The sequence below is a fragment of the Lissotriton helveticus genome, chromosome 9 (assembly GCF_964261635.1).
Source record: "Lissotriton helveticus chromosome 9, aLisHel1.1, whole genome shotgun sequence".
NCBI classification, from domain to species: domain Eukaryota; kingdom Metazoa; phylum Chordata; class Amphibia; order Caudata; family Salamandridae; genus Lissotriton; species Lissotriton helveticus.
The window spans coordinates 473288092-474441524 of NC_136070.1; the positions used below are offsets into that span (position 1 = coordinate 473288092).

At 44.1% G+C, this 1153433-nt stretch overlaps 1 pseudogene; it reads left to right on the plus strand.

Moving 5' to 3' along the window:
* Window positions 1-1034595: 1034595 nt before the first annotated feature.
* On the plus strand, window positions 1034596-1035849 carry LOC144782554 (coatomer subunit zeta-1 pseudogene; annotated as a pseudogene).
* Window positions 1035850-1153433: the final 117584 nt, after the last annotated feature.

A 1153433-nucleotide genomic window follows, 5' to 3' on the forward strand; every position in this document is an offset into this window, starting at 1 on the left:
TTGTTGATTTTACTTTTAAGGGGCTTTATCTTGGTGTTTTGATTTGATTCCTTGTCGCAGTTGCCAGTTGAATCTGTTCTCCTTCCTTGATTTTTGCCGCTTTGACGATGGATCTTAGGTTTCCTTGTATGAGCCTGTCCCAGGCTCCTCGTGAATTGTTCCCAGGAGTTTAGGTACTCAGACTTGTTTGTGATGCACTTTTCCCGCCGGCTTTTTGCATCAGTTGTGAAGCCTTCCAGATTTGACGTGATGCATTTAATTCTTTTCTGTGCCACCAGCAGTGAACATCCCAAATTTGTCGCCGGCCTAGATTGCACAACTCCCTGGAAATTGAGGCCGAATTCTTGGGGCTGGTGGTCGCTGACTGACATTGTGCCTATTCGGAAGTCTGTGACTTTCGCTTAAAGTTGCAGGGATACAAATGTAAAGTCTAAGGTGAAGCTGACTGTTAGATTGTGAAAATTAGCAGACGGGTGGCTGTCGTTTGTGAAGTGGCCGTTTAATGCTGCCAGATTAAGGTGTTCTAGATCCTTAGTGCTTGCCATTGCCAACCGGTTTTGATTGCCGCATTTGCTTATTGCTTGTTGTGGAATGTCCCATGCGAGGAACAGTTCTTCTAGCGGTGTGTCCCTTGTTTGAGGCCCTCCCAGGAACATGTTGAAGTCCCCTGTTACTATGAGGCTGTGACTTTCTGTCTCTATCAATGTTTTTGAGATCTCTTCCACCAGGAGCTTCATTCCTGTTGTTTCTCCCGGGGATGTAGATATACATTCATCAGCCTTAGTTTTTGTTTTGGGTTTTTTCCCCTCACTTCTAATTCTATTGTGAGGGTGCAGTTATTGCCTGTCTGTTTCGCATGTATGTACTTCGATTCGTTGAAGCTCTTTATAGCAGTGTATATTGTTAGACCACCCTTTGGATGGCCGTATTTAGCATTTCTTATCGCTGGGAGATGGTATGTGTTGTAGCCTTGAATGTGATGTTCTTGTTCTAGCCAGGTCTCCTGTAGGGCTATTATGTCAAATGTTTGGAGGTAGGAAAGTAGCTGAACGTCGTCTCTTTTGTTTCCTAAGCCGTTTATGTTCCAAGAACATGCTCTTAGGTGTTGCTGTGTTGCTGTATTTTGTTGAGAATTTTGTCAGGGATTTGGGGCTCTTGTGTTAATTGTCCGTGCTATCCAATTCCAGTCGGTATGTTCCATTAGGCCTTGCTCTTGCCTGTCGGACTGTGGGGTCATCCTGGACACTGAGAGGCTTCTGGCCCCTTTAAGACACTTTCAGTTTTTGCCAGAGGAAGCTTACTTGTTGGATCTTGGGCTTGTCTCTCTTTTTGTGCCTGACGTAGTGGTTCCGGGTACCCGTTTTTTTCCATTCTTTTTAAGCGTAACCCCCAGGATAGAAAATGTGACTCAGATTCCATAATTCTCTCACTGTTTCATTCCTTGCCCATGTTGTTTTTGTGACCTCAAGATTTGACAGGTGGTTACTGTGGATAAATTCCACTGCCACTAGGTCTTTGGTGCTGATATCAGTCAGACTACTGATAGTTGATAGTAGGAGTAAGATATTACCTCTATTGATGATATCTCCTCTCCCTCTTGAGTTATAATCTGGAATAAACAGTATTATGCTGCTGTCAGCTTCCGCCTGACCGGTCTCCCATATTTAATCGTCTTTTGTGCCCATTTCCCTTTGTGGGATTTCGTATCTTTTGATAGGTTTTGGGTCCTCCTCCTGCCCTACCCAGTTTGTCATGTTGGCTGTAGCTCTAGAATCTTGTTTCGAGGGTGGGCCCTTGCTTCTGTCTGCCGAAGGTCCTCCCCTTGAAGTTGAATGGGTGGGCATTTCACTTTGTGTTGGCTTTTTCATCTTCCTGGCTGGTGACGTTTTTATGGTCGAGGGCAGACTTTCTGTTTCTTCTGCTGCTGCTTCTTCTGGTGCTTCTGCTGCTACTGCTAATGGGGACATGATTGCCTTGTGGAAGAATGTTTTTATGTTGGCCGTCTTTTTTCTTCCTTTCCTTTTTTGTTTTCGTAGTCTTTTGTTTACTGCCTTGAATTCTTCAGTTAAGGCAATTATCAGTAAAAACACTTTTTTAAAGGGCAACACATGCAAACAAGGTCCGGTCCGGTAAATTATTCTATGGCTTTAGAAGTTTTTGACGAAGTTCTGTCATCTTTTATAACTTACTAATTGTAGAGTCTTTCTAATTCTTATGTTTCTTTTGCTTTTTTTAATGCATTTATAAACCTTATTTATAAGTGTTAATTTCCTTTCTTGTCCATTTTGTAGGTACAATATTATCACTTAAAGTAACTGTCTTTTCACCATTAGCAATGTCGGCCTACATATTAGTAATTACTTTATTTTCAGTCTCTAAAATACAAACAGAGACAAAGAAAAAGAAAACATGGACAACTTTGTAAGGGTAAGGATAAGAGCAATGTGCCTAATAGTTCATTTCGAACTTACTATAAAGAAAACCATGTACCCAGACTTATTCACTGTATGCTCTACAATATATTTAACATAGAAATGCATAGCCTTTCACTGTACATATGAAGCACCAGTGCAAAGTGCCTACCATCAACTCACAGTCTTACCTGTGGCTAGACCTTAAGCCCAGTGTACTCTGTACGCAGTACAGAATAAAGCATACGACTTAAACTACTGCCAGGCCTTGCACCGCAACCATATCTAACCCACCTACAATATTAATCTAATCTATCATACCTAAGCCAACCATATGTAAGCCACCACTAGAGTGCATACCTTGCATATAAAAAGAGTTATGTAGCAATGGGGCAACCCAATAGCCACTGGGCCTGGGTGAATAGTGGTGAACAACGACAACATTTCCCAGTGGAGAACAATTAAAACAGATAAATCATGACAAGAATAAATCAGTTTTATCTAAACAAAGTTAAGCACCACCATACAGTCTTTCCAAAAATGGATGTGATGTTATTTCATCACAATATTGAAGTTAATCAATTTATAAAGAACACAACAAATCCTAAATTAATATTTTTAGAAAAACAGGTGCACAGAGGGGTATCTGGTTTAATTGTTCTCCACTGGGACATATACCTTGCAAAGGGCCTACAATGGCAGTTTTAGGTAAAAGGGGCAGGTTATGCCTTTGGGGCCTCTAGTAACAGCTTAAAGTACAGCAGCCTGCTACCGACAGTGCTTGTGTCTAACCCATGGGGGTCTCTGTAGTAGCTTAGGCCGCTACTACAAAGACCCCATGAGTAAGACACAAGCACTGTCTGTAGCAGTCTGCCTCACGAAACTGCAGCTTTTGAAGGGCATGAACATCTGCATGCTATTGTTTTTTTCTTAAAAAATAGTGTGATCTAGTTTATTTGCCAATGCTTGTTTTATTCCGTTCCGTGTGAAACGTCAGTATTCGTAAAAGAGCAATGCTAAATAGATGTTTTTTTTTCTCCTGAGGCATGTTTTACCTTCCTTTCTTGTTTTGTCTACAGTTAATGGGTGAACATTTTTGCAATTTCGCTTCTGGCAGAACCAGAATCTCATGAAAGCAAAGATAGCAAAGACAGAGACAGTGAACAATTACATTTTGATGCCTTATGTCAATCAAAAGATTATTCAGCAAGCACCAACTATGAAAACAAAGTTCTTGCATCTATAGACATTATAACTTTCTAGGAATTTGTCTTTTTTAAATACAGGAAATAATTGTATTTAATGGTGCACGTCCGATACATTAAAGCATCCCTCCCTTAGATTAGAGGGATAAAATGACTCACTTTTAGGTGCTTTACAGGAGGAAAACAAAGGCTCACTGTTTAGCTCAATACAGTAAACGTATTTACCCAGTAACAAGCTTGTAAGTGCTATCAGCTAAGCACGGACTTATTGCAACTTTCAACCTCTCCTAGCAATGAGTGCAACACAGGATGATTCCTAAGTAACACCGTGGAAAAAATGAGGCTCTTTTTCTTCATAAAAACAAATAAAAACATCTTTGTAAACGAAGATTTTTTTTAAATACTGTGCTTTTCCCCCACATATTTATTTTTATCTAAGATTATTGTTGGCAAAAGGGTAAAAAGTTGGCCAACTGAAACAACATGTCTTATATTAAGGATCGAACTATAAGGCAATCTGGCAGGGGCAGAAGGGCTAGTCTGATAGGAAAGGGTGTGACCGGTCTTTGGCTGTTTGTGGGCCTCTTTTATGGTCGTGTGGGCTGGTTTTAAGTGTTGACTTGCCAGATAATATCACTAGTATTGCCTGTAGCAAATGCATGCAGTCTCTCATGCCTTGCTAAACATGTAAATGGCATGTCTTTACAAGTTTAAGACTGCACAAATTTGCAAATGTGGACCACTGCTTTTAGCTTTTTGATTTGCTAATGTGGGTCATTTTTTGATTTTTCTTGCCTATTTTCCCAGCCCAGTCCGACCCAAAAGAATGCATGCACTGTAGGAAAATTCATTAAGAGTAGCCTGGCTGGGGATGCAATAATAATCAAACCTTTTAAATTCAATACCATGGGGATTGGGATTTAAGAGGTGAGATAGCTATTGCCTTTTACAAGTTGTGACCTTTCAAATAGGACAATAGATACGGATTTTGGTGCTTTGCATGACAAAATCTGCAAATACCGGCATTCACCAGGAATCCCACCCTCCTACCGGTAATATGTTGGTGGGTATGCAATACTTATGTAAAACGTGATTCTGATCCATGCGCAAACGTGTTTGAGGGATTAGAAAAAAAGCCCATGTGTACTGAGGACCTATTATATAAGGATACAAAAATGTAAATGAAGGGGAGGCTCCAAGTTTCGGAGTGCCCCAGTTATTGTTCCTGTGCCTCACACATGACGCTTGGTGTGGCTAGCTGTGTGCTTGTGAGGGTATCTACAGGTGCCTTCTGCTACGATGGCCATTGTAGCTCTACCCATCTCATCTCAGGGAAGAGTTGGGGGTACTTCTATTGTGTCGCCTCCCATTTGCCCATTCATCTCAGTCCTAGATGGTGCAATTAATGACTCATATGAGATTGTCTTTCTGGGCATTTCATTAATTATGCTTTCTCACACCCTACTTTCCCATCAGGTAAATTGATGTAGGCATGAACAGCACAGCGTCACATTCATGAAAGACCTGCTAATGACATTAACAGGTCTGGCAAATTGTTGGGAGGGAAAAGTCCTCCGCATTGTAATGGACGTGAAACTCTGTCTTAAGTGCCCAACTGCACTGATGTTTGGATCCCTAAAGCAATTTTTTTTTTGTAATAGGCAAACACGGATCATGGCTGTCACAGACTGAACTGGTAATGGAGGGTCATAAAAGGGGACAGGGCTTGGAGAGGGGGTGGGGGGGCACTCGTACCAAGGTTAAAAAAGAAATGTTTATTGAAGCTGTCTACCCTGTTTAACTTGGACAATTTGCAAAACCCATAATGGATTTCAAAAGAACCTTCACATTTCATCTGGATATCCCTGTGAGTAGGGGTTTCCATCTCATATGGAGTTCACCATGTGATATTGGCTCTTCACTTTGTGACCGTGTGAAGAGAGTTGTGTCACACGGTGGTAGCCACCGTGTGAGTTGGCAAGTCTTTACTTTGTACCCTTATACTCCTCCCTGCAAAGCCCCTAGCTAGCTTAAACAGGGCATGGTGTACTTTACTAGGGGCGGGTGAGCTAACAGATTTACAGGGAGAGGCAAACCAGAGCAGAACCAAAAGTCTGGCTCAGATCTTAGAGCCCAAAAAAACGACCCGAGCCCCGAAAATGTTTGCTATGTAAATCATAAAACAAAAATCACATAAAATATAAAGTCACTTCAAAATTCAAGAAAGTGTATTTCCATTAACATGTGTAGCTTTGACATTAATAAATCAGATTACAGCCGTGCACCGAAAAATACTTAATGAAAATTATATTTTTTAAACATGAACCTTTAGTGCTCCAAGAAGCAAGACAATTGTCATGTAAACACTGTATGTGACCCAACTCATTGTACAGCAAATTTATAGACTATTAAATCATGCACATTAGGTTTTTGTACAACTGGTGTATGGCTGATAGGGCTTTCATACTTGATAATAAAGAAAAAAAAACGCTTTGGTAAAATAAAATACATGCCTGAGATAACACAATTTAAACAGAGATGTCGAGATTTATCCAGTTTTTTTTTCTGGTTTCACTTTGTACAAATCAACCAGTAAATGGGTGTCTATTTGTCTTTCCTTATGTTAAGGCTATATTTTTACCTTGTGCATTTTTCTGCAGTTTTTACATATCGGGAACTTGACCCTAAGATACTTGAGTGCTTGTTACATTATACGAGGTCACATTCATTGTTTTTAGTGTGGGGGGGGGAGGGGGGTGGGGGTGACGGGTTTCAGTGATTTGCTTAGAAACACAGGAGGTTGAGCCGACTCCGAGACTCAAACTTGTCAGGCAGCTCTAGCCCTAACGCCACATCCTAGATGGAGAGAGGCAGGAAGGCCGAAGCCACAAGGAAGCTCGGCTCCTTATGCGCTCAAGATTCCAAAAGGACCTCGAGCTGTGCTAGTGCCAGGCTTCAGTCTCGAGCCTTACTCGAGCTTTCAGTGGCTAGGCCACCTCTATTCTTTACAAATAGCTAATAAAATGGTGAAAAAAATATTATCCATACAAATCAGAAAAACATGTAGAGAGGGTTAACTGAATCGGCCGACTTATAAATACTTATAACATTATGTAATTAGGTTCACATGGCAGAAACATTATCTCCCTTATGTTCAAATAAATATGGAAAATGTCCTAGACCCGGACAAACAATGGCACATTTCGAAAGATCACTCATAATTGATTGTATATGACTATTATATTCCTGGTGCCACGAGAGTGCATATTCACAATGCAAAGGAAATGATTTTTTTCTGGTGACATTAACAATCAGATTGGGTAAAAGGTCAATTACCTCAATGGGAATATATTTACAAGGAGTAACATTTTCCTGCCATTGACTTTTTTAAAATCAACCTTTTGATTTATTTATTGTGCTTGGTTTTCACATGCCTCTCGATGTTTCCTGGAAAACTGATATTTGCTTATCAAGTCTTTGCCCATACATCTTATTAACTCAGACAGAGTTAAGTTGACACAAGCACTGTTTACATGTGGGTGGATATTACTGAATTTCTCACGAATTGTTTTGGAATCTTGGACGTGGCTCGGAAAGTCTTTTTTACAGATGCGCATGTCGTGATCTGCTTTTGAATTTTTAAAATATAATCGCCTCCTTGAGCAGAGGCAGGTAGTCAGGGGTGTAGCTTGGTCGGTAAAATTTGGGGGGCTTCAGATTTTCCTACAATCACGCTGTCATATGATGTTAAAATACATTATATGACAAGCAGGGTGCATGAGAGGGGCTCAAGAGCCAGTGGAAAGGGAGAGGACTGGGGATTGGTAGGGGTACTAAGTGAGAGAAACACAATATTCTGTAAAGTAATCAACATTTTTAGAGATTTCAAAACAGAGGTTAGAGAGAAAGAGTGTGTGTTTTTGTTAGTGTATGCATGGAAATATCCCAAGTATAATCCAACCATCACCTTTATTAGGGGAGGTGTAACACCCTAAAACCTGCCCTGAAGATATGCTCCTGCAGGTAGTAATGCCTGAGGAAATCCGATGAACCATCGAACTTGAGTACTTTTAAACACATTTTATTGCTTAAGGTTTACACAGTAGCAGTAGTTGGCTCTTTTATTCCTTCGGAAGATGTGAAATATGCAGAAAAATGAAGACTCACGGAAAAGTGCACACATACGGGACGTTGAAGGAATGATTTATTTTTAAACAACATTCAGATTGTAGAGATTCCAATAATGTCCTTTTACTTACAGGTAATCTTCATTACTCCTGGTCCCGTTGGCCTGGTCCCATCTCTAACAAAGTGGAGATGACCATCTCCACAACAGAAAAAACAGAACAGGAGAATGCTGGGACACTTAAACCCACCCCCTCCCCCTGGGAGTACATAAGCTGTACCAACCCAGGGGACCTATTCATAGGACACCCCCGCGCCGCACGGCCACCAGCTGTAGCGTGTGCCCTCCGCCTGCCTGCCGCTGCTCTGAGCCGTTCTGAGCCTTCCCGCCTTCGGGCCACGCCCCCCCCACCGCCGCTCATAGTTTCCCGCATCCCTGCCATTCTGCTGCTTCGTTCTGATATTGTACTGTATTTTTGTTTAAATACTTTGTTTCCTGTGCTAGTATTGTTGTCCCCCCGTGCTGTTGTCCCCTGCGCCCACCCGCCCCGCTCCCCGCTTCCCGCTTCCCGCCGCCGGGAGTGGGGACACGCCCCCTACCTCCCCGCTCCCGCCTCCCAGCTGCTCCTCCCTCCCTGCACTTGGCCATAAATGGCGACCGTGCGACGCAGGTGAGTGTGACCTATTCATAGGACACCCCCGCGCTGCACGGCCACCAGCTGTCGCGTGTGCCCTCCGCCTGCCTGCCGCGGCTCAGCCGTTCTGAGCCTTCCCGCCTTCGGGCCATGCCCCCCCGCCGCCGCTCGTAGTTTCCCGCATCCCTGCCATTCTGCTGCTTCGTTCTGATATTGTACTGTATTTTTGTTTAAATACTTTGTTTCCTGTGCTAGTATTGCTGTCCCCCCCTGTGCTGTTGTCCCCTGCGCCCACCCGCCCCGCTCCCCGCTTCCCGCTTCCCGCCGCCGGGAGTGTGGACACGCCCCCTTCCTCCCCGCTCCCGCCTCCCAGCTGCTCCTCCCTCCCTGCACTTCGCCATAAATGGCGGCCGTGCGCACGCGCAGCGTTGACGCGCAGCGTTGACGCGCAGCGGGCGCGTCGAATGTGCACCGAAGGCGCGCCAAAGGTAAGCCCGTCTGCGCCCGTCCGCGCCTGGCCCGCGCCCAGTGCCCGGACCCCTGTCTCCCGCAGTCACCAGCCCTCCCGCCGGACCTACGCCGCCACCGAACTCAACGCCGGCCGACTCCCGGGTTGCTACCGAGCCACCCTGAGACGCACCCGCGGACCCTTCTGCTGTAACTCCTGCAAGTTCACCTGCATCCGGACCTGCACCACTCCAGCAGTGCCCAAGAGCTCGACGAGCAACAGCAGCAGCCACCTGAAGTGCATCCTGCTCAACACCCGCTCCGTCCACAGACACGCCGTCGAGCTCTGGAACCTCCTCGACACCACAGCCCCAGACGTCGCCTTCCTCACGGAAACCTGGATGAACGCCTCCTCAGCGCCCGACATCGCCATCGCCATCCCGGACGGCTTCAAGATCATCCGGAGGGACCGCGTCAACCAGACAGGAGGAGGCATCGCCATCATCCACAGGAACTCCATCCGCATCACGACCAACACCGACGACACCCTCGCACCCGCCGAGCACCTGCACTTCCAGTTCCACATCAACCCCAAGACCACCCTCAGAGGCACCCTTGTCTACAGACCCCCGGGACCACGCACACAATTCAGCGAGGACATCGCCGACTTCGTCAGCCCGCATGCCCTCCTCTCCGCTGACTACATCCTCCTCGGGGACCTCAACTTCCACCTGGAGAACAACAACGACCGCAACACCACCACCCTGCTGGACAACCTCGCTAACCTCGGACTCAAGCAACTGGTGACCACCCCCACCCACTATGCCGGACACACACTCGACCCCGTCTTCTCATCCAGCAAGGACATCGCCTTCAGCCACACCACCGGACTCCACTGGACGGACCACAGCTGCGTCCACTTCAGCTTCAAAAGGACCACGATCCACCACCAACAGCAACAGGTTGCACGCAGAAGCTGGAACAAGATCACAGCCGACCAGCTCGCGACTTCCCTGAGCAAGAACCCACCCACCAGCTCAACGAACCCCAGCCAAGCGGCCACCAACCTCACGAAGTGGATCAGCGACTGCGCAGACGACCTCGCCCCTCTGAGGACCCCGTCTAGCAGACCCGGCAGCAAGAAAGCCCCATGGTTCACCGACGAACTCAAGAGCTCCAAGAAGGACTGCAGAGCCCTTGAGAAAGCCTGGCGCAGAGACCCAACACCAAACAACATGACTGCCCTCAAGCTCGCCACCCGAAAATACCACCAACTGATCCACACCACCAAGAAAACTGCATTCAAGGAACGACTGGACAACAACGCACACAACAGCAAGGAACTCTTCAACATCGTCAAGGAGCTCTCCAACCCCAACGCCGGAAACAACGCAAGACCTCTGCAACTCCCTCGCCTCCTACTTCCACAACAAGATTGCGGACATACACAACAGCTTCAGCACTCAACCGACGCACGCCACGACCGAACCACCGCCCCCCACCACCACCCTCCGCGCCTGGACCCCGATCAGCACCGAAGACACCATCCGCACGATGAACTCCATCCACTCCGGATCTCCGACCGACCCTTGCCCTCACCACGTCTTCAACAAGGCCGACGCTGTCATCGCACCCCACCTGCGGGACATCATCAACACCTCCTTCAACACCGCTACCTTCCCGGAGAGCTGGAAGCACGCCGAACTCAGCGCCCTACTAAAGAAGCCATCAGCCGACCCCACCGACCTCAAGAACTACCGACCCATCTCACTGCTCCCGTCATCGAGAAGACCGTCAACAAGCAGCTGGCCGCCTTCCTCGAGACAAACGGATCCCTCGACCTCTCGCAGTCCGGCTTCCGGGCCAACCACAGCACCGAGACCGCCCTGATCGCAGCAACCGATGACATCTGAGCCCTGCTCGACAACGGAGAAACAGCGGCCCTCATCCTCCTAGACCTCTCCGCGGCCTTCGACACTGTCTGCCACCGCACCCTAGTACAGCGCCTCAGCAACGTCGGAATCCAGGAGAAGGCACTGGAGATGATGACCTCCTTCCTCGCTGGAAGGACACAGAGAGTCCGCCTCCCCCCGTTCAGATCAGAAGCCACCGAAGTCATCTGCGGCGTCCCTCAAGGCTCCTCGCTCAGCCCAACCCTCTTCAACGTCTACATGAGTCCCCTCGCAGCCATCGCACGCCAGCACAACCTCAACATCATCTCCTACGCCGACGACACCCAGCTGATCCTCTCCCTCACCAACGACCCCGTCACCGCCAGAGCCAACCTACACGAAGGGATGAAAGAGGTAGCCAAATGGATGAAGAACAGCCGCCTGAAACTGAACTCGGACAAGACGGAAGTCCTCATCCTGGGATCCTCACCCTCCGCCTGGGACGACTCCTGGTGGCCCCCCGCCCTAGGCAGCGCACCCAAACCAACAGACCAGGCACGCAACCTGGGCTTCATCCTGGACTCCTCCCTCTCCATGACCAGACAAGTCAACGCCGTCTCCTCGTCGTGCTTCAACATCCTACGCATGCTACGCAAGATCTTCCGGTGGATCCCCACCGAGACCAGGAAGACGGTCACCCAGGCCCTCGTCACCAGCCGACTGGACTACGGCAACCCCTCTACGCCGGAACCACCGCCAAACTCCAGAGGAGACTCCAGCGGATCCAGAACGCCTCAGCACGACTCATCCTGAACATCCCCCGTCGCAACCACATCTCCGGACACCTGAGAGACCTGCACTGGCTCCCGGTCAACAAGAGAATCACCTTCCGTCTCCTCACCCACGCACACAAAGCCCTGCACAACCAAGGCCCAGGATACCTCAACAGCCGCCTCAACTTCTACGCTCCCAAACGCCAGCTTCGATCGACCGGCCACGCCCTCGCCGCCGTCCCCCGCATCCGAAGAGCCACCACAGGGGGAAGGTCCTTCTCCTACCTCGCCGCCAAGACTTGGAACTCCCTCCTGACCCACCTCCGCCTGACCCAGGACCACCTCGCCTTCAGGAAGCAGCTCAAGACCTGGCTGTTCGAGCAGTAGCGGACCCCCCCTCCCCTAGCGCCTTGAGACCCTCCGGGTGAGTAGTGCGCTATACAAATGCTTTGATTGATTGATTGATTGAGCATTCCGCCTGAACTATCAAGCCACCAACTGGAAGGCCAGCGATCCAGGAGGGAAGGAGGGGTGTAAGAAATGGGACGAGGACAATGGGACCAGGGGTAATGAAGATTACCGGTAAGTAATAGGGCATTACCTACCGGTCCCTCCAGTCCTCCTCCCATTCCTAACAAAGTAGAGAATACCAAAGCAAACAACTCAGCCTTTCGAACAGCCACCAACAGAAGGGTCACCACACCGAAAGCAGCACTCCAAAGAAGCAAATGGGAGCACCACAAGAAGAAACATAGGCAGGAGCACACAACCCGAAAGCCCCCAACCAAACAAACAAGGCCAAAACTCCAAAGCAAGCAGGGAATGACCAGGAAAATCCCAAAACAAGGACCCATACCAAGGAGCTGCCATCCAAAGGGCAGACAACTGAGACCAATAACCTCCGAACCAACCACCGAGGAGGAGAAGCCAACAAGAAAGGACCAGAGACTGACCTCACCAGAAGGACAGCGACTAGGCCACCACAAAAGAAAACCCAGAGCAACCTGACACATTAAGGAGCCAGAGCCACACTGAGAGGGACACAAGACCCCCAGGCAAGGCCAGAAAGGAGGCCAAGCATCAGAGCCAAGCCCCAATGAAACCCCAAGGGGGACAAAACAACTGCCACAGAACAACCCACAAAACGGTGCTCATAGGAAGCGGAAGTGCCCACAGGGCACAAAAAACCAGGACGAGCACCCGGCCAGCTAGAAGACTGTCAAGGACTGGAAACACACCTGGCGTCCGGAACTCAGCAACAGAAACGACAGAGAGCAACCCCCTGCAGACAAGGGAAGAATGCCACACACCGCTGAAAGAACCCACAACGACCTCGCCAAAAAGCAGAGGGGAAGGGAGGAGAGACCGAACAGGCCCCACCCAAAGCAGGAGACAAAGGAATGACATGACTAACCACAGGACCAACCCCAACATACCAGGGGAAGCCCCGCAGAGCAGCACAGACAGAAGAGGACAGTACCCGACGAAAGAACCAAGGCACCAACCTGGAAAACCAACCAAGGGCAGGCCCAAACCATGTAAACCAGGAAGGGAGGGAGCAGCAACCACGAGCAAGCCCCTACAACCTGACAACACTGGCAACAGAGAGCCCAGAGGAACCAGCCACAGAAACACCCAGAGACAGCCCAGGCCACGAGGTAGGAATGTCCAGCAGCCAACACTAGCACAGATTGAGGACAGCAGCAGAAAAGTCCCCAAACTCGGAGAAGAATCTGGGGCACAAGGACAGGCCAACAGGCCAGAACTTAGGCAACCACCCTGAAAGCAGGGGACACCGGGATTCAAACCCAGCACCCGGCCCAACGAAGGCAAGGGGGAGGCCAGTAACGCAAACCCCTCCTAACAAAACAAGGTCAATAACAGGACCCCGCCCAAGGAAAGCAAGGGACAAACCCCAGCAGACCCAAAACCAGATCAGGTCACAACACCAAGTCCGGGGTGAGGCAAAAACCCCAAAGGCCACCAAGACCAGGGAAACCCAAGGAACAAACAGCGACAACCAGGAAGAAGACACCACAAAAAAAACCCCATCAAAGACGAGAGCCCCAAACAAAAATCCGGGGGCCAAACACAGGGGAGAAACAAGGGACTTGGGAAAATGAAGCCACCAGGCCCCAAACAAGAACCCGGAAGGTAAATCTACACATCAAAGTTTACTCCTACACTTTATCAATTTAACAACTTGAGGCTATTCATCATTCATGAAGTGTAAAGTTATGCAAGATATTTGTTGCATGATTTCAAAACAATAATTGATTATTTCATTGAAAGTGTTAGCGCTAGATAGAAATCATGTGCATATGCAAGAAGCTTATGTAAGTGATTATTACAGGAAAGAACTTGTATAAGAATATTCTCTAATATTCCTATGTCTTGGCTTTCTCATTCTTAAACGTGTGGGTACCTTATCACATAGTGACAGTAACAGAAACAATTCTACAACTTAAAAAACAGAGCATTGCACAATGCACCATAGTAAGGTGCTGGAATGCTTGGGGCTGCCTCACTCCATGTGCCCTTACCATTTTCATTTTTATTTGCTAAATGTTGTGGATCAGAAGTTTAATGTCTCATGTGCAGGACATTCCCTGCCCCAATGCTCAAGGGTTCTTTTTTCTGTCCAATTTGATGTTTTATCCTTCCATACTAGTTGTCCTTCAGCTCTTGTATCTTATGGGAGAATGCCCTGAACCTAAACATGTATGTTATTCTATCCCCTTTATGCTGAAACTTACACTTTATGTATCTCTTATTTGGAAGCAGTCATCAGGCGCATGCCTGCACTGTGTGTGCTGCCTCTTGTTTGAGATCCTTCCACAAACAACAGACTTGAATGTACAGAAAAGTGCACCGATCCTCAAAGACTCATTTGATTTCAGCATCAAGGAAATAAGGCCAATAGTTTAGCATGGTGTGTTAGGGATGAAGTGAATTATTAAAATATTCCTTTTGTCAGTGAGATAGAAAGGAATCCATTCAGAAACCATTCTCCAAACGCGTTAAGGTCACCTCACAGTCCCAGAAGCAGGCAAATATGGCTAGTAGAAGGCGCTATTCCTGGCATGATTTTGACAGGAACACCTTAGTGGTCCAGGGCCATGCTCAGAAAAATCATCAGTTCATAGTGAGGCTGGGCAAAGAAGCTGAAAAGAAGTTGTTATTATTCAAGGACCTCATGAACACTGCTGCCTAGCCAATATACTTGGTTTGACTACATTTCAGCAGCTGTGGTTCAAGTTCTTGTAGCTGAAACAAGAGACAGAAGAACATGTCATCAATCTCCCTTTGGAAGCAAAGAACGTGGAACAAATTTAAATTGATATAAATGTCCTCTTACTAATGGAGAAGGCAGTGTGGGGGATGCTAGAGAGCCCGACAGGAAGATGACCGCTGCTTAGCAAGGATCTGCTGGTCGATGTCATAATCAGGCACTTATCTGTAGTCACTGTGCTTGATTCTGGCCTTTCCTGCCCTGTGTACCTGTTTGATGCAGAGGAGAAGCTGAGTGTGCCGCCTTTTATGCTCCTTGATGCCCGAGAATGACAGAAACCTGGAGCTGACATCATGGCCTACGCTACAGCCTAGGAAGTGGGCCACCACGTGAATATTCTGCAGGGGCCCTCCATTTGACGATGAGAGGCAGGTGGCACCATGGTACACTTCACGGCACACATACTCCCTGTGGCCCATGACCTGTTACTTATGCGGCACTGGGACATCCTTGGGAGGGGGCGCGCGGCAAAGTGACTGGCCTAGAGAAGGTGAGCCAGGCTCCGGGGGATGGAAGATAGTGCTGCGACCAGGCTACTGAGAGGAGCGGAGGCCCAGATTACACATTTAGGTGATGCGTGCCTGGCCCTCAAAGTGGGAGAAAGGGCTGTGGGCAGGCGACTGGTGCTGCTGGAGGCACATCTGGCACTTTTCTGCTATGGGAGAGTGGGGTCCAGAAGCCCATACCTCTGTTGAGGACCTAGACCCCAGGTTATATCTATGGTCTGCAGCTACGGTGAATGAAAGGCAGTGCGCTTGCGAAACGGCCTCCGGTTGCCTGCGCACACACTGCTTAGGACGTAGGCTGCACCAAATGGGAGAGACAGAATAAGGCCATGATGCTGAGCTTCAAAAACAATGTAAATTTGCCCTGTGACCGCCTTTGTGAGCTGCATCATAGTAATGCAATGGGACCCACATAACCTATTAAATTATTGCTTTCCAGGAGGCCATCATTCATCACTTGAAGCCAAGGAGGCAGGGCCGGACTGGGAACTGAAAGCAGCCCTGGCAAATTTTCCCAAAGCAGCCCCCATTCAGCGCGTATCGAGTGAGGCAGTGAGCGAGCCGGACCACTACTAGGGGGTTTTGGGCGAGGGGGGGGTTTCTCCCTCCTAGAAATTTTGGAAAAAGACAGACCAAAATGGTGCATTTTACAGCACATTTTTCATTACAAATTTAATTGTATTAACTTTTAAAGCACAGTAAATAGTAGATGATGACCTTAAAGAGCACCAGGTTTTCCAGTCATTATGCCTACAATTAAGGCAGGGCAGGTGCCTCAGTGCCTGCCTGGTCACGAGGGGTGGTAGTGATAGACAGTGGGTGTGGTACTGAAAGGAAGTGCACGCGGGCGTCGGCCTGCGCTCACCTGCCACATGGCACCCTGTCCCTGCGCAATCACAGTGCAGTAGGTGGGTGGACTGGCATGGTAACTTGGGTTGAATTTCTTAGTGTGTGTGCGAGGCACACACATTTCTAAATTCGGATCACTGACATAATATAGAATGACAAAATATAGACTTACCAAAATATAGTCACCAAAATATAGAATGCCAAAATATCGAATTCCTATCTACAAACAGGTAAGTACAAAAATATCGAATCCAAAATATAGTCTGTAAAAAATACAGTCAGTAAAAATATCGAATTTTTTTAAATGTCTTAAAAGTAATTTAAAATTAATGAAATAATTAATATAATTAACTAAAACATACTTAAAAATACTCAAATAACCTTAAAATTAAGATATAATTAATTTAAGTTATTAATAAAAAATGTACAATATTTTACCGTAGGATAGCAGGAGGGTAACATTTAATATTACCACTCCAGTGAGTGCAACAGTAGGGAAAGCGTAGGGGTAAAAAATACTATTCCCACTCCAGTGAGTGCAACAGTAAGGAAAGCGTTGGATAGCGTAGGGGAAAAAATTACTATTCCCACTCCAGAGAGTGCAACAGTAGGGAAAGCGTTGGATAGCGGGAGGGTATAAAATATTATTCCCACTCCAGTGAGTGCAACAGTAGGGAAAGCGTTGGATAGCATAAGGGTGAAAATTACTATTCCCACTCCAGAGAGTGCAACAGTAGGGAAAGCGTTGGATAGCGGGAGGGTAAAAATTAATATTCCAACTCCAGAGCGTGCAACAGTAGGGAAAGCGTTGGATAGCGTAGGGGTAAAAATTACTATTCCCACTCCAGAGAGTGCAACAGTAGGGAAAGCGTTGGATGTTGGAAGGGTGAAAATTACTATTTCCACTCCTGAGAGTACAACAGTAGGGAAAGCATTGGATAGCGTAGGGGTAACAATTACTATTCCCACTCCAGAGAGTGCAACAGTAGGGAAAGCGTTGGATAGCGTAGGGGTAAAAAATACTATTCCCACTCCAGAGAGTGCAACAGTAGGTAAAGCGTTGGATAGCGGGAGTGTGAAAATTACTATTCCCACTCCAGATAGTGCAACAGTAGGGAAAGCTTTGGATAGCGTAGGGGTAAAAATTACTATTCCCACTCCAGCGAGTGCAACAGTAGGGAAAGCGTTGGATAGCGTAGGGGTAAAATATACTATTCCCACTCCAGAGAGTGCAACAGTAGGGAAAGCGTTGGATAGCGGGAGGGTGCAAATTACTATTTCCACTCCAGTGAGTTTAACAGTAGGGAAAGTAATGATTTAATATATTCTTAAAAATAAATTAAATATCAATACCAATAAAACATTAATTGAAATTAATAACCAATTTAATATTATGTAATACTTAATTAGAAATACAACTACATATTAGTTATTAAAAATTAATAACCTATTCATAATTATTTAACAACTAATTAATTTTCAATAAAAACGAATTAATAATAAAAATGAATACCAATTAAAAATGAACTGTAAATTAATTATCAATACACAAAAAGTATTTTTAATATGTAATTAATTACAATTACATTACTTCCCACCCTATTCCCCTATAAACCCACATCCCACTAAAGAAAATACATTAATACAATTATCATAATTATCAAATATTTAATTAATACAAAATAATTACCAATTAATAAAAACATTAATTGCCAATTAATAGAAATTAATTACCAATTAAAAATTAATTAACAATAAATTTAAAATCAATACCAATAAATGAAAAAAACTATTTACTCAATTACAATTAAATTACTTCCCACCCTATTCCCCTATAAACCCACAACCCGCTACAGAAAACCTTTCGCAAGTATGTTGCTGTCGCCTTGAGAGTTCTCTTCAAACTGAGCGCCACTGCGATGTGTACGGGCCCCACTTAAAGGAAAGTGCAAAGCACAAGTGACTAAAGGCGACTAGGGCGTGGTGAAGATATTTTTCATATGAAGAGTGCTACAGTGATTTAATTATAGTTCTCAGTAAGCAAGCCCTGTCGAAGAAGCTTGCCGCTAGTACCGCAGGGGCAGCAGAACACGTTGCAGAGATTCGAAGAAATACTTTCAGCAGATGTTGCGGAAACATTTATTTTCCAGTCATGCATGCGACTTCATCATTTTAAGTATGAAGTTGGATTTAAAAGTACAATTCTTCCATGCAGCTGGGCACATCCCAGTCTGTTAAAGGTAAAAGTCGTTGCTAATAAGGTTGATTTCTGAAAACATGCCCTATACCTTTAAAATTAACCGCAGGAGTAGGAGCCGCTAAGGTCCCTTCCGTTTCTGGTGATTTGCAGCAGTTGTAAGATCTTCTTAGAGTGTCTCCTTGGTCTAATGGTTGTTATTTCTGATATATGTTTCCCTCCTCTTCATTGCTTCATTTCGCTTGCAAGAAACTGTAGCTCATAGTTGCCGAAATGTGGTTGGCCAATGACACTGAGACGTTGCGACCTGACGTCAGCTATTGGCGCCATTGTATATTGTGAAAGATTGTAGCACAGCACTGCCAGCTGCGAACTGAGCCCAAGCCTGATGCAATCTGTCAGCTAAGAGATTGGCAGTCAAAAGAGGTGCTAACTTGGAGTGCTCCATGATGCTCACAGACGTCGGACACAGGCCTGGAAGCAGGAAGGCCTTCAGATTTTTTAGCTGGGGGTCGATTTAAAAAAAAAATCGGCAGACCCAGTAACAACACCCCCTGTAAAGAAACCGGCCCGACCCCTTCCGGCTTCTTCATGGGTTTGCCCGGTGCCTGGTATTACCAGTCCGGCAGGTGCCCCGCAGCATTCCAGCCCTGCTGCATCCCAGCCACTCAGCCCTGTACCGTTGTGAAGGGAGATAGCTCTTGTGGCTGGGCATGCATCTACACTTTCTAAACTGAGGGCGGAGTAACCTCCAAATGGGCCCTGCTTTTCGAGGGGCCCGTTCATCTTTGAGTTCCTCATACCTGGAGAGGGACATCCCTGACTGTGTCTCCCTTCTCCTATGCCATTGGCCTGCTTGCGTCCCCCATTGGCACTCCTCTGTTGCTCGGTTGTGGGGGGCCTGGGAGGTATGCTTGAGCTTTTAAGCCCCGCAATTCACTGCTGTTTGCCTTGATGCTGGGCTGAGTGCAAGGAGTGCGAGGTCACCGGATGCCTTCACTCATGACCTGGACTGATCATTGGTGTAGGCCTTGACACACAGCTATATTTGTGCCCCTTGCTCCCCCTTGGTGATGAGTCCACCATAGAGTTGAGGTCGGGCATCTGTCTGCCCTACTGACCCTATCTGCCAGAGACCCCCTCCTGTAGGCCTGTTTGTTCCCCCAACTGGAACTAAGCTGTAGATGGAGTGGGGCGGGCCTGAGAGGGCTGCTGGTCATCTGTGGTCACTGCACATCATCGATGATTGCCCTGCTGATGGTCTGTGTGTGGAGATACCCAATGCAAAACCTCTTGGCCTTGTGAGATTACTGGCGGAGTCTCAGGCAACATAGGTACTCCCTCTCCAGTCAGCACCTTTGGGCAGTGTGACCCCGTAGGAGGACCGTTTTCTAGATGCTGCCTGCCCTGTTAATCAGCAAGTCATGGGTAAACAGGAAGGGCACCAGTACAAGCTGGTTTTTGAAGGAACGCAGCAGACGCATCACAATGAGGTGAACAGAGCCATGGGGCCTCCCCGGAGTGGCCCCAGGGCAACTCTTTGCAAGACCCACACCTCAAAGAGATACTCCTTGATGCCAAGAATAGCGTGCGCAGCATAGACAATCAGATTATTCTCCTTACTAGCGTCCTGACCAGATGAAAGAAAGACTATGTGAGAAGTTGGCCTGGTATATGCTGTCCACTAATCAAGTGGGCACCTTGCACCAGTCCTAACAACCCTTATGGTGATTTTAGAGGTCAAAGATAATCTTAGAAAGCTATCCAAGTGGTAGCTGTGGAAAGCAGCCTGCAGGCTTAGTCTTGAAGGAATGTTAAGTAGCTTGTTTTACCAGAATGCAACCTTATAGTATTGGTTAAATGAAAGGAGAACCACTCAATAGTAATAAAAATATGTATTAATTAATATAACACTCTCTAGTACGATACAGTATCTGCTACATGCAGATAACCGCAAAGCACACTATACTGTTGCACAGAAACAATTGCAAATAGCACTAATACACAGTGGGCTCCAGGGGGAGACTAGACCATATACTAAAATAGTGGTATAATAACCGTGACTTGAGTCAAGACAGGGTCTAGAGGATGTAGAATTACTGGGACTTGAAGGAACCACCCAAGGTGAGTATGTAGTGACGGCACGGAGAACGGATAAAGTGTAGGAACACGACCGCGTGCTCCGTACAATTCTATGGGGAAGTTGCGGTTAAAGTTTTAAAGTTTAAGGACCCTTCCCAGTGGACTGCGAAAAAAACCAGTGGAAGTTAGGTGGTTGGTGAGCCACCCCACCCATGGATACCGTAGTACCAGAGTTACCAATCCCAGGGAAGTCGGGTGCATAGGTCTGAAGTGGCGTCGGAAACCGCAGTCAATCTCTATGGAGACTTCAAAAAAGAGCCACTGCTGGGAAGGAGAAAAGTGTCCAATGGAATCCAAATGTGTATTCTTGTTGAAGTGTATCTGAAAGCAGAGGGGACAGAGTCTGCGTCACTCAGGAGTGACCAGGGGCTCGGTAGACGAATGCCCACTGATGTTGGGTGCTTCAGTTGCGATGAGGTTGTTCTTGACTTTGCAGCCACAGGGACATGGAGACTCATGGAATACCAGGAGCTGGGTACAAGCTGTCCCACAAAGGATAATGAGTGCTGAAGGGTCAGAGAACCAACAAGCCTTTGCAACAGCAACCCACGCTGAAGGTCAAGAAAGGCTACTGTTAAGACCAGCAAGGTCCAGGGGACTCACCAAAGCAAGGGAAGTCAGGACAAGCCTAGAGCAACCAGGGTAGCCCAAGAAAAGCAAAGTTGACACTCAAGAGGACTCACAGGCCGAGGCACAGAAGTTGTGAGAGGACCTCAAGCACTTACACAAATCAGCAGCCCACAGAGCACTTGGTGTGATGAGTCCAGAGTTCTTTGTAGGAAATGGTGCCAGAGGTTGGGGCTACATGGAGCCCAATGCACTTGCTCAGAAAATGCCAACAAGCATATGCAACTGCAAATGAACGCGATGCACAGGGGTACGGGTATTGCAGCCCCCACACGGGATTCTGGCCTCAAACTCAATGAGAGGGCAGCTTGGACTGCTCAGAATGCAAAAACCTACCTCCCGTGTTGCTGAAACCTTTGAAGTCCATAGGAGCTCAGGAGCCGCAGACCAGTCAATCAAGATGTGGTGCCTGAGGTTGCAGGGGAGTGACTCTTTTACTCCAAGGGAGATATCTTCAGTTGCCCTTGATGTTCCACAGGTCCTGCACGGAGCCTGTATGGTGCTCCGGCACAGATGATGCTTCAGACTGAGTGGGAGACAAAGTCGGGCCAAAACGAAGTCCAGAGTGTCCAGACAGTCGCAGTTCAGTGGTTTCTGGTTTAGAATCTTGTCCATGTCGATTCTAGGGTCCTACAGCCAGGTAAGCTCTTTTGTACCCAAGGGGAGAGGGTTGAACAGTTTCAGAGGACTCTCCCAAGGGAGGGTCTGGACAGTGGGGAGGTTACTCCCATGTCCTTTGTCCAGTTTCACGCCAGAGCAGGAGCCAAGGGCTCCCAGGACTGGTTTGAACTGGACTATGCACAGGGACACCAAATGTTCCCCTCATGCAGACTTTCGGTCGCTGGCAAGCGCATCCACCCAGCAGTAAAACACTAAATCCTGTCTGGGAGGTGGTCACATATCCCTGTGATAGGATGCCAATTGTTCCACCTTCCTCTGCTCGACCTTGGCTCAGCAACAGTAGGGCAGAAATGTGTCTCTGGTTGGCAGCAATCATTTTGTACTGCATGAGACTAGAAGGCAGGTACTAGGAACACCAAGGACCCAACAAAGCTCACTTCTGAGGGCTGGAATCACACCTCTCACACCGGTTACCGGTGTGGGGGTATGATTCCACAATGTATGACACCAAACACAATAGGGTTACTTTCAGCCATTTTAGAGTTTGTCACCCGGTCTCATATTGCCACTCTGTATGTCGTAAATGGCTGATACACTGACAAACCGGGAGAAAGGACTCCTTAGGCTGCAGGGGTGTCCTGCTCATGCAGTGACACCCTCTCACTTAGAACCAAGCACCCTCTCTTCAGGATTGGTAAGGCCTGCTTTAGGGGTGACTTATAGGTTTTAAGTGTAGTTACCATTAGATATAGTAAACCTATATCCAAAGTAAGTGGTGCATGCACCAATGTACACAGGCTGCAATGGCAGGCCTGTAGTTCTATTTTGCATGGCCTCTCATGGGTGCCATAATACATGCTTCAGCCCATGGGAGGCCTCTGAGGTACCTATGCCCTGGGTAAATGGGTACCATATACTAAGGACTGACAAGGGTACCCTAGTATCCAGTCTGGAGTGGACCTAAGTATATAACATAACAGTTTAGGGAAAAAGCAGATAGACTGGGGTCCTGATTAGCAGGATCCCAGTCAGACTGGTTAAGACCAGTACTGACACTCAGACAGTGGGAGGTGAACAACTGCTTCGCATGGCTAAAGTCCTAGAGGCCATCAAACTAAGAAGTGAAGATTTAGAAATGCACTTTTGATGCAAGTCTCCACATCATCGGAATCCCGCAATCCACAGCTATTGACAAAATGGAAGCCTTTGTGGAAACAATATTAAGATCACATTTTGAGGATGCTCTGCTGGCGGTCTTCATAGTAGAAATGGTGCATAGATCACTAAGCCTGCGACTCCCCCACCTGGCACTCTGGTCTGACCCATAGTCACTAGTCTCCTTAACTATAGAGATCATGATCTGATCTTCAAGTAGGCCCACGAGTGTTGCTCAATCCAATACAAGGAGAACAATGTCTCTTTATATCTTGAATTCATGATGGTGGAGCAGGCGCACCACAAATTCTTCCCAGCCAAACGACTGCTCCAGAAGGCAGACATTACTTACTCCTTGATCTATCCTGCAAATCTTTGCAACCACCACAAGAGAAATGGCATCATTTTACAGATACCAAGGCTGCACAAACATTTTCCTGACATATCTCAACTCACAACGCAGCCTAGATGATGGGCTCCTAAGTGACAACAAATAAAGCTGCTGGGTATGCTGACTATGCTCCGCCCCTGATGCAGCGTATCAACTTTGCCATTATGTCTTGGTTGCTGCTGTACTACTGCCTGATTTCTCGCAAGAGTGCTGAACAGACTCCTCCAATCTGGTTCCATCATCTCATTACACTGACACTATGCTTTAGATTCCCATACCAACTTTCCTCTGAGTGCACCCGCCCCACATCGGCCACCCAGTTTGTTCTTAACTGGGGTGTTCGCCTGGCTCTCTGATGCTTCAGGAATTATTCCCAATGTGCTGGATTGTTTTTGGGTTGTGCATTTAATTGATGGGAGAAATAGGTGATTTCAACCAAGTTTTCGGGTTGAAAATTGTGGGGGTTGGCTGTGTTCTTATTGTTTCTGTTTCCTGATTCTTTCCCTGCATGCTTTTCCATGGCACAGGACAACATTGCACTACCACCCAGCGCAGGTGATGAGTTGCGCTTGGCCAGCCCCTATCCAGCAAAGTTGTCCCCTCTGACAATGCGATGACCTCTACTAGATGCTGTACATGGAATGCCCGTGGGTTAAACAGCCAGCGGAGGGTCAGGCTAGTACACACCTTTATCAACAGGCATTGTATAGACGTCTGCTTCCTTCAGGAACTTCATCTAACTCCTGCAACCTCCTCCCACCTGCGTGCGGGCTGATGTGCTGAGACCCATGTATCTCTATTCCAACCAACCTAGGGGGAAAGCCATCATTTTGCTTAAAGGGCTGCCCTGGAATCTGCAACAGGCCATATGTGAGGTTAATGGGCAATATGTTATACTTGCTGACATTTTTCATAGGCATCTTGTCATCCTAGCTTCGACTTATGGCCCCATTACTGGCAGCCCGGAGTCCTTCACTGAAGTATGGTGAATGATCGCTGGTCTGTGTTTGGGAGCTGTCATCAGGTTCTGGATCACGCAGCTTATCACTCTGGCTCCCCTAAACACCCATGTCCTAATGTTGCAGCGCAACTCCGCACCCAAATGACTGATATTTTGCGACTCACCCATGTGCAAAGCATACAAGGCGCAGTGCGTGTTTGCTCATTGAATATTTGTTGCTCTCCTGGGATGCCCTCACTTGGGCTGCCCCGCAAAAACACCTGCTCCCTTCCCTCTCCGATCATATTCCTGTCCTTCTGGGGCTCACACCTCCCTGGGCTGTACGATGGGATTTCACCTGGCGCTTAGGCCCCGGGGCCTCACTTGACGTGGTTTTACAAGACAAGGTCCGCACTGCGATCATTGACTATTCTGCTTATAACGAAGTGTCAGTAACTTCCCCATTGACGCTGTGGAAATCTTTTAAAGTTGTCATCCGCTGTATCTTCATCGCAAAACAGTCGGGTATGCTTAAGATGATCCGAGCGAAACTAGGTATGCTGTAACGGAACCTAAGGTCCCTCGAACTAGAACTCTATGCTGCAAACAGCACATCCACTTTGGCAGTCATTCACACAAAGCTCTCATAGTATGAGGAGGAGGCTTCACGGGAGAACCACTATCTGCATCGGGACTCAGCAACTGTGCGCCACAATGGAGAGGTCAATCACGTTGGGCAGACACTTGCTAATATGCTATGCAAACCTTGGGCCTCAGCCTATGTGGTGGAGCTCACTGATAAACATCACAAGAGGCAGACCAGCCCTGTCGGATAGCTTCACACCATGTCCTCCTTCTACTCCCGGCTCTCCAGTGCCTCAGTGGTGCTGGGTGAGGAGGCTCTCTCAGCCTATCTGGACACAATCCAACTGCTTTGGCTCAACCAGGCCCATCACCTCAACCTCATTGCTCCCTTTACAGTGGAGGTTGTGACCCAGGTCATACAGGGTCTCCCCAGCAATAAGGCGCCTAGCCTGGATGTACTTACCACCTTTTTTTATAAGGAACATCAGGTGTGTTTGGCACTGCATCTCTTGGCAGTGTATGAGAAGTCGCTGGCAGCTGGTGTGCTGCTCCTAACCTTATACAATGCAGTTGAGGTTAAAAAATTCAAGCCGGACAAGCTGGTCAATTGCACCGGCCATTGCAATAATTTATGTTGAGAAGAAAATCTTCACAAAGCTCCTCGCTAACTGTATCCTTCCTCTTCTGCCTGATGTCGTTGACCCAACCAGTCAGAATTTTTGCCAAGCCATTCCACTGCACACATTCTTCTCACCTTGTTCGCCTTCATGCACATCATTGACCCTCAACTCCCTGCTGTTGCTGCCCTACTTGACACCACAAAGGCGTTTGACTCTTTGGAGCAGCCGTTTTTGTTCCACTTACTCTTGGGCCTGGGACACAGTTCACGCTTTGTATGCCTGATCTGGCTCTTGTATGCCTACCTGATGCCCCCCTGCACCTCAATGTGTTGCTGTCAGACCCATTCCCTGTCATGCATGGAACCCATCAAGGATGCTCTCTGTGCCTAGTTGTATTTGCCATGGCAATGGAACCACTAGCCACCAAACTACAAAGCATCATGCCCACAGAGGCCTCAATTTCATGGGCTTGGGGCTGCTTGTGTCAATGTATGCTGATGATATCAAGCCGTATGTCTGAGAAACTCAAACAAACCTGGCCCCGTCATTCGCAAAGTCATCTAAGTTTGTTGTTTGCGGGCATCCATATCAACTGGCCCAATCTATATTATTCCAGCTCACCTATGGGCACGCAGGCATTTGAATCGGTATACCTACTTCTGTGAGCCTCTGAACTGGTGCAATATCTGGGCATAAGGCTTATTTGGGACCTGCATGAGCTTTGGCAACTCAACTACGTCTGGGCCATTCCCTGGCTGGTGGAGCGAATTCTGTCCCGGACTCGGTTGCCACTGTCTGTCATTGGGCGGATCGTTATAGTGAAAATGATTGTGTTACCCAAATTCTTAAGCCTCTTTTTAAACCTTCTGATCCCGCTCACTACGCACTTTCTTCGACAATTCGGATTCAACCTTGTTGCTCTGGTTTGGGTTGGCAAGCAGCTGCAGATAACATGAGAGACACTCACCTTGCTGTTTCAGCAGGGGGCCTGAGTCCCCCCGATATGACCCTATAAGTGCTAAGCGCAGGCGCAATTTATACATTTTAGGCTTTCCCCCATGCACTTCCAACCTAACACGGTGGTCAAGGTGACCTGGCATTTCCTTTCCATGGCACTCTATCAGTCCTACAAGTGGACACGCACAGAAATCAACATGGTGAAGTGTGTGGAATCAACATGGGATGGCATGAGGCACCCTGCCCAGCTCCCTTGCATCTACGCTCCTTCCATCCCCCTCGCGTGCAATCCCATTCTGCTGCGGATGCACCTTGATGGTGCTGTGGTGAGAGCACACAGGCATGGTCTTGCTACCTCTGCGGATGTCTACCCCGCTGGCCACGTCCTACCCCATTTGCAGCAGCTGGCCCTCCCCAGCCAACAGCACTTGACGTCTTTCTCTATCATCAGCTCTGCGCTACCTGCCATGTGGTACATGTAACTTTCCCCACACTCTTCAGCACATGTTGACAACTCCTTCTCCTTGCAGACTAGTCACTAGATTGTATGCTGTGATGTAGGTTAAGGTGCCGATGTGCGCTCCAGCAGCCTGCGAGGCGGGGGAGCCTGACACAGAACCCTCCCGTCACTGAAACGCAATGGAGATGCTGTTGGAGACAAACTGCAGCCCTCTCTTCCAACTATAGACTTTGACTTGTTCATTTCAAATTCCACCATATGCTGTACTGTACTGCAGTACAATTGCTCTGTATGGGGTTAGTTGAAGATGTGCGCTACTGGTGATGTGTGGCCCTGCAAGCCTCAATACTACATCTGACTGGGACTGCCTGGTCTGAGGTCTTAATGGTCCTATTTAGACTACTGATCACTGACTCCCACAAACCCGCTGATTGGTCTCCTGTGATATGTTAAGGACATCCCTCCAGAGGTCCAGCACCTCACGGCCATGCTCCTGCTCTTGGCTAAATGTCGAGTCGCTGTGCACTGGCAAAGGTGGCCGGCGCCTAAGGTAGAGATTTGGCTGTGCAATGTGGTCCATTGCCAAGAACAACTCTCGGTCTACTGGGAACTCATGCATCCACGACCTCAGCCTAAAGATATTTGGGAACCACAGCAGACATATCTGTGGCAGAGGTATACACCCCCACCATCCGCGTCAGCAGGGAACGTGTTGGGTGTAGGCCAGCAGCTTCCACTGAGGGTGCTGCCAGCCATATCGGTCACCCAGTTCCAGACTCCCCACACACCTGCCACCATGTCCTGTGGAGTAATTGGTGGTACAAAAGGGGGTGGTGATGGACGGAGCATCTGAACCAATCAAACACTCACACCCAGTCAACAGATCTGGGTTTAATCCATCACCGTTCTTTAGCCCACTCTGCCACCATGTTCCCATGAGGCACAGGGTCAGACTGATTAGCATATGGCCATGTCTGAACTGGGGTGGCAGAGTGGGCTAAAGAACGCTGATGGATTAAACAGATCAAATCGTACCGTGTAGCTGGAGGATACGTTGGCCAGGATTTATCGCGAAATGAACTAAGAAATCCATATACCTTGGAAGGCATAGCCTCACGACTGATTGGAAAGAGACAGCAGCTCTTGGATGGAAGAAGACGATGCTTCTGAAATATAAAATAAAAAGCTGAGGGATATATCACGGCAAGATCAGGCGAGAATATTCAACACGATCCCCAGGCAAAACCTACACCAACGTGAATAAAATCTCTCTCTGCTAAGGGTCCCCTGGTCACAAAGGGTTTTGTTATCTGGAAGAGGTCCTGAGGAAGGTGGCCTTGCGCCACCGAAATGCGCGTTGACAAGTGCGGGGTCTCATACTGTGATCTGAGACCTGGAGATTGGCAGGGGGTCTCTGCCAATTTGGATTCAGTTTCCCCCCCTTTTTTTCAGATGTTGTGGTTATGTATGTAGTGAGGGTATGAGTGAGTGCGAATGTTGTGATGACTTGTTAGTAACCAGGGGCATAACTATTTGGGTGAATTGTATTTTTTGTACATTGTTATGTATTATGCTTACTTTACCGTGTGGTCTTTTTTCTTTTGTATAAATCATGAAATTGTTTAGAAATTTAATTCTGATCAAAGATTTTTTTGAAAAAAAAGGAATTTCTCCACCTCTGAATAACTAAGAAAAAAATATTACAATAAAAAAGAAATGATAAATTGGAAATAAAATTTTACACCTTTTGAAGAAAATGAACAATATGTTTGTGTGTTTGTCACCTACATTGTATTAAAAGTCGTATACATACTCATTTTGAAATATTGTGGCCATTGAGGGAAATTTGTTCTCTGTGCTGTGTCTTTTCATTCCCCTCCTTTCCCTGGCCTAATTTAATTTTGAGGGGGTCCCATTTAACTTGCTATGTGCGTCACATGTGCACACATGCACATTTGAGGGGTGCAACAGGGTGTCCTTTGGACACCCTGGCACCCTTGAAATACCTCCCGCTATTAACGATTCGGTAATACCAAATCGCTAATAGTGAATCTCTACCCATTCATTCCTATGGGCCTCCTAGCCCATAGGAATGAATGGCTAGGTATTCCTTAATAACGAATCGGAATTACTGATTCGGTATTAAGGAATGTTAAGGAACCGCTAATATTTTAGCGATTCCTACCTACATTCTATTTAGCGAGTCCTTAACAGCGATTCTGTAATAATCGCTATTAAGGAATCGCTAAATGGAATTTGCCTACAGCTGGCCCTAAGTTCTTACTCCATTCTATACAGTCATCAAAAATTGGTTCCATTTGTATTTCTGATCATGCACCTGTTCCATCTTCCTTTGATTTATCTCTCAATAACTCCAAAACTGATCGTTGTCAATTTAATAATTCCCTGTTGTCGGATCACACTTTTATAGCAGAGGCCACAACTTTTATTACTTTCAAATTAACCAACCTATTCACACTTCCATTCTTAACAATTGAGAAGCTTTTAAAGCATCTTTTCGGGCTTTCACTATCACTTATTCTGTTAAAAGGATAAAGAGGTGACCTCAGTTCCCTTCATCAAATGAAAACGTGTGTGCATATTTACTTAACCTCAACATCTTCTTCTGTTTTACAAGAATTAATTACAGCCAAATCTAATATCAACACATTTTCTATTACTGATGCATGTACCATCTTAAAGTTAAATCTAAATTCCACAAAGTTCAAAGTAAAGCTGGTAAAATGTTGGCTATATACTTAAAAATTAAATCAGAACATACAAATATCGGACCCATTCACAATGAATGGATGATAAATGAATGATGACATTTATAAAGCGCTGGCTTTCACTCCAATGGAGCATCTTGGCGCTAGGAACGGGTAGACTGGGTGTCAGGGAGTGTGTTCTCTAAAGTCGCCGTGGTCAGATCAAGGATAGAGCCAAACATTCTGGACCTGTGAAGATCCAGGTTTTCAGTTTTTTCTTAAACAGGGACTCCATCTGTATACATCTCAGTTGAGTGGGTAAATGGTTCAAGGCTTTTGTTCCCAGTACCGCAATAGATTTTCCTCTTCTGGACTTCAAATGGAAATGGGGGGGGGGGGTTACTAATAGATTTTCCTTGGAAGATCTCGAATTGTGTGTAGGTACATAAACTTTCAATCTAGTCCTGAGGTATTTGGGGCCACTGTGTTTTACAGCTCTGAAGGTTATCACAATGATTTTGAAGACAATTCTCTTGTTTATTGGTAGCCAGTGAAGGATTTGGAGGGCAACAGAGGCAGATGACCTCTTTGGTAAATTAAGTACCATTCGGGGTGCTGCATTTTGTACAGTCTGTTACTTTTTCAGAGTACTTTTCTTCACTCCTGTATAGAGACTGTTACAATAATCTAGTCATGATAAGATCAAGGCCACCGCCACAGATTTGCAAGCTGTGGCTGGAAGGAGGTTAAAGAACTTCTTCAGAGCTTTTATCCAATGAAAACAAGTTCCTGCTACCGACAGAGCCTGCCGATGAAAGGAGAGGGAGGTGTCAAATCAGACTCCTAGATTTTTGGCAGTGTCCACTGTGTTTGGAGGTAGGGCTGCGTCTGTAGGCCACCACATTTTGGGTGAGAAGGTATTACTTTTTCCTAGCAACAGAATCTCAGTCTTTTGGCTGTTACACTTAAGATGATTGGACTTCATCCATTCGAAGACAGCTGAGAGACATTGTTGGAAATTTTCTTCTGCTGCTGTGGAACCTTTATCCAGGGTAAGAATGAGCTGTGTATCATCAGCGTAGGACACAGTCTCAATGTCAAAAGATGATGTAAGGTCTAACAGGGACACCATATATATGTTGAAAAGTGTAGGGCTCAAAATTGAGCCCCGGGGCACACCTGAAAGCAGCTGCTTCTCTGTTGAAGTATAATTACCGAGTGTTACTCATTGTCTTCTGTTTCACAGGAATGATATTGACCAAGCCAATGCTTTCGTGTAGATCCCTGCTCTTTTTAGCTGTTTACCCAGAACCGCATGGGAAACAGTATCAAATGCTGCTGAGAGATCCAACAGAATCGGCACCGCCATCTTTCCTTGATCTAGTGCGATTTTTAGCATTTCCGCAGTATGTAGCAGTGCTGACTCTGTTGAATATCCGGCCCTGAAATCTGATTGGGGTGTAACACATTGTTAAAAAGTAGAAAAGCATTCAATGGCTTATTTACAAGTTTCTCCGTTACCTTGCTTAAGCAGGGCAGTAGGGAGATGGGTCTAAGATAGGTCAGGGTAGTTGGATCAGGGAGATGTTTCTTTAGAAGTGGTTTAACCAAAGCAATTTTCCAACTGTCTGATACTACTGCCTGTCTAAGTGAGGAGTCGATGATCTGATTAATAATAGGATTAATAGTGTCAATCAGTGCATGTAGAATTTTTGGGGGACAAGGATAACCTGGAGAACCTGATTTAATGTCAGGATAGCCTGTCTGGACTGTTCGAGGGTAATTTCATTAAAATGATTTAACATTGGTCTATAATCTAAATTCTGATTTAAATCTTCTGTAGATAGTGTATCTGTTAACTTAAAATCCTTTCTATGGTCACTGACTTTTTCCTCAAAGTAGTCTGCTATCAGGTCACATAGTGGTTGTGACGGGGGAATTCCCTGATTTAACATCTTAGGGTGGGTAAAAGCTTCTCCAATTTTGAATTTTTTTTGGGGGGGTCAGGCGTTGCATGCTGAATGAGATTAGTGTGGTGAATTTACTAATATCACTGCAACTTCTGACTCTGATATCTCCACTGTTTTCCAATCTTACTACAAATCATTTTATACAGAAGATACAATCCCATCAGAACCTGATATACAAACATTATTCAATGTTCTTCCCAAACCTCCTTCCCTCTCTAACATGTTCAAAGAGTTAGAAACTGACAGCTCTTTTCTGGAACCCTTCAATATTATTATACCAAAGCCAGATAAATACCTCACCCTGTGGAAAAACTATATACCTATCTAATTGATTAATTATGATTGCAGAATATTTGCCAACATTCTAGCATCTTGCCAAGAAACTGTTGTGCCTCTACTTGTCAAACTGGATCAATCTGGTTTCATTAAGGGCAGACTTGCTGAGGCTAATGCTAGAATGTGGTCTAACATTCTGAAATTGACAAGGAAATACAATAATCCTGTTCAGCTCTCTCCATTGGTTTGGCCCCAAATTATTTCATTCATAAAATATTATACTCTGACCCATGCGCCAGTGTTGTTAATGGATATTTCTCCCCTTATTGCCCCCTGTCACCTTTGTTTTTAGATCTTTGTCTAGAACCCTTCCTTGAACGTCAACATTGATATACACTTATCTCCAGGTTTAAATCCAACTCCCTGGAGAATAAACTATTGGCTTATGCTGATGATGTTATTATTTATATGTCCAATCCCCTGCCCTCTTTGGTCCCTTTTTTATGAGAATGTAGTACTTTATTCGATAAAAACATTTATCATAAAAGTAAAAACCAATTTCGAGTACAACAACCCTTAAAAGTTCATACGCAACAATATACAAATCTTAAAAGCAATAAAAAACATATATACAGTAAAAATAGAACGAACCAGGAGGGCCATTAAAAAAAAACAGAATAGCAGCAGAGTCAGACACAGTTAGCCCAAGTTATCTTTTAGTACCCTCATTTGAAATCATCTTTATCTGGTTTGATCGTATCTGCCAGGCTCTTCCCAAATATTTCGCAACCCCACACACCAAAGCCAAAGATGTTACATCTGTTGTAAGAATGCGTAGGGCATTAAGATGCCATCTGAAGCCCAACTCCCTACAGATCGGCCTAAGCCATCATCTTCTTGCCCCCCTATAGGCTCTACAAGCGAACTTGAAATGGGCTAAAGACTCTTTGAGGCATGGGCAACATGGGCATGACGTATGGTCGGGCAGGGAAGATCTCCACTTCTCAGTAAATGAGTTTAGTGGTAAGCTTCCATACCTGAGTTTTAGGAAGAGAGTTCTGTCGCTGGGTGTTTGGATAAAATCCAGAAATGGTTCGAGCTTTCTGGCAGACTTATTGTTCAGAAATTGGTCGGTCAGAGGTCCTCACCTTTGCCCCTCTAGTTCCTCCTTCTGGACCCAATCCCAATACATTTTCTTAACAACATTTTTTGGTGGGGGGGATTGAGTCCACCAGAGCTCACCCAATCCTAACCGCATGACCAACTCTTTCAGCTTGCTCAGCCATCGGATCTTAACACAAGCTGATGAGTTTGTCAAATGCTGCGGCGTAGTTTGCTAGATCTGTTGATCTTCGCAGGCGCACCCAGAACAATAATGGGAGCAGGCAGACTATATCCTTGATTGAGCGTCTGCCCAAATCAAGAAAACGTGGCTTTAAAGGGGTTGAGACAGGGAGCGAGACTAGATCTCGCAAAAACGTATTCTCTGCCCTAACCAGTTCCGGGATGTTCTCAAACCCCCAGAGTTCGGAGCCATACAACGCTGAAGCCAATGCCTTCCCTTCAAACACTGCCAGGGCTGGGGCTATGGGTCTGCTGTTTGTGCCTCGCTGGTCTCTTGCGATGGCTCCTGACACTCTTTTCAGGTTTAGCAGCATTTTCGAGATGTGGGAATTCCAGGTCATTTTGTTGTTAATTCTTATTCCCAAGTAATCAAATGCCTCGACTACCTCCGGGGGTGCCCCATTGAGTGAGAGGTTTAGCCTTTTTGCTTTTTTAGATGAGGACAATACCATCAGCTTTGTTTTGGAGGTGTTCATGGTCAAGCCACGCTCATCACAAAACAAGCTGAATTTGTTCAGAAGTTTCTGAAGGCCCATTGGGGTCTTAGAGAGCAAGAGGGTATCATCTGCGAAAAGGAGGGTTGGTTTTTTTTCCCCCGCCAGGGCTGGGGCGTCGGCCGAGTCCTCCCTCAGATGGTCCCTTTTTTTTTTTTTTTACAAGAGATCAGTTTATATTCTAACATTTCTGGATATAAAATCAACATTTCCAAAACTGAAATGTTACCATTAAATTCATTTTGTTTTAAGTATATGTTTTCAAACACTAACCTTTCATGCTACCCGTCCAAAATTAAATACCTTGGTGTTTGATTTTCTCTTTTAATTCCAACACAAACAGCCGTAGCTTTAATATATGAAAACTCAAACTACAAACGTTAGTCTCATCTTAGTCTCCTCCTCATTTTCATGGTGGGGAAGATTGAATACATCAAAATGATGATTGTGCCACATGTCCTGCATACAGTTTCTATGTTACTCTTCAAAATCCCAAATTATTACTTTTAACAAATGAATTCTACTCGTACAAAATTTCTGTAGAATAACAAGTTAAATGCCCCAAGATTTAAAGTGGTATCCGATTCCCTGATTTAAACTTTTTCATTCTGCTTTTTGATTCAACAATTTTATGCCTTAATAAATGATTTTCAAGACTCTTCCATACCGCAATGGATTGCATTTAAATGATCCTTATTGGAGGACTTTTCATTCAATAGAGAGGTGTGTCACAGTGGCCAGGGCTACTGACGTTGGAATCTGGGGATCATGGTTTGATCCCAGGCGGCAGGTTAGCCCACCACCATGTGACTCTGAGCAATGGCTTGCTGAATCTTCCCGACGGCCCCCAGTGCCTAGAGACCCTTTCGGGTGATTGTTCGCGCTTTACAAATGTGGATTATTATTATTACATATCAAATAGTACCTTTAAGTCCAAAAATCAAATTTTAAAATACTCCCAACATTTGTTACGTACATATTTTAAGCTGCACTTGATTTTCAACAATGCTTTTTATCCTCCTCAATTTGGTATAATACATTTCACAAATTTCGCAAAAAATCATTTTATTTTAAACACTGGAAAGAGAAGGGTATTATGTTTGTCTACCAATTGGTAAGGGAAAACTCTGTTATACCTTTTTCCCAGCAACTAACACTATACAACTTACAAAGATCTTTTTCCAGGGAATATACATTATTATCCTCTGCTATCCATTCCTTTTTAGTTACTCTAAATGTCCCTCCTCCTACAGTTCCGCTCCTACTGTTGACATTATTGGATACTATTGATCATAATTCTATTTCTAAAGATGCTTGTATATACAAAACTTTATTATCACCAACTTCTTTGCGACACAAAAAATCATTTGAAATATTATAGGAAATTGACCTTACCAAATCGTCCTGTGTTCATTTCGGGAGTAAAGAGTGGCTTAAAATATTCAACGCCTCCAAAGCGTATTACACAATCTTTATTTTTTTTTACAATAGAGCAATTATTACCCCAGAATGTATTTCTAAATTTGACCCATCTGCTTCTCCACTATGTTGGTCATGTTTCATCTCCAATGGTACTTTAACTTATTTGCTAAATTATTGCTCTCATTTTGTCATGTATCTAATTTTTGGAAAGCTATATGGTCTAAATGTTTAGAGATGGTTCACTGTAACATACAATTACCAATCCAAAATGTATTCCTAGGATCTATGTCTCTTGACCACTGTTCCCCCAAAACATTGCTGTTTGATCTTTTTATTTAAGGTTATACTCTCCTGTTGAAAATATATTTCGAAACTATCCGTGTTAACATGGTGGAATTGTATTTGTGATGAACACAGAATATATACTGTCTCCTCTATATTTGTCAGGGGACACGGCAGCTGAGAATTGGGAAAGACTACATTTCCCAGCAGCCTCAGCACGACGCCTGACGTCAGACGCCACGTCAGTCACCGCGTCACACGTGATGCAGATGCAATGAAATAGCGAGGCAGTGGGGAGAGACGCTGCCGATTATTCCACTGATTCCTGGATCTTTGCTGGCCGTTACCTTGTTGCTCTGGGTCGGGTAAGGATGCCGTTGGCATCGCTTGTTCCATTTCTTCCTTGCTGAAGTCTTGGTATATCCTTGAAGCCTTTCTCTTCCGATTTGGATCTCTGAGATTGGAGTGTACTGTAGTTTCCTTTTCCCTACGTTGGAAGAGCTCTTTCCATACCCTGCCAGAGCTCTTGTGGAGGAATAGGACTTTGCTCACTGTAGTAACTTGACGCTACACAGACCGGTAAGTTCAAATCTTCTTCATTATTAAGTCATGAACTGGCACATCCCCAGCTGCAGGCACTGGGTGAGACTCACTCTCTGACTGTCAACGTTCTATAACCACCTTCGGTAACGTTCCAAGGTGATACCAACAAGGGAAGGGAAGGTAGGGGGGAAAAGGGAAAGGGGAAACAAGTGGCAGGTTACAACACCTCTTCCTCCCTCCAGGAAAACAACATCATGTATTACAACAAAGACAAAATGGCTGTGCAATAACTTGCATGAATATAGGCACTATATTTTTTTTAAATCCTTATGCCACCCCGGTGTTTTGCAAGACCTGGTACCTCTTCTCAAACTGTGCTGATCTCTCTCTTCTTCTCTCACCTCAGCACTGTTGCAAACACCAGGTTCTGCACTAGTTGGCCCCGGGGCTACTCTGTCCATACTCCATTTTTTCCCGTTCTCCAAGGTTACCATGTTTTTGTGTACCTCTCTTATCCTTTCAGGTGTCAAGTACTTGTCCCCTTCTCTACTCAAACCTTCCGGCTTCCTAATGTGCACCAATTGCCCTTCTCTAAGCACCTTTTCCCTAGTACCCCACTTACGGTCGTACCATTTTTTTTACCTGTCCTGGCGTGACTCAACATCTCTTCTGAACTCCTCTTTGTTCACTCAGACTGGGTCTTTTGGAAATAACCAGTTGGGTGACAACTTGGAACCCGCTTTTCTTCCTCTCAATAATTCAAAGGGGGAGTAACCTGTGCTGAGACTAGGTGTCGTGTGATATGACCAAAGCATGTCTTTTATGGCCTGCTCTACTGTTAGGTCCGACCTCCTAGCTAGTTGTATGCACTCCTTTAACATCCTATTGGCTCTTTCAACCTTCCCATTGGCTTTCGGGCAGTAGAGGGGTGTACGAACATGGTTAACTGACAGATCTGCTAGAAAGACCTTCATTTCCTCTGACACCAGTTGCACACCATTGTCGGTGATTAACGTGGAGGGGATCCCTTCTTTAGAGAAAGTGTCTCCCAAAAATCCAATTATCGCCTTGGTGTCTATGGTGTGAACCAGTTTATGTGTTATCCAATTTGAAAAATAGTCAATAAGTACAAGAAGGTACCCATCCTGAGAACCCTTCATTTGAAGAGGCCCTGTGATGTCCAACCCCAATTTGTCCCAGGGTGCTACAGGTACCTGTACTGGAGTGAGGGGTGCTCGCCTGATTGTCCTTGTCTTATCACTGAGCCCACACGCATAGCATTCCTTTACTCTTTCTTCCATTAACTGGTCCATCTTGGGAAACCAATACTCAGCTCTCAATTTAGCCTTACATAAACTTCTGCCCAAATGACCTTCATGAGAAAGATCCAAGATTTGATTAAGCAAACTTGCTGGGGGAACAATCTTTCCAGACTTGTACAAGTTATTACCTACAATCGACAGGTCGTCTTTTACATTCCAATATGGTTGTAACTCACATGTCAAGTCTTTACATTTACTTGGCCAACCCTCAACTACCATTTTCTTTACCTCATGTATTACAACATCTTTACCCATTTCAGAGTTCCACTGCTCCCTCTCGATGGCTGGCTGTCCTATTTCCATTACTAAGTCCTTTTCCTGTGCCATATTTTGTGGACCTGGGACATGTACCATTTTGAAGTTGTATCCTTTTAAGCCTACACACTATTTGGCAATCCTAGGTGTCATACTCTCAATCTCTTTTTTGCTGTACAATGACAATAAGGGTTTGTGGTCAGTGTGTATTTCAAATGGAATTCCCCACACATAGAAATTGAAGTGTTTAACTGCCCAATACACGGCAAGGGCCTCTTTTTCCACTGTCGAGTAATTCTGTTCTGACTCTGTAAGTGCTCTAGAAGCAAAGGCTACCACATTAATCTTTGAACCAAGTCTTTGAGCTAATGTGGCCCCCACTCCTTTGGCACTAGCATCAGTGAAAATTATCGTGTCTTTATCCACTTGAAATTTTCCAATGTGTGGTGCATTTATGATCGCCTTCTTAATTTCTTCTAAGGCCCTGCTCTGTTCCACACCCCACTCAAACACTGCATCCTTCTTTACCAGGTCCCTGATAGGTTGAGACACCATCGCAAAGTTCTTTATGTACTTTGACATGTACTCTGCCAACCCTAGGAATGCCATAATCTCCTCTTTATTAGACGGAACCGGAGCACTTCTTACTGCATCCACAAGATTAATTTTAGGCTTTATGCCATCTTCTGATAAAGTATGTCCCAGATAGTCCAGAGATGACACCCCTATTTTACATTTGCTTCTCTTCGTTGTGAAAACCACTTTCCTTAGTTCCTCTAACACAGTACGTGCATTGCTGTTGTGTTCAATCTCTGTGGAACCATAGATCAATACATCGTCCTGAAAACATAGTGTATTTGGACATATCCTTCAACACATGCTGCATTGCTCGCTGAAATGCTGAGCTGCAGATGCCAACCCAAATGGCATTCTCAAAAATTTGTAGTTGCCAAATGGGGTAGTAAAGGCAGTCAGGAGTTGAGAATCAGGATGTAGCCTGATCTGATAATACGCAGAGGATAAGTCCAGGACAGTGAAGAACTTTGCCCCATGTATAGTACTTAGCATTTCATTTATTCTCGGTAATGGGTGTCTGTCAACTAGAATATTTGCATTTAAAGACCTGAGGTCCACACACAGCCGCAGACTCCTCCCCCATCCTTGGTTGTGATAACTATGGGCGCCAACCAGGATGAGCTCTCAACCTCTTGTATGACCCCTTGACTTATCAATCTCTCAATTTCCACTTTTAGTGGCTCCCTCATCATCAAATGGACAGAGCGTGTTTTATGCACTACCGGGACAGCGCCTTCCTTCAAAACAATTCTGTGCATGTAGTTTTTCAATATACCCAAATTATCATTGAAGACGTCATAGAATTCTTCCACAAGAGATATTCCAATAGTAGGTGGCTCTATCAACATAACTTGTTCATGGTTGTTTGGATCCAACTTGATCCCTAATTCCTTCTGATGCCTCCACCCTAACAAACACGACCCCTGTCTGGCCACATACACTTTCCCTACAGTTTGCCTGTCTTTGAAAGTTATTCTCATTCTAACCATGCCTTCCAGCTGTATTTAACCTTTATTGTATAATTTGGGACAAATGTCAGCCTTCTCCAACTCTAATCTTCCTTCACCAAATTTCTCTTCTAGGTGTAAGGAGAACAGGAATCAGCATACACTTTGAATTTCTGGCCATCCAAACCAATTTCACAACTGGGATATTGAATCTCTGACTCTGTCTCAGAATCTTTTATTTGGAAGATAAAAGTTTTCACTTCCTCCCTTTCTTCATCGGCATTCTCAATCATATGCACCTTGGGACTAAAAACATTACAAAACTTAGCAAAGTGCCCTTTTCTGTTACATTTTCTGCAAGTCATATTTTTAGCTGGACACTTCCAAATATTTGCCAGATGGTTGGCACTACCACACCTAAAGCACTGCAATCCCTCCACCTTCTTCTTAAATTCCTCTCTGCCCCTGTTTCCAATTTTAAATACAGCTTCATCTCCCCCATTAACCTTGGACTCATTATTCTCCCTGGCAGTCTCTGACCCTCTCATCTCTCTCATGCAATGAGCCGTCTGTTCAAGCCCTTTCGTTATGCTGATAGCTTCCTCAAGATCAGGATTGCGTGTGAGTAGCTCCTCTTGTACTTTTTGATCGTTGGTGCATCTAACCAACTGGTCCCTGATAAGGGAATCCGTTAACGTACCAAATTGGCAAGTGGCTGACACACCCCTTAGAGCTGCTATATATGAAGATACTTTTTCCTCTTTTTTCTGCACTCTTTTAAAGAATTTATGTCTTTCAAAGACAACATTAACTTTCACCTTGAAGTGTTCCCCAAGTTTCTTTAAAGTGTATTCATATACATCTCCAACATGTTCTTCCTCTAAAGGCTCATCATCTACTGATCTACCAGTGATGTCTTCAAAAACCTTTCTTCCTTGAATCCCCAAGTTGTGTAGTAAGATGTGTTGTTTCCTAATACTTGAATAGTTTCTACCACCAATGGCAATCAAATACGATTTAAAAATACCCTCCCACCTTTTCCAGGGAATGTCTGGTTCCCCTAGTTCATTCAGGAAAGGGGGTGGTGGAGCCATACCTGAAAATGCCATGTTTAATTAGAGGAATAAACAGTATGTCTATTCAAACATACAAATTATTCAAATTATTTGTGCTTGTACCACCATATCTTTCAAGAACCTTAAGTTGAAGTATTGCATAAAATAGTTCCTCAACCGACCATGAAGTCCTCCTTTATATCTTGTGAGGTAAATTAAAAATATAGTCTTTCCTTTGTTCTGGTGACACACTACTCAGCCCGCCTCTCAGAGAAAACAAGGAGGCGGGAACCTCTGAGATACTCTCCACAGACGAACTTTCCCTTCACGTCTGGAAGCCTTTCCTGATGGTGCTTTATACGCGCTAGATGTACTTTGTTTAATTGGATTTATTTGGTTGTTTTCCTCAAAGTCTCCTCGGAAGACTTAATAACTTGACAGCCTTTCTTCGCCGCTGCGCCTCTCCTCGTTTGCACGTCTCTTCCTTCACACTCCAGCCGATCACCAGGCGACAGTTGGCCTCTGTTGACGCACTGCTCTGAGGCGTACAATCCTCACGTCAGGTTGAAAACGCACGCGGTGAAAATAGGGGAAGCACCTTGCAAAACGCCAACTAGGAACTGGTTACTTCACCAAGAACTCTCCCCACTAAGGCTAAGCAAAGCATTCCTTCAACCAGAAAGTTCCTTCAGGCACCGCTAGTACACTAGTAGAGATTCACTGTCTGGCGGTAACATTCAGTCCCGCTCCTCACAGCATATTCTTCATTTTTTCACGTGAACAAAGAATTAAGTCACAAGCTGCAAAAATATTGGATGGCTTCCCGGTCCTCTATACACACGTAAATATTTTACCAGTGTGTCAATTACTTGTATGCGCTCTCCCAGTCAGCGCTTCCTCAGCCACACATTACAAGGGTTAATGTGCCCCTTCCGGTCTCTATCCCAGAAAAAACAACAGAAGTTGTGAATACTGCTTCACTAAGAATAAACCCAGGATGAGACTTATCGCCAGCTGCTCACCCGACAGGACGCTTCACGCTGCGATGATCAGCTGAAAACACCTGGTACTTCAGATCGCTTCTGATCGAAGGCACTGGGCTGCCCTTAATTAACTTCGATAGCCTGCAGACAAAGCTTCCCAGGGAAGGATGTGCCACTGTCCCTGTCGCAGTATCCCGTCCTCGTCGCCACCAATATTGTGCAGTAACTTGACGCTACACAGACCAGTAAGTTCAAATCTTCTTTATTATTAAGTCATGAACTGGCACATCCCCAGCTGCAGGCACTGGGTGAGACTCACTCTCTGACTGTCAACGTTCTATAACCACCTTCGGTAACGTTCCAAGGTGATACCAACAAGGGAAGGGAAGGTAGGGGGGAAAAGGGAAAGGGGAAACAAGTGGCAGGTTACAACACTCACCTTTTGTTTCCTAAATTACTTTGATAAGCATTACAGTACTTTGCTCACCTGGTTTCCTAATATTTTGAGGAGGATCACTTGGGGCCATTGTTGTATATTTCCATGCGTTGGCAAACTCTTCCCTGAATCTTTCATACAGAGTTCACGCGAGGGAAATACTTGCAAATACATTACGAATTAGGGGTTGTCCTACCACCAGCTATCTAGTGAGGTACTTCCTCTCGTAAGAGTGACGTAACTCTTCATGTTCTGAGTTTGTACCTGTTTCTACTGGATATCCTTGGTGCACTTGTATTGTTTGAGACTCAGTGTTCATCGCTGTACTATTGCCCTCTCCTAGTGACGATTACAGCTACTCACACGTTTTGCTTTCGCTATTTTCTTTTGTCCTCCACAGGGGTGTCATTGACAAAGAGTCATATTGAGCTGCTGTGTTTACCTCGCAATCTCAGGTATAAACCTTGGGCATGAGATATGTATATATATATCATATGGAAGAGTAGGTTTTGCCAGGGCCGGACTGGGAACCGAAATCGGCCCTGGCAAAGTGCTCAGCCGGCCCCCCCTCTCCCCTGGGGGTGCGACCGCACTCTTTGCCAGGGCCGGTTTTCGGCCGATTTTGTTACAGGGCCGTTTTTGCAGCTATGCTGCAAAAAACGGCCCTGTAACAAAAACGGCCCCCTGGGGCCCAAAACCAGCCCCCACCCATGCGGCCGACCGGAGGATTGCCCGGTGCCCACAACGGCCAGTCCGGGCCTGGGTTTTGCTCAAATGAACCTTTGTGTTTTCCAGCATACTGAATGATTAGAGGTTACAAGCTCAGCACCCCTGTTAGCCGGCCATCATTATTTTTCTTTACAGGTTAGTGGAAGTATGGGTACCAAGGGACAATATGAGAGAGAGAGAAAAGGTAAAAGGTTCCCATAGTAATTATTTCTCTTCTTTATGTCTTACTACAGGTCTCCCTCCCTGCTGTCCCCATCCTTCCCTTCCCCCGCTTAACCACCCTTTAGTGTGTGTATTATTATTATCCAGACTTGGGGCTGTTGAGAGGTGGACCACTAAGAGCATCGGTTCGATCCTGAGGAAACGTTCAGGTCTGGGACAATATTGTTACACCAGAATATCAAATTGGATTTTTATTAGTTACCCTGTTCTACCTAGCTACCTTCTCAATCATCATTATCTTGATCATATATCTTCCTCTTTCTATCTATACTTCTTCCTATTTCTTCTCTCCCTCTTATTTCTACTTTACCCCTTATTCCTTTCCTCTTATTCTGTCTTTTTCATTCTGTTTTAAATAAAATAATAGATATTTTCCATAATACATATGTTTTCTTTACCTGAAAAATTGCAACAATTGTGATTCATAATTGTTAGACTGCAAATACTACTTCCTCTGTTGTTGCTCTATGAATCACCAATAAAAAATATCAAGCAAATAAAAAGGAAGCTTGTGTTCCCTCATATGGGCATCTTTCACTAGATATTGTCCTTTTTGTCCTTATTGAACCTGCAGTTCAAGGACCATTTTCAAAATGAATGCTCCAAGCATACAGAACAGTAACCCTTCAAAGCCCTCCTCACACGTTTTGTGATGAAGATTTTCCTAAAGTAATAAATGGACATAACTCAAACAACAAAAAAGTCATATTATGAGTAAAGGTCTAGCTAAATGCCAAGTATGGTGCAATTCCATTCAGCAGTTTTAGCCATACCAGAAAGCATAAATACACATAGGGTTCAAAACTTGACATGAGTATCTTTAATCACAATAGGCCCAATTTCTGGTTTAGTGCAAATCTGCTCAGTAAGGTTTAACATTTCTAAGTTATAAAAAGAGGAATGGTAGTGTATGAAAGATTACTCTCCTGCATATAACTTAAAGACGGTTCATTTTAATGTGGAAAAGAAATCCGATTGGACAAGGCAGCTGTTCTTCTAGTTGTGAATGTGTTTCTCAAACTGTTGTAGATTTCTTTTTTAGAGAGAACTGCTGCAGACACTCTATTGAGAATGTAGCCCCCACCACCATTATGCAATGTGAGCATCTCAATAATATTTACTAAACCCATGTTGTAGAAAACAAATCTTGGGCAGCCATTTGGATGTGAAAGAAACCCACGCAACTCCAGTAGGGAAAAGGGAACATCTCGATATGGTGGAAAATGGCCTTTGTATCCAAGTAAAAAACTTTAAAATTGGCACACAAGGCTAAAGAAACTGAAAGCAGTTCTTAAACACTAAAAAAGATAACTACCCAAACGTTCTTTACATTCAAGGATCCTGGGTCTACTGTTGATACCCAGAATCAGCCGGGAGTCCACTGTCTACTGCAGGGCATAAGGCATGGGGACTGGTTGCAGATTTTGGACATTCTTGCTTTTATCAGGGGTAATTGTGCATCACTGAGACATCAAAAATAAATCACTTAAAAAACAATGTTATAAGGAAGTAATGATTCTTTTCTCAGAAGTGAAAATAATGGAATAAAAAATTATGTTTCTCTAAAGCAAAGTGAAGAGACTGAGGGGCATATTTATCATTGTGTTTGTTGCCTTGCATTGCGCCACTGAAGGGGGCGTAAGGGCGACACAATAATAAAGTCAGATTTATCGTCTTGGGTGGCCCTGCATGACTTAATAAACCTGGAGAAACACAAGACAGAACAAATTGCTGCTTTGTGTTACTCTGTCCCAGGGAGATATAGATGTTCCATGGGTGGTGGGTGACTGTTCCCACGCATCTCCCCATGGATTGAGGCGCATTCTCAGATTTACTATTAGTGGTAGACCTAGGAATGCGTCAAAGTGCTACGCCTCCCCAGATAAGCTGTATCAAGGATAAAAATCTTTATATCTCCTCTTTTTTCCTCTTTCTATGTGTGCCACATTCTGCAGCACATATAGAGAGGGGAAAATGCCTCTCAGGATTTTTTTGTGCACAAATGTGTTCCTTCTTGCACAAAATCAATCCTGCTTACAACGCAGTACCCCTTGGACCATGGTGCAAGAGCATTTGTGATGGCTCTAGGCAGCCAAAAGTGTGCCAGCACACAGAAAGGACAGGAATTCTCTGTATGTAAAATACGGCGCGTTTCTGTCCCATCCCTTTCACGCAGCTCAGCATGATGATTTACTGTGTTACATTGAAAGAAAGTTTGATAAATATGCCCCTTTATACTTAAAATGCAACACAAAACACCACTGAAGTTCTCTACTTTAGTGTACAGAACAAGTATAACCTTCCCCCAGATCTCTGCTCGTGATCTCATATCTTACTTAGCGGATGACCTAATTCATGACACATATTTATTTTTTATTTATGTAATATTTTGTAAGATGCTTATGTGACAGGAAGATGGTTCAGACCACCACATGCATTAAGGAATCAAGTAAAGAGGGGAAACAAGAAGGATGGGTTTCCTAGAGTCATCCCAGAGTCAACTCTTGGAGGAAGAAGTGTGTCTTTAGATTCTTTCAAAGGATCTTAAGTTAAGTTTGTTGTGGAGATGCAATTGAAAAGAATTTCTGAGGGATGAGTCTTGACGGTGAAGCATTTTCTACCAAACCGTTTCAGCTTAGGTGAGAAGAGTGCAAGACCCAGCCACGGTCCGTGCAGGTAACATCGGTGGGGCCAAGTGGGGGTGGATTTTGAAAGACCATGCAGAGGGAAAATTAAATAAATAATTCATTTCCCCTCTGCATCGTCCCTCGAAATCCCCCCCCCACCCCACCGTGGTTACCTGCACAGAATGCGACTGGCAAGACCATTGAGGAAGAATATTATCGGGTGATTAGCTTGTAGAAGTTACCTGGGAGTTACCGTGCAATAATTTGTGTTCAAGGCTCAGAGTTTTGAATACAATCATTTGAAGAAAAGCCAATTCCTAAAGCAGAAGTGATGTGCTCTGAGGGCCGTAATTATGAAGCCCTGCGTCATATTTATGCCACATTTGCGTAACTTTTTGTGACGCTGCAACGGCGTATATATTACGCACCATGTTGCACCATATTTACGTAGTGATGCATCTAAGCAGATGCGTCACTTCGTAAAACCCTGCACTACATTATACCTGCACCAGGTATAATGTTTGTAGGGTGGGCATTCCCTCGCGTCAAAGCCTAGTAGAAGTGGCACATTGAAATCTATAAGATTTCAGTGCCCCACTTCTAGGACGCCATTGAGTCAAAACCTCATGCCTGCCTCATGGTAGGCATAAGGGTGATGCAGGCCCTTTCACATCGGGCTTGCCCCATGTGAAAGGACACATTGCTGGAGTTGCATCTATTTTCAGACACACCCCAGCAATGCATTACTTTTGCGCCTGCAGATACATCAGTAATACTGACGTATCTGTAACTCCTTGCGACATGATGCTCCGTACTGTAAATACGGCGCATCCATGGTGTCGCAAGGAGAGCACACTTAAAAGTGCTGCATCGCTGCTTTGTCGCAGCGATGCAACACTTCTCATAATTCAGGGCCTGAGTCTTGTAAAGTAAGGATGAGATGAGTGCAAAAGTTGTTTCCTCTTTGTAGTTTGCCTAGTAAAATGGCTGGGAGACCCTTGTAAATACCTTTGCAGTAGTTGATACGTCATGAGTTCATTGTCATTTAATGAGAGATATGATTTTGAAGAAGTGGGAGAAGCCCTCAGGGTAAACAAATGTGTAAAAACACTATTAGTTTCCAAATTGACCAGGATGGTAAATGATAAATCACTATCGAAGATGTCAGAATATGGAAAAACTTAATAGGAGTGGGAGGAGCGCCCACAGGGAGAAGCTCACTTCATGCAGGAGTGCAATTTTTTAAGGACAGATGAGTTCAATTTTGAATGCTATGCCATTCAAGCTGAGCCAATTGTCTGTCAGCCATTCTTGAACATGCTAAAAACAATTTGCACATTTTTACAGTGCTTGTAGTTTCACAAAATCTCCAGTCATGGGGGCCACAAAACAATCTATCTAATTAATATCATTTATGCATGCATCTTTTTATAATGACCTTTGACCCACTCAGGGATGGGGCCTTTCAAGAATCACTAGACCTTTAACTCGACATTATTATTCCAGAGCATGTTTTTATTTTTAGCGGAGCACATGTTCCTTAAAGCAACCAGTGCTGCTGTTCACAAAAACATAAATCCAATGTAGAAAGAGAGTGGGTGGGAACAGACGATGATTTCCTGGACCATGGCCGACTGTCCAAGAGGCCATGTGACAAATTCCCCTGCAAACGGGTTATCATCTCCTTTGTAGTGCTGGTAACTTTTCAGTGTTTTGCAGATGCAATTGTGGTCACAAACCATTGACACATATAATTGCAAGTTGGATTAAGGAAGGGATACTACTTTCAGGCCCATCCTATTTATAATTGTGTCGATAAGCCGATTTTGTGATTCAGAAAAACTATACATATTCCTAAAGTGGCTTAAGTAAATGGCAAAATACATGAATTGTAGTCTTAGCAATGGCAAACAGTTTTACACATCTGGCCCTGATTTCCCTGTGGTTTGCATTAACCTTAAGAAGGGTTTCTAGACGTGTTCTATGAACAGGTGCCTCCTAGTAAGCACTAGCACTGTTGTGATAAAATATATGAAATTGTTTGTGTTTTAATTTAAAATGTTCATCTCAAGCATACAACCGACATTTAGCCAGAAGTATGTTTCCTTTTTCTTTTTGTGGCATATGCATGAAATAAAAAAATAAAAAATGTAACCATTGCACCAGCTTGCCTAAGCAGGTCCTTCTGTTTTTTGTAATGCTTCTTATACTTCAAATGTATTTTTTTGGGGCTTGGGCTATAATAGGTGTGTGGTATTTCTATGTTCTAATACGCATGCAAGCATTGTCAGCGTGTTCCAACGTTGCTGCTGCTTTCTCATGTTATGTTATGTCAACTAAATTTATAATAGCGCTAAGAGGGTGTCTTGGCGCTAACAGCAAGAGTAGAACAGGAGCATTCCGTGGGAAAAATGTGCAGGTTAAAAAGTCAGGTTTTAAGAGCTTTCTTAAAAAAAGCATGATCCAGCAATGATCTATGTCGCCATAATGACCATAAAAAATGTGTTTTCAGATCTATTGCAGGCTGTACTGCTTCACTAAGGAATGCATGCCGATGTACAAATGAACAATTCCTAAATGGTTTGGAACACTGGTGCCAACAAAGAGCAATAAACGAAACCTCACAGGAAGGTGGGAACAAAGAGGCAGTGTTTGCAGGGACGCCGGCATTGAATCGACAAGCTGTGAATACCATAAGAGAAGGGAAGTCAAGGGAAGTGCAAATCCACCAAACAAAGATGTTAGAAACCGAGGCCGGGAGAGACACGCCGTTCTAGATTGTAACAGATTGCGTGGGAAGACGTGCCTTCACGAGCCGCCAAGGCTCCATTCTGGTACGGCAGGTAGCAGAAGTGCTGCCTGGCAGAAACATTGGTGGCTGTTGTTTCCATCAACACCAGTATTGACCTATGACATTTTGTGTACCTTGGCGAAAAACATTTCAATCGACAAAGTGATTTGTTTTTCGAATATTCCACACAAACGCTCGAAACTCTATTAAAACACCCCCTTAAAATACAGAAACTGATTTAATCCTAATCTAAAAAGAATGCTACATTAAATTTAAAGTGGTATTTTGACAGCCTTGTGTAGTCTGCTGCTTTCAAGAATGAGAACTCCATCAGAAATCGATCAGTGCTGTTTCTGCCCTTATAACATAGTGACGGTATGCATGACACACGAAAACGTTCTTCAATTCTACTATGCTGCTATCCCTATACTTTTTAACATCAAATCATGCAACTTTGAGTGTGTAGCTGTTCCTGAGGAGAAACACATCTAGGGAAGACGAAAATAACTTGCCACAAAGTGGGCACAGCCACCCTCAATATGTCCCAACGAAAAATCTTCCTCGACTGGGGTATTGATATACGGTAGGAGGCGGAGCATAAATATTCATTGCCACTGAGACAGCCCAGAGCTAGAGGGAATATCTTCTACCCAAAGGGCTAAACATGAGATGGCAAGGACAATAGATCTTTCTGGCAAATCCTGGAATGGTAGCAGTGATAGCTCTAGAACTTATCAACATTAGGTTCAATCTGAGAGTGGGTTGCTCATTTCTCTAAGTTGTATGCTGCGGAGGAATTTGATCCCAGTGGTGATACTTTTCCAAGCCCTGCGACGATAAAACCTAGAAGAGATGGGATAGCAGCAGAGGCGGTGGAAAGGAATTCAGTGTATTTCACTCTATCAATCAATCAATCATGACATTTGTAAAGCGCATTACACACCCGTGAGGGTCTCAAGGCGCTGGGTGTAGGGAGATGCCGCTACTGCTCGAAGAGCCAGGTCCTGAGGAGTCTTCGGAAGGTTAGCAGGTCTTGGGTCTGCCGTAGGTGGGTGGGGAGGGAATTCCAGGTCTTGCCAGTGAGGTGGGAGAACGATCTGCCGCTGGAGGTTGGTCTTCTGATGCGGGGACTGTGGCGAGGTCGGCGGAGCGGAGCTGGTGGCTGGGGGTTTTGTGGAGTGCTTTGTGTGCATGGGTGAGGAGCTTGAAGGTTATACTTTTGTTGACAGGGAGCCAGTGCAGGTCTCTCAGGTGGGGTGTGATGTGGCTGCGGCGAGGGATGACGAGGATCAGGCGTGCAGAGGTGTTCTGGATGCGTTGCAGCCGTCTCAGGAGTTTACCCGAGGCTCCTGCATAGAGGGCGTTTCCGTAGTCCAGTCTGCTGCTGATGCGGGCCTGGGTGACCGTTCTTCTCGTTTCGGTGGGGATCCACTTGTAGATCATGCAAAGCATGCGGAGGGTGTTGAAGCATGAGGAAGAGACAGCGTTGACCTGTTTAGTCATGGAGAGGGTGGAGTCGAGGATGACCCCTAGATTGTGTGCTCGGTCGGTGGGTGTTGGGGCTGTTCCCAGTGCAGTTGGCCACCAGGAGTCGTCGCAGGCTGAGGGGGTGGATCCGAGGATGTGGACGTCTGTCTTGTCCGAGTTCATCATCAGTCGGCTGTTTCTCATCCATTCGGCTACGACCTTCATTCCTTTGTGGAGGTTGATTTTGGTGGTGTGGGGGTCTTTGGTGAGGGAGAGGATCAGCAGGGTGTCGTCTGCATAGGAGATGATGTTGAGGTTGTGTAGTCGGGCGGCGTGGATGAGTGGTGCCATGTAGATGTTGAACAGCGTCTGGCTGAGGGATGAGCCCTGGGTTAGCCGCAGGTGATCTCGGTGGCTTCGGAGTGGAATGGGGAAGGCGGACGCTCTGTGTTCTGCTTGAGAGGAAGGAGGTGGTCCAGTCCAGGGCCTTCTCTTGGATCCTGGCATCATGGAGGCGTGTTTGTAATGTGTGGTGGCAGACCGTGTCGAAGGCGGCTGACAGGTCTAGAAGGATGAGGGTCGCTGTTTCTCCGTTGTCTAGCAGGGTCCTGATGTCATCTGTGGCAGCGATGAGGGCAGTTTCGGTGCTGTGGTTGCTGCGGATCCCGGACTGGGAAGGGTCCAGGCTGCAGTTCTCGAGGTAGTGGGTCAGTTGTTTGTTGACGACCTTCTCGATGACCTTCGCTGGAATGGGAGCAGGGAGATGGGCCGTAAGTTCTTGAAGTCCTTGGGGTCCACCTGGGTTTCTTGAGTAAAGCGTTGATCTTGGCGTGCTTCCAGCTCTCCGGGAAGGTTGATGTCTCAAAGGAGATGTCAATAACTTTCCAGAGATGGGGTGCAATGGCTGTGCAGGCTTTGTTGAAGATGTGGTGTGGGCATGGGTCTGACGGAGATCCAGAGTGGATGGTGTTCATGATCTTGATGGTGTTGTCGTCAGTGATGTTGGTCCAGGTGAGCAGGCGGCTGGTGCGCATGATGGTCATTGGGGCGGGGGTCTCGGTGGTTGTCGGGCGGTCGTGGTGTTGAAGCTGTTGTGAATGTCTAGAAGGCACTGTTAATGCCATATATCTTCGTACGCCAGCAAAAGCACCTGGCCCTAATAAAATCCCAGGTGATCTGGTTAAATCAGAACCCCAAATCTGGATGTTACGTTAAACTAGTATTGAATGCCATATTGGCCAGGGAGGGAAATTCCTGATACCTGGGGGTGAGCTGAGATAATCTCTATTGACAATCTGCACAAACTTTTGCTAGGCAAACCCCTGAAGAACTATTATAATGGGTTGAAGAAAATCATGTTCTGTCCCGCTTCAAGACGGTTTCCGTCCAAAGACAAGCACTTCGGACCAGGTATTCAGACTGCCTGTTCTTTACTGGAAATACCCATTGCTACTGAAGCAAAAACTGTATGTGGCCTTTGTGGACATTAGGTCTGCGTTTGACCTTGTTCCAAGAGAAAATCTGTGGAGAGTTTTGCTAAAGAAGGATGCTCCTGAGAACTTGGTAAAACTCATAGCTAAATTGCACGTGGAGAACTATGCCCAAGTCCATTGGGGCAGCAAGGGGGTATTGACAGACCGTATCCAAATCTAGTGAGGCGCACGCCAGGGGTGCGTCCTCTCTCCTACCCTATTCAGCTTGTATACATATGATGTGTTGCAGACAGTTTTACACTTCTAGAACGATTCGCCTGTCTTAAATAACAAGAAGATACCAATCTTACTCTTTGTTGACGATTTCCTCCTCATTTCTAAAACACCCATGGGACTCCAGGCTCTGATTAAAAACTTTTTGTGATTTTGTAAATCTAGAGGTTTGGAATTGAATGCAACTAAAACTAAATACATGATGTTCAGACCTTGGATTGTTAAAAACTGTGCAGTGAGAGTTGGAAATGACTTCTTAGAAGAGTTAACAGTATAGGCTACCTAGGAATCAGTCTGTCAGATAAACTCATGTGGGAACCTCAACACAGTAAACGTTTTCTCCTTATTCAGCACAGATCAAAGGCTATCCTGTGGTGGCACAATAAAATGTGTTCTTGGTCGATGTGTCCTGCATTGGCAGTTTAGTGCGCGAAAGCTCAGAGTGCCGAAGTTTTTGATGTGGAGGTTTGGGGATGTGCTAACACTCAGCGACTGCAGAAAATACCTTCACGAGATCGCTGTTTGCACTCCCTATCATTATCCATTTAATCATGCTCTATGGGAATAAATCGAATTTCAAGTCTGATAACTCTGAAGCCTTTGGTGTATTGGTTCTGCGTTTGGGCATGCTGGAACTAAAGGAATACAAGGATTCCTTCAGGGTAATAGTGGCCTCGAACAATGCCATGCAGGACCCCTGGTTCAAATTTGTATTTAATTGGTTTCAGAAGTTTGGTCTTCAAAGATTCTGGGATGATCCTAGCAATATTCTTAAATCAGACGCCAATGGTTTCAAATCTTATCACTGGGCCTATGTCCATGAACAATATGTTACGAGTAGGACCAATGGGTGCCTAACAAATCAGTTTTTTTTTAACTTAAGGTTACCCCATCCTTTAAGCCACTCCTGGACATCATCACACCACCATTTGCTAAAAGAATATATGTGCGCTTCAGCCTCGGATGCTTGCCACTGAAATCTTTCATTAGCCGGTGGAAAAGGACACTGTAGCCTGTGGCCAGCCTGTGGGTTGGCTGCAGAGTCTGAGAAACACATTCTGTTCTTTTGCCTAGAATACCTTTGCCCGCGATGCAAATGGATATGCCCAGTATTTTGGGGTATACCACTATTTACCTGCCTATAGGATTATAAAAACAGACACTTCCATTACAACAGTGTTTGATGTTAGTCGAAATTTGACAACTGTATGACGTAAATATGAATTGACTTTCTCTTCTATAGCCAGTTGTATGCTGGGACTGTATATTTTGATAATAGTGTTTTGCTTAGGAAGACAGCTGGAACCCTATTGATCATCTGTGTCCTCTGATACTGTTATGTCCAATGGACCTTTATAATTATTGAATTCTAGGGAACTACGGAATTTCTAATGTTTTTTGAGAATATTTATTATGCTTATAATGTTTTAATTCTCTCTTCCTAAAAATACCTTTTAATCTTGGGAATGTTTTTTAAGCTAGCAATTTGGCATGTTGTCGTTTCTTGCACATTGAATCATTGCAGAGCAGAAATTCAATAATTTGATCTATTTCGATAAATTGATACGTGAGTAACCTTTTCAGTGAATTGATGCATTTGTAATATTTTTTAAGTTTTTCACTCAACCTCCGCTGCGATGTTTTAATTATGAATGCTTAAATCTGTACACTTCGATTAACCAAATAAAGCATTTCTTGACTTGAGATGTTGAGTATCCTGTGAACTGCCCGCAGTCCCTAGTGAACCTCCTGGAAACGGTAGAAAATATAATTGTTGTAGCCAGTGAGGGCAAAGGTCCAGTCAAACGGAATATCATCAATCACACAACAGACCATAGAGAACCATAAAAGGAGTGGGGCTGGCTGCCTGTAATACTATAAGCCACCAGCAGTAGTTAGATACCCAAGGTTTTGGGGGGGGCTTAGCTATTAGATAATCAATTATTCCTCGGTTCTTGGAATCTGGCAGGGGTCTACACACTTTTTACAAATCTTGCTAGATGGAGCAATGGATCTTCAATAATTTGCCTGCAGGAAAGGCAGGCAAAGGAGGAGATAGCACTAATTTGTTACATCTCAATGGAAAAGTCTGCTGTGAGAATTTCAGAACACATTTAACTATCAGGTGGTCTGGCTAATTGTATTTCATCCAAAGTGAATTTTCACTTGCTACTCAGTCACAATTCATTCAAATTATATCTTGGTGTCTGAAATAATTTCCATTATAATGTAGGAGTTCTTCTATACAATGTTTACATTTCGCCTGATCCGATAAGAAAGTGACTCACTCAGGACACATTATTACAACATCTAAAAAGCCAACAATCAATATTTTCGGATTATGAAAATAATTGTACCCAGGGACTTCAGTGAGGTACTGTCTTTTGAATTCCTACAATATCCGGCCCTCCATGAACTAAATAATTTATATTACATCCAGAAAAAGGTATCTAATTCCATAAAGCAAAGCAGTAGCAGTAACTGGTTCTGATCATCTTTATTCGACCAGGCTCTCATAAATACAAATGTTCGATTTCAACTAGATATACCAGTAATGCAGCATAAAAGCTGATCATGCTTTGCACAACACATAAACGAATCTTGAAAATGAAAAAAGAAATGTGCACTTTGCACACATCTAGAAAACCTACATTAAACTGAGAAAAGTTGATGTACCAGCACTGTAAAAGTGTGCTTGACTAGGTAGAAACAATAGGATTAATCAAATAGTGAATTTAAGATGTTTAGTATCTGATTACCGTATATTCTTAACAAAGATGCAATGAAAACTAATGAAGGAACTTAGCATTTATGTTGACTTCTTTGAACAGTGTCATAACAAACTCAACATTGGTGCAATTTGTGCACACAATATGCTAGATGTCTAAAACGCTCAGAACAATTGCTTAACATTATAAAGTTCATTTCTTCATAGAAACAATTTTATTTTAATGATTTTTGCAAATAGTTTACATGTTGCTACTTTTTTAAATTGTGGTAGTAGACCACAATTAGAGATGAACATTTTTGTGTAACAATTACTCACAATATTTTAAAATGCTTATATAGGATATGTTTTATTTGTTTCGTTATGCTTGAACTTAATTAGGAGTTTATTTTATTAAATAAGAAATGCCAACTTTAAAATACATTTGAGGTGTCTTTTATCCTTAGGCTCCTTTATTTCATAGACTTGTGACATGGACTTTGATACTTTTTTTCGAATGTTACTTTAATTTGTTATTGTTTATGTTACATTCTTTAAGCAACAGGAGAATTTTGTACAGCCCCTCTTTGTTTATGAATGGTGGGAACGTGACTTTTAAACCATATCCATGGAGAGCAACAAAGCAAAAAAGCTTTGTCAACTAACCTGTGAGGATGGAATGGACAGTCAATTTCATTACAAGACCGGAGGCTACCATTATGCATATTATCTTTCGTTGCCACTCCTGAGCAGCTCCTTTAAAGAACTTTCCTTACAAAAACAATCCAGAACTGGAACAACATTCACACTAATAAATTCTCCTGCATGGAATCGTCATCCTCTTTTAAATGCTGCTCCTGAACAGATAAGTTGAATCTTAATTCATTTAATGATATGTTGATTTATGGTATGAGTGTTTAGAAGTATTTTAGTTATGATGTAGGTTTTAGAGTTAAGATTCTAATGTATAGAAGCAGTATGTTTGATTTGTTTGTATGAAGATTATACATTAAAATAGCTGTTTAGATATCATGTATTACAGTTGATGGAATGTGATATGAAAAATGAGAAGACTTATGTAATGAGTTTGGTTATTTATTGGAGTGTACACAGTTCATATTTCCGTGATTAATGTGCAGGATTACAGCGGTTTTGTTTTTAACTTGTGCGCGATATTTTACATTGAGGGGGGCGAGTGGAGAAGCTGTTTACCTTTGGGACGACTTGTGCGCTTCCTTTCGTATTGCCGGTTGATATTTTCATAGCTGGGCATACAGAGTATATGTGCATGAGCGTGAGGTCACAGGAATTATTTATTTGTGATTGGCCGCCAAAATCTCGCGTGAGTTCGGAAGCCATCTTGAATTGGGAGAAAATACATGAAAATAATCGGTTTTATGTTGGTGTTTTTGCTTGTTCGCGCTAGTTGAATACAAAAAAAATTATTGTCATCGTGAGTCGGAGGAGTGTTGGAAATCAGCTGTTTCTTGTGAGAGCTCGATATTGTTATCTGATATTTAGGGAATTTTATTGTATAAGGAGTTGAAATGGGTTCAGAAGAAACTAGTGTAACTCAACAAGTGGTTGAGGTAAGAATTAGTAAGGAAATTAATCCAATCTGAGGTAAAGAGTTCTATGAGAGAAGTAATAGAGATTGTTATGGACAAAAAGAGGAAAGATAGTAGGTCTGATGAGGAAGAAGATATCAGAGAGAAAAGAGGTTCTAAAAGAGCAAGGAAAATAAAGCACATGAATAAGAAGGGCAAAGATGGATTTAACTCCATGAAAAAGAGTGGTACCCATTGCGGTGCACAAAAGAAAGGTGTCCTTAGCGGCACAAAGGATGACTCCGAAGAGGAGTATGATATGGATGTGGATGAGAGGAATGAGGAAGGGAGAGATACATTAATTGACAAATTTCTTTTTTGACGTAGATCACAATGATGATCTTAATGATGATCTAAAGAATGATCAACCTTCTTCCTCAAAAATTATTTTGAAAGATCCTCTTGGAGGGGAAATGTTTAGTCCTTATGAATTAAGGCATATAAGAAGTGCTGATTGGTGGCCGCAAGATCATGTTGCAAAATGTAGTAAACATTGGCTGAGGAAGCCTCTAGAAAAGGAGGTGAGGAGTGTTTTAAGAGCTGAATGCTCAAGGCCACCAATAGATGACAAAATCTGCCAAACTCAATTGAGACCCAGATCTAATTTCATATCTTTTTAAATTAGGGAAAGATCCTAGGAAAGGATTGGAATGATCATTGAAAATTTGTCATGATCATTTATTGGACGTTTTAGGTCCTGTGGGAAAGATTTTAGATATGTCAGGAGAGGCAAATATTAATGGTGATCAAGTGGATGTGCAACATTTGCGTGGTTGGAGTCAGAGAACTATGGTTCTCTTACGAAAATACAAATTCTGGGTTACTAGCTGAGAGACGAAAGACTGTTCTGATGAAGATCAGCCCGAAATTAGGTGATCTGGCAGTTAAGGAGCCAAGTGAGGATGCAAAAGGTTTATTGTTTGGGGAAGGTTTTATAAAGACTATAGGCAAACATGTCTCTACTTTCACTGCGCTAGACAAAGCGCAAAACAACATGAGAAAAGATTTTGGTGCGAATTGTGCTGGATGGCTGGTCCAGTCACCCAGATAATTCTAGATCCTGGGGGTACATCTCCACAGTAGAAGGTAGAGGTCCCCAGAGGGGATGACGAGGTATGGGAGAGCCCACCCCTGTCTCCTGGGAAGCTTCAGAGTACAGACCCTGAGCGGAGTAACCAGTTGCAAGATAGCACCCCTGAACTGGTGGGGTAACTGTGCAGGACACTTGCCACAGGTGCCCTGACACCTGTTATAAAGCTATAAGTATTAAAAAGTCTGGAAGTACCTCTCCACAGTGGAGGGTACAGGACTCCAGCAGGAGGACAGGGTGTGGGAGAGCCCACCCTGTCTCCTGCCCAGCCACAGGGTACAGACCCAGGGCTGGTGGGACAGTATCAGGATGCCATAATTAAACTGGTAGGAGCGAGAGTGGACAATGGGTGCCAAGCACCTGGGGCTATAGTCCCCCACTTCCAGATGCCACAGAGGTTAGAGAGCCCTGGCTGGGGCCTAGCTCTCCTCATTGACAGCTGTCAGTGGCCACTGTGGCTTAATGTCCTGGTGGACAGATGTGTCACTGGGGGGACAGGAGTCTCCTCCCGGGGTGGATTGTGCCACACCACTGTATTGACCGTGATGGTACTGTCCGCCTGCTGGAACACACCTGTGAGTAAATTAAGGTTAGGTGCTGCAGAGATGGGATCCGCAGGCGAGGAGAAAGGTTCCCCAAGGGTAAGCTTAGTGGGCCCTGAGAGTACGGACAGAGGGATCCAACTGGGTTCAGCAAGGGGTAGAACCAGAACGTGTCCTAGCTGTTGTGGGCCAGGTCTATGTTCTATTGCCCCAAGCAGGGAAGTCCATCAAGGGATTGATTAGTCTACCCAGGATGTAGGCTTGGAGGGTGTTGTGTTAAAATTGGCTTTTTCGGAGGGTTTACCCCCAGATTTTGGGTTTTTTGGCCTCCTGTTTATGATGACCTAGTTTTCGTTGCTTCTAAGACTCTGGGCACTTTATCACTGCTATTCGGTGCTAAAGTGCAAATGCTCTCCATGTAAATGGATTGGTGTTTCCATGTTTGGCTTATCTGATTTACTACTAAGTCCCTAGTATGGTGCACTGAGGGGCATATGTTCAAGGAAGTGGCGGAGTGAGGCGTTAGCCGTCATGGCTTAGCAACTCACTCCGCCACTTCTGAAACGCAAGGCTGTACCATATGCTCACAACGATTTGGTGCAGCCTTGCATTTCCCCCTTTGCTGGCGCTACACTTAGCAGTGTAGCGCCAACACAGGCACCCTTGCACCATAGTGCAAGGGTGTCTGCATGCAGGGGAAAGATTGTTTATATACAGGAAGGTCTTCCTTCCTGCACTTAATCTTTAAATGCCATTTTGTCTCTTCTATGTGTGCAGATGAAGGCAGCCCAAATGGAAGTCAGATTTTTTTTTTTCAAGATTGTTTATGTACAGGAAGGGGGACCTTCCTGTACATAAACAAGCCAAGACATTTAGTTTTTTCCATGTGTGCCGAACAAGGCAGCACAAATGGTAAAAGAAAAAACGAGGAGAAATAATGCATTTCTCCTCTTTTCCCCAACTTAAGACCAGGTTTTCTCTGGTCTTAATTTTGGTGCTGCCCCCTATTTACGCTGCCCTTGTAAATAGGGAGCAGCATCAAAATCAATGGGTGTGCTGTTAAACACCCACCGCAACACCCACTGCCCACCCCTTTCACCAACGCCTGAAATGGCAGAAACCGGTCCCCGGAAGCTTGTTTCCTTCCCAGTGTAAGAATTGGCTTGGTAGTTTGGTTTGCCCTGTTCCCATCATGCACTGGGACAGGAACAGACTAATTTGCATATAGCCAGGTTCTGAACTGGGATGGTGCAGTGAGCTAAAAAACGGTGTTGGATCTAGCCCTGATCTCTTGACTGGGTGAGAGTATTCTGCTTAATTCAGAAACTCTGTCCATCACCACCCCTTGTTGTTAAATATTTTGTCCACCCTAAGCGTGGAAGGGTATACTCAGATGTGAGTCCCTTGCTCATTGCACCATCAGGATTCAAGCAAGCTGGGCCGACGATGCCTGAAATGGCAGAAACCGGTCCCCGGAAGCTTGTTTCCTTCCCAGTGTAAGAATTGGCTTGGTAGTTTGGTTTGCCCTGTTCCCATCATGCACTGGGACAGGAACAGACTAATTTGCATATAACCAGGTTCTGAACTGGGATGGTGCAGTGAGCTAAAAAACGGTGTTGGATCTAGCCCTGATCTCTTGACTGGGTGAGAGTATTCTGCTTAATTCAGAAACTCTGTCCATCACCACCCCTTGTTGTTAAATATTTTGTCCACCCTAAGCGTGGAAGGGTATACTCAGATGTGAGTCCCTTGCTCATTGCACCATCAGGATTCAAGCAAGCCGGGCCGACGACGCCTGAAATGGCAGAAACCGGTCCCCGGAAGCTTGTTTCCTTCCCAGTGTAAGAATCGGCTTGGTAGTTTGGTTTGCCCTGTTCCCATCATGCACTGGGACAGGAACAGACTAATTTGCATATAGCCAGGTTCTGAACTGGGATGGTGCAGTGAGCTAAAAAACGGTGTTGGATCTAGCCCTGATCTCTTGACTGGGTGAGAGTATTCTGCTTAATTCAGAAACTCTGTCCATCACCACCCCTTGTTGTTAAATATTTTGTCCACCCTAAGCGTGGAAGGGTATACTCAGATGTGAGTCCCTTGCTCATTGCACCATAAGGATTCAAGCACGCCGGGCCGACGACGCCTGAAATGGCAGAAACCGGTCCCCGGAAGCTTGTTTCCTTCCCAGTGTAAGAATTGGCTTGGTAGTTTGGTTTGTCCTGTTCCCATCATGCACTGGGACAGGAACAGACTAATTTGCATATAGCCAGGTTCTGAACTGGGATGGTGCAGTGAGCTAAAAAACGGTGTTGGATCTAGCCCTGATCTCTTGACTGGGTGAGAGTATTCTGCTTAATTCAGAAACTCTGTCCATCACCACCCCTTGTTGTTAAATACCCCTTTCACCAAAGCATAGCATGAAAGGGGGCCTTATTTACAAGGCAGTGTTAAGCCCCGTTAAGGACATGTAAGGCACCCGTCAGGTAGACCCAGGGTACCCCTGGGCATGGTGCAATGTATGTGAAAGGTAGGACATTAACTGGTGTGTGTGACATGCCCTGAAAGTGAAATACAGTGTATTTCGTATTTTACTATTGAAAGGGTATCTGTCCCGCTGGGGGAGTTGAGGTGGCCTGCTGGGGTCAGCAGATCATCATGTCTGGGACTGCTTTGTCAATAAAGCATTTTTTTTTAGAAATGCTAGCCGTTTTCCTTAAAGGAAAACGGGATGCATTTAAAAAAGAAAAATGAAACTTTTCAGTTTTATTTTTTAAGGGCAGGGCAGTGGTCCCTGGGACCACTGCCTGCTCTTAAAAAATATTTGTGCACCCATTCACAAAGGGTTGCAAAACATTCATACATAGGTTTTGGACTTGCTATTAGGAAGGGACTAGGATTAGGCACGCCGTTTCCTAATAGTGAGTCGCTAAGCCTATTCTGCGAGTCGCAAAATAGGATTAGTACATTGGGTTTTCATCTCTCTGTAGGTTGCCCGACTCTGCCTAGGTGAAATCTAACTCCGATGATGGTGGCGAGGGGGCGGGGACTGAGAACGATGTCTCTTGGCCGTGAAGAAGCCACTTATGATTCAACATCTACACTTCTGATTTGATGGCATCTTTGGTGACCTAAAGTCTTATTCTCCCAAATTTGGGGTCATCATGTGCCCCTGCTACAGTTCCCAGACTAGGCAGTATTGCTCGATCATAGGCCAATTGACATACAGAGTGCCCTATAGGGTCTCCCAGGTACAATCAGAAGAATTACCTAAAACTAAGGGGCATATTATCAAGGGATTTATCTCCACTTTTTTGGCTTTAAAAGCCAAGAAAGCGGAGATAAAATTATCTCCCTATCAGCAACAGGGTGCTAACACGCAAATTCGCATGTTAGCACCCTTTTTCTTTACGCTTCCCCTTGCATCTCTAATGAGATGCAAAGGGGGCGTTCCAGAGAAAAATAATAGGCGAAATGTTGTTAAGCGACATTTCTCCTATTATCAGGGATTTCGCTAACCCTGTTAGTGATAAAAAAGCAGCGCTAACCGCGGTTAGCGCATGGTATTTTTTACACCTGGTATTTTCCTGACTTAGCCATGATATCCTATGGAAGTTGGATATCATGGCTAAGTTTGTGAGCCCCTATCATCAAGCTAACGCCAAACTTCGAGAGATTATCGTTGGTTTTCCAGCGATAATCTCTCATTTGGCAGTTAGCGCAAGGATTTTTATCACTTCTGAGATAATCCTTGCTAATAGCAAGTTATCTCTGCGATATTTTCCAGCGATGGTTAGTGATAAAAATATCGTTGCTAAGCCTCATTAGCCCCTAAATCTTTCGAAAAAAACCCAAACTTTTGCTATTCTGCAATTGTAAGGCAAAATATAACCGAGGTGTCAACAACCAAACAATATTAACAACAGAGGCCTATTTATATCAAGGTGTTTCGCTTAGAAACTAAAGTTCAACCACCAGTTTAGAGCACTGTCGACCTGGTGCAGACATCTCCAGAGTCAACTGAGGAAAATCTCCCACCTGCTAAAGAGCCCAAGTGGTATCTCATGCCTTACAAATGCCTTGAGCACATATATTGAGGAGCAATCAGGCCATTATTCATTTTGGTAAAGAGCCCTCCTACAAGATAGCTAAGGCTTGAGTTCGGACTGATGAATATGACCATACTTGTCGTCTTATGTTTCCTGAAGTACTACTTGGGATGAGAAACGCACCTTGAAATTCTCTAAAATGCACAATGTACAAAAAGCTGATAGATTTTCCTAAAGTGCATCATAAGAATTGTACAATGTACCTGGATAAAATGTTAAAAGATCTACAGTTAGGGGAAATTTGGGAGAACAAAACTGATTATAATAATTTCAAAATATTGGCTATACCTGCAGCTAAAAGCTTCTTCTTTAGGTACGACTTGGAGGATCTTACAAAGCTATCAAGAGTACAAATATTATTGACATCTTTTATCTCTCGATGTCCACAGCCGTATCTATTTACCATAGTCAAACAATTGGTATGACTCAAATTTATAAGATGCACATTCCTGCTTCTACCTCTAAAGACCATCCAACCCTGTAATTATCTGGATGACTGTATCTGTTGCCAAGGCTGCAGAAGTAGTCCTGAATCGTTGTTGCACGTAACATGTCTTTGTCTTTTCTCATTGGTCCTTCGAAGGAAACTTTTCAATTCATACTTGTTTCGTCTGGAACAACCAAGTAAGCACATGGGGAATGTCTCAGTTAAACAGATGTGCAGCAAATGATAAGACTACTTACATTTTGAGATCGAACAGTCACATATTTAGAGAAAAGAATAGAAAAACTGCACGTTCCGTCATACCCAATGGCCAATTGATCTCCAGACCAAAAAGTATTGTTTAAATATACAACCAAGTCTACAAACACAAAGCACTTTATAAAGGATGCACAACAATTATTAACAGACTAACGTTCCCTGCTGACCATGACTGACCTCCAACGGACATACGTGGGGATCCTAAAACGTTCATTAATTATGTATCTACTGTGGAATGTATTATCACATTACTCCATTTAGCAGAAGACACTTTGGTCCACGTGTATGAAAAAAGCATTTAGTGGTTACCAAATATCAATTTTTACCTAGTCGTCATTTGGCAATTGTAAAATGCTATGTATATATGTATGTAATATCACCAAAGAGAGATTTGCTAAATAGGTAATCGTTATAAGGTAATACTACTCCATTTGTTCCTATGGGCCTAAAGGCTCATAGGTGCGAATGGTTTTGCATTAGCTAATTTGCGATGACCTAATTGCTAATCGCAAATTAGGTAATGCAAAGCCAATGGTGCCTGGGGGCCTAAGGCCCCCTGAAGCAACCCAAATAAAATAAATATGCACATGTAAAGCGCACACATGCCCCAGGAGCATTTTTGTGCATTTTTCAAAAATTGCACATGGTTACCATGGACTTGGCCTTGATGGTAATAGCATTTTCCTCAATGCATTTTCGATTACCTAAAACTGCGACTACAAAGCCTTTCATACAACATGAAAGGCTACTTTGCATTGGCAAAAAGCCAAATATTGTGGTTTGCACTGTTTGCGAATGCAAAATTGTTACATACATGTGGCCCTTTGAACACTGATCGATGATTTCACTCATTTTGCTCATTTTCCACTGAAGTTCCTTGCTTTTACTTAAAAGGTTGTTTTAGATGGGGGCATAACGGTATACACCCGTTACAACGCATCTTTTACTCCGCACTACCATTACAACGCGACTTTTACTCCGCATACCATTACAACGCATTGCGCTGGGGGGCGCTCTAGGATAGGGAATAAGTATAATTTACTATCCAACACCTTCCCTAGGGTCCACGGGGACTGGAGTTAGAATAGTAAATTATACTTACCACTATCCAGCGCCCCAAGGCGCTATGCGTTGTAACGGTATGCGGAGTAAAAGTCGCGTTGTAATGGTATGCGGAGTAATAGTATGCGTTATAACGTCATACATCCGGGCATAACTTATACAATCAGTTTTTATGCATCTTTTATTGTAATTGTTTTTATTAACCCATCAATAAACTTCCATTCATTGTAACCACAGTTTCTTCACTTTTCTTAGAGGTAGCTAGTTTTTCCTAATTTCTGAGGTTTAAACCTACTTCCAGATTGTGGTGGAACCAGATGTAAAAAACACTGGTGATCCCAGAAAGCTATGTATTTATGAAAAGTAGACAACATCTGAATTCAGTAAGGGGTCACTTGTGTTGCTCTTCCAAGGTTTTCCTAAAGAAACTAACAATGATAATAAAAAAAATATTGAAACAGAGTAGGAAAAAACAACCATTTGTGACACTGTTTTAATCTGTAATTTATTGTCACGATGTATGATATACGAAAGCTATAAACTGTTACGTCCGTTAGATCCTTCTGGTCATGGAGTTATATTGGGTTTGTAGGTGTTTCAAAAACAAGAGGTAACCAGAGCTAGCAACTAAGCTGCACATTAAAATGGTTTTTCATTCTGGAACGAATATATGAAACCTCTCGCAGCCATCGCACGCCAGCACAACCTCAACATCATCTCTTACGCCGACGACACCCAGCTGATCCTCTCCCTCACCAGAGACCCCGACACCGCCAGAACCTGCCTACACGAAGGGATGAAAGACGTCGCCGAGTGGATGAAGGACAGCCGCCTGAAACTGAACTCGGACAAGATGGAAGTCCACATCCTGGGATCTTCGCCCTCCGCCTGGGACGACTCCTGGTGGCCCCCAGCCCTGGGCACCGCACCCAAGCCAACCGACCACGCACGCAACCTGGGCTTCATCCTGGACCCCTCCCTCTCGATGAACAGACAAGTCAACGCCGTCTCCTCATCGTGCTTCAACACCCTGCGTATGCTTCGCAAGATCTTCCGCTGGATCCCGACCGAGACCAGGATGACTGTCACCCAGGCACTCGTCACCAGCCGACCGGACTACGGAAACGCCCTCTACGCCGGAACCACAGCCAAGCTACAGAAAAGACTCCAGCGCATCCAGAACGCCTCCACCCGACTCATCCTGGATGTCCCCCGACGCAGCCACATCTCCAGCCACCTGAGGAACCTGCACTGGCTCCCCGTCGACAAGAGGATCACGATCCGGCTCCTCACCCACGCACACAAGTCTCTCCACGACCTGGGCCCCAAGTACCTCAACGACCGCCTGCCCTTCTACACGCCCACCCGCCAGCTACGGTCCACCAGCCTCGCCCTCGCAGCCGTACCACGCATCCGAAGAGCCACTGCCGGAGGAAGATCCTTCTCTTACCTGGCTTCCAAGACTTGGAACTCCCTCCCCATCCACCTTCGGCTGACCCAGGACCATCTCGCCTTCAGGAAACAACTCAAGACCTGGCTGTTCGTGCAGTAGCATACCCCTCCCCCCAAGCGCCTTGAGACCCTCCCGGGTGAGTAGTGCGCTATACAAATGGCATGATTGATTGATTGATTGATAGAGCAATTCATATGGAAAAATATAAAGAGTTAAAAAAGAGAATGAAGGATACCTACATTTTTCTGAAATGTACACCAGGTACTGAGTTTAGGAGCTGTGGTTATTTGTACATCCCTGAATTTGTGGGTACCAATACTATCATGCGATTCAGAGGGCATTTTGCAAAATCTCTTCGGTGTTGCAGGCTGGCTTACCTTTGCAAAGTACAAATGCAGAAAAATCTAATTGGTAACAATCAATGTTTTACTATTCTGCGTTCCCACATGTGCCTGATAAAAATGGTACTGGCCCTAGTTCCTAAGAAAACACAAATCACAACCTGCAGATATCACATTTCACCCAGCAGAATAAATGTTTTTTTTAAATGTGGGTAGCTGCAAATTTTGGATCCTTGCTTAGGTGCCACCTAAGGAAGCCTGCCATAACCAGACCTTTCTGAAAAATAGACACCCACGGTGTCCAAGGTGGTGTGACTTGTGTGGTTCTAACAAGCATTTTTTTATAGTCAATTTTATTGATTTTCCAAAGAGACAATGATAAAACATAAGTATAAACAGTACAGCATGATCAGCAGCACCAAAATGTGCGACATTCGGCGAATAAAACAGTCTTGTGACAATATACATTGTTGTTCCTCCGGCTTCAGAAGGGCACATGGAATTAGACCTGGGCAGACAAGGAAGTTAATCAATCTAGCATTCCCAACCATTTACCCTAGACCTTCCGGTGTCTGGCTGGACAACCCCTGGCCTCATATAGTGGTAGCTCCTGTGCAGCGCACCGGTCCACTCCTCAGCGCCATTTAGTTATAGTGGGCGGAGTGGGATTTTTCCATGCCATCGCAATGTTGCGTTTGGCTACTACAAGGGCGGTCCCCAGAAACCTTTTACCTGTTCTTGATCCATCTAGCCCGTCAGTGACACCCAGTACTATGTTAAGGGGTTGTGTGGGACCTCTCATCCCAGCACCTCTGTGAGTTCTGCCTCCAGTGCCGCCCAATAAGAGGTTATATGTGGGTAAGACCATACCATGTGGAAGAAATCTGCGGGTTCAGCATCACATCTTGTGCATCCTGGGTGTGAAATTAGGCCTGCTCTGTGTAGGCTGGCAGGGGTAAGATAGGAGGCGTGTAGGTAGTAAAGCTGGACCAGGCGAAGAGCTGAGACAGTGATAGTCTTTGCAGCCATCAGAGCGTCCCTCCAATCTTCCACCTCCAGAGGGCCCAGCCATGTCTCCCACCTAGCTCTCAATTGGTCAAGGGAAGTAGGGCCATTATTAGTTAAGGAACAGTATATACATGAAACTCCTCCCCTCCAGAGGTTACCCATCGTGATCTGAGCTTCAAGTGGGCTGTGTTCTGGCAGTGATGTGCTGGGCTTTATATGCATGTCTAGGGCATGGTGGAGTTGTTAATATCTGTAGAACTGGGACGGATGAAGTGAGTGTCTGGTTTGCAAGTCAGCAAAGGAGCAAATATAATCACTGACCTACACGTCTCCAAGCTGTGAGATGCCAATGAGGTCCCAACTTTTAAAACCTTCTAAACCCCCCACCTCCCCCAACTATGTGCCCTGCCAAGGGGGTGTTTGCTGAGTCAGTTAATCTCCCCATTGAATGTGTCATAGGGAGGCGCTCCCGGCCAGAAGGAGTGTTCGGGTCACCGTGGGGAGGTACCCGGGAATGGGAGATCCGTACATCATAGCCTGAACTTGAGAGAGGCCTAAGTCTTTGAGTTCGATCCTGTATGCAGGTTCAGACCACCCCTGTTGAAACAATCGTGTATTACTAGGAGGCGGGTTGCAAGATAATATAAGTACAAGTTTGTTAGACCCATGCCTCCGTCAAAGGTTGGGATCTGGAAGCACAAGAGCACCATACACGGCCATAGGCCACTCCAGAGAAACCTTATAATTAGACTGTCTGTTCCCTTGAACCAGGCTCGGGGGACATGGAATGGACTATATTGGATGACATAGAGGAACCGGGGGAGGATCATCATTTTGGATAGCGCTATCCTCCCTAGCGGGTTAAGTGGTAGTGTTTGCCACTTCTGCAGGTCCAGCTTGGTTTCGGCAACCAGAGGAGTCATGTTAAGTGCCCAGCTAGGTCAGGAAGTAAGGTGACCCATGTACCTAAATATTTGAAGGATTGCCGTCTGATAGGGTTAGTGGATTGCCAATCAAAACATTCCCTTGAGAGATGCAGGGGGACCAAAGTCGACTTGGCCAAGTTCAGGTGCAGCCCAGAGACCCATTCAAAGGACTGCAATATATGCAGGCACCTAGGACCGGATCGGGCAGGGTCTGCAACAAAGAGCAGGACATCATCTGCATATAAAGCACTTTTGTCTTCATGTGATCCTACCAAGTTCCAGCCCTGAACCTGGTTTTCCGAGCGGATGAGATTGTCCAGGGGCTCCATTGCCAAAGTGAAGAGGTGGGGCTAGAGGGGGCAACCCTGTCTCGTCCATCTTCTGATTGGAAAAATGTTTGAGAGCACTCTATTGATAAGCTCCCATACAGTTGGTTTGGAGTATAGGATGTGAACCATACGGCAGAATTTAGGGCCCATGCCCATAACCTCTAAGACGTTCTCCAAATAGCCCCAGTCGACTGAGTCAATTGTTCTCTCGAAGTCGACTAGGAGGAGTGCCAAGTAGGGGGTCAGTGACTGTTGGTTGGCCAATGCCAGATGTAGATGCCTCAGGCAATGCCTGGTACTACGTGGGTCCCTTGCTCACTTTGCCACTGGATTCAAGCTAGTCTGGCTGATGAGGGCTGTTAGCCTGAAACCTGTGTCAACAAAAGGATGAACCTTATAGGGCAATGTTTAACGGGGTCCAGTGTACAAGCCCTATCAAAGACTCAAGATCAAGAGAGGTACAGAGTTCCCCAAGGAAACATAAATAATTAGAAAGGACCAAGCAAAGGGACAGGGAAGTGGGCAAAAAAAGGGGGAATGCCCCTTTCGGAACTAAAACTCTCATACACCCAGCGAGCTAGGTGTCATGCTTCATCATCTGGGTTCTGCTCCTCGTCAGAGTGGCGCTGCAATGTCTGACGGGAACCCGCGAAGGGGCTCTTTATCGGAGAGCTTTTGTTCCTGCCATTTGTTGCATGGGGGTATGAGGGTACTAATATTAGTGTAGACGTGGGGAATTGTGTGGAGGTTTAAAAAAGGTGAGGTAATCCACGGCTAAATTTTAATGGCGTGGTTGCCTACCTTGGTAAAAACAGTGAGGGAGGGATACACATGGTCTAGTGGTGTATCTACTGCCTGTGGTTGTGGTCGACATGTTTCATGCTAATCTATGCAATTCGTCAGGACCTAAATAAAGTTCTACACATAGGAAGGGGCTATACTACCCTCCTTTGGGAGCAACAGGGCAGGCCAGCCGGTCCTGCTCCGAAAGTTGAGACCTAAAAGGGGGACAACAGAGAACAAAGTATCGTAATGTCCTGTATCCACACATGTAGGAATCAAGTGCTTGGTCATTAGGACAGCACACAACAATAAGTATGGGAGCTGAAGCATACTCATCAGTTGCAGTGTATTAAAAACCACGTATGAGTGGCTGATAAAAGTGAAGAGGTTTAAGAGGACTGGTGCATGCACTCACACATATGCATAAAAAGACGAGCGAGAATGCTTACCCAGTAGGGTTAAAGAAATGCTTTTACAGTCAATCCTGTGTTGTGGCACCATAAGGGAAGGTACCTTTAGGGAAAGAACAGGAGACCGTAAGGCACAAATGCAAACAGTGTCAATGGTGAGAATCTAACTAGCTGATCACACCGTATGGGTAAAATAACACCTGGTAGAAGCACGTGTAGCCAGACTGGATCCGGAAATCAGAACACATAAGTGTAAGTATGATTACCACTAATGCCTCAAGGACATGTCTCTCGGGGAAGCACTAATGAGGGTACCCATGCATGCGGCAGAACTGATGTGCTCGGTAAAGCATAGCCACCCGCAGCATGTTCCCACGAGTGGCAAGCCGGAGGTCAGATGCGGACATCACACTACGTGTCCACGGTAGCCATGTCTGGTATGCGTACACGTAACCCGGCTGTCGTGTAACCCCGTAGGTCAGAGATGGAGTATTGGTTCGTGAGGAAGTACTGTTTGACTTCAGCTTTAATTGTTTCTTTAAATTTCAGGTCTTGGAGAAACCAGGCATTCATCCTCCACATTCGGCGGAGAGCAGTGGGTGGGTCGCCCAGGGTCAAAAGTGGGGGAGAGTCGTCTGAGATGCCTCGAGGGAGGATATGTATTTCTCTGACATCATGTAGATGTGAGAGTGGCTGTGGTGTGTCGCTGATGTATGGGTTTATTGGGTTTCCCGTGGGTTCCATGATCGCCATACGTCACAAATACCCATGGCTTCCGTCCAGGCCATTAACTGTTTGGTGTGAGAGGTGCGTGTGATAGAGGGGTCCCTGTGGTGTCAAGCCTGGGGTGCATGACAGCATTGAAGTCCCCCCAAAACCAATGTTCTGGGTCGTAGGGAGGAGAGTATTTCACCTATGCAGTCTAGGGTCTGTGTGTGGGTGGTACCAGGAATGTAGATAGAGAGGACATTGAGTGCTTCTTCGCTTAGAGTTCTGGATTGGGCTACAAAACAGCGGTTGGGATCTCTGGTAATTTGAGTAGGTACGAAAGGTAGGTTGCGCTTTAAAAGGATTGCAACCCCACGTGAGCCCAGTGTGAAGCCTGAGTGCCAAGATCTATCAAATCCATACCTCGCAAGGAAGGGACAGAGATTGGCCATGAGGTGGGTTTCTTGAAGCATGAGAATATCGGGGGCGTGTCTTTGGGCATGCCGCAGGCCGTTAAAGTTCCACGACATGATACGGAGAGAATTCCCTCTATATGTCATTGTGCCATGATCTGTGTGAGAAGCCTGCAGTACCTTGGTGGTCTCCTGTGTGATGGACGTCCTGGAGGTTGAGATGTGTTAACTTTGTGTTTCGCCTGTTGATGTGCACTTGTAAGGTTGTGGTATACTATTGTGGAGCTAAGGCACTGTGACCTTTGAGTTGCTGAGCAACCGGTAACTTGGGACAATGGCCCCAACCCTGCCCCCCACCCCCCCTATACTTCGAGAACAGAAGTGTCTGTCACCCTATAACTATTGAGATGAACTAAACTATAACGTTTAGAGTCAAAGAAGCATGGTGAACCCCTCCCGGTATAGGATCAGAGTGTACATCGGCAGAAGTATCTGACTGGACCGAAGTTTCGCCATTGTTCAATTGAGTGCATTCTAGTGTGATGGGTTCTGCTCGTAGCACCCTGTGGGAGCTTCAGCTGGGGATAGCCAAGCTACGGGAGGGATCAGAGTCAGTAGAATCTATGGCCATAATTTTGGATGAAGTGCTCTCCATAGGCGAACAATCTCAGGAACCAGAGCACTGCGGATGGTGGTGTCCCGGCGACAGGGCCCGGCGCTGGGAACCTAGGTATACAGTCACTGGTTAGCCCGATCTGGGCCTGCCTGCCTTCCGGCCCCTGGGGGACTGCGTGCATCTCCCTCGCGGAACAGGGTTGTGCGCAGCTGCAGTGTAGGCTCCTGGGGCCGAGGTCATGGATCTGAGTCGAAGGGGACGCTCTTCTGCCAGCCAGGTCCAGGCAGCTTCCGGACTATCAAAGAAATGTGTTTTGTCCTGAAAGACCACACGCAATCTTGCTGGAAAGAGTAGCCTGTACTGTAGGTTGAGGGTGCAGAGTTTTTGTTTCACGTCCGTGTAGGAGCGCCTCTGTGTTTGAACTTCTCTGGTGTAATCCGGAAATATCATGATAATGTGATTTTGGTATGCTACGGTTTTCTGGACACAGGCTTGTTGCAGGATCAGGTACCTCTCTCTAAAGTTGAGGATCCTTGCTATATTGGGTCAGTGTGGGGCACCCGGGGGAGGTTTTGGAGCCAGGGAGCGTTGCGCTCGGTCCACCGCGAACCAAGTAGAGAGCATGTCTTTGGGCATCCATGAATTAATCCAAGTTCCGATTAATGATTCCATCGGTCCGTGTTCAACGCCCTCCGGGAATCCCACCAGATGCAGATTGTTGCGTCTGGATCTATTTTTGCCATCTTCTGCCCTCCTGTGAAGTTCTTTGGCTTGAGTTTGCAGTCTGTTCCTTCAGACTTGTAACATCATCTTCAACAGAGGAGATGCGAGATTCAGTTTCGATGATCCTGACTGTTGCGGAGGTCCTGCCGGAGCAGGGCCATGTCAATTCGAACTTCTCCAATCTTATTTTCAACCGAGGCCTGTGAGGTAGAGATGACATGTAGGATCGTGTTGAGATCTCCACTCGTTGGAGTGTGCCCTTCTGCAGCCGCGGACCGGGTCCCGTTTTCATTAACAGTGCATTGGTCCATTTTAGTCTGTGTCGCAGGTGATTTTGAGCCCTGGTCTTTCAGCATAGCTGGGGGGTCCAGGAAGGGCCAGTGGAAGGCAGTAATATTGCTGGTCCTTAGACGCTTCACTGGGAGGGTATCAGCTGGTTCGCACAGGTGGCACGTGTACCTTCGTGGATCACTTGTGACCTCTCAAGGTGATGGGGTCACTGCGTGTTTCTCGAATGGGATCGCAATGGTAATCAGGTAAGTTTACTGTGAGTTGAGGAGTATTCTTTTGCTGCGTAGCTATGTTTTGGTCGGGGTGAGAGCTGGTCAATTGCAATCGATGGTCAGTTTCGCTCAAGGACTAGGCACTGCTTAGTGTTATTACATGGGAGAGTGCGCTATGCGATCAGGCATGAAGTCAGGGAAAGAAATTGTACCGTGCCCACCCTCTTAGCAGGTGTTTCTAGTGGCTGTCATTTACCTAGGTCCTGGTCCAGGTGCAACTGTGTAGTTGCCAGATGTGAGGCGAGTGTTTGCTTCCTCCTAGAGAAGTAGTTTGCACATAGAGTTGTTGGGCCCAACTGGGCATGGAGGGGGGGGGGCCCAGAGCCAGCTGCTGCGCGACTTTGCAGCCGATCCCTCCACCTGTGGGGGTCTGGGTGCCCCACCCCCATCGGGATCACAGCGGCAGCCAGGCCAATCTCACCTTAACCCGGGGGGGCTCTTCCTCTGCAGTATAGCTTTGCCTCAGCAGGGACAGTGGGGGGTCAGTTCTAGCTCTTGGGAGTTCGCTCATGGTTCAGTGCACACCTCGTTAACTGCATGCAGGGCCCCTCCAAGGGTTCAGGGCATGGGCCGGGTCAGATGAAAGGTACATATCCTTTGCGGCCCAGTGGGCGGACCAAGTATAGAATTGTAGGGTCCAATAGGGCAGGGAGGGTCCCAGAAGTCTACCACTGGGCCATCTCGCAGTCGAGCCCTCCGCCCATGGCTGTTCAGGTGTTGGCGTACCAGACTGCTCAGGGGGTCTGGTTGGCTGCTCACCCCTCAATGGAACTTGAGGCCCAAGGTCCAGGTCGCACGCTGGGCCAGTGTCTCTCTAGTAGTAGCAGGGGGAGGGTGAGGGCCTCCTGGTAAGGCTCAGACAAGCGCATGAAGGGCCAAGGCCCAGGGCTGCAATAGTGCAGGGCTAGGCAGGCCTTCAAGGTGTGCGGTGCAGTAATGGTTCAGAGTGCCCCCAGGAGTCCTGCAGTTGGAATAGAGAGGGGGAAAGGGTGTGGGAACCTCTCACAAAACCCCCGCTGCCCGATTATGGCAGCCGATCCACCCCGTCTTAGTTCTCCCCAACTATGGGCCCGTTCAGATGCAGATTCCGAGGTCGCAGCCACAGTTGCTCTAGGCCGGGAGGATTTATTCAGAGGCAGGCTTCCTCATCTTCATGTGCCACAGCCTCCCACACTAACCAGGCTGCAGGAGGTCCGGGCAGCGGGTGTTTCTCATATGCTGGCGGGCCCAACACGTCTCACGCTCACCAGGCTGAAGGGCACTTGCTGGGCTCAACACTTCATTCAGTCCCTCAGCGGTCTAGACCGGAGCCCGAGGCTGCCCTTAACCTGCAGGATTTCAGCGCCGGAAGGGGGGGAATCCAGTCGATGGGTCCTCGCTGTCTGAAACAGCAGCCGATCCCCCATCTTTTGTCCTGCCCACCGCCAGGCGCAGTAGCCGCAGGCCCAGGTTCGTGCAACAGCTCCGGAGGCCCAGTTGGGGGAGGGAGGCCTCACCTCAGGCAGCACGGCAGGATTCCCCTCTCTGGACTACTTGGCACCTGGATTGTTCCACGGCCCAGCAGATCCGCACGACAACCGTGTCCGGTGAGTCATTCGGCACTGCGGCCCATCAGCAGGACACAGTACAGGGGCCCAGTCCGCAGCAAGGATATTTCTGTGGCCAGTCCCACGGTGTCCAGGTACAGGTCACAGCCTTGATGCATAGTGAACGAGCGCCGCCATTTTTAGTTCAGTGCGGCCCGGAGACCTGGGAACATAGCCGGCCACTGGGCCCGATTTTGCAGTGTTTTTTGCCACTGGTGAGCAGCACATGATGTAGTAGAGTGCTGCTGATGAGTTAGGGAGATGGATGGTTGACTATGGAGGCGGATTCTGGAGCAGATTATGGAGGGGTCCGGCGCAATCTTAGACTGCGACTGCCTTCTTGACGCTCCGAACAACAAGCATTTATTAACCATTGCAAACCTCAAACTATGCCTAAAACACACATTGTCATCTTATTTCTGTGATGGAAAGTTCTATAATGTGTATGGAGCCACAAATTTCCGACCACTCATTATTCCCCCATCTCTCCTGATAAAATGATACATCATTTGTGTGGGTGATACTAACACCCGCAATAGGAAAGGTTCCAAAAGGCAAAATGGACAGATCACATTTTTCCACTCAAAACCAACGCTTTTTATTGCAACTTGGCTAGCTCTGGATTTTAGTCCCTAGCACAGCTGCAAAGATGTAAAGCTATCAAACCAGGACTTTTCTGAAGACTAGGGGCCTTTTTTATGAAGGCCTTGCGCTACCGGTGCGTCACTTTTTCCCATTTTAAAAGTGACGCACCGACGGCGCAAGGTCTTCATAAATAAGGCCCTAGATACTTAGGGAAGTCCATGGTGGTGTGCCTCACATAGATCCCATAGTGTTAGACCTAACAGCCTTAGGGTGGTCTTCCTCCAAACATTTTGTCTTCCTCCTCCATTTTTTCTAATCTTGTTTAGTTGGCCATGGGACTCTGCACTTTTCCACTGCTCAACAGTGCTAATGTGCTTGCACTCTCTCCTCTAAACATGGCCAAATTGGCTTACACTAAATTTGCAGATTTAATATATTTGTAAGTCCTACATGTACCCAGGACCTGTAAATGAAATGCTACTTGTGGGCCTGCAGCACTTGTGCCACCCATTAAATAGCCCTTTAAATATGTCTCAGGCCTGCCATTGCAGCCTGTGTGCGCAGTTTTAGACTTACAATTCATCCTGGCAAAATCTACCTTTTGGCAGACCAAAACCTTCCTTTTTAATACATATAAGTCACCCCCTATGGAAGGCCCTCAATAACCCATAAGGCAGAGTGCAGTGTATTTAAACGTTAGACATATACTTTTCACTTTTATATGTCCTGCTAGTGGAAAATTCTTAAATTCGTTTTTCACTACTGCAAGACCTACCTCTCCCTTTGGATAACATTGGGTTAACTTATTATATTTAATAAGTGATAAGTTTCAATTGAGTTAAGTATTACATGTATATACAGAGTGCCGAGGGCAATATTCAGTGGGTAGGAATCACAACCATAGTAAGTGACCCCCTCACTTAATGTAATAACTCCTACAATATAGAGAAAAGTTTGCAATTAGAACATAAAAAAAAATAAGAAAGGTATGATAAGGATATCTTTTGTTGATATATATTCTCTCAACAGATCTCAGTAATCAGCAGTGTACTTATTATTAACCCTGGGCGTAGTGTGCGGAGTGGGGCTCCGCGGAGCTACGCGAAGTGGGCACACAACTACGCCCACCCGCGCACTCCGCGTAGCCCCACTCCGCGCCGCCCGCCTCCCTCCCGCCCTCCCTAAATACATATATAAAAGTATAAAAAGCTTTTAAAAACACTTACCTTGTCTGCCGCGTCCCCGGGGCTCCCTCTCGCCGTCCTGCGATTCGCGCCGCCACCGATTCGGATCCTAATGCGCATGCGGGGGCGGCCGCGCATGCGCATTCCTCATGAGAAATGTGCATGCGCAGCCGCCCGCGCATGCGCATTAGGATCCGAAATGGCGGCGCGAATCGCGGGACGGCGAGAGGGAGCCCCGGGGACACGGCAGACAAGGTAAGTGTTTTTAAAAGCTTTTTATACTTTTATTTATGTATTTAGGGAGGGCGGGAGGGAGGCGGCCGGCTACGCACCGTCTGCGGAGCGCGCGTAGTGCCGCCTGGCTACGCCCGCTACGCAAAATGCGTAGGAGACGGCACTCCGTGCACTCCGTGCACGGAGCGTAGCTGGCCGCCCACCCTTACTTATTATATACAAAGTGCAAATGAAGCAGTGCTCAAGTGAATGTGACAGTACATAAAAGCGAAAGCAAGACACTGTACAATCCAGGCTCATCCGCCCAAAAAAATATATGTTAGCAATTTTGGCACGTTCATAATAATAATAGAAAAGTGAGCCAGGAATAAGATGTCAACGTTTCGACCCAAGTTGAATAGAAGGGTCTCTTCATGACTCAGCCTGGGCGGAGCTGGTGGAGCGGCACTACATGGAGGTCCATGGAGTTGGGGACCAACTCCTTGGAAACTCCGCTCCACCGCCCCCCTCCACCCCCCCTAGGAAGAATTACATTAAATATACATTAAAGGTAAAAAAATAAATACCTTGACTGCAGCGTCCCCAGGCTGCCGTCCTCTTCTTCCTCGGTTTCACAATGATCAGCGCATGCACGCGTGCCCGCGCATGTGCATTTCTCTCAAGGAATGCGCATGCGCGCGCGCATATCATCGTGAAACCAAGAAGGAGAAGGACGGCAGTCCAGGGATGCCGAAGTCAAGGTAAGTGTTTATTTTTTTCACCTTTAAAGTATATTTCATGTAATTCTTCCTGGGGGGGGCGGTGGGGGGGTGGAGGTGGGGGCTGGGCAACTCCGCCCCGCCTGTGGAGTGTGCCAAGTTGTGCCTACTCTGCGTTCTGACGCTCTGCGGTGACCGTCCTGATACCATCGGAAGCGGTCGCTCCCCACGCTCCCTGTCCTGCCTGGGTATCGTTAGCAATTACTTTCATTGCCTGCTTACAGTTCGAATTGCTACCTGCCTAGACCGCTGCCTGCTCAATCATAACAGCGTGTGCAACTTAATTTAAACAGCGCTTTACCGTTAATTTATCTCTGCTGCATTATCGTTGCCTGCTCGATTTCTCATTGTGCGCATTGGACTTTGCTAGCGCTTTCACTCCCCATTGCTCCATAGCGCTTTGTGCCCCAACCTGATTCGGTGTTGTTATTGTTGCCTTCCATTTTGTTGGTTGTTGTCCTGCCTCAGAGCCCGTCCTCTCCACCCCGCACCCGCCTCCCAGCTGCTCCTCCCACCCACGGACTTCTAAGGCTCTCCACGCCCTCCTTTGCGCTGTGACTGTCCTGATACCATCGGAAGCGGTCGCTCCCCACGCTCCCTGTCCTGCCTGGGTATCGTTAGCAATTACTTTCATTGCCTGCTTACAGTTCGAATTGCTGCCGGCCTAGAACGCTGCCTGCTCAATCATAACAGCGTGTGCAACTTAATTTAAACAGCACTTTACCGTTAATTTATCTCTGCTGCATTATCGTTGCCTGCTCGATTTCTCATTGTGCGCATTGGACTTTGCTAGCGCTTTCACTCCCCATTGCTCCATAGCGCTTTGTGCCCCAACCTGATTCGGTGTTGTTATTGTTGCCTTCCATTTTGTTGGTTGTTGTCCTGCCTCAGAGCCCGTCCTCTCCACCCCGCACCCGCCTCCCAGCTGCTCCTCCCACCCACGGACTTCTAAGGCTCTCCACGCCCTCCTTTGCACTGTGACCGTCCTGATACCATCGGAAGCGGTCGCTCCCCACGCTCCCTGTCCTGCCTGGGTATCGTTAGCAATTACTTTCATTGCCTGCTTACAGTTCGAATTGCTGCCTGCCTAGACCGCTGCCTGCTCAATCATAACAGCGTGTGCAACTTAATTTAAACAGCGCTTTACCGTTAATTTATCTCTGCTGCATTATCGTTGCCTGCTCGATTTCTCATTGTGCGCATTGGACTTTGCTAGCGCTTTCACTCCCCATTGCTCCATAGCGCTTTGGGGCCCAACCTGATTCGGTGTTGTTATTGTTGCCTTCCATTTTGTTGGTTGTTGTCCTGCCTCAGAGCCCGTCCTCTCCACCCCGCACCCGCCTCCCAGCTGCTCCTCCCACCCACGGACTTCTAAGGCTCTCCACGCCCTCCTTTGCGCTGTGACTGTCCTGATACCATCGGAAGCGGTCGCTCCCCACGCTCCCTGTCCTGCCTGGGTATCGTTAGCAATTACTTTCATTGCCTGCTTACAGTTCGAATTGCTGCCGGCCTAGACCGCTGCCTGCTCAATCATAACAGCGTGTGCAACTTAATTTAAACAGCACTTTACCGTTAATTTATCTCTGCTGCATTATCGTTGCCTGCTCGATTTCTCATTGTGCGCATTGGACTTTGCTAGCGCTTTCACTCCCCATTGCTCCATAGCGCTTTGTGCCCCAACCTGATTCGGTGTTGTTATTGTTGCCTTCCATTTTGTTGGTTGTTGTCCTGCCTCAGAGCCCGTCCTCTCCACCCCGCACCCGCCTCCCAGCTGCTCTTCCCACCCACGGACTTCTAAGGCTCTCCACGCCCTCCTTTGCACTGTGACCGTCCTGATACCATCGGAAGCGGTCGCTCCCCACGCTCCCTGTCCTGCCTGGGTATCGTTAGCAATTACTTTCATTGCCTGCTTACAGTTCGAATTGCTGCCTGCCTAGACCGCTGCCTGCTCAATCATAACAGCGTGTGCAACTTAATTTAAACAGCGCTTTACCGTTAATTTATCTCTGCTGCCTTATCGTTGCCAGCTCGATTTCTCATTGTGCGCATTGGACTTTGCTAGCGCTTTCACTCCCCATTGCTCCATAACGCTTTGTGCCCCAACCTGATTCAGTGTTGTTATTGTTGCCTTCCATTTTGTTGGTTGTTGTCCTGCCTCAGAGCCCGTCCTCTCCACCCCGCACCCGCCTCCCAGCTGCTCCTCCCACCCACGGACTTCTAAGGCTCTCCACGCCCTCCTTTGCGCTGTGACCGTCCTGATACCATCGGAAGCGGTCGCTCCCCACGCTCCCTGTCCTGCCTGGGTATCGTTAGCAATTACTTTCATTGCCTGCTTACAGTTCGAATTGCTGCCGGCCTAGACCGCTGCCTGCTCACTCATAACAGCGTGTGCAACTTAATTTAAACAGCACTTTACCGTTAATTTATCTCTGCTGCATTATCGTTGCCTGCTCGATTTCTCATTGTGCGCATTGGACTTTGCTAGCGCTTTCACTCCCCATTGCTCCATAGCGCTTTGTGCCCCAACCTGATTTGGTGTTGTTATTGTTGCCTTCCATTTTGTTGGTTGTTGTCCTGCCTCAGAGCCCGTCCTCTCCACCCCGCACCCGCCTCCCAGCTGCTCCTCCCACCCACGGACTTCTAAGGCTCTCCACGCCCTCCTTTGCACTGTGACCGTCCTGATACCATCGGAAGCGGTCGCTCCCCACGCTCCCTGTCCTGCCTGGGTATCGTTAGCAATTACTTTCATTGCCTGCTTACAGTTCGAATTGCTGCCTGCCTAGACCACTGCCTGCTCAATCATAACAGCGTGTGCAACTTAATTTAAACAGCGCTTTACCGTTAATTTATCTCTGCTGCCTTATCGTTGCCAGCTCGATTTCTCATTGTGCGCATTGGACTTTGCTAGCGCTTTCACTCCCCATTGCTCCATAGCGCTTTGTGCCCCATCCTGATTCGGTGTTGTTATTGTTGCCTTCCATTTTGTTGGTTGTTGTCCTGCCTCAGAGCCCGTCCTCTCCACCCCGCACCCGCCTCCCAGCTGCTCCTCCCACGCTCCGCCCCGTCCTCCATGCACTTATGTCAGAACAATCCACGCGCAGCGGTCACGCGCAGCGGTCGCGCCCTATGCGCGCCGAAGGTGCGCCAAAGGTAAGCCCGTCTACGCCCGTCCGCGCCTGGACCGCGCCCAGCGCCAGACCCCCTGGACCACGCAAACCCCACTCCACCCGCATCACGTATACCGCCGCCACCATTCTAGCTCTTAACCCCGGACTCACACCACAATGCTACGAGGCTGTCCCGGGACGTACCCATGGCCCCTTCGCCTGCCACTCCTGCAAATATACCAGCATCAAGACCCATACCACATCCACTAACCCCAAAAACAGCTCTGACTCTTATCACCTGAAGTGCATCCTGCTAAACACCCGCTCGATCCACAGACACGACACTGAACTCTTGGATCTACTGGACACTACATCACCGGACATCGCCTTCCTTACTGAAACATGGATGAACGCGTCATCAACACCCGACATCGCCATAGCCATCCCGGACAACTACAAAATCATCCGAAAAGACCGCACCATCCAAACAGGAGGAGGCATCGCCATCGTCCATAAGAACACCATCAAAATCACGACCAACTCCGACGATTTCCTCACAACCGCCGAACACCTCCACTTCCAGATCCACACCGACCCTAGGACCACACTTAGAGGCACCCTCATCTACAGACCTCCAGGAACCCGTAAACAATTCAGCGAAGACATCACTGACTTCATCAGTCCACATGCCCTCACATCCGAGAACTACATTCTACTAGGAGACCTCAACTTCCACCTAGAAAAGAAAAACGACAGCAACACCACCACCCTTCTTGACAACCTGGCCAATCTCGGACATACGCTCGACCCAATCTTCACCTCCAGCAAACATATCTCCTTTGATCACACCACAGCCCTCCATTGGACGGACCACAGTTGTGTTCACTTCAGCTACAAAACCATCTCGACCCACAACCCCCCACAACGTGTTCGCCGAAGAAAATGGAACAAAACCACCAGCGACCAACTCCTCACATCGCTCAACCAAAACCCACCCGCCCTCTCATCGGACCCAAACGAAGCGGCCATAAAACTCAAACAATGGATCACTCACAGCGCTGACGAATTAGCACCCTTGAAAAGCCATCACTCCAAACAAGACAGCAAAAAGGCCCCCTGGTTCAACGTTGACCTTAAGAAATCCAAGAAGCTATGCCGGACTCTCGAGAAAACATGGAGAAAAAACCCAACCACCAACAACATGTCCACCCTCAAGGCAGCCACCCGCAAGCACCACCAGCTGATTCGATCCACCAAGAAATCTGCACTCAAGAATCGACTCGACAACAACGCCCATAACAGCAAAGAACTATTCAACATCGTCAAAGAATTCACCAACCCCACCGCAGCCTCAAACGACATCACTCCCTCCCAAAACCTCTGCGACTCGTTATCCTCCTTCTTCTACAACAAAATTGCAGACATACATAAAAGTTTCGGAAACAGCTCCAACGAACAATACTCTCCACCCCCCTCAGAACGTAAACCGCCCTCTAACAACCTCAGCACCTGGAACCCAATATCCACTGAAGACACGATCCGCCTGATGAACTCCATCCATTCTGGCTCACCAACCGACCCATGCCCCCACCACATCTTCAACAAAGCTGACTCCATCATCGCACCCCATCTCCGTGATGTCATCAACTGCTCCTTCAACTCTGCTACCTTCCCAGAAAGCTGGAAACATGCCGAAGTCAGCGCCCTCCTGAAGAAACCAACTGCAGACCCCTCCGAACTTAAAAACTACCGACCCATATCCCTCCTCCCATTCCCGGCCAAAGTCATTGAGAAAGCCGTCAATAGCCAACTCGCCGCCTTCCTCGAATCCAACAACTCCCTCGATCCCTCACAGTCCGGCTTTCGAGACAAACACAGCACCGAAACAGCCCTCATCGCCGCAACAGACGACATCCGAACACTACTGGACAACGGAGAAACAGTGGCCCTCATTCTACTCGACCTCTCCGCCGCCTTCGACACGGTTTGCCACAGCACCCTCATACAACGTCTCAACAACATCGGCATACAAGGAAAAGCCTTAGACTGGATCACCTCGTTCCTTGCTGTCTTCACTATGTAACACTGTCTTAATCCCCACTTTACACAGTGGGTAACAAATTGAAACAATTTGTTCTTGGAGACCAGTGTCTGCTTTAAATCATGTATGTTATAGCAAGGACCACCCTTTTCTCCCATCTGGACAGGGGTAAGTATTATATGTATATACAGAGTGCAGAAGGTAGGAATAACAACCATAGTAAGTGACCCTCAATTAATGTAATAACTACTACAATATAGAGAACATTTCTCAATTATAACATAAAAAAGCAGAAGACAGGTCTGAAGGGTTTCTATTGCTGATATATATTCTCTCAACAGATCTCAGTAATCTTCAGTGTACTTATTATATACAAAGTGCAAACGACGCAGTGCTCAAGTAGATGTCACAGTACATAAAAGCGAACACAAGACACTGTACAATCCAGGCTCATCCGATAATTTACTACAAAAACAAATATGTTAGCAGTTATTGCATGGTCATTGTTTGGTCTCTGAATATTGCTGCTAGATAGTCAGACAGAGAAACATAGATGTTGGCAGAATGGGCCATCTCTGACTTGAGGAGGGGGAGGAGCTGTAACATACCACACTTGCACATCACAAAAGCTCTGCCTGAGTATGTTATACTCAGGAAGAGTAAGGGCTTGACACTAGTCTGTTGTGACCCCAGGAAAGCAGGGGCCAGGGCAGGGAGGCAGGAAATTCCACAAACCTCTGATCGTGGAATCCTCCAGAACCTTCTCCTATTTTAAGGATAGTACCAGGTATAAATAATGGACCCTCAGGATGGATTCTTCAATACTCCTCTGGACCCAGAAGAAATGCTGTGCTGCTCAGTCAGAAGGACGGCTACCCTTTTGTCCTGCTAGCCTGCTGCCTGCAGTCTGCTGCCATGCTGCCTGAGTGAAGGACTGTACCTACATCTTGAATCTAGGATCAACAGAGTGACTCATAGGGTCAGTTGACTTGCCTCCTTATCAGAGCCTCATGGACAGAACAGGCTCTAACAACTTTGAACCCAGCCCCTGAACTCTGCCAGTTGTGAGTTCTGTCCCCAACTGGTGCCACCCCAATCCTGAAGCCTTAGAGGTGGGTTTGCAGGTGCTCTGCCAGCTCATCAGAGTTCCCAGCATAACCAACAAAGCATGATGCATTGCCTCACAAGATTCTGCCTCAGAACCGCTGAGTGATGCATCTCCGCTGCAGGAATTCACATCACAGTCCCTCGGAACCACTGTGGCGTGAAGCTTGTCCACACAGAACATTGCATTACCACGTTTTCTCCCTTAGAACAACTGCTAAGTGATGCATCTCCATTCAAGGACCTCGCCTCGCCTCTACTGCATGATACATCCTTGACGCAAGGACTTCGCATCCCTCCGCCACCAGGATTTAAGGCACTTTTGTTTAGCTGGTCTGTCTTGAACCCTGTAGCTGCTTGTGCTTCTTCACAGTTGGCCACAGTCCAGTGTGACAAGATAACCCCAGTTGGCATTTTGTGCTTCTAGGCACTATTTTCACTTCTATCTCTAAAATTGCCTATATCCATTTCTACTGATTGGATTTTTGTCATTTTGGTGTCAAATCATTTCCTAAATTTTACTCGATTTTTGTAAATTGGTTGGGAATTTTCTTGTGTGGTCTTTTTACTTTATTACTGTTCGAAGTGCTGCATACATACTTTCATATTGCCTCTAAGTTAAGCCTGTTTGTTCCAAGCTACCATAGGGTTAAGCACAGGTTAAATTGGGGGTTGCTTGTGTTTCATCCTCACAGAGACTGAGGTTGCTGCTTGAGTAGGGTTTCCCCCTCAACTAGTAACCCAATTTCCAACAATCCCACAGTGTTTTCTTGTATAAGTAGGTACAGATTTCCGTTACCTAGCTCCACATATGTATACATCTTCAAAGTATGCAGATGTGGAGTTAGAAAAAGAAAATCTATACTTCTCTATATGTACTTACCTTTTGATATTTTGTCCCTCAATAGTCTGTCCATGATATTCTTGTAGGTCGATATTCTATGGGGTGGGGGGGGGTCAATATTCTGTAGTACAACCGATGACAGAGAATGTTGAGAAAAACTTGGTACAAAGAAGGGAAAAAAGTGGAATATTGAAAGGAAGAAATGACTCAGTAAAGTAAGGGAATGAAAGGTAAAGGAAAGAAGGTAGAGTGTGAAAAGTAGTAAGGAAGAGTGAAAAGATGGATAGAAGGTTGATGAGATGGATGGGAGAGTTAAAAGATTGATGGGGGAGTGAAAGGGTGTGTGATCAGATGGATGGGTTGGGGAAATGACGGAAAATGTATTTGTGACAGGATGGCCGATCGTTCGATGAATAGAATGATGGATGAGGGGGAGGATGGATGGAAAGGTGAAAGGGTGGATGGACTAGTGAACGGCAGACGATACATGGATGAAAAGCAATAGAGAAAGGTGAGGGGACTGTTCTAGGGATCATCCTCCTTGCATACTTCTTTTTGTTTATTGCAATTTGACTTATGGTTCACAATGGTAAGTGGGGTATATTTAATAAAATTTTCCGGCTGCTGCTTTTGTTGTTGAAGATCAAACTATGGTGTTTTCATACTTTTCCTTCTGTTTCTGCTCTGGCCAGTGCTTAATTTGTGGTGGGTGCAAGGAAGTGGTTTGACTGACTCCTTTGCGGAGACGAGGACTTCTATTTCATCATTAAATTTTGATTCAGAAAAAGACAATATTTAAGGCTGTCCCCGGTAGCAACCCTACTTTATTTCCACTCAGATGGTTTTGCACCATAAACCAGTGAGCCATTGTGGTGAATTCCCATTCCACGCAATCCTTCCTTCCTAACAAGCATGTCATTTCTGTTGATGAACATAATATTCTACTTAGTTTAGCAAACCATTTCCATCCTCTCCCCCTTCCACCAGGAGCCTCTTCATGGATAGCCTAAATAAGTTAAGTAGTTGGTAATTTTCTCTCTAGACATATGGGGCCAGATGTAGGTAGGGTTTTACCGGTCGGTAACGGCCGAATTCGGCCGTTACCGACCGGTAAATGGAATTTGAGATGTAGGGGCAGATATTTACAGAATCGGTAAATTTACCGTTCGGTAAATTTACCGATTCTGTACATTTACCGATCGGTATTTTTACCGATTCGGTAAATATGATATGTAGGTGGGACTCTTCTGAGTCCCACAAGCCCTACAAATTCGGTATTTTACCATCAAATTCAATTTGATGGTAAAATACCGAATCCGGTGTGGATGCACATGTGTGCATGCACACCTGTGCCATATGACAGGCAGACCTGCCCTTAGGGCAGGTATGCCTGCCACATGGCACCCGAACCTTTTTTGGGGGTGCTAGAGGGTGTCAAAGTGACACCCCCTGCACCCTTGTGAAAGTCGGTATTTACCGATTCGGTAAATACCGAATCGGTAATGCCCATTCATTCCTATGGGCTTCAAAGCCCATAGGAATGAATGGGCATTACCGGTCGGTATTTACCGAATCGGTAAATACCGACTTTTAAAGATTCGGTAAATCCACATCTGGATTTACCTACATCTCGGTACTTCTATTTTACCGATTCATAAATACCGAATCGGTAAAATTCGGTATTTATGAGTCGGTAAAATAGAATTACCTACATCTGGCCCATGGATTCTACTTTTACAAATGGAAATGTGCAACTAAACCCGAAGAATAGCATTTTATGTGATTCCTGAGATAATTCCTATCGTGTTAACATTTTTTAATGTTGCTATTTCTTGTATGAATCCCATTGCGATGCTTTGTCTAGTATGCACCATTCTGACAGAGGGGATTGATGTTGTAATTTCATAGTTTTAAGTGCAATATGTCTATGTCTACAAATAGTAATAAAAATAAGTTTAAAAAAAGATTTTGATTCAAACCAAAAGCGAGAAAGGGGAGAAATAAGGAGGAAAGCAAATATAGGAAAACAGTGACAAAGGAAGAAAGAAGGGGTTACAATGAAACTGCAAGTATGAGCTATTGAGTCAAGAAGTGTAGGGTTGTCATAGTGTTTTTAAAAATGTATGCAAAATGTGCAAATATTGTGAGAAAATTATTTTTTAAAGGCTTTAGTTTTAATGGATCATGTGTTGGACAACAGGCTATGCAGTACAATCAACAATTACAATTGCTATAAATTGTTGGCTTAATTGAATTGGATTGCTTTTTTCAGTGCAATGTATAGTAATAGACAAGATGTATAATCTATTAAATTGTTTTATTCAGTGCAATGTATAGTAATAAACAAGATGTATGTTCTAATAAATTGTTGATAGACAAAGCCTTTTGTAACAAACAGACACTCGCTAATTCCCTGTATGTTAATAAACTGTTTTCTGCCACTCACATTGTTTTTTGAAAACTCTGTCCTGAAGAAGGTGAAGGAGTTACATCTCACCGAAACGCTGTGTCAACTGTTTTGTAGTTTTCTTGTGATATATACCAACAATATTGTACAACGATATTGTACTCCTGGCATGAGATATTTTAAAATATTTTTAAATGTTTACATATGATTGTGTTTGTTTTAATTTTAATAAAAAAATGTATACTGATATTTGAGTTTGAACCTCTTTGTCTCTTGTATCTAATAGATACTCATTGCACTCTGAATTTATTACAATTGTAATTGTTGATTGTACTGCATAGTCTGTTGTCCAACACATGATCCAAATATTCCGTTTTTTTGGTTAGGGAATTGTTATGTTTTTTGTTGTGTTAAACCGTCCCTTTTCTGAGTATAATGGTATCTCCCTCTTTTTTCTTATCTTTAGTTTTAATGGTCCATAGAGTCATAACCAAAGAATTATTGAGATTGCTTCTGAAATTAGGTGTTTATTTAAATAGAAGAGTAAATTATAGAATAGTTAGGCCACATATTTGTTTTATACACCACTAGGGGCCTATTAGAATGGTGGGCGGACGTAGGGCTTACGTCCGCCAACCACCCTAGCGGTGCTGGGACTGGCCGCCAGTGGTGCAGCGGTCCCGCACTGGCAATTAGAATGTCACTGCCACGGTGATGGTGGCATCCCCCATTCACATCATTGTGGCGGGCGGTGCACACAGCACCATCCGCCAGAATGCTGTGGCTGCACGCTGTGCATTTGCATGTACAACGTGGCAGGCCCCGCGCGGTGCCTGTCATGGTGTACATGCAGATACAGGGGGGTACCATATGTACCCCCATATGCCCCCCTTACTCCCCCAACATCCTGGGGGCTCGCAACAGGCCCCCAACTGTGAAATCTGCATGCCTGTCCATGGCAGCAACTCCGCCACGGAAAGGCTGAATCCTGCATGCATAGTAATATGGATGGTGGTGTCTAGTAGACACCGCCACCATATTCAACTCTTTTCCACCCAGTTGACTCATCGACCAGGCTGAAAAGCGGCAGGCGGTCTTCTCGTCCGCCGCGGTACCCCCGTTATCATAATATGGCGGTGGGGAAATGGGAGGCGGGAGGGAGTTAATGTTGTAATAGACCCCTTAATGTCAAAATGCTGTCTTTTTCTGTTCTATTCACTTGCTCCTGCTTATTCCCCCTCTCAATCAGTGACTCGCTGCAAAACCATCTCTCCTTTTGTTCCGCGGAGAGTCAAGCTGATGACTTAAATATATTCGTATTGTAGAATATTATTTTAGAAAGGGTGTATTGTGAGTGAAGCTTCATGATGTATCCAAAGCAGAAGACGAGTGAGTTAAAAGAGCTATTGTTCAAAAATGTTCATTCGTGTTATACATCTCTGGAGTGCAGTTGCTGAGGAAGCAATGGAAGATTTCTCTTACCTTAAGAAATGGGTTAGTGCCTAAATAATTGCATAGCTTTAATTATGACCTTTTTGTTTCTGAGGTGTCAAATGCTACCTTAACCATGATAATGCTATGCTGAATTTGCAGAATCTATTGCTAGAATGAGTGGTTTTGCTATAAAACTTTCCGTGCTCATTTATTTGTGGGAGGTTATCATTATTTTGGCCCATGAACATTCTGGGAACTTTGGGCCAGATGTAGGTAATGAAGATTTACCGATTCTAAAATACCGAATTTTACTGATTCGGTATTTTAGAATCGGTAAAAGGGATGAAGGTTTTTATTCGGTAAGTATTACTGAATCGGTAACATTCGGTAATTCCCGAATCGGCCTCAAGGCCCATAGGAATGAATGGGAATTACCGAATCGGTAAATACCGATTCGGTAAAAGGGGGAATACATTGAAGGGTGGCAGGGTGTCACTTTGACACCCTGTTGCAACCCATAATCGTGCTTGTGTGCACATGTGGCACACATACATGCCCTGTCTGCCGCATGGCACAGTTGAAAATGCACAGATTTGCATTTTCAAAGGCATTCAGTATTTACCACCAACTTATAGTTGGTGGTAAATAACGAATCCTTAAAGCACATAAGCACTCTTAAATGTGCTTCCTACATGCCATTTACCGATTCGGTAAATATCGAATCGGTAAATAATGATTCAGTAAATACAGAATCGGTAAATACCGATTCGGTATTTACCGAATCATCACCTACATAGCAAATGGCTCAATACCGGTCGGTAAGCCTGAAATTTACTGAATTTCGGGTTTACCGACCGGTAATGAGCCACCTACATCGGGCCCTTTATTCTCTTTTTCTCATAGATGGAGATACTTTGCCATTTTCAGGAGTTCAATTGAACTGTCAGTGCTTTTCATGAGTCAGACACTTAGTGGGTCATTAGTATGGTGGGCGGATACTCCCGGGAAACAGGACCGCCCGCTGAGGGTGCGGCGGTCCTGCACTTCCAATTAGGATGCGCCCGCCCCACACTGGTGGGTGCCTGCCACATTTGTACCATTGCGATGGGCGGTGCTAAAAGCACCGCCCGCCGCAATGCCACAAAGGCAGGTTGTGCCTTTCAATGCACAACGTGACAGGCACCGCGTGGTGTGTGCCACGTTGTACATTGAAATGCAGGGTGGTACCATAGGTAGCCTCCATGTGCACCCCCCAGAGTCCCTGGGCGCCCGCAATGGGCCCCCGCAAGCAATCCTCGCATGGCTTTCCGTGGCGGCAATGCCGCCATTGAAAGGCATGTTTCTGTCCAATTCATATTATGGCTGACGGTGTCTAACAGACACCGCCACCATATTGAACCGTTTTCCGCCTGGTCTTTCCATCCGCCCCGGACGCCCCAGCCCTCGTAATATGGCGGGGGTCTTTGCTGCATGGACTACCGCCAGCCTGACAGGAGCGATCCGCCCGCCATTCTAATGGGGCCTTTACCATTTTTGTTCAGAATAATGCCTAGGTTTTATAATTTCCCTGTGACTTCTGCTCTGACCATTTAAATAGCGAAATCTGCTTGTATCTTCATTTTTGTGATAAAAATCTCTTTTGCCTATTTTTGATCAAGAACTCAGTTGCATCTAACATTTCATTCCATTTAACTCTGCGAAAATATTGTTTTCTATGATCAGCAGTGCAGTCGCTAACCGTTACATCAATCGAGGATTTTGGGAGCTCATAAGATTTGGTACAGATCTGGGTGATAGATTATTGGGGTTTAGATGATTATTGGGGTTCGGCTTCCACAAAGTGGTGCAATAAAGATAACTGAATTTAAATCAATATTAAATAGCTATGGTATTCAGCACTAATGCTTTCATCATCACTGGCAGCAGTCTCATAACTGAAACATTTATGCCCCTACACTTAATTTTTGATCAGTACATGAGAAGTCCTGTAACTGTTCCTGTGGTGGCATGTGCTCCAGGGGTTTCTGAGGATAGTCTAGTTTAAATTGTTTTGCTCGCCTGACTCATGACTGACTACTTGTTGATTGAGCTGTCTTTACGTGAGCTGGTGAGTTTAAATATACCAAACGTCCTAGTGTCTCATACAGAGTCGTAGCTCAGTTAGTGAGATTCTCAAATTTCCCAACTAAAAGAATTAGTGGGCCAAGAGTGAAGGGGTGAGATGACCAAGGTTTGGGATGGACTGTTTCCATGAGGAAGAGGGTCAGTACTGATTTGTATTAGGTGGGCCTATGTCTAGAATGGCACAGAGGCTGAGATAAGATGGGTTGGAATGCCACCCTGAGCGAATTCCACTGGTTAGACTATTCACAGCCATTCAACCCATCCCTTTTTAGGTGTCTGATTTCCAATTAAAAGCCTGGAAAACTGAGACTGGCGCAGCTTTTCAAGCATACTACTACCACTTCATGTTAATTCCAAAAAGTAGTATATTCAAACACATTCAAGGAGTACTTATATGGATACAGAATTGCGACTTTGTTGGTAAACTAGCCACAATATAAAGTTTCCAATCCCAAAAATAAACAAGCTAGGTCAAAAGCTCTTAGTGAAATGGGGGTGAGAAAAATGACACTGACATAGAAGATCCTTCTTAGTGCCCTCAGACCCAATTACCAAGCTAAGAATGCATTTAGGGGGAGTCACACCCTAAATGCCCTCGGAAGCTACGTGCATGTCAGTTCAATCTGGGCCTGATAGTTATGCCAGGAAAGGAGTAGTTTCTGTCCTGTAACTCCAGTTCTGTAGTAGGGGTATCTCTGTTATAGTCATAATCTAGTGAATAGTCCCGCCCATGTGCGTGGACCCCGGAGCAATCAAAAATAATCTCTTACAGTGTCAAAAAATGCAGAAATGCATAGACACTTAAGAGAGAATTTAAAGACAGATAATGCAGCCAAAAAAGGCTACACTGTCCAGTACTTCAACTAGAAATTCCACCACAAAATCCACAAAACAGCAAAGCCTGTACAGATTTCCCTTGCTTAACAGCAAAATCCCTCAGGAATGATAGAGAGAAGAACCTGGACAGACAAGCCCCATAGGCTGCCATTATGTGGCTTAAATAGGATACTGTGCCTTTAAGGAACCTTCCAGAACCTTCTCCCAGTATCCCAGAATGCATAGCAGGTCCAACTTAGTTTCAGTTCTTTTTGAAGGCGTAAAAAACGCCAGACCTGTAGCATTATGTACCTGAACAAATCTCCACCGGGGAGGCGGGAGGGCGCTTATGACTATAACAGAGATACCCCTACTACAGAACTGGAGTTACAGGACAGAAACTACTCCTTCTGTAGTAGGGGATCTCTGTGTATAGTCATGATCTAGTGAATAGAATGGCAAGCCCATCCCCACATCAAGCGGCGGTGGAGAGTATGAAATTACGCCACTATTGTGCGAACAAATTCCGCAGCGAAGCCTGCCCAACCTGAGCGTCTGCCCTGGCATCAGTGTCTAGGCAGTAATGCTTAGCAAAGGTATGGACCGACTTCCAAGTGGCCGCCTTGCAGATCTCTGCAAAGGGAACATTACGAAGCATAGCTGTCGTGGCAGCTTTGCCTCTGGTGGAATGAGCCTTAGGTTTACCCCCTAAGGTCTTATTAGCTTTGCAGTAACACAATTGTATGCAGGACACAATCCACCTCGAGATGGACTGTTTAGAGGTAGCAAGACCTGTCCTGACTGAGCCATAATTAATGAACAATTGGTCAGACCTACGAATATCCCTAGTCTTATCAAGATAAAACTTCAGCACCCTCCTCATATCCAGGGAATGTAAAGACCTTTCCGCTGGAGATGACGGATTCTGAAAGAACGTAGGCAAAGTGATAGTCTGATTGATATGAAAATCAGAAACAACCTTGGGAAGAAACTTAGGGTGAGTACGCATAACAACCTTAGCAGCATGAAACACAGTATAAGGTTCTTGACAACACAACGCCTGAATCTCACTCACCCTGCGGGCCGATGTAATGGCCACGAGGAACGCCGCCTTCCAGGACAGGTGCTGCAACAATGCCTTATGAATGGGTTCAAAAGGCTCCTTCATCAATCTGGACAGCACCACATTCAAGTCCCACGAAGGCGAAGGAAGCCTGACAGGAGGGAATACTTTCTTCAAGCCTTCCAAAAAATCTTTGATCACAGGGATCTGGAAGAAGGAAGTCTGTGAAGGGCCTTTCCTGTAGGCAGTCAAAGCAGCCAGATGAACCTTAATGGAATGGACATTAAGGCCCGACTGCGCCAGATGTAGTAGATATGGAAGGATGACATCTTCCTTGCATGTCGTAGGGTTAAAGTTCTTAGACTTGCACCAGATGCAAAACCTCTTCCACTTGTAAGCATAAGAAGTCCTAGTGGAAGGTCGTTTAGCCTCCTTCAGTATGTCCATACAATCCTCTGGGAGATTCAGATGGCCATATTGCACTATTTCAGGAGCCATGCCGCCAAACTCAAAGACGAGAGGTTGGGGTGCACCATCCGCCCCCCGAACTTCGTGAGAAGGTGCGGCCTGCACGGCAGCTTCATGTGAGGCAGGAGAGACCGGTGAAGCAGGTCCGTGAACCACCACTGTCTGGGCCATTCCGGGGCGATCAGAATCATTCTCGCCCTGGATTGGGACAGCTTGATGAGAACCGCCGGAATCAGGGGAATTGGTGGAAAAGCGTACAGAAAGCTGTTCGACCAGTTGATCCATAACGCGTTCCCCAGCGTCCCCGGCTGGTAGTACCAGGAGGCGAAGCCTCTGCATTTTCTGTTTTCGGCGGTGGCGAACAGATCTACGTCTGGAGTCCCCCACCTTGCGAAGACTTCTCCCAGAACTTCGTCGCTTATGACCCATTCGTGGTTTTCCTGAATGAGTCTGCTCAGTTCGTCTGCCTGAACATTCTGCACACCTGGCAGATGGGTGGCCGTTATCGACAGTCCTCGAGCCAGAAGCCAGTGCCAGATTACCTGCGCCTCCTGCGACAGAGTGCGCGATCTCGAGCCCCCCTGCTTGTTGAGGTAATACATCGTTGTCGTGTTGTCTGTCTGAACAAGCAGAGAGTTGGTCTGAAAGGACGGGTGAAAAGCCTTCAGTGCCAAGTGCACAGCCCTGAGTTCCAGGAAATTGATGTGGTACGTGGCCTCCGTCTGGGACCACGTCCCTTGAATCTGCAGGTCTCCGGAGTGCGCTCCCCAGCCCTGGAGAGAAGCATCCGTCACGATAGTCTGTGTGGGAATGTCCTTGTGGAAGGGAACCCCTCTGAGGAGATTCTCCTTCGAGCACCACCACTTCAGAGACTGAAGAGCATGTAGAGACAGTCGTATCTTGTCGTCCCAAGATCCTCTCCTCTGGTCCCATTGATCCTCCAAGCACTCCTGCAGCAGTCTCATGTGCAGCCGCGCATGTGGCGTCAGGAAGATACACGAGGCCATCGATCCCAGCAGAGAAGACACCGTCCTCACTGTCGTGGATGGAGTAGACATGAGAGTCTGAGCCTTCCGAAGGAGTGATAAACGTCGCTCCTCCGAAGGAGACACCCTTGCTGACAGCGTGTTGATGGAGGCTCCCAAGTACTGGATGCACTGGACCGGAGTCCGGACAGACTTGGACATGTTGATGTGCAACCCCAGCTTGTTCAAGAGAACGCACGTCTTCTGGAAGTGTGCTTGAGCTTCCGAGAAGGAGGAGGCCTTGATCAACCAATCGTCCAGGTACGGGTAGACAAACACCTTGTTCTTCCTCAGGTGTGCCGCTACCACTGCCATGCATTTCGAAAACGTCCTGGGTGCAGACTTCAGCCCGAAGGGAAGCACCGTGTACTGATAGTGATTGGTGCCGACTTGAAAACGCAGAAACTTCCTGTGTTTGCATGCAATTGGCACATGGAAGTATGCATCCTGTAGATCTATGGCACACATCCAATCTCCTCATTGCAGCTGAGGGTAGATCTGATGCAACGACAGCATGCGAAACTTTTCTCTGCGAATCCACTTGTTTGCCTGTCGCAAGTCCAGAATAGGCCTGAACTCGTTCTTGTCCTTCTTGCGGACAAGAAAGAACCGAGAATAAAGACCTCTTCCTCTTTGAGACGGAGGTACGTCTTCTATCGCCCTTTTCCTTAGCAGGATGTCTGCCTCTGCCTGGAGCTCGCGCAGTTGGTACTGCGAGCTGACCGGAGGGATCGATGGAGGCGGGCTGATGAACCGAAGACTGTATCCATTGCAAACAATATTCAGCACCCACTTGTCCTGAGTAATTTTTCTCCACTCTGCCAGAAAAAATTGAACGCTTCCCCCCACCGGAGCGGGTAACGGACGAGGGGGAAGTAACCGCTCAGGGTCGAGACCCGGCCGGGCCCTTGGTCGCGGCAGAGGACTGCTGAGTCCCTCTACCCCTCTGACGCTTCTGGAAGGGTCTTCTGTATTGCTGCTGTTGTTGCTGCTGCTGATGTTGCCCAGAAGACTGTCCCCTTCCACGACCCTGTGACCCGAACCGCCGTTGGAACTGGCGGTAGGGTTTCTTTTCCTTGGGCTTCTCCAAGCCCACCGCCGTCAGGGTCTCCGCCTCGGCCTTCATCCTGGCCATCTCGTCATCTGCGTGTTTTCCGAAGAGGGTGTCTCCAGAAAACGGAAGATTCGCCACACGTTGTTGCGCTTCCGGTTTAAGTGACGTCAATCTGAGACAAGCATGGCGCCTCTGATTAATCCTGTGGCAGTATCCATGCGCAGACAGCAAGGAGATATCTGCCGCGGCGCTGATGGCCTGGTTAGAGACCAGCATCCCCTCCTGGACGATCTCCATGAAGTCCTCTCTGCGGTCTCGAGGAACAAGGTCCGCAAACTGCTCCATAGAGTCCCACAGTGCGCGGTCGTATCGTCCCAACAACGCCGAGTCACTGGCGGCCTTCATCGATGAGGAGGATGTACCACACGCCTTCCGTCCAGCAGAGTCAATCCAGCGGCTCTCCTTATCCGGAGGCACAGTGGATTCAGGGGAGGTGGTATGAAGCTTCCGAGCCGCCGTCACAATCACTGAGTCCGGTACCGGGTCCTTTCTCAAGAAAGCTGGGTCCGAGTCTGGAGCTCTGTATTTCTTGAGGAGCCTGGAAGGCACGGACTTCACCACTGCCGGTGTTAGGAAGAGCTGTTCAGCCGGCTCGAGGAGTCCTGGCACCAAAGGCAGTAGGGGGCGAGACATGTGTTTCTTATGTAATGTCTCAAAGATCACAGAAGTAGAAGGTGTAGGCGCTTCAACCTTGATCCCCAACTTCGCCGCCCCACGCAGGAGGACCTCCTGGAATGTGCCAATATCGTCTATCGGAGACACTCTAGTCTCCGGCGAATCAGACAGCGTAGGCGAGTAAGAACGGGTCCCAGAGGCAGAACGTGACCTGGACCTACGCCTCCTATGGCGATGCCTGGATCTCGAGGAAGATCCGCGTCCACTCCTAGATCTGTCTCTTCTACCCGAGCGAGACCTCGATCTCTTGCGCCTGGGACGGTCCGTCGGCCTCCCCGGTTCGGAAGCCTTAGGCTTCGGAGGCTTCAACTTAGGAGTCTTCTTCGGCGGAGTCGGAAACTTGGGCATCGACACAGCTCTCGGTGGAACCGGGGGAGGGGGAGTAACTGGAACCGGGGCCTGCGGAACCGGCAGAGGAGGCAACGGAGGAGGAGGGGTCGGAGCCCTCGGAGGTGGACCTCTGGGTAAAGGAGGCAGAGGAGGAGGTGCAGAAGGCTTCTTCGGGGTATATACCTCGGAATATGCCGTTCCCGGCAAACCATCATCCCGTCCGGACTGTGGGGAGCCCCCAACAGTCCTGGGCCTGGCCTTACGCCCTCCTGACGCCGACGATCGGTGCTCAGACGACGACCGTGGGTCCTTCGACGTCGAGCGGCCTTTCGGCGTCGACCGTTCCACACTCCTCGACGTCGACCGGTGTCTACGTCTCGACGTCGACCCCGACCAGATGGACGAACCACGAAATCTCGACGACGGGTGATGGTGCCTCGACGGCGACCTCGACCTCTTTGTACGTCTCGACGTAGACCTCTTGGAACGCCTCGACGTCGATCTCTTTGAATGTCTTGACGTTGACTTCTTCGGCGCCGGAGACTTCTCCCGTCTCGATGGCGACCTTGACGACGAGGATCCCCTCGACGACGATGTCTTCGACGGCGAACAGCGGTGTCGCCTCGACGGCGAGCGCCGACGCCGGGTCCTCCGATGTCGTCCACTCGACGCCGACGACGAGGAAATCGACACCGGCTTCGACGGCGGCCTGTAAACGTCCCTCGACGTCGACGGACGACGTTTTCTCAACCCAGAGCCCTGGGGAGACCGGGAACTGGCCGTGGACCTTCCTCTCGACGTCGTGGTCATCGCAACTGACCCAGACGGAGAGCTTGGGCGTGAGCTGGACTTCCTGCCCCTGGGGAGCCCCCCAGAGGCCACAGCATGGGCGGTAGAAGCCCCTCCAGACCCACCTCGAGCCTTCAATCTTCTTTCTTCAAGTCCCTGAAGTCTGATCTTCCGCCTGTCCTTCAGGGTCCTGCCAGAGAAGCCTCTACAGATCACACAATCCTCAGGGATGTGGGAAGAGGGAAGGCAGAGAATACAGACCTCATGGGGGTCTGATTTGGCCTTCTTCCTGGAGCACTCCGGGCATTTGTCAAATAATGCTGGCATTATGGACAACAAAAGAGTGCAGAACCCAAGAAGAAAGTCACCAAAGTACTTTAAAAGTACAAAAAAATCGAATTTAGTGAAAAACACCAACAATACCCTTGAAAAGGGAGAGCTCAATGCTCCAGGGTCCTGCTTGCAGGAGCCGGAAAAAAGAACTGAAACTAAGTTGGACCTGCTATGCATTCTGGGATACTGGGAGAAGGTTCTGGAAGGTTCCTTAAAGGCACAGTATCCTATTTAAGCCACATAATGGCAGCCTATGGGGCTTGTCTGTCCAGGTTCTTCTCTCTATCATTCCTGAGGGATTTTGCTGGTTAAGCAAGGGAAATCTGTACAGGCTTTGCTGTTTTGTGGATTTTGTGGTGGAATTTCTAGTTGAAGTACTGGACAGTGTAGCCTTTTTTGGCTGCATTATCTGTCTTTAAATTCTCTCTTAAGTGTCTATGCATTTCTGCATTTTTTGACACTGTAAGAGATTATTTTTGATTGCTCCGGGGTCCATGCACATGGGCGGGACTATTCACTAGATTATGACTATACACAGAGATCCCCTACTACAGAACTCTTGAATACCGTCATGTCAACACAATGCCTGAAGTCCCTGCCCTAGGGTGACTTGTTTTTAATGTGTTTTCAATGCACACACTCTTCTATGTCTCTGCTTCGAGAACCCTTAATGGTAGAGTTATGAAATCGGTTCATTTAGGCAAGGCTCCATGTTTCCAGTCCACGCCCTTTACAAACTATTTTATCAAGTGAGTGACAGTCCCATGCAGCGAGCCTGAGTCACAAATAGAGGTGGTGTGCAGGCAAATTAATAGAGTGAGCTGAGCCAGAGCCGAGTCAAGCTTCTGACTTGGCTCTAAGAGCCCATGCAAAAGCCAAGTCATGAACACATTTGGCATATATATTGTGCAACAAACATAATGTAAAAATATGATACATTCTCTTCAGAATTCAAAAAAGTGCATTTCTTTAATATGCTGAAGCATTTCACATGAGTGTGTCAGAATCACTGTATAGACAGACATTTATTAAAAGTGATAGTTCTTAAACATAAATTAAGAAACATTAATGGCTTGGCCCCAATGGCAATGCCATTGGTGAACTAAGAGGCAGGTCAGTAGACATCTAAACCCTATATGTGGCCTAGATTCTTATTATAGATGGATCAACATTATAGTCTACTAAATCAAACATGAGCAGGGCTTGTACAGCGCACATCCTGAACTCAATTATTTAAAAGTGCTCCTATATATGATAATACAGAAAAAGGAAGGCTCTGTGAAATAGAATGTTTGCCTAGACTCTCACAATTTAGACCAGCAGGGAAGCCTGTTTTCCAGGTTATCTGAGCTTACATTTTGCAATTCAGCCACTAGATGGGTATCTCTGTCTGTTTCTCTTCTCTTGCCTCTTTTAAATCAAAGGTGAGTGTTTTGTCTTTTATTCTTGGTGCATGACGAGGAAAACAGACACAGACATAGCAGACACAACTACCAAGCTAAGAATGCATTTATTTGGTGGGTGTCCCACCCCAAACACCTCAACTGAAGCTACACCCCGTTCTCATCCTATTGTAAATATTTGACAACAACTTTATACCAATATTTAGCGAGACTGGAATTCCTTTCATGTCTAAGTTGGTAGTGTATATTTGTTCACCTGTACCTTTGTTTGCAACTTATAAATAAGAGTCTTAACTTGTGCTTGTACATATTTAGCATCACTTTTAGCCTCAGACCGACTGGTGTAATGAAACTTGAGATGGGCCCCCTGCAAGGTACGTGGAGGGGCCCCCTTCGGATTCATTAAGGAGCTCTCTGGGCAGAGTACTGTGCTGAGGGGGACCTCTGGAACTTGGGGGTCCCCGCACCACGGGGCTGCGGAGGGCTGTTTTACGCCACTGCTCAGAACCTGGTAAGAAACCCCAAAAGAACAGCAAACAACCAAGGGCCATATGTATAGATTTTAGGGATAGGGGCCTGTTTTACGCCACTGCTCAGAACCTAGTAAGAAATCCCAAAAAAACAGCAAACAACCAAGGACCATATGTACAGATTTTAGGGATAGTGAGTTCCTAATTGCGTTTCTTTTCGGGCTGCAATCAGGAAATTGCAATTCCTAATGTGCAAAAATGTACAAATGAGTAATAGTGAGTCCTAATGGGGTCGCAATCGACCCACCTCATGAATAACAATGAGGTAGGCCACAATGTGCGATGCATTAGGAATCATGGCTAGTACAGGGATAGTGGGAGTCAGCAGACCACAATGTCTGTGATTGCTTTTCATTAAAGAAACCCATTATTTTTTAAATGCAGTCTGTTTTCCTTAAAGGAAAATGTAATGCATTAAAAAGAACATATGTAACATTAAAATGTCATTTTGGTACCTTGGACTACTGCTTGCTCTTGATAAATATTTGGGTCAACATTCAAAAAGGGGAGAGGATCTCTTGGAAGCCCCTTCCTGTTTGTGAATGGTTACCACCAACCTTGAGGTGTCTGTAAAAAAACAATCTTTTGCTACTGTAAATCAGTCACAAAGCATTCATACATACCACTGCGATTCAGTATTAGGAAGGGACACCCTAAACACGCCCCTTCCAAATACCGAATCGCTAAAAACACCTTGCAATTCGGTAACATGTTACCGATATCGCAATTTGTGCGCTGTACATATGTAAAAGCATTTTTGTGGTCAGAAACAGACCTCGGCACAGATGTACGATCAATTTTAGCATGCGCAAACAGGTTAGCAACCCGTTTGCGCATGCTAAAATTGGTATGGCCATGTACAAACACAATTTTGCGAGTTGCAACTGAATTGCGACTTGCAAAAAAGTGTTTAGAGACTCGCTATTTGGAAGGGCCTTTCCCTTCCAAATAGCGACTCTCTAACCCATGTATGAAATTTTTGCGATCACAAATTACCACCCTCTTCAAGAGGGTGGTAATGCAGTCGCAATTTGGAATGGGTCCCCAGGGGACCCCTTCCACTTTGCGATTATCTCTAAAAATATTTTTTACGGGCAGGCAGTGGTTCCAGGGACGTTTCATTTTTTTTTTTACGATCTGCAGTTTTAAAAAATTGCTTTATTTCTTCATTTTCTTCATGACGGAAGTGGACCGCTTCGCTTGAGGACCGGGATCGAGTGACAGGGATTCCCCGTGAGAGGAGAAGGAAAGTGGCATAATTGTTTACGGATAAAGAAGTGACCACGTGGATACTGAAGTGGGCTGAAAAGGGCAGTGTCCTTTTAGGTAACGTGGGACCGAGTGGCTGTAGTGACCCATCCCTGTACTTTAGGGACTGGAGAGTGCTTGCCGCACTAACATTGAAGTGAAATTATACCCTTGTCCTGATGAAGCCTATAGAAATGACTGGCTGAAACGTGACAGCGACTGCGTCAACACTTTGATAAGGAGTCCCCTAAAGTGTTGAGTTGGTCCAAATTCTAATAGAAGCGCCTCCATAAATAATGAGTTAGGGTTGGCATACCTCTGGCGCTTTTAGGACTTCCTGGAAGTGTATTACTTTGACTTAAGAGTGTACACTGCGAGAATCTTTTGTGTTTCCTTAGGGTATATATGGATATATATTTTTTGCTGTATGAAAGAATTCTTTGTGTATGTATTGTATATATTGTATATGTGATGTATATATTGTATTATGTATTGTGTATAGACATAATGTAAATTAGGTTGTTTCATTGTTGTACAGTTCGGATTAAGTATATATATACATTTATGTTTTTTTGTGTGCCCTACCTCGTCACTTGACACGTACATATTTTGTCTTGATTTATGAATATATATGACAGGAAAATATTATATTGAACATCAGGGTAATTAGGTATACCTTGTATGCAAATAAATGTTGAATTAATCCCTCTGTACTACTTTTTCTTTAATCACATCGTTTGATGTCCCTTGCTCATGTATAGGAGGGTGATTTGGGCATAACCCCTGTTTTCTCCAGCTGTACATATGTAAAAGCATTTTTGTGGTCAGAAACAGACCTCGGGCCAGATGTACGATCAATTTTAGCATGCGCAAACAGGTTAGCAACCCGTTTGCGCATGCTAAAATTGGTATGGCCATGTACCAACACAATTTTGCGAGTTGCAACTGAATTGCGACTTGCAAAAAAGTGTTTAGAGACTCGCTATTTGGAAGGGCCTTTCCCTTCCAAATAGCGACTCTCTAACCCATGTATGAATGTTTTGCGGTCACAAATTACCACCCTCTTCAAGAGGGTGGTAATGCAGTTGCAATTTGGAATGGGTCCCCAGCGGACCCCTTCTACTTTGCGATTATCTCAAAAAATATTTTTTAAGGGCAGGCAGTGGTTCCAGGGACGTTTCATTTTTTTTTTTACAAGCTGCATTTTAAAAAAATTGCTTTATTTAAAAGCAGTCCCAGACATGGTGGACTTCTGAGCCCAGCAGTCCACCATACCTGGGAGTGCCTGTAATTTCCAATGGGCTCGCAAATTGCGAGAAGCTCATTAATATTAATGAGCCTCGCAATTTGCGACCTCATTGGGAATCACACACAGTGTTAAACACACTGTTGTACATGTATTGCGCCTCGCAAATTGCGACTCGCAAAATAGTCGCAATTTGCGAGGCGCAATTGTTGGTGGTACATCTGGCCCTAAGTGTGCTAATTGGTCCGTTACTGACCGCTAAAATGCTTTTGTACATATTGCCATGAATTTCGCTATTAATTCACCCATTGAGTGTTTGGGTCAAAGGAGAAGAATTTGTGATCAGACCCTAATTCATTTAAAAGTCTTTTTTATTTCATAGGTCTGCAACTGTACCACCATCACATGCTTCCTAATTTGCTTTCGGGACAATACAGTCCTTCTCAAGCTCAAAAACATAAAAATAAGTTCACATTGTACTGCACGATTACAGAGCGAAAACTGTAGAGGACCTGGCTCAGCTTGAGAATATAGTACGATCTCTGGCGCCATCTCGTGTTAACAGAAGTGTTTACAGCTTAAATGTTAGCATTTAACTACCATGCCTTGAAATATTTCAGAATTTAACGTGGGATCCATACAAAATGAGCGAACTCCTTTATAGACCTGAAGCAACATTTTTGGCTGGATGACATCAAAATGAGCATGTGTGGTGCTAACTCGTGGCATGTTCTAACCACTGTTTCAGGCCGATTGTAGTCTTATGAAGTAGTAGAGTTGTGGTATTTTTCCACCTTTGGGAGTGGTACATCATTAACGCAATCTGGAGCTCTGTCATGTGTAGCTACTTTAATGGCTACATTATAATAATTTGAAATGGGTTCTTACAAAGTGAAACATTCAAAACACATTTGTTAAGTGTCCAGGGCACTCCTTCCTCCCACTACTGCTCCAGAAACTCTTCGTTTGTGATAAGGCACAATTAGGGTGAACACATGGCATGGATTCAAATTTTGGGCAGGACTATAAAAGTTCAGGACAAAAGTTAAAGACAAAAGGTAAATTTTACAAACACATCTGAGGAGAGGCCATACCTTATTAGTACATTTATATAGTATTTAAATTTTACTATTTATTCACTGTGCTCTGTACATTCAGGTGGCGCATTAGGTCCTTGTTTAATAGTTAATAGACGCCATTGAGCACAGTGTCAAAAACATCACTCCTACCCAAACTTTCTATGAAAGAAAACAACAGCAAAACTTTGATTATGTTTCTAAACATTTTAAAACCCATGGCAAATAGTTTGGAAAACATTAAGGTACATGACTTTTTCATTTTCTACTAGTTTAGACAAGTTGAACAAAAATATCTGGGTCACCTCACCCTCCAATAGATTTCAAACCCCAAAAAATTAATGAGGCAGAGCAGATGGTGTGGGTGAAAGCTGGGATTTGGAATCCAGGTTTTCTGGTCACACATAGTGGAAATAAGCCACTGATTAGATTCATTTCTTTAACTCAACTCCTGTTAACACTAGAGGATAGTGTTTTTGTATAATACTGTCAGATGAATAGTACATTGCGCAAATTAAATAAAGATCACTGGTTAATCTGATACAATATCTGAAAAAAAAATTTACATAGTGAAGGCAATGGAAGATAGAACACCATGTGCTAATATTACTGGATTTTTCATACTTTACATAGCTATTCAACACAGTGGTTGAAGTGCATTAAAAACAAGCATTTGCAATGCAATAAGTCTCGCATTTAGGCGATTTTAAGCTATTGGCATTGTAAATGAAAAAGACTTTTATTTATGTTTAAAAAAACAAAACATAAATAAAAGGCATAGTCATTTTCAATGCCAATAGCTCAAACTCACGTACACGTGAGACCTATTGCTTTGCAAATGCTTGTTTAAACCTAACTCAGCTTTGGAGTAATTCACTTCATTTCCGGAAACGTTACATATGTAGGGGATTGCAAGTGATAGCTGGACACTGAGAACCGTGTGGACTCTGTGCATGACTGTGTGAAGGCATGCTGTTCTGTGTGGGTTCCTAAGGTCATCGTATTCCGGGCATGGCTCACGCAGGTTATTCCCATTTACAGGTTTGGAAAAGTATAATGAGGGTAAAGAAGAAGCTTGGAGTAACGGATTTTGATACCCCGGCTCCAAAGGCTATATGTTTCTCTTTAAGGGTTCACAGAACGGGCCTCAGTGGTTTCGCTCTTCAAACCTTTCCTTAGTCAGAGGAAGCCTTAAGAGGCACCCGATTGGGGCGGTACTAACGACCAAAGGAAATGGCGGCTCCTCCGTGACTCTCCTGGGATCCTGGGCATCCGGAGTTGAGAGAGTCCTCTGTTGCAGCTTTCCGACGTCTGCAGGCGAAGCTGTTCGTGAGTGAGTTGCGGCGCGGCTCCGATGAGCTCGAGTCCGCCATTTTATGGTTTCTTCTGCCACTGACGGAGTTTTCTCCAATACTTCGTTTCTAATACAGCACTCGCGTTCTGTCAGAAGACGATTTTGCTGTTAATGCAGGTACCTCCACACCAATTTGAAACATGCAAATGCTCTCAATTTTCAAGTACATTGCAGCGCAGCCTCGTTGAGCATACGCCCGTCCTTTTATGCTCCAAACTACGACACTCTTCCTCAGCTTGCTGCCTTCCCATTTAATATTGTAAGAATTAAACGCTGTACACCAGAATAATCTGGGCATTTCTCCCCACGTGTACCTTCAACTTTTGCCTCTTGCTATTGCCCTGGTAAATTTTTGAAGTCTACAGACTCAAAATTAAACATAGGAGATGTGCCTTCCCCAATATGGTGACTGAATCTTTACTTTACCATATCTCATTTCCAATGTGAGGATATTATGCTCTATACATCTCCTTCCTATGTTATTTAAATGTGTTTATTTAAGCAATGCATGTTATATTCTTTCTGTGTGTTTTTCTCAAATAATTACCTGGGTTGGTCATGACATAGTTTTGAGGGCGCTCCTTTGTGGCACAAGATTAATTTTATGAGACTCTTTTCCAGCCCTTTTTGATGTTTTCTTGACGCTTGTCTCTTCAGACCATTCCTTCTTTCTTCTTTTTCCCTGCTTAGTATTACCAGTGATGTGCTTGTAGTAACAGAGTAATTTATTTAATTGCACAAGACCTTGACCACTATTTTATATGTTCATGCTACGAATTTACTTTTTCTGGGTATTGTCAATTGATTTGTGGATCCTGCTGATACTGGCTGTTAAAGCTCATTCCTCTTATGGGAAGACTACCTAAGAATCTCCCTTTGTCTAAGCCTGCATCACATAGATTTTTGCTCCATACTAGTTCACGCTACAACTGTTAATCCATGGATGACCCAGCCAATACCTCACCTAAGGGTGCATCAACATCTCTTACTAACTTAGGCTCTAGCGTTACTAAAGCATCAACAAAGAGGTTATAGAAGGACCCTCCTTCTCCTCCTAAACAATCTACTTCTGTCACAATGGACCTGTTGCTGGAGGAAATGAGAGCTTTACGCCCATTTGTTGAGGAGACTAGCTCTAAGCTTCGGATGCTCTCTGATAAATGGTTAAATATGGATGAACGAGTTACTACATTGGAACAGTATGTTGGCTCCCTATTTTCTTCTACTTCCAGAGTGGACTCTCTATGTTTTCAGCTATCCATATTACACAAGCAAATTGAACATTTGGAAAACAGGAATAGGAGGAATAACCTTCGTATTTATGGTCTTCCTGAGGAAACAGAAAGTTCGGATCCAATCACCTTTTTCAAGTCCTTCCTTCCACGGCTTCTTAAGTCACCTGAGAGTACTGTATTAAAACATCCAAAGAGCACATCGATTAGGTCCACCATCACATCTAAAGTCTTCTTCCTTAGCAAAACAACCAAGAGGAGTGATCTTATATTTTCTTGAATACACAGATTTACTAAAAGTTTTGTCAGCCACCAGAGCAATAAATCACATAACGTGGTCAGGAAATTCCTTATTTTTCTCTCAAGACTATGCTAAGCCGACTGCTGATCGACGCAAAGAATTCCTAGCACTATGGCCGCAATTATGCTCAATAGGTGCACAATACGGTCTCTTTCATCCCTGCCTATTTAAAGTGACAATTAATAACAAAACTACCACCTATGAGGACCCAATAACGTTGAAGAGTTTCCTATATTCTTATCATGCTGACACAATGGATACTACTCCCTCATTTCATGCCAAATAGACAACTTATTGACTCTGTTATGTTCGCAATTGTTCATGATTTCTGAAACTGCATTTGACTCATTTGTCACCTATTAATCTGTCAATAAAAGTTAGCTTACATTGTTACTGTTTTTTATTATATTATTGACCTCATTTTTTCTCCAAACAGGTTGTTCCTGCATGTTATTGTCTCCCATATGTTATGACGTCTATTCGTTCTGTCCTCCTTCCCGCCTTCCCACATGGGTCTTGGACACGTCATTGTGCCAAGTGGCCTTCCATCCCTCCATTTCTCATATGTCCTGGATTACATGTAAGTCTTTCTCTTCAATTGTGCTTTATCTGTTTTGTACTACTTTTCTCTCTTTCTCTCTTTCTTTTTTTCTGAATGCTTTATCTCAATTTGTACTTCCCTCATTGCCTCTCTTTTTTCACATCCGTCTTCTACCTCTCAAAGGTTGTTTATTCTCTGTATTCTCTTTTCTTCTTCCTCTGACTTTGTTTTTATATTCCGATTATTACATTTTATGTACAGTTGGTTTGTTCTGGAACATAGATTAAATAGCTCAAGATGTTGCTTTCATTGGAATTTTTCATATATTCTACGTTCTAATCTATGCTTTTAAAAATTATTTCCGGAATGTTAGAGGTTTACATTCACCTATCAAACGACCGAGAGTTTTGACCCATTTCGCTAAATAGGGAGCATATATTGCATGTATACAAGAATCTCATTTGACAGATGAAGAATCTGCAAAACTAAAAAGAGGATGGGTGGGTGACGTTTTCTTTTCTCCGGGTGATGGCAAACGCAATGGAGTCCTTATTCTTTTTCGTGGATCCCTTTCCGTTAAGGTACTATCACATTGTACAGATCAAATAGGTAGATGGATATTGGTCAAATTTTTCGTTGATAATGTTCCAGTTTTTTTATTGAATATTTACTCACCCACAATTGGTGAACCCTCTTCTGTACCTCCATAGCTCAACACATCACGCAATATTACGATCATAACTTTATTCTTGCAGGAGACTGCAATGAAATTTTTGATCCTTTTTTAGATCAGAACTCATCATCTCCCTTTGTACCTCATAAATCTCATAAACTATTTACACGGACTATAAAGCAACACAAACTCATAGATGCTTGGAGGCTCTGCAATCCCACCTTGAGAGAATATTCCTTTTACTCACCAGTTCATCACACTCAGTCCCGACTAGATTATATCTTTGTATCCCATAACATTTCTCAATCATTAATAGCGGTGGATTTTGGTTCTATACTAATATCTGATCATGCCCCTGTTACTATTCACCTAGATATTTTGCAGAAACCCAAGTTGCTACGGAAGTGGTGTTTTAATAATGCCCTTCTTTTGGACCCGTCCTTCACATCATCCTTCACTTCTTTCTTCAACGAATATTTTACTTTTAATCAATCGGATGACATGTCTTTTCATGTGGTTTGGGATGCCTTCAAGGCATCGGCCAGAGATTTTATTATCTGTTTTGTCTCCAAGAAACGTAAGAAGGCACAACAAATTACCAATGCTCTGTTAGCTAAAATAAAACATTTGGAACACTCCTATTACTCCTCCAAATCTAAAACCTGCCTATCTGAATTCTTAAAAGTCAAATTTAAATTCAATCAAGATACTACTAACAATGCTTCAAATTATGTACTGAAATCCAGCGCGAAATTCTATGGCAGTCAGAATAAAGCCGGGAAATTATTGGCTAAATATTTAAAAGTTAAACAAAACAAACTCAATATAGACTCTATTTTTGGCACAGATAATTCACTGAAGTTTAAAGACGAAGAGATCCTGAATTAATTTCTTCACTTTTATAAATCACTATATACATCTTAGACCCTTTCTTCTGACCATTGTATCTCTCAATTTATTTCCAAAATACGTTGTTCCCCTGATACACACCCAGATTTTTCCCTTTTAGATTCTGACCTTACACGGAAAGAACTTCATGCTGCTTTAAAAATACTCAAAAAGATAAGGCTCCTTGCCAATATGGCTTCACTGTAGAATTCTTTTCAAGTCAAGTCAAGTCAAATAATGCTTTATTCGAGGTACACTCATTAAAGCAAGTACACAGTAAAAATTTGACAGTCAATTACAAACATTACAGTTAAAAAGTAAGACTTTAAATTTGAGACATGATGGTAGAATACAATTTAAATGCATTTACAATTTAAAATTTCTATACATAAAATGATTTAAGAAGTACAAGTGTAAAAGTTTATCCGAAAAAAAAGTTTTAGATAAAAGTAACAATTTAAAAATGCAGACCCACTAGTAAAAAGAAACACAATCAAGTGGCTATTAATCTTTCCCTAATAGACCATGCCCATCCAAGATACTTGGCTATAGCTATCACTAAAGGCATTAAAGTGCTTGTGCGTATGATTCGTAGGGCAACGGTACTACTGATTGTACCCAGATTTTTGCATGTTGGTGCTAACCAGATGCGTCTTGGGTCAGAGTACGCAATGCAAGAGAATAAAAAATGACCAACTGTTTCCTTAGTAGCACCACAAGCAGGACAGCTATCGTGCAATCCTCCACCCCACCTACCCGTTAATGATCTAAGTGGAAGTGCTCCTGCTCTTAGTTGGAAGAGGAGTTTCCTGTCTCCTGGCTTTGTTATGGCGTCCCAGTACGGTTCCAGGCAAGGATATAGCTTAGCTTCTAAAAATCCTCCAGCCATGGACTCTGCACTAGAGCTGCTCCAGGTCCGAACAGCAACATTCTCCAGTAAATTTCTTTTATAGTTTTTTTTGCTGGGAAGAGGGTATCTTCTGGGTTATTCCATAATGCCTGGAGACCCAATTCGCTCAAGGTTAGACAAAGATTTTTAAGCCACCCGATTTTGTGAAACTCGTCCTTTTTGATGATGTCTAGGAAGCCCTCTGCATAATGTGAAAGCTCAGGCGTAGTCCAGAGCCTTCGCCAATACAAAATCGGACGAAGTCTAACCAGGTCTCCAACCGCTTTTCTGCTTAGATCGTACCTGAGCGGCACCGGTGGGGAACTCTTGGTGACACCAGTGATGGCCCGGAAAAACTTGTTTTCCAAAGATTGGAGTGCTGCCACCTTCTCAAATCCCCACAGCTCAGCACTGTATAGTGCAGAGCAGAGTGCCTTAGCTTCGTATACCTGCAATGCTGGTTTTATTGGTCTAGTCAAAGATTTTCTGTGTTCTAGACCAAGAACGCCAGCCAATTGCCTGTGCCTAAGTGAAGCGATGTGTATATGCTGGGACCATCTAAGATTGTTAGATACACGGATTCCCAGATATGAAAAGGCTTCCACTTCTTCTAAAGGACGACCATTCATGATTAACTTGGACTTAAAACTCCGGTGCGGGTTACAGATCATGAGTTTTGTTTTGGTCACGTTGACTTCCAGGCCGTGCTCCCCACAGAATTGGTCGAAAATAGACAAAGCACGCTGTAGACCACTCGGCGTCTTAGATAAAATCAACGTGTCGTCTGCAAACATTAAAATAGGAATTTTCGTGCCAGCTAACGAGGGAGCATCCACGTTCGAAGACAACATACGAGCAACAACCCCATTAATATATAGTGTAAACAGTGTGGGCGCCATGGAGCACCCTTGTCGGACGCCGCGCTCAACTGGGAAATCTGCAGTCACCTTACCCTGACCCCCCCACTGGATCTTAGCATAATTAGCTTCGTGAAGCCTCATTATCATGGTCAACAACTCATCTGGTACACCCTGATTCTTCAGCACCAGCCACAGCTTGGACCTAGGTACTAGGTCGAAGGCAGCCCTCAAATCGACAAAAGCCGCATACAGACTGCCCTCGCCCAGTATCACAGTCCTCCACTGGAGCAAGGTGAAGCGGAACACCTGGTCAACCGTACTAGTCGACCTTCGAAATCCCGCTTGGAATTGAGACAGGGCGTTGTTCTCCTCAGCCCAGTCAAGGAGCCTGTTTACAACTAGACGACCAACAACTTTTTGAATAGTGCTGATAAGGCTTATGGGCCTGTAATTACCTGGCTGGGATCGATCGCCTTTTTTGAACACGGGTATTATTACCGCTCCCTGCCAAGATTTTGGAACAGCTGTGCCCCGAGCGATTGCGTTGGTAAGGAGATGAATATACTTACACCATCGCTCTTTGTCATTGATAAAAATATCAGCTGGAACACCGTCTAATCCTGGGGCTCTGCCACTGGACACTGTATTAAGGGCCATCATTATTTCTTTCATACTAAAGGAGTCGTCTTTATAGAAAACGGGGCTTAAATCAGCCACCACAGTGGCATGTTGGGTTTCAGCATATTGGGGCTTGAAATAATTCACCCACTCCTCTTCTGGCACATTATTATTGGGAGATTCAGGTAGTCCCTCACTTCCCCATTTTACAACATTCCAGAAATGCCTGGAATCGTTCCTGTCACTAGCTACCTTTAGTTCTAACCAATGGAGCTCATCCCATGCTTTCTTTGCCTTTATTATGCTATCCTTATAATCCTTTCTGGCGGCTCGGATGGCAATAGGTTGCCTGCCTTTTATAGCAATTCCTAGCGCTAACCGGGATTTCTTACATGGGGTATTGTACCATTTTGCCTGCTTGCGTGGTCCTACTCCCTTATATCTCACAGGTTTTACAAAATGATTCTTGATAGCACAGAAGAGAGTGTCATGAATTGCAACTACACTATTTGAGCCTGGATGGGACAGGTTAATTTGCTCTATGGCCAATATTGCTTTGTCAGCTTCGGTGTTAATACTGGCAATGGCCTGTTGGTTAGTTGCAACATGTGCCCATTTTAACCTGCGCATGTCGTTGGAGGGAACAATCAAGGCGGAAGAGCTCCCTCGGTATTTGAGATCACACTGTTAGAAGTCCACCATTTGTGATCGACACACAATGGGTTGTGGTCACTCTCAATCCATTCTACACAAAAAAGGGGTGAGGGCTTGTAAATCTACTACCCCATGCCCCCATATGAATTCAGATGTATACACAAGAGGGGTGTAGAGTACACAAAATCAAAACCACGAGACAAACACAGAAAAATCCATAAATTGGAAAAAACTGCCCTCACTCACATACCGAAGTATGTGACATGCTTCATCATCGGGTCTGCTTACAATACGCCCTGGTGTAGCCACACTCAGGGCGGAGCATAAGGGAGGGGAAAAAATAATAAATTCCACACAACGTTACAAGAAACCAACAAACACATACAACACGTAACATGTAATGTGATGAAACCAGTGCCAATCACCATGTAATTGAAATAAGTAGTGCGACAATAGTGCAGTAAATGGGAAATGTTAAAACTGATTAGGGGTGCCAATTGAAAGAATAACTTTATTAAACATTGCTTGGTACCCTTACCAGGATTAAAAAGAACAAAAAAGGATGGGAGATGTCTTGCTAGAGACTGAAAGATCCCTCAAGACTTCCCTCCAAACACTGCTGTGGTCAACATGTTTCGACCGATATAATCGTGCCAAAATTGGTCACCCCGGTCTTCGTCAGGACTGTCGCCTATTATTTCACTAGTGGCCCTACCGTAATCCGGTTTCGTGGGCCCCCCAGATATGAGCCGGTCAGTCTAGATCCATGCCCTTCTTGTTGCGTGTTAAGGCTTGTCCCAAAATACGGGAACACATTTACGAGTCCATGTAATTTATGAACTCGAACTGGTGTCCGGCGGGAGGATCCCCCGAGAACACAATCGTTCCGTAGGAGACGTCCTTCCTGTAGCCCCGCTGTCCGTAACACCGCCCGTTAACCTGCGCATGTCGTTGGAGGGAACAATCAAAGGCGGAAGAGCTCCCTCGGTATTTGAGATCACACTGTTAGAAGTCCACCATTTGTGATCGACACACAATGGGTTGTGGTCACTCTCAATCCACCATTTAACCTCCTTATCACAGACCAGGGACCATATCTTTAGACTGCATAGGACAAAATCGATTCTGCTTCTGCTCCGACCGTTGTCAAATGTACAGGACCCAACCTTATCACTCAGAGTCCTCCCATTTAGTGCTCGCAAACCCTTTTTGTAACATATGGCATTCAGACAGATGACATCCTCAGACCAACGGGAAACTGATTTTAACTCTAATTTAGGTACTCCCCATTGCCTATCCTCTTCATCTCCTAGAAAGTCATCGTCGATTGACAAGGGTTCGAAGGTTCGATTTAGGTCACCAGCAATCACAATATTATTGTCTTGAGAATGGTTGTCAAGGAGGGAACCCAAGGCCGCTAAAACCTCTGACCTCCCACCTCTGCTACCCCTGACATAAACATTGTAGATATCAAGATAACCCAAAATACCTGAGGCAACTCTGATCAGTTAATTATCTCTGGTTCTGGTATCTATAACCTTGACAGTTAGCCGAAGACACTGGCGGACCCAGATGGTTAAACCTCCCATAGGTCTCCCCTTTGCACCCATTGATGCATGCACAGAGTAATTTAGATATCCATGAGCAAAGGATGGTTCACATAGCCAAGTCTCCTGGAACATGCATATATCAAAGTTATTGACAAAGTCTACCCAGTCCTGAGAATCATGCTTGGCACGTAATCCTGCAATATTCCATGAGACCAACCTCCCCAGCCCCTCCATGCTTCCACCAGACGATTTAAATGTATTAATTACAGGGGAAAGTGGGGTGTGGCCTTGGTCGGATACACTAGGCATCTCTAGGTGTAAGCTGGTTTTTAAAACAGACCTACTCGCAGTATCAGTCGCTGGGATAAGCCTCAGGGGTGGGGCATCAGTCTGCAGTGGAAGCCCTACTGCCTCTACGGTGACTGGGACTTCTATACATACCCCTTCAGTTGGAACCACCAGATTTCCACCATTTGGCATAGACAATACTGCTGTTTGTCAATCATTATTGTCTAGCCCGGAACAATTCCTAGCATTAGATCTTCCTACACTGTTTGGAATCGGGGGCAGACTATGGGGACAAGTTTTCCTTAGTTGGATCTGGGATTTAGATGGAGCACTGGATCTAAACTCCAATGTAAAGAGGTTATCGGCAAGGAATGCAGATTTTAAGGTTAACTCTATAGAGTCACATGGGAAGATTGGGGAACTTAACAGTTTTGCCTCCACGATGTCCTCCCTAATTACGGAGCGACATCCTCTAACATGGCGTAGCCAGTGGATAGCCTTGTTAGTTAGGGAGTCTGGGTGCTCGCTGTTACCCAACTTCGAAGATTTTAATTTAGGAACATTGGTCATGTATATTGTGTTCCTTTTATAGTGGGTTTTGTTAGAGTACAAGTTCCCCCTAATCCGAGGATTGTTGTCATCAACATTTGTCGGACTCACAACCACCCCTGTTGGTTTCGCCTGTGTACAAGCTAAATCAAGCGTTTTTTCTCTTACCTCTTGTCTACCGCCCTCTCTTCCCCGAGCTTGTGTTATAAGCCCTTCATTCTTTTTCTTCAGGAGTGGCGGGCCAGTACTCAAGCCAGCGGCTTTCCCTAAGGTCTGGTCACTGCACTTGTTTGAGCTTTTAGCTAGGTGTACTTTAGTTATTTCATGGGATTTTATAGGAAAAAAAATTCGTGCAGCAGTTATGGCATTGGGTGATGTTCTAATTACCCTCTCACATTTGTCACTAACAATAGAAGTTAAACTAATGACCAAAGCCCTCAGAGACTCTATTTCATCCCGTAACAGCATGACAAGGTTAGTCAGAGCACCAACTTCCTCGGTTGGTGCCTTAGCACTACTATTGTCAATGTGTAAGGGGGGAGTGGGCTCATTGTGAATTACCGCCAGGACCGCAAACCTATTGCCCAAGAGTACTTGCGAGACAGGTGGCAGAGGCTGGTTTGTACTTTCGGGGTCAAGGTTGAGGTGGATAGATAGATCATCAGTGTTAAGAGTCTCTGTGGATGGATTTAAACAGTGCCCAGTTAAGTTTATCATACTGTCCTTAAGTTTTCTTTTGGCCTTGAACATGTCTGGGATTGTAGTTGGAAGTGCAGCGGGATCATGAACTTGTTTTATGGAGAGCCGCCCCTTAGGACTTGAGGCGGTCTCGCTATTACCTTCTTGCTCAGACACAAGAATGTCCCTGCACTCATCCACAAGAGCATCAAAACGGTCCATTACATTGTTTCCGACAGGTAAGTTTGTCTTTTTAGATGGTTTCTTCCCCTTTCGATGCTTCGGCGATTTACCAGATCCATTCCCCCCCTCCATTGTTTTACGTTTCCCCATATAGCTTGTGTATCAGCCAGTCCCCACAAAGATCCACTTACACAGTTAGTAGCGGGTGAATCCTGTGTAGATGGTTGTTAAGGATGTGGCCCTTCCCGTCCCTTGTCGTCCCCGTACGGCCACAGACGGCCCGCCCTTTGCCCGGGCTTAGCCCGGCGCGTCCCGCGCTGCGTGAGCCGGAAGTTGCCAAATAACGCCGGGGTAGAAGGGGGCGGACCTCTGCAGGTGTTACAACGCACGGACTCCTGGGCAATGGAGTCCATGCAGCGTGCTCAGTGTCCCCCACAAGGACCGGTCGGCAAGATCCTCGGTGTTCTGCCCCTCCAGGGGCGATGGCAGCTCAGGTGTCACGGCAGTCAGTGCTGGGAAGCGGGACCCGCGCAGCGGGTACCACGAGCCATTATGTGGTGCCGGTGTGGAGGGGGCGGACCTCTGCAGGTGTTACAACGCACGGACTCCTGGGCAATGGAGTCTGTGCAGCGTGCTCAGTGTCCCCCACAAGGACCGGTCGGCAAGACCCTCGGTGTTCTGCCCCTCCAGGGGCGATGGCAGCTCAGGTGTCACGGCAGTCAGTGCTGCGAGAATTATTTTCTCATTTTGCACACCCACTGATTCCCAAACTGCACACCCTTGTACATACCTTTTGCAATCTGGAAAGTCTACTGACTCTTTCTCCGATGCTCTTATTTGTCTCATACCTAAGGATGGTAAAGAACCTCGACATTGTAAAAATTATCGACCTATCTCCCTGGTCAACATAGACTATAAAATCTTTTCAAAAGCTCTAGTATTAGATTCTCAGATGCCTGATTTGCTGGGGACAGAGCAATTCGTCTTTCTTAAGGGAAGGCTCATTATAGATAGCACTCGTTTATTTTTTTATATCCTTTCCAAAGCCTCACATATTTCTCACCCCTTGGCAGCCATAGCCTTGGATACAGAAAAAGCATTCGACAGGGTCGAATGGCCCTATCTTTTTCATACACTTCAATGGTTTGGTTTTAGTCCAAAAATATTTGCTTTAATCTCTATTTTGTATTCCAATCCTAGAGCTGCTGTAACAGCGAATGGTGGTATCTCCTCCTATTTTAACCTTGGTAGGGGAGTTCGACAAGGTTGTCCACTCTCTCCATTTCTTTTTAACCTCGCTTTAGAGCCTTTTTTGTTGAGGATTCATCAAAACAGATTCACTTTTAAAGAAACTGGTATTAAAATGGCAGCTTATGCTGATGATGTGCTTTTATTTCTTTCGCAACCTCAAGTCTCTCTCCCTGCTTTTCTAGAAGAGGTAAACTCTTTTGCGTATGTATCTGGATATAAATTGAATAAAGACTAAGCCTGGGCGTAGCACTTCGCTACGCCCACGGAGTGAGCGTAGTGTTGCCTACTTCGCCATTTGCGAAGTAGGCGTAGCAGGCAACACTACGCCCACTCCGTGGGCGTAGCGAAGTTGCCCGCCACCCGCCTCCCTCCCGCCCTCCCTAAATACTGAAATAATTATTTTAAAAACAATAAACCACCACTTACCTTGTCGGCTGCGTCTCCGGGGCTCCTTCTGGTAACCGCGCCGCCATAATGGATAGTAATGCGCATGCGAGGCCGCCCGCATTTCTCTGGCCTTTTCGCCAACACAAGTTTAAATTGTGGACTTCCACATCCCAGAATACATTTGCTATTGTCTTGAAAAAAAGAAACAGGCCTGAGTTAAGTTGTTGCACGTCACACTGAACCCCTGCGCACTGTGTGTATGTGCTTGTTGGCATTTCCAGAACAAGTGCATTGGTCTCCGAGTAGCCCCAACCTCTGGCACCATTTCCTCCCAGGAACTTTGACCTCCTTGCACCGAGTGCTCCTCGGGCTGTTGTTTGGTAAAATGGCTTGAGGTCTTCTCGCGACTTATGTGACTCTGGCCTGTAGGTCCAATTAATGGTCAACTTTGCTTTTCTTGGGCTCCTCAGATTGCTCCCGGCTTGCCCTAACTCCCCTGTGTGTGGTGAGTCTCCTGGGCCTTGCTGGTTTGAATAGTACACTGCCTTGACCTTCTGCGTGGGTTGCCACAGAAAAAAGGCATTAGGACAAATGTACGGACACTCTTTGTTAACTACAGAGGGGTGGCCGCCATAGGCACAAAACAGTTTCTCCAGCAAATATCGCAAATATTGCACTATCTGGTGCCTCAAGCAAGCGACTCAGCCAAGCAAACATGTTTTGTGGTCTGCCCCGGGCTCAGATTTGTTTAAACCTGTCTTTTTTGGTGATTGCTCAGTGTGCTAAACACTCACTGCTGAAACCTGTGGACCTCATAATAAATGGTGTAAAGGAACGTGGAGAGATTTACACTTCCACTTGAAAGTACTTTTGTGCTATTTTTCAGTTCAAAACCACTTTACATTAGTAACACTGGAAAGCTGTGCCAGGCGCATATTTCAGAGTACTTCTGGGAAAGGTATGGGCCCTTTTTAAGACTTGTGTAATTGTACACACAGGGGAATATTTACAAGGGCTTATCACCACAGGAACAACACTTTTTGTGACATTCCTGTGGTGATAAACATTTCACCTTATTTACACGGTGGCATTAAGCCACTTAATGTGGCTTAACGCTGCCTTGTAAATAAGGCCCTCTTTCACGCTACACTTAGTGTGAAAGGGGCAGGCAATGGGAGTTGCGGTGGGTGTTTCACCGCAATACCCATTGATTTTGACTCTGCCCCTATTTACAAGGGTGGCATAATATGGGGCAGCTTCAAAATTACCAAACCATGTACTAAATAGGTGGTATAAGAATCATGACTCAAGTCAAGACAGTGTCGAGAGGACATAGAATTACTAGGACCCCAAGGAACCACCCAAGGTGAGTTGATAGGGAACCCACAGAGGACGGGTGCAGTGTGGGAACACGACCGCATGCTTTGTACAAGTCTATGGGGAAGTCGCGGTTGAAGTTTTAGAGATTAAGGAGCTTTCCCAATGGACTTTGAAGAAACCCCATGGAGGACATAAGGTTGGAGAGCCACCCCACCCATGAATACTGAGGTGCCCAAGTTACCTATCCCCAGGAAGCTAGGTGCATAGGTCTGAAGTAGAGTTGGAAACCGCCGTCAAACCCAATGGAGGACTTTGAAGAAGAGCAGCTGCAGGAAGGAAGAAAAGTGTCCGTTGGAATCCAAAGGTGGATTCTTGTCGAGAAGTACCTGAAAGCGGAGGGGACAGAGTCTGGGTCAGTTGGGAGTGATCAGGGGCTCGGTAGAAGAATGCCCAATGATGTTGAGTGCTTCAGGTTGGTTGATTGAGTCCTTGACTCTGCAGCTGCAGGGTCCAGGAGTAGTCGAGGACAACCAGGAGCTGGATGTGAGCTGTCACACAAAGGATGTCGAGTGCTGAGGGGTCGCTGTCTGGTGGGAGCATCACCAAGCCTTGGCAACGGCAACCCACACAGAAGGTCAAGGCAGTGTACGATTCGGACCAGCAAGGCCCAGGAGATTCACCACTCACAGGGGAGTTAGGGCAAGCCTGGAGCAACCAGGGGAGCCCAATAAAAGCAAAGTTGACCCTTAATTAGACCCACAGGCCAGAGGCACAGAAGTAGCGAGAGGATCTCAAGCAATTTCACCAAACAACAGCCCGCGGAACACTTGGTGCAAGGAGGTCAAAGTTCCTGGGAGGAAATGGTGCCAGAAGTTGGGGCTACTCGGAGACCAATGCACCTGTTTGGGAAATGCCAACAAGCACATACACTTGCACATACACACGGTGCTCAGGGGTTCGGGTATATCAGCCCCTAACGAGGGATACTTGCCTCAAACATGGTAAGAGAGCAGCTCAAGTCTCGAGGAACATAGTAACCTACATCCTGTGTTGTGGGACCCTTCGGAGTCTGCAGAAGCTTGGGATTAGCAGACCGGTCAGCAGTGTTGAGGTGCCTGCGAATGCAGGGGAGTGATTCTTTCACTCCAAGGGACAATATCTTTGGTTGTCCTTGATGCTCCACAGGTCCTACATGGATACTGTATGGTGCATGGGCACAGAGGATGCTTCAGGCTGAGAGGGAGATGAAGTCGGCCCAAACGTAGTCCTGCAAAGTCCAGAGTGTCCAGACGGTCGAAGTTTAGTGGTTTCTTGTTCAGAATCTTGTCCACGTTGAATCTAAGGTCCTACAGCCAGGTAAGCCCTCATGTACCCATGGGAGAGGGTGGGCAAGATTCAGAGGACACTCCCAGTGGAGGGTCTGGACAGTGGGGAGGTTACTCCCATGTCCTTTGTCCAGTTTTGCACCAGAGCGGGAGCCAATGGCTCCCAGGACTGGTTTGAACTGGACTATGCACAGGGATACAAAATTGGCCCCTCATGCAGACTTTCAGACACCGGCAATCGCACCCACCCAGCCCTACTACACTAAATACTGTCGGTGACAGGAAGCCTATTGTTCTGCTTTCCCCTGCTCGAGCTAGCTCAGCAGCAGGAGGCACAAATGTGTCTCTGGTCCGCAGCAACCATTTTGTGGTGTCCGGAGTTAGAAGGCTGGTACCGGGAACACTAGGGACCCCACAAAGCTCGATTTTGAGGGGTGGAATCATACCTCCCACACCGGTTACCAGTGTAGGGTTATGATTCCAACATATTTAATACCAAATACGATAGGGTTTGTTTCCCCTGTTTTAGAGTTGGTCATCATGCGGTTACGTAATGCCCCTCTATATGTTGCATATGGCTGCTTCACTGACAACCCGGGAGAATGGACTCAGTAGGCTGCAGGGATTTTCTGCTCATGCAGTGGCACCCTCTCACCTAGAACCAAGCACCCTGCCTTCAGGATTGTAAAGCAAAAGACGCACAATTGATTTGACGGAATGCAGAACAAATCAAAACATTCACCCCCAGTCAAGAGATCTGGATTAAATCCATCATTCTTTTGCTCACCATGCCACCCCAGTTTAGACCTGGCCATATGCAAATCAGTCTTGACTCATGGGAACATTCCAGCCCAAACTGCCAAGCCCGGTCCTTCCTGGACCGGAAACAAGCATCCTAGGACCGGTTTCACCCCTCTTCAGCCAGGATAGCTTGATTCTAGTGGCACAGTGAGCCCAGGACCCACGTCTGAGCATACCCGGCGCACTTGGGGAGAGAAAGCAAAAGACACACAATTGATGGCCCAAATGCAGAACAAATTAAAACATTCCCCCAGTCAAGAGATCCGGGTTAAATACATCATTGTTTTGCTCACCATGCCACCCCAGTTTAGACCTGGCCATATGCAAATCAGTCTTGACCCTGTGCCTCATGGGAACAGTCCAGCCCAAACTGCCAAGCCAGGTCCTGTACAGTGGAGTTTGAACTGTGCATTAAAATGAAATTATCAATATCGACCCTTTATATAGGACACCACCCCTAATAGTAGGAAATGGTCTGCCTCCGATGGTTTAAGATTAAAAGAAGTATGGCTTTTAAGATGGGCTTGTCTGAAGTATCCAGCACAATCAAATTCTTCCAACCTTTGAACTTGAGCATAAAAATATGTAGGCCCAGATCTCTGTACTGGGGTGAATGTATGACATTGTTCTGCATTCTGTCCATCTATGGTTGTTTTTGAATTTGTCACCCCGAGTAGTACGGGTATGCCCAGACATGGGCCCTGTGCTCTCCATGCCACTGGAGTCAAGCTATCCTGGCTGATGAGGGCCGAAAGCCCGAAACCGGTCCAAGGATGCTTCTTTCCAGTCCAGCGAGGACCTTGCCTGGCAGTTCGGGCTGGTCTGTTCCCATTAGGCGCAGGGTCAAGACTGATTTGCTTATGGCTGGATCCAAAGTGGAATGGCATGGTGAGCAAAAAAACGATGGATGCAGGCCCAGATCTCTGTACTGGAGTGAATGTATGACATTGTTCTGCATTCCATCCATCAATTGTTCTTTTTGCACACAAATATGGCCCCCAGCTCCTTTCTAATTCCATAGGTGGGTGTAGGAGACAGGGGAAGTGGATACATAAGCACACAGACTTCAGGAACAATATGATCACTCACACTGCAGCTATCTTTAACTACGTGTACTACAGTTACTATTTTTGGTTAAAAAAAACTGTGATGTTGACCTGGAAGCTATGTGACTACATATATCATCATCAACGTGACCTTGGTGGGCAGGATCAAAGCTGCAACAGATATACCCAGCATTGGTAAATGCAATTGGTTTTGCCTATGTGATTAATAATAATAATAATAATAATAATTTTTTGTTACAACTTGTAGTTTGGTGAGCAAGTTGGTTGGGTGTGTGAAGTATACATCTTTGAAAATCATTGTAAGCATCGTTGTGTGTGTGAGTGCGTGAGCGACTGTGTTTTAGGTGTCAGTGTGCGTCAGAAGAATCTGGATAGGATTTTGCATGTGGCACTGTGTGTTTAAGAGAGCAAGATTGCTGGAAGTCTGGCTTTGAAGATGTATGTTTGGAAGTGCATGCATTTGGGGCAAAGTGTGTGAGCATTTGTTCCTGAGTGTGAGTGACAGCGTTTGAGTCTTTTGGTGAGTGTCTGTGTGAGTTTAGGTGACAAGCGCAGGACTACATAGAAATGCTCCTAAAATAGTGGGCTGAATTTATCAATATAAAATAATTGTACACTTGTGTTATCATTTTGTCAGGCAGACCATTGCCATTTATGTGGCCTTCGGACAGAAGAGCTGTCTATCTTCATGACATAGTAATGAACATTTTATCTTGTTTTTTTCCTCCCTTTTTGAAAGAAATGAATCAGTGTGTGATTACAGGTATAATGCCCCACTGGTGTGACTTGTTGGCTTTGACCCCAAAAGTGTTAAGGTAAGTAGATGCACAAGTTGTGGGTGTTTACTTTTTAATGTTTACGGATGCCATAGATGTGCAAAGAGTGTTTTCTTGTGTGTAACACATGCTAGTTATAATATCATCAAACATCTGCAATAATGGTACTGAGACTCGCCACACGTACTTTCAAAGTTTTCAGACAAAATTAAAGGTAAACTGTGCTTTATTATTTCAGGCAATAGCAGTTTACAAGAGCAGTAGAGGTAAGACTTATTCTTCCCTATTTGAATGGACACGAATGCAGGACGGACTGCAGGGTCCCGTTTTTTGCCCTGATGAAGGCTTTGCACCATCCACTTTTTTATGGGGGGTACCATTATTGCGGCCAAAACATGTTGGTAACTTTTTGATGATGTTGGATGTCTGACTCACGCTAACATCCAATATTGTATTTTTTAACCCTACCCTGCGTACCCACTGAATGAAGGGAATCTCCTGGGTTTACACAGAGGTAGTTTTAGGAACAGAACTGGACCCATTGATTGACGAGATAACAAATATATTTGTTATTCCTTGTAGTGAGGTTGAGACCACAGTGTTGGCACTGTCCTAGCACGGTCGGGCAGACTGGTCGATGATAAAGCATGCCACGAAAATGTGGGTGAGGCCATTCCGTCCATGATCTCTGGATTTTGTGTTTCCACTATTGGAGTTTTCCATTTGGGAATTTTACAAAAGAATTGTGCTGCCATATACTTTGATAGTTGTATGTTATTTGTGGAGGGTATATGGCAGTTTTTTCGTGTGATACAAACTTTTTCTGTTGCCATCTGAATCTATTGCTTTATTAGCTCCCCTGCAGCACAGGAAGACCCTTCAGTGTCATCAAGCACTTAATGTATTTTTAAATAAATATATTAAAATTTCGACTTGTGCTTCCATCTTGTTTCATTAAAGCTGAAACAAAACCTCAAAATTCATTAATCTGGTTTTGTAAAGACTCACATGAAGGACCCATAATCTGGACACATTCTAAGCTAAAGGCTGTATTTGCACTTGGAAACAGAAATATTTTTGGTTAATGCACTAGTGATCTTTATTATGTGATGTCCCATGAGTAATGCCATGGAATGAATTGGTGAAGCCACAAGCTTCTGGTCAGCTCTAACTGTGCAGAGTCCAATATTATTTTCAGCACAGGCAATACTATACACAAGCATGTGTGTCAATTTAGAAATAGTTATGCGCATGAACATGTGTGGTGTCATCAGCAATGGGCTACAGAAAGCATTTAATATGGAAATCTTGTGTTCTGAACCTCAATTGGGGTTCTTTGCTGAAACAAACTGAGGGGCATATCATCGAGGATGAGCGGTAAACATCGCTAAGGGCACTTAGCATGATTCTGTTTATCGCCGTCTAACGCTGAATTACATCGCCTTGTTAGCAGCATTTTATCAAGGCTTTGCGAACTGGCGATCTAATTCTAGCGATATACTGCGAGAAACAGAAACATCGCCTCAAATCCAGCGATGATAATGGAGATGCTTGCGGATAGGGGAGTGTGGTCGTAACATGGCGATCCACCTCCCATTATCTGCATAGCTAAGTCGAAGTAAAGGCAGATGAAAAATTCATGCGATACATCGCTGGGGCCGCATTGTTAATAATGCGAAGGTCTGTCTGCCACCTAAATCATGCAGACATTGTGAGGAACAGCCTTTTTGCATGTCATTAGTGATAATAATCACTGACATGCAAAATGGAGTGATAACGGCTAGTGCATCAAGGAAACAGTGTTAGAGTGTCCTTGAAAATAGAGAGATGCTTATTTCGCCGCTTTTCAGCCGAAATCGGCCGCTAAAGCGGCAAAAATGGGCTTGTAAATGTGCCCCTGAATTCTTTTGCAGTGACAGGTTAAGGACCACCCATTGAGTAGCTTGCCAGGGCTAGCACCAATTTCCTTGGGTTTCTTGGTGGTCAATTGCTGAGCAATCAGAAGATGTGCTCTACCGAAACTTCCACTGTTGTGGAATGGGTCTCTAAACTGAACATTATGATACAACATTACATGATATTGGACTGTCACTTAGGAAAAGAGCCCAAGTTCAAAAGCATTGGAGTGTGCTTTAAGAATTAGTTGAGAAACTTGCATAAAAACACAAGCTGATGAACTATGCTTTGAAACAATAAATATCACTTTCGACCTAAAACTGAATACATAGAATCGAAAATCAGTCACTTTTGTTGCATCCTTTAGGAGGTTAAAGGTTATTGAAAACTTTACAAGTTAAGGATGTCTATCTTATTTTTGAGCTAAGGTTTGTATTGGGACGGTGATTATAATTTAGACTGAGTGTTACTTGAAGTTCAGATGCAAATATTTTCCAAATAAAAAAGTGTTTTGGTCTAGTGTCAGTTCCTACATACAGCTCTACAAAACTCGCATGCTCTGATATTTGCAGATTTATGATAGATATTTTTGATGTCTGACTAAGCGCCTTTATGAGACAAAATCTATGGCACCTGTTTCCTTTCCTTATTTCAATATTTTAAATAAATAGTGCCCTTTATGGTTGACTATAGAAAATTTAATGGGAAACTATAGCTTGCGAGGACCATTTTGAATGGCTCAAATGTTGATAATGGTTCTAGATTAATTGAATCGCTGGGCAACAAAAAACATACACTTTCTTCAGTGGAAACTCAGTAAATGTAAAAGAACATTTTGTAGATGATGCGTTTCCTTCCAGACTAGCAATGTGTAAAAACATGCAAAAATGTCTTCAAGTGTAAAAGCCCTCATGGGGTTTCAGCGCATCTTATTAGAGGTGCTCGGCTATTGAGGGCTAAATTTATGTAGACGGTTTGATAAATTCCTCAATTATCTATGTATTCATTTTTGATCGGGTTGACTGATAGCCAACCATGTGAGTAAGACTTTAGCTGGGTGGGGCGTGGTTAAGCACAAGATGGCCACCAGACACTGGAGCTCCCAAATGCAAGAAGATGACATACAAGGTATTTTCTGGACAGACCTTCTGTTGTGAGGTGAGTAGGGGTGGGCAAAGAATTCAACTCCACCGGCAGGGTTCGCAGAGTTTTGCTCATTCCGCACAGAGTTCCAGAAAACTCCACGAAGCAGAGTTTTCCTTCTTGAGCAGCTCACCAGTGTTAAGTTGGCAAGAAAAAGTGAGAAAAATCATTCACTAGACTACCTCAACGCGAGGTTGCGGGCAGTCGCAGCAGGCCACTACTACTCACGTTAAGAAACCTGCCGCTCAAGTAGAGGAAGCTGCCTCTGGAGTAGAACATCTACTCGAGCCGCTGAAAGAAGCAGCACCCTCTTGTGGTGCACGTCAAGCTAATTTTACAGCATGGGACAAACTCCTGGTTCTAAGAATTAGTGCAAGCAGCGTGACTTCCTGCACTCTGTCCCTCACAGAACTCTGTGGAGCAGGGTGGAGTTTTTTCGGCACTTCGAGGTGTTTCACACAGCAGAACTCTGCAAACTCTTCACAGGCCTAGTTTTAAGCCTCTCCTGTCTTTCCTATTGTCCACCTGCATCAGTTGAGTGCTTTTTATTGCATTCAAAGGTACTGTGTCCTTTCTTCTTAAGATGTCATGTTCCCTCAACCAGGGTTTACTGCAACAGCCATTTTAAAGCAGGTCCGCACTCTTTTCTTCTTCCTCATCATTGCTCTAAGAGACTTTATCTGTCAACATTTTGAATGCTGATCTTCATATTAAAAAGAAATATGTAGCAGCTCTCTTTGTAATTCATGGACCCTTTCTTGGTAACGCTCAAAAGCAATGTGTTGTCCCTGTATATGACCAAGGCAAATTGCAGGCTTTCTTGTATACTTTCTTGGATGTTTTAATATTACTGGACCTTCTCCTTATCTCCCTGTTGCCATTCTTTCTCTAGTAAACTTTTGCCTCAACACATTATTCTATGGGGAAAACAAGACACCTTAAGTTGCATGCTACTACTGTGCCCCCATCTGAAAACGTTGGCATCGTTTCATAAACTCATTTACCTACTACAATGTTTGACATATAAGTCTGTAAACCAGATAATACATCTTCAGTCATACCTAAGCCACGTTCTTTAGTTAAATCCTCTAATCCTATCCCTGCTACTAAACATCTGAAACACAATTCTTCTTCACCTGATAAAGCTTCTTCTATTTTTAGAGGGATTTTATTTGATGAAATTCGTGCTTTCTGCCGTCACAGGGAAGAAACTAATAAGAAGATCCAAATGTCGGATGACGAATGATTCTTTCTTGACAAAAGGATTTTGGAAGCGGAGCAACACATAAGAGATCTTCAGGAATCCATAGATAGAATTGACTCTATGCAACAAGAATTTTTTAAGTGAAAAAGGTGGCAGTGGAAGTGGGAAACAGGATTACAAGAAACAATTTAAGGATGTATTGTCTACCTATCGGAAGACTCCGACGGGACAGACTTGCTATCATTCTTTTCCTCTACAATAGGACGCTGTGCCGAGGGACGCCTGACCGCACTCAGGTACTCCACTATTGGACAGCTTGATTCTATATACTTTTATACTTATTTCCTCGTCAATTTAATTGACAAGAATTGGATAGGATGGGTCAGCAGCACTTTGTTTAAGAACACAGTGAGATACTACAGCCCTGAAGAAGTCATAGGGTGACTAAACCCGAGGACGAAACACGTGTTGGTTGGTGCGAGGATGATTTGACGAAAATTGGAAGATAACTGGAGTACTTCTTTCTTCAGACTTAAATATTGCATGTGCTCAGAGCATCAGTTCTCTTTGTGTATTCTGGGGATGAAGGGTTGACATCCCTACTCTTTGAGCACTGCTGACTGCTGTGATTCAGTATATGTTGGTTACAATGCCCCTGTGCGCCTGATTTCCCTTATTCACCCATAATTTTTGAATATCCTCTAAAACATTCAAAATTCAGAGGGCACATAGACTGGATCCTAGGAAAGGATCCCTATCTTCTAAACCAATAGGATTCATTCTTTTTTCCTTAGATATCTTGATCTCCCTAAGGTCCTTATTGCTGAGAGCTCAAAGAAACTTTTACCCTGGATGGGTCACAATATATTGCTCTGTCAAGGGAAACTGCATTCAGACGTAAGGCTTTTTTGCCTTCCGGACCCTCTCTCCATTTGATTAAGGCCTGATATGGTTTGATCCATCCATGCTTCTTTAATGTTACACAGATTAGATAATCACATATGAGGATCTGAATAAGCTAAAAAAATGTATTGAAGATCACATGGAAGAAACAATGGATACCTCCAAACCCTCTTCTTCACGATGATATTAACCTAATTTTCTTATTTGCTGTTTTGATGTAGTCACTACATGGATTTTGCGGTTAATAGTAATTTTCTGTTTCAGATGCTCTCTTCTCAATTCTTTGTTGTACTGTATAATTTTGTCTATATGTTATCACTTCTGTGGCTCTACCGATATGTCATCCTTGTTCTGTACTGCTTCCACTCACATCATGTGTTCTTCTTCAGGTACGTTTTATAGTAAAACTTTCCTTTGGTAAGCACTGTCTGTTTTATCTCTTTTATTATTTTCTTCCTTTTTTATTTTTATACATTGTTCCCTGTACCTCTCTCCTCATTCTATTTTTCTTCCATGTTTCTTCCTTTTCTCTTTGTTTATTATGTTGAAACGCTGTTTTTCAATTTATGTCTCTTCTATAAATTGACCTTTCTATTTGTATTTCCTTCATTTATACCATTCAGAGATCTCAAGGAATCCTATTAAAAGATAGGGAGTTTTGCCTCATCTGGCCAAATTGTAACCAGAACTTGCTTCCATTTATCAGACTTGGAAAGCTTGCAAAAACAGAAACAATGGGTAGGAAAAGCTCTTATTTACCCCAACAACAAAAAAGGAAAATTGATTTATTGTACTGTGCAATAAATATTTAAATGTTTCTATTATTCACAACAAACAGATACTGATGGAGGCTGCAACTGATATAATAATCAACAATATTCCTATTACTGTATTTAATGTGTATGATCCTACCCAACCTGATCACAGTTTTTGGCAGAATATAATTAAGAAATGTTTAGAATTTAGGAATAAATATTTCTTACTGGTAGGTGACTGAAATCTTATTATGGATCCCCACCCAGATACGGTTTCTAATATGCACTTTTTTCCAAATAAGGTGCACAAACAGTTTCGTTCTACCCATGAAGAAATTGCATATAAGGACTCTTGGAGACTTAGTAATCCTCTTTTGAGACAATATTCCTTTTTTTCAAGCTCATATTTCAGATTCCAGACCAGACTTTATTTTTCTCAGCCTCTCTTTACTACAATATTCAATTATCTCTGAGATTGGATCCATATTGATTTCATATCACTCTAATGTAATTACAGATATTGTCAACATAGTCACAATTTCTGGTGATTAAACAATGCTTTACTGGAACACTCCACTAAAATATCTCTTTTACTAAGTTTATGATGGAATTTTTTTATATTCATGAATCCTCCACTTCTCCTATATATGGTGGGATACACTTAAAGCATCAGCACAAGGTTTTAAAATGGATTTTGCCTTCAAACAGAAAAAGAACATTCTCTCTTATTCTTAATTACTCTTATGCAAAATAAAATCCTTAGAACATACATTTACATATCCAATTCTGAACAGGTGTTAGAGGATTTGGTTAGGGCTAAGTTAAATTTTAATAAGTCTTCTACTGATAATGCCGCTGTCTGTCTTTTCAAACCTAGCACCAGATATCATGATGGTCAAAACAAATCTGGTAAGCTTTTGGCGAATTACCTTAAGCACAAAAGAGAACAAATGAAAATGCAGTCTTGATAGATAGCTTTGACTCTCCTATTTTTAAAGATGAGAAAATTGTATGTGAATCTGCCAACTTTTACAAACATCTATGCATTCCAGAATACTCCTCTAATTCTGTAGATGCACAATAATTATTTAGCTCAGTTCGGAAGCTTTCCATTTGCCAAGTTGACTTCTCATCCTTAGAACATGATATATCAATTTCAGTATTAAAAAACAGCCTGGTCTGGATGGTTTTTCTAATGAGTCTTATTCTCATATTTCAAATATTTTGCTCCCTAAATTATAAGATTAATATCAACATCTTCTTTCTTGAGGTTCTACTAAAAGTATTATCCAAAAGTCAATTATTTGTCTTATTCACAAAGATGGTAAAGACCCTTGACTGTGCAAAAATTATAGATATATTCCACTAGTTTATATTGACTGTAAAATCTTTGCAAAAATGTTGGCACAGGGATTAGATCCACTCTTATTTAAGCTTATTGGAAAAGAATAGTCTGTTTTATTTTATTAAGGATAGGTTAAAGTCTGAAAACTCACGTCTATTCCCAAATGTTTTAACAAAAGCAAATATCTCCAACACACCCCTAGCCACCTATACTATTATTGATACTGAAGCTTTTGACAGGTTTGATTAGACTTGCACTTTTGCAACCTTTGAAGTGTATGGCTTTGGACCTGCGTTAATTTCTATGATCTCTTTGTCATTATGGTTTTCTAAGAACCCGGAGTCCTCTTTACCGCCTCTTTTGAGAGAAAGCCAACAATTTTCTCTAGTCTCTGGATAAAAAATGAATTCTGATAAAACAGGTTTTACCACTAAATACAATTTGCACCAAGGATATGTTCATTCCTCTGATTTTTATGGGCTCCCTATAAAATTAAATATTGAGGTTTATGGTTTAATAAGTCAATTAAATAAACTGTTATTATTAGTTTCAAAGATCATTACAAAAAATTAGAATCTCTAACCAAAACCTGGACCATCTTGTTTCTCTCCTGATGGGGTAGACTCAACTCAAATAAAATGATGTATTCTCCTGTACTTTGGTACATTTTATGGCATTTCCTGGAGAAATAGAGAAGGGTTGTTGGTCAATCCATTTGTTCAGCAAGCTACTACTATGCCTTTTATTGACTTTCATAAAAGAATTAAAGGCCAGAAGTAGGTGGCTAAATAACGAGCGGTAACGCAGAAATTTGCGTTACCGACCGGTATTTGGCTGAGAGCAATGTAGATGAGTTTAAACCTACTAGCAAAATAAAGAATCGCAAAATATGCGATTCCTTATTTTGCTCTTGCATTTAAGGAATCGCTAATTGCGATTCCTTAAATGCAATGTAGGTAGCACAAAAGAAAGTGCACTTTAGGCTTAAGGAATCGCTAATTACCACCAACTTGAAGTTGGTGGTAATTAGCTATTTCTTGTACAAAAGTACTTGTTTGCTTTTTTTAAAGTGCCATGTGGCACGCATTCATACCCGCAGGGCATGTATGTGCGCCACATGTGCACACATGCACATTTCAGGGATGCAACAGGGTGTCCTTTTGACACCCTGGCACCTTTAAAATAGCTCCCGCTATTTGCGATTCTTTAATAACGGATCGCAAATAGTGAATATCTTCCCATTCATTCCTATGGGCCTCCTAGCCCAGAGGAATGAATGGGTAGATATTACTTATTAATGAATCTCAATTTGCAATTCGTTATTAAGGAATTTTAAGGAATCGCTAATATTTCAGCGATTCCTACCTACATTCAATTTAGCGAGTCCTTAATCGCGATTCAGTAAAAATCGCTTTTAAGGACTCGCTAAATTGAATTTACCTACATCTGGCCCTTGATGTCCTAATAGTTCCTAATCACTCTATAATTCTGTCTTAAATGAAAGACTTTAATGTTCCCTATTGTTAGATAGCATGCACTGACATAGTCCTCAGGAGAAAAATATTTTAGCAATGTTATGATATAATCCTAAAGCCTCATTTCTGTATACATTTCTTTTGAATAAATCTTCTGTTCTACAAAAATCTGACATAGAACTAGCCTTGAAAAAAGATCTAAATATTTCTTGGCCTGTTTCCTAAGGGATACATTTGGACCCAAATTGCAAAAATCATCCAGAGCTGAAAATGCTACCCACACATTATACTTTATCTATAACCATTTCTTTATTAATCCAAGATCTATTGCAAGAGTTTATAAAACCACTGCCTCACATTGCTGTTCTTGTAACGTTAATGATTCAGATCTCATGCACATGTTATTTTCTTGCCCAAATATTTTATCATTTTGGAAACAAGTTTGGTCCCAAATTACTCACATTTTTCATGTCAATTTTCCCATTTTTTCATGTATATATATATATATATATATATATATATATATATATATATATATATTTCGCTCCATGGGGTTGTCCAAGTAGCGGGTAGCACCCGAGCCTGCGTGCGCCTTCCCCAAAGCGTTAGTTGGTATGGGCAGTTGCGTGTTTGAAATAGGCCCGACGCGTTTCAGAAATTTATTTTCCTCATCAGGGGCCAGCAGTAAAGTGCATGACGTCTACCATCTCCCTGTATGAAAACACATATTGTGCTTGTGGGAGATGTAGTCCATATATCCTGGATGGATGCACTCTCAAATTACTGCTCGTTCCAAGGCTCTACCATGAGCCCCAAACATCACTCCTGTCCTCATCCATCACGCAGCTCCACATACGAGACTCCTTGGATAGCGAGTCTCGTGGCCCCCGTTTCTTCGGGGTGGTGCAACCCAGCGGCATGACCGCCGCTAATGTATTACGCTCCATGGGGTTGTCCAAGTAGCGGGTAGCACCCGTCATGCACTTTACTGCTGGCCCCTGATGAGGAAAATAAATTTCCGAAACGCGGCGAGCTGCTTCACTAAACTTAGAAACCTTCGAAAGTTCTTGGATCTTCTGCCGGAAGATTGTCACAAATTAGTAGTCCATGCCACTGTAACATCGAGGCTGGACTACGCCAATGGACTCTATCTCGGTTTGCCTAAGTATGTGATTCAGCGACTACAGATAGTGCTGAATGCGGCGGCAAGGTTGATTAAACACATTCCTTTTAGACATCATATCTCCCCGCATCTGCGCAGTCTTCACTGGCTGCCTGTCTCATCCAGGATTGATTTTAAAGCCTTGACATTGACCTATCGGACTCTGCAGGGTAAGTGCCCAAATTATCTTAAAGCTAGATTCCTTAGCTACAGGCAGGTACGGCCTCTGCGGTCGAATGCTCTGAACTTGATCTCTGTCCCCCGTTTCGCCAAGGCTCGCCTTGGTGGAAGAGCTTTCTCGGCGCGATCTGCTAAATTATGGAACACTCTGCCGCTTTCTATTCGTAATGCTATCTCTGAGTCCGTCTTTAGGAAACAGCTAAAGACATGGCTTTTTAATCAGTAAAATTTACTTTTTATGTTGTTTTTTTACTACTCAGCTTATCGTGTTGTTTACTGAGCGCCGGGACACCTCCTTGTGAGGTAGCTGTTCGCGCTATACAAACTTCTGTATTATTATTATTATTAATAAGACTGATAACAACGTAAAGTGCAGAGAATACGAATATGATCAAAATCACGAAAAAACCCTGGGGAATTCTACAGCTGGATCCCACAGTAACAAAAATCATTGGTGATCATCTAATGTGACATATCATTGGAGACAAAATTGTCCATAGCCATTTCCAGGAATCACCAATAACAACATAGTTACTAAGGGAAGGGTTCTGGCCGTACATACATTGTAAAGTGCGTAAAAATCGCAACACACAAACGAGAAATTGACATCAAGAAGGGCACTAAATGGAAAATCAGGCAACATCTCACCTGCAAAAGTACTTATGTAATCTACATGGTGGAGTGTCCATGCAAGATGCGGTATATCGGAAGCACAATCTTTGAAGTGAAGAAGAGAATTCTCGAACATGTCCGAGCTACAATACACAAGGATCGCTCAAATGCCGTAGCAAAGCATATGGAAAGATATCATGATGACAAATGGGAATTATTGAAATACTGGGCCTTGGAACAAATCCCACAGTCAAAGAGGGGAGGTGATCGCAAAAAAATCTTGCGACAAAAAGAATCAAGACACATTGTAAAATTCAGAACCCTAGACCCCAGAGGTCTCAACCAAAATGAAGAACTTTATGTACACCTCTAAAAACCATACAAAAGAAAAAAGAAAAAGGAAATGAAAAACTAACAAAACATTCACCAGAGAGTTGGAAAACAAAGCTTGGACGGTGGAATTACAAAAAGAAAAAAGTAAAGAAACAGAAGAAGTTGTGAGCAGCGAAAACAAATCATTACTAATAATGGGTTAAAATTATCTGAAAAGAGAAGAAATGCTCACCAGAGAGCAAAAATCCAAGATATACAAATGGACATAAAGCACTGTTGGCGCAAATGGATAAAAATGAACTATTTAAAAATCACTAAGAAAAATGAGCACATTAAATTTCACTGATAAAACCTGCAATTTGCAAGTTTTTATAAACGTTTAACTACACTAACCACAATGCACTTGAAATGAAAACAGGAAGTAACTGTGTGCAATTAGAAATAAAAGACGTCTTTTTTCTATGGCGCACTATCCCGTGAACAAGCCTACTGTTAAGGCTAAACGCGTTGGGCATGGCAAACATCTAAAAATAAAACCGCCTTGACTTCTGTACACGAGTGAGTGTGTTTCTCTTATTTTTTGCCCGAGGCAAAAAAACTGTTTATATATATCTATATATATATATATATATATATATATAGATATATATATTTACTTTAAAAAACCAAAGGTTGCAGGGATTTTATAGTTAGGATCAGATTTCCCTTGTACTAAAACAGTGAACCTGAGCTAACCGTGACTTACTCCAAAATACACTCCTTATGACTTCACATATTACAACACTCATGACATCTCAAATGACATCACTGATGATAACATCAAGTGAGTGTAAGTGTTTTTAAGAGCTTATGGGTGTTAAGCATCCATACTAACTTACTACAAAAGTTAAATTAGTGTACTAGGTGCACTACTGAGTGATACTACTTCTAACACATATTATGTGAGAGGCTGTGTGACTGTCTGTATAACCTTGTGTGTGGGTGTGTGTCGGTATGTATAACCTTGTGTGTGGGTGTGTGAGGGACTGTATTGGTGAATGTGTGAGTATGTCAGTGGCTGTGCGGGCAAGCGAGTGGCAGTGTGAGTGTCTCTATGTGTGGATAAGTAGGTGTGTGGTGACTGCATGGGTGAGTGAGTGGGTGTCTAAATGACTATATGAGTGGGTGTTTGGTTAACTGAGTTGGTGTGTGGGTGGCTGTATTGGAGAGTAAATGTCTGTGTGAATGGCTATATGGTTGAGTGAGCGGATGTGTGTGTCTTTATATGGATGTGTGAATTCATATGTAAGTGGCTGTTTGGGTGAGTGAGTGCTTGTATGGGTGAGTGAGTGGCTTTGTGAGTGACTGTGCAGGTAAATAAGTGGGTGTGTGAGTAGCCCTATGGGTGATTGTGTGGCTATGTGAATGACTGTACAGGTGAGTGACTGGTTGTATGAGTGGCTGTACAAGTAAGTGAGTGGGTCTGTGAGTGGCTCTATGGAGGAGTGAGTGGGTGTATGAGCACTGGTAGGGGTATGTGAATGGGTATGCAAGTGGTTGTGTGGGAGTGGGTCTGTGAATGATTTCATTGGTGATGTTATCAGTGCTGTCCTTTGATAAGTCATCAGTAATGTTGTCAGTAATGTCACTGACCATGTCATGAGTGATGTAATATGTGAGGTAATAAATAGTGCATTGCGGGGATGTAAAAGTTATAGGTAGTTCAGGTAACTATAGCTGCTGAATTTCGCTGGTTTTGTGCAAGTGAAATCTGAGCCCTACAATAACGTGCCTGAAACCTTTGTTTTTTCAGTGACTGTCTAAGATTTTTTTGTTCTATTTCCTAACTATAACGTCCCTGTAACCTTTGTTTTTTAAGTACATTTCTAAGGTTTTTCAAATTCTATTCCTTAACTATAACATCCCTGTACCCTTTGGTGTTTTAAATACATTTCTATGTTTTTTTAACTAGCAGTCGCGTTTGCAGAGTGATGGAGAAAGGGGGTGGACATTCGATCAGCTCTCAGGAATCCTGCTGTGTCAGACATACTGGAGGTAAGAGGAGGGCTTCCTGGCCCCCAAGGACCCTCAACAGCCAAGGGGAGCTCAACCAGTAGTGCACCAGGAGGTGCATTTGCAGAGTGGTGGAGAAAGAGGGCCTTGCTTCTGAAGACCTCTCAGCAATCGTGTGTTGTGGAACTTACTGAAGGCAACAGAAGGGGTTCCTGGCCCCCAAGGACCCTAAGCAGACAATGGGACTTCATCCCCTAACCAGTAGTGCACCAGGAGGTGCTTGTGCAGAGTGTTGGAGAAAGGAGAGGACAGCCGATGACCTCTCAGCAATATCGCTGTGTGGGACTTACTGGAGGTAACAGGAGGGCTAGTTGGCCCCTAAGTACTCTCAGGAGTCATGGGGACTTCATTCCCCAGTTATTAGTGTGCCAGGAGGAGCGTATGCAGATTGTTGGTGGCAGGAGGCGGGCCTCCGGCGACTTGCTAGACCAGCCTTTTTTTTTTACATAGTAGCGGAGGGGGCCGCATGCCCCCACTTTCCTGGGCCAATTTTGGCCCCGGGCCAGGCCTTTTTGAAAAGGGGAGGGGGGACACGACTTGCTGGTCCAATTTTGGCCCAGGGACTATCTCCTGGGGCCCGGCCATTTTAAAAATCATTTCCGGGCTTATTTATGGGCCCTTGCATCACTTTTGCGCCGCCAGTACGTCACTTTTTGTGACGCACCAGCGGTGTAAATAATGCGCCATGTTGCGCCATCCCCTAGGGCCCAGCCTTTCTCAAATGGAGTAGATGTTTCTAAACATGAAAAATAAAAGTAGAATCTCCGGTGCAAAATGAAGGACATAAAAAAAAACAGTTAGATATTTGTGGCAAAAAGTTATAAGAATCAGCTCAATGAAAGAAGTTTCTTAAATTACCTAAGGAGTGCAAAAAATAAACATGTTGCCATAGACATCTCCTCTTGTCACTGTACAGCCAGAAAAACAGAGCAGAAAGTAAAGCAAACTTACATTGCCTTTCCCTTGGTTGCTGTCTCTTGTAGAAGTCATTGTGATGCCAGAAATGGACTGTAATAAGGTATTACAGTTGAGCAGGTACCTCATTTTTTATCATGTGCAACTGAGCATGTCACAATTAGATACAGGTTTTTATACATGGTTTGCAGAATCTCTTCTATCATAAATTTCTTAAACCAGTTTTAATCGCAAACGGGTGCAATGATGCATGTGGTCGTATACCTTAGAAGGTGCATTTTTTTTCTCTTGCCTTTTATTTTAACTTCCCTTTTCAAAACCTGCAATCTATATAATTGACACTAGGTGGCAGCGTTCGCTTTCTGAACTATGTCAAGCTTTAAATGCGAACTCTCGCATGACAAAATAACCAGGCTTAATACTTTTACGTTTCTTTTCAGCAAATAAATTGTGAAAGCTTATCAAGTGACACTATGCTGTATGAAGAGTTCTCATGTTTACAGCGTGATTAAAGTTCGATAATGCTGAATACCCTCTTCAGACATTTGTGACTGGCTATTGAATGTAATTATAATCTGATGCATAGTATATCTATGACAGTGAATTTTTTTATCATAGGAGTTCGCAGCACACAATAAAATTCAGATGCAATACATTTATAATTCAAATGTATGCACAACTTTAAAGCTTCCTGTGGTTTTTCCAGATGGCCTAAAAAGGAAGTTTTACATCCCATGATTTCTGGTGCAATTAAAGCTACAAGAACAAAGCAGGCTCCGGATTGAAATTGAGCACTTCACCATGTTCTCTAAGTAGCTATATTTAAACTCTTTTTACAGCATGTTCGAATTCTGTAGAAAACAACATTTTATTCCCTGGAGTACTTTCAGGTTTTATGTTTTGTTCACATTACCTGTGCATCAGAAGCGGCTCAATCAAAACTGTTTTCCCGCCTATAATGACTGCTGATGAGACTCGTTTTAACGGCTGCCATTGAGAGAGCGCAAACTGATATAAATATATGAGTACATCATACTTACCTATAGAGAGCATAATTCATGAAGAGAAATGCCATGAGTGCTAATAGTATCTGAAATTATATTCTAAATGTATAGCTAATATAGAGATTTAAGTAGAAGTGGAATTAATACAGAAATGTGTGACATTATATGATTTTATTAGACGTGATTATTTTGAATCTATGTCGTGTAGCTGTTAACATATAAAATGGTCTGTGGTAAAACGCAGAACGTGGTAGGCCTCAGGGCCAGAGCTGGAGCTAAAAGGGAAGGTGTTTCTTTTCACGACACAGATTGTTTAACGTTTTTGGTCATTGCATTAATGGGCCATGATTTAGAGTAATGTTTTCTAAATAATAGAATAAGAGTTTTAACATGCTTTATTAAATTAAATGAAGAAATTGAATGCTATAATCATAATGTGAAATATTGTAGGCCTGAAATGTTTTAGCATTGATTTACACGTACATGTCTGGGCTGAGAAATGTTGCAAGCCTTTTTAGAAGTCTATGAGAGTTGGGTTCTTGGCGGCAGATATCTGTCTGCAACAGGAAAGGGGGGATCCAATTATAAGTGAATGAATAGAGGCCTGTTCAGTAGACGGCCCAGACATGGAGGAGGGTTCTGGAATGTTTAAGGGGTATCAGCGGGCCGGAGAAGAGACTGAGAAGCAAGGTCAACTCTAACGTCTGAGGCCCAATACAAAGCATCATGGAAAAAGCCTGAAGTTGCACCACGTGAGAGGCGTTTCGCAAGGGGCGTCTCAAATGTTGTTGACTGTTTTGTATTAGGGACAGCACCCCTGGGTGGAGTTAGAGCAGAGACCTGAGGACCCTTTAGAGAGCGGATGGGTAGGCAGTGAGGGGTCATGACTGGAGAACTTTAGGTTTTCACCAAGAGACTTAGAGTGGGTGACTTCCCTTGGGGTCATTCATTGCTGACACCTTTGTTAGGTTGGGATTTGGTTAAGTAGGGATACCATCTAGAACAGGGTAGGGACGCCTAACCTGTGTTTGTTTTCCTCCAACCTAAATGAAGGAGAGATATGCGTCTATGCTGATAGCTTTGCTATTTTTAGAACTTGTGTTAGTGATTTCTGTTGCTCGTCTGAGGGCTTTTCGAGAGCACATGTATGTAATTGGACCTGTGTATCTCGTGAATCTCATTCTGAGATGCTTGTATTTGCAGCTCATTATATCTTTACAATAAACTTTTGAAACCTAGAAGTTGTCCGTGATCTTTGAGAGTAGAGTCCTTTCTTGGGTGAACTAATTTGCAGATAGGTGTACTGTTTCCTTCCAAGACAGGCAATAAAGGTTCAGTCGACCAGAACGAGGTTTGGATCAATAGAGATAAGGTATCGATCAAAATCTCGCCCTTTCAGTTGGTAGCTATAGAGGATGGTTGCCTTCTTGAGGACGGTGACCTAGGCCAGGGTAGCTTACCCCAAGGCCCCTAGAAATCGATGATCGGAAGAACAGCCCGCAGATGAAGATCCGGATGACGTGAGACAGAAAAAGCAGCAGTATCGGTCGAGAGTGAGTATAAAGGGTTATGCGTGTTAGATTGCGGTGTTTTTGTATTGTATCTATGTTGTAATGTCTGGCGGAGTTGAATGTCTGTAGAGTGACTGTGGAACAGGTTGTGAGCGCGCGCAACCGGTGGAAATCTTAAGTTCAAGGAGAGCTTAAGTGGTTCGGGGGTATCGGACACCCAGAGTAATTGTCAACTAGTGTGAAGGGGGTCATGAGGTACCATTGATCACCCGAGAGACCGAGATAGGGGGAACGTAAGAGTGAGTGCGTGAGTAACGGACGCTGGTCGGAAGTTACTGTGTGTGTAAGTAACCTATCAGAGAGACGATAGACATCTCGTCAGTTGTGTTGACAATTACAGATAGACTGTGGACGTACAGTCGAGAGAAGTGACCGCTTGGTGAAGTAGTCATTTTTCAGTGTATGAATGGGACGCATGCATAACCGGGAGACGAGTTGAGAAAGGAGGGGTGCTGCTGCGAAGCGGAGAAAAGAGACGTCAGGTGGTGTCGCGCAGTGATTGGCTGACCGGAGAAAGACCGCGCTGTGATAGGCCAGCTAGCGAACACGTCATACAGGGTCGCGACGTGATTGGCCAACAGGAGAAAGACCGCGCTGTGATAGGCCAAGCTAGCAAAGCCGCGACAGGATTGGTGGAGTGTCATCAGGAAGTAAACAGAGTAGCGAGGCTGGATTTTGTGCGCATAATTATGAAGTGTTTTAAATGGTTGAAAGCGCTGTTTAAGAAAGAGAGGCGAGGATCGTATGAAGGGGAAGAAGCCCCGCCGGAGGGTACGCCAGCTCGTTATATGGCAGTAAATGTTGGGTTGCATACGATCCTTTGGATATCAGAGTGGAGTAAGATTACTGAAGGAAATGAGGAACTGACGTTCCCGAAGTACGGGACGTTCAGATTAGAGGTGTTACATCGATTGAAATCAGTCATGACCTCAAAGAGACCCTTGCCTAGACCAACCCAGTTTGAAGCCCTTGATGCATGGCTTAGGGCAGCGCATGAAAGGAATATGAACAGACGACAAGAAAGGGTGAAACGCTCGGTAAGGGCAGTACAGGATGCCAGGTGGGATGCGGATGCTAAAAGATGGAGAGTGCATAATTTGGAAATAAATAAACTGTACCCAGTGTTAGAGGCGCCAGTAAATAAAAGCCCCCTAGAAGAAGATGATGAGAGCGAAACAGAGGACAGCCTGATAAACAGATTACTGACAGACAGGCCACCCCCGTATAATAGAGCAGGGGGAGTGGTCGAGAATACTGAAGGAGCAGAGGGGGGCAATGCAGGAGAGCATAGACCGCTTCCCAGTTCAGAGTGGGATCCTGAGCCAAAGAAAGAGTTGCTCCAGCCTAGTCAGGTGCAACAGGTAGTCGGTAGGTTTGTGGTACAAAGAGCGCCGGAAACGGAAAGCGCCACATCCTACCCATTACCAGATGCACTACAGGTACCTGTTACCATAGGTCCTATAATATCGATATATGACCAAGAGAGAGCAAAAGGGGAAGAACGGAAACGGAAAGACAGAGAAAGAGCAGAGCAGGCAAGGAGGAACGATACCACTAATTCCCCAAGTCAGATGCCGATACCCAGAGAGTGGAGCACCCCGATGCACACAGCAGGGGACCCAGGAGGAGATCCTGGGGGCCCTAGATGGCCAATGGATCTGAGGGGATCTGGACGAAGATCCTTTCAAGAGCTAAATGAGTACATGAAGCAGTGGGATGAGGCAGTGAAGGCTCAAAAGTGCATCAATGCTGCAGAAGCAGAAAGGGAAAGTCAGGACAGCAGAGCACGGACTCACTGCGGGGCTGGGGAGAGTAGCCCGGAGTGGGACTGTAGAGGGAGTAGGGGAGTCACCCATTGGGCCCGGAATGGAGGTAGAACAGACCTGGAAAACGGGGGCCCCGGGAGTGAAGGGGTGGCGTGCCCAATACTCAGTGAAGGGGAGAGGAGAGCGCAAGAGTACAGGAACAGCTTTAAGTGTCCACACTGTGTGCCTGCCACCAGAGAACAGAATGGGAGTTGTGAGAGGTCGCACCATAGTCCCTGTGATGACAGAAATGAGCGCAGCCCAGGGAATATGGGGAACCAGGAAGGATCGTATCGGATACTGAGCGATACGAGGCAAAGGGAGTGTAGCGACCAGAGGGAAAATAACAGAGAGATGTGCGGTGAGAGGAGAGAAGAAGACGAGAGTGGGCAGAGAGAGAGTAGAGATAAAAGGCCCGTGTTCCATCACCTTCCAAGATCGGATGGCCGAGCATGGGACCTGGAGAGATGGGAGCAAGGGAGGCCACCCATTAATTCTCCTGAGCCCAAACGCAGAGCTCGAAGTTGGGATGGTAGGGAGACCAGTGAGCCCCCTTCGAAAGACATATTGCGAGCTGAGATAAAAGCCAAGAGACTTGATGTCTCCAGCTTAAGGTCAGATCTGGATGACATGGTAGATGGTACCCTGCCTTTAGAAAGAATGGAAATGTATGAACAGGATGAAATACTGTATATGGCAAAGGACATCACACGAAAGGCGAGAGCAGTCCATGAGAAGTTAGTCGAACTAGCAGGCAAATATATGGTGGACTTGTCAAGAACCAAAGCATTACAGGGTAACCACAGGCTACATTACTCAGATCGAGATCTAGATGAGAGGAGAACGATTGGGCTGAAAACACACATAAGGGAACTGATTACTGGAATAAGGACATGGAGGGCACTAGATAAATGGGAAGAGAGGTGGTCCAAGAAAGGGACCGGCAGGAGAAGCATGATTGGTATAACACCAGGACAGCAGGGAATAGAAGCTTACCCTTTGCGTGAAGTTGCCAATGGGAGCTATGTACATGTCCCTTGGAGTAGGGGAGATTTAGCTGCTTTTACCACATCTTTCCCCAAGTTACGAGAGAGCCCCGTGGAGTGGTACAAGCAAGTCGAGAGGTTTGTAAAGATCTCAAAAGTCCTATGGATAGATCTGAACACGCTGTTTGACATTGTAGTACCAGGAGATCTGTGGACAGCATGCAAGGTTAGCGCTGAGTGGCCCACAACGGAGCCAGAGAGAGATGCTAGGACTAATGGGCCGTCCGAGATCGTGATGGCAAAATTCGAGAGAGTGATGACTTGGCTGAAAGAAAAAGTGCCAATGCAAGACATAGATTGGGTCAGAATAGACAGAACGAGACAGGAACCCAAAGAGACAGTCCATGAATATTACGAGAGATTGCTGAAGGCGTTTAAACAGTATAGCGGCTTGGATGTAATGGATCCAAAGGACATAGGGCAATTCGTGTCCAAGTTCGTCCTGGGACTGAGACCGGATATTAGTTTAATGATTCAGCAACACTCGATTTGTTGGCAAAGTAAACCCCTAGATGAAATACTGAGATATGCCAGGTACTGCTGTGATGAGGTAGACTCCAAGGCTAAGAAACTAAAAGAGAAGCTGATGGTGGTACAATTGCAGACAGCAGGAAAGGGGGGACCGCAACAACAGCAGCAAGGGACAGGTACAGGAGGTAAGAAGCAGTACAGTCAGAACAAGGGTAATGAGGAGAGTACTACCTTTAGACCCAGAGTAGACATAGCTACCTTGAAGAAAACGACTAGGTGTCACCAGTGCAACGAGTTGGGGCATTGGAAACGCGAGTGCCCTTACAATGTAGAGATCGGAGAGCAAGAGATAGAGGAGGAAGAGGTCCAGAGCGCACCTATGAGAGGGGCGACGCCATACCAAGGAAAGGTGCTCAAAGGGGGGGGGGCTCCTCCCCGAGCCCAGTTCCCGCAACCTCCTCGAGTAGGGAGTATGGGTAAGACCTATAGACAAATGCCCCTGTTTGTGGAAGGTGAAGAATGCTATTATGTGGACCCATTAACCGGACAGAGAGTGGAAAGAGAAGACTGCACCCTTGGGGCAGCCTTAGAGGTAGATCAGAGGGGACCCTATGTGGAAGCAGAAGTAGCAGGGTGCCCTACGACATTTCTGGTGGACACAGGAGCCACTAGATCCACGATCAGATCAGCTGCAGTTCCAGACCTGCCCATGTCTGGAGAGACCATACAGGTGGTAGGGGTCGCAAACAGGAGAATAACCAGCAAATTGACAGAACCGGTACAGGTGAAAATAGGGAAGTACAGCGATGAGCACCAATTTGTGGTTTGCGATTCAAGCCCTGTGTGTCTGCTAGGAAGAGACCTGTTGTGCAAATTGAATTGTACTATATATTGTACACCCCAGGGAGTGGAGGTATTGACTAATGATGATGATGCAGATTTCAAAGTTGCAAACTCAAGAATATGTGTGGAGCTGTACCCTACTTTGACAGTAGACGAGCTTCCCTGGGATTTGAGAGAGACAGTGGCATCAGAGGTATGGGATTTCACTGGGGAAGAGATTGGATTGGTCAAAGGGGTGGACCCAGTGAAAATTGTAGTGAAACCGCATGCTGAGTTCCCAAGAACACCCCAGTATAAATTGACTCCAGAAACGATTGCAGGCATAAAACCCGTGATCGAGTCCATGATTAAACAGGGAATACTGAAAGAAATCGTGGGTAGTCCATGTAACTCCCCGATTATGGGGCTGCAGAAACCAAATGGGAAATTCCGGATAGTGCAGGACCTTCGAAAGATTAATAACATAGTCGTTTCATGTTGTCCAGTGGTACCGAATCCATCAGTGATACTGTTTCAGATTCCATTCCAAGCTGAGTGGTTCACTGTGATAGATCTTTGTCAGGCTTTCTTTTCGATCCCTTTGGACGAAGATAGCCATTTTCTTTTCGCATTTAAGCTGGAAAATCGCGTCCTAACATGGTGTCGTATCCCTCAGGGGTATACAGAGAGTCCATCGATCTTTAACCAGCTTCTGAAGAAAAATCTTGAAAGTCTAGTGCTGCCCCAGAAGTCAGTTCTGGTCCAGTACATAGACGACCTCCTTGTGGCGTCAGACACAGAAGAAGCTTGCAGGGAAGACTCCATTGCTTTGTTAAATCACCTAGCTGCCAATGGGCACAAGGTGTCCCCGGGAAAATTGCAGTACTGCCTGACAGAAGTGCAGTACTTGGGACACAGAATTGAGAAAGGCAAACGAAAAGTGTCACCAGACAGGATAGAGGCGATCATGAAAATGAATGCGCCTCAGACACAGAGAGAGGTCAGGATGTTCCTAGGGATGGTGGGTTATTGCCGACAGTGGATCGTGAACTTTTCACTGAAAGCAAAACCTTTGCAAAAACTGACGCACAAGGAGGTGAGTGATCCGGTACCATGGGACAAAGACTGTTTGATGGCATTCTTACAGCTGAGAGAGGACCTGTGTCGTGCTCCGGCATTGGGAATGCCTGATTACAATAAACAATTCTTTCTTTACTGTTGTGAGAGAGAAGGTTGTGCGTTGTCTGTGTTGGTCCAAATCCATGGGAATGCCCGTAGACCAGTTGCTTATTTCTCAGCTACTTTAGACCCAGTAGCCGCAGCGTTGCCCGGATGTCTCAAATCCGTTGCTGCAACGGGTGTCAGCATAGAGAGATGTGAAAATATCGTCATGGGGCACCCGTTAGAGGTGTGCGTGCCACATTCTGTTGAACTGTTGATGACCAGGACCAAAACACAGCATCTGACCAATAGCAGGCTCACGCGCTATGAGCAAGTTATTCTTGCTGCAGAGAACGTGACCCTCAAGAGATGCTCTGTTTTGAACCCTGCTACCTTAATGCCACTTCCAAATGATATTGATGATGATGATGAATATACAGACCATGACTGTCTCGATGTGACTGAACTATGCACCAAACCCAGACCCGACATCGTAGATGAGCCACTGACCGACCCAGACGAAGTTTTCTTTGTCGATGGCTCATGTGTAAGAGACGAAGTTGGGCAGTTGAGAGCAGCTTATGCTGTTTGTACAATTGAAGGAGTTGTGGAAGCAGGGTGCCTGGAAGGAGTAAACTCCGCTCAGGTAGCCGAGATTATTGCCCTAACACGTGCTTGCTTGGCAGGCAATCAAATTCGAGTCACCATCTACACCGACAGCCAATACGGGTTTGGGGTGGTTCATGATTACGGGCAGTTATGGTCTCAAAGAGGGTTCATGACTTCTTCAGGCTCTCCCATTCGCAATGGAGAGTTTGTGCGCTTGTTGTTAGAAGCATTGCAATGTCCAGCAAGTATCGCAGTTGTAAAGTGCATCGCACATACCAAAAATGAGGACTTTGTTTCGAAAGGCAATAGATATGCTGATGAAGTTGCGCGGTATTGCGCAGAACAAGGTTACTCTTTCACAGAGGTGGATGTGGGTGGAATAAATGTAAGAACTGAATTAGCCATGATACTGGAAACTGTTGATACTTGGGATGAATTGTCAACCATGCAAGAAAATGCTCCTGATTCAGAAAAGGAAACATGGGTAAAGGCAGGATGTGTAATGGGTGAGACTCATTTTTGGGTCTCAGCAGACGGCAGAGCAGTGTTGCCCAATGAGATGGTGAGTCCAATGGCTAGACTCATACATGGTCCCGTACACTTAGGGAGAGATGCTATGCTGAGAGTGTTTAGACAGACTTGGTACAATCCTAAGTTTAGAATAGCAGCAGAAGCAGTGTGCCAGCGTTGTGTGACCTGCCAGCAGCTGAATGTAGGGAAAAGAACACCAGTTGCACTAAGTCACATAGGAAGGTCTGGAGGTCCATTCAACAGAATGCAGATAGATTTCATTGAAATGCCAAGATGCAACCGCCTCCGCTATGTCCTGGTGGTTGTTTGTGTGTTCTCCAGATGGGTTGAGGCATACCCTACACGTAGGTGCGACACCCTCACAGTGGCTAAGTTACTGCTTAGAGAACTTATCCCTCGGTTCGGGGTGCCGGCCTTTTTGGAATCAGATAGGGGAACACATTTTAACAGCGAGCTTGTGAAGATGATTTGTGTTGCACTGAATATAGACCAAAAGCTCCATTGCAGTTATCGACCAGAAGCCTCAGGAATTGTGGAACAAATTAATGGCACGATCAAGTCCAGAATAGCGAAAGTTTGCTCCTCAACGACCCTGAGTTGGCCTGATGCCCTGCCATTGGTACTCATGAGCCTTCGTAGTACCCCAGACAGAAGAACAGGGTTGTCACCACATGAGGTGTTAATGGGGAGAGCAATGAGACTGCCATCTATTCCAGCTACTGCACTGTTAAATATCACAGATGATATGATCCTGGACTATTGTAAGGGGCTGTCTGACGCCATGCGTTCTGTGTCCCTTCAGGTGCAGGCTGCAGAGGTTCCAGCGTGCCAGGGCCCTTGCCATGACCTGTATCCTGGGGACTGGGTCCTGGTGAAGAAACATGTGAGAAGAAGCTGCTTGGATATTCGTTGGCGTGGGCCCTACCAGGTCATCCTGATCACAAGTACAGCTGTAAAGGTGGGAGGCCTGCCCAACTGGATACACGCGTCGCATACGAAAAGGGTTCCAGCACCTCTGGAAACAGCTCCTCTCTCGGATGGACGTCCAGCTGAGGACCAAGAAGCCATAGAGGGGGCTAGCCAAGCTGTAGAGGTGCCAGTGGAAGCAGGGAACGAGTCTGACCAAGCTGAGGACGGTCAGTACAACAGCGAAACAGAAGACGCTACAGAAGGAGAAGACAGCTGGGAGTACGAGTCTGACCCTGACAGGTCTGAAAGAGAGCGAGAACAGACCAGAAGGAGAAGGAGTAGAAGGGCACGTGGAGAAGCAAATTGGCCGCAAAGAAGAAGTTCTAGCCTGAGGTCAACTCCAGAAGCAACCCTTCCTCCGATATCAGAAGACTCAGACCCAGAAGAAGGTGCTCAGGGCGCTGAGGCACCGAACCGAAGGAGGTCAAGAAGAGTGCGTGTGCCTAACAGAAGATACTCCACACCTGAGTGGACATATCTGGCGACAAATGTCTGTGAAACCGGAGACAGGGAGGATCCGAGCGGTGGTGGTGTCCAGTTCTGAGCCCATTATCACCGTGGAAATACAACTGTTGGTACCCGGTGTCGAACAAGAAGGGTCACTAACATTCGTGCTCCCCAGACCTCCCCGCCTCAGCAAGTTAAAACACATGTTTCTTACAGAATTGAAATTCCCCGACTTTGGTACCACGATAACAGCACATGAAGAGCATACTCTTCGCATGGAAATATTGAACTATGCTATTGAAGCTGCAACCACAAATCTAATAGTCGATTGTTAAAGGACTTTGTAAATAAAGCAAGCAGAAGAAAAGAAGATTACCTAGCGCCCAGGAAGCAGAGAATTTTAGGGAACCCCTTGAGTGGATGGAGAAGGGCTAGGGTTGTCTTTTTGAACTGTGAAAGGACTTTTTGCGAAAAAGGCTGTCAGCCTCCAGCTGTGTGGATTCTAAAGACAAAAAGGGATTGAAAGAGACTGTAAAGGAACGAGAGGAAAAGAACTTTTTGCAAAGAGAAAGGGAAAAGCTAGATTGTCTGACGAAATGGAGGCCGGCACCCCGAACCGCAGAGCTAAATGTATAATAGGTACACTAATAGTAGGAGTGATAATATTAATAGCTTTAGTGGTAACAATTTCTTATGTAAAGGGACATGAGGAAGAGGTAAAGGTAACTGATGCGAATTCTGTAGTAACACTTACACCCACTGTTGCAGGTGAGAAAAGGGAAAACACTCAAGAGAAAGCGTTATTGGCTGCAGAAGCCCGCAGGTTACATGTAGACGAGTCCCAAGGAGACTTTAGGTCAAATGCTTATGCTAAACTTTTGTATGAATACGTGGATGCCATGGAGGTTAAGGATTGCTACGTCTGCATGCAGTTGCCTGCGTCTGTAGATGAAGGAATTCGATATCATCACCTCCCTCTGACATATGGCATTACATGTAGCTTATTGCTTAGTATATTTTATGAGAGAGATAGTTTTGAATACTATTTCTCCAATTATGATTCTGTGTTGCCAGAAGTCCCGAATTATAAGCAGATGAATAAATGGGATTACTGGAAGAGTGAAGACAGATTGGCCAAGTTCTTCATTCCTTGGATTACCTTAGATACTTCACATGCCCGTAGAAATAATCTGACATGCAAGGTGTCAGAAGTCGAGAAAAAGTTCATAGGGCAGGTGGATGATCGTTACAGGAGACAAAAGATTTTGAAAAAATCAGGACAAGGGAAATTAGATTGGACCGAGGAAGAGAAGTCACACAAGAAAAAGGGTAGTAGTGGTCCAATAGCTTTAGATAAAGCGCAGAAAGGAAAGTTATGTCTTCACCGAGCCAAAACGTATTATGAAAATGTATACGTGGGTGAAGTTGACTGTGAACATGCTTTTAATTTAGAGTACTACACTAAGGATTTCCTGAAGGGAATGCAAGTGATTCCAAATGTGTATTTTGTATGTGGAAGAAATGCTTACGTGAGACTACCTGACAACTGGTATGGATCATGTTACTTGGCAATTGTCTTCCCCAAAATATATCATGCACAAGACTTATTGATCATTGAGGGCCAGAGATCATTGAGGGGAAGGAGAGATTTAGGCGATGCAGAAATGGTTGGAGATGTCTTTGGAGCTATGTTCCCTCTTTTGGGAATAATCCTTAATGATGTTAAAATTAGACGACTGGCAACAGTTGTCGACAGGTTGTCTGCCAGCACTGCTCAGTCCTTAATGCTGGTAGAAGGAGAGATGCAATCGATAAGGGCTATGGTTCTTCAAAATCGGCTTGCATTAGATGTCTTATTAGCAAAAGAGGGCGGAGTCTGTAAGGCTTTGAAGGTTCAGGAATGTTGCACTTACATTCCAGACCTTTCAAAACCCCTTGAGAAAGTTATTAAGAACATAACTAATATACACAAAGAGATCGAAGACTTGAGTAGAGAAAATGTCTGGGAAAAGGTGGGCCACGGAATGAGTACAGTTGGAGGGTGGTTTTCCACCTTAGGCAAAAGCTTTATTTGGTATATCCTAAAGCCTATCATCATAATATTGATCTGTGGGATAATATTGTGGGGATTGGTGAGGGTATTCAAATGGTACAGAGCAAGAAGGTCAGAAAGGGCCCAAAGAGAACAGTTGCAAAGATTGGCTGCCATACAAGATAATCAGTACAGGAGCCTGAGAGCTCTGGAAGCGCAGAGAATGCCAGCAATAACTGCAGTTTAAATGTTAGTGATGACCCCGAGAGGTCATCAAAGGGGGGAACTGAGAGAGCGCAAACTGATATAAATATATGAGTACATCATACTTACCTATAGAGAGCATAATTCATGAAGAGAAATGCCATGAGTGCTAATAGTATCTGAAATTATATTCTAAATGTATAGCTAATATAGAGATTTAAGTAGAAGTGGAATTAATACAGAAATGTGTGACATTATATGATTTTATTAGACGTGATTATTTTGAATCTATGTCGTGTAGCTGTTAACATATAAAATGGTCTGTGGTAAAACGCAGAACGTGGTAGGCCTCAGGGCCAGAGCTGGAGCTAAAAGGGAAGGTGTTTCTTTTCACGACACAGATTGTTTAACGTTTTTGGTCATTGCATTAATGGGCCATGATTTAGAGTAATGTTTTCTAAATAATAGAATAAGAGTTTTAACATGCTTTATTAAATTAAATGAAGAAATTGAATGCTATAATCATAATGTGAAATATTGTAGGCCTGAAATGTTTTAGCATTGATTTACACGTACATGTCTGGGCTGAGAAATGTTGCAAGCCTTTTTAGAAGTCTATGAGAGTTGGGTTCTTGGCGGCAGATATCTGTCTGCAACAGGAAAGGGGGGATCCAATTATAAGTGAATGAATAGAGGCCTGTTCAGTAGACGGCCCAGACATGGAGGAGGGTTCTGGAATGTTTAAGGGGTATCAGCGGGCCGGAGAAGAGACTGAGAAGCAAGGTCAACTCTAACGTCTGAGGCCCAATACAAAGCATCATGGAAAAAGCCTGAAGTTGCACCACGTGAGAGGCGTTTCGCAAGGGGCGTCTCAAATGTTGTTGACTGTTTTGTATTAGGGACAGCACCCCTGGGTGGAGTTAGAGCAGAGACCTGAGGACCCTTTAGAGAGCGGATGGGTAGGCAGTGAGGGGTCATGACTGGAGAACTTTAGGTTTTCACCAAGAGACTTAGAGTGGGTGACTTCCCTTGGGGTCATTCATTGCTGACACCTTTGTTAGGTTGGGATTTGGTTAAGTAGGGATACCATCTAGAACAGGGTAGGGACGCCTAACCTGTGTTTGTTTTCCTCCAACCTAAATGAAGGAGAGATATGCGTCTATGCTGATAGCTTTGCTATTTTTAGAACTTGTGTTAGTGATTTCTGTTGCTCGTCTGAGGGCTTTTCGAGAGCACATGTATGTAATTGGACCTGTGTATCTCGTGAATCTCATTCTGAGATGCTTGTATTTGCAGCTCATTATATCTTTACAATAAACTTTTGAAACCTAGAAGTTGTCCGTGATCTTTGAGAGTAGAGTCCTTTCTTGGGTGAACTAATTTGCAGATAGGTGTACTGTTTCCTTCCAAGACAGGCAATAAAGGTTCAGTCGACCAGAACGAGGTTTGGATCAATAGAGATAAGGTATCGATCAAAATCTCGCCCTTTCACCATCATGGCGGCCATAAACATACTGATAGTACACAGCAGAGAAATAAGAACGCGTATTATTTGGTCCTTTTGTGCCCTCCGCTTGTACATTGAGAAAACACTCCCCCAGAAAGCACACAACTGACATACACAGCTATTTTGCCCAACAAAATCATCTCACGACCATTTAACTTGAATGTTCACACGATAATATGCAAAGTAGCATCCATTTATTCTATATTTTGTATCCGCCCAGGTCTAATCACAGGGCACACAGTAAGTAGTCAAACAGAATTGTGTACAAAGCGTTTTGATCAAGCCCGATACACTTTTTACGTTTCAGTAAATTTATTAATTTTGCAAGCACGTCAACAACAACATCTACTGGTGCTTTACAAGAAAGGCTGTAACATGTCATTATTAGGCGGGACTGATGTCGCACTGGACAACTACACCGACCGCAGGAATGTCTGTTTTTGACCTCATTATCACAAGGTCAAATGTGGGCGGGTCATTTCATACCTTGATAAAAGTAAATAGCACATATCTGGGGAAAAATAAACATCTGGGGGAAGAGACCCATCGCGCACAATAATGCAAAAAGCTCACTCCTGCAAAGGTGCTCAAACAATTTCATTACAATAACTCACGATGGAGCGGGGGTCTCTGAACCTCAATCTCTTGGTGTAGTCGTGGAACACCTCACTGACCGTGATTGGTAGTTGACTTGAATCTTTTAGGAAGTGCTAGCACCCAGAAGTCAATTTAAATTCAATAAACCAATACAGTATATAATAACGCAGCGAGAATGGTATACCGCAATAAAGGTTTATTTTCAGATTGTTAGTTCATTACTTTCACCAAACTTTTCCAAGGTTAATAAAACATATATTTACAGGAAACGGTTAAGGTGTTCACACACCCTAAATCGAGATATTATTAAGTACAGATTAAACATAAACAGTATGCAAAGAATGCTAATTATCCAGATTGAATGATCAATGAATAAAATGAATTCTAGCCAAATTGTGAAATGAAAGTGAAAAGGGGATTTCTAAAGGGGAAACGAAGGTGTCAGAAAGTAGAAAGAGTGTTTAGAATAAAACCTCACACTCATAGAAAGCAGGAAAGTAGAGAGACTACTCTCTTCAAATTCAGGAATGGGTCTCTAGTTTAACTGGTATGAAACAATAATTAAAGCACAATTGAGAGTCCCAGAATGTCCACATTTCACTCCCACAATTCAAAGCCTATCCTGTGGCAGGAACCAGTAAACGTCCTAAATTCCCATCCCAGCACAATTAGGTACACATCTGATCCTACTTGAGTGTTGCATCCTCCAGGTACACAGGGTCTCCTCTAATAGCCTTTTCTTCTCCATCCTTGCTGCCAACTTCTCATCTTCATGCTTCACTATCAGTCTAGTGCAAAATAATGAGCCTTTCTCTAGCTAATGAGGTACTTGATAATGCACCTGCAAAGAAATGGACAAATAGCACTCTGACAGTCAAAATGTGCACCATTTGGCTAGGGCCTAAAGTCAAGCTAAGTTAGCTTAAGAGCCAAAATGGAAGCACATTATTCCGTCATTACCCATAGGAAAGCAAGCCATCACCATTTTAATGTGAATATTCAAAAATGTAAATGCATGTCTTATTTATTCACTCCAATACACTACATTGTGATTCCAAAATTTGCACAGCAACATTATATGATAATGCATAAATGTGAAACACACAAGTTAGTAAGTAAAACTATATGTTAAATATATTGGCTATATGCTATAATATAAGAATACAATGTATGCAGAGGGCGGAGTCTCAATTACACTCCTCTAATCCCCCCTCTGATGGCTAGGATAGCCATCACAAATATATGAATTTTTACATTCAGACCACCTAAAAAATTAGTCATCTTCATCATCTTTCGTCTAGAGTTCTCCAACTCCTTTAACTCATTATAGAGCCTACACTGACTGTTCTCTAACTCTGCCATCACTCTTTCTCTTGATTCCTCTTCCATCAATCACCGTCTTTGATCTCACGTACTTAAAATCTTTAAAGATAGCAAATAAGCAAATCAAACAAATAGCAATTATTAGGATAGGCCTGAATATAGTGCCTACAATCCCAACACCTAGGCTGCTAAACCAACTAACTACAGGAGAAAAGCATTTCCTAGGCGCTCCCAGGCACTAGCAGCTTCCAGTTCCTTCAAAACTTGCTTCAGATCACTGATGTTTCTCACAAATCCCCTTATGCCTTCGCTCTTATCACTAATGTAAGTACAACATTGCTGAACTTTCAACATATTGTAGGTTCTTCCTTGTGAGCAAAATATTGAATGCATGGTGACTCTACAGCACAATAGACCAAATATCAATAATTTCAGTATCAATAGCTAACAATGATTCAGCCATACTAGTTGTTAACTTATCCACTATAGAAGAAATCTTTCAAATCTTCAAATCACTAAAACGCCTCTAAACAGATGGAATCATGGCGCCAAAAATATATTAATGATACTCCACTACTACGCTCCGACCTAGCAGGCAAATTCACTACAAGATGTCTAACTTCTGTATGTGATACATTTTCGGGAAAACTACCGCTAAATATCAAGTTCCAGTCCTGCTTCTAGGTAAGGTAAATTATGCATTTGAACCACAAACAAAATTGACTCTGGTAATGACAGGGTCCTTTCCTCTCATAATCTGGTCAGTGTTCCGCTCCAAGTCAAATGTGTGTCCCTAAATTCATGATGTACCATATTTCGCCTCCTATGAACACACAGCTTTCCCTGATGTTGCCAATGCAAAGTCAAAGCAGGTTGAACTCCCATTATCTTGTGCAAAATTTCCTCTGATGCTCACTTATCCTTTGTATTATATCAACAAACAAGGCTTGGGTCCTATCACTACCTGGCCTGGACCATTACGATATTGTCAAACGAACGAGGTGACCAGATAGGCTGTTACAATCAAGTTAAATAGAACCTTAGACAAACAGTTCTAAAGTCTACGTGTTTTATTTCACTTCAACTTGTGACTTTTTTTCAAGAGCAAAGTTGTCCCAATCATGTCATGTCATGAGATGGGCAACACATCATTTGGATGCACATTACAATTGTGGAACATTTACACAACAAATGCAAATAAATACATAAAACAACATATTTATGAGTGTCACTGTGAGAAAAAGTGCAAACAAGAATAGACGCAAAGACATTCATAAACAGGGCAAATGATCAGTCCTTATTTACAAGATAGCACTAGGCGGACACTACCTTGTTTAACACTAAGGATTAAATCAACTGTCCTGCTTGTGACATGAGTATGAGGGTTACACAATTCCAACGGGTGTTGTCTGAGGCAGGGACAACAATTCAAACTGATTCCCTCGAGGCATGCCCTGTGTTGGTTAACCCATTCTCTGGAGCCACTTATCCTTTGCAACATTCTTTCCCATTTCCACTCTTTCCTCCATAGCCCTTCACCTATCTTGAGGAAAAATCTCTCGCAGAAGCAACCTTATGTAGAAATTTAAATCAAAATTCTAAACTCTCGTACAGCAGTACTAAGTTAAGTTGGTGAAGGGTAAACCTAATTTGTCCACTAGGCTTTGGAGATTGCAATCCTATAAGCAAAGCAGTAAGCACTATAATGTCAATAAATAACTTTCCTGCGACTTGCAACCTACATCTATTAGGGTTATCTGTACTCATGACTTCACTGCAATCAGACAGTTGAGTAGAAATATCAGCATGAAGATTCATCTTCTGCAACATTTCTACTTGAGCAAAATCAAAACTGAAACAGACAATGAAATAAAATTGTCTCAATTGTCTTCGTGAAGCATCTCTAGCCCAACTCTATCTTCTATTAGAAGGGCAATTTACTTCTGCAGTCTTGGTCCTAGGTCCTCTACTCAATTCATAAAGCAATGCTCAAAAGAAATGTCAAAGTTCAGTTCAAATTTAAAACGTTTAGCAAACGAGGTTCGTTGTTCAGATCATTTGATTAATGGAAGCCGTCCATGCAAATTGTCACTGTTCAAGTTCATGAAGGATCTGTTAACTCTGTATTGTGGTCATACCATGAGCAAGCCCCGTGGAAAAAGTCACCATCCATGTATTAAGTCCAATCAGGGGCTGAACACGTCTGACAAGGCACTCAAACCCTTTTTGATACCCTTAACGCTGGCTGTTCGCCCTCACTGCCACTCGTGTCACTGTCCTCCGCTGCTTCAATGACTGTGGTGTGCGTTCAACTGACAAACTCAGGCTCACCCTTCTTTGCCCCTTGCTCACTGCTGCTCACACAACTTGGCCTGTCTTGCTTCCTGCTGCACACACCACTCGGCCCTTCACCAGTATCAGGATCGGTCTCCACTTGTGCCAATGGCAAGGCTTCTTCATCTGCCCCAACTTAAATTTCAGCTGTGTCAGGGCTTGATTCAGTTTGATCTCATGTCCCCTCAAAACTTAGGACCATCTGTGGACCTCTGGGATGTGGCTCACTCTCTTCATTCCCCTCTGGCCCTTCGAAATTCTCAACATCTACTGGTGGCTTATCAGTTATAGGCACAGTTATCTCATCAAGAGGACATTCTCCTCTCTGGGTGTGGAAAGAATGCACCCAGTTAGGAAGGCCTCTGAATTTCATAGCTATATTCATCACCGCTCGTGTAAGACCACTGTTAAAAAAAGTGGGGGTAGATCCTAATGCCTTAAAAAATTATCGACCCATATCCCAGCTGCCCTTCCTGTCTAAAGTACTCGAACAGCATGTACTAAAATCTCTGTCAAGCTATCTGGAGTCTAACCATCTACTCCATGAGAGGCAGGCAGGCTTTCGTGCACACCACAGCACCGAGTTGGTCATGCTCTCGGTGCTGGATGAGCTCAGAAGGATGGCTGACAGTAAAAGACCGAGCGCCCTGATTTTGTTAGACCTATCGGCGGCGTTCGATACTGTCAGCCATCCCATCCTGCTGAACAGGCTGGCTGGGTTCGGGATCCAGGGTCTAGCCCTTCGGTGGCTGGAATCATTTCTATCTGGGAGAACGCAGAGAATCCAGATGGGAGATAGTGTATCAGGAGTGGGAAGCCTGACTTGTGGCGTCCCCCAGGGCTCAGCACTATCCCCACTCCTGTTTAACATATATCTACAGCCCCTGATTAACACACTAGCGGGAATGGGCTGCCGGGTATTCAATTATGCTGATGACACACAGCTGCTGCTGGGCATAGATGATACAACACATGCCCAATCGCACGCGCAAGATATACTCAGATACACGGTCCACTGGATGTCCATCAACCAGCTCAAAATCAACCCGGAAAAGACAGAGGTGCTGATAATACCATCTAAGTGCTCCTCCTGGAGCGATATGTACTGGCCCCAGGAGCTGGGCCCAACCCCACAGCCAGCAGCCACGGTCAAAAGTCTGGGTATTAAATTGGACAGCGGCCTCTCAATGACCAACCAGGTTTCCACCGTGGTTGGCACTTGTACAGGTCTTCTAAGACAGTTGCGTAAACTAGTCCCTCTTCTCTCCCAGTCGATGCTACGCACAGTGTCTCGGCCACCATAGTGTCAAGACTCGACTATGGCAATGCGCTCTACCTAGGCCTGCCAAAAATATTAACTAACAGACTTCAGGTAGTCTTAAACGACGCCGCGAGACTTATCTTCAATCTCCCGCGGAGAACGCATGCCTCTCCACTATTAAAAAGTCTACATTGGCTACCAACTGGACAGAGGTCTGTTTTCAAAGGCCTCTGCATAGCCCACAAAGCCATTTACGGGAAGGCCCCGACCTACATCAAGGAACGGATCGAGATATATAGACCGGAAAGAAATCTCAGGTCCTCTGATGCCAAACTCCTTGTATGTCCTCGTTTTAAGCTGGCCACAATGGGAGGGAGATCTTTTTCGGTTTTATTACCGAAGCTTTGGAATGCCCTGCCTGAAACACTCCGAAAGGAGGAGAATCTACTCCGCTTCAGGAAAGCCTTGAAGACCAACTTGTTCCGAACAGCACTCAGTCCAGCTTAGGCACTCCACCCTTTCTTTTTCTCGGATGTTATGTTCTGTGGTCAAAGCGCCCTGAGACCTGTAGGTGACCCGGCGCTATATAAACCCATAATAACAATAACAATAATAACAATAACAACCACTATGACTTGGAATGGGCCTTTCCAGAGTGGTTCCAGTCATGTATTTCAAACATGTTTCTTCACCTAGACCCACTCCCCTGGGCTGAGGTCATGGCACGCTTCCTGATGCAGGCAAGCAGTGGTAGCACCAACCTGGTGAGACACAGAATATACCACATCAGCCAGTCCTTTGCAATAGTCGAGAATCATATCATTTGTAATGTTCCCAACTGCATTTGATTATTTTATCAGTCAACAGTCCTCCTTTCAGGTGTACTGTGAAAACTTATCAGCAGCAAAGGTAAATCATCTGGTCATATAAAAAATGTAGACACCCACACTTTCACCAGCCTTGCCTTCAATGTCCCATTAACCTGCTTGACAATTCCAGAAGCCTCTGCTTGGTAATTGCACTGTTGTCTCTGTTCGACTTGCAGAGCTGCACATAACAGTTTTAGGCCTCTTTATTGAAATGAGTTCTAGAGACGTCTGGAACCTGTACCGGGATATTAACTCCCTTAATAACAACTTCGCCACAGTAAAACTGTCATTTCTCTCGGTAGGGTAGGCACACACAATAACCAGGACATATCTCAGCCCATTACATATAGGCATTTTGATAAAGTACATTTGCATTTTGTTGAAGGGACCGCTTGATCTGCCTCTGTGACTCTTTGTCACCTGAGTCTTCTTCCCTATGTTCATCTGTTGACACACAATACACTGATGACACAAACTCTCAGCCATAAACTTAACCAGGGATTAAATCAATTTTGTCTGAACAGTCTAACCATCACATCTCTACCTATGTGTGCGGGTCCAGGGAAAAGTCAGGCATCAGAGAATGCAAACCTTTTAGGTAGCACTGGCCTTCCATTGGTAGACATCCAAATCTTATCTTCTTTCTTGGTTGAACCAGCCCTAATCCAACCCTGTTTTTTGCCTCTGGCGCTTATTCTTGCAACCTCTGTACTTCTTCCCACATATAAGTCACTGTTAACAAAAGATTTAAGTTGGTCTCATTTTCAGATTCATTACATATTCTCCATTGAAGGTTCAAGACTCATGAGCACAATGCCTTGCAAACTCATCAGCATAACGGTTGCTGACTCTCACATAGTCATTTACTCTTCTGTTTGCCGAACACTTGACACCTGCAATCTCTTGGGGTATCTGCAAGGCTTCCAGTCAGCTCATGACATATTCCCTGTTTCTTACTGGGGATCCTGACTATGTCCTAAATCTCCTCTGTGAGCATAACTGTCTAAAGTCATGGACCACACTAAAACATACTGACTTTCTGTAAAGATAGTGACGCTCACTTGATCTGAAACACAACAGGGTCTAGTAAGAGTGACTCGTTCAGCCACTTGTGCAGAGGTTATACCTTGAAGCCAAGAGGCTTCCACTACTCCCTCCACCATACAGACTGCATAGACAGCTCTCAAGATTCCACAAACAATATATAGTTAGTCTCTACCAGGGACTCGTCTCTGATATCTGGTCTTTACTTGGTGCATTGTTTTGTGATATTTAGACGCCATGTTCAGCTTCTCCGTCGTCAAGTTCATTTTCAGGCAATGGTAACAATGTAGCTTGGTAAGAGAAAAACACCTTTTTAATGTGGTATTCTCAGCTGCCAAAATTATTTGTTCATATTTTGTAAGATAACTAACAGTTAAATGTTGGGTTCTTGTGTAAGTGAACAAAGTCTCTGAAAAAGTGGGAAGCCATCACAGTAAGAGGATGTCCCATGACCATGCTTTCACATCATTTGATGCTGACATCTACTGTCGCCAGAGTAGCAGAGAAATAAGCCACAGGTCTTAAGCATCTCTGTGCATTTGTGTAAGCACTGAGAGAACGCAGCCCACTCTCTCATTGCAGAAAAGTGTAAAGGCTTTGTTAAAATCACACATTCACAGTGCCAGGGCAAAACATAGATGTTCTCTGAGCTCTAAGAAGGTAATTAAATAATTGCTGTCCCAATGGTAGCGGATCGGGCACATCTTTGTGTGTTTGCCTCTGTAAAAGCTTTGCCACTAGGGAAAGTTGGATGTCTACTGTTGACAGTAGCCCCCCATTCCCAAAAACATCCTGACTTCCCTCTGTGCTGTTGGCGAATTCCTTTTTGAAAGGGCCGAAATTCTCTCTTGTGACAAGTTGCTCATGTCCTGTTACCACCAGATTCCACCCAACATTGCAGGAGCGAAGGTATGCCCAGTCCACTACCCCTGTCCCAGCAGCTATCACCTGTATCAACACAGTAAAATAGCCACCAGGACACAGGGAGAGGGTGGGGTAAAGAGGGAAAACAGAAGGAATCCACGCCTGGGCAGCACACTCCCTTCTAAACACTACAGGTAAGTAGAAACTCCCGTACCCTTTAGGGAAACAAACAACAGGGGTTCAGATTTATACCAATAAACATCTTTCAAGAACATGCATGATAAGGCAATGCTTGGCGCCTGAGAAGACAAACCCTTACCAGTATTAGGAGCACAAATCGCCCATTCTTCAAGGATATATTGAGTCCAAATATAGTTTTCATGAGCAGAAAAGAGATAAAGGAAATAGCCCCAATGTCCAATGCGTGTATCCTCAAGAATAAAATGCAAGGGGAAAAAGTCTCACTTAGATATAAAACCCCCCCATTCTTGAAACTCTGAAAACAACCCCACTAAGTAAGAAAAAAAATGTCCATGAACAATATCTCAACCAGTTTGGAAAAAAGAACCCAAATGTGCTAAAAGTCCAAATAACGACTGTGATGGGTTGTAGATATCCAGGAAGTAAACAGCGTAATCCAGAAAAGAGAAACAGACACGCAGCCGCGTACCTGTAAATCCAATGACACGAATAAAGGATGCCAGACAGCCCAGCGAATCAACTTCCAGTGAGGGGGGGGGAAAGAAAACAATGTCCCAGAACAAGAAGCACCTGCAAGCCTGCAAGAAGCAAGTCCGAGAGAAGAGGCGAGGCAAGACGATTCAAAAATGCAGGAAACAAAGGCGGAGTTCTTCCGGGTAAGAAGACCGGGAAACGAAACCAAGCAAAGGGGATCAGCTGATGGCCCCTTTTATACCCCTGCAAGCCCACCTATTTCACGAGCACACCAGCAGACCTGCTCATGCATGCCCATAGAAAGAGGGCAGGAGAAGGTAGGCTCCCATCTAATTCCTAACAGTATCCCCCCCAAAAGCCTTCCCACAGGACGAGGTCTAGTAGGATGACAAACATGGAACAAACGTACCAATTGGGGAGCATGAACATCACCTGCTGGTTCCCAGGTACAATCCTCAGTGGAGTATCGCTTCCAATCTACAAGATAATACAACCTCCCTCTCCTGCGTCTGGAATCCAGGATGGCGTTCACCTCAAACTCCTCTTACCCATCTACTAAAACAGGAGGGGGGTGGCAATGCCTGAGTAGACCTAGAGTATGGTTTCAATACGGACGTATGGAACACTGGATGAATACGATAATCATCTGGCAACTCCAGTTTCATGGCAACAGGCTTCACTACACTATGGATGCTGAAAGGTCCTGTTGGAAATGTCCCTTTTTGCAGGGTCATCCCCAAACTTTTTACTTCTTCCTCCTTTATTTTTCCTGACCTATGGTTGTTGGCAATAGGACTCTGGGCACTTTACCACTGCTGACCAGTGCTAAAGTGCATATGCTCTATGTATAAATTATTATTGTAATTGGTTATCCATGATTGGCATATTCGTATTACCAAGAAGTCCCTAGTAGTGTGCACTGAGTGTGCCAGGGCTGGTGATTCAAATGCTACTAGTGGGCCTGCAGCACTGATTGTGCCACCCACATGAGTAGCCCTAAAATGGTGTCTCAGGCCTGCCACCGCAGTTCCTGTGTGCAGTCTGTGGACTGCCATGTCAACCTGGCCAGTGTCCTCACTGACCAGGCCTGACCCTTCCCTTTCAGTACACATTGGACACCCCTATGGAAGGCCCAAGGTACCCCCTTGGGCAGGGTGCAGTGTATGTGAAAGGTAGAGCATGTACTAATTCAGGTGACATGGTCTGGTAGTGAATTACAGCCATTTTCGTTTTTCACTGCTGTAAGGCTATCTTGCCCATAGGCTATAATGGGGAATGCTGTGGACAGTGGGTACCTGCATATCGTCCCATAGGAGCAAGATAGGACATGAAAGTCTGGTATCCCTGAACTCAGAATTTAATAACACATCTTTTAGGAAAGGTGTTTTTTAAATCCTGTGTTTGAGAACAGCATTTTTAGAAAGTGGCTGTTCTCTTGTCTGACCTTTCTGTCCAGCAACCGGATACAGGTCCTGGACTGGTGGGTCAGTGCCAGGATGTCAGACCTGACCTGACAGGAGGGAGAGTAGACAAAGGGTGCCAAGCACCTGGGGCTACTGCCCCCTACCCTCTAATGCCACAGGGGTTTGAGAGGCCTGAGAGGGATACTGCCTGGGTCTCCTTCCTCACCACTGTCAGTGGCCACTGTGGCTTGCTGTCTGTCTGTTGGGACACACCCGTGAGCAAGTTAAGTTTAGGTGCTGCACTGGTGGTGCCCACAGGTGAGGAGAAGGGTTCCACATTGGTTGGCTGGGGGGACCCTGAGGGTATGGATGCGCTGCGCATCGCCGCCGCACCTGAGATCCTCACCGTCCCGAAGATCATCGCATCGTACCTTTGCGAGACGCTTCCTATGAAACCTGCGCACCGGAATCCATACAAGGTATTGCATCCCTCCCCATACAGACCGGAGTCACCGCAACACACCCACTGCGTCCAGCGGGGTTGTTGCATCGCCTCCCCAGGGTCTTAGGAATGACGCAACGCTTGTTTTTCAACGCTGCAACTTTCACTTGGAATTTTTGTCGCATCTAAAGGTACTTTTGGCTAAAACGTGACGCAACTGTGGATTATTTTAACGCAACCTTAAGAACTCTTTTGAAACCATATTCTTGAACTGTGTATGTTGGATTTTTGTCGTTTTGGTCTTGTTTAGTTTAGATTGAAGACGTTTATTTTTCGAAACTAGTGTGCAGTCCATTTGTGGTGTTTTCACTGTGTTACTGTGAGTGTTGTACAAATACTTTACACATTGCCTTTGATAAGCCTGTTTGCTCGTGCCAAGCTACCAAGAGGGTGAGCAGGGGTTATCTAAAGAGTGTATCCCCCTTACCATGACTAGAGGCCAGGGTCCCTATTTGTCACAAGTGCCTACCTGTGGCAACCAGAGACCCCAAAATCTAACAGGTCCCACATACCGTGGCTGTAATTTCTGGGAACCACTCAATGCAAATTTTTCATTGCCAACCACACCTGATCCCCTACTGCATAAGAAGGAGTGGGAACTCTATCCCTATCAGCTTGCTTCTTCATATTAAGCTTGGCAATCCGTAACTGTTCTTGCGCTTTCTCCCAAATGACGACCAAAGACAGACCCAAAGTATCTAATGCAGGTAAATGCCCTGGGGTTGTATTGGAATGGCTTTAGGATGGAATCCCATGGAACAAAAGAAAGGAGTCATCCCGAAGGCGGTATGCACGCTGTTATTATATGCAAATTTCGCCAAAGGGAGTGCCATAACCCAACTGCATGTTAAGGAGGTTAATAGACACCGAAGATACTGCTCCATAGTTTGATTAGTACGTTCCATCTGACCATCTGTCTGAGGATGGTAGGCGGATGACAGCCACAAATCCATTTTCAAAGAGGAGCATAGTTCGGTCCAAAGCTGGGATACAAACTGGGCCCCTCTATAGGACACAATGGCAGTGGGCAACCCATGTAGCCGCACTACATGATTCACGGAAACTATAGCCAACTCACGAGCTGTAGGTACCTTTGGTAATGGTATAAAGTGTGCCACTTTAGTAAACAAATCCACTACCACCAGAATGGCTGTATAACCTGATTTGAGAGGGAGGTCAGTAACAAAATCCATACTGATAGTATGCCACGGAGCTAGAGGGACAGGTAATGGATGGAACAACCCAGAAGGACGTTTGTGTGCAGACTTACTAATGGCACAAGCATGACAAGAATCCACAAACACCTGGACATCATGTCCCACTGTCTCCCACCAAATCCAACGTAAACTCTCTGGTCTTATTCATTCCAGGATGACCCACTAAAGATGAGGCATGGCTCCAAGTAAGAACTTGTTCCCTCAATTCAGGGGGCACAAATAGTTTTCCATCATGACCTTTTTAGACAGAGAAGAGCGGGTTTGTCAGCCATGGGGTAAGATCAATGTTCCCCATTTGTCCTTTTACTGAAGACATAACGTCCTCTGCTGAAACACAACCCAAGATTCTCTCCCCAGATATCACAGGTCTTGCTTCCAAATCCGGCGCATCACCCATCTGATCCACATGTATGAGGGACAACGCATCTGAATTCAATTGTTATGCTGCAGGCCTATATGTAATGATGAAATCATATTCATTAAAGAATAGTACCCATCGCATCTGTCTCGGGGTCAAAGCTCTGGCTGAACAAAAGAACTCTATATTCTTATGATCTGTATAAATCGTAATGGGGTGTCGATCCCCCATAGATGATATCTCCATTCTTCAAAGGACAGATTGATGGCCAACAATTCCCTCTCTGCCACTGTATAATTGGGTTCAGCTGGTAACAAGGTTTTTAGAAAAGAATGCAATAGGTGCATGAAACCTGTTTCCTCATCCCTCTGTGAGAGAACACCACCTACAGCGCACAGAGAACAGCTTCCACAAAGAAGGGCAAAGCAGGATCCGGATGAACAAGGACAGGGTCAAGGTGAATTTGTCAACCAACAACTTCAAATCAGCTTGTGCACTAGGAGACCAGACAAACGGCACCCCGTTTCTCAACAAGGCAGTCATAGGCGTTACTACATCCGAGAAATGCGAAATAAACCACCGATAAAAATTAACGAATCCAAGTAGGACCTGTACGTCCTTCACACAGATAGGGGAAGGCCAAGTGACAATAGCCTCTATCTTACGTGGATCCATCCTAATACCACCAGCTGAAACGACAAACCCCAAAAACTCCACACAAGAAGTATGGAATTTACATTTTTCCAGTTTCACCAACGAATAGAATTCTTTCAACTTCTGCAATACCTGTAATACATGCATCTCATGATCAACAATAGATTTAGAAAAAATCAAAATGTCGTCAATATACACTATCACACTCACGTCCAAATACTCCCTCAAGACCTCGTTGATAAAAAACTGAAAAGCAGCTGGGGCGTTACACAAACCAAAAGGCATAATGCAATATTCAAACAAATCAAACCTCGTCCGGAAAGCGGTCTTCCATTCGTCCCCTTCAAGGACACGAATGAGATGGTAAGCGTCCCTCAAATCCAGCTTAGTAAAAACAGTAGCAGGCTTCAGTTGGTCTAACAACACAGGGATCAACGGCGTGGATATTTATTCTTTATTGTCACTTTATTAAGTGCCCTATAGTCCACACAAGCACGGAGACTGCCCTCCTTCTTAGGTATAAAAAAGATGGCCGAGGACACGGGCGAAGAGGAAGAAAGTATGAAACCAGATGCCAGCATCGCATCCAAAACTCCCTAAAATGTTGCTCCTCAGGTTCAGACAACGCATAAATGCGACTAGAGGGCAATGTAGCACCCGGCAACAAATCTATTTGGCAGTCAAAAGATCGGTGAGGTGGAAGAATGTTGGCCCAGATTTTCTCAAACAATTCACCGAAACTTCACATATGGCGCAGGAATATCACCAACTTCTCCACAATCACCCACTGCACAGGTTAAAGGCATAACCCAATCCGTAGCGACCTGATAACAACAATGTAAACAGTGGGCAAAATCAAACGTCACTGTCAGCTTTACCCAATCAATCCTAGGGTTATGCTTCTGCTGCCAGGGTACACCGAGAACAATTCCAAATGAAGGAACATCTATGAGATCAGGACATATAGTCTCAGAATGTCCATTATCACATAACAGACACAAGGGGTCTGTTTGACGAGTTATAGAACCTGAGGACAACTCGGTCCCATCTATAGCTCTTACAGGTTCCGGTTGTTCCTTGTACACAAATGGAACATTCAATCTCTCTGAAAGTTGGATTTCCATAAACTTTCCTGTGGCCCCAGAATCAAGCAACACAGATATAGTTGATCTACTACTGTTGGACAACACCAAACAGACAGAAATAGTGAAATGTCGTGGAACCCTCTGAACCGCACCAGATATCTCATGTGATTCACTATAAGCAACATCTCCCATGAGACTTACTCCTTCTTGTCTACCCACAAATGACACAGCTTTTCTTGTGGGCAAACTAGACGGTTTCACAGGACATTCGTGAGCAAAATGTCCACCTTTCCCGCAATTCAAACATAGGTTCTGTGCTCGTCGTCTCCCCTGTTCCTCACTTGACAAGGTACCCCTGACTCCACCTATCTCCATAGGTTCAGGCCCTTGTTTCTGCTCCACAGGCCCTCTACTTTCGCTTCTCACACAACACGGGAGGCCTAAAAATGACTCCTCTCCCCACGTCTCTCAGACAAGCGGTGGTTCAATTTTACCACCAAGTCGATGAAAGCTGAACAATCATCGGGAGGATCCACCACCTTGGACACAATGTCCTTCAACTCTTCACTCACCCCCTGATAAAACGAAGGTGTTCTTTTTGCCATGGGCCAATGCGTCTCTGAAACCAGATGATTAAATGAGGAGACATAAGACAACAAATCCTGCTTACCCTGTCTCAATTTCAATAATTCGGCCTCGCTGGCTTGCATAAATGAATGCTTAGCAAATAAACAACGAATTTGCTCCTTAAAGGCCAAGTAATTGTACAACACAGGATCATCGCTATCCACCAGCGGAACAGCCCTTCATCACTGCCGTACCCGCTAAGTATGAGATAATAAAAGCCACCTTGGCAGAATCATCTGGAAACGCTATGGGATGGCACATAAAATGCAAGTGGCACTGATTCATAAACACACTGTATTTATTACAGTCACCCATAAAATGTTCCGGTACAGCCAAAGGGGCAGGAGTGGGGGTTGTGACTGTGACTGCTATAGGAGTGCTGCCACTAGCCACTTGGCCTGACGCCCTGTCTAACTGGAAAGTGGCGGATTGTACTATAGGTCCCTGACCCTTCAAGGAAGGACCCCAGGCCTGCTCCCTAATCCTGAATGTACTTAACTCCTGACGTAACCCATGATTTTCCTGTGTCCGGTCTTGTACCTCAGTCTAGAGGGACATAATAGCGACCTTTAATTCCTATATAGTAGGGACCCCATCTTCCCCCACTCCACTCCCAACCTCATCCATCTTCGCTCGGGCAGTGTATCAATTCGTGGAGTTGGTTTTCTGTCCTGTTACCACCAGATTCCACCCAACACTGAAGGACTGAAGATATGCCCAGTCCACTACCCCTGTCCCGGCAGCTACCACCCATATCAACACAGTAAAATAGCCACCAGGACACATGGAGAGGGTGGGGGTAAAGAGGGAAAACACAAGGAATCCACACCTGGGCAGCACACTCCCTTCTAAACACTACAGGTAAGTAGCAACTCCTGTACCCTGTAGGAAAACAAACAACAGGGGTTCAGATTTATACCACTAAACATCTCTCAAGAACATGCATGATCAGGCACTGCTTGGCGTATGAGAAGACACACCCTTACCAGTATTAGGAGCACAAATCGCCCATTCTTCAAGTATATATTGAGTCCAAATCTCGTTTTCATGAGCAGAAAAGAGGTAAATGAAATAGCCTCAATGTCCAGTGCACGTATCCTCAAGAATAAAATGCAAGGGGGAAAAAGTCTCACTTAGACATAAAGAAACCCTTTCTTGAAACTCGGAAAACAACCCCACTAAGTAAGAAAAAAAGCGTCCATGAACAATATCTCAACTAGGTTGGAAACAAGAACCCAAATGTGCTAAAAGTCCAAATAACGACTGAGATGGGCTGTAGATATCCAGGAAGTAAACAGCGTAATCCAGAAAAGAGAAACAGACATGCAGCCGCGTACCTGTTCAAGTTCAAGTTCAGAAATTTGTATAGCGCACTACTCACCCATAGGGTCTCAAGGCGCTTGTGGGAGGGGGTGCATTATATATCGAATAGCCATGTTTTAAGTTCCTTTCTGAAGGAAATGTGGTTCTGTGTGAGGCGGAGGTGAGAGGGGAGAGAGTTCCAGGTCTTGGCCGCCAGGTAGGAGAAGGATCTTCCTCCCATGGTGGATCTGTGGATGCGCGGAACTGCGGCAAGTGCTTGGTTGGAGGATCTTAGTTGGCAGGTTGGTGTGTAGAAGGACAGTCGTGTGTTGAGGCATTCGGGTCCTAGTTTGTAGAGGGCCTTGTGAGCGTGGGTGAGGAGACGGAATGTTATTCTCTTGTTGACGGGAAGCCAGTGGAGGTCTTTCAGGTGGCCGCTAATGTGAGCTTGGCGAGGGATGTCCAATATGAGTCTGGCCGATGCATTTTGGATGCGTTGGAGTTTTTTCTGTAATTTGGCTGTTGTTCCGGCGTAGAGGGTATTTCCATAGTCCAGTCGGCTAGTGACCAGTGCGTGGGTGACCGTCTTTCTTGTTTCGGTGGGGATCCAGCGGAAGATTTTTTTGAGCATACGGAGTACGTTGAAGCAAGAGGATGAAACTGCGTTAACTTGTCTGGTCATCGAGAGGGAGGAGTCTAGGATGAAGCCCAGGTTGCGTGCGTGGTCTGTGGGTATGGGTGCTGTGCCCAGGGCCGATGGCCACCAAGAGTCGTCCCAGGCAGAGGGTGCAGATCCTAGGATGAGAACTTCCGTTTTGTCTGAGTTCAGTTGTAGGCGGCTGTTTTTCATCCATTCGGCTACTTCTTTCATGCCTTCATGAAGATTGGTTTTGGCGGTGTTAGGGTCTTTGGTGAGGGAAAGGATCAGCTGAGTGTCGTCAGCGTAGGAGATGATGTTAAGGTTGTGTTGTCGCGCGATGGATGCGAGGGGACTCATGTAAACGTTGAAGAGGGTGGGGCTGAGTGATGATCCTTGTGGGACTCCGCAAATGACTTCAGTGGCCTCTGATTTGAATGGGGGGAGTCGGACTCTCTGGGTTCTCCCGGCAGGAACGAGATGATCCAGTCCAAGGCTTTTCCTTGTACTCCAACGTTGTTGAGGCGTTGTATGAGGGTGCTATGACAGACTGTGTCGAAGGCGGCGGAGAGGTCGAGTAGGATGAGGGCAGCTGTTTCTCCATTGTCCAGTAGCGTTCGGATGTCATCAGTCGCTGCAATGAGGGCGGTTTCGGTGCTGTGTTTGGCTCGAAAGCCGGACTGTGCGGGGTCGAGGGAGTTGTTGGATTCAAGGAAGGCGGCGAGCTGGCTATTGACGGCTTTCTCAATGACTTTGGCAGGGAAAGGGAGGAGGGAAATGGGGTGGTAGTTCTTAAGTTCAGATGGGTCAGCTGTGGGTTTCTTCAGGAGGGCAGTGAGTTCGGCGTGTTTCCAGCTTTCTGGGAAGGTAGCAGAGTTGAAGGAGCAGTTGATGACATCACGTAGATGGGGTGCGATGGTGGAGTCTGCTTTGTTGAAGATGTGGTGGGGACAGGGATCGGTTGGTGAGCCTGAATGGATGGATTTCATTAGGCGGATGGTGTCTTCAGTGGTGATTGGGTTCCAGGTGTTAAGGTTGTTAGGGAGCGGTTCAGGTTTGGAGGTGTGTGGGGTGGGCTGTTTTTTCGAAATGTTCTTAAAGCTGTTATGTATGTCAGCAATTTTGTTGTAGAAGAAAGAGGATAACGAGTCGCAGAGGTCTTGAGAGGGAGTGATGTCGTTGGTGCTGGAGGTGGGGTTGGTAAATTCTTTGACGATGTTGAATAGTTCCTTGCTGTTGTGGGCGTTGTTGTCGAGTCGATCCTTGAAAGCTGATTTCTTGGTGGATCGGATCAATTGGTGGTGTTTGCGGGTGGCTGCCTTGAGGGTGGTCAGGTTGTCAGTGGTTGGGTTTTTTCTCCATGTTTTTTCCAGAGTGCGGCATAGTTTCTTGGAATTTTTAAGGTCATCGTTGAACCAGGGGGCCTTTTTGCTACCTTGTTTGATCTGCTGGTTTTTTAGGGGTGCTAATTCGTCAGCGCTGAGAGTGATCCATTGTTTGAGTTTGGTGGCAGCTTTGTTTGGATCCGATGAGAGGGTGGGAGGGTTTTGGTTGAGCGATGTGAGGAGTTGGTCGGTGGTGATTTTGTTCCAGTTTCTTCGAGGAATAGCTTGTGGGGGGTTGTGAGTCTTGGTAGTTTTGTAGCTGAAGTGAACACAGCTGTGGTCCGTCCAATGGAGAGCTGTGGTATGATTGAAGGAGATATGTTTGCTGGAGGTGAAGATAGGGTCGAGCGTGTGTCCGGCTAAGTGGGTGGGGGTGTCAACAAGTTGTTTGAGTCAGAGATTGGCCAGGTTGTCCAGAAGGGTGGTGGTGTTGCTGTCGTTTTTCTTTTCTAGGTGGAAATTGAAGTCCCCCAGTAGAATGTAGTTTTCGGAGGGGAGGGCTTGTGGGCTGATTAAGTCAGTGATGTCTTCGCTGAATTGTTTACGGGTTCCTGGTGGTCTGTAGATGAGGGTGCCTCTAAGTGTGGTCCTGGGGTCGGTGTGGATCTGGAAGTGGAGGTGTTCGGCGGTTGCGAGGTAGTCGTCGCAGCTGGTCGTGATTCTGATGGTGTTCTTATGGACGATGGCGATGCCGCCTCCTGTTTGGTCGGTACGGTCTTTTCGGATGATCTTGTACGCGTCCAGAATGGCAATGGCGACGTCAATCTGTAAATCCAATGACACGAATAAAGGATGCCAGACAGCCCAACAAAGACACATCCAGTGAGGGGGGAAAAGAAAACAATGTCCCAGAACAAGAAGCACCTGCAAGTCTGCAAGCGTCAAGTCCGAGAGGGGAGGCGAGGCAAGACCATTAAAAAACGCAGGAAACAGGAAACAAAGGCGCAGGCCCTCCGTGTAAGAAGACCGGGAAACGAAACCAAGCAAAGAGGACCAGCTGACGGCCCGTTTTATATCCCCGCAATCGCGCCTATTTCGGGCGCGCACCAGCAGTCCTGCTCATGCATGCCCATAGAAAGAGGGCAGGAGAAGGTAGGCTCCCATCTAATTCCTAACAGCTCGATCCTTCTCTATGTGGTGTCCTTGATACAGGACTTCCTTCTGACAGCATTGTAATTTAGTCAGGGATACTTTATGTCCAATCTCAGCCAAGTTGTTTAACAAAGCAGTGGCTTCTTGTCTACAGGCATCCTGCATGTATGACATGACTAAAAGGTCATAAATATATTGAAAATTAACTGAATTACAGGACATGCATAATTCAGTATTTAGCTTCTGCATGCCTACGATGGGTGAGTTACATTAATCCATAGGGCTATGGCACCCATGGTACTGAGGCAGCACCACTCTAACTATCAGATGAAATAACATTATAAGGCGATAGATGAGAAGACAATGATACATCCAAAAAATCATTGCTAGAAGCACTATTATCACCTACATTTTCAACATCATCAGTTCTTTCTTCTCCCTTTATCTTTTTCTTTTTCAGTGGCTCTTTGTTAGTGCAGGTTATAACGTAGTTCCCTTGACTATTTCCATTTGTCACTCTGTTCTGCATCCCACTTATCATCAGTATTTTGAGGAATACAGTCAATACTACATTTTGAAAGCTATACGCACAGAACAGCATACATCTGAGCCTAAAAATAGGCATGAAATCAGTAGTTTTTCTACATGAGTTTAAGGTACGTAAAGAAAAAGGTTGTGTGGAGGGGCGCCAACAAAGTTTGTGGCGCTGGGCACCACCAACTCTGAAGCCGGCCCTGGATGCAACGCAGAAAGATGAGCAGATATGTACCTAATTGTGCTGGGATGGGAATTTATAGAGTTTATCGGCTCTGGGCAAATGACGCAATAGGATTGGTTCTGAGTTGTAGGAGTGAGATAGCGGGGTCAATAATACAACAACAAGAAAACGGGTGATTGAGGATAATTTGCGCTGGGAAGAAATAATTGTTATTTCAAAAACAGTATTTGATAAGCTCAGAAGGATCAGATTCTGGTCACCCCACCAGAGTCAAAACCCTGCGACACCGAGGAGCCACAGTTATACAGTTACAACACACACATTAGATCCTGAGCTGAAAGAGATTAAGTCAATTGAAAATATCAAGTCCCAATGTTTCAAGTACTCTTCATTTTATTCTTCATAAATATTTCGTTCTTTGGTAGAATCCAATCTTCACACGTTAAGGAAAAAAACAACCGCTGCCAACACGTGTTTCGTCTAGGTCGTCAAGACCAATAGACTTCGTCAGGGCAAATATATTTCACGAAACAATCATATAGGTGCAACTAGGCGTAATGTTCTAGTTCAAAATTTAGTTCCAAAGAGCGTCCCGCTCAAAGTATATATCCAATTAGAAAAGCGTCCAATCCTTCCAATAGTTAGTTAGCGTCCACCCGATCCATAAAATGAGTCGCTTTTAAATTTCACGATTCAATTAGTATCCTCTGAGTACAGAGTCCGGAAGGAGAAAAAGTTTCTTAGCGTTTACCGGTGTGCAGCCGGCGTGCAGCCGGTAAACGCTAAGAAACTTTTTCTCCTTCCGGACTCTGTACTCGGAGGATACTAATTGAATCGTGAAATTTAAAAGCGACTCATTTTATGGATCGTGTGGACGCTAACTAACTATTGGAAGGATTGGACGCTTTTCTAATTGGATATATACTTTGAGCGGGACGCTCTTTGGAACTAAATTTTGAACTAGAACATTACGCCTAGTTGCACCTATTTGATTGTTTCGTGAAACATATTTGCCCTGACGAAGTCTATTGGTCTTGACGACCTAGACGAAACACGTGTTGGCAGCGGTTGTTTTTTTCCTTAACGTGTGAAGATTGGATTCTACCAAAGAACGAAATATTTATGAAGAATAAAATGAAGAGTACTTGAAACATTGGGACTTGATATTTTCAATTGACTTAATCTCTTTCAGCTTAGGATCTAATGTGTGTGTTGTAGCGGGGTCAATAAGCGCACTCTGCTGCAAGGCATTGTGTGGCACACACAGTGGCAGTCGAGGCTGTGTGAAGCACAGCCACAGTGAGACGCAATGCATAAAAATGACATTTGGAGTATAGAAGACCCAAAGAGAAATGGTTAGAAGCCTAGGCCCTTATGTATCAGACATTTACAAAGAAAATGTGCATGGATACCAGAAGGACTATGGAGAGACATGAGTTCAGAAGAGAACTAGAATGAGCTGGAGACTTGAACTTGGTTTCACAGTTCCTAATTTGGCATCTCTGACCATTATGCGACATCTTCTGTACTGGCTACTAAGATTTGTCAGATGGCAAGACTGTATGCATATCCACAGCTGTGTCAAAAATGCCATAACAGACTTTACACAACAGGGCAGCAGCATAAAGCTGGTAAGGATCAGACTATACACACGAGAGCAGCCATCTAAAGAGAGACAAGTTGACTGTACACACCAGTACAGCAATGTAAAAGGGGTCAAAAAGTAGACTACATATATCAGGACAGCAGTGTAAAGACACACAAGCAGTCTGTACTCCAGGAGAGGAGCACAAAAAGAGACAAGGAAATACTGTACAGATCAGTTCTACAGTGTACATGCATGGGCAGAATGAACACAGCAGGCAGGGGCATAGCTTCCATTGGTGCAGCAGGTGCATTGGCACCAGTGTCCAGAGGCCTGAGGGACCAGTGAACACTGATTGTAACATACATGCCAACATTTCAAAACTACAAAGAGGGGATTTTTGAAAAATACATTGGGGGACTTTATTTTCTCCACTAAAGTGCATTGAAGCACAAATAATTTTAGGTGGGAGACTGCTAAAATGAAGCCATTTTTGGCTTAAAAAATCAAGGGCTAGATGTAGGTAAATCTATTTTACCGATTCATAAATACCAAATGTTACCGATTCGGTATTTATGAATCGGTAAATTAGATGTAGATAAAAAATCGGTAATTTTTACCGATTCGGTAAGATTTGGTATTTGCCGATTCGGTAAATACCGAATCGGTATTTGCCATTGATTCCTATGGGCCTTGAAGCCCATAGGAATCAATAGCAAATACCGATTCAGTAATTACCGAATCGGTAAAATTACCGAATTGACAGGGGGAACAGGGTGTCACTTTGACACCCTGTTGCACCCCTGTTTCAGGCTTGTGTGCCATGTGACACACATACATGCCCTTAGGGCATGTCTGTGTGCCACATTGCACAGGTGTACATGCACAGATGTGTATGTACACAGGGATTCGTTATTTACCATGTAATAGTATTACATGGTAAATACCGAATTCTGAAAGCCCTGTAGCACTATTAACAGTGCTACCTACATTTGAAAATACATATTCGGTAATTTTAGCGATCGGTAAATTTACCGAATCGGTAAAATTTACAGATTCGGTAAATTTACCGATTCTGTAATTTTACAGATTCGGTAAAATTACCGATTCGGTAAAATTACCGAATATGTATGTTTTCAACACCCCTACATAACAATGTCCAAATACCGGTCGGAAACGGCCGAAAATCGGTATTTTCGGCCGTTTCCGACCGGTATTTGGGCACCTACATCTGGCCCCTAGAGTCTCAGGAGAAAATTCGAGTCCACTGGCATGTATGTTATAGCTTACAGCTCAAACAGAGACCAGGAGGCCCATTTCCTTCCTTGGATTAGGGCCCATAACACACTGACTACACTACTGACAGCTTTGTAGTGTAAAGAGACACAAGCAGGCTGTGAACTTCAGGGCACCACTGTTAAGTAAGACACAATAGATCACGACAGCAGTGAAAAAGGGGGAAAGCTGTACATTGAAAAGAGAGCCATGCTGATTGTGCACATTAAACATACAGGAATGAGAAGGTTTTTCACCAGAGGGAACTATTGCAGAGTGACACGGAACACTTGCACATATGAGAGAAGGAAGCACTGTTTTCCGTCGCGGTGCTGTTCCTCCATTTTCTTTGATGGATGCTCGAGTAAAATCTGTCTCTCCTGTATTTGTAAGCTGCTCTGTCTAGGGCCGTCCAACATCTCCTGAGTCAGAGGAGCTCTTTGAGGGCTTGTCCTATTCCAGAAAGGATGTACGCACACTGAACTCGGGATCTCTTACCTTTCCATCTGCAACCACCTGAGCCACTATGTCTGTCTTTTATTTCCACGATGTCGTGGAAATGAAAATAGGCAATGGCGCATGTTTTGGTCAGAGGCAAATAGAGCCCCTGAGGCTTGGAGTCCGGTGCAGCCGCACCGACCGCATTGCCCTAAAGCCGGCCATGGCTGCATCCTCCTGGTACACCGTGTACAGTAGATTCCTCTAATCGTGTTTTCTCCGTCTTTGCTGCCAACTTCTCATCTTCATGCTTCACTATCAGTCTAGTGCGCAATAATGAGTCTTTCTCTACCTAATGAAGGACTTGATAGCGCACCTGCAAAGAAATGAACAAGTAGCATACTGACAGTCTCAAAATAAGCTGCATTTGGCCAAGGCCTAAAATGAAGCTAAGTAAGCTCAAGAGTCAAATGGAAGCGCATAACGTTATTAACTATAAGAAAGCAAGCTGTCATCATTATAATGTGAATACTGAAAAATGTGAATGCATGTGTTATTTATTCACTCCACTCCACTACATTGTGATTTCCAAATGTGTAGAGCAACGTTATAGGATACTGCATGAATGTGAAACATATGAGTCAATATGTTAAAACACACGTTCAATATATGGATGATATGCTGTAAAATATATGCAGACGGTGGACTCTAAATTATTCTACTCCACGCGCTAGCATGCCAATAGGTCTTGCCCTTGACACCCAGGATCAGACTTAAGGACTTGTCAATGCTTGTTGTTATCTTTGATGAGTGTCGCAGATGTGCACATATCCATAGCGCCTATCTTGCAATAAGCTTTCCAAGATCGGCATGTGAGTTTACATTCACATGTACAAACAGAGAGATTTTAATTATTTTAAACCATTTAAAGATTACAGTTTACCAATACTGTGGTGGGCATATTTCTGGATGTAAGATGCCGCTGGGAGGGTAAATTTATAATGAAAGTGGGTGCTGAATATGGAGAGAGGCAGGAATAAGTAGAAAGAGAAAATAGACCATCTAGCAATGTAAGAACTGATGTCAGCAGTAAAAGATACAACTCGTCCAATCAAAATGATGAGATTAAATGCACTTTTGCTGGGACAAATACAAGAACAGGGGGATACGCCACTTAATCAGGCAAAGAGAACTAAGGTAGAAAAGCCATCTAATCATGAGCAAGGGGCTTCACCCTTACTTTCAAGTGTGTCTCCAGGAAACTTTCTGCTGCCTCCTCCCTCCTCTGAGAATATGTGATGATGCCACTTGCATTGGACCCTGAGTTTGGCCTGGTGGCACAACATCACCTCGATACCAGAGGTATCAGCACTTTCTTGATGCACTCCAGTTCATCTGTCATCAATGAAGTGGAGTGGCTATAAACAGCTCGGGGCAGATTTATGAAGGCCTTGCGCCGCTGGTGCGTCACTTTTTCCCATGTTAAAAATGACACACCGGCGGCGCAAGGCCTTCATAAATCTGCCCCCTCGTTTTTGGCCTCTATTCTGCCTCTTACTGAATGTTTCTGACCTTTATTCTGCCTCTTTCTGACCTCTATTCTGCCTCTTGCTACTCGTTTCTGACCTCTATTTTGCCTATTTCTGCTCCTCAACAAACCTATTGAAATAGAAGTACTAGCAGCCAACAAATCTCTTTCAACTGGAAAAGCACTGTGACATGATAGTTTTACCACTTGTTTTTTGTAAAAGGTATATTGACATGCTGGCCCTATAATTGCTGAATACATTGGAAGAAGCCAAACGTTATGATTTACATCCAGGGCAAAAACTCAAATGGAAGGTATTTACCACTGTGTTTTCAATGAGATTGAAGGAGAAAATAATGATCATGAATGACAAATTAACAACCTTTTTGAAAAAAGGAACATGTTCAAGTTGCAAACAGAGTAGGGTCACAGCCTAAAATCTTTGCATCCATAATGAAACATGCTACTCATTCCAGTCTGGGCTACTAGCCCGCGGGTGAATATTTGATGCAAATAACACGTGGTTAGAATTTTCATATCATTCCTATTTGTTATGAAAATGTAAATTTCCACTAATCCAGTTTTCAGTACAGCACAATTTTCTTTTATTCAACCCTTGTCGAAACAGAAAAGCCCTCTCAAGGCAGTGCATCATGTTTTGAATGGAAAGGTAGAGGTTAGATTGATTTACATCCATTATGTTTGCAGAGTCATCTTAAGACTTTTTGGGGACCTTGGCAAGACATAATTTGGGTACACTTGTTTGTAATTTTGCTGCCCAATATCTGCTAACTGGAGCCTGCATGATGCCAAAAAAGCTTTCAGATTGTACGTTCACACAAAAACAATTGAAATATGTCTTTCCAAGGCTCTCAAAAACCATTAAGATACCACTGGGCAAAGCAGGAGAGACTCAGAGGTGGAGGTAGGCAGCTAGGAGAGAGGCTGAGATATGGAATCAGACTGAGATAAGATAAAGAAAATGTTTACCATTCAGGGGGTCCATTGGAAGGTGGGGACCGTGGGACACTTTGCCCATGCCTTAAAACATCTCTGTATGTTTGTAAATTGTAGAATATTGCGGGTGAGGGTACAACACTCTGCCGCAGAAAAGCATTTTTTCTTTTTCAAGTCTAGTTACAAATGTTAGGGCACTTCAGGGGAAGACAAGTGTCCACAGGGCTGTACAGTATTTCTAATGTCCAACATCCATTCATAGTATATGCCATATGGAAGTGAATATATAACTTCATGGATAGCACAAGTAGTATTTAGGTCTCCTTTCTAGATAATATTGACAATATAAAGACGATGGAAGTATTTCTGCTATAGCTGGGTATACTGTAAAGTATACAATAATCGCGGGAAGGGTTTCCTATGAAAAGTTTGTCAACTATTCGCATTAAAAAGCATTGTAAAACAATTTTCCTGTATCCACTAGTGAATTCTACCGTGAATATAAGTTAGTTCAGCTAAAGTGTATATTAATGATGGACATGAACAAAAGAAGTAAAATTGTCTTAACGCTTTGAAATGTTATCGTTTGATTTATTATTTTCCATTATAAAGGTTTAGAAAAATACTCCTGTGACAAGTATGGTGTTGAAAACTCTGAGGCTAAATGTGTAATTCTGAAAGCCGCTAAAAAGGCAAACAAAAAAGCATAAGATCTTTCCATTTGGAGGTAATTTGCTTGCACTCTGCTAACACATTAGGGATATGAAGATGTCATTAGTTGTCTGTGTAATTAGCACCATTTACAAATGTAAATAGATCTGTAATTTACACACACAAAAATTGTGTGGGCGTGTGTCTAATATATGAAAAACATGGGTACTTCACTTACATATACGTTCTTAATGGTTTTGAAAAAGTGCACGTACCGAGGGCAGAGCCAGATAAGTGACCAAGGCCATACTTTTTAAAATCTGGTTACACCTCATATGAACACTTCTTTACTCCTATATTGCTAGCTTTTTGCTTGACTACACCCTTGTTATTTGACCTTGGTTGAAGGACTGCACTCTGTTTTTATTTTCCTATGCCCTCATGTGTAGTCAGTCCATATCACCTCCATTCCATGTTACGTCCACCTGCCTAAAATGGATATGCACTCAGGCCTCTTGCAATATAGCAGGATTGATTTGGTAATGTTCAGCCCTCAACAAATCGACTCTGTATTTAAGCAGAAGTATTTACCAAGCACTATATCTGTTGATGGCAGCTCACACGCAGGGGACCCTACTGTGTCACTGCTTTAAGCCTGACACTGTGACCTCTCTATACACTTGACACTTACATCATGTCTATTACACTTCCTGTCTATTCACAGGCTACTCAAAGGCCCTCTGCTGTGATCCTTTGCCAAAGCCAAACACTGCCCTGCTGCCCTGGCTTGACATAACTATTCTGCTGCCTTGTGGCAGTCCGCTGCCCTTGTTGCCCCCACTCTCTAAACCTGACATGCCCATTCTTGCATCATCTGTATTGCTTCCTGGCACCTCCCCGGCTACATCCCAGTCCCTGCTGCCTTGAGCCTGACACAGAGAGTTCCCGACCCATGCTGGATTCTTCGCGGATCTCCCTTCCAGATGCTCACCAGCTGATGTCAGACCAGTGCAAGATATGATTGTGCTGTGGGCAACATAACAAGTTGGAAATAGAGAAATAATTAACAGTACCAAGATTGTGATGTGTCGTGACACATACAGTAGCATTGCTTCTAACATGAGTTATTGTATGTTAGATGTAGTGTAGGTACCGATTTGTGCAGTCCTTGGATATTTTACATTGAGCGAAGCAGAACCTAGACTTGCCACCTGGTTGTTCCAATTACAGTTTTTTATACACTTAGGCAGTAAAATCTGTTTTAGGACCTAGGCCCTATTACCATTGGTCTGGGTGTTTAAGCCATTAGAGTACTTCATGGCCTGGCAAAGAATAGCACCTTTGCATTTCTGGTTAAGGTTTTGATTTTGGATTCAGGGATACTTCAGTACTAACTCGACAAGTAGGTCTAAAGGACATACACCCATATCCAAGCCTCAGATGTGGCCCAATGTAGCACTTTTGGGGAGAATAAGTAAATAACGCCTAGTGGTCATAAATGGAAGTGGCGTCATAGTTTTAAGTCATGTCAGTTAATGTAAATTACATATGAGTTTTTGAAGTACTCTAGAAGAGATCCTGATAGTACTCCAGAAACATCACTGACTAAAAAAAATATGTTGCTAATAAGGGTATCTGTGGGAGGAGCTTGTACACAACTTTTTTGGAAAGAACAGATGAAAAGATGGATGTGCGCTACGCCCAAAGGGTGTGGAGAAGGCAGGGGTGGGTTATTCCATGTCCAGGCCTCTTTTTAGGGCTCGCACTTGCGTTGCAGTGCGCAGCATTGCTCGTGCAGCGAGAGCCCTTTGGTATGGGGTTCTGAAAGCTGCTCACACGCTTGCGCATTTGAGCAGGCATTCGCCGCTTGCCATAGTTTTTTTTTTTTAAAAAGGCACGCGATTGGGCAAAGGTGGGCGCATGTTTCGCCTTTGCAACGCCCATTCCCATCCGTGTCTAGCATGCGCAGCGGCTCGCGTTCGCCTCGTTGCCGCGCTCCCTCCCGCTGCTCCTCTGTGGTGTGCCCACACCACTAGGTTCCATTCCCGGCCCTGGTGCTCTGGGGTGCGCGCGCACCACTGTGGATGTAATGCGGCAGCATTCTCGACTCCCATTCCTGCGTTTATAAATTTGGAGGAAGTGCCTCATGGCACCGGGGACAGCAGCCAGGAGCGAGGCCACCCTCCAACCCCCTCTGTCCAGACTCAGATCCTCCCACCGGGAACCTGCTGCTGGAAGAGGAGCGCTTCAGGGTGGACAGGAAGATGCTCAAGACGATGCTGCAAAGTAAGTTAATGTTTGTGCTTTGCAGGGAGTTGTTGCACTGTGTATGAAGCGCCTAGACTGTCCCGGTTCAGTGCTCATCCAAAGCGCCTGCGCTGCTTCTCTGAGCATTGACTACTCTGTGTGGTCCAGAAGCACCGAGGTTACACTGCTCCCGGCCAAAATTAGTGCTTAAGCAGCAAACACCAGCTATGTCCGGCAGCCTGGCCCAGCATTTCTAAAGGAACCAAACCTCCACAGTGCCTGTAATCCAGCACTCCCCGACCTCCGGCGCTATCGCTGAACCTGTTCCTGGTTCCATCACCAGAATCAGAATCAGAAACTACTTTATTCGATTAATAAAAATCATAAAAGTATACTATACATAGTTATTTTTTCTTTTAAAATATTATCAAAATAAATAAAATTTCATTAAAAACGTTTAAAAAACTATTTCATAGTAAAAATCAGTTAGTCACTTTCATTACACTTGTAATAGCAAATCTTCCATCTCCTGTTGGGCTGCCAGTCTAATCCTCCTACTCCGAATTGATGCGACAAGAAAACTTGCAACGCCAAACATGATTACAGGGAATTCCATTACTTGTAAGTACAGTAATGCAGGTTTAGACTGTAGGAATGCCTTCCCTTTTAACAATGGAAAGATAAACCTTTTTCTAGCTTCATAATACAGAGGACAAAAAAAGATAAAATGCATGGTGTCTTGGGGGGATAAATCATTGCATTTACAAGGAGCCGCATCCTCAGGCCTACTCCAGCCCTTTGATTCACTTAGTACCAAATGGATCTGGTTGAATCGAAATTTTGTCAGTAGCCATCTATGGAAAGGGATCGTAACGGTGGAAAGGTACGATTGCATGGCTAGAGACGAAATGAGCATGTAGTGGGTCCTGACTGTGGGTTTACTTAACTCTTCTGATTCCCGCTTTAGCTCACTGAGCTTAATGAAATTAGTTTTAACCCATCCTAGGTTTCCTTTACACAGACCCTCAGGATTGGAGAAGATCTCTGGGCGCCCCAGTTTCCTAGTTGTCGTTTAAATAAAGTACAGCCACTGAATTTCCTTCATTTTGTCTAATTTCATACAATCCTTGAGAATCTTATGATTCAGTGTAAGGTTAGGATTCAACCAGATTCTAATCCATAACAGAATTGGGGCCATATTTATTATATCTGAGATATAGCCTAATCCCAATTCGAGGTGAACCGAAAAAGTCGCTGTTGATTGTGGAAGGCCTAGGAGGGCACGGAGACCTTTATTTTCCTCTCTTTGGATGGAATCAGATTTAGTGTACCCCCATATTGCAGCCCCATACCTAGCGATCGATATTGTTTTTGCTTTATATATGGCTAGGATTGCTTCACACGGCTTGCCCCCCAATCTTTTTGCAAAGCCTAATATTGCAACTGAAGAGCTTCTCACAGCATTTACCTTAGTTGAGAGTTGCGGAGCCCAGAGTCCTTTGTCATCAAAAACGACCCCAGGTAGGTAAATACTTTCACTCTTGAGATTGCTACCTTGTTGCAATAAAAAGATTTAATACTATTTTTCCTCGTGCCTAGTGACATAATATGCGATTTACCATTATTGACCAGAAGGTCCAGTGAATTCATGAAGTCCCTGAAGGAGTCTAAAAGTCTTTGTAGACCAAGGGGGGTCCGAGCCAATAAAACGGCATCGTCCGCGTATAGGAGTACAGGAATAGGCGTACCTCCCATACGCGGAATATCAAGTGTTGCCGTTAACAGGTTTTCTTCCAGGGCGTTTATGTATAAGGTAAATAACATAGGGGCCAAGATGCAGCCTTGGCGCACCCCTCTACCTGATTTCAAACTTGCAGTACATTTCCCCTCCTGCGTCATCCTTATAGATGCTTTCAGATCATTGTGTAGCTCGGCTAAAAAATACACCAAGGACCGGTCAAGGCCTAAGTCCAACAACATGGTCCACAGCCTCTGTGGAAAATTAGTACGGTTTGGTGAACATTATCTGCGCCATCTTGCCTTTTTCCCGGATGCCACACTTTTGTCGTACGCACCCGCCATTTTAGGTGCCTCGATCAGAACCACCCTCTGTACGTCACTGGCCCCCAGCATAGCCCTTCGCCCTCGCAAAGCCCGCACGCTGACAACCCCCACACTCGCATGCCTTGGGTCATAAACCCCCCTTCAACGCAGCTCTGCCTCAGAACCCCATCCTGTTCCCAGCGCGACACCTCCCTTCATTCCCTTTCATGGTCCCAGGCCCTTTGATACAAACCCCTTTTTCCTGTGTGCCCGCTTGTCTTCCTCTTTCCCAGGCCGACACCTAGCTCTGCCGATAATGTTTGTGTGGGAACGGGCTTGTAGAGGAGATTCAGAGGATGTCCTTTCATACTTCAAAGCATTACAAGACTGTGTTACCTGCAATAAAATTCATTTAACTGTGTATAAGAGGCCAGGCCTCAGAGATGCGGTTAGAGCACCTCGTGACGATACTGGCTGTCTGAACTGATGTGTTCTCCTCCGGAGAGAATAAACCTTGTTTCCTGCCTTCCAGTCCCCAGCGCCTGCCTCTTCATTGGTTAATATTTCGTGGGTTAAAGAGGCGATACCGCCGGGCAAATATTGATTGTCCATTGACCTTAGTTTTAACAATTGGCGTCCCAAACGTGGGGCCCATCAGTGACTCGTGGATCCAGTGGGAGAGGTCCTGACGACAGAGTGAACGACTGCAACGATCGGGAGAGCTCTTGCCCAATAGACCCTCGTCTGGCAGCCGATCATCCGAACTTCACTGGCTCCGAACAGACCTCTCTCGAGTGATCTACGGTCCTGACTGGGAACCATCAGGAGTGCCGCGAGGAATACGAGGAAAGGAGGACGATCGGGCGCTGGATTCGGAAGATAAGAAACTGTCCATACGGTCCGGGTAAGGTCGTGTAGACACGACGAACTGCGAAATAGTTGTTTAATTGTTCAGAAAAGCATCAAAAGTAATAAATACGGAGAAATGCCCACTTTCTAAAAGTAAAGGGAACAGATGTTGAACAGATTGCTCTTTGTTGACCTATTTGGAGATTCACTGTCTGCAAACGAAGAAACAGTAGGCTCTTTCTCTTTGCAAACAGTGAAGGATAAGTAACGCAGCCAGCGTGCCTATCTTTCTCCCCCACTGATTGATTATTTATTCACGAATTATTTTCGGGAGATTCCCTCTCCCACACTGATTAACTGTTTTTTTGACCCCGAGCTACTGTTCGCGGATTGTTTTCTGGAGATTCTCTGTCTACAAACAGGAAAGAACAGGTTCCCCTTTGCAGATAGTGAAAGGGTAGAGGACGCAGACCTTTGCGGATCTACTTATTCTTCCCACTGATCGTTTATTTATTGTTTTGATATTGGTTCATGAGGTATTCACTGCCTGCAAACAATGTAGAATAGAAATATTCTGTCTAGTCTTTGCACGCAGTGATAAGATAGGCAGTGCTGACTTTTTGTCCTCTTCGCGAGCCGTCATGTCTGTCTTCTCCCCACTGGTCGATAGTTGGTTCAGCCCGGACAGTCTATTAGAGGTGGATCATCTAGCTCCGCTGGAAGGCACCCCTAATAAAGACATGTTCATAAACTATGGATTAGTTACCATAGCCTATAGTAAACTGTGGCACAGGTATACCAAAGAAAATCAAGAGAAACAGTGGCCACTGATAGGATCCTTCGATCTTGATAAAATAGAAACGTTAGAAATAGCCCTTCGTAATAATAAGACAACGCCTATCATGCTCGACAGTCTCGGTATGTGGCGCAAAGAAGCAATGCAACGAAAGAAAAGAGACGAGGACAGAATAGGTAAAGGAATATATCGACAGGACAACCCCAGGACGCAACGACCCGAAAGTAATCCCCCGACACTGCGCACAGGGCGACCAGACTTAGGGCAAAACCAATGTGCTTTTTGTAAATATGCCGGGCACTGGAAAGCCCAATGTCCGACTCTACTGAACGAGAGTAGGAGCAGAGGGCCGACACCAATAACAGGCCGGCAGAAAGGGAAAAGGCGCGAGACAAAGATGAATCAGACCGACATGGACAGGCCAGATAGAACCACCACGTTCGATTATGCCCGATGGCACAGATTTCGCCAGGCCGATTTCAGCGACATGTTCGAGTCCTCATAGATCAAACAACGCTAAGACGGGAAACCCAGTCTAGCTCTAAATTAACCACGACAGGCCCCCTGGCAAAAAGAATAACGTACACACGTGATCAAGCATTCTTACGTTTAGCCAAGTAGGGAAAAGTTTAGGGCATTTCGAGGTAAGGGTTACACGAGTATCCTCCGCCAAGAGGACTAGGGATACTGCCAAATATTTGAAAACCTCCTACCTCCTTTCCCGCATCCTTATAGGCATATAACTAAAAGCTGCCCCATTGCTCTCAAATCGACACCAATGGTTTGTCAATCAAAGCCACCAGAAAAAGGCAGCCAACGAATAAAGAGACAAGAAACAGGTAAAAAGAACTCAGAACAATAAATATGCGCAGCATACAGAAAAAGATAATTATGGCCAATAACTGTTTTATGTTTGTCTTGGGTCTTTGTATATAATACTCGTATTGTCTCCCCGTCTGAGTTTGTGTGTACGTGATGCATGAATCTACGTCATCCCTCTGCCTGTGTTTCCGTGTTACTTAACTTCTGTTATCAGAAGCTTTAGCATGAAACAACCTGGGAAGAAAGGAATGGGAAAACGAAATCAGTAGGCCACTGATGAACATGAACTTTTATTTAACATAACGAGCAAGAAACAATAACAATACGTAATAATAACACCTATTAATGCCCTAACAACAGGAAACGTTAGAAACAGGAACGGTAAACTGTAGAAAATGAAAGTCAGCAGAACATCCCTCCCCCCACTCTGGAAACTTCCAAGGTGGGGCAGGGTTGCGGCTACGCCCAGCCGGCAGCAACTCATATAAGGCGGGTCCTGCTGCCAACAGTCGGCCAGGAAATCGTAGCATAAGGTGGAGCCGGAGAAGAGACAGGGGCCAGCGGGACCCAGCCAGGGGATCGCCTTGACCACACTGGAGAGTTGTAAGGGGGGTAATGTCTATGTCCTCGACCCTCCCCTCTCTCCCAGTCCGGCCGCGGTGGCACGTGAGAGTTGCAGATAGTCCCGCCACATGCTCCCCCGGTCCGGCCACCAATGGCCGGGGACTGGGGCCAACTGGATCCGGCTGCAGCCGATGAGCCAAGCAACCCGTTCATGGGGCCAGAGCAAGGGGCGTCCGGCCGACATCCACCGGAAGCCCGGCCCAGAGACGGACGGGACACTTCTTTCTTTTCTCCTCCGTAATGGCAGCAGCAACACGCCAGGCGCCACTTCTTTCTTGAATAATGGCTGCGACAACTCTGGGGGGGAATGTCTTGTACATACCTCCGCGAAAATTAGTCCAGGTTGGGCTGGGAGGGAGAGGCGACGCGGACGAGTCTCTCCCGCCTCCACGGGTAGGAGGCTTCCCAGCCCCCGGCCCGGCACCGAAATCCTCCAGCCGGGTGGCGCCGATACTTGCGCAGCACCGAACATGCAACGGTGCCGATACTTGCGCAGCACCGAACATGCAACGGTGCCGATACTTGCGCAGCACCGAACATACAACGGCTGCGCCAATACTCGCACAGCACCGAACATGCACCGCAGGTGGCCATACTTCCGCAGCACTGGACATGGGACTTGAGGAACACGGGATGTGGAGTGGCCATCATGCATGCCCATGAAAGAGAGCAGCGTGGGGTACACCGGGAGAGGGAGACGGCGCAAACGAGTCTCCCTCGCCCCCCCAGGTGGGGGCGCCACAGCTGCATCCTAGCCGAATGTCCTGCTCCTACGACACAGAGTTCCTTTTCTTTCACTCCAAATGGTCTCCTCCACTCTTGCAGACTCGACGAAGGGCGGCTGCTGCAGGCCTCAAAATGGCGTCTGGGCCCCCTGGAAGGCGGGTCTAGACCGCTAGAGTAACTTTGACCAGCAATATAACTCGGACGCTTGTCCACCGGGGCACGAGCCCCCCCCCCCACAGCATCCCCACAGCCTTGAAGATTCTACAAAAGTCCCAGGAGCCCTCGGCCCCTGCTGGCTCCCAGTGAGGAACGACTGCCTTGGTCGCTAACGAAAATAACCACGACATAGCCACCCCTTCTGTTAGCACGAGTGTTTGAACTGCCGAAAAGGACTCTGGTCCAACCGCCGGTTATGGGAAACATTTTGTCTCTGATGCTACTTCCGGACTAACCCGGCCCTGCCCAAAATGGCACCGGAAACAATGAGAACTTGCGAACGCCTCGTGGTGTTTTTTTTTAGCTAAAAAGACTCGATGTTCTGAAATATGTATATGATCCTTTGTACACTTGACGAAAAAGAGGGAGGGTTCACTCGACAAACATATAAAAGGGTCCCGTGAAAAGTGTTTTTTTTCAAATGTACAATTTATTATGATGTTTATTGTAGCCGATACATAACCTCGCTTACGACACACACCCACGGTATACATATAGGAAATTTGATTGCAACTAGTCCAACTGTACTGCCAACTATGAAATGAATGCCCCTTGATCCCTCAACTATCGATAGACATTTTAGTCCCCTGCAAATGAATGAATAAGCTTTTTAAATATTTTTAATATTCCCAATACTGCAAAATAACCCCCCCTACTGTACGCACTTTAGCCATTGCCGTGCCCGGCCAAATACGATTGCACTGTCATATCTACATGCTGAACGATTGTGCAAATAAAGGTTTTCCGAACTATGAAATGGGTATTGCATGCTTTTTTGAAAAATGTGGGGTCAGCGGGAGAGTTTTTTTTTTGCACCCTGCTTTGTTCTCTTTTTAAGGTTATTAGAAGATGGTTGCTCAGCTCCAGAGGGAGGATTGAATCTAAGACCCGATACTCTGCCTCCAAGTATGCGACTGGCTCTGGAACTAACGCATGGAGAAGGACCTCGACTTCTGAGGACGGGTAACGTGAAGCGGTGTAAATGATAGAACGTTATGAAGGTACAGCACTCAAAGGTACTAGGGAACAAAGTTGACCGAAGAGCTGGTATGCCTTAGACCATCACAAGCATTGAAAAAGATTTAAGGGCCCCGATAGCTAGATACATCTACCAACTAGATACCCCGCACTAAGAACCCCTGATTTTTAACGTTTCCCTACACGCGACCTATAAGGACACACTGCCCCTTTCCCCCCCCTGGCTTCAGAAACCAAGACCCCAGGGATTCTATCCCGAGGAGACAAGACGAGTATGAGGTAAGTAAAGAACTTTCGTGCCCATGCATTTGAAATGCGCGAATGTTGTCCCCCTCCCTTCCCCTCTTTTCCTCCCCCTGCAGGTTACACTGGAGATCACGACCGAGGGATGGTGAAAATCTGAAGCCCCGCCATGTCTGATACACGAAGCGGACTAACGTTGCCAGATGGCCCCTAAGCACAACCACAGACTGCTCTTGTAACGAAAGAGCTAATAAGTTGTATAATATGATAAAACACGGTCACCCCTAATCCGTGCTGTGCGAATGGACACGTGTCACGTATGTCTGAAACTATGAGAACATGTTTTTGTGCGACTGAGGCGCTGACTTGACTGATCGGCGGACCAAGAGTGCGAGAAGTGCGATACCATGGTGTCTTTCACTCAATGCATGCCCCCTCTACCCTGCCTAATGCTCGTCCGTCCCAAACTGCATGTTTTCGAAATTCTAACACGGACCCGTAATGTCTTATGTTGTGTAATGCGCTGAATAGCCTATCTTAATACAAGGCCACCCCCCATGTCACACGTGTACTATTTAGCCTATTGCTGCGCATCTCTCTCTCTCTCTCTCTCTCTCTCCCTCTCTCTCTCTCTCTCTCTCTCTCTCTCCCCTCAACACTCTCACTCTTCCGAACGACTAGCACCAAAATTGACAAACCACCACCCCTAGTACACCCCCCAATTGGCTCCAAATACCGCAAGTATTTGCACAAAATTTGTCTTAAATATAATCACCCTGATGCCGTGTCACTACCTCTCCTTTCTGCTCCAAACGGGAAAGGACAGGTAAAACGACTAAGGTTCCCTAATCTGGCCCGTAATAAGGGAACTACATGTCAGTGGCTTCCAAAGAAGAAAAAAAAATTGCCTCAGGATAATGCGACCTTCCCCATCCCAAATTGTCCCAACCCCCGAACAGTAAAAAGTGATCGAAACATCCCCGTCTTCCCAGAACGCCCCCAGTTTTGTATCAGCTGCCCCAGACGAGATTTTTTAAACTGTCCCTCACCCCCGATTGTAAGAGATGGGTCGGCTTACGACTAACGCAGGCCAGCCGTTGTTCCTAGAAATTATCTGTTGGTGAGCAAGCTACGGAGTTTAGAATTCGAGAAAGGTCACTGAACGCTTACCAACTGAACTGTGGCCTTCTGCTAAATAACGCCCTTATGACACAAAGCAAGATGATAGTCCCTAACCACAGTTTGCTATGACCCTAGTTGTTTCCATAAGACCCCGGTTTTTTTAATGAAGTAGTCAGGCCGTAAGAGCCTATGTAGGAACTAGAATGATGTTTGCCAAACTAAGATTAGACCGAAATGAAGAAATTGTTGCAATAAACCCTGTTGAGAGTAAAATGTTTAGCTGAAAGGTAGGATGCATGGATAGAATGGAAATTGTTTAGCCTATGTTCGTCCCTCAGAAAGATACCTATCAGACCATGGTGATAGCACGTTGCACTTTTTGAAAAATATAAAGTCCTGGAGAACGGTATAACTTTGTAAGGCACGTACTAGGAAGGTGGGTCTCTGTCAGAAGATCTGACGTAACTGTAATACACAAAATACGATGAATAGGCACCAGATTTCGTACCACAACAATGAATGTAACGCCAACAAGCACCAAAGAAATAGTTACGAAGGAAAGTTATAGGAAATCCAACGAGCCCATCATCAATTATTTATATGATGGTTGTGAACCCCAATGTAACGGATGTTTCTCATTTGCGTGGAGCTGGGAGAGAAATAGACTTATGTGATTACCTTCCTCTGCCAATTCTCTAAAGACTGTCTTTTCAAACTCATTTAAGGGTACCGCTGTCGGAGGAAAGAGAGACCGGATGTGGGAGCACGTGGCCTGACTACAGATCGTGGAACATCTGCGACATTGGCCAAGGCGAGACCGCGACAGAAAGGAGTTACAGGACGAGGCACTGTTTCCGAAAAAATGAGAGGAAAGGGCTGACCTGATGCCCCTGCTCAATGTTCAACGTGTGCCGAAAAGTCCCCGCTCTCTGAATTCGGTCATGAGCCCGCCTACCTGAAATTTTCCGTCCCCCTGACCTGTTTCCGATTTGGCCCCGCTCCATCCCCCCCTTTTTCCTCCGACCTACCCTATGGACTACTTACACACGCTCTTCTTCCACCTGAACTTTTTGACAATCGACTCCAAAGGACACAGGGCGAAAAGGACCTTCTTGACCAGGAAAGCGAGGAAAAGATCATGCCCTGCAACGCAGAGCTCAGAAGAGAGCTGGACTCATCGCTCCACCGTGCCAACAGAAGACGACAAAGAATGCTGAGAACTCACTAATAACGGTCCATGACAATAGGACCTCCCCTTCGAACAATGGCGCCTCTGATTATCGTTTTTTCTATGTCTCATTTCTCTCCCAGCCACCGTTGTATTGATTATGCTCCAACCAAATATGAACAGAACTTACATATGTAATAACCTATCAGTTCACTTTCCGAATAACTATAAGTATCTGCGAAATGTACTCAATGCTCTCACTACAGAATCATTTTTGTCCAATATTGCATTACTATGACTTTTCTGCAAAGGAGTTTATCAATAGACCCGCCTCCTAAGACGAAAGATTTTAAATGAAATGTTTATAGCTCCTTTCACCTGGGTTCCTACTTCTTTACTTATGACCGCCACCGTAGACATGGATAGGAAATAGGCCAGCAAGATGTCTTGGATATGTTAAAGGGAGGACTGTGGAAAATTAGTACGGTTTGGTGAACATTATCTGCGCCATCTTGCCTTTTTCCCGGATGCCACACTTTTGTCGTACGCACCCGCCATTTTAGGTGCCTCGATCAGAACCACCCTCTGTACGTCACTGGCCCCCAGCATAGCCCTTCGCCCTCGCAAAGCCCGCACGCTGACAACCCCCACACTCGCATGCCTTGGGTCATAAACCCCCCTTCCACGCAGCTCTGCCTCAGAACCCCATCCTGTTCCCAGCGCGACACCTCCCTTCATTCCCTTTCATGGTCCCAGGCCCTTTGATACAAACCCCTTTTTCCTGTGTGCCCGCTTGTCTTCCTCTTTCCCAGGCCGACACCTAGCTCTGCCGATACTGTTATTTGCCCCTCCCCGTACAGTAGAAAGCTTCCCTCATCAAAGGACCCCCGAGTTGATCAAAGCCCCCCACCCTATGAGATCCGATCAAACCCCCACATTCCGTGAATCGGCGGAATGTCCAGCTGCGCGATAATCATCACCTGTTGTGACCGGGGTGGGGACTTCAACTGTAAATGTGTGTGGGAACGGGCTTGTAGAGGAGATTCAGAGGATGTGCTTTCATACTTCAAAGCATTACAAGACTGTGTTACCTGCAATAAAATTCATTTAACTGTGTATAAGAGGCCAGGCCTCAGAGATGCGGTTAGAGCACCTCGTGACGATACTGGCTGTCTGAACTGATGTGTTCTCCTCCGGAGAGAATAAACCTTGTTTCCTGCCTTCCAGTCTCCAGCGCCTGCCCCTTCATTGGTTAATATTTCGTGGGTTAAAGAGGCGATACCGCCGGGCAAATATTGATTGTCCATTGACCTTAGTTTTAACACCTCGACCTATTAACTAGGTCGAAGGCCGTGGACAAGTCCATAAAACCCAGAAAAATTGAGCCCTTGGCGGCCTTCCTGCATTTAGTTATGATTAAATGTAAATTAATATGATAGTTATTGGTGATAATATATCACCAAACCTGTCCTGCACTGCAAATGCTAACCTCGAGGGTTTTGCCACAAATTAAACTGTACAAATAATCATCTTTTGATGCAAATAATAATAATTTGTCACACATTAAGGTGCTGCCCTTAATCTGATAGTCATTTAATCAAATAAACAAAGCAATTCTTTAGTACACAAACTGTATAAAGTCATATACATGATCATAAATCATCATTTCACATAATTTCTCTTTACATCATGAAAAAGAACAGTTGTAAATCCCAATGCATTTCGAGATCTAGTGATCTCTTCTTCAGGGGAACTGCAATTTAAAAGAGGTACAAATCAATATGACATTCAATTAGTCAAGTCAAACAAAACGTGAATTATTTACATAAGGTTAGATGGCATTCAAATGAATTAACCAGAATTACACTTTTATGCTGATGGATAGTTAACTCAGAGTCGTGGATGACTAATTAACAAACCTAATAGCAACTTACTCGATATAAAAGAAATTGCTTACCAACTACTATGTAAAGATCCTGCCTGAAAAAATCCAATAAAGTCACTCTGATCTGAATCTTGTAAGGAGCTAGAAAACCAGAAATGAAAGAGAGATAAGGACGAGTTTTGAGTCTCATTCTGATAGAGATTAAGACCTTCGTATAACGGCTGTTAATGCTGGTCCTGGCTTAAAATATTAGCCAGGTATGACATACCTTAAGTGCATCAGCAAGGAGATGCTAGCTTGTTACATTGTGAGTTGAAGCATCCTGTAAAGAACAGGTGACAATACTTAAAATCACTAATATACCACGTGGTTGATGCAGTGTGACTGCATGTTGCTCAAGGTTAGATTAAACAATAACTATGTAACAAATACCTGAATGTTTGAAACTCGATAGGCATGAATGGAGCTCACACGATTAAAGAGTATCGTTTTCTGAAGAAAAAAGATATTACATAATTTTTAGTACCGTGTAAGTGTGGCAAGAGGTACTTATTACTTACAACAGTAAACAAAAAACTGGTACCTGTAGTGTCAGCAGTCACTAGTCAAGAAACAACCTCTTGTATCCGAACAAAAAAGATCTGTGAAGATGAACCAATAATCTACGGTTATGTTTCTATCGTTTTATAAATTAATTTTCTTAGGCAGATAATACATGGTCAGGTTGTTTACCTGTACGCTTGTTTCGTGTGAAGTTCACTAGCCTAGTCCGAAACGGTGGTCAATTCATGCCCAGAAAAATTGCAAGCCGCAAGGTAGTATGGCTGCAAGTAAACAAACAACCTATCAAGGTTTGTTTAATATTGCGCGCGTGACTCGTAAACAAAAGTTATCGAGAATTAATCTCATTTACCTCGAAAAACTAGCGGAAGTCTCTGACGGGTCCTTTCACGATCCGGTGTCGTTTAGGTAGCAGAATAGCTATCGCGTTAAATGTTCGACGTTCAAGGAAGGACTAAAGACTGAAAGATGCCACGTCGGCCATCTTTGGTGTAAATAAGTTAAGACCATGGAAAAGGCGGCGGACATTTTAAACTAGTGTATCGTGAATGCGAGAGTGCATACCAATTAACATTACCGAAACCTCTCTAGAGGAGAATATAACAAAGAGAAGAAGAAGAATGTGGCAAACGTTCCATTTTCTAATAAAATACAGTGATTGAGAAAAAACTAGTAATTAAGAACAAACTATAATACGTCTCAGATGACGACTGTCTATTCAAATGTGTCCAGTGTTATTTACCCATTGTGCATTTTACAGGTATCCTGTACAATATTAATCATATTTACTGAGAAGCTAACAACTCTTTATGACCTATCACTTAACACATCAATCACTTAATGCCACAGCTTGATTCAAATGAGAAAATGTACATAGACTTAACAATAATCATTCCAATAATAGCAATGTTTTGGTCTTCTAGACTTAACAATATACTGAGCGTCTTGTTAAATGATGATATTACTGTATTTAAATCGACATTAACAAAAACGTATACATCATCAAGTTAAACACAGTTAACTCACTAATATATCACTATGGTATACTTTGTATCTCCTCTGTATCTGTCATATTGTCATAGCCTTTCGCCTAAATCATAAGAACGTGTAAAACTAAGTATTCCTATTTTTATGTATTATAATCAATGATTATAAACATTGTGCTGTAAGTGTGGTAAGCTAGGTTATTTAAGGATGTGGCCATCTGTTTATAAACTCCAAGAAAAAATTAATGTAATTCTTGAGAATTGTTCATACTATAAAAAGCAAACCATGTCAATTTTGTCGTTGAGACCTTTGGGGGTCATAGTTTCCATGTGTTTGATCCACCATATTTCTCTCTGTGATAAGAATTTCATATTATCACGATCTGGTTTTTGATCAATCACCTCCAGTACTTGGAATCTGAGTTGGGGTATGGTATGTTTCATTTCATTCCAATGTGTTGCCAAGCTTGATGTTGTAGATTGATTGCGAATTCGGCTTTTATGTTCAGATATGCGTATTTTGATTTTTCTATCAGTTTTGCCAATATATAATTTGCCACACGGGCATTTTATACTATATACTATGTGTGTAGTATTACAGTCAGCTCTCGTACAGATTTCAATCGTTTTGCCTGTCTGTGGATGTTTAGTAGTTCTGCCTACAATGACATTATTGCAGTGAACGCAGTTGGTGCATTTTTTCATTCCTTGTTGTATGACATTTGGTTGTGTAAGTAGTTTACGTGGTTTTGTTACCATTTCTTTCAAATTTCTGCTACGATTGTAAGCAAACAACGGTTTGTCTTGGAAAATTCCTTGGAAATCTTGTTCGGTCTCTAGTAATTCCCAACGTTTATTGATGATATTTTTTATTTGTGCCGATTGTGTAGAAAATTTGGTGACAAATACCATCCGTGATTGTTGAGTTTTCACTTTTGGTTGTAGTAATTGACTCCTTGGGATGTTTTTCATTCTGAGTTCTGCTTGTTCAATGATATGTGGTGGATATCCGCGTTCTTCAAATCTTTTTCTCTGAAACTGTACTTCTTTAGATAGAGCTTGTTCTGTGGAAGCAATCCGTTTGGTCCTCAGAAATTGCGAGAATGGTAGGTTTCGTAAAAAAGCTTTGGGATGGAAGCTGGTAAACAACAAGGTGTTATTGCGATCAGTTGGTTTGTGAAACACCCTTGTCTCCAATTGTAGTGTATTTTTGTGAATCATAACATCCAAAAAAGGAATCTGTACAAAATCTGTTTTCCATGTGAATTGGATACAAGTGTTTTTGGTGTTGAGATTAGTGATTTGTTGTTGAAGCTCTGTTTCTGGACCATTCCTTAACAGGAAAATGTCATCAATGTAACGTTTGTAGAATGCCAAGTGTTTAGTCCAAGATGCATCTGATAGAATAAAATTATTTTCGAATTTGGCCATGAACGTGTTGGCAAATACAGGTGCTCCTGAAAAGCCCATGCTGGTTCCACTAATTTGAAGATACCAATCTGATTTCCATGCAAAATAGGAATGTCGTAAACAAAATTGCAACAGTTCAAGAAGGAACACTTTGTTAGCCGGTAAATCTGATGTTTGCAGTAAGGCCCATTCACATGCTTCTAAACCTTCCTCAATGGGTATTGATGTATATAGAGAGGTAACGTCAATAGTACATAGAATTAGGTTTTTAGGATCTGTGGTTACCTCATGAAGCATTTGTAGAAAATGTGTAGTGTCCTTCAAGTAAGTTTTCCATTGTTGTACAAAAGGTTGCAAAAATTCATCAATATATCGCCCTAAGGGCTCAAAAATTGATCCGCATCCACTTACTATTGCCCTGAAAGGTGGGTCTTCTAGGCTCTTGTGGATCTTAGGCAACATGTAGATCCGAGGGCATCTGGGTGTGGATGTTGTTAAACATCTCTTCGTAGTATTAGTAATCCAGTCCATTTCAATGGCCTTCTGTAAAATCTGTTCCAATGTTTTAGTGATGTCGTTGAGAGGATCTTCAGTCAATTTCAGGTATGTAGACTCGTCTTGTAGATGTTCAAACACTTTAGTTTCGTACATAGAGGTGTCCATAATCACCAAGGCTCCTCCTTTGTCTGCAATTTGAATTGTTAGAGATGAGTCCTGTGATAATTTTTGTATGATTTTTTCTTCATGTTTGTTAATGTTTTTCCTTGTCTTTTTATTCCAATTGATTTTTTGTAAGTCTTGTTGTACCAGGATTTCGAAAGTATCTAGTAGTTTATGTGAGACTGGTGGCATGTATTTACTAGAGGGTTTAAATTCTTTGTATTCACTCTCGGTGATTGTTGACTCTTCCGATGATGAAGGTACCACATTAGTGAAAAAATGTCTCAAGCGCAGTGAGCGCATGAATCTGAAAAAACTGATCTCAGTATCAAAATAGTTGCTTGAAAATGTAGGTACGAAGCTGGTACCTTTCTGAAGAGTTTGTAATTGTTGTTTGCTAAGGTCTTTGCTGGAGATGTTGATCACTAGGGTTTCCCCTTGCTCCGTAGGTTTGAACTGACGGGTTCTTTTGCTACGTCTTGTTACTAGCAAAAGAACCCGTCAGTTCAAACCTACGGAGCAAGGGGAAACCGTAGTGATCAACATCTCCAGCAAGGACCTTAGCAAACAACAATTACAAACTCTTCAGAAAGGTACCAGCTTCGTACCTACATTTTCAAGCAACTATTTTGATACTGAGATCAGTTTTTTCAGATTCATGCGCTCACTGCGCTTGAGACATTTTTTCACTAATGTGGTACCTTCATCATCGGAAGAGTCAACAATCACCGAGAGTGAATACAAAGAATTTAAACCCTCTAGTACATGTATGCCACCAGTCTCACATAAACTACTAGATACTTTCGAAATCCTGGTACAACAAGACTTACAAAAAATCAATTGGAATAAAAAGACAAGGAAAAACATTAACAAACATGAAGAAAAAATCATACAAAAATTATCACAGGACTCATCTCTAACAAGTCAAATTGCAGACAAAGGAGGAGCCTTGGTGATTATGGACACCTCTATGTACGAAACTAAAGTGTTTGAACATCTACAAGAAGAGTCTACATACCTGAAATTGACTGAAAATCCTCTCAACGACATCACTAAAACATTGGAACAGATTTTACAGAAGGCCATTGAAATGGACTGGATTACTAATACTACTAAGAGATTATTAACAACATCCACACCCAGATGCCCTCGGATCTACATGTTGCCTAAGATCCACAAGAGCCTAGAAGACCCACCTTTCAGGCCAATAGTAAGGGGATGCGGATCAATTTTTGAGCCCTTAGGGCGATTTATTGATGAATTTTTGCAACCTTTTGTACAACAATGGAAAACTTACTTGAAGGACACTACACATTTTCTACAAATGCTTCATGAGGTAACCACAGATCCTAAAAACCTAATTCTATGTACTATTGACGTTACCTCTCTATATACATCAATACCCATTGAGGAAGGTTTAGAAGCATGTGAATGGGCCTTACTGCAAACATCAGATTTACCGGCTAACAAAGTGTTCCTTCTTGAACTGTTGCAATTTTGTTTACGACATTCCTATTTTGCATGGAAATCAGATTGGTATCTTCAAATTAGTGGAACCAGCATGGGCTTTTCAGGAGCACCGGTATTTGCCAACACGTTCATGGCCAAATTCGAAAATGATTTTATTCTATCAGATGCATCTTGGACTAAACACTTGGCATTCTACAAACGTTACATTGATGACATTTTCCTGTTATGGAATGGTCCAGAAACAGAGCTTCACCAACAAATCACTAATCTCAACACCAAAAACACTCGTATCCAATTCACATGGAAAACAGATTTTGTACAGATTCCTTTTTTGGATGTTATGATTCACAAAAATACACTACAATTGGAGACAAGGGTGTTTCACAAACCAACTGATCGCAACAACACCTTGTTGTTTACCAGCTTCCATCCCAAAGCTTTATTACGAAACCTACCATTCTCGCAATTTCTGAGGACCAAACGGATTGCTTCCATAGAACAAGCTCTATCTAAAGAAGTACAGTTTCAGAGAAAAAGATTTGAAGAACGCGGATATCCACCACATATCATTGAACAAGCAGAACTCAGAATGAAAAAAATCCCAAGGAGTCAATTACTACAACCAAAAGTGAAAACTCAACAATCACGGATGGTATTTGTCACCAAATTTTCTACACAATCGGCACAAATAAAAAATATCATCAATAAACGTTGGGAATTACTAGAGACCGAACAAGATTTCCAAGGAATTTTCCAAGACAAACCGTTGTTTGCTTACAATCGTAGCAGAAATTTGAAAGAAATGGTAACAAAACCACGTAAACTACTTACACAACCAAATGTCATACAACAAGGAATGAAAAAATGCACCAACTGCGTTCACTGCAATAATGTCATTGTAGGCAGAACTACTAAACATCCACAGACAGGCAAAACGATTGAAATCCGTACGAGAGCTGACTGTAATACTACACACGTAGTATATAGTATAAAATGCCCGTGTGGCAAATTATATATTGGCAAAACTGATAGAAAAATCAAAATACGCATATCTGAACATAAAAGCCGAATTCGCAATCAATCTACAACATCAAGCTTGGCAACACATTGGAATGAAATGAAACATACCATACCCCAACTCAGATTCCAAGTACTGGAGGTGATTTATCAAAAACCAGATCGTGATAATATGAAATTCTTATCACAGAGAGAAATATGGTGGATCAAACACATGGAAACTATGACCCCCAAAGGTCTCAACGACAAAATTGACATGGTTTGCTTTTTATAGTATGAACAATTCTCAAGAATTACATTAATTTTTTCTCGGAGTTTATAATCAGATGGCCACATCCTTAAATAACCTAGCTTACCACACATACAGCACAATGTTTATAATCATTGATTATAATACATAAAAATAGGAATACTTAGTTTTACACCTTCTTATGATTTAGGCGAAAGGCTATGACAATACAACAGATACAGAGGAGATACAAAGTATACCATAGTGATATATTAGTGAGTTGACTGTGTTTAACTTGATGATGTATAAGTTTTTGTTAATGTCGATTTAAATACAGTAATATCATCATTTAACAAGACGCTCAGTATATTGTTAAGTCTAGAAGACCAAAACATTGCTATTATTGGAATGATTATTGTTAAGTCTATGTACATTTTCTCATTTGAATCAAGCTATTGGCCTATAACATCTGGGGTCTCCCCTTTGGCCCTTCTTGAACACGGGGATTATGATTGCGCGGGACCATGATGTCGGGAACCCTGTAGCAGCCGATGTGTTAAAAACATTTGTCAATATTTTCGCCCAGTATTTAGGATTAGCCTTATACATATCATATGGCACACCATCAGGGCCTGGGGCCTTATGCCCTGCCGTTCCCTCTATTGCTTTCTCAACCTCCTCTGTAGTAAAACTAATTGGTATCAATGGGGGATCAAAAGTTGGTACCTCAAAGGTTTCCAGCTCAATATTGCTCCCATAGATATTTTCAAAATGACTTAACCAGTCCTCCTCTAAGATGTTGACTTCTAATACAGAGTTCTGGGTACCAGTGAACAAAGGATTATTAACGATTGCCCAAAACTTGGAACTGTCTTTCAATGTTGCTTTTTCCATTAGTGCTGCCCAGGCATCTTGTTTAATTTCTTTTTTGCGTGCCTGCACTATTAATGAGTACTCTTTCCTAATCTGTGCTACTAGACGTTTGTTCCTGGGTTTCTTGTTAAGAGCCTTTTTGAGTAAGTTGTGAGCTTTAGTGCATTTTTGATCGAACCAACCTAAGGCAGGATTTGCTTTAACTCGGGTGTTGATAGTGAGTTCTTTAGCCACTTGCAAGCAGATGGCTTCATATGAAGCAATTATATCCCCCCCATTTTTGAGAGGGTCAGCACAAGTATTTAAATCCGTGCCAACCTTTGTTATAATGGTATGAAGAAAATCTTCGGGGTGACCTTGCTCCATTTTAATCTCCTCCCTTGGTCTTTTACTTTTACATTAACTGCTACTAGAGACGTAGCTGTTTTGTTCAGGAGGGAAAGACCATTGTCCAGTTCAATCACTACCGGGTTGTGATTGCTAAAAGAAGAGGGTTCCATCACCAACTGCCAGGCTTGCTCTGCTCCTCAGCTTCTGCACTGCTTAAACACTAACACTGCACATCTCCGCGGCTTTCACATCACACAGGTTCCTATGCTGCACATCACGGGGGCTTGCACTAACATGGCTGTACTGCAACCTGGCTTCACCGCTGCCAGGAAGCTCCTGCACCTTTAAGTGTACGGAGGAGTACCCAACATGCGCCACTCCATAATCTTCTGTAGCCTCACGCTATCACGCACTCGTAAACCCACCAGTGGCGTAACCCTAAATGCGGGGACGAATAAGGGGTTGTCCATCCTCTGCTCCACTGAGGCTGAAGGGCTTGCATTACATTCCTGAAACCTAGTCACATCCCAGCATTGACTCAGCAGTACCCAACTTGTCTCTTTCCAGCAGTCACTCAGCAGCCTCTGCCAGTCTCCTTCCAGTACATTCAATAGCTCCATTCCACGCTCCTTCAAGCAACTAATTCTGCAGCTCCCCGACCCCCTCACAGACCTAATTCGAGTGCCCACTCCAGCCTCCTTCAAGTACTGACTCCGCGCCTACCCTGCAGCATCCTTCCATCTTCGACTCTGCAGCATCTTAAACCGCAACGATCTCCCAGAATTACTTGGAAAGTTACTCGACAGGCTCCTCAAGAATCACTCATTCGCTATTCTGCAGTCTCTTTCCAGCTCTGACACGGAGCAGCTACCCACAGTCCCTTCCAGTCCTCACCTACCTCCAGCCTCTCCCATAACACCAAGCAGCATCGTCTGCCACCCTCGTTCCACCCCTCACTTAGCAACTACCCCATACACAATCTGCTGTCACTCAGAATCTCTCACATGCCTCCTAGAAAAAGTCACTCAGATGCTCCCCTCCTAGATCCTTCCAGCACCCTCTCAGCTGGTCTCTCCTGCCTCCATCCAGCACTCATAGGTCTCACATTACTAAAAGTTTGAGCTACTGGCATTGCTAAATAATGCAACACTAATAGCTCAAACTTTAATAATGTGAGACCTATTGCATTGCAAATGCTTGTTTCATAAAGGAATAGTACCTCAGCTCTGGAGTAACCTTTAAGTTATTAAAGATTTTATATGTAGGACTGAAGCGGCTGGTCGGAAACTGTTCTCTCAGGCACCTCCACAAAATTTGACTTGTTTATTAAGCTGAGATTTTTAGAAGTCATTCAGTATTTGAGGGACAAGTCAATCTGTTTCCACGCCAATGATTTACCTTATACATTAAAAATGACCTACACACAAAAAAATATATAACATTGGGAGGGTATATATTTATGGAGAATAAATCTGGTACTTAGTCGGAGAGCTCTTTTCAGTGTAGTCGATGCAAATACCTCACAGATGTATAATGAACTTTTAAACATCTTTATTTCAGTCACCAGAGATTAGTGAGCGCAGCCGAGCTCAGGCGTTAAGAAGCCACTGAGCAGGGAAGATAAGAGCAGTAGACTTTTAATAATCTGTTTAGGCACTAATTTAAACACATAACATGTCAACAAAGCCATGTAATGAGTTGGAAATCCTATTTAAGCAGCAGAGAAAAACTGAGCAGTTTACAGATGATTCGAAAATAGAATATGTGTATACTCATTTGCATGTTTATGGTCAATCTTGTAATAAGGAAACTAAAGTATCATGAATACACAAAAATATGATAATCATAGGCCTGCATTAGATTCTTCTTTAAACATGCATTTCGAGCAAGATTGTTGTGCATCGAATTCTGCTCTTTATTACTGCAGCGTTGAACCGGTCATATGTTATATTACAACAGCACAGAATAAATAGGTAAGTGCTCACCGTACAGGCATACATTAAAACTAAGTGTACCAATTTTGTAGTAATGCCTTTGATTAATTGGGGGATATCTTTATAAAGCTTCATAATTTGTTAAATGTCAGGTAATATGGGTATTTTTTAAATGTTGAATGATTAAAAGCATTTGCGTGAAATTACTGTCGAGTGTTAAGGTAGTACTGCGTACCTCTAGTTAACTTACAAAAATGTCTTGGGTGTTTCTTTCCAAGGATAAATCCACAATTACTCCAAACAAACTCTAAAGAAAACATTGGGGTATATTATCAAGAACGGCGTTAAAATTATCGCCGCTTTAGCGGCAGGAAACTGCCGCTAAAGCAGTGATAACGGGCTTGATGATATGCCCTTGTGAATTCCCATAGAAGTCCATGTTCTGGTGTGAACCTTCTTGATAATATGCCCCATTGTTTTCTATTATTTCAAGACAAGTATCACGTTACCTGATGCAAGGTGCATCAAGCAAAGCTTGAACATGCAGCAACCAATGGGCCAGATTTATCATAGTATTGCTTTGCCCTTCGTGTCACACATGGCGTTGCAGAGGCAATGCAATCCTAAATTCAGATTTGCCATGCAACGCAAGGCCACCTTGCTCGGCCCTGTGTTGCTTGGTAAATCTGGAGTAACGCAAGGCAGCACAAGTCGCAGGCAGAGAGCAGGAATGCGTCATGTATTGGTAAATATGGCACATTTCTGTCTTGTTGCGCTGCATGAAAGATTGATAAATCAGTCCCTATGTTTTCTTTGCTTTCAAAATGGCCGCTGTGTTGCTTGATATGAAGTGCCTTGTGTTGTCACTTCACATCTCGTATCATGATGACCATCTAGAGCTTATAGAAAACAACGTTCTCTATATTTCAAAATGGCTACTGCGTTAGGTGATGCAACATAACAATTCAATGCACATTGCGTCATACAATGTAGGAGCTATCTGGGAAATATAGAGAGCTATTTTCTATCAGGCTTTGGGTGAGCCAATTACGTTGTTTACTCTACATTGGCAAAGTGAGACTGATTGACTTTGCTGTTGCTTGTTTTTATGTATATGAAATAGGAAAGATGCAGACTATCCACTGTGTCAACTTTTTTAGAAGTAAAAACATTTATAAAAAGCCTGCACACTTTAAGAAAACGAATTCCAGCAATGAAAGGTAACGCTCAGGGATTTAAAGAATCAAAAGTGCATTTATTTTGCCAACAACAAAAAAATTAAAGATGGGTAACAGTGAATTATAGGAATATTTTTCACAGAGGAGTTCTGAGTGACACCAAATAGACAAGGAGAGTGAAGCTTGAATTGTCTATGGTGTCACTCAGTACCTCACGGTTAAAAAAACCCTGTGATTCACTTTTAATCCATCTAAAATTATATGTTTCGTATGGTTTCCCAAATCATCTACGCCTACTTTCAACAACTATGCGGGGGCAAAGGACTAAGGAGGGAGCCATCCATAACATAGACCCTCTGCCATGTCCTAAATTAAGAAAATAAGCAATCATGGGTTCTTAAAGCGCCTACTCACCCGTGAGGGTCTCAAGGCGCTAGCATGCCTTAAAGTAAACTAGTGCCATTATTATTTATGTGATAGTTCATTTGCACAGTATTTCCCAAAATAGAGACTATAAGAAAAACAATGTTGATATTATTCCATTTATTTAAAAAGTTTTATAAATATATATATTCCACATACCTCCCAAACTTCCATAAGTAAGAGCTAGTACTCGAAAGCAGGAGGCATTTGAACCTTTTTAATTGATCTGGCCTCTCTGGACACAGCAACAATGAAAAGAGAGGCACTTTTCAGCTGTTCAGAAAGCCTTTCTCAATCTAAAAAGTGACACGTTGGTGCTCAATTTATACATTTAAAACAATAGACCTAGACAATGGACTTTACACTTCTCAACTGCAGCGATCATACAAATACAATTTGTCCAGTTCATAATGATTATCGTGCATGCAAACCATTCAACCTTTGGTGCATCAAATGAATTACTTGGAACCACTCAGTTCAAGTAACTGCACATAAAGAAACATCAAATGGATGACTTTAAAATGATGCTTGGCAAGTGCCACTGCGCACTCTTTGTATCATCAGTAAAAGTCCACATCCCAATGGCATGTTCGATGCAATGCGGAAAATACAATCGGCAATTACAGACAACTCCTCAGTCGCATTGGAAGTGTTTGTTAGTGTAAAAGTCCTTACAATCATGTGACGATAAAAAAAATAGAAACAATAGAAACAAACACATTTATAATCCAGAAACAAATAATAATTGATACCTTTTTAAAACATTCCTCTGGCACATTTCTCAAAAAATGTAGTTATGGTTTCTTCATGCCTGGAAATACAGTCACATATGCACACACAAACAAGCTCTTACTTTTGCAAAAAAGAAATAAACAAATGTGTTTTCACTGCAGTATCATTTTACACAACTATCATTTAAAAACACTCAAGGAACAATTATATTAGCACACTTTCAGATACACAAGACCATTAGACACATTTTGTTAGTGTTCTCTACACCATTATAGTGTAGTAGATGCACTATACAATAAATGAGCTGCTACCACTTAGTAATTAGCCATTAAGAATTAGTCCAGCTGGATAGAGGTATTTTACAAAACTTTTGGCTGGTCTTCAATTCATATAGAGGCAGTATTCAAGCAAATACAATACTACTTTTACAAAAATTAATTTTAACAGATTACACTCAAGAAATAACATTTATGAAATGGTTGAAATTTGCTCAAAACAAGGACAAATTAAACTGATGCTATAGTGTAGAGATAACATTTGAAAAACCTCTGAAATTCACTGAAAAAAACAAAGGTTACAGGGATGTTATAGTTAGAATAAAAAAAAAACTTAGAAATTCACTGAAAAAAACAAAACAAAGGTTACAGGGACGTTAGAGTTGGGCTGACATTTCACTCATGAAAAAAAAACACAGAAATTTAGCAGTTATAGTTACTTGAGCTAACTATAACCCACACCCCCGTAATGCACTGCTGATGACCTCACATATTACATCACTCATGACATGGTCACTGACATCACTGATGACATCACTCATGACATTTCAAATGACATTACTGATGAACTCACTCATGAAATCATCCAGTGAGTCTGAGGAGCTGATTACGATCCCGTTTGGAATGGCTCTGAATCGGGTTTGGGCTTGCCGAATCCGATTCAGTACCCTTGTTTCTGACCAAATCGTACCCAATTCTGAATGACAGATTATGATGCCTGGAAAACCACTCGGGCTGTCTGCATCAATTCCGAAAGGCATTTGTTCAGGTCGAGCCTTTCTGAGCTAATTCGTAAAACTCTATGGACAGTCGTTCTGATTTCGTTTGCCTGGAGGCCTCGAATCAGGCCTGTGGGTCAGTGGGAGTACCCAAGGGTCCCCCCTTTCCTACCATGCACAGTGTAGCAGGCACCATGGGGTGCCCGTCACAGGGCCATGGTTCGCCACCCACTTTCTTCAATGGGAGTCTGTGTTCTCGTTCGGAACACAGACTCCCATTGAAGTCAATAGGAGTCTGACCGAATCGTATCTGGAAGCATCCAATGCATCCTAATCGCTCGGTCGGCCCCCCCTCGATCCGAGTCGTCCAGAAAGCATTCTGAACCAATTCAGTTGGAATGCTTTCCGAAATGGATCGTAATCAGCCCCTAAGTGTTTTTCAAAAGTAAGTGGCTGAAGCAGTGGTTCTATGGGTGTTCTTAGTGGGTGTTGGTATGGAGGATAGAAGTGTAAGTGGGTATGCAAGAGAGTGTAAACTTGAATGTGTAAACATGAATGAATGGGTGTGTGTGAGTTTTTGTATGGGTGAGCAACTGATTCCTTAGTGGATGTATGAGTAAGTGAGTAAGTGTGTGAGTATGTGTATGGATTAGTGAATGTCTGTGTAAATGGCTGCAATGGAGAATGAGTGGGTGTATGTGTGATTGTTCCAGTGTGTCAGTGGCTGTAAATGTCAAAAGAGCAGGTGCATAACACACTGTATGGGTGAGTGAACACATATGTAAGTGTCTCTATGGGTGAATGAAATGGTATATGAGTGGCTGTATGGTAATTTGAATGGGTGTGCAAGTTGATGTATGGGTGGCTGAGTATCTGTATGAGTGGTTCTGTTGTGAGCGGATGGTTATTTAAGTGGCTGAATAGGTGAGTGAAGGTGAGAGAGATTGAATAAGATGGATACACAAAAAACAGCAAAATCGTACAATTTGAGGTAAAAATAAAAAAAGCAAGCAAGCTCCTATGTTAATTTTTAATTGTCCCTGAGTGGTCTAGATCCTGGGTGCATGCCAATTAAATTGGTTGGAGGCACGTGGGGCACACCTCCTAGGGCTTATGAAAGCCCAAGGGCCTGCCACCTCTCTTGGAGCAAATGTTTATACTAGTGTGGGGGGCCCACCAACTGTCCTGGGGTCCGCCACCTCCCCAGGGAACTTAACAATATGTATGTGGGCAGGCCCTATGGGCCCACCTGCGCCCTAGGGACTGCAACTTCCCTGGGGCAAATGATAATATTATAATGCAAGAGGGTCCGCACAGCCGCCTTGCAGCTCTGGGGACAGCCCCCTCCCTGACTAAACTTAAAATGAATGCCCCTCCTGTTACCTCCAGTAAGTCCCACAAAATGAGATTGCTGAGAGTTCGTCTGAGGGCCGCCCCCTTTCTCCACCATTCCGCAAACACGCCTTCTTGTGCACTACTTGTTGGGCGTTTAAGTCCCTTTGGATATATATGCATGTACGTGAATACCTTTAAGACCCAGTGGCTGTCGCCACTGGGTAATTATAGTCAGGACCATGTTTCCATTGGAAATAGATTTTTTGGTTTGCTACTAACTTTGCTGTCAATTAACGAATCTTGAAGATTCCGTGTAGGGTTTTGGAGTGTACAAGAAAAAGTGGCGCCTATGCTGGTAGCGGTTAGTATGGGTAAAGACAACAAAGTAAGAACGGTGCAACACGGTCAGAGGAGACCCAAAAAACATCTGTATGGGTTGGCAAGGGCTCAACAAATTAGATACAACACAAGTCCTGTGCACACGTTATAACGAGTTAATCATGCAGGTTTTCTTATGCCAAGAACATGAAGCGCAAATCATAAGTAATGAGACAAGGTAGACACATGTAGATAGTTCTTTTTAGGTGTTTTAGGCCCTCCTGTTCTGGAAGGGTGACTTCAAGACAAAAAGAACAACATAACCAGCCGACACGTGTTTCGTCAAGCGAGCCGTTCAGGGCTTTAGGCGGTGTAAGTGTAACTGGTTTGGGTTGCCGGTGATAATTCCAACCTGTCGTTAACGGGTTATATAACCATGGGTTTCTGGTGAGAGTTCACTGGAAAGTGGGAGAACCACACGGATGAGAAACACCACAATTCTATTCACGTTGGCATCTGCATTCAGACTGCCAATTGAACAACGGATGTACCCGCCCATTGTTTTACTTTCCAGTGAACTCTCACTTGTAGAAGTGTATGAAATGTGGTAAATTGTGTGGAAAGGATAAAGATGTATGACTAAAAAGATACTTGCCTTGTGACAAAGAAACTAAGGGGTAAATTTAGAGCATACTGTCATGTGAGCGGATGTTTTAGCCTTCTCACCTCTTGTGAAGGGCTGCCTACCATGGATAGATCCCCAGCTGCCTAGCGGCGATTTGCATAGCCTTCAATACTGAAGGCAGAGAAACTTGCTGATTGGGAGCCATTATTGTTTTGCCCACTCAGCAAAAACCACACTCCTGAATTAAGACCTGAGAAACAAATAAAATAAATCCCTCAAAGGTTTCTTCCAGATTGTGTTATGTTTCAGACCACCTGGCTTTTCCTGGCAGACCCGACCAGAAGAAATGAACGCCAGAATGACTGCCCACAATAGGGTAGACCTACTGACTTACGTTGATCAATGGTTATTCAGCAGAGAGGTGATAGGAGGGCCATCTGTTCGTTCTGAAGCTTTACTAGAGACACTCGCTGATTAAACTTTTTAGCACCATGAACATGTAAAGGGGAGAAGGCATTTAGTAAAATCGACTTTCGCACCAATTCCTGATAGTTAATAACCAAAGGACAATTAAGGAAGGTTAGTGAAGTTTTATTACAAGGCCAAAAATTATTGAAGATATACACATCTCAGCACCAGAGTATAGAAATACGAAGGAATTGGCATCAAGCCAAATCTACACATCAAATTCAAACTATGCAGCAAGAGTAAAACAATTCATTCGAGAAGGAGGATACAGATGATTGGGAAGCAGAAGTTAATATTTCCTTGCATCAAGCGTTGATGAATTGAAAGCATAGAATCTATCCCTACACTATCGCTAAAATAACTTCCCTACATTACCATCACAAAAGAAAAAGCTCACTCTGAGATGATCTCTCTCCAAAGACAAGAAATATGTGGGCACTTTCTCTAGTTCCAACAATCAGTTATCCACAAGTAGAATTCCCATAGTGCACCTTGCACATGACATTCACTCTGGGTACAGTTCCGAGCGTACTTTTCCCCGGTGTTCTCCATGTACAACCATTGCAACATTTTGTCCTTGGCTCCTAGGCTGTCCCTCATGTGAAACCCAATGTCTTTCCTTTATTGACCCAAGTTGCACGATTGTAACTTCTTCTCTCCTTGCCTAGCTGCTAAAACAAAGCCATTATTCTGCATAGAACGCTTCTTCACCTGCAATACAAAATGTGAAAAAGAACAGCGTCCACAACACATGTAATTTAGAACGTTAATTCTAAAGCGAGAGTTGTCAGGGCTTGCATTTCAGGGCTACGACTTTAGCTAACATAAGAATGTATAATTTAAGCATTACGGATTGACATAATCATTTATATATTTTCAACTAATACCTTTACCTACTTATGAAAATACCACCATTAATACATTTATTAAATGAGTGTGGTTAGTTTTCACAACACAAGTTCTTCATGATAATGTTTTTTGCTATTACATCCATTTTCAACATAAATTCTCCATGGCACTTGCCACATAGTTATGTCAATACATTTCACAATTCTAACAGTTCAGGTTACACAAACAGGATTATAAGTGGGTGCTCTCTATTCATTGTTACGATGCACCCCTACAAACTGAAATATGCAAATACAGTATCTTTGATCCATCAGTGGCCTTTGGACAAAGGTATCCAATAGAGGAGCAAGCAAAGTTTCCACTGCTGGAAATCTTGTTCATCACCCACTTTTAAGAGAGTTTGGCAGACGAGGCCCCAGCCAAACACTTTGATAGGAGTCACACTCACCAAACACTTTATGACCCTGCATGTCATAACAGAGTTGAACAATAAAAGCAAGTCCAAAAAATCGAGATTGTTGGCGATAAGGAAAAACGTTATGGCAAGTTGACTTAGCATGCAGCCAAGTTAAGATCAGCAACTAGTTCCTGAATCAACCACACATGCATGCACCTGCAGACGCCATTTAAAATCTACTGCAAAATAAAAGCTATTGCCGTGGCAACACACTTATATCATGGATAATGTATCACTTTCAATGATGCTACCGCTTACTCCCTGCTGCTAACAGCAAAGCACATCAATGAAACTGTCAAAATATTATCTAACTTCACTCACAGTGTTGGAGAGCCAGGTGAGCCAGTAGAGGGAAAATAAGCGACAACTGTCTAAAACAGGTACATTTTTGTTTCAAGCATGATTTTCAGTTATTGGTTTTAAAGGAAAGTGAAATCTGTTGCAACAAATAAAGGGCATGAACAAATTATTAAATGAGCATGCGATTCATAATCGGGCAGAACCATCGTTGAATATTCATAAATGAAAGTGAACATTTATAAGTGGGAAACCTGGCTTTCACACTAGTAATGCTGCAGGTGGTTTTTGTTAAGGCACACAATATCAAACGGCTATTTTTTCAAGTCTACTTCAATACTTGTTCTCAGTGAATAATTCAGTTTCTTCTGAGGTCGCTGTTTGAAGAATACTATAATGCCATAATGCTTAAACTGATATGAAAACAGAGGCACTACATAATGTGACTAAGCTGTTATGGATATAAAATCTTCACAGGTGTTCCACAAATGTGTTAATACTTTATATAAACAGTGACAAATAGAGTGCCTTTTGCATAGACCATACATGCACACACTTCGACTCCTTCCATTGAAAAAGGACTGTATCCCTTTTTTCTTCGCAACTGGGATATGTTTGTGTGTGTGCGTGTGTGGGTGGGCAGGTGTGTGTGTGTGTGTGTGTGTGTCCATCTAAGTAGATAGATAAGCTTTGTGCAATACTCAGCTCTTCATTTTAAAACAGAATCCTGATTGATTCAGAAGCCACTTGGCTTAGACTGCTTCACTGACTACTGAGAAATCTTACACCCTACGGTATGAGCACAGCACTCTGGCTAGCCATACTACAATAACATGCAGCACACAAGACTGGACATTATAAGTGCTTCTCACAGTCATTTCTGTTATTGGCTAGCCTTTGTCTCTACGCAACTAGACGATAGGTCCCATGAACACTTCAATGTATTTGGTTCTGAGGTACATCCAGTCTCCCACATCTACAAAGGGCAACTGCACAACTTTTCTTGGGTATATAGTCGCTCAGCAATAACAAGTGTAAGGGTGTGAAATGTTTGACCTCCTAGGTCCCTGTCAGTGTCACCACACATGATCTCAGAGCCCTAATAACTCTGGTTTCTGCTGTTTCCAACTGAGGTGAGGTTTGGGCAAGGTCCATCCTTAGGCTCAGCCACATTGGTTGAAGTGAGGAAACTGTTGATACTACCCATCCCGCAATGGCCGTACATGGGCCTATACTCTTGGCATAAAGCACTGGAATTTCATATTTGGATTAATGAACGAAGCCTGGTTATAAGAGGTTCATCAATGGACTAAGGAAAAGACTTTACAATACAGCCAAGCACTAAATAGGAGAAGACAGGATTATCCTACGCATTTGACACATGATCGAACCACTCATTGTTACTACGCCCTGATGAAGCCCAAAGTGTGGGCGAAATGCGTTGGCTGTGTTGAATTATATGTGTTATTTTGGAAAGAAAGTGAATAAAAAAGAATCACAAGCCAAAAAGAACAAAGACCTCTCGAATCATCTTTTTCACAATACAGAATTGTCTATGCTACTTTTTTAAATTCTTGTGAAAGTTGCCTCTCTTTGCATGCAGATATATTGAATCATTGAATGCCAATAATGGTGGCTGGCCTTTAGAGGTGGGCAATTTCCGGGGATTAGTTGTTGAAAGGAATGGTCAAGAAATAAGAAGCACACGTAGTGGCGCGCCAATCAGGGCCTCTTGCTGCCATTGCTTGTTCAGTTCTTGAGAAGCTGGACCATCTAGTTTATCTGCCTGCTAATTGCTTAAGTTAAACCAATACTGTACCAGCCCTTTCCTTCAGGAAGTCCCACCCCTTGGTGTAGTCTATAAAGTGCATCATGACTGTCAATTCCTCACTACATACTGGGTCAGAGCCAAAAAATGGTCCACGGAGACTGCCCCTGCACCCTTATTTTCCACTCATGGCTGGATTTGTTTAGAACTTTCAATCAAGAAACTTGACACCCTGCTACAAGCACACTATTAATCAGCTATGCGCAGAACATATAATTTGAGAGGTAAAGAGGTCTTCTTCTTCTTCCTCTAATACAAGTGTGGCATACCCAGAAAAACGTTCTTGAACACCAGACTCGGTGAGACACGTATACATGTAGGTGTGCTCTCCAATTACTCTCATATGTTCTCCTGTGGAGTCAGGTCCCCACATGACTTGAATATTTTCCAATATATTCATTTTTTTATTGATAATATTTTTAAATGTGTTTAAAAAAGGAAACAGTGTGTAATACAAAAAGCTCTAGTCAACTGTTGTAAAGCCTTGATAGTTAGGCAGCATAATGCGGCTTAGGTACTGTATTGCACCCAACAATTTCCCCAAACAAATATGTTAACAGCGGTAAATGAGTATAGGATTCTAGAATCAAATGGTGGGCTATGACGTGACCTTTTAGAGAATTATTCACTGTTCCCAGCTTGACTTGTACTTTTTCTTTCCTTTGGTGATGCTCTAGTGCTCACACTTAACTATACTGATTTGAAACCTAGAAAGGGACAGATGAAATTAAAATAAAATGTATAGAACGCACAACTACCCAGGGATATCTAGGCGCTAGCCCCAAAAGAGGGTGGAATACTCAGTGGAGAATGAGCAGAGGCAAAGAGTGATTTCTTCATGATTGAAAAGGCAGGTTTTTAAGGATTTTCTATACGCGAGCCGGTCAGATTTCTACTTTAGCACATGGGGCAGGGAGTTCCATAGCCTGGTGGTGAAGGTCACAAAACACAAAATGTCTGCCACCCCATTTCGATCTTTTAAATTTAGGCACCTTTAAATTTCTGCTGGAGGATCGAGGTCTGGCAGGATTATAGCCAGATAGGCAGGACCAAGATTGTGTAGAGATTTAATAGCAATACAAAGGGTGTTGAAATTAATACCCTTCCTAATGGGAAGCAAATGGATCTGGGTCAGTGCGTGTGAGGTGGACTTATGTTTGGGTATCCAGGAGCAAGCAGGCAGCTGCATTTTGAAGGATCTGTAGCTTATTCAGGTACCTTTTCAGGATGTTGGTAAACAGCGCATTGCAGTAGTCCAATTTGCAAATGATAAGAGCAGTGACTACGGTTTTCTATAATGCCTGTGGAATATAAGAAAGGACCTTACTAAGAAGTTTTAACAAAAAGATGCAAAATGATGTGATGTGATTGATATGACCTTCAAAAGACATCTTACTGTCAAATATAACCCCGGGGTTTTTCACCATAGTGATTAGGGTTGGAAGAATTCCAAATTCCTGAGGTTACCAATTCGGGGACCAGAAGGTTGAGTTTCTGCCAAACAATAAAACCTCTGTTTTGGAGGAGTTCAATTTCAAGCAGTTATCATTCATCCAGCTACCTATTGGGAGTATACAGTCATGGAACCTGCTGCGGTAGCATCCGGATTACTAGTCATGACTCCACAATCTGGGTGTCGTCGGCACAGGATACTAGCGCAAATCCATATGATTTGATCAGGCAGGCCTGTGCGGTTACATAAAAGTTGAAAGAGTGGGACTTAGAGACAAGTCTAGGGGAACACAGCATGGCAAAGATGGAGGCACAGGAAAATAGTTCCTCTGGAAGCAGTATTAGAAAGAGGTTGCCCATATTCTGAGGTATATTCTGGTACACACTGCATCAGCTGTTACTGTGAGGGAAAACTCTGCATCCTTTAGGAGCAGATGTAGGGGCATTCCTACCACAGTTATTAGTGGTAACAATTATGTTTCAGTTGTGATGTGGCCCACTAAGAAGCATACAACTTAATTTTGCCTAAAATCTACCGTATTCTCATTTTGTTTTTAATTTATAATCTCTGTGAGGGTGGTTCTATTCTTTATCAAGAAATAATGACTCTTACAGCAAACCTGATTCCTGCCTACCAATTACCATTAGCTCTTTGTGTCGATACTGAGCTTTGACTGGATTTAATTTCAGCAAACTCCTACTGTGCCACTATAGATAGAGACCACTTCTTTTTCTCATTTAACTTTGTCTCGGTCGAGTGGACATTTCAGTTGAAAGAGTTGACTTGTGCCCCTTCGGACGTAGACTCCCACCTACCACTTATCCAACTGTCCTTTTTCATGTCCAAGTTCACTGGTCCAAGGTGAGATGCATTCCCTGTTTCTGCCTTTAGAGTTTTGAAGAATGACCAATCCAGAATACTTCCATCAAAAAGCTAGTTCACAGAAGCCTACGTAGTCTGAAAGGACCCCTCCATCTTTGAAGTAGACCTGAACTGTCTTCCTAGTACACCAGAAAATTCTCATAAACCTGAGGCATTAATGTATGAGGAGAGAAGATGTCATTCCCATCGCCCACTCTTATGGTGCTTTCAGGATTACCCTGCATTATCATAGGGCAAGCCCTTTTGATTAACAGATTGCTTTCCTGCCTAGAACTCATATTTGGTTGTATGATGGTACAACGCATGCCTGTACCACGCAGTCTCTACCACGACCTCATCTTTACCACGCAATTTTGTGGTAAAGACATGATGGGTAAAAGGACATGGTTGCTAAAGATCATACCCACGCTCTGTAAACTGTCCGTTTTCCCCCGCCCAGTGCCCTAAAAATTAAACCCACACACCAAAAACGACCCCAGTCCCAGGGCCCCCACCCTGAACCCTAAAAACTGTCCACTACATCTCTAAACTACCCAGCCCCCCGGCTCTGATGTTTAAAACTGCCCACTGCCCTGTAACAGTCCCTTTTCCCCCTGCCATGAGCCCTAAATATTAACCTCACCACGCCTTCAGAAAATGACCCAACCTCAGCCCCCATCCTGAGCACTAAAAACTGTGCCCTACATCCCTGCAGTGCCCTGATGAGGCCTAAAACTGCCCCCTGCCCTGTAAATTGCCCCTTTTTCCCCACCCTTAGTCCTAAAAACTGTCCCTACCCTAATAACTACCCTGACCCCAGCCCCTGTGCCCGGAGCCCTAAAAACTGTCCCCAATGCCTGCTAACTACCCTGACCCTAGCCCCCACTGTCCTGAGCCCTAAAGCTGCTCCCTGCCCTATAAACAACCCCGACCCCCTCCTAAGTCCTAAAACACCCCCCCCTGACAAACTACCCCCTTACCACCCCAGGACCTGGCTCCAGCCCCACTTACCTCACAACATCCTATCCCGTTTGTCTTTCCTCTTCCTGTCTTCCTCTCTTGCTCATTCGCTCGGCAACCAGACCACGCATATGCCTGGTTAAGGCAAGCGTGGTACGGCTTGTGGGGAAATGGCACGCGTGGCTGAGCCCACGTTGTTCAGGCCATTTCCCCTCATATTTAGAAGGAAGTTTGAGAATCTATTGAAAGCAAACCCCCTTATTAAGGCAGAGTTAAGGTGTTTCTTTCTACATTTCCAGAGGTGCTGTGTGAGTTAGTTCAAAGCGCTATAATGTAGGCAACTATCGATTTCCATTTTAAATGTGTTTATTGCTCTTAAGTAAAACCACATACAAATATAAGAGCGAGACGAAACGCATTAGCAATGAGACACATGTAAAGTGAAGTTATGTTTGAGAAAGTAAACATAGCCTGATTTCCCTCAAATTCCCTGTGTATTGATCTGCATGAGTATTGTTCTCTGATGAGTTCAGCCCATGCGACCTCACTCCACAAACAGAGATCAGCATACAGCTAAAATGCAAGGAGATGCACATAGCCTCAAACAAATGAGAGATTCGCCAATAAATGTTGCATATACCCAAGCCTAGAACCAAAGGCATAATCAGCATAAGCAGGCTTCCTGCCTATTTCATGGAAAATATGTCACACTCTGAAATTCTTCATGGAAGAGAGTTTATATGTAGCACTGGTGATGATAAAGTTATCGTTATTTCAAGGGTTGATGTTGTAATGTTCCAACCATGAAAGGCGTGTGAGCTGATTATTTGCTCAGCTGGTCACTGAGTCAAAAGCACATTTCATCTCCAACTGAACTTGTAAAAGGGTCACCTTATTCATTCCTAATTCATCTTCAGTGGGAAATATTTTTGCTTATGCTATGATTTTTATACGAAGGGTGTCTACTATCTGCTCCAGGTACTACCACATGGCACCATGAATAAGTTATGATAAAATGTGGGGTCGTACATATTTTTATACAGATTCAAGCAGTATCCCGTACTTGGAATTGTACCATGATATTTTAATCCACTTATTTTTAGCTGCATTCTGGGGACATCAGGACAATCTAATGCTAAAGCAGTGGTCTATCCCATGTGCTGGACTGTCCCAGTGCTCCTCAAAAACCATTTATTTTATTTGTGTTGGTTAACTTTGTGTTTTTTAGCCTGCCGGATTTGAACAAGGTAGTTGAAGCAATGGTAAAGTGCATTAGGTATGTACTAATACAAACTTATGTTTGCAGCACATCTAAATCAGAGTTGTGTTTGTGGTTTACTTAGGTGCAAAATGTATTCTGAAGCAATCACTGTGAACAATTCCAAAATGAATAGATTGATTCAATTCAGGGCAAGAATATATCCCTTCTACACACTGAAAGAGCTGTTAACCAAAATAGTATATACTTTATAACTGGGCAGACAAACCACCTATAGTTCGCCTTATAAAGACACTTCAGCTGACTAAATAATAGCTGAGATAAGCCCCTGGCATACACTTTTAACACAAGGAGATTTTGTGTATCTTCTACAAGGCCACAGCAAGGCTTAGTGCAACACTGGAGTTTGCTTCCCAGTGACACATCTAGCTACATGGGTTAAGACCTGAATCCCGAATTTAGTAGAGGTACTTTCCTCTTACTGCTTTGAAAATGCGGCCTCTCCATCTTTCAAATTGCAGGGGCAATTTAAAATCACCTTTGCAAGGATTTCTCCTGGAGCACTTAGCTTTGTCAGAGGGCTTTTTTAAACTAAAATTAATATGGAGCACCTCCTTGTTGCTGTGGCAAAAGAGTACTTTGTAAAAATCGGGCACAAACAGAGTCCAGCTATGTAGTATTAGATAACAAATCTAAGGGCATATTTACAAGGGAATAGCAGAGTGTGGCATTAGGCACACAAATCTAACTATGCTTCGCCATTCTGAAAACGCAGGATGTGCCGTATTTACCAAGATGCGGCACACCCCTGCGTTTCCCCTATTGCTGGTGCTAAGTTAAGCTGCCTAGCGCCAATACAGGCACCCTTGCACCATAGGGCAAAGGTGCCTGCGTTGAGGGAATGATTGTTTATGTTCAGGAAGGTGTCTCTTCCTGCACACAAACAATCCCAAATGGCAATTTGTAACTTCTATGTGTGCTGCACTTCCTGCACCTAAACAATCATTCATGGCGTTTTGCTGTTTCTTTGTGTCCTGCACAATGCCGCACACAACAAAACAGCAAAAACAAGGAGAGAACAAGCATTTCTCCCCATTTCACCATGTTAAGACCAGGTTTTCGCTGGTCCTAATTTTGGTGTTACCTCCTATATACGCCACTCTTTTAAATAGGGGGCAGCATCAAAATCAATGGGTGTTGCGGCGGAACGCTCACTGCAACACTCACTGCCCACCCCTTTCACGGTAAGTATAGCGTGAAAGGGTGCCTTATTTACAAGGCGGCGTTAAGCCACGGTAAGTGGCTTAACCCTGCCTTGTAAATAAGACGAAGCCCCTATCACCATAGGAATGTCATTAAAAGTGACGTTCCTGTGGCGATAGGGGTTTGTAAACATGCCCATCAGAGTCAACCAGCCAGAAGAACCCAAGAGTCAATGTCAGAGGTTTCAGCTCAATCTTATTTCTTGTTAGTTGATAATTGATATGGTATGGGTCTTATTCCACATACCTGTGTCAGCCACCAAACAGATCTTTAATATTTGTGGATCAGATGTAATTTGAAATGAGATTTTTTTTAAACGTGCGCTCATTTTGAGGTAATTCCATCCACAACCAACCTCTAAAATAACCTAGAATATTTGTTTGGGATAACAATTGGGGACATTCATAAAGGTAACTTACACTTGTCAGTAAATTACATGTGTAACTTACTCTTACACCTATGAGTATCTTTACTACTTTGGCTATTCACAAAATTCAAGTGTGAAATTATTCAAGTATGAAGACTTACAAGTCTCCACCCCCTGAAAAATGTGGAGCCAAATTTACGATTGTAAGTTACTATTAACAAAAAAGAAACAGTAGTAAGTCCAGCACCGCTCATAACAAACCACTGGTACTGCATCGCCCTTCCTTAGAAAATAATTGTTATAGAAATTTATAAGCAAACTCATTAGGAAAATAATGTTCAATTACATTTCATTATTTAAAATAGTTACATTTATTAACAAAATGTCATGTTAAAAGAAATGTCTATAAAAGAAAGTGTATTAAATTATAACATATTTTAAATAAACATTTTGGAATTTATAGCACAATGTTAACTTTTATGAAGATATAATTAAATTATTTTTAATTAATTCTAATCATCACTTTTAATAATTAATAGTGGGATAATAAAACAGTGTTTTAACTGTAGGTGGAAATTTATTTATTTAAACTTTAATTTAATTCAATATATTTAAATTAAATAAATGTATTAGATTAAGTTAACATTTATATAAAAAATTAGGTTAATAGCTTTGCAGCATTTTTGTATTTTGTTCTAAATTATAAAAAAATATTTAAAATTATTTCATAATAATATTGAACATAAACATAATTTCACTTATTTATTACAAATTTGAATAAGCTTTTTAGAATTTCCCTATACTTTACCTTAGAAAGATTTCCACCCTGACTGTGGAGGGTCACCAGGACAGAATGTACAAAAAAATATATGTTTATTTACCTCGAAATAATAATAAATATGTTTTTATGATAAATATTAATGTAAACAAATGTCATACATTTATTTTGAAATGTAGAATACCAAATGGTATACAACGATTACCTTTAGTTTGAATTACAATTTTAATTATTTGAATATATTCAATTAAATAAAAATATAATTTGTGCGTTTAAATTAAAAAAATCGCATATAAAGAAAAATAAATATATTTAAATTGCTAAATTATTAAAAGTAATGTAAACTAATTAAACATACTGCTAAAGGTGGAACGGTTGAATGGATTGAACACTGGGCAAGCCAGCTATTGAGTGTCAGCGCCTTTCTTTAATAAATCTTTGGAATAATTGTGGTGTGAAACATTGGCGTATTTCGGTACCACTGCTGGGAACTGGCACTGCTGGCAAGGAAGCATTATCTATTTGGTTGTCCGTAACAACAAATTTAAAATGTCATTATACTTAGATACAAAAAATTGACATCCATTTATAAGTTAATTTATTGATTAAATGCATCAATTTATAAATTCCAAAAGGTTGTTCAAATATTTTATTTGTATACTGCTTCCACCTTTGTGTGAAAATATTTGATTTACTCCTGGCATGCTTATAATATGAGGGTAATGCACACATAGGTGAAATTTTACTTTCCCCTGGTGCAGATAAGGGTCTTCCAGAATCAGGGAATGTGGTAAATATTTATAATGTTTAGGCAATGTTAAGCCATAGGTCGCTGTTATATAAATTGTGTAGCTCACTAAAGAGCATTGAGAGCAATAAGAATGCTCATGAGCCCAACAAAGTGCCTTTCTCAGCTGCCACTCTTTAGAGTAGCACAGGCTGTACCCCTGTCCTGTTACGAAGAGTTAAATGTTCTTGGAGCCTCTAACAGAAATTCTGAAAACTTAACTATCCAACACCAACTATCACATGTATGTGGATGACACTTATCTTTATCTGAAAGTTTCCTCCCCAGAGGACATAATTTCCCTTGATTCAGCTCTACAGAAAACACAAAGTTGGCTGACCCTTAATCACCAGAAATTAAATGCTCTCAAAACAGAATTCCTCTTAATTGTCCCATCCAAACAGTATCCAGACATCGAAGAATGGATGCATCAACTAACAGCTCTCAACTGCATTCCAACCATCTTTGACTCCACAGGCTCTTTGGGAATAATGCTAGATAAGCATCTGAACATGCAGAAGCACATTAGTGCTCACACCAAAGGAGCAAACTTCCAATTGAACATCCTAAGGAAAATAAAACCGTTCCAATCCCACAACGACTTCAAGGCTGTGATGCAAGCCCTAGTGATATCTAAACTGGATTATGGAAGCACAACCCTCTGTGGCCTTTGTAGATCGAAGATGGCCCACTTAGGGCCTCTCTTAACTCCCCTGCAAGGTTCATCACAGGTTCAAAATATAACAATGTAATCACATCACCCCTGAGCTGAAGTCACTAAATTGGCGCTCTTATGAAGCAAGAATACATTTAAACATTGCATGCATGATCCACAAAGCTTTACATTTCAACATCCCAATATATCTTGCACAAAAAACATGAGCTATCTGCTGGCTCCAGTTCCTCTAGGGTCTCCAGCACCTTACTTCTTAATCCACAGAAATTCCATAAGAAGAAAACCTACAATGAAGCATTCTCTGGTGTTGCACTGAGAATGTGGAATTCTCTGTCTCCTGAAACCATTCCACGGCTTCTTTCAAAAGGGAAGTTAAAGCAATATATATATTTTTTTTAAACAATTTTATTGGCTTTTTCAGTGTAACAGTACACGTAGAATTCGTTTTCGGCCATGCAGGCATTGGGCTGTGGGATCTCCATTATACAACATTAATAGTACATTTTGTAATCCGCGAACCTGTACAATCAGCACATCAACTTTTGTGACCACAGTAGCAAGGCGATCCTTGGGTGTATAACCCTCTGGGCCAAACCCACCAGGTGTGTATGTGAAGGAACAGTATATCTTGGCATCTGCACTATATAACCATAATATTACATTTGGCAAGCCTTGAACATTTACAATCAGCACATCATCTTCATATCGGCAGCATTGAGGCGATCCTCGGGTACATTACACCCTGGGCGTAGCCCACCTGTTGTGTGTGTGGAGGACCTTCAATATCCAGCTTTCCTGTCAGAAACGAGTTATGCTAGTTTACAGTGCTTACCAGTTATTGACATCGGGAGGGTTTCTGTGTTCGCTACCCTGTGCCACCTCCATTGCCCCTTCTTATGGGCTCGCTGTCAGTTCAGACATCTCCTGTGGTGGTTCGAATATATCCCCTCGGTATGTATTCCATTTGCCCCATATCGTGGACCATTTTCTTGGGCACCCCCTGTGTGTGAATACCGCCTTTTCCGCCACCATTGCCGTGTCCATGTCATTCCCCCATTGCGATCTTGTGGGAACGGTTCCGGATCCCCATTTCCTAGCTATGATTCGCTTCGCTAATGTCATTCCCAGTGTTGCCCACGTCTGTAGCCCCCGATTGAGATCTGTGGGCGGCCATATATTTAAGAGACAGCATCGTGGGTCAAGTTGTATTTCCACCCCACTTGCAGTCAAAAGTTCCGATATTACTCCTGTCCAGTATGTTTTTATCCTGGGGCAGTCCCAAAGAGTATGGAAGTATGTTCCCGGGATGCCGCACCCCCTCATGCAGTCAGGCCCCGGGACGTGACCTAATTTATGTAGTAGGGTGCGGGAATAATAGACTCGGTGTAGAATTTTTAATTGTATGAGTTTGAGTCGGGACGGTATGGAGGCGTCTCTGGCTGAGGCAAGGGCATAAAGCCAGTCTTCATCTTCTATATCTCCTAATTCCACTTCCCACTTGCTACGGAGGAGCACTGTGGGGTCTGGAAGATTGTTTATCAGCTTGCGGTAAGTTAATGAAATTGCTTTTGTTGTTAAAGCAATATTGATGAGGATATTTCCGGCCTAGATCCCTAGCCCCCCAGGCACTCTCTATATCTGTCTATATTGCTGTTATGATTGTATTTTGACTGGTTGGTTTACTGTTACTACATAATATAACATGTCTATTTGGAAAGCACACGTTCACCCACCAGGGTCTCTTGCTGCCGAATAACAGATGTTTATTGTTAGCCAACTCAATGGTACTCATTTTATCAACCTCAAATGGATGAAAGGCTGAGTGGACCCACCGGGATTTGAACCTCTGACCATGATGTGGATGAATTAGTCCACTGAGCCATCAGACCCGGCAACTAATCCATCAGACTCGGCTACTTCGTGCTCCTTTGTGATTGCCAAACTGTAAATCACTCTGATACCACCAGGGATCATTTTGCGCTATATAAAGCTTTAAAAATAAATAAAACAAAAGGAGCTCACTAGGATCAATGCAACTATTGGTTTAACCATCCTATTTCTTGGGTACCCTAAACCCCTCAGATTTCGAGTGCTGTGTGTTCTGCCATTACAAGCCCACAACATGTTGCCCCCTGCATGCACCCCCATGCACAGAGGGGGCCCTGTTAGACCCACTTTATTGCCTTACTGCCATTCTATGCCTGGCGGTTTCACCGCCATGAAAAGGTTGTCAGTGAGGCAACTTATAATATGCTGGCAGTGCCACAGCGGCATTACCAGCATATTGCAGCCTCTGACTGCTGCACAACCGCTGCAGGATCATGGATACCCTGGTGGTTGCAGCGGTCCTGTGACTGTCCAACTGCCAAAGTCATAATATGGTGGGTGGACCACCAGTCTGGCAGTCAATGGACCACCACCATGACTAAGGTGGTCCAATGAACCGCTGTAGTCATAATCAGGCCCTTAGTGTAAATCATTTCTACAAACCTGTGCATTTTTTGTCCAATTCTAGAACTAGCTTGATTTAGGTCCTCAATATAAGGGATACTGGTAACTCCTAGGTATAGAAAGTACAGTCCTATATAAGTTGGACCATGAAGATGCACTAGGAAATGAGAAATTACCTGGGGGTTCACAAACTCCTACTCTGATTCTCCCCAGAAACTCTGTATTCTCCTCATACTTTCTTGAAGGGACCAGGGGGGGCTTCTCCACTAGGGTGGAGGAGCGTCGCCCCACTGTTTATTCGCAGGGCGAGAAGCAGAAACATAAAATGGTAATAAAGCAGAACAGAAGGGTTTGGTTACGGGCGAGCGGGTGGGCGGGGCTTCTCTGTGAGCAAGGGAGGAGTGGTGTGCCCATTCATGAGAGCGCAATGACTGTTTGGTCAGCAATGCAGCCTACATGGAGAAAATGGCGTCCCCACCAATCAAAATGCTGCTATTGCAGTGTTGTGATTGGCTTCGGGGAGGGGAAGGAGGCTGCCTGCTTCCTGTTCCTGCCGGAGGTAGGAGAGCAGGAGCAGGCGCTGAGCAGCCCCAGAAAACGCGGGACCTGGCCGGCAGACAGATACGTTTTTTCTTTATAATATTATTAACCCCTCGTCCTTCCCCTTCCCTCCGAGAACCCCCCAGCACCCTCACCCGCAATTAATGCCGGCCGCGACTGGAAGGGACATCAGTTGTTCTCAGTAATCGAATCCTCCGATTAAAGTAAAAAAGTCCTGTGGGTGTTTCTGCAGATCTCATAATTTGATTGGGGTCGGTAACTGCTGTTTCAGGTCATTTCGAAATTCAGAAGTCACTTCTAACAAGGGCACTAGGTGATGATGGTGGCAGTACAAGAAGAAGATGTAATGAACACATCAAAACATTATAAAATGTGGCACCAGTGTACAAAAGACTGGCACAAAAAATAGTTGTATATGCATATTGTTTCAAATCACATGCAAAATCTCAGCAGGAACCAGGAGCAAATGTAATTTGAACAGAGGAGTTTTCAATTCATGATTTTAAAGCTAGGCCCCTGATGAGCTTGTGGGTACCCAACTTGGAGATAAGCATTTTTGGAAGCGTCTGATTTCTAGGCAGCTCACTCTTTCATTCTTTCGGATTTAAATCAATTCATCATCCACATTTCAATGCTTGCTTCTCCAAAAAATCAGAGTGAATTTGAAGTGGGGGAGTGTTGAAGACATTTCGAAGAGCGAGGGAAATAAAGACGGGGGTTGGAACACGTGTCTACATAAGTCTAATTGGCTGCACTTTCACTGTTTTGGTGCATTGCAGGGCCGTTTCTGCCATTAGGCAAGACTAGGCAGCCCCCTAGGGCGGCAGACGGGGGAGGGCGGCAAAAAAAAACAGGCAAAAAAGCGGGCAGCAGCACCTGTAAGTGGAGTTCAATCACACCTGCTTGTACATGCTGCGCACACCCTAACTAGTGGTGTGTGGAGCAGGCCGGTGGTACACACTACCAGAGTATGTGTGGGTCTCCAGGGCCGTCAATCTTGTAGCCCGGGATAGCGCTACCAATGATGGCCCTGGGCCTCATTTCTGGCCAATCCCCGAGTGGTGCTTCAGCAGCCAGTGACGCGCACCACCCTCTCTCTCTAGGCACGCAGGGGACGGACTGAGGCCAGTCAGCACGAGTCTGCAAACAGCCCATCCATGATCCAGGGTCTGGTCCGCATCCCACATAGAGGAGCGCGTGGACTCGTGGACGTGACTTTCACCCGAGCACAGGTGAGTCACCGCAGTCGGTGACACCAATGAGCGAAGTTATGTTACGAACGGGTGTAAAATATTTCGGATCTAATGTTGCTTGTAAAAGAGGCCTGTGAGTCTCCCAGCTCGTCCTCACGACCCCAGAGACGTGCGCACTGAAGGGTAAACTTGTCTGCCCTCACTTCCCAGAGAAATCGAATCTCGGGTTTATTTGTTGCTGCAGTCCCTGTCCAAAGATGATAAGATGGCAGCCGCGGCCCCATGTCCAGGCTTCCTGCCGGTGAGGTGATGGAATCCCACTGTGCATGTGGGCGAGGCTGGAGGACACGGGAGAGGGGGTCAAGGAAGGCCACGAAGAGTGTGTGCCTTAAAGAAGAGCTGCGCGCAGTCCAGAAGTGCGTGGAACTGGGCCTGGTGTCAAGACTAGAGCGCCACAGTATTTCACCACAGCCAGCCCTCGTACCTTGGTGAAGAAGAGGCCCCCTGGGCTCTTCCCTTCCCCCAGGCAGAGAAAGTAGAAGTCTACACTGCCCCAGGCATGTTGAGAAGAGGAGATGTATAAAGGTGGGTGATTCGCAGTGGCGTTGCTAGAGGCGATGCTAGAGGGTGACCAAATGTGGCCTGTGCTGCTGCCGTATTTGTCCTGGCCACCCCTGATAATGTACCCCCGTAGCTGTTGAATGTACTGTAAAGCAACACAGAAAAAACACGCACATTTTTTGTCTATCGACCCTTCACTGCAAAGTAGTGTTTGAGGCAATGCACAAGCCTACGCATATAGCTAAAGATATATAAACATCCATACAAAGTCGGATTAAAACAGTGTAAGAAAATATACATACAAACATACAGATATATTTGCAGGCACACACCCCCATTAAAATTGCGCTTTGCAGATAGCCCTACCAGATTTATCTGTAGTCCACTCTGGGTCCCGCTCTAAGTCTAGAGACACCACCAGGGATTTGTTTCTCCTCAGCGCCATGGTTGTGCCTTTTAGCTGGGCACCTCTGGTGGCCCACAAGAGCGCATCGGCTTCGTACAGATGTTTACGAGGTCGACTAAGGACTCGGGACTCTTGGGGTGCTTGCTGTGAATAACAGCAGGCAGCCCACTGGTATACAGCCTGTGATAAGATAGAAATAGAAATGTATAGGCATCTTAACTGCTCATTTATGTTGAACCCAGAATGGTTAGGCGTGCTGCAGCACCCCTACTTCCAGCACCTATGGGCTAGCACTATTGTTAGAGTGGGCACTAATCATGGGGTCATGGGCCTATGAATGAAAGGGACGCCACAGTGAGCTGTGGTCTCAGGGTGGGTTACGTGACTGCCTTGCAGCCCCGCCACTAATTTATTTATACAAGTCACTGCATCACAAGGGACCCATCCTTTGCCCGCATGTACGCAGTTGTCTTTGCATCAGCCAGCCCACAAACTTGGTCAGGTGGTACTTTACAGGGCATACGGCAAAATAATGGGGCCCTCCAGCCGAATATGGTGGGGCCACCACTGAAACTCCCATATCCCATAAATATCTATATGGAGCCTGGCTTCACTTGAGCTGCGCACAGTTCAGCAGCGCTTCCAGACCTCTGGTGCGTAACTGCACCTTGTGTCAAGAGCGCAACAGCGACTCAGCATTTCATCACAGCCCTCGTGCCTTGGAGAAGAAGAGCCCCCTTTCCCTTCCCTTCACATGAGCTGCGTGCAGTCCAGCAGTGCTTCCAGACAGATCTCTGGTGTATGTGACTCTGCGCCTGGTGGTCCCTATATGTTATTAACCCAAATCATGGTGACTTGTAGACAAAAATTAGTAGAAGCATGTCTTTGGAAAGACCAACTCGGTGGTACTTGAATATGCTTCCACCGCTATTTAGCATATGTATAGTTGTTGTTATGTACATATATTTATATAAATATGTGTGTGTGATTCTAAATGATAATTTTTAATTTACAATATTGAAAATCATGTATTTTTCTACTTTCTGTGGTATTTTTCTACTTGTTGTGGTATTTAGCAGTGGTTGTTTTTGAATGGGTGTATGTAGCCTGGATGAGGGGGGGAATGATAGTAAAAGTGAGAGGGCGGCATTTTTCAATTCTCGCCTAGGGTGGCAAAACACCTAGAAACGGCCCTGGTGCGTTGTTCGAGCAAAAATACCGCTTTCCGACAAAACATTATGGTAAACTTTGCAGCTCCTGAGAGATTGGTAAAAAAACGAATAATTTAAAGGTTTTGTGTCTAGTAGTTAGACTTGGATAAAAGATGCACCTGGGAATAAATTCATTAGCGTACTTCATAAGTAGAGCTGTAAGCATATTGCAGGTAACAACCTGAGACCATACGGGTCCGCTGTTAAACCGGTACCATGCTTATTGGTGAAATAGGTGAGAGTAAGATGTTACATAGAAAGCTTCTAATTTACTGTGGCATTGTGTTTGTTTAAACATAGGTATTGGCAAATGACTTATTCGTTAGGTCTGTCTAGCTCCCCAATGTAAGGGTGAGTTGATGCCAAACATCAAACCTCTTGAAATAACTTCTTATAGTTGGAGATAAAGCTGACGCCATATGCAGCTTTTGCTGGTAGAGCAGGAGGACAGGAAGCGGTGGGAACATCAATGGGATCACTGCCCTTCTGCACCTAAGCGCTCATTCTGAAGTAGGGATAAGCACCAAAAAGTGGCAGACCTAACTTCTCTCCAATTTGCAACTATAAAGTGGCAGTAATCGCTTGCAGGGCCGGCTTTAGTGCTGGTGTTGCCCAGTGCGACAGTGTTTGTTGGTGCCCTCCTGTGACCACCTCCGCCACGGATTCCCTCACTACCACCCTTTAACAATGCCCCTCAAGTCTCTATAAATACTTTCTCTCAGTTGCATTTAATTCGTTTTAGAGCGCCACTCATACCAGTGCAAGGTGACAGAGCACTTTACATCACACACACATATTACACAGAGACAAGCAATCATACCTGTTTAAATATGTATAGGAAATGTTACATAAGACAGAGGACAACAAGGTGTAGGAGTCACTTGTCATCCATACTGGTACACAGGGGAAGCAACCATTACAACACAGTCATTATAACACACTACCTTTACAACGCAGCTGTTACAAAGCAACTGCCTTTATATTGCATGCCATTACAACGCATGCCATTACAATGCATGTCACTGCAATGAGTGCCAATTCAACACATACTATTACAACGCATGCCATTACAACACATTATAAGCTAGGGATTTTTTAGTTTTAGGGTCGGTATGGGTTTTTGGGTACATGGGGATAGTATTTTTACTGCTACACTATCCAACACTTACCCTACTGTTGCACTCACTGCAGTGGGAATAGTAATTTTTACCCCTACACTATCCAACACTTACCCTACTGTTGCACTCACTGGAGTGGAAATAGTCATTTTTACCCCTACACTATCCAACACTTACCCCACTGTTGCCCCAAAAGTATCACGCGTCTTAATGGTATGCGTTGTAATGGAATGTGTTGTAATGGTAGTTTCTAAAAACGCATTGTAATCGTAGTTGCGATGTAAAAATCACATTGCAAAGGCATGTGTTGTAATTTTTTACATTGTAACGTCATATATTCAGTATCTGCAATTATACTTCATTTGATTTTAAATAATAAACTCAGTATTAGACGGAGAATGTTATAGAATATACTGACAGAGATTGCACTTATATATTAAGAAATTTTAAACACATTAGTCGATTTTTTAAAAATGTATTGTTGTGGTTTTAACTAACTGAAACAATAAAAACTTTTTTCACTTTCATATATTCAGTAGACAGAATAGATTGAGTGCTTGGTCTTCAGAAGCACAAACTCAAAATTTAAAATGTAACAGCATGTTTGGGGGTTCTCTTTAATAATAAGATTTGATTTCTATCCAAATGAACACTTGTTATAACATTGCGAGATGAAGCACTGGAAAAAAAATAACGTTCTAATCTATTCCTTGCAATATGCATGCAGCTTTTGAGGACAGTTAATAGCTCGTTCTATATTAGGATTTTAACTTACTGCAAGTAATAAAACGATCTCTCTGACACAAGCAGTAACCCACTGACCTATTTACATTATATGAACTTTGTGATCTGCATGGTACACGTTCTTTGCAGGAGGCATATTAACCCTCTGTGCTATGTTAAGATGGGTCAAAACTTCCACTAGACAAATCTCCGATCTCTCTCCAGGAATAACATAAATCACCAGAGCTATCTTGACATTTTTATTGTTGCCTGAAAATTGTGGAAGGCAAGGAACACGGCAGCAGTGCTTTTAAAGCTATAACTACTTGCAAATAGGGCGCCCCCACCTGAAGTCAGCACCGGATGCGGTGGGACCGGTGTCAGCGCACTAGACCCGGAACTGATTGTTTGCATTAGCATCTTTCTTCATCATTATAGCATCTCCTCGGAGCTCATTCACAACTTCACAGTTATGCTTCAAAGAGAGAAGCATGTCCTGTTGTTAGGCTACCACACATTTTTAATCTCCTGGTAAATATTTAGATTTCCTACAACAACCAATATCTGTAGTGATAATATAATAAATAAGAATACTTTACAATGAACATGTTTTTACCACACATGTCCACTACCACGAATCCTTTACCACAATTATGCCTTTACCATGCTTTCCTTTACAATGACTTTCATTCTAAAAGCATGAATGGTAAAGGCACATACGGGGTAAACATTTTAAAGGTAAGTACAATACAATTATTGGACTTGTGAGTTCAGTCGAGGCCGACATACACAAAGTATCACCAGCTTCTGCGGTGCCGTCCATCAAGGAAAGCCACCCGGCTTTAATTATGACAGACATTGTTGTTTCCTGTGCCCCGCTCTGTCCCTTGAGCACTATGGCTTGCACAGAAGGGTGCCACCTGCTTGCAAGTGCTTAAGCCTTCTGCTGATCTTTTCTACAGACCATCTTTGGACCTCTATGAGGGTGGTAAGAGCCGGTAAAGAGTCCTGCTGTGAGTGGGTTTAAGCGTGGTTGTGTGTGTTCAGCTGTGAGTGATTGTATGTGTTTGTGTTAATGTTATAAGGTGTGTGGTGATAGAAATATTGTGATTAGCTTAATGTGTTTGCTATTAGGCAAAGGTATGTATGTTGACTTGCTGTGTATGTGATTTTGTGAGTTGGTGGGTGTTGTGTTGGTACATTGCATACATTTGCATAGATAGGTGTCTGTTGTTTGTTATTGTAAGTTAAATAAGGATGTAAGTTAGTATGTGAAGCTATTGGTTAAGTTTGTGGGTGAGTCTATCAGTGTAGACGTTAGCATATGCATTGTACTAGTATTAGAGGGTATTCATGTAGAAGATATGGGGCCAAATGTATGAGCACATTTTCCCATTGACAGAGAATGGGTGAAACCCTTTGATACATCTAGCCCATGGGGTTTATACCTACCTCTTACATTTTATCCACATATATGTCTTTACCAACCATGCCTTTACAGTCGCGACATGTGTGGTTAAGGCATATTTGTTGTAAACATTGTCTTTGTAAATGCATGCATGGTAATGATGCATGTGGTGTAACAATGTCGTTGAAAAGGCATGCTTGGTAGTTGCATGTGTTGTTCCATTATACAACCGTGAAAGGCTGGTCCAGTGAACAATTAAAGCTGCAGTTTAAAAAACGTTAATGAGAACTGGCTTTTCATTCACCTGATATGTTTTTCTAAAGTGAGCAATAAGCAGAAAGAAGATATGTATGGAAAATTATTTAGGTTTTTGCATGTTGTGGGTCTTTACAGGAAAGATAGAATTTTTCTGCATTTTGACCTACAACTTTTTATCTGTCTTAGATTAAACTGATTCTAATACGTGTTTGGATCAAATTACTAGCTGTTTTTTGGTATATTGTTGCACCATGAGCAGTCAGGATTGTCTCAGAGGCAACGTGTAAACATTTGCACAAAACACACATTTTGACACCTGTGCAACCTTGAGATTGCATGGTCAATTTGAGAGTACATATTGGTACTCACAAATTGCACATTCAAATTCCCATTTATTCCTATAGGCCTGTAGGCCCATAGCAATGAATGGTAAGCCATTTCTTAATTGCGACTCACAATTTGTGAGTCGCAAATAAGGAATCTTTAGGCATCGCTATTTTAATAGCGATTCCTACATGCATAGGCTTTTGAGAGTCCCTCATTGCGATTCCTTCATAATCGCAATTAAGGACTCGCAAAAGCATTTCTTGATGCACGTATTCCTATGTTTGCATCACTTTTATCACAAAGTACCTGGGATTGGTCAAAATCAAAAGATGAAAACAGGTGCAGGGGAGATGAGGCGCCAGAAAAGCAATTCAATGCGTCAATTCCTTACTCCCAAGGGAGGTGATTCAACAATTCTTTACTGCAGTGCAGGGGAGGTGAGGCGTTGATTCCTTACTGTCAGGGGAGGTGGCGCATCCATTAATTACTGCGAGGGTAGGCGATGCGTCGATCTCCGGAAATGCGGCCTCGGTTCCTTACTGCTGGGCTATGTCGATGAAGAAGTTGGCGCACAGTTGCTTCGTCAGAGGCAGAGTGGGTGCCTTAGACATTGGAGACATGGTGCTCAGGACTTGGGCTGCGGCGATCTTTTCAGCTGCGCAGCAGGCGATGCATCGATTCTTCGGCTGCACCGCTGAAATGTGTTGGTTTTCAAGACTCCGGAGGGAAAAATAGGTGCTGATGGTCAATGCATAGATATTCATGCTTCTTTGCAGCAGAACCACCTCCAAGGGCCCAGAACTGGAATTGGCAACACTTGAAGGTCAGAACCCCCAGCAGAGGAGTTCCGTGGTTGCAGGTGAAGTTTTTAATGGCCCTGAGACTTCTTAACAGGAGGCAAGCACACACAAGCCCTTGGATTATCTTGGCAAGCAGGACAGAAAGCAAAGTCCTGTCCTTTCACTCTCAACGACAGAAGCAGCAACCAGCAGGCCAGCCCAACAAAGTAACAAGCATAGTGACAGTTCCCCTCCTACAGTTTCTCCAGTTCTTATTCTTAGCTAAATCTCTGCTTCAGTCCAGAAGTGTTCTGAAGTTATGTTGTCACAGCTTCAGTACTTATACCAGTTTCTGCTTTTGAAGTAGGTAAACTTCAAAGGATAAAGTCTTTGTATTGCACATGACTCTGCCTTTCCCTGATGTGGCTCCACACACACAACGGGGGTGGAGACAGTTTTATTTTGAGGACAGATGCATCCCTATTCAGGTATCAATGACAGCTCTTCCCATTACTCTACCTCGGGAAGACCCATCAACCTGGAGATGGGCCATCAGGATATGCAGGGCACACCTCTGCTCCCTTTCTGTGACTGTCTAGAGTGAATGAACACACAGCCCAACTGTCACCCTCCCTCAGACATGGATCCCACAGGCAGGCAGAGGCACAGCATGGTAAAGCAAGAAAATGCCCACTTTGTGGCAAATTTTAAAACGCAATTTAAAAACCAACTTCACTAAAGATGTATTTTTAAATTGTGAGTTCAGGGACCCCAAACTCCAATTCTCTATATGTTCCCTATGGGAAGTTACACTTGTAAGAAGTTACAGGGCATCTCCAATGATTACCTATAGGAGAGATAGTCCTAGCAATAGTGAAAAAGGAAATTAGCAGTTTTCACTATAAGGACATGTAAAACACACCAGTACATGTCCTGCCTTTCAAATACACTGCAACCTGCCCATGGGGCTACCTTGGGCGAACCTTAGGGGTGACATATTAGTAAAATGGAAGGTTTGGACCTAGCAAATGGGTGCACTTGTCAGGTCGACATGGCAGTTTAAAATAAATTGCACCCACAGACACTGCAGTGGCATGTCTGATACATGGTTGCAAGGTTATTCATGTGGGTGGCACAATCAGTGCTGCAGACCCACTAGTAGCATTTGATTTACAGGCCAGGGGTACACCTGGTGCACTTTACTAGGGATTTACTAGTAAACCAAATATGCCAATCATGGATAACCAATACAGATACAAGTTACACAGGGAGCACTTTCACTTTAGCACTGATCAGCAGTGGTAAAGTGCCCAGAGTTTTATAAGTAGTATAAACAAAATGCAGCACACTGTCAAGACAGGATCTGAGAAGCAAAATATACAGCAGAAAAACACTCCAAAGATTACAGGTCTAACAATAATAACACTCACAGTTCCATTTCTAGCTCAAATAGATCAGAAGTTAATATAAAAGTGTCACAAGTGGTGTCACACACTGGCAGATCCTTTGCAAGGTGAAGTTACCATTCAGCTGTTGATTTCTGAATTCAGGTTTTACACTGATACTATTGAGGTGAAACGTTTGTCTAAACAGTGTAAATGTGTGTTTACATGTCAATGTCTCGAAATAATGCAGTCGCTGAATGTTCCACATTACTCTGAATGATTTGATTTTTCTTGGCCTATAATTTAGTCAACTCCGCTGCATAATTTGATTTTCAATTGTTGCATTTTTTTTTATTTATAAACTTTTGCATAGCATGAACATGACACCAGTGGGTTTCAGAGTGCTTTACAGAACGAGAAATAGTGTAACAATTGGACTGGTAAGTAAAAGACACATGCGCGAGCGACAAACATATAAGAAAGTAAAATAGAGTAAAAGGCTAGCGACCACATGCATCAATGAATGATTTTGCGATTCCTAAAGTGCGAAAATTAAGGAATCGCAATTTAGGAATTGCAAAATCATATGCATCAACAAATCCTAAAATTTTTAGGGATTTCTTATTTTTCGGTATTTGCGATTCCTTAATTGCGAATCGCAATTAAGGAATGGCATTACGTTGATTCCTATGAGCCTAGAGGCCCATAGGAATCAATGCCTTTTTGAATTTTTTTTTAACGAATCGCAATTTGTTGATGCATTTCAAGGGTGCTTTGGACCCCCCCTGCACCCTTGAAATGTTTTTAAGTGCAAGTTTCACACACACATGTCCAAAGGACATGTGTGTGTGTAACATGACACTTTCAAAAATGCTTATTTGAGCATTTTTGAAAGATTTCGCAAATTAACACGAGGGTCAACCTCGTGTTAATTTGCACCTCCTATTTCAGAATTCGCAATTTTGAAAACATTCATGCATTGCATTTAAGGAATCGCACAAATGCGATTCCTTAAATGCAATCGCATTTTTAGGAAATGCAAAAAATTGCGTTTTTAGAAAAAAAAATTCATGCATACCAAAAAGTGATTTTGGAATCGCAAACGGACGATTTTTCCGATTCGCACCGTTTGCGACTCCATAATCGTTTGATGCATGTGGCCGTAGGTCTCCTTTAAAGTCAGTAACATACATTCATACATAACTCTTATAGATCTGACAGTCATCTACTATGCCACTACACTAGTTGAGTTTATGTGGTGTATTTTTCACACCTCTGCTCAGCACTGTGAAACACGGATGGCCCTTGCTCTATATAAGACAAGTGAAAAGCATGTTACAAACTGCAATCTGGGCAAAGCTTTATACTGGTGGATGTGCTAAAACATATGCCTATGTTTCTCCAAGTTCCGGAGATTAAGTGACGCCTAGTGAAATTAAGTACACACAATCAAGGGTGCAGCAGGTGCAGTGCACCGGATCCCAGAGTCTTGAGATGCCCTTTGACCCCTGATAATGACTGCATTTTACTATCTCCCCAGCAGTCAAGGGGCCATTGTAAGAGCATCCACCAGGGCCCAGGGCATCCTTGCTGCGCTGCTGCACACAATCTTCACTGCTATGTATAGAAACATCATGTGCCTTCATTTAAAAAAACGCAGTAAGTGAGTTAACTTAACCGTACATGCTTTAGTATGGAAGATAATTGAAATGTCTATTATGAAAGGTCCCTCCTGGCCAAACATTGATGCATTGAATCTTAAAAGTGCCTATCTATCGCTTCACCACAACTAATTCTACAGATAGCCTGTGATGATTGATTTACCCATGTCATACAAGCAACACAGGTATGCAATTGCCTTAGAAAAGAAGACATATCTGTCCATGGAGGGTTTCTATATAACTAGAAGTTAATTGCTCGTAGATTAAAGTAGAATTGTCTAAGTGTTTCCACTTCATTACCCATAAATTGGTGCTATTAGAATTAGGCATTTTCTATAATTAACAGTGTAATGATTGTTCTGCTGATTGTAAGCTGTCCTAATAAGCGTATCTAAAAACAGGCAACCTCGAAAATACTCTGGACGTGGACTGGGTGTGGGTAGTGGCATTGCTGCACAACTTGACCTCAAAATAACAAAGTTATTTTGCTTTTCTGAAATAATCAGAGTTAGAGGGTTTCAACCAAATGTTCTATTGAATTATTCTTAAACACTTAGAATCATCTTTATTAAAACAATAATTTTGTTAATAATTTAATCAAACGTGGATCAAAGAAAAATAACACTGAGGGAGCGTCGCCCCCCCCTGCTGAGAGCCAGCTGCGACAAACTGAAAAATAAAATGATAATAAAATCAATGCATTATTTTATTTGTATTTGCCTGCTAGAGCCAGCCAAGGCGGGGCCATGATGACAGCAGGGGAGGAGTAAGGCACACTGTAAGTTTGCATGATGGTTTGACTGGTCGTCTTAGGGCACCTTGTTTTCCATCTTATGTAACTTAGGTTTCTCCAACCCAGCTGTGTTGCACAGCCGGATTAGAGAAACAGCACAGACTCCCAGGACTGTCTCAGTGGCAAACCGAGCCACTCAGACCAATCCTGGCGCTGCTGTCATGCTATTGAGAGCAGCACCAGGATTGGGTGGGGAGCCTGTGCTGGTGTCCTAGGGACTGGTGGGACACCATCAGGAGAGAAGAGGAGCACCTAGGTGGCCAGCTGCGTTGACTGCAGAACTACTATGTTTTTTTAAATTATTACTCATTTATAACTTTATTTCGGTCGACGACCATAAAAGCACAGATAAAATATGTACATACAATAAAATACATAAATAATTAAAAAACAATGGTTAAGACAGTATTAAACAATCAGTTATCAACAAAGTAGTCATCGTTAAGAATTAGTCACAATTAATCAAGGTGGACCTTCTACGCCACATACTATACAGAAAGCGGGAGACCGAAAACACAATGAGGGGGGATGTATCAAATTTTAAAATTCTAACAGCTTGAGCACAATGGTTTAGTCCCAGATTTCTACATAGTGGTACCAGCCAGGCTCTCCGAATTGCGCTATAAGTGGGGCAAAAAACCCAAAACATGGGCAATGTCTTCTTTGCTATTGTTGCAGACAGGGCAAATTCCCTCCTCTTGACCTGCCCATTTGCAGGTCAAGGCCCCAAGTGGCAGGCAACCGTGCCTTAAATGTGTATATAGTTTTCTTGCAAGGGGAGGTTCGATTTGGTCCAAAAATTCCTCCCTTCTGGGCACAAGTTTTACCTGCAAGAATTCCGAAGACAACCTGCCCATACTTGGCAGGCGATGCAGCAGACTTAGGTTATAGTGCCTCAGAGAGGCCAGCAGCTCAGTTCTCCGCACCACTGGGCAACTCTCCGCCGAGGACTCCCATATTTGGGGCATTCCGATTCGATAGGCATAAGTTTTAATGTGGAGCAGCAAGGATATTTTCTTACTCTTCAACGACCCCCAGACAGCAGCGAACTCAGCTCTGTAGTCCGCAAGCTCAGGTACTGTCCAGAGCCTTCTCCAATACAGGAGGGGTCGGGCCGCTAGTAGTTCAGAGATGGGCTCCACACCAAGATCAAATCTCAAGGGTATGAGCGGGGTGCTTTGGGGTAGACCAATCAGATTCCTCATAAAGGCCCGTTCAACCCTGAGAAGGCTTACTATGCTTGAATGTCCCCAAAGTTCTGCACCGTAGGTTACAGCAGGTCTAGCTTGAACACTGTAAATTTCAAGCGCTGGGTAGACTGGCTTAAAATGCGTTGACCGCTGGAACTTACCTATACCCCCTAATATCTGTGAGAGCTTTAGGGTAGATTTGGCTACCTGTGGGCCCCAACCAAAGTCCTCAGTCAAGGTGACCCCCAGGTATACAAAGGTTCTCACCCTTTCGAGCGGGGTGCCGTTTAGTGTAGGGCTAGGGCGGGTGCGTTTCGGGGGACCGAAGATCATAAATTTCGTTTTCTCTAGATTAATCTCGAGTCCCCGCGAAGCGCAGAATAAAACAAAACCGTCCAGAACCCGCTGGATGCCTGTTGATGTTCGCGACAACAATAGGGTGTCGTCTGCGAACATCAGAGCAGGCACCCGACCTGACACCAACCAGGGGGCATCACTATCCCTAACTCTATCTAGTTCCCCCACCAGACCATTTATGTAGAGACTAAAGAGCGTAGGAGCCAGGGCACAGCCCTGGCGGACGCCTCTAGTTACAGGGAAACGTGCAGATAATTCCCCGTTCTTCCCGCACCTCAGCCGGGCATAGTTCCCTTCATGAAACCGCTTCAGGACCTCCAATAGATAGGGAGGAAGGCCGAGGTCTTTTAGGACCCTCCATAAACTCTCCCTCGGCACAAGGTCGAAAGCGGCCCGCAGGTCGACGCAGACCAAGTAGAGGCTGCCACCCTCGATACTTACGGTCTTCCAAAAGAGGACCTGCAGCCTAAAGAGTTGGTCCATGGTCGAGATCCCAGATCTAAAACCGGCCTGCAGGGTAGACATTACTTCATACTCCACCGCCCATCCCAGTATTCTATCCAGGAGTATCCGGCCCATCAGTTTCTGGGTAGTTTCCAGGAGACTTATTGGTCTATAATTTGACGGCTCCAAAGGGGACCCCTTCTTGAAAATGGGGACAATTTCGGCCCCCGCCCAGGTGTCAGGTATCTTTGCCCCCAATAGGACTGCATTAAATAATACAGTTAGGTACGGAGCCAAGATCTTTGGCTGGGAACGGAAAAGATCATCTGGTACCCTGTCGAGGCCTGGCCCTTTGTAAGGGAGTTGTCTAATGATTGCAGTCTCCACCTCCTTAGCCGAGATACTCTCGCCACTTCTCGGGGCCATCCTCATCTTGGTGTCCCTATGGGCCACCTGGTATCCCATGCCCAAGGCCCCCCGCAGTCGACACTCGTGCGGGGGGCCTTGGGCAGGAGAGATCCAGGTGGGACCTTCTAGCTCTGGCGTCCCAGACCTATCTAGATGGTTGCTGTAGCCAGTCATAGGGCCAGTGTAGAGTGCAGAGAAATGCGCCTCCCACATTGAGGCGGGGATATTTGGTAGAGGGGTCCCCCCGCCATCATTTGCACCGGAATTTACTAATGCCCAGAATAGTTTGGCATCTTTTGTCACAAGGGCACGTCTGAGTTCTTCCCACCTGTCTTCTTCCCACTCTCTTTTACCCCTGGTCAGCTCCTTTTTGTAAGTCAGTCTAGCTACCCTAATATTCTCTCTATCTTTAGCCTTGATTGCCGCAAGGAGCTCCTTTTTCGAGTTCCTGCACGCATCGTTGAACCAGGGGTGTGTTTTTGGAACATGCTTCTTAATTCTGCTTATGGAATAAAACACATCCCCTAGTACCTCGACTAGCTGTTTATGCGTATCTAGTGCCTGCTGCCAACCAGGCGAGTCACCCATCTGCTCTAGAAAAGGGATAGCTAGTTGGTAGATTTTGGCAAGCTTCAAGGTTGAATCTACAAGGTGAGGCCACTTAACCCTCCTTCTATTGTTGGTTAGCGTGAGAGGGAGTATCATCGTGGCAGGTATGTGATCAGAGATGGTTAAACCAAATGACCCTGGTTTGAAAGTTACTACCAGGGCATTGTGGTCACTGTCCTGTCTTTGAATGACCCTAAATTCTTTCAGCTTATCCCAGTTTTTAGCATCCACCATTAGGTAATCAATGATGGTTGTTTTATTTGCCCAATTAAAAGTTGCCTTTGCTGGGCGGTCAGGGTCCAGTCTCCCATTGCACGCCCGCAGGGATGTCGCAAGGGAGAAACATTTTATTTGGAGCACAAGAGGTGTCCACGCCTTGACAGGGGCAATGTTCGGATCCGGGATATGCCATAGTGCATCTACCTCATCTTGATCACCCAGTTCTAGACTGCCCAGAGGTTCAAATTGGCAGTTAAAATCCCCTCCAAGGATTATTGAAATAGAGGGGACTAGCCCTTGGATGAAGGAGTTCAGGGCTCTAAATGTAGCCGATTCCTGACCATTCCTAGATGGCCTCGAATAGGTGTCTATTATTGCTACTTGGGGTTGGCTTGGAGGTTCTATTAAGATACACTGAATATCCGGGGAATTTGTTTGAATTTTGGTTGCTTGGATTCCCAGGTGGGTTCCTATCCAAATTGATAGCCCTCCCGATGGGCGGCCTCTGCCTGTAGATACTGCCAAAGTATCAAATGTTGCAAAGGTCGGGCTCGAGCTCTCTTCTAGTGCCCAGGTCTCTTGCATCAGGCAGATGTCGTATGCTGCCATAAAGGAAGCCCACTCAGGAGTATGCAGCTTATTTTTTAGCCCGGCTATATTCCAGGAGACTACCTTCAGGCATCCTTCCTCTGAGCTATCTGATCCTTCGACTTCCCTAGTCTCCCTATTGCTAATCCTATTCCTTACTATATTGGCAGCTTTCGGAGCTTCCTTCAGCATTTGCGACAGAATATTTTCCTCTGGTACCCCTGGGCTTATGTGTACTACCTTTGTGGCTTCTGGGGGTGACATTCCTCCTCGACTAAGTCAATCTACATCTTCCAGAACACTGAACCTGTTCCAGTGTGGCTGTATCGGGAGTAGTGAACCGTAGGAAGACATACCCTCCCTGAATTCGCCCCCATTTAAAGTTCTATGAAATATGGGAAATATGGGAAAGCCCCCCCCTATTAATGTGTGTGGATCTTGTGCAACATAGTTCCAGACTAGGAGTGGGTAGAAATACGAGAGGTGCAGGGGACATATTTGCGTGTCTGAACTGTAGTGCGGAGCATTACAAATATACCCTACAGCAGAAACATCCCTAAAGTTCAGAATTATCACATCACCGGCTACTGTCTTTGGGCTCCTCCCAATCCAGCCCACTCTTCTAGCTGACAGGATTTCCCCTGAGACATTCCCCGGGAGGGGTCTATTTACTCTAAGCCACTGAATGCACTTGTTTTTCAGCTCAGTCTCCCTTTCTCTTTTCCCCTCAGTTAACGGCGGAACTCCTACGAGTGCCACCACATAAGATTGGGCTTCGGGGGGTAGATTAATTGTTGTTGGTTGTCGGGAAAAGGTTCTGGAAGATTGGCTTTGTTTCAGTGGTGAGCTTGTGCTGTTAATCCCCTTATCGCCCTCTTTTGTCTTTGGGATATCTTTCTCTATGGCTTTTGCTATGTTTCCTGCTGCTTGAGAAATCTGTTTCTGAGCGTTGGTCCTTGGCAGGTGTTGGGATGGAATGTGCGTGGACTTCTGGGTGATTGGTGTAGCTACAGCATTGGTGGTCTGGACTGGGGTGTTTTTGCTTTTGCTTTCCACTACTCTATTTCTTGGGACACTTTGAGACGGAGTATCAATAACATAAGGTACAGAGTTTCTCACTTGTTTTGCTGGCTCAATTGGCCCTCCCCCTTTTGTATTTGTAGCAGCAATAAGTTTGTCAAGTTTTGAAACCAGGGGCTTGAGTTGGGCAACAATAGTCCGCTCCAAGGAGGCTTGTAGGTCGGCGACCATGTTTGTGACCCAGCATGGTATTCCTAACGTTGGGCCACTTGAACTGGTAGTCGGTGTCACCAAGTCATGGTTTGCCAATTTATTATTACCCAATTTATGTAGGTTATTTCCTTTCTTTTTCCTTGTAATTGGCAGCTCCTGTGCAACTATAGAGATCTCAACGGGCATCTGACTGCAGGGCAAGTCTACGTATGATGGGGCCAAAAATGAGTTAGTGTCCATAACATCAATCGTGGTAGCTGAAGTGTCTTTTCCCAGGGTTGGCATGCCTAATGTTGGGGTTATCGATAACCTCCTCTCTGTGTTCTCAATAGCATTAACCACTACACCGATGGTCTGTTGCAACATTTTATCGATAGCAGGTTGTGACTCAGTAGCCAACAGCTTGGTGTGTGATCGTGTCGCGGGGGTTATAGTTTTGGGTCCCCGTTTAGTCATTTTGGAAGTGGGATGTATCAAGATAAGTAGGTGCTGGAATGTATCTAATGCTCAGGCGCCCCACATCAAAGTAACCCGCTACACTGCTAGGGGACTATGTGAGTAGGGTGTAAATAGCTTTTAACAAGATGGAGACAGTACCTTTGTGATCTTCAATGGGAGGAGAAAGGGGGGTGGCCCGTCCCGTCCACTGCCGTCCTCTGACGGCCACAGACGGCCCGCCCTTTGCCCGGGCTTCGCCCGGCACGTCCCGCGCGCGTCCTCGCGGGACGAGGAAGTGGTTGCTACTTTATGCGCCTCCTGGCGCTGCCCGCTGACGATGGGGGAGGCGTCCTGGCCACAGGGCTGCTGGGGGCTGTAGATTCTCGAGCTCCCGACCGGCGGAGCCAAGCCCGGCCAGCCGGAAGTGCAGGGTGATGCGCTGCAGCGGCGGAGCAAAGCCCGGCCGCCCCTCAGCCACGGTGAACAAGCTGCACGCCTCAGTGGAGCCTCGGCAAGCAGGAGGTAGGCTCTACCGGCGTGTGACCCTCCCAAAGACTGCCACTCGGTCCTCGGCAGTGATTGCTACTTTATGCGCCTCCTGGCGCTGCGCGCTGATGATGGGGGAGGCGTCCTGGACACAGGGCTGCTGGGGGCTGTAGTTTCTCGAGCTCCCGACCGGCGGAGCCAAGCCCGGCCAGCCGGAAGTGCGGGGTGATGCGCTGCAGCGGCGGAGCAAAGCCCGGCCGCCCCTCAGCCACGGTGAACAAGCTGCACGCCTCAGTGGAGCCTCGGCAAGCAGGAGGTAGGCTCTACCAGCGTGTGACCCTCCCAAAGACTGCCATTCGGTCCTCGGCAGTGGTTGCTACTTTATGCACCTCCTGGCGCTGCGCGCTGACGATGGGGGAGGCGTCCTGGCCACAGGGCTGCTGGGGGCTGTAGTTTCTCGAGCTCCCGACCGGCGGAGCCAAGCCCGGCCAGCCGGAAGTGCAGGGAGATGCGCTGCAGCGGCGGAGCAAAGCCCGGCCGCCCCTCAGCCACGGTGAACAAGCTGCATGCCTCAGTGGAGCCTCGGCAAGCAGGAGGTAGGCTCTACCGGCGTGTGACCCTCCCAAAGACTGCCATTACTATTTCCCTAATCTCACATCCTCCCCACCCCAACACTTGAGTTTTTCAGTGGCCACCAGTGCTTTGAAGAGGTAATAAGAAAAATACTGCTGAGTGTCTTGATGGTAATATGCATTCCAATTGTCAAATCCACCGAGGATGATAGTGTAAGTTTGAAAAATATACAAGTCCATTTCGTAGATAGAGCATTTTTCCCTTTGCTCAGAGTTGGTGGTTCCTTTGAGGATTCAAGAATCTAGCTATCTGTTTGGCTGGCAGCAATTGAAAATGTTTGCTTTGCAATTTCTAGTACACGATGATTGGCACTAGAGCCTGATTCCTAATAAAAAGGGAAAGCGGTTGTATAAAGGACCTGGGTGAGATTTCTCTGGCCACAGAAAGGATTTTGTCCTACAGCCAAGCACTGCTTGCAACAACTAGAGGCTGTGCACAGAGAGGTTGTTCACTCACAGAAAGTTGGGTTCATGGGCTGCCCACATGCCAGGGCTCTTGACTAACCTCTGCTGTATACCCTGTTTATTGAGGGTAGATGTAGTATATCCTAAAAACAACATATGTTATAGTTTCTTCGCCCTATAACATATTAACATATATTTAAAAAAACTCTGAAATGTCCTTAAAAACACAGCTAAAGCAAACTTAGGATTAAGAAATATAACCGGAATCAAAACCCTAAAACCGACCGGTTATGGATTACTACCAAACCATATTTTGCGCCCTCTCCATTAAAATCATAATTCAAATTATTAAATAACAAGTGATCACAAATAATTGATACTGTATCCTTAGTGATGTCATCCATAATGACAATGGTTAGGTGATGTGTAATGTTACCGATGTTATTATCAATGTAATTTGAAATGTCATCTCTCTCATCATGTGTGATGTTGTGGGTAGTGCATATGTCCTCCATACCATGACACTTCGAACTGCCTGATGGAGCTCTTTTTCATCACTTTTTGTTCCGATCTGGGGTTCTGTGTTGTTGGGTTCAGTAGATTCTTCACCTTTTGGAACAAGGCTGTTTTTTGCTCTTCAGCATTCATCCTATTTCTTCACCTCATTTTTTAGTAATACATCTACCCTTCTCGAAGAATCCAGTTCTTGCGGATCAAGAATGGATCTAGTGGAGGCGTAGGGCAGACTCTGTATTCCATACTTTTTCTACGGAAACCAAAATTAGATTTCAGACTAAATCTTGATCTAGAATTCATTAAAAGGTTCTGCTGTATTGGTCCCTTCAGATGATCTTCTTTCAGATTCATCTGTGATTTTTCGTGGGTTTTTTCTGGCATTGTTATATCTAAAAGAGGAATGTTCACACATCCATAGCCATGCCATTCATCAGCAGTTCCTGCACTTTACAGTGGCCTCTTGCCACTTCATGTGTCACTTCCTTTAGGGTTAATCTCTGCTTCCAGGGAGCTTACTAAGGTTCTCACCCTTCTGGGATTACTGTTGTATGCTCAAAGGCTTTCGCTAGTTACACGACTGACGAATTACAGCATCTTAGCTAGAGTTGAACGAAATCTAAATTACACCGGCGTAATTTCATATGCTAGCGATTTTCATGTTATGGAAAATTCTCAAAATTATAATTTTGCTACAACACATAATTATGCCACAGTTTGTCGCACAATTATAGTGGAGGTGCAGGAACAGTTGCATGGCGATATGCCAGTGCCAAAAATATTGAAATCCAAAAATGTCGCCCAAAATATTGGTAAGAATATAGTCTTTCTATAACTTATATGTAAAGGACAAAATAAAACTGCAAAAATATAGAAGGCCAAAATATCACCACAAAACAGGTATGTATATAGAAATGTTAATATTATACAACATAGTAACTTAAAAAAATAAATGTACTTACAAAAATAAATGAATAAAAAACAAAATGCAAAACTATTTCTAATTTACAAAATAAAATAAAAATATGGTCTTTAAATGTAATGCAAAATAAGAATAAACAATATACAAATACTTAAATTCTTTAATAACCATTGATACTAAAATAAAAAATGTGAACAATAATTGTCTATGAATAAAACACAAAATATCAAATATTGAATATGGGAAACAGCGTTTACAAAGCTGTCAGAACAACGCAGTACCATTACAAAGCAGGCACTTGAACGAACGCGTCGTTACCACGCGTCCCATTACTACGCAAGTCATTAAAACTACTTGCTTTAAGGAACTCATTGTTGGATTTTAAATTCAAAACCTTCCCTACAGCTGCATGTGCTGGAGTTGGAATAGTAAAATATGCTATTCCAAACTCCAGCCCTTCCTAAAGCAAGTAGTTGTAACAACTTCAGTTATAATGGAATGTGTGGCAACAGCACGTATGTTGTATTGCCCGTGTTGTAAACGCATGCGTGAATACGTGGCCTATTCATTAAATATATATATATATATATGTATATATATTTGCCATCCATTTCTCCTTTCCAAAAAAAAGAGGTGCACTGACTCTGGTTGGGTTGCAATGTAAATGCTTTATTGGTGGAACAACACGAGGCAGGAGGCTTCCTATTCCCAACGTTTCTGCTTCTGAAAAGCCTTGATCACGGGAGAAGTCTCTGAATTTTTAAATGACCCACGTGATTCCTTTTTAACAGCGTGGGCGGTATTCTTTTACAGAGCGCACACAGGGAAAAGTATTCGATTTTTAAAGGTGAAAAGCGCAGTCATTTCAATATCTCTGAATAACTATTAAGCACTCAACATTTCTTGCTTTCAGTCCTTCCCTTAGCCAGGAATAAACCTTACCTGCATCTACCTTGAGGACTCGCCTGATTTCCTTTGAATACAATTATTAAAATTAAAAAAGCTATTAACCGCGGCAGCAATTAAGCTGCGGTGCGGCGGTTTAATTGAGTGGGCGGGGCCACGTCGGCCAACGGACGTGCACATCACTACGAAGGTAGTTCTTGCGACGGCCGTTGGCCGACAGGTGCAAGGTAAGGGCTAAACATAATATTACTTGCGTAATAAAATATGCATGTTAACCAGGGCCGGACTGGGAACCACAACCGGCCCTGGCAAAGTGCTCGGCTGCCCCCCCCCCCTCCCCACACGGGGGTTTGGAGGTGCCCCCAAGCTCTTTGCTGGGGCCGGTTTTTGGCCAATATTAGTACAGGGCCGATTTTGCAGCTATGCGGCAAAAACAGCCCTGTAACAAAAAACGGCCCTAGGGGCCAAAAACCGTCCCCCACCCGTGCGGCGCATTGGGGGATTGCCCGGTGCCCGCTATGGCTAGTCCGGCCCTGACGTTAACGTGTTATTAATCAAACTAGAGTACTCCTGGTACCAACTAGTAAAGTGTGATGGACTGAAGGCCTTATTTAAGCAAAGCAGGAGCCCCTACAATGTGATGGTGCTTCTGCCCTACCAAATACATTTCCCCTACTCCATTTAGAGGTGGGGGAACTACTAGTTGTGCATCGATGGAGCCTCAGCTGCCTCACTCATTTGCACAATCATTGGCTGCAGTCTGTCCACAACATGGTTTCCATCTTAAGTCCTTTATGAGGCCTGCCCTATGGCGCATCGTACTCCCTATGTAGATTTCCTCTGTCTTTATACGCCATGTGAAGCATGTCAGAGCCGAACAGGGAATATTAGCAATGGCCTTCATGCCATATCCAGAAGAAAACTCCCTGCATGTAAGGTGAATCAATGTTTTGTTCTCTCAGAAACCACCCTACCCTACTTAACCCCTTCAATGCTCATGGCGGAACGGTTCTGTCATGAGCATCGGTCGTGCTGTGCTCATGACGGAACCGTTCCGTCATGACCACACCCGCAAATGGAATGTCCAGCACCGGGGGAGAATTCGCACCGCAGGCAAGGTGTTAAGACATACTCATGGACTTTAAGCAGAATTACCTAAGAAGAGTTATTGAAGGGGAGCAGCTTCTACCCCTGACTTGCCTTTAGCACCTTCCATGCTCATGATGAGTGCAGCTCGTCATGAGCCACGGTGCTCGTGTGCTCATGACGAGCTGAGCTCGTCATGACTGTTAGAACGCTCGTACGCTGGGCAAATTCCCCTGCTGTGCGAGAGTTCTAAAGAAACAGGTGTGGTCATGACGAGCTCAGCTCGTCATGAGCACACGACCACCGTGGCTCATGACGAGCTGAGCTCGTCATGAGCACCGGGGAGCTGCGCGCGCCCCTCCTCCCCCCAGCAAAGCGGGGGAATATGCCCCGCAGGGAAGAGGTTAGCTACCTCTAACACTGCCCTTAGTATCCTCAGTCTCAGGTTCATAAAGCCAGTATCAAGCAAAGAGCAACCAGCGCTTTAGCTGCCCTCTTTACCTGTCGGTATTTTCAGCTTATTCCCCTTCCTCTATCAACTGAGAAGCAAGTAAGAGGCTGCTGAGGTCCCTAAGGTAGGACAAGAAGTCAATAATGTGATGATCCTGTGAATCAAAGCAAACAAAATATCAAACTCTCCCCCCTGACTACCTCCATGGACAGACAGATTTACAATAAGCGGGTAAACGAGGATGAACACCAGAGGGTGAAAATACCAGCGGAGAGATACGTGTTGCCTTGAAGGTGGTGAACGGAAACAACCTGCCGCTCTAAAGGTACTCATGGTGGGGATGCAATACCTCCATTTGGAGCCTCTGTTCCAAGATCCACCTAGGGATAGAAAAACGTGATCTTATCTTATAATATTTGATGTTCCTGTAGGCGAAACATATGTAGATTTCCAAATGCTGGCAGCCTTGTGCTTAATAACGCTCAGAGGAATTAGTGTATACGATTGCACTTTGTCTCACAAGATGTTTTGCAGAAGCGAGCCTCATTTATGCATTTTAACTAACTGTAAAGTCAACGAAGGGGCATCATTTGCTGCTAATTAGATACCTAGAGAATTACCCAGTTGTTCAACAAAGCCCCCTGGCCTATTTATTCAATCATTTCTAAGTTCAATACCTAAATTAAAGATATTTCTTGTCGCCTCGCTTTTCACTGCCAAGGTAATGTGAAGTAAGTAATGTGGGGAGTGTATTAATTTCACCGTTTTGCCTCTTCAGAATAGTGCGTGGCTGTGATTGTCAGAGTGAATATCATGATAGGTCTTGTGTGAATTGTGTTAAACGTCAAATTAATTTACAATGAAAGGAGGGTGGCAGGATACAAGCTACTCTAACTTCAAAAGTTTACTTCGAACGAGACGTTCACATAAGGTCTCATGGTATGTGGGTCTGGCTGTTTAACAATCCGCATGAAAGTACTAATAAAGTGAACATCAGATCTTATCTGATGTTAGAAGTAGCTGGTGAAATCTATAATATTTAGCACAGGCGAAGTGGATTGTGTGGTGAACTTTAGCAATTGTTGTAACAACGTTTTTGAAGGTTTGTCATTCTTATACAAGTTAATTTGCGGTGTGCGAAACTGCGTGATTGTGATTTTTAATTTCCACTTTTGCAACACTTTTTTTATCAGTTGCACGCACGATGTAAAATGCCTCAAGCTCCTGGTAAAACATTTTGCCGTGTCTCCATGTAGTATTTTGCATGTTTTTGTATGCAAGGTCCTCTTGGGTAAAAATGTTGTACGAAATGTTGAGACTTCCACAAATTTCAACGGAGTAATTCAAATTTCAGCCAGGCTTAGAACTAACATTGTATATCATGTTTTACATTATTTTTTTTACTGTTTTATATAGCGCGAACAAGACCCGAAGATATCAAGTATCAGAGCACTTTACACGAGCACCAGTTTCATTACACAAGGACACATTCATTTTTGTTAGGCACAGGGAGATTAAGGGCTATATGTATCATAGTTCAGTTTTGCGAATTCTACATAGCGATTTTTAAGGAATCGCTATTTAGAATTTGCAAAACGGTATGTATGTAAAAAATCGCTTCTTTTTAGCGATTCCTAATTTGCGATTAGTAAATTGCTAATCACAAATTACCCATTCATTTCTATGGGTCAGGAGGCCCATAGGAATGAAGGGGAAATTTGCGATTAGCAATTTGCTAATCGCAAATTAGGAATATTTTCAAGGGTGCAGGGGTGTCTCAAGAACACCCTGCTGCACCCCTGAAAATGACATGTGGGGGCATATGGCGCACATACATGCCCTAGGGGCATGTATGAGCGTCATATGGCAACTTTGGGTTTTTTGAAAATTGGTTTTTTAAAAGAATTCGCAACTTACCACCAACTAGAAGTTGGTGGTAATTTGCGAATCCTTATGGGCATTTTTGAAGTATTTTTTCTTTGATACATTGCATTTAAGGAATCGCAAAATTTGCGATTCCTTAAGTGCAATCGCAAAATAAGGAATAGCAAATTATGCGATTCCTTATTTTGCAGCAAAAATGTTACATACATACCATTTAGCAAATTAGCATTCGCAAAGGGCGAAATTTGCGAATGCTAATTAGCTTGATACATATGGCCCCAAGTGATTTGCCCAGAATCACAGGAGGTTGAGCATTGTAGCCGAGACTGAAACCTGGTTCGCCAGCTTCGAGGTTGACCGCTCTAGCCGTAAGGCTACATCCTCTCCCCTTGTTTAAGTGGGAACTTGCTTGTTTAAGTGTGAACCACCATTGCTGCAATGAGGCCACATGTCATGTGTAACACAATTGGCTATTTCTACCTTTGTAGCTAAAGAAATTTTGCATGCTGGAATATCTAGGTCCATACCTGTAATGGGAAATGTAGCATCCTCCCCAGCCAGAGAGCATTTAAAGGACCACGCCACCCACGGAGCTCTGGTTTGCATGTCTTTATTCAACTACATGCAACAAATAACTCAACATACTGCGTCATGAAATTTATTGACCACAACTCGACACAGACTCACCCAGATACCTCCCAATCGATTATGTAATGTTTGTAAGGAGTCCGCTGAGGGCCACCAGAGTTCTCATGCACATTAGCACACAACACAACATCAAGCCCTCATCAAGTCCCATTATGCAAGATGTTACAGTGTCAAAAGTTAGGTCCAGCAGATGATAACTATGGAACATGGTAAGGTATCTGAAGTAGGGACATTCAATTGGGTTTCTACTGCTATCTTGAAAATGCATTGCAACGCATGCATTTTAAGATGTTCCCAGTGTTTCCAGTACTAGTTGTCATTTACCACCTTATTTTATTCTGGCATCTCTAATTTTGGTTTAGTTCAATAGCTCTCATTTGCTCAGCCGACCTCAAAGCAATGATCTGTACACAGAAATTCCAGAATTGGAAATACGAGAAAGAGTCATATGATAACCCTATGATAAAGGTCACCGCAAATACGTCTTTGCAAGTGTAATAGGATGCCTGAGCTGTCTAGCGTGAACTGCTAGACCCAGGAAAATATAGCTGTAGATATCTGTCTGGTCCTCCTGACCCAGGTCTAGGAGAAAAAAAAAGTTGCAAACTAGTTCTGGTCTTAAGGAGAGAGACCCAAACAGGTTTCTTAATCATGCAAGGCAACAAGATCAATTAGTACTTTGTGTCCGGAGAAAATATGTTTTCATTGTGAAACAGTTCGCCTATAGTTACAAGCACCATAATATATTATTGTATTAATAAAATTTCCCCATTCCCTGTGAATTCCCAAGAAGTTATTGCTGTGAGAGTGTTAGGTCTACAATCCGAGGTACTAATGTTGAGTTTTGTTTTGGATTTGATACTGTGCTCTTGCAAACTTAATTACAATACTTAAACATTACGACAACCTGCTTATTGGCAGGTAATTTACTAAAAATGACCATTTCCGTACATCTTAGTGTTATTTAGTTCACAAAAGAACATTTGTGTACATACGGGGGAATAGTACTTAATTGAACAACTTTTGCCATACAGTCAAGGAGGTCCTGCATAGGTTTTGTGGGGATTGTCTGAGAATTTTACCTTGGTAGGTTTAGGAAAGGCATCAATTAATAGAGGGATTTTCCTATGGCCAATACGGCTCCCACCTTAAAGTCAGAATGCTAATTGAATATGGGATGTCAAAAAGAAGACTAATCCTATCAAAAAAGATTACTCTTGTCAGAGTGATCCTTTTTCCTGTGTAGAAATGAATTCTGCTTACTACTGACTGTCGTATTTTAAAGTCTGTCTTTAGGGATAGGGAAGCTAGCCTGTGGTTGGCCCTACAAGGAGATGGTGTGCCCAGGACGTTTCTAGACTAACCACTGGTATTGATACACTCACTTGAATCCTTTGAGAGAGAAAAGGGACGTAGGGACAAAAGTCCCTGTGCTGCCCTCGATAAAGCAAGCAGAATGAACAGCACTGGACTTTTGGATGTGGTCCTGAAGAGGGTGGCACAGAAGTCTGTCTCCCAGTGAAATTCTTGGCCTGAATAAAGTAAAGCTCCTGAAGATTTGTGACATCTTGGGGACCAGAACTGATGATATGGAACTTTACTACAAGTTTTGAAAGATTACATGTTTGGTTTTAATAGCTCTTCTCTAAATCTGGATATTTGCAGAAACAAGTAACTGCTGTTTTACAAGACATTTTTCCCAATAGTTATTCTTTCTTTACACCTAGAAGTATTGCTCCCGTTTTATTGCTAAACATGAATGAATAACAGTCTCCTAATAGCTGTTTTTGAAAAGCACAACTAGGTCAATGACGTACTGAAATTCTTAGAACAAAAGCTTTTTAAATACAAAAATCATCCAAATGTATTGGTAATGTTTCCTCAATCCTACATCATAACTGTTTATTTTTTGTGCCATGTTTATCATTGAATTGTATTCTTTTTAAATTAATTGGTTTGAGAGTTTCATCATACATATTTCCTACCTTTAATGTCGCTTCTGGAACTGCTTTTCGTACACCATAGGTATCTTGTTTGAGGGATACCTCTCCACTTGTTACAATCTATCCATTGTCAGTCTAAGAATACTCAGAGATACCTATATTTACTTTTTGGTCCTAGGATTTTTCAACTTTGTGGGACCTTAGCCACAGTTCACATGAAGAGTGAAGTTGTTTTCTACTATAGTTACCAAAACAGTTTCCTACATTTGGGAACACCCCCCAATTTCAAGGGAATGTATAGGCAGTTGTAGATTTTCAGGAGCGCATCTAATTGTACTTCTGCATCCCCCATTCATGATATCACTTTTGTGAGAATTGGACTTATTCTTGAGTGAAGAATAATCTAAGGGAGAATACTAGTTTTGTTGTAGGTATTCAGACACATTCTTGTTTACATTCATTTATATGAGGTTTGAAGGTCAGGTCTACATTGAACTCAGGTTGTAAGACTTCAGTGGTGGTGGGGCCCATATTTTCTGGCCACGTAAAAGAAGAGGTGGTGAGTGCACTAGTGCATGAGTATGAACTTGGTTCCAGGAGTTTAGGCAGCACCAACTGATCTATTGTGTGCCCTATTGTCTGCACATTACACCCTGTGACACTTCTGAGAGAATTTGAAGTTAAACTGAGAATTGAGTATGTACATGGGGAAGCGGATTTCGTAGGCTTCCAAGATGTGATATAATAGTCATCTAGATTTTGAAAAGAATTCCAAAAGTGTTAATACATGCAGAAACCCATGTTTGATAGTAGTGATCTCAGAGAGGTGGGTGCCTGTCTTGACTTGCTGGGTGTGCTTGATCAGGATGTATGTGAATCATGATAATGCAGCTCTACTGACACCAGTGAGTGATTTCACATGAATTAGCAGTACCTTAGGATTGATGGTGTCAGATACCTCTGGGAGGACCGAGAGGACCCAATTTCAAGTCAGTCCCTGGTCTAGGTAATGAACAGTTCTTCTGTGATTTCCTACATGATACCATTGTGTCAAAATCCCAACTGTATATCACTTAATCAGTTACTAATCACAAGAAGAGATGAGAGTTGCTTAGTAATCATAGTTTCGAATGCATTTTTGATGGAAGAATGGAGGGAGTTTGTCAGCATATATGGTGGTTCAGAGCTTTCAGGAGTGGTGTAACAACAGCATGCTACATCTCGTGAGCGACGTTGTGTGTGGATAGGAAGGTTGGTGATTGGTGGAACAATATTTGGTAGAAAAGATGTTAGTGAGTTTCGAATTATGGATGTTAGCCAATGGCCAAGCTTTCTGGTTATGGCTTGCAGGGTAAATATTTATTTATTTATTTATTTGACGATTTGTAGAGCGCCTGGTGACCCGAAGGCATCCCCGCGCTGTAATGGTTGTGATATCCAGAGGAGAGGGAAGGTAGGGAATAGGAGTGCTTTCAATTTTTTTCTGAAGATCAGATAACTGGGTTCCAATCTGAGGGTCCGGGGGAGGCCATTCCATCCGGTGGAAGCCTTCACGGAGAAGCGTCGGCCTCCAGTACGTGTCTTTTTGAATTTAGGGATGTTGGCCAGATGTTCATTCTCAGACCGAAGGGATCTGGGGGCTTTATAAGGAGTTATCAGGTCACTGAGGATCGAAGGGCCAGCTCCATTAATCAGTTTGTATGCAGTGCACATGGCTTTGAATTCCACCCTTTGGCGCACTGGTAGCCAGTGCAGGGCCTTGATGGCTGGTTTAGCTGACACTCTGGGGGGAAGATTCATAAGTAGTCGGGCTGCTGCATTCTGTGTTCGTTGCAGTTTAGCCATGGTGGCCTCTGGGGCTCCCAGGTAGACCATGTTACTGTAGTCCAACCGTGACAATATTAGCCCTTGGACTAGGAGTTTTCTGGATGCGGGTGGGAGTAAGGGGAGAATCCTGCGGGTGGTGCGCATGAGCCCAAACCAGGCTCCTGCTGTTTTGGCCGCTTGAGTTTTCATTGAAAGCTCGGGTTCTAGCCAGACTCCTAGGGTCTTAATTTCTTGTTTCGGGTTGGGGATTTCCCCGAACACGTCTGGCCAAACCGATGGGGGGATGGTCACCCATTGCTTTCCCATGAGCATAACTTCGGTCTTTGACCCGTTTAATTTGAGTGATGATTCACACATCCAGCTGTGGATTTCCGTGAGGCAGTTTGCCAGATTATCTGGGTGGTCGTCCAGTTGGGATAGAGAGACGACCAACTGTGTGTCATCAGCGTAACTCACTATTTTGATCCCGAAGGGTGTCACCACATCTTCAAGGGGGGCCATATAGGCGTTAAAAAGCGTAGGGCTTAGGGATGATCCCTGGGGAACCCCGCTCGTGAGGGGGAGGGTGGACGAATGGTGATTGCTGTCCCATACCTGGAACGAGCGCCCGGCAAGGAAGGACTCTATCCACCTGAGCGCCGTCCCAGTGAGCCCTGCTGCCGCCAACCGATGGAGAAGGACACGATGGTTAACTGTGTCGAAGGCTGCACTGAGATCCAGGAGGATCACTGCCACTGACCCTCCTGAATCCAAGATGCGCCTTGCCTCCTCGATGACGGCAAGAAGGGCGGTATCTGTGCCATGGCCAGGGCGAAACCCAGTTTGGGATTGCCGTAGGATGTTATTCACCTCAAGAAACTGAGACAGTTGTCCATTAACCAATTTCTCAGCTACCTTGCTAATGCCAGGGAGGAGTGAGATTGGCCGGTAATTTGCCATGTCTGCTGGGTCCAGCTGGGTTATTTTTAGGAGTGCTTTCACCACTGCGCTCTTCCAGCTGGTGGGAACAGATCCTTGGGCAAGCGAGCTGTTAATAAGCTCTGTGATCGTAGGAACGATGACGGGGGCTACGGTTTTAAGAAATCTAATGGGTGCGGGATCCAAAGGTGATCCGCTTTTCATTTTGGCCATGGTTACGTCTACCTCGATGCAGGTTACTGCCCTGAATGTTGCTAGTTGGGGGCGCATGCAGCTTCCTGTCTGGCTGAGGGGTGATTCATTGTCCATGTGGTTAGAGAAACAGGGAGGGGGAAGGGATGCTAATATACGGACAATTTTGTCATTAAAGAAGGTGGCTAGTTCGTTGCTTCGGTCTACGGGGGGGGTGTTGGAGAGGGGAGTGGTTGGTATTTTCAATAGCTCTTTTACTATTAGGAAAGATTCCCTAGCTGAGTTGGTGGATTCTTTTATCCGAGTGTCGTAATGGGAAGCTTTAGAGCGCTTAAGGGCAGATTTATAAATTCTAACTGAGTTATATGAATATATGTTTTAATATACACAGAACCAGAGGAACATATAGACTGCACGATGTCTGATCCTTCCTACATAGAAGAAGGGCCTAAATGGCACTATTTCACCAACACAGTCTTTTTTTTCATTGTTCACTTCAAAAGCACAGTTAAGGGGATGGGGAATTGTTTTACCTGTAAAATTAAATTTAAGACTGAATGTTCATTCAGATGTGAATGGCATGCACCCCATGATACGTATAATTAAGCATGATTTGAATTAAACACTTAGGGCCGGATGTATGAAGCTCAAATGGGTTCGCAAACACCGAAATTCTCAGAATTTTGGCTTTTGCGAACTAATTTGAGCAAAATGGTATGTATGTAGGAAATTACAGTGCAAAATGAGGAATCGCAAATTTGCGATTCCTTATTTTGCGATTGCATTTAAGGAATCGCAAAAATTGCGATTCCTTAAAAGCAATGTATGAAGCAAAAAAAATTTGCTAATTGTCCCTAAGGAATCGCAAATTACCACCAACTTCAAGTAGCTGGTAATTTGCGAATTTCTTGAAAAATGCCAATTTTGGCATTTTTCAAAGTGCCATGTGATGCACATACATGCCCTTAGGGCATGTATGTGCACCACATGTGCACCCATGCTTATTTCAGGGGTGCAACAGAGTGTCCTTTGGACACCCCTGCACCCTTGAAATTATTCTCAATTTGCGATTAGCAAATTGCGAATCGCAAATTGAGAATAATTTTACATTCATTCCTATGGGCCTCCTGGCCCATAGAAATGAATGGGATATTATTCCTTATTTGCGATTAGCAATTTGCTAATCGCAACTAAGGAATTTTAAGAAATCGCTAAAAATAGCTAATTTCTGCATACATACCATTTTGCAATTCTCAAATAGCGATTCCTTAAAAATCGCTATTTGAGAATCGCAAAAGTGTATCTTGATACATCTGGCCATTAGCCTCTAAATGTCCATGGCAACATCTTTTCTGAGACAGTGACAACCTCGGCCCAGTTTACCATGTTTCACAAATTAATGCACAGCTGTACTATATAGCGTGAATGATAGGAAACTGCACAGCGCCCTAAGTACAAATAGTCACCTGCATGATGATGTTAGTGGTGGTGCTTGCGCTACAAATGGCTCTTCTGAGCGACAAAAAGCCTAGTGCAAAAGCAAGTCTGAGATGTCCAGTGTAGACTTTGTCCTGGAGTTACAGCCTCCACCAAAACTTCCTACCTGTAGACAACAGTGTCGCGTCGCAGCGCTCTGGATCAGGAATGCACAAGAGACGGTAGGGTGGTCAGCGTCTGTCTTTATTAGCATACATGTATTGGCATCTGCATGGCGCGCTTCTGGGCATGACCTCTCTCCCTGAGGTCCTGCAGGCGAGTGATCCCTGACCCCCGCCCCTTGACCTGATGTGGTGTCCGGTGTCCCTGTCCCCCTGACCCTGAGCCCCAGGGTCCTAGTGTCATCATGTGGGCACGACATCTCCCCCCTTGTTGCGAAACAAAGGTTCTTGCCACTTGTCCTTGTGACTCATGCTGATTGTCGTAAAGAGAGATACAGATATAGAGACAGAGAGAGAGAGAGAGAGAGAGAGAGAGAGAGAGAGAGAGCGAGAGAGAGAGAGAGAGAGAGAGAGAGAGAGAGCGAGAGAGAGAGAGAGAGAGAGAGAGAGAGAGATAGTCCCCTCACATCTCTTCGATCAGTCTCTTCGTCTTTTTACATTCTCGCCTTGGTCGCTGTTCTCCACCAACGGGTGGTGGATCTTCCTGCCAGGTCTCTCTGGTCGGTTCCTCCTTTGGCATATCTCCTTCTTCTTCCGTTTTCACCTCCTTGAAGTGGGAGCTGTTTCTTGTGATCTGGTGTTGGCCAGCAGCAGCGGTGATCATGGGCCCCTTCACTTTCACCACTTTCAGCGGATCCTTTGCGAACGCGCTGTCTGACTTTCTCACCTGCCGCTGTTTCACGAGCACCATGTCCCCTTCCTCTAACTTGTGAGGCTTGGCATGCCTTTTTTGATCGGCATACTCTTTCATTTTTGCTTTCTGTCCCTTGTCTCTGATGGCGACGTCCTTCAGTTCCGCTTTTTCTCCTTCCTTCATCTGCGGCAGTCTCATTCTGCTCACTCGCCCTAGTACCAGTTCAGCGGTGCACTTCCCTGTGGAACTGTGTGGTGTGTTCCGATAATCCCTGAGTACCTGGCACAGGGCTTGTCCGATCGAAATTTGAGTCAGTTTTGCTCTTTGCACCGCCTTTTTAATGGTCCCCATGAACCGCTCAGCCATCCCATTTGCTTGTGGCCACAGTGGCGTTATTCGTCTGTGACGTATGCCTAGGTACGCCATGAATCTTTTGAATTCTTCTCCTGAGAAGGGTGGGCCATTGTCTGTTTTTAGCCTCTGCGGCGAGCCCCATGCTGCAAAGATGTCATTCAACACTGGTAGCGTGGCGTTCGCCGATGTTGATGACACTGGCTTCACTAGGGGAAATCTTGAGTACTCGTCTATCACAACCAGAAAATAGCTTCCTGTTTCTAGTGGCCCGTAGAAGTCTGCTGCCAGCTCGGTCCACACCGCCTGTGGCAGCGGGGACATTTGCAGGGGTTCTAGTTTTGACGGTGGTCCTGTCATTTGACATACGTGGCACTTTGTCACCATCTCTTCCACCATGTTGTCAAGTCCCGGGAACCACACTTTTTCCCGCAGCATCTTTTTAGTGGCTACTATGCCCCGGTGTGACTCGTGTGCCAAATCCACTGTTCTTCTTCTTAGCGTTTGGGGCATCACTATCCTCATGCCTCTCATTATTGTTCCATTTTCGCATTCTGACAGCTCCTCATTTATTCTTTTGAATGCCATCAGTTCTTCTTTGTCTATTCTTTTTCCTACGGCCATGTTGTTGTTTACGTGTCTCCATCGCTGCGCCCTGGTGATCCTCATCGCCTCCTGCATGGTGGCGTCCTGTTTCGTTTCTTGATGTAGTTCACTCTCTGTTATTGTCGCCGGTGTACTGAGTTTCAGTGCGAAGTTCAGGTACTCTTCTGCCATCGTGGTCACTTGTGAGTTCTGTGGCAGGGGGTGCCTTGACACATAGTCTGCTGGGTTTTGCTCTTTTCCTGGCTTGTGAATAATTTTAAAATTGTAGTCCATGAGCCTGATTCCCCACCTTTCTATTATTGGCGGTATCTTTGCATTCGGGTTGCCATAGATTGTTATCAACGCTTGATGGTCAGTCACGATCGTGAACGTTTTTCCGTATACGAACATGTGGTAATGTTCACAGGCCCACACCACTGCCAGACTCTCTTTTTCGGGTTGTGAATATCCTTTCTCAACGTCTGTCAGGCTCTTGCTCCCGTATGCAACGATGTGTCTTGGGGAGTCTCTCCCGGACTGATGTTGTGCTAAAATTGTTCCCAGCCCCACGGGGCTGGCATCCACTGTCAGCTCTGTGCATAACTTCGGGTCGAAGTAGGCCAAATGATCCACTGCTGTCACTGCCCTTCTTATCTCTTCGAACCCTTTGTCACATTCGCTGGTCCACTGAAATTTTTGGCCTTGTTTCGTCAGCTGACGGTGGCGAAATCTTTAATGTAGCGTGCACAGTAACTTGCTAGCCCCAGAAACTATCTCACTTCCGCCACGTCTGTGGGCTTCTTTGCTTTTTCCAATGTCTCTACCTTGCTGCAGTCTGGCCGCATTCCTTTTTTGGAAAATATGTGACCGAAGAACACTAGCTCGTTTCGCCCCAGTTCGCACTTTTCTTCCTTTAGCGTTAGACCTGCTTCTTCTAGATGTGAGCATACCTCCCTTAAGGCCGTGTCATGTTCTTCGTCCGACTTCCCGAACACCAGGATATCGTCACTGTAGTTCAGGCTGTTCTTGACCGGCCTGATGACTTGACGAATTGTCTCCTGAAATATTTCTGCTGCCGACGAGATCCCGAAACTCAAACGTTTGTACCTAAATAGTCCGAGGTGGGTGGAGAACGTTGTGATGTATCGCGACTGAGGGTCTAATTCAAGTTGGTGGTACCCCTTGCATAGATCCAGTTTCGAGAACCTTCTCGTGCCTGTGAGACAGCTAATCATGTCGTCTAAATGTGGGCCAGGGTGTCGCTCACGTTCAATTGCCTTGTTCGGGATCTTCATGTCCACACATATTCTTATCTTCGATTTGTCCTTCTTCGGGACGGCCACGATGGGTGACACCCATGGCGTCGGTCCATCCGCTCGTTCTATGATGTCCTGTTTTAGTAGGGCCTCCAGCTCTTCCTCGACTTGTGGCTGTAGGTGTATGGGCACCCTTCTGTGATGTTGCCCAACTGGTCTTATTGTCTCATCTATGTGCAACGTTATCTGCCGTCCTTTCAGCTTTCCTAAACCCTCTATCAATTTGGGATATTCCTTTAGAATGTTTATTTTTTTCTCTGACATCTGATATGTCATTTCCATTAGTCCCATCACTTGTGCTGTGACGTTGCTCAATAAGCATGGTGCTGGGATGTCTCCTTTGAGCACATGTATCTGCTCCGTAAGCCTTTGATCCTTATATCGTAGTTCCTCTTTGAACTTCCCTAGGTTGATCACTGGTCGCTTTGCCCCCCATGTGAATACTTTCACTCGGGATGGCTTCAGAGCCGGTTTCACTTTCATCTTCTCATATTCAGAGACGCACATGATATTGCACGTTGCGCCGCTGTCCAACACAAACGTGGTATCATGTGGTCCCACTTTGATTGTTACGGACTCCGTTTTCTTTATTTTCTTTTTGTCCACCAGGCATATTATTTCATCGCATTCTTCTTCCTCTTCTTCTGAGTCTGTGTTAACCTCTTTCATGAGGTATAGCCGCTCCGTTTTTTCTTCTTCTTCTTCTTCCCCTGATTCTGCGGACGAGCTCCTCACTCCTGTCTCAACATGCCTGATGTGTCTGCGCGTCGGCATCCTTCCTCTACTCATTCTTCCACGGTCATTTCTGAACTGTGCCCCTTGGCATACACTTGCGTAGTGGTCTCGGCCGTTGCATTTTCGGCACGTCTGGCCAAATGCTGGGCATGGGCCGCCTCGGTGTGGGAACTCTAGTCCGCATCTGTAGCACGTTCCTTCTTGTTGCTTCCTCCCTGCCTGGCCGCCCCTGTCTTGTCTCCAGTTTCCTGTTTTGTTGTTGTTGCTCGCCATCCGATTAATTTGTTCTCCGCCTCTTCCTTTGCCACGTTCCATTTCTTTTGCGTGTGCTGTTGCTCGCGCTTCTGCCCTCCCGAGGGCGAGGATATTCTCCAACGTGATCGGTTCTTTCAGTATTCTTGTTCGGAAATCTATGTCCCGACAGCCTGTGATGATCAGTAGCCTTATGGCCTGCTCGTTATCAAACTTGTCAAATGCACAGTGAGTCACTAGTTTCCTCAACTTCGTTGCAAAATTGTCTAGTGATTCCTCCGCCTGTTGGAAGGCGATCATGAAACTGTATCTCTCGAAATCGACATTTCTTTGCGGATCAAACTTGTCCGTCAGGTACTTTGTTAGCTTGTCATAGTTGTTAATGTCCGCCGCTGGCAGTGTCACCAACAGATCCTCGACCTCATCGCCCACGTAGTTTAGGCACAGCCCTCGTTTCTTGGCTGCTGTGACATCTGTTGCGTCAGCGTAGTTTTCGAAACGTCGGAGCCATTTTTCCCATCTTATCCCTGTTTTCGGTTCAGACAGGCTGAATGGCAGTGGTCTTCTGTATTGAGCACTTGGTTTCGGGTCTGCCATTTCTCCTTGTTTTCTTTGTTCTGTTGCTCTTATTTGATTTTCTGTATTTCTGTCTTTTGTGCCTTTATTCTCGTCTTCTTTTGTCTTTTTCCTTGTTCTCCCTTTTTGTCTTCTCCTTGTTTATACCCTTGATATTCTTCCGTTTGTGCCCCTTTCTTGCCTCCTTATTTTCTCTTCTCTGTTGCCTTTATTTCTTACTTTCTGTGTTATTTGCCTTTATTAATTTCTTCTTTTATCTCTTTCCTTGCTTTTGCCTGTGCTTGATGTGCACTTTAGCTTTTCTGTCTTGAAAATCAGCACTTTTTTTTGGGGCAGATCGATTTTTCCTGGCCTTAAAATGGCCGCCGAGCCAATCTCACTTCTGATTGGCTTATTTTGCCTGGTTTTAAGATGGCCACCGAGAGTCACGCGGTGTTTTGCAGCCAATGGAAATGCTGCCTGATTCTAAAATGGCCGCCAAGCCTTTGCCGCTCGCTCATTGGCCCTCCCGCCTGCCCCTAAGATGGCCGCCGAGACTCTCGCGAGAGCTCGCGGCAAATCTTCAAGCTTCGCGCTTCTATGCACAGCGCTTACCGGGGCAGGCAGTCTTTCCTCGCAGCGGCCGGGGTGGGCTCCCGCGTCGCTGCTCTCTGTCTTCCAGCCGTTTTCTCCTGACCCTGGCCACCAGCCTCCTGAAACCGATCGATCCTTTCTGACGAGGTACCCACGAATCCACGCAGGTCAATGTCGCCGCCTTCGTCGCCAGTTGTCGCGTCGCAGCGCTCTGGATCAGGAATGCACAAGAGACGGTAGGTTGGTCAGCGTCTGTCTTTATTAGCATACATGTATTGGCATCTGCATGGCGCGCTTCTGGGCATGACCTCTCTCCCTGAGGTCCTGCAGGCGAGTGATCCCTGACCCCCGCCCCTTGACCGGATGTGGTGTCCGGTGCCCCTGTCCCCCTGACCCTGAGCCCCAGGGTCCTAGTGTCATCATGTGGGCACGACAAACAGCACAAGGGTCTTTTTAGGATACCACACGTTTTGGTATAGGAGGCCACGGATCACTTGTCCAGCAGCTCCAACCTGCTTTAACTAGGCATTAGGAACTGGGGCAAAAACAACGCATAATAATTTTGTAAATCTGGCTTTACACCAAACCCTAAGGTTTTGGCTCTGGACTACTCCTACATATATTAGTAATGGAAAGATGAACAGTTTTAGTGCAGATTGAAGGTCAACTTTCTGTGTAAAATAGTTTTATTAAGTGAAAATTGATCAATCACTGCTGTATGGGCCGCATTGTGATGTGAAGTTTCATTTTACAATACCGGCATAAGCTTTCAATAAACATGGGACGCAGTGTCCAGATATGCCATGGGTACCTTCTTGTTTGAGGCAGTCAGTCTAATATTATGATGTACCTATCGATTGATCAATCGTCATAATGCCTTGGATCATTCTATGGCCAAGAAATCTGGGGCCGTAATACAGAGAGTGCCCTGGCGACGCAAAGGGTTTTTTCACCCGCTTTGCACCCCGCTGGGCACTTTGGTATTACAGAAGGGGCCTCAGACACTTGTGCGGCCCCTTCTGTAATACCGATATCTCTGGCGCACATAAATCACCAGTGCTCTCTGCAGGTGGGTTGTACACTCATCTGCATGGGGATGTGCAGCATGCAAATGAGGGAATCCCTTTCCCTCTGCGCCCGCGCCGTTTTACCGATGCAGAGGCAAAGAAGCTTTCAGGACCTAAGGTAGCGTACTGTCATTGCGCCCCCTGACAGCAGCCCTATGCAGTGGGTAAAAGGTATCCTAAGGACCTACAGACATCTCTTTGTAGGCAGGTGCAGTCACTCACTGCACCCGCCTGCAAGGGGTACTCTAATCCCCCTTCAAAGTACATGCAGGTTGCAGCCTGCACAATGAAACACTGAGCACCTGCTTCAAAGCCGCTCCATATTTCACTTCAATGCGCTGCCCCCAGGGTAGCACCAGTTTACTGCTGCCCTGGGGGCAGTGCATTCTATGTAATAGAGCACACTTTCTTTGTTTGTGCCCTGCGCGCCTGTTTTAAGGTGCGCCAGGTGCAAACAGGGAAAGTGCGCCCTAATACATAATATGGCCCCTAGACTTTTGTAGGAGAAAATTGACTTACTGGGGTTAGGCGAGGTAAGGAGAGTGCTATACTCGAATGGGCATGCTTTCTTTTTTTACTCCTCAATGCGTAAGGTACTCTCAAACAATGACCTTTTTAGTGCTCTTGAGGAGGCCATTAGAAATGATAAAATGTTCATTTGCCCTCTAAGTACAAAGTACTGATTCAGAGACTAGGGCCAGGAGGCAGAAATTGGGTCCAGATTTACGAAAATCTCCTGCAAAGCAGTTCAGCATCTATAGTTACTGCACTGAATTGTGTTAGAGGGAGCTAGAAGGACAGTATTATATCTACAGATGTTTGCCACTATCCTCCTCTGTTCCTAGTGACAATGCAGAATTATGCTGCTGAGTGCTATTCACACACCTTTGTGCCATAGTGCAAAGATGTCTGTGTGAATCTAATATAGGTTTTGTACTGGATGTGTACCCTTACAGTACAAAATACTATGCTTCGACTGACTTTACAACAGTTTCTACTTTATTCTGTGAGGTACAGTGCAGCACACATGCAACATTGGTTAAAAATGAGTAATGTCTCCTTTTAACACCTGCTTTCAAGTGGCATTAATTTTTTACACAAAACCCTGTCTACTATTGTTAGTAGATAGGGTTTGCGTCAAAAACAATGGGTGGTAGTGGGGGCACACCCTTGTACCAGTCACTTGACGGCCTCTGTATGCACAGTATGACAAAACAGCGCTTTGGGCTTGCTTGTGTTACTTTTTCTTACAAATCAATTCAAACACCAATTTGCGTTGATTTGTAAATACCCAAAAAGATTTTGCATTGGCTCTGCGTTCATAAAGTAACACAAACCTGACTTGTAAATATGTGCCTTGAACAATGGGTTGACTTCTGAGTTGTGTGGCATTAACTGACATTCGCCAGAGGTCTGTTCAGTGGCATAACAATAGCCCCTGCAACTCCCCCGCGGTGCGGGTGGGCCCCCAAGCTCAAGGGGGTCCCTCTGGCACTGTGCATGAGCACCTGGCTTTAGAGTTCCTAACTGGGTTGTGGAGCATGGCAGCCCCTTCATTTACTAGGCAGGTGGCCCACAAGTTTTGTCACGCCACTGGGTCTGTTAGCGGTGCTTCTACTTCAGGAAGCTTTTCAACAGGGATCTTGCTGTCCAGTGTGAGACAGGCAGTGATGACGATTATCTCTAATATGGAAGAGAATGGTGGCAGGGCTGTGTCTAATAGTAAACTTATGTCATTGCCTTAAATACGCTTACTGAGAAGAGGCTCAAGGGAAATACCTACTTATGTCATTGCCTTAACCCCTTCGCTGCGGCGGTAATTCCGCCGCAGCGCTAGGGGGGAGGGGGGGCCGAGCGGCGCTTGCATGCTCGTGACGGAGCCCCTCCGTCACGAGCCTCAGTTGAGCTGTGCTCATGACGGAGCGGTTCCGTCATGACCACTCCCGCTCAATGGAACGTCCAGCGCAGGCGCGGAATTCGCGCCGCGCAGGCGCGCCGAGCGGGCCATGACGGAACCGCTCCATCATGAGCACAGCTCAACCGAGGCTCATGACGGAGCGGCTCCATCATGAGCATGGAAGCAGTTAAATACGCCTACTGCGATGAGGCAGAAGGGAAATACCTATGCCTCGCTCATTGAGATCAAAGTATTCCACAATGAATGCTGCAACAAATCTGCCCCAGTTCTGGAAGCTTCAAGAAAGGTATAGGACCCAATAGCCATCGAAAATAGAGATGCCTTAAAATTGTACGATTCAACATGGGAATTATTTTTTCAGGCACATTGGCTGTTTGCAGTGGGTTAGGAGAACCAGAAACGATTATGATCCTACACTTTGGGGCAGGTTCCGATTTCGGCCGGAAGGGCTCCGAACCATGTTTGGAGCCCTTCCGACCAAATCTGTCAGTCCCGGTTGGATTCCTTCCCGACCGAGCCATTCCGATGGGCTCGGTTGGGAAGGAATCCGACTCGGATTTCCAGATTACGGACGAGCCTGTCCGCAGTCCGGAAATCCTCCAGTACTCCCCCGTTGCCTCTGTGCGACCGAGGGAGTACGATGGCAGCTTTTCACTGCCTTTTCGTGCCGGTCTGTCCGGCACGAAATGGCAGTCAGAAGCTGTCTCTGGGGGCCCCCAGAAGGGCCCCCATGGGTGTGAGGCCGCCGGATGGCGGCCTGGGGGCACCTGCGGTGCCCCTTCGTTTATCCCTGCACCCGGTGGCAGGCACCTTGGGGTGCCGGCCACAGGGTGCAGGGATGAACTGCACCCCTGCTTTCAGCAATGTAAGCAGGCTTTCCGGGTGGAAAGCATGCTTCCATTGTAAGGTATATGAATGCGACCGCACACGGTTCGGTCGCATCGTACTACCAGGGCTGTAACCGATGACAGCAGGTCGGTCGGTTACAGCTCCTGCCCGATGTCGGTCGGACTTAGGTCCGTCCGACATCGGAGTAGGCCCCTAAGAATCATACTGTGGGGATAGGACTATTTGTAGTTTATCTGAAGAATTGTTGTTGTGCATGGGGCACACAACTGCAATGCCCTTTTTCCCTTATCAAACTTCTTTTAGATTCTAGGAGCACAGAGTCCCTGTAGGCAGACAACTCAAGAGAGTATCATTATGTGGAAATGATCACTACCACATAATAAATACCCCGTGGTTGTCTGTCTCTCAATGTTGGAATAGAGGAGGGCTATGGGATTGCCTAAGGATTACGTACTAAAAAAGTCATAGATGTATTCATTGTTCCAGATGTGGAGAGCTGCATTACCAGACTTTGGCTGGTAATGGAGATGTACTTCCTTTTAGTAATTAGGACTGTAGATCTGCCAGAACTCTAACTTAATGCATTCTGTAAGTAGTGATCTTGAGTCCCATCAATTATACCGACTGGAATAAAGTTCCTAAATTAAGGCTACAATTACAGCATCCTGACATTTATATCAATAGGTTACCTTGTAAACTTAACTCTACACAGCACTGTCATGGAGCAGCAATCACCTTTCACGATATAATGCACAATGTGGCATGACCAAATTAACATCTGCTAATGTCTTAGGGCTGCATGGCAGGGTAATTTTGAATGACTCTGGGAACGATCAAAACTTGGATGAAAAAGATACAGGAGAAGAATATAGGTAGAGAAGGATACTGGCTAATTAAAAATAGCCTCTAATCTGAAGAAGGAGGGAATCAGTCAAGGGCACAAAATGCTTTTTTACAAAACATGTTTAACAGTATTAAACAGAAAATCTTAATCGCACATAGTGAAAGAAGCTCTAAAAAATATAAAATGAGTCAATTGAAAGCAAAATGATGCTCAAGAAGAAGTTGTAAAAAATATAAAAAACGTGAAATAGAAATATTCAACGTTCTGGAGTAGTTGGTGTCAGGGATGATATCGGACACCCTTTCCTTGTTGGTCCTCTATGTCTTCTAAAAACGCTGCTTGTACCTCTTCTGGGAAAGTACAGATGGCACTGATGGTCCTGGCAGCTCTGTAATAGTGGGGTAGATTGGCATGGTTTGGGTCTCACACTATTTACCTAGAGACCTGGGTAGCTGTGATCCTTCCCTGGGCCATCCTTGCCACCTAGCATAAGACCTGAATTGTGCACGGCCTCAAGCCATAAGTGGAGCCAAGCAAAGATGTTTGCCACCCTCTCAATTTTCCGACTGAGAGTGGCGACCATCAGTGACTGCTGTCCAGCAAATTTGATGCTTACACCCTAGGACACAATGAGGACTACACAGGTGGGCTGGAGAAGGCAGTTGTGGAAGGGCATAGGAGGTACTGATTTGAACCTGCAGGGGGGGAATGGGTGGGGCAATGAAAAATCGTGAGCAAATCAGGGGGAATTTGCAGAAGCAATCAGCCTAGCTGAAAGGAGATCAGTATCGGCCAAGAAAGACTCTGAATGGTGGCCTGGCAGGTAGGAGTGGTTCTTCTAGCAGACGATAATGATGGCTGATTCATGAGGGAAAACAACAATCTAAGTTTACAATCTGCTGCTGTGGTGGAAATTGGGAGAGAGGTGGAGATTTCTCCGAAATGGTGCCAAATGACATGCCGAGACTGTATGCATGAGGGCTACAGGACCAGCAGTGGATCACTTGGTTGAGCGACAAAATTAGTGAAGCCGTTAACCAAATCCTGATTAGGAGGACAGCATGGGAACACCCACTGCAACACCCATGGAACACCCCTTTCACGCAGTGCTCTGTGTGAAAGGGGCACATATATTTACAAGGCCATGAAAAGCCATGTAAAGTGGCTTTACATGGCCTTGTAAATATGCCAGGGCACATTGCACCACCAGAACGTCAAAAAAAGTGATGTTACGGCGGCGTAAAAGTGCTCATAAATGAGGCCCGACCATTCCATTTTTAGGAACCTTAAAATATTCTGTAAATCAAGCACTGGTTTCACCAGAGCAATACCACCATTTTAAAAAATGCTGACAACTAAATGTCTTGGAAAAGAGAACAATAAATGCCACACAAATGCAAAGACTAGTACCAGATGATAAAAACCTGTGGATTTTTGCATTGCATCAGCTCGAAAGTTCTTTGGCAGTTCTCTTTTTTTGACTAGTTTGTTATTGCTAGGTAGACGATTAACATCGTGATCTGACCTTTTGTGTAGTAAATATATCAAAATGCAAAACAGACAATGCCCACACATAATATGATAATGGGCCTTCAAAAGAAACACAGATGGTGACACAACGAATCCTTGCTTCCAGCACGCGCTAATTAATTGATGGCGCCCTATTTTCAGCTCTTTGCATCCGTGCCAAAGTTGTATGGCAAGTGACTGCATACATACTTCAGCCATCATTTGTTGATAATAGGGATGTGTTTCTCTACATCTGTTAAACTAATTAATTAATGAGATAAGCAGAGTATTGACTAATTTATAAAACTGGCAACGTATTTGACGGATTCAGCTGTTATAAACAATTGGAGCATTACCAAAAGTTGTAGAACTTGTCTTGCTTTATGAGGGTCTATTTCCCAAGGAAGAGGCTGAAGATGAGAAACTCGCGATTCAAAAACGTAAACATTATGAGAGAAAATGAGAAACAATCGGCTTCTGAAAAATATAAGTTAACAAGCACAAAAAAGGACACACTAAAAGCACACATATGGAACTATAGATCCCTATCACAATTTTGATATGTAAATTGGTGTGCAGAAAGAAATTTGCAAGCATACATTTACAGAATCAGAATTTGTGATAGTAAAATGTAGTTATGAACTGGAAAATATGCCATTAGGTGAGATTTTCACTGTTAGGGTTGGGAGATGAGTAGAGGCTTTTCAGGGCAGGAGTAAATAAAGACTCATAAAGTAACTAGGGCCTCATTTACAAGCCCATTGCGCCGCCGGTGCGTCACTTATCTAGATGCACCGGCGATGCAGTGTGCATGCCCATATATACAATGCCACATAAACTCACCCTGCGCGTCTTTTCATGGCCTTGTAAATATGGGCCCTTTTCATGCATTACTCGGTGGCGTAACAGAGGCCCCTGCAGTCCATGGGGAGCAGGGGCCCGAGCTACCTGGGGCCCCCTAAGCAGAGAACCTCGGCCTAAGAACTCCTGACTTACTGGAGTGGGGCCCCTCTATATACTTTGCACGGGGGCAACTTTCATTATGCCTCTGATACTTTGTGTGAAAGGGGCGTCCCATGGGCAGTAGCGGCTGCTACTGGACCCGGGTAGTGGGGCAGGGGGTGGAACAAATAAGAAGAAACAAAATCCCACTTACCTCACTACGGCCAGCCACCGCCTCTCCTCCGGCTTCTTCTTCCTGTCTCCGGTCCCAGCAACAGGAAGCAACCGGGCTCCCAGGCTCCCCTGAGCCAATCACAACACTGCAATGCAGCGCTGTGATTGGTCTAAGCACCCTGATTCGGTGCTCAGACTGGGAATGGGAGGCTTGGCATGTATCTCACAAGGCTGTGCATTACAGCCTGGGGAGGAAGATGCAAAGTGCGCAGGAATGTTTGGCTGCCGAAGAGGGACAGCCAAGCAGTCTTGCGTACTTAAGGAGTGCAAACCACTCCTCTCCCTGCTCTTACCAGCCCGTCTGTCTCAAGAGCCACTGACTACAATAGAAAAACTAAAATGATAATAACAATACTTTATGATCATTTTATTTTCCCTCGAGCAGTGGTGCAGCTCTCCTGCGCCTTAGCGGAGGAGCCCACCACTGTCCATGGGTGTTGCTGTGTGTGTTCCCACATAACAAACAAGCTATAACTCCAGATTGGAAAGGAGTAACTACTTCATTTTTATTATCTTTGGATGGTGATAATAACTCCTCTTTGGTGGTAAAGTTGGATTTGACATTACCATCTTAGAAGTGCCACTTTTAGAAAGTGAAAAATTCACAATGCGCCAGACTCTCTACTATTTTTGAGCTTCTTTTCTTTTTTGCTCATAAGCCAAACACATTTATTTATGTTTGTACCTCTATTTTATTTATACTTTTTTTTTTAAATTACTTTTTTATCAAGTTTTTTTTGGAAGTAGTGAAAAGGAAAATTAGTGCAAATTTACATATATTACAAATACATTTATATTCATTTACATTCAACCTATTATACATACTCCAACACTATACATACAGTTATATACAAGTACTATACAAAACAAATTAGTGAATTAAAGTGCAATTTGTGCAATGCATGAATCAAACAAACATAGGTTTTAAATAAACATCTATGTCACTGTAAAAGCATATACTCATTAAACATTTAGGGGTCCATTAGGATGTCGGGCGGATTGCCTCCGCCAGGCTGGCGGTGTCTATCAGACACCGCCAGCCATATTATGATGGGCATTTGGGAATGCCTTTCCATGGCGGCAATGCCGCCACGGAAAGGCATGCGGAGAAGCCCTGGGGGGGCCCATTGCGGGCCCCCAGGGACTCGGGGGATGTGGGGGGTGCACATGGGGGGTACCTATGGTACCCCCCAGCAGTTCCTTGCACAGCATGGCAGGCACCGCGCGGTGCCTGCCATGCTGTGCACGGAAGTGCACAGCATGCTTTCCTGCCATTGTGGCGGGTGGTGCTGAGTGCACCGCCCGCCACAATGGTAGGAATGCAGGATGCACCCGCCACTGTGGCGGGTGCATCCTAATGCTGGGGACGGGACCCCCACCCTTCAGGCGGGCGGTCCCTTTTAGCAGGAGGATGGCGGGCGGGCAAAGCCCGCCCGCCATCCTAATGGACCCCATAGTTCATGAAAATAGGAAAGAATCCCTTGTTCTTATATGCTCTTTTGCCGACGCGTTTCGAATCATAGATAATCGATATCTGGATTCTCATCAGGGCTCTCTGATTCTCTATACACAAAGTGTGGGAAAAAAGAATAAATAAAGTTTTTGTTTTTTTAATTTGGGGGGTGAAAAAAAATTACTTTCTCTCCACTGCTTCTACTCTCCTCAAATCACACACTTTATTATACCTTGAGGGATTATTTTCTCTCCCTCTGTTCTCTTGTTTGATGGAATTAGTCCTTTCAATTTAGAATTCTCTGTTGAAAAGACACAGAGAATCATTATGAGTGAAATATATAGACGCTTCTTTTTATACAAGTCTCATCTTATTCTTAACCATACCTGCTAGGGTCTCTCATTGGAAATATAGTCGTGTTTCTGATAGCTAGAGAGCATATCCCACTTTTTTTGTCTTTCGTTTTGTTGAACCTCACGTAATTTTCTAAAGCGGAAAACAATTTGTTTTAGACTTTGTGCTTATTTCGGGCATTCGTGCTGTGTTAGACTGTTTAAATCAAAGGCATACCTTTTGGTTTGTTCTAATTACGCAACCATGGTTGTATCCATGCCGGACGCCACCAGTCGGTAACCGTCCCTCTGAACCTGTTAGCAGAGCATACAATTAAAAAACGCACCTCTGCAACTTTGTTTCAAGCAGTTTAACTTTTTCAATCACACGCATACCTTAGTTAATGCGTGTTTGTCTCGCTACTCGCTTCTATTTTTCTCAGCAGTTATTCCGATTCCTACAACACAGATCGAGTGTTAGATCTATCTACACCACCGGATGTATGACGTTACAACGCACACTTTTACAACGCGTACATTTACAACGCATTTTTTACAACACATTCCATTACAACGCATGCCATTACAACTACATTTTAAAAACTACATTTACAACGCATTCCTTTACAACGCATTATACCTTTACAATGCATAATATTACAACGCATAACATTACATTGCATGTTTGGTAAGTATTGGATAGTGTAGGGGTAAAAATTACTATTCTAACTCCAGGGGGTGCAACAGTAGGGTAAGTGTTGGATAGTGTAGGGGTAAAAATTACTATTCTAACTCCAGGGGGTGCAACAGTAGGGTAAGTGTTGGATAGTGTAGGGGTAAAAATTACTATTCTAACTCCAGGGAATGCAACAGTAGGGTAAGTGTTGGATGGTAAAGTTATGCGTTGTAATGGTGTGCGTTGTAATGACTGAGTTGTAATGACATGCGTTGTAGTGGTGTGCGTTGTAGTGTCATGCGTTGTAATTGTTGCATTGTAATTGCATGCGTTGTAATGGATGTTGAGTTGTAAAAGTTTCGTGGTAATGGTAGTGCGTTGTAAAAGTTGCGTTATAAAGGTTGTTTCCCACACCACCCTACCCAATGTCTATTATTACAAAGTAACACTGCATTTAGTCATTGTTTTTCTAAAACCATCCATTTTTACCTCTACATTTCTAAAACGAACTCACTTTTATGTTGCCTCTGATACATCAATTTATCAGGAAGGTTTGAATTCAAGATATTTGAAACGCTATGTTTGTCGGGCAACTATTTCATTACGTGTGACCCCAGTACTTTTTAGCGGTCGTTTTGAGGATATCTTCATATTCTAGTAATCTCTGACATGCTGATTAATCCAGTCAGAGCGCTATTAAATTTCAAAATTAAATACACCTCTTTCTGCAAAAGTGTTCTTTCAACATCTAAAGGACGTTTAGCTGCATTAATACTGGTTAGAACCGTCCATTTAAAATCATTTTTGGCGTGTTCCTTCTCAATGAAATGAGATGGTCTTGCTTTAATGTCACTAGAAAGCAGGCATTAAAGGGAGAAAAATGTAACCTTTCTTTTCAGACTTTGCATGTGTGGTGCACTGTATAGCAAACTGCAAAGTGGGAAACATTTTAAAAGTTGTTTAGGTGTAGCATTTTGTACTGAAAGTCTACCCTATGCTTATGCTAGACTCAAGTAGTATGGCGCAAATGTGTGCGCGTGACTCTCGGCAGCAAGATTCTGCACCGGCGCTAGGAAGAGTGGAGGAGAGTGCCATATCGCTGTAGAAATGGCGTTCTGCTCTCTCCCTGTCACGCAACGCAACACAGCATTTTTGGCTGCTGTGCTGCGTTGGGTAAATCTGGCCCCATGGGGTGCAATTTGTTTTGCAGTTAGAAAGCATTTACACTTTCTAGGTGTCCTTCTGTGGATACCTGGCAAGCATAAATGGAACCATTTCCTGCTCTAAAGATACATTTGAGACCGTATATCACTTTATGAATTGGGTTCAATAAGGTAGAACAGGTTTATTTATCATGGCCTGCGAATTACATCCATCACTAACCGTATAGTACAACTATTACTGTATGAAAAATGAGCTATGTGTTAGCCATGTAGTGACCCTGGCATGAAAAGACCCCATTGAAAATGACAGAGATCTACTTCTCTCTCCCCTCGGTAAACTCCCAGAATCCAAGTGGGAATCAGCAGAAAGCCAAGCGGAACAATGCAGATGGCTATTGTCGTTGTTTTCTATTACGAGAGATTCTTATTTGTTGCCTGTATTTTGTAAAATATGGATTTTTCTTTATAATATATTCCTTGCCTTAAGGGGGCATCATTTGGCTAGTGAAGCATGCTGGTCTCTGCCGCTGTCCTTATGTGTACTGGATAGTTGCTTTGCCCCTAGTCTCCTGGACAAGTAGTGGTACTGAGAATATTTGAAGGCTTGTCATTTTTCCAATGAGGCAAACACAACTTTCCAGTAATTTAGACATTCTGCCTAGAGAAATCTTTTGTTGAGGGGTCAGAGCAAATCATACAGCCTCAGGATTATCAAGCATGCACTGATGTTTACTAGCTGTATAATGATAATAAAACACTATCTCTGTATAAATTACTACTGGAAAAAAATGCATGGGGATCGTTTAGCATTAGCCTGGTAGATTTACTGACTCCTTTCACAGGCGCACATTCTGTATATTTGCCCCTGCACAATATAGAGTGAATGATTATTTAGGGAACATATCGATGATTTTATGCATCTTATTCTGATTCCCCTTGAGAAACTAAAGTTAAGTAGCATCATATTTTAAATGTGTTAGGACTTTAAAAAAATCTTAAGGAAATCAATAGGTAAACATTATGGCGAGTAATAATTTCTGATTTGTTACATTTTCCCATGGTATTGGGACAGAAAAGTAAATCTTACACTTCTCTGAATAAACATCTACATTGTTGAATTTGTAATCACAAAAAATGTGTCCTTGCAGTAAATCCTACAGAGGAAAGCAGCATGTTGATGCGCTTGTGTTTCTTTAATATGTTAATGACATCTGTTTTTGTTTGGGTCGGGCTGAGCATAAAGAGGGCCACTGCTTAATCATCCATATTTGAGATTTTGTATGACTCCCTATTTGTGCATTATTTGTCTACCGATCTGGGCTTGTTCTTGAAGCTGTTTAGCCTGCAAGGCAATCCATCAGGTTGCACCTTTTGTTCATGGCTTTAGGCTCCAAAACTGTGTCAAAGTAATACACCTGCAAAGCATATCTACATAACTTGCATTACGTTCCATCTTGCGGTGTTTCAGGATTCAATTTTGTTCCTTTGGCCAGGGGCGAATACAACCGGCTCAAAGGCAAAAGGTGGTTCCCTTTTAAACGATCTAGCTGAAAAGTCAAGTACTGCAAACTCAGTGGTACTTGCCAAATATTCTTCAGCTTTGTATCTCTGGGCCAGTGCAACCAGATCTAACCAGATCTCCCATGAAGGATCCGTAATCAGACCTACTCAACCTAAAAATGTCCTATATATTTTAGCAAATTTCTTTAGTTCACTACATGTGTCCTGTGGACCCCTTCTCAGTTAAGAGTGTTGAATTGACTCTTTTATGGTCTCGAGGGTCATATCCATATGGAAATTGGGTAAATCTTGCCATGAAAGTCCCTGTTAGATACTTTAGACTGGCTACGCCTCTTCATATTAGCTCAAAAGACCTTTACTCCTTAAAACGCGTTGTTATCGTGGTGGGACTTATTTAGCACCAGACGTCTTCAGACACTCGCCACCCGTGTTTAACTGGTTGTCTAGGTCATGTTGCAAGATTTTCTGGAAATATTCTACCCCAAAACTAAAAGCCTCAATTAGACGTTTAAGACTGGCTACGCCCTTTTATCTGAGCTTACAGGACCTCTACTCCTTAAAAAGCTTTGTCATAATGCTGGGATCATGCTTGATTCCAGAAGCCTTCCATCACTCTCCTTCTCCATAGTTGTTTCGGTTCAAATCACAAGATTGATCGAAATATACCATGATGCAAGGTACACCAAAAGCACCCTGAGGCAACTACCTGGTGGTTAGCAGCACTATACAAAAACACCAAATAAAATAGCTTGTAAATGTATGCCCAACATTCAATGTTGATCCAATAGATAGGTCACACAAAGGTTAGCAGCCCATCTCCAACAGTGGAAGACTCTGGACATCAAGAAAGTGTCCCGGGTATCCATAGAGGGTGTCCCCAAAAATGGACGTGAGTGTGGGGGAAATGGAACGCATTTCGAGGGAACATATGCGCCCCTCCGCCTGAAGAATCTGAACTGGAACTGAGTGAGTAAGGAACACTGATGACGTCCCCTTTGGGAGAATTGTTATTAACTGTGAAGATGGGTACATTGGGACAGTTGGAGAAGCAAAAGTAGACATATTCTGTCCACTCTAAAGCACTACCTTGTACAAAGTATGAACCGATAAATACATGTGTTTGTAATCAGCAATGTTTTATGCAAATAACAATAAAACTTAAAAATAAAAAAAGAAAGAGTCCCAGGGAATTCCACAGTAGCTGATGGTAGGAGTAGCATGGTTAAGGAACCTTCATACAGACATCTTACCAAATTTGAACTACACCTCCATGAGTCATAAACATCACTAACGTTATGTAATTTGAAGAGCCAAACAAATGTAAATATCTAAAAATATCAAAGAGTGATGGAAATAACTGATACAATGAGGCCGCTGGCTTTTCCGACTGGGAATATTTAGGTTCCATATATGCCACTAGTAATTGTGACATGGCAAAGTAGGATACCTGTGCAAGCAGATGCTATTTATACCAATTGTGCCTTGTTAATCCCTGGAGAAGGCATTGACTTCTGATTGGTGGCTAATATGGCATATAGGTCACTAAATATACAGATATACAGATTAGGAGATTAATATCAGGTTTGAGAAGACGTCTCTTCATTTTGTATTTGTGAGTCATACCTATCTTCTTTTCTGGCTCTATTTTAGTTTTATTTAACTCCTTGTTGTTTAAATCATGTTGTTTGGCTCAGTTAGATTATTGCATTTGTTTTAGTTATGAATGAGTGGTGATATATGGCCTGATATAGAGGGCCATATTATCAAGAACAGCGAAAAAATTATCGCTGCTTTATCGGCAGGAAACTGCCGCTAAAGCGGCAATAATGGGCTTGATAATATGTCCTTGTGAATTCCCATAGCAGCCCAGGCTCTGGTGTTAACCTGGGCTGCTATGGGAATTCACAAGGGCATATTATCAAGCCCATTATCGCCGCTTTTGCGGCAGTTTCCTGCAGATAAAGCGGCGATAATTTTATCTCCTGTTCTTGATAATATGGCCCTATGTTTTTAAAAATGATCATAAGCATTTTTTTTTGTCAGAAGCTGATTACTAGTTCAGGAAGAAGTATGTGTGAATGAGCACAGTGAATGTATCACTGTTCACATTCAAGCAGGCTCCAACGTGAACCGACAATCAGCTTCTGACAAAAAAGACTTTTGATCTGATTGCACTTTATTACAAAATCATATTCACTTGCATTTTTAGAGAACCAGAGTTCTAAGGGTTCAGTGGTCTATGCGTGTATACGCTGGTAGATTGACCAAAAAGCCCTTCAAGGATGCATGTTCTCCACTCTTCTGTTTTACATGAGTGTGCATGTACAGACTTAAAGTTCTTACACTGCTTGTATTGTTACATACCTGGACGTATCAGCAGAGATGAAATATTTCCACAGTCAGAGTACCGCTTTTCAGTAGGCATCTGGAATTCTGACGTAAGAGGCAGCTGGTTTTCCATCTTTTATACAACTGCTGTCTTTTCACATTTTGACACAACGACCCTGACTGATGTCCTGCTTTGTCCATACCAAGCTTGATTGCTGCCTTGTGTCTGGCCAAAGTGAATGTCAGTCCAGTTGCTACTTCTGCCACGGTGACTTCTGCTTAGAACTCTGATTTCCCATATTTATCAATTGATTTGAAAATACGACCTAGGTCTTTTACTGGTGTATAGTCACTTTAACACTTATACAAGTAGTTTATAGGGATTTAGATGTGGACAGTTCTTATAGTATGCACTTATTTATGTATTTTTGTGTATTATTATTGAGGTTCCCGTCTTTGACTCCGTTCCCCAGCTTTCTACCCCCGTGCCTCGCGCACCATACCTCTTAACCCCGCCCCTCGCCCAACACTTCACCTCCCCGCCTCTGTACCTCCCTCACTGCGCAATCTGCAACCTGCCCCCGACACCACACTATGGCAGTCTCGCCCATAGCTCTCTGCGGATTTAACAGCCAGCTTCACCAGTGGACTGATCCAGCTTTTCACCGGAGGAGGGAGGGGTTCGCCGATACTAGTGAGTGGTGGTTCGGTAGTAACTACACCGACCCCTCGGATTCTCCACTGTGAGGGCTCTGTCTTTACCTTTACCCTAACCTTTACCAAAGTCTCTGTATCTGCACAGCGGGAAGTGCGCCTGAAAGGGTGACCAAACGATTCCCTTCATACTCACAAACGCTCTTGCCATCTTCCCCATCCACGTGCTAGTACTAGGGAGCCTTAGCGTCAGGCACCCCTGACTTACCTCTCACCATATATGCTCAACCGCATCTCTGCCCCCTTCCACAGGCATCACCACCAGACAGCGCTGGCCTCACGGGAGCAGACTGCGAGGCCCTTTTTAATCCTCCTTAGGGTAAGGAATCGCTGTTTTGTTTCCCTGTGTGTCCACTAGGCCACTGTGCTGTATGGATGGATTCGGCTTATTAACCATGTATTCTTTAACTTCTGAGGTCTCCAGCGAGAGATTAGAAATGTGCCAATACTAAACTGATTATGAATAATCTGTATGAATGTATCTCCTGCACGTTTGAACCCCCCCCCGCATCCATCAATGTGGAGAGTAATCTATTACAGAGTGACCTTACACCTTATCGAAGTATGATTATTTCCCTGAGACATGTTTTGAACTGTTTTCTGTCTTTTTGTTTGTGCATTTTTCACCCTATAGGTCGCCTAATTAGAGCAGGACCTCTGGCCCTCTACTCAACCGACCCAGTGAGGTTGTATGTGGACATTATTTTTGTTCTCCTTGTGTTTTTAGCACTTTTTTCACGTGTAGTACTGTTTTGGTCCTGACGAATCGCCGGATGGCGAGAAACATGTTGACCACACCAGGGGGTAGAGCTAGGTTCTGAAACTCACCACAGTCCCTCGCTCCCCTCTCACTCCCTTTTAATCAGGGAAGCAGCCACACCAATAAATTCTTTTGTGGACTGGTTACCCTTTTTATCACTCACTTTCTCTGCACCGACTACACTACCATCTCCCTGACTCTCACACACCGTCGGCAAGGAATAAAAGAACTCCGCCAAAAGGGTGCCTGCTGGCACCCCGTCAGACATTGCAGCGCCGGTCTGACGAGGAGCAGTGAGCCAATGATGACACTGGACACCCTACGGTCAGGGTGTGTTCCACACCTAAACGCCTTGGGTGTGTGAGGCTCTCTAATTCCGATAGAGGAACCTTCTGGTTCCTTGACGGTCCACTCTGTATTCATCTCTCCTCTGAAGATAAACCTCTTTCCCCTGGGGAACTTTGTTTCCTTTTGCGCGCTCTAGTCCTGGACACGTACACTGGACCCCCTGTAAATATTGTCCGCTCACGAGTTCCTCTTGTTGTTAAAAATTATTATTGAGGTTCACATCATAAAAATGGCCTGTGGGTTTCTGGCTCACACATATGATTCAAAGGGGTCAGCAGAAGTCTAAAGGGTGAGATTCCTTGGTTTAGATCAGCTCACGGGCACACTCGTTGGGCATCTGCAGGTAATACCATCAGCTCAAGGACGCCCTGGAGGAGGCCTTGCCTTTCATACATCAGTGTTTGTGCACCCTGAATGTGGCATCTGATGCCACGACACCTTTTTGAAATCTTCGGGCATGCTGGGCTCTGGTTTTTATGCCATGAGCTCACGGTCAAGCAGATGTGGTGGTCACATATTCACAATATCAATTAACTGGAATTGTAAGGCTGGACCTGCTGCACACACCACTATTGTATAGAGCATTCTGTAGGGAACCCAGAAAGAAGTACGATCAGAACATGAAACGCCTGGACAGCCAGGGGTTGTGGTTACAACATGTACTATCAGGGGCATTCTAACAGGGAATCTGAATTTCAAGCATTCGCAGTACAAGGTACATTGAACGAAAATCTACATTTTACTTAATCTATGATGAAGAGGGCATATGCCGTAGGTGCTGTTATAGGGACTACAGCTGGCCATACCCATAACTCGTTTAAAAGGCACTTTCAATCCTGAAATCATGGTGCCTGGTTTGCAATTTACTTTAAAGTCACCTGGAATGGGGACTGGCAAAGTATTTTCTTCGAAGCCATCTGAGTCAGCGATCATGTAGTGTCATTTCCTTTGATTGTGTCCTTGTTCTGTTGTTTAGAAATATTTAAAATCGTACTGCATCTTTGTTACTGATTATTGACAGATAGCATTTTCCCAATATTTGAGCAAGTCAAAGCCCAAGAAATAAAGTCTACAATACAGTATACATTAAAAAAGGAGCAGAGGGAAGAGCAGGACAGGCGGCAAGGGTAAAATAAATAAATAAAATGAAGGGTAAAAGTTACATCCAGATGAAGCATATTTCAGGAGTTATAATGTCAGAAGAAACTCTTGCCAGAGGCTCACTCATCGCTCTGTAGGAGCGTCATAGAGAAACTCACCACATGCACATGTGCTCTGACTTTCAGATACCCTCACCCCAGGATTCGCCGCATGCAAGGATGTACAAAACAGGGCCACTCATTGACATAAGGAGGCTTCCTCCACAAATACACACAATCTCTTGCACCTTTTGACCACAAGGCAGAAAGCCAGTCTATGGAACTGGCAACTTACTCATGAAGGGCCTTACAGAAAAAGAGACCCCAACATAAGCGGAATCTTACATCTGAGGAGATTATGCCTGCCTATGAAGGTCTGCCTCTGTACAAACACTCATACACACAAATTGATACACCAAAAACACACAGTCACAACACTTACAAGGACTTCCCTTACAAAAAGCATCACTAAGATCCTAAAGTGCGCACGCATGCACACACATGCACACACACAGTGTGAAACCAAGGCTTTTTGCAGTTTCCCCCCACTTTTTGCCCCCATTATGACCACTTGATGTCCGGATATCTGACTCTGATTGTGCCCTGGGCTCCGCTAACCAGACCCAGGGCCTGTGTTGTATGTAAAAGGTACATGGTAATTAGGCAGAATTGCAATACGTACTGACAATCTACCTGTGAGTCCCTAGTCTATGGTAGGGCATGTAGGTTTAGAGACCCAGAAAATGTATTCCACTTAAGTGTGCACTGCTGTGTAGCCTGCTGTCATTTTAAAAGTCAGTCTTGCTCTGCAAACTACTTTAAAATTAAAATTATATGCAAATTCTACTTTTGAATTAAAGGTACTTCAAAACTTTTAAACAGCTTTATATTTAGATACAAGTCACCCTGAAAGTCTACCCTAGGTGTCTTCTAACTATACGAAGGTACATTATAAAATATGTTTTATTAGCCAGCCCTGGTGAGGCAAAAACTGCCACTTTTGTGTTTTCCCATTGTAGTGCAACAGCTCCATAGGCTAACCTGGAAGGCTTCATTTAACTTTAATAAAATCAAACTATTGACAAGAGTGAGCTAAAATGATACTTCAAAGTGTCAAAATAATAACTAGAATGAATCCTACAACTTGCCAAGGCTCGCTTTATTATAACTATGACAAAAAAGAAGATATGGAACTTGCTGTTTTATTAAAATCCAGCCTTCTAGCAGCCTCACTTGACTGGCCATCCTTTGACAGGGTGAGCCAGACTGCTCTGATGAGGTGTTAAGTGCCCTGCATTGAGACAAAGGTGACATCTGGTGGGAGGAAAACTGCTGGTGCCAAGCACAGGACAGGAAGGGGGCTGGGTAAACTGGTCTTCAAAGAGGGAATGACAGTTAAGGGCAGGAACAGGCCCACCCCGCTTCCTGCACCCCCAGCCAGATGGGAGTCTGAGTAATAGAAAGAGCAGAGGGGCTGGAAGGGGAGTGTTAGGGAAAGTAAACCACAACTGTAGGTTGGGTTAGTCAGACTATAAGCTCCAGGAGAGATTTTCTCCATTTTGGAATTTGACAAACAGTGCTTTCTCGGACATGAATTTGTCACAATTTGAAGGAAGTTGTCATAGTTGAGGGTCTCACCCTGTATCTTATTGGTCAGGAGTGGGAGAGCAGCCCAGCAACTCAGATCCCTGCCTGGAAGAAGCAAGAAGAAGAAGGACTGCCCTGCTGATCTCCTGGCCTGCACCAAGAGGACTGCACTCTGAAGGACTGCTCCGGCTGCACAATTTGGTCTTCAGGAAAAGAAGGATTTTGCCTGACTCGAAACGTTTGAGGAGTGGACTTTCTGAAACTAACAGATTAAAAGAGGTCCACACGGATCATCTCTATCAAGTAGAACCCAGCCGGACAGCGTTCAGTGGACTTTTCTAGATTCGGCCAGTTGCATTGTGGGTCTTGTAGTATCAGCTTCCTAAGAAGCAACTCAGAGACTCTGAAACCTTGTATTGGTGTTGTGGAGCCTCAAAGACCCAAGAAAAATGTCTGAAGAAGAAGGACTTCCCTGTTGGACCCTTGGACTACACAAGAGAGGTCTGCACTCAAAAGGACTGCACCTGCTGCATTTGCAAGGCTTCACAACAAAAATACAATGCCTGTCTTAAAGGATAAGGAATGGAATCCCTGTTCAGCAACAGGTAGAAATGTGCTGAAAGTGCTACCTGCAACACTAACAATGAGGAAAACTCCAGCTTTCAAGCTTAACCAGGGACTGGGACTTGTTGTTGCAGTGGAGGTGATTTCATTTTATGGGCCCAATCATTCTGCCATTTGACACTCCTTGGACCAAGCTGGATATGCCGATGGGTCATGGGGCATCGAGAGAGTCCATAGGGTCTTTCTAGATCAATTCAGAGTGATACCTAATCTCTCTATATCGATGAGAAGTGGCTTTTCGGTCTGAAAATACACCCCTCCAGGCTGATGGTACCGAGAGAATCAATGGGAAGAGCCCATGTCATCCTAGCCTATTGAAAAGGGGACTGTACAGACGGTCTGCACACTATGGGTACTGGCGAATGAGGACAAAAAAAAAAAACGTAACTTGGATTTTACTTGGATTGACCAGGTGCATTGTGTGAGTTGTAGTCACAGATCCCAAGAGTTAAAGCAGAGCTTCTGAACCCTTGGTTGGTGCTGTGAGATCACTTTCCTGCCTTTCAGAATCACTTCTGGAAGTAAGTGTGAAAGTGTTACATCATGGGTGGCTTAAACTCTTGACTTTGTCCCAGTTCATCCCAACCTTTTTTAGCCCTTTGAGTGCTTTTTGTTTCTAAGCACTAGTTTTACTTTTAATCTTTAAACATCCATGTGTCTGGTGCCCTCCTTTGGATTTTTGTTGTTTCAATGTCATTTTAATCATAAACATATTTCCTAGTGTTATTAATAGGTGTTGTTTTTTTATTTTGTGTTGTGTCTTACTTATTTCATGGAATGGTGTTTTAAAATGCTTTATACACATGTTTCCTGATTTAAGCCTGTCTGCTCACAGCCAAGCTACCAAGGGTTGTGCAGGGAATAATTTATTGCGAACTTGACTGGACCTTATTTGGGGTTGTGGTGTTATTACCAGTAGAGGCTCCTCCACTCTCTGAGCAGTGCAAAAAATGAAAATGAAAGGATAATAACGTGATGCTATTATCATTTTATTTTTCACCTAGGATGCTGAACCAGGTTAGGCCTGGCAGGGCGGGGCTGGGCTGGCCAGAGCAGAGGGAGGAGTGGTTTGCACTCATAACAGTTTGGCTGGTTCTCTTGGGCCGGCCTAACCATCATGGGCACTTGGCACTTTCTCCACCGGGCTGAAATGCACAGTCTGGGTGTAGAACATACCCAGGGCCCTAGTCCCCCTCTGAGCGCCAAACTACGGCACTCAGACTAATCAAAATGCTGCTGTAAAGTAGCGTTGTAATTGGCCGGGAGAGGCTGGGTGCTTCCACTCCTGCTGCCAGTGCCAAGAGAGGAGGACAGAGGACAGGGGAGGCGGCAGCAGCATTCACAATAAGTTTATTATATTTTTCACCCCCCTACCATCCCCATTCTCAGGCAGCTGCCACTGGTTATTACTAAGTGTAGTTACCTACCTGTCTGGACTAATTAACCACCTTACAACATTTGGTCATCCGTAGTGAGGATAGTACCTGTGTTTAAAGCACACCATACAGTATTTAAGTGAAGATCTTTAAAAATCAGCTAAAGTGACCTAGATCAAAATTGATTTTTGAATTTTTGAAAATGTGATGAATTTTTATAAGTTGTTCTGGTTAAGTTTGTTGCCAAAGTTTTTGTGACCCAAAATTAGGGATACTATGGAGCTAGATCTGGCTATTCTGACTAAATTAACAACAGCTGTGCTTAGGGTACAGTGTAGGGCTAGGGGGCTCCCAGTTGCTAATAGGATTAAAAAAGCTGAGCTGGTTAAGTCCCTTAAGGCATGGGCAGTGACAGCTCCAGGGAATAAAGGGGAGGGGAAGATGGTCCGCCCAACAACCTCCAGGAGGAGAATGACAACTTGTCCACCACTTCAAAAACCAGGGCCCAGTCCCAAGATAGTAGGCAGAGAGGATCAGTGGGATCCAACCAAGAGGCAGCAGACATGGACCTCAAGGAAAGAGAATATGATGCCCAGTTAGCCTATATAGGTGTGTGGAAGTTGGCCCTGGTCACAGAGAAGTGGGCAAGGGAGAATGCAAAAAGGAATGGTGGCAGCAAAGAAGACTATGAGATGTCCCGGGTGGTAGGTTTTACCCAAGACTACCCAAGCGGAATATTCCTAGGTATCAGGAGGGGGATGACATAGACAAATGACTGCAGCATTTAAGAGGACCCTTAGAATGGGGAGGGTTAGCGCTCAATACTGGTGTTCACTCCTCTGGGAGTTGATTTCAGTAGCTGGGAGGGATCGGCTCCTGACCCTAGAAGAAGAAGCAGTAGAATCTTATTCCCTCATGAAGCAATGTCTGATCAGGAAGTTTGGTCTCACCCCAGAGCAGTACAGGCAAACGTTCAGGGACACCCAGAAGGTCAGCACCCAATGCTGGTCGACTTTGTGGACATTTCTGAAAAGTCAAAGGCACTAGAGGGCTATATTGAGAGTAACAAAGTAACCCCCAGATTCATCAAACTCAAATTCTGCGATTCCTAAATTGCGAGAAATAGCGAATCGCAATTTAGAAATCGCAGAATGGGATTCAAGAAAAATTGCGATAAAAAAAAGCGAATCGCAATCGGCCACAATCGCCGATTGCGAGTTTCCGAAAATCGCATAAAATTCGCAGAATCGGCCGATACCCTTGTTGAAATTGCGATCTCGCAATTACCGAAATCGCAAATTGCGATCTCGCTAATAGCGAGATCGCAAAAACGGGAAGTCGCATTTTGAGCACAGTGATGACATCACAACCAGGAAGTAGGCAGTTTCCACCCTCATTCTGCATTGTGAGCCTGAAGTGGAAGCAGCATTGCTCAGAGCTCCACTCCAGAGTACCTCCAGCTGAAAACCAGGAGACACCCCACTGCAGAACATGTCACAGGAAGCTGCAGGGGAAACTTCCTCAGGAAGGAAAAGGAAAATAAAATTTTCGGAACAAGAACTTGAATATCTAATAGAGGGAATGTGCAAGGACCACGACCGCCTCTTTGGGAAGGACTTCAGAAGGGTGTCTGAGGCCGACAAAAGGAGGATTTGGGTGCGCATGCGCGAGGAAGTAAATTCTGTGGGAGTGACCCAGCGCTCTGTGGATGATTTGAAAAAACGGTGGTACGACCTCAAAGGGCGGGCCAAGGAGAGGATCGCAGAGAGGCTGGGGGAGCGTGTCGCAACAGGAGGAGGAGAGCCCACTGTCCCACCCAACACCCCACTTGAGGACCGAGTATAGGACACCCTGCATCCCCAGGCATGCGTGGGGGTAACCCAGCTGGACTCCTCCCTACCCACCCAAGATTCACAAGGTAAGTGCCATGTGACTGCGACCCTGTCCCCTAACAATGGCCATGACCCCAGATCATCCCATTAGAAATCCCAGTCATGCAGCCAAAGCACACCACAAAAGCCCTATTGCATTGTGGGACATGTAGTCTGACCACAATTACCATCTAGCCCCATACATCCAGACCTGTTCAGTGAGATTCAATCCTGCAGCGAGTCAGGGAATGGTAGCCTGCATGCATGTAGCAACCTTCAATGTATAAGATACATGTTATTAATCAACGTCCACTTTACATCACAGGTGGCGCTGAAGTACCCAGTACGGATAGCGATGCCCTACAAACTGAAGACATTACTGAGGACACCGAGAGAGACGTACATCCATCCACACAACCAGGACCATCAGGGCAAGCTGCCGCACCAGCGGTAGTACCACCACCTGCCCCTGTGGACAGTGCCACCTCAGCGCCAACAGGCGTACCACAACCACAGCGTGTGACTCACACGCCAGCGGGGCTGACAACATCAGCTGCAGCGCAAAAACAAACCCGCCGCACTGCCGCTGTGAGGAGCCAGTCCAGCAGACTGGTGAGGGAGCCGCACAATACCACACCACGCGCTGGCAGGGGGGTGAATGTGCGGGCACCTGGGCTCTCTATTGAGCGCCGTATTCTCCACATCCACCAAACACAAGCCCGTCATCTTGCAGCAATACATCTACAGCTCAACAAGACCGCTAGGAATGTTGGGCAGCTGTCAGACAGGATGGAGAGGATGACCGCTGCAGTGGAGGCCAACACCCAGGCCATGTATAGCCAGCGGGACATCAACCGGTGCAGACACCGGCAGCTGCTGATCCACCTGTCTGCGTACACGCGGTCAAAATATATAATAGGGAATGCCACCTCCCAGCTCTCACAACACTCCTTGGCCATGCAAGTGCAAATGGTCCAGTGCTGCCAGGATGTCGCAAGGGCACTGGAGCAAGTGACCACTGCAGTGCAGGGTATGCAGGCAACTGGCCATGGCCAGGTGGGTGGGGGGGAAGACACTAGTGAGGCTAATTCAAGCCACAGCAGCCAATCCGTGCCACTGGTGATAGCACCCCGCCGCAGCACCAAGCCCTCTGCTGCCTCACGGACAAATCCGGAGGAAAAGCTGGAAAGAAGATTGGGAGCGTCCGCCCGGAGGTGCCATTGAACATTTGTAAAGTACCATGAAGGGCCATGCTGCTGAGACAAGCATGCCCTCCTCAAACACATGGGACATATGACTCAATATGGTTCTCATGTTACTGTTTGAGAAAATCCAACTTTATTGTGGAAAAAACAATAACAAATATTCTGTTCAAGGTAATCTGACTCATGTCATTATTTCTATTGTCATGCATGAGTGAAGTGTTGGGTGAGGGGAGTGGGTGCAATAGAAACAGTTAATGGTGATTTGGTTGCGGCGCCTGTGTCCTTCTGCAGGATTCTCCCCGCGTGCATGACACACATGTGCAGGTGGTCGGTTGTCCCCTTCCGACTCGCTGCCAGAGATCTCTACAGGTGTCCTGCGCTTGGTAGCAATGTTGTGGAGTATTGCACACACGGCCACGATGCGGCAGCAGACCTCAGGCTCGTATTTCAGGGCCCCACCAGTCTTGTGGAGTATGCGGAATTGGCTCTTCAAAAGGCCAAATGTTCTCTCAATGCAATTTCTCGTGCTTATGTGTGCAGCATTGTAACGCCGTTGCTGTGGTGTTGCAGGGTTGAGTTATGGGGTGAGGAGGTACTCACGGAGACCGTAGGCGCTGTCACCTAAATGAAAAGAGCAGAGGGTGAGTGCCTGTTCTGAGCAGCTACATGATCACAGTGTACTATTTGGGGGCATATGTACTTACCTAGTAGGTGTCCTTCGCCAAAGTCTCCCCTGGCCAGTCATGTGTGAATGCCGCTGTGCGGAATATGAAGGAGTCATGTGTGCTCCCCGGGTATTGTGCCACTATGTCCGTGATGAAAGTCTTAGCGTTGCACACCATCTGGATATTGAGGGAGTGGTAGGACTTGCAGTTGCGGTACATGTATTCCGTTTGTGCTGGTGGGCAGATGTGGATGTGGGTACAGTCAATGGATCCTATCACATGTGGGAATTGCGCAACGTTGTAGAATTGAAGCTTGGTCTCATTCAAGTCCTGTTGGCTGGTGGGGAATGAGATGTAGTGGTGTAGCCGGGTCAGCATAGCCTCCAGGAAACTCCTTAGGCAGCGGGACATGGTGCTCTGGGATATCCCCCCTGCAACAGCGACTATCCCCTGGAAACTTCAGGAGGCCAGTAGGTGCAGGCTGCACAAGACCTGGACATATGTGGGAACGGCATTGGTCCTCCTTGTTGGGTGCTGCATCAGGGGGTCTAGGTCCCGGATCAGCTTGATGATCATTGCCCCATTCAGGTGGTACTCAGAGTAAATTTGCTCCGCAGTTTGGCCCAGAAGCGTGACCCGCTCGCGGAATATTCGCTCCTGGATCCTGCGTCTGTTCCGTGCTGCAGCCTGGAGCCTTCGCCGCCTGACCACCATGTAGAGTCCTGGCATTGTGAGAGTCCTCATGCTCCTACTGTGATTCCTTAAGTGTGTTTGTTCAGGACTGCACCTGTGGCTCGTTAGTTTTTTTTTCTTTTTTCTCTTCATGGTTACCACCTGATTTTGGTTCTCCTTAAATTGCGCGTCGCAAATAGCGATTTTCAGCTTTTTCGGTAATTGCGAGTTTTCATGAATTGCTTTAGCGATTATTTAGAGAAATCGCAAAACAAATCGCAGAATCCATGGATTCTCGCTATTTCCGATTCGCTATAGGGGTTCCTTCTAGATTCTGCGATTTATTTTGCGATTTCGCTATTTTAATTTTGCGAATTCGCAATTTCTTTGTTTTTCACATCATGAATTGCTTTTCTGGTAATTGCGATCACAATTGCTAATTCGCAGCTATTGCGATCGCAATTATGCTTGATGGATCTATGTGTATGTACCTATGATGGGCTCTAAAATGTATTCATGAAGGAGAACATATTGGCTAGTTGCCTCTCAGAAAAACTGCATCAGCATTTAGTGTAATCAAAGCTTTATAGTCCCAGAGAAATGGCTCTGAAAGCTGATGAGTGTGTGCGTACAAGGATACCCAAGCAGTCCCAGGGGAAACTACAGAAAGTAGTGGAGGGTTAGGCCCACATAAGCCAAAGGAGGGAGATGGCAAGCCCACCATGAAGACTCCCTCAGTATTTCAGAACTCTAAAAAGAAAGAGAATAGATCCAATCCCAAATCTGGAAAGAAGAGGCAGGGAGACCCAGAACTCAAAAAAGTGTTGGACAACAGGGTGCCTTTTGACTCTCAGCAGTCATGTCACTTCAGAAGTGACCCAGCTTGTTGCAAAAAGAAGGTTAGCACTGGGTTGACCAGTGTTGCCTTAGGAGAAGACTCCTTAGATGAGGAGGCCCTCATAGCATTGTGCTGGGAGACAGGTCCAGATGGTAAGCTGGTGATCCCTGAGGGTGGATGAGGCAATTCCACTCCATTATGTGCTAAGGCATGTAGGCTTAGAAGCCCAGCAGATGTAATGAACTTAAGTATGCACTGCTGTGTGGCCTGCTGTCATTTACAAAGCCAGGCCTGCTTTTAAATTACAATTATATACAAATTCGACTTTGGAATTAAAGATACATTCAAAGTTTTAAACTACCTTATTTTTACATACAGGTCACCCCTAAGGTCTCCCCTAAGTGCCCCAGGGGTAGGATGCTTAGTAACATTAAGCAGAGACATTATAAAAGATGTTTTATTAGACCTGGTGAGTGAAAAACTGCTAATTTTGCGTTTCCCCAGCGTAGTGCAATAGCTCCATAGGCTAACATGGGAAGGCTTTATTAAACTGTAATAAAGTCTATGGGCCTGATTATGAGTTTGGTAGTGTGGTAGCGGGGCAGCACACCACCGCCCGCTCCCATACTGCAAACTCCACTGCCGTCCACCCGCCGGATTGCAAGTTGTAATCCAGGTGGGCGGTCCTGTGTTTGCTGGCCCATGGCCCTGCCTTTCAAAGGCTTATAAGAGAGCTGGATCTGGAATCATATGCTGTAGTCTGGAGGCCAGGATCTTTGAGTGACGCTTGGCATTCAGATTAGGTAGTGCAATAGGTCCGTAAGAACCACAGGAGCAAGGGTCTTTACCTGCTTTCATGATGACTGATACCAGAGCTTCGCTCGTGGAGGGAGTGACCGTTCCTGTCTCAGCTATGAAGTTAAAAAGGGAAGTCTAGTGTGGCACTAAATCAGAGTTGAATGTCTTGTAGAAGTGTGCTGTAAGACCATTTGGTCCTGGAGATTTATGAAGTTTCAGGTATGTAATAGCTTTTTGGACCTCTTCCTCACTGATAGGTTCACCTAGTATCTCATTTGGGCTTTTGTCACCCGTGGGAGGTGAATGCCTTGGATAGAGTCAAGTTGGGCACGAGTATCGATCTCATCAGCCATGTATAGCTTTTTTTATAAAAGTTGCCAAAGATACAGGAATTCTCTGAATCAGAGCTCGCTAGGTCTTCTGAGTCTCGCAGCATGTCTCCAATGTATTCCCTTTCGCTTTTGACCCTAAGCTGTCAGCTGCCAAATGGGAACCCACCTTGTTGCCCTGTTCGTAGGTTGTGAGTTTAAAGCCTAAAAGAGTGAGTTCTGCTCTATTAGTATAACTGGCCTTGGGTTTCTCCCATAGTGCTGGGAGCTTCCACTGTAAGGCTAATGTGGCTTTGTGGGTCTGTTCTGGTCATTGCAGTTCCTGCTCGAGTGTCAACAATCGGTTATTAGCTTTTTGCCTTTTAAGTGCGGAAATTAGGCCAATACATTTCCCACGTAAACTGCTTTGAAAGTGTCCCAGTTATTAGAGGGCGTAGTGTCACCAGCATAATGGCCTTTTGTAGATCATCCTTAAATAGATAATCTCTTGTAAGAGAGTGAGGGAAAAACAATTGGAGGTACCTCTGCAGCGGGTCACCCCAGTCCAAAGTTATTGATATAGGTGCATTATCAGATAGGGTAATAATTTGGTGGGTTGAAGCCACTGTTATATCCTGGCTAAGGGTGTGAATGATGAAGAAATACTCCAGTAGAGAATATGTACGATGCCTGTTGGAGTGTAGTAATCGGTGTTAGGGTCAAGTGACCTCCAGGCATTTATTAGTCCCAAATCTTTGATTGCCTGTTTCAGTGCTTTGGGAATGCTTCCCGTGGATGATCTGTGGGGGTGTACTATCAATACCTGAATTCCAGGTGAGATCAAAAAAATCCCATTAACAGCATCTCGCTGCTCTGTGAAGTCCCCTAGCAAGGACAATAATGCGTGAGTAAATGGGACTTGATTGGAATTAGGAGCGTAAATAGAAGCAAAGGTGCACAGTTTCCCTCAACACTTTACAAGTACAATCCTCCCCTCCTAATCAGTTTTGTAGCTCTCTGGCTGGAATTTTACTGAGGAATGGAACAGAAGTGCCACACCATTATACTCAGATGATTTATACATCAGGGAGTACAGTTTATGTCTTAATCTGTGGTATTCATCTTGTTTGAGATGGGTCTCTTGTTGGGCTACTACATCATGGTGTTGATCAAGAAGATATTCCCATAATTTGTGGCACATGTGAGAAAAGTGACAACCATGGCCTAGTTAAGTCAAGGAATATTGTCCATTTTCTTACTAAGATATCCCTCTGTGATCCTCTCCCTCCTTTTTTCCAAGTTGGTCAACCCAATCATCCCTCCCGTTTGGAGGCCCTATGCATTTAGTACCTCCCTGTCATCTCACCTGCATTATCATTAAAAAATGCCATCCATGCACACAAAAATAAAACCAAAAAATAAAAGCTCAATAACCCTAACAAATATGACAACTTGTTCCCAATTGTAAATAATATTTAGGTAAAAATACTTCATGACAGCAGGCGAATAGGTCAATAACCATTAATGCTGCTTTTAAGTAGTGGAGTTAGTTAAGACATTGCATAAACAGTTGAGAGAAATTCTGAATAGAATAGCTTGTGCATTGTACAGGTCTTAGGGCCATGTCACAGTGTTCTCAACCTATTCCCTCAAGAGAGGGTAGCCCAGGTCTCTGAAAGCCATTCCCCCATCATCAGTGTTTCTGCACAGTCTGGTAGAGGGGTATAAACTCAACATGTGAATGTCTGGGATCCACTGACACAACTACCAGAGGTCCCTGGTTCTTCCTCGGGTAGTGGAGCTTCGGAGTTGGAATGTCCAGCAGAGTCATGGCTTCAGTTAGAACTGTGACATGGGTAGGTCCAACGATATATGATGTGTTCACGCCTTAGTTTATCTGTCACTGGGCAACATTGTTGAGGTAGTGCAGCAGGGGCAATTTCTTGAAAGAGGGCGGAGGTGGACCCCTGAATTGTGACTGTGTATGCCTATCTGGCTGCATGTAAGATGGCCTCCTATATGTTGTAGGAGTGTGGTTTAGCTAGCAAATACCTGGGATGCCTCCTTTCACCAGACACTTTCTGGCCCACTCGATGTACCAGTCTATCTTGACCTGTACTGTTGTGCTTCTAAGTAGCTTTGAAATAGGCTTGTTACAAAATCTTCCAAGTCTGAGCCTTCCGCCTCCTCTTCTAGGTCTCGGATTTGTATGTTCTTGCATTGAGGTCTATTTTCAAGTTCTTCACATTTCAGAAGAGATGCCTACAGCTGTGAGCGAAGGGTTTGGGTTAGTTGTTTCACCTTGTCAGCGCATCATTCCAAGTCAAGCGTCTTAGTGACGAGTTCCACCACCCTGGTACCTATTGAGTCTATGTTTTTTTGTAGAGTATTGAGCTTAGTGTTGAAATCAGTCTTGAGAGACTCTAGGAAGGAAGCCAGATCTGCCTTGAGCTCTTCTCAGAGTTCCTTTTTATAGTCTCGCAGAGAGGTAAGCAAGTCTTCCTTAGTAAGAGACATGGTGTCACTAGTTAGTTTTGCAGGTGCAGGATTTCGTATCTCTGCAGGAGTAAAATGGCTAGAAATCCTATTGTGTTGTTGCTTCATCAAAGACCTAAAGACAGCAGATTTGGCAGCTTGTTACTGTTAGATCTGGGGAACGAGAATAGACGTGGCATTTATTGTATCTTGTAGATGGTGTGGGCCTTTAGCAGTGGCACAGATACATCACAAGGGAAGCACCAACCTATGATGCCATGACCACATGCCTTGTATGTAGCAGTCTGTCTGGGTGGAAAAAGAGCTAGTCATGTATCGGCATGTTGGGTGCTTGGCCAACTAATATCAGTCCACATTGCTTAGGGAGGGTGCAGACAACTTCTATATGCTATGAATAGTTCCTTCTACTCCAGAAGGGTTTCTTTGTGGATATAAGCGTTATAAAATCCTGTTCACATTGGCTCTCAACTCATAGCATTGAGTCCCTGGCATTGCTGAGAAGCTTCTCAGTGTCATGTGCCAGGGGGCTTGGTGAGTAAAAATATAAAGCTTCTTGTGTGTGGTTCAATAGAGCCTCATGACCTCGCACCCCATAGCCAATAATGATGTTTGCACCAGTAGAGTAATCTTCACCATGCAGAGTCTACCTCTGTCTCTCGTTGTTGGACGCCTCCTAATTGGAGTCTTTTGTGCCTGGCACTGCCTCAGCAATGGGAGCAGTCCAGTGTGTAGTGCTCATTCTGCAAGGAGAACTCCTCTAAGCATCACTTTCACATATAACAATGGTCCGCCTGTGAGTGCTGTATGCGTTGAAGTGAGTAACCTTCCTGTATGCAGATTCAGTGAATGGGGGGCTGGGGGAACTATCTAATGAGCAGTGCATGGCAGCCATTTTGGAGTCAGGCAAGCGGTGCTATTTAATACGAATTCTGCGGCAGTTTGTCCTCACAGGCCAACATTTTGGAGTCAGGCAAGGGTACCACGAGGCCTCTGGTGCCCGCTGACCCCCCAGAGTCCTTTGCTTATTGAGGGGGGTACTCACGAACATCAGCCTTATGCTCCCCCCAAGATCTGCTTATCGGCAAAACAAGACGAACGTACTCCGGTCTCCTGGATGGGAAATCGACAGCAAAAGTGATGGGGGGCCTGGGACCACGCCGCCACCCTCATCAAAGTCCCTTGGGCTTATAGGCACCTGGTTCGGCTTCAACATCAGGTCCAGTTAGGGAATTGCACAGGGTGAGCCAAGTCTTGATTTGGCCCCAAGTAAAGTCAGGGCGCAGGCTCCAAGCACTGCAGCCATGTTGCCATTTTCATAACAGAGGCCTGCTTTGCATCAGACATCATCCAGCACAATTCTGCCTCAATTGTTAACTTAGGGGTATTGTCATACCTCCCCGCTTCCATTGAATGCCTTTAAAGTTGTCAAATTTGTCTTCTGGTGAAGAATTGATGTAACCCCTTCGTATTAGGCTGCGGACCCTTCGTGGATCATTTCCACTCAGCCATTTTGGCTGGCCACGTCCCTGTATTGGTGTTTTTAAATGCTTTACTCACCTGTCCCCTAAATTATGCCTGTCAGCTCGCAGCCAAACTACCAAGGGTTGATCAAGGATTAACTTATTGAGCACTTGACTGGGCCTTATTTGTGATTTTGGTATTATTACTAAGGGCCTCATTACGATGTCGGTCAGAAAGCATTACGACCAACTCGGTCTCGGAATGGTTTCTGACCAAATTGGATTCAGGGAGTCCGACCGACTGATTATAATGTGTCTGAACACCGTTCAGTCGGACTTACATTGACTTCAATGGGAGCCTGTGTTCCGACCGACACCACAGGCTTCCATTGAAAAACAGGGAAGTTGCAGAAAACCGTGCACCGTGTGGCGGGCATCCCTTGGTGCCTGCCACACCATGCATGGTTAGAAAGAGGGGACCCATGGGTACCCCCACAGGCCCCAACCGTGGGCCTTCGAGTGAAGGGGGTCATGCTATGGGCCTCCAAAGTTAGATTCGAACAGACCGATTCGATAAGGCTGTCCGAATCCAACATCGTAATCGATCAGTCGGAAACGCGATCTGTAGAGGTACACAAGTCAGCTCTGACCAACTTGGAGTCTTTGAGTGCCACTTGGACGTGAGTCAGAACTGAGTTGGACAGTCCAAACGGTTTCCAACCATCGTAATCTGTCAGTCGGAAATGTTTACGAGTCGATCGGAGACAAGGCTTCCGACACAGATTTGGATGAACCAAATGCTGTTGAGAGCCTTTCCGACCGACATCGTAATCGGCCCCTAGGTGTAGGCACCTACCTGCACCTACTAATAAATCACCTTCCAACAGTCACACACAATGACTTTTAAGACAGATCAGAAGTATTATTTAGTTGTCCTTCCCTAAAATCAATTTAAGTCTTCTAAGGGTAAGAGCACTGAACCCCAAACACTGCTACTGCTAATGCTACTCCTACTTACTACTACTACTACTACTACTAATAATAATAATAATAATAATAATAATTATTAATATTATCATCTTGCTTGTTGCATTAATATTGATTATTATTATTATTATTATTATTTGTACACCATAAGTGGTGATGATGATGATAGTTGTTGTCATTACATATTTATAAACGCAGTTACAAAATAGTACATCTTTAGGATGTTTGAATCCACTTCCTCAGAGTTGTCTTATTTGTAATATTTTATAGTTAAAAAATAATGTCGGAGTTTGGGTAGTTAGTCAAATCTTCTGCCAAAAATGTAAAAGTGAGTAGTAGGAATAGTCAAGTAAAAAAATAATCCGGGCCCAAATTCACACTTTCACCAAACACAATAACTAACAGAAGCAAACTCAAAGCACAATTTACCCATCATGCCTGTCCAGACTCCCAATTGAGTTTTTGTGATTCTATCCTTTTCACGGAAGAAAATCCAATATTAAATATTTGTGCATTTGGTGAATTCAGACTTTAAGATAAAGGGCTTGAATCAAGGTGTGTCGAATTAGGTCAAGGCACGCAGGATGCTGGCGGACTTTACATCTGCTCCCATGCCTTTACTCTGCTCACGAAATTGAGACATGTCTGTTGGCCCTATGGACATTTCTATACATTGCAGAAACCACAAACAGATCCGTTCCTGTCAATGTTGAAAACGTTTGATGGATGGCATCATCAAAAATGACATCAGCCGTACGTAAAAAAATTCCATAGTTTTACATATTGTTATGTTATGCAGATTTACATCACACATTGCTGCCATCAAAAGTGCTTCTTAGTGCCCCTAATGCAAACAACAAGAAGAGACACACAGGTCTCAAAGATTAAAACAGCCATGTCTTAAGCTGCTTCTTGAAACTGAGGTAGCTGGTATTGTTACACAAGCTGGTTGATATTTTATTCTATAGGCTTGGAACCAGAACAAGAAAACCTACCAGATTAATTAAAAAAAAAACTCCCATAAATGATTTTTTTAAATATGTCAAACAAACGGCCCCCATACAATGGGAATTTTCTCTCAGGGTGTGGGGTAATTTTTATTTTATTTATACAAACTCTCTTTCATCACAAGGTTTAACATGGTGGTGCTAGACAGCAAAATAAGCCACCCGACCACTGACACTAAATTGGGGTATGGTTACCTCCAATGGCCTGTACTCTGTTGGGCCGGCTAAGAAGTATGTCAACATTGAAGCCGGAGCAGGTTCTGTCTTCGACATAATGTTGGTCCACCCAGCCCCAAATCGGGTGGGTGAGGTGAGAGTTTGATGGACGGGGTGCTCCAACACTTTTGCAACAGAGTCCCCTCTCCGCCAAACCACATTATGAATTATACATTGCAATAGTTAATGTGCATGGAACTGTGTTTAGAGAATATGGAGAAAATCCTTTGTTACTGCATCCATTCCATATTATAATACAGATTGAATTGATCATTGATCAGTGGGAAAATTGACTTTCTGTTTTCCTCTACCTTTTCTCGAGTGCACCACTCTGTCACCTAGCCGTTTTTTTCGTTATTTGTTTCACTAATTCTCATGTTTTCTTGCAGATTTACTATTCATGTCTTCAGCCACAGCTAAGCAGCAAGGTGACACATCGTAAGGGTTGCAGTCAATATTGCTGCGATCTTGGAAGTGTTTACAGATCCGAAGATCTTACAGAAAGAGGATTGACTATCTACACCAAAACATCTGCCTCTTTCTTGTCATGGGTGATGAATTAATAATGAGAGCTTTTGAAATCTCTAATTGGCTATTAGTCCTGAGCTACTTATAAGTAATTAGGGCAGATCATATGCTTAGTGCATTTATTGTGAAGAGAGCCAGTGCAAAAGATTTAATGAATTGGCTTAAACTTAGAGACATGCACAGCGTTCAGATACCCCACTAAACTACTATTGTGATCCTTATCTTCATAATATTTCAGTTTCTCAGCGTGTAATTGGGTCTTCACAGGATGAAGGAACGAGACATCAGTAATGATATGGCCACCGAGTAAAGGAAAGAGTTTCCCTGTTAGCATAAAACACTACATTAAATCACATTGTTTAAAACGTTAATACTTTTGCAGAAATATATATTTTTTTCTTTTGATAGGTAAAGGTTGTCCTAAAATCATAGATCTGACACGTTCCATTCATTCTAAAAATTCTAAGGCTAGGCTGTTTTGGCAACCCTCTTTTAATTAAACATACAAGATAGAGCTTTAAAACACACGTGCTCTTTGCACAGCGGCACAGCGTCATACTAATTAGTTATCTCAGTATAATGGGGACAGTCTGCTGTGATCAGTGGCTCTGTTCATTTCTTGAGCCTATTCTCTACAATCTGCTAAATAAGCTCAGAAGCATCATCCAAGAGAAAGCAGTCTTTTCTTCTTGTACTTCGCCTAGCACTGACTTTTTTATTTTCTTGTTTATAGTGTTCCATCACCCACCCTCTACATACTAATTTAGAGAGGGAAAACTTCGATTTGGTATGTAGTGGGAGTTAGCTGCCCAATACGAGCAACACGTTCTGAGAGCACACTGCACTTCCAATTTTCCCTATGCATTTTTCACTAGAATGTTCTTTTTGCATTGGTCTGCAGTGTCGGCAGCATCATCAAAATAACTTTTTTTAGGTCTGAGTTAGACCATCAAAGTGCAGAATAACATCATTACATACATCACTCAATCAATAAAAACAGAATGCTTCAGCATTTGCAAAATAAATCAATAAAAAGACCGAATAAAAAGTTTATACATCAATTAATAGCTCAGCAGTTCAATACTGAGTTATACATAATAAAAAATAAATAAATGAACATACTATGGAAATTAGTCAAAAGTACAAAACACCCAGGCAATTCGGGCTTAAACAGTAACTACTTAGGGCCTGATTGCGAGTCTGGCGGTCCTCCTGCAGCACCGCAACCGCTGCTCTGTCAGTAGGACCACCAAGCCTGTGGTGCACCTGCCCACCACATTTTGAGTTGATTCCAGGGCGGGTGAGCGGTGCTCCAGTGGTCTCACGGAGCTGGCTGTGTTAGGCTCATAGGAGAGACTTAACAATAGACCGCAACCATGACCGCGCCTGCAGCACACTCCTGCATGGTGTGGTATGCACCATGTTGTGCATGACACACCATGTAGGAACGGGTGTATAATTCCAGGGGGGCCCAACATGTGCCCCTCCCGCATGCACCCTGAGACCCACAAGTGGCTGGGGGCCCTAATTGCATCTCTGCCACTCTTTTCATGGTGGGCTCACCGCCATGAAATGGGTGGTGGAAATGCAACTTGGAATATGCTCACCAGTGCCGCATCAGCCCTGCCAGAATATTCCTGCCCCTTTCGGCTGCAACATTAACCCGGCGGAGGCAGCGGTCCTGTGGCAGTCCGGCCTCCACACCCAAAAAATGGCAGATGTACCGCAGTGGTGGCGCTGGTCGGACCGCCACCGCCAGTACAGTGGTCCTAGGATTTCCGTACACAGGATGAGACCCTTAGTAATGCCCCAAAATACTGACAAGGAAGCAACAAATCACAATAAAGTGCAATACATTCAGAGCCAACTGGCCCATTGGCATGAGGTGATCATATAAGTGTCAAGCAACAATAAAGTACATGCGGCATAACAGATCAGGCCGGCCTTAGACCCATCTCAAGTGACTTCGCAGCCTCAATGATCTAATACAATTTTTGCTTTAACATTACTTTACCCCTTGATTTTGGTTTCTATTTAGATGTGCGATTATATATCGTAGCCACCATTGTATAATTCACCAGCTGTGTAATTATCACTGATAAATTTCCCACCGCTTTTGCTAATTGACTGAAAACAGTGCAACATTGTCTGTTTCCCATGCAGTTTACATGATCTTGCGTTAAGTATGCCCACAGGGAAGAAACAAGCTTGTTTATCTTGCAAGTATTGTAAAAACAGAAAAATATTCATAAAACTATGTTGAGATTAGGTCACTATTTCCACTTCTTAATTTCAGTTTTACTACTGAATTGTGGTACAAAGTTAAAAAATGGCAGCTAATAAAAACAATTATGCAATTTAGGGATTTGTGAAATTGTATTTTTATGTTTTAATTGCCATCTGTCATCAATGCAGGCTAATATCTCAGTTCTCAGATTCAGACACATTAGAGTCGTTATGATTAATTATTATAATTAATTTAGTGCCTTCGAAGGTATGTTTGAAAGTTTATATTAAACATTACATTAAAGCCATAGGATAGTTTAACTTTGGAGTAGCTTCAAGTGACCAGCTTGATGACATAGCGCATACAACTTGAAAGATAAGTGAATAAGGACGAATGGTGTAATGCTTCCACTACCATAGTTATAGAAAGTAACCACTTGGCAGCTGGGGGGGAAGAGGCTCTTCAGAAAGGGGTTATTCGGAGGCAGGACCCTAGTGATACGGCGCTGCACCAGTTCTTTGGAGCCTGATAAACAAATGATGATGTTTAGATTAATTTAACAAGGTGGAAGAGTTTCTTAGCTATGAAGTGCAGCACACGACCTGTATTGTTTTTTAATTCCATAGTAGTATTCCCACTATAAATCAACAAATACCTGAATGTAGACATGTCAGTTGTTTTTGAGAGGCCACGCTATAGAAGTCAAGTATGGCCCACTTCCCACAATCCCTTGCTTCGACATTAAAAGGATCCCCATGAAGAGAAAACATGGCAGCACCAGCACCTAGTGCCATCTGATGCCATAGCGGTTTCAGCTGCCTCATCATTTAGAAATAGGGCAGACTTGCTTTAAAATCTATAAATATATTTTGCAGAACTATCTCGCAGCGCTGAAAAAGGAACAAGGACTTAAGAACAATACTTGTTCTGCCCCCGGCTCTGAAGGCCGTGGCTGGTCGTGCATGAAATGTAGGCATGTCAGTACTATATTAAATCAGAAGAGAAACATCTTCACATATACTGCACAATTTCACAAAAACACTTTCTCGTTTATTACATAAGAAAGAAAGGGACATAGAGGCCCACTCACCAACGCATCTCTGAGTATGCACATTAATACTCGTATGTAAAGTTTAAAAAAATGTTGATTAGTAATCCATGACCAGAGATCTCGACCTATCCCTTCCCTGTATGTCGTCGGCAGATCTCTACACCACCATCGTGGAGTGGTGTGGCTCACTGGTTAGAGGCGGCAGACCCGGAAGCAGAGAACGGCCCGGGACCAGGGTTCAATTCGGACCAGGGTCAGCGGACTCGACAATTCTTAATTCGGTGCCTACTCTAACCAGGGATCACACTCGGCAACTCTGGGCATTAAGCTTGCCTCATCTCTACAACGGCCCCCCACAGACGCCGGGGATGCCTGGTTTCACCTTGGAGATACCCAGAAGGGACCATCTCACAGGGAAAGCCAGGACGGGTTCCCAAGTGCCGGGACGCTTATGGGCAGCCGTGCGCTTTACAAGTCCAACACATTTACATTGTAGAAAACTCTGCATGTAGAGGTCTCTGATTTTGGTGTACATGTAGGAAGCGTATTTGGTGAGTATTTTATAATTCAATGTATTTCTTTTGTTAAATTATCCATCATAACGTGACCAATGGATATAAGCCTCTGTCGGTTGTGTGCAACATTTTCAAATTAACACTATTTAAATAAATATTGCATGTCTTTATTGCAAGTGATGTTGTGTATGCCATCCCTCCCCAACTCGTCACCCCTTCCGACGTCTAACCATATTGTCTCCACAGAGGTATAAAAGAGCACACACACGGTCTACAACCATTATTATACACACTATTAGTATCCTTAAGTCACGCTTCAGATGTCTTATACATACTAAGCAGGGGAGTGCTCCAGTACTTCCAGAAGTTTCCAGATTGTTGTTGTCAATCAATCCATCAATCAATTAGGAGGTTTGGAAAGCACAACTACTCACCCATAAGGGTTTCAAGAGGCTGGGTGGGGGGAGCTGCTGGTCCGTTGAAGGCGCTGTCGTTCAGTCAAAGAGCCAGGTCGTGAGGTCCTTCCTGAATTCAGGCAGTGACAGTGATTGCCTGAGGTGGAGAGGCAGGGTGTTCCAGGTCTTTGCTGTGAGGTAGGAGAAGAATCTTCAATTTGTCTGTTGTGTGTTCCACAAATCACCACGTGTGGGGCTTATATTTAGACTTTACTCTGAACAACTGCCACTCTGAGGTACCAGGATAGGATATCGAGCAGCTACTGGAGAATGCAACTGTTTGGCCAACTCTTAACCTGACCTTTCCCTGAAACTGCTAACTTGGTTGCTGCATCCTGTGGATGATGAGTGGTGGACTTTGTTACCATCCAAGACACCACAATACTAGGATCTCATATCTAACATACAAGTCTCAATGTAACATATATTGGCTAACATATTACTCACATATTTAACCATATACTAGGTTTTATAACCACATTTACTATTCACATGCACTTGCAATTGTTTTTTTTTTATAAACAAATGTATTGACATTTTAAAGCACAAATTCATAAAGGCATCACATTCTAGCAGAATATCGTACAGTACATACATGTGTAGAGCGACAAAGATCGATGAAGCAAATAACAGGGTAAATTTATACAGAGGGTTAACCCAGAAGACAAGCAGCCCGAGCACAGGTTGAACCATTTGCCCCATATCTTTTGAAAAAGTTCAGGGCAACCCGTGCTTCAAAGAGGGCTCCTCCTGAGTCCCACACCAGTCCACCCCCCGTCTCCACCTCCGCGCAGTGGGGGGCTTGGCCTGGGACCACAGCGCCACTATATCCCGCATCGCCACTGCCACCGCTGTCCCGAGGAAACGCTTGTCGGCCCAAGAGCTGTCTAGGCCATCAAACACACCTAAAATCAGGTGAAAAGGGTCATGGGGAATGGTCCACTCCAGGGTCTGTGAGAGCTCCAATTCCACACCCGCCCACAAGGGAGCATGGGCAGGGCATTGCCACACCATATGATAGAAATCCGCGGGAGCATGGTTGCAATGCCCGCAGGCCGGGGAAGGGCGAAGTTGGGCTTTATGTAGGCGCTCCGGGGTGAGATGAGCCCCGTGTAAGTAGTCAAGTTGGACTAAGCGCAGTTTCGAAGAGGTCTTCAGGGTCTTAGGGGCCATAAGGGCGTCCCTCCAATCCACCTCCTCCAAGGGGCCCAGCCATCCCCCCCAACGGGCTCGTAACGTGTCTAAGTTCGCAGGGGTATTGTTCACAAGGGAACAGTATATCCGGGAGACCCCGCTCCTGCCCAGATTCCCCATCATCACCTGGGCCTCAAGGGGACTAAACTCGGGAAGGGAGGAGGGAGAGGGTAGGTTCACCCCCAGGGCGTGCCTAAGCTGCAGGTACTTGTAGAACTGGGAGGGGTGGAGAGAAGGACCCTTTGTCCACCACATGGCCAAATAGTTCTACCAAGTACAGGACCAGAGACTCACGATAAGTTGCATAGAATTCTTGCGGATTCCCATCCAGTCCCGGCGTCTTACCGGAGTGTAGGCGAGAGATGGCATCATGGACATCGTCTGGAGTAATGGGGAGATCCATGGTCTCCGAGATCGTTTGGGGCAGACGCTGCATGTGGGTCCCTGTCTCCGCCAACAGTGCAGTCAACGAGGCCTCGAGGAGGCCGGCCGCATAGAGAGTAGCATAGTATGCTGTGAAGGCCTGGGCAAAAGCTCATGAGATGCAAAGGTGGGTACCGTTTACATCGTGGACCTCGGGAATGATGCGGGCGGCCCTGGGGTAGGAAATGAGGTTGTGGAGTAGCTTGCCATTTTTATCACCCCAGCTGCGAGCTGCCGAGCGGACTCTTCACACACAGTCGACCCCTGAGCCGACTCGAGCTGGGCAGCCTGGGTCTCCAACTCTGTAAGGTGGGCGACCTGAGCCTTGAGCTTCGCGTGGACCAAGCCCCTAGCCACCCCCTTATGGTGGCCTTACCGGCCTCCCAAAGAGTACCTGGCGATGAGACCGACTCCGTGTTGAGCACAAAGTAACTCTTCAGTTCTCAGCCAAGCGATTCACCTAAGTCCTCATCCTGCAAAACAAGGCATTCATTCTCCAAGTCGTGCGAACACGATCGGGGCATTCCCAAGCCGGAGAGAGACAGGGAAGTGATTCGAAATGCCCCTGGGCAGAATAGCGGCCCCGGACACCAACGAGGAATCAAGGGCAGGCATCAAAAGCAAGTCAATACGAGAGTGGGTGTGGAGGGCTGCAGAAGTATGGGTGTACTGCTGTCGCCGGGGATTTCACACCCTCTACACATCGCAGAGACCCAAGGCGGAGGACTAATCAGAAAGGCGCTTAGCAGAGGCAAGGCAGGGTGCAGAGGGAATACCTGTTGAGTCATGGGAGGGGTGCATAAAAGCATTAAAGTCTCCTCCGATGACCGTCAGGACCTGGGGAAGGGCAAAGAGCAGGAGCGTGAGTCCCAGGAGCATGTCGGGCATGGCAGCGGGGGGAATGTAAAGAGATACAAGACTAAGAGGGTGTCCCTCAATCTTGCCAGTCAGGGCCTCATAGCGGCCTTGCGTGTCGTTCTCAACCCGGGTCAAACTACGGGAGACCCCTACGGAGCAGTATAGCAACCCCCTGGGAATCCCGAGTAAAGCCTGAGTGCCAGACCCTACCAAACACGTATCATGCAAGGAATGCGCATCGGGTGCCTAAGAAGTGTGTTTCCTGTAAAAGGAGGGTATCGGGAGCATGGCGTTGGGTGCTGCGGAGAACTGCAGTACGCTTGATATGGTCTAGCAGACAGTTAACATTCCACGATATAATGTGGATTGGTCTGTGTAGAGTGGACATCATATGGGCGGGTATTGTGTGTGGAGCATTACTACTGCTTTGCCTGGGTCGCAGGGGAGGCCATCTCTGGCCGGGGGAATGGTATGCGAATCGCTGTGGCGTGTGGTGTACAGTGCTGGATGCCGAGTAAAACAAAAAACAGCGGCCCGTAGGTGGTCAAAAATTACAAACCAACGGAAGACAACGGTCTGCCCACCCTCCCTCTCCCCCCAACACCCTCCACCCTACACTTCGGAACATGAAGCATCTGTCGCCCTGAAAAACAACAAGAGGTCAGCAATGCAGCTGAACTGGGAAGCTAATCTAAAATGGTTAGCAAAACCTAAGCCTGGAAATGATGGATCCCTCTATGTAGACGGATGAAGAATCGTTCACAGCTAGACAAGAAAGAACAAATAACCAAGAAGACCAAGTCCTGCAATGAGGTCCGAGTGTTCAGGTATTGTAAGCGGCCGAGCTTGGTCTGATGGTGGTGGACCTTTACATGTGTGTGGGCCTAGAAAGGGGCATGCCGCTACAGGGTCTGGTAATAGAACAGCATATGATCGCCCTGTACCAGACACTCAAGGTCAGTTCCTATCATCGTCCCCAGTACCTCGTAGCACAGGGCTCTGTGACAAGTCAGAGTCAGAGATGGGCTGGCACGAGGTCCCGGGGGGGGGGGTCCGGGGCGCGGTCCAGGTCGATCCGGGAACCAGTGGAGCTTGGAGACCCAGACCTTCTGGGCGACGCATGAGGAGGAGACAGCTGAGGCACATCTTCCGGGGAGCTGGAGGCCGATCCCCGGCAAGCACCCTTCCTGCGAGATCTGTTGCGGCACCCCCGGGACATAGATATAGCCAGGTGGGGTTGCGTGGGCACCTGCCAAGCAGGGGAGGAGGCCAGGGTGGTTTGGAGAGGGCGCTCCTCCGTGAGCCAGGTCCAAGCTGCCTGGGGCCTGTCAAAGAAAATGCTTTGTCCTGAAAAATGACGCGAAGGCGGGCCGTAAAGAGGAGGCCATACCGGTGGGGCAGACTACAGAGCTTCTGCTTAACTTCGTCATAGGTAAGATGCTGGGTCTGCACCTCCCTGGTGTAGTCTGGGAAAATCATGATCTTGCTGTTCTGGAAGGTCAGAGGGTCAACCTCCGGGCCTCCCAAAGGATAGCGTCTCTGTCCTGGAAGTTGAGGATCCGCAAAATGATGGGCCGGGGGGGAGCTCCCGGTGGAGGTCGGGGAGCCAGGGAGTGGTGGGCACGCTCAATAGCAAATCATGGGGAGAGGGAGTCTTTTGGCATCCATGTGCGCACCCAAGTCTCCACAAATGTGTCTGTGTGTCCCTGCTCCACTCCTTCGGGAAAACCAATAAGGTCAGATTGTTCCTTCGCGCCCTGTTTTCGGCGTCCTCGGCCCGACGGTGAAGCTCTGAGGTCTGAGTCTGGAGACGGGCCACCTGGGTCTTGAGCTAGCCTGTATCATCCTCAATCATGGAGAGATGTGACTCCGCCTCCGAGATCAGCGCTGTGGTGTTGCGCAAGTCCTGCCAAATAAGGGCCATGCCAACCCCAATCTTGTTCTCTACCGATGTCTGGGATGCACCAATGGCTTGGAGGATTGTGGGCAGATCCCCCCCAGAGGGAGCCGGAGCGGCAGGTCCCCCTCCCCCGGCTCCTGGTTGCTCATGGTGAATTTGTCCATCGTTGTTTGGGTGTGGGAGGTCGGGGTTTTTAGGGCGCGGGTCCTGCCCACCACCGAAGGTGGCGGCCAACCGTCAGACGGGCGGGGAGGTCAGGTGAGCCCCCGGATAGGAGGGGGGTCCCCGGCACCCAGACCGTCAATACTCAGGCCCGGGTGCCTGGGTCAGCCCCCTGGGTCACCGCCCACTCCTGAGGAGAGCCCAAAGACAACTAGGATAAGCGCCCCAGGCAGGAGGAGTACCGAACAGCTGACAGCCAAATAGGCCCAGGGAGGTAAGTCTCCAAGACGTTGCACAATGGGTGAAAGGCAGTTCCAGGTAGTCGGTCAGCTCTAGACAGTGGCAACCGCAAAGAAGGTCCACTAGGGTGCAGAGGGGCCTAAGCGAGTGGCAGAGGCGATGGGCAGGGGGACTCAGCAGCGCTCCACCATCCCCCACTGGCAGGGATGAGTCCAGGGAGAAGGGAGGGTGACCCCACATGGCCGACTCCCTCCGACGGCCCCACCAGGGAGCATGCACCTCCACCACCCCCACCCACTACCCGACAATGGTAGCTGAAGTCAGGTAGGGCCCCACAAGTAAACCAAGGGGGGGCTCAACAGCGTCCACTGGAGGCAAGGGCGCATCCACCAAGCAAGGAGGAAGGGGGGTGCCCAACAACTATAGCTCCCCCTGCGCACCCCTGCGACTCCAGCCGGTCTCCCACCCCCCCACACTCACCAGAGTCTTGTTCTGAGGGACCAGGAGGTCCATCCCTTCCATGAAGCCATCGATCCGCGGGGGTGGGACCGGGTGCGGGGCCCAGGCCAGGTCCAGTCATGGGGGTGCAGGGTCAAAAGCAAACCTCCCCGGCTGGATGACGGTCATCTCAGCAGCAGAGCTCTCTAGTGCCCCAATGCAAGGGAGACCAGAGGTCCAGGGAAGGCCAAGGGCACTGGGGGTAGGGAGGTCACCACACACCTTGCTGCCGCCTGAGAAAGACAGCCAACCCCAGTCACGGTGGGCAGGCAGGGCTGACCGTCAGGCGGGCCCCCAGCAGTGCAGGAAGCTGAGGCCCTCAACAGGCCCAACCCACGGAAGCCCCGGAGAGATCAAAGGCCCAGGGGTGCAGGTAGGCCTTGGCGCGCCACACCACTGCCCGATTAGGCAGCCAATTCCATGGGAGGCAGCCCCAAGGGACTGAGCAATATGGCCAGGATGCATGAAGCCCTCCGCCACCTGCAAGACACCGCAGCCCCAATAGATCACACTGGGGCCCACAAGTGGGATGCACAGGCCAGAGCGCAGGCCTCCGCCGGCCCAGGCATATCTCCCACCTCCACCACCCCAGGCTCCAGGGCGACCAGAATCGCGGGGGCCCAGGCAGGCTCCAGCGCACCTCGGTACACACCGCCGCTGCCCGGATATAGCAGCCGAAGGACACCAGGTTTGGGCGGACTGCAGATCGGCGGACCGGCCGGCAGCGACTTCACTGCATCCGGGGCGCCCCACCCCCACAGCTCACCAGCACTCACACCCTTGAGGCAGGCAAGTCTCGCAGCTCGACTCGTGCCGTTCTCCAGAGGTCTGGGACTTGACTCGCCCTCATCAGCACCGGAGGACAGGTAGGCGAATATCCCCCGGAATGGCAGGTCGTAAGGCCTGGGTGAGGTTCACCAGGACCCAGTACAGGGAGTCAGAAATGGCCCTTCCCAAGGGGCCGTCATGTTGTATAGCGCGGCCCGGTAAGAAAGGCAGCTCAGACAGGGCGGTCAAGTATGCAGCTGTTCAGGATCAGGTTCGAAAGGCAACCCCTGGGACAGGGGAGCCCCCGCTCCCATTGCGGGGGTCGATGGCAGCTGTCAATGGGTGGATGAAAGGCGGATGACGGAGGGAGTCCCGAGCACTCTCAAAGTGCGACCGCTAACTTGGCGCCTCATGCCATGCCCCCTGCACTTGTAATAAAAAGTAACATTATAACACCCCACATGTAGTGTACAGACAAAAACATATAATGCATGTAAGATTACCGCTACACATCTTTATATGTACATGCATGTACTTTTGTGTATTAGAACATGACATTAGCATTTTACTTTATTCAGCACTTGGGAGACTTTCACCACCTCAGACATATGTCCCTTTTCATTTTCTATACCTACTCATTTAATCCGTCTATGTTGCGGATTTCTCAAACTCTTCTATGTAAGCAGAAAAACTCCATAGAAGAGGAGAGAACTTCGTAGATGGAATGAGGTTCTCTGCCTACCACGACAAACAGGATATGATACACAGGAATGGGAAACAGGCTATTTCTGTGCCTTCCGAGAACCACCACACAAGCCTCCATCTTGCTGCTACCTTTACTGTAAATAGCCCAAAAATGGCTGAGGATCAAGATAAGAGGGACAACAGTTTCTCCCAGGAGGAACTAGAAATAATCATGGAGGTTGCCCTTAGTTTACAGAGGACCTGAAATTCACCTAAGTATTTCAGTGTGGACTGAGATGTAGTAAGACATCACCAGGTACTGCATGGTTATTCCTACCCAAAGAGCCAGGAAGTGCTGCAAAAGCTGGGAGGACCTCTGGTGCTGTGTAAGAGTGAAGGCACAGAGGGGCATATTATCAAGAACAGGCGGTACAATTATCGCCGCTTTATCGGCAGGAAACTGCCACTAAAGGGGCAATAATGGGCTTGATAATATGCCATTGTGAATTCCCATAGCAGCCCAGGTTAACACCAGAACCTGAGCTGCTATGGGAATTCACAAGGACATATTATCAATCCCATTATCGCCACTTTAGCGGCAGTTTCCTGCTGATAAATCGGCGATAATTGTATCGCCTGTTCTTGATAATATGCCTCAGAGTTTGCTCAGGCTACCCTCAGAGCAATATGGGGTACCCCAGCTCTCCCTACTGCAGAAGAGAGTACTGAGACCTCCATGACTGGTCCTTCAGACTCAGTTGGAGGCTCACGAGCAGCAGCAAAGCACCAAGGGCCAGATGTAGGTCACCAAATACCGGTCGGTAACGGCCGATTTCGGCCGTTACCGACCGGTATTTGGTGATTGAGATGTAGGGGGCCTTAAATTTACCGATTCGGTATATTTACAGAATCAGTGAATTTACCGATTCTGTAAATTACCGAATCTGTAATTTTACCGAATCTCACATTTGTGATGTAGGTGGCACTAAAAACAGTGCCACCGGCCCTTAAGAATTCGTTATTTACCATGACATACTTTGTCATGGTAAATAACGAATTCCTGTGTACATGCACATCTGTGCATGTACACCTCTGCCATGTGGCACACAAGCCAGAATCAGGGGTGCAACAGGGTGTCAAAGTGACACCCTGTCCCCCTTGCAAATTCGGTAATTTTACCGAATCGGTATTTACCGATTCGGTAATTGACATTGATTCCTATGGGCCTCAAGGCCCATAGGAATCAATGTCAATTACCGAATCGGTAAATACCGAATCATTAATTACCGAATCATACCGATTCGGTAATTAATTCGGTAAAATTACCTACATCCCGATTGCCAGTTCTTAAATACCGAATCGGTATGATTCGGTATTTAAGAATCGGTAATCTGTGATTACCTACATCGGGCCCCAAGTGCTTTAATTTGAGTTTGGTGGATGGGATAGTCCATCACAAACGTGGCACATATTGCATCCACTGTGTTACAAGTGTGTTGTAATTTATGTCACATGTAATGCAGTGGATGGGATACCGCCCACATTTGTGACAGAGTATCACATCTGAGAACTCTAAATAAGTCCCAAAGTAATATAATATAAAATATGTACAAAATGTTCTGTGATTTGAAAAACGTCATAATGTCAAGTCACGTGTTTATTTGGATTGTATTTGTCCATGCTGTCAGTGTTATATGTTGTCAACACAAATCAAAGTGTTCCCTAAAGCTCTATTTTCCAAAAGCTTTCCTTAAAAGTGTTTTATCTAAAGAGTGAAACACAGGACGACAAAGAGAATCTGCCATTTTTTCAGAACATTAAAATAAGAGTGTTGCCTTCCTTAAACCATTAGCTGCTCTCGCAGTAAAGCGAGCATCAGGAAATACGAAAAGGATTTGAAGGCATGAAAGGATTACCTGTCTGGATTGCAAGAAATTAATCCTGCTACTGGTTAGTTTCTAAAATCCTACTTAAAGTCGATTAGGAGTGAAGCGTGTATACAGCTCACCTAATCCTCTATTTCACAGCAGTGCGCTTTGATATTGTGTTGTTTACGGTAGTTGACTGCAGTACTCATTTTACATTTATAAGGACATGCCTTTACACATCAACAAAGTGTAAAAATGAAAGCAATCCTGAACTGTGCCGGAATTGGCTTTGTGGTGGTTCATAACTTCATTCCATACTGTGCTGTACGGTTAAAAATAATAACACGTTTCCAATATGAAATTGAAATAATTGTTTTCGTGATGCTTAGCTGCAATAAATGGTCTGGTACATTTTGAATACCAAGCTATGCAAATTAATTTTTTCCCACAAAAGCCCTCGTTTTGTTACCTTGATGGCACATTATAAAATGGACCAAAGACACAAATGTGCCTAATTGTCCATTTATAAATAGGATCTGTCATGTTCATTTATGCCATATCTGATGTGTTACTTTACAAACAATGGAATATATTAAGCACTAAATATGGGGGGCAGACAATGTGACCCAGACAATGGAGGCTCGTTATACTTAATATAGGCTCCGTGTTTCTTCACTGTTCCTCTAATTGAACATCTTGATGAGGAGAAATTATCATACAGGAGTTCGCTAAATGCACAGATACCATGCGTCAATGTGAAATAAAATGCCCGGCAATTGTATGTTGGTTGACAGTCATTGTTCTTCTTTGTCTGAGAAGCAGACATCAGTGGATGATAAAAAGATATATTTTTGACATAGTTCCAAGGTAGTGCAAAGCAAATGCTCTCCTGTATGCATTTAAAAAGTGTGCCTTTCTTTGTCTGTAATTTAGTAGAGAATGTGATGCATAGCAGATTCTTAAGCCCTGAGCACAGGGCATGGCCTTTGCTGTCGAGTGGCAGCAGCAGGGAGCTGTGCACTAAAGTTTAAAATGCGCATGTCTTTTTGACCGGCTGCCTCGTGACAGACACCCAGACTTACACATTTTGAACTTCTCTAACCTAGCAGTCTTGGACAGCTGGGATAGAGAAAGCACAGGCCTCCAGTGCTCTTGAGAGCACTGAGTGATACCACTCCCTCCAATCCTGGCACTTCTCTCATGCTGTGACAGCAGCGACAGTATTTCCTGGGTCAGGAGCTTCGAGAAGACACCCGAGGGAGGAGGTCCGGAGCTTCAAGAAGACACCCAAGGGAGGAGGACATTGCGCTGCAAACCAGGAAGGTAAGGCTATGTTATTTATCATTTCTTTTTTTTTGTACATCGGGCTCTCCATCCTTGGTACATGCCAGCCACCACTGCCTACACAGTTACCAAATTGGCACATGTGCTGTGAATAGCTCTATTATGTTGAAAACATGTGCACATCGCCATTCTTCACTCCCATGAGCAACCGCAGCACGTCTTCAAGCAAAAGTAATGGTAAGTAATGATGAATATAATGGGTTCTTATGGTGTTCAGTCACTGCAATCTGGATTGAGATCTTGACAGGAACAATCCCCAAACGATCACTTAGAAGAAAACACTAAAATATGTGATTAGGTACCAGTAATATTTGCAGTAAATTAATATTGCACACTCAGGTTAATTCCAAGGTTTATTGATAGAGACTGATTGACTATAAGAAGCAAGCATTGTCAAAGCCCCACAAACATAATAAGCATTGGCAAAGCAAAATGTCTGGCATCAGTTGCCAATTGTATTGCTTTGCCAATGCTTATTTTGTAAGTAAATTTGGAGTATGAAAACATTTGTCACAGGAATGATCTGGTAGCAGTGTTTGGGGAGGTGTTTCTCCCTTGCCTAAGTAAAAGAAGAATTATCTGAAAGCCACAGTATATAAAATATATAGTAAGTATTATGTTATGTTATGTAATATTTTATTATAATATTTTATATTATGTATAGTTACTTTATGGAAGGAGTTATAGTTACTTAGCTACACTCTCCGGGACATTGTAAAGTATTTGGCCTCTGGTGATGGGATCCTCGTGATTGATTGCAGCTCAGAGTGGAGAGGGGAGTGGTCACATTCCTCTTATTAATAAATTAAGTACCCTGGAAGATGTGCCCCCTGGAGTCTGAAGAGGCGTAGGGATGAGGGCTGCACACCCTACACCCTTTTCTAAAACTTGACCCCAGAGGATGGGGTACCTGGAGCCTGACGAGGCTCGGGGAGGGACGACGCATGGCCCCCTCCCCTTTCTAATGAATGAGCTCTAGGGGATGTGGTTCTCTTGGCCAGAAGAGGCTCCTGAACCGAGCTGTAGGCCCAAGTACCCTTTTAAAAAAATCAGCGCACTGGGATGAGGTCCCTGGGACCTGTAGAGGCTCAGGGAGGGGGGCCACGTGTCCCCTTCCCTTTTACTAATATGGCGAGCTCCATGGGATGATGAAAACTGGCATTTTGTTGTTTTTTACTGCAATTCTGCTGGAGAACCGCAGGATTGTGGCTAAACACCCCTTTTTTCTTAACTTTTAGCCCCAGATGGCTACTGGGGAAAGGTGCCCCCTACCCTGCTCTATAATTTTTAGACTTTTTCAAGACAGGGGACTATGTTTCCGGGCCCTTTAATGGCCACCAACACATTTTTTATCATGTTGCATCCAGCAAATCAGAAAACTCGCTCCCACTGGACCCTCAACTCCACAGCAGGTGTCTGAAGGTAAAAAGCCCCCTCGACCAATCAGAGCACTCTATTTTTTGAAGTTGTGCTTGTGGGACTCGTATAAGGGTTCTGCAGACCGAACCGTCCCTATACACAAGTTTTGGGAGCCTTAATTTCTCAAAAACAAAATTACACCACATCTGGTGGAATGCTAGATCTTGGTCGAGATAGCATGCTTTCTCTGATTTGGTGTAAATCAGTTCAGTAGATTTTGAGAAATTAAGGTTTAAAATTATGTATTTACAGAGATGTGAAGGGATCCAACAGATTAAAAGATATGATTTGATTGGCTGCCATCACATCAACAAAGATGTGGTGGCAGCCATTTTAGTACTTGTGGACTCAGTCCTCTGTCCTACAAAATGATTTTTTTAAAAACATATTGGTGGCACGGTAGGTATACCCTTCGTCCCTCGGCCCAGGACCAAAACATATCTTTTTAGTGGTACAGCAGATCCGCAGAGAATCTGTGAATTCACAGTGCGATAAAAAAAAATCTATAAGGTATGCTTCCAGCCTTTTTCATTTTAAGACCCGATGAAGGGCTAGGGCCCTGGAGCTCGGCCAAATGTTTAAATGGGAGGGGGACATGCGTGGAGCCCGCCCTCCCCGAGACTACTGAAGGCCCTGGGACCACATTCCCCAAAGCGGTGTTAATTTAATTGGGGAGGGGGGCATACAGAACCCCCTCCCAGAGCCTCCTGACAGCCCCAGGAACTCAGTCTCCTGGGCCGACCTCTTTTGTTGGAGAGGGGGCATGGGGCCCACTTCCAAGAGCATATTGCTGGTCCTGGGTGCCCCATCACCTGAGAAGTTTTTTCTTTTGGGGGAGATGGCATGTGGCACCCCTCCTGAGCCCCAGTGCAGCCCCAGGAACCCCATTCACCAGAGCAGTATGTCTCCCACTTCCAGCAGGAGCAGTAATGTTCCCACCAGGAGGGAGCAAACATTTCCAAGACTTTTTCTACCACTGCAGGACCTGAGTTAAAATCTGCTCTCAAAGGGCAGGAGCATACTTTCTCCACTCGCATACATGATGGGTCCTGGTTGGGGAGGCAGCAGAAGTTTATAGTTAAGCAGTAAGGTAATGAAAAAAATGTAGAAATTCACTGAAAAAAACAAGATTAAAGTGACAATATAGTTATGTGACAACGCCAGTTGCAACATAACATTTTTTTAAAAAATGCAGAAATTCACCAATTCTTGTTAACTTAAGTAACTACAAGTATCTGAAGAAACTATAATTTATGCCCTTCTATAACTATAACACGCACCTTCACCTTAACTTGTTTTTCAGAGAATATGCACATATAACATGTAAGGAAACAGGCCATTTGTTGTGTAGTCTGCACAAGTAATAGATACACATTTGCCCTTGACTGGGAACCATACACCCCATTGCCGCACTTGACTCTCTCAGGGTAGCTGAGCAGAGCAGTCGAGGGTCTACTCAGGGAAGGTGGTGTGGGCTAGTAATCAAAATTCGCCCGTACACATTAATAACACTCAAAAAATGATTTTCCAGTTTGTGCTTTTTCTTTTGAAAATGGAAAAGTACATTTATTACACAGACACAACTCAATACCATGCAGTAATTTGCAAAGATACATAAGGCTGATGGAAATGCCTTTTGTTGATATTGGGAAATCTCCTCTGGACCTTTAAAAGGGTCATACAACCACATCAGGTAAGTATGTTCAGTTGGTCAAAGGTTCAAGATCAACAAACCATGTCAAAATATCAGCATTTCAGGAGAATATGCAATAATCAAAAATAACCATGAAAACATACATTTATTACTGATAATAAGGCTTCAATAAAGCATTTAAAAGACAGAACTTCACATGTGTATGTGTGCTTTTTAAATACTTTCAACATTTGAATCTGAAATTATAAAAACATCCCCAAGAGAGCATCACATTTTGATCACAACTATGTAACCATTAACTTCACACCTAGAGGATTGCACAACATGTATATTTCTTTAACCACCTTCAGGCCACAATAACTGCAACCATAAACTTAGGCCCTAGAGGGCACTCCATTTCCTATTCAAAGCACATGCTCCAGCCTGGGTAATGCTTGAAACTTGAAGGGAGTACAGTTGGTCCATTGTTTTTGGACCCTGAATACTTAGGGTCAGTACTGTTTTAAATCATTTGCTGCATCACTTCTGTATCTCACCTTCACTCTTTTGGCATCTTTGGTGGAGGCCGCAGTCCTAAGTGCCACATTAAGGAGTCTAGCAGTGTATTATGGTGCACTCCTCAGTAGCTAGTGAATACTTTATGAGCAGCTCTACCACTGCTTTGGGGAGAGCCGCTGCCTTGGTATCCCTTTGTTTGCTGCGCTGCCTTTTCTTTTGCTTTGGGGGGTGCCCTGTCTCACGGGGGCACCACGGCTCAGGATGAGCTCCGCCAGCTCCCTGCATACTCAGCAATCTTTTGCGCTGCTGCATGAGACAGCAGGTCTCTTCTGCCCTGGAAATGTAATTATCTTAGCACAGCAGGGTGACAAAAGGCCTGAACTCTGATCCTGAGCTCAAGCTGAGAAATATGACATTCCTGGATGACCCATAAGCTGTACAAATATCTTTTTGAAACTTGCAGAATTGATTTTCCCGCACAGTTTACGCACCGATTCGATATGTCATTGTTGTCTGTAGGCAAAAAGGAAGAGAAACTGCACTCGAAGGAAGCCCTCGGCATAGTGGTATAATTGAGAGTCACTGCAGACATTAACTTAAACCACACTGACTTTGCCTATGAGTGCGCACTAACATTATGAGGCCTACCTCAGGTCAATGCCCAATCCTACAGAGTCTCCCTTGTGCCAGGCTACCTGTTGCGCAGTTACCAAGCTGCGCACAACAGGAGTCTCCCACATGAAGCCCTTACCAGTGTGCACATGTGTGTGCACACATGTTCATGTGTAACCAACCAAGTGCCCCTCACCCTTGCTGTACCACAGCAGCTTTATCTGACGACAGACACTAGTGGTAAACACATGCAGTCCATTTACCATAAGTTTATCGGGGATTAGCTGCACTGTATATATATATATATATATATATATATATATATATATATATATATATATATATATATATATATATATATATATATATATATATATATATATAGACACATATTTTCTTACGTTTGTAAGCATTCATTACACCTGTCTCTGGTGCTGAAATGGACTGCTTATTGTGTAAATGTGCACATCATGCAAGAGCGAAATGGCACTATTCACAGTTAGGTAAGCCAGTGACTGAAGTAACATTCTCCTTGACTGACTTAACTCTCTATGAGTCAACGACACTGATCTCAAATAGATTGCCTCCTTCTTTTTAGAGTAGGTTCAAAACATCCAACTAGGTATTTTTGCCTCCCATCCTTTCTCGGTGACCTGAGGTGTCATGCAAGGTGTATTGCTCTCCCCTCTTGTGTTCCCCCTATATATGTTCCTGCTTGCAAAACTCCTCATTCACATAAAGCCCTGTGTTATCTTCACACAGATGACACCCAGCAGATCATTTACCTTCAAGATGGCCTGCATAACCATGTCAAGGGTGTCCAAGCCACTGTGAACTCCATTGTCTCCTTGATGGAGGTCAATTTTCTCAAAATCAACCCTGCTAAGTTTAAAATTCTCCCTGTCTTTCTTAGACCTAGCTTCTGGGGCAACTGGTTATGCCCACAGACCCTATGGCAATGTCCCTCTCCTGCCTTTAAAATTGGGAATCTGGATATTCTCTTAGATTACAAACTAGATCTCAAAAGTCCGAAGTCGTACCTCCGTCAAATAAGGCTTTTCAGAAGTCTGCCTTTTCTTTCCTTTGGCACAGATTCATGGCCGCCAATTCCTTCATAAATGTTAGACTTGATTTTGACAACTCTGTTTACACAGGCATTCCTAAGTCTTCTATTGCTAGACTCCACAAAAAGCAAAACATCTTGATCAGAAGCATCCTTCGTCTGAGAAAATTTTATTTGGTCTCTTGTCATCGGAAGTCTTTCCACAGGCTACCTGTGGACAAAGGGATTTTCTTCAAAGCCTCATGCATTATGCACATAATCTATGCAGGCAGGACACTCAATGTTCTGTCCCATAAATTCTACAAGTACCAGCCCTCTCCCATACTCCGTTCAGGCTCACAACTTCTCTGTGCAGTTCCTGCCTTCAAACTTGCTTACTGGGACGGCCACTATTTCTGAGTGCTTGGTGCCAAGATCTAAAACTCTATTCTTTGAGGCTATGTAAATACCCAGTAAAAAAATAAGCCGATAAATAATTGGAACTGAAAAACGACGACAAATGTGCATGGAAATGCCCAAAATGGGGTACAGCATGCTACATTTACTTGATATTTCTGGGTCCAGCATATTAATCTCGATTTTAGGGCTGGGTCAAGGCTGGAGTGGCCGTACCAAACATCCAGCGATTCCCCGGTAGGCAGGAATGGTGGGGGGGGGGTTAGGTTTGATGATGGGGGCTGTTTTGTAGCAGTGCAGCAGTTGTTAAGGCACCTGCTGCATTTCCTTGTATATCCAGTAGTTTTCAAGCAACAATAAAAGTGTCAAAATAACTCTGGTGATTAATGTATCAGCTGGTGAAAGATAGGAGTTTAGTCTTTTGGCAGTTTTGAACCATGAAAGGTAGTGCAGAGGGTTTATATGCCAGCTGCAAAGGGCTGCACCATGCAGCTCACAGAACAGTATTTTATATGCAAAGATAAGTGGGTTACTGCTTTTGTCATAGAGGCCTCTTTGTTACCGTGCAGTCCATAAGTTACAATCATATTCTAGCACAGTGAGCTGTGAAGTGTCATCAGAGCTGGATGCAAACTACAAAACTACAGGTTGTAAGGAAATTTGTGTCCAAGCCTTTCACTATCCTAATGTTGTTAAAAAGGATTTGTTTGGTTAGAAATACATTCTTATTAGTAAAGTCAACCCTAACCACTGTGTTACGTTCTGAATCCTGAGTTTGTGCTTCTCTAGGCCAATCATTCTTAAAAAATGCCTACTAGTATGGATGACAAGAACCCTACACCTAGTGGGGTTTATTTACAAGCCCCTTGCACTGCAGGCACATCACTTTTTCCCATATTAAAAGTAACGCACCTGAGGCGCAAAGGGGCTTGTAAATAAGCCCCTGAGGTCCTCTTTGTCTTAAGTAACATTTTCAATACACTGATTTACACACGTATGGTTCATTGTCTCTATATTTGTGTGTGATGTAAAAGCACTCCGACACCCAACATTTGTATGAGAGTCGCTAGAAAAAAAATTAAACCCATGTGAGAGAGGGGTTATGGAGAGATGAGAGGCACTGTTGGAGGGTGATAGTGAGGGAATCATTGAACGACTCCAACAAAGATTGTAGTATACTGGTGCACCATAAGGTCATCATTTAGTATGCTTTAAAAGCTAATATTGAATGTATAATGAAAACTATGTGGTAGAATGTGTCATTTTTGCCCAAATCCCCCAATTCTCCTTATAGTGGTAAGGCTCGCTCGCTGCACTCACTATGCACCATACGGGGGCTGGTCTGACAACATTTGCCAAGGCTACTTTGGGTTCCCAGTCCAGCCCTGGTTGGGGTAGAAATATTGTTCAGAAGCACTAGCTTAGGGATCAGTATTTCTTTCTGCAGGAACAGGACATGTCATAATCGCCAAGGCGCACACTTTCCATTGGTCATATGGAGCTGACATTTTTCTAAATGTTGGAAAATAGTCCTATTACAGCTGGCGTAAAGTTTAACTAATTGTTACGTCTCAGAAATATTGTTGTGCGTTCCTTTTGTGACCTCACTCTATAAAGAACACAAATGTAAATGTTTGATGTCAGTGTACTACCCTAGTGTTGAGTTCACATAATACAATGTCATTTTATGTTTGAATAAAGCCAGGTTTGCCCTTGGCACATGTTTACATTCGTGGAAAATTTACCAATATTAATCAGTGGCTGCTTGAGTAATCTTTCTCTAGATGCTTTATAAAGTAGTACAATGGAGATATACATCTAGTTGAGCAATCAGGCTACTTAAAACCTTCAGCAGAGCAGAAACAAAGCACTGCACAAAATGCCAATTTACCACATGCGTCGCTTGCCCAGTTGGGATATAATTATTACGCATTTAAAACCTTGTATCCACAGGCAAGGAAAGGAGAAGTAAAATCGTTGGGGATCCTTAATTACCATTTAAATATGTATAGCATTACTAAAACAACTCTAAAAACAAGCTGTGCTGACATACCAGCAGTCAAACACTGCATTGATTTGTGTTACAATAATAGCAGTTTGCCAATTTTAGTTGCTCTGATGGAATCCTAAACAATATCCGCCCATAAGCAGTGATTTCATTCCCTGCCAGTCCTAATGTCTGTTAATAGGGCGAAACGTGTGTCATGGTATTCAAAGCCTTTGCCAAAGTCGGACATTCTTTGCTAACACACCTCTGTTATTCTTTTTATCAAGTAACCCGCATAGGTCGTTTACGACTATTATTTTGTGTTTCTATTAATGTTGTAAGAATACTTCCCTTCCTCCATCATTGTCCTATCCATGGCCCCCAGTGCAAGCAAGGACGTTAATTGTAGGGGCCATATTACGCAAGCAGGAGGAGTACACAGCCTATCTGCACCATTATACTTGTAAAATAAAAACGCCTTTCGCAAACCATTGCAGAACCTTTGCAGATGTCTGCTGCTTAAATGCACGCAGATACAGAAGCAGCCCTCCGACTTCCCTCCCCAGCTCTGCCCAAAGAGATTCCCAATGGGCATTCTCTTAGTATTAAACAAGCATTTGCAATGCAATAGAACTCGCATTTGCCAGATTTTAAGCTATTGGCATTGAAAATGACAATGCCTTTTATTTATCTGTTTTGATAATTAACAGATAAGTAAAAGGCATTGTCATTTACAATGCCAATAGCTCAAACTCTTGTAATGCAAGATCTATTTCATTTTAAAGAAGCGGCCACCATTGGACTGCCTTGGAAAGTGAAAGCGCGCATGGCGGGCTGAATGTCCTGCCTACAGTAGGAGAAACTCATTAAAGAAAACAGTGCTTACGGGCTAAATAAGACATACTGTGTAACTACAAAAGTAAAAGGTCCAGGCCTCATGGGAGGTACCAAATGAAGAAAAGGTGGTACTAAGGAGGGACTAACAAGCCTATTAACAGATCAGAAGCCATCATTTATAGGGGACACTGAGACAAGCCAACGCAAAATATGGGCGGAGAGTGGGTGGATCTTCAAGTCCATACTGCATGCCTCGAAGAGCAGCGCATGCGCCGCCCAGACTTGACCTAAGAAGGAGACTCCTTTTGAGGTATAAGCACATGCGTAGAACGTTACCTGTCCTTTTAGCACAGTGCTTTTTGGGAAATGGAAGTATAGGATAGACAAAGCAGTTTGCATAAAACACCTAGGCGAATCTTTGCATGTTAATCTTCACAGGTTCAACACTGGATGAACAGCTCAGCCTTAAAACTGAACGGAGCAAAAACCGACGTCCTTCTCCTTGGCCAGAAAGGAATCACTTTTCCCCCGAACATCTGGCCAGACTGTCTGGGCCCCCTCCCGGAACCAAAACAAGAGGTAAAAAGCCTGGGCGTGTGGCTCGATACTACCCTTTCGTTTACCTCGCAAGCAAAAAAAGTAGCCGGGACATGCTTTGGACTGCTGAAATCACTGAGGAATATTCTGCCCCTCCTGCCCCACCACTCGCAAAAACTACTAATCCAAGGCCTGATAATCTCCAGGCTGGACTATAGTAATGTGATATACTTGGGCGCCCCAGAAGCAACGATGAACAAACTGCAGAGAATTCAGAACATCGCTGCCCGGATCCTCACCAAGACTCCTGCCAGATACTCGGCCAAACCAGCACTAAAACTCCTCCACTGGCTCCCCATGAGGGAGAGAGTCAAATTTAAGGCCTTGTGCCTAGCCCACAAACTGCTACAAAATCAAGGCCCTCCCATTCTCAGAAAATTTATCAAACCCTATAAATCTTGCAGATCCCTCCGCTCGGATACGGAGAATCTCATCATCGCCCCCAGATTCAGGAAGGCACGCACAGGCGGAAGGCGTTTCTCGGTTCACACCGCACGCCTTTGGAACGCACTCCCCCGCGACCTGAGAAACGAACCTCACTACCTTCGCTTCAGGAAGCGGCTGAAAACTTATCTCTTTCCCCAATGAATCCCGCCTGTCCGGATTATCGAAATCCCAGTCCTTTCCCTCACTCCCCCTCCTTTCCTAGCCCTCTGACAGGTTGGGGTAGGGTTTTTAGCGCTGGGATACCCCCGGGTGACTACGCGCTCTACAAATTTTTTTAATAATAATAATAATAATACCTGGACGGAATACCCTGCCTGGATGGTATTCACTAATTCCGGGCAGATATATCTGCCCAGCTATAGAAGTGAAATAATTTGTGGAGATATATACACCTATATTTATGACTGGAAAGTTACCACAAGTAACTTTGCAAGAGATTTATAGGCATACACCTCCAAGTGGAGTTCTCTGCAGCAGAGGTGGAGATCTCCTTATGTGCTATGTGGAACTAGGAACGGAGGAGAATAAGGAAATAGCATTCATCTGCGAGCAGCAAGCTTCCCACGTGAAGGTTTCAACTTATGCATTGATGGAATGGTATTCATCAATTTTGGGCAGAGATATCCCTCCAGTGGTAGACGTTTGTCACTCCATTTCTTTAAATAAGGGGGTGGAGACACCTCTAACCACATTCACAACAGGAAAGTTGCTACAAGTAACTTTACAACTAGAATTCTGGCCTACGTCTATAAGCAGAGTTCACCACAGCAGAGGTGGTGATCTCTTCCTCCTCTATGTGTAAATAGGAATGAAACAGGATAGGAAGACAGCATTCACCTAAGCAATCTCACACACACCTGACAATCATTAACCCTGCAGGCACATAAATACAGCCCACACTCTGAGCTCTCCCTACTCCCCCTATACGGAGTAACCTTGCGGATACCAGAGATCAGCTCCAGCCTCCAAGATGCAGCCCACCACACTCATGAGGACATAACTTGAAGGCAACTTTCTAGCAGACCCAGTTCAAGGATCTATACAGTCTCCTTCCACAGACTCTCAGTGGAGCAGAGAAGGCAGGAGCATACAGACTCTGTGAAGGCATTAGGTCTAGAGGTACAGCACCAAGAAGGAGCTAAAGCAAAAGTTGCAGGACAAGAGGGGGTGGGTGAAAGAGATGTTTTTCAGGATACAGGGGAACAGTTTCTTCCTGGTAGTGAACCCGGATCCCACCTCCGTCTCATTCACCTTGTTGAGTGCATCCTCTCGACCATACACCCTGACCGGATATTTGACCTGGCTGTCGTAGAGAATCCAAAAGTCATGCCAGGTAAGAGTAGAATAATTGTATCTTTTAACACATCATATCCCATTCCCTACTCATGTGGCAGTGTCCTCATACATCACACATCTCCCCCATACAGATAGGCAAACATCCTCAGATGTCACTCACACACAGACAACCCCTTCTTTGGAGTAAAAATTGACCATAATAAACTTTGTGCATTACAATATTCCATTTTACTTTTTCTATCCCTAGTGATTTACTTTCAATAGTTGGAGCACGATTAGTCCATCGTGTGGCAGGGCAATAGCCTGGCTCCACATCTCCTTGTATCCCTACCATCATATGCATCATAGCTATTTTTTCAAAAACAAACTCTGTATATCTTTGATTTCCAAAACTCCTATTATTGCATCGTGTCTGCATGTGCTGAGACAATGTGCTCATCATATAATTATACTGTAGATAAATCAACCTCAAGCACACTCATCCATAACATTTTATTTTTTACTCTGCAAGTCCTGGTTTGTCAGCCCCTCTCGCACCTGGCACAACTTTCTCTACTGAATGAGCAGCATCATCGGGGAGTGAAAAAGGACATTGATGCAGTAGAAGTCTGAGCTCCTGCCCGGCGATGCCCACACCCAATGGCATATTGACAATATTCTACCCACAGGGGGGGGGGCCCAAATGTAATTACTGATCCCAGAGACCCTACTATACATTGCAACATCGCTTGTGAGACCGTCACTTCTACGGAGAGGCAATTATCAGATCTATGGGAGCTGGAAGAGCAGCACTCTAAAAATGGCGGCTGGAGCTGTGGAACTCTGAGATGGGCCTGAGACAGCACAATGTTGTGTCACGGCTGTGACTTATCATGGCGACCCTTGCGAAGTGTGCCAGAGCTGGAGGCACCCCTGCCGATCTGTCGACCAGCACTTTGCAGGCACTGACGGGGGCTAAGAGACCTGATGCATGGATGGTGAGATGACAGTTTTCAGGCCTACCCTGGTGAGAGACTGCATCGTCGCTGCAATCTAGAGGTGGCTTTGGGTGTCATTACGGCAGTTGCGAGCTGCTACCCCCCCCTGTTTGTCAGCTCTTACTACTGAGGAGGAGAAATTGAAGCGGCGCCCAGCCCCTGACATGCCAGGACATGCACTTTTGGCAGGGTATGCCAAGATGTGGGTCCCTTGCTCACTTTGCACTGCATTCAAGCTAGTCTGGCTGATGACGACTGATTAGCCAGAAACCGGTCCCAGGATGCTTGTTTCCGGTCCAAGGAAGACATTGCAGTTCGGGCTGGACTGTTCCCATGAGGCACAGGGTCAGACTGATTTGCATATGGCCATGTCTGAACTGGGGCGGCGGAGTGAGCTAAAGAATGATGATGGATTAAACCCAGACCAGTTGACTGGGGGTGAGTGCTTGCAATGTTCAACACTCCGTCCATCATCCCCTTAGGTTTTGCTTTGTTCGCCCTAGGTTGGCAGGGTATGCCCAGACATGGGCCCCTTACTCAGTTTGCCACTGGATTCAAGCTAGCCTGGCTGATGACAGCTGATTAGCCAGAAACTGGTCCCAGGATGCTTGTTTCCAGTCCAGGGAAGACATGGCTTGGCAGTTCGTGCTGGACTGTTCCCATGAGGCATATGTTCAGACTGATTTGCATATGGCCATGTCTGAACTGGGGTGGTGGAGTGAGCTAAAGAAGGATGATGGATTAAACCCAGATCAGTTGACTGGGGGTGAGTGCTTGCAATGTTCAACACTCTGTCCATCATCCCGTTGGTTTTGCTTTGTCTGCCCTAAGTTGGCAGGGTATGCCCAGATGTGGGTCCCTTGCTCACTTTGCTACTGGATTCAAGCTAGCCTGGCTGATGACGGCTGATTAGCCAGAAACCGGTCCCAAGATGCTTGTTTCCGGTCCAGGGAAAACATGGCTTGGCAGTTCGGGCTGGACTGTTCCCATGAGGCACAGGGTCAGACTGATTTGCATATGGCCATGTCTGAACTGGGGAGGTGGAGTGAGCTAAAGAATGATGATGGACTAAACCCAGATCAGTTGACTGGGTGTGAGTGTTTGCAATGTTCAACACTCTGTCCATCATCCCCTTTGGTTTTGCCTTAGATGCAGCCCCCATTCTGGAGCCTTGAGTGAAGTGCGGCTTGTGGGAGCTCATCTGAGGAGGGCGCATGAGAGCAAAGAGGAGGCATATCGTGTGAGGGCTCACTCTGGTAGCCTTGCAGCACCCTGAGGTCTGTGAAGCTCCCGGACCACGTGTATAAGAGGTATGTATGTCTGAGTCGGTGGGAGTCCGGAGGACAATCTTGACACAAGTCTTGTCATTTAAGGAGGCCCTGCAGACTCGTGAACAGCGCAGGCCTGGGCACCATGATGCCCAGGCTGATCTCTTGCAGGCTAAAGAGCAAGTTCCTGAACAAGTAGAGTGACCGAGATGCCTTGATTATAAGGCTTAAAATGGTGCAGGCACATGGGGAGAGAATTCACACTGGCTCGCTGCTGGCATGGTTTGCAAACCCAGCAAAAAGGAGCTTGATTATCGTAGAATTTGACACTGACCAGGGTGATAAGTCTTACTGGCTGGAAGACATTAATCATGAATTCTATACAAATTATTCTACCCTCCATCGCAGTGCCACTGATTTTTCAGTAGAAGATATGGAGGCCTTTTTAGAACCTGTGCCCTTACCTACTACTACATCTGCAGAGACTGAGGAATTGCGGTGATATCATGATCCTGCAGGTGAAAGTAGCCATACAATCTATGGCATGGAGCAAAACGCCTGGCACAGATGGGTTAACAATTGAATTGTACTCCACTTATGTGGAAGTCCTGACACTTAAATTAGTGGACCTTTTTAAGGCAGCTAGAGATACAGAGTTGCTGAAACCCGGGAAACTAGCCTATGACAAAAAGGCCTATAGTCCATTTTTGATGTTGATCAATTATGTTGATTACAATATTTTTTATGGGATCCCATCCACTCGACATATGCCAGCTCAAATACACTGTGACTAGGCGGGATTTATCCCAGGCCACAATACAGCCCTTAACATTCGTAGATTCCTCACGCTGCTAGACGCAGATACATATGATAAAGTGAAGGCAGAGACTTTCGCAGTGGACACATTGAAGGTTTGAAATAGGCCTTCCTCTATAGGGTGTTGACACACTTTGGCTTAGGACAAGGATTTGTCACCTGGACCAGACTACTGTTCGCAGACCTTTCGGCAAGAGTTCTCCCGGGTAGGTCCCTCTTAGATGGATATGTAGTAGAGTGTGGTATTAGACAGGGCTGCCCTCTATTGCCCCTTCTTTTCGCCCTGCAATAGAGCCATTGGCCTGCCATGCCAGGGCTGGAAACGCTTACCAGGATATAACTGTTTGAACCCAGACCCACCATTTGCATTTTATGCAGATGTCCTCTTACTTTTCTTATAAGATGCTATTGGGCCCTGGCAGGTGCGCAAGATTTTAGAGAGGTTTGGCTCCTGCTCTGGACTGCTAGTTAATTCTCTGAAATCTTGCTTATTCCCTGCTCTGATCCTCGGTGTCCCTCCATGGGGGCTGCGGGAGCCTCGATGTCTACCCTACCTTGGAGTGCAGATCTATCATAAGCCAGCAAATCTGCTGTAAGGGATCATTGGAAAAGCCATTCAGGGGGTCAGGTCCAGCATGGAATTTTGGAACACACACTATCAGTCACAGGGCAAGGCGCATTACTAAAAATTATAGCTCTCCCCCACCTGTTATATTTCTTTGTGGTTTCACCAATCTGGACCCCTCTGGCATTTTTCAGGGATATAGATAAGCTTTTTACAGGCTTGCTTTGGGGGACAGGCCACAGGAGAGTGACTCTGACCACACTCCAGACGTCCGCGATGGAGGGAGGACTGGCTATTCCTGATTTTGAGACCTATTATCTGGTGGCACAACTCCAGTGGCTCACACAGTGGATAGCGGGCAGGCGTGCCCCTGATAGTGAACTGTGCCCATTTGTTCCTGACCTATCTAGGCTGGTTCGTATGCTCCTCAGATTCCACAGACCAAATGTTTGTGACACTAGGGAATTTCAGATGCTGCGCGATTGTTGGACCAGAAGCCTACAGAAGACACGGGCGAAGTTGCTGTACTCTCCAGACATTCCAAAAGTATTCCTAGCCGAGCTCCCACATGGAGGAGAATGGTGGGAGCTGATGGAGTGGGTTGCAGTGAGAGCGATTAGGTTTGTAATTTATAGTGTTGTAGCCGATTGTGGGGTATACTAGGGGGATAGGGTAGGAAGTTAATTAAGTAATAATTCATTGTTAAATAATGAATATTTTTTAACTAATTGGTTAATTGATATTAATTATGTGAAGTATGTAATACTGATTTGTATTAGTTATATTTTCTTTTTTTAAATATATTTTTATTTAAGCAACTCCAGTTATTACATAAAGAAAAATAGAAATACTTTTCAATGAATAAATATATAAATACATTCATGATTAATAGAAAAAGGCTCCAGATCTAGGACAACATTAGCAAAAATCATAGGTAGCCAAAACAAAAAGACTATTTTAGACATAGACATAAATCATTCAGGATAACTTCTTTTTTTTTGGGTTACCTGAAAATTACTAGAAGAAAGAACATAAATCATTCAGTACGAGACATCATTAACAAACATATTATTTCAAGTACGACTTTCTTACAGCATTCTTACATCCCTTGCCCAGGCCGCAATTGGTGACCAGATCTTATTACCACGCAGTCTAGAGTGTCTCTCTCTGGTGGAGTAAATGGCTTTTTCCTGGTTATATACCCCCAGAAACCTAGCTAGTCACATTTGAAAGCTTGGGGGATCTGCATCCTTCCAGGGAACTGCCAATAGTATTCTATAAACTGCTGTCCCCCAAAAAGGCATGATTCCTCCTCCGAGCTTAGCCCCAGAGTGCTATCATAACCAAGAATGAAGATGATTCAGCCACACTGTGCCCAAATACCTCCTCCCAAAATCCTGAAAGCATACTTTTAAGTGATGTTAAATTAGCACAATACGTGGCAGGTCCACATCTGGGGCAAGAATCGCCGATTCTTTTCCCCCATGCAAACAATTTAGCAGGGGTAAAATATAAATTAAAAATAGTCTTATAAAGCTGGGGTTTTAAGTTAGAGGATAGGAGTTGTCGTGATGTTAAAAATAAACTCATGTCAATGTCAATATTGGGATTAGCCAGTTTTCCAGCCCAAGACGTCTCTGTGTGTTCCAGGTCGTCTGGGAGTTTCTCAAGGAGCAGGCCATATATTGTTCCAATTCTAGTTGAATTCTTAAGTATGATGTCAAAAAAAGGAATCTTTTCAAGTGAGATCCTAGGAGTTTTTAAGCTGAGAATAGTATTGACCTGAATACATTTAAAATAATCACTATTAGGAATTTCAAAAGTCCTCTGTAGCTTAAAAAACCAAGTATTTGCTTCCCCTCCCAAAAAAATCCCATACCGTTCTTACCCCTGCGATTTCCCATTTTTAAGCCATGTCGTCATTAGCCTGTAGGGGTAACAAAGAGGAGTGCCAAAGTGGGGTATACCTGTTGAATTTCGGAATTGCCATGAATCTAGAGACCGTCCTCCAAACTTTCCAAGCACTGGTGATGACCTTGAATCTGACCTTTTTATAGTAGCTTGGGTCTAATTGTCTCAGCAAGAGCCCTTGAGCTTTCTTTCCAATAGACAATTCGTGTATGAATGGTATTTCTGTAACCTGTGTATTTTCGTTTACAGTCAGGGTATTGAAAAGAGGTACCATTTGATGAAGAAGAGCAGCCCAGGAGTATAGCATTATATTAGGAATTGCTAGGCCACCCCTATTTTGTGGTAATGATAGATATTTCAAAGACCCCTAATCTTCCCATATTGCCAGACAAAATTAGACATTTGTGACTCAAGTGTTTTGATAATGTTATTCGCTATAGTTAAAGGATAGCTCAAAACAAATATAGTACCCTTGGGAGTACATTCCTTTTTAAAAAATTAACCCTGCCAATAATTGACAGGTGCAAGCTATTAACTCTCAAAAGATCTTTCTTTATATTCTGAATTAGGGGTTCAGAGTTCAAATTGCTAATATTTTCAATCTGTGGGCTTAAACATCAGTACATAAAATAATCGTTTTATCTTATTGAGGGAGTATCCGGAATATTGACCAAATAGCTTGGTAATTATCTCTATTTCTGGAATAGCCTCAGCGGGGTCCGGTGTTAAGACTGCCACATCATCGGCGTAGGCTAGTATTTTGGTCTCATATGCACCAACAATAACTGGTTTTATTTTCTGGGTCTGTAACAATTTAATAATCAGAGGATTAATGTACAAGGCAAAGAGTATCGGGGAACATCCCTGTCTCGTTCCTCTCGATATAGTAATTGCACGAGATTCTATACCCATTATTTTGAGCCTAGCTCTTGGTTGTTGATACATGGCTCTGATCGATTTAATAAGCCCAGGCCCAAAGTTGTTTAATTCTAGCACACCCCAAAGAAACTCCCACGACACCCGATCAAAAGCTTTTTCGGCATCCAGGAGGATCATTGGCATCCGGCCCCCTGTCCCGGACACGATATCAAACAGCGAGATGACTCTATGGGAATGATCCGTTGTACCCTTACCAGGGATTAAACCATGTTGCCAGGGGGAGACCAGATGTTCAATGACCCTCCCAAGCGGATTAGCCAGGATTTGTGCGTAAAGCTTGGAGTCGAATTAATCAGGGAGATATGACGGTATGATGATGGATTCTCGACAGGTTTGCCCTTTTTAGGAAAAATAATTATATTTGTCTCTTTCCAAGACTCTGGAGGGGTGCCGCTCAGCTGTATTCCGATAAACAAATCCAATAAAAAAGGTAATATTTGTGCTTCTAGTATTTTATAGAGTTCTAGGGGGATTTTGTCAGGCCAGCAGTTTTCCTAGACGCCAGGCCAGACAGGGTTAATTGCAGCTCTGTAATATTAATCTCTTTTTCCGGGTCCTCTCTGGTTGTAGTATCTAGGACCTTACTCCACCCAGTATCTACTGTAAATTTCCCATATATATTTTCATAATTTCGTACGAATCAGCTAAAATATCACTTTGATATAGCTTTTGGTAGTATTGTTGATATATTTCGGCAATATCCCCTGGATTTGTGTATTCCTGACCATCTGTTTTAATAGAGCTTATCGTGTTTTATAAGATCTTCTGCCGAATGCGTAAAGCCAACTGCTTTCCCCCCCTCTCTCCATTTCCATAGATATTGCTTTGGTGCGACTGAAAAGTCTCTGCTGCTTTCTGGGTCAGCCAGCTGTTTAGTTCTGTTTTTAGAACCAATATGCGGTGCATAGTGTGTTTCCCATCTTCCCACCGAGCTATTGATGAAACGTGTTCTTCTTCAGCTCTGGCCAGATCTTGCATCAATAGGTGATTTTCCCTATCAAGATGTTTTTTTTGTTCTAGCCACATAGCTGATCGTTTCCCCTCTAAGGGCCGCTTTAAAACAGTCCCAGACAACCCCCCTAGATGCACTGTAGTGATTCATATCGAAATAGCTTTGAGCCCAGTCACGTATACATTTTATATAGCCTCTGTTTACCAAAAGCTTCCCTTCAAATGTCCAATTTGAACAGTGTCTGGTACAGTTGGTTACATTTATTGTCAGAATTAGGGAATTATGGTCCGAGATAATTTTAGGACATTTTATAACTTCTGCTCGATTAGCTAGATCACTTGTCACAAGTATATAGTCTATTCTGACATATTTATTATGAGGGTGTGATAAAATACGTATAGCCAGGATCAGGTTTTTACATCCCAAATATCAGCCAGTACGTAACTATCTCTGAGTTGGCTGATAGCTCTATATACCCTTGGTTTCCGGCCTCAGTATCTATCCTGAGTTTGTTTCCTAAGCGCAGACCCCAAGGAAATATTAAAATTGCCGCAGAAGACCAACGATCTTGGCCAGGAGGCGAGCTCTAATTCAAGATCCTCAAATATTTGTGGGTCATCTTGGTTCGAACCATAAACTGAGCAAATAGTTATACCCAAAGCCAATTCTATAATAACCCATCTCCCAAGGGTATCTACTGCATTACACATAGCTGGTCCTAAGGATACTTTGGCTAGGATAGCTACCCCACGAGTATTTGACGTTTGTGTTGTACAGGCAAGGATATTATAGCCTCTGACCCTTAAAAATTATTTCTTATCCCAAAGCAGATGTGTCTCTTGAAGACAGATTATATCCCAACATGATTATTTCACCTAAACTAGCCCTCCTGCTCCTATCATTTAGACCCGCCACATTCCATGAGCAAATTGTTATCTTCCCCATTACAGTGTGCTAGTTAATTTCGAGGAACCTACCAAACTTTTCTCAAAGCCCTGACAAGCTTTTAAAATATCACGTGCCTTTTGTTTATCCTTTAATGGTAATACCAATTTAATTATATTGATTAATATATCAATATCATTATTGAAGTTGATTTTTTTTGTTTTAGTCCCCTGACCCGGCCCCTCCACCATTCCCCCACCCACCCCAACCCTCCCCCCAACACCCAATGTGAGGCGTACAGACTCCAATTGAGTCTGTTAGTGATGAGCATGCAACACTTGACCAGAGCTCAATCATTACATAAATAACACAGATGCTGAGCTCTAAAATCAACCTTATTTGTGAGGCAAGATGGCGGTTGTGTAAAACCGCAGTGCACACACCGACCGAAGCTCTCTAAGAAAACGTGCCGGTCATGCTGAGCTAAGAGCCATACCGAAGGAGGACAGAAGAGATGATAACGGAAGCCTGCTTTGAAGAAGAAAAGCCCATTAGAAATCAGCTACTAACACTAGGGGGGTCATTAGGATGACGGGCAGACTTTGTCCGCCCGTCATCCTAGCGGGGTTTGGGACCACCCGCCATAAGGGCGGGGGTCCTGGGGGTGGCATTAGGATGTGCCCGCCACAGTGGCGGGCACATCCTGCATTTTTAGCATTGTGGCGGGCGGTGCTCTCTGCACCGCCTGCCACAATGCTAAAAATGCTTTTCAGCATTTGCATTAACAAAGCGGCAGGCACCGCGCGGTGCCTGACGCTTTGTTAATGCAAATGAAGGGGGTACCACAGGTACCCCCCCATGTGCAATTCTCACCACAGGGGGCCCCCAGAGTGAAGACCGATGCCGCCACGGAGAGACATTTTACACAGCCCTTCATAATATGGCTGGTGGTGTCTAATAGACACCGCCACCATATTAAACATTTTCCACCCCGGCCGCAAGGCGACCGGGGCGGAAAAGTGGCGGGCGGTGTATTTCTCCACTGCAGTCCCCCCGCCATTGTAATATGGCGGGGGGAATTCAGGGAAGGATGTCGGGCGGATTGCTCCCGCCAGGCTTGCGGTGGCTACCGCCAGCCTGGCGGGGGCAATCCGCCCGACATCCTAATGGGCCCCTAGGAACCATAATTGGGCTTGCCGTTCTGCGCTTTCTTTGGAAGGAGTATCCTAAAGTGAAAGCGGGAATCAGAGCTTACCCTGTGTTCTGTACTGGCGCCAACATTTCGATGGCACCTAAGGTTGCAGCGGCATCGGCAGCTGCCAAGGCAAAGGCAGCGAGGCTGGCGCAACGTGAAACCGCCGACCTGGGGGACAAAGCAAGCGGAGCACGGAAACGCTACTACACAGAAGGGGGTTATGGCCAGCTCTACAGTAGTTGACTTACTGCGGAAAACTCAGGTGAGATTGCTTCCGGGTCAGGAGGGGAAGAGCAAGGCTAGAATCATCGATGGAACGGAGGCTGCTGTAACTGTTTCAACTGAGGACGAACACAGGGATGCTGGCTTGGTAAGCACTGTACCTGAAGTACTGACCCTGGCAGGGGCCGGAGAAGACAATAGTCTGGTACCAACGCCTGATCGGAGTATGAGGGTCCAGCCGGAAGTTGATACTCCCGGAAATGAAGGTATGTTTTTACCGCTAACCCCCCGGTTAATAGACACCGATGCTGGTGAGATTGATGAGACAGCACGCTCTGATACTGGTACTAAATCCGGGGGGGGGGGGGGGTGCTCAGCCGCCTTAGCTAGTTAGTTCAGATAATCCAGCTCATGTACCCCAAGCACCTCAGGCATTAATGGATGATTCTAATAGGGTACTAAATACAGGCCACGCTAATGTGAATAATGAAAATAGTGCTTACCCAGAGTTGGAGAAGGATCCCAGCAATTTCTTGTCCTTCTCAGATGGAGCCGAGCGGTCCGATGATACTGCTTCCTGCACAACTGATGAGAGTGGAAGTGATGAAAAAACTGAAGATCCCGGGGTTAAACTAAAAACTGTTTTGAAAAAAAAAAAGTCACCATGGAACAAAGGACTTGGCCTGGGACTACACCCCGACTAACCAACTTACTAAGCCCTCTTGCGTGTCAAATCCTCATAAGCAATTTGATCACCCAGTATATTCAGACCCAGCTGCTCCAACCTTAGGCACTATTCTCCAGGCTATCCCGGCACATCGCGAGGGAACATGCCAGGATGGGCGCAAAGCTCAAGCGGCCTTACGTAAGGTGCAAGGAGTTGTGCGTAAATTAACCACGACCTGTAGTACTTTTGGCGATCGACTGACTGATTTAGAATCAAGGATTGTTTTCAACGAATCAGAGATCGCTGTGAACCAGGAACGGGTTGATTCTCATGAAGCGTGGCATGGCAGATGTTAGATGGAAGCTGGAGGAGTTTGAAAACCGCCAGCGTAAGAACAATCTCCGAGTTTTAGAGGTCCCCAAGGGGCTGGAGGGGGGACACGTTCGGTCCTATGTGGTGAACCTTTTTCGTGACTCTATGCCAGAACTTTCTGGATGGGATTGGGCTGCAGAAGTCCAACGTGCCCACCGCGTGCCCTTCACTCTAAAACAACCAGCGAAACACGGGGCTTACCCCAGTGCCATTCTTGTGTTTTTTGGCAATTTTTTGCACCGCCAGGCGGTCTTTGAGAAAGCTAGACCCGAGTCTAAACGAAACAGAAACGGGGTCTCTTACTTTGTGCGCCCAGATTTTTGTCACTCCACTGACGAAGGAAGACATTCCGAAACGCGTCTTAAATAAAATGCCACTACCGCTATTTAAAGCCCCATGAGTGCCGTCTTCCTTTCTACCATTGAGAGAGGATTTTGGAGCGATATATACATATATATATATGGTGGGAAGCCACAAGTCTCACTAGCTATGTGGAAGAGAAGAGAGTACCGCGGGGGCTAAGGGTGCATACCGTGCCATCGTATGAGAATCCTGACCCTCAGCTGCTTACTGACTGGGAATTACATACAGCGACGTACACGGAGGGAACTCTCAAAATACTTATCAAGTATGCGTTGAGCGACCGCGAGAAGGCGTTGGAGGAAATAAAGAATCTGGAAGATAAACTGGAGGAAGAACCCGACAAGGAGCTAGTGCTAAAACTTAAGGCTGATATGAAGATACGCCTCACGAAATACGAACAGAAAATCCGCATGAGGAAACAAGAAAAATATGAAAGAGACCAGGATGATTATCAGCAAGGGCGCATTCTCACGTATGCAAGGAAATACGATGCATCGCGTCAAGCACTGCAATCCAGGACCACCCCAACACCTGAAACAGTCACGTCTGAATCCGATGTAACGGAGAATGAATCAGGGGACGAGCAACAGACCACAATGCTGCCGCTCACGATGCGACAGAAATCACGAACAAATGAGCCAAGTGGAAGCGGGAAGACTCCTTTTCACCAAGAATACAACGTCATCAAGGGCACTTGGCTAAGAGATGGCAAGACAAAACCACCGGACATGGCGGAGAAATCACAAAAAACAACCAAAAAAAGAGGCGGACAAGGAGAGGAGGTGGCGGCAAACGGCGTGGGAAGAGGGAGGGGCGGAGCCAAGTCCAACAACTGGAGCAACCGGACACGAGGCAACAAGAAGTAAGTCAGATAGCAGAGACCACCAGTCAAAATCTAACGGTGGTTAATCTGACAGAAAAAATCTTAACTGACACTGAAACTAACTTATTGAGCCTCGGTCTTACCTTCTGCCCCAGCACACCACTCGAGTATACCCAAACGAGGATAGACCTCTTCAGATTCACACGTAAGCTGAAGCTGCACAAATATTTTAAGCTGCGGCCCCATCTGAAAGATAGAAGCGGCACAGGGACCAGAATAACAGCAACAGATGCCCTTGTGGGCAGAGAAATCGAAGTTCTGGAAACCCTAGAAAATCTACACGAAGAGGGTAACATACAGGATTCATCTGAGATCTCGAATAGAGGACAGAGAGCCCTCATATTGGGTATTGAACAAGATCGTGAAGAGAGTGGTTATAAACCGCATTCGATATTTATTCCACAGATGCCTTGGGACGCCATCGACGCCTTTTCCGAAGCCATGACACAAGACCTGATGCGGTATAGGAAAGGACATCATCCTATACAGCATAACATCACAGAACAACAAAAAATGGCCCTACAAAATCTCATGAAGGATGATAAAATCATCATCAAACCTTCAGACAAAGGGGGCAACGTTGTAATTCTCACTAAAGAGTACTATAGACTGGAAGCATTACGCCAATTATCTGATACCAAGTTCTATGTCAAGTGTACTAACGAGATATACCTGGAAAGTATCCGGAACTATGACCAACTGATAGGGAAATGGCATAATCTAAATATGCTGAGTAAAGATGAATTTCTCTACCTCCGGACATCTCAACCCCTCATACCTACCTTCTACCATCTGCCAAAACTACATAAGGACAGCTTGCATCCCCCAGGCCGTCCTATCGTATCTTCAGTTGACAGCCTCACTGAAAGTATGTCCCGATTCGTAGATACATTTCTATTTCCCTTGGTACTCACATTGCCTTCATACGTACGTGACACCAAGGATTTCCTGAACTCTATAAGGAATGTGAACTGGGACAAGGACTGCCTGCTGATCGTACTTGACATCACAAGCCTGTACACCGTCATTGACCACCGACAGGGCCTCGAAGCTGTTCAGCACTTTTTGAACTTGAGACAATTGAGGTTTACAACCCACAACGATATGATCCTCGAGTTCATCGATTTTTGTCTGAACAATAATATATTTTTATTCGAGGACCAACTGTTTAGACAGGTGTCTGGGACGGCGATGGGTACTTGCTTCGCTCCCAGCTACGCGAATCTTTTCGTGGGCTGGTGGGAGGAGCAAGTACCCAGGAGCTGCATGGTGGACGGAGTGGAGGGCAGGACAGAGGGATGGTACAGATACATTGATGATCTGTTTATTGTATGGCGGGGCTCCTTTGAAACAGCAAATGCCTTTATCAACCAACTGAATGAGAACGCCTATAACCTACACTTTTCGGGGACGGTAAGCAATTCATCAGCTGAATACCTTGACCTGAAAGTGTTTACAGCAGACCAGCAGATCCATACGGCTCTACACAGAAAGTCAACGGCAGGCAATTCTACCCTTTTTGCCAGCAGTAGCCATCCCCCCCAACTGATCAAGAGCATTCCCTACGGCGAGCTTCTCCGGCTCCGTAGGAATTGCTCAAGATTAGAGGACTTTGATAAGGCAGCACAGGATTGTGTAAAGAGATTTGAGGCTAGAGGGTATGGTAAGTCCATTCTGAGAAACACCTTAAAGAAAGTAAGGGCTATCCCTAGAGACTCCCTAATTACCCCGAAACCTGCCATCAAGGAAGGTGATGACGGAAAAGGGAAATTTAGACTCATAACTCCCTTTTCGGCTGGAGCACAAGATCTCAGGTCTATGCTGCGCAAAAATTGGCATATTCTCACTACTGACAGTACCATCAAAGATGATCTACCTATCCACCCGCTTATAACCTTCAACAAAACCAGATCTCTTAGAGATTATCTGGTGACCAGCCACCTAGAAAAACCACTCCCGAAAAGTAAAACTCTTAAATCGATGAGTGGATTTTTTCCCTGCGGAAAGTGTAAAGCTTGCGCTGGAAGCAGGAGAGTTCGTACAGTGGAGAACGTAGACACAGGCTAGAAACTGCATATAAAACAGTTTATAACCTGCAGCACTCCCCTAGCAGTGTATTGTTTGGTCTGCCCTTGTGGCCTCCGCTACATAGGGAGCACCATCAACATGCTTAAGTTGCGAATCTTGGAACACCTAAGGGCCATTGACAAGGCTGACCAGGCATGTCCGGTCGCCCGGCACTTTGCCGAGAAACACAATAGGGATCGCAGCCAGCTCCAGTATTTTGGGCTAGATACCATCAAAACTAATGCTAGAGGGGGTGACCAACTGCGACGTCTTCGCAGGCTTGAGTCACGTTACATTATAGACCTCTCCACGAAGTGGCCAAAAGGTATGAATAGCGGGGAGGAAATGGTCTTTCATCTAGGCAAACCGTAATTTCATTGCTTTCAGGCCTATATGTACTCTGTTCTTGTGGATCCGTATTGGATTACAATATTTTGAATTGTAATTAGCACTGTATACATTGTCACTTGGATATATGGGTGTGTACATATAGTGTATGTGGTCATGTAGCTAGAAGAGGAGATAACTGAGATGAATTGAGAACATGTTACTCCTGTTTGTAGACTTATGGACCTCACTTAGTCTATGGGATGGAATTAGTGTCACATACACACCCCTCCTGTCGTCACTCAGGGACGATTTACCGGATCAGGGGGCTCCTTGATCCTCAGGTGACATATTATATTAACATTAACCAGATTGTTTGTACTGGCACATCTTCACAGTGTTTCGGGCTCCTCACGCCTCTCATTAGTTGTCTTGACATGGGCACACCTTAGTAATTATAGTGTAAATATTGTGTACATAGGTTGTATATAGTATGTCACCTCCTATTAGTTTAAGAGGACCATTGCCGATCCACGGCTATATCAAACAGTGTATTTAAAATCTATTAATAACACACAACCGTTCTCCCCTTACTTGCACATTTACCTATCCATAGGTAGGAATACGTTAAGAACATGTATCAGATGTTGTTGATAATGTGTTTATAGATGTGTATATACATGTATATAATTACCATTCCAAGATGGAGTGTCCTGGGAGATTTGTAGTCCTCTGTCGATATCGACCAGGAGGTGTAACCTTTGTACCTTATGACCTATATTAAGTAAACCGGTTTTTCTATGTGTAAACACACACACTGACGAAGGCCAAGTGCTGAAACGCGTCTGTGGCGTGCTTGTGTGAATAAAACTACTGTGTGAGGAAGATACCCCCCGAGTGCTGTCATTTCCTTCCTGGGATCCTGGGATTGTGAAGAGCGCAATATATATATATATTCACTGAAAAAACCATAGGTTATAGACCATATATAGTTAGGAATTAGCATTTAAAAAACCTTATTTTACTCACACAAAACCATTGAAATTCCATATATAGTTAGTTGCACTAACTATATATCGCGCACCCGCAATCCACTGCTGATCATGTCACATATTACATCATTCATGACATGGTCAGTGACATCACTGATGACATCACTGATGACATCTCAAATGACATCACTGATGACATCACTGATGACAACATCCAGTGACTGTATGTTTCTGTAAAGTTAAAATATGTCTTACATATTGAAGAATGAGTGGATGTATAAGTGTCTGGATGAAGGATTTAGTAGGTGCGTGACTGACTGTATGAGTGAGTGATTAAATGTGTCTCACTGAATGCATGGGTTAGTGACTAAACTGTCTTAATTTGTGCATCATTATGTCTGTTGTGATGTAAACTGCTGCATGTGTTGATCATTAGCTATACGAGAGGCTATATGTGTTATTAATTGGTTGCCCAAGTATTTCTATGGGAGATTGAGTTTGTGTGGGGGTGGCTGGAAGGTGTGTGACTCTATGCATAGATGTGTGAGCAGTTTATTCACTAGGTGTATGAGTTCAAGACTGCATGTGGAAACAGCTACATGGGCAGTTGACTGTGTGCCTGAGTGTATTGATGAGTGAATGGATATCTCAATGCTACATGTCATAGTAAGTACATATGTTAAACACAGTACATGTGAGAGTTGGCATATATAAATAACTGTGCATGAGAGCCACCGAATGAGTGAGTGGTTGTATCGATCATTGTGAACTTGTATCAGGGATTGTATAAGAGAGTAAATATGTGTTAGTATATGTTTCAATAAGTAAGGTGTGTTTAACTGTATAGTTGAAGAAATGGAGGTGAGATTGTTTCTTTGCATGACTGACTGGGTGTGTGAGTAACTCCATGGATGAGTGGCAGTGTGTGAGTGTCTGTATACACTGAGTGTATCTAAGGTTATATTAGAGTCTGAAGAGGTTTATCGTATTAGCACAAGAATGATGTCAAATGAGATGTCATCAGTGATGTCATCAGTGATGTCATTTGAGATGTCATCAGTGATGTCATCAGTGATGTCACTGACCATGTCATGAATGATGTAATATGTGACATGATCAGCAGTGGATTGCGGGTGCGCGATATATAGTTAGTGCAACTAACTATATATGGAATTTCAATGGTTTTGTGTGAGTAAAATAAGTTTTTTTTAAATGCTAATTCCTAACTATATATGGTCTATAACCTATGGTTTTTTCAGTGAATTTCAATGGTTTTTTAATAGCAAATATCATAAGCTGTCGAATGTCAAGTACGTGGTAAGTAAAAACATTTTCGTGTTTATGCACACTGATCTGCTTTGAATGCTGCCCCCCACCCCTCATTTCTATTAGGAGTACTCTCTCTTTGCAGATAGTGAAGGGTAGTTAACGCAGGCCTTTGCCCCCGTTGCCCCCGTTGTAATCCGTCGTGCCTGCTTCTCTCTCCATTTGATTGATTGTTCTCTTTGGTTCATTCTCTATTTACAAACAAGCACAGAGTCGCAATACTCTGTTTAGTCTTTGCAGATAGCGAAAAATCGTGTAAAAAAACAAAAGGAATCGAGCAAAATCAGTAGGCCACTAATGGGATCTCTTTTTGACCTCCCTAAAATAGAAACATTAGGAACAACCTGTTGATAATACCAATGTGTATGTACATAAGCGGCGTTCATTTGTGTTCACAGTACCCCTTGTTGATTGTTTGAATCGAGCATTGAATTGTTCGAAGTTGATTCTCTTAAGAATCTTCTCTGCCTGCAAACGAGGAAGAATAGGAATATTCTCTCTCCCTTTGCAGATAGTGAAGGGTAGGTAACGCAAACCTTTAACACGTCGTGCCTATTTCGTTCCTCATTGATTGATTGTTTCCCCAAACATTGACTGTTTGGGAATTGGTTCTTTTTGGAGGTATTCCCTGTTTGCAAATATACGTAGGAAAATCTTTGCAAATAGTGAAAGGGTACGTAATGCGGACCTTTCTCCCCCGTTGTAATCTGTCATGCCTATCTACTCCCCACTGATTGATGCACCTGTTTCACCCGGACCATTTACTAGAGATACGTCATCTGGCCCGACCAGAGAGCACCCCTAGTGAAAAGGACATATGCAATAATAACGAAGTGATCACTGTATCCTGTTAACAGAAACTTTAGCATGAAAAAACCTGGAAAGAAAAGAATAGGAAAACGAAAATCAGTAGGCCACTGATGAACATGAACTTTTATTAAACAACGAACAAAGAAACGATAACATAACGTAATGATAAAACCTATTAATGTCCTAGAAACAAGAAAACGTTAAAATATGCCAGTGGTGAGAGACCAGAAAAACAGTAAGAGAAACCAAATCACCCCTCGCTGTCCCACCGCCTGCCACGCCAAAAAAATCGATAGACTAGGGAAAATGCAAGTCAGTAGAACATCCGCCCCCACTCTGGAAACTTCCAAGGTGGGGCAGGGTTGCGGCTACGCCCAGCCGGGAGCAGCCCATATAAGGCGGGTCCTGCTGCCACGCCTCGGCCAGGAGATCCTAACGTAGGGTGTAGCCGGAGGAGAGGCCGAGGCCAGTGGGACCCGGCCAGGGGATTGCCTTTACAACGCTGAACAGTTGCAGGGGGGTGGAATGTCTCCTCGACCCTCCCCTCTCTCTCCCAGTCCGGCCGCGGTGGCCCTTGAGAGTTGCAGGTAGTCCCGCCACATGCTCTTCCGGTCCGGCCACCAACGGTCGGGGGGCCGAGGCCGACGGGATCCGGCTGCAGCCGATAAACCAAGAAACCCGTTCATGGGGCCAGAGCCAGGGGCGTCCGGCCGACATCTACCGGAAGCCCGGCCCGAAGACGGACGGGACACTTCTTCTTTCTTGAATAATGGCTGCGACAACACTGGGGGGGATGTCTTGCACATGCCTCCGACCCCCCCCCTCGTCCTCATCGCCTGGTCCGGCCATAACAAATCTCAAGCGAGACGCCGTGGGGTGCACTGGGAGGGAGAGACGGTGCGAACAGGCCTCTCCCGCCTCCCCAGGTGGAGGCTTCCCAGCTGCACCCTCAGCGCTCCAGGCGCCCGGAAAAGGGTTCTTCCACTGTGGCCATGCTGCAACGTCTCGCCCGGCACGGTGGAGCCCGTCCGCTCATTTGACCCCGCGATCGCCAGTAGCTACCGAACTCTCAAAATGGCGGTCGACCTGGCAAGAGCGGGCCCAGCATAAAGAAATGGCCCGGTCACTGGTTGACTCCACCACCGTAGTCCTCCACGACCTTGAAGATTCTAGAGGAGCCGCGGGAGTCTCCGACCCCCGATGAGGAATGACTGCCATGATCGCCCGTGGAGTGACGAAACTGTATCCGCGGGACGTCGGCGCTCCCATGCTGGCGCCAGCCTCACTTTGAATTACTAGAATCCTGCAGACCTCAGTTCCGGTGAAAGCACAGTGTGACCCGGTAGGAAAAATTGTTGCACCCCCTCCCCTTTTTGACTGATAGTTCAAACCACCGATCCTTTCCTTTGCCTTTTTAACGGAACTTTGGACTGCCTCCCCCTCTTTTACATTTTCTAGAGAAAACAAAACATTAACCACTACATTAGCATAGCAGTTGACACCAGAACTGTTTTCAAATTGAAAACCAACAACATCTTCAACAGAATCCTTTTTGTTTCTGCTGTGACCCTGCTACAGCACAGGCATTGTCCCCAGCAGTAATTCTGCAATGCCGGTAAGAATAGCTGTGGTGCCTACTGGACTCACTCACCCCCGCGGCGCCCCACGCCGTTATTTGCTGGGCGGCAACTTGCTAGACATCACTTTCATGCCATCTAGATTTCAGCGCGTTCTGCTGCCTTGGAACTATTCGCACAACAGACTGCTACTGACGACCCACCCCCAGGCAACATCTTCTGAATTTTCATAATTTGAAAGAACTAGTAACATGTCCTCATCAGGAATTCAAAAGAAATTGCCACGGTCTCTTCGTTGTTTAAATGTTTTTACTGTTTTTGTTTTGTTGTATATATTTATATGTTATTAAAGTTTTATATTCCTACTACTTTGTTGGAGTGCTATATATTTTTAATGTGACACATAATTGTAAAAACTTTGATGTACAAAGAGTCATTCCTGGAATCTTCCTCTTCAGGCTCGGTCCCCTCCCCAATCACAATACAGGATGGTTTTCAGATAGTAGGAACACGTGTGGTGTGACGGATCTCATCGGGTGTGGGCCTTGATCTACTATAACTCCTTTGAAGAGGGGTGATTCTTTACAGCTGGGGCCATAAACTACATCTGCAGGGCTAGGTGATAGCCTGGACAATCGGACACAGAGGAAGAGGAGTGTCAGAGGGTGCGGTAGTGAATAGGGCGAAAGGGAGGTGTCGGGCGGGCACAGAGTGTGATTTTCAGGGAAGAGCAGCGCAGATGGGGGGAGGTTTATTGCCGATGCATAAGACAGAGAGCGGGGGTGACCAGTGCCTGGGGAAGATGCTTGCGAGGGTGGGGAGCCATGCTACGAATCGACAGCGTGCAGAGAGTGGGTCTGGTCAAGGCATCTAAAATGGCTGCCGTGCACGACAAAAGTGTGGCATTTCAAAAAAGGCAAGATGGCGCAGACAATGTTTTTCAACACTTCCTCATTTCCTTCGAATCGAACGTTAACAGACGTTGGTGCATATTACCAAAGTTAAGCGATATTTATCGCTAACGATGCTTACCAACGAATTTTTTACCGCTAAGCATCGTCAGAAATTATCGAAGATAAACCTTGCTATTATCAAGGTTTATCGCAAATGCCATAATAAACGGCCGCAATGCATGAATATCGCTAAAAAGTCAGCGATATTCATGCATTACCGAGCTAATGCTCTTAGCCATGTTATCCACCTCCCATTGGATAACATGGCTAAGAACTGCTCAGGGCAGGTGTTACCTTTTGGAGATATTCGCGCTTAGCGCGAATATCTCCAAAAGTTGGTAATAGGAGATAGATATTTTGCATGTTGTAATGCAAATTATTGTGGTATATGGAACTCATACCATAATCTCTCAGGAAAGCAGAAACTGATCCTTTTGGGACGGCCTAAAAAGGCCTAGGGGGTGAGGGGTACTCTACTTTGCCCCCTTTTCACGTTCCGAACTATTTTATTTTACTCTCTTCTGTAATTACACAAAATAGCAGCGATAAGATGCATCGGAGACACACAGTGAGAGAAAGGAGGCCGGAGATGAAGAAGAGATGTCAAATACACATTGGAGATAATATAGTGGCAGAAGGGAAGTAAATATGAGTAAACTTACCATGTAACATAAAAATGTTGCACTCTATACTATAAGTCTCATTTTATACTACAATCACTTCGCTACAACCTCATAAATTAAAAATAAAAATGAATAATGTCTCAAACAATTTTTGATTTCTAAATATAAATTTATTCTTCAGAATTTTCTAAATTTGAAAGAACTAGTAAAATGTCCTCATCAGCAATTTCCTCATGAAAAGTCTGCAATGATGATTCTTGTAACTCTATGGTCTCCAAACATTCGATAAATTCGCCATCAACAGATTGATCAAAAAAATCATTCAAGTCATCTCCTCCTTGTGACAATATTTCATTATTGGTGCTGTCAATTTCAATCAATGTAGTGGAATCATTCAAGTCATCTCCTCGTGACAATATTTCATTATTGGTGCTCTCAATTTCAATCAATGTAGTGGAATCATTCAAGTCATCTCCTCCTTGTGACAATATTTCATTATTGGTGCTGTCCATTTCAATCAATCTAATGGAATCATACAAGTCATCTCCTCCTTGTGACAATATTTCATTATTGGTGCTCTCAATTTCAATCAATGTAGTGGAATCATTCAAGTCATCTCCTTGTGACAATATTTCATTATTGGTGCTGTCCATTTCAATCAATCTAATGGAATCATACAAGTCATCTCCTCCTTGTGACAATATTTCATTATTGGTGCTCTCAATTTCAATCAATGTAGTGGACAATTCAAAAGAAATTGCCACGGTCTCTTCATTGTGAGCCATTTTATTTTGAAATTGCTTGCTGTAAATTGCAGAAAAAAATAATCACTTTCATTTATCGTTTTTAGTAATACATAATATAAAACTAACTTTATCAAGTATTTAGTATAACAGAAGGACTGCAAATAAATAACAGAAAACATTTTTCAAATTATCTTCAAGTGTACAACATAGTTCCCCTTACAAAGAAATTGCCACGGTCTCTTCATTGTGAGCCATTTATTTTGAAATTGCTTGCTGTAAATTGCAGAAAAAAATAATCACTTTCATTTATCGTTTTTAGTAATACATAATATAAAACTAACTTTATCAAGTATTTAGTATAACAGAAGGACTGCAAATAAATAACAGAAAACATTTTTCAAATTATCTTCAAGTGTACAACATAGTTCCCCTTACAAATTAACAACTCACCTTTTTAAAAGTAGGAGAACTGTTAGTACTGTGTAAATCAAACACCAGAAATTCACCACCAAAAATTCCTCACAAATGTACCTCAGACAGTAGTATCACAAAATGGCTGTGGTTTCCTCTCATTTGACATATATACATAACCAATTAACTTTCATCACACACAAATACAAAACCAAAGTAACATTTTAATTGGCTCTAAATTTCAACACTTTCAAATGTGTTTTCCCCATGCAATTTTCCATAGGACATTTACATACGTCTACAGCCTGAATGGCTGAACGGAATTACACCAAACTTGGCAAAATGGTACATCAAACCTAAGAGGTCAGGAAGGATCTACTATGCCCCCTTATGGTCATTTCCCCCTTCGCTTTGGCCTCCTCTTGTCTCTCAATCCTACCGAGAGACAAGATGGCGGCCGCTACGGACTGTTTGGAATGTTGACAGACGCCGGAGAACCAATCAGCTTCGCAAAGCTCCGTAACGCGAAAAGTACGCGAAGCGGAGCGCTGTTACAGATATATATCTTTTTTTGAACGTTAATTTCTCAAAATCCACTGGAGCACATATATTGAGACCTAGCAAAGGCACATCGGGCTACCAGTCCCTAATATTTTGCCAAGTTTCGTGCAAATCCATTCAGCCGTTCGATTATTATTATTATTTTTTTTTTTTGCCCCGCGGGGCCCTTTTAAAACCTCCACATCAAACCTAGGGGGTCAGCGAGGATCTACTATGCCCCCTTATGGTCATTTGCCCCTTCGCTTTGGCCTCCTCTTGTCTCTCGATCCTACCGAGAGACAAGATGGCGGCCGCTACGGACTGTTTGGAATGTTTACAGACGCCGGAGAACCAATCAGCTTCGCTTCACAAAGCTCCGTTGCGCGAAAAGTACGCGAACTGGAGCGCTGCCCGGTCCGCTGTTACAGATATATATCTTTTTTTGAACGTTAATTTCTCAAAATCCACTGAAGCACATATATTGAGACCTACAAAAGGCACATCGGGCTACCAGTCCCTACACTTTTGCCAAGTTTCGTGCAAATCCATTCAGCCCTTCGAGCTAAAAGTGAGGCCAACCGCCCTATGGAAAACTCAATGTTAAAAACACGTTTTGGGACCCCCCCCAAATTTTCAAGGGCTGCTCAGAAACAAAATGTGCCATTTTCCTGAAACTTTCAGCCAATTCCGTCCACAAACGCCAAAGTTATTAGACATAGAATTTTCAAAAATCCCATAGAGAAAAAATCCTAACTATATATACCTACTAATATATATATATATATATATATATATATATATATATATATATATATATATATATATATATATATATATATATATATATATATATATATATATATATATATATATATATATATATATATATATATATATATATATATATATATGTAGATATATATATGTATATGTATATATATATATATTCACTGAAAAAACCATAGGTTATAGACCATATATAGTTAGGAATTAGCATTTACAAAACCTTGAAAATTCACTGAAAAAACCATAGGTTATAGACCATATATAGTTAGGAATTAGCATTTAAAAAACCTTATTTTACTCACACAAAACCATTGAAATTCCATATATAGTTAGTTGCACTAACTATATATCGCGCACCCGCAATCCACTGCTGATGATGTCACATATTACATCATTCATGACATGGTCAGTGACATCACTGATGACATCACTGATGACAACATCCAGTGATTATGTGTTTCTGTAAAGTTTAAATATGTTTTACATATTGAAGAATGAGTGGATGTATAAGTGTCTGAATGAAGGTTTTAGTAGGTGCGTGATTGACTGTATGAGTGAGTGATTAAATGCGTCTTACTGAATGCACGGGTTAGTGACTAAACTGTCTAAAAGTGTGCATCAGTATGTCTGTTGTTGTGCAAGCTGCTGCATGTGTTGATCAGTAGCTATATAAGTAGCTATATGGGTTATTGATTGGTTGCACAAGTATTTGTATGGGAGACTGAGTGTGTGTATGGCTGGCTGGGAGGTGTGTGACTCTGTGCAGATCAATGTGTACTTGTATCAGTGATTCTATAAGAGAGTAACTATGTGTTAGTATATGTTTCAAAAATGTAAGGTGTTCTGTGTTTAACTGTATAGATGAGAAAATGGAAGTGTGATTGATTCTTTTCAGGACTGACTAGGTGTGTGAGTAACTCCATGGATGAGTGGCAGAGTGTGAGTGTCTGTATAGGTGTATGAGTGCATATGATAGTGTTGTAAAGATGAGTGATTGTATGTATGAATGATTGTATGAGTGAATGTGTGTGTAGACATAGGAATCAGTGAGTGCGTATGTAGTAACTAGTATTGGTGTGTCAATGGTTTCAAAAATGATACTCTCTATTTAACACTGGGTGTAACGGAGGTTATATTAGAGTGTGAGGAGATGCATTGTATTATCACATGAATGATATCATCAGTGATGTGATCATTGATGTCAAGTAAGATGTCATCAGTGATGTCATTTGAGATGTCATCAGTGATGTCATCAGTGATGTCACTGACCATGTCATGAATGATGTAATATGTGACATCATCAGCAGTGGATTGCGGGTGCGCGATATATAGTTAGTGCAACTAACTATATATGGAATTTCAATGGTTTTGTGTGAGTAAAATAAGGTTTTTTAAATGCTAATTCCTAACTATATATGGTCTATAACCTATGGTTTTTTCAGTGAATTTTCAAGGTTTTGTAAATGCTAATTCCTAACTATATATGGTCTATAACCTATGGTTTTTTCAGTGAATTTCATTGGTTTTTTAACAGCTAATATCTGTAGCTGTAAAATGTATTCTTCTTTAAATCCAAAAATATATTTTATATGTTTATTAATAACTTTTTTTTTAAATATTTTTTTTTCTTCGTTCCCGCTTCGCGAATCGGGAAGCTTCCCGTTAGCTGACCTTGATGCCGCGAAATAGACCGCGAGCCGGTAAACGTTTCTTTACCGCAACTGCCGCGTTAGAAAACAACATCGTGACGCGTCCCGTCCGCATGACGTTTCGCGTTGTCGCGTGATACGTCATATGACGTGCTACGTTAGCGAACTCGTACGCTTACCGAGTCGCAAAGCACAGGTTTCTGGAAGCAAACCGGGAGGCCCTGCAAAGCGCGTAACGTAAACACAGCAGGTCATGTGACTTGGTAATAACACTTTTCATTGGTTCATTTCACTTTCGGTTTCCTAATGATGTAAGACTAGGTCATATGATCTAAAATGAACACTTTTCATTGATTGAGAACTATTTTTTTTCCCAAATGGTGAAAATCCCTCCTTCTTTCCTCACTCTGACTTTCATCATTGTGAGAGAAAGACCCTTTGTTACCAGTGAGCAATGGCTTCTTTACTAGCTTCAGCTGGTGCTTCCCCACCACCTCCACCACATCCAAGGAAGAGTGGACCACCTGCTAAAGTTATAATTCAGCAAGAAGAGGAAGAAGAGGAACAGGACGACCTAGATAATCTCCCTATTATGGCCAGAAGATCTGTTGTACCGAAAGTAACGGGACCAGAGGGCAGGGAGATGGTGCCAAATATACAAACGAGATTTCGTGAAGTAAAACAAGTCTGCGTACATTGCAGTGGATTCATTTGCTACGGAGAAAGTAGCATCACTCTGATCAACAGAGCTATTGACAATCATGCTCATGTTTGTCCGAAACTCCCCAAACAATAAATTCATTTTTTTTGTTTTCTTGCTCCTGTTGAGCCCTTTACAATGAATCGTTTTCGTTGCCCCCTCCGAAAAAAAACAAAAAAAATATAAAACTGTTCAGAAAAATTCAAAAAAAGTAAAAAAATGTTCAGAAAAATAATAAAAAAAATATAAAACAACAAAAACAATTTAAAAAAAAGTTCTTTTCAGAACTACCTCCCCGTTATTAAAAAATTGGTACAATATTTGCAACTGTGCCAACCTCTATTTCTCTTAGTTCGCTTCCCAGTTCGCTCCCCGGTACGCGAACCGGAAGCGAACCAAAATATTTTTTTTTTTAAAAAGAACAGTAAGTATAAGGGAAGGAAACAGACAGTTATGTTAAAAGAAAGACAGCTATAGGGGAGTAAACTAGAGATACTATTACCCGTAATCCACTGCTGATGATGTCACATATTACATCATTCATGACATGCTCAGTGACATCATCAGCAGAGGATTGCGGGTAACAGTATCCCTAGTTTATTCCCTATAGCTGTGTTTCTTTTAACATAACTGTCTGTTTCCTTCCCTTATACTTACTGTTCTTTTTAAAAAAAAAAATTTAGATCAGTCAGAAACAGTGAAAGTAATGAAATATAAAAGACTACGTAGAATATGAGCACTGTATGCAACAACTTTGACACTTACAGAAGCCTCACCTTCTCCATGCCTCCTACACAGTTCTACATGTACATCATAAATGCAAACAGAACAGAATTAATTATACATGTTAAATGGTTTATTTTTGCTGTTCTCAGAATGTATCAAATTTCACTAAAACAGTGACTTGAAGGTATTCATCATATAACAGCGGGGAAAAAAAACCACAATCAAAATGATTGTGTTTAAAAAACCCATACAACATTACAAATCAGAATTCAGAACTCCTTAAAGTTAACTTACTTTCCATGACGGCCAAGGATGTCCTATGAACAGCTTACACTCTGTTGTGCTGTTATTACTTTCAACCCGCCACTTTCTGAAAGAAAACCTTCATCGTTTTCAAAAACATGTTACATACAATAAATGACTTCTTGCTCTCTACCACAAGATTCCACAAGGCCAAATCTTGTCAGAGCCATGTATAACTCTTGGAATTCTTGTTAGCCAATCCCGTCTTTTCGCATTTCCGCAACTTTCAGAATTAAAATGTTGAAGATCATTTACACAATCCTGGAGTAGTAATATCTTCCCCTTCTTGCTCAATCATGTTCTACATTTCCTATCACACTGATACTGCTTACTATGAAGCAGACTTACACTACCTTTATGACTAGTACAATTATTTAATTCTCTACATCACTTTTAATCACAAAGCAATGTAAAACAGTAGACAGCATTGCAGACTTACATTCCCTCTACTCCATGTTTTGATTCGCTGCTTCAATTAGCTTATAAAAAGAAATAGTTTTTCTGAACTCATTCAAAGTGCACGTATTTCTCAATAACGTCCAGTGTTATGGTAAAAAGTTATGTCTCTGTACTACACTTATCTTCAAGGCCAAATAGTGTAGGAGCCATGAGAACTTCTTGAAATTCCTCAGAGCACATCCCGAGATTCTTTCCCTAAAATTTTGGTTTTAAAAACACCAGGTAACAGTTTTTAAGGTCATATGGCAATTTTTTTTTGAAAATTAAAACAGAATCATTGCAGAATGACCAGCCATTTCTACACTTTAAATAAGCTGTATAATGTCCTGATGTTATTGAAGAACCATCATGATATATAATTGCTACAGTTACAAAAGTCCTTCCTGATATTGACAACTGTGAAGCCACAAAATTTTTAATTAAAGTTGTCAATTTTGTTCCATCAGGCCTACATCGTTGGAACATTAAAATGACATACTGGCCATATGTTCGTATAAATAATGTGGACATCATTTCAGATTTACATTGCCTACACTCCATATTGTGATCAGCTGCTTTTACTAGCTTATTAAAAGAGACTGATTTACTGTCTGGCAAAGTTAAATATATAAATCTTTCTGAGTCTACACTAGTACTACTTGATACCCTACAGTTCTCGCAGTCATGCTGCCATTGATAAGAAAGCCCAAACAGATGATCTACATCTACACCTTCAGCATACAATACATCAAGCATATACATTAAAAACTCCTGACAATCTTGCTGACTATTTTGAGAGAATTGTGTTTGGCCTGAACATCTGTCTAACAGATTTCGAATTTCAGACACACTTTCTATGTTTGTTCTATCAGTGCTACATTTCTCTAACACAGAATTTAACAAACTGCAAAATCTTTGATCAGAATTGACCACAATCTCTTCTTTTACATTTTGTAGAGAAAACAAAACATTAACCACTACATTAGCATAGCAGTTGACACCAGAACTGTTTTCAAATTGAAAACCAACAACATCTTCAACAGAATCCTTTTTGTTTCTGCTTATAATTTCAGGTTCATCGACTTTTCGTCTTTTTGCTACAACCTCCCCAGTATTGGTCACATTTCTTCGTTTCCGGCCTACCACACGTTTCTCAAACAAAGGATACTGAGGCAAATGTGGCGCATACTCTCTTCTCAACCTATTGTATTCCTTAACACAATCTAGATCCGCACAAATGTTTGTGACATCACACTCAATCAAGTACAATCCCGATAAAGTCCTAACTCGTGACAATGCCACATATGCCATACCCTCCTTGAACACAGAACTGCCAATATTCACCAATGCACAGTCTACACTTAAACCTTGCGATTTATGGATTGTCACCGCATATGCCAAGCAAACAGGAAACTGCTTACGACGAACATATAAGTCTTTTACAAGCAAAAATCTAGCAGAACAACGAGCAATTAGCTGTACTTCCTCAATGCCACCAAATTTAATTTTTAAAAATTCAATTCCATCTCTATTTCTGTATTTCACAAAATCAACAACATTACCCATTGATCCATTTACCAGACCTCTTTCAACATGTAAATTCCTTCTTAAAATTTTACGGCAGTTCAAGCACACATTCAGAGTCTTTTCAAAACCCGCAGTTTTAGATATACTCTTCTCTAATGAATCCAATTTTGTTTTCAGATTCTCAGACAAAATAATTGTTGATCCCATATGCTCTACTCTGTCAATAGCTTCCAATTTCACAATCTCTTGCTTTTCTAAATGCAACATTTTGTTGTTGAATTTGGCACATTCTGCAAGAGTTGGCATCAAACATATTCCAGATTTTTTCTCAGTAACTTTCTGAAAAATATTCTCAGGCACAACATCTTCGTCTGGATATAAATTTGTCAGTAATCGTGCATGTAAAGCTTCTTTCCCATGCTCGGTCACTTTTCCAATTCTAACATCTTGTAGAATAGTCTTGTAAACTTCATCCTTTGCCTGACGCATATTTTCATGCAGTTCAGCATAATTGAAGTTTAACCATATATTGACGTTGCCAATACTCCCTAAGCACTTCCTGGTATCTTCATGCGTGAGCATTTTGAACACAGGTTGCCCTTTCACTGGTGTCAGCTGCAGAAGATCTCCGAAAACAATGATGTGTTTGCCACCAAATAACACATCATACTCTGTTTTGAGAACTTCTTGCATTCTCAAATGCACAAAGGCAAGCATGACATTGGAAACCATGCTTACTTCGTCAATGATAAGAAGTTTCATTTTCCTCAAGACTCTTGAAACTTCAAAACAAGCATCTCCAGATAGCTTGTGATATTCTAATTTGTTGTCATGCTCCACTGGCAGCATCAGTAAACGATGTAAAGTAATCCCTTTAATGTTATGTGCTGCCAGTCCAGTTGGAGCGGTGACAACACAAGACAGCGATGACTCTGTCCTTTCCTGAAAAAACATGAAATTGCTTTAATAAGGAAACTTTTTCCAGTTCCCGCTTCTCCACTCACGTACAGTCGGACAGGCTTCAACGACGTACATGAGCACTCTTTCTTGTCATGACTTAATCCATGATCAATTTGCATGGTAAGTTCGTCATATATTTTCCTCTGCTCAACGTTGAGTTGTCTTTCCAACTCTTCTAAGTTAACCACATCCTCCTGAGCATGTGCCATGGCTCTTTCCACTTCATTCATAGCAGTGGCAGCTTCATTTTCGATAAGAGGTCCTCCTAGTGGATCCTGACTCAATGAAGCAGAACTCTGACTGTCCTGAGAACTGTCTCTGGCAATCTCGGCTGCAATCGTTGCTTCCTGCTCAATTTCCACATTCAACATTTCTACATATTTGGGAAAAGCAGGACAAGTGGAGAAGTGTGGCTCAGGGGTTAGAGGCAGCAGACCCGGAAGCTGAGATCAGTCCTGGACCAGGGTTCAACCCGCCTCGGCGGGTCTTGGGCTTAAAATTCCACGGACTCGATAATTCTCGCCCCGGTGCCTCCTCGACTCACGGGTTCACACTCTGCGACTCTGGGCAATAGCTTGCTTAATCTCCACAACGGCCCCTCGCGGTGGGATGCCTGACTTTCACCTTGTGGATACCCTGCTATCTCACAGGGGAATACCAGGAAGGGTTCCCTAAGCAAGCGCCGGGAAACCCACTGCGGGTAGCTGTGCGCTATATAAGCTCAACTACACACACACACACATTCTATGGTCTCCTTGGCAGCATTGAATGAGTCTTCGTAACAAAGGAAATCTCCAAGCAGTTCCTCTTCTGCACGCCAAGGCTTAAAAAGTTGCAAAAGTGCTAAATAGAAAAACTCCTTTTTTTCAGGAGATTCGCCACTCAATTTTCGATGGTTTATCAAGTGGCATTTTCTTTGCTTGACCAGACATCCCTCACTTCCTATTACAGCATACACTCCTTTCTCAGTATCTTCTTTGATGTTCCTCTTGAATATGTAATTTTGCAGAACCTCATACAGACAAACATTCTCGAGGTGACTGCTTCGATTTGGATAATATGTATCCAACATGTTGCTCTTCAAAATGTCGGTACTGTTTGGCTCCTTTTCCGCCAAATACTCAATTTCCCGCACAGGTTTCAGAACTCGATTACGCGTTGCAGCAAGACCAACACTCGCCCAAACGATACTCCTGGACTTGGCATAGAGACTTGCTGAAGACAACCGGTCAGAACATTCGTAAGCTCCGATTTCTCGATGCGACAACATCTTCAGACTGAAACTGTACAACTTCTTGCTGAGGCTCTTTTCATGGGAAATGTCCTCCCACATATCCTTCAATTCTGTCTTCTCTTTTTTGGTGATGTAAGATGTCACATACCGAGCCACAGCCATACAGTTATCAGCCACAAACTGTATATCCATGTTAGCATTCCACATGGACAAAATCACCGGGTTGTAGTCGTTGATGTACTTAGACTCTTCGTTCCTCTTCAAATTGTATGTGTTTTTAGGTGATTTCTTCATCACATTATGTCGCAGCGAAGACATCAAACTGTTCACTCTTCCTTTAGAAATCACCGATCGTGGAAAGCCGAAACGACATTTGGTGTAGAACCTGTCTTTGTTCCGGAATTTACGACGACAGTACTTTCCACATCGATGGCTTTGGAAACGTAGAACTTTTTCTCTTAGGCTTTTTTTCTCCTTTGCGTTTGGAACAGCACACGTAGAATACTGTTCTATGAAACTCATCACTGAGTCGTCTGCATCCGTTCCAAATTTAGGTGCATCCTTGATCCACAGCAACATATGTATATGAGGAGCACCTCTTGCTTGGTACTCCTTCCTCCAGAAGAAATCCAACACCTCTCCAAGAGGTGGATTCTTCTTATTCATGATGAAAGACATCATACCTTCAAATCTATGATTGAAGTACCTACATACATTGACTGGATCCAAAGAGCACAGTTCTCCGGGTGTCTTGAATTCGATGTTTTCTACGTTAGCATTTGCCTCTCGTAGAAATTCAAGTAAGTCTTCCCAGCCATACTCAGCACAGCTCAAAGTGAGGAACCATGTGGGAGTTCCTAAGTTCCTCAGCATACATTTTAAATCACCATGACGACGGTACCAGTACTCATTAGTACCACGCTGACACGCCATGAGATTAATCAGGTGAGAATCCAAAATACTGTCTTGGACATTGACTTTATCCATAAAGTCACTTGCCGAGATGTTTTGCATGTGTATACCACTTTTCAAGATGTGGTTCACTGCATATGACAGTCCAGACAGATCGCTTTCAAACAGGAGATGAAACAAATAAGGAATGCATTGTCGAAACCTAGGATCTCCTGCATACAATCGCAAAGTCCGGTATTCAGAAGCATGAATTTGATGAGGTCGCTCATCATATCTTCCTCCCTGACCTGTTGGAAAAAGCTGTGGGAAACACCGAGCTTCCAAACTTTCCTCCCAAACACTAATGGGACTCCCTTTCGCTTGTTTCATTTGAAACAACTCAATAGCATTCCCCATGACTTCCTTGGAATGCAAAGGATGAACACTATAATGTTCATATATTTCTTCACTAGTACAGGGTTCTACTTTCTCAATTTGACCGGCACACAAATCGCTATCCTCTTCCTCACTTACTTCCTCTTCTGCAACATATACATTTTTATAGTATTTATTATATTTTTTCAAATACAATGTTGCCCTTTTGACTTTCCTAACATCTACTAAATCTTGCCATATTTTCTTATTCTTTGTCGGAACCCCATTAACTAAGATAACAAGAGGTTCCTCTTCCACTTTTTCTACTCCAATTGTGTTAATGTTTTTCTTCAAATCTAGAGGCAAATAAACAACTCTTCCCTTTAATCCTCTCTGTAAATCTGATGGAGGCAATTTCCCTGTCTTTGGCTCCATTCTTACAATAGCCTGAAAGGGATGGATACTTTGAATCAAAATAGATTCATAAGTATTTAAATCCTTCAATTCAGAAGGAATCTCAACCAATTCCAGATTATTATGAACTGCTCTAGCAGGCATCTGGTTTTGATTTAATTTGTTACAACAATAAGTACACACACGTTGATCCAATCCCAAATCAAAACAATTTTCTACCATCAAGTATGTTGTAAAATCCTTCCATTCACTATTATTTTCCCTTTCACTTTTTCCATATAAATCCACTAACTTAGTCTGATTCTTATAATAAGTGCGTCGACAACACACACAAGTGAAATTTGGCCTCTCACTTGATTTCACCTCAAACGTCGCAATTTCCCTCTGGAAATTATCTGTACTGGAAACCTGTACACTATCTTCCACATTACTCTCTTCTTCTTGGTCAATTTCAACATTCTCCTCTTTACTTCCAAAGTAACAAAACTCAATTTCTTCACATATATTCTTCACATCTATTTCAGAACCATGCAAAAGAGCAGCGCATAATTGTTTAAGCATAATTGCTGGACTCTTAGCATAATACAACATTCTTACTAATTTCCTCACTTTATTATGATGCACTGCTAGCATCCTGAGATGATGAAAAACACTCTGGCATACTCTCCTGGAAAGACAAGCCAGTGAATGACCATGCAAACCTATCACTTCTCTCACTCTGCAAGGATCTAATTCTTGCAACAACTTCATTTTCTGCTTCAAACTTTTCTTACTAAATGACCGTATAAAATCACAAAGCAAATTGATGGAATCCTGTCGTACACTGCAAATACTACTACACTTCCAGGTGTACACAGGACCCTTAGGACGTCTCCCTAAAACCTCATTACCTAACACCTCTTCTATCTCTGTTCTCACAAGTTTTTCTTTTTCAACTGGACAACCATCTTTCACTTCATAAGCTCGACCACTGGTGTCAACTGCATGCACCAAATCATTATCCTGGAAATAACTCTCCTCATTAAAAAATGCCTCAGAGCTTGAACTATGCATCCATTCTCCAGAAAAAACTTCACAAAAATTACTACGATTAACTATTCTCTTCCATCTACTATTTCTTTTGAAATCATAAATTACCTTGTTTAGCTTCCTAATTCTATTGATTGTCAAAATAAATAACTTACGTTTAATTTCAAATGCCTGATCAATAACTTTCTCAACTATTTTTTTTCTCTTATAAAAAACCACTTTCTGCTGACCTTTCTTAATATTTTTTAACAAATTCCCAATTATCCTGTTGCGGAACATTCGTTTACGAATATCCCTAAACTGTTGTTTCCTTCTACTTTCATGCATAGAGTTATCTCTTACTCTAGCAGTAACATTTCTGATTGGCCTTTCCTTACCATTTGAATTCTTTCTCCTTTTCTGGACTGAAACATTTTCTGTAGTAATATTTTTTTTACTACACATATTTCTTATGACTGTTTTTCGACTCTTACCCGGTGCTTTCTTGGTGACTTGACAAATCTTTTTGTTAGAGGACTGCTGCATTATTCCATGGTCCTGCTGTCTTTGACGTTTTGCAGCCTTTCTTACTCTTTCTTTGCTAGGCGTCCTAAAATCTTGAAATAATCTGCAGTTGAATCTGTGGTAAAATATAATAAAAAATGTTATTAACCACTATTACCCAACAGTAAATTAATAACAGTCATCAAAAACTTAACACACTACTTAAGTATATAATATACTGAAGCCTATCTCCAATTTTTCACTGAACAGGACTCATCTCTTCTTAACCTTGGATAAACCTCACCTACTCTGTGTCCCCTGCACATAATTAAATGTAAAGGGGCAGATTTATATTAACTAGCACATCCCCAGGGATGCACCAGTTAACGTGCACCGCTGCTCTGCCACCCACGGTGTGCCGCATTTACAATCAGATAGGACAAAGCTCCATCAAAACCCTGCGCCTGCTTGAAGCAGGCATAGATCTTGACGCAGTTAGGCTGAAAGCTAAAGCAACAACTAAGTGTTGTGTGCAGAAGTTACAAAAAAGGAAAAATGGCGTTTAAACCAGTAATGAGACCATGCTAACGTAATACAGAGTAAAAATATCCAGGATCTACATCAGTTTGGGGTTCACGAACCTGGCAGGTACAAGGCACTGAGGCTTTCCACCGTGCATGTCTCATCCCAAAACATATGTGGTTTGTGAATGAAACAATTTCCCAGACCAAATGCTTTGGATTGGCTACTTCTAAAAAATTAAACACCCCTACTATCCCGGAGTTAGAGGAATATGATGGTTGGAGTAATTTTACTCGTTGTCTATTAAAGATTTACAGGCCCTACTCCGTAATTCTTCCTTTAACATTTCCAGTATAAATCCAAAAGGTTGACTGCTTTGGCAACGTGCCTTATCCACGGTTTAATAACGCTGCCTTTTGCTTTATATAAGTTTTCAAATTGTATGAAATATATACCAATAGGTCGTTATTAACCTTTAGGTAGTGGTTTTCTTCATGAAGTCTGGTCGCTTCCATACACATACAGATTTTCAAAGATGATCAAGAACTTTATCTGAATGGAGAGGAATGCACTGAGACGCCAGATCATTCACTAATGTGTAGGCACATACAGTTACACGGTTCATGCAACAAACACCGACCAAATATGGCTTGCGTGTTGCAAGGCACACCAGTTCCTGCTATCATCCCCACGTTCAAGTTCTTGGAAAATGGTAGTTATTTGATGCTCAATAATGAAGATTGTTCTGGGTTAATTAAAAGTATTCATTTTATCGTAACAGTAAATGAACGGGTTATTTGCTGCAGAAATGTTCTATTTCCTCCCACACATGAACATAGGGAGTTTTCAATCTGGCCACAAATACCAACCTTGGCAGCACATTTCAACGGCATGGCAAGAATAAGAGCTATTTTGTCTCAGAGAGAGGTGGCCTTGAGTTCGGCCCGTGAAACTTTCGTGCTTCACACAGCGAACACCCGTACAGAGGTGCAGACCCTTTTAAATACAGATTCGCCTTTCCATTTCAGCAAGATGGTTCGGACTATCTCTAACGCGTCCTCCACAAAGGGCCTGGCGCACTTTTTTAAAATTGTTACCAGTGGTCTCGTGACTTCATTTGAGAAAATCTTTGGAGTCATCCCTGCTTTCTTACATTCTATTTTTTCCACTCTGCTTCGTGGATTCCCATTTTTACTTGCATTACCAGCGGACGCTCTTGTGCTTTTTTACATTTTTAAATATGGATGTCCCTCCTGTGCAAGCTCCCGCCCTGCAGCTGCTGACACTGTTCCGCAATCGCATGCTAGAATATTATGGCACAATGCCGTTGGCGATATTAGGCACGGCATATGGATTATCTTTTCTATGCTGATGTGATTCCTTCAAATCTAAGACACTAAAGTATCGGCACGCCCTAAACCAACACAAAGAGACCTTCTTAGCAAATAATATATTATGTGTATTAGGGAGGGTGAGATATAAGCAGCCGCGGGCCGTGGAGGGAGTTACGGTGGGGCAGGGATGCGGGGAGGGGGAGGGGCAGGGTGGAGCCCTCTCCACCCTGCCCCTCCCCCTCCCCGCCTCCCTGCCCACCGTAACTCCCTCCACGGCCCGCGGCTGCTTATAAGTGTTGCTAACTCTTATTCATTTACAGCATGTTAACATACTGTCACCATTCGCTTTTTATGTACTATTGACTATGCTGGTAATTTTGCTACTGATAATATGTGTACTTGTATAATCTAAGATACTACGCCTGAGAAGACGGCATTAGTAAATAAACATTTCAAATACACATGTGTTCTTCTTAACTCCATGTTCTCGTTTCTAAGAAATATATAACGACCGACTGTTCATGAGTTCCACGTATCCTGAGGTACTATAAGTTCATATTCTGGATTGTCTAAACATTGAGAGTTTGTTATATCCAATGTGACACTGTACCTAGCTTGCTAAGGGGTTTTGATTACTAAGGTGAGTTTTGGGACACCCTAATTCGCCGAGGTTCCAATCCTCTGTCCACAGTTCTGTGTCAGAACAGAAACCCTGCGACAGGGGCACCCCTCAACCTTACTGGAGCTTCATCACACTTGCGATACAACTCCAGCAATGCGCCAACTTTACGGCACAAATACGTCACGCATCTGTGCTGTTTTTGCCCCATGATGCGCCGCATTGTAAATGCAGCACACCATAGGTGACGGAACAGCGGCACAGAATGACTAACACATCCCTGGTGATGCGCCAGTCATCATAAATCTATCCCTATGCTTCTTATCTTGTTAGAGATAAACCGCCATATGTATCATCAAAGTTTTTTGCATTTCCTAAATAGCGAACTTTAAGGAATAAATAGCGATTCTTTACCATTCCTAGTTTGCGATGACCTATTTGCTAATTACAAATTACCCATTCATTTCCATGCAGCAGGAGGCCCATAGGAATGAAGGTGCAATTTGCGATTAGCAATTACCTCATCGCAAATTACAAATTTTTCCGACGGTGCAGGGGTGTCTCAAGAACACCCTGCTGCACCCCTGAAAAAGAAATTTGGGGTCATATGGCGCACATAAATTTTGAAAACATTCCTTTACCTCAAAAACGATTTTCAACTCATAATTTGAAAACACTGCACATGGGGAAATGACTTAAAATGTCCTTAAGACACATAAAAGCATTTTTTGATTGCCTTTGCAGCATGTTTCAGTCACCTTTAACATGCCTATGTAACGGAAACATTCAAAATCTAAATTTGCCATGCACAGGTGGGAGCATATTTACAAGCAATTTGCTCCACAGACAAACTTCTTACATTGAAATGGGAAAAATAACATCAGAGACTCTCAATTACCTTATAAAGAAGCAGACACCATTATGTCCTTCTCATCAATATTAAAACCATTGCTTTTTCTCAAAAACGATTTACAAGTCATAATTTGAAAACACTCCACAGCTCCTATGCACATAAAAGCCCTGTCAGTACTAATACTTCACATTTTCTCCAATTACAATTTCTCAAAGAAACAAAATCTATTTGTGAAACACTTGAGACAAAGCAACATTTGAAAAACACAACTTTCTTCATAATTTTCTCCTTAAAGCACACTATTTTCTATCTAAATTAAAGAAATCTTTTCTCACCTTAGCAAATACTTTGAGTTTCAAAACAGTCTCAGAAACACACCAATTTGTCTTCAGCAGAGCAAAAGGTATGCACTCCAGAGTCGATTTTGGAAAAGGGGGGTGGTGATGGACAGAGCTTCTGAATGATGCAGAATACTCTTACCAGGTCAAGAGATCATGGTTTTAATCCATCACCGTTTTTTAGCTCACTGCACCATCCCAGCTCAGAACTTGGCTATATGCAAATTAGTCTGTTCCTGTCCCAGTGCATGATGGGAACAGGGCAAACCAAACTACCAAGCCAATTCTTATACTGGGAAGGAAACAAGCTTCCGGGGACCGGTTTCTGGCATCACAGCCTTCTTCGGCCCGGCTTGCTTGAATCCTGATGGTGCAATGAGCAAGGGACTCACGTCTGAGTATACCCTCCCACACATAGTGTGGATAAAACCGATTTTGGAAAAGGGGGGTGGTGATGGACAGAGCTTCTGAATGATGCAGAATACTCTTACCAGGTCAAGAGATCATGGTTTTAATCCATCACCGTTTTTTAGCTCACTGCACCATCCCAGCTCAGAACTTGGCTATATGCAAATTAGTCTGTTCCTGTCCCAGTGCATGATGGGAACAGGGCAAACCAAACTACCAAGCCAATTCTTATACTGGGAAGGAAACAAGCTTCCGGGGACCGGTTTCTGGCATCACAGCCTTCTTCGGCCCGGCTTGCTTGAATCCTGATGGTGCAATGAGCAAGGGACTCACGTCTGAGTATACCCTCCCACACATAGTGTGGATAAAACCGATTTTGGAAAAGGGGGGTGGTGATGGACAGAGCTTCTGAATGATGCAGAATACTCTTACCAGGTCAAGAGATCATGGTTTTAATCCATCACCGTTTTTTAGCTCACTGCACCATCCCAGCTCAGAACTTGGCTATATGCAAATTAGTCTGTTCCTGTCCCAGTGCATGATGGGAACAGGGCAAACCAAACTACCAAGCCAATTCTTATACTGGGAAGGAAACAAGCTTCCGGGGACCGGTTTCTGGCATCACAGCCTTCTTCGGCCCGGCTTGCTTGAATCCTGATGGTGCAATGAGCAAGGGACTCACGTCTGAGTATACCCTCCCACACATAGTGTGGATAAAACCGATTTTGGAAAAGGGGGGTGGTGATGGACAGAGCTTCTGAATGATGCAGAATACTCTTACCAGGTCAAGAGATCATGGTTTTAATCCATCACCGTTTTTTAGCTCACTGCACCATCCCAGCTCAGAACTTGGCTATATGCAAATTAGTCTGTTCCTGTCCCAGTGCATGATGGGAACAGGGCAAACCAAACTACCAAGCCAATTCTTATACTGGGAAGGAAACAAGCTTCCGGGGACCGGTTTCTGGCATCACAGCCTTCTTCGGCCCGGCTTGCTTGAATCCTGATGGTGCAATGAGCAAGGGACTCACGTCTGAGTATACCCTCCCACACATAGTGTGGATAAAACCGATTTTGGAAAAGGGGGGTGGTGATGGACAGAGCTTCTGAATGATGCAGAATACTCTTACCAGGTCAAGAGATCATGGTTTTAATCCATCACCGTTTTTTAGCTCACTGCACCATCCCAGCTCAGAACTTGGCTATATGCAAATTAGTCTGTTCCTGTCCCAGTGCATGATGGGAACAGGGCAAACCAAACTACCAAGCCAATTCTTATACTGGGAAGGAAACAAGCTTCCGGGGACCGGTTTCTGGCATCACAGCCTTCTTCGGCCCGGCTTGCTTGAATCCTGATGGTGCAATGAGCAAGGGACTCACGTCTGAGTATACCCTCCCACACATAGTGTGGATAAAACCGATTTTGGAAAAGGGGGGTGGTGATGGACAGAGCTTCTGAATGATGCAGAATACTCTTACCAGGTCAAGAGATCATGGTTTTAATCCATCACCGTTTTTTAGCTCACTGCACCATCCCAGCTCAGAACTTGGCTATATGCAAATTAGTCTGTTCCTGTCCCAGTGCATGATGGGAACAGGGCAAACCAAACTACCAAGCCAATTCTTATACTGGGAAGGAAACAAGCTTCCGGGGACCGGTTTCTGGCATCACAGCCTTCTTCGGCCCGGCTTGCTTGAATCCTGATGGTGCAATGAGCAAGGGACTCACGTCTGAGTATACCCTCCCACACATAGTGTGGATAAAACCGATTTTGGAAAAGGGGGGTGGTGATGGACAGAGCTTCTGAATGATGCAGAATACTCTTACCAGGTCAAGAGATCATGGTTTTAATCCATCACCGTTTTTTAGCTCACTGCACCATCCCAGCTCAGAACTTGGCTATATGCAAATTAGTCTGTTCCTGTCCCAGTGCATGATGGGAACAGGGCAAACCAAACTACCAAGCCAATTCTTATACTGGGAAGGAAACAAGCTTCCGGGGACCGGTTTCTGGCATCACAGCCTTCTTCGGCCCGGCTTGCTTGAATCCTGATGGTGCAATGAGCAAGGGACTCACGTCTGAGTATACCCTCCCACACATAGTGTGGATAAAACCGATTTTGGAAAAGGGGGGTGGTGATGGACAGAGCTTCTGAATGATGCAGAATACTCTTACCAGGTCAAGAGATCATGGTTTTAATCCATCACCGTTTTTTAGCTCACTGCACCATCCCAGCTCAGAACTTGGCTATATGCAAATTAGTCTGTTCCTGTCCCAGTGCATGATGGGAACAGGGCAAACCAAACTACCAAGCCAATTCTTATACTGGGAAGGAAACAAGCTTCCGGGGACCGGTTTCTGGCATCACAGCCTTCTTCGGCCCGGCTTGCTTGAATCCTGATGGTGCAATGAGCAAGGGACTCACGTCTGAGTATACCCTCCCACACATAGTGTGGATAAAACCGATTTTGGAAAAGGGGGGTGGTGATGGACAGAGCTTCTGAATGATGCAGAATACTCTTACCAGGTCAAGAGATCATGGTTTTAATCCATCACCGTTTTTTAGCTCACTGCACCATCCCAGCTCAGAACTTGGCTATATGCAAATTAGTCTGTTCCTGTCCCAGTGCATGATGGGAACAGGGCAAACCAAACTACCAAGCCAATTCTTATACTGGGAAGGAAACAAGCTTCCGGGGACCGGTTTCTGGCATCACAGCCTTCTTCGGCCCGGCTTGCTTGAATCCTGATGGTGCAATGAGCAAGGGACTCACGTCTGAGTATACCCTCCCACACATAGTGTGGATAAAACCGATTTTGGAAAAGGGGGGTGGTGATGGACAGAGCTTCTGAATGATGCAGAATACTCTTACCAGGTCAAGAGATCATGGTTTTAATCCATCACCGTTTTTTAGCTCACTGCACCATCCCAGCTCAGAACTTGGCTATATGCAAATTAGTCTGTTCCTGTCCCAGTGCATGATGGGAACAGGGCAAACCAAACTACCAAGCCAATTCTTATACTGGGAAGGAAACAAGCTTCCGGGGACCGGTTTCTGGCATCACAGCCTTCTTCGGCCCGGCTTGCTTGAATCCTGATGGTGCAATGAGCAAGGGACTCACGTCTGAGTATACCCTCCCACACATAGTGTGGATAAAACCGATTTTGGAAAAGGGGGGTGGTGATGGACAGAGCTTCTGAATGATGCAGAATACTCTTACCAGGTCAAGAGATCATGGTTTTAATCCATCACCGTTTTTTAGCTCACTGCACCATCCCAGCTCAGAACTTGGCTATATGCAAATTAGTCTGTTCCTGTCCCAGTGCATGATGGGAACAGGGCAAACCAAACTACCAAGCCAATTCTTATACTGGGAAGGAAACAAGCTTCCGGGGACCGGTTTCTGGCATCACAGCCTTCTTCGGCCCGGCTTGCTTGAATCCTGATGGTGCAATGAGCAAGGGACTCACGTCTGAGTATACCCTCCCACACATAGTGTGGATAAAACCGATTTTGGAAAAGGGGGGTGGTGATGGACAGAGCTTCTGAATGATGCAGAATACTCTTACCAGGTCAAGAGATCATGGTTTTAATCCATCACCGTTTTTTAGCTCACTGCACCATCCCAGCTCAGAACTTGGCTATATGCAAATTAGTCTGTTCCTGTCCCAGTGCATGATGGGAACAGGGCAAACCAAACTACCAAGCCAATTCTTATACTGGGAAGGAAACAAGCTTCCGGGGACCGGTTTCTGGCATCACAGCCTTCTTCGGCCCGGCTTGCTTGAATCCTGATGGTGCAATGAGCAAGGGACTCACGTCTGAGTATACCCTCCCACACATAGTGTGGATAAAACCGATTTTGGAAAAGGGGGGTGGTGATGGACAGAGCTTCTGAATGATGCAGAATACTCTTACCAGGTCAAGAGATCATGGTTTTAATCCATCACCGTTTTTTAGCTCACTGCACCATCCCAGCTCAGAACTTGGCTATATGCAAATTAGTCTGTTCCTGTCCCAGTGCATGATGGGAACAGGGCAAACCAAACTACCAAGCCAATTCTTATACTGGGAAGGAAACAAGCTTCCGGGGACCGGTTTCTGGCATCACAGCCTTCTTCGGCCCGGCTTGCTTGAATCCTGATGGTGCAATGAGCAAGGGACTCACGTCTGAGTATACCCTCCCACACATAGTGTGGATAAAACCGATTTTGGAAAAGGGGGGTGGTGATGGACAGAGCTTCTGAATGATGCAGAATACTCTTACCAGGTCAAGAGATCATGGTTTTAATCCATCACCGTTTTTTAGCTCACTGCACCATCCCAGCTCAGAACTTGGCTATATGCAAATTAGTCTGTTCCTGTCCCAGTGCATGATGGGAACAGGGCAAACCAAACTACCAAGCCAATTCTTATACTGGGAAGGAAACAAGCTTCCGGGGACCGGTTTCTGGCATCACAGCCTTCTTCGGCCCGGCTTGCTTGAATCCTGATGGTGCAATGAGCAAGGGACTCACGTCTGAGTATACCCTCCCACACATAGTGTGGATAAAACCGATTTTGGAAAAGGGGGGTGGTGATGGACAGAGCTTCTGAATGATGCAGAATACTCTTACCAGGTCAAGAGATCATGGTTTTAATCCATCACCGTTTTTTAGCTCACTGCACCATCCCAGCTCAGAACTTGGCTATATGCAAATTAGTCTGTTCCTGTCCCAGTGCATGATGGGAACAGGGCAAACCAAACTACCAAGCCAATTCTTATACTGGGAAGGAAACAAGCTTCCGGGGACCGGTTTCTGGCATCACAGCCTTCTTCGGCCCGGCTTGCTTGAATCCTGATGGTGCAATGAGCAAGGGACTCACGTCTGAGTATACCCTCCCACACATAGTGTGGATAAAACCGATTTTGGAAAAGGGGGGTGGTGATGGACAGAGCTTCTGAATGATGCAGAATACTCTTACCAGGTCAAGAGATCATGGTTTTAATCCATCACCGTTTTTTAGCTCACTGCACCATCCCAGCTCAGAACTTGGCTATATGCAAATTAGTCTGTTCCTGTCCCAGTGCATGATGGGAACAGGGCAAACCAAACTACCAAGCCAATTCTTATACTGGGAAGGAAACAAGCTTCCGGGGACCGGTTTCTGGCATCACAGCCTTCTTCGGCCCGGCTTGCTTGAATCCTGATGGTGCAATGAGCAAGGGACTCACGTCTGAGTATACCCTCCCACACATAGTGTGGATAAAACCGATTTTGGAAAAGGGGGGTGGTGATGGACAGAGCTTCTGAATGATGCAGAATACTCTTACCAGGTCAAGAGATCATGGTTTTAATCCATCACCGTTTTTTAGCTCACTGCACCATCCCAGCTCAGAACTTGGCTATATGCAAATTAGTCTGTTCCTGTCCCAGTGCATGATGGGAACAGGGCAAACCAAACTACCAAGCCAATTCTTATACTGGGAAGGAAACAAGCTTCCGGGGACCGGTTTCTGGCATCACAGCCTTCTTCGGCCCGGCTTGCTTGAATCCTGATGGTGCAATGAGCAAGGGACTCACGTCTGAGTATACCCTCCCACACATAGTGTGGATAAAACCGATTTTGGAAAAGGGGGGTGGTGATGGACAGAGCTTCTGAATGATGCAGAATACTCTTACCAGGTCAAGAGATCATGGTTTTAATCCATCACCGTTTTTTAGCTCACTGCACCATCCCAGCTCAGAACTTGGCTATATGCAAATTAGTCTGTTCCTGTCCCAGTGCATGATGGGAACAGGGCAAACCAAACTACCAAGCCAATTCTTATACTGGGAAGGAAACAAGCTTCCGGGGACCGGTTTCTGGCATCACAGCCTTCTTCGGCCCGGCTTGCTTGAATCCTGATGGTGCAATGAGCAAGGGACTCACGTCTGAGTATACCCTCCCACACATAGTGTGGATAAAACCGATTTTGGAAAAGGGGGGTGGTGATGGACAGAGCTTCTGAATGATGCAGAATACTCTTACCAGGTCAAGAGATCATGGTTTTAATCCATCACCGTTTTTTAGCTCACTGCACCATCCCAGCTCAGAACTTGGCTATATGCAAATTAGTCTGTTCCTGTCCCAGTGCATGATGGGAACAGGGCAAACCAAACTACCAAGCCAATTCTTATACTGGGAAGGAAACAAGCTTCCGGGGACCGGTTTCTGGCATCACAGCCTTCTTCGGCCCGGCTTGCTTGAATCCTGATGGTGCAATGAGCAAGGGACTCACGTCTGAGTATACCCTCCCACTCCAGAGTCTGCAGCTATCAAAAGCACAGAAATGCTGTAATTCCTCACACATATCTCTCATGTCACCCAATCAAAACCCTTCCCTCACTTTTTTTCAAAGCAAAACCCTTCCCCCCAATGCCCCCTCTCTGCTTTTTCTGCATAGCAACCACCTCTTGCAAGACCTCTCACACAACAATGTTGCAATTGAACTCTGAACTCTCAGTGCACCTGCATATCCAGAGCATTCTTTCATTTAATGATTTTTTCTTCGCCACTCAAAATACATCTTTCAACGAACTCATCCATGCACACTAACTTTCTGTTTTCAGCAATCAAAATCCACCAATCACTCTTACTGCTTCATTAACACAGAAACTCCTCAGTTTTTTTCATTTTACACTCTCATTTTTTCAACTGCCATTTCATTGCCACACTTCATCTGACTGCAGCAGAACCTTCTCTCACCATGTTTTCTGTCTGGATTGTTGGACATAGTTACATCTCAAAGGTACGCTGAAAACAGGAATTTACCTAACCTCAATTTACAAGATGTGGAAATTAAGTGGTTTGGCCACAGAGGATTAAAATGTCACCAATTGATACCATTGGTGAAAACCTTTATGCATTTGCCAAAACCTGACCTGTTAATTGTGCACTGTGGAGGTAATGATTTGGGCACTTTGACTGGGGTAGGTCTGGAAATGCTTTTAAAGGACACCTTTGAGCAATTGATGGCACTTTTTCCTCAGACTGCCTTGGTATATTCAAATTTATGCCAAAGACAGAAATGGAGGTGGTCGAACCAATTTTGTCCACAAATTGAGAAGTCGAGGAAGCATGTAAACAAATCTGTTTCAGCTTACATGAGAGACCATGGAATGGGCTCCCTGTACAACAATAACTTGCGTTACTACATGCAAGATATCTACAGAGGAGATGGAGTTCACTTCTCAGATGAGGGCAACAGAGTTTTCACTCTGAATTTAAGAATGTGCATTGGTACCTACTTATAAGTACCTAAATGTACCATAAACCCAAAAGCTCTTCTCAGAGCTACCCTACATCTGATCACTCACAATTATTATTTTACTCTAACTTTTTTCACTAATTTTCAAGAAAGTACGCTCCCCAGAACGCTTCCCGGTTCGCGAACCGGGCGCACTCCACGCAAAAAAACTAAAAAAACTGTATATTTTTTTTTGCCCTGCGAGACCCCTTCAAAGCCTCCACATCAAACCTAGGGGGTCAGGGACGATCTACTATGCCCCCTTATGGTCATTTGCCCCTTCGCTTTGGCCTCCTCTTGTCTCTCGATCCTACCGAGAGACAAGATGGCGGCCGCTACGGACTGTTTGGAATGTTTACAGACGCCGAAAAACCAATCAGCTTCGCAAACCTCCGTAACGCGAAAAGTACGCGAAGCGGAGCGCTGTTACAGATATATATCTTTTTTTGAACATTAATTTCTCAAAATCCACTGGAGCACATATATTGAGACCTAGCAAAGGCACATCGGGCTACCAGTCCCTACAATTTTGCCAAGTTTCGTGCAAATCCATTCAGCCGTTCGATTATTATTATTTTATTTTTTTTTGCCCCGCGGGGCCCTTTTAAAACCTCCACATCAAACCTAGGGGGTCAGCGAGGATCTACTATTCCCCCTTATGGTCATTTGCCCCTTCGCTTTCGCCTCCTCTTGTCTCTCGATCCTACCGAGAGACAAGATGGCGGCCGCTACGGACTGTTTGGAATGTTGACAGACGCCGGAGAACCAATCAGCTTCGCTTCACAAAGCTCCGTTGCGCGAAAAGTACGCGTCCTGGGACGCTGCCAGGTCCGCTGTTACAGATATATATCTTTTTTTAAACGTTAATTTCTCAAAATCCACTGGAGCACATATATTGAGACCTACAAAAGGCACATCGGGCTACCAGTCCCTACAATTTTGCCAAGTTTCGTGCAAATCCATTCAGCCGTTCGGGCTAAAAGTGAGGCCAACCGCCCTATGCAAATTAACATGGGAAAAACGCGTTTTGGGACCCCCCTTTTTTCTCGGCCCCCCCTTGACGAACCCCCCCAAAATTTTCAGGGGCTGGTCAGAAACAAAATGTGCCATTTTCCTGAAAATTTCAGCCAATTCTGTCCACAAACGCCAAAGTTATTAGACATAGAATTTTCAAAAATCCCATAGAGAAAAAATCCTAACTATATATACCTACTGGCGACCGCCAGTAGGTAATATATATATATAGATATAGATATATATAGATATATAGATATATATATGTATGTGTATATATATATATATATATATATATATATATATATATATATACATATATATATATGTTAATTTATAATTCTTATATTAAGAGGATGTAGCCTTTTGGCTAGAGCGGTTGACCTCGAAGCTGGGGAACAGGGTTCGAGTCTCGGCAATGACGCTCAACATCCTGTGATTCTGGGCAAATCACTTAATCTCCTGTGCTTAACAAAAATGATTGTGTCCTTCTGTAATGAAACTGGTGCTTTGTAAAGCGCTCTGATACCCGATGTCTCGGGTCTAGTTAGCGCTATATAAAACTCTAAAACAAATATAATAAATACATTAATTATTTAATAGGGTCATTCAAATATGTAATGTGTTTGAAGTAAAGTACTTTCCTTATTGTTCTTAGAGTGGAATGAGAATAGTACATTTAACCCCTCCGAAATCCAAAGTTTTACCTACTGTCTCACAGACTGGAATGGGACTAGCAAATCATACCCCTCCAAAGTCCAACACTTTTCCTGCTGTTGCACAGACTGGAGTGGAAATAGTAAATATAACACCTCGAAGGTCTAACACTTTCTCTACTGTTGTTTAAGCTGGAGTGGGAATAGTAAATTTAACCCCTCCGAAGTACAACAGTTTTCCTACTTTTGTACTGACTGGAGTAGGAATAGTAAATTTAACCTGTCGGAATCCCAACACTTTCTCTACTGTTAGACTGTTTGGAGTGTAAAAAGTAAATTTAACTTCTTCTAAGTCCAACACTTGTACTAACTTTGCAGGGACTGGAGTAGGAATAATAAATGTAATCCCCTCAAAAGTATAAATATTTTCCTACTGTTGCTTGGACAGCAGTGGGTTTAAGAAATGTAACCCTTCTGAAGTCCAACACATTCCCTACTGTTGCACAGATTGAAGTAGTAATAGTAAATCTTATCCTTCCAAAGTTCTACATTTTTGCTACTGGTGCATTGACTGGAGTAGGAATAGTAACTCTAGCTCCTCTGAAGTCTAACACTTTCCCTACTGTTGCATTGTATGGAGTGAGAATAGTAAACCCCTCAAAGGTCCCACTTTTTCCCTAGTGTTACATGAATTGGAGTGTGAGTAATACATCTAATGTTCCAAGACTCCAATACTTTTCCTAATATTGGTTACATATATTTTTTATTATTATTTGTTAATTGACACGGAGCCAATGAGTCATCCATACAGACACTCATACACCCACTGGTTCACCAATACACCTTGGTATATATATTTAACACTGATAAACATTTTAAAAACACTCACAGTCACTGGATGATGTCATCAGTGATGTCATTTGAGATTTCATCAGTGATGTCACTGACCATGTCATGAGGGATGTATTATGTGAGGTCATAAGCAGTGCATTGTGAGAGAGTGAGTTATAGTTAGCTCAGCTAAATGTTACTGCTGAATTTCACTGGTTTTATATGAGTGAAACCTGAGCCTAACTATAATGCCTCTGTAACCTTTGTTTTTTCTGAGAATTTCTAGGGCTTCTATTTATTAATTATACTAATATTCCATTTCCTAACTATAATGTCCCTGTAACGTTTGTTTTTCCAGTGAATTCCTAAGGTTTTTTAAATGCTAATTCCTAACTATAACGTCCTTGCAACCTTTGGTTTTTGCAGTGGATTTCTATGGTTTATTAAGTAGTAGTCAGGGGTTACAAAGTGGTGGAGAAGCAGGACTGGGCCTCCGAAAACTTCTAAGGAACCCCGCCGGTCCCTCAATAGCCAAGGGGGCTTTGTCCCCCTACAAGTAGTGTGCCAGGAGGCGCATTTGCAGAGTGGTGGAGAAAGAGGGCATGGCCTCCAAAGATCTCTTAGCAATCCCGCTATGCGTGACTTACTGGAGGAAACAGGAGGGATAGTTGTACCCAAAGGGCGTCATGAGGCTTCTGACAACCTCTTAGCAAGCCTGCTGTGTGGGACTTACTGGAGGAAACAGGAAGGCTTGTTCACCCCCAAGGACCCCATGGGGGCAATGGGACTTTATCCCCAACCAGCAGCATACCTTGAGGCGCATTTGCAGAGTGGTCGAGAAAGGGGGACAAGGCCTCTGGTGCTTTGCCGGGCTTTTTCAGCCCCAGGGACCCCATCATCTGAGCCAAGGCATTTTTAGAATGGGGAGGAGGGTCGATTTTGATCACGGGGGCCCCATCACCTGGGGCCCAGCCTGTCTTTTTTTTTTACCTTTTTTGATTTAAAGGGAAGGGGACATGCGGCCCCCCTCCTGGGCTAATTTTGGCCCAGGGACCCCATCCCCCGGGGCCTCGTCACTTCCTTTTTTGCCTTAAAAATGGGGAGGGGGCACACCGCCCACCCGCCTCCTGGGAAGATTTTAGCCTCGGTGACCCCATCCCCGGGGGTCTGCCCATTTACAGATGGGGAGGGGGGCTGCATGTCCACCCTCCGCTGGCAGAATTGGGCCATCTTGATCCCCTCCCCCAGGGCTTGCCCATTTAAAGTGGGTGCCTCCAGGGCACCCACTCACCACTGGGACCATGGCGGGAGCCTGAAGGCCCCTGTGGTCCCTGCCAGCTCCCCATCTCCTTTGGGAGCCGGCCTTGTTTTACACATAGGGAACTACTAACATGCAGCTCCCTGTGTGTAAAAGCAATTCCGCTCCGCTTCGAGTAAGCAAGAGAATGTTCTGCTCTTGCTTACTCGAAGTAGAGCTGTGTTTTCTAAGGCTTGGCAGGAGCAATGTCCCGGGTGAGCACCCTGGGACATTGCTGGAGCCGGCCGTGAAGGGTGGTGGTCCCCAGGTCTATCTATGGCCCCCCTCCAATGGAGAACACAGCCCCGGTTGTGGTGGTCCCTGGGACTGCAGGGGGCATGCAGACTCCCACTTTAAGTAGTGTATTATGCCCCATGGAGGTGGCAGTACTCGGGCTGCAGGGGAGCCCCGTGGGACCCCACACTTATTAATTTTTAGCCCCGGGGAGGACGCGGTCCCTGGTACAGCAGGGGTGTTGTTCATTAATCCGAATGCGAGGTGGCTGGTGGGGGCTACACGTACCCCCTCACATTCAATAATAATATACCCTGGGGAGGAGGCGGTCCGCAGGGCATGGGGATTGCCTAGGACAACCCCCTATAATCTTCAAAATGCCCTGGGGTGGTGGGGTTCCCTGGGGCTGCAACGCTCCAAGGTGAGGGGCCCTGTGCGTCTCCTCCTAATTATTATAGTCTTGCCCCTAGGAACTGGGACAATTACAAATAAAGCCCAAAAACCCTCCGCAAAGTCCTTGACCTACTCCCCATCAATTCCAGAAAGACATTAGTACATGCCCTAGTCACCCCCCATCTTGACTACGGCAATGTCCTGCTCTTAGGTCTAAACAAAAAATGCTTACACCAACTGCAATGCATACAAAACGCTGCCGCCCGCTTGGTACTCAACCTACCTCGCAGAGCTTCTGGGAAGAATGCTCTAACAAAACTTCACTGGCTCCCGGTCAAAGACCGCATTAAATTTAAAGCCTTGTGCTTTACGCATCACATCGCCCAGGGCAAAGGCCCAGAATATCTGAGAAAACTCCTTACAATCCATCGTCCCATCAAAAACTAGAGATCGGCAGGAGCCATGCTGTTCAAACTCCCTCGTACCCACAGAGCCAAGATGGTTGGCCGCTCTTTTAGACACCTGGCCCCTAAGCACTGGAATGAACTACCACTGGATCTTCGCATGGAACCCTCAGAAACCAGAATCCGCGCCAAACTCAAAACTTATCTCTATCCTAGCATCAACCACCCCTCCCACCTCTGACCCCCGCTCTTATTCTCCTCCACTCCTGTTTTTTGAGATGTAGTAGCATTCTAGCGCGGGGACACACTATTTTTAGTGTAACCAGGCGCTTTAAAAATGGCTTTATTATTATTATTATTATTAAGCCTGTGCTTTGTTTTTAAAACAATATTTCATAGGGAGTCGCGATCCAGCGCAACTCCCCATCCTCCAAGAGACCTAGTGGGTCAGGGTTTTTCTACCCTGCCCCCTTTTCTTTATTTTTAGTGTTTTTTCCTGATGGCTGCCAATTTTTCCTGGTTTGAAGTGTTGCCAGTCAATCAGAACTCAGCACGAGATCTCGGTGGGGGTCGGTGGGGGTCGTGGATCCTCCGCATCCCCAGTTGTATATCTGAAAAACGTTTAAATAACTCTGCAACTACTGAACGGATTTACACCAAATTACAAAAATGCATTTCCTTGAACCAACATCTACCTTTCTGCTAAATTCGGTATAATTCCGTTCAGGAGTTTAGGCTGTGGCCTTGTCTAAAGGTCCTATGGGAATTAACATATGGAAAATGCGCTTTTAAGCACCCCCTGGTACTCGGCCCCAGCTTGACGGATCACCGCGAAACTTTCGGGATAGCAGCTGAAGTGAGCATCGTATTAGTTTTGAACATTTTGTGAAGATTTGTCAAGCAGTGCCAATGTTATTGGCAAAACAAAAACTCTTCCTATGGAAACAAGGTCCTAACTATAACTACCTACTAGCGGCCGCCAGTAGGTAATACATACATATACATAAACACACATACAAATAAATAGATTGTGTGTGTATAAGTATGTATTTAGATATAGTATTGAGTGCTATATTAATGTTATATACTAAAATTTAAGATTTACTACTTTAAATGATACATATTAAAAAACAATATTTTTGCATGTTTTTGGATGATATTAGTGTTAAACAATATTTTATTTCCAATGTTTTTGTATTTACAGTTATAAGTATAGGGGCATGATATTTTGGTAAACTATTTTTAACTTCATATTTGTGTTTGTGTTTACCTCAATATGTGATCCATGATCTGGCCTACAGACATCTTCAGTCTGAGGCATTCTTTAGTTGGGAGTACTGTCCAAAAAATGTTCAATCAACAGAAAACAAGTACCTCTGAGTCTAAAAGGGAGATGGATTAGGGCCTCATCAGCTTTCATCAGGGGTTCAGGACTTCGGTTTAGTTTCAGAGAAGCCAGGCATGGAAGATATGAGCATCGGAACTTGGAAACCAGTGGCCATATTTATGACCCAGTTTGCACTGCTTTTGTACTATGCAACGTGGTGCAAGAGCAACCCAAGCGTAAATCAAATTTTGAAGCCATGTAAAGCCATTTTACATGGCTTTGAATTACTCCAAAAATATGGAGTAACGCTAAGCAGTGCAAATCGCTGCGTTGCATTGCTCTGCCCTGGGTAGGCGTTCCATGGCTGTTGGGTGGGTGCTCCCATGCAACTCCGACCCAGTGATTGTGGACGCATTCCCAGACTTACAGGACCTTGTAAACCTGGAAATGCACCAAAAAGTTAACGCCTTCCCAAGGAAGGTGTAACGAGGACAAATATGTTTACTTCTCCTCATTTGTTCCTTTTTCCATGTGTACTGTATTCTTCAGCACACATAGAAAAAGCCTCTCATGGATTGTTTTTGTGCAGGAAGGTGTCCCTTCCAGCACAAAAACTATCCTGCATGCATGGTGCAAGGGTGCCTGCATTGGGGCTAGGTTTGCAAAATTGCACCAGCACAAGGGAAAAGGACAGGAATGTGTCCTATTGGATACATACGGCACATTCTTGCCCTTGCCATGTGATGCAAGGCAGCACAGCAATGTGACTTGCTGAGCTGTCCAGCACCACTGAAGTCATAAATATGCCCCCATGTTTATACTGTTAAAGGTTACACTATCCTAAAGGACTTTTAGGGAAACATCCATTACAACGCAGTCATTACATTGCACTGCTTTTACAACACAGCTGTTACAAAGCAACTGACTTTACATCGCATGCCATTATGTCACATGCCATTACAATGCATGTTACAACAAGACATGCCATTACAACGCATACCGTTACAACGCATGCCATGACAACGCATTATAAGGTAAGTAATAGAGATTATTTTGTTTTAGGGTGGGTATGGGTTTTGGGGTAGATGGAAATAGTAATTTTTACATCTACACTATCCAACACTTACCCTACTGTTGCCCTAAAAGTATTATGCGTTATAATGGTATGCATTGTAATGCTAGTTGTAGAAAATGCGTTGTAAAATCATGCGATGTAATGGTAGTTGCGATGTAAAAACCGCGTTGTAAAAGCATGTGTTGTAATTGTTTGCATTGTAACGTCATATAGTCGGACTTTTAGGGCATGGGAGGTAGATTTAGTAAATGAACACCTCACATGAACCTAATAAGCCTGGCAATGTCCCTTGTTGTTTTGGCTTTCTGCTTTTACACCAGTACATCACCTGATCTTATTTTCCAAACACTTTACAGTTTCCTCCTCCCCAGTTCCTTGTTCCCCCCAGCCCTGCTTCCTGGACAGTACTCTTCTGCATTCTTTAGTCTTGTGTCCACGGTTCTCTAGTTTCTGCTGCTTGCCCTCTCCTGCCCCTCAGCATCCAACCTGTTCTACTCCAGTTGGATTTGAAGACAATTCTGAACTACTACAACCAACCCTCGCATTGTTCTTAACTTCCTTGTGTTCCAGTTCAGATTCCTGGGAGGAGTAGAGCTTGTTTCAAATGATTTATGTCTCAAGGAGGGTAAGCTGGAAAACACAGATTTATGTGTCTTCTGTTTTGCTCCAGTATTAGATAAGGATTATACATGTCACAATCTTGAATATGAATCACAATGGTCAACTACTTCATCTGTTTCCACATTAAATGTACTTGTTTTCCGGCATTGGTGAGCTTGTACTTGTTGTTTATAAAAGTGTTACTATTTTGTAGGAACATTTTAAAATGAACCCTTTATAGAAAGCATTTCAGTGCCTTTCAAAGGCAAATTGCATAATATCATTTTACATGTTGTTTTGGCACAGCCTTCATTGTGTAGGAAAAAACATCTATTATTTGCACCTATAATTAAAAATATTTATTTTGATTCTCGCATAACCCTTAATCCACAGGTCAGCTCATTGTTTTCATGTTGCTTTCATTCTATGATACAGTGGTTGTCTGAGCAGCTATTATCTCCCGGTTTGCCTATTTCTTATTAAATCGTGTGCCTTGTTAAGGCTACTGTTGCCAGCCATCAAACCTATGGAAGAAGGCAAGGAAGCCCCATAATCTAGTTCAAGTTCTCACTTTTACTCAGAGGGCTCGAAGATGCTTCAACAGTGTTGTGGTGGGCAACATGCACCAGGTGCACTAAGCATGCCACAGATAGGCCATATTGGCCTGTTGACAGAGTCAAGTCACATACCTGGGCAACCTATTAGAGCTCTACAACTAGGGGAAAATATTCAATAGCAAAGGTTTTTGGATGATGAAGCAGGTGGCAAGTTAGATGTCAGGTATGGGAAGTCCCTGCACCACGTCCCAGAGGCTGCCTGTGCTTCCTCATTCGTGACCTCTAATAACCTCACCACGAGAACCCCCTGATGGTACTGGACTGTTCTCCTATTGAAAATTAGTACCCTCAAATGAGTAACCTAATCGAATGAGTCTGTCTTTTGGCTCTTTTTAGGTTCCCAATCAAATCAAAACACTCAAATAATAGCATGAGAGTAATCTACTAGTGAAGGCCACATAGCAAAGTTTAAAGCCATCAAATTAGAGTTGGATGATCAACAGTCAGCTTTTTCTTTGTTGTTCGGCCTACTCCTCCTCTGGTGGCAACGTTTACAATAACTATGGTTTTCTGACCATTATTCTTTTCTTATATGGAACTGCTTTGAGACCATTCCCATCTTTAGGTCCAGATTGTTGCAGATATCTAAACGTGCCATAGCTGAGAGGGGTTGGATTTGATAATATTGTTCAGGTGGGCTTTGTTACCGTTCGATTTAATAGCGGGGGAGACAAGTAAAGTAAAGCTGGCCTTATTTAAAGTCCACATTTGTAAAGCGCAGAATCACCCGTAAGGGTCTCTAGGCGCTGGGGGCCGTCGGGAAGATTAAGCGAGCTATTGCCCAGAGTCACATGGTGCTGGGCTAACCTGCCGCCGGAGCCGGGGATCGAACCGTGGTCCCCAGATTCCAGCGTCAGTCGCCCTGGCCGCGGCGCCACACCTCTCCTATTTGCAACCAGGAGGCATATTGCAGACCGCGACAATGCTCTTTATGGATTTGGTTATGATACAGTATGTTTCAGTCTACACCTGAGCAGCCAGGCTCTAGAGGTTCATACTAAGGTAAGGAAGATGGTGAAGGAGTGTTCACAACAAAATTACGTTTTATGAATCCTGCAAAAGTGTGGGTGTAATATATGTAGTACAGTCTTGCGGATGGTGTCTCTCGCTATCTCTAAGGTTAAAATTAAACACAATGATGTGGCTAAAGGAAGAATAGATTTCCCGATTCCTGGGGGCGCGTGGCTTGCGCCCGATGAGGATGGCTGCTGCTCCGTGACTCTCCGAGGTGGACGGGAGCGAGGACGGGTCAACGCAGCATCTTTCATGCCCAAATTCCTTCTGGATTGTAGGAGAAGGAATGTGAACTTGCCGTGATTTAGAGGAGTTTGCTTTTCGGCCCTGTTCAGGTCTGCTGCTCCATCTACTCCCTGTTACGGCGCTGACGCGGCGTCATGAAGATCGCGCCCGCCATGTTGTCTCAGCTGCTGACGGGAATGCGGAACATAGAGTGACTCTTTGTCCAATGCTTCGCTGCAAACACGGCAGAAATGAGGTACGCGACCTCCTAAATCATTTTCATCTTGCCCTCTGAGCCCTTGTTCAGACCTGCAACTGTATTGTCTGTTTTCCCCCTCTTTTGAGTGGCGACGTGGGTTTATGAAGGGAGAGCCCGCCATTTCCTAACGACCGCCGAATGAGTTATCTCCAATGCGGTATTTCAGTGGTTAAACCTGATGTTTCCTCACAAAATGCTGTTCCAGGATACACCGCTTATTGGCGGGACCCCTTTTTCATGATCTTTTGCTCTGGCATGTGCAAACTTTAGATATTTTTATTTTTTATTGCTGAAATACAATCTGTTTTTGAGGCTTTTGCCATCGTAGTATTTTCTTCTGTGGCCTATAAATAAACGCTCACCATTTCTGATAAAAGTCGTGGGATTGTGGCTGGGCGCTTCTTCAGCCTCCTACCCTGTGGCGGCATCTGTACATCGTGTGAGTAGTGACGCAGCTGAGGAGACGCTGCGCCGCCATTTTTGCGGAACAGCCGACGGAGCTTGCTCCTATGCGGCTTCTTAATGGAAGTGCCTGCCGCTCTGTCACAGTTTGTTTTTAGGCGTCTTTGAGGCATATAACCTACATCTCCAGCATTATTTTAATCAGTGATGCCTCATTTCTTCTCCACGTTACATTTTGGCCCCATTTAAGCTGCTGTTCAAGTCTTCCCACAAGCACGTTGTACCGCTAAAGGAGCTCACCGCCTGCTATGTCATTTCTTCAAAATTAACCTTCATGACTGTAACATATCATCTCCTGTGACGCAGCTTTTACTATGAGATGTTGGTGTCTTCAGTGACTCTGTTTGTTTCCTGATTTACCTGCGTACTTCTACAGCTATTACAGATAATATTTGAGGTAATACAGGTGTTAAGCCCTTTTTCCTTGCTTGTAGCTGCTTCTTCTTATTATTCCTTATAGTGCCTCACGTATGGGTAAACTGACCAAGGAGGTTCCCCATACTACTACCAATGCCCGTAAATTCTTGATCCACACTAGCTCACGGTATCGGTGCTTAACTATGGAAGATTCAAATACCTCTTCACCTCAATCTTCCTCACCAAAGAAGACCTCTCCAACGGCAAATACTTCAACTACTCTTACCAGTAAAGCTTCCTCCAAGAGACTGAAGAAGGACCCACCTTCTCTTCCTGCGTCAGCCTCTTCAGTCACCATGGACTTGCTCCTTGAGGAAATTAGGGCCCTACGCCCCTTTGTTGAAGAAACTACTGCCACTCTCCAGGTAACCACTTCTACTCTTCAAGATCTCTCTAACAAATGGTTAACAGTGGAAAGTCGTGTCACAACGCTGGAACAAAATGTTGATTCCTTAAATTCCTCTGCTTCCAAGGTAGACTCCCTTTGTTCTCAAGTCTCCAGCCTACGCAAACAAGTTGAAAATTTGGAAAATAGGAATCGTCGTAACAACCTTTGCATTTACGGCTTGGTGGAAAATTCAGAAGGATCGGATCCAATCTCTTTCTTTAAGTCCTTTCTGCCCAAACTTTTGAAACTTCCAGAAAGCCCTCCACTAAACCCAGAGGAATAATTCTTTACTTCCTTGAATATACTGACCTATTAAAAGTTCTGGCGGCCGCCAGGGCTTTGAAGAAAATTACCTGGTCTGGAAATACTCTGTTTTTTGTTCAAGACAATGCAAAGTCAACTACAGACCGTCGTAAAGAGTTTTTGGCATTGAGACCTCAGTTACGTTCTATTGGTGCCAGATATGGTCTCTATCACCCATGTCTCTTCAGGGTTACTATCAACAATAAGACTACTTCATACGAAGACCCACTGAAACTTAAGAGTTTTCTTTACTCCTTCACTGCTGAATCCATGGATACTGGGTCTTCATCTACTGCTCACTAATGTATTTTGGTTTTTGTTGCATTCTTTTCCCATCTGCATACTCTTTGCCTTGTTTAGGATGTGCTTATCACTTCCTTCATGCTTCATTCTGATTTTCACAGTTTGATATTCTTGGTTATATCTTCCTCTCCTGTTTTATATTTCTGCTTTTTCTTTCTCTGAGATTTTCCTTCCCTCTCTGCAATCCAGTTATATCTTTTCCAACTACCTGTTTTCTTTTATATGATTAACATGTTTTTTCTTTTCACAGGTTGTCTACGCAATCTTCCTCCCTCTTCTAATGTGCATTAGTGACTTGTTGGTGCTGTTTCCCTCCTCGCTTCTTCTCCGTGAGTTCGGATAGCGTCATTCCCTCGTATGGCCTCCCACCCTCCCTCCCTCCATTTGATCTACGTTCTATGTAAGTTTTTTCTTTCTTCTTTATCTCTCCTCTTAATGTTCTATCATGTTCTCTTCTATGGACCTTACTCTCTTCATTTTTCTTTTCTTGTTTTTCCTACCTTTTTCTCCTTACTCTTTTCCTCTTTTTCCTCTATTTTTTCCTCTACCTCTTCGCTTTGTTGTTTCATTATCTGCTACTCTGTCTACAGTTTGGTTTTACTGATGTCATGTTGTATTGTATGCTTTATATATTATCATATTACCTTTATCTTGTTACATTCAGAGTTACTTCGTGGAATGTTAAAGGATTAAATAATCCTATTAAAAGACAGCGAGTGTTATCCCACCTGTCTAGACTAAAAACAGATATTGCTATGTTGCAAGAGACTCATCTTTCTGATGTTGAAGCTTCTAAACTAACGAGACTGTGGGTTGGTAATGTTTTCTTCTCCCCAGCTCTAGGGAAAAAGAATGGGGTGGTTATCCTAGTTAACAAAAAGTTCACAGTTTCTGTTATTCATCAAGAATCAGACTCTGATGGTCGTTGGGTGCTTATTAAATTACTAATTGTCAATATACCTTTGGTTATTTTTAATGTTTATGCCCCGGTTACAGTGGACAAAGCTTTTTGGCCCCTTATCTCTGATAAGTTAGTTTCCCTTGATGATGATTATATCATTTTTGGTGGAGATTGTAATCAAATCCATGATCCCATTCTTGATAGGAGATCCCCTGTTAAGTTTGTTCATTCTAAAATGCATACTCAATTTACTTCCGCCACCCGTCGTAAACCCTTAGTTGATATATGGAGACTTTGCCATCCCGACCTCCAAGAATTTAGCTATTTCTCCCCTCCTCACAAGACACAATCCCGCATTGATTATCTTTTTCTTAGTAAATCTTTAGCCCAATGCACTCTTGCTTCAGAAATAGGCTCTATCCTTATCTCTGACCATGCCACAGTTTTTGTTGATTTTGATCTAATCCCTTTCCCCCCCCCCCCTCTGGCAGATGGCGTTTTAATAATTCCCTCCTTGCAGACCCTAAATTCTCTGGCCAATTCAGCTCATTTGTTGATGACTTTTTTGCTGTAAACTCCACCCCAGATTCTTCTCCGACCATGATATGGGACTCTTTTAAAGCAACCGCTAGAGGTTTTATCATTAATTACGTCTCCCAGAAAAAGAAGAGATTTGAGAAACAATCTTCCCAACTTTTGGCCCAAATTAAACAGTTAGAACATGCCTATTTTCATTCCTTCTCAGACACCTCTTTAAAAGATCTCATCACTGCTAAGATCGCTTTCAACAAATTATCTACTGACGCTGCTGCTTCTTATCTTTTAAAAAGCAGTGCTCGTTATTATGGAGGCCAAAATAAAATGGGCAAACTCTTAGCTAATTATTTGAAAACACGCCAAGATAGAACTCGGATTTCCTACATAATCGATTCTTGTGGTACTTCTCATTTTAAAGATAATGACATTTTACAGGAATTTGTCACTTTCTACAAAGGCCTTTACACTCCCGAATCCTCTCCGCTTCCCTCTGCTTATCCTCCTACTTTCAATCCATTACGTCTCCTCCTTCTTCCCATGTTGATTTTGCTTCACTTGAAGCGGATATAACCCTTAAAGAAATATCTCGTGCAGTCTCAGTTTTAAGACTCGGTAAAGCCCCCGGTCCTGATGGCTTTTCTATTGAATTCTATGATCATTTTTCGAAACTTCTTCTTCCACGCATGCTCGCTTTATTTAATTCTTTCATTGCAAATGGCTCTTCTCAAGGTACTTTTTAAGATGCTATGATTTGCCTCATCCCCAAAGATAACAAAGACCCTTCCTTTTGTAAGAATTACCGTCCCATTTCCCTTGTTAACACGGATTATAAGATTTTTGCCAAATTACTTGCCCTGCGTATTGATCCCATTCTACCCGAACTTATAGGTCCGGAACAATCAGGTTTTGTGAAGGGTCGTTTGTCCTCTGACAATTCCAGAGTTTTCTTTAATGTTCTTAGTAAGGCTTCTTCCCTATCCTACCCACTTGCGGCCATCACATTAGATGCCGAAAAGGCATTTGACAGGATCAATTGGGACTTTATGTTTCGTGCCCTTTCTTGGATTGGCTTTCCCCCTAAATTAATCTCCCTCATCTCCCTTTTATATTCCGGTCCTAGAGCTTCTATCTTTGCTAATGGGAAAATTTCTGATTATTTCTCCCTTTCCAGGGGTGTCCGGCAAGGTTGTCCTTTATCCCCTCTATTGTTTATTGTAGCATTGGAACCTTTTCTCACTAAACTACGAACGGATGCCCAAATCACTGGTTTTAACCTCGGCCCTAATCAAGTTAAATTATCTGTTTATGCAGATGACATCCTTTTCTATTGCTCTAATCCTGAGACCACTCTTCCTGCCTTTTTACTCCAAGTTGACGCCTTCTCACAGGTTTCGGGATATCGTCTCAATCGTGACAAATGTGAAGTTTTACCCCTTAATGTCTTATGTCAGCGTCATTACTTTGATAATACTGGTTTCTCTTGGCAGTCGACTAAGGTAAAATATTTAGGATTGTGGTTTTCCCCTTCTATATCAGACACTTTGAAGGCTAATTTTGAATATATTACAAAGAAATTAACTGACTCTATTACAAGATGGCATCCCCTCTTTCTTTCATGGTGGGGTCGCTTGGACTCCATCAAAATGATGTTAGCTCCTGTAGTTCTATACTCATTATCCATGCTTCCTGTTCGCATACCCTGTTATTATTTTAAACGGTTAGACTCACTCTTGGTGAAATTTCTTTGGAGAAATAAGCCTCCACGGATCGCCTTGTCTTCTCTTAAAAAAGATAAACAGTCTGGTGGTCTTAAATTTCCAGACTTTAAATCATACCATTATTCTTTTATCCTCAAACAAGCTTCTCGTTGGCTTTCCACAGAAACTCCCACTTATCCTCCTGTTTGGCTGTCTCTAGAGAAATCTCTCCTTTCTCCGTTTGATTTTTTGGAGACCCTTGCCTTTTCGGCTAACGTCTCTCTCTTGAAATCTCCTGTTATTGCTCATACCCGTCACCTCTTAACCCCCCTTTTACCTTCTTCTTACCCTTCCCTTACTTCTCTGTCCCACCAACCCATTTGGCATAATAAGTTACTTCGCATTAAGAATCGTTCTTTCTATTGGAAATCTTGGAAATCCAAAGGTCTATCTTGGATCTCCCAACTCCTATTTCATAACGTTCCTCTTTCTTTTACAGATCTTCAAACTCAATTTCTTCTCCCTGCTTCCTTTAGAAAACAATACGACCTGTTACTTCCTGCTCTTCATCAATACCTTCAATCTCTTCCTTCTTCCTCTGAGATACCCTCCTCTTACTCTTTCATTAGCTCGCTTTTGGATTCCTCTCCGTCCGCTTCCCACATTTACAAATGTCTTACAACTTCATCTGATCGACTCATATCGAAGACTGAATTGGCCTGGGAACGGGATTTGTCAATATCTTGGCCTGTCTCTCTATGGGATAAGCTGTGGTTAAAAATACATAAAACGTCCAGAGCTGCTAATACTACCCAAACTCTTTACTTTTTGTATCACCGTTTACTACTAACTCCACAGAAATTGGCTACTTTTTCCCGGGACATTTCGCCTAAGTGTTGGTCCTGTCCTTGCCAATCTGCAGATTTACTTCATATGCTGTTCCACTGCCCCAACATTGCTTCCTTTTGGCAATTGGTTTGGCCCCGTTTGCATAAAATTTTTGGTTTCACACTCCCTTTCTCCCTTTCCAACGTCCTTTTGGGTTCTTTGTCTCCTGATTTACCACTTTCCCCTTCTCACTATAAGTTGCTTGACTTATTGTTGGCCATTGCCTTTCATCTGATTACCTCCAATTGGAAAGATTCCGCCAAAGTCAGTTATTCAGCTTGGTGGAATGCTATTTGTTTTCACCATAGGCTTGATACCAATTATGTTACCCCCGTTTCCTTAGCTGTTAAACGAGACCTGTTATGGATTCCTCTTACTACCTACCTCTCCAAAACCTCTCCCTTTCCTCAAAATGCTATTGTTACCCACCAAAATCCATCTGATGATGTTCATAAGCCGCCATGATTTTGCTTATTTATCTTTTTTCCTTCGATTTACAAAGTTTTACGCTTATTTATTACTCGCTGTCAATTATATACTTTTTCTATTTCAGTTTTAATATCTGCATACAATGTTATATTTTATGAATTGTCATACTTTACTTCCCTTTTTGTTTGGTTTCCTTTTCCTCCCTTGTTTTCCTATTCCATGACTTAGATATAGGTGTTTATTGATTCCGTTTTATTACGCCTTCTCAACTTTTATTTTTGTATCTCATATACCTTTCATTGATTAAGTGTATTACATTCTGTATTTTATGCTATGTTTTTGGTTTCAATAAACTTGAACTTAAAAAAAAAAAGAATAGATTTCCCAGGGCTCTTGTTTAAGGACAAACTTAAAAAGAGGTTGTTCAGCTCCCTATGTCAACTATACTAATCTCCTTCCACTCTACAACTCCTAGTCTGAAGTTATTCCTTATGCAGTAATTCATTACAAAATTAGTAAGTATACATTTCTTCTAATCATTCCTTGCTGCAAATGAGCTTGGATGTAAAGGGAACTTTGGATACTTAACCGTTCAAACTTCTGAAATCTAGAATGTTCTCCCACTTTAGATTCTAATTGCCATTTCTTTGACAAGCATCAGATGATAATTTCAGGCATTCCTTTCCTAGATAGCACTTCTGCAACTCCAATGCCAAGCCATTAAGGAGTCTTCTGTGCATTTGACATAGCAATGTATTGACTAATTCGGTCAGTGTGTGGAAATCAAAGAATGCTGTTCCTGATACCTACAGATATCTCACGTTTATTACCCAGCAGCACATACATAGATTACTGCAGTGCACTTTTCTATCGGTACATGCCATTTCCTAACCAGGAAGGCGGTAATAGGACCCAACGGACAGATAGAGCGCGCAGGTCACCCGACTATAGGTTTACCAATACTCACCTGGGCCCATAATTCAATTCTCCATATTTACTCAATCAGGTAACCTACACTCTACTACCAGTCTATTTTGTTCCACTAATTCCTATACCATTGACTTACCAATCCTTGTCACTAGTACCTATGACCACAATGGATCAGGGAGTTAGTTGTAAAGAACGCAGTCAAATATAAAATAACTTTGTACTTATGTAATAACCACAGACTCGAGAAAGGTTTAAAATCTTTATCTACTCATCATCAAAAGTCATAAGCCATAGGTTAAAAGTAATCAGACTATCAATAACCAACATCAGAAACAGTGTATAGCTATGCAAAAGAAATATTGTGCCAACCATTTAGCAAGTTTGAATTTGAAAGAGAAGGAAAACAAGGAACATGCTATTTTGAGAACAAACTTTAACCACTTTACTAAAGGAGGGTAAAGATAAGGAACATACTAGAGGATACAGTTTAAGCAATTATCAAAAGGTAGGGAAAAAAGGAACAATAATATGCAATTATGAGACTAATTTAGCATATGACTATAGGGAAGGTAAGAAAATAGAACACACTATTAAATCTAATAATCAAGCAATCATTAGTTGTTTGACATTTAGCTAAGGGGAGGGTAAGAAAATGGAACACGCTAATAGAACAGTAAAACGCGAATTTTCATTTACTAAGGGAAGGGTAAGAAAGGGAACATATATAATCAAAGTTTCCAAATTAGGGAGGGTAAAGAAAGGGACGCAAGTTATAATGACAATTACTCACACAGATTTATATTTACCTAGAATGGTGTGAAGACCAACCCTGGCCACGGGTCAGTTAAAAAGGACAGAAGAACCCAAAAGAATGCAGTTGCCAGTAGGCCAGCAGGTGCAGTATGGAAATCAGGACAGGGTAGACCAGATTTGGATCAGGACAGGACCACCAAAGACCAGCACCCGCAGTTCAGTTGCAACGCCTGCGTTTCTCCCTCTCTGCAAGGAATCAGCCAAAACCCCGACTAGGTTACAGCATATACCAGTAAAGTGCTTCGCCAGCACTTCACCTTCCCAGATCCCCGATTGGGTCAGCGAGTCTGTCTGACAGAGAGCTCCGCAACCCTCTGCTTTAAATCACCTATTGAGTGCGTTGTGTCAGTGACAGGTCAGCTATTCGGACAAGTCGGACAATTTCTCTAGCTAAACCTAGGCTAGTTATACTATTTTCCAGGTCAGTGTACCACCCCCAAATGTTGCAAGTGTAAGGATCCCCAATTTCGATTGGACAAAGGAAGAGGACAGGTCATCACACCACCTAAATTTTAGACTTTTGCCGTCTCCTTATTCAAATTTTTGTTCACGCCCATCCAATTCTGGTTCACACGACGTCTTCATTTCTCCTAACAATGGATGTTCTATTTACAAATACATTGTATTTCTCTAGAGTTCGTTGGGGCAGTTTCCCAGGAGCATCTTCTCAGTCAGTCAGCTCCTTGGCTAAAGTCCAAAGGTCACTGCTCTGAAGACCTGCGAATCTCGCGCAGTCGCAGTTTCAACCAAGATGGAGTACAGCGTTATAGGATAGGCCAATTTTCGAAGTGCAGCATGAAATGGAAAAGAAACAGTTTAAAACACAGAATAAATTAATACACTGTATACCCTGAATTTCTATACTATACCCATTACTTTATAATAAACTTTAGCATTAGGATCAGGCAGAACGAACAGCTTAGCAAAAGCAGCAGTGCAAGCCTTTCGCATGTGAGAACATAGAGCAGCCATATTAGCTCTTAGTGCGCAAAAGCAACAGATTCCCTCCAAAGCTGCGAATACGTCATGTCACGTGGGTATGACAGACGCATGCGCAATAGCGTAGCAGCAGCCATTTTATTTGCAAGCGTATTAGGATCAGAAAACACATAAGCAAGCTTCACTCGGATACCCAATAATGAAGAAAAAGGGGCAAATTAGCAAGACAAACATATGGGTTAATTCGTTAACGTTATTCGAGGTTCTTGAATACAAGCAAGTCGCTATTCGTGCAAATCCTTGCTCCATCAGGACCACTGAGCGTAATTCTAGTCTAGAGAAATGAGTGCCTGTGTTGGAAATGGGACAGTAATTGTCGTGGTCAGAGAAGGTCACATGAACATAGAAAATGTGGTGTAATGACCTGAACTGCCAACTTCAGAAAAGAGCAACCAGGTGCGAGTCTCAGCATTTGGCTGAACACCCTGTGATTCCTAGCAAATCACTTACGAACTTATTAAATGTTTGGTGGTCCTCCTGTCTACACACCATTGCCACAATGATAGGAGGACCACCAAGTGCGTTGTGCATCTGCCGTATTATGAATGTATTCCAGAATAGGCGGGTGGTGCTGTGAGGGTCTCACGGCAGTGGCTGTGTAAGGCTCATAGGAGAGTCTTAACAGCAGACTGCCACAGTGACAGCACCTGCAGTACGTTCCTGCATGGTGTGCAGGAATTGGGGTGCAATTCAATGAGGGCACAACATGTGACCCCCGCATGCACACCCAGGCCCAGAAGTGGCAGGAGGCCATGTTAGGGCCCCCTTAGTTGCCTCTCTGCCACCCTTTTCATTGTGTGCTTACCGGAATGGAATGGGCAGTAGAAAGCCTACTTGGAATATGCTTGGCGGTGCCACAGCAGCACCACCAGCATATTCCTTCCCCTCTCCGCTGCACACCCCCACAGGATCCCGGATTTCGGCAGACAAGGCGGGCCTCTGGCAGCCCAACCGCCACACTAAGAATGCTGTGGGCGGACCTGCAGTGGTGGCAGTGGGCAGACTGCAACCATGAGTACGCTGGACAGCCGTACTCTTAATAAGGCCCTTAACCTCCCTGTGCCTATAAAGAAAAAAGAAAAAATGAATGAGTTCTTGTGTAACGTAACTGTTGCTTATATATATATATATATATATATATATATATATATATATATATATATATATATATATATGTATATATATATATATATATATGTATATATTACCTACTGGCGGTCGCCAGTAGGTATATATAGTTAGGATTTTTTCTCTATGGGTTTTTTGAAAATTCTATGTCTAATAACTTTGGCGTTTGTGGACGGAATCGGCTGAAATTTTCAGGAAAATGGCACATTTTGTTTCTGAGCAGCCCTTGAAAATTTGGGGGGGGTTCGTCCAGTGGGGGCCGAGAAAAAAGGGGGGTCCCAAAACGTGTTTTTAACATTGAGTTTTCCATAGGGCGGTTGGCCTCACTTTTAGCCCGAACGGCTGAATGGATTTGCACGAAACTTGGCAAAATTGTAGGGACTGGTAGCCCGATGTGCCTTTTGTAGGTCTCAATATATGTGCTCCAGTGGATTTTGAGAAATTAACGTTTAAAAAAAGATATATATCTGTAACAGCGGACCGGTTAGCGCTCTGGTTCGCGGACTTTTCGCGCAACGGAGCTTTGTGAAGCGAAGCTGATTGGTTCTCCGGCGTCTGTCAACATTCCAAACAGTCCGTAGCGGCCGCCATCTTGTCTCTCGGTAGGATCGAGAGACAAGAGGAGGTCAAAACAAAGGGGGAAATAACTATAAGGGGGCATAGTAGATCCTCGCTGACCCCCTAGGTTTGATGTGGAGGTTTTAAAAGGGCCCCGCGGGGCAAAAAAAAAACAAAATAATAATAATCGAACGGCTGAATGGATTTGCACGAAACTTGGCAAAATATTAGGGACTGGTAGCCCGATGTGCCTTTGCTAGGTCTCAATATATGTGCTCCAGTGGATTTTGAGAAATTAACGTTGAAAAAAAGATATATATCTGTAACAGCGCTCCGCTTCGCGTACTTTTCGCGTTACGGAGCTTTGCGAAGCTGATTGGTTCTCCGGCGTCTGTCAACATTCCAAACAGTCCGTAGCGGCCGCCATCTTGTCCCTCGGTAGGATTGAGAGACAAGAGGAGGCCAAAGCGAAGGGGGAAATGACCATAAGGGGGCATAGTAGATCATTCCTGACCTCTTAGGTTTGATGTACCATTTTGCCAAGTTTGGTGTAATTCCGTTCAGCCATTCAGGCTGTAGACGTATGTAAATGTCCTATGGAAAATTGCATGGGGAAAACACATTTGAAAGTGTTGAAATTTAGAACCAATTAAAATGTTACTTTGGTTTTGTATTTGTGTGTGATGAAAGTTAATTGGTTATGTATATATGTCAAATGAGAGGAAACCACAGCCATTTTGTGATACTACTGTCTGAGGTACATTTGTGAGGAATTTTTGGTGGTGAATTTCTGGTGTTTGATTTACACAGTACTAACACTTCTGCTACTTTTAAAAAGGTGAGTTGTTAATTTGTAAGGGGAACTATGTTGTACACTTGAAGATAATTTGAAAAATGTTTTCTGTTATTTATTTGCAGTCCTTCTGTTATACTAAATACTTGATGAAGTTAGTTTTATATTATGTATTACTAAAAACGATAAATGAAAGTGATTATTTTTTTCTGCAATTTACAGCAAGCAATTTCAAAATAAAATGGCTCACAATGAAGAGACCGTGGCAATTTCTTTTGAATTGTCCACTACATTGATTGAAATTGAGAGCACCAATAATGAAATATTGTCACAAGGAGGACATGACTTGTATGATTCCATTAGATTGATTGAAATGGACAGCACCAAGAATGAAATATTGTCACAAGGAGATGACTTGAATGATTCCACTACATTGATTGAAATTGAGAGCACCAATAATGAAATATTGTCACAAGGAGGAGATGGCTTGTATGATTCCATTAGATTGATTGAAATGGACAGCACCAATAATGAAATATTGTCACAAGGAGGAGATGACTTGAATGATTCCACTACATTGATTGAAATTGAGAGCACCAATAATGAAATATTGTCACGAGGAGATGACTTGAATGATTCCACTACATTGATTGAAATGGACAGCACCAATAATGAAATATTGTCAGAAGGAGGAGATGACTTGAATGATTTTTTTGATCAATCTCTTGATGGCGAATTTATCGAGTGTTTGGAGACCATAGAGTTACAAGAATCATCATTGCAGACTTTTAATGAGGAGATTCCAGATGAGATGATTGAAGAGGAAATTACTGATGAGGACATGTTACTAGTTGTTTCAAATTTAGAAAATTCTGAAGAATAAATTTATATTTAGAAATCAAAAATTGTTTGAGACATTATTTATTTTTATTTTTAATTTATGAGGTTGTAGCGAAGTGATTGTAGTATAAAATGAGACTTATAGTATAGAGTGCAACATTTTTATGTTACATGGTAAGTTTACTCATATTTACTTCCCTTCTGCCACTATATTATCTCCAATGTGTATTTGACATGTCTTCTTCATCTCCGGCCTCCTTTCTCTCACTGTGTGTCTCCGATGCATCTTATCGCTGGTATTTTGTGTAATTACAGAAGAGAGTAAAATAAAATAGTTCGGAACGTGAAAAGGGGGCAAAGTAGAGTACTCCTCACCCCCTAGGCCTTTTTAGGCGGTCCCAAAAGGATCAGTTTCTGCTTTCCTGAGAGATTATGGTATGAGTTCCATATACCACAATAACTTGCATTACAACATGCAAGATATCTATCTCCTATTACCAACTTTTGGAGATATTCGCGCTAAGCGCGAATATCTCCAAAAAGTAACACCTGCCCTGAGCAGTTCTTAGCCATGTTATCCAATGGGAGGTGGATAACATGGCTAAGAGTATTAGCTCGGTAATGCATGAATATCGCTGACTTTTTAGCGATATTCATGCATTGCGGCCGTTTATTATCGCATTTGCGATAAACCTTGATAATAGTAAGGTTTATCTTCGATAATTTCTGACGATGCTTAGTGGTAAAAAATTGGTTGGTAAGCATCGTTAGCGATAAATATCGCTTAACTTTGGTAATATGCCCCAACGTCTGTTAACGTTCGATTCGAAGGAAATGAGGAAGTGTTGAAAAACATTGTCTGCGCCATCTTGCCTTTTTTGAAATGCCACACTTTTGTCGTGCACGGCAGCCATTTTAGATGTCTTGACCAGACCCACTCTCTGCACGCTGTCGATTCGTAGCATGGCTCCTCACCCTCGTAAGCATCTCCCCCAGGCACTGGTCACCACCGCTCTCTGTCTTATGCATGGGCAATAAACCTTCCCCCATCTGCGCTGCTCTTCCCTGAGAATCACACTCTGTGCCCGCCCGACACCTCCCTTTCGCCCTATTCACTACCGCACCCTCTGACACTCCTCTTCCTCTGTGTCCGAATGTCCAGGCCGGTCCTAGGCTATCAGCTAGCCCTGCAGATGTAGTTTATGGCCCCAGCTGTAAAGAATCACCCCTCTTCAAAGGAGTTATAGTAGATCAAGGCCCACACCCGATGTGATCCGTCACAGCACACGCGTTCCTACTATCTGAAAACCATCCTGTATTGTGATTGGGGAGGGGACCGAGCCTGAAGCGGAAGATTCCAGGAATGACTCTTTGTACATCAAAGTTTTTACAATTATGTGTCACATTAAAAATATATAGCACTCCAACAAAGTAGTAGGAATATAAAACTTTAATAACATATAAATATATACAACAAAACAAAAACAGTAAAAACATTTAAACAACGAAGAGACCGTGGCAATTTCTTTTTAATTATCCAATAGATTTATTGAAATTGACAGCACCAATAATGAAATATTCTTGTCAGTAGCGGTCTGTTGTGCGAATAGTTCCAAGGCAGCAGAACGCGCTGAAATCTAGATGGCACGAAAGTGATGTCTAGTAAGTTGCCGCCCAGCAAAAAACGGCGTGGGGCGCCGCGGGGGTGAGTGAGTCCAGTAGGCACCACAGCTATTCTTACCGGCATTGCAGAATTACTGCTGGGGACAATGCCTGTGCTGTAGCAGGGTCACAGCAGAAACAAAAAGGATTCTGTTGAAGATGTTGTTGGTTTTGAATTTGAAAACAGTTCTGGTGTCAACTGCTATGCTAATGTAGTGGTTAATGTTTTGTTTTCTCTAGAAAATGTAAAAGAGGGGGAGGCAGTCCAAAGTTCCGTTAAAAGGGCAAAGGAAAGGATCGGTGGTTTGAACTATCAGTCAAAAAGGGGAGGGGGTGCAATAATTTTTCCTACCGGGTCACACTGTGCTTTCACCGGAAGTGAGGTCTGCAGGATTGTAGTAATTCAAAGTGAGGCTGGCGCCAGCATGGGAGCGCCGACGTCCCGCGGATACAGTTTCGTCACTCCACGGGCGATCATGGCAGTCATTCCCCATCGGGGGTCGGAGACTCCCGCGGCTCCTCTAGAATCTTCAAGGTCGTGGAGGACTACGGTGGTGGAGTCAACCAGTGACCGGGCCATTTCTTTATGTTGGGCCCGCTCTTGCCAGGTCGACCGCCATTTTGAGAGTTCGGCAGCTACCGGCGATCGCGGGGTCACATGAGCGGACGGGCTCCACCCTGCCGGGCGAGACGTTGCAGCATGGCCACAGTGGAAGAACCGTTATCTAGGTCGTTCCGAAACTGTGCAGCACTGTAGTTGTTAGGATGCCACCGCCTGGAGCGCTGAGGGTGCAGCTGGGAAGCCTCCACCTGGGGAGGCGGGAGAGGCCTGTTCGCACCGTCTCTCCCTCCCAGTGCACCCCACGGCGTCTCGCTTGAGATTTGTTATGGCCGGACCAGGCGATGAGGACGAGGGGGGGGTCGGAGGCATGTGCAAGACATCCCCCTCCAGTGTTGTCGCAGCCATTATAAAAGAAAGAAGTGTCCCGTCCGTCTTCGGGCCGGGCTTCCGGTGGATGTCGGCCGGACGCCCCTGGCTCTGGCCCCATGAACGGGTTTCTTGGTTTATCGGCTGCAGCCGGATCCCGTCGGCCTCGGCCCCCCGACCGTTGGTGGTCGGACCGGAAGAGCATGTGGCGGGACTACCTGCAACTCTCAAGGGCCACCGCGGCCGGACTGGGAGAGAGAGGGGAGGGTCGAGGAGACATTCCCCCCCCCTGCAACTGTTCAGCGTTGTAAAGGCAATCCCCTGGCCGGGTCCCGCTGGTCTCGGCCTCTCCTCCGGCTACACCCTACGTTAGGATCTCCTGGCCGAGGCGTGGCAGCAGGACCTGCCTTATATGGGCTGCTCCCGGCTGGGCGTAGCCGGAACCCTGCCCCACCTTGGAAGTTTCCAGAGTGGGGGTGGATGTTCTACTGACTTGCATTTTCCCTAGTCTATCGATTTTTTTGGCGTGGCAGGCGGTGGGACAGCGAGGGGTGATTTGGTTTCTCTTACTGTTTTTCTGGTCTCTCACCACTGGCATATTTTAACGTTTTCTTGTTTCTAGGACATTAATAGGTTTTATCATTACGTTATGTTATCGTTTCTTTGTTCGTTGTTTAATAAAAGTTCATGTTCATCAGTGGCCTACTGATTTTCGTTTTCCTATTTTTTTCTTTCCAGGTTGTTTCATGGTAAAGTTTCTGTTAACAGGATACAGTGATCACTTCGTTATTATTGCATATGTCCTTTTCACTAGGGGTGCTCTCTGGTCGGGCCAGATGACGTATCTCTAGTAAATGGTCCGGGTGAAAAAGGTGCATCAATCAGTGGGGAGTAGATAGGCATGACAGATTACAACGGGGGAGAACGGTCCGCATTACGTACCCTTTCACTACTTGCAAAGATTTTCCTACGTTTATTTGCAAACAGGGAATACCTCCAAAAAGAACTAATTCCCAAACAGTCAATGTTCGGACAATCAATCAATCAATGAGGAATGAAATAGGTACGACGTGTTAAAGGCTTGCGTTACCTACCCTTCACTATCTGCAAAGGGAGATAGAATATTCCTATTCTTCCTCGTTTGCAGGTAGAGAAGATCGTTAAGAGAATTAACTTCGAACAATTCAATGCTCGATTGAAACAATCAACAAGGGGTACTGTGAACACAAATGAACGCCGCTTATATACATACGCATTGCTATTTTCAACAGGTTGTTCCTAATGTTTCTATTTTAGCGAGGTCAAAAGAGATCCCATTAGTGGCCTACTGATTTTGCTCGATTCCTTTTGTTTTTTTACACGATTTTTCGCTATCTGCAAAGACTAAACAGAGTATTGCGACTCTGTGCTTGTTTGTAAATAGAGAATGAACCAAAGAGAACAATCAATCAAATGGAGAGAGAAGCAGGCACGACGGATTACAAAGGGGGAAAGGGCTGCGTTAACTACCCTTCACTATCTGCAAAGAGAGAGTACTCCTAATAGAAATGAGGGGTGGGGGGCAGCAATCAAAGCAGATCAGTGTGCATAAACACGAAAAAAAAAATTCTTACCACGTACTTGACATTCGACAGCTTATGATATTTGCTATTAAAAAACCATTGAAATTCACTGAAAAAACCATAGGTTATAGACCATATATAGTTAGGAATTAGCATTTACAAAACCTTGAAAATTCACTGAAAAAACCATAGGTTATAGACCATATATAGTTAGGAATTAGCATTTAAAAAACCTTATTTTACTCACACAAAACCATTGAAATTCCATATATAGTTAGTTGCACTAACTATATATTGCGCACCCGCAATCCACTGCTGATGATGTCACATATTACATCATTCATGACATGGTCAGTGACATCACTGATGACATCACTGATGACATCTCAAATGACATCACTGATGACATCACTGATGACAACATCCAGTGACTATGTTTCTGTAAAGTTAAAATATGTCTTACATATTGAAGAATGAGTGGATGTATAAGTGTCTGGACGAAGGATTTAGTAGGTGCATGACTGAATGTATGAGTGAGTGATTAAATGTGTCTCACTGAGTGCATGGGTTAGTGACTAAACTGTCTTAATTTGTGCATCATTATGTCTGTTGTTCTGTAAACTGCTGCATGTGTTGATCAGTAGCTATATGAGTAACTATATGGGTTATTGATTGATTGCCCAAGTATTTGCATGGGAGACTGAGTGTGTGTGTGGCTGGATGGGAGGTGTGTGACTCTGTACAGATCAATGTGTACTTGTATCAATGATTGTATAAGAGAGTAAGTATGTGTTAGTATATGGTTGAAAACGTAAGGTGCTCTATGTTTAACTGTATAGAGTAGAAAATGGAAGTGTGATTGATTCTTTACAGGACTGACTAGGTGTGTGAGTAACTCCATGGATGAGTGGCAGAGTGTGAGTGTCTGTATAGGTGTATGAGTGCATATGATTGTGTTGTAAACATGAGTGATTGTATGTATGAATGATTGTATGGGTGAATGAGTGAATGTGTGTGTAGACGTAGGAATCAGTGAGTACGTATGTAGTAACTAGTATTGGTGTGTCAATGGTTTCAAAAATTATACTCTGTTTTTAACACTGGGTGAAACAGAGGTTATATTAAAATGTGAGGAGATGCATTGTATTGTCACATGAATGATATCATCAGTGATGTGATCATTGATGTCAAGTGAGATGTCATCAGTGATGTCATTTGAGATGTCATCAGTGATGTCATCAGTGATGTCACTGACCATGTCATGAATGATGTAATATGTGACATCATCAGCAGTGGATTGCGGGTGCGCAATATATAGTTAGTGCAACTAACTATATATGGAATTTCAATGGTTTTGTGTGAGTAAAATAAGGTTTTTTAAATGCTAATTCCTAACTATATATGGTCTATAACCTATGGTTTTTTCAGTGAATTTTCAAGGTTTTGTAAATGCTAATTCCTAACTATATATGGTCTATAACCTATGGTTTTTTCAGTGAATATATATATATATATATATATATATATATATATATATATATATATATATATATATATATATGTATATATGTATATATATATATATATATATATATATTACCTACTGGCGGTCGCCAGTAGGTATATATAGTTAGGATTTTTTCTCTATGGGATTTTTGAAAATTCTATGTCTAATAACTTTGGCGTTTGTGGACGGAATTGGCTGAAATTTTCAGGAAAATGGCAAATTTTGTTTCTGAGCAGCCCTTGAAAATTTGGGGGGGGTTCGTCAAGGGGGGGCCGAGAAAAAAGGGGGTCCCAAAACGTGTTTTTAACATTGAGTTTTCCATAGGGCGGTTGGCCTCACTTTTAGCCCGAACGGCTGAATGGATTTGCACGAAACTTGGCAAAATTGTAGGGACTGGTAGCCCGATGTGCCTTTGCTAGGTCTCAATATATGTGCTCCAGTGGATTTTGAGAAATTAACGTTCAAAAAAAGATATATATCTGTAACAGCGGACCGGGCAGCGCTCCGGTTCGCGGACTTTTCGCGGTACGGAGCTTTGTGAAGCGAAGCTGATTGGTTCTCCGGCGTCTGTGAACATTCCAAGCAGTCCGTAGCGGCCGCCATCTTGTCTTTCGGTAGGATCGAGAGACAAGAGGAGGCCAAAGCGAAGGGGCAAATGACCATAAGGGGGCATAGTAGATCCTCGCTGACCCCCTAGGTTTGATGTGGAGGTTTTAAAAGGGTCCCGCGGGGCAAAAAAAAACAATAATAATAATAATCGAACGGCTGAATGGATTTGCACAAAACTTGGTAAAATATTAGGGACTGGTAGCCCGATGTGCCTTTGCTAGGTCTCAATATATGTGCTCCAGTGGATTTTGAGAAATCAACGTTCAAAAAAAGATATATATCTGTAACAGCGCTCCGCTTCGCGTAACGGAGGTTTGCGAAGCTGATTGGTTCTCCGGCGTCTGTAAACATTGCAAACAGTCCGTAGCGGCCGCCATCTTGTCTCTCGGTAGGATCGAGAGACAAGAGGAGGCCAAAGCGAAGGGGCAAATGACCATAAGGGGGCATAGTAGATCCTCCTTGACCTCTTAGGTTTGATGTGGAGGTTTTAAAAGGGCCCCGCGGGGCAAAAAAACCCAATAATAATAATAATCGAACGGCTGAATGGATTTGCACGAAACTTGGCAAAATTGTAGGGACTGGTAGCTCGATGTGCCTTTGCTAGGTCTCAATATATGTGCTTCAGTGGATTTTGAGAAATTAACGTTCAAAAACAAGATATATATCTGTAACAGCGCTCCGCTTCGCGGAGATAAAATTATATCTGTATTACCTAGCTGTTGCTAACACCAGTTAGCGACGGCTAGTAGGAGATAGCGACCATCTTGGGCCCCACTTTGCATGTGAGTGATATTTATCACTAATGACATGCAAAGTGGGCATGCCAAGATGTTAGCGACTGGAAACAGTCGCTAACATCGCTATCTCCTATTATCAACTGTTGGAAATATTCGCGATAAGCGCGAATATCTCCAAAAGCTAGCACCTGCCCTGAGCAGTTCTTAGCCATGTTATCCAATGGGAGGTGGATAACATGGCTAAGAGCATTAGCTCGGTAATGCATGAATATCGCTGAGTTTTCAGCGATATTAATGCATTGCGGTCGTTTTTTATCGTATTTGCGATAAACCTTGATAATAGCAAGGTTTATCTGCGATAATTTCTGACGATGCTTAGGGGTAAAAAAATCGTTGCTAAGCATCGTTAGGGATAAATATCGCTTAACTTTGGTAATATGCCCCAACGTCTGTTAACGTTCGATTCAAAGGAAATCAGGAAGTGTTGAAAAACATTGTCTGCGCCATCTTGTCTTTTTTCAAATGCCACACGTTTGTCGTGCACGGCAGTCATTTTAGATGCCTTGACCAGACCCACTCTGTGCACGCTGTCGATCCTTAGCATGGCTCCCCACCCTCGCAAGCATCTCCCCCAGGCAGTGGTCACCCCCGCTCTCTGTCTTATGCATGGGTAATAAACCTCCCCCCATCTGCGCTGCTCTTCCCTGAGAATCACACCCTGTGCCCGCCCGACACCTCCCTTTCGCCCTATTCACTACCGCACCCTCTGACACTCCTTTTCCTCTGTGTCCGATTGTCCAGGCCGGTCCTAGGGTATCAGCTAGCCCTGCAGATGTAGTTTATGGCCCCAGCTGTAAAGAATCACCCCTCTTCAAAGGAGTTATAGTAGATCAAGGCCCACACTCGATGAGATCCGTCACAGCAGACGCGTTCCTATTATCTGAAAACCATCCTGTATTGTGATTGGGGAGGGGACCGAGCCTGAAGCGGAAGATTCCAGGGATGACTCTTTGTACATCAAAGTTTTTACAATTATGTGTCACATTAAAAATATATAGCACTCCGACAAAGTAGTAAGATTATAAAACTTTAATAACTTATAAATATATACAAGAAAACAAAAACAGTAATAACATATAAACATTTTTAGGGAAAAACAACGAAGTAGCGGTCGGCTGTGCGAATAGTCCCAACGCAGCACAACGTCCAGATTTCTGGCGTGGGGCGTCGCGGGGGGTGGGTCATCAGTAGCAAACTGTTGTGCGAATAGTTCCAAGGCAGCAGAACGATGGCACCAAGGTGATGTCCAGTAAGTTGCCGCACTGGTTTTGGTATCCTACAATGCTGCTCCGAATAACGGCGTGGGGCGCCCCGGGGGAGGCGGCGTGAACGGGCCTCTCCAGGTGGAGTCTCATCTGTTGTAGTGGGGCGCCCCTTTACCGTTTTGGTCCACTGTGTCAAAAGCCGCAATTCAGCTGAGTTGCGCCCACTCTTGCGGTGCAGCGATAGGCGGCTGTCACAGGACTCTCAAAATGGCGGCAGGCTGTTTCCTTTTTGGGCCTGGTCCACTGAAATGGCCCTGGGACACCTTGGAAATCGGACGCTTGTCTGCTAGGTCTTGGACCCCATTCTCGAAAGCGTCCCCTCCGCCTTGAGGATTCATCAAAAGTTTTGGGGGCCCCCGACTCCTGTAGGCTTCTGGTGGGGAGCGGCTGCCATGATTGCTCGCGGAATGACCACGACGGAGCTACGAGATGGTGGTGCTCTCATGCTGACGCCAGCTTCAGTCTGAAACATCCAGAAACAAGGTGGGGCTTTCATCGTTTGGGAAAAAAAAAAAGTTTTCATCCAATGAAAAGTGTTGTTTTTAGGTCATATGATCAAGCCTTCCATCATTAGGAAACCAAAAGTAAAATGAACCAATGAAAAGTTTTATAAACAAGTCACATGACCTGTTATGCGGCACAGGGTATAAAATGCGGAGAAAATACGTTGGCACGTGAGGCGGCGTCAGTAGCGGACCGATGTGCGAATAGGCCGAAGGCAACACAACGCGCCAAGATCCGGATGGCACCGAGGTGGTGTCCAGCAAGTTGCAGCACTGGTGTGGCCATCCTACAATGCTGAAAGTCGGCGTGGGGCGCCCCTTTGGCCTGTGAGTTTGCGTCAGTAGCGGACCGATGTGCGAATAGGCCGAAGGCAGCACAACGCGCCAAGATCCGGATGGCACCGAGGTGGTGTCTAGTAAGTTGCCGCACTGGTGTGGCCATCGTACAATGTTGAAAGTCAGCGTGGGGCGCCCCGTTGGCCTGTGAGATGGCGTCAGTAGCGGACCGATGTGCGAATGGGGCCAAAGGCAGCGCAACAATATTTTTGGAATAGAAGACACCACAAGGCGCTGAGATGCCAAGATCCGGATGGCACCGAGGTGGTGTCTAGCAAGTTGTGGCACTGGTGTGGCCATCCTACAATGGTAAAAGTCGGCGTGGGGCGCCCTGTTGGCCTGTGAGATGGTGTCAGTAGCGGACTGATGTGCGAATGGGGCCAAAGGCAGCGCAACAATATTTTCTGACTGACACCACAAGGCGCTGAGATGCCAAGATCCGGATGGCACCGAGGTGATGTCTAGGAAGTTGCTGTACTGGTGTGGCCATCCTACAATGGTAAAAGTCGGCGTGGGGCGCCCTGTTGGCCTGTGAGATGGTGTCAGTTGCGGACCGATGTGCGAATGGGGCCAAAGGCAGCGCAACAATATTTTCTGTATGGAAGATACCACTAGGCGTTGAGATGCCAAGACCCGGATGGCACCGAGGTGATGTCTAGCAAGTTGCTGTACTGGTGTGGTCATCCTACAATGCTGAAACTCGGCGTGGGGCGCCCCATTAGCCTGTGAGATGGCGTCAGTAGCGGACCGATGTGTGAATAGGCCGGAACCAGCACAAGGCGCCAAGATCCGAATGTCACCGTGGTGGTTTCATAGTTGAGAGGCACTTCATCTGCAGTGGGGCGCCGAGATCCGGATGGCACCGAGGTGATGTCTAGCAAGTTGCTGTACTGGTGTGGTCATCCTACAATGCTGAAACTCGGCGTGGGGCGCCCCATTAGTCTGTGAGATGGCGTCAGTAGCGGACCGATGTGCGAATAGGCCGAAGGCAGCACAACGCGCCAAAATCCGGATGTCACCGTGGTGGTTTCATAGTTGAGAGGCACTTCATCTGCAGTGGGGCGCCGAGATCCGGATGGCACCGAGGTGATGTCTAGCAAGTTGCTGTACTGGTGTGGTCATCCTACAATGCTGAAACTCGGCGTGGGGCGCCCCATTAGCCTGTGAGATGGCGTCAGTAGCGGACCGATGTGCGAATAGGCCGAAGGCAGCACAACGCGCCAAGATCCGGATGTCACCGTGGTGGTTTCATAGTTGAGAGGCACTTCATCTGCAGTGGGGCGCCGAGATCCGGATGGCACCGAGGTGATGTCTAGCAAGTTGCTGTACTGGTGTGGTCATCCTACAATGCTGAAACTCGGCGTGGGGCGCCCCATTAGCCTGTGAGATGGCGTCAGTAGCGGACCGATGTGCGAATGGGGCCAAAGGCAGCGCAACAATTTTTTTGGAATAGAAGAGACCACAAGGCGCTGAGATTCGGTTAGCACCGAGGTGGTGTCTAGCAAGCTATGCAGCTGAGTTGCGTGCGCACTTGCGGCGAATAGGTCGAAGGCAGCATAACAATGTTTTCTGAATAGAAGACACCACAAGGCGTTGAGATTCGGTTACCACCGAGGTGATGTCTAGCAAGTTGCCGCACTGGTGTGGCCATCCTACAATACTGCTCCGAATAACGGCGTGGGGTGCCCGAAGGGGGGGGGGGAGGCGGCGTGAACGGGCCTTCCTAGGTGGAGGCTCGTCTGCTGTAGTGGGGCGCCCCTTTACCGTTTCAGTTGCCATTCAGCTGAGTTTCGGCTGCTCTTGATGCTACAGCGACAGGCGGCTGCAACAGGACTCTCAAAATGGCGGCCTGTTCTTTGGATTTGGGCCTGGTCCACTAAAATGGCCCTGGGACACCTTAGAACTCGGACGCTCGATTTTTTTTTCCTTTCCTGTACATGCAAAAAAAGGTAAATGCCCGGTACGTTACACGCTTCATCTGCCACGATGAACTCTCCAGAGGAACCGAAAAAAAATATAGTTATGGTAACTATACCATGCATCGTCATATGGAGAGGTGGCACCAATTAATTATGGTGCTGCATAAAAGAGAGATTTGGAGGAGAACCCCTGACCTGCTAGTACATTCATCAAAGAAGTGGCACTGACAGCATCAGAGGCAAGGGAAACGGTCCCAAATATTTAGAAGAACTTTGGAAAGATTAAAATGACATGTTTAGATTGTGGCAAATTAATTTCATGTGGACAGATGAGTGTTACTCTAATAAATACAGCATATGAACATCATCATAGTCGATGGTTGGTAGAGACATTTTGACTATATCCTGGACCTGCCCGTCCTCGCCCAAAATGGCGCCGGAATAAATGGGACTCGTAACTCCTTGTTGTGTACTGGTTGCAGAACCTTGAAATCACGAGATACGTATGCAGTTTTGAAGCACATGGCGGGCGGGGACGAGAATTGATTGAATATTTCGACATCCCTATTGATATTAAGTTCTGATGTGTTATTGATTACTGTACTATTGAAAGTTCGAATTAACGTCACCCATGGTACTTGCCCGCAAATGTATATCTAGATAATTTTATTGTAACTGGCCCTGTCGTATTTTAATTATAAAATGTACGTCCACCGATTCCGTAACTGTTAGACACCTTAGTTCTTGCAACCTAATGGCCCGCCCGTTACGTTCCTCTACAGTGTAAATGTCTACTCATCATATACGATTACAGTTTGCTCCGTGGCCGGCCCACGTGGTTATAGGCTCGTATTTGTATAATGAAATTTTCACAATAAAGGTTTTTAAAAGAAAACATGGTAGTAGTATATACATTGGTAAAGTTTTTAATAATAGTCACTGTTTTAGAATCATTAAAAGGCAAGTGAAATAAAGCAGACCAATTACATGAAGGGTAAAAGGTATAATACGAAGGAACGCAGTAAAGATAAATGGTCAAGGGCTGTTGTGTTTTCTATTCCTGCAACATAAAGTGATCGATAAGAATCTCATATTCAGGCGTATCGGCGACTAAGACAGCAGGTCGACCCTCTTTTGCTCAACGGCTCCGTCATGGGACGAAGAAACGCTCTTTTTCTCGAAAAAAGAATATATTTTACTTGCAGGACAGTTGTAAATTTTCCGGGAAAGTACATTAGCCTGGAACATTATAACATATATTTAAGAAAAAATAATGTTCGGAAGTAATAAAAAGCGTAATTTTTAGGTCATATGACCAAGCCTTTCATCATTAGAATAAGAAAAGTAAAATGAACCAATGAAAAGTTTTATTAACAAGTCACATGACTTGTTATGCTTACGTTACGCGCTGCGCGCCCCGGATGACTTCCGGATGCGCTAACGCGGCGCGTCATATGACGCATTACGCGACAACGCAGGTCCAGAATATAGTCAAAATGTCTCCACCAACCAGCGGTCGGAACACAACCCCTTTCAGCAGGCTAAATAGTTCTGTTAAAAGACAACAGAAGGGACAGGCAACAAGAACCATCAGTCAAAGAGGGGAGGGCTAGTTCTTCTCTACCGGGTTACATTGGGGCGCTACCGGAACTGATCGAATTGGTAGTCTACAGTGTTTCTGGATGTTTCAGACTGAAGCTGGGGTTAGCATGAGAGCAGTACCATTTCGTAGCTCCGTCGTGGCCATTCCGCAACCAATCATGGCAGCCGCTCTTTATCGTTATTTTGGGCGGGGTGGGTGGCGGAGCCGAGCTGTTTTGCAGCTATCATTGTGTGGAGTTCAGTTCATTTCACTAGTTTTGTATTTGTCATGAGGGGTTGTTCCTAATGTTTCTATTTTAGCAAGGTCAAAAAGAGATCCCATTAGTGGCCTACTGATTTTGCTCGATTCCTTTTCTTTTTTTTTTACACGATTTTTCGTTATCTGCAAAGACTAAACAGAGTATTGCGACTCTGTGTTTGTTTGTAAATAGAGAATGAACCAAAGAGAACCAATTCTAAAACAGTAAATACTTGGATAACAATCAATCAAATGGAGAGAGAAGCAGGCACGACGTATTACAACGGGGGCAAAGGCCTGCGTTAACTACCCTTCACTATGTGCAAAGAGAGAGTACTCCTAATAGAAATGAGGGGGGGGGGCACCATTCAAAGCAGATCAGTGTGCATAAACACGAAAATGTTTTCACTTACCACGTACTTGACATTCGACAGCTTATGATATTTGCTATTAAAAAACCATTGAAATTCACTGAAAAAAACATAGGTTATAGACCATATATAGTTAGGAATTAGCATTTACAAAACCTTGAAAATTCACTGAAAAAACCATAGGTTATAGACCATATATAGTTAGGAATTAGCATTTAAAAAACCTTATTTTACTCACACAAAACCATTGAAATTCCATATATAGTTAGTTGCACTAACTATATATCGCGCACCCGCAATCCACTGCTGATGATGTCACATATTACATCATTCATGACATGGTCAGTGACATCACTGATGACATCACTGATGACATCTCAAATGACATCACTGATGACATCACTGATGACATCTCATTTGACATCAATGACCACATCACTGATGATATCATTCATGTGACAATACAATGCATCTCCTCACATTTTAATATAACCTCTGTTTCACCCAGTGTCAAATACAGAGTATAATTTTTGAAACCATTGACACACCAATACTAGTTACTACATATGTACTCACTGATTCCTACGTCTACACACACATTCACTCATTCACCCATACAATCATTCATACATACAATCACTCATCTGTACACATTGATCTGCACAGAGTCACACACCTCCCAGCCAGCCACACACACACTCAGTCTCCCATACAAATACTTGGACAATCAATCAGTAACCCATATAGTTAATCATATAGCTACTGATCAACACATGTAGCAGTTTACAGAACAACAGACATAATGATGCACTAATTAAGACACTTTAGTCACGCCACCTGCCCTGAGGAAGAGGATGACCTCGAAACGCGTCGGCGATCCAGGCGTGAACTGTGAAAGACAGTAGGCTGACACTGTCCTAATCCGTCAATAAAGATGTGCATGGCTTGAAGCACTGTGTTGCTGGTTGAGTGCTTTTCGCAAGGACCGACACAAGCCAGAGCAGGAATACAGAGGCGGCGGTCGTGCCGCCGAGAAGCACCGCCCTAAGAACTTGGGGGCTCCAGGGGTTACATCTACCAGCATCTATTGCGGGACCAGCAATAAGGAATTGTGGACATTGTCGACCTGCCGGGGCTCATTTGGGGGCTCCGTCCAGCAGGAAATTGCACGCTCATATACCGGCACTACATTATCCATAAGGCTTTGCCTGAATGCACACGTGACAGCCGATGATCAGGCGTGTCTACGTTGTGCATATATGCAGGAAGTGACCGGAATGCTATTCACGCCACCTGCTCTGAGGAAGAGGATAACCTCGAAACGCGTCGGTGATCCAGGCGTGAACTGTGAAAGACAGTAGGCTGACACTGTCCTTATCCGTCAATAAAGATGTGCGTGGCTTGAAGCACTGTGTTGCTGGTTGAGTGCTTTTCGCAAGGACCGACACAAGCCAGAGCAGGAATATATATATATATATATATATATATATATATATATATATATATATATATATATATATATATATATATATATATATATATATATATAATATAATTAAAAAAAGGCACATAAACATAGATGCATCATCGTGGGCGATAATCTCACTCTAAAATAGAATAACCAGTGCCAGTTTAGGTGATGCTGAAATAAACTGCTGTTTAGTAGACTCACGGATATCGGGTCTGTTAATTGACGGTCACGACATTGACAGTTTACATACATATTTTTCCCTAACATCTGCAGTCCCTCACAAGTGCACAACACGGCATCAAACAACTAGATTAAAAAAACTGCTTTTGGTGCAACATTTTATGAGTACTAGTGTAATATGACCAATTATTTGCACATTGAATTTGTCATTTACCTAATCCATGGACCAAGTGACAAAATATACAATTGCTTTCATTTGTTCAGATAGAAAAACTATTAGTCTGGAATATTAAGAAACTTCATCTTTTGAGATAACATGGAAATGTCAGTTTCAACATAAAAGTACCAATTACAAACAGATTGATCTTACAAGAAAAATTGATTAAATGTTTCCAAAATGAAGAAGCTTAATAAATCAGTTAAATTAATTCATGAAATTCAAGCCTTTGGCCCAGGCAGACTTTTGGCTCAGTATTAGTAACCCTCATAAAGTTCTTCTAAATTAACTCTTCTAGCTCTGCTGACATAATTTCATTATCAATTTAATACGCAAGTCATTTGTTCAATTTCCCATTTTTGGTGAGCTTAGCTCTCTTGAGAAAAATAATTTAATGCTAAAAATAGAGGTCTTGTTCCCGCTGATTTAAATTTTGCTCTGAGATGGTCATGAGAATCTTGTGAATATTTCTTTCTATCACAGACACATCCACTCATTTCTTTTTCTGTCTCCCAGTCCTCCCTTTAAACTACCTAAATTGTACTCTTTAATTATTGCTTTTTCTACCCTTAACATGTTCTAATGCTACAGCTTTCTCTGCTCACACTCTATTGATGTTTCTTTCTCTCATAGTTTACCTGTCTTTCTTATTCTCCTCAGCTGTAACTGTCTGGCCCTTTTCTGTTTCTAACATCACCTTCATCTTTCTCTCTCATTTGTATATTTTTCTCTCATGTCAAATTTTACTCTTACACTTATGGGCAAGTTTGCTACTTTTCGCTATTTACCAATTCTGAATGTGATTTACTTCTAGATGTAGACTTACATGTCTCCACACCCCCAGTTCAGCAGATGTAACTTGCATAAATGGAATTTATGAACGTAAAGGTACTACTCGCAACTTTACAACTGTATTTTACTTTCCACTTAACCGTAGCATCTTCCCAGACTGGTTACCCGCCAATAACTATGCCATACACAGACCTTAGTATAACAAGTCTTTATTCTGCAGCATGTAACTGCAAACTCAACGTTCTAAAACAAGCTCTCATGGCATTGCGCTCTGACACCTTCGTCACAGCTCTATGGAGTCTGTTAGGAGGTAAAAAGGTTCCGTCATAAAATATCGCAGGACACTAGACTAACTGGGGGAAGACCTCTGGGGGAATGGGAGAACTACACACACAAGAACCAAATCACACACCTGACAACAACGTAAGTACTGGCAATGCCATGAACTCTGCATTTTCCTCTTCATCTTTTAGATACTGCAGCTACCACATTCTTTTGCAAAAATACAGACCACAATTCTGAAAAAGAGAAACTCCACTGAGAAAGAGACCGCCATTATAGTTAAATTTGTGGTGAAATACTATAAACAACTACATTGGCTGCCTCGATTCACCCTCACTGTAACACAGAAGGCAAGCTTCTTGCAGGAGATGAGAAACTCTGTCAATGCATTGAGGGAGGAGACACAGATCATGGGGGATATTAAAAAGCACTGGCAAAAGCTCTGGAGTGGCACCTGAATCCTGTCTCCTTCTCAGTCCCCATGAGAAGGCTGTCCTCTCCATATGCGCTCCCACTGTCTATATTGGCTGAATATCAGACTAAACTATCTCTTCTACTACAGGGAGCTTTAGAGGGAAATCACCAGGCTGCCCTCCTCTCACAAGTTATCAATACAATAAAGACCTGGTAATAGGAGAGTTTCTTCAATTTCTCTCTTGAGAACTGCTTCCAATGTGGGAATCCTATTTTTCACCCACTATCTGGCACCCTGTCCAATTTCTCGCAGTCCCAGAACTCTCTGATCAATATTCATTAAAACAGCACGAACCGGTGTCAGCAAAGTCGCACCGTCATATATGTCCCACCCCACAACATGTAAGTAAAAGACTTAACAAAAAATAAGTGAAAGGATGAGAGGGCCTCCTCACGTATGCAACATCAGGGAGGCTAGAAGAGCAGAGAAAAAGAAGATCAACTGTCCCAAAACAAAAAACCCCATGATATACAAAGAACAACGTGTTCTATGCAATTAAAATCGATTTAAGACCCACTATTAAATTGCCCTCTTTATTTGAAAATGTGACCTTACTCGGTTTAAAAGCGCAGCATGTTGCTAACCTTTTCCAGGAAGGCCAACATGTTTCATTGCCAGTTACATATGTTGTGGCAAATTGCTTGAAGCTGTGATGAGACGCGGCTTGTTGTCATTGCGGGTGCGGTAGGAGCATGAAGGTGTAACGATAATCAATGGGTGTGCTTTAAATCCAAGGTGAAAAGTGAACACACCCCAGTTGGTCTGGTGTAGGCTGGTAAAGTAAAGTCCACATTTGTAAAGCGCACAATCACCCGTAAGGGTCTCTAGGCGCTGGGGCCGTCGGGAAGATTAAGCGAGTTATTGCCCAGAGTCACATGGTGCTGGGCTACCCTGCCGCCGGAGCCGGGGATCCAACCGTGGTCCCCAGATTCCAGCGTCAGTCGCCCTGGCCGCGGCGCCACACCTCTCCCCTGAAAGCCCTCTGCCGACACCTGCCAATCCGCACCATACAAGGTATTGTCCAGTGAGGCAAGTGAATGAACCCTTTGCCCTGACAAATTTGCCACAACATATGTAACTGGCAATGAAACATGTTGGCCTTCGTTGTAGAACACGTTGTTCTTTCATTATCACAGGTTTTTTTTCTTTTGGGACAGTTGATCTTCTTTTTCTCTGCTCTTCTTGTCTCTTTACTGGACACTATTTCTTTTGATTCTGTGAGTGGGCAACAGATGATGATAAACATGGGCATACTGGCGAGAATCTGTTTTGCAAAAATATTAAATACATTGATTTATTTAAAGATATGATCTCAGATCATATCTCATAAGAAATTAACGTATTTAAGTTTGGGTTGCCTGTCCCAGACTACCTGTCCCGCCTCACTCCAATGCACAGCTAAACAATAAAAAACAACTTTCTACAATGTAATGTTCAACTCAGAGCTTACTTTATGAAGCTTTTGTGCCATGGGATTCTTCTGTGAAATTCATTCCACACTGCTGGGGTCAGGATTTCAGGTGTTGCAGTCTGTATCCCTTTATGAGATCAGGCATCATTCACAGTAATAGATCCCACCCTTTCCAATTTGTCACAGAGTTGGATTGGATGTCAGAGCACTAAGTGAGATTTAGCATCTTGGGAAGTCTTTTTTTTTTTTGGATCTTTTTATTGAAATCAAATAACAGAAAACATAAAAAAGAAAACAGAAATCAAGGCAGTACATTACAAATGTGTCATTTCGGCGCTGGGGGGGTACATTTGCAAATCAGATGTCAGAAGTATGATATGGGATTAGGGAGGGGGAGGAGACCAGGAAAAAGCAAGATATCTAGATACCCGTGGAGGAAACATCAGGCTGGGAGGATGACGGGTCAGTGTCCAATTCTGAATGGGGGGAGGTACATATATCACCGCGATATGCGTTCCATTGAGTCCAAATTTTCCCCCATTTGCGGGGCGTGCCACGGGAAACATACACTCTCTTTTCGCTAAACATGCACCAGTCCATGTTTTGTTGCCACACCAGAACTGTCGGTGGCCTCTGGGCACCCCATAACTGAGCAATGTCTCTCTTGGCAATCATATTACCCAAGGTCACCCATCGAAGCTGCGCCAGGTCATAATCATTCGGCTCCCAGACATTCAACAGACACCGTCTCGCCTCAGGCATCGATTGCACACCCGTGACTTCACTCATAACTTCATGCACGCGAGTCCAATAACGCATCACAGCAGGACATTCCCAAAGGATATGGAGAAACGTGCCTACCAAACCACAGCCACGCCTGCACAGTCCATCCACAGAGAATCCCATGCGTACCAGACGGGGACCAGTCACGTACACCCTATGAAGAATTTTGAGCTGGACAAACCGGAGGCGTGCCGAGATAGCCACTTCCTTCGGGGAAGAGATTGCAGCCTGCCAATCCTCGTCATCGAGTTCCAGACCATCACTGGTCCATACCTCTCGAAGGCTACTCAGTAGGTCGGTTCTGGCATTGATCAACTTTTTGTAAATGAGCGAGATCGTGCTATCATGGACATGCCCATCTAGTATTCGATCTTCAAGCGGGGACGCCTCCGGAATATCTGAGCCCAGGGGAAAGACAGACAAAACCACATGTCGGATTTGCGAGTATCGAAAGGATTCTCTATCAGTCAATTCATACTCAACTTTCAGCTCCTCAAACGTCTTGATTCTACCCTTGATCCACACATCATTCACCCTGCTGATACCGATCACATCCCACTTATCGAAACCCTTCGACTTCCAGAGGGATCCAAGTTTTTCCGACGCATAAAGCGGGGTAGCACGAGTCGGCTTATCAGCCCAGCCCAGGGCCGCCGTTGTGCGATACCACACCTGCACCGCTGTCCCAGTGGGGCCCGTGAGAAATTTGCCGGCAGACCTCGCGTACAGAGCCCTGTTGTAGTCTCCACCGGGCAGCAGCCATCTATCCATCTCAAACGCCGGGCTCGGCAAAGGACCGTAAGTGCAATGGTTGATGGCCCCCAACTGAGAGGCCCAATAATAGCGGCGGATGTCCGGGAGCGCTATACCCCCGTCATACCACGGGAGCGTCAGCTTCGCAAGAGCAATACGAGAACGGCCCCCCCCATATCAATTGTCTCTGTAGACTTTCAATCTCACGAAAGTAGCGGGCAGGCACAAGATCAAGTGTATTTTGCAGCGCGTAAAGGAACCGGGGGAGCGACATCATCTTAAACAACGCCGCCCGTCCCAGAGGAGAGAGAGGGAGCCTACCGCACGCATTCACATCAGCACGGAGGCGCTGGAGAGGGGGCAACAAGTTGCGTTCATAACGAAGCACAGGGTCCAAGGTGATAAAAATCCCCAAGTACTTGAATCCCTCCCGCACCACCGAGATAGGACATCCATGAGGCAGGAGAGGAGCCTCGCCGTAGAGAACATAGACGCAAGACTTCGACCAGTTGACGACAAGACCGGAATTTTTACGGAAAGAAGTAAAGACGTCAAAAAGGACAATCAGCGATCTCCGAGGCTACGTAAGATACAGGAGTATATCGTCTGCGTATAAGGATACCCGATCTTCAAACCCCGGAGTCCATCTAATGCCCTTCAAGGACGGTTCCCATCTCAGCCATGCCGCCAATGGCTCCAAAGCAAGGGCAAACAAGAGAGGAGACAAAGGGCAGCCCTGGCGCGTTCCCCTACCGAGGGCAAAGGAGGCTGAGACACGACCGTTTACCACCACTTGGGCTAAGGGGTCGGTGTATAGCAGTTTCACCCAGTCAATGAAGGTAGGGCCAAAGCCGTATTTAGAGAAACCCGCCCAAAGATATGGCCACTCCAGCGTATCAAACGCCATGGTGGCGTCCAGTGACACCAAGATGGCCGGTTCACGCAGAGTTGCCGCCCGCGCAAGGACTCCATGCAGGCGCCAGAGATTCAGTGCCGTGTTGCGATGGGGTATGAATCCGGATTGGTCCGGATGTACCAGATCGCCTATGACAGTGACCAAGCGGTTGGCAAGCACTTTGGCCAGGATCTTCGGTTCAGCGTTAATCAATGATATGGGCCTAAAGGAGGCGCAGCGGTCACGTGGCTTGCCGTCCTTGTGAATCACCACTATGGAAGCCAATCTCTGATCAGGAGGGAGGGAGCCTGCCTCCAGCGATTCTAAAAACATCGACCGTAGATACGGTGCTATCACATCCGGACGGAGCTTGTAAAGCTCTATAGGGAGCCCATTAGGGCCCGAGGCCCTCCCCGAGCGAACCGAGCGGATGGCAGTCGCGACCTCATCAACTGTAGGCGGAGCCTCTAGGAGATCCCTTTCAGGGTCGGACAAACGTGGCAGCGAGATATCGCGCAGGAGCAAGTGGGAGTCCTGCTCAGGTCTATCAGATACCGGGGGGGAGTACACTTCCCGGAAATAATCAGCGAAACAGTCAATAATATCAGCAGGGTCGGTGATACTCACGTCATTCACATCCACAATCACAGGGACCACTCGACTCGCACATTCCCTCTTATCCAGCCACGCAAGCAATTTCCCCACCTTATCCCCCACATCATACAGACGTCCCTGCTGTTCTCTGCTCATCTCCTTCGCCGCATCAGTCACCATCGCCCTATACTCGAGTTGTTTTAGACCCAAAAGGTGCAGCCTCTCCGGGGTGACCTCGGACTCCAATTCCCCTTCAAGAACGGTGATGTCATTTTCAAGACGGACAACCTCCTCCTGCCAACGTCTCTTAACATTGCCAATCAAGGAGAGGGCCTGGCCCCGAATGACATTCTTGTACGCTTCCCATAACATGACAGAGGAGGACACAGAACCCACATTTTCAGCAAAGTATTGATCAATCATTTTAAGTAGATCCGCCCTAACCTTGGGATCGCGGAGATACCAGGGATTTATCGGGGCCACTCTACCCTCCGACCCCAAGTGAGCGTCCACTACCAACCAAAGTGGGGAATGGTCCAAGATGCCCCTAGCTAGATGTTTCACCTCCCTTACGGAGGAGGCCTGGGAGGAGGGCATCAGCACATAATCAAGTCTCGAAAGACTGCCGTGGGCCCCAGAGTGAAAGGTATATTGCAAGTGCCCAGGATGAAGCAGGCGCCAGCAGTCGGTGAGCCCTAGAGCCTCCAGGAAGTCCCCCAACCAGGATTGTGACTTCGCAAGTTCCCGGGGAGGGTAGCGATCACACATCCCCGACACTACAGAGTTGAAGTCCCCGCCCACTACAAGCAGACCCTCGGGGACTCCCAAGATCACTCTTCCCAGATCCGCATAAGTAGTAGTCTGGAGACCCGGCGGTACATATACGGAGAGCAGGGTAATAACCCTCCCCTCCCAGCGCCCCACAATGGCGGCGTACCGTCCCCTATCATCAAGGATGATTTCGTCAACAGCAAGAGGGAGGGAGCTCCGAACCAGAATTCCCACCCCCCTGGAGCCAGAAGTGAAACCTGAGTGCGCCAAGAGACGATAGCCACGCCTATTCATGGCATGGCACGTATTGCCAAGCAAGTGCGTCTCCTGAAGCAGAACCACATCAGGGGACAAACGTCGCAACAGTTGCAACACCACGCCCCGCTTGATCCTATCCCCCAACCCATTAACGTTCCAACACAGTAATTTAAGTCCCCTACCCCCATCCCAAAGATCAACCCCATCCCCACCCCACGCCGGATGCGACACTACACTGCAGGAGATCATCGATACTATGCCTTGAAGAAAACAATGAAACATGAATTGCAACCCCCAACCCCCCAAAAGACCCCGTACAACACCCCCCCACCCCGCACCCCTGCGTAAGACTCAAAAGCCACCCCAACTTGCAGTGTGCCTGTCGCCCTATCATACAACTATTCTACGAAAAGCACCCCTGAGGAGAAAGACTCACCCAGCCCCCCGCCCACACCCCAATAAGATAGCATGTTAGCAAGCAATAGTGGTGTAGTACCAAACCACAGCCGAAAGTCAATACGATGGACCGGGAGCCGATTCCGCCCCCTATTCCTGCTCCGCCGGGCCTCCCTCCGCTCCACCGGTGTGTCCAGAGTGTTCAGAATGATCTGGTCCCGGAGGCAGCGTGTCCAGCCAGTCATTTGCCGCCCCCGGATGATCAAAGAAAAATGTTCATTCATTGTACACCACACGTAGCCGAGCCGGGAAAAGCATAGCATATTTCATGTCTCTTTTCCTTAGTCTCTTTTTCACCCCCTGGAATCCAAGTCGCTGTTTCTGAACCTGCTGGGTGAAGTCCGGGTAGAAGCTGACTGTAGTGTTCTCATAAGCCGTTGGACCAGATAGGCGTGACGCTTGCAGGATCGCATCCCTGTCCCGAAAGCTAAAGATCCGAGCAATGATTGGTCGCGGAGTGGCCCCCTGCTTAGGCGGGCAACCCGGGATCCTGTGTGCACGTTCTACAGCAAAAAACGTGCTAAGGCCCTTGGGTGCTAGATGATTCAGGACCAGATCTTCCACCAGCAGGTCCACCGAGGAGGCTTCCGATGTTTCCGGGACACCGACCAGACGGACGTTGTTCCGTCGTGCACGGCCCTCAAAATCGTCCAGGCGTCGAGTGAGATAGTCACGGGCGGCTCGCAGGTTACCGACCTCTGCCTGTAAATCGGAGACGTCAGTAACAAGACTAGATGTCTTCAGATCGAGGGATTTGACCTTTTCATTGGTTTTCGCAAGGTCAGCCCTGATCAGGGTAACATCGATAGCAACCGTATCCAACTTGTGAGCCAGGGCATCATACTGTTGACCCAGTGTGGCCTTCATCCCGGCATTGGCGCCCATGACGTCCCTCAACGACAGATCTTCATCCATCGGAGGGTCTTCTCCAATATTGGCCGGGGATTTAGTCGACCCGCCCGGAGAGCCCTTGGTGAGGGTATATCTGTCCATGACATTTGATTGCACGGAGCCGCCTCGCATTGCCGGTCTGGTCTTGCGTTTCTCTCCCTCAGGCATGGCGGCCATCTTAGTTCGTGCGCCCCGAAGGGTAGTCTGAGACCTAGTAAAAATGGCTAAACTCGATGCGCCCGCTGCAATTTGGAAAATAAAATGGGGACCTATCACCAGGTGATGAGTAGCAGGAGGCCGAGACGCCAGTTGTTGAATCGTGGTTAGGTTGAAAGCAGCAAGCCGGGGCGATCGAGACAAAGTCAAATAGGTCTAAGCGCGAGAAACGAAACTGAAAGTAGACGACCGGGCAAGGGAGGCTCGCATGATCCGTTGTTGTTCAATTACTGTCCGGCTGGCAGAGAAACCGGGCCCGGGGCAGTACCAAGGAGCAGGCCGGAAAAGTTCAAGAGTCCATATCTTCGGCTCCCGAGGTCCGAATCGAAGTCCGAAAACGGATAAACGATCAGCTGGGCCGTGCCAATAATAACCCGTCCTCTAAGTCAGGATAGGGTACAGGATAGTCGGTGGAGGTGGCGAAGGTCCGGGAGCCCTGAGCTCACGCGACCATCTTGGGTGCGCGCTAAGTTCCTCCTGATCTTGGGAAGTCTTAATGCTAAACTTGTATTTTCTATACTGTGCTGAGATGCCTGGCCACGCTCACCTCCCCCAATGTTACATCCCAGGTCGTGGCTGCAAGTCACTGGCCCCTGTAGAAGTGGAGCTGCTTTATTTGTTACCGAGCGAAGTTGATTCAAACGTTATGCAGGGCTTTTGTTCTCTAGCAAATTTGATTCAAGTATACACAGCTTTTTAGGGAGTGAAGAGCAAAGGACACATATGTGCATATAGTGGACTGATTTGTGGAATATGAGACAAATGTAAAAACGTAAATGCTATGCATGTCTAGAATATGGCAGGCATACTTGGTGCTCATTAAGGTCCTAATTTATTTACATTGATTGGCACTATGGTTCTATATTGTTTTATTCCCTCCCTGGACATGTTTTTATTTAAAGATTGTTAGACCTGTAGCATGCTAAATGTTTGTTGTTGCGTGATACTTGGGATCTGTGTAAAAAAGCGGAAGAGGCAATACAAGGTTTAAAATAGGATTCATTTAAGTTAAATCCAAGGACCCACTGGAGCACAAACCAAAGAGTCTAGATCAGATCAGCTCCAACCGCTTCTCTGATCTAGAACTCAGGTTCACTACAACATTCCCCATTACATGCATAACATTCCACAAAACATATGACAGTTCCATTAATGACATCAGCAACATCGTTAAAAGGAAAAGAAGGATATTACCACATGTATCTTTTCACAAATAAAACAAAATAAAATAAAATTAAACAAAACAAAAGAAAACAAAACAAAACAAAACAAAGAAAGATTAATCTAGAATATAATCATCAAATCTTTTAGGCAACTTAACACATCTTTTATGAGGGACATGTGATCCAAGAACAGATGAACTAGTACCAGCATCACAATCAGAAACAGAGGGACCCAGAATAGGATCAGACTCTGAATGAAGAGTAGAACCAAGACCATCACTAGAATAAGCAAACTGCTCCTTCTGTAATGGGCCAGATAAGGAATTATCAAACCAAACATCTTCACCATCTTCCCTTTTATAAAAAAGAAATTCTTGGCCAGGTTTAAGAACAACCACAGAACTTTTGCTCCACCAACCTTTGCCCTTGAGAAAAACAGTAGATTCTGTAACTTTTTCAACTTCAAAGGGCATACTGAACTTAGACATTCTTTTCGGTGTATGAGAGGGATTAACAATCCTAACCCAATCACCAACATCCACAAATTTGCTCTTACAATGATAAAAATCATCATGATAGGACTTTCCTGATATTCGTGCAGAAGTGATATTATCTCTAGCTTTAGAGATAGAAGACTCAAAACTCTCTGTCAAATTGCTCTTGTTTTTAGGTTGAGGCAAAGATCTAGCTTGTCTGCCTCTCATTAGACAAAAAGGAGAAACTCCTGTACAAGAGTTAGGAGTCAGATGATAACTCCAAATTTTGTCTTTCAAAAAGTCAAAAACATCCAAATTACTCTCCAAAGCAGCTTGGATCCCCTCTTTAAAAAATCTGTTGGCCCTTTCGACCTGACCATTGGAACGGGGACTATAAAGAGGAGCCCTCTAAGCAGAAACTCCAAACTTTTTAAGAAACATTTCCATTTTGTTTGAAACAAACTGAACACCATTGTCAGACCTAATGGAAATGGGTGCCCCTTCACTCCTGAAAACATTGTCCTGGAAACTAATAACCACATCAGTACTAGGATGCTCCACAAAAGAATAATGTAACCACTTAGAAAAATCATCAATGAGAACAATTAAAAATCTATTTTCTCTGCCAAGACAATCATAAGGTCCTGAAAAGTCAATAGAGAACTTTTCCCACGGACCTGTAGGAGCTTCACAAATTGACAATGGTTCAGTAGAACTGGTACCAAAGAAGGGGGGAGCTGGGCTGTTCCTGGGTACAAGTGTCAGGTCTGGGGGGAGTGGAACTGTATAGGAGGTTATGTGATAACCTGCCTGTGGGTATCCATTTTGTTGGATATAATGGCCTCACACACCCTTGCAGGTGTCATGCTTCATCATCGGCAGTTGCTCCTCGTTGGGTGGGCGGTGCAATACTCAACGGGCTATACCTCAAAGAGGGGCTCTTTGGCGGAGATCTTTTATCCAACTGCCCTTTGGTGAAGTGTGGGTGAGGGGCCAAAATTGTAGTAGACAGAGTGTGAAATTAAAATAACGCCGGGGTACCGGAAGGAATTTTATTCGGGTGGTCCCAAGCGTTAGCTAAAAACAACAGTTAGTCTAGGAGGTCTGGAAAGTAATGTTTTCCGCACTCAAGACTATACTAGTGGGTGAGGATTGTGGTCGACATGTTTCTCGCTCGGGGTTAAGTTACCCGCGATTCATCAGGACCTATAAAAATTGTAAATTGTCTACAATCTTGCTGATCTGTCTAAGTATCAGTGCTTACATAAATGGTTAATTAGAGGTGTACCTGCATATACATTGTTCCATGCCTGGGTTTAGGAAACAAAAAGGAGAAGGTACGAGGTTACATCTCTCAAGCTGGTATAGTACATTATTCCACTTCTCACATGACCTGGTGCATTCAGTGGCATGCTAGTGTGGTGACTACTAGCACGTAGTGAAAGTGAAACATCTCAAATGGAGCAAAATTGTGTGCCATGCTCACATGTGAAGGCGAGGAAACGTTTCTTGTGACATTAAAAACTCGAAGAACAGCAGCTTTAAAAACAAACATAGCAACATAAGGATTTGGAAATTAAGACATAGCAAATCCGGTCTATATGGGTCCAAGCTAACCCCACTCACCTAGAGGTCAATTGTTAAATGTAACAGCAGTGTCTGGCGGGATAGACATCAGTGAGTCAAGCCTCTGTAGCTAAGGCTAGAATGAGAAAGTAATAGGGAGGGAAAGAAAGGGACAACATTCGATTTCAAACCAACCACATTAAGTATTATTTGACTTGACTAGCTGCACTAAGCCTTTGTTGTGCTAGTATCTGGGTTAGTATAGAGCTGTTGCCTCGGTTTGTGTTAGGAAGGGACAACATTCGTTTTCAAACCAACCACATTGAGTATTATTTGACTTGACTGGCTGCACTTGGCCTCTGTTGTGCTGGTATCTGTGTTAGTATGGAGCTGTTGCCTCGGTTTGCGTTAGGGTACTGCAAGTAAACTAGCCTCTGCCGGTCTGGCGGTGTATCAGGACATCGAGTACACCCATAGATCGGGTATCTGAAAGCAGGACTAACCCGTCAAACAAACATCCTCCCAGACGTATAGGGGAGCGTGCCGTCAAAGCACGTCTCTCAAAGCCCTCGTTATGTGACATCGTGATAATGTATGCTCCGGCAGACATCGTTGGTGGGGTCTCCAAAAAGTGACCTATCCTCTTACTTTTGGCTTACAGCGTGCCGCTTATGGGCTCGTGGAGTCAACCAACCATAGGGCGCTCCTCACCAAAACATTCACTATCCGAGCGTGCACTTACTTGATGCTCCCGTGTCCTTCTCGTGTATCCTACCTCTCCGCCAGGACCGGATAGAACCGGGGGTCCGGCGGTCGCTGTATTTATTATAAAAAAGGGCGGGACCGATTTGATGGATGTGCTCTGCTGGATGCGTGTCATGTGATCAGTTCGGTTGGGGGAGCGGCCATTTTGTAGTGGTGTGGCTGAGCTCCTATGTCTATAGGTTGTGCCTTTGAAATCGTGACACACTCAACCGTCTTATGTTAGGCAAGAGTAACACATGTCCATACTGCGTGGGATTTTTGTGTAGGTTAATGTCATCGTTAGTGATGGGCATGTTATATTTAGGACCGGCTGAGAGCAGGCGATGCCCAAGTAACTACGGGTCATGTGGTCTGTTACATACAATGGGGCGGCCATCTTGGAAAAGTATTGGATGACTCAATTGGGAATGGGTATTGCCTAAAAGTAAGCTGCTGGTCATGTGATCTCGTCCATTAGGAGGGACGGCCATCTAAGAATGGTGTATGTATCTCAAAGGACTATTAGTAACGCCTTACAAGGGTGACGAATCTCAAGGCCTCTCGTGTTGGGAGGTGCGGCCATCTTTGAATGGTGTATAGTATCTCAAAGGACCGTTAGTAACGCCTTACAAGGGTGACAAATCTCAAGGCCTCTCGTGTGGGGAGAAGATATATTCACGATCCATAAGTGATGGTGTAAATGTAGTTACCGGTGTGCAGCAAACCTTGTAGATAGGGACAGAGGGGGTGGCTGGCGATTACAGGGAACTCCAGGGGATATCCTCATTTAACCCTTTCCTGTCTGTGGCCAGACGATGGATCCATCTTTGCTCTCTGTAAAACAGGTTGTGTTTTGAAAGGCTCGCATTTGCTTCAATTATGAGCCATTTCATAGAGTCTGCTGTGTGATTTGTCTCCAAGTAATGCCTGCACATCTTTGTATTATTTTTCTTGCATCGGAAGTTACTCCGATGTTCTGAGATGCGTTGTTTGATTGGTCTTGTGGTCATCCCCACATATTGGAGTCCACAGGGGCATGTTAATAAGTATACACAGTTTGGTGTATTGCAATTTGTGTGCCCCCTTAATTCCCACTTGAAGGAGTCAGTGAGCTGGACGGTTTTGTGTATTGCAGTGAAAGGACAAGCGCTGCACGAGCCACAGGGGTAGTGTCCTTTTACTGGTGGAAGTTGCCACAGGGTAGTCTGGCCCGTTGTGGTCTGTTTTTTTGGTCTTGTGTTGATGAGTATGTCCTTCACATTTTTGGACCTCTTGAAGGCAAACCTCGGGGGTTCAAGGGAGAGTTTGCCTGTATTTAAGATTTTCCAGTGGCGCATGATGACCTTTCTCACTGCAGTAGATGCTGGCGTGAAGGTAGTGACGCATGTCATTGGTTCATCGATTTTGGGGATCCGGTCCCTATGTTCTAGGAGCGCTCCTCTGTGATTATTTTGGGCTCTTTTCTGCGGTTCCCACAGGAAGGCACAGGTCTTGATGTTACAATTGGCCCAGGTTCTGGGATTGATGTGGCAACCTTGAAGAAACCAAATCCTTGTCACTATTGTAATAAGATAGAGCATTGGAAGGGGGAATGTCGCCTTAATCCCAACAGAGTGATCAATAAGAACCAGGTTAAGAATTCAGGATTTATACAGTCACAGAGTAACTAACCTGCCCAGTCAAAGAATGTACTGAGACAGAGAATGCAAAATTCTAATGTGCCTCAAGCTCCAGTAATGCAAGATCCACAATCCCCGATGCCACAGCAAAATTCAAATGGTCCTTAATTTAATTCAAATCAAGTCTGAGATTTAAATCAAAATCCTTTCCAAAATCAGAATGTGTTTCAGCAATTTCTTATGTTTGAGATGCTTGAGGGCTCAATGAAGGAGGAAGATTGCGTACTTGGTGCAGTCCTGAAGATAGACCAAAGTGGTAGAAGGTAAGGTGAATGGCCATCCGGTATCGCTTTTGATTGATACTGGTGTTACCCATTCTACTGACCAATAGAAGTTCCAAACGGATGTATGACGTTGCAACGCATACATTTACAACGCCTACCTTTACATCGCAAGTTTTACAACGCATACCATTACAACGCATAGTGCTTTTGGGCGCTGGATAGTGAATAGTTTAATTTACTATTCCAACTCCATTTGAAGGAGAAACTATGGAGTCCATGTAATTTCCCCATTATGGGCTTTCAGAAGGCTAGTGGTAAGTACTGCTTAGAGCAAGACCTGAGAAGGAATAACAGCATAGTTGTTCCTTGTGTGAATCCAGCTGTGATTTTGCTTCAAATTCCATGTGTGGATGAGTAGTTAACTTTTAATGGTTTGTGTCAGAGCTTCTTTTCTGTATACTTGTGTTGGATCTGGCCCTTTTTGCAGGGTTATCTCCCACACATTTTTCCTTCTTCGTCCTATTTGTTCTGACCTATTGTGTTAGCTTTTGTTAGCTTTAGTACTCTGGGCACTTTAACACTGCGAACCAGTGCTAAAGTGCAAGTGTGCCCATTGTAAATTGCATTTATCCATGATTGGCATATTTGGTTTACTAGTAAGTTCCTAATAAAGAGCATCAATTGTGCTCAGGGCCTCTAAATCAAATGCTACTGGTGGGCCTATAGTACTGAATGTGCCACCCTGCAAACATGTCTCAGACCTGCCACTGCTGTGTCTGTGGGTACAGTTTTAAAACAGCCATTTTTATCTCGGAAGTGTACACACTTGCCAAGCCCAAACCTTCTTTTTTACGGGGAAACAGCCACTACAACGTGGCTGTTTCCACGCATAACATTAACCACACATGTATTACAACGCATGCGTGATTACCATGTATGACTTTTTTCACGCACTCCTTTACTACAAGATACGTAGTAAAGGCATGTGTGTTAAAGGCTATATGTGAAAAAGGGTGCTTGGGGGGTCTTCCCCCCAAAAAAAGTGTGTGTTAGAAAAAGGGGGTTTGGGGGGTTCCCCCACCCAATAAAAATGCTCCAGTTTCTGTTTGTGGAGGCAATCAGCGTCGTTAGAGAAAACAGAAAGATACTTCCGCTTCCTCTAAACGACGTGCAATGCACCACGTAGGAGCATGAAGAGGAGGGGACGTGAAGAGGACGTGAAGAGGTAAGGGGGGTTAAAGTGTAAAAAAAAATAAAAAAGGAATGAGGTGTTGGTGTAGCATAGGGGTCAATTTTAAGGGATCCGTGGAGGGGTATTAAATAGAAGGTTTAGGGCCAGATGTAGGTAGCCAAATACCGGTCGGTAACGGCCGAATTCGGCCGTTACCGACCGGTATTTGGCTTTTGAGATGTAGGTGGGTAGTTATTTACAGAATCGGTATATTTACCGATTCGGTAAATTTACCACTTCGGTATTTTACCGAATCGGTAAACATACCGATTCTGTAAATCCATATGTAGGTGACACACAGGGCCTTAAGAATCGGTATTTTACCACCCAATCCTATTGGGTGGTAAAATACCGAATTCAGGTGTGCATGCACATCTGTGCATGCACACCTGTGCAATGTGACACACAGACATGCCCTTAGGGCATGTATGTGTGCCACATGTCACACTAGCCTGTACTTGGGGTGCTAGAGGGTGTCAAAGTGACACCCCTTGCACCCTTGCAGGATTCGGTATTTACCGATTCTGTAAATACCGATTCTGTATTGCCCATTGATTCCTATGGGCTTCAAGGCCCATAGGAATCAATGGGAAATACAGAATCGGTATTTACAGAATCGGTAAATACCGACTCTTACAGATTCGGTAATTTTTTACCTACATCTGCCTCCTTCCAATTTACAGACTCTTAAATACCGATTCGGTATGAGTCGGTATTTAAGAGTCGGTAAATCGGAATTACCTACATCTGGCCCTTAGCGTTTTTTTTCCTTAAATTAACCTCTGATTGCAGCGACATACTGAACTCTGTAATGATAACAGATCACTTAAAATGATCAGTCCTTTTTTGGCTTGATTCACACACAGGAAAAATAGCATATGTGGTACCATGAAAATGCCATTCCATTACCATGCATGGCTTCACAATGAAAATCGTTGTAAAGGTATGTGTGGTAAAGACATTTTCCTGGTAAAGGTTATGCGTAGCAATTGCATTCGTGTTGTAACGCACGCGTGGTAAACGGAATGCGTTGCAACATCATACAACCCCTGTTCACTATATGTAGGTCACCCCTAAGATGGGCCCAGAGCAAACACATGGGCATGTTGCATTGTATGTGCAGTGAAGGATAGATCGCAACAGGTCTTCCTCAGGCCGTGCATCTCTACTGAGAAACCACTGACTTGGGGGGGGTCTCTTGGGGGGGTCTAGTGTATCTGTCCCCGCTAGCGGAGGAGGGGGAATCCTGGGGTGTCAGAGTCATCTCTTATGCTGATGATACTCAGCTTGTGTTTTCTTTTAGAGATCACTCTGATGACTACATGGCTAATTTTCGTCGCTGCCTGGTGAACATCGCTTCGTGGATGTCCACCAATAATCTCAAACTGAATACAGATAAGGCGGAAGTCTTATTCTTTAATCAAAAAACTTCTGTTGCAGCTCACTCTTGGTGGCCGGCAGAACTCAACCCCCCCCCCCCAGTGTCAGTACAAACTGCCCGTAATTTGGGCTTCCAATTTGATACGGCTTTGTCCTGCAAAACCCAAATCAACACAGTCTCGGCAGCCTGCTTCGGTAAGCTCCGTATGATCCAAAAAATTGTGCCCTTCCTCCCACTTGATGCACGTAGGACGGTGGTTCACGCCCTAATAACGTCCCATTTGGACTATGCAAACAGTCTGTATGTGGGAGCCCCGGCTTACCTCATTAAACCTCTCCCGACAGTGCAGAACGCCGCGGCTTGGCTGATTTGTAACATCCCTTATCGCCATTCCATCACACCGTATCTGGCTAAACTGCATTGGTTGCCGGTGAGCTACCGCATTCAGTTCAAGGCTCTTGTCTTTGCCTTTAGGGCTCTCAATGGGCGAGGCCCTGCATATTTGAGGCTTAGACTTTAAAGTTACTCAATCGGTACGAGACCTTAGATCAAACCATCTTCGCCTGATGCATGCCCCACGCTTCCATCTTGCACGAACTGGGGGTCGGGCCTTTGCTGTGGCCACATCCAGACTTTGGAATCGCCTTCCGATGGATCTTAGATTTATTACATCAGAGTCTCTGTTTCGGAGTAAACTCAAGACCTGGTTCTTCTCCATGATCTAGCGTTCACTGAATCCCCTTAGTATCGATCGTCTGCAGCGCCGGGACACCCCCGTTGGGGGTAGCCGCGCGCTTTATAAGCTTCAAAATAAATAAATAAATAAATAAGTAAATAAATACTGGTGTATTTTACGTGTCCTAATAGTGAAATACTGCTGATTTAATTTTTCACTATTGCAAGGACTATCTATACCATAGGATAACAATTTAAAATTGGGAGCAGATATAGAGTTGGAGTTTGGGGTCAATGAACTCACAATGTAAAAGTACATCTTTTGGTGAAGTTGGTTTTCAAATTTCGTGTTTGAAAATGCCACTTTTAGAAAGTGGGCATTTTCTTGCTTGACCATTCTGTGCCTCTGCCTGTCTGCAGAATCCATGTCTGGGTTAGGATGATGGTTGGACTCTTGCGCATTCACTGTAGACAGTCACACAAAGGGAGCTGAGGTGTGTCTTATAAAGCCAGATGGGCCATCGCCAGGCTTTTGGGCCTTCCTGAGGTAGAGTGGTGGGAGGAGCAGTCACTGACACCTGAATAGGGCTCTTCCTGTCCTCACACAAAGCTGTCTCCACCCCCCTGTAGTGTGTCTGGAGCCAGGACAGCAAAAGGCAGGGTCTTGTGCACTGCAATGACTTTCCATTGCAGTGTGCCTACTTCAAAGGCAGAAAGTTGTATAAGTACTGGAGCTCTGACATCATAACTGCAGAACACTTCTGGATTAAGGACATTCCACCAGGAAGAAGAGATGTGCTGCTGTCAGGAGGGACTACCACTTTACTGTTTGCTTTGCTATGGTGGCCTGCGTCTGCCGCTTCTGTCTTAGGCAGTGAAAGGACTGGACTTTGCTTTCTGTATCATGCCTTCCAAGGTTCTCCAAGGGCTTGATTTGAGCTGGCCTCCTGCTGCAGAAGTCTCAGGGACATCAAAGACTACCTACAAAGTTTGTGACCAGCACTTGAACTCTTCAGGCATGAGACCTGCGTCACCAAGGGGTGCCAAAACCATTCCTGGGCCCTTGGAACTGTGTGACTGTGCGGTAATCCCAAGAAAAGCATCCTTGACGCCTTTCTCAATGCCGCTGCTTGTACTGAAGTCCTGGTCACTGCTCGTGAAGAGCACGGCACATCAACCGAGATGACATCAGAACCTCCGGTTTGCCAACAGCGCCATCAACTTTGACTTTGTCAAATGACGCTGCGGTGTGCTCCGTGGCTGAGGGCACCACTCATGAAGGACACAACGCACCGCTCTATATCACATCACAGCCCTGGGTCTGTCGATGACCGTTCTCAGTGCCGATACCACACCGCTGCCCTCACTGAAGCCATGGTCACCGCTCGTGAAGAGCACAACGCATCGAACGCGATGACATTGAAGCCCTGTCCCCGACACTGGTAGTGCTCCTGACCTCAACAATGCATGGCTTGATCCCCAACACGTGTGACTCCAAGGCCTCAACGACTTCTGCCTGACTTTTATAACCGACGGCCATGACGTCAGCGCAGCCTCATCTTCGAATTTCTTTGCGAGGTCCCCAATGCCTTTTCACTTCCAAGGGTACTGTTTTGCGGGTCTGTCCGATGCCATATTACTGAACTGTTGGATTTGCGTTGTTCACTATGCCGCGTTAGCCCCGGATGGCGCTACTGACTTCAAAGTACTGCATTTTTTGGTTTATTCTTGCAAAATTGATATTTTTGCTAGTGTATGTTGGATTTCTATTGTCTTGGTATTTTTTAATCAGACAAATATTAGCTATTTTTCTAAACTGGTGTGGAGACCTTTTATAGTGTTTTCACTGTGTTACTGTGTGAGTGTATGTGTGTGTGTGCACAAATACTTTTCACATTGCCTCTGAGATAACCCTGACTGCTCATGCCAAGCTACCAAGGGGGTGAGCAGGTGTTATCTCAACTGTGTAACTCACTTACCTTGACTATAGTGAGGGTTCCTACTTGGACAGGGTGCATTCCGACTACCAACTAGAGATCCCTTTTATAGCACCTTGCATGAGGACAGCCGGTAGCTTTTTGCCTTCTGGTTCCAGGACCGTGTTTTGGTATGGTGCTGAGTCCCACAAGGTTACATATTTTTTATCAGATCCTCAATCAATCAATCCATTTGTAAAGCATGCTACTCACCTGCGAGGGTCTCAAGGTGCTAGTGAGAGGTGAATGAGGCAGCTAATGATTGAAAAGTGAGGTCTTGAGAAGTCTTCTGAAGGTCAGCAGGTCCTGGGTCTGACGCAGTTGGATGGGGAGGGTGTTCCATGTCATGAGGGTGAGGTGGGAGAATGATCTGCTGCCGGTGGTCATTTGGGGGATGCGTGGGATGGTGGCGAGGGCACGGTCAGCGGAGCGGAGCTGGCGGTCTGGGGTGTAGTGTAGTTCCTATTATCCCAATAGGCTCTGCGCATTGGAATAATACCTTCAATAGTATAGGCCTAGACCAGACGTTAACTAGGTCTTCTATTGTCGATATTAGACTTAAAGTTTTGGGTTTGCCAGCTAGCTCAGAGTTCACTAGAAACTTTCTCGAATAGGCAAGGAGGAGTTGAACCTCCCTGGATAGACAAGAAGGGATTTAGTTTCTGACAACCATAGAACATGACAACTTTGCTCTCCCCTAATCAAGAGTGTATCTCTAGAGTCGTGTGAAAACAAAAGACAACTTATTTTACTCAGTCAGTACGTGCATTCTTAGTCTCACCAGATTGTAGAGAAAAGGAAGAGACGGGCGTGTTCAATAAAAGATGTTATTTATTGATCAGTCTCTTTTCTCATACAAGAGAAATGGATCGATATTATCGCAATACTTATGGTTAAGTAAAGTGCATACAATAAAAGCAGAAGTATAAAATAATACTGTAAAAACATTTATATGGTTTCTAAGCCATAAGGTGGTTTAAAATGGATAAAATAGATACATACACATATACATTTGACTAATCGTACTCAACTGGTGTTTCTAACTACGCCTACCCCGGTGTACCTGACCTAAGCCTAATACGTGGGCGGGAATAGAAAGTAGCAGTTTAAGTTAAGTTTGTTTTGCCAAGTGAATGACTCAAGAATTCTCTGCAAGGGGTTATTCAGTTCTGTACCTGGAATCTAGGATGAATGAGGGATGGTATCTCTCGTCTCTGGTCTCGATATTCCAGGCTGCCTGCGAGGGCTACCCGGAAGCGCCGGAGCTGGATTTCTCGGCAGGAGAAAGCAGCGTCTCGTTCTCAGCGCGTCAGGAAGGCGGGGCTGCGCCAGCGGGGTCTGCTCTGCTCTGGGCTTCGGCAAGTCTGGCTGCTCCGATCTCGTCACCACCGCGTGTGTTTGCTTAAGGCAATACCGGTAATATTTATACCTGTAAGGTGCCGAGATTGACGTAAGGATGGACATAGAAACGTCAATAAGAATGTCATACGACTTGGTCGTTAGCACATTCTTTTGCTGAAGTTCTCGATGAAATCAAAACAATGGCCGCAGGGTTTTTCCCAGGTTGTCATAGGTTTGATTTGTTTTGAGAACTCCGTATGCCTTATCAGGGGCTGGAGAAATATCGCTTGTCTAATTAGATGGCAAGCGTTATGACCTAATCAGATAACACGTTCCTGTGCCGTAGTGTGGCTTAATCAGATAACGGTTTCTGCATCATGGGATGGCTGCTAGTTAACTTGTTAACCAGAACAGGGTCAGGAATAGGGGGATCGATACAGAACCTATAAGAATACATCACACCCACTCCACGCTAACTATGGCCATGTTTACGAATCTAGGCATAGTAAAAGATACTGTAGAGTATCGTGTATACCTTACCACCCCAAATACATGTAATGCATTTCGAATAATGTAATATACGGAAAAAAAATATTCACACGTACTATATGCACTCAAGCTGTAGAATAATGCTAAAGTAAAGTAAAGTAATGCTAAAGTAATCACGCATATGTATACATTATTGCTAATTGGTATATGAGAATTTACACATGAAATGGTTCTTAATACAGAAGAAAAAGGTTCGAGACCATTTCATCACAGAATCAAAATAATTATGAACATACCAGCGGGCAGCTAATGTCTATAAAGTTTCTAAAAATAGAAATTTTAGTTCTCTAAGAATAGTTCTTACTTTAAGCAGATGATTAGTGTCCCGAAAAAATCGTACAAATATTTTGGGGCTGCTGAAAAAATTGCTGTCTGTGAACTGGAGGGGAAATTGTTCATGTAATTTTATCATTAAAGTTGAAGGCCAAATTCAGGGTGTTTGGAACGCCGTGTGCTAGCTTGCTCAAAAGCCTCTATTTCTGCTCTGGTGAGAACATCATATCATTTAGACTGTCGAAAAAGCTGTCAACAGCTTCCTGGGAGAGTTCCACTAACTCGGAAAAAGGTGTAACCATGCATTCGTGCGCATGATTGTCTCCATTGACGTTTTGATTAGTATTGCTGACAGAAGGTCGTACCTGATCGATGCTGCTGTCATCTTGAACTCCACTACCCCTTAATCGTAGTGGTCAAGTTTCCACGAATGCCGTCATCAGGATTGGCAGCCGTTGAGGGCAGCACAAAGCATGAGCCTTTATTGGACTCAACAATGTTTCTGCATCCATTGGCGCATCTGATTGTAGCGTCAGACAGGTGTCCAACACGCATTCTTCTCCGCACAGCAGGCACCTTAATACAGGTAAAACACATCGATGCCACATTGGTCGAAATGAAAGAAACCAAGTCATGTTCAGGTCTCTAAGCCGGGATAGTCCCAGGAGTTTTGATATCCGGTCCCGGTATCCAATGGCTCGGATTGTTTCTTCCCTTGTCGCAGGTGTTTTGTCTGTGACACGGTTTGCCATAACGAAATATCAGGACCAAGAATAGGATTCCTGCAATTAGTCCTAAAATGAGGGGAAGTCCGCCAAAAATCGAATGGACGAAATCTGGAAAAATACCCAGTATGGCTTTGAATGGTGTTAATGCCATCGAAAATACTGTCTTAAATACTTTTGAGACTCCACTGGTATCAGAAATATTTAAGATTTCATTCAGGATTTCTGCGAAATGTATGGGGGAATTAGTTGATAACAATGAGTGAATCTCTGCAGTCGTCCTTGCGACTAGGAGATCATACGTTTCTTTTGATGACGTGAGTCTGGTCGGCGTCTGAAGAAGCACTGTTTTCATTCTGCTTAAAGTATCTATTCGAATAGAAGTAATTTTCAAGTTAGGCCATGCCCTTGCCTCCCTGTCTGGAAAGGAGCTGGGGAACAATGAGTGTCCACAGCACATGACCTTCGCAGTCGTAGTTACGAGATAAGGAGTCCCGGGCATAAGACTACAATATCTGCGATCCACAATTAGAATGTAACTCCCGTTATAGAGTCTTTTAAGGAATGGTTCTATCTCTGTTGCAGGTGCGCCTTGCTGGTGACATGAAAGGTTATTTGAGTTCCCTTCACAGGCTCCATGCAAACTAATTCCATTACACAGAAGTGTACCACTTAGTGACATCGCACAATTATTGCCACTAAGAAACACTTTCTGTCCTTTATTACTGACACATGCATGTGAATAGGGCAAGTTCCATGTTGTCTTAATGTACCCTTTTCCCAATTTTTCGTACATGCCAGCCTGTATATATTTTTGGCAGTATTGAAACCTGAAGGTTGATATTGGAATATTAATTATCCCATGTATTATCCATTCACTGACAGGTCGTTCTGACATTGTCACTGGTAATCTCTCGAGTTTCTCAATGCTCAGGATTGTATAATCAGCCCACTTCTGTGCCATACTGATTTGTTTATCAGTAAGGTTAAAGATATTGAATAGTGACGTTGTGTTGATTAAACGCTAAGGCACATAGCCTGAACGCAGATTTTGTAACGTCCAGCCAAGCTGTACAATAGAACGCAATTGAGACTGACCGTGTTGTAACAACAGTAAGTCTTGCGATATTATGTCGATTGCTGAAGACACAATGTTGTCCAAAGAAAAAATTCTGGAGGACAGAGTCATTAACCCATTGTCCACTACAGAAAGTGATTTTTCCAAATTAATACGGTCAATTTCCCGTATACTTTCTGCTGTCTCAATTTGAGTTACCTTCCAGGCCTCATTGTAAGCTGCATATATAGAGGCTGCTATGAAGCGTTTTTGACGCTGTTTGCGCGGTCCCATAATGAAATCACGCAAGTCAGCACCATCAGTAAGTAAAGTTAGGTGTTGCTTAATTTCTGTCAGTGTGGAAGTTTGTAGCCATTGAAGGCATAATTTGCCCACACTGTAGGTGGGTATTATCCCTGGGTGTTGTCTTTGGGAATATCTAGGGTCTGGCCTGGTCAATTTGAACCCCTGTTTTTTGTTCAGGAATCTGTCTTGACAGTTATTAGTATCTGTGGGCCAGATCAACCACTGTTTCCAATCAGGATGTGTTCTGTTTTGGTTTAATATATAGTTTACGTCTATCTCTTCATCTGTGGAGCTATTGCTGTCCATTGTTGGCTTTGGAATAGACGGTTTATTTAAGTCTTTGATTTTGGCTAAGCCAAGACAGGTGGTTTGTTGAACAGTGTCATTTAAAAATATAATTTGTTCTGGGATCATGCAGGCTCTAAACAATGATTCTATACCTTGTACTTGCCATTCTTTTGTACCCCAAACACTTTTAACTTCAACATTTTTGTCCCAATAATCAAAACCAAAAGTATTCATGTGTTCAAAAAATGAGTCTGAATATATCAATTTTGTGTTTGTTAGCATGGTCTTTGTCCCTGTCTTATTTGACAATTTGAAATAAAATGTTTCAGCATTACTTGTGTTGAACCCTGAAAAGTATGAATATTTGTCGTAAAAGGTTCTTGAGCTTCCTTTTGGAGGGGTTGCACAATGTTCCCATTGATTATAATTTAAAACATTTCTAGGTTGTGCAGATTTATGTAGAAAATGGTTACCATAGTGGTTGTAACAGTACATACTATCATAATTAGTCGAACCCTGCAAATAATCATGTTTGGTAAATTTAGCAGACATCACTAAGTCAGACATCATATTATTTATACTTTCAAAGTCCCAATCATCAGCAAATGAGCTTGTTTTTACAAAGTCACTCAACGAGATCTTAATTTGGTGTGGATATTTCAGGATCTCAACCGGACCATAAATTTCGTAGTCAGTATTGTCCCATGCTACCCCACCCGGTATAGGAATGGCTGTGAAGTTGACTGAAGAAAGTTCTCTTTTCTCGACGTGTGAAGATGTGTGTGGCTTGAGGATCAAGTTGATTTTCTGACTTGCTGTGTCCATTTTAGCATATTTTCCCTCAATGAAGCGTCCCAAAGTTAGTACCATGATGAGCCAAAGTATGAGGATAAATGCACCAAAGCCCACCCAAAATTCAATCCATGGAGAAATCAGATATGTTTCTTTCAGTTGTTTCAAAAGTTCTTTAGCTTTATCTTTAAAGGTTTTTGTTGATGGCTGTGTTTTTGATTCACTTGGATCTTCAGAGGAATCATCGAAGTTTATGAAGTAGCCGGATGCAGTTCTGTCAATTGTTCCAATTGCTTCAGGATTACTGTTTCTTGCATATTTGTTTGTTACTTCATTGTAGGTTGGTGTGTCTCTACTAAATGTTTTTATTTGGGTTTTCAGAGGTTTAAGTTCCAATGCATTGTTGCATAGTCCTTGTTGTTCTTTTGTAGGCGTTTCGAATGTGATTAGCCTCTTAGTTAGGACCTCTGTATTGGTAGCAAATCTTGGTGTTCTACTACTTATCGGGAGTCCACTTGGCCTACTGTTTGTTATCGGCCACATGATTGTGGTTTTACCAGGTCGATGGATACAACTCGGTTCTCCTTTTTACCAGCAAGCGGCGGTAGTACAACTGATCTTGTCCCGTTGATAGACAAGACAGGAACTGCTTTTCTGTAAGAAGGCCCAAATTCCTTCTTTACCGCGATCTTTTCTCTGACTAGATCCCCGACTTTTGGAATCCAGACAGGTCTTGCTGGGACAGGTGGTGGTTCTTCAGTGGTTGTTGGCTGCTGTTTCAACTTTATGTTGCTCAGGTCTTTTCTTGTTTTGTTTAAGTCCTGCAAAATAGCCAAACGATCTTTGATATCAAAGCTTTTTTCCTTTACCACTGAAGTCTGACTGTCAAGATCTAAGACTAACATCCTAGTTCCAAACAATAATTCGTACGGACTGAATCCCTTCAGAGAATTTCTTGGCAGGTTATTTAGACTACGTTGGACACTTATTAGATGTTTGACCCACCCAGTTCCCGAACCTAATACCTTTGCTGTTATAGATTGCTTTATGTCACGGTTTTTTCTTTCTACAATTCCGTTCCCCTCAGGGTGAAATGGACAAGAGTACCGCAATGCAATGCCCATGCTGGTCATGGCCTCCTTATAAGCTCGAGAGCTAAAAGCAGGACCCTGGTCAGAATGCAGCATGCCAATTGCGTATGTGCCGATAAAGACCCGCAAATCTTTTATAACAGTTCTGGCGTCAGCCGAGCGCTGGGGCCACATCCATATGAATCTCGTGCATGAATCCACTGCGACCAGGATATATTTATAATTACCATCCCTTTGTAAGGGACCACAGTGGTCCAGATAGACACAGGCTAATGGTTTATCTGAGATTAGAAGGGGCGTCTGCGCTGGTCGTCTCACCGTTGATACTTTCATTCTTTGACATATTTCACATTCTAACACATAGTTCCTTGTTTGTCTTCTCATTTGTGGCCACCAGTATCTCTGTTTTAACAATGATACTGTGGCTGAGACGCCGGCATGTACAGAAGCGAGCCCTTCGTGTGCCGCTATTATGAGTCCTAACCTATGTTCCATGTTTGGAATTGCCCTATCCCCCACTCCAGGGATTCGAGCAAAAGGAACATTGTTAGCATCAGTTATGTATGAGTATTTTACTGGAAAGCCTTTCGGGAGTGTTTCTATCGAATCCTTTTCTGTAGCGCTGACAGCCTGTAATATTTCGCTGTCTATTTTTGTTTTTGACCGTGTGATGGCAGCTACGGAAGCCGTTTGCACAGCTGCCTTCGCGGCCTCATCAGCCAATGAATTCCCTGCAACGTGAACGCCATCACGTTGATGACTCAGTGTATGTATCACGTGAGTCTTTGGTAGTTCTTTCTGTAAAAGAACTACTTGTTCCCAGAGCATTTTATGCTTGATTGTGCCTCCTTTTGCATCCTTAAAACCATTATGAAGCCAGATCTGTAAGTATTCATTGTAAGACTGGACGCAATAATACGAATCGCACACTATGAGTGTGGGGAATTCTCGATCGGTATTTTCAAGCGCCATCTTGAATGCTAGCAGTTCAGCTCGCTGAGCTGTACAGTCTCCCAGAGATTGTGTTTTGGTGATAGCTGGTTTAAATTTTCCTTCGTGCCAGCGACCTTTAACAATCGCGCACGCAGCACTGTAAGCTTGTTTACCCCCCACTGCGGGTTGTGCTGATCCGTCTGTATATATTATATAGCCGTAATGATCTAGAGGCAGAATTTCGGTCGGCGGAGGACATTCGAATTCGTATTGGAGAAATTCTTGTGTTTTTAAATTGGGATCAAATTCGTATACCACGTCTGTTGCAGCAAGAGAATTTTTTCCGTTGGGCTAAATTTCATTTCAGCTTTAGTGTACAAGTGTGATTTGAATGCAATTGGTACCTTTTCTCCCTCGTTAGAGGTCAGGTATGTGAATCCGCATCTTCCTGGGATGACTCGAATCACAAGATTGCGTGTGTTATCACGTGTTTCTAATTTTGTTTTTATTAACATGTCTGTTTGTAAGGATCTCAAAATTTCTGTGTGTGTTTGAGTCCAATTGGTTCTTTTAAAATCTGGTTTTATTAGATCATAAAGGGGTTTGACCCTTTCTGCGTAATTTGCAATTTATTTATTTATTTATTTTACAGATTTATAGAGCGCATGGCTGCCCATAGGCGTCCCAGCGCTGAGAGACAAACCTTGAGAAAGATGTTTTATGGGAACAGCCATGTTTTGAGAGCTTTACGGAATGTAAGAAGGTTAGATTGGGCTCTGAGGCTAAAGGGGAGCGAGTTCCAAAGTTTGCCGGCGTTGAGGGAGAACAGTCGGCCGCCTGAGCGGGCCTTTCTGATCCTGGGGATTGAGGCTAGGAAGCAGTTGGAGGAGCGAAGAGGTCTGGAGGTGATGTAAGGTGAGATGAGATTTTGGAGTATGGGAGGGGCTTTGCCGTGCATGATCTTGTGTGTCGTGCAGAGAGCTTTGAATTGAATTCTCTCTTGGATGGGAAGCCAATGGAGGGCCTTCAGTGATGGTTTGGCAGAGCAGCGACGATGGGTGCCTGTGAGCACGCGGGCTGCCGCATTCTGGGCCGTTTGGAGTTTGGCTAGAACTTTTTTGGGGGCCCCTAGGTATAGGGCATTGCCATAGTCCAAACGGGAAAGTACAAGGCCATGGATGAGGAGTTTGCGCAATTGGGTCGGAAGCAGGGGTAGTATTTTTCTTGCCGATCTTAATAGACCGTGACAGGTTCCAGCAACTTTCCGTGCTTGGGCTGAAAAATTAAGTTCTTCATCCAACCAGATGCCCAAGCTTTTTATTTCTGGTTTAGACGCAGGGGGGGGGGCCCATAGCTGACGGCCATATGGAGATAGAGCTGTATAAAGATTTATTACCTAAAAACATAATCTCCGTTTTTTCGTTATTCAGCTTGAGGTGGGAGTTACTCATCCATTTTGTAATTTCGGTCAAGCAGGAGTGAAGGTTGGGAATGGAGAGGTCTTGCTGGCTGAGAGAGACCACAAGTTGAGTGTCGTCGGCATATGTCAGGAGTTTGATGCCGTATGGGACGACGACCTTCTCGAGGGGGGACATATAAACATTAAAAAGGGTTGGGCTCAAAGACGAGCCCTGAGGAACCCCGCAGTTGATGGGTGTCGGTCTGGACATGAAGGTGCCCTCTGTCACCTGAAAAAATCGGTTTTTGAGGAAGGATTCTAACCACGCCAAGGCCATTCCTGTGACTCCAAGGTGTTTGAGTCTTTGGATGAGGATAAGGTGGTTGACGGTGTCGAAAGCGGCACTAAGGTCCAGGAGGATCACTGCCACTGATCCTCCTGAGTCTATGATTTTCCTTGTCTCCTCGACTACCGCCAATATAGCTGTCTCGGTGCTCTGGCCTGGCCTGAATCCTGTTTGGGAGGGTTCCAGTAGTTTATTGGACTCAAGGTATTGGGAGAGAATTAGGTTGACGTGTTTCTCAGCTATTTTGCTGACACCTGGAAGTAAGGAAATTGCCTGTAGTTACCAAGTTCTAGTGGGTCGAGATGGGGTTTTTTGAGCAGTGCTCTCACCATGGCTTTTTTCCAGGTGGGGGGGACAATCCCTAGGGAGAGTGAGTCGTTAATGAGTTTTGTCAGTTTTGGTAGAATAGTGGGTCCGACTAATTTCAGGATATTCAATGGGGCAGGGTCAGAGGGGCTGCCACTTTTAATAGAGCTGAGTATACGGAAAGTGATGTCGGTTGTGAGAGGAGTAAATACTGACAGCTGATAGCTGTGTGGGTTGACGTCAGAGGGGGGACTGAGGGCATTGAAGGGGGTAGAGGGGAGTAAATTGATGATATTAGTGATTTTGGAGTTAAAAAATTCTGCAAATTTGTTGCAGCGGGTGACTGAAGGTTCCACCAGAGGGGGAGGGTCTGGTGTTTTGAGCAATTTCTTCGCTATTTGGTAGGTTTCCCGGGCAGAGTTGTGGGATGCTTTAATTTTCTCCTCAAAGTAGTTGATTTGTGCAGCTTTGATTGCTTTTTTGTAATTGAGAAGAGTAGTTTTGTATTTAGTTTTAGTGGTATGGTCGAAATTTTTTCTCCAATCTCTTTCAGATCTTTTGCAGGCTTTTTTTAGCAGTCGCAATTCATCAGTGAACCAGGGAGAGGTGGGTTTATTCCGTGGATTACAAGAGATTTTACGGGGGAGAGTTTTGTCTAGGGAGTTGGCAATCCATGCTGGGAATTCTGCATCAGCGCTGATGGGGTTGTCGTTGGATGCGGGTGGGGAGCTCTCTAGATGATAAGTCCAGGTTTCTACATTCAGTTTAGACCAAGATCTTGACGGTTTGCTGGGGGGAGCGGTAGTACGGGGAACGCGGGTGATCTGCCAGAATAAAGGAACGAGGTAATGGTCAGACCACGGGACTGGGATGGGATCACGTATAGTCAGGTCGTGAATGTTGGTGAATACTGGGTCTAACAGATGTCCCAGGATGTGAGTGGGTAAATGGCCCAGTAGTTTCAATTGAAGGGTTTCAAGGTCTGTTACCAAGTCGGCGGTCTGTTTGATTTCCTTTTTATCGAAATGGATGTTTAGATCACCCAGGATCAGGCATGAAGAGTTGGTTGCGGTCAGAGTGTACGAGTGTTCCGTTAGGGATTCGCAGAACTGACCTAATGGTCCTGGGGGGCGGTAAATAAGGAAGCCTGAAATGGATTGGCAGGGGGAGACCTGGATAGTATACATGACATTTTCGCAGTCAGCAAGGGGGCTGCCTTGGATACGGCATGACAGCTGTTCTTTATGAATTATGGCAATGCCACCGCCTTTTCCTTTAGGTCGGTCTATGCGCTGAATGAGGAAGCCCTGGGGAAGGGAGTTGACAATGTCGGGATCTGAGTCCGGTCCCAGCCAAGTTTCTGTTAGGAAAAGCACTTCTAAGCTACGATTTTCCAATAGAAGGTGGATTTCTGTCGAGTGTTTAGGGAGAGATCTGCAGTTGATAAGGGCCATGCGTATCGGGATAGGGGGAGGCGATATGGGTACAGAGGGGTTACAGCTGTATGAACAGTGGGGGCATCGAGTGGGAGGGTGGTCAGCGGAAATGCCGTGTAGGCATGAGCTATGTACCTTTTTGTTAAGGCGTAGCAGGTCGTCTTTGTTGTATCTCCGAGTAAGGGTACTGGCTTTAGTAGTGTGGCTCGGCTCCGCGCTCTGCCTAACGCGGACGAGCGCAGACGAGCTTGCCTTAAGCGCGCCTTCGGCGCGCCATCGTCGCGCCCGCTGCGCTCGTCCGCTGCGCTGCCTGGCCTGACACATATTTTATAAGTGGTGTTGGGAGGGTGGGCGTGGCCAACAGGAGTGGGCGTGTCCCGTGGCTCCTTCAGGCAAGTGATGGCGTCTGGTGCTCGTTTTCTGCCCCTGAACAGCGTTTATGTCGACTGTTTGGGGAGTCCAGTAAGTGCTGGGGAGACGGATTACAAGTGGGTTTAAAAGCAATTCACAGTTTTAAAAAGCGATTTCACTAAGTGGCTCCCGGCTATTTTGCCTCAGGAGGTTCAAGTCTCAATGCCGTGCTCGTAGTCAGCGCTCGTATTTATACTTGGTGGAGGGGGGCGTGGCCAACAGGAGTGGGCGTGTCCCGTGGCTCCTCGAGGCAAGTGATGGCGTCTGGTGCTCGTTTTCTGCCCCTGAACAGCGTTTATGTCGACTGTTTGGGGAGTCCAGTAAGTGCTGGGGAGACGGATTACAAGTGGGTTTAAAAGCAATTCACAGTTTTAAAAAGCGATTTCACTAAGTGGCTCCCGGCTATTTTGCCTCAGGAGGTTCAAGTCTCAATGCCGTGCTCGTAGTCAGCGCTCGTATTTATACTTGGTGGAGGGGGGCGTGGCCAACAGGAGTGGGCGTGTCCCGTGGCTCCTCGAGGCAAGTGATGGCGTCTGGTGCTCGTTTTCTGCCCCTGAACAGCGTTTATGTCGACTGTTTGGGGAGTCCAGTAAGTGCTGGGGAGACGGATTACAAGTGGGTTTAAAAGCAATTCACAGTTTAAAAAAGCGATTTCACTAAGTGGCTCCCGGCTATTTTGCCTCAGGAGGTTCAAGTCTCAATGCCGTGCTCGTAGTCAGCGCTCGTATTTATACTTGGTGGAGGGGGGCGTGGCCAACAGGAGTGGGCGTGTCCCGTGGCTCCTCGAGGCAAGTGATGGCGTCTGGTGCTCGTTTTCTGCCCCTGACAGCGTTTATGTCGACTGTTTGGGGAGTCCAGTAAGTGCTGGGGAGACGGATTACAAGTGGGTTTAAAAGCAATTCACAGTTTTAAAAAGCGATTTCACTAAGTGGCTCCCGGCTATTTTGCCTCAGGAGGTTCAAGTCTCAATGTATGTTCTTCCGAAATTTAGGAAACCTAGAATTGACTGTAGGTTTTTTAGTGTTCTAGGTGCTTGGAGTACATTTCTCTAGGAAATTGTCAGCCAGGCTTTTGCCTTCACTTGATAATTCATATCCTAAGAACAGGACTGTTAGATGGGCAATTCTAGATTTTTTAAAGTTGAATTTGTAACCCTCTGCTGCGAACCCAAGTATTATGGTGTTCACTCTCTTCAAGTGAGTATCCAAGTCATCATCTGTTAGGTATATGTCATCAACATAAGATAATGCTTCGTCATCATATGTTTGTAGTAACTCTGTTACTCTTGCTGAGAATAATCCTGGGCTGTTCTTGAACCCTTGGGGTAACCGACAGAATTGTTTTTGAGCGCCATTTATTGTGAACGCAGACAAATATCTGCTCTCTGGTGCTATATTTTGACAAAAGAATCCATTAGAGATGTCTAATGTTGTTTTGTATTTTTTGCGCACTATGTTATTCATTAGCGCTGCACTATGCGAGTTTTGCACTGCAAAAGTTTTGCAACATGAGTTAAGGTGTCTGTAATCCAAAACTAGACGATATGAATTGTCTGGTTTGGAGACAGGAAACAAAGGGTTGTTCATTTGTGAGGTGCAAGTTTCAATCACCCCCTGGTATTCTAGTTGATCTAGGATTTCTTTTACCTGTTTTTTAGCTTCTTGCTTAACTGGGTACTGTCTTTGTGCAGTAGGTTGTGATTTTAACTGGATTTTGTGAGGAGGAGAGTCCTCATCCCATCCTACGTGATTTTTATATAAAGCAGGAGCTTGAGCTACTGCCCACTTTCTAGCAAGTGTGTATTTTTTATGAATTGGGATATGATTTGAGAAGGCAGGCATAATTATTTCTTCGCCATGAGGGCAGTCCCTGACAAACTCTGGTGGCCAGTCTTTTTCAGCTAGAAGGATGTCATTGCCCTTGGAGAGATTATCCCAAAATAGTCCCCTTATTTTTCTAGTCTTATCCCCTTCTATACGTAAAGTTATTTCATATATTTTGTGAGGTTTGCTAACTCTGGTGTCTGCAGTTTCCACTTGAAGATATTCATTCGTGTCCACTGTCTCCAGATGATTCATAAGGACTTTGCGAGCTATGCTCACTTCTGCTGCGCTGTCTAGCATTGTCTGAGCCCATTCTCCGTTTTTCAGTTGTGTCCTCAGTATTCTCGGCATTGTTAACTACTTTAATACTGGCTACCTTCTTTTTTGGAAATTGTAATTTCTTATTTGGATGAGCAGGTTCCTTGTCTTTGGACTTGACGTGCCCTTCCCGGGGTTCCGATCGTCCTCTTCTTTCCGATTTCTGCGAGGAAGTCTGAAAAGATTGAGAGGGACGTGTATCAAAATCTTGATACCTTAGAAATAGGGATAATATAAAGAAACCGGAGTTTCTTTATATTATCCCTATTTCTAAGGTTGTATTTTTTTACAGAGGGCTCACTTTGGGGAGACTTGGGTCCTTGGTCCGGAGATCTTTCTCTCCGCCGAGGAGACCTACCTCTGGACTGGAATCTCTTTTCTTTTGGATTGGATTGTTTGTTTCCATCCCAGTTCTTCTTTTGACTGTTTAGATGATTTTTAATAAATATTTTTTCAGGACTTTCAATCAGTTGGGGTTTTACTGGTATTCCACCTAAACTATCTCTACCTAGTTCCTCATAGGATTTTTCTATAATTCTGGCAATTTCAGCTGGTTGGTCTGCTATATCTGTTTCTTTTAACCTTTGGCGGATCGCCACGTTTGCTGCTTCTCCCTTTATATTGGCTAGTAATATAGCCGAGACCTGCTTGAAGTCTTTCAGTAATTTCATACCAAGAGTTAAAGCGGGTTCTGGACCGTATTCGTCTTGAATTTGTTTTAGCACATCTGGTATTACCGAAATGGATGGAACACCATGCGTTTTTGTGTAGATGGAGGCAAAGACTGTACCCCAAGTGTCACAGTCCTCTACGTGTGGTGCGATTCCCATTGGAAGACAGATAGTCAGAATCCTGTGTTTATCCACAGGGGTGGTGTCTGGAAACACCGCCTCTATTTGGGTGATTTTTTGTGCTAACCAGAATGGTATTTGTTCCCTTTTAGCTGGTACTTTACCTAGGCAGGACTGTATGTTCTGTGGTGTAATTTTATTTGTGTTCCCCTGATGAGGGGTCAGCTGTGGAATTTTAATTGCTGGTTGGATTGTTGAAGTCCGCATTACATATTGGACTAATTGTCTATGTACTTTTATTAATTGTTTTAGTTGTATTAGAAGATCTGCTGCAGACATTCTTTCGATGTCTGGATGTGGTGTGTATCCGGCTAGGACCGGTCACGTTGCTCCTGGTCTACCTAATGGACCGAGCCTGGTGATGTGATTGTTGTGTTTTAGGGCGCCATTAAACAAGAGCAGGTGCTCTTGAAATTTAAGTGGTACTTCCACCTCCTCGAAAGGAGTGTATTCCTCAGGAGGTTCCTCTGTTTTGTAATGGTGGAAGACCTTTGTTACAGCGTTTGCTGCTGGAAAGTTTATCCATGAATAGAATACCTCTGTCTGTCGATATTCGTGTGCCTCTATTACGAATATGACTGTGCCACCTCTAGGTGTCAGTCCATTTTCTATAAGTTTTAAAGTTATAGATTTTCTTATGTTGACCGGGATGAGTATTAAATCCGGGTCTGCTTCTTGCATAGTATTATCAGCTGCTACGAGTTCAGCTGCTACTCTAGCTATTTCTCTTTCTTCTTCAGTGTCTGACATTCTACTGTCAGGAACTTTTTTTTTTGTTTGTTTGCAGATCAGGTTTCTTATGGAAACAAAGATTAGATGCACAATATTTTGGAACAGTGTATCCTTCAACGTTGACTAAACCAAGAACCATACATAGGATTTTCCTCCTGCGAGGTTTGGCGGATATGACCTTTCACCCACTCCAGACGTCTTTGGAGTATTATGGGAAAAAAGGGGTCTGAGTGAAAAAGCACGACTGAGTTACTCTAATGTCTTGCGTTAGTTTTATCGCCTTTCCAAACGTTTGGGCGCCATGTAGTGTAGTTCCTATTATCCCAATAGGCTCTGCGCATTGGAATAATACCTTCAATAGTATAGGCCTAGACCAGACGTTAACTAGGTCTTCTATTGTCGATATTAGACTTAAAGTTTTGGGTTTGCCAGCTAGCTCAGAGTTCACTAGAAACTTTCTCGAATAGGCAAGGAGGAGTTGAACCTCCCTGGATAGACAAGAAGGGATTTAGTTTCTGACAACCATAGAACATGACAACTTTGCTCTCCCCTAATCAAGAGTGTATCTCTAGAGTCGTGTGAAAACAAAAGACAACTTATTTTACTCAGTCAGTACGTGCATTCTTAGTCTCACCAGATTGTAGAGAAAAGGAAGAGACGGGCGTGTTCAATAAAAGATGTTATTTATTGATCAGTCTCTTTTCTCATACAAGAGAAATGGATCGATATTATCGCAATACTTATGGTTAAGTAAAGTGCATACAATAAAAGCAGAAGTATAAAATAATACTGTAAAACATTTATATGGTTTCTAAGCCATAAGGTGGTTTAAAATGGATAAAATAGATACATACACATATACATTTGACTAATCGTACTCAACTGGTGTTTCTAACTACGCCTACCCCGGTGTACCTGACCTAAGCCTAATACGTGGGCGGGAATAGAAAGTAGCAGTTTAAGTTAAGTTTGTTTTGCCAAGTGAATGACTCGAGAATTCTCTGCAAGGGGTTATTCAGTTCTGTAACTGGAATCTAGGATGAATGAGGGATGGTATCTCTCGTCTCTGGTCTCGATATTCCAGGCTGCCTGCGAGGGCTACCCGGAAGCGCCGGAGCTGGATTTCTCGGCAGGAGAAAGCAGCGTCTCGTTCTCAGCGCGTCAGGAAGGCGGGGCTGCGCCAGCGGGGTCTGCTCTGCTCTGGGCTTCTGCAAGTCTGGCTACTCCGATCTCGTCACCACCGCGTGTGTTTGCTTAAGGCAATACCGGTAATATTTATACCTGTAAGGTGCCGAGATTGACGTAAGGATGGACATAGATACGTCAATAAGGATGTCATACGACTTGGTCGTTAGCACATTCTTTTGCTGAAGTTCTCGATGAAATCAAAACAATGGCCGCAGGGTTTTTCCCAGGTTGTCATAGGTTTGATTTGTTTTGAGAACTCCGTATGCCTTATCAGGGGCTGGAGAAATATCGCTTGTCTAATTAGATGGCAAGCGTTATGACCTAATCAGATAACACGTTCCTGTGCCGTAGTGTGGCTTAATCAGATAACGGTTTCTGCATCATGGGATGGCTGCTAGTTAACTTGTTAACCAGAACAGGGTCAGGAATAGGGGGATCGATACAGAACCTATAAGAATACATCACAGGGGTGTAGAAGGTGAGTCGATCGTTGAGGTATGCTGGTCTGGTGTTGGGAAGGGCTTTGTGAGCGTGGGTGAGGAGCTTGAAGGTGATCCTCTTGTTGACCGGGAGCCATTGCAGGTCTCTCAGGTGGGTGGTGATGTGGGTGTGGCGAGAAATTCCAAAGATGAGGCGTGCGGATGCATTTTGTATGCGTTGGAGCCGTTTCTGGAGTTTGGCCGTGGTTCCCATGTAGAGGGCGTTGCCGTAGTCCAGACTGCTGCAGACGAGGGCTTGGGTGACCGGGCTTCTGGTTTCGGTGGGGATTCATTTGTAGATCTTTCGGAGCATGCAGAGGGTGTTGAAGCAGGAGGAGGAGACAGCCTTGACTTGCTGGGTCATGGAGAGCGTTGAGTTCAGGATGAACCCCAGGTTGCGTGCGTGGTTGGTGGGTGTCGTGGGCGTTTCCAACGTGGCCGGCCACCGAGTCGTCCCATGCGGAGGGGGTGGAGCCGAGTATGAGGACTTATGTTTTGTCAGAGTTCAGTTTCAGACAGCTGGTCTTCATCCAATCTGCGACGGCCTTCATTCCCTTGTGGGGGTTGGATTTGGCAGTAGCCGGGTCTTTGGTGAGGGAGAGGATAAGCTGGGTGTCATCGGCGTACGAGATATTGTTGAGGTGGTGTGCTAGGACGATGTTAGCGAGCGGTGCCATGCAGATGTTGAAAAGGGTCGGGCTGAGGGATGATCCTTGGGGTACGCCGCAGGTGATCCTAGTGGCTTTGGATCGGAATGGGGGAGGCAGACTCAATCAATCAATCAAAATGCTTTATTCCGTATCCAGTGCACGACCATATAAGCATAGCAAGGGGAGGCGGACTCTCTGGGTTCTGCCGGTGAGGTAGGAGGTGATCCAGTTCAGGCTTTTGCCTCGGATCCCTGTTTCGTGGAGGTGTGTGCACAGAGTGTGGTGGCAGACGGTGTCGAAGGCGGCCGACGGGTCCATGAGGATGAGGGTTCGCGGTTTCGCCGTTGTCCAGCAGGGTTCTGATGTCGTCGGTGGCAGTGATGAGGGTGGTTTCAGTGCTGTGATTGCTGCAGAAGTCAGTTTGGGAGGAATCCAGGGAGTTCCTCTCCTCCAGGAATTGGGTCAGGTGTCTCAATGACTTTTGCTGGAAATGGGAGCAGGAAGATGGGTCGAAAGTTCTTAAGGTCCTATAGGTCCTCAAAAAGAAGGCTCTAGTCATGCCCTGTGACTCAGTCTTAGTTCAGTAAACAAGATATCATTGCATTATTTAACCACTTAGCTGAGAATGGACAAAAAGTGTCTCAGAGTAAGCTACAGTATTGTCAGAAATAAGTCCTCTATCTTGGACATCACATTCAGAAAGTAGCGAGAAAGGTGTCACAAGAAAGAATCTCTGTGATATTTAAAATGAATCCGCCAACCACTCAGAGAGGTCAGGACGCTTTTGGAAATAGTGGGCTACTGTCACCAGTGGATACACAGCTTTTCCTTAGTGGCAAAGTCTTTACAGAGGCTGATACACAAGGATGTGTCTGATACGATACCATAGGCAAGCGACTGCTTGATTGCCTTCCTAGAGCTGAGAGAAAGTCTCTGTCATGCACTGAGAATGCCTGATTACAAAAAAGCTTTCACTCTATTCTGCATTGAGAGGGAGGGTTGTGCTCTCTCAATGCTTACACAGATGCACAGAAATGCGAGATGACCTATGCCAAACTTTCCTGCTACTCTTGATCCTGCAGCCGCAGGGTTACATGGGTGTCTTAAAGCCGTGGCAGCAGCTGGGGTCAGCATAGAAAAGGTGTGAAAGTATTGTGATGGTACATCCCTTGACTGTTTTTGTGCCACACTCAGTTGAAATATTGTTGACACATACCCATACACAATAGTTAGCAAACAGCTGCTTGACCAGATATGAACAGATCATATTGGCGGCTAAAAATGTTACCCTCAAACTATGTGCTACTTTGAATACTTCCATCCTAATGCCTCTCCCACACAATGAAAATGATGAGAGAGAAGTTGAACATGATTGTCTCTATTTCACTGAACTATGCACCAAGCCAAGACCAGATATACAAGATGGGCAACTGGTAGAACATAATTACATATGTTTGTTTACGGGTCAAATTTAAGAGTCAATGAAGGAATTTTGTGAACCCCTTATGCAGTTTCCACAGTTTCAGGAGTAGTTGAAGCCTCTTGGCTTGGAGGGGTACTCTGCACAAGTGGCTGAACTCATAGCTTTTTCCTGAGCTAGATGTGTCTCTGAACACATGAGAGTGACTATATTAACCAATAGTCAGAATGGCTTTGGTGTCGTTCATGACTTCAGACAGTTATGGTCACAAAGAGGATTAATGACATTATCTGCATCCCGGATTCACAATGGGGATCTTGTAATGAGACTGCTTGAAACACTACAGCTACCCACAACAATCGCAGTTGTGAGTAACCCACTCATTGTAGTGTTGATTATAATGTAACAGAGGGAAACCACTACGCTGATGAGGTTGCCCGATACTGTGCACATGGGTCACGAACATTCAGTGGTGAATATGACAATGAGACTGAAGGTGAGACCAACTATAACCTTTTGTTGTCAACAACTGACACTTGGGAGGAAGTGAAGAGATTGCAGGAGAAAGTGTCAGTGTCAGTGGCAAAACAGCAGTGTTGGATCAGAGCAGGATGCGTGAATAGAGATGATTATATATATATGTTTCTGTAGAATTCAGGCGAGTGTAGGCAGACAGGATATTGTCCCCAATGGTAAGATAGTTCCTTAGACCTGCACATATTGGGAGTGATGTCATAGTACGGTTGTTTAAACAGCATTGGTTTAATAGTCGATTTAGATTGATGAGTGAAGAAATGTGCCACAGATGTGTTGTATGTCAACAAATGAATGTAAGGAAAAGAACTCCAGTGACTTTGAGTCGTATCAGTAGGGCCATTCAACAGAATGCAGATGGACTTTATTGAGATGCCTGTATGTAAAAAGCTGTGATATGTCCAGGTGAGTGTATCATCTTCTTGCATTGCGTTGAAGCCTACCCGACCAGAAGAAATGACAGTCTCACAGTAGCTAAAGTGTTGAGGGAACTCATACCTAGGTTCGGTTTCCAGACTTCCCTGGAGTCAGACCAAGGTACTCGTTTCAGTAAAGAGGTCCTGGAAATGTTGTGTACAGCACTGCAGGTGGAGCAGAGATTGCATTGCAGTAATCAGCCACAGTCTTCTGGCATTGTGGAGCGGGTCAATTGTATGTTGAAAGCCAGATTGGCCAAAGTGTGTGCATCAACTTCTCTGAAATGTCCTAATGCTTTGCCACTTGTGCTGATGAGTCTCTGCAGTGTTCCTGACAGGAAATGAAGTGCCTGCTAATGTGCTTGTGAACATTACAGACAATATAGTTCTTGACTATTGCAAGGAACTAACTAATGTGGTCCATCCTGTGTCCCACCATGTTTAAGCTGTTCTCCCTTCTTCAAATCTGGAGCTGTGCCAAGACCGTAATCCCGGCGACTAGGTCTTGGTGAACAAACACGTATGGAAGATGTGTTTGGAGCCTAGATGGAGTGGACTCTACCATGTCACTGCTGTGAAATGTGGAGGTATTCCCAAATTAATCCACGCTGCACATATCCCGAAGAGTAGTGTCCTCTCGATCAGGTGACTACCTGTCCCTCAAGTGGAACCCACAACTGAGAGACTGCAAGGAGAGGGTGCACAGAATATCAAGACTCAGCAAGAGTCTGTGACAGCACCTCTTCTGCCTAAGTTGGCGTCTCGATGAACTGACAGTTGAAGAGTCTTGTCCTGAACCACTACCTGAGCCAAACTCAAACCCTGTATCACGCTGAGTAGCACCTAAAGATCTTTGACCAAGCACACAAGAACGAGAGTTAGTAAGATTGCCTGTGGAGCGAGAACTGAGTACTGTTCTGGAGAATACTGAGGATTTTGGCTTGAGTGACAGTGAAAGTAAACAACCTATACTTAGGAAAATAAAAAGAGCTAGAGGCCTCTGTCAGAGGTACTCATCCCCTGAATGAACATACTTTGCCGCAAATGAAGGAGAGAGAGAACTTTGGGATTTGGAGAATCAAAGTGCATTTCCAGCTGAACCTCCATGAATATATAATTGTGGCTGAACTGTGTTTTGTTTTTACTTTGCCATGGAACAGATTGACACGAGTTGTTATTAGCTTGATTTCTAGATTGATCTTGAAATGCGCTTTTGAATATCGACAATTTAATAGACTTTTCAGAAAGAATTAAGAAGATTACCTATGCCCAAGGCTGCTGGAGGAGCATAAGGGTGTAATTTAAAAGAAAACGGACTTGGGTTAGGATGAATATTTGCATCACGATTTATCAACTTTGTTTGTCATCTGCATAAGTAACAGCACACTGAGAAACCTGCTTGCTTCAAACTTTTTTTTAATGGTCTAATTCTAGAGAAATCATAATAAACACAACAGGCATTTTTTCATATTAGCTGGAGTATTGATAGCTGTGACTGTAGTATTAATTCTTCTTCTTGTACGATTGTCTTCATCTACATTTTCCACAATAGCTGAGCTTAAACCTAGTGTTGCGCCTAAAGCCCTGAGCAACTACTGACTGCACGTACACTGCACAGGATTATAAAGCTTTGCATGTAGATGCATCTAGAGGAGATTATGCTTCAAATGCCTATTATTTTAAGTTGCCAAACGAATAGTTGACACTATGGATGCAAGAGACTGTTATGTCTGCATGCTGTTACCTGCAGCAGCATCAGAGGGAATTACCTATCACCATATTCCTCTTACGTATGATGTTACATGTAGCCTTCTGTTAAGTTTGCTTTATGGAAAAGGACATTTTCAATAATAATTTTTGAATTACAATTTGGTATTGTCGGACATTCCCCTGCTCAAGCATATGAGTAGACATTATCTTGCTAAGACAATGGATACAGTTAATGGTATTCTTAGACCAAATTTGACACTGGACACAGCTTATGATCATAGACACAATTTGATATGCTCTTTAACTGACGTTGAGACGAAATTTGGGGATTTGATAGAAGACAGGAATGGAGCAAAAAACTAAAGAACAAAAACAGGGTGGGATCAGAAACATAAAGGGCAGTGGGATGTGGAAGAAGCAAAACATTGAGATTTAGGAGTTATGTCTGCACTGCTTTTAGATTCGCAACACAAAGGGAAATTATGTGTGAGTAGAGAAAAGTCTACCCTTATTACTGTTTACATGGGTAGAAGTAATTGTAACCCTATTTTAGATGTATATCCGACTTTGGCTTTTGTTCTTGGTAGGGCAAGATTCTGTTACTCCTGGAGTTTATTTTCTTTATGGGGAGCATGCATATTTCAAATCGTCCAAGGAATGGTATGGGGTACATGTTATTTTGGTGTAGTTTTCCTAAAGATTTATCATGTGTAAAATTTAAATGACCCACTGGGAAACTAAAACTAAAATTACATGAGATAGTAGTAGTGCAAAAATGGCAGGAAACATTTTTGGTGCAATAATTCCATCTGTAGGTGTAATCTTAAATGAGCTCAAGATTAGAAAATTCTTCACTTAAGTAGACAAATTGTCCAAAAGTACAGCAAGTTCCTGTTTGCTGTAAATGCTGAAATGGTAGCTATGGTAGATCCATGGTTTTGTAGAATCGTCTTTCGTTAGACATCCTTCCCGCAAAGGAGGGCAGAGTCTGTCAGATGTTAAAGGTTCAGCATTACTGTACCTATATTCCAGACAAGAGTCAGGATCTATAGAAGTACATTAAGGTCATTACTGATCTGAAAGGAGAATTGAAGTAGATAGAAGCTACAGGTGCATGGGAAGCCATTAGCAATGGATTTGCTGCAGTAGGCAGGTTATTTGGAAACCTTGGAAGTGGAAGACTTGACTCCATTTTGAGACCTCTTCTGATAATTGTCCTATGTGCAATATGTTTGTGTCTAATCTTAAAGGGGTACAAGTACATGAAAGTGAAAGGGGAAGCCCATAAGGAGAGTGGAATAAAGAGAAAGAGAAAGGATGTGGAAATGGAGGAGAGTCAATGTAGATTTTATGATGAGATGAAACATCTGGAAAATACGGGTGAAAATTGTTGAAAACTTCAAGGTATTGTCTTGATCTCACCTGATATGTGTGGTATTGTAATGGCTAACAGCTCAATCATGGGGGGATTGGAGCAGTGTAATTTAGGCTCCACCCTTAAACGTCACAGAAGTGCAATTATACACATGCACTTGACATCATATTCGCTGTGTGTCTTAACAATATTAACGTGTGCAACACATTTAAATGCATTACTGAAATGCAGCACTGTAGAACGTATAGATTTACAAACGTGTGTATTCATTTTCAACATAACAAGAATCATGTATTTTCTCCTCACGTTTTAGATTTACACTTCTAATTATATTTGTTTATGTAAAAGTGTATTTCTTCGTTCACATTTTGCAGTTTATTAGAAGTTATACGTGTGCACATCTAACCATGAAAAGGAAGTGCACATTACATGCTTAAAGTTAGCCTTACTGAAGGCCATACTTTGAAATGTTTTTTGCACTGTCAGTTATTCTTTTTCTTTGCATGTGCGTTCTGAAGGCTTCATTACCTAGAGAAAAGGAGTGTTGTTGTCTGTATTCATTTCTTGATATTAAGGCCTGAGGAGAGAAATCTTGGCAAGAATGCAAAGACCTAATGAGCAGATGGAGCCTCCTATTCATCGTGAAGCAGGAGCGAAGGTATTTTCAAGGTTGCAGTAACTATTCAGGTTCTGTGGGATCGGAAAGCCTGATAATGTTGTAATTATACAACCTGAGGTTTGAGACGATTGGTTCCTGGAAGGGCGGGAAGAGATACGAAGACTGTTGCTGAAGTCTCTGTATGTTTTAATCCATGTTCCCACTGTTAGGAGTTAACTCCTTCCGTGCTCATGACGAGCTCAGCTCGTCATGAGGCACGGTGCACTTGTGCTCATGACGAGCTGAGCTTGTCATGAGCAGTGAAACGCTCGCACGCGGGGATAATAACCCTGCTGTGCTCAACATTCCACGAAAACGGGTGTGGCCTTGACAAGCTCAGCTCGTCATGAGCACACGAGCACTGTGCCTCATGACGAGCTGAGCTGAGCTCATCATGAGTACCGGGGCTCTGTGCGTGCCCCCCCTGCCCTGCAGCACAGTGGGGGAATTACCCCCGCTGCGAAGGGTCTAAGGCAGATTCCCTTAGACTTTGAGGGGTACAGACCGCTCTGCTACCTTTCTTCTTGCAAGTGTGAAGCTTTATGCTAAACACTTATTCCTATTCTGGAAGATTTCTACTGGAGTATTTACATTGCTGACACCTTCTCGTATATTTCAAAATGTCCTTAAAATCCCACTCTAGAAACCATCCTTATTCTAAATTTAGAAACTTATAGTCGTGTTTAGGAGGGGATATTTCTGTTTGTTGTTTTCTGTATTGTCGTGGCTGTGAATATTTCATGTCTTTACTTTCTGAGACTAAACCTACCACCAGATTTCAGTTCATCAACTGTAGTCCTGTATATTTAAAATATTTTTTTGATATTTGTATATTTTGGTTTGATCATTAATTTGAAATACACCATTGAATTTCAACCATGATTCCTAGTCCTTATTGTGTGGCCAAATGAGCTCCACAAAGATTGTGGGGGCATATTTACAAGCCTCTATCGCCACCACAGCGTCACTTTTAGTGATGTTGTGTTAGCGGTAGGGGCTTTGCCTTATTTGCAAGGCAGCGTTAAGCCGCTTAACGTGGCTTATCGCTGCCTTGTAAATAAGGCCCCCTTTCACGCTATACGTAGCTTGAAAAGGGAGGGCAATGGGTGTTGCTGTGGGCCTTCCACAGCAACACCTATTAATGTTGACGCTGCCACATATTAACAAGGGCAGCATTAATATGGGACAGTGCCAAAATTAAAACCAGGGAAAACCTGGTCTTGCCCTGGCGCAACAACAGAGAAATGTTTAATTTCTCCTCGTTTTTGCTGTTTTCATGTGTGCTACATTATGCAGAACGATTCAGAAAAGGGGGTGGTGTAGGACAGAGCATCTGAAATAAACAGAACACTCATACCCAGTCAAAAGATTAGGGCGTGATCCATCACCGTTTTTTAGCTCACTGCACCATCCCAGTTCAGAACCTGGCTACATGCAAATTAGTCTGTCCCTGGCCCAGTGCATCATGGGAACAGGGCAGACCAAACTACCAAGCCAATTCTTTACTGGAAAGGAAACAAGCTTCCGGGACCGGTTTCTGGCATTACAGCCGTCTTCGGCCCGGCTTGCTTGAATCCTAATGGTGCAGTGAGCAAGGGACTCACATCTGAGCATACCCTGCCACTCCTATAGTGGCCAAAACGATTCAGAAAAGGGGGTGGTGTAGGACAGAGCATCTGAATTAAACAGAACACTCATACCCAGTCAAAAGATCAGGGCTTGATCCATCACCGTTTTTTAGCTCACTGCACCATCCCAGTTCAGAACCTGGCTACATGCAAATTAGTCTGTCCCTGGCCCAGTGCATCATGGGAACAGGGCAGACCAAACTACCAAGCCAATTCTTTACTGGAAAGGAAACAAGCTTCCGGGGACCGGTTTCTGGCATTGCAGCCGTCTTCGGCCCGGCTTGCTTGAATCCTAATGGTGCAGTGAGCAAGGGACTCACATCTGAGCATACCCTGCCACTCCTCAAGCCCTGATCTTTCGACTGGGTACGAGTGTTCTGTTTAATTCAGATGCTCTGTCCATCACCACCCCCTTTTCTGAAACATTATGCAGAACACATGGAAACAGCAAAACGCCAATGATTGTTCATGTGGAAGAAGGTCTCCCTTGCTGCACATAAACAATAATTTAAAAAAATGCAGTTTCGCAACTTCTATGTGCGCTGCATTAAGCAGCATACATAAAAGTTACAAAACGGCATTTAAATATTGTTTAGGTGCAAGAAGGGGGACCTTCCGGCCCATAAACAATCTTCCCCTCAACACAGGCACCCTTGCACTATAGTACAAGGGTGCCTGCTTTGGCGCTAGGCAGCTTAATTTAGCCAAAACACACTAGCCCTAGTTATTGACTAGGGATGGGAACTAGAGGCACAGGGCCTAGGGACTATCCAGCCTCCAACACGAAATGTAGACACAAATGGATCTGTCCCTATTTGAGATTCTTACAGGATTTTTAAAGGTGCGTATCCAGTGGGGGCATCTCACAAAAAGTGAAGGACAGGCCTCACATACCCAGAGAAGCCATGTCTCTTGCCGCTTACCCTAGGTCACTATTCTACTTACTCCTTGGGAGGTCGAGGGTAGAAGAGCCTACTGTGACATTCTGGAAAGAGAGACATAGAATCGCAGCCTGGTGTTGATATATCAGTTCCATGAAAGGGAGTAAAAAGCATACACACAGATGCATATTAAAAAAGGTGTGTCCTTGTGGGAAGAGTAGAACTGCACCAAAGCGTTTGAATACGCTTTTCCATCCATCCAAAAACACACACACTCTTAATGTCATTTTAAGCGCTTCCAGCCTTGTCTGCTATGGTTGTCCGCTTCTCCTCCCTGCCGGTGAGTAATGGCAGGAAAGGAGCATTCTTTTACACTGCTGTTTGTTATCTAATTGTTCGTTAATTGAGAAACAATTGGTGGCACCTGGACAAGGTCCGTTGTCTAGCTACGAACGTGCCTGGTTTCCTGGTTGGAGGCGTTACCTCAGAAGCTGCAGCCTCCCTATTAGTTGGGCGTTGTTCCAGAGGGAGTGTCTGTGGTCCGCGGGGGGAGAGAGAGAGAGAGCGTGAGTGCATCTGCAACTCTCCTCCCCGTTTCTGTGTGGACGTGTAACAGAACTGTCGCGCATGCGTCCAGTACCTCTGCTTCAAAGGCTCATGCGTTTGGTGGCCTTGTTTTTTGCCGCACGCGCATGCATTTATGCTTGCGTTGGCTTTACCAGAAAAGTTGTGGGTACATGATAAACAATATATATAATCATGGTGATCTTTCCTATTATTTCCGCATCACAGCTTAATTTAGCGCCAGTGAAGGGAAAATGCAGGGCTGCATCTTCTGTCTTCCTATCACCTTAGCGTCTCCAAATCTTAGACCATTTTAACACTCTCTGTCCACCTTGTGGTCCATTGCATTAGCTCACCTTAGACCTCAACCGCCCTGATCTCACCACGAGGGCCTACGTCAGGAGCAGTGTCCTGGTGTAATCATAGGCCAGAGATAATCTGTTGGGAATCACCCCTCGGTACCTAACCACCTTATGAGATCCACCTAATGAAATCGGCCCACACCTCAGCTGATCTTCCAGGTTTACATTTCGCCTCCATTCGGCTTGTCCACTTAACTGCTTTAAGCCATTCCATGGCCTAGGGAGATGATGGATCAGTCCAGCGTTTACATATTTCCCGCCTAGCTTAAAGCAGAAGATAGAAAACGAGGCCCCTTTGCTTGCTGCTCAGGGTGCTATGTGTGATTTTATTGACCCCCAGGAGGACTAGGCCGGAATTCAGAGCTATAGTTGTCCCCGTAATACCCCTTATACTTGACTCAACAACATTCCAAACTTCCTTAATATCAGGGCATGAGAAAAAGACATCTTCATCGTTGGCTTTTAGGCATCTGCACCTTCTACACCAAAGGGTATGCTGTGACATAAATTTGGCGATTTTTTGGGGTGTCCAGTACAGTCAGTCTATTGATTGTAAAGAAGTGGTTTTGTTTGAGGTTTGCTGGAGTGAAAAAAAGTCTCTCCTAATGGTATGAGGTGCCATCATTTTCTTTTCTTCTGCCTCCGAAAATTGCCAATACCAAATGGCTACCTCCTTGTTTTTAGGTCTTACATACTGGAGTGAGGCCTCAAAATCCCAATCCCCCCCAATCTCCAGGGTTGATACCATAAACCAAGACGTCAACTGTGTATACTTAAACCTGGATAACCTATTGTCACTTTTTGCCCTCAAAACCTCCCAGGGGAAAAAGCCCTCCACCGTCATCAGATCCCCCAGGTAATTACTCCTACCTCCCTTAGGGGTGACTCAGTCTGTCCTTCAAGCACTCTGGAGTACCTGGGGAGTCCTAGATCGGTGGAAACTCTGAAGAGTACCCAATATTAAGCACCTTTCTCACCCAATACCAGAGGTTTAATGCTGTCTTTAATACCTTCAGACATACCTTTTTAAAGAAGTTCAGGTCCCCAAACTTGTATAAGAAGGGTACTGGTGTGAACTCCCTGTTCATCTCCTCCAAGAGTATTCCCCAGGTTGTGAAGTCTGGTTTCCACAATACCATTAGAAGATTTTTAAATTGGAATGCTATGCAGTATAAATTCAGTTCAGGGACGGCTAAACCACCCTTTTCCAACCTGAGCCTCAGCTTTTTCCATGCGAGTCTTATTCCACGGGAGGCCCAGATAAACATGGCTATTTCCCCCTGAATCTTACTGATGGCTGTCTTTGGGAACATGAGAGGAATACAGTTAAATAAATACATCAACTTGGGGAGGATTGACATCTTGAATGGTATGGTTGACTCACCCATAAATGGTCAAAGGAAAATTCTTCCATCTAGATAATAACATGTCCACCTCCTTAGCCACCCGCTTCAAATTACACAGTCGAATTTCAACTACCTGATTAACAATAACAATCCCAAGATATTTTATCTCTGCGAATGCTCCCCCTCCCCAATCATCTATGTTCCAACACATTACCTCTGTCTTGAAGTTATTGACCAAGTATCCAGACATGACCACATATTCCATTATTAGCTGCTCCGCACTAGGTATGGTTTGGGTAAGGGCAGATGTGTATATTACCAAGTCATCTGCGTATAAAGTTATCTTACTGCTAGAGGGGAGGGTATAGAGAGGGACAATCTGGTCATCTGTTCTTAAAGAGTGCGCTAGAGCCTAGAGGTTCAATATAGAGATCAAACAAGAGGGGTGACAGGGGGCACCACTGCCTAGTGCCTCTTTGAATACTGAAACTCCTCATGAGAGATCCATTTAGAAGGATTTTGGCTGAGAAGTTTTCATAGAGCTTCCGGAGTATTGGGATGAAGCCAGCGCTAAATCCCAATGAATCCAATCCGCCCACAGGAGTGCCCAACAGACCCGGTTGAATGCCTTGGTCACGCCTATTGTGACCACTGCCATGGGAATCGAGCGAGTGGTGGGAAGATCGATAGTGCCCATTAGCAGATGTGTGTAAGTTCTTGGACATGTCTCTTCGGGAAAAATCCTTTCTGATCAACATGTATCAACTGAGCAGCTAACTTTACCAGTCTCCCTGCCAAAATGCTAGTAAAGATTTTATAATCAGCATTTAGCAGGGCAATTGGGTAGTGTTAGTCTGCCTTCCTGGGATCCTTAGCGGGGTTTAAAAGCAAAACAATTGTAGCCTCATTCCTGGAACTTGGAATCCATCCTTCCCGTTATTAATTGAATTAAACAATGATTTCATTTCTGAGACTATTTCCGCCATTATTGATTTATATAGCTCAGGTATTGCATCCGAGCCCACAGCCTTCCCATTCTTCATTCGTAGGAGATGCTCTCTAATTTCTCCCTCAGTAATTCCAGCATCCAGACTATCTCTGGCCTCCATTGTGACACCCAGGAGTCCTATTCTGGTTAACCATTCCTTGAGCTTCCCCGCATCTGCCTGGACCTCACTGTATATAATTCAGAGAACAGGGAGACCAACAGTGCCTGCATTTCCTCCTCCTTGTTTGAGGTGTAACCCTGAGGGCTAATAATAAACTCTCTTATATGATTCCAAGACCTCTCGACCCTCATCTTCCAGGCTATCAATGCCTCTGCTGTTTCCCCATTTTCAAATGACTGCATACACCCTGTTAGCCAACGTTCTTGACACTTCTCCTCCAGTTTGATTTTATAGTTCAATCTAGCCTCCTCCAGCTGCTTCGATATTCTCTCTCTGTCCCAGTTGCTCCTTACCCTTTGATGCAGCTCAGACACCAGTATACCCACTCTTTCCTGCAATCATCTCAATTCCGCCTTTTCTGCCTTGTTCTTAAAATAAACCTGACTTTGCAGCACCCCTCTAATGTATGCTTTGAAGGTATCCGAAATTAATTCCATGGGGGCCGAGTGGGCATTGTCCAGGAAGAAGTCAGTGCTTTTTTTAGAAGGGTAACCACATCTAGGTCAAGGAGGATAGCCCTTTTTAATGTCCATCCTGTATCATACCGAGCCCTGAGCCCCATAAACGAGACACAAACTGTAGCATGATCTCAGATATACCCTGGGAGCAGAGTCACCTCTTTTAGTTTACCAGCTAAGGCTCTGTCCACAAACATATAACCTAACCTGGAAAAATAACCACATTTTTGCTATGGAAAGTATAGCCACGCTTTGGCCCCTTTAAATGCCTCCATGCGTCTACCAACCCAATGTCCTGAAGCATATGCTTAAGAGCCTGCCTTGTCCTCACTGGGGCTCCATTCTCACTGGTGGATCTATCCGGGTGGGATCTAGAAGGGTATTAAAGCCTCCCTATATTATTATGGGGTGGTTACCCCTAATAGGTTGCACTCCAGGTTTATTATGTACTGAGGGTCATCTAAATTTGGGCCGTAGAATCCTACACATATAAATTCCATACCCGAGCATCTAAGAGTTGCTAAGGCCCACCTACCGGAGCTATCAGTTTTTTAGGAGACTATGTGATACCCAGCTCTCTTCCTTGTCAAAATAGCGACTCTCTTGCAATATTCTACTTGATCCGAGGCTATGAAGCTTTCAACCCATTTAAATTTGGAATAAGGCGCTCTAATTTCACTGACCATTAAATGCGTCTCTTGTAATATGATTACGTGGGCTTTATTATCTTCAATGTATCTCTTCACCATTCCCTGTCGACTTGTGGATCTAAGTCCATTTACGTTCCATGTTAAAAAATATAATTCTTTACCACCCCCGCCATCATTCACAAGCTCAAGGACCTTCATGTCATGTATTGTCCTAAATTGGCCAGCTACGGTGATATTAAGGACTTATTTTATTTTTTATTTTTTCCCACTTCTCCCCACCCTGTACCCTAATCCCCCCACCCCCTCTCCAATCCACCCCCTCTCACTCCTGTGGGAACCCTTCCTTGACTATCAGGCATGATGCCTGTGGTGGCTACCCGATGAAGGAGAAGTTAATTTTCAGTATGCTTTATAGTAATTAAGCATGGGCGGATTTTGCGAATTGGCAATCCGCGAACTTGCGTATTTACGGATTCGCAATCCGCAAAATCCGCGAACTCTCGCGAATTTGCGTATTTTTTTTTTGTGTGTTCGCAATTGCGAACTTATTTGTCGGCTCGCAACGGCCGCGACTATGTTGTTTCTACGTCTGGTTCATCATCACAGGTTCACAGCACCCTCTGTTTCACCACTGCCACCCTCTGGTACACCCATGCCACCCTCTGGTACATCACTGCAACCCTCTGGTTGGTTTATCACTGTAGATTATGGGGGTGAAAAAAAGCAAGCACACCTGCCCTGCTTCAACTGACATGAATTAATTTGGGGTTGATTAATGTGTCACTGAATTTAAACTTCCAGTCTGGCTGGCACCTGCTTCCTTATCTGTAATTTGCTTTCTGTTGCAGTGTAATTTTTTTAACAGGACCTTTGTGGCCTACTTGTAGCTATTCTCTGAGCCTGCTGTGAGGGTCAGAGCAGGGTCATAGAATAGTTGCAAGTAGGCAACTGAACTCTGAAGGGGCCCCTCAGGAAGCACTACAGGGAATGGTTACTAATGATAAGATTGAACTTTTGCACCTGCTGAGTGCTTTCAGTTTTGCAAAAATCCAAATATCCAGCAGCATCCACAAAAAGTAATCCTTCCAGGTCAAGATCCAAATCAAAGTGACCAGCACATGAAGAAAGCACTGGGAGGAGCCTGCTGGACAGGAACAGGAAGTTGGAGACTGTGGGGCACTTCCTTTCCCCCCCCCCCCCAAAATGGACTTCTTGCAAAGAAAAAGTGCAGGCAAATGTCAACCTGAGGAGTTATTCTGATAAAAATCATAATTTTCAAGGTTTATGCTGCCTGCTGGTGGATTTCTTGTGCGAAATTGCAAATTTTGCAATCTTGCGAGATTGTCGCTGCCCGCCGCATCTACGTGTTCGCAATTGTTTACTCCCGCAAAATTGTATAGTATTCTAGTTGGCAAGTGCGACCAAGCAAAAAATCCGCTTCGCACGGATTTTACGAATTTTCGGCAAGTTCGCGAGAGTTTGCGGATTGCGAATTTACCGAAAATCCGCAAAATCCGCGAGCGGAATGGATTTTACGCTCATGCTTAATAGTAATGAACCCACCCGTCACTCCCCCATCCCCTACACTGAACTTGCTATTTCAATGGAGTCAGCTTTGTTGGCGGTTACGGAGCAGCTGCAGGTTTCTTTGGACGACGGCACAACCTCGGCACTGATTCTGCTTGATTTGAGTGTGGCCTTTGACAGGGTCTCCCATAAGATCCTGCTACATCGGCTGATGGAGATCGGTGTCAATGGTAAGGCCCTCTCCTGGTTCTCGTCTTTTCTAGACGATTGGACATTTTCCTCCCTTACCTACCAGCTACGCTGTGGTGTCCTCATGGGTTCAGCATTTAGCCCTACTTTATTTAATGTCTACATCCGACCGTTGACTTTGATGGCTAAAGTTTGGGACATCTCTTTGGTGTCATACACGGCTGACACTCAGCTGGGGCTTACCTTCTCTAACAACCCCAGTCAGGACTCAGTGAAATTTCAGGAAGATTTAACGGCTATCTCTGACTGGATGGCTAACAACTACCTGCAATTGAACTCCACCAAATCTGAAATCCTCTTGGTGGGCCGGGACTCCCACCTCTGGGGCAGCCAGTGGTGGCCCCTTGCACTTTGTGTACCCCCCTGCTTAAATCTGTAGTCAAGAACCTGGGAGTGGCAGGCACCTGTTTTGCATTGCTACGTGGCCTAAAGCCTATTCTAGGACTTTTTTATTCTCACACCCGGCAGTTGATTATCCAATTCACTATCTTGGCTAGATTAGACTACTGTAACCTGTTGCTATTAGGCTCCAACAAATCAGTGATCAAAAGGCTCCAACGAGCCCGGAACGCTGCAGCCCGCATTCTGTTCACACTCCATAAACATTGTCACATCTCCAACCTCCTCCGCCGGCTACACTGGCTGTCTATGGAACAGATAATTCACTTCAAAGCTCTCTGCATCACCCATAAGATCATTTCGGGCCTTTGCCCTGGGATTTTGAGCGGTAGGTGCTCTCCTTATGTACCCACCCGCGCCTTGCGCTCAGCGGATCTGCATCTGCCCGAGTGCCTCGGGTACGCAGGGCCAGAGCAGGCAGCCGCTCCTTCAAGGTATTAGCACCTGGCCTTTGGAACTCTGTACCTCCTTCTATCCATTATATTGTGAGGGAACCGGAATTCTGCTTGTACGTGGAGGGCAACACACTCTGCCCACAACTTTATTATTGGTTGTCATCTTTCTACCCTGATAGGACCCGGCTAGGAGGGATATTCCCTACATAGAGACAGCGGTGAAAACGCACAACACCGAAACATTTTGTAAATAATCTGCCATCTCTGAATCGCATTTTACAGACGTTTATTGCTGAGATATACCAAATATACAGTGCCTGATATTAATTGAGCATTCCATCCATCAATTTTTTGTTTCCTTCAGTGTGATGCTAAAAGTGAGACGAGTGTGCCCAAAAGTAGGTCCTGTACACACTGTGCCACTGGAACCAACCTATACCCGGGTGATGAGCCATAATAAGGGTTAAACCTCTCCTGGGTTGCTTATGTTCTAGTTCCGGAAACACCTGGTCTGACAATTTAGACTGGTCTGTTCCCATAGGATCATGGTCAAGACTGATTTGCATATGGCTGGATCCAAACTGAGGTGGCATGGTGCGCAAATGATACACTGGGATGTAGCCCTGAGTGATTACCAGTGGCTGAGATTAATTCAGCCTTTTCAGACATCACTTTTTTGTAAATCCTCTCTGTTTTGCAGGCATTAAAACACTGTGCATTTTACCCCCTAAACAAGAGTAAGTGCCTGTGCTCCCACTTTAAACATGTTGAAATTGAGCTAAATCTGAATGGCATAATTACCTTTCCCATACAGCCATATTTTGCGGTGGGGAACTACCTCACTGGCATGGAGAGTTAAATGCCACCTGTGGACTGCAAAAAGAACAATTGATGGACGGAATGATGAACAATATCAAACAATCACTCTGTGGACTGCAGCATCTATTGTGCTGTCCACTCCAGAAGCAGTGAGAGAATGGCTTCAGGCAAACCCTGTGTAGCCTGGTAACAGCAGCTCGAACCGTGCTGTAGAAGCCTGTCAAACATACCTGTTAGCTAGGTTGGAAAACCTGATTTTAAATATTAAATAAGCCATACCTAAATTCGGTGTGAAAGAGGTGTGAAAACTGACACCTGAAAAAGCCCAACCTTTGTCCACATAGTCAGGTGAACACCACAAGCAGTGTGAAGTAATCTAACCAGAGATCTGGTTTTGTGTGACCACAGAGGAGGGGGTTCCTCATTAGCCTGTCCATACTTCTGGGTGGGCACACAGGTTCTGCAGAAGGTGAAGATGGTCTTCGATTTTGAATTTTGATAATGAGGGGCAATGGGAAATGCTAACAAAGTGGGTAGAGTTGCCCCCGGGAATTTTCACCCCATTGGTTAAGGAGTGCCCAGTAGGCCTCCCCACCTACTACCTGGAGCCAGGCATAAATGTGGCACCACAAAGTTCCTCAGAACACTTTTTGGACCTGCAGACGTATAGAAGAGCACTGAACCTGCTGTCTGTGACTGCAGAGCAGCCTTGAAGGGCTGAACTTACTCCTCCTTGTAACCAGGACAAATATGTGGACTCCAAGGGTCAGGCTGACCTGTGTGATTAGAGGCACTACAAGCTACAGAAATGTATTTTTCCTAAAGTGCCCAGCTGACCAGTGGAAACTGGAATTGAACTGGACTTTGCACAAATTGAGCACATATCTGACTCTGACATGTTCACAGTGTGCAGTCTTCTGATATATTTGATTTGCCTATGATGCATGTCCAGTTCTGAAAGGCTCTGGCATATGCACATCATATGAACAGCTAATATTTGTCCCGTTTTGCAAGCCTTTGGCATATTCATATTATATGGACAGCTCATATAATACTAGTCTTTGAAGCTTTTGACACATGCATATTTTGTCAACAAACAATGTTTGCCCAGCAGTGTATTCTTAAGGCATGTGCACTTTATATGGCCAACTGATACTTGACCGCTAGCACAGCGCTCTGGAAGATACATATTATATGGACAAATATTTCGCCAATTCTACGTGCCTCTCACACACTTATTCTCCCACTGCTGCTAATCTAGTCATTCTCTTTCCTCACATTTTCTATTCTCTCCCACGTATACTTCTTTGCACTTAAACCCACCCACTCTGCTTCGCATCCCAACGTCCTATTGTCAGAAAACGAAAGTGTGAATAAAAGAGAGCACTTCAATACCCATTTTTTTCCTGTCTTGTGCTCTTTTTTCTTCACAGATTCCCCCAGCTCAATTTTCTTTAAATTGTCTCTTTTTCGTTTGCTCCCATTCTCTTTTGTTTATCTTTCGCGCCCCCGCTGATATGTATGCTCTAATTTCATTTTTACTTTTTTCTTTGAAATGTGCATTCTCCAGTTTTCGGTTTTGCTCTGTCTCTGTAGTAGCAAACAGATTTCCGTCTAACAGATTTCCCTGGGGTTCTAACATCCCACAGATTTAACCACTGCTGTGCCGGATTCAAACCCAATGTTGACTAAGGTCACCTATGAAATATAGAATCTGGTTGAACATCAACATAATTCCTTCGAAGATGGATCCTATATGATCAGGAATTAAAAGTTGTCATGGTGGCACAAAACTCATTGGTGGGAGTTATAGCAGCAACAAATTTCACGGAGCGGTTTAGCAAAGAGTTAGCTGATCTAAGCTGGTCTTTGGGGGAAATCATTTTTTCTTTCCTAGTTAGTACCTTAGTATATGGTTTACTATTTTTATAACTTGATGGCATGTAAGCCATGTGGTCTGGGACACACTTCTCTCCATATTATTCCATTTTCTCTCTGGCCTGCAACAGCCGTTCTTGATGCCTTTCAGATATTGGGAAAACTAGTTATAGCATTGAATTCTGGCACCTTGTGGCACACTTTAAATAAAGGGCCGAGTCTCAAAATGAAGTACAATTGGTGGCAGTCTCAAGTCTTATGAGAAATGTATCCTTATGGAACTTCCCCAGGTTTCCGGCAAACTACGCTTCGCAAGAAACACCATAACCCCCCCCCCCCCCAACTAGCCACTTATATACAAAAATATTTCCTTTAATTAACAAGACAGCCAGTAACTTTTGTGATTGAGACAGAGAGACGAAAACGAGCAAGGATAGTCTATGGGTCCTGTGGGTTCATCTGTGAGCCCTGAGAAATATTTGCTGGCTGGACACTATGGTTACACTGACCACAGGTCGTGACAGGTATTCTCGATAGTAGTGCTCCCAGAAGTGGTAACTTCAATGTACTGTTTTTGATGTCGTTTTATGTAGATGGACTGAATTCTCTATATGTCACCAAGTGGAGAAATGGGTGATCCTGGGCCTAGACAGCTTCCGGGGTGAGTTTTTCACTATACAAATACCCATAACCTAGTAATCTGCGAGTTATGCTTTGAATTGGGAAATCATTCATACTGTGACTAATCCTGTGAGTGTCCGTGGTTAGTGTTTTAGAGTTGGATGAAGGAGATGCATGAGTAGAAAATGTGTGGCTCGATGGAGCATCATGGGGTCCATACAAATTGAATGTCATACTTTAAAAAGAATCTTAAGCATCTAAGGAAGGCACTATCTTTATACTTTGTAGGAGTAGGAACAGAGTTGTGAGGGCAGCCATGTGCTGTTAAACGTTTGGGTGTCAGAGCAATGTGTGGCACTGCATGTAGCCAACATCGCGATTAAACTGCTAACAAATGAGTCTGGTTGAAAGGCGAATGTGATGATTACAGCTTTGCACACATTTGTAAGGTACTAACCAATTAACATTATCTTGAAAATGGTGCATTACCTACAGCCACAAGCAAATACATCTCTAAAGAGGCCTCGTGAGTGAACATTTGACGTGTGACTTTGCCTTCAGGACTGTGACAGCAAGAGTACAGAAAGGCAGCCTCCCGTGTATCAAGAAAGAGGTACAATGCAGTAAAGATCAATAAATGATCTTTTAACTATCAGTATTTACAAACGGGGTTTCTTTTCTTCGGTGGAGCAGCACCACTAGGTCTACAATAACATACTGTTTTGCTCTCCTCTTTTGTCTTCCATAGTTTTACTCACTGAGAATACCCATCACGTACCAAACAACACTGTCTCATGCTCACCCTCTGCTTCTCTCTTCTTAATTGTCTTACGGGCACATTTCTTCAGTGATGCAGAACCAACAGCTCTGTTCCAAATATGGAGGACGGAGGGCTCAAAGAGTGAAAAACCAAACAAATCGCAAATTAGCAGAATGGGAGAAAAACAGAGATGAAAAGAAAAAGGAAGAATAAAAGGAAGCAATAAAGGAAGAAAAGAATGGAACAGGAAGATAGGAAGAAAAGAAGACTGAAGGAAGGCAAAAAATGAGGAGGGAGGAAGGAATAAAGAAAGGAAGAAAGAAAGAAAGAGAAAGAAAGAAAGAAAGAAAGAAAGAAAGAAAGAAAGAAAGAAAGAAAGAAAGAAAGAACGAAAGAAAGAAAGAAAGAAAAAAGAAAGAAAGAAAGAAAGAAAGAAAGAAAGAAAGAAAGAAAGAAAGAAAGAAAGAAAGAAAGAAAGAAATGGAAGGCAGGAAGAGAGCAAGAAGAAACAGATTGGCATGGAAGGATGGGGGAGTCAGTGTAGAAGGTTGAGCGATAGAAGGAAGGAGGGAAAAATAAAGAATAATCTAGGAAACCATGCAAACAGCATGCTCACAATGTGTCCCTGTCTGGTACACATAGGGATCATCACCAAGATTGCATACTACGAATGAACACAAGTCATAAGTAACAAAGAAAAAAACATTGAGACCAAAAATTGTGCTGAGTGAGAAGCTGACCATAAGCATGCGAATGTTGATCTACGGAAAACTATGGAAAAAAAACATTGTGAGGTTCGGTAAGAAAAATATTCATAAATTGAAATATGATAAATCAATGTCTTTATCCTTAGAATTTGTTATTAATCTAAAGGATTTTCAGCATGGGCACTGAAAACCTAATCACATTCAAATGCAAATAAAGAAGGAGCAGAGCAAAAAAGCAGTGCCAATGATTACCAGAAAGGCAGCAAAGATTTTTGGAATGCAAACAACGTTGGCACGGAAATAGCTCACATCAGACAAAAATGAACCCAGTACAAGGGTCTTATTCGCTTCCCCGAAAGAGATCATAGTATCCAGGAATCTTGTGTGCAGATAAAATGAATTAGTAAATTTGGGAGATGCAAAAGCAAAAAAAAAGGAAACCTCTCAAGATTATGCTTTCGAAAGGAGTTACAAAGAAGAGATGTGCACATCTCTGTCTTCTGTTAAGAGTTTGGGGGCCGATTTTCTTCAGAAGGTAGAGGGGGTCCTAGCCAGGAAGGTATACTTTCAATGAACTCAGCTACAACGCCAACATGTCTCTTTCATCCTGTTTCTACCCTGTACTGGCCTGCCAGTATGCGGAGGGATGTCCAGTGCTTAAATTATTTGTTCTGATATCTGTGTCTCCGACCAGATAATTTATAAGGATTCTGTCAATTGGCGTGGTCAGGTGTCTTTACCTGCCATGCTGAATCTGTCAACATCTCTCTTTTAGCACTGGAAAAGGAAGATACTCTTTGTGATATTAGCTCTTAGACCAACGTTCCTGCTAGATGATCTTGTAACTGTTTTTAATAGTTCTCCACTGTTCTAATGGACATTTTGAGCCAACTTTTTCATAGATTCTAAGTCTAGCAATATCTGGCTTCACAGCACAGCTGTCTGCAAAACCTTTTGTTACTAATTCTGTCAAATATAGATAGAGTAGGCTTTGGCTCCTCCCAGATGAGCATCTCTCTCACCTCATGCTACTGGTTGTTCGCCTATCGTTCCACCTCATACTGAGTGCACGTACTACAATGCACTAAACACTATTTTATATCTAAAAAGTACACTGAATTCTTACACATTCATGTTTTTGTCATTGATTAATTGTATAATTTCTTGCTTTATTTTCACTAAAGCAGTCTTTTTCTAAATTTTTACTCTGAGCTCAAGATGCAATCCAGACCAGTTGGTGTTACCAATGCTTGTTTATTAGTTGTCTCAATTTGGGGAATTAGGTTATAAATTTTGTAGAGGTACCATAATATGTTAGCTATTGCCTTGCAGCCACAAGATCTTATCGCCCCCCTTGGAAGCTGCCGGAAGTAGTCCAATGCCTGCTTCTACCAGTGATATTTAGGATGTCTTAGATAAAGTTTCAATATTACTATTGCTGTATCAAAGATGCTATCCAGCATATTTCAGTCTGTTTTTATGATGATTGGAACGACTCAATAACTGTGTTAGCATCTCAGAAAAAACTAACTTTCAACCTTAGGATATATTTGTCAAAGAGTTATGTCTTCGTGATTAGTACATATTCAATTTTTTGCTACGCCAAAAGGATGAGCAAACAGGTAGCACACACAGGTGAGTTGAACAATATCAACTATATTTAAAAAGTTAAATACAAGCAGGCAAACATCCACTGACATACTTGATACACAGGAATAGATAGAGTCAATGACCGTTCAATGAACCACAATCAAGACAAATGATATAATACATCCAAAATTCAGTGTCTTCTAAAAACAAATTCCTCCTAAGTTAACCTCCAACACCTTGAAGGATGTACACTTGTAGCTATAGGAGCACTACTTTGGAATGCTGTCTCAGCAGGTTAGACTCCTAGTAGACTATCAGCTAATTTAGAAGCAAACAGACGTCAGACAGTGGAGTAGCAATGGTGACATGGCTTGAGCGCAAGCAAGAAACAAGCATTGGCATAGCCAATAGGTCTCGCCTTTGGGACCTTATACGTATTTAGCCATGCAACAGTTGATGTTGTTGCACCAAAGATATTGTGCTGCATAACTAAATACTTATAAGGCCCCAAAGGCGAGACTAATTGATTATGCCAATGCTTGTTTTAAAGAGGCGTATTCTGTGGCTTTCACCCCACTAATTTAGACATCCATTAAGTTAGGCCGATTTTATAATTGTACTATTAGGTCAGCTTTGGAAAGTGAAAGCACGCATGAATGTACCTCCGTGATGTGAAAGCCAGATAAATATAAAGCAAGCCTGGGAGTGTTGCATGCGTGGTAGCGCGTGCAATCTGCTAATTTTCAAGCACTGCGCTCATGCTTGTGGCGTGCCGCTGCTCGCTCCCGCAAGGTGGATACCGCCACAAGCACCAGTCTGTGCTTGAAAATGAGCAGAGCGACGGCTAAAGACCCACCTATGCAGCTCATACGTGCTGCGTAGGCGAGACCCAAAAATGGGTCCCCTAATTTATGTACGGGTAGTAAAATAGAGCAAGAATTAGGGTTCAGTGGGCACCTGTGGCCTCTGGGATCTGGTGCCAGTCCACATGTGGCACAGTTGATATTTTCAATTTTGTTTAGTGGGGCAAGTTAACAACCTCACAGAATCTGGTGCCATCTACTAGCCATATCAAATACCTCATTATTAATAAATAGAGCACGTTTACTTTATAATTTACAAATAATTACTGCAGCATGAGCATGGGGCCCTCAAAAAGTGAAGGGTCTGGGGAATAATGACACACAATCCCCCTCTGACAGCCCTTGAAGTAGATAAACACTCTCCTGTTCCTCAAAGTCTGAGATTCTTGTTGCTGGTGATAACGAGAAGGTCCAATGAAAAAGACATGCACTTCATTCTCTTTAGAAGCCAGTAGCAGTGTTGGGTCATGAACAAATCACCATGTGCAAATAGTATAACAAAGTATATGTGAAAAGACACATCCATGTAAAAAGTCATTACTGGCATAAAAAAGACCATACGCATTTTTTATTTCTTCAATGTTTGCACCTGTATCTAGAGCTTTTCTGAAATATAAGCATTGTCTGTATTTGTGTTTTACTCCCACCTGTCTAGAATTAACAACAAGAGAGGAAGGGCGTGAGCGAGCACTCCTGTGCCCCTGTCAATATATTGACTGAATTCGTCGCGGGCCGTTGCCACAAGAAGACGCTGTGGAGCACGTGTGGCAGCAGCTTACCAAGGACTGCACATACGTCGCCTCACGTCTAATACCTGGAACACTTATATTTAAATTTGAAAATTAACTCTTCATGCTACTGGCAGGATCCACCTGACGGCCCGTGACGTCTGTTTGCACTTTTATTCCCAATATTGGAATCTTTTGTACCAGCCTTTTTATCATCATATTGGCCAGCTCCTTTGTCAACTTTATTGCACTACAGCAAGACTAACCATCCAGTACCTTTGCCCTGACGAAGCTCCCACGGGAGCGAAACGCGTTGGCTGTCCTGTGCACTTTGAAAATACGAAAATAAAAAGAAAAATATATTTTTTGACATAATTCTGGTCCTGTGTGACTTTGTGCTTGGTGCTGCCTCCACTCTTCTCCGAACTAGTGGTGAGTGAGGGTCCTTCTTTAAAAGAGAAATATTTTTCTTTTTCTGATTCACTGATTAGATAAGGCACAAAACCACCATAATTTAACCATATAAAATCTTTTGTTTTTTATAATATTTATCTTGCTTACTCCCACCTGTACCACATAAGTCTACATTTAGAGCAAACCTGGCTACCACCTCTTTCCCTTATAAAGAAGACAGCTGCACTTAAGGCAACCCAGAGATCCTTCTCGCTGCATAGTTTGCTGTTGTTGTCCTCATCTATATGCATGATATGCAGCTTCATCAAATTTCCCACATGTCAGTTTTGAAATATTCTCATACGCAGCTGAGCAAACTGTAAGAATGGGTGGGGTTTTTGCCATAGTTAAAATTCTTAGAAGACCAACTGCTCAATGCGTGCATATGGTCTTCTTGTGAAGATTGAAAAACACGCAACTCTTTCTGTTAATTTGCTTTTTGAATTCATATTGAATACAACTCTGAAAAATGTCTTTTGTGATTATTGGACAATCTGGATATAAAACAGTGCAACAGAAAAAAAAATGCTCATGTAACCAGCTCGTGTTTTTTATTGGATGCCCCAACTTATTTGCTGTGACTACTTGCTTATTAATCAGCGGAATAAAAGAAATATATGAATACATCTCATTTTGCCTAGGAAGGGTGCCAGAGCGAGGGCAGCGCCTTTGGCGACGCTGGCAGATAATGAAGGGACCCGTGCGCCGGCCTTATTTCATCTCAATGGAAGAAACAGGAGTTGTCAATAAAACGCACAAACAGCAGCTGCTCTTTTCACAGCGGTACAATAACTGGTTCTTTAATAGGCCTCGGAAGCGGAAGAAAGGACAGACACCTGCCTTGCTGTTACCGACTTGCACGCGAGATGCATGAGTAATCTTCCGCCCTCCCTCCGCCCCCCCTCCGCCCCCTCCTCCCCCCTTTCCTCTTTCGGCGCGAGACCTGTTACTGGCGCGATCCCCGGACACTGAATATAAAATGGCTCCACTCCCGCCTAAAAGGAAGCTGTCCATGTCGCTCCATTTATCCCCAACGTCTTCAGACAGCGAGGCTGTTACTAAAACGGCCTTGAGAGAGAGAGGATGACTGAAACGTTAAGTACCGCTTTAGCCTTTTGCAGCTGAGCAATCTTAACAGTTTTCAGATCTTTTCCTGATGTGTTTTTTGATCTTTGACTGCAATGGAGAATAAAAGGAATGGCAAGTAGTCGGTTTTAACGACACTGCGAATGGATGAGATGGTTAGTCAGGGGTCAGGATGAATGAATGCCAAATAGAATAATATTGCAAGGGGCAGCATCATTCACGCTCAACGTCATTGCTGAAAGTGCAACACATTCCTTAATGGAAAAAAAATATCTAGCCAAGGTACCCAGAGCTACGAGGATAAAGATATCACTTCCAGAGAATAGAACGATTGCCACCAATTGAATATCTTCTACTTATGCAGCAACTTAGTGCTTTTTGCTGGCACATACTGCTGCAGTACATTAAGACTAGCCAGTGGGTAGTCACATGTTTGGTTAAAAAATCAAAAGATGGACTTCAGTAAGTGGTTTATTGTGTAAGTCCTGCGATGTCCTCCATCATTCTGAGGCGGGCAATATGAGTTGCAAATTTAATTTGGAGTTCTGATGACTCGGCTGGTCCAATCCAGATATTTCGGCTGTGTCTGGAAACAAAGTATAAAATCCAGTGCAGGTCCAAAAAAGCATGCCCAGTATTCCAGGCTTTCCAGGAACATCGACCATGCAGTAGGACACAGAAAGATGATGGTGTGAAAGAGCTGATTTCTTGTCTTCGTCTTTCAAAAGAGAAGGGCTCCTTTCGCCCTTGATTGGCAAGGGCTGTTCCTGTGCCCAGTAAGGGTTTAACTTCAGACTGATGGATGGTAATGAAGGAGACGGTTTGGTTCACTGTATTCCAGGAGATGCCTTATCCCTTCCTTCCCATGGTCTCGCTAGAGAAGGGGAGGTTGGAAAATGGTCTGCAGTTTTCCACAATCCTTCGTTTTTTTTTTTAGGGGTGAGGATCGTGTGTGCCAAGAGTCAGTCAGAACTCTGTAGAGGCGGTATTGATCACGCTAGTAGCATCATTTTGAAAGCACAGTGAACTGCATGTGGCTGAAATGTTTTCGACAGGTGAGTCAGACTGTTTATCTTGGTGGCCAGATTTATGAGATTAGTGGTCTTCCATAGTTTGAATGGAGGGAAGGCAGATTGTAGCAGTAGTAGGGAGATGGGTTTGAAGATAGATTGCTCAGTGTGTTAAGCACTGTATATTTTAGCAATTTTCAATTAGAATAACCAGCATGTTCTCATAGTGTAGTTGGAATATACATGGGTAGCCTTTCAGAGTCCTTGGATAAGATTGTTCTTGGTAAATATTTAAGATTTACCTCATTTGATTGAGGGCTGCATGGAAGCCTTTAGAGAAATAGGCTATTTTGTCTCTTTAAAATTGCCCTGTAGAAGAGCTCTACTAAGAATCTTACAGCTGATGTTGTCTTATTTGTTCTTTGGATGGCACAATTGCTATTTTGCATTGTAGTTAACATATTTCACTTCAGCCAGTTTTCCACACAATTCCTCATTAGTCGCTTTGATGTCTTTCTTGGGTTTTCCAGGTCTGACTGGAGCATTGATGTTTAGGGTAGATGATATCGTTATAGTAGAGGCTTTCAAATGTGGTTTACAAGTCTGTTGAGTAGAGCTGTTTTTTCTTCATGGCACTTTATGTCAACTGAAAGTTCTCCAAGGGAATATTTTCTAAAATGTGCATAAAACGATGGTGGGGGGTCAAATTATTGTTGAGGTGATCTTGTACATTAGTTGGACATGTCAATGGAGATGAAGCAATGATGTGATCATATCTGCAATTGCATCTCAACATGAGGTCCTACATCTGACTGACAATATGCATTGGGCAGCCAACGTCCCTATACATCCTAAACCCCATATTCTCAGGAAGGACTGATGCGGGTTTTGAGTCTGGCCGGTCAACCCATATGTTGAAGTCCCCTGTGATTTTGAATTTGTTTATTTTGTTTTGCAGGTAAGTGTAATTTTGAGAAGTACCTCCAGAAATTGAGTTGGGGGGCAGGGGGGTACCAAGGGGTTCCGAATACCATTGCAGTGACGATAGAGCTGTTGGGGGTGATAGAACAGTGAGCAGCTATACACTGGAGCGAGCAATAAGTTAAATTTTTCAGTGATGTGATGGTAGATCAGTTAATTAGCATTTGGTAAATCTACACCTCCCCTCTCTGCTTTTTAAGATGATTGTATGGCCCTGGGTACGACATAATTGAATAACTAGGCAACAGCAAGTCTATCAGTACTCCACCTGACTATGAGGTACTGGCAACTTCCTATAGAATGGCGTAACTTATGGAATACCAAGAAAAAAATAATAAGAACAGAATTACATTCTGACTTCTTAATTGATTATTGTAAAAATGGGATAATCCCCAAGGGACTCCAGGTCACCAATGAACCTGGGATTTTTATTGGAAACCAGAAATTTATTGAGAAATGGACACTTGTGGCCAACCGTTGCAGCCGTGACTGGGTGCTTTTAATAATAGAGACAGCGTCAGATATTCTCATTATAGAAAGACAAGAACTAAAAGATTTAGAAAAGAAACTAACTGAGAGTACGGCTTTAGATGATGCTATAAAAAAACTAGATGATATCCAAAAAGACGTTGATGGCTACGGAGACTATTTATTCAACAAGAAAAACACAACATTAAGAAAAGATGTGACTAAATACAACCCAGAACTTATTTATCCATATCTACAGAAAGATTACTATGAACGCCCAAGAGAAACATCACAATATCGTAAATCCTGGCAACAGCATCACGGTCAGAACTTGCAGAAGAAAAAGGTCAGATTTTTTGACACTTCATATACCAGTTCTGACAGCGAACCAGAAATTCAGAGTGACAATAGAAATACCGGTAAAGAGAAGGAAATTACGAAAAGCCTTAATAGAGAATCTCTGTCTTTTTTAGAGCAGCGACAGAATTTTGTCCAACAGAGAGGACGAGGCAGAGGGAGAGGAAAATATCCCCCTCAACCTCAGTATCAACAGAGACCCAATACCAGGAGTCAGAAAACCTGGGACATTTGAACAAAGCCCCGGTAATTAACCTATCTGACACAGAATTGTCTACCGTAGAAATCAAACTTCTTGAAAAGGGATTAGGATACGCTATTGTATCTCCAGTAGATAGGTTCAATTTAGAGAGGGACCTCCAAACGTTCTATAGAAAGGTCAGACTTCAGTCATTCTTTGAAGATAAAGATAGAGCTCCCTCCCTTAACAAATCTGGCCTTAAGCCCAAATCAACTTGGACTCCCCAGATTGGTCAAGTTAATAAAGAGATTGAGGCTTTTGAAACCATCGTAACTAAAAGCGTCTCAGATCTATTAGATGGAAAACACTGGATTAATTTCAATTTAAGCAAAGAGGAAAGAGAGGCACTTGGTAAATTGGAAAACTGCCATATGCTAACTATCAAACCTGCCGATAAAGGCGGGAGCATTGAAGTTATGTCAACTACACAATATAACGATAAAATGAACTTACTTCTTGAGAACAAAGAACATTATAAAAAATCTAATAAGAAAGAATGGTCTGACCTTCAAAGTAGCATTAAGAGAATGTTAGACTTCGCAAAAGGAGATGATATTATTTGCGATGAGGAATACAGATTTCTATTAAACTCTAACCCTATAGTGCCAGCACTTTATGGACTACCAAAAGTCCACAAAAACCCTATAGACCCTCCCATGAGACCGATTGTGTCCAGTATAGGTTCATTAACAGAGCCCTTGAGTCAATACGCTGACATTTTCCTGCAACCCCATGTGATTCAGCAGAAAGCGTATATTAAAGATACTCTAGCCATTATTAAAAAAGTGGAGAACTTACCTTTTAATTCAGATTTACAGTACCTCGTGACTCTCGACATCGAGGCATTATATACAAATATTCCCCAAAACAGCACGATAGACATGGTCAGAATCCTTTTATGCCAAAATGACAGTGACCCTACCCCTCATGAATCTTTCATCATTGATTGTGTTTCCACTGTTTTAAAAAATAGAATTTTTTATTCAACAAAGATTTTTTTAAACAATTCCAAGGGACCAGCATGGGAGCTACCTGTGCTCCCAGTCTGGCATGCCTCTATGTAGCCCAATTTGAGGAGACGCACATATTTAACCCCATGGCCCCTTTCTTCGAAAACATTACAGTCTGGTCCCGTTATATAGATGATGTTTTTTTTATTTGGACCGGGCAGCTAGAAATGTTAGAAGAATTCATTTGTTGGTTAAATCTGGGAGACAACAACCTCAAATTTACAGTCCACTATGACCGATTGCAATGTGAATTTTTAGATGTAATCATAAAATGTGATGAAGGCATCCTACAGGTAGAGCTATTCACAAAAAAACGGATAGAAACACGATGCTCCATTACAAGAGCCATCATCCTCCCAGCCCAAAAAATAACATTCCTTTCAGTCAATTTTTACGACTGAAACGTAACTGTTTGCAGAACTGTGATTTTTTAAAACATGCAGAGGTTTTAACCAAAATTATTTTAGATAGAGGTTATCCTAAACGTATGGTTAAACAGGCTGTTAAAAGAGCAAAGTATTTTAACCGGGAAAATCTCTTTCAAGAAAAAACAAAAGAGAGCCAAACTGATAAACGGCTAGTATTTGTAAGCAATTACAGTAGCATAAGCAACAAAGTGAAAAATATAATAAATCGCAATTGGAATTTGGTGACCAAAAAGAATAAAGAAAAGATTCCGAAACCCATATATGCTTTCAGACGGAATCGCACTATCAGACAGAGTCTAGTCCACACCTATAGGGAAGGAACAAATGGGACCCAACTGAGTATTGATAAAAATCTGCTTCCGAGAGGCACATTTCCATGCAATAACTGTACAAACTGTACGAATATCATCAAAGGTGAATCTATAGATCATAACAAAACTAAGCACAGAGTTAAATCATTCATTAACTGTAGATCTAAAAATTTAGTGTACCTAATAAAATGTCCCTGCAATTGTATATATATTGGAGAAACGTCTCGTGAAATTCGTCTTAGAATAAACAAACACAAATGTGCAATTCGCTGTAACAAAAATGGTGCTCCATTAACTGAGCATTGGAATACAGCTAAACACAGCATAGATGACCTGAGATGGTGTGGCCTAGAACTCACGACCCTCAACAGTAGAGGGGGAAATACCGACATTAAACGTAAGAAACGAGAGCAATATTTCATGTCGAGATTCAATTCAGTGAGAGAAGGGCTTAACACCAAAGAGGATTGGGAACGTATCTTATAAACTGTAACTTAAATTAAATCCTAACAGCGAATATGAGTGCCTGTATATTTCCTACAAATAAGATATAACTCAATATCCATCAATTCAGTATAATGTAGACTTGTAAAACGACACAAACTGATACATTCACGAGTTGTTGTCGATAGGGCAAACCTTCAATGGAGATGTATTGATGCGAATCACAATGAAGTTGTGTATTGGTCTACTGACAATTTACACATTGAAATTAACCACGGACTCTATGGACTACAATTGTAGTCTTTAAAAACGTGATATCCTCCGGGGACGTCATTACGTCATTACGTCCACGAGCCATCGGGAATAGCCTTCTAATCATTGCTTGTATATCTACCTAAAAGCAATGACAATACAAATAGTGCTTCCATTGACTGATGACATTTTGTAGTAACCCAAGTGGAGAATGATTGTCTTTCTATTGAACACAGGACAATAACTGATGTGATCCACAAGCCTTGTGAACTACAGTTGTAGTTCATGATCACGTGACACTCCCTGGTAGCGTCATCACGTTCACGGGTTCCCGCGAAAAGACGCTTGATCACTGCCGGGAAAATTTCATTTAAAAGCAAGGCAGCGTCCGAGCACTGTTTCTATTTATTGATGCGAATACGAGGAACCATGAGGGGAGCAGGGAGGCCGATTGTCTAATAGAAGGTAAGAACTGCCCCGAGACGTACTGGGCCTCTTCTGAACAGATCTAGTTAGATACAATGTTTTAACAGATATAGCGCAGTCCCAAATAAAACATGCAATAGTTAAATACAAGGGCGCTGTACATGATATAAGGGACACCAATGCGGTTAAATACGGAAGACAGCTAAAAAACGTAAGAGAGTTAAAATGTAAGATAGCTAACAATAGGCCTTTTTAGTATGTTTTTAGGGTGTATAAAATATGGTTGCTCATTATGTTACAATGTCAGTCAGGATGCTTCACTAGCACTGAATAACAGTGCCGCTTTATTTAAAACGCTGAGTTAAACTGGCAACAAGCAGCGACTTAAACGCTTTACAAAGGTGCTCTGTTGAAGGATAAACTTTATAGCTAACGTTAAAGCGGACAGAATAGTGTAGTCGAAAATTTGTAAATCCACCTAAATGATGCAGACTTGAGCCAGACAAAGGATCGCTATAAAGAAACTGGCTTGTGTTATCTAGTGGGTAGAAAAGAAAAAAATATTCTACTCTAACGGTAACATGCTGACATATATACAACGCGGCAACTTCATAAAACAAAACATGAAGATATGCACATTGTAATTCTTTTCAGGTCAATTGAAGAGAGACCACAGTACAGCTTTGGTAGAATTAAAAGAATTCCAGTCACGTTGTTTCCATACCCCTATTGTTAGGGAAGTACAAAGTCATTGGTGTCAAGGAATCCGTTGAGGTGTCTGTGTATCTCATATCATTTATAAAAGCAGTCGCCTAATTTAATTGTTACAGACTTCCTGCGGGCCTTTGAACTGTGAATATATCTGTACCTGACGAAGAACGAAGTAAAATATTAAGTCGGTAAGATCCTAGAACCTATGACTATACAAAAAGAAATTGATACACCTGTGAGACGCTAATATAACATATATAAACATTGTCTCATAGCTATAGGCCCAATATCAAAACGGTGGCCCCCCTCCGGTTCAAATTCTCATTACAGAGTACCTGAAAGTTAAAGGTAAAATGAAACCAGAAGGAAACATAAACAATTCTTGATGCCCGAATTAATCATAGAACGGGTAACTCTGAGAAATTTACCACCAGTAATCTAAACTAAACGGTGTGTTTATGTTTCTCTCTAGCAAGGAATCTGTGACACGAGTTTACCTACAGAAGCCTTATTCCCAGAAGGCACCTTTAAAGAAATACATCCAATCTATACAAGAAGCAGAACGAATAAATATAGGTATTTATAATGATTTATCTTTATAAAACACCACCGAGTGAGAAATACCATTCTCTTCTCCTTATAAGCCCCACAGCAGAACCCCACGGAACTCAACCATAATAAGTATTACACTAGAAAATGTGTGTAGAAAACATGATAAATTGAGTAGCAAACTTTGTGCCTGACAATAACGAGAGAAAATGCTTTTCTTGATTAAATATTTGTGTCTAATTGTGTGCTTTTTCTGAATAGAGTCTTGTCCTGATGAAGGTGAAATTATAACAAACCGAAACGCTGCGTCAACAACTTTGCTCTCTAGAGATAATTTTACTCTTTTGTAATTATTGACAACTTTGCACTTATGAGACTGAGATAATTCTGCTTTCTGCAATTTTAACATGTTCTTTATGTGTTTAGGCACATTTTTATTGTTGTAATGTATGATCTTTTATTACTGTTATCAAATATTTGAATCAATGTTTTGTAATAAACTGTGTAATTTTTTAATCAAAAACACTGTCGTTTGAATTTTGAATTGTGTTTTTATGTGTATACTCGAAATTGCATATCTTCCTATAATGTGGTTAACTGCTTGAGTAACGAGGGGTTCACTTAGGAGGCTTTTGTAATCACAAATATTGATTTCTGGGACTTTCGTTAGTTCTAACTTCCTATATGAGCCATGACCACAAACAAACAACGGGGCAGATTTACAAGACCCTTGTGCTTCCAGTACATAACTTTTTGTGACGCACTGGCAGCACATTTTTCTGCCCTTTATTTACAAGGCGATACATTAAACCCAGATCAGTTGACTGGGGGTGAGTGTTTGATTTGCTCAAACGCTCCGTCCATCATCCCCTTTTGAATCGCTTTATTTACAAGGACAGGATAAGCCACTCTGCGTGGCTTTTCCTGTCCTTGTAAATACGGCCCCTTAACACGGAGCACTTTGCATGAAAGGGGCATTCCATGGGTGTTGCTGTGGGTGTTCCCATGCAATCCCCATGGAACCAGTCACATTTCCAGAGTTACGAGGAATCATAAACCTGGAAATGTGTAAGTATGCTACACCACTCTAGGGGTGGCGTAGCGAGGCAAAACAAGGAGAAATGTTTTCATTTCCCTCATTTTTTCCTCTTTCAATGCGTGCTGCATTCTGCAGCACACATTGAAAGAGAAACATGCCTGTAGTGATGTTTTTGTGCAGGAAGGTGCCCCTTCCTGCACAAATACAATTTCCCCATGACGCAGGCCTGCACCGGAGCATGGCAGCTGTTTGTACACCTGTGCAGGGGAGAGCACAGGAATGCGACATATCATTGTAAGTTTATCACATTCCTATGCTCTGAAAGTTCTGCAGCGTGGCGCTGCCAAAGGGCTTGCAATGCGCACTGCAGCACTTTCTTGTAAATCTGCCCCAAAATTTCTACACAGTGGAGCATGTTTTTCCTCAAGGTCTTACCATATGGGTTTCCTGGAACACCTAGAGGCTTTCTGAGATTAGCAGAACAGTTGCTATAAAACATATGGGTTATACACCATTTTCAGCCTCAACTGCTACCCCCATGTACAGCATCTAATGAATGCAATACACACTCAAACAAGCAGGGCCGGTATTGATATAAAGATGGGTTTATTAGTCGTAATTGCAGTGTAGTTTCTAGGCTATAGTCTGTTAAATGCAGTTACCAAACTCCAGTTGTATACATTTGCAACAAAATGCCAAGCCTAGAAATCATGAAAGAATTCCGAGCTTTTTGGATTGTTGACTATTACCATCAATTCAAAAGTCACTTCTCCATTTAGCCAGCCCACTTATGGACCGATATAAGAAATAGAATTCTAGTTTGACCACGAGAGCACTGGATTATAGAAAGACCTTTAAAGTTCCTAAGGATATTATAACCAGTGACCCTGTCCTAAGTTCTCCAAATCTTTCTGATCCGTCCTTTTTTTCAATTAATATTTCGGGCTTGGAGTCGGGACAGATGTTTCTCAAGCATGTTCTGATGGATGATTATTATACTCAAGTTTCTGCCCCATGAGTTAAACAAATGTATCTTCCTGGGCGACCATCATGCTTTATACCCATAAGGCGCCATTGACGTCACTGTCAGCTCTTAACAAATAAAATGCCCAGATAATTTGATGGGTCTATTTCGTCCAGCCATACACCCTCACTACAGTTCTTTGGACCTGGAGTCTACAAGGCAACACCGATTCCTTTCTTCTGAATTCTCTCTTTTGCTGTGACTGGGACTCAGAGCTTTACAGACATGTCTATGAAAGGTCCATGAAAATGGGTTAGAAGTGCAAGCCAGTGATGTCATTAATACAAAGAAAAGCCAGCTAGCTTGGGAGTTGGAGAATGGTGTTGGGCAACAACAGCATGACAGAGCATAGTTGTCACTTGGTGATATCTTCGTGTTGACTATGCAGTATTCGACTCATGGGTGGGAGTGATAGTGAGAAATAAGAGAAAAGTAAGGCTCCTAAAAAGAGAAAAAGGAAAACCTGGACTGAACTCAGGGTATGCAAACAGGAATTCAAGAACATTGGCTGAACATCATTGTGCAATACTTCTGTTGCACGGATTCTGCTGGTTACGCAGAACTGGGTGTTAGGACGACAGGATGTCAGAGTGTAGGGACTTAGTCTCTCTACGGCATCAGTACCTGCCAGGCCAATCCTGGTGAGCTCACAGTGCCTCACCTGAACTCCTAGCCATTCCAGAGTAACAGATGATTTTGGCAACCTCAAACATGACTCTCTGGTCCCCAAGGGAACCATGGAAACAGATCCTCCCCTTTTGTCACTCACTTACTCACTCATGCATGCCAATAGTAAATGTAAGAAAGACACAAAGAAAGTTTACAATAAATTTATCAAAACTATCATAGTCTATCATGAAGCAAATGTGCTGCGGTCATTAGGCAAATGCGACTAAATTAGCCTTGCTAACAAATTGTATAGGACAAATATCCCAACCATGGCAACTTACTATCTGTCTAGGTCTACACAACTATATGAGCACAGAGATATATTTGTGATCTCTGGGGTTGGCCTAGGACGTCATACCTGGTGAATGTAGTAATGTGGTCCGCATCATGTGTATAAGCTTAGTTTACGCAGGGCTGCATGTTGGGCACTACTTTCATTCCAGAACAGTTGTCTCTGCTGGAATTCTCCTCTCTAGCCTCAAAAAATCCCCAAAAGAGTTTTTGAATAACACACAACATGAATAGTATATTCTCAAAATAATGTTGCAAAAACAAATATGCTATATGTGACTATGCAATGCAAGCAGAAGCAGCATCAAAATGTCTAAAATGCAAAACTTAGAGAGAACCAAAGTGGGTCCAAAAGTGAAATTACTACACTTCCTCATAAATGAAACATGTTTCAACATCCTGGAAATCTGCTGCCAAAACAGTGGGCATTTCAGCCACTCTTTGGAGACAAAAGGTGGCAAACAAGTGCTATACCTATAGATCAGCAGAGGAAGTTGTGTGTTGTTGTGATTGAAAATGTATTGCTACTAAGACCTTTGAAAACCTAAGCCCTTTAACTACGATGGCCACTTCATGCCAGCCCATTTCTAATCCTGGTCTTTTCACATGTAAAATAATGACTATTAGGTGTATTAGTTAAATTATTTCAGTGGACATTAACCAAGACTAAAATACCCAAATGCATTAGGTTGTCTTCCAAAGCTGAAACTGCAAAGTCTCTGTAATGACATGGAGTGAGAATTTGACGCTGGGTACAAACTAAGAGACAAGGTGAAAAGAAGACTGGGACCTGAACTAAGACAATTGTAGTGATCTAAGATATGAGTAGTTAATGTGATAGGTTTCCTCCCTGTGGCCTCCGGTGCTTTTGATTTTTCTGCTCACACTATTAAGCACAGATCTCAGGTTAACTCAGTTGCTAAAATAAAGAATGGAACGTTCTGCATTGCACAGGTTTTTAACTGCTTGTGATCAAATGTCACTTAGAGGGTCATACATAAGGCGAGCAAATGTCACATGTAAGTGACAAAGCTAGAAATGTCACATATATGAATGCTGGAACCTTTGCAGCTCTGCCTTAGGTATTGATGGTTTTACCTGGTCAATTACAAACCTCTGGAGCTTGTAACATCAGTAATTCTAATCCTTAAGGCCTTTTCCCAGATGCTTAGCTTTAACATGGAGAAGTGTGGCTCAATGGTTAGAGCGGCAGACCTTGATGCAGAACGCTGGCCAGGGACCAGGGTTCGATTCCCACCTCGGTGGGGTCGGGCTTAAATTCCTCTGACCGGATATTCTCGCCTCAGTGCCGAATCTAAGCATGGGCCCCACGCTGCAACTCTGGGCAATAGCTTGCTTAGTCTCCACAACGGCCCCCGATGCACAAGGGATGCCTGGTTTCACCATGGGATGCCCAGGAGTGGACACCTCACAAGGAAAAGCCAGGAGGGGTTCCCTTGTGGTAGGAGTACAAGCGCCGGGATGCCTCCGGGTTACTGTTCGCGCTATACAAATACAACACATTTACATGTATTTACAAGTAGATCTGTACTTTAAAAATCTAAAATCGAGTTTTAATGCTTTCTCTTTGGTATATTCAAGAGTATATTGATTTTCCATCTGTTGTGATACATGTTGGACAATTGTGGAGACCGAATATTCATACAAATACAATCCAGTAATTGTTTCCAATTAACAGACAACACAGATACTCCAGAGTGCTTTTGGGAAATATTGGTTGCAGTGATAAACCCAGGACAGCGCATGTGGTAAAAATCATTTTTACCGTATTGGATGATAAGACCCTATTGGGATTGGCACCGATTTTCACCTCTTTCAAATGCAGAAAATACGTTTTTGAAATTAGTACCAAATTCGTTTATAGTGCAAAATTAATTTTATGTGATGTGCCAGTTAATAGCCAGTAAAGTGGAAGCTTGTAAAAGACATAAGATTGGAGGTGCATGACTTTTGTGGAACTCAGTGTGGTGTTGGTGATTAGGCCTCCCCCTTTGCATGCTAATAACCATGTGGAGCCTTCAGTACTGTAGTGGCCAGATAACTGAAACACACCCGGAGACCCGGGCTCTTTATTACTTTCTCTTTCTGGCATAAGCCAGTCACTTTCACTCACCTCACACACATGGGGATCACCAGTTGCCTCCCCCTGTGCAATCCGAAACAATGGACTCTTCCAAAATTTGGTCCTGAACTCCCACAGCTAGTAGCTGAAGGCACATGCTCAGAGTCTTGGGAGGTACTGATAGGGGGTGTTGCAAATAGGTCCTCTGATAGGGCCTCTGGTTCAGGCACTCTGTCGCACTCATTGTCTGTACCTTGAGGGTTCGTTGCAGCAGCACCTTCTGGCAGGCCAGCCACAGAGAATCTGTTGGTGGTGTCCTCTGGGACCCATTTGAATTGGGAGACATTCTGTGTCACTCTCTCTTGGCCGTTACTTTTGTGCCTTTGATTTCAACGACTATCCACAGGTCCAATTCGAAGAGCAGTCTGAATTTCCCTCTAGGATAGCGGTATTGCACTAGCACTTGGTCACCCACTAGGACAGGACGGGTTAAGTGCGTCGTCTCCTGGAGGTGTCTTTATTGGTACGGGCCCTCTGAGTATCTGACTGGTTAGGAGGGTTGGGTGCTTCCTCTCACACAGGGTGATGCGGGATGGTATCAGTCACAGATCTGCCAAAACATAGTTTGCTCGGAGATATGCCTGTGGTGCAATGGGGTGTGAGCCAGTACTCTCTTAAGAGCGGGTATAACGCTTATTCCATGTTGCGACTCTCCACCAATGCAATCTGGATAGTTTTGTTAAGGGTTCTCATCAGGCGCTCTACCTCTCCATCGGCTTGAGGCCATCGAGGGGTTATCTGGCAGTGCTTGATGTTGTGGGACATTAGGTAGTCTCCCAGCTGGGAACGAATTTCTCCGAACAGCCCATGGGTTGGTATGAACTTGTCTAGCCTCGGGATCATCTTTAGTGCGGACTATCTCCACCTCCAGTTAGCACGAGTAGTCGTCCACCACGACTAGCATGTGTCTTCCTCTCGGGAGGCTACCAAAGTTGGTGCTCACTCTCTACCAGACTTTGTTTCGGAGACGGTTTTGGATTTGACAATTCCTTGGTGAGCTCCATGTGCTAGGAGTGCAGCCTTATGTTCTGAAGGCAACATGAGTCTTGAGCCTCTGAGGAGACTGCCGTAGTTGGTCACGGACAGTTCCTGGTGAACTTGATACAGGGCTTTCAGGTTCGAATGGGCCTTCTCCATGCAGAGAGATGTTGGGTTTTGCAGCGTTTGCTAGTCTCCAGTGGTGACAGATTTGATAGCGATCTGTAGGCAGTCATCGCACTGAGTTGCTGCTTCAACGTCTTCCAGGTATATCAGAAGGGGTCTGGATCTCTCCACGACCATTCTCATGTAATCTTCAGTGGCTTCAGGAGGCGTGGACGGCTGGGCATGCCTGGATAGGAAATAGGTGGGGTTTCCGGTACCGAGCCGGTATTCCGTAGTGAATTGGAATTCTTGCAGTTGCAGGATCCATTTTTCGATCCTTGGGGGGTTGTGATGAAAAAAAAAAAAAAAAAAAAAAAAGAACGTTGAAATAAGGGAATTACAGCCTGATTCATGTACGGGCCGTTTTGCGTGTCCCTAATAGCGATTCATAGCGACTCGCTATAGAGGAAACGCAAAACGGCATTCATGTACTTTTCGGGGAAAAAATAGCGACTCGCATGCGGGCGCTAAAGCCGTTAGCGACCAACTAAAAACGCAGAAAAATCGCTATTCCCGGCTACCTGCGATCGGGATTGCGACTCGCAATCCCGTGCGATCGGGATTGCGACTCGCAATCACGTGCGATCGGGATTGCGACTCGCAATCACGTGCGATCGGGATTGCGACTCGCATTCTCGCGCGATCGGGAAAACGGGAAGACGCATTCCGAGCACCGTGATGACATCACATCCAGGAAGCAGGCAGTTCCCACCCCCAAACACCACAGTGACGCTATCCTACGAGTGAGCACGTCGGAAAGCAGACGCCTAACCAGCGATAGCGACTCCAGAAACGCCTGAAATAGCGACCGCCATGTCTGAGGAACCTGTCCCTGGCCCCAGCAACAGCGCAGGACGAAAGCGCAAGCTCAAGTTCTCAGAGCAGGAGCTCGAGAACCTAATTAAAGGGGTGGTGGCCAACCATGACCGGCTCTTTGGTACCAACTCCAGAAAGGTCCCAGAGCAGGACAAGCGGAGGATCTGGCTGGGTATAGCCGCCAGCGTGAACTCGGTGGGTGTGGCCGATAGGTCCTTGGAGGAGCTAAAGAAGCGCTGGTACGACCTCCGAGGTCGTGCCAAGGAGAGGGTGGCGGAGCGCCTTGGTGAGGCATCGGGCACTGGAGGTGGCGGACCGACAGTCCCACCCAACACACCCCTGGAGGACCAGGTTGAGAACACCTTGGAGAGGGAGGCGTGCGTTGGCGTGACCCCTCTGGACTCCTCCCGCCCCACCCAAGACACCCAAGGTAAGTGGCATGCGACTGCGACCCTGTCCCCTATGACCGTCCCTGACCAAATAGGCTCACTCATTGGCCCTTAGTCATGCCTATGTTGTGCATCAGGAAATGCCCTGAAGCATTGTGGGAGATGTAGTATGTCCACAATGTAGTAGTACCACAATGCAGCCAGAAAGGTTCCAAAGTACGCAAATCCACAGCCATCCAGGGAATGTCACCCAGCATGCATGTAACATCTGCACGTCTGACAGTCACATGCAACTAATGAGTATCCACTTACCCTCACAGGTGGCGCAGATAGCAGCGACAGCGAGAGGCTGCAGATTGATGAGGAGGCCCAGGAGGAGGACTCACAACCCGAAACACAGGCACCAGCCCCTGCCGCTGCACCAACACCAGCAGCCAGGCCCCCCACCATACCTGCTCCTGCATCTGCCGCTGCACCAACACCAGCAGCCAGGCCCCCCACCGTAGCTGCATCTGGATCTGCCGCACCACCCGCAGCCAAGGCCAGGCCCCCACCGTAGCTGCATCTGGATCTGCCGTACCACCCGCAGCCAAGGCCAGGCCCCCCACCGTACCTGCTCCTGCATCTGCCGGCCCACCGGCAGCCAGAGCCAGGCACCCCACCAATGTGCCTCCAGTTCCTGCCGCACCAGCAACACCTGCTGCGACACCACCTACAGCTCGTGCAACGAGATCTGGGCCTGCGACAGCGGCAACACAGCGGCCGATCAGCAGGAGGGAATGATCTCCATGCTGTATGAGTGTCGAGCGGCGCATGCTCAGAATCCACCAGCGCCAGTCGCAGCAGCAAGGAGCCATCCAGCTCCAGCTGCACAAAATTGGCCGCAATGTGGCGGGAGTTGGAGACAGGATGGACCGCATGACGGCGGCCGTGTGCCGCATGACTGCAGCCATGGAGGATAACACTGCTGCGCTCATCAAGCACCGCAGTGTAGCAAGCAGGCGCCACCACCAGCTAATGAGCCGGCTGTCGTCCTATAGTAGGTCGAATTATGTGGCAGCAAATGCCACCACCCAGTTGTCGCGGCGCTCTCTCACCCAGCAGCACCAACTGGTCCAGTGCTGCGAGGACATAACACGGGTCCTGGAGCACCTAACCACCGCCGTGACGGCACTTCACACACCTGTGCTACCGGCCACTGTAGGGGGAGACGATGCCAGTGAGGGTGCCTCCAGCGTGAGCAGCCAATCTGCCACGCAGGTCCCGCCACCTAGGCGCAGCACCAGGGCAACGCCTGGTACAGCTGCCCAGGATGAGGATGAGCCTCACAGGCGCCTGGGCATTACGCGCCGGAGGCGCCTTTGACACTGTCTGAGGGACACTGCCACAGGCTGACGCTAAGCCTGCCAAGAACCTTCTTCACACTGCAGTATGCAGGAATACTGTAATTTGTAAATAGTTGAAACCATAACCTTTTTCTTGTGAATGAAACAAATACATTTATTTTGCTGCACACATTAGCCTTGTGTAATCATTACATTTTGCATGCAATTGTGATATGTGGGTTGGGGGAAGAGGGTGGGCTAGAAATTGTTCGCTGTGATGTGGTTGCGATGTCTGTGGCCTTCAGCTGGGTTCTCCCCGCGTGCATGGTGCGCATGTGCTGGTGGCCGGTCTTCCCCCTCAGATTCACTGCCTGAGATGTCAACAGGTATCCGGCGCTTGGTTGCAATGTTATGAAGCATTGCACAGACAGCCACAATGCGGCAGCACGCTGCAGGACTCTAATACATCGCCCCACCTGTCTTGTGCAGAATACGGAACCTGCTCTTGAGCAGGCCAAATGTCCTTTCTATACAGTTCCTTGTCCGGATGTGCGCAACATTGTAGCGCCGTTGCTGAGGTGTGGCAGGGTTGAGGTAAGGGGTCAGGAGGTATTCCCGTAGGGCGTAGCCACTGTCACCTGAATGAGAGGAGCAGATGTTGATTGCCTGTGCAGCGCAGTTACTTCATAGCAATGTGACATTGTCGACAAAGTGTACTTACCAAGTAGGTGTCCTTCCCCAAACTCTCCCCTGAGCAGTCGTGTGTGGAGTCCGCTGTGCCTGAAGATAAAGGAGTCATGGGTACTCCCTGGGTGCTGGGCCACAATGTCAGTGATGATGGTCTTGGCATTGCAGACCATTTGTATGTTGAGGGAGTGGTAGGACTTCCTGTTGCGGTACATATACTCCGTGGCAGCTGGTGGGCAGATGGCGACGTGGGTACAGTCTATGCAGCCGAGGACATGGGGAAAATGGGCGACATTGTAAAATTGTAGTTTTGTCAGGTCCAATTCCTGTTGGCTCGTGGGAAATGTGATGTGGCGGTGGAGCTGGCTGAGCATGGCGTCAACAAAAGTGTGGAGGCAGCGTGACATGGAGGGCTGGGATATCCCCCCAGCAGCGGCTACTATGCCCTGGAAACTGCCGGAGGCCAGGAGGTGCAGGCTGCACAATACCTGCACATGTGTGGGCACAGAATTGTTTCGCCTTGTTGGGTGCTGCATGATGGGGTCGAGTTCTTGTATCAGCCAGGTGATCATTTCCCCATTCAGCCTGTATTTAGCATAAATCTGTTCTCTGGTTTGGCCCAGCAAGGTGACCCGCTGCCGGTAAATCCTTTCCTGCCTCGTGCGTCTCCTCCGTGCTGCTCGCTGTAGCCTTCGCCGCCTCACCACCATGTACATCCCTGGCATTGTGGAACGCCTAATGCTGCTGCTGAATGTCCTTATGTGTGATTGGTCAGGCCTGGAACTGTTGGTGATTGGCCAACAGTTTTTCAAATTTTACTTAATCATGGCTTTTATGGTTACCACCTGCTTTGAGTTGTCCTTAAATTGCGCCGCGCAAACGTGCAAATTAGCGCTTTTTCGCTATTGTATTTTTTTCATGAATGCCGATTGAGACAATATTGCGTTTCGCTATTCATTTCGCAGATTCCGTGGTTGGTCGCTATTTCCGTATCGCTAATGCTCGACTACCCGGAGTCTGCGACTATTATAGCGTAATCGCTATTTAAATCGCTATTCTGTGTTTGCGAATTCGCTATTTTGTACTTGAATGCCGATTCCGTGTTTTGCACCCGCAATTGCATTTTCGCAGCCATTGCGGGCGCTATTTCGCTTCATGAATCAGGCTGTTAATGTCTTGTGGTCTGTAATAACAGCAAATGGGTTGCCATATAAGTAGATATAGAACTGTCGACATCCCCATAGGATCGCAATCGCCTCACGCTCTATTTGTGAGTATCGCTGCTCCTTTGGTGTGAGCGTGCAGCTGGCATATGCTACCGGAGCCCAATCTCCACATTCCTGTTGCTGGGCTGGGGCGGTGCCTAGGCTGGTGGGGCTGGCATCCACCACGAGTTGCGATTCTCTCCGGGGTCAAAGTACACCAGTGTGGTGAGAGAGAGTGGCCTTGGTTTGTTGGAAAGATTCTTCTTGCTCGGGCCTCCACACCCACGGGCTGATTGGCTTGGTCAGGTCCCTGAGTGGGCCGGTGAGGTCTGAAAGGTTCTTAATAAAATGTCCACAGTAGGTTACCATGCCCAGGAAGGTGCGTACTCCCGATACTTACGCTGGGGTGGGGGCTTATTGGATGTCCTTCAATTTGTAGGGGTCAGGGCCTTTGTCAGAAAAGCGATAGCCAAAGAAAATAATGTCAGTTCGTAGGAAGTCACACTTCTCACAGTGTAGTGTGAGTCTGCTCTCTTTGAGACGTGAGAAGACGGCTTGGAAGCTAGTTAGATGCTCTTCTAATGTGGGGGCATGAACCTGAAGTACTGGGTTTTCTGGACCAAGCGGTGCCAGGGGACACACCCAAAGACTTCGGATTCTCCTGTCTCAGACTACAGAAACGCAGAAACCTCTTGGTGACGTCAAAGATCAAATTTATTGGCTGCAACCAGTAACAGGTATCCTAGAAGTACAACACAGTGTATGTTCTCAGGAGACTGCTCAATCTTTACAAAACTAGTCGTCCCTTTTATACCAAATAATATGCTTCAGGCAAACATTCCTTATTTTACAGTTGACCATTCACATATTTTCACGACAAAGCAAATGCAGCATCATGATGACAAGCTAATTTTTCAGTTTGTCCAGCCCATAACCAATTATTAGTCAAACCCACCATTCTTCTTCATCAGGTAGATCGAACATACCCCTAATGAAAACGGGCACCTCCTCATCGTAAACAGGTCATAAAGAAAGAAGCAGAGACAGGTGTGAGTAAGATAAGACATAGCTGTGTGTAATAAAAAGGTTTATGGTGTCTTGTGGTTGATCAGTAATCTTGATCAGCTACTGGAAAAGGAACTGGCTTAACAAGTTTGGCTTCAGGCAAGGGGGTCGCTTGCTCAAGTCATTCAGAAGTCAGCTAAAGTGTACGTGTGCTTGGAGACTCGTCCGGCCACTGTCATCGGCCTATGTGAGGGCAACCACAAAATGGCTGCCGTATACAAAATGGAACCCGAGGGTTCAGAACGGAATCCCTGATTTCATGGCGATCTCGTCACTCGAAGATGACGAAAATACTCGTATATCTTACACTCGCCATTTTCGGTCTGCTGTTACCAAAATTGTCATGATGCGACGACTGAACTGACACAGGTGCAGAATTTCAGTACCACAGACCCTCCTTTTGCCCTTACATAGGCAATAACCTACACTCACGCTAATCTGAGTCTAGGTCTATATTCATAAAATCATTGAGATGTTGCTGTAGCATCATCCTATTACTTAGCTCGTCTCTCGATACAGGTTTCCTTACACATGATGTAGCACAGAGGCCACATATAGTAGGAGCACATTGTACGCACAGACAGAACAGGAAACGAATGGCTAAGATCATCCCAATGACCATCCGAATTTTCCATCCCCAGGCGGATAACAGTTCCCAGAACCACCCCATCAACGACCAATCTCCTTGATCCACATGTATAGATTCGGAGATTTTATGTAGTTTGGAAATGGCCTGGTACACTGTCGGAGCATTATCTTGAATGAAAACACAGCAACTTGATTGGATCACTTTACACACCCCACCTCGATCTGCAAGTATGACATCTAACGCAACTCTGTTTTGGAGAGTCATAAGACGATCCGACTGGAGCTCAGCAGTCAAGTAACTAAGGGCACCGGTAGTTTCAACTACGGTGGACTCAACCACCCTCGTTAATTGTCTTATGTTCCTGCTGCTAACCATAGGTCCCCAAAACGGCAGAGAACCCTTCAAGAAGTCTCCCAATTCTTGTCCTGCAGTGTCTTCCTTACTGAGGACACCTCTAACTACCCTTGTCTTGTGGTAATCTGCCGCAGCTGTGTAGGTGGGAGGCAACAGGAACGAAACAAAACATGTGCCCGAGAAGTCAGGGGGCAACCACGTGTATGCTCTATCATAACAGATGAAATAGGTATCCTTAGCTGCTAGGAACGATGGGGAAGTCTGGGACGCAAAAACATACGTCTCAGTGCAGATACTCTTCCCTAACTGAGCTCTTGGATTCTTGCCATTACCTTGCAGACATAGATGACCCTGATGGGGTACAATCCAAATCGGGAAGGATCTTTTTGCTCGCTGGTTCTCACTCAGACTCGCTCCATATCCGGTCAAGTTCCATCCAATATACGCTAGTGTCTCATCTTTCGGGATAGCCTCATAGGAACTAGCTCCCTTTATCATGTTGACTATTCCCTTGACTAGAGCACTATTCTTTGGATTATCCTTCGCAAAACGTAGGGGGTGGACTTCACGAGCATAGATGAACATCGTTCTGTATGCCCATACAGAACCATTGTAGCTGAATGGCAGGACCAGATAAGGGATACCTTTATCAGTAGTATGAGGCATAAGACCACACACCCAACAGTTAGTCGTGTTCACTACTAATTGGTGTTGGTGCAGAAGCTGAACGAAGGAGTTATTGATAAACTCTAATCTTCTAACGGACTCATGTTCAGGTAGAGGGTGAAAAGAATGTGAGGAAACAGTAGAAAGAGGTATGGGCTGTGTAGTGGGTGCAAACGTCACTTGAAAAGAGAATAAAACATATCCTATTAAAAACATCATTACGTTAAGCAACATGAAAATGCATAATATCAGAAAACGTTTTCTAGTCATCATTGTACACATTTTGGCTCTAAAATTCCTCTCTTTGGCAGGTCTCTCCATCTCGAAAAACTCCATCCTCTAATCTTGCTGCTCGCGGAGGTAGGGTGTTCCGTGCTAAGGAATGCGCCTGTCAGTCCAGGGAACTCCCAAGGACCAACCAGAACCGTCGACCTTGTGTCTTCGGCTTGCACTCCAAAGACTTGACGCCGCGACCCTACAGCTGAACCCGGATGGTGGTTAGAAAAACAAAAATCAAATAAGTTTCTCAGATGAGAGCGCTGCACTTTCAAAAATATCAAAAAAAGAATTTATTTATTTGTCGATAGTTCTCGGCCTCAGATTATAACGGCTTTTTCCTGGTAATGTCTCATCACGAAACAACAGGTCAGGCTCAGTAGTGTCCAATCGAACTGAAGATGGCACGGCTTCTTGCAGAAGATCGTCGCTTTCGCACTCAGAATTTGTCCCAATTAAACGTGCATCGCTAAAAGGCAGGAAACGAGGCACAGTTTCAGTTTCAGAATCAGGAATGCCCTCCTGGACCCACTGGTCGTACGGCAGAGGTAAGGGAACCCTCTTGCAGTGTACGCCGTGGATCCAGTTCTTTTTTCCTTGCACCCGCACTGCAGTTCTTGTGGACAAGAGCACCAGGTAGGGGTCGATCCAGCCTGGCTGATCGTTCTTTGTCCGCTGGAAGTTCTTAATTAGGACCCACGTGCCAGGATCGATGATGTGCCCTGGATTTTCAGAAGCCTGAGGCAAAGTATCGTGAACCTGTTGGTGTAAAACACGCAATTTAGCCGTCAGATCATATAAGTAATCAAGCAGTACAGGGTGTTCAATCTCGCTGTATTTTGTCGGTCTCGGCACTCCCCATATGTTGGCCGGGCGACCGAACACAATTTCATAAGGACTAAGTCCCACTCGTGAATGCACAGTCATTCTTGTCGATAAAAGTGCTAATGGCAAAGCATCAGGCCATTTAAGACCAGAGCTTGCTTGTATCTTGGCCAGTTTCAGTTTTAGCGTGCCATTATAGCACTCTACTAATCCAGCTGATTGGGGGTGATTTGCAGCATGGAACCTGCCGGATTCCTAGCCCTTCACATACTCTCTTCATCACTTGACCCACAAATTCATCCCATTATCACTCCAGACCATTCTCGGCAAACCAAATCTGGGGAAGAATTCTTTGACAAGGGCTTTAGCTGTGGACATGGCAGTGTTATCTTTCAGGGGATATGCTTCTACCCATCTCGAAAAGGCACAAACAACAACGAGTACGTATTTTAAGTTGTCGCACCTCTCCATGTGGATGAAATCTAGCTGCAAAACCTCAAACGGATACGTTGGAGGGGCAAAATGACCAGCTGGAGTTGGAGTTCCCCTACCAGGGTTGTATTTCAGACAAACCATGCAATTCTTGACCACATTCTCTGCACACTTAGGAATTCCAGCATTTTGCCATACTGGGGCCAACAACTTACAGATCCCTTTCACACTGATGTGAGCCATTCCATGCGCCATTGTAACCACTGCAAGCACGTATGCATCGGGTAGCAACCATCGCTGATGCTCTGACAATTCAACCCAGCAGCCATTCGAGTCTAATCTACCCGTACTCTCTCTCCACACACTCAATTCATTTTCCGTAGCCTCAGCTTGAATAGACTTCACACTCTCTATCGTATCTTCACACATTCTAGCGTCACCAATCCATCTTGCAGGGGCTGCAACATACATTCGACTCATCACATCTCTTGCCATTTCTTTCGCAACTTCATCAGCAAACGCATTACCGCGACCAACGTCGTCAGTAACCTTCTTCTGTGCATTGCATTTCACAATCGCAACTTGCAACGGTAAAGTAAGTGATTCAAGAATCTCATTCACCAGCTGACCATGCTGTATTTTAGTTCCATGAGACGTGAGGAACCCACGTTCCTTCCACAATCGTCCGAAGCTATGAGCCACACCAAACGCATACTGGCTGTCGGTATATATGGTCACTTTCATTCCTTTTGATAATACACACGCTCTCGTAAGTGCAATCAACTCTTCTGCTTGAGCTGAATTATGTGGGATGCGTGCAGCTTCAACAATCGTTTGCAAAGTCGTAACGGCATATGCTGCAGTCGTATCACCATTCGGAAGCTTGAAGCATGAACCATCCACCCATAAGGTACCATCACACTCCACAAGAGGAATGTCCTTAAGGTCTACTCTCCCTTTCGTTTCTTCATCTGTCCTAAAAAGGCAATCATGCTGTTCAGAAACATCTGTTTCTGCTACAATCGGCAACAACTTGGCTGGATTCAACGTATTGCATCTCTTTATGTGCACATGACTTGCTAAAAGTCTCAGTTCATAACCTGACAATCGGGCACTAGTTAAGTGCTGTGTCTTGGTCCTGTTTAACAACGTATCCACTGCATGTGGAACCATCACGACCAGCGTAATATTCATCACCAAACCAGCAGACTGTCGAATAGAAACAGCTGCCGCCGCCGTGGCTCTCAAGCAACTCGGCAATGCTCTAGCTACCGGATCCAAAGTCGACGAGAAATACGCACACGGACGCTGCTTGTCCCCAAAAGACTGTGTCAACACTGACAACGCACATCCTTCTTTCTCGTGGACATACAGTGTAAAGGGCTTGCTGTAGTCGGGGGTACCCAACACAGGAGCCGAACACAATGCATCACGCAATTCGGAAAAACTTTTCTGACAATTTTCAGACCACGGAAGGGGATTTGGCGTATCTTTACAGGTCAATGCCACCAAAGGTTTGGCCAGCAGGGAAAAATTCGGTATCCATTGTCTGCAATATGACGTGATACCCAAGAAAGCGCGTACTTCTCTCTGTGTAATTGGCACACTCAATTTTGCAATTGCCTGAATTCTCTCTGGGGTCAACTTTCTTCCCTCCTTCGATAAGAGATGACCTATGTAGGTCACTTCTTGTCGACAATACTGTAATTTAGAAAGAGACACTTTATGATGCAGATCAGACAAATGACGCAACAATGACAAGGTGGCTTCTTTACAAATTTCCTCAGTATCTGCAGCGACTAGTAAATCGTCGACGTACTGAATAAGAGCAGCACCATCAGGTAAAACAATCGTATCAAGCTGTGTCTTCAAAGCCTGACTATATATTGATGGGCTCTCACAATAGCCTTGAGGAGCTCTCTTAAACCGGAAGCTTCAACCTCCTAAAGAGAAGCCGAAAATATCTCTACTCTCCTCGGCAATCGGGATGCTGAAGAAAGCATTCTTCAAATCAATCACCGAAAACCAAGTGGCTGAAGCTGGAATCATGGTTAGTAAGGCAGTGATATCAGGAACAACTGGAAACTGTGGCACAACGATTTTATTCACCTCTCTAAGATCAATCACAAACCTGTAAACAGGTGGCTGAGAGGAGTCAGTACGCTTCAGAACAGGCAGAACAGGGCTATTGCAAACGTTACCTCTTGTTTCTTCAATTACATCTTTTTCAATCAAGTCATGAATGATCGCTAGCAACGCCCTTTCACCTTCACTAGAGATCTTGTATTGGGGAATGCGTGGCATTTTAACGTTCGCTTTCAACGTCACAACATATGGCGGTATTTGCAAAAGACCCACATCATTAGGACCAGTAGCCCAAATAGAATCAGGAAGAGAAAACAGTTCTGCCGGAAGTTTATCCTTCGACAAATACATTGAGGAGACCACTTTCTTACCGAGTGTAAGCTGTACTCCCGAAGGAGAACAATACAATGTCGCGTTTTCAACAGATCCAATCCCAACAAGTTCTCACCACAACCTGTTGTCAGAATAAGGGGTGCTTTGAATTCACAAGGTCCAACAGAAAGAGACATAGGACTAGAAATCGGGTTCCTAACCGGGGCGCCAGAAAAACCTACTGAAACATTCGTTTCGCCAGACAAAGGTGCGCCAGGGAGTCTAGAGTGCATAATAGAACTCTTCGTAGCACCAGTATCCAACAGAAAAGGCTCTGACACACCTGATGTAATTACTTCAACATAAGGTCCACTCTGATCTACTGGAACTGAAACAACTCCCTCTCTTTGTCTGCGGCTGTCCTAGCAATCGTCATCTTCCATATTCTCACCTTCTGCATAGTAGTCGCCAGCATAGTACTGAGTCGTCCTACCAGATGCGTTATTCTGCTGATCAAAACTATTCATTGAATTTTGAGGAGGAAAGGAACGTGCGTTCTGGGGGAACCCTCCACGTCCTCTACCTCTAGGAGTTTGTGGAACACCTCGACCTCTTGCGCTAGAAACACCATTCATACGCTGTAACAACACAGGGCGGGTACTTTTAAAATGACCCTCTTCTTTGCAATATGCACACTGATTAGGGCCTACAGGAAAACGTTGTTGAGAAGGTTCGAACCTTTGCGAGTTTCTCTGAAACTGCTGAGGTTGCTGATATTCACGCTGACCACCACGAGGCGGATATGCTTGCTGTAAAAGAACCTTCGTCTTTAACTCTTTAGTCTTTTTGTCTGCCCTATCCTTCTCGTCCTTATCTCTATTTTCATAATACTGTGCAGTAGCCAATATCTGTGCTGAAGAGGAAACTGCCCATGAACTCTCTGAATCTTTCAATTTCTTACACAACTCGGGCAACAAATTGTGCACAAACTTGTCAACGAACAACCGTTAACCACCTTCTGTACTCATGTCTTGACCACTGTGATCGATAATCTGCATGCATGCAGACAATTTATCCCAATTTACACGCATCGCAGGCATTAAAGTTTTCATGTAAGTAACGATCTTACCAGGGAGTTCGGCTACTAAAGGCTCAGGTTTAGCGCCGCCTACTTGTCTGTCATTCGCAGCACTAATATTAGCCCATGTGTCGCCTAATTCTTGCGCATGATCCATGTGACGAATCAAACCCCATAAAGGCTGTGGAACCACATTTCCAAACAACATGTCTATATCAGCTAAATTCATAACACATGAGTCTGCGGTAATTCCTTATAATTCCCTACAGGATTTTTACGGGGGTCAGGTTGAAAATGTGCTGGCACAGCTGGGGGGTTATTACCTGCACCAGCAGGTACTTCTTCCTTCCATACCGGAGGAACCTCTCTCATTGGATATTGTCGCGCTTCTCTCCTAGCAGAGGGATCAGGTTCAAACAACGACCGAGAGATAGTCTCACTCCTAAATGACAACAATGTTGCAACTGCTCTCTCAACCTCGGAACCCACAATCGTGCCTTTCGCAAACTCGAACCGTACACGACACAACTCAGGTGGATTGGGTTCCAAATCATTATCCTCCAATTCTTCACAAAGAAAAGCACACATTTTGTCAAAAACATATCTCTGCTTTGGTGCTTCCCATTGACGAAAAACATGCATAACAGACTCTAGCTCATATCTTGTGGGGACAGTAACCCATTTATGTGCCAAATAATCCAATGTTTCCCGTTCTCTAGAATCAGGCAGTTGACTACGCAACTATTTACGCGTTGAAACAGGGGTCATACTTGATGCCCCAAAGAAAGGAGATAGAAGACTAGCAACAGTATCCATCATTCTCTTGGTCGTACAGAAGGAGAAGTTGACAGAACAGGAGATAAAGCGGATTGAGAAGAAGCTAATGTAGGAGCAGAAACAGAAGAGGCAGCGAGAACAGGTAAAAAAGTCATAGGAAGTAAAGGCGGAGCAGGTAGCAAAGTCGGCAGCCCTTGAGAAGGCTGCACCAGAGGAGTAGGAGCCAGCTGAAGAGGAGCTGGTGGCTGTGCAAGAACCTGAGGCAAAACAACCGGAGGTTGCACAACTAAAGGTTGCAGAGGTGCTGTAGCACTCAGCGCCTAAGGGGGTGGCGAGCTCAACAAATGCGACATTAAAGGATCTTTCTCAAGTTCCTTTGCTGCATCCTGCTGAAGAGGCGGCAAAACTGGATAGCATTTATCAACTGCCATTTTACTTTGCCTGTGCAACTGCTCACTCGCTTGTTCTTCTTCATCATCTTTATACTGCATAGCAGCTTGCATTATCGAGATACCCTTTTCTCTTTTATTCCTTTTTGCTAATTTAATTTCTTTCTGTTTGGCTTCCTTTCGCCATAGGCGGAAAGAGTCAAACATCGCCGGCCGGGCTTTCTTCTTAAAAAGTCTAACCTCTAGATTATCTAAGATTTCCGTGTCAAAACTACCATATTGGGGCCATTTGAGGACACCGTCCTTCCTAGTGTATCGGATCCACACTTCACTATATGTGATGGGGCCCACGCCATGCTTCACATAGAGTTCATAGGTTGGAGTTCCAATCGGAGGAACCGGACACGAGTCCTCCAATTGGGAATCCCTATTTCGGCCACAACAAAACAAATTTCCAAGTCTGCTAAGACCAGGCATCTTCGCTGACTAGTCTAGCTTCAAACTTCAAAGGATTATCAAATACGATAGTCTCGTGAATACGCGAGTCCCTCGGTTTTGGTACTTGCAAGTTCCAAATCAAAGATCCCAAGGGGATACCCAAAACGAAGGACTGGGAGACGCTCCACTCATACTTAACTGAGGTATCGATGACGTCACCAGAAGACTCGTCTATCGTTTCGCTCTACAAATCATCAAAGGGTCCAAGACAGGGCGATAGTCAGGGCAGCAGTCCTTCGTAGCCGTCGGGAAGCGGGGAACCTCGCAGCAAAGACTTTCGGACCACGACGACATACAGGGGTCGATTAAGTGGTTGACATTCCTCCAGAATTTTCACACGAAGCTCCTCACGAACCTCTGGCTTGGACCGGTACCGCTGAAATCGCCCCACGTTGGGTGCCAAATGAAGTACTGGGTTTTCTGGACCCAGCGATGCCAGGGGACACACCCAAAGACTTCGGATTCTCCTGTCTCAGACTACAGAAACGCAGAAACTACTTGGTGACGTCAAAGATCAAATTTATTGGCTGCAACCAGCAACAGGTATCCTAGAAGTACAACACAGTGTATGTTCTCAGGAGACTGCTCAATCTTTACAAAACTAGTCGTCCCTTTTATACCAAATAATATGCTTCAGGCAAACATTCCTTATTTTACAGTTGACCATTCACATATTTTCACGATAAAGCAAATGCAGCATCATGATGACAAGCTCATTTTTCAGTTTGTCCAGCCCATAACCAATTATTAGTCAAACCCACCATTCTTCTTCATCAGGTAGATCGAACGGACCCCTAATAAAAACGGGCACCTCCTCATCGTAAACAGGTCATAAAGAAAGAAGCAGAGACAGGTGTGAGTAAGATAAGACATAGCTGTGTGTAATAAAAAGGTTTATGGTGTCTTGTGGTTGATCAGTAATCTTGATCAGCTACTGGGAAAGGAACTGGCTTAACAAGTTTGGCTTCAGGCAAGGGGGTCGCTTGCTCAGGTCATTCAGAAGTCAGCTAAAGTGTACGTGTGCTTGGAGACTCGTCCGGCCACTGTCATCGGCCTATGTGAGGGCAACCACAAAATGGCTGCCGTATACAAAATGGAACCCGAGGGTTCAGAACGGAATCCCTGATTTCATGGCGATCTCGTCACTCGAACATGACGAAAATACTCGTATATCTTACACTCGCCATTTTCGGTCTGCTGTTACCAAAATCGTCATGATACGACGACTGAACTGACACAGGTGCAGAATTTCAGTACCACAAACCAAGATGTCAGCGCTCACGTTAAGTACCCAGTTTAGGTCATAGAGGACGCCTTTGATGATGTTCTGGGAGACTCCGGTCGCGCTGGAGATGCCAAAGTTGAGCCTTGTGTGCCTCCAGAGCCCTGTGTGAGTCGAAAAGGTGCTAATGGGGTGGGAATCTGGGTGTAACGTATTTGATGGTAGCCAGACTGGAGATCCATTTTGGAGAACCATTTGGAGCCTGCCAGCTCACCGATGATGTCGTCTACAGTCGGTGTGAGGTGGGGTTCTCGCTTGAATTCTAAATTCGGGACTCTCATGTCAACACAGATGTGCACAGCGTCTGATTGTTTGGGCTTCTTTGCCACCGCGATGGGGGATACTCATGGTGTAGGTCCGCGTACAAGTTCAATGATGCCTGTTTCCTCTAGAAGTCTTAGCTCGGCTTCCACCTTGGGTCAGAGATGAAAAGCGATTCTTCTATGCCTGGGGACTATCTGGGAAACCGACTTGTCAATATGCAACTGCATGGCTGGACCTTTTAAGCACCCAATTCTGTTGAACAGCGGTGTAAAGTTCTGCAACAGGTGGTCAAGATCATGTGAGTGCACGTCAAATGTGAATTGTATGAGGTTGAGGTCCTGAGTCGTGCGGCAGCTGAGCAGGAACTTGGATCCTTCTTGTGATACATAAATCTTCCCTCTTTGATGTGTAGAGTCATGAGATAGGTCTGCCTGAAACACGCCACAAAGCTTCAGTGATGAGCGGTTGCCAAAAGCGTATACTTGCACGCTGGTGCTTCGAAGTACTGGCGAGTTAGGTAGGCTGAGGTAGATGTTCGTGGCCAAGAGGTTGATATTGGCTTTTGTGTCTATGAGAGCTACGATTGGGTGGTCTTGCACTCCGATCTTACACATCGTGATGGTCTGGCGGGCTGCTTTGAGAGTATCTAGTGTTCTCACTACATGGATGACGGCTTTTCATCTTTGTCAATGTCGCTGCCTGAAGTCTTGTCTGGGTGCGGATCTACTGTGGGCACCAGTTTCTGTGGGCCTCTGAACTGTCGTCCTTGCGCGGAGCAAAGGGGGTGGTGATGGACGGAGCACCTGAACCAATCAAACACTCACACCCAGTCAAAAGATCTGGGTTTAAACCATCACCGTCCTTTAGCCCACTCTGCCACCCCAGTTCAGACATGGCTATTTGCAAATCAGTCTGACCCTGTGCCTCATGGGAACAGTCCAGCCCGAACTGCCAAGCCATGCCTTCCCTGGACCGGAAACAAGCTTCCGAGGACCGGTTTCTGGCATTCCAGCCGTCTTCAGCCCGGCTTGCTTGAATCCAGTGGCAAAGTGAGCAAGGGACTCACGTCTGAGCATACCCTGCCACACTTATGGCGGCCAAAAGCGGTACAAAAGGGGGTGGTGATGGACGGAGCATCTGAACCAATCAAACACTCACACCCAGTCAAAAGATCTGGGTTTAAAGCATCACCGCTCTTTAGCCCACTCTGCCACCCCAGTTCAGACATGGCTATATGCAAATCAGTCTGACCCTGTGCCTCATGGGAACAGTCCAGCCCGAACTGCCAAGCCATGCCTTTCCTGGACCGGAAACAAGCTTCCGAGGACCGGTTTCTGGCATTCCAGCCGTCTTCAGCCCGGCTTGCTTGAATCCAGTGGCAAAGTGAGCAAGGGACTCACGTCTGAGCATACCTTGCCACACTTATGGTGGCCAAAATCGGTACAAAAGGGGGTGGTGATGGACGGAGCATCTGAACCAATCAAACACTCACACCCAGTCAAAAGATCTGGGTTTAAACCATCACCGTTCTTTAGCCCACTCTGCCACCCCAGTTCAGACATGGCTATATGCAAATCAGTCTGACTCTGTACCTCATGGGAACAGCCCAGCCCGAACTGCCAAGCCATGCCTTCCCTGGACCGGAAACAAGCTTCCGAGGACCGGTTTCTGGCATTCCAGCCGTCTTCAGCCCGGCTTGCTTGAATCCAGTGGCAAAGTGAGCAAGGGACTCACGTCTGAGCATACCCTACCACACTTATGGCGGCCAAAAGCGGTCCAAAAGGGGGTGGTGATGGAGTGATTGAGTAGTTTGAGTCTTTTGTTGTTAAAGAGGACATGATGTATTGTTCTGTATTGGCGGATGATTTATCTGAAGAGCACGTTCTGTCTGGCACATACCGGACTGGCAGTCGTGAACTCCAAAGCATTTTTGCAATTAAGTTTAAGTAGAGGTTTGTGACCAACGATCAGTCCTACTCAATAAAAAATATTAGAAGCTTTGTGAAGAAATTATCTGAGAGTCTTTTAAATGTCATGTTTGTGTCTATATTGTCGAGGGTACTGTGCAAGGTTGGGTAGATGCTGGCAATGTCACAGCTTCAGATCCAAACATTGGCGTTTCATAGATTGCTAAATGAACAAAGACTTTTACTTTTAAATGTGCTATGTGGATGGTATGTGTATTTTGGACAGTTCATCACCAATGCATTAAATCTCAACTTTTAGTAGAAAACATGAATATAAAAAGCATACTTTGTGAGTGCAGACAAACGCTGAAACTCAATACATAATCTGTGGGAAACTGTTGTGTCGTGAAAAAATGCAGAAAACGAAGTGATTCATACTAAGGTAGAATGGCAGTAGGAGCAGATGACAAACTTAACAACTTTGCAAAGTTTTAAAGAATGTGATCTTGAAAAAAAGTCACATGTTGTGAAAATTCCCACAAAATACATTGTTACTCAAAAATATTTCCCCAAAGAAATTTTGCAAAACGAATCAAGAAATTCTGCTAATAAAAGTGTTATTTGGGGTCAGTCTTCCTGCAAAACCTACTTTTGCTCAAGTGTAAAATAATTTTTCTGAAACTTCAGCATCGTCACTAAATCTCTTCTAAATATTTTTCTCAAATTTTTAATAAATATGATTACTTAATAAAAAACATTATCTGTAAGAGGAACCCAATAAAAGCTTGGTTTTAAAATTACAATTAAAGGCGTCTTAAAGACCACACTGAGAGATATTATCATATAACCCATGCTAACAGAGCATTTACTCATTAAACGTAAAGTGCATTTTGTAAAGGCATCTTAAAAACTTGCCTGGGTAAGCTCCACTAAACTATCTGATGCTTGTTCAGTTTTGATCAAAAAACATAATCACACGATTTGCAGAGGGAACACTGCACACCAATAGTAGTAAAGGACACTGCATTTAAATTCCCATGGAGCTAAACTTTATACCTGTTGTCTATTAATGCTAAATGTTTTGTGGCAGATGTTATGTCTTTGGAATATGCTCTAACGGCATACATGTAAACATACTCCATTCAGGTGGGAGACTCCTGATTTTTTAAACCAAAAATGGCTTCATTTGAGATGTTTCCCTCCTGAAATTGCTGCTTCATCAATAGAGGCCAACGACAAAAATATATTCCCTCAATTATTTTATTCATAATCTCCCAGTTTCCTGTTCTAAAGTGTTGGCCTGTATGTAATGAACTCAGCTTTCAGTTGGAGGAAGGGTTCAGTGTGAATTGATAATGGTTCAGAAATGACATTAATACCAGCTAGTACAGGATGACTGAGAGGAATGACAGAAGAATGATTGAAGAATTACATCATAGTTTGGGTGAAATCTGTATGGGGTCATGTTTTTTCAGAAATGTGTTCGTTTTTATACTAGCCTAAACTTGGTACAGTCTTTCATTAAAGAAGGACTTCATGAGGTCTGTTCAGGAAGGTCCGGGTATACTTCAAAAATTAGGTTGTTAGATTCTACTGTGTTCACTTTTGCCAATGGCAATGGTGCATGTCTTACTGTTCAAATAGTTTGGTGCTTTGTTTAGCCATTATTACCCTGCCCCGCACCCGTTTTTGAGACTCTTCAGAACCATGTCATCCTCCCAGCTTGGTCATGTGACCTTGTAAGCTTACAAAACCCCTTCTACCATGGAATCCTATCAGAATAAAGAGCAATGAGATTTAGAGTGACTTTCAGAACTCACCTCTCTGTTTTTCCCAGTTTGGATCTGTAAGGGCTTATGTCCAGATGTCCTATCTGCCCTTCCTCTCCTTACAACTAGTCTAAACCTCGCATTCACTATCTCCCTTCCTTATTTCTATTCAGTACCTTAGCCATGCGTGTCTTGGGGGCTGGTCCCCAACCGATAACAAATGCATAAGGGGCCCTCGGTGTGGACAACGATGTTGCTGTACTCACAATACCTTTAAAAAAAGGCACAATATAGGGCGATTTTCAGGACCACAATACATAACATTTGGCAATATATTTTAATATATTCTACCTTGAAAGCTATTTGTGATGAGTAGGAGGAATTGATGCACTTAATACATTATGAGAAATTAACTTTATGAGGTTTTCAGGAAATAAGTGTCAAAGTTTGTTTCAAAAGGATTTTGGAAAATAAAATTGATGAACACTGAATACAAATATTGTTAGATCTGTCAGCCGTAGGGTATTCTAATACCAAACCTTTTGCCTACTCCTTTACTTTAATGGATCTTGTTTTTATTTGCCTTAGGACTGTGTGCACTTTGCCACAGTTTACAAGTGCTAACGTGCATGTACTCACTCCCTAAAACATGGTAATATTGGCTTATAACCAATTGGCACATTTATTTTACCTGTAAGTCCCTTGTACAATTAAATACTACCAATAGGCCTGTAGCACCTATTGCGCCAGCCACCTTAGAAGCCCTTTAAACATGCCTGAGGCCTACTATTACAGCCTGTGTGTGCAGTTTAAACTACCATTTTGACCTGGCAAAATAAACTTTTTGGAGGGACTAAACATTCCTTTTTAATGCATAATGTTACCCCTAGGGTAGGCCCAAACCAGCCTACAGGGCAAGGTGCAGTGTATTTAAAATATTTGGACATGTACTTCTAAGTTTTACATGTCCGGACAGTGAAAAACTTCCCACGTTCATTTTCACTACTTCAAGGTCTACCTCTGCCATAGGATAACATTGGATTACCTTAGTGCATTTAATAAGTGTTAACTTTGAATTGGGAGAAAATTGGAATATCGAGTTTGGTGTCTATAAAATTGTAATTAAAAACCCTCTTTAAAGGTAAAGTTGGATTTTAAGTCACAGTTCTGAAAATGCCACTTTTACAAAGGTGTAATTTTCTTATCCCAACCATTTTGTTCCTGTAGCCTGTATCCTCGGTCACCTGACTAGGTGTAGCTAGCAGTTGGTCTTTGTGTATTGCTCCGAGACAGTGAGGCAGAGGTGGAACAGATGTTGGCAGGATGGGCCATCTATGACTTGATACGGTGGAGGAGCTGTCAACTACCACACTTGCACATCACAAACCCTCTGACTGAGCACGCTCACAAAGTGTTTGGCTCTAGCCTTTTGTACCCACAGACAAGCGGGGAACAGGGTAGGGAGGCAGACAATTCCAAACACCTCTGGGGGTGGAATGCTCCAGAACCTTCTCCTACTTTAAACCAGGACCCAAGTATAAATATTGACCCCTCAGACCTAACTCTTCAGTAGAACTATGGACCTGTGGAAGACTCAGAAGAACTGCTGTGCTGCTCTCCAAGAAGGATTGCTGCTCTGCTGCCCTGCCGCCCTCCTACCCTGCTGCCTGAGTGAGAAGGACCACACCTGCATCTTGAACCCAGGACCACCAGAGTGACTTCAAGGGCTAGTTGGCGGGCCCCTGATCAGAGCCTCAGGGATGGAAAAGGCTCCGACCACCGTGCACCCAGCACCTGGACTCTGCCTCCTGTAAGTCTTGCCCCCAAGTGGTGCCACCCCAGTCCTGGACACTTGGGAGTGACCCTGAAGGTGCTCTGCTAGCTCAACTATAGACTCTGGGGCAGAACTAATGCAGTGCGACACATCTCCTTGTCGCTCCACATCAGAACTACTTCTCCATGACACATCTGTGACGTAGGAACTTGCATCGCAACCCTCAGCTTCTTGGAACCACCGCTGTGTGGCACATTTTCATCACAGGACCTTATTTTTATTTTATATTTTTCTCCAATATTTCAATAGTGGAAGGCTTAGAGACACAATTGTTATGATCATATTTACACATTGTGATAGATAAAATAAAATAAGCAGACAACTATAAGCAAATAAGCAAATAGCTTGTACGTAAACTATGCAGTAACCTATATACATGTTAAGCATAATATATATATATACATATATATCGTAAAGATAATCCTCGTGCAGATAATGCACGAACAGATTAAACGGACTCAGGTATAGCTGATATTTATTAATCCAAGTGTTTATTGTAAGCTTGTGCTGCCCATGACGCATTTCGACCGTGAACTGCGGCCTTGATCACATATATATTTATATTTTAACCTTAACTAATATATTCATTTGTTAAGTAAACCTATAAGAATATCTATATTTTCTATACCATAAATAGTATATTCATTTGTACAAAGAAATGCACATATCTAAATACATACATATAATCAAATTATACATGTTTAAATACACAAGCATGTGCTGTACTTTTGGGTTTTGAGTATGGTGGTCATGTAGAAAAGTGCCAACTCTTGAGTGGTCTTCTAAAGTTAAGATAGTTATCTTATGTTTGGGGTAATGATTCCATAGTTTGGCTGCTTGTACAGAGAAATATGTACCACCCATGGTTTTATCTTGTATACTGGGGTTTTGGGTATGGGATGCCAATCTAGGGCGTATCTGGTCCTGCATCAGGCATGCACTCCATTGCAGTCATCCTTAATTTGTGACTTTGTCCCGGTTCGGTGCGACCAGATAACCACAGTTGACGCTTTTTGCTTCCAAGCACTGTTTTTACATAAATCTTTAAAATTACATATATGTGGCTCTACTGATTAGATTTTTGTCGTTTTGGTCTGAAAATATTTATTAAATTGTTCTCTATGTTTCTAAATTGGTGTGGGGTGTTTCTCATTTTGTGTTTGTACTTTATTACTGTTTGAAGTGCAGAATTAATATGTTAAACATTCCCTCTAAGTTAAGTCGGACTGCTTTTGTGTCAAACTACCGGAGGGTTAAGCACATGTTAATTTGGAGCTTGCTTGGGTTTCACCCTAACAAGAATCATGGTAGAGCTTGAGTAGCATTTCACTACCCCTCAACCAGAAATCCAGTTTCCTACAAATATGAATAGAATTATACAGAGAGTTGTGTATTCAGCATCAACGCACCTTTAGGGAAATGTGTTGCAAATGTGTTGTACAATTTAAAAACAACTAGTAATAACAATGGAGCAGGTTTTAAAAGTAGTTCTACACACTTTGGCACAATTATAAGTATATAAACATGATACATAAAAAGATATGGTCTCCCTGTCAGTCAGCACTGCGATGGATGATCCTGGCTCTTGCGAGACAGACCTCAATGGAACAGTCGGCAGGACAGAAAGAAGGCGAGTAAGGCTTAGGTTGTTTGGGGAGCATGGCCTCAGCTCAGGGAATCAGTATTACAATGTGCACACTTCCACTAGTCAGAATGAGCCAAAACTAGCTAGTCACTGGACCATCTATCTTTCTAGAGCCATGAACCTAGTGCTTCATTTGTGTGGTAATTGAAAGTGGCTGACACAAGCAATCATTTTTTGAGACACAGATTTAACTCTCATCATCAGACTTCAACTCAGCCCAAAAGAGAGGAAGGTATATCAAACATGGAAGAGAAAGGTAGGGAAACAGTAAGAATGGGGATAGCAGGGATTGAAAGGAACCTGAAAGAGTAGCAAAGAGAGACAGTAAGTGTAGGGTATTGAGGAAAGAAAGAGGAGGTGGAATGAAAACTAGAAAGCCTTGATATTCAGCAAATCTACCATTCAGTGATGCTCTGATGACCTCCCAAGAAACACCTTCAGCCCCTGTGCTATTTTGTATAAATCAAGCACTTTTGACCACTGACAATAAGAGTCAGTGTTACAGTGTGTGCACAGAACCTCACTCTGTACAGGTCTCATTCTCTTTTTTTAGATGCCTGCAGAGTGCAGGCATCTAAAAAAAATTGGCTACCTGGCCAAATTGACTGGCCTGGTAGTAGGCAATCCAATTTAAATGATGAAGGAGCTTCAAAGAACAATGGAAAGAGGAGCCCCACTTCTCATTCAAATGCGCATGCCTAGCCTGATCGAAGTCCTTATTCTTTAACCGTGACTGTAGAAAACAAGTTGCCTTCTTGCAGTCGTGGACCTTGAAAAAGTGTATTCTGTAAACATATATCAGCAGAGACGGAATTCTGATTATCTTGGGGAGGGCTAAGTAGTCATTGTGTTTGTAAGCTGCTAGTGTGCCTACATTTCTCAAGAATAAAGATTAGAAAGTATCGCCGATCACCAGTGTTCTGCAACTATTTGCCCTCTTGGTTCTAAGGGCTGTTAAAAACAATGTTTAATTGGTACCATAGTATTGTTTCATCTTATGTCTATGGCCCGAGTGTCCATGGTCTCTTGGTCTATCTTACATGCTCACATATTAATGTCCCTATGTCCTCTTGTCTCAGTAGCAGTGGCCTGGTGTAACTTCCAGTGCCCTTGTCAGTGACACTGTGTTTGTAACCACATGTCCCAATTTCAGTGCTGCAGTGTATCTTCAGTGTCAGTATCAGTCACAATGTCTAGGTATCATTGTCCAAATAACAATGTCCTTGTGACAATGCCAGTGTCTGCATGTCCATTTGCTTCTTATTCAGTTTGTGTCGCTGAGTCAGTGTCTCCGAGCCATATCCTCACCTCACAATCTGTGTCATTAACCCAGTAGCACCATTCCAGTCTCAGAGCCCCATGCAACTTTAACTGTTCCAATGTCATTGTCTCACATTTTGTGCAGCTGTGGGCCAATGGCAGCAATGGACATCTCAATGACATGCTCATATTCCAGTGCCAACACTGACATCCCTGTGTTCTTTTGTCAATATATCCACATCAGTGCTCATGTGTCAGTGCCCTATTGTCAGTATGCCTACGTCAGTATAGCTCCAATCAGTATTTATGTGCAAATGTTGGTGCCCAAATATGTGCCTCCCAGGCATTGTAGCATCCTGCACCACTGTCCCACAGCTGTTGCCATTGTGTACCTGCCTTTGCGTTAGTATTATGGACTTATCAGTGTTCATGGGTTAGTGTACCCATGTCAGTGTTAGTGCATTTGTGTACAAGTCACTCTGCTCTTTACCCTTCTCAGTGCTCAAGCACCAAGTTCGGGCATTTATATAGCGCACTACTCACCCAGAGGGTCTCAAGGCGCTAGAGGGAGGGGTTCACTGTTTGTCGAATAGCCAGGTTTTCAGTTCTTTTCTGAAGGAGATGTGGTTCTGAGTAAGGCGGAGGTGGGTGGGGAGTGAATTCCAGGTCTTGGCAGCCAGGAAGGAGAAGGATCTGCCACCCATGGTGGTTTTTCGGATGCGCGGGACTGCGGCGAGGGCTTGATTGGATGATCTTAGTTGGCGGGTGGGATTGTAGAAGGACAGTCGGGTGTTGAGGCATTCAGGTCCTAGATTATAGAGGGCCTTGTGTGCGTGGGTAAGGAGGCGGAAAGTAATTCTTTTGTTGACGGGAAGCCAGTGGAGGTTTTTTAGGTGTCCGGTGATGTGCTCTTGGCGCGGGATGTCCAATATGAGTCTCGCTGACGCGTTTTGGATGCGCTGGAGCTTTTTCTGCAATTTTGTTGTAATTCCGGCGTAAAGTGTGTTGCCATAGTCCAGTCGACTCATGACCAGTGCATGGGTGACAGTCTTTCTTGTGTCGAGGGGGATCCAGCGGAAGATCTTTTTGAGAATGCGAAGGACGTTGAAGCAGGAGGACGATACGGCGTTGACTTGTCTGGACATTGAGAGAGAGGAGTCTAGAATGAAGCCAAGGTTACGTGCATGGTCTGTGGGTGTGGGTGCTGATCCCAGAGCGGAAGGCCACCAAGAGTCGTCCCAGGCAGAGGGGGAGGATCCTAGGATGAGCACCTCCGTTTTGTCTGAGTTGAGTTTTAGGCGGCTCTGTTGCATCCATTCGGCTACCTCTTTCATACCTTCGTGAAGATTGGTTTTGGCGGTGTTGGGGTCTTTGGTGAGGGAAAGGATTAGCTGGGTGTCATCGGCGTAGGATATGATGTTGAGGTTGTGTTGACGTGCGATGGAGGCGAGAGGACTCATGTAGACGTTGAAGAGGGTGGGACTGAGTGAGGAACCTTGAGGTACGCCGCAGATGACTTCGGTGGGCTCTGAGTAGAATGGGGGGAGTCGGACTCTCTGGGTTCTCCCAGCTAGGAACGAGATGATCCAGTCCAAGGCTTTTCCTTGTATGCCGATGTGTGCGTGGGTAAGGAGGCGGAAAGTAATTCTTTTGTTGACGGGAAGCCAGTGGAGGTTTTTTAGGTGTCCGGTGATGTGCTCTTGGCGCGGGATGTCCAATATGAGTCTCGCTGACGCGTTTTGGATGCGCTGGAGCTTTTTCTGCAATTTTGTTGTAATTCCGGCGTAAAGTGTGTTGCCATAGTCCAGTCGACTCATGACCAGTGCATGGGTGACAGTCTTTCTTGTGTCGAGGGGGATCCAGCGGAAGATCTTTTTGAGAATGCGAAGGACGTTGAAGCAGGAGGACGATACGGCGTTGACTTGTCTGGACATTGAGAGAGAGGAGTCTAGAATGAAGCCAAGGTTACGTGCATGGTCTGTGGGTGTGGGTGCTGATCCCAGAGCGGAAGGCCACCAAGAGTCGTCCCAGGCAGAGGGGGAGGATCCTAGGATGAGCACCTCCGTTTTGTCTGAGTTGAGTTTTAGGCGGCTCTGTTGCATCCATTCGGCTACCTCTTTCATACCTTCGTGAAGATTGGTTTTGGCGGTGTTGGGGTCTTTGGTGAGGGAAAGGATTAGCTGGGTGTCATCGGCGTAGGATATGATGTTGAGGTTGTGTTGACGTGCGATGGAGGCGAGAGGACTCATGTAGACGTTGAAGAGGGTGGGACTGAGTGAGGAACCTTGAGGTACGCCGCAGATGACTTCGGTGGGCTCTGAGTAGAATGGGGGGAGTCGGACTCTCTGGGTTCTCCCAGCTAGGAACGAGATGATCCAGTCCAAGGCTTTTCCTTGTATGCCGATGTTGTTGAGGCGTTGTATGAGGGTGCTGTGACAGACAGTGTCGAAGGCGGCGGAGAGGTCGAGTAGAATGAGGGCCACTGTTTCTCCGTTGTCCAGGAGTGCTCGGATGTCGTCGGTCGCCGCAATGAGGGCGGTTTCGGTGCTGTGTTTGGCTCGAAAGCCGTTCTGTGAGGGATCCAGGGAGTTGTTGGATTCAAGGAAGGCTGCGAGTTGGCTGTTGACGGCTTTCTCGATGACTTTGGCCGGGAAAGGTAGGAGGGATATGGGTCGGTAGTTTTTCAGTTCTGAGGGGTCTGCTGTGGGTTTTTTCAGAAGGGCGCTGAGTTCGGCGTGTTTCCAGATTTCTGGAAAGGTGGCAGAGTTGAAAGAGCAGTTGATGACATCGCAGAGTTGGGGAGCGATGATGGAGTCAGCTTTGTTGAAGATGTAGTGGGGACAGGGGTCAGAAGGCGAGCCAGAGTGGATTGAATTCATGAGGCGAATGGTGTCTTCAGTGGTGATTGGGTTCCAGGAGCAGAGGTAGTTAGTTGGAGGGGTGGGATCTGAAGGGGGTGGGGCGGGTTGGTCACTAGGAGTATTCTTGAAGCTATTGTGGATGTCGGCAATTTTGTTGTAGAAGAAGGAGGATAGCGCATCGCAGAGGTCTTGGGAGTTAGTGATGTCGTTGGATGCTGCGGAAGGGTTGGTGAATTCTTTGACGATATTGAAGAGTTCCTTGCTGTTATGAGAATTGTTGTCGAGACGGTCCTTGAATGCTGATTTCTTGGCGGATCGAATCAGTTGGTGGTGTTTGCGGGTGGCTGTCTTGAGGGAGGCCATGTTGTCTGAGGTTTGTTCTTTTCTCCAATTCTTCTCCAGGGTGCGGCAAGTCTTCTTGGATTTTTTAAGGTCATCATTGAACCAGGGAGCCTTTTTGCTGGATGATTTCAACTGGTGTTTTTTCAGGGGTGCTAGTTCGTCCGCACTGTGGGTAATCCATTGCCTGAGGTTGGTGGCCGCTTGGTCTGGGTCCATTGCTAGGGTGGGAGGGTTTTGGTTGAGTGATGTGAGGAGTTGGTCGGTGGTGATTTTGTTCCATTTTCTCCGGGGAATGGGTTGTGGACAGTTGTGGGTCAGTGTGGTTTTGTAGCTGAAGTGAACACAGCTGTGGTCCGTCCAGTGGAGAGCTGTAGTGTGATCGAAGGAGATGTGCTTGCTGGAGGTGAAGATAGGGTCGAGCGTGTGTCCGGCTGTGTGAGTGGGGGTGTCAACAAGTTGTTTGAGTCAGAGATTGGACATGTTGTCTAGCAGGGTGGTGGAGTTGTTGTCGAGTATGTTTTCAAGGTGGTAGTTGAGGTCTCCTAGAAGAATGTAGTTCTCGGAGGCGAGGGCGTGCTGGCTGACGAAGTCTGTGATGTCGTCGCTGAATTGAGATCGGGTGCCTGGGGGCCTGTCTTGGCCAGTGCCCCTACTTGTCAATCTACCCAGTGTGAATACCTAAGTGTCAGTGTCCTGTCATCAATGTCCCCAGTGTCAGTTCTCTTGTCTCATTGTCCATGTGCCAGTAGCAGCATCCCATGTGTCAGTATCCTCTTAATCCCCTGTCTGTGTTCCTAGGCAGTGCCATTGTGGCAGTAGCCCTAAGCATTTCAGTGTCAGTATCAATACGTGTGTCCCTATGGCAGTGTCTTCATGTCATTGTCTTTGTTCCAATATCCTACTGTCAGCGACTCATTAGGGAACCACAGATCAATACCTATGTGTTGTGTGGGCCTACAGTGAGTGCTCTTGTGTTAGTGGCCCTGTGCAATTTTATTGTCCTGGCATTGTGTGCAAGTGGCAGTATTTTAGTGTGAGTGTCTTAGTGTACCTTTTACAATCTCCCATTGTCAGTGGCCCTAGCCATTGCCTCATTCTCGATGTTTGTACCCATTACCAGCATTCCTTTGTTACTGTTTTCAAATCAATATACCCATATAAGTGTTGGTGCTCCTATTTCTGTGTTCATGTGCCTGTGTTTTTTTAATAGTGTTTTCATGTGATTACTGGTTCCCCTATGTCAGTGTTTCAGTGAAAGTGTTGGTGATCCTTTGTCAGTATCCTAGTATTAAGGCGTGGCCTTCAATACTGTGGGCCTAATTTAGATTGTGGCAGTCGGATTACTCCGTCACAACGGTGACTAATATCCGGTCCACAGAAATCTACATCCCGTAGGAAATAATGGCATTTAGATTTTGGCATGCAGGATATCCTTCACCTTTGTGACGAAGTAACTTGTCCGCCGAAATCTAAACCAAGCTTTGTGCTCATGTCACTCTTCTGTAGTGGCTGGCTGATCTAGGTTACAACCTTGGCCAAAAAATCTGGAATGGATGTCTCCATTCTTTCAAACAAACGGCCAATTTCGCAATTTCCCTACTTGTCCGAAAGGTTTGAGAAATTGGTCAATGGTCAGCTGAATGCCTTCCTGGAGAACAACGGTCTATTGGATCCTTCTCAAACAGGCTTTAGATCCAAGAATAGTACAGAGTCTACTCTGTTTGCCGTGCTTGAGAACATCAGATTACTAGTGGACCAGGGCAAAGCAGCTGCACTGATACTACTAGATCTTTTGGCGGCTAGTGATACCATGTCACACAGTTTACTAATGCAAAAACTGCATGAAATTGGACTTCATTCCAAAACATTGCAATTGGGTTTTGACATATATTCTTATATGGATGGCACACAGCAGGTGATATCAATAGGAAAGGGACATGAAGATTCCAGAACCAAGCTAGTAAACTGCTTATCGGAAACTGCAATTTGGATGTCAGATCGCTGCCTCAAATTGAATGCATAAAATCAGAGATTCTTCTTTTTGGAGGGGCATACCTGACTTAGGATTCCTCATGGTGGCCAAGTTCACAGGGAGCCGCACCCGAGCCCCAGAAGGTAGTGAAAAATGTGGGAGTCCTTCTTGATAAATCATTATCTATTCAAGATCAAGTTAAGGCCACCTGTGGCAAATGTTTTGCCACTTTAAAATTACTAAGGTGACTTTTTTAAATGGCTCTCAGTCAATTGGAGGAAACAATAGTCCAGGCCTTCATAACAAGTAAACTCACAAAAAGAAGAAGCGGTGCCCAGTTCTGTGGAGACACAGCCAACTGGTGATCTCTTTTCTTTTTCTCTGCATTTTTGGGATCCCTAGTTCCAGAGAACTGTCTCCTTTTCATTTTCTTTCGCTTCTTTCTCTAAAAAATCAGCGCTTCACCCTGAGTGTTGGTCTGCACCAGGGTGTATGTAGCGGCCCAATGATGAAGCAAGCCATTATCTAGTGGGTGAGGGTAGTCTTTAACAAGTTTGTTGGTTTGCTTCCAGACTCTGATTGAGAGAGAGAGAGTTTCACTACCTCTGTGTGTCCCTTCTCTTTCTTTTTTCTCGCTCTCTCCCTTATGTGATTATTTTGCTCTCACGAAAGGGTTACTTTCAAGATTACAAGTTGGCTGTGTCTCCACAGAACTAGGCATAGCTTCTTCTTTTTGTGAGCTTAGTGGTTTGTAAGGAGAGCGAGAGGAGGTTCAATCTCCTGTCTCTTCTATTGTGTGGACTTTATAACATGTAGGCTGGATTATGGGAATGCTCTGTATGTGGGCATGGCAGACTATCTTTTTGCCTGACTTCAAGTAACGCAAAACGCAGCAGCGAAACTGACATGTAACAAAGATAGATATAGTTCAGCATATGTTTGTCTAGTGAAGCTACATTGGTTGCCCATGTGCCAAAGAGTAAATTTCAAATCATGTTGTCATGTGAACAGAGCTCTGTTTAAGATAGGCCCAGTAAACTTACAAACCAGAGTGGAATTCTACACTCCTACTCATGATCTGAGATCTCACAATCGTGCATTGGCCAAATCAATGCAGATAAAAAGATTTATTGCTGGAGGCTGCTCCTTTCCTCATCTTGCGGCTGTTCAGTGGAATAAGCTCGCTTTGGATCTGATCTAACCGAAGAACATTTCGGATGCAGGATGAAATTAAAAACTTGGCTGTTTGGAACATAGAGATGAGGTTTATGTGGCATCTAATGCCTCTACAAGTGACAGTTTGACTTATCAATTCTGTGTTATCCTCTTGAGGATAATTGATGCGCTTTACAAAAACCCTAAAATAAATAAATAGGTCTCCAGGGGTTACCCTTGCATGGATGTCATCCTTCTTAAAGGATCACTCTTTCCAGGTTACCTCCACCAGTATCTCTTCCAAACAGCATGCCCTTACATTAATCGTTCCCTAAGGCTCAGCCATAAGCCCAGCACTATTCAACATCTATGTTTTTCCACTTGCTGACTTGCTGACTTGTTGGAAAGTTGCGGCCTCACCCTCTTCTCTTATGCGGATGACACACAAATCATCTTCTCCTTGTCATCTGGTCAAGATCACAATTCTGATGCCTTGAACTCCTGTGTGGGCCAGGTCATCAAATGGATGAGTAGCAACTCGCTTAAACTTAACAGAGATATATCAGAGGTACTGGTGCTGGGAAAGTATCCAGAATTGTGGGGCCCACAGCACTGGCCATATACTCCTTCTGGAAGACAAGTTGTCCTTGAAGCCCCAGGTGGCAAAAGTGGCTGCTGCCTGCTTTGGCATATTGATGGGGATCCCACTTCCAGCTCAAAAGAAAGTTATCCAGGCACTCATAATATCGAGACTGAATTATGGCAATGTGCTTTACCTAGGGGCAGAAAATGCATTCATCAGATGGCAGCAGGTGGTTCAGAACTCGGCTACTAGAGTGTTATTCAGACTCCCTAGAGCAGCATCAGCATCACCCCTTCTCTGAGAACTTATTTGCCTCCCTGTGGAGAAGCACATTCCCTTTAAAGCCCTGTGCTATGTGCACAGAGCAAGATCAGGGGTAGGCCCATGCTGCCTTTACATGCTGGTGAAATCATATCAACCGTCCCGCCCCTGGCGCTCTTGTGAACTGTCCTTGTGCTCCGTCCGCCGAATCAAATGGGCACACATCGGAGGTGCTCCTTTGCATATCAGGACCCTAGGCTGTGGAATGCCTTCCCAGAACCTTTAAGAAGTTGTACCTCACTGTCCTCCATTCACAGACAGCGGAAGACATGGCTGTTCTGAGTTAATGGGGCCTGCATGCATCCTGCCTCCACCAAAGCACCGGGAAATCCAGTGGGAGTAGCTGCGTGCTATGTAAACTTGTAAAAAAAAACGAATAAAATGTATGTGACTCATGTCAATGGTCCATTTTCACCAGTGGCATGTCAATGCTGGTATCCCTAAGTCAGTGATTTATTTTCTGATTCCCAGTGGCAATATCACATTTTCAGTGTTTCCATGTCACTGTCTTTGTGTCAGTGCCACCCAACAGTATTCACGCGTCAGCACACACATTACTTATCCTCCAAGTGAGTGTTCCTATGTCATGGTACTGTACTTATGTTATGTTTAGTGTCCATATCCTTGTGTCTCAGTGCCCCTCTGTCAATGTCAATGTCCCAGTGAAACACTCCTATGCCAGTGCTCCAGCAATAGTGATTGTGCCTCCTGTCAGCACTCTCGTGTTACTGTTCCCATGTCAGTATTGATGCTCCTGTTTCAAGGTTTCCAGAGCCAGTGACCTGCAGTCAGTGTTATTTTAGCTGTATCATTAGCCTAGTGACAGAGCATATTTTACATGACAGTGTTGCTGCCCCCTTGTCAGAGACCCCATGCCATTGTCAGTATACCTACTACCGCTATGTCCTTTTTCTGGTGTCACTGTGATCATCACCCCATCCTGATGTCAAAGAACCATTCTAAAAGTCCAAAATTATATCAATTTTCACTTATAAACTGTGCATTCTATCCTCAGTAAACTTCTAAGCACTAAGGGGGTAGGGTGAGAATAAAGATTAATGGCAGATGCATCAAGGTATTTTGCGATTGCGAAAAATGTGATTCGCAAAAATTGTCTGTTTGCAATCGCAAAATGGTCTGTTGCAATGCATGAACGTTTTTGGGATTCACAATTTCTTGCGATTACCTAAATTGCGAATGCAAATAATTCCCTAATGCACATGCAAGAAGCCTATCCTACATGCGAACTGTGAATTTAGGAAACGCTAATTAGCATCAACTTCAAGTTGATGGCAATATGTGCACACTTTGAAAAATGCACAAAACTGTATTTTCCAAAGTGCCATGTGTCACACACATGCACCGATAAATTGATAATTAAATGGCAAAACAAATGACAGTGACAAGCAATTTACTGAAATTACTCGAACAAAATGAAAAGCTTTTGTGCAGAAGACTTCCTTTGCCCTAGTTAAATGACACATGTACTTGAAATTCGTTTTCATCGTTTTAAACACTTTTAATCTTTATATTTCAAGATTAATTTGTATAGGTATTTAGATTTTGGCTTATTAGATAATTTGCAAAATCAATCATTATTGAATTTAATGTATTCGTTACCAGACGTGTATGTTTATAGTGTCATATAAGGAGTAATCATTGCTATTACTGGTATTTTAATGACACTATGTTTATAGGTGTGTGTATTAATAACAGCAAATATAACAAATTGTTATATTGAGAGCTTTTGATTCATTTGCAGTAAAGGTTCTGAGCAAGAATGGCAGCAAAATCTACGTTCAAATGCATATTTGACAAATCCTGATCCCAAAACACTCAAGGGTTAATGTTGCAGGAAAGCTGATATTTCTATGTTTATGGATCGAGCTCGGTAGCTTCCTGCAAGTCTTCATTGACCATTACAATGTAACCTCTATGTAGTAAAATGCCACTATCTGTCGCATAGATCTCAACCTAGAAAACATATCAGTACCTATCGTCAACATGAATAAAGTAACTTTTACATTTGGATAAACACGGGCCACAGCTCGTTAGTGATGCAGGAGATGGCATGAAAGTGACAGACACACATCCATGCTATGCTTCGTTTGATCTTCATTGTCACTTCCTCTTGATAGAGAGAAAAAGTACATGAAAAAGATAGATTCGAGAGCATATCAAGTATATTTATAATGTGTTTCCTAGTAACTTTTGCTCGGTCGGCAACGTCTGGCCAAAACATGCACATTGCTCATTTATCCGAAAGGATAAAGACACATATGGGGTACAGAAATAGCAGAGTAGCTATTTCCTAAGATTTGAGTGATTCTAGCAGGAAGACATGAAATCCATTATGTAGATCCCCTTATGATCGGGCTGTATATCACATTAAAATGATTTTATTTCATTATTTCAGCTCGTCCTTATTTTGAACTTCAGACAATCTTAAACTAAGTTAGGTAAATCATCATCATCATCAAAATCGTTAATCAGTCTTGTGAACAAAAGACCATAAAAGTACATAAAAACATATTGCACATAGCTGTAAACACATGTTAAAATTTATGATGATTCAAATGTACAGAATATTTAAAATAGTAGAAAGGGACATACAGCGTACGAAACAAAACACAGTGGTGCGTCAAGCCACCAGGATGGCATAAAATTGAGACCATACAATTACATAGAAATATTGCACAAAAAATACATCAGCCATCAGAATATTAAAAGGGAACCTGAAATATAAAATTGTATTCTGAATAAAGTGCACTGTTATGGACTAAGGGGTGAGAACGCGGTTATAGCACCAAGAGCCAAGAAGGGGGACTGGAGAGAGGGCAAAGACCTCAAAAGGGTCCGCCATGTGCTCCTTCTATCCCCGTTAATAAGAAAACCCCGCACATTCACCTTGATCGGTGTACTTTACCAACCTGTCCATAAAATATTCTATTGGATTAATCCAGCATAGTTTGTCTGGTTCTGAGTGCAGCTTTCAAGAAGGCACAGACTCTGGGAAACTGAGAGATTGTACATTGTGGAGTGCAGGACTGCAGTGACGAGACCTAACCTCCTTAATAGGGGAATTAGAAAGTGTTGACGTGTAATCTGTGAAAATTGCAGAAAAACATAAAGTGCAACAAAGATTGGCCAGTATTGTTGTCACACGGGCACAGAGAGACCTTACTTCCCTCTAATTCTGAATAATGTTTACAAGATAAGGTCAATAGTTTGAGCCGGCTCTAAAGCTAAAGAGTATAGATTGCTCCCATCTGGTCAGCTCCAGGGCCAAATACAGCAGAAGCTCAATGGTATAAAAAAGACTGCAATATTGCAGCACCAGGGGTTTGGATAGCTCGGAATTCAACGTAAATTTTGCATGATGAGCCTTGAATAATAATTTCACCTCTGGCTTGGCTTTGTTAGGGATACGATTAGGTTTGGCATACCACCAGAAAGTTTCTCGTCAATAGCTCAACCCAGGTATGTTGGAAACGTTATGTAACTTCATACAGTTGGAGATGATGTCCTTACGGAGTTTAGCGGCTCGATTCAACCAGATGCTAACCCATAATAAGAGTGGCAGCATCTGGATCATATCCTCAACATAACCTTGGTTTAGCTTCAAGTGCAATGTGAGGGTCGGGTTAGATGGGGGAGCGCGTAATAACCTGCAGAAGAAGCGGTTTTCCTCAGCCTGAATAGAGCAGCATTTGCAGAAACCCCAAACTCCCGCTCCGTGTGTGGCCACGCCAATGCATTGGGAATTAAACACTTTCAAAGGAGGGATCATTGTCCCTCTAATTTGCGGTCTAATAAAGTTACTTACTGTCCCTGTGCTTTAACTTAACTTGGTTCAGAAAAGGGGGTGGTGATGAACAGAGTGTCTGAATTAAGCAGACCACTCTTACCCAGTCCAAAGATCAGGGCTTGATCCATCACCGTTATTTAGCTCACTGCCCCATCCCAGCTCAGAACCTGGCTATATGCAAATTAGTCTGTCCCTGGCCCAGTGCATCATGGGAACAGGGCAGACCAAACTACCAAGCCAATTCTTCACCAGAAAGGAGACAAGCTTCCGGGGACCGGTTTCTGCCATTCCAGGCGTCGTCGGCCCGGCTTGCTTGAATCCTGATGGAGCAGTGAGCAAGGGACTCATGTCTGAGTATACCCTTCCACGCTTATGGTGGACAAAATGATTCAGAAAAGGGGGTGGTGATGAACAGAGTGTCTGAATTAAGCAGACCACTCTTACCCAGTCCAAGCAAGCCGGGTCGACGACGGCTGAAATGCCAGAAACCGGTCCCCGGAAGCTTGTTTCCTTCCCAGTATAAGAATTGGCTAGGTAGTTTGGTTTGCCCTGTTCCAATCATGCACTGGGACAGGAACAGACTAATTTGCATGTAGCCGGGTTCTGAGCTGGGATGGTGCAGTGAGCTAAAAAACGGTGATGGATCAAGCCCTGATCTTTGGACTGGGTAAGAGTGGTCTGCTTAATTCAGACACTCTGTTCATCACCACCCCCTTTTCTTAACTTAACTTGGAACAGACCTGATTGCAGTGGGGATTCCATGACCCAGAAGAACTAAACTTTTGTCCGAGGTAACAAATGAAATTGACGGATGTCAAAACATTGCTGTTAATACTAATTTTGTTAGAACTTAGTTTGTCTCGGCCACAAGACATAATATGCGATTTGGAATAATTAGTGCTAAGGTTCAAATTGTGCATAAAAGAAACAAAACGGTCCACCGTGTGTCTCAAGCCTTTTGGGGTGAGGGCCAACAAAACGGCGGCGGCCGGATATAACAGAGTGGGGACAGGGCAGACTGCTATTCTGGGTATGTTGGTGTGGGAGGAGGCTAGGTGAGCTGTTAAACCATTAATATATAAGATAAATAATAATGGAGCCAGAATGCAACCCTGCCTTACCCCGCTCCTTAACAGGAATTTGGAAGACAGTTCCCCATGTGAAGTTAAACGAATCAGTGCGGTGAGGTCCGAGTGTAAAGAATATAAAAAAGTTGACCAGGGGGAGATCCACGCCTTGATTCAGCCACATCGACTAAAGTTTGGTTCTGTTCATTGATTCAAAGGCGGTGGATAAATCAATGAAGACCAAATAAATGGGGGATCGCTTAGCCTTAGTATATTTGGCGATAGTCAAGGCCAGATTTAAACATTGTTTGTTTGTTCCAAATTTGGGTCAAAACCCAAATTGAAAAGGGGAGAGTATGTCATTATCAGCTCCCCATACATCCAAATGGTCGTAAATAACTCTACCAATGATTTTGACCGTGCTATCAATGAGTGAGATTGGTCGATAGCACTTGGGCGACGATCGGTCTCCCTTTTTGGATATGGGATAATTGTTGCTGAGGACCACGAGGGAGGGATCGAATGTGATAGGGAAGTATTAAAGATATTAATAATAAGAGGGTCCCAGATTTCTGGCATGGCTTTCACCAGATCCATCAGGAGCCCATCTGGACCTGGGGCTTTCCCTACCTTGTTAGACTGGATGGCCAACTCAACTTCCTCCAGAGTTAACAAACACTGGGGCAAATTCTGCAACAGAGTAGAGAGAGCGCTACTCCTCGATACAATAGATAGGGGAAAAAATAGGTAACCCAATCCGCACCAGAGATGTTGTTTTAGAGCAGGGGATTAATGGGAGAATTCCTTGACTGTATTTGTTTTACTGTGTCCCAGAAGTATTTACTATCCTTTACCTGAGACGCGAGTTCCAGAAGATCCCAATCTTGGATATGAACTTCCCTTTTCCTGGTAACGAGAGTGGATTTATGTTCAGTGCATGCCAGGGAGATTTCAGACCTGTTCCTGGGGTGAGCGTTTAAGGCTCTCCTTAGCCTCCTATTTGCCTGAGAGCAGGCCCCATCAAACCATCTAGGGTTCGTATTGAGGATACGCATGGGTTTTAGCATAGAATCCCTATTTGCGAGGGTTAGCTGGATGTTAGGTAAGTCATCTCAGCAAGCCATCCCTACTTTTGCTTTTTTTACATTTTAGATTTCATGACATTTTGTACTTCAAATACAGTGTACATAAAGCAAATAACACACATTCACTAAAAACAGAAATATAAGCTATACATTTGGAAACATTCATCTTAGTTTACAACAGTAGAAAATCAACAAAGTATGGAAGAATTTTGCGACATTTATATCAATGCGGAATTATAAGAACATGTGAAAGCAATTATTATCGGTAGATCCCCATTCCTTTTTTCCTCTTTCTCTTTAATGAAGGCCCTGATTATGGAAAGTCATTTTTTCCTGATCCCTATGTTAGCAGGTTGGCATAGGGGTGAACCTGCTGAAATGTACTGAGGGAAATGCCTGGTAAATGCAGTACAGGCAGATGTTGGTGCAGAAAGTGGCTACATTTGCATGTTATTCCCCCTTTGGATAGGTATCCCTTTTAGCGGGTCTGATTAATACCTATTCCCATCAGGTCTCTTCTAATGAGGGCCATTGTTGTTTATTTTTAAAATCTATAAGTAGTCATTATGGTATTTTAATAACATCATCATTGTGTTGTCCACTGTACCTTACTTCTATCAACAAGGTTAGTACTACTGGACAATGAACCTCGTTATTATTGTAGACCATAGTCAAAGTGCACTGCTGATTTAATGTAGTCGTTAACCCTACTATGTGCCAAATATACTGAAGTATTAAAATGTTAATTCTTAGGACTTAGAAGTCTCTATAGAAAAATCCAACTTTACACAAAGTGAATGATGACAGCATCAGCGAAAACCACATTCCATCCATGTTAACTACAATACAGAAGTGGTATGAGTATCACACTCAAGTAGGAGAACAGAGAGAGCAGAAGTGTAATGGTACTATGGCTTGTCTGGCCAAAAGGTACATAGCGAATACTCCTGATCAGCCAATTAACTGTGGGCTGCTTTCAGAACTGGCTGAACTGAGAGGTGTTCTTAATTGTAGACATTGTGTTTAATCTATTCTCATGCTCACAATGCAACCTCGGTCTTTGCATAGTGATGGGTTCACAAACCCTTTTTTATGTAAATAACGGCGAACACTGAGGCACAAATTGCCCACCCCATTAATTAATGGAGCAGAGACAGACTAGAGTGCACAATAGCAAACGCTTGGATGGGAGCTCTGCCTGTTTCCTGCATACGAGAACAGGGCATCTTTCAGGCAGCTTGCATAATGCAAAATGCCTTGGTGACTGCAGACTCAATCACTTAGCATTTTTGGATTTCATTGTAATTTGCAAGATGGGAGTGGAATGCTCCCTTACAGGTTCAGAAAGTGTGGCTTGGACATGGGCATGCATTTCAGTCTGTAATTTGCATCACAAATTATAGTTCAAATTGGCCCTTGCTAAATGAATAGAAATTATCTTTATCTTTATCTTTCTAGCCATTTGCGTGGTAGATGCTTAGTTCATTGCTAGTATGAAATCAGATGGATATTCTCCTATTGGCAGGTAAGTAAAGAACTTAATTAGCAAACAATAAAATATTTACTGCCCTAATATAATCCATATAACGTTTGCATATAGCAAATGACATTTAAATAAAGCACACGATAAGAACAATATATGTCTGAATTATAATTGTATTTTTGATATCTTTTAAAAAAAATTATATTATTTTGTCGATTATTTTTTTCCTTTCTTTTCTTTAGTTATTTCATAAAAAGTTTTTTTCTCAAAATTTATAAATTTTACATAAACAATAAAGAATAAAAAAAAAACCACAACACATATATATAACGTAATTTAGGTCGATGTTTTTAAAGATGTAGGCAATATGTTGTTAGACAACGCGCGTTTCGGCCTGTAGCCTTCTTCAGGTGACCCTCCTACATATACAATACAACCATTTACAAAACAAGAAATACACAAAGATCTGTAAAAAAGCAAAAAAATATACATATAAGTTATTTGATAATCATGGTTTAAAGCAATAGTTGCTTAATCTCAATATATGCAAACCTAAATAACAAGGGTCAGTTCAGATTCATAATTATTAAACCATAACAGCTTCTAACTATTCCTTCCTGTCAATGATTACATGATGTATTGCTTTTAAATAGCAAAAACACTTTAAAAGAGAAGGGTCATTTCATTAAACCTTTGTTATATTTACTTCATATAGTAATTCAGAATTTATTTCTATCTTATTACATGATTTTTTCTGAACAATTATATATAGATGTCCATTTTTCATTTGGATCCCTTTTCTCCTCAGTTATCATCGACAATGTCATCATTTTTTGTTTTATCTCAAATGTGACATGACTAATGCATTTTAGTATTCTTATTTTTATTCCCTAAATCAATGTACCTGATACTCAAAAGACAACCAAGCTGACTATGGAAAGTTAACATTGAGTTCAATGCATAGAAGATCGATGGTTAAAGGCAAAAATGGAATAACGCTTCCCTATCAGGGTCAAGAAAGCGAAAGAAAGAGATAGTAGAGATTCAAAGAAGAAATGAAACACAAAGATATACAATTCAGTGGGTGATAATTGATAAACATCATCACTTACTTATAAAAGATCTCATGCTGCTAATTTCTCTCTAGAAGTAAATTCTATTCTAGTATCGCCATTGTCGACTATTGAAGGAACAGCTCAAGATTTATATTAATAATCTGCAGAAGGAAAAGAGCCTATCAAAAATCTTTGTTTACATCATCGACTTAATGGGGCAGAGCATAGCTGGATTATATTTATTGAACACATTCCATTCCAGATTTTTTATTGAAAGACAAGGGGAGTTGATTTTTGTGCAACATCATTGTCCTATTACAATGTATGCATATATTCTCGCTAATTTAGACTAAAGAGGAAGTTAACTACAGTTGGCTCTAGTTTTTGTACAACATCATTGTCCTATTACAATGTATGCATACATTCTCGCTAATTTAGACTAAAGAGGAGGTTAGCTACAGTTGGCTCTAGCTTTTGTACAACATCATTGTCCTATTACAGTGTATGCATCTATTCTCGCTGGTGTAGACTAAAGAGAAGGTTAACTACAATTGGCTCATCACTACTCGCAGTATAGTAGGGTTTTAAGGGGTAACAAAATAGTACCTTGTATTTATCTTGAACTTTCATTTATTGCTCTTCAGTTCGAGGAATTTGTATATAACGATGTAACTTGAGGTTGATACTAAAATACAATATATATTGCCAGTCAATATGCTTAAATGGGGCCAAGACGTAAAATACATCAATTGATACAACTTTTAAGGTTTAGTTACCTTAGTTTAACTCGATACCGCGATAGCGTGGGGTTCTATTTAAAGCCGATTTTGTTATTTGATGAAATCTTTGGGTTCAAGGAGCTAGCGGTGCCTTCTGGGTTACTTCACTCAGACGTTGTCTTAAAAGTGAGAACACAGAAGAAAGTATAATTAGCTAATTTAATAATATATAAAACATCAAAAAAACAACATTAAGATAGTTAGGCTAGAGTTATCTAATTACCTTGAATATAATTAAGCATGCTATGACATGGGGGTTCTGTTCAAGCCAATTCGAAATGATGATACGGCCATGGGTAGAGAAGGACTTTATTTTCTTAATTCATGTGTTCGATGATTGTTAGTTTCTCTATCAAAAAAGAGAGAATATGCAAACAAATGGCGAGATAAAAAAAAAAAGGGGGGGGGTTTGGTTTTAAATGTACATGGTAAAGTATTCTGCTTAAAGTGGTAACCGTCGCTATTAACATACCTGTATTATTGATTGGCTTGTAGTAGTATGGGGTTCTCTGGTAATCAGTCACGCAGATCCGGCGGTAGCAGGAACGTTAGCGTGATTGTTCCTTTTTATATTAGCACTAACCAGCTGGGAATATCCAAAATCAACTCAACTGGACAAAAGTCTCATGGCGCTTAGAGAAATACGTCATTGCGAAGAGACTTGTTGAGAAAAATGGACGATGGACTCAGTCGAACGCCAGAAGCGAAGCCACGCCATTCTGTTTCTGTTGTTCGAAACATAAACACTAAAAACGGACAAGGATATTCTCCACGATCGATTCCACCACCGATATGTTCATGGACTTGCGATATATTAATTATCCCTTATCATCATAGCGCAGCACTGGTATAATGTCTCATCCAAGTTATAATAATGGCAATAATAACAATAAATCACTTTTTTTCTTTTATTCAGTAAGATTTCCTAGTTGTCGCTTAGCATTGGACTCAAGATTATGGGACATAAAGGGAAAGAAATGTATTTATCCATAGCACGGATTTCAGTGCGTCAATGTATATTTTTATTGGAAAATTAGAACTTGCTTAAATGGTCAATATAGCAACAAGGTACAGATTAAAATGAATTTTATGCATGAATATGTCAAATATTATCCAGCCGTGATAAATTTGCCATAATCTCCAGGTACACAGCAAAGATAGAGGCTTCTGTAATTAGTGTCTTATGGCTATATAATAGCTTGTTCCCATGGGATTTCTAGATTGAGTCCCGACTTAACTGTCTCTAAGGAAAAAATCCAAAAGACTTCTCGTTTGCGCCAGATCCTATCTGAGCACAGACCAGCTTTAGGGACAATTTTTTCCAGAATAATCCACTGGATATCTTCTGGTTTAAGGTCAGCTTCTATGCAGTGCGCCACTATGGGTGCATGCATTTTTCTTGTTCTGATAGCTGATTTATGTTCAGTGAATCTAATGTACATAGATCTGGAAGATTCTCCTACGTATCCCTTTTTCCAGGGGCATAACAATAGGTAAATAATGTTTTTGGTCTTACAGTTCGTCATATAGCTGTTCTTTATTATGACGCCATTGAATTGAAATTCAGTTGTCTCAATGGATTGTGGGCAGATTTTACAGGTCCCACATTTGAAATTGCCTGTCACCGGAGCCCCGGTTATCGGATTTCTGTATAAATTCCCCTTAGCTACCGTCATACGTGATCTGACCACCAGGTCTTTGAGATTTTTATTTTTGCGATATGCAAACAAAGGCTTAGGTATCACTTCCTCTTTTATTTTGTTTACATTCAATATATGCCAATGGGCATATATAATCTGACGGACTTGAATGTTAAGTTGGGAGTGTCTGGTAACAAAAACTAGACTGGCATCTTTCTTCAGTTTGGTATTGTTAAGTAGATGTTGCCTGTCATAATACCTGGCTCTTTTACATGATTCCCTAACCAGCCTATGTGGGTAGCCTCGTTCTATAAATTTCTCCTTCATTACAGCAGCTCTCTCATCAAAGTCTGTAAAATGAGTGCACTTCCTCCTAAGTCTTAAAAATTGACTAAAGGGTATGCTGTTCTTTTGTTTCATCGGATGGAAGCTGCTGTAATGAAGGAGAGTATTGCGAGCACTAGGTTTCACAAAAAGATCCATGACAAGACGACCTTCGTCATGTTTAATGGTCAGATCAAGGAATTTTAGTTCTGTTTTACTTTTCTTTTCCGTAAACCTCAGGTTGGAATCGCAGGCATTCAACCATGACATGAATTCCTGCAACATATCTTCTTCGTCGTTCAAAATAAATACAATGTCGTCAATATATCTTGACCAGTAAAATATTGACTCGAAAAATGGAGCTACCTCATTGAATTTGTGCTTCTTTTCAAAATGAGCTACATAAATGTTAGCGATCGTTGGGGCGCAAGATGCGCCCATGCTAACTCCCTTTGTTTGTCTATACATGTTACCACGGAATTCAAAAATGTTATCAAATAAAATGATTTTTAGACACTCTAGGATGAAATTAATATTGCAATCTATGTCATATAGTTCTATAAACCATTTGGTCGCATCTATGGCACCTATACATGGGATGTTGGAATAAAGACTCTCAACGTCCAATGTCACCATCCATTGACGGTTAACATTGAACGGTGTGTCTTCAAATTCTTTGATGACATGACGGGTGTCCTGAATGTATCCTGGTATCTTATATATATGAGGACGCAATATTGCATCCAAATATTTGGAAATTGGCTCAGTAACGCTCCCAATAGTTGTTACAATGGGGCGAAAAGGAGGATCCCATTCATTTTTATGCACATTTGGGATTCCGTAAATGCTTGCTATTCTGGGATTGTCTATGTTCATATATTGATGTTCTTTTGTACAAATATCACCATTATTTAATGCTTTGGTAGTTAGTTTAGATATTTTATTTTTAATTTTAGACGTAGGATCTTTAGAGATTTTTATGTAGTAGTTGGTATCGCTCAACATATTTTCTATTGTTTCAATGTATTTATTTGTATCTAGGATGGCGATCCTGCCACCCTTGTCACAGCTCTTTATGGTTATTTTGTTTGAGTCTTTTAGTTCCATTAATGCATGGTGTTCCTCATATGTTATGTTGTAGGGGGTAGATGGTACAAATTTGATAGCATTATTAAGTTTCTCAAGAACTATTTTTTAAAAAATGCCCACCTCTGGTGCAACCTGTTCCAGGGTGGGAGTGAAAATAGATTTAGGGGCCAAACCTGATCTATTGATTTCTAAATTTTCAATATTTCTGTTAGGAAAGAAACTTCTGAGTTGGATTTTGCGAAAAAAGGTCATTATATCATTGAATAATTCAAATTTATTTAACCCCGAATGGGGGACAAAAGAAAGTCCCTTAGATAAAACTGAGTAGGTAGAGTCACTGGCTTCATGGCTACTCAAGTTGAATATAGGGATAGTTTTCATTGTCGCCAGTACCTGGCATTGCGTGTTTCCAGGTATCGATCTGGGTTCAGTTGTTGATGGTCCTGGAAATTGGGTTGATATTGTGCTTGAGGTTGGTAGGATTGTTGATATTGTCCTTGTGGTGGTTGATATTGTACTTGGGGTTGATATATTTGATCTGATTGATACTGGCCCGCTGATTGATAGGATTGATTTTGTTGGTGTTGGTATTGGGGTCGGTACCGCGGTCGATAGTTGGGTCTCCAATTTCCTCGATTGCGGTAGCGCCCTCCTAAAAAAGGCCTATAACCTTGATTAGACCTGAATTTATTGCCTCGTGGTTGGAGTGACGACAAACTGGAATTGCTACCAGAGTCTGAGGAATTGGAGAAAGTAGTATATTTTTTCGGGACCTGATTATGAAAGTCCGTTGTATTATCCTGATTGAATGTATCCGGACACCAGCAGAGTGCTTAACTGACCGCGACGCCATCGGGCGGTGCCGTGAGGGGAACGGCTTTGCAAGCGGAGAGGCAGACCAGCACACCGGACCACACTTCCCAGCAGCCTCTGGGGCAGCGCGCCCGTGACGCGCCGGGTGCGCCAGGAGGCGCTAGAAAAGGGCTGACCCCCGGGAGCCCAGGGGGGACACCAGCAGAGTGCTTAACTGACCGCGACGCCATCGGGCGGTGCCGTGAGGGGAACGGCTTTGCAAGCGGAGAGGCAGACCAGCACACCGGACCACACTTCCCAGCAGCCTCTGGGGCAGCGCGCCCATGACGCGCCGGGAGCGCCAGGAGGCGCTGGAAAAGGGCTGACACCCCTCTCGCCACGCGAGTCGCGCGCGGGAGCGACCGGGTGAAGCCCGGGACAAGGGCGGGGCCGTCTGTGACCGTCCGGGGACGATTGAGGACGGGCCGGGCCACCCCCCTTGGTTCGACCTGTGAGTACCTGTAGGTGATTATTTGCAGATGTAACTTTGTTCATTTTAATAACAATTACTTGAGACCCCTTATCAACCACAAAATGTCAGTCCAAACTACTTTACCGGATAACTGTTTGCTGAAAGTAGTTTCCAGAATCAATAGTGACAGAAGGAAATCACTGGGGAAAAGTACTGTATCAGACCTCCAACTGATTCCATCTGCGGATCTAAATAATGCAGATATTAATATTGGCAACGAGGCAGCCACAGTAGTGGAGTATGATAATATTGGTGTCAATGTTGATTTAACTACGGCTGCAGACAATTCAATTAGGGTGGAAGATGACCCATGTGAGAACTCTGAAGGTAAACCTCAGCAGTCCGTTAGGACTACTAAATTTATGCGAGCCTGTAAGAAAATGGTACCTAAGCGGGGAAATCACTCTATCAGAAAGAACAAAAAAGACGCCATACACAAGGAGAGCGCCGAGGAAATAGGGTCATTATCAAATGACAATTTTGTCTCCATTAAGCCTGATCAAATTGACCTGTTACTGAGTACTATCTATAACAAATTTAGGGGTCGATCAGGATGGCGGACGGAAGAGCCACCGCGGCCCTGGAGTAGGCGGAAAAAGCCTTTTCCGTGTCCGCCTGCCGCGGATACTCCGTCCGCCATATCAGGATAGGAAAACGTGTCAAATTTCCGTCCGCGACGGAAAAGCACGCTCCGCCGGCCAACTACACACGACCACGCGGCGGACGGAACACATCCGGACGCTCCGCCGTACGCACTGACGTCTAAGACCGTCCCCCAAATCAAGATGGCGGAAAACACACATAAAACCGCAGCGGAAAAACAACCTGTCTTAACACGGCGGAATCCCCACAGCGAACATAGGTGACACAGCCGAGATACCCACCGCAAGCTGACCACCACCATGGACCCGGCGCTACACGCTTTCCCGATGCTCTTCGCGATCCACCACGTCCTAGTCATGGCCTACTATGGACGACGACGCAGGTAAGGTACAAACCATTGGCTGTCTGGAGGGGAATACCAGCAAGGGACGTGACGTAGGGAGGGGGAGTGTCATGTTACCGAAACCACTGATGAGAAGCATATACGAATACACATTTGCAGTACGCAAGCAGGAATGGCAACGACAGACCACGAGACTTGATAGACTACCTTTATTGTCCAAAATAGGGGTCAAATCACAGTGTATGCGTGAGCATGGGCAAAGTGGGCACCAGAGCAGGTACAACATAGCAGGCAACGAGAGGGCAGCATGCAGTATCAGAGCATCAACAGGGCATTGTGCAGTACAGAGCAGGTACATCAGAGCAGGTAACGAGAGGGCAGCATGCAGTATCAGAGCATCAACAGGGCATTGTAGAGTACAGAGCAGGTACATCATAGGCAGGTAACGAGAGGGCAGTATGCAGTATCAGAGCATCAACAGGGCATTGTAGAGTACAGAGCAGGTACATCAGAGCAGGTAACGAGAGGGCAGCATGCAGTATCAGAGCATCAACAGGGCATTGTGCAGTACAGAGCAGGTACATCATAGGCAGGTAACGAGAGGGCAGTATGCAGTATCAGAGCATCAACAGGGCATTGTAGAGTACAGAGCAGGTACATCAGAGCAGGTAACGAGAGGGCAGCATGCAGTATCAGAGCATCAACAGGGCATTGTAGAGTACAGAGCAGGTACATCAGAGCAGGTAACGAGAGGGCAGCATGCAGTATCAGAGCATCAACAGGGCATTGTGCAGTACAGAGCAGGTACATCATAGGCAGGTAACGAGAGGGCAGGTTGCAGTATCAGAGCATCAACAGGGCATTGTAGAGTACAGAGCAGGTACATCATAGGCAGGTAACGAGAGGGCAGGTTGCAGTATCAGAGCATCAACAGGTCATTGTAGAGTACAGAGCAGGTACATCAGAGCAGGTAACGAGAGGGCAGTATGCAGTATCAGAGCATCAACAGGGCATTGTGCAGTACAGAGCAGGTACATCAAAGGCAGCACGTGAGAGGGCCAAAGTGCATCAACAGTCCATTGCACAGAACAGGCCCATCAGAGGCAGCACGTGAGAGGGCCAAAGTGCATCAACAGTCCATTGCACAGAACAGGCCCATCAGAGGCAGCACGTGAGAGGGCCAAAGTGCATCAACAGTCCATTGCACAGAACAGGCCCATCAGAGGCAGCACGTGAGAGGGGCAAAGTGCATCAACAGTCCATTGCACAGAACAGGCCCATCAGAGGCAGCACGTGAGAGGGGCAAAGTGCATCAACAGTCCATTGCACAGAACAGGCCCATCAGAGGCAGCACGTGAGAGGGGCAAAGTGCATCAACAGTCCATTGCACAGAACAGGCCCATCAGAGGCAGCACGTGAGAGGGGCAAAGTGCATCAACAGTCCATTGCACAGAACAGGCCCATCAGAGGCAGCACGTGAGAGGGGCAAAGTGCATCAACAGTCCATTGCACAGAACAGGCCCATCAGAGGCAGCACGTGAGAGGGGCAGTATGCAGTATCAGAGCATCAACAGGGCATTGTGCAGTACAGAGCAGGTACATCACAGCAGGTAACGAGAGGGCAGCATGCAGTATCAGAGCATCAACAGGGCATTGTAGAGTACAGAGCAGGTACATCATAGGCAGGTAACGAGAGGGCAGTATGCAGTATCAGAGCATCAACAGGGCATTGTGCAGTACAGAGCAGGTACATCACAGCAGGTAACGAGAGGTCAGCATGCAGTATCAGAGCATCAACAGGGCATTGTGCATTACAGAGCAGGTACATCAGAGGCAGCACAACTACGTGTCCCTACCAACCCGTCACAGGGACCACAAGAGTGCCACGCAGTTCTCAATGGACACACCATGTGAAGTAACATTTGAGTGAAGTGTACAGCACCTCACATCACAGATTCAGGGGGACTGCGTGAACTACCTGCCTCGGACACACTGGCAGCACCAGCAACAGGAGTGTGAGACACAGCCACAGCCCGAGTGACACACACATGGGCCACGGACCCAGACACACTGGCAGCACCAGCAACAGGAGTGTGAGACACAGCCACAGCCCGAGTGACACACACATGGGCCACGGACCCAGACACACTGGCAGCACCAGCAACAGGAGTGTGAGACACAGCCACAGCCCGAGTGACACACACATGGGCCACGGACCCAGACACACTGGCAGCACCAGCAACAGGAGTGTGAGACACAGCCACAGCCCGAGTGACACACACATGGGCCACGGACCCAGACACACTGGCAGCACCAGCAACAGGAGTGTGAGACACAGCCACAGATGTAGTCACTGACACGTGAGCCACTGACCCAGACAGACTGCCAGCACCAGAAACAGGAGTGTGCAACACAGCCACAGATCTTCTAACTGACACGTGAGCCATAGACCCAGATACACTGCCAGGACCTGCAACAGGAGAGGGCACAACTGACACTGTGCCACCATCTGATACATGAGAGTCAACTGCACCAGCGCCACTGGGACAACTGAAATGATGAGCCACAGGGCTGTATGGGCCAGGAGGCAGGGTGGGCCTGGGAGCTGGGGATAGCTCACCTAGAGCCAAATCGGGGTTGGCAGGTGTCAATGGTGTGTGTCTGCGTTTCTTAGGGAGGTGTGAGTGCACCCTGGACAGGACAGGACTGCCAAGTGGTGGGGACTCCAAAGAATCACCACCCAGCATAGGTGGAGCAACTGCTGCCGGGGATCTGGTTTCGGGGGAGGTGCTGGAGCCTGCTTGTCGTTTGCTCTGTGCCTGCCGCCTGGACTCGGAATGATGTGTAATGGGGGATGCAACAACAGGGGACACCCTCCTCTGCTTCTGACTGGCCTGGATGGGAGTGGAGGTATGGGGGGACTCCGCCGCGGAGACATCAGTTTGGCGTTTAGTAGAAAACATCAGCCTCAGTGCAGCCAGGGGTGAAGTATGCCTGTCCTTGATAGCGCCCTTGTCCATGCTAGATGCCTTGTCCGTAGGTTGTGCCTTATCCTTAGGTGGAGTGTTGTCTCTGGATGTAGCCTGTGCCCTGCTCGCCGCCCTGTTCCTGCCAGCAGACTTGTCGTCTGTGGTGCACCTGCCTCCAGCAGACACCTGCTCCCTGTGTGTGTCCCTGCCCTTGGGAGTGTTCCTATCCACTGCTGTGGGCCTGCTCTTGTGAGTCTCCCTGCTCTTAGTAGGTGCCTTAGTCTTCTCACTGTCCTTGGGAGTGTTCCTATCCACTGCTGTGGGCCTGCTCTTGGGAGTCTCCCTGCTCTTAGTAGGTGCCTTAGTCTTCTCACTGTCCTTGGGAGTGTCCCTTACCTCTGCTGTGGGCCTGCTCTTGGGAGTCTCCCTGCTCTCAGTAGGTGCCTTAGTCTTCTCACTGTCCTTGGGAGTGTCCCTTACCTCTGCTGTGGGCCTGCTCTTGGGAGTCTCCCTGCTCTTAGTAGGTGCCTTAGTCTTCTCACTGTCCTTGGGAGTGTCCCTTACCTCTGCTGTGGGCCTGCTCTTGGGAGTCTCCCTGCTCTCAGTAGGTGCCTTAGTCTTCTCACTGTCTTTGGGAGTGTCCCTTACCTCTGCTGTGGGCCTGCTCTTGGGAGTCTCCCTGCTCTTAGCAGGTGCCTTTGTCTTCTGACTGGCCTTGTCCAAGGAACAGTCCATGGACATGTGAGTATCCCTTGCCTTCAGAGTACCTTTCGTGTTGAATGCCTGTGTAGCTCCAGAAGGCATGTCCCCCAACAACACTTGTGGATCCTGTGTGTGTACTCCAGTGCATCTGACGTCGTCTACGTGAACAGATTTAGCTGATCTAGGGGATGGGGTCTGTGCCCTGCGTGCCCTGACGTGCTGTCTGACGCTGCTTCTAGTGCAATAACCTGTATTTGAGTCCTGCTCTGAATAATCACTACCCCCTGAGACATCCAGCGGTGTAGATGGGGAAACAGAAGTAGCACCCTGTTCATTCGACTGTACTATTGCAGACGACACACTGCTTGCCAATGACTGCACTGTCCTGTGTAGACCTGCAAGATCGCCATGCATCCCTTCCATGAATGCCACCACCTGCCCCAACTTCCTATCATGGTCCTGGAAAGCATTTGTCATATTGGTCTGACCCACACACAGCTGTCGCAGCAGATCAACGGCCTCAGCACACAGTGCATTTTGGCTCACCGTGGCAGGGGCAGCGGTGCCTGCACCGAACGCCACTCTGCTCCCCCTACTCCTCCGGCCACGAACAATACATGGTGCAGTTGGCGGAAGTGTGGGCCCTGTGTGCTGTCTTCCGACAGAAGGTGATGAGTGCCCACTCCCAGTCTGTGACAACAGTGCAGGCTCACCAAGAGTGTCCGACGAGGAGGACGATGGTGTCTCCACATGCGAGTCCTCAGGGACGGTCCTGTCCCCCTCTCCGGCGCTGGCCTCCTCCGTGTCAGTCTGCGTGTGTGCGAAGTCTGAGCCGGACTCATTTCCTCGGCTACTCTCCACCGTCTGTGGCTGAGTGTCCTCTGTCAAAGCTGAAATGCACAGAAAAGATGTGTGAGTCATGGGCACACTCACGTACAGAAGGAACAGGATAGCCAAATCACATAGCAGACAAAGGTTCATGAGCCCTCATCCTGCACATGGCCCACCCCTACCAGTCATCCTCACATTTTCTGCCATGGGGCCATGGACCACTAGGGGATGTGCTTTAACACTCAACTACTAAGCAAGTGGCGTGTCAACATGGCGGACCTGGATGTCAAATGAGTACCACCCAATGGGACCAAAATGCCATCACAGGCATACATACGCAACACGGAACTCAATAGTGTGTCTGTGCACCAATACATGCATAGCACTCACAAGTTTCCTACACAGACAGTATGCTCACCGCTAGTTTGCTGTTGATCGGCACTCAGACGTTCGGCCAGTTCAGGATGCGTCACTGCAATGATACGGTGCATGAGAGGGGTCATGGAGCGTCGGGCCAGACGGGGCGTCCTTGGAATCAGGCCCAGTGTTACTTCCGCTACATTCTTGCTCAGCCTGGAAATGTCGTCCCAGCGTTTGTGGCAGTGTGTATGTCGTCTGTTGCACACCCCCAATGCCCGTACTTCCCGTGCTATGGTCCTCCACAGGTCCTTGCGAAGGTGCAGCTTGACCTACCATGATGGGAGACAAAAGGGTTTAAGTCAGTGGACAGGTGGCCTGTCACACACATAGGGGCAAGACGTTACTGTCAGCAGCCATGCACAATCAGGAACATATGTCTAGCCCACACTACACAGCTAAGATATAAATAGGCCTGATCATTTGGCCCCCTCATGCACACCAACATGTCCCACACTGCACTTACCACCCGTCCCGGTGCGCCGTAGAGGCGTCCATAGTTGCGGAGTACACCGTCCACGAGGACATCAAGCTCCGCGGAGGTGAAGGGTCGAGACCGGATCTCTTTGCCACTCGACATGGCAAGATCACGGAGTATGGCACTAGAGCAGCAGTCGGTGGTCAGCTCAGCAGCAGCAGCAGCAGGTCGAGGTGATGGTCACAGGCAGCAGTCGGTGGTCAGCTCAGCAGCAGCAGCAGCAGGTCGAGGTGATGGTCACAGGCAGCAGTCGGTGGTCAGCTCAGCAGCAGCAGCAGCAGGTCGAGGTGATGGTCACAGGCAGCAGTCGGTGGTCAGCTCAGCAGCAGCAGCAGCAGGTCGAGGTGATGGTCACAGGCAGCACTGGTCCCCAGGGTAGGAAGTTTCATTTTGGCCAAGACACATATATAGGGCCCTCAGCACGTGTCAGTGGCATACGTCGCCAGCAATTGGTCAGCCCTGGAAGCGTGATCGTGAAATGGGCCAATGACTGGCCCTGTTGTTGCGGTGCACAGCTTCCGCTACTTGCGATTGGCCGTATGCGGCCAGCGTCCCTCTTCCCATTGGCTGCATGTGCAGGGACCGTCACGGGCACACATCGGCAACCGCACGTGCAAGCTTCAGGCACGGATGCTTCAGTTGCAACAATCATTGATAACAATGGGGTAGACCCAAAAGATCAATAGGACCTGGGTAACTGTATATATATATGAAAAAAGTGGTCCTAGATACACAATTTAAACGCAATTAATGATATGAATATTATTTCTTCACAGTCAAAAAAACAACAAAATCAGACTAAATCTGAACATACAAACACAAGGAGATGTATTATTGGCTTAATTCAGCTCAAAAAACAGAAGAACCCAACACAACAATGTATACGACAATTTCTACTGCAATTTATTTACAAATTCATAAAATTTCAGCAAGGAAAAAAGGAAAGGAAACAAAGTTGGTGCTCAAGTGAAGGAAAAAGAATTTCAAAGTAATTTAGTGCAACAGAGAATTTATATGTACATTGCACATGTAAAGCCTACCCATTTACAATCTATATACAATAATATACAAGGGGACAGGAAGGGGCAGGTGTAGGCTTAAGGGGGTAACTGGGGGGATCGTCGACGTTTCGACCCTGGCGCAATAAGGGAAGGTCACGACCTCTGCTGCGGGTCTTCTTCAGGACGGTAGTAGGGAAGGGGGGGACAGGGAAGCACCTGTAACGGTAAGTGTAAATATTTTAACCATTTATAATAGATATTCTAATCAGAAGGGATTAATTAAAAGAAGTGTTGGGTACATTACCAAATAAAATTAGAAGGTGTCGCAATTCCAGATCAGTTGGGCGATGCACCTATCAAAGGTAAAGACAAACCGGAAAACTGTTAGCCCATCTCCAAAGGCACAGTCCTCTCAAGTTTGTCAAGAAAGAGGTGTTCCACACTTTATGACTCACCTCAAGAAGAGAATTATCTGCTCAGGGTGAAGAATCACTCCAAGACTAGTTGGTACACGATGGGCAGTTGAGATCAATCATGCCTAGTCCCATCCACGGTGAGCATGGTACTGATGTTCAAGGGAATTAATTTAATTTCAAGCGTATCTGTATAGAAAGAATAGGGTATCAAGCCCATGTTATAATTTGCCCATTCAGTCACTAAGCAAATTGATCAGAATTACGTGTAACATGTAGATGGATCTGTGTTACACAATTCAGAGTCCACCGATATTTCTAACCAGTAACATAGGTCAAGGTCCACCATTACTGCTGGACGCCATTGCATGGTATTATATCACCCGTCTCACTCAGAATGCTAAACTACGGCATGTACTAGTCAGCCCACTGTTATGTGCAAGTTCAAACTTTTTAAAATGGTCAGCAAGAACTAGTCAGCCCACTGCTATATGCAAGTTTGAACTTTTTTAAAAAGGGAGGAGTGGTACCAGTGAAACGCTAGGCGTGCCGTTATTCCAAAACACATTGGATGAAGGCGTGTTCGCAATCCCAATATACATGCCGCTATTGTCTGTTACATTTAAGTGACAGCATTGTCCCTTAACAATACTACATGCCGCTGGGGTCAATTACCTTTAATTGTCAGCGTTGTCCCTCAACGTGCAGGATCTCAGAGCGATCAGACTGCAGTTAACCAGGTAGTACGAAAAGTATTCCGGTAGCTTCCGCGATCGGCTGGAACCACGTGGTCTATGACCACCAATGACGATTAAGTAGGCCGGTAACCACAAAGGAGGGACTCAAGTTTGATAGAAATCAAAGGAGGACTCTGTGTCGTTAATACAAGTGAGGCAATGTCGTTATTACAAAGGGGGCGGAAGCAAAATTAATGGAACCCAGGGAAACACTCTGTGCATAAATGCGAGTGAACCTATGGCATTATTACAATGGGGGCGCTGGGGCTGCCATGTTGGTCGTGGAGTTAGGCACAATTTCCAAAAGCCACAATAATTCGACATTTTTCTCAATTATCAATTAATACTTAATACAACATTGTGACAAAAATACATTTTGTAATTATCTAAAAGCAAAAAACATTACTGTACATAAAACACACAAAATACACAGTCACAAAAAACAATAAATATCAAATACATTTACATGGGAATATCGTGTTATAGCTGTTGTTAACACCATTTACCAATGAATTACATTTCCAGTTAGCAAAAAGGCAGGACGGGGACTCATAGAACAAATAGCCAGGAGTGATCAGACTGAACAAGAGTCAGGCTGTTGATAATAATGCCATTTGTCTCATTACTTCCTCCTGTTCGTTCAAACCCCTATTCACAGTATCAAAAAAATGCATCCACCTGCATTCACGGATACTGATTGATTGTGCCAGATTCCCTCCCCTTGGATTAGGATTCACCTTCTCAATTACACACCATCTAAGACTTTCGGGTGTGTGATTGAATCTGACAAAATGATCAACCAAGGGTGCCCCCTGTACTTTACACCGGATCCTGCTGCAATGCTGCAGGATGCGGGTTTTCACCTTTTGGATAGTTTGCCCTATGTACATAAACCCACAGGGGCAAAAGATGGCATATATCACCCCCATGGTGTTACAATTGGTGTGATTTTGCAGGGTGTGAGTGTAATCATTGTGTGTGCATTCTTTGACTTCCAAGGCCATGTCACAGGCTTTACAAGACCCACATTTAAAATGACCCACCACGGTAGGAAAATTCCATAATGTGGTCTGACTCTCTACATGTTTCTTTTGCAACATGGAATGCACAATAGAGTCTCTGACGCTCTTTCCTTTACGGAAGGCATGCATTGGGGGGTCTGGAAAGTTACAGACAATGCTCTCGGTGAGGGATTTATTTCTAAACAGGAACATGAATACTTGAATAATACACATCCCCGTGTACCCACGATCTACACCTTGCCCAAGGTACACAAGAGGCTCCATAATCCACCTGGGAGACCTATTGTGTCGGGGTGTGGCCATGAACAACCGCCGTGCCCGGCCATGAACAACCGCCAGTCCCGGCCATGAACAACCGCCGTGCCCGGCCATGAACACAACCGCCATGGCCGGGCACGGCGGTTGTTCATGGCCGGGACCGGCGGTTGTTCATGGCCGGGCACGGCGGTTGTTCATGGCCGGGACCGGCGGTTGTTCATGGCCGGGACCGGCGGTTGTTCATGGCCGGGACCGGCGGTTGTTCATGGCCGGGACCGGCGGTTGTTCATGGCCGGGACCGGCGGTTGTTCATGGCCGGGCACGGCGGTTGTTCATGGCCGGGACCGGCGGTTGTTCATGGCCGGGACCGGCGGTTGTTCATGGCCGGGCACGGCGGTTGTTCATGGGCCGGCCGCTCCGGCCGGTGTACGGTGGATGATGCAAGGTGACTGTAAGGGGGGTCATGAACTGGCATGTCCATTGAGTACATCTGCAGGGTGTATAGGCCTGCACCTCCCCCGCTGTGTACGTGCACCGCCATGGAGGCGCCAGTGATAGTACATTGTTGCAACTGAAGCATCCGTGCCTGAAGCTTGCACGTGCGGTTGCCGATGTGTGCCCGTGACGGTCCCTGCACATGCAGCCAATGGGAAGAGGGACGCAGGCCGCATATGGCCTTTGGGAAGTAGCGGAAGTTGAGCACCGCCATGGCGGCGCCAAATATGTGATCTTGTCAGACGCTGCACCGTGATGTGTTGTGTGCAGTTGCGTCATGAGGGATGTGAGCGTGATTGTGAAAGGTCATATGTCATACAATATAGCATGTGTGTCCATACAATGGACATCGGTCGGCACACAATGGGCAACAGATGTGCATTTGTACGTGTTGACGTCGGGTTTGACCCTACAGACGTTGTTACATCTTCACAACTACACAGTACATCACGGCTGTGTGGCCAATTAATGCATCTGTTGTCAGTTTCTTGTTGTGTCGAGGTGACTACAGTGGTGGTGGTACACATGCATTCCGTGTATGTGATTTATACGTTCTGTCACCATGCATGTCATTACCGTATGCACATCATCATTGGTGGTGGCATTTGTGCTTGATGACATGGCGTGTGTAAACTTATCGTTTGTGTGCATGCAGTTGCATGAGTGTCTGTGATGTGTCTACGATACATTAGGGTGACGACTGAAGTTTTGTCAGTAAGGTACACATGTGATGGAGTTGTACACGTATGCGTCGTTTGTAAGTTGACCTAAGTTACATCTCTCTCCCACACAGGAGGGCTCCAAATGTGCATCGCCCATACACTCTGCTGGAGGATATGGTAGACGAGGAGGTGATTCGGAAATTCAGGCTGGATCGACGTCGGTTGCTGGAGCTTGTGGCTCAATTGTCTCCTCATCTGCAGCCACGTAGAACGTATCCTGGCTCGTTTACACCCACTGCAAAGGTCATGGCGGTACTACATTTCTTCGCTACTGGCACATTTCAGTATACAGTTGGAGGTGCCGGGGGTATGTCACAGGCCATGTTCAGCACGGTTCTTCGGGATGTGTTAACAGCTATGATGCTGTACAAGGATGAGTACATACATTTCCCACGTCCGGAAGAGTTGCCAGCTGTCAAAGCTGGTTTCTATGCACTGGGCCACATACCTCACGTTGTGGGCTCAATTGATGGCACGCACATCGCGCTCATTCCACCACGGGCACGCGAACAAGTGTTCAGGAATCGAAAACACTTTCATTCGCTGAACGTGCAGGTGGTGTGCCTGGCGAGCAACATCATCTCCCATGTGTGTGCAAGATTTCCTGGATCCGCACATGACGCCCACATCATGCGAACCAGCAATGTCCCACGACTCATGGCAAATCTGCCACCCGGTCAAGCGTGGCTTGTTGGTGAGTGTGCAGTGGGGACTCTTGTGATCTCTGTGTTGCATGGGGTACCCACCATATCTTGTTCTGATGTTTGTCTCTGTCATCCCCCTACATAGGCGACTCGGCTTACCCAAACCGGCCCTGGCTCCTCAGTCCCCTACGTAATCCGAGGACGGCGGGTGAAATGCGGTACAATGAGGCACATGGAAGGACACGGAGAGTCATCGAACGTACCTTTGGACTGCTCAAGTCTAGGTTTCGGTGCCTCGATAAGACCGGAGGGGCCCTGCCTTACTCACCAGGAAAAGTATGCAAGATCGTGATTGCCTGCTGCATGCTCCACAACCTGGCAGTACGCAATAACATTGAACTGCTGTTGGACCCTGAAGACGAAGGAGTTCCTCGGCCTCCCATCCCACCCATGTCGACTGATGAGGATAGTGGTGAGGAGGAAGGTGTGGACCAGAGGCGCCAGCTCATTGATCGCTACTTCCCTTGAATGTGAGTATCTACCTCTAGTGGCGGTTGACAATGGCTCATGTATGTTTTCTGGTGTTGTGTGGATATGGGGTTAATCAGCTGGGTGTGGTTTGTGATGGTTGCACATGTGTGTCTTCATGTCTTTGGACATAGGAGTGTCCATGATGTGTGTGCTCCCATCCCATGCTTGTGTGATGGTTGTCGTTTGTGTAATGTTGCTGTGCATTGTGTTGTGATGTGTGTGAATCTCTTTAGTGACGTGTGTTTGCTGTCTCTGGTTTTCTCTAGGTCACTCCTGCAGCGCCATGATCATGTGCGACTATGATCCCTGTACCTGTTTACGTCTGATCTCGCGCAGGATGTTGGTGTTGTCCACTGAGTCCTGGTGAACACGATCAGCGTTTGCCTGGGACCGGTCGTATGAGGCCTGGCACCTGGCAAGAGCTTGTAGGGACTGTGCCACTGGCTCGGGTAGCTGTCCCTCCTCTGACCGGCGGTGTGTGGCTCGCCTGATTGGCAGTTGTCCCGTTGCCTGTGTTTGTGGCCCACTCACCCTGCTTGTGTGTGGGGCCGTTGGACCAGCGTTGCACGCTGGGTCATGCTGGGTGGCACCGGCAGGAGTCGTGGTGCTGGTGGTAGTGGTGGTACTGGTGGTACTGGTGGTACTGGTGGTACTGGTGGTGGTGGGGACTGTGCAGATCACAGAGACAGGTGCCGCGGGAGTCACACATGCGACGTTGGTCGGTCCCGGGAGTCCCTGTGAGCCAGATGGCCCTGGCTGCGTGCTTGGTCCCGCTCCATCCTCCGCCCCGGAGCTGCCTGTGTCGTCGTCAGCAGAGAGTCCTGTAGGTGTGGGAGGCGAGGCTGGCGGCCGGGTACTGCTTTCCCCAGTCAGTTGACGATCACCTGAGGGACAAGATCGAGCTGGTCAGTAATGTGGACAGTACATGGTTACATTGATTTGTAGACATTTCTGTTTCCTGTCGCACACACCTCACCCTCCACCACCACCACCACCACCACCCTCCCCGTGCACATGGGGGCCTGTTGGGAGTTGTAGTTTGGGCCTCTCACACACCCCACCCTCCACCACCACCACCACCACCACCCTCCCCGTGCACATGGGGGCCTGTTGGGAGTTGTAGTTTGGGCCTCTCACACACCCCACCCTCCACCACCACCACCACCGCCACCCTCCCCGTGCACATGGGGGCCTGTTGGGAGTTGTAGTTTGGGCCTCTCACACACCCCACCCTCCACCACCACCACCACCACCACCCTCCCCGTGCACATGGGGGCCTGTTGAGAGTTGTAGTTTGGGCCTCTCACACACCCCACCCTCCACCACCACCACCACCACCACCCTCCCCGTGCACATGGGGGCCTGTTGGGAGTTGTAGTTTGGGCCTCTCACACACCCCACCCTCCACCACCACCACCACCACCACCCTCCCCGTGCACATGGGGGCCTGTTGGGAGTTGTAGTTTGGGCCTCTCACACACCCCACCCTCCACCACCACCACCACCACCACCCTCCCCGTGCACATGGGGGCCTGTTGGGAGTTGTAGTTTGGGCCTCTCACACACCCCACCCTCCACCACCACCACCACCACCACCCTCCCCGTGCACATGGGGGCCTGTTGGGAGTTGTAGTTTGGGCCTCTCACACACCCCACCCTCCACCACCACCACCACCACCACCCTCCCCGTGCACATGGGGGCCTGTTGGGAGTTGTAGTTTGGGCCTCTCACACACCCCACCCTCCACCACCACCACCACCACCACCCTCCCCGTGAACATGGGGGCCTGTTGGGAGCCATGGACATGTTAGTGTGTTGGTGTCCGACGTGCATGGGTTGGGGCGTGGGGGATGTTTATTCTCAGTTGTGTGAGCCTGACCATGTCGTGCTGATCGTGGTGCTTGGTTTGTACTCACCAGTCTCTTCTCCTTCGTCAAGGCCGTCTAGGCTCTCTGGGTGTAGTATCACCAGCACCTTCTCCTCCCAATCGGTGTAGGGTATGGGCTCCGGGGGTGTGCCACCGCCAGTAAGATTGGCTCTGGCGTGGTTTTTCGCTCGGATGCCCTTGACCCTGGTCTTAAGGTCATGCCACCGCCTCTGAATGTCGTGCTTGGTCCTCGGCACAGTCCCCGACGCATTCACCCGAGTGACGATCCTGTCCCACATGTGGTTCTTTTGCGCCACGGTCGTCTGCTGGACTTGGGCCCCGAAGATGTTGGGCTCCACACGGATAATTTCATCTACCATTACCCGCAACTCTGTCTCCGTGAATTTGGTTTTTTTTTTGGGTGCCATAGTGTGTGGTGCTCAGTGTGTGAGTTGAGTGAGTTGGGAGGTGCAGGTGTGTGGTGTGTGATGTGTAGGATTTGTGTGGTGGGTGTTTGTGTGGTAGGGTGGTGGGTGGGTGTCTTCTATGTGATTTTATGTGAGTTAGCAGTGTCTCGAATGGCCCTCTTGCTGGCAGCAATGCTGTGGTGCAAGGGATTGTGGTTGTGTGGGGGTGTCTTTTTGTAGTCGTGTCTCAATGGTTGTTGCGAGTCAGGTGGTAGGTGGCCGTGTTGACTTGTGTGCATTATTGGATAATTGGGACGTGTCATGGTGGCTTGTGCTTGGGGGGGGGGGGCCTTGTCAATGTTCGTATGTTTGCTTAGGACTTGCGGTGCACTTTCATACATTTGTTAGGCGCTAGGGATGTTGTGCGTGTTGGCCTTCCGCCCTGATGCTGTGGTTCTCGTAGCATTGTTTCCGCCGCGGACGTGGATGGCTGTGAGTTCCGTGGTACGGGCGGATTTATCCTAATTGCGGCCACGGAGTATTCTCAGGTATGGCGGTACATGTTTTATTTTCCGCGGTCATTTCCGTCCGCGGCAGTGGTTGTTCATTGGACTCCGTCCGCCGCGGACGGACTTGGTTGTGTTCCGTCCACCGCGGACGGTGTTGGTTGTGATCCGTCCGCCGCGGTCGGAGTTTCGTGACATGAATATCCTAATCCCAACCGCGGTTTCTCCGCGGCGCAGCCGGGAGTAAAATTTCCCCCACCATGGCGGACAGTACCCATTTCCGTCCGCCATCCTAATCGGCCCCTAAATATGGTTGTAGAGCCCTTGTTAATCAAAATTGATGATCTGCAGGCAGAAGTAGTAAGACTAAGGGCCGTGGTGGACCAGCATGCCGGTAAATTGGAAAAATCTATATCAGATATCAAAATGTCAACGTGCTCAACCACTGTCTCTACAAAGGATAGGGTGCTGTCATAATTATGACCCACTAATAGTGCCCCTTCCACTAATACTAGGAAACAACTGCCTAAAGAGCTATCTGTACCAAAACATACAATGGCTCAGGAGGCAGGCCGACCTTCACAGCAACTAACGGCTGGGTCGACAAGCACAGTGTCGGGTACTTTACAGAATGATGTTAGACCTATATCAGCTCCAAATTGTGCTAAGACAGCTCCGGTACCAGCTGTCTTAGCTTTGCCTGCTGCCACAGGGGGAACAAATGGGGTACCCATGCGGATATGTAGGCGCCCAGTGGACCTTCCACCTGAATGAGTACCCTACGTTGTGGTATTAACTAATGTCCCGATCTTAACCCAGGTCCCTACTACCCAGGAGTCAGCGGAATCTTTGATGAATAAAACAATTTCCTGGTTAAACCGCCACTGTGGTTATCCAGTTGGCTACTCTGATCAAATTATCTCTATCAGAAGAGTCAATTGGATCGGTAATACCAGAAAGACATGTGGGGGTGACTGCGTGATCATTAATTTTAAACACCCGCAACATGTTGCGACTGTTCTACTTAGAGCAGCCTCACTCACGCAGTCAGAGACAGATGTAGTTGCTAGACCACTGGGCTATTTTTATAACCATCTTAGCAGGCCGCCCTCTGTTAATTGCGGGGAGGGGGTAAAGAGCAACTTTACCTATCCATCTTTTGTAAACAGACCTGTGTTGCCTAATTTCCGTCCTGGTTCTCAGGATGGTACATTTACCCCGCCGATGCATACGGTGAACTCTACGACAGGCGGGAATAAATTCGTAACATATACCCCCAACCCATTTACAACCTATGGTAGCACCCCTTTGCCTGTTAGTGGGATGGTCTATCAAGTCCCAATTCAGAATAGGTACCAGTCGTTGAGCTTTCTGGATCAAAATGATTGACATGAGATTGACCTTTCCCGGGGTGATGCAACTAGTAATAATTGTGGAAAAGTAACTATGTCCGTAAATGAATTGGACGATAAAGTGATTGTAGATTGTATGTCGGTAGGGGGAGATGCCTCAAATTCAATGTATAACATAGAGCTTTTTAACCTAGAGGATAACATGTCCATATTTAGTGATGGACCGCCTATTATCAGCCATGAGAGTGATAGGGTAACTTGTCATATCGCCAGCTGGAATATTGCAGGCCTAGTGGCCACGGAGGATATGTTAGGATGGAAAGATTTTGTGAATTTATTTGACATCATTTGCCTTCAGGAAACCTGGTGTAAAAACTTTAGGGGCATTGATGGCTTTGTATCCTATGAACTTCCTGCCTTGGCCTCTACCCATGGCAGAGCTAAAGGAGGGTTGTTGGTGTTGATTTCAGTCAAGTTGCCTATCTCGGTGAAAAACTATGTAAAAGTGGGGGCTCATTCACAAATTCTATGGCTAGCGCTAGAAGCGGGTAGAAATATACTTTTGATTAATTTCTACAATAATATATTTGATGGCACTAGACATGTTGCAATTAATGAATTAGATAGGGCATTGACTAACTGTGTTAAAAATTTTAATGGTGTTTTTGAATTTATTTTTGTGGGGGATTTTAACGTTTCAGTATGTCCATTATCATCTCAGAAGTTATGCGGTGTGTATAATCGTTTGGGGGATGCTGATGTTCATTTTCCCCATCACTCCTATGGAGAGACCCTGAATAACTTTCTGATAGACTATGATATGGAAATTATGGAAAATGTCAAAAATGATGAGGGTGAAAATATACCGACTTTTAAAGGAAGGGGCGCTAATACTATCATTGATTTTATATGCATGTCTTCAACCCTTATTCCGCTATGTTCTGTGCCCAAGGGGGTTGATGTTATGCTAAGTGATCATAACTGTTTAACTACTGAGGTAATAATATGGAACCATGTCTATATACGTGAACAAGGTAGTATTGTTAATATTGAACCCCATAGGCAGAATGGTTATAGGTTGAGGTGGAAGGGAGAAAAACATCTGAGTCCATCATCACTAGTTGTCTAAGGGAAATCACGGCAATTTTAGAACAGGATGAAACCTCGGCTGACAGTATTGACCACTTTGATAGAATTAATTCAACCATCAATAAGAAGTTTACCAAAGAGGTTGGGCACAAGAATAGATACAAAAGGGGGTGGTTTGATCATGGTTGCTCTACTGCCCGAAGGGACCTTAAAGAGGCCTTGGCAGTTAAACCAAGAGACAAGAGTCTGGTGATTCAACTTAGGCAGGATTATAATTTGATCCTTAAACGTAGAAAAGCCGAATTACAGCAGGAAGCGTGGGACAACCTCAGCCAAGCAGCAGAATTGAAGAATTGTACCTTGTTTTGGTCCACGGTGAATAGTCCATTCCTAAAAGATGAAAAGGTACCAGAACTCACATCAAATGTGAGTATGGAATCTTGGATCCAACATTTCTCCATTATTTTTGACTCGAGTAATAGACCTGTCCCCAACGGAGAAGGCTGGCCTATCGTAGCCTTAAATATCACCATAGATGAGGTTATGGTTAGCATAAGAGCCAGTAAGGGAGGGAAGGCCCAGGGACCCGATGGAGTACCCATAGACGTGTATAAGACCGCACCGGAGATTTGGGGCCCATTGTTGGCTAAAATCTTCAATGCAGCTATTTGCTGTAAAATACCGTCTACTTGGGAGGAATCAATAATCGTTCCTATTTATAAAAAAGGTGACCGGGGCAATGCCAAGAATTATCGACCAATATCCTTACTGGACTCATCTGTCAAAATTATGAGTCGGGTCCTTTTAGTAAGACTAGAGGAATGGGCAGAAACTAATGAGATTTTAACTAATTGTCAGTTTGGGTTAAGAAAAGGACGTGGCACCATTGAGCAGTGTCTGAATCTAGAGCTTTTGGTAGGGAAATATACCCAGGCCAAAAAAGGGTCGCTTTATTTATGTTTTGCTGACCTAAGTAGCGCTTTCGATATGGTAGACACGCTATACTATGGGCCAAACTGATAGAAATGGGGGCTCCTGAAGGTATAATCTATTTCCTGGCCCGCCTGTACGAAAAGCTTAGCACCAGTGTTCGATACGGACCTAATGGGGAGTGTACGACCAAGTTCAGGATCGGTAGGGGAATTAGACAGGGGTGTGTTTTAGCACCCCTGCTTTTCACCCTCTTCATAAATGAGGTGGATTCTATCCTGCAGACAGTCACGGCGGATGCCCCTAGAGTTAACAATCTTAACATACCCGTGTTACTCTATGCGGATGACTCCGTGTTACTGTCCAGGACTCCCCTGGGTCTTCAACGTTTGATGGACTGCTTTGTGCAGTTCATCAAAAACAGGAAACTGGTGATTAATAAATCTAAAACATATGTGATGGAGTGTGGGCCTGGACGAGCTAAAATGAAAAGTAAATCCCATTATTTTATTGATGGTGAACCGGTCCAAAAAGTTGAAAATTTCTGCTACTTGGGAATTACTTTTTCAAATAATGGTAGATGGGATATTGAACACAAAGCTGTTAAAACAAAGATGACTAGGAGTGCTAATGGGGTCTTTGTATTTGCCAAGAAGCTGGGGAGTAGACGCATTAAAGACATGTTAAAAATGTATCAATCTAGATGTCTCTCTGCAGCCCTTTACGGGGCAGGTGTATGGGGTGTGTCACCAGCGGGGAGCCTTCAGGTAGAGGAGAATAATTTCCTGAAAAGGCTCCTGTGTTTACCCAAATCTACCTCCAACACCTTGGTTCACAAGGAAACAGGGATTCAAACCCTAAATGATATGATCATGTTAAGACCCTTATTATTGTGGCGCTCTATTTGGCTGAGTGATGGCACCTCATTGAACAGAGCTATTATTGAGGTTTGCCTTTCTTTGGACCAGCATCTTAAGATCCCTTGGATTAAATACATTATTGAATGCTTCCTAAAGATTTTTGGGCTAAATGTGATCAATGATCCATACAGTGCCTCTGATATCTCTAAATTAAATATGAAAATAACTTTTTTGAATTATTGCAACGAAAGGCATTCCCTGGAGGATTCTAAACTATCCACATGTATACTGTACAATAGCATGAATGATTTTACTGGATTTCATCCGTACTTGATACAGGTAACCAGAGTCTCGCACCAGTTTGTACTAACCAGAATGAGGATGGGAATAGTACATTATCTTGTTGCGTGCCCTAATATTAAAATGCGCCCTAATGGACCCTGTGCATGTGATAATAAAACGGAACAGAGCACTAAGCACTTTCTCTTATCATGCAAATTGTATAGTGAATTACGGAAACTCTTTCTAAAGCCTATGTTGAAAAGATTTGGAGTGAGAACAATCACGGACTCTATGAAACTGCTTTTTAATTTGCACCATCCGGACATTTGCTTTTTTACTGCTACATTTTTGCTCAAATTAATCAGCGCCAGGAAAAGTATGTGTTTTTAAGCATTTTAAATATTTATTCCATCCCCCTCTGGATAATATATGTATTATGTGTTTTTCTTTTAATGAAATGTTTGTATCTGTTACTGTATGTGCTTTTATGGACATGTTTTTTAATGTTCCGAATAAAGCTTTATGAATCGAATTGTATCTGGTTGAGCATAAAAAATATCTGCTAAGTATGGGTATATTTTTCCTTTACTAAAAATCCGTAAATATTTTTGTAATTGGTCCGTTTTTCTTTTGAATAGATAGTCACTATACGAATTGAGATCCATTTCAATGTCATCTAGCTTCTTTTTAATGTCAAGTATTACGGTAGAGGATTTGATTTTATCCCCAAATTCAGAAATTTCCTTAAAAAGTTGTTCCAATACTTCCTTAGCAGTTTCCACGATGAGCATCATATGATCCCTCGAACATCGGTTAGAAATGAGGGACCATCTCTCCAAAAAGTGTTTGAGGTGTACAAAGAGACCAGGGATGTTTTTAACTTGAAGGCCTAGAGGGATCGTTCCAGCTTTTAGATAATCTAGTATAAATCTATCATGGAGCTCCACTCTTTTAGCCTTTTTCTTAAGGAATGACAAGTTTATTAAGTCTTCGTTCTGTTCGGTATTGGTGGTATTCCTAGAGTCAAAATCTGCTGTGGATCCTACCATGGAGGCAAAATCCTCTTCTGTGAAGCCAAAAGATTTAAGTGTGGCCATTTTTAACAGGGTATGAGGTGATACAGAAGTAAGCGGAATTAGAGAGAGTTTGTGGATTCAATTGATCAAAGATAAACAGATTAAAGCACATGAATTGTGGGCAAAAGGGAAGAAGAAAGCAAGAGGAAAATAAGAGAAAAGGAAGGATATATCACACAGGAAAGGAGTTCTTATACTAATCTGTAGCTGTAATCTATATATAATACATGACATATATGCCTAAGAACCAAGTATTCCCCTCATGGACAGGCCATGAGAATATATTATTTTGTAAACAGGGGACCCCTACAAATTGTTAAGTTTGCTAACTGTAGGGACTAATCAAACAGGTAAGTAAAGAACTTAATTAGCAAACAACAAAATATTTACTGCCCTAATATAATCCATATACCGTTTGCATATAGCAAATTACATTTAAATAAAGCACATGATAAGAACAATATATGTCTGAATTATAATTTTATTTTTGATATCTTTTTTTAAAAAATTATATTATTTTGTCCATTTATTTTTTCTTTCTTTTCTTTAGTTATTTCATAAAAAGTTTTTTTCTCAAAATTCATAAATTTTACATAAACAATAAAGAATACAAAAAAAACCACAAAACATATATATAACGTAATTTAGGTCAATGTTTTTACAGATGAAGGCAATATGTTGTTAGACAACGCGCATTTCGGCGGCCTGTAGCCTTCATCAGGTGACCCTCCTACATATACAATACAACCATTTACAAAACAAGAAATACACAAAGATCTGTAAAAAAGCAAAAAAATATACATATAAGTTATTTGATAATCATGGTTTAAAGCAATAGTTGCTTAATCTCAATATATGCAAACTTAAATAACAAGGGTCAGGTCAGATTCATAATTATTAAACTATAACAGCTTCTAACTATTCCTTCCTGTCAATGATTACATGATGTATTGCTTTTAAATAGCAAAAACACTTTAAAAGAGAAGGGTCATTTCATTAAACCTTTGTTATATTTACTTCATATAGTAATTCAGAATGTATTTCTATCTTATTACATGATTTTTTCTGAACAATTATATATAGGTGTCCATTTTTCATTTGGATCCCTTTTCTCCTCAGTTATCATTAATTGATGGAGCAGAGACAGACTAGAGTGCACAATAGCAAACGCTTGGATGGGAGCTCTGCCTGCTTCCTGCATACGAGAACAGGGCATCTTTCAGGCAGCTTGCATAATGCAAAATGCCTTGGTGACTGCAGACTCAATCACTTAGCATTTTTGGATTTCATTGTAATTTGCAAGATGGGAGTGGAATGCTCCCTTACAGGTTCAGAAAGCGTGGCTTGGATCTGGGCATGCATTTCAGTGTGTAATTTGCATCACAAATTATAGTTCAAATTGGCCCTTGCTAAATGAATAGAAATTATCTTCATCTTTATCTTTCTAGCCATTTGCGTGGTAGATGCTTAGTTCATTGCTAGTATGAAATCAGATGGATATTCTTCTATTGGCAAACTCTTAAAACCTGATTTCTGTTATTTAGTAATCACTACTTATTGTACTGGATTGGAGAATTTTCAAAGTGCTTCATACCCTTGATGAGGCTGTAAAGTGCACAAATTGTCTATGGTTCCTGGAATGTCCTTTCGGAGTAAATGTGGGTTCTACTTTGGTCTGTATGGAAATAGTTGGGTGTAGTATACGCAGAAACGTGCCTCAGGCATGGTCTGGTAAAGTTGTAGCTGAACCTAACATGATCTGTTGCATAAAGAAGTGCACATAAACGTGCATGTTCTTGCCTACCATCTTTTTAACAGTGGTTTGTATCATAAAGTTATGCCAATGGGAGTAGCAGCATGCAAGATCTTTTGATGATTATTCTAATTGATGAATTAGGGGCATATTTACCAAGACGTCATGCAGCGCAGCGCAGCGCAGCAAGTCACTTTTCTGCGCTGCGTGATAGGGAAATGATAGGATCGCGCCGTACTAAACAATATACAGTGCACTCCTGTCATTTCCCAATGCTGACACACAATGTGGTGCCTAGCTCCAAAGCTGGCACCTTTGCACCATGGTGCCAGGGTGCCTACATTGTAAGCAGGATTGTTTTTGTACAGGAATAATAATAATAATTATAATAATAATAAGCAACTTATAAAGTGCTTTGCTACTTCCAAAATAAGTGTCCCAGCACTAACCAAGGTCAAAACTACCCAGTGAATAAGGGCATGAGTAAGGAAAGAGAAAGCTACCTAAATAAACAAGTTTTCAGATTTTTGCAAAAGAAGATCTCTGTCTTGGACTGTTGCAAATCCAGAGCTTGGGGGCAAGAACTCTAAAGGAACTGCCTCCAATTCGGACCTTCCTGAAAGCAGGGACCTCTGCTAACAAGGATCCTGGGGATCTCAAGCACCTAGTTGGAAGGTAAGGTTTACTAAAGGGGTGACGATAGTTAGCTCCAACTTTGTTGAACACCCTATAAAAATAACAAAGGGCTTTGAAAGATACCCACTGCAATTTGCACAGGGCAGCCCTCGAGGCCCAACTGGGGAGTTTCAACAGCAGCCAAGCAGCAGAGTTTTGTACACGTTGGAGTCTCCTAAGCCATGTTTCAGAGACTCCTAGATATAACAAATAACAGTAGTTCAGCCGAGAAATGATGATGCATGAATAACTGTTTTCCTTGCAGCTTCAAGCAAAAACCTGATGATCTTATTATGAGATTTAAACATCCTGAAACATATGCCGCCCAGGGCCATAATCTAGCTGTTAAACGTCAGGCTTGCATCGAACAGAATATCCAAGTTCTTAACAACAGGCTTTGGCTCAGGAAGGGAGCCGAGTGATGATGACCACCAGTCAGGAGTCTAGATGAAAGTCTGACCCCCCCAGGATCAAGACTTCAGTTTTGCCAGCATCTAATTTCAGGCGATTGAGATCCATCCAGGGAGCCACCTCAGACAGACAGGTCCTCAAAGAGGCAGCCGCTGTGGCTGCATTCTGAGGCATAGTGACAATGATCTGAGTATCATCGGCGTATGATAAGATGTCAAAACCATGCCGCTCGATGATATCTGCTAGGTGGTGTATGTAAAGATTGAATAAGGTAGGGCTCAATGAAGAGCCCTGTGGGACACCTTTCTGCTCAAAAATAATCCCCTGAGTCATTTTTCTCTTTCTCTATGTGCTCTAAAATGCAGCAAACATAGAAAGAAGAAGTAAAAAGGAAAAAACTGATATTTCTCCTTGCTACATCTCACCTGGCAAGGCGTGGCATTCTGACACATTCCAAGGTCTACCTTTATTGGTAATTCTAGAAATGCTTTAGAATCCATGGGTGGATGCGTGGGCACCCACTCTCCACCCGATGAACACCTTCCTAAGCAAGAGTAACGCAACCCAGTGATTTGTGCTGCGTTGCGTCACTCTGAATTTATCAAGGCATCCAAGTTGGCCATGCATGGCTTGATAAATCCTACTTAGGTTTCGGTTGCCCTTACACCCGCTTGCATGGCGCTATGGCAATGCAAAACCTACAAAAATATGCCCCAACATTTCTAGAACTTGGACATTTAGACTTGAATAGAGATTCCATCATTGCAAGACTTGTCAAAGGAAGAAATAGTAATTGATTTGGGCGAGCCACCTTGACTGTAATATTCTTGTTGGGCAGTAGACACAGAATTCCTATTGAAGATAGGACAAATAGATCAATGCACATTGCTTGAAGTAGGGATTTGCCTAGCCACAGACAGTCCATGTAAAGACTGCAGGGCTGATGAGCTATGGTACCAGATATGTATAATAAGGAGTTTTCTGGTATGACTCCATAGCTTCGCATTTTTAACAGATTTAAAAAAGCTTATCCCAACTTTTATTTGGTCAGAAACTGTAGTAGATGCCCAGTCTCAACAATAATATTGGCAGGAGTTCAGCTATTCAATTATAAAATGTTTAATATATTTTGGTTAAAATTCAATCCTTTCTGAGAGCCTTTCTATTTTAAAAGAGAAATATAGCATCATATTGTTATTTGATATTGATCTATAAATATAATTTTTCTTTTTATTATTCAATCTAGTTAGATTGTCTATGTATACATATTTTTATAAAAACTCATTAACCCTTTATTTTCAATATCCTGAACGTCACAAAGGTTATATCACAATTCACTTTTATTGTTAGAAGTTTTTGTCTTTGATGGCAATGAAAGAAAATTCCTTGCCTTGTTATTTTCATTGTTAATCAACCACAAAAATGAAGACTAAAATGGAAGTGTATATGCCAATTTAACTAGTGGGGCTCATGTTAAAGTTTGCTGCTAATGAGGATCTGTCAATAACAAGTGTTTATCCAGTACCTTTTCTGTCACCTGGAACATGGAGATTGCCACATATTTTCTTGTCATACAATTGACGCATTGAAACATGCTTATCATGCGAAAATCATAGAAACTGTATATTTCTTTTGTACAGAGCATTCAGCATTATGCCTCAAGAAACCCTAAGAGAAGATGGGAGATTGGTCAATCATTGACGCTAAATATGTTAAAGAGAGCCTGCCACTAGACCAATTGCTATGTCCTCTGAAAGTATTAATTGGTGCCATTTTATCTACAACTACAATATAATCAACAATGCAAAATGTCACTTGGAACACCTGAGAAACTTAGATGGATTTAGACTGAGATAAAAATACATCTCGACAAACCATGACAATATCCCAAAAAATCAGAAAAGGAGCACTGGAATGTTCTAAATGTTGTTACTGTGGATCCGTGTACACAGCCTCGTTAGGGATTTAGACAGAGTAGACCTCAGTCAAAGGGGAGTAGATAATTTTTTCTCTGCTCAGCTTTGTGTCTATGTTTTGACAGTATAGAAGCATCTTACCAAAACAGAGCAGTAGGAATGAAGGGACTGAATCTAATACTTATCACAATGGAAATAAACATATTTTAATGTAGCAATAAGCAGAACTCAATAAAACACCACGCAAACTCTAAACCTCTTAAATGATTAAAACAACAGATTATGCTTCATTTGCATTTGTAAGTTTAACTTACACATGCAAACTTATATTTTTCTGATGTTTTATTCATGGATCTTTTCAAAAGATTGTTAGGTCATCCCTCACTAGCTTTGTACATTTAGAGTTAATTTACACATTACATTTTTGTTTACAATTCATAAAATCTGAGACATGAATAAGTTCAAATCACATACGTAACAGGAATGATTTAATATTGCAACTTCATATTTGCAGTCCACAAGATGTGAATTAAAGAATCATAAACCAATTTACTCACGAGTAATGGTAACCACACATAAGGAGATATTACATACGAGTAATTCTGATCTCTTGGTCCTTGAAGTGGGCATTCCAGAGTGAGGGTGCCTGGAAAGTTTGTGTGAACACCCACAGTCCTCTGAGTATGTGGTATTCACAACTTCCTTAACCTAATCCAACCTGAAAAATCGGAAAGATATACTGCTTTTAATGGGAATAGTAAATAACATTTCAGAGTGTGAATGGATAGAAAACACCCAGAATATTTTTTTATTTTTTATTATTTTTTTTATTGTCCTCATATTGCCCCCCCCAAAAAATCATAATATAATACCTCCATCTACTCCTTGCCATTTTGCCAACACTCCGGATAGGCCTCGGAGAAAGATAGGGCGTTATTTTCTTGATTACACCGAAACCTTCTCCAATCCCGTTCACTCTATCCGATTCCAGCCCTATTAGTTACTAGGGAGGTTTCGAGCAACGGGTTTTTTTTTTTTTGCTTAAAAACACCCAGAATATTGGTGGGCTGTAAGAAAAGAGATTTCAATATTCTAAAAACTAAGTTCATCATGGAGACGAGTTGAGAAAGAAAGTACACTTTTGCAAGTGAAAACCTTTTGTGCGATGTGGAACTGGGAAATTGTTTTTGACTTACAGTAAAGAGAATTATCAAAAGTATTCCAGGAGTACTCCCATAAACTGCAATGATCACATATTTCCAGGACTGCTCTTGGAATTCTTTGTGAAACCAAACAATTAAAAATTCTCAAACATGGGTCTAAACATATCAATGTAGATTTCTGCATTTATTTGACAATGGTGTCCCAAGTGTGCCACTTTCAGGTAGAAATCAAGTACCACACGTAACTGCCCAAAAGATATCTTCTGGTATTCGCTATGCAAGTCTGAACAGCTCAAAGTACTTGGTAATCAGTTTACAACAGAAGCCAGATGTACTATTGCTCAGAGGTCTGCCTTTATAGATTTGTATACAATATGCCAAGGATAAACCTCCAAGAACAACAATTTTCCAGAATCACTTATTTGTGTGGACAATTTAGGACTAAGCTGCCTTCTTGAGATAGTGTAGAGTTAGAAGGTATTCTGCTGTTCGAATACAAGAGAACCGTCATGCGGAACAAGAGACATTCCCCAAAAAAATGAATGAGTACCATATCCCTATAGATTAGTGCAAGACACAAGTTCACCTATAAGTGCAAAACCTGCAACTTCATTCTCAGAGACTTAGGCCCTGATTATAAGGATATCTTTCGTGTCATTTATACAGCCAAAAGTCACAAACGCTACATTTTTTAGCATATTCCCACTGGGTGGTTCCATTCACTCCAGCTATTTTTAGGTCGAGCCTGGGCGGCATGCTGTATTTGAGTATGGACTTGAAGTTCCGCCCACTCTCCCCCCCATATTTTTCATTGGCTTGTATCATTGTCCTTTGTAAATGCTGGCTTCTGATTCGTTAATAGGCTTGTTAGTCCCTCCTTAGTACCACCTTGTCTTCATTTTTAACCTCTCATGAAGACTGGCCCTTTTGCTTCTGTTGTTCCACAGTATGTCTTATTTAGTTTGCAAGCACTATTGTCTCTAATGAGTTTCTCCTACTGCAAGCACAACATGCTTTCCTGTAACATTCAGCGCGCCATTAGTGCTTACATTTTTCAAGCAGCCTTTGAAATGAAATAGGTCTTGCATTTACAAGTGATTGAGCTATTGGCATTGTAAATGACAATGCCTTTTATTTATGTGTTATCAAAACATATGCCAATAACTTAAACTCTTGCAGATGCGAGACTTATTGTATTGCAAATGCTTGTTTTAGATGCACCGGGGGTATTCATGCAGATAAACATTTATTGGTCTACTTCAAAAGTGGGTAGTCAAAAACACCAACATTTTCTTATGAAGGTCTTACTGTGGATAAATGGGCACGCAAACAATTTTAAGCTGCATTCCCATTGGGTAGAGATAGATCACCAATACGTTTTATTGACACATTTGAAGGGAGTCGAAGTAAAAAACCTTTATTATTTCAGTCCAAATTGTGTGGCTACAAAATATACGTACATTCAACACTTAGCAAATTTATCATCCATTTAAGCCAAATCTAGATACAATAGTTTGTAGATTAAACACGTGTACAAATGCCAATAGAAATTTAAAAAAAAAACATTTTTTTAAGCAGATCATTTCATTTTCTGGCTTGCTTAAAAATACATGAGCTGTAACCATAGTGAAAATACCACTTTGAATATAAGGAGACTATAAATACTTTAGTATTAAATCTCTTTATTGAAAAATCAGCTCGTACACAGACAGTAGAACTTCCCATGGATCGGAAGACATTCAATGCATAAGAAAATGGCATCGAAAAACAGTGACAAAAACATATGTTGAGCCCAGTTGACCTACGAGGCTCTCCCCACACCTGACAGTTCTGTATAAACGAGCCTGCATTCAAAAGAAAAAGCGAGAACAAGAACCAACCCCCCAACCCCCACCTCCGCACCGCCCCTCCCCCCCCCGCCTACCCTCCCACCACCCACGTTCCAGGTCCAGTAACCCCTTCACTGCAAACATTGTATAGTCTATCTTCCCTCTTAAGATTTTCCCATGTCCCCGTAATATTTCTTAGTGGTAACATATTTAATCTTATAAGAAGAATTAGTCGATGAACTACATGGTCTAAGTTCCATTTTAGATAATGTCTGAAAAAGTTTACCCTATACATGCAAATGCACAGTGTGCAGCCACAGCATTGTGGTGGGCGGTGCTGTGTGCATGGCCTGCTACAATGATGTGGGTGGGGATGCCACCGCCACGGTGGCGGTGGCATCCTAATTGCTGGTGTGGGACCGCTGCACCACTGGTGGCCAGTCCCACCACAGCAAGGGTGGCATGCACACATAGGTCTGCCCGCCATCCTAATAGGCCCCTAAGAGTCGGTCAAAGTGTTTAAGAAAGGTTTTAAGCTCTAATATAGAAATGGAAACAAATGCCCTAGTTTTAACTTAAATAAGTGAAAGGAAACAAAACAATTACTGTGAAAGTTACTATCTGATGCCTGTAAAGTAAAGATATCTCTCCATAGTAGTTTCCTTCAGGAGTTCTTCTCACGGTAGGCTGCCGTCTTTGAAGCTGGAAAACCAAGGTTCGAGCCCCGGGGTCTACTCCACAACCTGTGATTCTGGGCAAATAATTTAATCTCCCTGTGCCTACCAAAACAAAAACAAAAATGAATATGTCCTTGTGTAACATAACTGGTGCTCATGTAAAGCACTCCAATACATTCGGGTCGAGTTTGCACTATATAAATCTGCAAAAAACTAAAATGAAGGCTCTAGAGATGAACAAATATAAAGGGAGGAGTTGAGGCTGTCATACATTTTTAGCATCACTTTTGGAGGAAGAAGTAACTCACACCAAAAAAAGTAACTTGTCAACATTCATGGTAGTGCGGAATCAAGTATACAAATAATTTTCAATTTGATTAAGTTTATTGAGGGTTTTTATCCCCTCAGTACAGCATATAAAACAATACAATTCATTACATATTTCCGACAATAAATAAAAAACAAGAACATCATATACAAATTCATTTAAAATATGTTCCCATGAAAATCAATAATAGAAAACGGAACAATAAATACCACCACTAATGATGAGCCTAATTTCTGGACTCTCTTTATCAAGATCCATGTGGCATATAAAAGCTTTACTAAACTGGAGAAAACCACTTCGCTAGTGTCCGATCTAAAAATCCTCATTTCTATCAGGTATTGTTTTGCACCAAGTGGCCTACATACTGCAAGTTTCAATTGTTCTTGAGGGTGCTCATAGGCTTTAAAAAAAAACCAAGTGAGATACAGTTTCCTTTTCCCATTTACACGCGCGGCATAAATCTGCTACTGTACTTGAATTTCACCACATTGAGCAAGAGCTGTAAATAGGGAGAATCCCATATCAAGATTTTATGTAAAATTACTTTGCAGTAAGCATGTTGATGTAATCCATAAATGCATCAAAACGATGGTTTAAAATCTAAAAATGCTCTAGTGGGTTGTATGGCGATGTGATATAAATAATTTCAGAGGCAACCTGTCAGTACTTGTCTGTGAGGAACTTTTTTGTCATATTGTGTGTATTCCCCCGAAAATCCCATAACCCCTGAGCCCCAAATTGGTTAACTTGTAGCGAACCTATTCAAGCCAAGTGACCTTTTGGGAAATGTCCAAAACTGTGACCTCTTCTAATGCTAACTGGTAGTCTGATAGTTCTTCACTGCACCACGGTCTCCCCCAGAATACCAGTACCCGGTCAACTTTTTAGGCATTGGGTTTAGTGCCTATATCAATGTGCTGAGGTATTGATGGAATACTCTCCAGGAAGCCTGCTAATGATCTCAGAAATGTATTTTCTCCAGATGTTAAGTCAATTTTTTTTTATTTCGCTATAACTCTGTGTCATAAAGGCTCCCTCAAAATGCTTGTACATTATAGGCTTCAAAAGCCGGGGAAACAGACCTAGAGTATGTAGATTTGTAAAATCTTAGGGGCAGATCTACAAGGAAGTGCCGCAGCGTGGCAACGCAAGCCCTTTGGCTGCGCCACGCTGCAGCACTTCCGAAGCACAGGAATGCGACATATTTACAATAATTTGTTGCATTCCTGTGTTCTCCCCTGCGCTGGCGCACACTGTAGAATGCAGCGCACTTTGAAAGAGGAAAAAACGAGGAGAAAGGAATACATTTCTCCTCGTTGCACCTCGCTACGCCTCCTCTGGGGAGGCGTAGCATTGATACGCATTTCCAGATTTAAGATTGCTCGTAAATCTGGAAATGTGTTTCATTCCATGGGTGTTGCATGGGAACACCCACAGCAACACCCATGGAATGCCCCTTCCACGCAAACTGCCCCAATTTACAAACATGGGCCACTATTGAGGGCCACTTTTATTTTGGTGCACGGGCCCGTGCCTATTCTCTGTCTCAGTCCCACCATGTGGATCAGTATTTCCCATAAAGCAATACTTTTTAAAAATAGAGGACAATAAAACATGACCACGGGCTTGGCTTTATGGAGCCACAGTGGTTAACCCATTTAACAGTGGACCACTAAGTTTGACAGTGAATTGTTACCAACTGAAACTAGGTTAAAAATGAGCGTTTATGAACTTTTAGCGCATTTACTGTACAGTGGGGGTGGGAGAAATTCTTATTTCTTGAATCCGCGATAAGCGGATTCCAAACTGCAGGCAATTCCTCAGTTTCTGCACTTTTTGCATCCTCCTGGCAGATTGCAAGTGACGACCTGCAGAATCAATATTCCTCCTTCTGGGCAGTGAAGAATGCACAAACAAGGAATTTATGTGCGTCCAGCACTGTCAGGGGCTGGACAATATAATTACCTTAATGATAATTACATTAAGATAATCACACTGGCTAGCCCCTGACAGTGCTCTTCCAACAACTTTCCCAGCAGGGGAGCTTGTGTGTGGCATCTGCCTGCTATAGTGCCAGGTGCAGTACACAGACTTGTTTTCTGTTGAAGATGCTTTGTTAGTGGTCAGAGCATGCTAATAGCATTAAAGTAAATACACTGTGGGGACCCTCACATTGCTTCCAAAAGCAACTTTGGCCTTTTTGCCTCCGAGCGGTGGATCGGACCCAATTCAACTTCACGGGTTAAAAAACAATGGAAAAATTTGCCCAACCTTTCCACCAAACCCCTACTCTCATATAGTACACTGGCTTGCCCAAGCACTGCACACACACACACAATTTTCGCCGCAACGCTTACGAGACAAATGGGCTGCAGACAAAGGCCGCGCCTGGACCGACAAGGAATGGACAGTGATACTGGGTGGGGCGACTAGTATTCCCCGCAATTCGCGTTTCAAAATTATACAGTATTACATAGTGCACCGCGCGTATTTGTCCCCGGACAAAATCAATCGATACTTCGGCCTAGACTCATCAGCATGCCCCAGATGCGGACTTGTAGACGCGCACCTACTCCACATGCTCTGGCAGTGCCCTCTCCTGCACAATTACTGGACACTGATTTCGACCTCTTTGGCGGTGGCGACTGGGGGTAATTTGTCCCACACCTGGTAGGCTTGCTTGCTGGGCCTGTTCAAGAGAACGAAGCAGAACAAGGTGCAGGCTAGATTCTGGGAACTGGGGCTGATAACTGCGAAGCGCCTCATCACCAAGCGCTGGAAAAATAGTGCATCCCCGCAACCCACACATTGGCGCACCTCATTTGATAACTGGGCGAGGGCGGAAAGCGTGGCACTACACAGGGAGGAGACGGCTCGACTGCGCCAGTTCCCCATAGCGCAAGTCTGGGACAACACCCTGGCTGCTTATCACCAAGCGTGCCTGCAGAAAGGCATTATCTAACTTCGGGTACGCAGCAGTCAACTCACCCAGTCACCCCTACCTTTGCTTCCACCCCTTCCCTCCAACTTCCCCCCCTCTTCCCCTCCTCTTCAACCTTCTCCCTCACCTTTTTCCCCCCCTCCCACCCCTGGCTACACACCAGTTTCACACCCCTGCATGCTCCAGATTAGCTCCCTGATCAGCCCTCCCGCCTCCCCCCCTCCATTTCATTGTTAAGCCCACTGCGTTTCGCATCCATTGGCCCTCTCTGCGGCCGTGGTACTACTCACGCCCGTTCCTGACTGCCCTGATTGAATCACACATCCCTAGTTTACCTTTGCGTACTCTTGCAACCCCCCCCCGATCCCTGGTTGTTGTTCATGGTTTCCAGTTTAAAGCAAAAGATTTGAATACCTACGACATGTATGCCACGACTACTAATACATGATACCACAGGAATTATATAGCTGATACCCCTACCTACTCATTCCATTGGTATAGAGTTGGGAATTGTTTGGCATTTTCAGCACACTGCTGTTGTTGATTTGTGACTTACCAACTGTTCAGTGCACTATACGAGCTTATGGCCGAATCGCGATATGTACATTGCTTTACTCTTCATATACCGTTTATTTTTACCTGTAACCTACATTGTATCTATACGACTGGTAAGATGTGCACTGATGATGCTATGTCAACAATATGTACCTCTTTCATATATGTGTACAAATTGAATGTCACCTAACAAAATAACTAATAAAAGATATTCAAACAAACAGTAGGGAAAGTATTGGACTTGGGAGGGGGAAGATTTACTATTCCACCTCTAGTCTGTGCAACAGTAGGGAAAGCGTTGGACTTCGGAGTGGTAAGATTTACTATTCCCACCCCTGTCTGTGGAACAGTAAGGAAAGTGCTGGACTTCGGAGGGATTACATTTATTATTCTCACTCCAGTCTGTGCAACAGTAGGGAAAGCATTGGACTTTGGCGGGGTTACGTTTTCTATTCCCACTCCAGTCTGTGCAACAGTAGGGAAAGCATTGGACTTCGAAAGGGTAAGATTTACTATTCCCACTCCAGTCTGTGCATCAGTAGGGAAAGCGTTAGACTTCAAAGGAGTACGATTTAGTATTCCTACTACAGTATGTGCAGCAGTAGGGAAAGTATTGGACTTCGGAGAGGTAATATTTACTATTTTCTCCCCAGTCTGTGAAGCAGTAGGGAAAGTGTTGGACTTCGTTGGGGTTAAATTTACTATTCACACTCCAGACTCTGGAACAGTAGGAAAAGTTTGGACTTGGAAGGGGTAGGATTTACTATTCCCACTCCAGTCTGTGCAACAGTGGGGAATGTGTTGGACTTCGGAGGGGTTAGGTTTACTATTCTCACTCCAGTCTGTTCAACAATAGGGAAAGTGCTTCACTTCAAACACATTAAATAGATGAATAACCCAATTAATTTTGAACATTATTATTAAACCCCCCCAAATATTATTTATATACAAATTTAAAACAATTTACATGATTATTAAACAGTTTAATAATTAATAATCAATTATTTGTTTTATTTATTACTTAATTAACTCCCTACACTACCCCCACAAACCTAGCAGCAGCCCAGTATGACACAATTTACATAACTGATAATCAATTAACTAATTAATTAACAATTATTAGTGATTTGTTAATTAATGCTCACTTAATTAATGTCCCACCCTATACCCTTACAAACCTAGCAAACCGCTATTAAAAGATAATTAAATAAAGCAATATTACATAATGTACATAATTATCAATTACATAATCAATAATAAATAATTGATAATTATTACTTAACTTCCCACTCAATAGCTCTACAAACCTAACAGCCAACACCTAAAATATAACTAATATATAAAGTTATTACACAATATACATAATTATTCATCCGTGAAATAATTAATAACAAATAATTAATTGTTAACTAATTATTACTTAATTAATTTCCTATCCTGTACCCCTGTAAACCTAGCAACCTGCTACAACACTATAAATTACTAATAGCAAATACATTGAAAATTATAAACAACTTAAAAATATAAACTATATTTAAAAATATTATTAACAATTATGCAAACAAAATAACACATAACATTAATATATGAACTTAAACACATTAAGATCATTAAAAACAATATTTTTTACAAGTGTAATATTGAAAATGATATTAACAGCAACAGTATTCTGAAAAAAAGATGTTACTTACCTCAAAAATCAATATTATTGACAACAATATTTCTGCTTCACAATTATTCTGTATCACAATATTTTTTCTGATATTTCTGTATTCCGATATTTGCAACTCAATTCTCTGTCCAAATACCTCAATGTCAGGAGAACACCATTTCGATTTGTGCATTTCCCAGTCCAAATCCATATCAGCAGATTAGGTCTAGTTTGTTTAAATGAACAACATACCACAAATGCATTTTTTTCTTTAATGCGGGCTAGAATGGTACAAAACTGAGCATACACTAAGGATTATTGAATGATAGGGCAAATCTGCACATGCATAACAGAAGTGATAATGTCTCTGTGTTGCTTGCTCAACATTTTGTTTATTTCAGAGGGCTTAGAACCCGGTCATCGCTTACCATTGGTTGGATTTATGAACACTCACATTTCATTCAGTCTCTTTGGTCCTCTCTTGTTGACTTCACTACTTTTTGTTTTGTTTGTCCCTCCTCTGGAGCATTACCCAAGTACTGTTTCCTTGCTCAGTGTCCTTCCACTGCTAGCACTTTCAGAGCTACTTATTTATTTACATTTTAGTACTCCATAAGAGTACATGTGTTTGAAGGCAGTGCCCCCCCCCCTCCCGTCCTGCTCCCCGTTGTTGCTTGGCCCTTCGCACCTTATCTCATATAGTTGCTTGCCCCCTACAGGCTCTCTCCCAGTCCCACATTGTTACCTCTCCCACCCTATCCTCCCGGTCCCACATTGTTGTTTGCCCCCTCCCAACCTCCAAACTGGCGTTGTTGCTTGTACCTGTTTTTGCTTGCCCTCTCCCTCCTTACATTGTTACTTTTCCATGTTGTTGCTTACCCCTTCAAATCTCCTGCATTGTATTGCTTACCCACCCCCACCCTTCAGTCCCACTTTCGTTTCCTAGCCCCCATTGTTGCTTGCCCCTCCTGTCCCACAGTGTTGCTTGCACACTCGCCCGCTTTCAGTCCACATTGTAGCTTACCCACATTGTTGTTTTCCTTTCCCATGCTGCATTGTAGCTTCCCCCATCCCATCCTCCTATCCCATCCTCCTATCTCAGAGGAAAAAACACTGGCACCAGCAAAGTCAATAGGTTTCGCCTATGTGACTTATTGGATTGTCATAGTTTTTAGCCATTTTGCACAGCAGAGTGGCTGCTGTGTAGCATGGTTGAAAGTTTTTTCCAAAAAGTGCTATCACGCAGTAGCAACATCATAAACCTTTTTTTAATTGCTTGCTGGCCGGAGGGCGCGGTGGGTGGCATCTAAACCCTCTGTGTGCATGCCCTTCCTCCCTCCAAGATGCATTCTGCTCTGCCCATCTACCAGCGATTTTTCAAAAAGAGCTATGACGAGGCTAGCACTGGCTGCATCATAGCGCTTTTTAAAAACCTTTCAGTCATGCTGCATAGCGCTGATATTCAACATGCTTAAAATATTGACAAAGGTAAAAGCTGGCATAAGCGAGATCGACTGCCTTTGCCCTTGCTTGTTTTCACATGTTGCAGGCACTGCTGGCATGATGGTGCGCACTCTTGATGCAATGCTTGTACTAGGATGAAAGTGATACTTATTTACATGTTTTTTGAATTCTTGGCATAAGGGTGCTCAGCTCTGATATACTGCATGAGCTGGCATAATATTGGCATTTTATATAATTATCATTAGTGCTGTCAGAGTTCTCAGCCTATATGGTAGGTAAATATTTCTGTATCTACTCTTGCCCTCAACAATTAACGCAGCCTTCCATACATGCAGTCACCTATTAAACCATTGATCCATGCACACAGTCATTTTTTCACCAACCCATGTGATCATCCATTCAACCATTGACTCATTATAACAATACTTATTCACTGATTTTTACAACCATACCCATAAGTGTGCCAACTACCTGTCAAGGATGTTGTCAGTGTAGGGATTGGGATGGAAATTGCTACTGGGGAAATCAGGGGTTATTCAGAGGTCACCATAGTATCTGTGGGAGGTGTGGATATTGAAACCTTTGATGCCTTACCTCCAAGTATGGTGAAGTAAAGCAATAGCCAGAAATCAGCAGCGACAAGGCACAGGCTCTGGGGGACACATGTGCTAGTATGACCACTGCAGTGAATAAACTAGTTTCCCCAGAGCAGATCATACAAGATCCATTACACAATTATGTCAAGGCTGACAATGAGATAAAGTGTCATCGTATCGCTATGGTGAACTTCAAGTGCGGAGGGGTTACTGACTTGAAGAACACAACTATTTTCCTTGCTGTTCCAGTGAACTGTCTGCTGGGAAACGATTCATAAACCACTGTATGGTCACATCTTGAATGAAGGACCCATGCAGAAATATTAGGTCTCCCTGAGTGGGTTCCTATGGCCTCTGAGGCCCAAACAGCTCTCCAGGAGAGTGAAGGGAGCCTGGAATAATGGTCCAGGTCCCTAAGAGCAAGAGAAGTAGCAAGAGAGTTGGGAGACCAGCCACAGATGATCCCAAGGCCCAGAAGGAGTCTGGCCCTCAGGAGAAGGAGCCTGGAGGGGAGAGTGCTGCCCTGTGATTCCTTCCAGAGCTTGCAGAGCGACAAACAGCAGGAGGGCCTTCGAGGGAGGACTTTTGCCAAAGACAGGGAACATGTCCCACTCCCAGTCCTTCAGCAGCTGGCTGAAAGACAAGAAAGGGAATATGTCAGTGGTACCCAAAGGGTTTACTGGGAAGCGGGAGGGCTGTATAATGAGGCAAGAGACCTCACACCAGGGGCAGCCAGGAGATTTTTGACCCCCCCCCCACCAATAATACAGAGCATTCTTTCTTTACTTGGCACATGACATCTCTTGGTTAGACATTTGGACATCTGGGGTAGACTAAAACCTGGGACAGGTTAGTCAGCCACTTCTATAGGCCCAGTAAAGGAGTTTAGTCACTTTCGTGTCACCTTTTAAGCCAGTGGTGAGGCAAGGGGACATACAATGGCTCCCTTACTCTTACTTCCAGTGGTGTAGACTCCTTTTGAGGGGGTGGGGATAAACACTGTTAGACCCCTAGACCCTCAGGCTGCCACTAGGAATAGACTTACCTCGGTGGTAGTGTACCATGCCCACAGATATCCTGAAGACATTCCCCTTAGTACAGTCACTGCACCTGCTTTGGCTAGAGCCTTACTTGGAATTTTTATCAGGGTAGGGTACCCTAAGGAAGGCATCTCTGGTAGGGTGCCTATTTCATGTCTGCATACCTAAAAGCTATATGAGAAGAATATGACGTCACATATAAGTTCACCACTCCTATAACACCCAGACAAATGGTTTGACAAAAGGCATGATCATGGTTTTCCCTGAAAAGCTCAGGAGAAAGTGAGATGTTCTCCTACTCTGCCTACTATTTGCCTACAGGGAGATTCCATAAAAAGGAGTGGGCTTCCGCCCCTTTAGCACTTGTTTGTGTACCGTGAGAGGTCCCTTGAGCTTGGTTAGAGAAGGCTGGGAGAAACCTCTTAAGGAGCCTGAGCAAGATGTTATGGAATATGTAGTAGGCCTGCGTTCATGCATGGCAGAATATTTTCAGAAGGCAAATAAGAATCTGGAGGCTAGCTAGGAGCTACTGAAACAATGGTTTGCTCAGATGATCAGAAATCCATGCACCAAAACACACTCAATATGCAGCCCTGCGTGTCAAATACCTACTGAAATGTGCTGGGCACTGTTGTCCAAAGGTCAAAGTGAATATTTGAAGACAATTGGAGGTTTCTTAGTAATCTGCCATGGAAGTTCTGAATCTATTTGTAATAGTGAAATGACAATTAACAGGCAAAATATTCTGTGGTTCCTAATGTTAACAGTACATGCATCTCTTGTTATGGGCCTGATTTTGAGTTTGGCGGTCCATAGGACCACTGAGCTTGTGGTAGCAGCTCAACCACCACAGCACTGCTGGACTGCCCACAGTATTTCGAATGTGGCGGTTGGACCACCACAAGACTGCCGGCACCACCAGGATCAAGGATGCCGTGTAGCGGAGGCGGTGTGGGCTCAGGCAGTAATATGCAGGCAGTGCCACTGTGGCACCGCCGACCATATTACAAGTTCATGGCTGCCATCTTTACATGGTGTTTTCTTGGAGAAAACATAATTCAAAGATGGACTCCATGGGGGTGACATCACAAACTATGTTTATTTCATTCTTTACTCCTGCGAAATGAAACAACATTGGCAAAGCCAATAGTCACCACTAGATTTTTAAAAAGCAAGACTGATTGGTTTTCCTAATGCTTGTTTATAAGTTTGTGTACATGCTTGTGCCTGTTAAAATTGGTGAATATGAAGCTCTCTACCATTTTTGTTGAAATGAGAAATACATTTGGGTAACTTCTGCCCCGAGGAAGGTAGCAATGAATCATAAATGTGCCAAAAAGTTGAATATATCTTCTGGTAGCACCAACCATTTGGAACTATGTCTGGAATGTTTAGACTCTTCAGTGGGTTATAATTTGTATAACTGTCACGCTCTGATTTTTGTTACTATCTTTCCTCTGTTGCTTGCTTTTACGCTGCTGTTTGGCTGGTAAATGCGGATGCCATGATTACAGGCAGGCATGTTTGCTTCAGAATATTGTTTTTTGCATGTACATTTTAATATGAATATGTACTGGCTAATTTCCATTTCTTGATGTACTTTAATAAATTGTGCAGATTTGTAATCAGATAACTGTTGGTGGGTTTCTATTGATTTAGTCTACTGAAATGGTTTTCTTTAGTGAGGTCTCTAGCATGTTTCTCTGCGATTGAGGTTTGCATAATATCTGTTTCTTCCATTTGTTTCGATTTATTTTCATTTTGGCCACAACTACTTAAGTAGAGTGGTGCATTATCTACACATTCTGATTACGACCGTAAACTCTTTACTTTAAAAGATTATAGATACACCAAAACGCACAATTGAATTAATGTATAAGCGTAAATTTAGGATTTGTGAATAAAAACACTTGAGTCTACATTCATAAAATAAGGTGTTTGTGGACCTGATAGGTGTAGATGTAGAATCAGGCCCGAATTAAGCACACGAGTCTCAACAACCTGCTAACAATAAAATTAAAACTGGAACTATTTGTTTTTCAGGTTTTTAACTCGTCTATTTATCATATTTGGTCTCTGTTTCAATGAAGCAGTGCATTTTCTGGAACTGAGATCGAGAGAGTATCTATCAAGTGAGTCTATCAAATGTAGACACACAAAGACCTAGCCATTGCCGTAATCCATTTTCATAATCCATTCTATTGAAGCACATTTTTTAAAACAATTGGCCACTATGTTCTCAATCAAAGTCGGCATTTTATACTTCCAGGAAAATCAAAGAAACGAAATGATGACTAACAAATTCTCTATTTAGATGCACATAATAAATAACCTTAAAAGGAAAATGTGCAAAAATCCCAGGAGAATAAACGGGCTGCGCACAACTCGTATTAGGCATACTGCATGATGACCGAGGCCCCTCACTGGAATAGTAATTCAAGTGGTCAGCAAAAGGAAATTGGACAATTTAGTGAACGAGTACGTTACTCCCAAAATATATGCTACTGGGCATACATGTTGAAAATCAACAAACATCAATCAAACAACTGTACAAAAAAATGTAAAAAAGAGGCATAGGGGGTAATAGCAATGTTTGGCTCAAGGAATTTTATTTACTTAATCCAAAATGACAGGAGATACAAATTCATATTACCACCATGATACATTTTACAACACTAATACAATTGAGAGGCAGATTTACTATGTTTTGGCACAATGCAGTGCAGGAAACAAAGTTGCTGCTTTGCTTTGCGTCCAAGGGTGAGAGAAAAACAATTCCGAATCTACTAAGATATGGGTGCTGCATCTCAGCCTGCACTGTCACATTTTAGGCTTGCGTCAACTAACACTCTCTTGCACCACAGTGCAAGGGGGTGTGCATTCTGTCAATTGCAGGTTTTGTACTTGAAGGGTACTCATCCAGTAAAAAATATGTGCTTTATTACTTTTCCCACTTTGTATGTGTGCTGTATTAGAATAGCACACATAATAAGCCTGCCTCGTCGATGGAGCCATTTTTTAGGCAAATTAGTGCCAACAAATGTTAGTAGATAGGGATTTGCATTAAACCCATGGGTGTTTTAATGGCAATACCCATGTGCCTTTCATGCTGCTCCGCTTGATACAAGGTAGTGCCAAGTAGAGCATAGCCTTCCTTTGCATTACTTTAGACCACTTTACAGTTGAAAGTATATCCAACCACAACATTTTGTGCTGGGCTGTGTCACTTTTGTGAAGCAATCCCCGCACAGAGTCTTTGTAAATCTGGGACTGGCTAGTGATATCTACATTATTACTATTTACACAAAAAAATCTGAGAATCTGACTCAATTTTATAACTCAAAGCGGCAATGAGACGGCCATAACCAGTGCAGGTGAATGAAGCCAAACTGTTTCAGTGAAGTTCTTTTCCTTTCTAATATGATTTTTTACCAAGTACTTGAAAATGGTTTTGGGATTTTACACTTTTCACAATAGAATTCATATAATCAGAAACCTACCATACTTTTCACCATAGCTGCTCCCTGATATACATCGGGTCGCAAACACAATTTGATCTCTTGGAGAAATGGCATCTCATTAACTACACATAATGATGAAATATTTCAATATAACACCCCAGAGACGCAATGGAGAAAAAGAAGTAATTTGTTGAGTGCTGACTTGACTCTCTATCGTTCTTCCATGTTTTGCCGAATGGCATAGATAACACTTAGGGCCCGATTAGAATGGTGGTTGGACGAGCGTCCAACCACCATCGCCACAGGCAGGTGACCATCTGACAATGAGCTGTTGGTCCCACCTGCCCTATCATGATAGGACCGCTGTGTAGGCAGTGGGAAATTACCTCTTTCTACTATGGCTGGCGCTGCGGCCCTGGAAAAGGGCCACAGCACCAGTAGTAGTAGTAAAAGACACTTAGTGCACATCCATGCACTGTGTGCCGGTGCCTGGCACACAGTGCATAGATGTGTGGGGGGCACTATATATGCCCCCAGGCCACTCATCAGTGGCCCACAGTGGACAAGGCCCTGCTTGGTTCCCCCAAAGTCCCTTTCCGGCTGCCTTTCCATGGTGGTGTGACTGCCATGAAAAGGCAGTTGGGAAGGGACATTCTAATCCCTATGGCGATGCCTGCAAAGGCGCTACCCTCATGGTAGGGATAGGGGTCCGACCGCCACCCTGCTGGGATCCTTGATCCTGTTGGAGGCGGCGGTCTGTCCCCCAGACAGCTGAGTTCCGACCGTCTGTATCGTAATGAGGCAGTCGGACCAATGGCCTGGATGTCAGTAGGCCAGCCAACGACGGCCTGTCATGGCGGTCCCACCGACATCGCAATGCAGCACTTAGTTTTAGTCCATTGACAGATATGGTAAATTCCTCAAAGCTTGGGCACCTACCAATGTTCCCTCGGATTTTTTTCCTCTGTGTGCGGCAGTGCAAGATCTCTATGCACTGCAGCCAAGGCTGTGTGCGCTTAGTATGCGAGTGCAGCCTGTGAGTATACATATCCGTGGCAATTACCACTCAAAACTTTTGTTTGCAATGAGATAGAAAACAAGTTCATTTCACACATATAGCTTTAATTAACAGGGTCTTGTGAAAGTTTCGCACTGTGAAACAGATCATCATGACATTAATTGTTTATTCTAGTTACACCTATACCCCAGGCTTAGAAAAGGCCAAGACTCAGAAAGTGCACCATTATAAGATGTTGCTGAATATTCTTGATTGGAGCACTGATCATTTAGTGGGGGATTGCTGGAAGACTATACAAGAGAATATATATTTAGCAAGTTGACAATTACATAACACAGTTACATTTTGATTTACAACATAATGATTAATGTCTTTGCTAAGAGGAAGTGTGTGAAATGTGCCCATCTATGCCAAACACAGACTGTGGAAAAGGGTTGCTCAGACAAGTCAAGTGCCATCACTAGATGTGTGACACATTTGCTTCTTTCGTTGGTCCATGCCATTCTTCCATTGCTGATAAATTATATCAAGGTCAACTTTGCTATTTAAGAAATAGACCTTTGTCATCATCAGCATAACCAAGTGATTTTCCTCCAGTCTAGTTATTGATTTAGACTTGATCATGTTGAGCATGACTGCTTTGTTTGGCCCTGCGGCCGACCAAACAGTCAGTACCCAAACAGTGGGTAAGCCACTCCCCCCTCCCTCGATCAGGACCGCCTACCCGCCCGCCCCCAACCAGGCACAGAGGCACTTCTGCTTACTCCAGTGCGAGAAACAGAAACATAAATGGTAGATTTTACCGTTTATGTTTCTGCCTTCTCGCACTGCAAGAAAGCAGTGGGGCAACGCCCCCAAGCCCCAATGGGGAAGCTATCACTGGTGGAGGTCTACTGCAATGAATGTGGCCGAAAGGATGAGCAGCTAATGGTGACTATGTCGAGCTGCATTCCTTACTGAGATGCATGTTGATACAGTGTCATTGCATCCACTATCAGGAAGTACAGTTTGATGATTGATTGTAGTTGAACGATCACAAATGTATGCATTATCCCTGACGTGCTTGATAGACCAGCAGTAGGGCGCTAGTGTTTTTTTTCTGCTGTGCCAAGAATGTCTTTCAAAAAGAGTTTTGATCAAGGTCAGTTCAGCAATTCATCAACTAGTAGTTTTAAAGAGAGCTGTTAATGAATGATGTGAGATAGTGGTTCATGGACATGGCTATGAGGAATTTATCACCAGGATGTGATTAAAAAGTGTATTGTTTTGAATATTTAAAGTCATCATCAGCACACGAATCAACGTCCCTGTCATTTAAAAAATAATGCTGTGCCAAGACGTATTTTTAAAAACTTCACCAAAACAACATGAAACTGAAGGCAAATTTATTAGCACGACCATGACTAAAACTGATGAATTTTTCCTAATATAACTCATTTATTCAGTTAAGTCTACAAAGCTTAGGACTGGGTGGCTTGATGCTGTAGCGGAGGCTGAAAAAAGGGTCTTCCATTTAAAGTCCCTATTGATTGAAATGTTCTGTTCAAGAGACTCGGAGGCATCACGTTGCCTTATTCCTTCTGACTTCCTTCCCTGCAGCTTCTGGCGTGAATTTTGACTGTCAAATTTTCCAGAGATCCAAGTGGCACATCAAGGAATTTGACGGCTCTGCAAATCATCTTTGCACATTCATCCATAATGTAAGTAGTAGTTGTCTCCTTATTTGTCCGAACCCCAATCTCAGAAAAGAAGGCCTTAGTAGATTGAGCCTTGGGCCAGATAGATAGAGGCACACACATAGTGGCATCATTATGAGAGGTTTGTGTCACGTTTGCGCCATGCAAGTCAGATTTTTGAAGCCACGTAAAGCTACTTTGAGTTGCTGAAAAATCAGCTCAAAAAATCTGGAGTAATGCAGTGCAAATCGCTGTGTTGTGTTACTCTGCTCTAGGAAGGCACATAGTTGACATTGCTTAGGTGTTCCCACGCAATTCTTATGGTTTATGACGCATTCCTAGATTTAGAAGATCAAGTAAACCTGGAATTGCACCAAAAAGATACGCCTCCCCAGGAGAGGCATAGTGAGGACAATTATCTTTTTTTCTCCTTGATACTTCCTCTTTCTGTGAGCGCTGCTTTCTGCAGCCCACATAGAAAGAGAAAGTTGCCTCTCAGGATTAGTTTTACGCAGGATGGAGCCCCTTCCTGCACAAAGCAGTACTACATGCAACAGAGTATGTAAGGATGCCTGCGTTAGGGCTAGGCAGCCCATTGTGCACCAGCATAGGGCGAAAGTCAGGAATGATTCATGCCTTAATTACTGTGCATTCCTGACCTTTCCCAGTGATGCAGTGCTGTGCTGTGCTGCAAGGTGACGCTGCGCTGCACTGCATCACTTTGTCATAAATTTGCCCCATTGTATGTGAGATAAAGATTGCACTTGTAGCTACATTCTCTACTGTAGTGTAGTTCCTATCATCTCAATAGGCTCTGCGCATTGGAATAATACCTACAGCAGTAAAGGCCTAGACCAGACGTTAACTAGGTCTACTACTGTCGATACTAGACTTAAAGTTTTGGGTTTGCCAGCTTAGCTCAGAGTTCACTAGAAACTTTCTCGAATGTTCAAGGAGGAATTAACTTCCCTGATTAGACAAGAAGGGATTTAGTTTCTGACAACCATAGAACATGACAACTTTGCTCTCCCCTAATCAAGAGTATATCTCGAGAGTCGTGTGAACAAAAGGCAAATTATTTTACTCAGTCAGTACGTGCATTCTTAGTCTCATCAGATTGTAGAGAAAAGGAAGAGACGGGCGTGTTCAATAAAAAGGTGTTATTTATTGATCAGTCTCTTTTCTCATACAAGAAAAATGGATCGATATTATTGCAATACTTATAGCTAAGTAAAGTGCATACATTATAAGCAATAGTATAAAATAATACTGTAAAAACATTGATATGGTTTCTAAGCCATAAGATGTTTTAAAATGAATAAAATATATTACATACACATATATACATTTGACTAAACGTACTCAACTGGTGTTTCTAGATACGCCTACCCCGTGTACCTGACCTAAGTCTAATACGTGGGCGGGAATAGAAAGTTACAGTTTAAGTTAAGTTTGTTTTTGCCAAGTGAATAACTAAAGAATTCTCTGTGAGGGGTTATTCAGTTCTGTACCTGGAAGTTAGGATGAATGAGGAATGGTATCTCTCTCTCTGGTCTCGATATTCCAGGCTGCCTGCGAGGGCTACCCGGAAACGCCGGTGCTGGATTTCTCGGCAGGAGAAAGCAGCTTCTCTCAGCGCGTCAGGAAGGCGGGGCTGCTGCCAGCGGGGTCTGCTCTGCTCTTGGCTTCGGCAAGTATGGCTGCTCCGTCTCGTCACCACGCGTGTGTTTGCATAGGGCAAGATCGGTAATATTTATACCTTTAAGGTGCCGAGATTGACGTAAGGATGGACATAGATACGTCAATAAGGATGTCATACGACTTGCTCGTTAGCACATTCTTTTACTGAAGTTCTCGGTGAAATCAAAACAATGGCCGCAGGGTTTTGCCCAGGTTGTCATAGGTTTGATTTGTTATGAGAACTCCGTATGCCTTATCAGGGGCTGGAGGAATATCGCTTGTCTAATTAGATCGCAAGCGTTATGACCTAATCAGATAACACGTTCCTGTGCCGTAGTGTGACTGCGTCAGATAACGGTATCTGCATCATGGGGGTTTTCTGCCTCATGGGCTGACTGCTAGTTAACTTGTTGGTTTGTTTAACTAGAATAGGGTCAGGAATAGGGGGATCGATTCAGAACCTATAGGAATACATCACACCCACTCCACGCTAACTATGTACATATTTACTAATCTATGCATAGTATAACATAGTACAACATACTATAGAGTATAGTGTATACCTTACCACCCCAAAATACATAAATGCATTTTGAAATTTTTCAAATATACGGAAAAATTGCAGACATATGTATTGTATGCACTCAAGCTGTAGAAAAATGCCAAAGTAATCGCATTTGTATACATTATTGCTTATTTGGTATATGAGAATTACACATGAAATGGCTTCTTAATACAGAAAAAAGTTCGAGACCATTCCATCACAGAATAAAATATTTGTAAACGTATCAGCGGGCAGCTAATGTCTATAAGCTATCTAAAATTTAGAAACCTTAGTTCTCTAAGAATAGTTCTTACTTTAAGCAGAAGATAGTGTCCCGAAAAATATGCAAAAATATTTGGGGCTGCTGAAAAATTGCTGTCCGTGAACTGGAGGGAAAATCTGTTCATGTGACTTTATTTTTAAAGTTGAAGGCCGAATTCAGGGAACGCCGTGTGCGAGCTTGCTCAAAAGTCTCTATTTCTGTTCTGGAGAGAACATCATATCATTCAGGCTTTCGAAAAAACTGTCAACAGCTTCCTGGGAAAGTTCCACTAACTCGGAAATAGGTGTAATCATGCATTCTTGCGCATGATTGTCTCCATTGACATTCTGATTTGCATTACTGACAGAAGGTCGTACCTGTTCGATGCTGCTTTCATCTTGAACTTCACTACCCATCAATAGTAGTGGTGAAGCTTCCACGAATGCCGTCATCAGGATTGGTAGCCTTCGAGGGCAGCACAAAGCATGAACCTTGATCGGGCTCAACAATGTTTCTGCATCCATCGGCGCATCCGATTGTAGCGTCAGACAGGTGTCTAACACGCATTCTTCTCCGCATAGCAGACACCTCAATACAGGTAAAACACATCTTTGCCACATTGGTCGAAATGATAGAAACCAAGTCATGTTCAGGTCTCTAAGCCGGGAGAGTCCCAGGATTTTTAATATCCGGTCCCGGTATCCAATGGCTAGGATTGTTTCTTCTCTTGTCGCCAGAGTTTTGTCTGTGACATGGGTTGCCATATCGAAAAATAAGGACTAAGAATAGGATTCCTGCAATTAGTCCCAGGATCAGGGGAAGTCCGCCAAAAATCGAATGGACGAAATCTGGAAAAATACCCAGTATGGCTTTGAATGGTGTTAATGCCATTGAAAATACTGTCTTAAATACCTTTGAGACCCCATTGGTATCAGAAATATTTAAGATTTCATTCAGGATTTCCGCGAAATGTACGGGGGAATTAGTTGATAATAATGTATGTATCTCTGCAGTCGTCCTTGCGACTTGTAGATCATACGTTTCTTTTGATGACGAAAGCCTGGTAGGCGTCTGAAGAAGCACTGTTTTCATTCTGCTTAAAGTATCTATTCGAATAGAAGTAATTTTCAAATCGGGCCATGCCCTTGCCTCCCTGTCTGGGAAGGAGCTGGGGAACAATGAGCATCCACAGCACTTGACCTTCGCAGTCGTAGTTACTAGATAAGGAGTCCCGGGCATAAGACTACAACATCTGCGGTCTACAATAAGAATGTAACTCCCATTATAGAGTCTTTGAAAGAATGGTTCTATTTCTGTTGCAGGTGCGCCTTGCTGGTGACATGAAAGGTTGTATGAATTCCCTTCACAGGCTCCATGCAAACTAATTCCGTTACACAGAAGTGTGCCACTTAGTGACATCGCACAATTGTTGCCACTAAGAAACACTTTCTGTCCTTTATTACTGACACATGCATGTTAATAGGGCAGGTTCCATGTTGGTTTAAGGTATCCTTTTCCCAATTTCTCGTACATGCCAGCCTGTATATATTTTTGGCAGTATTGAAACCTGAAGGTTGAGATTGGAATATTTATTATCCCATGTATTATCCATTCACTGACAGGTCGTTCTGACATTGTCACTGGTAATCTTTCGAGTTTTTCAATGCTCAAGATTGTATAATCAGCACCCTTGCCATACTGATTTGTCTATCAGTAAGGTTAAAGATTTGGAATAGTGACGTTGTGTTGATTAAACGCCAAGGCACATAGCCTGAAAGCAGATTTTGTAACGTCCAGCCAAGCTGTACAATAGAACGCAATTGAGACTGACCGTGTTGTAATAACAGTAAGTCCTGCGATAATATGTCGATTGCTGAAGACACAATGCAGTCCAAAGAAAAAATTCTGGAGGACAGAGTCATTAACCCATTGTCCACTACAGAAAGTGATTTTTCCAAATTAATACGGTCAATTTCCCGTATTCTCTCTGCTGTTTCAATTTGAGTAACCTTCCAGGCCTCATTGTATGCTGCATATACAGAGGCTGCTATGAAACGCTTTTGACGCTGTTTGCGTGGTCCCAAAGTGAAATCACGCAAGTCAGCACCATCAGTAAGTAAAGTTAGGTGTTGCTTAATTTCTGCCAGTGTGGAAGTTTGTAGCCATTGAAGGCATAATTTGCCCACACTGTAGGTTGTTATTATCCCTGGGTGATGTCTTTGAGGATATCTAGGGTCTGGCCTGGTCATTTTGAACCCCTGTGTTTTGTTCAGGAATCTGTCTTGACAGTTATTAGTATCTGTGGGCCAGATCAACCACTGTTTCCAATCAGGATGTGTTCTGTTTTGGTTTAATATATGGTTTACGTCTATCTCTTCATCTGTAGAAGTGTTGCTAAACATTGTTGGCTTTGGAATAGACGGTTTATTTAAATCTTTGATTTTGGCTAGGCCAAGACAGGTGGTTTGTTGAACAGTGTCATTTAAAAATATCATTTGCTCTGGGATCATGCAGGCTCTAAACAAAGCTTCTATACCCTGTACTTGCCATTCTTTTGTACCCCAAACACTTTTCAATTCAACATTTTTGTCCCAATAATCAAAACCAAAAGTATTCATTTTTTCAAAGAATGAGTCTGAATATAACAATTTTGTGTTGGTTATCATGGTCTTGGTCCCTGTTTTGTTTGACAATTTAAAATAAAATGTTTCAGCATTACTTGTGTTAAAACCTGAAAAATATGAATATTTGTCGTAAACGGTTCCTGAGCTCCCTTTTGGAGGTGTTGCACAATGTTCCCATTGATTATAATTTAAAACATTTCTAGGTTGTGCAGATCTATGTAAAAAATGGTTACCATAGTGGTTATAACAGTACATACTATCATAATTTGTAGAACCCTGCAAATAATCATGTTTGGTAAATTTAGCAGACATTACTAAGTCAGACATCATATTATTAATGCTTTCGAAGTCCCAATCATCAGCAAATGAGTTTGGTTTTACAAAGTCACTCAAGGAGATCTTAATTTGGTGTGGATATTTCAGGATCTCGACCGGACCATAAATTTCATAGTCAGTGTTGTCCCAAGCTACCCCACCAGGTATCGGATTGGCTGTGAAGTTGGCTGAAGAAAGTTCTCTTTTCTCGACGTGTGAAGATGTGTGTGGTTTGAGGATCAAGTTGATTTTCTGACTTGCTGTGTCCATTTTAGCATATTTTCCCTCAATGAAGCGTCCCAATGTTAGTATCATGATGAGCCAAAGTATGAGGATAAATGCACCAAAACCCACCCAAAATTCAATCCAAGGAGAAATCAGATATGTTTCTTTCAGTTGTTTCAAAAGTCCTTAGCTTTATCTTTAAAGGTTTTTGATGATGGCTGTGTCTTTGATTCACGGAAGCCTTCAGAGGAATCATCGAAGTTTATGAAGTAGCCGGATGCAGTTCTGTCAATTGTTCCAATTGCTTCAGGATTTCTATTTCTTGCATTTTCACTTGTTACTTCATTATAGATTGGTGTGTCTCTGCTAAATGTTTTTATTTGGGTTTTCAGAGGTCTTAGTTCTATTGCATTGTTGCATAGTCCATGTTGTTCTTCTATAGGCGTTTCGAATGTGATGAGCCTCTTCGTTAGGACCTCTGTACTGGTAGCAAACCTTGGTGTTCTGCTACTTATTGGGAGTCCACTTGGCCTACTGTTTGTTATCGGCCACATGTTGTGGTTTTACCAGGTCGATGGATACAACTCGGTTCTCCTTTTTTCCAGCAAGTGGCGGTAGTACAACTGATCTTGTCCCGTTGACAGACAAGACAGGAACTGCTTTTCTGTAAGAAGGCCCAAATTCCTTCTTTACCACGATCTTTTCCCTGACTAGATCCCCGACTTTTGGAATCCAGACAGGTCTTGCTGGGACAGGTGGTGGTTCTTCAGTGGTTGTTGGTTGTTGTTTCAACTTTATGTTGCTCAGGTCTTTTCTTGTTTTGTTTAAGTCCTGCAAAATAGCCAAACGGTCTTTGATATCAAAGCTTTTTTCTTTCATCACTGAAGTCTGACTATCAATGTCAGAGATCATCATCCTAGTTCCAAATAATAATTCGTACGCACTGAATCCCTTCAGAGAATTTCTTGGCAAGTTATTGAGACTACGTTGGACACTTATTAGATGTTTGACCCACCCAGCTCCCGAACCTAATACCTTCGCCGTTATAGATTGCTTTATGTCACGGTTTTTTCTTTCAACAATTCCGTTCCCCTCAGGGTGAAATGGACAAGAGTACCGCAATGCCACGCCCATGCTGACCATGGCCTCCTTATAAGCTCTAGAGCTAAAAGCAGGACCGTGGTCCGAATGCAGCATGCCAACTGCGTATGTGCCGATAAAGACTCGCAAATCTTTTATAACAGTTCTGGCGTCAGCCGTTCGCTGGGGCCACATCCATATGAATCTCGTGCATGAATCTACTGCGACCAAGATATATTTATAGTTACTGTCCCTTTGTAAGGGACCGCAGTGATCTAGATAAACACAGGCTAATGGTTTATCCGAGATTAGAAGGGGCGTTGCGCTGGACGACTCACCGTTGATACTTTCATTTTTTGACATATTTCACATTCTAGAACATAGTTCCTTGTTTGTCTTCTCATTTGTGGCCACCAGTATCTCTGTTTTAATAATGATGCTGTGGCTGAGATGCCAGCATGGATAGAAGCAAGTCCTTCGTGTGCCGCTATTATTAGTCCTAACCTATGTTCCATGTTTGGAATTGCCCTATCCCCCACTCCAGGGATTCGAGCAAAAGGAACATTGTTTGCATCAGTTATGTATGAGTATTTTACTGGAAAGCCTTTCGGGAGTGTTTCTATCGGATCCTTTTCTGAAGCGCTGACAGCTTGTAATATTTCGCTGTCTATTTTTGTTTTTGACCGGGTGATGGCAGCTACGGAAGCCGTTTGCACAGCTGCCTTCGCGGCCTCATCAGCCAATGAATTCCCTGCAACGTGAACGCCATCACGTTGATGACTCAGCGTATGTATCACGTGAGTCTTTGGTAGTTTTTTTTGTAAAAGAACTACTTGTTCCCAGAGCATTTTATGCTTGATTGTGCCACCTTTCGCATCCTTGAAACCATTCTGAAGCCAGATCTGCAAGTATTCATTGTAAGACTGAACGCAATAATACGAATCGCACACTATGAGTGTGGGGAATTCTCGATCGGTATTTTCAAGCGCCATCTTGAACGCCAGTAGTTCAGCTCGCTGAGCTGTACAATCTCCTAAAGATTGTGTTTTAGTGATTGCTGGTTTAAATTTTCCTTCGTGCCAGCGACCTTTAACGATCGCGCACGCAGCACTGTAAGCTTGCTTACCCTCCACTGCGGGTTGTGCTGATCCGTCTGTATATATTATACAGCCGTAGTGGTCTAGAGGCAGAATTTCGGTCGGCGGAGGACATTCAAATTCATATTGGAGAAATTCTTGTGTTTTTAAGTAAGGATCAAATTCGTACGCCACGTCTGTTGCAGCAAGAGAATTAGCCCATTGTATCCATCTCGGATGGAGTGCTTTAGCATTTGGAATGCTTGCCTTTGTTACCGCCTATATTGGCTGGTATTGGTGTCACGATTATTATTCGTTTACCTTGTGCCAGGGCTCGTTCTTTTGCTATAGCTGTCTGTGTTGCGGTAAGAATTTTTTCCGTTGGGCTGAATTTCATTTCAGCCTTAGTGTACAAGTGTGATTTGAATGCAATTGGTACCTTTTCTCCCTCATTAGAGGTCAGGTATGTGAATCCGCATCTCCCTGGGATGACTCGAATCACAAGATTGCGTGTGTTATCACGTGTTTCTAATTTTGTTTTAATTAGCATGTCTGTTTGTAGGGATCTCAAAATTTCTGTGTGTATTTGAGTCCAATTGGATCTTTTAAAATCTGGTTTTATCAGATCATAAAGGGGTTTGACCCTTTCTGCGTAATTTGCAATGTATGTTCTTCCGAAATTTAGGAAGCCTAGAATCGACTGTAAGTTTTTTAGTGTTCTAGGTGCTTGGATTACGGCACATTTCTCTAGGAAATTGTCAGCCAGGCTTTTGCCTTCACTTGATAATTCATATCCTAAGAACAGGACTTTCAGATGGGCAATTCTGGATTTTTTAAAGTTGAATTTGTAACCCTCTGCTGCGAACCCAAGTATTATGGTGTTCACTCTCTTCAAGTGAGTCTCCAAGTCATCATCTGTTAAGTAAATGTCATCGACATAAGATAATGCTTCATCATCATATAGTTGTAGTAATTCTGTTACTCTCGCTGAGAATACTCCCGGGCTGTTCTTGTACCCCTGGGCTAACCGACAGAATTGTTTTTGAGTGCCATTTATTGAGAATGCAGTTAAATATCTGCTCTCTGGTGCTATGTTTTGACAAAAGAATCCATTAGAGATGTCTAATGTTGTTTTGTATTTTTTGCGCACTATGTTATTCATTAGTGCAGCACTGTGTGAGTTTTGCACTGCAAAAGTTTTGCAACATGTGTTAAGGTGTCGGTAATCCAAAACTAGACGATATGAATTGTCTGGTTTGGAGACCGGAAACAAAGGGTTGTTCATTTGTGAGGTGCAAGTTTCAATCACCCCCTGGTATTCTAGCTGATCTAGTATTTCATTTACCTGTTTTTTAGCTTCTTGCTTAATTGGGTACTGCCTTTGTGCAGTTGGTTGTGATTTTAACTGGATTTTGTGAGGAGGAGAATCCTCATCCCATCCCACGTGATTTTTATATAAAGCAGGAGCTAAAGCCACTGCCCACTTTCTAGCAAGTGTGTATTTTTTATGAATTGGAATTTGATTTGAGAAGGCAGGCATAATTACTTCTTCGCCATGAGGGCACTCCCTGACAAACTCTGGTGGCCAGTCTTTTTCAGCTAGAAGGATATCATAGCCCTTGGAGAGATTATCCCAAAATAGTCCCCTTATTTTCCTAGTCTTATCCCCCTCTATACGCAATGTTATTTTGTATATTTTGTGAGGTTTGCTAACTCTGGTGTCCGCAGTTTCCACTTGAAGATATTCATTCGTGTCCACTGTCTCCAGATGATTCATAAGGACTTTGCGAGCTATGCTCACTTCTGCTGCGCTGTCCAGCATTGTCTGAGCCCACTCTCCGTTTTTCAGTTGTGTCCTCAGTATTCTCGGCATTGTTAACTACCTTGATACTGGCTACCTTCTTTTTTGGAAATTGTAATTTCTTTTTTAGTTGAGCAGGTTCCTTGTCTTTGGACTTGGTGTGCTCTTCTCTTTGTTCTGATCGTCCTCTTCTTTCCGATTTCTGCGAGGAAGTCTGAAAAGATTGAGAGGGACGTGTATCAATGTCTTGATATCTATCAGGCTTTTTTATATTATCCCTATTTCTAAGGTTATATCTATTCCCAGAGGTGTCACTCTGGGGTGACCTGTGTCTTTGGTTCGGAGATTTTTCTCTTCGCCTAGGAGACCTTCCTCGGGACTGGAATTTCTTTTCTTTAGGATTGGATTGTTTGTTTCCATCCCAGTTCTTTTTTGGTGATGTAGATTTATTATTAAAAAATATTTTTTCTGGACTTTCAATCAGTTGCGGTTTTACTGGTATTCCACCTAAACTATCTCTACCTAGTTCCTCATAGGATTTTTCTATGATTCTGGCAATTTCCGCTGGTTGGTCTGCTATATCTGTCTCTTTTAACCTCTGGCGGATCGCCACGTTTGCTGCTTCACCTTTTATGTTGGCTAATAATATAGCCGAGACCTGCTTGAAGTCTTTCAGTAATTTCATACCAAGAGTTAAAGCGGGTTCAGGGCCATATTCATCTTGAATTTGTTTTAGCACATCTGGTATTACCGAAATGGATGGAACACCGTGCGTTTTTGTGTAGATGGAAGCAAAGACTGTACCCCAAGTGTCACAGTCCTCAATGTGTGGTGCGATTCCCATTGGAAGGCAGATAGTCAGAATCCTGTGCTTTTCTAGCGGGGTGGTGTCAGGAAACACCGCCTCTATTTGGGTGATTTTTTGCGCTAGCCAGAATGGTATTTGTTCCCGTTTAGCCGGTACTTTACCTAGGCAGGACTGGATGTTCTGTGGTGTAATTTTATTTGTGTTCCCCGGGTGAGGGGTCAGCTGTGGGAGTTTAATCGCTGGCTGAATTGTTGAAGTCCGCATCACATACTGGACTAATTGTCTATGTATTTTTATTAATTGTTTTAGCTGTGTTAACAGCTCTGCTGCTGGCATCTCATTGATGTCTGGATGTGGTGTGTATCCGGCTAGGACCGGCCACGTTGCTCCTGGTCTACCTAAAGGACCGAGCCTGGTGATGTGATTATTATGTTTTAGGGCGCCATCAAATAAGAGCAAATGCTCTTGAAATTTGAGTGGTACTTCCACCTCCTCGAAAGGAGTGTACTCATTAGGAGGTTCCTCTATTTTGTAATAGTGGAAGTACTTTGTTACAGCATTTGCTGCTGGAAAATGTATCCATGAATAGTATACCTCTGTCTGCCGATATTCGTGTGCTTCAATTACGAATATGACTATGCCACCGCTAGGTGTCAGTCCATTTTCTATAAGTTTTAGAGTTATAGATCTCCTTTTGATGACCGGGATGAGTATTATATCCTGGTCTGCTGCCTGCATGGTAGCATCAGCTGCTGCGAGTTCAGTTGCTAATCTAACTGCCTCTCTTTCATCCTCATTGTCTGACATTTTACTGACAGGATGGTTATTTCTTTTGTTTGCAGATCAGGTTTCTTATGGAAACAAAGGTTAGATGCACAATATTTTGGAACTGTTTATCCTTCAACGTTGACTATACCAAGAACCATACATAGGAGTTCCCTCCTGCGAGGTCTGGCGGATATAACCTTTCACCCACTCCAGACGTCTTTGGAGTATTATGGGAAAAGGGGTCTGAGTGAGAAAGCACGACTGAGTTACTCTAAATGTCTTACGTTAGTTTTATCGCCCTTTCCAAACGCGTTGGGCGCCATGTAGTGTAGTTCCTATCATCCCAATAGGCTCTGCGCATTGGAATAATACCTACAGCAGTAAAGGCCTAGACCAGACGTTAACTAGGTCTACTACTGTCGATACTAGACTTAAAGTTTTGGGTTTGCCAGCTTAGCTCAGAGTTCACTAGAAACTTTCTCGAATGTTCAAGGAGGAATTAACTTCCCTGATTAGACAAGAAGGGATTTAGTTTCTGACAACCATAGAACATGACAACTTTGCTCTCCCCTAATCAAGAGTATATCTCGAGAGTCGTGTGAACAAAAGGCAAATTATTTTACTCAGTCAGTACGTGCATTCTTAGTCTCATCAGATTGTAGAGAAAAGGAAGAGACGGGCGTGTTCAATAAAAAGGTGTTATTTATTGATCAGTCTCTTTTCTCATACAAGAGAAATGGATCGATATTATTGCAATACTTATAGCTAAGTAAAGTGCATACATTATAAGCAATAGTATAAAATAATACTGTAAAAACATTGATATGGTTTCTAAGCCATAAGATGTTTTAAAATGAATAAAATATATTACATACACATATATACATTTGACTAAACGTACTCAACTGGTGTTTCTAGATACGCCTACCCCGTGTACCTGACCTAAGTCTAATACGTGGGCGAGAATAGAAAGTTACAGTTTAAGTTAAGTTTGTTTTTGCCAAGTGAATAACTAAAGCATTCTCTGTGAGGGGTTATTCAGTTCTGTACCTGGAAGTTAGGATGAATGAGGAATGGTATCTCTCTCTCTGGTCTCGATATTCCAGGCTGCCTGCGAGGGCTACCCGGAAACGCCGGTGCTGGATTTCTCGGCAGGAGAAAGCAGCTTCTCTCAGCGCGTCAGGAAGGCGGGGCTGCTGCCAGCGGGGTCTGCTCTGCTCTTGGCTTCGGCAAGTATGGCTGCTCCGTCTCGTCACCACGCGTGTGTTTGCATAGGGCAAGATCGGTAATATTTATACCTTTAAGGTGCCGAGATTGACGTAAGGATGGACATAGATACGTCAATAAGGATGTCATACGACTTGCTCGTTAGCACATTCTTTTACTGAAGTTCTCGGTGAAATCAAAACAATGGCCGCAGGGTTTTGCCCAGGTTGTCATAGGTTTGATTTGTTATGAGAACTCCGTATGCCTTATCAGGGGTTGGAGGAATATCGCTTGTCTAATTAGATCGCAAGCGTTATGACCTAATCAGATAACACGTTCCTGTGCCGTAGTGTGACTGCGGCAGATAACGGTATCTGCATCATGGGGGTTTTCTGCCTCATGGGCTGACTGCTAGTTAACTTGTTGGTTTGTTTAACTAGAATAGGGTCAGGAATAGGGGGATCGATTCAGAACCTATAGGAATACATCACACTACAACATGTATAAGACTTCTCACATTGTGAACTCCAATATGCTCTTCTGTCACCCAGCGCTAGGAGTTGGAAGTTTCTTATCTCTGTTTTCACGTGTATTGTCACATAGCTCGAAGCCTTGAGTGAGATGTAGGTGGATAGAAGCACATTTTTTCAGTCTTGATAGCTCTACCTCATTCTCCATGAAGGACATCGTCTGTGTAGACTCATTAGCTGTTTTCTTAAAGTAGCTGTAGCTTGGTGTGGCGTCGCAGAACCCCGTGACGCTAAACTCATCTAATATTCGGGATGAGATTCTTATTATCATTTGTGCTATGGATTTTCCGATTACCAAAGAGTTCTTCTTCCCATAGGACATTCTTGAGCGTGTCTGCTGCAGCGTTTTTTTAGCCTAAACCAATATTTAATGAAGAGTAATTCAGCTATCCTGACTCAATTACTGAGCCCAAATGCTAGCCTTAATTGTCAGGCGGGGGGCTGTGGGGGGCACAGAGAAATCTGGTGGCAGTAGACAAAATGATCTCTAAATTTTTGTGCATTTTGTTGCCATAAGTTTATGAGCCATTTAATATTGCCAGAAAGAACTTTAACATTTTCAGTGGAGTCTCCGGATGGGCTGGCGAATGTTAGATACATTTGGCAAAATGGCTGGCTCGATTAGCCTGGCTTTGTACTGTGTTCTATGGTACTTGTTTCCGTTTTGCCCGAGCCCCAAGTATTGGTATGCATTAAATTCTTCAGTGTGGTCCCCGCCGATCAAACAATTGTGCTGCCTTTTGGGTGCTCATAGGGAGTCATTTTTAAGGGGCATATTAGCAAGAACCTTGTTAAAATTATCACAGTTTTTGCGGCAGTTTCTTGCTAATATGCCCCTTAGTTTTTCATATATGCTTAACTTTAAGTCGTTGTCGAGGATATACCTGTGGAGGCAGGCCAATATGTGCGATATACCAACGTGTGTGTAGTTCAGAAGAACTGTGCCATCTGCATATTGCAAGGCGGGAACGTGCTCGGAGTCCACTTTTGGGCAGCAGGCCCACTTTTTTCTAGTTCTGCTCTGTTGACTTTGTCAGGTGGCGCTGAAGTTGAGATAGCTTGCATAGTCTTAGTCTGTATACACAATGGGTTGCCTTTTATGGTAATACATTAATAGTGAGTATATTATCCCGGGTTTCACACCTCTTTCAAAAGTCAGTCTGAAACATCAGGGGGGACTGCATATCCAAGAATGCCAGACTACTTTACAGCGGAAAAAAGGCCGCTTAAATAGGATAGGTGCACAAATGGAATCACTGAAATTATATCGACCACAACAATATCGAGATACAATAATATCGAGGATAAAATATCGAGGGACAAAATATCGACTGGCTATCTTCAAACAGGTAAGTACTAAAATATCGACTCAAAAATATCGAGTTACAAAAATATAGACTGTCAAAATATCGTTTTTTTAAATGTCTTTAAATTAAGTAAAAACTAATATAATAATACATATATTTAATATAAACTTAGTTAAAATTAATAAATAAATGTAATATTAATAAATAATTAATGTAAATTAAAAAAACTATATAACAAAAATAATACATATATATATATATATAGAAACATATTATTAAATAAACATATATAATATTTTTACCGTCGCATAGCAAAATGGTTAAAATGTATTGTAACAACTCTAGTGAGTTCAACAGTAGCAAAAGCGTTGGATAGCGTAGGGGTAAAATTTACTATTGCCACTCCAGTGGGTGCAACAGTAGGGAAAGCGTTGGATAGCGTAGGGGTAAAAATTACTATTACAACTCCAAAGAGTGCAACAGGAGGGAAAGCGTTGGATAGCGTAGGGGTAACAATTAGTATTCCCACTCCAGTGGGAGCAACAGTAGGGAAAGCGTTGGATAGCGTAGGGGTAAAAATTACTATTCCCACTCCAGTGGGTGCAACAGTAGGGAAAGCGCTGGATAGCGTAGAGGTAAAAATTACTCTTCCCACTTCAGTGGGTGCAACAGTAGGGAAAGCGTTGGATAGCGTAGGGGTTAAAATTACTATTCCCACTCCAGTGGGTGCAACAGTAGGGAAAGCGTTGGATAGCGTAGGGGTAAAAACTACTATTCCCACTCCAAAGAGTGCAACAGTAGGGAAAGCGTTGGATAGCGTAGGGGTAAAAATTACTATTCCCACTCCAGTGGGTGAAACAGTAGGGAAAGCGCTGGATAGCGTAGGGGTTAAAATTACTATTCCCACTCCAGTGGGTGCAACAGTAGGGAAAGCGCTGGATAGCATAGGGGTAAAGATTACTATTCCCACTCCAGTGGGTGCAACAGTAGGGAAAGCGTTGGATAGCGTAGGGGTTAAAATTACTATTCCCACTCCAGTGGGTGCAACAGTAGGGAAAGCGTTGTATAGCATAGGGGTAAAAATTACTATTCCCACTCCAGTGAGTGCAACAGTAGAAAAAGTAAAAACTTAATAAATAAATATAATTAATAGAAATATTATTACCAATTATATTTAATTTCCAATACCAATTACTTTTATTTACCAATTTAATTTTATTTAATGGACAATTATTAATTAATTTAGAATTTTAATTAATTTACATAATTAATTAATTATTATTAAATTATTTCCCACCCTATCCCCCTATAAACTCACAACACACTACAGAAAATAAGTTACTAAATATTAATTATTTATTAATTAAATATATATAATTATTTACCAATTATATTTTAATTAATTACCAATTAATAATTAATTAACAATTATTATGAATTTACATAATTAATTAATTATATTTAAATTACTTCCCACCCTATTCCCCTATAAACCCACAACCCGCTACAGAAAATAATTTACTAGAATATAATGATTTATCAATTATTCAATTATAATTATTTAGCAATTAATTTTTAATTATTTACCAATTAATAATTAATTAACAAATATAATTATTTTACATAATTAATTCATTATATTTATATTACTTCCCACCCTATTCCCTATAAACCCACAACCCGCAACAGAAAATAATTTACTAAAAATTATTTATTGATCAATTAATCAATTATTATTAAATACCAATTATATTTTAATTAATTAACAATTAATATTTAATTAACAATTACAATTATATTACAGATTTAATTAAGTATAAGCTACTTCCCACCCTATTCCCCTATAAACCCACAACCCGCTACAGATTTATATTACACAATTATTACAAATTATTAAAAACTTACCTTATTTTTGATTTTTTTGTTGTCTATATTCTATCTAGTCGATATTATGTCTAGTCTATATTTTTGATTCGATATTTTGGCTATTAATATCTATATTACTCGATATTTTTGTAGTTTATATTATATCTGGTCGATATTTTGTCTAGTCTATATTTTTACCTCGATATTATGTCCAGTCGATATTTTGGAATCGATATTGTCTGTTTACCGCACAAATGATCACAAACCTTGAATTTAAAACCTTACATACTAAAACAATCGGCCCTCACTATACATTTTATAACTATCCATAAACCCTACCTCCACTCCCCTAAACAACCCTTCGCAAACCACCCCAACCAAAATCAATCACAAACTCTCATCATTCAACTCTCCACATCCCGATCCCAACCTCATACCTACCCAACTGTTTTCTTCTTGTTCCTTTTCTGCAACTCCCCCTCCTCCTCACCCACCCCCAAAATCTGAACTGGGTCTGAACCTGACCGTTTTGTTGGCACAACTTTCAAAATGTATCTAAACTCCTGCCACCAGTAAAAACACAGTTTTTCTGTACCATCAAATAGGAGTTACATTCTGGTTGGTAAGTGCAGCAGTCCTACTAACATGACCCGCACCAGCATCAGATATGATTATTCACCAAAGATAGACAGATGGACCCTATCCTCACGAAATAATGTTACTGCCTTGCACGGAATATCCGACTGTTCCTTGAAAATGAAAGTTTCCATTTTGCAAAATTTCCACAACTCTCTGTTCCTCTTCCGCCTGGCACTGTCTATCGCCCCTGATTTTATAACCCTCCACCAAGATCTCCTGGGCATGGATTAATTGAGAACCGCTGTGGTGCCCGACCAAAACGCTTTGATCGCAAGCAGATCATGTTTTAGATTTTTTTATCAAAGCCTAACCTTTCAATTGAACCAATTCATTTTCTCCCAGGAGCAGTATTAAAATGTTGGAGCAAGAAAGGCTATGTGTAAGAGGATTTAATTTTGACACAGCTCATGCCACCTTTGCCAAACCATTTCATTTGGACGATGGTGTCAGGCAGTCCCAATTACCTTCCTCCTTTCCTGTTGTCAGCATGCCTCATTTCCCTTTTTCACGAACGAATGACCACAAACGCAAACCACAATTTAACCTATGAGGAACATCATTGATAACCCAATGCAGACAGCGCTGGTAACAGTCCGATCGCCAATGACCCACCATCCAAATCACAGCCCTTGTGCAACCCCTGGATTCCGCCTCCATCACTAACCTGAACAAATGCCTCCCAACATCCTTCACCTTCTAGCCCAACACACCGAGGACCTTTTTCAGCACCCCAAAAACCTGCAACACTGAAAAACGTGTCCCATATGCTTGATGCAAAGCCTCTTCAAAACCCTCCCCTGCCGGGCCAATTGTCGCCACCATTCCCGAGGACAAACCTGGGTGTCTGGATACTCTCCCATCGTCACACATGTACTGTGACCTGACTGGTCTGTTTTAGACCTCTGAAGCCAAACCAGAACTGTCCCTGAAATTAGGCACACATACTGCTAATGAATTCCTGCCTGCAACTTGGAACCAGCCACCTTGGCCACCCGAAAAAGCCCAGAAAACAGCCAAACCATGATCACGACAAAACGTAACGCCTTGTCCCTGAACACCTGATGTAGGCTGCTGATGATCCATTTTAGAATGTCTAGCATAATTGGGCGCCTCACCGTCCCCCCCAAACCTCTCTCCCTTGCCCACTGTGCGAATACCCACTTCCCCATTTCTCCAGCCAACGGCTCGTAGCCCCACAACAATTTTCCCAAAAATGCCACCTCAACCTACTTACCTGCTACCGTATTGGCTGACAAATCCTAATCATTCAAGGACATAATTTACTGTATCACATCATCACTCCAATACTGACTGCTGCTCTCACCGACAAGCTGCACTGCTCCATATTGGACAAGCTCTTCCCATGCAAGCCTGTACACGTTTCCGGTGGATGCTGACAGTGATCCCAATACAAGCTGCATGACATGTTTCCGCAAATGGAACATAAATGTGCTGGCATCACCGTCTTCATCTCTACAGCCCATGGAGAAAACCTATGGAACCTCGCTCACTGGAAATGAGAAAGGGTATCAGCAATTTCACTGTGTACTCCCGGTTTATGCTGCGTCCTGAAAATGACATTTGCACACAAACATTCCAACCCAAACTTGAGGATCCTTTGCCGACTGCCTGTTGACCACATTCACCAATGACATATTGTCAACATTAAACAACACTATTTTGTTGACAAACTTCCGACCACACAAAGACCCTGTCATCACCAAAGAAAAAAGCTGGAGGAAGGCAATACTCCCACCCTCCCACCCCTCGTTTCCAAGGCTGTGGCTACTCCTCCACACACCAATGCCCTTGTTAGAAAAGACAGAAGCCATGTCCTCCAGCTGCATTGGAAATCAATTGGATGGACCACTCAAACTGGACCCCAATTCAGCCACAGGGATGACATTGCATTAATTCAGAAAAGTTTGCCAAAGTCTCAAATCCTCCTTCAGCCCTGCTTTGAGCCGGAACCAATGGTGTGTGTTAGAAATGGGGGTCTCTAGTTTTGCAATGGTTTGCACCTTTGTCTGGACGGGACCCTTTTTCACAGTCAGGGTAAGGGGGATACACTTCTAAAATAACCCCTGCTCACCCCCTCGTTAGCTTGGTACGAGCAGACAGGCTTATCTCAGAGGCAGTGTGTAAAGCATTTGTGCATGCATGCGTAACACAGTGAAAGCATGAGAAATGGACACTACACCAGTTTAAAACAATAAGAAAATCTTTATCTAAACCAACAAGACCAAACACAACAAAAATCCTTACTTTGCAAGATAACCTTTAAATAGCAAAAATACCTGTAAAAAACAGTTCTTCCGAGTAGGTAGCTCTGTACGAGGCTACAGTGATGCTGAAAACATCAGAGTCTAACAGTTCCAGCCGACTGCGTTGGTACGGGCCAGCTAAAGCATTGACAGACTCGCAGACAGTACCTTTCTCCTTGCGGCTGACACGTTGGTAGGGGCTTGTTGGGGCAACTGCCATGGTTGCGGTGAAGTGCAGCGGTGCAGGGTGCGGTGCTCTCACCGTGAGGTGCAGGCAGCGGCTCGGTGATGGTCATCCAATGGTATCGGTGAGGCCAAGGCTTGCAATGCAGAGTGAGGCAGTGCTCGATGCAGTGCTGGCATGTCACGCAGCAGGCGACTGAGCCGATCCGTGTTTGGGCCGGGCAGCGAAGGTGTCGGTGACGTCCAAGTGAGACCAAGGATGCTGTGCAAAGTGTGGCAGTGCCTTCACGACACAGAACTGGCGATGGACTCGGTGACAGAGTTGGCTGCTCTTTTTTTCTGCTGCGATTGAAACCAGCGGTTCCAAAGACGGCTTTCAGAAGGATTGCTGTTCCTAAGATTTCTTGAACAGGAGGCAAACTCTACTTCCAAGCCCTTGGAGATACCTTCTCATGCAGGATACACCTACAGTTTGTCTGTAGAAACAGCTACTGCAGGCCAACTTCAGACAGCACACAGCAAAGGGGCAGTACTCCTCTTCCAGTTTCTTCCAGCTCTTCTCCTTGACAGTGGTACCTCTTGAAGTCCAAAAGGGCCCCACATTTTATTGTAAAACATCCTTTGTTCCCTGGATGCAGAGAGACCATTCAGATGTGAAAGAAACCTCCTCCCCTTACTCTGAATGCAGCCCAGGTCTATTCAGCCCAGCCCTGACTCACTCTGGAAAGGCAGGACACACCTAACCCCAACAAGTGGCTGTCTGAACAGAATGCACTTCCCCAGGCCCTGTCACTCCAAAGCCAGACAGCCAATACACAAAGCTAGCAGAGGCACACTGGATGGCTAAGCAAGAGAATCTTCACTTTCTAAAAGTGGTATTTTCAAACCCAGCATATAAAAATCATCCTCGCTAAATTTTATATTCTGTGTTGAGGCATACCAAACTCAATTTTTCCTATCTTGTTCCCATAGGCTGTTATACTTATAAGATGTTATAAGTAAACTCCACATTCTATCCTAAGGGACAGATAGCCTTTCAATAGTGAAAAATGAAATTGGCAGTATTTCACTATCAGGACATGCCACATGCATCAGGGCATGTCCTACCTTTCACACACACTGCACCCTGCCCATAGGGGTACCATGTGCCTACCTTAGGGGTGTCTCACATGTAAGGAAAGGGGAAGGTTAGGGCCTGTCAAGGGGGTGCACTTGCCAGGTCGACATGGCAGTACTAGACTGCACACAGGCACTGTAATAGCAGGCCAGAGACGCTTTTGCAGGGCTGCTTGTGTGGGTGGCACAATCAGTGCTGCAAGCCCACTAGCAGCATTTGGTTTACAGGCCCTGGGCACACTCAGTGCACGGTACTGGGGACTAAACAGTAAACCAAATAAACCAATCATGGAAAAACTAATCCATCATAACAATTTACACAGAGAGCATATGCACTTTAGCATCAGGAGTGGTAAAGTACCCATAGTCATCGAACCAACAAAAACAGGGTCCAACACAGGAGGCCAAAAATCAAAAAGTCTGGGGATAAACTGCTGGAAAAAAACAGGTTTAACAGTGTGGCTGCCCCATTCCCACTAACGACCAATCCAACCTCCTACAAAACATCCTGCCCACTCGCACCACACTGCAGGCAAAATTCAAATGTCCACACAAAAACTGAATGTCCTTCACCTGTACCTTTTCTTTCTTCCATACCCTGTCCAAAAGCAGCAACAACACAACTTCTTAAACTCTGGTAACCTGATTTCCATCCACATGGAAAAAAAGTAACCGCTTGCACTGGCCCAACTGTCTTTTCTGGGGTTATGGGAATGCCCACATTCTCCATCAAGTCCTGGAACCTCGACAAACTGTTCTGACAATCCTGTGAATCTGGTGCACCAACCAAGAAAAAATTGTTTAGATAGAGTACATGACAACTTCCCACAAAAGCTTCAAACAAAGAAAAAGAAACTGAACAGCCCATTGACAATGACTTTTCAACAAAAAATTGCCTCCCAAAATGAATGCCCAACAGGTCATAGTCAGCAGGGTGAACTGGCAAGAGTCGGAAAGCTAATTTTACATCGCATTTTGCCCCCAGCGTTCACCAGTTGAGCAGCTGTGTAAACAGATGCATAATTCACCCTGCTGCACTCCTCAGGAATTATATCGTTCACCGACAAGCTCTCCGGCCAAGAGAGGTGGTGAATCAGATGGAACTTCCCAGGCTCCTTATTGGGGACCACCCCAATCGGTGATACCTTCACAATTCTTCATTGGCCAATCATCAAATGGCCCTTCCATCCTCCCTTCCCCAACTTCTTTATCAGTTTGTTCCATATCAGTGGCTCCTGGCCCCTCACTGACTTCAAATTGTTCACCCACTAGTGCACCCTGGGACCTTCTTCACACAAACTAAAACCAAACTGAAGCCCGGGTAACAACAAATCCCATTCCGTTGGTGATTCCAACAAGTCAAGCCAATGTTGCAACCTCTCCACTTTAACTGGCTTATGAGCCATTGCCCATGGGGTTCAGCCCCCTGCTGCCCCTGCCCTGCTCACTGGAACCTGACCGCTGACCGCCTCTTCGGGGACCACACTGTGTGAGCATGTGCTTACCTCTGCACTTTGAGCACTCTTGTTTTTTATTACACAACTCCCGGGAACACATACCTCTGTTGTATGAGCAGCATGCCCCTCCAGTCCCCACCTATCCTCTACTATGAGCTCCAACCCTAGCTGGGTGGAATGCTACCGAAAGGGCTCGTAGATAACCGTCCAGCAATTCGCCATACAAGTCGATGGTGCGTGCCATTCGTTGTCATGGTTTGTATGTACAACTCATAATCCAGTTAACCCATACCCTGTGTGCATACAAAACTCCTTGTTGTAACAAACCCAAGCCCACCCTCCAACAGTACACTGTGCTTTCCTTACTACATCAAGGTACAAGAACAATGCCACATGCCTCTCTGAATACTTCTCACAATAAACACTTGCCTAAATTGGAAATGCCGCTGTCCAGTTTTCAATATTATCAGGTGCCCCAAGCCTGCGGCACAGCTCATACTCCTCTTTTGCCAATATTTCCCTATGCAGGAGCTTGAAAATGTCAACACACTCCCCTTTGCATGTGCGTTCCACAGTCGCTAACATTAGATGTGCCTCTAAGGGCTTTGTAATTCCCATGTACTATAACTTATGGCACTTCACATCCTTACTCTCCTTCTTGGTCCCCTCGCCTTTGTCGTCTTTAACCTGTATTCCTGCAGCTTTGGATTTTACACTCACTCCCGCCCTCTCTTTCCCCTCCTCCCCAACAGCATCTGTACATGTACAATCAAACTACCTGACTAGACATTGCCCCCATGCCCACCAATCAATCAGGGCTGACCTTAGCCCTTGCACCCTACCACCCACCCCAAGGACTCAGGAGAAGGGAAGGGCCTTCTGCCCACCCCCCAAAACCTCCACTGGAAGCAATGCCTTATTTTCCTCCCATACCTCCAAATGGGAAAGCAGAATTATTGCAAACATTTTTGCCTCGCTGTTGAGGAGAGATAGTTCTGCAATGTTGTGGATTGTGCAGGCTTTCCTTCTTGTGCAGTGATGGAGAACTGAGCCCCTCCAGGAGTCAGGGATTGCTTGTGCTTCCAGAATTGAATTATACAGAAGACAGAGTGTACAGATCCAGGACTCCTGGCTCAGCTTGAATATGGAAATGGGAACACCGTTTAGGTCCATGGCAATATTACCCCTGCTTGTCTCCAACCCTTTGGCAGTCGTCATTGTTGTGAATGTTAGTGTTGCATCATTATCGGTACACATGTAAGTATGTCCTTAGTGCTCATCATGGTAGAGATTGGAGACCAAACTTATCCAGGTGTCTGCATCGAGGTTGTTAGCCTCGATTTTAGAATGTTCCAGTTCTTGGACCAACCCTCATGCTGTGCCACCCATTCATTGATGTTGTGCCAAATATTGAACTCAAAAATATTAATTTTGTTCCAACATTGGCACTAGTTTTCAATTGTTAGCACCTACAGCTCATGCAGGGCTGCTTTATTTTCTGTCTTGGCATGTCTTTTCCTTGGACATGTTAGTTGTTTTATCAGGGTGCCCAACTCTGCTGTGTACTAGGTGTTAGACGGGTCACTGAGGCCGCCTCGCCCACTCTGATGCTGTCCTGTGAAGTGATTCAATAAACTTAAGAGGACATTGGGTCATTCATTAACAATCCCTGAGCAATTTTTCAGGAGCACCAAGTTGTAGATTAGGCTTCTGTAAGGGTGCTTAACCAGTTTTCATAAAGCCTTGTTAAATGAAAGTTCCATTTTGTGTTTTTTCCATCTTGGAGCCTCCTCCTTCTCTGCGAATATCTAAAATGTACCATTTTATCTAACTTCCCAATTAATTTTGATAGCCTGAGGGAAAGGATCAATCTTTTTCTGTTTATGATTTCAAAACAACCAATTTATGGGAATAAGGAGAGAGTTACCAAGGTATAGTTGAGTACATTTCCTTTCTATGCCACAAGGTACAATTCTTTAGCCAGAATGTCAGGAAGAATACGGCAATTCAAATTGACTACTGGTATTATGAATAGCCTCTGCCAGAGGTTGTAATTGCCCCAGCAGTTGGATTCGAAATTAGATTCATCAGAGGTATTTCTCATAGATTTTGGGACTCTTTAATGTGATCAGGGAGAAATTGCTTGTGGTCCAAAACAGTATTCAAGTCGTCCATTAGCAGCAGCTCTACATCTGTTAAGCATGGTAGTTGTGATTCTGGGTGTTTAAATAAGTCATTTTGAACAGAACATTTGGTGATTATCAGGTGGGATGTAGATATTGTACAATATTAATGGTTTGAGGGTTGTATGTCCAGAAAATGTCAGTTTGGATATTAGTATATTAATAGACTCTATGGGTAGAATTCTGGTGTTAGTCTGCATTCAAGTGATTTAAAGTTGCCAAGCCCCTTGATGGACTGCTCATGTCTGAGAGCTTTACTGCCGAGTTAATCCAGGAAGCATATTTGCATATGGGAAACTCCTGCCTCTCCCAAGTCTCCTGTAAGCAAACAATGTTGGATTCATTTTTGAACTTCATAGCCACGCTTTCGTTTGCAGGCTCCAGCAATATTACATGACAAGAAGGATAGCATCCGAATGTGTGACCTAAGGGTACCCGAATTGCTTCTCGTGGTAGCTACCATGGGCCGGGAACTGGAGTACAGAAACCCTGAACCTGCAGTAAATCCTCATGTACTGGAATGTCCCTGGCAGGGAGAGATTTTATTACATGTTCACCTGTTTACAGATGGTACAGAGACAAATATATTGTTAGTGTTATCCCAAAGTGATGTGTTCTCAAGTGGGTTTCTGAGGATGGATTTTGGTATTTGTTTTTCCCATGCATCCAATTGATTTGTCTTTTGGTTAGACTTTGTTGCTAGAATGGATAGCATTGAGGGGTATTGAATTCTCCATTTCTGAATCGTTTGTTTGTAGCTGTAAATCAGATTTGGATTTTAGCTGAAGAAGAAGTAATTGTAGTAGATTCAGATGGCTTCTTCCATGATATCATCTGCATTGGGATGAATTCAACTGACAGAATAGCGCAGGTACCACTGAGAATAAGTGGAGTACCATGCCTCGGTTAATTAAGTCATGTGAGCCTTCACTTGCATACTGAGGGGAAAAAACAATAACCTAGTTGTTGTGTTTGCCCTGGTTTTCCCTCCTGTCCTAGAGTATTTGATAGTCCAGGTGGTCATGCCTTGGGGATAATTCTCCCTCAGCTAGTCTCCCCCAGGGCTGTGGAATCAGGACCCAACTTAGGGGAAATGGTCCTTGATTGAGAGACTGATGCTTCAACAGATGGACTCTGAAAGTGCTTATCAGATCCGTCTCTGTATGCCTGGTGTTAATGCAAGTCTTGTTTGGCATCATTGCGATAGTGCACCTGGGCTTGTCCTCCCCAGTTAGACTGCACTTTATTTTCTTGATTGCTTTGATTTTTTACACCATTTTATTAGTGATGTTTGTTCTAGTGCTTGCTTTCCATTCCGCTTCCACCCAGCATTAAAGGAGACTTTTGCTGTGGGTTGCTGGAGGCGATCAGTTTCATGGCCTGTATTTTTTCTTGCTGGCTGTTCACTCTGGGTCTCCATTATGTAAACAACCTGTCTCGACGTTTTAGTCAAAGTTAGTGCAAAAAAGTTTGAAAAGATTCCTTGCCTTGATTTCATTAACTTCTTCTTATTTTTCCTACAATTGATTGGGAATAGTTCATCCTGGCTTGGCTTCAGTGATGAGAGAAAATCCCACTGAGTCATAGCATGTCTTTGGGCTTTCCATACGGTCACACTCACTGGATTTAGTACTTTTAAATTCTCAGCTTGGACCTGGAGCCCGACCCACTTGTTGCTTAGTAATTGCTCATGAGACCCCTTGGGCTGACCAGATGACTGCCTGTAATGGGGATTCACTCATGCCTTGCTAGGGCATATAAAAGAGAATGTTCATGTCATTTAGTGATGCTGCAATATGGAGCTGTTAGATGGTAGCCTTGCCAACATGTCACATTGAATATTTTTCCAAGTGGAAATCATTGTGTGTAGTATGCTAGGTAGCATCCCAAGGTTGTGTATGATGTCTTTACAAAAACACTGCACCCCGGTGAGCTGCTCTGCTTCACAGTAATTCATAGCAGATGAGACTGAAAAGGGCACAGCTGAGCTGTTGAGTTGGTGTCCAAAGGTGGTTCAGACCTGCCGCAGCTATCTGGCCTGGTCTTCCTTGGACCCTTGTGTTATGTTTTTAGTTTATAACCAAGGAACACAGTGGCTGAATATTCCACCTCCAGAATCCGGTGTATGGATTCTGTGAAGCTAGAAGTTACTTGCTGTGGATGTGTATCTGCTATCTCCAGGGGCCGTTCCTCCTCTCCAATAAAGAAGTTACTGCTTTCACCCTCGAGTCTGGTCTTTCTAAAATTGGCCACATGGGTGGGATTCGGAGGCAGCATCGAGCCTCGAAGTTGGTGCATGCACCTGCATTATCACGCATCACTGTATCTCACGCAGCTAGGCACCTCACCTGGTTCTTCGAAAACAAAAATAATAAATAGTCCTAACAAAAGTATTTAAATACATAATGAAAACTGACATAGGTTCTAAGACACCGAATTAAAAACGAATAAACCCATGCCTATAATAAGGCCTTTAATAACATACATACTCAGCCAAACCCTGAAGTCTGGTTTTGACACGTACACTGGGTTCCCTTCTGCACAAAATTCCACTGCGGTCTTTGTCCCCTTCCCTTTTCATCCACTCCTCTTTTTCCACACCACTTCACTTAGCCACTCCCCTAGAGTTCCACCATTTGCCATCTGATAACTTGTTATTGTTTCCCAACACCTCCACCACCCCCTTTGGCGTGGAAAACTTGGAACTTCCTTTTCTCTTAATGTTATCTGCCTTCAACTTAACCTATGTGCCACTTGTGAAAACTTTGTCACACTTCTTCACCTTTTCACTGTGTCTCTCTTTATACCTTGTTTGATAACCATCAACCTTCTCACGCAACTTAGTGTAGTCCATACAACTTGGATCAGATCTGACCATCCATGCAGGAACTGCCACTGTACATGGCACTCTTCCCTTAAGAATTTAGAATGGAGTCTCCCCGTTGCAGAATGAGAAGTGACTCGATAATTCCATAACATCTCCTTCACCTGTCTTCTCCAGCACATATTACGAGCCGTGGCCAATTGAATGCTTTCATCTAAAACTAGGTTGAAACGTTCAATCAAACCATTTCCCCAGGGATGGTAAACAGAGGTCTTGCAGTACCTGATTCCTCACTTTTTGAGGAACGCACCGAATTCTTCAGAAACAAACTGTGGGCCATTATCAGTCATAACTTCCCTCGGACAACCCTCCTGGAGAAAAATGTGTTTACAAAACGCTATGATGTTGTTAGCTTTCACCTCCTTCACAAATTCCACTTCAAGCTACTTTGAAAAGTAGTCCATCATAACTATGGTATACTTCTCACTTACTCCCAACCCCTCAAACGGCCCACAAATATCCATAGCAACTCTTTCCCAAGGACATATGGGCAGAGTTACAGGACAGATTTTGGTCTTGAACCACATGTGATTTATCACTGCAAGCACATGGAATAGAATTCCGCACATGTCTCTCCAATTGTTTGTCCACCCCTGACTACCAATGGTCTACCCGGGTCCTTCTCATCATGGCAGACATACCTCTATTACCATTGTGCATCAAATTCATCACTCTTTCCCTCAGGCGCTCAGGCACAACCAAACGCTCATCTCTCCTCACAATGCCTCTTTCCATAGACAGTTCATCCCAGATATTCTTATACAAGTTCAGTATTTATAGTCTTTCCATCCTTGCACATTAGGCAATGTCTAAACAAGTCCTGCCAAAACAGTATTCTCTGACACACCCCTTATCCACTCTTCTCTGTAATGCCCCCCCACCCCAAAATCTAATATTTCCACCACCATCCATTCATCCTCCTCACTCTCATCCTCACAAGTTAATGGCAATCAGGACAAACAATCTCCATTCACGGTTTTTCTTCCAGGAACGTAGTTTATCGAGAACATGTACTCCTGTAATCGATACAACCACTTGACGATACGAGGTGTGGCCTTCTGTGGTAAACAGATCCACAAGAGGTTTATGGTCGGTGCCCAGCTCAAACTCTAACCCCCATACAAATGTTTGAAAATGCTGCACACCCCACCAACAGGCCAGAGCCTCCTTTTCCACCGTAGAGTGAGAACCCTCGCACTTTTCAAGGTACATGACTCAAAGGCCACCACTCTCTCCCTTTTGTCATGTACCTGCATCAACACAGCCCCATGTCCATAGTTGCTAGCATCCGTCAAAACAATAGTCCTATCTTCAGGATCAAATTACTTGACTGGAACCGCACCCACAATGGGCTTTTTAAGGATATCAAACGTAACCTGGCACTCCTCCGTCCACTGAAAACTAACACCCTTCTTCATGATAGCCCTCAACACGTGCACCTTGTCAGAGACATGATGCATGAACTTGGCGTAATGCTAACCCCAAGGAGGACCTCAACTGATCCTTATCCCTGGGATCAGGGGCTTTCTTAACGGCTTCAACTAATTTGATTTTAGGTTTCACTCCCTCATGTGTCAGTGTAGGCCCCAGAGATACTCCACTTCCTTGGTGCCAAACTTGCATATATCCAACCCAATGGTGATACCAGCATCCTCTAACCTGTGTAAGACTTCCTTCAATATCACATTGTGCTGTGCTTCATATTTACCCCACAACAACACATCGTCTTGAAACATCAAGACGTTCTTCAAATCCTTCAACATACCTTGCATAACCCTCTGAAACACAGCAGAGGCTAACCCAAAAGGCATGCAAACAAATCTAAAACCTCCTCAGGCATTATAAAGGCGCCAAATGCCTTGAATTCTTCTCTAACTTTACTTTGTGATACACATTGCAAAGATCTAAAGTCTTGAAATATCTTCCCCCCTTTCTCACTAGGCAGCATCTTTTTGATTTTCGGAAGAGGGTAACGATCTACCCATATGCAACTATTTAGGTCTCTCAGGTCGTTGCACATGCTAATTTTCCCATTGGGTTTCCTAGCTATTACGATTGGACTCAACCATTCTGCAGCCTCAATTGGCTCAGTTACACCCTCCTTGCATAATCTTGCCAATTCGTCCTTAAGTGGTGACCTCAATGCTAAAGGAACATTTCTCACCTTGTGCACCTTAAGTACCACTCCTTCTTTAACACAATACAATGCTCAAACTTTGTCAAGCATCTCAGGAAACATTCTAACCTAGTCAGTTCCCAAAGAAGCCTCTCTCAACAATACTTGATCCGGATGATTTGGAGCTAGCACAATTCCCAACTCACGCTGCTGCCTCCATCCCAACAATGATCGTCCTTTTTCAACTACATATACTTTCCCTTGGGATTTCCTATTCAGAAATTCCAACTCAGTTGTAAAATACCCCAACACAGGCAACTTCTCACCACCATACCCCTCAGGTTCTAAATCAGCAGAACTTAGTTCTTTCGTTGTTATGCTCTTCCATGTGTGCACATCAATCAATGTAAAAGTAGAACAAGAATTGACCCAAACCAGTACTTTTTTTCCATTCATTTTAACCACACAATTGGGAGGACGGTACGTGCACATGTTAACAGTTGAGGAGAACGACTATCTGCTACATGATTAGGGAACCTTTGCGGCCCCTGGAAAGGAACCGCATTGGGGATGAATATACCCTTTTGAACATTGAGGATCTACATATTGAGAACAGTGTTCACAGTGATTAGAACTGGCTGTAGAACATGCAGCACTATCAGTGCAAAAACACTGTGAAGGGTGTTTGTTTTAAATGTACTTAAACCGTCCATAACGCGAGGCTGCATTCAAGCGGAGCGTGGATGGAATTCGGAGGCAGCATCGAGCCTCGAAGTTGGTGCATGCATCTGCATTATCACAGTGGCACTGTATGTCACGCAGTTAAGCACCTCATCTGGTTCTTCACATGATTAGGAATGCCTTACAGCCATCAACGTGCCTGTCCGCTCAGCACGCATGCGTGCCTACGTGAATGCTAAACTTTAACTTGACAGCGTTGCTAGGCGACCTACGTGTGTTGCGAAATTGTCATCGGAGGGTGTACGGCAGCATGTAAATGTATGTAAATGTAGTTGAGCTTATATAGCGCACAGCTACCCGCAAAGCAGGTGTCCCGGCGCTTGCTTAGGGAACCCTTCCTGATATTCCCCTGTGAGATAGCAGGGTATCCACAAGGTGAAAGTCAGGCATCCCGCCACGAGGGGCCGTTGTGGAGATTAAGCAAGCTGTTGCCCAGAGTCGCAGAGTGTGAACCTGTGAGTCGAGGAGGCACCGGGGTGAGAATTATCGAGTCCGTGGAATTTTTAGCCCAAGACCCGCCGGGGCAGGGAATTGAACCCTGGTCCAGGACCAATCTCAGATTCCGGGTCTGCGCCTCTAACCCCTGAGCCACACTTCTCCACAAGTGTACAGGGCAATTTAACTTCTATGGATTCCTGATAGCAAGGTAGTTGCAGCGACACCAAAGGGGAATTTGCAGGAGCCTACCATTCCGAAATTCACGGTGATGGACACACGATTACTGGCTTTGTGGATGTCTGCCATGCAATCTGATACACAGTACATTTTGGGAGCAGCCTGTGACCATACACTTTTCGTTGACAAGCGCACCTTTATTTGACTCTGTCATTATCCATGTTCATCTATCTGGTGTACGTTTATTTAGGGTATTTACTGCATTACAACATGGAACAAAAATTTAATTTACTTATCTTTTGCGAGTCAACATGTCTTTGAAAAGTACACCACCTTCGCCAGTTTTTTTTAGACAATCTTGGTCAACCATGCATGGGGTGGTAGGATTGGAAGGACACATCTATGAAGTACCTAGATGCTTTTGGCAGGGATGTTTTTGTATAAAAAAGGAAGTTAGCCATTTTAAAGCACAACTTAGGCATCAAAGGTAGACAAGTATTAAAAACTCTGCCTGTTGAGGGTAGAAATACGGATGATGGGTCAGACACTGATGAAGATGTTTATGACATGCTTTTGAGGTAATTGGAAGAGAATTATGGGAAAAAGTGAGTGTGGTTATAGAGAGACAATAATTTTATTCTCACATCCAAGCACAAGGTGAATAGGTGGATCAATATGTAGCAGCTTTGCGTAGATTAGCTGTTTCTTGTGAATTTAGAGATCAACAGTTTTGTCCAGGGGAAGTTAAGACTGATAATGGCCCACAATTTGTGTCTGAAGAATTCAGTGGGTTCCTCAAAAAGTGGGAAATCAGGCACTGCAGGACCCTGTGTACCATCCATGGGGAAATGGTTTGATTGAACGTTTCAATCGGGTTTTAGGTGAAAGCATTCATTTGACCATGGCTAGTCATATGTGCTGGAGAAGACAGGTGAAAGAGATGTTATGGAATTATCGATTCACTCCTCATTCTGCAACAGGGGAGACTCCATTCTGTGTTCTAAGGGAAGAGTGCCATGTACAGTGGCGGTTCCTGCTTGGATGGCCAGATCTGGTCCGCGTTGTGAGGACTATGCTAAGTTGGTTGAGAAGGTAGATGATTATCAAACAAGGTATAAAGAGAGACACAACGAAAAGGTGAAGAAGTGTAGCAAAGTTTTCACAAGTTGCACATGGGTTAAGTTGAAGTCTGACAACATTAAGAGAAAAGGAAGTTCCAAGTTTTCCATGCCAAGGAGGGTGGTGGAAGTGTTGGGAAACAATTTCAAGTTATCAGATGGCAAATGGTGGTACTCTAGGAGGGTGGCTAAGTGCAGTGGTGTGGGAAAAGAGGAGTGGATGAAAAGGGAAGGGGACAAGGACCAAAGTGGAATTTTGTGCAGAAGGGAACCCAGTGTACGTGTCTAAATCAGACCTCAGGGTTTGCATGAGTATGTATATTATTGAAGGCCTTATTATAGGCATGGGTTTGTTAGTTTTTAATTCGGTGTCTTAGAACCTATGTTAGTTTTCATTATGTATTTAGGTTCTTTTGTTACGACTATTTCTTATTTTTGTTTAGGCCGATTCTATTCATTTAAATATAATGAAGGGAGATGTGTTATGTTTCTAGTGTATAACCTAGGACCACAGTGGCTGAATGTTTAACTTCGAGAATCCGGTGTGCGGATTCTTTGAAGCCAGGAGTCAGTTGCTGTGGATGTGTATCTGCTATCTCCAAGGGCTGCTCTTCCTCTCCAATAAAGAAATTACTGCTTTCACCCTCATGTCTGGTCTTTCAGATTCACTGCCTCCTGCTCCCTGCAGATGCTGTACTTGTGCACTAGCAAGCTGAATTACTGGTGTGCTCACCAGGATGTTTTTTTGTTTGTAGGTTTTGTGAGGCCTTGCATAATACATCTGTTGGGATTAAGTGTTGTAGGTGTTTTACTGTGCTTTGTGAAAATACGGCTCCTGCTGCAAGATTAGCCATGGTACTGTTCCATTGGAGAAAATCAAGAAATTCCATAGGAACTGCCAGAGACTGTGCCTGCATGTCCTTCAGCTTCTTCTGCTTTTTCTCAGAGAGAAATTGTCAATTTGCCCCAACACAGGTTCAAGGCAGTGCTTTATTTTCAGAGGGCATTTTTTAGTTCTGATATCTACTAAGGCTGTGGTGAGAAAGCACACGGGCCATTTTATAAAAGTAAGTATGAGGAAAGATACTCTTTTACATACTCTTACATGCCATTGTGAATCAAGTCTGAAATGTCCAAGTCCCCTTTAGTAGAAGTGGAAAGAGGGTACGTCCTTTCTAAATTTACTAACTGTATATTAATAGTTCATGAATATTCCCATTGTATTCCCATTTTAGATGTTTTGACACTAATTCACAAAGGCATGTAAGAGTATGTAAAATAATAGTACAAGAGTATTAGTTTATGGGGAAACATGGCGGCCGCTGGTTAGGCGGTACGCGAGTCTCTACGAACCGCTCCTAGATCTTGCCTGCATGCAGTGAAGTCTATCGTTACCGGCTGGTTCTTTTCCGCGGAGGTCCCCGGAGGTGAGGTCTTGTTGCCTCTTTTGGTTGTTTGCCCCCCTTCCTGGGGTTCCTGGCGGGCAGCGAGTTGCGGCATCCGGCGGAGGCATCCGGAGGCGGCTTGGACGTTTCCGCTCAGTCCAGTTTCAACGCGGCCGATGTGTGTCGGCCTCGTTCCGCCCCCGCCCTCTCTCCTACGCTGGTCTGAGGCCGCCGTGGAGCTCCGGCGGAGCCGCAGGACGGCGGCTCGCGGACTCCTCAGGGGGAGTTCTCAGCGTTCTCAGCGGAGTCGCAGCGCAGAGGAGAAGGCGGGGAGAGTGCTGCCGCCTGGAAGGCTGTTCCCAGCTGAGTTTGCTCCAAAATTAAATTTCGCCACAGAGTCGGAGCTGAATCTGGAACTGTACTCCGACCAAGACCTTGGCTCCGACCTCGAGTCCATTGTGATTACGGCAACCACGACTGGGGACAACAAGGCACGGGTCAACAACAAGGTACTGGACGACAGTGATAGTGAATCTGCATCAAGGGTTGTGTCACCTATTCCCGGGATGCTTTATTGCAGCTGCGGGGACCACGTTGTTCCTCTAATGCCATTTTTAACTGTCACAATGCACCTACTGTTTGCCCGACCTGTCTCCTTTCACTTGATTCCTCTGTTTCAAAGTCAGACTATCTGTCTTCTTCCTGTTGGAAAATGTCATCTTTAAACCACAATCCTTCCCTTACTGTGCCTAAATCCTGCCCCACCTGGAAGTTTATTAGTATTAACTGTCGATCTCTCGTGAAGCACAAGAGGGACATTTTTGATATACTGGAGACCGACAGTCCAGCTGCCATGTTTATCACCGAAACCTGGTTAACGGATACCTCTGGTCCGGACATCGCCATGGCTCTTCCCGCTGGTTACACCTATGTCGGGCGTAACCGTGTTCTTAAAGATGGTGGGGGAATTGCTATCATTTTCAGGAGAGAATTCTCCTGTAAATGGGATGATCTCGACCTCCCGAATTGTGAGGCGGGTTTGTTCAAGCTCTTACTCTCCCCTCAATTTACCCTAACGGGGACGCTGATCTATCGTCCACCAGGTTCCGCCAGTAATTGGGCTTCCTCTTTCCCAGAATTCATCTCCCCATTTCTGGCGCAATCAACCAACTTTATTATTATTGGCGACTTAAATATTCATTTCAATTCTGAATCGTGTGCCATCGCTGCACGCCTCTTACAGGATCTGGCAGCTTTAGACCTCCATTTGCACAATTTTGATCCCACTCACATAGCGGGCAATCTTTTAGATCCCATTATTTCTAATCTTGTTGGCATCGCCTATCAATCCTCGACACCAGTCACTTGGTCAGATCACTTCGTTGTTGATTTCTCAATTACAATTGAGATGGTAAAACCCTCGATTCATGCTCTCCCTCATAAAGCTAGTAGGAACTGGAAGCATTTAGATATTGACAATCTTAACTTCACTCTTATTAAGGATAAACCTGTGCTTTCCAGTATAGCAACAAAGGACTTACCCATTATCAGACGATGGTTGACAACAGCCTTAGACACCTGTCTTCCAGCGCAAAAAAATAAACCTCAAATTCTTCATCCGCCAGCACCTTGGTTTACGGACGCGCTTCGTCAAGAAAAATCATATTGTAAAAAACTGGAGCGCATTTGGCGTTCCAAGTACAACGCTGACCATAAAATAAAATACAAGGCAGCCCTTAAAGCCTATCATTTGTCTTGTGACGCCGCCAGAGCCAATTTTGCCAGTACTTCTATTCTAACGGCACAAAACAGACCTAAGGCGCTCTTTAAAATTGTTAAAGAGCTCTCTGGTGCATCCACGGCACCTAAAGACCCTTGTCTAGATACTGATCAATGTGAGGTTTTGGCCAATTTTTTCGTTGAAAAAATTGATAAAATCTATGCTACTTTTAATTCTAATTCTGCGGTGTCTACTCACTCCGCTCCAACTGCATGCATCCCCACCCTTGATACTAACCTTGGTTCGTCTTCTGCTTGTCCTCCTCTGCTCGTCTGGGACCCCATTTCTCCTACACTCTTAAAAAAATATCTTCAAGATATTAAATCTGGCTCCCCCCTCGATCCAATGCCCCCACAAGTCTTGAGATCCTTAGATCCAGCTTTGCTTCAAATGATTTTAAAAATTCTGAATGCGTCGTTATCTGAAGCTATTGTCCCCAATGAATGGAAGCATGCTATGGTGGTTCCACTATTAAAAAAGGCCAATGCTGATCCTAATATTCCATCGAACTTCCGCCCCATCTCTTTGCTTTCATGCTTTTCCAAAATTTTGGAGAAACACGTTAATTCATTACTTTCCTCTTATGTTGAAACTTCTAATTTTCTTCACGACTCTCAATCCGGGTTTAGGGCTGGTTTTTCAACTGAAACCACGCTCCTTGGAGTATCGGAATCCATTAGACAAAAGGTGGACAATGGGGAGTCAGTGGCACTCATATTACTTGATTTGAGTGCCGCATTTGACACCGTCTCCCACTCCATCTTGTTGTCCACCTTGAAATCTATGGGTGTCGGTGGCTCGGCCCTGGCCTGGATTGCTAATTTTCTCCTTGATCGCACTTTTCAAGTGTTTTCTCCCACTTCTGCTTCATCCATCCTTCCTTCTAAACACGGTGTTCCACAAGGGTCCATTCTCAGTCCCCTTTTTTTTAATTTATACGTGAGACCCCTGGCCTTTTTGGCAGAGCAGGCAGGTCTCACGATTTACTCCTACGCTGATGACACGCAAGTCATCTATTCACTCTCCGCCAACAAAAATTCTTCTTCCTCGTCTCTTCAAAATGGACTTCGACAAATATCTGCATGGATGCATGATCATAAATTAAAATTAAACGGGGACAAGACGGAATTGCTTCTGTTTGGTCAAGATATTTCGTTATGGGGCCCACAGCACTGGCCTCCAGAGATGGGTCCTCTTCCTACTCCAACTACGAATGCTCGTAATCTTGGAGTCCTCCTCGACAACCAATTGTCCTTTAAGCAGCATGTAGTGAAAGTATCCGCCACCTGTACCAACATCATTAGGTGGCTGAGGAAAATCAGGTGGATGCTGCCTGCTGACACCCTGAGGACGGTAGTCCAGGCGCTTGTCATCTCACGCCTGGACTACGGGAACATCTTACTCTTGGGTGCCAGTAAGGAGGTAACTAGGAAATACCAGGTGGTACAAAATATGGCGGTTCGCCTTATTTGTAACCTTCCTATTAGAACTTCGACCTCGTCTCACATGCGCAACCTGCATTGGCTGCGTATTGAGAACAGGACTAAATTTAAGGCGTTGTGTCTCATGCACAAAATCTTGACTGGAACAGCCCCCAACTATCTATCTGTTTTAGTGCAGCGTTATGTTCCATCTCGCGCACTCAGGTCCTCTACCCAAAATAAAGTGAAAGTACCGCGAATCAGGAGAGCCAAAATGGGTGGTCGGTCTTTTTCTTTGCTAGCCCCCTCTCTTTGGAACTCCTTACCTTTATTTCTTCGACCGGAAAGGTGTTTTCTGACCTTCCGTAAGGGTATCAAGACCTGGCTATTTGATATGTAAGCTTCTGCCTTTCTGTCTCCTTACCTTGTGTCTACTTTAGCGCCGGGAAACCTCCGGGTAGCTGCGCGCTTAATCAAGTGTAATTATAAATAAATATAAATAAGGGAGGCGAGCGTTCATGTGAAAGTATAGGGCACGGAAGAACCCTGGGAAAGCGGGGAGGCGGTAAGGGCAGGAAGCGGGGGAAGGGCCCCGGTCATCGCGCCTTGGCTGGCAAACACGGTGGGGATAAGAAGCCAGTGGAGCTTAGCGACCCTGTGAGAGTGTGCAAGGGAGGGGAAGGAATATTCGGGTCAAAGGTTTTTGTTGAGGGGGTGCCTCAATCAGCCACCCCAGAATCACTTCAAGGGGTCTCAGCAGGGGGGGCCTCTTTCTAAATCTAACACTAGCCTCAACAAGCAGTCGGTGGGCAAAGGTAAACTCAAGGGGCCACGAAAGACCGCAGTCCGAGTCACACCATCGTTAAGGTCTTACTTTAAAGTCCTACCCCAGGTACTTGATATCGGGCTTAGCCTAGAGGAGGAAAAAAGTACCCAGATCAACAGCATGAACGTCTCCAATCCATCTGAAGTTGCTACCGCTCAAGGGCTTAAGTCTCCTGGTCTTGTGGGCACAATTGAGCTTGACATATCTGTGCCAGTAGGAAACCCCGAGGGGCCTGAGTCGGTGTCGCTGGAGGTCGAAGGAGAATGCGGCGAGATCGGAGAGATCGGCGATCCAACTCCCAGTAGCAGTAAGGGGGTGGGCTCCCTTGAGGCAATGCTGTCGGCAATGAGGAGTGAGATTAAATGTGGCTTTACAGAGTCTAAGCAAAACCAAAATGAGATCAGGGCAGTTTGTGAGACCCTTGGCAAGAAAGTGGACGGTCTCTTTGAGAGAACTGAGACTCTGGAAGGGCCAGTGGGGGAACTTAAAGCTAAGTTGGAGCAGGCAGAGGTTAAGATCCAGTCTCACCGGAGAGAAGGGGATGCAGTGATGGACAGGGTTGAATCCCTGGAAAATTACTCCAGAAGAAACAACCTCAGACTTCTAAAGATCCCTAAAGGGAAGGAGGGTGGTGCAATTAAGGAGTATGTAGTATCCCTTCTAAAGAACGCCCTCAACTTGGATGACACTGCCGCGGAGTTGGAGAAAGACATCCAGAGGATACACCGGGACCCATTTCGCTTGAATCCAGGTAGGGTGAAGCTCAGGAAGATTCTTGTGAACTTCCTAACTTACTCCATTAAAGAAAAGATTCTGAATCTTGCCCTCAAGGCCAACTCACTGAAGGCCCCAGACTTTTCTTTTGAAGTTCGATCTGACCTTTCCAAAACCACACTAGACAGACAGTGGGAGCTCGGCCAGAAAATGGATCAGTTCAGGGCCCAGGGGCAACTGTGCAGATGAGGTTCCCTGCTTTTTTTAGGGTAATGTTTAATAATAAAATGCACAACATTCGCTCCCCACTGGACGCCGACGAGCTCCTAGCTACCATCAGTAACCACAAACAGGGTTTTTTTAGACCACCTCCGGGTTAGACCAATTTCTATTTAGCTACCCAAATATTTCTCCCGTCCATTCATTCCCAACCCAAACTGTGTATGGTATCTAGAAGTGAAGGGCACTGATGACCTTAGTATCAAGTATCAACCCATTAACCAATCAGCTGATTAATATAGTTAAACATCCATATACAAGGGAATAATTCACTTAGAAAATACAACACAGCAAATAGCAAGTCTGAGGGGAAAAAGGAAAAAAAGGAATTAAAAATAAATAAATAAATAAATAAATAAATAAATATAATAGATTAGGGAGAAGGGGAAGGGAAAAAAGGAAAAAATAGGATTAAAACACGGAAGGAAAAAAAAAAGAAAAAAAAGAAAAAGGAAAGCATGGAGAGGGGGGAGGGGAAGAAAGGTAAAAAGGGAAAGGGGAGGGGCGCGTCACGTGAGAAATATACTTTTCTTTTTTTTTCTTTTCTTCTCTTTTTTCTGAATGCTTTTCTCTTTTACACAATATGAGGGGGGCATCCGCCTCTCACTCACTCGTCCCACGGGGCGCAATGTCTATACGTAATTATGCTGGACGGAAAAAAACTCTTTACTCAAAGTAGACAGGTCTAGGTCAGGTTTACGTTAGAGACGCAATCTGGCAATCCAACTGGCCAGGTTAAGTATGGGGGGGGTTTCCAGGGTGGGGGGAGGGACGGGGGATAAAGCATCAAAAAGTCCTTATAAGCCAGTTCTCTTTTTCTTTTTCTTTTTTACCAGCATTCACCGTGCCTGCCGCAAGTGTAACACTACCCAGGTCATGAGCGGTCTTTCTTGGATCCCTATATTTTCGATGGGCAGGCGTGGGGGGAGGGGTCTGAAAAACGAATGAGGGGTTTACAGATTTTATCCTGGAATGTCAATGGCCTGCGTGTGAGGGGCAGGAGACATAAAATCTTGCAATACCTAAGAGACTCCCCCGCGCAGGTCATTGTCATCCAGGAGACACACCTACTAAAACAAGAAGTCAAGGATATGATGAAAAATTTGAAATGGGTGGATACAGTTCTCTGTACAGACCACAATGCCAACATCCGTGGGATTCTTATTGTTTTTAAGAAACAGGCCAAGGCTCATGGATTATAAGTAGGATCCCAGCGGTAGATGGAGATTAGCTAATGTTCTGTTGAATGGGAGGGCTCTTACCTTGGTAGGATATTATGGCCCTAACCATGATGACCCTTCTTATCTGAACATAATTCAGAGCCATCTGGTCACCTCTCAAGATCCTGTGATTTGGATGGGAGACTTTAATCTAGTCCTAAATCCTAAACTGGATAAATCACCTAATTCCAGAGCACTGACCCATGTTAAATCCAGGACAATCCTCACAACATGTATGGCAAATTTGGGGCTAGCGGATCTCTGGAGGGAGAGAGCGGGCACCGCGTTGGGGGTGTCTTTTCACAACCTCAGATACAAGCACAAATCCCGCATTGATTATGCTCTTTTTAGCTACATCTTAAAGGATGCCCTGAATTACCTGGTCTATCTCCCCTCACATCTGTCCGATCACTCGGCTATTCTTTTCTCACTAGTACTGGACCAGCAGACGAGTCACACCTCCTGGTCTTTTGATCAGACTCTTCTGCTTGAGGCAGAAGAGACGGACTTTCTCTTAGGAGAGTCCACCTTGTTTCTAGAACATAACCTAAACTCGGCCCCTTTGGCTATTGTGTGGGAGGCGTTTAAGGCCTATATAAGAGGTTGCATCACCAACCGAGCCTCATACAGGCGCAAGCAATACAGAGAAGGGATTTTAAGTATAGAGCGGGAGCTGTCACACCTGGACCAGAAACTAAGCTCTGGTACCATCTCCTTAGTAGACCAAGAGAGACGGAATGATTTAAAAGCAAAACTGGACAGCTTACTTCAGGAAAGGGTGGGAGGCCAGCAAGTTATCACACTTTGAATATGGTGAGACTGCAGGTAAAGCCCTAGCTTGGAAAATTAAATCAGATCAGGCTAAAAATTACATCAGGGAAGTGAGAGGAGCGGGGGAAGTCACGCCTAGGATTTCAAACACAGACATAGGAAAAGCCTTTCAGGAGTTCTTCCAGAATATCTATAAAGAAGAAACTACAGTTGATCCAACGGCCAGGGATGCGTGGCTAGAAAAGGTTAGTCTCCCTGCGCTCACCTTGGAACAGAGTGATCGCCTGGATAAAGAAATAACAGAAACAGAAGTCAGCAACGCTGTTAAACAACTGAAGCGGGGGAAGGCTGCTGGGCCAGATAGTATCCCTGGCGAGCTCTACCGTGCCTTGGGTTCAGCTATTGTCCCTGTCTTGACTGGCCTCTTCAATGACATCCTTTTGGATGGAGCCGTGCCACCCGACTCTTGGGGGGAGGCAAATATCGCCCTGATTCTAAAATCAGGTAAGGAACCGGTCGATTGTGGGTCTTATCGGCCGATTTCGCTCCTTAACAATGACTACAAGATCTTCGCCGCTATTCTGGCGGCACGGCATGGGAGTGAGATCGGCACGATTATCCACCAAGACCAAAAGGGCTTTATGCGGGGGCGCCAATTAGCAGATCTAACCCACGACCTGATAGGGGCGATCGATATTGCCTCAACCTTCGCCCTTCCCCTGGCCATCATGAACTTAGATGCTACCAAAGCATTTGACAGGGTCAACTGGCCCAATCTGGCTGCAGCAATGAAGAAGTTCCAACTTGGGGCCAAGTTTTGTCGAGCAATTAATCTTCTCTACAGAGATCCCAGAGCTAGCTTTCTGGTGAATGGTACCCGAACTGAGCCTTTTCAAATTATGAGGGGCACTAGACAGGGCTGTCCGCTCTCTCCGCTCTTATTCAACATGTATGTTGAACCCTTCGTCCAGATTTTGAGAGATGAAGGTAGCATCCCGTCTTTTACATTTTGTGGTTGGGAGAAGAAGGTCGGACTTTATGCCGACGACATCCTCATCTACACCACAGACCCTGTTCAGGCTTTCCTTATGGTTATAAGGAGGGCGGTGGAATTCGGGCGGGTCTCCGGGTATGAAATCAATGTGGGGAAAACTGAGCTTATGACCTGTAATATTGATGACTCACATCTTCCAGTGACCCCCTTAATCCGTTACCTGGGAGTTAGAATCACCCACGACATCGGAACGCTGGCCAAGACTAATTTAGATCGGGTCTTTCAGGAGTCTAAGGCACTATTGAGAGCCTGGTCCTTTCTCCCCCTGACCGTCTACGGAAAAACAAATCTTGTGAAAATGTCCCTCCTCCCCAAATTTACGTTTATTTTCAACTCCATCCCACTAGTATTCAATTCCAAACAGCTACATAAATGCCAGCAGGAAATTAACTCTTTCATTTGGAGCTTTAAATCAGTGAGGCTGGCACGGAAAAAATTAAGGAGGAGGAGGGAGAAGGGAGGGCTTGCATTGCCAGACCTAGAGTATTACGCCTGGGCATTTCAGCTGTCTCACTCTAGGATGTTGTTGAAAACCCCTGAAGACAACTCAATCGGGAAAATGTTTAAGGCCATGTTAACTGGGGCTAATCTTCCACTTGATGGTTTTTTGTTCAAGTTTGGACACCAGAGGTCTTTAAAAAAGGTGAGACTAAAGATTTTATAATCATTGATGAGAGAATGGGTTCAAATAAAAGCTAGGGTTGGGTTGGCATATTTCTCCAACTTCGCCCCAATTTGGGATTCCCCGGGGCTTCCTCCTTGTTTAAAAGACAGGCTCGCAGTTCCTCTATCAGAGGCAGGGATTCTAAGATGGGGAGAGTTGATGGCAGGAGGTTCTTTGGTAGAATGGGAGGAGCTTTCAGCGAGGGTCGGCCCATCCCTATCCAGATTTAAATATCTGCAATTGGTCAGCTGGTCCCGGGAGCAGTCAAGGAAAAAACCTCAACTTGGGGGATATAGTTATCTAGAAAAACATCTGATAGAGAGGCAAATAGGGCGTAAGGAGGTGGCCCTCTGGTATTGGTCCATCATGGAGGAGGCTGATGGTGAATTCACCCTCCCGTCGGAATTGTGGGGAAGTGAAGTAGGGGCACAGGGTGAGGACCTATGGCGTAGATCTTTTAGCCTCCTATACAAGGTCGTCAAGCCAGCATGGCTAAGACGTAACCACCTGTTTACTGTGCACCGAGCATATCTCTCCCCCCAAAGGCTTTCTAAATTCCAGCCAGGAAAGTGCTGCAACAAGTGCCTCCTCCCAGCAGCCTCCGATATCCATATGTTTTGGGACTGCCCCGGTATCACTGTGTTTTGGGAAGAAGTTAAGGCCACCCTGGAGTCAGTCCTCAAAATACAGATTTTCCTCAGTTTGACAGTAATCATATTTGGTCTGGAAAACAATGTCACAGGGATGGAAAGGACCTTTCTGGTCTACGCAATCCTCCTGGCAGGAAGGCAAATATGCAAGCATTGGGTCGACCCTAACCCACCAACCCATGCCGACTGGCAGTCTTCCCTCTACGAAACATCAAGGGTGGATACAGCTAGATCTGGCAGCTCTCGGAGCCTTGCCTTTTGGAACCTATTAGCTCAGTGGAGATGAAATGCTATTCGGGCCTCTGGGTTGTTTTTTTTCCCCCGGGTCCGATGATTATGCCCTTACACCCCATGGTCCAGAAGGGGATCTGCCAGACCACGACGAATCCAGGGCCAGCAGGCTGAATTAGGCCTTGATGGAGTAAGATCTTCCTGAAAGCACCTCCCGCCAATTTGGTACGTTTGTCCAGGTGTAGGATGGGATCGCTTTGTGGTCTCCTTCTTTAGGACAACAAGGTGGTTCGCTACTTCTTGGAACAAGGATGCGGCAAATGAGGACAAAAAAAAGAGTATTAGCTTATATTCTACACAATGCAGATGCTAACAGACTCTGTGTCTCTCTGTGTGTATGCTTCAGGTATTACATTTGACTAAAAGTCTTCTGCCCTCATTAGTACAGATCATGAGCATACACAGTACTTGGAGAGTGTAAAATGCAGTGTTTGTGTGAAATATTCCAAGTAGGACACTCAAATCCACCAATGACAATGTAGTTAGCCCACTTCGGCTTCAGTTTTATGGTATTTGCATTGCAAACGTGAAATATTCTGAAACTGAGCCTCACAATGGCTTAATATTTTCCAGGAAATGTATCAAAGTGTTGGATTTGTAAAAGGTTTCCCTGGAACAATAAAACACAACCTCTGACTTGCTTCATCCTTTTTAGCGCTCATCAGAGGAGAACAACTTACTAAGACCAGGGCTGGACTGGAAACTAAGTTCAGCCTTCCAAAAAATCTTCAACTAGCCCCATACTGTAAAAGGTCATGGCAAGAATGGGTCCATGGAAATTGTTAGGCTATGGCAACCCACACAAGTTTAAAAACAGCCTCCTAGCCTGCAACCCACCAAGAAAGGCCAGAGTTTCAGAATGGTAAGTCCAACCCTGACACAGACAAGAACAAGGCACACTGTACAGTTGGAACCAAGTTGCTCAAAGGAATGGGATGTCATGTACATTTTGCAAAATAAAAAGACACTCTTAAGTGCTCCCTGTCTAAAAGGAGAGTATGCGAGATAGAGCTCACTTGAGACATGAGTAAAGCACACAATGCTGTTGAAATGAAGCAGCCAAAATGCAAAACAGAATAAGTAGCAAGTGTGTGTGAAGCAGGTAGCCCACACTCCTTCTGGGGCCCAAACGCCTTGAGGGGGCCCTATTCAGGCTACAGTCAATAAATATCTGTGAGATATAGGGGAGAATCACCGACACAATATCAGAAAGAAATATATCGTTTCCCACTAATATCGTTAAAAAGCATACAAAAATATTGTTTCTTAATATAAATATAGTTTAAGGTAGTAAATCTTAAATATGTTAATATATACAAATAATATGATGCTAATTAAATAAATCTGACATATTTAATAGTATATAAAAATATATACATATTGAAACATGCATACATATGTGTGTGTGTATGTATATATTTATATATTCAAAGAACCTTTCAACTTCTGCATGTAGAGATACAATGGCACTCCTCTGTGAGTTTCTAAATCTTTTATTAACAAGCGTAGGACTATTGTCAAAATATGAATATATAAACATACACACACACACACACACACACGCATTTATATATATATATATATATATATATATATATATATATATAATGTAACACATTTATTAAAACTATATAATTTACATTATATTATTTTTTGTTTCATTCTTCAAATTCACTACTACTATAAGAAGAATATGTTTACATAAAACATACAAATATTTGCAATTCAATTCCAAAACACTAAATCAATTACCAAAACAATAAAATATAAAAAATACAAAAACAAAAAATACATTTACAAACAATATTATAAAGATGTAATACCAAACATAATTATAAGCAAATACTATGAAATTAAAATTATAAAGATATACTATACCCACTCCAGTTAATGCAACAGTAGCGAAAGTGTAGGATTTCGGAGGTATAAATATATTATTCCCACCCCAAACAGTGCAACAGCAGGGAAAGCATTGGACTTTGGAGGGTTTAAATTTACTACTCCCACTCCAGTGGGTGCAACAGTAGGGAATGAATTGGACTTCTGAGGGGTTACATTTACTATACCAACTGCGGTCTCTACACCAGTAGAAAAAGCGTTGAACCTCGCAGAGGGTAATTTTGCTATTCTCACTCCAGTCTGTGTAACAGTAGGGAAAGCGTTGGACTTCGAAGGGGTGAGATTTACTATTCCCACTCCAGTCTATGCAACAGTAGGAAAGCGTTGGACTTCGGTGGAGTTAAATTTACTATTCCCACTCCAGTCTAAGCAACAGTAGGTAAACTACTTCCCTTAAAACACATTACATATTTGAAATACCCTATTAATTTAGAAATAATATATATCTCTAAATATATGTGTGTGTGTGTGTATATAAATCATATATAAACATATATATATATTTTATACATATACACACTTATGTATTTATATAAACATATATATATATATATATAGGTATAAGTAATATTTATTTTTCAATTTAAAAACTAGGGTCATTTATTTATTACCTACTTAAGTTGCAAACCTATACCCCTGCAAACCTAGCAACCCACAACTTAACTATAGCTAAAATAAATAAGTTTAACACAATTTACAGAATTGATATTCAATTGCATAACCAATTAACAATTAAGCATTAATTGTCAATTATTGCTAAATTAACTTCCCCCCCGACAACCCTACAAATCCAGGAGCCCACACCTAAAATATTACTTAACTATATAACTATTACAAAATTTACAAAATTATTAATCTATTAAATATTTAATTATGCAATAGTAATAACTATGTTTTAATTATTACTTAGTTAACTTCCCACCCAATACCCTTACAAACCTAGACCCCCAGAACGAGAATACGACTAAATTAAATCAGTATTACATAATTTACATAATTAATAATTCAATATTTAAAAATATATTATTAATGCATTGTTCGTTTATTATTAGTTAATTAACTTCCAACCTTACATCTATAAAAAAACAGCAGTACGTACCAAACACATAACTAAATATACAATTATTACACAATTGACATATTTAATAATCAATTGCATAATTAACAATACATTATAAATGTATTGTTAATTCATTATTACCAAACTAACTGCCCACGCTATTCTTCTACAAATGTAGAACCCACACCTAAAATATAAGCAATATAAATCAGTTTTACATAATATACATAGCTAATATCAATCTGAGTCTTATTTAAAAATTATTAATTAATTAAAAATTAATTATTACTTAACTTCCCACCCTAGCCCCCTACACACCCACCAACCCGATATGACACTATAAATTACTATACGCAATTAAACTGAAACATCCTAAATCACTTAAACTTACAAATTATATTAAAAAAAATCCATAACAGTAACATAAAATACATAAATGAACTAAAACACACAAAAATAACTAAAAAACGATATTGTTTAAAACTATATAATTGAAAATGCTATTAAAACAACTGATAATAATATCTAATCTCCCGAGAGATAGGGATGTTGTAATACTCTTGAGGGCTACTTATAAACACGAGCTGAAGCGTAGGAAACAGGAACTAAGAGAACAAGCCTGGGAGGACCTGACCAAGGCGGCAGCACTACGGGATTGTAAGCTATTCTGGAGCACTGTCAATAGCCCTTTCCTCCAGAAGGAGGAGTTCCCAGTTTTAACCGCCCAAGTTAGCGAGGATAGCTGGGTCCAATATTTTACCGGGATTTTTGACCCAACTTGTAAGGCCCAGGATAGCTCTAGTGTTAACTTCACCATATCCAATCAATCAATGGGGATTACCCTTCAAGAAGTCGACATGGCAATTCGAAATAGTAAAGGAGGGAAAGCCCCAGGACCGGATGGGGTGCCGGTGGATCTATACAGAACAGATCTGGCCTTGTGGAGCCCCCTATTGACCCAAGTGTTTAATGCCGCAGTTAACGTTACCACCGCTCCTACCTGGAGCGAATCCATAATCCTGCCAATTTATAAGAAGGGAGATAGAGGAGAGGCTAAGAACTACCGCCCTATCTCCCTCCTGGATTCCTCGTTACAGATCATGAGTAGGGTTTTATTGCTACGCTTGGAGGAGTGGGCTGAAACCAATAATATCCTTGCAGTTTCCCAATATGGTTTTAGGAAGGGCCTCGGCACTATTGAGCAGTGTATCAACCTAGACCTTATAATAGGAAAATACACCAAAGCAAAACAGGGTTCTTTGTTCCTTTGTTTTGCGGACCTCTCTAGTGCTTTTGATCTGGTTGACCACACCTTGCTGTGGACAACCTTACTCGAAATGGGTGCTCCGGCAGCGATAATCCATTTTTTGGCAAGACTTTATAATAATCTATCAGCCCAGATTCGCTATGGTCAAGAGGGAGAGTGCACGAGGAAGATCAGGGTAAAATCCGGCATTAGACAGGGTTGTGTCCTGGCCCCGCTACTTTTTTCCTTGTTTATAAATTCGATGGCGTTTGAACTGAAAAACGTGCAAGCTGATGCCCCGCAAGTCGAGGGACAACCAATCCCGGTGCTGCTCTACACAGACGATACCGTCCTACTCTCGAGAACCCCCATAGGCCTCCAGAAACTTATGAATAGTTTTTATGATTTTATACAGGGGAAGAAATTAAAAATTAATAATTCTAAAACCTACATCATGGCATGTGGAAAAAAGGTGAATAATCTTAAATCATTTTATTTTAAGGAAAACCGTATTGAGGTTGTGAATAACTTTTGTTATTTGGGCATTACTTTTAATAATGGCGGATTCTGGGCCCCAGAACAACATAATGTTAAAGCTAGGATGGGCAAGGCTTCCCTAAGTGTATTTCGTTTTGCTGCCAAATTAGGAAGCCGCCGCATACCAGATATGTTGAATGTTTATCGACATAGGTGTGCATCTATTGCCCTTTACGGCTCAGGGGTTTGGGGACACAGGCCTCAAAGGGATTTGCAAATATTGGAAAACTTATTTCTTAAGAGACTCCTCTGCCTTCCATCTTCGGCATCCATTGAACTGACCCATAAAGAACTAGGGTTGGATTATATAACTGATTTAACCGGATTGAGGCCCTTAATGGCCTGGAGGTCTATCTGGTCAAAGGATGAAACTGGCTTCACCAGGGGAATAATTCAAGACTGTTTACGCCTGGACAATGTCCACCGGATTCCGTGGCTAAAATATGTCATTTCATCTTTTAAGGAACTTTTTGATCTGGATGTTCATGATGACCCCAGGTGTGCTACTGTTTTACCGAAGCTTGAGGTTAAAGGTGTTTTTTTGAGGCATAAAAATAACAGACGTAAAGAGCAATCTAGTGATTATTCTGCCCATGCTTTCTATTTTTCAAACAAAGAAGAAGGGACTGGGATTCCTATGTACCTAAAAGTTACCACTAGACAGCCTCACCAATATGTATTAACGAGGTTGAGATTAGGTATTGTGCATAATTTGGTGGCATTTCCAAGGATGAAAATATACTCTGCCACCCCTTGTCCATGTGACGGAATTACTAAACAAAGCACGTTGCACTTCATGTTAATATGCCCTCTGTATAAATCTTTGCGTATTTTCTACCTCAAACCATTGTTTAAGAAATATTCTGTGTCCACAACTGCTAATGCTATGAGATTTTTATTTGCACTTGCCACCCCGGATATCTGTTTTTTTATCGCAACCTTTATTCTAAAATCAGTATGGGCCAGAAAAAGCATGGTTTTTTAGTGTTGGTCCAAATCCTTGCCACTAGTCCATGTTCTTACTTATCCGAGTACTATTATATATTGTATTCCTCGTTATTGTACTAATTCATAAGTGCCTCCTTTTATTCTGTATACTTTTATGATGTTTTTTATGAACAATCGAATAAAGTTTATAACTTGAACTTGAACTGTAATATTCTTAACAATGATAATACTTACCTGAAAAAACGATATTCTTGAAAATTATATTTCTGCATCACAATATTTTTCTAGCATAATATTATTTTTATATTTTTTTCTCTCGATATTTACAGCTCAATATTTTGTCCAAATACCCTGGGAAACTCAGGGGCCCCTCCTTACATTCGGCAGTGGGCCCCAGTCTTTTTTCGGGACGCCACCTGTAACGAGCTCTGTGATTCTCTCAGATTAATTGGAATAAGTGAAGATCGCCGCAAGAGAAACACATCATTCTAATATTGGCACTGTGATTTGCTTGCTCTTGTTACAGTTCACATACTGAGGTCAGATTACATGCACTGACTGGTGTTTGCCAATATTGTGCACTGCTCAACTAGTGCAAATATTGTAATTGTAATTAATTCTGAAGTTCTTGTATTCTGGATGGCTAAACATGTTTGTTGGATCATGTGACATTGTTTGGTAGATCTGTCAGTGGCCTGCATATGTTCCATTTTCATTGCCGCTACTTTAGGTGATGTTAACCTTAATAAAGCAGTCTACCTACACAGATCCCAGTATGAGTGAGCTGGAAAAGAGTCCAGTAATTTGCACACCCCAGGTACATGGGTATTGATACATCTAGGCGGAGTTAGAATTAGCCTCTATTACAAGTTTTGGGGAATAGCATGTGGAGATTGGTGATTCTGTAGCGATACCAGTGCCGGATTAATTCCTGCCCCCCCCCCCTCCCGCAAATTGTTTCCTGATACCCAATGCACCAGATTTTTTTTAACAAGCTGCCAGTTGATGACTATTAAGAGACAAACTGTTATGTGAATCTGATGTCTCTGGTTTATGTACTTTAAGTATCATCTTGATTCCTTGTCGCGGACCTCTAAAGGGAGTGGGGCCCATAGACCGGTGCCTACATTGCATATATGGTAATCCGGAACTAAGCAATGCACACATGGTTTTAGCCAGTACTTCACTCAAGAGAGTTTAGCTGCTTTCAGTAAGAAGTCTGGTGGAAAGACATCTGGTCTGCAATATTCCCTCTGAATTTGTAATAACGCTTGGGTTATTATTTCCGGATCTTGACCACATTAAAAAGTATTGATCTATGTGAAGGAGGCAATACATCGTTTGTTTGTGGAATACAGTCTCCGCACATGAACAGGAAATGGCAGATAGGTTTATTCTGCTGAAACTAAGCTAGTGTTGACGTGTCGCCCTAGACTTGAACGCTCAGAAATATGTTACCTGACCACATTTTCTTTCCCGCTTCAGCCCTTTAATCATCCATGGATTTTGAATCTCAAGAGATTTATAGTTAGTTTATTCATTTTGTGTTATTGTTCAATCTCTCATTTTCAGTCATAATGGTATTTTCGACAGGTCAATTATTTATTTCTTGATTCATTTTTTGTTGAGTCTTAAAATGAAAAGCGTTACGTGATTTTACTCGGCTGCTTTTCTGAGCTTTAACTGAGAGAAGTATGTCAGCATCCTAGGGAGGAACACAGAGTTTTCAACTTCTGGGAAACAAATTACATCGAACACAATTGATACATAATAGCGCAAATACTTTTTTATGATTACACATATTCAGAAATTAAACCCTCTATTATTTAGGCAATACGCAATAATGGTTTGGATGAAGTTTTAATATGTATGCTTATTCATTACTCAGCCCACAAAACTGGCTATCTTCACTATACTTAAGTATCATGAAACTAAGTGCAGATGAAAATGTGGATAGCATGCTTGTTATTTCTTGCAAGATTGATAAGCCGGTCCGCAACGAAAAATGACAATGGAACATGCTAGGGATATAGGGGAACATTTATGAGACTTGACGTAATGCAGCGTTTTTGTCAGCGTTGCGTCAATAAAACATGCAGTGCATTGCTGTTACTTCTGTGCGACATGGCTGCGTCATATTTATGGTATGGCTGCCCATTCTGTAAGCACAGGAGATTCTGAAATTCTGATTCATCTGAGAGTAAAACAAAGCAAGGTGTCGTAAGGCAACTGCTACCCAAGTGATACAAAGCAAAACAGCTTTGTGTCACGTAGGAGTGCATTGCATGGCGGGAAGATTTATAAAAGCAATGCATCTGCAGGGGGGGATGGTGCATTGGAATCCACTGCACTGCTGGACCACAAACAACCATGGACGTCATTTGAGGCTAGTTCAAAACGTGTGCCTTCTGTGAGGCCAGGGGTCGGAAAGAAGTGTCAGGAATAGGAGGGAGCAAGTTAGAGGTTGCAGCTGTGACCCCTAACTAGCCTCAAATGACGTCCATGCAAACAACACTTCTAAATGGAGCTCAACATCATCAACCTCAGCCAAGATAACCAGAAAGCAGCCCGGGGAAGAGGAAGACCAATTTCAGTGAGGAGGAGAAGCAGGGATATTAATAGCGGAGGTGACAAAGAATGAGCATCTTTCTTTTTGTCACCCCCAACTTGCCATTAGGGAAGAAAGAATCCATTTGGCTGTCCATAGCGGATAAGATTAGCAGTGTAGGTCAAACAAAAATGACAGTGTTGGGTATCAAGAAGTGCTGGCATGATTAAAAGCTCAGGACCAAAGAGAAACTGCCCAAGAACCTGAGGGCAGCAATGAGGGCCAGAGAAGGACCAGATCTCCAGGAGGATTTGGACCAATTGGCGGAGCAGGTGACAACTCATCCCAACAGAGTTGGTGGCAGAAGTTGAAGGACAGGGCAGTGCTGCGGTTGAGGGCCTGTAAGAACTACAGGGTGAGTAAAAAACAAGGGACCATTTGCTTACAAATGTCAGGCAGTGCAGCAACTTACTTTGTTGTGCTGCGCTGTGTGCAATGTAAAGGACAGGAATATCCCACATTTAAGCGCATTCATCATATAAATGCAATTATTTTCAGCAGTGGCTGTTCAATCAGCCCAGTCCATTTCTGCCAAGTTTCTTAGGGGCACATGCATCAACCTATTTAGGAAGTGCAAACGGTGCGAATCGGTAAATTCGGCGGTTTGCACTTCCTAAATACGTTTTTGGGATGCATCAAACACTTTTTCAATATTCGCATTTTTTTGCATTTCTTAAAAATGCAAATGCATTGAAGGAATCGCATTTGTGCGATTCCTTAAATGCAATGCATCAATTAAAAAAACAATTCGATTTTTGAAATTGGAAGTGCAAATTAACACGAGGTTGACCCTCGTGTTAATTTGCGAAAATCTTTCAAAATGCAAAAAAATTCATTTTTTACACTGTCATGTTACAGACACACATGTCCTTAGGACATGTGTGTTTGAAACATGCACTTTCAAATACATTTCAGGGGTCCAGGGGGGGTCCTTTTGACCCCCCCCCTGCACCCTTGGAATGCATCAACAAATTGCGAATTCGTAAATGCCTTCCCATTGACTCCTATGGGCCTTTCGGCCCATAGGAATCAATGGGATTTGCGAAAAAGCAGTTAGGAATTCGGTATTTATTTGCCATTCGGTAAAAATTAAGATTTTTACCGAATCACAAATAAATACCGGAAAAAATGATGCATAGCATTTTGCAATTCTTAATTTGCGATTCGGTAATTTTCGCAAATTAAGAAATGCAAAATGTATGAATGATGCATGTGCCCCTTAGTTCCACGCATGATGTGCTTCCCCAGTCCTGGTCGTTCCTTTAATACTAGGATTTGTGGTGGAATATACAACATGATTGACCAGGACTACAAGTCCCACAATAGCAATAGTGCTGGCCTGCATCAGCACATCATGCATGGACCTTGGAAACTTCACAGAAGTGTCACTGATAATGCACCATGAAGTAAGTGTGCTTGTCTTGGGTTTAAGCAGCTAAAAAAAGGAGTGTAAAGTAATTGAAAGGAATGAGGTTGCCAGAAAATCAACTTTTCGCCAGAGAGGGGATCCAGCTGCTGAGTATGTGAAGGCTCTCCAAATAGGATCATTTGAAGATCCAGGTGTTCATTTACTAGCAGTATGCCATATTGCTTGTAGTTGTCCTGAAGTGATGTGTGAGGTTTTTGTCAGCCATGTTAGAGACCACCCTACCTTCTGTATTGTGCAAAAGAATATTGGTGGGTGGAGGTGAATGCAAGTAATGCACAGCAGATCCAGGAGTGTTTTTTCAGAAGCACAGATGGTGTGTGAGCAAGGTGGGTACCTGGTAGTGTAGTGCCTTGTAGGTGTGGCTGAGCACATTTATCTGAATGGGGAGCAATTGTATGTCGAGGAAGGGAGGTATGATGTGTGTGCTGCAAGGTAGTTTGAGTGATAAGCAGGCACTGATGTGTTTGACTGTTTCCCACGTGTGTAGCAGCTGTGCAGGGATGCCGTATAAGAGTCTATTGGTGAACTACATTTTGTATATGATGTGGGTCTGGGTGATGGTGTTGGAGTTGTCAGGAGGGAGCCATTAGAAGAAAAGTGTGACTGTGCTACATATCAGAAAAGCAGGTGGAGGTGAAACAGGGAATAGTGAAGTGACATGGTGAGGTAGGAGTGAAGTTTCCGGCCTGGAAGATACCACCTGAATCTGTCTTGTACATATGTGGGGCCAAGGTCATGGAGTACTTTTTGGGCTGCACACCGGCCCTTAACGGCTATCTGTTTCCTTACAATGAAGGGCAGGCTTTTGGGAATGGTTGGAGAGTGAGGTGTTTGGATCCAGTTGCGTGGGCAACAAGGGTAGATACATGTTGTAGAATATCCCCACTACTATCTTGTGAGGTTCAGCATGAACCATAGCTCTCACATACAGGTAGGTATGTTGGTCAATTGCGTAATCTATCAAATGTTGGTAGTGTTGTAGTCTCTCGCAAGTTACTGTATGATCTGGGTGTCATCAGTATGTGAGATGAAGCAGAGTCCCTGGGTCTGAATGCTGATTGCCAGAGGAGTCATGTAAAAGTACCATTGAATGGGGCTGAGAGAAGACATTAGTGCTACTCTGCAGTTGACCCTTTTGAGCAATGAGGAAACGGAGTGTGCATGAGCAGGTGCATATTTCCGAATGTGACTGTGCCTATCCCCATCAGAGATAGGCATCAGTGCCTACTGTTCTGGACTCTGGAGATTTCTGTGTGTGCAAGTAAACTACTGGATTCCACACAATATAAGTAAAGTATAGGAAATACATTCCCTTGCCATTCCTGCTATGTACAAGGGAGTTTGCTGCATACAGTTTTGTGAATGTGTGTCAAATATGACCCCTTGTCCACATGATTGCCCAAATCGAATGCAAGACAGCCGAGCAAGGGAGATTGGCGTGGTGTTGTGTGTGAAAGGCAGAGTGCTGGATTAAATGCCATAGATGAGAAAATCGCATTACTATGCCAGTGCTGTGGGCTAACTGATGGCTAGAGGAAAGGCTGGCACCCTGTTGGCATGGTGCAGTGTTCTCAGCAGTGGTGTGTCAATAAGTGAATGTTATATCAATGTTACCATAAAAATTCAAAAGCTCATCAATATGTTTATTGGGGCCCTTATGTGCACTCTCTCTTTCAGTCAGGGCAGCCCAGCAAGCAGCCTAGCTGTGTTGCATTGTGTGTTATCACGCAAATAAACCCCCTTTTCACACAGTGTTGTGTGAACAATGTAAAGATACTGACATGTAAAAGGCAACAACAGTGTCACATGGTAGAAACATATGTTATCCACATTTATGTGTAATATAAATTGAATAAAAAGAAAGTCTGACTGCTTAATTTGATTTATAATTTATGAAGCTCAAATTAATGCCCGGAGGCGTCTTGGCGCTGCTCAAAACAGGTAAATGATAAGTAGGGAGAAAGAGAACACTAATCGTGCATGAAAAGCCAGTTTTTTTCTTTTTTCCTCAACTTTAGTAGAGAAGGTGCAGTTTACAACACCAATTTCGGGCTGTACAACCGACAAGGCTCCTGCCTCCCCAGGTAGCGAATCTGTAGGTGGGAACTACTGAATCTCTAGTAAGGCTGGAGTGAAGTTTCCTGCCTGGAAGATACCGCCTGAATCTGTCTTGTACATATGTGGGGCCAAGGCCATGGAGTACTTTTTGGGCTGCACACAGGCCCTTAAAGGCTATCTGTTTCCTTACAGCTAGCCAATGCAGCTTAATGATGGCTTGAGAGGCCCGACTGTACCTAGGGATGTAAGTGTACAAGCTGCAGAGCTTTGTAGAACATGAGGTTTATTCATGGATTGTTTGGCAAATTTTTATATAGACCATTGCAATAATCTATTCTAGAGAGAAATAGAGCAATAATAACTGTCTTTATTCGATTCGGTCTAATCATAAAAGTTTACATACATACATTAAAAATAAAACAAAATAAATGCATGGTAACATTTTGTACAAAGGGAAAAGAAGCTCCTACCATTCTGCAACACATTTATGTAAGATGCAAAATATTAAAAAAAGCCCTAAAATCTCTAAAAACTTAAATTCATGTTAGGATTCATAGCGTTTCCTGTTTAAAAAAGCTATTCTAATGAAGTTAAGCACATCACTGCAAATAACAGCAGTACATAATGACCGCAAATAATCAAAACCCTCTTGGTAAGAGCAGGAATGGATTTCCTTTAAAATGGGCTTGATAAAACGTGCCCATGGGTCTTTATAAAGTGTGCAAAACAGCATAACAGCATAAAGTGCATTGTACTCTGATGGGCTGAATTATTACAAGGGCAGGGGGTTAGTCTCTCACACCAGTCCGCCTGTTTAGGAAAAGCCACAAGAAAATGCAATGCGCAAAGCCGGAATCTAGTCATAAGGAAACGCGAGTGAACATGCATGGTAAAAGACCAATAAAATTGCAATTGGCTTTGAGACCTACAATCTGGTGTTCCATTATCCTGATTAGACATACATAGTTCAGTCCGGAACGCTTTTTTTATGACCTGTTTCATGTTTGATTGGATACCTTGAGGGTTATCATAATAATTTCCCAAACCTATTTTATAAAAGGTATCTTTAACATAATGAAGCCAAGAGAATGACATTGCATTATCAAGATTCATACAATCTCTTAGAATACTCCTTGAGAATGATAGGTCCTCAGAAGTCCAGATTGTCCACATAAAATCTATGGAGAAATATTTATCATATCTTTCACAAAATCCATACCTACTTCAGAGTGGCAAAAGCGTGTTGGAGAACGGCGGGGAATTATCAATAATCCTGTTAAGAATTTATTGACTAAAATCTGAATCTGGTAACTTTTATGGTAACCCCATACACCTGCCCCAAAGGTGGCTACCGATTTCAATTTGTATAGGGTTAACATTTCAGCTACTGGCTTGTGTCCAAGTATACAAGCGAAGCGAAAAAGCCCCTCTATTGATCTGCTAGTTTGTTGGATCCTAGCCATAATTAGGTGTTCCAAGTTTAATTTTTTATTAAAAAACATTCCCCAAGTAGGTAAAGTTTGACACCTTTTCAATAACTTTTTCCCTTACTGCAAATGTCCTTGTTTTTGTTTGGTTGGGGCCGCATACTATGATAAATGATTTGCTAAAGTTTACCTTTAGGTCCAATGCCAACATATATTCAGTAAACGCATTCAGACATTTTTGGAGGCTATTGGCCGTTAGGGTCATCAAGACTATGTCATCTGCATAGGACAGTAATGCAACCTGTTTGCCTTCTATGCTTAGGATGTCCAATTTCTATTTTAACAAGACTGATTCATTTCATTTGTATATACTAGAAATAAAAAAGGGGCCAGGATACAACCCTGGCTTCCCCCCTCAGTAGAAACAACGGGCCTGGTCTTATCTTCCCCAGGACCAAAACGGACAGCTACAATGGTAGATGCGTGTAACCTATGCAACAGGGTAACAAGGGGTTCTTCGAAACCCATATTTTCCATCAGTATCCACAACTTCCCCCGACTCACTGTATCAAAGGCACTGGACAAGTCCATGAAGGCCAGGTGGATTGATCCCCCCCTGGCCCTCATGTACTTGCCCATAATCATGGACACGTTGAGGCATTGTTCATTGGTTCCCATCCTCTTTCTGAAGCCGTATTGAGTATTAGATATGAGTCCTGAGGCATTAGCTCGTGACTCCAAACGTGCTAGGATTACCCTCCCTATAACCTTGCAAGTGGCATCAATTAAAGAGATCGTCCAGTAACATGTGGGGTCATTCCTGTTACCTTTTTTAAAAATTGGGTCTACCACTGCATTTCTCCATGATAATGGGATACGACCCACTATTGCTGCTTTAAAAGCGTTTAACAACAAGGGACCTCAAAGTTGGGGATTGTTGTTAAATAAATCCAAGGGCACCCCATCTGGTCCTGGGGCTTTCGAGGAGATGCCCTTTGCTAGGGCATCCTGGACCTCACTTAGGGCCAGTGAAGAACTAAGTTGATGTGTTGATTGAATGTTAATGGGTATCTCATCCCTTTGTTCTGTCTTTATCACATCAAAGGGCATGAATGGAGCAATTTTCTTAAAATGAGAGCATGGCAAAAACAGGAGTTTGAAGTGACGCTATTCACTTGTGCTTTGTATGGTAATTGGTTGTCAATCAGGACACCTAGATTTTTTGCCATTTGGACTGGCACTGGAAGGTTGCCCAGTTCCTCAGGCCACCAGTCAGGGAACCGAAAAGTTGGGTTGGTGCCGAACAAAATGACTTTGATCTTCAATGAATTAAGTTTTAGGCAGTTTTGGTCCATCCAACATCCTACTGCCCTCATACAGCTACAAGAGGTCTTTCTCATATCTGGGCCATTATCAGACAAGGAAAACAATATTTGGGTGTCATCAGCATAAGAAACTATTGATAACCCAAATTATTTGATTACTGTTGCCAGGGGGATAGCATATAGATTGACCAACGTTGGGCTCAAAGAAGACCCCTGTGGGACCCCAACAGGGCAGCATAAAGAATTCTGATTAAAAAACCTTAAAGGAAACTGATTAAGTACGGTGGGTCAGGAAAGATCTCAAAAGGTTAAGGGCAGCACCCTGAATTCCCTGGTTCCGTAGCCAAGAAAGCAAAATGTGATGGTTGACCGCCTCAAAGGCCGCAAATAGATCTAGCACTCTCATCCACTATGGCCCTGATTTCTTCCGTTGCAACCATAAGTGCTGGCTTCATACTAAAACCATTTTTAAACCCATATACTGTGTCATCTACAGGGCCGGACTGGCCATAGCGGGCACCGGCCAATCCCCCGGTTCGCCGCACGGGTGGGGGCCGGTTTTGGGCCCCTGGGGGCCGTTTCCATTACAGGGTCATTTTTGCCATATAGCAGCCAAATCGGCCCTGTACCAAAATCGTCTGAAAACCGGCCCCGGCAAAGAGCTCGGCAGCACCTCCAACCCTCCTGCCCCCTGAGTGGGGAGGGGGGTACCAGCCGAGCACTTTGCCAGGGCCGGTTGTGGTTCCCAGTCTGACCTTGGTCTACTAGGAGGCCACTGGCTTCCAGAAAAGCGACGAGCTGTGAATTCATGATTTTCTCCGTTTTTTGGAGAAGCGAAGTCTTGAAAAAGGGCATTCGTTGTTGAGATCCTGCTCATCCAGATCTGGTTCCTTCAGCAGTGGAAGCACCAAGTCTACCTTCCACTGCTTTGGAGATACACCCAAACTGAACATGATGTTAAAAATCTTTGTCAGATGGTGGGCTACTACATATGGAACTAATTGGAAGACACTGGGTGGAAAGGGTTTCGATGGTGACCCAGACTTAACATTGGAGATAGCCTGTAAAACTTGATCCACCATTGATGGGACAGACTTTTAAGGGTAACCTTAACCAGAGGCCCAATATTGTTCTGGCCTGCAAAGCAATTAAACAAAATTTATTAAAGATGGCTTCCATTTTTTTCCCTAAATTAATTATGTCAACATCTAACATAGATCATTGTGACATATTTTTGTTTAATTGTAGAGGAACAATCAACACCTCCTGCACAGCAGCCTGTCCTTGATGGCCAACCTGTTGGTGATGCCATCCTGCCCCCCCATGGATGGTGGCACCTTCTAACAAATCCTGGATTCCTTTGAATCTTCTCTTCCGGTCACGGCAAGGGATGGCAGCATTGCAGGGACTCCAGAGGTACCATCACCCACAGGACATGCCCAATTTGCCAGTCCAAGGCCGGCTGAGGACTCCGAGGACCCCTAAGTGGACTTCCTACAGTGTGTGGTAGGAGTCCAGCAGGAAATGGCGGATGATGTGCGGGCGGGGCTGGAGTCCCTAGTGGGCACCCTAGAAGGAGTGCATAGGTGTCTTAGTTCCAATAAGGACTTAGGCAATTAGCAACACCTACCCTTGACTCCATTGTCTTGACTGCTGACACGGTCATACTTGATTTGACATTTTGGATTATAAATTCACATACAGCTACTGGTATGGGCCGCAAGTGTTGATCTGCATGAATGTCTCACCACATATTATAGTGAATCATATCAGACTATTCATGACACTGGTGCAGAGAGTGCTGACTAGCGGCAAAACATGCAACCTTGCAGCATGGTGCAAGCATTCATGCCTTTGAAGAAGGCTTGAATTTTCAGTTCTGAAAGGGCCAGCTTCCTGAATAAATACAATTGTGAGAGGTATTTCAATCTGTCTAAGTGTGCTGAACAATGCGACACACATTAAAAAGGTTAAAATTATAGGAGACTGCACATTACATTCCTTCATACACATCACCTTTGCAGGGTTTAAAAATGTTTTAATAATGCCCTGCACAAGCATGTATGTGACAGCAGGTAATATTTACATATACATGCCTATAAAATCAAACAAAGCACCCACAACACATTATACAGCCCCTTGCGGAAGGGAATAGCAATTGCGTAGGATTACAATGTTTTTTGTAGCCATCACATTAAATGATCTGTGTCTTATATGTTTACAACCTTTTTCAAGTGTGAAAGTAGCATAACTTCATGGAGATGGTACATACATACCTATGGGGCTGCCTATAACCAATCCCAGGTGGTGAACCAGATCGGTCTCTCGGGACACCACACCAGCCCAGTGGTATTTCATTTGGTGGATGGTGCGCTCTACCTCAAACACCTGTCAGTCAGTCAGTCATTTGTTGAGCGCAGCAAATCACATGTGAGGGTCTCGAGGTGCTGGAGCTGCTTGCTGCTATGTGGGGGTGGTTACTCATACTCAGACATGTGCCGACGCACCCTCTCCAGTGCTCCCTACGCTCCTGGGCAGGGTGGCCCTGGCTGACCCGACCCCCTGATGCCAGCATGTTAGGCAGGCAAAGGGCCAGCAGCCATAGCAGGCCCCAAACTCTCCTTCTGTGATGTACTTAGCATTACCCTTTCCCAACATGGCCAAAACAACATTACACCCACTACACCCCTAAAAAACACCTCTGAACCTAATACCTACCCCTAATATATTTAACCCCTAAATTGACAAACATCTTACAAAACAATGGCAATACAAAGACAGTTTAAAACACAAATACTCAAAATGCACACAGTTAGCATAGGACAGGTACAGACCAGACACAGAGATGATCTAATGTCACACCAATCCACCAGCCACTCTTGAAACACCTCCAACACCCAGCACAAATTAACAGACTGTAAGAGAAAGTGTAACTAACTTTCACACTTCCTAGTGTGTAGCTTGCCCCACCCATTGAGTAACTTCCTGGGTGTTTCACCACATGGGATCCTGAATGTATTATGAGGAAAATGATATTTTGCCTGACCAAATAATGTCCACTACATATACCCTATGTTACATTCATGTGCATGTCACCCATGCATATTTCTCGTAGTGGCCTGAATCACTAGGCGTCTGCAAACATGTCCTGCAAGTCAAGTCAGCAAAGTCTCCCAAACGTTAAGCTAAAATAAAGGCCCATGTATTTTGCATTCTGCATTGTGCATTTTAAATAAATATCGTACTGAGCCCTTTATTTTATTGTGGTTGAACCACTTTCTGAACTTCTGCCAAGACAGTGTTATGAATAACAGTTATCTGTTTTGCTGTACAGAGTGGCATCCTTGCCCGGTGAGGAAATGTAAACAGAACCCGTTCGCGACAGATAAGGCCTAGCTCTCTGTCTCAGCCCCCATGCAATGAACGGAGAAATATATGCTTTTTCTTTATTTCTAGCGATGAACCTTTGTTTCAGATAAAACATCCCCTGACTCCAGACATCAGTTGTACCAGACATGCTCAAGTCGCCCTGACACAAGAGATTACTCTGCTAAGCCAAAAGTCAGCTCTCCTCCCATTTACACGTCAATTGCACGCCATGCTCAAAGTTGCACAATTAGGGCAGAGTTCCAGCTGGTCATGCAAACACCTCCCCTAAGTACCCACCCATCTATGACATCTACCTATCATCTACCTATGACTCATCAAGTGTACGCCCACATGCTCTTATCTCATTTTCTGTCTTGCGCCTGCTCCTATGTACAAGGAGAAAATTGTATATATGCTGTTCATTGTTATTGAATGTTAGATTACTCTTCCTGAACCTCAGTGGTGATGGAACATATTCTCCCTTTGACTCGAGTTATTGGAATAAAGCCCATTTTAACTTGGACACCACGGATCCTGTCTCTCATTTGATGCATGATATTTGGTTAATGCCTAGAAATTCTGCCAGGGTAATATTTTATTTACCACATTAATTGGCGCCCTTGAACAGGGACATGTCCCTTTCCCCACTCGCCGGAGTTTGTAGGTCTAGTCTTTGCCCCCTTCCACAGCCGTGACGGACTTTAAAGTGTACACGCCATTGGGATTACCCGCTACTCCCTCAGGCCCAGGAGGAGGACGGACTGCGACCAGGCATCCATGTGAGGCGGTGAGGAAAGCGGATCGTCTCAACCCAGAGCCCAGCCCATGAGAGAGCAAGGTCCGAGGTCTCCAGAGGTCCACCTGTTCCAAGGCGCATGCGTAGAAGTCCGAGGCCTTCAAGTTTCAAGATTCTGCTTCCCGGTGAGTACCACTATGGGGAATGCATCAAGATTAAAGACGTGCCCATGGTAAACGTGGGTGCGGTAAAGACGTGTCTCATTTTTGAGACCGGTATGGTTGTACTGTATTTCAGTGCATAAAGTTTTTCAAGTACATGTTTAGCTCTCTGTATCAGTTTAGGTTGTAACTGTTTTAGTGTTTAATATTTGTTTGTGTGTGAATGATTGTTGATTGTTTCAGTCTATTTTTGTGAATATTGGTTTCAAACATGCCACTGTTTTCAAAGTTACGTCAGATAGGGACCAGATAAGGTATACTAGAAGAACCAGTTAACATCCCGCCTAGAGACACACCTGGTCATTATATGTATAATAAGCATGGGCTAGACGCCATTTTGTTTTTAGATTTATGGGTAGACTACACCAAGGACCTGGAGGAAAAGTATAGATGGCCAATCTCGGGTACATGGGATCCTGAATGTATTATGAGGGTGGAGGAAGCACTATGGAAAAAGAAGTCAAGACCCTCTCAGAAAGATGCCATCGAATTGTGGCGCAAAGAGTCACATAGGAGAACAGAGAAAGAATTGAATAAAGCAGATAGAACTAGACAAGCTGGGGAAAAAGCCAGAGAAAAGGAACTGCGGGAGGAGGGGGAACGTGTCAAAACAGAACAGACTGATAGGGAAAGAAACGCCGTTGTTAATGGTATTTATCCCGTTCTGTCAGAAGAACTAGCTAAAGTGACCACCTCAGAAAGATCCAGTAGGTCTCGAACGCCACCACCTGTACCATATAGAGTACATAGAATAAAGCCGACAGCATCTGAAGCATTCATTTCCTCGTATCTAGACGAGTCCCTTCCAGACTACGTTAATGCAGGTTTTCCTCCACCCCCAGCAGTAGATCAGCTCCAGCAACTTCAGCAGCAGCTAGCAAAAGATGACGTAGGTCCAGGGGCAGTGGGAGGGGTGCCTACTGTAGATGCAGCCATTCCATTTTGTGTATATGATACAGAACCAGGAAAGGGTTCAATGGTCGTGATTTCACGTAGACTAAGACAAGCTGTTGCATATCTAGAGACATTACCAGACATGAAAGATCACCTAGATAGCATGTATTGTTTTATTAGAACGGGGGAGGGACCAGATAGTATAGCACAAGCAATGGCACAGAGAAAAGTAGGGGTTAAGAACTATGTCTTACGTTTTATTATTAACTGCCTGATCAGGGAACAGGACGAAGGGGACGGAGATGTAAAAGCAGGATTGATAGAATGGAGTGATCACATAGATGCCGGTAGACATGAGAAACAGGGACAGATAGATGCCATGTACAAGAAAATACGAAAGGAAATAATAAAAAGGTACAGAAAAGAGTCTGAGGAGAATGGTGAGTTATCAACAGAAGAAGTAGATGAACCAAAAGACAAGATTAATTATGTAGGAAAAGCGCGACAGTTTGACAGACCCAAGTGCCTTGATTACCGTAAACAGGGGCCAGCTATAAAAGAAAGGTATTCCCTTGAAGCTCTATTCCAGGCTACTGAAAAAGCACTGAAACAATGGATAGGGAGTGAGAGACCTCCCACACAACACGAAATAGAGTTGGCCCGGTCAGCCACCCAGTGGGTGTCCAATGCCAATATATATAGCAGTGATATAGTGGCTCAGACTTTCTTAAGCCTTCCACCGAACGAACAGCGTTTGGCTGGTATTTACATGGTTCAACACTTGATAACGTTGTATAAAAGTCAGCATTCTGATCCTGGTCACTTGCATAAAATACTTGACGACATTTTACTAGATAGATGGACAGGTTTAGGTACTGAATTAATTAATGTAATCCTGGATCAACGACATAAGTACATAGATTCTCTGACTACATACATGCCTCCAGTCTTACACCATGACAGACATAACGTACACATAGACAGACAGAACCCCCTACGAGAGGTTCATCCCGTTAAGAATGCGGCCAATGAGTTACAACGAGTGTATGTTTACACCCCCTTAACGAAATTAGAGATTCTTGAAATGAAAAAGATGTTGCCTTGTCATGATAAAGACCCAGGGGGATTTCACCGTGAATTAAAAGACATCCTCCGCATAGGAGATTATACATACGCTGACATTCTGAAGCTATTAAAAGTACTGTTACCTGCAGGGATTTATGAAAAACTTAAGGAAAAAGACTGGGAAGTGGGTGAGAAAAAGTTAAGTTGGGATGCGTTGGAAACAGAAGAGAAGGGCAGGGCCCCAGGAGTTGGTCTTGGAGAAAGAGCTAGAGAACTACCTGAATTTCTGATACAAGTTTTGCCAAGATTATTGATTACTAAAAAGGAAGATTGGGATGCTATTTCAGCATGTAAACAAAAGCAAGACGAGGACACTAGTGATTTCTATTCTAGATTTGAGAAATGTTTTACTATTAATAGTGGCCTTAAGCCTGGTAGCGAGTCATTTCCACATCTTTTTGTGAGCAAATTAGTAGAGAATTCCTTACCCCAGATCAAGAATAGAGTACTGAAGGTTGAGAGTACTTGGCAAGCAAACAGCCCTTCACAAATGTTACAGAGGCTACAGTATCATCAGAATAGGATTAGAGAAGAGCAGGATCATGAAAAGAGACGCATGAAAGAGACAAAAATGAAGGTGCTGGTTGCCCAGACGGTACCGGCGACTTCAAACAAACATAACACGACACCTGTCAAAGGGAACTGTAATTATTGCAAACAACCAGGTCACTTTGTAAAGGACTGCACTGTTCTGAAACACAACATTGCTACAGGCAAGACAAAAGAGCGACAGTACACTCCTAGACAGAATAACACGCAACAGAACACGCAACAGACAGTAGCGAATTATCCTCCACCACCGCCTGTTAATGCCACACCACAAATGTATCAGCACACACAGTCTGACTATCCAGAATATCAACAGTTCTCATGAAACAGCCTCGAGAGGGAAGTAGGCTTGCCCCTTATTGAGGTTCCTGTAGATCAAGAGGGTCCGTATGTACATAGTCGTGTTCTAGGTCAGGATCGAAAGTTTCTGATTGACACAGGGGCGAGCAGAACTACCATCAGTCATGACGAGGTTCCAGGGGCACCTCTCTCAGGCTCACAGAATGTTTCCCTGGGATTTTCAGGAAAGCCTATTGTTAATGAAGTATCAAAACCAGTCTCCCTAGGGGTTGGTCCACTGTCACGCACCACTGACTTGCTACTTACTAAGTCATGTCCAGAAAACTTACTTGGTATGAAGACATTAAAAGATCTAGGAGCAGTTATCTGCTGTTCTCCAGAGGGAGTACGCCTGTTCTTACGTGATTTTAAGGGACATTATGTACTGACTGATTTTGACCACAGACTCAAGAACGTACCACAGATCCTGTGGGCACAAGGACCGACTGATGTAGGTTACATGGACATTACGCCTCACCATGTCACACTCAAAGCAGGAGTAGTACTTCCACGTATTAGACAATACAAGTTACCACCTGACGCCGAAACAGCATTACTGAAAATAGTTGACGAATTTATTGCACGGGGGGTAGTGGTAGAGACAGTCTCAAATGTATGTAACTCGCCTGTCATTCCTATCCTTAAAAGATCTGATCCTAGTGTATTGCCATTGTACCGATTGATTATTGACCTGCGAGAATTGAACAAATGTGTAGTACCACAATATCCAGTGGTGCCAGACATTTCTTCATTATTGACTGCTATTGATTCAGAGGCTACTTACTTTACTGTTATCGACTTGAAGAACGCTTTCTTTAGTGTTCCCATTCACCCAGACAGCCAGTACCTGTTTGGATTTTCATTAAGAGGTCGTAGCTTTGTCTTTACACGAGCTCCTCAAGGTTTTACAGAAAGCCCTAGTATTTACAGTCAGGCACTAAAAAGACAGCTAGACAGCATTCACATGCCTTCCAACACTGCGTTACTACAGTATGTGGACGATATCCTGATTACAGCACGTTCAGAAAAAGAATGTGAAAATGCATCACTGACAGTCTTACATGTTCTGGCTGACAAGGGGCACAAGGTGTCCCCTTCGAAGTTGCAATTCTGTGAAAAGCAAGTAGTGTACCTAGGACACTTGCTTTCCAAGGAGGGGAGACAGCTAACACAAGCACGTATACAGCTCATTGCTAACCTTTCACAGCCCAAGACACAAAAGGAAGTATGTGCCTTTATTGGCCTCACTTCATACTGTAGGCAATGGATTCCCCAGTATGCCTTTCTAGCCAAACCACTCATACAGTTAACTACACAGGAGGCAGGGGGGACTGTCCTCCCTTGGACACAAGAACACACCTTGGCATTTGAGGAATTAAAAAGAGCTTTATGTCAAGCGCCAGTGTTAGCGACTCCATGTTACAGCAAACCTTTCATGCTTTTTGTAACTGAAAGAGAAGGAACAGCGTTATCTGTTCTCACACAAGATCAAGCAGGAAAACACAAGCCTTGTGCTTATTTTTCTAGCACACTAGACCCAGTGGCCCAGGCTCTGCCTGCATGCCTGAAATCAGTTGCAGCAACAGCCCTAGCCATAAGACAAAGTGATTCAATAGTATTGGGTCACCCTCTGACAGTACAGGTCCCACATGCAGTGGAGGTACTCTTAAACAGAACACAAACACAACACTTGACTGTAGCAAGACTGACAGGATATGAACTGACATTATTTCAACCACACATAGAGATCAGACGTTGTAATATTCTGAATCCTGCAACACTTTTGCCCTCAAGTACAGTAAATGCACCATCACATGACTGTGTGGAACTAATGAATATAGTGACAAAGCCAAGACAAGACCTGACAGATATTGCACTTTCAGACCCAGACTTAACGCTCTATGTAGATGGATCATGCATGAGAACGAGTGCAGGAGGGTTAGTAGCGGCCTATGCTGTGACCACTGATAAAGAAGTCATAGAGACACAGAAAATAGACACATTGTCAGCACAAGCAGCAGAGCTCATCGCTCTGACACAAGCCTGCATAAGAGCTAAGCACTTGAAAGTAAACATTTATACTGATTCGCAATATGCCTTTGGCGTTGTTCATGATTTCGGGGTCCTATGGAGGGAGAGAGGTTTCCTGACCTCCCATGGGACCAAGATTCAGCATGGCCAGCTTATTCAAGCCCTGTTAGAAGCCATACATTTACCTACAGCCATTTCTATCCTGAAGTGCAAAGCTCACACCAAAGTTACAGACACCATTTCCCAGGGTAATGACCTGGCAGATCGAACAGCTAGACTTACAGCCCAGACACCAACAGACACGACAAGGACAGAGGTACCATTACTGACAACATGTATGACAGTCAGGGATCCCACTCAAGACGTGCTCGACATACAGACACATGCCACTGCAGATGAGATAAAGAAATGGACTGAACAAGGAGGGGTCCAGACTGACCAAGGTTGGATGACTAAGGGAAAAGGCACATGGTTTCTCCCAGATTCCATGGTAGAAATAATCATTAACACAGCCCATAGTCCAGCACACTTGGGAGAAAAAGCAATGTTAGACAGCTTACAGAACATCTGGTTTAACAAGCACATGCGTGCCGCAGCGAAGCAGAAAGTACGAACATGTATGATCTGTTGTCAGTTCAATCCAGGTAAAGGCATCCCGGTGGAACAAGGCGGATTCCATCCTCCTGACCACCCTTTTGAGGTTCTCCAGATGGATTATATCCAAATGGACAGATGTAGAGGTTACAAGTATGTCTTGGTGGTAGTGTGTGCACTATCTAGATGGACAGAAGCTTATCCAGTTCCAGATTATACTGCTGTAACAACAGCCAGACAGTTAGTGCGTGAGTATTTCCCCAGGTATGGATTACCTCGGGTGATCTATTCAGACAATGGCCAGCCATTCTCCTCTGAATTAATGAAACAAGTGTCCCTTCTGTTAGGTTACACATGGAAGTTCCATTGTGTCAGACACCCGGAAGCAGCAGGCCTTGTAGAGAGACATAATCAAACCCTCAAGACAAAATTAGCAAAGGTCTGTGCAGAGAAAGGCGTGGATTGGATGGTAGCCCTGCTGGTTGCCCTCTTTTACATGCGTATGGTAGCACATTCCAGAACAGGCCTATCTCCGTATGAAGTGGTTTTCGGTAGACCGCCAAATATGTGGGGTACGCCTATGCCCAGAAAGATAACTGATGTTGACAGTAACATGCTGAGAGATTACCTGGCTTCCTTGATGTCTGCACTACTCTCTTGTCGTTCACAGGTTGCTGCCGCCTTCCCTGACAACACACAGGTCAAGGAACACGCCATAGTCCCAGGGGACTTTGTGTGCATCCGGAATTTTGATCGTTCCAGCCCCCTCGAGCCGCGATGGAAGACCCCGATGTTGGTGCTTCTTACCACGAGGACCGCACTGAAAGTGGAGGGACGCAAGGGCTGGATCCATGCCCATCACGTTAAGCGCTATTTTGGACAATGTGGAACAATCGAAAAGAACATTGACTTTTATGACACAACAGACTTTGTGCCGCCTTTGCTTGAAAAGACCCCTCAGCAAGAGTATAGGTCCAAGCTTAGATCTAGTAAGTCAGACGTAGTTTAATTGTTTAAGCCCACCCGGTGGTGAATCGGTTAGACCAGTTTCTGACATGTATAAGATCACATATGAGAATAGCAAGATGAGAGATTGCAAGACACTGCAGATACTGCAAGACATTACGCAGCAGATGGATTGTTACCTTGATTATTATTTGATTCTGTGCATTGTTATAATCGGTGTTAGTTTATTGCTACATGTTTTCTTTTTCATTTCCTCACATATACATTCATCCAGTATGCATACGTGACCAGCAATGCAACTGAGTGCTTGGTATGTGGCCAACTACCCCCTTATCAGAAAACAAAGGGAGTTCTGCCGAAATAGATTCTAAAAAAAAAAAAAAAAAAAAAAGATCCTTAGGAAAACATGCCCATTGGATAACATGGCAAATCTCACCTCCGCACAAGACATGCTTTTTCCTCCACTTCCACAGCTCAGATCCTTTTCAAATTTGGCATCACAGTAGTCCAAGCGATGCCCTACATCCTCACCAAAAAGCAGCCGAATCCCTCCACTGGAACGGGTACGAATTTCCGCTCAAAAACACGCCCCCCTGAAAACGCCAAACAACGCCAAAATCCCTCAACACCTTGTTAAAGCAGCATGTTAAAACAAAACATCTTCAAAACGTTACCTCCAAGCACTTGTAAGAGATCCAGCTCTCTCCTGCCTAACGTAATGACAACATCCTCTGCACAAACCATGACCACATGGCGCTATTCACAAGCCATATTTACAAGAAACTCAGCAAGTTATAATAATGACATGCTCTTCATAAACCATATTTTCAAGGAGCTATTTACAGGGAACTTCAGTCTCAGAAGGACTTTCTTCTTTCAAAACGTCACGCCATACCTATTTCATTTGCGGTCAGACAGCTTATGTACATCTGCCCTTAGACTAGGGTGGAACTTGTTATATAGCAGACAGAAACAGCGTGGAAGCAATATACAGATTTCAACAAAGGTTTCTTTTTCTTTGTTGGCCCCGTCCAAATTGTAAACTGATACGCAAATTAACAAGAACCCTTAAAGCAGTAGTGAATGTGACTGCATCTGCCCTGGCGACTTGATCCAGGAGCAGTTTGCCATGATACTATCACTGTCTGCAGTGTGGCCTGGCGATTTGCAGCCTTTATGCCACTGCTTGCGTTCCCCATCCATATGTACAAAGGATAAAGGTGAAGAAATGATTCTGTATGATCAGCTATACGGTCTCATGAATATAGATGTATCCTGAAGGGTTATGTAGTTGACAAGGAGGGAATGAGGAAAATGATATTTTGCCTGACCAAATAATGTCCACTACATATACCCTATGTTACATTCATGTGCATGTCACCCATGCATATTTCTCGTAGTGGCCTGAATCACTAGGCGTCTGCAAACATGTCCTGCAAGTCAAGTCAGCAAAGTCTCCCAAACGTTAAGCTAAAATAAAGGCCCATGTATTTTGCATTCTGCATTGTGCATTTTAAATAAATATCGTACTGAGCCCTTTATTTTATTGTGGTTGAACCACTTTCTGAACTTCTGCCAAGACAGTGTTATGAATAACAGTTATCTGTTTTGCTGTACAGAGTGGCATCCTTGCCCGGTGAGGAAATGTAAACAGAACCCGTTCGCGACAGATAAGGCCTAGCTCTCTGTCTCAGCCCCCATGCAATGAACGGAGAAATATATGCTTTTTCTTTATTTCTAGCGATGAACCTTTGTTTCAGATAAAACATCCCCTGACTCCAGACATCAGTTGTACCAGACGTGCTCAAGTCGCCCTGACACAAGAGATTACTCTGCTAAGCCAAAAGTCAGCTCTCCTCCCATTTACACGTCAATTGCACGCCATGCTCAAAGTTGCACAATTAGGGCAGAGTTCCAGCTGGTCATGCAAACACCTCCCCTAAGTACCCACCCATCTATGACATCTACCTATCATCTACCTATGACTCATCAAGTGTACGCCCACATGCTCTTATCTCATTTTCTGTCTTGCGCCTGCTCCTATGTACAAGGAGAAAATTGTATATATGCTGTTCATTGTTATTGAATGTTAGATTACTCTTCCTGAACCTCAGTGGTGATGGAACATATTCTCCCTTTGACTCGAGTTATTGGAATAAAGCCCATTTTAATTTGGACACCACGGATCCTGTCTCTCATTTGATGCATGATATTTGGTTAATGCCTAGAAATTCTGCCAGGGTAATATTTTATTTACCACAATTTGCATAATTTTTTTATTATGCACCCCTACTCAAATGGCCAATGTGTGATACCTGCACTGCACAGAGTTAATTGTGCAGTCAGTTTCACACGGTGGCTTAAATGCACAGCTTCTGACTAGCGCAAGTGGTGCAATGCGCCACGCAACAGGGGTGATGCGTGGATTGTGACCAATGCAACTGGCCTAATGTATAGGTTCAAATGTAGAGGTCTATGTAATGCTGATTTAGACACCTTGAGCCCACTTGAAGTGGGCAGGACTGGGGTGGCACCACGTGGCAGGTTTGTGTGACAGAGAGCAGTCTTCAGGTGTTGTATCTAGGTGGTTGTAAGTCTTTCATGTGCCTGCAGCTTCATGACAGATGACCTTGCAGATTTCTCATGGAGTCAATATGGGTCCAAGGAATGCATGTGCAGTTCTATTCACCCAGCCAGGGTAACTGCAGGCAGCATGGCAGCACAGCAAGGCAGGAATAATGAGCTGTATGATCACACATTGGTTGTCACAGCCATTATCAGGATACACACCTGGATGTTCCCCACATTCATCTGTGCATATAAAGATGGGTCCAATGATGTGGGGCAGAGGTGAACCTAAGACACAGGTCCAGACCTTTTGAGTAGGTGTGTGTTCCAGTATGCTTTATTACAGTGACCCAGGGTTGAATGCCAATTTGCTAATTTGCACTACTGCTGTCCCCTACACAACATCCTGTGTAATAGCAGTAGCGCACATCTATTATGAGGGCAGGTGTGTTTGTGACCATGCTGGGCTAAGCAGACTGGAATCCTTGAAACAGGCCTAGGTAATGTACACATCCATATTCCCCTTTGGATATATGCCAGCGTTGGTGGAACACACAACTATGCAGTTCCAACCTCAGGGCAGTTAGGGGCGATGTCAACTCCCCACTTTAACAGCTGCAGCGGGGTTTGTATGCTTGATGGCCCTCTAATTTCTGGAGCTGGTCAAATACAGACTCAATACTAACATGAAAGGGTTTGTGAGTGAGTGAGTGGATATCTGTCACCATTGTGACAGAGTAACCCATCCGCCAAGATCTAAATAAGGCCCTAAATGATCAATGACATTATGGATGAATGACATAATTTTAGGAGAAAATTGTGGATATATGCAGGTGGAAAGAAGTATGAATGGATAGATGTCTGGTTGGAAGAGACAAGGAAGCTCTTCTGGGGAGTGTTGAGATGACTTGCTCTATGCTTGGTGCCATGAGAGCTTAGGATTGAAGTGGGGGGTAGTGTGGTTTTCAGCCTATTGCCTTGAGGGTAGGGGTACAGTTCTCTTAATATACAGGGTTATTTAAATGCCCTACCTCTCCATTGCACCATATTTAGTGGGTACACATATGTTTGTGCTTGACTTTGGACATGGAGGCTTCACACATTGACCATCTCTTTGTTCTTCAGGTGATGAGATATTAGGCACACATCTCTCTTGTCTTGTTTGGCTGGTTATTGCCACACATTGCGACTTCATCAGGGTATTCTGTTCTGTTAGAGGCCTTGAAGCCTGCTTGCAATGCTGTGGCAATCATAGTAAAAGTGTAATTTGTCAACCGTAGCAAGGTATAGTATTTACATCAATCAGTCTTGGAATTTTTTATGTATTTATTTATTTATTTATTTATTGAAGTTTTGTATAGTGCTAGCTGGACCCGAGGGTATCAGAGCGCTTCACAACATGTGCCACAATGTGCCACAAATGCCGTTTTAGTGCATCTTCAAACATGAGTGTATGCCTTCTTGACAACTGACATTTTAACATCAACACATGTGACTGGGCCTTTGTTTTGTCCATGACAATGCTCACTCACGGTCTGTGATAGTATCTGCAACAATATTAGCTCCAGCAAAGTGATGGAAATTTGCATGCTTGTCCAATGGTGAAACATCCCACGAGACCTTAGCCTCAAGTAGAGCAATATTTTCCTATTTGTGGTCCATCAATCAGTGAGTGTCATATGAAACACACTTTGCTGCAGCAGCACACAGCAAGACTACTAACTGTGGTGTACTGCGCTGCTTCAGTGAGTAAGGACACAAATAGGCAATTTAGATTTGGAAATGAGACAATCCTTCCCTGTCACTTTTCTGCAGTACATTGCTTGCATTGCTGCATTGGTTGATTTAATAATTAGCGACGTGACCCCATGTTGCTCAAAAGCTCAGACAACATAATTTTTTACATGTGGAGGCCTACATCTAGTTGAGAAGATGGGAGTGACAAGATTTTTACATTGACTTTGACATGAAAACAGCACAATGAATGAGTTCACATAATTTTAGGGTTTTTATTCATCAGGTGATATGGTTTACGTAAAACAATTTGCCACAATCTTATTATGTCTCTGCCGGCCAGCCAATGTGTATTGGATCACTGCTTAATTTGTATCTTCCTCCTCCATTTGCTCTATATGTTTTGGCTCGGAGCCCCACATCACATTTGCTTTAGGACAGATATTAAGCAAGATACCACAGACAAGAATGACTTTGCAGACCATGGGAGGGAGTACAACAGTTCTCTCCCTGACATGTCCAGGCATCTGAACCTGGACTTTAGAACTCCAAAAGTCCTCTCCATGAAATTCCTCATCTTGATCGGTGCCATGTTGGCTCCATCTGGGGATGGATGATTGGGGTTATGACCCATGGCTGCAAACCATGTCCTTGGTCAGCTGAAAGTGGCCAAATACACTTATTGATGATTATGCATATTGTTACTGAGACATAACTGCACATGTGTGTTATGTATACTGACAAACTCTTACACAATTGTTTGTATAGAACAATATGTGTTAGATAACGTTGACCATTGGTTTACACATGTCTCTTCCAGTTCAATGCGTCATTGCAAATGTTGACCATATCCTGATACTTTGGACACTTCTGCATGCTGACATTCATGTCCAGGCAGTATTTCAATATCAGGTATTTTGAAATGTTCCTGACCTCTCTATGTTATGCGCACTCACTATATGTGCAAAGTGACAAACTTATGATCGGATTTTCTGGCATATATTCAGCCATAGGTAAGTTGCGATAGTGGCAAAATGTGTAAGTCTAGCACATACATATGTCCTTTTGAAACCTATGATGTTGTTGCGTTTCCAACATGTTGTTGTATATGATTTTAGGACCTTAGTGTAATTTCCCCGATTCATATATAGGTATAAATCACCCTATCCTTATATAGGCATAGAAATCATAACCATATTTAGACTTAGCCTATGCAGTCCAAATACGGCAGGGCTACTTCCACTAGTTCTGAAAATTCACAACGATTTCTTGGAAAAACCCGCCTTCAGCAGTCAGGGACTTCCCCTTGCTTGAATATTGATTTAACCAAGAACTCCTGGAGTTTTCAAAGAACTGAGTCTTTGATGAAGTTATTATGTCCAACCTTACGTCAAACTCGGCACCTTCAAGGTATAAATATGCCCACACTTGCCCAGGCAAACACACAGTGGTTTGGAGCAGTTCGACTATCTACCTACATGACACAGCTCTCCGCAGCATTGCCGAAGGAAGCCGACCCTCCAGCAGATGCCCTGAGAGAGACGCTGTCTCTTCTCTTGCAGAGAAATCCAGCTCCAGTGTTTCCAAGCTACCCTTGCAGGTTGTTGGGAAATCGAGTCCTGAGAGAGAGATACCAGACCTCCTTCATTCTAAAACCAAGATACGGAGCTGATTATATAATCGTAAATCGTAAATCATACGTTCTTATATAGCACCTTTTCACCGTAAGGTCTCAAGGCGCTTGCTTTGGGAACCCGTCCTGGCCTTTCCCTGCGAGATTACCCCCACTGGGCATCCCCAAGGTGAAAACCAGGCATCCCATTGCGGTGGGGCCGTAGTGGAGATTAAGCAAGCTATGCCCAGAGTTGCCGAGTGTGAACCCACGATTCTAGTAGGCACCGAGGCGAGAATTATCGATTCTGTGGACATTTTGAGCTCAAGACCCTGCCGCGTCAGGGATTGAACCCTGTTCCCGGGTCTGACCTCTGCATCAGGGACTGCCTCCTCTAACCGATGAGCCACACTTCTCCACTTAAAGAATTCTTGGATAGGTTCTTGGCAAAAGAAAACTGAAACTAAGCTATACCTCACTTACTTCTTCCCTTGTACTAGACCTAGGTTAGGTACACCGGGGTAGGCGTATTTTAGAAGCACCAGTTGAGTACTTTTTAGTCTTTATTTATTAAATGTATGGATTCTATATGTTGTATGGCTTAGAAACCATATCATGCTTTTACAGTATTATTTTATAATACTCTTCGTACTGTACGCATTGTACTTTGCAACCAGTATTACGATTGTAGCAGTTCATTTCCTCTGCATGAGAAAGAAGACTGTTCAATAAATACCTTTTTATTGAAAACGCCCGTCTCTCTATTTCTCTGCACCTCTGGTGAAACGAAGCATGCACGATTGACTGAGTGAAATAACTATCTATTGTTTCTGCGACTCTAGAGATACATTTCTTATTCTTGGGAGACAAAGTTGTCATGTTTATGCGGTTGTCAGAAACTAATCCCTTCTTGTCCATCGAGAACGTTTCTAGTGACCTCTGAGCTAGCTGCCACTCACAATTAAGTCTAATATATGCGATAGAGAGCTAGTAGACCTCAGTCCACCGTCAAATCTATAGTACACATTATTCCAATGCGCAGAGCCTATTCTGAATATAGGAACTACACTACATGGTGCCCAACGTTTGGTAAGGCGATAATTTAACGCTAGATACTTGAGTAACTCAGTCGTGTTTTTCACACAGACCCCTTTTTTCCCGTAAAATGCTCCAATAGACGTCTATAGTGGGGAAAAGGATATATTATCCGCCATAACTGAGTTGGACGAAAATCCTATGTATTCATTTTTGGTTTGTTCAACGTAGAAGGATACAGTGTTGAAAAAATATTGTGTACCTTATCTTTGTTTCCTTGAAACTTGCTCTGCAAACTTTCAGTCAACAAAATGTCAGAGAGTGCCGAAGAAAGGGAGAGAGCTGCAGCAGCAGCTCAGGCAGTTTTAGACGACACAAGTCTCCAACAAAATGACCCGGAGGCTATACTCATCCCGGTAAATATAAAGAAAACAATCACTATAAAGCTTATAAATAATGGAGTATCATCGAGAGGTGGTAAAGTAATCTTTGTAATAGAGGCACATGAATATAGGCAGACAGAGGTATTCTATTCATGGATTCTGTTTCCTGCAGCAAATCCAGTAACACCGAGTTCCACTACTACAAAGTAGAGGAACCTCCAGCGGAATACGTTCCTTTCGAGGACGTTGAAATTTCACTAACTTACCAAGAGCATCCGCTCTGGTTTAAAGGTGCCCTACAATATCAAAATCACATTACCAGGCTCGGTCCACTAGGTAGACCAGGAGCAATATGGCCGGTATTTGCCAGCTATACACCACATCCTGCCATTGAACAAATGACAGGTCCAGAACTATTAGCTCAACTAAAACAATTAATTAAAATACATAGACAATTGGTTCAATATGTCATGCCGACTTTACCAGTCCAACCTGCTATAAGGATCCCACAGCACACCTCTCATCAGGGGAACACAAACAAAATTGCACCACAGACTATACAATCAGTCATTGGTAAATTGCCCACAAAAAGGGAACAAACTCCGTTCTGGTTAGCTAAAAAATTACTCAAATAGAGGCAGTATTTCCCGACAGTACACCTCATGAGAAACACAGGATTCTGACAATCTGTTTACCAATGTGGATTGCACCACACGTAGAGGACTGCGGCACTTGGGGTACAGTCTTTGCTTCAATCTACACAAAAACACATGGTGTTCCGTCTATGGCGGTAATACCAGACGTCCTAAGACAGATTCAAAATGAATACGGACCAGAACCTACCTTAAATCTTGGTATGAAGTTACTAAAAGATTTCAAACAGGTCTCGGCTATACTACTAGCTAACATCAAAGGTGAAGCAGCATCTGTGGCAATCCACCAAAAACTAAAAGAAACTGATATAACAGAGCAACCATATGAACTTGTAAGAATTATTGAAAAATCCTATGAAGAACTAGGAAGAGATAGTTTGGGGGGGAAACCAGTAAACCCTGAACTAACAGAAAATCCTGAAAAGGTTTTTATTAAAAATTATCTCACTACTCCTAAAAAGAAGTGGGAAAATAGCAAACAGACGCTTCCTAAAGAGAAGCGCTCCCAGTCCAGAGGTAGGTCTCCTCAAAAGGAGCCCTCTGAAAAGAGGTATACCTCAGAAATAGGGATAGTTTGAGAAAACTTGATAGATATCAAGTTTTCGATACACGTTCCTCTTGTACCTTTCAGACTTTCTCGCAGAAATACGAAAAAAGAGGTTGATCAGAACAAAAGGAAGAACGCGTGAAGTCCAAAGACGAACAGCACGTTCCGAAAAATAAGAAGACACAATTCACCAAAAAGAAGGTAGCAAGTCTAAAGATCAGACATGCCGAGGATCTTGAGGACACAACTCAAGAACGGGGAGTGGGCCCAGACAATGCTAGACAGCACAGCAGATGTCACCATAGCTCGCAAGTTCCTGAAGGATCATCTGGAGACAGTGGACTTGAATGAATGCTTTCAAGTTGAAACTGCCGACACCAGGGTTAGTGTACCCCATAAGTTATATGAAGTAACACTCCGGATGGAGGGGGACATAACTAGGAAAATAAAAGCACTCTTTTGGGAGAAGCTATCTAAGGGTTATGACATTTTTTTAGCTGAACAAGACTGGCCACCTGAATTTGTCAGGGAGTGCCCACATGGCGAAGAGATAATTATGCCAGCCTTCTCTAATCACATCCCAATTCATAAAAAATACACCTATGCCAGAAAATGGGCTGTAGCCCAGGCTCCAGCATTATATAAAAATCACGTAGGATGGGATGAGGACCCTCCTCATCATAAAATCCAGTTAAAAATCAACCTACAGCACAGAGGCAGTATCTATTTAAGCAAGAAGCTAAAAAACAGGTCAGGGAGATCTTAGATCAACTTGAATACCAAGGGGTGATTGAAACATGCACCTCATCTATGAACAATCCTTTGTTTCCTGTCTCCAAACCAGACAAATCATATTGTCTAGTTTTGGACTATAGACATTTAAACACTTGTTGCAAAACTTTTGCAGTACAAAATGCACATAGTGCTGCACTGATGAATAACATCGTACGGAAAAAATATAAAACCACATTAGATATTTCTAACGGTTTCTTCTATCAAAACATTGCACCAGAAAGTAAGTACTTGACCGCTTTCTCAATAATGTTGACACAGCGACAATTTTGCCGTCTCCCCCAGGGATTCAAGAATAGTCCAGGGTTCTTTTCAGCCAGAGTAATAGAGTTACTACAAACATACGATGATGAGGCATTATCTTATGTCGATGACATCTATCTTACAGATGATGATTTGGACGTGCACTTGAAAAGAGTGAACACCATAATACTTGGGTTCGCTTCTGAAGGGTGCAAATTCAATTTTAAGAAATCACGAATTGCCCACCTCAACGTCCTAATTTTTAGGCTACGAATTATCAAGTGAAGGCAAAAGCTTGGCAGCCAACTTTCTAGAGAAATGTGCGCTGCTCCAACCTCCAAAAACGCTGAAGAACTTACAGTTAATTCTAGGTTTCCTGAATTTTGGAAGAACTTATGTTCTAAATTACGCAGAAAGGGTTAAACCTCTCTACGAACTAATAAAACCTGATTTTAAATCAACTAATTGGACTAAAAAACACACAGAAATTTTGCGTTCAGTGCAAACAGACATGTTAGCAAAAACACAATTACAGACACGCGACAACGTACGCAACCTTTTGATTCGGATCATCCCAGGGAGATGCGGATTCACATACCTAACCTTTAATGAAGGTGAAAAAGGTACCAATAGCTTACAAATCACACTTGTACACACAGGCTGGAATGAAATTCACTTCAACAGAAAAGATTCTGACAGCAGTTCAAACTGCAGTAGCAAAAGACAGAGCTCTTGCATAGGGTAAACGCATAATGATCGTTACACCTGTACCTGCCTTAGAGTAACAAAAGCGAGCATTCCAAATGCTAAGGCTTTACATTCGAGGTGGATACAATGGGTTAATTCTCTTGCTGCAACAGACGTTGCAGACGTTTTTGACCCCTACTTAAAGACACAAGAATTTCTAAAATACTAACACAAATGTCCTCTGCCTCTAGAATATTACAGATGTATAATCTATACAGACGGATCAGCACAGCCCGCAATTGGGGGTAAACAAGCCTATAGTGCTGCATGCACGATTGTTAAAGGTCGCTGGCGCGAAGGTAAATTTAGACCAATGGTCACTAAAACTCAATCACTCGGAGACTGTACAGCTCAGCGTGCTGAACTACAGGCTTTCAAGATGGCGCTTGAAAATACTGATCGCGAATACCCCACACTCATAGTGTGCGATTCGTATTACTGCGTCCAGTCTTACAATGAATATCTGCAGAACTGGGTTCAAAACGGTTTCAAAGACGCAAAAGGTGGCACAATTAAGCATAAAATGCTTTGGGAACAAGTAGTTCTATTGCAAAAAGAACTACAAAAGACTCACGTGATCCATACACTGAGTCATCAGCGTGATGGCGTTCACGTTGCAGGGAATTCATTGGCTGATGAAGCCGCAAAGGCAGCTGTGCAAACGGCTTCCGCAGCTGCAATCACTCGTTCAAAAACAAAAATAGACAGCGACATAATGCAAGCTGTCTCTGCCTCAGTAAAAGACAGTGGTAAAACACTCCCAAATGGCTTTCCAGTAAAGTACTCATATATAACTGATACAAATAATGTTCCTTTTACTTGAATCCCTGGAATGGGGGATAGGGCAATTCCAAACATGGAACATAGGTTAGGACTAATCTTAGCAGCACATGAAGGACTCACCTCTGCACTTGCAGGAGTTTCCGCCACAGTATTATTATTAAAACAGAGATATTGGTGGCCGCGCATGAGGAAACAAACTAGAAACTATGTTCTAGAATGTGAAATCTGCAACAAAATGAAAGTTTCTGCAGTGAAACGACCGGCGCAGACGCCCCTTTTAATTTCAGATAAACCATTAGCGAGTGTTTACCTAGATCACTGTGGTCCCTTACAAAGGGATGGCAACTATAAATATGTCATGGTCGCAGTGGATTCCTGCACAAACTGTTATAAAAGATTTGCGAGTCTTTATCGGCACATAAGCAATCGGCACGCGGCATTCTGACCAGGGTCCTGCGTTTAGCTCTAGAGCTTGCAAGAAGCCCATGGCTAGTTTGGGTGTTGCATTGCGGTACTCAAGTCCATTCCATCCTGAGGGAAATGTGGTAGTGGAAAGAAAAAACTGTGACATAAAGCAACCTATAACAGCTAGGGTATTAGGTTTGTGTGACGGGTGGGTCAAACATCTAATAAGTGTCCAAAGTAGTCTTAATAATCTGCCAAGAAATTTTCTGGGTGGAATCACTCCATATGAATTACTATTTGGGACTAGAATGATCATCCAGGATCTTGATCGTCAAACTTCAGTGGTGGAACAAAAACTCTTTGATATCAAAGACCGTTTGGCTGTTTTACAGCACTTAAATGAAACAAGAAGAAGTCTGAGCAACAAAACACAAAAGCCAACGACCACTGAAGAGAAACCACATGTCACAGCAAGGCCTGTCTGGATTCCAAAGATTGGGGATCTAGTCAGAGAAAAGATCGCGGATAAGAAGGAATTTGGGCCTTCTTACAGAAAACCAGTACCTGTACTAGCAATCCACAGATCAAGAACAGTGTTACTGCCACCCCTTGCTGGAAGAAAGGAAAACAGGTCTGTATCCATCGACCTGGTAAAACCACATCATGTGGCCGATAATAAGTAGTAGGCCCAATGGACTCCCGACATGTAGCAGACGACCAAATCTTGCTACAATACAAGAGGTTCAAACTGAAAGAATAATCACCTTTGATAAACCTGCAGTAAGAAAAGAAGGACTATGCAACAAAGCAATGGAACTTGTGCCTTTTGAGACCCAAACAGTTCGTCAAGAAAATCCCGTCTACAATGATATAGCCTCTGACTATACAAATATGACAAAGGAAGAAGCAGCTCCAACGATTCCAAACAATCCTGATGCAATTCCAACAATTGACAGAACTGCCTCTGGCTATTTCATCAACTTTGATACATTTTCAGAGGATCCCAGTGAACCTGAAACTAAGCCAGCTAATAAACCTTTCAAAGAAAAAATAACAGAACTCTTATATCAACTTGAAAAAAACATACCTGGTTTCACCATGGGTTGAATTTTGGATTGTGGTAGGTGTACTTTTTCTCCTACTTTGGCTCATTCTTGTTTTAAGTTTGGGGAAGATGATAGATGGAAAATAAAGTACAATGGACACAGCAAGTAAGAACATCAACTTGCTCCTGAAACCTCACAAATCATCTCATCGTGAGCGAAGAGTCCTGTCATCAGTGAACATCACAGCCGTTCCTATACCTGGTGGTATAGCATGGGACACAACTGATTATGACATTTATGGCCCGGTCGAACTGTTGAAGATTCCACACCAGTTTAAGGTTTCTTTGAGTGACTTTGTCTCACCCAGCACGTTTTCTGATGATTGGGACTTTGAAACTGTTAATAACATGATGACAGATTTAGAAATGTCAGCTAAATTCACAAAACATGAATACTTAGAAGGTTCATCAGATTATGAACAAATGTATTGTTTTAATCATTATGGTCACCATTATTTGCACAAATCTGCAAACCCTAGAAATATTTTTACTTATAATCAATGGGAACATTGTCCAACACCGCCAAAAGGCAGTTCAAAATTGTTTTATGAAAAGTGTCCGTACTTCTCAGGTTTTAATGTCACTAATCCAGAAATGTTTAATTTAAAAAATCTGAATAAGACAGGAATGAAAAACATGCTGACCAATACTAAACACATTTATTCTGCGAACTTTTATGCTCATCTGTCTACATTAGGTTTTAACTTTTGGAAAGACAACATTGAGACAAAAACTGTCTGGGGGACAAAAGAATGGCAGGTGCAAGGTTTAGAAGCCTTTTTCAGAGACTGCATTATCCCAGAACAAATAATAAACATCTTGTTTTGGCTTAACTAAGATAAAAGAGTTAAACAAACCGTCCATACCTAAGCCCACCACTGAGAGTAATAGCACTGCAGATGAAGAGGTAGATGTAAAACAGATTTTATAACAGAACAGAACTAATCCTGATTGGAAAAAATGGTTAATCTGGCCAACAGACACGAATAACTGTCAAGATAGATTCCTGAACAAAACTCAAGGGTTCAAAGTAACTAGGCCAGTTCCAAGATATTCCCAGAGACAACATCCAGGGATAGTTACAACATACAGTGTAGGAAAACTATGCCTTGAGTGGCTACAGAAATCCACACTTCCAGAAATTAAACAACACTTAACTTTACTTAAAGAAGGCGTTGATTTATGAGACTTCCTACTTGGACCTCGTAAACCACGTCAAAAACGTTTCATATGCGCTGGTATATAGTCTGCTTACAATGAAACATAGAAAGTCACGCAAATGGAAACTGCAGAAAGAATACGAGAAATTGATCGTATTAATTTAGAGAAAGCTCTCTCTGTAGTGGACAATGGGTTAACGACTCTGTCCTCCAGAATGTATTCTTTGGACAGCATTGTATCCTCTGCCATTGACATAATAGAGCAGGACTTGCTAATGTTACAGCATGGCCAGTCTCAATTACGTTCTATAATGCTGCTAGGCTGGATGTTACAAAATCTCCGTTCAGGCTACGTGCCATGGCGTCTAATCAACACCACGTCATTGTTTACTGTCTTTAACCTTACAGATAAACAAATCTCTTTGACACAAAGGGGAGCAGACTATACGGTGCTGAGCATAGAAAAACTGGAAAGATTACCATTAACTGTTTCTGAGAAACCAGTCGTGGAATGGATAATACATGGCACCATCACAATACCAGTGACGATTTTACAGTTTCTGTATTGCTTAAAACACTAGGTATTTCCTAGTGGAAAAAATTGTAAGAACTCGCTAAGCAGTACACTTTTATGTCAAGGTATAAATTTACACGGAGCCTGCGAGGGTTCTTCAAATAACCTTTCTTGCCACCTGCACGGCTCTCCCGCAGCAGTGATAGACGCAGTTTTTAGGCAGCTATCCAATAGTAGCTACATAATGTTGAGGGATCACAGCTGTTGTGGAATGACGCTAGGTATAGCCTATCTCATTAGTGTGTCAGCCAGGGTCACTTGTTGTATGCAAGTATTGTTTCCTAAAAGCAAGACAGACGGGTCGCTGTTATGGCCTTCACTGAATATCTCTTCTATGCGAATAGATACTTTAAGCAGAATGAAAGCCATTGTTTTGCAAAAAACTGTGCCACTGACCTCGTCCAGAGAAACGTATGATCTGCAAGTCGCAAGGACTTCCGCGGAGATACATGCCCTATTATCAACGAACTGCCCAATACATTTCACAGAAATATTAGGTCGTATCTTAAACATGTCTGATACCAGTGGTATTGTACATGTATTTAAGGCAGTTAACATGTTAACTGTTAGCACCCTTTCAAGCAGTCCTAGGCATTTTTCCATATTTCGTGCACTCTGTGTTCGGCGGCCTGCCTCTTCTTTTGGGACTCGTAGCAGGAATTCTGTTCCGATATGGAAAGTCCAGTCGCCAACGATACCCAGACTACCATGGAGAATGCTCACCTAGCCATGCAGTACCGTGACAGAATTACGCAGATTCTTGGCTTGGCTTGTTTAAGAGATCTGAACACCACGTGGTTTCTCTCGTTCAGACCAATCTGGCAAGATTGCATCTTACATGCTCTACGTTGCCTGCTTTGCGGAGAAGAATGCATGTTGGACGTTTGTCTTACACTTCCATCAGCACTGCCAACGGATGTTGACGCTTTGCTAGGTCCGGTAATGGCACATGCATCGTGTTGCCCCCGACGGCTGCCAATCCTGTTGACGGCATTCGTGGAGATCTCACCAGCAACTACAGCTAATGGTGAAGTACGTGGAACAACAGGCACACAGGTACCATCTGCTGCGAACATTGCTAATGCGAATGACGCTGACGGCGATGCTTCTCATCTATGCACAATGGATCTACTTAATGAAGTAGTTCCACTTTCACCTACTGTGGTAGATGATTTCTTTGCCAGCCTAGACGATTTGATGTTTTCTCCTGACACCGAGAATAACTTTTGAAATCTGCACACAGCGTTCCATGAACTCTGAATTCGGCCTTCGTTTTTCAAAAACAAAGCTTCTGACTTTTGGAACTCTAATTTTTCTACTATTTTGATTTGACTTTTTCCAAAATTTCATTTTTTTTCTTTTTTGGCACAAAGTAATCTGCTTGAAGTAGATCTATTCTTAGAGAACAGGAAATTCTTTTCAAACACTTCCTAGAGACAATATTTTACCTTGTCCCAAAAAACAATAACAGTCAATATATTCTGCTATGGAATGGTCTCGACCTTTTTCTTCTGTAAACCTAGAGCCATTTCATAAAAATGTACCCTCATGATTCATTCAGTTAGCATTGCCAATATCATACTACATGCTTAGGATGAAAGTATTCCTTTTATATGCGTACTGTACAAATGCTCATTTTTCGTGTGCAACCTTATCAAATGCATTTTGTGTATTTTGGGTGGGATTGTAAACACATGCTTTAGATATGTTTTAGTACTTATAATTTAGTAATGTTAAACATAATAAAGTGGAGTGGGTGTTGTATATGAATTTAGGACCTTAGTGTAATTTTCCCGATTCATGCCCATATATAGGTATAAATCACCCTATCCTTATAAAGGCATAGAAATCATAACCATATTTAGACTTAGTCTATGCAGTCCAAACACGGCAGGGCTACTTCCACTAGTTCTGAAAATCCACAACGATTTCTTGGAAAAACCCGCCTTCAGCAGTCAGGGACTTCCACTTGCTTCAATATTGATTTAACCAAGAACTCATGGAGTTTTCAAAGAGTCTTTGATGACGTTATTATGTCCAACCTTACGTCAAACTCGGCACCTTCAAGGTATAAATATGCCCACATTTGCCCGGGCAAACACACGGTGGTTTGGAGCAGTTCGACTATCTACCTATACGACACAGGTCGCCGCAGCAAGTGCCAAAGGAAGCCGACCCCCAGCAGACGCACTGAGAGAGACGCTGTCTTTTCTCTTGCTGAGAAATCCAGCTCCAGTGTTTCCAAGCTACCCTTGCGGGTTGTTGGGAAATCAAGTCCTGAGAGAGAGATACCAGACCTCCTTCATTCTAAAAGCAAGGTACGGAGCTGATTAGACCCTTAGAGAATTATTGGAAAGGTCCTTGGCAAAAGAATACTGAAACTAAGCTACACCTCACTTAATTCTTCCCTTGTACTAGACCTAGGTTAGGTACACCGGGGTAGGAGTATTTTAGAAGCACCAGTTGAGTACTTTTTAGTCTTTATTTATTAAATGTATGTATTCTATATATGTTATGGCTTAGAAACCATATCATGCTTTTACAGTATTATTTCATAATACTCTTCGTACTGTACGCATTGTACTTTGCAACCAGTGTTACAATTGTAGCAGTTCATTTCCTCTGCATGAGAAAGAAGACTGTTCAATAAATACCCTTTTAAAGAAAACGCCCGTCTCTCTATTTCTCTGCACCTCTGGTGAAACGAAGCATGCACGATTGACTGCGTGAAATAACTATCTATTGTTTCCGCGACTCTAGAGATACATTTCTTATTCTTGGGAAACAAAGTTGTCATGTTTATGCAGTTGTCAGAAACGAATCCCTTCTTGTTCATTCAAGAAAGTTTCTAGTGACCTCTGAGCTAGCTGGCACTCACAATTAAGTCTAATATATTCAATAGAGACCTAGTAGACCTCAGTCCTACATCAAATCTATAGTATATATTATTCCAATGCGCAGAACCTATTGGGAATATAGGATCTACACTGCAATATGACCTGGATAATCATATATTTTGTGGTTAGGCTACAGCTAATGCTTTTTGTTGGACAAAGTGTCATGCTGAACTTAGACTGACACATAGGTATAGTAATGTGGGCCGTTGTGATGTAGGACAAACTGATGTAAATACAAGTAAAATTTTTACTACAAACCTGGACACAAGGATTTAGGTTATCACATATATGTATGTGATGGTGACCTGTAGGTTAATCTGTAGCTATTTCCCTTGATTTTGTCATCATTGATGTAGCAGGAGAATGTTCAGATTGGGATTCTGAGCACACAGTGATACCTTGACCTAGTTGCCTTTTATTGTATGTTAGTTACTGATGTATGCCATGTTTGGCTGCATATTGTGTGACTTTGTGAGTTTTACATTGCAGGAAATGTGGACAACTTGCACCACAAACAGGTGATTTAACACATTGGTTAGATTAGTCAAGCTGGCTGGATACCGATGTGTATGTTTATGCCTAGACTGTAAGTCCGCCTGAGACATATGTGGGCTTTGTAATGTTGGTATCACATTGGTACCAGAAATTTACATTTACACAGTAATTGGGCCTGCACTTACTGTGCGTGACACAAATGGTATTTACAACTGCGTCTTCCAGTGTTGCTCCAGTAATTTTGGCCAACCTCCAAGTATACAGCCATGTGTGACATGTGTACCTATGAACACTTGAGTTGTTCACACACTGTTATTTTGGAGGAACTTTAACTGATATCACAACTATGCATGTCATTGAACAAACACTCATCTCACACTTAGCTAATATGTACCCTTCTACTCATATTGACTTGGCTTGAGTACCACATGATTTTTGTACTGATTAGTTGTCCAGTGCAGATGACGTGTTGCTGTCCATTCACACAATGTGAGATGACACAATACTACACACGGTTGTTTAGTTGCTCTTAACATTCCAGGTTTAGAGAGGGAATGACACAATGGAGCATCATTGTGTTCATGTTGCAGTAAGTACTTCAGACTATTTGCACCTGACACAATATAATTATGGCTCAGGATCTAGCCTGGCAGTTCTTGCTGGACTGTTCCCATGAGGTACAGGGTTAAGACTGATTTGCATATGGCTAGGTCCAAACTGGACTGGTGAAGTGAGCTAAAGAATGATGATGAATTCAACCCAGATCTGTGACTGGGGGTGTGTGTGAAAAGTTTCAGCACTCTGTCCATCATCTCCTTTTGTGTACTTTGTTCGCCCTAAGTTGGCAGGGTATGGCCAGACGTGGGTCCTTTGCTCACTCTGTCACTAAATTCAAGTTAGCCTGGCTGATGAAGGGTGTTACCCTGAAACTGGTCCCAAGATACTTGTTTACGGTCAGGGAGAAGCTCGCTTGGCAGTTTGGGCTGTACTGTTTCCATGAGGCAGAGGATCAAGACTAATTTGCATATGACTAGGTCCAAACTGGGGTGGCAAAGTGAGTTAAAGAACGATGATGGATTCAACCTAGATCTGTGACTGGGGTGAGGGTTTGAAAAGTTTCAGTGCTCCGTCCATAATCTCCTTGTGTTTGCTTTGATCACCCTAAGTTGGCAGGGTATGCCCAGATGTGGGTCCCTTGCACACTTTGCCACTGGATTCAAGTTAGCCTGGTCGATGAGGGATGTTACCCAAAACCAGTGACAGGATGCTTGTTTCCTGCCCAGGGAGGACCTGGTCTGGCAGTTCGGGCTAATCTGTTCCCATGAGACACAGGGTCAAGACTGATTTGCATATGGCTAGGTCCAAACTGGGGTGGCTTAAGTGAGCTAAAGAATGATAATGGATTCAACCCCGATCTGTGACTGGGAGTGAGAGTCTAAAACGTTCCAGCGCTCCATGTATTATCTCCTTGTGTTTACTTTGTACTCCCTAAGTTGGCAGGGTATGCCCGGACCTGCGCCCCTGGCTCATTTTGCCACTGGATTCAAGTTAGCCTGGCTAATGAGGAGTATTACCCTGAAATCAGTTCCAGGATGCTTGTTTCCAGTTCAGGGAGGACCTGGCCTGACAGTTTGGGCTGGACTCTTCCCATGAGGCACAGGGTCAAGACTGATTTGCATATGGCTAGGTCCAAACTGGAGTGGCGGAGTGAGCTAAAGAATGATGATGGATTCTACCCAGATCTGTGACTGGGGGCGAGTGTCTGAAAAGTTTCCGCGCTCCATCTATCATCTCCATGTGTTTGCTTAGTTCGCCATAAGTTGGCAGGGTATGCCTAGACGTGGGTCCCTTGCTCACTTTGCCACTGGATTCAAGTTAGCCTGGCTGATAATGGGTGTTACCCCTAAACCGGTCCCAGTATGCTTGTTTCCAGTCCAGGGAGAACTTGGCCTGGCAGGTTGGGCTGGACTGTTCCCATTAGGCACAGGGTCATGACGGATTTGCATATGGCTTGGTCCAAACTGGGGTGGCGAAGTGAGCTAAAGAACGATGATGGACTAAACCCAGATCTTTGACTGGGGGTGAGTGTCTTAAAAGTTTCAGCGCGTCGTCCATTATCTCCTTGTGTTTGCTTTGTTTGCCCTAAGGTGGCAGGGTATGCCCAGACGCAGGTCCCTTGCTCACTTTGACACTGGATTCAAGTTAGCCTGGCTGATAAAGGGTGTTACCCCGAAACCGGTCCCAGGATGCTTGTTTCCAGTTTGGAGTTGAACTGTTCCCATGAGGCACAAGGTCAAGAGACTGATTTGCATATGGTTAGGTCCAAACCAGGGTGGCAAAGTGAGCTATAGAATGATGATGAATTCAACCCAGATCTGTGACTGGGAGTGAGTGTCTTGAAAGTTTCAGCGCTCGTCCATCATCTCCTTGTGTTTGCTTTGTTCCCCCTAATTTGGCAGGGTATGCCCAGACGTGGGTCCCTTGCTCCCATTGCCACCGGATTCAAGCTAACCCGGCTGATGAGGGCTGTTACCCCGAAACTGATCCAAGAATGCTTGTTTCCAGTACAGCAAGGACCTGGCCTGGCCTAACAGTTCAGGCTGTACTGTTCCCATGAGGGACAGGGTCATGACCGATTTGCATATGGCTAGGCCTAAAATGGGGTGGCGAAGTGAGCTAAAGAACGATGATGGATTCAACTCAGATCTGTGATTGGGGGTGAGTGTCTGAAAAGTTTCAGCGCTCCATCAATCATTTCCTTGTGTTTGCGTTGCTAAGGAAGGAGCTTCTGTTTTGCCTTCCTGAAATACTCCCTTTTAGTGGATAGTAGGTGTGAAGGGTGGGATTGCAGACTCTGTGGTGAAAGGGACCCCGTAAGGATTACTCTACACAAAGGCTCTGCCTGGAGAGCAGCCTGGAAAAGTCACTTGAAAGGAGAACCACTCCAAAACTGGTCACAAAAGTGCAGACAGTGGATACACAATGTACATCTTCTGTCTTCCCTTGCTGTATAAATGGGGGACCCTACGTTTTGTTTCAGTTCCGAGTCCTCTACAGCGAAAGAAGGAGTACTCTTCCAAGTACCTAGAAGGCTGAAGTGCAGCCAGAGCTGGTATCTGCCTCCAGAGGTGAGAGGACATTAACTGAGTCTGACACCTTGCTGGAAGATGTGCATACATGTTCTGTAGTGCCTTGAAACCATATTGCCAGCTGAGAGGAAGAGCATCTCTCAACCCTTCATACATAGTGACTCTCCAGGAAGACCAAGGTGCAGTGGGTCCCCACAGCTAATGGAACTTCCAGAAGAGGAAGACTGCAAAGTGCAATATGTGTACTCCAGTGCCAGTAGGCCTACAGTATTTCTGGAAGTCGTCCCTGGTGAGAATCATGGTGGCTTGTCCTAAGATTGTCAAATCTGCACTATAAGTACAGATCAGGTGGTAAGTGGGCATATTGTGCAGAAGAAGATTGACCTACGTGTGGCTGCATTGCCCAGAAGATGCAACGGCCTGTGCATTGCTGTATTATCTACAATAAGATTGCCCTTTGTATGACTATGTTATTCATAAGGAGATCGGCCTGTTCGCGGCTGTACCACCAGAAGGAGATTAGGTGGAACCTGGCCATGCAGGGCCTGTTTGTTCTGTGCCGAGTTAAAGCCATCCACAGGGATAGCCATCCCTGTCTGCTCAACCGCTAAAAATGACTAATCGACACATGCAGAAGCAGTACTGCAGAAGCCACCCCTGGAAAGCAGGCACACGCAGTCGATAAGGAGGCCCCAGGCAGAGCTACGAGTGAGCATACTTACTCCCAGAAGAGTGAAGGAGCAGGTGAACTGAGGCGAATCTGGACTGTTGCCCGAAAGCACTGTTCCACAAAAAATGGAAAGAACTGAGCAACTGAACTGTATAGGACCTAAAAATACTGAAATGTGAGAGAGCAAGCGCTAATACCCTAAAGTAGGTGATCTGGGGAGGGATAGCAGAGAGAGAGGTGTAGCCCATCCCAACAGTGCTCATGGTACTAAATTTTACATGCATATATGGAAAAACAGGTTTATGTGCTGGGCTGAAAAAAAAAAGCGATGGATGTAGCGCTTGAATTAATCTCAGTCACTGGCGATCTCTGGGGCCACACCGCAATTCATCATTTTTTGCCCACCATGCCATCTCAGCTTGGACCCAGCCATGTGCAAATCAGCCTTGACTCTGCTGCAATGGGAACAGTCCAGCCTGAATTGCCAAGCCTTGTCCTCCCTGAACCAAATACAAGAAAACTAGGACCAGTTTTGCCCTTATTAAGGGTTCATCAGGCAGGTATTGCTTGATTCCAGTGGGACAGTGAGCACATCCTCCGCTCAAGCACCCCCGCAATCACTCCATGACACACCTGAACTGCTCATCACTGCTACCACTGTGAGTCAAGAGATGAAGTGTTTATTTTTAGCCTTTACATGGCCCAGTTTATAGCCCATAGTAGGATAGATCCAGAAACAGACGCAAACGACCTCACTCTACATGGTTGAGGCCAATAGCTCTTGCTTGCCCTGTGAGCCCTCGAATGGGGTATGCCACTAACGTGCTTGTTTGCTCCCTTTTTAAACAATCTTTTTTTCGTAGAGCATTGCAGTTATTGATATATTATGATGAACTATGTTATTATTTCTTGTAATTTGTACTTTGGCAGGAAGACTCGATAAAAAATGCATGTTTTGAAAGTGAGAGTAAATAAAATCTTAGGAAACATAAATGCGGATGTAGCAGTGTTGGAAAGCAGTTGTCATACCTCAAACTTGGGTCCAAGCATGGGCTGCTCTTGATTTGTCTCGTGCTAGTTTGGAATCTAGAATTTAGTTGTGAAAAAGTTCAAGCATATTTTATTTGCATTTATTTCTTTTTTTCATTTCAAAAGATTTTATTGTTATAAACAAGCAAATGAAGATACAGAATACAAATAAAGTGATACATTTGAGAGCAAATAAAAAGATAATCAGAGGGTGAAACCCAAAAATGATTCATATGAAATGCACCCATAAATAATAGTATTCTGCTAGAAATAGAAACATGCATTCATGAAGGCCAAGCAGTTAGCTTATGCGTAATCTAATCACAAAAGTATCACTATCAGCTGGTAGAATCAGAGGAAGAGAGAAGAGGAAAAAGAAGAAAGAAAAAAGAGTATAAGAGGAAGCAGATGGAAAAAAGAGGATACAGAGAAGAAAGAGGGGAGATAGGAAAGAAGGATTTTCCAATGAATAAACCCGAAAAACAATGAATAAATCCGAAAAACAGGACGCCATTCAACCAGACACACGAAAGGGATATTGGTCAACCAACCCCTGTGATGACAAATCCATGTAGTTGTCTAGAGCGGTCCAAACCCCACTTGCAATCGACGGAGAGAGATGAGCATGATCGACCGAGGTATGGGCACTTCGTAAGAAGGAAACCCAAGCCCACCAAGTGTGATACGAAACAGAGGAGAAGGATTTCCAATCCATAAGAATTACTTTCACAGCAACGGTCAATAGAAGATCTAATAACTGTAACTCCAGGGGATCCAAGGGGAGAGGAGTTGGAGCAGCGAGAGGACCTAATAAAATTATTGGGAGAGAAAGTTGAAATTGAATATAAAAAATGAGCATAATATGCTTATGAATGAGGTCCCAAAAGGGTTGGAGTAGAGAGCAGTCAAAAAACATATGTGAGAAGTCCCCTGGCGATAAGCCACAACTCCAGCAAAGATTATCTTCTTTGAGATTGAGCGAATGTAAGCGAACAGGCGTCCAATGAAGAAGATTGATAGAGAAAAATTTAGATTGCATTAGCGATGGGGCGATTTTATTATGAAGAGAAAGTTTACCAATCATCTGCCAGGTATCTGAAGAAATATGCTCGATAACACCATGCTCAAAATGACGTAACCATTTTTGTTGAGCAACCGTATGAGGGGAAGGTGAAGTCGTAGATAGAAACTTGTAAATTTTTTAGGCTACATGACCAGATTTAGTCCAAATTTGAAAAAGAGTAATCGTAGAGGAATTAGGATGAAGACGTACTTTAGCAAGTGCCACTTTAATTTTGTGAAAAGTATAAAAATCTAAATTAGTTAAGGAGAATTGTTGAGCTAAAGAGGAAAAGGGTAAAGGCTCATCATTAGGACCATAAAGATGCTTAACCAACGATATCCCCTTAGCAGCCCAGTAGGAAATCAGGGATGGATCAATATTAAGTTTAATTTTAGAGTTCCGCCAAAGAGACAACCATCTAGATTTATGAAGTGGAAGCGCCACCAACTTGTCTACCTTCCGAACCGCAGTCAGAGTGTCTAGTATAATAGAGCGGGAGAATGGGATAAACAGGGTAGACGCAGTGCAAAAAGATGCAATGGAGAAGCCAATTCCTGCTCTATTAACAACCAGGAAGGAACATGACTAACGGGATAAGAAAACCAAAGAGCACCCTGGGAAGCCAAAAAGGCAGTTTGATATTTTCCCCAGTCAGGCAAATTAACCCCTCCCATCTCATAAGGCTTCCGCAAAAATGTATAAGCAATTCTCGCTCGTTTATCATTCCATAAAAATTTAGACGTCAAAACGTCAACTTCATGAAAAAAAGAATCTGAAAGTTTCACCGGAAGCATAGAGGATACAAAGTTAATATTAGGTGTGATCATCATTTTGAGAGTCTGAAGACGACCCCACCATGAAATGTGTTTCGGAGACCAAGTGTCCAAAAGGCGGCGAATTTTAAGAATAGTCTGGGCTTCATTGTAGGAAATTTTATCATATAAAGTAGAACAGAAATAAATACCCAAATATTTTAAGTGTTTAGACTGCCATTTGAAACCAGCAGAACCCATATGTGTGGAGAAACAATAGGCATTCAAGGGAAACAACTCCGTCTTATCCTTATTTAAGGTGTATCCTGAGAGCTTCAAAAAAAGGGCAATCGTATCCGAGATAGCAGGTATGGCCAAGGCGATATCATCTAAAAAAATAAGGACATCATCCGCAGTTTTAATGCGATGAGGACCAAAAGAAAAACCTTTAATGTCCGGATTTAGTTCAATCAATCTAAGGAGAGGGTCAATGGATAACAGAAATAAGAGAGGGGATAAGGGACACCCCTGTCTGGTACCCTGGCGAAGATTAAAAAAGGATGATGTAGCACCATTAACTCGTATGTTAGCTCTGGGCTGGGCGTATATGGACATGACCATGTTGATAAAGGAGTCACCAAAATTATGTGCATATAAGACAGCCCGCAGAAATGGCCAAGAAACCTTATCAAAGGCCTTTTCAGCATCAAGCGCCAAGGCCGCAGCTGGGAGATGAGAATGTTTAGCAGCTCCAAGAATGTGACAAAACGTACGAATATTGTCACGCGCAAGACGTCCTTTTACAAAACCCGTTTGAGAGGAATGTACTAGAGTAGGAATGAAGGATTCTAATCTTTTGGCTAAAATTTTAGCAAAGATCTTAGCCTCCATGTTCAAAAGGGAAATTGGGCGAAAATTCTTGGGATCTGAATGATCCTTTCCCTCTTTAGGGATCACTACAATCGTAGCATCCGCCGCAGTACCAGAAACAGATCCATTCTGAATAAAAGCATCAAAAACAGACTGAAGCTTGGGAACAAACACAGGAAGAAAGGTTTTATAAAATAGAATAGGGTAACCATCAGGCCCTGGAGCTTTCCCTGAACGAATAGCCTTAATTGCGGCGGTAATTTCATCAGTAGTAATAGGGCCACCTAAAAAAGTATTATCTTCTACAGAAACCAATTTCACTGGTACGGATTTTAAGAACTCTTGACATTGTTCAAAAGAGGCCTGATCAGAAGGTGAGTATAGGTTATTGTAAAAATCACGAAAAACTTCAAGAATTTCCCCCGTCTGAAATTTTTTAACACCAAGATGATCAGTAATAGAAGAAATTTGGGAAGACTTAAAGGAAGAATCTTGGAATTTCAACGTAGCTGCGAGAATCTTCCCAGCTCGATTTTTTAACAATAGCCTTTTGGATTTCTGAGCTTGAACCCCAATATAAGCTCTCTTGGTAACTATAGTGTTGTATTTGTATTTTAGGTGCTTAATTGATTGTAGACAAGATTTATCTTTAGAATGTCGAAAGGAAGATTCCAGATTCTTAATGTCATTAGCGAGATCCGCAAGTTCTTTTTTAATATCAGCATTCCTTTTAGACATACATTTAATAGCCTGGCCTCTGAAAGTACATTTAAACGAGTCCCAGAGGACAATCGGGGAGGAAACTGATCCTTCATTTTCCAGAAAAAAAGTGTCAATCGCACTAGAGAACTCTTCAACCTGAGCAGTGTCATATAAAAGTTCTGTGTTTAATCTCCAGGAGCTAGATTTTGCTTTGGGAGCAAAGGACAACAGAGTAAAAGTAACCGCGGCATGATCAGAAATCAGAATAGGATGAATAATCGGAGAGGAGGAAGCAGGAACAAGGGAAGAATGAACCAATAAGTAATCAATACGAGAAAAGGTAGAGTGAGGTGAAGAAAAGAAGGAAAAATCACTACCAGTAGGGTTATGAAGACGCCATATGTCTTGCAGATGAGAAAGTGAACACATATTAAGCATTTGTTTATGGGATTTTGGAGGATGAAATTGAAAAGCTGAATTCCTATCAAGGATGGGATCCATCAACAAATAAAAATCACCACCAACAACAAGATTACCAGAATGAGGCGTATCATTTAATTTTTTGGCAATTGATTTCCAAAAGGACGGGTCATCCTCATTAGGGGCGTAGATGTTCATAACATAAAGATCAGAAGAACCATCAGACAATTTAGTTAATAACCATCGACCGTCAGTATCGTGATCAGAAGAAATTATGGACAGCCCTGGATGCTTGGAAACTAAAGTAACAACCCCATTCCTTTTGCCACACGCATCAGAGCAAACAACATCTGAAACCCATTTTTTCTTCAAAAATAATGCCTCTTTGGTAGAGATTTTTGTTTCCTGGAATAGGACTAAATCTGAAGAGAGAGATTTGCAATAATCTAAGATCTTGGATCGTTTCACAGGATGATTTAAGCCCTTAACATTAAGGGACAACACATTCAAACCTGGCATATAGTACTATAGAAAACAATAACATAAGCTATAGATAATAGACAGAAAGCAACCAACATGAAGCCAAACATCCAAACATCAAAAAGGAAAATCCATTGGGGAAATCTGAGAGGAAAGAAGAGAAAAGGAAGAAGAAGAAAGAAGAAAGAGAAGAACCAGCAGAGGGGGTCTGAAAAAGACCAAATTCATACTAGGGGGAACGTGGGACGACCAGCAAGGGAGCCGTCATAAGGAGCAAATATAATAAAAATCAACAATCTACAACCCCAATATATAGCAGGACTAAGTATAATTAAATAGGGAAGAGAGACACTTGAACTATGGAATAGAATGAAGTAGATTATTATAAAAGAACTCGACATGAAAATCTATGAAAACAACCTGCGTACAACATGCGTGCATCAATGTAATGGACAGGTATAAAGACATGTTAAGAGTAAATAAAACACATCCAGAAAAAACAATAGAACTATCAGGGAAGAATAAATAGGAGGAGTTATATTATATAAGCAATATGCAAAAAGCGAGAGAGAAAAGCAAGTAATCAATTGATTGACGTAAGATATATAGAGCTGGTTGTGTTTAAGTTAGAAACACATGTAAGAGTATGCCAAATATATCTGAAAATACAGTAAAATACTAGGGAACTATATACTGCACTATTGACATAATCATTAGATCTAGTAGGGTGATACATTAAGGATAAGAAATAAGCAATCAATCAATGAACAAGCATGAAATAAATAAGTGAATTAAACAAGTAGTAAAAGCTTAACTCTGGATACATAACTGGAAATAATAGATATCAATGAAGCAATTACTATATCAATCCATAAGACAGTACCGATATGAAATAAATGATGAAAGATTTGAAATACAGACCAGCAGGATACACACAAACGTATACCAATCAAAGTCAAATCAGATGGAGTGAAGGGAAAGAAAGGTCAGATACGAAAATGAAGACAAAGACACATCATGTACACTACAGAGAAGGTATGAACCGAGGTATAAATGAAGATAGGAAAGAAAAAATAAAAGCTGAAGCAGACCAATGGGAATCAAAAAGAAATAAGAACATGTAAGCACTAACAGGACAACCATATTTAAATGCAGCTTAGAAAAACAGGCAGTACTACAAACGAATCGAAAAGGCATAAAGAAGGTATACCAAACACATTGACAGCCTACAACATAAAGGGGACAGGGGAACAGATAAGAAAAACGAAGAAAAGAAGGAGAAACACACCGCCGTAGTAAAGTTACAGCTTCGTACAGAAACTAAGTAACAAAAAATAAAGAACAATAATCGTGTACGCTAATACCACCACGCCGATGAAAGAGACAAACTTAACAGATCTTAAAAAGAGCAAACACATGACATGTATAGGAACCGTCTCAGGTACAAAAGCGCCAGGAGTAAACGAAGCCTCCAGGTGCAGATCCGTCTGCAACAAGAAAAAAGATAGGCACAGAACTAACAAACAAAATAGAAGCAATATAGAGAGACAAGCAACCCTCAAAAGAGCAAAGAGAATATTGAGAGAATATCTAAAACGTGGTGGCGAATGAAACATAAGAAAGGGAAGAGGAGCAGAGAGAATGAAGGAAGGGAACATATCGCACAATGAAATGGCAACGTCAAACAGAAAATAACAGAAAACAGAAAAACAGTAAGAACGGTGGATCATCGTGCCACCACCCAGAACTAAAAAAGATAAACTTATGAGATCTGAGAGAGAACAAACACATTACAGGCATGTAAATCCATCTCAACTTCCTGAAGCACTGGGATTACGCGACGCTTCCATTTGAAGATCCATCTGTAGCTCCATCTGATTGTCCAAAAAAGAGGCCAGGTCAGCAGGCTCATCGAAGATTCTGGAACGGCCTTTGAAGGTAATTCGAAATTTTGAAGGACCAGTGGTAAATAAAACATTACCCTGGCATAATTTCTAGGCATTAACAATTAGCATGTATCAAATGAGAGGCAGAGAGTCCGTGGTGTCCAAGTTAAAAGGGCTTTATTCCAATAACTCGAGTTAAGGGAGAATCTGTTCCATCACCTCTAAGGTTCAGGAAGGGTCTTCTAAAACATTATTTTCTGATTACATATTTATACGTGCAATTTTGTACATAGGGTGAAACGCTCCAGGCAGAGCAAGAGAAAGAGAGATAAGAGCATGTGGGCGTGAATATGGGCGTGCATTAGAGGAGGAGTCATAGGTGGGTGGATACATGGAGGGGGTTGCATGGCAGTCTGGAACTTTGCCCTACTTGTGCGTGCAACTTGATCATGACGTGCAGCTGACGTGTGACTGGGGGGAAAGCTGACATTCAGTCTAGTAGAGAGGCCTTCAGTGTCAGGGCGACCAGCACGTCTGGTACTATCTGATACTATCTGGTATCTTGAGTCGGGGATGTATTATCTGAAGCAAAGGTTGCTCATCACTAAAAGCCAGAGAGGGCATATATTTCTTCGTGCATTGCATGGGGGCCGTGGGCTTTCTACGGATGCAAGCTCTGTAATTTACTTAAACGAGAGACAGAAAGGCTAGGTCCTATCTCTGCAGACGGGTTCTGTTTACCTTCTTCACTGAGCAGGAATGTAATTCTGTACAACAAGCAGATAACTATTTTGCAAATCACTGTCTTGGCACCTCTTTCGGCTGAGCCACAAAGCGGGTTCATCGTGACTTATTTAAAAGTGCACAATGCAAATACATGGGCCTTAAATGCTAACTTAATATTTCTTACATGGGAGACTTGATGACTGGCACCTTAATGCAGGACGTGATTGCAGAGGCCTTGTGATTCAGGCCACTGAGAGAAATATGCATGGGTGACATGCACATACATGTAACATAGGGTACACGTAGGGGGCATCTTGGTCAGGCAAAATTTCATTTTCCACATTCCCTCCTTGTCCCCTACTTAACCCTTCAGGATACATCTATATTCATGAGACCGTATTGTTGATCATACAGCATCATTTGATCGTCCTTAACCCTTTATATACTTGGATGTGGAACACATGCAGTTGCACACAGGCCGCAAATGGCCGGGCCACACTGCAGACAGAGACAGCAACCAAATATCATAAGTAGGATCATTCCTAGGAAGGACAACACTTTCCATCCCCAAGCAGATATCACACCCCAGAGCCAACTGGACCAAGTCCATGTGCCTGGGTCTTGATGTATGCCATGAGCAATCTTGTGGAGCCTTGTTATCGCTGCATACACAGATGTCGAGTTATTTGGGATGAAAACGCAACAAATAGATCGGATCACGCTACAAGCTCCGCCCCTATCCGCCAGGATGACGTCAAGAACAAGGCGGTTCTGAAGAACAACAAGTCTCATGGCAGACTGCTCCTGGGTCAAATTCGCCAGAGCAGATGCAGTCACATTCACTACTGCTTCCAGAGTCCTTGTTAACCTGCGTATCAGTTTACTGTTTTGGACGGGACCTATGAAGAAAAATAATCCTTTGTTGAAATCTGTATATTGCTCCCAAGCTGTTTCAGTCTGATCGATCTCTGAGGAATCAGTCTCTCTCCTTTGTCTAACATGTTCTAGTCGTGAATCTCTATGATAATGGGATGGGGCCAAGAATACAGGTGGCAATAAGAATGCTATATAACAAGTCCCACCCCAGTCTAAGGGCAGATGTACATAGGCTGTCTGACCGCAAATGAAATAGGTATGGCGTGATGTTTTGAAAGAAGAAAGTCCTTTATCATTAAACTCTACTACAACTTTACACTCGCTGTGTCCCATATGTACTGAGCCTTTCTTATTAACACATAAATCACCTTTTGCTGGTAGAACTGAAATAAACGGTGGACCTGTATTTTGCTTGGGCTGAACGTTTAACATTATAAAATTAACGGATGCATTTCCCTGCTCGTACTCTTCATTCTCTAGATCGGTTCCCTTCCTTTGGGGAAATCCGTCTTTGTCTGGAAAACATGCTTCATTCATTACTTTATTCAGGTTTCCATATATCCAGCCACCTGGATAGGCTATGTACTTTCTATCTATTGAGGTCATTAAGGCAAACCATGCTCCACTTGAACCATTGTGTGAGAACGGTAGAGGATAGAAGGGCAGAACTCCCTTCGCCCTTTGATAAGGTGGCAGTTGGCCACATACCCAGCAATCAGTCGCATTGCTGGTCTGGTGAGAATGGTGTAACATTTGACTAAAAGTATTGTTACGCAATGCAAGTCGATATGACAATTCATGAGGTGGCAGTTCACTAAATGTATGCTCGATGGTGCTGTTACTGGAAGAGTGTATATGTGAGGAAATAGGAGGAAAGAAAACATGTAGTATTAAACTTACACATATGATAACGATACACATAAAAAACAAAATAATCAAAGAAACTATACATCTACTGCGTAATAACTTGCAGTACTTTTCTCTCATTTTGCTCTTCTTACTATTCTCGTATGTGATCTTATACATGTCAGAAATCTAGTCTAACCGATTCACCACCGAGTGGACTTAAACAATTAAACTACGTCTGACTTACTAGATCTCAACTTAGACCTATACTCCTGCTGTGGAGTCTGTTCTAGTAAAGGCGGCGCAGGCGGCGCAAGCGGCGCAAAGTCTGTATTGTCTTTAATGTTTTTAGTGTCTGTATCTTTTACTAAAGTACCAGATTGTTCAAAGTGTCTTTTACAGTGCTGAGCGTGGATCCATCCTTTGCGTCCCTCCACCTTCAGCGCGGTCCTTGTTGTAAGAAGCACTAATTTCGGGGTCTTCCAGCGAGGCTCGAGGGGGCTTGAACAATCAAAATTCCGGACACATACAAAATCGCCTGGTGATATGGCATGCTCCTTGACCTGGGTGTTTTCAGGGAAGGCGGCAGCAACCTGTGAACGACAAGAAAGTAGTGCAGACATCAAGGAAGCCAGGTAATCTGTCAGCATGTTACTGTCAACATCAGTTATTCTTTTAGGCATAGGCGTACCCCACATATTTGGCGGTCTACCGAAGACTACTTCATACAGGGATAGGCCTGTTCTGGAATGAGCTACCATACGAATGTAAAAGAGGGCAACCGGTAAGGCTACCATCCAATCCACGCCTTTTTCTGCACATATCTTAGCAAGTTTTGTTTTGATTGTCTGATTATGTCTTTCCACAAGGCCTGCTGCTTCAGGGTGTCTTACACAATGGAATTTCCAAGTATATCCTAACAGAAGAGACACTTGTTTCATTAATTCAGAGGAGAATGGCTGACCGTTATCGGAATATACGACCCGAGGCAATCCATACCTGGGGAAGTACTCGTGCACTAATTGCCTGGCTATTGTCACAGCAGTATAATCTGGAACTGGATATGCTTCTGTCCATCTAGATAGTGCACACACAACTACCAAGACATACTTGTAACCTCTACATCTGTTCATTTGGATATAATCCATCTGGAGGACCTCAAAAGGGTGGTCAGGAGGATGAAATCCGCCTTGTTCCACCGGAATGCCTTTACCTGGATTGAACTGGCAACAGATCATACATGTTCGTACTTTCTGTTTCGCTGCTGCACGCATGTGCTTGTTAAACCAGATATTCTGTAAGCTGTCTATCATTGCCTTTTCTCCCAAGTGTGCTGGACTATGTGCTGTGTTTATGATTACTTGTACCATAGAATCTGGAAGAAACCATGTACCTTTTCCCTTAGTCATCCAACCTTGTTCAGTCTGGACCCCTTCTTGTTCAGTCCATTTCTTTATCTCATCTGCAGTGGCATGTGTCTGTATGTCGAGTACATCTTGAGTGGGATCCCTGACTGTCATACATGTTATCAGTAATGGTACCTCTGTCCTTGTCGTGTCTGTTGGTGTCTGGGCTGTCTGGGCTGTAAGTTTAGCTGTTCGGTCTGCCAGGTCATTACCCTGGGAAATGGTGTCTGTAACTTTGGTGTGAGCTTTGCACTTCAGGATAGAAATGGCTGTAGGTAAATGTATTGCTTCCAACAGGGCTTGAATGAGCTGGCCGTGCTGGATCTTGGTCCCATGGGAGGTCAAGAAACCCCTCTCCCTCCATAATCATGAACAACGGCAAAAGCATATTGTGAGTCAGTATAAATGTTTACTTTCAAGTGCTTAGCTCTTATGCAGGCTTGTGTCAGAGCGATGAGCTCTGCTGCTTGTGCTGATAGTGTGTCTATTTTCTGTGTCTCTATGACTTTAGTAGCAGTGGTCACAGCATATGCTGCTACTAATTCTCCTGCACTCGTTCTCATGCATGATCCATCTACATAGAGCGTTAAGTCTGGGTCTGGAAGTGCAATATCTGTCAGGTCTTGTCTTGGTTTCGTCACTATATTCATTACTTCCACACAGTCGTGTGGCGGTGCATTTACTGTACTTGAGGGCAAAAGTGTTGCAGGATTCAGAATATTACAACACCTGATCTCTATGTGTGGTTGAAATAATGTCAGTTCATATCCTGTCAGTCTTGCTACAGTCAAATGTTGTGTCTGTGTCCTGTTTAAGAGAACCTCCACTGCATGTGGAACCTGTACTGTCAGAGGGTGACCCAACACTATCGAGTCACTTTGTCTGATGGCTAGGGCTGTTGCTGCAACTGATTTCAGGCACGCAGGCAGAGCCTGGGCCACTGGATCTAGTGTACTAGAAAAATAAGCGCAAGGCTTGTGTTTTCCTGCTTGATCTTGTGTGAGGACAGATAACGCTGTTCCATCTCGTTCAGTTACGAAAAGCATAAAAGGTTTACTGTAACTTGGAGTCGCTAAAACTGGCGCTTGACATAATGCTCTTTTTAATTCCTCAAATGCCAAGGTGTGTTCTTGTGTCCAAGGGAGGACAGTCGGAGTGGCTGCCTCCTGTGTAGTTAACTGTATGAGTGGTTTGGCTAGATAGGCATACTGGGGAATCCATTGCCTACAGTATGAAGTGAGGCCAATAAATGCACGTACTTCTTTCTGTGTCTTGGGCTGTGAAAGGTTAGCAATGATCTGTATACGTTCTTGTGTTAACTGTCTACCCTCCTTGGAAAGCAAGTGTCCAAGATACACCACTTGCTTTTCACAGAATTGCAACTTTAAAGGGGACACCTTGTGCCCCTTGTCAGCCAGAAAATGTAAAACTGTCAGTGATGCATTCTCGCATTCTGGTTCTGATCGTGCTGTAATCAGGATGTCATCTACGTACTGAAGTAGCGCAGTGTTGGCAGGCATGTGAACACTGTCTAGCTGTCTTTTCAGTGCCTGACTGTAAATACTAGGGCTTTCTGTAAAGCCTTGTGGAGCTCTTGTAAATACAAAGCTACGACCTTTTAATGAAAATCCGAACAGGTACTGACTGTCGGGATGGATGGGAACACTAAAGAAAGCGTTCTTCAAGTCTATGACAGTGAAGACTGTGGCCTCAGAATCAATAGCAGTCAATAATGAAGAAATGTCTGGCACCACTGGATATTGTGGTACTACACATTTGTTCAATTCTCGTAGGTCAATAATTAGTCAGTACACTGGCAGTACACTAGGGTCAGATCGTTTAAGGATAGGGATGACAGGCGAGTTACATACATTCGAGTCAGTCTCTACCACTACTCCTCGTGCAATAAGTTCGTCAACTAATTTCAATAAGGCTGTTTCGGCGTCAGGTGGTAACTTGTATTGTCTAATACGTGGAAGTACTACTCCTGCTTTGAGTGTGACATGGTGTGGCGTTATGTCCATGTAACCTACGTCAGTCGGTCCTTGTGCCCATAGAGTCTGTGGCACATTCTTGAGTCTGTGGTCAAAATCAGTCAGTACATAATGACCTTTAAAATCACGTAAGAACAGGCGTACTCCTTCTGGAGAGCAGCAGATAACTGCTCCTAGGTCTTTTAATGTCTTCATACCAAGTAAGTTTTCTGGACATGACTTAGTAAGTAGCAAGTCTGTGGTACGTGACAGTGGACCAACTCCTAGGGAAACTGGTTTCGATACTTCATTAACAATAGGCTTTCCTGAAAATCCCAGGGAAACATTCTGTGAGCCTGAGAGAGGTGCCCCTGGAACCTCGTCATGACTGATGGTAGTCCTGCTCGCCCCTGTGTCAATCAGAAATTTTCGGTCTTGTCCTAGTACACGACTATGTACATACGGACCCTCTTGATCTACAGGAACCTCAATAAGGGGCAAGCCTACTTCCCTCTCGAGGCTGTTTCATGAGAACTGTTGATACTCAGGATAGTCAGACTGTGTGTACTGATACATTTGTGGTGTGCCCTGTACAGGCGGTGGTGGAGGAAAATTCGCTACTGTTTGTTGTGTGTTCTGTTGTGTGCTATTCTGTCTAGGAGTGTACTGTCGTTCTTTTGTCTTGCCTGTAGCTATATTGTGTTTCAGAATAGTACAGTCCTTTACAAAGTGACCTGGTTGTTTGCAATAATTACAGTTCCCCTTGACAGGTGTCGTGCTATGTTTGTTTGAATTCGCCGGTACCGTCTGGGCAACCAGCACTTTCATTTTTGTCTCTTTCATGCGTCTCTTTTCATGGTCCTGCTCTTCTCTAATCCTGTTCTGGTGATACTGTAACATCTGTAACATTTGTGAAGGGCTGTTTGCTTGCCAAGTACTCTCAACCTTCAGTACTCTATTCTTGATCTGGGGCAAGGAATTCTCAACTAATTTGCTCACAAAAAGATGTGGAAATGACTCGCTACCTGGCTTAAGGCCACTATTAATAGTAAAGCATTTCTCAAACCTAGAATAGAAATCACTTGTGTCCTCATCTTGCTTTTGTTTACATGCTGAAATAGCATCCCAGTCTTCCTTTTTAGTAATCAATAATCTCGGCAAAACTTGTATCAGGAATTCAGGTAGTTCTCTAGCTCTTTCCCCAAGACCAACTCCAGGGAGCCTGCCTTTTTCTTCTGTTTCCAATGCATCCCAACTTAACTTTTTATCACCCACTTCCCAGTCTTTTTCCTTAAGCTTTTCATAAATCCCTGCCGGTAACAGTACTTTTAATAACTTCAGAATGTCAGCGTACGTATAATCTCCTATGCGGAGGATGTCTTTTAATTCTCGGTGAAACCCCCCTGGGTCTTTATCATGACAAGGCAACATCTTTTTCATTTCTAGGATTTCTAATTTCGTTAAGGGGGTGTAAACATACACCCGTTGTAACTCATTGGCCGCATTCCTGACGGGATGAACCTCTCGTAGGGGGTTCTGTCTGTCTATGTGTACGTTATGTCTACCGTGGTGTGAGACTGGGGGCATGCATGTAGTCAGAGAATCTATGTACTTGTGTCGTTGATCCAGAATAACATTAATTAATTCGGTACCTAAACCTGTCCATCTGTCTAGTAAAATGTCGTCTAGTAATTTATGCAAGTGACCAGGATCAGAATATTGACTCTCATACAACATTATCAAGTGTTGGACCATGTAAATACCAGCCAAACGCTCTTCGTTAGGTAGAAGGCTTAAGAAAGTCTGAGCCACTATATCACTGCTGTATATATTGGAATTGGACACCCACTGGGTGGCTGACCGGGCCAACTCTATTTCGTGTTGTGTGGGAGGTCGCTCGCTCCCTATCCATTGTTTCAGTGCTTTTTCAGTAGCCTGGAATAGAGCTTCAAGGGAATACCTTTCTTTTATAGCTGGCCCTTGTTTACGGTAATCAAGGCACTTGGGTCTGTCAAACTGTCGCGCTTTTCCTACATAATTAATCTTGCCTTTCGGATCCTGATGATCCTCTACCTCTTCCGCTGATGACTCGCCCTTCTCGTCAGACTCTTTTCTGTGTCTTTCTATTATTTCCTTTCGTATTTTCTTGTACATGGCATCTATCTGTCCCTGTTTATCATGTCTACCGGCATCTATGTGCTCGCTCCATTCTATCAAACCTTGTTTTACATCTCCGTCTCCTTTGTCTTGTTCCCTGATCAGGCAGTTAATAATAAAACGTACGATATGGTTCTTAACCCCTACCTTTCTTTGTGCCATGGCTTGTGCTATACTATCTGGTCCCTCCCCCGTTCTAATGAAACGGTACATTTTATCTAGGTGTTCTTTCATGTCTGGTAATGTCTCTAGATATGCAACGGCTTGTCTTAGCCTACGTGAAATCACGACCATTGAACCTTTTCCTGGTTCTGGATCATATACACAAAATGGAATGGCTACATCTACAGTAGGCACCCCTCCCACTGCCCCGGGACCCACGTCATCTTTTACTAGCTGCTGCTGAAGTTGCTGGAGCTGCTCTGCTGGTGGGGGTGGAGGGAAACCTGCATTAACGTAGTCCGGAAGGGAATCGTCTAGATACGAGGAAATGAACGCCTCCGATGCTGTCGGCTTTACTCTACGTTCTCTATATGGTACAGGTGGCGGCGTTCGCGACCTACTGGGTCTCTCTGAGGTGGTCACTCTAGCTAGTTCTTCAGCCAGGACGGGATAAATACCAGTAACGACGGCGTTCCTTTCTCTGTCAGTCTGTTCTGTTTTGACCCGTTCCCCCTCCTCCCGTAGTTCTTTTTCTTTGGCTTTTTCCTCTGCTTGTTTAGTTCTCTCTGCTTTATTGAATTCTTTCTCTGTTCTCCTGTGTGACTCTTTGCGCCACAATTCAATGGCATCTTTCTGAGAGGGTCTTGATTTCTTTTTCCATAGCGCTTCCTCTACTCTCATAATGCATTCTGAATCCCAAGTTCCTGAGATAGGCCATCTATACTTTTCCTCCAGGTCCTTTGTATAGTCTACCCATAAATCTAAAAACAAGATGGCGTCTAATCCATGCTTATTATACATATAATGACCAGGTGTGTCTCTAGGCGGGATGTTAACTGACTCTTCTAGTATACCTTTTCTGGTCCCTATCTGACGCAATTTTGAAAACAGTGGCATGTTGAAACCAACACAATGGAAATACAATACACAAAAATAGACTGAAACAATCAACAATCATTCACACTAAAACATCATAACATTAAAACAAACATGATCTAAACCAATACAGAGAACTAAACATGTACTTGAAAAACTATATGCACTGGAAACAGTACAACCATACCGGTCTCAAAAATGAGACACGTCTTTACCGTGTCCACGTTTACCAGGGACCCGTCTTGACCGTGCTCGTGTGAACGAACCCGTCTTTACCGTTTTCACGAATAACGTTAACCCGTCTTTACCGTGCCCACGTTTTACCGTGGACCCGTCTTGACTGTGTTCATATAAAATGAACCCGTCTTGAAACTTTATGCATTCCCCACAGTGGTACTCACCGGGAAGCAAAACTTGAAACTAGAAGGCCTCGGACTTCTACGCATCTACGTCTACGTCTACGCATGCGCCTCAGAACGGGTGGACCTCTGGAAACCTCGGACCTTGCTCTCTCACAGGTCGGGCTCTGGTTGAGACGATCCGCAATCCTCACCGCCTCGTATGGATGCCTGGTCACAGTCCGTCCTCCTCCTGGGCCTGAGGGAGTAACGGGAAATCCCGATGGTGTGTACACTTTAAAGTCCGTCACGGCTGTAGAAGAGGGCAAAGCTGGACCTACAACTCCGGCGCGTGGGGAAAGGGATATGTCCCTATTCGGGCGCCAAATTAATGTGGTAAATAAAACATTACCCTGGCATAATTTCTAGGCATTAACAATTAGCATGTATCAAATGAGAGGCAGAGAGTCCGTGGTGTCCAAGTTAAAAGGGCTTTATTCCAACAACTCGAGTTAAGGGAGAATCTGTTCCATCACCTCTAAGGTTCAGGAAGGGTCTTCTAAAACATTATTTTCTGATTACATATTTATACGTGCAATTTTGTACATAGGGTGAAACGCTCCAGGCAGAGCAAGAGAAAGAGAGATAAGAGCATGTGGGCGTGAATATGGGCGTGCATTAGAGGAGGAGTCATAGGTGGGTGGATACATGGAGGGGGTTGCATGGCAGTCTGGAACTTTGCCCTACTTGTGCATGCAACTTGATCATGACGTGCAGCTGACGTGTGACTGGGGGGAAAGCTGACATTCAGTCTAGTAGAGAGGCCTTCAGTGTCAGGGCGACCAGCACGTCTGGTACTATCTGATACTATCTGGTATCTTGAGTCGGGGATGTATTATCTGAAGCAAAGGTTGCTCATCACTAAAAGCCAGAGAGGGCATATATTTCTTCGTGCATTGCATGGGGGCCGTGGGCTTTCTACGGATGCAAGCTCTGTAATTTACTTAAACGAGAGACAGAAAGGCTAGGTCCTATCTCTGCAGACGGGTTCTGTTTACCTTCTTCACTGAGCAGGAATGTAATTCTGTACAACAAGCAGATAACTATTTTGCAAAACACTGTCTTGGCACCTCTTTCGGCTGAGCCACAAAGCGGGTTCATCGTGACTTATTTAAAAGTGCACAATGCAAATACATGGGCCTTAAATGCTAACTTAATATTTCTTACATGGGAGACTTGATGACTGGCACCTTAATGCAGGACGTGATTGCAGAGGCCTTGTGATTCAGGCCACTGAGAGAAATATGCATGGGTGACATGCACATACATGTAACATAGGGTACACGTAGGGGGCATCTTGGTCAGGCAAAATATCATTTTCCACAGAAGGAAAAGGGGATATTCATCTCAGATAAACGCTTCCGTAGGTTTAGAAAACCTTTCCTTCTTATCATTGTGTCTCTGGCAAAGTCTTGGGAAATGGAAATACGATGGCCATTCCAGGAAACATTCTTAACCTTCCTCATGTGCGCCAAAATTTGCTCCGTATGCTGATGACGCAGTGGCTTAAAAATTACAGCCCTTGGTTGTGTGGCAGATTTGGAATGGAAGGTGGGGACACGATGTGCCCATTCTATTTCAAAATCTCTTTGGAAAGAAATTTGCAACGTAGCAGGAAGCCAATTACATAAAAAATCAATCATAGAGAGAGCCTCCTTCTCAACTTCCTCAGGAAGGCCAAAAATGCGTAGATTGGATCTGCGATTGCGATCCTCTTGCTCAGTGAGGTCTCTCCGCAATGCCGCCATTGAACGTTCTAGTTGGCCCAGAGATCTAGATTGTTTCTGCATACCATCTTCTGCACCACTAATACGTGACTCTGTGGCGGTGACACGAAGGGAGAGAGCCTTAAAATCATTCCTGATGACAGACACCTCGACTTGTAGCATATCCGTGTTCGTTTTGGTAGACTGAGCAATGTCGTGAACATCATTCAAGCGCGTCAGAATAGTCTCTAGCGTGGACGCAGTGTCCTTCTGAGAAGACTCAGGCGTGGGAGATGGTTGTTTCAATCTCTTTAAAGAGGCTTTAGCATCTTTTGTATTGGAGGGCAAGCCCATATTCTCAGCCATATAGGTAATGTCCCAAGAGCGATAAAGCAACAAGCACTGCAGGTACTCAAGAGCAGCAAAAGATTAAGGAGAGTGGGAGGGAGCCCACGACAGGCGAATAAATTATCAGTCAAAAAAAAAAAAAAGCAAAGCGCCTCCACAACCAACAGGGCAGAGCAAAATATATGAAGAAACTCATGTGAGGAAAAAAAAAAGAGAAAATAGAACATAACACCTCAAAGATATGCCACTGCGTACTAAAATAAAGCGCTGTCACAATGCAGCAGCTGAAAGGTAAAAAAGCATTGAGCAGATGAGTAACATTGTAAAAACAATGAAAAGAGTCATAAATAACCAACCAGTATCTGTTCTGACGTATTTCTGGCAAGTTTGTGACAAGCGCGCTGTCAGCTGAGGAGAAATTCCGATCTCCGTCACAGGAATGCAAGATGGCGGCCGCTCGTAAGGAATACCGAGCAGTGCTAACAACCAGAAAAAACATCGCTCCAGCAGCTGTCTAAGACAGAGAAAGTCCGTAAACTGCACACGACGTGTTCATGCAGGCAGAGAAGTCTCTCTCGGAAGATGGGGCTCCTGAAGTCCGCCTCAAAAGCTCCGACGGACCTTGTTCGTCGCGGAGCTCAAGCGCAACCCGCCATGTCAACGCGGCGTGCAAGCCACGCCCCATTTGCATTTATTTCTAAAGTCATCTTCCTTAAATAGCATGGACAGTCAAGAATTCTTGAGATAAAACACATTTATTTTGAAATTTAATATACATATAGTTTTAGGAGCACATTTGCCATGAAAGAAATAATTAGTGTGACTATCATTTACTACAGAATAAGTGCTAGGAAATGCAACTGTCATTTTTTTTTACTTGGGGCCATATTTATGGCAAAGTCATGCAGTATAGCGCAGCAAGTCACCTTGCTTCACTGTATTGTGCGACATGGAAAGGACAGGAATTTGCTCTATTTAAGTCAATACTGCTCATTCCTGCCTTTTCCACAGCATGGGAACACCCACGCAACGCCCATGGAAACGCCTCGTTGGCACAAAGTAATGCAAGTGTGATTTGCACTGTGTTGCATTAGTCAAGATTTATGAAACCACTCAGGGTCAAGCAAGGTGGCTTGAATGGCTTCACAAATCTAATTTTTAATTTGTGATGCTGCTGCACCACGTTGTGTGGGTCAAGAGCGATGCAAAGGGGCTCATAAATATGCCCCTTGATCATTTAGATCTCCCTGAGGATGATCCAAAAATTCAAAATGGGGTTCTTCCTGCATTGGGACATGGCGAGGCGTGTAGTAATCAATGGTGCAGCAGGCGAAATAGCACTGAAACCCATGGGTGTGAGGGGATTACTTCACACCAAATAGTGGATGTGTTTTTTACTTCCAAACCAGGGGCTCGGAGATCAGTACACTTTCTTATATTTGGGGCCGAGGCACCTGTAGTGTCACTCCAGTGACGTCAGTTGGAGCGTACGGGTTAATACGCTGCACTCCAATGTCTGGGGTGTTGCGTTCAGTGCCCCTGTAATTTGTCCCTTATTATGTGTGGCTTAAACAATAATGGCTGCCTGGTCCGGGCATGGCCTCAGTGGAGATTAAGGGCATCATTAGGTTTGTCCGCCCGCCATCCTCACAGTAAAAGGGACCGCCAGCCATAAGGGAAGGTCCTGTGGGGGGGAATTAGGATGCGCCTGCCACAGTGGCGGGCGCATCCCGTATTTTTAACATTGCGGCGGGTGGTGCTGAAAGCACAGCCCGCTGCAATGCTAAAAATGCATGTTGTGCTTTCCAAAGCACAACGTGACAGGCACCGCGTGGTGCCTGCCATGTTGTTCTTTTAAAGGCCTATGGTACCCCCCATGCGCACCCCCTACCCCCCTGGAGTCCATGGGGGCCCGCAATGGGCCCCCAAGCAGACTCTGCATGCCTTTCCGTGGCGGCAATGGCACCACCGAAAGGCATTCACAAATGCACATACTAACATGGCTGGTGGTGTCTGAAAGATACCGCCACCATATTGACCCCTTTTCCGCCCGGTCGACATGCCGACCTGGTGGAAAAGCGGCGGACGGTCTTTCCGTCCGCCGTGGACCCCCCAGCCATTATAATATGGCAGGGTCTTTTCTACAGGGATGGTGGGCGGTTTGCCCCCGCTGGGCTGGCGGTGACTACCCCCGGCCCGGTGGGGGCAATCCGCCCGCCATCCTAATGGGGCCCTAAGTTTCCGGACCGGTAGAAAAGCCACAACACGTCTCCATGCCTGTTTATTTCTCTGTCAGCACCGCAGCACCCGAGGCCCAACAACAATCATCATTCCTCTCAGGCCCGCCCTGTCAGTGCGAGCAGGGGCCCAACACAACAGCACCCTTTCTATGCCATGGTAGGGTGACCAGAAATTTAAAGGCAAAAACTGGGACATTTCACAAAATAGAAAAAGGACTACCATTTTACTTCAACTGAGAGCACAGAATGACAGTGCTCCTCAGCAGAAAAATACAGATGATGCAGTAAGAACATAAATAAAATGCAATTTTTAAAGACAGTAGCATGCCTGTTAATTAAATTGCTTTCTTATAACAGCTGATAACTATCCCTGCTTCGGAAAACATAAAAAGGCACCTCCTACAGATTTCAGTTGACCCCCGCCTCTAAAAAACCGGGACATGAGCTACATTTTCCGAAATATACTGGGAAAGCTGGTGGAAAACCCGGACTGTCCCGTCAAAACTGGACACCTGGTCACATCATGTCATGGGCATGGCAGGGCTTACCATCCAATGGTAGCTCAGTGGTACTTACAGGTTTCATCAACTAGACCAAAATCTGGGAGGGAGTTTGTGTGACATGCCATAGATGAAACTCTCCTGATGTTTGTTTAGAAAGAGTCAAGGCATGTAAATAGCAAGAAATGTGTGGGCAGGCCTCATTCCTCACGAAGTGCAGTGCTTTATGTCTGGTGGCAAGTTAACATCCTCCAAATTTTGGGATGAAATGCAGAATACAGCCTGTAGACTCCACTTGTGAAATTTTCAGCACCAAAGAGACAGTATGTGGAGGAAATTCAGCCTGGGGATTCTACTCCGCATTTAGTATCAATCAATCAGGGAATTATAAGCACGCTACTCACCCGTGAGGGTCTCAAGGCACATGAGGAGGGGGTGTACGCCACTCCATTCAGCCAAAGAGCTAGGTCTTGGGAGTTTTCCTGAAGGTGTTCAGGGAGGAGGCGAGTCTGATGTCTGCCAGTAGCTCGTTCCAGGTCTTGTCTGCAATGTGAGAGAACGATCTTCTGCCTGCTCTGGCTCTGTGGATGCACGGGGTTTCCGCCAGTGCGAGGTAGGACGATCGCAGGTTTCTTTTGGGTACGTTGAAGTTTATTCTGTCGTTGCTGTATTTTGGGTCCGTTGTTGTGTAGGCATTTGAAGGCGGGAGTGAGGATTTTGGGGTGACTCTCTTCTCCAGGGGGAGCCAGTGGAGTCGCCGCAGGTGTTGGCTGATGTGTTTGTGACTGGGGATGCTGAGTACAAGTCTGGTCGCGGTGTTCTGTATTGTTTGGAGTTTGCGGAGTAGGGACTTGCTGATGCCGACGAAGAGTGCATTGCCATAGACCTGCTGGTGATGAGTGCATGGGTGACTGTTTTCCTCGACTCTGGGGGGATCCGTTTGAAGGTCTTGCGGAGGGTGTTGAAGCAGCTGGAGTTGGTGGTGTTGACCTGTCGGTTCATGGTGAGGGATGAGCCGAGTACGATACCTAGGTTTTTGCCGTGGTCTGTGGGGTTTGGGGGGCTTTCGAGGGCAGTTGGCTACCAGATGTTGTCCCATGCTGAAGGGGTGGTTCCAAGGACGAGTACTTCTGTCTTCTCTGCGTTGAGTTTTAGGCAGCTGTTGGCCATCCAGACTGTGACTTCTTGCATTCCTCTCTGGAAGATGATTTTCGCGGTGGTGGGGTCTTTGGTGAGGGAGAGGATGAGCTTGGTGTCGTTGGCATAGGATACGATGTTAAGGTGGTGTTGTCGGACGATGTCTCCGAGGGGGGCCATGTAGCTATTGAAGAGAGTTGGGCTCAGAGACAACCCCTGTGGGACTCTGCATGTGATTTACGTGGGGGTGGAGAGGAAAGGTGGTAGTCTGATCATCTGGCTTCTTCCGGTGAGGAACGAGCAGATCCAGTCTAGGGCAGTCCCTTGTATGCTGGCGTCGGTCTGGTGACCAGTGTGCGGTGAGAGATGGTGTCAAAGGCTGCAGACAGGTCAAAAAGGAAGAGGGCTGCGCATTGTGGCTTTGGTTCAGGAAGGTGCGGATGTCATCTGTGGTGGCAAATAGGGCGTTCTTGGTGCTGTGGTTTGTTCAGAATCCGGATTGCGAGGGGTCGAGGATGGCGTGCTCTTCGATGACTCACGTCAGTTCCCTGTTGACTGTTGCGCTGCCACCTTGGCTGTGAAGGGGAGAAGCGAGATGGGCTGGTAGTATTTGAGGTCGATGGGATCGGACGTGGGTTTCTTGAGCAGGGGCCTGACTTTGGCGTGTTTCCAGTCATCTGGGAAGGTGCCTGTTTTGAAGGTGGTGTTGATGTTGTGTTGTAGTTCGGGTGTGATGGTGTCTGTGGTAGATGTGTGGGGGCAGGGGTTGGTTGGGGCCCCTGAGTGGATGCCTTTCATGGCTGCGGCGGTGTCCTTGGTCGTGTTTGGTGTCCAGTTGGAGATGGTGGGCTTGCTGGTGTCTTGGGCAGGCGGTGGGCTGGCTGAGGCATCTTGTGGGTGGTCAATGAAGTTGTCATAGAGAGTTCTGATCTTGAGATAGGAGTAGGTTCCGAGCTTGTTGCAGAGGTCTTAGGACGGGGTGATGGCTGTGGCTTTGCTGCATGGGTTGGTGAATTCCTGAATGAAACTGAAGAATTCCTTGGAGTTGGTGGAGTTGGTGAGGATTTTGTTGCGGATGGAGTTCCATTTGGTTATTCTGATTTGGTTGTGGTAGTCCGTCATGGCATCCTTGTAGGTGGAGTAGTTATCGGTTGTCTTGGAGTTCCTCCAGTTCTTTTCCAGGTGTCTGCAGGTGCGCCTGGCTTCTTGGAGGCCGGTGGTGAACCAGGCAGATTTTCTGGGGTGTCGTTTGCTAGGGTTGCGTATCGGGGCAAGTTTGTCTGCGCAGTTGGAGATCCACGTCTAGAGTCCTCTGGCTGCAGTGTTTACGTCGGATTGTTAAACAAAGGGTTCAGGCAGATCAGGTCGATTACCCCTTTCAAGGTTTGCCCGGCGTCAGCCGCTTCTCACCCAACTCACGATTATCAAGTAAAGAGGCAGGCGCTGGAGACTGGAAGGCAGGAAACAGGAGTTTATTTCCGACGGAACAGAACACGTCAAATCAGACAACAGGGTATCTTCTCGAGGTGCTCTAACAAGTTTCTCTACGGCTCCGTCTTTTATACACACGTTTATGATGCACAAACATTCCTTATTGCAATAAAGACACTTTGAAGTACAAAAAGGGCATGTTTGGGATCCCAGCTCCAGGCCTATTCCCATACCGGTCGCTCTGATGTTGTTTTCCCCTCCCAAATGTAACATGTGATTGAAATCTGCAGCCGGACATTCCAACAGGACACGAGGGCAGGAGGGGGTGGTCTGATCTAAGATTGGGCAGGCGATAAGATCACGTTTTGCTGTGCGGGGCCGGGGGGGGGGTACATCCACGAGACCTAGTTTTATGACTTGGGACTGGGTCGAGAGGCCAGGTGTAGCCGGGGGGGTCATCAGAAGAGAGGAAGGGCGTTCCTGGGAGGAATGCAGGGGTGTCGGTCAGATCTAGGGATGTGAAGGCCTTTATTAATCACCGCTCCTCTGATGTGAGGCGAGGTCCTACTGTAGGAAGCAATAAACTGCATCTGTTGGGCTAGGTGATGGCCTGGGATCAGGCCGGGCAATCGGGCAGGGAGGAAGAGGTTACCGAAAGGGTCTGTTCTATGGGTGGGATGAAAGAGCAAGGGGGCAGGGGTTCAGCACGGAGGCAAGGTCGTGTTTAGAGGTGCGTTTATGTCCTGCGCAGGAGAGACCGGGGGCTGTCAGGGCGCGGGGGAATACTCGCAAGGCTGGTGAGTGGGGGGAGAGAGAGAGACGCAGGCTATTGGCAGTGGGCAGAGAGGTCATGACACAAAAATGGCTACTATCTATGTTCGTGATGGGGCCTAAAAGGGGACAAGATGGCGGGGCCACTGTTTCGTGACTTTCGCTTTACCTTCAACAGTGGCGAGGTTGAACACAAATGAACGCCGCTTATGTACATATACATTGTCATTTTCCACAGTCGCCGCTTTTTAACATAAGTTAGGTCATTTCCGTGTTTATCATAACTGACGGGGTGTACATATAGTCATGTGTTGTCAATGAAATAGCGTTTGTCAATACTGGTGGACTTGCATATAACCGTGTGCAGTTGATGCGACATACGAGGTGGAATACATATAAATTTACATTTGTCGTATTTAGAAAGTGACCGATGAAACATTTTACAGGCAAAAAGTGGTTGAGGGAGGAATTTAGTCCAATACAAGCAATTAGTCAAGGGGTGTAGAAAGTTCAAAAAAAAGGGGGGGTCTTCACCACAGTGTCTTTTTAGTAGCGAGCCATCACTGGTAAGCTCTGGTAGTTCGTTTTCTTCCGTTGGCGCTGTTGAGCACCGGTGGTGGAGCTATAGGTCCAGCTCGGATCCTTCTTTACACGTCGCAGGGTGCGATCTGTCTTCTGCTGTTAGACCACAGTCCTGTTTCCTAACTAATCTTTTTAAGAGCGCCTCATGCTGGGCACCCGCATTTCTTTCTCCTTCCGTGGCAAACCCTATTCTACCTAAATGTTGTTCTTTTTCTCTGAGTCAAAATCCACGTGAAAGGGAAAGAGGGGGGTTTTGTAGGATAATCGAGGGAAGAGAGGGCGGAGTGGGACCAGATCTTTGAGACAAACCAAGGGAGCAAAGGGTGATGCGCAGGCAGGTCCATCAATCGGGCTCAAAGGGGCGGGGACTTCTGGCACGCGTTGGTCAACAAGTAGAGGGCTTCAAGGCGGCCCTTCATTCCTTCATTTTCTGCGTTTGAGAGTGGTGCATCGTCCCGCGTCCCGTTGCTCTGCGGCTCCATCTTAGGTCGAGGTCACACGTGCCTCATGATCTGTGGCCAGGCTGTGCGTCACGTCCGGCCCCTCTCTTCCGGTGACTGTGTATCCTTGAATGGGTACAAAACAGGTTTTAGAGAACTGACAAGAGAAGATATTTATACATTTCAATTCCGTCCCAAATCTAAGTAGTTGGGGGTTCGTTCATCGGTCACGGTCAGAAGTTATCACTGTGGAGCATGTATACAGGCATGTCTACTGGGTATGTGCTAAGCCTATTTGGCGTTCATTCATGACGTACAGGGAGAGATCCGACTCTTATTGACTGTGTACTTCATCAAACTCGAAATCGGATCCTTCGGTAGAGACTCGTTTTTCTACCCCAAGCCCTGGCAGTCTTCTATCATCATGAGAGAGAGGTAGAGGCTAAACACTCTTTTCTCGGGGAGCAACAGTTAATCAGGGTCATCAGTTATACTTCGAGTTTACGGAGCTGGGGTCAAGCGGGAGGAACGGGGACGTTTTGGACATCCATACTTGGGTGCAGAGGGGTGGGGCAATCTGGGCATAGGAGATTGTGTTTCTAACAAGCTGAGAACAGAAGGCCACTGACGTATAATCCTCCTATAAAAAGGGCCAGATTAGGGGACATCAGTCGTCTTACCTGTCCTTTCCTTCATAGCCAATTCAAGTTCTATCATTTTTACAGAAAGGAGAGGTAGTAATATGGCAAATCACAATTGTTTTAGTTTCTGGCAATTTGTCGAACACCTTTGTGTTCGAAAAACCAATTAGGCTCGTGCCGGCGGGGGCACAACGTTACCACACAAAGGAAGAGGGAACAGGGGGACCCTCGGAGAGAGAGTCGTCCGCATTTCAAATGAACTATTCGGTACACGTACGACATGGAGAGAAAGAAAGAGAGAGAGAAACGTGTACAATAATAGGCCATTTTAGTGCGCACACAACACAAAACAGTAGGGGTCATGTTATATAGAAACACAGACTGAGGGACAACGTAAATCCATATACTACGTACACATGAATTCAGGCGGGGGGGTACATGTATTACATACAGAACTCAAGACAAAACATAGAACAGTACTTGGCCAAAGATATTTCCTCCTGCATGCTGCGCATCCTTAGTTTCCTATTTAATTCGCCAGGCTGTTTTTTGCTGTTGGTCTCTGTTGCAAATACTTACACTTTCGTCAATTGTTCGGGAACTAACCTGGTCGGGCTAGTACTTACGGTGGGATCTTTGAATCGTTTTTAGCGAATGGGTATCCAGGCTGAGGCAACGGAGGGTGTCAGTTGGGGGGAACAATGGGCAGCTTCGAGTTTCATGTCATAAGAATCTGGTCGTAGGTGCACGTCATTCTTGGTTGCATTATTCGGGGGCCGGTTGGAGTCATATTTTTGTCATACTGCAATAACCCGCCAAGTTTCTGTTTCAGGCCACCCCTCCAGTCGCTGGGTTCAGAGAGAGAGAGAGAGAGATGGTCGTTTCTAAGTAAGGGAGTGTTATATCTATGTTTGTTCGTCGTGTATAGGTACTATGTTCAGACCCCCTTTTTCCCCATTCCATCGGCCGTTCAATCATCACTCAAGTCGTACAAAAACATCTCTCTTATCAGGTCAACGCGTGCAACGTATATCCAGTCGAGTTACACACATCCGGTCATACACGCGTGCATTTATATCACCCAAATTTGCGTTGCTTAGGTCTTCTCCACACTTTAGTCGATGTTCCGATGCGACCTGCAGAAAGAAGGGGAAGAAGAAGGGGTGGGGGCAGCGTTTAAAACACATCCGCGTGCATAAACCCAAAAGGCTTTTACTTACCACGTATTCGACCTATCTCCGCGGGGTGCAGTCCCTTCCATCTCGGCGTTTTAAGCCCAGAGGGACTGGTGGTGCGGGAGGCATAATCATTGATGGACTGTATATTGCATAGATCGCCCACGTGTGGTATTGCGGATCTTGTGTGGGGGGGTCGAAACAAAAGGGCAGTCAGTGCAAAGTGGGGGTGAACTCGTGTTCTTCCTTCGAGGAGGAGGGGTGGTCTACAGTGGTACCGGGTCTGGCTTATGGGCATCTGAAACAATTTCCCTGAGATATGTGGCATATAAAGAAAAACAGAACATCGGGACCTTTGTCGGTTGCTTTATGTTGCACAAAAGTAAAATAAAATTTAAAAAAAACACAACACACGCAACGAACTTGGACCATTCATATTTGCAATATTTCTGGGTACTTTGCTTTTTAACCTTTAAGTGATCAAATTGCTTTATTTTGCCTGTATTTTACGTATATCGGAAACAATGGTCATGTATTCGAACTTACCAATCCAAGAGCTACGACTATATTTGCTTTTCACAAAACTTTTATTTAAAAAATGCTGACGTACAAATGCAGGCCTACAACCACGTGGGCCGGCCACGGAGCAGACTGGAACTGTACCTGAGGGCATATTTATTTGAGGAAAACGTAACTGAGTCGGTGGTCGTTTTATTTCATCAAGGTACGATAAGTGCAATAAAATCATATCGAAAATTCATTGTGGGCAAGTACCATAAGTGTTGAAAATTCGAACTTTCAATAATACTGTAATCAATGACGCGTCAGAACTTAATATCAAATCATTGTCCGAATGTTCAATCAATACTCATCCCCTCCCGCCATGTGCTTCAAAAAAAAAACTGCATACATATCTCATGATATCAAAATCTGAGCATACGGAACACAACAGGGAGTTGCGGGTTTCGTTTGTACCGGCGCCATTTTGGGTGGGGTCAGGTGGGTCCAAGTATAGTCAAAATGTCTCCACCAACTCGTGGTCGGACCAGAACCTCTTTCGGCAGTCCAGAAGTTTCGTTAAGGGGCAACAGAAGGGACCGGTGACATGAACCATCAATCAAAGAAAAGGGAGGGGGCAACAATCTTTCCTACCGGCTCATACTGATGTTCCACCGGAACTGATCAAATCGGTAGTCTGCAGTATTTTTGGTCATTCAAAACTGAGGCTGGCGCCAGCATAAGGGCGCCAACGTCTCGTGGCTACGTCTTGGTCGTTCTGCGGGCAATCATGGCAGTCGTTCCCCATCGGGGGCCTGGGGCCCCTGCAGTTCTCGTAGAATCTTCAAAGCTGAGGAGAACGCTTCTGGACGGGGGACTCGTTTTCTAGCTGGCCAGCGACCAGGCCATCCTTGCAGAGTCGACCGCCATTTTTAGGAGTTCTGCAGCTACCGGCAGTCACTGGGTCGAAAAAGCAGACGGATTCCAGCCTGCCGGGCGAGGCGTCGCTGCACCGCCGCAGTGGACGAGACCCTGCTGGGTGAGTGGAGCGTCGCTGCACCGCAAGAGTGGACGAACCCTTTGCCGGGTGCGTGGAGCGTTGGGGGTGCAGCTGAGGAGCCTCCACCTGGGGAGGTGGGAGAGGCTCGTCTGCGCCGCCTCTCCCTCCCAGTGCACCCCACGCCGTCTCGCTGATATTCGTTATGGCTGGACCAGGCGATGAAAGAGGGGGGGCGTCGGAGGCATATGCAAGACATCCACCCCCCCGTGGCCTGCAAGGCGCCGGGAGAAGAAGGGAATGGGAGGACAAGTACATTCCGGGCCGGGCCATTCACCCCACGACTTCTCCGGTCGATGGCAGCCAGCCGCTCTTTGCCACGGCCACAGGAGCGGGTCCCCCGGTCAGCCAACCGCGGGGCTCGTTGAGCGGAACGCTGATACATCCTGGGGGCAGGCCTCAGCGCGTGGTGTCGTCTCTGGGCTGTTCGCGCAATGGCCCTCCACCCCAGGCCGCCACCGACGCTACCTCGCCAGCTGATGGCTTTTGTAGACTTTCTAACGCCCAAAGACCTACTAAAAAGTAGCCCAAAGTAGCCCAATATTGCTACTTTTCGCAAGGAGGGACAGGAACGGCGTCAAGCAGGCGGCGAATTGCATTGTGGGTTTGATGTTGCAGCCGTTTGCCATGTAAATAGTTGTGTAATATATAGTTGTAAAATAAAACGTTTTAACATGTTCCCTTGCTGGAGTGTTGCATATTTCTAATATTTGCCTAGGGTTTGTCGTTATTTGGGCGGGGTGGGCGGTGGAGCCGAGCTGTCTTGCAGTCATAGCGTCGAGTTCGGCTCTTCTCACTAGTTTCATATTTCCTGAGGGGTTGTTCCTAATGTTTCCATTTCAGCGAGGTCGAAAAGAGATCTCATCAGTGGCCTACTGATTTTGCTCGATTCCTTTTTGCTTTTCCTAACGATTTTTATGTTCTTTAATTTGCTAGCACGATACAGCGGCTAATCCGCATTTTTCTTTATATATGTCCTTTTTATTAGGGGTGTCCTCCGGTGGAGCCAGATGGTCTACCTCTAATAAATGGTCCGGGCTGAACCAACTACTGAATAATGGGGAGAAGATAGGCATGACGGGTTACAACGGGGACAAAAGTCTGCACTACCTATCCTTCACTACTTTGCGGAGACTAGATAGAATATTTCTATTCTACAGTATTCGCAAATAGGGAATACCCAAAGAGAGATCCAATTCCAAACAATCAGTGTTCGGACAAACAATCAATCAATCAAATGAGGAAAAAAATAGGCGCGACGGGTTACAACGGGGGCAAAAGCCTGCGCTACCTACCCTTCACTATCTGCAAAGAGAGAGATCTTCCTGTTCCTCCCTGTTTGTAGGCAGAGAAGATCCTTTCAGAGAACCAATTCCGGACGATTAATGTCCGGTCAAACAATCAATCAGTGGGGGATAAAAATAGGCACGACGGATTACAACGGGGGCAAAAGCCTGCGTTACCTACCCTTCACTATCTGCAAAGACTAAACAGAGTATGGCGACTCCGTGCTTGTTTGCAAATAGAGAATGATCCAAAGAGAACCAACTCCAAAAAAATAAATGCTTGGATAACAATCAATCAAAGGGAGAGGGAAGTAGGCGCGACGGGTTACAACGGGGGCAAAAGCCTGTGCTACCCACCCTTCACTATCTGCAAAGGGAGAATACTCCTATCCTTCCCCGTTTGCAGACAGAGAATCTCTCAGAATACAACAATCAAATGCGTAATACTAGTATTTTCCAATGACAATCAAACAATCAATTCGCAATTCGTCGTGTTACACGACCTTACCCGGACCGCATGGACAGTTTCTCGTCTTCCGTTTCCAGCGCCCGATCGTCCTCTATTCTCCGTAATTGCTGTGGCACTCCTGATGGTTCCCAGTCAGGACCGTAGATCACTCGAGAGAGGTCTGCTCGGAACCAGTGAAGTTCGGATGATCGGCTGCCAGAGAAGGGTCTATCGGGCAGGAGCTCTTCCCGATCGTTGCAGTCGTTCACTCTGTCGTTGGGACCTCTCTCACTGGATCCACGTGTCGCTGATGGGCCCCACGTTGGGCGCCAATTGTTAAACAAAGGGTTCAGGCAGATCAGGTCGATTACCCCTTTCAAGGTTTGCCCGGCGTCAGCCGCTTCTCACCCAACTCACGATTATCAAGTAAAGAGGCAGGCGCTGGAGACTGGAAGGCAGGAAACAGGAGTTTATTTCCGACGGAACAGAACACGTCAAATCAGACAACAGGGTATCTTCTCGAGGTGCTCTAACAAGTTTCTCTACGGCTCCGTCTTTTATACACACGTTTATGATGCACAAACATTCCTTATTGCAATAAAGACACTTTGAAGTACAAAAAGGGCATGTTTGGGATCCCAGCTCCAGGCCTATTCCCATACCGGTCGCTCTGATGTTGTTTTCCCCTCCCAAATGTAACATGTGATTGAAATCTGCAGCCGGACATTCCAACAGGACACGAGGGCAGGAGGGGGTGGTCTGATCTAAGATTGGGCAGGCGATAAGATCACGTTTTGCTGTGCGGGGCCGGGGGGGGGTACATCCACGAGACCTAGTTTTATGACTTGGGACTGGGTCGAGAGGCCAGGTGTAGCCGGGGGGGTCATCAGAAGAGAGGAAGGGCGTTCCTGGGAGGAATGCAGGGGTGTCGGTCAGATCTAGGGGTGTGAAGGCCTTTATTAATCACCGCTCCTCTGATGTGAGGCGAGGTCCTACTGTAGGAAGCAATAAACTGCATCTGTTGGGCTAGGTGATGGCCTGGGATCAGGCCGGGCAATCGGGCAGGGAGGAAGAGGTTACCGAAAGGGTCTGTTCTATGGGTGGGATGAAAGAGCAAGGGGGCAGGGGTTCAGCACGGAGGCAAGGTCGTGTTTAGAGGTGCGTTTATGTCCTGCGCAGGAGAGACCGGGGGCTGTCAGGGCGCGGGGGAATACTCGCAAGGCTGGTGAGTGGGGGGAGAGAGAGAGACGCAGGCTATTGGCAGTGGGCAGAGAGGTCATGACACAAAAATGGCTACTATCTATGTTCGTGATGGGGCCTAAAAGGGGACAAGATGGCGGGGCCACTGTTTCGTGACTTTCGCTTTACCTTCAACAGTGGCGAGGTTGAACACAAATGAACGCCGCTTATGTACATATACATTGTCATTTTCCACAGTCGCCGCTTTTTAACATAAGTTAGGTCATTTCCGTGTTTATCATAACTGACGGGGTGTACATATAGTCATGTGTTGTCAATGAAATAGCGTTTGTCAATACTGGTGGACTTGCATATAACCGTGTGCAGTTGATGCGACATACGAGGTGGAATACATATAAATTTACATTTGTCGTATTTAGAAAGTGACCGATGAAACATTTTACAGGCAAAAAGTGGTTGAGGGAGGAATTTAGTCCAATACAGGCAATTAGTCAAGGGGTGTAGAAAGTTCAAAAAAAAGGGGGGGTCTTCACCACAGTGTCTTTTTAGTAGCGAGCCATCACTGGTAAGCTCTGGTAGTTCGTTTTCTTCCGTTGGCGCTGTTGAGCACCGGTGGTGGAGCTATAGGTCCAGCTCGGATCCTTCTTTACACGTCGCAGGGTGCGATCTGTCTTCTGCTGTTAGACCACAGTCCTGTTTCCTAACTAATCTTTTTAAGGGCGCCTCATGCTGGGCACCCGCATTTCTTTCTCCTTCCGTGGCAAACCCTATTCTACCTAAATGTTGTTCTTTTTCTCTGAGTCAAAATCCACGTGAAAGGGAAAGAGGGGGGTTTTGTAGGATAATCGAGGGAAGAGAGGGCGGAGTGGGACCAGATCTTTGAGACAAACCAAGGGAGCAAAGGGTGATGCGCAGGCAGGTCCATCAATCGGGCTCAAAGGGGCGGGGACTTCTGGCACGCGTTGGTCAACAAGTAGAGGGCTTCAAGGCGGCCCTTCATTCCTTCATTTTCTGCGTTTGAGAGTGGTGCATCGTCCCGCGTCCCGTTGCTCTGCGGCTCCATCTTAGGTCGAGGTCACACGTGCCTCATGATCTGTGGCCAGGCTGTGCGTCACGTCCGGCCCCTCTCTTCCGGTGACTGTGTATCCTTGAATGGGTACAAAACAGGTTTTAGAGAACTGACAAGAGAAGATATTTATACATTTCAATTCCGTCCCAAATCTAAGTAGTTGGGGGTTCGTTCATCGGTCACGGTCAGAAGTTATCACTGTGGAGCATGTATACAGGCATGTCTACTGGGTATGTGCTAAGCCTATTTGGCGTTCATTCATGACGTACAGGGAGAGATCCGACTCTTATTGACTGTGTACTTCATCAAACTCGAAATCGGATCCTTCGGTAGAGACTCGTTTTTCTACCCCAAGCCCTGGCAGTCTTCTATCATCATGAGAGAGAGGTAGAGGCTAAACACTCTTTTCTCGGGGAGCAACAGTTAATCAGGGTCATCAGTTATACTTCGAGTTTACGGAGCTGGGGTCAAGCGGGAGGAACGGGGACGTTTTGGACATCCATACTTGGGTGCAGAGGGGTGGGGCAATCTGGGCATAGGAGATTGTGTTTCTAACAAGCTGAGAACAGAAGGCCACTGACGTATAATCCTCCTATAAAAAGGGCCAGATTAGGGGACATCAGTCGTCTTACCTGTCCTTTCCTTCATAGCCAATTCAAGTTCTATCATTTTTACAGAAAGGAGAGGTAGTAATATGGCAAATCACAATTGTTTTAGTTTCTGGCAATTTGTCGAACACCTTTGTGTTCGAAAAACCAATTAGGCTCGTGCCGGCGGGGGCACAACGTTACCACACAAAGGAAGAGGGAACAGGGGGACCCTCGGAGAGAGAGTCGTCCGCATTTCAAATGAACTATTCGGTACACGTACGACATGGAGAGAAAGAAAGAGAGAGAGAAACGTGTACAATAATAGGCCATTTTAGTGCGCACACAACACAAAACAGTAGGGGTCATGTTATATAGAAACACAGACTGAGGGACAACGTAAATCCATATACTACGTACACATGAATTCAGGCGGGGGGGTACATGTATTACATACAGAACTCAAGACAAAACATAGAACAGTACTTGGCCAAAGATATTTCCTCCTGCATGCTGCGCATCCTTAGTTTCCTATTTAATTCGCCTGGCTGTTTTTTGCTGTTGGTCTCTGTTACAAATACTTACACTTTCGTCAATTGTTCGGGAACTAACCTGGTCGGGCTAGTACTTACGGTGGGATCTTTGAATCGTTTTTAGCGAATGGGTATCCAGGCTGAGGCAACGGAGGGTGTCAGTTGGGGGGAACAATGGGCAGCTTCGAGTTTCATGTCATAAGAATCTGGTCGTAGGTGCACGTCATTCTTGGTTGCATTATTCGGGGGCCGGTTGGAGTCATATTTTTGTCATACTGCAATAACCCGCCAAGTTTCTGTTTCAGGCCACCCCTCCAGTCGCTGGGTTCAGAGAGAGAGAGAGAGAGATGGTCGTTTCTAAGTAAGGGAGTGTTATATCTATGTTTGTTCGTCGTGTATAGGTACTATGTTCAGACCCCCTTTTTCCCCATTCCATCGGCCGTTCAATCATCACTCAAGTCGTACAAAAACATCTCTCTTATCAGGTCAACGCGTGCAACGTATATCCAGTCGAGTTACACACATCCGGTCATACACGCGTGCATTTATATCACCCAAATTTGCGTTGCTTAGGTCTTCTCCACACTTTAGTCGATGTTCCGATGCGACCTGCAGAAAGAAGGGGAAGAAGAAGGGGTGGGGGCAGCGTTTAAAACACATCCGCGTGCATAAACCCAAAAGGCTTTTACTTACCACGTATTCGACCTATCTCCGCGGGGTGCAGTCCCTTCCATCTCGGCGTTTTAAGCCCAGAGGGACTGGTGGTGCGGGAGGCATAATCATTGATGGACTGTATATTGCATAGATCGCCCACGTGTGGTATTGCGGATCTTGTGTGGGGGGGTCGAAACAAAAGGGCAGTCAGTGCAAAGTGGGGGTGAACTCGTGTTCTTCCTTCGAGGAGGAGGGGTGGTCTACAGTGGTACCGGGTCTGGCTTATGGGCATCTGAAACAATTTCCCTGAGATATGTGGCATATAAAGAAAAACAGAACATCGGGACCTTTGTCGGTTGCTTTATGTTGCACAAAAGTAAAATAAAATTTAAAAAAAACACAACACACGCAACGAACTTGGACCATTCATATTTGCAATATTTCTGGGTACTTTGCTTTTTAACCTTTAAGTGATCAAATTGCTTTATTTTGCCTGTATTTTACGTATATCGGAAACAATGGTCATGTATTCGAACTTACCAATCCAAGAGCTACGACTATATTTGCTTTTCACAAAACTTTTATTTAAAAAATGCTGACGTACAAATGCAGGCCTACAACCACGTGGGCCGGCCACGGAGCAGACTGGAACTGTACCTGAGGGCATATTTATTTGAGGAAAACGTAACTGAGTCGGTGGTCGTTTTATTTCATCAAGGTACGATAAGTGCAATAAAATCATATCGAAAATTCATTGTGGGCAAGTACCATAAGTGTTGAAAATTCGAACTTTCAATAATACTGTAATCAATGACGCGTCAGAACTTAATATCAAATCATTGTCCGAATGTTCAATCAATACTCATCCCCTCCCGCCATGTGCTTCAAAAAAAAAACTGCATACATATCTCATGATATCAAAATCTGAGCATACGGAACACAACAGGGAGTTGCGGGTTTCGTTTGTACCGGCGCCATTTTGGGTGGGGTCAGGTGGGTCCAAGTATAGTCAAAATGTCTCCACCAACTCGTGGTCGGACCAGAACCTCTTTCGGCAGTCCAGAAGTTTCGTTAAGGGGCAACAGAAGGGACCGGTGACATGAACCATCAATCAAAGAAAAGGGAGGGGGCAACAATCTTTCCTACCGGGTCATACTGATGTTCCACCGGAACTGATCAAATCGGTAGTCTGCAGTATTTTTGGTCATTCAAAACTGAGGCTGGCGCCAGCATAAGGGCGCCAACGTCTCGTGGCTACGTCTTGGTCGTTCTGCGGGCAATCATGGCAGTCGTTCCCCATCGGGGGCCTGGGGCCCCTGCAGTTCTCGTAGAATCTTCAAAGCTGAGGAGAACGCTTCTGGACGGGGGACTCGTTTTCTAGCTGGCCAGCGACCAGGCCATCCTTGCAGAGTCGACCGCCATTTTTAGGAGTTCTGCAGCTACCGGCAGTCACTGGGTCGAAAAAGCAGACGGATTCCAGCCTGCCGGGCGAGGCGTCGCTGCACCGCCGCAGTGGACGAGACCCTGCTGGGTGAGTGGAGCGTCGCTGCACCGCAAGAGTGGACGAACCCTTTGCCGGGTGCGTGGAGCGTTGGGGGTGCAGCTGAGGAGCCTCCACCTGGGGAGGTGGGAGAGGCTCGTCTGCGCCGCCTCTCCCTCCCAGTGCACCCCACGCCGTCTCGCTGATATTCGTTATGGCTGGACCAGGCGATGAAAGAGGGGGGCGTCGGAGGCATATGCAAGACATCCACCCCCCCGTGGCCTGCAAGGCGCCGGGAGAAGAAGGGAATGGGAGGACAAGTACATTCCGGGCCGGGCCATTCACCCCACGACTTCTCCGGTCGATGGCAGCCAGCCGCTCTTTGCCACGGCCACAGGAGCGGGTCCCCCGGTCAGCCAACCGCGGGGCTCGTTGAGCGGAACGCTGATACATCCTGGGGGCAGGCCTCAGCGCGTGGTGTCGTCTCTGGGCTGTTCGCGCAATGGCCCTCCACCCCAGGCCGCCACCGACGCTACCTCGCCAGCTGATGGCTTTTGTAGACTTTCTAACGCCCAAAGACCTACTAAAAAGTAGCCCAAAGTAGCCCAATATTGCTACTTTTCGCAAGGAGGGACAGGAACGGCGTCAAGCAGGCGGCGAATTGCATTGTGGGTTTGATGTTGCAGCCGTTTGCCATGTAAATAGTTGTGTAATATATAGTTGTAAAATAAAACGTTTTAACATGTTCCCTTGCTGGAGTGTTGCATATTTCTAATATTTGCCTAGGGTTTGTCGTTATTTGGGCGGGGTGGGCGGTGGAGCCGAGCTGTCTTGCAGTCATAGCGTCGAGTTCGGCTCTTCTCACTAGTTTCATATTTCCTGAGGGGTTGTTCCTAATGTTTCCATTTCAGCGAGGTCGAAAAGAGATCTCATCAGTGGCCTACTGATTTTGCTCGATTCCTTTTTGCTTTTCCTAACGATTTTTATGTTCTTTAATTTGCTAGCACGATACAGCGGCTAATCCGCATTTTTCTTTATATATGTCCTTTTTATTAGGGGTGTCCTCCGGTGGAGCCAGATGGTCTACCTCTAATAAATGGTCCGGGCTGAACCAACTACTGAATAATGGGGAGAAGATAGGCATGACGGGTTACAACGGGGACAAAAGTCTGCACTACCTATCCTTCACTACTTTGCGGAGACTAGATAGAATATTTCTATTCTACAGTATTCGCAAATAGGGAATACCCAAAGAGAGATCCAATTCCAAACAATCAGTGTTCGGACAAACAATCAATCAATCAAATGAGGAAAAAAATAGGCGCGACGGGTTACAACGGGGGCAAAAGCCTGCGCTACCTACCCTTCACTATCTGCAAAGAGAGAGATCTTCCTGTTCCTCCCTGTTTGTAGGCAGAGAAGATCCTTTCAGAGAACCAATTCCGGACGATTAATGTCCGGTCAAACAATCAATCAGTGGGGGATAAAAATAGGCACGACGGATTACAACGGGGGCAAAAGCCTGCGTTACCTACCCTTCACTATCTGCAAAGACTAAACAGAGTATGGCGACTCCGTGCTTGTTTGCAAATAGAGAATGATCCAAAGAGAACCAACTCCAAAACAATAAATGCTTGGATAACAATCAATCAAAGGGAGAGGGAAGTAGGCGCGACGGGTTACAACGGGGGCAAAAGCCTGTGCTACCCACCCTTCACTATCTGCAAAGGGAGAATACTCCTATCCTTCCCCGTTTGCAGACAGAGAATCTCTCAGAATACAACAATCAAATGCGTAATACTAGTATTTTCCAATGACAATCAAACAATCAATTCGCAATTCGTCGTGTTACACGACCTTACCCGGACCGCATGGACAGTTTCTCGTCTTCCGTTTCCAGCGCCCGATCGTCCTCTATTCTCCGTAATTGCTGTGGCACTCCTGATGGTTCCCAGTCAGGACCGTAGATCACTCGAGAGAGGTCTGCTCGGAACCAGTGAAGTTCGGATGATCGGCTGCCAGAGAAGGGTCTATCGGGCAGGAGCTCTTCCCGATCGTTGCAGTCGTTCACTCTGTCGTTGGGACCTCTCTCACTGGATCCACGTGTCGCTGATGGGCTCCACGTTGGGCGCCAATTGTTAAACAAAGGGTTCAGGCAGATCAGGTCGATTACCCCTTTCAAGGTTTGCCCGGCGTCAGCCGCTTCTCACCCAACTCACGATTATCAAGTAAAGAGGCAGGCGCTGGAGACTGGAAGGCAGGAAACAGGAGTTTATTTCCGACGGAACAGAACACGTCAAATCAGACAACAGGGTATCTTCTCGAGGTGCTCTAACAAGTTTCTCTACGGCTCCGTCTTTTATACACACGTTTATGATGCACAAACATTACTTATTGCAATAAAGACACTTTGAAGTATAAAAAGAGCATGTTTGGGATCCCAGCTCCAGGCCTATTCCCATACCGGTCGCTCTGATGTTGTTTTCCCCTCCCAAATGTAACATGTGATTGCAATCTGCAGCCGGACATTCCAACAGGACACGAGGGCAGGAGGGGGTGGTCTGATCTAAGGTTGGGCAGGCGATAAGATCACGTTTTGCTGTGCGGGGCCGGGGGGGGGGTACATCCACGAGACCTAGTTTTATGACTTGGGACTGGGTCGAGAGGCCAGGTGTAACCGGGGGGGGGTCATCAGAAGAGAGGAAGGGTGTTCCTGGGAGGAATGCAGGGGTGTCGGTCAGATCTAGGGGTGTGAAGGCCTTTATTAATCACCGCTCCTCTGATGTGAGGCGAGGTCCTACTGTAGGAAGCAATAAACTGCATCTGTTGGGCTAGGTGATGGCCTGGGATCAGGCCGGGCAATCGGGCAGGGAGGAAGAGGTTACCGAAAGGGTCTGTTCTATGGGTGGGATGAAAGAGCGAGGGGGCAGGGGTTCAGCACGGAGGCAAGGTCGTGTTTAGAGGTGCGTTTATGGCCTGCGCAGGAGAGACCGGGGGCTGTCAGGGCGCGGGGGAATACTCGCGAGGCTGGGGAGTGGGGGGAGAGAGAGAGACGCAGGCTATTGGCAGTGGGCAGAGAGGTCATGACACAAAAATGGCTACTATCTATGTTCGTGATGGGGCCTAAAAGGGGACAAGATGGCGGGGCCACTGTTTCGTGACTTTCGCTTTACCTTCAACAGTGGCGAGGGTGAACACAAATGAACGCCGCTTGTGTACATATACATTGTCATTTTCCACAGGATGCCCAGGTGTGGTTGCCTCGGGAGAGGAGGGAGTTCAGTTGCTCGTCAGTGACCTTGCTCCAGTTTCTTTGTGGGCGACGTTGGGGTGGTTTTAGTGCCTTGAGTTTGTCGACGGTGAAGTGAATGCAATGGTGGTCAGTCCAAGGTGGTTGCATTGTGTGACTGAAGTGGACGCTGTTGCCTGGAGCGGAGATGGGGTTGAGGGTGTGTCCTGCTCTGTGTTTCGGTGTGGTGACGGGTTGGTTGAGTCCGATGCTGGATAGGTTATTCCGGAGGATGGTGGACTTGGGGTCGCTGGGGTTTCCGAGGTGGAAGTTGAGGTCTCCAATAAGTATGTAGTTTATTGATGCAATGGCGTGGGCTGCGATGAAGTCGGTGATGGTGGTGGCGAAGGGTGTACGGGTCCCAGGGGTCTGTAGATGAGTGTTCCACGGAGTGTGGTCCCAGGGCTGGGCTGGATCTGGAAATTAAGGTGTTCGGCAGAGGGGAAGGTTTCACTGGAGGTGGTGAGGCGGAGGGTGCTTTTGTGGGCGATGGCGAAACCTCCTCCTGAGTGGTTGGGGCGGTCCTTCCTCTGGATCTTGTATCCATCCGGGATGGGGGTGTTGATGTCGGGGGCAGAGTTGGTCCAGGTCTCCATGAAGAAAGTGATGTTGGGCGAGAGATAGTCGAGTGGGTTCCAGATTTCCATGGTGGGTTTGCGTACAGAGCACACGCTGAGGAGGATGCTTCTCAGGGGGTCTTCGGTGCTGGCGTTGGTGGTGGTGAAGGTCCAGCGGCAGCAGTGGCAGGAGAACTAGCCGTCGGTCGTGTTCGGTGAGGCCTGTTGGCAGTCTGTAGGTCTTTCGGGGTTGAGTGCGAGGAGGGCAGCGGAGTCTTAGCAATGGAAGGTCGTAGATCCAGGGTACCTGGCACTGGTCGTGGTCGGGTCATGGACAGGCGCAGACGGGCTTGCCTTACGCGCACCTTCGGCACGACTGTGCAGCAGCCCCCATTAAGTAGAGGAGGGAGGAGAGACAAGCAGCTGGGAGGCAGGATTGGGTGTGGACAGGGGGCGGGCCGCAGGGGCAGCCGCGGCAGGAACTGGAAGCGGGGGGAATGGCGAAGAATGGGCAGTGAGGTGTAAGGAAACTAAAATGAATGGACAAGAAAATACAAGGAACTAACAAAACAATACCAGGAATTAAAACACACAGCACATGGAGGAAAAAACTGTCAGGCTGCGGTCTCGTACCCCTCCCAGGATTTGGATTGGAGGCTTCAATGGTGGTGAAATAGGCGAGGAGCTGCTTGGTAGAGAGTATGCCTTCGACCAAAGGTCAGAGGTCTTACTCACGCTCCCCCGCAGCAGCCGCCATTAAGTAAGGGAGTGGGGAGGGACAAGCAGCTGGGATGCGGGAGGTGGGATCGGGTGTGTATTACCACTTCCTTCAAAAAGTGGAGGATTTTTAATTGCTATCAAACTCTAGATCAGGTTTTATGCGTGACTTTGAGCTTTGTGGTACCTGGAAATCCTCTAAATTCGTTGCAGCAGAATCCTCAATCTCAATTCTTTTCACAGTACAGCTACATTGGCTGAAGAGGTTCACCATGAATAGACATGTAGACTTAGGTAGGTCTTTATCTAGAGCTTGCCCGATGGGATCCGCTACCACAATTGCAGCAGATATTCCATACACCATATCACACGTGGTATAGGCTTTAAGGCACTTACAATATGGTAGACAGAATATCCACTACATTAGTGACAGGAGTGTCCCATTAGGCAAAGTCAAACTCTTAGCTAGGCTCTTAGAAGTTCCTTAAGAAATTAGAGGATCTTCTATTTACAACGAAAAGTAAACCAGGCCCACATGTACGAACCGGTTTCTCTGCTTCATCAAGGTGTGTGGGATTCTATGCAAATAACTGTTGCCTAAGCTCAGTTGCGTCTGCTGCCTGGAAGCAGCACTAGAGCGGGTGGGGTGGGAAAGGGGGGTAGGTTTAAAAAAAAAAACACTTACCTCCCGGGCGGGCGGCTTGCCGACTGCCTCTCCTGTGTTCTCTTCCTGGGAGAAACAGCAAGCAGGAAGCACCAGGGCTCCCACGCTCCCAGCAGCTAATCAAAATGCTGCAATGTAGTGTTGTGATTGGTCTGAGCGCCATGACAAGGCGCTCAGCCAGGGCTGGAGGGACGGGCAAGTTCTCCATGCAGTCTCTAATGCAGCCTGCATGGAGAACATGGAAAGTGCGCATGACTATTTTGGGCAGCACAAGATGGCCGACCAAACAGTTATTACTCATTTAGGAGTGTTCACCACTCCTCCCCTGCTCTGCATCCCCGCCCCACCCCCTCACGCAGGCTGCCGCAGCAGGAGGACAAAATAAAATGATAATAACATAACATTATTATCTTTCTATTTTTTCCTTTCTTTTTCTGCTTTATGGCAGTGGGGCGACACTCCTACGCCTTAGCGGAGGAGCGGCCACTGCCTAAGCTTCATTTATTGACAAGAAACGTGCCGCAAATAGGACCTAGTGCATACTGTTTTCAAGCAATGCCACTGCAATAGCGGCTGCAGCAATATGAAGGATTCCCCCTAAACAATCTCAGCAGTGTGTTTTGTTTCCTATATGACAGGCCAGTTGATGCTTAGCCTTGTTGTCCTGCCCTGAGATGATTGCGCTCAATAAATGTCAAGGTAAAAGTGATCAAACACCTGATGTAATTAAAACCCTGGCAGACGCACAAACAAAATAATTAATGGTTGGCAGCGGAACAGCTACGTTTATTTGCACGTCTGCTCATTTAGAGTGAAGGGTACCCTTCATCACTCAAGCATAAGCAACAGACTCAAAATAAATTGCATCACGCAATTACCCACTGCTATTACCGGATTCTTACCGTACGAAGATGGATGCTTGAAGCAAAATGTACACAGCTCAAATATGATTGACGAATGGCAGTGTTTCCAGTAAAACCCATAACGTGAATGCCTGTTCCTGGCGACAAACACTTGGCTACGATTGCGCACTTCGATACAATTTTATGTTATGTTCGATAAATTAACTTTCCTGCTACCATTAAAATGACTTCCCTGCAGGTTCGATCGGTTGAGAATAAACACTAAAATAACGTCAACAAGAATACTGATTTGCTTACTGATTTCCGTTTCGATATTAATAAATAAAAGAGTATATTTAATACATTTCAACTATGAAAGTATTGGCCTATGTAGAGAGACGTCTGCATAAACAGCCAAACAGCCCAAGAGGTTTTGCAATCCATAGACTGCAGTCCAATGTAAACATCATACCAAAACAGCAATCTATACTAATATAATTAAGAGAGAGCCCAAACCTTTGAGGCGGGTAATCTCAGGAACCATAGCACCAATCACAACACCCAATACAGCGTTGGAAAGGGCAGTTGCAGCAGGAGGACATAGGCTATGCAGATGCCCATCATATACACTTAAAAGGTAAAAGAACCGTGCCAGCAAAGTAGTCCCTTGTGGGCGTGTCTGCGTTGTGCTGTGGGCGTGTGCTGGGGGCGTGACAAACGCTGGGGGCGTGTGGTACGTTCCGCCCTTCATGCCATGTCTCATATCGTGTGCTGTGGGCGTGTGCGGGGCGCGGGATTACGGAAAAAAAAAGCGAGCGCTGTGCCCAATATTTCATTGTTTTTTCTTCACAGGTTCTGTACATTCCAGCTCCGGGTGTTTACCCTGCTCCCTTTAAATACCCCTGTACCCCATAATCATAACCCACCCTTACTCCTTAAAATACCCCAACACCCTTAAACACTAACCCATCTTAACCCTATAAATATACCCTGTACCCCAAAACCCAAACCTATCCCTAAACCCTAAAAATACCCCTGTACCCCAAAACCCAAACCTTGCCCTGAACCCTATAAATACCCCTGTACCTCAATACCCAAACCTATCCCTGAACCCTAAAAATACCCCTGTGCCCCAAAACCGAAACCTAGCCCTGAACCCATAAAATACCCCTGTACCCAAAAACCCAAACCCTAAAATACCCCTGTACCCCAAAACCCAAACCTAGCCCTGAACCATAAAAATAACCCTGTACCCCAAAACCCAAACCTACCCCTGAACCCTAAAATACCCCTGTACCCCAAAACCCAAACCTAGCCCTGAACCCTAAAAATACCCATGTACCCCAAAACCCAAACCTAGCCCTGAACCCTTAAAATACCCCTGTAACCCAAAACCCAAACCTACCCCTGAACCCTAAAAATACCCCTATACCCCAAAACCCAAACCTAGCCCTGAACCCTAAAAATACCCCTGTACCCCCAAACCCAACCCTAAAACTGCCCCTGTACCCCATAACCCAAAACCATATCTGAACCCTTAAAATACCCAAACACCCCAAAACATATACCTCAGTACCCCAAAACATATACCCCTATACCCATACTTACCTTATCCAAACATTAAAAAAAAATGCTTTTACCATTCATGCATTTACAACGAATTTCGCTGTAAATGTATGCGTGGTAAAGCATATAAAATGTAATGCCATGCGTTATAATGGCATTGCGGAGTCATGGTACTTTCGTAATGAAAGTATGCGGAGTGATGGTATGCGGAAAGAAAGTTGCGGAATAATGGGTGTTTACCCTCCCCGGTAAGTACATTGGTGGCACGGCGGCCCACATCTCCAGCAACATATTCATATTTTTTCACTACCGATTTGAAAAATGCACCGGTCTCTCTCATTGATGGCCAGCACCGATATACACTTTTAGACACACCTCCCGCCACAAGTTCTAGAATTGCGAACTTTAGAGCGGGGGAGCTACGATCGAATTTCGGCATCAGCTCAACATCCTGTGATTCCAGGCAAATCACTTTGTCTCCCCGTGCCTACCACAAATTAATGTGTTCTTCTGTAATGTAAATTGTGCTCATGCCATGTTGTCGAGTTGGCGCTATATAATATTGCAAGGAAAAATAAAGTAAGGAAACTCGAGTTCACACACTACTGACCGCACACTCTTAAGTGCATCAGCAGTGCATTGTGAATCGGAGCGTTTCACAGGCCTGTCCCAGATAAGAAATGCTATCAAAACGAAATCTACAAAACAATATACTACTGGCCGGCAGCAATTCATACCCGGACAATGTCGGGACGGGCTGCTAGTGTATTAATAAAACTTGGCAAAGCCAATAGGTTCGGCTTGCAATGGTTTTATTTTTTTGTTTTCAAACATATGCACTAGGCATTCAAAATGTAAAAGTAACAAAGTGGTAAATATTCTGCAGTCTATGCGTGTGACATGCATAGGTTTGAAAAAACAGAAATAAACAACAAATGACCCATCAGAAAAAAACTGATTACCAATTAGTTTATAAAAGTTGATAAAGTAGAAATTTAAAAAAGCCTGAGGGTTCCTCACACTTAACCAAAGTGTGAGTATAGGAAGCATCTCACATTGAGAGCAGCATTAATAAAAAAGATAATCTACATTTAGCTAATATACTACTGTGAGGTAAGGAGAAAGATCTGATAAATCCACTGACATATATATATCAGTTCAACAGTGGTGGCCTTTTCAAATAAAACAATAATAAAAGAAGTCTAAGCCCGTTTTAGTATCGTTTAATTATAACCCCCCCCGGACCCGCCCCCAGGACTCTGACAAGTCTTGGGGGCGGGTCCAGGCGGATGACACGATGGTGGGCGAGTGGTGGGCACTATTACAATGCTGAGGAGAGCAGGCACATGCTCCCAGACTGCCTGGGAGTGCTAGCTGACAGCGCTCAGGCCAATCCTGATGCTGCTTTCATACAGTGTCAGGATTGGCCACAGTGCAGTCTGGGAGACTGTGACCAGAAGAAGGAGAAGGAATTGAGCAATACGGAGGGTGGCAACGGCGTTCAGGTAAGTTATTTTTTATTTTTTATTTTATTTTTTTGCCCTCGGATGAAAGTTTAAATATGAAAAACTGGTTTACAGAACTAAATATTTGCTTAGGCTATCTTGGTAGACAGTTTTCAGCCATAATCTAAAATTAGAATCTAATTACAGATGTTGGAAATGTAATTAAGTAGGAGGAAAATTGCCCCATACTAGTTGAATATAACTCATATTATGAGGTGGCATTGAGATTTCTAGTAGTCTCCGGTATAATTCTTAATGAAAGCTACTTCTCCTTTTCAGTATGACAGAGAAGAAAATGTTTCACATCCCTGTGGATAGAAAGGCACTGCTAATAAGTAATGTATTGATGTTAAAACTTTGGAAATCTCAGAGAATGGATAAAATAAAAGATTGAATTTCAGAAATCTGTAACCTAGTTGCTATCGGAAGAGTTTGGGTTTAGTTGAGAAGTTATTTATATTATATGGACTTGTTTCCCTGATTCCTAAGCTAAGTAATGATAAGCTTTGCTCTCGTTGTCTATTTGATGTCATTCGGAAGCGAGACCCTCAGTGGATAATATCCTCGTTATTCACAGTCATTCGTTTTAGGAAACGGCAATCTTTTGTGGGGTCTACTTCCAGATGTTTGACCTATCTGTTTTTGCTGGCAATAGAAATCTATGTACTTCACCCCTACTAACCAGTATCAAAGTGCCTGTGCTTCCTCCTTTTATATAGTTGAATTGGCATAACCCTAATTGGCATATTTAAACTACCTATAAATCTCCAGTATGTGGTACAAGCTGTACCCAGGCCCGGTAGGGTAAATATCACAAGTGGCTTGCAGCACCTATTGTGCAATACATTATAGTTGCAGTGCAAACATGGCTTCAGGTCTAAGATTGCAGCCTGACTGCAGCAGATGTAAAACTGCAATTCCACCTACCAAAATAAATCCTTTTGCAGGTCTAAACATTCCTTGTAAATATTAATATGTCACCCTTAAGTAGGTCTAATAGCCCATAAGGCAGGGCACATTGTATTTAAGGCATGTAGAAAGATAATATTAAACATTAAAGTCACAACATTACATTACATTACAGTGACTAGCATCTAAAAGCTATTTTCACAGTGGCAATGCTGGCTGTTCAATAGAGAGACACTGAAATGCGCTATTATGTTATGTTATGTTACTGAAATTTCTAAAACGCAAACTTTACCCAAGGGTGTCCTGGCGCTGAAACCAAATGTCCTACAGAGGCCTAAACACGGGAGTGAGTTGGAATCTAATTAGACTGGAAAAGCCTTCCGGGCCCTCCTGAAATCCAGGTGATTGGTTATACACCTAAGCTGAAGCAGCAGGTCATTCCATGCCTTCGCAGCTCCAACAACAAAACGTCTGCCCCCCCAGTTGGACTTCTTTACAAAGAGCACTGATACCTGTTTTGCTTCTGAGGAGCGCAAAGTTCCTCTAGGAACATACCACTAGAAGTTCAATTTCAGATGAAAGGGTCCGTTGCCTTAGAGAGATTTGTGGACCACACAGAGAGCTTTGAAACAGACGCGTTTTTTCACGGGCAGCCAGTGGAGCTTTTTAATCTCAGCTGAGATTGAAGCATGCTTTGGCGTGCCGGTGAGTAGTATGGCTGCTGCATTATGTAGCAGTTAAAGTCTTTTCATGAGCCTTTATTGAGCTAAAGGCTATTACAATAATCCAGTCATCACTGCCTTGGACATAACCAAGGCAGTGATGACCGTTTGTTGGCTGTCTTTAGGAAGGAATGGCATAATCTTCAATGATGCTATATTTGACTAGGAAACAGCTGGGAATAATATTCTTCAACTCTTGTTTAATATATATTAAGGGCCCACTTCACTAGTCAAGTCAGCATTTTAATAAAATAATACTAAAGAAAAGGTACTTTTAGAAAATTGCCTTTTCCTGCCTAAAGCCTCTGGAGGCAAATTTGCAATAGCCTTGAGTTGCAGCTTGAGTTGCAGCTCTCTGAATGCTAAAGTTCTACATCAGGTGTGAAAACTGCTCCCAGAGACAATACAAAGGCCTGGGTGTGGGGAAGTGCTTCTGGTTCTCCGGCAGGATGACCATTTGGTCTGTGCTCATCAACGTAATGTACTTTAAAGGGGCCACCCTTGTCACAGGCAGATGTCAGATGACACCTTGGCAGGCCCATAATTTTGTTCCCCCCGTCAGGCGGGCACCAATCCCTTTGGGGAGGGAGCTGCCAGCAAGCCTACATTAGAGTGGCCACACAGGAAGGGCTACTCATTCCCCTGGCCACACCTCTGGGGCAGGCACATAAGCCTTGCACAAGGGGAGAAGAGTTTCACCATCTTGAATTTAGGCAGAGTGTGGCACTGTTTTTTTTTTTCAAATGGGGCACACAGGAAATTCTGCAAAAGAGGATATGGTACCACCTGAGAACATCTATCTCATTGGTTAGGAAGCAACAAGGAGTCTTTGTTACCCTCAAGCGGGTGGGAGGCATTAATTTGGTATCCTCCTCAGAACACTACAGGACTTGAGGAAGATCATAGGAGTACTAAACCTGCTGTCTAAGACCTGGGAGGAGCCATGAAACACTAGACCTGCACCTACTTGTACACAGAACAGAGAAGTGGCCTCCAAGGGTCATAAGGCTGACCGCCTGGCCAAGCTACATGGACAAAACAAGATACAAGAGGCCTTCCTGAAGATTCCCAACTGACCAGCTCCAACTGGACCTACCCTGGACCCTGCTTGTGGCCTCTGCTGGAGTGAGATTGCTCCCCAAGTGCTGTTCCTGAGGTCCATTGGCATGCCTGGCTGAACTTCTCCAACCCAATATGTTCACTCTAGCAATTATGTATAATTGCTTAGACCCCAGTAGGTGGGCTACAGCCAGGTGTGATACTCACTTATATCCATATAAATGGGCTGTTCCCAGTCTTGATAGTCTGCTCGAGCTCAGTGCAAGCAATCTTCACCCTTTATTGTACATAAGGGTTTATGCTATTCACTTAGAGCCAAATAACAGTTATCCCCTATAGGGGTGAATGTCTACTTATTTAGTTGGAGGTAGAGATGCAGAGCTTCTGGCCTTAGGCACTTCCGGCCCTAAAAGGCCAAATAGGCATCACCCTTGCCCTATTGCCCCTTACCTGGACATCAGAACTGTATCTCCTAAAGAAATTGTTAAAGTAGGAAGGAAATCTCCATTTGTCAGGTGATCTGGCTCCAATGACAGTCCTAGGAGTCACACATGGGGCAGCACAAAGCTAGGCCCATTTTGAACCCAATACACATGTGTAACAACCTAGGAAACACTCCTTGACTTAATTGCTTTTTATGTCATGTGTATTTGATTGCCACATTCTATAGACAGACATGGATTGCATGCAGGAACATAATGCCTTGAAGGATGTCTTTCTCATATTTTCGAGCCAAGTCAACATTTCTGAAATAGATGTAATTAAAGGGCTAATTTTCTGTCTGTTCTATTTTTGTTTTGTGATCTTTGAGATGTACTCAAGCTTGTCAATGTTACAGTTTATGTTTTATTACTTTCTTATGAACAAGCACATTTGGAAACGTGCAAAATGTAATGGGACACTCCCTAATAGACACACATATGCCGCCTCGCATACATATTCATCGAAATCCATGCCTTCACCGAAACCTGGTGATGTCTGTTTCTGACCTCAAGTGTATTATTACAACTCTGATATCAATAGGTTGCTGCACACAGGAACTAAAAAGCGTATTCCTCGGGCAACCAAATAGAAAAAGAAGCACTTAGAATGTTAATCGTAAGAAGCATAGTTAAATCTCACTTGGCACCATTAATAGACACCTTAGTCACTGATGTAATGTCTTATCCAAAGATGCTTAAGTTCATGAATGATCGAATGAGATTTTTACAGTGCTAATCTAGCAGTCAATGTAAGTAACACAGTCTTGGACTATTAACTTTCAATTAACCGAAGCACATTCAAGTATGGATAGATAGTTCTAAAGTTGGGAAACTTGTGTATCCCACTCATAAATAGAAATATGAAGTGTGGATATCATCAGAAGACACCTTCAGAACTAGCCCATGCATTTAAACTCCACAGATCACTAGATAACTACATACTAAACAGAGCTTGGGAAGTTCTAGTTTCTTCCTTGCACTAAAGAATATTGACGGATTTTAACAAGTGTAATTTCTGAGCCATGTTTAAACCAGATCCCTCATCCCTATCAGGGCCGGACTGGGAACCACAACCGGCCCTGACAAAGTGCTCGGCTGGCCTTCCCCTCCCCATTGGGGATGGGAGGAGGGGGGTTTGAGGTGCCGCCGAGCTCTTTGCCGGGGCCGTATTTCGGCTGATTTTGTTACAGGGCCGATTTTGCAGGCCCAAAACTGGTCCCCACCCGTGCGGCGCACCGGGGGATTGCCCGGTACCCGCTATGGCCAGTACGACCCTGATCCCTATCCTTCAATTGTCGTATTATGTATAGACCAGAATCCTGACTGCGCAGATGGGCATTCCCACCTCATACTAAGATCCTTTTTAGGGGTGTTTATGAGTGCCTGCCCTCTTCCCCAGATAGGGAGATCACTAACATCAGGGGCCCGATCCAAAAAGGTAAACTTACACTTTTGTGTAAGTTTACGATTGTTTACAATTATAACTGTGGAGTCTCCACACATAAAAAGATAGGACAGTGTGGAGACTCTGCAGGCATAAAGATATTACTAGCAAAATACAGTAGTGAATAGCAAACAATCGTAAATTTACACAAATGTGTACGTTTACTATTGTGAACCAGGCACAAGGGGCCTCATTTATGAGGCCTTGCGTTAGTTTTGCGCTTCCGATGCGTCACTTTTTGTGACGCATCGGCGGCATGAAACATGCCTCCTGTTGCGCACTATTTACAAAGTGAGGCATCTAAGCAGATGCGTCGCTTTGTAAACCCCTGCGCAACATTATACCTGCGTCAGGTATAATGTATGCAGGGGGGCGTTCCCCCACAAAAGCCTTGTAGAAGTGATGCAGTGAAATCTATGAGATTTCACTGCATCACTTCTAGGACGCCGTTGTGTCAAAATCTTACGCCTGCCTCACAGCAGGCGTAAGACAGATGCAGGCCCTTTCACATGGAACTTGCCCCATGCGAAAGGACTTATTGCTGGAGTTGCGCCACTTTTGTGACACACTCCAGCAATGCGTCACTTTTGCGCCATACAGATATGACAGAAATACTGATGTATCTGTAACTCCTTGCGACATGTTGTGTCATACAGTAAATATGACGCATCAGGTATGTCGCAAGGAGTGCGCACTGAGTAGTGACGCATCGCTGCTTTCACGCAGCGATGCGTCATTTCTCATAAATGAGGCCCCAGGTGTTTAGTGTACCTTGCGTCTCTTACTATTTCTTGAAGCATGTCAAGATGATGGATAGTGAAAAAATCTGGTTTCAACAATTAGGTTTAAGAAACCTTCATTACCCAGTAGCAATCAGTGGTTGGACAAGGAATAGACAGAAACAAAGGAAACTGTAATAACAAGTTCAAAGAGCATGCAGTGTCTCTTGGACCTTAGTTAGCTCTAAGAAGAGGAAAATATAGACACCAGTTAAAGGTAAGCCTAAGTGTGACAATGAGAATTAGGGCCAATTGGGGCAAGCAATTATAAAAAAGAGGATGCCTTTTTAATGGTGTAGGGTGACTGAAAATAGGTTGCATTGCTACATAACTGCTTGCGTTTTGCATGTATGCTATTCCATGATCTATTGGGATTCTCTGATAGTGCAAGCAGTAGAAACCTCTCAAAAGCATGACAGATATAATAATATTCAGAGCATCAGCCTTCTATGGTTTACTGAGGAGTTGGTAGTGAAAACCCTTGAGTCAAAGAAAAAAGGCAAAGCCCAAACTTGAGATGTGCATTCTGTTGATGGATGCATTGTTCTTATGTTAGGGTACAACCCCCTTCTATGTATGGATAGTACCCTCCACTTGTTTATTTCATCAGGTACTGAGTAGAGATGCAATCCCTGTTTCACATCAGATGGCCTTCATTGTGCCTATTTAAAAAGGTGACAAGATATTCCCAAACATATTATAGACTTCATTTTCTTCTAGATAGGGTATGCAGTCAGCTAGGAAAAAGGGTAGGTTATTTACAGTCAACTTTTCTGGTCTCTAAGAAAGCCTTTGTTGATTGTCATGGTGAATCCCTCCTAGAAAGGCAACAACAGAACATGTTCTCAAATTAAATCTTATAATAATTCAATGTGTTGGGCTGAAGGGTGGATGGCTGCTGTGCAACTCAAGTACATGATACATCATGCTAATTGCTGTGCAGGTTCACTAAAAAGTTGAAAATAAAGCGTGGTGACAAAGATTGCACTGGCCATGCCATTGCGCTTTATTTCTGACTAATGGGGAGCAAGAAAAAGGATGAGGGAGGGGGTAAGGGACAGGTCAAGCAAAAAAGTTTTAGGAGGAGTTGGAAGAATGGGAAAAGCAAGTGGGGTTGGGAGTGTAGGGGCAAGCAAACATAGCAGGATAAGGTGGGAGGGACAAGGCAAGCAACAAGGTCTTAGGAGGTGGTGGGAGGGATGGGGGATTGTCAGTGCTTTATTTGAAAAGGATTCTGTAAAAGAAATCCCACTGTTTGAAACTCTTATTTGTGCATTTTTGCGATCATGTTGCAAAGCAATTGCTGTGGGAGTTGGTGGAACAAACGGGACAAGCAAGATGGTTGGAACGGACGGGGTAAGCAAAAGCATTGCGGTAGCGGGTGGGAGGGATGGGGCAAGCAACAAAGTCGATGGAGGAGGTGAGAGAGACGAGGGCTAGTTAATGCACTATTTTAAAAGAATGCTGAAATATTATTCACAATATTTGAAACTCTTGTTCGTGCAGTTTTGGGATCAGCTTGCAATTCCACGTAATATAATTCAAACGATTCCTTAAACGTAACAGCATGCTGAACAATGTACATGAAGTTTTGAATCCTTCGAATTTTCTGCATACTTGTTGAAGGAAGCGAATGGACGTGGCATACTAAACTATCCAGAACATCTGGATTCTCAATTTCCTTCAAGCATGAAAACACTGCGCAGGGTAAGAGGCTGGCGAGGGATTGCTTTGGGAAAGCCATCTCTAATAGTTTGAATGATTTCGCCAACATCGCATGTAATACTGGAAAGCAGGTAGGCTCCCTGGGGTATAGATTATATGCCCATCCAGAGGCAGAGTTTTCATGAAATTATTCCTATGCATTACTGATGGTGTGCATTTAGTGTCATGATGTTCTGTTTGTGAATGTAAATTCTGTTTACTTCACTGCTGTAACCACATAAGCCATATCTGTAACTTAACATTTTGATTTGGGTTCTGTGCCCTGGTGATAAGGACAGGTGCTGGGTCAAGGAAAAAGGTTGCAAAAGTGAGTGGGAGGTGTGGGGCAAGCGATGGGGAGTGGGAGGGACAGGGCAAGGAAAAAGGTTGCAGAAGGGGGTGAGATGGACGGGTGCAAGCAAAAAGATTGCAGGAGGAGGTGGGAGAAATGGATAGGGGATAGGAGGTACTCGGAGGCTTAGAGAAAGTCTGCAAGCACATGCACTCCTATGTATTGCATGGCCAAACATTTTAAAAAGTATAGGGAGAAGCGTGTGGCCAGTGGAAGTACACTGGCCCAGAGAAGAAGCTGTACTTGGGCCATGCTTCACCGCAGAGACAAACTCAGGATCTCCTAGAAAAAGCAGGAGAGGCTGACCAATACAAAGCAAGGAAACAAGAGTGATGTAGGAGACAACCAATGGAATGCTCGTTTTCACTTTTTTTTTCATTTACAAAAGATTTTGCAGACAACGCATGTGCTGCCACAGTTCATACCAAACAAAGACCCGCTATAATTGTGCTTAAGTGTCAAAATCGCCAATCACACCTCTGATTTAAGACTTATTAGTCATCTAGAATTTTAATAAGAGAGTCAAACAAAACACACATGATTATGGCTAATAAGGTCACATTTTAAGTAAAGCATTTGACAGATCATGTTTTTATTGCTCATTAATTAAAAAAAAAAATGCAATTGGAAATTGTTCACAATTAGCACATGTGGTGCACAAGATACCATTGAATTAATACAATGTACAATGTCAAAATGCATGGTTTATAGTTAAGCCCGTATATGATTTGAAGCACCAAAAAAATAACTACATTCAAAATGTTTTGAATACCAGAGTGGAAACTAATAAAAATAATCTGCTTGATTCCAGCACATAAAATTACTGGGGCCTGAAATATGAATGCACAAATAATGTTCAGTTTTAGCACTTCATCAATTTGATGAAAGATATCAGGTAAAATAAGATTAAGATTTCAGATTAGATAAGATTATTTTAAGATAATGTTCAAATATTCTCATTGTAATAAACAAAGTTCATGCAACGTTCCAATTAGAGGAAGTCATTAGCAATTTAGAAAACGTTAAATGAATTGAGTAGTAACAAATAAAGTATTACATTTCTTCCTTTAAAAAATACCTACCTTATGATACGAAATTCCAACTTTATGACTTTTGGTATTTACAAAGGGCATTTAGTACTCGTAAATGCCCTTTGTGAATACCAAAAGTTGAACTTTACGTCTTTCGGTATTCAGAAAGGGCATTTACGAGTAAGTCAAAGTCAAAGTCAAAAATTTACTTTATTCGATTAAAAAGTTTAAAACCATCAAAGCATTTCACAAACAATCATGTTGACATATTACAGCTGACACATCAAAAGAATACATTCTGAGAATGAAGAGTACTTTACATTTGGCGAACACATGAACAAGAACAAAATAAGATAAAAAGTTTGTCACCCTTTAAAAAATATAAACAGTGGCAAGATGAATTTTTTACGTGGCAATACATAAAATGTACAAAAAAAGATCATGTGGAGCACATTTTGCTCGGAGTTATTGTCACATGGGCACAGCCCCAAGGTCCCACTTTTAGCAAACCCTCTAGGGAAAGATAGCAGCCATGGTAACATATTATGCTTAAACCTTAATAAGACAAACAGATGGAATGGTTTGCTTATGTAGGTTCCCCTCTCCCTCTCCCTATGCTTAGCGTAACAAAATTTCTAACCGAGGGTTTAGCCAATTCATCTTCTTCCCTTTGTAACATCGCCCTGTTTAAAAATTGAGATTTAACCGCCCTAATAGCGGTTTTGCTTAAAGCACTAGGATTTGTAAACATATCAGGACAACCCATTGAATCCACTTGTGTTTTAATATAGCGGATCCAAGGTATCGCCAAGGCCTTATCTAGGGACAGACAATCTTGGATGATTAGTTGATTTAGATTCGGAGCTTGTTGTGCCCAAATTCTTAACCACCCTAGAATCGGAGCCACCGCAATTTGATTGGAAATGTAACCAGCCCCCAGATCTTCATGTATATTAAAAGTGGCTGCGGATTGCGGAAGCGACAAGACTTTTCTAAAAAAGACATTTTCTGCAGTTTGAATCTCACTCACTTCGGTATAGCCCCATACCTCGCTCCCATACGACACCATGGGCACACATTTGGCATTGTAGATTTTCATGAGTGCCGGAAGTGGTTTGCAACCTAGCCTTTTCGCGAAGCCCAACAGGGCCCCTGTGGCCCTCGCTAGTGTGTTTTTCTTCAGAGCTCGTTGCATCACCTATGACCTTCTGTCATCAAATACAATGCCCAGGTATGGGAAGGTGGGAACTTTGGTGAGTGCCTGCCCTTTACAGAAGAAAACTGCCTTTTTTGCCTGTCCGCTGCCTAATGACATAGCATGTGACTTTTTAAAATTGGTTTTCAAGTCCAGTGAGTCCATAAAATTAATAAAACAATCTAAAAGTAATTGTAGTCCTCTTGCTGTCCTGGCCACTAACACAGTATCATCTGCATAAAGTAGAGCGGGGATTTTTTTTGACCAACTCTCGGGATGTCCTTACATGCTGAAATTAAGGCGTCACCCAGCTTGTTAATGTAAAGTGTGAATAATAGGGGCGCCAGGATGCACCCTTGTCTTACCCCTCACTTCACTGGACAGGCATCCGTCACGCTCCCATTTTCGTTGTAGCGGACAGCTGCGCTAGTGCTCTGGTGGATGTCAACTAGGAAGGAAATCAGTACGGGATCCAGCCCTATATCAGACAGGGAAGCCCAAAGTTTTTGGCGATTTACAAGGTCGAAGGCAGTGGACAGATCCATAAAAGCTAAATGTATGTCCCCCTGCCTTGCGACCGTGTATTTCCCTATCACAAGATGTAAATTGAGGCATTGACCAACAGTGCCTCTCCCTTTTCTGAAACCGTACTGTAGATCAGAGATGACAGCATTCTCTTCCAACCAGTTTGTCATCCTCTCAAGTATGACCTTGCCCATTATTTTTACCGCCGAGTCCAAGAGGGAAACGGCCGGTAGCAGGCCGGGTCCTCTCTTGAACCCTTCTTAAATATTGGGACAATGACCGCCTTGGCCCAGGACACCGGAGGACCTACTTCAGTGGCTGCATTAAAAACAGAAGTTAAAATCTTAGACCAATAATGGGGATCTGCCCTATAAAGGTCTGCCGGAACCCCGTCCGGGCCTGGGGCTTTCCCATGGGCAGTGGACCCAATGGCTTCAAAAACTTCAGCCTCATTAAAATTAATTTTTCTGTGTTTTCAGATTTATCTTGTAACATAAATGATGGGTTAATTATATCTGCATAAAGACCACCAAAATGCTCCACCCACTTTTCTGGTGGGATAATACAGTCCTTATTTTTATTTTCTGTTTCATTGAACAACGGACTGTTGATCACTCTCCAGAATTGAGTGCTACTTTTCAGAACACTCACCTTGGAGAGTTCCTCAAAGGCCATATCTTTTAGCTCAATTTTACTACGTTTAATAGCCTTCTTATAGGCCCTTCTTGCCTCAGCAATCCTCCGGGGATCTTTACCTGGCTCTTTTAATGCCTCTAAGAGCACCCCATGGGTATCGATACAGGCTTGGTTAAACCAATTTTCCAATTTCTTAGGCCTTAATATGCTTTTCCTAGTCAAATTGATTGCTACCTGTTCTGTGATACGGTTAAAGGCACAAAGGATATCCCTTGGATCTGCACTTGCACTTAAACATAAAGTCAAGTCCTCGGTATTGCTCCTGTGCAGATTTTCCAGGAAATCGGGAGGGGTAATCATCTCCCACCTTAGTCTTCGGCCTTGGCATTTGGGGTCAATTTTTAGGTTTGAAACAGGGGCAGACACAGTCTTACTTTTAAGGGCTCTGATGTTAATGTCTAACGTGAGTGGGTTATGATCACTGTATCCTTTCTGTGTAACCGACAAAGTCCCTGTTATATTGCTCATAGGGCATGACACTAAAATATAATCAATAATAGATTTTTTGCCTTGCCCAATAAACGTTGGAACCGGGCACTGGGTTTCCCCTTGCATTGGCGCAAACAGGTGGTGTGCAGCTAAAAAACTCTCCCAAAACAACCCACTCGTAGTATGCTCGAAATGAATATTTCCGAGCGGATCATTTTCGAGATCCATATTCTCTAAACAATGCATGTGACAAACATGTATGTTAAAATCGCCAAGAACTAAAAGATAGTAAAACGTATCATACTGCTCATCATAATCATCCAAAAACCCAGATAATGCTCTTAAGTGTTCCACTTCATCACACCGGGTGAAAGAGTTATAAAACATGATCACCAAGATGGTAGGCAAATTACCACCCTCTAATCTTACAGCTAAAAAATGTTCAGAGTTTGTCGCTATTAATGTTGCTTTATACAGTTTTTTCAAACTTAGTAGCAATACAAGCCCCCCCTGGCTCTCCCCATAATAGATGGTGTTGCAAACTTGCTAAATGATTGGTACCCATCCAGGTGGTAACTTTCTCTACCTTCCCATGTTTCCTGCAGGGCTATAATATGGTGGGCTGAGAGAAAAATCTCCCAATTTCTATCCCCTCTTTTAGATCGTAGCCCGGCAATGTTCCATGATAGGATCACGATCTTGTTCTCCCTTGCAGTAGATCTTATTTCCTTACACTCCTTATTCCCAGTGTGTACTGAATGAGTTACTGGAGCATTTGTAGGGCTGCCTACTATTTTGATACTTGTGGGTGGAAATACCAAACCTAAGGGACCCCCTCAGCTACTAGTCTTGAAATAGGACTACCTCTCATATGATCTCCTTGACTAGGGAAGGGACTAATAATAGGTCGCCAGATGGTATAGTGCTAGCTACCACTAGGGGCAAGCAAGACCCTGTGTGCAAATTTCAGTGGGTGGACATACACTATTTATATCCAGTAAGCTAGATAATCCCGGTTTTGGAGTATCTCCATCCCACGGTATCTTATTACTGCTATTTGGGAGTCAATCAACTCCCTCCATCCCCATAAGTGAGGAGAAGCGGTTAGAGGTAGCGATGTTGAACATGGAATGTATATATCCGAGCAAAAATTATGTTTTCCCTTTCTCGGGGGGTTACTCACCAACACTTTTGGATAAAAGTAACTTAGGTCCTTGGCGTGTATACCTCCCTCATAATTCCCGGAAAACCAGTCACGAATGTAGTTAGTGGCCCTATGATCCCTGAAATTAATGGTGATTACGTCCCCGGGTATTTCCTTTGATCTCTTGCCGACCCAGGCCAACCTTCTGACGAATAGAATTTCGTCATCTATATTTGGCGGTAATGGCCTGTTGACTCTAAGCCAATGCATGGCTTTATTCTAAAGGGTCTGGTAGCTTTCAAAAGCTCCGCCGCCAACTCAGGCACCCCTGTTAGGACAATAACAAGAGGTTCAGCCTCGGGTGGAAGGTCTATGTGACGAGTGGGCCCTGCTGTCTGCTTATCCCTATGAATAGTCTTCTGCATGTTATCCACTATTTCATGATGTTTCATATTTACTTGTCGATTATCTGATGTTTTCGTGTGCTTAGTGAGATCGGGGCACATTTGTGTAGTGGGCTTGCACGTTGTAATGTTTTCACTGGTCTAGGGGTGCGGCTTACTATTAATCACCTTTTCCGGGGCTTTGGGCGCTGGGGGTGCTAACCTCGGCTGTAATATATTTGGGGTATGACTTGTTTTTGCCATTTCTTCCAGTAGTTTTGAGCTGGCAATCCCTATGTCTGAAATGTCTCCTAATTGCTCCATCATACATTTGACCCTCTCAATTAAGGGCAAGAGCAAAGATTTAATTAGTTGCTCGATGTTATTCATTAGCCCTTGCACAAAGCCTGTATCTAACTGGCTTTGAGTAGCTTCAGTTATATCTGGACTTTGGGATATAATTGGTGTCCCTTCTGCCCTGGACACTTTTGCTCGTCCTCCTTTATGTTTTACCCCCCCTCTTTCTTTTCATAGGATTAGGATTAGCCTGCCCTGATTCCCTCACAGGGCTTGACTTATCTGGGACTTGATTACCCGAAATTAATAGTAATGAGTCATCCAGCAAAGAAGGGGATTTCAAGCCCACAGTAGTGTCAGTGCTACAGGAGTCACTATGAGGTGGCGGGGTTACTGATAGGTCTTGTAAATGTGGGGGTATTCCTAAACTACCAGTTGGTTCAGAATGAACAGTCAAATACATTGGGGACTTTGCAGATTGGATAATTCCTAGAGAGGATCGTTTCCTCTGGCATTCTAAAGAAATGTGCCGTTGAGTTAACATAATTTCTTTTTCTAACACTGAAGTGGCCCTAGTAATAAAGGCATCCATAGTCCCTTGGACCGAACCTCCTATTAAGGATCCTCGGCCTTGTTTCAGTGTATTAGACATGATAATAACAATGCAGTTGAAATACAGGTCAATGTATGGCTGAATTACCTTACTACCAATGCATAAGACTTAGTTCATATGCCTTGGTTCCATTCAGACCCACGAGGGTTAAGGGGGTGGCCCAGCCCAGCCGCGGCCAGCCCCGGATGGCCACATACGGCCCGTCCTTTGCCCGGGCTTCGCTCGGCGTCCCGCGAGACGGGGCTGACGCAGTTCTTATGCGCCTCCTGGCGCGTTCTCCTGATACGCGTGGCGCATGGGCTACTGGGGGTTGAAGTCCCCTGGCCCGCTCTCCACTCGGCGGCCGCACTTCCCAGGTGACGAAGGTGAGTGAGGCAGCAGAAGGCAGGCGGCAGGTTCCGTCGGCTTTCTGGATTTTAAAGAACCGGGCAATTAAGTTGTGTACAGATAGCTGGCAAGGGTAAACATCACTTACAACGAAACCTTTACAACGCACTACCATTACAACGCGGTCATTACAACGCAAACTATTACAACGCATTGCGCTGGGGGGCGCTCTAGGATAGGGAATACGTTTAATTTACTATCCACCACCTTCCCTAGTGTCCACGGGGACCGGAGTTGGAATAGTAAATTAAACTATTCACTATCCAGCACCCAAAAGCGCTATGCGTTGTAATGGTATGCGATGTAAAAACCGCGTTGTAAAGGCAGGCGTTGTAATAGCCTGCGTTGTAACGTCATACATCCAGCTGGTAAGATAGCTGGCAAGCCCAACATGGGCTACAGGTTCACTCTGAGAAGGTTCCCCACTCGACAGGGGCTGACGCAGTTCTTATGCGCCTCCTGGCGCGGTCTCCTGATGCGTGAGTAGTAAATGCCCTGTGTGAATACCAAAAGTCGTAAAGTTAGACATTTGTCTCATTTCACCTGTGTTAATCGGGCCCATTGAGTTTATATATTGATTATAAAACACATGCCAATTCAATATCTGTTAATTTAATCGCCAGGGCCAGTAACTGAACATCTCTGCCCTTCATGCAATATGGTACAGCATCTTGACAAGGGGGCAACCACACCCTTTTAGTCTCAGCTTCAGCCGGCATCAGCAATCAATGTTCAGGGTCTGCCAAGAACACAAAATATGTCACAATCACCTGCTACTGTATCTCCATAGATGAATTTCTATCACACAGATAGATCAAGTACATCAAGATTTGACTAAATTATACAAGGGGAATCAAGACAAACCCTTAGCTCATGAATGTGCACTTGAAAAGAGTAAATACTCAACCATATAAATAATTTGGAGAGACACTTGTGGTTTAAAAATCAAGGATAAATGTAGTTTTCTATAACGAAAATATTTAAATTGAGCCTTGCAGGATTTATGGAGGATCTCCAGCCTCACTCCCCCCTTAAAATTCAAATATGTGGCTACCTTTTGACAGATTGAGATAATTCAGTGCATAATTCTGAGTGCATGGCAATGAAATCTCGTCATTAATTTGTGCTGCTTGAATATTCAATACGACTATCTATTTGAGTCAGGGCATGTCTTTCAAGCTGCAAAATATGTTTTAAAAAGTTGAATTTCCACCGCCAATGGCTGCTGCTGAAGGCTCAGCTTTTGTGCTGGAAGTTTGCCTAAACATAATGCAAAGCTATGCAAAGCCAGTGGTGTAGATAGCCCTTTTCCACCCACTGTGGGTGCATTGAAGAGCGGGGGTCATTCTGGCGAGAATCTGCCGTTTTGTTTGTTGCCCGCCACAGCCGATTAAAGAGCAGGGGATTTGCCGCCCTGAGACAACAGGTAAGAGTCGGTGGAGGCTGACGCCCCCAAAATTCGTCCCACCCGGGATGGACCGTCCCCCTGCCCGCCCTTGCTACACCACTATGCGTAGTGCTACTTTACATTACTCAGCATCAAGAGGGCATTACATAGGTGGTACATGGGCGTTCCCATGAATCCACCTATGCGTTTTTATGCAAAACCCTATCTACCAAACATTTGAGGCTGGATTTTGCATACAAAATGTCCTCTACTTGAAAGCAGGCATTTAAAGGAGACATTTTTTCATTTCTCCTTTCTTTTCTGACTTTGCATGTGAGCTGCACTGTGTAGCGCACATGCAAAGTAGGAACATTTTTAAAAGTAGTTCAGGCATTGAATTTTATACTGGATGGGAACCCTTCCAGTGCAAAACCTATGCTAGAATCAAGCATACACTCTTGCACTATGTTGCACAGGTGTGTGTTGCTCAGCAGCAAAATTCTGCACCAGCGCTAGGAATGGGAAGGAAAGAGCCCTATCTCTGTAGATATGGCGCTCTCCTGCTCTCTCCTTCTCACACAAGCATATTTGGCTGCTATGCTGCATGACAGGGGGCATATTTACAAGCCGCTATCATCACCAGAACATCACTTTTTTGACACTGTTGTGGTGATACAGGCTTCTCCTTATTTACAAGGCAGCGTTAAGCAACTTAATGTGGCTTAACGCTGCCTTGTAAATAAGGCACCCTTTCACGCTATTCTAAGAGCCTAATTACAATGTCGTTAGGAGTGGCTCCGATGGGATTCAGTATTACAGAATCCGATTCAGAACCATTCTTTCCGACCGAATCCTACAGATTTCCCAATGACCGATTACGATGCCCGGAAACCGTTCGAGCAGGTCTAATCGGTTCCGAAAGGCATCCAGACAGACTGAGTCTTTCAGGGACGATTCATACAGCTCTATAGACACGGTTTCCAGACGTGCGATTACAATGACACATTTGGACAGTTGTTCCGATTCGGTTTGCTCAAGAGGAAACGGCTGCTGGAATTAGTCTTTGGTGGCCCGCTGCATGCCTTCCTCCCTCATCCGGAAACATACGAATGTAGCCCGTGGGGGTACCCAAGGGACCCCTCTTCCCAACCACACGCAATGTGGCAGGTACCATGGAGTGCCCACCACAGGGTACAAGGTTTTCCTCAACCACCAATTTTTCAATGGGAGCCTGTGTTCTCGTTCAGAATAAAGGCTCACATTGAAGTCAATGAGAGGCCAACCGAACGATGTTGGGAAGCATCGTAATCAGTCATCCAGACTCGCTGGACCCAATTAGTTTAGAAACTAGTCCGGAACTGATTAGTTCAGGACAGTTTCCTAACATCATCGTGATCTCGCTCTAAGTGTGCAAAGTGGGCAATGTGTGCTGCGGTGGCCGTTCCGCCACAAACACCCATTGGCTTTGACACTGACCCATATTTACAAGAGTAGCCAAAATATGGGGCAGCGCCAAAATTAAGACCAAGTAAACCCTTGTGTTAATATGGTGCAATGAGGAGAAATTATGTATTTCTCCTCGTTTTTGCTGGTTTTATGTGTTGTGCAGCACTCATAGAAACAGCAAAACGCCATGGATGATTGTTTATGTGCAGGAACGTATTTTAAAAAGGATGAGTTGCAACGTCTGCATAAAGCGGCACACACAGAAGTTACAAATCGCCATTTAAGATTGTTTATGTGCAGGAAGGGACGCCTTTCTGCACATAAACAATCATTCCCCACAACACAGGTGCAAGGGTGCCTGTGTTAGCACTAGGCAGCTACATTTAGCGCCAGTGCAGGGTGAAATGCAGGACTGCACAGTATTGTTGCAAATACGGTGCAGCTCTTCGTTTCCGATGTGGCTCCGGTACTTCTTTGTAAATATGCTCCCAGGTGTTTTTCAAGCAGGGACTTTGGTAAAACTATTTCTCCCAGTGATCAGCATTAGATCATGCCAAACCCTGCATGCGTGCCATCTGACATCTCCAGCAAGCTACAAAGAGCAGAGAGAGGTGCCATTGAGGAGGATGGTAAATTAGGGGTACTCCTCACTGAGAGTGTTTGCTCCCTCGGATGAATGAGAGAAGAATGTAGATGCACCTTCATGTGAGGAGTGTATAGGCGATCGTGCAGAGGTGCCAATTAGTTAAGAGATTTATGGTGGAGAGTGATGCATATGAAGTACAAGCATTTGTGCCTGCTTAGCTAATGGATGGGGACCAGCAATCCTCAAAGGTGATTCAAACGGAACACTGTTGCCCGGCTGTGAAGTGGCTTTCTTGAAGATTTTCTTTTGTGGAGGCCACACCTCCTCCTCTTCTCTCAAGTTCCCAGCTCCTCCGCCAGCTCTAGCTCTTTACCTCGTAATCTAAATGAGCAGTGCTGGCTGCTGTTATTGAAGCTTAAAGGAGGATCAGAGACACTCTTTGGATTGCCTATTGTTCTACTCTTGAAGATGGTTCAGAATCATTGTCCTGCTAAAGGTCCCCAGTACCTACAAGAGAAAGATGTCATCAGATGAGGTACATCAAATTCAGTTTTGTGTCAAACTGTGAAAAGGAAATTTAGCAAACATTGTTCTGCAATTAATGAATAACATTAGTACCATATGAGCATAAAGAAACATATGAAATTAAGGGTTGATCCATGGAAGGAACTATTATACTACAACAATGTAAATTCACTAGCCCCAGCCACATATATTTGATATTGAATGGATACCATCAATCTAGAAAAGTCATCATGACCACACATGCTGACACATTAAAGATACATACAAGAAAGGAAAAAAACATCACCATTAAAAAGACTCATACTATATGATATACTTACAAAATAGAGATACATGACTTACTTAAAGGATAGATGATGAGAGGCAACATTTAAGAATATTGGCTCCCAGATATACCTGACTGGTGTAAAGGGCCTAATAACCACTGCCAGGATGTCCCCTGAAGTCAACAGAGTTGATGTACTCAGGGTGAACACCAGGCACTCTTTTATGACTGAAGCTAGAAGGAAAAAGAAACATATACATAGGGAAATAAGTCATTGTAAATCACTCAAGGTGATCCTAGTTATGTGGTTCAAATACTCTTTTAAAACCGAGAAAGACTACTCTACCACTATGTAAGACAAGGCTTAAAAGATATCTATTGATAGTGCTAATCCTACATCAACCGGCTGAATCCTGGAGAACTTCTCCTTCATCCCGCCTCCTTTCATCTTGCCCTTTCTTTTTAATATTCCTCACTGTGTGGGCCCCTTCCCCAATGCACTGATAGAGTATGTTACCTTATGCCTAGGCTGTGGGGTTTAGGTTTAAACCTATAATGACTGATAAAACCCCACTGAAAGAGAAATAGCCCTCACCAGTGTAAACATATAAACACTGAAAAAACACCTGCACAACCACAAACTAAATGCCATTCACAGAAAGGAAAAAGAGAGTGAAAGAGTCATTTCTTTCTTCCTGAAGGGGCAAATACAATGTAACTTTGTTATACAAGCTAACAGCAAGAAAGACTGGGCTAACATTATTCTGCTTGAGTTTTGATGTTTAGGGATGCCACTACAATATTGTTTCTTCTTTCTTTGGCTTTTTTCAGTTTTGTGGTCTTTGGTCTAAAGATGCAGGGTTTATAAGCGTGTTTTAGGTCTCATTTAATTATTTTATAAACTGTAGAGCATCAGGAAATATCAAAATCATATTTGATATTTTGGCTGTTTTTGATTCTTTCACTGATAGGTAAAATGGCTGGTTTCATAGGAATCTTTCCTAATATGTGTCATCATATTTACCCACAGAGAATGGGTAAAAGCCCTTAATACATCACCCCACAGTTGTTTCTAGTGGGTCAGTATTGATAGTAGGTGAATTGCCAACACCTCAAGCTTTAAACATTCAATGCAAGGTTTAGTGACAAGTATGTATTAAGAGCGCTATCACCAAGCATCTGGGCTAGTCGTGAAAACATGACACCAGACGTTTGGAAAACATGGAACGCAGTGTCACTTGGAATGCTCTGCAAAAAAGGTTCTTTCCAAGTTCAACAAAATTGGAGTGATATTGTTTGTATTTGCAGTGATTTAGCTACGTATATGAAAACGTTGTGTGATGCCCTGTCAAAATTGATACCCGAGCTGAACTGATTCCCTGTAGGAGATCCTTGCCACTTGTTAGATGGTATGCTGAAAGCATCTTTACAATCTTCTCAGTTAATGAGGGATGTTATTGACTTTTTAGTCCATTCTGGTCCTCCTTGAGAGTAGGCTGGGCGACACCTTTAGTGACTTTGGTACTGCAACATGTTCCATGTTAGATTGCTTGCCACTTGGTAAGCAAATCAATGTTGAAGAGCAATTCAGGAATGTTTATTCTACAATGTATGCGAAATGGCTTGCAATGATGCATAGAAATGTCCCTTCACCACAAATGGCATTTGAAGTCAAAGAAACCTCACTGTGGTATTATGTACAAGTTCCAGATCCCTTCAGTAAAGGGGAATTTCCTCAGTAGTTTCAAAAGTGCTGCTTCATTTTTGACCACTTCAATGAACCTGCACTGAGAATCGCAATGTTCAAGTACACCAGTATTGGCATGGAAAGCTATGTCAGTGACCAGAATTAGCAAATTGTGTACTGGCTGTTTTGGCGCTGCCTGTCTCAAGTGTCAATGTTGAGAGGGACTTTTCACAGATAAAAGTTTACATAGGAAGGAAAGAGCGAGCGTGCTTGACCAAAGATTCACTGAAGAAGTATTGTATAGTGTACTACGATAAGTTTAATTTGCAAAAATCTATTTGGACCTCATATACACTATACATACACTGTCTATATACCATGTTCTAACAGTGTAGAAAGCAAGCAATAATAAAAGCAAAACCTTCCATAAACACCGGAAAAACACTTTTTCTTTTGTTTTTAGTGGTGCGAAAATGTGTAACCACTGATAACAACTGTTTTTAAGGTATTGAAATCACAGAAAACCCCCCACCAGAATTTACCAAAAATAGAAACTGAAAACAGGAAAGCCTACTTATGCCATAAGGCTGCCGTCTGGATTCCACTGAGGGTGAATAGGGTAACTTGCATTCTTGTTTGAAGTATGTTACCAAACAATCAACTCCGCTGTGAAATGTATCTTCCTCTCCAGAAGTGTGGTCTGCATCCTTCAGTCACAATGTGATATTTGAAGGATCTGAAAGCTGAAGAGGAAAAAAGCAGAGCTTATGGTGTGTTCAATTTTTATGTTGTTGGAAGAGAATGGATGTCAGGTGTGCAGTATTGGTTCAGGAACATATCATTCTACAATTTCCTTCCATGTGGAGGTCTCCTCCTTGGTTGCAGAGGTCTATACCCTAAGTGCAGAGGGCCTGTAAAGTGTGTGAAATGTAACATATTGTTGTAAAGTTACTAGATTATCTTGGCTCCACCCCTAAACCGAAGAGGTGGAGTCATTTAAGTCTACATTTACTGGTGGTTAATGTATGTGGTGGTGAGGTGGCATGGGTTGACTGGGGTGGAAATAACAGGGAAGTAAAAAGCATGCTTTTTCGTTTTAGCTGGAGGAAACATATTATGCTTCCCCCCTGTTGAAAAAAACATGACATGAGCTTTGGCTGTTGCTATAGCCAAAGTCTTAAGTAATTTGGCTGACTGAAAAATATGCACCAGGTTCTTCTACTCTTGTTCAATCTGAGTGTGGAAAACAATGGTGTTCATTTTAGTATGCCTGACTTGGAGTCAGGCTGAGAGTTGTTTACAGGTGTGGAGCCCCTTCATGATGCCTCTTGCAATATATACCTTAAATTGTTCTCTGCGTCCAGTGTCTCTCTGCGTCAGTGGCAAAGAGGAACAAAGAGTATATCAAACAGCTCCAGCTCTGAGGAGTTTGTCCAGGTTTGGAAACCTTTTCTCTCAGAACCTGGGAAAAGAGGCGAACCGAGTGATTGAGTAAACTAAATAACTGGCTTAACAAACAGATTGTCATACAAGTACTTAATCACTAATTACCATGATCTATTCAGGAGGAGGAGCCCACTGGTCTGCTATTCACATGTTTTTGTTGTTTTTGATCAATACTATGGCCCTCATTACGATGGAAGGACTAAATTCCTCTCCCTGTACAAGCATGTGTTCGCACAGTGATCGGAATGACAAGTTCTGAGATAATTATCACACCCTTGCAGTTTTCCTTGATAAATTCTGACATATCAACGCTGCCAAAATGTATTGGGTTAAAAGGCCTGGAAACAAATGAAACATGTGGAATTCTGTGTATAAAAAAGTGATTCCACATGGCCTGCCTCAGTTCCTGTTTAAAAACTCGGAATATGAGGTGTTTACCAAATGTGGTAAATACCTCACTTAGGGCCAGATGTAGGTAGCCTAATACCGGTCGGTAATGGCCGAAAAGCGGTAATTTCGGCCGTTACCGACCGGTATTTGGACATTGAGAGGTAGGTCGTCCAAAATATACAGAATCGGTAAAAATTCCGAATCGGTAGATTACCGGCTCGGAAACATTACCGAATCGGTAAAAGTACTGAATCGGAAATTTTACCGAATCGGAAAATATACCGAGTCGGTAAATGTTCCGATTCGGTAAAATTTCCGAATCGGAAACTATACAGAGTCGGTAAATGGACCGAATCGGTAAAATTACAGAATCGGAAATTAAGAAATGGAAAAATCAACACCATTGAGATATAGGTCACCCATAAATTACCGAATTTAATGAAAAATCGGTATTTATGAATCGGTATTTAAACTGGATTGAAAGCAGGTGGTAACCAGGTGCAGCCTATAAAAAAGGGCCCCAAAATGCAACACTAGAACCAGAATGGCGACTTTCTACATCATAGCAAGACGGCTACGGCTACAGGCAGCAGGTGAGAGGGAATGGAGAAGGGAGGAGCAGGCCTACAGGCAGAGGATTACACTCTTCCAATTGACAGAGCCAGCGATACTGCAAAAATACAGACTGCACCCCCAAACCATCATGGACCTGATCAGGGACCTGCACCCACTCCTGGACCACCCAAAACCAAGGACCCACGCCATCCCACCCCATGTGCAGGTGCTCTGTAGCATACACCTGCTTGCATCTGGGAGTTACCAGAGTGTTGTTGCTGTGGTAGGTGCGGTGTCCCAGAGCTGCCTGTCACGTTTATTCAGAAAGTTCCTGGATGCCATGATGCAAAGAATGGAGCATTACATCCACTTCCCAGACACTGATGCGGACTTGCTCAGGACCAAGACTGACTTTTACCTCATGGCAAATTTCCCACACGTGATTGGCTGCATTGATGGGACCCACATCCCAATATGCCCCCCAGCTGCCACTGAGCACATATACAGGAACAGGAAGTCATCACACACAATTAATGTACAAGTAATCTGTGATGCCAAGTACATGATCACAGATATAGTGGCCAGGTACTCAGGAAGCACCCACGACTCCTACATATTCCAAAACAGTGGGATCTACACCCGCCTGACAGCGGGGTAATTCGGGGAAGGATACCTGCTAGGTAATTTACTGTGTGACACTCCCTGGAAAGATGACGCAGACGTATGTCAATGTGTGCCTGTGAGTAATGTATTATTTTCTTTCACTTCAGGGGATAGTGCATATGCACTCCGTTCCTTCATCCTGACACCCTACCTCAACCCCACAACCCCCAGCCAGAGACAATACAATGTGGCACATAAATCCACCTGGAACATCGTGGAGTGCACCTTTGGCCTCCTGAAGAGCCAGTTCCGCTGCCTCCACAAAAGTGGGGGGGCACGGCAGTACTCACCAGTAACATGCTGTAAGATCATTGCAACCTGTGCAATGTTGCACAACCTCGCAACTAAGAAGGGCACAGAGGTGGAATTGGAGGACTATGAAGACCATGACGATGATCAGGCACTACCAGCAGCCAACACAGTAGGAGTACCAACACCCACAGACGGAAGACAGAGACGGGCAGAGATCACACACAACTACTTTTGAGTAAGTATAGAGACAAAGCACGTGTTGTACTGCAATGCACATAGTTTATTTGGCACTATGTTAAATGTCTGAAGACACAATTGTAACATACTAGTGTGCCTAGCACTACTGGGTGGACGGGGGTTACCTCACCCTCACATGTCCAACTGAATTTGGCAGACTCACTGCTTGCGCCCATGAACAGCACTGCGTGATGCGTGAGGTTGGCTTAGTTCCAAGTCTGCTGTGCCAGCGCCGGTACTCTGGCGTCTGCTGCTCCTCCGTATATCAGGTATAGGGGTGCTGCTCCTGCTACTAGTGTTATCTGTGTCCCCTAAACCTTCTGCTCCTGTGGTGGCTGACTGGTTTGTCAGCAGCACTTCCATTGCTGTAGTGACTCTCCCCATCCCCCTCGTGAGATCAGTACAGCATTGCACCAGCCCCTCCTGCATCGCAACTGAACGGCGACACAGCAGTGAAGTCGTAGTTGCAAGACGGTGCATGCCCCTTGTCTGCTGTTGCATGCAATGCCTCTCCCTGCGCCTTTGTGCACGGTCCTCATGTAGTTCCTCACAGAGTGACATCACACACTGTGACATGTCTCTGACTCCATTGGCCATGTCCCTCATGCTGTCCGCCATTGATGTAATTCCCTTGTTCATGTTATCAACATTTTTGTTCATATGGTGCATTTGTCTGTGCACTGCACTAATAGCTTTTGCCTGCAGGCGCTGCACCTTGACCATTGTGGTCTCAAGGCCACGGAAGACACCCTCATCACGGCCACTCACGCTTGCCTCCCGGACCCTACGACGTCTTGTTCCTCCGGATCAACTGACAGGAGTGGATGTAAGACCTGGTGCATTTCCTGCCATTGACTCTCTTGACTCCTCACCCTCCCTTTCCTCATCGGAGGATGTTTGTAGGATCCTTTCCGGGGGAACGTCATGCCTCCTGGGCCTGCAGATGTCTGACACCTCTGTGTCTGCTGGTGTGTCAAGTTGTTGTGACTCATGTTGTGGTGAGTCAAGGAGCACAGGAGATGCTTCAAGTTGCATGGTGTCTGCCTCTGGTGTGGCAGCTGCAGGTGTGCAGGGTGCTGTAGGTGTTGCAGTGCTAGGCCCTGCATCCCTGCCTTCTTGCTCACTCCTTTCCCTTTGGGGATGTGTCTTCTCCCTCTCCTGCATTCACTTGCGTGATGTCTCTCCTGTGGACAGATATGGACAGTCTCTTAGTGGTGCTTTCACCGTGTAAATCACTATTAAATCACATTATAATATCACTATTTCCTGCCCCTCCCATGTCTCTAATTGTATTGTGTGGCATGCCTGACATTATTTCATGTTGACTGCTCTGATGGGTATTCAAATGACTACCACTCCCATAATGCATTGCAGGTGAATACTGAAGTCTGTACGGGATTTCCTCATCACACAGCCACATTGGGGGAGGGACACAGGCAAGGGGTGATGAATGATGGACATGTCCCTTACCTTTCTTTGATGCAGCTCGGGCTGAGCTGTCTGCATTACCAATCCCCAAAACGCACTCTGGCTCCAGTGTGGACTCCACAAGCTCTTCCAGATCCGTGAGAGCAGGTGCCCTGTTCTTCCCTCCACCTGTAGCATTGGCCTCTTTACTTCTTGCTGCCAATTTCTTCTTGGTTATGATCCTTAGATCATACCATCTCTTCTTGAGATCGTCCACTTCCCTGGTTGTCACTCCTATTGCGTTTACTTTGGTTTGGATCCCCAGCCAGGTGTTCCTCTTGACAGCCTCTGGTACCTGCAGAGACTGCTTTCCAAAGATTTTGGGGTAGTGCTTGACAACCTCCTCCACCAGCACCTGAAGTTCACCAGTGCTGAACTTCATCTTCCTCTTCCTCTCTGCACCTTCCCTCTGGGAGTCTTGGGGATCCATTTGTTTGTCCTGCAGAGCTCAGCTTCACAGCAGCCTGTCTCTGTGTAATTGCTCTCCTGTGTGATCAGGTACTCTGCACCTGCATGGGTGCGGCCACTTCCTGGTTGTGGGGTGGGGTGGATGCACAGGATTGCTCTGTTGGTTGGCTGAGGGGCGAGGTGGAGGCACGTGATTGGTTGATACATCAACTGCCTGATGTTTTGTATCCCCGACTCGGTATTTACCAATTCGGTATTTACCGATTCGGTAAATACCGATTCGGTAAATTCAATTCATTCCTATGGGCATCCGGGCCCATAGGATTGAATGTGAATTTCCGAATCAGTATTTGCCAATTCGGTAAATACCGATTCGGTAAATACTGGGTCGGGGTTTCCGAATTTTACCGATTCGGTATTTTTTACCGATTTTTTACCTACATCTCATTTCCCTTTTCTAAAATACCGATTCGGTAAAATTCGGTATTTTAGAATCGGTAAAAATGAGTTACCTACATCTGGCCCACATGGTATAGTATTTACCACATCTGGTAAACATTCCACCCTAGCTTGGCAATCTTGTAAGGAGGGTCTATAACTATGACGAGCAGCATGGTAAATGCAGACATCTATGGAAGGTTGTACATTCAGGCTAGATGGCCAACTGCTTGAATATGGTGACGGGATAAAAGGCTTTTTGTCATTTGACAGCTCGGCATGGATGGCACTGTGCTAATTATATGCTTAAAAGACTTTGCGGTAGGAATGGCAAAACACTTTGCTCCTTTCTATCTTGGTGTGGATGGCACTGTGCTAAACCTATGCTTAAAAACTTTGATAGAAAGCAGAAATTTGAGGTGAGCAAATTCAGAGTGTCACTGGTGTTGTATGGTGCTCTATACAGGAGCTGCTCTCCACCTAACCTTGGGAACTACCAAGATTCTCTACTTCTCGTTTGCATAATGTATGCAGCATTCTATGCCTGAAAGGGTATGTTTTGACTTATCCTGGGTGCTCACTTATGTCTGAACAAAGCTAATCCTCTCTGAAGGCTATAATGATAGTGAAACATGTGTCAGGGGTTGCTTTTATTCATTCCAAGTTAGCTTGGATGGAATGTTACCAAGGCTGAACTGGGAACCAACACTGGCCCTGGCAAACTGCTCAGGTTGCGGCCGAACTGTTTGCTAGGGCCGGTTTTGGCCGATTTTGTTACAGGGGGCCGATATTGCCAGCCCTGGTAACAAAAACGGCCCCCCAGGGGCCCAAAGCCGGCCCTGTATGTTACCAATTCAGAGCTATAATACTGTGCCTTGAGTGGGAAAAGGCTTTTGTCATTTTACAGCTCGGCGTGGATGGCACTGAACTAATACTGTGCTTAAAGACTTTGCTGTAAAATGGCAAAAGGCTTTGTCCCTTTCTATGTTGACGTGGATGGCACTGTGCAAATCCTATGCTTAAAAACTTAGATAGAAAGGCAGACATTTGCCGGCCGCTATGTGCCCTCCGGTGCAGTCCTCCCTGGTTGCCAAGAACCTCGGTGTTAGGCTTGACAACAAGCTTTCTCTGAGAGCGCATGTTCTCGGCCTGTCCGGCACCTGTTTCGGTATTCTGAAAATGCTCCGCAAGTTTCTCCCTTTACTATCTGCGGAGCACAGACGGATTACAGTGCAGGCGCTAATCGGATCTAGGCTCGATTATGCCAATGCTCTCTTTCTAGGCCTACCGGACTATCTGGTCCAGCGCATGCAGGTGGCACAGAACTCCGCAGCCCGTGCGATCTTTGGTCTGCATAGACGAACACGGGATTCTGGGCTGCTGCAGACGTTGCATTGGTTGCCGATCCGTAAACAGATTATGTTTAAAGCCCTGATGCTGGTGCACAAAGCTCTGTTTGGCTCAGGTGCGGGATATCTGCAGAAGAGATTGGTTTTTTATCGTCCTGCCCACTCTCTTCGCTCTGAATCCCTCTTTACTGTTGTGGTCCCACGGGTGAGGAAGGCTCGTACGGGGGGGCGTTCTTTTAGCCTCAAGGCCTCCCAGTTGTGGAACTCGCTCCCACTGGTACTTCGCAGCACTCCCAATTTGTTTCAATTTAGAAGGAACCTGAAAACTTGGCTTTTTAATCTTTCTGTTTAGGTAGATCTTCTTTTTCCTGCTTTTGGGATCTGTTCTTTATGTTATGTGTTACACTGTAGCTGTTGTGGAAAGCGCCGGGACACTCTTTTAGAGTAGCCGTGCGCTATATAAACGCATTTTAACATAACATAACATTTAGGAGGAGCAAATTCAGAGTGGGGCTGGTGTTGTAGGGTGCTCTATACAGGAACTGCTCTGTACCTAAACTTGGGAATTACCCAGAGTTCTCTGCTCCTTTTTGTATAATTTATGTGGCACTCAGTGCCTGAAAGAGTATTGTTTGATATATATATATTTACAGGTAGGTAGTTATAGTTAGGACCTGCTTTCCATTAAAAAGCTGTTTTTGATTTGCCAATAACTTTTTCAAAACTAATTTGACGCTCACTTCAGCTCCTGGCTTGAAGATTTAGGAGTGATCCGTCGAGGGGAATGAAAAAAACGGGGTCCCAAAATGCTTTTTCTCCATGTTAATTTCCATATGAAGCTTTATACATGACTACAGCCCGAACCGCTGAACGAAATTATACCAAATTTAGCAAAAAGTTAATTATTGGTCCAGAAAACACTCTTTTTGTTATATGGTGAAAATCCGTTCAGTAGTTCCTAGATTGTAAAGATTTCTCAGATATACAACTGTGGCCATGGAGGATTCGCGACCCCTGCTGGTCTTGTGCCTGAGATCTGATTGGCTGCTAACACTACAAACCAGGAAGTGTTGGCAGCCACCTTGTGACTGGGTTGAACCGAGTCACAAGCAAAAACATTAAAAAAACAAAAAGGGGGCAAGGTAGATGCTTCCTATACCCCTGTCCTGTTCAGGGGTCACACAGGGCCACCCAGGGCCAAATAAACCATTACAAAGAAATCTTTAGGTGGGAGTTGCGTTGGATTTGAGCATCCCGATTAAATTTGTTTTAAAAGTAGCGCGAGTTGCCAGGGACCACCACCTCCCCAGGGCCGAATGACTGAAATGTGAGGGGCCACACGCCCCCCACAGCCCCGCAGACCGCAACCTCCCCGGGGCTGATATGCTAGAGTGTAGGGGACGATGCGGCCCCCCGCAGCCCCGGGGACTGCCACCTCCCGGGGATATATTTAAATAGGATGAGTGGGGGGATTCGGACTCCAAATGCATCCCCGGAGATTGCCACATCCCTAGGGCTACAATACTTAAATGCGGGGTGGCCACGTACCCTCCCCTGCCCCAGGAACCGCCACCTCCCCGGGGCTCTGCAGAAGATGGGAGACTCTGCAGAAGATGGGAGGGGGGCCACTTGATGCCAGCTCAAGCAATGTCCCGGGGTGTCCACCCTTGAGACATTGCAGTTTGTTATGGGATGGTGGGAGCAGTGTGCTCCGCTTTAAACAAGCAAGAGCATTATGCTGTCACTTGTTCAAAGCGGAGTACACTTTGCTTTTTACGCCCCGGGAGGGCATGTCAGCAGCTCCCTGGGTGTAAAAAGAAATTCTGGCTCCCGCAGGTGCCGGGAGCCGACCAGGACCGCGGGGCCTTCAAGCTCGCCCCGCAGTCTCCAATGAGATGGCCATGACGGGGGCGTTGGGGTCCTTGGGGCGAAAAATGCCCTGGGAGGGTGACCCCACTCCCTTTTTAAAAAAAAAAAAGAAATGGGCGGGCCCCAGAGGATGGGGTCCCAGGGCCGAAATCGGCCTGTGGAAGGGGGTGCACAGCCCCTCTACCTTTATAAAGAAAAAAAGAAATGCCTGTGCCCCTGGGGATGGGGTCCCCAGGGCCAAAATCGGCCTGGGCCCCCTTCCCTTTTTGTATTAGAAATAAATGAAGGCCTAGCCCTGGGGAATGGGGTCCCTGGGGCAGAAATCAGCCTCAAAAGGGAGGGGCATGCCCGTGTTATTTTATGAAAATGTAAAAAAACTAGGTCAGGCTCCGGGGAATGGAGTTCCTGTGGCCCAAAAGGGTTAGAAGGAAAGAAAAAAAGAGGCCCCACCCCATTTCTCTACTACTCTGTAAACGTGCCTCCTGGCACGCTCTTTGGTTGGGGGATGAAGTCCCCTTCACTGCTGAGGGTCCTTAGGGGCCAACTAGCTCACCTGTTACATCCAGTTAGCCCCACCCAGCGGGACTTCTGAGGGTGGGCGCCGGTCGCCCCCCTTTCTTGACCACTGTGCAGACACGCCTCTCGGCACACTGCTGGTGGGAGGATGAGGTCCTCTTGACTCCTGAGGGCCTCAGGACTAAAGTGGACTTCATCCTCCAAGCAGCAGTGCACCAGGAGGAGCATTTGCAGAGTTGTGGAGAAAGGGGATGTGGCCTCTGACCACCTCTCAGTAATCCACCTGTGTGGGACCTACTGGAGGTAACAGGAGGGCTAGTTGACCCAAGGACCATCAAGAGCCAAAAGGACTTCATCCCCCAAACAGTAGTGCACCAGGAGGTGTGTTTGCAGAGTATAAGAGAAAGAGGGTGTGGTCACCGGACACCACTCAGCAAACCTACTGTGTGGGACTTGCTGCAGGTAGCAGACATGTAGTTGGCCCCAAGGAACCCTCAATGGCCAAGGGGACTTAATTCCCTTACTAGTAGTGCATCAGGAGGTGCTTTTGCAGAGTAGTGGTGAAAGGGGGCATGGCCTGCTATCAGATCTTAGCAATCCTGCTGTGTGGGACTTACTGGAGGTAATAGGAGGGGTAGTTGGCACCAAGGATGTCCTAGGAAGCCAACTACCCCTCTTGTTACATCCAGTAAGTCCCACACAGCAGGATTGCTGAGAAGTTGTCAGAGGCCACACCCCTTTTCTCCACCACTCTGAAAATGTGACTGGTAGTTAAAAAACCTTAGAAATTCCCACGAAAAAGGTTAGAGGTGCATTGTAGTTAGGAAATGGAAAAGAACCTTACAAATTCACTGAAAGAACCAAAGGTTACAGAGACTTTATAGTTAGGGTCAGATTTCACTCATACAAAACCAAAGAAATGCAGCCGTTACAGTTACCTGAGTTAACTATAACTCGCGGCCCTGTTATGCACTGCTAATGACTTCACATTTTACATCACTCATGACATGGTCAGATACATCACTGTTAACATCACTTATGACATCTCTAATGACATCACTGATGACATTATCCACAGAATCTCTGATGCACCGACTCACACCCCTATAGAATCTTTTATACACCCACTGCCACTTCCACACAACCATTCACAAATTAATTCACAAAGCTATACCAGTACTTACGCACTCACTCACTGATTCATAGCTCTACACACACATACATTCTCTCACTCATACTGTCACTCATACACTCACTTTTACTCACTAATAAAGCCATTGACATATCCACTCATACGCCCATACAGGCACTCACACACTAGGTGAGTTAGCTATAGAACTACTCACACACCTAGACACTCACCCATACAGTCAATCACACAGCCACTTACTCACCCAAACAGTTACACACACACCCACTTACTTACTCATACAAATAGTAACGTACTCACTCAATTCAATTTACATTTTTCAAAAGGCATCGTTTATTTAGACCATTGGTCTTCAAACAGCATAAAAACAACTTTTATAAATAGCCTAAAATCATCACAATTTCATCAATAATTCCATTAAGATAGGTAACCTATGAGTAAAGAATAAAGGACAACACAAATCCATACAATGAGTAACATAGTAACGTAATTTCTTAATGTAAACATTATCAGCACCCCCCTACTGAAAATAATTAAAAGGTTAAAAAAATGTATATTAATAAATAAGTGCAAATTGATAGACAGGACCTGCTACACTTTATGTTACTCTGTAAATTTTATGAGGTATCCCGGAGATATTTTTTATTACATCTTTTAAAGAGGCTGAATTTTAACCAGGTTCGCCCAGCACTTTTGTACCTGCAACTGTGTAAGGCAGATTGTATCTTTTTCATCGTGGGCTATTCAAAATTTACAGTGAGAAAATGGGCTTGCCTGGAAATTTAGCTACCCCACTGGTAAAAGGCTCTTTGTTTTAACATGTGGTATATATGTTTTTTTTTTTAACAGATCCATCTTTTTCTTTTTTATTGATATGAATTGTAATTTGAATGTATCATTTTTTAAAAGGGATTTGGATGCTGTGTAACTTTTATGGTTTTTTATACGCAAAACCGAAGAAAGTTGTTTTGAATTGAATTGAATTGATAGAATTCATCCTTTAAAACCCGCTATAAACCCAGTTCGATTAGCACCATATTCTCAAATTAATTTTTCCATGAAAACCTTTTACGGCCTTCAGATATCTTCTAATTGCAATTGCAATATCAAGATACTCACTCACCCATACAGTTAGTGACAGAGGCACTCACTCATCCATATAGCCGCTCTCGTATTCACTCATTCAGGCATAGTCACCCCGTCACTCACCTATACTGCCTTTCACATACCCAGTTACTCACCCATACTGACACATGCACTTAATCACCGTCAGTGTCATACAGACACTCACTCACCCATGCAGCTTCTAAGACAAGCACACACTACCCCATACAGCCACTGACTCACCTACTCACACTCACTCATCCATAAAGGCAGGCAGTCACACACCTCCTCACCCAAACACACAGACACCCAGACAACCATAGAGGTAGCCAGACAACCAATCACCTGTATATAGCCATTCATGTAACCACTAACACACTCATAGACACACTTAGACATCAACTGACAGACAGATACACTCATTTACACAACCAGTCACTCAGCTATACATTTATTGAGAGACCTAATCACTCACTTATACAGTCAGTAATGCACCCACTGAGTCATCCATACAGGCACTCATTCACCCACTGACACACAAATACACCTTAGTATTAACACTCATAAACATTTTAAAAACAGTCACTGGATGGTGTCATCACTGATATCATCAGTAATGTCATTTGATATGTCATGAGTGTTGTCATGAGTGATGTCACTGACCATGTCATGAGTGATGTAATATGGGAGGTCATAAGCATTGCATTGCGAGGGTGTGAGTCATTGTTAACTCAGGTAACTATAATGACAGAATGTTGTAAGAGTGAAATCTGACCCTAACTATAACGTCTCTGAAACCTTTGTTTTTTTCAGAGAATATATATATATATATATATATATATATATATATATATATATATATATATATATATATATATATATATATATATTCCTATAAATATACATATATATATATCATAGAATGCATATATTACTACAAACAGTATTTTTTAGTACAATTATCATTTTTCTGCAATGTACAAGAAGGAACATTGTCGATTTCAGCACCAAGTGATTTAGAGATTTAGAAGCTGAGATGCGTCTGCTTTATTTCCCTTATAATGCGAGGATCCAATTAAATGTGTCTGTGGTAAAGTCGTAGAAGAAGAGAGACACTAACAGATGCCATGGTTCCAGCCCACAGCGGGATCTGTTAGTTGGTTCCAAGTGCTCAGCTGTTTCTCCGTGCAACCATCAATTCCAACATTGGATTGATGGACACATTATTAACTGACATCACACCAGTGGATGTCAGCCAGCAGAGGTACCATTTTCCCTGTGACTGATTAGTCATGATCAATTACAGCACTGGCTCTTGTGGGTCCTGTTTGAAAGCTGTCAGGCAAGAGGCATTTAATGAAAATCATTCGGAGACATTTCATCTCAGAGCTGGACACACTAGAAATACACTTTTGATATGCTTGGCCCATAAATTAGTCTTTGGCCAGTACAGCAGAAACGATATTTATTATTCAACCACTATTTAAATTATGTTAGGAAAAAAGAGGGCAGTGAGAAGCAGAGAGAAATGGGGGATAGAGCGATAGTAGAGAAATTCAGAGAAAAATAAACACAGTTATAGAGAAGTTATGGTGGCTAATTAGTCCCCTAACTACTGAGGCTTTTTGCGCCCCAGTGCCAAGCCGTGTTTTGACTATTTTGAGTATTTCGCACTTAGGCCTTCACAACTTTTTTACACTTCAGTTATCCACACCAAAATTGAGCCCCTCTCCCCCAACATCAGGGGTGGAGTCTAAAAATACTCAGGGTTTGTGATTTGCCCTGGAGGGGACCGTGAACATGGACAAAATGTCTCTAAATGTGCTTGTTTTTTAGGAAAAAATTAGAAAAGTGCTCCACAAATGGGTGTCTGATTTTTTCTTTTAGAAATGGCACCAATGAAAGGTATTATGTGTGCTGTGCTAAAATTACCGTCTTCCCAGCTTTCAGGGACATGAGGAGCTGCAAAAAAAAACTGTTGTTTTACCACAGTTTTGGCATTATTCTAAGACGCAGTCTGGTTGTCCTACAGTTTGTGCTTCCAACCTATCGATAGTCCATGGTAGAATCAGGTGTGAAATACATGGGTGATGCTGGAAAACTATACATTCTAAATACAGCAAAGGGTAATTTGTGTAGATCCCTCAATGTGTTCCCAAAGAAACTAACTGTTGAAATAAAAAATATTGAAAGTAGGCAGGAAAAATTTGCTGTTAGTGAAAATGTTTTGATCTGTAACTTCTTGTCACAATAGCCGATTTACAAAAGCAATGGATTGATATATATGCTAGGTCTTTTTGGTCACAGGGATGTATAAGGTTTACAGGTTCTCCAAGAACCCAAGCTACCCATACCAGCATGGGATTCTGAAGGCATTTTGCAGAATGTCTTCTTTCTTGCACACTAGTGTTTGGAAAGCACAAATGCAGAAAAATTCAGGTGATAATAACAAAAGTTCTATCTCTCTATTCTCTGTTCCACACGTCTCCTGATAAAAATGGTACCCCAATTGTGTCGCTTGGCCTAAGCGCCTGCAACACAGTAAACTCCAAAACACGCCTTGAAGGCATCATATTTTATCCAGCGGAATCAAAAACTTCTTTTTACAATGTGGGTAAGTGCATATTTTGGCCCCTAGTCTAGCCACCACTCTGGAAAATCTAGCATATCCAGAGATTTCTGCAAACTAGACACACAGGAACGTCCAGCTTTGTGGGGTTCAAATTAGGTGTTTTTGCCCAGTAGCCCTTGCAATCCTCAAACTGTGCCTAAAAACACACATTTCTGAGGGAAAGTTCCAGAAACTATGGGAATCCACACATTTCTTCCCAACCGATTTCCCCCATGTCTCCCTATAAAAATCGTGCCTCACACAGCCTCAATCACAACATGGACTGATATATTTTTTCCACACAAAACTGACCCTTTTCTGCATTGTGATGGCTGCAGAATTTGGGCCCATGGGATGGGAAGAACTTCTGCAAGTAGTCTAACCACTGGCAATTACTTCAGCCGCACCCTAACCCATCATTTTTTGTCCTCATGCCACATCAAATTACATAGAGCCATATGCAAATCAGCATTGATCCTGCTACAATAGGAATAGTCCAGTCCCATCTGACAAGCCAGGTCCTCTCTAAACTGGAACACAAGCAACCCAAGACTGGCTTTAGCCAATTTCGGCCTCTTCAGTCAGGCGCAGCTTGGTTCTAATGGCAGAGTGAGCATGGGTTCCGTATCTGAGAATTTTGCAGTTGGGGTATCTCTGCCAATTGCATACCTTAGAACTTTGCCACCTTGAGTGAGCATTTTCCAGTTGGGGTATCTCTGCCAATTGCATACCTTAGAATACAGTGCATGCAGCCCGCAGCTGCAGACTGTGAGTTTCATTCAACTGTGGCTGCCTTTCCTCGTGCTTCTGGGTTCCTAGCTATTGCTCCTTGCTCCGCCAGCTCCAAAATGGCAATCACCTCACTCTGAGGATTGGCAGCTGCCCACTTCATATTTTCTGTCTATTTTCATTTCCTTTTCCATTATGGCTAATTCTTCCCTGCTTCCTTCTTTATTTTTCCTGTCATGTAATTTTCTGATGTCTTTTCAAATTACTGTTCCTTTTTTCTATAAAGGCTTCAGCCTGGTAAGAGGGTGTGTGACAACAAGTCTGTGTTCCTTCCCTTTTTTTCCCTCGTTCCCTTTGCTTGCTGATCCTGACTCATGGTTCCTGAAAGATTCCAGTACTGGATTCCAGATTTCTGGTTTTCTCCACTTTTCTGAATACTTCATCCAGCAAGGACATTTTTTGTGTCTTTGCCCATTACCTTCTGAGAATGTGGCAACTTTTTGAGGGCACTTACCTGTTAGATATTCCAGTGTGTGGTGGCATTGTTTCTTTTGGAAACAGTTGTCCGTACATTGGACAGTGGAAGACCCGGACCCAGTAAGCATCCAGACCTGAACAGGGCATACACTAGGTGACTTAGCACATATCAAACACATGAAAGGTGATGGGAGAAAGTTTTGAAAATGTTCCCACCACTGGCAATCAATTAAAACAATTTGGGATGGACTATTCCCTTGAGAAGCAGGGTAAAACGTATTAGCATAAGGTGGACCTCCATCTAGTGTAAGTAAAAAAAAGTAAGGCTGGAACGCGATTGCCAGTGGTTAGACAATTTGCAAGAAGTCCTCCAATTACTTTTTCAGTGACTCTCTATTTCGTCTGATCCATTTTTGAAGAATAAAAAGTATTGTTTCCCCCAAAACATAAAGCTTGGCCAAAAATGTAAAGTTTACTTTGCTGTAGGACTGTGCAATATAAAGGAGTCCATGGAAATGTGGCAGATACACAATAACTATTTGAATGTTGAGCAATAAATCTTCAAGAAAAAGTCAAACTTCTGCAATGTTCTACAACATTTTGCGAATCCTCTGTGAACCCACAAAAAAACAAGACAAGAGTTGGACTGACACAACCTTGTTCAGTGGTATCGGTTCCAGGAAGCACACAAACTAAAGGGCTTAAAAAGTGGGAAAATTAAAATATATCTATACCATTGTAACTTTTTTAAAGTTCTTTAATCATGCCTACTGTCAAACTAATTAAAACAATACATTATATCAACATTCTAAAAAGTTACAGGGTTCGTAAAAATAATTTTTTTCACTATGAATTTTTTTGAAAACTTGAGACTGGCAAGACATTTGCAAACCTGCAGTACAACGAACTGGAACAAGATGTCCCTCAGACATTAGATGCAACTGCTTCAGAAGTCTTTAAAACAATTACAGTACTTCCAGTGGATACTAACTAAGCGCACCTCTCCAGTCAGATCAAACTGCATGAAAATATGCAAATTTTTCACAAACCTGCAGGTTTGCAAGTTATTACTAGATGTGAGTCAGATGCAGTTTAATATCACTAAGCTCAGATGAAATTTCAGTTACCTGGTTGTCAATTTGCATAATAACTACTACACGAAATGCCTGAGATTATGCCATTATGCCACAATATGAAAATGAGATTGTGTTTGTGTAAAAGTGCTATATATGGAGCATGGGAAGAAGGCAAATGTAATGAACACGAGTGGCTGTTGTATGCATCATGCATGACTTTGCACTATTTACAAAATAGAAGCAAAGATTATTTTCGTGCTAAAAAAATCATGAAGTGGCAGGCCAACTTTTGACTTATTTCTACAAAGAAAAGTAGGCAATTTTCGCTGAGGCTTAGAAATGGCTTTCACAAAGCTAAGAGGGTGTGGCTTCATTACCAAAATAAGCATATACACATTTTCCAGGTTAATGCTTTGTTTTTGGTAGCAATTACCTATCTCAACTTTAGCTCTACAGACAATCAAGTTTAGCTTCAGTCACAAACATTTGATAACTCTGGTAATATTATGTAATATCTACGTTAATCCCAATACACAAAGAAAGACCTTACTATTCAAGAAAATAATCTATGGGATAACAGAAATAAGATTCATGAACCCCACTGGGGAAACACTGATGACAAATGATTTTAATACCAACTTAATATACACTCTGGATGAAGGTGAGCATTTAGCAGCTAAAACTGCAATCTGGGCGGTAAACCCACATGCTAGCCATCCTCGAAAACAATCTGACCCGCATTGGAAAAAAACTGGTCACTGCCCTTGAACAAATGGGTTTATGGGTAATTAATGGTAGAACTCAGGACGATAACCTCACCAGGTTTGTACATTATGGTGCGACCTTAGGATCAATACTTGATTATACAATTCTCTGCTTGTCACTATTAAAACATTTAAAGAAATAAAAAGTCAAAAGCTCTATGCAAAGTGACTATTCGTGCCAACATCTGGAGCTGAGTTTAAATCCAGCCAGACCCTGGCCTGCACCAATAGAAATTGGAACCTTAGAAACAATCAACTTGAAGCTTCTAAAATTGACACATCATTCCCTCCCTAAGCAGACTGCTAGGACGAATGCTATACAGCAGTCTAGTACAACCTTTCATGTCGCTCCATTGAACGCCTGAACGTTGTTTTCAACAAGGTTGCTAATGCATGGTTCAGTATTACAGTCCAAAACAAGGCAAACAGCCAGGCGATCAGACACCTCGATGGGAAGACTCTTGAAACCTGGGACAAGAGCTAAGACGAGCAATCAGGAAGGGCAGAAAATCCAATGCCACAATTTATACATGGGAAAAAATAAAAAAACCTGACGAGGCAATATAAATAAAAAACTCTGGGCAGAGCGGAAAACAATATCAAATGAGCTATGGGCAAAGCTCCTTTTCAACTCTAACTGATCTAACACTAGATCTTTCTGGGTAACTGGCAACGGCATTGGCAGGAAAGGAAGAGTAATAAACAGCTCAAGTGTTTCTGAAAAAGCATGAGTAGCCCATTTGATGATGAACTTGCTAAACAAAAAGGTTTCCCGGAGCAGGAGCAAAGTCATGATGCTGGAGTAGATGATGTAAAAGGGTGCACAGACAGAATATCGAGTTTTAAATATCGACATCCACAAATATTGAGTTGGAAATATCGTGATACAGAAATATCGACAGCAAGAATATCGTAGTCAAGAATATCGACTTTAAGGTAAGAAATATCGGTTTTGAAAATATCGAAGTCAGTAATATTGTTAGCAAAAATATTGTTATTGAAAATATTGATGTTTAATAGGTTGTTGATTGATAATAATTTAATAATGTAAAATTAGTTATGGAAATTGTGTAATGATTTTTAGTAGGTGTGTGTTGCAGTATTTATTGGGGTAGTGGGTGGAAAGTATTTTAGGTTTTATTAATTAATAATTAGTTGCTCATTATTATTCATTCATTCATTATTTATGGTAATGGTTTACGTTTATTTTGTGTGTGGATTTTTGTTTGATAGGGGTAACGTTTGGTGAGTATATCAATTTTTAATTGTTTTATTTTTTTAATTAATAATATTTGTTTATTTGATGATTAATTATGTTAATTATGGAGGTACCATTTTTTCTAGACTTAGATGTGTGTTGTGAATTGTGTGATGTGATAGGGTAGGAAATAAAAACATATTAACATTATTTAAAAAAAAATTGATTTTGAATTAAATATAGTTATTTGTCGGAAAAATATTTTTTACATTTTTATCAAATAATGTTTGTAGGTAATTTTTTTAGATTTTTTAACATTATAATATGTTTCTCACTTTAGTATTTTTTCATATAAGTTTTCTTTTTGGTTTTTAACATTTTTTGTCTTGTAGTTGATATTTTGGTGGTTTTTAATTTTGTTATGACTTCAGTGGGAATATTAATTTTTACCCCTCTGCTATCCAACACTTTCCCTACTGTTCCACTCACCGGAGTGGTAATAGTAATTTGTACCCCTCCACTATCCAACACTTTCCCTACTATTGCACTCATTGGAGTGGGAAGAGTAATTTTTACCTCTCCGCTATCCAACACTTTCCCTACTGTTGCACTCACTGGAGTGGGAATAGTAATTTGTACCCCTCCGCTATCCAACACTTTTTCAAATGTTGCAGTAATTGGAATGGGAATAGTAATTTGTACCCCTACTCTATCCAACACTTTCCCTACTGTTGCACTCACTGGAGTGGGAATAGTAATTTGTTACCCTCTTCTATCCCAAACTTTCCCTACTGTTGCACTCACTGGAGAGGGAATAGTAATTGATACCCCTCTGCTATAAAACACTTTTCCTACTGTTGCACTCACTGTAGTGGGAATAGTAAATGTTTCCCCTCCGCGTCCAACATTGTCTCTACTGTTGCACTCATTGGAGTGGGAATAGTAATTTATATATCTTCGCTATCCAACACTTTCCCTACTGTTCTACTCACTGGTGTGGGAATAGTAATTTGTACCGCTCCGCTATCCAACACGTTCCCTACTCTTGCTCTCATTGGAGTGGGAATAGCCATTTTTACCTCTCTGCTATCCAACAATTTCCCTTCTGTTGCGCTCACTGGAGTGGGAACAGTAATGTGTACCCCTCTGCTATCCAACACTTTCCCAAATGTTGCAGTAATTGGAATGGGAGTGGTAATTTTCACCCCTACACTATCCAACACTTTCCCTATTGTTGCACTCACTAGAGTGGGAAAAGTAATTTTTCCCCTCTGCTATCCAACACTTTCCCAACTGTTGCACTCACTGGAGTGGGAATAGTAATTTTTACCCCTCTTCTATCCAACACTTTCCCTACTGTTGTGCTCACTGGAGTGGGAACAGTACATGTATGCCCTTCGCTATCCAACACTTTCTCTACTTTTGTACTGATTGGACTGGGAATAATACATTTTACCCCGCCATTATCCAACATTTTCCCTACTGTTGCACTCACGGGAGTTGGAATCATAATTTTTACCCCTCCGCTATCCAACACTTTCCCCACTGTTGCACCCATTGGAGTGGGAATAGTAATTTTTACCCCTCTGCTATTCAAGACTTTGCCTACTGTTGCACTCACTGGAGAGGGGATAGTTATTTCAACCCCTTCGCTATCCAACACTTTCCCTACTGTTGCACTCAATGAAGTGCAAAATGTAATTACAAAAACTATTAAGTATTTTTTTTTGCTTTCATAATATCATTTTTTTAATGAGATTTTATGTTATTGGTGTATGTATATATTTATATATATATATATATATATATATATATATATATATATATATATATATATATATATATATATTCTCCAAAGAGCTATCAATGATAGCATAAGTCAGCACTCAAACAAAGGATATATTTCCCAAATTCTCCTTTTATTGTTCAAGAAGGCAGCATTCCTCGCATAGTACCAACGCGTTTCGCAACGTACTGTTGCTTGATCACGGTAAGGATACAATGTTGCAGTTCTTTCTTATATTTTACAAAAAAAACGGCCTGAGACCCATCAGTATGATCTCACTTCCTGTCCAACAACAGGAAGTAGCTTGGGAGTTGTAGTTTTTACATTAAAAAAACGAGTGTTTGTAGTTCTGACATTGGGGTCAATACAGTCTCTTATCTCTCTATGGATGTGTCAACATAATCAATCAAGTAATACATTTCTGTACATTTCATAGAAAAATTTCAGGGATGACGCTTATTGTATCATAACATTTGTCAAGACATTTTTTTCTCCATTAAGGTGGGTGTCGAGTGTTCGCCCTCTGGTGGGCACAATTATTTTACCATCTATTCTCCATTCAAAACTCTCTAGTGAGTATCTCTGTCATACTTGTACATCTATTGAGGCCCTCTAGTGGGCTGATGGTCCTCACCTTAACACCCCCTCAACTCTGCGTTTAGTTATTTAATTCCCGTTAAGGTTGTTTAAGCACCCCAACATACATCCATCTACATTCCTGTAAAGTAACCCTTCTCATATCATTATTATTCCATACGGTTCATAGGGTACTGTGTTATCCCCCAATGTTTCTCATTATTCCCACTCCTTTATATACAGTTTCTCAACATCTCTATTGCATTCTGTCTCTCCTTCCAAAGAAAGACATATATAGAACATATAAAGAAATTCAGCTGTTAGTCCACATATCTCAGAACAGTAGTAAGTCCAATTGATTATAAATGTACGTAAAGTTCCTCACTCAAATTTAAACCCCAAGGGCTCATCGTTCGGAAGTTTAGAATTTGTCTTGATTCCCTGCATTCCATATGCTGTTGCAAAACATATGGATCTGATGCACAACAGCGACTGGAAACTCCTAAAAACTTATGCACTGGAATGTGTATTGCCACACGAAAGGGGCGGAGACCAAGAAAAACAATTACGATGCAGGGAATCAAGACAAATTCTAAACTTCCGAACGATGAGCCCTTGGGGTTTAAATTTGAGTGAGGAACTTTACGTACATTTATAATCAATTGGACTTACTACTGTTCTGAGATATGTGGACTAACAGCTGAATTTCTTTATATGTTCTATATATGTCTTTCTTTGGAAGGAGAGACAGAATGCAATAGAGATGTTGAGAAACTGTATATAAAGGAGTGGGAATAATGAGAAACATTGGGGGATAACACAGTACCCTATGAACAGTATGGAATAATAATGATATGAGAAGGGTTACTTTACAGGAATGTAGATGGATGTATGTTGGGGTGCTTAAACAACCTTAGCGGGAATTAAATAACTAAACGCAGAGTTGAGGGGGTGTTAAGGTGAGGACCATCAGCCCACTAGAGGGCCTCAATAGATGTACAAGTATGACAGAGATACTCACTAGAGAGTTTTGAATGGAGAATAGATGGTAAAATAATTGTGCCCACCAGAGGGCGAACACTCGACACCCACCTTAATGGAGAAAAAATTGTCTTGACAAATGTTATGATACAATAAGCGTCATCCCTGAAATTTTTCTATGAAATGTACAGAAATGTATTACTTGATTGATTATGTTGACACATCCATAGAGAGATAAGAGACTGTATTGACCCCAATGTCAGAACTACAAACACTCGTTTTTTTAATGTAAAAACTACAACTCCCAAGCTACTTCCTGTTGTTGGACAGGAAGTGAGATCATACTGATGGGTCTCAGGCCGTTTTTTTTGTAAAATAGAAGAAAGAACTGCAACATTGTATCCTTACCGTGATCAAGCAACAGTACATTGCGAAACGCGTTGGTACTATGCGAGGAATGCTGCCTTTTTGAACAATAAAAGGAGAATTTGGGAAATATATCCTTTGTTTGAGTGCTGACTTATGCTATCATTGATAGCTCTTTGGAGAATAGACGAAAGCGGGGCTCTGCTTTGTAGTCAGCACCGGTGACAAGAGCGCCATTGGACTACGAGTTTGGAGCCTAATCTGTGGATATATATATATAAATATATATATATATTTATTTATGAATTTCTATATATTCATAACATAAAAAAATATTAGTTTAATAATTGTTTTAAAGTAAATATACATTTATATATTACTTTTTATATATGCATGTTTACATTTTTTAAATTACATGTATTTATTATATTTGTTAAGATTTACATTACATGTAAATACATTTTTTTAAGTTACTTTTATTATTGGATGTATGTAACATTATTTTTTATATATAAAAAATGATATTTTGTACATCGATATTTTTTACATTGATATAATTTTTTCTATATTTTAGTCATTTACATCATACAGATAGGATGTCGACATTTTGGCTATCGAAATGTTTGTATCGATATTTGTGTATGTAGATATTTTTGTAATCAATGTTATGTCAGTGATTCAATTTAAAAGACCAGTTCGCATTCACAACATTTAGGATTTCACATCAGTCACCCGCATAAGTTAACCAATATCGTACAACAACAATTGTGACTAAAGTGACCGTGGCAGGATGTAGTGATGGGGTGCCAGGCCCTAATGGCGTCCTGCAGGCCATTTATAAGTTAGTCCCTGATTATTGGGCCTCCCACCTAACGGCGCTATATTATGAGGTCGAGGCAACTGGTCCAATCCACAGCAGTTGGAGAGGGTCGATAATAAACCCGCTCTTAAAAGGCGAGGACCGATCTAACCCTGCAAATTACAGGCTAATTGTGCCCATTGACACAGAAGGCAGATATTACGCTTCACTAATCCTGGAAGATTTAGTTGAGCGGTCAAACTCCAACAATCTGGTTCCTTTCAACCAGAGAGGGTTTTGGAAAGGTTACAGAACTACTATCTACACTTTAGCGGTAACAACAATTGCCGGCAAATGTTAGCGCTTAAAGAAACAATTGCATTTCTACTTTATAGATTTTAAAGCCGCATTTGGTTGGGTGGACAGGGCCCTCTAGTTGGTAAAACTAAGGCGGTGGGGTCTCCAAGACAAAACTCTGCATGACTTGGCTCCAAATCAAGTTGGCGGACGGATTGAGGTTGTCCAGGAAAATACCTACAGCCATCTGCCTTAAACAAGGGTGTGTTCTCGCCCCACATCTGTTTAACTTTTTTATGGCTAACCTGTCCTCAAGGCTTAATCAGGTAAACTTACACCCACCGAGATTATGATCACCGACTTTCACTCACTTCTCATATGCTTATATCATCGTCCTATTAAGCCACACAAGGGTGGGATTACAGAGATCAATTGCAGAAATAGTGGCATTTGCCAACAAATTATAAATAATTGCAACTAAGATGAAAAGAATGTCTATTTGGAACGGACCCGGCCTCCCCCCCTCCCCCAAGACCAATTTAGGAGATGTAAGTCTAGAAGTCAGCAGTTATAAATACCTGGGTCTCTACATTGATAGGAAATTCAATTTCAAAGCGCACAAACAGTATATGGTGAAGAAAGGTAATGTGTTAACCCACTTCTTTTGTGTTCTCGCCAAGAAGCTGGACAGACCTTCTTTCAAGCCACTAGTGGCTAAGATTGCTGCAAAACTACTGCCAACGGTGCCTTATGTAAGTGCTGTCATGCATGGAAAAAATGCCTCAATTCTGGACAAACTGCAAACAAACAGATATAAGTGAGTCTTTGGGCTTCAGCTGAGTGCTTCACCCGCAGAAGTTTGATTTGAATTTGGGCTTATACAGCAAATCATTGGGAGAAGATCTCTCACCATTAAAACATGGTATAAGATATCAATAAATCAAAGCAGCACTTTGGTCATCGCCCTATGGCAGTCTTTGAAAAACGAATCCCCACTCCATCTACAGCAAATATATGAGGCCCTCGCTGCAAGATACTAACACAGCTGATCCTTGGCGCTTAAAATTACTGCATCAGGCCTTCTCCTGTGTCATCAATTAAGCTGTTAAATTGCACCCTTTCATTAATGACAATCACAAACATATCACTCGGTCACATGCCTGGATGGGAGTACAATCTTACAACATTTTAAATCCAGCAGCATACTGTTGGCCATCCATCTTGGTGTCTTTCCATCTTTGGCTGACCAACCAGCATGGAGACATAAAGGCCCAAAATCATGCAGTCCATGTGTGGCCCTGAAGGAAGATGTCATGCATCCGGTTTGCTGGGCCCACCTCTACAGAAATCACACATTTTATTGCTGAAACCCACTTTCAATGAACAGAGAGCTGAACCTGCTGGATGGCCATAACAAAAAGTCTTGATCCCTCAGACCCCCATGATTAATGGTAAGTTAATGACATTTTAGATATTACATGGAAAACTACTCAAATTAAGTTTCACCCCTCTGGGAACAGCAAAGATTGTGGATGTTCTGGAAGATTTTATTAGCAGTGCTGCACTTTTTAATGACCAAGAAATGTTATAATCAATGCACTATGGCACTTTAAATACTCCTTAGTGGCTCAAGAGATAATACTTTACTGTCCAGTCTTTCCAACATTACTAGAAGCATGGAATATGTATTTCGATTGTTCAGGTCAACCACAGTTTTTAGAAACAATTAGCAATCACCTAATATTAACATGTATTTTAGTAAGATTTTTGAAAATGGTAACTTTGTAGGAAATTCAGCAATTATGTATTATCAGCTCAGTTTTTATACATTTTATAACATTTTATGAAAAGGGTAATAGTGTGATGGTTTTTATTAACTTAAAACAATAAAATGATTAAATAACTAATCTTTGTTCTTGTTATTTAAAATAAATATGTCAATGCAGGTTTATGATGGTGAGTAAATATCGTCGTTTTCAATAAACGTCTTGAATGTTATGGAACTGTCATGACACGCTACAATGCATGTGTTCTATTAGTCACTGCATTTTTTAGAATTGTTTAAAAAATATATATTAGTATAACCTAAAAATGTTTCAATGTAGGAAAGCAAATTACATTTAAGAAAAACATAAAAAGGTTTGAGAAAAAAACCAAAGAACCAATGGGCTCACTTAAAGAAACAAAAAATGTGGAAACGTTCAGTTAAAAGACCCAAAATAACCGTTTTTGGCCACCCACAGCAGATTAAGTGCAGGGCCTTGCTTAATGCCATCCACAGTGGGGGTAGATCACTCATGGTGTGCTGAACGCTGATTTTGGGTGGTGGTCAGGCCAAGCGGCCAACCCCAACGAAACACGACATTCAGCCATGTGCAGCTGGAGTTGGCTGACTGTAGTGGAATGATCACAGGTCGCTGACTAGAGGCAAGGCACTGCAACCAAACCCAGCTGTGAGGTTTTGTGTAAATAGCAGGATAGGTGCTAAGAGCAGTAGAATCTAAAAACCAATAAATAAATGAAAACATAAAGTTAAAAATAAAGGTATTGTTACCTTTGCTTATAAAATTCTAAAGTATTTGAAAAACCTCTGAAATTCACTTTGAAAGCCACAGTAAAGGTGCAGTTACATGTTACAAGAAAAAAACCTCTGAAATTCAGCAGTAATAGTTTGGTAAACTAACCATAACTCTAGCCCCCATTATGTACTGCTTATGACCTCATTTATGACATCCTCATCTCATGAGAAATTGCAACGTTTCTATAAACACTGATGACATCTGATATGACATAACTGATTGCAAAAGTAAACACATCTATGATGATATCTTCAAAGATAGTGTCAGTAAAATTAGAACACTGGATTCAAACTAGCCTGGCTGATGAGGGGTAATACGCCGAACCGGTCCCAGGATGCTTCTTTCTGGTCCAGGGAGGGCCTGGCCTGGCAGTTTGGGCGCAACTGTTCCCATGGGGAGCAGGGTTAAGACTGATTTGCACAATAGCAGCTCTGCTAAGGAGGAGGCGCGTTGCCCTATTGCTCACTGAGCAATTCAAAACGGAAAAATAAACTCAATAACAACTCAATGCTATTATTATTTTATTTGACAGACCTGACTCAGTTGGTTGGGGGTCAGGCAGGGCTATTTAGAGCTGGGGGAGGAGTGATAGGCTCTTCCTAAGTCCTCATGGTATATTGGCCGTCCATCTCGTGCCAGCCAAACCATCATGCACACTTTGCGTGTTTTCCACCCAGGCTGCATTACAGCCTGAGTGAAGAACATGCACACCCTCCCAGCCTCTAACTGAGTGCTTAACCACGGCGCTCAGACCAATCACAATGCTGCTGTAAGACAGCGTTGTGATTGATCAGGGAAGTCTTGGAGGCTGTGTGCTTCCATCTGAACGAGAGAAGAGAAGAGGACGGAGGAGAGACGGCGGCTGGCCCGCCACATCCGGGTAAGAGTTTTTTTTTATTCCCTCGCCCTCCACTCCACCCCATCCCCCATGCCCGTTCGGAGGCAGCCGCTACTGGATTTGCATATGGCTGGGTCCAAACTGGGGTGGGGTGGTGAGCAAAGAAATGATTAATTAAACCAAGATCTGTGATTGCAGGGTTAATGTTTGCATTGTTCAGCATTCCAACCATCATCTGTTCTTTTTGCAAATTAGAACCTAAACTGTGAATACAAAATAGGAAAAAGGGCCCTATGGGCAAATGCGACAGTGGCTGACTGTCTGAGAAGGAATAGACCTATGGCCAGGCAGGGTGGCAAGCTCCTATGCACACGGCAATGTCCACAGGCAATGGGGGTTGGTTGCCCGCCAAGTATTTAGTGCAGGTATACCTCTCATTTAGGATTGAAAGTAGTGTGCAGCAGTGTTGGCTGCTCGTGACCACCTTAATGCAAGTCCTAGCTGATACCCTGCCGCTAACCCCCATTGCACACAGCCTAAGGTACTGTGAAGTGGAGATTGGCAGATCTATGGGGAGTGGGTGCATGACCTGGCCATAGGCCAGGCCCTATGCCCAACCTCTGGGGAACACAATCAAAGGGTGTGAGTAGAGGGGGCTGTTTATCTGCTAAAGATTTCGCAAATTTCCTGGCCAAATATAGGGGTTGGCTGTCCGTGGAGGTTTGGTATAAGGTCCTGATTTTATATTAGGGCCTGCAGTCAACCCAGTTTGTGCATAGCGGAAGGTGCTACGCTACACAATGGGGGTTTGCTGTCTGTGGAGGGTTGGCAAAAGGGTCCTAGCTGAAGCCAATGCCCTGTGGCCAACACCTACTGTGCACAGCCAAAGGTCTTGAGCAGTGTCGGTTGGTCAATCACAGTGAGTAGGGCACGTGGCTTGATCTTCCTGCAAACCCCTGTTCTGCATGGCCTAAGGCAGAGTATTGGTACTTCTGGATGTTCTCATCAGTGATGTCATCAATTATGTCATTTGAGATGTCATCAGTGATGTCATTAATGATATAATTTAACTTTTCATGAATAATGTCATCTATGAGGTCATAAGAAGTGCTTGATGGGAAAAGTAGCTATACTTAGTTTACCTTTGCATAACTGGTCAATTTCAGTGATTTTTAGGTTTGTTTTACTAACTACACTTGTGTTTTTGTCAGAGAGTTTTTTTAACCATAGATTAATATTTTATAGCAAGGCCAGCCATAATGTTACTTTAACCTTTTTCTGTGAATATATCAACATTTATATTTATATATTTTCAATGTGAAAATCGCAGTTTTGTGTTATGACAAAACTGCTGTTCATTATCTGCATGGTAAACAATAATGTACCAGTTTTGAGGATTTTTATGCACTTGACCATTAACCATAACTCCTTTTTAACTGCGTTTTTAATAGAATTCCTAGAAAAATGTATAATATACGATATTTGCAACCACTGTGTGCTCAGTGGGGCTTGAGATTAGAACCTCGTCTGAGTTCTCAATTTGCACCCATCACACTGTGGGTGACCAACACTTGCTGTGCACAGCCTGGCCCTGCACCCAACCCACCTTGAGTGATCATTCTCTGCAGCATACAGGCAAAGGTTGTGCACAACTGGGGTTGACTTCAGGGCCTGGCCTGTGCCTTGTCACAGGCTGCCATTATCTGATGTGATTGACCTTCGGCAGTGCGCTGAAGCGGTTGGCCACAGGATCTGGCCTTAGGCTTGGCCAAAACCCAACCTACTGTGAGCAGACAACCCCAATGTGCTCGGTGTTGTGCCATGCTCAGTGGGAGGTGGCCATAGCCACTGCCCTGCAATCTGCCCTTTCGCCCAATTCATCATCAATTCTCAAACCATACTATTCACTGTCTTGATCTGCACACAGCAGGTTTTGGCTACAGCAACTGCCCTGAAGCCTGGCCCTGTATCTGATAGTCTGCACAGCGCCCAGTTGGCTACAGCGCTTGGCTACAGTACCTGTCTTGCAGCCAGGCCCTGTAGCCAACAGACTCAACACCTGGCCTCTGCTTTTGCACTGCATAGTTATCCTCAGTCCCTGTCCTGCCTCCAGATCCATCTTGCTACATACAGTCTTATTGAATACAGCTTGTATTTATTTTTTTGCTGGTAGTTCTCAAAAGCCTGAACTTTGAGTTTTGTAGTTTGTCTTGTTTTGAGTTTGTGTTTTTGTTTTTGCTTATTTGTCAATTGTGGTTGTTTTTAAAATTATTCGTTGATAAAGATTTCGGTAGTGTTCTTCAATTTGCCCCTCCCACGACCTATTGCCATCCTCTTTTCTTTCCCACGCCATAAATGCACTTTTCTCTCCAGTTATTAAAGTACAAAAGCCTGAGGTGTGGGTTGGTCCCTTCCTGCTGCTTTTTCTGCATGTCTTCTGGCTCACCTGGCAACGTACTGCCCTCCTATGGCATGGCAAATGCAGTAAATCCATTATTATAGAGAAACACATAATTCACTAACCTGATGATTACCCATTGTGTTAACCACAATTTATTTGTAAAAGATTAACGAAATCTGCATTTTCTGATTAGAGCCAATGCCCATTTCTTGCTGCACTTTGAGGAAAACAGCTCTTATCAAGTTAACTATCCCAAAATAAGCATTTAAAAAAAAACTAATCGTAATATGTAATATGGGCCTATATTGCCACATTTCCTCTATGAATAAATCTCCACCTCCACTTCTCCTATCTTTTTTATGGGGAGATCCTCACACATAAGTGTATTACTTGGTAGCAAATGTAGGAGGTAGCTGAAAAATGGTAATACTTGTTACTAAATAGAAGGAGTTACGGGGGAGTAAGGGGGGTTTGAGGGAGGGATAAGACACACACCCACAAAATTTATTTATTTTTATTTATTATTTATTTATTTAGAAGTTTTCTATAGCGCTAACAAGACCCGAAGGTAGCAGAGCGCTTTACAGTAACAGGCGTGACAGGGTGAACAAAAATACATGTAACAGGTAGAGGCAGTCCTCGAAAGACAATATTGGGGGAGGGAAAGTTCGTAAAGTGGGACTTTTGGTATAAGGATACATAGATAACACATAGTTCAATGGGAGATCTTAGTTATCTGGGACCTAGGGAGCGGATGAGGAACAAGGATTTGAGTTGGTTCTTGAATTCCGCATAGGACGGTAGAGTTCTGATATGCGGAGGGATAGAGTTCCATATTTTAGGGGCATTTCCAGTGAAGGAGCAGTCCGCAGTTTTCTTCTTTCTGGTTTTTGGAAGGATGAGCAGCAGGGAGTTGGAGCTTCTCAGATATCTGCTTTGACCTGCTTTTTTGAGCTTGGTTGCCAGGTATTCTGGTTTACCGGTGTGGAGGGCCTTGTGGGTTAGGCAGGCCGTTCTGAAGGTGCTACGCATTTCCACCGGAAGCCATTCGAGTTCTTTAAGTGCTGGGGAGATGTGGTCGAATTTTTTGCATCCTGTGATCATTCTTGCTGCCGCATGTAGTGTTGTTTTTAGTGGCGCCAAGTGTGATTTGGGGATACCTGTAAGGATTGAATTCCCATAGTCCAGTCTAGATAGAACTAGAGATTGTGTGGCTAGTTTAAGATCCTTGTTTGGAATGAAAGGTTTGATTTTGTTCAGCAGTCTGAGGTTGAAGAAAGCACTTTTTGCCGAGTTCTTAATGTGGTTTGTCAAGGTTAGTTTGGAAAAGAGGAAGCACATGCTATTCACAAACTGGACTTCTATAGTAACTGCATCCAACAAGCATTTGCAATGCAATAGGTCTCGAATTAACGAGAGTTTCGTAAATGCGACACCCATTGCATTACACTGCTAGTTTGTATAAACGCTTGTGCGGCGCTTTAACTTAAACGCTTGCAGCGTCCCTTTCTTTAGACGAGCCGTGTCTAAAGAAAGAGACATGGCCGGCTTTAAAGTGAAAGCGGGGTGGGGCACTTTTACAAAAAAAAGCATTTGTTTGTCAAGTTGACAATCAAATGCTTTTTTTTGTATAAGTGCCCCATGCTGCGCTTTCACTATAATGGTGCCAGGTCCCTTTCCTTAGAATGCCTTGTTTCAGTAAAGGAGTGTGGCCGACATTAAAGTGTAAGTGCGGCATGGGGCATTTGGTCAATATTAAGTAACCCCACTTCAAATAGGTGTTCACATGGAAAATACGTTTCTGTCACATCACCCGAAGATTATCTTACAGCCCACGGTTAAGAGCGTGCTTGTAGAGGCTTTGGTCCATGCTGTTAGGTTCCTTTATGGTCCTCACCTGGCAGAATTGCCTTCTACCCGTGCCCCCGCAGATGGCTCTGGAAGGATTAATATCAGTGTAAAGAATAGTGGGGGCAGATATAGGAACAAGCCAATGGTTTCACTTGTGCTACATTTAGACTGCTCTCATCTGCCAGAGTCTGTTTCCACCCACCTTCACGCTGGAGGCTCTCAAAACCTGGGACCATCCCCAACTAGCACACTTTTACCGCGTTGTACAAACAGTCTACCAAGTAGCAGGTCTTCTTTCCATCAATGTCCTGGATCATAGCCAGGTTGCATTTCTTTTCTGAACAGCAGTGAGTTGTGCACTGGTCAGCAGTGTCCACTGGGAAAGTTCCCACATCGCCGACCATTAGCGGAAGACTGTTATATTCTATGCCCTGGCCAGGCTTGGACACGAGAGGAAAGGGGCAGAATGCACCTGTGGAGGCAGTGCTATTGGGAGACTGCCTCACTCTAGCAACTACAACAGCAGGATGAAGGTTAGTCGCTGTGTGGCCATCATGGATCCGAGTCCAGGCAACAGGGACACAAGCCTACCGTGATCCACTTAATTACAAGCACCTGTGAGGCAGCGTTCGCGGGTTCTAAGCGTCTCGCTGTAGGTACAGTGAATTCTTCACAAGATTAGAAACTCTGCGCTAACTTTTCTGCGTTGCGGACAGATCATCAGCTTCTCCCAAAGTAAGCAGTTGAACCTGTTCTCCAGGAGTCAGACTCGGCAACCAACCCCACCTCGTCGTAATAAAGTATCCCTGAAGTGTCTCTGTAGCGGGCGCCGCGCTCAGAAATAAAGTTAAAAAAATAAACAAACAGAGCACCGTGTCCCTGAAGCGGGTGCCGTGCTCAGTAATAAAGTTTAATAATAATATATATATATAAACAGAGTGAGGTGTCCCTGAGGCGGGCTCCACGCTCAGTATTAAAGTTTAAAAAAAAAAAAATAAACTAAAGCGGGCGCCACACTCGGCATGCAAATACAAAAAAAAGCAGCCGTCATTGTCCCCATCAGTGTTAATAAACAAAATAGTGCTCACCCACTAGATAAAGCCGACCATGTAATAAGCCAAGTAAAAGTTCCAGACGTTATGGGTGGTAACAAATTGAGACAAGGCGGTACCAAGTAGGGACTAACAAACCTATTTACCAATAAGAGGCCAGCATTCAAGCAGTAGAATGACAAAGCCAATGATAAATATGTGAGGGGAGTGGGCGGGGCTTGCAATGCATATCCTAATACAGCATGCCTCGCAGAGCGAGCAGCGATTGTGCGATGCCGCTAGGCTCGACCTAAAAAGGACCCAAGTTAGTAGTTAATGTACTTCAGCTCAGACCTGGAGGAAGAGTAATGCCACACATGGCCAACAATTGGTACTACAACTGTCTCCAAAAGAAAATAATGGAGGCAGGGATTTAAAAAATAACCCTATAGTAAATAACCTTAATAAAATATATTTACATTTAATATAATCTTAATATACAACCCCAAGCTATGAAAATCTTGCCCCACAAATGCTAACATAATGGGCAGCTAACAACAATGAGGCCTCTGGGGACATGCAAAAGACTTAGAATCAATTTGGTATATCAGATAGAGCTAAAGTGTTGCAAGAAATTGAAGACTTAAAGATCTATCTCTAAATGAAGAGCAGGAAGTAATTCAAAAGTTCTATAAAGTGATAAAAGGAAGGGTGGGTAAATATTGATATAAAAGAAAGGTATTAACATTTTAATGACACACAGTAGACTCTAGCACTCAAATAGTCTATACTTTTTTCTAAAAGGTTTAATGGTGTACATAATGATTATACTAAATATATTAACAGGAGCAGACAAGATTCTAGTGCAACTAATGATTTGGATCTGAGCTGAGATGATGACTTGGGGAGGTCCTTCTACCCAACCAGGTAGCATGTCAAGTGTTTTTTTTAGATAAAAACAAACATTCTCGCCCAAGTGGGAGACCCACAAATAAACAGGAAGGAAAAACAGGTGAAAGGGGGTGGTGTTAAAGGACAGAGAAAACACCAATCCCAAGAATTTGAGGAACAACAGGGTGCCTAATTTACAGTATTTTGCCATAGGGAAGCGCCAAAAGCCTTTGTGCTGTACTGCTGTGCGACAAAAGAAAAGGGCAGAAATGTGCCATGTCTAATAGATATGGTGCATTCCTGTCCTCTTTAACTGTGCTTGTGCTCCATTAGCTACTACGTGCCAATGCAGGCACCCTTCTACCATGGTGCAAGGGTGTCTGTAGTGCGGGAATGATGGATTTTGTGCACAAAGGGACACCTTCCTGCCCGCCGCGGCCCGTGGAGGGAGGTGGGGGGTGGTAAACATCGGAATATGGATGATTGCAGGTAAGTAAACAATTACATTTAAAAAAACGAATTTCGTTGCACGCCCCACATCCCGAAAGCGATGCAGGGCACGCTACGAAATTCGGTTTATTAATTTAATTGTTTACTTACCTGCAATCATCCATATTCCGGTGTTTACCACTCCCCACCCTGCCTCTCCCCCGTTCCGCCTGCCTGCCCCACGGAACTCCCTTCACGGGCCGCGGCTGCTTCCTGCACAAAAACAATAAATGGAGGTGATTTCCTCTTTCTATGTGTGCTAATGAATCTTATCTTAACTGGATTGATTTATCCTCTCGTTCGGAAACTTTGCAGGTACCCATATGTGTTCAATGTTTCTTAAAGCTTTTTACCATGGGTCTGAGTACTGTAAATTTCATGTCAAAATTGCTTGCATTGTAATAGATAAATTCCTCTCTTCTATGTTAGATGTTTTTAAAGAAAAGTGTGAAATAATTTTGAAGGTCCCCTATTTTGGTGGGGTTTCCTTGCAACAGAAAATATCAGAGGGTCAACACAAAATATGAACGCCTGAAGAAACCAAAGAAAGTCACAAGACCATGTCTGGTGTATGTTCTGGATAGGGTCACCCCTAAAACCAACCCTCAGTGTGGTTTAAAAAGGATGCCCATCAGTCGCCACACGGAACCGCCCTTCATCATTTGGGTTTCCTGTCAAGACCACCGTTAAGGATGCCACATGCCGTTCACAGGGAAGGTATAGATGGTAAAAGCCTTAGCCTGATCTGGCAGATCTTCCGTGGTCTTGTTTCTCAATTGAGAGGATGTTAAAGACATTTTTAAAGGGGACTGATGTTGCAGTGCAAAAAAGTGAAAGTGTAAATGAAAAAAATGTGAATATAAAATTGGATCCAAGGATTACTCTTAGGCAGTACAAAAATATTGTCATTGTCTTTAACTGCTCTTTTAATCTTGGTAGAGTGGGTAGCACCAGAATAAAGTCATTACCTGCACCTCCTCATCCAATTTTATATTCACATTTTTTTCATTTACACTTTCACTTTTTTGCACTGCAACATCAGTCCCCTTTAAAAATAAATCTTTAACATCCTCTCAATTGAGAAACAAGACCACGGAAGATCTGCCAGATCAGGCTAAGGCTTTTACCATCTATACCTTCCCTGTGAACGGCATGTGGCATCCTTAACGGTGGTCTTGACAGGAAACCCAAATGATGAATGGCGGTTCCGTGTGGCGACTGATGGGCATCCTTTTTAAACCACACTGAGGGTTGGTTTTAGGGGTGACCCTATCCAGAACATACACCAGACATGGTCTTGTGACTTTCTTTGGTTTCTTCAGGCGTTCATATTTTGTGTTGACCCTCTGATATTTTCTGTTGTTAAATATATAAGTTTGGGGCATGTCAGAGCTTGGTCATTAAACCCCCTTTTGACCCTCAAGAAATATTGTTTTATGGGGTTTCCTTGCATACATGCTCACGCCTGGATGCAATGATGACTTATGATGTTTCTTAATTATAGGTTTGTGTATAGTGATTGTCATGTTTGTGTTTGTTATTGTAGAAATGGATCATTAGTGTGTAATTTATTTGTCCTTGATTTATTGTAATGTTTGTGCATGCTTTATTGTTTGTGGAATTATTTCTTGTATATGTTTTTTGCACATAATTTACAGCCCTGACGAAGTTTAATTGTTTATTTTGATCGAAACACGTTGTCTAGATGTTTGTTTGCTATATTATATGCATTATATGAGAATCAAATAACAGAAGAATCATTTTAAACAAAATTGAAGATTTGTGGACTTTTATATTTCTAGGTGCACCATTCCATTTTGTTCTACACACACAGGGGCATATTAACAAGTAAGGGCGTTACATTATCGCCGCTTTTATCGGCAGGAAACTGCCGATAAAGCGGCGATAATGGGCTTGATAATATGCTCTATGAATTCCAATCGAAGCCCATGTTATATGTGAAGACATCTAACATGGGCTTCGATTGGAATTCATAGAGCATATTATCAAGCCCATTATCGCCGCTTTATCGGCAGTTTCCTGCCGATAAAAGCGGCGATAATGTAACGCCCGTACTTGATAATATGCCCCACAATGAGGTGACGTGTAGAAAAGTCTCACAGAGTTTGAATAGTAATTTATATATATTGCATATATTTTGTGGATTTACAGAGTTTCCTAATGACTTGAGACACTTGAGCTCACTGGTTCATGAATTACTTAGGATCCTTATGCTTAAGGGTTGCAACACTAAGAAATGCGAAAGCCCGCCATTTATCGTGAACTTTGACCTTATTAAAGATAAGGAAAATAATATATGTTCAAATATGATGTTTTGGAATTTACCATGTCTTTTCTCATTTGCCAGTTTGACATATGTGTTTTCATCACTGTTATGAAATGGCTCTCTTCTTTTTATAGATCTTGATACAGTTTAAAACTGTTTCATCTGATTGCATATTATTGTGAAATAGCAAACAAAAGGACGATTTGCCATGGTTTGGTTTGCTTTTACAGCCTGATGGCATGATGTATTAGGAACAGAACGATGTCTGTAGAACATTTTGCAGTGTTGACGTTATTGTCCTAAGATAAAGAGACAAACTTTGCGGCTACGACTAATTACTTCTCAATCTGTGTGTTGATCAAGTTTGTAAGTGTACCTGTGAGTGCAGGGGAACTGAGGGGCATATTATCAAGGGGGTTTATCTCCGCTTTTTTGGCTTTAAAAGCCAAGAAAGCAGAGATAAAATTATCTCCTTATTACCTAGCTGTCGCTAACACCAGTTAACGACAGGTAGTAGGAGATAGCAACCATCTTGGGCCCCGCTTTGCATGTCAGTGATATTTATCACTTATGACATGCAAAGTGGGCGTGCCAAGATGTTAGTGACTGGAAACAGTCGCTAACATCGCTATCTCCTATTACCAACTTTTGGAGATATTCTTAGCGTGAATATCTCCAAAAGCTAACACCTGCCCCAGAGCAGTTCTTAGCCATGTTATCCAATGGTAGGTGGATAACATGGCTAAGAGCATTAGCTCGGTAATGCATGAATATCGCTGACTTTTCAGCGATATTCATGCATTTCGGCCGATTTTTATCGCTTACGAGATAAACCTTGATAATATCAAGGCTCCTAAGCGATAAAAATCGCCGCAGCGCGGCGATAAAAATATCGCCGCTAAACCAACATAGCGATAATTATCGCTAGTTGTTGGTAATATGCCCCTGGGTTTGATAAAGGCCAGGTGCCGAACTTCATCGCTAGTTGCTTCTGTTGCCATGAAATAAAAATGTCTCAAGAATAAGAGGCAACCCAGTAACCCTGGGACCTGGGTAGGACAAACAGTAAAGATACATGTCTAGAGGGGAAGTATAGTCCTTACTTCTACAGGAATATTTACAAAAAACCTTTACTAATAAAGTTTAAGAAGTGATTAAAAAATGTATTCAGTAATTCATAAAAATAAAAAAAGTCTAGTTTTCAACAAGAACTACATTTTTGGATTTCAGAAAAAACATCTTAGGACAAGGTGCTTCTATTGGTGTGATGGCTTAGGGAAAGTGACAAAGTGAATGGATAGTGTGCAAGTTCTATTTAAGTATGTGACAGATAATGACATTCGGATGTAAAACCAACACTCACAATGGGAGTGTTGAAATTCTAAATTAAATTTAAAAAAGCCCACTGTAGTAATTGTCGACGTTTCGGGGCGCAATATACAATTATTTAGAGAAGGGGCATCATTAGGATGGGAAATATACAGAGGAGACACCAGTAGACGGTGGCATAGGATTCCACAATCAGAGATGTGTATGTCAGTCTTTTAGGGAAACTAGGACAGCTAGCAAGTCCTAGTTAGTAACCAACACTGTAACCAACACTGTCGGACATTCCGTGGGGTCAGGTTAGGTTAGGTCTCTAAAAGGTTATCTATCTATATCTATTTGCTGGCTGTGAAAATGTAATGCCTTGCCTTTCTGTAGCTACGAAGCACTTTGTAATGATGTGTTATCTCCTGTAATACTGTGAAACATGTATTCCACTTGAGTTGTATGTTAATCCTCCTGTAATAAAATATCTATTTTTTTAAAGCAGCAATCCTGCGGGAGTCCAAAAACAAGTTAAAAAATAAAAAAACACGCCCGTCCATGTGCCACTAATGAACTTTGGTGACCCCATCTTCATGCCCAAATGTTCAAAAATAGAGGAAGCGGGCGCCCGCCCTCTATTCCTGAGCATCAGTAATGCTCCCCGGGATTGTAATCCGCCTGGGCCAATTTCAAATTAAATGGGATTGGGGCTCGTGGCCCCCTTCCCCCAAGCCAGCAATAGGCTCCTGACACCCCATCCCCTGGGGCCAGCACCCTATTATGGGGGGGCATGCTCCCCACCTCCCTGAGACTTAAATGGCCCCAGGCACCCCATCCATTGCAGCCGGCTCTTACACTGTGTCCCGAGGGGTGCACCCTCTGGGCACAGTGGTTTCTTTTCCCGCAGAAACCAACTGTGCCCTCTTCTGACTCTTTTTTTGCTGCCTTTGCTGTTCTGGGCAGGTAAAGTTGGATTGCTCCCACCCAGCCAGAGCAAGCAGGAATACCTGCTCCTGCCGGGAGGGATTCTCTACGGTCTGCAAAGTAGTGTTTAGCTGATGCCCTGGTTGGGCACCGGGGCATCCACTCAGAAGCATATGAGACCCTGGGGCTACTATAGTCTTCCCTTTTATAACTGAAGAAGGCTTTAAGAGATGGGATCCCCACAGACTTTAGTGGCTTAGGAGGGTGGCTGCATGTTTTGCCACCAGAGAATGGGGTCCCTGGTGCCAATATTGGCTGGATAAGAGAGGCTGTGGCCCCTTCTTCCTTTAAAGGCCACGAGGTATGGGATTCCTCATGGAGGTGGGCTGTGCTCCTTCCTCCCTTGTACAAATATGTTTTGTCCTCCAGGATGGAGTCCACAGACCCCCTTGTGGCTAGGGGAGGAGACCTTGCAACCCCATCCCCTTTAACTTAAAAAAGGCCCTCAGAATTGAGTCCCTGTGGCCTTAGTGGCTCTGGGATGGGGCTATGTGCCCCTCCCCTTAAAATATATGTTTTGGCCGGGGGGGGGGGGGGTGTTCCCATTAAAGAACCCAGGAGATGGGGTCTCCAGGCACCCTTGTGGCTCAGGGAGGGGGGCTGTGTACACCCTCCCCTTTCCAAACTCGTTTGACCCTGGGGGGATGGGGCCTCCGGGGCACCCAGTGACTCGAGGAGGTGGATTGTGTACCCCCTCCCTTTAATTAAAAAACATAGGCCTCGAGGACTCATGGATGGGGCCGCAAGCCACTCCCCTTATAATATATGATCAGGCCCTTGGGGATGGGTACCGCAAGCACCTTTCTTCTGAGGGAGCTTGGTGGTAACTTTTCCTTTTCTTACTTTAAAGTGACAGGGTTTATGTGACATTTTTTCTGGCTACAGGCTTTTTTTTAGCACACAGCAGAATTTAAATGTCTGTAAATGAAATGTGAGGAAATTTCAGAATACATCAGACTCAGGAAAGCATGCATGCAGCAAATTTAGAAGTGTGGTAGAAACAAATATTTTAATATGATTTTAAAAAATCCCCTCCCCTCTAAAAATATAATTTGGCCCTGAGGGATAAGGGTTTCCTTGGACCCATAGTGGCTTGGGGAGGGTAGCCAAATGCCACTTCTCCTTAATTAGAAAATGAAGGCCCTGGAGTGTGGTGTCCTCAGGGTCCAAAATGGCTTGGGGAATGGGCTAATCCCCATTAATTTATTTATCAGAAAGAGTAGTTGCATTTATTTTAAAATTTAAAAAGCTATGAAAATATTTCAAAGATCAAATAATTATTATTTTTTAAGTATATATCATTTTTGTGCAAATAATGAGATGTATATATTTTAAGAAGTCTAAATACATTCATTTTATTTCAACATTATTTCTGAAGTCCCTGCATCCATTATTTTCTCTTGGAGCTTATTGCAGTTCCATTGATTGTCCAAGTGTGTTGCTGCACTCGTTCCAGCTCTGAGTGAGAGCGCTGAGCTGCTATTTTGGGTCCTTTTTAGATTGAATCCTACCAGACAGTACAGCTGTCTGGATTGCTAACAACTTCTTATGGACATTCTGAAAACTTCCCTGGGAATGGATTCCGACCATTCCTTACCATTGGCTTTATGTTTTGCAACTCACAGTGGTTTGCTTTCTATTTTCTGGTTTTATTTATTTTAGGCTATCCAGCTTGAGTTAGAATGGTCTGTTTACCATCACTCATATTCCTGCATGAGTGCTTGCTTTACACGCTTTCAAATTTTGTTCTTAACTTGTCACATTTGCTGTGCATTCAAAGACAGTAGCACTGTCTTCTGAGGAAGCTTGGCATTTACTTTTCAATCATTCAATCAATCAATCAGGATTAATATAGCGTTGCTAATCACCAAATAGGTTATCCAGGTGCCTGCAGGTCCTGGAGGCTTATTCAAACAGACACAGGTCTTGAGGGCCATTCAGGATTCTAGAATTGAGTTGATGGTCCAGAGGTGCATGGGGAAGCTGTTCCAGGCCATGGCTGTGATGTGGGAGAAGGAACGTCCTCCGATTCTGCTTTCGGTAGATTCAGTGAGTATGGGAGGTGAAGCGTAGTCTTCTCAATAGTTATTGGAAGTTCAGGTGGTGGTTAAGGTAGGCAGCTCCTTGGTTGTGTAGAGCATTGTCTGCATGGGTCAGCAGCTTGAATTGGCATGTCTTCTGTACGGGGAGCCAGTGGAGTTGCCTGAGGTAGGGTGCAATGTGGTTTCATCGGAAAAGGCCCAGGATGAGTCTGGCTGCGGTGTTTCCTTCTCTGAGTTCAAAGTGAAAGGATTTTATGACAATCTTGCTGGCTACCGGGCTTTTTCCTAGAGCACAATAACATTGAAATGGGAAGGGTGTGGCCAGGCAAGATGGCTGCCTAGACGTGTCTCCAGGAGCTCCCGCCGACCTTTGTAAAATCCTACAGAATCCTGTACTAACGGCAGAAATAAGTGTAGATTTGGTACCCAGGTCTGCTTCTCACTCAACAGCTCTGCGGGAAGATGGCTGAGGAGGCTGCAGGAGTATGCTTCTTGCCCGCTGAGTGCTGATGGCCTGGTGCGGCAGAAATTGCGGACACAGAGGACTACCCTGGTTGCTGCTGGGGGAGTGAGGTGTCCGCACTGATCGTGCTTCATAACTGCAGCTGAAGAGTGGAACGTATCGAGACACCCTGGGGTGTTGGGGTCAGAGTGGCATCTGGGGGCAGCAGGCTACAGCAACAGGGCCCGGATTTGACAGGCACTACGAGAGGCGGCCCTTGAGGCGTGAGGTGCTGCTGGGCCATGCCGTGCTAGAACAGAACATTGGCCGGTGATGATCCATTGAGGGGGGAGCTGACTGGATCGTGCAACCCCAGGGTGGCAGAGGTGCGAAGGGGCGTGCTTTCCAATGGTCAGGGCCCGCCTGAGGCCCCCTTAACCCCTACCTCCATTGGGGGTCTGAACCAGCTTAAACCACCTGTGTGGTAAACATTCTGATCTCTGGCTTCTGCCCCACTCTGATTATATCCCTCCTCACTGGAGTTCTCTGCACCCTCATCGCAGGTGTGACCCCCACACTGGAGGTAATGCTTCATGCATACGTTCCTCACTTTACTATAGCTGATGTCGCTATTTGAGCAGACGCTCGCACCATGTGTTCAACAATGTACTACACTGGGTACCGTTAGAAAGCTGCCAGATTCAGATGGCGTATTCCTCTACCCAAGGCCTTCCACATTATGTGAAAGGGGCACCGGCTCAGCTCATGGCCTCCCACGATAGTCAACGCCCCAACTGCCCACCGCACCACAGACCACCTACCCGGCCGTTGATTGGAGCCCGCTGGAATTCGCAGTGGACAGCATGGGCCGTAACACTGAGTGCCTCGCTTCTTCAGGTGGCTCTCGCGGTGCTCCGGTTAACGCCGTACTTCCGGCCGCTCAACTGTTCTTGCCGGGCATGGCCCACCAGCACCTCCCACTATAAGATCTGCCTTCTCGTGGCGCAGGCCCGGCTCACAACTAAGCAGGCCCCTTCCGAGGCAGTAGTGGAGAAATGCCTAGAGAGCTCTCTGCATATAGTGGGTGCAACGTGGAGTGCAGTGGCCTAGGCATATCTTTGTGCAGTTTGCCGAGATGGCCAAGGATAAGGGTACTAAGACAGTGTAGGAAAATAAAATTGATAATTACTCAATGCCTCTCCATGCAGGAGGTGCAGCAGGGGGCTTGGAGTCTGCAGCAGCGGAGGAGGAACAGAACCCCCTACTATGGTGGACATCTTGGCTGAGATCAGGAGGTCCAGGTAACTCACCCTAACCATGATTTACACAGTGTCACTTGAAATGGGGCTGCTCCGCACTGATGTTTGTAAGATTTCAGACAAAGTATCTGACACGGAAAAGGACGTGGCAGAAGTGGCCACCTTCCAAAAGACTGTTTTAGAGTTGGAAGCACACACGGAGCATTTGGAAGTGCGGGCCGAGGACACTGAAGGATGCTCTAGGAGGAATAATATCCACCAGGTGGGCTTCCCGGAGAAGGCCGAGGGTAAATCCATGGAATTGTTCTTGGAGACTGGTTTACAAACTCACTCCGCCCAAAAAAGGCTGTTGAACTTTTTCATGATAGAAAGGGCCCACTGAGCTCTCACTCCCTCCCCCCCTCTTGGCCGGGAGCTCCACCACATGCAATTATAGCACGCCTGTTCAATTTCACAGACGGGACATCATTCTCACACAAGCCGGGGCGAATGGCCCACCTAAATTCAACGGCCAACCTATAATGATTTTCCCGGACTATACCCGTAAGGTACAGATACTACGCAACGACTTTTGGGAAACCAAAAAATGGCTTAGGGACAAAAACATACGATATAGTCTCATGTACCCAGCTAAACTTAGAATTCAATACAATGAGAAAACACACTTCTTTACAAGAGGCAAAAGACACTTCTTTACAAGAGGCAAAAGACTGTCTGGACACTATGGGAATTCAACTATTGAGAGGCCTGAGGAACCACTCGAGGAAAAGTCCTGAGTCACAAAAGCAGAGGTCACGTGTGCATCGGCACTCTGCGGATTCGCTCCCAAACGCAAATACTAGCCGCACTGGAAGGATCCTGGTTTATCCGGATAGTACCTTGCAGACTCCAATTACATCCCAGACACGCACAAACATTTACAGCCAGGACACCACATTAAAGGCCGCAGCAGGGGCATCTTGAACTGATGGAAGGGATAGTAAGAGACAGTATGAGTTGAAACTGCATGCAATGTCTTTTCTGATGTACAGGTTTGCTGATCTTCTCTGCGCTTGTTTACATTCGCCTTTACTACTGATAATTCTACAATATGCTACAATGGTTTATGGGCCTACAGGTTGGGGGGAGGGGACCTGGGATGATGGACACACGCCCACTCAATTATTGATCTACTTGTTGGTAATTGGAGGAAAAGTTCACTTGGAGGCTCACAGTGGGTCACGGTCCTTCTGAGTGAGCTGAGTGAGCCGAGTGCTCTACGTAATAGTTTATGAGGAAACTGTGGTCTCCCTGGGGGAGGGGCAGAGGGCCCTAGAAGGAGGCCAAGTTGGAGTAGGCCTTCAGGTTTGGACCCTTTGCCCGAAGGAGGGGGGAGTTGCCCACGGAGGGGGCCAGGTTATTGTTCAAGAGGGACAGTTATTGCTCAGGTCAAGGGGTGGGGGAACACATGTAGTAGGATAAACATAAATGCTAAGGGGTGGGGGCAGGTGGGCGGACGGGCCTAACAGGGGATTGCTGCATGTAATAGTATGAAATGATGACCTCTAATTGGAAATGTGTGACCAGGAACGTTAGAGGACTGGGTCATGTTCTTAAGAGGGAAATAACAAGGTATCCCTTGTTATTTCACTGTTTATTAGTACCCTATTCCCCTGGTGTGTTAAGGGGTCTCTCTCTTTCATTTTTACACTCATGTTCTTAAGAGACAGGGGGTGCACTTCTATCTATGCCGATATGGAGTGTTGGTAGCTTTCCTGCAGGAGACTCACACCTGGGTCCTTGCCTGTCTGCTCTGAAGCACAGATGGCGGGCAGATATATGTGACTACCTATTCCAGCTATGGAAGGAGGGTGCTGATATGGGTGGCACCAGAATCCCATTTGTCGCAAAAGAGGTGAAAATTGACACTAAAGGTCGATATGTTCTAGTTATGGGCACGATAGACGCTAGGGAAATATGCTTAATGAATGTGTATGCCCCCACAGTGGACGATCCTCCCTTTTCCCAGACTGGGTTTCGCCCCCAGCATGGTACCGAAACTGCCCTCCTGGCAGTTACAGAGGCAGCCAGAGCCATAATGGACCGAGGAGGAAAAACAGCTATCATACTTCTGGACCTCAGTGCCGCGTTCGACACTGTTAACCATGCCACATTATTACATCGTTTGAAGGGCATGGGGGTGTCGGGCGCGGCCTTGATGTGGCTGACCTCTTTCTTAGAGGAACGCTTTTATCAGGTATTTGAGGGCGAGGTGGCATCATCAAAGCATCCGCTTAGCTGTGGGGTTCCTCAGGGCTCCTCCCTGAGCCCCACACTATTTAATGTTTATATGCAGCCTCTAGAGAAGATAGTCCTTCCTTTTGGTGTGCGGATTGTCACCTGCGCAGACGATACCCAACTGGTGGTCTCTTTGGACCACGAGGAGGGTTCGTCTAAAACCTTGGGCCCTTGTCTAGAGGCTGTTGCGAGGTGGATGCAATTTTCCCACCTCAAACTCAACGGGGAGAAGACCGAGATTATGTTACTAGGTAATTCTTCTCCTAACTCCCTGGCGTCTATCTGGCCTTCATGTCTCGGCGTTCCCCCCCCCTCCTAAAGACCAGATAAAGAGCCTAGGAATCTGGCTTGATAGCGCGCTGGATTTCTCAGTCCAAGCTACTAAAACTGCCTCCACATGTGTGGGGCTAATGAAAATGCTCCGTAAAGTACTCCCCTTACTTCCATTCCAGGCGAGAAGGGTCATGGTACAGGCCCTGATACTCTCTCGCCTGGATTATGGAAATGTTTTATATCTAGGAGCCCCGGCAACAGTGACTAAAAGACCCCAAGTCACTCAAAACTGTGCCGCGCGTCTATTGTTTAACATCCCCCGCTGGCAATCAGCGAGGACTGCCCTAAAAGAGCTTCATTGGCTCCCAGTGGCTGCCAGATCACAATTTAAGGCCATGTGCATTCTGCACAAATCTTTTCATCGAACTGGCCCGGCAGTGCTATACCCCCTAGTGTCACCCTATTCACCGTCTAGAACCCTTCGTTCGGCTTCATTGCATTTGGCAACTATGTCAAAAATCAAGAAAGCCCGCTGGGGTGGCCGTTCCTTCACTCACTCAGCGGTGAAGTTATGGAACTCCCTGCCTTTAACCCTTAGACAAAACAACAACCGAATGTCATTTAGGAGAGATTTAAAAACCTACCTGTTTTCAAAGGCGTACTAATTTACCCTGCAGCCTGACACAGTAATCAGTCTATAGCGCTGTGAGGCCTCCGGGTGGTTATGCGCTATATAAGTGGAATTTTTCATTTCATTTCATTTATGGCACCACCTGAGGGTTTTGGTGGAGTGTGCGCGGGTGGCTACAACAGTGGCTGGGGACCTAAACTGCATACTAGATGGGACACTGGATCATTGCCCCCCTCAAAGTTAATACAAAACCTCCAATGAGAGAGGCACTGAAGGAAATTATGAAAGATTTGGGGTTCCATGATGTGTGGGGCTACGTCACCCTCAGGAAAAGGTGTACTCCTGTCATGTGCCGGCCACTGGCACTTATAGTCGCATTGACTACTGCCTGATGTCCAAAATGGACGTGCAGTGGGTGGATAGTGCTACCTACCTGGTGCGTTATATTTCAGACCACCCCCTACTTATCACATTCAACACGCAGGTAATGCCACCCGCTGTGCCTCTGTGCAGAATGAAAGTGGAGGCATTGACAGATCAGGTATTTGCTCATGAGGTCTCCCGAACACTGGATAGGAATTTTAGAGACAACTGGGGCAGCGCTTCATTAAGGGCGGTGGAATGGGAGGCCATGAAGGTGATCCTAAGGGGCGAATGCCTAAAAATAACTTACAGAGTTAGACAGCAACTCAATAGCCAGCTCTATAGCCTGGATAAACAAATGGTCCTATTGGGGCGGTAATTAGTTGAAGAGCCCCTCGATATAAAGCCATGGAAGGAATGTAAAAAGAAGTTATTGGACACATGGGATAGGCTTGATAAAAAACATTACACCTATTGCAGGATTATGGGATCACTGGGGTAAACTGGTCTCTTCACAGTTGGACATAGTGAAGGTTTTTGCGAAACACTTACCTTGACAGACTCTGGGGAGATGAGGGCTTATATGATTGAAATGCCATGCTTGACTAGGGTAGCTAGAGAGGCTCTGCAGGCCTTGCTAATCAGTAATCCTGAAGGCAATGAAAATGATGAGAACCATGAAAGCCCTGGGCGGTGATGGCCTACCAGCCGAGTTTTACCAACTAGGCTGGGCAGTTCCTGCAATATGGTAAAGTAGCAGCAATGGCACAAGGCATTTGGCCTGGGTTCCTGGACGCCCCCCGGTCTCCCATGTACTGGAGACAGTGCTGTTTATGTTGGGAGGCCGGAAATTGATATCCCACCTCTATAGGGCCCTACGGGAGGATACCCCCATGACAGTGCTCCTGGTACAGGGTAAATGGGAGTCCCAGCTGGAGATGCCTCTAAACGCAGACACTTGGGAACTTATACACAAAGGGGTCAAGTCCACCTCCACCAAAGTTTGATTTAAACTACTCCAATACAATACATCAGGTATACCTGATGCCTAAGAGGCTTCACCTCATAAACCCTGTGAAATCATCCAGGTGCCTCAGATGCAAGGAACAGGGAGCAGATTACCTGCACATGCTCTGGAGGTGCCAATATTTAGATGGATCTGTGGTCCGTCAGCTCCACAGGATTACAGAGTGGGAGGTCCCCAGGGAGATGTCCCATTGTCTTTTGGGCCGATTCCCTTTTTGTAAGAAAAAAAAGTTGAGCAGGAAATTCCTCATCATCGGGTTAGCACAGGCTAAACGCAGAATTGTTACAGTGTGGTTGTCTCCCCAAAGCCCGACAATAGACAATTGACTGAAAGACATGGCGGAATGGATTAATGCAGAGGGGTGCCACATAAAGCTAACAAGGAGGGACGAGAGGCTAGAGGAGGACATGAGAGCATGGGCAGTGATGCTCACCGAATTTCTGACACCACCAGATGAGCTACCTCCATAGGGTGTGGGGTCATGGCTCCTGCTAAGACAGTTGTATGGTACTGGACTGGGACACATTAGTCCGGGGACTTCTGGGTGGGATGGGGGCCCTCGATGTCCTGCAACGCTTATGCTATTGTCACCAAAATACTGTGTTCAATTGTGAAACTCACTCATTAGGGGACCTGAGCATGGGGGAGGGGAGGGAGGAGGGTGGGAGTTGAATGATCAATGAAATGTACCACCTAGGTGCACTTACACCATTGGCTACAATTTTTTGTATAATGCATGATGTATTTTTCACTGAAAAGCTAATAAAAATTATATTAAAAAAAACAACAACATTAAAATGTCTGCAACTGAACTGTGCATATATTTCAGAATATATCAGAATTTTGAAAGCACAAATGAAGCACATTTTTCATAATTCAGGAGAGTGGCGGACACAAATATTTTGATTTGATTAAAATAAATACGCTTCCCTTTACAAATATCGTTTGGCCCCGGGTGATGGGGGTCTCCGGGACCCTTCGTGACTCAGTGAGGGTGGCCACATGACACCTGCCTAAAGTTAGAAAACAAAAGCTTTGGAGGATTGTGTCCCCAGGGTCCAAAATTGGTCAGGGAAGGGGGCGCTCCCTTTTACTTTATGTATTAGGAAGAGGAGTACCATTTATTTTTAAAATAAAAAAGTTCTAATTTTTTTTAAGTAGAATTATTATGTATAAGCATACATCATTTTTTCTTATATAATTAAATTGATATATTTTAAGAAGTCTAAATATGTTAATTTATCTTAACAATATTTCCTGCGTTCCTGCCTCCATTATTTTATCTGGGAGGGTGTTGCAGTACCAGTGATTGTCTATGTGTGGTGCTGCAACTTCCGCCACCTCTGAGATGGAGCTCTGAGCTCTAAGGAGCTGCTGTTATAGGGTAATTTTTAGGTTGAATCCTACCAGATAATGCAACGGTCTGGCTTGCTAAAAACTGTGTCATATTTGCTGTTAATTCAAAGACAGGTCAAATGTCAGACACTGTCTTCTGAAGGAGCTTAGCATTTACTTTTCCTTCTCTGACTTCAAAGTGAGAGGATTTATGTGAAAATCTTGCTGGCTACCAAGCTTTTCTCTAGCACACAACAAAATTTAAATGTCTGTAAATGAACAGTGCAGATATTTCAGAATATATCAGAAATAGGTAAGCACAAATGTAGCACTACACAACACTCTATGACACGGCACTCCACTCTACGAAATGCCAATCCACTCTATGACATTTTACTCCACTGTACTTTACAACATTTCAATCCACACTACGTCACTCTACTCAATGCCACTCCATTCTACGCCCCTTTGCTCTAAGACACTCTACGACATGTTAGTCTATGACACGCCGCTCTACTCAAAGACACGCTACTCCACTTTGCAACACTCCACTCTATGGACTACCTTCTATGGTACTCTACGTCATGCCACTCTTTTCTATGCCATTCCATTTCTCTCTATTCTGCCCCTCTCTATGCTGCTCTTCTCTATGCCATTCCACTCTATGCCACAACACTTCGATTCACTCTATGCCACTACACTCTATGACATGTTACTCAACTCTCTGCTACCTCACTCCTGTCTACGCCACTCAACTTGATTCCACTATATGCTACTCCACTCTACAACACTTTGATCCACTCTACGGTGCTCCACTATACTCTAATCTATGCCACACCACTCTACTCCACTATACACTCCTTCCCTCTATAACACTATACTCCACCATATGCCACTCCACCCTATAACTCTCTACTCCACACTATGCCACTCTTTGCCACTCTATGCGCCTGCCTCTACTCCACTCCATGCCAGTTTACTCCACTTTATGACACACTACTCCACTCTACCCCACTATACTCGACTATTACACTCTATGCCACTTCACCCAACGCCACTATATACTACTCAGCTCTATGCAACTCTACTCCACTCTGTGACACTCTACAACACTCTATGCCACTCCACTCTATGACACTACTCCACTCTACTCTACTGTACTACACTACACTCTATGACACTCTATTCCATGATGTTACACTCTATGCCTTTCCAGTGTCCTCTACTCTATGCCACATCACATAACAGTACTCTACTCCATCCTATGCTACTCCACTGTACCACAACCTACTCCACTCTACTCCACTCTGCGCCAGTCCATTCTACTCCACTCCTCTCTACTCCACAACACACTACTCCACTCTATCCCACTCTACTCTACCACACCCTCTGCCACTTCACTCAACACCACTATATACCACTCAGCTCTATGAAACTCTACTCCACTCTAAGACACTCTACAACACTATATGCCACTCCACTCTATGACACAACTCCAATCTATGCTGCTCCTCTCTACTCTACCCTGCTGTACTACACAACACTCTATGACACTCTATTCCATGATGCTCCACTCTGTGCCTCTCCAGTGTACTCTACTCTATGCCACTTACTTCTACGGCACTCTACTGCACCCTATAGTACTCCACTGTACCACAATCTACTCCATATATGCCACTCAACTTTACGTTACTCTATGACACTCTAGCCAACACCCTCCATGCCACTCTAAACCATTTTACCAAACTCTGCACCACTCCACTCTACTCCACTCCTCTCTGCTCTATAACACTCTACTTCGCTCTACCCCACAATACTCTCCAACACTCTATGACATTCTACTGCACTCTATGTCAGCCACTACATACCTCTACTCTTCTCCACTCTACGAAACTCTGCTCCCTCTATAACACTCCACGACACTCCTAGAAACTCTGATTCACTGCATGCCACTCTACTCCACTCCACTATATGCCACTCCACAACAATCTATTCCACTCTACACACCTTTACTCCACTCTACTGCACTCTATTCTACTTAACTCCTCTCTATTCCACTACACTTGACTCAACTCTACAGTCTTTTTATGACACAACACTCTATGACACAACACTTTTTAGCAATCTACTCCACTCTATGACACTTTAGTTTACTCCATGCTATGCCACTTCAATATACTCCACTCTTCTCTAAGACACTCTACTCCACTTCACGCCACTCCACTCTACAAAAATCTATGGCACTATAATCCACTGTGTGACACTCTACGACACTCAACTCCACTCCACTCTACCCCTCTAGTCTACACCCCTCCACTCTAATCTGCTCAACAATACTCTACTCCATGCACAACACTCCATAACACTTTACCCCACTCTATGCTTCTCCACTCTAAGATAGTCTTCTCCACTCTATGCCACACCACTCTATGACAATCTACTCCACTCTATGCCACTCAACTCTATGCCCCTCCACTCAACACCCTTCCACTCCACAACACTCTGCTACATCCACAACACTCCACTTCACTGTAATCCGCAGTAGGGTGCAAATCTACGGACAAAAACGACCAGAGATGTAAAGGCAGAGATCCCCACATGTAGATTTGTGAATAGTATTTTGCAGTGCCTGAGTTGTACTATTGTAGTAGTACTAAGTGTACTACAAATTTAAATCTGCAGATAGGCCACAGAGAGCCAGACCTAAAAGAGAGAGAGAGCAAAGAGATAGACAAGAAAGAAAGAGACTAAGAAAGAGAGGGCGAGATTACTTATTCCCACTGAACAAAAAAATGTTTAACTTTCAATTGTCAACTGAGCTCACAGGACTAAGCCTACTCTAATGACAATTGATTGAACATTAAAAATATATACACGGGGGGGGCGGGTAAATAAATAAAGTACTTACATTTCTTCTACATTATTTATTACACGATCTCGGCTCCATTAAAGTCATGCCTAATGGGGTTCTTCATACATTACTGAAGACAATTTGCTTATAATTGCCATTTGAAGAGCTTTCTGCGCCCTCAGTCTCTGCCTTGTCGGCATGCTGAATAGGAGAACAGAAGGCAAGGTTCCAGGAGAAGCTCAGCTGATATAGCCATTATTTCCTTTATTGGTAAACTCCCAGAGACACATCCTAACTCAGCCTACATCTTTCTTGGCTGCAGAAAACCAGACAAGTACAAGCGAAAAACACGGTCTCTATTACAATGCGACAAACCAAACAGAGAAATACCATTGCAGTTTCTGTTGATGCTGTATGTCATAATACCGAGTACAGAAATATCGACAGGCACCTATACAGAAGCCACAATATCGACTAACAACATATCGTCAAGGTAATCATGCATATGCAAGTAGGGATTTATCTTCTAGTGTAACTGCACATCTATTTACCTTGACGCTATATTGGTAGTCGATATTGTGATCTCAACATTAAAACGTTGATATTTTGGGACTATGCTCTGCTAAATAGAGGTCAAATGTGTGGGTTTTAGTGACCTTATCGACTGCAAATATTCACGTTAGATTTTCACAAATATAAATGACTAAACATGATATTGTTAAGTAAAACCCTCAATTTAGGAGAGTTTGAAAAAAAAAATTTCAAAAGTTTTTGGAAAATATTTCCTCGTGCCCTGTGCTTCAACACATTCAACCACTTTCACAAGAGGCAGAACAGACGCAAACAACGGCAAATAAATCTGATGTAATCATTGATTGCAGCGAAATTATTTTCGTGAGTCCTTGAAGAGTGTTTTTTGTATTAGTTGATTTTGGGTTTTCTTTCAACTTTAAGGCAAAAAACTAAAATACTAATCATTAAAAGGACATTGGCTGAAATGGGTGTTTTTCTGTGTTGACAAGGTGACAATTGCAGCTTTATTAGAGGTAGCTTACGGCAGGAGCAGGTATTGAAGCCATATTTAAGTATCTCCAGAATACTGAGTTACTCATATTGACTCAATTAAAACATTGACTACAATATATTGACTGCCACCGTATCGTCAAGGTAAGTATCTGTATAGGGAAGAGTAAATGTACTATAATTAATTACACATCTGCTTTCCTGCTAATAGTTACCTCTTAAAGGGACATAGTTCTTGAGTTAACAATAGTAAATCTATGCTTACCTATATACACTTACTTTTAGAATATAGTGGTAGTAGATATTCTGTGGTCAATAGTTTTGTAGGTGTACATTTATGAATTCTACATTCTGACAAGCTGTGGAAAAGTAAATTTTGCCATGTTGTATGTGCCTACGTGTTCCCCATATTATGCTATATGTGCATGATCGATATGCATGTATACCCCTCTGATCGATTAAAGACGCAATTACAGTTGTGTCCATCTCTAGTATGCCAGTTTTCAGTCCTCGTGAAAACAACGAATATTAGGCTTATGTAAACCTACGTTGCCACATTTTACAGTGTGCACGTTAACTCATTGAATTGTCCCCGTTTCTAGGCCTCTAAAGGGCCCGGACACCAGATTCAGCTCCTGTCTCCTGAACCCTCTCCGAGGAGCGATACAGCCCCCACCTGCATCCCTGACTCTTCGCTTACTTCATGCCTCGCAGTGCCCGGCCCGGCCTGGCTCTGCCTCCCAGTCTGCCAAGAGTATGTTATGTTTCTAGTTATCAGTCCAGCCCTCCTTCTCTGCATTCCTAAGCTACTGCATCGCATCAATAGTTTCCGTCATGGTCTAGCCTTTATGTCTCCATGTAAGAGAAATACTGTATTAATATTCATAGAATATTCCTCGTACACGCAATACATGTAGAATTATGCATGCATCAGTCCTAATGTCTAGTAGCCTTTGCCCTGATAACTTTTGGATTCTATCAATATGTACTCCAAACACCAGATACCAGATATGCCTTAGGTACATGTCGCTCTGACACTCCAGACTTTAGTCTCCTCTTCTAGCGCAGAAGTCATAGCCCCCAGTTCTCCCTGGTAACACGTCATTGCCCGCTTTTGCTCGCACCACTAGGTTAGAGGTCCCAGCTGCTCAGGTAGCCCCCTCCATGTTTCCGCCCCGTTTATGACACTTCTGTTACGTTTACATCACATGTCTATGTATACGCCCTGTACACGCCTTCTTGTTACATCATTTTGCCCTTATCTTTCGCGACTGCTACGAGTCACGCCTATTGCTACGCCTACTGTATTGAATGTAATGCAATTGTTTTGATATATATACTATGAACTGTTACAAAAAGTTACCCAGTTTCCCTTGTCCCTTCCCTGGCAGCTGCCATCCCGTACTATTGCAGGCTGTCCTGTTCCTGTCCTTTATGCCTGATTAAAGCCTGTAGACTCAAGATACCTCGAATCCTGACTCTTATTTATTGAGCTATCTGTTTCATTCACTGTATTAAAAAATAGAACCGGTAATTAATTATTTATTTACCACATAATGGCGCCCGAATAGGGACTTGCCCTTTCCCCACGCGCCGGCGAAGCCACGCAGGCCCCCTGATCCTCTGCAGCCGTGACGGAACTCTACTGCGCACCGGCAGATATTTCTGCTTCAAGTATCCCTCAGGTCCACGGAGGAGACGGAGGTTGCGGTCCAGCATCCAGACGAGGCGGTAAGGAACGCGGCGAGTCCCGACCAGAGCCCAAGCCGAGAGTCCAAGGTCCGAGGTATCCGGAGCCCCACCTGTAACTGAAGTTCGAAGTTCGTAGTCCGTCGTCGTAGCAGTCCAGTCCAGTCCGAGGCCTTCCGTTCTTGCTGCCCGGTGAGTACCGTTGCTGGGGTAGTATCTAGACAGGGTCAATTCATTTGTCTCTGGTCCGTGGGTTTGGGTACACAGATCCAACACGAAGTGTTCACCTAGGTGGACGCGGGTCCTGACGTGTCTCTTTATGGGACCGGTAAGTTTCGCGCTGTTTTAGCAGTGCATCTAGTCATTCTAGTAAGTTCTGTTCTCGAGAAATTCATGTGTTCTGTCCAAACTGTTATTCTAAATGTTATTCCATGTGTTTTCAATGTCGTGGTATGAGTGATTTGTTTTTCCAGTTATTATTGTGTTTATCGTGTATTGTATTGTGTCCAGATTCCAGCCTAGACAATGCCTCTATTCTCGAAATTACATCAGTTAAAAACCAGAAAAGGGTTATTAGAGGAAGCAGTTCCTGTCCCGCCTAGGGACAGTCCAGGTCATTTTATGTATCATAAGCATGGCTTAAGTGCCATATTATATCTAGACTTATGGGTGGATTACACCAAGGAATTAGAAGAGAAATATAGATGGCCCGTATCAGGTACGTGGGATGCCGAGTGCATCATGCGAGTAGAAGGAGCATTATGGAAAAAGAAATCCAGACAGTCCCAGAAAGATGCCATCGAGTTATGGCGCAAAGAATCTCATAAAAGAACCGAAAAAGAGATCAGAAAAACAGAATTAAGTAGGGAATCCTCAGAAAGAGCCCAAGAAAGGGAATTAATCAAAGTAGGTGAACAAGTTAAAGCAGAACAGTCAGACCGACAGAGAAATGCCATTATTAAGGGTATGTATCCTCTTCTTGCCGAGGGCTTTCCAAAAGCAACCCCGGAAGCACCATGTAATTTTCCGCCGCCATTAGTTCCGACTAAGCTACGTCACAAACCGACCGCAGCTGATATATTTCTCTCGTCCTATTTGGACGACACAGTCCCAGCCTATGCTAATCCTGTTCCGCCTGCTCCTGTAAATAATGTAATTCCTGTTCCTCCATCCACCGGGGCACCCGTTGCAGCACCTGTCACGGCACCCCCGGTCCAGCCTACAGTACATGTACCCGCCACATCAGTCACTCTGCCCGCACGTACAATGCCTGTCGACGATTCTAGTCTAGGAGCAACGGGGGGAAGTCCTCCTGGAACCCCGCCTCAACACAGACGTCTGACGCTACTTGAACTACATGAACGAGCGTTACAGCGTTCGCCCAAACTTCAGTCCGTTGCAGATATCAAGCCAGCCCTTACCGAATGCCGTTATGATCCAGTCCCAGGCGATGATGATATGGTCCTGTATTCATTGCGTGTAAGACGGGTGACCGAATATTTGGACACCCTGCCGAATATGAAAGGATATCTAGACAGAATATATCGTTTTATCCGTACCGGAGTAGATCCAGAAAGTATTGGCGACGCCATGGTTCAAAGAAAAGTCGAGACTCAGCTCATGCTTTTAAAGTTTCTAATTAATTGTTTAATAAGAGAACAAGATTATCCGGATAAAGATCCGGAAGAAATGAAAGTCCTGACCAGGTGGAGTGACCATATAGCCGAGGGAAGACACAAGACACAGAACTGTATAGAGAGTATGTACAAGAAAATCCGTAGGGAAATAATAAAGTTACACGAGAAACGAGAAGCAGCACAAGTAACCGAGAAAGAAGACGACTCTGATAAGGAAGAACTAGACGACGAGAATCCCTCCAGAATAGCGTATGTAGGTAGAACTAGACTTCCCGACCGACATTCACGCCTAGATCACAAGAAAGTTTTCCCTCCTCCAGCACCAGAACAAGGTTCTCTTGAGCAAGTATTCCAAGCTACCGATCACATTCTGAAATCACGAATCGGTTATAGTGAACTTAGTACCATGCATGAACAAGAACTAGCCCGATCAGCAATCCGGTGGACTACTGATTCTACCACTTTTCCAGACGAAATAGTGGCACAAATGTTTCTGAAACTGCCCCCAGCCGAGCAGCGACTGGTGGGTATGTATATGATCCAGCACCTCATTACACTGTATGAGGGACAGCATTCTGATCCAGGTCCGCTACATGATGTATTGAACGAGTTACTCCAGTATAGATGGAGAGGTCTAGGTACTGATTTAATTAGTATCATTCTAGAACAGCGCCACAAATATCGAACGTTTCTGAATCCACATTTTGTTCATGTCTCACCTCCAGAAAGTAAATCATTTTACATAGATAGACAGCATCCGTTACGAGAAGTACACCCAGTTAGAGGAACGGGTGGTGAACTAGAACGAGTATTTGTTTACACCCCTATCACAAAGATGGAACTCTTAGAGATGAAAAAGTTAATTCCTTGTCACGACAAAGATCCAGCAGGGTTCCATCGAGAATTAAAAGACATGCTCCGTATGGGAGAATACACGTATCCTGATATCATTAAAATGTTAAAGGTCCTGTTGCCCGTAGGGGTATATGAAAAACTCAAGGAAAAAGAATGGGAGGTGGGAGAGAAAAAGATCGATTGGACAGCTTTAGAAGCTGAAGATAATTCACGAGTACCAGGTACCGGTCTTGGGGGTAAAGTTAAAGAATTGCCCGAGTTATTGATACAGGTTTTGCCAAGATTACTAGCCACGAAAAAGGAAGATTGGGATGCAATCTCAGCTTGTAAACAGAAACAAGATGAAGACACTAGTGATTTTTATTCTAGATTTGAAAAATGTTTTATTATTAACAGTGGTCTGAAAACAAGTAGTGAATCGTACCCTCATCTTTTTGTTACCAAACTGGTCGAGAATTCAAGTCCACAAGTTAAAAATCGAGTATTGAAAGTCGAAAGTAGTTGGCAAGCTAATACTCCGTCACAGATGTTACAAATGCTCCAGTATCACCAGAACAGAATCAGGGAAGAGCAGGAACACGAAAGAAGACGTATGAAAGACACGAAGATGAAAGTATTAGTTGCACAATCTGTTCCACAAGACAGTCAGAAGAGGGGTCCGAATCAAGCCAGTCATCCTGCAGCTCCCATTAAAGGGACTTGCAATTACTGTAAACAGCCAGGTCATTTTATAAACGAGTGTGCAGTTCTGAAACACAACATAGCTACTGGTAAGACTAAAGAGAGACCACGTCCGCCTAGACAAGAACAAGTTTCACAGACTTCTCAGCCACCACAGAATGCACAACAGACAGTCACGGTACCGCAGCCTATAGCTGCAACACAACACGTTACACAGCAGATGTACCAGTACGCACAGTCAGAGTATCCAGATTATCAGCCATATTCATGAAACAGCCTAGAGAGGGAGGTAGGCTTGCCTCTCATCGAGATACCTGTAGATCAAGAGGGTCCCTATGTGCACAGTCAAGTATTAGGGAAAGACAGAAAGTTTTTGATTGATACAGGGGCAAGTAGGACTACCATCAGTCATGACGAGGTTCCAGGGGCTCCACTCTCAGGCTCAAAAAATGTTTCCCTTGGATTTTCAGGAAAGCCAATTGTTAATGAAATTTCGAAACCAGTTACTCTAGAAGTTGGTCCATTGTCCCGAACTACTGATTTGTTACTCACGAAGTCTTGTCCAGAAAATTTGTTAGGCATTAAGACATTGAAAGAATTAGGAGCAGTTATTTGCTGCTCCCCAGAAGGGGTCCGATTGTTTCTGAGAGACTTTAAAGGTCATTATGTATTACGTGATTTTGATCCGAGATTATTGAATGTACCACATCAGTTATGGGCGCAAGGTCCAACTGATGTAGGTTGTATGCATATCACACCCCATCGTGTGACTCTAAAGCAAGGTGTAGTTTTGCCACGAATCAGACAGTACAAATTGCCACCTGAGGCTGTAGCAGCCTTATCCAAAATTATTGACGAGCTTATTGCTCAAGGAGTGGTTGTAGAAACTGACTCCAACGTATGTAATTCTCCTATCATTCCAGTTCTGAAACGTACTGATCCAAATGCACCTCCAGTATATCGATTAGTGATTGATCTTCGGGAGCTTAATAAATGTATCATACCCCAGTATCCAGTAGTCCCAGATATTTCATCCCTTTTGACAGCCATTGATTCTGAAGCTACGTTCTTCACAGTTATCGATCTCAAGAATGCATTTTTCAGTGTCCCCATTCATCCAGACAGCCAGTACCTTTTCGGTTTTTGTTTAAATGGAAGGAGCTATAAATTCACGCGAGCTCCTCAAGGTTTCACAGAAAGTCCTAGTATTTACAGTCAAGCACTTAAGAGACAACTAGACAATATCCGCATGCCAACTGACACTGCCCTGCTCCAGTATGTCGATGATCTACTGATCACAGCCCGTTCTGAACGTGACTGCGAGCGTGCGTCACTTACAGTTCTGTATTTTCTGGCCGAGCAGAGGCACAAGGTGTCCCCTTCCAAATTACAATTCTGTGTCCAGCAAGTGGTATACTTGGGACACTTACTGTCCAAGTGGGGTAGGCAGTTGACACCAGACCGTATCCAGTTAATAGCGAGTCTTCCACAGCCCAAGACACAGAAGGAGGTACGAGCTTTTATCGGCCTCACTTCTTACTGCAGACAATGGATTCCTCAGTATGCATTTCTAGCCAAGCCACTGATACAGTTAACGACACAGGAGGCAGCCGTATCGACTGTCCTCCCTTGGACCCAGGAACATACACTTGTTTTTAATGAATTAAAGAAAGCCTTATGTCAAGCACCTGTTCTAGCGACACCAAACTACAGTAAGCCTTTTACACTTTTTGTTACAGAACGTGATGGTACTGCATTATCTGTTCTCACACAAGATCAAGCAGGACAATACAAGCCCTGTGCTTATTTTTCTAGCACATTAGATCCAGTAGCCCAGGCTCTGCCTGCATGCCTCAAGTCAGTTGCAGCCACAGCTCTAGCTATCAGACAAAGTGATTCCATAGTATTAGGACACTCCCTGACAGTACAAGTTCCACACTCCGTGGAAGTTCTTTTAAACCGAACACAGACTCAACACTTGACAATTGCACGTTTAACAGGTTATGAACTGACACTGTTCCAGCCACACATAGAAATCAGACGCTGCAACATTCTAAATCCTGCTACACTGTTACCGTCGGTTACTTCAAATCCTGCCACACATGACTGTGTGGAAGTTGTTAACACTATGACAAAGCCAAGACAAGACCTGACAGATATTGCATTACCTGACCCCGACCTGACACTTTATGTGGATGGTTCATGTATGAGAACGAGTACAGGAGAACTAGTAGCCGCGTATGCAGTGACTACTGACACTGAAGTTATAGAGACACATCGTATTGACACCCTGTCTGCTCAAGCAGCAGAGCTAGTAGCTCTGACCCAAGCCTGCATACGTGCTAAGAACCTGAAAGTAAACATATATACAGATTCAGGTTACGCATTCGGAGTTGTACACGACTTTGGAGTGCTCTGGCAGGAGAGAGGTTTCATGACTTCTCATGGAACCAAGATTCAGCATGGTCTCCTCATTCAAGCTCTGTTAGATGCAATACATTTACCGACAGCTATCGCTATCATGAAGTGCAAAGCACATACGAAAGTCACTGACATCATTTCCCAAGGTAACGATCTAGCAGATCGAACAGCCAAGCTTACAACTCAGACTCCAGACATTCCAGTTAACACGACACAGACACTCACTCCAGATCAGACTACTTGTATGACAGTTAAGGACCCTACACAAGATGTCATAGACATACAGTTACATGCTACTCCTGAAGAAATTAAGAAATGGTCCGAACAAGGAGGGGTCCAGACAGATCAAGGATGGTTGACGAAGGGAAAAGCCACATGGTTTCTCCCCGACTCTATGGTTCAAGTCATTATTAATACCGCACATAGTCCAGCACATCTAGGAGAAAAAGCTATGTTAGACAGTATTCAGAACCTTTGGTTCAACAAGCATTTACGAGCTGCAGCCAAGCAGAAAGTCCGTACCTGTATGATATGTTGTCAGTTCAATCCAGGTAAAAGTGTCCCGGTGGAACAAGGCGGATTCCAACCTCCTGACCACCCTTTTGAAGTCCTCCAGATGGATTATATTCAGATGGAGAGATGTCGAGGTTTCAAGTATGTCCTCGTAGTTGTATGCGCTTTGTCCAGGTGGACAGAAGCATATCCGGTTCCAGATTATACAGCCGCGACCACTGCCAGGCAGTTGGTTCGTGAGTTCTTTCCCCGCTATGGACTCCCTAGGGTCGTGTATTCAGATAACGGCCAGCCATTCTCATCTGAGCTCATGAAACATGTTTCCCTTCTGTTAGGGTACCAGTGGAAGTTCCATTGTGTGCGCCATCCTGAAGCCGCCGGTCTCGTAGAGAGACATAATCAGACTTTGAAAATCCGCATTGCAAAAGTATGTAGAGAAAAAGGTGTAGACTGGCTAGTAGCTCTGCCAGTTGCTCTGTTCTATATGAGGATGGTTGCACATTCCAGATCAGGTCTGTCCCCGTATGAGGTCGTATTCGGCCGCCCCCCAAACATGTGGGGTACACCTAGACCCCGCAGTATTACAGATGTTTCCAGTAATATGCTGACAGATTACCTAGCTTCCTTGATGTCTGCCCTACACTCTTGTCATTCACAGGTTGCCGCCGCATTTCCAGACAACACCGAGGTGAAACCGCATGAAGTCGTTCCTGGTGAACATGTTTTGGTCCGCAATTTTGATCGTTCAAGTCCGCTGGAGCCCCGTTGGAAAAAACCTCGAATGGTGTTGTTAACAACAAGGACCGCTGTCAAACTTGAAGGCAGGAAGGGGTGGGTCCACCTGAGCCATATAAAGAAGTTCCATGGATTACGAGAAAAGACTTTTGTTAAGGACTGCCTTATTCCTAAAGACTGCCTAAAAACAGACTCTGAACTCAAGCCTCCCCTGTTAGAGAAAACTCCGCAGCAGGAGTATAAAGAAAAATTAAGGTCTAGTAAAATAAGTCAGCCAGTTTAATTGTCTAAGTCCCTCTCGGGTGAAACGGTTAGACAGGTTCCTGACATGTATGAGATAGACCCACACAGTGAGAGAGTTAGTCAAAACTCTAAAAGATGTATCATCGTTCTATTCTTCTTGTTATTTTTGAGTCTTATGGTTACCTGCACAAGTTATGCTTTACATTTATGTTTTCCAATTTCACATGTACATATGTTTTCTAATGCTACAATAGAGCACACATTTAGTGATCTGCCTCCTCACGAGCTATCCTATCGTCTTGCTATGCGCAATAACACATTCATTCGAATGTTACACTATTCACACCAGACCAGCAATGCCACTAATTGGTGGGTGTGTGGTCGACTCCCCCCTTTCCAGACACCGAAGGGAGTTCTTTTTTTTTTTTTTTTCCTGCCACTCTTTCCTTATCCGTTTTCACATAATGGTTCGTGTGGAGCATGGTCCACGTTAACGTCATCCTCCAATGATATGTCCCTTCTGAATAGAACATGTTTTCCAGACAAACAGGGTCTCTCCCATAGAACAGGGTTAGATCTAGAAAATGAAGTATATGATTTAGGTAATTATTCTTCTAATTTTATGGTCCTGAATGTTCAGTCTGATACTACTCCAGATTTGCCTGCTATTTCAGTACTACCAGTCAAAGGCGAATTATGTGTCAGAAAACATGGTTCCGCACATGTAGGACATAGTGATTGTACTACTATTGTCAAGTATAGTGACAGTGGGAAATCTATTTTCAAAGCCTCACGTCATTCTTATTTTGTTTGTGGTCAGACCGCATATGTTCGTCTGCCCCTCGATTGGGATGGAACATGTTACATTGCCTTCCTACTGCCACCAGTTTTTCTAGCCCCATCCGATTATCACAGAAACACACATCTAGTACACGTCAGACCTAGAAGGGAGATCGAGTCCCCAATTGTCGATCAAACTGAAACTACTCTAGAACAGTATCAAGACTTCAACAAAGGTTTCTTTTTCTTTATAGGACCTATCCAGAATAGTAAGTTAATACGTAGGTTAACCAGAACCCTTGAAGCTGTAGTGAATGAGACTACTTCTGCTCTAGGTAACTTAACTGAAGAGCAATCTGCTATGAGATTTGTCGTGCTCCAAAATCGTCTCGTTCTTGACGTCATCCTGGCCGATAGAGGAGGAGCATGTAGAGTCATCGGATCTAGTTGCTGCATTTTCATTCCCAATAACGCGCCGTCTGTTTATTCAGCTATAACCAGACTTCATAAAATTGCCCATCAGTTACACCAGAATCCAGGCACCTGGACATGGTCCGGTTGGCTCTGGAGTATTATATCTGCCTGGGGATGGAAAGTATTGTCATTCCTAGGTATTGCAGTAATGATCATATTCAGTTGCTGCCTCTGTATACAATGTGGCCCTGCAATTTGCGGCATGTGCGCTACCTCTTGTATTCCTAGTCCTAAATCCCGTTCCAAGACAAATCGAGACGAGCAAATGATGCTATATGAAATGATAGATGGTATCATGAATATTGATGTTTCCTGATGGAAACGTAGGGCACAAGGAGGGAATGTGGAAAAGTAAATTTTGCCATGTTGTATGTGCCTACGTGTTCCCCATATTATGCTATATGTGCATGATCGATATGCATGTATACCCCTCTGATCGATTAAAGACGCAATTACAGTTGTGTCCATCTCTAGTATGCCAGTTTTCAGTCCTCGTGAAAACAACGAATATTAGGCTTATGTAAACCTACGTTGCCACATTTTACAGTGTGCACGTTAACTCATTGAATTGTCCCCCTTTCTAGGCCTCTAAAGGGCCCGGACACCAGATTCAGCTCCTGTCTCCTGAACCCTCTCCGAGGAGCGATACAGCCCCCACCTGCATCCCTGACCCTTCGCTTACTTCAAGCCTCGCAGTGCCCGGCCCGGCCTGGCTCTGCCTCCCAGTCTGCCAAGAGTATGTTATGTTTCTAGTTATCAGTCCAGCCCTCCTTCTCTGCATTCCTAAGCTACTGCATCGCATCAATAGTTTCCGTCATGGTCTAGCCTTTATGTCTCCATGTAAGAGAAATACTGTATTAATATTCATAGAATATTCCTCGTACACGCAATACATGTAGAATTATGCATGCATCAGTCCTAATGTCTAGTAGCCTTTGCCCTGATAACTTTTGGATTCTATCAATATGTACTCCAAACACCAGATACCAGATATGCCTTAGGTACATGTCGCTCTGACACTCCAGACTTTAGTCTCCTCTTCTAGCGCAGAAGTCATAGCCCCCAGTTCTCCCTGGTAACACGTCATTGCCCGTTTGCGCGCACCACTAGGTTAGAGGTCCCAGCTGCTCAGGTAGCCCCCTCCATGTTTCCGCCCCGTTTATGACACTTCTGTTACGTTTACATCACATGTCTATGTATACGCCCTGTACACGCCTTCTTGTTACATCATTTTGCCCTTATCTTTCGCGACTGCTACGAGTCACGCCTATTGCTACGCCTACTGTATTGAATGTAATGCAATTGTTTTGATATATATACTATGAACTGTTACAAAAAGTTACCCAGTTTCCCTTGTCCCTTCCCTGGCAGCTGCCATCCCGTACTATTGCAGGCTGTCCTGTTCCTGTCCTTTATGCCTGATTAAAGCCTGTAGACTCAAGATACCTTGAATCCTGACTCTTATTTATTGAGCTATCTGTTTCATTCACTGTATTAAAAAATAGAACCGGTAATTAATTATTTATTTACCACAAATTTTATACACAAAATTTATAACAAAACCTGCCTGTCCTTGTTGTGGCTGATTTGCCTTCAAAGTCGCTGACTCTATCTGAGGCTTCAGAAACAGAGTCCTGCATATTAATGTCTTTCAGCTGTTGTACTGATGGTTATCTTCTTGGTCGCCACTGCAGTACACAAGGACAAAGATGTTCTTATAGAGGAGAGAGGATGGACCCCATCTTTTGCTTTTTCTTTCCCTTGGACTTGAATTGTGCATGTCTGGTGATTAGGAGTGTCTACATTTTCAATACCTAGGTCTTAATGGCTTCCGGTTCCTCCAATTTCCATCCTTGGTGGTACCGGGTGCCAGACAATGATTTATGAAGCACAAAGGGCCAACTGCCTTCCAATACAATGGCAGATGTCCTGAGGGGGAGCAGTTGGTTCAGCAGGGGAAGTTATTATTACTTACATGTGACTGGTTCATCTGGTAACTAGTGATCTACTGAGGCCCTGACTTCTTTTGCTTGTTAAAATGAGGAGGGTGTACTGGGTATGAATATGAGCACAGAGGAGGATGAACCTCCTTTCACCATAAGTGGAGGCAGTTGGTTCTCATCCATAGTGCCCTTCATTATTGGTCGTACTCCTCCCTGCTCCTGAAGGCTTTTTTCTTGTCCTAGATTGAGCTAACTCTTCTATTGTCAGCTCTGCCAAGGTAATGATACACTGCTGTTGCCAATTCTTGCTCTGAAACAAATTGCAATACTTGCATCTTCTCTATTGTTGCTTCAAACCATGGCTTTGTGAAATCCACTGCATTGGAAGGATGTACCCCTGGAAAAATTGTGAAGGGAATTTTGATTGCACAAAATATAGCAACCAAAATATGGAGACTGGAATATCGAAAGACAAGTAGGTAGAGATTTTCAGTATCTAACTCTACATATATGTACCTTGATGATATGTGTATCTTCAAGGTGTGTAGGTGTGAAGTTAAGGGTACTAACTCTATACTTTCTCCATATGTACTTACCTTTTAGCATTTTGTTCCATGATATTCTGCCACAATATTCGGATACCATGATAGCTGTGTCCTCAATATTCCATAGACAATTATTTAAGGAGGAGTAACATCATGGTTTATGCTGTAGCACCTATGATCATGAGGACTTTTTTGCAGTCCTGCTTGTATGTGGCACCACTTGAGACATCTTTGAATTGTTGATGGTGCGTTGATCCCCCACCGACACAAGGTGAGGCCTGCCTCTCTCGCTGCTCTGTCCCAGCTCAGCGCCTCGGAACAGGCATTGCTCCAGCTCTCCCTAACATGCCACAGCTCAACTGACTTTGGGAGATCTGACTTGCGAGATCGGCTGACAGGATTCCTAGCGGGGTTGCAGGCATAGCTTTGGAACTCAGCACTAGCACCAAGTGAGGCCTCCCTCGCCTAGCCCAGCAATGCCCTAGTTGATTGATTGTTTGGACTCGAGGGAAGACACTTTCTGGGAGCGCTGATGTCAAATTGGGGGTTAAATGGTTATAGTGGCAGGGCAGGGTGAAATTCAGGAGCGAAGCAGCGCTGGCATGAATGGAGTAGTAACTGCTGCACCAAAATTGCGTGATCCAACTAGCCTTACAAAATGGTGCCAAAGCAGAGATCTGACGACTTCTAGGCCCCTCAAGATGGACGCGTTGCCATTAGAATAACAGCGCCTCTTTTCAACAGAAACACTCCTGATCTATTTCTCCTTTGAATTTTAAACTGCTCCCTTCCTTAGCCTGGAGCTCCACCTTGTGGCCTGTTTTTAACAATGCACCCACCTTGAGAATCTGTGCAGATTGATGACCCGGTACTTTTGATCCTGAACCTAGCGATCCTCACCTTCTGCAACCCTCCCCCCTCTCCGCTCCTACTCTTTCCAGCTTCTGTCCTCTGCTCTCACATGCCCTTGCCCTTTGTTCCCACCCTGTTTTTCTGTGAACCTCTTCCCTCGCCACTTGAGACTGATCTATTTTGTCTCATGCCCGATGGAGCTACCTGGTTTAGCTATAGGGGAGATGGGCCCTGGATTCCTTCCTTGGTTGTCACCTACCCAGACGGTCTTTAGACAGACTTCCTTTCATCTCTACGGTTGTCTCTTCCCTTATCCTCACTCTCTCTCCTCCCCTACACCCACTACTTTCTCTATCCTTTCTCTTCTCCCCTAATGTATTGCTGATTGTTTGATTTAATGTTTACTTGTTGTTCTTTTTCTGGTATATTGTTGAACCACATTGTTGCACTTCCTTTCGTCTCTTCTGTCGTCTCCTCCGCATCCTCCCTCTATTTATGTCTCTCCTTCCCTCCTCTCTCAATGTATTGAGACCGAACTATTTTGTCTGATGCCCAATGGAGCTACCTGGTTTAGCTATAGGGGAGATGGGCCGTGGATTCCCTCCTTGGTCGTCACCTACCCAGTCGGTCTTTAGACAGACTTCCTTTCGTCTCTACGGTTGTCTCTTCCCTTATCCTCACTTTCCCCCCTCCCCTACGCCCCACTACTTTCTCTCTTCCCCTAATTGTATTGCTGATTGTTTGATTTAATGTTTACTTGTTGCTCTTCTTCTAGTATATTATTGAACCACATTGTTGCACTTCCTTTCGTCTCTCCTATCGTCTCCTACCGCATCATCCCTCTATTTATGTCTCTCCCTCCCTCCTCTCTCAATGTTTTGAGACTGAACTATTTTGTCTGATGCCCGATGGAGCTACTTGGTTTAGCTATATGGGAGATGGGCCATGGATTCCCTCCTTGGTCGTCACCTACCCATTCGGTCTTTAGGCAGACTTCTTTTCGTCTCTCCTTATTGTCTCTTCCCTAGCTCCTATCCTCTCTCCCCTGAATCTCTCCCCTTGCCTGCTACTCTGCCTACCCCCTGTCCTTTGTGCCCTTTAACTAAGCACTCCTTCTCCCCTTGTTGGCGAAAGATCGAATACTTATACTCTGGAGTCTCAGCGAACCCGCTGAGTGAGTCCACTACGCCAAGGGAGCCACTCACACTAGAGGTATGGTATGGCACCCCTTGCCAAAGCACTCCCATTCCCCTCTTCGGGGAAGGATCCAGTATGTAGGCCTTGGAGTCTCAGAGACCCCTCTGAGAGAGTCCACTGCGTAAAGGGAGCCTCTCGCAATAGAGATAGGGAAGGGATACCACTTCCCCTGGGATCACAGCTTACTGGACTTTGGACGTTGCCTTTACTCGTCTACCGGTTTGTGTCCCCGTCACCCTTCCCCTCCTCTCCCCATGCTGTGTCTCTCACCCTCCCCTCCCCTTCTCTATCCCACCTTCATTATCTGTCTACTTCCCCTACTCCAACCCCCCCTGAATCTCTCACCTTGCCTTCTTTTTCCCTTACGTATTTGTGCTTATTGTTTATCTCAACCTTACAAGTAACTATGTTGCCATGCTCTAAGAACTGTGTAACCTTTGTAACGATGTAACCTGTAACTATGATCTGATGCTCATGTAAAGCGCTCTGATACCGCCGGGTTTAGCCAGCGCTATATAAAACATAAAATAAAATAAATGAATCAATGTTCTTCCTGTTGCAATGCTTAATTTAACTGCTCACAAAGGTGTTAGTAGTATTAGGTCTATGAGGATTATAGCAGTTTCCTATTTTTCAGCAAATTCAAAATCTTTTCTTTGTAGCTGTAGAAAAGTCTCTATATCCAAATACCCTCCTGAAGCGACAGTTTCTCTAAAATGTTATGCTTCTGCTGCTGTCACCTTTGGGCACTCTGGAAGTACCATCCCATGACAAAACAACAGAACCAACAATAGCAACTGCCTACACTTGGGGGTCGATTCCGATTCGGGAAAAAAAACGTCCGTAGGATTCGTATCCGGAGCCCTCTCCGTACGAATCGTAAACATGCCGTACGACCTGAAGAGTACGATCCGGAACGGGGTATGAGGACGCGATTCGTACGGTCCACGTCAGGTAAGGGCGATTCGTACGGAAAAGCACACACTCACATACACACTGTACGGTCTGTACACCCCATGATCGCGGGGTACGGTGAGTACCCCTGCAATCATGGGGTGTACGCACCGTACCCCCTGTAATCGCAGGGTTTACGCACCGTACACCCTGCGAACATCGGGTACGGTCCGTACACCCCATGATCGCGTGGTACGGTGAGTACATCCCATGATCGCAGGGGTACGCACTGTACCCCTGCGATCATGGGGGGTACGCACCATACCTGGGGGGGGGGTGTTCCGTACCTGTTTCGAGGCAAACTCTGCTTTTACAGCTGTTTTCAGCTCCCGTAGAAAAAGGGTCGTACAGTGCGTACCTGACATGAATCGTACTTGCTGGGGCAGAAAAACCAGCCACGAACCATACGGATGTTGCGTACAGCGGGTTCCGAGGGAGAATCGTATGGGGATTTGATTTGTACGGTCTCTGTACGATACGTACGAAGTCCAGCTCCTGGTACGAATCGTACTTCGTCGTATGTACGGGGGACGTTGCAGGGTACGATTCGTACTGGAAAAACGCTCCGAACTGCTATTCGGAGCGTTTTTTCCCCGAATCGGAATCGACCCCCTGGGAAACAACTATGGAAACTGTGCAAAGTTTCTCCTTTCCAGTAATGCTTCTCATACCCAGCACACAAGATGTGCATTGCGATTTATAACTCTTACATTTTAGGTTCTATAGCATGTTATTTCTCACAGCACACACCGACCGTGCATCTTATTTATACCTTGAACCATGAAGAGGTTCTGATTGTAAGGAGAACATTTTTATAAAAATGTCTACTTTCTTTTAAAGGGAAAACAATATCTTTAATTTGACGGAGCAGCTAGTTCACCTTCACCTCTCTAAAAGATACACAAAGGGCATTCTTTCAATGAATGCAAACCATCATCCTGCAAGTGAAGTACTGCCCCTGATAAAAGGTTTAGGAGCTTGAACAGAGGATGCACATTCAATACTACAATAAATGCCCTCTCATTCTTTCCATTAATGTCAGTGAAGTGCCATCGTAAATATGATAAAGAGATTCTGCTTTTGCATAGCATGTACCATTGACTAGGAGAATGATTCCTAGTTTGGGGGACTGACTGTGAAACATCCAGAATAGAGGATGCACTTCCTCTGCCACACTGCTGAGCAGGTCTGCCACTTTTTTAAATAGTCATTACTGCCACTTTGGCAGGAACAAAATGTGGGTAAAAAGGTTGGCAACAGAGGACCCACCTGTTTAGTGGCCATACCCTCAGGTGTAGCACCAATAACACATCATTAATTCCTGTTCCTCACCCGGACTTCCTCCCCTTGCAAGGCCCCCTGTACAGCCATCTTCAATGCTTGGACATTTTTCCACTTCCACATTTTATACATCTGTGACATGCTTAAAATTATCTCCCAGTTCCCCATGGAAAACCTGAACGTTTTCAGTGTGAGATTGCTTTGAATCTTAAATTAAGCAATTAAGCTATCAGAAATAGACTTGAGTTTGTCAATCCGAAACCATTTCAGCTATTGACAGACTGTGGATGATTGCTTGCCCTGTGGCAGGGTGCGCTTCAGGAATACATTCTCTTCTCTATAGGGCGGAGGAATGCACAGGTGAGAGGATGCAACATCCACCATTATTTGATCACTGTGAAGTTAGCCACCCTTTCCAATTTAGGCATCTGCCCTTTCTATAACATTTCTGAAGTCTAAACTTTTAAAAAGGATTCAGTATGATTATGTTGTAAATGAAAGGCAGACCCCGTCATACAAAGCAAAAATAACCTTTATGTTAGTAAACATTTTCCAGTTAGCACAAACATCTGAACTAGGGGCCATATTTATGACCCGGTTTGCGTCACTCTTGCCCCAGGCGATGTGGTGCAAGAGCAACACAAACCTTAGGTTTGATTTTTGAAGCCACGCAAAGCTACTTTGTGTGGCTTCAAAAATCTGGAGTAAAGCAGCGCAGACGCTCCATTGCGTTACTCTGCCCTGGGTAAGGGTTCCATGTTTATTGTGTGGGTATTCCCAAAATATGGCAATGCGTCAAAAACCATGGTTTTTGACGCATTGCCATATTTTCAAAACCTTGTAAACCTGGGAAAGCACCAAAATGCTATGCCTTCCAAGGGGAGGCGTAAGGAGGACAATATCTTTTTTTCTCCTTGTTACTTCCTCTCTCTGTGTGTGCTTAATTCTGCTGCACACATACAAAGAGGAATAAGACTCTCCGGAATGTTTTTGTGCAGGAAGTCCCCCTTCCTGCACAAAAACATTCCTGCTAACAACTCAGGGACCCTTGTACATAGTGCAAGGGTGCCTGCGTTGACGCTATTCAGCCAAGACGGCGCCAGAGCAAGGGAAAAGAACAGTAATGTTATGTTATGTTGTGTTATGTTGTCTTGGTATAGCGCAACAAAGCATCCATGAAGGAATACCTCGGCGCTCCTGCAGGAGTATATGACTAGCAAAAACTGACAAAACAGACAGGCTTTTAGAAGGTTTTTTTTTAACTTTCCCATCTCTTTACAGAAGTAAATTGTCAGGGGAAGTTTATTCCAATAGAAAGGGGCCAAGTAGGACAAAGACCTCCTTCCAAATCTGGAGGTACGAATTCTTGGAGGTTTGCCTATAGATCGCAGCACTCTAGCTGGGTGATAATAACTGATTCTGTTTTGTAGGTAAGTTGGAGCCTCACAGTTCAGGGTTTTATGGGTAAGACAGCACATCTTAAAGATGATTCTATTCCATATAGGTAGCCCGTGTAGAGAGTGAAGTATTGGGGCAGAGGGAGAGCCAAGCAGAAGACTATACACCAGTCTGGCTGCCGTGTTCTGCACCACCTACAATTTAGATAGTAAGGTCTCATTTGCACCGGCAAGTAAAGCATTTCTTTAGTCAAGACAAATTGTAACTAAGGCTTGAACTAGGGTTTTCTTAGGGGTAGTGGGAAGCCATGGAAAAGCTTTCTTCAATAGTCACATGGTGGCAAAGCAGATCCCGCAAAAGATAGAAACATGTTCTTTCATAGACACAGAAGTGTGAAGCTTTACGCCAAGATTTTTAACTACTTATTTGGGAATTGAGGAGGTCCAAATTCGGATGGCCACCAATCCGACTTCCATTGGTGTTGGGCTTACCCAAATAAGAGCATTACGGTCTTCTCTCCATTCAATTGCAGGCAGTTGCTAGACATCCAGGAGGCGATCCTTCTCATGCAATCAAAGAAGCGGACTTTCACCCATTCCACGTCAGAGCTAAATGAGATAACCAGCTGTGTGTCATCATCATAGGATGCTATATTAAAACCACATGCTTTGACAATTTGTGCCAGATGGGCAACATAGACATTAAACAATGGGGGACTTAATGTAGACCCCTGCGCTACTCCTTTCCTTACTGGTAGGGTGCGTGATTTAAAAGGCTTCAAGGAAATGGTTTGAGAACGGTCTTTCAAAAAGTCAGCAAACCAATCAAGAGCTTTGCCGTAGACCCCAAGGTCTTGCACTGTATTGGATAAATACGGTGCATTCTTGCCCTTTTCGTGTGATGCAGCACAGCAAGGTGACTTGCTGCATTGTCATTTGCCACTAAATTCATAATATGCCCCTAGGTGTCCAAAAAACAGAATTTACGTCATTTGGGCAACTGCAAAAGGCAGTGTACACACCATCAGAACTACGAATATATGGGAAATCATCATGATGTATATTGGTCTTCAAATTGCTGGTCTCTAACTTAATACCTTAGTCTAAAGTTTTGAAATTATAATGTGACTAAAGCAACATGAAAGTAAAACAAAAAAAAAAACAATTGAACATATAATTCTATTAACTAGCACTGACATTACACCCTTGGCCAGGTGCAATTCCAGAGAGCGCAATGTTACTTATATTTTCATTAAAAGATTTTGAAGATCTAATTTCAAGTTGATTATTTATTTTGAATGTGTCAGGTTGACATACTATTTTTATGATTTTTCTGCACAGGGCTCCTAAAATCTGTCCACGATTCTTTTGTAAGTTTTTTTTGCTTTCATTATGCAAAAGTGTCTTTAAATATCTTTCCTTTCAACAAAGGTGATGGCAACATATAACAGTGGCAGTAGAGGTCATCTTGAACCACACCACCTCTCAGCTGTGAAAGAGACTCATCTTACTGGGCCATTATGGGCACATAACGATCTGTTTCTGAAATATAACAGCTCTAACTTTGACCACTGAGGTCGCGGTTAGAATTGGGACAGATTTTGGTGCAGGGATTCCACATAGAATGACAGAACTAACAATTTGGCCGATATCCTTGCACTTACATCCAGCTATTCCAGCCGGAATGAAGAATACAATCTTACCCCTCTTTTAGAGGCATAGGTTGGAGGGCGAAATGGTGAGGAGATCCCCTGAGATGTCCCCTATCATCTCACATCAAATTGTCGTATGTGTTATGTTAGCGGATGTAGTATGTTGCTTGTTGGGACTTGCAGTGCTAGACTAAATTAAAGCCCTCATTGGCCAGCGCCTTGTGGCAGATCTTTCAGTTATTCCATGTTTGTTCAGTTGGTAATATGTGGTTTATTGCTGTGGCCGGGTGCGCTCCTGGGTGTTGGACATGACCACGTAGCAGTGTTTTCGTATGTGTATAAGAGTGTCAAGCAGTCTACTGGAATTATTATGCAGCTTGTATGAACTGCAATTGACTTCCTGGCCCCTGAGTTTTGTGGTATTAGTATTAATGTGGACCAGGTGGGCTATATATTGTATGGTATTGTAATCGCATATATATAGCATATATATAGCGCTTACTACCCCTGCCCCGACTTTGAAGTACTTTCCACAGGGCAAAACGCTGCTCTGGAACGCAAGGTTAGTGTTTTTTTTTTTCAATGGTTATTGTTTCTTATTTGGATTAGTCTATTAGTAGATGAACTATAGGAGATAAGGTATTGTTAGATTCCCACATTATGACTTTGAGAGATTATGATCTCTGAAATGAGGTGTGGGCAATTTGCAGAGAAACCATAATTAAGGGATTAAGGAATGGAATGCAATTGTATTTGTAAGTGCACTAAACCCGAAGGTGTCACAGCGCTAGAGCTGGTAAAGAAAACACCCATGGAGACCAAGGGGCTGCAATCAAGAAGGGAAGAAAGCCAGGTTTTATGTTGCTTACGGAATATCAAGAAGGACTCCAGACTCACTATGTGTACTGGTATTGTGTTCCATAATTTAGCCACCGCTACCCAGAAGGAGCAGCCACCCCACATGGCTTTGCGAAATCTGAGGATGGTCACCTTTCTGAGAGATGATTATCCGAGCAGTCTTTTAGAGATATACCAGTGGAACGATGTTCTGAAAGTTGCAGGTCCTTGATGATGAAGAGCAAATAGACCTTGCATAGAGCTTTATATATCACCCACGTTCTGACTGGCAGCCAGTGAAGCGAGCAAAGGCCTTCTGTTACCAAAAGATGTTTAGGCACATTTAGGACCAGATGGGATGGGGCATTCTGAATTACCTGTAATCTATTTAGCCAGGACTTGTTGATGTTCAAGTATAAAGTGTTATAATAGTCTTAAAGAGATGTCATTCAAGCGAGGACCACTGCCACTTTGAGTTAGCTATAATAAGAGCTTTTTCAAGGTTCTGATAATGAAAACGCAGGAGCTCACAGTCCTGATTACCTGGATATCAAAAGTAAGAGTGTTATCAAAAATAACACCCACATATTTAGTAGATTCAACCGGTGATGATAAAAGACTACAAGTCTCTGCCCACCAAATTTCAGATCACACGAATGCTGTGCCCCAAAAATCAAGATATCCATCTTTGCAGCATTCAGTTTTAAGCAATTGTCTTCATCGAGGGACAGTAATATCATATCAAATGCTGCGAACAGAGCCAACATTACCAAAATAGCGGCGCCCCCGTAGCAATGAATGAAATATGCACTGGCAGCCAGCACTGGCTCTGTGATGTTACCACTACTGAACCCATCCAATGCTGGATCTAAGAGGTCCTGGGAAGCAATGAACTCACTCAATTCATGATTAGTATATTTTTCAAGCATTTTTGTCATCACTGCCAGTAAAGAGACGGGGTAAAAGTATTTTAGGTCCTCTGGGTCACCATTATGTTTTATTTTGAAGAACAATAACTACTGCTTCCTTCCAAAGACAGGGATACACTCATCAGTTGAGCCTGAGTTCATGTTCATGAGGAGATTTGTTATTTTCACTGAGGAAATAGGTGGGGATGCAGACAGAACTGCATGAAGGTGCAAGTCAGCAGGGTCAGCCACATCAAACGAGGAGAAAAGACTATCCTCATTGACGTTGAAGTCTAAGTAAATCTTCAGGTTCTAGTGTAGGCCGCAACATTGTTGCAGAAAGTTTTGTGAGTTCACCATATACTATTGCATAGGGGAGCCGAGAGCTCTTTTACCACCCTAAAGAGTTAATCAGGGGAGTTGTTATCAGACCTTATTTTGTTCACATAGTAGGAGGATTTGACCACCACAATGGCATGGGTATACAAGAGTATCGGCTCTTTACATCTTTCTTTACCCTTGGGGGTGAGATATACCCTCCATTTCTGTTCTCGCCCCGACACTGCTGTCTGAGGTCTTTCAATTTGTCTGAGAACCAGGAAGCAGACCTTTGTTTTAACTGGAGCATGCGGCCTCCATCCAAACATTAAAATTGTCTGTGGTTGGTCCCTGTAAATAGTTATTTTTTCAACATGGCCTCTCTGAGCGCACAACCATTTTGCTCCATTTTCTATTTGATAACAGTTTGCACTGCCCTGTTCTACCCCTGTCTGCAGTATAATTTTAAAAGTCACTGCCAGGTAGTTTGCTCAGCTTAATGGGAGAGTATCTCCTTCTACCAGGCCTGAATGCTTAGTAAAAATACCATCCAACATATGACTAGTATTATGAGTGGGGTATTTGACCAGCTGGGTGAAGCCGAAGTTAGTCATGAGTTTGAGAAAGGAGATTGAATCATTACACTCCTTATCTTCCAAATGGAAGTGTAAAGCTGGAATTTGCAATGAATGGTTCAAAAAATTATCCCCAGCCTCAATAAACTGAGTTTGAGAGCCAGCGGGCCAGAAAATTAACAGTCCGAAGAGAGTGTTACTCCCATTGGCTTTGAGTCTGAATCATGCCACCTCGCAGGTGTCTTATGAGCCCAAGCTGATAGGTTCTAGATTACAGTTGATCGAATTTCTGACTATAATGGTAAGCCCCCGCCCCTGCATTGGTGCATACTATATTAAAGAAACAAACACAACACCCCTTCTGGTTTACGGAGGAACTTAAACCCATAAATGCAACAACCGACTGAAAGATGATGGCAAACCAGTCGGACCCTCGAGAACCAAATACACTTTAAAGTCGCCTCAACCGCTACCACCACCTCCTTAAAAACTTAAAGACGACCACCCTAGCCAACCACATCAATGACAGCTCCAACATAAGCAAGGAACTTTTCAACTTAGTCAAAAAATTTACCACCCCCACAGAAACAGAAAACATCACTCCCATCAAGAAGGAAATAGCGACCATCATGAGGTCCATCCACTCTGTAGCATCTGCACACCCCTGTCCCTACCATGCTTTCAACCTCGGCAATCATCAGCAAAGAACTCACCAAGGTCCTCAACTCTTCGATCACCACAGCCCACTTCCCCCAAAGATGGAAACCATCCGTGGGCCCAGAAGAACTGAAAAACGATGGTAATATCTCTTTGCTTCCCCTTCCCATCCAAGGTCATGAAGAAGGAAATCAGCATCCAGCACACCAGACATATAAAGACTTACGGCCTCCTGGACCGCTCCCAATCTGGCTTCAGAACAAACTACAGCACCAAGACAGCTATAGTCGCAGCCACAGATGACATCCGAATGCTGCTAGACCAAGGAGAACCAGTGGCCCACATCCTTCTCAACCTCTCAGGAGCTTTTGACACTTTATCCCATTACACTCTGAACAACAGGCTCCACCAGATCAGAATCCAAGGAGCAGCCCTCAAGTGGATCGCATCATACCTCACAGAAGAACACAGAAAATCATCCTCCCTCCCTACTTCTCTCTCCCCAAGAACACCATGTGCGGGGTACCTCAAGGTTCATCCTTCTGCCCAACACTGTTCAACACATATATGGCCCCCTGACCACCATCATCAAAAATCACAGACTGACATCATCTCCTACTCCGACAACACCAAACTCATCCACTCTCTGAATAACAATCCAAGAACCATCAAAGACAAGTTCCAAAGATGCATGAAAGACGCTGTGGCAGGCAGAAGCTTATTAAAGTGCAGCAGTAAGATAAACATTCACATGACTTAGATCAGGCTATGCTCTGAAATAGGAGGCATGCATGATGGAAAGTAAGGAGGGGTTTACTTGGAACAAAAGGAGAGGCAACAGTTTGAGGGTTTAAGCCAAGGTAATTTTTCTTGGGAATACAGAGTAGACTTTTTTGAGATTGCATGCAATAATCTGAGGATGCAAAACTGCAGAAAGAAACATTATTTGCATGTGAGATGGTGCTATATTGGGTAGTTTTGATAAGCACTAGAATCAGGCATTCTGTCCCTGAAAGGGCTCGAGATTAGACAGCCGGTTTAGAACAAACAGCTGATCAGCTCAAGATCTGGAAGCATAAAGTAATTGCTGAATGCACATCTAGGGAAATATCAACAGGTTTAGGGTGCATTTAAATGCAGCTGTAAACTCATGATCATAGCATCTTGGAGATTAAACTGTGTAAAAATACAAACAATGACAAGGGGATTTTGCAGTCCAGGAGCAGAGATGTTTTCTGATGTTCACCATACAGTTTGGCTTACTGTATTATTACAAAACAGAAGTGGGATCCATTTTAAGTACTCCCATTTGTGACTTCCAACAAGGTAGCGGCAAGGACTGTTTCCCCAGACTGTGAAAGTGTATTGCCTGCATTCCTGTGGTTAGGGGTGAAGGCCCAGAAAAGAAAGTGAGGAGTATGCAGACAGGGCTACATTTAGTAATCCCACGAGCCTTGTTACCAAAGGGCTGTTGAATAGTTTTTCCTGAGCACTGTCATTTGGTAGATGGTTGGAGTGATGGGTTGAACCATGATTTCTGTTGTGCAAACAAAGGATGTTTGAATGCCAGAACAGCGCTTATTTGCCCCTTTTGGATAGTTTTTACCAACTTTATTTATATTTTTTAAAGAAAGAAGATATAACAATAAAGAAAGCTTACAAGATACCCTTTCTGAGATGAACAAAATGCAATAAATTATTTCATTGATATTCATGCATCACACTGCATTACTTTTGGTGTGCTCCTAGTCATTGTCAACACTGCATCACAAGCAGTAAGGGTTTTCAGAACGTCATAATCATGTATAATAGAGGAATGGCAAGGATGACTGGGCACCCACATCACACCGGGAGAGTCAGAAATATGTGCAACAGGTCCAATATTCCTCTGTGTTTTAATGTAGTATGTTGCATTTTCTGTAAAGTTTATTATTCTCTTTGCTGTAGATCAAGGCCCATATTTATCATGTTTTCATGCAGAAGTGTGCAGTAAGCCCCCTTACGGCATGATTTATATGTTGGCTGTAAGAATACTCAGTTGCAACCTACCTTCAACATAATGTTCTTCCCTCTTGATTTAAATGCAGTCAGACCTTTTGTGTAACCACAGCAGAGACTACTTTGTTTCCACCAGGGTTACACACCTCAGATGGCCACATAATTTAGATGGGTTAGCATACAGGTCAGTTGTCACTGTCTGTCACCTCCAGAAGAAACCTAGTGGTAAGGAGCTGTGAAAACTGTCTAATGCCCCCCCTTGCCATGTTGTGTTTTTTATTTTCAAAAAGAAAATCTGACTTCTGTATTTTCTTTTGGAATATAAAAATAAAATACGTTTGATGGATGCCTTGCTCATGTTGATGAATACCTATTGGCATTGCCAATGCTTCTTCAATCTTTGCACAACACCCCTGTGATTCTAAGCAAATCAGTTAATCTCCCCATGCATTAAAAATTAAGAAATAAAAATATGATATTTGGTAAAAAAAAATCCGTTAATTGAAAAAAGCAATTGCACTTATGTCCATTTCTTAATGAAAATACATTTGGAAGTAGATAATATCTTTTGTCAAAATAAACATCAATTTCAAAGAAGTAAAGAGATTCTTTGAAGGGTATGTGACAAACTATGACATGGCTAGGAAGAAGAAAAAATAAATGTAGTATCACAATCACAGTGGGATCCGTGGAAGGACAGTAGTTAAGCTGAAGCAGTCAATACTCTGTCCATGTGCCAGTTGAAAGAAGGGGAAGTGAAGCCAGAACAAACTGACCAATTAGAAGGCAGCAAATAAGAATGAAATGAGGCCAAAAAATGTTAAGCAATGGGCAGGGTGCAGGCCCCTTGTTGTAGACAATAGCTCTTGCAAGCGAGAGCACATGCGTGGACGCAGGTGAGCCCTAAAATGTGTGCAGAGCGGACTAGGTTTTGGGTTAGCAAACTCATCCATGAAGATAAATGTATCATTGAATAAGCCATCTCATTCAGTGAGTCCCAGTGTGCAAAGTTGCTGCCATGTCTTTAGGTCTGTTGTAGGGCTCAGTGCCGGATTACTTATAAGAAGTATATGCAGGTTATATAGTTGTCTGTTTGGCTATAATTAGTGACCGCCACTCACCTCGCATGTCACTTGGTCAGTGGTGCTAGTGGATTTTATTGCGTGCATAATCAAGTCGGTACACAATAGTGAGGGTGCTGACATGTCCCCCCAAAACCATAATAGGTGGGAGTGTCGGTATGGGTTGGTAATAAATATAAGAAAACTAAGTTTGCACTCTGTAGCAGTAGAGTTCAAAATCTGGGACCTCCATGCCTCCCTCCCGGTATGGTCTGAATAATGTGATTCATTTTACTCCAGGAAGCTTCCCGGCCCATATTAATTTGAAGACCTGTGGTGTCAATGTATTTTTTTTATGTATTGTTTTTTTTTTTTAAATAGTGAGAGGGAAAAATGGTGATGTTTACAAACTGGTATAAGGAATTTGGTAAGACCACAATTTTGATCAATTTCAGTACTGCGAGCCATTGATAGTGGTAGCTTGATCCACTGTTTTACATTTTCTGACAGTTTAGTTATGGCTGTGCCATAGGTTTTTTCGCACACAATATTTGTACTATTGTGAATTCAGTCTCCCAGCTATGTAACTGAGGAACTACACTACATGAGTGTATATTCCAAATCTATCCACTGTGTATTGCTCAGTAGTGGATTAAGCATTCATTTTTCATAGTCGGTGGTGAGACCAGACAGCCACCCAATCTTTAGACACTCCCTAATGTTTATGTTTATGTTTATGTTTATGTAATTTGTATAGCGCAACAAATACCCTAGGGTGTTTCGGCGCTTTTGATCTTTAAGGGACAAGAGCCAGCAGATGAAGTCATTGATCGAATAGCCAGGTCTTTAAGGCTCTTCGAAAGGAAATGAGTGTGGGACTGGTTTTGATCGACAGGGGCAAGGAGTTCCAGAGTTTTGGGGTCGCCACCAGAAAGCGTCTTTCTCCCCAAGTGGCAGTTTTAGTGCGAGGGACCGGTAGCAGGAGAGTAGACGCTGATCGCAGCGATCTTTTTGGGGCATAGATCTGAAATGCATTCCTCAAGAAGCGAGGTCCCGTCTCATGTATGGCTTTATAGGCGATACAAAGTGCCTTGAATTTAATCCTGTTCCTAACTCGTAGCCAATGGAGGTGGCGTATTGCCAAGGAGGTAGAGTGATGTTTGGGAATGCCGAGCAGGACTCTAGCTGCCGCGTTCTGAATGGACTGCAGCTTGTTTAGGACTTGTTCCTGCGCGTTAAGGAATGGCGCATTACTGTAGTCCATTTTTGAGAAGACCAAGGTGGTAATCAGGGTTTTTCCTGCTGAGGCTGGCAGATATGGAAGTAGTTTTTTGATTTTTTTCAGTGTGAAAAAAGAGGAGGAAACTACTGAATTCACGTGATGTTTAAATGTCAACCTGTCATCAAAAATAACTCCAAGGTTTCTGACCTTGTTCACCGGGATCGGTGGGGGGCCCATTTGCTTGGGCCACCAGATGGAGGACCAATTTAGTGAGAGGTGGCCAAAGGTCATAACCTCGGTTTTATCGGAGTTAAGTTTCAGGCAGTTCCTCGACATCCAGGAGCAGATGGCTGACATCCCCTCCTGGAATCTCGAGGCAACTGCTGGTCCGTCCCTATGTACCGCCAACACCAGCTGTGTGTCATCAGCGTAGGTGGTTAGAGATAAACCATGAGTTTTTATCACTCTCGCTAGGTCCGCTACATATATATTAAATAATGTAGGGCTTAACGATGAGCCTTGGGGTACCCCGCAGGGTAAGGTGAAGAAGGGAGAATAAAATTCCCCCAATCTCACCGCCTGCTTGCGGTTGGCCAAAAAAGAAGCAAGCAAGTCCTTGGCCGACTGGTTGACCCCCAAGGCTGCGACACGGTTGATCAAGATGTTATGATCAACCGTGTCGAAGGCGGCGGACAGATCTAAAAGTATGAGGATCGCCGCCCCACCGTGGTCTAAGATGTTCCTGATTTCATCGGAGGCCTTTATCAGGGCGGTTTCTGTTCCTTGGCCCCTCCTGAAACCAAACTGCGTGTCATCAAGAAGCTGATGCATATCAATGAAATGTGACAGCTGTTTGTTCATCACAGATTCAAAGATTTTAGCGGGGAAAGGGAGGCAGGCAATAGGTCTATAATTGACAGATTCAGTAGGGTCAAGAGACGGTTTCTTAAGCAGTGGTTTGATAATTGCCTTTTTCCATATTTCCGGGTAGACTCCTGTTTGAAAAATGGAATTGCAAATATCTGTCAAAGAGGGTGTGATAGCCTCCATAATGGAGTTAGATACGGAAGGTGGGCATGGGTCTAAGGGGGATCCTGACTTTACGGATGTGATGAGTTTACTGATCTGTTGGGGTGAGACCGGGTGAAAAGCAGAGAAAATAGGTCTAGGGGCAAGGGGCTGAAGGTGGGACGGAACAATTTCCGGAGAATTGGGAGTGGTAAAAGTGGAGTATATATTGGCAACCTTGGTTGCGAAGAATGTAGCTACAGAGTTGCAAAGGTCTTGAGATGCCTCAATTGGAAGGCCTGTTGGGGGATTGGCAAGGGAATCAACAACTTGGAACAGCTTCCTGGCTGAATTCTGCGCCATGTCGATCTGGAATGTAAAATACTCCCTTTTAGTTTTCATGATAGCTCTTTTATATATTGCTAAAGCATTTTTATAGAGTAGTTTGTCTTCGGTGCTGTAGTGTTTGCGCCAGTGCCTCTCAAGGTTCCTACAGTGCTGTCGGTGGAGTCTAAGGTCCTCGGTGAACCATGGCGCAGATGGTACAGCACGGTTGGGAAAAACACGTTTGGTGGGTACTAATTGATCAACAGCCCCCTGAATCCAATCCTGGTATCTATTAGAGGCCAGGATTGGGTCTGGGGAAGCCTCAAACGGGGAGTTTGTAAGGGTAGCAGAGAGGAGTGGGATGTTGAGATTCTTCCAGACTTTGATACTTTTAGGTGCGAGGACTCTGTTCTGTGGGGGGTTAGGGTTATGGGCTGGTAATGTGAAAATGACTGCGCAGTGGTCTGACCATTCTAGCGGGAGAATGGTAGCTACTGAGATGTAGGGATTATTAGTGAATACTCCATCAAGAGTATGGCCTGCTTGGTGGGTAGAGGCCGTGACTAGTTGGTGAAGTCCAGCTGTCTGTAAATCAGAAATTAACTGAATGGTGTCCTTGTCCCCTGTGCCTTCTAAATGAAAATTAAAATCACCCAAAATAGTATAGTCAAGAGGTTCTAATGAGAGTTCTATAAGTTGGTCTACAGAAGAAAGAAAACGTGCACGCGGTCCAGGGGGGCGATAAAGTAAGATGCCTTTGAAGGCTTGGTTATGATTAAGGGAGATGGAGTAAGCCAGAGCCTCACATTCTAATCCGTGTATAGGTTCTGTTTTTACAGAATAGATAGCTTTGTGGATGATGGCTAAGCCACCACCCTTCCCTATAGCTCTGTCTAGTCTAGCCACACAGTATCCGTCAGGAGTGGCGTCACGGAAATCAGGGCCAGAGGCCGCATCCCCCCATGATTCTGTGACGAAAAGAATGTCAAGTTCCTGATCGCCGATACATTCGCTAATTTCTAAATGATGTTTGGGAAGGGAGCGAACGTTGGCCAATGCCATGCGATATGTGGGTTTGGGGTCCTGGTTTTTGGTCCTGTAGTCCTAGGTCCTGGGGCAAGTTGTTGTGGAAAAGAAGGGAATTTTAAAATTACATCCCGGACAAGTTTCCGGGGCTGTGATACTGTTGGTGAGTAGTGACAGGGTCTCACAACACGGGCTAAACTTACTGGTATTAAGATCCCTTAGCTGTTTTGAGGAGTATCTTCGAGGGGTGCCCGTAAGATGAATGGACTCAGAGCCAGGGGATATGGCCCTGTGCCCGGGACAGGCGCGGACGGGCGCAGACGGGCTTGCCTTAGGCGCGCCTTTGGCGCGCCCGCTGCGCACGTCCGCTGCGCGTCCGGGGGGCATCCTGTTTTTATGCCGGTGTTGGTGAGCAGCTGGACTGCTAACCTCGGCGCTAACAGGAAGTAAAGTTTCAGACTTCCTGTTGGGCGATCTATCCCTCCACACAACCTGAATGCTCAGTGGTGGACCGGGGAACACGCCAAGTACTGCACAAAGTAAGTTCTTCAATCAAAATACATTTGTGGCTAAAGCAGAATATATGTGACTGTTTAAAAACCGCTAGGAGCACTTCTAAACTGTGTTACCGTCGGCGCTTTAAAAACAGTTAAAAAGAGTATTAAACAATTTAGAACATAGTAATGAGCTGGGCATTGGTAGTCAATGCTCCGTTCAGCGTGGTGGTGTCCCAGAAAGAATCCACGAGCTGGATGATTCAGTTGTTTTTATGCCGGTGTTGGTGAGCAGCTGGACTGCTAACCTCGGCGCTAACAGAAAGTGAAGTTTCAGACTTCCTGTTGGGCGATCTATCCCTCCACACAACCTGAATGCTCAGTGGTGGACCGGGGAACATGCCAAGTACTGCACAAAGTAAGTTCTTCAATCAAAATACATTTGTGGCTAAAGCAGGATATATGTGACTGTTTAAAAACCGCTCGGAGCACTTCTAAACTGTGTTACCATCGGCGCTTTAAAAACAGTTAAAAAGAGTATTAAACAATTTAGAACATAGTAATGAGCTGGGCATTGGTAGTCAATGCTCCGTTCAGCGTGGTGGTGTCCCAGAAAGAATTGGGGAGAGGTTGTCTTTTGGATTTTTGACAAATAGTATTATATCATGTGCAAATAAAGAGATCAACATTTGGCATTGCTTCAAACTGAGCCCTCTCTGGTAGTGGTGTTGTTGCAGCCGGCATGCAATCGGTTGCATGTTTATGGCAGATAACAAGGGTGAGGGGGGGACACCCATTTCTGGTGCCATACATGATATCAATAGGTTGACATAGCACATTATTTACTTGAAGGTACACTTTTTGGCAGCATATCAAATTTTAATGTGTTTTATAAACCATGGGCTTATTACCATGCACCGAGCACTCTGAACAAGAATTGCCACATTACAGAGAGGGTGCTGTCTGGAAAGTAGTACCTGACAGCTCTATGAGGAAAAACCCCAAACACAGAAACAAAATAAATTGGAAGGTTCTGGGTCCTAGGTGCAGGACAGCTTACAAAGCTGACGTTTTTGACATGTGACCAGGACTGTACAAGAGCTGAAGGTGGCACAACTGGGGCAGAGCTTAAGATGGCAGGACTAGTACAGAGCTGGAACTGACTGAACAGGAGCATATAAAAACAAATCAAACAAAATCAAGTGTGAGTCATTTCAGTGGCTGATACACTGATCAGAGGCTCTTTAGGGAATCTCACAAAAGAGGAGTTGAAGTAATTTCTTCTCTCTTGCAGCCATTCTTATTGCTGGTCTGGAATTACAACACACATTTCTGACAGAAGAAAGTCAGTGAATGACAATTAGAATATTGCATTTATTGTGGTTTATTTCTCTTGGTTGTTCTTTGAAATAGTATTATTAAGTAACAATCCCATTTGTGCGAATTTAGAAAGGAATGAGTCTCTAATTATGGATGCTGGAATAGATGGCAGTCAGATTTTGTTGACAGTTGCACTTGTGCTTGACAAAATTCTCTTTGCCATTTGATTATTTCATTCCAGCCAACTCTTTGCTATCCAGGATGCAATATCAATTAGGGTAGAAAAAGAGAATACCAAAACTTTAGCTGATCTCCATGCATTTTGATAAACATAGAGTATTATTGACATAAATGTAAATGCAAATAGTAAAAAGTGATCAACTTCAGCGGAGTCTATAAATTGATTATAAAAGGCAGGAGAGGGACATGATTACTGCATTACCACGCAGATGTCGAGAATAACTTGTAAAAGGTATGATTCCAGTGAAACTGCATTAATTAAAAAAAGATGCAAGTCACTGCAATGGGACTCTGTTAATTCCAGTTCCACCACATAAAAAGTGATCAGTTTTAAATGATCTAGCACATCGAAACTGCCCGATTGATTGAAAAGTACCAAACATTTAGTTCTGCCAGGCCAAAGGTATGTGAAAGGTTACCTACTATGGTAATCGATGCTGTACCATGTCCTTTGGACACCGGCATTGTCCTTCGAGAACCTTAAGGGTGTTTAGAGATATCTGTAGCTGGTTAACAATTTTCACCAACTCTAGTTTATGACTAACTTAATGCCAGAGGCAGGGGAGGAAAGGATACAGTCTTACTTTTATAATTGCAGAGAAGTTGTGTAACCCTCTGCCTGGGAAACGTTGATGATGGCTAAAATGGCTTTAGCAAAGAGGTCAAGAAATGTAACTTCTCTTATGATACAAAGATGTTTGAGGATAATAACATCAAGCATGAACTGAATTTCTTTTCAAATTGCAATCCACAAAATGTATTTGGTGTCCCTGTAAATTATCGTGTATTGGGCAAACATCACAATGCATCAGGACATGCATTTGCCAACTCCAAAGCAGGATAAGATGCACAGTTTTGAACGCCCAGCTGGTTGCTCACTACCAAGAAAACAAGCATTGGCATAGCCAATAGGTCTCGCCTTTGGAACCTTATAAGTGTATAGCCATGAAGCATATTATCCTGGGTGCTGGAAAGAAAGAGAAAGAAAGAGTCAATTAATGGGGTGGAAAAGACGGAGGAGGACAGAAAGGTAGAGGAAAACAGAAAGCAAGAGAGGGAGAGTTTGTGGAAGAAGGGAAGTGTCAGGTGTGAGAGATGAGATGCAAAGGTGATAAGTGACCCATAGTATGTGTGAGAAGACCAACCAGGCCTGACTTTCACCAAACACCACTTTGCATTATGGGACTTGTAGTCCCACAATTACACAGGGGGTCTTGCAACTACAAGCCAGGCAATATAGAATGACGGGGAATAAAAAAAATAAACAGGATTTGGTCAGGAAGAGTATGCAATGACTATCCCAATACCACAATGACTGATCAACTCGCAGAAATGATGACTTGATCGACGAACCGTGGAGAGGACAGGATGGAATGGGTGAGGCGGGAGAGGACAGGAAATGTTGCAAATCTTACTAGCTACAACCTGATTATACATACATTCATCCTCAGGTGACATCAATGTTCAGGAGCATGCGATTGCTCGACAAATCAACAGTAATATTAAAAGAAATTTGGATAGTTCAATTAAGATCTGTATATTCTTTTGTGCCTTTTATTTTTATATATATATAAAAAAGAATTGTAATAAAATGAAATGTGAACATCATTCAGAGTGTTTATGTGCTTGACACTTTCGAGAGTCCACGCAACTGTGATTGACGGCGTCTCGCGCATCCTTGGGGCCTGTATTTTTTTATAGAGTGACAACTACATTGCACGTGTCTTCCCTGCGTATGTCTTTTCAGTACAGGTTAAGGCACACGTGTGAGGGGAATAGGTAAGAACTCCAACCCCCACCCATACAGTGACAACAGCACATCGAAGACGAGCTTCTCCACTTAGATACTTGTAACTCACACCAATACCTATTTGTAATACACATGACTAACTGAGTAGACACGCATTTTAACTTGTGCATACTGACAGAAAAGAACATACCGTACCATAAAGACGCAGCCATCGATGTATAAACTGTAAGTCCGACTTCACATGAACCATTATACTCCTTATGGTCATGCATTTGCCCATGCTTTCCCTTTAAAAACGTGCGTCACAGGCATGCACTGGGCACTCTAAAAAGGTAATGTGCTTCTGGAAGACAGGCACAGAAAATAGTTCTAGAACCCCTTTTCCTGTTAGCCAGTCACATGCCTTCTGTCCAGCAATTGCTCAAATGTTGAGGGATGCTAGTGCGCGACAGAGTGCTGCTGAGGTCACCTGCTGTGTCTGTTTCTTTGTCAGGGGGTATCGCTCTACCCAACAAATCCATCCACAGTATTTTATTGTCTGTAATAAAAACATGTTGATTGTGTTTTTGAAAATCACTGAAATGTGTTAATGTCCATATTGGTTTTTAAAGGTTTACCGTTTATAGTATTTTACGGCAGATTTGTCTGAAGATGTTATCAGCCATGTTAAATTGTTTAAATGTGCCAAAGGGCATTAACTGTGTACCGGCACATGGTATTTCTCACATTTCAAACCAACAGTCCCCCTGCTAGCAAAATGAAAGACATAAATAAAACAAATAAGCACATTTAAAAAAGCGCAGCCGCTAAAGGTAAAGCAACCGCGTTGTGTTTTATTATCTACGACGAGAGATAACTGCCACACTGCCCGCCGCTTCTCGCTCCTGAGACCCAAACGCCGTGGGAGTTAACATTTAGAGAAAAGGCGGTTCATGCACCCGTCTTTGGCCAATTGCATGCTTTCATTATTGAGTTGCCAGACCCACATGGAGAAGTTTTGGGGAAGTTTGTAGTGCTCACAAGAAGCCTCCCATAGACCAGGGCATGCACGCTGCACTAGGCTCAACCTAAAAACACACAGCAGAAGATCTAAAATGGCAGTTCATTGAAATGGCCACCATCCTACAAAGAGGAAGTGACATAGGACAGATTTGACAAAGGATGGAATGCAAATGAAAAGAACGGGTTAATTCAATCACCCTCGGTCTCAACATTTCACAGTAATGGCATGCTTTTGTTGCCACACTAATGAACTAATTCAGCATACGATGAATATTTCTGAAGTAGTGATGATTTCAAGCTGTGACTTTTAGTCATATATGAAAATGAGGAAGCAAAATGTTTATATGTACTGGTTCTGCAATTACCATCTGTCTTACATACAATTGTCATCTGCACACAATTTCTAATTTTTTTTGTTCTCAAGAAGAAAAAAAGAAGAAAATCTTTCCATAAACAATGTAAAAATGACAATAGATACACTGTTACATCCCCAGTGCTTTTAACAAAATCCTACCTCCAGCCCTATAAACTTTATTAATCACTATAGAATACAAAAATGTACTTCTTTTCACTAATGATGTCCAAAAGACAATAGATGCACGGTAACACCCCTATTGCCCTTCTTAAAAATAAAGAGTTATTTTGGATTGTTTAGTTTGCACCTGGTATTATTTAAAAAAAAGGAAACTTTATTCACAAACAAACTGAACTCTCTGACCTATTTCCTCGAGCACAGAGAATAAGGAGGATCGCCATTTCCGATCATAAGTAAGGTCTAGACAGATCAGCACTGCTGATCACTATTACGGTCTAGTCAACTAACGCGGCCCGTTCCATATCTTGTTACGGTAACCGCGTGCTGCAACCAGGTCATTATCCTGACAGAGGCAGACAGGAGTGGTCCTCTACAAAGCGGCGCGCCTATCTGCAAGCTGCTGGGCTGACAAATTCAGCTTTTACTTCCCCGATATAGTTTGCATCAATCTTCACCTGCTGTAAGATTTGTTAACAGTTTTGGATACCGGGAGTGGTAAATTTTTCAATCTTGCATTACGCATACAAGAGTACTGGTCTATTCGCTCATACTATCTCCCTTAACTCTTTAGAAGTACTGCACCAACACAGATTCTCGCTTCACAAATTCCTCTTTTTGATCAAGGACGTGTATATGGACACATGCTGAAAAGAATGTCAGATCCCCTCCCACTTACAGGGGTGAGTGATTTAACTACATTATCACCGGACAGTTCCCCAACTGGATTTTATCTACCCCAGGTAACCACTTTAAATTGTCATTTTTGTCTCCTCTCAAACAGTGGCCAGCTGGGCCCCATGTAAGTATTTACCCTCCCCATAACTCAGTTTGAGTCACTTTTTATACGGGTGTGCAGCTCACCACTCTGGCAGAATACCATAATAGATTCAGTAATGGTGTAATTTTACAATTTGCCTTTTTTTGCAATATCTCATTTTTTCCAGACCACTGATCCCCCTTTCTTGAATTATCTGATTTTAGGTGTCTCTCATTTTTAGGTCTTGATGAGACCTCCTATTGTTTGTGAGGTCGAAACACCTTTGGCACACTTGTAAAACGACCAATGTACTCAGCTTTCATAATTGTTACTTAAGGCTGTCAATAATTATTGCATATTGACTAGATAGCTGTTTTTGCATATTGGAAACCTCAGTGTATGTCACAATTTGTCACTTGTGTATATAGGTTCTAATTTCACTTGGGACACCTTCCACCTCTTTTCTAATTCAATATTAATTTTTATATAAATAATGTTGCATTTGACTCTTTGGGCTTTTTGACTCTTCTTCTGAGTTTGTGCATCTTTACCCATAATTATTGCCATTGTGCTTAATGAATACCATTATTATAAGTACCATCGTTATTGTTCCAATTTTTCCACAGGTGCCATTGTCTTTTGATATATAGGATTGTTCTTGACACCTAGTCGAAAGCTAATTTCAAATTAAAAAACACCATATAAATTCTACCTTTATCTCCTGAGTCCAATTCCTTACCTACTCTGCACAGTCTATAGTGGGAATAGTACATTTTGCCAGTGGCTTAGCTAGCGGTTTTGCTGCCTGGGGCAATTCCAGAGTTTGACGTCCAGGGACGGCCGGTGGAGGTAAGAGCGGGGGTGGCAACAGGCGAAGAGCAGTGGGGAGGCCACAGATGATAACGAGGGAGAGAAAAAAAAGTGCTGCCTGGGGTGGGGTGGACTGCCACCCCTCCCCCTAGCTACGCCACTGAATTGTACACCTCCTTAGTCCAATGCTTTTCCTACTGTTGCATAGACTGGAGTGGGAATAGTACATTTTACCCCTCCTGAGTCCAATGCTTTCCCTGCTGATGCACTGACTGGTGTGGGAACAGTACATTTTTAACCGTCTGAGTCAAACCATTTCCCTACTGTTGCACCAAGTGGAGTGGGAATAGTAAATTTGACCTGCTTCAAAGTCCAAAGCTTTCCCTATTGTTTCACACACTGGACTGGGATTAGTACATTTGACCCCTCCTGAGTCCAACACGTTCCCTATTGTTGCAGATACTGGAGTGGGAATAGGAATTTCTTTCTCTTCTGAGTCCAACACTTTCACTGCTTTTGCATTGATTGGAGTGGGAACAGTTAACTTTACCCCTCCTGAGTCCAACGCCTTTCCTACTGTTTCACCGATTGAGGTGGTAATAGTACATTTTACCCCTTTGAAGTTGAACGCTTTCCCTACTGTTGTACAGACAGGAGTGGGATTAGAAAATGTAACCGCTCCTGAGTCCAACGCTTTCTCTAATGTTACACAGCTGGTAGTGTGAATAGTTTTTTCATCATTCCTAGAATTTAATGATTTGCTAATTTTCTTTAGAAGTATATTCTTATTATGTTTGTGTGTATAAAAAATTATATTGTTTATATAGTGATTTTTAGTAAAAAAAAAGTTTTATATTGTTTACAATTTTATGTGTAATTAAATTAGGATTTTTTAAAAATAATTCCAGGTAATTTGTCATGTTTTTGAATTCATTGTGTATTATTAACTTTAATTGTTTTTTAAAACTAGAAAATTATAATACAAATTAAAATCATTATTTTTAAAATAGTTTTACAATGTATATTTGTCCTTAAACATACACCTATGTGTGTGTGTTTGTTTACATAAGTATATATTGACATACTTTTGATATATTATATATTTTTTGTGTTATAATTTTTTATTAGCATTTTGAAAAATGGCATAGCAAGGACAGTAATAATAACAACATCCTACACTTTTAATTATATAAATAGATATATTAAATATAGTCAAAAGAAGAAGAAAAACACATTTAGGGTGAATACTATTTGTCAATAGATAAAATATATATATATATAGATGAATAATTGAATAAATAATTGAATAAGTAAAAGATTGAATAGTTAGATAATGCAAGCAAAAAGAAAAAGGAGAAAAAGAGAGAATAAGAGTTAAGGAAGTCATAAGTTAACAAATATATAGGCTAAACATATATATATTTATATATATAAACAAATATTAATATGTTAAATCTCCTCATTCATGAATTAATTCACATAAAAGATTGAATACTGTAAAGTGAATCAGAAAGGCAGAAATGGATATATGAGAGTGAAATAGTTGATACAAGAACTAACAAAACATATCAATAACAGATATAATAAGGAAGGTAAAGGGTGAAATGTTATAAAATATAATAAGAATAATAAGATAGGAGTAGATAAACAGAAATATAAAAAATATAAGGAAATAAGATAATAATATAAAAGGATAATAAGATAGAAAGATAGTACGATAATAAGATAGTAAGAAACCATGGGGGGGGATGAAGAGGTAAGGAAGGAAATACAATGTCGAACTAAGAGATATAAGTATCAGTATTTGGGATATCGATACCGATATTCATGTTCAAGAAAGGTGACCAAACCCAAAGAAATATGTCAGTTTGATTCTGAAGGGTATAAATTATTCTTTCATGTGATGCTGCGCCTATCATCGTTGTCAACCATTCTACTTGCGAAGGAGGGGATGGGGATTATCAATGCTGCAAGATACATATTTTTTGCTGTAGTCAATGATGTGTGAAAGTGACGACATTGGGATTTTGTGAGTTTTGGGGAGAGTCGGAGATCATGGAGGAGAATAGTAGCAGGAGTGAGCGGAAGATGTAACGCATAGTAGAGGATAAGGTTTTGCCCACATATGACCAGAAAGATTGTACCAATGGGCAATCACATATAATGTGTGTTGATTCACAATTGGTGTTAGAGCATCTCCAGCAATTGGCATGTGAGAGCAAACCAGCCTTCTGTAATCTTGCAAGAGACCAATACCAGTCATGAAGGATTTTAAACAGACAAAATTTAAGTCTAGCTTCACGAGTTCCTTTGGCTTAGTTCTCCATCATTTCCTCCCATTCCCCAGTAGTGTGAGATATTGAACGTTGGGTCTGCCATTTGAATTGTAATGCCTGTGCTAAGGGTTGAGAATAAAGGTGCATTGTAAAAACTCTGTACAGACCAGATTACTAATTTATGTTTACCCCAGATATTTAGATATGATACTATTTGTGAATTTTGAAGTATAGGAGAAGATAAATCTGGCTGTTTTTTCAAACATTGTTTAAGCTGGATATATATCAGGGATTAATGTGTTGGAAGACCAAATTATTCTCTTAGTTCTGTGAATGATTTAAAATACCCATTATGAAAAATTTGATATAATGTTTGAATACCTGTTGCTTTCCATAATGGCCATAATAATACTTTCTTATTAAAAACGAACATTGGTATTGTTCCATATAGGTGCCTTTTCATGAATGTTTGGATTTAGAGCTAGTAATCGGTGTGCTATTTGCCAAGAATTGAACATAGCTGATAAAATTGAGTTTTTAGGTTTCTGACGTCTAATTTTCGTACAATATAATGTGGAAATGTCGGAATCCGAAGATAAAAGATGTTGTTCTAAGTGGACCCATTGCGGAACATCAGAAATTCCCAGTAACATATATGATGATTGAGAGATCTGCAATGCTAAATTATAATGTTCAATTAATGGAAGACTTATTACCCCATAAGAGTGGTGAGCCTTTAATTTTGCCACAGCTAAATGAGGTTTTGCCGAACCCCATATAAAGGTTTTTATTTTGGAATCTATAAGTCTCAATGTAGATAAAGGAATTTGAAGAGGAAGCATACTTAAGGCATATAAAAAACATGGGAGCGTTACCATTTTAACAGCTTGAACTCTACCCCACATAGAAAGATTTATAATTTTCCATTTATCAAAGTCACTCTGCATTTGGACGATCCATGGGTTCAGGTTATCTGTAATCATACATTCCATACCTTTATTTACAAGAATATCTAAGTACTTAAGACGTGAGGGCTGCCAATGAAAAGGGAAACCATGTATAGCCGATTTTGTGGTTCCATCAGAGATAGGTAAGGCTTCACTTTTGTCCCAGTTTATTTTATAACCTGAGAATGAGAAAAAGCTGTCTATGATTTGAAGTAAAGACGGCAGTGAGCTGGAGAGATTTGTTAGAGTAAGTAATATGTCATCAGCGTATAAATAAAGTTTGGATTCGCCTGTGGGGAGGTGTATACCTGTGACGGTATCCGATTGACGAATAGTGGCTGCTAAGTTTTCCATTGCTAAGAGAAAAAGAAGTGGGGATAAAGGACATCCCTGACGAGTTCCTCTTCGGATTGGAAATGGTTCTGATAAAAAGCCTCCACAATTTACTTGTGCAGAAGGGTTATCATATAAGAGTCGCTCTTTTTGAATAAACTGGTTCCCAAATCCGAAGTGTTCCTGCACTTTGAAAAGATATTCCCACTCTATGCGGTCAAAGGCCTTTTCAGCATCTAGTGATAAGGCGAGTGCGTCTTGTGGAAGGTTTTTAGCATACTATAGAGTATGTGCCAGTATACGTAAGTGATTCCTAGAGGAACGTCCTGGAACAAATCCCACTTGGGATGAATGAATCAAGAAAGGTAACATCCTCTTAAGACGAGAAGCTAGAATACAGACAAATATCGTTATATCGCAATTCAGAAGTAAGATAGGATGATAACTGGCACAAATTAAAGGATCCTTTCCAGGTTTAGGGAGTACTGCAATTATTGCTTTGTTGGAGAGGGGACCTAAGGAATTATCTCGTTCAGCCTCCAGGAAAGCAGCATGTAAAGAATCAATCTCATTATGCCCAGTCCGACGATAGAATTCAGCTGGAAAGCCATCTTCTCCAGGGGCTTTATTGTATGGTAATTTAGATATCGCTTGTGCAATTTCATCCCTGCTAATCTCTCCCTCAAGAAGGGCCCTTCCTTTGTCAGAAAGAAAAGGGAGATCTACCTTTGAAAGGAAGCTGGTCAGTCCTTAGATGTCTATTTGCACCTCAGGTGTGTAGAGAGATGTATAAAAAGAAGCAAATTCATCTACTATGTCCTGTAGCCTAGTCAGAATGTTACCTTGAGATGATTTAATAACTGAAATGCCCATGGTTGCTTCTCTGTGTCTTAATTGTGCAGCTAATAATCTGCCTGCCTTTTCTCCTTGTTTGGAAGGCATTGTTTTCATTCTTTGGAGGGCAAATTCTGCCTTAGAGGAGAAGATCCCATTTAGCGCGATTTGGGCTTCTTCTAAAGATTTACGATTTTGTAGTGTTGGTGCTATGGTATACTGGTGGGTATATGATTTTATGTTCTGCTCAAGTTCTTTTTGACGTGCAGTATTCCGTTTATTAGCCAATGCCGCCTCACACATTAATTGACCTCTAATAGTAGTTTTAGCCGCAGCCCACGTCACTTTACCTGAAGTCACCGAGCCCTGGTTTGTGGAGATGTAATCTTGAAAATAAATGTGTAATTGAGATTTACCCTCAGAAAACTTATGTCGCTGTATGTTCATGCACCAGGAATTGCGTCGTGGTCTACGGATGCTGACTTCTATAGCTAAGAAAACCGAGGAGTGATCAGATAATGCTACTTCCAGAATACAAGATTCTTGAATCGACTGAATCAACTTTTGGGATACTAAAAAATAGTCCAAACGAAATAGGGTACCATGTGTTGGAGAAGAGAATGTGTACTCAGTATCCGATGGATGTGAAATATGCCAATGATCAATTAATCCATTATCTGCTAATATGTCATCCATTAATGCCCTATCATCAGCATTATTTTTGTCTAGGGGTCCTGTTTTATCTAGAATTGGGTCTCTCACAATGTTCCAATCACCACATATGAGATACTGTGATGCACCTGGCTCTGTTAGTAAGCGGTTTAGATGAAGGAAGAATTATTTTTTTGTTCCTGTCGGAGCATAAACAGAACCTACACAAATATGGGTATCTCTTATACGTAGCTTGGCAAATACATAGTGACCATCAGGATCTGTCCATGTTTTTAATAAGGTGACTTGGAGAGATTTGCGGGTGAGAATTGCTACTCCACATTTGCGGATGTGACCTGTGTTTGTGGGTTCACCTTTCTGCACACTACTGTAAATTACTTTGCCTACCCAGTCTCTACATAGTTTTTCTGATTCCAATGGTCCTAATGTGTCTCTTGAAGTAATGCCACATCCGCCTTTTTGGATTGGAGATATGACAGTATTTTTTTCTTTTGATGGAATGAGTAAGCCCATGTACATTCCATTTTAGTATAGAAAGAGGGTTGTGCAGATTGTGTTGGACATGTCTATGGGATATCAATGAGTTTGAGTAGACTTCAAAAATAGCCTTATAGAATTGTTAACAATCAGAAGGGTCACCTGCAACAATAAAATAGGTGTGAGGCAGAAGGATAGAGTAGGAAAGGGAACCCCTGGTTTTTTACAGAGATATAGATATTCAATTGCACAAAGAAAATGTAAAATGTTAGAATACGAAAATTGTAGCTATAGTAAAATTAAAAGAAAGGAAGCGAGTAGATTGATATATAATGATATAAGCACCCAAAAATATGAAACTATTAACCGCAGGTCTGTTTCTCCCGGAGCACCACCGTGGAGAGGAGCCCAGATGAAAGGATACTAAGGACAGCTATTCCTAAAGAAAATACGTATCATACTACAACATAAGTTATAATAGTACATTAAATCTATTTGGAGTTATATAGTAAAAGTGCATATGTAATATAAAATGAGTTATTCATTGGAGTATAAAGGAATTGACATCTCTGTAAATTCAATAAATATATTATATATTATATATAGTTTAGGAATTAGTTGATATAGTAAAATAAATATGGTAAGTAGAATAGATAAAGGAATAAAGAGTGAATTAAATAGTATTATATATTATATCATAATAAAACCTCCTGGTAAAACAGTATAGTCTTATATAGAATAATGTAATATATGAAAAGAGAATAACATTCAATTATTTAAAATGTAAATACATTTTCAGTTTGCATCGTATAGCTTGATACTGGCTAATCAGCCTTACTCTCATGATAAAAATGTAAGTAGTTAATACATTGTTCATCTTATTTTAAGTCAAATAATATGAATGGTTGTCATCAGCTAAATCTTGATATATTACCGTTGTCAGTCTTCATCTGAGGCAGGTTTAAGGGGAGAACGGTATCTATCTCTGTGTTGTTCCTGTTGAAAAGCAGAGGCAATGTGCAATGCTGATGATTTGTCATCTTGGGTATGAACAGATCTTTTCAGATCTCTTCCTCTATGACGAGGGTTGCTAAATTTACGCCTTCTGTTATCAAGTGACTGCTGTGAAGAACTCGAGCTCGCATGAATTTGATCAATTGAGGTGTCTAGCGTGTCCATGTCTTGTGTTTTCATCTGATCTAGGAATTGTTGCTTGTCTACTGGATCATGGAAATCTCTGGAATCTCCATTTTTAGTAATACAAAAGTGATCTAGTTCACATAGACCATATTTGATGTCAATCTGTCGTAACTGAGGCCTAACGGCGAAGAATGCTTTGCGTTTCTCCTTGATCTCTTTAGAGAAATGTGTGGCCATGTGGATGAAGTGACCTTTATATGAGTATGAACCTTGTGATCGCGGTGCAGTTAGTAAATGTCTAGTTTGCTCATGTCTCAAGAAGCATGCGATGAGAGCCTTGGCGGAGCCGAATTATCCTTTCGTGGAAGACCTATACGGTGAGCTCTTTGTATTTCTAATGGAGGATCAAAGGTAATGCCACTTAATTTCAGAAGAACATCACGAAGAAATAGTCTAGCTTTTTTACTTTCAATGTTTACTGGAAATCCAAAGAAGCGAATGGTATCCCTCCTACTACGATCTTTCAAGTCAACTAACTTACTGCAAAGGAATAAGAGCTATTGGTCCATGTCTTGCACTGCATCAAGACGATTCTCCACTGTTGTTAATCTCAGATCTAATTTGTCAGTTTTTTTACGAACATCCGTTAATTCAGCACCAATAGCTTTGGTTTCCACTGTTAAGGATGATATGTTAGCATCCATGCCCTCTAGGCGTCGACTGACAGTGGAAATTTCCTGTAAGATATGATCAGTGTATCACCTTGTGGAGAAGTGTTAGTACTCTGAGGCCACTCTTTTGATGAAGGAGCAGATTCTTTACCAGGCATCTTGCTTGATTGTTTAAGGACTTCAGCAAATAAAAGTGGTGTAGAGAAATTATTTCCGTGCTTATTGTTTGACATTAAGATCAATCCCACAAAAGTGTGTAAAGAAGTATTTTAGACCTCAGTAGTACTTCTCCAAAATGACACTTCTGTTGGGTGCTCTAAATTGTTTGGTGTATTTCGATGAACACGATTATCATAAAGGGTAATACTTCAGAAAGCGTTATTGGCAGGAGTCAAGACTGACTCTTCATTCTAACCACTTCGCTGTGTATTGTGCCTTTTCCTATGGTACAGATGCTATGTAGCTTGTAAGGTATGATATGCTTAAACGTTAAATTGGGCAATAAAATATGCTTAGAAAAGATCACAATTCACTAAGCATATGTTTTCACCTCACTTCATTTGATACACAGCGAGTTAGAACTGCAACACAGCTTTCATAATTACCCGTTCCATATTCATATAGATATATGAACTATCTTCAAAGTTGCAGGAGTGGAATTGTACGTAGGAGGGGGATTCTAAGGAACACAGTTATTCACCAAAATGTTGGTTTCCGTGCATGTGAATATTGGAGGTTTTTAAAGTGTTAAGGGGGAATTTACCTCGCGTTTTCCTCAGAATATTACCTCTTTAAATGGTTTCATAATGCACAATAAAAGTACAATTCTGTCAGTAAAATGTTACCCACAAATGTTTAATATGGCAGTATATAGTTAGAATTTGCCAAATTTTTATTTTATTTGCCTCTTTGCAGGGTTCCCATGTAACTATTCATATCGTTGGAGTACTCTTTCATGGAATGCACTCATTTTCCTCATGACTCCACCCATAGATTCAGTCATGTAGGGAAATCGCACTTAGAGGGACAGAGACAGTTATGGGAACCTTGACTAACGCACATGCAAGGACCGGGGATTTCTGAAGTAATGAAGGCCAGCTGACTTTGCGCTCACCTCAGGATTTTGCTGTAACGTAGGAAACCATTGCAGGTGCTGCACAGCCTCAGAATGCACAGAGAACCTCTCGTCAGGTCTCCATGAGGCAGAATTCATCGAAAGCCAGCCTTTGCGATGTAGCTAAGCATGTCGTTTACATCAAAGGCTCCTCTCCCGGTGGAGCTTGCAACTTCTGCAGCCATCTCCTTCCGTGGCCAGACCACGCCCCTTTGATATATTATTTAAATATATTTAATTTACATTGTATTACTGTTACCTTTTAATGTATTTAATATTTGCTATTTTAACTTTATACATATCCTAAAAATGATATATTTGTATATAATTGTTATATATTAGTGTAAAACGATATTTAAAAAAATATTTTTGTCATTTACATTATAAGTATAGGAAAATTATATTTTTGTGATCACTATTTTTGTCACAATATTTCTGTATCACGAAATTTAGGTTTACAATATTTTGTCAGTGAATTCTCAGTGTAGATAGGGACACTTTGTCCAACCACATGCTACATCTAGCTCCCGAAAGGGAGCATCAGTGGTGGAAATGAGGCACAATGAGTGTGGAAAGAAAAACACAATTAACTGGCCCTTAAGCTGGTTTTAAAGATTCCGACTGGGGGGACAAGCTACAACAAAGTTTGACAGAGGTGTGAGTAGCAAACTTTTTCAGTAATTGTGCACCAGACCATTCAGAACACTGAAGAAGACAGAAGAAATGCTCATCTGAGCTCTGCCGCAAGCTACTATAAATGTAAGAGGACAACTGTGGCCGTATTACATAAGGTGCCCCAGGGCACAACAGGTGTTTGTGCCCCCTTTGCGCGCCCTCGGAGCACTTTGTTATTATAGAACGGGGCGCAGATGCATGTGCATCCCCTTTTATAATACCGATAGCGCTGGCGCACTTAATGCGCCAGCGCTTCCTTTAGAGGGTGTTCCCTCATTTACATATGAGCATGCCAGATGCAAATATGGGAATTGCTTTGACTCTGCGCACGCGCCATATTACAGACCCATGTATGATTACAATGGGATAACCATGTGTCCCTCAGAACCTCGGTATCTTATGAAAGAAGCTACAGTTGTTCTGTCGGGAGACTATAATTTCTTAGCAAAGAGTATATAAATCATAAGGTATCATACAAATATAAGACAGTTGGGACACCGAGAAAACAGACACGTATGAACTTCTCCAAAAAGCGATTTTATTTCTCATTAAGTAAAGCAATCATAGTATGCATTTACAAGGCTGTCGGTCATTAGTGCAAACACATAGTGGCATATAATACAGTGCAAGTTAAGTGCTCAGTGACTGTGGTACTGTGATTGTTTTATATACAGGTGTGAGGGTGTGGATTATGTACAAGTTGTCAAAAAAAGGAAAAATTGAATGAAAATTGGTCAGAGCAATGTAAAGCAATGTCTCCGGTAGATAACATAAATGCTTAATTTTCAGGGCCGTGAGACATGATATTTCTGAGCCAAATTATATCATCGACGTTTCGACCCTGATAGCAGCAGTTCTTAAATAAAAGCAGGTCTTCTTCAGGACTAAGGAATGTGATGACAGTCCATCATGGGGGTGGATTTCCATAAAAAGGGGCTAGTTGAATAAAGGCTTGCGTTGACCTAGTAGTTTTCAGGAAGACAATTAGATTTGAATCAAATTTCTTGCAGCAAAATTCAGTAATGAGTCAGCGCAGTCGTATGAATCCCAACCATGTAAAGACAGGCAGATGTAATTGATCATCAGCCAAGGGTGAAGGGCAAATGAATTAGGCTCCTCAGTTGCTAGCCATTTAGAATTCTAGCGATGCGTCCCCATCCAGCGGCAGTCGCTGAATTTTAAATTTTTCCTTTTTTTGACAATTTGTACATAATCCACCCTCACATTTGTATATAAGACAATCACGGCACCACAGTCACTGAGCACTTCACTTGCACTGTATTATATGTCACTATGTGTTTGCATTAATGACTGACAGCCTTGTAAATGCATACTATGATTGCATTACTTAATGAGAAGTAAAATCGCTTTCAGGAGAAGTACATACGTGTCTGTTTTCTCTGTGTTCCAACTGTGTTATGCTTGTATGATACCTTATGATTTATATACTCTTTGCAAAGAAATTGCGTTCTCCTGACAAAACCACTGTAGTTTCTTCCATATTACATACGCAGGCGCAGAGAGTCAAAGAAGCCCTTAGGAGTGCGCCATTTGAAAGGTGACGCACTGTCAGTTCGCCTCCTGACAGCAGCCCTCTGCAAGGGGTAGAGGTGTCCCATGGACCGCCCCCAGACATCCCGTTGCATGCGGGTTGTGATATCCTGTTTAATGTCTGCTATACACTATATCTCTATGATCTTTATTCTTTCTTTCTTATCCCTCACTAAGGCTCTTCTTTAGTCATAAGTTAGAATGTACACATGTCATAGTTGAGGTGGCAGAGAAGCTGTGGTTGGAAGTCAGTTTGGACTATTAACTCAGCTGGTGTATGAGATCCTTCTTTGAAAAATAAATCACAGATTTCTACCTCAACCTGCTTCCTGATTATTTACTTGAATTCCTCATTAGTGTAGTGGTGACGGGGAAAACACCTTTCTTACTTTTTCGAGGTAGGATTCCCAATACCACTCTTGATTCATCATGGGTTAACAAGTATTGCTTAAAGAAGGGTAAATAATGTGTTGCGAGCAGTAGTGATGTGGAAGGGAGAGGAGAACACAAAACTTTGCAAAAAAAAGCTTATTTTGATCAGAAGAAATCTGTGAGAAGGTACATGTGAAGGTCGGAGACTGGGTAGCCATTAAATGTCCATGTTTTACTGGCAGCCTCAATCCCAAATATTACAAGCCAATGAAGGTTATTAAAGTTTTCAGTAATGCTGTGAAAACGCATGATTATCGTGTCTGGAATCTAAACAGAGAGGTGGTGTTGAATGGTGAGTTTGATGATAGGTTTGGGAGGAAACCATATGAGTCCAATAAGGAAAATAATGATGGTACTATGGTACGACGATCTTCTAGACTTATTGTATGCCCCAAGCATCTTGATGACTATGTTTTAAATGTGAAAATATTATGTATATACTCTATTGTGGTGTTTGCCGTCTATTCTATTGTTATAGATCTTGTTTTCTTCCTCAAGGAAGGGAGAAGTGTGATATCCTGTTTAATTTCTGCTATACACTATGGGGTCCATTAGGATGGCGGGCGGATTGCCCCCGCTAGGCTGGCGGTAGCCACTGCCAGCCTGGAGGGGGCAATCCGCCCACCATCCTTCCCTGTATTTCCCCCCCTCCATATTAGAATGGTGGGGGGGACCACGGCGGAGCAAAACACCGCCCGCCACTTTTCCGCCCCGGTCGCATTGCAGCTGGGGCGGAAAATGATTAATATGGTGGCGGTGTCAAGCAGACACCGCCAGCCATATTATGATAGGCATTTTGGCAAGCCTTTCCGTGGTGGCAATGCCGCCACGGAAAGGCAGGCGGTCTTCGAGTGAAGGCCAAGGGGGGTGGCACACGGGGGGGTACCTGTGGTAACCCCCTGCATTTGCATAATCAAAGCGGCAGGCACCACGCGGTGCCTGCCGCTTTGTTTATGTAAATGATGCAAAGCATTTTTTGTATTGTGGTGGGCAGAGCAGAGAGCTCCGCCCGCCACAATACTATAAATACAGGATGTGCCCGCCACTGTGGCGGGCACATCCTAATGGTGCGTGCGGGACCCCCGCCCTTAGGGCGGGCGGTCCCGATTTCCGATAGGATGGCGGGCAGGCAAAGCCCGCCCGCCATCCTAATGAGCCCCTCAATCTCTATGATCTTTATACTTTCTTTCCTATCCCTCTCTAATGCTCTTCTTTAGTCAAAAGTTAGAATGTACATATGTCATAGTTGAGGTGGCAGAGAAACTGTGGTTGGAAGTCAGTTTGGACTGTTAACTCAGCTGGTGGATGAGATCCTTCTTTGAATAATAAATCACAAATTTCTACCTCAACCTGCTTCCTGATTATTTACTTGAATTCCACATGGGTCCAGTCACTGACTGCACCTGCCTGCAAGTGGATCTCTAATCCTCTTTGAAAGTGCCGATGGGTGCCGCCTGCACAGTGAAAACTCCAGAGCAGCTGCTCTGTGTTTTCATATGAAGGCAGCGCATGTTTGTGGTTGCCCCCAGGGTAACACATTCATCATAATGGGGTGCATTGGCATTGTTTGTGACCTGTGCACCTTTTCAAAGGTGCGCCAGATACAAACAATGCTGATACGTAATACGGCCCCTGGTTCCAAGCTGCACTTTGCACATCTTATCACCAAGTACTGAAACTGAGGTTCAGGCCTGGGCCAAGTTGATATTCTTTTGGAAAATGTACTATGCAAGAACTTTAAAAGATCCCCAAAAGGTATTGGGACGTTTTCCTCTTAATTTTTGTGTGAACATATGTAAACATTCACCTTCCCATCCATCTTAAAGTTGGAGCAGGTTGTTTAATTCCTTTGATTAAACTTTTTCACTGACATCTCTTGCATGTTTCTGAGTATAAAACTAAATAATATGGAATGTTTCCAAGGAATCTTAGTATACAGACCCCCTGGTCCTAGGCTATCTTTCATCACTACTTTGCAAACTCAAATGGAGTCCTGTTTTACTGTGGAATCCTTTACGCTGCTAGGGGATTTTAATTTTCATCTAGAGGCAACGACCAACTCAGATACCTCAAGTCTAATAGACACCCTAGCCAGTTTTAGAATGACGCAAATTGTGCGGGAGCCCACACATCAGGCAGGACATTCTTTGGACGGCATTTTTACTAACTGTGCCCATATTAAAATGGTTAGTTTGCTGTCCTTACTTTGGTCAGATCACTATGCTGTCAATTTTATTATTAAGATCTTCATTAATAACTTGTGCCTCAGAAATCGATCCCCTCTGAGCAAGATACGTGCTTGGAAGAAAATATCCCAACAAGAGCTAACTATGGCTTTGAAGGAGAATCTGATTTGTAGTGCAGATCCCAATTAGGCAGCCACGGATTTTAATAACTGGATACTCCAGGCAATTCGTTGGCACCGGAAATTAATAAGATGGACAAGAAAAGACTGGTATCCTCTCCTTGGCACTCAGCAGAGCTAAAAACAATAAAAATAAAATGTAGACTCAAGGAACACATTTGGCGGTCCTCATACAGTTCAGTGCATAAGATCGAATACGGCTCAGCACTTAAAGAATACAAGGGAGCAATAATATCAGCTAAAACAGCCTATTTCACATCTAAAATTCTAGAAGCTGCAAACTCCCTTAAAGAACTGTTCAAAACAGTAACAGCTCTGTCCCGATGTCCAAGTGACACTGTCTTTGCCCATAACCAAGCCTTTGTGGATAACCTTGCTCTTTTCTTTTAGACAAAGGTTAAAATGGTCTATGAGGAGCTTCTAATCTCAGCGGAGGTCAACAGTACGAACCCTCTAGAAATATGGGAAAAACATTCTTGCCAAGGTAGTCTAACCCAATTCACCAGTCTGGATGAAAAGCAAGTGGTAGACATTCTTTCATTAACCAAGTCAGGGTCTCCACTCGACCCCTGCCCCCCATACCTTCTGCATTTAGCTATGGATGAGGTTGGTGCATCACTGACCCCCATTACTAAATCTTGTCATTGGAACAGGGATCTTTCCAGCAGGATGGGAAATGGCCTGTATTAGGCCTATTCTAAAAAGAAATCACTTGAACCTTTGGAGGCTAAAAACAATCACCCTATCTCCTGGTTACCTCTGTCCTCTAAGGTCCTGGAGAAAACCATTAACTTGGAACTGACCGCCTACCTTGAGGAAAATAACATCCTTGATTCCACCCAGCATGGTTTCAGGGCCCAGCATTCCACTGAATCAGCTCTGATCATGGCTACAGAGGAGATTCGAAGAGTGCTGGATGAGGGTGGCAGGACGGCCCTAATATTGCTACACCTCATTGCAGCTTTTGACACTGTAAATCATACAGTGTTAATAAATAGGCTGCAGTCCCTGGGAGTCAATGGCAAAGCCCTGACCCTTCTCACATCTTTCCTCGATTCCAGGGAACAAATTAGACATTGGGATGGTCTGACATCGGAACGGTTCACCCTATCGGGAGGAGTCCCCCAAGGCTCGGCACTTTCGCCTACCTTGTTCAACATCTATGTAACACCATTGGCTAGACTAAATAAAAGTTATGGTCGAGCACTTGTGTCTTACGCCGACAACATGCAACTGGTGGTGTCGGTCACTCAAAATGACAGTATGTCAGCGGAGCGGTTCCATGATTGCCTTTCCTCTGTGATGCCATGGATGAATGTTAACTTTTTAAAACTTAACACAGAAAAAACTGAGATTCTGGAATTTGGCAAGAAACCTTCAATATGGAGCCAGTGTTGGTGGCCCCCTGAAGTCGGTACATGTCCGTTGCCGGTATCTAAGGCCAGAAACCTCGGTTTTCTCATCGATAATGATCTCACTTGTGCCCCCCGAATAAACCAAGTAGTCTCTGCCTGTTTTTCACACTCAAGATACTGCGTAAAATTCTCCCACTCATCCCGTCTTTCCTCAGGAGAACGGTGGTTGGTGCCCTTCTCCTATCGAGGATTGATTATTGCAATGCCCTTTATCTGGGCGCTGGAGTGAAACAGCTCAATAAGCTTCCATCACTTCAAAATGCTGCAGCTCGAGGTCTGTGTGGTGTATCCAAGCATCACTTCACTTCGGCCAGCATTAAACAACTACACTGGCTTCCGGTGAAACGACGGGTGGAGTTCAAAGCTCTATAAGCCCTCTATGGAGGTGGGGCGAAATACATACAATTACTATTCCCCAGATACTTTCCATCGCGCTGCTTAAGGTCTATGGACACTGGGCTGGTTCTTCCTCCCAAGATGAAAAGGCTCAGTTGGGGAAGCAAATGTTTTTCATTCCTGGCAGCCAAACTATGGAACTCCCTCTCCCTCTCGCCCTGACTTCAGCCCTCATGCACCATCTTCAGGAAAGCTATTAAAACCAGGCTCTTTACACAATGCTAATTTTAGTGCAACTCTCAGATCACTCTACCCAGAGCTAAGATGCCTTGGCATAAGTGCACTCTACAAATACCCTCAGTCAGTCAGTCAATCAGTCAGTCATCTTCTGAAGTCATTCTATCTTTGGAAATTTCACAGGGAAAGTTGCTATACAGTTATAATACAGATACATTTAATGTGGTGAGAAACGCTTCCTCATGTTACAAAATGTCTCCCTGGCAAAATGCTATTTCAGTCCCACTTCTCATGTGAAGAAATATTTTTCCTTGCCTCTGCTTCACACTCACTGCATCAGCAACCTTTTAATTATGGCTGTCTGACATTTTGCAGGATAAGCATAAGCAGCAATAGATTGACAAGTAAATCAATTAGCATTTTCAGATACAAATATAAACATGTTGTTGACATAATTAAAAATGAAATACAGCTTGTATGCGGCATATGGTTTGCAGAGTTACAGTGTTTCTTGAATAAAATCTATTTTTGAAATCAGGATGAAAATGCCTTTAAGTTGTTTTCGTACATTAAAACGATTTTATAAGTACATGTTGTGTCCCGTGAATTCTATAGCTCATCCTTACTTATGTATTTACTTATGAGTAGCGTGGTACTCACCCCAAAGTGCTTTAAACCCTCGTCTATATAAATACAATTTACAATTACAATATATTTTCAGTATGTGAGAGGCAAACTACAAGTTCCATGATAAGACAATGACTACTGAGTGTTTGAGGTACACAGAATACCTGCAACAAAGTCCTCTTTTTCTCAGCCTACCCTGAAAAATTTTAGAATGTCCTCAGTACTTTAGATTATAGTATCTGTAGATCAATTTTAAAAAAAAATGTATTCAGAGTGGGCTGGACTCACTGGCCTTCCAGTATTATCTCAATAATATCACGCTACTGTAACATCATGGTTACCCACTTGTGGGACACCCCCGCGCCGCACGGCCGCCAGCTGCTGCGTGTGCCCCCCTAACTGCTCCTAGCTGCCTCGCTGCCTCGCTGCCGACTGACCCTGCTGCCGTCCGAAGAGCGACAACAGGAGGAAGATCCTTCTCCTACCTGGCCGCCAAGACCTGGAACTCACTTCCGACCAATCTGCGCCTGACCCAAGACCACCTCTCCTTCAGGAAGAAGCTCAAGACCTGGCTGTTCGAGCAGTAGCAGCACCCCCCCCCCCCTCCCAGCGCCTTGAGACCCTACGGGTGAGTAGTGCGCTCTACAAATGACCTGATTGATTGATTGATTGATGGTCAAATATTGAGGCCATAATTTCGACAAGGTAAGTATATATAGGTAAGTATAGGGTTACTTTGATTAACTCCACTTATATGGACTTTGGCAATACCTATATCTTCAAGGTACTTAGATATGGAGTTACAAAGTGAATCTATGCCCATGTATATGCACTTGCCGTCTTAATAATTCAGTTGTTGACATTTTCATAGACATTCTGGTAGCTTATTATTGAGATGGTATTCTGACATTAAACCATGACTAACATAGCACTTTCCACAGAACCAATGTACATAAGAATTAACAACAAATTTGGGTTATTTAGCAAATACAGTAGATCCAGGTAACAAGATTTACATAGGTAAACCAAACTATACACGGAAGCACAGCATTGCACTATTTCACCACAGATTATAATTTGAGTATACGACAATCGGAAAGGGATATATTTAAATAGATCACCATTGTTCATATATGTAGAATTACAGTATTAATGCCAAGGGATCATTCCAGTGTAGAATGAATAACAGGAAGTCGTTATTTGGAGTTGGGTACTGAGGGGAAGTGAGTTTAAAACAATAAAGTGTTCAGCTCCGTATTTTAAAGTAGGAGACAGGTTACACTTCTGTTGTGGAACAGAATTCCATGCGGCATATTCTCAAGGAGCTATCGCCGAGTTAACATGACATTATCGCAGCCAAAGTCGCGATTAAGTTATCACCCCATTCACAAGCTGGTACAAACAGCCCATAGCACCAGTTTACCTGTGATAGTAGCCACAAAAAACATCGCCACAGATGACCCCAGCAACTATAGCTAATGAGATGCAGAGTAGGCGTTCACGTGCCAAAAGCCGCAACAACACCACTCCGCCGCATTTCACGCTCAGCCAGATCAGCGATACGTCCACGAAACATGCAATAAGGTGCATTAGCAGCAGGATATTAACAGCTGCTCTGACCTGGTGCAAAGCCAGATGTCAGCCTGCACCACAAAAGGGAGCCCAGCCCACAGCCACATCTGAAGAACAATAGATGCCATGGAGCTACTGATCATGCAGCTCGGAGGCCCAACAAGCCCACAACAATCTCCGCCGCCACCCCCAGACCTGCCACCACCCCCCGGACCCCTCCCCATACCCCCCGACCACCACAGAGGCAGCGCAGACACAGTCCGCAGACCTTCAGAAAACACACCAGCCTCATAGACATGACACCAGAGAATGTCATTGCCCACTAGAGTGTCAAAAGTGTCGTGTATTTCTATAGGTTCTGAATCGATCCCCCTATTCCTGGCCCTATTCTGGTTAAACTACCTAGCTAGTCAACTAACAGTCAGCCCATGAGGCAAGAAATCCCCCATGATGCAGATACCGTTATCTGACGCAGTCACACTACGGCACAGGAACGTGTTATCTGATTAGGTCATAACGCTTGAGATCTAATTAGACAAGCGACATTCCTCCAGCCCCTGATAAGGCATACGACGTTCTCATAACAAATCAAACCTATGACAACCTGGATAATCCGTGCGGCCATTGTTTTGATTTCACAGAGAACTTTAGTAAAGAATGTGCTAACGAGCAAGTCGTATGACATCTTTATTGACGTACCTATGCCCATCCTTACGTCAATCCCGGCACCTTTAAGGTATAAATATTGCCGACCTTGCCCTATGCAAAGACACGCGTGGTGACAAGACGGAGCAGCCATACTTGCCGAAGCCGAGAGCAGAAGCAGACCCCGCAGGCAGCAGCCCCGCCTTCCTGACGCGCTGAGAGACGCGCTGCTATCTCAAGCCGAGAGACCCAGCACCGGCGCTTCCGGGTAGCCCTCGCAGGCAGCCTGGAATATCGAGAGCAGAGAAAGAGATACCATTCCTCACTCATCCTAAATTCCAGGTACAGAACTGAATAACCCCTCCTAGAGAATTCTTTAGTTATTCACTTGGCAAAAACAAACTTAACTTAAACTGTAACTTTCTATTCCCGCCCACGTATTAGACTTAGGTCAGGTACACGGGGTAGGCGTATTTAGAAACACCAGTTGAGTACGTTTAGTCAAATGTATATGTGTATGTAAATATATTTTAATCATTTTAAAACATCATATGGCTCAGAAACCATATCAATGTTTTTACAGTATTATTTTATACTATTGCTTCTAATGTATGCACTTTACTTAACTATAAGTATTGCAATAATATCGATCCATTTCTCTTGTACGAGAAAAGAGACTGATCAATAAATAACATCTTTTATTGAACACGCCCGTCTCTTCCTTTTCTCTACATTCTGATGAGACTAAGAATGCACGTACTGACTGAGTAAAATAATTGCCTTGTGCTCACACGACTCTCGAGATTGACTCTTGATTAGGGGAGAGCAAAGTTGTCATGTTCTATGGTTGTCAGAAACTAAATCCCTTCTTGTCTAATCAGGGGAGTTAATTCCTTCCTTGAACATTCGAGAAAGTTTCTAGCGAACTCTGAGCTTAGCTGGCAAACCCAAAAATTAAGTCTAGTATCGACAGTAGTAGACCTAGTTAACGTCTGGCCTAGGCCTTTACTGCTGTAGGTACTATTCCAATGCGCAGAGCCTATTGGGAAAATAGGAGCTACACTACATGGCGCCCAACGCGTTTGGAAAGGGCGATAAAACTAACGTAAGACATTTAGAGTAACTCAGTCGTGCTTTCTCACTCAGACCCCTTTTCCCAAATACTCCAAAGACGTCTGGAGTGGGTGAAAGGTTATAATATCCTCCAAAACCTCGCAGGAGGGAACTCCTATGTATGGTTCTTGGTCTAGTCAACGTTGAAGGATAAAACAGTTCCAAAATATTGTGCATCTAATCTCTGTTTCCATAAAGAAACCTGATCTACAAATAAACATAATACCATCCTGTCAGCAAAATGGACAGCGATGAAGAACGAGAGGTTACTAGATTAGCTACTGAAATAGCAGATGCTGATGCTACCATGCAAGCAGCAGACGCGGATATAATACTCATTCCGGTCGCCAAAAGGAGATCTATAACCTTAAAACTTATAGAAAATGGACTGACACCTAGAGGTGGCACAGTCATATTCGTAATCGAGGCACACGAATATCGGCAGACAGAGGTATACTATACATGGATACATTTTCCAGCAGCTAATACTATAACAAAGTACTTCCACTATTACAAAGTAGAGGAACCTCCTAATGAGTACACTCCTTTCGAGGAGGTGGAAGTACCACTCAAATTCCAAGAGCATTTGCTCTTATTTGATGGCGCCCTAAAACATAATAATCACATTACAAGGCTCGGTCCTTTAGGAAGACCAGGAGCAACGTGGCCGGTCCTAGCCGGATACACACCATATCCAGACATCGAAAGAATGCCTGCAGCAGAGCTGCTAATACAGCTAAAACAACTACTAAAAATTCACAGACAATTAGTTCAGTATGTAATGCGGACTTCAACAATTCAGCCAGCGATTAAACTTCCACAGCTGACCCCTCATCAGGGGAACACAAATAAAATCACACCACAGAACATCCAATCCTGCCTAGGTAAAGTTCCAGCTAAACGGGAACAAATACCATTCTGGTTGGCACAGAAAATTACCCAAATAGAGGCGGTGTTTCCTGACACCACCCCATTAGAAAAACACAGAATTCTGACTATATGTCTCCCAATGGGAATCGCACCACACATTGAGGACTGTGACACTTGGGGTACAGTCTTTGCTTCCATCTACACAAAAACGCACGGTGTTCCATCCATTTCGGTAATACCAGATGTGCTAAAACAAATTCAAGATGAATACGGTCCAGAACCTGCTTTAACTCTTGGTATGAAATTACTAAAAGACTTCAAGCAGGTCTCGGCTATATTACTAGCCAATATAAAGGGTGAAGCAGCAAACGTGGCGATCCGCCAGAGGTTAAAAGAGACAGATATAGCAGACCAACCAGCTGAAATTGCCAGAATCATAGAAAAATCCTATGAAGAACTAGGCAGAGATAGTCTAGGTGGAATACCAGTAAAACCGCAACTGACTACAAGTCCAGAAAAAATATTTTTTAATAATAATAATTCACCAAAAAAGAACTGGGATGGAAACAAACAATCCAATCCTAAAGAAAAGAAATTCCAGTCCAGAGGAAGGTCTCCTAGGCGAAGAGAGAAATCTCCAAACCCGAGACAAAGGTCACCCCAGAGTGAACCCTCTGGGAATAGATATAACCGTAGAAATAGGGATAATATTAAAAAACCTGATAGATATCAAGACATTGATACACGTCCCTCTCAATCTTTTCAGAATTCCTCGCAGAAATCGGAAAGAAGAGGACGATCAGAAGAGCACGCCAAGTCCAAAGACAAGGAACCTGCTCAACTGAAAAAGAAATTACAATTTCCCAAAAAGAAGGTAGCCAGTATCAAGGTAGTTAACAATGCCGAGAATACTGAGGACACAACTGAAAAACGGAGAGTGGGCTCAGACAATGCTAGACAGCGCAGCAGAGGTGAGCATAGCTCGCAAAGTCCTTATGAATCATCTGGAGACAGTGGACACGAATGAATATCTTCAAGTGGAAACTGCAGATACCAGAGTTAGCAAGCCCCACAAAATATACGAGATAACATTACGTATAGAGGGAGATAAGACTAGGAAAATTAGGGGACTATTTTGGGATAACCTCTCCAAGGGCTATGACATCCTTCTTGCTGAAAAAGACTGGCCACCAGAGTTTGTCAGGGAGTGCCCTCATGGCGAAGAAGTAATTATGCCTGCCTTCTCGAATCAAATACCGATTCATAAAAAATACACACTTGCTAGAAAGTGGGCAGTGGCCTTAGCACCTGCTTTATATAAAAATCATGTAGGATGGGATGAGGATTCTCCTCCTCACAAAATCCAGTTAAAATCACAACCTACTGCACAAAGGCAGTACCCAATTAAGCAAGAAGCTAAAAAACAAGTAAATGAAATACTAGATCAACTAGAATACCAGGGGGTGATTGAAACTTGCACCTCACAAATGAACAATCCTTTGTTTCCGGTCTCCAAACCAGACAATTCGTACCGTCTAGTTTTGGATTACCGACACCTTAACACATGTTGCAAAACTTTTGCAGTGCAAAACTCACACAGTGCTGCACTAATGAATAACATAGTGCGCAAAAAATACAAAACTACCTTGGACATCTCCAACGGATTCTTTTGTCAAAACATAGCACCAGAGAGCAGATATTTAACAGCTTTCTCAGTAAATGGCACTCAAAAACAATTCTGTCGGTTAGCCCAGGGGTACAAGAATAGCCCGGGGGTATTCTCAGCGAGAGTAACAGAATTACTACAACAATATGATGATGAAGCATTATCTTATGTCGATGACATTTACTTAACAGATGATGACTTGGAGACTCACTTGAAAAGAGTGAACACCATAATACTTGGGTTCGCTGCAGAGGGTTACAAATTCAACTTCAAAAAATCCAGAATTGCCCATCTGAAAATCCAGTACGGAGGATATGAATTATCAAGTATTGCCTGGTTGACAGTCTTTTAAGAACTAGAAGAATTAAAAAATCTAAAATATGAAAAGACGTATCCTCTGCCAATCGACATTCTGCCTCTACGACATTACGCCTGTGTAATCTATACAGACGGACATGCTCAACCCTCCGTTTGGGGAGAACATGCATACAATCCCACATGTGAGATTACAAAAGAAGTGTGGCACGGAGGTAAACTAAGACCTCTATTAACAAAATCACACTCAGTAGAAACTAATTCAGAACTACAAACTGAAATATTAGCTTTGAAAATGGCGCTAGATAATGCGGATCGCGAATTCCCGACACTTATAGTGTCAGATTCATATTTCTGCGTCAAAGCATATAACAAGGATTTGCAGACCTGGATTCAGAACGGTTACAAAGATGACACGGATGCACCAATAAAGCAGAGACTGCTCTGGGAACAGGTAGCTCTTTTGAAAAAAGAACTACCAAAGACTCACGTGACACACTCACTGAGTCACCAGCGTGATGGCGTTCACGTTGTAGGGAATTCATTGGCTGAAACAGCCGCAGCGGCAGCCAGTAAACCGGCTCCCGTAGATCGGAAAAAGCGTACATTAAAATACATTGACGGCGAAACATTGCTGGCGGTGAAAACGTCATCAAAAGGCGACTGCTCAGCGTTACCGATCAACTATCCACTCAATTACACATAAGTCATAGATGCAAACTCCATTCCTTTTGCTCGAATCCCTGGAGTGGGGGATAGAGTGATTACAAACATGGACAGGAGAAACTTGTTAATCGCAGACGCACACATGGGCGAGGGTCTCAGACACCATAAATTAAAAGATTCTCTGGAAGAATTACAATCACGGTACTGGTGGCCAGGCATGAGCCTGCACTACACCATGTTTGTAAAAAACTGCCCAAACTGCAACAGAGATCGCAGTGGGGAGAGAAGCAGTTTAATACCTCGTCGTAGCAAGGCGGATAATATTACCAACAAAAAGAATGGCTTGCGATTAACATATACAGGCTAGTTTCCACTTATAATGTAGATCCACAGCACTCGGCTGACGTCCGGACTGTTATACAAGATTTGCGAGTCTAAATGGCATATACGCTAAGAGCATGCTACGTTCGACCATTTTTTTCTTTTTCTCAGGCAATCCAGCCTGGGGGGGGAAAGAATGGCCAAATGAGCACAGCCCAGCGGGAATCTTCTCACTTCCTTCCTGAGGGTATGGGATGGTGTAAAGAAAAAACCGTGACATAAAGCAATCTATAACGGCAAAGGTATTAGGTTCGGGAGCTGGGTGGGTCAAACATCTAATAAGTGTCCAACGTAGTCTAAATAACTTGCCAAGAAATTCTCTGAAGGGATTCAGTCCGTACGAATTATTATTCGGAACTAGGATGTTGATCTCTGACCTTGATAGTCAGACTTCAGTGGTAACAGAAAAAAGCTTTGATGTCAAAGACCGTTTGGCTATTTTGCAGGACTTAAACAAAACAAGAAAAGACCTGAGCAACATACAGTTGAAACAACAGCCAACGACCACTGAAGATTCACCACCTGTCCCAGCAAGACCTGTCTGGATTCCAAAAGTCGGGGATCTAGTCAGGGAGAAAATCGCGGTAAAGAAGGAATTTGGGCCTTCTTACAGAAAAGCAGTTCCTGTCTTGTCTGTCAACGGGACAAGATCAGTTGTACTACCACCACTTGCTGGAAAAAAGGAGAACCGAGTTGTATCCATCGACCTGGTAAAACCACAACATGTGGCCGATAACAAACAGTAGGCCAAGTGGACTCCCAATAAGTAGCAGAACACCAAGGTTTGCTACCAGTACAGAGGTTCTATCAAAAAGGCTCATCACATTCGAAACGCCTACAGAAGAACAACAAGGACTATGCAACAATGCAATAGAACTCAGACCTCTGAAAACCCAAATAAAAACATTTAGCAGAGACACACCAATCTATACTGAAGTACCAAGTGAAAATGCAAGAAACAAAAATCCTGAACCAATTGGAACAATTGATAGAACTGCATCTGGTTACTTCATCAACTTCGATGATTCCTCAGACGGCTTCAGTGAACAAAAGACACAGCCATCACCAAAATCCTTTAAAGACAAAGCAAAGGAACTTTTGAAACAACTAAAAGAAACATATCTGATTTCTCCATGGATTGAATTTTGGGTGGGTTTTGGTGCATTTATCCTCATACTTTGGCTCATCATGGTATTTACCTTGGGACGCTTCATTGAGGGAAAATATGCTAAAATGGACACAGCAAGTCAGAACATCAACTTGGTCCTCAAACCACACACATCTTCACACGTCGAGAAACGAGAACTTTCTTCAGAACTTTCTTCAGCCAACTTCACAGCAATTCCAATACCTGGTGGGGTAGCCTGGGACAACACTGACTATGAAATTTATGGTCCGGTTGAGATCCTGAAATATCCACACCAAATCAAGATCTCCTTGAGTGACTTTGCAAAACCAAACTCATTTGCTGATGATTGGGACTTTGAAAGTATTAACAATATGATGTCTGACTTAGTAATGTCTGCTAAATTTACAAAACATGATTATTTGCAGGGTTCTACAAATTATGACAGCATGTACTGCTATAACCATTATGGTAACCATTTCTTGCATAAATCTGCACAACCTAGAAATGTTTTAAATTTTAATCAATGGGAACATTGTGCTACACCTCCAAAAGGGAGCTCAAGAACCATGTATGGCAAATATTCATATTTTTCAGGTTTTAACACAAGTAATGCGGAAACATTTTATTTTAAATTGTCAAACAAGACAGGGACCAAAACCATGATAACCAACACAAAATTGATTTATTCTGACTCATTCTTTGAAAAAATGAATACTTTTGGATTTGATTATTGGGACAAAAATGTTGATTTGAAAAGTGTTTGGGGGACGAAAGAATGGCAAGTACAGGGTTTAGAAGCTTTGTTTAGAGCCTGCATGATCCCAGAACAAATGATATTTTTAAATGACACTGTTCAACAAACTACCTGTCTTGGCTTAGCCAAAATCAAAGATTTAAATAACCTGTCTATTCCAAAGCCAACAATGTTTAGCAATAACTCTGATACAGATGAAGAAATAGACATAAACCATATACTTAACCAAAACAGAACACATCCTGATTGGAAACAATGGTTGATCTGGCCCACAGATACAAATAACTGTCAAGATAGATTCCTGAATAAAACACAGGGTTTCAAAATGACCAGGCCAGACCCTAGATATCCCCAAAGACATCACCCAGGGATAATAACAACCTACAGTGTGGGCAAATTATGCCTTCAATGGCTACAAACTTCCACACTGCCTGAAATTAAGCAACACCTAACTTTACTTACTGATGGTGCTGACTTGCGTGATTTCATACTGGGACCACGCAAACAGCGTCAAAAGCGTTTCATAGCAGCCTCTGTATACGCAGCATACAATGAGGCCTGGAAGGTTACTCAAATTGAGACAGCAGAAAGAATACGGGAAATTGACCGTATTAATTTGGAAAAATCACTTTCTGTAGTGGACAATGGGTTAATGACTCTGTCCTCCAGAATTTTTTCATTGGACAGCATTGTGTCTTCAGCAATCGATATATTATCGCAGGACTTACTGTTATTACAACATGGTCAGTCACAATTGCGTTCTATTGTACAGCTTGGCTGGACGTTACAAAATCTGCGTTCAGGCTACGTGCCTTGGCGTTTAATCAACACAACGTCACTATTCCAAATCTTTAACCTTACTGATAGACAAATCGGTATGGCGCAGAAGGGTGCTGATTATACAATCTTGAGCATTGAAAAACTAGAAAGATTACCAATGACAATGTCAGAACGACCTGTCAGTGAATGGATAATCCACGGAATCATAAATATTCCAATCTCAACCTTCAGGTTTCAATACTGCCAAAAATATATACAGGCTGGCATGTACGAGAAATTGGGAAAGGGGTACCTTAAAACAACATGGAACCTGCCCTATTCACATGCATGTATCAGTAATAAAGGACAGAAAGTGTTTCTTAGTGGCAACAATTGTGCTATGTCACTAAGCGGCACGCTTCTATGTAACGGTATTAGTTTTCACGGAGCCTGTGAAGGGAATTCAAACAACCTTTCATGTCACCAGCAAGGCGCACCTGCAACTGAAATAGAACCATTCTTTCAAAGACTCTATAATGGGAGTTACATTCTTATTGTAGACCGCAGATGTTGCAGTCTTATGCCCGGGACTCCTTATCTAGTAACAACAACAGCGAAGGTCAAGTGCTGTGGACGTTCTTTGTTCCCCAGCTCCTTTCCAGACAGGGAGGCGAGGGCATGGCCCAGTTTGAAAATTACTTCTATTCGAATAGACACTTTAAGCAGAATGAAAACAGTGCTTCTTCAGACGCCTACAAGGCTCACGTCATCTAAAGAAACGTATGATCTACAAGTCGCAAGGACGACTGCAGGGATACATACATTATTATCAACTAATTCCCCCGTACATTTCGCGGAAATCCTGAGCGAAATCTTAAATATTTCTGATACCACTGGGGTCTCAAAGGTATTTAAGACAGTATTTTCGATGGCATTAACACCATTCAAAGCCATACTGGGTATTTTTCCAGATTTCGTCCATTCGATTTTTGGCGGACTTCCCTTGATCCTGGGACTAATTGCAGGAATCCTATTCCTAGTCCTTATTTTTCGTTATGGCAACCCATGTCACAGATCAAACTCTGACGACAATGGAAGAAACGATCCTAGCCATTGGATACCGGGACCGGATATCAAAAATCCTGGGACTCTCCCGGCTTAGAGACCTAAACATGACTTGGTTTCTATCATTTCGACCAATGTGGCAAAGGTGTGTTTTACCTGTACTAAGGTGTCTGCTATGCGGAGAAGAATGCGTGTTAGACACCTGTCTGACGCTACAATCGGATGCGCCGGTGGATGCAGATACACTGCTGGTTCCTACCAAGGTTCACGCACTGTGCTGCCCTCAAAGGCTGCCAATTCTGATGACGGCATTCCTGGAATCTTCACCACTGCGATTGAAGAGTAGTGAAGTTCAAGATGAAAGCAGCATCGAACAGGTACGACCTTCTGTCAGCAATGCAAATCAGAATGTCAATGGAGACAATCATGCGCACGAATGCATGGTTACCCCTATTTCCGACTTAGAGGAACTTTCCCATGAAGCTGTTGACAGTTTTTTCGAAAGCCTGAATGATATGATGTTCTCTCCGGAACAGAAATAGAGACTTTTGAGTAAACTCGCACACGGCGTTCCCTGAATTCGGCCTTCAACTTTAAAAATAAAGTCACATGAACAATTACAATCCAGTTCACGGACAGCAACTTTTTTCAGCAAGCCCCTAAAATATTTTTCTATATATTTTTTCCCGGGACACTGATCTTCTGCTTAAAGTAAGAAACTATTCCTAGAGAACTAAGATTTCTATTTTTTTAGATACTTTATAGACTTTATATAGACTTTAGCTGCCCGCTGGTATGTTCACAATATATTTTATGTGATGAAATGGTTTCGACTTTTTTTCTGTATAGCCATATTAGGAGCCATTTCATGTGTATTTCTCATATACCAACAAGCAATAATGCATAAAATGCGTGTTTACTTTTGCATTTAATTCATAGCTTAAGTGCATACAATATATATGACTGCAATTTTTCAGTATACTTGAAAATTTCGAAATGCATTTATGTATTTTGGGGTGGTAAGGTATACACTATACTCTATAGTATGTTGTACTATGTTATACTATGCATAGATTAGTAGATATGACCATAGTTAGCGTGGAGTGGGTGTCGTGTATTTCTATAGGTTCTGAATCGATCCCCCTATTCCTGACCCTATTCTGGTTAAACTACCTAGCTAGTCAACTAACAGTCAGCCCATGAGGCAAGAAATCCCCCATGATGCAGATACCGTTATCTGACGCAGTCACACTACGGCACAGGAACGTGTTATCTGATTAGGTCATAACGCTTGAGATCTAATTAGACAAGCGACATTCCTCCAGCCCCTGATAAGGCATACGACGTTCTCATAACAAATCAAACCTATGACAACCTGGATAATCCGTGCGGCCATTGTTTTGATTTCACAGAGAACTTTAGTAAAGAATGTGCTAACGAGCAAGTCGTATGACATCTTTATTGACGTACCTATGTCCATCCTTACGTCAATCCCGGCACCTTTAAGGTATAAATATTGCCGACCTTGCCCTATGCAAAGACACGCGTGGTGACAAGACGGAGCAGCCATACTTGCCGAAGCCGAGAGCAGAAGCAGACCCCGCAGGCAGCAGCCCCGCCTTCCTGACGCGCTGAGAGACGCGCTGCTATCTCAAGCCGAGAGACCCAGCACCGGCGCTTCCGGGTAGCCCTCGCAGGCAGCCTGGAATATCGAGAGCAGAGAAAGAGATACCATTCCTCACTCATCCTAAATTCCAGGTACAGAACTGAATAACCCCTCCTAGAGAATTCTTTAGTTATTCACTTGGCAAAAACAAACTTAACTTAAACTGTAACTTTCTATTCCCGCCCACGTATTAGACTTAGGTCAGGTACACGGGGTAGGCGTATTTAGAAACACCAGTTGAGTACGTTTAGTCAAATGTATATGTGTATGTAAATATATTTTAATCATTTTAAAACATCATATGGCTCAGAAACCATATCAATGTTTTTACAGTATTATTTTATACTATTGCTTCTAATGTATGCACTTTACTTAACTATAAGTATTGCAATAATATCGATCCATTTCTCTTGTACGAGAAAAGAGACTGATCAATAAATAACATCTTTTATTGAACACGCCCGTCTCTTCCTTTTCTCTACATTCTGATGAGACTAAGAATGCACGTACTGACTGAGTAAAATAATTGCCTTGTGCTCACACGACTCTCGAGATTGACTCTTGATTAGGGGAGAGCAAAGTTGTCATGTTCTATGGTTGTCAGAAACTAAATCCCTTCTTGTCTAATCAGGGGAGTTAATTCCTTCCTTGAACATTCGAGAAAGTTTCTAGCGAACTCTGAGCTTAGCTGGCAAACCCAAAAATTAAGTCTAGTATCGACAGTAGTAGACCTAGTTAACGTCTGGCCTAGGCCTTTACTGCTGTAGGTACTATTCCAATGCGCAGAGCCTATTGGGAAAATAGGAGCTACACTACAAAAGGACAACCATCCTCCGCATTCTGAACATCATTGCCCACAGGTTGACGATACCAACACAGCGGACAACCAACATCCCTCCGCAGACAAAGCTTCTGGCTGTGCTGCACCTGTTGGCCTTTGGTACCTTCGAACCAATAACAGCCAGAGTAGGAGGAGTCTCACAACCAGCCCGATCAAAGTTCCTCAAATCTGTCCTGGATGACATCATCAGCTTAGTACCCCAGTATCTATACTTCCCCCACGGTAGTGAGACAAAATATCGAGATTAAAATATCGATATACATTAATATCGAAGTTTTAATATCGATGGTATAGAATATCGATGTGTAAAATATCGACAGACAGAATATCGTTTTTTAAGGTATGTATGTTAAAAATATTGAAATTTACTAATATCGAAATTTTGTTTAGTGTTATGTATTTTATTATGTTGTTTATATGTTTGTTGAACATGTTTTGTAATGTATGTTAGAAAATTTGTAAATTTGTTTACATTTTGCGTTTTAGTATCAGAGCGGGTTGTGGGTTTATAGGGGAATAGGGTGGGAAGTAATTTATTAATAATTAATTAATTAATTAATATATGTTTGTAAATATTTGTAATGAATAATTAATTGGTAATTAATTAATATTAATGAGTTAATTAATTAATATAATTTTGTACATATGTTTTATTAATAATTAATTGGTAATTAATTAATATGAATTAGTTAGTTACATTAATTAGAGTAATTTTTTTATATATATAATTTTTTGTTATTGTTAATTAATTATTGGGGAAAAATAATATTAATTAGTAAATTAAATTAAGTACAGCTAATGTGCTAATATATTTACTTTATTGTTATTGTTAATTAATAATTAATTGGTAATTAAATAATATTAATTATGTAATTGAATTATTTAGAGTTAATGTGCTAATATATTTACTTTATTGTTATTGTTAATTAATAATTAATTGGTAATTAAATAATATTAATTATGTAATTGAATTATTTAGAGTTAATGTGCTAATATATTTAATTTTTTGTTAGGGTTCAGGGTCAGTTTTCAGTTTTTGGGTAAAAGGGTATTTTTAGTGTTCAGGGTCAGTTTTCAGTTTTTGGGTAAAGGGGTATTTTTAGTGTTCAGGGTCAGTTTTCAGTTTTTGGGTAAAGGGGTATTTTTAGGGTTCAGGGTCAGTTTTCAGTTTTTGGGAAAAGGGGTATTTTTAGGGTTCAGGGTCAGTTTTGGGTTTTTGGGTAAATGGGTATTTTTAGGGTTCAGGGTCAGTTTTCAGTTTTTGGGTAAAGGTACATTTTTAGGGTTCAGGGTCAGTTTTGGGTTTTTGGGTAAAGGGGTATTTTTAGTGTTCAGGGTCAGTTTTCAGTTTTTGGGTAAAGGGGTATTTTTAGGGTTCAGGGTCAGTTTTGGGGTTTTGGTATTTTTAGGGTTCAGGGTCAGTTTTCAGTTTTTGGGAAAAGGGGTATTTTTAGGGTTCAGGGTCAGTTTTGGGTTTTTGGGTAAATGGGTATTTTTAGGGTTCAGGGTCAGTTTTCAGTTTTTGGGTAAAGGTAAATTTTTAGGGTTCAGCGTCAGTTTGGGGTTTTTGGGTAAAGGGGTATTTTTAGTGTTCAGGGTCAGTTTTCAGTTTTTGGGTAAAGGGGTATTTTTAGGGTTCAGGGTCAGTTTGGGTTTTGGTATTTTTAGGGTTCAGGGTCAGTTTTCAGTTTTTGGGAAAAGGGGTATTTTTAGGGTTCAGGCTCAGTTTTGGGTTTTTGGGTAAATGGGTATTTTTAGGGTTCAGGGTCGGTTTTCAGTTTTTGGGTAAAGGTACATTTTTAGGGTTCAGGGTCAGTTTTGGGGTTTTGGGTAAAGGGGTATTTTTAGGGTTCAGGGTCAGTTTTGGGTTTTTGGGTAAAAGGGTATTTTTAGGGTTCAGGGTCAGTTTTGGGTTTTTGGGTAAAGGGGTATTTTTAGGGTTCAGGGTCAGTTTTGGGTTTTTGGGGTACAGGGGTATTTTTAGAGTTCAGGGTCAGTTTTGGGTTTTTGGGGTACAGCGGTACAGGGTAAAAATAAAATAAAATTACATTTAAATTAAATCAATTAAATGAAATTAAAAAAATTAAATTACATTAAATTATATTAAATTAAATTATATCATTTTCAATTTTTTTAAATTAAAAAAAGTAATATATACTTACGAAAGCTTACGTTGTAATGGTATGCGTTGTAAATACATGCGTTTTAATAGTTTTTGCGTTAATTTATATGTAGAGTTTTTAATTTATTTTAAATGTATATGTATTAGTTTTAATTTTTTAATTATGTTTTAATGTTTTTATTTAATATTTGTAAATTTATTTGTATTTTAAAATTATTTGTACATTATTATTAATATATTCAAAAAACGATATTTTTATTTTCGATATTTTTGTACTACGATATTAATTTTTCGATATTTTTGTACTTACCTTTATGAAGATAGGACTCCGATATTTTTGATTTCGATATTTTTGTGTCGATATTTTTGTATGTAGATATTCTGTCTGTCGATATTATGTCATAGATTCTTCCCCCACACCATGCATGAACAGCTGGAGACCAAGCAAGGCTTCTACGCCATAGCTGGATTCCCGCATGTTTTGGGGGCAATAGACTGCACGCATGTCCTACTTGTGCCCCCTGTCAGCACTGCACACAATTACCGCAACAGAAAGCACACGCATTCCATCAATGTGCAGGCAATAGTGGACCACCGAGTACTCTTCACCAATGTCGTCGCCAACTACCCAGGCAGTGTGCATGATTCCTTCATCTTCCGACAGCCCATCATCAACCAGCGCTTCCAGGATGGCACCTGCGACAATGCACTGCTTATTGGTAAGTACCAAATGAACACACCACACACCTCAACTCCACAATCATGCAACTCACACCTCTGGGACTGCGCATGTTACAAACACACATACAACATGCCAAACAACATGCCCACCCACCAGACACGATAGCACAACTTACTGTGGAAACCTGAGCTAGCCATGGACATGAGCCATCAGTGGCATGGCACCTCAGCCACACAATAGCAGATTTTGGGGAGCGGTGGGAACCAGGCATGTGCGAAGGGGGCAAGTGGCCGATCAATGAGAATGTACACAATGCCAAATATGGCGTGGATGTGCTGGACAGACTGCAGTATGCAGACCACACACATATCCATGTCGACACACAACGCTGGTGTTTGGAGTGTAGTGGACAGGGGCCTCAACCATGTCATCCCAGCCAGTGGGAAAGATTGTGGAAATGTAGCTTGTTGCCTCTCCCTTGTAAACGTGTGCGGAGTGGGTTGGCCCGGCGTACGCCAGGCCAGCGCAGGGGTGTGAATAAAAAGCACGTAGCTCTGGACGTGGTTCTGTTCCAAGTGCCCTGCATCTCTGCCAGGGTGGCGCCTCTCACCCCGCCATGAGGCCTTCGCCGTGAGCGGAGTTGCCTGTGAACCTGTGCGCCTGCTGCACCCCGGGACACTGGTCCCCGAACCAGTTGTACCCGAACCTGCGCCTCAATGCCCAACTGCTGACACCGGTGTGTGTTGGAGAGGGCCCACTACGTGCCCGTGCAAGCTCCAGACCCGAGGCCCACAACCTTGGCGGCCTCCTCGGGCCATCACTGCCTCCGCGACACAGGCCCGCAGTACTCCTTTCTCGTTGACATACTCCACTGGCATACACAGCGGACAAGTAGCAAACACATTTGGAACTGAGTATTAATTACACCATGGCAGAGTAATTATTTAAGTCTGAGGTTATGTCACTATACTCCCTTCAATGTGGTGCCACCAAGGCTGTGCATAGGACTCGCACCAAACATGTCTGTGGGCACTTGCTGACTGCGGCCCTCGGCCTACACTGCGGTCCTGCAGGCCTCACACCAATCCCATGCAGCCCATCACCGGCAGCACATAGCATCGTCGCTGGCTAAACACACACTCAGCTCTGGTGCCATTACCTATATCACCCACAAATCTGATACAAATGCCATTCCAACATCGTGTGTGAGAGATCCAGGAGGAGATAGCTGGACAGCGGTTAACCCACGCTGACCGCAGCCTCTGTCCGACACTGCAGCCAACTAGGTAGCATTTTTGGAACGGAGTCTTGATATGTTCATGGCAGTGTTCAAGTCACAGTACGCAAGGAGAGGAGTAAAAGGAATATGCACTTCAGTACGGAAGAGGCAAGGCTCACCTTTGCAGAGGTGATGGAACACTACCAACAATTGCACTGGTGCGACTGACTCTGTGCAGTGCATGCCTACCACACATGGCTGTGGGCCTCTGATGACTGCTGGCTCCGGCACGCACTGCAGTGGGGTAGGCCACATATTTTGAACTGAGTCTTGCCCTACATAGCAGAGTCAATGTCATCTTACAGGCCTCATCGCAGACTGCATCTCCTTCCAGCTCTGGTGCCCCTGAATGTGTGCCCTGAAATTCACGGTTGATCTCTGTTTGTACGTCGGTGGCGCCTGGGCCCATGGGCTGGAGGTTGTCGTCCTCTACATGTAGCTGATACTGACAAGGTAAAAAAGTCTGTAGCATTCAACTACGCCATGTGCCTGTTCCTGCTTGCTTCTGCCCTCTGCATCATGCCCTGGAGGGACACTTTCCACTGTCCTCCGCAACCCTCCGCGATATTCCCCTTGGACATTGACGAGTACACGCTCAGCTCATGTGGCCCTGCCTCAGAGAACCGCAAGCCACCGCGCCGTGGTGGTGTGCCTGTGCCTGCCGCTGTGCATCCAGGGCCACAAACTCTGTGCTGCTCAAGTCAGGGAACCATGATGTCCGTACCTTGTACTGCTGATTGTCTGCTCACTGGTGTGGTTGCTGCCAGCACCAACCAAGCCCTGAGTGGTGGCTAACACTACCCAACACCCATCCAGCACAGGCGTCACTGGAGATGCAACTCTGGCAATAAAAGGGGCCGGGCGCACGTGCCTGCAGCCAGTCCCACAAAGTCACTCAGTGTGTCCATGTGGTCATTATGTATGCATGTGGGACCGGGGCTATTCAACATTACTTTGTGCTGTTTACAGCATGCGCAACCATGTCACCGCAGGCAGTGGTGTAGATCTGGGACATGTAACCGAGTCGTATCTTCATGTGTGCATTAGCGGGGTGGACAGGTGAACGACAATACTGAGTGGGGTGTGGCTCCTCCACACGTGGATCTGGGTGTGGTTCAGCGTGGGCCTTGCCAAGTGTGTGTCTCTGTTGTAGTGTCCGTGCCAACCGTCACGCAATCGACAATGCTGCCATGTGGCATGCCCCCGGTGTGCATGGTTGGCCGAAGGGGCACATGGGGGAGGGCATGCCCGCTCGTGGTCAAGGATCACACATGCCAACTGTTGTGTGTGTCACTATTAGCGCAGCATGAGCCACAGATGTACCCTCAACTGCATGTCGAGTTCAGCCAGGCAGGTGCACCACATATGTGTCAGCCCTATTCTTGCAATGGGTCTACACACACACGTGACTGGCCACATTCTGCGCAACATCATCACTGTGTCGTACTCAAGCTTGTAGACATGCGCAGACAGGCATGTCAATGGTGTGCCGTAGGGGTGCATGCGTATGTAATTGTGCTGCACACACTAGGGAATGTGCTCGGGGGAGGTGCAGCAGGTAGACTTCGTAGTACACAGTGATGCAGCTCATGTGCAACATGCAGTAGATGCCATTCAGGAATTACTACGTCACATATATCACACACCAATGAACCAGTGAGCCTGCCATCACATCATGCACTACCTAGTCATGACTCATGTCTGTCTGCACTGTCACAGGTGACCAAGGACATGCACTCTGCACTTGGATGATGACAACCCTCTGGGCCCGAACACACAGGCCCAGAGGCAGTCAAATGTGGCCCAAAAACACACCAGGGGCATCGTGGAGTGCACATGTGGCGTGTTGAAGTCTTGTTTAAGGTGCCTGGACGTCACAGGTGGTATGCTCCTGTACAGCCCAGACATCGTGTGCAAGAAGATCGTTGCATGTTGTGTGTTGCACAACATATGTGTACGCAGTAAGTCCCCATGGATATGAGTGCCAGATGCACTGGAAGATGATGATGAAGATGAGGCAGGTGGACCACACCCCACGGTAGCTGCAGCAGGAATAGCCCGTAGGGACAACATCATTGACAATTTCTTCTCTGGTTGACGTCACTTTGAGTGGGTCCTTAGCAGTCACGGCAAAATACTTTGACTGACCACAAGCACTGCATGTGCTAATAAAAGCATTCCGATGCACATTCCCTGCATGCATGGCCCTCATTTGTACAGGCACTTCACTCAGACAAGTGTGGGTGCGACATGTTGTGCTGTCAATTGTGGGATTTGTTAATGGATGGTGGGTGTGTCACCTCTGTGGAGTGAGGCTGTTTATGGTGTCATGTATTTGAACTGCCAGTTCTGTATGTCACAGTTGTTTAGGTATTCCACTCTTCAACGTTTCATAGGTGTCCCAAATCATTCCATTTTGGCTGTCATGTGTGGCCTACAATTAACCACAGGGATTCTTTTGTGCTCTGATATGTGCCGCCATGATGCAGGGATGCACCCTGTGTCTCAAGTCCTACGACATGGGCAACAGGTACGTAAGGGGGAGTCAGTGCCCCTACATTAGTCTGTGCTTTCATTCTTGTTTGGTCATGGCACGTTGGTGTGCAGGGGGTGTTGTTTGCCCCTGCAATGTGAGGGGATGCAATTTCACGGTGTGTACCATGTTTGTTTCAGCATTGGTGCAGGTTACATACTGAATGCATGTTGATGTACATTGTGGCTGTTTGTGGGGAAAAGCATATCTGATTTGGACAATGGTCATTTGTTGTGCGCCACAGCTGTGGGGGTGTGCTAGCACGTTGTCATTTCACCTTTTATTTGCTCTGCTTTTGGTGCTTTTTCCCGCCTGACACAATGGGTTTGCAGGCGTGTCGCTGGTTTTCACTGCTTTTTGTACCGCAATTGGCCTCATCGCAAGATTTTTTTGCATTTGCATTTTTGCATTTTTGCGGCGTGGTGTTGATTTTAACGTGGACATTTGACGCGTTATCAGGTGACTATCACATGGTACTGCTGTGTTGAGAATGCTTGGTTAACACGGCGTAATTTTCCCGTGATGGACTGCGATGTTGGAAGTTGCGTTAATTAACTTTTGCGATGATTATCACGCGTTCTTGAGAATATGTTCCCATATTTTTGGCACTGACAGATAAGTATTGTTATAGTGTCCTTTTCTTTCTAAATAAGGGAGTTTTAATATTTAAAAAGTACTTTGATGGGAACCAGAAATGAGAAGCTTGTATTCTTGATAGGTTGGGGTCCCCCACAAAAAAAGCGTTTTTTAAGGACAGTTGCAATACACTCCCGGCTTCAATGGGAAGCCAAGAGAGTGTAATCAGTAATGGCATAATGTCTCTGTGCCATTTCGTTCGTGACACCAGCCTGGCTGGTCATAAAGGGGTGCCTTAAGAGGAGCCGGGTGGATGCTAGCAAAATCAATGACTCGGGAGTTAGCATTGTCTGATCTCGGCACATAGCTATAGGTGTACAAAAATGTCCTCGTTTTATGTGCTTGTGCCTTTTCTGTGGTGAAATGGACAATGTCACGTTAGTGTGGTTACCCCTGGCATATTTGTATATCAGAACGGTGATCAGTGAAAACTAGAAGATAATTGCTGTCTGTGTAACTGTTGCAATGTAAATGGGCATTTCAGAGGATAAGTCACAGGAACTGGTGGTAAAATAATATGCAAATCAGGTTGACGCTCACCCAAGAGTTTCTTTGTGGTCATTCACTAACATGTATTTATTTATTCCAACACTTATTCACGACAAAAAAATAATAGATATGCAGATCTTTAAGATGGCAATTACAAGACACATGAATCTAGTATTCTGGAGTTTATATCGCGAAGATTGTATAACTAGGAGTGGTGCTACACTTGTTAAAGAAGGTTATGTTCGATGTTCTATGTCACTGATGAATTCGGGTCACCATGTATCCTTTGTCGTCCTAGTTATCTGTTGTTGCAAATGAATTAATGTGTTTTTAAAACGTAAAGCTCCCCAGTGCTTTCTTAACGCAGAAGGGCATTATAAATCTTTGAAATAAATGAAAATAAATAATGACAATACAGATACCTTCCAGTCAATGACAGGTGGGTCTGCGGAAACACTGTTTTAGGCCTTGAACCTATAACATACCTTCATAAAATTATTTAAAATACATTACAGACAATACTACTTTGGCCATGCTCTATGGAATGTAACGGGAGAAGCACATTTAAATCAGATTCCAGTTATTACTTCCTAAGAACACATTAACTGATTCAAAAACATAAACCTTCTTTCATTAATGTCTTGAGTTGCTCCAATCGTGTTATTTGTCCCTACAGGACACTTGGAGACCCACTTACACATGACTGCTCATGTTTAAAAAAACAATTCTACAGGCAGAGCTGGACCTCAAACCAAGCATTAACAGCAGCCGCGGTCTGTGCAGGTAAGAGCGGTAAGGCGTTGGGGCCGGGTGAGGGGGTATTTCGACGTAAATTAATAATCTTCCCTCTTCATCGTCCGTCGAAATCCCCCCTCTTCAGGCCCCACTGCCCCACCGCTCTTACCTGCACGGGCCGCGGCTGATTAACAGTGCCTCCAGTCCTCTCAGCTCCTTCCACCACATTATCGTAGTCAGTAGTTCACTCAAGGCTGCACCTGGCACAACTGATGGGAGTTGTTTGTTGGTAGGGACATGCACATCTTAAAGAAAGAATGCAGTTTACACATACATGTCTGGGATGTGCCACATCAGTGTTCCCCTATCCTGGATAAGCATTCATTCTGAAAAATGTCAGTGTATGTATTCTGATGGCACAGTGGCTAGGGTTCTTCTGTGCACACAACCACGTATGTGCATTGATCTCATATCGCACAACATGCTCTGGTCTATTTAAGCCAACAGTAAGTGGAATGTGACTGCACCCCACCGTGGAAAGTGGTCTGTATGACTATCCAAGCCCTGAGGACCAGTATGTCTATGTCATACGTCACAGCAGAATAGGTCGCAAGAGCATATGCAGATTTGATATGTGGTAGGTTAGCAATGACTGACTGGACACATGCATGTGCAATCTCACCAGCAATTTCTCAATCGATACAAGTAAGAAAAATTAACTTGTTACATAGGGACAGGCAAGTGGTTGCAGGGCAGAGTAAAAATGTACAGATGTTCTCAGGGCAGCAAGTATATATGCACTTCTGAAACCACTCCTGTTGGATGATGTTTAGTGAGAAGGTCTATGGAAATAGGGAAGTGGGCCTGCCCTGTAGGGGTTGTCATTCACTGGTGTGCAACCAACATGGGTTGTACAATTAGCACAACTCAGGAAATCACTGGTTGAAGCTAGATCATGAAAAGTTTCAGGTAGGTTTCTCTTTAAGGGGTGCTTGCAGAAGGACGATCCTTAGGTAATCAAACAGTGTGGATATTCTTGAGGTTTTAGTTAATCCTATTCTTTATCCTGCAGGCTAACATTTGTCACTCACTGAACTGGTGACAGCAACCTTTCCTTGACCATGCCAGCAGTGTTTTCTCTGTCCATTTCCTTTTCTTCAGATGTCCAATTCTGCACCATGTAAAATCAAGGCCCAGTGCATAAGTCCAGGCAGGATGTGTGTGACAGAGTATGTGGTGCGGTGGATTACAGATACCCCTTTAGATAGTTCTTTAGCTACAGTGGCAGCTGGAGATTCCTATCTCTTCAACAAGGAGCACAAGCAATCAGAGACTGGTATAAACTGTAAAAGCAGCACCCGAACAATAGCCAAGGATGTCACAAGATGTAAAAGGAGGAGGAGGAGATAGGCACGGAGACTTCCTCCAATTTATTTTCATCTGTAGCAAAATATGTTTTTTAGATTGATGAAGGCCCAGCATATTCCCAAACAATAAATTTTTGCAAAAAGCCTGATAAGCTAAAACAATAATTACCAGAAGGCTAGCACCTAACACCTGACCTATAGGCTTTGCCTATGCTTGTTTATTTCTAGCCCCTCCTTCCCCCCCTTACCCAATTTCTTTAATTTTCTAATATTTTATGTCATTTTGGGCTGTAGTTCACGTTTGAAGCAGAGGTTTCATATTGATGGTCTACAGTTTATTGAAAACGATTTTACACTTATGCCTTAAGGGTTTAGTGGTAAGGGGAAAGCATTTAGACTAAGGCTATTCTTTTTAATTGCACATTGTTTTATAGTATTTGTATTTAGTCCACCATATGTTAGATCATTTGTAGCATTCCAGGAGGCCTTTTTGTGAAATGTAATGTTTAACTGTATTTTCTATGTGTTTTCTATGTGCTTGAACATGATTTTAAGGATTTTTACAATGTGTTGTCTTATACTACGGGTTTAAGTGTTTTTTGGTAGGGTATATATGGTTGTTCCTTTACAGGTTTTCATTCATGAACGTTAGATATTATTTTTAACCTGCGTACATTTTATTTTTGTTTTCAATGACAAAGAGTTGGTTATTTTTAAAGCAACATTTTTTGTTTACTTTTCCTTGGGTATTTCGTTTTCTTGACGGAATATATGTTTTTTGCAACATTTTCAGGTTGTTGGTGCATTCTGTGGATTGTTGCATGTTCTAGCTTTATGTGACTCATTGCACTGTTTTTTGGGCTCCTTTTTATCGACATTTTGTATTGGGATTGTATATTTTTGGTCACAATTTAACTAACCAGGACTTCATCTATGAAAATGTAATGTTATTTTTTTATGTTAAGTTTGTTTATTTATTGCCTATATGCATTTTTGATGGTGTTATCACTTTTTTATACATAGTAGAAAAGTGTTTGTTTAGGTAAAATAATGTTGATTATTTTTTCACTGCGTGTTTATTAGGGGCAGGAGATAAGCTCTGCTCCGCCAGCGGAGTTCGCAGAGTTTTGCCACTCTGCGCTCTGCCTAGAACGCAGAGTTTGGCAAACAAACTCTGTCAACATCCGCTGGAGCGGAGTATACCAGCGCACTCACCACTCATTCTCACCCCTAGATATTTAGCGCCTGGGGCAGATGTCTTCTGCCAGTGACCTTCCCTCAGGCACCGTCCTCACCTGTGCACTCCACGCCTGTGGGTGGAAAGCACCTTGCACATATACAGGGCAGATTCCTTCACAGTAAGCCACACGACTTCAGACCGAACGGAGTTAAAGGACTGTCAGCTGAGAGCCAGCAAAAGGGTGCTAATTCAGCATGAGAGGTGAAAGTGAACCTATTAGCAGTGTGAGGAACAGTGTCAGGAATTGAGTGTGCAGACAATGTGTCCAACAGGTGGTGAGTGCACAGAGTTTGAGTCATACACAGTCAGTGAGAGTGAAAAATACTTTAAGTGGATGCGGAATGCGCAGAATAAAGATACTAGATGCACGTGTGCATGACACAGAGTCCATTGGGCAATGAGTGAGCTCTGCTTGTGAGGCAAGTACAGTGAGCTTTCAGACTGCGAACCTAAAATATGCAGAATAAAGTGTGAGGAGGCTGCTGTGCATGACACAGTGTTAGAGTAAGATGTGCGTGACAGGTATGTATAACAAACAAAGGACTGGAGTGCTTGTGGAAACTTACTACCCTGCCCCAGCACACATAAATAAGCAATTTCCTTATACACATTAGCAGTGCAGTAAGTTATAACAAACAATGCGATTTAGTGTAATGTTACTGGTTTATTGTTCATTCCAGTTGCTCCCACCAACACATGTTTCGTCGCTATGGGTATGTGACCCGCGACTTCCTCTGGGCTGTGTCACTGTAGTAGAATTAGTGCTGCCTTCCTGCCGGTTATACTTCCGTCCTGGCCTTTTTTGGCCTGGGATGATAACTATTAGATGTGTTTCCCGCTGTTCGTAGAGTAGATTACATCTGACACACATTTGGCTTCAGTGTCGTGTCAGTGGTATTTTTTGTCACATCGCTGTGTTTAGCAGCTCGTAAGCGGTGCTGATTCGCGTCCTGACTTCTCTTAACTGGTCTGTGCTGGCTCCACGTATGGTGGTATCACACAATACAGTTGTTGTGTTTATATCCCTGATCACGCCCCTTCAGTTTTTGATGCAATCTCCAAACTGCATAAAATCGCTGTTGAGATTCACCCTGAGACCGAAACATGGACTTTAACTGCTTGGCTATGGACACTATTTGTTACCTGGGACTGGAAACTATTGACGATTCTATGTATCTTCTTTGAGATCCTACTATTATGTTGCTTATGTCTACAATGTGGTCCAATGCTTTGTTCCCTCTGTATCAATGCGAGTATACCTACCAAACACAACGTTAAGAATGTAAACGCCCGACATGTATTGGACCAAGAAGTTAATCAACTAATGCAAATTGATGTACAAGGTGTTTTGTTTGTTCCTTCTAAATCATAGATGTCTTCGGCTAATGCCAAAAGGGTCGTCTGTGGAAACTTGTCAGAGATTACTGTTAGCATGAGCTGAAGCCATTTTGTTTGTAGCATTCATTTTGGTTAAGCCATGTGTTTGCCATGTTCTTCCCCGTCTTCGCTGTTGCTTGCTTCTCTATCACGCCTGAGTCATCATCTATAGTTAGCTCCTTCAGCACTGAGCCTGAGCACTGCGCATGCTCAGAAAAACCGGTAGTTGCTAGGATGCACCAGTTATACACTCTACTGTCAGGCTATTTTAACTGATGTCAGCAACATTGTAACTCCTCCCACTCTGTTGACTAAGGAATTCTCATATACCCTTGTATGTAAAAGTCTATTTGTGCGTACACTTGTACTGACTCTTTTTGAGCCTCCATGCTTACAATGCAACTATCACAGTATATAAGGCCCATGGCTTCTGTACTCCATGTGCTGCCTCATACATTGCCTGAGGGTTCCGTATTGATGTAGTTCCACTCATGAGTCCTAATAAACTATTTTCTTGATATTACAGCTTCCGTGCCAATCTCTACTTTGTCAGTCTAAAGGACCAGTGCACAAAAGGGTGACCCCCTGCACCAGGTGGGTCCCTGAAAAGGCTCACCCCCACATACTGAGAATGAAAGGTAGGGGAGTGGGGTGGGGAAAAGGGGGCAGACACTCAAAAAGGGACAAGCTGTAAGGGGCTCTTGCCATGTTTGATTGGCGGTCAGGTCTCAGAGGGAAAACTGTGACCTAGGATTGGGAAAGCGAACGTGAGTCCATCATTGATTGGTCACCAGGAAGTAAAGCATATGCCCCGGCATCTAGCTGCTTCACGTGTCCGTCTTTTCACCAGTGGGTGGGTTATGGACTTTGTGTCGTCGAGATGCTTACTGAGTACTCCCCACTTATCAGCCCTGTGTCCTGATGCTGACTGTCCTTCAACTGAGAGAAGTTTGTGCAGATCTGGGAGCCGCAAGCCCGGGCACTCCAGCGGTGACAAACTGCTTCTAGGGAGCGACCTAGTGATACCTCACGTCTCACCTTCTCAGAAGTTTCCTCCTGCTTCTGTCCTCGCCAGTCGGGAGCTATGCCCTACATGTACGAGTCTCTGGGGAGGCGTGCCGCCGAGAAAACGTAGTGAGTGTGATTCTTAGAGCTGCGTGCAGGTAATCAACAAGCTGACAGGGCATGAGTGCAGGCAAATACTGGGACATCGATCCGGGTATGATACACTTTGGGGCCTGGAGAGGGACACAGGTCCATAGCACTGCTTCAGGAAGGCTGCTAGACTCCAACAACAGCTGAACACGTCTCCATCAGGTGGCCTGATGCCAACACATGATTCCGATCATTGTGTCAACAATGAACAGCTGTGAAAAAGGTGAGCTACCTCATGCAAAGTACACCCGTTGTGTATGAACGCTGGTGCATGTGACTTTCCATAGATATTGGATACTACCTCTGTAGACACAGTTCATTAATTTGTGTTGTGATGCTGCACGTTTGCAAGAAAAGAATCCATGCTCTGCCCGCTCACAGAACTCTGCAGAATCTTACTGAGTTTTTTAGTAACTCCATGGAATTCTGCTGAGTGAAACATGGTGAGCTCCTCCCAGGTCTAGGGCATCATTATGATGCTGGTCGGACTCTCTTTCTACCAGCACCATAGAGGAAGAGGGAGTCAGCGGTCCCCCTGCCCTTATTACAATGCTACCGCCAAAGTGTATATTTTCTATTGTGGCTTGTGCTGTGGACTGCAGCACAAGCAGCAATAGAAAATTTACACGTTAAAAACATCCCTGCAGGGATGTTTAGGGAGCACCATAAGTGCCCCCCAGGCCCCATAGCAGAAGGCCTCGGGGGAAGGGGGGCCCACTAGGGGAGCCCAATGTCACTTTCGTACCGCCATGAAAGGGCAGGTGTAGAGGGACATTGTAATCCCGACGGCGGTGCCTGAGAAGGCACCTCCTCTATTGTAGGATTACTCACCCTCTGACATTCTGACAGGCTCCTTGAGCCTGCCTGCCTGAGCCTTCCCCTGCTACCTCCGACTGTACGCATTGTAATGCGTCGGTCGGACCGCAGTTGCAGATGGCGGTCGGACCACATCCGATGAGCCAACGGATGCAGTCCGACCTCCATCAGAATGACACCCTAAGTGTTTATTTAATTTTTAATACTTCTTATAGTAAAATGCAAATATCAATCTGAATTTCTGTCTTTTTAATTTTTTTTATTCAGATTGGTATTCTAAGATTGCTTTAATAAGGTTTTGAAATAAATATGAATAAAACAGAAGTGATTGTGTTTTATTAAAATTAAGTTGTGTTGTTGTTTAGTGTGTGTTTTTTAAAGTAGGGTTTTTACTATTGAGTCTGGATATGGGAGACCTGGGTTATTAGTAAAGAGTCTTACTTTGAATGCTAGGAATTGATACAATTGTTTAGTCTGTTTTGGAGAGTTTTGGTTTGAGTTGGGTTAGGGATTGTTCTACTCTTAGCTTCTGGTAGCTTTGTTCTTTTTTAAGTATTCCTTGGAATTGATAGAGTGTAGCGTGTTCCTTGGAAAGAATTGTCACACCATTCCACTGTGTTATTTGTCTTTCCTTCTTGAGACATAGTGCTGTCATAAACATTCCAACATGGAATGTGATACCTGGTTTGGCGCCTGTGGCCTGATCACTGTAAAAAACTGTCAGAACTCCCTTCAGAGCGCCACGTGGCACACAGGGGCTACTGGGCCCATGTGTGATGATTGAGGCCTTTTATTCCTGATGTTCCGGGGCCCAAACTACTATGGATCCTGAAATACTGGGCCAAGTACCCCTTTTGCACTTGTCTCTCAGTGTTAGCTTTGGAAGAGCAGTCATAGCCCACCCTCAGGGGTGAAGTGTAGATACAGATTAGTGAACACAACAGATAACTCAAAGTGCACTAAATCAATGTCAGGTCAAATAAATGCTTTTCTATAAAAAAAAAAAATTTTATTTCTCACTCTACATGTTCAAAGAAATTACAGCACTCCTAAGCAACAACACAACCCCCTTGTGGTTGGAGCTCTCGTGTTGATCTAGCAAATCTCTGTCCTATTCACTTCCTTGATAATGTGTTCAGGGTTATTCCCCATTCACTGGTGGCTGCATCTATGGAATGCTCACTAGAGGCCTTACTCAAGAGTTTCCTTTGACTCTTTAGGGAATAGTCAAAGTGTCTATGGTGCCGCATCACCTTCAGCAGCGAGTCCAAAATTAACTATATCTCGCCACTCTACCAAGCACTGTGTGCTAAGAAATTAAATAATTTCAGCTGTCATGAGTCTTATTATAACTGCTATGAATTCACCTGCTATAAGTTATATAATATGCAAGGGTATAACCAGTGCATGGTGAAAAGGCGAGCTATAGTTAATGGAGTGTGGTGATTGATGTGAAAAGAATGTGTATTGAGGTGTGCAACGTATAGTAATTGGAGGTGGTGTGTAAATTATTAATGTGAGTTCCATCTAATGGTGCGTAAAATAGAAATTTAAGCTATAACTATAACTTAGAATTTCTCCTGTTTGTATAGTTTAAGATGGGTTTGTATGTAAAGAATAAATACAGTCTTCCCATCTAAAACTTTGCATTAACCTTTGGCTCTTTCATTTAATTGACCCTACAACACTGCACTCGATGCCACTGTACTCTACTGCAAAAACACAGTTGATGGACAGAATGTAGAACAATGTCATACATTCATCCAAGTACAAGGATCTGGGCCTAAATCCATCGTTTTTTTGCACTCCACACTACCCTGGGTTAGACACTGGCTATATGCAAATCAGCTCTGACCCTGTGCCTCACGGGAACAGTCCAGTCTGAACTACCAAGCCAAATCTTTCCCAGACCGGAATCAAGCATCCAAGGACCGGTTTCTGGCTATCAGCCTTCATCAGCCTGGATAGCTTGACTCCAGTGGTGTGGAGAGCATGGGACTCACGTCTGAGCATACCTAGCCCACTCGGGGGGAAAATTGCAAAAAACACAGTTGATGGACAGAATGTAGAACAATGTCATACATTCATCCCAGTACAAGGATCTGGGCCTAAATCCATCGTTTTTTTGCACTCCACACCACCCTGGGTTAGACACTGGCTATATACAAATCAGCTCTGACCCTTTGCCTCATGGGAACAGTCCAGTCCGAACCACCAAGCCAAATCTTTCCCAGACCGGAATCAAGCATCCAAGGACCGGTTTCTGGCTATAAGCCTTCATCAGCCTGGATAGCTTGACTCCAGTGGTGTGGAGAGCATGGGACTCATGTCTGAGCATACCCAGCCCACTCGGGGTGATAATTGCAAAAAACACAGTTGATGGACAGAATGTAGAACAATGTCATACATTCATCCCAGTACAAGGATCTGGGCCTAAATCCATTGTTTTTTTGCACTCCACACTACCCTGGGTTAGACACTGGCTATAGGCAAATCAGCTCTGACCCTGTGCCTCATGGGAACAGTCCAGTCCGAACTACCAAGCCAAATCTTTCCCAGACCGGAATCAAGCATCCAAGGACCGGTTTCTGGCTATCAGCCTTCATCAGCCTGGATAGCTTGACTCCAGTGGTGTGGAGAGCATGGGACTCACGTCTGAGCATACCCAGCCCACTCGGGGGGAAAATTGCAAAAAACACAGTTGATGGACAGAATGTAGAACAATGTCATACATTTATCCCAGTACAAGGATCTGGGCCTAAATCCATCGTTTTTTTGCACTCCACACCACCCTGGGTTAGACACTGGCTATATGCAAATCAGCTCTGACCCTGTGCCTCATGGGACCAGTCCAGTCCGAACTACCAAGCCAAATCTTTCCCAGACCGGAATCAAGCATCCAAGGACCGGTTTCTGGCTATCAGCCTTCATCAGCCTGGATAGCTTGACTCCAGTGGTGTGGAGAGCATGGGACTCACGTCTGAGCATACCCAGCCCACTCGGGGGGAAAATTGCAAAAAACACAGTTGATGGACAGAATGTAGAACAATGTCATACATTCATCCCAGTACAAGGATCTGGGCCTAAATCCATTGTTTTTTTGCACTCCACACTACCCTGGGTTAGACACTGGCTATAGGCAAATCAGCTCTGACCCTGTGCCTCATGGGAACAGTCCAGTCCGAACTACCAAGCCAAATCTTTCCCAGACCGGAATCAAGCATCCAAGGACCGGTTTCTGGCTATCAGCCTTCATCAGCCTGGATAGCTTGACTCCAGTGGTGTGGAGAGCATGGGACTCACGTCTGAGCATACCCAGCCCACTCGGGGGGAAAATTGCAAAAAACACAGTTGATGGACAGAATGTAGAACAATGTCATACATTTATCCCAGTACAAGGATCTGGGCCTAAATCCATCGTTTTTTTGCACTCCACACCACCCTGGGTTAGACACTGGCTATATGCAAATCAGCTCTGACCCTGTGCCTCATGGGACCAGTCCAGTCCGAACTACCAAGCCAAATCTTTCCCAGACCGGAATCAAGCATCCAAGGACCGGTTTCTGGCTATCAGCCTTCATCAGCCTGGATAGCTTGACTCCAGTGGTGTGGAGAGCATGGGACTCACGTCTGAGCATACCCAGCCCACTCGGGGTGATAATTGCAAAAAACACAGTTGATGGACAGAATGTAGAACAATGTCATACATTCATCCCAGTACAAGGATCTGGGCCTAAATCCATTGTTTTTTTGCACTCCACACTACCCTGGGTTAGACACTGGCTATAGGCAAATCAGCTCTGACCCTGTGCCTCATGGTAACAGTCCAGTCCGAACTACCAAGCCAAATCTTTCCCAGACCGGAATCAAGCATCCAAGGACCGGTTTCTGGCTATCAGCCTTCATCAGCCTGGATAGCTTGACTCCAGTGGTGTGGAGAGCATGGGACTCACGTCTGAGCATACCCAGCCCACTCGGGGTGAAAATTGCAAAAAACACAGTTGATGGACAGAATGTAGAACAATGTCATACATTCATCCCAGTACAAGGATCTGGGCCTAAATCCATCATTTTTTTGCACTCCACACCACCCTGGGTTAGACACTGGCTAAATGCAAATCAGCTCTGACCCTGTGCCTCATGGGAACAGTCCAGTCCGAACCACCAAGCCAAATCTTTCCCAGACCGGAATCAAGCATCCAAGGACCGGTTTCTGGCTATCAGCCTTCATCAGCCTGGATAGCTTGACTCCAGTGATGTGGAGAGCATGGGACTCACGTCTGAGCATACCCAGCCCACTCGGGGTGAAAATTGCAAAATGGATCAAACCCAGATCTTTTGACTGGGTGTGAGTGTTTGATTGGTTCAGATGCTCCGTCCATCACCACCCCGTTTTGTACTGCTTTGGCTGCCATAAGTGTGGCAGGGTATGCTTAGACGTGAGTCCCTTGCTCACTTTGCCACTGGATTCAAGCAAGCCGGGCTGAAGACGGCTGTAAGGCCAGAAACCGGTCCTCGGAAGCTTGTTTCCGGTCCAGGGAAGGCATGGCTTGGCAGTTCAGGCTGGACTGTTCCCATGAGGCACAGGGTCAGACTGATTTGCATATAGCCATGTCTGAACTGGGGTGGCAGAGTGGGCTAAAGAACGGTGATGGATCAAACCCAGATCTTTTGACTGGGTGTGAGTGTTTGATTGGTTCAGATGCTGCGTCCATCACCACCCCCTTTTGTACTGCTTTGGCTGCCATAAGTGTGGCAGGGTATGCTCAGACGTGAGTCCCTTGCTCACTTTGCCACTGGATTCAAGCAGGCCGGGCTGAAGACGGCTGTAATGCCAGTAACCGGTCCTCTGTAGCTTGTTTCCGGTCCAGGGAAGGCATGGCTTGGCAGTTCGGGCTGGACTGTTCCCATGAGGCACAGGGTCAGACTGATTTGCATATAGCCATGTCTGAACTGGGGTGGCAGAGTGGGCTAAAGAACGGTGATGGATCAAACCCAGATCTTTTTACTGGGTGTGAGTGTTTGATTGGTTCAGATGCTCCGTCCATCACCACCCCCTTTTGTACTGCTTTGGCTGCCATAAGTGTGGCAGGGTATGCTCAGACGTGAGTCCCTTGCTCACTTTGCCACTGGATTCAAGCAAGCCGGGCTGAAGACGGCTGTAATGCCAGAAACCGGTCCTAGGAAGCTTGTTTCCGGTCCAGGGAAGGCATGGCTTGGCAGTTCGGGCTGGACTGTTCCGATGAGGCACAGGGTCAGACTGATTTGCATATAGCCATGTCTGAACTGGGGTGGCAGAGTGGGATAAAGAACGGTGATGGATCAAACCCAGATCTTTTGACTGGGTGTGAGTGTTTGATTGGTTCAGATGCTCCGTCCATCACCACCCCCTTTTGTACTGCTTTGGCTGCCATAAGTGTGGCAGGGTATGCTCAGACGTGAGTCCCTTGCTCACTTTGCCACTTGATTCAAGCAAGCCGGGCTGAAGACGGCTGTAATGCCAGAAACCGGTCCTTGGAGGCTTGTTTCCGGTCCAGAGAAGGCATGGCTCGGCAGTTCGGGGTGGACTGTTACCATGAGGCACAGGGTCAGACTGATTTGCATATAGCCATGACTGAACTGGGGTGGCAGAGTGGGCTAAAGAACGGTGATGGATCAAACCCAGATCTTTTGACTGGGTGTGAGTGTTTGATTGATTCAGATGCTCCGTCCATCACCACCCCCTTTTGTACTGCTTTGGCTGCCATAAGTGTGGCAGGGTATGCTCAGACGTGAGTCCCTTGCTCACTTTGCCACTGGATTCAAGCAAGCCGGGCTGAAGACGGCTGTAATGCCAGAAACCGGTCCTCGGAAGCTTGTTTCCGGTCCAGGGAAGGCATGGCTTGGCAGTTCGGGCTGAACTGTTCCCATGAGGCACAGGGTCAGACTGATTTGCATATAGCCATGTCTGAACTGGGGTGGCAGAGTGGGCTAAAGAACGGTGATGGATCAAACCCAGATCTTTTGACTGGGTGTGAGTGTTTGATTGGTTCAGATGCTCCGTCCATCACCACCCCTTTTTGTACTGCTTTGGCTGCCATAAGTGTGGCAGGGTATGCTCAGACGTGAGTCCCTTGCTCACTTTGCCACTGGATTCAAGCAAGCCGGGCTGAAGACGGCTGTAAGGCCAGAAACCGGTCCTCGGAAGCTTGTTTCCGGTCCAGGGAAGGCATGGCTTGGCAGTTCAGGCTGGACTGTTCCCATGAGGCACAGGGTCAGACTGATTTGCATATAGCCATGTCTGAACTGGGGTGGCAGAGTGGGCTAAAGAACGGTGATGGATCAAACCCAGATCTTTTGACTGGGTGTGAGTGTTTGATTGGTTCAGATGCTGCGTCCATCACCACCCCCTTTTGTACTGCTTTGGCTGCCATAAGTGTGGCAGGGTATGCTCAGACGTGAGTCCCTTGCTCACTTTGCCACTGGATTCAAGCAGGCCGGGCTGAAGACGGCTGTAATGCCAGTAACCGGTCCTCTGTAGCTTGTTTCCGGTCCAGGGAAGGCATGGCTTGGCAGTTCGGGCTGGACTGTTCCCATGAGGCACAGGGTCAGACTGATTTGCATATAGCCATGTCTGAACTGGGGTGGCAGAGTGGGCTAAAGAACGGTGATGGATCAAACCCAGATCTTTTTACTGGGTGTGAGTGTTTGATTGGTTCAGATGCTCCGTCCATCACCACCCCCTTTTGTACTGCTTTGGCTGCCATAAGTGTGGCAGGGTATGCTCAGACGTGAGTCCCTTGCTCACTTTGCCACTGGATTCAAGCAAGCCGGGCTGAAGACGGCTGTAATGCCAGAAACCGGTCCTAGGAAGCTTGTTTCCGGTCCAGGGAAGGCATGGCTTGGCAGTTCGGGCTGGACTGTTCCGATGAGGCACAGGGTCAGACTGATTTGCATATAGCCATGTCTGAACTGGGGTGGCAGAGTGGGATAAAGAACGGTGATGGATCAAACCCAGATCTTTTGACTGGGTGTGAGTGTTTGATTGGTTCAGATGCTCCGTCCATCACCACCCCCTTTTGTACTGCTTTGGCTGCCATAAGTGTGGCAGGGTATGCTCAGACGTGAGTCCCTTGCTCACTTTGCCACTTGATTCAAGCAAGCCGGGCTGAAGACGGCTGTAATGCCAGAAACCGGTCCTTGGAGGCTTGTTTCCGGTCCAGAGAAGGCATGGCTCGGCAGTTCGGGGTGGACTGTTACCATGAGGCACAGGGTCAGACTGATTTGCATATAGCCATGACTGAACTGGGGTGGCAGAGTGGGCTAAAGAACGGTGATGGATCAAACCCAGATCTTTTGACTGGGTGTGAGTGTTTGATTGATTCAGATGCTCCGTCCATCACCACCCCCTTTTGTACTGCTTTGGCTGCCATAAGTGTGGCAGGGTATGCTCAGACGTGAGTCCCTTGCTCACTTTGCCACTGGATTCAAGCAAGCCGGGCTGAAGACGGCTGTAATGCCAGAAACCGGTCCTCGGAAGCTTGTTTCCGGTCCAGGGAAGGCATGGCTTGGCAGTTCGGGCTGAACTGTTCCCATGAGGCACAGGGTCAGACTGATTTGCATATAGCCATGTCTGAACTGGGGTGGCAGAGTGGGCTAAAGAACGGTGATGGATCAAACCCAGATCTTTTGACTGGGTGTGAGTGTTTGATTGGTTCAGATGCTCCGTCCATCACCACCCCTTTTTGTACTGCTTTGGCTGCCATAAGTGTGGCAGGGTATGCTCAGACGTGAGTCCCTTGCTCACTTTGCCACTGGATTCAAGCAAGCCGGACTGAAGACGGCTGTAATGCCAGAAACCGGTCCTCGGAAGCTTGTTTCCGGTCCAGGGAAGGCATGGCTTGGCAGTTCGGGCTGGACTGTTCCCATGAGGCACAGGGTCAGACTGATTTGCATATAGCCATGTCTGAACTGGGGTGGCAGAGTGGGCTAAAGAACGGTGATGGATCAAACCCATATCTTTTGACTGAGTGTGAATGTTTGATTGGTTCAGGTGCTTCGTCCATCACCACCCCCTTTTGTACTGCTTTGGCTCCCATAAGTGTGGCAGGGTATGCTCAGACGTGAGTCCCTTGCTCACTTTGCCACTGGATTCAAGCAAGCCGGGCTGAAGATGGCTGTAATGCCAGAAACCGGTACTTGGAAGCTTGTTTCCGGTCCAGGGAAGGCATGGCTTGGCAGTTCGGGCTGGACTGTTCCCATGAGGCACAGGGTCAGACTGATTTGCATATAGCCATGTCTGAACTGGGGTGGCAGAGTGGGCTAAAGAACGGTGATGGATCAAACCCAGATCTTTTGACTGGGTGTGAGTGTTTGATTGGTTCAGATGCTCCGTCCATCACCACCCCCTTTTGTACTGCTTTGGCTGCCATAAGTGTGGCAGGGTATGCTCAGACGTGAGTCCCTTGCTCACTTTGCCACTGGATTCAAGCAAGCCGGGCTGAAGACGGCTGTAATGCCAGAAACCGGTCCTCGGAAGCTTGTTTCCGGTCCAGGGAAGGCATAGCTTAGCAGTTCGGGCTGGACTGTTCCCATAAGGCACAGGGTCAGACTGATTTGCATATAGCCATGTCTGAACTGGGGTGCAAAGTGGGCTAAAGAACGATGATGGATCAAACCCAGATATTTTGACTGGGTGTGAGTGTTTGATTGGTTCAGATGCTCCGTCCATCACCACCCCCTTTTGTACTGTACTCTACTGTGCACAACTCTACTCTACACCAATGTACTCAACGCCACTGCAGTATACCCCACTGCACTCTAGTCTATGCCCACTTTACTCAATGCCACGTTACTTTACCCCTTCACTCCATCCTAATTCACTTTATCCCACTTCACTCTATATCACTCTATGCCACTCTACTCTGTGCCACTCTACCCCTTCACTGTACCCTATTTTACTTTACCCCACTTCAGTCTATGCCACTCAACTCTACGCCACTCTACTGTACCTCTCTTCACTGTACCCCACTTCACTCTACCCTCTTCAGTCTGCACTACTCTGATCTACACCTCTCTACTATACCTCACTTCACTGTACCCCACTTTACTATACCCCACTTCACTCTACGCCACTCTGCTGTGTGCCACTCTACTCTACCATACTAGACTCTACCCCACTTCAATCTACCCTGGTGTACTCTATACCACTTTACCCCACTCTACACCACTCTCCTCTACAACACTGCACTCTACCACACTGTACTGTACTCTTATTTTATTTTTTTAAGTTTTATATAGCGCTAGCTTAACCCGTAGGTATCAGAGTGCTTTACATACACACAGTAAACAGCAGAAGGACATTACATTACATAGTAGGCCGGCAGTAAGGAAGCAAACCAAATAAAAAAATACAGCATGGGAAATAAATATGCAGTGCAGCAGATGGGGAGAGAGCAATAAAAGAAACAGATGAGAATGACATAGTCCAGTCACCCACTATCCTTGTATGTCCAGGGAGAAAGGAGACTACTCAGATATAGTAGTCTAGGTAAGTTGACGTTGGTCCTGAAAGTATTTGTTTAGGAGATGGAGTTTCAGGTCCCTTTTGAAACAGGAGAAGGAGGGGTTGCATCTGAGGACTGCAGGGAGAGCGTTCCATATCCTGGGAGCGTTGCCAGAAAACGATTGGTATTGGGTGTTATTTTTTTCCATTTTCGGAGGAATAAGAAGGAGAGAGTTGGAGCTTCTCAGAGTTCTGGATTGACCTGCTCTTATTAGTTTGTTATTTAGATAGTTGGGGGCAGGAGAGTGAAGGGTTTTGTGTGTAATGCAGGCCAGTTTATACATACATCTCCCTTCCATGGGAAGCCAATTGAGGCAGTTGAGAGCTGGAGTGATGTGTTCAAATCTTTTAACTCCAGATACGAGTCGAGTGGACATGTTCAGCACTGCCCTTAGAGGGGATAGGTGAGCTTTTGGAGTCCCTGTAAGGATGGCGTTCCCGTAGTTGATTTTAGAGAGAACTAGGCATTGGACTACTGTCTTGAGGTCATCATGGGGTAGAAAAGGTTTCAATTTCTTAAGGTGTTTTAGAGAGAAAAGAGCACTTTTTGCAGAGTTTTTGATGTGGGCCTCCATTCATAAGTTCTTGTCAAGGGTGATGCCTAGAGACTTAACTGAGTCGGAAAGGGTAAGGGGGCAGTTCAGGGCAATCAGAGTCTTGAGCCATTCTTGGATTGGGCGATGGTTACTTTTTGGAGAGAATAGGATTAGTTCTGTTTTGTCTGGGTTGACCTTTAAGTGGTTAACGTAGAACCAAGATGGGTCTCGTTTAGGGTGGTATTGAGGAGTTGGATTTCGCTGGGGGACTTGATCCTGAAATAGATTTGGGTGTCGTCCGTGAAAGTTGGTAATTCACTCCAGCTTTTTTCAATATGATTGTGAGGGGCTCAATGAAGAGATTGAAGAGGGACGGGGAGAGGATCGAGCCTTGCGGGACCCCAAGTGTGATTTTAGTAGGCTTTGAGAGACAGGAATTCATTTTAATTTGTTGCGAGCGGTGTTGAAGGAAGGAGGTGAACCATTTTAGTACTGTGCCATTTGTGCCAGAAAGTTTCGACAGGGTCTCCAGAAGGGCTAGATGGTTTACTGTGTTGTATGCCGCAGAAAGGTCAATAAGGATGAGTAGGCAGGTATCACCTTCGTCTAGGGCCTTGTGAATGTCGTCGGAGATGTTGAGCATAGCTGTGTCTGTGCTACAGCCTTTTCTGAAACCAGATTGAAAGGCGTAAAGAAGGTTGAACTCATCAATGTGTTTATTGAGTTGGAGGAGAACACATTTCTCCAATGTTTTTGCAAGGAATGGGAGGTTAGAGATAGGTCTGAGGTTGTTAAGATCATTAGGGTCAGCCCCAGGTTTCTTGAGAATGAGTGTGGAAGGGAGGGGGTCCAAAGTGTGGGAGGAAGGTTTTAGATTAGAAATTATATTGAAGACCTCGCTAACTGACATTAGCTCAAAGTCGGACCAATGTGCATTGTTTTTTAGCTGGAGGTAAGTTTGATTGTCCTTGTTAAGAGCTCTTTCCGAGTTGTCAAGGGAGGTTGAAGGTGGGCCAGTTAAGGGGGAAGGAGGGTTATAAAAAGGATTGATCAATTTTAGAATCTTTATTAGTGAAGAAGGTGGCAATTTCTTCACATCGCTTATTGGTGGCTTCGATTTCTTGAGAGGGAGTGCAGTTAGTTTGGCTTTTTAAAATGTTGAAGAGTTCCCTTGGTCTGTTTTTCACCAGATTAAGTTGGCTGTGGAAAAAAGATGCCTTTTCATTGAAGATGCGTTTTTTGTATGACCGCCGAGCAGATCTAAGATGTGTTAGGTGCAAGGACGAGGGGTTTTGTCTCCAAGACCTTTCTGCTTGTCTGAGTTGACACCGTTCATCATTCAGCTCCACATTAAACTAGGGTTTTGATTTGGTTCTCCTCAGCTGTTTGAGTTTGAGAGGAGCAATTTGGTCTAAAACCTCTCTCATTATTGAGTTAAAGTGTGAAGTGAGGTCATCAGCCGTCCATGATGAGGGATGGAGTTGAAGAGTGAGATGGATCTTGGCTTCAAGTTCGTATAAAGGTATTTCTTTGATGTTTCTGGTCAAGAGTTTAGGTTTGACAATACAAATAGGTTGGAGGCTGGCAAGTGTGTCAATCCTGAACAGAATGAGATGGTGGTCAGACCAGTCAATGGGAGAAATCTCTCTCAGGGAGATCAGATCGTTGTTGGTTATGATCGCATCTAGTGTAGCACATTTGATGTGAGTTGGATTATTGCAGAGTTACTTGAGGTTATATATTTCCAGAAGGTTGGAAAGGTTCAGGACAGTGGAGTATTCTGGGTCGTTCCAGTGGATATTGAGGTCACCTAAGAACAAGTCTTTAGTGTCTGTCAAAGAGAATCGTGTTATTAGGTCTGTTAGTTTTTCGGGGAAAAGGGTACGCTCTCCAGGAGGGTAGATGGTGTGGAATTTGATGGGTGGGGTGCCCTTGGTAGTGAGTTTGACGCCTAGGTATTCAAACAATAGGTATTCTGCAGGTTTGAATTTGGTAATCTGTATTCCATTTCTATGAATGACAGCTAGTCCCTCTCCCAGTTTTGATCGGCCTGTCTTGTCTGATGATGTTGTACACTGGAGAGGTGAGAATGTCAAGAATGGGGGTGTAGTGGGCATTGAGCCAGGATTCTGTCAGGAAGGCGATGTCAGTTTCTTCAGGGAGAAGAGCTTCAGAAATGTCAGTAGTGTGTTGTACTGCTGATCTGCAGTTTAGGAGCATGCAGGAGAGAGGACGGGAAGCCTCAATGATGGGGGAGTTGGGTGGATAGAGGTGTATTAAGCTGGGGGTGTGGGCGAGTGGATAGTATTCGCGATTCTGTTAGTGCCGATAATAACAGGGATATGGGAAGGGGCTGGCTTCTGGTACAAAGCGAGGCGAGAGTAGAAGAGCTCATCCGGTTTCGGTACCGAAAAGGGTTGGCTATCCTTGTTAGGACTGAGGGCCTGGCTCGATGATGGGCTGGAGGGTCGAGGAGTGCTCTGAGGGTCCATGTGAGATGTATTAAGTGTAGTAGGGGCACAATACCTCGGGGGGGAGCACGGTGACTTGGCTCTGTTAAGGAGTGTAAGTAAAGGAAATCAGCAGCAAGGGAGTTCAATTTCTGCTCCATTCTGTTCAGTTGCTGTGCTATTGAGCTGAGAAAGTTTACGGTATTAGGCAGGGGTCGAGGATGACTTGGGTCAACGGAGGGAAATTGAGCAGGGGTCAGGGGTTGGATGGAGTCCATGGGATTAGGAGAGGGGGGAGGTTGTACGCGGGGAGTTGGTAATGTAATGTTCCTATTGGAGGGGTTCGGTGGAGGAGAAATGGAACTGGAGTCCAATTGAGGAGGGAGAGAAATTCTGGGACGGACGTCAGAGTTCCAGGCATTGCCAGAGAGATAGGCGGTGGAGGCAGGTTGTGAATGTGGGAGTGAGACAGCGTATGTACTCCACTATACTCTATGAAACTGCACTATATGGCACTGCACTCTACACCACTGCACTGTACTCTACCCAGCTTCACTCTACACCACTCTATTCTACCCTACTTCACTCCCCCCAACTTACTCTACCCCACTTCATTCTATGTCACTCTACTCTGAACCACTCCGCTCTACATCACTTTACTCTATGCCAGCCTACTCTACCTACTTGACTCAACCCTACTTCACCCTACCACACTTCACTCTACGCCATGCTACTCTACCCCACTTGACTCTATCTAACTTGGCTCTGCCACACTTCACTGTATAGCACTCTACTCTACACCGCTCTTGTCTACATCAGTGTACTCTACCGCACTTCACTCTAGGCAACTCTAGCCTACTCTGGAACTACATTTTACACCATGGTAATCTACTCTGTACCACTCTACTTCACACCACTGCACTCTATGCCATTACACTGTATTCCAGTGCACTCTAATCTGCATTTTTACACTCTACGCCACTTTACTATATACCACTGTACTTTACACCACTCTACTTTATCCCACTTCACGCTACCCCACTTCACTTTATGACAGTCTAGTCTAATCTGCATCACTCTGCTCTACACCACTGCACTATACGCCACTGTACTCTACTCTGAAGCCCTCTACTCTAAGCAATAGCACCCTGTAGCACTATACTCTACGGCAATTCACTGTATGCCACTCTACTGCATCCCAGTTCTCTCTCCCCCTCCTCACTCTGTGCTGCTCTACTGTACACTACTATACTCTATGCCAATCTAGTCTACAATACTCTACTCTATGGCACTCTACTGTCGCAAACTTTATTCAAGCCCAGTTCACTCTATCCCGCTTCACTGTATGCCACTCTATCGTACAGCCCTCTACTCTAACCCATCCTACTCCACTTCACTCTACCCCACTTTATTCTACCCCACGGGTATATATTTTCACTGAAAAACACCAAAGGTTACAGGGTCATTTTAGTTAGGCTGACTTTCACTCATACAAAACTGAATGATCAGGTGATGGGTATAAAAGAAATCTAAAGCAGATCGTGGACAATGTTGCCAAGCCCACTGGAGGCCGGAATTGTGCTAATATTAGCCCACTGGAGGGAGTCAAAACATTTTAAATAGTCTGTTGAACCGCAGTTGCCAGCATGCAATTAAGAAGTCAACCAAGTACTAAGTAGATACAATAAAGTTGGATCGCCATCAGCATGCCAGACGGGAGGATAAAAACCAACAATCTGTTGCACGTTAGGAGGTATGATTAACAAAGGACACGCTGCAAGTTTATCAACAATCAGTCCTTTTTCAAGCAGTCTTAATAATACTGTTTTTTGGTCAAAAATAGCGCAATTGCAATTGCACTAGCAGCATTATATACTATGAGCAAGATCCAGGCAGACCGAAACGCATCAGAATTATCACCTCATTTGAATGTAGCTAATTAACTGGGGACTGGATGGCCCTGTTGTGCAAGTGACCCGGATAAGACTAGCAACGCGCTGTTTTGCAGTGATTAAAGTGCTCGAGGGATCGGGAGATCCAGTGTCCGCCGTGAAAGTTGGGATATACAGTGCGGAGTGAGGTATTGTACCTCCATCTGGGCGTAGTGTGGCTACATTGCTGCCCCCGCATATTGCTGTCCCTACTTGTCCGGCTGCAGCAGTCTGAGGGACCCGAGGAGGCGCTTTGGAGCTTGGGTGCTTGTTCATGGGTCACTCCAACCGAGCCTGCAAAAGACATTGGAGCTGGTTCAGTCATTGAATTGCCCCCCACACCACCGGCTCGGCTGCATGAACAGGTTGCATGCTGGGAGATGGAGTTTGCTAAAGGTAACGTGAATTCCACCAGGTGAGCGTATTCAACTTGGGGAGGAGCCTAATGTCGCCAGCATTATTTCAGCGAAGCAGGATTGTCGGCCTAAATGCAAGACTTATTGTTGGTGTAGGGCGCTGAGGAAGGCTACATAAACGCCGAAATGCATCCACCGCAACTAACCTGTGCACTCCTGCAATGAAGAGCTTCTAAAGGAACCCCCTCTGGCCTCCGCTGTTTCTCGTTCGGGAAAGTAGGTTTGGGATGTATTCTGCACCATGCAAGTAGTGCATTACCGATGGCCCTTTTTTTGCAAGTGACCCGGATAAGACTGGCAACGCGCTGTTTTGCAGTGATTAAAGTGCTCGAGGGATCGGGAGATCCGGTGTCTGCCGTGAAAGTTGGGATATACAGTGCGGAGTGAGGTATTGTACCTCCATCTGGGCGTAGTGTGGCTACATTGCTGCCCCCGCACATTGCTGTCCCCACTTGTCTGGCTGCAGCAGGCCGAGGGGAACCGAGGAGGTGCTTTGGAGCTTGGGTGCTTGTTTATGGGTCACGCCAACCGAGCCTGCAAAAGACATTGGAGCCAGTTCAGTCATTGAATTGCCCCCCACACCACCGGCCCGGCTGCATGAACAGGTTGCATGCTGGGAGATGGAGTTCGCTAAAGGTAACGTGAATTCCACCTGGTGAGCGTATTCAACTTGGGGAGGAGCCTAATGTCGCCAGCATTATTTCAGCGAAGCAGGATTGTCGGACTAAATGCAAGACTCATTGTTGGTGTAGGGCGCTGAGGAAGGCTACATAAACGCCAAAATGCATCCGCCGCAACTAACCTGTGCACTTCTGCAATAAAGAGCTTCAAAAGGAACCCCCTGATTGGAGTTTTTTTTTTCAAATAATAGTGGGAGTGTTGAGCGCCAAGGACAGTCGAGCCTCTGATGATGAGCAAACGGCTCAGAAACGCATCAGGCGAAGAACGACTGAGAGCTGACACCGGCATACTGATGTGTCTTCTACCCGTTGGATTGTGGTGCCGCTCGTGTTCTGCCTCGCCTGAGGGCATGGTGTTTTTCAATTAATACGCGGCGGCCATGCCGCGGAGACATGCACCACCCCGAGTGCTGGGGGTCACGGACTTCTAATCACCAAAGCCTGATGTGAAGCGGTACCAAGGGATTAATGGACACATAGTATTCTGGGGCCCATTCTGGGCTGTATATTTTTCAGCTGTGGCGCCCCCATCCAGGGAATCAACACTCACTATAAATCCCACAATGCAGCGTTCACACTCATTGGAGTTTGTTTTTTTCAAATAATATTGGGAGTGTTGAGCGCCAAGGACAATCGAGCCTCTGATGACGAGCAAACAGCTCAGAAACGCGTCAGGCGAAGAACGACTGAGAGCTGACACCGGCATACTGATGTGTCTTCTACCCGCTGGATTGCGGTGCCGCTCGTGTGCTGCCTCGCCTGAGGGCATGGTGTTTTTCAATATATATACATATATATATATCCAACCTGCCGTGGTCGTGTAGATACCCAAGCCACTTGCAATGGCAGGATGAGGCGGTGTCGCGAATCCCAATAAGTCCAACCAAGTATCGTTGCAACAATGTAACAAACAATACGCCACGGCACAGCGGTTCTTTCAGCGTGAATGTTTTAATCCAAACACCAAGTCAGTCTACGCCTTTCGTAGCGTCTTGCTCCTTTTTCACGAGTAAAAGTGAATGTTATACACAGTGTATTTGAAATGTCATGTGACACCTCTACGATAAACAGTGAAAGCAGACATATTTCGGAAAGCATTGATATTGAAGAAATGGAAAATAACTTTTTAGCAGTGTTCTGACAACATCTTATAAACATTACTTCATGTTCAAACAAATAGAGACAATGACATATAATATTTAGCAAGTGCGTATTATTCGTAGAAGAAAGACTTACTCCTAGTTTTGGCAAAGGCGGGAGCCATTTCATTTGAACACGCGATTAAAGCACAATGCCGTAGTGTGTTCATACACGCTGGGTGTCAATAAAGCTTCATTTTGCCGGGACAATAAAAAAGATAAACACCCAATTGGGCCCCATTGGGCAGCCTATATTCAATGAAACTATGTGTCCGCTATACCATAGACAGGTGCAATGTATTGCCCAAGTGGGCTTACACACCCATTGCGATATGCTGGTTCTGGTTCATAATTGACATCAATCTTGGCCCAGATAAAAATAAAAATTAAACTAGAGTCCAAAGTACAATAAAGGTTATCGGCTGGGATAAAATGCAAAACCCCAATCCAATCTTGCACAAGTGGGTCTATAATCAATTCAGTCGTGACTCGACTAGATCCTCCTAGTCACAGGCTGTTCTACCACCACATGCACTGTCTGGACCCAACCAAAAAAACATGCGTTCCCCACCATGAGTAGGGAACACATTTTAATAAGCACACAGTGCAGCTTTAGGGGTCAGCTTGTTCGGGCAGGGTGGTGTGACAGGGAACCGGTTAGTCAGCGGAGCAGCATGAGTGAGTGAGTCTGGGTCCATTATGGGGAAACCACAGTTGTGGCAGTCAAGTTTTGCTAGTGGGGAAAGTTACGCTAAGTTGAAGCATGCACAGCCAGTAGAGAAGGTTAACTAAATGCGTGCTTGAATATCCTTACCAGTGTAACAGATTCTAGCATCAGAGTGGGGGACAAAGTCTGCAGGGGTCCTGGTTCTGGGGGCGATCCTGCTGCGGAAAGGTACAGACGAGGTTGCCTTTGACATGCCAACGGCGCAGACGTGTTGTTGCAGGATTTGAATATTCCTCCATGTGAGGGGGTGTGTCAAAACACCGGCATTTACTAGCATGATCATAAAAACTGGGGTAACCAAAAAAATGGCAGAACCAGGGCCCTGGTGTTAAATATTGCAGTGATTTGTTAGCATGAGCTGAAAGCCATTTTGTGTTTTGGCAGCCATTATAGTTAGCCATGTGCTGGCCATTTGCTGTTTCCCTCTTCAGAGCCTTGCACATGCTCAGAAGGGCCTGGCTAGTATAATGCACCTGCTCCTAGTATAGAACTGTCAGGCTATTTTTGCTGCTGTATGGAGAAGTAACTCTCCTCCCACTTTGTTGAGCAAACAGATCTTGCATGCCTATGTTAGGCATTTTGCATGCTTATAAGAGCCAGGACTGCCCCTTGGTCTTATGCTGACTTTGTAACCCTAAGCATATATAAGGCCCCAGTTTTCTGTACTCCTTAGACTGGCTCATTCAGTTGCTAAGGTTTCTGTGTGACGTAGTCTCCCTCATTTGAGGTTATTAAAGATGTTACTTTTATATTACAGCTTCTGTGCCAATTTCTTCTTTGTTGGTTTAAAAGGACCAAGTATCAGTGAGAACCCTGAGAAGGTTTCTATGTTCTTTAAATGGCACTCCAACGTGGACCTCATCAGAGAAGTGGCTATCTAAGGGAGTGATCTTGTCAAGAGACAGAAATCTAGTGAGGAGGGCAGGACAGGATTCTACTAAGAAGGTACTCTGTGCACGGAGATTCTGGGGATTCTCTGTCTCTGCAACCCGGTATATTTCTGGTCTTCCTGATTTTGATCCTCCACATGATGTTTACCGCTCCTGACTGAGAACCTTTTTGGCGTGAGTATTCTCAAAAAACGACCGTTAGATCATTCAGAACTTGGCAGTTAGAATTTGGACACCATTTGATTGGTAAGAGTCGTTCTGCGGCACTTGCTGTTGGTTTTTGATGCCTTGGATTGGTAAGGTAGTTTATTAACACTTACTGTGGCTTTTGATTTGTATGATTGGCCAATATTTGTATTTGTATGTATGTAATATATAAATTGCAATTTATGTAGGCAGGTATTGAGGAGACATTTCTCTGTTTTGAATTGATTTGAACGGCACACAGTACAAGAGTACCTTAAGTGCTATTTGCATATGTTGCAATATTTTTGGCATGCCTGTTTCAAGCACACATAGAAGAATGTGTTGCTTTTTGGAGGTACCATATTGAGATGTAAAGTGAATTAGCCGGCTCCCCTGAGGGAATACCTAAATAGGTTTAGGTATAAAAAACATATTTCCTCCTTGGTGATTATGTATCCCCATGGAATTCAAATATGGACATAAAACAAACAAGGATCCTTTTCTGCTCACTTTTAGAAATGGAGATATGCAGAGCGATCTTTTGGTGTTCGGTCAGCCAAAGCTAGTGAATTGAGTGTATTTTGGCTTCTTGAAAATAAAACAGTCTGTTGGGCTGTTTTTTTTTACAGTCTTTTGGAATACTATTGAGAAGCTCTTCTTGTAAACATGACTTACAACTAGTATTTACAAATGGTTTGGTTTAAGTACAGTCTGTGGACTGTTCTTTTGTTTCTGTCCTAAGTGTTGATCTGTGGGTTAAATGTGTGTTTAAATGTCTATGTGGTTTGTGGTTTTCCCACTAGTGATACTTCTGTGAGTAAATAGCGATTGTGCTCTTTTGTGTAATAATGGCTAGCCTTAAGCGCGCTGTATTATGTGTCTGAGTGTATGACCCCTTCTGTATATGTCTGGAATGAGCTCAATGTGTTTGTTTGTGTTTTCTTGTTGTCATCAGTCTGTTATGCAAAATGTCATTTAATTAATATTAAATAAAAATTAAATAAAAATCCAGAAATTAACCATATGATATGCTAAATAACTGCATGTTACTATTAAATTGATAAGAGTAAGCAATTATGCACATGTACAAACTGCCAATGCTTAAAAGATAAAATTAAAATTCACATTGAATAGGAATGAAATAGGCCTCAAAAACGAAATTGTGTGTTTTGCAATACATAAACAATTATAAAATATTACTACATTTTCCTTAGATACATTGTGTTAGATATAAACAGGCAAACACATCATCTGAGTAGATTTTTGCTGAACTAAACACATAATATAGAACATGCATTGAAATGCCTCAGTTTTAAATAGACTGTCACCGTGCTTACATTTCAACACTAAAAAAAGCTTTCTAACAGCTGTGTTTTTACTGCCCCTGAGCAGCAGCTGTTGTTTTGATTGTAGGCCACAGAGAGGAAGGGCTGTTGATTCAGCTAGGATTGTTTCAGGGCAAGCACAGGGTAAAATCCTGCATTTCAGACTGTTGTTTTAAAAAGTCACAAAAATCAGGTTCATTATTTTGGATAACTGGAAAACATTTAAAGTAGGGATTTCCTTTCTTAAGGCCTTTTTACATAAGCACATTCTTGGTTCTGATGATAAATAATAATTGTCCTTTTAAAAAGTGGCGCAAAATGTTTCATGTTTCAAGTTAGGCTTCTGTGCTTAGGCTTATGAATGAATGTGTCTAAATATGATAGGCAAGAAATGCAGCTTGCTTTTCATATGTGTAATTATCAAAAAGGATTGGTTTTATTAACAAAACATGTATTAAAAATGTATTTAAAAAATAAGTGTTTTTAAATTCGTTTTTTAATATTTAGAAAGCTTAATACTCAAACTGTGACCTCCTAGCATCAAAATTAAATTTAAGTTGTGTTGTACCGCATTTATTTATTTATTTCATTTATTTATGTCATTTGTAAAGCGTCTGAATCACCCCACATGGGCTATCTCCGCGCTAAGAGCACATACAGGTGAGGCAATGGGAGTTTAAAAGAGTGAGGTTTTTTTGCATAATGAGGAAATTTGCATATGAAATATCACTCTGCGCAGGCGTAAAAAACTCATTTTTATAAGGCTATATATGATATTTCTGAAGAGAACATTCTCAGGATGACTATTATGCAAACAAAATATAGGATATACATTTTTAAGTGCCTCAAATATCAAAGTCGAAATTGGGCACAATTCCCTAATTTAAACACAAATTCTCCATTCTGAGCAGCTTTTAAAATGCCTTAGGCATCAGTAAATGCATACATTTAGGTATAATACAAACAGCTGACTTCTATACTGTTAGACAAGTCTACTGCACACTGCTTATAATTGAAAATATGTATAAAGTCAGCAGAAGTTATTAAATTGACAAATAGGGGTGACTTTGAATTGGGCAAGCCACATGGACACCATTGCACACAGAATAGGACAGCTGGGAAGAGTTAAATGTCAGTTCTATATTTAGAAGCCTGGCAGGGCTCCCAGAGCAAGGTTTGCGTTGCCATTTTGACCTCTGAAACTTTTTGAAAGAGGACAGGGGAGAGAAGGAGAAGTTTTACTTTTTTGGCAAAGGCAAGCTCTTTATGTACTCATATGATAGAAAACGATATAATGGTATATGTGAACTTTGATTAACAGATAGGCTTTTGCCATTTTTATACAGCACTATTGCTTTTAGTCTAAGGATTTCTGTAACAAAAGCTGAGGCAATGAAATTTAGTTTGACTTCATGTGCCCTCATGTTACACTTGTACATTTGCTAAAAGTATTGTGGATTGGGTATTCATGTTTTTTTAGCCCTTTCAAAGGTGCTATGTACCTCCTATAACTTTGTTTATGCCCATTTGCTACAAATAGGGGTTGATTGTGTTGACAGAAGTGAAACCTGTTTCAGGTTTCCTACTGTTAAAATGGGGGAAGGAGGCTAGCTCCTCTACAAATTAAGGCTAGGTAAAATGTATGTTGCTCTCTCTTTTTCTCAAATCTTTTTTAGCCTGTCTAAGTTGTCTGTGAAATAGCAATGAGACATTTAAATAGCTATTCAGTAATACTGTTTTAAACATTGTTAGCATTAATAAAATGAATAAGAATATATGTTATGTTACTGCCCATCTTGTTTGATGAAATTATGACAGGATCAGTAGTCTAGATTGTTGTTCCCATATTTTGATCTTTAAGGGGAACTAGATGTTGGTAGTGTTTGTTCTACAAGTCTTAGGTGATAACACCATTATTGTATGTTATTCTCATGCTACATAGTTTTACAAGGGCATTGCTAGCTTGTATTAGCTAGTCTGTGTAAATAAACTGACAGTCCTTATTAGAGCTGATGTTGCATAGTTTGGATCATGAAAAGTAGAATGCAGGGAAGGTGCCCATGTGATCCTTAGCAAAACAATTAGTGAAGGAAATATTGTTTTATAGATAAGAACTCCTGTTAAATTAGCAGTTTTAGATTTTCCTGCGGCTCCTATGACATGAGAGCATGGTCCTAAGCGTACAATGTTTTTATTAAGAAGAATCATTTTAAAAGTGTCTGCAGTCCTGTACAATGAATGTAAAGTTTATGAGCAAAAGTGTAGAACATTTCCTTTATTGAGGGTTTTCAGATTAGTACACAGGAATACACAAATGTAAGGATTTAGGGTATGTCTGTGTTGTTTTTCTCTTTTCCTCACAATTTAGTAAATGAACACACACTTCCTTGGCTACTTGGGATTGGGTGATGTATTACTCTTGTCAGTTCACCAAAGAGTTCCTTTTATACTTGCCAATAGGTCCAGGATGTTGTTTTATTTACTCTCTCATAGATAGATGGAAGTGGTTCTTGGGTGCCTTGCTAATATATGGCAAAAAACACAGTTGATGGACAGAATGTAGAACAATGTCATACATTCACCCCAGTACAAGGATCTGGGCCTAAATCCATCGTTTTTTTGCACTCCACACCACCCTGGGTTAGACACTGGCTATATGCAAATCAGCTCTGACCCTGTGCCTCATGGGAACAGTCCAGTCCGAACTACCAAGCCATGTCTTTCCCAGACCGGAATCAAGCATCCAAGGACCGGTTTCTGGCTATCAGCCTTCATCAGCCTGGATAGCTTGACTCCAGTGGTGTGGAGAGCCTGGGACTCACGTCTGAGCATACCCAGCCCACTCGGGGTGAAAATTGCAAAAAACACAGTTGATGGACAGAATGTAGAACAATGTCATACATTCACCCCAGTACAAGGATCTGGGCCTAAATCCATCGTTTTTTTGCAGTCCACACCACCCTGGGTTAGACACTGGCTATATGCAAATCAGCTCTGACCCTGTGCCTCATGGGAACAGTCCAGTCCGAACTACCAAGCCATGTCTTTCCCAGACCGGAATCAAGCATCCAAGGACCGGTTTCTGGCTATCAGCCTTCATCAGCCTGGATAGCTTGACTCCAGTGGTGTGGAGAGCCTGGGACTCACGTCTGAGCATACCCAGCCCACTCGGGGTGAAAATTGCAAAAAACACAGTTGATGGACAGAATGTAGAACAATGTCATACATTCACCCCAGTACAAGGATCTGGGCCTAAATCCATCGTTTTTTTGCACTCCACACCACCCTGGGTTAGACACTGGCTATATGCAAATCAGCTCTGACCCTGTGCCTCATGGGAACAGTCCAGTCCGAACTACCAAGCCATGTCTTTCCCAGACCGGAATCAAGCATCCAAGGACCGCTTTCTGGCTATCAGCCTTCATCAGCCTGGATAGCTTGACTCCAGTGGTGTGGAGAGCCTGGGACTCACGTCTGAGCATACCCAGCCCACTCGGGGTGAAAATTGCAAAAAACACAGTTGATGGACAGAATGTAGAACAATGTCATACATTCACCCCAGTACAAGGATCTGGGCCTAAATCCATCATTTTTTTGCACTCCACACCACCCTGGGTTAGACACTGGCTATATGCAAATCAGCTCTGACCCTGTGCCTCATGGGAACAGTCCAGTCCGAACTACCAAGCCATGTCTTTCCCAGACCGGAATCAAGCATCCAAGGACCGGTTTCTGGCTATCAGCCTTCATCAGCCTGGATAGCTTGACTCCAGTGGTGTGGAGAGCCTGGGACTCACGTCTGAGCATACCCAGCCCCCTCGGGGTGAAAATTGCAAAAAACACAGTTGATGGACAGAATGTAGAACAATGTCATACATTCACCCCAGTACAAGGATCTGGGCCTAAATCCATCGTTTTTTTGCACTCCACACCACCCTGGGTTAGACACTGGCTATATGCAAATCAGCTCTGACCCTGTGCCTCATGGGAACAGTCCAGTCCGAACTACCAAGCCATGTCTTTCCCAGACCGGAATCAAGCATCCAAGGACCGGTTTCTGGCTATCAGCCTTCATCACCCTGGATATCTTAACTCCAGTGGTGTGGAGAGCCTGGGACTCACGTCTGAGCATACCCAGCCCACTCGGGGTGAAAACTGCAAAAAACACAGTTGATGGACAGAATGTAGAACAATGTCATACATTCACCCCAGTACAAGGATCTGGGCCTAAATCCATTGTTTTTGTGCACTCCACACCACCCTGGGTTAGACACTGGCTATATGCAAATCAGCTCTGAGCCTGTGCCTCATGGGAACAGTCCAGTCCGAACTACCAAGCCATGTCTTTCCCAGACCGGAATCAAGCATCCAAGGACCGGTTTCTGGCTATCAGCCTTCATCAGCCTGGATAGCTTGACTCCAGTGGTGTGGAGAGCCTGGAACTCACGTCTGAGCATACCCAGCCCACTCGGGGTGAAAATTGCAAAAAACACAGTTGATGGACAGAATGTAGAACAATGTCATACATTCACCCCAGTACAAGGATCTGGGCCTAAATCCATCGTTTTTTTGCACTCCACACCACCCTGGGTTAGACACTGGCTATATGCAAATCAGCTCTGACCCTGTGCCTCATGGGAACAGTCCAGTCCGAACTACCAAGCCATGTCTTTCCCAGACCGGAATCAAGCATCCAAGGACCGGTTTCTGGCTATCAGCCTTCATCAGCCTGGATAGCTTGACTCCAGTGGTGTGGAGAGCCTGGGACTCACGTCTGAGCATACCCAGCCCACTCGGGGTGAAAATTGCAAAAAACACAGTTGATGGACAGAATGTAGAACAATGTCATACATTCACCCCAGTACAAGGATCTGGGCCTAAATCCATCGTTTTTTGCACTCCACACCACCCTGGGTTAGACACTGGCTATATGCAAATCAGCTCTGACCCTGTGCCTCATGGGAACAGTCCAGTCCGAACTACCAAGCCATGTCTTTCCCAGACCGGAATCAAGCATCCATGGACCGGTTTCTGGCTATCAGCCTTCATCAGCCTGGATAGCTTGACTCCAGTGGTGTGGAGAGCCTAGGACTCACGTCTGAGCATACCCAGCCCACTCGGGGTGAACATTGTAAAAAACACAGTTGATGGACAGAATGTAGAACAATGTCATACATTCACCCCAGTACAAGGATCTGGGCCTAAATCCATCGTTTTTTTGCACTCCACACCACCCTGGGTTAGACACTGGCTATATGCAAATCAGCTCTGACCCTGTGCCTCATGGGAACAGTGCAGTCCGAACTACCAAGCCATGTCTTTCCCAGACCGGAATCAAGCATCCAAGGACCGGTTTCTGGCTATCAGCCTTCATCAGCCTGGATAGCTTGACTCCAGTGGTGTGGAGAGCCTGGGACTCACGTCTGAGCATACCCAGCCCACTCGGGGTGAAAATTGCAAAAAACACAGTTGATGGACAGAATGTAGAACAATGTCATACATTCACCCCAGTACAAGGATCTGGGCCTAAATCCATCGTTTTTTTGCACTCCACACCACCCTGGGTTAGACACTGGCTATATGCGAATCAGCTCTGACCCTGTGCCTCATGGGAACAGTCCAGTCCGAACTACCAAGCCATGTCTTTCCCAGACCGGAATCAAGCATCCAAGGACCGGTTTCTGGCTATCAGCCTTCATCAGCCTGGATAGCTTGACTCCAGTGGTGTGGAGAGCCTGGGACTCACGTCTGAGCATACCCAGCCCACTCGGGGTGAAAATTGCAAAAAACACAGTTGATGGACAGAATGTAGAACAATGTCATACATTCACCCCAGTACAAGGATCTGGGCCTAAATCCATCGTTTTTTTGCACTCCACACCACCCTGGGTTAGACACTGGCTATATGCAAATCAGCTCTGACCCTGTGCCTCATGGGAACAGTCCAGTCCGAACTACCAAGCCATGTCTTTCCCAGACCAGAATCAAGCATCCAAGGACCGGTTTCGGGCTATCAGCCTTCATCAGCCTGGATAGCTTGACTCCAGTGGTGTGGAGAGCCTGGGACTCACGTCTGAGCATACCCAGCCCACTCGGGGTGAAAATTGCAAAAAACACAGTTGATGGACAGAATGTAGAACAATGTCATACATTCACCCCAGTACAAGGATCTGGGCCTAAATCCATCGTTTTTTTGCACTCCACACCACCCTGGGTTAGACACTGGCTATATGCAAATCAGCTCTGACCCTGTGCCTCATGGGAACAGTCCAGTCCGAACTACCAAGCCATGTCTTTCCCAGACCGGAATCAAGCATCCAAGGACCGGTTTCTGGCTATCAGCCTTCATCAGCCTGGATAGCTTGACTCCAGTGGTGTGGAGAGCCTGGGACTCACGTCTGAGCATACCCAGCCCACTCGGGGTGAAATTGCAAAAAACACAGTTGATGGACAGAATGTAGAACAATGTCATACATTCACCCCAGTACAAGGATCTGGGCCTAAATCCATCGTTTTTTTGCACTCCACACCACCCTGGGTTAGACACTGGCTATATGCAAATCAGCTCTGACCCTGTGCCTCATGGGAACAGTCCAGTCCGAACTACCAAGCCATGTCTTTCCCAGACCGGAATCAAGCATCCAAGGACCGGTTTCTGGCTATCAGCCTTCATCAGCCTGGATAGATTGACTCCAGTGGTGTGGAGAGCCTGGGACTCACGTCTGAGCATACCCAGCCCACTCGGGGTGAAAATTGCAAAAAACACAGTTGATGGACAGAATGTAGAACAATGTCATACATTCACCCCAGTACAAGGATCTGGGCCTAAATCCATCGTTTTTTTGCACTCCACACCATCCTGGGTTAGACACTGGCTATATGCAAATCAGCTCTGACCCTGTGCCTCATGGGAACAGTCCAGTCCGAACTACCAAGCCATGTCTTTTCCAGACCGGAATCAAGCATCCAAGGACCGGTTTCTGGCTATCAGCCTTCATCAGCCTGGATAGCTTGACTCCAGTGGTGTGGAGAGCCTGGGACTCACGTCTGAGCATACCCAGCCCACTCGGGGTGAAAATTGCAAAAAACACAGTTGATGGACAGAATGTAGAACAATGTCATACATTCACCCCAGTACAAGGATCTGGGCCTAAATCCATCGTTTTTTTGCACTCCACACCACCCTGGGTTAGACACTGGCTATATGCAAATCAGCTCTGACCCTGTGCCTCATGGGAACAGTCCAGTCCGAACTACCAAGCCATGTCTTTCCCAGACCGGAATCAAGCATCCAAGGACCGGTTTCTGGCTATCAGCCTTCATCAGCCTGGATAGCTTGACTCCAGTGGTGTGGAGAGCCTGGGACTCACGTCTGAGCATACCCAGCCCACTCGGGGTGAAAATTGCAAAAAACACAGTTGATGGACAGAATGTAGAACAATGTCATACATTCACCCCAGTACAAGGATCTGGGCCTAAATCCATCGTTTTTTGCACTCCACACCACCCTGGGTTAGACACTGGCTATATGCAAATCAGCTCTGACCCTGTGCCTCATGGGAACAGTCCAGTCCGAACTACCAAGCCATGTCTTTCCCAGACCGGAATCAAGCATCCATGGACCGGTTTCTGGCTATCAGCCTTCATCAGCCTGGATAGCTTGACTCCAGTGGTGTGGAGAGCCTAGGACTCACGTCTGAGCATACCCAGCCCACTCGGGGTGAACATTGTAAAAAACACAGTTGATGGACAGAATGTAGAACAATGTCATACATTCACCCCAGTACAAGGATCTGGGCCTAAATCCATCGTTTTTTTGCACTCCACACCACCCTGGGTTAGACACTGGCTATATGCAAATCAGCTCTGACCCTGTGCCTCATGGGAACAGTCCAGTCCGAACTACCAAGCCATGTCTTTCCCAGACCGGAATCAAGCATCCAAGGACCGGTTTCTGGCTATCAGCCTTCATCAGCCTGGATAGCTTGACTCCAGTGGTGTGGAGAGCCTGGGACTCACGTCTGAGCATACCCAGCCCACTCGGGGTGAAAATTGCAAAAAACACAGTTGATGGACAGAATGTAGAACAATGTCATACATTCACCCCAGTACAAGGATCTGGGCCTAAATCCATCGTTTTTTTGCACTCCACACCACCCTGGGTTAGACACTGGCTATATGCAAATCAGCTCTGACCCTGTGCCTCATGGGAACAGTCCAGTCCGAACTACCAAGCCATGTCTTTCCCAGACCGGAATCAAGCATCCAAGGACCGGTTTCTGGCTATCAGCCTTCATCAGCCTGGATAGCTTGACTCCAGTGGTGTGGAGAGCCTGGGACTCACGTCTGAGCATACCCAGCCCACTCGGGGTGAAAATTGCAAAAAACACAGTTGATGGACAGAATGTAGAACAATGTCATACATTCACCCCAGTACAAGGATCTGGGCCTAAATCCATCGTTTTTTTGCACTCCACGCCACCCTGGGTTAGACACTGGCTATATGCAAATCAGCTCTGACCCTGTGCCTCATGGGAACAGTCCAGTCCGAACTACCAAGCCATGTCTTTCCCAGACCGGAATCAAGCATCCAAGGACCGGTTTCTGGCTATCAGCCTTCATCAGCCTGGATAGCTTGACTCCAGTGGTGTGGAGAGCCTGGGACTCACGTCTGAGCATACCCAGCCCACTCGGGGTGAAAATTGCAAAAAACACAGTTGATGGACAGAATGTAGAACAATGCCATACATTCACCCCAGTACAAGGATCTGGGCCTAAATCCATCGTTTTTTTGCACTCCACACCACCCTGGGTTAGACACTGGCTATATGCAAATCAGCTCTGACCCTGTGCCTCATGGGAACAGTCCAGTCCGAACTACCAAGCCATGTCTTTCCCAGACCGGAATCAAGCATCCATGGACCGGTTTCTGGCTATCAGCCTTCATCAGCCTGGATAGCTTGACTCCAGTGGTGTGGAGAGCCTAGGACTCACGTCTGAGCATACCCAGCCCACTCGGGGTGAACATTGTAAAAAACACAGTTGATGGACAGAATGTAGAACAATGTCATACATTCACCCCAGTACAAGGATCTGGGCCTAAATCCATCGTTTTTTTGCACTCCACACCACCCTGGGTTAGACACTGGCTATATGCAAATCAGCTCTGACCCTGTGCCTCATGGGAACAGTCCAGTCCGAACTACCAAGCCATGTCTTTCCCAGACCGGAATCAAGCATCCAAGGACCGGTTTCTGGCTATCAGCCTTCATCAGCCTGGATAGCTTGACTCCAGTGGTGTGGAGAGCCTGGGACTCACGTCTGAGCATACCCAGCCCACTCGGGGTGAAAATTGCAAAAAACACAGTTGATGGACAGAATGTAGAACAATGTCATACATTCACCCCAGTACAAGGATCTGGGCCTAAATCCATCGTTTTTTTGCACTCCACACCACCCTGGGTTAGACACTGGCTATATGCAAATCAGCTCTGACCCTGTGCCTCATGGGAACAGTCCAGTCCGAACTACCAAGCCATGTCTTTCCCAGACCGGAATCAAGCATCCAAGGACCGGTTTCTGGCTATCAGCCTTCATCAGCCTGGATAGCTTGACTCCAGTGGTGTGGAGAGCCTGGGACTCACGTCTGAGCATACCCAGCCCACTCGGGGTGAAAATTGCAAAAAACACAGTTGATGGACAGAATGTAGAACAATGTCATACATTCACCCCAGTACAAGGATCTGGGCCTAAATCCATCGTTTTTTTGCACTCCACGCCACCCTGGGTTAGACACTGGCTATATGCAAATCAGCTCTGACCCTGTGCCTCATGGGAACAGTCCAGTCCGAACTACCAAGCCATGTCTTTCCCAGACCGGAATCAAGCATCCAAGGACCGGTTTCTGGCTATCAGCCTTCATCAGCCTGGATAGCTTGACTCCAGTGGTGTGGAGAGCCTGGGACTCACGTCTGAGCATACCCAGCCCACTCGGGGTGAAAATTGCAAAAAACACAGTTGATGGACAGAATGTAGAACAATGCCATACATTCACCCCAGTACAAGGATCTGGGCCTAAATCCATCGTTTTTTTGCACTCCACACCACCCTGGGTTAGACACTGGCTATATGCAAATCAGCTCTGACCCTGTGCCTCATGGGAACAGTCCAGTCCGAACTACCAAGCCATGTCTTTCCCAGACCGGAATCAAGCATCCAAGGACCGGTTTCTGACTATCAGCCTTCATCAGCCTGGATAGCTTGACTCCAGTGGTGTGGAGAGCCTGGGACTCACGTCTGAGCATACCCAGCCCACTCGGGGTGAAAATTGCAAAAAACACAGTTGATGGACAGAATGTAGAACAATGTCATACATTCACCCCAGTACAAGGATCTGGGCCTAAATCCATCGTTTTTTTGCACTCCACACCACCCTGGGTTAGACACTGGCTATATGCAAATCAGCTCTGACCCTGTGCCTCATGGGAACAGTCCAGTCCGAACTACCAAGCCATGTCTTTCCCAGACCGGAATCAAGCATCCAAGGACCGGTTTCTGGCTATCAGCCTTCATCAGCCTGGATAGCTTGACTCCAGTGGTGTGGAGAGCCTGGGACTCACGTCTGAGCATACCCAGCCCACTCGGGGTGAAATTGCAAAAAACACAGTTGATGGACAGAATGTAGAACAATGTCATACATTCACCCCAGTACAAGGATCTGGGCCTAAATCCATCGTTTTTTTGCACTCCACACCACCCTGGGTTAGACACTGGCTATATGCAAATCAGCTCTGACCCTGTGCCTCATGGGAACAGTCCAGTCCGAACTACCAAGCCATGTCTTTCCCAGACCGGAATCAAGCATCCAAGGACCGGTTTCTGGCTATCAGCCTTCATCAGCCTGGATAGATTGACTCCAGTGGTGTGGAGAGCCTGGGACTCACGTCTGAGCATACCCAGCCCACTCGGGGTGAAAATTGCAAAAAACACAGTTGATGGACAGAATGTAGAACAATGTCATACATTCACCCCAGTACAAGGATCTGGGCCTAAATCCATCGTTTTTTTGCACTCCACACCATCCTGGGTTAGACACTGGCTATATGCAAATCAGCTCTGACCCTGTGCCTCATGGGAACAGTCCAGTCCGAACTACCAAGCCATGTCTTTTCCAGACCGGAATCAAGCATCCAAGGACCGGTTTCTGGCTATCAGCCTTCATCAGCCTGGATAGCTTGACTCCAGTGGTGTGGAGAGCCTGGGACTCACGTCTGAGCATACCCAGCCCACTCGGGGTGAAAATTGCAAAAAACACAGTTGATGGACAGAATGTAGAACAATGTCATACATTCACCCCAGTACAAGGATCTGGGCCTAAATCCATCGTTTTTTTGCACTCCACGCCACCCTGGGTTAGACACTGGCTATATGCAAATCAGCTCTGACCCTGTGCCTCATGGGAACAGTCCAGTCCGAACTACCAAGCCATGTCTTTCCCAGACCGGAATCAAGCATCCAAGGACCGGTTTCTGGCTATCAGCCTTCATCAGCCTGGATAGCTTGACTCCAGTGGTGTGGAGAGCCTGGGACTCACGTCTGAGCATACCCAGCCCACTCGGGGTGAAAATTGCAAAAAACACAGTTGATGGACAGAATGTAGAACAATGTCATACATTCACCCCAGTACAAGGATATGGGCCTAAATCCATCGTTTTTGTTGCACTCCACACCACCCTGGGTTAGACACTGGCTATATGCAAATCAGCTCTGACCCTGTGCCTCATGGGAACAGTCCAGTCCGAACTACCAAGCCATGTAAATGTAAATGTAAATGTAGTATACTTGTAAAGCGCACAGCTGCCCCAGCAACGGGGCGTCCCGGCGCTGTATAACTCTGGGGAACCCGTCCTGGCTTTCCCTGTGGGATGGTCCCTTGCTGGGAGTCCCCAAGGTGGAGCCAGGCATCCCCGGAATTGGTGGGGCCGTTGTGGAGATTAGGCAAGCTAATGCCCAGAGTTGCCGAGTGGAACCCCTGATTAGAGTAAGCACCGAAGCGAGAATTATCGAGTCCGCTGACCAAGGTCCACGACCCTGCCGCGTCGGGAATTGAACCCTGGTCCCAGGCTGACTTCTGCTCTCAGGCCTGCCGCCTCTAACCAGTGAGCCACACTACTCCACATGTCTTTCCCAGACCGGAATCAAGCATCCAAGGACCGGTTTCTGGCTATCAGCCTTCATCAGCCTGGATAGCTTGACTCCAGTGGTGTGGAGAGCCTGGGACTCATGTCTGAGCATACCCAGCCCACTCGGGGTGAAAATTGCAAAAAATACAGTTGATGGACAGAATGTAGAACAATGTCATACATTCACCCCAGTACAAGGATCTGGGCCTAAATCCATCGTTTTTTTGCACTCCACACCACCCTGGGTTAGACACTGGCTATATGCAAATCAGCCCTGACCCTGTGCCTCATGGGAATAGTCCAGTCCGAACTACCAAGCCATGTCTTTCCCAGACCGGAATCAAGCATCCAAGGACCGGTTTCTGGCTATCAGCCTTCATCAGCCTGGATAGCTTGACTCCAGTGGTGTGGAGAGCCTGGGACTCACGTCTGAGCATACCCAGCCCACTCGGGGTGAAAATTGCAAAAAACACAGTTGATGGACAGAATGTAGAACAATGTCATACATTCACCCCAGTACAAGGATCTGGGCTTAAATCCATTGTTTTTTTGCACTCCACACCACCCTGGGTTAGACACTGGCTATATGCAAATCAGCTCTGACCCTGTGCCTCATGGGAACAGTCCAGTCCGAACTACCAAGCCATGTCTTTCCCAGACCGGAATCAAGCATCCAAGGACCGGTTTCTGGCTATCAGCCTTCATCAGCCTGGATAGCTTGACTCCAGTGGTGTGGAGAGCCTGGGACTCACGTCTGAGCATACCCAGCCCACTCGGGGTGAAAATTGCAAAAAACACAGTTGATGGACAGAATGTAGAACAATGTCATACATTCACCCCAGTACAAGGATCTGGGCCTAAATCCATCGTTTTTTTGCACTCCACACCACCCTGGGTTAGACACTGGCTATATGCAAATCAGCTCTGACCCTGTGCCTCATGGGAACAGTCCAGTCCGAACTACCAAGCCATGTCTTTCCCAGACCGGAATCAAGCATCCAAGGACCGGTTTCTGGCTATCAGCCTTCATCAGCCTGGATAGCTTGACTACAGTGGTGTGGAGAGCCTGGGACTCACGTCTGAGCATACCCAGCCCACTCGGGGTGAAAATTGCAAAAAACACAGTTGATGGACAGAATGTAGAACAATGTCATACATTCACCCCAGTACAAGGATCTGGGCCTAAATCCATCGTTTTTTTGCACTCCACACCACCCTGGGTTAGACACTGGCTATATGCAAATCAGCTCTGACCCTGTGCCTCATGGGAACAGTCCAGTCCGAACTACCAAGCCATGTCTTTCCCAGACCGGAATCAAGCATCCAAGGACCGGTTTCTGGCTATCAGCCTTCATCAGCCTGGATAGCTTGACTCCAGTGGTGTGGAGAGCCTGGGACTCACGTCTGAGCATACCCAGCCCACTCGGGGTGAAAATTGCAAAAAACACAGTTGATGGACAGAATGTAGAACAATGTCATACATTCACCCCAGTACAAGGATCTGGGCCTAAATCCATCGTTTTTTTGCACTCCACACCACCCTGGGTTAGACACTGGCTATATGCAAATCAGCTCTGACCCTGTGCCTCATGGGAACAGTCCAGTCCGAACTACCAAGCCATGTCTTTCCCAGACCGGAATCAAGCATCCAAGGACCGGTTTCTGGCTATCAGCCTTCATCAGCCTGGATAGCTTGACTCCAGTGGTGTGGAGAGCCTGGGACTCACGTCTGAGCATACCCAGCCCACTCGGGGTGAAAATTGCAAAAAACACAGTTGATGGACAGAATGTAGAACAATGTCATACATTCACCCCAGTACAAGGATCTGGGCCTAAATCCATCGTTTTTTTGCACTCCACACCACCCTGGGTTAGACACTGGCTATATGCAAATCAGCTCTGACCCTGTGCCTCATGGGAACAGTCCAGTCCGAACTACCAAGCCATGTCTTTCCCAGACCGGAATCAAGCATCCAAGGACCGGTTTCTGGCTATCAGCCTTCATCAGCCTGGATAGCTTGACTCCAGTGGTGTGGAGAGCCTGGGACTCACGTCTGAGCATACCCAGCCCACTCGGGGTGAAAATTGCAAAAAACACAGTTGATGGACAGAATGTAGAACAATGTCATACATTCATCCCAGTACAAGGATCTGGGCCTAAATCCATCGTTTTTTTGCACTCCACACCACCCTGGGTTAGACACTGGCTATATGCAAATCAGCTCTGACCCTGTGCCTCATGGGAACAGTCCAGTCCGAACTACCAAGCCATGTCTTTCCCAGACCGGAATCAAGCATCCAAGGACCGGTTTCTGGCTATCAGCCTTCATCAGCCTGGATAGCTTGACTCCAGTGGTGTGGAGAGCCTGGGACTCACGTCTGAGCATACCCAGCCCACTCGGGGTGAAAATTGCAAAAAACACAGTTGATGGACAGAATGTAGAACAATGTCATACATTCACCCCAGTACAAGGATCTGGGCCTAAATCCATCGTTTTTTTGCACTCCACGCCACCCTGGGTTAGACACTGGCTATATGCAAATCAGCTCTGACCCTGTGCCTCATGGGAACAGTCCAGTCCGAACTACCAAGCCATGTCTTTCCCAGACCGGAATCAAGCATCCAAGGACCGGTTTCTGGCTATCAGCCTTCATCAGCCTGGATAGCTTGACTCCAGTGGTGTGGAGAGCCTGGGACTCACGTCTGAGCATACCCAGCCCACTCGGGGTGAAAATTGCAAAAAACACAGTTGATGGACAGAATGTAGAACAATGTCATACATTCACCCCAGTACAAGGATATGGGCCTAAATCCATCGTTTTTGTTGCACTCCACACCACCCTGGGTTAGACACTGGCTATATGCAAATCAGCTCTGACCCTGTGCCTCATGGGAACAGTCCAGTCCGAACTACCAAGCCATGTAAATGTAAATGTAAATGTAGTATACTTGTAAAGCGCACAGCTGCCCCAGCAACGGGGCGTCCCGGCGCTGTATAACTCTGGGGAACCCGTCCTGGCTTTCCCTGTGGGATGGTCCCTTGCTGGGAGTCCCCAAGGTGGAGCCAGGCATCCCCGGAATTGGTGGGGCCGTTGTGGAGATTAGGCAAGCTAATGCCCAGAGTTGCCGAGTGGAACCCCTGATTAGAGTAAGCACCGAAGCGAGAATTATCGAGTCCGCTGACCAAGGTCCACGACCCTGCCGCGTCGGGAATTGAACCCTGGTCCCAGGCTGACTTCTGCTCTCAGGCCTGCCGCCTCTAACCAGTGAGCCACACTACTCCACATGTCTTTCCCAGACCGGAATCAAGCATCCAAGGACCGGTTTCTGGCTATCAGCCTTCATCAGCCTGGATAGCTTGACTCCAGTGGTGTGGAGAGCCTGGGACTCATGTCTGAGCATACCCAGCCCACTCGGGGTGAAAATTGCAAAAAATACAGTTGATGGACAGAATGTAGAACAATGTCATACATTCACCCCAGTACAAGGATCTGGGCCTAAATCCATCGTTTTTTTGCACTCCACACCACCCTGGGTTAGACACTGGCTATATGCAAATCAGCCCTGACCCTGTGCCTCATGGGAATAGTCCAGTCCGAACTACCAAGCCATGTCTTTCCCAGACCGGAATCAAGCATCCAAGGACCGGTTTCTGGCTATCAGCCTTCATCAGCCTGGATAGCTTGACTCCAGTGGTGTGGAGAGCCTGGGACTCACGTCTGAGCATACCCAGCCCACTCGGGGTGAAAATTGCAAAAAACACAGTTGATGGACAGAATGTAGAACAATGTCATACATTCACCCCAGTACAAGGATCTGGGCTTAAATCCATCGTTTTTTTGCACTCCACACCACCCTGGGTTAGACACTGGCTATATGCAAATCAGCTCTGACCCTGTGCCTCATGGGAACAGTCCAGTCCGAACTACCAAGCCATGTCTTTCCCAGACCGGAATCAAGCATCCAAGGACCGGTTTCTGGCTATCAGCCTTCATCAGCCTGGATAGCTTGACTCCAGTGGTGTGGAGAGCCTGGGACTCACGTCTGAGCATACCCAGCCCACTCGGGGTGAAAATTGCAAAAAACACAGTTGATGGACAGAATGTAGAACAATGTCATACATTCACCCCAGTACAAGGATCTGGGCCTAAATCCATCGTTTTTTTGCACTCCACACCACCCTGGGTTAGACACTGGCTATATGCAAATCAGCTCTGACCCTGTGCCTCATGGGAACAGTCCAGTCCGAACTACCAAGCCATGTCTTTCCCAGACCGGAATCAAGCATCCAAGGACCGGTTTCTGGCTATCAGCCTTCATCAGCCTGGATAGCTTGACTACAGTGGTGTGGAGAGCCTGGGACTCACGTCTGAGCATACCCAGCCCACTCGGGGTGAAAATTGCAAAAAACACAGTTGATGGACAGAATGTAGAACAATGTCATACATTCACCCCAGTACAAGGATCTGGGCCTAAATCCATCGTTTTTTTGCACTCCACACCACCCTGGGTTAGACACTGGCTATATGCAAATCAGCTCTGACCCTGTGCCTCATGGGAACAGTCCAGTCCGAACTACCAAGCCATGTCTTTCCCAGACCGGAATCAAGCATCCAAGGACCGGTTTCTGGCTATCAGCCTTCATCAGCCTGGATAGCTTGACTCCAGTGGTGTGGAGAGCCTGGGACTCACGTCTGAGCATACCCAGCCCACTCGGGGTGAAAATTGCAAAAAACACAGTTGATGGACAGAATGTAGAACAATGTCATACATTCACCCCAGTACAAGGATCTGGGACTAAATCCATCGTTTTTTTGCACTCCACACCACCCTGGGTTAGACACTGGCTATATGCAAATCAGCTCTGACCCTGTGCCTCATGGGAACAGTCCAGTCCGAACTACCAAGCCATGTCTTTCCCAGACCGGAATCAAGCATCCAAGGACCGGTTTCTGGCTATCAGCCTTCATCAGCCTGGATAGCTTGACTCCAGTGGTGTGGAGAGCCTGGGACTCACGTCTGAGCATACCCAGCCCACTCGGGGTGAAAATTGCAAAAAACACAGTTGATGGACAGAATGTAGAACAATGTCATACATTCACCCCAGTACAAGGATCTGGGCCTAAATCCATCGTTTTTTTGCACTCCACACCACCCTGGGTTAGACACTGGCTATATGCAAATCAGCTCTGACCCTGTGCCTCATGGGAACAGTCCAGTCCGAACTACCAAGCCATGTCTTTCCCAGACCGGAATCAAGCATCCAATGACCGGTTTCTGGCTATCAGCCTTCATCAGCCTGGATAGATTGACTCCAGTGGTGTGGAGAGCCTGGGACTCACGTCTGAGCATACCCAGCCCACTCGGGGTGAAAATTGCAAAAAACACAGTTGATGGACAGAATGTAGAACAATGTCATACATTCACCCCAGTACAAGGATCTGGGCCTAAATCCATCGTTTTTTTGCACTCCACACCACCCTGGGTTAGACACTGGCTATATGCAAATCAGCTCTGACCCTGTGCCTCATGGGAACAGTCCAGTCCGAACTACCAAGCCATGTCTTTTCCAGACCGGAATCAAGCATTCAAGGACCGGTTTCTGGCTATCAGCCTTCATCAGCCTGGATAGCTTGACTCCAGTGGTGTGGAGAGCCTGGGACTCACGTCTGAGCATACCCAGCCCACTCGGGGTGAAAATTGCAAAAAACACAGTTGATGGACAGAATGTAGAACAATGTCATACATTCACCCCAGTACAAGGATCTGGGCCTAAATCCATCGTTTTTTTGCACTCCACACCACCCTGGGTTAGACACTGGCTATATGCAAATCAGCTCTGACCCTGTGCCTCATGGGAACAGTCCAGTCCGAACTACCAAGCCATGTCTTTCCCAGACCGGAATCAAGCATCCAAGGACCGGTTTCTGGCTATCAGCCTTCATCAGCCTGGATAGCTTGACTCCAGTGGTGTGGAGAGCCTGGGACTCACGTCTGAGCATACCCAGCCCACTCGGGGTGAAAATTGCAAAAAACACAGTTGATGGACAGAATGTAGAACAATGTCATACATTCACCCCAGTACAAGGATATGGGCCTAAATCCATCGTTTTTTTGCACTCCACACCACCCTGGGTTAGACACTGGCTATATGCAAATCAGCTCTGACCCTGTGCCTCATGGGAACAGTCCAGTCCGAACTACCAAGCCATGTCTTTCCCAGACCGGAATCAAGCATCCAAGGACCGGTTTCTGGCTATCAGCCTTCATCAGCCTGGATAGCTTGACTCCAGTGGTGTGGAGAGCCTGGGACTCACGTCTGAGCATACCCAGCCCACTCGGGGTGAAAATTGCAAAAAACACAGTTGATGGACAGAATATAGAACAATGTCATACATTCACCCCAGTACAAGGATCTGGGCCTAAATCCATCGTTTTTTTGCACTCCACACCACCCTGGGTTAGACACTGGCTATATGCAAATCAGCTCTGACCCTGTGCCTCATGGGAACAGTCCAGTCCGAACTACCAAGCCATGTCTTTCCCAGACCGGAATCAAGCATCCAAGGACCGGTTTCTGGCTATCAGCCTTCATCAGCCTGGATAGCTTGACTCCAGTGGTGTGGAGAGCCTGGGACTCACGTCTGAGCATACCCAGCCCACTCGGGGTGAAAATTGCAAAAAACACAGTTGATGGACAGAATGTAGAACAATGTCATACATTCACCCCAGTACAAGGATATGGGCCTAAATCCATCGTTTTTGTTGCACTCCACACCACCCTGGGTTAGACACTGGCTATATGCAAATCAGCTCTGACCCTGTGCCTCATGGGAACAGTCCAGTCCGAACTACCAAGCCATGTCTTTCCCAGACCGGAATCAAGCATCCAAGGACCGGTTTCTGGCTATCAGCCTTCATCAGCCTGGATAGCTTGACTCCAGTGGTGTGGAGAGCCTGGGACTCATGTCTGAGCATACCCAGCCCACTCGGGGTGAAAATTGCAAAAAATACAGTTGATGGACAGAATGTAGAACAATGTCATACATTCACCCCAGTACAAGGATCTGGGCCTAAATCCATCGTTTTTTTGCACTCCACACCACCCTGGGTTAGACACTGGCTATATGCAAATCAGCCCTGACCCTGTGCCTCATGGGAATAGTCCAGTCCGAACTACCAAGCCATGTCTTTCCCAGACCGGAATCAAGCATCCAAGGACCGGTTTCTGGCTATCAGCCTTCATCAGCCTGGATAGCTTGACTCCAGTGGTGTGGAGAGCCTGGGACTCACGTCTGAGCATACCCAGCCCACTCGGGGTGAAAATTGCAAAAAACACAGTTGATGGACAGAATGTAGAACAATGTCATACATTCACCCCAGTACAAGGATCTGGGCTTAAATCCATCGTTTTTTTGCACTCCACACCACCCTGGGTTAGACACTGGCTATATGCAAATCAGCTCTGACCCTGTGCCTCATGGGAACAGTCCAGTCCGAACTACCAAGCCATGTCTTTCCCAGACCGGAATCAAGCATCCAAGGACCGGTTTCTGGCTATCAGCCTTCATCAGCCTGGATAGCTTGACTCCAGTGGTGTGGAGAGCCTGGGACTCACGTCTGAGCATACCCAGCCCACTCGGGGTGAAAATTGCAAAAAACACAGTTGATGGACAGAATGTAGAACAATGTCATACATTCACCCCAGTACAAGGATCTGGGCCTAAATCCATCGTTTTTTTGCACTCCACACCACCCTGGGTTAGACACTGGCTATATGCAAATCAGCTCTGACCCTGTGCCTCATGGGAACAGTCCAGTCCGAACTACCAAGCCATGTCTTTCCCAGACCGGAATCAAGCATCCAAGGACCGGTTTCTGGCTATCAGCCTTCATCAGCCTGGATAGCTTGACTCCAGTGGTGTGGAGAGCCTGGGACTCACGTCTGAGCATACCCAGCCCACTCGGGGTGAAAATTGCAAAAAACACAGTTGATGGAAAGAATGTAGAACAATGTCATACATTCACCCCAGTACAAGGATCTGGGCCTAAATCCATCGTTTTTTTGCACTCCACACCACCCTGGGTTAGACACTGGCTATATGCAAATCAGCTCTGACCCTGTGCCTCATGGGAACAGTCCAGTCCGAACTACCAAGCCATGTCTTTCCCAGACCGGAATCAAGCATCCAAGGACCGGTTTCTGGCTATCAGCCTTCATCAGCCTGGATAGCTTGACTCCAGTGGTGTGGAGAGCCTGGGACTCACGTCTGAGCATACCCAGCCCACTCGGGGTGAAAATTGCAAAAAACACAGTTGATGGACAGAATGTAGAACAATGTCATACATTCACCCCAGTACAAGGATCTGGGCCTAAATCCATCGTTTTTTTGTACTCCACACCACCCTGGGTTAGACACTGGCTATATGCAAATCAGCTCTGACCCTGTGCCTCATGGGAACAGTCCAGTCCGAACTACCAAGCCATGTCTTTCCCAGACCGGAATCAAGCATCCAAGGACCGGTTTCTGGCTATCAGCCTTCATCAGCCTGGATAGCTTGACTCCAGTGGTGTGGAGAGCCTGGGACTCACGTCTGAGCATACCCAGCCCACTCGGGGTGAAAATTGCAAAAAACACAGTTGATGGACAGAATGTAGAACAATGTCATACATTCACCCCAGTACAAGGATCTGGGCCTAAATCCATCGTTTTTTTGCACTCCACACCACCCTGGGTTAGACACTGGCTATATGCAAATCAGCTCTGACCCTGTGCCTCATGGGAACAGTCCAGTCCGAACTACAAAGCCATGTCTTCCCAGACCATAATCAAGCATCCAAGGACCGGTTTCTGGCTATCAGCCTTCATCAGCCTGGATAGCTTGACTCCAGTGGTGTGGAGAGCCTGGGACTCACGTCTGAGCATACCCAGCCCACTCGGGGTGAATTGCAAAAAACACAGTTGATGGACAGAATGTAGAACAATGTCATACATTCACCCCAGTACAAGGATCTGGGCCTAAATCCATCGTTTTTTTGCACTCCACACCACCCTGGGTTAGACACTGGCTATATGCAAATCAGCTCTGACCCTGTGCCTCATGGGAACAGTCCAGTCCGAACTACCAAGCCATGTCTTTCCCAGACCGGAATCAAGCATCCAAGGACCGGTTTCTGGCTATCAGCCTTCATCAGCCTGGATAGATTGACTCCAGTGGTGTGGAGAGCCTGGGACTCACGTCTGAGCATACCCAGCCCACTCGGGGTGAAAATTGCAAAAAACACAGTTGATGGACAGAATGTAGAACAATGTCATACATTCACCCCAGTACAAGGATCTGGGCCTAAATCCATCGTTTTTTTGCACTCCACACCACCCTGGGTTAGACACTGGCTATATGCAAATCAGCTCTGACCCTGTGCCTCATGGGAACAGTCCAGTCCGAACTACCAAGCCATGTCTTTCCCAGACCGGAATCAAGCATCCAAGGACCGGTTTCTGGCTATCAGCCTTCATCAGCCTGGATAGCTTGACTCCAGTGGTGTGGAGAGCCTGGGACTCACGTCTGAGCATACCCAGCCCACTCGGGGTGAAAATTGCAAAAAACACAGTTGATGGACAGAATGTAGAACAATGTCATACATTCACCCCTGTACAAGGATATGGGCCTAAATCCATCGTTTTTTTGCACTCCACACCACCCTGGGTTAGACACTGGCTATATGCAAATCAGCTCTGACCCTGTGCCTCATGGGAACAGTCCAGTCCGAACTACCAAGCCATGTCTTTCCCAGACCGGAATCAAGCATCCAAGGACCGGTTTCTGGCTATCAGCCTTCATCAGCCTGGATAGCTTGACTCCAGTGGTGTGGAGAGCCTGGGACTCATGTCTGAGCATACCCAGCCCACTCGGGGTGAAAATTGCAAAAACACAGTTGATGGACAGAATGTAGAACAATGTCATACATTCACCCCAGTACAAGGATCTGGGCCTAAATCCATCGTTTTTTTGCACTCCACACCACCCTGGGTTAGACACTGGCTATATGCAAATCAGCCCTGACCCTGTGCCTCATGGGAATAGTCCAGTCCGAACTACCAAGCCATGTCTTTCCCAGACCGGAATCAAGCATCCAAGGACCGGTTTCTGGCTATCAGCCTTCATCAGCCTGGATAGCTTGACTCCAGTGGTGTGGAGAGCCTGGGACTCACGTCTGAGCATACCCAGCCCACTCGGGGTGAAAATTGCAAAAAACACAGTTGATGGACAGAATGTAGAACAATGTCATACATTCACCCCAGTACAAGGATCTGGGCCTAAATCCATCGTTTTTTTGCACTCCACACCACCCTGGGTTAGACACTGGCTATATGCAAATCAGCTCTGACCCTGTGCCTCATGGGAACAGTCCAGTCCGAACTACCAAGCCATGTCTTTCCCAGACCGGAATCAAGCATCCAAGGACCGGTTTCTGGCTATCAGCCTTCATCAGCCTGGATAGCTTGACTCCAGTGGTGTGGAGAGCCTGGGACTCACGTCTGAGCATACCCAGCCCACTCGGGGTGAAAATTGCAAAAAACACAGTTGATGGACAGAATGTAGAACAATGTCATACATTCACCCCAGTACAAGGATCTGGGCCTAAATCCATCGTTTTTTTGCACTCCACACCACCCTGGGTTAGACACTGGCTATATGCAAATCAGCTCTGACCCTGTGCCTCATGGGAACAGTCCAGTCCGAACTACCAAGCCATGTCTTTCCCAGACCGGAATCAAGCATCCAAGGACCGGTTTCTGGCTATCAGCCTTCATCAGCCTGGATAGCTTGACTCCAGTGGTGTGGAGAGCCTGGGACTCACGTCTGAGCATACCCAGCCCACTCGGGGTGAAAATTGCAAAAAACACAGTTGATGGACAGAATGTAGAACAATGTCATACATTCACCCCAGTACAAGGATCTGGGCCTAAATCCATCGTTTTTTTGCACTCCACACCACCCTGGGTTAGACACTGGCTATATGCAAATCAGCTCTGACCCTGTGCCTCATGGGAACAGTCCAGTCCGAACTACCAAGCCATGTCTTTCCCAGACCGGAATCAAGCATCCAAGGACCGGTTTCTGGCTATCAGCCTTCATCAGCCTGGATAGCTTGACTCCAGTGGTGTGGAGAGCCTGGGACTCACGTCTGAGCATACCCAGCCCACTCGGGGTGAAAATTGCAAAAAACACAGTTGATGGATAGAATGTAGAACAATGTCATACATTCACCCCAGTACAAGGATCTGGGCCTAAATCCATCGTTTTTTTGCACTCCACACCACCCTGGGTTAGACACTGGCTATATGCAAATCAGCTCTGACCCTGTGCCTCATGGGAACAGTCCAGTCCGAACTACCAAGCCATGTCTTTCCCAGACCGGAATCAAGCATCCAAGGACCGGTTTCTAGCTATCAGCCTTCATCAGCCTGGATAGCTTGACTCCAGTGGTGTGGAGAGCCTGGGACTCACGTCTGAGCATACCCAGCCCACTCGGGGTGAAAATTGCAAAAAACACAGTTGATGGACAGAATGTAGAACAATGTCATACATTCACCCCAGTACAAGGATCTGGGCTTAAATCCATCGTTTTTTTGCACTCCACACCACCCTGGGTTAGACACTGGCTATATGCAAATCAGCTCTGACCCTGTGCCTCATGGGAACAGTCCAGTCCGAACTACCAAGCCATGTCTTTCCCAGACCGGAATCAAGCATCCAAGGACCGGTTTCTGGCTATCAGCCTTCATCAGCCTGGATAGCTTGACTCCAGTGGTGTGGAGAGCCTGGGACTCACGTCTGAGCATACCCAGCCCACTCGGGGTGAAAATTGCAAAAAACACAGTTGATGGACAGAATGTAGAACAATGTCATACATTCACCCCAGTACAAGGATCTGGGCCTAAATCCATCGTTTTTTTGCACTCCACACCACCCTGGGTTAGACACTGGCTATATGCAAATCAGCTCTGACCCTGTGCCTCATGGGAACAGTCCAGTCCGAACTACCAAGCCATGTCTTTCCCAGACCGGAATCAAGCATCCAAGGACCGGTTTCTGGCTATCAGCCTTCATCAGCCTGGATAGCTTGACTCCAGTGGTGTGGAGAGCCTGGGACTCACGTCTGAGCATACCCAGCCCACTCGGGGTGAAAATTGCAAAAAACACAGTTGATGGACAGAATGTAGAACAATGTCATACATTCACCCCAGTACAAGGATCTGGGCCTAAATCCATCGTTTTTTTGCACTCCACACCACCCTGGGTTAGACACTGGCTATATGCAAATCAGCTCTGACCCTGTGCCTCATGGGAACAGTCCAGTCCGAACTACCAAGCCATGTCTTTCCCAGACCGGAATCAAGCATCCAAGGACCGGTTTCTGGCTATCAGCCTTCATCAGCCTGGATAGCTTGACTCCAGTGGTGTGGAGAGCCTGGGACTCACGTCTGAGCATACCCAGCCCACTCGGGGTGAAAATTGCAAAAAACACAGTTGATGGACAGAATGTAGAACAATGTCATACATTCACCCCAGTACAAGGATCTGGGCCTAAATCCATCGTTTTCTTGTACTCCACACCACCCTGGGTTAGACACTGGCTATATGCAAATCAGCTCTGACCCTGTGCCTCATGGGAACAGTCCAGTCCGAACTACCAAGCCATGTCTTTCCCAGACCGGAATCAAGCATCCAAGGACCGGTTTCTGGCTATCAGCCTTCATCAGCCTGGATAGCTTGACTCCAGTGGTGTGGAGAGCCTGGGACTCACGTCTGAGCATACCCAGCCCACTCGGGGTGAAAATTGCAAAAAACACAGTTGATGGACAGAATGTAGAACAATGTCATACATTCATCCCAGTACAAGGATCTGGGCCTAAATCCATCGTTTTTTTGCACTCCACACCACCCTGGGTTAGACACTGGCTATATGCAAATCAGCTCTGACCCTGTGCCTCATGGGAACAGTCCAGTCCGAACTACCAAGCCATGTCTTTCCCAGACCGGAATCAAGCATCCAAGGACCGGTTTCTGGCTATCAGCCTTCATCAGCCTGGATAGCTTGACTCCAGTGGTGTGGAGAGCCTGGGACTCACGTCTGAGCATACCCAGCCCACTCGGGGTGAAAATTGCAAAAAACACAGTTGATGGACAGAATGTAGAACAATGTCATACATTCACCCCAGTACAAGGATCTGGGCCTAAATCCATCGTTTTTTTTGCACTCCACACCACCCTGGGTTAGACACTGGCTATATGCAAATCAGCTCTGACCCTGTGCCTCATGGGAACAGTCCAGTCCGAACTACCAAGCCATGTCTTTCCCAGACCGGAATCAAGCATCCAAGGACCGGTTTCTGGCTATCAGCCTTCATCAGCCTGGATAGCTTGACTCCAGTGGTGTGGAGAGCCTGGGACTCACGTCTGAGCATACCCAGCCCACTCGGGGTGAAATTGCAAAAAACACAGTTGATGGACAGAATGTAGAACAATGTCATACATTCACCCCAGTACAAGGATCTGGGCCTAAATCCATCGTTTTTTTGCACTCCACACCACCCTGGGTTAGACACTGGCTATATGCAAATCAGCTCTGACCCTGTGCCTCATGGGAACAGTCCAGTCCGAACTACCAAGCCATGTCTTTTTCAGACCGGAATCAAGCATCCAAGGACCGGTTTCTGGCTATCAGCCTTCATCAGCCTGGATAGATTGACTCCAGTGGTGTGGAGAGCCTGGGACTCACGTCTGAGCATACCCAGCCCACTCGGGGTGAAAATTGCAAAAAACACAGTTGATGGACAGAATGTAGAACAATGTCATACATTCACCCCAGTACAAGGATCTGGGCCTAAATCCATCGTTTTTTTGCACTCCACACCACCCTGGGTTAGACACTGGCTATATGCAAATCAGCTCTGACCCTGTGCCTCATGGGAACAGTCCAGTCCGAACTACCAAGCCATGTCTTTTCCAGACCGGAATCAAGCATCCAAGGACCGGTTTCTGGCTATCAGCCTTCATCAGCCTGGATAGCTTGACTCCAGTGGTGTGGAGAGCCTGGGACTCACGTCTGAGTATACCCAGCCCACTCGGGGTGAAAATTGCAAAAAACACAGTTGATGGACAGACTGTAGAACAATGTCATACATTCACCCCAGTACAAGGATCTGGGCCTAAATCCATCGTTTTTTTGCACTCCACACCACCCTGGGTTAGACACTGGCTATATGCAAATCAGCTCTGACCCTGTGCCTCATGGGAACAGTCCAGTCCGAACTACCAAGCCATGTCTTTCCCAGACCGGAATCAAGCATCCAAGGACCGGTTTCTGGCTATCAGCCTTCATCAGCTTGGATAGCTTGACTCCAGTGGTGTGGAGAGCCTGGGACTCACGTCTGAGCATACCCAGCCCACTCGGGGTGAAAATTGCAAAAAACACAGTTGATGGACAGAATGTAGAACAATGTCATACATTCACCCCAGTACAAGGATCTGGGCCTAAATCCATCGTTTTTTTGCACTCCACACCACCCTGGGTTAGACACTGGCTATATGCAAATCAGCTCTGACCCTGTGCCTCATGGGAACAGTCCAGTCCGAACTACCAAGCCATGTCTTTCCCAGACCGGAATCAAGCATCCAAGGACCGGTTTCTGGCTATCAGCCTTCATCAGCCTGGATAGCTTGACTCCAGTGGTGTGGAGAGCCTGGGACTCATGTCTGAGCATACCCAGCCCACTCGGGGTGAAAATTGCAAAAAACACAGTTGATGGACAGAATGTAGAACAATGTCATACATTCACCCCAGTACAAGGATCTGGGCCTAAATCCATCGTTTTCTTGCACTCCACACCACCCTGGGTTAGACACTGGCTATATGCAAATCAGCCCTGACCCTGTGCCTCATGGGAACAGTCCAGTCCGAACTACCAAGCCATGTCTTTCCCAGACCGGAATCAAGCATCCAAGGACCGGTTTCTGGCTATCAGCCTTCATCAGCCTGGATAGCTTGACTCCAGTGGTGTGGAGAGCCTGGGACTCACGTCTGAGCATACCCAGCCCACTCGGGGTGAAAATTGCAAAAAACACAGTTGATGGACAGAATGTAGAACAATGTCATACATTCACCCCAGTACAAGGATCTGGGCCTAAATCCATCGTTTTTTTGCACTCCACACCACCCTGGGTTAGACACTGGCTATATGCAAATCAGCTCTGACCCTGTGCCTCATGGGAACAGTCCAGTCCGAACTACCAAGCCATGTCTTTCCCAGACCGGAATCAAGCATCCAAGGACCGGTTTCTGGCTATCAGCCTTCATCAGCCTGGATAGCTTGACTCCAGTGGTGTGGAGAGCCTGGGACTCACGTCTGAGCATACCCAGCCCACTCGGGGTGAAAATTGCAAAAAACACAGTTGATGGACAGAATGTAGAACAATGTCATACATTCACCCCAGTACAAGGATCTGGGCCTAAATCCATCGTTTTTTTGCACTCCACACCACCCTGGGTTAGACACTGGCTATATGCAAATCAGCTCTGACCCTGTGCCTCATGGGAACAGTCCAGTCCGAACTACCAAGCCATGTCTTTCCCAGACCGGAATCAAGCATCCAAGGACCGGTTTCTGGCTATCAGCCTTCATCAGCCTGGATAGCTTGACTCCAGTGGTGTGGAGAGCCTGGGACTCACGTCTGAGCATACCCAGCCCACTCGGGGTGAAAATTGCAAAAAACACAGTTGATGGACAGAATGTAGAACAATGTCATACATTCACCCCAGTACAAGGATCTGGGCCTAAATCCATCGTTTTTTTGCACTCCACACCACCCTGGGTTAGACACTGGCTATATGCAAATCAGCTCTGACCCTGTGCCTCATGGGAACAGTCCAGTCCGAACTACCAAGCCATGTCTTTCCCAGACCGGAATCAAGCATCCAAGGACCGGTTTCTGGCTATCAGCCTTCATCAGCCTGGATAGCTTGACTCCAGTGGTGTGGAGAGCCTGGGACTCACGTCTGAGCATACCCAGCCCACTCGGGGTGAAAATTGCAAAAAACACAGTTGATGGACAGAATGTAGAACAATGTCATACATTCAACCCAGTACAAGGATCTGGGCCTAAATCCATCGTTTTTTTGCACTCCACACCACCCTGGGTTAGACACTGGCTATATGCAAATCAGCTCTGACCCTGTGCCTCATGGGAACAGTCCAGTCCGAACTACCAAGCCATGTCTTTCCCAGACCGGAATCAAGCATCCAAGGACCGGTTTCTGGCTATCAGCCTTCATCAGCCTGGATAGCTTGACTCCAGTGGTGTGGAGAGCCTGGGACTCACGTCTGAGCATACCCAGCCCACTCGGGGTGAAAATTGCAAAAAACACAGTTGATGGACAGAATGTAGAACAATGTCATACATTCACCCCAGTACAAGGATCTGGGCCTAAATCCATCGTTTTTTTGCACTCCACACCACCCTGGGTTAGACACTGGCTATATGCAAATCAGCTCTGACCCTGTGCCTCATGGGAACAGTCCAGTCCGAACTACCAAGCCATGTCTTTCCCAGACCGGAATCAAGCATCCAAGGACCGGTTTCTGGCTATCAGCCTTCATCAGCCTGGATAGCTTGACTCCAGTGGTGTGGAGAGCCTGGGACTCACGTCTGAGCATACCCAGCCCACTCGGGGTGAAAATTGCAAAAAACACAGTTGATGGACAGAATGTAGAACAATGTCATACATTCACCCCAGTACAAGGATCTGGGCCTAAATCCATCGTTTTTTTGCACTCCACACCACCCTGGGTTAGACACTGGCTATATGCAAATCAGCTCTGACCCTGTGCCTCATGGGAACAGTCCAGTCCGAACTACCAAGCTATGTCTTTCCCAGACCGGAATCAAGCATCCAAGGACCGGTTTCTGGCTATCAGCCTTCATCAGCCTGGATAGCTTGACTCCAGTGGTGTGGAGAGCCTGGGACTCACGTCTGAGCATACCCAGCCCACTCGGGGTGAAAATTGCAAAAAACACAGTTGATGGACAGAATGTAGAACAATGTCATACATTCACCCCAGTACAAGGATCTGGGCCTAAATCCATCGTTTTTTTGCACTCCACACCACCCTGGGTTAGACACTGGCTATATGCAAATCAGCTCTGACCCTGTGCCTCATGGGAACAGTCCAGTCCGAACTACCAAGCCATGTCTTTCCCAGACCGGAATCAAGCATCCAAGGACCGGTTTCTGGCTATCAGCCTTCATCAGCCTGGATAGCTTGACTCCAGTGGTGTGGAGAGCCTGGGACTCACGTCTGAGCATACCCAGCCCACTCGGGGTGAAAATTGCAAAAAACACAGTTGATGGACAGAATGTAGAACAATGTCATACATTCACCCCAGTACAAGGATCTGGGCCTAAATCCATCGTTTTTTTGCACTCCACACCACCCTGGGTTAGACACTGGCTATATGCAAATCAGCTCTGACCCTGTGCCTCATGGAAACAGTCCAGTCCGAACTACCAAGCCATGTCTTTCCCAGACCGGAATCAAGCATCCAAGGACCGGTTTCTGGCTATCAGCCTTCATCAGCCTGGATAGCTTGACTCCAGTGGTGTGGAGAGCCTGGGACTCACGTCTGAGCATACCCAGCCCACTCGGGGTGAAAATTGCAAAAAACACAGTTGATGGACAGAATGTAGAACAATGTCATACATTCACCCCAGTACAAGGATCTGGGCCTAAATCCATCGTTTATTTGCACTCCACACCACCCTGGGTTAGACACTGGCTATATGCAAATCAGCTCTGACCCTGTGCCTCATGGGAACAGTCCAGTCCGAACTACCAAGCTATGTCTTTCCCAGACCGGAATCAAGCATCCAAGGACCGGTTTCTGGCTATCAGCCTTCATCAGCCTGGATAGCTTGACTCCAGTGGTGTGGAGAGCCTGGGACTCACGTCTGAGCATACCCAGCCCACTCGGGGTGAAAATTGCAAAAAACACAGTTGATGGACAGAATGTAGAACAATGTCATACATTCACCCCAGTACAAGGATCTGGGCCTAAATCCATCGTTTTTTTGCACTCCACACCACCCTGGGTTAGACACTGGCTATATGCAAATCAGCTCTGACCCTGTGCCTCATGGGAACAGTCCAGTCCGAACTACCAAGCCATGTCTTTCCCAGACCGGAATCAAGCATCCAAGGACCGGTTTCTGGCTATCAGCCTTCATCAGCCTGGATAGCTTGACTCCAGTGGTGTGGAGAGCCTGGGACTCACGTCTGAGCATACCCAGCCCACTCGGGGTGAAAATTGCAAAAAACACAGTTGATGGACAGAATGTAGAACAATGTCATACATTCACCCCAGTACAAGGATCTGGGCCTAAATCCATCGTTTTTTTGCACTCCACACCACCCTGGGTTAGACACTGGCTATATGCAAATCAGCTCTGACCCTGTGCCTCATGGAAACAGTCCAGTCCGAACTACCAAGCCATGTCTTTCCCAGACCGGAATCAAGCATCCAAGGACCGGTTTCTGGCTATCAGCCTTCATCAGCCTGGATAGCTTGACTCCAGTGGTGTGGAGAGCCTGGGACTCACGTCTGAGCATACCCAGCCCACTCGGGGTGAAAATTGCAAAAAACACAGTTGATGGACAGAATGTAGAACAATGTCATACATTCACCCCAGTACAAGGATCTGGGCCTAAATCCATCGTTTATTTGCACTCCACACCACCCTGGGTTAGACACTGGCTATATGCAAATCAGCTCTGACCCTGTGCCTCATGGGAACAGTCCAGTCCGAACTACCAAGCCATGTCTTTCCCAGACCGGAATCAAGCATCCAAGGACCGGTTTCTGGCTATCAGCCTTCATCAGCCTGGATAGCTTGACTCCAGTGGTGTGGAGAGCCTGGGACTCACGTCTGAGCATACCCAGCCCACTCGGGGTGAAAATTGCAAAAAACACAGTTGATGGACAGAATGTAGAACAATGTCATACATTCATCCCAGTACAAGGATCTGGGCCTAAATCCATCGTTTTTTTGCACTCCACACCACCCTGGGTTAGACACTGGCTATATGCAAATCAGCTCTGACCCTGTGCCTCATGGGAACAGTCCAGTCCGAACTACCAAGCCATGTCTTTCCCAGACCGGAATCAAGCATCCAAGGACCGGTTTCTGGCTATCAGCCTTCATCAGCCTGGATAGCTTGACTCCAGTGGTGTGGAGAGCCTGGGACTCACGTCTGAGCATACCCAGCCCACTCGGGGTGAAAATTGCAAAAAACACAGTTGATGGACAGAATGTAGAACAATGTCATACATTCACCCCAGTACAAGGATCTGGGCCTAAATCCATCGTTTTTTTGCACTCCACACCACCCTGGGTTAGACACTGGCTATATGCAAATCAGCTCTGACCCTGTGCCTCATGGGAACAGTCCAGTCCGAACTACCAAGCCATGTCTTTCCCAGACCGGAATCAAGCATCCAAGGACCGGTTTCTGGCTATCAGCCTTCATCAGCCTGGATAGCTTGACTCCAGTGGTGTGGAGAGCCTGGGACTCACGTCTGAGCATACCCAGCCCACTCGGGGTGAAAATTGCAAAAAACACAGTTGATGGACAGAATGTAGAACAATGTCATACATTCACCCCAGTACAAGGATCTGGGCCTAAATCCATCGTTTTTTTGCACTCCACACCACCCTGGGTTAGACACTGGCTATATGCAAATCAGCTCTGACCCTGTGCCTCATGGGAACAGTCCAGTCCGAACTACCAAGCCATGTCTTTCCCAGACCGGAATCAAGCATCCAAGGACCGGTTTCTGGCTATCAGCCTTCATCAGCCTGGATAGCTTGACTCCAGTGGTGTGGAGAGCCTGGGACTCACGTCTGAGCATACCCAGCCCACTCGGGGTGAAAATTGCAAAAAACACAGTTGATGGACAGAATGTAGAACAATGTCATACATTCACCCCAGTACAAGGATCTGGGCCTAAATCCATCGTTTTTTTGCACTCCACACCACCCTGGGTTAGACACTGGCTATATGCAAATCAGCTCTGACCCTGTGCCTCATGGGAACAGTCCAGTCCGAACTACCAAGCCATGTCTTTCCCAGACCGGAATCAAGCATCCAAGGACCGGTTTCTGGCTATCAGCCTTCATCAGCCTGGATAGCTTGACTCCAGTGGTGTGGAGAGCCTGGGACTCACGTCTGAGCATACCCAGCCCACTCGGGGTGAAAATTGCAAAAAACACAGTTGATGGACAGAATGTAGAACAATGTCATACATTCACCCCAGTACAAGGATCTGGGCCTAAATCCATCGTTTTTTTGCACTCCACACCACCCTGGGTTAGACACTGGCTATATGCAAATCAGCTCTGACCCTGTGCCTCATGGGAACAGTCCAGTCCGAACTACCAAGCCATGTCTTTCCCAGACCGGAATCAAGCATCCAAGGACCGGTTTCTGGCTATCAGCCTTCATCAGCCTGGATAGCTTGACTCCAGTGGTGTGGAGAGCCTGGGACTCACGTCTGAGCATACCCAGCCCACTCGGGGTGAAAATTGCAAAAAACACAGTTGATGGACAGAATGTAGAACAATGTCATACATTCATCCCAGTACAAGGATCTGGGCCTAAATCCATCGTTTTTTTGCACTCCACACCACCCTGGGTTAGACACTGGCTATATGCAAATCAGCTCTGACCCTGTGCCTCATGGGAACAGTCCAGTCCGAACTACCAAGCCATGTCTTTCCCAGACCGGAATCAAGCATCCAAGGACCGGTTTCTGGCTATCAGCCTTCATCAGCCTGGATAGCTTGACTCCAGTGGTGTGGAGAGCCTGGGACTCACGTCTGAGCATACCCAGCCCACTCGGGGTGAAAATTGCAAAAAACACAGTTGATGGACAGAATGTAGAACAATGTCATACATTCACCCCAGTACAAGGATCTGGGCCTAAATCCATCGTTTTTTTGCACTCCACACCACCCTGGGTTAGACACTGGCTATATGCAAATCAGCTCTGACCCTGTGCCTCATGGAAACAGTCCAGTCCGAACTACCAAGCCATGTCTTTCCCAGACCGGAATCAAGCATCCAAGGACCGGTTATTGGCTATCAGCCTTCATCAGCCTGGATAGCTTGACTCCAGTGGTGTGGAGAGCCTGGGACTCACGTCTGAGCATACCCAGCCCACTCGGGGTGAAAATTGCAAAAAACACAGTTGATGGACAGAATGTAGAACAATGTCATACATTCACCCCAGTACAAGGATCTGGGCCTAAATCCATCGTTTATTTGCACTCCACACCACCCTGGGTTAGACACTGGCTATATGCAAATCAGCTCTGACCCTGTGCCTCATGGGAACAGTCCAGTCCGAACTACCAAGCCATGTCTTTCCCAGACCGGAATCAAGCATCCAAGGACCGGTTTCTGGCTATCAGCCTTCATCAGCCTGGATAGCTTGACTCCAGTGGTGTGGAGAGCCTGGGACTCACGTCTGAGCATACCCAGCCCACTCGGGGTGAAAATTGCAAAAAACACAGTTGATGGACAGAATGTAGAACAATGTCATACATTCATCCCAGTACAAGGATCTGGGCCTAAATCCATCGTTTTTTTGCACTCCACACCACCCTGGGTTAGACACTGGCTATATGCAAATCAGCTCTGACCCTGTGCCTCATGGGAACAGTCCAGTCCGAACTACCAAGCCATGTCTTTCCCAGACCGGAATCAAGCATCCAAGGACCGGTTTCTGGCTATCAGCCTTCATCAGCCTGGATAGCTTGACTCCAGTGGTGTGGAGAGCCTGGGACTCACGTCTGAGCATACCCAGCCCACTCGGGGTGAAAATTGCAAAAAACACAGTTGATGGACAGAATGTAGAACAATGTCATACATTCACCCCAGTACAAGGATCTGGGCCTAAATCCATCGTTTTTTTGCACTCCACACCACCCTGGGTTAGACACTGGCTATATGCAAATCAGCTCTGACCCTGTGCCTCATGGGAACAGTCCAGTCCGAACTACCAAGCCATGTCTTTCCCAGACCGGAATCAAGCATCCAAGGACCGGTTTCTGGCTATCAGCCTTCATCAGCCTGGATAGCTTGACTCCAGTGGTGTGGAGAGCCTGGGACTCACGTCTGAGCATACCCAGCCCACTCGGGGTGAAAATTGCAAAAAACACAGTTGATGGACAGAATGTAGAACAATGTCATACATTCACCCCAGTACAAGGATCTGGGCCTAAATCCATCGTTTTTTTGCACTCCACACCACCCTGGGTTAGACACTGGCTATATGCAAATCAGCTCTGACCCTGTGCCTCATGGAAACAGTCCAGTCCGAACTACCAAGCCATGTCTTTCCCAGACCGGAATCAAGCATCCAAGGACCGGTTTCTGGCTATCAGCCTTCATCAGCCTGGATAGCTTGACTCCAGTGGTGTGGAGAGCCTGGGACTCACGTCTGAGCATACCCAGCCCACTCGGGGTGAAAATTGCAAAAAACACAGTTGATGGACAGAATGTAGAACAATGTCATACATTCACCCCAGTACAAGGATCTGGGCCTAAATCCATCGTTTATTTGCACTCCACACCACCCTGGGTTAGACACTGGCTATATGCAAATCAGCTCTGACCCTGTGCCTCATGGGAACAGTCCAGTCCGAACTACCAAGCCATGTCTTTCCCAGACCGGAATCAAGCATCCAAGGACCGGTTATTGGCTATCAGCCTTCATCAGCCTGGATAGCTTGACTCCAGTGGTGTGGAGAGCCTGGGACTCACGTCTGAGCATACCCAGCCCACTCGGGGTGAAAATTGCAAAAAACACAGTTGATGGACAGAATGTAGAACAATGTCATACATTCATCCCAGTACAAGGATCTGGGCCTAAATCCATCGTTTTTTTGCACTCCACACCACCCTGGGTTAGACACTGGCTATATGCAAATCAGCTCTGACCCTGTGCCTCATGGGAACAGTCCAGTCCGAACTACCAAGCCATGTCTTTCCCAGACCGGAATCAAGCATCCAAGGACCGGTTTCTGGCTATCAGCCTTCATCAGCCTGGATAGCTTGACTCCAGTGGTGTGGAGAGCCTGGGACTCACGTCTGAGCATACCCAGCCCACTCGGGGTGAAAATTGCAAAAAACACAGTTGATGGACAGAATGTAGAACAATGTCATACATTCACCCCAGTACAAGGATCTGGGCCTAAATCCATCGTTTTTTTGCACTCCACACCACCCTGGGTTAGACACTGGCTATATGCAAATCAGCTCTGACCCTGTGCCTCATGGGAACAGTCCAGTCCGAACTACCAAGCCATGTCTTTCCCAGACCGGAATCAAGCATCCAAGGACCGGTTTCTGGCTATCAGCCTTCATCAGCCTGGATAGCTTGACTCCAGTGGTGTGGAGAGCCTGGGACTCACGTCTGAGCATACCCAGCCCACTCGGGGTGAAAATTGCAAAAAACACAGTTGATGGACAGAATGTAGAACAATGTCATACATTCACCCCAGTACAAGGATCTGGGCCTAAATCCATCGTTTTTTTGCACTCCACACCACCCTGGGTTAGACACTGGCTATATGCAAATCAGCTCTGACCCTGTGCCTCATGGGAACAGTCCAGTCCGAACTACCAAGCCATGTCTTTCCCAGACCGGAATCAAGCATCCAAGGACCGGTTTCTGGCTATCAGCCTTCATCAGCCTGGATAGCTTGACTCCAGTGGTGTGGAGAGCCTGGGACTCACGTCTGAGCATACCCAGCCCACTCGGGGTGAAAATTGCAAAAAACACAGTTGATGGACAGAATGTAGAACAATGTCATACATTCACCCCAGTACAAGGATCTGGGCCTAAATCCATCGTTTTTTTGCACTCCACACCACCCTGGGTTAGACACTGGCTATATGCAAATCAGCTCTGACCCTGTGCCTCATGGGAACAGTCCAGTCCGAACTACCAAGCCATGTCTTTCCCAGACCGGAATCAAGCATCCAAGGACCGGTTTCTGGCTATCAGCCTTCATCAGCCTGGATAGCTTGACTCCAGTGGTGTGGAGAGCCTGGGACTCACGTCTGAGCATACCCAGCCCACTCGGGGTGAAAATTGCAAAAAACACAGTTGATGGACAGAATGTAGAACAATGTCATACATTCACCCCAGTACAAGGATCTGGGCCTAAATCCATCGTTTTTTTGCACTCCACACCACCCTGGGTTAGACACTGGCTATATGCAAATCAGCTCTGACCCTGTGCCTCATGGGAACAGTCCAGTCCGAACTACCAAGCCATGTCTTTCCCAGACCGGAATCAAGCATCCAAGGACCGGTTTCTGGCTATCAGCCTTCATCAGCCTGGATAGCTTGACTCCAGTGGTGTGGAGAGCCTGGGACTCACGTCTGAGCATACCCAGCCCACTCGGGGTGAAAATTGCAAAAAACACAGTTGATGGACAGAATGTAGAACAATGTCATACATTCATCCCAGTACAAGGATCTGGGCCTAAATCCATCGTTTTTTTGCACTCCACACCACCCTGGGTTAGACACTGGCTATATGCAAATCAGCTCTGACCCTGTGCCTCATGGGAACAGTCCAGTCCGAACTACCAAGCCATGTCTTTCCCAGACCGGAATCAAGCATCCAAGGACCGGTTTCTGGCTATCAGCCTTCATCAGCCTGGATAGCTTGACTCCAGTGGTGTGGAGAGCCTGGGACTCACGTCTGAGCATACCCAGCCCACTCGGGGTGAAAATTGCAAAAAACACAGTTGATGGACAGAATGTAGAACAATGTCATACATTCACCCCAGTACAAGGATCTGGGCCTAAATCCATCGTTTTTTTGCACTCCACACCACCCTGGGTTAGACACTGGCTAAATGCAAATCAGCTCTGACCCTGTGCCTCATGGGAACAGTCCAGTCCGAACTACCAAGCCATGTCTTTCCCAGACCGGAATCAAGCATCCAAGGACCGGTTTCTGGCTATCAGCCTTCATCAGCCTGGATAGCTTGACTCCAGTGGTGTGGAGAGCCTGGGACTCACGTCTGAGCATACCCAGCCCACTCGGGGTGAAAATTGCAAAAATACACAGTTGATGGACAGAATGTAGAACAATGTCATACATTCACCCCAATACAAGGATCTGGGCCTAAATCCATCGTTTTTTTGCACTCCACACCACCCTGGGTTAGACACTGGCTATATGCAAATCAGCTCTGACCCTGTGCCTCATGGGAACAGTCCAGTCCGAACTACCAAGCCATGTCTTTCCCAGACCGGAATCAAGCATCCAAGGACCGGTTTCTGGCTATCAGCCTTCATCAGCCTGGATAGCTTGACTCCAGTGGTGTGGAGAGCCTGGGACTCACGTCTGAGCATACCCAGCCCACTCGGGGTGAAAATTGCAAAAAACACAGTTGATGGACAGAATGTAGAACAATGTCATACATTCATCCCAGTACAAGGATCTGGGCCTAAATCCATCGTTTTTTTGCACTCCACACCACCCTGGGTTAGACACTGGCTATATGCAAATCAGCTCTGACCCTGTGCCTCATGGGAACAGTCCAGTCCGAACTACCAAGCCATGTCTTTCCCAGACCGGAATCAAGCATCCAAGGACCGGTTTCTGGCTATCAGCCTTCATCAGCCTGGATAGCTTGACTCCAGTGGTGTGGAGAGCCTGGGACTCACGTCTGAGCATACCCAGCCCACTCGGGGTGAAAATTGCAAAAAACACAGTTGATGGACAGAATGTAGAACAATGTCATACATTCACCCCAGTACAAGGATCTGGGCCTAAATCCATCGTTTTTTTGCACTCCACACCACCCTGGGTTAGACACTGGCTATTATATGGGGCGTCCCAAGACTAGGAAGTATTCTGAGACTATCCTCTCTGTTGATAGATTGTTTCTGTGCCTTGTCTAAAGACCTTTTGTTCTGTCCACCAATAGAAATGTGCTGCTTTACAACCATTGTCAGAGGGGCCCGGACATCAGATTCAGCCTGGGGAGTCAGTACCAGTTCAGCTTGAAGCCAAAGTGAAGGTAACCAGCACAGGCATTTTATTTTATTTTATTTATTTTATTTAATGCATTGTTGTAAAGCGCGGACTTTACCCGAAGGTGTCAGAGCACTGTACAATAGAACCAGTAACGTTACATGAGAGAACTGTTGGAGGAATAGAACAAACAAAAATAGCATGAACAGACTGTATAAGCAAAAGTAAGAATAAATATGACAAACTTTACAATGACCAAAGAACTTCCTGACGAACAATAGCAGGCCATAGAATCAAAACAACGCAGGCAAAAGGAACACAATTTCAAACACAGCAAGCACAGGATGTATAAGCAAAAATATAAACATATGTGACAAATTTACAATAACTAAAGAACTTCCTGGCAGGGTCTGAGAAGGAGGGAATTAGTTCTTAAAGTGTCTATGGCATAAAAGAGATTTGAGGTCTGCTTTGAAGATCTGGATGGAGGTGTTGGCACGGAGCGAAGGAGGAAGCGAGTTCCAGGTTCTCACCGCATTACCTGCCAACAGTTTTTCTCTTTTGAAGGAGGGGGTTCCAGAAGGAACTTTTCCGCATTCCGAGGAGGTCTTGAGCCTCCAGACAGTTTGAGTTTATTCGCCAGATAGTGAGAGGAGGAAGAGTGCAAAGCTTTGTGGGTGATGCACGCTGTTTTGCAGATAGCTCTAGCCTTGATGGGAAGCCATCGGAGAGAAGACAGGATAAGAGTGATGTGGTCACTTCGTTTGGACCCTGAAATGAAGCAAGCTGCTGAATGGAGGACCGATTTGAGGAGGGAGAGGTGAGATTTGGGAAGGCCAGTCAGAAGAGAATGACAATAGTCAAGTCTAGAGAGAACTAGCGATTGGACCAAGGTTTTTAGGTCATTCTCCGGGAAGAACCGACAAATCCCCCATAAAAGTCGCAGTTGATAACGTGCGCTCTTGGTCATGGAGTTGATGTGTGAGATTAGGTTGAGTCTTTTGTCAAGTATGACACCTAAGGATTTAGCGCAATCCACAATAATGGGTTTAATGTTGAGTAGATTTGATTGATCCATCCAGGCTTGAACAGGAGGCAGAGAGAGAGAGCTAGATATGAGGAGGAATTCCGTTTTGGAGGGATTGAGAATGAGTTGGTGAACTAGCATCCAGTTGTGAATAGTGTTGAGAGTAGAGCTGAGTAGTGAGAGATCATGAGGGGAAGACACCTTGAGGTAGATTTGGGTGTCATCCACATAGAGATGGTATAGGATTCCAGATTTGCTTAAAAGGTTCCCTAATGGTTCCAGATAGAGATTGAACAGAGTGGGAGCAAGGATAGAACCTTGAGGGATGCCTTGACCAACCACCAGTGGAGACGAGAGACTATTTGCAATCTTGATAATTTGGGATCTGTCTGTGAGGAAAGAGGCAAACCATTTGAGTACAGTGCCTTCCACACCCATTCTCTGTTGAAGAATGTTAAGGAGGGTGTTATGATTAACAGTGTCAAAAGCTGCAGAGAGGTCAAGAAGAATCAGAAGCACGATTCCCCTGAATCAAGAATATGCAGCGCATCATCGATCACTTGCAGCAGGGTTGTTTCAGTGCGGCAGTTTTGAATAAAGCCCGACTGGAACATGTCGATGAGATTATTGTCCATAATGTGTTGGGACAGTTGTTTTGCAACATATTTTCTGTGATCTTTGAATGAAAAGGGAGATTGGTGATGGGGCGGAAGTTATTGAGGTCATTTGCATCTGCAGAGGTTTTTTTAGAAGGGGGTAACCTGTCCTGTTTTGAGGACACTTGGGAGGGATCCTTGACTGAGGAAGAGATTGACTAGCCTGGTCCAGTAAGAGAGAGTGTTAGTATAGAAATCAATGGCAATGTCACTTGGAATGGGGTCAGAGGAATGGTTGGAGGGTTTGGTTTCGCAGATGCATTTGAGGAGATCAACCTCTGAGATGGCGGCAAAGTTCTGCCAAGGGACTAAGGATTTTCGCTCCTCGATGTGGGTGGGGTGGGTGACCTATTCCACCAGAGATTCTACCTTTTGATCGAAGAATATAGCGAACTCAGTTGCTTTCTTTGATGCATCCTCAGGCTTGATGGTTTGGGGAGAACAATTTGGGTTTTTGATTAGGTCGAAAAGTTTTTGGGGTCTATTTTTAGCTGAATCGAGGAGGGATCTGAAGTGTGATGTATTTTCCTGGAAGATGTGTTTGTGGTATATGGATCTTGCTGAACGTAAAAGAGAGAGGTTGGGGGTGGATGGAGATTGTCTCCAGTGCTTCTCTAAGATTCTAAGGTTTTTCCTTTCGTCATTGAGAGCTTTGTGGAACCAAGGAGCTGATGGGGTGGGTCTTTTCGCCTTTACTTTGGAGTGGAGCAACCTTATCGATTTCGACTGCGAGGATTGGGAGGCAAAGGGGAGTGAGATCGTTGACATCCGTATTGGGGTCTAGACTAGGAAGAGACTGAATAGCAGAATCACATAGAGTCTCAAGATCAATGATTTTTGTGTTGCGGAACCACGTAGAGGCTCTTTTGGGTTGGCCGAGAGTTAAAATGTGAGAGAGGTGAAAACAGAAGGGAATGAGGAAATGGTCAGACCAGTCCACATGGATGGGTGAAGCATTGGTAATCTGATCTGATTTGGAAATCACAAGGTCCAGAATCCAGCCCTTGGCATGTGTAATTTCCAGCAGTGTTGTGCAAGATCGTTAGCGGAAAGAAAGGTTGCAAGCTTGTTGGCAGCCGAGTCTTCCAAAGAGCCCCAGTGGAGATTGAAATCACCTAGGAAGATCTGCTTGTCACTCTGTGAATATTGGTCACTAATGAAGTCAATGAATTCCTCCATGAAGGAAGAGCAGTTTCTAGGCAGGTGGTAGATGGTATGGAACCTGAAGGGTGTGCCATGATGAACTTGGAATTCTAGGGAGAGGCATTCAAAGGTCCGAAAGAGGGTAGTGGGAGAGGCTTTGATTTGGAGGGTGTTTCTGAAGATAATCGCAACACCTCCCCCGATCTTTCCTTGTCTGTCGTTTCTTAGAATAGAGTAGTCAGTAGGTAACAAAAGATCAAATGAAGTGTGGGAGGAGCCATTAAACCAGGTCTCAGTGAGAAAGAGCATGTCGAGATTGTGGTGAGTGATGGTGTCGGAGATTTCCAGTTTGTGTTTGGTTGCAGATCTGCAGTTATGGAGCATACAGTGTAGCTCTGACGCAACTGTTTTGGTGATGTGAGTGTCTGGACTGATGAGGGGGATAGGGATTAGATTCTTGAATGAGGGTGCCCCTTGAGGGGGAGGCTGGTAAGTTCTGACGGAAGAGATGGTCTGAATGGCAAATTGAGAAGAGTTGTTAGGAGAGGCGAGTGTAGGGGAAATGACATTGATGGTCTTGTAGGTAGCCAATAGGTTGGTAATGTCTGTGGAGGATAGATTGTGGTTGGCTCTATTGGGGCGCGGAAGCAAGGACCTCCTCAGGAGGTTGTTCAGGGATGGGGATATCTTAGCACATAGGAGTGAAATGGACGCTTCAAGCAGGGAAATGGACGAGATGAGGGAATCAAGTTTAGTTTCCAGAGACAGGTGTGCTGAGCACGGAGTGAAGGGTGGCTCAATGGTTAAGGGAGCGAGTGGACTACGCGAAGGAGGACAGGAGGAAGTGGGGGACTGGGGAGAGTGTTGGGGTGTGGGGGTCGACGGTGGGGGAGGAAGTGAAGTATGGAAAGAAGGCCAGTGGGCTGTGGGGGGGTGGGGGGGAGATATGTGATGAACGGGTCTGAGGAGGGGAAAGAAGGTGGTAGAAAGGAGTGAATGGAGTTACTGAGATATTTTTACTGGTGTTGAGCAGAGGTGAAGAATAGAGATCATACCTAGGAGCAGAAAGTTGAGAAGTAGAAATGGATGGCTGGAGGAGGGGGGGAGGGAGTGGGGTAATGGGAAGGCCATGGATACGGTGAGGTGAGAGGAGAAGGGGTTGAGCAGGGAGAGGAGGGAGGGAGGTCAAAGGGAGGCCACACGAGTGGGGAGTAGAGAGAGGGTGCAGGCCAGGTACCAAGGGTAATGAAAGGTGAATGTAGGGGTAAAGGCACCAGGCAGAGTAGGGGGGGGGTTGAGCAAAATGAAAGTTGTGGGAGGAGTGAGGGGCTGAGCAGTCAAAGGGAGGGAAGAGGGAGGAATTACCAAGAGGGGAAACAGGGTTGTGAAGCATAGGGGGGAATGTAGGAAAAGGAGAGAAGGGGGGTGAGATCAGTGGGAGGGAAGATGATGGGATTACCAATAGGGGAGGCAGGGATGTGAGGCATGGGAGGTGGGAGAGAAGGTTGTAGAGAGATGGGGGATGTGAGAACAGAATTGAGGGTACGAGGAAAGGGGAAGAGCGGAGAGGGGTGAGGAGCAGAGGGGAGGGAGGGGAGGGTAAGGCAAGTTGATTGGTAGTTCAGATTGTAAGAAAGGTGGATTAAAAAGGGGGGAAATGGGAAGGAATAGGGGAGTTAGGGGGTGAGAGAAGGCAGTGGAATAGTGGGGAAATGCAGGATGTAGGGGTCAAGTGGGATGTAAAGCAAATGAGGTAAGGGGAGATCCAGTTGGGAAGGTGGCAGAATGGGAGGGGAGGGGACGAGAAAAAAGGGGGGAAAAGGGTCAACCTGTGACTCTCAGGAGAGCGGTCTGAAGGAATGTGTGGGGGTCAAGGGGGGAGGAAGGGAGAAAGAAGACAAGTTAGAGGAAGAAGAAGAGGAAGAATCTAGAGAGATAGTAGCATCAGGCCTCTGAATCCTGGTCCCGAAGTGAATGCAAGTTTGCACCTTTGTTTGTTGGTCAAGAGAGGATGTACGACATTACAACGCATGCTTTTACATCGCATGCTTTTACAACACGAGTTTTACAACGCATACCAATACAACGCATAATGCTTTTAGGCGCTGGATAGTGAATTGTTTAATTTACTATTCCAACTCCAGTCCCCGTGGATAGTAGGGAAGGTGTTGGATAGTACATTAAACACATTCCCTATCCTAAAGCGCCCCCAGCGCATTTCGTTGTAATGGTTTGCATTGTAAAAGTTGCGTCGTAAAGGCACTGCGTGGTAAAAGTTGCGTTGTAAGTGATGTTCCCCAGAGGGGCAAGATGGCCGCTGTAGTACTGTAGAGTAAGTCGCACTCTACTCTCTCTCCCGCCCTTGATACTATGGTGCTGGTAGTTTGAATGCAGGAATGCGGTTAGCGGCCGGTCTAAAGCACTGTCTAATAGCTGGAATAATCAGCAAGCGAAGGATAAGCCAGACAGCTCTAGCAGTGATACAGGCGTGGAATAACTATTGGAAAAATATATTCAGTGCTAATACGATGTCACAGCGCAGTAAGCAGGAGAAAGAAAAGCCTCCATCTGCTGCCGGGACGAGTAAAGCTTCGGTAATGCGCGATGATTTACGCTCTGGAGCAACGCCAAAAATACTTATGGGTACCAAAAAGCAGACAGATGCTCTTGCCCGTTCTTCAAAGGCACCACAAGCAAAGAAAGGTGACAGACCCGAAAGGAAAGCAGAGACAAGGCTTTCCACGACCGGTTTGAACAAAATATCAAAAGAACTCCCGAAGGACTCCGAGGGAAGCAGATCACATCGGATACAACCTCCCCCGCAAAAAAGACGCTATGCAACAGCCTACCTTGCCAGAATCCTTCACTAAAATGCCCCCAGCTCTCCAAATTCGGGAAGGAGATTCACAGCCCACAGTCGCGCTGAATCTGGAAATCGAGGAAGCCGAAAAAGACGTCCTCGAGGACGCAAGCGGCGGTGTTCCAGTTGCTGGGCAACCGGCAAACAAGTCAGAAGTCAGCACGCATATCGCGGAAGACGCCAGCCTCAGAGGAGAAGGAGACTCTGTTCCAAAGGTGAGCATTGGCTTGGCAAATGCGAGCGAGGTCGCAATGGGGGTGGCTGTGGAGCCTCTGGGGACCCTAGAGGAAATTGAGAGGCATAACAATATACAAATGCTGGATGCATTATTGTCTGTAGAAGCGGGGCTTCACATACAAATTAACCAACCTCCAGAAACTAAATGGGGAAGCTTACTAAGCATTGAGTCACAGCAAGAGCAGGACTTGGAGCAAGCTGGGACCAAAGGCAATAGAGGGGGGTCTCCAGAGTTCTTCTCAGTTAATGAAGGGTCTGACTCTTCCAGTGTTACCGAGCCTGAACAGGAGGAGGGAAGCTCTATCGATCTTACTTCCGGCTCAGATTCAAGTAAGGGCTCAAGAGACATAAGCACGCAAAAGAGAATGAAACTTGGAGAAAGAAACGGATGAGGGTCTATGTGCAGCATGAACAAAAAGCTGTCATGGGACTATTCGACCACCTCAGGGACTTTTCAAGAGAGCGGACAAGGAGAAGGGGCTAGTGGCGGGCTGCCACTTAAGTCTACTTCCCAGAATGTAACAATGGAGATGTTGTTTGGCACCCTTAAACAAATGCAAACTGAAGCCAGGGTAGAAAGCCGAAGGGCAAGACGCGATACGAAAAAGATACAGGCATCACTCCGTAAAATAAACAGAAAATATGAAGAGGTTGAGGAGAGGGTCACACAGGTGGAAGAGCGGACGGGGAGGATGGAAGACGAGGGGACGGATTGGCAGGCTTTTAAAAATGAACAAGGGAAGATAGTGGAGGATCTCCAGTGGAAGATCGAGGACTTTGAAAACCGTCAAAGGCGGAACAACATGAGACTCTTGGGACTTGAAGAAGGGTTGGAGGGGCAAGATCCTAGAGGGTATGTGATCAAACTCCTGAAAGGGGCTTTCCCGGAGTCCCAGTGGCAGTGGGAGGTGGAAGTTCAAAGAGCCCATAGATATCCATTAACAATGAAGAAACATCGAGGGGGTCAACAGAACACATTACCCAGGGCAATGCTGGTGTTTCTAGGGAATTTTCTTGCAAGGCAAGAGATCATCGACAGGGCCAGGCCAGAGTCTAGGAAAACATTTGACGGGGTTACATTTTTTGCCAGGCCTGACTTCTGCCATGTCACGGTTGAGAGAAGGTGGAAGTTAAGGCAATTGATTACCCCCTTCCAGAAGCAAGGCGTAGAAGCATACCTATTATACCCATCAAGATTAAAAGTTATTAACAAGGGGCATTCTAGGATGTTTTTCTCAGAAATTAAGGCAGGTGAATTCCTAGCAGAGCTGACCGAGCAGAATAAGGGAAGGGACAATAGAGGAAGAAGCCCGCCTAAAACACCATAGGCTAATTGTTAGCTATGAATAGACTACCACTGTAATTTGAATGAGGTAAGAGGGTTGGGTAGGGGAGAGAGGCGACACTACAGACTATAGAGGCTACACATAGGTCACAATTGACCTATTTGCCTGTAATGTGGGAGGTGGGATCTCAGAGGGGGGGGAGAAGAGGGGGGAGGTTGGGGGGGAAGGGGGGGAGGAAGTAATGGAGGCAAGTACAGCACTCAGAGAGGAAGTAATCATAGTTCACGAACACAGGGAGTTTCGGGAGGGAGCATCCTTTGCAGGTATTTGTAAAAAGTTTGTCTGGTTTTGCAGGAAGGAAAAGTTTAAAAAACTAAGATGGCAATAAGGATAGCCACTATTAACATTTGTGGACTAAATGATGGAGGAAAAAGACAGAAAGTCTCCGCCATGTTAAAAAGGTTGCAATTGGACATAATATGCATACAAGAGACTCATATAGAAGGTAATAACAAATATCTTTTAGATCAAATGGGTTTTGAGGTATTAGCCTATACCAGACAAGAAACTAAGGCGAAGGGGGTGGCTATACTAGCAAAAAAAGGGGTGTTTATAGTAAAGAGGAAAAAAGAGGATCAAGGAGGGAGATGGGTTTTGATTGAGGGTGAATCAAAGGCAGGATTTTGTACTATTGTTTCAATATATGGCTCGAACGAGGATGACCCGGAGGTTTTTGAACTCCTAGATCATGAATTATCTTTATGGCCTGAACCGATTATTTGTTGTGGGGATTTTAATGTTAATGGATTAATGGGTCTGGGTTTGTCGGGAGGAGGGGGGTATGGGGGGAGGAAAAAGAAAGTTTGTAAAGCAGTTTGTAATCTTGCTCATCATAATGCATTATCTGATGTCTGGTCTTGTAAACACCCACAAGGGACGGGGAGCACATACTATTCGGCTCCACATAAAGTGGTGGCCAGATTGGATTATTTCTGGATTTCAAATTCTTTGTTAGGCAATAGTCAATTAGAGAGACTCCCGAGGTTATTATCAGACCATAACCCTCTTGTGTTAACTCTCCCATTGGTTGTCGGAGGGGGGAGGAAGACCTACAATTGGACTTTCGAAAGAGGGCTCTTAAAGGATGAAAACTATCTGAATAGAATGAGAATATGGATTAGCCTATTCTGGGAGGTTAACAGAGGTTCAACTTCGGCCGGTATGGTATGGGACGCCTTTAAGGCGGGCGTCAGGGGGGAAACCCTATGTTATACACTACAAAGGTCTAAAAATGAGAAAGAGGAATTGGCTAAAATATTAAGGGATTTAACGGATTTGGAAGAACGCCTAATTTCAGCCATCTCTAACCAAGAACCTCTGGAAGATATACTATTAAAAATAGAGCTGTACAAAGCAGACACATCCGAAAGTATAGTGAGGAGAACGGCAGCTAATTATCTGGCTAAAAGGGAGAAAAACTACGAGTATAATGAAAGAATTGGACATCTTCTTGCAATTCGCACTAGACAGAACTTGGCTGCAGGGCAAATAAAGGAGATAAAGAACGAGGCAGGTGTGGTTGTAAATAACTTAACAGAAGTACAGGAGGTTTTTAGAAAATTCTACACCAAACTTTATGAGCAGACACTTAATAGCACAGATCAAGACATTTCAGAATATTTGGAAGACATACAATGCGTAGGGTTACAAGTTGAGGAGAAGGAAAAACTAGAGCTCAGCTTTTCAGCACAAGAAGTACAGGGAGCTGTAAATTCCCTCCCAGTTGGAAAAGCCACAGGCCCAGATCAAATCCCAGCTGAATTCTACAAAATCTTCTGGCATGCATTGGGGGCGGACATGTTTGAAACCCTTTTGCAGGCACAGGCTGGTAAATCAATTCCACCTTCATGGGGAGGGGCTGATATAATTGTTATATTAAAGAAAAGCAAACCCCCTTTAGAACCTGGGTCATGCCGCCCAATAACACTTATGAACGCAGACGCCAAAATTTATTCCAAAACACTTGCTCAAAGACTAAGTAAGATTATAGAGCATTTGGTGAGCACATCCCAGCACGGGTTTATCCCAGGTAAGGGGACCACGCAGCACACAAGGCAGATGATTACTATCTTAGATGCCATGGGAGTTGCAGGGGACCCTGTCGCGGCCGTATTTCTAGATGCCTAGTAGGCCTTTGACAGGGTCTCTTGGAAATACTTATGGGAAGTAATGAAATGGTTTGGGCTGGGGAATGGATACATTAAGGCAATCCAGGCATTGTACACAGAACCAAATGCTAGAATAAAGATCAACAGAGGATATACTGACCCAGTACAAATTAAACGTGGCACAAGGCAGGGGTGCCCTGCATCTCCGCTGTTATTCGCCCTGTACATTGATCCTATTCTGCGTAGACTCGAAAATAACTGTAGAATCTCCCCAATTAGATTATACAATATTAGCTACAAAGTGTTTGCTTATGCGGATGACGTGGCTATAATTACTAACAATCCAGATATAGCTCTCCCTGAGATAGAGAGAGAAGCAACAGGCTTTGGACTAATCTCGGGATATAGAATTAATAGCGAGAAAACACAAATAGTACAAAACTCCTATATGATATATCAAGACAACAGAGTTGTTAAAGTAGCCACATACTTAGGTATAAAAATTACTTCAGATTTAGATAATTTAGTAGAGATAAATATGAAACCATTAGTAAATAAAGTAAAGGAAAATACAGAAAGGATACATAAGCTTCATTTGACATTGATGGGCCGCATAAACATGATTAAAATGACTACTTTTCCAAAAATGTTGTACTTATTTAAAGCAATCCCTCTTTTCTTTGATCACTCTTGGTTTAATAAAATAGAGGCAATTTTAAACAAATTCATTTGGGCACAAGGTAAAACCAGGAGAGCATATCGTCATTTAACACTACCAAGAGAAAAGGGGGGGCACCTGATTTTCGTGTTTACTATTGGACCACAGCGATGCAATATTTCCAGGGACTAATAGGGGGTGGCGGCACAGAGTTAGGAGAGGAAGACACTCACGGACACATTAATGTCTATACTGCACTGCTGGGTGAAGTGGCTGAAGACGGATTTTTAAACACAATTGACTATAGTTACTTCAAGCATACTAGGTTTAAGACTCTAAAAGCTGCCTATAGTATCTGGAAGGTGCTACAAAAGAAGATGGGACTAGGGAGACTCAATAGGTATACACGAATGTTTACTAACAGATCTCTCCCTGGTGACATATTCAGGGACAGGTTGATGAGGGCCTGGCATAACAAAGGGATTAAGAAGATAGGGAATCTTATGAACCAACAGGGGGAAATCCTACAGTTTCGAGAAATCCAAAGCATGTTTAAAGTAACAAATAAAAGTTGTTTTAAATATTTACAGATTAGAGGTTATTTGGCAAATAAACAGGGAGGAACGTTGCGCTTTGGGAATTGCCGCATAATGGACTATATAGAGGGCAGCTCCCATTGTACGATTCGGTTTTTATACGCAGAATTGTGTACATATAAAGCTGATGACAGGGAGAAATATGCTAGGAAGTGGGCGGATAAACTGGGGGTACAGGCAGAAGGTTTTCAGCTATCCCTTGACCTGGGCCGAACGGTTTTATGTTCTGCTACTTTACAGTCACAGCACTATAAAACTATATACTCGCTATATCATACCCCAGCTAGAATTGCACAGTGGGGGGGGGGCAATACAGGAGTAACATGCCCATGGTGTTACTCAGACAATGCTGACATTATACATATGTTTTCGCAATGCCCACAATTGTTTTCCCTCAAAAAAGAGATTGAGAAATTTTCTGATGTATCGCTGGGTCTTAAAATTAAGCTTACAGATGACTTATTATTGTTAGGGGTCTCGGAAGGAACTGAGGAGGCGCCTTTTGAGTTTATATTTATGTTGGCCGCAGTCTTTCGAATTTGCATAGCAATATCATGGCTCGACAGGGTCCCACCTACCTATCAGATGTGGATTGCCCGGTTATTGTCAACCTATAATTTAGAAAAAGCAATTTACGATAGAAAGGGTAAAAAAGGCAGATCTCTGGGAAAGAGGATTTGGCAGCCAGTGGCAAATTGGAAAAACAAAATAAAAAATTAGGAAGGGATGTCTGTGGCTAACGGTTAGTTACCAGTGGACATGGGGTGAAAAGTATGAAGTTTGCTTTCTCTGTTTTTTCTAGTATTTCCTTAATCAGCTATGTATAAAAATATAGTTACAATTTATCTGCAAACGATGGTATTAGTGCTGTAATGATCCTGTTTTTGTAATCTATAAGTGTGCTGTAACACTTATTGGTTTCTAACATTGGAAAATAAAAACTTTTAATAAAATTTTTTTTTTTTTTTTTAAAGTAAGTGATGTTTCCCGTCAAGAGATACCTTGGTACACTGGATACAATGAGTGGCCCCAACGAATGAGCAGTGCGCTAGCAGAGCAATACAGAGGTCAGGGAAGGACTTGAGTTTAGGGTACAGGTGCTGTGTCTCTGGTGCCTGTTAGATTGAAGTGAAGAAAACTGGTGCACTGCCTGAGGCACTGGACAGGATCGCTAACAGCATTTGTCCTGGTTGGTGACTGCCCTGTCCTGAAAGAAGAGACTTTTTCCTTAAATACGGGCTGTGATTCTTGAGTTGCGAGTTGTGCAGCTCCAACATGGAAACAACAAGAGCCTGCCTGTGAGGCTCAAACGGACACAGGGACAAGACTCCCCTCTAGCTTGGTTGTACAGCAGCTTCAATTTCCCCAAGGACTTCTTCTTTTTCTTGTCAATAATGTACCCCTTTAGTCGTCCCATTTTTGAGGAGGAGTAGCCTTTTGCAGCTCTTTGTTCTAATTCCTATGGCCCTGTGCGGTCCTCCTGGTCCCAAATATGATTAATGATCTAGCCCTCATAAAAATTTAAAAATCAATTGAAAAGGTTTTTATTAGATATGTGCTGTTGGCTATTCTGAGATTTAAATGAATGGCCACTTAAATGCATAGGAGCCCTGAAAATGTTTACTAGATGATTCTAGGATTTGCTTAGGACTAGAAAAATTATAATTCTGTTTGTAATAGTGGTCATTACGCTCTCCTGCTATCTGTATGTTAATTATAACCCGATGCTTTGTTCCCTTTGTATTCCTGCTTATACCTCATATAGACCTGCTTAATGAAATGTTTAGAATGGAAAATGCCCACCTAGCAATGAATTAGCATATTGATAAATTTATGAAAATTAATGTGCACATATTTTCTATGTTCCTAGGAATGTCCTTAGCTCATGCTAAAAGGACTATCTGTTAAATATTGCAGGGATTTGTTAGCATGAACTAAAATCCCTTTTGTATTTTGGCAGCCATTTTAGTTAGCCATGTGCTCGCCAGGTGCTGTTTCCCTCTTCAGAGCCTTGCACATGCTCAGAAGGGCCTAGCTAGTAGATAACCTGCTTCTAGTATAGAACTGTCAGGCTATTTTTGCTGCTGTATGGAGAAGTAACTCTCCTCCCACTTTATTGAGCAAGCAGATCTTGCATGCCCATATTAGGCATTTTGCATGCTTACATGAGTGAGGACTGCCCCTTGGTCTTATGCTGACTATGTAACCCTGAGCATATATAAGGCCCCAGTTTTCTGTACTCCTTAGACTGGCTCATTCAGTTGCTAAGGCTTCTGTGTGACGTAGTCTCCCTCATTTGAGGTTATTAAAGATGTTACTTTTATATTACAGCTTCTGTGCCAATTTCTTCTTTGTTGGTTTAAAAGGACGAAATATCAGTGAGACCCCTGAGAAGGTTTCTATGTTCTTCACTGGTCCTGCAGAACCCACTCAGTTCCCAAATACGACCTGATTATGATGTGGACGATATAGTCCGACCTGTGCGTAAACCTCTGTTTACTCACAAATCGGAATTACGAGTTGTTAGTTATTTAACTCAACCAATAATAATTATTAGATGCGTTAAATAACTCAACCGTTGTTCAATTTTGACAGGTCAGACCTGCTGGAATTTAACGGGTGAAACCATACAGTATTCACTGTATCATATGGATTTCGGTGCATTAGACACCAAAATCAGTATGTTATTCCCCTACAACTCGTAATAGGTGCTATTTATCACACTCAATAAATAACTTACCCTCAGTAGTGGCTCCTCGAGGGAGTGCTGCGGGCGGTGGGGTGGGGTGGGGGAGGGGCAGGATGGGGGTAGTAAACTACAGCATATGGCCAAACAGAGGTAAGTAAAGAATGAAAGAAATAAAACTAATGACATTGCGCATGCTGCATCGCCATTTGGCTGTAGTTTACTTCCCCCACACTGCCCCTCCCCGTCCCGCCTCACAGCCCTGCAGCACTCCCTCAAGAGACGCTACTGCTTACCCTGTGGTATCGTTATTTATAATGTGCGATAAATACTACCTATACTCAGGCCTCACTGTCCTTGTTGGAATATAATGCATGAGTAAAATACTAGCCCATATGATAACAATATAGTTTGCGTGCACAGCGGGATAACTACAGTTTTCAATGGGATCGAAACTTCCGTAATCACAAAATAAAGTAATGTATCCGAGACAACTGCACAATTAAAATCACTGTTCACCATTATTTTTCAAAATTAAAGTTTCTCAGTTTCATTCCTAAAGAGATTAATGCCGACACGGATCTCTATATTGTGTAAAGAATAATATATCTTGTATGTGTCTGCGTGTGTGTGCAAGTCCTGATGGGAAAAAAAATATATGCGAGGCACCTGCTGCAAACATATTTTCCTTAAATCTTTTCCTTGGAAGAGCAGAAACATTATTATGCCATTGAAAAAATGCGAATCATTTTCTGATCTATGCTCTGAACAGTTCCATTTTTCGCCAAGGGCTGATGAAAGTAAATAATGAAATAGAGGACAGCATGTTACATATCACTTAGATAAGATGGCGCCCATAGAACGCCAATAGTGGCTGTTTGTCATGAGTCTGAAAGACGTCCCCTGCTGCCTGCAATGAATCTTTTGCCCGGCTCGGCAATGCCCCTGTCTCCCTTTCAAGTGCCTCTGTTCCCCTCATGTTTATTCAGAGCTGGCGTCTGCTTCTTTAGACATATGCTGTCAAGCTCTCGCCATTCAGCTCCTAGGAAAAGGATCAACTCTCCCCACATTTCTGCACCCCTTCCTTTTCCTGCAGGCCACTTCCACATCTGTTTACTCTATCACTTTATTGCCCCCAGGGGGGAGCAGTTGTAAGTTGTTTATCAGAGAGGAAAAGAAAGTGCCCTGACCTACTCGGCGACATCGTGTTCAGAGGTCAAAGGGTACTGCGGTTGTGTTGAGAGAAGAGGGGGTTACGTAAAGGGCATGTGCCACGTTAGAAGGAAAGAGAAGTGCAGCCAGCACAGGCAAGGCTGGGTCACCTTCTGAAAACGAGACTAAATAACCATGCCTCAAATGACAGTGATGGAGCGAGATAGAAAACAAAATTTTGTTTAAACTCGCAAAGTCACATTTCCATAACATGAATAAAATTATTAATGATTTGTGATATGTGGTGCTAATACAACCTAGATTAAACTTTACACGTGGGGGGACTAACATGTGTGCTCATAAACGTGCATAAATGTTGCATCTTTTTGTTCGTGCAAAATAATAAAATAATTTATTGTTTTCGTTTTTGTCATTACTAACTGCTGCATATTTAAAATAAGCATGTGCTTGTTTTGCTTTTTCTTGTCTGTGTGATGTCATTTCTACTATTCTAGGTGCATATGGGTCTCATAGAAAAACGGAGACTGGTAAATATAAACGCTGCTTTATTTGTTTGCAATGGCTAGGTAACATTTTGATTAATCGGGTGGGTTAATTATTTAGTAAACCATGGGGTGGATACAGAATATACTTTATTTCTTACATTAATACTTTTCTTGTGTTTGTTTTATACTAGAAATCATAAGTTGCCTGCTTTTGAGGCCTAACTATTTGAGCCGCACAAAAAGAGCTAATTCATATTTCTGCAGAAAGTCACGAGACGCCCATTCTGAATTAAAACGTTTATTGAAGCTGCATTCACAAAGCGAAAACTGATGAGCTGACATCATTCTGTCGGACATGGCCAAGGTCGAAAGTGAACTTTTTGTCAGTCCTTAACTTGGCATCCGCGGAAGTTGCACTGTAAGACTATGGAAGCTGCGAGGATGACTTAAAACAAAGTTGCAATCGCAGGAAGCCTCTGGCTTCACGTGGAAGAGACAATGGTCTTTGTAAGACATGATTTTGTGGAACTTTTTAAGAATCGGGTGACATGTCACTTGTCACTCTCAGCCAATGGGACGTCGAGTATTTCTGAAAACTTTCCTTTGCTAGTTTAGTTAGCGTAGAAAGGTATAAAAAGTCATGCCCTTAGGGTTGGGCTGGCTGCTGCTTTCTGACTTTCCGATGAGGGTGATGTGCTGCTGGACTTTGCGTGGAGCACGTAAGAATCCTCAAAGAACTTTACTTTAATTTCTGTTTATTTAGTTCAGTTAGGGAAATAGGTTTTAGAAATGCTAAACTTTATATAATTTCTTTAAATTGATTCAATTGCTTAAATTGTATTTTTCCATATTTCTTACTATCATGCTTGCTTTATTGCAAATAAAATTTCATTTATAAAACTTACAACTTATATACCATAATTTAGAAAATAAAATCTTACTTTTGACAAACAAGCTGGTCTTGGTTATTTAGAAGTATAGGTTACCTTTAGCTAGATCACGTCGCCTATGGTGGTCGTTTAAATGGTTGGGTTTTATTCTAATGACAATATTCTTTCTGCAAATGTATAAAATTGTATATAGTGTGTAGATAATGTGTATATAGATTTATTCTGACCACCTGATTCAGTAGGCCCAAAAATATATCAGGTTCATAAATGGGTCCATGTATAGTTTAGAATTTTGTTTATAGGTTATGAAATTGGGTAGCGTAGTTTATGATATATTTTCTATAGCCCGCTGGATCAATTATCTGGTAGCAGAAATTGATGGTTGCTAAGGAGTAACCAAGGTAACATGTTGGTTGCTAAGGATTGCGTCATAGTATGAAAATAGGATCAATGTTTTAACACTCGTTAAGTTCGTTTTTCGTGCCTATCTGTAAGCTATACCGGTATAGATTGTGTGGCGAGAAATTAGTCACGCAAGCCATCTGTTCGTTTGTAGTGATATCGCCGAGTATCACAAGAGGTATCGCCGTGTACCATAGTGTTGTCGCCGAGCAGCACAGTTTTAGGGCTAGGTCTGAATCTTGTATAGTAAGGATTTTCTAAGAAATCAAAGCAGCATGAGAATAGGGACAAAGCGCCTTCCATAAAACTCACTGTGATGAGAGTATTAGTTATATCCAAGCTTGAGTGAAGGGTAAAATTTAACGTCGGTGCATGATTATCTATAAACAGGTTAGAGTCCTGTACGGGTACATGTTTCATATCTATAAACAGGTGAGAGCCCTGTACGGATAACGTCGTTATTTTGCTAACGGTGCATGATTTCTATAAACAGGTGAGAGTCCTGTACGGATTTCGTGTGTGTTTGAATTTAGGGAATTTTCCGTGTAAAAGTGCGAGTTTGAATTGTATTTTATGTTCAAGTGGAACTCTTAGAACTTTCACTTCGCGGTGGGTTCAGAGCAAAGCGAGTTCATAATTATACGTGTTAGAAGGGTGGAGTAAGGTTACTCTACTGACAATTGAATATTATCCTTAGTGTGAATAGCGCCGTCTATTCCGAAGTGTGGATACTTGAATGTATGTAAACTATCCTAATTAGTGAAACGAACAGATGTTGTCTTTATAAGTCATTGTTAAGAATTAATTTACACTGAAAAGTGTTGTTAAAATGGCGCTGTGAAAAGATTTTGTGAAGGAGGGGTAAGCGCCAGGAGTGAGAAGAGAGAAACCGCAGCTGCTGTGTACGTCACAGAGCCGCGCTGGGATTGGGTGACCTACGTCACAAGCTGTATTCTGATTGGCTCCTGAGTCTCTGACGGCCTGTGAGCTGATTGGTCCTTAGGAAAATCTCCAAAATTATTGGTCGAGCTGAAAAGTGACGCAGCTCAACTGCCATTGGCTTGTTGGTGTGTTTCGCGCACGGATTGGTTGTTTTTGCGGAACAATCCCGGAAATATTTTACGAACGATTTTGTGAATTGAATTTAACTTTTAAAAATGAGTTATCATTTTAAACATGTTGAGAAAAAGACGACATTATTTCAGAAATTTAAGAATTTATTTTCACCTGACAAGAAAATCGAAACGCGAGGTGGTAAACTACTTCATAAGTATAAAACACCTGCAGCGTACATGGAAGGTGAATACGGATATCATACTGTCTTATGGTTCGACAGTTGGAAACGTTATACTAAAAACGATGGTGTTTTAGCTTGGCCTGATGATGGTTCATTTAATGTAAGAGTTTTAAGAAACTTACGAGAAAAAATGAATGCTCTTGTTCCAAAACCGAGACCAACTCAATTTGAAGCTTTAGTTGAGTGGGAAGATGAGATGTATCAGTTACAAAGAGAAGCTAGTGGAATTAAAAGACCTTCTAAAAATCCATCATGGAAAAGAGAAACTCATGAAGATAGATTACGAATGTGGAGACAGGGAAACATGAGTGAAGGATTGTATTTAATTCATGAAATGGTAATGGGTTCTCCTACAGGAAAATCTATGGAAAGTGAATCTGAGGATGCAGTTATGGAAGAAATATATACAACTGCTAGAAACAAACAGCCTAATCAGCCTTTGAGACCTCCTAGATCATGGTCTACTCCGGTGGTTTCTACTGAAACTTCACCGAGTGCACCTCCAATTAGCGAAGCTCCTAAACTTTATCCAAATAATTGTGAAATCACTGAAACTCCTAGAAGACCAGAATTTGAGAATGCTCGAAATGAGGGTAGACATTTTTCAATGACTCCAAGAGCAAGGGAACCTCCAAAAGAATATACAAGAGAGACAAGAAATGTTGAGGATGATGATTATAATGAATACTTAAGGTCTAAAGAAGAATTAATTAAAAGAATGACAAAAGGCATGGAAGCTGTCACAGTTCCAGTAACAATAGGTCCTGTTCAGCCTGTATTTGAACAAAGAAATACAAACAAAACTGGATTAACTATTCCTTTAAATACAGAAATTCAAAAGCCTGCTGAAAAATTTTATTCAGATTTGACAGAATTAAACACTTCTAGATCGAGAATGCCTGATTTAACTTTCAATGAGGATTTATCTCCAAAAACACCAATGGGTGCTATGTCAGATGTAGGAAGTCCTGAAGTCAGGGTAACCACACCAAAGCTTGATGTGGCCAAATTAAAAGCAAATATTGAAGAATTAATAATTGGAACAATTGGCCCAGATAGTTTAAATTACTATCGGGATGATGAACTATTATTCATTTGCAAAAGCATTCAGTGGAAAACGAAAAATAAATATGATCAACTAGAGGATCTAGCAGCAGAACTTGAAATCGATGTGAGTAAACAAAAGAATTTTGCAAAACATTACAGATTAGATTTCTCAGAAAGCGACATTGAGAGTTTGAACTCAATGGGAAGAATAGTTCACATTAAAGATTTAATTGTCTATATCAAAAAGCTAGGAGAACTGAACAAATGGAGAGTGAAATGGACTAAAAGGAAGGAAGATGAAAGATTAGAAAGAATGTCAAAACAATTTCCAATGAGAGAAGTTGCAGGTGGAGGATATGTTCATGTCCCATGGTCGAGACAGGACATTCTGTTATTCACAAATGACTTTCCAAAATTAAGAGAGAAACCTGTTGAGTGGTACAGGCAAGTCGATAGATTTATCAAAGTGTCAAAAGTTCTGTGGATTGATTTGGATGGATTTTTTGACATTGTTGTTCCATCTGATCTTTGGACAGAATGTAAAATATCTATTAGTTGGCCAAAAACAGAACCTGAACGAATTAAAGAAACAGGTGCCCCAAATCCACTTGTAATGGATTTTTATGAGAAAGTAATTGTTTGGATGAAAAACAAAATTCCACCCAAAGAAGTTGATTGGGTTAAAATAGAAAGAACAGAGCAGGAAACAAAAGAATCAGTTCATTCTTTTTATGAAAGGCTACTGTTAATCTTTAAACAATACAGTGGTTATGAAAAATTAGATGAGAAAGACATGAGTCATTTTATCTATAGATTTGTTTATGGACTAAAACCTGAAATTGGAGAAATGATCAGAACTAGTATTGTCGGATGGCAAGCACTATCTATAGATGATATTCTGAGAAAAGCAAAATATTGTAGCGATGAATTAGAAGTAAAACAGAAGAAGCTGAAGGAGAAAGCCATGTGGGCTCAGGTAAAAGTGGCTGAGCAACAAATTGCCAGCATGGGAAATAAGAACACTAATTTTGTTCAAACTGGAAATACGAACCAGATACAAGGAAAGTTTAAAGGTAATAATTTCCAAAAGAAATTTAGCCCAAAGATAGAAGAGCTGAAACAAAGATTACCTTGTTTTAATTGTGGCGAAATTGGACATTGGAGGGACGAGTGTCCTCATCCTCCTAGAAACTTAAAGAATCCCTTATTGAATCCACAGATGCAGAATGGTGTTAACGTGCAGCAACAGCTACAGATGCAACAGGGGTTAAATGAATTTAATATTCAGCGACAATTACAACAACAGCAACAACAACAGGTGAATAATCGTCAGGACCAGTTGCCACAACCACCTTTTCCGAATTGTGGGGGAGTTCAAAAATATAATCCAAACGTGGGATTTCAGGGATGTGAACAGGTAATAAAACCACAAAAACAGCAAAAGCAACAAAGGGTTCAAATGCAAAATGCTTCACAACAATTTTTATTAACAGAAAGCCAAGACAGTGATTCTGATGATTATTGCTGACGGTGCCCGAGAGAGGAGGAAGAGTGTGTTGTTGGAGCCACTCTTGAGGTTGACCAGTCTGGTCCTTATGTAAACGGGAAAGTTAATGATGTAGACATCACCTTTCTAGTGGACACTGGTGCTACCCGTTCTACTGTTAGATCAGTGGAAATTGAAAACCTACCTCTCTCTGGGGATACCATCCAAGTTGTCGGAGTAAGTAATCAGCAAATTAAAACAGACTTAACTGATCCAGTACCAGTTGAAATTGGAAATTACAGAGACAAACACAGATTTGTGGTTTGTAATAGTAGTCCAGTAAATCTATTAGGTAGAGACATCCTATGTAAAATGAATTGCAGAATATATTGTTCTCCTGAAGGAGTTGAATTACAAACAATGGAGGAAGATGGTTTGTACAGAATGACAATGATGATGATGGAAGCAGAAGAAACAAAATTGTTTCCTGCATTTGAAGAAAAAGATTTACCTGAAGAGCTAAAAGAAACAGTGAAATCTGAAATATGGGATTTTACTGGGAATGAGATGGGTCTGATGAAAAACGTAGATCCTGTTAAAATTGCATTGAAGCAGGGAATAGAATTTCCAAACACTCCACAATATAAAATGAAAACAGAGACAATTGAAGGTATTACACCTGTAATTGAAAAATTAATCAAGCAAGGTGTATTGGAAGAAATGAAGAGTAGCTCTTGTAATTCACCAATTATGGGAGTTAAAAAGGCTAACGGAACATTTAGGATCGTACAAGATTTGAGAAAGGTTAATCAAATTGTTATTCCATGTTGTCCTGTGGTTCCAAATCCAGCAGTGATTCTATTTCAGATTCCATATGATGCTGAATGGTACACAGTCATTGACCTTTGCAATGCATTCTTTACTGTTCCCTTACATCCAGACAGTTATGAAATCTTTGCTTTCAGATTCCAAGGTAAGACCCTTGGATGGACAAGAATCCCTCAGGGCTATACAGAAAGTCCTTCAATCTTTAACGAACTGTTAAAAAGATCATTAGAAGATTTAGACTTACCAGGTAGGTCAACGTTGGTGCAGTATATTGATGATTTGTTAATAGCTGCTAAGACAAGAGAAAATTGTGTAACAGACACAATAATTCTGTTAAATCGCCTTGCAGAAGAAGGACATAAAGTGTCCCCAGCAAAACTACAGTTTTGCAAACAGGAAGTGAAATATCTTGGTCACAGAATTGCAAAGGGAAAAAGACAGGTAACAATAGAGAGAATAAAAATGATTCAAGCAATGTTACCGCCAAGAACACAAAGACAGGTCAGAATGTTCCTGGGAATGGTAGGTTACTGTCGACAATGGATAAGTGGATTTTCGGTAATTGCGAAACCACTACAAAGACTGACCAAATCAGATGTAAAAGATCCAATTATTCTCAATGATGTTGAGATGGAATCTTTTGAAAACTTGAAAAAGAGCTTATGCCAAGCTCCTGCTTTGGGTATGCCAAATTATGAGAAAGATTTTGAACTGTATTGCAGTGAGAGAGAAGGATGTGCATTATCTGTGTTAATTCAGAGACATGGAAACCTAAAGAAACCTATTGCATATTTCTCTGCAGTTCTTGATCCAATTGCAAAAGCATTACCAGGTTGTTTAAAAGCAGTTGCAGCTACTAGTATCAGTCTTGAACAAAGTGAAGGAATCATTATGGGATTTCCTGTGAAAGTTTTTGTGCCTCATTCAGTTGAAATATTACTGACAAGAGGTAAGACTCAACATTTAACAAGTAGCAGATTAACAAAGTATGAGAAAATCATACTGGGAGCAGATAATGTTTCGATTTCAAGATGTTTGAATCTGAATCCTTCTACATTACTGCCTGATTCTGAAATTGTTGATGACATCGAGACAGAACATGAATGTTTAGATGTCATGGAATTCTGCACAAAACCAAGAAAAGACATCAAAGACAGACCTTTGCCTGAATCGGATTTTGTCTACTTTGTAGATGGCTCATGCTTAAGATCCGAAGGTGGTGTCTTGAAAGCTTCATACTCAGTTTGTACAGTCGAAAACATTAAAGAGGCATCATGTCTTGAAGGAGTTCGTTCAGCACAAGTGGCTGAATTGATTGCTTTAATTCGTGCATGTGAAATATCAAAAGATATAAGAGTTACCATCATTACTGATAGTCAGTATGGGTACGGAGTTGTGCATGATTATGGACAACTCTGGTCACAGAGAGGATACATGACATCAACAGGATCACCAATTAAAAATGCAGTTTTCATTAGAAGATTAATTGAAGCAATACAATTGCCAAAAGAAATTGCCATAGTCAAGTGTGCAGCACACACTAGAGGAACTGATTATATTTCCAAAGGAAATGCCTTCGCAGATGAAACAGCAAAGTACTGCGCAAGGAAAAATTATTCTTACAATCGGAATAGAAGTACAGAAACTGATTCAAATTCATTAATGCTAACAACTATTGTAGAAACATGGAATGAGATTAGAGATTTACAAAACGAAGCAGATGATGAAGAAAAAGACCAGTGGTTAAGATCAGATTGTAGACAACGTGATGAAGATGGAGTGTGGGTTTACAAAGATGGCAGAGTAGTTTTACCAAATTGCATGATTTCTGACATGGCCAGATTATATCATGGTCCTGCACATTTAGGAAGAGATTCTATGGTCAGACTGTTTAAAGAAACATGGTTCAATACCAAGTTTAGAACCATTGCAGAATCTTTTTGTCAAAGGTGTTTGTCATGCCAACAAATGAATCCAAACAGAAAATCAGTGGTGGGGACAGGAATAATTGGTCGAGAGGGTGGTCCCTTCACCAGGTTACAAATAGATTTCATTGAAATGCCCTTACACAACTGTTTGAAATATGTACTTGTAATTGTATGCTTGTTCTCAAGGTGGGTAGAGGCTTTTCCTACACGACATTGTGATTCAATTACAGTAGCAAAACTAATGCTCAGAGAAATCATCCCAAGGTACGGTTTTCCAGTCACTATTGAGAGTGATGGAGGAAGTCATTTTGATAACAAACTGTTGAAATTAATTTGCGAAGCTATGAGTATTGAGCAGAAAATACACTGTGCATACAGACCAGAGGCATCAGGTGTAGTTGAACAAATAAATGGAACTATCAAAAACAGAATTGGGAAAATGTGTCTAGAGACAGGAGTGAAGTGGACTGATGCTCTTCCACTTGTTTTGATGTCAATAAGAAGTACACCAGATAAAAAGACAGGTTTGAGTCCTCATGAAATTTTGATGGGAAGAGTTATGAGGCAAGCTTTTGTACCTGTAGGTAAACTGTTGAGCATAAATGACAGTGCAATTTTGGATTACTGTAAAAGGTTATCTGATATGGTAACTTCTGTGTCTAATCAGGTGGGAACTGAAGCTCAATCAAATGACAAAGTTTTGACACATGATCTGAGACCTGGAGACTGGGTCAGAACGAAAGTACATCGGAGGAGGAATTGTCTATCTCCTAGATGGCAGAAGCCTAGGCAGGTAATCTTGATCACTACTAATGCTGTAAAGTGCAGAGGATTGAAGCGTTGGATTCATCCAAGTCATACTATTCCAATACCAACTCCTGAGAATTCTGATGTTGAAAGTGATACCACAGATGACTCTGATTCTGAAGCAGAAGACAGAACAGAAGGTGAAGTAATTCCAGATTCTGAAGATCGACAAGAAAGTCGACATCTGGAAACTGTGCCAGTAAATGGAAATCTGACAAGAAAAGACTTAGAAATAATTGAAATAGATTCTGAAGGTGAAGAAAATCTGTTAAAAGGAAAGATAACTGAGGATTCGGTTGTCTATATTGAAGACAAAGAAGCTGAACCAAAAGAAGTTTCAGACCAGGAGAGTATCGAAAGGCAGAGAACAAGCTCTGAAGTAAGGAACAAAAATCCGAAATCTGGGAAGCTAAAGGTAATTGAGGAAGAGGAGGAGAACGAATTACCGAGTACCAGTGATGGAAGACAAAGTGAAGTTCCTGAAGGAGTGAAATTGCCATATAGAGAAGTTCCTGAGTCAATTGAAATTTCAGACTACGAAACTGAGGAAAGTGACGTGGAAGGTGGAAGTGAAAACAGAAAGAAAAGGACTTGGAAATCAGAATCGAATAATTCTGAACCAAAGAAGAAGTACGTGAGAAAAGCAGACTACTGGCCTGGTGGAAGATTGAGAGTGAGATTAATCAAAAAGCCAATAGAACAAGTTGAAGAAATAAGTAGTCAAAAGAGTCCTGGAAAAGAAGTTGGAGTTGGGAGGAAAATAGAGGTGATATCGAGAAAAGGGAAGAGAATAATTAGACCAAACCAGAAATACAAGTCTCCTGAGTGGACTTACTTAGTAATTCCACCTGTTATAGACATATATGATAGTAGTGAAGAAGAAAACGAAATCCAAGAAATTAGTGACAATGATTGAAGTACAAATTTATTAAATTGGCATAAGGCTGAAGAAATCCTGTTAGTTGACACAAGGTCGAAGAAAAACTGTCTAGTAGAAGAAAAACTTATGTATGACATAAGGTTGAAGAAATCTTGTTTAGGGTTATAAAAAGAAAAATATTTTAAAAGGGGGGTGTATATAAATTTTAAAATTTATTTTTATTTTTAATTTTATTTTTGAGGCTAAAACTAACCTGAAAATGCCTTACATTAAGGAGAGCACTTCAAAATGCTCTGTTTTTAAAAGATGCTGTAAGATGACTCTGGTGTGTCTGCTCATTTTAGTTCTGCTCTGGTTGGTACTAGCTGTGATTATACCTTTAGAAATGAATAGAGAATTACACAAAGTTAACATAACAAGCAAAGCTCTGGTTAGCCAAACTAAACATAGTGCATCTGCAAAAGTAATTGATCATCAGCCTAACATTCATCAAGATAAATCAATAGGTGATTTTTCAAGCAATACTTTCACAAAGCTTTTGAGTGAATATGTAAAGGTAATGGATGCAAAGGATTGTTATGTATGCGTTAAGTTACCCGCTTCTGTTTCTGAGGGAGTAACATATAATATGCTTCCTCTCACTTATGCTGTTACATGTAGTGTATTAACTAGTTTATTTTATCAAACTGGTCGTTTAGAATATTACTATTCAAATTATGATGAGATTTTTGCTAATGTCAAGATTGATAATGCTTTAAATAAGCATAAGAAAGCTAAACAAATGAGAGAATATTTCCTTGTTACTAACGAACTCACTTATGAGTATGCTTACAAGAATAATCTAACATGTAAATTAAGTGCTGAAGGTAAGAAATTTCTGAATATGGTTGAGGAGAGAAGAGCAATTTATAAGAGAAATGAATTAGTCAAGCAGACTAAGTCATCATTCTGGCAAAAAGAGGATGAGAAACTAAATGGCAAAATGCTTGAAAATATTGCAATTCACATAGACAAACCTGTTAGTGGAAAGCTTTGCATTAGAAGAGATAACACACTTTTTGATAATTATTTTGTAGGTGCAAGCAACTGTGAAGATACTTATCAGATTATGGGAGGTTGGGGATTTAAAGGTGGAAAAGATCCTATCTTTCCTGGAATTTATTTTGTTTGTGGTGACAAAGCCTACTACAACCTTCCAGACCATTGGTATGGAACTTGTTATGTGGGAATTGTTTTTCCTAAAGTGTTTCATGTTGACAGAGATTCAGAAGGATTATTTAAAATCCATAATTATGTAAATAGAGCTAAAAGAGAAACTTTTACTGAAGTTCTGGGAGATATTTTTCAAGCTGTAATACCTTTTGTTGGTATAACCCTAAATGCAGGGAGAATCAGAAAATTGTCCACTATAGTTGATAGATTATCAACTGACACTGCTGATGGATTTCAATTAGTGAATGTTGAAGTTATTGCAATTAGATCCATGGTAATTCAAGACCGTCTTGCTTTAGACATACTCTTAGCAAAAGAGGGAGGAGTCTGTGGCATTTTACATGTCCAACATTGCTGTACATATATACCGGATGAAAGTAAAAATATTGAAATGTATATTAAGAATATTACACAAATGCATTCTGAAATAATTCCTTTAGAAGAAGAAGATTTTACTGGGAAACTTTCAAATAGGTTTCAAGCAATTAAAAACTGGTTTCATAATATCGGAAGTTCAATTCTTGGCAAGATTCTGTCACCTTTGATTATAATTATATTCATTTTTATTTTGACTAAAGTAGGTTGTCTGTTGCATAAAAGAAAGAAGCATTTAAGAGAAAAGAAGAGAATTTATAAACTCAGAAAAGAAGAGGAAAGGGAGATTGAGTTGCAGGAGTTACATAGAGAGCGTCATGTAAATTGCAAGGATTATGCTGAAACAGACTTTTAGGTTTACTAATACAATGAATTTGAATCGATTTCATATAAATTAAATTTACCAAAATTTTGAGTGCTGGTGTGGTGATTTGTTAATCACCAGATGAGGGAGTTGATGGAGCGAGATAGAAAACAAAATTTTGTTTAAACTCGCAAAGTCACATTTCCATAACATGAATAAAATTATTAATGATTTGTGATATGTGGTGCTAATACAACCTAGATTAAACTTTACACGTGGGGGGACTAACATGTGTGCTCATAAACGTGCATAAATGTTGCATCTTTTTGTTCGTGCAAAATAATAAAATAATTTATTGTTTTCGTTTTTGTCATTACTAACTGCTGCATATTTAAAATAAGCATGTGCTTGTTTTGCTTTTTCTTGTCTGTGTGATGTCATTTCTACTATTCTAGGTGCATATGGGTCTCATAGAAAAACGGAGACTGGTAAATATAAACGCTGCTTTATTTGTTTGCAATGGCTAGGTAACATTTTGATTAATCGGGTGGGTTAATTATTTAGTAAACCATGGGGTGGATACAGAATATACTTTATTTCTTACATTAATACTTTTCTTGTGTTTGTTTTATACTAGAAATCATAAGTTGCCTGCTTTTGAGGCCTAACTATTTGAGCCGCACAAAAAGAGCTAATTCATATTTCTGCAGAAAGTCACGAGACGCCCATTCTGAATTAAAACGTTTATTGAAGCTGCATTCACAAAGCGAAAACTGATGAGCTGACATCATTCTGTCGGACATGGCCAAGGTCGAAAGTGAACTTTTTGTCAGTCCTTAACTTGGCATCCGCGGAAGTTGCACTGTAAGACTATGGAAGCTGCGAGGATGACTTAAAACAAAGTTGCAATCGCAGGAAGCCTCTGGCTTCACGTGGAAGAGACAATGGTCTTTGTAAGACATGATTTTGTGGAACTTTTTAAGAATCGGGTGACATGTCACTTGTCACTCTCAGCCAATGGGACGTCGAGTATTTCTGAAAACTTTCCTTTGCTAGTTTAGTTAGCGTAGAAAGGTATAAAAAGTCATGCCCTTAGGGTTGGGCTGGCTGCTGCTTTCTGACTTTCCGATGAGGGTGATGTGCTGCTGGACTTTGCGTGGAGCACGTAAGAATCCTCAAAGAACTTTACTTTAATTTCTGTTTATTTAGTTCAGTTAGGGAAATAGGTTTTAGAAATGCTAAACTTTATATAATTTCTTTAAATTGATTCAATTGCTTAAATTGTATTTTTCCATATTTCTTACTATCATGCTTGCTTTATTGCAAATAAAATTTCATTTATAAAACTTACAACTTATATACCATAATTTAGAAAATAAAATCTTACTTTTGACAAACAAGCTGGTCTTGGTTATTTAGAAGTATAGGTTACCTTTAGCTAGATCACGTCGCCTATGGTGGTCGTTTAAATGGTTGGGTTTTATTCTAATGACAATATTCTTTCTGCAAATGTATAAAATTGTATATAGTGTGTAGATAATGTGTATATAGATTTATTCTGACCACCTGATTCAGTAGGCCCAAAAATATATCAGGTTCATAAATGGGTCCATGTATAGTTTAGAATTTTGTTTATAGGTTATGAAATTGGGTAGCGTAGTTTATGATATATTTTCTATAGCCCGCTGGATCAACAGCCTGTAAGCGAAACACTAACAACATGACCTGCTGATGAAATCAGATCAGAGTGAAATGACAGTTTTGCTTTGACGAATTTGCAGTTTATTATGGTAGCCATTACCCATGGGATGAAACCTTTTCATAGCCCTTATAAGTAAAGCAAGTAATTCTATGCGTTCGCCTGGCACATCGTTTCATCTTAAACTTGTTTTCTTGCACTGAGGGCATGCAAGCAATTATGGACTTAGCCTTTTTGCTGCTTAAATGCACTTGTGTAGAAAAGTTATAATGACGATTATGTCCGTGTTGATATTGCACAGCCCTTCCTTGGGAGCACCCAGCACTATACAGCAATAGAATGCTGGAAGTCGACTATCTGTCAGGGCCACTGGAATTATGAGACAGGCAAGCACCAAATTACTGGGCAGGTCTGACTAAATTATGTGGCAACAAAAGGCAAATTATGTGGCATGACGTGGCACTTTTTTAAAGTATTACTTCAAAATACTGTCATTGTTACCATGGTAATACTTTCTGGGCAAAAAAGTCACCTCATTAGTACCTGTTTAACAACCAAATGCAGAAATAAGCGAATTAAAAATGAACAGTTAACCTTTGCAACGGGCATTCCATTGCACGACAACTCGTCAACACATAGAAACGTTTGATCCATTTGATCTAGAAACGCTTTTATAGTTAAAATCTGCAGATAATACAGCAGATGATGGATTAAGTGGCAAATGGGGCAACTCCATACTTATGCAAAAAAAAACACAGCCACAGAATTGCAGAATTCCAATGGCCCTGGATATCATATACACCAAATGACGCTTTAAACACGCACATATTACACGTCTTTTTGCAACTCATAATAAGATTAATCACATTACAATTTGTGGTTAGCAGAAATTAAGCGAATTTCCCAAAATGAAGCAATTGATAGATTCAGTGAAAAAAATCTGAATTTTATCCAGACAACAAAATCCAGATACCAAGATCAATTACCCTTTCGCATCTACTTCGACAAGTAAATAAATACAATGAGCCCGCACAATTATTATTCTAACTGGTCTTAAGGATCTTTTGTAGAATGATGCCATAAAGTATTTTTCAATTTTTAACAATGGGTGTGTGAAATTATAACTCCATCAGAAAATTTTGTGAACGTGATTGCAAGAGCCAGGACCAGAATGGGACGGGCCGCCATCATGGCGGTCGCCCTAGCCCCGGGATCCACAAGGAGGGAGGGGGGAGGGGGAACGCGTCATCAGTGACGCTACCCTCGCCCCCCCCCCTCCAGCAGCCAATCAGCGCCGCGCACCACACCAGCGAACCGGAAGCCCTTCAATGCTTCCGGTTCAAGAGACCTCCCCGGAAGTACCCCCTGGCTCCCCAGCCCTTAAAGGGGGGAGCCTGCGAGAGAGACAGCCTCTTGGTTTCGCGGCTGCCTCCTCCTTTGCATCCACGCGCGCACACCCTGTCCCTTTAATCGTTTGTATTTTCTTTTTCAGGCGTAGGACCGGCATCGGGAGAGCAGCGACGCGACGCGAAGCGAGGTGAATCTGAGCATCGCGGGACAGAGGAGCAGCGGCGCCTTTCGGTGGACTCCGGCGGCTGGACGGGAATACTGCCGGGAGGCGTGGGTAACAGGGGCTCAAAAGGCAAAGGAGCAGGCGCCCGGGTTGGTTTCTCTCGAAGGGGGGAGGTGAAAGGGGGCATTGTCCAGCACCGCACTCATTAGCGCGAGTGAGGAAGCGGGAACTCGTCTGGTGTGTCTTTCCCCTTAGCCCATTACACCTCCTGAGGCGGGGACTTAGACAATAGGTAGAGCGCTCGCATAGTAGCGTTTTTAAAGCCAGCATTCTCCAGGATTAAGACCAGCATTCTCTAGGAGCCATTTGTTAACAGTTAGGGCCTGGGGGTGACTGGTATAGCGGAGTCCTGAGCTAATTTTCCGGGTACAGCCCTAGGGGGATAGCTAACAACGGGCACAACCCCGCCCCCACCCCCTTTTTGGCGCCAATTACGATTAGGGGTCTGATTTGGGATTTCATTAGCGCGGCACCTGTTTTTCCACCCCAGTTACGATTAGGGGTCTGGTTTGGGACCTCATTGGCGGGGCATCTGTTTTCCATCCCCTGTTTTGAGAGGGACAAAGGTTTGAAGCGGGGGAGCTGCAAATAGGGGAGCTCAGTGGGTAGCTTTAGCAGGTGCAGCACGGCGAAAATCACAATTCTTCAATTTTCTTCACAGTACCAGCTCGCATCCCAGGAGGACGTCACACGGTGGTGGGGTAACAGTCGGTTGGCGGGCACTGGAGTAAGGAGAGGCGGCATCAGCTGACCAGCAGTACATCGCTTCTGGGAGCCATAGAGGGCTTGAGCGGGCAGCTCGCCTGAGCTTACTGGGTTAGCCAGTAGGTCTTGGCTCTGATTGCGTGACTGCACAGGTTGGCTGGTGTCGCTACAACGCACAGTAAGAGGGGACACGGTCTCCTGGTGGGGAACTGTCACGTGCATAGGTCCCCGCGGGCGGTCACACGTAGGAAGGGCGCGCTATCGCCATGGCCCCTAAGGCACGGCGGCCTGAGAAGCGCTCCCACACGGAGGTCATGCTGGAAGCATTGGTTCAGCAAGTACAAGCCATGGGTCAGACTCTTAATAGACTGCAGGACAAGGTGGAAGGCCCGAGAGCAGTAGTGGGGGGAAGGCCTAGGCGGCCTATTGTGCCCCCAAGAAATTACTCCCCCCCTCCACCAAAGCGGAAGAGGACCAGCCAAGGTGGTAAAAGGAGAGGGGAGGGCTCACGGGATCCCGTTAGTCCGGTGGCAGCGCCAGAGCCTGAGCTCCCTGGGGGAGAGGGGGGTACGGGGCCACTCGAGGTACAGTTGGCCGCGCCAAGGCCCCATAATAATGCGGTAGGAGCAGGCATAGAAATACCTGAGCAGCCCGATATGACAGCCAGTTTGGCAGCGGTTCTGCCATGGCTGGATTCAATAGGAAACTGGTCACATGCCGCAGGGGTGTCAGCTGGTGGGAGTGACGCAATGGACCGAGCAAAAAAGTTGCTCTCGGAACTCGGAGTTGCCAAGGCAAAGGAGGGGCCGGCATTACCGGCAGGGAGCCCACAGCAGGTGTCTGCTGGCCCAATCCCTGATGAGGCAACCGTGGGGTCGCGGGAACAGGTGTCAGGCTCCAGTAGCAACAGTTTGCCATGAACAAGCAACTGCGGGAAGGAGACGGAGCCACCGAAGAAGGCTGATGCGGCAGCACCAGCAGGTATAAAGCATTTCACGCCTCTGGGAGTAGGGGAAATGCGATCTGAGAGAGAGCGTTTGGGTCGGCATCTGTCTAAAGAGATGAAGGAAAAAATATGGAGGGGGGAGGACGTGAACATTTTTTTCCTTTTAATTGATGTAGCAGACAGGGAAGAGGCTAGGAAAAACAAGGAATGGACTCATCCTAGAGAATGGTCTACCATCCTACTGAAGTACAGGGTGGAGGAGAACTTGGCAAATTGGATACAGGGTTTCTCCACATACATGTCTGTAATGCTCGAACGATTCCCGGAAGTAGGGTCAGAAATGGCAATTTACCAGAACAGGATCACCCTCGCTCAGGCAGACAAGGGAGGTGACGGGTGGAAAGACTATGATAAGGCTTTTAGGCGGGCGAAGGCTGAGGACTCGTCCTTGAGGTGGGATCAAACCGACATGTTCCTCCACCTGAAATACTTGGTGGTGGCTTCACAGGATACCGTGCGGGTACCGGTCCCAGACACGGGCCGCTTCCCGCCCTTTAAGGCAAGCCCTGCTGGGAACGCGGGGGCAGTACGGCCAGATCAGGGGGCGGTGGCAAAAAAGGGGTCTGCTTTGATTTTAACAAGCGTACCTGTTCCAGGGCCGCAGGCACGTGTAAATTCAGGCACGCATGTGAATATTGTGGTAACACCTCTCACCCCTAGTCCAAGTGCAACAAGAAGGCTGGAGAGAAAGGGGGGAACAAACAAGAATAATGAACTCTGGTTAGGAAAGGCCAGAACCCCGGTTAACGTTGGCGCTATGATACCTTGGTTGGAACGATACACCTGCACTGTTTCAGCGAGGGTCATCAGGGAAGGTTTTGAGGAGGGTTTCAGGATACCTGCACAGGGGCACAGCGGGGTGACATATTGTAAGAACCAAGTCTCTGTTAGATCCAACATGGGTGTAGCAAGGACAAAAATTCTCAAGGAGTTGAACCTAGGAAGGGTGGCTGGACCATTTGAGGACGTCCCCATGGCGGGTTTTGTATGCTCACCCCTAGGGGTGGTACCAAAAAAGGCGCCGGGCGAATTCAGATTAATCCACAACTTATCCGCACCTAGGGGCAGCTCTGTGAATGATGCCATTGCAGATGCACTATGTAGTGTCAAGTACGCGTCTTTTGATCAGGCAGTGGCCATGTTGAGAACCTTAGGTAAGGGGGCCCTGCTTGCGAAGTCTGACATTGAATCCGCTTTTCGCTTGCCACCTGTTCACCCCGCTGAGTGTCACCTTCTAGGATTTCAGTTTGAAGGCAAGTACTATGTTGACAAGTGCATGCCAATGGGATGCTCAGTGTCCTGCGCCTATTTTGAAAAATTCAGTTCCTTCTTAGAACGGTCATTCAGGGACAAGTCCGGACATCAATGGGTCCTCCATTACCTGGATGATTTTCTTTTCTTGGGGGCCCCAGGCTCAGGGGAATGCAGGGCAGCCTTGCAGCAATTTTGCGATCTCATGCAGGAGTTTGGCGTCCCATTGGCACCTGATAAAACGGTGGGCCCAACAATCCTCATTGAATTTCTAGGGATCGAGTTAGACTCTGTTCAGGGGGTGTCCAGGCTGCCACGTGACAAGGTTAGGGAGTTTGGGCGCGCCTTGGAATGCTGCATTGGCAGAGAAAAAGTTACACTACACCAATTGCAGCAAGTGGTGGGCCAACTGAATTTTGCTTTACGCATCATTCCTATGGCGCGTCCTTTCTCTCGCACTATTGCTCACGCCATGTCTGGTCTCAAGGAGAAACACCACCACACTAGGTTAACCAAGGAGGTCAGGCAGGACATGCAGATATGGAAGTCTTTCCTGCAGGATTTTAATGGCAAAGTGGTGTGGCCTAGCCCGCCCATGTCCAGCCCCGAACTAGGGCTTATGACCGACGCGGCAGGCAGCGAGGGGTTTGGAGCCATTCTAGGGCACGATTGGGTAGCAGAACATTGGCCGGCTTGGTGGAAACGTTCAGGGCTCACTAGCAACATCACTTTCCTAGAACTCTTCCCGATCCTGGTAGCGTTGGTTGTTTGGGCAGATGCATTGAGAGACCAGTCTGTCATATTTTGGTCTGACAACATGGGAGTGGTGGAATGCATAAACAGTCAATCGGCCAAATGTGGAATGTTGCTACGCCTACTGAAAGAAATAGCATTGCAGTGCATGAGGTTAAATGTTATCTTCCGAGCAAAACATGTTCCAGGGGTTTTGAACCACGCAGCTGACGCATTGTCTCGTTTTAAAATGCAGGCTTTCAGGGCACACTTCCCAGAGGCAGCGCCCCACCTGACACCTTTCCCAGAACGACTCTGGCAACTTGGTGCCCCAGAGTACCGCACCTCGTGGCTGCAGGCCTAGCGCCTAGGACAAGGAGTGCATATGAAGGGGCGTTTGGTGAATTTGTCTTTTCCTAGGGGATCAGTGGGGCGACAAATGGCTAGATCATGACTCAGTGGTAGCGTATCTTGCTGTCATGTGGGAACAGGGTCGCACAGTAGCAGCCGCAAGGAGACACATCGCAGCAATTTCTTATTTTGCGAAGTTGCACGGAAAGGGTGACCCCACGAAACGCTTTGTGGTACAGCAGGTCTTGAAAGGGTGGCAACGCCTGTGAAGGGCGGAGCCCGATGTAAGGAGGCCAGCGGGCCTAGACATACTGGGAAAGTTGGTAGTGGCTTTACCACGGGTCTGTACTTCACTTAACGAGGCAGTCCTTTTTCAGGCAGGATTCTGCTTAGCATGTTACGGAGCTTTCAGGGTAGGTGAGCTAGTCGCAAGAAATAAGCGCGATTGGCGGAGAGGGATCCAAGCAGGGCACGTAAAATTGGGCAAAGACTCTGTGATGATTTCCATACCAAAATCTAAAACTGATCAGGAGGGTAGGGGGGACTCCGTAGTCTTGCACAGGGCGGGGAGCACGGCATGCTGCCCGGTCACCAGGTTAGAGGCATTCATGGCCCAAAGGGCTCCAGTTTTAGGGGACCACTGTTCATACACAAGGATAAGACACCCCTCACAGTGTTCCAGTTTAGGAGAGTGATGATTAAAGCACTTGAGGAGGCAGGTTTGGATCCCGCCAATTTTGGGACCCACTCTTTCAGGATAGGCGCATCCTCAGAGGTGGCAGCAAAAGGCCTGGGACAAGAACGTGTTAAGAAGATTGGCAGGTGGACTTCCAATTGCAATAAAAGATATGTGCGGCTGCACTTACTATAGGATCAAGGTAGCAATTTTCATTTAGGCACACCGGCTCATACCCTATTCTTGTGACTCAAGAAGTGGGGAAGTTTGTTTTGCACTGGATGTTGCATTGTGTATTTGCATGACAGGCTGGCGTGGCGTTGCATTGACCCCCCCCCCCTTTTTCTTTCTTCTATGTTACTTGCAGTTTCTTCATCCTGTGACTCAGGAGAGAAACATGCGTCTTTACAATCGGTGGCCGTTCTCGGCGAAGCAATTAAAGAGGTGACGCAAGTTTACTCTTCGCACCAGAAGAACCAAGAAATTTGGGTGATAGGACATTCATATGTTCGCCGTCTGAAGTCTTTCTTTACAGGATCCATCAAAGATAAGGTGTCAAGACTAGGGTCAAAAATGTCATTTTTTGGGCAGGGGGGTTTGTGCGTGGGACAATTCAGAGAACTGGTGAACCATGCTTTATGCGCAAGCTCGGGACCACCTGCTATCTGGATCCTGCACTTAGGGGGCAATGATTTGGCAAAAATAGGTAGGAGGCAATTGACTGAAGAGTTACTCAAGGAAGTGGGGTGGCTAGCGAAGCAGTGTCCTCAATGCATAATAGCGTGGTCACACATGATACCGAGGTTTCATTGGAGGGGGGGCGAATCAGTCAGGGCATTGAATCACGCGGTAAAGCGGCTCAACAACAAATTCGACAAATTGTTTAGGACCCCTAGGTTAAGAACGATAATGCACAGATACATCAGGGGAGAACAGTTTTTTCTTCAGGACGGGGTGCACCTTTCACATAAAGGGAATCATGTATTTATGGATGACATCATAGCCTGGCTTAGGGATTTGAGACAGAGTTCAGGACCTTCCTAGTTGCAGGAGGGGGGCCAGATAGTCGGTCAACTATGCTGGCCTGTGACGGTAAGGTCAACACTGGTAAGCATAGTCTGCGGTCTTAGCGGTCAGTACCATGTAACTCCGGGGGTAGTGACAGCCGGTAAGTAGGCTGTCAGGGTATGGGGGCCGGGGGAGTCATCTTCCCAGTGGGCCTGGGGCCACCCCCGTACGCGCATGCGCAGCAGTCTGCGGCCCCCTTTTATGGAGTTCAAGGACCGGGCGTAGGGGGCGCCCGGGGGAAAAAGATCCGTCCGATAAGCTAGACCCCCTGCGCAACCTTGCTCCAGGAGTAATAGTGGCAGTACCCTTGGGACTGAAGGAGGGAGGAGAGAGAAGCTTGCCAGACGTTGACTTTACCGTCAGGCTGAAAGGGACACGTAGAAAGTCATATCGTCCATTGTTAGATTTACGGTAGGAGTGCCTTCTGTATTAGCATGTGTTAAGGTTAGCTCTTTCAACAACATGTGTCTATCAATGTAAACTGTACTTTCTGCGTTAAAAAAATTTCTGTAACAAAAATGGTTTTGAAATATTGTTTGTACTGTTAATAAATACGGCCGGGGGGGTCACTCCCCCCTAATCCAAATAATTTACAAACTCTTAGTCTGGTTGTCCAATCCCAGGGGCAAAGAGAGGGAAGTCCGGGGCGGGACTAACCTTGTGCCAGGGGTGCCAGGGGTTTAAAAGTATTGAGAGGGGCCATAGGGAGTACCCGACCATATAAACTTTGCAACTTCAAAAAGCCACTTGTGCAAATCTTCATCCAATGCCAAAAAAGTGTTTGTAAAGATTTTATGCTGAAAAAATTAGATTTTTCAGTTTTTTTTCCTGCAAATTCAACTCATCATTTTCATCAACTATTAAAAAAAGTTGCCAATTTTATGAGAACGCAAACTAGGTAAAAATCAAAGCCAATAAATGAAGTTGGCAAACACCACCATAGAAAATGTAGCTCATCCCAGGTTTTAAATCTCTAAAACTTACTGAATTTGTGTGACTTCCATGAGCCCAAAATCTAAGGAGACTTGCTGTAACTAAATAGGCCTGTATTTTGCAAAACTGGATGTGTACGTTGTCACGACGTAGTTTTATTGTAATGTGCGTTCAACAATTGCATTAGCAGCAAGGTTCAGTTCGGTTCTTTTGTGCACTTCGATTAATCATAATTGGACTGCATTATTGCAGTTATGAAACACAGAGACAAAATTCATTGGCTACATATCGTAAAACCTTAATAGTAATTAAGCGAACCCTACTAGTAGAGGTGTTAAACATTTTATGTTTTTATTTTTTTATAGTGCAAACGGCCTAATTGTATTAGAACACTCTGCATTACATTACACAATTTGTTTTTAAGAACAGAGAGGTTAAGTGATTTACTTAAAATCGCAGAATGTTTTGCTGGCGCGGGACTCAAATCTGGTTCCCCAATTCTAAATCAGGCAGCTTTGATGCCAGGCCATCTCTTCTCCTATTTATCCGTGAGTTGTCCCTTCTCCCTGGGCTTATTGCTACCAAGGCTAAGAAAATCAATGTTATGCAAAATTGTTAGTTCATGTATTTATGGGTACACGTTTTACAGCTCTGCAATGTAACTATAAAGACACAGCAAGGAGCGTTTAGTTGCAATTTATTCAGACCTGGAAATGTCTGGTTTTATAGCTAGATGGGGATGCGTGTCTGATTGGGACACTGATTAGGGTTCTTGGGTACATGTTAATGTTGAGTCGAGGTGATTAAAAAGCATAAGATAAATCGAAGCCCGGGTGTTTCACTTCCATTACTGCTTGTAAAGGAGTAAGGATCACAGCATGGTTCCCTGCATCGCTCAGAAGTAAATCTCAATAATGGGTTTAAGTATTTAGGGTTATAATTAATCAAACACGCAACTCCATAGGGGCTAAAAAGATGCACAAAATGCGCATTTTTCAGCCCCATCAATATATAGCATCAGAACATTTTCCCTGCTGTTATGAAGTCTCAGTCATTGCTCCCTTCTATATAACTGAGCAGAAAATAAATCTGCCAGGATTAGGAGTACATAGGTTAGGCAGTGCAATGCTCAGCCCAATTGCTGTCACTTTCGGGCTCTCCAGTAAGTTAATTGGTATATAGTGCCAAACAGCAGGTGATGGTCAGATGGAAAGTAAGATGATTGTAAATTGGCCGATCAGAGGTATTTGAGCAATTGCTATTGACTCTTTTTCATATAGTAATTTTAAGGCAATGTAAATTTCGACTTGCCTGTTCTTTGGAATAGGCCTAATTTAAAGAGTGGTTATGAGAAGGCTGGGTATGCAAGTTTGCCTTGAAGAACAGTAGCTAATTATAGAGATCTTCTTCGATGAGCCACATATGGGTGCACTGAGGTAAAAATATTGTTTAGGTATTGTTAAAGTTAATGTTACGTCTAATAAGTAAGCCAGTATTGCACGTGGGAAGTTAATACAGGCAACCAATGCAGTATTGCGACACATTGTTTGGAAAATAGAAGCCAGATAGGAAGTGATTTAAATTATATGGTACGCGAAGTGGAAAGACGGCTGTATGATGTTAGAATCAAGTGTCATCTTTGATGGTTGCATTATGCAATGGGGTGTGCACAGTTTATGTTGTGAGATTAGTGTTGATTACAATAGAAGTCACTACCTGGAGGCTCGAGTGTGGTGCCATGCTCTGCCTGTCATGTAGATTGATAATCAAGATCCTGTGGTTAGTCCTAGATGGCAACGTATTTGCTAGAACTAAAATGGTGACACATTAAGGTCTAGCAAGCGCAATAAAATGTAAGAAAGTTAAAGGATTAGTAAAAACCATTGGTGTACCAACTAGCATAACAAGCATAGGAAATGCAATAGGTCTCGCATTTGTTTGAGTTAGAGCTATTGGCATTGCAAATGGCAAAGTCTTTTACCTATGTGTTTTGGAGTGTATGTATTTGGTGTGCAATGGAATTATGTGGCATGATATTTTGTGTTCTGTGGTGTGCTGGTGAATTTTGTGGCATGATGTGGACTTGTGTGGTGTGGATTGGATGTATGAGGTGTTTTGTGTAATTGTTTTGTACAATGTGATTTGGTGTTGAATTATTTGGTGTGGATTCGAAATGTATGGAGTTGAATTGTGTGGCATGGAACTGTGTGGATAGCTTTGCCTTTTGCTGATGAAAAAAGAACAAATAGATAGGAGCTGTGCTCCAGATCTGTGTGTTTGGGTGTTAAAAAATGAAAAAGAAAATGTTTGAGCTATTGGCATTGTTAATGTAAATGTCTCTTACCCATGTGCGATGGAGTGGGGTGAATGTATGTGGTGTGTAGTGTTATTATGGGAGTTGGATTGGAATTGTTAGTTGTGGAGTTGTGTGTCATGGAATTGTGTGGTGTGGAGTGATTCATGTAGTGGAATTATGTGGCATAGTGTGCAGTGGTATTATGTGGATAATAATTATGTGTTTTTGAGTGTATTGAAAATATGTGGAGTGGAATTGTTTATCACGGAGTTTAATAATGTGGAATGGTATTTTGTGTTGTGGAGTGTATTGTAGTAGAGTTTAATTATGTGGTGTGCTATTGAATTTTGTTGTATGATGAATTATGTGTTGTGAATTGGATATATGTGGTGTGTAGTGGAATTGTGTTGTGGTGTGGAATGATGTGTTTTGGTATTGAATTATATGGTGTGTAATGGATTTGTGTGGGGTGGAATAGTGTAGCATGGAACAGTGTGGCATTGAGTGAAAGTATGTTGACTGGAATTATGTGGCATTGTGTGGAGTACATTTATGTGCATTGTTGTTATGTGGCATAGATTGGATGTATGTGGGGTGTACTTATGTGGTACTGAGTAACATGTAATTAGGTGGAGTTGAATTATGTGGTGTTGAGTGGTATTATGAGGAGTGTAAATATGTTGCATGGTGAGGAATTGGGTGGCACTGCATTGTGTGCTGTGGAATTGTGTGGTGTTGTATTGAGTTGAATGCTTGTTGTTTATCTACAGCATTGCTGTGGAAACAGCCTTCATGGGAGGTGAAACAATGGTGTTTCTTTTTTCTACAAGATAGCGTAAAACGCTAACTGTTGTATCAAAAGAAGGAAAGTGTAATTCCGTAAAAGATTAATAACTTGAAAGTCCCTTCTTATCTTAAATAATTAATTGCAAAATTACGCTGCACTATGTTTGAGATGCCATAAAAACACTTCTAAAATTTGGGGATGCACTAGACTCAGGGACACTGTTTTCCAAAACAAAACTAATAGTTCTCATGTTGTGATCATTTCTCTACAGTGGCAGATAAAAATCAAAGAGATAGACCGAGGAGATAGACATTTTACTGAAACATCATGTTAAACCATAATGGACGAACCCAAAGAAAGTGTGGCAAAAACATGCGATAGCATTTGTTCGCAGACCCAACATCTATGCATGAGTCACTGGGCAAGGTCCGATATATTCAGACATAGGGATGTACAAATATAAAAGCCAAACCTTATACTTAGGCATACATTGCAGAGCAGGACATAAGGGTGAATGAGGATATAAGCAAAACATTGTAATTAGTCATACAGTGAAGGATAGGGGGGAGCTCACGAGGTTGAAACAGTCCAATCTCCACTTATCCATGATGGACCAATGAGTTGTGAGTCAACTAAGTTATAGGAGTCTTGGTTCGTTGACTTGGACGGTAAGGTATTTCTTGAGGAGAAGGAGTTTCAGGTCCCTTTTGAAGCATGGGAAGGAGGGGCTGTGTCTGAGGTCAATCTGGAGTGAGTTCCATATTCTGGGTACGTTACCAGAAAAGGATCGGGATTGAGTAGTTGTCTTTTTGAATTTCGGAGGGATGAGAAAAAGTAAGTTGGAGCTTCTCAGGGATCTGGATCTTCCAGATTTGACCAGTTTGCTGTTTAAGTAGTTGGGGGAATGTGAGTGGAGGGTTTTGTGAGTGCTGCAGGCCAATTTTTAGATACATCTGCCTTCAATGGGTAGCCAATTGAGGGAGTAGAGGGATGGTGTGATGTGATCAAACCTACTAACCCCCGTTATGAGTCGAGCAGCCATATTAAGGACTGACCTTAGTGGAGCTAGGTGAGCTTTAGGCGTTCCTGTAAGGATGGCGTTCCCATAGTCCTGTTTGGCTAGGATTAGGGATTGAACAACAATCTTGAAATTGTCCCTGGGAATGAAAGGTTTCATTTTCTTCAGGTGTTTTAGTGAGTACAGCGCACTTTTTGGAGAGTTTTTTATGTGTTCCTTTATTGATAAGTTCTTGTCCCAGGTAATGCCTAGTGACTTAACTGAGTCGGGTATAGTGAGGGAGCAGTTTAGGGCATCCAGGTTCTTGAGCCAGTCATGGATAGGAAGGTGGTTACTTTTTGTAGCAAACAGTATTAATTCCGTTTTGTCCGGGTTCAGCTTTAAGTGGTTTGCGTTAAACCAGGATTGGATCTTGGTTAGTGTGACATTGAGGTGTTGGATGTCGCTGGGTGATTTGATTTTGTAGTAGAGTTGAGTGTCGTCTGTATATATGCAAAAGAAGCCTCAATTAAGAAGGAAAGGTAAGCATTATTCTTTGATAAAAACAAAATATAACACAGGGACTGATGTCTAGGTAATGCCGCTCTGCTGCCTTGGCGGTTTCTCCAAGCAAACACTTAAAAAATTCCAGTACCAGGGAACATGCAGTAAACCTATAAGACCTTTCCACATTCGTACAGCCCCAGATGAAATCCTTCTGCATACACAGACTCGCCTCAATCAGCGCACTATGAGCATGGATCTCCAAAAGCAATCTTAAATCTCACTCTAAAAATGTTCACCCAGTATTTCACACAGACACCTCCTGATGTCTCTTTTAATATTTAGCCTCACCGCTTTAAATGCCAGCTCCCTGAATTGTAATCCGCTGTGAATGCACATGCCCAGCAAAGTCACAGCTCTGAAGCCTTTCTGCAAAGAAGCATGGGTGCTCAGGGAATAACATAAATAACAACAAGTAATACGAGTACGTCCATGTGCGTACACATTCTCCACCCGCTATGCGCCACGCAAAATACGATATAGGGCCCGTCCCACTGCCGAGCAGCTGATGTGGTGAAGGTGCAGTGTCAGCAGCACACCATACATAAACCCTCTTTAGATGTGTTTCTCTGCCTGCAGTGTTGCGGGCAGGGGAACAAATATAAAAATTGCTACCTCCTGGAGGGAGCAGCATTATTAGCTGCTCCCTCTGGGCAGGAGCAATGCCGGTTCCTGCTGGGTATGGGAGCTGCCTGGGTTTTTGTGGGTGCCCTGGTTGGGCACTAGGGCACCCGTCTTTCAGGTGCCGGGCCCCAGGGATGTCATCAGGAATGTCATCAATGATTTCATTTGCTATGTAATGAGTGATGTCATCAATGATATCATAGAACATGTCATGAGTGATGTCATAAGCAGTGCATGGCAGAAGTGCAAGTTATATTTAGCACAAATAACTATAACTGGTGAATGTGTGTGGTTATTGTGTTCAAAACGTTATATTATCACTGACATAACCACCTGAATATAATGTTACTTTAACCTTTGTTTTTCCAGTGAATATATATATATATATATGACGCTCAAACTCTCCCCAGTTTGGTAGGAAGAAGTAGCAGCACTCGAGAAGTTAGTTGATTCACGGTGATTTTATTTCCGGGAAAAGAGGCACAGACGCGTTTCGGCGTGAGCCTTCGTTGGTGTGTCACTCGTGACCTGTAAGCAGCACATTAATAAAGTTTTAATTTCATTCACTAACAGTGACATAGGACCAAGCCCTCACAAGTCTCTGTAGGCGCCATCTTTAAGTGGTAGTATATACCTAAGAGGGTATTACATTTATAAAGTGTCATAAGTTTTAACATTATGATAAAGCCGTGGATCGGCTATTGTCCTATGTACACAGTGTTTAATCAAAATTGTTCTTCTGAGGAAAAAATAATAATAATATTACTGATAATCACAATGCAGCTAATCAGATGGCTATGTCAAATGATATATGGTTACAGAAAGCTATGCGATAAGAATACAGAAAATAAAGTGCTGTACACAATGCTTGTTAGAACGATAACGGCATATTATACAATCTATTTACTCTTTATCTTTCAATCCGTTCTAGCCTGTTCTAGTAGACGAAATCGAAAAAATTCATCATATTCATACTTTCCTATCTACATAGAAACATCATATAGACCATAAACATAGTCATTTCCACTCTCTCCCCAATAGTCTAATATATACATATGTACATATCGGTAGCCCTGGAGTGACTGTATTTTGTATAGAACAAAACAGGGCAATGAAAAAGAACAGGGGAAAGAAAGAAGAGAAAAAATAGGGATGGAAACCGACATCTTTAAGCAAAGGGAAATACTGGTTTCGAAGTTCAATATACATATCTGGCGGCAATGTTTCTAATGGTCTGAGGGTCATAACAGACAGCGCAATTTGTATCACTGAAGTATAATGTCAGTATCATTTCCCTAGATGGAATGACAATTCCTCTCCACTATTGAGTCCTCTCGGATGTTTTGTAGAGAGGTCCACAATGTACCTGGATTCTAGCCTGCGTAGCCTTCTCAGCCGATCGCCTCCTCTAACGTTGGGTGGGACAAGGTCCAACCCAAAGAATTGGAGTTTGTTGCGATCTTTGTTATGAGCTTCGGCAAAATGTCGGGCAACCGGATAGGCGGTATCCACCTTCTCGATTGCCCGAAGATGCTCTAGGATCCTCAGTTTGAGTTCCTTGATGGTGCTGCCGATGTATCGGAGGCCACACGGGCATAACAGACAGTACACTACAATCTGGGAACTGCAGGTTATAAAATTCCTAATGGGCACCTTATTGCCTGTGTCGGGTATAGTGTACGATAGCACCCTTTTGCTCCCGGCACAGGCCTTACAGTGCCCACAAGGAAAGAATCCAGACATTTGTTTCAAGGTGTTTGTTTTCGGTGTTGGTTTTTCCAGATGGCTCGAAACCAACATATCACCCAGTGATCTTGCTCTGCTGAAAGTTATCGGAGGGTGAGCGGGTAAGTCTTCCTTTAGTATGCTGTCTGTCTTCAATATGTGCCAGTTCTTTTTAAGCATGGCTCTTAGATCATTAGCACCTGAAGAATAAGGGGTAATCAGCCTGAATTTTCCTTCTTTAGTGTCGACTTTCTTACCTCGACCTGTTGTTTGATTCTCAGAGGTTAAGAGTACTGCTCTTTGTAGCTTTCTAACCTTTTTGAGAGTACTGTTAAGCAGTTCCGTGCTGTACCCCCTGACGGAGAAACGTGCCAGGCATTCTGAGGCAGCCGCCTCGAAATCTGAATCCCTAGTGCAGTTCCTGCGGAGCCTTAATAGTTCTCCATATGGGATACTGTTCTTTAGCTGAGGGGGGTGGCTACTGCTGGCAAAGAGTGTCGAATTGCCAGCAGTCTCTTTTCTATAGAGAGTAGTACACAGATGGTCCCCCTCAGCGAACACTCTCAGGTCCAGATAGTCCGCTGCCACCGGACTAACCGAGCCCGAGAAGTGCAAGTTGAGGTCATTGATGTTTAGTACCTTGATGAATTCCTCTGCTGTATTAATGTCACCGTTCCAGACAATAAACAAATCGTCAATGTAACAGTGCCAGCAAACAACCTCCCCTGTGTCCTGTCCCACTGTGCAGCTCCTGGGAACCCGCTCCTCCCACCAGCCAACAAATAAATTCGCATAGCTGGGGGCGAAGCAGGTTCCCATCGCCGTCCCAGATCTTTGAATGTACAGCTGATCTTCAAACAGGAAGATATTATGAGTAAGACAGAACTCTGTGAATTCAATGATCATTTTGTTATGTCTAGCAAATCTCAGCTGACGTTTCTCCAGAAAATACTTTACGGCCTCTAGTCCTCGCCCATGTTCTATACAAGTGTATAGGCTGGTAATGTCCAATACCATTAGCAGATATCCAGGGCTCCATGTTAACTCCTGGATCATGGTTAAGAAGTCTTTGGTGTCCCTTATGTAGGATTTTAATTTCACTACCAAAGGAAACAAGATATTATCTACAAAGCGTGACATGTTCTCTGTTAGACTTCCGATGGATGAAATAATTGGACGGCCTGGGGGTCGATTCATGTCCTTATGTAACTTAGGGAGGTGGTAAAAGGTAGGTATCATTGGGGTGTTATTTCTTAGAAAAAGGTGTTCGTCTTTCCCCAGCATCTTGAGGCTGTACCATTTCTGTATCAGTGTCTCATATTTGGTGATACTCTGTTGATATGTTGCGCTAGTACATTCCATATAGAAGTTTTTATCTGCTAGTTGCCTCAGTGCTTCTTCTTTATATTGATCCCTGCTCATTAGTACCACATTCCCCCCTTTGTCGGAAGGCTTGATTACCAGAGTCTCATCTTTAGTCAGGTCCATTAACGCCGATCGCTGGCGTTCAGTAATGTTAGATGCTGAAGTATGATGTTCCGCTCGTCTGTATTGCAAGAGGTCGTTCTTCATTGCCTCTGTGAAAATATCCACAGCATCCCAAGGTGATTGTGGCACAAACGTTGAGACAGGTTTAAAATTACTTTCGTCCCTCTCCTGCTCAATTCCTTGCAGGATAGCTTGTTGTGCGATGTTCAGATCTCCAACATCTAGTTCTTGTTCCAGCCGCAGATCTTCTAGGGTCTCAATTGCCGGTAAATCTCTACTATTGAGAGAATCCGTTGCCGTTATTCTTGTACCCCTTATGGCGCGATCTTTCAAGTGGGGACGTACCTTGAAATATTTATGGAGTTTGAGCTTCCTGGTGAAACGGGACAGGTCTATTCTCGTTTGCGTATACTCCAGTCCTTTGGTGGGGCAGAAAGTGAGTCCCAGACTTAGTACTTCCGTTTCGGCATCAGTCAATATTTTGTTCGTTAAGTTAACCACTGTCAGATTGGTTTCGTTGTGTTGTTGGTTATGAGCCAGGTTATCAATGTTATCGATGTTTATTCTTGCTGAGTCTTCTTCGCATTGCGGTTGGACCAGCGTGGGGTTCTTGCATTGTTTCTGCCTCGTCTTCCCGCCACCTGCCCTCCTCGTCCTCCTTGTCCTGTTACCGATGCTGTTGCATCTACATCTGGCGGTTTGTTTTTGCCACCTCGTAGCCAGGACTTTCTGATGACCTCGAACTCCTCCTGAAAAGGAGTCCTCTTCGGTCGGGCACCTTTTGTGGCATACACTTCATTCTGTTGGCTCCGGTCCCCCATTCTCTGCTGTTCATCTCCGGATTCGTTCTCCGTAAGATCAGACTCTGAAGTAGCAGGTTCAGTTTCAATTGCACTGCTGGTGCTGGCGTTGGGGCTGGTTCCAGTTCCGGTTCTTTTCTGTAGAGCCTTTCGTGGAGCGTCGTATTTTTTGGCGTAGGTCAATACACGTCCTGTTTGGTAATCATTGGCGTCACGCTCAGATTTCTCTTGTTTCCGCATTCTTATTTTCTGCTCATATTTCACGAGCCTTGCCTTCATTTGGTCTCTCATTGCGGTTATTGATGCTATCTGTCCAGGATCTACTTCCTTTTCCATTTCTTCATCGATTAATGCGATCTCAGCCAACGCCTTTTCCCTGTCACTCCAGGCGTATTTTACTAGAATTTTGAGAGTACCTTCGCAGTATGATGCAGTGTGCTCGAACCAGTCTGTTAGGAGCTGTGGATCCGGGTGTTCATAAGAAGGTACTGTATGGACTCTTAAACCTCTCGGGACCCTCTGCTCCTCCACGTAGTTAGTTAGACTTGTGGCTTCCCACCACTTGCGCACTTCGCGCTCATGGAGTCTTTCCAGTTTTGTGAATGTCTCCTTCATTTTACAGTTCTGAGGCACAGTTTTCGGTGTAACTATTGCCGCCTGTAGGGATGGTTCCCTTCGCTTAAACATGTCTTTAGCTGCATTGGTTCTCTCAGTGTCAGAGAACATGCTGTTCACTGCAAAGGTCGCCGTGGTGTTATCCTGGCAACTTCGAGTGCGTCTCCCCCAGCCCCGTGAACCTCCGCTGCTTCTCTGTCGTTCTGCCCCAATTTGCCGCTTATGCCTCACACACACATGTGTTAGAGAACAGGAGAAGGGCTCACCGGTAAAGTCGTCTTCCGGATAGGGAGTCTTCCGTCAGGGGCCCCGGAGGTGCAGTACAGCGCTCCAGCGCTCTCCTCACGGTGTTGTCCTTTTACAGGTACGGTTAGGATAATCCCAGCCCAGCGGTCGCGGCGGTACACAGAGTGATTCCTCTTCGGAAAAACACTCGTCTCCCACGTTATTCTGTGCACTCACGAACGGGTGCTGCTAGCGGCTCGCAGGACGCCGCATAACATGACGCTCAAACTCTCCCCAGTTCGGTAGGAAGAAGTAGCAGCACTCGAGAAGTTAGTTGATTCACGGTGATTTTATTTCGGGGGAAAAGAGGCACAGACGCGTTTCGGCGTGAGCCTTCGTCGGTGTGTCACTCGTGACCTGTAAGCAGCACATTAATAAAGTTTTAATTTCATTCACTAACAGTGACATAGGACCAAGCCCTCACAAGTCTCTGTAGGCGCCATCTTTAAGTGGTAGTATATACCTAAGAGGGTATTACATTTGTAAAGTGTCATAAGTTTTAACATTATGATATATATATATAAAACTGGATGTATGATGTTACAACGCATACTTTTTACAATGCATACCTTTACAACGCATTTTTATAAAGCAACATCCATTACAACGCATTCCATCACAACGCATGCCATTACAACGAATTTTTAAAAACTACCTTTACAACGCATTCCATTACAATGCATACTACCTTTACAACGCATATCATCACAACGCATAACATTACATTGCATGTATGGTAAGTATTGGATAGTGTAGGGGTAAAAATTACTATTCTAACTCCAGGGGGGTGCAACAGTAGGGTAAGTGTTGGATAGTGTAGGGGTAAAAATAACTATTCTAACTCCAGGGAGGTGAAAAAGTAGGGTAAGTGTTAGATAGTGTAGGGGTAAAAATTACTATTCTAACTCCAGGGGGTGCAACAGTAGGGTAAGTGTTGGATAGTGTAAGGGTACTATGCGTTGTAATGTTATGCGTTGTAGTGTCATGCGTTGTAATGGTTGCGTTGTAATGGCATGCGATGTAACGGATGCTGCATTGTAAAAGTTTTGTTGTAATGGTAGTGCGTTGTAAAAGTTGCGTTGTAAAGGTTGTTTGCCTATAAAACCCAAAACTAGTGCTCACGCACCAGCGACGCCTTTTCCTTGCCGCTCATGATGGTGGTCCGCGGCGAGGCAGGCAAGCCTCACCACATCAATCAAAAAAATGCAGTTTTCTGTTTCTCTCAAAACACAGCAGCCACAGACACCACAAAGGACTACGTAGCAGCCAAATTTATTGCAATACAAGCAGAATGGTGATCCGGCAACACTCAAAGCGTTTTGGGACTTGCTCCCTTGTTCACGCGTGAACAAGGGAGCGAGTCCCGAAACGCGCTGAGTGTTGCCGGATCGGCATTCTGCTTGTATTGCAATAAATTTAACTGCTACAAAGTCCTCTGTGGGGTCCGCGGCTGCTGTGTTTTGAGAGAAACGTAAAACTGCATTTTTTAGAATATATTTATAAATATATATATATACCAACCAAAAGTTTAGCCTGAAGGAAGAAAGCCACACAATCGGTATTTGTTGCATCCATTTCATTTTGGGAGCAGCAGCAAACAGTAGATGCAGATAAACAATCACCATCATGAATGCACAGCGAGACCGGTTTCAGGAATCCTTTCCCTTTTTCAATTGCATCTGTTAGCAATGATGATGCAACGTGCACTAAATTTGAAGAGCCTGCCTCCGTGAGCGTGGTCGCAAAGAGCGACCTTCTGGGTCTTGTGGTGCATGAGCAGGTATTCTCAAGTGAGTTCATCATTAAAAAAACATCGATGAAAACAAAAATTAAAAGCCAGGTGGGCTGGTGAAGAGTTAAACTGGTATGTCCTTTTGTCTTTACTCTGCTGCTCCTGGACAGCCGATCTCCCGTAGCAAGATAGCACCATTTGGGCGCCATCACGGGTCCGCTGACAAGCGGCAGGCTTTTCTTCCGCGGCTGGGCTTTAGCCGCTAACATACCAACCAAAAGTTTAGCCCTGAAGGAAGAAAGCCACACAATCGGTATTTGTTGCATCCATTTCATTTTGGGAGCAGCAGCAAACAGGAGATGCAGATAAACAATCATCATCATGAATGCACAGCCAGACCGGTTTCGGGAATCCTTTCACTTTTTCAATGGCATCTGTTAGCAATGATGATGCGACGTGCACTAAATTTAAAGAGCCTGCCTCCGTGGGCGTGGTCGCAAAGAGCGGCCTTCTGGGTCTTGTGGTGCACGAGCCAGTATTCTCGAGTGAGTTCATCATTAAAAAACAGTCGATGAAAACAAAAATTAAAACCCAGGTGGGCTGGTGAAGAGTTAAACTGGTATGTCTTTTGTCAATAATTTAGTTATTTTCTGCTTCATTGATGAACTCACTCGAGACAATTAGCTCAAGCACTACAAGATCCAGGAGGTCGTTTTATGTGACCACGCCCATGGAGGCAGGCTCTTTAATTACAGTGCATGCTTCATCATCATTGTCAGCAGATGCCATTGAGAAAGGGAAAGGATTCCCGAAACCGGTTTGGCTGAAAAGACAGATGGTGACTGTTTCCTCTACATCTCCTGTTGCAGTGGCTCCCTAATGAAATGGATGCAAATTTTACCGATCGTGTGGCTTCTTCCTTTCAGGGCTAAACTCTATGTTGGTATGCTTGCGGCTAAAGCCCAGCCGCGGAACAAAGCCCGCCGCTTGTTGCGGACCCGTGTTGGCACCCAATGGTGCTATCAGTATTCGGGAGACCGGTGTCCAGAAGCAGCTGAATAAAGACAATAGGACACCCAGCGCAACATTTTCATCAGCCCACAGGGGTTTTAATAATTTAGTTATTTTCTGCTTCAATGGTGAACTCACTCGAGACAATTGGCTCAAGCACTACAAGATCTAGGAGGCCGTTTTATGTGACCACGCCCATGGAGACAGGCTCTTTAATTACAGTGCATGCTTCATCATCATTGTCAGCAGATGCCATTGAGAAAGGGAAAGGTTTCCCAAAACCGGTTTGGCTGAAAAGACAGATGGTGACTGTTTCCTCTGCGTCTCCTGTTGCAGTGGCTACCTAATGAAATGGATGCAAATTTTACCGATCGTGTGGCTTCTTCCTTTCAGGGCTAAACTCTATGTTGGTATATATACACAAAGAGAACAAAGACTTTTAGGGGTATAAGTACAGGACCCCTGACAACAGAAAATTAGATCATTCTGGAATCAAGAAGGAACCTTTGCCAAGGAGAAAGCTGAAACTGAAGAAGGAAGACTGTCCTGCTGTTGCTCTGCTGGACTGACCTGTTTCTTTGCTGCCAAGGAGAGGGGAAGGACTTTGCTGTTGTGCTGTGTCCCCTGTCTTGAAGGAATCTCCAAGGGCCTGAGAAGAGCTGGCTCCCTGTTCTGAAGTCCCAGGAACAAAAGGACTTCACCCCCAACTTCCTTGAACTCTGCTGAGAGAGTTATGTCCTTCCTAGAGTGCTTGATCCAGTTGTGGGGCCTCTGGACGTTGTACCTGTGCTGGGAAGCTTTAAACTAAGCTTGAGAGACTTTTGCAATTGAAAAGTTATCGCATCGCTCGCTGCGCATCCCCGACAGTGCGAGGAAATTCCCCCCACTACGAAGGCCGAGATTGTCGCAGCGCCTGTAGCCGCTGCCAGAGCGGTCGCATCATTCGTTGGCGGGACGCACCAGACCGGTGCAGGAAAGTCTAACATCTCTGCAAGTGTCGTCGCAGAGCCTGTCGTCGCTGGGTGACATCGCCGCACCGCTTGCTTGCGGACCGCATCACGTCGCTGCGAGTGTCGTCGCAGAAACCATCGCGTCGAGGAGCTGCGAGAGAGAACCCCGCTGGTCCGCGCATCATCGCCCCGGAGATCGTCGCAACTCCAAAGATCGTCGCATCGTGCCTTTTGCGAGAACAAACTTCTGACGCAACCTCCGCACCGGAATCCATACAAGTGGCCTTTCTCCCCATATAGAACATTAAGAACTCTTTTGAAACCATATTCTTGAACTGTGTATGTTGGATTTTGTCGTTTTGGTCTTGTGCAGTTTAGATTAAATACCTTTATTTTTCTGAACTGTTGTGGCGTCAGTTTGTGGTGTTTTCACTGTGTTACTGTGAGTGTTGGTACAAATACTTTACACATTGCCTCTGGTTAGCCTAGTCTGCTCATGCCAAGCTACTTAGAGGGTGAGCAGGGGTTATCTCAGAGGGTTTCTTCCTTACCCTGACTAGAAGCAAGGGTCCCTATTTGGACAGTGGTACCTACCCATGCCAACTAGAGACCCCCAGTTCTAACATTGTTGGTCAGCGGTGGGATATTGTACTTGTATTTGTACTAGACCCACAGTGATTGGTGTACATCACTAGTGAGTGCAGACCACTATGCCACCGCATACATTGCTGCTAATAGCATCTGAAACCTTTTTTACAGGGATCCGGGAGGCGGGGAATTGAATTGGTAAAATCTTAACTTTTTTAAATAATCATACCGAATTGCTTATTAAACTGAGTAGGACTCACCGACACTCAACATATGCGCTTGCCTAAGGGTCACGTTCCAGCCCTTATGAAGACATAGGAAGGGGGGATTGAGGAATAGCGCTGGCCCGGACGGCCGCCATCTTAGGTTGGGCCAAGGTCAGCGCTCTAGGCAATTTGAACACCACCCTTAAAAACAGGGCTGGCGCGACCAAGCAGCCCTGTTAGCTCCTGAGGCATGAGCCGGGAGCAGGTTGTTTTGCGCGCCAAGCTCAGTGAATTGCTGCTAATAGCATCTGAAACCTTTTTTTACAGGGATCCTGGAGGCGGGGAATTGAATTGGTAAAATTTTAACTTGTTTAAAAAATCATACCGAATTGCTTATTAAACTGAGTAGGACTCACCAACACTCAAACAACATATGCGCTTGCCTAAGGGTCACATTCCAGCCCTTATGAAGACATAGGAAGGGGGGATTGAGGAATAGCGCTTGCCCGGACGGCCGCCATCTTAGGTTGGGCCAAGGTCAGCGCTCTAGGCAATTTGAACACCCCCCTTAAAAACAGGGCTGGCGCAACCGCGCCGGCGGTGCGCCAAAGGCAAGCCCGTCTGCGCCCGTCCGCGCCTAGCGCCATGACCCCTGGTCGTGAGGCCCCAGGCAGTGCACCACGGAAGGTGTATGCCGGAACACTCTACTGAGCCCTAATGCGGTGGAAAGATTGACAGGCTGCAAAACTCTGAGGATGGATGAGAGCCTGCAAGGGGGTCCTTACGTTTGCCATGTCTGCCAAGTACATACCCCGGACATTCTGACGAGTGAAATCAAGGCATTAACCCCGATAGGGAGGAACATGGAGGAAACAAAGAGGAGAGATTTTGACTGCCTGTTGATCAACGCCAGATCGTTGGTCAAGCATAGTCTAGAGGTAGCCGAATTAATTAAAGATCACGACACTTAAATAACATTTGTTACTGAAACCTGGACGGATGCAGCGTCCGGCCCAGACCTAGTAAAGGCGATCCCAGCGGACTACCTCAGTTATACACTGGATAGGCCGAAGAAAAGAGGAGGAGGCATTGCAGTCATATATCATCCATCCATTAAAGGTAGCTTCCTCCCTATAGTGTCCGACTCTTGTGAGGCCCTAGCATTCAATCTAACTTTATCGGACCATCAATCCTTTAAGGGCTGTCTTATAAATAGACCACCGGGCACCAAAGCTGGGTTTCTGGGGGAAGTAGGCAACTTTTTAGAGGAAGCATTGTGCACAAAGGCTTACACTACCCTTGGGGATCTTAATTTCCATCTGGATTCCAGTCAGGACAGTGATACAGTTGCACTAAAAGGCCTAATGGAAGGGCTGGGACTAATACAGGTGGTCATCGGGCCCACTCACAAAGCAGGCCATACTTTGGATGGGATTTTTACGAGTCACCAAGACTTGCAATTCTCCGGGACAGAGCCCGTAGCCTGGTCAGACCACAATGTGGTGTGGTTTAGAATTCAAGGCAGGGCACTACAGAGGGTAAGACAGATTAAGAAGGAAGTCAAGGTTAGTAGAGCCTGGACTAAAATAGATGGGACGGCCTTGGAGGAATTGCTGGTATCCTCCAAGGTGCCTCTGCCGGTAGGAACAGAGGAAGCCGCCGCCACCACTTTTTCCAACTGGATTGACCAAGCTTGTACAATACTGGCCCCACCTAAAAGCTGGCTTCCAACCCGCATGGCTCCATCAGCCCCTTGGTTTACAGATGAACTCAGGGAGCTAAAATGCGAGTGTAAAAAGCTAGAACGAGTCTGGCGTAAAAACTATAATGAAGCCGAGAAGAAGATATACAGAGCCAGCCAGGGAAAATATAAAGAAAGAATTAGACAACTTAAGGAAACCTACTTTACAGATCGCATTCTTGGGGCAAAAAACTCGTCCAAGGAACTCTTTCACACAGTAGCCAGCCTGGCCACGCCTAAACCAGCAGTTACGCCTCCAACTCAGGAACTCTGTGAGAATTTAGCACATTTTTTTTCAAGCAAGGTGGAAAAGATTTATGCATCCTTGGAAGCCCCGGTGGCACAGAGCCTGCGTGCATCTAGATCCAGGAGCCCGAAGGCAGCCACCCAGGACACCAAATTGCTGGGCTTCGTTCCAGTGGAAGGGGACGAGATTAAAAGACATTTGCTGAGCCTAAAATCTGGCTCACCCTACGATCCCTGCCCAGTAACAGTGGCAAAGCTGGCAGTAACCCCCATAGCCAATGCTTTAGCAGGATTAGCTAAGAAGTTATTTGAGATGGATGATTTCCCATCGAGCTGGAAGCAGGCGTCCATCAAGCCGCTATTAAAAAAGCCCAATCTGGACATCTCGGACCCCAATAATTATCGGGCAATTTACAGACTCCCTATGCCGGCCAAAATCGTAGAAAGGCTAATGAACATCCAGCTGAGTGCATACCTAGGAACCACTCAGGGGCTAGATATCTCACAGCATGGGTTCAGACCAGGCCACAGTACCGAGTCCGCCCTGATCAAGTCAACAGAAGAGGTCAGGAAGGTGATGGACTCCGGAGGTCGGGCGGCCCTGGTCATGCTGGATTTGTCGTCGGCCTTCGACACGGTCCACCATACCATCTTGGTGGACCGGCTGGAGGAATGTGGGGTTCAGGGGAAGGCTTTAGACATTCTGAGATCCTTTCTGACCAACAGGGTCTAGGTAGTCGCGCTGGGGGATTTTGAGTCGAAACCCTTTCAACCACCTTGTGGGGTCCCTAAGGGTTCCTCACTTAGCCCTACCTTGTTTAATGTCTACGTCTCTTCCCTGGCCCCAGTCATCCGCTCCCATGGGTTTGAACTCACATCTTACGCAGATGACACACAGATTGTGGTGTCACTGCTACCAGGGAGGGAGAATGACGTGGCAGCAAGTTCCAGGAATGCATGAAAGCTGTGAGCAAATGGATGGCAGGAAATTGTCTAAAACTCAATTCGACCAAAACCGAAGTGATACTGTTTGGCTCTACAGCCAATTTTTGGGGCCCGAGCTGGTGGCCGGAAGAGATGGGGACTCTTCCCACTCCTGTTAACAAGGTTAAGAACCTGGGGGTCATCATAGATGACAGACTCTCTTATAAACCTCAGGTAAACGCCTTGGCCTCATCCATCCACTGGACTTTGAAAATTCTTCGGAAGGTTCTTCCGTTTCTTCCAGGGGAATGTAAAAAAACAGTGGTGACGGCTTTGGTGCTTTCACGACTGGATTACTGTAACAGCTTGCTCCTTGAAGCCCAGCAAGGAGTACTCAGCAAGTTACAGATACTGCAGAATGCAGCAGCGCGCCTGCTTACAGGCTTGCCCAAATTTGCGCCCATCTCCCATGAACTAGTGAAATTACACTGGTTGCCAGTAGGGAAGCGGATTCTATTTAAAAGCCTGTGCATCGTCTTTAAGGCGATCCATAGCATAGGTCCAGCATTTCTGGGGCAATATTTTCACTGGCATAAACCCGGAAGACTATTGAGGTCAGCTACTCTGGGATTGATTAAGACCCCACGCATCAGAAAAGTGTGTTGGGGAGGCAGGAGTTTTAGCCGAGCGTCGGCAGTTGCCTGGAATGCCCTTCCAGCGGCACTACGATTGTCCCCTGAGCTAATGACCTTTCGGCGAAAGTTAAAAACATGGCTTTTCGTAAATTAACCTGGGTATTTAGTTTTAGGAGCTATCAAAACAGCGCCAGGACACCGTAAGGTAACAGTGCGCTTTACAAGTGTCAAACATAAAATAAATAATACTACTGGTTTTTTATTTTTTGGGGATTCTATTTTTGAATAACTCTTCAAAAGCATCATGTCTATGAATGGAAAGGCACCCAGTAAGGAAGCAGAATTAGAGTTTTGCATTGAGGATCTGTATTCTTACAAAGTTACACAGCTTAAGCAATTCTGCAACAAGTTTGAGGGCCCCATAAAGAGCGGCTACAGGAAGGATGAGCTGCAAAGAATCTTGAAGGCCCATTTGGAGGCACAATAGGGAAATGATGTTAGTACAGGGGATGGTTTTCAAGTCACAGATCTGCCAGTGGGCAGAGTAGGCTCAGGAGCTGGCAGCAACCATTCCGGTAAGGGCCTCACCCCAGAAGAGTTACAAGAAAATCAGAGAGTAAGAGAATATGAGTTGGAAGTCCTGAAAATGAAAATGAGGCAATTGGAAATGGAGAAAGAAAGGGAATCGGAAGACAAGAAAGAGGCCCGTGCCTAGAGGAGAAGAAATTGCTTTTGGCTCATGAGTTGAGCCTGAGAGAGCTGGATCTTAAAGCCAAGGAGGTGGATGCCAGTTCAAATGGTGGCAGCGCGCAGCGAGTGCATGGGGGTAAAGAATATATTCCCAAGGACCTGGTGCAGAATTACCATAGGAGTGAGGATATTTATGCCTGGTTCACTTCGTATGAGATTGCATTGAGAATGAATGGTGTGCCTGAACAGCATTGGGGGGCGGGCCTGTGGAAACATTTTGAGCCTTCTGGGGGGAGTCCTCTAGAGCCGTTAGAGATGGCAGGTGCCATGACCTACCCCAATATGAAGGAGGCCGTATGTCTCAGGTATGGCCTTACTCCAGAGCAGTATAGACTGCAGTTTAGAAACTCTAAGTAGAGAGAGTCTGAGACTTGTATGGAGTGAGTGAATTTGTACTCACGTGAAGTAAAGTAAGTATACTTGTAAAGCGCACTGTTACTCCATCTCGGAGTGTCCTGGCGCTGTATACCGCTGGGGAACCCGCCCTGGCTTTCCCTGTGAGATGGTCCCTCCTGGGTACCTCCAAGGTGAAGCCAGGCATCCACGGTGCTGATGGGGCCGTTGTGGAGATTAAGCAAGCTATTGCCCAGAGTTACAGAGTGGGACCCATGGTTAGCGTAGGCACCTCGGCGAGAATTATTGAGTCCGCGGACATTGACCCAAGACCCTGCCGCGTCGGGAATTGAACCCTGGTCCCGGGCCGATCTCTGCTTCATGGTCTGCTGCTTCTAACCTGTGAGCCACACTTCCCCGTGTAGTGGAAGGTTGGATGAAGGGCAGTAAAGTAACTGATTTTGAGGGGTTGTTGCATTTAATCAGTTGGGAGCACTAGAGTAGTCTTTGTGTTCCAGAGCTGCGCCAGCATCTTTTAGACAGCAAGCTGACAGACCCCATTGAGCTTGCTAAGGAGGCGGACCGCTGGACCAGTACCAGCGTCCACAGAGGAATTGTGGGTACCACAGCCAAAGGTGGGCAGGGTCCCCAGCAGAAGAGTGGGGGGACAAGGGTAACCAAAAGGAGTTCTCACAAGGGCCCCAAAATAGTTCCCAGGGAAAGGAATCCCAACCCCCCAAGTCTAGACAGCCATGGCCCCCTAAGGGCAGGCGGGACAAGAGAGATAACAGAGACAACCGGGCCCCGCCTACCTGCTATCACTGCAACAAGGTGGGTCACATAGCTCCTAACTGTCCCAAAAAGAATCCAGCACCCACTGTCGCTCCAATCCCAGGGTTAGGGAGTGTAGCTTTGGGTGGGGATTTGATTTCCAGTGGGGAGGAGGGCTTAGCAGTTATGTCCCTTGTCTCTCTAGGAGACCAAGAGATGGTCCAGGAAACCTTACTGCCCCTGAACACTAAGAAATATGGGCAGAAGGTGACCATCAATGGGAGGGAGATAGAGGCTCTGAGAGACACAGGAGCCAGCGTGACATCTGTGAGGTTGTCAGTGGGTGTCTGAAGAGCAAATCATCCCTGATGTACTCCGCCCTGTAGTGGCAGCTGACAGCTCATCGCGCCTCTGCAAGTTGGCGCGTGTTCCCTTTGAATGGGGGGGAGTCTCTGCTCTTTTGGAAGTTGTTGTCAGTGATGCCTTGCCTGTAGACTGTCTGTTAGGTAACGACCTTGAGAGTTCTCCATGGAAAGATGTAGAACACAGAACTCACTTGGAGATGTTGGGTTTGCCAGCGTGGATCTGTGTGACCACGCGTGCTATGGCAGCCTGTAAGGGTGACTCAGCAGAACCGGGGCCTGAGACAGTGGCCCAGAGACCTGCCAGGAGAGGAAGAGGCAGGGGGCGCGGGAAACCCGCCCCAGCAGTTCCCACAGTCCAGGAAGGAGCAGGACCTGAGGGGGATGCCCTGGAACCTACAGGGGAACAGACGGCCAAACTGGGGGTCCTCCCCGAGCTGACACATTGGTAGCAGGAAGGTGGTCCCTCCAGGGAGGAATTCTGCCAGGCGCAGAAGGAATGCCCTTCCCTCTTTGGTCTGCGGCAGCAGGCTGCAGACCAGGCAGCAGGTGAAGCAGCCAGAGATCACTTTATCCACTGGGAAGATGACTTATTATATAGTGAGCCTAAGTTTGCTGAGCCCGGTGCAGCCTGTGTGCTGGTGGTACTCGAGCGCTTCAGAAACTTCCTCATGGGTCTGGCTCATGACGTGCCTCTCGCAGGACATCTGGGGCAAGACAAGACCCTAAACAGGCTTGTCGCCCACTTCCACTGGCCCCAGATGAAGATGCACGTTGGTTCCTTTTGTAGGTCTTGCCAAACCTGTCAAGCCAGTGGCAAGACAGGAATGAAGTTGAAGGCACCCCTCCAACCCTTCCCAGTGGTGAGCACCCCTTTCGAGCGGGTGGGCATAGACATTGTAGGCCCCCTGGACCCCAAGACAGCCTTAGGCAACAGGTTCATCCTGGTCTTGGTGGACCATGCCACCCGGTACCCGGAAGCAGTCCCTCTCAGGACAATCCCAGCACCCGTGGTGGGCCGTGCATTGATGGGGATCTTTTCCCGTGTGGGGTTCCCCAGAGAGGTGGTCTCCGACCGGGGTGCCAACTTCATCTCTAGGTACATGAAGTCTCTGTGGGAGGAGTGTGGGGTAACTTATAAGTACACCACTCCTTACCACCCTCAAGGAAATGGGTTGGTTGAAAGGTTCAACCGGACCCTAAAAGGTATGATTATGGGCCTAGCGGAGCCCATGAGACGGAAGTGGGACGTCTTGTTACTATGCCTGTTGTTTGCCTACAGGGAGGTGCCTCAGAAGTCCTTAGGGTTCAGTCCCTTTGAACTCCTGTTTGGCCACCCTGTTAGAGGACCTCTCACATGGGTGAAGGAGGGGTGGGAGAAATCCCGTGGGATACCCCCCCAGGATGTGTTCAGCTATGTGCTGGACATTCGCAACCAGACACAACGCTTCAGGAAACTCGATCAGGAGAACCTGGAAGCTAGCCAGGAAGAAATGAAAAGATGGTACGACCAGAATACCACTCTGGTCAAATTTCAACCTGGGCAGAAAGTGTGGGTGATGGCGCCAGTGGAGCCTTGTGCGCTCCAAGATAAGTGGACTGGGCCATATGAGGTGGTGGAAAGGAAAAGTGAAGTAACCTACCAGGTTAACCTGAGGACTCCCAGGCAACCCCAGAGAGTCTTGCATGTGAACCGCCTCAAACCACACTTTGAGAGGTCTGAAGTGACAATGCTCCTGGCTTCAGATGCAGGAGGGGAGGAGGATAATGATCCTCTCCCTGACCTCCTGGCAGCTAAGGAGCAAGACGGGTCAGTGGATGGTGTGGTCCTCTCACCCACCCTGACCCCAGAACAGCAAAGGGACTGTCGCCAGGTGTTGGGTCAGTTCTCCTCTCTGTTCTCCTTGACCCCAGGTGTCACCAATTGGTGCGTCCATGATGTGGACACTGGGGATAGTCTGCCTGTAAAACAGAAATTTTACAGGGTAGCTGACAAGGTCAGGTCCAGCATCAAGGAAGAAGTTTCCAAGATGTTGGCGCTAGGGGTGATTGAGCCCTCCAGCAGCCCCTGGACTAGCCCAGTGGTCTTGGTACCCAAAGCTGCTGCGCCCGGTGCCACTCCAGAACTCAGGTTTTGAGTGGACTACCGTGGGCTCAATGCGGTCACGAAGACCTACGCACACCCCATCCCCAGAGTTGATGAGCTCGTGGATTGGTTAGGAGCTGCCCAGTACCTCAGTACCTTTGATTTGACTTCTGGATACTGGCAGATTGCCTTAACTGATGGGGCCAAAGAGAGGTCTGCGTTCTCAACGCCAGAGGGGCACTTCCAGTTCTGAGTCATGCCCTTTGGGTTGAAGAATGCCCCTGCCACCTTCCAGAGACTGGTTAACCAGGTACTGTCCAGGCTGGAGAAATTCAGTGCCGCATACCTGGATGACATTGTTGTGTTCAGCCCCACGTGGGAGGAACACTTGCAACACCTCTGTGAAGCGTTGAAGGCTCTGCAAAAGGCAGGCCTCACTATCAAGGCCAGCAAGTGCCAGATAGGGCAGGGATCTGTAATGTATTTGGGACACCAGGTGGGGAGCGGCCAGGTGGCTCCCCTCCATGCAAAGATTGATACTATTCCGGCTTGGGAGCCCCCCAAGACCCAGACAGAGGTGAGAGCCTTTTTAGGACTCACCGGGTATTACTGACGGTTTGTCAAGGGATATGGCACCATTGTCGCCCCCTTGACAGAACTCACTTCTAGGAAGTTGCCCAAAAGAGTGGACTGGACTGAAGCCTGCCAGACTGCTTTTGAAACCCTGAATACTGCCATGTGCACAGCACCGGTGCTCAAGGCACCCGATTTTTCCAGTGAGTTCATAGTGCAGACAGAAGCTTCAGAGCATGGTGTGGGAGCAGTACTCTCACAAGTCACTGAGGATAATGGAGACCAGCCCGTAGCTTTCATTAGTAGGAGGCTACTCCCCAGGGAACTGAGGTGGAGTGCGATTGAAAGGGAAGCTTTTGCTGTGGTCTGGGCTCTGAAGAACCTGAGGCCCTACCTGTTTGGGACTCACTTCCGTGTTCAGACCGACCACAGGCCCCATAGATGGTTAATGCAAATGAGGGGTGAGAACCCAAAACTGTTGAGGTGGCCCATCTCCCTACAGGGAATGGACTTTACGGTGGAACACCGCCCTGGTACAGAGCACGCCATCGCTGATGGTATGTCCAGATTTTCCCGCCTTAGTGAAGAGAACTTCCAAGAGGGTGGGTAGTTCTCCCCACTTTCAGCTGGAGGGGACACGTGTTAGACCTGGCATCTTTGGCGTGGTTTCCCCCTATCTTTTTACCTCTACCTCCTGTATTTTTGATGCTGTGCTGGATTTCGTTTTTGCTGGTTTAGATGCTTTGGACACTCTGCCACTGCTGATCAGTGCCAGAGTGTAAGTGCTCCCTAGGTAAATTGATATTGTGATTGGATGTACCTGATTGGCATATTTGTATCACCATGAAGTCCCTAGTAAATTGCACTGGGTGTGCCAGGGCTGTTGATGACAAATGCTACTTGTGGGCCTGCAGCACTGATTGTGCCACCCACATGAGTAGCCCTAAAATGGTGTCTCAGGCCTGCCACTGCAGTGCCTGTGTGCAGTCTAGGAACTGTCATGTCCTCCTGGCCAGTATGCCCACTGACCAGGCCTAACCCTTCCCTTTTTGTGCACATTGGTCACCCCTATGCAAGGCCCAAGGTACCCCCCTGGGCAGGGTGCAGTGTATGTAAAAGGTAGAGCATGTACTGGTGCATGTGCTCTGGTAGTGAATGGCAGCCATTTTCGTTTTTCACTATTGTAAGGCTATCTTGCTCCATAGATTAACATGGGGGATGCTGGCTACAGTGGCTACCAGAATTACTTCTCATAGGAACAAGATAGGACATAAGAGTCTAGTATCACTGAACTCAGAATTTATTAACACATCTTTCAGGAAAGGTTGTTTTTAAATCCTGTGTTTGAGAACAGCACTTTTAGAAAGTTGCTGTTCTCTTGTCTGACCCTTCTGTTTGCCTTGGCCTGTTTGTTTATTGACTGTCTGGTTTGAGAGTGACAGGGGCTGGGGATTCCCCAGGAGGCTGGCTGAGTCAGCCCTAGGCTGAATGACTGCCTTTGCAACTTGAGTGGTGGGAGGAGATAGCACCTGGGCCTGAATAGGCCTGTGCCTGCGTCCACAATGCTGGCTCCACCTCCTGCTGGGCGGCTGACGACCCTTCCCCTCACTCTGAAAGGAAAGGAGAAGCCAGGTAAACAAAGTGCTCAAGCAACACCCAGAACTGGTTCAGACCGGGCTCAGGGCCCACTTGCACAAAGAGAACAAAGACTTTTAGGGGTATAAGTACAGGACCCCTGACAACAGAAAATTAGATCATCCTGGAATCAAGAAGGAACCTCTGCCAAGGAGAAAACTGAAACTGAAGAAGGAAGACTGTCCTTCTGTTGCTCTGCTGGACTGACCTGTTGCTTTGCTGCCAAGGAGAGGGGAAGGACTTTGCTGTTGTGCTGTGTCCCCTGTCTTGAAGGGATCTCTAAGGGCCTGAGAAGAGTTGGCTCTCTGTTCTGAAGTCCCAAGAACAAAATGACTTCACCCCCAACTTCCCTGTACTCTGCTGAGAGAGTTCTGTCCTTCCTAGAGTGCTTGATCCAGTTGTGGGGCCTCTGGAAGTTGTACCTGTGCTGGGAAGCTTGAAACTAAGCTTGAGAGACTTTTGCAATTGAAAAGTTATCGCATCGCTCGCTGCGGAGCGCATCCCCGACAGTGCGAGGAAATTCCTGTCGCTACGAAGGCCAAGATCGTCGCAGCGCCTGTTGCCGCTGCCAGAGCCGTCGCATCCTTCATTTGCGGGACGCACCAGACCGGTGCGGGAAAGTCTAACATCGCTGCGAGTGTCGTCGCAGAGCCTGTCGTCGCTGGGTGAGATCGCTGCACCGCTTGCTTGCGGACGGCATCACGTCCCTGCGTGTGTCGTCGCAGAAACCATCGCATCAAGGAGCTGCGAGAGATATCACCGCTGGTCCGCGCATCGTCACCCCAGAGATCGTCGGAACTCCAAAGATCGTCGCATCGTGCCTTTTGCAAGAACAAACTTCCGACGAAACCTCCGCACCGGAATCCATACAAGTGGCCTTCCTCCCCCTACAGACCGGATTCGGCGCAACACGCCCGCTGCTGCAGGGGGGCTGTCGCAAACGCCTCCCCAGGGTCTCAGGAGCAACGCATCGCTTGTTTTCCACTGCACCAGCTTCTGCTTTTGGAACTTTGTCGCAACTAAAAGGTACTGTGAGTAAACGTGACGCAACTGTGAACTTTTCACGCATCTGTGGATTGTTTTATCGCAACCTGAAGAATTTTATCGCAAACCTTAAGAACTCTTTTGAAACCATATTCTTGAATTGTGTATGTTGGATTTTTGTCGTTTTGCTCTTGTGCAGTTTAGATTAAATACCTTTATTTTTCTAAATTGTTGTGGAGTCAGTTTGTGTTGTTTTCACTGTGTTACTGTGAGTGTTGGTACAAATACTTTACACATTGCCTCTGGTTAGCCTAGTCTGCTCATGCCAAGCTACCTAGAGGGTGAGCAGGGGTTATCTCAGAGGGTTTCCTCCTTACCCTGACTAGAAGCAAGGGTCCCTATTTGGACAGTGGTACCTACCCCTGCCAACTAGAGACCCCCAGTTCTAACATTGTTGGTCAGCGGTGGGATATTGAACTTGTATTTGTACTAGACCCACAGTGATTGGTGTACATCACTAGTGAGTGCAGACCACTACACCATCGCATACTACTGGTTTTTGATTTTTTGGGGATTCTATTTTTTAATAACTCTTCAAAAACATCATGTCTATGAATGGAAAGTCACCCAGTAAGGAAGCAGAATTAGAGTTTTGCATTGAGGATTTGTATTCTTACAAAGTTACACAGCTTCAGCAATTCTGCAACAAGTTTGAGGGCCCCATAGAGAGCGGCTACAGGTAGGATGAGCTGCAAAGAATCTTGAAGGCCCATTTGGAGGCACAAGAGGGAAATGATGTTAGTACAGGGGATGGTTTTCAAGTCACAGATCTGCCAGTGGGCAGAGTAGGCTCAGGAGCTGGCAGCAACCATTCCGGTAAGGGCCTCACCCCAGAAGAGTTACAAGAAAATCAGAGAGTAAGAGAATATGAGTTGGAAGTCCTGAAAATGAAAATGAGGCAATTGGAAATGGAGAAAGAAAGGGCATCGGAAGACAAGAAAGAGGCCCGTGCCTAGAGGAGAAGAAATTGCTTTTGGCTAATGAGTTGAGCCTGAGAGAACTGGAATTTTAAGCCAACGAGGTGGATGCCAGTTCAAATGGTGGCAGTGCTCAGCGAGTGCATGAGGGTAAAGTATACATTCCCAAGGACCTGGTGCAGAATTACCATAGGAGTGAGGATATTTATGCCTGGTTCACTTCGTATGAGATTGCATTGAGAATGAATGGTGTGCCTGAACAGCATTGGGGGGCGGGCCTGTGGAAACATTTTGAGGCTTCTGGGAGCAGTGCTCTAGAGCCCTTAGAGATTGCAGGTGCCATGACCTACTCCAATATGAAGGAGGCCTTATGTCTCAGGTATGGCCTTACTCCAGAGCAGTATAGACTGCAGTTTAGAAACTCTAAGTAGAGAGAGTCTGACACTTGGATGGAGTGTGTGAATTTGTACTCACGTGAAGTAAAGTAAAGAAAAGTAAGTATACTTATAAAGCGCACTCTTACTCCATCTCGGAGTGTCCTGGCGCTGTATACCGCTGGGGAACCCGCCCTGGCTTTCCCTGTGAGATGGTCCCTCCTGGGCACCTCCAAGGTGAAGCCAGGCATCCCTGGCGCTGATGGGCCCATTGTGGAGATTAAGCAAGGTATTGCCCAGAGTTGCAGAGTGGGACCCATGGTTAGCGTGGGCACCTCGGCGAGAATTATCGAGTCCGCAGACATTGACCCAAGACCCTGCCGCGTCGGAAATTGAACCCTGGTCCCGGGCCGATCTCTGCTTCAGGGTCTGCTGCTTCTAACCAGTGAGCCACACTTCCCAGTGCACTGGAAGGTTGGATGAAGGGCAGTAGAGTAACTGATTTTAAGGGGTTGTTGCATTTAATCAGTTGGGAGCACTTGAGTAGTCATTGTGTTCCAGAGCTGCGCCAGCATCTTTTAGACAGCAAGCTGACAGACCCATTGAGCTTGCTAAGGAGGCGGACCGCAGGACCAGTACCAGGGTCCACAGAGGAACTGTGGGTACCACAGCCAAAGGTGGACAGGGTCCCCAGCAGAAGAGTCGGGGGGACAAGGGTAACCAAAAGGAGTTTTCACAAGGACCCCAAAATAGTTCCCAGGGAAAGGAGTCCCAACCCCCCAAGTCTAGACAGCCATGGCCCCCTAAGAGCAGGCGGGACAAGAGAGATAACAGAGACAACCGGGCCCCACCTACCTGCTATCACTGCAACGAGGTGGGTCACATAGCTCCTAACTGTCCCAAAAAGAATCCAGCACCCACTTTTGCTCCAATCCCAGGGTTAGCGAGTGTAGCTTTGGGGGGGATTTGATTTCCAGTAGGGAGGAGGGCTTAGCAGTTGTGTCCCTTGTCTCTCCAGGAGACCAAGAGATGGTCCAGGAAACCTTACTGCCCCTGAACACTAAGAAATATGGGCAGAAGGTGACCATCAATGGGAGGGAGCTAGAGGCTCTGAGAGACACAGGAGCCAGCATGACATCTGTGAGGTGTCAGTGGGTGTCTGAAGAGCAAATCATCCCTGATGTACTCCGCCCTGTAGTGGCAGCTGACAGCTCATCATGCCTTTGCAAGTTGGCGCGTGTTCCCTTTGAATGGGGGGGAGTCTCTAGTCTTTTGGAAGTTGTTGTCAGTGATGCCTTCCCTGTAGACTGTCTGTTAGGTAACGACCTGGAGAGTTCTCCATGGAAGGATGTAGAACACAGAACTCACTTGGAGATGTTGGGTTTGCCTGCATGGATCTGTGTGACCACGCGTGCTATGGCAGCCAGTAGGGGTGACTCAGCAGAACTGGAGCCTGAGACAGTGGCCCAGAGACCTGCCAGGAGAGGAAAAGGCAGGGGGTGGGGGAAACCCGCCCCAGCAGTTCCCACGGTCCAGGAAAGAGCAGAACCTGAGGGGATGCCCTGGAACCTACAGGGGAACAGATGGCCGAACTGGGGGACCTACCCGAGCTGACCCATTGGCAGCAGGAAGGTGGTCCCTCCAGGAAGGAATTCTGCCAGGCGCAAAAGGAATGCCCTTCCCTCTTTGGTCCAAAAGGGGGTTGTGGTGATGGACGGAGCATCTGAACCAATCAAACACTCACACCCAGGCAAAGGATCTGGGTTTGATCCATCACCGTTCTTTAGCCCACTCTGCCACCCCAGTTCAGACATGGCTATATGCAAATCAGTCTGACCCTGTGCCTCATGGGAACAGTCCAGCCCGAACTGCCAAGCCATGCCTACCCTGGACCGGAAACAAGCTTCCGAGGACCGGTTTCTGGCATTACAGCCGTCTTCCGCCCGGCTTGCTTGAATCCAGTGGCAAAGTGAGCAAGGGAATCACGTCTGAGCATACCCTGCCACACTTATGGCGGCCAAAGCGGTACAAAAGGGGGTTGTGGTGATGGACGGAGCATCTGAACCAATCAAACACTCACACCCAGTCAAAAGATCTGGGTTTGATCCATCACCGTTCTTTAGCCCACTCTGCCACCCCAGTTCAGACATGGCTATATGCAAATCAGTCTGACCCTGTGCCTCATGGGAACAGTCCAGCCCGAACTGCCAAGCCATGCCTTCCCTGGACCGGAAACAAGCTTCCGAGGACCGGTTTCTGGCATTACAGCCGTCTTCAGCCCGGCTTGCTTGAATCCAGTGGCAAAGTGAGCAAGGGAATCGCGTCTGAGCATACCCTGCCACACTTATGGCGGACAAAGCGGTACAAAAGGGGGTTGTGGTGATGGACGGAGCATCTGAACAAATCAAACACTCACACCCAGTCAAAAGATCTGGGTTAGATCCATCACCGTTCTTTAGCCCACTCTGCCACCCCAGTTCAGACATGGCTATATGCAAATCAGTCTGACCCTGTGCCTCATGGGATCAGTCCAGCCCGAACTGCCAAGCCATGCCTTCCCTGGACCGGAAACAAGCTTCCGAGGACCGGTTTCTGGCATTACAGCCGTCTTCAGCCCGGCTTGCTTGAATCCAGTGGCAAAGTGAGCAAGGGACTCACGTCTGAGCATACCCTGCCACACTTATGGCGGCCAAAGCGGTACAAAAGGGGGTTGTGGTGATGGACGGAGCATCTGAACCAATCAAACACTCACACCCAGTCAATAGATCTGGGTTTGATCCATCACCGTTCTTTAGCCTACTCCGCCACCCCAGTTGAGACATGGCTATATGCAAATCAGTCTGACCCTCTGCCTCATGGGAACAGTCCAGCCCGGACTGCCAAGCCATGCCTTCCCTGGACCGGAAACAAGCTTCCGAGGACCGGTTTCTGGCATTACAGCCATCTTCTGCCCGGCTTGCTTGAATCCAGTGGCAAAGTGAGCAAGGGACTCACGTCTGAGCATACCCTGCTACACTTATGGCGGCCAAAGCGGTACAAAAGTGGGTTGTGGTGATGGACGGAGCATCTGAACCAATCAAACACTCACACCCAGTCAAAAGATCTGGGTTTGATCCATCACCGTTCTTTAGCCCACTCTGCCACCCCAGTTCAGACATGGCTATATGCAAATCAGTCTTACCCTGTGCCTCATGGGAACAGTCCAGCCCGAACTGCCAAGCCATGCCTTCCCTGGACTGGAAACAAGCTTCCGAGGACCGGTTTCTGGCATTACAGCCGTCTTCAGCCCGGCTTGCTTGAATCCAGTGGCAAAGTGAGCAAGGGACTCACGTCTAAGCATACCCTGCCACACTTATGGCGGCCAAAGCGGTACAAAAGGGGGTTGTGGTGATGGACGGAGCATCTGAACCAATCAAACACTCACACCCAGTCAAAAGATCTGGGTTTGATCCATCACCGTTCTTTAGCCCACTCTTCCACCCCAGTTCAGACATGGCTATATGCAAATCAGTCTGACCCTGTGCCTCATGAGAACAGTCCAGCCCGAAAAGCCAAGCCATGCCTTCCCTGGACCGGAAACAAGCTTCCGAGGACCGGTTTCTGGCATTACAGCCGTCTTCAGCCCGGCTTGCTTGAATCCAGTGGCAAAGTGAGCAAGGGACTCACGTCTGAGCATACCCTGCCACACCTATGGCGCCAAAGCGGTCCTCCAGGGAGGAATTCTGCCAGTCGCAGAAGGAATGCCCTTCCCTCTTTGGTCTGCGGCAGCAGGCTGCAGACCAGGCAGCAGGGGAAGCAGCCAGAGATCACTTTATCTACTGGGAAGATGACTTGTTGTATAGTGAGCCTAAGTTTGCTGAGCCCGGTGCAGCCCGTGTGCTGGTGGTACCCGAGCGCTTCAGAAACTTCCTAATGGGTCTGGCTCATGACTAAGCATGGGCGGATCTAGCGGATCTCGCGTACGCGAATTTGCGGATTTACGGAATCTACCCCCAAATGTAGATTATGGGGGTGAAAAAAAGCAAGCACACCGCCCTGCTTCAACTGCCATGAATTAATTTGGGGTTGATTAATGTGTCACTTATTTTTAAACTTCCAGTCTGGCTGGCACCTGCTTCCTTCCTTATCTGTAATTTGCTTTCTGTTGCAGTGAAAGCAAGCACACCTGCCCTTCTTCAACTGCCATGAATTAATTAGGGGGGATTAATGTGTCAGTAATTTTGAAACTTCCAGTCTGGCTGGCACCTGCTTCCTTCCTTATCTGTAATTTGCTTTCTGTTGCAGTGCAATTTTTTTTCACAGGACCTTTATGGTCTACTTGTAGCTATTCTATGAGCCTGCTGTTTGGGTCATAGCAGGGTCATGGAATAGTTGCAAATAGGCAACTGAACTCTGGAGGGGCCCCTCAGGAAGCACTAGAGTGAATGGTTACTAATGTTAAGTTTGAACTTTTGCACCTGCTGATTGCTTTCAGTTTAGCAAAAATCGTTTTTCTGCAATTTCGCGTCATTTGCGGGGCGCGAATCCGTGCGAGATCGATTTCGGAAGCCGCGAATGCGAGCGAATACACTTTTTTTTTTTTGCGGCGTGTATGTTCGCGTGATTTTTTTCGTGTTCGCAAGGCGCTTGTAGCTATACGTTTGCGAAGTTACCCTAGCGGTCGTACACGGGCGCAGCCATCTTGTTTGCGTGACGTAATTCCGTTTCCGGCCGCTATGTGTAATCTCGCAAAGTGTGCTGCTCGCTAGTACAATTTCGCACGTGCTCGCGAGGAAAATCTCACGCGAACTTACCCACGCGGTCGTGAATGGGCGCGGCCATCTTGTTTCTCATTCATTGCTATGGTTCTGGGCATGCTTTCTGTATCCTCTCTGAATCTCTGCCATCCTTTGCTTTTTTTAAGTTTATTTGATCTATTTTACTTATTATCTATCCCTCTATTTTTCTAGCTCTATATTTTTGTGTTTTCTGCTACTTTTTGTTAATTTTAAACTACTTTTTTAAACTCTTTTATTTTCTTCTTCCCTATTCTATTTCTTCTTTATTATTTAACTCATTTCTGCCCAGACCATGGTAAAGGGAGCCGGGAAGCACCCTGAGAAGGGGAAGGGTCCCGCACCCCGTGCCCGGCTCCCGTGCGGGCGTTTGAGGGGGGAGCAAGTGATGCCACGGGAGATCTTTAGCGCGGAGGAGGTGGCCGCACTCATCTTCCACGTCCAGCGCCGCCTCCCCAAGACGATCCTGGGAGGCGGCAAGATCGCAACCGGCTATGGCATCCGGAAGCGCCGGAAGCAGTGGGAGAAGGTGTGCCGGGCCATGTTTAAGCTCTCTGGGGTCCGGCGCACCTATAACCAGGCCACCCACCGCTGGACGGATGTCATGGACCGGGAACGGGACTTGCTGGACGCGCTCGGCGTAGAGGTCCCCGGGCTTGGTGAGTAGTAGTAGCCATTTCTAGCTATTTCATCACTAATCTGTATTATCCGGCTCTGTTATTTGCAAATCTTTGTTCTTTACCAAGAGCAAAAATGCTGCCGATTACATTAGGTAAATTATATTTCAAAATCTTCTATGCATTTCAGGTGCACTGCTCTCCTTCTCAGTAGCCTTGCTTGCTACTATGCCTATTTGTTTTGTATTTTGTGTTCATTTCATTGGCCTGAGAAATTAAGTATGAGTGTAGTGTAAAGAACTGCGTAATGAGACACTAAGGGTCATATTTTCAATTACCGGCGCATCCCTGCAAAGTAGCAGGGATGCGGCAGTAATTGTGCGCCATGCCACCACCACCCATTGGCCCAAAACGTCACAGAAGCCTTACGCATCTGTGGTGTAAAGGCGGCGCATTGCTGGAGTTGCGTGCCAACGATGGCGCAGCTCCAGCAATGCTCTGGGGTGCCCTATCTCCCCAATGCTGCATCAAGCCGTACGTCGGCTTCAAGCAGGCGCAGGGTTTGAGTCACGCATCATTGTCCTAAAAGTGACTGATTGACATCTTGTAGATTTCCCTCAGCTACTTTTAGGATTCGTTCCTGCGCAGGAACGCCCTCCCTTGCGCCGGAACGCCCCCTGATGGTGCAGGGCTTTACAACGTGATGCATCTCCCATATGCATTTTTTTTTTAATATATACGTCGCACCATGGCGACTCTTTTGTTCTGCCGCTGCGTCACAAAAGTCACGCAACAATGGAGGAAAATGAGCCGCAAGGGACTTCTAAATCAGCCCCAACAGACTGAAGTCCAGTCCTTCCTTTAGACACATGGCTATAAGAAGAAATAGTGGTGGTGGTCGGTGGATTGATAGTTTGAGTATTCACTGATCTGCAAGCAGGGTGGACTTTGTCTGTCACTTTGCGTGCTGCGGACTTCTGCCTGCCAGGCCTAGGCAAACCTTTTTAGTAGTCTGTTTATTGAGTTACATAGGAACTTTGAAAGTCAACGGTCCGCAAATCAGGCAATACGAATAACGTAGTATACCATATGAGATAGGTCAATATATCCCGTGGAATAGTTGTCTATCTATTTGCTATTTCTCCAAAATATTTTGTTATAGTTCTTTTGAAATGTTTGATTTGGTTGACAAATCTCATCCATGTTTTCTGGTCTTTCTTTCTTTCATGTTGTACATCAGCTCCCCCCAAGGGCAAGAGGACACAGGAGGAGGGTGCTGTTCAGGAGGATGCAGGCCAGGATCGGGCAGGCGAGGGCTCCTTTGCTGGCCCCAGTAAGTTTTAATTTTAATAAAGAGTACCTATTTTTTCCTAGCGTTCCTCATTCGATTATTTCTAAATCGTCTTTGATCTTCTTGTAGACTGGATCTAAATTCTTATCCTGCCTCGACTATGACTCCCTGTGGTATTACTAGATTATTCTTATTAGTCTGTTTGTGTAGCTAACTAAGATTGCACATTTGGCAATTCCATTGGACTCCCATTCTAGTCAGCAATAGCTCTATGCACTGAGTGCAGTCCTCTGGGATTGTCCATAATGTCTTTTCAAGTCTTCTAAATGCTTATGCTTTGACAATTGCCAACAATAAAAAGGTGAATGACCACCAAGAAAGAATAAGATACTACTTTACTTTTGTTTTGGATAGGGGGACAATCCATTCTACTACTGTTGCAGGGACAAATCTGCACAAACCGAACGATGAACACTAAATAGTGCATTGTTTATCAATTATAATAGGCGCAGGTAGACTTTCTTTCCACATACCTCAGTGATATCAGACTTTGAAGAACCCCCAATCTCCTTACTGACTAGATAGTGTGGCAGAGTCATTTAGCTCCCTAAGTCACCGATGATTGATCCCCAATGATCATTAGATTATCCTACGCAGGGCAAGAGTACTGAGTCACAGTCAAGAAGTGTCAGAGGCACTCATGCTTGCAAAAATTCCAAAACCTTTAGCTCATCCACTCTAGTCTGGAGGACCAAAAACCACAGAGTCTATTTAAGTTTAAAAGCTTTATTAAAACTAAACACATTTATTAAAATCAACTTTGTCATAAAAGTAAACGTTTAACTGAAAATGGAAAAGTGCTTAGTGCTAACGATTAATTGGACACATTTCTTGTGGTCGAGCTGCTTTTCCTAACAGAAGTCAAGCTTCTGTTAGGAAAAAAGTGTTGTGTGTTAAAAATAAAAAGCAAGCATTCATCAGTTGTGCCAAAAAGTGCAGCAAGACAACAGCCTTCCCTGGAAAAAGGGACATTTTTACTGTAGAGTATACAGTCACAAATTATTACATTGTATTTAGTTTTTTTTAACTTTCTTTATTCCTCCTAGACCAAATATTATACAGTAGTGAGTGGTGTATTCTAACATTCTAAAAATTTACTTTGTAGGTGGAACATCTGGTGGCGGGGCCAGTGCGGAGGTGGTGGATGAGGAGGACAACTCTTCTGGGGAGGAGGCGGTGCGAGTGGCGGACGACACCAATGTGCCTGTGAGGGTTGACACGGTGGTGGCGGGCACAGGTAAGCTATATATTCGAAAAGCGAAAGAAGGGTGTAAGTAAGTGTGGAAGGACGAGAAATTTTATGATGGCTGGCAAAGAAGAATGATATGTGTTTGCTTGGCCCCCGAGGTGGCTGGGAAGGAAAGAATATGGTATGGTGCATGGCTGCGTCAATGATGAAGCAAGGATGGGTGGAAGGACAACAGCCTGGGTGGGTGAAACATAAACTGTATGTGTGCATATACTTTGAATGGATGGATGCCTGGAGCATGGTATTATCTGACTCTTAGATAGCACATGTGTATCTAGAGAGAGTAGATGGTCACTGGATGAACTAAGTGTTACCTTGAAGAGCATGTAACACCGCACCCGCACGTCCGTTCCAGTGTAGGGAAGGCAAGGAAAAGAAATTGTAAATTTGTCCAATACTACCATGAATAGTAGCAATAGTTTGTATTGCAACTGCAAGCACAGCATATATCCGGTTATTACGGTGGACACTCCGTACCTCTCTTAATAACTTTAGTTTAGTAGTAGTACGTCATTCATGTGTGGGTGTATCACTGTTCACTCAATAATAAGCAAAGCACCTAAAGTCATCCCATATGTCATCAAATACATCCCATGTGAAGTGATAGATAATCTAATTATTTAGCTTCTTCATTTTCCTTTTCTAGTACTTATTTGCACTGTAGGGTGAAAGGTAAATTAATTAAGCAGTAGCCCTTGTAACAGAGTATTCTCAGTGCCACCCGTAATAGAAAAATAATAGCTTCACCACCTGCATGTACTGGACCGGTACAGTAACGCAAGTCTGTCTCACTCATCATGGTGTGCGTCTGTTTTTCTCGGGTGCAAGTTCACTGCGCTGGCATTCTGCCGGCTTGCATAAGATAACGTACCAATTTTCCGAAACAAGAGAGAAGAAGAAGAATAAGACTGGTGTACTGTCATAGTCGACTGTAATGGAAGTCCATAGTGGTCGTAGAATTTGTTCATTAAACTACCACTAATGTTAGAGCAAGGATGCAGAAATGGGAGGTTAGATAGATACTGTCCTCAATAGTTATGTACTGTGCTTTCAATTTGCTACTTGTACTGTGACACAACTTTCGGCTCAATCACTTTGTGTTATTAATGTTAAGGAGCATTGGTTACAGACTATGTCTTTCTTTCTTCATATAGTTGCTCCTTCCAAATCGACATCACGGAGGGAGCAGGCTCGAATGGCCCGGCAACGGAGGCTGGATGCCACTGTCGCGGAATATCGGCGGCTGGTGGCCCTGGAGGAGTCGGAGGACACGCAGTCGACCGGTGCAACCACAACATCCTCGACTGTGACAGCTGCATCCTCCTCCGTGACCCCATGGGCTGCCAGCCAGCGCAGTGCTCCAGCGGTACGGAGCCGGGCTAACAAAGCCAACCGCCACCGCCAAGCAGCAAAAAGACCAGCTGCCCCCCACAGGAGCTGCAAGGCACGCCAGGGCCGCCTAGGAGTGAGAATGTCCTACCTGGAGCAGGAGGTCCATAGGTACAAGAACTTGGTGGAGGGCCTCCGCTTCGAGCATGCCACCCTCCGCAAGGAGTATGATGCCCTGGCCGCAAAATTCACCAGCACCCTCCAGTAGTGGAGTGTCCCTTGCCCTTTTTTTAGAGACTTTTGGGGGGTGGGATTTGGGAGTTGGGTGCTTTTTGGGACTTTTCAAAGACAATCGTTGGGGTTAGGGAGGGTCTTGAGGGAGATTATTTTGTTAGGGCTACATAAATATACTTTTTTAAACTTTATCTGACCATACCTGTTTTTTACTGCTTTTCAGTCTGGTGGGTGGTGGTGTAACAGTAAGTTTGTTTTCCTGAAGAGTCCTAGGACTTTAGTAGTACTACCGTCAATCTCTCGTCTAGTCCTAATACCCCATTATACTACCTCCCACCAAACGCTTATCTTACCTGTAATTTGTGTTAGAAATTAGGGCTAGGCCCAGGGCTGGCTCCACGTGAAATGGGGAATAAGGTTGGCGGATGAAATTTCCTCATTGCGGTGGTACTAGTGGTGTGACACAGTGGCAGTTGTATGCCTATGGAAAAAAAGAATCGAAACCTGGTTTGTCCTTACTGTAGCATTACAACGGTTACGGTACGCTCGAGAATATAGCAGGTGACTGTACACTAGAACAGTGCCACAATGTAGCCTAACAAATGGTAAAGTATTGCAAGTATAACTAGTACTTGCGTTGAATTTATTTGACATTGGCTCCTACTACTACAAGAAATAGTACTAAAGCTGAGTAAGTCTAGAATATATCCTCGTATTCCTTCACCAGCCTGTTGCTTTGACCTTATCCTCCCCAGCAAGTGTGTGGAATTATTGATGTCATTTAGTCAGACATCAAGCAAAACCACACAGCCCGGGGGAAGAGAGTTAGGGTTTGGAAAATGGATGGGAATGGGGGTTTCTTTTTGGGTAGGTTTTGTTGAGAGAAGAAAAAAAAAGCACAGCATGGACAAACAATAATTGAAGATAAAGAAATCTTTGGGTACAAACTAAAGCTAACCAAATGCAGTCACACTCATAGAAGAAAACAATGGATACTGTATCTGTATTCTGTATGTTGTTGGAGTTGTCCTGTTGAATTTGGTAAGTAAGTTGCATGCAGCAAACAATTCCTCTTATTAGCGGCACTCCTCCATTCCAGCTGACGCTTCGTCCATCAATGTTGGTGACCACTGACAGAAGACACCCTGTCCACTGCCTGCCTGGCGGATGTTGACTGAAACCCGGCCTGTAATTATTGAACGGAAAACAGGAAGTGCTATTACAATACCACTGATAAATAAATATAAGGTATGTACGCTGTGTGGTGCAAAAAGTCACACTTTGATTTCCCTAATAGACAGTACAATATTTTTGAAATTGCGTACTCTGTCAGAGTCACCTTTTTAAGGATAAATAAGTATGGCCAAAATATTATAGCGGATCTTTCCCCTCAAGGTAGGTGTACTGTAAACTGTGTTTTAGAACAAAATTTGACCTTCCCAGCAATGCTCCCACCAAGACCCTTACTAAAGCCAGTCGCAAATGTAGAAGACCCCCAATCAGATCTCAAAAAACGAGGCCTAGCAGAAAAATGGTGACAAAACGTACTTTAAAAGTAAAAGTAGGCCCAAATACACCCTTACCCACCGTGGATTGTATTCAAACCACTTGCAAGCAAGCAAAAGTATCCATAGCCAGCATCGCTCCAAGAGTGCTCTAAAACCCCAGAACTGAGTTGCAATAGAACACCCCGAAACACATGCAATCCTGCTGCTAGGGCTAACCCTAACGAACCCTAAGTTACAAAAAGTGCCAAAAGGTTTTGCCTTATGGATTTTGTCCAAAACACTTCTATCCGTTATTAGACCTTCCCAGGAATGCCCCAAGACCCGCCAACCCACCCGCAAAAAAGCACGCGACAACACCCCCAAAAAGCCAAAAAGCAAAATCTCATACTTACAATATCTCTCGGCCTTCGGTTCAAACGCGCTGTGCAGCTAGGTCATCATCATCATAACTCCTGTTTTCCACCACGGATTTCCTGAAAAGGAAATGCAATCAAGATTAGACTGTCGCAGCAGTGCTTCGACAGAGACCCCGCAACCCACCCACAAACACCAGGAAGCCCCCCAAAACGCTACATTGAGCAAGATGTCAGAAGAAATAGCAAAAAAAAGGCTTTTCCTTATGGATTTTGTCCAAACCACTTCTATCCGGTATTAGACCTTCACAGGAATGCCCCAAGAGACCCGCCAACCCACCCGCAAAAAAGCACGCGACAACACCCCCAAACAGCCAAAAAGCAAAATCTCATACTTACAATATCTCTCGGCCTTCGGTCCAAACGCGCTGTGCAGCTAGGTCATCATCATCATAACTCCTGTTTTCCACCACGGATTTCCTGAAAAGCAAATGCAATCAAGATTAGACTGTCGCAGCAGTGCTTCGACAGAGACCCCGCAACCCACCCACAAACACCAGGAAGCCCCCCAAAACGCTACATTGAGCAAGATGTCAGAAGAAATAGCAAAAAAAAGGCTTTTCCTTATGGATTTTGTCCAAACCACTTCTATCCGGTATTAGACCTTCACAGGAATGCCCCAAGAGACCCACCAACCCACCTGCAAAAAAGCACGCGACAACACCCCCAAACAGCCAAAAAGCAAAATCTCATACTTACAATATCTCTCGGCCTTCGGTCCAAACGCGCTGTGCAGCTAGGTCATCATCATCATAACTCCTGTTTTCCACCACGGATTTCCTGAAAAGCAAATGCAATCAAGATTAGACTGTCGCAGCAGTGCTTCGACAGAGACCCCGCAACCCACCCACAAACACCAGGAAGCCCCCCAAAACGCTACATTGAGCAAGATGTCAGAAGAAATAGCAAAAAAAGGCTTTTCCTTATGGATTTTGTCCAAACCACTTCTATCCGGTATTAGACCTTCACAGGAATGCCCCAAGAGACCCGCCAACCCACCCGCAAAAAAGCACGCGACAACACCCCCAACAGCCAAAAAGCAAAATCTCATACTTACAATATCTCTCGGCCTTCGGTCCAAACGCGCTGTGCAGCTAGGTCATCATCATCATAACTCCTGTTTTCCACCACGGATTTCCTGAAAAGCAAATGCAATCAAGATTAGACTGTCGCAGCAGTGCTTCGACAGAGACCCCGCAACCCACCCACAAACACCAGGAAGCCCCCCAAAACGCTACATTGAGCAAGATGTCAGAAGAAATAGCAAAAAAAAGGCTTTTCCTTATGGATTTTATCCAAAACACTTCTATCCGGTATTAGACCTTCCCAGGAATGCCCCAAGACCCTCCAACCCACCCGCAAAAAAGCACGTGACAACACCGCCAAACAGCCAAAAAGCTAAATCTCATACTTACAATATCTCTCGGCCTTCGGTCCAAACGCGCTGTGCAGCTAGGTCATCATCATCATAACTCCTGTTTTCCACCACGGATTTCCTGAAAAGGAAATGCAATCAAGATTAGACTGTCGCAGCAGTGCTCCCAGACCCCAAAACTCACCCACAAACACCCGGAGCCCCGCCAAAAGAGCACCTCAAAGGCAAGCAAGTCAGCAAAAACGGCAAGAAATTTCAGCCTCATATTTGGTCCTAAACACTTTTATCCGTTATTAGAGCTTCACAGCAATAGGCCCAGAGCCGTCAACTCACCCGCAAAGAAGTAGAACACCCCCACAAGTGCTGAGTCTTTCTTCATTGGGCGTAATCCAGCCCTCTGCTTTGAGGGAAATAGGAGGAGGAGGATAGAGGAGCATGTTCTTCTGAACTTGTGAACCTGAGGAATGTAGACTGCGGCACCTTCAAATCAATAAGCAAACAAGTGAAGACAGTTCTGCTGATGGGCTTGTTTTTCGGATTAGGTGATTAAAGTTTGAATTAAATTAACTGTGGAAAACAAAGAAAGACAGACACACAGGAATAAAAGTGAATAAGGACAAAAAAGAAAGTTATTGATTCATTGTCTCATTTTCAGGGCTCGGTGTCAGGGAATAAGAAGAAGATTTCGTCATCATACTCTGCGAATTCAGGCAGGATGAGGTCAGTGTCACCGAACAGAGAACAAATCCCCTCATCTATGTTGCCTTCCTCCTCGTCTTCATGCGGCGTGCTTTCTCGTACTTTGTAATCTGGTGGTATGAGGTGCTGATTCATCTTGATCATTGTCAGCCGCTCCACATTTTTGGGCGAGAGGCGGCTCCGTTTGGGAGTTACAATGCCACCAGCAGCACTGAAAACACGTTCAGAAGACACACTTGCGAGTGGGCAAGACAAATAGTTTATAGCCAGGTTGGAGAGCTGTGGCCACAATTGTTTTTTCCCATGCCAATACTGCAATGGCTCATCATTAAGAAAGACCTCTGTTGAGTCATTCAGATAGTCCTGCACCATCGACTCAAGGTCCTCAACGGTTCCTCCACTTTGCTTACTTTTTGCTGTGCCTGTGACATTTTTTCGAGAACCATACCCAAGCAAAGTTAGCCAATCCTCTACAGCAGCCACTGTTACTGTTGTGTGTGGTGCAGATGATCCGGTTGCCGGTGTCTTTAACGGCTGAGAGGTCACTTGTGCCACAGCCACAGGTGCAGAAGTGGATTCTTTTGACTGGGGATGGCCTGCTGATGCTGATGCTGATGTACTGCCTTCTCCTTCAATATCCTGCCGTTCTTTTTCAAACCTCTTGGCTGACCAGGCTAGCCAACGTTTGTACTTTTTAACATCTTCATCAGCAAAAGGAAAGAATGCTTGGCCTGCCAGCGCCTTTTTGTAGCGTGGATCCAGAATAGTAGCACAAATATAATGCTGTTCTGAGTTGATCTTTTTAAGACGTTCATCACCACGTAGGCGGTCTAATAATTTCTCCGACAAAATAAAAGGGTCTTTTTTTTTTCATCTTTTTCTAACTCAGAAGACACCGCCTTCAGTTGGTGCTCCAGCATGCACAACAATGGGATAGCTTGTCCCAAATTACAGTCCTCCTGGCTGACTGCACGCGTGAAGAACTCAAAAGGACGAAGCATGTCTGTCAGGCTTTTAACTATGTCCTATTGCGCCGCACCCATCCGCAGGTCCTTCTGAGCTGTACCCTCTGTTAAGAAATAGTGATCGAGTACCGTATACTGCTCATACAGACGCTCAAGCATGTAGAAGGTTGAGTTCCAACGTGTTGCCACCTCCTGGATGAGTGCTTTCACTGGCATTCGACGTTCAAGTAGCAGCCTCCTCAGATGCTTCCGGGCCTTAAAAGAATGGCTGAAATGGTTGCACATTTTGCGGCAGGTGGCCATTACCTCGAACGCTGTACTGTCTCTATCACTCAAGAATTTTTGAACTACCAGGTTGATACAGTGCGCCAAACACGGCACTCTGAAATATGCATCCATCGCCATGGCCTTAACTACATTGGCGCCATTATCCGTGGAAACATAACCAATCTGGCGTTTTTTTGGGGACAGCCAGGGAAACCCCTTTTTGTTAAACTCGTCCAAAATGTTTTCTGCTGTGTGACTTTTCTCCAAGCCAAACATGGCTAGTGTTGCATGTTTCCGAGCAGCTTTAAAAACTTGGTCCGGGTCAACACCTGCGTTTAGCTTTGCTTTAACACCTGAAAAAGAGACCCAGTGTGCAGTGATGCACATGTAATCAGCGCCTGCGCCACTGGTCCACATGTCTGTTGTCAGATGTATAGTGTGAACAGCACTCTTCTGCAAAGCTGCCCCAATCGCCTCCAGCACATCTTCATGTAGTGCTGGAACCGCAACTCTGGCAAGATAGAACAGGCTAGGAACCTTCCATTTAGGGCAGAGCGTTGCCACTAATTCTAGAAAACCTACCGCTTCTACAAAAGAAAAAGGGAGAAGGTCCACAGCTAGCATTTTAGCCAGCTTAGTGTTATACAGACGCGTCAGTGGGTGGTTGCATTCATATGGCGCGTCTGAAGAAAACATGGTTCTAATGTTGCCCTGGACCAAGCATTTACGGGATGATAATGACTTCGTTGACGCAATTATGCTCGCTGGTGAACTTTTGCGCGTTGGTGTCTCACTCGCTCCAACACTCTTAGTGTGCCTCCCATGGGGTGTGCTGCTGACAGGGGTACTGGGTGTAAGTGAAGTGTTTGACACGTCTTCTTCCTCCTCGTCATCATCAGATGAAACATCAACGTTTTCTTGACTTCCAATTCGGGCTTCCTTGATCGCCTTTAGGTGCGCAAACCATTGGACAGTGTGCTGTCTCTTAAGATGACCTCTCTGGCCTCCGGTACCATAGTTGGTACCTGACTTACCACGACTAACTGCAACCTTACAAAGGGTACAAATGGCGAACTTTTCCCTTTTTGGGCAAACAGTAAAGAAGTCCCAAACTGGTGACTTGAAGTGTCTGTGGGGCCTGGAGGAGGTGGCGATACTGGTGGTGGTGGTCATGCTGCTAATGCCAGATGAAGTGGAGGATCTGGATTGCCCAACTTTTGTACGTTGTGCACTTTCACCGCCACTAATTAAGGTCGAGGTGGATGGAGGTCCCTTCTTGCCAGAAAGAAATATGGAAGCGGTACGAGTTGGTGTACTACTTAACTCCAATGATTGTGGTGGTGTTTCCACTGCCTCCTCGTCGACAACATCATCATCATCACGCTCAGCAGCTTTTCGGGCTAGGGTCAAAATGTCTGTTTGCTGCATGCCCGCTGGGACTGCAGTTACCTTTATGATGACTGGGTCGTCGTTGTCAGAGTCTTCATCAGCAGCAGTATCCACCACTTCTTGCTGAGCCTCATCATCACACTCCATAACTCTGAGACTTTGGACGAGCTTCCTTTTACGCTTAACTACCTTTGTCAGATCATGGTGTGCCTCACTCTCAGACGGCAGTGGTGCTGGTTCCCAATTTTGATCCGTATCATCAGAAGGAGGTGTGCTTGAAGAAGATGTAGACACCACCCTTGATCTCTTCCTTGCTAGGGGTGTGGAAGACAATGAATGATCATCAGGAGGAGTGTCTTCCTCAAATGATACCTCACCTTGATTGTCGATTTCCTGATGTGCCCCTACTTCGGGAGGAACAACTATTGTGGGCACTTGTGACCCTCCATGCACCTCTGCTTGCGCATCTCCTTGCGCTGCCTCTCCTTCCACATGTACTTGGGCTTGTACTTGCACATGTGATAGTTGTTGCGGCTGTGGTTGTTCAACACTCATCAGATGAGCTACAACAACCTGTGTTGATTGAGGGACATTGCTGCTGCCTTCTTGCGATGAGCCAACATCACTGGTCGATGGTGATTGAACAACTATACTGGCTGCCTCTGCAGCACTCAAGGGCTTGGACTTAAGTTGGCGTGGTGGTGGTGGTGGCACTGAGCCCAATGGAGCGGGGGTGCTGCTCCCAGCTTGGTCCCCAGCAGATCCCGCTGCTGCTGCAGGCATACTTTTTTTTTTACTCCCAAAAAAAGGGGTGGCCGGCACACCAGTCTCCTTGGTAACTTGCTTCTTCTGCTCCTTACTGGCACCTTTCTTGCTAGAGGAGCTACGGGTAACTTTTTTTGGGGCCATCTTCTTCAGAGCAGGTCAGAACAGCAGGCAGCAGTTGCACGAGTTGCAGAGTTGTCTGTGTCCAGACGTGACGTCGCGTGACGTTATGCTGCACACACACACCGCTGCAGGACTTCTTCCTGGCACTGGTGGTTCTCTTGAGTCTTGTGCACCTAAAAGCAATGGAAGACAGAGGAACATCAGTTCAGTTATACACCCCAAAAAATCGACAAAACACAGAAAAATCAGCACAATCCCATGCCATCCATGATGTTTACATTGAAGACACCCCACAGAAAGACTAGGGCCATGCAAGTATGCAACACTCACTACCCCTGGGCATAATGGATGAAAAGTAGGCAAAATAAGTGCAGGCCTCAGACACTGCCTCTCTTCAAAATGGCCCCTTACACCCCAAGCCAGTCCACATCAACAGTACACCCCAAAAAAACAGAAAAACAGCCAAAAATCACCACAATCCAATGCCATCCAGGATGTTTACATTAAAGAGAGTGAGACCCCACAGGCACACTCAGTCCATGCATCACTACCCCTTGGCAAAAGGCCACACCAGCAGCCCCAAAAAAACGACAAAAAACACAAAAAACAGCACAATCCCAGCCCATCCATGGCCTCAATGGTGTTTAACTTCAAGAGGACACCCCACAGAAAGACAAGGCCCATGCAACACTCACCACCCCTGGTCAAAGGGCCCCACCAGCGGCCCCAAAAAACGACAAAAACGACAAAATTCAGCACAATCCCAGCCCATCCATGGCCTCAATGGTGTTTAAATTCAAGAAGACACCCCACAGAAAGACTAGGCCCATGCAACACTCACTACCCCTGGGCATAATGGATGAAAAGTAGGCAAAATAAGTGCAGGCCTCAGACACTGCCTCTCTTCAAAATGGCCCCTTACACCCAAAGCCAGTCCACATCAACAGTACACCCCAAAAAAACAGAAAAACAGCTAAAAATCACCACAATCCAATGCCATCCAGGATGTTTACATTAAAGAGAGTGAGACCACACTACAGGCACACTCAGTCCATGCACCACTACCCCTAGGCAAAAGGCCACACCAGCAGCCCCAAAAAAACGACAAAAACAACAAAAAACAGCACAATCCCAGCCCATCCATGGCCTCAATGGTGTTTAAATTCAAGAGGACACCCCACAGAAAGACTAGGCCCATGCAACACTCACCACCCCTGGGCAAAGGGCCCCACCAGCAGCCCCAAAAAAACGACAAAAAACAATAAAATCAGCACAATCCCAGCCCATACATGGCCTCAATGGTGTTTAAATTCAAGAAGACACCCCTCAGAAACACTAGGCCCATGCAACACTCACTACCCCTGGGCATAATGGATGAAAAGTAGGCAAAATAAGTGCAGGCCTCAGACACTGCCTCTCTTCAAAATGGCCCCTTGCACCCCAAGCACATGTTGCCTGTACCAGCCAGCACTCAAGATGGCCACCACCACCACCCACATGGCCAGTCCACATCAACAGTACACCCCCAAAAAACAGAAAAACAGCCAGAAATCACCACAATCCAATGCCATCCATGATGTTTACATTAAAGAGAGTGAGACCACACCACAGGCACACTCAGTCCATGCACCACCACCCCTGGGCAAAAGGCCACACCAGCAGCCCCCAAAAAACGACAAAAAACAATAAAATAAGCACAATCCCAGCCCATCCATGGCCTCAATGATGTTTAAATTCAAGAAGACACCCCACAGAAAGACTAGGCCCATGCAACACTCACCACTCCTGGGCAAAGGGCCCCACCAGCAGCCCCAAAAAAACGACAAAAACAACAAAAATCAGCACAATCCCAGCCCATCCATGGCCTCAATGGTGTTTAAATTCAACAAAACAGTTGTATCATGCACCCATAATCAACCCTGGTCCTACTGGATACTGTGGCTACCCACAATATAATTTATTTAATGTTCTGAAAAAGTTCAAAAATTGTAGTTGCAGCAACTGTAATGCCCCAAACAAACTTACTTGTGAAAGTTGATTTCTAATCCAAAAGTGATCCAAAGAAAGTCAAAAAGGCCTCAAATCCAAATATCCAGCAGCACCCACAAAAAGTAATCCTTCCAGCTCCAGATCCAAATGAAAGTGACCAGGAGATGGACAAAGCACTGGGAGGAGCCTGCTGGACAGGAACAGGAAGTTGGAGACTGTGGGGCACTTCCTTCCCTCCCCCCCCCAAAAAATGGACTCCTTGCAAAAAAAAAGGCCATGCAAATGTCAACCTGAGGAGTGATTCTGATAAAAATCATCATTTTCTGAAGGTTTATCCTGTTTGCTGGTGGATTTCTTGTGCAGAATTGCAAAATCTCTATTTCGCGAGTGCGAGATTGTTCCTTTCCGCCGCAACTACGTGTTCGCAATTGCGAACTCTCGCGAGGTGTGCTGTGCAAAGTGGCAAGCCGCGATTACGTATTCGCAGGCGCCAAACTCCAGCGGGATCACGTAGCAAGATCCAAAATGGCGCGGCACTCGCAAAATATGATCGAGAAAAACAACTCGGCAAACGCTTAATGACGGAAAGTGAACGCCGTGCACCACGCCGCGCGCCGCAACCAAGCAAAAAATCTGCCGCGAGCGGATTCACGGATTTTCGACAAATTCGCGAGAGTTTGCGGATTGCGAATTTGCCGAAAATCCGAAAAATCCGCGAGCGGAGTGGATTTTACGCCCATGCTTACTCATGACGTGCCTCTCGCAGGACATCTGGGGCAAGACAAAACCCTAAACAGGCTTGTCGCCCACTTCCACTGGCCCCAGATGAAGAAGCACGTTGGTTCCTTTTGTAGGTCTTGCCAAACCTGTCAAGCCAGTGGCAAGACAGGAATAAAGTTGAAGGCACCCCTCCAACCCTTCCCAGTGGTGAGCACCCCTTTCGAGCAGGTTGGCATAGACATTGTAGGGCCCCTGGACCCCAAGACAGCCTTAGGCAACAGGTTCATCCTGGTCTTGGTGGACCATGCCACCCGGTAACCGGAAGCAGTCCCTCTCAGGACAATCACAGCACCCGTGGTGGCCCGTGCATTGATGGGGATCTTTTCCCGTGTGGGGTTCTCCAGAGAGGTGGTCTCCGACCGGGGTATCAACTTTATCTCTAGGTACATGAAGTCTCTGTGGGAGGAGTGTGGGGTAACTTATAAGTTAACCACTCCTTACCACCCTCAAGGAAATGGGTTGGTTGAAAGGTTCAACCGGACCCTAAAAGGTATGATTATGGGCCTAGCGGAACCCATGAGACGGAAATGGGACATCTTGTTACCATGCCTGTTGTTTGCCTACAGGGAGGTGCCTCAGAAGTCCTTAGGGTTCAGTCCCTTTGAACTCCTGTATGGCTACCCTGTTAGAGGACCTCTCACACTGGTAAAGGAGGGGTGGGAGAAATACCGTGGGAAACCCCCCCACGATGTGTTCAGCTATGTGCTGGCCATTCGCAACCAGACACAACGCTTCAGGAAGCTCGCTCAGGAGAACCTGGAAGCTAGCCAGGAAGAAATTAAAAGATGGTACGACCAGAATACCACTCTGGTCAAATTTCAACCTGGGCAGAAAGTGTGGGTTATGGCGCCAGTGGAGCCTTGTGCGCTCCAAGACAGGTGGACTGGGCCATATGAGGTGGTGGAAAGGAAAAGTGAAGTAACCTACCTGGTTAACCTGAGGACTCCCAGGCAACCCCTGAGAGTCTTGCATGTGAACCGCCTCAAACCACACTTTGAGAGGTCTGAAGTGACAATGCTCCTGGCTACAGATGCAGGAGGGGAGGAGGATAGTGATCCTCTCCCTGACCTCCTGGCAGCTAAGGAGCAAGACGGGTCAGTGGATGGTGTGGTCCTCTCGCCCACCCTCACCCCAGAACAGCAAAGGGACTGTCGCCAGGTGTTGGGTCAGTTCTCCTCTCTGTTCTCCCTGACCCCAGGTGTCACCAATTGGTGCGTCCATGATGTGGACACTGGAGATAGTCTGCCTGTGAAACAGAAATGTTACAGGGTAGCTGACAAGGTCAGGGCCAGCATCAAGGAAGAAGTTTCCAAGATGTTGGCGCTAGTCATGATTGAGCCCTCCAGCAGCCCCTGGGCTAGCCCAGTGGTCTTGGTACCCAAAGCTGCTGCGCCCCGTACCACTCCAGAACTCAGGTTTTGTGTGGACTACCGTGAGCTCAATGCGGTCACGAAGACTGACGCACACCCCATCCCCAGAGCTGATGAGCTCGTGGATCGGTTAGGAGCTGCCCAGTACCTCAGTACCTTTGATTTGACTTCTGGGTACTGGCAGATTGCCTTAACTGATGGGGCCAAAGATAGGTCTGCGTTCTCAATGCCAGAGGGGCACTTCCAGTTCCGAGTCATGCCCTTTGGGTTGAAGAATGCCCCTGCCACCTTCCAGAAACTGGTTAACCAGGTACTGTCAGGGCTGGAGAAATTCAGCGCCGCATACCTGGATGACATTGCTGTGTTCAGCTCCACGTGGGAGGAACACTTGCAACACCTCTGTGAAGTGTTGAAGGCTCTGCAAAAGGCAGGCCTCACTATCAAGGCCAGCAAGTGCCAGATAGGGCAGGGATCTGTAGTGTATTTGGGACACCAGGTGGGGAGCGGCCAGGTGGCGCCCCTCCAAGCAAAGATTGATACCATTCTGGCTTGGGAGCCCCCCAAGACCCAGACAGAGGTGAGAGCCTTTTTAGGACTCACCGGGTATTACAGACGGTTTGTCAAGGGATATGGCACCATTTTCGCCCCCTTGACAGAACTCACTTCTAGGAAGTTGCCCAAAAGAGTGGACTGGACTGAAGCCTGCCAGACTGCTTTTGAAACCCTGAAAACTGCCATGTGCACAGCACCGGTGCTCAAGGCACCCGATTTTTCCAGTGAGTTCATAGTGCAGACAGAAGCTTCAGAGCATGGTGTGGGAGCAGTACTCTCACAAGTCACTGAGGAGAATGGAGACCAGCCCGTAGCTTTCATTAGTAGGAGGCTACTCCCCAGGGAACGGCGGCGGAGTGCGATTGAAAGGGAAGCTTTTGCTGTGGTCTGGGCTCTGAAGAACCTGAGGCCCTACCTGTTTGGGACTCACTTCCGTGTTCAGATCGACCACAGGCCCCTCAGATGGTTAATGCAAATGAGGGGTGAGAACCCAAAACTGTTGAGGTGGTCCATCTCCCTACAGGGAATGGACTTTACGGTGGAACACCGCCCTGGTACAGAGAACGCCAACGCTGATGGTCTGTCCAGATTTTTCCAGCTTAGTGAAGAGAACTCCCAAGAGGGTGGGTAGTTCTCCCCACTTTCAGCTGGAGGGGACACGTGTTAGACCTGGCATCTTTGGCGTGGTTTCCCCCTATCTTTTTACCTCTACCTCGTGTATTTTTGATGCTGTGCTGGATTTCGTTTTTGCTGCTTTAGATGCTTTGGACACTCTGCCACTGCTGATCAGTGCCAGAGTGTAAGTGCTCCCTAGGTAAATTGATATTGTGATTGGATGTACCTGATTGGCATATTTGTATCACCATAAGGTCCCTAGTAAAGTGCACTGGGTGTGCCAGGGCTGTTGATGACAAATGCTACTTGTGGGCCTGCAGCACTGATTGTGCCACCCACATGAGTAGCCCTAAAATGGTGTCTCAGGCCTGCCACTGCAGTGCCTGTGTACAGTCTAGGAACTGCCATGTCCTCCTGGCCAGTATCCCCACTGACGAGGCCTAACCCTTCCCTTTTTGTGCACATTGGTCACCCCTATGGAAGGCCCAAGGTACCCCCCTGGGCAGGGTGCAGTGTATGTAAAAGGTAGAGCATGTACTGGCTCCATACGAACTATGGCCTGAAATGGGTTTACAGAATGAATAAGAATAGACTCATATTTGAGGAGAAGTGTGGCTCAATGGTTAGAGTGGCAGACCCTGATGCAGAGGTCTGGCCTGGGACCAGGGTTCGATTCCTGCCTCGGCGGTTCTTGGGCTCAATTTCCTCGGACCTGATAATTCTCGCCTCGGTGTCTATTCTAATCATGGGTCCCACTCTGCAATAGCTTGCTTAATCTCCACAACGGCCCCAACAGCGCTGGGATGCCTGGCTTCACCTTGGGGGTGCCCAGGAGTGGACATTTCACAGGGAAAAGCCAGGAAGGGTTCCACAGCGGGATGCATACAGTGCCAGGACACCCCAGTTGGGGTATAAGTGCGCTTTACAAGTACAAATTTCAATTTCATATGTATTTAAATCTGCCAGTTCCTAAGGAATAGGTACCAACTCTAAGTTGTTATGTACTGCTCTAGCTGGCATTTGGTTTTCTTGTATTTACAAATAACTTGATCACTACCCAATTCGAACTGACCTTCTACCAACAAATAAGCACCAAATTGCTGCCACTTATAATTATTTTCTTTTTCACTTTTTAAATATAAATCAACGTTCCTAGTTTGACTTCTATAGTGAGTACATCGACAACAAATACAAACATAGGGGGTCATTATGATGGTGGGAGGCCCGCCACCGCCAGCAGTGCGGTGGCCAGCACTCCGCCATCGGGAAAGCAATTTTCCCCTGCCACATTACGATGGTGAAGGGAATCGCATTCCGACCGCGGCGGACGCAAAGACCACCAGCCGCACTTCCCACCACAGGCAATCGTGCCGATTGCCCAGCGGAGCGGTCACCAAGCCTAAAATGGTGGCAGGGCCTAACAGGCACCGTCCGCCAGATTAGGATGCTGGCTGCAGCCAGCCTTTCCGTGGTGGGTAAACCACCATTAGATGGCTGGGATAGATTGCGTTTGGGGGCCCGTTGTGGGGCCCCCTGGTGTTAGGGGGAGGTTGTGGTACCGTGGGGGGGGTACCCATGATACCCACTTACATTTCCATGCACCAAGTGGCAGGCAAGCCTGCCACATAGTGCAGGAAAATGCACTACATATATTTTTAACATTGCGGCGGGTGGTGCAGTCAGCAGCAGTCACCGCAATGGTAAAGATGCAAGATGCGACCTCCACAATGGCGGTCGCTTTGTGATTTTATGTGACCTCCACTATACAGGTGGGTGGTCCCAAGCACCACCACGATGGCGGGTGGACTCAAGTCCGCTCAAAATCGTAATGACCCCCATAGTTTGGTTTTCAGATGAAACTGTGTTAAACTTTGTAATTTCTTCTGCAAACTCATCAATACTAATCTCTTTCTCATGTTCTTCAACACTTACACTTATCAAATTCTCAGTTTCTCCACACTCATCTTCTGATCAAATAAACCCAAAACTGTATATCATCACAAATTTTCTCTATATCGAATACAGAACCGTGCAAATGAGCAGTGTTCATTTAACTTACACATAATACTGGAATTTTTACATAGTAGAATCTCCTTACTAACTTTTGCATTTCATAGTGATGTACAGCTAACATTTTTAAATGATAAAAAGTACTTTGGCACACTTTTCTTGAAAGACAAGCAAGAGAATGGCCTTGCAACTTAATATATTTTCTTATTTTACATGGATCTAGTCCTTGTAACATCTTAATCTTCTGTTTAACACTTTGTTTGGCATATCCTCGTAAAAAAAACCATAATATATCAATAGATTCCTGTTGAATACTGCAAACACTGCTACAATCCCACTTATATACTGGAGCTTGTGTACGCCTCCCTTGAATTTCTTCAGCTATTGCTTCTTCTACATTCCTAGCAAACCTTTCTTGTTTTGGAACAGGAGAACCATCTTTCATCTCATAGCATCGACCAATAGTATCTACTGCATACACTAATGTGTTCTGTTGAAAATATCTTTCTTCATTAAAGAAAGGCTTAGCACTGAAAGTGTGCTTCCATTCACCAGTGCATTTTTTACAAAAATTACTTCTATTAACCAGTCTTTTTCTTTTGTTTCTGTCCTTCATAAACACCATTGTTTAAACCAATGTAGTCATTCTCTTCAATATTAATATAAATATTTTTTGTTTCATTTCAAAAGCTTTACCTACTACACTTTCAATCTGTTGCCTTTTCTTATAAGCTACTGACCTTTTTACATTTTTTTTACAATCTTTCAATACATTTTGTACTACTCTACTTCTAAACATTCTTTTTATTATGTCGTTTTAGCCTTCTAGTTACATGCATTGTTTTCCCATGAAATGATTTTGTTTTAACATCTCCATTTGCATTGCAAGTTTCTCTGGTGAAGATATTCAACTAAGCTGCTGCCAGGTAAAAATTTTAACTGCTGCTGATCTCAGACTAAAAAAGTTACTACCAGATTAACTGAGAAGTGGCAATGGAACCGGGTTGGAGCCGGCCTGCTCACCCACTACGCAAAAGCCTCTGACAGCGCCTTTTACATCAAGCACTAAGCACTCTTGCACATCCAAGCCTCGAAGATAAACATCAACGGGCTAACCTCGGCCACTGTGCACTGAGCCATAAAAGTTGTTGCTGCACTACGCACTTTAACTTGTACTTCTACGCCCTCCATCATTCTGCTGCCAAGACCCTGACCAGGGAGGTTATTCTACCTTACGAACTGCTGCTAAAGTTCCGCTTACAAAAGATGAAAAAACTGGTTTATGGGTCACAAAGGTTGGGGGACTGGATCACTTTTACAATTTTAACTGTGTTCTTAATTGTGGTTACCAGTCTTTTAAATTGATGTTTTACAGTTTTATAAGAGATGGGCAACTTTTGTAAAGGCTTTAATTAACTGTTCAATAAATATATCACTAACTTACTTACATATCCATTTGTGTTTTGCTTCTCAGTTGTTCTTTTTCTTTTTAACATTTTCAACTTCTTTCAAAGTCTGTATAACTGTTTTAAAAAACTGCTTAGTTCTCTTTTTTCCCTGTGTAACGTTTTGCGCTTCATCTCATTTCCTCTTTTCACTTTTCTTGAAGTCGCACTGTTTTTTCGTGTCTTTTCTTTTGATCTTTTCTTGCCATCCTCAATTTGTTCCCAATAAAACTCAATATCTAAAAAACAACAATTAATTTTAATAGTTTGTTAAATAATTGTATACTTTAGAAATAGTTATATATTAATATGCATAAAAATGAATAAGCAGTTGCTTTCCATTACATTGGAAATCTCTCCATAACAATATGTAGGATATAGTACTTTATACACTAGCAAACATGTTCTGAAGAGCACTTAGGCCTTTAAACAGTAACATGGGAAGGATTGCTGTTTTAAATTTGGCTTAGCCCAACATTCTGACAAGTTAATGAAAACTGAAGCTGCAAGAGAAAAGTGAGCTTTAATATATATTGGCAGAGGGATTAGTGATTAGGCTACTTTATATGAGTCCCTGGAAAAGTACACTCAAAGTAGACCACATAAATGTATTGTCTGCTTGAAATAGGAAATGTAGTTTGTCAAGTTTAAAGGTTTGGGTGCTCTTGTGACTGAGGTATGTGTCTACTTGTATGTGTATTCTCTTGTGTTATGCAACTGAAGATGGTTGCTTGAAAACCTGGTAGCTTTCGCTACTGGTGAAGAATTCCTTTCAGTTCTGCTCTGTCATTCGGTCACACAGGCAGTCATGTCTTATGTGTGTAGGTGTTATAGAGCTCCTCAAATGCACTGTTCAATACCCAGGTGCCCTGTTTTCTGAGCAGAATGGAATACATACACTTTCTTCTACACAAATTTAGAGAGCATGCACTGTGAAACACAGACATTCACCTATTTGTATGTTTCTTTTTATGTCTCTTGCCACTTGCAAAAGACTCAGGCAGATGCATGCATGCGTGAGACTTACAACAGTCACATGGAATGGGTTGCTGTTTTAAATTTGGATAGGCCCAACATTCTGAGCAGTTGGTGAAAACTGAAGCTGAAAGTGAAAAGTGAGCTTTAAGACATGTTGGCAGAGGGATTAATGATTAGGGTACTTCGTATAAGTCTGTGGAAAGGTACACTTGATATAGGCCATATAAACTTTCTCTTGCAGCTGCTCTAGCTGTTGTAAGTCTCACCATGTTTCTGAACATATGCATGCATCTGTCCGTGCCTTTTGCTAGTGGCAAGATACATAAAAAGAAATATACAAATACTTTTATACCTCTGTTTCAGACATCTAGCTTTTTCAGACGTATAACATGTGAGAGAATACATGTACAAGTAGACACATACCTCAATAAAAAGAACACACAGACCTTTAAACTTGACAAATTTCTCTTTCCATGTCAAGCAGACATCTAGATTTATTCAGCCTACTTTGAGTGTACCTTTTGAGAGACTCATACGAAGTGCCCTAATAGCAAAAATTCAATGTACTACAACTCATTTCACGTTTAACTTTTTTTAAAATATTATTTCTAATACTATAAATTTTAATATGATTATTAACTTCAGTCTCACTAGCTCTATAAAAAAGTTCACAACTGCAACACTACCTTCAGAATTGTATACCATTTATTTATTTATTTATTTAAGGTGGATTCGCGAACCCACCGCAATGTTACACTAGGGCCTCGCTGAGAGCTGCGACAGGGTCGCAACTCCTACCACAAGACAAAAATAATATTTTATGCCCTTCACTTCCATAGGCCGATTTCAGTCCCGGGGTTCCCATCCCCTGGGGCTTGGCCATTTTTTTATTTTATTTCCTAAAGGAGTGGGACTGCGCGGCCCCCCTCCCCAAGCCGATATCTCCCCCGGGGACCTCATCCACCAGGGCCTGACCATTTTTTTTATTAAAAAAAGGCAGCGGGCTGCTTGGCCCCCCTCCTGGGACATTTTTGGCCCCAGGGATACCATCCCACAGGGCTTGGCCTCTGGTTGGGGACTGCGGGGGGAGCCTCAATGCCCCCGCGGTCCCTGCTTGCTCCCCGCCTCCTGCGGGAGCCGGCATTGGTTTTGGACAAAGGGAGCTGCTAACATGCAGCTCCCTTTGTTCAAAAGCAATTCTGCTTCGCTTCATGGAAGTGAGGTCAGTTTTTCTGCTCTCGCTTCCATGAAGCCTCCCCCAGTCAGGCACCCAACATCGCGCTCCCACCGGGCAGCCATCTGACATCGCGCACCCACTACCTACCTCACCTACCTCATTCCCTCTTCCAACCCTTCGCCTTGGTTTCAGCACCGCTAAGAGAAAATTCCAGCATAAGACTTGCATTCCCTATGCATTGAGATTACCTCTTGACCCCTCTACCTCAATGACACACCTCGAATCCCTTGACCTCTCTACTTCAGCGACGCACCTTATACGTTCAGCAGAACTGTAATTTTTTTAACACTTATGTATATGTCTACCTTGTGCCACTATCCTGTATTTGTCTTATCTCCATCCTGCTGTAAAGCGCTCCGATACCCTCGGGTCTGGCCAGCGCTATAGAAAACCTCTAAAAAGCCCACCCAGTGGACCACGCTTCATTTTTTAAAAACATTTTCAGCAGGATTCGCGCACCCTGTGTGAATTCTGCAGATTTTTTTTCATGCTTTTTTGGGTCCTTGGCGTCCCAGTGGGACCCCCTTAGCAGGCCTTGAGCAGGTTCAACCGAGTCGCACGATGGCTGCCAACACTTCCTGGTTTGAAGTGTTGGCAGCCAATCAGATCTCAGGCTCGAGATCGGGAGGGTTCGCGGATCCTTCGCGTCCCTGGATATACAATTTGGAATTTCTTTAGATTTCCCAAAAACTACTGAACGGATTCATCAGTGCACTGAAGAAACATTCAGGGTCTACTCATGAACTCATGTGATGTGCATGAGTAGAGCCTGAGTGTTTCAGCAGTGCACATGTATGCCTCAGTATTTCAGTGATTGCACGGGTTGTAAGTGGGTGTTTAGATGGCTGCATAGGTTCTGTGCAAATGTTATAATGATTGTATAGTTACAGCCTTGTAAATTTAGTGTTACATTTTAAAAAGTGTTGAAAAAGGAGAGATGCAGTGAAACAGAAAGAGCGAGTTGAAAGAGTAGTTGATAAGGACTTTTGCTTTGAAGAGGAAGCTTTTTATTTTGATTCTAAATAGAATGAACTCTTGACAAAATAGTGTGTTACATGACGAGACTAAACCAGAAGAAAATATTAGTAAATAGAAGTAACTTTTGTACAGATTTTAGTGGAAATGGATACATACTTTTTCTACAGAGGCTTTCTTTAATGAAAAAAGCTATCTCCATGATAACAAATTAGTTCATTCTATTAATTAAAGAGGATGATGTTATGAAATGAAGAATGGTTGTCCTATAGCAAAAGAGGTGAAGGTACCTAGAAATGTAGAAGCAGTTATTGCAGAAGAGGTACAAGGAAGGCGTAGTCAGGGCACTGTACACAAAAGGAATTGTAGTAGTATTTCTAGTATAAGACAGCAAACCATTGATGTATTAAGAAAATTGCTACGTATCTTTCCAAGGCGAAGTTTAAAACACAAAATAAGTTATAGCACTCAACAATGCGAACGTTAGGTAAGAGGCTGTATTATGTGAAAACTCCTGCTTTATGTTTGGGAGAAATAAGTAGAGCACTTTTGCATGGTAGTGTGGCAGACATAGAAAAGTTTGTGGTGATGTGCAGTTTTGCTTCCTTGGTCCTGAGCAGGATTCTAGGGAAAATGCAAAGTTGTTAAAAGGAGGAGTTGCAGAACAAGACACATATATTACAGTTGATAGTTTTAAAAACAAATTACAAAATTTAACACAGTGTTCTGTAAAAAAAACATATGTTTGTATATGTTGTTGATGCACTTACTAGAAGATTTAAACACAGACTGTTGACATATTTAAAAAGTGAAAAATGAAATTATGGTAAATGGCAAAAGTTACCTGTGTATTTATTTGTAGAGGGATGGTTTGACTTGTCTATGCTGCAAGTTATATGTAAGTAGTGTTACAATAAATTGGAAGATAATAAAATGAACAACACATAAATATTAGATAGCCATTTTGTAAGATATTAAAAAGCCTGCTGATGTAGAAAAAGTATGAAGGTAAAAAAAAAAAACATCAACATTCATTTATTTATTCTTACGCCGCGCTGTACCTCGCTGCTTTGCCTGCTTTCACCCACCTCTGCCCATCCTCTACCCTGCCGAGCCCCTAAAGGGATTGCTGTGCTCTGCCGAGGTGCCCCCTCTCCAACAACGGTGCTTTCGGCGTGTGGTAGGCCGGTGTGCTAGCAGAGAGTCTTGCTGATGGATTGCCGAGGAGTGAGGCCCTAAACATCGGGATTCTACGCATCGCCTGGATTCTTGAATCGCGGCAGAATCCGCTTGTGAAAACGTAGATTTGAAGCTGCCTGTCGAACGCGGCAGAAGCCTGTTTCTGCCCCCCCTGGGCAGTGAGGTGCGGAGCGCGGGGTGGCCGTGAGCGCAGGAGGCTGCCTGAGTTCACAGTCTCCTTAGCGGGCATTGGAAAAAAAAAAAACGGGAGCGGCCCGGTAGCGGCGGGAGCCGCTGCGAGGCTTTCTGCGACGTTCTGCTCTGCAAAGCTCTTTGCAGGCTTTACTGCAAGCAGACGGCTAGGGGCACAGGAGCTCTTGGAAAACTTTGTGGCACCTCTGAAGGCAGTGGGGGATTGCAGTGAGGCAGTGACTCCAGCGAGGCTACATAGCAAAAGGAGCATTCTAGAAGCAGCAGTTGTCCATCATCTACAGTCCTTACCTGTCTTCAGTCCGTGTTTTGCTGCTGGCGGCCAGTGCCAGTGATCAGTTGAGCTGTGCGAGTAAGAAGTAAGGGGCTTGACCGTTCCCCCCCAGCTCTCCAGTGTCTCACCGCGAATGCGACCGTAACAGAAGCTATAGGAGCTACAGGAGCGGTGGCCCAGTGAAAGAGAGGAGAGTGGAGAATGCTGATCGCCTAAACGTTTAACGCCACACGGTCTCTACCAGCCTCCACTGCTTGACCCCGACGGCTGGTGCTCCCGGATCCTGCAGTTCTCTGGTTGCTTGTTAATTCAAAAGGTACATTAATATCTTTACATCTTTACATCTTTAGATTTGAGTGACCGAATCTGTGGGGGAGAGGAGTACACAGGCTGGGGAGGTGGAGTAAGCTGATACGGGGACTGTAAAGACCAGTAATTCTTCATTCCCTCATTCCTTTTGCCCCAACTTGGAGAATTAGTGATAATTTGGAAAAGTTGGAGGAGAACAAAAGTGATTTGACTGGGGTTATTGGTGATACTGGTGAACTATGCGTTCTGGTAAGGAGAGAACAACAGGAATAGCGGTTAAACGCACAAAGAAAATGCAACAATCAAGGGTAGCGAAAAAGGTTAAATCAAATATATTTGAACCAAACCAGTCGTTAATCTCCCCAATAGCGAGGATGTTTGAAAAGTCAGGTAAAATACCAGAGAAATTCGCATTTTTGAAGGATCCGACGGGGGTGTTGATGACAAAACAGTTTGAGGGAGAAAATGCAAACTTACAGACCCCAATTAAACCGATTGCCAGTGAAATAATCAATAAACCGAGTATACAGAAATGCTTACAACCCGTGAAGTGTAACTCTCAAATCAGTACACCGGAGGTAATGAACAAGGAAATAAATGACTGTACCACAAATACCGAGTGCAACATTAATGAAAACAACCAAATCACTGAGGAGTGTATGAAAGAACAAAAACACCTAAAGATACCTATAGAAGTAAATGTAGTAATAAACAAAACGTTACACATACCACTCGATGAAAACTCGCTAAATCTTCAGAATAATTACGAACATAAAGAGGGATGTGATATACATGAGGATACTGAACATCAAAGCATAAGTCATGGTAATCTCACAGGAGACGAAGATAAAGGGAGGTTTCGAAATAATGGATTAGATAAAAAAATAAAGGATAGCTTGGTGGAATATATATCAACAGAAAATACCTGTGAGAACAACATGGCAACACAAACCACAGCTGTAAAGAATAACCCCCAAAATAAGAATACTACACAAAATAACCAATTGGGAATAAAACAACAACATTTCGAAATAAGTTGGGATATTTTCTACCAAACATCGACTCTTACTTTGGAAGCGTTACAATACCAATCCAGCAAAATGGATGTGCAAATTGAACTGCTAAAAACAATGGCAAATACAGTTGTAGGGATTGACAATAAAATTGCTCAACTAAATGGATTGATAATTAGGGCCCAGAAAGAGAATGAGAAATTATCTACAGAACAGATCTATTCACCAATCATAGATAAACTTGCCACAATGCCAGAGGTCCTGACCAGTATAATAGAAGACACTAAACGAAGCATAGAAATGAAAAAAGGTAAAAATTATGACAATAAGGAAGACATCAGTAACAGTAAAAACAAAAAAATAAATAATAAGATGAAAAAGGAATTTACCAGTCTCAAAGAAAATGATAAGGGCCAGGAAGAAATATTATCTAAAAATGTATACAAAAAACAGTAGTATCTAGTGAAGAACATCAAACAATGGACAAACACACATTCAATGATCATCAATGGACTCTATAAGGAACAATACTATTAACACTGAAATAAAGGAAGATCAGGAAGCTAAGGAAGATAATATCAATGGCTCTAATAAGCTGTCCAAACGTCAAAAGAAAAAACTATGGAAAGCGAGGAAACAAATAAAAACCAAAAAGTGTTTTACAATACAAACAGATGAAGACCAGATAACAACCATAGATGGGAAGAGATATGAGATAGGGAAAGATAGTGCTGTAGATCAAAAACATAAGATAATCTTAGATTTAAACAGTCAGGAACTAGGACTAACTGATGAAGGAAAAAAGGTCGTAATATCGAATATGATTGGAACTAACAAATACTTCCCATTATTTGAACAAAAATTAACCAAGGGATTTGTTCAAGAAAAATGCGCTAAAACAAAGCAAAAAGAGAACGAAAATAATATTAGTAGAAGGAATCTAGAACTAAAAGGTGAACGGGTGATTAAAGACCAAAAAATACAGCCAGAGGTATGGAAAATAAAGGAACAGCAGGAGGATAAAAGGACCACGGATTATTCACCTCAGTTGGAGGAAAAGATACTCGAATGGGAGGAAGAAGAAGAGACTGGTCCATTAACCAACAGTCACCAAAGAAGGAAGGATAAAACCCCAATAAAAGTAGTAATAAATACAACAAACCAGCAATATCAACACGCTGGTAAAAAAACAGAATTTTCCATCAAATCCAGTATAACTGAGGAACACAAAGACAATTCCAAAAATATCGAATGGGACAAGTTGGTTATAGAAAGTAGTGAAGGGGTAAAAGAATTACCTTCAAATCAAAGTCATCAAATGAAAACCTCCCGCAGGACAACTATTCACCAAATAACAAAGTGCAAATTATCTTTAAACCAGAATTTGAATCTAGAGGTAGGCAAGATTCCCTGAATCGAGGCAATATACTCAGACTATTCAAGTCAATTCCATCCCTCTCGAAGATAGTGAGTAAGGATATCGATTCTATTGAATTTATGTCACGAAAGGAGAATTCACATGCTCCCACTTTAATCACATTAAACTCCCCGGTAATAGCGGAATTGATTTTGACAGAACAACATGTATTCAAAGCTTGGGGTATATTAATTACGAAACAAGGCCCAAAGGTTTATCCAACACCGCTCATTGATGAAGAAAAAACCAAACAGCCAAAAATAGACAGACAAATAGTACCAGTACTAAAAAATGCACGAGGAAAATCACCCAATAAACGAGGAGAATGGTTATCTGCAAAGGGTATGGGCAAAAACCCTGTAATAAATGAAAAATGGATTACCAAGTCACTACACAGTAATAAGGAACAATGATTTAATATCAATATGTACTCCACAGACAAAGTAGATGATATAAGTCCTGTCCGATTGTGTTCATGGAATATAAATGGGCTTGGTGCAAAGGTTCATAATGCTCATAGAGACTCAATATTGCTCCCCTCTCAGATAATTTTTTTACAAGAAACGTGAGAAACCAAACCATTTGTACTACATGGATTCAAAGGTTTTTTTGAGCATGCAAATAAAAACCACAAATTTGGCCGTCCCAGCGGAGGGCTAGCAATTTTCGTTTCCATGGACTTACAGGTTGAACATGAACGACTCGAGTCAAAAAGTGCTAATATTTTAATAATTAAGTTGAAATATAAAACATCGAAACAGGAATTCAAGTTGATATATTTGATTAATGTCTATATTCAGCCAACAGGCCCAAGTAGGGAGTCAACTTGTGGTATACTGTATAACCTTCTTGTGGATTTAATGCTGTCAGAGCCTCTAGCGGATTTTATTGTGTCTGGGGACTTTAACCTTAACTTAATGCCATCCTTCACAAGGGATGACACCTCTCACACACAGGATTATCAATGGTCTATCCCACAACAGGACTTAGGAAGAGAAAGCTTGCCGTATAGTAATAACATCGCAACATCCTTTGTCAAAGATATGGAAGTGATGGGCCTGCGTATACTAAATGATCGATTTAAAGAAGATTCACCTCCAGCATATACATATTTTAAGAACAAGTCAAGGTCAAGGATTGACTACACAATGATATCTCTTAATGCCTTCCATAATATCATTGCATATCAGACAAGGGAAGTTAGGGATTGTGATCACTGCCAGCAGATAACAACGATTAATCTAATGAATAAGACAAATCAACCATATGAAACTGTTCCGGGTCATATTGGAACAGTAAACTGTAAAAAACTAATTTGGACTATTAAGAACAAAGATGTGATGAACGATCATGTTAGCCAAATAATGGAATTATGCTTCAATGAAAGATCATCTGAAACCTTGATAGAACAATGGGTAAAATTTACCATGATGCTGGTTAAACCCCAACCTCAGCTGCGACGGGATAAAAGTAATCAAAATGATGATCAAAAGGAAAACAAATCATACATAAACCTGCCATATACCATTACTAAACTAAAAAGAGCACGGAATAGGATGATAAGGCAAATCAAGAAAACTATTCCTAACGAAGAAACATCAGGCAAACTGAAAGCTGCGAATCAAAATCTAAGGAAATTAATATGGGATGAGAAAAATCAGGCAAAACAAGCACTCTGGGCAAAAATATACCACGCAAGCAAACAGATAAACACAAGAGAGTTCTGGAAAATTATAAATGGTCTGGCTAGACCAAATAAAAGGGTTGTTTCCTCCGTTCTAACTGAGCAGGAATGGGTGACATTTCTTAAAAAACATTTAAACCAAAATAGTATGACAATAGAGAAAATTGAATCCCAACCGACAGATACACACGATGGAGATATGGAAACCCCAATTGTAGTAACAACTAGGAAAACTAATTATAAAACAGAAAGATGGAGCACCAGGACCCAACGGCATCCTGTTTGCCCTATTCAAAGAGAATCCAGATATATGGGCAGCACATTTAGAAAAAGTATTTAATGAAGTTATTAAAAAAGGCGTTATCCCGGAGTCATGGCGAGGATCATTAATAACGCCAATTTACAAAAAAGGAAACTGGGCGCTTGCAGAAAATTACAGGCTCATCACACTTCAAGATACAGATGCCAAGTTGTTTGCTAGGATCTTACTGAATGAGTTGAGTAACTGGGCAACAGAAAGTAAGATCCTACCACTGAATCAAATGGGCTTTATTAAAGGATTGGGGACATCAACAAACCTCTTGGCTTTATCTCTAATAATGGACAAGTCAATTAGTCTTAAATAGCCCTTGTATCTTTGTTTCGTTGATTTTAAATCAGCCTTCGATTGTGTTCAAAGGAACTTACTGTGGAAAAAGCTCAGAGAAAAGAACATTTCAATGGCCCTACTGAAAATGATCCAGCTATTGTATAGCAAAACTTGGGTTAGGGTAAGGATGGGGGATGGGCAAACGCTGTCGAAGGAAATCCCAGCCAACAAAGGATTAAAACAAGGCTGTGTACTGGCCCCCCTTCTTTTTAATATATTCTTGGCAGATCTGTCAGGGACTTTAGATGAATTAAATGCCCACCGCCCGAAATTAGCTGATAGGCATATTTCAAACCTACTGTATGCCGACGATGCCATCCTGCTAAGCCAAACAAAAATTGGGCTGCAGCGACTAATTTCTGGAACATGTACCTACGCAAGGGAAAATGGGATGGTGATCAACGAAACCAAAACAAAGGTCATGATTGTCGCAAAGAGCAAAAAATTAAGAAAAAAATGTAATTGGTATATGGAAAACACCAAACTAGAACAGGTTGAAGTATATAAGTACCTGGGTGTACTTTTTGATGAGAAGGGTAGTTACCAGCCCCAAATAAAAGATATTCAGAGGAAGTCCAACTCCCTAACAGCCGCATTTAGAATCTTGCAGAGATCGCTGGGCAACCTCACATATGGGCCATTTTTAAAGGTTATAGCGGCAAGATTACAACCAACAATCACATACGGCAGTGAGTCGTTAATGGGAAGGGATACGGAAACAATCAATAATGCTGTATCTAAAACATACAAATTACTATTTCATCTCCCAACAAATGCCTCACCAGCCCAAATTAGACTTGAGTTTGGTTTAACCAACCAATATTATGCGAGGAAGGGACACTTTATTAAAACCTGGAACCGGATTAAAAACGATCAAGATAACCAAATCTCTCAGTTATTATGGAAGGAGATAAGTAATAATACAAAGGCAACACCATGGATTTTTCTTAAAGAGGCTATAGAAGAGTTTGCAGTCACCGCAATTTGGATTAATACCATAACTAACGCTTCCTTTAAGAAAATAATTAATAGAACGTCAAATCAACTATCAATTTTAAATGATAAAGATAGTCTGACAAAAAGAAAACATGCCTGGACAATAATAAATGGATATAAAACAAAGAAGGTTCAAGACTATTTAGAAATACCATGGTCAGGAAACAACAAACAAATCCTTCTAAAAGCAAGATTTGGAATCCTTCCGGGAAACTGCCACCTCCCGCCTTGACAAATCTCTGAAAGGAGTTTAATATGTAGACTATGTAACAACGGAAAGGAGAATATTGTCCACTTGCTCTGTATTTGTCCGGGACTACGAAATGAAAGGACAAAACTACTTAAAGTCCCTTTTATTGTACGTGGAATACGATCATGTAGGCAAGCCCTGAAATGTTGTCTTCAATCAAATGACATAGCCATGAATGCTACCTTTGTAAACATTTTATTAATGGTAAAAACAAAATTAGTAGACTAAGTCCTAAATGAAGTATACTAAGGATATATTTTAATGAATTTTATGATGAAAGTTTTATTGGTTTTATACTAAAAGTATTTTTGTAACTGTATATTGTAAGATTTTAAATAATCAAACAATAAAGTAATTATTATTATTCTTACGAAGTTCTATATAGCACAAACTTGACCCAGAGGTATCAGAGCACCGAAGTTCCATATAGCATGAACTTGACCCAGAGGTATCAGAGCACTATACACGAGTACCAGTTGCTTTACATGAGGACATATACATTTTTGGTAGGCATGGGGCGATTGAGTGATTTGCCCTGAATCACAGGATGGTGCACGTCCTTGCCAAGACTCAAACCTGGTTTCCCAGACTTGAGGTCAACCACCCTAGCCGTTAAGCTACATCCTCTCCCCATTATTATTCTTTCCAGCATTGCAAAGGGCCATTATGGACTGCACTCCAGCACTAACTACAATCAATGCTGTATGATGCCATCAGGGATTATGGTTGAGCCAAATCTAGAAGTTGAGATTGGACTTTTGAATGGACTCTCTGCTTCCGTGTTGTTGTGCTGCTTTTAAGTCGAGGGTGCTTCAGCTTTGCAGTACCTTCTTGCTGCTCACAATGAACTTCTCTCATATAATGTGCAAGAAATATAAAAAGGAGAAAAAATACCATGTATAATTTTGGCAGCATTGTGAATAGCTATAAAACACTGCTCACCAGCTGTTAAAACAACACTACACTCCATGCAATATTTGGCCTTTCTTGAAAACTGTGGAGCCATATCTGTTGTAGTAGTCTGTACCTCTAAAGGAACTTTCTGGTTTCTGGTCGGGTATTGTTGATGCTGCCACTGATGTAGATAGTCCACCAGCTTCCCTCTTGTAGATCGCCAGTTGGAGACGTTTTCTATGATAGGCTTTAAGATAATATGAGATGGCCGTGGTCCCACATGAATATTTTTTTGTTCATCCCTCTAGAGAGGGTTTTGTCAGGCTTTGTGCATTGCACTAGTTCTGCAGCAGTTTTTTATTCCCCATAAGTTTGGGTAACAATGGATAGTCTGATGCTTGTTTGGAAGTTATATTGTGTTCTTGTGTTTAGATGCTGAAAGTGATTTTTTTATTGCAAATATGTTGTTAAAATAAAGTTAAACCAACATGTTACTAAACAGCTAAACTCAAAATTTGTGTAAAAGATGTCTTTTTTCTGTTTTACACTTTTTCATTTGTTTACATGACTACTGATGTCATTGCGACCTCCGGTGTTGCTGTGAAGAACGAAAATACATTTTTGATAAAGTTATTTTGACGAATGGAAAAGTTATATTAGTATCTTACTAAAGAGCAACACAGAAACTTTATGTCAAATATGTCTATATATGCATTAAACACCTGGTATTCTCAGTCTGTCCTTGGTAATAGCGCTCATAGAATTTAGAATCATGCAGGCACTACCTGTGCAATCATCAAGGCTCATCCTTTCTGCATCACTCTGCGAACGTGCCTCCTGACATGGTACTAGTTGAGGGATGAAGTCCCCAAGGCTATTGAGGATATCTGGGGGCCAGGTGTCTCTCTTGTTACCTTCAGAATGTTCCACACAGTCTGTTTGCTAAAAGGTGTTCTGGGACTGCACCCCCTTTCTGTACCACTTTGCAAACACGCCTCCTGGAACACTACTGGTTGGGGAAAAAGTTGTCTTGGATGTCAAAGGAACTTGGGGACCAGGAAGCCCTCCTGTTACTTTCTATAAGCCTTACTCAGCGGGATTTCTGAGAGCTGGTCAGAGGCCCTGGCCCCTTTCCACAGCATTCTGCAAAGACCATTGCTACTTAAAAAATCATAGAATTTCACTGAAAAACCAAAGGGTTCAGGTAAGTTAGAGTTAGGAATTAGCATTAAAAAAACCTCAGAAGGGTGTGGCCTAGTGGCAAAGCAAAATGGCCGCGTGTTAAGGACTCTCTGCAGCTCACCTTCTCCCTCCACGTAAATCCACCCTATTGATCAGAACCCTGGTGCCAGATCCATCTACCGGAGGCCCAGCTCTCCAAAACGAGCCCAAGACCGGAAGAATCCGTCCCATAGAACGGGAGTTATGTGCATTCCCGAGGAGAGGCCTGCGGCGGAGGAAAAACCGGGACCTGTAGTGCTGGGGCACCCCGGACAGCGACTCCATCGGACGGGACTCGGACTGCGGAGGCACCCGGGAAGGGCCTGGAAATCGGGGCTCGGTGATCCGGGCACAGCCCGCCGAACCTGCCGGAGCACCCCCGCACCCGCGCCTGAGAGTCACCCCCTCCCCCTGGCCTGCTTAGGGGCGGAGGCCCAGGGGCATTATCGGGACGTGCAAGGACTACGGGCCGCATCGGAGCAGCGTCCTAAAAATAGAGGTGAGCGACTCCACCCGCCAGGGGTGGCGGCGGTGACTTAGAGGTTCATCTGGAGTGGCGGGGAACCCAGAAGCAGCAGGCGACAGGCGCTGCAGGAATATCGTAGCGGCCTGGACCGGCCCGGCGCACGGAAGGCGCGGGGGTGCAGGCAGACACACCTCAAGGGAGCACGACCCTGAGGCCTCTACATAAGACTTTCCCTCTGATGTGGCAGCACAGGCCCACATCGGTTGGCAGCTGAGTGGGTAACGAGGGGTGAGAGAGTGGAAAAACTGCCATACTGACGGACACCAAGGTAGGGGCAAAATCATAGGCCTGGGACCCACCACAGGGGAAAAATCAGACCAACACGTATACCACTGCGGTGCTCCACTGCATCCCCGGGGGACCCAGGAGGTGAACAACGATCGATAGTGGAGGCGGCTGCAAGGGGTCCTAGAGACCTGAGCAGGAAAGTGTAGGGCACCCCTGGGGACCCAGGAGGTGAACAACGATCGAAAGTGGAGGGGGCTGCAGGGGGCACAAGAGACCAGAGCAGTAACATGCAGGGCCTATTTACACCAGGGACTCGACAACATACCACCCATCTACCCCAGGGCAGCGACCCACTCTACAGCGATGTCAGGCTCACGGGGCCCAAAGAACACTCAGATTAACAAACTGGATAGGTACACGTGTCCCAAATTGGCCATGGCATCTCCACACCCTCCCAAAGCTGGTGAAGGCTCAGAGACAAGAGCTACGGAATACACCTTGAAGGATGTACTCGACGCCATTGGAGGGATCCGAACATCGCTGGAACAGAGAATGGACAACATCTCCTCGGAAGTTATGAGTCAGAGCAGACCTGGCCACTAACAGGGAGAAAGTTCAACAATTGAAGACACTAGCCAGCTTCAGATACAAATATGAGAATTACAAGCATTCCGGGAATTCGCTGAAGGAAAGCTGGATGATCATGAAGGGTGCACGAGGCGCATCCTTGGTGTTCCGGAAAGGGTAGAAGGGCAAGCAACAGACCTATTCGTCGAAAGCCTGATCACCAAATACCTCTAACCCAAAGGCCTGTCTAACATCTTTGTCATCGAGAGAGCCCACCGGGTGCTGGGGTGGGAGGCCGAGGCCCGAGGCCCCCCCCCGCCCCATATTGGCCAGACCCTTGAACTATAGAGACAGGGACCTAATATTGCAGACGACCAGAGTGGCACCTCCAATACGGCTGGAAAATTCAGAAGTCAGCTTCTTTCTGGACTTTACCCAAGCGGTTCAAAAACAGCATAGATCTTTCCTGGAGTTTAAAAAGTGCTTGAGAGACAAAGGCCTAAAGTACGCCATGTTGTTCCCGGCTTGGCTTTGGGTAGAAGCCGGGAGAAAGACCAGATTCTTTGAGACACCGGAGGACGCTGCTGATTGGCTGGACGAATGGAGAGACCCGACAGAGCACAGCTCCCAATGAGAATAAGAGGTACAGAGGGTCCACTAACTAACTCTGGGGACAACGGGCCAAGGTCTGGACTATTTCTCCGTTATGCTGACTGGGGTCTCTCTGACAAAACGCAGCTTTGTAATGTACCTCAACAGTGCGGCTGTTCTTCTTATAAGATTACCATGGGAGGGAGGGGAGGGGGGAAAGAGAGTGTACCCCCAATTTTCTTCATTTAGTATATGTTAAGGGCGACAGGCACTCTGCATAGTTCGGATCATGGGCAGTTTGGAGCCCAGAGTGCAGGGGAGCAGAGAGGGGGGCAGTTGGGGGGTTATAACTAGTTGTATGTCTTTTAGGAATCATCAAGGCACCTCAATCCGGCGAATTCGACATATAGGTGATGCGTGAATGTCAGGGAATATGTACTGTGATAAAGGGTTCAGATTAATGAGCTGGAATGTCAATGGGTTAGGGGACAAAGTAAAGAGAACGGTGGTGCTACAACATATCAAGAGACACGCCCCTGACGTATTCCTACAAGAGACACACCTGGTGGGTAATTCCTGCAAAGCCCTCAACCGGAGGGGATATAGTCTGGTAGCACACTCGGGCTTTACCTCGGGCTCGAGAAGAACAGACATACTATTGAGAAACTCCTTTCCCCTAGCGATCAAATCCTCATGGGTGGACACGGGGGGAGATATGTGGGCATCACGGACCAATGGGAGGGGAAAGTATTGACTCTCATGTCGGTCTTCGTGCCACCATCCCTCCAGGACACAGCATTCAAGGATCTAGCGTCCATCCTGATGACTATCCCAGAGGGCCTACTAATAGTGGGAGGGGACCTGAACGCAGTGGCGGATGGCACACGGGACAGACACCCGCCTAGGCATTTCCGTCCGTCCAACAGCTGGTTACAAACATTTTTGGGGGCGCTGGGGCTTCAGGATACATGGCTGTTGCCACATCCAGACACCACCCAGTTCACCTTTTACTTAGGTGCCCACAACTCCCAATCCAGGCTAGACTATTTATTGGTCCCCCCTGACCAACCACAACATGTGCGAGAGATCAGACACATGGCAAGAGGCATTTTCAGATCACTCCCCGTTGTGGATGCATCTGGTGGTGGGCCATCATAGAGTCGGCAGAGTAACCCCCATCAACCCCTGGCATTTCCGCAACCCAGTGGTCCACAAGGCGGTTCATGCCTCCGTTTAGCACTATTTTTTAGAGAACGAGGGATCTGTCAGCTCATGCAAAACACTGTGGGAAGCGTTCAAGACAGTGGTCAAGGGCCAGGCCCTTTCCCAAATAGCTGGGGTGAAGAAAGAAAAGGTCAAGGAGGAGGAGGCACTAGAGAGGGAAATCAGCTTGCTAGAAGAAGAGCAGGTGGAGCGACCTAACCCAGACACCCTACACACCTTGCAATTAAAACAAGATAACTAGAAGGCCCTTGCTACTGATATGGCCAAAGAGCTGGGAAGAGAAACGTTGGGTAGAATCTATGATCAAGGAGACAAAGCGGAGAAATTGCTAGCATGGCTGGACAAAACAAAACTTGCAAATAGACTAGTACCTGAACTAATTGATAAAGACGCACACACCATTACAGACCCCCAAGACATAGCCAATGCATTCGCACTACACTTCAAGGGGGTCTATGCCTCCATATCCGACACAAGATTCAATTGCCTTCCTAAGAGATATAACACTCCCTAAACTCTCAGAGTCAGAACTTGAACACCTGGAGGGCGCACTCACACAGATGAGGTGGCACTGGCAATCAGAGGACTCAACTCGGAGAAGGCATCAGGGCCCAACGGTCTACTGATAGAACTCTATAAACTAAGGGTGGATATCGTTGCCCCCCCCACCTCTGCAAAATGCTTAAGGAGAGTAGGGAGATAGGGGAACTGCCACAAGGCCAAAGGCTAGCCACCCTAGTGATGATCCATAAAGAAGGTAAAAGTCGGACGGATTGCTCATCCTATGGGACTATTTCCCTATTGAATGCTGAACCAAAGATCCTCGCCAAACTACTCGCTAATCGGCTAAGTAAGGTCATTGTTAATCTCGTACACCCAGACCAATCCGGCTTCATGCCTCAGCGCAATACGGCGCTGAAATTGCGGAGAGTTCACGGAGTGATGGGAAGGCGACTACAATACAGGAGCAGGTAGTCCTTGTATCATTGGATGCCTCTATGGCATTCGACATGCTAGAATGGAAATATTTATTTGCAGTACTAGAAAAAATGGTTTTTGGACCCCAATTTATCCAGTGGGTGCAACTCCTTTACACTAAACCGCTAGCCCAGATTGTAGTAAATAATAAAAAATCTGGTGTGTTCGAATTGGGTAGAGGCACGAGGCAGGGATGCTCGCAATCCCCTCTCATGTTTGCCTTGGCCCTAGAGCCTCTGGCGTCATGGATACGGAGGGATCCGATGATCCGTGAATTTAGGTGGGCAGAATCCTGGGAGGACCGCATCTCCCTATATGCGGACGACATCTTGTTGTTCTTAACTTCCCCGAAAATCTCACGCACAGCAGTGTTTGACTACTTTGCCAACTTTGGCAGATACTCAGGGTACACCATACACTGGCTCAAGTCAGTGTTATATGTCCTCAAGGGACCCCTCGCAGGCCTACCCAGGGGTTGCCCGATACAGGTTACCACACAGGGCTTCAAATACCTCGGCATCCACATTACCGCCAATCCAACAGAAAGATTTGCGCGGAACCTGCTCCCACCCTTTCAGAGACACAAAAGAGACTCTGAGCGCTGGCTGCAACTCCCACTCTCGCTGCTAGGCAGAGCCGCCCTGTTTAAAATGATGTCCCTGCCCCGATTCCTATATTTCCTGCAAAACTCCCTAGACTTGGTTCTCGCCAGCTATTTTAAGGAGATCGAGACCCTGCAATGCCATCTGCTATGGAACGGGAAGCCACGCATAGCACTATCCAAACTCAACCTTACCTGGTACAATGGCGGGATCACTCTCCCCGATCTCAAAAAATACTACTGGGCGGCCCATCTGGCAGCTATTAAACATGGCATTTATAGGCAGGCTGGTGACCCAGGCTATTCCATGAATCGCTGGGTTCTGCCTGGAGGGAACTACAACCGAGCGGCCTCCAGGAGCTCAGGATGGGAAAATAAAATAACACTAGCGACACCGTTATGGGACTCCGAAAGACTTGGGAACCTCTGGTCCACTAAAGGCTTTGATAAATGGGACCTTATAGGCATATCAAAAGTAGGTGACCCATGGGTTAAAGGCGAGGTCATGTCGTTCTCCACCCTACAACATGAATATGAACTTGCCCCCATGGAATATTTTAGGTACAATCAAGTACGCCATGCCCTGTACTCCTGTCTCCAAAAGGGAGTATCCCCCTCTGACACAGCACCCGTCAAAGACAGACTCCTTGATGGCTTCTTGCCAACTAAGGCCATCTCGCTCACATACAAAAGTTGGTGAACCACACAGGAGACCCCCTAGTGAGATTGCGGGAGAAATGGGAAGGGGACGGCATCATACTGGACGATGAAGACTGGGTGGCGGCAGTATCCTTGCCAAAGGAAGTAGCAATCGCAGCAAAGTTGAGGCTAATGCAACTTAAAATTCTGCACCGAATCTACATTACAGGACCATGGATGGTACTCATGAGTAGATCGACTGATGGTAATTGTAGAAGGTGGTGTGGAGGCAAAGGGACTTTCCTCCATATACTATGGGACTGCCCACATGTCCAGAGATACTGGAAGAAAATTCACGAGATTCTGAGCGAGGTGCTAAATTGTACACTCCCCCTGGAGGCTAAGAGATGTCTCCTAAATGTATGTGAACCAACAGATCTCAACAACGCACGCAGAACCTGGGTTAAATTGGGGCTTATGATCGCCAAACGCAACATAGCACAGAGGTGGGGGGCATCAAGGGCATCAGCTGTGAATGACTGGAGGAAAGACATAGACTGGTGCATGTTTCGGGAGAAGCATGTTTATGTAGCAAGGGGATGTCCCAGGAAGTGTTCCCGCATCTGGGAGGGTTGGAAGGAATATAGAGGAAGTATCTGTACCCCGCCGCCGATGCCAGCTCAAGATGAACAATTGTAGACGTCACAAATCACCAGTAATCACCACATTGTATATCTGTACTTACCTGAAAAACCTTGTTTTCGATAAGCAGTGATAATGTAATGCACTCTGCCTTGTGATTTGGATTTCTACTGTTAATAAAAAGAATTATAAAAAAAACCTTCAGAAATTCACTGAAAAAGACAAAGGTTACAGGGCTGTAATAGTTAGGAAATAGAATTTAAACAACCTTAGATATTCACTGAAAAAACCAAAGGTTACAGGGACTTTATAGTTAGGCTCAAGTTTCACTCATAACAATCCAGAGAAATTCAGCAGTTATAGTTAGATGAGCTAACTATAATTTGTGCCCCGCAATGCACTGCTTATGACCTCACATATTACATTAATCATGACATAGTCAGTGACATCACTCATGACATCTCAAATGATATTACTGATGACATCACTCATGACATCATCCAGTGACTGTGAGCGTTTCTAAAAAGTTTATGAGTGATAAAAATATATATCAAGGTGCCTGTTTCGATGAGTCAGCAGGTGCGTGACTGACTGTATAAGTGAGAGATTAGATATCTCAGTGAATGTGTGGGTCACTGACTAGGTTGTCCGAATGTCTGTATCAGTCTGTCAGTTGTTGTGTAAGTGGTGCATGGGTTGGTGAGTAGGTACATGAGTGGCTGTATTGTTTATTGATTGGTTGTCTGAGTACCTGTATGGGTGTATGAGTATCTGAGTGGGTAGGTGAGAGGGGGCGTGACTGCCTGCATGGATGAGTGAATGCATGAGTCAGTGGGTGTATGGATTAGTGAGTATGAGAGAAGGGTTGTATAAATGACTGAGTGTGTCTATGGCTGTATCGGTGAGTGAATAGATGTGTCAGTGATATATGGGTTAGTAGATATGTGAAAGGCACTATACGTAAGTGTTGGAGTATATCAGTGATTGTATGTGTGAGTGAGGGATTGTGATAGCTGTATGGGTTAGTGAGTGGGTAAATTAGGGTATGTATGGGTTAGTGATTATATGTTAGTATCTGTATGAGTAAGAGTGTGGGTATGTGTATACTTTATATGTGGGTAAATGGCTGTCTGATTGACTCTATTGGTGAGTGACTAGGTATGTGAGTAGCTCTATGAGTGACTGATAGTGTGTGAGTGGCTGTATGGCTGTATGAGTGGATATATCAGTGACTGTATTAGTGAGTGAGTGGGTATATGAGTGGCTGTATGGGTGACTGAGTAGATGTGTGTGTAGACCTATGAATCAGCGAGTGGGTATGTACGTACTGGTATGGGTGTGTCAATGGTTTTGAGAATGGCAGTGGCACTGGCTACTCACTGAAAATCACTTCAATGCCTCGTCAGTGGTGGAAGGCACTAAATAAAAACAATTTATACAACAACACTTTGGACAGTGGACCGCTCAAAGAAAAAGGCACCAATCCTAAAATCACCAGATAAATTAATTTTCCAATCCTAGCGTGCTCTTTCCAAATGCTCCTTGTCCTAAGAGCATCACCCAAACCTGGGGTCAACAGTCAATTTGTTGTTCAATATGGAAAAGCACCGCTTTGCAAGTCCTGCTTGAAGAAACGAAACCACTTTTTAGTGTCTTCACACACAAACGCTGAGTCTTGATGTCAGTTTGCAATGCTCATTTAATGATCCTTTTTTTAGGAAAAACCAGCCAACGCGTTTCGCTCTGAAAACAGAACTTCTTCAGGGCTGAAAAGTTAAAACATATAAAAATGATAATATAAGTGCTAGACGAAACAACACACAGAATTATCTAAAAAACATTACAGTGCCCACATAAAAACCACAATATAAGATAAACTGTGGTATCTCAACATATATACAAAAATGCATATGTACAATATACAATATTTATACCCACATTTAAACATAAGACATGTAAGTGCTGTACAAAATTATTTACAAAGAGGATTTGTAAAATAGCCAAATCTATTCCAAAACCTCTAGTGTTTAGATCAAATTTCTTCACTAGTCACATTTATGCAAATTTTGACTCATACGTGTCCCTTAAGGACCACAATTTTAGTAAAGGCTGTAGGATATATATGCTTTGTCATTTGTCATCATTAGTACTTTTACTGCTCCTGATTGCATTTTCAAAAACACAAAACCTAAACTCTATTATTCCATTATTTGTTTGTCTCTCAAGGATGGGATCACCAAATTCTACCGTCATTGTTCCACATTTCCACCTCCCAACATTTTGCTCGATGGTGAAAGTTCAGAAATACAGCAAGTAACGAGATGTTATGGTTCTAGGATACTAGAGAAGAGATGGCTTCAAGTCTGTTTGGCAATAGCCAAGTCGCTGGTTCCAATGTGACAGGGAAACCAGCTACCGAGGGACTACGTGCCAAGTTTTTGAAGCTAGACAGGCTTAGAAAGTTGGAGATGTCCCGATGGTGGGACGGTATAACACTACAAAAATACTTGGACAATCAGAAAATCCCACGCGGCCTGCGGATTTTGATCTTCCCAACCTTTGAGGACCTGGATGAAGAGGCCCACAAGGATTGGGAAGACAATTTGAAACAGGCATCCCACACCATGATGAAGATTCTCATTCGCCATTCTGAGAAAAAAGTAGCACGTTTAAAACAAGCGATTGTAGATCTAGAACGAGAGATAGATGAATCAAGCCTGAAAGATAGCATAAAGAAGAATTATGAGATTTTTGATGATGTAATATGTAGATATCAAATCTATCTGCGAGACAAAAAACTTAGAAAAATAAAACGCGATGACAATGATTATAAAACAGGACGCATTTATACCTTTGCCCACAAATTCGATGACACGAAACCAGGGGGAGAAGGCAAAGGAGCAAGAGAAGTATCCATTAGTGCTAGTAGTAGCTCAGTCTCCTCTCTGGATAGCTCATCCTCCAAAGATGGCGGGGCATGTTTGGCAATCTCTCCGAAACGAAATTTTTTATTGGAGATGGAAAGAATCAGACAAGGGAAGAAGACAACAAAACAAGACCCAAAACCAGGAGGGGTGGCAAAAGTTGGAAAGCCCGGGGCTACAAGAGGGGAAACAGTACACCCAATGGACACCCGATCCAAGAAAAATTAAGCAACATAGCACATCTAGATAATACTGACAATGAAGTAACTGCTGACAAAACCTTGACTATTGTAAATATATCGGACCGTAGTCTAACTGAAATTGAAACAGGAATACTGCAGAAAGGTTTAAGTTTCTGTCCATCACAAGCTGGGGACCCAACTGATTTGATGGTAGACTTATTTAAGTTTGTGCGACTTTTGAAATTAAAAGATCATTTTCAGGAAAATCCTGTTGCCCAAAACAAACTTGTCACTGCGTCTTCTTGTATCACAACTGTTTCGGATCTACAAAATGCACAACTTTTGCTATCTATTGAAGGTGATGATGACTTTTCTTTGCAGGAAATAAGGGCAGATCTCAACATTGAGGAAGACCTGACAATCACGAGCGGTTTGAAACCACGCTCTAAGTTTATTCTGGTTAATACCCACAAAAATATTGATCTGTTCAGAGAGAGAGTGGCAAGGGATTTATACACAATGATTGACTGTCCTAATAAACACAGAAATACAAGACAAAATATGACTAAAAAAGAGAGATTGGCCTTGGAAGGGCTTGTCAAGGATAAAACTATCACCATCAAGGAGGCGGACAAGGGGGGGAATGTCGTTGTCATGAACACTCTAGACTATTACAACGAGATCAGGAGACAGCTAGCTGATCCAAGCTGCTACAAGAGTGTGAATGACAACCCCATCCCCTCCCTTGTCTCTCACATCAACACTAGGATTCATGACTGGGGCGAGATTGGCCTCCTTTCCGAAGAGGAGTGTAGATACTTAAAAGTGATTAATCCAATGGCGCCCTGTATCTACATTCTCCCAAAAATTCATAAGGCAGGTACCTTCCCCCCAGGACGTCCTATAATATCGGGGATTAATTCCCCTACAAAGCGACTTTCCCAATATGTCGATGGTTTTCTTCAACCATTTCTGAGTAACCTACCTGCTTATATCCAGGACTCAAGGGATATCTTGAGCAAGTTTGATGGCTTTGCATGGTCTAACGACCTCTTATTTGTTACAATGGATGTGACTGGATTATATACGTGCATACCCCAACATTTTGGGATAAGAGCTATATCTTCCTTTCTGGCACTAAGAACGGCTGACCATGTCCAACACAATGGCATGCTGATCGAGATGATTGAGCTGATACTTTCAAGAAATTTCTTTTTACACTGTGGCTCCTGGTACCACCAAACTAGGGGTACAGCTATGGGGAGCAAATTTGCTCCTTCATATGCGGGACTCTTCATGGGGTGGTGGGAACGGGAGCACGCATGGGGTAAATATGCCTCCCCCTGGATTGATATGATCGTGTTCTGGGGGAGGTATATAGATGACATCATCATGCTTTGGAAGGGAACTGAAGATCAACTCGCTGAATACTACACCTACCTAAATGATAATCCCTACAATATCCAATTGACCATAAAGTCCAGCAGTACGAATATTGAATTCCTGGACATATTGTTCTATATAAAGGATAATACAATACAAAGCAATCTTAATCTCAAAATCACTTCGTGTAACAGCATGTTGCATGCGTCCAGCGCGGTGCACAGACATAATATCGACTCCAAAATATCGTTTGGACAGAATATCGAGTTTTAAATATCGTTTGGACAAAATATCGACAGGACAGAATATCGACAGTCAAAATATCGTTTTTAATGTAAGTGAAGTAATATCGACTGTAAATCATATAGAAAGTGAAAATATCCAAGTATATAATCTAGATAGTAAAAAATATCGTTTTTTAAATAATATTTAATTATTTATAGTGTTTTTATGTTATAATATGTGTGAAAAGTGTCATTTTATGTTATAATTATTTTTAATTAATGATTTTTTTTAATTATTGTGTAATTTTATTCTGTAGCGGGTTGTGGGTTTATAGGGGAATAGGGTGGGAAGTAATTTAATTATAATTAATTAAATATGTAAATTTATTAATTGGTAGTAATAATTAATTAATTGGTAATTAAATAATATTTGTTAATTATTTAAAATTTAATTGGTAATTAATTTAATTTAATTGATTAATTGCTAATTATGTAAATTAAAATAATTTATTTCCTGTAGCGGGTTGTGGGTTTATAGGGGAATAGGGTAGGAAGTAATTTGATTATAATTAATTAAATATGTAAATGTATTAATTGGTAGTAATATTTAATTAATTGGTAATTAAATAATATTTGTTAATTATTTAAAATGTAATTGGTAATTAATTTAATTTAATTGATTAATTGCTAATTACGTTAAATTAAATGGGTATTTTTAGGGTTCAGGGTCAGTTTTTGGTTTTTGGGTAAAGGGCTATTTTTAGGGTTCAGGGTCAGTTTTTAGTTTTTGGGTAAAGGGGTATTTTTTAGGTTCAGGGTCAGTTTTTAGTTTTTGGGTAAAGGGGTATTTTTAGGGTTCAGGGTCAGTTTTTAGTTTTTGGGTAAAGGGGTATTTTTAGGGTTCAGGGTCAGTTTTTAGTTTTTGGGTAAAGGGGTATTTTTAGGGTTCAGGGTCAGTTTTTAGTTTTTGGGTAAAGGGGTATTTTTAGGGTTCAGGGTCAGTTTTTAGTTTTTGGGTTAAGGGGTATTTTTAGGGTTCAGGGTCAGTTTTAGGGTTTTTGGGTAAAGGGGTATTTTTAGGGTTCAGGGTCAGTTTTTAGTTTTTGGGTAAAGGGGTATTTTTAGGGTTCAGGGTCAGTTTTGGGGTTTTGGGTAAAGGGTTTTTTTTAGGGTTCAGGGTCAGTTTTGGGTTTTTGGGGTACAGGGGTACAGTGTAAAAATAAAGTAAAATTAAATTTACATTAATTTAATTTAATGAAATGAAATTAAATTAAATTATATTAAATTAATTTTAAATAATTTAAATTATAAAAATTATTATATACTTACCAATACTTACGTTGTAATGGTAGTGCATTGTAAAAGTTGCGTTGTAACGTCATATATCCACTGTTGCACTCCTTGGAGTGGGAATAGTAATTTTAACCCCTACGCTATCCAACGCTTTCCCTACTGTTGCACCCACTGGAGTGGGAATAGTAATTTTTACTCTTTTGTATTTGTACGTTAATAATATTGGCTATTATTTAATTACATTTTGTTACTATATATATATATGTTTTAAGAAATATGATTAAAAAAATATTATTTTTTTACTTTCATTAATTATTTAATTATTAAAAGTTATTTTAAGTATTGTTAAGTATATTTTAGTAATTAATTTTTTATATTAATGTAATTAAACATTGTTTTTATTAAAGTCGATATTTTTTACAACTATATTTTTGTAAACGATATTTTTAACTCGATATTTTTGTACTTACCTGTTTGTAGATAGAAACTCGATATTTTGTCTCTCGATATTTTGTCAACAATATTTTTGTTGGTCGATATTCTGTCCCTCGATATTATTTCAGTGATCCGTCCAGCGCGCATCCCATTTCCACCATCAATAACATTCCTTTTGGTGAGATGGTGCGCGTTCGCCGCAATTGCAGCACAGATGACAAATTCAGAGAACACATAGATGAGGTTAAGAAAAGGTTCAAAAACAGAGGTTATAATGCGAAAACTTTGGATAAGGCAGACAGAAGAATACAAAATGTTACTCGAGAAAGCACCTTAGTGAAGAAACAGGGAAAGCGCAAAGAAGCCCAAGAAACAGCGACAATTGCATTTATTTGTTTGTCTCTCAAGGATGGGATCACCAAATTCTACCGTCATTGTTCCACATTTCCACCTCCCAACATTTTGCTCGATGGTGAAAGTTCAGAAATACAGCAAGTAACGAGATGTTATGATTCTAGGATACTAGAGAAGAGATGGCTTCAAGTCTGTTTGGCAATAGCCAAGTCGCTGGTTCCAAAGTGACAGGGGAACCAGCTACCGAGGGACTACGTGCCAAGTTTTTGAAGCTAGAAAGGCTTAGAAAGTTGGAGATGTCCCGATAGTGGGACGGTATAACACTACAAAAATACTTGGACAATCAGAAAATCCCACGCGGCCTGCGGATTTTGATCTTCCCAACCTTTGAGAACCTGGATGAAGAGGCCCTCAAGGATTGGGAAGACAATTTGAAACAGGCATCCCACACCATGATGAAGATTCTCATTCGCCATTCTGAGAAAAAAGTAGCAAGTTTAAAACAAGCGATTGTAGATCTAGAACGAGAGATAGATGAATCAAGCCTGAAAGATAGCATAAAGAAGAATGATGAGATTTTTGATGATGTAATATGTAGATATCAAATCTATCTGCGAGACAAAAAACTTAGAAAAATAAAACGCGATGACAATGATTATAAAACAGGAAGCATTTATACCTTTGCCCACAAATTCGATAACACGAAACCAGGGGGAGAAGGCAAAGGAGCAAGAGAAGAATCCATTAGTGCTAGTAGTAGCTCAGTCTCCTCTCTGGATAGCTCATCCTCCAAAGATAGCGGGGCATGTTTGGCAATCTCTCCGAAACGAAATTTTTTATTGGAGATGGAAAGAATCAGACAAGGGAAGAAGACAACAAAACAAGATCCAAAACCAGGAGGGGTGGCAAAAGTTGGAAAGCCCGGGGCTACAAGAGGGGAAACAGTACACCCAATGGACACCCGATCCAAGAAAAATTAAGCAACATAGCACATCTAGATAATATTGACAATGAAGTAACTGCTGACAAAACCTTGACTATTGTAAATATATCGGACCGTAGTCTAACTGAAATTGAAACAGGAATACTGCAGAAAGGTTTAAGTTTCTGTCCATCACAAGCTGGGGACCCAACTGATTTGATGGTAGACTTATTTAAGTTTGTGCGACTTTTGAAATTAAAAGATCATTTTCAGGAAAATCCTGTTGCCCAAAACAAACTTGTCACTGCGTCTTCTTGTATCACAACTGTTTCGGGTCTACAAAATGCACAACTTTTGCTATCTATTGAAGGTGATGATGACTTTTCTTTGCAGGAAATAAGGGCAGATCTCAACATTGAGGAAGACCTGACAATCACGAGCGGTTTGAAACCACGCTCTAAGTTTATTCCGGTTAATACCCACAAAAATATTGATCTGTTCAGAGAGAAAGTGGCAAGGGATTTATACACAATGATTGACTGTCCTAATAAACACAGAAAAACAAGACAAAATATGACTAAAAAAGAGAGATTGGCCTTGGAAGGGCTTGTCAAGGATAAAACTATCACCATCAAGGAGGCGGACAAGGGGGGAATGTCGTTGTCATGAACACTCTAGACTATTACAACGAGATCAGGAGACAGCTAGCTGATCCAAGCTGCTACAAGAGTGTGAATGACAACCCCATCCCCTCCCTTGTCTCTCACATCAACACTAGGATTCATGACTGGGGCGAGATTGGCCTCCTTTCCGAAGAGGAGTGTAGATACTTAAAAGTGATTAATCCAATGGCGCCCTGTATCTACATTCTCCCAAAAATTCATAAGGCAGGTACCTTCCCCCCAGGACGTCCTACGATATCGGGGATTAATTCCCCTACAGAGCGACTTTCCCAATATGTCGATGGTTTTCTTCAACCATTTCTGAGTAACCTACCTGCTTATATCCAGGACTCAAGGGATATCTTGAGCAAGTTTGATGGCTTTGCATGGTCTAACGACCTCTTATTTGTTACAATGGATGTGACTGGATTATATACGTGCATACCCCAACATTTTGGGATAAGAGCTATATCTTCTTTTCTGGCACTAAGAACGGCTGACCATGTCCAACACAATGGCATGCTGATCGAGATGATTGAGCTGATACTTTCAAGAAATTTCTTTTTACACTGTGGCACCTGGTACCACCAAACTAGGGGTACAGCTATGGGGAGCAAATTTGCTCCTTCATATGCGGGAATCTTCATGGGGTGGTGGGAACGGGAGCACGCATGGGGTAAATATGCCTCCCCCTGGATTGATATGATCGTGTTCTGGGTGAGGTATATAGATGACATCATCATGCTTTGGAAGGGAACTGAAGATCAACTCGCTGAATACTACACCTACCTAAATGATAATCCCTACAATATCCAATTGACCATAAAGTCCAGCAGTACGAATATTGAATTCCTGGACATATTGTTCTATATAAAGGATAATACAATACAAAGCAATCTTCATCTCAAAATCACTTCGTGTAACAGCATGTTGCATGCGTCCAGCGCGCATCCCAGTTCCACCATCAATAACATTCCTTTTGGTGAGATGGTGCGCGTTCGCCGCAATTGCAGCACAGATGACAAATTCAGAGAACACATAGATGAGGTTAAGAAAACGTTCAAAAACAGAGGTTATAATGCGAAAACTTTGGATAAGGCCGACAGAAGATTACAAAATGATACTCGAGAAAGCACCTTAGTGAAAAAACAGGGAAAGCGCAAAGAAGCCCAAGAAACAGCGACAATTGCACTTATCACACAATATACACAGAACAGTACTAACATCTTTAAAGTCTTGAGAAAACACTGGGGTTTGCTTACAGAAATACCTAATTTGAGAAATATTGTTACCAACACACCAAGAGTCACTTTTAGGAGAGGGAAAACACTACGTAATATGCTGTGTCCCAGTTACCCGTTGACATGTAAAAGTAAGACATGGCTAGCTACAACGCCCAATGGATTTTTTACATGTGGGGGTTGCAATATTTGTCCTTTTGGAAAAAACAGAACTAAGAAATTCCAACATAACACTGACCGAGAGTATAAAATAAGACATTTCATCAACTGCAACACAAGTCATGTGGTGTATATAATTGGGTGTGAATGTGATAAGATCTATGTGGGGAGTACGGTACGACCACTAAAGTTGAGGATTCAGGAACATGTACGTGCACTCAAGAATTATGACCTTAAATATCTAATGGCGTACCATATGCGAGAGCATCATCAAGACACTAAAAACATATGGTTTCAGGGTATTGACCACATCCCCCCACACCCTCGGGGGGTAATCGTGAACTTACTCTGCGTAAGAGGGAGGCCTCTTGGATATGTCGTCTAAGGTGTCTTGAGAAAGGACACAACACAGAAGATGAGATGCTCTACCACCTACAGTAGTCATGTGTCCTTCCTAAATGTCCTTAGTATGCTATCAAGAACACACTAGGATGTGGGTATAGTTGGTACTCTAGGGTGAGTCCGTGCCGAGTGCCATGATTTCACTCGTTTTTGCTGGTAATATGAGTTATCATATATCTTCCACCAATGCCCACTCATGATTATAACGGATATGCTATAGCAAGTATAAACGATTTGTTACAGCCACCAATGGGAAATTTCTCTATGCTCACTGTTTTGGACCCAATACCTATTACTGTTTCCCTTCCTTTTCTTACGTGTGTGAATATCGCTCGTATTACATTTGTATCCCGACTAGAATAGGGGAGAAAATATTGCCGATATATTTACGGCATGGATATGGCTATTTTGCCATTATGGGAATGGCTCGGATCAATCTTGTTGATATGAGATATTGTGACTAAAATTAAACCAGTAGGTAAAACTCTCAAGGAAGTAGGGAAATAATAAAATAATCAACAATATATAAAAAATAAATAAATATAAAAAACATACATTTAATGTATGAAAGTGCAACTATGAGGGACTAAAAGTTCAATTACTTTCACCAAAACTTCGAGCAACTATTTATGCTAATATGTGTTTTTTCTTATGATCTTGTATATCATCCCAAGATATTATCATAGCACTAAGATGGCCGCGCTTTTAATCTAAACTTGTAGGTGCACACAGTAGAACATGTGATTGGCGGCGTCATTATGTATCCTCCAACCATAGGTGTGCCCTTAGGGTATCGGAGATGGTGGCGGTTTGAATCAACGATACGCCGCAGAGTTGATGCATCGTGATCAACTATTTCAGGTAAAGGCCGATTTATATATTGAGACAGTAATGGAATTTAGGTTACACGACTATTTCCCTTGACCCATAATCTCGGGTACAAAGGTACGAGTTTATAACCTACGCCGCTTCTGTGTGGGGCGTGGTACTATACACACGGGGGCTTGCGACGCTTTGAATCTGTGGCCCGTTTTTTGAACATTGGGGTGCTTGCGGGTCGGAAGCACGGTGGCGCGTCTCCCAGAAGCAATGGGGTTTTGTCAAATACAAGGATATTTTACAATAAATCTAAAAGAAGTAACCGGTTACATCGGACGCCGGTCCAACCTTATATAAAAATATTAAAACGTCACACTCTTTCTTAGGTGACTGCCGTACGAATATTCATCATTATCTTTGGATTATAAAGAAATATATCCCACAAGGCATAGGATGGACTTCTGCGCTTAAGGTAGGCGTCAGTCTATATTGCACATGTTATTGCATAATCATTATTCGATTGTGAGATATTGTTTTACGCCTAAAATTAATCACTTTGGAGCAAATATTTACATACGTACTGTTTACTTTTTCAGATACTGTCTATTAAATACACACAATAATATAATAAAGATTCTTGGAAATTAACGGACTTCGGGCCTATCTATGCTATAATATAAGGAATAATACCAGTGTGGGACACATATAAGTCTTGTATCTCGGAGCTTGATTTGGTGAAAGTGATTACTAAAGAAAAGAAAAGAAGTATAAAGGATATTACGCTTCCTTTCATTCCTCCGTTACCATCCTAAGAATGGAATCCAATACTTTTTGGAACAACGATTTCGGTAGGGAACGTTACCTGTTTATCCTATTTACGAGTTGTTTATCAATGTTTTGAGTTTGCTAATTATAATTGGCTTTGATGGCTCGTGCGGATTGCACATAGAAGGCATTGTTGCTAGCACAGATGCTATGAGCAACATACCTGATTTATAGGCAAGGAAGGGTGTAACGAAGTGGCAGTGTTGGCCGCGGTTGCCACACAATTTGGAATTTGACTTATTGGTGGTTGTAAATGGCAGAACCATAACATCTCGTTACTTGCTGTATTTCTGAAATTTCACCATCGAGCAAAATGTTGGGAGGTGGAAATGTGGAACAATGACGGTAGAATTTGGTGATCCCATCCTTGAGAGACAAACAAATAATGGAATAATAGAGTTTAGGTTTTGTGTTTTTGAAAATGCAATCAGGAGCACTAAAAGTACTAATGATGACAAATGACAAAGCATATATATCCTAGAGCCTTTCCTAAAATTGTGGTCCTTAAGGGACACGTATGAGTCAAAATTTGCATAAATGTGACTAGTGAAGAAATTGGATCTAAACATTAGAGGTTTTGGAATAGATTTGGCTATTTTACAAATCCTCTTTGTAAATAATTTTGAACAGCACTTACATGTCTTATGTTTAAATGTGGGTATAAATATTGTATATTGTACATATGCATTTTTTGTATATATGTTGAGATACCACAGTTTCTCTTATATTGTGGTTTTTATGTGGGCACTGTAATGTGTTTTTAGATAATTCTGCGTGTTGTTTCGTCTAGCACTTATATTGTCATTTTTATATGTTTTAACTTTTCAGCTCTGAAGAAGTTCTGTTTTCAGAACGAAACGCGTTGGCTGGTTTTTCCTAAAAAAGGATCATTAAATGAGCATTGCAAACTGACATCAAGACTCAGCGTTTGTGTGTGAAGACACTAAAAAAGTGGTTTAGTTTCTTCAAGCAGAACTTGCAAAGCGGTGCTTTTCCATATTGGACAAAAAACTAAATAAAAACAATTACAATTAGAATCATGGTAAAATTGTGTTCCAACATGTACCGATGCTTTGCAGATACAGCAAAGTCCACATCTAAAAGAAGTGCCAATGTGCAGTGCTCTGTACTGTGTGGTACATTTGGTCACAAGTAAAAGACAGCTTTTTTGATTGGTACAGGATGATTTTTAAGAAGAGAGGGCAGTGATCACAGTAGGGTGTTATTCTGTGTTGTCTCCCTTTTGAGCTAGCAAAGTCTACTTGGAGGATGAGAAGTTTCAATATGCGTTACTCCGTGCTGGTGAGGCTGATCTCAAGATCCTGCCTCCGTAAAAAGCAGAGGTGTAACTTACATTTACAAATGTAAAGATGAACGAGCCAGAGTGAAAGGTATTAGAAATAGTCTCCTCAGCTAGTTGGGCATTCCTAGGAGCCCACTTGTAGCTCGAGCTATGCACACATTTCTATTAAGCATAAAGTATACCCCAGATAAAGCAGGTTGTAACCAAGATTGGAAAAAGAGGTAGCATGGTTGGCGACTTTTTGGTCAGTGGCTGCTAATATATAGGAGACTAGGACCATATTTTGCAGTTATATACCAATTTGGTGATTGCCTTACCGCAACTATTAATCTATCATGATATCATAGACAGTTGTGCATAAATAGGCATAAAATCTTTCTGAATCTTATTTCTCATTTAAAACTGCAAAGTTAGTACAATCGTGTTACGGGGGGCACTGCTTTCCTGTGCTACGATGCAAAATTGAAGCTGTGATACCATATGAGTTTTTTAGTAAATTGCCCTTTTTGAATGGTCTCTCCCCCAGTCTTTTGCTCTGGATGCTGTGGTAATAGTACTGCACGTGCACTGGGAACTGCTAACCAAGCCCCAGTGCCAGTGCTCTTTCTCTCAAAGGTGATGTGAATTGGTACACCCAATTGGAAAGATACTTTACCACCCCTGTAAGTCCTTAGTATATAGTAACAGTGGTAACAGTGGTACCCTGGTCAGGGAGATTAACGGTGTTATCAGGGCTGCAGCACTATTTGTGCCACTCTGAGTAACCAGAGTAAAGGTAAAGCCTGCAGATCTGCCATTGCATCGCAGCCTGCATGAGCAGCTGTGCTGCCTGAGCTTGACTCTGCTCACACCACATGTAGCTGAGTACCCTCACTGCCGTACTATACATGTTACCCTCAAGGGAGGTCTTTTGTAGCCCAGGAGGCAGGGTGCGGTATAGTAATAGTGATGATATATATGTGCAAGCATCTATGTCTCTACATTAACATTAACATTCAAAATTAAGGTAAGTGAGCGGTGGTCCATAGGTTAACATAAACTTGCTGCCAGGCAACACCGTGATTGCCAGCTCCATTATGGTACCACCGAATTCTGTCGTCTTTGGTATCAAACAATGTGCTTTTTCACCCCAGATATGATTCTTGTGTCAAGGGTGAGTTGGCATGTACCTTGGTGACATCCTTAGAGGTTACCCCCAAGTTGCCGTGTTACAGTTGCAACAGTCTCCCTGTGCTTTGGCGGGCTTTCCAAGCCAGTTACCACCAAGACAGAAGTTTGCCCTCCTGCTGGGAAGTGCTATTACTCCCAGAGGATGGAGACAAAAGGTCTGAGCAGGAAGGTAGTCACATCTCCACCCTTCCAGGATGGCTAGTAAATACCACATCAGGGCAAAGAGCCTCAAAGGCCACACTGCCTCTGATATGTAAGTGACTCGTCTCCCAGTAGAGACAAAGCCCCCCCACCCCAGAATTCATGTTTGCGAGCACATGGGAAATAAGGTACATTCCCCAAAGGCTAACCACAGCTCTAGGGTTGCCCACCTGGTCTGTACAGCCGAGGATGACTCATGCCAGCTGTAAAAGTCCCAAAAATAGTAGGTTCTGGGTAGTGTGGTGATGTGGTCACCTCAGGGAGGAATTAGCCGCAGGACTAGTAGCCCATTGGCTACTAGCCCTCATACCCTAAACATCCCCTAAATGAAGGATTTACTGGGCACCCCTGACACCAGAACTCCATATCTGCTCTGAAGAAGAAGGTTAAATAAGACACCCAGTCTGCATCAGGCAGGACTCCATATAGAGAAGACTTTGCACCTGTGGCAGCCCCACAGCACCTGCCGGACTATGACTCATCCCGAACCAGAGACAGGTTCCAAAAAGAAGGTGAACCCCTCTGCAAATGAAAGACTCCACCAGGAATCCTTAGGACTGGAGGAACTAGTCCCCTGCAGTCGGCAGACACACACTGCAACTCTCAAGATGGAGCAGGACTGTCCTTCAGGCCCCATTGAGGACCAGCCCAAAAGTAACCTACCAGTTCTGGAAAGTCCTGAACCCTAGCGAGCCTCAGATCACTACAGCATTCCTTCGACATCAGAAGGAAGATTTGCTTTAAGCTCTGCATTTGCTAATGGTCTTGCTGACTACTGCCTATTTTACTCGATGTTCCAAAAGATGGCATTGTCTGCTCCCTGCTCCGTCAACCTCCTGCTTCTGTGACACAGTTGTCGAGTATTTGCATCCAAACCGGTCTGTGTTGGCACACCTAACAAAGCAGTCCCTACAGTCCCTGTTCAGTTCCACGGATAACCAGGACCACCTCTTCACCCGTGATGCCCGAGCTGGGAAGAGCTGTTCTGCCTGGTGATTCCTGGTCCTGGAACCCCTCCAAGTTTAACCTCCATGGGGCTCCCCTGAACCCAACCTGCACGTGACTGAAAGTCACAAGTGCTGTTTTTTGACAGCTCCTGTGGCTCCTCTTCAGAACCAAGGACAGCCAAGTCACCTCTGCACCCGGACTCCCTGGGCAAGGTAAAATTGTTTTGACTTTCGAGGTCTGGTCAGTTGACCAGCAAGTCCTGGACTCCAAATGGGTTCCCTTGAACTCACCCCGCAATTGACCGAGTGTCACCTCAGAATTTCCCCATTGACCGCAATGGTAACGTTTGGCAGCTCTGCAAAGTATTGATTGATTGAATACTTGAAAATTGATAGCTCTGGTTATAAGAAATGTAGTGACTTCATTTTGGTGTCTAAATTTAAATAATAATAAGCTCTATTTGTTATCAATTGGTGACTGATTTCCTTTGAGTCATGTCAATTACTTATCATCCATTTGTGTGTTCTGAAATGCTTAACCTATGTACCTCTAAGTAAACCTGACTGCTCTTTGCCACTCTACAAGGACTGAGCTAAGGATTACTAGTGCGAATACAAGGTCCACTTTTGGGTACTGTGTTAATATTACATGGTAAGGCCTACCAGCCATAACACATAATATTTCTACCTTGCTACAAGAATAACTTGCAAAATCAGGTTAGATATGATATAATCCATCTAGACCACAACAAACGTAATTTTTCCACTTACTGACACGCTCTAAATGAGGACCTAACAGCCAAGCCCACACATCAAAGTGCATCTTTTAACAGGAATACTGAAGAAAACATATTGGTGAAATCAGATCATAAATTATAGGCTTAATTTGACATATTTGTAATTTATTTTGCAACCTTTTATCGAAAACCGAGATACTTTTAGAGCAATAAAATTTTAAAATAACTTAAATCAAATGTCTTACAACCAGTTCAAAAACCTGCTATATTTCCCCTTGAAACTAACAAAATTGTATTAAATGCTAGAAAAACTGGGTAGGTCAGAACCCAAAGTTTCTCCTGCCGACCTCAGACTGCAATTAGAGTTGATTAAAAATGCTGACTATTCCTCAACTGAAATGAGTGCATTTTAGATATCTTTAATTAGCAATTTCAAATAACACAGTGCAGCATGTCCTAAATAAGGACACAAATTATTCATACAAAGTATTTTGGGACTTCCATTGTCCTTGTGTGACACAAGTCATCGCAAGGCAATGCAAGTCCTTAACTTGATTTAATAAGTCATGCAAAGCCACCTTACATGGTGATAGAGCGCGGGTTCACCTGCCAAGAATTTTACCATACTCCCCATGGCCCATAAACACGTACACACTTTGAACAGGTAAACCTACGCCTAACCAGTAATATTACTTTTTAGGACCGATACCTTGTCTTACTAATTCTTGTCACCGATACCTAAAGTCCTAAGGGATCAAGGGAGTTAGCAAGAAAATAGGTAGTAAATAAACATTTTCACTCATAAAATAACCACAGACTCGTGAAAGATTAAAACACTTTTTCTAAATAATGCTTTAAATGTCAATGTCCATACTAAATTAGTCAAGGCTTGATCAATCAAGAATATTATAAAAAAGTGAGATGATGTGAGAGTATCATGAAACGTTCTTTAAACATTGAAATATAGGAAGGGTAAGAAAAGGGAAACAGCACAATGACATGTCTCTCTCAGCTTTATATTTACCTAGAATGGTGTGAAGACCAACCCTGGCCTCGGGCTGGATAAAGGACAGGACCCACAATAATGCAGGTGCCAGCAGGATAGAACAGGTGCAGACCAGAATCAGGATAAGTACGGACCAAATTGAATCAGGACAGGACCACCACACCCACAGCTAAAGTGCAACGCCAGTGTCACACCCCTCTCTGCAGCTAACAGTCAGATACCGATTGGGTTAGCGAATCTTCTCCCTCAAGAACCCCGATTGGGTCATCAATCTCCTCCCCAGAACCCCGATTGGGTTATTGAATCTTCTGACAGAGTGCTCCACCAGCGCCTCTGCTCTCGATCACCTATTGAGTGCGTTGGGTCAGTGACAGGTCAGCTATTCGGACAAGTCGGTCAATCTAACTAGCTAAGCCTACCTTAGTTATACCATTTTCCAGGGCAGTGCACCACCCCCCAATGTTGCAAATGTGTGAATTCCCTCAATTTTATTGGTCAAAAGATGAGGAGAGGTCATCACACCATACCAGTTATGAGAACATGCTCTTCAACATTCATATTAATGTTCCCGCCCAAAATTGTATTTTCCCATGCACTTTTATTCCACCCAACAATGGTTGCTTCAATAACAAATACAATGTATACGAATATTGGTAAGTTGTCTTCCTCAGAGGGTAAAAGTTCATTTTCCCAGGCACATCTTCCTGTCAGACTGTCACTGGCACTCATTCAATGCCATGGCTTTTGGACTCTTGGAAATGTAAAGCATGCGCAGTTGCGGGACCCAAGATGGAGCAACAATGTATTTTGATTGGACAAACACGAGTTAATAACAAAGTCAAAGAAAAACAGTTTTAGAACACAGAATAAATTAATGCACTGTATACCACTTATCTCTACTCTATTCCCATTACTTTATTTTAACTACAGCATTAAGGATTAAGCAGAATGAACAACTTAATAAAAGCAGCATTGCAAGCGTTTAGCACGTTAACACACAGAGAACAGCAGCGGTGTGTCCATTGGGGCGTAGGGGCGTAGCCCCACCAGCCACCATGGACCCACATCGGGGCCGCCGGCCGCAATCCTAGTGACTGTCTTAAGTTCTAAATTAAAAACAGCCGCCGGCGTGAATTGCGCAGGGGGGGTGGCCTGCTGCAGCTTGAGTGACAGTCCACACTCAGGCTGCAGCAGACCGTAGTGCGCAGTGACAGTCCCGGCCGCTGGGGAACTTACAGTGCGCATTCTTGAGAAAGTTGGCAACTTTCTCAAGCATGCGCACTGTAAGTTCCCCAGCGGGACCCAGGGGTGCTTGTTTGGTGCCACAGCCCGGGTTTCCAAAGGGCGACAGGGCGAGCACCAAATGTGCCCCCCCCTAGCCAATCATTGGATGCCGGGCGTGGTGGGGGTGGGACATCCTGTCAAGCTCTTCCTGTCGCGGTCGGCGTCTCTTTCGTGTGCTCCAGACGCGTCGTATAAACAGGTGAGGCAAGTTGTTTATGTTCAGAGATCTCTGCCTGCCTGTATGTCTAAACGTGTTTGAGGCGCGCGGCTTCACTAGTGCCTACGGACTGTAATCCAGGCAAACTGAATGAACGTCACCCTCACTCTTTCGATGACTGTGCTAATGTAACTTAAAATTCGCAAATCTTTACTGAATTAACGTAACGAAATAAATGACAGAGTTTCGCATGATTTGATTTTACTCGGATCATTCTTTTATGAACCGCCTACGCGTTTTATTCTAATATTGCTCTGGCATTTAGAGTGCTCCTCTTTGACGATGCAATCTGAAGTTGTTAATAGGCGCAGGATGGCTTCTTTGCCACAAGACTGCACATGGCAGCCTCACCTTATGCTCTGCAGTTTCTCTGTGGTCAGTGAAGCTGTTCGTTCCTCTTAAGTCCTCCAGGGGGGACACTAAAAACGTACATTTTTTCTTAATTAGAGCTGCGAGGGTTGGACTCGTATCCACGGACAGGCCCTCACTTCTCTGTCGATGAATCCACTAAAAGCTCCAGTTTTTTACCCACAGAGCAGGAAAAATGAGGGATTGCACCCGGGCTGCATCATGTAAGCTCATTTAGACATCTGCATGTCGCAGCCAGGTGAGGACTGCAACCCGCACAGGGAGGCATTCCAGCATCCCGGAGTTAAAAGGGGGCGCATCTGTGAGCAGCTGAGGCTGCGGTGCTCTGTTCTAACCTTGTCCCGCCGCCAACAGCAGGATCCTGCTCAGCTAATGCCCCATTGAGCAGAGGACATGAGCATAATTCACAAGCCGGCCGGGCCATCTCTAGAGTGTCCGGCTTTCAAGATGTCCACTTGTTCAGGAGCACAACACATGAGCAGACACAATTATTCAATGCGATCTACAATAGGAAGCAGATTTGTTTTTCAATTTGCAGTGCAGTACAGCATAATTTGTTTGTATCTGCCTATGCAAGCGAATCGTAAGAGGCTAGTGCCAGCTTAACTGTTACAACACAGTCGAAGTGGTGTGTGTATTTATAACACAATGCTACCAGAGACCCATGTTTTCAGTCCATAAGGCTGCCCTTGTCCTGTTGCGCAATGTTTCCAGCTCATTCTTATTCACTTCCCGACTCCCCGAGTCTAACCTCTGCTTTATCCTTCCCCTGCGGGGCTACGACGGCCTTATTGTCCGCTCGGCCACCAAAGTTATGCTGAGGTTCTGGCTGCAGGAAAACGTCTGAAGTTGGTCGGCAGGGCTGGCACCGGAGTCGACAATGTGGACGTGGAAGCAGCAACCAGGAAGGGTGTCATAGTTATGAAGTAAGCACTTAGTTGTAGGCAGTGGGTGGCACAGGCAAATGAGGTTGGGGCAACAGGCAAACGTGGCAGGGGCAGAAAGTCATTCTATAATTGCACAATGGGCTCAAGGTGCACTGCACAAGCTTACTCCCTCAGATCTCCGCTCTTTCGAAGTGAACTGACAGCAGGTGACTTGAATGAGAGAGTTCTCTCTCTGCAACTATGCTGCCTCCAGGAATAATCCCGAATGATAATACTCATAGTCCGTGGTGAGTCAGTTTCATCTGAGCTGCTATTCCACTTCGGCGAAGATGGACGCGTTATCCTGGAACCCTCCCTGTACACTGTGAAAGCATGGGTACCCGTAATTAATAGAGGTGATACCTAATGTGTTACGAAAAGTGCTATGGCTCGTGAATAACAGCCATAGCAGTGGCTGTGAGAAAAGGCCTGCAGGCAGAGGTCTCGCGCTTGCTGTAAATGCACAGACAGCTCTCGAGCACCGTCTGTACTTTCGAGTACATCTTGAAATTTCCATCGGGGAGTGTTTGCCTCCACGCCCCCGATCTCTCTCTGGTGTCTTAATCAACGCCTTTATTGTTCTTCTCAAGGCGCACGCGTTCCGCATCCCTCGCTGTGTTGCTTTGTCTGACTCCTTCTTTTGTTAACCACAGCCAGGAGGATTAATGAGCTAACGATGGGGTGGGCGGGAGCGGCCTGGAAACAATCCTACCCGCCAGGCGGAGATGAACCTGGAAGATAATTATCCCTCTGAGGTGCTGCTTTTCGTAGGAAGGCTGAGCCGTGCCCAGGATGTTCCCATATTTTAGCCAACCTTGTTGTCTTTCCGTAATTTAATGTTTTAAGGTAGGTTTTACTCTTGTATAGTTTACTTTGTTTTAATCCTCAAAAAAACGGATTCGCAATGTTGAGAGATTTTGCAATTAATATAAACAACGCCTACGTGATGTTGTTCTAATGCCAGAAAACTCTTGAAAAGAGTAAAGCTGTGCTCATCTTGGACAATGACGGAGACCGGCTGTTTGCTAAGTACTATGATGACACCTATCCCACAGTGAAGGAGCAGAAGGCCTTTGAGAAGAATATTTTCAACAAAACTCACCGGACAGACAGCGAAATTGCGTTATTGGAGGGGTTAACTGTGGTGTACAAGAGTAGCATAGATTTATATTTCTAAGTGATTGGCAGTTCCTATGACAATGAGTTAATGCTGATGGCGGTCTTGAATTGCCTGTTTGACTCCCTGAGCCAGATGCTAAGGAAAAATGTGGAAAAACGTGCACTGCTGGAAAACATGGAGGGCCTCTTTCTAGCTGTAGATGAAATAGTGGATGGAGGGGTCATCCTGGAAAGTGACCCACAGCAAGTGGTCCACCGAGTTACCCTCAGGGGAGAAGATGTCCCTCTCACAGAGCAAACTGTATCAAGAAACATCCATATGCTTCCTTTCCCGTTTGACTCAGATGAGTTTCTCTTTTGAGTGGGTGAGGGTCCTACATACACAGGTATGTCCTATTCCATGGGTCTGTCTCTAAAAGTGTAGGTTCTTTGCTGGACAAGTGGAAGATGAGCTCGATTGGTAAGGTGAGAGCAGAGAATGGAGTGATGTCCATGTTTGTGTATAACTCGGAGCCTTCCCTTGAACTTAGCCTTGTGAACTGGGTTAAACGTCAGCAGAGGGGAAATCTATTGGAGATCCTGAACTACTTTTTGGGAAGTACATAATCGAGATGAGAAAGTAAGATAATCCCAGTGGATTGTTGTGTAATTATATTGGGAGATGATGATAATAGTAAATATGCAAAGTCTAAAGAGAGCAGAAATCTGGACGTCTGAGACAAAAGAGAGGAATGAAAATTGGAGCAGAAACTTCTGGAGGTAAATGGAGTCAGACCAAATGGCCTGAGTGTCATTATTGTTCTGTTCTAGGTGATTAGCAGAGGGTTTGCCCTGCTAGTCCACAGGCCCTTGGCTACTAGATTTTGCCTCACAAATATCCCATGAGGCCAATCCAGCCGTGCATGCATCAATCCTTTGGTTTGTCTTGCCCAGGGTTCTCCAAAGTTTGTCCTGGGGGGCCAGTTCTATGCCAGATTTTTTAGCATATCCCCATTTAGACGAATGTAGTTATTTTGAAACTCTGACATATATCTGGCCCTCCAGGACCGACTTTGGAGAACCCTGCTCTTGAGCACCAATCTCTGGAAGAGGGCCTGCAGACACACCACTAGCCTCGAAAGCTAGTGGCCAGGCCTGACTTTACTGTTGCAGGCTTAAATTTCCGGTCACTCAAGAGTGTGCTTCTTCACGGGGAGGGGAGAGCGGGAAAGCTAGAGTGGGCAGCCCACTCTAAGGCCTCTAATCTCTTGTCACTATCCGATTGCATCAAGTTCTGTATTTTTCGGATGTCCTGAGATTCTCCGTTCTTTGTCTCTTTCCCCAGCACTCCCTCCGGGAACAGCATCAGCGCGGCCGAGCTGACTTGCGCCATGGTCCTCTGTCTGTCCAGGTCTGTACCTCTCACTGTTCATTTATTTTTGTGTTTTGATGTTGATGTTTACATATGGCCTCATGGTGCTGTTGGCAGGTTGGGGTGTCTTTCCATACCAACAAGACTTTTTTGATGACACCTATCAATCAGCACTCTGCCCTGAGCTGTCTCTAAAAAGTGTGAGGTTGGCTGCTGGTTTCGTATGAACACGTGTCATCTGCGATCATGCTAAATACTCAAGTGGAGAAAGCGAAACATGTCTGCAGCAAAGGAAGCGGGTCGAGAGTGTATATGCCACTGTGCTTGTGTGCCATGATGTCTGTTGCATGTCATCAGTGCCTCGGCAGGTCGCAAAGTGCAGATCCCAACAACGAGATCAAACAAGCACCTGTATAAGTGATCAATAGTTAACAAACATGTCCAGATCAGAAACAGCAGGGGGCATGGTGAATCCCCTGGTTTTCAATGAGCCCCGATATCCTCAGTAGTAGACCCCTCTCTCTCACACAATGGCAAATGCACCTGTGCCCATCCTTTAGTGCATTGTCTGATCACAGTCCAATTCATACTATAGGGGGTTGTAAGCGCCGGTCCCCGGGCCTCACCCTCCTCTGATACATCGGATCTGTTAATCCTAGTCTCTGTGTCTGAACTGTGTTCATGAGTGATTGGAACCATTTTGGTGTTCCACCCCTATCTCATTTACTTTAGTTTGGTAACCCCAGTTTTGGAACAACTAACTTGTTATGACTTACCTTAAGGATGATTCTACAATCCTGCACCTTATCTATCATTTGCTAAATACAGAGAGGGAGAGACCTATTTAAGGAGACATATATACTGATCTGTAGAATAGACCTGACTCGAGTCTATGGTATGTTTATGGTTTACAAGAGGAGTGACTGGGTATGACTGTTGTAGTATTGGAGTTGTTCTCAAACCCTCTTTTGTGTATTTCAGAATACTTATAGAATCACGGGATAAAGGTATTCTGGGCAAATTACTTAATCTCCCCGTGTTTATCGAAAATGATGTGTATTGTGATTGTTGTTCATGTAAAGCGCTGCAATACCTTCTGGTCGAGTTCGCGCTATATAAAAACTGCTACAACAAAAAAAGCGGATGAAGGCTCGAAGATGGGGTTACAAGTACAAACCGAGTGGTATGTGCATGGGGGAGTGTGACGCAGTGGTAGACGGTGCACAGGGCATGGGTGCCATAGAGTGCAGGAGGGCAGAGAGTCCATCATAGCTCAGTGAAAGTGGGAAACGTCGCAGAGTGGGCGTTTTGTTTTGTTCTGCTTTAGAATATGCTGTAGAACCTTGCAAGGTCATTCTGTGGTTATACTGAATAAGCAGCTACCTATGTTATGCCATCTATTAATGTAATAACTGCACTTTCACAATTGCTTTATTAACCTTCCTGCTTTCTCAAATTTGCTTGAAAATGCATGATTTTTCTTCTTTTTTTTCAAAATTTTCTTGGGGGGGGTAATCCCCCCAAACCCCCCTTTTGGGGTTCGGGCTGGCTCGCTGCGCTCGCTCGCTATGGTGCTGGATGAAATTCACTTTGCGCCCCACCACTTTGAAATGTCACCCAACGCCCCTGACAGAGAAGCCATCTTAGTTCTAGTGCGCAGAAGCAAGAATTTCCCACCAAGCAGAGAGAATACGTCATGTCACGTGAGTGTGACAGACACATGCGCAAAAAAGTTCCCGCGTTGCGGGAGCCATATTAGATCACTCGAGTTACTGTTAGTAAAAGCACATAGACAAGCATCTCCAACTTACTAGAAATGTCGTGTTTTGCATTGTTAATAAGACTAAACATGTTTATTAGTGTATTACAGTTTATTTCAAGAGGGCTGAGTCCAAGCAAGGCGCTTTACATGCGAAATCTTGCTCCATCAAGGGTTTTACATAGTTTAATAAATACAAAGTAATGCACAGTAGTGCTATCTTGCATTGCTTTGTGGCGAGTAGGTGTTACAAGGATGGAGCATGGACATTCACATGTATTTACCCATTTATTTTGATGGACACCAAGATTTACAAAGGCTTGTAAACCTGGGTTGCCCCAAAATGGTGTGCCAAGCTGAAAGAGGCATAACAAGGACAAATATCTTTATTTCTCCTTGTTAATTCGTATTTCCACATGTGTTGCATACTGCAGTACACATAGGAAGAGGAATATGCCTCTAAGGATTGCTTTTGTGCAGGAAAGGAGACCTTTGTCCACAAAACAAATCCTGCCCGTAATGCAGACACCCTTGCACTGTGGTGCAAGGGTACCTGCCTTATCTCTCTAGGCAGTACACAGTGTTCTTGTGCAAGGAAAGAGGAGAAATGTTCCACATGCTTGTAAATATTGAGCACTTCTTTCTCCTTCATGCAACACTCTTTGCATTGCATTTTGGGAATGCTAGTATGATTTGATAATGGAATAAATAGGGCTATAAGTCCCTAATCGCAAGTAAACAACTCACAGTTGCTCTTGGGAACTGGTGAGCTCTGCCAGTTTTGCCTCCCCACCAACCCCCAACTCTAAAGATATTATGTGCTTCTGAATGTACAGAAGTAAGAAAGAGATGGCAAAGGCTACACTGCATGGGTTGCTCTTGAACACTCAAACGATCTCCATGAATACTGTAAATATCGAGTTATTTGCACTACATTTACCATGATGCATTGGGAAGGAGTGGGGCAGGCCAGCCAGCCAGCCAGTGAGCAACACACACCCTTTAGAAACATAGCTCTATTGGCCAAGGAAGAGCTGTGAATCACCATGCAATCGCTCAGCTAATTAATGCACCTGTGGCAGAACATAACATACATTATGTGGGGTACAGACATTTTAGTGACGTTAGCGCAGAGTGTTAATGATTTTGTAACAGGTATCAGTGAATTAACTACCAGTTGCAAGTTGCAATTCTTGTAAAAAAACTCTGTGACCTAAGATGTGTAATTATCAAAGCATACGCTAGAAACCTTTCAAGTTTTAGCTTAATCTTTTTTAAAGTTTTATTCTAAGACTGATAAAATGAGTTCTGATGGGCATTAATAAATACCTATTTCACCCCAAAAATCTTTTTTGTATTATGTGCTGTGTAAATGCTCGTTACTAGTAATATTACAAACATGGGCATGCATACCTACCATTCTGTTTTAATAACTAGTATTAACATGTCTTCTTTCTCACTATTCACTAATATGCAATGCCTCTCTCTTGTTATTGATTTCCTACACTAATAGTGAACAAAAAATCACTTCTTGTACTTTTTCTACCCCATCTTCTCTTTGTCTCAGAGTCACAGAACAACAGTAATTCGTGGACTATTGTTTCTGCTGCTGGGCTGCTGTGTGTGTGTTGGCTCTGAATGAGGTCCCAGCTCTGGTCTTAAACTGAGCCAGGCAACCACTTCAACAAAACCAGTTACATTGTTCCTGACGTGATGCCTAATCAGCAAATTGAGTTAAAAAGCAAAATAAGAGCCCCCTACAGCTCCCGAAGGAAGGAACAGTAAATGTGCTTCACTGCATGTTTCCCATCCTCAGCACATAGCACCGAGAGATAGTAGAGATGACTCAATAGTGCCAGCCCAGACTGTACCCGATCTTCCCCTTTCCACCTCAAAGATAACTTTTAGAATTAGACTCCAGCTGGTTCCCACTCTCTTTAATACTGAGCATGTTTAAATGTCTGTGTATCAATGCATGTTCCCAGTGGAAGTTAGGAATGCCGTGCCTTGTGCTTTAAAAGTAGACTTTTGGAGAACATCTTCATGAATGGCAGGAACACTCCAACATAATGTGTGAGTGGGTGTAGCAAATATTTTGTTTTTCCTATTTATTATAGTAGGTGAGTGTTACACAAACACTACTTGTTGCCAATTTACTGTTGCGTGTGCCCAGATTAAAAAAAAATCTCCGTAAGGCCATGGTATGGTATACTTAGCTTCAAAGAAGGCAACTCGATAATTTCAATTCTAAGTACTCGAGGAGATGTGGTTTAGTGGTTAAACGACAATTCTTGAAACATGGAAACAGTTTTATTGCTGTTTTTCTTGACCAAAACTGTATGATCTTGGGCAGACCATGTTCTTTTCAGGTTCCTCCGTTTCCTTTACCTTGTATACTTGGTACTACTTCACCTCCACCATGGCTAGGCTTCTCCACCCATCACATTTAGAGATGTCCGCAGGCCCAGCGGGCATCTCTTGAATTTACAGGAACCACAGTCACAGTGGTTCCTGTAGTGCAATGAAAGTGTGCAGTGCTCCGTCAACCTAATGGCGCAGCACGGCACACTTTAATTTTCTTTGTATACATTCAAAAACAAAACCCAAAAGTGGTATTTTATTTTGTTTTTTAAAATTAAAAAAACAATGACCCCCTCGCCATGGGAGTGATCTCCTATGGCATGGGGATAATTTAAACGTTTTTACTTTTACATACTGCCACGCTTTAGGATTCAGGAGAGGGTTAGAGTTTGATTAGAGCCGACTAGATCCGACTTGAGGTCCGATTCGATCTTACTCGCCTTTTCGAGGAAGAAGTTAGCAACGGCATCACAGTTCGGCCGAGGGCAGGAGATGAGAGGTGATTGGCCAGAAGTGTTATTTCTGCCATCAAGTCTCATCTCTCACCCTCAGTCAGTATTTCCAGAGATCTGTGATACAAAAGGCAGAAGAGCAGTATCACTTCTTTTCAAGATGCTTTCTTCAGCCCCAAAAATCGTAAGGCCTTAAAACAAATTGAACAGTCTGACCCAAGTTGTAAACTTGGCTCAATCATCAGATGCACCATTTGACAGTCGTAGCATTTTCTTCAACAACACCACTTTGCTTTATGAGACTTTTAGCTTCACAATTTCTATTATAAATAAATCTACTTTTCCATTCTATGTGCAGACTGCCTTTGGCTAAAACATCATCTCCTGATTAAAGGTGTTCCTAGCAACATGGTGCTAGCTTGCAATTCTGTTGCATACATTCAGAGCTGATCCTAAGTAAAATCATTTCAACACTATACAAACTTTGGTCTGGCTTTGGGCATACGCCATTCGGCTTTGTCAATGCTTGTGTTGTTTTGAAATGGTTTTTGCAAAACCTTATTTTTGGAGAAGCTCCCTGGCTCTTATCAATCAAAAAACATTGACTAAAAGCATTTTTGTATTTCAAAAAGCACACATTGCCATAGCAGTTCCCGACACTTAAGGGAACTACTTTATTTTGCTATTCTCCTTGGGAAAGGGCTGAATGCCAACACTGATGGTGAAGGTAGCTAACGGCTAAAGTGGGCTGACCCATTACCCATTGCAATATGCAGTGGTGGTCGTAAGAAAAATATAAATGGCCGAGCAGACCAATGAATGAAGAGGGCTGTATGAAAGTCCCTTTAGGTTATTATATTATACAAATTAGTTTAGCAAACCTAAAGGTTTTGGCTGATGCTAGATCTATACATTATAAAGGGGCATTTGGTTCCGAGACGGAAGGTGAGATGGTAAGTCCCCAATTAACTTAATGGTCCTTCTTAAGTTTAAAATTATGATGAAGTCTCTTAGCAGTAGAAAAAACGATGTAAAATGCCGCTTCCTTGGATTTTCGGAGCCATAAACCTACTTGCTCTTTGCCTGGCTGCCGCCCCTCTTGGCCACCTCTGGGGGATTGTTCTTGCCAGCGTGTGGGGGTGCTCACCTGCTCATTGCGCCCAGTGAGACCCGCGGACCGCGCTCTGCCCCGACCACAACATCCAGGGGGCAGCGCGGTCTCGCGAGAGGCGCCGAGCAGTTGCCCCGCCCCCCCGGGACCTTTAAATCAAACGCGGGATCACGCACCGCGGGACGCTTCCTTGTATTTTTGGAGCCATAAACCTACTTGCTCTTTGCCTGGCTGCCGCCCCTCTTGGCCACCTCTGGAGGATTGCTCTTGCCAGCGTGTGGGGGTGCTCGCCTGCTCATTGCGCCCAGTGAGACCCGCGGACCACGCTCTGCCCCTACCACAACATCCAGGGGGCAGCGCGGTCTCGCGAGAGGCGCCGAGCAGTTGTCCCACCTCCCGGGACCTTTAAATCAAACGCGGGATCACGCACCGCGGGACGCTTCTTTGGATTTTTGGAGCCATAAACCTACTTGTTCTTTGCCTGGCTGCCACCCCTCTTGGCCAACTCTGGGGGATTGTTCTTGCCAGCGTGTGGGGGTGCTCACCTGCTCAGTGCGCCCAGTGATACCCGCGGACCGCGTCTGCCCTGACCACAACATCCAGGGGGCAGCGCGGTCTCGCGAGAGGTGCCGAGCAGTTGCCCCGCCCTCGGGACCTTTAAATCAAATGCGGGATCACGCACCGCAGGACGCGCGCGGGTTGGCCCGGGAGAAGCCCGGGACAAGGGTGGGACCGTCTGTGGGCGTCAGGGGCCAAAGGAGGCCGGGCTAGGCCACCCCTCTTACCCCTACTGCAACTGCACGTCTGGGACTTCTTCCTCTTGATGTGGTATTTTAACTAATTCACTCAGTCAAGGCTGTTTGCCATACAGCGGTTTGTTTCTAGTATTGTGTTCTAGAAATTTGTTGCTGGGCCTTATTATCTTTTATAGATGTTTTATATTTTCATATAAATCTTTTTGCATTAGTTCGAGTCCCTGGGAAACACCATTTACTAAGAATCCTTGGTGATCATTATGGGCAAGCCAAACCCCTCTACTTCTCGCCCCTTAACTACGTAAAAGGCTGCAACGAGCCAACCACTGCCGAGCTTAACAGCGATTGATAAAATGCTCCAAAAAACAACAGGGGTGGTGGCATCAGCTATAGAAAACACTGAAAGACGACTCTCTATCACTCCTGCCATGCCCCCCTTTACCTACTGAGGACTTTTCCATAGCTATAGTTAGCCCCCCAGAATTAACGTCAACACTGATGCCCTCCTTCGTGGAGTTACCATGCGCACAGCTCGCCCCGGACGATAGTGTCCCCATTGACCTTGTTCTGTCTCCACCTCCCCAGACAGGGATAAAGGCACCTAAACCCCGCCCCAGAGCCAAGAAGGTGAAACCTGCTAAAAAAGCCGCTAGGAGAATTGAATTCATACCTGATTCTCCTCAGTCGGTTCCAGGTCCCTCCTTTTCGACTCTGGCACCTCCAGTCTGGGCCACCCATCTACTTATTGATCTTTATGCCCAAATGGAACAGCTTATCAATTCACATTTTAAATATTTATCTTGCAGGATTGATAAACTAGTTACCTTGATAAATAATAAAAGCCCAAACGGTGTTCAGCCAGCGACTATAATTGGGCACAATGCCGCGAAAGCGGCATCGGGTATAACTAAGACGGTCAATAAAAGCCATAATCCAAGCGTAGGTATTTGCTTGGTCAACCCTGTACAGGTTCCCGCTTCTCCAAATAGGCAGACAAGTAACACTGTTATGTTAGAGTCTGGCCCACCAACTATATCTAAGGGGAAACAACCTTCACAACGCAACTTTTACAACGCACTACCATTACGACAAAACTTTTACAACGCAACATCCATTACAACGCATGCATTTACAATGCAACCATTACAACGCATGACACTACAACGCACACCACTACAACGCATGTCATTACAATGCAGTCATTACAACGCATACCATTACAACGCATATTATTACAACACATAGTACCCCTACACTATCCAACACTTACCCTACTATTGCACCCCCTGGAGTTAAAATAGTAAATGTTACCCCTACACTATCCAACACTTACCCTACTGTTGCACCCCTTGGAGTTAGAATAGTTATTTTTACCCCTACACTATCCAACACTTACCCTACTGTTGCACCCCCTGGAGTTAGAATACTAATTTTTACCCCTACACTATCCAACACTTACCCTACTGTTGCACCCCCTGGAGTTAGAATAGTAATTATTACCCCTACACTATCCAACACTTACCCTACTGTTGCACCCCCTGGAGTTAGAATAGTAATTTTTACCCCTACACTATCCAATACTTACCTTACATGCAAAGTAATGTTATGCGTTGTAATGGTATGCGTTGTAATGGTATGCGTTGTAAAGGTAGTATGCGATGTAATGGAATGCATTGTAAAGGTAATTTAAAAAAATTTGTTGTAAATGCATGCGTTGTAATGGAATGCGTTGTAATGGATGTTGCGTTGTAAGAAATGCGTTGTAAAGGTAGGCGTTGTAAAAGTATGTGTCATACATCCATATCTAAGGGGCTCCCAAATACAACTAGTCTGATCCCATGTGACTCCTTTCCTACCCGAAATGTTATTGGAAAGGAGGGGCCAGAACCGGGTAGAGTTCAAGCCAATCCCACTACGAACAATTCTGAGAGGGGATCATATAAAACCCCTCCTCGCCCCCAGCTACCACCTGAAGCATCTCCATACGTAGTGGTTTTAACCGGAGTGCCGCCACTGGTAGGCGAGAGAGGTGAAACATTCCTCGAGCTGAAGAATACAATTATCTTCTGGCTCAACAATCATAGACCCCTTACGGGGGCAGGCCAAGGGAAAATGTTATTCGCCCGATGAGTTGGCTGGCTAGGGACCAGACCAAAGGACATTCCAGGGGACTGTGTAATCGTCAACTTCAGGGATCCAGGAGTGGTTAACCACATCCTGGATCATGGTGGCCCATCTAATCTGGACCCAATCAATACTCTACATCTGGGGTATTTTTACTCACGAGCCCAACCACAGGGTGGCCTTGCTCTAGCCTATTTTTTCCAGGGAGGACAGGACCTAGAATACAATATTCCTGTAGCTAATAGCTACAGTGTTTTGAACAACGTGGACTGACTATCTCATTCTTTGGGTCCTATTGTTCCGGGAATTAACGAAGCTAGGAGAAAGGCGGAGGCGGGTGTGAGTGACGAGGCAGAGTCATCTGAGTTGGGATCTGGGTTTAGGGCGGATGGTATGTCAAGTTGCCATTCACCCTTAAATACCAGCCCCTTTGGAGCCGGTGGGGAATTGGCCATTTACACCCACATAGAATTTCCCTCCCCCCCTCGTCCCCCAATTGACAACAGTTCTACCGGATCAAGCAGAAACCTATGGATCGTTGATTGGGTCATGGAATGTAGCAGGGATAGGGGCTAAGTTGGATAATCCAGATTGGGGAGAGTTGGTGGATAGGCATGCCGTGTGTTTGTTCCAAGAGACCTGGGCAGTGTCAGCCCCTGCCAGGGTGGGTTACGCAACATACTACACACCGGCAGTGCAGGGCCCCAGGGCAAGACCTTCTGGAGGGTTGTGTATCTGGGTTGCCTCTCATTTCGGGTGTTCGGTTAAGTTAATAGACTCTCACTCCCCGGACATTCTTTGTATTTTACTTAAATTCTTGGATGGTCTGACATTGGTAGTGATCAATATATATCTCCGGCCCACTTCACTCCAGTTGGGCCTATCCCTATTGGAGGCGCTTGAGGAACTTCTCCTTATGTTCCCTCCTTCGTCCTTTAAAATTATCGGGGGTGACTTTAATTTCCATTTTGAGCCGCTTGCTGGGATCCCCTATGTAACGGCGGATGAGGACTCCAACTGACTTATTCCGGAGTGCATTATGTATCCGGTTAAGCGCATATCGCCTTTAGCCCTGGAGATCAATAAACTAACAGTAACTCACTCCCTCAGGGCCTGTAATGGCAGGATATCTCCTGATGTACCAGGCACAAGTACATATAATAGATCAGGGAAAAGTACATCCATTGACTATATTTTGGTCAATGTGGATTTCTGGACCCAAGTGAGAGCCTTTACTGTTATCCCAAGGGTAGATAGTGACCATAACCTCCTATCACTAGAGTTGAACTATACTTTGGGTCACCGTAATGATCCGGGGGTTTTGGAGTCTATTACCGACCCGAATTTAGTTACAGCGGCGGGTGGCAGACGTATTAGGTGGGCAAAGGTTGCGCTAGCCCCTGACAAACTAGCGTAGATATACCATCACGTTGCTTGTTCCCTATCAGAGGTAGGTGACCTCGTGGGTGCTAACAACGATTCGCCCTACTTCCAGGACCTACAATATATTCATAACAAGCTCTCTTCCAGCTTATCGTGTTATTTCTACAACACTGACATTAGGAGGCCACGGGCTAAAGACCAGGGGCACTGGTTTAACAAAAACTGTAGGGCGGCCAAAAACACGGAAGTAAAATCAGGGTCTCTATCGAGCATTAGATCAGCTAGGCAAAACTACAAAAGAATGACCACGGACGCTAGGTCGGAGTGGGAGGCATCAAGGTGGGAAAGTATAAAAGTAGCCATGTATAAAAGTAGCCATGGATGTAAGAGACTACAGGGCCTGCTGGAACCTAGTTAGATCAGGTTCCGCTGAGGGGTCAACAGCGATAACGCCTAACCTCAGTGAAGAGGTTTGGCTTACTCATTTTAGGCCCCTCTATTCTCTCTCTGATAGCATAGTGGTAGAAGAGATAGCCCCACCAAAGAACAGACCTGACTCACCCCTGCCGCTTGCATTGGGCCTTAATTACCCACCCTGCACTTTTCTTGAAATTCAGGCGGCCTTAAAAAGTTTAACTAATGGGAAAGCACCGGGGCTAGACAGGATCCCTGGTGACCTATATCTAAACGAACAAAAGGTTTGGACCCCTATCTTTGTTTATATTTAAATGCCATTCTACAGGGTATGGAGATCCCACATACCTGGTTAGGTGCAGAAATTATACCCATTCACAAAAAAGCTTCCCCTCCCGACCCGGCCAACTACCGCCCCATTAGTCTTATTGATGTCCGCCAGAAATTATTTGCCCGCCTCTTACTATCAAGGTTGCAGAGCTGGATGGATGAGCATCACTTTCTAACCTCCCTGCAAGCGGGCTTCCGAGCGAAGGTTTCCACCATCGACCAACTGTTCAGATGGATGTATGTCGTTACCAAGCATGCTTTTACAACGCATTCCTTTACCACGCATGTAGGAAGGTGGCTACCTGACTATGGTTACCCCAGATTTTTTGCCTGTGTTTAGCTGGTTTTTTGACTTAGTTGACCTGGTTCCCTGCTAATCAGGGCCCCAGGCCATCTGCTCTCTCTGTAAAATGGATTCCATGTACCCTAGGTACATACCACAATTGGAAATGGACTCCTTGTCAGCCCCTGTATAATGCACTATAGGTGCCCAGGGCATAGGGGCCACCAAGGCCTACCAGGGGCTGCAGCATATCTTTTGCCACCCCTGGCTGGTTCTTAAATTGACACAACTGGCTGATCACTCAGCTGGGGTAAGGTGGTGTAATCACCCCTTGCTTAGATATAGTATACCTATATCTAAACCTATATCTGGACACATATTAACCTGTGAGCCACTCCTATGGAAGGCCTCATCAATCCTGGAGGCAGAGTGCGTGGTTTCATGTGAGATGGAGCTCTAGCATGAGCTGAGCCTGTCTGCAGCTGTCGGGAACAACTCCCTAAGCTGTTTCAGGATAACGCCATACCATATACTCTTAAGTGCCTTATAATCCTCGCGGTTATATAGCAACTCTGGTTTGGCTTTATCAAAACATGTCGTGTAAGGTGTCATACGATTTGGAATACTATCCCCTCGCCAGTTCTGGCGACGGGGATAGCATTCCACCCCTCTAGAGGGGTAAGACATGTTACTTTACTTAAATGCGGTTAATTTCTAAAAGGACCTTAGATCCACAAAATGGATGCCTCTGCCACAGACAAGAGTCTGACCCCCTGAAGCTGACCGAAACTCAGCCAAATGGGGCCTGGACAAAGGGTTTCCTGTTGCAGGGAGGTGTTACACCCCCTCAGACAGGAGATAGTGGATTGTAGCAGGGAGGTTTGAAAGAAACCAGACACTGCATGGGGAGCACAAGGCTGCCCCTTGCATAATCCGGCCAAACCGGTTCTGGGGCACTCCAGCCCTCGTGCCAGGGCGGCCTGGATCAAAGGAAGGGGGTGTATCCACCCACTTCCTGGGTCCCACCCATAGGAGGGGACCTAGCAGGTAATCCAGCCCCCAAAATTAGTATAAGACTGGGAGCAGTGCCAATGCACTTTAGATCATCCTGAAATCACCTTTAAACTAAGAAGACGACTGGACTTCGACATTCTGATGAACAGAAGACTGAAGAGCATCTCCCTTGTGGCCTAGGAGGGGCCACCCTGTGAACACAGGCACCACCCAGCACCTCGATGTCTGCTTTGCCGCCGCCTCCCGCCGGAGCCCGAGTGCAGAGCCTGACAAGACTCAGCGTCCCAGACTTCTCCCAGCGCGATCCACAGTCCCTGCAAAGAAGGGACCCGTGGAGGCACCGAGAGACGTGGGAGCGGACATCTTGAAAGACCCCCGAGACGCTGACTGCGCAGCACCCGAGGCACCCTCGACTCTGTGCTTTGGGGTTTGAGAAGCCCCATAATCGAGCAGCATTTGCACCAAAGATCAGCTCTCCAGCATCTCCACGATCTGCGTGGGGTCCTTTTGCTTTGTGCCACTCGACTCGCCGTCCCGGCCGCTTGTCACGTGGTCAGCGGCCATCTTGGCAACGAAACCTACAATTTACACTATGGGTCTAGTTGCTCCAGACCTGCCCTCGCTCCTGTAGAAAGGAGTACCCGCTCTGACCTTGCTGGTCCGAGTAATAAGCCTTTTTCACTTTCCCCGTGGCTTGCATTAGCCAAGGCTTGTTTGCTTCAATTGAGTTGCTGACACCGCCATCAGCTAGAACCTTCAAGGGACAGCTTGTGACCGACTCCTGGACGTCCTTGACCTCTTCGTGTCCACGTAGCTGCAGAGAGAAGCAACACCTCATCACCTGTTTGCACCCGACTTTGCCTGGTTCCAATCTGGTTCCACGGTGGTCACTGGTCAGTGACTTTGAACACTGTCCCCTCTGCTTTCAGGTCTTCACCACTTCAGATCCACCCTTGGATCCACCGGACACTTCTCCTTCACATCGCCTGCAGCATCTTCAGCTTCAAGCGCCAAGAACCTGCGTGTCAAAACCCGACGCCACTTCGACCCTGTGCACCCGCTTCCTGTGGGTGAGGTAACTTTGCTCCGCCGGTGTTCCCACACTGGTACACATCTCTAGGGTCTGTGTCTTAAGTTTTGTTCCTCTAGGTTCAGCGGAAGTGTCCTTAAACTCTAACTTTACAACTTTTACGCACCATTGGTTAACATTGGTGCATGCGTGCGCTTTCCGCACTGCTCCCGAATCCCGTGGGCCGTTCCCGACTTCAGCATTGCTTGTCCCGACTGCTCCCAGCGATTCCCTAGGCCCTAGGCCTAACCACTGCTCGAGTGGCATCTCTTATACCACTTGTTTAGTATATGGTTTGAGTGGCCACCCGCCCTCATCCATAATTGTGCAACTTTGTATGTTTAAACTGTGCTTTTGATTTAACGCTTGTGCCCCTTTATTCATAAAGAATACTGGGGATTGTTTTTAGTAATAAATACATATATTTTTATAATATATACTTGTGTGGTGTCCTTTCATTTGATATTACAGGATTGTATGTGGTAAAACAGCTCGCTTAACACGACCTCTTAAGTTAAGCCTTTAGGCTGCTTAGTCCATGCTACCCCTAGGATAGCTTGTCTAATAAGGTTGACTTACAACCAGACACCATAAGGGATTGCTTGGTCTGATAATCGGTGGTTCCAGAATTGGAAACATCACCTATCAGGCCAACTTCTCACAACGCAACTTTTACAACGCAAGTCGTTACAACGACTTGCGTTGGGGGGCACTGGATAGTGAATAGTTTAATTTACTATTCCAACTCCAGTCCCCGTTAATAGTAGGGAAGGTTTTGGATAGTAAATTAAACTATTCCCTATCCTACAGTGCCCCCCAGCGCAAGTCGTTGTAAAAGTTGTGTGGTAAAGGTAGTGCGTGGTAAAAGTTGCGTTGCAAACGCTGTTTACCGTTCAGATTACAGCTGGTATACTGGAAGACGGTATTCCTGGGGCAGGTAGTTTGTACTTGATTTTTGTGGACTTCCGCATTTGACCTGGTCCAGAGGGACAAGCTCTGGGTAATTTTACAAGAGATGGGTTTTACGGTCTATTTGTGCCATCTATTCAAACGCATCAAGGTACCTACGCTGGGAGGAACGGGGAGCTCTCGGCTCCATTCCCTATGGAAAGGGGAGTGAGGCAGGGGTGTGTCCTGGCCCCCAAGCTCTTCTCTCTTTTCTTTAATGGGTTGATTGACCATCTAGTGGGAGCGAGGGATCTTGACTCACCTACTCTAGCAGGCCGTAAGATACCAGCCCTGATGTTCGCTGAGGATACCCTTTTACTATCAAAATCTTCGATGGGTATTCAGCGAACACTGGAGGCGTTTTGCTCCTTCTGCAGAATGAGGAATCTGGAGATTAACCTCTCCAAAACCAAATTTATGGTCTATTACCCCAGATCATCCAACTGTCCCCCATCCCCATTTGGATGGTCGGGGGTTGGAACGAGTGTCAACCTTTGATTACCTGGGGGTAATTCTAAACGATAGAATGGATTGGGGGTCTCATAGGGCGAAGGCGAACCTGAAGCTGGCCCAATCCTCTGGCGGTATCCTAAAGGTTTACAACGAGAGTTCTTTTAAGCCGTTTGGACCGCCTGTGGAGATTTACAAAGCCCAAGCGAGAGGAGGAGTTTTATACGGTGCAGAATTGTGGGGCCATCTATGCGCCACCGCTCTATCCCTTACTGAGAATAGCTTCATCAGGCGCCTTCTGACCCCCATACGGCTAGATATAGGTCTACTCCTGATCCAGGAGATTGTTTAAAATTGCCCCCTGCTGTACTGGAGGCGACTGTGGTCCACCCCTGAGTTCTCGAGCTACAGGGAGGACCTAAGGGACCTCCTGTCCAGAGTGGGCGTGGGAAGAATCCCCTGGCTGAAATATATCAATCAGCTTTGCCACGTCCTTGGCAAGGGTGATTTGTGGTCTTCCCCCGAAGAAGCCTGCGCCCTGATTTCCAAGAGTTCAATGAGTTTGTTACTCAAGCAATATCGAACAGAAACCATGTTAGCAAACTCTGCCCTGGGCAGACTGACCAACACCTTCCTAGATATTAAGGTTGTTCCCCACTTCGAGAAATTCTTAGATGATATTCAGCCCCTACTGGCTAAGAAACTATACATCCAGTTTAGACATGGAACTCTGCCCCTAAGGGCTGTAATACATAAGTGGTCCAATGCTCCCCAGTCTTTGAGTTCTTGCCCAGGGTGTGAGGCCAGCGAAGAGACGGATCTGCACGTTCTGCTCTTCTGCCCCTCCTACTCTAGTGCTAGAGCCAAATGGATCATTCAAGTCTGTAAATCTAGAGGGCTTAAGGATTCCAGGGAGGTATTCAGAATCCTAAAATATGACACCCCACCACCGATTGTCTTTGCAACAGCTAAATTCCTCCTGTCCATGTGATGCATAAGAGGTGCCAAATTTAAATGAAAAATTGACAAACCACTGTTTCTGTTGCACAACAAATACTGTATTTAGTACCTGTGTTCTATAAATAAAACACAGCCCAGGGACTGTGGACGACTATCTCGTTTTTAACTTGTACAGTTCTTTGTTATGTTTTTATCATTGTGCTCTTTTTTAATATTATATGAATTTGGGCTGTTTTATGATGGCTTTATATTAACTGTTGAAATTGTTTTTATCTAAATGTGTGTACATGTGCTTTTATGGTTTTTAACCGATAATAACGCTTTTTGACTGACTGACTGACTGTAAAATGCCATCTACCTGTTAGTGTACAGTATTAATAGTTAATTTGAACACCATTTAGAAGTTTTGGAATTCCCTTCAAATAGACTCACCTAAGTAATGGAATGACGGTTGAACTAGGCATTTTGGGTTACAACACATTTTTTCAAACAATTTAATATTTTACTGTAGTAGCACTTCAAACATGTCTACTCAGGTAGAGAGAAGAATCTTGAAGAATATTTTCTCCATCTTATTCAAATTTGATTCTTTCTAAAATATGTCAATCACAGGAAATCTTAAAGTACAATTACAATAGAGATATGGTGAATTAAAAAGAATATCAAACCATTCCTCTGGCTACTATATATAAGAAGTAATACTTACATTGTATGGGTCCATTGTCCTGCAGTGCATTCTGGTGTTTTCACCCACGGTCAGAGTATAAATCAGCAGGCATTGTTATCAATTGTTCTTTTGAGGTCCTACTTTTCTCCCAAGTCACAAATAGAGATTTAATTAATCAAACAACCATGAGAAGTTTGATGTAATTTGATTTGACAATTTGGTTTGGGTTTTGAGCATTCCATAGCTTAGGATCTGAGCTCCTAGATGTGCAGAACATAAATTCCTGATTATTTAACGGTGAAAGGGTACAGATTGTAAATAATTTGGACCTCTAGTAGGCTTTGCGTGCCTTGCACAGAACCTTAAACTTAATTCTTGCATCCACCTGGAGTCAGTGCCGTGCTTTCAGCGCTTGTTTGATAGGGTTATTTTGTAAAGATTAAGGAACGTTTGGAAGTTTTGGACGATTTCCCAGCGTTTCTTTAGGAGCCCTGAGTTGATAATGTTGAGGTAGACCAAGAATCACATCACCAGCACCTTCCTGAGATCCACATGAGGGCCAGTCCAGAGAAATGGCATTATTTTATAGGGGTACGCAAGTTGAATATTACCATTCTGATCACTACATTGACTGGGGTACGAAAGCAGGTCTGTGTCTTAAATATTTACAAGGTTTATGATTTTGTTGACGTTATTGTAGGTGTTCAAAGGCTATTAGGCTAAGCAAATGACATAGAATCATGATTACTTCTCATAACCAGGAGTTTGGTTTTGACCACGTTCATGCAAAGGAAACTCTCCTTCATCCATTTGAAGAAGTGATCCAAGCATACACTGATGCTAGCCTTGTTTGCTGTGTTGCTTTAAGAGGTGGGAGAAAATGCAAACTTTTAATTCACAAAATAGATATTTTTTAATTACCTGAAATTATACATATTATGTGAAATCTTTTTGGATGGTATGTGCCAGAACATTGAATGTGAGGGTACATCTTACATAGAAAAGTCATGCGATACACCAGCAAGAGAATGGTTGGAGCTGAAAATGTCTTGTCAGCCACAACAAATATCTGTGTGTCAGTTCCGAATAAATATTTTCGGCATAAACCAGTCTCATACAGGCAAACATTTAATAAAATAGCATGACCGCAAGAAGAAGAAAAGAAATTGTGCAATGCAAAGTATGTGTATTTTGCAAGTTTTAGTCCTCCTATAAAAATATTGCCTCAGCCTAGCTGTTTTCCAAATTGGAGTGGGGTTTTGGATTTCTGCCGTTATATAACTTCAAACATAGCTTTTCGGTCAAAGGCTTGATGCACCTTTTTACTATTGTATCAATATTTCATTCTGTTTGGAACCTATCATTTGCAGGTCATTTGTACTTATAATTAGAGAGGTAAGGTATGGTCAATTAAATGAATGAAAACTGCAACATTTATGTATTTTGTATTAAGAATAATATTTTGATCATGCTTCATTCTCACATCACTCACTATTTCTGCATAATGCTAAGTCAGAAGTTCAAAATTATTCACATATACTGGCAATTGGTCTTTTTTTACTCTAAAAAGAAGAGTATTGTTTAAAACCTGAAAGCATCAGCCCCCTTAGAAAGAGAGTAGTCTATCACAGCAGTAATAGCTCCAGTTAACAAAAGAAATGATTGTTTGGTACATACAGTTGTGCATGGTTCAATGTGCACATTACATGCTTTAGTCTTGGATGTAAATGTCATGATGTAAAACAGAGTTCGAAGTGGGCGGGATCTGAGGGACACGACGTGCCCATACTTTTTTAATTTGGCAAACACAGCTTCCCTCATTCATGTAGATAGGGAACCGCCCAGGGGTGGCAAATTCTGACATTTGAGAAGTCTCAGCTGAAGTGCAGCGGAGAGAGTCTCCTGTGGTGTCAACGGAGGGAGGGACAGACAGCTGAAGAAGAAACAAGCCTTCTTGCCTGGGTGTGGGTTAGCTGAAAGAAATGTAAATGTGCACGTTTGGTTAATCTGCAAATGTAAAGGCTGCTTAGAAGACAGTAATGGATTTAATTAATTGAGTCACTTGATTCGTATTCTTAATGAGAGGTATTGTAAGGTGACCTGATGAGCTGTGGAGTGTTTACTTTTAATGGCCAGTCCTCTAGGTTCAGGGTGTATATATCTCAGATATATATATTATGTAATCACTTTTTGATCCTAAATTTAAATCTTATTGTGCAATTTGTGGCAGCCTATCGTATAGTGTGTATAATGAAAGTTTAAAATAATGACATACATATTTACAGTGCTTTCTGTCACAGGTTGGGACTTCATAAAACTAAAAACACACAAGTCACTATTCCCCACTGCACCAACCAGAATTCAATTATGTGGCTTTCTGGTTCCACACATATATATCTGCAGTGACTACAATGACTAATAGAGGTTTCTTTGAATAAAATAAATGTAAATGTAAATGTAGTATACTTGTAAAGCGCACAGCTGCCCCAGCAACGGGGCGTCCCGGCGCTGTATAACTCTGGGGAACCCGTCCTGGCTTTCCCTGTGGGATGGTCCCTTGCCGGGAGTCCCCAAGGTGGAGCCAGGCATCCCCGGAATTGGTGGGGCCGTTGTGGAGATTAGGCAAGCTAATGCCCAGAGTTGCCGAGTGGAACCCCTGATTAGAGTAAGCACTGAAGCGAGAATTATCGAGTCCGCTGACCAAGGTCCACGACCCTGCCGCGTCGGGAATTGAACCCTGGTCCCAGGCTGACTTCTGCTCTCAGGCCTGCCGCCTCTAACCAGTGAGCCACACCACTCCACATAATACATCCCTTGTTGATTAGTTTAACTTGAATTTAATTGTAAGTGTTATTTTACCCACACCTTTGATCTCGCCCCCATGCTCCTCTGGGCTTGATAGTTCTTGAAGGTCGCCCATATTTGATTGGTGAAATCTTGGACACTTTTTCCCAAGTAGGTCTTTTTGGTTCACTCATAAGCATAGTGGTAGCCACTCCAGTGCTTATTACACCGTAGCTTACCGTTTAAAGATGCTGACTTGCACCATTCAAACTTCAAGTGGAAACTGGGCTCATCAAACTCTGCTGACCATTTGTTAGTGGATTTCATATTAATTTGTCATTTTTTTGGTTTGGCTGGGGTCAGGTTGTCGAAACATGTGGCTATGTCATGGTACATTTAATGAAGTAAGTCTTCAGGATCATTGTGATGCAGGACATTAGTCTTCAAGGAAATGTAGGTTTTCTTTAATTGTTCTGTGCTTATATTTCTATAATGCCTGATAGGGCTGTGTATGGATTGCTTATGGCATGGTGGGTGGAGATATATTTAATATCTGACAGGTAAATGGAGATGGTTAGTGTTCCTTTCAGGCCTGTGGTAGAGGTCACATATACTAACTCTCGTTTGTGAATGACCATGAGGTAAAGCGTGTGCCAAATTCCTCCATGTTTTCAAAGACCCCTCTTCCTGGTTTTAATTCTGGTCTCTTGACCCAGAGATTAAAATCTCCTTGGGTAGGTTTAGCAAATAATGAGCAAAATCAAATCATTTGTCTGGGAATATTGGGTTATTGTTTATAGAGGACTGGTAGACCACTACAGCATTGTACAAACTAATGTGGTTGATGGCGATAAGACAGTCAATGCATTAGAATGACACGTAGACTTGAGATGTGGCTCTGATTAGATTAGGTACCTGTGTAGAATATGGCCATCCCTCGTCACCACTAAGCCTTTTTGTTTCTGGTAAAGGTATTTTATGTCAGCAGAAAGAGAGCAGTTAGGATGATGTTTGGCTCTCACTGAACCATGCCTCTGTGAGGCCAGAAAATGTCAATTGGGTTAGGACAGAATGGCACTGGTGTCCTAAGAATTCTTCTGGGCTAACTGGATGTTGATGATACCTAATGTTGTGAGAGAAGTAGGGTAGAATCTGGAGTTGAGTCTTCTGGTCTGGACAGGGTTGGATACATTTTTGATGTAGTAGATGCAAAAGCACCATGGTGGTAGAGGGTGGTGTTGGGAGCAAGCCAGTCCAGACCCCATTCAGGGGATAGTTAGTCTCAATGGGGTGTGGAGGGGCTAGAGGAATGGTGTACTTGCAGCTGTAGGGAAAATGTCACTGAAGCAGGCTCTCTTGTGTCCTTGCATTCAATGTGTTTGAAGTAAAGGCAGGGAATGTGGGTGCTTGAGGTTATTGGTGAATGATATGTGGTGGAGCTGAAGCACTGCATGAGATGATTTTAAAAATATTGGAGTAGCACCTTTTTGGATATGTTTGATTATGTGAGGATGTCTTCGGAGGAAGCCAGATTTGTGCCTTTAACTTGGCTATGACAGTCCCATTGAAAAATACATTGATAGTAAGTTTCCTAAGGGATCTTCTGTGGAACACTATGATGAATACAGTACTTCCTTGTATTTATGAGCTCTTGACTGTGGTAAGCACGCTCTTGAAGATAGACTGCCAAGCTTTCAAGTTGTGGGTGAAAAACAGAGGTCAATTTTAGTGTCTACTGTTCTCAGGCTCATACACACTTAAGTAATGAGGGCTTCTAAGAACACTCTCATGGTGACTTATTTCTGCCTCTTTCTTGTATTCATGGAAACAGATGTTGTAGAAAAAATGATCGCAAATATTTTGGGGCCTGTCCTAAGAAGCTGGTTTAGGTTGGGAGACTCCTTTTTTGTGGGTTCTATCCATGTGTGATCTCCTGTGAAACCTAAGGGAATGGCAGATAAAGTATAGATGTGCAGTGGCGCACCGGCCACATAATTTACAAGGTAGAAGGAAAAACATACAATCGACAGGATTAGAAAACAGTCATAGATTTGGCCAGATTCTATGTTCTTGCATCTTTTGAGCTGCACTATTGCAAGAGCAGCCAATGTTAATTGTGTTATAAAGGGGCTGGTTCAGAATATTAGAATGTTAGTTGACACTCACTGAGTCAGAACACAGGTGATGCATATTGAATCATGACCTGTCCTTGCATATACTGTAATCTGCTACAGTTGGTGCTCCATGTGTATTTATTTTTAATATTTATGGCACTCTCTGATAATGTAAGAATGCTTGGCACTAAGAACCAATGAAGAGATCGCAGGAGAAAGACATTTACTGCCTAAATATCTGCCGTTTCAGCTATTTTCTAAACTCCAGGAAGTTTGTGACATGTCTTTCTGACACAGGAAACGGGCTCCAGTCCTTTTCTGCCTGGAAGACAAAAGATCTTCCGTTACGGAGGATTTTCCTGAATTTAATAATTTGCAGCAGATAAACTCAACTAGAGCGGGGTATCCACTTAGAAAGGTCCCAGGAAAAGAGTTGGCTCACAAATATGGACTCATATTAATAATGGCCTTAAAACAAAAATAGAGAACAAAGAATATGCTTCTAAACCAGAAGCCGATGTAAGGCCCTCTGATGCCCGGAAACGGTTCATGTTGTGGAAGCTTGAGAAGGGGCCGGCTGCGGTACTTTGTATCAGCCATATCAGCTGCTATTAATGGATGGAATAGGCCGGAACATCCGGGTATAGAGCGTTTGCATAGACCAGCCAGCAACGACTATTAGGAGGACAGAGTAGGGATCATTTTCCAATAAGAATGGTAAGATCTTATAAAGGATTTTTGGATGACAGAAATACTCAAATGTAACTTCTGATTTGTGCCGTCAAAGACATCACCACATCTTCATTTATAGGTCTTCTTTGCAAGTGATTCATATGATTCCATTATATGCAGTAACTACTGTTACCACACATACAGAAACTATGAGCTTGGCGGCTAGCACTGCAGTTTCACAGATACATTTTGCCAGGTTTGACCAGCTAAAACTTATTAGGGGGAAAAATGTCTGATAATTATTGTAAGCATTAAGCACCAAAACGAGCATGTTCTTTCCCATTATCAGGGACAAACTCGTCATCAGGATATATTTATCTCATCCCATGAATGTCAACCAAGCAGTGCCAGGGTTCATCATGTACTGCAAAAATCTGCCAAAACACAGAGCCACTACTAATACCATTTTATTGGCAGTTTCTGTGCTTTCTGGATTGGAATTGTTTTGTGCAATTATTTTGTAAGATGACCTTATGCATTAGTATACATTTAGAGTCCTCCTCAATAAGAAATGTCACTTTGTGGGTAAACAAATGTATGGGTTGAACAGCTGGCAAACTTCAAATATAGCATTAGGGAAGAGGAGTTGGCCTAACGGCTAGGGCGTCCGACCTCGAATCTGGGGAACTGATCTCGAATCTGGGGAACTGGGTTTGAGTCTCTGCAATGACGCTGAACATCCTGTGATTCTGGGCAAATCACTTAATCTCCCCGTGCATAGAAAAAATGAATGTGTCCTCATGTATTGCAACTGTTGCTAAGTAAAGCACTCTGATACCCGATTCGGGTCAAGTTTGCGCTATATAAAACTCGGTAAAAAAAAAATATAGCAAACACATGGAGATGATGAACGGAGTGCTGAAACTTTTCAGACACCCCCCCCCCCCCCCAATTCACATATCTGGGTTGAATCCATCATCGTTATTTAGCTCACTTTGCCACCCCAGCCATATGAAAATCAGTCTTGACACTGTTCCTCATAGGAACAGTACAGCCCGAACAGCAAAGCCAGGTCTTCCCTGGACTGAAAACAAGCATTCTCGGGCAGGCTTTGGGGCAAAACCTCTCGTCAACCAGGCTAGCTTGAATCCAGTGGTAAAGTAAGCAAGGGACCCACATCTGGGCATACCCTGCCAACTTAGGGTGGACTAAGCAAACGCAAGGAGTTGATGGACGGAGCACTCTTTAAAGAGTTGTGAAGGGACGCTGAGCCATTACAAAATCATCCTTGGGACCTAATTTGGAGGTCTACTTAAGACTATTTGTGGCTTTAGTTATTACCCTTTCCTGGATCCCCGAGTAGTTCAAGCTTCAGGGTAATGTTGGATTCTGCCCTTGGTGCTTTTCCTGTGCTTCAGGCTTGAGGCAATGTTGTGCCCACTTGATAAGGTCCTTCAGCAAGCCAGGCTGTGCTCAATTAAACCTATCTAGATGAAGTGCATGTGTACTTGTGCATCACACTGCTGGATGATGTCCTGGTTCTGAGTGATATGTAGTGACATGGGGAGTGTTCCTATACCGGAAGCTGGAACATTGTCAGTGGATGGGGCACTAAATAAAAACCCTTATTCTATTACCTGGGTTCTTGAAGTCACTGACAATATTAAAATTTGGCATTGAGCAATGGAACTTATTGGTGTGCTTCAACACGGTGTGCAGACAGAACATCAAGTTTAAAAAATCGGGTTGCACAAATATCAAGTTAGAAATATTGTGGTTCAGAAATATCGACAGCAAGAATATCGCAGTCAAGAATATTGACTTAAGGTAAGTAATATTGATTTTAGAAATATTGAGTGTTAAATATCATTTGCAAAAATATAGTTGTTAAAAAAATCTATTTTTTAATTAGTGTTATGTATTTTAGCATATGTTTTAAATGTATGTGATGTATGTTTTTGTGTAGGAATTGTTTGTATTTGTAATATATGGGTTACATTTTTGTAGTTATGAATTTTTTTTATTTGAATTTTGTGTTTTTAGTTCCATAGTGATTTGTGGGTTTATAGGGGAATAGGGTGGAAAGTAATGTAATTATATTAAAGTGATTATTTTGTATTTAATAATTTTTGTTTAGTTGAGATGCTATAGTAATAAATGGGTAAAGTAATGCATTATTAATTATTTAATAATTTGATGTTAATTAATAATAATTATTTAATTTGTAATTCATTATGGTAATTGTGTAATTAATTTTAGGTGTCTGTTTTGGTGTTTATAGGTGTAAAGGATGGGAAGTAATTTGTTTTTCCCTGATGAATTAATAATTGGTAGTTAAATAATTTTATTTGATTAATTGGTAATTCATTATCGTAATTGCATAATTAATTTTAGGTATTTATAAGTGTAAAGGATGGGAAGTGATTTACTTTTAATTGCTGAATTAATAGTTGGTTGTTAATTAATTATAATTAATTAATTGATAATTAATTATGGTAATTGTGTAATTTATTTTAGGTGTGTGTTTGCGGTTTATAGGGGTAAAGGGTGTTAAGTAGTTTATTTATTTTTTACTAATACTTATTTCATTGATATTAATTAAACATTTATTATGGCAATTGTGTAATTCATTTTAGGTGGGCGTTGTGGTGTTTATAGGGGTAATGGATGAGAAGTCATTTGTGTTTAATTATTTAATATATAGTTGTTAAGTAATGCTAATTATTTGATATTTGTTTTGGGTAATTATTTTTTGTGTGTTGTTTTTACTTTTAAAGTTGTAAAGGTTGGGTATTGAATGCATTTTAATTACTTTATAATTAGTTGTTAATAGTAATAGTTTTTAATTTAAAAATACATTTTAATTGTGTTTTATTATTTTATAGTTTAATTTAGGTGTGTGTTGTGGATATTATAGTGTTATGGTGTCTGTAGTTATTTACTGTTTATTAGTTTTTGTTTTTTAGTAATATTTTTTGAATTGATTATTAATTATGTTAATTATGTAAGTACATATAATTTAAAATGTTGAAGTTAATTTTTATTGGTGTAGTGTTATAGTGAAGGAAATACAATTAATTTATTTATGCATTAATTTTTTTGTTTGCACATATTTTCTAGTTAACATTTTTTTTAATGTATTTATTATTTATTTTTTGTATAATATCGGTAGGTATTTGTTATATGTAATTAATGTTATATGTTTTCTTTTTATACATTTAATATATTTTTTTGATTTGTCAAACATTATTTATTTATTTCTATATTTTTTCTTAATTTTTAATATATATATTTTTTAACTGTTGGAGTGTGAATAGTAATTTTTGCCTCTCCACTACACATCACTTTCCCTGCTGTTACCCCTTCGACATCCAATCCTTTCCCTACTGTTGCACTTCATGGAGTGGGAATAGTACATTTTACCCCTCCACTATCCAACACTTTACCTACTGTTGCACTCACTAGAGTGGGAATAGTAATTTTTGCCCCTTCGCTATCCAACACTTTCCCTACTGTTTCTCTCACTGTAGTGGAAATAGTAAATTGTACCTCTCCGCTATCCAACACTTTCCCTACTGTTGCACTCACTGGAGTGGGAAAAGTAATTTTGGCCCCTCTGCTATCCAACACTTTCCCTACTGTTGCACTCACTGGAGTGGGAATAGTCCTTTTTACCCCTCCACTATACAACACTTTCCCTACTTTTGCACTTACTGTATTGTGAAATGTAAGTTTAAATATTTTTTAATAGTTTAATGTTTTAATTTATCATATATTTTTTAATAAATTTAAATCATTGGTATATATTTTTATTTTTTATATAATTTTAAACTTTAACTTTTAACCATTTTCTTTGAAAGGCCATTTTGGTACAAAGTCAGAAAGCCTGTGGAAAAATAATTAATATTGAAGAAAACTGGTAGTTTTGTCTACTCTTTGTAGCCAGCTAGATTGGAAAAGAAATCAAATATTTTTAACATGTAGTAGTGAAAATCTCTATGAGGCACTATCATTGACAGGTGATCTTCCATTAAATGAAGTATTGCTGGTTGCAAAAAAGGAACAGCATAACATGTTATATTTTGGGGAGATTAAAAGAGATTGTGAGAAGAAGGTGGTGTGAAAGCAGTATAGACAAATAAAAGGTATGGTAAGAATGACAAAGAGTAGAAATTAAAGGGCGAGTATCACAGATGTGAAATTACAGGTCAATAATCGAGAATATCCAGATTTTACTGTTACTTGCAAAAAATGTGTCAAAAAAGAAAATTATCCAAAATGCTAGAAGAGTGCAGAATCCATGGGAGTACAGTAGGTCAACAATATTTGTAATCAGATCATCCTACAGGTTGCGATTCTGGGTAATTCAGCTGAAAATTTGAAAATTGATAACATTGATGTTAGGGTAATATTTGATTCCTGATGGAGCTAAACTATGATTTATTTTGAGGTTTTGCTATTTATTTCAAGAACAGAGCCAAGCTGAATAAAATGATATCAAGTCAGGTGTTTATGTGCGAGGGCCCATTGGCATAAAGGCTCTCTTTGAGGCATGTGTAGAAGTGCAGGAGAATTGCAGGAGATTTTACAGATAAAAGTGATCTTGGTTGAGCGGAATCTCCTCCCCCCGTTGCTTAGATTGCGACTGGACGTGGCCCGTTGGCGTAAGCTTCCTTTGTCTCCTCTGGGCAGGGCGGCTCTGTTTAAAATGATGTCCTTGCCGCGGTTCCTCTACGCGCTCCAGAATTCCTATGACGATATCCCCAAGACCTATTTCCGAGAGATCGAGAGTCTTCAAAGGCAACTGATTTGGGACGGGCGTCCACGTATTGCCCTCGCGAAGCTCACCATTCCCTGGTACGACGGGGGCATGGCGCTCCCCGATATCAAGCGATATTATTGGGCTTCCCAGTTGTCTGCTATTAATCACGTGATGTTTTCACCGGATCGAAATCCTGCATTCGAGATGGATAGACTCCAGCTGCCGGGTGGGGACTTTAATAGAGTGCTTTATTCTCGATCAGCCGGGCGCCATCTTGTGGGCCCGTCCAGGATTGCAGCAACTGTGTGGCGAGCCGCGAATGTGAGTTTGGGCTGGGGGGATCGAATGACACTGGCGACGCCGCTTTATGCCTCGGAACGTTTGGGGTGTCTCTGGTCTACTAAGGGCTTTGACCGCTGGGATATGATTGGGATATGTAAGGTGGGTGATGTGTGGTCGAAAGGTAGTGTGAAGTCGTTCCAGGCCCTCCAGGCGGAATACGGTTTGAATGGTAGGGAATTTTTTCGTTATCTGCAGGTCCGACACGCCCTCGCCTCAGTCTTGACTCCTGACGAGGCCCTGCCCGAGTCTTCCCCTCTCGAGGATCGTGTCCTTGATGGCCACCTGCCTGATAGCACTATTTCCCTGATCTATAAGAAGCTGATCAATACTCGGGCGGACTTATTGGTCCGACTTCGGGAGGTTTGGGTCGGCGATGGGTTGGAACTGGACGACGAGGATTGGCAATCGGCGCTCTCCTCTCCCAAGGAGGTAGCCATTCCTGCCCGTCTCCGTTTGGTTCAACTTAAAATCCTTCATCGAGTATATGTCACTGGTCCGCGTCTGGTGACGATGGGCTTTTCCCTGGATGGGTTATGTAAGCGTGGTTGTGGGTCGAGTGCTACTTTTCTACACATTCTTTGGGAGTGCCCGGTTGTGGCGGCTTACTGGACTGCTGTGCTTGAGGTGATGATTGCTGTGACTGGTGTTGACCTGCGGCCGGAGCCACGACGGTGTCTGTTGAATGTGTGGGAGCCCACTGACTACTCTGTAGCCCAGACCAGATGGGCTACCTTGGGTTACATGATTGCGAAACGGGACATTGCGCAACTCTGGGGCGCATCCAGGCCCCCTGAGGTCTCGAAATGGGAGGACAACATGGACTGGTCCATGTTTCGTGAGAAGACTGTATATGTGGCCAGGGGCAGACCCAGGGCGTGGACGAGGATTTGGGGCCAGTGGAATGAGTATCGTGGGGATCTCTGTACCCCTCCCCTTGTAGGCACTACTGATGTTGTCCTATCTCCCTAGGCGAGCGTTCCCGGAACCTTTTCATACTGTTTTGTGAATTTCCGATTCTCCGCGCTGCTTCCCCCCCCCCCCGACTTTGTTAGAGCCTCAGGGCTCTTGGTATGTTCTCCTGATTGTGGACCATCCCCTCCGTTCTTTGGGCTGACCTTGAAAAGTGATCTTGGGCCACGGATGGTACAATGCACAACAAAATATTCGGTGGCGGCTCAGACAAAATCAAACATTACCCACATGCTTAAATAAAATTGCACTTAGAATTACTTGGGATCCTTGAATATTCTGCCATTTCGACAGTGGTTCTGTAAGATTAAAATGGAAAGTGTATTTGGAAGCATTAGCCACCCAACCCCCTTTAGAACAGGTAGAGAAGTAGCTTGGTTACAACATAGTTATACGATGAGTGTTTTTTAAGGTTGGATGTTTCGTTGAATTACCCAGGAAGCAGTGCTTAATTTGTCCAGGTGGCTGCAGATAGTGAGCACCGATATTAATTTTTGGGACCAGTCTTACTTTTATCCTCAAGCTTTGACCCAGAGGGAGAGAAAGGCAGAGAAGTACTGGGAAAGCCAACAGGCCTGGCTGTAGGGTGCCAGTGCATGTAAACCTATCACTCAAATATGCTATTTGCTGGTTATTACACTAAAGCTTGCCCTATTAGCTTTTCTGTTGCTCAGAAAAAACTAGCAATAAAGGCTTGCTTTCTGTATGGAATGCATAAAGGAAATAAACTGAATGGAAAAATAGCGCAAACCTAGACAAAAGGCTGCAGAGGGATGTACATGGTCAGAGACAAGAATAAAGTCAATGAGTAACAGGAGAGGAAGCTGTGTTGTGGATGGCGAGTAACTACACTCATCTGCAGGGTAATGTCTGGAGGGTCCATGGGACTCCATTGTCTTCCGCCAGGCAAGGAAACACCATCGCTGAATGTGCAGAAGGGGACTCACAAGCAGCTGTGGGCCATTCTGTAATAGTACAGTACACTGGTGGTGCATAAAATGGCAAAAACTTCCATTGCGTCCTAGGGAACTGTCTGTAAGGCAAGCTCAGGTGCTTAGGACATTAAATCTGCCTACCAACAGTTTAACAAAAAGTTTCTTTCTTGTTTAAATGCATGAGCAGGAAGTTAGATATAGGGGTTGAATCACCTCAAACTGAACCACAACAAAGTTTGTTGAATGTATTCAATCAGGTTCGGCTTTACTAGGTATGAAATGGTTATGTCAATTCATTGTGGCCCACAATAGCAATACAGAAAGTCCATATGATCTATCTAATGAAACAATTCTATATCTATACTGTTGCAAGAATGTTCAATTGGAAGCGACACAAGCAACTTGAGTGCCACGAGACAACACGAGTGTTAGCAAAGAGCTAAGCTAATGTTATGTTAATCCACTCAATTAATTTCTACAACGCTGAAAAATAAAACAACTTGGTGACTGAACGCTAAGTAAAAATAACACTAATGAGATACTAGAGGAGATGCATTGACATATACCATAAAAATGGAGGGAACCAAACACTATATAACAATTTAATTTGATGTGACAAGATAAAGCACTGTTTTTTCCCTTTGCCACGTTTCTGTTGTCAAAAGTGAAAATCATAAACATGACACATTTCGAAAGCTGTCAAGTAAGAGCCATGTTTTCAGCTGTTTCCACCAGAGCTCCTGATTTATTTTCCTCAATTAAATCGTCCTGCTTTCCCGCTCTCTCAAGCACTGAGCTTTCTGTTGTGCATAGCGATCAAGATGGCTGTCCATCAATTATCCTGGGCAATGCTCACATATCCTTGGTCACTTTCATGGTAGTGAACCAGGCGCCTTCTATCCCATACCCTGCCAACTAAAAGTGGAACACATTGAACAATAAATTGCCGCCTTAGCTCAGATATAGACATTATGCTAAACATATGTTTTAATAATGAGATTATAGATGTGAAATAATGGTTTGTGCAAGCAGAAAAGCAATGTTTTGAGACATTGCAGCCTAATAATTAGTGAATGATGGGCATATTTATGGGAAAGGTGGCACAGGCCAGCGCAGCAAGTTACCTTGCTGTGATGCACTGCCCTGTGTCACCGGGAAACGGCAGGAATGCACCGTCTTTATCCAGTACTGTGTATTCTGTCCTTTCCTCCTGCGCTGGTGCCGTTTCGGCAGACTAGCGCTGATGCATGCACCTTTGCACCATGTGGTAAGGGTGCCTGTGTTGTAGGCAGGATTGTTTTTGTGCAGGTTGGGGCACCTTCTTGCACCTTCCTTCCTGCACAAAAACAGTTCATAGAGGCATTTTTCTAACCTAGAAAGAGTAAAAAATGAGGAGAAATGAAGATATTTCTCCTTGCTATGTCTCATCTGGGGAGGTGTACCATTTTGATGCATTCCTAGGTCTACCACTAATAGTAAATCTGAAAATTACACCACAATTCTTGGGTAGATGCATGGGGACACCCACTGCATTGCCCATGGAATGCTTCCCTTGTGCAGAGTAATTCAATGCAGCAATTTGTGCTGTGTTGCATTACTCCATATTTTCAAAGCCATTCAATGTGACTTCATAAATATGGTTTGCGGTTTTGCATCGTGCATGTACCACGTTGCATGGCACAAGCATAATGCAAGGCTCTCGTAAATACTTCCGTAGTGTCCATGGCAGGTAGGTGCTTCTCAATGAAAAGATTCTCTGGAGCATAGAATGAGTTGAGAGCTTATTTAAGTGTGCCTGCATCATTATGGTACATGTTGTTGGGCATACCTGTGTGTCTGGATGAATTGATTTGAGCAATGCTTTTGAAGTTGGGCTTTGATTCCCGGCCCCTTTGCCGGACCCACCATAGGCAAAAGTCCCTGCTATGCATGGCTTTAGGCTTCACAAATTAAATGCTGGCCAATGGCCTGGCCTTTGGACAAACCCTGAGCCTGTCCCACCATGTGTGGCCTAGCCACACTGCCTACAGCCTTGGGTTTTGCACATGGTGGGTTGTTTCATGGCCTGGTTTTCAGCCAGGCCCGCACCTTACATGTCACGGGCAGCTGGGAAGGCTTGAGAGTTAACAGAGGCAATCTCTATGATTGAGTTTTGTTGGTGGTCTCAATGGGACCCTTTTTAGGTCGAGCATTTGAGACCTCTTCTATATACTTTGGTATATACTTATATTTGTAAGTACTTTGTGGGCACTGGAGATCAGCCCTAGGACTTGTCTGCTTCCGCTTAGGGATTTCATTTTCTGTTCAACTGCCTTTATTTAACTGCCTTGATAGAAAACGACCAGCAGACGTCAGAAACATACCAGAATCACTTTAGCATTCTCTAGATTCCAGTCCATAGAAATTGTCTTCCACAAGCACCCGTAGACTATAATATTTTTTTTCAAATCTTGTATTTTCAGTGATATGACCTCCGAAGGCCCTGATTTTATATTAAAACCAGAGCTTTGGGGCAGAGACGCGCGAGCGCGTCAAACAAGATGGCCGCCTTTACCGGAGCTCCGTAACTCCCTCAGCCCGACTTCGTTTCAAACGCCGATTTTTGTGTCAGGAAGTCGCAGAAATGCTGGCGCTTACCTTATAAAGTGCTTTCTGATTTGTGGAGTGATTTTGGGGCGATTTCTTGTGGAGGAAGGTCGATTTCTGGCTCCATGGTTCTGGACCCCGGTCTCTCCTTCAGGTACTGCTGAGTTTGAGTGCTTGGGGGCGGAGCAACTTCTGTGACAGAGCCTGGCTTGGGCCTAGCCACGCCTCCAGCCTAATATAGCTGCTGCACCTGCTGCTTTTAAGAGTTTGTTGCTATTTTTCGTGATAATTACCTCATTCTTCTTGCATTTTGAGGCTGTTTTTCATCTTTTTATCAATTTACACCTATTGCAGAGCTATTACTAACCTCAAAATGGATTCTAAGAATTCCAATGCTAATAAACGTAAGCAGCAGGTTTCTCCTCCTCCAGCAAAGTCTAAGATGGTAGAGTCTTCAGACCCTGCTTTTGCTCTCATTTTGGAGGAAATTAAAGCACTACGCTTGAATACCGATACAATTGCTTCGGAAGTCAAAAATATCCGCAAAGATATGGCCTCTATGTCAATGAACATTTCTGACAATGCCATTAAAATTCAGGATAATAAAAACAAACTTGACACTTTTATACCTTTAGTGGCCAAAATTGTTCCAATCCATACTCAACTGTTGGACATGGAAAATCGTAATAGGCAATACAACCTGCGTATTTTTAATTTGCCTGAAGAAGTTGAGGGGACTAGCTGTCGTTTATATCTTGAATCCCTTGTACCGGGCCTTTTGAATATAAAATTCGCTGAAAAATTTGAGATTGATAAAGCCCACAGAGTCCCTTCCCATCGGAATCCTAAACATACTAAACCCAGGCAAATGATCTTCAAGGTTCTGCGTCATCATCATTTGGTCCTTATTCGCAAGGCTGCAAGAGAAATTCCTTCCTTATTAGTGAATGGGACCAAAATTTTTATTCACCAGGACTTTGCCAAAGAAACTGTTGCTATTCGCAAAGAGTTTTCTGCCTATCGTCCACAGCTGCGACACCTTGGATTTAAATATGGTCTTTTTGATCCTTCAACGATGCGTGTCTGGAAAGACAATGTCTCCAAATCTTTTCAGCGTCCTGAAGATCTTCGTTTGTTTCTTGAGCAACACGCTCCTCCATCTATGGATACTCAGGATCCTAATACTTGACTTCGAATAGCCTGACTTTTCTTGTCACATCTTTGCATATTCTTATACTTATGGGCTCCAACGGTTTCTGGCCATTCTTGTGGAATGGGTGTGCGTTTCTTTGTCCTTATTTATGTTTCTTGTTTGTCTCCTTTCCTTTTTTGCTTTCTTCCTCTTGTGTCTTTCCTTTTCCTACTTTCTGCATAGAGTCGCTCCTTTTCTAAGGCTGTTTCTCCATTCTTCTTTTTCTGTATCATTCTTCTGTCCTTTTCTCTTAAATGCACAATGGCTAATATTCATAATGTTAAAATTGCTTCTCAAATGTTAAGGGTTTGAGGCATCCGGTAAAACGCATTAAGATCTTAGATTACCTGGGTGCGTGTAAAGCTGACATTTGTTTTATTCAAGAAACGCATGTTGAAGATAAAATTCTCCAATATATGAAGAAAAAATGGGTTGATACTATTGTTTCCTCCCCTGCGCAGGGAAGAAAAAATGGGGTTGGAATTCTCTTTGCAAAACGGTTACATTGTCAGATTCTTAGTAAATTTACAGACTCAGAAGGTAGATATATAGTGGTTAAGGTTAAAATTCATGACACAATTTATTTTTTGCTTAATGTTTATGGTCCTACGGCTGATGACCCTTCTTTCTGGTCTGCTTTGACTTCTGAGGTTCTGAAGTTGGGGCAGGTCCCTTTGATTGTTGGGGGGGATTTTAATGTAATTATTGACCCGTTACTAGATAGGCTTTCCACTACAAAATTCCGTCCTCCTAAAGTGTTTCATGCCTTAAAATCTTTCTTTCGCACAACCAAATTAACTGATATATGGAGGTTACACTTTCCTACGGAGAAATGTTTTTCCTTTTTCTCTAATCCCCATAATTCACATTCCAGAATTGATTATTTTTTGCTTTCACCCTCTCTACTTCAATCAGCCACCAACCCTGTTATAGGTAATATTGATGTTTCGGACCATGCGTTGATTTCCTTTGTGTTAAATATTTCCTCTACTTTTGCTAGGCAAAATCGTTGGCGTATAAACACAAATATAGTTCTCAATGATAAACATAAGTCCAAACTTTTACAAAATATTAAAGACTATTTTTTATTCAACCCAGAAGGTTCAACTTCTATTGTGAATAGGTGGGATGCTTTTAAGGCCTACATCAGAGGTGCCACTATTTCTATTATGGCACATGAAAAGAAACAATTTAACTCTAATATTACTTATTTGGAAAAACAAATTGCTAAATATGAACGTTTATTTATTTCCTCTAATGACCTTCAGTACAAATCCAAATTACAGAAGCTTCGTTATGAATTTAATGCTATACTTAGCACTAGAGCAGGAATCCAACTTACAAAATCTAATGCTAAATTTCGCTTTAACACCAATAGATCTGGAAAACTTCTTGCAAACTATTTACGTATCAAGAGGGACAAACTCAAATAACATCGATTCGTAGTCCTAGTGGTCGAGTTGCTATTTCCCATAATGATATTGTACAAGAATTTTTACATTTTTATTCTCAGTTATATAGTAAACCAGTACCTTGTGATGACTCTTTAATTGATTCCTTTTTAAATCAGTACAAATTACCTCAAGTCTCTCCTACAGATAGATTAAGTTTAGATTCTCCGATTACTTCTGATGAAATTTTACTTGCTATTAAATCACTTCCCAAGAACAAATCCCCGGGCCCAGATGGTATCCCTGCTGAATTTTATAAAGAATTTCAATCTTACCTTTTACCTTATTTAAGTTCACTTTTTTCCCATTTTGGTTCCTCTGGCACTATTTCAGGCTCCTTTACGGATGCTTTAATCATTGTTTTGCCAAAACCTGATAAGGACCCTACCCTGGTTGCTAATTATCGTCCTATTTCCTTAATAAAACAGGATTGTAAGCTTTATGCCAAAATTCTTGCCACTAGATTAGCTCCCATTCTTCACTCCATTATTCATCCAGATCAATCGGGTTTTATGAAAAATAGGTATTCGGCTAACAATACTAGATCCCTTTTACATGTGATTGAGCAGAGTCCTTATCTTGCTTCCCCTGCGGGAGTGATGGCTTTGGACGCAGAAAAAGCTTTTGATAAAATTCATTGGCAGTTTTTATTTAAAACTTTATTGTCTTTTAATTTTGGTGCCCATTTTATTCGTATGATTTCTGCTTTATATTTTGCCCCTACTGCTCGTTTGTTTATTAATGGTCAAATTTCCACTCAATTTTCCCTTTTTAGAGGTACTAGGCAGGGTTGTCCCCTTTCTCCACTATTGTTTTTAATAGGAATTGAGCCTTTTCTTAATTATATCCGATGCAATGATAATATTCAGGGGATTGCGATAAATGATGTCATGATTAAAACTTTGGCCTATGCTGATGATGTTTTATTGTTTATTAGTAATCCACTTTCTTCTGTTCCCTCCCTATCAGACATTATTAGAAAATATTCAGTGGTTTCTGGTTATAAGTTAAATGTCAGTAAAACAGAATTTTTTCCCTTGAATGCTTTTTGTACCCCGGATATGCTACCAAACACAGACATTTTTTGGCAGAACAGTAAGCTGAAATACTTAGGTATCCTATTTGCCTCCTCGTTGCCTGCTACTTTAAAACTTAATGGTGACTTTATACTAGAATATATTAAGAACAAAACATCCAAATGGTCTCCCCTTTTCCTCACACTCACCTGGTGGGGTAGAATGGAAGCTATAAAAATTAATGTTGCACCAAAAATGTTCTACTCATTGGCATGATTCCCACTCAGTTCCCTCTTAAATTTTATAAAGATATTGACAGATTGTTATCTAAATTCCTTTGGTCTAATAAGGTTCCTCGTATTGCTTATAAGAAATTAAAACTCCCTAAGTCCCAGGCTGGCTTTGCTATTCCGGACTTTTACCTCTACCATAAAGCTTTTATTTTAAAGCAAAGCTCCTTATGGTTTACAACCTCTCATATGATCACACCCCCAATTTGGCTTGATATTGAATCCTCAATTGTTCGTCCCTTTTCACTGCCCTCTTTGCTATCAATGTCCTCTACATCCAAGGTTATTCATAAATCCTCTATTATCAAATCTAGACTAATAATTAATGATTTGGATTCTAATTTTGAACTGCCCTTACTCTCCACAGTCCACTTGTCTTTATGGCACAGTGCTTTACTTAAACTAAATAGAAACATCAATTTCTGGTCCTCATGGATTTCAAAAGGATTTTTTTATATCAAAGATGTCTTTTGTGGTACTGCTTTTATTCCTTTTGAGCAACTACAGTTAAAATTTGATATCCCACCCTCTGATTTTGTAAAATACCGAGCTTTATGTAATTCAATTTTGGACTCTTTTCCCAATGGTATTCCTTCCTCCACCACTAATGATCTGTTGACTTACCTTGCAGCTGTTACATCATCCCCCAAAGCTGTCTCGGTATTTTATAAAAAATGTACTTCTTTCCAGGGCTCCAATGTTGATACAATATCATCTTTTTGGAATAATGAATTGTCCATTTCCCTATCAGATGACATATGGTCATCAATATGGCTTAACAATATTTCTGGTTGGCTTCCAGTGTCTTTGTATCAAACTAATGCTTTTATTTTATTTAATGCCCTATGGACCCCATTTCGATTGTGCCATGCAAAATTGTTACCTTCTGATGTCTGTTGGCATTGCACTTCTAGCTCTGGATCACTTCGTCATATGTTGTATGATTGCCCAGTTATTTTAAAATTTTGGTCGGATGTTTGGATTGTAATTTCAAAAATTTTACCTGTACAAGATGATATTTCTTATGCTATGTTAATATGTAAATCAGTTGCCCTTTCCCATCCTCTTAGTGAGTCAGAAGATAAGTTATTTAATTTCTTAATGTCAGCTGCTTTAAAATCCATTACTTTTTGTTGGAAAGATGCTTCTTCTCTTTGAACATTTTCAAATACAAACTGTTTTCCTGTTCAATCTGCTGCTGTACCTCTGAAGAAACGTTTGTAGAGTTGTGGAGAAAGTAGGCGTTCTAAAGGCTTCGATTCGGGCAGACTGAAAATAATCTTAAAAGTGTTTTATGCCGCACATGGCTGTCTGAATGATGCAAGATTAGCATGAGCGGGGCAGATTAATTTTGAAGACATTTTACATGGTATTTATTTTGAACAAACTTTGTATATCTTCAATTGTATCTTTCAAATCATTACACAAGGATTTTTAAAACATTCTAGCATGGACATAAATGGGGCAGGTTCAAATTAACTCAGAGAGTTCATTACAGGTTAACAAGACATTTCCCCGATATCTATCTTTTTACAGCTGAAATACATGTTTGGTAGAGCGCGTGTTATAAGAGATACCAACAGTTTATTGAACAATTGGCTCCCTTAACATGAAGGTATATTATGTGTAAGACAGAGCATACAATTAAAATTACAGATATACTCACAAAATCACCTACCAGAAAGGCGTGGGCAGAATGTTACTCTTGTAACATAGCGTTTCAGCCAAATGCCGCTAATCACTGCTTGGCAGAACTCAATCCTGTAACGCTCCAGAAATGTGATCAAGATTTGGCATTACCTACCATGATTTTCTAATACAAGCGGGTGTCAGCGTCATGGTCAGAGCACTGCTTCTCAAGTAGATTTGCTGCCACTCTAGTAGATTTTCTACTTGAGAGGCAGCGACATCAACTCAAATGGCCACGTGCTCTTGCGCAGTGCATGGTGCCATTCGCACTGATTTTTTTCAGCGCTGCTCACACTACTAGTGATAATTTGCTGTGTGGGCAACATGATGTGCATATTTTTGGTCTGTTGCCAAACTCCATGGAATCTTGCCCAGTTTTTGTGTAATTCCGCAGAATTCCACAGAGTGAAGCTCCGTGAGTCCCACCCAGTCAATGTTTTTCTATATCATTCTCATTACGCATCTTGGTCACTAGAAATAGATGTGAGTTGCTTTGGAGTGCGCACACATTTTTAATGGATGTGGTTTTATATTTCGGACAGAAATAAATGCTTACTCATCTTCATGTTTCTGCAGGTTCCATGTGTGGCACCAAACGAAAAAGTGAGTACACACTATACTTTTTATGAATTCCTTAGTATGATTGTTGGACCTGGTCCTTTTTAGCAGGTTCACCCCGAAACGTTTTGCTTTTTCCTAGCCTGTTGCTGGAACCTGGTGTTGGTGATTTTAGGCCTTTGCACACTTTTTCACTGTGGTACAGTGTAAAGTGCGTGAGCGTATGTGTGGTGAGTGACCTGCCCTCCCATAGGAATGCATGGGGAATCTGTGTGACCATGGTAGTTCCTGATGTGTGGGGAGTGCAGGGTCGAGTTTGGTATGTGCGAACTAATGAGATTGAATGCTGTGTAATGATGTATGTGGCATGAATGTGTCTAGTGTGGAAGTGCCACTTCTAGACATGGGTGTGCGTGTGTAGTGAATCTGCTGGCACTTGATTGGCTGGAGCCTGGCTCCAGGAGTGTGCCTGGGCCTGCTTGTGGATTACTGTCTGGTTTGAGGGTGACAGGAGCTGGGGAGCCCCCAGGAGGTTGTCTGGTCAGCCCTTGGTTGAATGACTGCATCTGCAACTAGAGCGGTGGGAGGAGATAGCACCTGGGAGTGAATAGGGCTGTGCCTGCCTGCCACAATGCTGGCTCCACCTCCTGCTGGGCGGCTGTCGCCTCTGCCCCTCACACTGAAAGGAGTTCCCTGTAACCAGTTGTAGCTGGTTCTCACACTGCCTGCACCCTGCTAGACAATGGACTTTATGGTATAAAAAGGGGCTGTGTTCCCTTACAAAATGTTCTTGTTTCTGACTTGAATCCTGCCAGGGGCGTGCTGCTGCTTGGGCCCAGGGAAGGCTTGCAGCAGAAACCGGAAGTCAGGCAGCTTTTGGCCAGGATGGGGGCGGGCCTACAATCCGGCAGGAAGTCCCGCCCACCACCGCCGCCGGCCGGAGAGGGAAGCAGCTGGCCGTGAAATTGCCGCCTGGGGCCCCGTGAGCTGTGAGGGAGCCCCGGATATAAAGTTGATCTGGAGCCTTGCAGCTCCACTCTGAAGGGCCGGTCCCGCAGCGGAGAGGAGACACGCCGCGACCCACGAAAGAGCCGGTGAGTGCCTGCGTGATGCGAGGGGGGATGTCGGGGCACATTGCCGGTGCTCGCCTCCCCTGGTGGTGCAAGCTTCCTTTTGGAGGGGCGCTGAGAGGCCCCAGCGAGGCCACAGTGTTTGGAGCCCCCAAGGCTCCGGGGGCATATTTGTTTTGAGAGCCCAGAGGGGCTCAGGGAGCCACAATCGTTTGGAGAGCCCATGAGGCTCAGTGGGGCAATCAGTTTAATTAGAGCCCAGAGAGGCTCAGAGGCATTATTCGTATTTCGAGTCCCCCGAGAGGGACTCCAACGACATGGGGCTGATTATTTTTAGAGCCGCTGCGGCCCCGATGCACATGTTTAGTTAAGAGCCTAGAGGGCTCTTAGGGGGCAAAGTTATTTACTGAGCCTGCACGCTCCAACGAGGCCCCAGTCGATGGCAGAGCCTAGAGGGCTCCATCCTGTGCATGTTTTGTTCCAGAGCCTGTGTGGCTCCAACATGTGGCGCAGTTTTATTCCCAGAGGGTCAGTGAGTGCCCTTGCCAGCTGTGGGCGCAGTTTGCTCCTAGGGGCTAGTGAGAGCCCTGTCGCAGAGTTGCTGTTTTTCAGCTGCCCAGCAATTAGTGGGCAGCTGCACCGTTAAGGCGCAATTTGAGAGAGAGTGTCCCTGGGAGGGACAGAGATGGCACAGTGGTGCCAGGCCTGCTACAGCTGCGCAGCACTTAGTGCCAGCTGCAACGTTTAGGCCCTGTGATTGTTCCCAGGTGCCCACACGTAGTGGGCACCTGCAACGTTTAGGTTTTTCGCCGGTGGCGCACCCCTGACTGCCGCTGCGTGGCAGCACGCCCTGACATTCTGGGCACAGAGCTTTTTGAGTCCCCTTGTTGGATGGCCAGTTGGCCAGGGGGCTGGTATGTGGGTAGGGCGCAAGGCCCTAATGTGATTTCTGCGCAATGTGATTTCGCTATGTTTTTGATAGTAATTGCCTAAGGTGATGTTTTGCGCAATTGTGTTTTCTTACACCTCTGAATGTTTTTATGCATCATGTGTTTTCCTTGTTCTTACACCGCTGAATGTTGTGATGCATCATGTGTAATGTGTTCTTGCTTATACCCCTAAATGTATTTTATTCTTAGGTGGTTGTGTTTTGCCTAGTAGAGTTTATACTAGAGAGGTTATGTGTCCATGCGTGATCTAGGCCTATGGTTATTAGTATTGCATAGTGTGTACCTACCTTTACCAGTAGTTACTGGTTGTGACCTATAATTGTTCTTTTGTGCTACACTTATTCTAAGTTCTAGAAGTGCTGTTTCTAAACGTGTTGATTCTGACAGTGGCCCATGTGGCCCTGTCCTGTAAATAATCCCTTGTGAATATTGCCCGTGCCAGTTGGCACAATGTACATGTGTGATTTCTATCTGATGTGTTTTTGACAATACAAAAGTTATTTTTATATAACCTTGTGTGGAGTTCCTTTTGTGGTGTGCCTAGGATGTTGTTGCTGTTGTGTGCGTGCGCAAATGCTTTACACATTGCTTCCGGGATAAGCCTGTCTGCTCGTGCCAAGCTACCAAGGGGGTGAGCAGGGGTTATCTTGGCGTGTGACTCCCTTGCCTTGACTAGAATGGTGGTTTCTGCCTGGCTTTGGCGTCAGCCTTAGCCTAGCAGAAATCCCAGTTGGGGAGAGGGGTTGGCTTAACGGCTAGGGCGCTCGACCTCGGACCCGGGGATCTGGGTTCGAGTCTCGGTAACAACGCCAAAAACCTCCTGTGATTCTGGGCAAATCACTTAATCTCCCAGTGCCTAAAATGAATGCGTGTCCTCATGTAACGTAACTGGTGCTATGTAAAGCGCTCTGATACCTGATTCAGTTCGGGTCTAGTGCGCGCTATATAAAACTCTGCAAAAAAAAAAAAACAATGATGCATGGAAAGAGTGAATTATAGGCAGGGACACCAACATCAATATAGCCCTGAGAAAGTCAACTGACCTGTATGGGTATATGAAAAGGCTGACACATGTAGGCAAGTTAATTAATGGATAGATGGTTCATTATATCCCATCATAAATCCACACTAGGGTACTCCACTAAAAAAGTGGTAACTCCAGTGAGTATATCTCAAGATATTTTTAATATCTGGATCCCTGCTACTACACTGACAATTTTATCTGAATGCCTGGATAGCGATTAAGTCCACCAAGGGGTAATCTTTTTATCTTGGTGTGGAAAAGTCACCAATGATAAAGCATGCCACAATAAATAGGTAAGGTGATCTATCCATATCATTTGCCACCAAATCTGCCCCTGCCCTCATGGCAATTCAGGTTCCATCAAATGGCCCTCCGTTGTTGGGCAAGTGAGGGCTACCAAATACTCCCAAACAAGCCATTTATATTTAAATCACCCTGTGTTATGAAAAAACACAAGCATTTTTTTAATGCATTGCATAAGATTTACTGAGCTAGAATGCTTTCATAAAGGGTGCCATAGTTTAACACTATTTTTGGGGTTCTTGTATCATCCACAAATACCAGGAAAGTTACAAGGTAAAAAGGTATTGGCAAAGCTAATAGGTCTGATATTAATGTACTAACACATGTAAATAGAGGCATTCACATGTCTTTGCGTGCATTGTATGCATGAATGTTGTTTGTCACATTAAACCATGTCCGTTTGACTTTGCTAGTTTCGGGAAAAAGTAGCAAAAAGATTACTTTCTGTGTAGAATGGTTATTGGAGAAAAAGAACTGAATGTGACAAACAGCATAGTTGAGTTTATTTTCTAGATGCAAAATAATCATTTGTGCATTCTAATAGAATCACTTTCTGGAAGGCGGAATGATACATCACCAGCTGATACCATGAGATGACAGAGTAATACTCCTCTGGGTGGAGTCAAGCTAAGCCTGCTCTGTGCATATTTTAAAGAATTGCAAAAAAGATGCCATCCAAACAGCTGTGATGGCAAACCAGTTAGGCCATTTAGAACAGTCTTCCATTTACATTTGGTGTACTTTTTCATTCATGAGCATACTACTTTGGGGGTTATTTAGGATCTGTGAAAAGCTCAAAGAAATCTTGCAAAATGTGTGGAAAGTGGTTTTCAATGCATTTAAAGCTTTTTTTGCATTATGATAAAAGTACTGCATTCCATGTCTATTAGTGCCAGAGCCCAAGGAAAAAGCTGGTGTAAATAATACACCAATTATTTCAGAAAAAGAGACAAAACAGTGTTTTCTCATTTACTTTAAAATTTGCCGTAAAGTCATGGTAACTGCTTTTGGTAATGGATGAAGCTGAAAGAGTAAAGGATCCAACATTTTGTACATGACTTTAATAGTGGGGAAGTGCTCATTTCTTCCAAATGGCAATGCAGCACAGCTCTATAGTACATAGACAGCAGAATGTAGTACTGTAGGTGCTTCCACTGGTGCCCTAAAAACATTCTTTTAACTCTTGAAAGAGCTGAGCATGTCCATGTTCCTCGATGATGCTAAGATCCTTACAAGAGCATCCCTGATGCCACCCTGTAACTCCTCCCCAGAGTTGCAGATACCTAGGGCATTGATAACTGTGGGGAGAGTTGGTAATAAAATTAACAAGGAACACAGATAGGACCCCAAAGGTCACCTTAGAAATAAGGAATTATCAGAGCAATCCGTAATATAGAGAGAAATAAATCAGTAATATGATTTCCAATTCTTCCAAGGATTTCACCCTTTGGCTCCTCCTGCTTTCAGAAGTCAAATTCCTTGAGTGAACCTTAATGGGTGGTATAGAGTTGTAAGGTTCTGGGAATGGTAGTGTTAAGATGTGGTAAAGGATTTGAAGAGTTCAGGGAAGGGTAGTAGTAAGGGGTAGTAATGGGTATTAATGGGGGTTTAGGGTTCAGGGAAGGGAAGGGTAGTGTTAAGGGGTAGCAAGGTTTTTTTGGGATTCAGAGGGGAGGTGGCCTGGACATTATAGCACGTGATGGACTTTGTTGTACCTTAGACTCAGTGGCCAAGAACATAGAGGACTCTACGGAGGCTGCCTTTTTTGGTTTTAAAATCTCTGCCAATAACACCTTCTCCAGTTTAATGGTGTACCTCCATCCAGGCTCACGGCCCAATTTTCTGGAGACCTGGGGTCAGACCCTGGAGCCATATCTGGTACATAACTGCATTACCATCCTGGAGGAAATAAATTTCCATCTAAATGATCCTTTATTTGAAGACACGGCCTCCCTCCTTGAATTTATGTCCAAGGATGGGTTTTCTCAGTGGGTGTGTTTACATACTCAAACTGCCGGTCACACTCTCTATGGCATTTTTACGAACTACGAAGATCTTACTGTTCACTGTGTTTATCCCTTGCAGAATGTGTTGAGCCTCACGCTACAATCAGGAGTCTTTCCCACCCCTTGGAATGAAGTGATTATCACCAGCTACTTAAAAAACCTATTGCAAACCCATATTTCCCTGCTACCAGCGCCGACAAAGATACTTGAAAAGTTTGTTAACCAGGATTGGTTACATTTATTGAGCCTCACGATGTTCTTTACCCCTCACAAAATGGTTTTGTGAGAGGCCACAGGATAGAGTCAGAGTCTGCTCCTATTGTGGCCACAGCACCCGACAAACTGTCAGTTGCGTGAGTTTTAAGGTGAAAGCCTTTAGCCTTCCTTGTGGGGCATCTCAAGGATCGCCCTAGACTCTGGCTCTTTAACGTGTGTGTTGCTCAGCTGGCTGAATTGGCACACTCTTTGGGTTACAGGTGCTGTCATACGCAGATGACACCCAGATCATCCTGTCTGTTTCCAATTACCCGACTTCGGCAGCTGATAAGTTCAGTTATTGTATGCACAGCATTAGTAGGTGGATGAAAGGCAATGCCCTAAAACTTAATGCTGATAAAACTGAGGTATTAGTGTTTGACACTCAGCAGTCTATTTGGTCCAACATCTGGTGGCCGGAGGATTGTGGACCTCTTCCCGCTCCAGTCAAATCAGCCATAAACCTGTTTTTTTATTTGACAATACTTTGAGCTTCAATGCTCATGTCAGCCACACTGCTAGCACCTGTGTTCTTATCATCAGGTCCCTGAGAAAGATGTTTACTTATATCCCTTTGGAGTCATTATCCCTCTAGTCACCTCATGATTGGGCTATTCCAACTCATTGTATCTTAATAGTAATGCTTCATATCTTAAAAAACTCTAAGTTGGCAAGAACACGGCTGCCCAAGTTATCCTTAGCAGCCCGAGGTGCCTCTCGGTCAGAGAGAGGGGATTCGTTCCCTCCACTGGTTTACGATCAGAAAGAGGATTATTTTTAAGGCTCTTTGCATGGTCTTTCTAGCCCTGCATTGGAAAAGTTCCAGCCAACTTAATACTCTCTTCCACTGGTACACTCCTAGTAGACTTCTCCGATCCTCCTTCTGCAAGAAAATGTTGGTTCCCAGATTTCGGATGGTCAGATGGGGAGACTCAGCGTCTGCTGCCAAACTGTGGAATATTCTGCCTGTCCATATCTCGGAAGCTGACTCATTTGCCGTATTCCAAAAACGTTTTAAAACATGGCATTTCAATTCCCATCTCCTTTTGCTCTTTGGGGTGATTTTCTAAATGCTCAGGATGCTTTCCGTTAATGATTTGGTACTGCAGGGTATAGTGCACTTTGTAAATTGTTTTCATTTTATTTCAGAGAAAAGCAGCACTAAGGTTTAGAAAGACGTTTTCAGTGTTTAGGGAAGGGTAGTTTTATGGGTTTGATACAGCGGTAATTTCTCTATGCAAAACCTCATCTTCCACTATTTTACCGCTGAAAAGGTGTTGGGCCCTTGACACAATGTATTACCTTCAGGAAACTTAACATAAACGTCTATGAATAATTTGTCATTCCCCACACGTAAATAGACAACCCTGCCTTCATATTGCCGGCAGAAAGCCTCACTTTTCGCCCGGCAGATACTGCTCTTCTAGATACAACACATAAACGGCGTTTATCATCAAGCCACAAAGTGCCCCGACCAGGCATTTTCAATTTATTAATGCAGGCCCATTATTCGATCTGCTTCTGCGCATCTGGTCCCTCTTTTCATAGACCCATCATTAGGAACACTGGGATTTATCACTTTTTAAGCCGGCCCCCACCCCCGCGTCCCCGCCCGCACCCCCCATTTCCCCACCTTTCCCCCTCCCTAACTATATATCATGTGTAACACAATACACAGATTATATTTACCTTTGAAGTATTCGTCATACTTATTTTTTCTACTAACAGGATCGCCAATATTGATCATTTATACACCATCTGACACATGGAATACATTAAGTCCTAGAAGAAATATGCTGTTTGGAATCCCCTCATTTATCATATAAGGTAATATCCCAAACCTGTGTATGAGATGTATGGTTTATTTGAACTGCTCCTGTAGTCTTATGAATCGGGGTACACGTTACAAATAAGGATTCCAATCATATCCTCTCACTAATCATTTTTTATTTAATAGAGGTTTTAAACCTCCTCTTCCACGACATGTTCCAGCACAATTAAACTATAGTATCGTAGATCGTCATAGAAAAGACTTACAGAATATAAAGAAACGGAAAATATAAAATCTTTCAAACTACAAGGTTAGCGCTCATAAACTGTACTCTGAATAGCATTTTTAGATTTTAAAATGAGAACATCATGACTAATACTATACCCTTAAATGTTTCAGTACCAAAAAATCTATCTATAGCCAAGAAGTACAGCTCTACTATTCATAGACTGCTGGCCCATATTAATACAGGTATCATAGATCATAGATCATACCACTCTGATCTCTTCCCTTGAGTGAAGCACAATCTATACACTGATGGATTTCGGGTGATAATAGTCGATACTTTTCTTCATCAAGCCTGTACCTCTCTTCTTTCCCGGGTGTAACACACACATCACATTTTTCTTTTGCTATTCTGCCACCTACTCTATGAATGCTCTTACTTCTTCATCTTTTACGTACACTAGGCTGTGTTATGCAATTCGTGTCTATCCCATATGTTTTTAGGTTTCAACCTGGCGAGGGGCAAAGCCCCTCCCAGATCGAAATCTTTTGTTTTCAGTAGTGATGTTAGGACCGCCTCTGTTTCCAATTGGCTAGCTCCATAAATGGAGACTAGCCATTGGGAGACAGAGGCTGTCAATCGCGCTTTCTCTCGAAAACGCGATTCGGGGGTGTTTCTGGTGCTTTTTTTAAGCCCCGCCCCTTTGTCCCAGGCCGCGCTGCGATTGGCTGCCAGCCCGGGACACCCCCGTGACGTCATTCCTGGGCCGCGCTGTGATTGGCTGCCGCCCGGGACACCCCCGTGACGTCAGCCAATCACAGCGCGGCCCGGGACCTGGCTTGTTTGACATATGCTCGGTGAGCAGTACAGAAAACCGCACGATATTACGGTGATGGAAACCCGTCGCTCATGAAATTACTAGTTTATCAGCGGCCTTCTGTCTCAAATCTAGGGCAGACTCGGGCAATTAACCAATCACATACGATGTAGTATATTTTTTAGCAGTGTGAAAAGCGTAATGAAATGTGATTAGAGAAGCAAAATATCGCCTAAGGACTGGCTGGGGAGTTTTGTGTTGTTTATTGGTTGTTAGGCTCCCGGGCTGTACCGTGTCTTGGGATTGGCTGGAGGAATGCTAGCCCATTCTTCATTGGCTATGGTGTCTGGGCTGGCTGGTTATGCCCCGGCAGAGAATGCTTTCTGTGCTCGCCTCGCACCTCCCTCAGTGGGCGGGTCAGGTGCTTCAGCGGGGGGTGTCCGCCTGTTCCTCTCAGTAAAGCCGGTGCAGCGGGGTCCGAGACCGCGGGAACATTCTGGAGGGTCCTGCGGCCGGTCATCCCTGATGGTAAGTGGACGCTTGGCCGACGCCATGCCCAGCTGCACTGCGGCCTCTCTGCGGCGCTCCCGCGGCGCCTTCTGCAGACCGTAGCTCAGCGGCTCCGGCCTCGGGTCCAGGCCGCAGGCTTCAGGCCTCCGAGCACCTCCAGCGTGCACAGCGTTCTAGGCCTGCTGCGTGGTTCAGGTTGCCGCCTCCCGCCCGATGGAGCACGTTCCCGCCATGGCTGCGCCGCCTTTGCTTTTTTTTGCCTTCCATGCACCCTTTGCTCCTACCACAGCTCGGCCCTTAATGCTCTTCCTTAATCCTGCTTAGAGGGCACATAGGGCACAAGCCTTTAAGACGGAACTATCCGGGTCCTGAAATACTGTGCTGGGGCTTTGTTTGTTTTTATTTTTTTTAAAAAGCTTCATTGAATCAGTGAGTTAAATAATGTGAGCGTCCTTCAATCGGTTTAATGCATAGCAGAATACCATTCATGATTTTGCAATTGCAGAGTTTGTAGATGTGAATTGGATATTGAATGCATCTGGCTCCACGTGAGAATCTAAAACGATTCATGCTCGAAGCAATACTAACAGAAGGTCCTGTGATTTGATCAGTAGCAGCAAATGCCCATTGTACACGAAAGTGCAAGGAAGCCCAATTGCTTATTAATTACGGCAATCATTGTGCTCACTTTTGAGGTCGACCCACCCCCGAAACAGGAAACTCCCCTCTTGCTGAGAACACGTGGTTGCCCCACTACTATAACGTGGTGCTATAAATTGTATTGCAATTGCATTATATATTACCCCTGACAGTTTGGCGAACCCCATTTTTGCTTGTTCTCTGCTGCCCACGGAACCCAGGTTTATATTTTTTCAAATTATTCCGCACCGGATGCGACTCAGAAGTCCTGACCCTCTCTTCCTATGAGGCACTGCGGCTCTTGTTGCTTTGTATTGTGGGACTGGCTGTCACGCGACCCGGAAGTACTGGAATCACGGGCAAATGTGTTCCGTAAAAGATCAATAACGGGCTCGGGGCGGATTTTACGGACGGTTGGTGTAAGTAGAGGAGCAGTGGTGACTCTAGTTAAGATGGCTTTGGATTCTTCATTATTATTTTATGTTTCCGTGGCATGACGTTTTAATGAAGACTGTACGCTTTCAGTTTTCGAGGCGTATGTTTGTGTGCCTGCAGGACAGGCACGCCCGTGCCTCCTTGATTACATTTTCTCCTTTTTTCACTTCAGTGCATCAGAGGAGAGGCCACGTTGAGTGTCAAGGCCTTTCAGCTGGCGTGCCTCATAGAGCGGGAGCTCCTGGCGGTGCCAGTTGTCTCGGGTGACAACTCCCGACAGCAGCAGCTACGCATCGAAAGCCTCGAGTGCTGCGGACATGATTTGTATCTGAGTTCAAGTGATGGCTGCATCCGTCGCTTCCTGCTGGAGGCGAAGAGCCATCCAGCCACGGGGCTGACAACTTTTACTGGCTCCCGGCAATTGCAGCAAACACTACTGGGCCCAAGGAAGCCAGTTACAGAACTCTTGCTGACATGAGCAGTCTGGAGCTAGTGGCTGCTGCCGGGGCCCGAATAAAGGGTGCCACTGCATTCACCCTCAATGAAAACCCTGCAAGCGGCGGAGATCCTTTCTGTGTAGAGCTGTGCCTCATCTCTGCCAAGCGCCGTGCCTTTCAGATATTCCTGGTTTATGAGGATCACGTTCAGATGGTCAAGGAAGTCGTGACTCCCGAGCAGCCCTGCTCCCTTGCAGTGGATGGACACTTTTTTGTGCTGCTTGGCCCTCACCACTCAATACATCATCATGAATTACAACACTGGTTCATCACAGGACCTCTTCCCTTACAACAGCGAGGAGAAGCGGCCTATAGTGAAGCGTATAAGTAGAGAGGAGTTCCTGCTGGCCGGTCCTGGTGGTTTAGGTGAGGCTCTCTAAGCATGTTGAATTTCAGTTCATTAATTGCTGTAAGCACTAGTTTTTGTTAGGTCTCGCATTTGCGAAAGATTAAGCTATTGACATTGTAAATGACAATGCCATTATTTATCTGTTTTAAAAACCAACACAAAAATAAACAATTTGTCATTTGCAATGCCAATAGCTCTAACTTTGTCAAAGGCGAAACCGTTGCATTGTAAATGCTTGTTTTATCATGTTTCTGATATTGTATATTCATAGACACGTATTAGATATATGCCAAACACTTGTACGCAAGATTAGGTAACTTCTCTTATGAAGGCAACACATGTTAATCGAATTTTACTGTTCTTGTCATTCCTCTTGAGCACTGCTGTAACTAAAATCTGTTTGGCAAGCTTGTATACACATTTTTAATATAGACTATGTCTTCATTATCTTTAGGAATCTGTGGCTCGATTCCCAGAAGAAGGCGCTGTTAAAGCGCCGAAACGCATGTCGGAATAAATTCTAGTCTCGCCACATTACTATTTATTAGATTAGATACAGAAATCCTCTTGTTTTTAACTGTGATACTGTATTGATTGTATATTTTGTGTCTAAAACTGATTGTACATTTTGTGTTCACAATTAATTGTTGAATTTATTGTGTTTTTACTTTTTCATTTTTTAATAAATATAGATCTTTTTTACAAATCTTTCTTGCTTGACACTATAATTTCCCTGCTCAGGAATGACAAATTATTCATAGACGTTTAGCTATTATATATGTTTTGGAAGATATCTACATCATGTTCTACCCTGTCCTAGAAGTACCTTACTTAGCCAGGGGGTCCTTGTTTTCTCAAATATTTACCCACAGCCTGTCTGTGTGGGACTGTTCGCCTCCTATATTTGAAATAAGACTTATGTGTTAGTCTATTTTTGCAGTGGATGTTTTGCCTTCATTTGTACATATATCTTTGGGTTTCAGTCATCATAAAAGCTCACTATCTTTCTTGTCCTTTTTCTTGAATTTTCACACTACAACCAACATCTTTATTATTTCCCTTCCTTTCATCCCATTTTTCACTTTTCATTCCATTTTCCACCCATCCATCTTACCCACTCATGGCCCAACTTAAAACATTTGGGTTTTCAGATGAGGACTTCGCATTATTGGTAGGCACAAGTAGCTCATTTGGTAGTAGCTCCAAGACCAATAGCAACAACAATGAGGACATTAATAAAATACTAGATTTAAAGAAAAAACTTGCTAGAATAGAGGCCCATGGGGAATTTATGCTTGGGTATCTAAAAGCGGGCATCATTCCCCAAGGTCTCAGAGTACATAATGTTCCTGGCCTGTTTATACAATATAAGGCATTTTTAGAAAAGTGGAGTATGATCGCTGGTCGATGCTCCCGTGACCTGATGATTTTAATAATAGAAACTGCGAGGGACTTAGCAGCCACATTGAAATTAGAACATCAGGAACTAGAGGAAAAAATTAAAAAAGATAGCAATGTGGAAGAAGCCCTCAAAAAAATAGATGAATGCAACAAAGAACTTGCATCATTTACTGAATATCTCAACAAAAGAAAAACGGATAAACTGGCCAGAAAAAAGATTCAGTACAATAGAACGGACCTATCCGTACCTACATATAGATTTTTGTAAACAGAATCACTACACCAATGACCATACTGCAAGACCACAAAAAGTGCAAACATTTTCAGATACATCAGATTCGGATACTGAACGTTCTTCACACACGTATGATTCCACTAATGCATAAAACTCATTTAACCCAACCAATAACCAACAGTCTTTTTTAGGGCCACGCGGGCCAAGACGAGGCAAACCACGGGTCAGATTTCAACCCCAAATGTCACACAGGGGCAACTATCAAACACAACAGTATCAACCAGACCCCAATATCTACTGGAAACCCGCAATCGCCAATATTGGAAGCAGGGAATGTAATTCCCATCTTCAATTTATCTTCACATGAACTAAATAGTTATGATACAGACCTTCTTTCTAAAGGTTTATCATATGTACCCCATGCATCAGCCAACAAATTCGAACTCTTTAAAGATATACCCTCATTCTTCCTCAAAATCAGATTAAAGAATTTCGTCGAATCCAATGAAACTAACACTGAGTTTCCCCGTGAACAACCTAGCATGGCATTACCGTCCACCTTTACCCCAACTCTGGATCAAGTAGGAATGGAAGTTGCCACCTTTGAGAACGTAGTAATTAAACAACTAGAACAACAACTTAAGTTTTTTCCCAAACCCATATACAATCTCAACAAAAATGAAATTTTAGCCATGACCAACCTCAAAGATAATAAATTACTCACTATAAAATGTTGTGATAAAGGTGGAGGTATTGTTTTAAATACAACCGACTACAAAACCAAAATGCTACATCTATTACAGGACCAGAACTTCTATTCGAAAATCTCAACTAACCCCACTTCCAAAATACAAAAAAGGATTCTCCACCTCACAAAATTGGCATTAAATGAAGGATACATTTCCATCAAAGAATATGAATACCTGAATCATTCTTCAGGCAAAACTGCCTGTATATACGGGGTACCTAAGATTCATAAAACATAGATAACCCCCCGTATAGACCTATAGTCTCCACCATAGGCACCGTTACTAAACCTCTGTCCAAATTCCTTGATAACCTTTTGAGACCATACATCCCTTTAACTCAATCACACATTTCAGACACAAGGGATATTATAAATAAAGTTGAGCACCTACCCTTTAATCAAAACTTAGAAGTGCTCGTTACTTTGGACATTGAGTCCCTTTACAGCAACATACCACAGGCAGGTGCTATACAAGCTATCAGTTGTTTCATAGATACTTTCAATATACCATGCTGTAAACCCTTCCTTATCGAATGCCTACAAATAATACTGACGGAAAAGATTTTCTCTTTCGGTAATAACATGTTCCGCTAAACCAAAGGTGTTAGCATGGGCATGTCTGTCGCAGCGTCCATTACTTTCATCTATATGGCCTTGTGGGAATCTACATTCATTTTCAATGAGGTTGCCCCCTTTTTTGAGTCGGTTACCCACTGGTCCAGATATATCGATGACATCTTTTTCAACTGGACCGGTGGGTCAGACACCTTAACGGACTACATCAAATGGCTTAACCTCACTGACCCCAACCTCAAATTCACATCAAACAGTAGCAGTATTCAAGTGGAATTTCTTGACATTAACATAATCAACCGTACAGGACATCTTGAAGTAGATTTACATATCAAACCCACCGCACGTAACACTCTTCTTCACTTCAATAGCTTTCACCCCTGTAATCAAAAAGACAGCATTCCCTTTTCCCAATTCCTGCGAGTCAGGCGTAATTGATCCCCCCTTGCCGACTTTAATAAACAGTCAATAGCGATGAAAATCAAATTTAAAGAAAGAGGATATCCACATCGACTCATCAGGTTCTTTGACAGAGATAGCCTCCTTCAACCACAAAACAAACAATCAAAAAATCAGCTAGGTTGCATAACCGAACATTCAACACTTGATGCCACAGTGAAACATATAATAAACAAGAATTGGCATATTCTCAACTGTAACAGTACCTTGACCAATAAACTTGAGAAACCAATATACGCCCACCGTAGAAACAAAAATCTAAAAGATATCTTAGTCCATTCCAAATTTGAAGACCAAACTGTAAAAACGCCCTTTGTCCAAAAATCTATCAATGGAGATTTCCCTATCAAAGGTACAACCAAATGCACACAATGTAAGTCTTGCGATTCCATTGTCTCTGGCGAAGCATTCACATACAATGGCATTAACATCCAGGCCTCAAGCATGTGGAACTGCAAAACACAAAACGTAGTATATCTTGTTCTGTGTGTTTGCAATTTAGCATAAGTTGGAGAAACGGCCAGAGCCATTCATGTTCACATTGCTGAACATAGATCCTCCATTAGGACAGCTAAAATGGCGGCACCCTTAACCAAACATTTTCTCGAAAATAATCACAAACCAGAAGACCTACGCTGGCGTATTTTAGAAAACATTAATACACCTGCTACCACCAACAGCACCAGTATAAGGAAAAAGGTGAAGTCTACTGGATTTTTTTCCTTGATACCTTCAAAAGGGGACTTAACCACGACCTACCATGGGAGAATGCCATAATCTAAGGCAACTCCTAGTCATAGCCAACCCCATTAGTCCCTCCACATGAGACAATGAACATACCGTTGTACTACTTTATCCCCCTTAGCTGCGCTGTGAGAAACAGGGCTCTAATCTCCCTCATTATGGGAACTCCGATCTATAATCAATTTACCCTTAGTCAAAGATACTTTTAGGTCACCTTTAGCGACGGCATCCCCTCCATCATGAGATGTCCCATCCACAACCAATGGATCTTTGGAAATAGATATCCCCCGCCACACTGCAGCAGTCACATGTACACTCGCCATAGAGTTTTATTGTAAAGAACAGGATCTACAATTGAGGTCTTCACACAAGTTTTTGTTACCTAAATGTCATTGACAGCGAATATGGCCACACATAAATGCTTGTTACACTACATTTATAATTAGCATGCCTAAAATATTTTAGATGTAATTATCTGCCTCCTTATAACACAGTGAGGTACATACTTATGACCTGTGAGCCTCTTTACATCTTTATGTGTCGCTGTACTTTCATAGGTCTTTATCCATTCGCTACTCTCTGAATATTCTCCTGCAGCCTCACATTAGTTATGTGCAAAAACGGCTGAATAATTTACATACATTATGAGTGAGTCTATTTTCCTAACATTATCGCACTTACCAGCTCTCCACTTTCTTCCATATTCACGGTAACGTGGGTCACGTGATACGGAAGTTCATTAATCTTTTTTACATTTCGCGCCAGCACTTGTTTACTACCTGTAATCTCGCGATACCTACATAGATATATTTTACGCCCATTTCATTCCTCATGTCAGCAGCTGGTACCAGAACCTTGTCCGGAGACTAGGCAAATCCATTTTAACATATCAGGTAAGAAGGACATAAATACCTTATCTGCCAATACCTCACTCATCGAGTAACCGCTTCAATTCCTTTTCGCTAAAAGCCGCGCACGGCAATCCCCGTGATGTCAGACAAACAGCCTACATTACTTGATCGCACTTCCCTTAATCCCCAAGTAACAGTGCAGCGAAATGCATCGTTTAGTTTCACGTTATACGATGCGCTCCCTTTTCTTCACAGGCTCGCCCCGCATGTAAATAGATAATCCTGCCTTCATACTGCCGGCAGAAAGCCCCACTTTCCGCCCGGCAAACACTGCTCTTCTAGGTACAATACACAAGTGGCGTCTATCATCAAGCCACGAAGTGCCTTGACCAGGTATTTTCAATCTATTCATGCAGGCTCATTAATCTATCGGCTCCTGCGCATCTGGTGCCTTCTCTCATAGACCCATCACTAGCAATGCTGGGATTTATCACTTCCCAAGTAATATTGCGGCGAAATGCACTGTTTAGCTTTTAAGTTATACAATGCGCTCCCTTATCTTCACAGGTTCTCCCCACACGTGAATAGACAACCCTGCCTTCATATTGCCGGCAGAAAGCCTCACTTTTAACCCGGCAGATACTGCTCTTTTAGATACAACACATAAACAGCGTTTATCATCAAGCCACGAAGTGCCCCGACCAGGCATTTTCAATTTATTCATGCAGGCCCATTAATCTATTAGCTCCTGCGCATCTGGCCCCTCTTTTCATAGACCCATCATTAGCAACACTGGGATTTATCACTTTGTAAGCCGGCCCGCCCCCGCTTCGACGACCTTCCCCCCCGTTCCCCACCCCGTTCTCCCCCCTCGGGCCCCCCCAACTATATATCACCTGTAACACAATACACAGAATATACTTACCTCTGAAGTATTCGTCATACTTGTTTTTCTACTAACAGGATCCCCAATATTGATCATTTATACACCATCTGACACATGGAATACATTAAGTCCTAGAAGAGATATCCTGTTTAGAATCCCCTCATTTATCATATAAGGTAATATCCCAAACCTGTGTATGAGATGAATGGTTTATTTGAACTGCTCCTGTAATCTTATGAATTGGGGTAGACGGTACAAATAAGGATTCCATTCATATCCTCTCACTAATCATTTTTTATTTAATAGAGTTTTTAAACCTCCTCCTCCGCGATATGTCCCAGCACAGTTAAACTATAGTATCGTAGATCGTCATCGAAAAGACTTACAGACTATAAAGAAACGGAAAATATACATTTTTTAAAACTACAAGGTTAGCGCTCATAAACTGTACTCTGAATAGCATTTTTAGATTTTAAAATGAGAGCATCATGACTAATACTATACCCTTAAATGTTTCAGTATCAAAAAATCTATCTATAGCCAAGAAGTACAGCTCTACTATTTATAGACTGCTGGCCCATATTGATACAGGTATCATAGATCATAGATCATACCACTCTGATCTCTTCCCTTGAGTGAAGCACAATCTTTACACTGATGGATTTCGGGTGATAATAGTTGATACTTTTCTTCATCAAGCCTGTGCCTCTCTTCTTTCCCGGGTGTAACACACACATCACAATTTTCTTTTGCTATTCTGCCACCTACTCTATGTATGCTCTTACTTCTTCACCTTTTACGTACACTAGGCTGTGTTATGCAATTCGTGTCTATCCCATAAGTTTTTTTTATCATGTTTCTGATATTGTATGTTCATAGACAAGTATTAGATATATGCCAAACACTTGTACGCAAGATTAGGTAACGTCTCTTATGAAGGCAACACATGTTAATCGAATTTTACTGTTCTTGTCATTCCTCTTGAGCACTGCTGTAACTAAAATCTTTTTGGCAAGCTTGTATACACATTTTTAATATAGACTATCAGCCTGATTCATGTAGGTAAATTGCACTCGCAAAGGGCCAGATTCTGAGAATCTGGCCCTTTGCGAGTGCGATTTTTGCATTTGGTATTCATGATACCAAATGCAAAAATCGCTATTTAAGAAGTCGCAAATATGCGAGGAATAGCATTTAAGGAATCTCTAATAGAGATTCCTCAAATGCTATTCATGAAACATCAAGAAATAGCGATTTTGAACTTTTGGGGCCGCTATTTACCGACAGGTCAGACCTGTCGGTAAATAGCAAAAACTCAGAAAAATGCTTTTAAAAGCATTTTTCAAAGTTGCATGTTGCACACACACATGTCCTTTGGACATGTGTGTGCGCAACACCTGTCCAAAAGTGCATTTTAGGGGTGCTACAGGGTGTCCTTTGGACACCCCTGGCACCCTTTAAATCGCTATCTTAGTTGCGAGTAGCAAATTGCTACTCGCAAATCCCCATTCATTCCTATGGGCCTCTTGGCCCATAGGAATGAATGGGGAGTATTTGCGAGTAGCAAATTGCTACTCGCAAATAAAGAACATGTAGGAATCGCTATTTAAGTAGCAATTCCTACATGAATGCCGTTTTGCGTGTCCTCAATAGCGAATCGCTATGATTCGCTATTAGGGACACGCAAAACGGCCCGTACATGAATCAGGCTGTTTGTCTTCAATATCTTTAGGAATCTGGGGCTCGAATCCCAGAAGAAGGCGCTGTTAAAGCGCCGAAACGCATGTCGGAATACATTCTAATCTCGCCACATTACTATTTATTAGATTAGATAAAGAAATCCTCTTGTTTTTAACTGCGATACTGTATTGATTGTATATTTTGTGTCTAAAACTGATTGTACATTTTGTGTTCACAATTAATTGTTGAATTTATTTTGGTTTTACTTTTTTATTTTTTAATAAATATAGATCTTTTTTACAAATCTTTCTTGCTTGACACTATAATTTCCCTGCTCAGGAATGACAAATTATTCATAGACGTTTAGCTATTATATCTGTCTAGGAAGATATCTACATCGTGTTCTACCCTGTCCTAGAAGTACCTTACTTAGCCAGGGGGTCCTTGTTTTCTCAAATATTTACCCACAGCCTGTCTGTGTGGGACTGTTCGCCTCCTATATTTGAAATAAGACTTATGTGTTAGTCTATTTTTGCAGTGGATATTTTGCCTTCATTTGTACATATATCTTTGGGTTTCAGTCATCATAAAAGCTCACTATCTTTCTTGTCCTTTTTCTTGAATTTTCACACTACAACCAACATCTTTATTATTTCCCTTCTTTTCATCCCATTTTTCACTTTTCATTCCATTTTCCACCCTTCCATCTTACCCACTCATGGCCCAACTTAAAACATTTGGGTTTTCAGATGAGGACTTCGCATTATTGGTAGGCACAAGTAGCTCATTTGGTAGTAGCTCCAAGACCAATAGCAACACCAATGAGGACATTAATCAACTACTAGATTTAAAGAAAAAACTTGCTAGAATAGAGGCCCATGGGGAATTTATGCTTGGGTATCTAAAAGCGGGCATCATTCCCCAAGGTCTCAGAGTCCATAATGTTCCTGGCCTGTTTATACAATATAAGGAATTTTTTGAAAAGTGGAGTATGATCGCTAGTCGATGCTCCCGTGACTTGATGATTTTAATAATAGAAACTGCGAGAGACTTAGCAGCCACATTGAAATTAGAACTTCAGGAATTAGAGGAAAAAATTAAAAAAGATAGCAATGCGGAAGAAGCCCTCAAAAAAATAGATGAATGCAACAAAGAACTTGCATCATTTACTGAATATCTCAACAAAAGAAAAACGGATAAACTGGCCAGAGAAAAAAGATTCAGTACAATAGAACGGACCTATCCGTACCTACATATAGATTTTTATAAACAGAATCACTACACCAATGACCATACTGCAAGACCACAAAAAGTGCAAACATTTTCAGATACATCAGATTCGGATACTGAACGTTCTTCAGACACGTATGATTCCACTAATGCATAAAACTCATTTAACCCAACCAATAACCAACAGTCTTTTTTAGGGCCACGCGGGCCAAGACGAGGCAAACCACGGGTCAGATTTCAACCCCAAATGTCACACAGGGGCAACTATCAAACACAACAGTATCAACCAGACCCCAATATCTACTGGAAACCCGCAATCGCCAATATTGGAAGCAGGGAATGTAATTCCCATCTTCAATTTATCTTCACATGAACTAAATAGTTATGATACAGACCTTCTTTCTAAAGGTTTATCATATGTACCCCATGCATCAGCCAACAAATTCGAACTCTTTGAAGATATACCCTCATTCTTCCTCAAAATCAGATTAAAGAATTTCTTCGAATCCAATGAAACTAACACTGAGTTTCCCCGTGAACAACCTAGCATGGCATTACCGTCCACCTTTACCCCAACTCTGGATCAAGTAGGAATGGAAGTTGCCACCTTTGAGAACGTAATAATTAAACAACTAGAACAACAACTTAAGTTTTTTCCCAAACCCATATACAATCTCAACAAAAATGAATTTTTTGCCATGACCAACCTCAAAGATTATAAATTACTCACTATAAAATGTTGTGATAAAGGTGGAGGTATTGTTGTTTTAAATACAACCGACTACAAAACCAAAATGCTACATCTATTACAGGACCAGAACTTCTATTCGAAAATCTCAACTAACCCCACTTCCAAAATACAAAAAAGGATTCTCCACCTCACCAAATTGGCATTAAATGAAGGATACATTTCCATCAAAGAATATGAATACCTGAATCATTCTTCAGGCAAAACTGCCTGTATATACGGGTACCTAAGATTCATAAAAACATAGATAACCCCCCGTATAGACCTATAGTCTCCACCATAGGCACCGTTACTAAACCTCTGTCCAAATTCCTTGATAACCTTTTCAGACTATACATCCCTTTAACAAAATCACACATTTCAGACACAAGGGATATTATAAATAAAGTTGAGCACCTACCCTTTAATCAAAACTTAGAAGTGCTCGTTACTTTGGACATTGAGTCCCTTTACAGCAACATACCACAGACAGGTGCTATACAAGCTATCAGTTGTTTCATAGATACTTTCAATATACCATGCTGTAAACCCTTCCTTATCGAATGCCTACAAATAATACTGACGGAAAAGATTTTCTCTTTCGGTAATGACATGTTCCGCTAAACCAAAGGTGTTAGCATGGGCGCGTCTGTCGAACAGTCCATTACTAACATCTATATGGCCATGTGGGAATCTACATTCATTTTCAATGAGGTTGCCCCATTTTTGAGTCGGTTACCCACTGGTCCAGATATATCGATGACATCTTTTTCATCTGGACCGGTGGGTCAGACACCTTAACGGACTACTCGAATGGCTTAACCTCACTGACTCCAACCTCAAATTCACATAAAAAAGTAGCAGTATTCAAGTGGAATTTCTTGACATTAACATACTCAACTGTACCGGACATCTAGAAGTAGATCTACATATCAAACCCACCGCACGTAACACTCTTCTTCACTTCAATAGCTTTCACCCCCGTAATCAAATAGACAGCATTCCCTTTTCCCAATTCCTGCGAGTCAGGCGTAATTGCTCCACCCTTGCCGACTTTGATAAACAGTTAATAGCGATGAAAATCAAATTTAAAGAAAGAGGATATCCACATCGACTCATCAGGTTCTTTGACAGAGATAGCCTCCTTCAACCACAAAACAAACAATCAAAAAATCAGCTAGGTTGCATAACCGAACATTCAACACTTGATGCCACAGTGAAACATATAATAAACAAGAATTGGCATATTCTCAACTGTAACAGTACCTTGACCAATAAACTTGAGAAACCAATATACGCCCACCGTAGAAACAAAAATCTAAAAGATATCTTAGTCCATTCCAAATTTGAAGACCAAACTGTAAAAACGCCCTTTGTCCAAAAATCTATCAATGGAGATTTCCCTATCAAAGGTACAACCAAATGCACACAATGTAAGTCTTGCGATTCCATTGTCTCTGGCGAAGCATTCACATACAATGGCATTAACATCCAGGCCTCAAGCATGTGGAACTGCAAAACACAAAACGTAGTATATCTTGTTCTGTGTGTTTGCAATTTAGCATAAGTTGGAGAAACGGCCAGAGCCATTCATGTTCACATTGCTGAACATAGATCCTCCATTAGGACAGCTAAAATGGCGGCACCCTTAACCAAACATTTTCTCGAAAATAATCACAAACCAGAAGACCTACGCTGGCGTATTTTAGAAAACATTAATACACCTGCTACCACCAACAGCACCAGTATAAGGAAAAAGGTGAAGTCTACTGGATTTTTTTCCTTCATACCTTCAAAAGGGGACTTAACCACGACCTACCATGGGAGAATGCCATAATCTAAGGCAACTCCTAGTCATAGCCAACCCCATTAGTCCCTCCACATGAGACAATGAACATACCGTTGTACTACTTTATCCCCCTTAGCTTCGCTGTGAGAAACAGGGCTCTAATCTCCCTCATTATGGGAACTCCGATCTATAATCAATTTACCCTTAAGTCAAAGATACTTTTAGGTCACCTTTAGCGACGGCATCCCCTCCATCATGAGATGTCCCATCCACAACCAATGGATCTTTGGAAATAGATATCCCCCGCCACACTGCAGCAGTCACATGTACACTCGCCATAGAGTTTTATTGTAAAGAACAGGATCTACAATTGAGGTCTTCACACAAGTTTTTGTTACCTAAATGTCATTGACAGCGAATATGGCCACACATAAATGCTTGTTACACTACATTTATAATTAGCATGCCTAAAATATTTTAGATGTAATTATCTGCCTCCTTATAACACAGTGAGGTACATACTTATGACCTGTGAGCCTCTTTACATCTTTATGTGTCGCTGTACTTTCATAGGTCTTTATCCATTCGCTACTCTCTGAATATTCTCCTGCAGCCTCACATTAGTTATGTGCAAAAACGGCTGAATAATTTACATACATTATGAGTGAGTCTATTTTCCTAACATTATCGCACTTACCAGCTCTCCACTTTCTTCCATATTCACGGTAACGTGGGTCACGTGATACGGAAGTTCATTAACATTTTTTACATTTCGCGCCAGCACTTGTTTACTACCTGTAATCTCGCGATACCTACATAGATATATTTTACGCCCATTTCATTCCTCATGTCAGCAGCTGGTACCAGAACCTTGTCCGGAGACTAGGCAAATCCATTTTAACATATCAGGTAAGAAGGACATAAATACCTTATCTGCCAATACCTCACTCATCGAGTAACCGCTTCAATTCCTTTTCGCTAAAAGCCGCGCACGGCAATCCCCGTGATGTCAGACAAACAGCCTACATTACTTGATTGCACTTTCCTTAATCCCCAAGTAACAGTGCAGCAAAATGCATCGTTTAGTTTCACGTTATACGATGCGCTCCCTTATCTTCACAGGCTCGCCCCGCATGTAAATAGATAATCCTGCCTTCATACCGCCGGCAGAAAGCCCCACTTTCCGCCCGGCAAACACTGCTCTTCTAGGTACAATACACAAGTGGCGTCTATCATCAAGCCACGAAGTGCCTTGACCAGGTATTTTCAATCTATTCATGCAGGCTCATTAATCTATCGGCTCCTGCGCATCTGGTGCCTTCTCTCATAGACCCATCACTAGCAATGCTGGGATTTATCACTTCCCAAGTAATATTGCGGCGAAATGCACTGTTTAGCTTTTAAGTTATACAATGCGCTCCCTTATCTTCACAGGTTCTCCCCACACGTGAATAGACAACCCTGCCTTCATATTGCCGGCAGAAAGCCTCACTTTTAACCCGGCAGATATTGCTCTTTTAGATACAACACATAAACGGCGTTTATCATCAAGCCACGAAGTGCCCCGACCAGGCATTTTCAATTTATTCATGCAGGCCCATTAATCTATTAGCTCCTGCGCATCTGGCCCCTCTTTTCATAGACCCATCATTAGCAACACTGGGATTTATCACTTTGTAAGCCGGCCCGCCCCCACTTCGACGACCTTCCCCCCCGTTCCCCACCCCGTTCTCCCCCCTCGGGCCCCCCCAACTATATATCACCTGTAACACAATACACAGAATATACTTACCTCTGAAGTATTCGTCATACTTGTTTTTCTACTAACAGGATCCCCAATATTGATCATTTATACACCATCTGACACATGGAATACATTAAGTCCTAGAAGAGATATCCTGTTTAGAATCCCCTCATTTATCATATAAGGTAATATCCCAAACCTGTGTATGAGATGAATGGTTTATTTGAACTGCTCCTGTAATCTTATGAATTGGGGTAGACGGTACAAATAAGGATTCCATTCATATCCTCTCACTAATCATTTTTTATTTAATAGAGTTTTTAAACCTCCTCCTCCGCGATATGTTCCAGCACAGTTAAACTATAGTATCGTAGATCGTCATCGAAAAGACTTACAGACTATAAAAAAACAGAAAATATACATTTTTTAAAACTACAAGGTTAGCGCTCATAAACTGTACTCTGAATAGCATTTTTAGATTTTAAAATGAGAGCATCATGACTAATACTATACCCTTAAATGTTTCAGTATCAAAAAATCTATCTATAGCCAAGAAGTACAGCTCTACTATTTATAGACTGCTGGCCCATATTAATACAGGTATCATAGATCATAGATCATACCACTCTGATCTCTTCCCTTGAGTGAAGCACAATCTTTACACTGATGGATTTCGGGTGATAATAGTTGATACTTTTCTTCATCAAGCCTGTGCCTCTCTTCTTTCCCGGGTGTAACACACACATCACAATTTTCTTTTGCTATTCTGCCACCTACTCTATGTATGCTCTTACTTCTTCACCTTTTACGTACACTAGGCTGTGTTATGCAATTCGTGTCTATCCCATACGTTTTTTTTATCATGTTTCTGATATTGTATGTTCATAGACAAGTATTAGATATATGCCAAACACTTGTACGCAAGATTAGGTAACTTCTCTTATGAAGGCAACACATGTTAATCGAATTTTACTGTTCTTGTCATTCCTCTTGAGCACTGCTGTAACTAAAATCTTTTTGGCAAGCTTGTATACACATTTTTAATATAGACTATGTCTTCAATATCTTTAGGAATCTGTGGCTCGAATCCCAGAAGAAGGCGCTGTTAAAGCGCCGAAACGCATGTCGGAATACATTCTAATCTCGCCACATTACTATTTATTAGATTAGATAAAGAAATCCTCTTGTTTTTAACTGCGATACTGTATTGATTGTATATTTTGTGTCTAAAACTGATTGTACATTTTGTGTTCACAATTAATTGTTGAATTTATTTTGTTTTTACTTTTTTATTTTTTAATAAATATAGACCTTTTTTACAAATCTTTCTTGCTTGACGCTATAATTTCCCTGCTCAGGAATGACAAATTATTCATAGACGTTTAGCTATTATATCTGTCTAGGAAGATATCTACATCGTGTTCTACCCTGTCCTAGAAGTACCTTACTTAGCCAGGGGGTCCTTGTTTTCTCAAATATTTACCCACAGGCTGTCTGTGTGGGACTGTTCGCCTCCTATATTTGAAATAAGACTTATATGTTAGTCTATTTTTGCAGTGGATATTTTGCCTTCATTTGTACATATATCTTTGGGTTTCAGTCATCATAAAAGCTCACTATATTTCTTGTCCTTTTTCTTGAATTTTCACACTACAACCAACATCTTTATTATTTCCCTTCTTTTCATCCCATTTTTCACTTTTCATTCCATTTTCCACCCTTCCATCTTACCCACTCATGGCCCAACTTAAAACATTTGGGTTTTCAGATGAGGACTTCGCATTATTGGTAGGCACAAGTAGCTCATTTGGTAGTAGCTCCAAGACCAATAGCGACACCAATGAGGACATTAATAAACTACTAGATTTAAAGAAAAAACTTGCTAGAATAGAGGCCCATGGGGAATTTATGCTTGGGTATCTAAAAGCGGGCATCATTCCCCAAGGTCTCAGAGTCCATAATGTTCCTGGCCTGTTTATACAATATAAGGAATTTTTAGAAAAGTGGAGTATGATCGCTAGTCGATGCTCCCGTGACTTGATGATTTTAATAATAGAAACTGCGAGAGACTTAGCAGCCACATTGAAATTAGAACTTCAGGAATTAGAGGAAAAAATTAAAAAAGATAGCAATGCGGAAGAAGCCCTCAAAAAAATAGATGAATGCAACAAAGAACTTGCATCATTTACTGAATATCTCAACAAAAGAAAAACGGATAAACTGGCCAGAGAAAAAAGATTCAGTACAATAGAACGGACCTATCCGTACCTACATATAGATTTTTATAAACAGAATCACTACACCAATGACCATACTGCAAGACCACAAAAAGTGCAAACATTTTCAGATACATCAGATTCGGATACTGAACGTTCTTCACACACGTATGATTCCACTAATGCATACAACTCATTTAACCCAACCAATAACCAACAGTCTTTTTTAGGGCCACGCGGGTCTAGACGAGGCAAACCACGGGTCAGATTTCAACCCCAAATGTCACACAGGGGCAACTATCAAACACAACAGTATCAACCAGACCCCCAATATCTACTGGAAACCCGCAATCGCCAATATTGGAAGCAGGGAATGTAATTCCCATCTTCAATTTATCTTCACATGAACTAAATAGTTATGATACAGACCTTCTTTCTAAAGGTTTATCATATGTACCCCATGCATCAGCCAACAAATTCGAACTCTTTAAAGATATACCCTCATTCTTCCTTAAAATCAGATTAAAGAATTTCTTCGAATCCAATTAAACTAACACTGAGTTTCCCCGTGAACAACCTAGCATGGCATTACCGTCCACCTTTACCTCAACTCTGGATCAAGTAGGAATGGAAGTTGCCACCTTTGAGAACGTAGTAATTAAACAACTAGAACAACAACTTAAGTTTTTTCCCAAACCCATATACAATCTCAACAAAAATGATTTTTAGCCATGATCAACCTCAAAGATAATAAATTACTCACTATAAAATGTTGTGATAAAGGTGGAGAAATTGTTGTTTTAAATACAACCGACTACAAAACCAAAATGCTACATCTATTACAGGACCAGAACTTCTATTCGAAAATCTCAACTAACCCCACTTCCAAAATACAAAAAAGGATTCTCCACCTCACCAAATTGGCATTAAATGAAGGATACATTTCCATCAAAGAATATGAATACCTGAATCATTCTTCAGGCAAAACTGCCTGTATATACGGGGTACCTAAGATTCATAAAAACATAGATAACCCCCCGTATAGACCTATAGTCTCCACCATAGGCACTGTTACTAAACCTCTGTCCAAATTCCTTGATAACCTTTTGAGACCATACATCCTTTTAACTCAATCACACATTTCAGACACAAGGGTTATTATAAATAAAGTTGAGCACCTACCCTTTAATCAAAACTTAGAAGTGCTTGTTACTTTGGACATTGAGTCCCTTTACAGCAACATACCACAGACAGGTGCTATACAAGCTACCAGTTGGTTCATAGATACTTTCAATATACCATGCTGTAAACCCTTCATTATCGAATGCCTACAAATAATACTGACGGAAAAGATTTTCTCTTTCGGTAATGACATGTTCCGCTAAACCAAAGGTGTTAGCATGGGCGCGTCTGTCGAACAGTCCATTACTAACATCTATATGGCCATGTGGGAATCTACATTCATTTTCAATGAGGTTGCCCCATTTTTGAGTCGGTTACCCACTGGTCCAGATATATCGATGACATCTTTTTCATCTGGACCGGTGGGTCAGACACCTTAACGGACTACTCGAATGGCTTAACCTCACTGACTCCAACCTCAAATTCACATAAAAAAGTATTAGTATTCAAATGGAATTTCTTGACATTAACATACTCAACTGTACCGGACATCTAGAAGTAGATCTACATATCAAACCCACCGCACGTAACACTCTTCTTCACTTCAATAGCTTTCACCCCCGTAATCAAATAGACAGCATTCCCTTTTCCCAATTCCTGCGAGTCAGGCGTAATTGCTCCACCCTTGCCGACTTTGATAAACAGTTAATAGCGATGAAAATCAAATTTAAAGAAAGAGGATATCCACATCGACTCATCAGGTTCTTTGACAGAGATAGCCTCCTTCAACCACAAAACAAACAATCAAAAAATCAGCTAGGTTGCATAACCGAACATTCAACACTTGATGCCACAGTGAAACATATAATAAACAAGAATTGGCATATTCTCAACTGTAACAGTACCTTGACCAATAAACTTGAGAAACCAATATACGCCCACCGTAGAAACAAAAATCTAAAAGATATCTTAGTCCATTCCAAATTTGAAGACCAAACTGTAAAAACGCCCTTTGTCCAAAAATCTATCAATGGAGATTTCCCTATCAAAGGTACCACCAAATGCACACAATGTAAGTCTTGCGATTCCATTGTCTCTGGCGAAGCATTCACATACAATGGCATTAGCATCCAGGCCTCAAGCATGTGGAACTGCAAAACACAAAACGTAGTATATCTTGTTCTGTGTCCTTGCAATTTAGCATACGTTGGAGAAACGGCCAGAGCCCTTCGTGTTCACATTGCTGAACATAGATCCTCCATTAGGACAGCTAAAATGGTGGCATCCGTAACCAAACATTTTCTCGAAAATAATCACAAACCAGAAGACCTACGCTGGGGCATTTTAGAAAACATTAATACACCTGCTACCACCAACAGCACCAGCATAAGGAAAAAACGTGAAGTCTACTGGATTTTTTTCCTTGATACCTTCAAAAGGGGACTTAACCACGACCTACCTTGGGAGATTGCCATAATCTAAGGCAACTCCTAGTCATAGCCAACCCCATTAGTCCCTCCACATGAGACAATGAACATACCGTTGTACTACTTTATCCCCCTTAGCTTCGCTGTGAGAAACAGGGCTCTAATCTCCCTCATTATGGGAACTCCGATCTATAATCAATTTACCCTTAGTCATAGATACTTTTAGGTCACCTTTAGCGACTGCATCCCCTCCATCATGAGATGTCCCATCCACAACCAATGGATCTTTGGAAATAGATATCCCCCGCCACACTGCAGCAGTCACATGTACAATCGCCATAGAGTTTTATCGTAAAGAACAGGATCTACAATTGAGGTCTTTACACAAGTTTTTGTTACCTAAATGTCATTGACAGCCAATATGGCCACACATAAATGCTTGTCACACTACATTTATAATTAGCATGCCTAAAATATTTTAGATGTAATTATCTGCCTCCTTATAACACAGTGAGGTATATACTTATGACCTGTGTGCCTCTTTACATCCTTATGTGTCGCTGTACTTTCATAGGTATTTATCCATTCGCTACTCTCTGAATATTCTCCTGCAGCCTCACATTAGTTATGTGCAAAAACGGCTGAATAATTTACATACATTATGAGCGAGTCTATTTTCCTAACATTATCGTACTTACCAGCTCTCCACTTTCTTCCATGTTCACGGTAAAGTGGGTCACGTGACACGGAAGTTCATTAATCTTTTTTACATTTCGCGCCAGCACTTGTTTACTACCTGTAATCTCGCGATACCTACATAGATATATTTTATGCCCATTTCATTCCCTATTTCAGCAGCTGGTACCAGAACCTTGTCCGGAGACTAGGCAAATCCATTTTAACATATCAGGTAAGAAGGACATAAATACCTTATCTGCCAATACCTCACTCATCGAGTAACCGCTTCAATTCCTTTTCGCTAAAAGCCACGCACGGCAAAGCCCGTGATGTCAGACAAACAGCCTACATTACTTCATCGCACTTCGCTTAATCCCCAAGTAATAGTGCAGCGAAATGCACCGTTTTGCTTTCACGTTATACGATGCGCTCCCTTATCTTCACAGGCTCGCCCCGCATGTAAATAGATAATCCTGCCTTCATAGCGCCGGCAGAAAGCCCCACTTTCCGCCCGGCAGACACTGCTCTTCTAGGTACAATACACAAGTGGCGTCTATCATCAAGCCACGAAGTGCCTTGACCAGGTATTTTCAATCTATTCATGCAGGCTCATTAATCTATCGGCTCCTGCGCATCTGGTGCCTTCTCTCATAGACCCATCACTAGCAATGCTGGGATTTATCACTTCCCAAGTAATATTGCGGCGAAATGCACTGTTTAGCTTTTAAGTTATACGATGCGCTCCCTTATCTTCACAGGTTCGCCCCACACGTGAATAGACAACCCTGCCTTCATATTGCCGGCAGAAAGCCTCACTTTTCGCCGGCAGATACTGCTCTTTTAGATACAACACATAAACGGCGTTTATCATCAAGCCACGAAGTGCCCCGACCAGGCATTTTCAATTTATTCATGCAGGCCAATTAATCTATCAGCTCCTGGGCATCTGGCCCCTCTTTTCATACACCCATCATTAGCAACACTGGGATTTATCACTTTTAAAGCCGGCCCGCCCCCGCTTCGACGGCCGCCCCCCGGCCCCCCCTCGGGCCCCACCCTCAACTATATATCACCTGTAACACCGTAACACAATACACAGATTATACTTACCTTTGAAGTATTCGTCATACTTGTTTTTCTACTAACAGGATCGCCAATATTGATCATTTATACACCATCTGACACTTGGAATACATTAAGTCCTAGAAGAAATATCCTGTTTAGAATCCCCTCATTTGTCATATAAGGTAATATCCCAAACCTGTGTATGAGATGTATGATTTATTTGAACTGCTCCTGTAATCTTATGAATTGGGGTACACGTTACAAATAAGGATTCCATTCATATCCTCTCACTAATCATTTTTTATTTAATAGAGTTTTTAAACCTCCTCCTCCGTGACATGTTCCAGCACAATTAAACTATAGTATCGTAGATCGTCATCGAAAAGACTTACAAACTATAAAGAAATGGAAAATATAAAATCTTTAAAACTAAAAGTTTAGCGCTCATAAACTGTACTCTGAATAGCATTTTTAGATTTTAAAATGAGAACATCATGACTTATACTATCCTCTTAAATGTTTCAGTATCAAAAAATCTATCTAAAGCCAAGAAGTACAGCTCTACCATTCCTAGACTGCTGGCCCATATTTATACAGGTATCATAGATCATAGATCATACCACTCTGATATCTTCCCTTGAGTGAATCACAATCTATACACTGATGGATTTCGGGTGATAATAGTTGATTCTTTTCTTCATCAAGCTTGTACCTCTCTTCTTTCCCGGGTGTAACACACACATCACATTTTTCTTTTGCTATTCTGCCACCTTCTCTATGAATGCTCTTACTTCTTCATCTTTTACGTAGACTAGGCTGTGTTATGCAATTCGTGTCTATCCCATATGTTTTTTTATCATGTTTTCTGATATTGTATTTTCATCGACACGGATTAGATATATGCCAAACACATGTATTCAAGATTAGGTAACGTCTCTTATGAAGGCAACACATGTTAATCGAATGTTACTGTTCTTGTCATTCCTCTTGAGCACTGCTGTAACTAAAATCTTTTTGTCAAGCTTGTATACAAATTTTTCATATAGAGTATGTCTTCATTATCTTTAGGAATCTGTGGCTCAATTCCCAGAAGAAGGCGCTGTTAAAGCGCCGAAACGCACGTCGGAATTAATTCTAATCTTGCCACATTACTGTTTATTAGATTAGATAAAGAAATCCTATTGTTTTTAACTGTGATACTATATTGATTGTATATTTTGTGTCTAAAACTGATTGTACATTTTGTGTTCAAAATTAATTGTTGAATTTATTGTGTTTTTACTTTTTCAGTTTTTTAATAAATATAGATCTTTTTTACAAATCTTTCTTGCTTGACACTATAATTTCCCTGCTCAGGAATGACAAATTATTCATAGACGTTTAGCTATTATAACTGTCTAGGAAGATATCTACATCGTGTTCTACCCTGTCCTAGAAGTACCTTACTTGGCCAGGGGGTCCTTGTTTTCTCAAACAATAACAAGAATGTACAGTTCACAGTGGCCTTGACTCCTTCTGTACTTGAGGGAAGCTGGTGTCATCTGCGCATGCTCTCTTCTTTTTAATGCAAGTCACAGCCTTGCTGGATTCACAGGCAGCCATTTTATCTTAGGCCCAAAAATAAAACAAACACAAAAGAGTATTAACTTTATGTAAATAAACCCATATGTTTTCCCACTCCCATACTAATACCCTTTATAAATGATTTCCTAGCAAAGCAATTAGTTTAAAGCAGCTTTTCTTATTATTTGTGCTCAACATGCAAAAATAAAAATGTGCAACATAGCATAAACATGCACTAGTGTAAATTTTCAAAGCGCACACAGTTAATACATACTCATAGCAACATGCGTTAATGTTTTAGATAGCTTGTGATGCAAAAAGAATGTTGCCCCGCGTGTAGTGTTTGGTGCATTATTAATTAACACACATTATAAAAAGAGGTGTTATAAACTGAACATGTTTATCCGAATATGCAATAAACCAAAGTCTTTTAAGACGGGGACAGGGGTGTAGATTGCAAGGAAAATTAGCTGGGATGAGAGAACACATTCCATTAGTATTATCAAAGCTAAAAAGGCGACTAAAATAACGAGTTTTTCTCTATACAGCAAAAACACATGTTAATTCAGCACAAGCATTTCAGACTGACTAGTCCTCATTTCATGTCTAATGTGCCATGTGCTTTCACTTGCAACAAAATGTGTGTGTCAATGTAAATGTAGTCTGTCTGAAGCACATAAATAAAGCAATGCCTGACTCCAGATGAAATCTGCTCCATCAGGATAGGAAGGATTTGTTAGGGTTGCTGTAAGGGGCGCTAAGAGTTTTTTAGGGTTTGTTATGGTTATTGGATGGGTGTTATGTGGTAGTAATGGTTTATAGGGTTCAGGGAAGGGCAGCGGTAAGGGGTAATGTAAGGATGGGTAGCTGTAAGGTGTGCAAAGAGTTTTCTAGGGTTCAAGGCTGGGTATGATTAAGGGGTAATAATGGTTTTATGGTTCACAGAAGGATAGCTTTAAGGAACAGTAAGGGTGTTTTAGGGTTGAAGGGTTGGTAGCATTAGGAGGTAGTAGGAGGTTTTGAGGTTTTAAGAAGCATAGGGTTAAGGGGTTGTTAGGGTTTTCATGGTTCAAGATGTGTCACATTAAGGAATAATAAGGGATTGTGCAGGTTCAGGGAAGGCTAGCATTTACTGGTTTTTTATGTTCATTGAAGGGGAGTGTTGAAGAGTAGTAAGGGAATTTTAGGGTTTAAGAATGGGTAGCATTGAGGGAAAGTAAAGTATTCTGTCTAGGAAAGGGTAGATATAAAGAGTACCAAGGGTTTTTAGAGTTAAAGTGGTAGTAAGGTATTTTATTTTACGATTTAGGGGTGGGTAGCTGTAAGGAGTGGAAGGGTAGTGTTAAAGAGTAGTAAGATTTTTAAGAGTTCAAGAATAGGTATGATAAAGGGCGATAGGATTTTTTAGGGGTTACAGCAGGGTAGCTTTAAGGGGTAGTAAATGCTTTTTGGGTTCAGGAATGGATAGTGGTAAGGGAAGTAAGGCTTATAGGAATCAGGGAAGAGCAGTGTTAAGTGGTAACAAGGGGTTTTTCGGAATTATGTATGGTACCATTAAGGGGTAGTAAAGGGTTTTTAGGGAGGAAGGGTAGCATTTTGTTTGTTTAAGTTTGTAGGGTTCAGGGATGGTTAGCATTGATAGTACGGGGTTTGTAATGTTCAAGGAAGGGTAACATTATGGGATAGTGAGGGCTTTTTAGAGTTCATGGATGGGCAGAGTTAAGGGGTATTAAGGAGTTTTATTAGAGTTTAGGGAACGGTAGTACTAAGGAATAGTAAGGCATTTTTAGGGTTCTGTAATCCTTATCATTAAGAAGTAGCAAGGCTTTCTGGTTCACAGAAGGATAGCATTAAGAGGGAGTATGTTTTTTTTTTGGGTTCATGGAAGAATAGAGTTAAGTGGTAGTAAAGGTATTCTTAGGGTTCTCGAATGAGTAACACTAAGGAGTATCAAGACGCAGTTAGGATTCAAGAAAAGGTAGTATTAAGGAGTAGTGACAAGTTACTAGGTTTCAGTGAAGGGAAGCGTTAAGCTGTGGCAACTGTTTTTATTGTTCTGGGAAGATCAGTGTCAATTGGTAGTAAGAAGATTTCAGGGTTCAGAGAAGGGTAACATTGAGGAGCTTCAAGAGTCCGGGATGTGGGGCATTAAGGGGTAGTAAGGGTTTTTAGGGTTCATGGAAGGGTAATGTTGATGGGTAGCAAACAATGTTTAAGGTTCAGAGAAGGATAGCATTAAGGGGTGCAAAGAATTTGTAGGGTTCAAGGAATTGTGGCGTTTAGGGCTTAAAGAGGTTTCTAGGATTTAAAGTAAATTCAAACTAATATATGTAATGTAGTTTTTTAATTAAATAATACATTCAAATTATTAGCTACATTAATTTTTGAGAGACAAGGAGATTAAACAAGTCTCTACTGTCCCTAAATCTTAAAACTAGAGATTAGGAAGAAATAATATACTACCCTCTCAAGCAATGCCATATTAAGGTATCTATGAAGTTTATGACCAAAAGCGGGAGGTAGCTAGGACAGCAAGACAGCAACATATTCCTTCTGACCGCCCTCCTTGCATCTGTGCTGATGTCACAGACATCATAATCATTTCATTATTACGGAAGCATATATAATTGCAATGGCATGTGTTTGACCTAAAGGTCAAGTGCCGTGTAACACAATGGCTAGTCAGGAAAGAGGCACTGTGCACAGGTTACAGCCAAAGTCCTCACCCTGTGAAACTGTGTCCAAAGGTCATGGCTAAATGCCATGGACAGTAAAAATTAAGAAGAGTGGCATTGGACATTCCTGTTCCCAGTGCCTGCTATGTGCATCCAAATGCTCTGAGCAGTTGGGAGTGAAGTAGAGGTCAAGGGAATGGTATAAGACATTTGGCCATGCTCTGGGATCATTATCTGCTGTGCTTGGCTGAAATCAATATACACCAGGCACTTAGAAGAGGGGCACAGGACTCAGATCATGTCTCAAGCCTACACGTATACCCTCATTCAGAGTAGCCTCTTAACTCCGATGGTGCCTGGACTAGCATTTGCTGGCCCCATCAGATTTAGGAAAGCCGAGAATACACCGGAGATCTCTTAAGTTTCATTCATAGATTTCAGCTGCTAAAAGTACCCAATGTCGCTCGATGACAGTCCGGCCTAAAATGAGAAATTGCTGTTGGAATGGGACCTAGAAATAGTGATTCCGCTGGTAATTCCTCATTCCTTAATGGACCCACTAGGTCCAAATTATATAGGGACTGATTTTTCTCACACACAGAATTTCTGTACTCCAGAGGAAAATATGCAGTCACCGTGCGTAGTTTTCATTTTTACACCTCCAAACTTTGGAACTCGCTCCCTCTTGAGCTTAGAGACTCTCCCTCTCTTATCGGCTTTCGGAAAGGCTTGAAGGCCTGGCTATTTCAGAATTAGCCGTCAGTGCAGACTTCCTCGCCCATCCATAGCGCCAAGACACCCACGGGAAAACCTGCTCTACAAATTACAATAACATAACATAACATAACATAACCAAGGTGATGAGCAGTGGGTGTAGGGTGTGGCCAAAGCCTGTGCTCTTGTTAAAGTCTGCGTGCAATGGGCTCACATGAGAGGAGGAATGGGCACAGGAAACAGATGAAATCTTTCATTTGCACTGAGTGCCTGGTGGTGCTTCACAACGATTCTTTCTTTGGTCAAAGGGCAAGGTATATCATTAAAAAAACAAAAAGGTCAGTGAACAAATTGTGAAAGGGAAGTTGTGGTACTTTAGACATACGAGAAAGTAATGTTTAAAAAGCAGACCCTCAAAACAGTGCCTGTACAGGGCCAATCCCTTCACACTTATCCTGCTGGACACAGCCAAAGATTGAATCCAGTGGGCAAGGTTGCTGAGCTAACTTGGTGATGTCATTGATGATGACAATGTGATTTGTAATGTGATGCCACCAGGGTTGTCCTTGATGATCTAATCTCTGGTTTCATGTGAGGTCATGAGTAGTGGACTCGATGAGATATATTGTTGCATTGTTAGTTGATGGAATACATTGTTAATAGACCATAACCTTAAATTTACCTCAAGTGAGGTTTGCCAGAGTAACACACACAAGCTTTTTTTTTAAACAACACTATTGCTCAATCGGTTCCAAACATTTGCCTAAATTGAAATGAGTTTTACTAATTCAGGATAGAGATTTTGCTTGAATTTTACTTTTCTTCCTTTAAGGTTGTTTATTTTATGCTAGTTTTGTTAATAATGCAGTGCATATTTATCTAGGAAGTAACAGAGAAATGCAAGTTGAAGATGTTACAAACATATTTTCATTTACACTTCAAATATATTCAATTTTCAGGCATAGAGAGTTCACATTATTTGTCCACTAGAACATGATTTTTGGTCTAGGGTAAACCGGGATTAGAATCTACATCTCTAGGTTCCACAGTCAGCAATTTGGTCAAAATATATGGGGTAAAACTAAAGTACCCATTTTTCTACATTATAAGGATATCGCAAATCACCAAGGAGTTCAATAATAATTTAACGGAACAAGACCAAAGGCAGGGATACTTAATAAGGTCATGGAACTTCAAGGTGACTTACAACATCCTTTTAATATACGCCAGAGGGCATTTTGTGGTTTATCATACATGGTCACACTCTCAGTATTCACAAAAAGTCCCCTAATACTTGGACTCGTGCTCTTACATTTTATAACAATAACAGGATTGCAGAGATGAAGAATAAAAGCAGACTCTGTAGTGCGAAATTAATCAAGCCGCGAAGCATTTTGGGCCTGATTTATTCTTGGCAGTAAGGATACTCTGTTGCAATGTCAACAGAGTATCCTTACTACCAAGAACACGGTCCGCACACCAAATTTAATTGTGGGCCGGCCTTAGGGTTAATCTGTCTCAGCCGTGATGAACCCTCTCTGACAGCCCTGTAGAGTAAGGGCCGTCAAAGTTTGACCAGTCATTCCGCCCCCCTAATTTAGGTGGGCGGAATGACAGGTCAGTTTTGACTGCCCGTCACCAGGATGTATGACATCACAACGCATGCTTTCACAACGCATGCCTTTACAACTCGGTTTTCACAACGCATGCCTTTACAACGCATAGTGCTTTGGGGCGTTGGATAGTGAATTGTTTAATTTTACTATTCCAACTCCAGTCCTCGTGGATAGTAGGGAAGGTGTTGGATAGTAAATTAAACCTATTTCCTATCCTAGAGCGCCCCCCAGCGCAATGCGTTGTAATGGTTTGCGCTGTTAAAGTTGCGTCGTAATGGCACTGCGTAGTAAAATTTGCGTTGTAAAGGTTGTCTCCCCCGTCACCATCAGGAATACCCTAGCGGTAAGAGGCAGTGAAAACTTCTAAATGCTCCCCTCGCCATGAACAAGGAATGGGGAGCATTGCATTTTTTTATTTTATCTTTGAAAATAAAAAAGAACCTGTTTGGTACAGAGCTCCATACCGCGCACAGAGCCCTGTACCATACGGGAAAATGCATTATAAATGACCACCAGCTTGCCCGTTATAAATATGGCAGATGGAGTAGTCATGGCCTGGTGTACCTAAATCCCTACGCCAGGCAAACGGTGTTTACTCCATTCGCCAAAAACTAAATGGGCCCTTAGTAACGTGTTGCAAAAAATATATTTTACTATCAGTTTAATGTAAATCAGATTAAAATTCTGTAACCCAGAATATGTACATTCATAGAGATTCTGTCTCTAAACTGTAAACATTGTTGCCATAAATCCCTAATTTCTCCTCATCACTGTTCTTTTAAGAAAAACAGATCATTCGAAGAAAATACCAGTTCTCCTTGTTTATACTTTTACTGTAATTATGCTCTGTGGCCTCTTTTTTCACGTTAGTTTATGACTCTGGCCAAGGAAACATTGCGACATTAATAAGTTTTTACAATTTAGCAGTTTGTCATTTCGTTAATACATGTGAATAGAGACATCACAACTACTCGACTGTAAGAAAGACATTAGATATGGGCTTTTATATAGGAATTGCAGGTTCCAATATATTATATCACATTATTGCCACAGCTTTTTTTCTAGGATTACTTTAGCGAGAATAAAGGCCCCATCCTAAACTGAGTAACCACATGTAACTTGGAGACATATGTGATTTTTTAATATGAATCTGTGTATCTGCTGCTGTAGGTATTAGACAACTTTGCTTTGTTAATCATGGGCCAAATCGTTTAGATTAATGGGTTTGTTTTGCCTAATGCATGTAGCATTCATATTCTAAGAGTGCCATCGTTCTGCAGCCCTTTGCTATTTCCATTCAGCACCGTCCTTTATGCTGCAGATGACATCAGCCCACCCTGCCTGGCTATGCTGTAATACAGTAATGGGGGATGCTGAGCTTTGACAACAATGGCACGCGCTTTGTCACATATCCGTGGCATGTGTGCTGACTTAACCACTTTGTTGAGCATCTGCCTCAAAGAGGCCTTTTCTTTTCGACAACAGATGTGAAGAAGGGGCCTGTTGAGCACACAAAAGGAAATGTTAATGGCTCGGGTTCAACATTAAGAAGCCTGTGCCACTCCGCGGCCGATGCGAACACCTTTTATATATAAAAATTCCAGGGCCGATCCCCAACTATTTTTCGTTTCGGAAAACTGAGGTGAAAATCTTAGGATTCTTACCACGTTTGCAGTATTTTGTGTCTTCTATGGGATTTACAAAATTCTCTAGGAGACGAGTTTATGTGAAAATCTGCGCAGTTTGCTGATTTCCTTGCGCTCTTCCCTATTTTAATTCCTGCAAATTGTTTGCCAGCAAGATAATCTTCAAAAGTAATGATTAATTATGTAACTTTTGTTCTCCCCCTTGAATGTGCCTTTCCAAATGGAGCAATCCTTTCTCCGTCACCCTTGTGAAATAAAATGTATTGTATATTCGTTACCAATTCGAAAGTTCGGTTTTACTGTTTTTTAGGCATATGTGTGTTTCCAGATTGGGAATGGCTCTGCAAAATGTTTGTATATTTTCACAAACTTTGTACTGTGATCCAAACTATTTGCATGGCCACCTCACCCCAACACTCTCTCATCCTATACTTTTCATATATTTACCTCTGAACTTAAAATTGGAAATGAAATGTGTGACAGGTAAAATGTGCAAAACCTCATGCTGTGAAACAAGATATGGATTTACTGGACGTCAAACAGTTTGTGAACCTAGGGCGGTTGGTATGTAATGGTAGGGGGCAGGTCACAGAGGGGGTATTTAGGGGTAAAGGGAATGAAGGAAAATAAATTAACAATAACCTGTCTGCTGTCTGCCATTGCCTCCTCTCCTTCTTCTTCTCCATTCATCCATCCATCCATCCACCCGCTTCCAGGACAGGAAGCACCTGGTTCCCTGCCACCCGATAGCCAATGTGATTGGTCTGAGTGCCATGGATCGGCACTCAGCCAAAGAATAGGAGGCTGGACATGTTCTCAAAATACCTTACCAAACTTATTAAATCAACTTTCCGTTTTTTGGTCGATGGACCAATTAGTTGAAGAGTTGATGGTAATGATAATACTATCTAATTAACTATTCAGTCAGCTAAATAATCACAGACACTCTGTAAGAATAATAAATATTTATCTCAGATTAATTAGTATAATGCTCACTGCATACGATTACAAATGCAAACAATCAAATTCACAAGAGGGAGAGAAAAACATCAGCAAATGCATAACAGTGACAAAAAAACTCATCATGCAATCGACAATTTGCACATGAGGAGTGGACAGATTAAGAGACAAAAGTTTCAGCAAATAATGCAAAATGAATCTATATGTGACAGAGTGGATAGATGAAGAGACATAAGGTTCGGAGACAAAAATTGATGTGAAAAAATATACTTATGATGGAGTGGATAGGTGAAGAGACATAAGTTTCAGGGAAAAAAATTAATTTGCAAAAATATTATGCAAGGTACAAGTCAGAATAATTATACTAACCCAAAGGATCAGTGGAAAACCACCTCCCTGGCCAAGACGGTGATGGAGGTCCCCTGAAATAGAGTCAGGGAACAAAGATTTTCAGGGATAGGAACGGGACAGGACAAGACGAGCTAGCCCTCTCTGCAAACCGACGGACAGCGATGCATCTCCACTCTCTGCCTCTCTCTCCTACTGAGCTAAGCCACACCCCTAAAAGCACCCCAGTTATACCCTAAAACCTGCATGTCCGTCCGACACCAGTTGAAACATTTCACAAAATACAACAGTTGATTGGTGGATTTTGGAGGTGGTGTATCACAACATCAGGTTCCCATTCATGACTTCTACAGACTATTGTTTTTCTTCCCTTCCCATTACATCACAAACAATTTAATACATGATAGATTTGAACAGGTGCGCACATATTCTTCAGTAACGTCCGCGGAAGGGGTCTTTACTCCCACGGTCAGTAACATCCTTTGGCAGGTGAACAGCATATCAACCTTGAACTTCTGTGTCTCTTCTGCTGTGCTCATTGCTTCTGTCTGCCTTTGACAGATCAATTTCACTAATTTCTCCTGCCTCTCCTCTAGTAGGCTAACTTAATAATAATGGCGGGTAATTCGGTTCATTATAACAAATGGAACATAAACATTCATTAATTATATGATAATGCATCTTTCACTGTTACATTAATGCACACATGACCAAAGCAGTTTCCCCTCGAGTTCATGTGATGTGTATATTAGTCTTTCACCGTACACTGTTAGTATGTGTTATGGGGGTGACAACCCGAGCAGGTTTCATTTTGCGAAATCCTGCTCCATCATGACCTACCAGGAATCGCAATTTGGGAATACAAAAATTCATACATTAGAAATACTGATTTCCTCATTGATGCTCAGAGAAATTTTTAATTATGAAATCGGCATTCCTAATGATCGTACATGTGGCCCAAAGTGTGCTGTAGATATGCCCCTTTCAAGCACTGGATTTTTAACTAGATTCTTTGAGCCCATTGACTTGAGAATTTGTCAATGACATATTGACTAGTGGAGTTATCGAAGTAATTTCGGTAAATACTCTTTGATGCAGAATTACCGATAATTATGTGATTACCTCCTGCTCAGGTAATTATGGAGAATTGGGGGGGGCAATCTTACGGCTAAAGTACATTTAGCATGCAGCCACTCGCGCTTGCTACTCATGTACTACTTCATTTTGCACTATTTCATAGTACAAAATGCATTCTTGCGTCCATTTTGGACATGAGGGTGCATTTTTCCCAAAGCAAATAGCCTTAAATGCTGGGAGTAAGTTTGGGGAAAATCCTACCTCCAAGATCACATTTAGCAAGTGGCTGCTCACACTCACTATCTGTGTTCTATTGCATTTACCGCTATTTCTTAGCACAAAATACATTGTTGCTCCCATTTGGACGTGAGGAGTCTTTTTTGCTCTAAAATAACAGTAAACGCAGAATTACTCTTTGTGCATAATTAAGCGTAATCTCTTGGAATTCTCAGGAAATTCCTTGTGATTACGCTACACTGAATTACTATGTTACACCCACCTATAGTACTGTCTCGGCCCAGAGAATGATCTCTATTTCATATAATGTTATTGCCTGTTTGAATGTATCTTTATACCGCAGACAGAGTGCATTCATTGTGATGCATTTCTGACTATTTCATACATCCCTGCCTCATCCTCTCTTGACACACTAGTGCATGGCTGTCTTTATATGTATATATATTTAAACCCAAACATACTGTCTTTGTCAATTCTTCTTTAGCTTGGCACTAATTCTTTACCAATGATCTACACAAAGCATTAACAGCTTTATTAGGAGTTCCGCAGTAATGATGAAATTGGTGAAAATACTTTTTGCTTTCAATTTCAAATTACAGGTTCAGTACAAATTACAGCTAGGTGGCCACAAATATTTTTTGATGAGATAAATGGAAGAATTAACATAGTCAAAACAGCAAATTGACTGATATACTATGCATTTTTACTTGTCGCAAAGACTGTTCCTACACTCTATTTCTCATTCCGACTGAGAAATTGTATAACAGGCGCATGCCGCATAACAGGCCCTGAAGAAATGGTGCGGGCCAGGAAGGCAGCGCCTGACCATGGAGGGTCCACGAATAGCGCCTCTCGAGGTTGGGACCTCCCTGACCAAGAAGGCAAAGCCCAGAAAAAGTGAGGCTGGAGCCCGGAAAAAGTAGGCAGGCGGTTGGTTGGCGGAGTTTGAAGCCCCCAGTGGGAGCGAAGCACCTCGGGGGAAGCCAAGATAAAAAAGGGGGCAAGGGGAAGGGAGGCCATATTTTGACCTCTCATCATTAGCCCACCAACCCACACCAAAGAGTGGGTGTTGCAGCAGCAAGTTGGGAGAGGGCAAGGAGGCTAGCAGAAACAGAACGATGTGGACAGACTTGAAACCACACAAGCTTAGGATAATAAGCCACGCAAACAGTGTCCTTGGGATGCCTTTCCATAGGGGTACTGGGGTAGTGGGCAAATGGCCAGCTTAGGGTCTGTGGCAGACAGTCACGTCACTTGAAGCCTGGGTTGGGCATGGTGGCCATCCCCTCAGATATTGGTAGCAAGGGACGCCTGGAGGCCTCATGTGTGAGACACCAAAAAGGGGGGCTGTCTAACAAGGGGGCTAGCTATGCTAGAAGTGCTGGAAGAAGATAGGAACCAATGCATCTGAATGTGATATTTTATAGATGTGATATTGTGTGAAATCATGGAGCATACGCATGAAAAGAAATGTGTGTTTATGTTTCATGTTTCAAAATAAACTGCAGCCGTTATGCACCAGCTCAGACTCTGACTTTGATTACCCAAAGGAGTAGGGGGTAGGTATTTGTGCCTGGGCAAGGGTTGGGCAGAGCGTGGTCACTCGCATGTCTTGGAGGGGTTTAGGTGAGGCCTCCAGTGTCCATGGGAAGAGGAGCAGGGGACAACATAAACTGGAGGACTTAAGCCTAGGAAAAACTTGCCTCCCTTCCTGATTGGATAGCAAGACTGTAAGGTCAGTGGGATGGAGCATCAAGTAGCCAGCATATAAGTTGGCAGGTTTGGGGTATTGGCCTCTTTTCTTCTTACCACCACTGCTGCTCGATCTGGAACTGCTGCACACCCTGGTCTCCATAGGTTGACCGTACCTTTCTTTTGTTCCTGGCACCCGTCCCCTTTGGCGTGTTTGCCAAGGGCCAACTTTGGAGATAATGTCAGATCTTTGCTTCAAGCTGTGTTATCATGTACATAGTCATTGTGTGCTTTATGGATATTGTTGTATTTTGCAGGGTAGGATAGTGGTTGGCCACAAAACAGACATACACTTTCACATCGGATAGTCAAAGTCAGATGAACTCTATTCTGCTTCAATTCTACTCCAAGGAAGGGCAGTGGTACTGCGGTTGTCAGGTGGTATTTGAGGGAGGGCACTGCAGCGATCATAGGTGCTGGAAGTACAGGAGCAGGAGGGGCTGCAGCACCCCCAGTAATAATCATGCTGTAGTTCAGATGATAAATGCGCCTTTACATTTTGTGTGTATCCTGTCACATGTGTTGCGTCTTCCAAGACAAAGGTCAAATATCAGGCTATATGTTGCTTATTCTGAAACTGGAGTGTGCTTTTATTTATCTGACTGCAAAGTATGATGTTTTTGTAAAAGTGATGTAGGTGATAATCTTGTTGGTGTACAGGAAACTAAAGCAATGGATGTAGCATGTCAGTTTTTTTCTAACACACAACAATATTTTAATATCGGTAAATGAACTATACACATATTTCAAATTAAATCAGCAATTAGGAAAGCAGAAAGGATGCACTTTTTGGAATTTTGAAGTGTGATAGAAACAGATTTTAATGAGATCAAAATAAACCAAGATAATTTACCTGGTGTTGAGCAAGTGATAGATATTCACTGAGACCCAATTCCCACACATATTTGCTTTTGCACTATATGTTTTTACCAGTAAAATGGCATGTCTATGCAAATTTAGTGGCCATTTTAATGGAAAAAAAGCTGTCTGGAAATGACAGTGCCCTACCACATTAGTCCTCCAAAATGCACTACCAGCTACACACCACACCCTTACCACTCTCCTGCTGAATGGGTGTGGCACATTTAAAAACTCTTGTCTTTTTTTGTGACTCTTGGATCCTTCATAATACCTCTGACTTAGTATTATAACATTAATGGCAGCACCCCCTCTCTAAAAATTATTCTAGCACCACTGACAGCTGCTTTCCTTGGGCCCTTCATCTGTACTTCATCACACTGCCATGGGGGATGTAAGGGAGATGGGCGTGCACCCGAGGACCAAGTGGTGGTCCAGTTGCCCAGGCTTATCTTCCAAAGGGTATCAAGGGGATAACTTGTTAGGGATGGCTCAGGCATGGTTTTTAACGAGTGGCTCAGCTTATAAAATGGCCTGGACTCCCCTTGGACTGGGAAGCAGGTGAGTTTGTACTGTGGAAATGAGTTACAGGGTTTACAAATTGCAATAGTGGTCCCAAACAAAATTAACGATGCTGAAGAGCCAGCGGTGTGGTGAGCCATGACTCTGAACAATAATGTGGTTGGGTGATTCTATGTCTAGATCTGGGATAACAAGCCATGTATATATTAAATTGTATGTGTTAATATGCTGTGTTATGGTTGCAATAATGATTGAAGATTATGAATACATTTTTGCAAATAATTACAGCCTGAGACTCTGTTCGCTAAATCTAATACAGAGAGTCTCAAGGAGAGTTATAGTGGATGGGGAAGGAATCTAACTGGCTAATGTGTGAGTATGATGGTTTGGTTCTTCTGTTTCTGGTTTTACCCCCGCCTTGGAAATGGGTGCTTTAGCAACCTCTGGATGTACCATGATCATGAATGGTTTTTCACCTGCCGTTTTTACTGCCCAGTTGAAGTGCGACAATTGTTTGTGAAGTCTTAAATCTTCTTTTCTATAAACATAAATAACAATGACAGCTTTTATTAGATTAATTTGCACTAGTCCTTAAGGAAAATAATGTATAGTTGGGTGCATTTGTTTAAAATGTGCATAAAACAATTGATTGTTTACACTTAAAAGAGTGCCCATTTTACACTACAGAACGTCTCAATCATTTTAATTCACATTAATCTATACTTTTAGGGGCCAATCTACTAAATTATATGTAGCACAGAGCTGTGAAAAAGTCAGCAGTACTATGTTGTACTAATGTTAACAATTAAACAGTGTCACAATAAGAGCCACACACTGATGATGCCAATGGCAGTGCAATGACTGTGTAAATTCTAACAAGTCAACTTTATCAAGATGTTAAGCATTAACTGAGGCGCTATGATGACTCAGAACACACTTGCACGAGATTTGTAGTCAAGGAGCAAGATTTATAAAGCTATTGCTCTGGGTTTGTGTCATAAAAGTGGCTCAAACTTACATAAAATGGAAGTTTTGTCCTGGAAAGTTGCCTAAAAGTTACACAAAGCAAAGCAGTGCAAACTGCTGCTTTGCGTTATTCTGTGTTAGAGGGGTGTTGCATTGGTGGTACATGGGTATGCTACTACCCATTCTTTTTTATGCAAAGCCATATCTACTAACAATAGTAGACAGAGTTTTACGCCCACAAATAATGGCACTTTGAAGTAGGCATTAAAAAGAGATATACTTTCCTTTTCCCTTTCTTTTCCGACGGTGTGCTGCACTGTAGAGCACATATACAAAGTAGGAAAAGTTTTACAGTGTGTCCAGGCATTTTATTTGGTACTGGAAGGTTATCCCTCCCGTACAAAACCTATGCTAGACTGACGCAGACCCCCTCACATTATGTTGCAACTTTGTGTGTGTGTGTGTGGTGCTTGGCAGACTGATTGCCCTCCGGCACTAGGGAAAGGGGAGAAGAGTGCCACATCTCCCTAGATACGGTGCTTTCCTCTCCTGCCTCTGTCAGGCAGTGCAGTGCCTCGTAGCAACTTTGGATGCTGCGCTTCAATGTGTGACAGGCTTGTAAACCAGGCCCCAAGGTACAATATCCAGTAAACCTTTAAGCATAAGTACAATAGTCCAACAGTAAGCCACAAAAAATATTATTTAATATGACCCCTGTTTAGCCTGGTTTCATTTGGCATTAGGATTTCACACAATGCCACATCATTCTATTGTAGTACAGCTGACTTTGCATGAGGTGCAGTTTTAGGTTTTGTCTACAGTGAGCATGAGCTGCCAGCGAAAGCTATTGTAAACAAAAAGTTTAAAAACTGGCTCATATTTACCAATACTTACCGTTGGTTGGCTCCCAAGTAGCCCTCGATTCCTTGCTTCTCATTGTTCAGGGCCTACTGTTGCTTCCACTTTCTCTTCAGTTCATCTCTCATCCAGGCGTCCATGAAGCTTGGACCAATTCCAATTACCTGCCTTTGCAGCAGTGTCCTTCCACTGGACGTCGCATGTACAGTTACTTTTTGTTTCAATCTAGCACTCCTTACATGTGCATGTGTTGGGCCCTCTCCACCCCTTCCCATCCCTCCCACCTCCTTTCCTGTCTTTCCCCTCCTTGTTGTTTGCTCTGTTCCTCCCACCCCCTCTGGAATTCTTTTTTGCCCATTTCTCAGAACAAAAAGCTCTATGACAGCCAGTGCTGGCCACGCCATAGTGCTTTGTTTTTATTTACTTTAAGCCATCTTTAAAAAAACATTAACAAAGCCAAATAGCTTGCGCAGAACTATCTGGCTTTGTTAATGTGTTTTTTAAAAATGTTGCAAAGCAGCCAGGGCTGCAGTGCAGCATGGCTTACAATAAGTAAAAATAATTTGCTAAGGAGACGTCAATGCTGTTTGCCCCACAGCGCTTTGTTTTTATTTACTTTGAGCCATGTTGCGTAGCAGCTCTCGCTGATGTGCAACTTCTTTAAAAAAACATAGCCATAGCTTGTTTCACATCATAGTCAGTACTTCAAAGTCTGTTTTTGAAATGCTTAAGCAGATTGCAAATATCGATTCCTTAGCATTATATAGGCACAATGCCCATTTTAACACTGGTTTAAATATCTCTGCAGCTGCGAAAACTAGTGTTAACTTCAGGAAGAATGCAGTGACATCAAAGCTTCAATACAAAAAAGTCCTCAAGTAACGTGTTCACTGTTCTCGTCCTTTTTTAGCAGCTGCATGATAAGTACCGGATTACTACTTCGTGGACATATCTTTAAATATCCATATTGCTCAGCCCGCGCAAAATCAAAGAGCCGAGGTCTGTTGTGGATTAACATGTAGCGCTGATGAAAATCAAAACAGCAAATCCAGGAGGCTAAAGGCATCTTTTCGTCCCACTCCCTCGGCGCGCAGCTGATTTGGCACGCTTGATCATCTGATTAAATGCTTTGTCTTGTCGAACAAAAGCACTAATACTCCTGCTGCATATCTGAGAGCGGCCGCTAAAGAGATTTGTGGCGGCAGCTGTCCCCATTTGTAGGCCGCATTCTTCCTGGACAATGGCGGACAGCAGAAGGTAGGGGAGCCCCATGCCTCTGCAGGGAGGAGCGGTGCCTCCATATGGCTCGTGCCCGGGCAGATGTTCCGACAGGGTGACCTTGTCCCGCCATTTTGTCACCGCCTCCCTAGACATTGCATTTGCTTCAATCACGCACAGTTTGACAGAACCTTTTTGCAGGCACGTCTGGTGAAAGCATTCTCTGCGTGCCCCGCTGATAGCCACAGACACCTCCCCCCGCTTGAATTGTCCAGCACAATTTAGTGAAAGAATCTCCCTGGAGTGCCCCTACACACTTCTGCCGTCATTCCGTTATACGCTGCTTTGTTATGCAAATCAGTCCCTGTCTCACTCCTGGGCTACCAGTGATGAGAAAATTCCAACTTTGAAGGTCTGTCTTTTTTATTAACCTCGTTCAGGGCACCAGTCAACTCCTTTCATTTATTTCAACAGTGTTATATTCAAAGCAGTGTCAAATACTTTGGCTTGAATTTACTAAGGGTGCTTGCATCGCGCTACAACGTTTTATGGTGCACCTGTTGGCTTTTATCATGGCTTCAAACTGGACGAACAGGTGCACACGTTAGTAATAGACGCACCACTCATATTAATGCCAATGTGCTTCTCGGAGACAGGACTCAAAGAGAAGGAATTAAAAGGTATCTTCAAAATTCAAGAAAGTGTATTTTCAATTTCTGCACTGTGTAATTGATCCATTAGATGATAACATCTTCAAAGGTTAGTGTTTGGTATTTAATTTAATTTTAAAAGATAAGATTACAGCATGGGTGACAGCCAAAATCCACGTTTTATCTGGGGCAGTTTTACATAACGCAAAATTTGGCCAAGAGCATTTCACCACAGGCACAGACTAAGTTGCATGTTTTGTTTCTGCTGCACAGGGAGATTTACCATAATTCACACCGGGTTCTTGCTGATAATAGTTCAGCTGGTGTAGCCACTAGGACTCATCGCCTCCTGGGTAAACTCGTTTTTGGCTCCAGGTTCCAAAAGGACTTCGAGCCGAGCAAAAGCCAAGCATCTGGTTCTATTGATTTTATTATTGACCGTTCAATTATTTAAAACCATTACAGTGAAAGCTAAAATTAAACCCCAACCCCACCCGTGCCACGTCCCCCATGATCTCCTGTGAAATTTAAAAACACCGTTTCCATCACTCAAACTTTTGTTGCAAGGAACTTTCTGCCTTTAGTCCAGGAGCTTAATTTTAATGTGGCGATGTTCCAGTAATAGTACTTGAGGTGGCGGCCAAGGTCTTCTTTGCTCATGAATGTTACAGTGACACCTTGATGGCGCATTAATCTGGCTCTGACTTTCATGGGCAGGAAATGAGCGTCCAGTGCTTGACCAATCTGGTAAGTAAAGTTTGCCGCTCTTGGCAGGTGGTGTGTTTTTATTTCTGAAAAGCACCAGTCTGAAGCCTCCATGCAAGTTCTAATGCCAAGAGCTCTGAAAATGGGACGAAGCAGCCTCTGTCACTCACAAGTGAGTTTGGGGCAACAGCATAGTAAGTGGAGCCTGGCTCTAGCATAAACTTCCTGAGGCTTGCCCACCACCAAAAGCTAGTTTTCCCACGCTGACGAACTTTCAAATTAGAACGAAGAATATATGTAAAATGCACAAGCACAGCATCCGGCCATGACCGGGTTACTTCGGGAAGTCATTAAATAGTACAGAGTGGCACAGAGAGAGGAGAAAGTCTTTACTGACAGAAACTATGGAAAATGCAGCAGGCAAGAGGATAATATGAGATAGCTGTGGTCTCCATGTCATCCACATGCTAGGATGCAATGTTGTTTTAAGGATTGAGAGAGCACAAGTTTGAAAAAAATGTATAAGTGTACCATATTTACAAGCACGTAGTTAGTTAACATGTACTTTGCACCAGAGTGTTTATATTTAGAAGTGAAATACACAGAGTGTCTTATATTCAGTAGTGAAATGCATAGAATGTTTAAGTAGAGTAACAATAATCATAACTGTGTGAGACTAATGTAGAAATGTTTGGGATGAATATGAAAACCTCACGTTCTCATGTTAAAGGAATAATGTAAGAGTTGAATGTAACTCTAAAAACCAGTATATTGTGTAGGCCTCATGGCAATTCACAAGCAAATCTAAACGTGCTGCTAAAATAATGTGAGACAAGGTTGACATGGTTCTTCTAAATGTACTATTGAACTTAGGGTTAAAAGTATATGCTTTATAGATGTGTTATTTTAGAAACGTATGCTAGTTAAGAATGTTTACTGTTTAAATCAAGTTAACGTTTTAAGAGTGCAGGGACCTGCTTCATGTAAATCAAGTAGGCCTGAACTGATAATGTCATCTCCTTTGATGTGCCATGTGCTCGTTAGAGGAGAAGTCGAGAGGTGCCAAGTACAGAGCTTCACTTATATTTTATGACCTATAGATATGGTGGAGTTTGGAATTTGAGGCCCACTGCAGGACGAGCTGTATGCAGGTGCAAGGGTATTAATCAGCTAGAATGAAAGGGGCTTTGTTCAGTGGCGCCTTGCGCAGGCCTGTAGGAGTTTCCAGGAATTTCAAGGGGTATCAGCGCACTGGAGAAGAAGCCTGGGAACCAAGGTCAACTTTAACAAGGGTCTTCAAGAGTACCATCATGGAGTTTACCGCGCAAAGATGTACCACGTGAGGGGCGTCCCAAGGGGCGTTTCTTTTGGAAATGTGATTTGGTATTAGGGAAAGAGACCCGGGAGGAGAGCAGAGCAGATGATTTTGGGAGCCTAAGGAAGCGGATGGGTAGGCAGATAGGCTGATCAGGAGAGACCCATTATCAGAGAAGAGACAAAGAGAAGTGTGTGATCTTCTTAGGAAGTCACCACGGCTGACACCTAGGGGGGTAAAGATCTTGTTAAGTAGGGATGTCACTTAGTATAGTGTAGGGACAGACTAACCTTAATTTTCTTTTCTATAATGACTTTGAGGTTGCAACTTGTATCCATTTTGGCAACCCTTATGGTTTTTGAGCTTGTACTTATTATTCTGTTTTTCAGACTCAGACTATTCAAAAAGTTCATGTTCATAGTGATACCGATTTATCTTCTTAATCTCATTTTGAGAAGTTTGTATCTTCAGTTATCTTTGACTTTATATTAAATCTTTGAAACTTAAAATTTGGTCAGTGGTCATTTAGAGTGGTGTAAGTTCTTAAATTGATTGATTTATTGTAAGATTACCTTTTACTCAATGACAGGTACCAACGATTCAGTCGACATAGTTTGGGATTTGGTAAGGTAACTAGTAACCAGTAATCCCGCGTTAGCAGTTGGTAGCAGAGTGAGGATGGTTATCTTCTTGAGGAAGGTAATCTAGAGAGGTTAGTTTACCCCAAGGCCCCTAGACATCGAGAGACGAGCAGCGGAAGAATCGTGTGCCGAAAGGTGCAGACGGTGCGAGAAAAGCAGCAGTATCGGAGAGTGAGTATAAAAAGGGTCATGCGTGAACAGATTGCGGTGTTTTGTGTTGTATTTGTATTGTAATGTCTTGCGGAGTTGAATGCCTGTAGTGTGAATGAGAGAAGGTTGTGAGCGCGCGCAACCTGGTAAGCTGGTTACCTGGTAAACGGGTGAACTGGTGAAATCTTAAGTTCAGGCCAGAGCTTAAGTGGTTTTGGGTGTATCGAACATCCAGGGTAGTTGTCGACCATAGTACGGAGGTCACGAGGTACCATTGACCGCCGTGGATCCAAGATAGGGGGAGTGTAAGAGTGAGTGTATGAGTAACGGACGCTGGTCGAAAGTTACTGTGTGTGAGTAACCTATCGGAGAAGGCGATTGTCTGGAAGTAAACGGAAAGATATTTCGCCAAGTTAAGGTGACAACTACAGAAAGACTGTGGGCGTACAGTCAAGAAAGGTGATCGCTTGGACGGAAGTAATCATTTTTCAGAGTATGAATGGGACGCGTGCATGACCGAGGAGACGAGCTGAGAAAGGAGGGGAACTGCTGCGAAGGGGGACGGGTAATGTCGGCTAGAGCCGCGCTGTGATTGAGCGGTTGGTGTGACGTTAGCTAGAGCCGCGCTCTGGTTGGGCGGCTAGAGTGACGTCGGAGGAAAGTCGCGTACGGATAGGCCAGTTAGTGAGAACGGCGCTGAGATTGGTGGAGTGTCATCAGGAAGTAAACAAACACAGAGAAAAGAGAAATCATGAAGTGTTTTAAGTGTTTGAAAGGGATTTTTAAACGTAAACGAAGTGAACATTATTACGGGGAAGAGGCTCCGCCAGAGGGTACACCAGCTCATTATATGGCAACGAATGTGGGGCTGCATACCATATTATGGATTGGGGCTTGGAATAAGCTTACGGAAGGGAATGAGGAAATGCAGTTCCCGAGGTACGGGACGTTTAAATTAGAGGTGTTACATCGGCTAAAAGCAACCATGTCCTCATTGAAACCCTCGCCCAGACCAACACAGTTTGAGGCCCTTAATGCATGGATTAGGGCGGCACACGACAGAAATTTGAACAGGCGTCAACAAAGGCTGACGCGATCGGTAAGAGCAGTGCGAGATTCTAAATGGGATGAGGAAGCAAAGCGGTGGAGGGTACAGGTTATTGAGGTGGAAAAAATGTATCCGATGAGGGAGGTGGCAGGAGGAGGAAACCTCATGGAAGAAGACGAGGAAAGCGAGTCGGAAGACAATCTGATAAATAGATTGTTAATGGATAGACCACCTCCGAGAGTTGAGGAAATTGAAGATAGAGGGCTTGCAAGGGAAGATGGGAATGCCATAGAGGGGTATACACCACTCCCTATATCGGAATGGACACCTATCAAAGGTGGGGAGACACCTCAACCTAGTACAGCACAGAGTGTAGTGGGAAGGTTTGTGGTGCAGAAAACGCCAGCCACCGAAAGGGTTGAGTCCTTTGGATTGCCAGATGCTCTTCAAGTGCCTGTTACCATAGGACCCATAGTGTCGATCTATAACCCTGAGAGAGATAGAGAGGAACAACAGAGGCAATTGGATAAAGAAAGGATCGAGATGGAAAGGAGGAATAACGTGACAAATGCATGGAAGCAATTGCCAGGATCGGTAACATGGAATACCCCATTAGACACAACTGTCGGTCCCAATTCAGAACAGGGAGGTCCGAGAGGACAAATGGATCTAAGGGGACCGCGGCCAAGACCCTATTCAGAATTAAGAGCTGATTTGAGGGAATGGGACGGGTCCATAGTATCCCCGAATAATAGGTCGAGAACGGAACCAGAGTGGGAAAGTAGAGGTAACGGGACTGTATCTCATTGTGGGGCCAGCGAAAGTAGTCAGGGGCGGGAAGGCCAAAATCAGGAGAATAGAGGAGTTACACGTCCTACGGAGGAGAGGGAACAGCAGGAGCAAAATAGTAGGAGTGTAGAGTGTGAGGAGATGTCCCGTCTCTGGGAGAAAGGAGGAGATGAAATGGTACGAGCTTTTCAGAATAGGTTTAGGTGCCTTCATCATGTACTCGGAGAAGATGTTCAACATTGGAGAAAGGAGAACAGCGATAGGTCCCGCCACGCCTCGAATAATCAGGAATCACAGGGAAGTAGGGAAGAAAGAGGGAGTAATGGAACATCTTACCCTGCATCCCGTGAAACTAGCCAGGATGGGGAGAGAGAGGCTAGGAGGCAGGAAGGAGTGTTTCACCACCCACCCCGAGAAGATGGAAAGGCATGGGACCTAGAGAGATGGGAACAGGGGAGGACTCCCTATAACTCACCAATACCTAAACGTAGATCTCGGAGCTGGGATGGGAGAGATGCGGATGGAGGAGCTAAATTGAGTGTCTTGAAAGCTGAAATTAAGGCAAAAAGGCTTGATGTTACTAGTTTAAAATCAGATGTTGATGAGATAATAGATGGAACATTGCCTTTGGAAAGGATAGAATTGTATGAACAGGATGAGTTATTGTTCATGGCAAAGGATATTACTAGGAAAGCTAGAGCGTTTCATGAGAAACTGACTGATTTGGCAGACAGGTATGCCGTGGATTTATCTAGGACAAGGGCATTACAGAGTAACCACAGATTACAGTACGCAGACCAGGATCTAGATGAGAAGAGAACTACTGGATTAAAAACACACATAAGAGAGCTGGTATCAGGGATAAGAGTGTGGAGAGAATTGGACAAATGGGAAGAAAGGTGGTCAAAAAAGGGCACAGTTAGACGAAGTGCAAATGTGATGACCCCCGAGGGAAGGGTAATGCATATGGAGGCATTCCCTTTGCGAGAAATATCAAACGGAAATTATGTACATGTACCCTGGAGTAGAGGAGATTTAGCTGCATTTAACAACTCATTTCCGAAGTTGCGGGACAATCCAGTAGAGTGGTATAAGCAGGTAGAGAGGTTTGTTAAAATTTCGAAGGTATTGTGGATTGATTTGAACACGTTGTTTGACATCGTGGTCCCATCTGATCTGTGGACCCCTTGTAAGACTAGTGTTGAATGGCCAAATACTGAACCAGTGAGGGATGCTCGGACTAATGGACCGTCCGAGATTGTCATGCGAAAGTATGAAAGGGTAATAGCATGGCTGAAAGATAAGGTACCACCACAGGACATAGATTGGGTGAAAATAGACCGAACAAGGCAGGAACCCAAGGAGACAGTTCACGAGTTTTATGAAAGATTATTGAAAACATTCAAGCAATACAGTGGACTAGATGTAATGGATCCCAAAGATATAGGGCAGTTTGTGTCAAAGTTTGTCTTGGGGTTGAGACCTGATATTTGTTTGATGATACAGCAACATTTAATCTGTTGGCAGAACAAACCACTAGATGAGATTTTACGTTATGCGAGGTACTGCAGTGACGAGATAGATTCTAAAGCCAAGAATCTAAAGGAGAAATTGATGGTGGTGCAAATGCAGTCCGCTGGGAAGGGTGGCCAGCAGAAGCAGGGGATGGGACGAAAACCAAACGGTCAGAGCAAAGATAATGAAGAAGGGCAGAGACCTAGGATAGACTTTGCCACTTTAAAGAAAACGACAAAGTGCCATCAGTGTCACCAGGTGGGGCATTGGCGACGCGAGTGTCCCTTTAACCCCGAAAATGGAGAGCTAGAAGTAGAAGAGCAGGTTCAAGAAGTCCCAACACCAAAGGTGACAGTTCCAGGAGGCAAGGTGGCCAAAGGGGGGACTTCGGCCCCACGGGCCCAGTTCCCACAGCCACCGAAGGTAGCGACAGGGGGTAAGGTCTTTAAGCAGATGCCTCTCTTCATCGAGGAAGACAAGTGTTACTACATTGATCCATTGACAGGACAACGTGTGAGCAGTGAAGAGGACTGTACCCTCGGGGCAGTCCTAGAAGTGGATCAAAGAGGGCCATTTGTTGAGGCAGAAGTGGCAGGGTGTCCCACTACGTTCTTAGTGGATACTGGGGCTACTCGTTCGACTCTGAGATCAGCGGTGGTTCCAGACTTGCCAATGTCAGGGGAAACTATTCAGGTGGTAGGAGTCGCAAATAAAAGAATGACTAGTCCTTTGACAGAACCAGTGTCTGTGAAAATTGGAAACCACATGAACGAACATCAGTTTGTGGTTTGTGACTCGAGTCCGGTATGTCTGTTAGGAAGGGATTTGTTGTGCAAATTGAATTGCACCATATACTGCACCCCACAAGGAGTGGAGGTACAGACTACCGATGATGATGCTACCTTTAAGGTGGCCAATTCAAAATCCTGTGTAGAACTATATCCTACTCTGACTGTAGAAGATCTTCCCCAAGATTTAAGAGATGCAGTGGCGTCAGAGGTATGGGATTTCACAGGAGAAGATATAGGATTGATTAAAGGGGTAGAACCGGTAAAAATATTGGTAAAACCAAATGTTGAGTTTCCAAGAACGCCTCAATACAAATTGTCACAGGAAACGATTGCAGGAATAAAGCCTGTGATCGAGTCAATGATACAACAGGGAATACTGAAAGAAATCGTGGGTAGTCCTTGTAACTCCCCGATTATGGGTTTGCAGAAACCTATCGGGAAATTCAGGATAGTGCAGGATTTACGAAAAATTAACAACATAGTCGTTTCATGTTGTCCCGTGGTACCGAATCCTTCAGTGATATTGTTTCAAATACCATGTCAAGCAGAATGGTTTACAGTGGTAGATCTTTGCCAGGCTTTCTTTTCAATCCCATTGGATGAAGAGAGCAGGTATCTTTTTGCTTTTAAAATGGAAGATCGCGTTTTAACATGGTGTCGAATCCCACAAGGATTCACAGACAGCCCATCCATCTTCAATCAGTTGTTGAAGAAGAATCTCGAAAATCTAGTACTGCCGCAGAACTCGGTTCTGGTCCAGTACATAGATGACCTACTTGTTGCGTCAGAGACAGAGGAAGCCTGTAAAGCAGATTCAATTGCCTTACTGAACCATTTAGCCGAAAATGGACATAAGGTATCTCCAAGCAAGTTGCAGTATTGTTTGACAGAAGTACAGTATCTAGGGCACAGGTTAGAAAAAGGGAAACGTAAGGTGTCCCCGGAGAGGATTGAGGCAATAATGAAAATGAATGCGCCTACAACACAGAGAGAAGTTAGAATGTTCCTAGGAATGGTGGGTTACTGCCGACAGTGGATAGTTAACTTTTCACTGAAAGCAAAGCCCTTACAGAAACTGACGCACAAGGAGGTGAGTGATCCGGTACCATGGGACGAAGAATGCTTGGTGGCGTTCTTGCAGCTGAGAGACGATTTGTGTCGTGCTCCGGCTCTGGTAATGCCCGATTACGAGAAGTCATTTTCACTCTATTGTTGTGAGAGAGAGGGATGTGCTTTGTCAGTCTTGGCACAGACCCACGGAAATGCCCGTAGACCAGTTGCATATTTTTCGGCTACATTAGATCCAGTAGCCGCAGCGTTGCCCGGATGTCTCAAATCCGTTGCTGCAACGGGTGTCAGCATTGAAAGGAGCGAGAGTATTGTGATGGGACATCCAGTGGTGGTGTATGTACCACATTCAGTTGAATCGCTAATGACCAGGACGAAGACGCAGCATCTGACCAATAGTAGGCTCACGCGCTACGAGCAAGTTATCCTTGCTGCGGAGAACGTGACTCTTAGGAGATGCTCTGTCTTGAATCCTGCTACTTTGATGCCATTACCTACTGTAATAGAAGGCGAAGGATGTGAAGACCACGATTGCCTTGATGTGACTGAACTATGCACGAAACCCAGACCAGATATTGTGGATGAGCCATTGTCTGACCCCGATGAAATTTATTTTGTTGATGGCTCATGTTTAAGAGACGATACTGGTCGGTTGAGAGCAGCTTATGCTGTTTGTACTATTACTGGAGTTGTGGAAGCCGCTTGCCTGGAAGGAGTACATTCCGCACAGGTAGCAGAAATTATTGCCCTAACTCGTGCCTGCATAGCAGGAAACGGAAAGAGAGTCACCATCTACACGGACAGCCAATATGGTTTCGGTGTGGTTCACGATTTCGGGCAGTTGTGGTCTCAGAGAGGTTACATGACCTCCTCTGGTTCGCCCATTCGAAATGGAGAATTTGTGCGGCTGTTGTTAGAAGCATTACAAGGTCCAGTGGACATCGCAATAGTAAAGTGTGTAGCTCATACTAAAAACACAGATTTTGTGTCACAAGGCAACAGATACGCTGATGAAGTCGCACGCTATTGTGCGGAACAAAATTATTCTTTCTCAAAGGTGGAAATAGAAGGTGCAGAAGAAAAGACTGAATTAAGTATGATGTTAGAAACTGTAGACACTTGGGAGGATTTAAGAATAATGCAAGAGAACGCACCTGAAACAGAGAAAAAGGCATGGGAAATAGCAGGTTGTGTGCGAAGCGAAATGGATTTTTGGGTTTCAGCAGATGGGAGGGCTGTGTTACCTGAAGAATTAGCTAATCCCATGGCGAGAGAAATACATGGTCCAGTACATCTAGGAAGGGATGCTATGATGAGAGTGTTTAGGCAAACTTGGTATTGCCCTAAATTTAGAATAGCAGCAGAATCAGTATGTAAGCGATGTGTCACCTGCCAACAACTGAACGTAGGCAAATGAACACCAGTCACACTGAGTCACATTGGGAGGTCGGGGGGGCCTTTCAATAGGATGCAACTAGATTTCATCGAAATGCCAAGAGTTAATCGCCTTCGGTATGTGTTGGTGATTGTATGCGTATTTTCCAGATGGGTTGAAGCGTACCCTACACGTAGGTGCGATACACTCACAGTGGCTAAATTGTTGCTCAGGGAGTTGATACCGCGCTTCGGGGTGCCTGCCTCTCTGGAATCGGACAGAGGAAAACATTTTAACAGCGAAATAGTGAAGATGTTGTGCTCCACACTGAATATCGATCAAAAGCTGCATTGTAGTTATCGACCGGAAGCTTCAGGAATTGTGGAACAAGTGAATGGCACATTGAAGAATAGATTGGCTAAAGTAGTGGCATCCACATCTTTGAGTTGGCCAGATGCTCTTCCTCTAGTGCTCATGAGCATGCGCAGCACACCTGACAGGAGGACAGGTCTCTCTCCCCACGAGATCCTGATGGGGAGGGCCATGAGACTTCCCACAGTTCCAACTACTGCCCTATTGAATATTACAGATGATCTGATCTTGGATTATTGTAAAGGACTGTCTGACGCCATCCATTCTGTGTCCCTTCAGGTGCATGCGGCTGAAGTTCCAGCATCGAGGAACCTGTGTCATGACCTGAACCCAGGGGACTGGGTGTTGGTTAAAAAACACGTCCGGAAGAACTGCCTAGATGTTCGCTGGCGTGGGCCCTTTCAGGTAATCCTGATAACGAACACCGCGGTGAAGTGCGGGGGGCTGCCAAATTGGATCCATGCATCCCATACTCGAAGAGTTCCAGCACCTCTAGACGGAACAGCTCCTATCCCAGACGAAAGCCCGGAAGTGGAAGAAGGGTCGCAAGAAGGGATTGCAGCAGCTGAGGAGGTGTCGGAAGAAGTTGGGAACGCAACGGATTCAGAAGAAGAGCGAAGGCAGGACGGCAGTGAGACGGAAGACGCAACTGAAGGAGAGAGCAGAAGTGAATACGACTCAGACTCAGATCCGTATCAGAGCGACCAAGAACCAAGTGAGAGGACAAGGAATAGGAGAATAAGGCTTGGAGCTGCCACTTGGCCAGCAAGGAGAAGAAGGCTAAGTTTGAGGTCGGCCCAGGAAGAAACGCTTACTCCTATATCCGAAGACTCAGATCCAGAAGAAGATATCCAGGATCAAGCCGAGGAGGGTCTTAGAAGATCAAGGAGGGTGCGAGTGCCTAGTAGAAGATACTCTACTCCCGACTGGACCTACCTCGTTGCAGATGTCTGGGGGGCACAGAACCGGGAGGATCCGGGAAGTGGACCTGGTCAGAACTGACCCGATCATCACAGTGCAAATAAGGTTTCTACTGCCAGGAGCGGAGACCGAAAGGTTGCTGACACTCAACATCGTTCATCCTGCTCTCCTGAGCGGAATAAGAAAATTGATTTTAGAGACAGTTGAGTTTCCAGTTTGCTGTTCACGATATCCAATATTGGAGGGAACTCTTCTTCGTTTGGAAATGCTTGAGCGAGTAGTAGAAATTCTAGGAGCACTCATTGTTGTGGATTAATACCATATTGCGAATGTCTTCAAGGGGGCGCAGAACTGGAAAGGTGAAGAAAGTGATCCTGATTAGAACGGACCCCTTTGTAATTGTGGATGTAGAGCTGATAGTACCAGGAGTAGAAATTGAAAAAACGTTAACTCTCAATTTCGTCCGTCCACTTGTCCTGAGCGAAATAAGGAGAATAATCCTAGAAAAAGTTGACTTTCCATGTTGTGGTACGAACTGCCCAGAACCTGAGGAAATGTTACTTCGGATGGACATTTATGAAGACGTAGTGTCCCTCCTTGAGCCATACATAACTTTAGATGAAAATAAGACTTTTGAAAAGAAATTGTAAACTTGTTGCAAGATAACCTAGCGCCGAGTGGAAGAAGAAAAGTGATAGGGGTTTCCTTTTAGTGGATGGAGAAGGGCTAGGGTTGTCTAATTTCTACGGGACTTTGAACTGCTTTGCGGAATAAATTGTCAAGCTTCCAAGTGTTCAAAAGAAAGACATTGCGAGAAAGAAAGACTTTTGGCTCAGAAAAGAGAAGAAGTGAATGCTGGAAGAAAGTCAAGAACTACACTGTTTGAGAACATGGAGGCTGGCAACCCGAACCGCAGGGCAAAATGTATAGTTGTTACATTTTTAGGAGTAGTGGTTTCTCTTATAATTTTAGTGGTAACTGTTTCATTCCTAGTGGGACACGAAAGGGATGAAACTGCAGTCAAGGAGGTCAAGGGAGTGTCAACACCGAAAACTACCATTATTAAGGAAAAGGGAAACATCAATGATAAAGACAAAGCGTTGTTAGATGCAGAAATAAAAAGGCTACATACAGATGAGTCACAGGGAAATTACAAGTCAAATGCTTATGCTAAATTGCTTTATGAATATGTTGATGCCATGGAAGTGAAGGATTGTTACGTTTGTATGCAATTACCAGCTTCTGTGGAGGAGGGTATCAGATACCATCATCTTCCATTGACATATGGAATCACATGCAGTTTGTTGTTGAGCATATTTTATGGACGAGATGGATTTGAGTATTATTTCTCGAATTTCGACTCGACATTGCCAGAGGTCCCGAATTTCAAGCATTTGAACAAATGGGACTATTACAAAAGCGAAGACAGATTACACAAATGGTTTATTCCATGGAAAACGCTAGATACTTCACATGCTCGAAGAAACAATCTGACTTGTCAAATATCAGAAGTTGAGAAAAAGTTTATAGGACAGGTAGATACTAGATACAGGAGGCAGAAGATTTTGAAGGCATCAGGACAATGGGAAACAGATTGGACCAAGGAGGAAAGGGCACATCAAAGAAAAGGTAGTATTGGTCCAATTGCTTTGGATAAGGAGAAACGGGGGAAACTGTGCATTCACAGGAGTTACTCTTATTATGAAAACTTTTATGTAGGTCAAGTCAATTGTGAACATGCCTTTCAATTGGAGTATTACTCTAAGGACTTTTTGAAAGGGATGCAAGCAATACCAAATGTATATTTTGTATGTGGAAGAAATGCCTATGTGAAGTTACCAGATAATTGGTACGGATCATGCTATCTGGCTGTTGTCTTCCCTAAAATATATCATGTTGAGAATTTAGACACGCCAAAGAAAGAAATACCAACTAGATGGAAGCGAGGGCTGGGTGCAGCAGAAGTAGTTGGAGATGTACTCGGTGCTGCATTCCCTTTCTTAGGACTGATATTGAATGACATTAAGATCAGGAGGTTAGCTACAGTCGTAGATAGGCTATCTGCCAGTACTGCAAGATCATTGATGCTGATAGAAGGGGAGATGCAATCGATTAGGGCAATGGTTCTTCAGAACCGACTTGCTTTAGACGTTCTGTTAGCTAAAGAGGGAGGAGTCTGTAAGGCTTTGAAGGTCCAGGAATGCTGCACTTACATTCCAGACAATTCAAAACCTCTAGAGAAGTATATACGAAACATCACTGCCATACACTACGAAATTGAGGACCTGGCAAAAGTAAACGTGTGGGAAAAAGTAGGTCATGGAATGGGTAAAGTTGGAGGTTGGTTTGCCAACTTAGGAAAGGGTATTGTTTGGTACATACTGAAACCCATCATCATAATTGTGATTTGCGTAATCACTTTGTGGGGATTGGTGCGTTTGTATCAATGTTATAGAGCAAATAGGTTGCAGAGAACTATGAGGAAACAGGAGGAAGAGTTGACAGCGATGCAGGACACTCAATACAAGAGTCTGAAAGCATTAGAGAGTATGAAAAGAAGTGGCACAGCCATGACTTCACTTTGAAGGGTTCTACATTTTTAGTGTCTTGATGGTGATGACCCCTGAAGGTCATCAAAGGGGGGACTGAGAGAGCACAAGTTTGAAAAAAATGTATAAGTGTACCATATTTACAAGCACGTAGTTAGTTAACATGTACTTTGCACCAGAGTGTTTATATTTAGAAGTGAAATACACAGAGTGTCTTATATTCAGTAGTGAAATGCATAGAATGTTTAAGTAGAGTAACAATAATCATAACTGTGTGAGACTAATGTAGAAATGTTTGGGATGAATATGAAAACCTCACGTTCTCATGTTAAAGGAATAATGTAAGAGTTGAATGTAACTCTAAAAACCAGTATATTGTGTAGGCCTCATGGCAATTCACAAGCAAATCTAAACGTGCTGCTAAAATAATGTGAGACAAGGTTGACATGGTTCTTCTAAATGTACTATTGAACTTAGGGTTAAAAGTATATGCTTCATAGATGTGTTATTTTAGAAACGTATGCTAGTTAAGAATGTTTACTGTTTAAATCAAGTTAACGTTTTAAGAGTGCAGGGACCTGCTTCATGTAAATCAAGTAGGCCTGAACTGATAATGTCATCTCCTTTGATGTGCCATGTGCTCGTTAGAGGAGAAGTCGAGAGGTGCCAAGTACAGAGCTTCACTTATATTTTATGACCTATAGATATGGTGGAGTTTGGAATTTGAGGCCCACTGCAGGACGAGCTGTATGCAGGTGCAAGGGTCTTAATCAGCTAGAATGAAAGGGGCTTTGTTCAGTGGCGCCTTGCGCAGGCCTGTAGGAGTTTCCAGGAATTTCAGGGGGTATCAGCGCACTGGAGAAGAAGCCTGGGAACCAAGGTCAACTTTAACAAGGGTCTTCAAGAGTACCATCATGGAGTTTACCGCGCAAAGATGTACCACGTGAGGGGCGTCCCAAGGGGCGTTTCTTTTGGAAATGTGATTTGGTATTAGGGAAAGAGACCCGGGAGGAGAGCAGAGCAGATGATTTTGGGAGCCTAAGGAAGCGGATGGGTAGGCAGATAGGCTGATCAGGAGAGACCCATTATCAGAGAAGAGACAAAGAGAAGTGTGTGATCTTCTTAGGACGTCACCAAGGCTGACACCTAGGGAGGTAAAGATCTTGTTAAGTAGGGATGTCACTTAGTATAGTGTAGGGACAGACTAACCTTAATTTTCTTTTCTGTAATGACTTTGAGGTTGCAACTTGTATCCATTTTGGCAACCCTTATGGTTTTTGAGCTTGTACTTATTATTCTGTTTTTCAGACTCAGACTATTCAAAAAGTTCATGTTCATAGTGATACCGATTTATCTTCTTAATCTCATTTTGAGAAGTTTGTATCTTCAGTTATCTTTGACTTTATATTAAATCTTTGAAACTTAAAATTTGGTCAGTGGTCATTTAGAGTGGTGTAAGTTCTTAAATTGATTGATTTATTGTAAGATTACCTTTTACTCAATGACAGGTACCAACGATTCAGTCGACATAGTTTGGGATTTGGTAAGGTAACTAGTAACCAGTAATCCCGCGTTAGCAGGATCATGAACTAGAAGGTCTCTTTTTTCTCACATATGCTTCTATTTGCAGCAAATTGATATGAATTACTAAAAAGAAGCATTGGCATCGCCAATGAGTTTCCCCTGTGGGACCTACTGGCTTCGTCAATGTCTCTTGGTCAATCTGTACAGTACTGGGGGAAAACAACAAATGCTTCTTTTTTCCCAATGCTGTGCAGCAGCGCTAAAAAATAAATAATGAAAGGTGCAATGATGTGACCACTACTAGAAGTTCTTTCATTTCACGGACTAATGTATGTGTGATGATGTATGTGCATGTATGCAAATACATGCATTTATAACACATGCACACTTCAGCAGAAGGGCCCAGGCGGCATTTGCATATTTTTTTTTTAGGGATCTAAAAAGGAGAACATCACTTGGATTATAAAATAAAAAAGGTAAGAATTTTTACAGCAAAAAAATAAATGGATCATGAGGGTGGGGGAATGGGTAGAGGTAAAGAGGGGAAAGGCAGCATTTGAGGAAAAGAGCTAATAGAGGTTGGGGGAAAAGCACACCATAACGGCGTCTTGATCGTATTAGGTCTCTTGGCGGCGTTCAACACCATTGCCCATGATAATTTAGTTTAATGCTTGCCTGACATTGAGCTAGGTAGTTGGACATTGATGTGGCTCAGCTCTTTTCTGAATGTTAGAGAGTAAACAGTGTGGACGAAGCCTTATGTTTCGAAAGTTATGCCCCTTAAGTGTGGAGTGCCACAGGGATTGGCTTCGAGCCCCACAATATTTAACATTTAGATGTCTCTGTTTGCCTTCCTAGTGGAATCTTACTGCATTAAAATCATCTCCTATGCTGACGATACTCATCTACTGCTCTTGTATCAGGGCGTTTGAGGGCTGTCACGAACTGGCTGAGACTAAATAATCTACAATGCAATCCAGACAAGACAGAAATTCTACATTTTGGACCCAACTTGTCATCAGATGGATTGGAAGATCGTCAAGATGTTGTCAGGTTCCCCATTCTCCCACGGAAATGGCGAGAAATCTAGGGGTGGTGTTCGATGTCCATCTCTCATTTAAGGCCGAAATTTCCTCTGTAGTAAAAGTGTGTTTCTGGGTAATGAAAGCACTGAAAACGTTCCTGAACTTTCTCTATTGGGAGGCTCAGAAAAGAGTTGTCCAAGCTTTTAGTTTGATCTAGATTTGATTACTGTTAGACCTGACATCTTTTGGTGCGGTTTTCACCTGTCTTTTTGCTTCTGATCTCCTGTTCTTGACTGTATGCTGAATTTAGTTTTTGGTGATTTTAGAACTCTGGGCACTTTACCGCTGCTGAACAGTGCTAAAGTGCATGTGCTCTGTGTCTAAATGTAATGGCATTTGGTTTCTCTGTGATTGGCATATCTGGTTTACTGATAAGATCCTAGTAAAGTGCACTACATGTGCAAAGGACCTGTAAATCAAATGCTACTAGTGGGCCTGCAGCACTGATTGTGCCTCCCAATTGAGTAGCCCATCAAACTACCTGTCTCTGGCCTGCCACTGCAGAGCCTGTGTGTTCACTTTTAAACTGACATGTCAACCTGGCAAGTTCACCTACTTGCCCGAACCAAACCATCCCTTTTATTACATGTAAGGCGCCCCTACGGTAGGCCCAAGGTAGCCCAATGGGCAGAGTGCAGTGTATTTAAAAGATAGGACACGTGCATTTAAGTTTTAATATGTCATTGTAGTGAAAAACTGCTGAATTCATTTTACACTACAGCAAGGCCTAGCTCTCTCATAGGTTAGCATTGGAGCTGCTTTGTAACAATTTACAAATGTAATTTCAAATTGGAAGCAGATGGAAAATTGGAGTAAGGTGTCTCTAGACACAATTTTAAAAACACATTTTGTAGTGAAGTTGTTTTTCAAATTTCAGGTCTCAAAATGCACCTTTTAGAAAACTGTATGTATCAAGAACAAGGGTCACCCCACTCACAAGGAACCAGGGTAGCTACTGTATAACAAGAACAGTGGTTCCTGTGGGCAATGTATATAATATTTGATAATTAAACGCTCAATGGCATATTTTCATGGGGCTAGGATGTCAGAGGAAGAATCAAACTCATACACACCGTAAGTTGCCAGAAGTGCTTTTACTAAGCCTTTACTCTTTGCATCATAAAAACAGACAAAAAGTGTTCTCAGTGTCCCAGGTGAACTTGAACCTAAACAAGGAGAGTGACAATTGGTGACATATAAAGATAGGTTTCAATTTGTACAAAGCGACCACAGGTAAGTGTACTTAATGAGTTAACAGTCCTCTAATACAATAATCAAGGCTGAAAAAGTGGTTTGTTTGTGGTACGTGTTGACGGCGTTTCAACCCCAAACGCAATTAAGGGTTCTAATCAGGACCAGACAATGTGGGACACCTGGAATGCAAACAATGGACTGTCAGAGTGAATAGTGCGCACCAAGAAGTTGTTTTGCTCAAGACGAATGTGAGGAAGAAAAAGAGGGTTACTCACAGAGGGGCCCAGCAGAGCGCCTAAAGGGAGGGAGACGAGAGGGCAGACAGTCCTATCATGTATAGGTGCGGAGTTACAGTCAGTGGTAGAATCCTATCAATGAACCATCCAGTGGCGAGATATAGATCCAATTAGAAGGCGTGGAGCTGGATGCCAGGGTAACAATCTATAAATCCATAACTTCACCCTAGGGAGTATCGATATCTGGGGAGAATGTTGATCGGCCTTGACTACCTCTAGGAGAAGGGTGAATTTCCTCTCCCTTCCGCTGTTCAGACCTGCTGACTTCGCAACCGTGTCATGTGGACTCTGGCTTCTCCCCATTGACACGGCTATACCCTCCCGCAATGTTTCCCATGTGTATGAGGTGTTAACACCACGTGTTGGTTGCCTCCCACTCCCCACCTATCCCGTCCTGAGGAAGACTCGCAGGCAAAGGCTCAACTGTCCCATATGTCACAAGTCGAGTCGAAGCGTCAACAAACATATTCTCATGTACCTGGACCCAGCCCTTACCAATTACGTGCCACAGATGATTACAATCTGTGATTGTAAAAATTAATGTAAATAGACCATGTAAAATACTATTGGGTCAGGATACTACGATTGATACCCTTGATCAATCCCACATTTAACTTTCCTATTTCTTTCCATTCTCACCCTGGGAATACTTCCCCACTCACTTAATTTTCGAGCACTATTTCTCTGCACGTTCCCCTTGGAGCAACCTTTCCAAAAAAACATCTAGAGTTAAAATTCTAACAATGAAAATAAATTCATGTTGTTTCATACAAAGTTAAGCCAATGTACATCCATATATATATATATATATATATAAATGTTCCAAGGAGTGGCAAGGAGTATTGTTGGATATATATATATATCCAAAGCGTTGCTTTCCCAAGTCGTCCCTTACACGCCAGCCGGCAATGTTGTGGAGAAATGGAAACGGACACCAATTTACGTGTTTGGCAGGTCTTGATTTATTAAAAGCCTCGTCAGACGCGTTTCGGATAACCGTGTATCCTTGATCACTGGCAGAAACGCAGTCCGCTTACTATTTTTATGCCTTTTTTTGTGATGCATACACCTCTGTGACACCATAGACATAGAAGATATACTGACAGCACATTTTGTTTTTTGGGCATGAAGTAAAATAACATCATTTTGTCATCCCCAATAGATCTATTGTATGGGACAAACTTGATTAAATTAGTTGCCTGCGAGAATGCTAAAATCCACACTACATACAGATTATGAATTTAAAATCCTACAGCTTCATACGTTTTTAAGAAACCGAGTGTATGGTGAAAGTAATACATTTCATCATAAAATATTTGAATTGGTATATAAATGTTGCATGTCAATAAATATATACATAAATACCATATTTGTTAAAAAATGAGATTTAGCAAAAAATACAAATATTATTAAAAATTCACTGCAGTACTGGGATTGATATATATATATATATATATTTGTTTCATTATAGAACTCTTATGCTGAAGCATTGTTGTCCGTGAGGAGAGCGAATTTACTTTAGCTCTAAAATAAAAAAAATGTAATTCATTTCACTATGAAGACTGATTGGTTTGAGGACCACTATTTTTCTATATTGAACGTTACTCAGGTCCACAGACTTGTATCGGGTAACCCCATACTTGTAATGGCACCTGGGACACTGAGCACACTGTTTGTCTGTTATTATGATGCAAAGAGTAAAGGCTTATTAAAAGCCCGTCTTGCAACTTACGGTGTGTGTGAGTTTGATTCTTTCTCTGACATCCTATCCCCACGAACATATGCCATTGAGCGTTTAATTATCATATATTATATACAGTGTCCCCAGGAACCGTTGTTCCATGTTACACTTTTAGAAAGCTGTCATTTTCCTACTTTAACCATTCTGTGCCCCTGCCTGTCCTAGAGTATACGTTTGGGTTGGATGACAGTAAGGGTTTGTGAATTCCCTCTAGACATTCACTCACAAAGGGAGCTGAGTTGTGCCCTGCATATCCTGGTGGCCCATCACCAGGCTGATGGGACTTCCTGAGCTAGAGTGGTGGGAGGAGTTGACACTTGCACCTGAATAGGGCTGTGCCTGTCCCCACAAAATGAGCTGCATTCTCCCTTTATTGTGTCTTGAGCCAGTAAGGGCAGGGTCTTGGCACTACAAAGATCTTTCTTTGAAGTCTGTCTACATCAAAGGCCAAAATGCCACTTTGGTGCTTGCTTTGCTGTGTTGGCCTGCTGCTTGTTGCCTGGGAGTGAGAGGACAGGACTTTACTCTCCGGATCATGCTTTCTAAGGGTTTCCAAGGGTTTGACTGCGATTGCCTCCAGTTGCTGTAGTTTCAGGAACATCAAAGACTTTACCTGCATCTTGCTATCAGCACCTTGGCTGCTCTGCTGTGATTCATGCCTGCCCAACTGGTGCTAAATCCACCCCTGCACCCTTGGGGCTGAATTTGGTGCTGCAACCAGGAAATCGACACATTGAGTCCAAAGTGACAGTTTGGAACCAGCACATCCCCGCAAAATCGCCCCATCACTGGAGCCTGCACTGAAGCTGTTGCCCCGGCTCTCCGAGGTAGTGACGCATCGACGAGGGCTTGCAATGCAGCCCTGACTTTGCTGCAGCACCTCCGAAGAACCACCACTGTGTGAGTCTTGAGTACCACCTCACCGAAGAGTGGCGATGCATCGCTCTGACAGACATAGCCCGAGCCCTGAGTGGCGTTTGACCGACTCATCGCATCAAGCCCATCGGTTAGACTTCGGCACTGTAGAATTTACGCATCGCACTGTTGATATCGGTGCATAATCAATGCCCCATCTCCTTCAGGAACTGAGGCCTCGCACCCGCAACCAATGCATCACCTCCTCTTTGCAGCATATTGTCCCGGTGCAAGCTTCAATGACCTTGCACCACCTTAAGGAACCAACACATCACCTGAATCCACGATGCCTCATCTCCTTTGCACCACGCATCATCTTTTATTTCCGACGCATCCAAGGTACTGTAAGGGGGTCTACGTGACTTCTGTATCCGGCCCGTGCTCTATCTCAGTCAGATTGAATTTTTGGATTAGTCCTGGTCAATTGCAACCAGATAGCCCCAGTTGAAGCTATTGACTTCTAAGCACTATCTTGTTCTGTGTATGTTGGATGGTTGTTGTTTTGGTCTTGTTTTACTCAGATAAATATTGCCTATTTTTCCAAGCTGATGTGGAATATTTTTGTGGGGTTTTCACTGTGTTACTGTGCGTGTGTGCATAAATACTTTACACATTGTCTCTTTAGTTTAGCTTGACCGCTCTGTGCCAAGCTACCAGAGGGTGAGAACAGGTAAACGTATAGTGTGCATCACACTTACCCTGACTAGAGTGTAGCTCCCTACTTGGACAGTCAATTAGAGACCACATTTTAGGAAGCTCGCTCTGTATATACTATACCAAAGTGAGGTATAGTGTGCACAGAGTGCAGTAGAACCCCAAGGGTAGGCAGAGGTAAAAGTAGATAGCAGCTTACTCTCTATTTGTGGTAGTGTGGGCGAGTAGTAAGGCTTTATCAGAGGATCGTGATAAGCATTTGTTGTTCACACTCAATCAGCAAATGATGTCACACACTCATAGACTGAACTCAGACCAATTTTGTTTGCATAAAAATATTGTTTAGTTATTTTATTTCTAGAACCAAGCCAAGACTGGCACAAGTAAGTGAAATAAATGATTTGCAAAATATTATGCAGTGTTTGCAAGTGAATGCAAGTTCAAATGCAGTTTGTTTGAAATACAGGTAAGTCAAGGTATTGAAATTACTGTACAGATTACTTTTTTGTTACTTTTTAGATTACTTTTTAAGTTACTTTTTTTACTCAGTATGATATCCCTAGATATCACACCGGTACATTTCCTAGAGAAAGGGTAAGTAAAATCAGGTTTGCACAGTTGTAAGTTTTCAGGTATCCAGACAAATCAACTCCACACTTAGAACATTTTTCAGGGAAAAGCAGTCAATGTGTTCCTATGGAGAGAAATGAAGTTATTGGTTAACAGTTAAGTAATCAGTCTTTGGGGTTGAGTTTCTAGGGTTAGAACAAGGGTTCCTCCAGTGTCGAGGATGCACTCTTGTTACACCCTCAGCGGCACTAGGGCGGCCGGGTGCAGAGTGCTGAGGCCCAATGTTATCCAACAGGAGATAGGGGGCCTCCGGTTGGTGGATGCTTACGAGCAGGACACTCGGATGTGGGAGCTAAGCTCCTGGGGTTTAGCTCAGGGCAAAGTGGGATCCGGTTTAGCACACAAAGTGCACCCACAGCGGCGCAGGGGCGGCTGGGCGCAGGGTGCTGTTTTGTTTTTTAGAGAAAAGGTAAGTAAAATCAGGTTTGCACAGTTGTAAGGTTTCAGGTTTCCAGACAAATCAGCTCCACACTTAGAACATTTTTCAGGGAAAAGCAGTCAATGTGTTCCTATGGAGAGAAATGAAGTTATTGGTTAACAGTTAAGTAATCAGTCTTTGGGGTTGAGCTTCTAGGGTTAGAACAAGGGTTCCTCCAGTGTCGATGATGCACTCTTGTTACACCCTCAGCGGCACTAGGGAGGCCGGGTGCAGAGTGCTGAGGCCCAATGTTATCCAACAGGAGATAGGGGGCCTCCGGTTGGTGGATGCTTACGAGCAGGCCACTCGGATGTTGAGGTTACGTAGTTTTCGGCCCCGCTTCGCTACAGCCGCCATTTTGTGTTTAGCCACCACTTTATGTTGCCTCACTCAGGCAGCACGGCTAACGCGGTAAAATGGTCTTTCTGCCTTTTCAGCTGCTCCATGTCTTTTCCGTTAAAGAACAACCTTTGTCCTTGTGTGCGATACTGATGTCAGGGTCTGGCCGAGTTCGCAAAGCCATGTCTAGACTGATTAATACATATCGTACTCCACTGTTTGGGTCCCACCATTCTTCTCTACCTTATCTTATTTAACTGGCCTTCACTATTCTCTTCGTGTGTTCTCTTGTTACATAGCCCTTCTTTTGAAGCATTCTACACATGTTTTGCCACCTGCAAATTGAATTACGGGCACTTGTGTTGATTAACCTGAAGGGAGGAGAGCACACGGGGTCTGAAAGGAGGGTGTGTTTTAGACATCCGATAGCTTGTTTTCGAACTAATCCTATTTGTCAGTTTTGTGTATATTGGGAGTTGCCATTGTAAACTTGTGTTGTATAATAGACTGTGCGCCACGGATTGAAGTGGCAGTCTCTTGAGAACCTACCTGTGTGGTACTTCTTAGATAACTGTACTTAGCTGCAGCTAATAAAACTACTTTTCTACGCCGAACAGAGTGTCTCGTGTCTCTGTCGGTCAAGGCAGGTGAACTCGGAGATCTTAGGCGTGCCCTGCGCCGCCTGACCCATGAGGTCAGGTTCTCCAATTGGCGGCCCAACGTGTGGGCGACTTCAGCGGTAGTAGATTTTGCCCGAGAGTCGTGAGGAGCTTCGCAAGAAAATTCCAGAGGATTTCGCGAACCACGTGAGCGACCCTTGCATGTTGAAGTGGACCGAAGGTTTTTTGAAGCGTGGCTACTCCTTCCCAACGGCTGCTGACGACTGCTGCCCTGACTGTCGCCCTGCCTTGGCCCTTTGGTGACAATTGGTATCGCGAGACGTTAGACGGACATCTGTTGGCGTGAGAAAAGCATTTAGTTAAGTATTTGTGGGTAGCGCCCACTCTCTTTGTTTTTGTATTTGTTATTCGATTAGCGCGCTAACCGAAGCCGAAGGGTAAGTACGCTTGTGCTGTGACTCTATTGTCTGAAAATCCCTTGACGTTTGTAAGGAAATCCAGTTTGTTACGAAATGCCTGGATTTAGTAAGTTTAAGACATTTTGTTGTTTTGGTTGTTCTAGGGATTCCCGGCTAGAGGATTCTTGTCCGATTCCTCCAGTTGAAACTCCTACTTACAAGATTTATTCAAAACATGGTCTGGGTCCTATTGTTTTTAATGAAACATGGATCCGATATACTAAAAAGGATGGTGTTTTACAATGGCCACAAAATGGTTCTTTTGAGCCAGATATATTAGATAATTTGGAAACAATTCTATTCAAGAGAAAAGCCCGGCCGGCAATGCTTGACTCCTTTCGCCTATGGCGTAAGGAAGCCAAACAGAAAGCAATTAAGCAAATGAAGAAAGATAAGAAAGAGCAGAGTATGTCAATTCTACAGGCTACCCAACAATTTAAAAATGACGAAGCTGATCAGGTGATTGAGGTGTCGGAAAGACAACATCGTATGGCAATAGATAGATGCTATCCTGTGTTACCTACTGTTTCAAAGAGTAAAACACCTGATGACGATTGTTTTATGTTCCATTTGTTGACATTACCTCCACCTTATGTGTTAGGTGCTAATGCACCGTCATTGCAACCTGCTGTTAATCCAGCTGTTTTGGTTCCTGCACAGTTACCTATCCCTGTGATTCCAGGTCCACCCCCTTTGCCAGCGACATCTGTACCCCAATCTCCTGTGCCTCAGCCTCCTCCATCTGTTGTTTCCTTTGCTGCAGATTCTTCTTCTGTTTTACAGAATACGTTGGCTCCTGTTTTGGTGTCAGATTCCCCTACAGCTCGACAACGTTTAGTCAATACTGTTTCAGGTTTTTTGTTGCCCTTTCTTGAGCCTCTTTACTTTTCTCCTGCGTCGTCTAGGAGACAATCCCGTAGTCAGTTTCCGGATTTGGAAGAACGGACTAAATTAGATTCTCTTGCTCGGAATTGGATTATGAGTAGTGTACAATATAGTGTACGTGATATTTTAGATACTTTCCTGCAATGGAACGCGCCCACACAGAGATACGTATTTAATGTTATGTGCAATACTCTGATTAAAGAATGGGGAGATGTGGATCTAGATTCACCTCCTCAGGATTTATTCGAAATACAGGATCAATTTGATAAGGGACTTATTGTGGGTCCTGCTGTAGAGCGTGCTGTTCAGAAGCTTGTTATTTTTCGATCCGCCTTTTGCTTTGCCTACTCAAATAGCGATTGTGAAGTGCAGTGCACATAAAAAGATTACTGATGACGTGGGTCAAGGAAATGCATTTGCAGATGAAATAGCGAGGGAGACAGCGAGGAATATTGAAAGTCGCATGTATGTTGCGGGCCCTGCAAGATGGGTCGCAGAAGGTGGTATGTGTGAAGACACAGTGGAAAGTATGAAAGCGATTCAGAAGGAGGCCACCAAGAAAGAATTGAGTACGTGGAAAGAGAGTACGGGAATGTTGGATAGTATGGGATGTTGGACGGAATTGTCAGAGCATCAACGATGGTTGTTACCAGATGCGTATGTACTGCCTGTAGTTACTATGGCCCATGGACCAGCCCATATTAATGCAAGGGGTATATGCAAGCGTTTAGCTCCAGTATGGCAGAATGAGGGTATTCCTAAATGTGCAGAAAATGTGGTGAAACATTGCATTGTTTGTTTGATGCACAATCCAGGAAAGGGAACCCCAACTCCAGCAGGTCACTTTGCACCCCCTACGTACCCATTTGAGGTACATCAAATAGATTATATCCATATGGAACGCTTTAACAATCTCAAGTACGTCCTGGTGGTGGTTTGTGCCTTTTCCAGATGGATAGAGGCCTACCCCCTAAAGGACAACACTGCCTTGTCCACTGCAAAAATACTTTTGAAAGAATTCTTCCCGAGATTTGGTTTGCCGCGCATTGTCTGGAGTGACAATGGAAGTGAATTTGTAGGTCAAATTATGCAAAAGGTGGGTGTAGGTCTAGGCATTAGACAGAAATTCCATGCGGCAAACCATCCTCAGTCAGCGGGTCTGGTAGAGTGCTATAATGGCACTCTCAAACTTAAGTTAGCAAAGATTCAGGCCAGCACAGGCCTTTCTTGGCCTGATGCCTTGCCTTTGGCACTCCTTTCAACTAGAACGACTGTTTATTCTCGTGTGGGGCTTAGCCCATACGAGATTGTGTTCGGACGCCCAGCTAATGTTTGGGGAGTCCCCAGACCCAAAAAGTACTCAGATATTCCGTACCCGTTGCTGGTTAACTATTTGCATGATCTCACCACTAAATTGCATGTTATTCGTCAACAGGTCCAAAACGCTTTACCGGAGGCCTCCTCAGATCCCGGACACTCCATCCAGCCTGGGGACTGGGTGTGTCTGAAGAATTTCCAGAGGAAAAAGAACTTGGAACCTCGTTGGGGGCCGCCGAGACAAGTGTTACTCACAACTCGTACAGCTGTCAAGGTCCTGGGAAAGAAAAACTGGATCCACGGCGTACATTGCAAAAGGGTACCATTGCCTTTACCTTATGACCAGTGGGTCCGAGAAGGTGTCGGTGATAGTGAGTGCGAGAAGGTACCCAGCTTCGTACTGTTCAGCAGTGCACGCCTGGATTGGACTAGCTCAGAGAAGGAAGACGATGACGTCTTACAGGAAGCTGTACCTGTATATTTGAGACTTAACACAACCGATCCTGAACATTTGTTTAAGGACCAAACGACACCTGGAAAGAGACAATACAATCTGAGAAAGAGATTGCCTAAAAACAATTAATTTTGGTTTTCTTTAATTTTGTTTAAAAAGAAAAGTTCCTTTTTCCTTTATCCATCAAGTTGCAGGGTCACGGTAGGAGTCTTGAGCTGTGACCTGAATAGTGACTTGGTCAACAGGACTTGCAGTGTCATAGGATGGCTAACAATCACAGCCAAGTGATTAAGGAAGGTTATCGTGAGCAACGCCTTTAGAGTAATGGATAGTACAGGGAAAGGAAGTGATATTAAAATGATGAAGAGAGCTCATTATAAGAAATTATTATTCGGTCGTTGTGGCGTAGCACTATGTATTTTAGTATGCTTGTGTAGTTTATTAGCATGCATAGGATGGGGATTTTCTGAAAGGGTTTCTTCCCTTTTGGGGTTCGATGGCCAATAGCAAAAATATCAGACAGTTGGTCCGTGTGGTTGATGCCACAATCAATGTAACTTCTGGAGCATTAAAGAATCTGACTGCCGAGCTTCAGGCGGATCGACTTATGACTTTACAGCGCCGGGACACCTCCATGTGAGGTAGCTGTTCGCGCTTTACAAGACTCATTATTATTATTATTATTATTATTGCAGAATAGAATGGTTTTAGACATAGTTCTTGCAGATAAAGGAGGAGTCTGTAAATTGATTGGATCTAGTTGTTGCATTTATATTCCTGACAATGCCCCTACAGTATACCAAGCTATCTCTAAGCTACATGTCATCTCTGAGTCTATTCACCAAGATACTGGAGAATGGTCTGTGATGGGATGGTTTTGGGGACTACTGTCCACTTGGGGATGGAAAGTGCTAACTTTCCTTGGAATTATTTTAGCAATCGTCTTTTCTTGTTGTCTTTGTCTACAGTGTGGTCCAGCCATTTGTGGACTCGGTGCCACGATCTGTGTCTCCAAACCAGTAGCACAGCAGACAGAGCATATTAAGATGATGGTGCAACAACATCTCAATGACCTCATGACCATTGATATCGACTCAGACTAACATGGGTTCCTTTGTGCATTGCCTGAGTATGGCAAAAGGAGGGTCTCAGGTTACGTAGTTTTCGGCCCGCTTCGCTACAGACGCCATTTTGTGTTTAGCTGGCACTTTATGTTGCCTCACTCAGGCAGCACGGCTAACGCGGTAAAATGGTCTTTCTGCCTTTTCAGCTGCTCCATGTCCTTTCCGTTAAAGAACAACCTTTGTCCTTGTGTGCGATACTGATGTCAGGGTCTGGCCGAGTTCGCAAAGCCATGTCAAGACTGATTAGTCCATGTCTTACTCCACTGTTTGGGTCCCACCATTCTTCTCTACCTTATCTTATTTAACTGGCCTTCACTATTCTCTTCGTGTGCTCTCTTGTTACATAGCCCTTCTTTTGAAGCATTCTACACATGTTTTGCCACCTGCAAATTGAATTACGGGCACTAGTGTTGATTAACCTGAAGGGAGGAGAGCACACGGGGTCTGAAAGGAGGGTGTGTTTTAGACATCCGATAGCTTGTTTTCGAACTATTCCTATTTGTCAGTTTTGTGTATATTGGGAGTTGTCATTGTAAACTTGTGCTGTATAATAGACTGTGCGCCACGGATTGAAGTGGCAGTCTCTTGAGAACCTACCTGTGTGGTACTTCTTAGATAACTGTACTTAGCTGCAGCTAATAAAACTACTTTTCTACGCCTAACAGAGTGTCTCATGTCTCTGTCGGTCAAGGCAGGTGAACTCGGAAATCTTAGGCGTGCCCTGCGCCGCCTGGCCCATAAGCTCAGGTTCTCCAATGTGGCAGCTAAGCTCCTGGGGTTTAGCTCAGGGCAAAGTGGGATCCGGTTTAGCACACAAAGTGCACCCACAGCGGCGCAGGGGCGGCTGGGCGCAGGGTGCTGTTTTGGCATTGGGTGCCCTGTTGTTTTCAACAGGGATTTTGGTTTTTGGTTTTTAGTTGCAGGCTCGGTCAAGGAAGACTTCCGGGAGGAACCAACAGCTAAGCAGGTAAGTTGAAGGGCTCGGGGACGTAGGTGTACCTCGGGTTCTTTTCTGTTGGAGTGGTGTGGCTCACTGGTTAGAGGTGGCAGACCCGGAAGCAGAGGACGGCCCGGTACCAGGGTTCAATTCCCGACGCGGCAGGGTCGTGGACCAGGGTCAGCGGACTCGATAATTCTCGCCTCTGTGCCTACTCTAACCAGGGATCACACTCGGCAACTCTGGACATTAGCTTGCCTCATCTCCACAACGGCCCCCACATACGCCAGGGATGCCTGGTTTCACCTTGGAGATACCCAGTAGGGACCATCTCACAGGGAAAGCCAGGACGGGTTCCCCAGCAGTCTACAGCGCAGAGATACCCCATGTGGGGTGATTCAGGCACTTTGCAAGACACCATTACATTACATTACATTACATTACATTTTCTCCAGGGCACAGGGAGGCTGGATGCAGGGGTGTCTTTTGAGGTCGGATTTCACCTTACCGGGCCATTCGCAGTTCGGGGGTCTCCGTGCAGAGGCTGCAGGCGACATTGGAGAGTCCTGGAGGAGTCAACCCATGGTGGAATCAGACTCTGGAGTGCTGGGGTACCGCGCTGGGACTGGCGGGCCACTCAAACATGGGCTGTAGGCGGCAGGTACAATGGTGGCCCCAGGTGTTGGGTTTCTTTGTCCTCAGCAGGCTCAGTGTCTGTCTTGGGAGTTTTCTTTTGAACAGAGTGGCTGTTCACAGGCGATCCGGTCTTTGTTGAAGGCAGTCAGCCCTCCCGGGGTTCTGGAGGGCTGCAGGACAAGTCGACTTTTGGTGCAGGATCTCTGGAAACTGCAGACGAGCCAGTAGGGCTGGGCCAAGTCAGTTGTTCTCTGCAGTCTCCTCTGCTGGGCATCCACTTTCGTCCTTTTTCTCCTTAGGTTGCGGGAATATGCCTCCTTGGTTCCGGACTGTCTCCTAAATACTGTATTAAGGGGCATTTTAGGGCTCTGACCTTAGGGTGACTACACCCATGGTGTGCTCACCCCACGTGAGGAAGTGAGCACAATCCCTAATCCTGATTGGGGAGTGCATGCCATTTGCAAGATGGCGGGCACTGAAGAGTGGGCTTCACCCCACCTCCCCCACCAGAGGGATGGGGTTGGCAGAGGTGGGCACATCTTCTGGCTGTCTAATTTTCCAGCTGAAAACGAGGGGAGACAGGAAGGGGGTCTGCTCCTGATAGTAGGAGAGGCTGGGGGTCACATTACAAATGCTGCAAGGCCTTTGAAGCTCCCCAGCCACACTTGTCTCCCTGGCCTGGGGGAGGTGTGACCACCTCCTCCCAGGAAAGGCTTTGTCTCTGGGCTCAGAGAGCAAAGTCTTCCACCCCAAGTGTCCCAGAAACATGTCTTGTGGTGGCAGGCTGGTGTGTACCAGTCAGGGAACCTACCAGAGGCTGGTCATTTTCCAGGGGGCATCTCTAAGATGCCGTCTGAGTGCATTGTTCATTAAATCCCACACTGGCATAAGTGTGGGCTTAATGTGCTGAGAAGTTTGATACTAAACAAAGCCATTATGGTGCTGTGGAGTTTGTAATGACAAACTCCCAGCACCATATACTCTTAATAGCATTACTGCAATTACAATGTCTAAGAATTCGTTCAGACACTGTAGGAGTACATGGCTTATGCACTTGTGTCCTCATCCCTGGTACAGTGCACCCAGCTATAGGGGTGGCTGACCTATGCCAGGGCAGTGGGTTGTAGGCATTGCACACAGGGATGTGTGCCATGTCGACTCTTCACTTTCTTCTGCACCAAAACACACAGCCTGCAATGGCAGTGTGTTTGTGTGTAAAGATACAGGGCCTCTAAGGGTGGCACAATAAGTGCTGCAGCCCTTAGAGGCCTTCCCTGGCCACAGTGCTCCTGGTACCCATGCTACCTTTTACACGGGACTGACATGTGGCCAGAGAGGTGCCAATTGGGGATACAAGGTTCAATTTTGGGACAGAACACAGGCACTGGGAACCTGATTGGCAGGAACCCATGGCACGTTAATTCAAAGTGCATCAGTAGTCTGGCAAAAAGTAGGGGGTTAATGCAACAGAGACCCAGCTTCCTACACAAGCCCCCCACCAGCCCAAAGGCCAGGAACTCAGCCAAACCTGGGAGAGTCTTTCTAGTCTTTCAGACGAGGGAGAATAGAGGAAGTGGATTGACAGTTGCAGGGCCTACTCTGCCTCACAGCCGTCTGTCCAGATCAGTCCCTTTGGGGAGCTGGCCTACCTCAACAGTTTCAGGACCTAATTTCCAATGTTCCTTTCCTCGCTTTTTAGTGTCTTTACCCCATCTTTTTAGTTTGGGTTCAGAGGTGCCTACCTCAACAAATTCTAACTTAGCTAGGACAAACCCCAGCTTACCCACAGCTTGAGTAACCCCACCTTGACCAATAGGGTCAGGGTGCCTGGTTTGCTATTTGGCAGGGGACTAGGCCACCATGCCAAGGACAGTGCTGCCATGAAGGCTAACACACAGCATAGGCTACTGACAGCTGTCAGTGCCCATACCACACCCATAGCTCTTCACTGGTAGGTGAAGTGGCTAGCTTACAGGCTTTTTTGGGTTATGGTGGCCTGTCTGCTGTTTTAGGATAGGGGGTCACCATGCCATACCTGCTGCTTCATCCTGTGTCAATTCTGCTGGGAGCCCCCTTTGCATTCCTGTTGCTCGATGGAGGTCGGAGGCTGCTGCATACCTCGCATCAACATCCTGGGTGAGGACTTCAGCCCCCAGGGTGCATCAGCAACTTCACAGCTGCCGCGAGTGAGGGGGAGTCGTGGTCACCGCGCATAAAGTACTGGAGTACGGGATTTGCGCAGGATGTGCCGGGCGAAGCCCGGGCCAAGGGCGGGCCCGTCTGAGCCCATCAGAGACCGAAGGAGACAGCTCTGGGCCGCCCCTCTGACACTGCCCACATTGTGTAAGCCGATTAGTTGTTTGTGTATTTTTTTATTTGTGTTTATTCTCTTGTTTTAAGCCAGGGGGTAATGAGTAAGAACAAGCGCAAGGGGTTGGGGGATCAGGAGTAGTGGGAACTTTGGACGCGTTTCCTTCTCGGGCTGAATCTGCGTTAATGCACAAGATCCAACTCACAGAAGGCAGACTTTCATTAGAACCCCTATGACCACTCACAGGAATGGCACTAACCTCTGTACCCGAGCACTATGCAACAGCTGAC